Genomic DNA, 1,153,433 nt, shown 5'->3' on the forward strand with positions numbered 1-1,153,433 from the left:
AGGCGCCCCTCACTATTACAGAAAATTCACAATCTCAGGAAAGAGCTTATATGCTCCCCAACATTAACCAAGGAGACTGTGCTCCCAATTTCTTACCGCCTACTCAAGGCAATATTACACAAAATCTAACACCTTCCGGCCTCTCTAGGCCCAACCTAACAATTTATACACAGGGGTATATATTACCCAAACTACTGGGCCTTCGTGGAAAGAATAACAGGTTAAATCACTGGCCCAAACATAAAATTAATGGAGGCGTACATTTGCACACATAGAAAATTAAAAACCCTAATTGGGCTCTCGGCCCGATGATGCAGATGCTAATCTCAACATACTGAGGTGACTAGAATGGAGGTTAATTTAACACTTTACAGAAAAGAGAAAAGGTTACAAAATCATAGTCACCTCAGACTAAGTTGAAGGGGAACTCGAGAGGGTAACGCACTCTCTGTCCCCAATTTACAGTTTAAGATTTTTATGAAGTTTTACATTAGCCGAAAGAAAGTTTACATTTTAGAAAACAGGAGGTTACATAGTTAGAAATTAGAACCTTCCCCTCGTGTAAGTCTACGGAGGTAGCTACAGAAAAATAAGACATTACCTTGGCGGTTGAACTGCCTGGCGAAGAATGAGGCGCCCAACCTCCTGACTTAACACACCCACTCTCAGTAATTTGGTGATCCAAAAGCAAGGTAGCCTGAAAAGCCACAGTTTATATACGCGAGGGGATGGTTCAAGAAGGTTCTGGACTAAATCCGGCCACGCCCTCTCAATTTTATTGGCAAATTCAAAAGGTACAAGAAATGTGTGATTGGTTGAAAAATAATTACAGAAAATTCCTGATTGGCTGGAATGAGAAAGAACTGTTGCAAACCTTCAAATAACAAAATTAACGAAAGTTAATTTAGTTGAGAAAACATAATAACACAAAACTTCTTTAAATCACTAATTCTTCCGTCTTACACCAGAGTGCCTGGGCACAGTTTTTTTGTAAAGACATCTGTGGAGAAAAGTCCAAAATTCTTGATGTACACCAAAACAAAATAAATCCAATCAGTTTAGGAAACTTAGAAATGACAAACTTCTCAATTATTCAGTAGTGACATCTTCTGATTAATGTCCCAACTTCATGCAGTAGCAGTTTCACGTTTTTTTGATAGATAGAGTTCTTTAAGGCGCTTCTTTTGAATGAGCGGAGTTGAGGTGAACCTCCCGGTACATGTAGTATTTGGATTAGTGGAGAAATCTGTGGTCAGCCATGAAAATCAAGATTGCTGGGAGCTTACACGTGGGAGATAGTGGGTTCGAACCCCACTGTCAGTAGCCCTGAAAATGGTTTTCATTTTTCAAAAGTAAATGCTGGAGCGGTACCTAATTAAGGCCACGGCTATTTCCTTCCTACTCCTAGGCCTTTCGTATCCCATCGCCACCATAAGACCTATCTGTGTCGATGCGACGTAAAGCAAATAGCAAAAAAGAAAAAAAAAAAGAAATTACGACTTTACCACTTCCAGAATGGTCCTTTTCAAGGATGTTGGGCACTAGTCTCTGGTCCCAAGAAAGACATTCCAGGAATCATTAATGAACAACGGGAGTGTGTAAGTGAGGATCTTCAAAAGACAGAAGTTTTAAGTCAGCAGTATGTAAAGATTGTTGGTTACAAGGATAATGTCCACATAGAGGAGGTGACTAATGCTAAAGAAGTATTAAAATTTACATATGATACCAGTGACGTTTATAATAAGATACAAAAGTTGAAAACTAAAAAAGCAGCTGGAATTGATGAGATTTCTGGGGGTATACTAAAGACAATGGGTTGGTATATAGTACCATATCTGAAGTACTTATTTGATTATTGTTTGCATGAAGGAGCTATACCAAATGAATGGAGAGTTGCTACAGTAGCCCCTGTGTATAAAGGAAAAAGTGATAGACATAAAGCTGAAAATTACAGGCCAATCAGTCTGACATGCATTGCATGTAAGCTTTGGGAAGATATTCTTTCTGATTATATTAGACATGTTTGCGAAATTAATAACTGGTTCGATAGAAGGCATTTCGGGTTTAGGAATGGTTATTCCTCTGAAGCTCAACTTGTAGGATTCCTGCCAGATACAGCAAATATCTTGGATTCAGGAGGTCAAATGGACTGTATCGCGATTGACCTGTCTAAAGCATTTGATAGGGTAGATCATGGGAGACTACTGGCAAAAATGAGTGCAATTGGACTAGACAAAAAAGTGACTGAATGGGTGGCTATATTTCTATAAAATAGATCTCTGAGAATTAGAGTAGGCGAAGCTTTATCTGTCCCTGTAATAATTAAGAGGGGAATTCCTCAAGGCAGTGTTATTGGACCTTTATGTTTTATTATATATATAAATGATATGCGTAAAGAAGTGGAATCAGAGATAAGGCTTTTTGCAGGTGATGTTAGTCTGCATAGAGTAATAAATAAGTTACAAGATTGTGAGCAACTGCAAAATGACCTCGATAATATTGCTATTAATCCTTTCACGGCTCGTATTTATAGACATGATACTGTATAGGCTTTAGGGCTTATGCCGTGTCAAGAAAATAAGGTGAAATTCTTAATGTTTCACAGAAAACTGTGCTCTGCGTCCTCAGAAGAAATCTTGACTGACCACGAGAAAGGCTTCTTAAACAATGACATACTTTGAATTTGGACGTTATAATAGAAGTGGATATGGTAAGCTAATTCACCACCAGATGGCCCCCAGGATGTGGCACAACGCTAGCGTTCGTAGCGGAAGCTGACCAAACCATCACAATCAGACTAAGCGGTTCACATAACGTGTTTGCGTAACATATGATATAGACAGGTGTATGATATAGACACAAGCCTGGAATGAAACATCTGGCGACAAGGAACGTACGAATTTGGAAAACACGGAAACGAAATAACAATAGTGAAGGGACAGGGAAGGCGACTACCTACGTAAATTCTTAATGGCTGGCAACGAGGTATTACATACGTGATAGCCGGTGTCCCTGTTGAAATTGTTATGATTTCTACGTATTTCCACAGCTTCCTGTATAATCCTGGACCTGTATTGTCTAGTGTGGGTAATAGCTCGAGCATCTTGGAACATGACATCTTGACTCGACGATAGAGCGTGCTCAGCTATTGCCGATTTGTCTGGTTGGTTGAGACGAATATTATGTTCATGTTCTTTGATACATGTACCAATTGACTGGCATGTTTGGCCGATGTATGCCTTACCACATGTATAGGGAATTTCATATACCCCAGGATGTAAAAGTGGGGACAATTTGTTCTTGGTTTTACTCAGACTGTGAGCAATTTTAGTGGCGGTGCCAAACACGGTTTTTATATTGTGTTTGCGGAGGGCCTTGGCAATTCGATCTGTGGTGTTGTGAATGTAAGGCAAGTAGGCGGTTCCCTTCACTTCTTCCTTCTGTGAGCTTTGCTTGGTCATTTCTCTGGGATGTAGGGCTCTATGAATCTGCAAATCGCTGTAACGATTACCCTTGAACGCGACTTTGGGCGTGTCCATCTCCACCTGGATATGTGATGGCTCACAAATTCGTCTCGCCCTCTTGGCGAGTTACAAGTAACTAATCTCATATCTGTTCCGTATTGAAGATAACAATAAGTAAAATTCTTTCAAGAATAAAATTTACTGTGTCCACCTATTCAATACAATTATATTCTGTAGTGATTAAATCCTACATGAATTACATGTATTAATTAGGAACATGTTTTTGCCCTATTTTTGGGCATCTTCAACCTAATAATAATGTTAAGGTCAAGTCTTTAAACCAATTAAACATTAGAACTAAAAACTAAATACAATGGTCTTATGCTAAAAAAATTCTTTGCAGGTGATATTTACATAGATTTACAATGTGTACATTAATTAAAACCCAGAATTTGTGACAGGGAAGCAATTAAAATGTCATACAGTGACTAGAAATAGTCCAAAGCATAAATCACAACTTCTCCAACTGTATGGATGAACCATTAGTTTGATAGTTTATACAAATGTGTTCTCAATGACTAGAAATTGACCAAAGCGTAAATTGGAACTTCTCCAACTGTATGGATGAATCATTAGGTTGATAGTTTATAGAATTGTGTTCATTCAAAGGTGGTTATGGTCACCTATGTTGTAAGTACACAGCTACAAACCAGTCCACATAATCTAGGTGGACTGCCTAAGATCCATAAAAAAAAGATGTTCCCCTCAGACCTATTGTTAGTGCAATAGGTTCTTCTATATATGCTCTGGCTAAATACCTAAGCAAATTGCTTCAGTCACACATAGGACGTACTGAATCATACGTCAGGGTCTCGGTATTTTGTCAACAAGCTGTCAGTAAAATGAAATACCTTCAAGGTCCACCTATTCAATACAAAGACATTTTAATGTGATTCAATCACATGTCAAATGGTACTAGTTTCGGCATCTATGTGCCATCATCAGCTTTAAGTACAAATTAAACAATATATATATATATATATATATATATATTCCTAAAACATCTAAAACACATTTTAACACATTATAAAATACAATTGCTGTAGTGATACATGAGATAAGTTAAAATTATGATGTGATTGATTGCTGTGATATAAAATTCTTAAAATTCCGGCTGTTCGTTACAAAGTTCAGTCTGTGTACATTCAGAATAAGTGAATTTGTGCTGTAGTCTATGTGAGTGACATTTATTCCTTTAGTATTAGGTAGTTCCGGGGAAGTTTACTTTGATCACGTAAGATCATGATGTCAATAAAGATGCTTAGATTTAGATGTTTTAGGAATATATATTGTTTAATTTGTACTTAAGGCTGATGATGGCACACAGATGCCGAAACTAGTACCATTTGACATGTGATTGAATCACATTAAAACGTCTTTGTATTGAATAGGTGGACCTTGAAGGTATTTCATTTTACTGCAATCCCACTTCAATACGGAACCAATGAAATTCATAACTATAAAACAAGCTGTCAACCATAACCATTCAACCTAATGCACTTTTGATGAGTTTCGATGTGGAGTCCTTGTTCACTAAAGTGCCAATGGACTAGGTCATGTCTCTCATTGAACTCTTGTTCCCTGAGGACATTACTAAGCTATTTTACCACTGCATGATGTCCAGCTATTTCTTGTGGAGTGAGAATTTTTATGAACAGATGGACGGAGTGGCTATGGGAAGTCCACATTCGCCCGTAGTGGCTAATTTCTTTATGGAGCATTTTGAGGAAGAGGCTATTGCTTCGGTGCCCGTCAAGCCTATGATATGGTGGAGGTATGATGACGATGCATTTATGGTCTGGATAGAAGGTCCTGAGAAATTGAATCTATATCTAAACCACATAAATCAGCAACATCCATCAATAAAATTCACTATGGAGATGGAGTCAGAAGGATGCCTTCCTTTCTTGGATGTTCTAGTAAGAAAGAAACTGGATAGCCCCTTAGGACATACTGTCTATTGTAAGCCTACCCACATAAATCGCTATCTTTATGCAGTTTCTCACCACCATCCAGCACAAAACCAAGGCATTCTCACGACACTCGCTAAGAGGGCGGGACAAATTTGTGAGCCATCACATATCCAGGTGGAGATGGACACGCTCAAAGTTGCGTCCAAGGGTAATGGTTACAGCGATTTGCAGATTCATAGAGCCCTACATCCCAGAGAAACGACCAAGCAAAGCTCACAGAAGGAAGAAGTGAAGGGAACCGCCTACTTGCCTTACACTCACAACACCACAGATCGAATTGCCAAGGCCCTCCGCAAACACAATATAAAAACCGTGTTTGGCACCGTCACTAAAATAGCTCACAGTCTGAGTAAAACCAAGGACAAATTGTCCCCCCTTTTACATCCTGGGGTATATGAAACTCCCTGTACGTGCGGTAAGGCATACATCGGCCAAACATGCCGGTCTATTGGTACATGTATCAAAGAACATAAACGTAATATTCGTCTCAACCAACCAGACAAATCGGCAATAGCTGAGCACGCTCTATCATCGGGTCATGATGTCATGTTCCAAGATGCTTGAGCTCTTAACCACACTAGACAATACAGGTCCAGGATTATACAGGAAGCTGTGGAAATACGTAGAAATCGTAACAATTTCAACAGGGACACTGGCTATCAATTAAGTAATACCTGGTAGCCAGCCATTAAGAATTTACGTAAGTAGTCCCCTTCCCCGTCCCTTCACTATTGTTATTTTGTCTCGGTGTTTTCCAAATTCGTACGTTCCTCGTCGCCAGATGTTTCATTCCAGGCTTGTGTCAATATCATACACCTGTCTATGTCATATGTTACGCAAACACGTTATGTGAACCGCTTAGTCTGATTGTGATGGTTTGGTCAGCTTCCGCTTCGAACGCTAGCATTGTGCCATATCCTGGGGGCCATCTGGTGGCGAATTAACGTACCATTTCCACTTCTATTATAACGTCCAAATTCAAAGTGTCAGAGTGTCATTGTTTAAGAACCCTTTCTCGTGGTCAGTCGAGATTCCTTCCTAGGACGCAGAGCACAGTTTTCTGTGAAACGTTAAGAATTTCACCTTATTTTCTTGACACGGCATAAGCCCAAAATCCTATACAGTATCATGCCCTCGATAATGTTGTGAGATGGACAGCAGGCAATGGTATGATGATAAACGGGGTTCTTCTTCTTTTTTTTCATGGGGCCTCTTAGTTCCTAATTAGTTTCGACCTCTAAGATCTTTGGCTACCATGTTTTTCCTTCATACCCACCTAGATATACCTGCTCCCTTAACAAAGCTGCAGTTTGTTCTTATTGGGTCTTCTTGGATTTTTTCTTTCTTCACCTGGTAGTCCTAGAGTGGAGAGTCTGATTCTACCCAGTGCCTCACATTCGAAGAGTACTGTATGTGTTCAGCTGATTCCTCTGCTTCAATGCATTTCCTACATATGTTGCCTCTTATTACTCCAATTCTGTGTGGTGTTTTTTTCAGATGGCAGTGTTCTGTCAACAGTCCTCCTACCCATCTTATATTTTCTCTGCTGAGTTTCAACAGTCCTTTAGTATGCTTCTTGTTTGGTCCTTTTAACAGTTCCTTTGCAAGCCTGCATCCTGGAGTATTATTCCAGTTTTCCATTTGTTTCTTTTGTACCCATTTTCCTATGTAGTATCGGGCTTGTCCATAGGAAATACCGCATACAGGTTCTAGGCCTACAAAATGTGTTTCTGCCCCTTTCCTGGCCAGTTTATCCACCTTTTCATTTCCTTCTATATCTGCATGCCCATATTATTTCGACCAGGTTATACTTCGAGAGTTTTAGGAGAAGTGAGTGGCAATACCAGACAATTCTGGACATTATCCGGACTGCCTCTATGCCTCAATGGCCGCTTGGCTGTCTGTAAAAATGAAAATGTTCTTATTCCTGTAGTTCATTTTGAGATTTTCTTCAAGACATGTTGTGATAGCTATCATTTCAGCTTGAAAGACTGTAGTGTGTTTGCCCAGGCTCATCTGGATTGACTCTCAGGTCTTCCCCCTTGATCCCTCCTCCTGTGCCATCCACAGTCTTTGAGTCATCAGTCCACCACACTGTATCTTCTTTTTCAGCATTCCATTTGTTGATATCCCAGTCTTCTTTTTTAAATTATCTGGGTTCTCAAACAGTTTTTCGAAGTTGTACTTTGGTATCATATGATCAGAAGGCATGTGTAGAACTTGCTCTGTATGAACGGGGTTAAAAGTCTGGTTGTGAGTTTCACAAATAGGAAAAGTCGTTTCAGTTTCAATTACTCCGTTGATGGGGTGAAATTTCCTTATGGGGAAAGTACCTAGGTGTTAATATAAGGAAAGATCTTCATTGGGGTAATCACATAAATGGGATTGTAAATAAAGGGTACAGATCTCTGCACATGGTTATGAGGGTGTTTAGGGGTTGTAATAAAGATGTAAAGGAGAGGACAAATAAGTCTCTGGTAAGACCCTAACTAGAGTATGGTTCCAGTGTATGGGGCCCTCACCAGGATTACTTGGTTCAAGAACTGGAAAAAATCCAAAGAAAAGCAGCTAGATTTGTTCGGGGTGATTTCCGACAAAAGAGTAGCGTTAGAAAAATGTTGCAAAGTTTGGGCTAGGAAGACTTGAGAGAATGAAGACGAACTGCTCGGCTAATGGATATATTTCTTATACAAATTCTTATAATTTGGTTAAATATCACCTATTCAATACAATAATAACGTAATAAAAACTTACATATTTATTAAGTTGTTAATATGGTACATGTTTCGCTCTTTTTTTTTGTGAGCATCATCAGCCAATTATCATTTACTTAAGGTTATATAAGATCGTGAATCTATTCTATTGGATTAAATTATGCTTGTAAACCTGCTTGACAAATCTTATAATATTTTACAAGTCATATAACAATAAAATTATGTCTTTAAGTTAAAACATATTTGTCTAAAATCTATCTAAGTCTAACATTTTATTGACGAAACTCATCTGGTGAACATCCTTTAAAATTATTTGAAAAACCTTTTGAGATCTGGCTAATTGTGTTGATTCAATGTTGCTTAACTTGTATGATTGTATTGAAACTTTGTTAACTATATTAACAATTTTCTACAGTTGATGATTGCCTATGTTATGAACATTTAACTTGTTGTCGATGTTGCTGGAGTAACATTTGTACCAAATGTATTGGCATTAATCTTATGTTGTCAATACGAGAGTATTGTTTATGAACAAACTTGTAGGTGAATAAAAACTTTCAAATGTGAGGTAGAATTTGAATGGTTCTCGTATGTTCCAAATTGGACTTGTTGGTATATTTTTCTTTCTGCTGCGTAATTGTCTAGTGTTACTCCTAGCCTCTTGAGAACTACTTGTTGTTCTGTTTGCACTCCTTGTGTTATATGAGTGAGTGGATATGTTCTGAGCTGTCAGTGGAGAGATGGCATGGAATGACATTAGTGGACGAATAAGTTTGAGTGGTGTCTTTAAAAGTAGGAATGATCACAATATGAAGATAAAGTTGGAATTCAAGAGGACTAATTGGGGCAAATATTCATTTATAGGAAGGGGGGTTAGGGATTGGAATAACTTTCTAAGGGAGATGTTCGATAAATATACAATTTCTTTGAAATCATTTAAGAAAAGGCTAGGAAGACAACAGATAGGGAATCTGCCACCTGGGCGACTGTCCTAAATGCAGATCAGTATTGATTGATTGATTCCTTACAGTAATAAATACTTTCACAGGTTATCAGGGTCCTTAAAACTAGAATCACTCCATACTGAGGTAATATGTTTCACTGTCTGCTAAATTTATTGGACTACTATTTACATTTAATCACAAGTTCACTTGAGTTTTCCACTCAATACAACAATAATTTTTCCTTGGAGAGGCCACCGAATTCTCTAGACTACATCGTTAATCATGATGATAGTGGTGTAGGGACTTTCCCATAGCTACTGGAGCTTTGGCAACTTCCCCTTCATCCATATGGGTCTGTATAGGCACACTCAATTACCTTGCTGAAATCCTGCAAAATTTGCCAGCAGGTCCCACCGGATATTCATCTGATCTCTAGCTACCTTGATATGCCGTCGAGCATGCTAATAGATGTCGAGCTGCTCCACTAGCTTGAAGCGTAGTATATCACCAGTACTTCTGCTCTAGAGCCGTCATGGATATTAAGTCCCATGGTGGATGTAGTTCTCTCCCAAAGACTATGGTTTGGTGGGTGTCATGCCTGTTGTCTTATGCACGGTAGGCCATCAGGAAGAAGGACATCCTCTCATCCCAGTCCCCCTGCTATGCCGACAACACCTTCCTCAGATGTTTCTCGACAGTTTTCATGAAGTGCTTTACCACGCTGCCCGGCTGTGGGTGGAGAGGTATCATTCATATCTTGAGTACATAGAGAAGCTGCAGAACTTCCTTCATTAGCGTCAGTTCATGTTCCTGCCCTGTTGCTCTGTCAGGACATCAAAGCGACAGAAGAAGTTCTTCACTAGGGCATTGGCTACTGTTGACGCTTTCTGATTGTGGACAGCATAGACCTCAGGTCACTTGGTGAGATAGTCATGGCGAGAAGCAGGTAGTGATTTCTGACATCTGACTTTGGAAATGGTCCTGCAATGTTGATAGCTATCCTCTTGAAGGGCACTGTGACATTGTACTGCTGCACCTGGCCCCTACTCTGGGTGCAAGAGCCTCAGCTCGCTGCATGGGGATCACAGATTTTGCACCATCTTTTGAAAACTGTCCTCTGGTGTACCCAGTAGTAGTATTGCTAGACCCAGTCCAAGGTCTTGTTGACCCTAAGATGACCCTTCTGTGTAGTTAGGCGACCTTATTTTTGCCGTCGGCCAACTCCTACATATGTGTCAAAACAGACCGTCATCATTGTCTAGGAATTTCTACCGAGTTCAGTATGGGCTACCCTCCCCAATGTCCTTCCATGTTGGTTGCTGTCCAGCCTCAACTTCCTGCAGGATCTGTCCAACATTGTATGCAAGCTGCTCCCTCTATAGGGCAGCAAATTCCAGCCTTCTGCTTCCACAACTCTTGCAGCTCAGACGTCCACTGTTCTGGTGTGCTTCTCAAACTTCTGACAGTGCATAGAGTTCTCAGGGCACAGCCTTCTGGATATGGCGTCTGCATTGCAGTATTTCCATTGATCCTGCAGCACTGCATTAAGAACTCGTACTATCACGCAGCTTTGTACAGGCACAAGCATCCTGGCCTGGGTTCAACTTCTCGTTTCTCTGCCTTCTGCCGGCAGTTCTTTGTAATTGTTGCTTACCTTCAGCTTCTGTCTGAATGGCTTGACTACGAAACTGGAGATCCTCAGCTTATATCTGTTATGGTCATGAACTATTTTATCCATAAAGTTTACATAGATAATAATCTGGTGCACTCTACGCACTACCAACCTGGTTAATCTTCAAATTCTTAGTAAGCACGTGCTATGCTGTCATCTTTCCATTATACCTCTGCGCTTGTCTGTCCGCATCATGTGTTAGTCACGTCACCGCCCTTCCTTCGTGGAATATTCCTGCGTTTCCTTGCCTCGTGTATTAAAGCAACCTTGAACTGTGGCCCGGGGCTCATTATTTCAATAAGTGCCATTCCAGGAAAGGCGATCTTGAACCTTCAAATATGCAGCTCGCCTGCAGCTTCGAAGAGTGAGGCACTACAAAGGTAGGTGATAAGAAAAAAGGAAAAACAAACTTTGATTTATTTTAGAAATTTAACGTAACTTACTTTAGAAAAGAAAATTGAAATTCTTGGCTGTTTGATTATGTGCTTAAGTCTTTTGAGACGAAAAGTGCCAATGATTGATGGAAATAAGGTGTTTCCCTCCTTTTAAAATTAATACTTTTGTGTAAACTTAGAGTTTGGAAACTTTTCTGCATTGCGGTTTTGGTGAGCTTGTTCAAAGGGGTATATCAATGTATCGAGGCAGCAATTTTTTTTTGTGAGTCTTATTTATTTATGTTTTGAGTCTAAGACAGTTTTTAATCCTAAGCTGAGTTTTCCACTTTGATTCTTGGCTCAGAATATGTTAAAATAAAGCGCAGGGACTGGAAATTATATTCCAGGTTTATTTTGTTGTAAAAGTTCAAGTGATGATCTGGACTCTCATTTTTAAGTACGTATTAAAAAAAAATATATATTCCCCAGTTTTGAAATGTAAAAGTATTTGGAAAATTTCCTCTAGCATTTTATGAAAATTCCCTTACCTGAACTATGTTGGTAGTAAAAATTAGGGAGTTGTGAAAAAAAGAGAAAATTGTAAATCTTTGAGAACTTTACCGTGCTGCTCTTAAAAAATAATATTCTTCCTTATTATTATCATCACAAGCAGTTAATTTTCACTGTATAAGAAATGTTCTCCCCAATTCTCTATTAGTGGGGACCTTTTGCCTCTGCTAATCAGCCATAACAAAAACTTTGGATGATGTATCTTGTTGTTTTACTGTAATTTTAGTGGTTATTATTTTCTTCAAAATATACACCTCAATAAAAGTTTGGAATACTGCCAAAACGAGTATTCTGAGATACGCCACATTGACATAGGTACGTTATTCATTAGACTATCACTCCTGAAATTTGACAGTGTTTACTACAGGCATTCTTTCTGCTCGTATACTTGTCATATGAACTTACCCTGAGTGCTGTAGCAGTTGGTGCGTTTTCCCATATCACCAAATGCTACATTCAGTTTGTGTTAAGCCTTACAGTGGCATGCCATGTAGACAAACACAAACACTTGACAGGATTCAGATAGTGGCTTTATTTTTCGGCAAGCTATACACGGTAAGATGTTGCTGATCGCTTAAATGTCACACAAAGCAGTGTTTCTAAGGTGTGGAGAAAGTACGTACAGAGAGATGGAAAATGTGAATGATAGACCTTGTTCTGGCTGTCCTCATGTTACAACTTCAGCCTAGAATTGTTATCTCCAAGTGTCAGCTTGTTGATGTCCAACATCAGCTGCCAGGGCTCTTAGGAATGACCTCTCCAGAGTAACAGGGGTATGTATTGCAGACTAAACAATGCGCAGAAGACTGCATGAGGTTTGTCTTCAGGCCAGAAGGCCAATGAGAAGCTTTGCACTGAACCAATGGAACGGAACGTATCGTATCGAAGGTTCTGGGCTCTTCCTTATCAACACCGGACCATTGCAGAATGGGATAATGTCATGTTTACTGATGAGACAGTGATTGGTCTGAGACCTGATACCAGACGTACAAGAATATAGAGAACCTATGGACAGCGTCATCAATATAGGCTTGTCCAGGAAGTCCATCCATATGCTAGCCGAAGTATTATGTTCTGGGTAGTAATAACGCTGGGAGGGTGGACCCCTCTCATTCCCATCCAGGGTGCACTGAATGGCCCCCCGATACATTCAAGAGGTGCTACAATCATTTGTTTGGCCCTTCCGAACTGCATTCGGCGATCATTTTATCCTAGCAGATGACATTGCAAAACCTTACCATCATGGGACAGTGTTGCAGTATCTCCAAAGACACATCATCTCTCAAATGGATTGACCTTCACAGTACCCAGACATTAATGCAATTGAGCATGCATTGAACATGCTGAAAGTGACCATTTTAGAGCATCCAAACCCACCAGACAACCTTCAGGAACTTACTGAAGCTGCAGTAGAGGAGTTGGACTATTTGCACCAAGATAAACTTTATGACCTCTTTTGAAACATGCAACACAGGAAGGAAGAAGTAATTCATATGCGGGGTGGTCGTACCCATTACTAAAGTCTGCTAGCACCGTGCAATGAAGAGAGTTTGAAAATGTTGTTGTTTGAACTTAATTTCAGAAGATGCCTTTTGTTTTGCTTGTTTGGTATATATTGTTCAAAATGTTTAATTCAGAGGGAAACATGTTAATTTGTTAAGTATTAATTGTAAAACTACCAAATGGTTGAATGTAAGAATCTGGTATAGTCGTATCCATGTTATTCCAAACTTTTGTTGAACTGGGTGAGTTGCCCGTGCGAGTAGGGGCACGCAGCTGTGAGTTTGCATCTGGGAGATAGTGGGTTCAAACCCCACTGTTGGCAGCTCTGAAGATGGTTTTCTATGGTTTCCCATTTTCACACCAGGCAAGTGCTGGGGCTGTACCTTAATTAAGGCCACGGCTGCTTCCTTCCCACTCGTAGGCCTCTCCTATCCCATCATTGCCTTGAGACCTATCTGTGTCAGTGTGATATAAAGCCAATTGTAAAAAAACCCACCTTTTTTTGAGCAGTGGGTATATTTTGTTGAAGTTTTCTTCAGTCTCTTCCTTCTCCTGGAGTGTGCTTGTTTTGGGTTGTTCCTCCTTCCTCCTTTGCATTCCCTCACTTTCGTTATGATTGGTGTAGTGTTATTGCTTTCCAACACACAAACTTAAGTGTCTGTGAGCTTGCTATGTACTGCCTTAGTTTGACTGATCTTTCACCTTTAAGAGCACTTGACTTTGGGATCTTGCCTTCTGAGAGGGGATTATTCACACAACTGTAAAATACTGTTTTTTTTTTTTTTTTTTGCTATTTGTTTTACGTCGCACCGACACAGATAGGTCTTATGGCGATGATGGGACAGGAAATGCCTAGGAATGGGAAGGAAGCGTCCGTGGCCTTAATTAAGGTACAGCCCAGCATTTGCCTGGTGTGAAAATGGGAAACCACGGAAAACCATCTTCAGGACTGCCGACAGTGGGGTTCGAACCCACTATCTCCCGAATACTGGATACTGGCCGCACTTAAGCGACTGCAGCTATCGAGCTCGGTACTGTAAAATACAACCTGGGGAGATCTCATTTTAAATAACAACTGCTACATCATCTTCAGATGACCCCACTCACCCTATTGCCAGCTCTTGGTTTTTAATTCTTAAAGAATTTTTGTTTATGGGTCCACCTTTCCATACATAAAAGACTAACACTCAAAACTTTGTCATTTAAAAACATGGTACATGTGTTGACCCTATTAAGTCATCTTTAGCCAATTACAAACATTCAAATGTCATCTTAAAAACTACAAGATGTGTTGAACAAATGAAGTACACTGCCAGAAAAAAGAAATGAAACATCCTTAAGAACAAGGTCATTTTATTCACAAGCAATGTGACAGGTAGTTCATCACTGCAGGAGTATATGATTACAAATTCAGACCAAATGAAACACACATCACAGTATAGGTGCCTAAACAGTCGCATCAATACACAGTATATTCCCCTCTGGCGGAAATGCAGGCGTGTATTCACACATGCAAACAATCATAAAGCTGCCAAATGTCGTCAGTGGGCGAGAGATCCAGTGATCTTGCTGGCCAGGGCAGTTGTACACCATGTAGGGCATGTTGCATCGTAGCAGCTATATGTGGACATGCTTTGTCCCGCTGAAAAATCATATCACCTTCCTGTCGAAGAAATGGCAGTAGCATGGGGACAACAACCTGTGCAATGTAGTGGGTACCGGTTATGTTACCCTGCAGAAACACCAACTATGACCACGAGTTGTGACTGGTGGCCCCCAACACCATGAAGCCTGGGGTGGAACCTGAGTGTCGTAGGCGAATGCACTCTGGAATAGGCCACTCACCAGGTCTATGCTGTACTCGTGTACATCCATCACTTGTATACAGACAGAACCTACTCTCTGAAGACAACAAAGCGCCATTCCCCTCTCTACTTGACTCTTTCACGACACCAGATTAGCCATGCTTGGTGGTGTCGTCGTGTCAATGGTAGCTTGGCCAAAGGCACACGTGATAGTAATCCTGCTGCAAGTACACGGTTCCCAATGGTCTTTGGTGACAAAGCAGGTGCAACATGTGACCGGATTTCATTCCTGGATGATGTTCGGTCGGCTACCGCTGCTTGCACAATGCGTGTCTGTACTTGATGTGTGTCTGTACTATGCGGACTTCCAGAGGCTGGTCTGCGGTTGTGATGAATTTTCCACAGACCACTGCTGAAAGCAGCGACACACCACCTATGCATTTTGGCCAAAATATCAGCAATCCATCAATGTGTCCATCCAGCTTCCCAAAGGCCCACAGTGTGATCCCTTTCAAATGGCTGCCGTTGTTCAACAGGAGCACGTACTCTAAATAAGTACACTAATAAAGAAATGGAAAAGAAGACGAAAGAAAACAAATTAGGTAAGTGAAATGTAAAAGTATTTACTCCCCTTTCCCTCAGTCTCATCAAGCGGGCTCTGTCGTGTCATGTTGCACAGACATTAGAACAAACATTGGGGTGCAGTGGCTGGGAGCTGTTGTTATTGTGGGGAGGTGGCAGAGAAGGGAAAGGAATGGGAATTACTAGTTTGCTGGTATCCTGCTGCAATTCCATTATTATTTTTTGATTTCAAATTAATTTTGAATTAAATTTCGTTCAGACTAAAGATATGATTGTTTCTTTGTCCGAGGTGTATGTAAATATTCTCTAATATGTTGAGTAAATTACTGTTATTAACTTCGCGAATGATGTCCAAATTCTGTTCTTTTAGCTTTGTGAATGATGCCCAGATTCTATTCTGTTTGAATGAAAATGAGTGAATGACTGGACTGAGTCATATGATCACTCAGAGCTGAAAAAATATAGTGCTTTTTGGTGTTTACGTGTCCTTGTAACAGATTTTTAAAAATTCTCTCTGTTTGGTCTATGTAGCTAATGTTACATTAGGAGTATTTGAGTTTGTAAATGCCAGAATTTAGATGTTTAATTTTGTAGTTTAATGTGTGTGTGTCTTGTAGAAAAGCTTAGAGTCCGGAGTGAAATGTTGAAATTTTGTTTTTCAAATATGTTAGTGGTTTGATATGTATTACTGTTATTAAATGTGAAAGTGACAAAATCCTCTTTTTTTTCTTTCTTAAATTGATTTTTCAGCATGGTGTTCAACTTGTTTTTTATTTTGCAGGTGAATTTTTCAACAAAACTTCTATTATAGCTGTTATTAAATGCTATAATATATACTGTACCCTGCCTAATTGCCATATGGGTGCAATGTGGTGTTCTTTTAATAATTATTGTTGAATACTGGGATATTAATAACTCTATAGATCATGCTATAAAACACAGCCCTTTTATGAGCACCAGGATGAAGGTAATCCTGCTTGATAACATTGACTGTATGAGCTGGTTTTCTGAAAATGTCAAAGGCAAGATCATTGTTGTTTCTTGTGATTTTAAGGTCCAGAAAATTGAAGGATTTGTTGATTTCTGATTCTATATTGAATTTTGTGTGAGGATTTAGGGAATTAAGTTGCTTCAGTAAAGTTTGACTGTTATTGATTCTATGATCGACAGTAGTGAATCTTAGGGTACCATATACTTTAAGACCACCAGGTTTGGGGCCCTGACCTAACTTTAGGCTAAGAATTATTTTGGCTGATGATGCTTACAACAGTTAAGTGAAACATGTCCCATCTAGCAACAGCAGTTGTAATGTTTATATCCTAAATATAAGGAAAGATAAGTATTGGAAAGGGGGAGTAAAATTATTATTTCTTTAATGTTTATAATCTGATGTCTACAATGAGATTTATTACTTGTAAAGTAGCGAAAGTATCGTCAACTTATCTTGCCCAGTAAAAGATTCTTCCAAATGGTCTATGTAAATTTTTCCTAAGATGCCTGAGGCTGGTGAACATATTGGGAGTCCCTTCTGTTGGTAAATACTGTCGTTAAAGTAAAATAACTGATGTCCAAGACGAAATGTAGAATGTTTGAAAATTCCTTTATTTCTAATCTGCTGAGATTACTGTGTTTGTTTAAATTACCAACAATTAAATTGATGTCTTCATTTTTACGTTGCACCGACACAGATAGGTCTTATGGCGACGATGGGATAGGAAAGGCCTAGGAGTTGGAAGGAAGCGGCTGTGGCCTTAATTAAGGTACAGCCCCAGCATTTGCCTGGTGTGAAAATGGGAAACCATGGAATACCATCTTCAGGGCTGCTGACAGTGGGATTCGAACCCACGATCTCCCGGATGCAAGCTCACAGCCTCTAACCGCAACGAAGCCACACAGACGCACACAAGATGCTGTCAGTTGGTACAATACTTTTATTTACATATTCACAAATTAATACACACATAACCTTAATCATCGTATCACAAAACAAAAACACTTCACTTGTAGAACATCAACAAAGCCGCCATCCTTGAACAGTTGACAACTGACACCGAATACCACAGAGGTTACACTATGAAACACAGATGAAAACAGATGACTACTGATCAATTCAACATGGAGACTGCCTAACTCGGCATGTCAGCCACATGCTACTAAACAATAACTCTCTTCCTATAACTTCCAAACCACAACTAACAGTAACTAACTTTTACCGTCAAGATCGTCCCCTTATATGTGTGTCTGGCCCAACTTCTAGAAAGCTACATTACAAAAAAATATCTTCATGAAAATTCTAGAGTACATGAATACACAGAATACAATGCACAGAATATTCTCCACTGTTCTCATGGCTATACCATTCTGGAAGTTACAGTGTGTTTCACAATTATGGATTACAATTTATATATATACAGATAAGAATAAATTACCGGTATAATATTAATTTACAGGTATTTACATTAATGGAACTGATATACATGTCTATGTACACGACATAACCTCACACACGATACGATCATATCATAATAATAATACAAATAGTAACATGATGTAACACTTCACAGCCATACAAACAAGTAATAATAATAATAATAATAATAATAATAATACCAACCATAATCTTAAAATAATCATTGTACCGGGAGGTACACCCCAACGCCGCACATTTAAACCCTGTGCCTAAAGGAACTCCTCTACTGGAGAAACCATGAAATTGAAACTAGACCAACTTATAAATTTACTCAGAAGATGTCACCAGAGAAATCTGATGTAATTTTGTTATTGTGAAGTTTCCTGAACTGACTGTATTTCTACTTGTTTTGTTTGCCATTCATCAAGAAGTTTGGACTCTCATCCATAGATGTCACTACAAAAAAACTATGATCATGCACCCTGGTGCGAAGTTAAAGAACTTTTGATTTAAAGAAGTTTTGTATTCATAAATTTTTTTTTTACTAATTGATGTTCATTTATTTTTGGGTTGGCAATATTTATCTTTTCTTTCTGCCAGTTTTGAATCTAGCCAATCCCTAATTTCTGTAATTAATTTTCTACCAATCACAGTCTTCTTCTTCTTCTTCTTCTTCTTCTTCTTCGATCCTGATAGTTACTTTTGAAATCTACCAATAAAATTCTGTGGGTGTGTCTTGATTATTCAAGAATGATCTCGAACTTTCCCTGAGGGTTTATAAACTGCGGATTTTCTCGTCTCTTGGCCACTTGATCGTCATCTTATTGAGTGTGTGTGTCAAAGCAGGAGGCGGGAGGCCTCTTTCATCAGGCAGCAGTTCTTCGACAAGGTAATGGCCAGATAACATCTTTATTTCTTGCTAGCTCCACAGTTTAACCTGAGGAAAAGGTCCGAATCATTAACTATGTAACCTAGTTTTCCTAAAAATGTAACTTTCTGCTGGCGAATGTAGAAACTTCATAAAATCTTTAACTGTAAATCGAGGATAGAGAGTGATGTACCCTCTCGAGCTCCCCTTCATCTTGGTTTGAGGTGACTACTTTTGCAACTGGCTTTCTTCTTTTCCGTAATGCATTAATTTATCGTTATACGAGTCTCCTCAGTAGTTTGGGAATAGCCCCTGTTTCACCAGCCTAGTGCCCTTTAGGTTTTAAGTGCTCATATCTAAGAGTATAAGCATTCGCCTCCATTCATTTTGTGTTCGGGCCATTTGTTTAACCGTTTTTCCTTTTACATCAAGGCCCAGTAGGTTGGGTATTAAATACCCCTGTATAATCATTTTCCTATTGTAAGTTGTGCCTTCAGAGGCCAGAATTTGTAAGTTGATGTTACCTTGAATAGGCTTGGAAAACTGAGAGCGTGTTAGCTCTTTTTCAAAGTAAGATTACTGTATGCCTCTTGAAGGCTAGATGTTGTATTTTGAGAGCAAGTGCTCCATGTATTGAGGGATTTCTGCACTTGAGTAAATTTGTGCTCTTTTGTAAATTTGAGCTAGGAGCTCAAGAATTGTAAAGTGAGGGGCTTGAAGCCCAGATTTTTAAACTGTCACTAAATTTTGAATTTTCTTGTCTTGTCTAAAATTGGTCATTGTAGCTGACATTTCATTGTTATGAAAATTTGCGACGGTTGAATTTAAGAAAATACAACCTTCAGTTTAATTTTTCAAATTCTTTTCTTGACATTGTAGTTAGAGCCATTCATCCCGGCACCTTCTTTCACCTCTGCAGTCCACAAATACCCCGGAACAAGTGGTAGCAGAGCGTGGTTGAATGGGTCTCAATTAAGCCCCTTTTGACGGCTAAACATAGGGTTCGATTTGTACTCTAACCATTTTCTCAGTCGCTGGATTTTTTTTTCTATTTTCTAAATTTGCAAACTTCTGTCGTCGTGTCCGACCCTCGCGAAGTCCTCCATCCCGGCTACTTGCGCAAGGAGGAATTGATTTACGAATTACTTATTAGAAAGGTTCAATCTGGAGGCACGGTTGTGGCAGATACCACCAAGCCTTAGGAATCCCTTGAATTACCAATTTGTATCCCAACCTTGGGAGAGAAGGAAATTGATGAGGCTCTCTCCACTGTCACTGACAACACCACTGAGCTAGCATCCGTAGTTTTTTTTTGAAGTGAGTGATCCTTCTGCTAACCAACTTAAGAGTACTGGCTAGATTGTTTCACTTTTACAATAGAGTTAGGGACCTATTGTCTCTTAAACTAAAAGAAGACCATGCTAAGGAAGCTAGTAACCCGGTTGAACACCTTTCTGAAATGTCTAATAAAGTTCTTCAATTGTTGACTGGGGCAGCTACCCCTAAAACCGACCAAGCCACTGTTGTAAACATCTTAAGTGAGGAGGATTCTTCCAAAGGCGAAGAAAGCAGAAAATCTGTGGCAACTCAACAAACTTCTGCCCCATTAGGAAATGAGCCTGACCGTCGCATATCAGTTCCACCCTTCTTTTTAAATAATGCTGGGTCTGAGACTTCTCAACCTTCTAGGCCGTTCCCTACTATGTCACTCGGGTTCAGTAGTTTGCCTCACCCTTTAGCTATGTTACTTAGGGGAATTTCTAAGTTTTCTATTAATTCTACTAATGATGTTATCTCATTTTTAAGATTTTTAGTTGAATTTCGAGATCACGCACTAGTGTTTTCCCTTTCTCACTCTTAAATTCTTCAAATAATTTACCCTTACTCCATCGGCGTCCTCTCGGACAAGATAGTCAAAGCAATAGCTGACCAATCTTCTATAGAAGACTTCCACGCCCATCTAACTTCATCCCGGCTTGGGCAATGTCATCGTTAATTCAAAGGTACTATTTCAGAGTACAGCGACTGGATGAAAATCTCGCAGACTTCATCCAGGACATTAACTTCTACACCAGGGAATTCGCCCTTCATTTCCCTGAAGATCAAATCGTGCAAACCATTGTGGAAGGCGTTTCCCCACCCTATAGGTCATATCTGTGTTTTGCGTCGCGTCCTCAAACTTTCGCAGAATTAGAGGCTATGACGGTCTCAGCCGAAGGATTTAGGTATTCCGACACCTTAAGAGTCGCTAAGGAGCCTCCTCCGTCTTCGAGTAACTTTCGGCCTCAACCTTGCCGAACTTTCACCACTCGCAAATGTTATGCTTGTGGGTCGGCAGATCATCTCCGTAACAAGTGTCCCGTAATAAAATCGAGTGGGACAAAGAATGGAGCAGGGTCATTACAAGGATGCTTGAAATGTGGCTCGTTTTCGCATATCACCAAGAATTGCCCTAATGCCAATAGCACCCCCTCCTGTTCAACTTCTGGTGCAACCTCCGCGAACTCTAATAATAGGAAATGACTAGCGTCGTCGGCTGAGTCGGCGTGTTCACTTTTCCAGGCTTAGCCCCTGTTAAACCCACCGAAAGCTCGGAACAGGTTAGTTCTTCTTCTAACCCTGCATTTGAATGCCCTAAAGAATGCCTCAGAACTGCGGCTGAGTCCCCCGCATTTGTACCTTTTCTCAAGATTGAGTTGAATAGTGAACCCGTCACCGCTCTATCAGATACGGGGAGTGTCTGTTCCATTATTTCGGCTGAATGGTACTCAAAATTAAAGTCTGTCTGTAAACTTTCTGATTATTGTTCGACTTCAGTTCAATGCATTTTGGCTAATTCTTCTCTATTAGAAATTTTAGGTTTCCTATTTGCCAAAATTCGTATTTCTAAATTCACCTAGAAAGTTAAACTGTTTGTGGCTAAGCACTTGTCTTGCCCCATTATATTAGGAGCAGACTTCATGTCTCATACCAGTCTAGTGCTTGACATTCAGAGCAAGTCGTGCACCTTCAAATTTGCTAGTAACTGTAAAATTCCTTTGCTTAAGTGTAGTTCTGCATCATGTTCATCTGTTTCGCCTATCCAGGATGAAATGTTGTTAGACCTTAGACATCTACCTGAGGAGCAGGCTGATAGTATTCATCAATTGTGTCAGTTGTTTCCGGATGTATTTTCCGATACTCTTGGTGTTACAGACCTTATTGAATACAAGATTGAGGTTACTGATTAGATCCCGGTCAGATTTCCACCTCATAGGCTATCTCCTCCCAAAATGAAGGCCCTCAAGGAGATCATCGATCGGATGTTAAAGGATGGTATTATTCGACCCTCTAAGTCGGCGTATTCATCGCCCATTTTCCTGGTTCCGAAACCCCAAGCTGGCTTCAGGCCTGTGATTGACTATAGGGCTTTAAATCGGAAGGTGGTGTTACAATCTGTGCCTCTTCCCGATCTTCACTCTTGTTTTTCGTGGTTTCGGAAAGCTAAGTTCTTCACCATCTTAGACCTTAATCGGGCGTACAATCAGATCCCTCTAGCCGAAGAATCAAAACATCTAACAGCTTTTGCCATGGATTGGAACTTAGTACAACCGTGTGCCTTTCGGGATCCCCACGGGGGCAGTTGTGCTAACGAGACTGCTAGAGAGGGTCTTCTTCGACATCAAATTCGAATACTTGTACCATTATCTTGCTGATGTCGTCGTATTTTCTGAGACCTTTGAAGAACACCTTGATCATCAAAAAGAGGTCCTTAATCGCCTTCGTAAGGCAGGGTTAACTGTGAAGTTACCTAAGGTAGCATTTGCTAAGCTTTCCATGTCATTCCTAGGGCATATTGTGTCGTCCGATGGTGTTTCTGTCGATCATTCTAGAACACAGGCCATCCGTGATTTCAAACCTCCTAAGGACATCAAAGGTATTGCCAGATTCATAGGCATGGTGAATTTCTTCAGGAAATTTATTCCTGACTTCGTAGGAAAGGCGTAAATTTCGAGTGGGGGCCATCTCAACAAGCCGCTTTTGAAGATCTGAAATTAGCTCTTTGTAATGCCCCGGTTCTCGCGATGCCTGATTTCTCGAAGAAATTCATCGTTCAAACTGACGCCTCGTCGTCAGCGGTGGCCGCTGTGCTTCTTCAGGAAACTGAACTCGGAAGGCGACCCATCGCCTATGCATCTAGGACACTATCGGCTCAAGAAGCCAAGTATTCCATCTATGAACTTGAGGGTTTGGCAGTCTTATTTGCATTAGAGAAGTTCTGCCTTTTATCTGGAACATGTTAAGTTCGACCTAGAAACAGATAACCAAGCCTTAAGTTGGGTCTTATCTAGGCCGCGTCGTACTGGTCGTATAGCCCGATGAGCCATCAGGATTTCTGCCTTCCATTTTGATGTTAGGCATATAAGAGGATCTGAAAATGTTGTGGCGGATGGACTAAGCCGCATGTTTGCTAATGATGTGGAGACCTCCGATTTGGGAGATAGTTCTTTTCTTCCCGCGCCCATACCTTCGGGCATTAATGCCATTCTAACTGATGCCCCCATGTTGTTCAGGGATATTGAAAAATATCAACGTGAAGATCCTGTGCTGGCCCCTATTATTGAAACCCTTTCTTCTGTGGAACATGTTGTCCCTTATGTGTTGAGGAACGGGGTTTTATGTTGCCCGTCGAGGCATGATCAAAAGATGAAAGTAGTGGTTCCAGCCATGCTTGTACCAATGATCTTCAAGTACTACCATGAGACCCCATTAGGGGGGCATTTAGGCATCTTCAAAACTCGAGAAAAGATCCGAGAGATGTTTATTTGGAAAGGTATGGACGGTGAAATTCGAGAATTAGTGAAAGCTTGTAAATCTTGCTTGCTTAGTAAGCCCACCTTGTCCACTAAGCTAGGTCTATTATCTTCTCATCAAGCGTCGCGCCCCATGGAACGCCTCTATATAGACTACGTTGGACCCTTCCCCCAATCAAAGGGGAATGCCAACAAATTCATTCTCGTGTGTGTAGATGGTTTCACAAGATTTTCCTGGTTATTTCCGACTAAGCTGGCAACCGCTCAGTCCACTATTTCTTGTTTAAATATCATCTTTGCTTCTTTTGGCCCGTGTCAATATATAGTTTCTGATAATGCTAAAGCATTTACATCCAACCTCTTACGTAAATTTTGTTTTGACCTGTCTATATCACATGTAACTACATCGGCGTACTATCCTCAACCATCTCTGGCTGAACGGGTCAACCGTAATCTTAGATCAGCTCTCATTGCATTTCCTCATGAAGATCATTCCAGGTGGGATATGTCCCTGCATTGGTTGGTCTTTGCTTTGAATTCGGCAGTTCATGAGTCCCATAAGTTCACAATAGATTCCGATAATATTAGAGACCTATGGAAGAAGGCTAAGGCCAATCTTAAGGTGTCACCTGAAAAGGTTAGGGAAAGATATGATCGTGGACAGAGGCCCACCAATTTAAAAGTAGGAGATCAAGTCATAGTGAGAAACTTTGTTCCCGCGGGCAAGCTTGCCCCCAGATTTCATGGGCCGTGCATCATATTGGATTTTTTGACACCGGTTACCTTATTAGTAAGCAATCCAGCCACAGAGAGGATCTTTAGAGTTCACCTATCTCAGGTGAAACCTGTGTAATGTCATTGTTAACTTAACCATCAACGTTTAGCAGCAGTTTGAAGGTTATATTTTTTGGTAGGCCTTCTGCCCCAAATTATTTTATTTTGTTATATATATATATATAAACTCTATGTACGATCTTCCCCTCTGGTTTTCCAGCTGTCCATTCCTGAGTGGCCATTACCAAGCCCCCGTCTCCTGCATATCCACACCATTGGCAGACAAACATCTTCCACGCCGCCCGCCCCTCAGCATCAACAATAAAGATCGTAGTCTCCAATCTCCAACAACACCTTTCTGTCGCCGAGATCTTACTGTTTCAGTGCCCCCTCAGCCGTTCGCCGCCGTACTGCAACCGAGGTGGGGTACGGGCCCACTCCACTCCCGTGAAGACTGCTTGTGAACGGCGCGCCGGAGTCCCTCTCCCGGCAAAGGCTGAAGTGCGGTAACCCTACCGCCAACTCATCTGGGGACTGGATATATACTTCTAATCTGCGGCGTCCATCACCACGACTATCCCTCCCATAGTAGCGGAGAGATGTATCTGAGGGTACTTGAGGGGTCCGGGCAACCTCAACTGGATACCGGCGACGCCGGCAGTACTTACCGTCAAATTTATCAACATGTATTTCATATTCTACTACAACAGAGACACTCTAAAGCTGGAGTCAAACTATCTTCTACCTATCAACTTCGAAAAACTTAGAAAATTTTCGTCAACTGGAAATAATTTTTCCAAAATACTTCTGTGTCACCCCTAGGAAGGATATTTGGGGGGAGGGAGGTCTGTACCGGGAGGTACATCCCAACGCCGCGCATTTAAACCCTGCGCCTAAAAGAACTCCTCTACTGGAGAAACCGTGAAATTGAAACTAGACCAACTTATAAATTTACTCAGAAGATGTCACCAGAGAAATCTGATGTAATTTTGTTATTGTGAAGTTTCCTGAACTGACTGTATTTCTAATTGTTTTGTTTGCCATTCATCAAGAAGTTTGGACTTTCTTCCATAGATGTCGCTAAAAAAACTAGGATCATGCACCCTGGTGAGAAGTGAAAGAACTTTTGATTTAAAGAAATTTGTATTCATAAGTTTTTTTTACTAATTGATGTTCATTTATTTTTGGGTTGGCAATATTTATCTTTTCTTTCTGCTAGTTTTGAATCTAGCCAATCCCTAATTTCTGTAACTAATTTTCTTCTTCTTCTTCGATCCTGAGAGTTACTTTTGAAATCTACCAATAAAATTCTGTGGGTGTGTCTTGATTATTCATGAATGATCTCGAACTTTCCCCGAGGGTTTATAAACTGCGCATTTTCTCGTCTCTTGGCCACTTGATCGTCATCTTATTGAGTGTGTGTGTCAAAGCAGGAGGCGGGAGGCCTCTTTCATCAGGCAGCAGTTCTTCGACAATGTAATGGCCACATAACATCTTTATTTCTTGCTAGCTCCGCAGTTTAACCTGAGGGAAAAGTCCAAATCATTAACTATGTAACCTAGTTTTCCTAAAAATGTAACTTTCTGCCAGCGAATGTAGAAACTTCATAAAATCTTTAACTGTAAATCGAGGATAGAGAGTGATGTACCCTCTCGAGCTCCCCTTCATCTTGGTTTGAGGTGACTACGTTTGCAACTGGCTTTCTTCTTTTCCATAATGCATTAATTTATCATTATACGAGTCACCTCAGTAGTTTGGGAATAGCCCCTGTTTCACCAGCCTAGTGCCCTTTAGGTTTTAAGTGCTCATATCTAAGAGTATAAGCATTCGCCTCCATTCATTTTGTGTTTGAGCCATTGGTTTAACCGTTTTTCCTTTTACATGAACGCCCAGTAGGCTGGGTATTAAATACCCCTGTATAATCATTTTCCTATTGTAAGTTGTGCCTTCAGAGGCCAGAATTTGTAAGTTGATGTTACCTTGAATAGGCTTGGAAAACTGAGAGCCTGTTAGCTCTTTTTCAAAGTAAGATTACTGTATGCCTCTTGAAGGCTAGATGTTGTATTTTGAGAGCAAGTGCTCCATGTATTGAGGGATTTCTGCACTTGAGTAAATTTGTGCTCTTTTGTAAATTTGAGCTAGGAGCTTAAGAATTGTAAAGTGAGGGGCTTGAAGCCCAGATTTTAAACTGTCACTAAATTTTGAATTTTCTTGTCTTGTCTAAACTTGGTCATTGTACCTGACATTTCATTGTTATGAAAATTTGCGACATTTGAATTTAAGAAAATATAACCTTCAGTTTAAGTTTTTAAATTCTTTTCTTGATATTGTAGTTAGAGCCATTCATCCCGGCACCTTCTTTCACCTCTGTGGTCCACAAATACCCTGGAAAAATAATAATAATAATAATAATAATAATAATAATAATAATAATAATAATAATAATAATAATAATAATAATTCAAGCTTGATACTTGTATTAATTACCCATGAGTGAGAGAATATTGTTTTAAAGTTATACCTGTCCTCGCACTTGCAACTTGAAACAATTTTCACACTTTGTCACACTCTCTTGGTCCACACCATTTAACCACACACAGACTCCCTCAGTCACACAGCCCTCCTGTTGGCACTGTTGAAGTCCGCAGTTCACAGCCCGGCGGTTCCATCGGGGATCATCACCTTCCCATGGTGGTTCCGCTGGTCCGGTCGACGATGTCCTCGTTCCTGGTGATGGTGATCCACAGGTTCTTGCGTGGCATTCGAAGCTCCGCTGGCTTTCTCCTCGTTTGTACCTTGGTGTTCTGTCAGGTGGCACCATCATTTGGTGGTTGTCGGTTCGGACCCCATTGGTTCTTCGTCTCATAGAGGGTTCTCACTGGCTGTGTCCTTGCCATCGCTGCCTCCATCTCCTGGGACATTGTCTGGGCCTCCCCATGGTTCTGCTCCACGTTGAACATCCTCCCTGTACAGTTCATGGTGCCGTGGAGCTTACTGCAGCTGTCGAGCACCTCGCTCTTGGTATCATGCCGGTACGGCCCATTCACCGCCGCGTTGTCCGGTTGTTCAGTCCCGGCGTCGAACACCCGTGGCAGTCGGCTCCTGGCTGGTGGACACCGTCGCGCCCGTTGAATTCTCCCACAGCTTCCTCGCAGGTCGAACATTACTGTGGGCTGCATCATACTTCCCTCTCTTGCCCACAAAGTCCAGTGATTGGGTATGCGGTTTCCTCTTCTGACGTCGATCCGGTCTTGAACTGGGCCCCCATGTCCTCCTCGAGTATTCCCAACTGGGCCCCGATGTTCTTCTAGAGTTTTCTAAACTGAGCTCGATGTTTTTCTCAAGTTCTCTAAACTGGGCTTCGATGTTCTTAGCCTGGGCCTGAATGAGGTTAACTGTTGGAGTCCAATAGATTCAATAGTATCCTGTCACGGTCGCCAATTAACGTAGCCACACAGACGCACACGAGATGCTGTCAGGTGGTACAATAATTTTATTTACATATCCACTAATTAATACACACATAACCTTAATCACCGTATCACAAAACAAAAACACTTCGCTTGAAGAATATCAACAAAGCCGCCATCTTTAAACTGTTGACAACTGACACCGAATACCACACAGATGAAAACAGATGACTACTGATCAATTCAACATGGAGACTGCCTAACTCAGCATGTCAGCCACGTGCTACTAAAAAATAACTTTCTTCCAGTAACTTCCAAACCACAACTAAAAGTAACTAACTTTTACCGTCAAGATTGTCCCATTATATGTGTGTCTCGCCAGACTTCTAGAAAGCTACATTACAAAAATTATCTTCATGAAGATTCTAGAGTGCATGAATACACAGAATACAATGTATAGAATATTCTCCGCTGTTCTCATGCCTATACCATTCTGGAAGTTACAGTGTGTTTCACAATTATGGATTACAATTTATATATATATACAGGTAAGAATAAATTATAATATTAATTTACAGGTATTTACATTAACGGAACTGATATAAATGTCTATGTACACGACATAACCTCACACACAATACGATCATATCATAATAATAATACAAATACTAACATGATGTAACACTTCACAGCCATACATACAAGTAATAATAATAATAACCATAATCGTAAAATAATAATAATAATAATAATAATAATAATAATAATAATAATAATAATAATAATAATAATTCGAGCTTGATACTTGTATTAGTTACACATGGGTGAGGGAATTTTGTTATCAAGTTATACCTGTCATCGCACTTGCGTCGACTGCACGGCCAACTCTCCTGTTCTCTTCATTTATAGAAACACTAGAATACATGTCAGAAATTTCTAAGGAATCAAAGGAATGTGTGGTATGATAGGGCTCTAATTTAAGCTTCTCTAGAAATGCTGAATAATTCTATTGAATTTTTAACTGAAGGTCTCTGAAAAAAATTATAATGTTTCATTAAGAATTTATGAATGAATTGAAAGATTCTATAAGTTGGGCTTTTTCCAAAATTGATGATCGGTCTAATGAGAATGCCATCTTTGTGTATTTTAGGTAAAGCTTTTGCTATAGGTTGTCTGGGGTTCATATTTATTAATTTAGAAGTTTCATGTTCATTGAAAAGAAAGGATGAACTTTTAGTTTTTTTCCCTTTTTTGCAGTTTTTTTCATTCACATAAACATAGAATCTTTAAGAAGGAAAAACCAAGAACTTGTTAGTTAATACAGAACTGGCATAAATATTGCTTACAATGCTATTGTCAGGTGACTATTCCTCTGGAGCCTCAGCATTGGTGAGCATCACTCCGGATTCTCTTCAGAAAGCTCATACCTGCTGCTAACAGTCAATCCTTGAATGGGCACGCTTACCACATTGCCAGTAGATGAATCCTTTGGAGCCTCAGCGCCCTAGAGGTGGCGAGCATCACTAGTGTGGTGATGAGCGCATCTTTGGGTTCCTTTCACCCATTAAGGCCCCAACCCTTTCTGATGACATTGAAGTAGTTGTCATCTTTGCCACTTCCATCCTCAGGGCGGTAGTGAGGGCATCGTTAAGTCAATGTTCATCACCGAGCATTAGATGTTGACGGAGCTTGGTGTCGCAAAGCCCAGCAATGGAGATGAGGTAGCCTCTTGCTGAATGTATCCTGCAGACAAACCTCCTAAATACTTGTGGGCCAGATATTCTATTTCCACAGTGTATTCCTGCTGCGATTTGACCACGTGCTGCGTCCTCTTCTTCTGTTGGATTTTGTAGGTGGCTGCCAGCTGGTAGTCACTGTAGTATCCCACAAGTGCCCCCACAGTCTCTTCAAAAAGTAGCACCCGGCCAGATGCTTAGTAGCACCTCTGTCACTTGTCTCTGCAGCCCAGCAATGAGTTGTATGGCTCTCTCCTTCAGTGTCCACCCATTACGGTTGGTCCAGTCTTGAACTGGATCCGTAAAACACCGGACTCCACTATTTGAGTACACTGGAACCTCGATTCTCCGTTTTTGGTGGAACCCTGAAAGAACGCGTACAATACGGGACAACGGAAAATCCGTGAACGAATTAAAGCCATCAACAATTTACAAAGTGGTGTACGGTCAGTGTGATGAACCATCTCGGCCATTATCCCTGGCTCCCTAGACTGGGGATGCCATCTTACCACTGGACAACTCATCAATTAACGGTAATCACATAGGCTGAGTGGACTTAGAACCAGCATTCATATTCAGGTAAAAATGCCTGGCCTGGCTAGGAATTGTACCTGGGGCCTCCAGGTGAAAGGCAATCAAGCTAGACCACAGGGCTGGCTTCAAACTTTAATTACACGACTTAAAAATCTCAATACTTTTCATTCATTTTTACCAGGGAAACTTTGTCAGTTTCCCACGAAAACTTCTTTCAGGTCAGCTACATTGACCAGCTAAGCTCATCGAAAAATAAAATAAATAATGCCAAGCCAAACAGCAAATGGCTGCAAGTAGTTTTTAATTTTCTAATAAAATAAAATAAAACACTTCAGATACAAAAGTGCCCAACATGGTGTGAAATCCCTTCCTTTTTTTATCCTCCATTGCATCTTTAATTACATGACTTAAAAAACTCGATACTTTTGATTTAGTTTTATCAGGGAAACTTTGTCAGTTTCTCTTTCAGGTCAGCAACTTTGACCAGCTAAGCTCATCGAAAAATCGAGTAAATAATGGCAAGCCAAACAGCGAATGGTTGCAAGTTGTTTTTTATTTTCTAATCATACATACATACATACATACATACATACATACATACATACATTATCATTATAGACTGCGTTCAGTCTGCAAGCCTCTGAGAATTTACTAAATGTCGCCACAATCCTCGATTTGCAACTAGTGTTGTGGCCTCATTTAGTTCTATACCTCTTATCTTTAAATCGTTAGAAACCGAGTCTAACCATCGTCGTCTTGGTCTCCCTTTACTTCTCTTACCCTCCATAGCAAGTCCATTATCTCCTAGGTAACCTATCCTCCTCCATTCGCCTCACATTACCCCACCACCGAAGCATTTTTATGCGTACAGCTTTATCCATTGAGTTCATTCCTAAATTAGCCTTTATCTCCTCATTCTGAGTACCCTCCTGCTATTGTTCCCACCTGTTTGTACCAGCAATCATTCTCGCTACTTTCATGTCTGTTACCTCTAACTTATGAATAAGATATCCTGAGTCCACCCAGCTTTCGCTCCCGTAAAGCAAAGTTGGTTTGAAAACAGACCAATGTAAAGATAGTTTCGTCTGGGAGCTGACTTCCTTCTTACAGAATATTGCTGATCGCAACTGTGAGCTCACTGCATTAGCTTTACTACACCTTGATTCAATCTCACTTACTATATTACCATCCTGGGAGAACACACAACCTAAATACTTGAAATTATCGACCTGTTCTAGCTTTGTATCACCAATCTGACATTCAATTCTGTTGAATATCTTACCTACTGACATCAATTTAGTCTTTGAGAGGCTAATTTTCATACCATACTCATTGCACCTATTTTCAGGTTCCAAGATATTAAACTATAGGCTTTCGGCACAGTCTGCCATTAAGATCAAGTCGTCAGCATAGGCCAAACTGCTTACTACATTTCCACCTAACTGAATCCCTCCCTGCCATTTTATACCTTTCAGCAGATGATCCATGTAAACTACGAACAGCAAAGGTGAAAGTTTACAGCTTTGTCTAACCCCTGTAAGTACCCTGAACCAAGAACTCATTCTACTATCAATTCTCACTGAAGCCCAATTGTCAACATAAATGCCTTTGATTGATTTTAATAATCTACCTTTAATTCCATAGTCCCCCAGTATAGTGAACATTTTTTCCCTCGGTACCCTGCCATATGCTTTATCTAGATCTACGAAACATAAATACAACTGCCTATTCCTCTCGTAGCATTTTTCAATTACCTGGCGCATACTGAAAATCTGATCCTGACAGCCTCTCTATGGTCTGAAACCACACTGGTTTTCATCCAACTTCCTCTCAACGACTGATCGCACCCTCCCTTCCAAGATGTCAGTGAATAATTTGCCTGGTATACTAATCAGTGAGATACCTCGATAGTTGTTGCAATCCTTCCTGTACCCTTGCTTATAGATAGGTGCAGTTACTGCTTTTGTCCAATCTGAAGGTACCTTACCAACACTCCACGCTAATTTTACTACTCTATGAAGCCATTTCATCCCTGCCTTCCCAATATACTTCACCATTTCAGGTCTAATTTCATCTATTCCTGCTGCCTTATGACAATGGAGTTTATTTCCCATCCTTTCCATTTCCTCAAGCATAATTTCACCAACATCATTTTCCTCCTCCCCATGAGCTTGGCTGTTTGCAACACCAGGATGATTTCCTTTTACATTGAGAAGTTCAAAATATTCCCTCCACCTCTCCAGTGATTCCCTGGGATCTATTAAGAGTTCACCTGAATTACTCAAAACACTGTTCATTTCCTTTTTCCCTCCCTTTCTAAGATTCTGTATTACTGTCCAGAAAGGTTTCCCTGCTGCTTGACCTAGCCTGTCCAGGTTATTACCAAAATCTTCCCATTACTTCTTTTTGGATTCAACAACTATTTGTTTCGCTCTGTTTCTTTCACCTACATACAAATCCCTGTCTGCCTCGGCCCTTGTTTGGAGCCATTTCTGATAAGCTTTCTTTTTACGTTTACAGGCTGCTCTCACTTCATCATTCCACCAAGATGTTTGCCTTTTCCCATCTTTACACACAGTTGTTCCTAGGCATTCCCTTGCTGTTTCTACTACAGCATCCCTGTATGTCACCCATTCACTTTCTATATCCTGAACCTGCTTACTGTTTACTGTTCGAAACTTCTCACTAATCATATCCATGTATGTCTGTCTAATTTCCTCGTCCTGGAGATTTTCTAGCCTTATTCGTTTGCAGACAGATTTCACTTTCTCTACCCTAGGCCTAGAGATACTTAGTTCACTACAGATCAGATAGTGGTCTGTATCATTGAAAAATCCACGAAAAACTCGTACATTCCTAACAGATTTTCTGAATTCAAAGTCTGTTAAGATATAGTCTATTATGGATCTGGTACCCCTAGCCTCCCATGTGTAGCGGTGAATAGCCTTATGCTTGAAGAATGTATTCCTAACAGCTAAACTTATACTAGCACAGAAATCCAGCAAACGCTTCCCATTCCCATTAGCTTCCATATCTTCCCCACATTTACCAATCACCCTTCTGTGTCCTTCAGTTCTATTCCCAACTCTCGCATTGAAATCGCCCATTAACACTATTCTGTCCTTGCTGTTGACCCTGACCACGGTGTCACTCAATGCTTCATAAAACTTGTCAACTTCATCCTCATCTGCACCCTCACATGGTGAATACATGGACACAATTCTTGTCCTAATTCCTCCAACTGTCAAATCTACCCACATCATTCGCTCATTTACGTGCCTAACAGAAACTATGTTGCGTGCAATGGTATTCCTGATAAAGAGCCCTACCCCAGACTCTGCCCTTCCCTTTCTAACATCCATCAAGTACACTTTATAATCTCCTATCTCTTCCTCGTTATCTCCCCTTACCCGAATATCACTTACTCCTAGCACATCCAGATGAATCCTCTTTGCTGACTCAACCAGTTCTACCTTCTTTCTTCCATACGCCCCATTAATATTGATAGCTCCCCATCGAATTCCATTTCATTCGCCAAGTTGTTTCCAAGGAGTCCCTCGCCTGTCAAGTGGGAGTGGGACTCCATTACTCCCATAGGTCCGAGGCTTGCTTAAATTGTTCTGAGCTCGGTAAATTCATGAAGCAGGATGCTACCCTACTTGCACATAGTCCAAGTGAGGATCTCTCCTCTAACCGGTTATGGACCACCGGTGAATTGTATAGTCCTAGCCGCCTGAGCACAAGGAGGGCCAGGACTCAGAATATGTCCGAGATGCCCACTCCCATTCCATAGCAACTGGTATCCCGACTCTCAGGACCACTTACTAGGCCACTCAGCCGTTGCCCATGGTTCATGAACTAGGACGTGACTACAGTAACCCACAAACATGGAAAACACTTCAGATACAAAAGTGTTCAACATGATGTGAAATCCCTTCCTTTTTTATCCTCCATTGCAATTTGGTCATCGGTACACTGTTCGTAGTAAGTTTCTGGAAATATTCTTCTTTGTAAATTAGGGGAACATTGACATTTAATGGTTATTTTGAGCTGAAGAATATGGTTTTGAGTGTAAGTATTGATCTGAAAAGTTCTTGTATCCATTATATTCAATTGCGCCCATCGCTGATCAAAAGTACATTGAAAAGGTAGAAAAATCATCAAAACTCCAGATATTTCAGTTTATTTGTGACCTTTAGCTCAGCTGGAAAGCACTCTCACTGCACAAGCCAGTATAAGTATGAAATGTTACAAAGTGTTTAAATGTTATGCTGCGCATGTAAAATGGCTGCAGTTCTTATAAGGACATTTTAACATAAAAACATAAATGTATAAATTCTAGTCTTATAGGATTGAAACAGTAATAGGCAATCCCAGGGCCTCCCAACATCTGTTCTGTTCTTGAGAACATAATTGTGTCCGATCATAGGCCTATTAAAATACTAGATTCATGTTAAGAAGGGGCAATTTCAATTCCTGTCTGCAAACCCAGTGACTATATAGTGCCCTGTGGGAAGTGCCAAAAGCCGGTTTGGTGATACAATAGAAAAAAGTAAAAAGTAAACATATAACCCTGGTTATAATATAGATGTTTTACAAGTATGAACATTTGACGAAACTATTTCTGTCTTGTAACGGTTCAAATCCCATTACAAGCATTCATTTGTATTATTATTTTATCTGTATTATTATTATTATTATTATTATTATTATTATTATTATTATTATTTGATTCAATTCTATAATTTGATTTTTCTATGTATTAATTAATTATTGCTTGCTTTATTGTATTTAATTTATTGTGTATATATATGTATGTGTGTTAGCATTAAAATCATGTAGAGTGAGACTAACTGCCTAATATCAGATATGGATGTTTTGTGAAACCTTTTGACATTGCAACATATGGTGTAATAATGTTACGGTAGCTGTCGAGTCATCGCTCTGTCATTATATGCATTTAGTGATGAGATCATATTTTGGAAACTCCTAGTGTGCCTCAGGCTATTTCAACTCAATATGTAATACTTGTAGCTGGGTGGGAGTGACATCATATCTGTTTTTAACTCTGACGTGGGTGTTATACCATGTGACGACTTGTGTCTATATATAGGGGCTGTATCCTATAGCGGCAGTCAGTTGGATAGTTCAGTTGGTTGGAAGGAGATGAATGGAGAGACTTGCCATGAAGTCCATTGGAAGTAGACGAATGGGGAACAGTGAAATGGATATTTAATCATCAGTGACCAAATGGATTATATGTTCGGAGTATGTTTTTGTGCATCTGTTCAGTCGAGTTCTTGTGTCAGTTCAGTGACAGCCAAATATTGAGTCGTCGTAATGCAGACTAACAGTTATCAGAGAATTACTTGTAAATTTCATTGTGAAGTATGAATATAGTTTCAAGCCATCCTATATCTCTTTTGTGAAACTAAAAGGATACATCACCAAATTAGGCTTGAGATACCTCTAGCTGATACCAACTCAAAGGAATACGTTGTAATAACACTCAATGTGTTCAATGTACAATTAGGTGAACCAGTGAGGGATAAATTTCTTGTACAACTTTTAAATGTCCGGTCAAGAGGATTTCAAATTTAATGCCTACAGTTTCCTTCAGTTGTAATGTCAGAGTTTTATATTATCTTTTGAATTATCACAGTAAATCTCACTTGTTAAAATCAGCATTTAAAGAATATATTTTGTTTAGTATCAAATAAATTAAATTGTTTCATTTCAATAAGTTGATCAGATAACCTCACATTTTAATGGGAAAATCGAACGCCAATCTCCTTTTCCCAGAACCTATATGTTATGCTGTCAAAGTAAGCTTATTACCTCACACCTTAGATATATTCAAGACTCTCATTCTGTTATCGTTTCATCTATATGTAGCTGGCGCCTATCAACAATTGAATGTGTAAGTAATCAGGTAAGTACTAAGTGTGAGTACATAGTCTGACGATTGAGTATTTTATTTCATGAATATTTTAATATTGTTTTATTTTAAATTCAGTTTCATATTTTTAAATAAAGTGAGTAATAGTTACGTCTTCAAGTAGAGCTATCGAAATCGGATCTGTCTCGTTCCATTTGTTGTAGCCACTCTCTGCTGTATGATTTCTGATGATTCCCTAAAAATACTAACTAAATGCGATGCTAAGATGGTCACTTATGCAAGTTCACAGCCAACCACTTACCCATTAACATACAATACTTGCTCTAATTATCGCACTGATGGGAGGTTTACACCAAAATCAGTAGGTATGTCATAGCCATCCTTTCATGAAATACTATTTTTGAAAAATGCTTGATCAAAGATTTAGCATTGATGGGACTGAAATTTCTGGACGGTTCACCTGAGAAATTATTTCTTTGAGGAATGAATAATGTGGCATTTTTACAACATGATTTAATTAGGATGCTCGAGGACCACGTGATTTTGTAACCGTACACAAATATGATCTCCTGATTTTAGGTTTGTAATATAAAGTAAAGTAGTGAATAACTTTGTTGAGAACATAGTATTGCAAGAAGAATTTGTAGTTATGGAATATTGAACATACATACCATTATATTTGTATAACATTTATTTTATAATTTGGGTAAGAGTTTGTACATATACCAGTGGCGGCTCGTGGATATCAGCAGTGGGGGGCGCACCTTAGTTTCATAATTCCACAAATATTCAAGTTCTTCAAACCATGTTATCAAGATACACACTTCGAACACTATACAGTGCAACGCATATGCAATTATTATTATTATTATTATCATTATTATTATTATTATTATTATTATTATTATTATTATTATTATTATTATTATTATTATTATTATATGACTTTACTGGCAGGACCTAGTGTTTACAGTGCACTATGTCTTCTGGTATGGCCTAGAGCAATTTTGTTACTTTCATTGATCTGTCTCTGTCTTATCCTTGGCTTTGACAATATAAAAGTGACTGAGGTATGAGCGATGCTAGTAATGCCATTCCTTCTGCAACCAGTCCCTGCTATGAATGGTGTGAAAATGTTGCTCATAGGGCCGGTTGGTGCGTGCATTTCAGTGGGCTTGGCAGACTGATATGTAACAGCAACTTCTGGCTCAGTGAGGAAAGCAACGGGAAACTACCTCACTCCTCATATCCCTAGTATGCCTCTTCAGCGATGTCTAGGCCATCTATGACAGCTGATTGCAGAGTTGTTGAGGATCCATCCAGCCTTAGGGCTGAAGACTGAACATACATCCCCCTGTGGGTGGGAGCGTTAGAATAACACCCACGGTATCCCCTGCCTGTCGTAAGAGGCGACTAAAAGGGGCCCCAAGGGCTCTGAACTTTGGAGCGAGGGTTGGCGACCATGGGGTCCTCAGCTGAGTCCTGGCATTGCTTCCACTTACTTGTGCCAGGCTCCTCACTTTCATCTATTCTGTCTGAACTCTCTTGGTCAACTCTTGTTCTTTTCCTACCCCGGCGCTATTAGGTTTGCGAGGGCTAGGGAGTCTCTCATTTTTACGCCATTCGTGGCCCTTGTCTTTCTTTGACCGATATCTTCATTTTTCGAAGTGTCGGAACCCTTCCATTTTTCCCTCTGCTTAATGTTATATAGAGGATGGTTGCCTAGTCGTACTTCCTCTTAAAACAATAATCACCACCACCACCACTGAACATATATACACATACATTATTATTATTAAATAATAATAATAATAATAATAATAATAATAATAATAATAATAATAATAATAATAATAATAATAATAATAATAATAATTGCCTGTTCTTGTCCACGATCGAGTTATGTTTACGAATAGTTTCACTGTAGTGATCACTTAAACAAGACACGACATTGACTTCACCAAGCATTTCAAAGTCCATGGTACTATTGATATCACCCCTGTGGTGACCCATTTATCTCCTTTCCTAGAACGGGAGAATAGCAGGCAAGGAAAGCAGTAAAAAGTTTTCTGAGATATCACTTCCTCATATCCGCGAGTTCTTGTTATATACGTCAGGAGAATTAATTTGTCTTTGGAAAGCCCTATTTTCATTTTTCTTGGTCTCCAGTTTTTTCAACAAGAAGTCTGGTGTCGGCCTAAAACACTCCTTCAGTTCGATTTTCTTCTCGATAGAAAGAGAAGAAAACGTTAGTACTTTAATATGTTCGACGGTAATCATACCGTACGAAGTGCAAACATAACACTACGCCTACATATAAATCACAACCTTTCTCCTAATTTCACCTTGTTACAGTCACCTCACGAGATCATTCATCAACATAAAGTTAAACATCGCGCTATCCAGTGAGTATGGCCAACATGAGTCAAGTGCGAGGAGACAGTAGTTACAGTCGTTACTCGTTTCGTTAGTTAATAATCCTAAAAATCACAAGACTATTTTAAATATATACCGGCACATTTAACTCAGGTAAGTGCCTCAGTAAAATAGTTCCTAGTTTTAGGAGAGAAATGGAATAAACTGACCCCTATTAAACAGAAATCAGATCACCAATGTTTCGGGTAGGTTGACTGCAACAATAGGCCGCGGCAGAAACGCGCCGGAATCTCCAAAGACTTTAATATTACTACTATTATTAATATTAATCTCCGTAGAACAGCACATCTCTACTACGCCTCTGATTGGCTCCCTCAAGGCCAGTCAAACGAGACTCAGAGTATTTGGTCCGCTATGAGAGAGCGCCCTCCTGCGCGGAGCCAGCAGCGCATCGGGCCGCAGTACAGTACCACTCGCGCCCTTGATAATAATCTTATAGTAAAATATTTCCGTTGTTAACATTTAAGATTAAAATTCCCGAATTTAATGGAACCCCGTGGGGGGCGCGCGCCTTAGCGCCTCCCAAACGAGCCGCCACTGACATATAGCATAGCTGTGAAATTGCTCAAGATTGTGTAACATGGGAAAGAGTAAGGATGGTTGAAAGTGTTGCAACAAAACGGCTTGAAAATCCAGGGTACAGTTGGGAAGTACAGGCCGAAGATTGTCATTCATCAATGTGGATGAACGTGAGAATTAGCTCATTTTCATATCAGCCGCTCCATAACCAATCCGTAGGCTCCGATTTTGAATGAGGTAGCGTTGACTGAGAGATGCTTGAAGATGTGTCAGTGAGAGTGTTGCTACCAGTGAACTTTTGGAGATGCTACAGCCATGAGGAGCACGACTATATATATGTGCATACACATTCGACAAGTTTCATTACGAATGCATTACAAGGTCCTTACGAGTTCATTACGAGGTAATTACAATCCTTCCCTCTGTGCATTCTATGGGAGATGCTACATGGTATCCATTTGCTTGTTCGTTCTCTGGGAGAATCACCACTCACACTCTCTCTCTCTCTCTCTCTCTCTCTCTCTCTCTCATATACAGCACACCAGCGTGTCAAACTCTTGGTCCTGGTCCCGAATGCAGCTTTTCACAGCACAGCGTTGTTGTTGACTAGTGCACAATAGCAAGACTTGCTTCCGATGAACGGCTCACTACAGACTTTCACTCGCAATTGATGCACTGAAGCCATGACTCATCGAGGATGACTCCAGACCAACTGACAGTTGCCAGTTGCACTTTTATATAGACAAGTGGGAGTTTCTAGTTACTTCTACCTCCAGATCATTCTGAGCAGGTGGTCAATTGTTAATCAGTTTCCAGCTTTATTTAGGAGCTTCCTCTTCGCGAGCCTCAACAGTTCTCTGGTGCGATTGTTTTGTTCACTGCAGACACCATCCACATTGTCACCACTGTACTGCAGTTATTATCCCTCGCTGGCATTATTGCTGGCTGCCCCGCACTCAGCCTTCATTGCCACAGCATTCTGTCTAAATCTTGACTTGTTAAGAAAGAGAATACTGGCCAACTGTTCCTGTGCCCAATCACCATGTTCATTGCATCAGGTCAGGCCACTTCTTCTATGGACAACTTTTGTGCAGTCTTCTGATCATACAACCCTTACATGAACATCAGCTTTAGCTGCTGGAAGGGTCCATGTACTTTATTTATGGTGCATGACAAATAGAACAAAATACCAGTCCTTGTTTACCATTATAGCATACAGATTTTCCCAGCTAAAGCATTAATGAACATTCGCTTCATGTTGTCATTTCTTCCAGTGTACTCACATTGGTCTTAGACAGCATAGACATCCTGCCAATGAGAATTTCAAATATTCAGAGAATAGATTCTTATAATTTTGTTTTCATCCTTTATTACCAAAAATAAAAAAAATGATGATTAGTCAAGTGGGAACACATGACTGCACAGCCCACTACTGGTTACACATACTGGATAAGACATAAATTAGGTTAATGTAATTTGGTCTTTTGCTGTTTACGAGTTTTAACAAAATGCTGTAAATTAATAAATAATATAGACTGAAAACTTTGACTTATGGTCACTCAAATGACTTGGGTTTTGAAAAGGTGCGAAGTAGGTGGTAAACAAGGAAACTGGGAGAAACTTTAGGTAATACTGGCCAATAATTATTCCCACAACTTGTTCTGAAATAGTTTCTTCCAGTGTGTACACAAGAAGAGAGCAAAAGGAACAATGGTTAGGTTCATAGTGTAAAATAACAGCATTTCATTTTCTTTAGGAATATATTAATATTGATACAGTTACAGAGCAGCCTTCTCAACACATGTATTTAACATGGTAAAATATATGAAGGAACGTTCAATCAGCCTATATGACTGAATTAAGTGAGAGAATACTGAAAACTGGTGGAATATCACATTGCTATAAATGCATAAGAAGTCTAATAAGATTCTCTCTGCAATGAAAATTTAAGACATCATTTAGTCCATTCATTCAGTGTAGAGGCACTGAACTAGATGCACTCACTAATCATTCCTGTTCAAATACATAAAGAAAGTGCAATTTTAAATTATACTCAGTCTGCATTTCTCCACATGAATGAACCTTCAGGAATGAACATTTTAAATTAATGGGAGATGAACTGTAGAACAATTACAGTATGGTAAACTAGAAATTGTAACAACAAAATATTCACTCTAAGGGCAACCACACTCATCAACTATCATTTTAGGCAAGTCTCGTTTTATGATGTTGCTGTCTGGGCCAAAGTAGATCAGTGACATTGATGAAAACTTTGTAGGTGCACAACAGGGTTGGATTCCAGATAGTCTTCCCATTTTACGATATTCTTCTATAACATGAGTATAATAATATAAAAAAGTATCTGGAGTCCTGTGAACTCCACCACAATCCCCACGACAGTAGTTGGCATAGTAGCCCCTGGGAGCAATGATCCAGTCCTCCCAGCCAAGCTGTTTAAAACTTACATAAAACTGTTCTTTACAGCACTGAACTTTCTCAGCTCCTGAACAGTTAAGTGCTCTTCGACGTACTCTTCTTGTAGCTGTGGGATCTGTATGTATTACAAGGAAAGGGCGTTGTGTGTCCTTACTATCTTTTGAATTTCCTATATCTGAAGTTTCTTCTGACTGAAAAGAATCACCTACTATTTTAAAGGAACTAGGTTCACTGCCTTCTTCAATTTGTACATAAGGCAATGTAGGCTGACGGAACAGGACAGCTTCTACCAGATCACCGCACCCAGAACAGTCCACCAGAAGGCGTAGTCGCTCACGAGAAGATGCTCCTGACGAGTACCAGTCGCGTACTGTCTGAGTCAGGTCGAACTTCAGCCATCCCAGAGCAGAAAGTGTTGCAGGGAGTGATGCTGCCATCTCTGTATATTCATCGAACTCCTGCTGAAAAAAATTGCAGCAAATGAGGAATATCTTATACTAGACAACCTTTACTAACAAAATGTGGTAATAAAATGCCATTGGACTATACAAACTTGTTTTAATAACAAACATGATTCCTCATATTAATTTCATAATTTAACTGCAGAATTAGCTTTTTTGGTTGATTGAGGATGTTTTTTATTTTTCATTCTATTGCCACAATGCCAGTACCTAGTCAAATTAGATTGCTTACTGCGTGGCCTATAATGTGAGATATTTGAGAGAGTCATTGTCTGTCTGTTCCAGTTCTTGATATATGATTCTATTTCTTTTTCTTCCTTACTGGAGCATTAGAGTAATTGGTAATGAGGGGGTTTGTAAGTTTTCCAGATCTGGGATTGTACAATCGTTCAATTGTTAAACACAACACAACACAATCTTTAGGAGCCGAAATCTTCCCTAAGTTTTGAGGATGACAAATTTAAGGGAACCTATTGGATCATGATCAGTGGTTATTCGAATAACCCCGTTGTGATCAATTAAAATGCTGTGGATCTGTTTGTTCTCTTATTCCTCCCATTCATAAGCAATAGAGCCAAGGGTTGGTTGAACACTAAGAAATGCCTCTGAGTTCCTCTCCTTGTGTATGTTAATCTTCAAGCTTGAAAACTGTAGTTTTACTTGATCATAAATGCAGGGCCTCCACCTTTATTTGAAATCTGAATTTTATTAGCCAGAATTCAAACCATGGCCTTGGAGAGAAGCCAGAGATGATGTTGCTCAGTTATCATGTTCCATTCTGAGAGTGTGTAAGCTTGGTGGTAGAAAAGAAACTAGGAATTATGTCTTGGAACACATGAAGGGGTGCCTGATTAAAAAGTTGTGGTCCAAATAATCATTACTTGATTAGGTTCCTAAGTGTACTATTTAGTCAGAATATGAAGAAAATCTTGGAAACAATACTCTAATTCATTCTAGGTGATGTGGGTGGGGTAGTATCATGGAACTTACATCTACTCGCCTGTATTTGCCTCAATTATGCACATCTTAGGAAGTGTAGTGCAGGAGTCACAGAAAATCGTAGATACGAAATCGTCTTACTTACAGAATATGACTGATGATCTGAGGCCGCTTCGCATTTGTTGGATCTTTGACAGTTAAGATACCTACACTACTTTCTGGTAGCAATCACTTGACTCTCTTGCCCAACCAGGATGATCTATCTACTTTCAATTTCTTTTGTTTCTTTTAAGAGTATGACGATAGTGACCAAGTCAGCCAGTTTGTTATCCTTTTCTTCCCAAGATTGTGAGTTTGATCCTAGCTGAGGTTGGTGACAATTGAGGGTGTTCAAATCAAACAACTTCAGTCCTTACCTTCTGACACATTAAAGAACTACTACAGAAAAAAATGCTGACATACTTGATGTCTCTTAAAAACTTAGCCACCAGGCGAGTTAGTCGTGCGGTTAGGGGCTCTCAACCCACCAACCTAACTAACAAACCCTCGTGGACCGGTCAAAACTGGCTAGAGACTGCCAGGAACTGAATTTGGGCCTCTTAAACTAAAGAATAACAGTAAAAATAGGCATGTACCCAACACAGAACGATTAGGAGTATAAAATAAGGTTCATTGACATAACTTGGTAAATAGAAGAAAATGAGAACAAAAAAAAAGAAAATTAGGAGAATACAGAGGGAGAAAGGATACCGTACTCACATTCATAATCTTTTAGGGTATTGTGAACACAGTCGAGTCATTTGAATCATAAAATCCAATCTTATGAATTTCAGTATACGCGTCACAGGAGCGTAGCGAAAAGTGATTATAATAATATTCAGTTCTTTTCTTTCTTGACAGAAATAACTAAGATTTGATGCCAAGCATTTCTTTCCTCAGAACAAAACATTAATGATACGTGAAAGAAACAGTGTTTCACATAAAAAGAATGCTATCAAAGCATCGGAATGGACAAGGCTAGATATCAATTCATTCTGTTTGAAAAAGATCGCAACAATCTCCAAGGAGACTGTATCCTCGTCCTCCCACCCTCAAAAAATGTCAGAGAATAAACCTGGCAGAAAAGGAATAAACAAGGAACACAAAGAGATTAAGGGAGTTGCCATAGTTATGAAGGTAAATGAACATGTCACAGGGCGAGTTGGCCGTGCGGTTAGGAACGCGCGGCTGTGAGCTTGCATCCGGGAGATAGCGAGTTCGAATCCCACTGTCGGCAGCCCTGAAGACGGTTTTCCGTGGTTTCCCATTTTCACACCAGGCAAATGCTGGGGCTGTACCTTAATTAAGCCCACGGCCGATTCCTTCCAACTCCTAGCCCTATCCCATCGTCGCCATAAGACCTATCTGTGACGGTGCGACGTAAAGCCACTAGCAAAAAAAAGGAAACATGTCTTAAATGAAATAAATAGAACTGAGAGGAAAATCCCAAAAATAGGCAAATAAACAGGCAGGTACAGCCATGAACAAGTGTAAGGTAAATTAACAAGTATTAGAAATAAATCAACACCCTTAAGACACGAAAAATAACATGGATCCAGCAATCATATGACATCAACACACACACGCAGGGACCAAAATAAGCAAGGTAGAATAAATGATAACGTTTCAAGACACATTACGACGAGACTCGTAATAGCATGACCAGAGTATTCATAGGCTCGTGAGCTTGATCCAAATGCATAGATCAGAATCCTGGGTTGCAGAAATATAGGCAAGGCTTACCCAGTCATTAATATAACCAAATCTCAGCACACACGCTATGTAACACATTCATATTATCCGAAAAGACGAACATTAAATTCACAGCATTAGCGTTAAACCATACAGACAGAATATAAGCTCTAGCCGGACATAGAAACCGAAGAGAATGATAAAAGGTCTCTAATAAAATCACGCACAAACACATCATCCACACGGATCACATGGCCAGTGGTATCTCCCACCCCTACATAGGGATAATTACACTACACGCAGATGTAAAGAAGATGGAAGACATAAAAGGTCTGCAACAAATGAAATAAAATCAATCTACAGAACAAAAATCTCTCAGCATGTAGATCAGCATAACTATGGCAAGCGAAGAAAGGCAAAAGGGATAAATATCTGAAGTCTTGAGAAATAGAATCTATATTTAATCACGAACATTGATTCAGAACAGAGAATCACATAGGGCAAATAAGGAATCTTTATAAAATACCAGTAGAAAACTATTAAGATAATCTCATAGCCCAACGCCTCCATCTTTTTAATCTAAGTCATTCTTGCCTCTCTCTCGGAGAGTAAAAGAAGCAAAGAAAAGTAAGAAAGAAATGCCTCATCAATCTTTCATAACAAGAGCTGCCATCTGTCAAATAGACGTGAATTACATGTCAAGTTTGAGAATACTAAAGCAGTCCGATTAATCTATGGCATCGATAAAGAACATGATGTCAGAATGTACAAATAAGGGTAACTTGGTGGGCACAACATTCCCACCACCCCTCAGAAAATGAGTCCTTTCCTTGGTGATCAAGCAAGGAGGGCTTATTTTACATAAGGGTCGAAGCTTAAATCTAAATATGCCCGCGCGACTATAACTAAGCTTATACACTGACTGACAGAGCAAATGCAACACCAAGAAGGAGTGGTCAGAACTTTATGCCAATTGCAGGGTAGACTGACGTCACTGAGGTATGCTCATGATGTGAAATGCGCCGCTGTGCTGCGCACGTAGCGAACGATAAATGGGACACGGCGTTGGCGAATGGCCCACTTCGTACCGTGATTTCTCAGCCGACAGTCATTGTAGAACGTGTTGTCGTGTGCCACAGGACACGTGTATAGCTAAGAATGCCAGGCCGCCGTCAACGGAGGCATTTCCAGCAGACAGACGACTTTACGAGGGGTATGGTGATCGGGCTGAGAAGGGCAGGTTGGTCGCTTCGTCAAATCGCAGCCGATACCCATAGGGATGTGTCCACGGTGCAGCGCCTGTGGCGAAGATGGTTGGTGCAGGGACATGTGGCACGTGCGAGGGGTCCAGGCGCAGCCCGAGTGACGTCAGCACGCGAGGATCGGCGCATCCGCCGCCAAGCGGTGGCAGCCCCGCACGCCACGTCAACCGCCATTCTTCAGCATGTGCAAGACACCCTGGCTGTTCCAATATCGACCAGAACAATTTCCCGTCGATTGGTCGAAGGAGGCCTGCACTCCCGGCGTCCGCTCAGAAGACTACCATTGACTCCACAGCATAGACGTGCACGCCTGGCATGGTGCCGGGCTAGAGCGACTTGGATGAGGGAATGGCGGAACGTCGTGTTCTCCGATGAGTCACACTTCTGTTCTGTCAGTGATAGTCACCGCAGACGAGTGTGGCGTCGGCGTGGAGAAAGGTCAAATCCGGCAGTAACTGTGGAGCGCCCTACCGCTAGACAACGCGGCATCATGGTTTGGGGCGCTATTGCGTATGATTCCACGACACCTCTAGTGCGTATTCAAGGCACGTTAAATGCCCACCGCTACGTGCTGCATGTGCTGCGGCCGATGGCACTCCCGTACCTTCAGGGGCTGCCCAATGCTCTGTTTCAGCAGGATAATGCCCGCCCACACACTGGTCGCATCTCCCAACAGGCTCTACGAGGTGTACAGATGCTTCCGTGGCCAGCGTACTCTCCGGATCTCTCACCAATTGAACACGTGTGGGATCTCATTGGACGCCGTTTGCAAACTCTGCCCCAGCCTCGTACGGACGACCAACTGTGGCAAATGGTTGACAGAGAATGGAGAACCATCCCTCAGGACACCATCCGCACTCTTATTGACTCTGTACCTTGACGTGTTTCTGCGTGCATCGCCGCTCGCGGTGGTCCTACATCCTACTGAGTCGATGCCGTGCGCATTGTGTAACCTGCATATCGGTTTGAAATAAACATTAATTATTCGTCCGTGCCGTCTCTGTTTTTTTCCCCAACTTTCATCCCTTTCGAACCACTCCTTCTTGGTGTTGCATTTGCTCTGTCAGTCAGTGTATAATAAAGAGTAACTTAACACATTGAGTGATAGACCAATAATTTCATAGGACTGCTGTCTAGTGCCGTGAGCTAATAACATAGAGTTATTCCCTGGTGCCAAAATGTTCCCAGGTTTAACCAAGCAAATGATCGCTGAAATGAGGATGTATTTATGATATATTAGGTTAACTTATTATGTATATTAGGTAAAAGATTGCGACCCCATATGGGGTCATATTGGTCATTACGAAATGTACACGTACACGCGCCCCCCATAATGACGTCGAACTTATACAGTAGTTACTGTCCCGACGCTCGGTCATACTTACCTTTTCCTTTGCAGGGACGCGTTATATGCTCTTGATTATGAGAGATGTGTTAGTTTGTTCATACTGGAGCCGTAAAAACATACGATCACCGATTTTAGGTCAGGAAATGTTTGTAAATGAAGATCTTCCGATTTTACGCGAGGAAATTTTCCTATAAAATGTAGTTACCGGTATATAAAGTAGTGAAAATTATGTGAATTTGGTACATGAGGATGTAACGGAATAATATTATAAGAAGAATTACTAGTTACCTACTGAATATTGAATAAGTATATAATTGTGTTTGTATAATTTTTAATTTGAGTGAGAGAACCTAGCAGCGATGATTGTGCGACATGGAAAACCAGTGACTATAACATTGAAGATGGTCATAAATGTTGAAAACCCGGAGTACAGTGGGGAAGTGTATGCTGAAGACTGTAATTCATCAATGTGGATGAATGTGCAAGATCATCATTTGCTCTGTACTGGGTTCGAAAGCACTGTAACTATATACTTCGTCTAGATAATCATTGTCCGACTTGTTCGATATATTGTTCAGACTATCTGCACTAAGTATTTTACTGCTCGATTTACTCTTAACGACTTAAACAAGAAAAGAAAACTCGCAGCACTGTACACTTACATAAACAATCCGTGCGCGAGATAGACAATGATTTTGTCACCTTACAAAGCACTCTTGACGTACCCATATGGGGTCACGCCAAAACAGGAATTGGGGAATGGAAGGTGGACTATGCATGTACTTAAATAGATGACCAGCAGATGGCAGGAAGAGATTTTATACAGCTTCGAAACACATACTTACTGCGCACCGAAATGGGTTCGCACAGTTCTCGACTTAGAACGAACGTACGACCCCATATGGAAACGTGAAGTTCTAGAAGTTGACTACTCTCACGTACCCAAATGGAGTCGCTTGGCACTCAACGTGTTAAACATATGGAAGTCAAAATATACATGTAACATAATAAATATGCATGTGTCTTGAAGGAATATGTAGGTGCAAGTGTCTGTTCACTAAGGCCAACATAATGCCTCAAAGATTGATGATATCTCCAGATAAACATATAGTCGTAATTCAACAAATCCCGAAACTCAAATCAGTCCCAATTGGTCGACTCTGATTTTCCTTTTCTCTCTTTTCCTTTTCCTTCTCTTCATTTACTGATATGGGATGGTATTTAATTTCAGTCTCGCTTTATAATAGACTCTCTTCGAAAAAAGAATTTATATACCTGAAACAGAAAAAGTCTGAGCGTATGGTGCTCTACTGCAAGCTTATTATATTTTAATTCAATAAAATCAAAATGATATAATGTTTTAGAAGAAATAGACTAATGAAACATGATGGATTCCTTGAATGATATGGTTTCAGCATGGACACGTGCCTTGGACAAAACAGTGACGTCTTCTAATTTGACTGTGACAGGTCCCAGAAATTCAATGATCTTCTTAGACTCAGACCATTTTTGATATAGTTTTCCGCTGACGTGGTCTATAGCAGAACTAACCGGAAACCTTTTAGTTAGGACCAAGTCTCTGACTTGGAAAAGTCTTCTCCCCTTGTTATATCTTTGTGCAACACTGTCTCTGTATTTGATCAGGTGTTTTGAAGCTATTTTCCATTTTTCTTTGACATCCATGTAGACAGGAAGGTCCAGAAAGATATCCAATATTCTATTTCAGTGCGAGCGGATCATTGAGAACTCTGCCTAAGAACAGTTCAGCAGGAGTGAACCGGCTGGACTCGCGGATGATTGTTGAACCCTAGACTAAAAAAAGGACAAATAGGAATCCCAACGGGATTGATTATTATGGTGAAAGGCAGACAAACATGTTTTGAGATTACGGTGAAATCTCTCGAGCAGGTTTGGTTGGGGGTGATTAGGGCTGAGACGGACGTGTTTAATTCCCCAAGGAGTAAAATAATTATAATGTAGTTATTTTATTAGTTAGTGTATTGCATGCTTCATTGTCGTGAAATACTTGTGTAGTATACAGTATTATTTTTCTCTGATATACACTGACTGACAGAGCAAATGCAACACCAAGAAGGAGTGGTCAGAACTTTATGCCAATTGCAGGGTAGACTGACGTCACTGAGGTATGCTCATGATGTGAAATGCGCCGCTGTGCTGCGCACGTAGCGAACGATAAATGGGACACGGCGTTTGCGAATGGCCCACTTCGTACCGTGATTTCTCAGCCGACAGTCATTGTAGAACGTGTTGTTGTGTGCCACAGGACACGTGTATAGCTAAGAATGCCAGACCGCCGTCAACGGAGGCATTTCCAGCAGACAGACGACTTTACGAGGGGTATGGTGATCGGGCTGAGAAGGGCAGGTTGGTCGCCTCGTCAAATCGCAGCCGATACCCATAGGGATGTGTCCACGGTGCAGCGCCTGTGGCGAAGATGGTTGGCGCAGGGACATGTGGCACGTGCGAGGGGTCCAGGCGCAGCCCGAGTGACGTCAGCACGCGAGGATCGGCGCATCCGCCGCCAAGCGGTGGCAGCCCCGCACGCCACGTCAACCGCCATTCTTCAGCATGTGCAAGACACCCTGGCTGTTCCAATATCGACCAGAACAATTTCCCGTCGATTGGTTGAAGGAGGCCTGCACTCCCGGCGTCCGCTCAGAAGACTACCATTGACTCCACAGCATAGACGTGCACGCCTGGCATGGTGCCGGGCTAGAGCGACTTGGATGAGGGAATGGCGGAACGTCGTGTTCTCCGATGAGTCACGCTTCTGTTCTGTCAGTGATAGTCACCGCAGACGAGTGTGGCGTCGGCGTGGAGAAAGGTCAAATCCGGCAGTAACTGTGGAGCACCCTACCGCTAGACAACGCGGCATCATTATTTGGGGCGCTATTGCGTATGATTCCACGTCACCTCTAGTGCGTATTCAAGGCACGTTAAATGCCCACCGCTACGTGCAGCATGTGCTGCGGCCGGTGGCACTCCCGTACCTTCAGGGGCTGCCCAACGCTCTGTTTCAGCAGGATAATGCCCGCCCACACACTGCTCGCATCTCCCAACAGGCTCTACGAGGTGTACAGATGCTTCCGTGGCCAGCGTACTCTCCGGATCTCTCACCAATCGAACACGTGTGGGATCGCATTGGACGCCGTTTGCAAACTCTGCCCCAGCCTCGTACGGACGACCAACTGTGGCAAATGGTTGACAGAGAATGGAGAACCATCCCTCAGGACACCATCCGCACTCTTATTGACTCTGTACCTCGACGTGTTTCTGCGTGCATCGCCGCTCGCGGTGGTCCTACATCCTACTGAGTCGATGCCGTGCGCATTGTGTAACCTGCATATCGGTTTGAAATAAACATCAGTTATTCGTCCGTGCCGTCTCTGTTTTCTCCCCAACTTTCATCCCTTTCGAACCACTCCTTCTTGGTGTTGCATTTGCTCTGTCAGTCAGTGTATATATAATTACAGAATATGCTGCTTTATTTCTGTTATGTTAATATTTCTGTAAAGAAGATAAAAGAATGGCTGAGGGAGGCAGGAATACAGACTGTGGATGTGAATAGGCATTAAGGAGTATGAGGGAGAGGCTTTTAACGCATGACAGGATTGAAGGTGACCCCCTCATCAATGTACATGCTATGACAGGTAGGCAAGATGGAAGGAAAAAGTTGTGGAAAACAGGTAGGCTAATGTTTTAAGGGGAAGGAAAATAAGGGTTCTCATGAGGAAGTGAGATCAGGACGGTTTGGAGAGGAATCGGCATGAGTCACTGCAGGTAGAATAGCACAGGGATGATGGGGAACAGGAGAGTGTTACAGAGGATGGGCAGAGCAAGAGGAAAGGGAAACATAGTGTGGAAAGTAGGAAGAGGTAGGTAGAACAGGATAGTGAGAGAGAAAGGGAGCAGGTAGGAGGAAATAGGTTTTGCTGCTGTCAAAGAAGTTAAGGGCAACCAGAGAAGGAGAGGATCTAATGGGGTAGATGGGGTTGAGACCCTGGTCATGGGCAACTCTATTGTTAGGCATGTGGGGAAAGTGTGTGGAAGAAAGAGAAGTAGGGTAGTGTTACCCAGGAATTAGTTTAAGGCATATGTTGTTGAAAGTAGAAGGGAAGGAGGAGGATAAGGAGAAGGTGGTGATTTTCCATGTTGGTACAAACAATATTAAGCAAGCAGTAATAGCAGGAGGTTTAAAAGAGCAGAGATTGTTATCAGTAGGATGCTACGTAGGTGGGATACTGGCTGGAGGGTTATCTGGGATTTAAATGAGATTATGGATTAGGTATTTGGAAAATTGGGAGTGAGATTTGTAGATCCTAATGGGTGGGTGGGAAATAGGGATCGATGCTCATATGGCCTTTACTTGAACTGCAACAATACCTATAAGAGAAGTTATATGCAGGTACAATCAGGGAAACTGGGTGGACCAGGGAACAGTGATGAGAGTATTGGGAGCTGGAAGTCAAGTAAGGATGATATAAAGTTGTTATTGTTAAAATGTAGAAGTATTGTAAAGAAAGGAATAGAATTAAGTAATTGAATATAGATAGATATTTATTTTATTCTTAATTTTTAACCAACATAGGACTACTTAGTCAAGTTTTTGGAGGTTTTTCTTCTTTTTGTCAGCCCAATACGGTTTCATTCCTTTCAGAATGTAATTTTCTTTCTTCTTCTGGAATCACTCTTCCTATTCTCTGCTTGTTGATTTTTGTATGTAGTCTAGTGTGTTTATCTTTCAATATGTTGAGTGTATTTGTTTTGTATTTTAAATCCTCTATTATAATATGCAACTCTCTCATGTCTTCTTTAAGTTCTGTGATCCATCTAATATTATTCTTACTCTTCCATTATTTTTCTATTATTTTTCTACTGATTCTGTTTTCTGATGACTGTATTAGATGCCCTAAGAATGATATTTGTTTCTTTTTTATTGTGCTAGTCACAAGTTCTATCTATATATATAAAATAACTTGTCCTGACTGACTGACTGACTGACTGACTGACTGACTGACTGATTCACCATCGCCGAGCCAAAACTACTGGACATAAAGAAATAAAATTTTGGGAATACATTTATATTAGGGAGTAGGTGCTCGCTAAGGGAGGATTTTTGGATATTCCGTGGCTAAGGGGGTGAAAAGGGGGGGGGTGAATTTTTAAAGTGAGGATATCTATATCTCAAAAACTTAAAAGTTTACACACATAAACATTGGTATTTGGAATCTCCTTTAAAAATAAAGAAACTCATATTATTTTGTTTTTGAAAAATCCTATTGGGGGGGGGGGGGTGAAAAAATGGGGAAAAGGGATTGAACACGTATTGGGCTGATGACCTGCGATGTTAGGCCCCTAAAAACAATAAGCGAGAGAAAACGTATTATGAGGAGACATACCTCCAACACTGAAGATGTTACAGACATCAAAATTGGTGTATGTGGAATCTCCATTGAAAATAAAGAAACATGTATTTTTGTGTTTTGGGATAATCCGATGGATAGGGGGTGAACAGGAGTGACAAACGGGGCAAATTTTTAAAAAAGACTGTATCTGCAAATTATCTCAGAAACGTAACATATTACAGATTTGAAAATTGGTATTTGGAATTTCCTGTAAAAGTAAAAAACATCATTTTTTGGAAAATCCACTTAAGGGGAACTGAAAAAGGGGGTGAATTTTTAAATTAGCTTATCTACAGTATATCTCAAAAACTTAACATGTTTCAGACGTGAAAATTGGTATTTGGAACCTCGATTAAAAATAAGGAAACACGTATTCTTTGGTTTTGGAAAAAACTTCACGGGAGGGGGGTGTAAAGGAATTGAAAAATTAGTTGAATTATTTGTATGATAATGTATGTATATATAACAAAAAATCGAAAGATGTTACAAACGTGAAAACTGGTATTTGGAATCTTCCTTAAAAATAAAGAAACATGCATCTGGGGTGGGCTAACATTTGTATTTAAATTTTTCCTTCAAAGTAAAGAAACACGTAATAATTTGTGTTTGGAAAATCCACTTAAGGGGGTGAATTAATTGAAAAAATTGTTGAATTCTTTGCATGAGGATACTTATATCACAAAAACTAAAGATGTTACAGACGTGAAAATTAGTATTTGGAATCTCCTTTAAAAATAAACACGCATTTGGGGGGGGGAATCAATTTTGGGGGCGGGGGCGGGGGCGGTGAAAAAGGAGTTTAATTTCTTTTATGAGGATACATGTACTGGTATCTCAAAACTGAAGATGTTACAGTCATGATAATTGGCATTTGGAAGCTCCTTTACAAATAAAGAAACAAGTAATTTTAGTTTCCGGAAAATTCACGTAAGAAGGGAGGGTGAAAGGAAGTGAAAAAAATTAATTCTTTTTATGGAGAAACTTAGATCTCAAAAACTTAATATTACCCACGTGAAAATTTGTATTTGGAATCTCCTTTAAAAATAAAGGAACACGCATTTTTGAAAGGGGGCAGGAATCATTTTAACGGGCTGGGGTGAAGAAGGAATTGAATTCTTTTTATGAGGATACTTATATCTCAAAAACTGAAATGTTAGAGGCATGAACATTTGTATTTGGAATCGTCTTACAACATAAAGAAACATGTGTTCTTTTGTCTTCGGAAAATCCGCTTAAGGGGGGGTGACTAAATTGAAAAATTAAGTTGAATTCTTTGTATGAAGATATTTATATCTCAAAAACTAAAGATGTTAAAGGAGTGGAAATTGGTATTTGGAATCTCCTTTAAAAAAACGAAACACGCACTTTTGGGGAGGGGGCGATCAACTTAACGGGTAGGAGAGGGGAGTGAAAAATGAGTTGATTTACCGGTACTTTTATGAGGATACTTATATCTCAAAAACTGAAGATGTTATAGGCATGAACATTTGTATTTGGAAACACATGTTCTTTTGTCTTCGCAAAATCCACTTAAGGGGGTGAGTGAATTGGAAAATTAGTTGAATTCTTTGTATGAAGATATTATATCTCAGCCGAGCTGAGTGGCTCAGACGGTTAAGGCGCTGGCTTTCTGACCCCAACTTGGCAGGTTCGAACCTGGCTCAGTCCGGTGGTATTTGAAGGTGCTCAAATACGTCAGCCTCGTGTCGGTAGATTTATTGGCACGTAAAAGAACTCCTGCGGGACTAAATTCCGGCACCTCGGCGTCTCCGAAAACCGTAAAAGAGTAGTTAGTTGGACGTAAAACAAAAACATTAAATTATTATATCTCAAAAACTAAAGATGTTAAAGACGTGAAAATTGGTATTTGGAATCTCTTTTAAAAATAAAGAAACACGTTGTTTGGGGAGGGGGAATCAAATTAAGGAGTAGGTTTGTGGGGGGGAGGGTGTAAAATGTGTTGAGTTACTTTTATGAGGGAACTTATATCTCAAAAACTGAGATGTTACAGACGTGAAAGTTCGTGTTTTGAATTTCCTTTCAAAATAAAGAAACATGTACTTTTTTCGGAAAGTCCACTTAAGGCGGGAGAGGGGCGGAAAGAAGCCAAGAAGAAGAAGTTAAATTATTCTTATGAGTATAAATTTATCTCAAAAACTGAAGGTCTTACAGACGTACTGCGCCCTGGTCGGGGTGTGACAGGCGTCATTCAATTGTAATTAATTTTTGAGGAATATATATTTCATTTTCAGAAGCAAGGATATCTTACTTTATATATTGTAATTACAGGCCAGGCCTGTGAAACCTGCCACAGACTGTTGTCTCCTCTAAGATTAAGAAATACAATGGCCAGCAGAAATAGTATTCTCAGAAATTGTGACGAGGTGGAAAGAGAAATGCAAGAGTTATTTCCGAGTCAGTGGAAAAGTTTCAGAGCCGCGGGCGAAGTTATAGCGCTATACACCGGATTGGCCGAGTGCAGAATTCCTAGAAATGACGTCAGGAGATCGCCAATGTACTAGCGAGGGCTGAACGCAAGGTTGGTACTTAAAGAAAAAAATATGAAACTTCTCAGTCCCGCGTAAGCTTGGACCAATCGTAAAATTCGCAGGGCAGAAGCAGTCACGACAACTTCGTATTGTAAGAAACACTATCAACGTTAACTCCACGGATTAAATTTATAGAAGGAAGTGATTTATAAATTCGGGATAAGGTGAAATTTAGAAGCCTAACCATATAATAAAAGTTATTAGAAGTTATTAATTGAGGGAGAATGACTGGTGTAATTCTGAGAATTCATGGATGCTATCCGTTGATTGGCTGCAGGCAAGAAACGCTACAAACGGCGCGAAATACCCCGCCTGGGATACAGGGGCTAAATTCACAATTATATTAATCACTAGCGAACGATATTATTTGAGAATTGGCATAGAGCCTATGTTAACATAATTACATCAGTGGATCCCAAGTTTAAGCCACTGGCAGGGCCGCAAATAGTCGTATGAGGATATTGGAACTGCGTGCCCTAAGATGACCTCACGTGAACTCGGAGGGGAGTTGAGACGAATATAAATACATGGTCGTGGGGACGGAAGTAACTTACTTGTGAAGAGTTGTTCGAGCCGTTACTACGCCGGGGTGCGTACTGACTTGAAAAGTATTATCCGAGCCGTTACTACGCGAAGGTGCGTATTCTCAGAAATTGTGACGAGGTGGAAAGAGAAAGGCAGGAGTTATTTCCGAGTCAGTGGAAAAGTTTCAGAGCCGCGGGCGAATTGTCGGAGCCGTTAATACGCAAGTACGTGTGTGTATTCACTCGTGGAGGACTGTTTGATGTGTTATAATGTTACGTAGCATAGTGATCCATGACGTGCATTAGTTCGTATTACAGTCTTGAACAGTCTACTAGCAGGAGTTCGAATATTCACAGAACTCATTAAATCAAAACCTACGGATAGGAGTGTGAGATTCCATATCAAGAATAGGAAGTATGTTACGTGAGAACGGTCGCGGGTGGTCGACGTAATTTCACCAAGTGAACGGTCGATTACTGATACCTGGTTAGCCTCACGGACGTGAGACGGAATTTCGAGTGCGCATCGGGCCGTTAAAGAGGATACCGATGTATCACATGTTCCTAGTGTCCGGGGAAGGAACGAAGAATGTATATTTACATTAAGTGGGTTAGATAAAAAGCCAAGAGTGTTAAATTTGTTAAATTTAAAGTGGAAATTCTTCTAAGTGCAAAAAGTTTTTTTGTTTTTATATAAGATTTAAAATGTGTAATATTGAAATGTGTCATGGATTACCTCTTCAAGCTGGCATGAATACCAGTAGGATGCAGTGCTAAACACTGGATGGGGGCGATGCTCCTCGTCCAGTTTAGCAAACTACAAGGCTGAGATGAGTACCCCTTAATATATATTTGTAGATTGCTATCGTTAGCGTGAGGAAATCATATTCTTTCATTATGGTAACTTGATTGTGACACGAACCGTTTCCGGCTCGTATAAATTCAGAGATAGACAGATAAAGGGACAAAATATGTACATAATTAGATCAAGCACTCATTATAAATTTGATTATTTAATAGAGTAGAGTTGATTTGTTTATTCAAGTGCTTGAATGGTTTGTGATTATATAGGAGCGCGTTTCACGTAAAGATAAGATTAGTATTCATTTTAGAAGTGCTCAAATGTGGTTTGTTTCAGTTATCGGAAACTTTATAGATTTTAAGGCATGTAGTAGGATTATCCAGAGGCAGAGGGTTGCCAAGTGATTTTAATTGTTGTGGGACGGAATGAAGTCCATTGAATTGTCTGTAAATATCGATGATTACTTGTGCCGCGAAGTTTCGCCAGCGGACGGAAATATAATAATCAGTTGATGTTTCGGAGTGATAAATGAACATGGGTAATGTGTAAATGCGTGCTTAATAATAATGCTTTGTGAATAATGGCACGGGCCTAGTTTGACAGAATGATTGAAAGTTAAAGTCATTTCAATGTGGAGATAACATGTGGTGTGGAAGACTTTAATTCAGGCAGTAAATTTGATTTTAACCTTAATTCTTGATTTAACGTTTTTGGACTCCATAATAATCATAAATATTTGTTTAAAAGCGATAGAGACACTTGTATATGATGGTCACGCTATGTTGAAAGCGCAGAGTGGTTTGAGCCAAATTTTGATGTTGGATGTCGTGTGGGACAAAAATCCGGCATGAGATGAAAATGAACCGTACTGATGTTGATGAAGAAATAGATGGATCTTGGGGCCTACGTCAATATAATATGCCAATTCCGGTGTCATGAGTGGCATGAGCCCACGCACCGATGATTAATTAGTAAATTAAATATTTGAAGAATTCCAGTGGAATAAATCGACTTCAAAATGAAATAGGAGGAATAATTTAGCACTTGCAGAGATTGGATGTATTTGCCCAACTGCGAGGTGCCATGGGATTTGAGATTTGTCTTGGAAGGACATGGTGTTCTCATAAATTAACGACAGTATGAAAATAAGGTTGCGGGTTCGAATACCGTTATTATGTCCCAACCGATATGAAATCGGATCTTGGTGGTTCATATTTGGGAGTTAACATATGTGACTAAGTTCTAAAGATTGAAATTAATATATAAATTTTCGAAATAATAATAATAATAATAATAATAATAATAATAATAATAATAATAATAATAATAATAATAATAATAATAATAAATTTTTAAATTATTATTTCGGATGATGATGTTGAATGATACTAGGGAAGTCAGCTGGCAAAATAACGTACTAATGTCAGGTGGTTGTAAATAATAAGTTAAATTTGTTATTTGTAAAGTGATGGCAAATCCCTACATCTGGACCATTAGGTTAGAGTCGCTTTGTCGTTTCCCTCAGTTAACGATTAGCATATCTTGGTTAGGAACCCGGGGAGAGTTTTGTAGTATCCCGGGTTGGTCTCATCTCAATAAAAGTGGAGGCGATAACATAATTCATGTGATCGCGCCCACTTTGCCAACAGGTAATTGGTCCGTGACCATCAATGGTCATTGTGTTCACGAGGATTGAATTGAAATCCTCAGAAATCAACGGATCCGCCATCCAAGTGGATGGGTCGTCAAAAGTGTAAAATATTATGTAAAATTTTCAGGAATGATTTGCCAAATTACCGGCAAATTAAGGGTCAACAAATTTTGTTGTGTGTAAAATTTTTCAACTTAAATAAAATGCTCCTTTAGCATTTGGAAGGAAACAGTTCCTGGTTCTTGTTCTTCTAGCATAGTAAACCCCTGGTGACCGTTTAAATATCCGTCCCCATTCTTAGGACGGAACCTTCATATTTTTCCCTTTGATCTGATTAAATAAATATATTTTTGTGTGTTTTTATGATGAGCCTTAAAGTTAATGATTAGAGTGTCCCGTTCCACCCTGTAGAAAATTGGTATTTGGAATCTCCTTTAAAATTAAAGAAATCACCATATAGCCATTGAAGGTATAAAATTCATCAAACCCTTACTAATTGATGGCGCCCATACATTTCATTGGAGATTATATATCTCCATAAATATTTTTATTGTTTATTAGTTGTGATAGATTCGGACCGTAACACCCCCTGAGATGAATGCTGGTTGGGACTCAGGCTTTGAGCGGGTACAGTACAGACATGAAAACGGGTATTTGGAATCTTCTTTAAAAATAATGAAACATGTATTTTTTTGTTTTAGGAAAATCCAGTTAAGGGACTGAAAAGAATTGGAAATACTGGGTGAATTTTTAAAAATGAGTTCTGGTATATCTACATTATGTGTCAGAAACTTAACATGTTAGGGTCAAGAAACTTGGTACCGGTATTTGAGAAGTCCTTTAAAAATACAGGAACATGTACCTTTTTGTTTTCGGAGAAAGCACTTAATGGGGGTGAAAAGAAGTGAAAAGTAGTTGAATTATTTTTATTAGGATACTTATATCTTAAAAATGAAAGATGTTACAGACGTGAAAACTGGTATTTGGAATCTCCTTTAAAAATAAACAGGTATTTTTGTTTTCACAAAATACACGTAGATGGGTGTGGGGGTTGGTCTGATCAAGGGCTGAATTCTTTTTATGGGGATACTTATGTACATCTCAAAAACTGCAGATGTTACGAATGTGGGAACTGGTATATGGAATCTTGTTTAAAAATAAAAAAGAACAGGTATTTATTTTTTTGACTTGAGAGAGGACTGTTTCTCACATGTACAGTTCTATGTTGCATGGTGGTCTTAGCCCCAAAAGGTAATAGCCTACCACAAACATGGTTTACAAAGAATTTCTGGGGGTAAATGAGACTCAATTTTTGGGTGAGTTTTTATATTTAGGAATTTTCAGATAATGTCTTAGTACAATGCCGAGGAACGATTACTGTGATCAAATTACGAAATCCATGCGAGCGAAGCCACGGGTAATTGCTAGTTTCTTTATAAGCTAGTCTCCAGACTCCAGTTGACTTGATAATTTTTATTTACACATTTTCTCACTATTCTCCTTTCTAACTTGAGTACTCTATCTATTGGAACTGTGTTTGTTGTTTTGAATAATGTTTCACATGCATATGTAATTTGTGGCTGGGTGACTGTTTTGTAGTGTTTCAATTTGGTTGCTACTGAGAGACACTTTTTATTATATGTATTCTTGGAAACATGCTGTGCTGTAACCAGTTTATCTATTCTATTTAGCCATGCTGGTTTCTCGTTCAGGTTGTATGTGATTATTTCACGTAAATATTTACATTTTTCTACAATTTTTATTTCTTGGTCTCCAAGCTTAATTTTGTTTGCAAGTGGAAGCTGAGTTAGCACAACTTCGTTTTTTTCAAATGAAATTTTAATACCAATATTTTGAGCTATTTCCTGTAAAGATTTTATTTGTTGTTTTGTTTCGTGAATATTATTGGCCAGAAGAGCTAGATCAACAGCAAATCCTAGACAGTTCAAATGTATTTTATCCTCCTGCGTTCCAGTTTTTATATTTTTCGAGTTGTTCTTGTACCATTCCTCATAACGTACTCTAGTGCATAGTTAAAAAGAAAAGGTGACAAACCGTCACCCTGTCTTAAACCAGCTGTTACCAAGAATGGTTCAGGGAGTTCTCCTCTGAACTTAATTTCAGAAATTGTATTGAATGAATGAATGAATGAATTTATTGAACTGAACATAACAGGCTTTCGCCCAGTTACAATGTTCCAATAAAATAAACACTCACAGACTATTTATAGCTAGACACTAACTACTTACTACTTAACTACTTCTAAATCTACTTTGTAGCATCCTGCACATGGGCGGATCGCCAGCTCCACATGCAGCACACCACCTAACTAAACTAACTACTTTACTACATGAATATACTACTTAACTACTTCTAAATCTATTTTGTAGCATCTTGCACATGGGCGGATCGCCAGCTCCACATGCAACACACCACCTAACTAAACTAACTACTTTACTACATGAATATATACTAAATCTATCCTAAATCTGTCTGGCCGTGACATCACCCCTGGTGAGGAACTGCTACCACCCTTCCCTGGGATGTCACGACCAGACATGTCTCATGAGGCTCGGAAACCGATACCTCATAGACCCTTTAAGCTGTCAATGTTATTTCTTCACCACTCCTTCCTGTAACAACCCACATGTGAGCGGATTGCCTAGCTCTACATGTAGGCTATCACACCTATATTTCACTGCCGAGACGGATACCATAACTCGGCTCATCTTTCACTGTCTCATTGACAACTTACTTCCTCTAACCTAACACTATTCACTACTTTACTCTACTTTACATGTGCAGACGTACCGAATCAACACTTTAGCTTGAGATAGGTCAGGCCTATCCCCGCCTCTTCCAACTCCACTGTACGCCATCAGCCAAAAACAAATAAACTAACAAAACCAAACTAAAATAAAACCAAAATAAAATAAAACGGGCAGACAAACAACCAACAATCTCATTAGAAGGTAGCCAAAACAAACTAACTAACAAAACCAAAGAAAATAAAACAGGCAGACAAACAACAATACCTAAGGAACAAGGGAACAAAACTGAACAGATATGAAAAACGAAAATAATACTAAACTTATAATTATTGTCGCCCTTAGTTATTAGTGAGTTAAACTCTATAATGTTCCATATCTGTGAATCAAAGTTGTTTTATGTACATACATGATTACAAAACTTCAGAAATTGTATTAGTTAGATTAAGTTCAGTCAAATTGATTAGCTTTGTGTGAAGTCCGAAATGTCTTAAAATTTTTAATAATGATGGTGTGTGGATGGAGTCGTAATCTTTCTTGAAATCCATAAACGTTATTGAAATTGGCTTGTTTCGTTTTCTGTAATATGCCATGACTAGCTTCAAAGTTATTATTTGTTCAGAGCAGCTTCTCCAAGGTCTGAAGCCTCCCTCGTATTCACCTAACTCTTGATCAAATTGCTCTTTAATCCGATTATATAATATCTTAGAGAAAACCTTATACGTGCATTCAAGGATGGAAATACCTCTATAGTTGTCTGGATTACTTCTTTCACCTCTCTTGTGAATTGGATTAATTATAGCTGTTGTCCATTGTTCGGGGAGTTTTTTTGATATCCAAATCTTCTGTAATATCATATGGAGGGATGTCTGAGTTGCACTGCCGGCATATTTCCATATCTCTGCAAAAACCCGGTTTTCTCCACAAGCTTTGTAGTTTCTCATTTCCTTAAGCACTGTTTGAACTTCTTTTGCTGTAGGTGGGTTTATATTTTCTGGTTTAGTTTTTATCAGGGTATGTGTATCAATTAATAAGAGCTTTTCAGGTTCATCACTGTTCAAGAGCTTTTTAAATGCTTCTGCCATGATTTCTGCGTTTTCTTTATTGTTATGCACTATTTTGCTATCTTTATTTTTCAACAATAATGTGGGGGGTTGTATTTTTGCAAAGGCTTTACCAAAGGCTTTGTAATAATCTCTAGAATTGGTTTTGTTATAATGATCCTCAATTTCCTCAATTTTCCTCAGCAGCCATCTCTCTTCCCACATCCTTCGCCCCGCCTTAATTTCCCCCTTCCCCTCCACTCCTTCTCCTTCACCGACCTCTCCCCTTGCCCTGCCTCTCTCTCTCCTTGTCCTCCCTCCGGCCTTCCTTTTCCTTTGAATCTCACAACCATTAGTATGAGGCACACAACAATTAGGCCACGCACCATATACCGCAACGAGAAGTAAGTCTCATATAACCTATGCAGTTTGACTAACACGCTTTCTCTCTCCTTCCATTCATTAATTTTATCTGTTTTATCTATCATTTATTCAGGTTAACTTCATGGACACCACAATGAATTGTGAATTTATACCAGCCACAAATTAAGAATGTGTCGGTTTTAACCATATCTTCATGTGCCGTCCTGACAATGTCCAACAGCCTTTCAGCATGATTTTAACAAGCATTATGGGAACATTTCAGTTTATTTACGTTGGTTGATGTGGAAACACCATCTAGCAGTTCTGCGTCAGCTGGTGGTTATTTACAGTGGCGTCCAGTGGTTTGCATACTGCTAACACCACTCAAGTAGATTTGGTGATCGATTATCTGACTACAGAATCAACATTTACCAGTTCCCGTTTTTGCAGTTGAAATTCTAATGATTAGCAGTGATGGAACTAACAATTATATGAAATGAATGCAGGAAAGAGTCTGGATGATAAGCATACTTCAGATGCTAAGAATTTAGAGCCTAATTTATTTTTCAAATTTTACACAGAGTTCAGCCCAGATTTTAATATCAAATGTGTGTTTGTACATTTCTTTTTATGTCAATTGTGTGTTTGTACATTTGTTTAGTTATTAGATGTATTACATTAAGGCTGAAGATGGCCAGCCAAGGCTGAAACTAGTCCCTAGTTTAGTAATGCAATTCAATAATATTGCGTATTATAGTATTGAAAAAGGTGGGCCATTATGACATTAATTTAATAATTATTAATGTGATCACAATTCAATATGGATCAAAACCATGAAGTTTATATCCTATGACTATGGAATTCTTTTAGTAAAAGACTTTTCTACATCTGGCTCTCAAAGTTTATCAACCTTAAGTGAAGCAAGCTCCGATTTACAACTATGGTTGTTAGCCGCGGAGGATATTTATTCACCCGCCACTAACATGTGAAGCAGACGCTGTTGGGGTACCGCCACTAACATGTGGAACCATCGTGCCCTTTGTTGCCTCAAGATGTTTATTTTATGGCTGTAATTTTACGGCTTTAAGCCAACCTTCCTCTTTTTTCTGGGCTTGGGACCGGTAGCAGCAACTACTGAGCTACTCAATCCAGCCAGCAGATACTGCAGGTAGAATATATATACCAGATATTGTAATAGGAGTTGAATCATAGCTGAGAAATTATATTATGGATGCAGAAATTTTCTTGCGGAATTGGAGTGTTTATAGTAGAGACAGGACAGGAATGGTAGGAGGTGGAGTATTCATACTGGTGCAAGGAGAATTTATAAGCTACAAAAAAGTTATGGATGAGAAACATGAAATTTGAGGCATTAGGCTCATCCCTAAAGGTAATAGGCAGCTTGATGTTTGTAGGGTATACAGACCTGGAAAGATGGTGCTGACATTGCTGCAGAACTGTTTGATTAGATAATTGGTTATGAGGAGAACAAAAAAAAAAAAAGAAAAAAGAAAGAAAGTTATCATAGTGGGTGATCTTAATTTATCAAATTTCAACTGTGAAGGTAATGCAAAGGACAGAAAGGACGACCAACATATCGACCGTATTTCGCCAAAAGGGCGAATGCGCCATTAAAATTTTTTTTTCAGTATCAACAATAATCTGATTTATACTTACCTCAGTAAAGTAGTATTAATGTTCCATACAATTTTATGAAGCCTTATTTATTATTCATCTTCTAATAAAGATTATTTACCATTGAACCTTTTCATTTGTCACCCAAGTGTAAAAAAATATGAATTCCTGGTGTATTAACCCTTTTGGTGAAGTAAAGTTGCCATACTTATCTTATTCGCCACTACGTTCACCTTTTGGCGGCATCTGAAAGTTATATTCAACTTTCCATTTGTACTGCTTTAACTAGCTCCGTGTTTATTTTGATACATTTGTACCTGTTTCAAGGAGACAAGTATATCAAATGAAGAAGGAATTATACACAGGTATGAATTATTGAATCCCAAATCAATAATCAACTTTAATTTATTGCATTACTTTAAGAAATGTGTACAGGTGCTCTAATGGCTGCGTGATGATGGGAAGGAAAACAGTGAAACAGATTTAAAGTTCCTTTGGGTATTCATCTTCTTCATCAGTTTCCTCCTATTTGTCTTGAACATTTTCAGATTTCGGCAACTGTAGGTATTCCTGATGGTAAATTGGTGGGATAATGTTCATTGAGCATAGCTTCTCTAGGTCCTTGAATTTCTTCATAGGCAGAGGAAGTTGCATCTCGTAGGCCTATTGGAGCATCTCCTGCTTTTTCTTATATCTTTGCCTTCTCACTGGCAGCATGTCTACGATTGTCTCACTGTTCTCAGAAAGTGTGCGGGTGATATAAAGCAATTTTTCTCCCTTCACAAACTTGACTGAATGGATGTCTTTAAAGGGAATTTCCTCCTTATTAACCATCATTTCAATATCAGCAGATTTGCTCCTCCAGTCTTCAAACTCATTATGGTTCAGCATGTGACATATGTATGGTCTAGGATTAGTTTTGAAATTCCTTATAATTGTTGACCATTCACTCGGAGCCCAGATTGTTATTTTACGGCAAGCTGCTTCAGTAGAGGCATGCATTGAATCCACTGGCATGTACATGTGGCCTCAAACAAGATACATCAGTTTGATCACCTGTAATGTTGTGCATTTCAGTAACACTTGGCTCAGGGTGTATATCACCTGCTTATTCTTATTCTGTCCCGGACAAGAATCACAATATAAATTTAAGATAGTTATTTTATTTCTCTCATCAACATCATGAATGTATTTCTTAAGAATGGTACAAACTTCGTTGCATTCTCCACAGACATACGAAAGGCCACTTCTAGTTGAACTCTCATAAAAACATAAATTGTATACAGTGTATCTCCTACTGTACTGTAATACAACATGCTGTCTCCCATCGGTGTACTGAGTACCTTCTGTAGGTCAAATGAAGTAGTAAGGATACTGGAGTCTTCCGTATATACCTTCTGATCCTTTAGGAATATCTCTTCTACATGTTGCTTTTTTCTAAGGTGGATATCGAACTCTGATCTTTGTTCAACAGTTAAGCTTCTTTCTGGCACATTTTTATACCTTTTGCAAGTAGAACATTTGTCTTTCTTTCGACTGTGAAAGTCGATATTACAGGAAGTATTGAATATCTTCTTGAACACTTGGATGCTCACGGGATCAGTTGCTTGCTGCTTGAACTGTCTGTACATATTTGAAATATTTTTCATTTCAGCTAGGAGGTAATTTCGTACTGTACTCTTCCTGCAATAATGTGAATGTACCGCTGGCAACCGCATAATAAATTCCATTACTTCTTTTACACTGCTATTTTTGCTTTTGTTATGTGGCTCATGGTGACCACATATATCTGGCTTAGCAACAATTAGATCTGTTGAGTTTTCGACAGTGTACTTAATAAGTTTCTCACTTATCGCAAGCGTCTTTAGATAAAATCTTGAACACACACACACACACACACACACACACACACACACACACACACACACACACACACACACACACACACACACACACACACACACACACACACACACACACACACACACACACACACACACACACACACACACACACACACACACACACACACACACACACACACACACACACACACACACACACACACACACACACACACACACACACACACACACACACACACACACACACACACACACACACACACACACACACACACACACACACACACACACACACACACACACACACACACACACACACACACACACACACACACACACACACACACACACACACACACACACACACACACACACACACACACACACACACACACACACACACACACACACACACGTTCTCCATTAAGTGGCAAAAGGTAGTGCTTAGTTTGCGATTTCCTACTCTTGGTTTCTTTAATTCTTCATCTTTTCACAAGTACTAACTTTACATAACTTAAAATAAAGTTTCTTTTATCTAATCTGGATGAAAGGTTCTAATAGTCATTAAAATTCTCTCTCTATCCTCTTCTTTAAATTTGCTGCATTCATTACTGCAACTTTTCCAGACACATGGACTACCTAACACACATTTTTGGACACTTTCTTGCTCCTGGTCGACAGATATTCCAGACTAAGCAGACGGTTCTTCTTCTGCAATTCTTTCTTTGGGACTGATTTTTTTTTCTCTTCCCACTATGCCCTGCAATTAGAGACTCACTGGTCGCAGTTGAGTGTGCTGCTCCATCTGGATCTTGGTCACTCACTTCAGGTAGTTCCAGAACCATTGTCGGGTGTTCATCATTTGAACCACTGCAAGGTACGAATGAACCTTGATTTTTGTCTCCCAGATGGGGACGAACATTTTGAGTTTCATTGCTTCCTCTTCCAGTAGTCAAATTATCAGCTTCTCGAAAATCGCTCACATGAATCACCATCGTACCATTATTAGGGCACAACATCTCTTCACTTCCCAACATAGGCATCATTTCACGCTCCAACACATAGTCAAAATTCGTAATTTCATTACTGTCACTACTCATATCATGGTCCACTGAAACACTTTGTAGAACAGAAGTAGTAATTCCAACGTCACTTTAACTTTTCTCATGTTCACAGTTCGTTTCAACATACTCAGCTTCCTTGCACTGATCAATTGAATCTAATATAACATCAAAAATAAGATTGTATGCAGATGACATAATTGTTTATAGGGAAATAAATAGCATTCAAGATTGTTCAGAATGACAAAGGGACCTTGAGCGTATCCAACAATGTGTTGAAAAGAATAATATGAAGGTTAATGGAGGCAAATCAACTGTTACAACATTTACAAACAGGAGTTTTAAAATTGAATTTGAATATACTTTGGATGAGGTAGTTATCCCAAAAGATGGCAAGTGCAAATACTTAGGTGTGAGATTTGAAAGTAATTTGCACTGGAAGGGTCATGTGGATGACATTGTTAGGAAAGCATACAGACCGTTACATGTCATGAGGCTACTTAAAGGATGCAACAAAGAATTAAAAGAGAAAAGTTACTTAAGTATGGTTCGTCCACTGTTGGAATATGCAGACAGTGTTTGGGATCCTCACCAAGAATACCTAATAAAAGAAATAGATAGTGTGCAGAGGAAAGCAGCAAGATTTGTAACAGGGGATTTCAGGAGAAAGAGTAGTGTATCAGAAATATTAAATGAACATGGGTCGGAAACTTTAAGTAAGAGAAGGGAGAAAACTAGATTTATAGGATTATATAGAGCCTATAGAGGAGAAGAAGCATGGGGAGATATCCGTGAGAGGCTTCAGTTGGAAAATAATTATATCGGCAGGACTGACCACAAATATAAAATTAGAAAGAATTTTAGCAGAAGTGATTGATGTAAATTTTCATTCATTGGGAAGGGTGTAAAGGAGTGGAACAGTTTAGCAAGGGTAGTGTTTGATCCTTTTACAAAATCTGTACAGATATTCAAGAAGAGAATAAACAGCAAAAGAGAAAATAAATGAAATATGAGAGGGCATTCGACCAGTGCAGGTTAATGTAAATAAAAAAACAAGGAGTTTGGATAGCCAAAGTAGGGGCCTCCCTGTAGGGGTGAAGTACAGTGGGGACTTTGAGGACCCTAGGAGCGCTACGGTAGCTGTGAAGGCCCTTCAGGAACTCTGAAAAGTGGTGGCAAACGGGGCTCTGGTTAAGACGTAGCAGGTCGTTATGCTACTTACGTTCCAGAATGGGTAAAAAAAAATATGTAAATTAATGCAGTGTAAATTTTAATCTTATACCAGTTGTATAGTATCATTTGAAGTAATTCGACATACTGTATATGAGTTGACTATATTTGTAAGTAGTACAGGAGATATTATAAGTAGAATTTTGTAAACAATATAAATTTATTAAGGATGAGCTGTATGTTTAATCGAAAAAATTGTTAGCGTAAATTGTATAATATTGTATTATAGGAAAATTTTCTTCTCTTGTTAATTTAATATTTAGTGCCTGACAATAATGTATTTTAGTGTACCATTTGCCACCAAGATAGACACCTCATTTGCAAATAAAGAGATTTTGATTTGAATTTTTATTTGAATCTTTCAGTGCAAGTTCCACCTATCTTCTCCCTCTGAATAACGACATGCTGAAATGTTTCTGAAATATGGAAATAACCTAAGTGAACACTCATCCTCGATTAGCCACAAAACCATTTTTACCCTTACACTTCTACTTTCATTATGAGGCATTGGCAACTGGGTATTAAAAATTATTTAGATTTGTATTATAATTATTAAGAAGCATGCACATATCTTAAATTATCGTTAAAAGGATTATCACCACGTATAGGTAATGTCGACAACACAAGCCATTCCAGTTTCCCGCTCGTCAACAATACAGATAACTTGTCTTGTACAAGAAAGCGGACGCAGTAAGAATGAAAACAATAAATTAAAACTCTTATTCAATAGAATTCCATGAACATTCGCCATTCTGGTGGTAAGCACTTCTCACATTCGCCTTTCTAGATGTGAGATTCACTTTTTTGGTGACAAACATTTATCACGTTCACCCTTATAACTTCTAAAACAAGTTCCTTTCCTGCCGTTATTTCCAATACTAGACATTCACCCTTGTGGCAATAGGTGCATTTCAACCTGTCGATACTAGAAATTGCATAAATTGAAAATCGCAAAAATTGGTCAATTCACCCTTGTGGCAAAATGTGGTCGATATGTTGAATAAATTAATCTGGGAAGGAAAGCTGAATTAGGAATGGATGGAATGAACTAGAGAAAAATAAATTCTAGACAATTCTAGACATGGTGCTAATAAAGCCAGATGAGCTGTACAGAGAAATGGAAGTGGCAGATGGTAAGTTATCACCGAGCTGCTTTTGTCATCTTCACCGATCGAGTGGCTGTCTGGTTTGGGTCACATAAATGTCAGCTTGCATTCAGGAAATAGTGGCACTGTTGGCAACCCTGAAGATGGTTTTCCATGGTTTCCCATTTTCATGCCAGGCAAATTCTGGGCCTGTACTTTAATTAAGGCCATGGTTGCTTCCTTCCCACATCTAGCCTATCCTATCATAGCCATAAGACTTATTTGTGGTGGTGCAACGTAAAAAAATGAACATTTTTGTTGTACTTAAAAATAAAGACAAAACAAACTATGTAGCTTGCAGACTAACTTGTTTTTTGCTACAGTCCAGCAAAAATTTCCCTGCTAATTTTTTTGAGCAGTATATATAACAAAACATTAAGGTCCAATAATATTGACTTGCGGGACCCCCTCTTAATAATTACAGGATCACACAATGCTTCACCTACATAAATTCTTTGAGTTCTAATTTCTACAAATTTACCCACACATAACCACTATTTTGTCTAGTCCAGTGGCCTTCATTTACATCAGTAGGATCCCACAATCTACCCTATCAAATCCTTTGATTGGACAGAGTCCATTTGACCTCCAGAATCCAGAATATCTGCTATATCTTGCTGGAATCCTAACAGCTATAGCCTCACTGGAATAATATTTTCTAAACCTGAATTGCCTTCTGTCAAACCAATTAGTAATTTGCAAACATTCTTAATATAGACATGATAATAATCTTTTGGGCATTTGCGATGTTGGAAAACAAGGTGAGATTCTTCACGTTTTGCAGAGAATCACATCAAAAATTAGATGTATGGCTTTTCAGGCGTTTGCTCTATTAACCAGCGTTTCGTCTTCGGTCTGACACTAGACCCTTCAGAGTGGGATGTGTCAGACCCTACCCACTGACGCTGGGGTGATTGATCTGGTTTTTTTGATATGCTCTATTGGTGGAAAAATATCTAATTCCCTCCATGGGAACTTAGAATTTCCATTTGGAATTGCTAGGCGGGCATTATTTTCATTGTGGTGTCTTATCTCCCTTATGCAGTTATCAGACTGTGCCTCTTAAATGTGCTTCTGATAAGTTCGCCTGCATACACCCCAGCGTCAGTGGGTAGGGTCTGACACATCCCACTCTGAAGAGTCTATTGTCAGACCTAAGACAAAACGCTGTTTAATAGAGCAAACGCCTGAAAAGCCATACATCTAATTTTTGATCTGATTTTTTGATATGCTCTATTGGTGGAAAAATATCTAATTCCCTCCATGGGAACTTAGAATTTCCATTTTGCAGAGAATGCGAATAGTAGGCAACTTTATAGTTTTGGGGGTGTAGAGATCTGAAAAAATGGTGCTGACATTGCTCTGGAATTATTTAATAAAATAATCAGCTGTGTGGGGAACGTAGCTTCCAATTTTTTTTTTATGTAAACATCTTTTGTAACATACGTTAATTCCAGTACTTCGTCAATGTTACCTCAACCTGGACAATATCCTTTTTGTTTCTACTTTTTTTTCTATGCAAAATATGAAGAATTTCATGTTTTTTTCTGACATGGCAAAAGCTTATTATTATGTCTAAAATGACAGGCCATGAAAGCATCAATCTAAATATTTTTCATATAAACAGAAAAAATGCTTTCCCAAAGTGTGGAAGTAATTAATGTCAAGCTGACTGGGCTTTCATTATCTGTTTAATGTTTATCACCCTTTCCTTTGAACACTGGGGCTACTACAGCAACTCTCTCTTCATTTGGTATATCTCCTTCATGCAAACGGTAATCAAATAAGTTTTACAGTTATCGCCCTACAGTATATTTCAACCAGTGGCGTATACCAAGGCTATCAGTGAAGCCCAAGCCTCAAATGAGAACGATTGAAATCTAAATCTTATGTAATGTAAGCATCTGACACATTCTTCCATTTACAAAACTTGAAAGTGTTGAGAAAGTACATCGCTCGTATATCTGAGAGCAAGGCATCGGAGACTAACATCGCAGCCCAGGCCTTCGGCCCACTCCCCTCGACCCCCCGCGCAAGGCTTGCTGGCGAATGTCGGAAGGGTGCGGGGAACGAGGGGATCCTAACCTTGAGCTGGGCTAGGCTTCGGACCGTCAAATCGCCACCGCTAACGAGAGAGACAGCAGTGGAAAGAGAAGGCCTAAAGACTCAAAGATCTCCGGAAGTGTCCGAATTGATGGGATTCACCCATGTGCTGATGTGCTACAGTATCACGAGTTTGTTTTTGCATGTGCAGGACATATTATGGGTTGCTTATAGTTGAAAATTATTATTGGTATATTTCAGTTGATCTCAGAACAATTTTAGATTATCTGAAGTTATAGTGTTTAACGTGACTGTAACCTTGTGATGTTACTTTTGTGAAATGGCTGAACCGTAAGTTGTTGGATAATCCATTCTCGCAACTGAAATATGAAGAAAAAAAATGCTGATAATTAAAAATGGTAAGCCTACCCCACCTCTTACACAGTTACAGTGTGAACAGGAGGAGAAAAACCAGAATCCATACAAATGGGTATTTCAACTTAAGTATGAAAAGTATTTGTGGTTATGTGGCTAATGTGAACTTCACAAACTTTATTGTTGGCCATACTTATTGTTTGCAACTGAGAAAATAATAATAATAATAATAATAATAATAATAATAATAATAATAATAATAATAATAATAATGTCCGCCTCTGTGGTGTAGTGGTTAGTGTGTTTAGCTGCCACCCCCAGAGACCCAGGTTCGAATCCCGATCCTGCAACGAAATTTGAAAAGTGGTACGAGGGCTGGAACTGGGTCCACTCAGCCTCAGGAGGTCAATAAGTAGAGGAGGGTTCTATTCCTACTTCAGCCATCCTCAAAGTGGTTTTCCGTGGTTTCCCACTTCTTCTCCAGACAAATGCCGGGTCGGTAACTAACTTAAGGCTATGACTGCTTCCTTCCCTCTTCCTTGTCTATCCCTTCTAATCTTCCCATCCCCCACAAGATCCCTGTTCAGCATAGCAGGTAAGGCCGCCTAGACGAGGTAATGGTCCTCCTTCCCGGTTGTATCCCCCGACCCAAAGTCTCACGTTCCAGGACACTAGCCTTAAGTGTAGAAGTGGGATCTCTCGCTGAGTCCGAGGGAAAAACCAACCCTGGAGGACAAATGGATTAAGAAATAATAATAATAATAATAATAATAATAATAATAATAATAATAATAATAATAATAATAATAATGCATATTCTCTGGAAAGGCTTGATGGTGACCTGATGAAATGAATGGTGAAGACGTGATAAGCACCCAGTCCCCGAGCTAGGGGAATTAAGAGTGCGATGAGGCTGATTCGTTGGCTACCATCTACATTGATCAGGTGTTGAGTATTGGCAGTAGCAGAGGCTAGGTCTTGTGAACCATCCTTAACACAGCAGGCTACTCCGATGGCTATTAGCTGCAGCTCAAAACCCTTAAGGCTTGACGTTCTCTAAACCAACTATTGAAACTGGGTAACCTAAGTCTAGTAATAGCCCATGTCTTGATTGCAGCATACGCCACTGATTTCAACCCATTGTCTTTAGTATAACCCTAGAAATCTTATTAATCCCAGTTGCTTTTCCAGCTTTCAACTTTTGTATCTTTTTATAAATATCTCTAGTATCGTATATAAATTTCAGTACTTCGCCGATGTTACCTCAATCTGAACAATAGCTTTTTTCCGACTTGTTTAACGTTGCACTAACACGTCAAAGTATTTCAGCAATGGGAGGATGGGAAAGGGCTAGGATTGGGAAGTTAGTAGTCTTCAGGACTGCCAATGGTGGGATTTGAACCCCACTATCTCCCAAATGCAAGCTTACAGCTGTGTGCGCTTAATCAACAATATCCTTATATCCAGCTATCTTTACATACTGCTGACTGAATACTTCTCCATTCTGTAAGTCCTCACATACACTCTTCCCTTATTCATTAATGATCCATAGAATGTCCTTCCTGGAACCTATTTCTGCCTTTAAGTACCTATGTATAAACTTCCATTTTCCCCTAAAATTGATATGACTGTCAATTATGTTTTCCATCATGTTATACCTCAGCCAAAATTTTTGCTAAATTCAATCTCATAGTATGTTCACATTCAATCTCTCCTTACTTCCACCACCACAGCCATTACTAAATTGTATTTCTTTCCAATCTGTACCTTCTTCTCGATCTTCATTTCTCTGTTGTAATAGTTTGTATTTACCAATCCTTACTGTCTTTAAAGGTGCACACCTATTTTCACACTACTTTACAATATCTCTAAACCTATCTCATAGGCCGTTTAAATTTTTATTCACTATTTTCCACTAATCACAACTGCTTTTTAAAAACTCCCCCATTCCTCTCTTATCAAACATATAGTAATGCTTAATAGTCTAATTTTACAACCTTCCTTTCTATCATCTTTACTTTTAATTACGACAAACACAGCTTGTTGATCACTTATACCAATTATCACTTCAGTTTTTCATCTGGTTTTATCAGCACCATGTCCGGCTCCATGGCTAGATGGTTAGCGCGCTGGCCTTTGGTCACAGGAGTCCCGGGTTCGATTCCCGGTAGGGTCGGGAATTTTAACCATAATTGATTAATTCCCCTGGCACGGGGACTGGGTGTATGTGTCATCTTCATCACGACGCGCAGGTCGCCCACGGGTGTCAAATCAAAAGACCTGCACCTGGCGAGCCCAAGTCCTCAGACACATCCCCTCACTGGGCCGATGACCTTCGATGTTATGCCCCTTTAAACAACAAGCATCATCATCATCATCATCATCATCATCATCATCCCGACACTAAATGCCATACGCCATTTTATTTCATCAGCACCATGTCTAGAATATTTTTCCCTCTTTTGATTCAGTTGTTTTTCCTAGATCAACTTATTCACCATTTGTTGGTCATGCTTTCTGTCATTCACATTTCCTTCCCAACTAACATTTGATAAATTGAAATCAGCTGCTACCATAACATTACTTTCTGTCTTGTTTCCCACATAGCCGATTATCGTATCAAATAATTCTGCATCTGCATCAGCATCATCTTTTCAGGTCTGTATACCCCCAAAACATCAAGATGCCTATTATTTTTAGAGATGAGCCTTACGTCTAGAATTTTATGTTTCTCATCGTTAATTTTTTTCGTAGCTTACAGGTTCTTCCTTGATTAATATGAATATTCCCCTCGTACAATTCCTATTCTGTTTGTATGATAAACACTCTAGTTCTGTGAGAAAGTTTCCACATCCATGATGTCACTTCTCAGCCATGATTCATTTCCAATTACAATATTTGGTAAATACATCTACCGGTATATCTATTAAATTACTTATTTCTGTTCCTTTCTTTACAACACTTCTACAGTTTAACAATAACAATTTTATGACATCCTTACTTCACTTCCAGCTCCCGATATTCTCATCACTGCGCTCTTGTCCACCCTTTTCTCCTGAATGTACCTACCTATAACTCTTCTAAATAAACACCCTAGCTTAGACTTACAGTTGAGGTTCAAGTGAAGGCCATATGAGAGTTAGACCTGTTTCTCTACCCACCTATTAGGATCTACAAATCTCCCTTTCAATTTCCCACATACCCACTCCATATTCTAACTTAAATCACTGATAACCCTTCAGTCAGTACCCTTCCTACACAGTATCCCACTGATAACCATCTCTGCTTCCTTGTACTTCGTACTATTTCTCCCTGCCTTAAATTGTTGGTACCAATGTAGAAAATGACTGCCTTCTCTTTACACTCCTCCTCCTCCTCTACTATCCCCAACATCTGCCTTAACCTAAATCCTGAATAAAACTTACCATACTTCCCGTTCCTTCTCACACATTGACGACATGCCTAACAATACGTACAATTGCCCATGGCCATGTCAATCAATCAATCAATCAATCAATCAATCAATCAATCAATCAATCAATCAATCAATCAATCAATCAATCAATCAATCAATCAATCAATCAATCAATCCTGATCTGCATTTAGGGCAGTCGCCCAGGTGGCAGATTTTCTATCTGTTGTTTTCCTGGCCATTTCTTAAATGATTGCAAAGAAATTGGATATTTATTGAACATCCATACCACTTATAATTTGCATACACATTTTTATTTTTCTATTCCACGTATTCAATACAATTGATTTTGTGTTGTTAGAAATTCATTTTACTACAACACTACATTAAAAGGGACATGTATTGCTTGGTTTCCGAGCATCCTCTCCCTTTGTAACTTATCTCAAGGTTAAGACCTGTCATTGTTAATTTGCTTATAACTAATTTGTACTTAATTATGATTATAAAAACTAAGTGGTAAAATACGTGAACATAAGCGTTTGTAAACACAATGGACAATTTAACAATTTAAAATGACAGTGCTAATTGGGATAGACATTGATTCTAATAACTAGACCTTGGATTTTTAGGCGCTAAAATTTGTACTTTAGGTGCCTGAACTAGGCTCTCAAATATGTAAAAGTAAGTTCTAAAAATATGTTTTAGGCAGCTTCAATTTTATGTATTTTAATAAGTACTTATCAATTAAAATACAATTTTTATTTTTCTAAATTGATAATAACTCTAAATGCATACAAGTAATAAGGCAATAACATGTTAATAGGTTAATACAATATTTCACATACACAATGGTTCACCACATTTTTGAGTTTTAATCTCTAAATAATTAAAACACTGAATTACAAGCACGTTACTGCCCATAATTTGATGCACAATAAATCAGTAGCACTTTTTCTAGATTTTCTGTTGTGAAACTACACCGCTTGTTTGGCAGCACTAGCTTGTAGGCTTAGAAAGTACGCTCAATGTCAACAGAGGTCATTCATAACGTGTAGATAGTTATATGCAGGTTCTGTAGATGGCACGCAAGTAAGCACGAAATTGTATAATTGACGGCAGTTTGTCTTGAAGTGAAGTATTTCTAGTCTAACCTCAATCAGTGGGCCTTTCTAACAAATTAATTAGTCATATAACGTCAAGCATTGTGGAGATAATATTGCTGGATTGCATCGAATTCGACTTTACCCAATCGATTAACCTTGTTCGAACTTATATCGATTTTAATCGATAGTTCCCATGATGCTACAGCAAGACCAACTACAATTACATCAGACCGTAATCCAGAAAAAACACGGCGGACATCGGTGTGCGATATAAGAGGTTGAGGGAGAGGTTATGCATGTTTATTTCAAGTCACCTAAAGAAAATATCACAAGTCGAACGTCATGAAATGCAACTCACTAACTCAAAATATGAACAATCAAACACCAAAAGTAGCGTTATCGCGTATTGTAAGTATAAATGAAATTTCAGAGGGGAAAATAACGAAGGGAGAATGATTGTATCAACGTCAGGTTGAAACAGACACAGAGTATAAAAATATTTCACATATGAATCTCCGGTCAGCAAATACGATGTCAACAAAGAACATTATTAACCTTACATGAAATACTATGTAACACCACCATTAACCACAGCCCATTATGCAAAACACGCAAACAAATTTCTCCAACAAAATTCCATCTGTATTGTTGAGTTGGTACAAGCGTTTTTTGTATAATACACTTGGCCATCTAAAGCACTCGTCACCTTAAAACTCACCAGAATTGATGGCATAATTGTATTTTATATATATATGTAAAGAACGTAATCCTCACGTTCACTCACGAAAAATGGGGTTAGGTTTAGTTTACGCATGTTCATCGTAAAACGTTGAAAATTAATGACATCGTTCTTGCACCACAGTTTAAGATTAATTTAGTCCCTAAATCATAAATCTTGGTCATGATTTTCCGGATCTTTCTGGGACTGATTTAATTTTCTTTGTAGTAAGGTACGTTGGCTGATAGGGCAAATGCTAGGATAGGCATCATCACTTTTAACTTCTGAAGTTTGTGCGGTACTCGCATTAGATCACTATCTTCTATGGGTACCGTATATAATGTCTTCCCTAACAATACATTTGATTTCAAAAATGATAAAATGAATAATGCACACAACATTATTAGTCCTATGATTCGGTTCGAAGTTTTCCTCACGAATGCTCTTAACCCAATTTTGCCTTAATACTAGGCCTTTTGGAAACAGGAACACTGAAGCTCTTACTTACATCCAGGCACACAGCACATTAAACTATTAACATATTGCATAGGTAACTAACAATGAAGAAAATACTTTCAGAGAAAAACACGAGAATCAACATTAACTTAATCACCACCGATATTGTTGGAATAAATAAGCTCTTTGAGAACAAACAGCTTCTTACGGCACTGAAAGAGGATCTATAACCTTCTTAAGACCATAAATAAATATAATGTACGATTAATAATATTCAAATTTCCGTAAATATTTGGTAACAACATGGCTTACACAAATCAAAACAAACCCATGCTAGCACTCCAGCTGCCGCCATTATGGACAGTGTCGATAGGTCGGTTAAGGTCTGATATATTGTAGTTGGTCTTGGCTACAGTATTTGTGTTGTTTGAATTCCAAGTGCTAGCTCATGTGCTTGTGCTGTAAATCTTTGTTCCTTGTGCTTGTTTATTTGAAATATATCTTCGCCAGTCCTCCTGAAATCCTGTATTTCCTTTTTGAGTAAACATCAGGGGCTGAAAGCTGAAAGATTCTATTAATGTAGTTCTATATATTTCCTGTGTGGTTATGTTCTCAGTAACATAGTATGCCATACGAACTAGGGGTACCAGATCATTATTTACAACATAGTAAGTACTTGGAAATAAAAATATATGATTACAATGTATTGGGCATGGAAGTAGTAGAACTGCATTATTATCGCCGGCCGGGGGGGTGGGGGGAGGAGGGGGCGACGAGGGGCTGGGGAAAGGAGGGGGAGGAGCTGTAAGCATACCCGGATGTGCGTCACTGCGCCGGATGTCGCTTCTCTGCGCTATCTGTTGATAATAGCAGTAAGATAGTGCACAAAATGCGCACTGTGGCGCTATCTCTGATGGGAGACTGAAACTACTAGCGCCGAGTGGCTTGGTACCGAAATTTATCATTGAGTTTCATCTCTATTCTATTCTGTCCTCTTTGGTTACAGGGCTGTATTTGAATTTTGGTACAAGACGTGGGGAGATGTCACATTCAGCGTTAGTTTTGCCAATCAAAACATCAGCCACAGCACAAAGCGTTGACAGTCCTGGGTTCTTCTGTAGTACTTTATTAAGCTTGTCCCGAATTCTATCCCCAGCGGGGCCTGGAGCTAAGCTGATTTACACTGACTGACAGAGCAAATGCAACACCAAGATGGAGTGGTCAGAACTTTATGCCAATTGCAGGGTAGACTGACGTCACTGAGGTATGCTCATGATGTGAAATGCGCCGCTGTGCTGCGCACGTAGCGAACGATAAATGGGACACGGCGTTGGCGAATGGCCCACTTCGTACCGTGATTTCTCAGCCGACAGTCATTGTAGAACGTGTTGTCGTGTGCCACAGGACACGTGTATAGCTAAGAATGCCAGGCCGCCGTCAACGGAGGCATTTCCAGCAGACAGACGACTTTACGAGGGGTATGGTGATCGGGCTGAGAAGGGCAGGTTGGTCGCTTCGTCAAATCGCAGCCGATACCCATAGGGATGTGTCCACGGTGCAGCGCCTGTGGCGAAGATGGTTGGCGCAGGGACATGTGGCACGTGCGAGGGGTCCAGGCGCAGCCCGAGTGACGTCAGCACGCGAGGATCGGCGCATCCGCCGCCAAGCGGTGGCAGCCCCGCACGCCACGTCAACCGCCATTCTTCAGCATGTGCAAGACACCCTGGCTGTTCCAATATCGACCAGAACAATTTCCCGTCGATTGGTTGAAGGAGGCCTGCACTCCCGGCGACCGCTCAGAAGACTACCATTGACTCCACAGCATAGACGTGCACGCCTGGCATGGTGCCGGGCTAGAGCGACTTGGATGAGGGAATGGCGGAACGTCGTGTTCTCCGATGAGTCACGCTTCTGTTCTGTCAGTGATAGTCACCGCAGACGAGTGTGGCATCGGCGTGGAGAAAGGTCAAATCCGGCAGTAACTGTGGAGCGCCCTACCGCTAGACAACGCGGCATCATGGTTTGGGGCGCTATTGCGTATGATTCCACGTCACCTCTAGTGCGTATTCAAGGCACGTTAAATGCCCACCGCTACGTGCAGCATGTGCTGCGGCCGGTGGCACTCCCGTACCTTCAGGGGCTGCCCAATGCTCTGTTTCAGCAGGATAATGCCCGCCCACACACTGCTCGCATCTCCCAACAGGCTCTACGAGGTGTACAGATGCTTCCGTGGCCAGCGTACTCTCCGGATCTCTCACCAATTGAACACGTGTGGGATCTCATTGGACGCCGTTTGCAAACTCTGCCCCAGCCTCGTACGGACGACCAACTGTGGCAAATGGTTGACAGAGAATGGAGAACCATCCCTCAGGACACCATCCGCACTCTTATTGACTCTGTACCTCGACGTGTTTCTGCGTGCATCGCCGCTCGCGGTGGTCCTACATCCTACTGAGTCGATGCCGTGCGCATTGTGTAACCTGCATATCGGTTTAAAATAAACATCAATTATTCGTCCGTGCCGTCTCTGTTTTTTCCCCAACTTTCATCCCTTTCTAACCACTCCTTCTTGGTGTTGCATTTGCTCTGTCAGTCAGTGTATTTTTCACCTCTTCTAACAAATCCAATTGTTCGTAAACAGGTTTCCCGGAAGACTCAAGTGCAGAATTAACAGGGACCAAAAAGGTATAATGGGACCCAATGTAGGCAATTTCTTGAGAAATGGTTACATCCTTTAGAACATTTTTGGCCGAAGTGATGCACATGGCATGTTCATTTAGGGCGAGAACAAAACTTCTGATTGCATCAAAATGTTCACTGTAGTATACAATGGCCTGAAGCCAAGTCCCCCAGCGCATAAGAATGGGTTCTAGTGGCAGTGGAAGATCAGTTAATTCATTGCGGAACAACTGGATTCGTGTGGGATCCTTTACAGAAATTTTCTTTGTGGAGGAGATCATCTTGTTGACTCGAGGAAATTCGGCACGTATCTGCTCAGCCAGGTGATTCATAGCATGAGCAAGACAAGTGACGTGAATCAAAGCAGGGTGAAATACTTTCAGCAACTTAACAGTAGCAAACATGTAGGCGGCTGCATCAGTAAATATAAGAAGCACCTTATTTTCGTCTATGTTATGGGGGAAAAGCACCTGAGCAACTGTCCCCTGATTGGTTTCAGTTAACTGTCTGCTGCAGATCAAATATGGTGAACACTGCGTGTCAGGATCTATCGTTTATAACCGTATAAATACATGAAACATGTAAATACAACTTCATTTTAAGTTACCTCTTAAGGAACAAAATAGGTTTTTGCCTAAAATCCGAGGTCTATTAATAACACTGACGTCCAAAATACAGTAATATCCTCACAGTAACGAGATTTGGCTAAAATTCCCAAGTTCTTTGTTTTTTAGAAAACAATTGTTAGTTGACTTATTATGTTGTATACATTAAAATTTAAGTCATAAATCCTGTTAAAACTCAATAGTGAAAATGAAAATGAAAACCTACAACCTGTTTTCCAGTCATTGACCGGGTCAGGGATGTAATGAATGAAACATATATATAGGCTGTTATTACAATGGGGTCGCCACTCCCAAGGTGATTTATTAATGAGTGATAAATGCTATGAAATGATAATGGAGAGTGTTGATGGAATAAAAGATGACAGGGAAAACCGGAGTACCAGGAGAAAAACCTGTCCCGCCTCCGCTTTGTCCAGCACAAATCTCACATGGAGTGACCGGGATTTGAACCACGGTGTCCAGCGGTGAGAGGCCGACGCACTGCCGTCTGAGCCACGAAGGCTCAAACTCAATAGTATCAAAGCTTAAAGTCTTAACATCCGTGTTAAAGAGGTTGGAAATATTCTGCATCATGTATTGGTTTGAGGCAAGCTTCTGTAATTTATTAATTGTAAACGGTAAAATGCAACTTGTTGGTAGTTTCCTCGAACTGGTCTTGATTTGACGAGCAGACTCTACATTGGAAGCAGTTCATTTTTTATGAGAGCTTGGTCAAAAGGGAGGACGATCTGAAAATCTTGAAATGTTGATATATTATCCTGGTTCACAATCTTAAATGATGGTGCGTCCCTTTGACTGCAACTATAATGCCTCGCGGTGCTCGTTACATCACGGTGACTACTTACTTTCGTGTTTCTACTTCTTACATGTTATATGTAACATACCACTTAGTCGAGCAGCTCGTCTCCATTCTCCCAAGTCTTCCCAGCCCAAACTCTGTAACATTTTTGTAACGCTACTCTTTTGTTGGATTTCACCCAGAACAAACAGAGCTGCTTTTCTTCGGATTTTTTCCAGGTCTTGAATCAAGTAATCGTGGTGAGGGTCCCATACACTGGAACCATAGTTGGGGTCTTACCAGAGACTTACATGCCCTCTCCATTACATCGTTACTGCAACTCCTAAATACCCTCATAACCATGTGCAGAGATCTGTAGCCTATCCTTTATTTACAATCCCATTTATGTGATTACTCCAATGAAGATCTTTCCTTATATTAAGACCTAGGTATTTACAGTGATCTTCAAAGGGAACTTTCACCCCCATCAACGCAATAATTAAAACTGAGAGGACTTCTTCTATTTGTGAATCTCACAACCTGACTTTTAACCCCGTTTATCATCATACCATTGCCTCGTGTCCATCTCACAACATTATCGAGGTCATTTTGCAGTTGTTCAGGATCTTGTTAACTTATTTATTACTCTTTACAGAATAACATCATATGCAAAAAGCCTTATCTCTGATTCCACTTCTTTACACATATCATTGATATCTATATATATAAAATAACTTGTTCTGACTGACTGATTGACTGACTGACTGACTGACTGACTGACTGATTCATCATCGCCGAGCCGAAACTACTGGACATAAAGAAATTAAATTTTGGGGATACATTCATATTAAGATGTAGGTGCTCGCTGAGAGAGGATTTTTTGATATTCCTTCGCTAAGGGGGTGAAAAGGGGGGTGAAATTTTAAAATGAGTGTATCTATATTTAGAATCTTCTTTAAAAATAAGGAAACGCGTATTTTTTGTTTTCAGAAAATCCCAATAGGAGGGGTGAAAATGGGTGAAATAGGGGTTGAATGCCTTTAATTATGATACCGGTGCTTATATCTCAGAAACTGAAGATATTACAGACATGAAAATTGGTACTTTTGATCTCTTTTAAAAATAAAGAAACATGTATTTTTTGTTTTTGGAAAATTCAATTAATGGGAGGGTGAAAAGGGGGGGGGGGTGAATTTTTGAACTGGGTGTATCTATATCTCAAAACTTTGAAAATTTACACTTGTAAAAATTAGTATTTAGAATCTTCATTAAAAATAAAGAAACACTCTTTTTTGTTTTCGGAAAATCCCAATAGGAGGGGTGAAAAGGGATGAAAAAGCGGTTGATGCCTTTAATGAGGATACTTACATCTCAGAAACTGAGGATATTACAGACTTGAAAATTGTGTTTTGGATCTCCTTTAAAAATAAAGAAACACGTACTTTTTGTTTTTGGAAAATCGAATTAATGGGGGATCAATCAATCATCAATCAATCAATCAATCAATACTGATCTGCATTTAGGGCAGTCGCCCAGGTGGCAGATTCCCTATCTGTTGCTTTCCTAGCCTTTTCTGAAATGATTTCAAAGAAATTGGAAATTTATTGAACATCTCCCTTGGTAAGTTATTCCAATCCCTAACTCCCCTTCCTATAAATGAATATTTGCCCCAGTTTGTCCTCTTGAATTCCAACTTTATCTTCATATTGTGATCTTTCCTACTTTTATAGACGCCATTCAAACCTATTCGTCTACTAATGTCATTCCACGCCATCTCTCCGCTGACAGCTCGGAACATACCACTTAGTCGAGCAGCTCTTCTTCTTTCTCTCAATTCTTCCCAACCCAAACATTGCAACATTTTTGTAACGCTACTCTTTTGTCGGAAATCACCCAGAACAAATCGAGCTGCTTTTCTTTGGATTTTTTCCAGTTCTTGAATCAGGTAATCCTGGCGAGGGTCCCATACACTGGAACCATACTCTAGTTGGGGTCTTACCAGAGACTTATATGCACTCTCCTTTACATCCTTACTACAACCCCTAAACACCCTCATAACCATGTGCAGAGATCGGTACCCTTTATTTACAATCCCATTTATGTGATTACCCCAGTGAAGATCTTTCCTTATATTAACACCTAGATACTTACAATGATCCCCAAAAGGAACTTTCACCCCATCAACGCAGTAATTAAAACTGAGAGGACTTTTCCTATTTGTAAAACTCACAACCTGACTTTTAGCCCCGTTTATCAACATACCATTGCCTGCTGTCCATCTCACAATATTTTCGAGGTCACGTTGCAGTTGCTCACAATCTTGTAACTTATTTATCACTCTATAGAGAATAACATCATCCGCAAAAAGCCTTACCTCCGATTCCACTCCTTTACTCATATCATTTATATATATAAGAAAACATAAAGGTCCGATAACACTGCCCTGAGGAACTCCCCTCTCAACTATTACAGGGTCAGACAAAGCTTCACCTACTCTAACTCTCTGAGATCTATTTTCTAGAAATATAGCAACCCATTCAGTCACTCTTTTGTCTAGTCCAATTGCACTCATTTTTGCCAGTAGTCTCCCATGATCCACCCTATCAAATGCTTTAGACATGTCAATCGCGATACAGTCCATTTGACCTCCAGAATCCAAGATATCTGCTATATCTTGCTGGAATCCTACAAGTTGAGCTTCAGTGGAATAACCTTTCCTAAAACCGAATTGCCTTCTATCGAACCAGTTATTAATTTCACAAACATGTCTAATATAATCAGTAAGAATGCCTTCCCAAAGCTTACATACAATGCATGTCAAACTTACTGGCCTGTAATTTTCAGCTTTATGTCTATCACCCTTTCCTTTATACACAGGGGCTACTATAGCAACTCTCCATTCATCTGGTATAGCTCCTTCGGCCAAACAATAATCAAATAATTACTTCAGATATGGTACTATATCCCAACCCATTGTCTTTAGTATATCCCCAGAAATCTGATCAATTCCAGCCGCTTTTCTAATTTTCAACTTTTGTATCTTATTGTAAATGTCATTGTTATCATATGTAAATTTTATTACTTCTTTGGCCTTAGTCTCTTCCTCTATCTCGACATTATCCTTGTAACCAACAATCTTTACATACTGCTGACTGAATACTTCTGCCTTTTGAAGATCCTCACATACACACTCCCCTTGTTCATTAATTATTCCTGGAATGTCCTTCTTGGAAACTGTTTCTGCCTTAAAATACCTGTACATACCCTTCCATTTTTCACTAAAATTTGTATGACTGCCAATTATGCTTGCCATCATGTTATCCTTAGCTGCCTTCTTTGCTAGATTCAATTTTCTAGTAAGTTCCTTCAATTTCTCCTTACTTCCACAGCCATTTCTAACTCTATTTCTTTCCAGTCTGCACCTCCTTCTTAGTCTCTTTATTTCTCTATTATAATAAGGTGGGTCTTTACCATTCCTTACCACCCTTAAAGGTACAAACCTGTTTTCGCATTCCTCAACAATTTCTTTAAACCCATCCCAGAGTCTGTTTACATTTTTATTTACCGTTTTCCACCGATCATAGTTACTTTTTAGAAACTGCCTCATACCTGCTTTATCAGCCATATGGTACTGCCTAACAGTCCTACGTTTAAGACCTTCCTTTATTTTTAACTACCACAAAAACAGCTTCATGAACACTAATACCATCTATTACTTCAGTTTCCCTACAGAGCTCATCTGGTTTTATCAGCACCACATCCAAAATATTTTTCCCTCTGGTTGGTTCGATCACTTTCTGAATCAGCTGTCCTTCCCATATTAACTTATTTGCCATTTGTTGGTCATGCTTCCTGTCGTTCGCATTTCCTTCCCAATTGACATCTGGCAAATTCAGAATTTTTAACATGAGTGTATCTATATCTCAAAATTTTTAGTTTATAGATGTAAAAATTGGTATTTAGAATCTCCTTTAAAAATAAAGAAACACGTATCTTTTGTTTTCGGAAAATTCCAATAGGAAGGGTGGAAAAGGGTGAAAATATGTTGAATGCCTTTAATGAGGCTACTTATATTTCCGAACCTTAAGATATTACAGATCTGAAAATAGGTATTTGGAATCTACTTTAAAATAAAGAAACAGGTATTTTTTCGTTTTTGGAAAATCCAAATAATGGGGGGTTTGAAAAGGGGGGTGAATTTTTAAAATGAGTGTATCTACATCTTCAAAAGTTTACAGATGTAAAAATTGGTATTTAGAATCCCCTTTAAAAATAATGAAACGTGTATTTTTAGTTTTCGGAAATAGCACTTGGGTGGGTGGGTGGGGGGGGGGCGGTAAAAGTGACTGAAAATGGTGTTGAATTCTTTTAATTAGGCTATTGTTATCTCAAAAATGAAGAAATTACAGACATGAAATTTGATATTTGGAATCAGCTTTAAAAGTAAAGAAACATGTATTCTCGGAAAATCCAATGGATTGGGGGGGGGGGGAGGTGAAAGAATTGAAAAACCTGACTTAAATGTATGAGAATACTTACATCAAATAAAAATTAAAGTTGTTAGGGCCTACCGACGTGAAAATTGGTATTTGGATCTCCTTTAAAAACAAAGAAAAACCCGTTTTGGCGGGGGGAATCATCTTGGGGGGCGGGAGAGAAAAGGAGTTGAATTCCTTTCATGAGGACACACAAAACAAAAACTGAAGAAGTTAGAGTCGTGATAATTGGTATTTAGAAGATCCTTTACTATTAAAGAAACAAGCATTTTTTGCCGGAAAATTCACTTGGGAGGGGCGGGGGAGGAGTGTGAAAGTGAAAAAATGTGAATTATTTTTATCTCAAAACTGAAGGTAATAGACGCGAACATTGGTGTTTGGAATCTCCTTTAAACATAAAGAAACACGCCTTCTTCTATTTTTTTTGGGGGGGGGGGCGGAGGTAAATAAACTTAACGGCGGTGGGGTGTAAAAGGAGGTGAGACCAATTGATTTTACTGTTCATAATATATTTATAAGGAGCCTAAGTTGCTCAGGCGGCAGCGCGCCGGCCTCTCACAGCTGGGTTCCGTGGTTCAAATCCCGGTCTCTCCATGTGACATTCGTGCTGGACGAAACGGAGGCGGGACAGGTTTTTCTCCGGATACTCCGGTTTTCCCTGTCATAATTCATTCCAGCAACACTGTCCAATATAATTCATTTCATTTGTCATTCATTAAACATTGCCCCAGAGGAGTGCGACTGGTTTCGGCAGCCGGCACAATTCCTATTGTCGCCGCTAGATGGGGGATTTATTCATTCCATTCCTGACCCTGTCGAATGACTGGAAACAGGATGTAGATTTTCGACGTACTTACTCTGATCATAAACCGATCATTTTAATCTTTCCTGGGTTCGTTTTCAAGAGCCATCTTTTCCTTCGGAGAACGTTCTTAGATTACAGTAGATTCTCCTGGCATATAAATAAAAAATTAAACACTTTTGAAATAAATGATAGGAATGAGATTGACCGTCCAATTGTTCACCTCTATAACAAGGTCAATAATGCACGGAAGTATGTCATTCTTATCGCCAGAAATCCCGCACACTTGCCTACGCGCGACAATGGTGCTGGTTACATTGTCAACAATGACAATGGCAGCAGATGTACTGTAATTTACCGCCAAGTAGCGGTTTTGCATCTTGCCGTGGGGTCCAGAACATCTATAATAATAATAATAATAATAATAATAATAATAATAATAATAATAATAATAATAATAATAATAATAATAATAATAATGTTCTGGACCGCCGTCAAATGTGCGGACCGCGCTGGAAACGGTTCCTGGGCGGGTAATGACTAAGAATGCAGTCCGGCCGCGTGTTCAGTACGTCCAAGGCACTCAAGACGACACCACGCCGGATCTTCTGAAGGATTTAATCCATATTTAAAATGCTTATGGGAAAGGATGACCCACCTCATTCGATCCCCTGCTTGTCTCGTCTCCCTAAACTGCCCTAATGGTTGCAATACCTACTTCCTCCTCCCTTCTCTCCCTCTTACGACCCTGTTCCACCTTCCTCTACCTCTCTTCTACACCACGTTTCCCTTTCCACATGCTTCCCCACTGCCCTGTACCAATTCCCTCTTCCCCATCTTCCCTCTGCTGTTGTACCTGCAGTTACTCACGCCAGTTCTTCACCATTTCCTGTCCAGAACTCACTTCCTCATGAGAACCCTTAGTCCTCATTTTCCTTCCGGCCCGATGACCTAGATGTTAGCCCCTGCTTAGCAACAAGCAAGCATTTTCCTTCCCCTTGAAACATTAGCTTCCCTGCCTTCCGTAACTTCTCTGTTTCTTTCCTCTCCTTCATGCCTACCTACCGTACCCTGTATATTGATTAAGAGAAATGTACCTTGATTCCTTCCCTGTGTTAAGAGCCTAATTATTTCCCTCAATACTCTATCTCTTCCCTCATACTCCTTAATGCACATTCACACCCACATCCCCTACATCTGCCTTTCTCACCCATTCTTTTATCTTCTTCACTGAATTATGAAAATATCAACAAAAATAAAATAGTGTATTCTGTAATTAAATGCATAATTAAATGTCTCAGGAAAGAAATGCTGAAGCAAGCAAGATACAAACTGATAAAATAACTGCACTGCAATTCTATTTAGGTGAATCCTACTTATAAAATAAATACATAAATACATAGACAGGTTATTATTATTATTATTATTATTATTATTATTATTATTATTATTATTATTATTATTATTATTATTATTATTATTATTATTATTACCCACAAACAGAAATAAAAACTGCCATTAAGTGTTGAAATATTAAAAGAACTGCATAAGGGTTATACAACAATAAAGCAAGCAAGATACTGTCTATTAAAATTACTGCACTACAATTTTTAAGCCTATCCTAATTACCGTACAACAGATTACAGAACAATAGAAATGTTGTTACAGCCATATTTCTAACAGGATTTTCACAATAATAAAGCAAGCAAGATTGTGAGCTTGCATCCGGGAGATAGTAGGTTCGAATCCCACTATCGGCAGCCCTGAAAATGGTTTTCCGTGGTTTCCCATTTTCACACCAGGCAAATGCTGGGGCTGTACCTTAATTAAGGCCACGGCCGCTTCCTTCTAACTCCTAGGCCTTTCCCATCCCATCGTCGCCATAAGACCTATCTGTGTCGGTGCGACGTAAAGCCCCTAGCAAAAAATAAAATAAAATAAAATAAAGGAACTATGTTACGGTTTGAAACTGCACTTATAAGTTTCCTAATTACGATAGCTAACCAAAGCAATAGAAATGTATTTGAAACTGAATACTTATTAGAAAGTTTTTATTCCTACAAGCTAACAGAAATTAAAATTGCCCTTAAATGCTGGAAAATTGAAAGTGCAAAGTACTAAGTAGCCTACACCAGGGACTTGAAATATGTAGAACTGCAGATATCGGAATACAGGAATTGTTTGAATAATAATTATTTTTGTTTTCTCGACTGTATGCAATGTTTGAATATGAATATAATCCTAAACAATGCAAAAACTGTCAAGTTAGAAATGATTACCTTCGTGATAAGTGAACGGATTTTGAAGTGCTGCATGAAATACCATGTTTCTTGCTTGCACAAATGAAAATGCTGTGGAAGGTACGACTTCAAATTCAATACCTTGCTTCCACTTCAAATCTCGTAAGTGCCTGTCAGTTGATACTAGACCTATGCCTCAGAAAATATAATAGATAGTCCTCTTAACCTCATAAGAGCAAAGGAGTTACTGGTAACCTGTTCAAGGAACATATGGCGACCAACAGATGCGTTACAAATCCTGAGGAACTCGCTCACACAATTATTGCTGACGTATATCCTGTCCATGCATTACCAAGCAGTCCAAAGATGGAAATCACTGTCGCTGCAGTCGCAGGGAGATAGAAACCCTTGCACATGCTTTGGATGCCTGCAAACATTGTGAAACCCTTAGAGATGCCTGACATCACCATAAGTGAACCTTGATCACTGATGCCTTGAGAGAACGTTGACACAATGTAACTTACACTCAATGGATCTTCTAAGCAGATAGATCCTATAGCTATTCCAACAGGTTTGACTCGTGGTTTTATAATTGACCCTGCTGTTAGAACTGAGGTTTCAAAAACTCAACTAGTGGATGTTCATAAAGAAAAAGTGTGATGACTATGAACTCACAATTCCATACTCCAAATAAAAATATAAGTTAACATCCATAGACGTGGTGAGTCTTATGGTTGGCACTAGAGGCAAAATAACAGCCAATGTGCACAGTTCTAAAAGCTTTTTTTAGAATGGATAACACATTTATGAACATGGTGGCCTTTGTGGATGTAAAGGGTTCAATAGCTATTCTGAGAAACCATTTGTATTATAGTTGAGAGTGATATGCCAACTGACCTTTTTCTGCTAGAATACATCTTTCTCTTACCATCTCCTTATAAGACAGATGTTTGGAATGCTTTGTCAACTTGATAGCCTCTAGTTAGAGGAAGCTGAATGGCATTTGCTGTTATCACTCCTTCCTCTGGAAACTTCCAGTTGCCTGTCAAATCCCAAAGACTAAATCAATTTGCACCCTGAAGACCAATTAGTATTCTGCCACACTGTACCGGTACCTGCCAAAAAGTTAAGAGAAAATAGTTCATCTTGAACCACAACAAACAATCACAGTACTATGAAAAATGAAATGGCATATGGCTTTTAGTGCCGGGAGTGCCCGAGGACATGTTCGGCTCGTCAGGTGCAGGTCTTTCGATTTGACTCCCTTAGGCGACCTGCGTGTCATGATGAGGATGAAATGATGATGAAGACGACACATGCACCCAGCCTCCGTGCCAGATAAATTAACCAATGGTGCTTAAAATTCCCGACCCTGGCGGGAATCGAACCTGGCACCCCAGCGACCAAAGGCCAGCATGCTAACCAGTTAGCCATGGAGCCGGGCATCACAGTACTATGACGGTATTGTATTATAAATAACACTGGAGTGGTTATGATTTAGGCATTAATCCATTAATCCTCATCATCTGTTTATAGTTCCAGTTTCCTGGGTAATGTTAATAAGCCTCTTCCACCCTCCTGTATTCATAAATGTCCTGTTCGCCATGATATCCATTGTCCTTTCCCTAGCTGCAATATCAATTTTGATATCCATTCAGCAGATTCTGGATCTTCCAACCTGGCATGTTCCTCCTCCTTTCTTTCCAAGTACACTCGGCCTGTTCTTACAAGCTCCATCTTCATCATGTGTCCGAACCATCGTAGTTTGGACATACCAGGTCTGTCTAATTCCAGCTTCCTGCTGTAATGGTTCAAATCCCGTTACAAATATTTATATGTATTATTGTATCTGTATTATTATTACTATTATTTATTATTTGATTCAATTCTCTAATCTGATTTCACTATGTTTTAATTATCGCTTGCTTTATTGTATTTAATTTATTGTGTATGTATGTGTGTGTGTAGAGTGAGACTTACTGCCTAATATCAGATATGGATATATTATTTGTGACACTACTTTTAAAACATTGCAACATATGGTGCAATACTGTTACAGTAACTGTCGAGTCATCGCTCTGTCATTGTATGCATTTAGACTATGAGATAATATTCTGGGAGTTTCTACTTTGCCTGAGGCTATTTCATGACATCATGTACTCTTTGAGAGATGACGTGGGTGTGACAACTTGTGTCTATATATAGAGGTGTATCCCATAGCGTCAGTTCAGTTGGAAGGAGAGTGAGGTCACAGTTGGTTGGAAGGAGTTGGAGGGAGAGACTTGTCATGAACTGTTGTAGTCAGATGGATGGAGCCTTGGTCGATGGATAGTCATTTGGAGAGTGAGGCCACAGTTGGTCAGTCAGTCAGTTGAAGATAGAACAGTGAGATGGATACATTATCATCAGTGACCAAATGGATTAAATGTTCAGAGTGTGTTTCAGGTATCTGTTCGGTCGAGTTCTTGTGTCAGTTCGGCGACAGCCGAATATTGAGCCGTCGTAATGCGGACTAACAGTTATAAGTGAATTACTTGTAAAGTTGATTGTGAAGTGTGAATCTATTTTCAAGCCATGCTATATCTTGTTTGTGAAACTAAAAGGATACATCACCAAATTAGGTTTGAGATACCTACAGCTGATACCAATTCAAAAGGAATACGTTGTAATAACATTCAGAGTGTTCAATGTACAATTAAGTGAACCAGTGAGGGATAAATTTCTTGTACAACTTTTAAATGTCCAGTCAAGAAGATTTCAAGTTTAATGCCTAGAGTTTCTTTCAGTTGTAATTTCAAAATTTTATATCATCATCTATATTATCGCAACAAGTCTTGCCATTTCAATTATAAATTTAAACAATATATTTTGTTTAGTATGAAATACAATTAACTGTTTTTTTTTCAATAGTAGATCAGATAACCTCAAATTTTAATGGGGAAACCAAACTTCAATGTCCTTTTCCTAGAGCCCATATGTTATGCTGTCAAAGTACGCTTATTACCTTACACCGTAGAGATATTCAAGATTCTCATTCTGTTATCATTACATTTATTTGTAGCTGGCGCCCATCAACAATTGTATGTGTAAGTAATCAGGTAATCACTAAGTGTGAGAACATAGTCTGACAATTGGGTATTTTATTTCTTGAAAATTTTAATTCTGTTTCATTCAAAATTAAATTAATGAGAGCTAATCTTAACTTGTCCATCCTACTGGACTGAGTGGCTCAGACGGTTGAGGCGCTGGCCTTCTGAACTCAACTTGGCAGGTTTGATCCTGGCTCAGTCCGGTGGTATTTGAAGGTGCTCAATTACGTTAGCCTCGTGTCGGTAGATTTACTGGCGCGTAAAAGAGCTCCTGCGGGACTAAATTCCGGCACCTCGGCGTCTCCGAAAACCGTAGAAGTAGTTAGTGGGATGTAAATCAAATAACATATTATTACTAGTCCATCTTGGTCTTCTGGATAGTAGACATCAGGAACTTCATCTCTGATGCTTGCAATCTTGATGAGTTTCTCTTTGCGAGGGTGCATATTTCAATATCATGGGACATGACTGGTGTGGTATGAAGTAGCTGTTGAACATTGTTAATTTTGCTTTCATTGGAATTTTAACAACGCAAAGAAGGATCCTCACTTGTTAGTAGAAAAGGAAATCTTTGGCACCTTATTCGTGATCTCTCGTGACTAAGTTAACTCCGGTGACTATACTGACTGCCGAGGTAGGTGAAACTGTCCACACTCTCCAGCTGATGATCTGTTAGTTTCATGCTTCTCCTAACCCCCAGTTTGTTAGGTGATTTTTAAATGATATGCATATCAAAACCTGCTGCTAGATGAGTAGACTCTAAATGTAAAGTTTGGTCAAGATATAATAAATAGTGTAAAATAAAATTGAGAAATCTCTTCCTGTCTTCATATAAACCCCCAGTCTATTCAGTGATATTTAAATGACATGCATTTCAAAACCTGCTTCTGAATGAGTTGACCCTAAATACAAAGTTTGTTCGAGATCTATCCAGCCGTTTCCCCATGATGGTGGAACAAACAAACAAACAAACAAACAAACAAACAAACAAACAAACAAACAAACAAACAAACAAACAAACAAACAAACAAACAAACAAACAAACAAACAAACAAACAAACAAACAAACAAACAAACAAACAAACAAACAAACAAACAAACAAACAAACAAACAAACAAACAAACAAACAAACAAACAAACAAACAAACAAACAAACAAACAAACAAACAAACAAACAAACAAACAAACAAACAAACAAACAAACAAACAAACAAACAAACAAACAAACAAACAAACAAACAAACAAACAAACAAACAAACAAACAAACAAACAAACAAACAAACAAACAAACAAACAAACAAACAAACAAACAAACAAACAAACAAACAAACAAACAAACAAACAAACAAACAAACAAACAAACAAACAAACAAACAAACAAACAAACAAACAAACAAACAAACAAACAAACAAACAAACAAACAAACAAACAAACAAACAAACAAACAAACAAACAAACAAACAAACAAACAAACAAACAAACAAACAAACAAACAAACAAACAAACAAACAAACAAACAAACAAACAAACAAACAAACAAACAAACAAACAAACAAACAAACAAACAAACAAACAAACAAACAAACAAACAAACAAACAAACAAACAAACAAACAAACAAACAAACAAACAAACAAACAAACAAACAAACAAACAAACAAACAAACAAACAAACAAACAAACAAACAAACAAACAAACAAACAAACAAACAAACAAACAAACAAACAAACAAACAAACAAACAAACAAACAAACAAACAAACAAACAAACAAACAAACAAACAAACAAACAAACAAACAAACAAACAAACAAACAAACAAACAAACAAACAAACAAACAAACAAACAAACAAACAAACAAACAAACAAACAAACAAACAAACAAACAAACAAACAAACAAACAAACAAACAAACAAACAAACAAACAAACAAACAAACAAACAAACAAACAAACAAACAAACAAACAAACAAACAAACAAACAAACAAACAAACAAACAAACAAACAAACAAACAAACAAACATACATACATACATACATACATACATACATACATACATACATACATACAAACAAACAAACAAACAAACAAACAAACAAACAAACAAACAAACAAACAAACAAACAAACAAACAAACAAACAAACAAACAAACAAACAAACAAACAAACAAACAAACAGATAAACGAACAAACAAGCACGAAAGATAAAAATCACTGATAATGTCTTGAGTTCACCTAAAATGGATAATGAGTAGACTCCAAATATGAAGTAAGGCAATGTAAATGAAATTACAGACAGCGAACACCCCTACAATTTTGTTTATTAGATACATCTAGTGTAAAGAAAGATACAAGGTGAAGATAATGTCTTTGCTTCTCATTCATTTTTTAATTTTTATGGTGTCATGGCGGAACAGCCCTGAAAGGCCATGGCCTACCAAGCGACCGCTGCTCAGCCCAAAGGCCTGCAGATTACAAGGTTTTGTGTAGTCGGCATGACAAATCCTCTCAGCTGTTATTGCTGGCCATCAGATTCGGGTAAAAATCCATAACCTGGCCAGGAATCGAACCCAGGGCATCTGGGTAAGAGGCAGGCATGCCACCCCTACACTGCGGAGTGGACTAATTGTGTTCAAGATAGAAAGCAACCGTTTGTGATGTGGTTGCATCCAAATCACGCGACGCCCCTCACAGGCTGACTCACACCTGGCCTCCTACTGCGCTCAGTGCTACTTTTCTCCTACTGCGCTCAACGCTGTTTTCCTCATATCACACCGCCAATATACCTAGGGGGTAGCGGTGTGGTGTAGTGCAAAGTACTAGTGTTTGTGCGTGTGCCTAGTGATGTGAATATGCGAGCGCTTAGGGAGGAAAGCAGCACTGAGCCCAGTTGGAGGCCAGGTACGAGTCAGCCGTGAGGGGTGTCGGGTGTTTCGGACGAAACTACATCACAAAGAGTTGCTTTCCATCTTGAACACAATTAGTCCCTTTCACCTGGCAAGAAAATTCCCACCAGGTGAGTTGGCCATGCGGTTAGGGGCGCGCAGCTGTGAGCTTGCATCTGGGAAATAGTGGGTTCAAACCCCACTGTCGGCAGCCCTGAAGATGGTTTTCTGTGGTATCCCATTTTCACACCAGGCAAAAGCTGGGGCTGTACCTTAATTAAGGCCACAGCTGCTTCCTTCGCACTCCTAGGCCTTTTCTCTCCCATCATCGCCGTAAGACCTATCTGTGTCAGTGCAACATAAAGCAAATTATTAAAAAACTAGCAAGATACCCGTGCTTCGCTACGGTATTATACTGAAATTTATAATTGAATGCTTATTGTTTTAGATATATAATCCGTCAAAATTCGCGCTCTGACTCGTTTTTTAATAGATTACGGCAAGTTTCCACTCATTTTTCAACCTTTCTTTCCAGCAATCGATTTCGTACTTCCCGGGCTAGGTCTAGGCATTTCACCCGGTCAGTTGGGTCCCTAAATCCTTGCCATCTTTTCCTATAAGCATTTTTAATATGGATCAAATCCTTCAGGAGATCCGGCGTGGTGTCGTCTTGGGTGCCCTGGCGGTAGTGAACCCGCGGTCGGACTGCATTTTTAACATTACCCGTCCAGGACCCATTTCCAGCGCGGTCCGCACATTTGACGAGGGTCCAGAACATTATTATTATTATTATTATTATTATTATTATTATTATTATTATTATTATTATTATTATTATTATTATTATTATTATTATTATTATTATTATTATTATTATTATTAAAGATGTTCTGGACCCCACTGCAAGATGCAAGACTGCTACTTGGCGGTAAATTGCATCTGCTGCCATTGTCATTGTTGAAAATGTCACCAGCACCATTGTCGCGCGTAGGCAAGTGTGCGGGATTTCTGGCGATACGAATGACATACTTCCGTGCATTATTGACCTTATTATAGAGGTGAACAATTTGACTGTCAATCTCATTCCTATCGTTTATTTCAAACGTGTTTAAATTTTTATTTATATGCCAGGAGAATCTACTGTAATCTAAGAACGTTCCCCGGAGGAAAAAATGGCTGTTGAAAACGAACCCAGGAAAGATTAACAATGGTCGGTTTATGATCAGAATAAGTACATCGAAAATCTACAGCCTGTTTTCAGTCATTCGACAGGGTCAGGAATGGAATGAATGAAGCCCCATCTAGCGGCGACAATAGGAATTGTGCCGGCTGCCGAACCACTCCTCTGGGGCAATGATCGATGAATGACAAATGAAATGAATTTATATTGGACAGTGTTGCTGGAATGAATTATGACAGGGAAAACCGGAGTATCCGGAGAAAAAATGTCCCGCCTCCGTTTTGTCCAGCACGAATGTCACATGGAGTGACCGGGATTTGAACCACAGAACCCAGCTGTGAGAGGCCGGCGCGCTGCCGCCTGAGCAACGGAGGCTCCTTATAAGTACATTATGAACAGTAAAATCAATTGGTCTCAACTCTTTTACACCCCAGCGACGTTAAGTTTATTTAGCCACCCCGCCCCCCAAGAAAAATTAAAAGAAGGCGTGTTTCTTTGTGTTTAAAGGAGATTCCATACACCAATGTTCACGTCGATTACTTTCAGTTTTGAGATATAACTATCCCCATAAATATAATTCACGTTTTTTCACTTCCTTTCACACTCCCCCCACCCCCTAAGTGAATTTTCAGGCGCAAAATAATTGTTTCTTTAATAGTAAAGGATTTTCTAAATACCAGTTATCAAGACTCTAACTTCTTCAGTTTTTGATTTATGTGTCCTCATGAAAGGAATTCAACTCCTTTTCACTCCCGCCCACCAAGATGGTTTTCCCCCCAAAACGCGTTTTTCTTTGTTTTTAAAGGAGATCCAAATACCAATTTTCACGTCTGTAACAACTTTACTTTTTATTAGATGTATGTATTCTAAACCGGCCTAGAAAGCCAAGAATAACGGCCGAGAGGATTCGTCGTGCTGACCATACGACACCTCATAATCTGCAGGCCTTCGGACTGAGCAGCGGTCGCTTGGTAGGCCAAAGCCCTTCATGGGCTGTAGTGCCATAGGGTTTGTGGGTTATGTATTCTAATACTATTAAGTCAATTAATTTTTCAATTCTTTCACCCCCTCCTTCATTGGATTTCAAACATCAAATTACACGTCTGTAACATCTTCATTTTTGAGATATCAGTAGCCTAATTAAAATAATTCAACACATTTTTCAGTCATTTAACCCCCCCCTCGACCCAGGTGGTATTTCCGAAAACTAAAAATACACGTTTCTTTATTTTTAATGGAGATAACAAATCCCATTTTCACTTCTGTAACATGTTAAGTTTTTTGAGGTATACTGTAGAAATTCTCATTTTAAAATTTCACCCCTTTTTAGTTCCCCTAAAGTGGAGTTTCCAAAAGCAAATCACCTATGTTTCTTTACATTTACAGGAGATTCCAAATACCCACTTTTTACGTCTGTAAAATTTTACGTTTATGAGATATTCTGTAGATATAGTCTTTCAAAAAATTCACCCCAATTTGTCACTCCTGTTTGACCGCCATTAATTGGATTTTCCAAAAAACAAAAAATACGTGATTCTTTATTTTTAAAGGAGATCCCATATACACATTCTTGGTTCTGTAATATCTTCAGTTTCTGAGATAAATGTATCTTCATTAAAGGCATTCAACCCATTATTCACCCTTTTACACCCCTCCTGCTGGGATTTACAGAAAACAAAAAAAAATACGTGTTCCTTTATTTTTAAGGGAGATTCTAAATACCAATTTTTACATCTGTAAACTTTTACAGTTTTAAGATGTAGACACACTCATTTTAAAAATTCACCCCCCTTTTCACCCCCCATTATTCGGATTTTCCAAAGACGAAAATTACCTATTCCTTTATTTTCAAGGTAGATCCCAAATACCAATTTTCAGGTCTGTAATATCCTCAGGTTCTGAAATATAAGTAGCCTCATTAAAGGCATTCAACCCCTTTTTCACCCTTTTCCATCCTTCCTATTGGGATTTTCCGAAAACAAAAAATACGTGTTTCTTTATGTTTAAAGGAGATTCTAAATACCAATTTTTACACCTATAAACTTTAAAAGTTTTGAGATATGGATACACTCATTTTAAAAATTCACCCCCCTCTTTTCACCCTCCCAGTAATTGGATTTTCAAAAAACAAAAAATACGTGTTGCTTTATTTTTAAAAGAGACCAAAAGTACCAATTTTCAGGTCTGTAATATCTTCATTTTCTGAGATTTAAGTATCCTCATTAAAGACATTCAACCCATTTTTCACCCCTTTTCACCCCTCCTATTGGGGTTTTCCGAAAACAAAAAAATACGTGTTCCTTCATTTTTAATGAAGATTCTAAATACCAATTTTTACATCAGTAAACTTTAAAAATTTTGAGATATAGACGCACTCATTTTAAAAATTCACCCCCTTTTCACCTTCCCATTAATTGGATTCTCCAAAAACAAAAAATACATGTTTCTTTATTTTTTAGGGAGATCAAAAGTACCAATTTTCAGGTCTGTAATAAATTCAGTTTCTGAGATATAAGTAGCGGTATCCTGATTAAAGGCATTCAACCCCTTTTTCACCGTTTTTTAACCCTCCTATTGGCTCTTTCTGAAAACAAAAAATACGTGTTTCCTTATTTTTAAAGAAGATTCTAAATGCCAATTTTTACATCTGTAAACTTTTAAAGTTTTGAGATATAGAGCCACTCATTTTAAAATTTCAACCCCCTTTTCACCCCCTTAGCGAAGGAATATAAAAAAATCCTCTCTTAGTGAGCACCTACATCTTAATATGAATGTGTTCCCAAAATTTCATTTCTTTATGTCCAGTAGTTTTGGCTCGGCGATGATGAATCAGTCAGTCAGTCAGTCAGTCAGTCAGTCAGTCAGTCAGTCAGTCAGTCAGTCAGTCAGTCAGTCAGTCAGTCAGGACAAGTTACTTTATATATATAGATTAAAAGAAACTTCCCCTTTCCATTCATATCAAGTTTTGAATGTTAAAAAACTTGCATAGTTGTACACTACTGTTTATTTATTAAGAAATTTTAAGATCTTACGATAGTTCTTAAGAGGCTTATCATGAATAACACATCTTTTATATCAGGAGGTGTCAAACAGTGACAACGACGAGAAAACCAAAGACTCTTTAGACATTTAAATATTTTATCTGCTCTAGGATAAGTTGTTTTTAATATTGTGTTTTACCTATGTTACTTGTGTTTTTGTGTGTATTTTAACGGTCATTCAAGATCACAGCTGAAGATGTTTTCCATGGAAAACGAAACATGTACTAACTAACTTTAAAAAAAAATTAATGTTATTGTATTCTAAGAAAATCGTAAGATTTTAAAAAAATACTGTACCCCAATCAGTATTTAGCTGAGTAGTGGAGGAGAGCTTCGTAATGACAATTGAACGTCCTTATTCCACTTCCCTACGAAGTGCATTCACTCTCTCGCTTCACTGCGACGTACGCTTGTTACATTAGCTGCCAGCATTTACGACACGTCAGCCTGGCCTACTGGGCTAGCCTCAACGGGCGCTCATCTGACAACCTCTGGTATAACAATTCCATTACATGATATTGATAATTTAAAGGCACTACATTCAGATAAAATAATGAAAAAACTAAACTCCATCACACTACAACCCTGGTGTGCCTTGGCCTACCATGCAAATGCTGCTCAGCCCAAAGGCCTGCAAATTATGAGGAGATGCATGGTCAGTACGACAAATCCTCTCGGTCATAATCCTTCTTTTCTAGACCGGGGTTGCCATCTCACCGTCAGATAGCTCCCCAATTGTAATCACGTAAGCTGAGTGGACCTCGAACCAACCCTCAGGTCATGTAAAAATCCCTGACCTTGCCAAGAATCGAACCCAGGGCCTCCATGTGAGAGGTAGGCACGCTAACCCTAAACCGCGGTGGCAGTGATAAAATAATGAAAAACACATTTTTGGTATAATTTTTTCTTTGCATTTGCAAAAGTGGTTCATGTTTGTGGGTTAATGTAGTCACGTCCTAGTTCGTGAACCATGGGCAACGGCTGAGTGGCCTAGTAAGTGGTCCTGAGAGTCGGGATACCAGTTGCTATGGAATGGGAGTCGGCATCTCGGACATATTCTGAGTCATGGCCCTCCTTGTGCTCAGGAGGCTAGGACTATACAATTCACCAGTGGTCCATAACCCGTTAGAGGAGAGATCCTCACTTGGACTATGTGCAAGTAGGGTAGCATCCTGCTTCATGAATTTACCGAGCTCAGAACATTTTAAGCAAGCCTTGGACCTATGGGAGTAACGGAGTCCCGCTCCCATTTGACAGGCGAGGGACTCCTTGGAAACAACTTGGCAAACTAACTGGAATTCGATGGGGAGCTATCAATATTAATAGGGCTTATGGAAGAAAGAAACTACAACTGGCTGACTCAGAGGATGCATCTGGATGTGCTAGGAGTAAGTGGTATTCGGGTAAGGGGAGATAAGGGGGAAGAGATAGGAGATTATAAAGTGTACTTGACGGGTGTTAGAAAGGGAAGGGCAGAGTCTGCGGTAGGGCTCTTTATCAGGAATACCATTGCACGCAACATAGCTTCTGTTAGGCACGTAAATGAGCGAATGATGTGGGTAGATTTGTCAGTTGGAGGAATTAGGACAAGAATTGTGTCCATGTATTCACCATGTGAGGGTGCAGATGAGGATGAAGTTGACAAGTTTTATGAAGCATTGAGTGACATCGTGGTCAGGGTCAACAGCAAGGATAGAATAGTGCTAATGGGCGATTTCAATGCGAGAGTTGGGAATATAACTGAAGGATACGAAAGGGTGATTGGTAAATGTGGGGAAGATATGGAAGCTAATGGGAATGGGAAGCGTTTGCTGGACTTCTGTGCTAGTATGGGTTTAGCTGTTACGAATACATTCTTCAAGCATAAGGCTATTCACCGCTACACATGGGAGGCTAGGGGTACCAAATCCATAATAGACTATATTTTAACAGACTTTGAATTCAGGAGATCTGTTAGGAATGTACGAGTTTTTCGCGGATTTTTCGATGATACAGATCACTATCTGATCTGTAGTGAACTAGGTATCTCTAGACCTAGGGTAGAGAGAGTGAAATCTGTCTGCAAACGAATAAGGGTAGAAAATCTCCATGACGAGGAAATTAGACAGAAGTACATGGATATGATTAGTGAGAAGTTTCGAATAGTGGACAGTGAGCAGGTTCAGGATATAGAAAGAGAATGGGTGGCATACAGGGATGCTGTAGTAGAAACAGCAAGGGAATGCCTAGGAACAACTGTGTGTAAAGACGGGAAAAGGCGAACATCTTGGTGGAATGATGAAGTGAGAGCAGCCTGTAAACGTAAAAAGAAGGCTTATCAGAAATGGCTCCAAACAAGGGCCGAAGCAGACAGAGATTTGTACGTAGATGAAAGAAACAGAGCGAAACAAATAGTTGTTGAATCCAAAAAGAAGTCATTGGAAAATTTTTGTAATAACTTGGAAAGGCTAGGTCAAGCAGCAGGGAAACCTTTCTGGACAGTAATAATGAATCTAAGGGAGGGAGGGAAAAAGGAAATGAACAGTGTTTTGAGTAATTCAGGTAAACTCATAATAGATCCCAGGGAATCACTGGAGAGGTGGAGGGAATATTTTGAACATCTTCTCAATGTAAAAGGAAATCATCCTGGTGGTGTTGCAAACAGCCAAACTCATGGGGAGGAGGAAAATGATGATGGTGAAATTATGCTTGAGGAAGTGGAAAGGATGGGAAATAAACTCCATTGTCATAAGGCAGCAGGAATAGATGAAATTAGACCTAAAATGGTGAAGTATAGTGGGAAGGCAGGGATGAAATGGCTTCATAGAGTAGTAAAATTAGCATGGAGTGTTGGTAAGGTACCTTCAGATTGGACAAAGCAGTAATTGCACCTATCTATAAGCAAGGGAACAGGAAGGATTGCATCAACTATCGAGGTATCTCATTGATTAGTATACCAGGCAAAGTATTCACTGCCATCTTGGAAGGGAGGGTGAGATCAGTCGTTGAGAGGAAGTTGGATGAAAACCAGTGTGGTTTCAGACCACAGAGAGGCTGTCAGGATCCGATTTTCAGTATGCGCCAGGTAACTGAAAAATGCTACGAGAGGAATAGGCGGTTGTGTTTATGTTTCGTAGATCTAGAGAAAGCATATGACAGGGTAGCGAGGGAAAAGATGTTCACTATACTGGGGGACTATGGAATTAAAGGTAGATTATTAAAATCAATCAAAGGCATTTATGTTGACAATTGGGCTTCAGTGAGAATTGATGGTAGAATGAGTTCTTGGTTCAGGGTACTTACAGAAGTTAGACAAGGCTGTAATCTTTCACCTTTGTTGTTCGTAGTTTACATGGATCATCTGCTGAAAGGTATAAAATGGCAGGGAGGGATTCAGTTAGGTGGAAATGTAGTAAGCAGTTTGGCCTATGCTGACGACTTGATCTCAATGGCAGACTGTGCCGAAAGCCTATAGTTTAATATCTTGGAACTTGAAAATAGGTGCAATGAGTATGGTATGAAAATTAGCCTCTCGAGGACTAAATTGATGTCAGTAGGTAAAAAATTCAACAGAATTGAATGTCAGGTTGGTGATACAAAGCTAGAACAGGTCGATAATTTCAAGTATTTAGGTTGTGTGTTCTCCCAGGATGGTAATATAGTATGTGAGATTGAATCAAGGTGTCGTAAAGCTAATGCAGTGAGCTCGCAGTTGCGATCAGCAGTATTCTGTAAGAAGGAAGTCAGCTCCCAGACGAAACTATCTTTACATCGGTCTGTTTTCAGACCAACTTTGCTTTACGGGAGCGAAAGCTGGGTGGACTCAGGATATCTTATTCATAATTTAGAAGTAACAGACATGAAAGTAGCAAGAATGATTGCTGGTACAAACAGGTGGGAACAATGGCAGGAGGGTACTCGTAATGAGGAGATAAAGGATAATTTAGGAATGAACTCAATGGATGAAGCTGTACGCATAAACCGGCTTCGGTGGTGGGATCATGTGAGGCGAATGGAGGAGGATAGGTTACCTAGGAGAATAATGGACTCTGCTATGGAGGGTAAGAGAAGTAGAGAGAGACCAAGACGACAATGGTTAGACTCGGTTTCTAACGATTTAAATATAAAAGGTATTGAACTATAGGCTATAAGGTCAAAACACTAGTTGCAAATCGAGGATTGTGGCGACGTTTAGTAAATTCTCAGAGGCTTGCAGACTGAACGCTGAAAGGCATAACAGTCTATAATGATAATGTATGTATGTATGTATGTATGTATGTATGTATGCAAAAGTTGCTTTACCTCTGTCCTGACAAAATGATTGTTAACCCTATTTTGTTATTACCCACTAAATTCATCACATGGATCAGCTGGAGCTGAAAAGCATTAAGTTAAATCACCACATTTTTTAAATGTTCAGTGTTGAAGGATCGATCCAAAGGCCATTGAATGCCATAAGAAAAAAATAGCCTTCTCTGTATGCTAGGAACCACTGCCATGTGTAGCATGATCGGAGGAGGAAAACATTAAGTCAATGAACTGCCTTTCAGCACCGTATTCCTTACTTAATGTTGGCAGTAGAAGTCATAAACTGTATTTATATTATTGTTGTTGTTCTTGTTTGAGTCATCAGTCCGCAGACTGGTTTGATGCAGCTCTGCATGCCACCCTATCCTGTGCTAACATTTTCATTTCTATGTAACTGCTGCATCATACATCTGCCCTAACCTTCTTGTCATATTCATACCTTTGTCTACCCCTACCATTTTTACCCCTCTACACTTCCCTCAAAAACCAAGTTAACAAGTCGTGGGTGTCTTAAGATGTGCCCTCTTCTTCTCACCAAATTTATCCAAATCGATCTCCTCTCACCAATTCATTTCAGTATCTCCTCATTAGTGATTCAAAGCATCATTCTCACCTTCAACATTCTTCTGTAACACCACATTTCTAAAGCTTTTGTTCTCTTTCTGAACCGGATATCGTCCATATTTCACTTCCATACAGTGCCATGCTCTAGAAGAAAGTCTTCAAAAACATTTTTCTAATTCCTATATCGTCCGCCTCCGTAGCGTAACGGTTAGTGTCATTAGCTGCCGTCCTCGGGGGCCTGGGTTCGATTCCCGGTACTGCCAGAAATTTAAGAATGGCAGGAGGGCTGGTATGCGGTTGAAATGGTACATGCAGCTCACCTCCAATGGGGGTGCACGTGAAAAGAGCTGCACCACCTCGGGATGAGGACACGAGTTTACTTATTTTAATTCCTATATCGATGTTCTAATCTTAAGAAAGTCTTTCCTTGCTTGTGCAGTAGTCTGTATTTTTCTCCTTACTTCTGCCATGTTCAGTTGTATTACTACCCAAATAACAATATTCACCTACTTCCTTTAAGACTTCATTTCCTAATCTCATATTACCTGCATCAACTGACCTTGTTCGACTGCACTCCATTACCTTTGTTTTGGACTTATTTATTTTCATCTTGTACCCCTTACACAAGACTCCATCCATACCATTCAACAATTTCTCCAAATCTTCTGCAGTCTCAGATAAAATAACAATACATCTGCAAATCTCAGGATTTTGATTTCCTCTCCTTGGATTTTTATTCCCTTTCCAAATTCCTCTTTGAATTTCCTTACTGCCTGTTCTATATAAACGTTAAAAAGGAGGGGGCAAACTTCAGCCTTGCCTCACTCCTTTCTGAATTGCTGCTTCTTTTCCCAAGCCCTCGATTCTTATCACTGCAGACTGATTTTTATTCAAATTGTACATACCGTAATTCTTTGTTCTCGGTATCCGATCCTGATCACCTTCAGAATCTCAAATAGCTTGGTCCAATCAACATTATCAAATGCCTTTTCCAGATCTACAAACGCTATGTACGTGGGCTTGTCCTTCTTAATTCGATCCTCTAAGATCAGACATAAAGTCAGGATTGCTTCATTTGTTCCTGCATTTCTTCTGAAGCCAAATTGATCTTTTCACAACTCACTTTCAACTAGTCTTTCCATTATTCTGTAAATAATGTGTGTTAAAAATTTTTCAGGCTTGAGATACTAAACATGGTGTGGTAATTTTCACACTTGTCAGCACCGGCTTTCTTGGGAATAGGTATAACAATATTCTGCTAAATGTCGAATGGCATTTCTCCTGCCTCATACATCCTACACACTAAATGGAATAACCTCACCATGCTAGTTTCTCCCAAAGCAGTCAGTAATTCAAAGGGAATGTTATCAATTCCAGGTGCCTTGTTCCTATTTAGGTCTCTCAAAGCTCTGTCAAATTCTGACCTCAAAATTGGGTCTCCCGTTTCATCAGCATCAACAGCCTCTTCTTGTTCCAGAACCGTATCATCTACGTCTTTAACTTGATACAATATTTGCGTATGTTCTTGCCATATTTCTGCCTTGTCCTCTTTCCCTGGAAGTGGTTTCCCATCTGAACTCTTAATATTCATACACGTAGTTTTAATTTCTCTGAAGGTTTCCCTGATTTTCCTGTGTGCAGCATCTACCTCTCCGAAGAACATACAACTTTCATCATCCTTGCACTTCTCCTTCAGCCATTCTTCCTTAACTGTCCTGGATTTCCTATCCACTTCATTCTTTAATCGCCTGTATTCTTTTCTGCCCTCTTCAATTTTTGCATTCTTGTATTTATTTATTTATTTATTTAATTTGTTTATTTATTTGTCTTTAATAGTGATGAAGTTAGGACTCAATGTCCTCTCTTACACTTAACCACATCATTGTGTAGAAAAATTGTGGAGAATATGAAATATTTTAAAAGAAACTAATTTGTAATATAAAATCAAAATAAGTGCAACATAATAATTATACCAATATGTGCATATCATTCGTCAAACTACTAAATTAAATTTAATGAAAATTAAGTTTAAATTAATTAATGAAAATTAACTGTAAAAACACACTCTCTCTCTCTCTCTCTCTCTCTCTCTAAGACAGCATCAGACAGAGAAGTCCTAGTTCTACATTTATTTAAATTCTGAATTGAAAACATCTGTTCGCACGTATAAGTTGTACCGATCATTGACGTAAATTTTAAGGCAAGTGCATGAAGTCTGTGAAATTTTTGTGGATGAACACCTTTGTAAAAGGAAGTTAAATCACTACAGTAGTGGTAGTACTGGCAGTACCTGTCCTTTAGGATTGCGTCGCACTGTAGTTTTATCAGCTCTGTTTGGAAATATGATGGTGATTTTTCAGGACATGCTGTAAACGGGGTCATAAATATTTCAATTTGAGGTGCCATATCATTCATTTCTTTGAAGCGGGCATTGAATTCATCATGCAAAGTCTGTAATGACGTCTGATAGTCTCCAGTATTTTCGTAAGTAGACAAATGTAATGATTTTAATGAAGGAAAATTGTCAAAATTTTTAGCTTCAAGCTGACTTTTCAATAACAAACTCTGCATTTTGAAAGCCTTAATTCTATCACACATGGTGCTAATCAGTTTATTTATCCCTTGCGATGACATACTTAAATAATTCAAATAAGACGTTATGTCCGCCAAGAAAGCGAGGTCACCTACCCATTATTTATTCCGCAAAGTTGGTTGTGGAGAACCTTTTATTTCCATGAACAGAGCAACTTCTTCAATTATTTCAAAGAAGTTTGCTAGCAATTTCGCGCAACTTAACCAGCGCACAATACAATAATAGGGAATGCCGCTACATTCTGCCTTGAGATCTTTTAAAATTTCTTTGAACTGCCGATGGTTCAAACCTTTCTTTCTGCAGAAATTTACAAATTTTGACACAGTATCCATAACAGATTTAAAGTTGTGAAAATTTTTTGCACATAATTTTTCTTGATGTAAAACACAATGTACCAATAACATTGGAGGTAACCCAGCATCGCGCACATTCCTTTTGATGCGGCCTGCAAAACCTTGCCCATCTGACGACATCGCTGGTGCTCCGTAAGTAGCGACACTACGCGGATTTTCAAGTGATAAGCCCATATCATTCATTGCGTCTTCAACAGCTGCAAATATATCTGCGCCGGTGGTAGTTTCTTTGAGGGGAATGATGTCCAGTAGTTCCTCACTTATAGAGAAATCTTTTTCGACTCCCCTGTCGAAAATAGATAGCTGTGCCATGTCACTTTTGTCAGCAGTCTCGAGAGGAATCAAGTACTTCTTGAAAGTGCCGCATTTGTTCTGCAATTGCTCTTTCAGGTCGGCACCAAGTTTCTGTACATGATGAGAGATGGTTTGTTTTGACAAGCTTATCGCATGTGGACACAATACTTCCGAGCACTCTATTGAACATTTTTTTTACAAATTCACCGTCAGTAATGGGTCGCCCACTTTTTGCAGTTTTCAGAGCAACAATATAACTTGCTTGACCTGCACCTTCTGAAGTCTTGGGTTCAAGTATCTGTGGGACAGGGAGAAAATAATTATCTTTGTGTTTTCTTAGCACCACATCTAAATCTAATTCTACACAGTTGTTAATAATACATACCCAAAAACAAAAGCAAATCACCTAAATTACATGTAAAACAATTCCTAGTGAGTAAGTTATTTATTACTTACCTCTGAAGAACTTGGCAATTCTGATTTTAACTTAGCAAGTTGTTTGGTTCTTGCTGTGCCAACAATGTCATCGTAGGTTGAAGCATGTTTATTGTGGTAGTGTCGTCGAACGGTTGAAGAATTTATGCTTAAAATAACATGGCAAGTTAAACATTGAGCTTTCCCTTTGGTGTTGACAACACAATATGAATCCACCCATGAAGGTTTTAACAACATTTTTAACAAAGTAGAAACCAGCTGCTCCGCTGTCTGTTCTATCGAATATATTCTACTGAAAATGACACACACACAGAGTGAATGAGAATGAATATACTGTCTGTTACACACACATGTACCAACCACTGTGTGGGGTAGGTGGGGAAGGAGGAGAACGGTGCTGCTGAGTGCAGCGAGGTGCGTCCCAGCACTAGGTGCTCGAGTGGGAAATGCCTAGGTTTATGCATCTACGAGGTACTTTCTGTAGGAAGACATGGATGTTATTTGGAACAGAGTTCCATACTCTAGTTCCTGTCACAATAAATGAGCAATTATAGGCAGCTGACCTGCTAAAGGGAATGGCAATTGTAGTAACAGAGTATGTATTATGCTGGTGAAAAGAGGCAAGATACGTAAAGTTTGGTGACAGGTCCTGGGGAGTTCTCTCAATTAGTGATCTGAACACCAACAGAGCTACATGAAGATTTCTTTGTTCTTCAAATTTCAGACGGGAAAGTTGCTTGTAATAAGGTGTGACGTGTGTCATAGCATAAGGAAAATATAAATCTGATGCATGACTTCATGGTCCTTTGTATCTTTCTAATTTGTTTTTTTGTTGCATTTATGAATATAGCAATACAGTGATAGAATATAGGGAGAACTAATGGTTTTATAAGCCTGACTTTCATATTTAACAATAAAATATTTTGGTGGTATTGCAGTGGATGGAGTGAGACATATATTCTGTTAGAGATACGAGTGATATGGTCATTCTAATTTAGGTTTTCATTTATAACATCACCTAAATTATTAACCAAACTTTCATACAGAATTTTGGTATGAGGTAGAGTGAGTGAAGGGATGTCTAAAGTCTTTGTGATGTTTATTAATTTAGATTGTCCAACTATAATGGCTGTCTTGGAGGGATTTATTATTACGAGTTTTCACAAGCATATGATGATATATTTTGTAAGTCAGCGTTTATTCTGTCAATTGCTGTAAAAATATCTCCCAGTTTTGTGTGATTATATACATTTGGAGATCATCAGCATATATATGATAATTGCAATATTTTAATCGAGATGCTATGTCGTTTATGTACAAAAAAGTATTGGTCCAAGTACAGAACCTTGGGGCACTCCTGTGTGTTTCATTGCCCATTGAGAAGTCGTATACTTTATAACATTCGTTGTCTGCGGTTTGTGAGTTAAGAGCTAAAGATTTGTAAAGCAGTCTGATTTAGATGAAGGTATTTTAATTTGGCCAGCAACTTGTCTATATTTACTGTGTCATATGCACTACTAAAATCAAGAAGAGTAAGTAAGGTGATCTTCTGTTCACTCATTGTTTATCTAATTACATCTGTAACCTTGAACAGAGCAGTGGTCATGCTGTCCCCCTTTCTGAAGCCTGTCTGTAAAGAGTCAAACAAGGAATATTTTTAAGATACTCTGTTAGTTGCCGATGGATTATTTCTTTGAAGGGTTTGGAGAGAGATGAATGTATACACACCAGTTGATAGTCTGATAGGGAAATTTGTTTTCTGCTACTTGCTTTACGTCGCACCAACACATAGGTCTTATGGCGACGATGGGATTGGAAAGGCCTAGGAGTTGGAAGGAAGCGGCCGTGGCCTTAAGGTACAGCCCCAGCATTTGCCTGGTGTGAAAATGGGAAACCACGGAAAACCATCTTCAGGGCTGCCAGCAGTGGGATTCGAGCCCACTATCTCCCGGGTGCAAGCTTACAGCCGCGCACTCCTAATCGCATGGATGATAGGGACACAGCTGGAGAGCTTTTTGATACCAGATTTATGATGGCATCATTTCATATTCTTGGATATGTTTCAGAACCGAGGAAAAAATTATATATATGAGAAATTACTGAGCAAATAATATCTAGAATACGTTTAATGATGATGATATGAACATCAACTACAGTGACATGTAACTTAACCGGAAGCACTTCACGCTTCACCTCAGTTTCATTAACACTATGGAATTTGAACATTGATCTATTTGGTGGCAGTTGAATCAGTAATTTGTTAATTTTACGAGTTATAATCTGTAGTTGGTGATTTATTTTAACGTCAAACAAGTGTTTATTTCAGTCGTCATGTGGTATATCTGGGTCACAATGGTTAGGTTCAAGCTTTCCTATTCCCATGGAGCGAAGCTCTCACCATGTGCTTCATGCATTCAAATTATTTGCTAGTTGTTGGTAGTGAAAGAATTTCTTATTTCGGTTTACTACTTTTTTGGTGCGCAGAGACCGATACTGTTCAAGTACATGACGAGAACTGGTTGGTCTATATAGCCGATGCAATCAATCAATCAATCAATCAATCAATCAATCAATCAATCAATCAATCAATCAATCAATCAATCAATCAATCAATCAATCAATCAATCAATCAATCAATCAATCAATCAATCAATCAATCAATCAATCAATCAATCAATCAATCAATCAATCAATCAATCAATCAATCAATCAATCAATCAATCAATCAATCAATCAATCAATCAATCAATCAATCAATCAATCAATCAATCAATCAATCAATCAATCAATCAATCAATCAATCAATCAATCAATCAATCAATCAATCAATCAATCAATCAATCAATCAATCAATCAATCAATCAATCAATCAATCAATCAATCAATCAATCAATCAATCAATCAATCAATCAATCAATCAATCAATCAATCAATCAATCAATCAATCAATCAATCAATCAATCAATCAATCAATCAATCAATCAATCAATCAATCAATCAATCACTACTGCTCTGTATTTAGGGCAGTCACCCAGGTGACAGATTCCCTATCTGTTGTTTTCATAGCCTTTTATTAAATGATTGCAAAGAATTTGGAAATTTATTGAACATCTCCCTAGGTAAGTTATTCCAATCCCTAACACCCCTTCCTATAAATGAATATTTGCCGCAATTCGTCCTTTTGAATTCCAGTTTTACCTTCATATTGTGATCTTTCCTTCATTTAAAGACACCACTCAAACTTATTCGTCTACTAATGTCATTCCACGCCATCTCTCCACTGACAGCTCGGAACATACCAATTAGTCAAGCAGCTCGTCTCTTTTCTCTTAAGTCTTTCCAACCCAAATTTGCAACATTTTTAAACGCTACTCGTTTGTCGAAAATCACTCAGAACAAATCGAGCTGCTTTTCTTTGATTTTTTTTCCAGTTCTTGAATCAAGTAATCCTGGTGGGGGTCCCATACACTGGAACCATACTCTAGTTATATGCCCTCTCCTTTACATCTTTACTACAACCCCTAAATACCCTCAAAACCATGTGCAGTAATCTATACCCTTTATTTACAATCATATTTACGTGATTTCCCCAATGAGGATCTTTCCTTATATTAACACCTAGGTACTTACAATGATCCCAAAAAGGATCTTTAAACTCATCAACGCAGTAATTAACCTGAGAGGACTTTTCCTGTTTGTTTGTTTGTTTGTTTGTGAAACTCACAACCTGAATTTTAAACCCGTTTGTCATCATAACATTGCCTGCTGTCCATCTCACAACATTATCGAGGTCATTTCTCAGTTGCTCACAATCTTGTAACTTATTTATTACTCTGTACAGAATAACATCATCTGAATCTCGATGGGACATCACACGTTTAACGTCATCAAGAAGCCATGGAGAGAGAGGTCTAGATACTTTAACTTTATGTTTCGGAGCATGCTTGTCGAGGACCAAGTAGGAGGGAATTGAACTTTTGTAGTTTCGTATCAATGTCATCTATGTTAATTATGTCCTCCCAAGGAGAAGTAGAAGTATCCAGTCTAACGTCGCACATATTTTGGTGTTTAATGTCCCTGAAAGTGATATATTTCGTTTTATATTTTGGTACTAAAACACATTGACAACGGGTGCTGAACAGAGGCTGCTACCCCATGCAGACCGGATAATTCAAGCCTCCAAGAAAGAAATTACACTGCTGCGCTCAAACCACTGTAATGTATTCAAGATATCGACCTCAAATTTTGAACATGTACGCACTAAGTTGCTTCTCTAGTCTCTACGTTGTGATACTCTTCAAAGCAATTCCGTTTGTGGCCCCATTCAATAGTCTTTCTAAGCACAGTGTACTATGAATGCCATATTTATGCCATTTGTATACAGTAAAACCTCGTTAATTCGAAGTCATTGGGATGCAAAAATCGGACTTCGAATTACGTGATTTCGAATTAACCGCCAACACGTAATTAAGAAATGCCAACCCTTGCGGCGTCACAATATAATCTAAGACCCATTACTGCCTGCAATTAACCTTGATTCACAGTTTAAACCTCTGAAATGCCATGGAAAAAATTACTTCCAAAATGTATCCAACAAGGTGCATTTACAGTAATCAAAAATGCACTTGGATAACTCACCGGCAAACATAACCTCACGCAATGAAATCAAAAGAAAGATGATGCTGATGCTGATGCTTGTTGTTTTAAGGGGCCTAACATCGAAGCTCATCGGCCCCACCAAAAGAAAGAAAACATGATTCAAAGATGAGGAGAAATCTATACTGGCTCCCCTGTGCAGGTGCTTTATTCATTTCATTACTGTACTGTATGCATTTTAGATGCCTTGTTCTTGCACGGAAAACACCCAGTGCCCTTAAAACATCGCGGTTTATCGAACTTTCCTGTGATGAGGGGAGAATGTCTCTGGCTTCCGTCCACATTATTGTTCCAGTGCATGGGAGCCTCACCAGGACTAGTTGATTCAAGAACTGGAAAAAATTCAAAGAAAAAGAGCTTGATTTGTTCTAGGCGATTTCCGACAAAAGAGTAGCGTTACAAAAATGTTGCAAGGTTTGGGTTGGGAACACTTGTGAGAAAAGAGACGAGCTGCTCGACTAAGTGGTATGTTCTGAGCTGTCAGTGGAGAGATGGCGTGGGAGGACATCAGTAGACGAATAAATTTTGAGTGGTGTCTTTAAAAGTAGGAAAGATCACAGTATGAATTTGGAATTCAAGAGGACAAATTGGGGCAAACATTTGTTTATAGGAAGGGGAGTTAGGGATTGGAATAACTTACCCAGGAAGATGTTCAATAAATTTCCAATTTCTTTGCAATCATTTAAGAAAAGGCTAGGAAAACAACAGACAGAGAATCTGCCACCTGGGCGAATGCCTTAAATGCAGATTAGTATTGATTTATTGATTGATTGATTAATTGATTGATTGATTGATTGACATTGCAACAGTACAGTGACTATACTTGTACAATTTCCCGCCATGACACTTGTAAGACCCATTAATGCATGCAATCACCTTGATTCTCAGTTTAAACTTTTCAAATGCCATGAAAAACGCTATTTCAGAAATGTAACCAACAAGGTGCATTTACATTATTCAAATAATGCATTTATACTCCGTTGTACTTTCAGTTTAGTTGAGAAACCACTACATTATTAAAAGATTGTGCTTTGAAAGTTTGTGGTCTGTTGGAATCATCGTACTAGTAGTCCTCCCCGTTCTTTACCAGGTTTGAGTCAGCCTATTTTATCACTGATCTGTTTGTTATTGAAGCGTGGTTAAAAGGGACACCAAAAAATGTTGCTTAGTTGCTGATATATTGTTTTACTGCAACAATTGTGGATGAATGTGTCTGTAACAAAAGTTTAATCCTCTAACATCATTAATTTCAAATAGGACATTTCAACTTACAAAATAACTTAGCACTAAATTGTGTTAGTAAAAACTGGGAACTAGCTAGATTTTTAGCCAAATCTTACAGATGTTTAGAACATTACTATGACTTGGACACCAGTAAATTGTTTTCAATATCTAGTCCATCACAGCTATATTTTAAATTGGTTAATTCTTTTTATTTATTGTTAACTAGTGGTAATATATTATAGATGTAAAATAATTTTAATGATCAAATTGTTTATATGAAAGTTCAATCTAAAGACTTAACCTTGAGATATTTGTTCAAATGATGCTAAAGATGCTCAATATAACGGGCAAAATATGTCCCTGTTAGTGTTGTATTGTAATAAATTGTCCTTCTAGAGACAATAAACATTTTAATGTATTGAATTATGTGGAAAATGAAACAAGAATTGTAACAATTAGTATTAAGTTCAATACAGGTAAAAACATGAAAATAGTCTTATGCAAGGTGCAACCATATCGGATGGATATCCATCGAGAGACCAGACTAATGAATGGTTCATCGAAAGGGGGGTAGCAGCCTTTCAGAAGTTGCATAGGGGGCAGTCTAGATGATTGACTGATATGGCCTTGTAATAATACTCAACATGGCTTAGCTGTGTTGATACTGCTACACGGCTGAAAGCAACGGGAAACTACAACCGTAACTAACTCCCGAGGATATGCAGCTCTCTCTGTATGAATGATGTAATGATGATGGCTTCCTCCCGGGTAAAATATTCCGGAGGTAAAATAGTCCCCCATTCGGATCTCCAGGTAGGGACTTCACGAGAGGGGGGGATCATCAGGAAGAAGGATACTGACATTCTGCGAGTTGGAGCGTGGAATGTTAGAAGTTTGAATCGTTGTGGTAGGTTAGAGAATCTGAAAAGGGAGATGGATAGATGAAAGTTAGATGTAGTTGGTATAAGTGAAGTACATTGGTAGGAAGAGCATGATTTTTGGTCCGGCGATCACAGGATTATACACACAAAATCAAACAGGGGAAGTGTAGGAGTTGGTCTAATAATGAATAAGAAAATAGGGCAGCGGATAAGCTACTACGACAAGCATAGTGAAAGGATTATTGTTGTCAAGATAGACACCAAACCAATGCCCACCACAATAGTGCAGGTCTATATGCCCACTAGCTCAGCAGATGATGAAGAAATCGAAAGAATATATGAAGAGAGAGAGGATTTAATACAATATGTAAAAGGTGATGAGAATTTAATTGTGATGGGAGACTGGAATGCAGCGGTAGGCCAAGGAAAAGAAGGCAATACAGTAGGAGAATTCGGATTGGGACAAAGGAATGAAAGAGGATGTCGCCTGGTTGAATTCTGCACCGATCATAATTTTGTCCTTGCTAATACTTGGTTCAAGCACCACAGACTGTATACGTGGACAACGACTGTAGACACTGGAAGGTATCAAATAGACTTCATTATGATCAGGCAGAGATTCAGAATCCAGGTGTTGGGTTGCAAAACTTTCCCAGGAGCAGACGTGGACTCTGACCACTACTTGTTAGTCATGAAATGCCATCTGAAGTTGAAGAAATTGGAGATAGGGAGGAATGCAAGAAGATGGGCTGTAGACAAGTTGAAAGAATAGAGTGTAAGGCACTGTTTCAAGGAACATGTTGCACAAGGACTAAATGAAAAGGCTGAAAGAAACACAATAGAGGAAGTATGGACAGTCGTGAAGAATGAGGTCTCTAGGGCTGCTGAAGAAATGCTAGGAAGAAAGGAGGAAAGATCAACTCAGAACCAGTGGATAACTCAGGAGATACTAGACCTGATGAACAACGAAAATACAGGAATGCTAGAAGAAGAGGGCGGAAAAGAATACAGGCGATTAAAGAATGAAGTGGGTAGAAAGAGCAGGACAGGTAAGGAAGAATGGCTGAAGGAGAAGTGCAAGAATGTTGAAGGTTGTATGATCATAGGAAAGGTAGATGCTACATACAGGAAAATCAAGGAAACCTTTGGAGAAAGGAAATCTATGTGTACGAATATTAAAAATGCAGATGGGAAACCACTTCTAGGGAAAGAAGACAAGGCAGAAAGATGGCAGGAATATATCCAATAGTTGTATCAAGGTACTGTCGTAGATGATATGGCTCTGGAACAAGAAGGGTCTGTTGATGCTGATGAGATGGGATACCCAATTTTGAGGTCAGAGTTTAACAGAGCTGTGAGAGACCTAAATAGGAACAAGGCACCTGGAATTGATAACATTCCCTCTGAATTACCGACTGCCTTGGGAGAAACCAGCATGGCAAGGTTATTCCATTTAGTGTGTAGGATGTATGAGACAGGAGAAGTGCCATCTGATTATCGGCAGAATGTCGTTATACCTATTCCCAAGAAAGCCGGTGCTGACAAGTATGAAAACTACCGCACCATTTGTTTAGTATCTCATGCCTGCAAAATTTTAACACGTATTAATTGCAGGAGAATAGAAAGACAAGTCGAAACTGAGCTGGGATAAGGTCAGTTTGGCTCCAGAAGAAATGTAGGAACACGTGAAGCAATCCTGATTTTACGTCTAATCTTAGAGGATTGTATAAAGAAGGACACGCCGACGTAAATGGCGTTCGTAGATCTAGAAAAGGAATTTGATAATGTTGATTGGACCAAGCTATTTGAGATTCTGAAGGTGATCGGGATCAGATACAGAGAACGAAGAATTTTCTACAATCTGTATAAAAAATCAGTCTGCAGTGATAAGAATCGAGGGCTTTGAAAAAGAAGCAGCAATCCAGAAAGGAATGAGGCAAGGTTGCAGTTTGTTCCCCCTCCTTTTCAATGTTTATATAGATCAGGCAGTAAAGGAAATCAAAGACGAATTAGTGAAGGGAATCACAATCCAAGGAGTGGAATACAAAAACCCTGAGATTTCCCGATGATATCGTTATTTTTATCCGAGACTGCAGAAGATCTGGAGAACTTGCTGATGGTATGGACAGAGTCTTGGGTAAGGAGTACAAAATGAAAATAAATAAGTCCAAAATGAAAGTAATGGAGTGCAGTCGAATGAAATCAGGTCATGCAGGAAAGATTAGATTAGGAAATAAAGTCTTAAAGGAAGTAGATGAGTATTGTTATTTGGGTAGTAAAATAACTAAGCGATGGCAGAAGTAAGGAGGACATAAAATGCAAACTAGCACAAGCAAGGAAGGCCTTCCTTAGGAGAAGAAATTTTGCTCACTTCGAACATTGATATAGGAATTAGAAATATGTTTTTGAAGACTTTCTTCTGGAGTGTGGTATTGTATGGAAGTGAAACATGGATGGTAAGTAGCTTAGAAAGAAAGAGGATAGAAACTTTTGATATGTGGTGTTACAGATGGATGCTGAAGGCGAGATGGATAGATCGAATCAAGAGTGAGGAGATACTGAATCGAATTGGTGAGAGGAGGTAGATTTGGCTAAATTTGACCAGAAGAATAGATAGAATGATGAGACACATCTTAAGACACGCAGGACTTGTGCAGTTGGTTTTTGAAGCAAGTGTAGGCAGTAAGAACAGTAGGGGTAGACCAAGGTATGAATATGACAGGCAGATTAGGAGAGATGTAGGATGATGTAGTTACGTAGAAATGGAAAGGTTAGCACAGGATAGGGTGGCATGGAGGGGTGCATCAAACCAGTCTAAGGACTGATGACTCAAACAACTATATTATTATTTTGAACCTCCATATCATATTTTTCTTCTATGAAGAACTGTACCTGTGTTAGCACATAGGTGAGGGTGTGTACTTTGATAGACTTAGAACTCTTTTCAGGAACTGAGCGTTGACTGTTTCTATGTCTCCTAGATTTTTCTTCTTTAGGTTCTTCCATATCACCTCTAATCCATAGGTCATAATTGGTGCAATCTTCAGGTGGATTGTGGTCATCGCCTTTCCAAAGATAGATTTCCCAGATTCTTTAAAATATTTGCTGTCATCCTGGCTGTTGAGGCGCGTTCTCTGATGCATAGGTCGTATGTGTCCCTCAGCTTTGCAGCGTGATTCCTAGGTATTTGACGTTTGATATGTTTCACAGTGGATTTCCTTTATACAGGATGTAGTCGTTCGCTGCCAGTCTTCCGCCCCTTCTAAATGTCATTTTCACCGTTTTCTTCTATCTTAGATTCAAGTCGTTTTTCTCAGCCCACGCTGCGAGTTTGTTGAAGGCCTCTTTAGCATTTTGAAGTTCTTGGGATACGATTACCATGTCGTCTGCATAGGTGTATATTTTGGCATTTTCTGTTGCTATTTCTTCTGGTACTGATGCAGTGGCTATTATGAAGAGCAGGGGTTTCAAAAGGTCACCTTAATGGACACCGTTCGTTTTACCTACCATCTCTGTTCTTGAAACTCTGTCATCAATTTGGTTTTTCAATATGATGCACTGTATGAGTCTGGTTTCTTGCTTTCTTCTATTCTTCTTCTTAACAATTGCCTATTCAGAAGGTCGAACGCCTTAGTGCAATCCATGAAGATGGCATACAGTTTTCCTCTTGGATTTTCTAGAGCTGTTTCAATGTCATCTTGTATACATTTCACCGCCTGAATCGTCGATTTCCATTTTACGAAGCCGAAATGTTGTTCCGGTATAGTGTGTTCCATCATCAGTCTTAATCTCTCGGTAAGTAGGCTTGTTAGTATTTTTAGGGCTGTGCACTCTAGGGCTATCCCTCTGTAGCTGTTCGAGTCCCTTGTGTCTCCCTTGCCCTTATAGGGCACCTTAAGTGTTGCTACTCTCCATTTGTTTGGAATGTTACCTTGCCTCAGACATTTGTTGAAGAGTTCCATCCGGGTGTCTGCGAGAGCATGCGCTGTTTCCTTTAGATGCTCGAAAACAATACCGTCTGGGCACCAGGCTTTGTTGTTCTTTGAGTTTGCGATTTGCCTCCATACTTCCTCTCTGGAGAAAGGACGGGATTCCTCTACTTCTTCCACCCTGCTTGGAATTTCTGGGTGTTTCTTTGGCCTGTAGTATACTTCTTTAAAATGTTCTTCCCTCTAGTTAATTGGTAGGTCTCTTGGGAAATAGGGCTGCTTTGGTGAGGCCACTTTGTACCATTTCTCTCTGCTTGTTCGATAAGTTTTTTCTCCTCTTCCACCGTATACATCTCTTTGTTAAATGTAACAAAAACTTTTCAGTCTGTCAAACACACTGCAACTACAATATAAATTATAACACTATAAACATACCTGTAAAATACACACTATTTTACAAAGAATGACAAGTTTCATTCTACAAGAATATCCTCAGATTCTAACAAATCACTTTAAACATGCTTAAATATGTACAGTATTGTTTTTGTTGCATAAACTTGTCAATGATTGAGAGTGTAGTGATAGTATGAACCAGTAATGACAAAAAATAAATATACAAGTATTAACATAATGAAAAACGTCTGTACTTATCCAGACTGCCAATGCTACGTCCGTTGTCACACAACACTATTTCAGGACTGTGGTCATGGAGATGCAAATGGAAAGTTTTGGGTAAAGCACACTGCTTGCGGAGAGGGGAGAGGAAGAATTGGAGGGGCCATGTGGAGCATTGTGGATCCCTCCTCTTGGATGTTAAAATCTAGTATACTGTATTGGGGCGAGGGGAGGGGGAAGTAGGGCGGAGCAAATGGAGCACTGTGAAACCTTTTACCAACACTGGAGTGGGGGGAGAAGGTTATTAACCTACTTCATGTTATAATGTACTTTATTTAATACTAGCAAGATACCTGTGCTTCGCTACGGTATTATACTGAAATTTATAATTGAATGCTTAACGTTTTATATATAATCCACCGAAATTCGCGATCTGACTAGTTTTCTGAGAGAATAAGACAAAATTCGCGATCTGACTCGTTTTCTGAGAGATTACGGCAACGCTCCTCCCATTTTTAACCTTTCTTTCCAGCAATCAATTTCGTACATTCCGGGCTAGGTCCAGGTATTCCCCCGGTCATTTGGGTCCCTAAATCTTTACCATCTTTTCCTAGAAGCATTTTTAATATAGGCCAAATCCTTGAGGAGATCCGGCGTGGTGTCATCTTGGGTGCCTTGGCGGTACTGAACCCGCGGCAAGGTTGCATTCATAGTCATTACCCGTCCAGGACCCATTTCCAGCGTGGTCCGCACATTTGACGACGGTCCAGAACATCATTATTATTATAGATGTTCTGGACCCCACAGCAAGATGCAAGACCGCTACTTGGCGGTAAATTACATCTGCTGCCATTGTCATTGTTGACAATATGACCAGCACCACTGTCGCGCGTAGGCAAGTGCGCGGGATTTCTGGCGATACGAATGACATACTTCCGTGCATTATTGACCGTATTATAGAGGTGAACAATTTGACGGTCAATCTCATTTCTATCGTTTATTTCAAATATGTTTAAATTTTTATTTATATGCCAGGAGAATCTACTGTAATCTAAGAACGTTCTCTTAAGGAAAAGATGGCTGTTGAAAACGAACCCAGGAAAGATTAAAATGATCGGTTTATGATCAGAATAAGTACATTGAAAATCCACAGCCTGTTTCCAGTCAGTCGACCGGGTCAGGAATGGAATGAATAAATCCCCCATCTAGCGGCGAGGATAGGAATTGTGCCGGCTGCCGAAGCCTGCCGCACTCCTCTGGGGCAATGATTAATGAATGACAAATGAAATGATATTGAAGAGTGTTGCTGGAATGAATAATGACAGGGAAACCCGGAATATCCGGAGAAAAAACCTGTCCCGCCTCCGCTTTGTCCAGCACAAATCTCACATGGAGTGACCAGGATTTAAACGACGGAATACAGCGGTGAGAGGCCGGCGCGCTGCCGCCTGAGCCACGGAGGCTCCTTATAAGTACATGATGAACAGTAAAATCAATTGGTCTCACCACCTTTTACACCCCACCGCCGTTAAGTTTATTTACCCCCTCCCCCAAAAGAAGGCGTGTTTCTTTATGTTTAAAGGAGCCTCCAGACACCAATGATCACGTCTGTTACCTTCAGTTTTGAGATATAAGTATCCCCATAAAAATGAACTTTTTTCACTTCTTTTCACACTCCTCTCCTCCCCCCATATGTGAATTTTCTGTCAAAAATATTTGTTTCTTTAATAGTACAGGATCTTCTAAATACCAATTATCACGACTCTAACTTCTTCAGCTTTTGAGATATGTGTCCTCATGAAAGGCATTCAACTCCTTTTCACTCCTGCCCCCAAGATGATTTCCCCCACAAAACGCGTTTTTCACGTCTGTAACAACTTTAGTTTTTATTAGATGTAAGTATCCTCATACAATTAATTCATTTAATTTTTCAATTCTTTCACCTCCCCCCCTTCATTGGATTTTCCGAGAATACGTGTTTCTTTACTTTTAAAGCAGATTCCAAATACCAAATTTCACGTCTGTAACATCTTCAGTTTTTGAGATATCAGTAGCCTAATTAAAATAATTCAACACCATTTTCAGTCACTTTTAATCCCCCACAAAGGTGTTTTTTCCGAAAATTAAAATACACGTTCCTTTATTTTTAATAGAGATAAACATACCATTTTTCACTTTGGTAACATGTTAAGTTTTTGAGATATACTGTAGAAATTCTCATTTTAAAATTTCACCCCCTGTTTAGTTCCCCTTAAGTGGAGTTTACAAAAAATACCTATGTTTCTTTACATTTACAGGAAATTCCAAATACCAATTTTTACGTCTGTAACATTCTACGTTTCTGAGATATTCTGAAGATATAGACTTTCAAAAAATTCTCCCCAATTTGCCACTCCTGTTTAACCCCCATTAATTGGATTTTCCAAAAACATACGTGTTTCTTTATTTTTAAAGGAGATCCCATATACAAATTTTCAGGTCTGTAATATCTTCAGTTTCTGAGATTTATGTATCCTCATTAAAGGCATTCAACCAATTATTCAGCATTTTTCACCCCTCCTATTGGGATTTACAGAAAACAAGAACATGCATGTTCCTTTATTTTTAAAGGAGATTCTAAATATCAATTTTTACATCTGCAAACTTTTAAAGTTTGAGATATAGATACACTCATTTAAAAAATCAACCTCCCCTTTCACCCCCCCACTATTTTTATTTTCCAAAAATAAAAGAAATACATGTCTCTTTATTTTAAAACGAGATCCCATTTATCAATTTTCAGGTCTGTAGTATCTTCAGTTTCTGAGATATAAGTATCCTTATTAAAGGCATTCAACCCCTTTTTCACCCCTCCTATTGGGATTTTCTGAAAACAGAAAAATATTTGTTTCTTTATTCATAAAGGAGATTCTAAATACCAATTTTTACATCTGTAAACTTTTAAAGTTTTGATATATAGATAGACTAATTTTAAAAATTAACCCCCGTTTTCACCCCCGATTATTTGGATTTTCCTAAAAAGACAAAATACATGTTTCTTTACTTTTAAAAGAGATCCCAAATACCAATTTTCAGGTCTGTAATATCTCCAGGTTCTGAAATATAAGTAGCCTCATTAATGGCTTTCAACCCATTTTTCACCCTTTTTCACCCCTCCTATTGGGATATTCCGCAAACAGAATGATACGTGTCTTTTTATTTTTAAAGGAGATTCTAAATGCCAATTTTTACATCTGTAAACTTTTTAAGTTCTGAGATACAGATACACTAATTCTACAAGTTCACCCCCTTGAACCTCCTTAGCGACCAAATATCCAAAAATCCTCCCTTAGCAAGCACCTACATTGTAACATAAATGTATCCTCAAAATTTAATTTCATTATGTCCAGTAGCGTTGGCTCGGCGATGATGAGTCAGTCAGTCAGTCAGTCAGTCAGTCAGTCAGTCAGTCAGTCAGTCAGTCAGTCAGTCAGTCAGTCAGTCAGTTTGTCAGTCAGTCAGTCAGTCAGTCAGTCAGGACATGTCCTTTTATATATACTAGCTATATACCCGTGTTTTGCTACGGTATTATAATGAAATTTATAATTGAATGCTTAACGTTTTATATATAATCCGCCGATATTCGCGATGTGACTCGTTTTCTGAGAGAATACGCCAAAATTATTATATTATATTTGCCTTTATTTGTAGTGGCGAAGTTAGGACTCATGGTCCTCTCTTACACTTAACCACACTTCATTAACATTGTACATCTGAGAGCAATATTCATAATCTTATCTTAAAACTACCATTACAAACTAGAAACAAAATATGAAACAAAATAACATAAACGCTATAAATATTCTTAGGCATGTCATAAACTATCGTTACAAATTAAAAGTTGATTGACACTAAATACCCTAAGCACAGTAAACGTACATTCATACACACATTCACTCTACCAGATTCATTCAGCCTGGCGGCACACATCGAGGAGATGCTCACGGCAAGACAACTTGAACGAATTTAAGGATTGTATAGCTCTAATGTTGTGGGGGAGAGAATTCCATATTCTAGCTCCATTTGCAACAAAGGAACGGCTGAATGCTGCTGACCTGCTGAGAGGGATAGCAAGTGTACTGCCAGAGCGTGTGTTATGTTGGTGGAAAGAGGATAGGAAATTGAGTTGTGAAGATAAGTAGTATGGGATATTCTCTTTTAATACTCGAAAGATTAATACTGCCACGTGGAGGTTTCTATATTGTTCAAATTTTAGAAGGGAAAGTTGTCGATAATAAGGGGTAACATGAACATCATAGCGTAAGGAAAAGATAAATCTAATACACGAGTTCATAGCACGTTGTAATCGGTTTAGTTGTTCTCTCGTGGCATCAATTAGTACTACGTCACAGTAGGAAAATATAGGGAGGATAAGAGTATTTATAAGCCTAATTCTCATGTTTAGTGGCAGCATATTTTGATGATATTTTAGTGGGTGAAGGGACGCGTACACTTTTCTACAGATATTTGTAATGTGCTCTCCCCAGTTAAGATTCTCGTTTATAATTACACCAAGATTTGTTACCGAGTTTTCGTACGGAATAATTTTACCAGATAAAGTTAGTGGAGGAATGTTTTTGTTTTTTGCCGCCCTGATTTGTTTCGTCTGCCCAACAATAATAGCTTTAGATTTTGATGGATTAATTAAAATACAGTTTTCATGAGCGTATGCACAGATATTATTTAAGTCAGAGTTCATATAACCTATTGCTTGGTTGATGTCTGAAATTTTGGAATGGTAATAGATCTGCAGATCGTCAGCATACAAGTGGTATTTACAGTGTCTTAGCCGTGTTGATATATCGTTAATATAGATAACAAAGAGAAGTGGTCCAAGTACAGAGCCTTGTGGTACTCCTGAAAATTTCATTACCCATTCGGATGACCTATTCTGAATAATTACGCGTTGTTTTCGTTCCGTAAGATATGAGAGAAAGAATTCTAGAGCTGTCTGTCAAAGGTGAAGCGATTTCAATTTAGCAACTAGTACGTCTACATTTACTGTGTCAAAAGCGCTGCTAAAATCAAGAAGTGTTAGTAACGTCACCTGCCTTTCGTCCATAGCGCGTCTCATGTCGTCTGTAACTTTCAGCAGGGCAGTGGCCGTACTGTGTCCCTTTTTGAAACCCGATTGTAAAGGGTCAAGTAGTTTGTATTTATTTAAATAGTCGGTTAATTGCACGTGCACTATGCGTTCAAGAGGCTTGGAGGGAGATGAAAGTATGCAAACAGGTCGATAATCTGTTATAAGTACAGGTGAGGAAGTTTTGGGAACAGGATTTATAATGGCATTTTTCCACATTTTTGGAAAGAGGCCACTTGTGAGGCACGTGTTGTATATATGAGTAATGGCAGGAAGAATAATGTCAATGATGTGTTGTATTATGAGTATGGGTACTTCATCAGGTCCTACAGCAGATGATGTAATTGATAATACCTCGCGTTTCACGTCAATCTCTGTGACTTCGCGAAATTCAAAGAATGGCCTATTTGGTGGTGGCTGGTTCAGAAGAGATTTTATAGTCTGTGATATTGTGTGTGTTTCCGGTTTAATTTTTACTTCAGAAAAATGAGCATTCAATCTCTCCAGAGAGATGTCTGAATTACATGGCTGGGGCAAAGCTTTCCCAATTCCAATGGAACGAAGTTGTTTCCAAGTGTTTGACACATTTAAATTTCCAGCCAGGTGATTGTAAAAAGAAAATTTCTTATTTAGAATTATTACTTTAATTCTATTCCGAAGTGTCCGATACTGTTCAAGCGCTCTGGAAGAGTGTGTGCGTCTGTAGAGCCGGTGTAACGCGTCACGGTGAGACATCATTTGTTTAATGTCATCGGTCAGCCATGGAGAAGGAGGTCGGGAGACTTTGGCCGCACGCTTAGGTGCATGTTTATCAAGGAGACCAAGTATAAGTGAACTTAAAGTTTCAACTTTCTTATCGATACCGTTTATATTTTTTACGTCATCCCAAGGACTATTCAAGGCGTCAACTCTCAGATGGTCTAAGTTTATATGTTTAATGTCCCTGAATGTGATGTATCTGGACTTATACTTCGTGATCTGATTCGTTTTCTGAGAGATTACGGCATAGTTCCACCCATTTTTCAATCTTTCTTTTCAGCAATCGATTTCGTTTTTCCCGGGCTAATTCCAGGCATTCCACTCGGTCAGTTGGGTCTCTAAATCTTTGCCCTCTTTTCCTATAAGCATTTTTAATATGGTTCAAATCCTTGTGGAGAACCGTCTTGGGTGCCTTGGCGGTACTGAACCCGCGGCCGGACTGCATTGGTAGTCACTACCCGGCCAGGACCCGTATCTAGCGCGGTCCGCACATTTGGACGAAGGTCCAGAACATTACTATTATTGTTGTTATTATTATTATTATTATTATTATTATTATTATTATTATTATTATTATTAGGGTGGGTGATATTAGTCGAATTTAGATAATAATAATAATAATAATAATAATAATAATAATAATAATTATTATTATTGTACCGGGTGGTACACCTCTATGCCGCACATTTAAATCTTCCGCCTCAAAGTACTCCAATACAGGAGAAACGGTGAACTTGAAACTGGACCTACTTCACCTTTCCTCTGAAGATGTCACTGTGTGAATTTCGACTTGTTTTGTTTACTATTTATCAAGAAGTTTGGACATTCACTCATAGATGTCTCTGCCGAAAAACTATGATCATGCACCCTGGAGCGAAGTGAAGGAACTTTTTTGAAGAAATTTTGTACTCATAAGTTTTTTCTTTACTAAATTTTGTTCATTCTTTTGTGGGTTGGCAATATTTAGCTTTTCCTTCCGCCAGTTTTGAAGTTAGCCAATCAATAATTTCTGTAATTAATTTTCAACCAATCCTGTATTTCTTCTTCGATTTTGTGTGTAACTGTTTAATGCAGCCAATAAAAACCTGGGGATGCGTCTTGATTATTTATGAAAGGTCTCGAACCTTCCCCGAGGGTTTATAAACTGCGGATTTACTCGTCTCTCGACCACTCGGTCAACATCTAACTAAGTGTGTGGACGTAAAGCAGGAGGCGGCAAGCGCCTCTTTCATCAGGCAGCAGGTCTTCAGTAAGGTAATGGCCGTTTAACATCTTTATTTCTTGCTAGCTCAGCAGTTTAACCCGCGGGAAAGGTCCGAAACCTTTACAATGTAACCTAATTTCCTAAATATGTAATTTTCTGCCGGCTTATGTAAAGACTTCGTAAAATCTGCAACTGTAATTCGGGGATAGAGAGTGATTTACCCTCTCGAGCTCCCCTTCATATTGGTTTGAGGTGACTGCGTTTTCTTGCTTTCTGTAATGTCTTAAATTATTCTTATACGGATCACCTCCATAGTTTGGGAATAGCCCCCGTTTCATCGGCCTAGTGCCTTTTAGGTTTTAAAATGGGTATTTAGGAGTGCAAGTACACGCCTCCATTCATTTTTGTATTTCGGGCCATTTACTTAACCTGTTCTTTTTTTGCTAAGGCCCAGTAGATTGGGTACAAGATACCCCCGTGTCATTGTTGTAAGTTGTGCCTTGATGGCTTGAAAAACTGAGAGCGTGTATGCTCTTTTCAGGTATTGTAGAAGTGCCTCTAGGAGGCTTTACATAGCAATTAATGGAGCAAGCGCTCCAGGTATTTGGGGATTCCTGCCCTTTGTAAAATAACGCTCCTCTGTAATGTTCGATCTGGAAGCTCAAAAATTGTAAAACTAAGGGCTTGTTGCCGAAGTGTGTTAAAGATTCGAAATCTTGGATTTCTTTCTTGTTTTTAAATTACTATGTTATTGTTATCTCACTAAGTGAGAAATTGTTGCTTTTTTGAAAATATAACCTTCCATTTCAGTTTAAATTATTTTTTGACGAAGTAGTTAGACCCATTCACCCCGGCACCTTCTTTCACCTCTGCTGATCCACCAAACCACGGTAACAAGTGGTAGCAGAGCGTGTTTGAATGGGTCTCAATTAAGCCCCTTTTGTCGGCTAAACATTCGAATTAACTTGTACTCTAACAATTTTCTCTGTTGCTGGAATTTTCTCTCCCATTTTCTAAATTTGTAACGTTTCTGTCATCATGTCCGGCCCATCGCGAATTCCACCATCCCGACTATTTGCGCATGGAGGAATTAATTTATGAATTAGCTATAAGAAATGTTCAATCTGGAGGCACGGTTGGGGCCGATACCACCAAGCTTAAAGAATCCCTTGGATTGCCAATTAGTATCCCAACTTTGGGAGAGAAAGATATTGATGAGGCTCTCTCCACTATCACGGATAACACTACTGAGCTAGCATCTGTAGTTAGTTTTTTGAAGTAAGTGATCCATCTCCAAATCAACTTAAAAGAGTACAGGCTAGATTGTACCATTTTTATAATAGGGTGAGTGATCTATTGTCTCTTAAGTTAAACGACGTTCAAGGGAAGAAGGTTAGTGCTCTTGTTGTACACCTTTCTAAAATGTCTAGTAAGGTTAGTCAATTGATAACTGGGGCAGCGGCTCCCAAAACCGACCAGCCCCCTGCGGTAAACATAAATAATGAGGAGGATTCTTCCAAGGGCGAAGAACGTAGTAAATCTGTGGCTAGTCAACAGATGTCTGCCCCATTAGGAAATGAGTCTGATCGTCGTACCTCAATTCCACCTTTCTTTTTGAATAACGCTGTCTCTGAAGCCTCTTCACCCCCTAGGCCATTACCTATATGTCACCGGGCTTTAGTAGTTTGCCTCATCCTTTGGCTATGTTACTTAGGGGAATTTCTAAATTTTCGGTCAATTCTACTAGCGATGCCATTTCATTTTTACGATTTTTAGTTGAGTTTCAGGATCACGCTCTTGTGTTTTCGCTTTCCCCTTCTCAAATTCTTCAGATTATTTACCCTTACTCCATTGGTGTCCTCTCAGACAAAATAGTCAGAACCATAGCTGAACAATCCTCTATAGAAGACTTCCACGCCCATCTGCTAGCTAATTTCATTCCGGCTCGAGCTAGGTCATCTCTAATTCAAAAGTATTATTACCGAGTACAGCGACTGGATTAAAATCTTGCCGACTTCATCCAAGACATTGAGTTCTACACTAGGGTATTTGCCCTTCATTTCCCTGAAGATCAAATTGTGCAGGCCATTGTGGAAGGAATTTCCCCACCCTACAGGTCATACTTGTGTTTTGCGTCCCGCCCGCAAACGTTTGCTGAGTTAGAGGCTATGGCTGTCTCAGCCGAAGGAGTTAGGTATGCCGACACATTACTTGTCGTTAGGGAGCACCCTCCGTCTTCGAGTACTTTTCGGCCTCCCCCTAGCCGAACTTCTATAACCCGCAAATGTTTTGCTTGTGGGTCCGTAGATCATCTCCGGAATAAGTGTCCTTTCATTAAATCCAGTGGGACAAAGATCGGAGCAGGGCCATCCCGAGGCTGTTTTAAATGCGGCTCGTTTTTCCATATAGCCAAAAATTGCCCTAATACTAATAACACCCCCGCCTGCTCAACTTCTGGTGCAACTTCCACCAACGCCAATAATCAAATGTGACTAGTGGGATCGGCTGAGTCGGCAAATTCATCTTTCCAAGACTCAGCCCCGGTTAAAGCCTCCGGAAGCTTGGAACAGGATAGAAGTTCTTCTAAACCGGCAGTGGAATGCCCTAAAGAATGCCTTAGGATTGCGGCGGAGACCCCCGCACTTGTACCATTTCTGAAAATTGAGTTGAATGATGAACCGTTTACTGCTCTATTATACTCTGGGAGTGTGTGTTCCATTATTTCGGCTGAATGGTACTCTAAATTAAAGTCTGTCTGTAAATTTTCTGATTATTGTTCGTCTTCGGTTCAATGCATTTCGGTTAAATCTTCTCCATTACAAATTTTTGGTTTCCTTTATGCCAAAATTCGTGTTTCTAAATTTACTTGGAAAGTCAAACTGTTTGTGGCTAAGCACCTGTCTTGCCCAGTAATATTGGGAGCGGATTTCATGTCTTTTACTGGTCTAGTGCTCGACATTCAGAGCAAGTCGTGCACCTTCAAGTTTGCCAATAATTGTAAAATTACCTTGTTAAAATGTAATTCTGTGTCATGTTCATCTGTTTCGCCTACCCAGGATAAGATGTTGTTAGACCTTAGACATCTACCTGAGAGCAGGCTAAGAGTATTCGTAAGTTGTGTCAGTCGTTTCCAGATGTTTTCTCCGATACTCTTGGTGTTACTGACCTTATTGAATACAAGATTGAGGTTACTGATTCGATTCCAGTTACGTTTCCTCCTTATAGGCTTTCTCCTCCTAAAATGAAGGCTCTTAAAGAGATCATTGATCAAATGCTGAAAGATGGTATAATTCGGCCCTCTAAGTCGGCATATTCTTCGCCTATTCTCTTGGTTCCGAAACCCCAAGGGGGCTTTAGGCCTGTGATTGACTGTAGGGCTTTAAATCGGAAGGTGGTGTTACAATCTGTGCCCCTTCCCGACCTTCACTCTTGTTTTTCATGGTTTCGAAAAGCTAAGTTCTTTACTATCTTCGACCTTAATCAGGTGTATACCCAGATCCCTCTAGCCAAAGAATCCAAACACCTGACAGCTTTTGCCACGGATTGGAAGTTGTATGAGTACAACCGCGTGCCTTTCGGGCTCCCCACGGGAGCAGCTGTGCTTACGAGACTGCTAGATAGCGTCTTCTCCGACATCAAATTCGAGTACTTATACAATTATCTTGATGATGTATTTTCTGAGACCTTTGAAGAACATCTAGATCATCTGAAAGGGGTCCTTAATCGCCTTCGTAAGGCAGGGTTAACCGTGAAGTTGTCTAAGGTTGCTTTCGCTAAGCCTTCCATGTCATTTCTAGGGCATATTGTGTCGCCCGATGGTGTTTCCATTGATCATTCCAGAACACAGGCCATCCGTGATTTCAAACCTCCTAAGGACATCAAAGGTATTGCCAGATTCATAGGCATGGTGAATTTCTTCAGGAAATGTATCCCTAACTTTGCTAACAGAGCGGCGCCCTTGAACTTACTTCGTAGGAAAGGCGTCAAGTTCGAGTGGGGGCCTCTCTACAAGCCGCTTTCGAAGACCTGAAACTAGCTCTTTGTAATGCCCCTGCCCTTGCTATGTCTGATTTATCGAAGAAATTCATCGTCCAAACCGACGCGTCGTCGTCGGCGGTGGCTGTATTCCTTGTTCAAGAGACTGAACTCGGGAGGTGACCCATCACCTATGCATCGAGGACACTATCGGCTCAAGAAGCCAAATATTCCATCTATGAACTTGAGGGTTTGGCAGTCTTATTTGCATTAGAGAAGTTCCGCCTCTATCTGGAACACGTCAAGTTCGACTTGGAAACTGATAACCAAGCCTTAAGCTGGGTCTTAGCTAGGCCGCGTCGTATTGGTCGCATATCCCTCTGGGCCATCAGAACTTCTGCCTTCCAGTTTGATGTTAGGCATATAAGAGGGTCTGGAAATGTTGTGGCGGACTGACTAAGCCGCATGTTTGCTCACGATGTGGAGACCTCCGAGTTGGAAGATAGTTCTCTTCCCGAGTCCATACCTCCTGGGGTAAATTCCATTATAACTTATGCCCCCATGTTGTTTAGAGATATTGAAAAATATCAACGGGAAGATTCAGTGCTGGCTCCTATTATGGAAACACTTTCTTCTGGGGAACATGTTGTCCTTTATGTATTGAGGAATGGTGTTTTATGTTGCCCGTCGGGGCATGATAAGAAGATGAAAGTGTGGTTCCAGCTGTTCTTGTACCCATGATCTTCAAGTACTATCATGAGACCCCATTAGGGGGCATTTAGGCATCTTCAAAACCCGAGAAAAGATCCGAGAAATGTTCATTTGGAAAGGTACGGACGGTGAAATTCGTGAACTGGTAAAAGCTTGTAAACCTTGTTTGCTTAGTAAGGCCACCTTGTCCACTAAGCTAGGTCTATTGTCTTCTCATCAAGCGTCGCGCCCCATAGAACGCCTCTACATCGACTACGTAGGCCCCTTCCCCCAATCAAAGCGGAATGCCAACAAATTTATTCTCGTGTATGTAGATGGTTCCACAAGATTTTCCTGGTTATTTCTGACTAAGCTGGCTACCGTTCAGTCCACCATTTCTTGTTTAAATACCATCTTTGCCTCTTTTAGTCCGTGCCAATATTTGGTTTCGGATAATGCTAAAGCCTTTACCTCCAATCTTTTCCGTAAATTCTGTTTTGATCTGTCCATCTCTCACGTAACTACTTCGGCGTATTATCCCCAAACATCTCTGGCTGAGCGGGTCAATCGTAATCTGAGATCGGCTCTTATTGCCTATCATCATGATGATCACTCCAGGTGGGATACATCCCTGCATTGGTTGGCCTTCGCTTTGAATTCGGCGGTACATGAATCTCATAAGTTCACTCCAGCTTCCTTGATGTTTAAATTTGTACTCAACACGCCACTCTCTAACCTTTGGCCTCTTAGTGATATTCTACCCGAGACAATAGATCCTGATACTATTAGAGATCTCTGGAAGAAGGCTAAGGCCAATCTTAAATTTTCTCACGATAAGGTTAGGGAAAGATATGATCGTGGACGGAGGCCCACCAATCTAAAAGTAGGAGATCAAGTAATGGTTAAAAAGTTTTTTCCCGCGGGCAAGCTTGCCCCCAGATTTCATGGGCCGTGCATCATTTTAGATTTCCTGACTCCTGTTACATTATTAGTGAGCAATCCAGCCACCGAGAGGATCTTTAGGGTTCACCTGTCTCAGGTGATACCTGTGTAATGTCAGTGTTAACTTAGCCATCTATGTTTTGCAATAGTGTGAAGGTTATATTTTTTCTAAGAGGCCTTCGGTCCCAATTTATTTTAATTGCTATAGAAACATTTATTAGATCTAAGATCTTTCCCTCTGGTCTTCCTGCTGTCAGTTCCTGAGTGGCCATTACCAAGCCCCCGCCTCCTGCAGATCCACACCGTGGCATGTAAAATCTTCCACGCCGCCCTGCCCTCAGCATCACCAACAAAGATCGTACCCTAAATCACAAGTCACCAACAACACTCTTTTCTGTCGCCGAGATCTTACTGTTTCAGTGTCCCCGCAGCCGTTTGTCGCCGTACCTCCACTGAGGTGGGGTACGGGCCCTCTCTACTCCCGTGATGTCTACCCGTGTACGGCGTGCCGGAGTCCATCTCCCGGCAAAGGCTGAAGTGCGGCGCACCAACCGCCAACTCATCTGGGGACTGTACATACACTTATGATCTGCGGCGTCCTTGACGACTACCCCTCTCATAATAGCGGGAGAGGTGTATCTGAGGGTACTTGAGGGGTCCGGCGACCTCAACTGGATATCGGCAGTGGCGGCAGGTCTTGCCGTCAAAATTGGCAGCATGTATTTCAAAGTATTCCACAACAAAGACACTCTAAAGCAGGAATTCAACTAATTTCTAATTATCAACTTAAAAACTTGGGAATTTTCTTGGAAAATATTTTTTTCCTTCTAAATTTTTCTGTGTCACCCCTTGGAAGGACATTTGGGGGAGGGGGGAGGTCTGTACCGGGTGGTACACCTCTATGTCGCACATTTAAATCTTCCGCCTTAAAGTACTCCTCTACAGGAGAAACAGTGAACTTCAAACTGGACCCACTTCACCTTTCCTCTGAAGATGTCACTGTGTGAATTTCGACTTGTTTTGTTTACTATTTATCAAGAAGTTTGGACATTCTCAAATAGATGTCACTGCCGAAAAACTATAATCATGCACCCTGGTGCGAAGTAAAGGAACTTTTTTGAAGAAATTTTGTACTCATGTTATTTCTTTACTAAATTTTGTTCATTCTTTTGTGGGTTGGCAATATTTAGCTTTTCCTTCCGCCAGTTTTGAAGTTAGCCAAACAATAATTTCTGCAATTAATTTTCAGCCAATCCCGTATTTCTTCTTCGATTTTGTGTGTAACTGTTTAATGCAGCCAATAAAAACCTGGGGGTGTGTCTTGATTATTTATGAAAGGTCTCGAACCTTCCCCGAGGGTTTATAAACTGCGGATTTTCTCGTCTCTCGGCCACTCGATCAACATCTAACTAAGTGTGTGGACGTAAAGCAGGAGGCGGCAAGCGCCTCTTTCATCAGGCAGCAGGTCTTCAGTAAGGTAATGGCCGTTTAACATCTTTATTTCTTGCTAGCTCAGCAGTTTAACCTGCGGGAAAGGTCCGATACCTTTACAATGTAACCTAATTTCCTAAATATGTAATTTTCTGCCGGCTTATGTAAAGACTTCGTAAAATCTGCAACTGTAATTCGGGGATAGAGAGTGATTTACCCTCTCGAGCTCCCCTTCATATTGGTTTAGGTGACTGCGTTTTCTTGCTTTCTGTAATGTCTTAAATTATTCTTATACGGGTCACCTCCATAGTTTGGGAATAGCCCCCGTTTCATCGGCCTAGTGCCTTTTAGGTTTTAAAATGTGTATTTAGGAGTGCAAGTACACACCTCCATTCATTTTTGTATTTCGGGCCATTTACTTAACCTGTTCTTTTTCTGCTAAGGCCCAGTAGATTGGGTACAAGATACCCCCGTGTCATTGTTGTAAGTTGTGCCTTGATGGCTTGAAAAACTGAGAGCGTGTATGCTCTTTTCAAGTATTGTAGAAGTGCCCCTATGAGGCTTGACATGGTAAATTAAGGATCAAGCGCTCCAGGTATTTGTGGATTTCTGCCCTTTGTAAAATAACGCTCCTCTGTAATGTTTGATCTGGAAGCTCAAAAATTGTAAAACTAAGGGCTTGTTGCCGAAGTGTGTTAAAGATTCGAAATCTTGGATTTTTTCTTGTTTTTAAATTACTATGTTATTGTTATCTCACTAAGTGAGAAATTGTTGCTTTTTTGAAAATATAACCTTCCATTTCAGTTTAAATTATTTCTTGACAAAGTAGTTAGACCCATTCACCCCGGCACCTTCTTTCACCTCTGCTGATCCACCAAACCACGGTAACAATTATTATTATTATTATTATTATTATTATTATTATTATTATTATTATTATTATTATTATTATTGATGTTCTGGATCCCATAGCAAGATGAAGACCGCTACTTGGTAGTAAATTACATCTGCTGCCATTGTCATTGCTGAAAATGTGACCAGCACCAACGTCGCGCGTAGGCAAGTGCGCGAGATTTCTGGCGACACGAATGATATACTTCCGAGCATTATTGACCTTATTATAGAGGTGAACAGTCGCACGGTCAATATCATTCCTGTCGTTTATTTCAAATGTGTTTAAATTTTTATTTATATGCCAGGAGAATCTACTGTAATCTAACTTTATGTTCTCCAAAGGAAAAGATGGCTCTTGAAAACGAACCCAGGAAATATTAAAAATGATCAGTTTATGATCAGATTAAGTACATTATGGGCAGTAAAATCAATTGGTCTCAACGCATTTTTCACCCCGCCGCCGTTAGGTTAATTTACCCCCACTCCCCGAAAAGGAAAGCGTGTTTCTTTACGTTTTAAGGAGATTCCAAATACCAATGTTCACGTCTGTTACCTTCAGTTCTGAGATATAAGTATCCCCATAAAACGAAATAACGTTTTTCAGTTCCTTTCACACTTCCCCCCCTTAAGTGAATTTACCCGCAAAAATTACTTGTTTCTTTAATAGTAAAGGATCTTCTAAATACCAATTATCACGACTCTAACATCTTTAGTTTTTGAGATATGTGTCCTCATCAAAGGAATCCAACTCCTTTTCACCCCCGCCCCTAAGATGATTTCCCTCCCAAAACGCTTTTTTCTTTGTTTATAATGGAGATCCAAATACAAATTTTCATGTCTGTAACAACTTTAGTTTTTAGATGTAAATATCCGCATACAATTAATTCAATAAATTTTTCAATTGTTTCACATCCCCCCCTTTATTAGACTTTCCGGGAATACGCATTCGTTTAATTTTAAAGCAGATTCCAAATACCAATTTTCACGTCTGCAAAATCTTTCCTTTTTGAGATAATAGTATCCTCATACAAAAAATTCAACTAATTTTTCGATACCCCTCCCACTTTAGGTGGATTTCCGAAAACAAAAAAATTCGTATTTCTTCATCTTCAACGGAGATCCCAAATACAATTCTCAGGTCTGTTATATCTTCTGTTTCTAAAATATAAGTATCCTTATTTAATGTATTCAACCCCTTTTCTCCACTCCTATTGGGATTTTCTAAAAACAAAAAAATACGCGTCTCTTTATTTTTAAAGGGGATTCTAAATGCCACTTTTTACATCTGTAAACTTTCAAAGTTTTGAGATATATATACATTGATTTTCACACTCCCATTAATTGGATTTTCCAAAAACAAAAAAGTACGTGTTTCTTTATTTTTAAAAGAGATCAAAAGAACCAATTTTCAGGTCTGTAATACCTTCAGTTTCTGAGATATAAGTACCGGTATCTTGATTAAAGGCATTCAACCACTTTTTCACCCTTTTTCACCCCTCCTATTGAGATTTTCTGAAAACAAAAAAATACGTATATCCTTATTTTTAAAGAAGATTCTAAATACCAATTTTTACATTTGTAAACTTTTAAAGTTTTGAGATATAGATTCACTCATTTTAAAATTTCACCCCCCTTTTCACCCCCTTAGCGACGAAATATCCAAAAATCCTCTCTTAGCGAGCACCTACATCTTAATATGAATGTATCTCCAAAATTTCACTTCATTATGTCCAGTAGTTTTGGCTCGGCGATGATGAATCAGTCAGTCAGTCAGTCAGTCAGTCAGTCAGTCAGTCAGGACAAGCTATTTTATATATATATAGACTAGCAAGATACCCGTGCTTCGCTACGGTATTATACTGTAATTTATAATTGAATGCTTATTGTTTTAGATATATAATCCGTCAAAATTCGCGCTCTGACTCGTTTTTTAATAGATTACGGCAAGTTTCCACTCATTTTTCAACCTTTCTTTCCAGCAATCGATTTCGTACTTCCCGGGCTAGGTCTAGGCATTTCACCCGGTCAGTTGGGTCCCTAAATCCTTGCCATCTTTTCCTATAAGCATTTTAAATATGGATCAAATCCTTCAGGAGATCCGGCGTGGTGTCGTCTTGGGTGCCCTGGCGGTACTGAACCCGCGGTCGGACTGCATTTTTAACATTACCCGCCCAGGACCCATTTCCAGCGCGGTCCGCACATTTAACGACGGTCCAGAACATTATTATTATTATTATTATTATTATTATTATTATTATTATTATTATTATTATTATTATTATTATTAAAGATGTTCTGGACCCCACTGCAAGATGCAAGACTGCTACTTGGCGGTAAATTGCATCTGCTGCCATTGTCATTGTTGACAATGTCACCAGCACCATTGTCGCGCGTAGGCAAGTGTGCGTGATTTCTGGCGATACGAATGACATACTTCCGTGCATTATTGACCTTATTATAGAGGTGAACAATTTGACGGTCAATCTCATTCCTATCGTTTATTTCAAATGTGTTTAAATTTTTATTTATATGCCAGGAGAATCTACTGTAATCTAAGAACGTTCCCCGGAGGAAAAAATGGCTGTTGAAAACGAACCCAGGAAAGATTAAAAATGACCGGTTGATGATCAGAATAAGTACACCGAAAATCTACAGCCTGTTTTCAGTCATTCGACAGGGTCAGGAATGGAATGAATAAATCCCCCATCTAGCGGCGACAATAGGAATTGTGCCGGCTGCCGAAACCAGTCGCACTCCTCTGGGGCAATGTTTAATGAATGACAAATGAAATGAATTTATATTGGACAGTGTTGCTGGAATGAATTATGACAGGGAAAACCGGAGTATCCGGAGAAAAACCTGTCCAGCCTCCGTTTCGTCCAGCACGAATGTCACATGGAGAGACCGGGATATGAACCACGGAACCCAGCTGTGAGAGGCCGGCGCGCTGCCGCCTGAGCAACTTAGGCTCCTTATAAATATATTATGAACAGTAAAATCAATTGGTCTCACCTCTTTTACACCCCAGCGACGTAAAGTGTATTCAGCCACCCCCCCCCCCCAAGAAAAATTAAAAGAAGGCGTGTTTCTTTGTGTTTAAAGGAGATTCCAAACACCAATGTTCACGACGATTACCTTCAGTTTTGAGATATAAGTATCCCCATAAAAATAATTCACGTTTCTTCACTTCCTTTCACACTCCCCCCACCCCCTAAGTGAATTTTCAGGCACAAAATACTTGTTTCTTTAATAGTAAAGGATTTTCTAAATACCAGTTATCAAGACTCTAACTTCTTCAGTTTTTGATTTATGTGTCCTCATGAAAGGAATTCAACTCCTTTTCACTCCCGCCCACCAAGATGGTTTTTCCCCCAAAACGCGTTTTGCTTTGTTTTTAAAGGAGATCCTAATACCAATTTTCACGTCTGTAACAACTTTACTTTTTATTAGATGTATGTATTCTAAACCGGCCTAGAAAGCCAAGAATAACGGCCGAGAGGATTCGTCGTGCTGACCATACGACACCTCATAATCGGCAGGCCTTCGGACTGAGCAGCGGTCGCTTGGTAGGCCAAGGCCCTTTATGGGCTGTAGTGCCATAGGGTTTATGGGTTATGTATTCTAATACTATTAAGTGAATTAATTTTTCAATTCTTTCACCCCCCCCCCCCCCCTTCATTGGATTTCAAACATCAAATTTCACGTCTGTAACATCTTCATTTTTGAGATATCAGTAGCCTAATTAAAATAATTCAACACATTTTTCAGTCACTTTTACCCCCCCCCTCGACCCAAGTGGTATTTCCGAAAACTAAAAATACACGTTTCTTTATTTTTAATGGAGATAAAAAATACCATTTTTCACTTCTGTAACATGTTAAGTTTTTTGAGGTATACTGTAGAAATTCTCATTTTAAAATTTCACCCCTTTTTAGTTCCCCTAAAGTGGGGTGTCCAAAAGCAAATCACCTATGTTTCTTTACATGTACAGGAGATTCCAAATACCCACTTTTTTCGTCTGTAAAATTTTACGGTTCTCAGATATTCTGTAGATCTAGTCTTTCAAAAAATTCACCCCAATTTGTCACTCCTGTTTGACCGCCATTAATTGGATTTTCCAAAAACAAAAAATACGTGATTCTTTATTTTTAAAGGAGATCCCATATACAAATTTTCGGTTCTGTAATATCTTCAGTTTCTGAGATAAATGTATCTTCATTAAATGCATTCAACCCATTATTCACCCTTTTACACCCCTCCTGCTGGGATTTACAGAAAACACAAAAATACGTGTTCCTTTATTTTTAAGGGAGATTCTAAATACCAATTTTTACATCTGTAAACTTTTACAGTGCTGGGATGTAGACACACTCATTTTAAAAATTCACCCCCCTTTTCAGCCCCCATTATTTGAAGTTTCCAAAAACGAAAATTACCTGTTCCTTTATTTTCAAGGTAGATCCCAAATACCAATTTTCAGGTCTGTAATATCTTCAGGTTCTGAAATATAAGTAGCCTCATTAAAGGCATTCAACCCCTTTTTCACCCTTTTCCATGCTTCCTATTGGGATTTTCCGAAAACAAAAAATACGTGTTTCTTTATGTTTAAAGGAGATTCTAAATACCAATTTTTACATCTATAAACCTTAAAAGTTTTGAGATATGGATACACTCATTTTAAAAATTCACCCCCCTCTTTTCACCCTCCCAGTAATTGGATTTTCAAAAAAAAAATACGTGTTGCTTTATTTTTAAAAGAGACCAAAAGTACCAATTTTCAGGTCTGTAATATCTTCATTTTCTGAGATTTAAGTATCCTCATTAAAGACATTCAACCCTTTTTCACCGTTTTTCACCCCTCCTATTGGGTTTTTCTGAAAACAAAAAAATACTTGTTTCCTTATTTTTAAAGAAGATTCCAAATACCAATTTTTACATCTGTAAACTTTTAAAGTTTTGAGATATAGATACACTCATTTTAAAATTTCAACCCCCTTTTCACCCCGTTAGCGAAGGAATATCAAAAAATCCTCTCTTAGTGAGCACCTACATCTTAATATGAATGTGTTCGCAAAATTTCATTTCTTTATGTCCAGTAGTTTTGGCTCGGCGATGATGAATCTGTCAGTCAGTCAGTCAGTTAGTCAGTCAGTCAGGACAAGTTACTTTATATAAGTTATATAGATATAGACTAGCAATTACCCGCGGCTTCGCTCGCGTGGATTTCGTATTTTGACCAAGGTAATCGTTCCTCGGCATTGTACTAAGACATTATCTGAAAATTCCTCAAGTATAAAAACTCACTTACCGAGCTTGATAGCTGCAGTCGCTTAAGTGTGGCCAGTATCCAGTATTCGGGAGATAGTAGGTTCGAATCCCACTGTCGGCAGCCCTGAAGATGGTTTTCCGTGGTTTCCCATTTTCACACCAGGCAAATGCTGGGGCTGTACCTTAATTAAGGCCACGGCCGCTTCCTTCCCACTCCTAGCCCTTCCCCGTTCCATCGTCGCCATAAGACATATCTGTGTCGGTGCGACGTAAAGCAACTAGCAAAAAAAAAAAAAAAAAAAAAAAAAAAAACAACTCACTTAAAATAGACTTTCATTTACCCCAGAAATCCTTTTAAACCATGTTTGTGGTATTATCTTTTGGGGCTAAGACGATCACGAGTCATAGAACTGTACATGTGAGAAACAGTCTTCTCTCAAGTCGAGAAAATAAATGCATGTTTCTATATTTTTAAAGGGGATTTCGAATAACTATTCCCACATCTGCAACATCTTCAGTTTTTGAGATATACATAAGTATCCCCATAAAAAGAATTCAAACGCTTGATCAGTCCTTCCCTCACCCTCAACCTCATCTAAGTGTATTTTCCGAAAAAAATGCATGTTTCTTTATTTTTAAAGGACATTCCTAATACCAATTTTCACGTCTGTAACATCTTCAGTTTTTAAGATATAAGTATCCTCATAAAAATAATCCAACTATTTTTCACTTCTTTCACCCCCTGTTAAGTGCCTTCTCCGAAAATAAAAAGGCACAGGTTCCTGTATTTTTAAAGCACTTTCCAAATATCAAGTTTCTTTTCTCTAACATGTTAAGTTTTTGACATATAATGTAAATATACTGGTACTCATTTTAAAATTCACCCGCTTTTCCAATTCTTTTCAGCCCCTTAACTGGATATTCCGAAAACAAAAAAATACTTGTTTCATTATTTTTAAAGGAGATTCCAAATACCAGTTTTTATATCTGTACGTCTGTAAAACCTTCAGTTTTTGAGATAAATGTATACTCATAAGAATAATTCAACTTTTTTTTCACTTCTTTCCACCCCTCTCCCGCCGTAAGTGGACTTTACGAAGAAAAATACGTGTTTCTTTATTTTAAAAGGAAATCAAAATACCAACTTTCACGTCTGTAACATCTTCAGTTTTTAAGATAAAGTATCCTCATAAACGTATTTCAACTCCTTATTTACTATTTTCAACCCCGCACCCATTACGTCCATTTTTCGAAAAAAACCAAATGCGTGTCTCTTCGTTTTAAAAGGAGATTCCAAATACTAATTTTCACGTCTGTAACATCTTTAGTTTTTGAGATATAAGTATACTCATAAAAGTAAATCAACTCCTTTTTCACCCTACTTCCTAACCGTTAAGTTGACTCCCCCCACCCAAAAGTGCGCGTTGCTTTATTTTTAAAGGCGATTCCAAATACCAATTTTCACGGCTTTATCATTTTTAGTTTTGGAGATATAAGTATCCGCACACAAAGAGTTCAACTAATTTTTCAATTCATTCACTCCACTTAAGTGGATTTTCCGAAGAAAAAATAACACGTCTTTCTTTACCTTGAAGGAAGATTCCAAATACAAATGTTAATGCTTCTAACATCTTCAGTTTTTTGAAATATAAGTATCCTCATAAAGAGAATTCAATTCCTTTTTCACCCCAGTCCGTTAAGTTGGTTCCCCCCTAGCAAAAATGCGTGTTTGTTTATTTTTTAATGTGATTCCAAATACAGAATTTCACGTGTATTACCTCACGTTTTGAGATATAAGTTTCTCCATATAAGGAATTGCATTTTTTTCACTTCCTTCATCCCTCCCCCCTTAAGTGAATTTTCCGAAAACAAAAAAATTCTTTATTAATAAAGGAGCTTCCAAATGCCAATCTTGACGAATGTAACATCTTCAGTTTTGAGATATATATTTCCTCACAAAAAGGAATTAAAATCCTTTTTCACCGCCCCCGACTGCAAGTTGATCCCCCCACCCAAAATGCGTGTTTCTTTATTTTTAAAGGAGATTCCAAATACTAATTTTCACGTCTGGAACATCTCTAGAGTTTGCGATGTAAGTATCCTCATACAAAGTATTCAACTAATTTTTCAATTCCCCTCCCCCGCCGTTAAGGATTTTTTTCCGAAATCCAAAGAATACGTGTTTCCTTATTGCTAAAGGAGATTCCAAATACCAATTTTCACGTCTGCAACATGTTAAGTTTTTGAGATATACTGTAGATACGCTAATTTTAACAATTCACCCCCTTTTTCAGTTCCCCTTAAGTGGATTTTCCGATAATAATGTTTATGTTACTTTACATTTACAGGAAATTCCAAATTCCAATTCCAAATACCAGTTTTCGAATCTGTAATATGTTACGTGTCTGAGATAATTTACAGATACAGTCTCTTTTTAGAATTCACCTCGTTTGTGTTTTTCACTCCTGTTCACCCCCTATTCATCAGATTATCCAAAAACACAAAAATACGTGTTTCGTTACTTTCAAGGGAGATTCCAAATTTCAATTTTCATATCTGTAACATCTTCAGTTTTTGAGATATATGTCTCCTCATAAAAGGTGTTCAACCCATTTTCCCCCTTTTTCACCCCCCTTTAACGGGATTTCCCGAAAACAAAAAATACGCGTTTCTTTATTTTGAAAGGAGATTCCAGTCAGTCAGTCAGTCAGGACAAGTTATCTATATAATACTTGTCCTGACTGACTGATGCATCATTGCCGAGCCAAAAATACTGGAAAATGAAATTTTGGGGATATATTCATATTAAGATGTAGGTGCTCGCTAAGACAGGATTTTTGTATATTCCGATGAATAGGTGGTGAAAAGGGGGTAAATTTAAAAAATGAGGATATCTATATCCCCAAAACTTAAAAGTTTACAGACGTAAAAATTGGTGCTTGGAATCTCCTTTAAAAATGAAGAAACGTGTACTTTTTGTTTTTGAAAAATCCCAATAGGAAGGATGAAAAAGGGTGAAAATAGATTGAATGTCATTAATGAGGATACTTATATCTCAGAAACTGAAGATATTACAGACCTGAAAATTGGTATTTAGGATCTCCTTTAAAAATAAAGAAACACGCATTTGGGGGGGGGGGGGGGGGGGAAATCAACTTGCGGTCTGGGGCGGTGAAAAAGGAGTTTAATTCCTATTTGTGAGGAAACATATATCTCAAAACTGAAGATGTTATATTCGTGAAGATTGGCATTTGGAAGCTAAGGAGGTGAAAAGGGGGTGAAATTTTAAAATGAGTATATCTATATCTCAAAACTTTAAAAGTTTACAGATGTAAAAATTGGTATTTAGACTCTTCTTTAAAATTAAGGAAACACGAATCTTTTTGTTTTCATAAAATCCCAATAGGAGGGGTGAAAAATGGTTGAATGACTTTAATCAAGAAACCGGTACTTATATCTCAGAAACTTAAGATATTGCAGACCTGGAAATTGGTACTTTTGATCTCTTTTAAAAATAAAGAAACACGTATCCTTTTGTTTCTGGAAAATCCAATTAATGGGAGGGTGAAAAGGGGGGTTAATTTTTTTTAAATGAGAGCCTCTATATCTCAAAACTTTGAAAGTTTACAGATGTAAAAATTGGTATTTAGAATCTTCATTAAAAATAAACACGTATTTTTTGTTTTCGGAAAATCCCAATAGGAGGGGTGAAAAGGGGTGAAAAATGGGTTGAATGCCTTTAACGAGGATACTTATATCTCAGAAGCTGAAGATATTACAGACCTGAAAATTGGTGTTTGGGATATCCTCTAAAAATAAAGAAAGCCGTATTTTTATGTTTTTGGAAAATCCAATTAATGGGGGCGGGTGAAAAGGGGGTGATTTTTAAAATGACTGTATCTATATCTCAAAACTTTTAAAAGTGTATAGATGTAAAAATTGGTATTAGGAATCTCCTTTAAACATAAAGAAACACATACTTTGTTTTCGGAAAATCCCAATAGGAAGGGTGGAAAACGGTGAAAAATGGGTTTGAATGCCTTTCATGAGGCTACTTATATTTCAGAACCTGAAGACATTACAGACCTGAAATTTGGTATTTTGGGATCTACTTTAAAAATAAAGAAACATGTATTTTCTCGTTTTTGTATAATCCAAATAATGGGAGGTGAAAAAGGGGGTGAATTTTTTACAATTAGTGTGTCTACATCTTAAAACTTGAAAAGTTTACAGATGTAAAAATTGGTATTTGGAATCTCCTTTAAAAATAAAGGAACACGTACTTTTTTGTTTTCTGTAAATCCCAATAGGAGGGGTGAAAAAGGGTGAATAATGGGTTGAATGCCTTTAATAAGGATACATATATCTCAGAAATGGAAGATATTACAGAACTGAAAATTTGTAAATGGAATCTCCTTTAAAAATAAAGAAAGGCGTATGTTTTTGTTTTTGGAAAATCCAATTAATTGCGGTTAAACAGGAGTGACAAATTGGCGTGAATATTTTGAAAGATTAAATCTACAGAATATCTTAGGAACGTAAAATGTTACAGACGTAAAAAGTGGGTGTTTAGAATCTCCTGTAAATGTAAAGAAACATAGGTGATTTGTTTTTGGAAATTCCACTTAAGGGAAACTAAAAGGAGGGGGGGGGGGGAGTGAAATTTTAGAATGAGAATTTCTACAGTATATCTAAAAAAACTTAACATGTTACAGAAGTGACAAATGGTGTTTTTGTATCTCTATTAAACATCAAGGAACGTGTATTTTTAGTTTTCGGAAATACCCCTTGGGTTGAGGGGGTGTAAAAGTGACTGAAAATGGTGTAGAATTGTTTTCATTAGGCTACTGATATCTTAAAAATGATGATGTTACAGACATGAAATTTGATATTTGGAACCTCCTTTAAAAGTAAGGAAACACGCATTTTCGGAAAATCCAATTGGGTGTGTGTGTGTGCGCGTGTGTGTGTGAAAGAATTGAAAAATTAATTGACTTAATTGTATGAGAATACATACATCTAATAAAAACTAAAGTTGTTACAGACGTGAAAATTGGTATTTGGATCTCCTTTAAAGACAAAAAAAAACGCGTTTTGGGGGGAAACCATCTTGGGGAGCGGGAGTGTAAAGGAGTTGAATTCCTTTCATGGAGACACATAAATCAAAAACTGAAGAAGTTAGAGTCGTGATAATTGGTATTTAGAAGATCCTTTAATATTAAAGAAACAAGTATTTTTTTGCCGGAAAATTCACTTGGGGGGGAGGGGGAGGAGTGTGAAAGGAAGTGAAAGAAAGTGAATTATTTTTATGGGATACTTATATCTCAAGACTGAAGGTAATAGACGTGAACATTGCTGTTTGGAATCTCCTTTAAACATAAAGAAACACGCCATCTTTTAATTTCTTTTTTTTGGGTGGGTGGGGGGGTAAATAAACTTAACGGAGGTGGGGTGTAAAAGGATGTGAGACCAATTGATTTTACTGTTCATTATGTAGTTATAAGGAGCCTCCGTTGCTCAGGCGGCAGCGCGCCCTCCTCTCCCAGCTGGGTTCCATGGTTCAAATCCCGGTCACGCTATGTGACATTCGTGCTGGACAAAACGGAGGCGGGACAGGTTTTTCCCCGGTTACTCCGATTTTCCCTGTCATCATTCGTTCCAGCAACACTGTCCAATATCATTTCATTTCATTTGTCATTCATTATCCATTGCCCCAGAGGAGTGCGGCAGGCTTCGGCAGCCGGCACATTTCCTATTGTCGCCGCTAGATGGGGGATTTATTCATTCCATTCCTGACCCTGTCGAATGACTAGAAGCAGGCTGTAGATTTTCGATGTACTTATTCTGATCATAAACCGATCATTTTTAATCTTTCCTGGGTTCGTTTTCAACAGCCATCTTTTCCTTCGGAGAACGTTCTTAGATTACAGCAGATCGTCCTGGTATATAAATAAAAATTTAAGCATATTTGAAATAAACGATAGGAATGAGATAAACCGTCAAATTGTTCACCTCTATAATAAGGTCAATAATGCACGGAAGTATGTCATTCGTATCGCCAGAAATCCCGCACACTTGCCTACGCGCGACAATGGTGCTGGTCACATTGTCAACAATGACAATGGCAGCAGATGTAATTTACCGCCAAGTAGCGGTCTTGCATCTTGCTGTGGGGTCCAGAACATCTAATAATAATAATAATAATAATAATATTCTGGACCGTCGACAAATGTACGGACCGCGCTGGAACCGGGTCCTGGGCAATGACTAATAGTTAGTTTTATATATATATATATATATACACTAGCAATATACCCGTGCTTCGCTACGGTATTATACTGAAATTTATAATTGGATGATTTACGTTTTATATATAATCCGCCGAAATTCGCGATTTGACTCGTTTTCTGAGCGAATCCGCCAAAATTTGCGATCTGACTCGTTTTCTGAGAGATTACGACAAAGTTCCTCCCATTTTTCAGTCTTTCTTTCCAGCAATCGATTTCGTACTTCACGGGCTACGTCCAGGCATTCCACCCGGTCAGTTGGATCCCTAAATCTTTGCCATCTTTTCATATAGGCATTTTTAATATGGATCAAATCCTTGAGGAGATCCGGCGTGATGTACTTGCCTCGGCGGTACTGATCAGCCGGACTGCATTCGTAGTCATTGCCCGGCCAGGACCCTTTTCCAGCGCGGTCCGCCCATTTGGACGACGGTCCAGAACATTATTATTATTATTATTATTATTATTATTATTATTATTATTATTATTATTATTATTATTATTATGGACCCCGCAGCAATATGCAAGACCGCTACTTGGCGGTAAATTACATCTGCTGCCATTGTCATTTCTGGCAATGTGACCAGCACCATTTTCGCGCGTAGGCAAATGCGCGGGATTTCTGGCGATACGAATGATATACATCCGTGCATTATTGACATTATAGAAGTGAACAATTGCACGGTCAATATCATTCCTATCGTTTATTTCAAATGTGTTTAAATGTGTATTTGTATGCCAGGAGAATCTACTGTAATCTAACTTTAGGTTCTTCAAAGGAAAAGATGGCTCTTGAAAACGAACCCAGGAAAGATTATAAATGATCGGTTTATGATCAGAATCAAGTCAATTATGAACAGTAAAAATCAATTGGTCTCAACTCCTTTTTCACCCCACCACAGTTTAGTTGATTTCCGCCCCCCCCCCAAAAAGAAGGCGTGTTCCTTTATATTTAAAGGAGATTCCAAATACCACTTTTCACGTCTGTTACCTTCAGTTTTGAGATATAACTATCCCCATAAAAATAATTCACTTTTTCACTTTCTTTCACCCCTTCCCCCACCGTTAAGTGAATTTCCCGATAAAATACCTGTTTCTTTATTAGTAAAGGATCTTATCACGACAGTAACATCTTCAGTTTTTGAGATGCGTGATATGTGCCATAAAAGGAATTCAACTCCTTTTCACCCCCGCCCCCAAGGTGATTTCCCCCCCCCCCCAAATGCATTTTTCTTTGTTTTCAAAGGAGATTCAAATACCAATTTTCACTTCTGTAACAACTATAGTTTTTATTAGATGTAAGTATCCTCATACAATTAATTCCATTAATTTTTTAATTCTTTAACCCCCCCCTTCATTTGATTTTTCGCAATGAAAGGAATACGTGTTTCTTTACTTGTAAAGCAGATTCTAAATACCAATTTTCACGTCTGCAATATCTTTTGTTTTTGAGATAATAGTATCTTCATACAGCTAATTCAGCCAATTTTTAAATCCCCCTTTTTAAGTGGTTTTCCGAAAGCCAAAAATACGTATTTTTTTAAAAAGAGATTCCAAATTCCAATTTTCACGCCTATAACATCTTCAGTTGTTGATATATCAGTATCGTAATAAAAAGAATTCAACCCCATTTTCAGTCCTTTTTACACCCACCTAAGTAGATTTTCTGAAAACAAAATAATACACGTCTCTTTAATAGAGATTAAAAATACTATCTTTCACTTCTGTAACATGTTAAGTTTTTTGAGATATACTGTAGACATGCTCATTTTAAAATTTTACCCATTTTTCGTTTCCCTTAAGTGGAGTTTCCAAATACAAATCACCTGTGTTTATTTACTTTTACAGAAGATTCCAAATACCAGTTTTTACGTCTGTAACATTTTACGTTTCTGAGATATACTGTAGATATAGTCTTTCTAAAAATTCACCCCATTTGTCACTCCTGTTTAACCCCCATTAATTGGATTTTCCAAAAACAAAAATACGAGTGTATTCACCCCCTTAGCGACGGAATATCAAAAAATCCTCCCTTAGGGAGCACCTACATCTATATATATAAAACAAGAGTTTTGTCTGTACATTGCTCAGAATTTGAAAAGGATGGTATTTCTGTATCGGTCATGTCCACAGTAACAAGGAAAATAATAATTTTCAGGTCTGTAATATCTTCAGTCTCTGAGATATAAGTATCCTCATTAAAGGTATTCAACCCCTTTTTCACCCTTTTCACCCCTCCTAGTGGGATTATCCGAAAACAAAAAAATACGTATTTCTTTATTTTTAAAGGAGATTGTAAGTACCAATTTTTTACATCTGTAAACTTTTAAAGTTTTGAGATATAGATCATCTCATTTTAAACATTCACCCCCCCTTTTCACCCCCTTAGCGACGGAATATCCAAAAATCCTCCCTTAGGGAGCACCTACATCTATATATATAAAACAAGAGTTTTGTCTGTACATTGCTCAGAATTTGAAAAGGATGGTATTTCTGTATCGGTCATGTCCACAGTAACAAGGAAATGCATTTTTTATTTTCCGTAATGTCTGTCTGTCTGTACGCGCATCACGAGAAAACGGCTGAAGAGAATTTAATGAAAATCGGAATGTAAAGTCGGGTGATGAACCACTACAATCTAGGCTATAAATTATTTTATTCACGCTGAGTGAAATGGTAGTTTAGGGGAAAGCCTGACATTTAATTCTCAAATATTTATGTTATTAGTGGTCGTGTCTTAATGAAAATCGGTATGCAAAGTCGGGGTAATAAGTCTATATAATCTCAGCCATAAATAATTGTATTCACGCTTGAAATGGCAGTTTAGTGGAATGCCTACAATTTAGTTTTCAAATATTTATATTATTAGTGGTCGTATCTTAATGGAAATCGGTAGACAAAGATGGGAAATAAGTCGCTACAATATAGGCTATACATAATTGTATTCATACTGAGAAAAATAGTAGTTTAGGGGAAGGCCTAAAATTTAATTCTCAAATATTTGTTATATTAGGGGTCGTATCTTCACGAAAATTGGTGTGCAAAGTCGGGAAATAAGTCGCTATAATCTAGGCCATCAATAATTTTATTCACACTGAGTGAAATGGTAATTTAGGGGAAGGCCTGAAAGGTAATCTACAGTATATATAATAAGAGTTTTGTCTGTACATTGCTCAGAATTTGAAAGGAATGGTATTTCTTTATCGGTCATGTCCACAATAACAAGGAAATGCATTTTTACTTTTCCGTAATGTCTGTCTGTCTGTCTGTCTGTCTGTATGTATGTACACGCATCACGAGAAAACGGCTGAAGATAATTTAATGAAAAACGCTATGTAAAGTCGGGTGATGAATCACTACAATCTACGCTATAACTTATTTTATTCACGCTGAGTGAAATGGTAGTTTAAGGGAAGGCCTGATATGTAATTCTCAAATAAGTTATTTATGTTATTTGTGGTCGTATCGATAAATACTACATAACTAACATTACTTTAGTTATGTCGTTAGTTAGTAGTAGTTATGTAAGAAGTTATTAAATTTTCGATCACTTATGTCTTATACATTGTTACCTTACCGCATATAATCACAGAGATATTCATGAAGTTAGATTTTTGTTACCAAGTCCATATCAGCGCCGAGTCACGAGAAAATGGGTAAACAGAATTTAGTAAGAATAGGTATGTAAAGTCTGAGAATAACGAACAACAGTCAGCGATATAAATAATTTTGTAAGACGCCCTAATATCACAGAGTCGAAAGAAAACTAACGCGAAGGCCTGCAATATAGAAAGCTCATAAACTTTATCAACAATAACATTACATTTACCATTGTTTGTTGTGATGTGCTTTTTTGTCTTCTGTTTCCACTCATCCCCGATAGATAGGATTACTGCAGCGTACCGAGTTTTTTAATTTGCTTTACGTCTCAACGACACAATTAGGTCTTATTGCGACGATGGAATAGGAAAGGAATAGGGGTGTGAAGGAAGCAGCCTAGGCTTCAATTAAGGTACAGTCTGGTGTGACTGGTGTGAAAATGGGAAACCAAGGAATACCATCTTCAGGGATGCACGCAGTGGGGTTCGAATCCTTCATCTCCCGGATTCAAGCTCACAGCTGCGCACCTCTAACCACACGGCCAACTCGCATGGTCGCACCGAGTGTAACAGCTTGCCTGTATATTGGCGGGAAGTAGCTGGGGAGTTAGATAACTTTCTTCTTTAGCATGCCATTCCTCTGGTTCATACATTTTCTGATATTAGTGGTACGTAACACACTGGTTCATCATAGCATTCGAGCTATTCAATCCCTACTCTGAGGCACTGATTAGAATGAGTAGTGTGCATATTTAACGGAATAATGACAGAGGAGTGTTCACGGCAGTCTGCGACCTGGTTATTCCAGCTCTGGAACTTTGGACTGTTAGATCGGCACCGTAGTACTGTTCGTTAAAAGTGAGAAACTGTGCGGTTTTTCATTTGATCGAGTATTTTATATGATAACATTGCCTTTAATCGCTACATTCCTACTGACGATTTTTTAATGACCTATGTTGATTTCAGTTAGGAAAACTACCAAGTCAGTCTTTCTGAGAATCCCGTAGCGAAGCACGGGTTATCAGCTAGTTGTAATATAAAAGTATCCTCCAAATTTCATTTCTTTATGCCCTGTAGTTTTGGCTCGGCGATGATGAATCAGTCAGTGAGTCAGGCAGTCAGGAGATGTACTTTTATATATATACTAGCAATTACCCGCGGCTTCGCTCACGTGGATTTCGTAATTTGATCAAAGTAATCGTTCCTCGACATTGTACTAAGACATTATATGAAATTTCCTAAAGTATAAAAACTCACCCAAGAATTGAGTTTCAGTTACCCCAGAAGTTCTTTGTAAACCATGTTTGTGGTATTAACTTTTGGGGCTAAGACGACCATGCGACATAGAACTGCACATGTGAGAAAGTCTTCTCTCAAGTCGAAAAAATAAATATATGTTTATTTATTTTTAAATGGGATTCTAAATACCTATTCGTACATCTGTAACATCTTTGATTTTTGAGATATACATAAGTATCCCCATAAAAGGAATTCAGTCCTTCCCCACTCCGACCCCAATCTAAGTGTATTTTCCGGAAACAAAAATACGTGTTCCTTTATTTTTAAAGGAGATTCCCAATACCAGTTTTCACGTCTGTAATATCTTCTGTTTTTAAGATATAAGTATCCTCGTAAAAAAATAATTCAACAAATTTTTCACTTCTTTTTGTCCCCCGTTAAGTGCGTTCTCCGAAAACAAAAAGGTGCATGTTCCCGTATTTTTAAAGGACTTTCCGAGTACCAAGTTTATTGTGTCTAACATGTCAAGATTTTGACATATAAACATAATGTAGTTATTCCGGTACTCATTTTAAAAGTTCACCCGCTTTTCAAATTCTTTTCAGCTCCTTAACTGAATTTTCCGACAGTAAAAAGAAGCGTTCCATTATTTTTAAAGGAGATTGCAAATACCTGTTTTCATGTCTGTACGTCTGTAAACCCTTCAGTTTTTGAGATACCGGTAAATGTATACTCATAAGAATAATTCAACTTCTTCTTCTTGACTTATTTTCACCCCTCTCCCGCCTCAAGTGGACTTCCGAAAACAAAAAATACATGTTTCTTTATTTTGAAAGGAAATTCAAAATACCAACTTTCACGTCTGTAGCAGCTTCACATTTTAAGATATCAATTTTTAAGATAAATCCTCATAAACATATTTCAACTCTCTATTTACTTTTTTCCAACCCCATACCCCTAACTTCGATTTTCAGAAAACAACAAATGCGTGTTTCTTTATTTTGAAAGGAGATTCCAAATACTAATTTTCACGTCTGCAACATCTTCAGTTTTGAGATATTAGCATCATCATAAAAGTAATTAAAATCCTTTTTCACCACCCCTCCCCATTTTCTACCCGTTAAGTTGACTCCCCCTCCCCAAAAGTGCGTGTTTCCTATTTTTAAAAGAGATTCAAATACCAATTTTCACGTTTATAATACTTTAGCTTTTGAGATACAAGTGTCGTCATACAAAGAATTCAACTAATTTTTAATTCATTTTTCGAAGACAAAAGTACACGTGTTTCTTTACTTTGAAAGAAGATTCCAAATACACATGTTCATGCCTATTAACATCTTCAGTTTTTTAGATATAAGTATCCTCATAAAAAGAATTCAACTCCTTTTACACCCCAGCCCGTTAAGTTGATTCCCCACCCCCTCCAAACAATGCGTGCTCCTTTATTTTTAAAAGAGATTCCAATTACAAATTTTCACGTGTGTAACATTAAGTTTTAGAGATATAAGTTACTTTATAAAAAGAATTATATTTTTTCACTTCCTGGATTTTCGAATACCAAAAAAACTTGTTTCTTTATTAATAAAGGAGCTTAAAAATGCCAATTATCACGACTATAACATCTTCAGTTTTGAGATATATGTATCCTCATAAAAATGAATTAAACTCCTTTTTTCACTACCCCCGTCCCAAGTTGATTTTCCCTCCCAAAACGCGTGTTTCTTTATTTTTAAAGGAGATTCCAAATACTAATTTTCTCGCCTGTAACATCTTAGGTTTTGAGATTTAAGTATCCTCATAAAAAGTATTCAACTAATGTTTCAATTAATTCACACCCCCTCCCCTTAAGTGGATTTTCCAAAGACAACAGATTATGTGTTTCTTTACTTTGAAAGCAAATTCCAAATACAAACTTTCATGTCTGTAGCATCTTCAGTTTTTGAGATATAAGTATCCTCATTAAAGGAATTCAACTCTTTTTCACTCCACTCTACCAACATAGGTTAGGTTTGGAGAATACTTTAATAATCAGCATTAATTAATGCACTGTTTATTACTTTCATATTCCAAGATGTAAATGAAGCATTTAACTAAAGCATCATACATTAAAATTCAAAGTGTTACCATAGAACAGCTGACATGGAAAAGTGATTGAAAATTCAAACAAATTCAACTTACGTTAAAATGATCTTTACCGGGCGAGTTGGCCGTGCTCGTAGAGGCGCGCTGCTGTGAACTTGCATCCGGGAGATAGTAGGTTCGAAGCCCACTATCGGCAGCCCTGAAGATGGTTTTCCGTGGTTTCCCATTTTCACACCAGGCAAATGCTGGGGCTGTACCTTAATTAAGGCCACGGCCGCTTCCTTCCAACTCCTAGGCCTTTCCTATCCCATCGTCGCCATAAGACCTATCTGTGTCGGTGCGACGTAATGCCCCTAGCAAAAAAAGATCTTTAAAAAAATAAACTGTAGACTTTTCCGATATATCACCAGCATTTCCCGGGCTCGCCAAAATCCACTTCTCCCTAGTTTTAGCGTCTTTGGAACATTTATAAACAATTTGTTTGCGATGGTATGCGATGTGCTATTGCTCATCGGAACTTACACCGTTTATAAGTTTTCTGCCTCACTGTCTGCGCAGGATTCATTTTAAATCTAAAATATACCACTCAGATTATTATCCAATGTATAGACTTCGAATTTAACCAAACCAGACACTAACATAAAGTAGAAATACGCTAAGTGTATCCTGCTTCTCACAGCACACTATGTGTTATTTTCGTCTGCTAATTCAGTCAACCTGTACGATGACGTCAGACCAATGAGATCGAGTACTTGCGTGACGTGACATTTTCGCACTTTAATTTAGATTTTCATCACGTTTGGAGTTATTATTTGTACATTCTGATTACATTTTTGAATTCTGCGTGAAATTTTGAATCAGATTAGCATATTTTTTAATTAAAACCCCGGATCATGCATGTTCCCTATTAACATGGCTGTAATTGGTCCTAACTTATCATGTTTTCTATGATACTGTGACCACCCTTTTCTGTCAAAAGAAAATGGCCTCCTGCGGGACTAAATTACGGCACCTCGGCGTCTCCGAAAACCGTAAAAGAGTAGTTAGTGGGACGTAAAACAAATAACATTATTATTATTATTATTATTATTATTATTATTATTATTATTATTATTATTATTATTATTATTAGAAAATGGCCTCTTGAACCAATCAGTGCGCAATTCTCTACCGACAGTTAAATGAGTCGCTATGGTTTTTACAGTACAGTACACCCAAAAAATGCGTGTTTATACATTTTTAAAGGAGATTCCAAATACCAATACCCAAACCTGTAACCTTCAGTTTTGAGATATAAATTTCTCCAGAAAAAGAATTCAATTTTTTTACTTCCTTTCACATTCCCCACTCAAGTGAACAGTACCCGTATCTTTAACAGAGCTTCCAAATACCAATTATCACGACTGTAACATCTTCAGTTTTTGAGATATATATATTCTCGTAAGAGGAATTCATCTCCGATTTCATTCCCCCCAACTACCAAGTTTGTTCCCCCCCGCAAATGCGTGTTTCTTTGTTTTTAAAGGAGATTCCAAATACCAACTTTCACGTTTGTAACACCTTTAGATTTTTGGTGTATATATACATTCTCATACAAATAATTCAAGTAATATTTCAATTGTTTCACCTCCCCCCCCCCGTTAAGGGTTTTCCCCGGAAACCAAAGAATGCGTGTTTCTTATTTTTAAAGGAGATTCCGAATACCAACGTTCACGTCTGCAACCTGTTAAGTTTCTACAATATACTGTAGATGAGCTAATTTCAAAATTTTACCCCCTTTTTCAGTTCGCATTAACTGGATTTTCCGAAAAAATATTTATATTTCTTTACTTTAAATAATTCAACTAATATTTCAATTCTTTCACCTCCCCCCCCCCCCGTTAAGGGTTTTCTCTGAAAACCAAAGAATGCGTGTTTCCTTATTTTTAAAGGAGATTCCGAATACCAATATTCACGTCTGCAACATGTTAGGTTTCTACGATATACTGCAGATAAGCTAATTTTAAAATTTAACCCCCTTTTTCAGTTCTCCTTAACTGGACTTTCCGAAAAAATATTTATATTTCTTTACTTTTACAGGAAATTCCAAATACCAGTTTTCAAATCTGTATTATGTTACGTGTTTGAGATAATTTTCAGATATATTCTTTCTTTTAATTCACCCCGTTTTTCACTCCTGTTCACCCCCTATTGTTCTGATTATCCATAAACGCAAAAATACTTGTTTCTTTGTTTTCAAAGGAGATTAAAAATTTCAATTTTCATGTCTGTAACATCTTCAGTTTTTGAGTTATAAGTCTCCTCATAAAAGGTGTACAACCATTTTCCCCCCCTTTTCACACCCCTTAATGGGATTTTCCGAAAACAAAAGAATGCGTGTTTCTTTATTTTTAAAGGGGATTCCAAATGCCAATGTTTACGCCTGTAAACTTTTAAGTTTTTGAGATATAGATATCCTCATGTTAAAAATTCAGCCCCCTTTTCACCCCCTTAGCGACGGGATATCCAAAAATCCTCTCTTAACGAGCACCTACATGTTAATATGAATGTATCCCCAAAATTTCATTTCTTTATGTCCATTAGTTTTGGCTCGGCGATGATGAGTCAGTCAGTCAGTCAGTCAGTCAGTCAGTCAGTCAGGACAAGTTATTTTATATATATATATATATATATATATATAGCTAGATGTATTGCCAACTAAAATGATTTTTTGTTTAGTTTGCTTTATGTTGCACCGACACAGATAGGTCTTATTTCGATGTTAGGATAGGAAAGGGCTAGGAGTGGGAGGGAATTGGCTGTGGCCCTAATTAATATACAGCCCCAACGTTTATTTATTTTATTTCTATTTTATGAGAATTGAGCAGTACACATTTTAATGAATGCATTATGACCTGATGGAACAACTGACTGACACAGGAATGTATACAGGGGGTATCAGAACTATACCGACAAAAAAATCAGGGATGCTCTTCATGTTTAAAACAATAGTGCAATCAGTTTGGCAGATAATTTTTTTTTAGAGAAAATGAGGTTACTTTATTACTTCTGGGTGCAGGATTCAAATTGACAAACTTGTCATGTTTGCTATGCCAGAGCACAAGCTGCTGCTGTGCTTCAGGAAGAGAAGGCGAGGAAGGGGAAGTGGCGTGTATGATGGAAACAGAGATAACACTCCGTGCGTATGCACAAGTTTCCTCGTTCGACTCGCTTAGGATTGTCCTTGTCTCTTACAGGCAATATCTACAGTTTGTTTCTTAAATAGCTGTAACTGCACACACAGTACAAAAACACACTGTAATTAAGATACACTTGTCAGTCAAGGAATGCACGCGATCATTTCTCCTCATGTCTGTTGGTCGCGGTGATGTTCTTTATTATTTAACATGCTCGAAGATGCAACACTGCCACCCCACGATTGTGTATTCCTTCACTCACAACATTGTACGTGAAATGAAGTGGTACTGAACAAAGGAAACAATTTGCCCAATGGTTCGATTACAGTATATGTTCATTATGTCCCACTCCTACTTTGATGCCCAGTGTACAATGGTGTAGTAGTGACCTTTGGACTCTGTTCAGGATTGTGGTGTGTCGCGAACAACATGGAAAGCTGCCTATATACTTGGTACAAGTTCATGTTCTCTTTCTAAGAGGTTCGCATAGTAGTCAATTTGTGCAGAACAAACTGTACATTGCCTACTGTGGCTGCAAAGCGACTATGCGAAACGAACTAGAAACTTGTGCATTTGCACCAAGCTTTACCTCTGTCTCCCACTTTCTACTCCCCTCCCTTCCCTGCTCTGACACACAGCAAAAGGCAGCGGCTGGCTCTCTGACATAGCATATATAGCGAGTTCGTCAGTTCGAATCGCATGCCCAGAAGTAACAAATAACCTCATTTTCTTGAAAAGAATTTTTTCCCACCAATCTGATTGCACCATCATTCTTAATATAACATGAAGAGCATCCCATATTTTTTGCCAGTATAGTTGTGATACACCCTGTATATGCAGCTTGGTGGTGAATAGACTAGGTCAATGGTAAGGATGGCCAGCAAATTGCCTTGTATCCTTGGTGTGATGATCATGAGGGGTTGGGTGATGGGGTGTCGGGATATCCAGTGGCAGTCAGTTCTATGAGAGTGGCTGGTCAGTGGATTTGGTGAGGATCCGGTGGTAATGGAGTGGGGAAGTGTACATAATAGTGATTTGAGGGTGAACTGTAGGTGTTGCAATGTAACTGGATTATTGGGGTTGACGACCTTGTCGAGAAATCACTAGAAGAGCAGGGAAATGTGGGTGTCAAGTTTGTATTAAGCGAAGATGACATGATAGCCCTTAGTGTGGAATAAAGTGGGGAAGTCGGAGGGCAATTCGGACATTTCAGCATTCCAAAGACACGAGGAGGCGATAGAGGTTGGGTTTGGTGTGGGCGACAGCTGCTCAGTCTGGGTTACTGTAGGTGATGCTGGAGTGGATAAAGGTTTTGTAGCTTAGGAGAAGTAGTTTGGTATTAAGAACCCCAGGTGGTGTCGGCAATCCAATGACCAGATGGGATCTTTTGGAGGATTTGAATTGTAAGTTCTGGAAGTGGGGGTGGAATGTAAGGCGCTGATCTATGTTAATGAAAAGGTATTTGAGGGAAGATTGAGGGCAGATGGGGTTCTCATTAATGGTGAGTCGGAGGTTGGCATGTTTGCGGGCGATGGAAAATCTCTCTTTAGGAGGTCGACTTAGGATGGATTGGATTTTGGAAGGTTTGAGGCAGAGGTACCATCAATCGCACCAAGAAGTGAAGGTGTCTAGGGAGGGTTGCAGGTTTTTATTGATGCTCTGGATGGACGAGAGAGGGGCCAGGGTGGCGGTGTCATTGGCAAATTGAAGGATTTAGATAGATGGTAATAAGGTTGGGGAATGTTGATGAAAAAAGAGAATAAGGAGTAGAGGGAGAGAGCGGAATTTTGGGGTGCACCTAAGAACATTGGGAAGGGTTGTGATAGGTGGTCGTTGAATGATATACAGGTTGTACTGTTATTAAGATAGGTGAAGAACCGGATGTAAGAGGCTGGGAGTGTAAAGAAGTGGGGCTTGAAAATAAGGGCAGGGTGCCAGATGGTGTGGATGGCCTGGTTAAAATCAAAAGTGATTAGTAAGGACGGTCTGGCTAGGTTGAAGTTGTTAGCTATGGATCGGATGAGGCGAAGGAGCTGGTGAGAGGTGGATATCTCTGGGATGAATCCACATTGTGGTGGAGGTAGTAAGTTAAGGGACTTCAGGTAGGGGTGCAACCGGCGGATTCGTGTATTTTATCTTGACTAGAATTGTTACGAGGTACATGGGGCGGTAGGCATCTAGGTTGGATAGGTCTTTTCCAGGTTTGGGAAAATGAGCCTTGTGTATCTCTTCCATGAGGTATGATATAAACTAGAGGATAATACAAATGTATGTAGGGCTGCTAGATGTGTGGGGAGTTCAATAGGGGCTTGATGGATGTGGCGGTACCAGCTTTGGTCGAACCTGGAGCGGTATCACAGATGCGGACTAGGGTGTTAGTAATATCAGTGGCGGTCGAGGTGTTTTAATACATGGGGTATGAGTAGGAGAGGGAGAAGGGAGGGGGAAAGGAGATTGTGGTAAAGGGTGGTACTGGGTGGGGTTGAATAGTGGTAGTTGGAGGGATTGAAGCGTTTGCGGAAGTGGGAGGTGAATATCTCCAGCTTATCCTGGATGTTTGATAGAGATGTTTCACTGTGGATGATAGTGTAGGAAGGGGCCCTGTGTTGTCTGAAGAGGGAGGATAGCTTGCACCAGAATTGAAAAGGTGAGGCAACTGAGGCATGTAGGGAATTGGGGGACGTGCAGCTTTTGAACCGTGTTATCTGACGGTGAGCTTTTAGGTAGTTGGAAACTGTCTGCATGGTCTGACAGTAGAGGCGATTTTAGGGGTTGCATGTATGGGAGAACTCGAATAGGTGAGATTGGGAGAGTTTCTGGTGGCGCGGAAACTTTGGTGGGATTGCAAGTGATAAATATCATTATGGATCCGTATTGAAGATACTATTCTGTTTGATGCTAATTAGTTTATTAATAATATCACCTATTCAATACATTAATGTATTGGTTGTACTATCCATCATATAAGGATCCCCAGGTGGTGAAATTGAAAATTTGTATTTAATCCCTAGTGAGTGGTCCGAAAATGGAGGTTGAGGGCTTGATTGGTGGCTGCCTGGAGAAGGACAAGAGGGCAGTGATATGGAAAAATGTTGAGAAGGGAGAGTGTAAAGAAGCGGATTATGTCCTCTATATTAATGTATTGAATAGGTGATATTATTAATAAACTAATTAGCAACCTACAACTTTGGTGGGTGTCGGGGTTTGGAGGTTGTATAGAGTAAGGTGGGGGATGTGGGTTCTTGAGGCATTGATTATGATGGTATGGATGAAGTAGGTTAGGGTGTCTATGGATTGGGCATCAGTAGGTCAGGAAGGTGATTGTGCGAGTGATTTGGTAATGTGTTTGTGGTAGCTGGGCCAATTGGCTTTGGCGAAGTTCAGTAACAGACGTGTAGGAGGAGGATTAGGGTGTGGGAAGTGTGAGGGTATTTGGAGAAGGATGAGGAGGTGGTCTCTGCCAATTCTGGGGAGGTAGGGAACATTTAGAAGGTGGATTAAGAAGTTTTGACCGGGCGAGTTGGCCCTGCGGTTAGGAGCGCGCATCTGTAAGCTTGCATCCGGGAGATAGTGGGTTTGAATCCCACTGTCGGCAGCCCTGAAGATGGCTTCCCGTGGTTTCCCATTTTCTCACCAGGCAAATGCTGGGGCTGTACCATAATTAAGTCCACGGCTGCTTTCTTCCCATTCCTAGGCCTTTCCTATCCCATTGTCGCCATAAGACCTATTTGTATCGGTGCGACGTAAAGCAAAATTGCTAAAAAAGTTTTGAGAAATGCCAGCATTGGGGCTTGTTTGGGAATAAGGGCGGGAGGGTCCCAGAAGTGTGGGATTAGAGAGGAGTCAGTATGGTTGAGGAAGTTGTGGAGGTGTTGACCTTCGCCAGGTGAGTGGCTATGTAGTTTGAGATCTACTAGAATTATGAAATCACGGAAAGAGATGTGAAGGTAGGCCATGAATTTCAGGGGTAGGGGAGTTATGTTACAGAAGTAGATGTTGGAAAGGTGCAGGGTTCGGGAATGGAAGTATATGATGGCAATGATGGATTCAGAATAGGAGTGTGGAGGTGGTGGGGTTTGGATGAGTGCGGTGAGAGAAGGGCGTACTGTGATGGCTGCACCCTCACGACAGATACCATCTCGGTGGTCCGCTCTGTGGAGGGTGAAGCAAGGTAAATGGGCGAGCTGCGTGTCATGGAGCATGGTTCCATTGAGAAAAAACATTGTAGGCAGGGTGTTGTTGTAGGAGGGTCTGGAGTTGTAGGCATTTATACAAAAAGGATTGGATATTCAGGAAAATAATGGGGATGGGGAGGGAGGTTCGTCTTCTGTTGGTTGTACTATCCAACATATAAGGATCTCCAAGTGGTGAAATTGAAAATTTATATTTAATCCCGAGTGAGTGGTCCAAAAATGGAGGTTGAGGGCTTGACTGGTGGCTGCCTAGAGGTGGACAAGGGGGCAGTGATATGGAAAAATGTTGAGAAGGGAGAGTTTAAAGAAGCAGACTGTGTCCTCCTATGGAGGGTGGTATGGATTAGGAGTTGAAGGTGGGGTGGGTGGGTCCACGGTTTTGATGGGAGCAACCAGGTCCGGACGATTTTCTGGAGGCGGAGGACGGGACTTGCATAGACATGAGTAGGGTGGGTGAGCTAGGCCACAGGTTTTACAGAGGAGTGGGGACTGGTTGTTAGGACACTGGTTGATAATGTGTGGGTATTTGGCCCGGCGTTAAGTGGGTCTGTGCTGGTTATATGTTAGACACTGCTCGCGGCGAATGGGCTTTTGTGGAGGGGCCTTGAGGGATCGAATCTGTAGTGATGTTCAAATATGGAGCCTCTGGTTTTCATCAGATGATCAGTGTCAGCAATGGTTGACAGAAGTACACAGACCATGAAGGTCGGCCCGGATGCATTTCTGATGCAGAACACTTTATGTGCAGGAATGTTCTCAGCGTTTAGTTCATATAAAATAACCTCATTGGAACAGTCTGGGTCGATCTCCCCGCACCTGATCTCACAGCTGAACAGACTGTGTCTGGGGGAAAGTGGTGGAGTCTTATTCTGGGGTTGTTTGGGGCCTTGGAATGGAGAGGATGAACCAAGTTGTGTGGCAACCGATGGAATCGATCAGTTTGTGGGCTGCCTTCTCACCATTGACCTTAATGATATAGCCATTAGATGTAAGCCTTATATCTGCTATCTCTTCATGTTTCATATGGAATTGAATAAGGTTCTGAAAGGTGGCCTCATGGGCTGTGCAAGAGACAGGTGTGTGTGTTCCTTGTGGGGTAGGTTGGAGAGGTTTGATGTTGGTGATGTGACAAGCAGCCTGGGAGAGAGGAGGAAAATCTGTTTCTGAGGAGGTGTTTGGGGGGATGATGGGCATTGTGTCCATGGGTGTGGAACCCTTGTTGGAGCCTGCTGGAGAAGAAGAATCAGCAACGAATTTTCTTAGAGGTATTTCGTCTTTCAGTGTTTGGTTGGGATACAGTCTATTATATTGAATTCTGGCTGAATCTTAGTGGATTGGTGGTGGCGGAATAAGTAGATGGTGGTGAACAGGTAGGTCCTCTGTAGAACACATAGTGGTAGTGTTGCAAGCTGAGCTCGTAATTGTGGAGTCTACGGTGTTACTGATGGTGTTCGTGGTGCTAGTAGTGGCAACAGTAACGGTGGTGAAATAACATGGTGACCACTGTCATTTAGGAACAGTCTCTGTGATGGGAACTCAGTTCTTCGGGTGAGCCATTAAGAGTAAGTTTTTCAGCAAACCCAAGCATTAATTGGATCAAGTGGTTCTCACTTGTGGTGAAACACTCAGTACGATTTTGAATGACACCATCTCGGCAAATAATAACCCCTCACTGGGGTGAAAGCCTCCACTCCGATGGCAAAACCCACCCCTTCGGGACTGGACACCCTGTTGATGTGGTGAAGTTAGTTCTGAGGTGACACCTCTTGGTAATGGGCTCAGTCTACCTGTCGGATCACTTTTTTAAGGAGTTGTGCATTCTTGTGACTAGTTACAGCATTAGCATTAATGCTGGACGATGAAAAGATGAGATACAGTTGAAACTACCCATCTATTCAAGCTATCATTCCTTCCCTGAAGGGGCAGGGAGGCCACCTTGCAGGGAACACCTACTCTCTGGCCAAAAGTGTTGTGGGGGTTAAAGATGATGTGCTAGATGTGGGGGAGGATAAATAGAGGTGATAGAATTGGGGGGTTGGATTGTGGGCATCTAGGCTAATGAGTCATTGAGATGCATATATCGTTGTTTACAGTAGTTGCAATGAACAACAAATAAATGAACATGGTTCCTGATAGTTTTGTAGGAATTGTAAATTAAAATATATTCTCTGAGTTATTAAATCAAATGGTTCTCGCTCTCATCTGTAATGGATAAGAAAAATATAGGTATTTTCCACCATAGATAGGAAAACGAGTGACAGATTTATGCACTAATATATACCAGACATACTATTTATTTGGTTAAATAACATTTCTAGTAGATTGCACGACTTATTGATAGCATGCTCACCAAGAGGAAATTTCGTGTAATACTGGGAAATGGCACTAGCAGTGAGAAAACTCTAAACAATGGTCATCCCCAAGGTTCTGTATTAGCTCCTCTGTTTTTCAACCTGTACATAGCTGATATACCTTAAACTAGCTCTAGGAAATTTGGATATGCTGATGATTGGGCTCTGGCAGTACAAGATAAATTCATGGAAAACACTGAAGAAACACTCACAGCTGATTTTACCACCTTGGGACAGTACTTTCGCAAATGGAGATTACAACCGAATCGAAATAAAAGTGAAGTTACATGTTTTCACCTTAGCAACAAAATGGCCAATCGTGAACTGAAGGTTCAGTTTGAGAACACTTGTCTTGCCCACAACAGATATCCACAATATCTAGGGATTACTCTTGACAGAACTCTGTCCTTCAAGAAACATCTTCAGAATACGGCTGCTAAGTTACGATCAAGAAACAGCATCTTTCAGATGCTGTGTGGAACCACCTGGGGATCATTAGCATCTACCCTACGGTCTTCAGCTCTTGGTCTTGTGTACTCTGCTGCAGAATAATGCTCATCGATATGGCTGAACTGAACAGCAGTCACACCAAATTAATTGACACTCAGCTGAATCACACTATGCGTATGATATCAGGGACAATTAGATCTACTCCTACTTTCTGGCTGCCTGTTCTATCCCATATTCCACCACCTCACCTCCGTCGAGAAAGTGCTCTCCTACGAGATTATAAGAAAATAACTAACAACAGTCAATTGCCAATCCATGGTGACACGAATGATGCTCTCATTAACAGGCTAAAATCTAGACACCCACCTGTTGGAACAGCCAGAAACCTAGCAGACGCTAAATTTAATCTGCTTCAGGCCTGGAAACAAGTATGGATATCCAGTGCTCCATCAGAATATCAGTACCTACCATTGCTGAAAAACAAACCAGAGGGTTTTGATCTTCCACGAAAGACCTAGACAACTATCAACAGGATTCGGACTGGCCATGACAGATGTGCCGACTCCCTCCATAAATGGGGAGTACTTAATTCGGCAGCGTGCAGTTGTGGTGCCATGAAGTAAACAGTTCAGCACATTGTGGAGCAATGTCCTCTCACTGCCTACCAGGGAAACACAAGAGACTTTTTTGTCTGCTCTCACCCTTGTGTGTTGACTATGTACATAATTTGAACCTGTAAATACTTTAAATTGTAAATATTGTGTATTACTATTGTATTTATATGTAATGTGATGTGTTAGCCATACGCTAAATAATAATCATAATAACATTTCTGGTAATATATGAGCAGAGTAACAACATGAATGATAAACAGAGTTTTTTCTGCCGGTATGCTCCAGTACGCAGTATGTAAAGATTGTTGGTTACAAGGATAATGTTCAGATAGAGGAGGTGACTAATACTAACGAAGTATTCAAATTTACCTATGATAACAATGACATTTACAATAAGATACAAAAGTTGAAAACTAGAAAAACGACTGAAATTGATAAGATTTCTGGGGATATAATAAAGACAATGGGTTGGGATATACTGTAGTACCATATCTGAAGTACTTATTTGATTATTGTTTGCATGAAGGAGCTATACCGAATGAATGGAGAGTTGTTATAGTAGCCCCTGTGTATAAAGGAAAGGGTGATAGACATAAAGCTGAAAATTACAGGCCAGTCAGTTTGACATGCATTGCATGTAAGTTTTGGGAAAACATTCTTTCTGATTATATTAGACATGTTTGCAAAATTAATAACTGGTTCGACAGAAAGCAGTTTGGGTTTAGGAAAGGTTATTGCACTGAAGCTCAACTTGTAGGATTCCAGCAAGATATAGCAGATATCCTGGATTCGGGAGGTCAAATGGGCTGTAATGCAATTGACCTATCTAAGGCATTTGATACAGCAGATCATGAGAGACTAGTGGCAAAAATGAGTGCAATTGGACTAGAAAAAGAGTGACTGATTGGGTAGCTATATTTCTAGAAAATAGATCTCAGAGAATTAGAGTAGGCGAAGCTTTATCTAACCCTGTAATAATTAAGAGGGGAATTCCTCAAGGCAGTATTATTGGACCTTCATGTTTTCTTATATATATCAATGATATGTGTAAAGCCTCCGTAGCGTAACGGTTAGTGTTATTAGCTGCCGTCCTCGGGGGCCCGGGTTCGATTCCCGGTACTGCCAGAAATTTAAGAATGGCAGGAAGGCTGGTATGTGGTTGAAATGGTACATGCAGCTCACCTCCAATGGGGGTGTGCCTGAAAGGAGCTGCACCATATCGGGGTGAGGACACGAGTTTACTTTACTTTATATGTGTAAAGAAGTGGAATCAGAGAAAAGGCTTTTTGCAAATTATGTTATTCTGTACAGAGTAATAAATAAGTTACAAGATTGTGAGCAACTGCAAAATGACCTCGATAATGTTGTGAGATGGACAGTAGGCAATGGTACGATGATAAACGGGGTTGAAATGGCGTATGGCTTTTAGTGCTGGGAGTGTCCGAGGACATGTTCTGCTCGCCAGGTGCAGGTATTTTGATTTGACTCCCGTAGGCGACGTGCGCGTCGTAATGAGGTTGAAATGATGATGAAGACAACACATAAACCCAGCCCCCATGCCAGCGAAATTAACCAATGATGGTTAAAATTCCCGACCCTACGGGAATCGAACCCGGGACCCCAGTGACCAAAGGCCAGCTCGCTAACCATTTAGCCATGGAGCCGGACATAAACGGGGTTAAAAGTCAGGTTGTGAGTTTCACAAACAGGAGAAGTCCTCTCAGTTTTAATTACTGCATTGATGGGGTGAAAGTTCCTTTTGGGGATCATTGTAAGTACCTAAGTGTTAATATAAGGAAAGATCTTCGCTATTTGCTTCACGTCGCACCGATACGGATAGGTCTTATGGCGAAGATGGGATAGGAATGGCCTAGGAGGTGGAAGGAAGCGGCCGTGGCCTTAATTAAGGTACAGCCCCGGCATTTGCCTGGTGTGAAAATGGGAAACCACAGAAAACCATCTTCAGGGCTGCCGACAGTAGGGCTCGAACCCACTATCTCCCGATTACTGGATACTGGCCGCACTTAAGCGACTGCAGCTATCGAGCTCGGTGGAAAGATCTTCATTGGGGTAATCACATAAATATGATTGTTAATAAAGGGTACAGATCTCTGCAATGGTTATAAGGGTATTTAGGGGTTTTAGTAAGGATGTAAAGGGGAGGGCATATAAGTCTCTGGTAGGACCAGTATCCAGTATTCGGGAGATAGTAGGTTCCAACCCCAGGCAAATTAAGGCCATGGCCGATTCCTTCCCAGTCCTAACCCTTTCCTGCCCCCTCATTGCCATAAGACATATCTGTGTCGGTGCGACGTAAAGCAAGTAGCAAAAACAAACAAAAAAAAAGGACCAACTACATTGGTATTATAAATGTATTCATTCGGGACAAATATTTTGGATTCCCTATGGGAATCAACATCTACATCATAAGTGGTATGTTCCGAGCTGTCAGTGGAGAGATGGCGTGGAATGACATCAGTAGACGAATATGTTTGAGTGATGTCTTTAAAAGTAGGAAAGATCACAACATGGAGATAAAGCTGGAATCCAAGAGGACAAATTGGGGCAAATATTCGTTTATAGGTAGAAGAGTTGGGGATTGGAATAACTTACCAAGGGAGATGTTCAATAAATTTCCAATATCTTTGCGAATATTTAAGAAAAGGCTTGGAAAACAACAGATAGGGAATCTGCCACCTGGGCGACTGCCCTAAATGCAGATCGGAAGTGATTGATTGATACGCATACCGGTAAACTTCAGACGGTAAAAATTGTGTTGATGATTTGGATTTCTTGTTTGAAAGTGCTTCTCCACTTAGGTGTTGCCATCATCGCTTGATGTCAAATTATGGCATCAGGAAGTGCTGACAGATTAACTCTCGTCTATAGTTATCGAATGTATCATAAATTGTGATATCGATCCGGTTCGATAACACTACTCTTTCAACTGTACGTGCTTACTGTTTAAAACTGGGAACTTCCTTTGTGTGGCGGTGATCACATTCTGTTCACTTAACTGTGTTCCTTTGTATGCCGTGGTTGCTTATGTTGTGCATTCTATTTCCTATGGCTTTTGCCAAATGCAATGAACTCTAAATCACTTTTTTTTAAAATTGCCGTATGTTGCACCAACGCAGATAAGGTCTTATGGGGACAATGGGATAGGAAAAGGCTAGGGGTGGAAAGGAAGCAGCCATGGCCTTAATTGAGGTACAAAATGGAATGAAAATGGGAAACTACGGAAATCACTCAGTTCTTCTCTTCTGCTCCAGCAGGTAAGGAATTGAAACTTTCTGAGAGTGAATCGAATTAATGTAGTGTGCTGAAAATAAGTTTGGAGGGAAAATGCTGTGATCAAATCTGTAAAAGTTGAACATGTGGTTGTGGTTACCAAACATGCAGTTGCGAATGATATCTTCTCAAGTGCTGGACTCCACAGCATAGACGAATGACTGGCTAATTGAGAAAAATAAAAGGCTTGGTTATAAAATATGTCGAGTACTCTGGACAAAAACAAACAAGGTGTGAATATTCCTGAGCAAATGTTCAGACTTCTTTTGGTGAAAATTCAAAGGACTTACTATGAGAAAAGGTCCATGATCGTACAATTATTTCCATTCATAAGGCCGCCACTAACATATACTATTGAAAGAGAATAAAAGTTGGAAATTTACTCAAGCTCAAGATATAACCTCCAAAATCTTCAGAAAAGCCAATAAAATTGCCAAGAAAAATCAAGCATTCAATGACTTTGAACCTAAAATTGATCTCCAATAAATGAATGGTACCAACGTGGGACAAATTTTTCATTAGAACAAAGCTTGTACCGTATCAACATAGTTAAGCATATTGGAGCTGAAATGAAAACACTAATGAAGAAAATAATTGAATCTAATTGCAAGATTTCTTTGCTAATTGACAAGAGCACTACTATTACCCAATTATCTTCTTTAATAATTTATGTAAAGACAGTGCTTCCTGATATAGATGAACATACAAATTTATTGATTTTGTTGAATACAAAATGTGTCTGCCCAAGGTATTCAATGTCTGATGTCTGCCCAAGGTATTCAATGTCTGATTAATGTTTTGAATGAGTTGGGCTTTTCTCAAGAATTTTTGAAAGAAACTCTTATTACAGTAACATTTGATGGAGCCGCTGTGATATTAGGGAAAAAAGGAAGGCGTAATGACTTTGATTGAGGAGCAGTATCCACATCTATTTTTGGCACTGCACAAACCATAGACTTGAATTCTCTGTTGGAGATGTAGTTCCGGAGTATTTCCCATCAAACATTAATAATTTTTTAAAGTAATTTCTTGACAAACTTTATACATTATATCACCATTCACCAAGAAATGCCAGACAACTGGGAAATATTTCTGACGATCTGGACCAGAAACTCTACCACACTGGAAGAATTGTAAATACTTGTTAGGTAGCTTCAAGATACAGAAGTGTTTCTGCACTTTTGGAAAATCTATGGATTACTCGTGGTACATTTTGAAAAGGCAAAACAGGATGAGAGCATGGATAAGAGTGAAAGAGTTATGTATGATGGTCTCGTGAGAAAATTATGAATGTTGAGTTTATTCTTGATCTTGGTCTTATGTGAGATGGTTTTCAAGAGTTGTCAGAACTCTGTGTGGAACTACAAGCACGCAATACGACTCTTTATAAGGATTGTAATATCTACACAGATTCTTCTGTTCGAAGATAGGAAATATAATAGTGGATGTTACTATTGTGAAACTCGAAACGCAGCTGCGAATTTAAAATTCAAGGGTGTTAACTCGGAAAAGGGAGAAGAAGTCGAGTTGCCAGTGCAGAAAGGTCTCTTGGTCCTGAAATGTTCTATGACGGCTTCTTTTTCTTTGCTATTTGTTTTACGTCACACCGACACAGATATGTCTATGATCTATGACAGCTGAAGATCATGGATGGAAAATTGTCTGTTAACAAAAGAAGACACACAAATACCAGAATAGACAAAAGTACTGTATCCTGAATGCCGGGCAGATAATGTACAGAAGAATGTCACTTTTGATGAAGTTAAGATACAAAATTTGTGTAGGCAAGTTCTAAGAGTTTATTGTGAATTTCTTGCTGAGAAGAAACCACTACAGCTGTGAGCTTGCATCCGGGAGATAGTGGGTTCGAATCCCACTGTCGGCAGCCCTGAAAATGGTTTTCCGTGGTTTCCCATTTTCACACCAGGCAAATGCTGGGGCTGTACCTTAATTAAGGCCACGGTCACTTCCTTCCAACTCCTTGGGCTTTCCTATCCCATCGTCGCCATAAGACCTATCTGTGTGGGTGCGACGTAAAGCCAGTAGCAAAAAAAAAAAAGAAACTACTACAGTGCACTCCCGATAACTCGCATGCGGATAATTCGCTTTGCGGTTAATTCGCGGGTCTCGGAGAGTTATTTTTTAAAGTATTAATTCTTACACCCACTAATCATCACGCTGAGTAAAATTATCTCTGCCTAGTGTAAAAAAACTTTAATGCGATGCATGGAGACGAAATCATTGATATTTGAGGAGAGTGGACTTCGTTTCGCTACGATGTAGCAGTAGGCCTATATGCACACTGCTGCCAGAATGCTGCAAACTTGGAAACATTCGAGCATGTTGCTGCGCGTGGATTACCGTAATCGTGGAAGCAGAAACAGTGAAAGAGGAATGCACTCAGAATTTACCCTCCCTTTCCCCACAGCCCAAGGTTGCTGAACTGTAAGCCAAGTATTGTACGCTACTGTACTTGAGAAATGTGAATGGAGTGCGGAAGTTTTTCGAAGTTTCGAATAAGTTAGTAGTGAGAGTTTTCAGTATGAGTGGTCAAAAAATGAAACATAAAAGGTTAACCGTCAGCGAAAAACTGAAAATTATAGAAAGACTGGAGAAAGGCGAGGCGTCATCAAAGCCTGCGAGTTTGGTGTGGGTAAAACAACAGTAGGAGACATGAAGAAACAAAAAGAAACCCTCATCAAATTTTCTGCTAATTGTGATCGTTCATTGTCCCAGAAATCAATGAGAACATCGGACTATGCAAATCTAGACGAAGCCATGATACGGTGGTTTAATTAAAAACAAGCGGAAGATATTCCTGTGTTTAGCCCAACATTTTCACGATTCTCTTAGTTTAGAAGGCGATTTTAAAGCATCTTCTGGCTGGCTTACATGGTTTAAGAAACACTATGGAATACGAGAAATTACTATTCACGAAGAGCGTCTCAGTGCAGACACGGGTGCTGCTGAAAAGTTCGCACAGGAATTTCAATCATTCATTGAAAAAGAACAGCTTGACCTAAGACATCTTTACAATGCAGATGAAACAGGGTTGTATTGGAAATGTTTACTGCCCCGAACATTAGTGATGCAACAAGAACAGCAAGCCCCAGGCCGCAAAACATCCAAGGAAAGAATAACCATTATGGCGTGTGCTAACGCAAGTAGTGATCATAAATTAAAATTATTAGCGATAGGGAAATCCAGAAAACCCCGTTGTTTTAAACGAGAGAATGTACCTTTGCAGTACTACCATCAAAAGGCAGCGTGGATGGACACACAGATATTTAAGGACTGCTTTCACTATCATTTTGTGAAACAAGTGACGGCCTACCTAATTAAGCAGTCACTGCCAATCAAAGCAGTGCTTTTGTTTGACTATGCACCTTCTCATCCACACGAAAGTGAACTTAAAGAAGGTGATATTTACGTGAAATACCTTCCCCCTAATGTAACTTATATTCTCCAACCTATGGACCAAGGTGTTATTGCCGCTTAGAACCGATCTACGTCACTTTTAATACGGCTAGGGAACACTCCAGCTCTAACTCAGTGCCCTAGCCGTGACAACAAAGCAAAACTGGGCCTGACACCAAACCGGAAGTCGGCCTCCCTCACAATGCCCAACATAATTCTCAATGACGTAGATCCCACAGCCACAGACGAGATAATCCTTCGTCTGCTCCGCAGACACGGAGTAGCAGCCACCAACGCCACCAGACTATTGGAGAACGGCCTACCAACGGATAAATTCCTAATTGAACTAGCCACGCCACAAGAAGTCCACCAGGCACTGATCAACGGAATATACATCTCCGGGAAATATTTCACCACAGATCCATGCCCAGCTCATCTGGAAAAAGAGTTCGAACGAGAACGGAAACCGGGAACCCAGCCACCTCGCCAGCCACCACCAAGAACACCGCCGTACATCCCACCTCCCCAACCTTCAACCTATCCGCTTACCACCTCAGTCACTACCATTACCACCACAATGGCTACCACTCCCGCCCGCAGCTCTCCCTATACCCCTATAACCATCACCACTATGGTCCACTCCACTCCCATCATGATGTCCCCAACCACCCTCCCCAGCCCTACCCGGCCAACGACTAATGAAGAAATTCACAACAAGACCATGGAAACAAGCAGACCAAATACACCAGCTCCCGAGTCCGAGACCAACGAAGCACCGCCACCAGCACCAGACCCCAGCACCAGACCCCAGCACCAACAATAACAACCCCAGCTGCGTCATCAGAGGCGTGAACCCAGCCATTCCAACAGAACTGGTAATCCAAGAACTACGGCGAACGGGCCTTCAGCTGAACAAAGCCACCAGGATCCACAGCACAAGCGGGCCAACCTTCATGATACGCCTCCAACCCCAGCTTCCCGAAGAAACCCAACGTCTCATCCAACAAGGGATACAACTCTTCGGGAAGCACCACCGGGTGGAACCTTCACGATCTACCCCTCAACAACCCACCCGCTCCCAACCTAACCCAACCCAAAACCATACCTTCCCCACCCACCCACCTAACTCACATCAAAACTCCCAGCTCCTTCTACTCCTTCTCACCGCCTTAGCCAACATCACCTCCTTCTCTCAACAAATCGCTCCACTATTCCTCCCCAACAACCGCACCACCATTAGATGCAGCCTATATATGTAAACCAATTAATGATTGTAAACCAATGTAAAAACCATGTAATGTATGTAACACTAAAAATCAATAAAAAGCAAAAGGACGGACACTGCACCTTAGCCAAGAGGCCAAACACACCTACTCCACTAAAATTCAAAGCTTCTTCCCTTTAACATCAAACCTCTCCAAATCCCCAAACCCCGCCAAATCTCCTGGCCAGAGAGAAGGCGTAACCTTCTAGGTGGCCCGCCCCTTCCCTTCGGGAAGGGGAATGAAAACTTCCCCCTTGGTCCTTGGTAAAGAAGAACTACAGGTCAGCTCTGTTACAGAAATTGGTTGAGGAAGGCATCGATATTCCAACATTTTGGAAGGACTTCAGTTTGTTGGATGCTCTTCATGCAGTCAACTCATGGGACAAAATTACCACTACTATGTTCACACGATCATGGAAATCTGTTCTAGGTGAAGAGCAAGCATTTGCCGGCTTCAGTGACGATGATATTTCGAACAGGCAACGTAGTCTCGCTACGATGATATCATTACTGAAAAACCTGGATAAATGCCAAGGTGCAGAAGAAAGTGACATTACTGAGTGGTTAGACGCTGATAAGGACGATTATGGTTTCAGACATGAAAGTGAGGAGGATATTGTACGGAATTTGACGGTTGGTGAGGAAGACGGAGATTCAGATGATATCGAGTGCGGGAGTGATTCAATGGAAACTCCCAAAGTTTCCCACAGCCAAGCTGGTGTCTCTATAGACACACTTAAGCCCCATTCACAATGCAAATGTAACGTAACGTAAACTTAAAATTAACGTTAACTAAGAAGTTAGCGGCCATGTTATCTAATGGAACCATTCACAATGTGCCGACGTAAACTTAACTGAGAGTCCGTAAAATTAAAGGATTGCAAACTCCAAGCTCTTGCGGTTAATTTTACGTTAGGTTTAAGAACCAGCCAATCAGAGCAGACGTAAACATTGTATTTTGTGCATTATATAATGACTTCTTTGGACGAAACACTTGTATTTCTCGTTCAACATAATCTTTGTGTGTGTATATATAAAAGGAAAAAAGAATTACAAAGACGCTGTATACCGAAAAAGAATACGTGGAAGTAAATATACTGACGGGAAATGGCGAGAGACAAGCTCGCAGCTCTGGCGACCGCACCAGAGACAATCCCTGCCCCTGTATATTTCTTAACATTATGTTTGCCGAGCTCGATAGCTGCAGTCGCTTAAGTGCGGCCAGTATCCAGTATTCGGGAGATAGTAGGTTCGAACCCCACTGTCGGCAGCCCTGAAAATGTTTTTCCGTGGTTTACCATTTTCACACCAGGCAAATGCTGGGGCTGTACCTTAATTAAGGCCACGGTCGCTTCCTTCCCACTCCTAGCCCTTTCCTGTCCCATCGTCGCTATAAGACCTATCTGTGTCGGTGTGACGTAAAACAACTAGCAAACAAACAAACAAAAAAACATTATGCCAGACTGCTAGTTTACGAAAACGATATCGTCCAAATACCTCATCGAATTGTGATAGCTAGGTGCATAAATGTTGGTAAAGGAGACCTTACACTTCTTTTTATTAGGAAAGGGGAATCAAATCGCAAGATAGTGTTAAACAGTTCAGGTTTAATCCGCATGTACAAAGCGAACTTATGAGGGTCATTTCTTAGAGTAGATTACCGAAATCGTCCTGAGATAACCTGCTTTGATTCAAAGGATGAACCCTTTTTCTGCACCGTTGTTTAGTTCTCCTCTTCATGTAGGCCTACACAGCTCCCAGGAGCAAAGCAAGGGATGTTTGAAGTAAGTTAATATTAATTCCTCTACCATGTTTTTTGTTTCAATCGAAATATTAAAATACACTGACTGACAGAGCAAACGCAACACCAAAAAGGAGTGGTTCGAAAGGGATGAAAGTTGGGGAAAAAACAGAGTCGGCACGGAAGAATAATTGATGTTTATTTCAAACCGATATGCAGGTTACACAATGCGCACGGCATCGACTCAGTAGGATGTAGGACCACCGCGAGCGGCGATGCACGCAGAAACACGTCGAGGTACAGAGTCAATAAGAGTGCGGATGGTGTCCTGAGGGATGGTTCTCCATTCTCTGTCAACCATTTGCCACAGTTGGTCGTCCGTACGAGGCCGGGGCAGAGTTTGCAAACGGCGTCCAATGAGATCCCACACCTGTTCGATTGGTGAGAGATCCGGAGAGTACGCTGGCCACGGAAGCATCTGTACACCTCGTAGAGCCTGTTGGGAGATGCGAGCAGTGTGTGGGCGGGCATTATCCTGCTGAAACAGAGCATTGGGCAGCCCCTGAAGGTACGGGAGTGCCACCGGCCGCAGCACATGCTGCACGTAGCGGTGGGCATTTAACGTGCCTTGAATACGCAATAGAGGTGACGTGGAATCATACGCAGTAGCGCCCCAAACCATGATGCCGCGTTGTCTAGCGGTAGGGCGCTCCACAGTTACTGCCGGATTTGACCTTTCTCCACGCCGACGCCACACTCGTCTGCGGTGACTATCACTGACAGAACAGAAGCGTGACTCATCGGAGAACACGACGTTCCGCCATTCCCTCATCCAAGTCGCTCTAGCCCGGCACCATGCCAGGCGTGCACGTCTATGCTGTGGAGTCAATGGTAGTCTTCTGAGCGGTCGCCGGGAGTGCAGGCCTCCTTCAACCAATCGACGGGAAATTGTTCTGGTCGATATTGGAACAGCCAGGGTGTCTTGCACATGCTGAAGAATGGCAGTTGACGTGGCGTGCGGGGCTGCCACCGCTTGGCGGCGGATGCGCCGATCCTCGCGTGCTGACGTCACTCGGGCTGCGCCTGGACCCCTCGCACGTGCCACATGTCCCTGCGCCAACCATCTTCGCCACAGGTGCTGCACCGTGGACACATCCCTATGGGTATCGGCTGCGATTTGACGAAGCGACCAACCTGCCCTTCTCAGCCCGATCACCATACCCCTCGTAAAGTCGTCTGTCTGTTGGAAATGCCTCCGTTGACGGCGGCCTGGCATTCTTAGCTATACACGTGTCCTGTGGCACACGACAACACGTTCTACAATGACTGTCGGCTGAGAAATCACGGTACGAAGTGGGCCATTCGCCAACGCCGTGTCCCATTTATCGTTCGCTACGTGCGCAGCACAGCGGCGCATTTCACATCATGAGCATACCTCAGTGACGTCAGTCTACCCTGCAATTGGCATAAAGTTCTGACCACTCCTTCTTGGTGTTGCATTTGCTCTGTCAGTCAGTGTATAAAACTGCTAGATAGCCTAAAACCCTATTTCCGTGCTATTAACATGGCGGTGTTTTGATTGGCTGCTGTGTACTCGTTACGTTCCTCCATTGTGACTACCACAAATGTTACGTTAATTTTACGTTTACGTTACGTCGTTAAGTTTACGGTTACGTTTGCATTGTGAATGGGGCCTTATCTCTTACATAGAAAATAGAGATGAATTTTTATTTTCAGATTTTGTTTTCTTGAGAAATGTACGATCCAAAAGTAGAAAAAAATGAACAATCGTCTAAGAAAGAAACAGTGAAGACTGATTTTTTTTCATTAGATACGAATGTTGGCATAATCCACATGACATTTTGTAATTTTTGTCTAGTGTGTCTTACAATACAATGTGAATTGTTATAGTTATTTTGTGCTTGTTCACAAAATACATTTCATCATTTTAACCTATGGTTTTGTTTTTACAAGGCTTAAAAATGACTGCGGATAATTTGCGGTTTTCGATAATTCGCGGAAGTGCGTGCATTAATTAGCGCGAATTATCGGGAGTGCACTGTACTACTACAACTACTACTACCCCCTGTGGGTGGGGGACGCAGACGAAGAATACATCCACGGTATCCCCTGCCTGTCGTAAGAGGCAACTAAAAGGGGTGACCAAGGGATGGCTGGATTAGAACCATGAAACTACTTGTGATTTGTACCACCACGCGGGGAACACCATGGGTCGCTATTACTTGCGCGTAGTACCACTTTGTTACGTACCAAATAGGTTTGTGATTAGTAGCAATCAGGAGCACCGTGCGGTCAGGCTTTTACGGTACCTGTGATTGGTAGCACTATATGAGCGACACCAGGGTCCTGGCTTGCCTGTGATTAGTACCCACTATATAAGGAACACCACGGGATAGTACGAGTCTCTGTGGTTAGTACACTTACGTGATGGAAACCATAGATTTGCGTTTCCTGTAAATGGCGCCGCTGTGTGTGAAAAACCATAGGTCTGTATTACATGTGCGAATTTCATTACCTGTGACTAGTACCATAATATGTGGAATACCGCGAGTCTACGATACTTTTGATTAGTACCGCACCATGTCAAATACCATGGTTCTACTTACCAAGCGATAAGTACCATTATGAGAGGCCGATAACCTATATTTTGGACCCCTTTAGCTTGCAAGCATCATCGATTCAGTATTGAGCTCTAGAAGCAGTCCCTTGGTCAGTATTACTATTGTTCTCCGTCAGTTTCTGAGACTGAGGCATTGCGGGTCGTCTCCACTGATTGTTTTAACTTCATATCCATCCGTTCATTTTTCGTTCTCACGCTTTGAATTCTGGTCAGTGAAGGATTTTGGATTTTTATTTTTTCATTGCATTTCGTCTCATTTCGTACCATTAGGGACCGATGACCTCGACGTTAGGCCCCTTTAAACAACAAGCATCATCATCATCATCATCATCATCATCATCATCATCATCATCATGACTACTACTACTACTACTACTACTACTACTACTACTACTACTACTACTACATGTGAAGATGGTTTCTCGCAAATTAACTTAATATTGCACAAGCAAGGGCTTCTCTACACCGGACAACTGTGAGTTCATTGATAATGGTCAAGCTTGTAGGTTCTCCTCTATGAGATTTTCAACCTCTACCCTATGACAACTCCTGGTATCTGAAAGGAAGAAATCTTGCGGCCCACGCAAGGAGCAAAGAACGTTCACGTGAAGATGGCAGCGTCAGCATCATGGGTCCAATTTGGAAGTTAGTGTGATGGAAAAGGTACCGTACTAATGTTATATCTTAATTTTTACTAACATTTTAGTTACCTATGTTGAAGTCTGAAAGTTACTTTTATCAATTTGCTTTACGTTTCACCGACACAGATAGGTCTTACGGCGACGCTGGGATAAGAAAAGGCTAGGAGTGGGAAGGAAGCAACCGTGGCCTTTATTAAGGTACAGCCTGGTGTGAAAATGGGAAACCACGGAAAACCATCTTCAGGGCTGCCAACAGTGTGGCTCGAACTCACTATCTCTTGAATGCAAACTGATAGCTATGCGACCTGAACTGCACAGCCACTTGCTTGATAGACTGAAAGTTAATTTAAAAATTAGTTAAGTTGAATTTTGCCCTATAAAGTGGGTTAGACATTATGGTACACTGTGTGTTTTAAATCATTCTTTAGCTAATTTACTGCAACTGGCTATGTAGTAATATAATATGTTTATATGACACCATGGAAACTGTAGCCTGCAACTCCAGTATTGTATGTTTGGGACAGTTCGAGTGAGTACCGGTTAAATTTTTTCCACAAAAGCACAGATGATGATATGGATCAATAAATGAACGATAAATAAACATGTTTCCTGATGGCTTAGTAAGAAAATTAGAATTAAACTTGTAATTTTTCCTATGAGGTATTAAACTAAATTGCTAGACAGGCAATAATTCCATTGTGGAGAATTATCTCCTGTATGCAGTTATCAGACTTTTGGCTTCTGATAAACTCACATTTTTGTTTTGGTGGATGCAGAGTGGGTCTCGGACCACAAGTGGCCACAGCTGATCTGTTGTCCAACAGCTCTGCACTCCGACCAAGGAGGGGTGGCCATGGCTCTATGATGGCTCTATGCCTCAGCATTTGGGAGATGGGAAAGGGCTGGACCCCACAGCTGGCCCCAACTGTTGGCTGTCCTGAGAATGGTTTTCCATATTATTCCATTCTCCTACACTAAAACGAATGCCGGGAAGTTCATAGTATAGGCCATGGCTGCCAAACCTCTCCCCTTCTCCACACATCTCCTTCACCATCACAGGAATGAAAACATTTTTAGTAGTAGTATTCACATTTCATTCTTTGCCATCCAATGAATTTCAACACTATAAGTCATTACATACCAGCGACACCAGCTCCACTATGGGATACCTCCAGATTCCAATTTCAATTTACATTGAAAAGGTGATCTAAACAGGTGGACAAAAGAAAATCCGTGAGGTTTCACCTCAGGACGGGCCCATCACCAGCAACTACCGCAACGCAGGTGGAATAATCTGCCATGAACTTTTTCAAATCTACTGGGACAGACATAATTACCATGTTTCGATATTCACCTCACTGTGTGGCTACCATCACATCAACAACTAGTACCACCACAACTACGACCATTACCGAACTCATCCAATCAGCCACAGTTGCATACCACTCGGCAGTAATGTCCAGTTACGCAGCGCCTAATTATCAAGCCAGATTCATCGCAGCGACACCAGCTCCACTATGGGACAACTCCAGATTCCAATTTCAATTTACAAGACTGATGCCACATTCTACGGCAGCAGAGGAATGAGCTCTACAACACCAATTTGCACCTCCAGCAGTGACGACAACTGATCCACTGCTACCCATGGACAACTCAATTCAGAATATTCCTCCTACTACCACCACTGTCTCCGCTACCTCCACTCCTCCCACGCTTGCATTTTCCGCTGTATCTGGCACTAAATGCCCTATGAATCGCTCCCGTTTCCTCAAACCCGCTCCAGCAGGAATACATTCATTCTTAATTTCAATCTCTCCCCTGACTTCCAATCACCCCACACCATTATCTCCACCCTAGTCAGACACAACAAATAGCCAAGAAGACATAGCGGACATCGGAACTACAAATGGAGTCATCATGCAGGTCAACAGGGAAGCTGTTGCCAATCTTCTCACCACTGCCATAGGCTTCCAACATCTAGAAACAAACATCCACTTCAACCCCTTCCAACGCCACCTATAAAAACTCCACTTGCCCATCCATGCTACTTTCTTCTCAGTTGTGCAGTATGTGGGGTAGACCCCTCCATTACTGAAGACACCACACTCTCCAAGCTCAACACAGAAGGCATCTCAGCAAAAAAGGCTTTCCGGATCAAAAATGCAACGGGTCCAGCATACATAGTATGAATTCTTCTACCATCACCAAAAGACACAGACCAGGTATTGGCTAGTCGAGTCTCCATTCACTGACACCACCGTAAAGTTGAACCATCTCGTGCACCACCTCCACAATCCAACAAGTGTGAGAGGTACCTCGCCTACAACAATCATCCCACCACTCACTGCACTGCTCATAGTCCGGTATGTGGACACTGCAATCAACAACACTTTATGCCCTGATGTCCCAACACCCACCAATCACCCCAGTACGTGGCTGTGAGCTTGCATCTGGGAGATAATGGGTTTGAATCCCACTGTTGGCAGCCCTGAAGATGGTTTTCCGTGGTTTCCCATTTTCATACCAGGCAAATGCTGGGGCTGTACTTCAATTAAGGCCACAGCCACTTCCTTCCACTCCTAGGCCTTTCCTATCCCATCGTCACCATAAGACCTATCTGTGTTGGTGCGATGTAAAGCAAGTAGCAAAATAATAAATAAAAATAAATCACCCCTGTGTCACACCTGTTGAGGTACTCGCTCAGTATACTCACGCCATTGCAAAAGCTGTACTCCACCTCCAAAAAATCGACCAGAACTTGTAGCCCCTATTAAAACCATCACCCTGCCCATATAACCTAACCATTCCCTTTTATCACCACCCACAGTTGAAGATCTCATCTGCTTCATAACTATCTCATTTCTCAATATTCACCCCTACAACAGATCCTTAGTCCTCAAACACCTACAAGCCATAGCAAATCAAACCTTAAATCTACATTTCTCAACCACCCATCCAGGCTTAAATTCTCACTTCAACTTCACACCTCTGGGAACACTCGTTTAAATTCCCACAGCTCTCTAATTTTTGTAAGTTCCTCCTTCTACGAATTTGTACAACTAGCAAGTTGCCACTCATAGTACATATATTATAGTAGGTTTATAAGTGCATCAAAAGAACAATATTATTATGTTACATAGTCACCCACTTACAACTTTCGCCATCTGTTTCCATATCTGGAATTCCAGGCATAGGATACAATGGAAAATAACTCAAGATTTTGTTAAATCTGTAGAAATATGATATTTCCAAACTAATCTAGATTTTTAAAAAAGGAACAAAAGAGTTGGTGTATATCACAACAGCAAATAAATTACCTTCCTTCTTGTATATAAAACAAAATAAAATAAACATGTAAAACCCTTAGCCAAGAGGCTGCAACCCCCTCTCATCTCCCCCTTTTTCACATCCTTTATCCACCTCATTCATCCTTCACATCTCCCCAACCTGCCCGCATCTCTTGGCCAGAGGGAGGGCATTACCTCCCAGGTGGTCCTTCAGGGTGGGGAATGAAAACTTTTGATGTATGTATTGATATTTAGCCAGAAAGAGGGTGTAATCCTCTAGGTACCCTGTCTGGGTACAGAATGAAAACTTACCCAGCCAACCCCCCCAAGTCACCTGTGACCTTTCACTCTGCGGCGGTAGTACTTACACCAAAATCTACCATGAGAGGGCACTCTTCCTTAAAAACGTTGATAAGTAGATGGACTGAGCTACTATTGAACAAGTTTTCACCTCAGGACAACTTTGTTGCAACAAGAAGAAGAAGAAAATTCTCTATCACTGTGGCAGTGTGTTCAATACAAGTGTTGGTGTCTGACCCCAAGTAAGAGCTACTACACATCTAAAGGCTTGTGTTTGGTGATTCCCTTGCCTCCTTGCCTAAAAGGGTTTACCCAAAGAGCCAGTGTAAAATAAGGAACAGTAAGTTATTGCACCACAATGAATTCTGTAACTTCCATCCCCGTAACAACCACCACTGTCGCCACCACTTCCAGCAGTAGTAACATTGCCCTGACAGACATGACACAAGCTCATCTCTCAGTAACTATGTGTTCTTCAAAAGATCTACCACCACCCACATCATGCCACTTACTCATTCCTCCTCTGCCTATACACGGAGATTCCAGTCAGGTACAATATAAATGCAATCAACCTCAATAGGCCCTGGAAACCGAACCTCCTTTGAGGAGGTTAGCCATCGATACCACACCAGTAGGCTCCAATCACGGACCACCAACAGCCGCCGAGACTCCCACAGCAATCGGCTGCAACTCAGGATCACAGCCAGTGAATGCAGCACCAATCAACACTGCTTCAGCCACCAAATTTCCCCCTCTGTCCTAAGCACCCCGCAGTATAAATAACATCCGATCCATCTAACAATGCCCTCAAGGACCCATAGCTTCCTCCTCCAGACCCAAAACAATCTTCCGCACCCTTCATTGTCTGACATTCCTTCATTGCATAGATTCTTTATTCATTTCACTCACAGAACCATCCCACCCCTCCTCACAAACAACCCGTAATGCAATCATTGCCCATACATCCTTCAAAAACCTCCTAAAAGTTTCCTTTCTCCCCATCGTAGGCAGGGATCATCTCCCAGTTTTAATCAAAATCCCTACTTGTGACCGCCGTTCTAATCCTCCTCCCCCCCCCCCCCCACGACTCATCACCAATTTCTCCAAAGCCGATTGGTCAGGATACTAAGACCACATCTCCAGATCCCTGTCACAACTATCTCCTCCTCCTACCAATGCTCATTCCTTAGATACCACATCTCAATTCATCCATACCACAATAACCACAGCATCCGCATCCTATATAACCACTTCCCTCTACATTCTCCACAAACCTCGAATCTCTTCCAAATTCTGTCACTTGCAGAAACTGTCCCAATCATATCTAACAATACTCCAGACCCCAAGATCCTTACTTCCTTCACCTCCATTGCCAAACTATTCCAATAATCAACAGTTACCTAAAGGATTACCGCCAAAAATCCTGGTCTCAAACGTGTACTTCCCTCCTCCTAGCATGCATCCCTTTCCACATTCTGGCACAAGCTTTCCTCCCTCCTCGGCCAACAATGCAACCCTTTCTATCCCATCATACATGACAGCAAGTCTCCAGCAAACATGGTGGATAAAGTGGAGGTCGTTTTCTCACACTTTCACCCTTTAATCCACCGCCTCTCTTCTCAGACCGATATTATCTTCTACCAAAACTAACTTCCCTCCCCTTCTCTACTGGCTTTCTCCAATCATAACATCACACCCTAGTCCTCAATACCCCAATTACAGCCACTGACATCCCAAACGCCTTATCCCAAACCTGTGACTCCACTCCTGGTCCAGACCAAACCACTACCACCACATCCGCCAAGCCCAAGATGAGCTCTTGTCACTCTTAGCCTGCCTATACACCTTTATCCTCTCATCTGGCTTTCATCCCACTGCTTGTCAATGATCCACAATGCTCCTATTCTCTAAACCTGGAGAGGACTTCTCTGATCCCTGACTCCTATCATCCCATCTACCAAATCCACCCCTACCTCCAAGCCAACCACTTACTGCTTCCCTCCCAGTGTGGATTCCACCAGAGTCTTTCCACTTCATATCAGCTCCTCTGTCTTTTCCAATACATCACCATCTGCTGCAACCTAGCCCGTCCTAGTCTTCTTTCACTTTTGATTTCAACAAAGCATTTGACTCTGTCTGGCATCCAGCCTTAATCTGTAAACTTCAACTTCTCACTCTCCCTACCTTCTTCATCTGCTTTTTTGCTTCCTACCTCACCAATAGAACACCAATAGAACAACATGCATATCCATCTAGGACCACCTCTCCCCACCCTTTCCCCATGTAACTTGGAGTGCCAGAAAGGTCTCTGCAATCTCCACTGTTATTCATCCTTTTCATGGCAAACATTTTCCAACCTCCTCCACCATTTCAGCTTCTGTAATTTGCAGGTGACACTGTTGTCTATGCTCTGCTTCTATCAGTCCAAGCCATTAACTGTATCCTTGAACCTTACCTCAATTCTCTTACCACCTGGTGCGAACAATGTTTACTATACTTTAACCCCACCAAAACACAATCCATCTTGCTCTGATCCCATAGAGTCTGTCTCTCTACCACCTGCAACCCTAACCACCTCGGCCTCAAAGTCCGCAAAACCCCTATCAACCTGTTCTCAAATACCCAGGTGTCACAACTGACCAGCATATGACTTACCATCTCCTGCAGATCCCAGCTGCTTTGCTGGTACCAACTGGGGGTTTCAATACCAAATTACAACTCCTAAACTATAAAACCTTCATCCGATCCACTAACACCTATGGTCACCCTGCCTAGGCTGCTGTAACTTATTCCCAACCACACCGTTACCATCATCTCTTGTCCAAGGAATGACGCCTTTATCACACTAAGGACCTATATGAGATCTTACCCTTTCCCAAACTAGACACTCATATCTCCCTCTTTTTTCAGATATTTCTAGATAAAGCCTTAAGTCCCAGCAAACCAATCACATCCCAACTTTTGACATTTCCCATTAAAACCCTCCAACATACCTTATCTCCTCTCCACTGTTGTATCCATACCCAACACACAGACCAGCCACCCGCCATAATGCAGACTGTGACTGGGTAATTCAACACACCCTCAGTCATAACCCAGAACCTAGCTGACATATCATATAGCCTAACAAGGTCAATTAAGTATTTAATGAAAACCCAGACCATTGATGGACGGCCTCCCTAACCCTCATTCACATAATTGCAATCTTCCAGTCATATACTATTGTATTCAATCATTCTTGTACTACATGCAACACTCACATTTATTATAATGTGCTCTATATTATGTAAGTGACTGCCTGGCCGAGGCGATGAAGGCGTGCTCGGTTCACCCGGAGGGACATGGGTTCGATTCCCAGTCAGGAAGTCAAAAAATTTAAGAAAGGAGATTTCCACTTCTGGAGGTACACATGGCCCTGAGGTTCACACAGCCTACACCAAAAATAAGTACCAGGTTAATTCCTGGGGGCAAAGGCAGCCGGGCATAGAGCTAACCACTCAACCCTCTTAGACTGATTCTGATGGTTCGGTCAGCTTACATTTCAAACTGTGCCACGTCTGGGGAGCCATCTGGTGACAAATGAACGTACCATTTCCACTTCTATTATAACGTCTAAATTTCAAAAAGTCATTGTTTAAGAAGCCTTTCTCATGGACAGTCGAGATTTTCTTCTGATGACGCAGAGTACAGTTCTCTGCGAAATGTAAAGAATTTCACCTTATTTTCTTGACATGGCATAAGCCCGAAAGCCTATACAGTATCATGTCGATACCAGATATCTTTCCTCCTCCATGATAACTTAAAGGGTATCATAGTATCTAAAACAGTTCATGTGCGGTTTATTTTTCCATAGTGCTTTTAGAATTTTATGTAACTGTGTCTAAAATTATTATGGAAGCTAGACCTTAAAAATGCATCTATGAACAAATGCTTTACTGTGGAAGTTGAGCAGTCAAGGGCCATCTTGGTAACAACCAGCTACTAGGAGCTCAGACATGCACCGTTAATAGCCCTCAGGTATATTAAAGGACAGAGAGAAGTTCTCTGCAAGAACTCAAAGGTGGGGATGGATGGACATGGCAACTAAGTTATACTCAAAAATTGTTATCGTATACCACATACTCATGCAATTAAAAAATATATCGTTTAGGCAGGACAACCTTCTTACTCAAACATTCACTGAGGCAGTTTACTGAACACCAATGCTAGAAATTACAGACTTTGTCTCCTATACCTATCATGAATACGTACTTCTCTGTCTGTTGCTGATATGATGCAGAAAACAATACCATTGCCTTGTTTCTAGTCTCCTCTCAACTTGTTTTTTTCTTCTACTGCTTTTTTCACATCTTGGCATGTGGATTTGGCCCTATTTTACAGCCAGATACCCTTCCTGTTGCAACCCTCTGTACAGGGATGTATTCACTATTGCATATTTCTGTGCTGGTTGGTAGTGTGGTGTGAATATGGATATAGTCTTCTCTCAACAGTGTGTAAATTTCTTCCAAATGTTATATAAATCTTCCTTTAGCTCTCAGCATCTGATATTTAGGATGTAATCATCTATCAAATTGAATCTCTACCGGTACTCATAATATGATTAATCAAATCGGACAGCTCCCTTGAGAGGTGGAACTTCACCCGAGTTGAGACCTAAGCTGACAAGCATGTCTATAAAGAGAAAATTCAAATGTTCGTAAGAGGGCTGCTCTGGACAACTAAAGAGATGCAATCATGCAAATACATTAAATTGTAATTTTATCAGCTGCAGAATAGGCAGTAAGTAGTTTTAGGATATACTGTAGAAAGAGAATGGGTACGGGCATGGCAAGTAATAACTAGGTGAAAAGAGGGAAAAGATGTTTGTTTTGCTGGAATGATTATGTCAGGCAGCTTTTAAAGATAAAAAGATCTGAACAAGAACTAATGCAGACAGGCAATGCTATGCAGATGAAAGAAATAGGAAGTACAATTGTTTGTAGAGGACAGATATTTTTTGAAAATCTTCTCAATAAGAACAAAAATATTTTTGTCAAAGTCACAAACAACCACATTAATTGGTGGGTGAACTATGATGGTAATGAACTCATGCTTGAGGAAATGGAGAGGATGGTACGTTAACTGCAGTGTCAGGAAAACAATGGGAATAGATCAAAATATATCTGAAATATCTAGTGGAAATGTAGGGATGAAGTGGCTTTGTAGAGTAATAGGATTAGAATGGAATTTGAGTAACGTACGTTCTCATTGAACAAAAGTGGTAATTTCACCCATCTTTTAGCAGGTGAACTGGAAGCATCACCACTGTCAAAGTACTACTTGCATTCACAGGCATTTTAGAGAAAAGGGTGTGATCAATGGTGGAGAGTTAATTAAATGAAAACCAGTGTGGTTTCAGATCACAGGACTAAATTTTCAGTATGCATCAAGTAATTGAAAAATGCTATGTGAAGAATAGGCAGTTATGTTCATCTTCATAGATCTAGAGAAGGCATATGGCAGAGTACAAAGGGAAGAGTTGTCATTGTGAGGGATTACAAGATCAGGAGTAAGTTATTACAGGGAAATCAGAAAACATTTATGTTGGCAATCGCCACAGTGTGTTCTTGGTTCAATGTAGTCACAGAGGTTAGACCTGACTTTCACCTGTATGTTTCATAGTTTACATGATACATGGTTCATTTACTGAAAGATAAAAATGACAAGGATTCAGCTGGTTGGAAATGTAATAGTTTGGCCTATGCCAACTTTCTCTTCCTGGCCTTTTTCCTAATGTATTGGGGTCAGCACTTCATGAGGACTTGGACCAGTTTTACGGCCAGATGCCATTCCCAACACTGATGCTATGTAGAGGGATTTCTTCACTATTGCATGTTTCTGTGGTGGTTGGTAGTGTGGTGTTGTTTTATGTAGATGAAGCGATGTGTATTAAGATGAACACAAATGATGAGTCCCCGAGCCAAAGGAATTATCCTTAAGAATTTAAAATCCCTGGCCCAGCCATGAATCGAACATTGGGTCCTCTACCAAGGAGCCGGACAATTTGACTCTTAACAGTCACTTGGTCTTGATGGCAGACTGTGCTGAAATACTGCCATCTAATCATCTTGGAGTTTGAAAAGAGGTGCAGTAAGAATGATCTGAAATTAACATTTCCAAAAGTAAAATAATGTCAGTTAGGAAGAAACCTAAGGCGACTGAATTTCAGATAGGGGATATGAAAGTGGAAGAGGTGGATCATGTCAAATGGATGCATATTACATGAAAGTGAATGGAAGTGTAGAAAATATAATGGAGTGTATGGGATCCTCACCATGATTACTTGATTCAAGAACTGGAAAAAATCCAAAGAAAAGCAGCTCAATTTGTTCTGGGTGATTTCCGACAAAAGAGTAGCATTACAAAAATGTAGCAAAGTTTGGGCTGGGAAGACTTGGGAGAAAGAAGATGAGCTGCCCGTTGAGGGCAGGAATACTGAATTACAACACATACCGGTATATCACTTAGAACGAATGTTGGTTGATATACTTCAAGCAGTACTAAGTGATATGTTCCGAGCTGTCAGTGGAGAAATGGCATGGAATGACATTAGTAGACAAATAAGTTTGAGTGGCTTTAAGTGCAGGAAGGATCAGAATAAGAAGATCAAGTTGGAATTCAAGAGGACAAATTGGGGCAAATATTTGTTTATAGGAAGGGGAGTTAGTGATTGGAATAACTTACCACGGGAGATGTTCAATAAATTTCCAATTTCTTTGCAACCATTTAAGAAAAGGCTAGGGAAACAACAGATAGGGAATCTGCCACCCAGGTGACTGCCCTAAAAGCAGATTAGGATTGATTGATTGATTGATTGATTGATTGATTGATTGATTGATTGAGTGATTGATTGATTGATTGATTTATTGATTGATTGATTGATTGATTGAGCAAGCTAGCTCATAGTTGCTATCAGTTGTTGAGAATTGATTTCCTGGAAGATATAAAATTCACACATTCCGTTTTAGACCGACTGTGCTGTACAGGGGCGAAAGCTGCTCTGACTTGGAATGTTTTAATCATACATTGGATGTAATAGACATGAAAGTAGTAAAAATGATGCTGGTTCTAGCAGATGGGAACAATGGCTGGGGAGTGAATACAATAAGGAGATGATGGTTAAGGTAGTGGTTAACTTGATGAAGTTGAGCACATCAACCAGATTTGGTGGTGGGGTCATGTGAAGTGAATGGAGGTTACTTAGGAGAATAATGGGTTTGACTATGGAAGGTAAAAGAAGCAGAGAGAGACCAAGATAACAATGGTTAAACTCAGTTTTTCATGATTTATAGGGAAGAGGTAAGGAATTAAACAAGGCCAAAGAACAAAATGCAATAGAACATTTTTGAAATTCACAGTTCAATGACAGAAACTTGCAGACTGAACACCAAAAGGCATAACAGTCCATAGTGAAGATGTATGTATGTATGTATGTATGTATGTATGTATGTATGTATGTATGTATGTATGTATGTATGATCATTTAAGAATTCCAGTTTTCCTGACCAGGAACAATTTTGGATACAAACATGGCAATTGTTCTGTTCAATTAACTAATGTTCAAGCCATATTTAAACTTCATAATGTTGAATGGAAAATTCTTGCAATTAATTTGATGCCCATAGAAACTAAAGGAAACATATATATTTTCTCTATTTTTTCACAATACAACCGACATACCTTACCACTTAAATGCAGCTGGGCTGGTGGCCGTGTCACCTTAAACAACCATAATGTTAGGTTTCTATCTTGCAGACTATGACGAAATGCTCGAGGAAGTGAGGCCCGAAAGTCAACTTTGACCCACAGAGTTGCAGACTTCACTCGCAGCTCTACACCACTGCCGTCCTTATCCAAATCTTGGAAGTGAGAAAATTCCAGGAGAGTTTGTCCGTTCAGTCTATGACCTGAAACAGTAACAGCAGCTTTTGTCAGGGGAATGGATTTGAGATGAAAAGTAAGACATTACAGGTATCAAACAAGAAAGTTTGATCTTTTTTTTATATCATCTATATAACATGTCCTGACTGACTGACTGACTGACTGACTGACTGACTGACTGACTGACTGATTCATCATTGCCGAGCCAAAACTATTGGACATATAGAAATGAAATTTTGGGGATACATTCATATTAGAGTGTAGGTGCTCACTACCAGATCCCACACATCCCTAACTATGTTGGTACTTATATTAGCTTGCCTTACGTTGTTGGTACCAACGTGAAAAACTACCACCTTCTCCTTCCCCTCCTCCTTCTCTTCTACTTTTATCAGCATCTGCCTCAACCTAATTCCTGGATAACACCCTACCCTGGTTACCTTTCCTTAACACACTTTCCCCATGTGTCTAACCATGGAATCCCCCAGTACCAGAGCCTCAACCCTACCCACCTCCTTTGATCACTCCCCTCCTGGTCAGCCCTATCTTTCCTAATATCTGCAGAAGCTACTTACTCCTCCCTTTTCTCCCTCCCATGACCCTGTTCCACCTGCTTTTCCTATCCTCTACTCTACATTTTCCTTTCTTACCTTTTCCCTTCCTCCTACTTCCACACATCTCAGCAACATTTCCCTGTTCCTCATCTTCCCTCTGTTGCTCTACCTGGAGTGGCTCGTACCGATTTCTCATAGACACCTGTCCTGAGTTCTGTTCCTGAATAGAGCCCTTAGCCTGCAATCTCCTTCCCTTTAGAACATTACACCACCTGTCTTCTACAGTTCCCCCTTCCCTTCCCCTCCCTCTTGTACACCTACTGTAACCTGGACATTGTTTGAGGGAGTCCTATCTTCCTTCCTGTCTTCTGTGAGAATCCTAATTATCTCCCTCAAACCCTCCATCTCCTCCCTCATTCAACTCCTTTTTTCACTCCACCCCCACCCGTTAATTTGGTTTCACCCCAGCCAAAAAAAATGAGCACTTCTTTATTTTTCAAGGAGATTTCCAAATACCAGTTTCCACGTCTGTAACCTTCAGTTTTGAGATATAATTTTCTCCAGAAAAAGAATTCTTTTTTTTCTTCACTTCCTTTCACACTCCCCACATAAGTGAATTTTCCAAAAATAAACAGTACCCGTTTCTTTAAAAGAGCTTCCAAATACGAATTATAATGACTGTAACATCTTCAGTTTTTGAGGTATATGTATCCTCGTAAAAGGAATTCATCTCCATTTTCACCCCCCTACCAAGATTCCCCCAAAATGCGCGTTCCTGTATTTTAAAGGAGATTCCAAATACAGGTTTTGACGTTTATAACATTTTTAGATTTTTTGGTATATATATTCATACAAATAATTCAACCAATTTTTCAATTCTTTCAGCCCCCATTAAGGGTTTTTCCGAAAACCAAAGAATACGTGTTTCCTTATTTTTTAATGGAGATTCCAGATACCAATTTTCACGTCTTCAACATGTTAAGTTTTTGAGATATACTGTAGATATGCTAATTTTAAAAAATTCACCCCCTTTTTCAGTTCCCCTTAAGTGGATTTTCCGAAAATAATATTTATGTTTCTTTACTTTTATAGGAAATTCCAAATACCAGTTTTCAAATCTGTATTATGTTACATGTCTGAGATAATTTGCAGACATAGTCTTTTTAAAAATTCACCCCGTTTGTCACTCCTGTTCACACCTATTCATCGGATTATCCATTAAAACCACAAAAATACTTGTTTCTTTATTTTCAATGTAGATTCCAATTACCAATTTTCATGTCTGTAACAATTTCAGTTTTTGAGATATAAGTCTCCTCATACAAGGTGTTCAACCCTTTTTCCCTCTTATTTCATCCCCCAATGGGATTTTCCGTATTAAGAAAGTAGGTACGTGTTTCTTTATTCTTAAAGGAGATTCCAAATGCCGATTTTTACGACTGTAAACTTTTCGAGATATAGATATCCTCATTTTAAAAATTCACCCCCTTAGCGACGGAATATCAAAATATCCACCCTCAGTGAGCACCTACACACTAATAAAGATGTATCTCCAAAAATTTCATTTCATTATGTCCAGTAGTTTTGGCTAGGCGATGATGAGTCAGTCAGTCAGTCAGTCAGTCAGTCAGTCAGGACATGCTATTTTATATATAGAGACTAGCCAGTTACCCGTGGTTCGCAACGGTATTATACTGACATTTATTTGTATTCGGACACTCCCGGCACTAAAAGCCATACGCCATTTCATTTTTTTACTGACATTTATAATTGAACTAGCAAGATACCCGTGCTTCGCTACGGTATTATAATGAAACTTATAGTTGAATGCTTAACGTTTTATATATTATCCGCAGGAATTCGCAATGTGACTCTTTTTCTGAGAGAATCCGCCAAAATTGGCGATCTGATTCGTTTGCTGAGAGATTACGGAAAAGTTCCACCCATTTTTCAATCTTTCTTTCCAGCAATCGATTTCGTTCTTCCCGGGCTAATTCCAGATATTCCACTCGTGCAGTTGGGTTCCGAAATCTTTGCCATCTTTTCCTTTAAGCATTTTTAATATGGTTCAAATCCTTGAGGAGATCCGGCGTGGTGTCGTCTTGGGTGCCTTGGCGGTACTGAACCCGCGGCCGGACTGCAATCGAAGTCATTACCCGTCCAGGACAGGTTTCTAGCGCGGTCCGCACATTTGGACATTATTATTATTATTATTATTATTATTATTATTATTATTATTATTATTATTATTATTATTATTATTGTTTTCGAATGGGTCTACTATGGACCACGTTAAGCATCATTCATTTACGGTTCTTCCTTTTTCGATCGGCCCAGTACTTCTTCATCCTTTCGGAGTGGGCTTCTTTACGTTCTCATGACCAGTTGTTGCCGGTCCGTTTTTTGCTATTTTGATCTCGGAATCCCTTAATTTTGTTGATGATTTTTCTGTATTCCTGTCTGTTGTATACTACCTGCTGTGATATATTATTTTCCTCCATATCCTCCTTGACCCCTTTAAGCCAGCTAGTTTGTGTCTTCCTGTTCTCCATGTATTCCAGAATTCGCTTGGCTGTTCTCTCTGGTGGCATTCTTTTAATGTGTCCGTAGAAGCAGAATCTTCTCTTCTTGAAGGATGTTGTGATTTTTTCGGTCCTTTTGTATAGTTCCTCATTTGGTCGCAGTCTAAATTCTTGACCCACTTTCCTGGGCCCTAGTATCTTCCTCAAGATCTTCCTTTCTGTCTTTTCAATGTTTTCTAGTAAGCCCTTCCTGTTCAGTGGAATACATTCGATCGCATATAGACTTTCTGGTTTGATGACAGTGTTGTAATGTCTGATTTTTGCAGTGAATGAAACTGATTTTTTAATGTAGACATTTCGACATAACTGGTATGCTGCTTCCATCTTTCTTGCCCTTTCCTGTAATGCTATTCCTGGTAGTCCTGTTGGGGTTATCCATTCCCCTAGATATTTAAACTTCTGTATTCTTTTAATTGTTCCATATTTGGTGACAATATTTTGTGTCGGATCCTTTTTGTCCTGAATCATTAGTTCCGTCTTTTCGAAGGATACTTGAAGTCCCGTCCTTACAGCAGTCTCTTGAAGTGTTTCAATTTGTACCTTGGCTGTTTCAGTGTCTTCTGCCAGTATTGCCATATCATCTGCGAATGCTAGGCAGTCAATTTTGACTCCAGATCTTCCCAGTGATATTCCATTTTCCACCCCTAATTCCGTCAGTCTCTTCCTCCACTCTCTGACCACTTTTTCAAATATAACATTAAAAAGGAGTGGTGACATCCCGTCCCCTTGCCGGACACCTGTTTCGATCTTGAATGGTTTTGACAACATACCCATAAACTTAACCTGTCACGTAGTGTCAGTGATGGTTTCTTTGATTAAATTTCTATTTTTTTATCTATCCCAAACTCTTCTAACGTGCTTATCAAGGTTGCTCTGTCGACTGAATCATAGGCTTTCTTAAAATCCACAAATACAATCACTAGGTTTTTGGCTGTGAGTGCACGTAGTTGTATTATGGAGATTAGGTTGAAAATTTGCTCGCTGCATGATCTCCCTTTCCGGAATCCTGCCTGGTATTCACCAAGTTCTTTTTCTATTATCCCTTCAGTCCTGTTTTGTAGTGCCTTGGATAGAATTTTAGAGGCAACTGGTGGCAATGATATTCCTCTGTAATTGTTAACGTTTGTTCTGTCTCCTTTTTTGTGCAGCGCGTGTATTAATGATGTCTTCCATTCCTTTGGGATGCTCTCTGTCTGCCAAATCTCCCCAAACAGTGCTTCTAGCTGAGTCACTAAGTGTTCTCCGGGATATTTCAATAACTCTGCAACTATTGAATCTTCACCTGACGTCTTATTGTTCTTCAGTCCTGTTATTATTCCCACGATTTCTTCTTTATTAGGTGGTTCTGAGTCCGGTGTCTGGTTCTTGGGTTTCTCAAACATTAGAGTTTCCTCAGGTTTTTTACAGTTCAGTAGTTTCTGGAAATAATTTGCAAGGTGTTGGCAATTCTGTTCATTTCCAGTGATTAGATTTCCTTTGTCATCTTTGAAGCATAGGGTTGGCGGTTTGTATCTTGTTAAGTTCCTCCTGAATGTCTGGTAGAAATTACGTGCATTGTTTTTCACGAAATCTTCTTCTAGCTTCTTTAGTTGCTGTGTGTCATAATGTTTCCGTTCACCTCTTATGGTTTTAGATGTTGTTTTCCTTTGTGCTTTGAATGCCTCCCAGTCTCTGGTTTCTTAGTTGAGTTCCATTTCTTCCGTCTGAGCCCTTGTTTGTAGTGCTTCTTCGCAAACTTCATTCCATCACGGATGTTTCTTCTTTTCACTTCGTAGGATTGTTTGTTCCGCTGCTTGTTGTATTGATGTTGCCATCTCAGTCCAACTGTGACTTTGAATCTTATTTATCCTGTTCTTGTATTCATTCACAGTCTGCTGATTGAACTTCAGATCTTCTATTCTGTATCTTGTAATTTTTGTACCACTACTTTTTCTCCTTTCTGGTGTTAATTTCATCCTAATTTTTGTCAGATAGTGGTCAGAGTCGAAGTTTGCTCCTCTAGCTATATGTACATCTTGAATTTCTCTGGAGTTTTCATAACTGATTGCAACATGGTCAATCTGAAATTCGCCCAATAATTTGTTAGGTGATATCCATGTTGTTTGTTTCTTTGGCTTCTTCTGGAACTTGGTGGTCATGATGTTCAAATTGAATTTTTCACACTACTCTATCAACCTCTTACCATTCATGTTTGTCTTGCTGTGAGCCGTGAATTTTCCTGTGGTTCTTGATGGTTCATTCCTTCCAATTTGTGCATTGAAGTCTCCTAGCAGAATTACAACATTTTTCTCTGGAGTATATCCTAGGATTTCTTCCAGACCTTCCCGAAATTTTTCTACTTTCTGTGGATTTTGTTGGTTGTCCTTATTTATTGGTGCATGTGCATTTATTATTGTGTATTTCTTGTTCTTGTTTTTGAAAGTTAGTGTTGACATCCTTGGTGAGGTGGATTTGAATTCCGTTATCTTGTCTGCCAGTGAATTGTGTACTACAAATGCTGTTCCAAATATCCAAAGACCTTTAGTGTTTTGTATTTTATCTGCTGGTTTACCTTTATAAATCCTGTAGTTGTGTGTTTGTACCGTATTTTCGTCTCGGTATCTTGTTTCTTGTATAGCTAATATTTTCATCTCTTGTTCATCCATCATTTTAGTCAGTTCCATTTGTTTCCCTATTTTCAACATCGAGTTTACATTCAGTGTCCCTATGAACGTTCTGTGTTTGTATTTGTGATTTGTCTTTGGGATTCTAAGACCCTCCGACTGGTCTTGACTTGCGCAATGCTGCTGGACCCCCGGATCCGAATGCCCAGCTTCGGTAGCTTCGCCACCACGAGGATATGAGTTACTCATTGCACCTTTCATGACTGATACTTGTTTAGAGCTTGTGCTTCTAGAAACTTGAATTTCCATCTGCTACGACTTGGTTCGCTGCACCAAGAAGTTTTCCAGGCCGCCCCTAACATGGGGAACAGACGCCACGGGAATGGCAGAGTGCTTTTTAGGCGGCACTCACTCGCCTTGTCACATTGCCGTCACTGGATTTATGTGGCATTTTTAGAGACTATGGTGCCCTGCATAGTCCCACCACATCCTGGTGGCAATGCCGCTGTCGGTCCGGGACTGCTTATTTGTCAGGTTTCCCTGCTTATTATTATTATTATTATTATTATTATTATTATTATTATTATTATTATTATTATTGATGTTCTGGACGCCACAGCAAGATGCAAGACCGCTCCTTGGCGGTAAATTACATCTGCTGCCATTGTCATTGCTGAAAATGTGACCAGCACCATCGTCGCGCGTAGGCAAGTGCGCGAGAGTTCTGGCGACACGAATGAAATACTTCCGTGCATTATTGACCTTATTATAGAGGTGAACAGTTGCACGGTCAATATCAATCCTATCGTTTATTTCAAATGTGTTTAAATTTGTATTTATATGCCAGGAGAATCTACTGTAATTAAACTTTATGTTCTCCAAAGGAAAAGATGGCTCTTGAAAACGAACCCAGGGAATACTAAAAATGATCAGTTTATGATCAGAATAAGTACATTATGAACAGTAAAATCAATTGCTCTCAACGCATTTTCCACTCCATCGCAATTAATTTACCCCCACCCCCCGAAAAAGAAAGCGTGTTTCTTTATGTTTTAAAGAGATTCCAAATAGCAATGTTCACGTCTGTTACCTTCAGTTCTGAGATATAAGTATCCCTATAAAAAGAAATCACTTTTTTCACTTCCTTTCACACCCCCCCCTTACTGAATTTTTCGGCAAGAAATACTTGTTTCTTTAATTGTAAAGGATCTTCTAAATAGCAATTATCTTTAGTTTTTGAGATATGTGTCCTCATAAAAGGAATTCAACTCCTTTTCACCCCCGCCCCCAAGATGATTACCCCCAAAAATGCTTTTTTCTTTGCTTTCAAAGAAGAACCAAATACAAATTTTCATGTCTGTAACAACTTTAGTTTTTTAGATGTAAATATCCTCATACAATTAATTCAATTGATTTTTCAATTGTTTCACCTCTCCCCCTTTATTAGACTTTCTGAGAATACGCGTTTCTTTAATTTTAAAGCAAATTCCAAATACCAATTTTCACGTCTGCAAAATCTTTCTTATTTGAGATAACAGTACCCTCATACGAAAAAATTCAACTAATTTTTCAATCCCCCCCCCCCCAATTTAGGTGGATTTCCGAAAAGAAAAAAAATACGTAGGTCATTATTTTCAAAGGAGATCCTAAATACCAATTTTCAGGTCTGTAATATATTCTGTTTCTAAGATATAAGTATCCTCATTTAAGGTATTCAACCTCTTTTTCACCACTCCTATTGGAATTTTCCGAAACCAAAAAAGTACGTTTTCCTTTATTTTTAAAGGGAATCCTAAATGCCACTTTTTACATCTGTAAACTTTAAAAGTTTTGAGGTATAGATACACTCATTTTAAAAATTCACCCCCCTTTTTACCCCCCCATTATTTGGATTTTCGAAGAATAAAAAATACGTATTTCTTTATTTTTAAAGGAGAACCCAAATACCAATTTTCAGGTCAGCAATATCTTCAGTTTCTGAGATATAAAGGCATTCGTTTTTTTTTGCTAGTTGTTTTACGTCGCACCGACACAGATAGGTCTTACGGCGACAATGGGGCAGGAAAGGGCTAGGAGTGGGAAGGAAGCGGCCGTGGCCTTAATTAAGGTACAGCCCCAGCATTTTCCTGGTGTGAAAATGGGAAACCACGGAAAACCATTTTCAGGGCTGCCGACCGTGGGGTTCGAACCTACTATCTTCCGAATACTGGATACCGGCCGCACTTAAGCGACTGCAGCTATCAAGCTCGGTTTAAAGGCATTCAACCCATTATTCACCCCTTTTCACCCCTCCTATTGGGATTTTCCGAAAACAAAAAAATGCGTGTTTCCTTATTTTTAAAGGAGATTCTAAATACCAATTTTTACATCTGTAAACTTTCAAAGTTCTGAGATATAGATGTACTGTTTTTAAAAATTCACCCCCCTTTTTACCCTCCGATTAATTGGATTTTTAAAAAAATACATGTTCCTTTATTTTTAAAAGAGATCAAAAGTACCAATTTTCAGGTCTGTAATATATTCAGTTTTTGAGATATAAGTACCGGTTCTGATTAAAGGCATTCAACCCCTTTTTCACCGTTTTTCACCCCTCCTATTGGGATTTTCTGAAAACAAAAAAATACATGTTTCCTTATTTTTAAAGGAGATTCTAAATACCAATTTTTACATCTGTAAACTTTCAAAGTTTTGAGATATAGGTACACTCATTTTAAAATTTCAACCCCCTTTTCACCCCCTTAGCAAAGGAATATCCAAAAATCCTCTCTTAGCGAGCACCTACATCTTAATATGAATCTATGCCCAAAATTTCATTTCTTTATGTCCAATGGTTTTGGCTCGGCGATGATGAGTCAGTCAGTCAGTCAGTCAGTCAGTCAGTCAGTCAGTCAGTCAGTCAGTCAGGACAAGTTATTTTATATACAGTATATAGATTTGAAGTAATTCCACATACTGTATATGAGCTGACTATGTTTGTAACTACAGGAGATATTATAAGTAGAATTTTGTGAACAATATAAATTTATTAAGGATGAGCTGTGTGTTTAATAGAAAAATTGTTAGTGTAAATTGTATAATATTGTATTCTAGGAAAATTTTCTTCTCTTGTTAATTTAAAATTTAGTGCTTGACAATAATATATTTTTGTGTACCATTTGCCACCTCATTTGCACATAAAGAGATTTTGATTTGATTTTGGTTGAGGCGCTTCCTTCTCACCCCAACTTGGAATGTTCGATCCTGGTTCAGTCCAGTGGTATTTGAAGGTGCTCAAATACTTCAGCCTCGTGTCGGTAGATTTACTAGTACGTTAAAGAACTCCTATTGGACTAAATTGCGGCACCTCCGAAAACCGTAAAAGTAGTTAGTGGGACGTAGAGCCAATAACATTGTTATTTGTTAATCTCCCAACATAATGATTCCTGCTTCTTCAAAGTTACTTCTCATTAAGTTAATCTCCTATATTAAATCATCAAAATATATCATGTTTGTATATGGTGTCCCTAACTGATGCTTCTAAGCTACATCCGCCCAGGTATATCTTCTGATTACTAATCTTCTCCTTTATTAGAAGTGATATTCCTCCCGGGTTTCTCCCTCGTGCCCCTCGCTTTCTTTCCATTACACTTCTCGGGATATACCCGTTCCACGATAAGAACCTCCCTTTGGGTCAATAACAAAGGCAAATATCTCAAAATTTTCCACAAACTCAAAACACTTCGTCACTCCCCAGTTTGATTAATACGCCTTCTATATTAACAAAGCCAATCCTCTGTTCTAGTTATTTTGCTTTTCTGTTATCAGTCACACTTTCTGTTTTACTTCTTGTATTTATTGTCATATCAGTTTGGTCTAAACTTCCATGAGGAGAAGTATAAACTTCCCTAGCACCTTTCCTTCCCGTTACCTCTACGAGATCCCCCTTCTTAGCCCAAATGTCTTTCAGATTCTGTCCTTGTTTTCCTTTTTTTATTAGTTTCTATTTTACTACTGCTTTTTACAGCTACGGGTGTTCTACTGGTGCTATCCCACGATTCAACCTCAGATGTTAAGCATTTACTCACAGGCCGCCGTTCGCCGCTGGTGACAATATCCTCATTCTTAGTAGTTGTCAGAAAACCCGTTGGCACGTCCACTCCGGTTTCTTGTGCGAGTCGTCACTCCTTCTTCCACGCTGTGGTGATCGCACTGCACTGTCTTCGCGAGTCAAAGCTTCGAGGTGAGATGACGAGTAATTCTTTCTCCAAACGTTGCCTATGATTGTAAGTCTCTTGCCCCTTGTGAACGCTATAAGACCCTCTCTTCTGGCTTTTCCCAGGTGGAAGCGAAGAACACTTATCTCCTTTCTTTCTTCAACTCCTATCTTGATCCGAACTTCTTCCCTTTTAAGTTCTTGGCATTTCGAAGAATTTGATAGGCTTTCGCCCTGGATACCATTTGTAACTTAATCGGCGTATTTCCTTGAGTCCTTCCTATTTTCTGCACGTCATTCACATTCACTTCTTCCGTAATAACTTCTAACACAGAAGATAATAATGCCAATTTACTCTCGCCCCAATTCTCTGTAATTCAAAAAATGATCAGGCTTCTGCTACGTTGTGCAAGCGTTGATCTCCGGACATGTATTTCCAACTCTTGTGTGCGCTGCTCCAATACAATACGAAATTTCCATTTCCTCCTCATATTTATCTAGGCACTCTCTTATACCTGCCATATCTCTTCCCAGGCTATCTTTCATGTCCTGAATAAGTTTGTTCTATTCCATGATCAGCTCCCTCGTTGTGTCTAGTTGGATGATCTCCTTTACCACTCCTTAGTTTTTTCAGTATCTTCCCAACCTAACGGCCTAGGATTGCTTTCCACTCCTCCAATTACTAAAACCACCGCGATCACTATCGCTGCCAACACTATTTCAAACTAATTAATACCATGCTTTCAACCACATACCTCGTACGTTACGCTGTTATTTCACCGGCCGATGGCCACTCGGTAGAGCGGGAATCCATTTCGCTTACACAACTTAGCACTCACTACTCCCGCATACACATCTGCTTCGCTTGCAGGGCTCCAATTGACATGATAGACTGATGGGAAATTGTATAGACGGACGGAAATATGGAATGATGCTTTTTCCATATGATATCATAATTAGTTGGAGGATAGAAAATTTTGTGACCAGAAAAGAAAAGGAAAAAGAGCTATCATTACAGAGTAGATGAATCTATTTTAATACAAGTTTATTTTGTTTGTTTGCAAGAGAAAAGAACCTAAGTAGACGGTTCAATGACGGAATTACATCCTGTAAATAATTTTCCTAAAGAGTTTGAAATGTGTACTTTGGGATGGTAAATAATAAAGTCTATGTTAACAGGAACACTTTTCTCTTTATTAGGGCAAACACAAAACTCAAAATATCTCAGTTCCATCTAATTCTGGCACAGCCCACTCCCTCACTTACTGCATCATTTGTGTAAACTAGTTTAAATCTGGTTGAGATTATATCACTAAAAGTGACAAATAGCTGGTCAATGCAACAACAAATTTATTCATGCATTATTGTCATTCTCGCTGTCGTTTCAGCGATAATAATAACTTTGTGGTGTAAGTTTATGTTTGGACAGGATTAGTTTGAATGCAGAGAATGATCTAGCACCAGCTGATGTGACCGGATCGTAGTGCTGGGAGCGAAGCGCCTGCTTCCAGTGATTGAATTGGTAGTAGTGATTACAGCGCCCCTCCGGAGATAACCGAATATCCGAGTGGCAGTGAAGTACTCGGAGTAGCGAGTGACACCGAAGCAACCAGCTAGAAAGAGGACTGTACAGTGGCTTTTGGACCGCCATATTTGAATCTACTTGAACGCCGCGTCCGCCATATTCTAAGCGATCAAAACAAGTGGCTGTGGTGATGAAGCAAGTATACAGGCTCCAGGAATAAATACCGTTTCACAGTTTTCTTAATTAGGAAATCACTCAAAGATGCATAATGTATTTTTAAAAGGGCATTAAAATACAAGATACAGGCTACATGCACTTGTTGTATAAAGAAGGAAAATTAACACATTCCCAGTAATTACAAAAGAAATCACAATACACTGCCATTAATCGAATTTAGCTCTACTTACAGAGAATTAAAATATAGAACAGAAAACCTTGAACAAAATAATATAACAACATAGAGAAATAATTCACAGTCTATCACTTGAATAATAATAATAATAATAATAATAATAATAATAATAATAATAATAATAATAATAATAATAATAATAATAATAATAATAATAATAATAATAATAATAATAATAATAATTCCTGTTCTTTTCTCAGTTACCTGGAATTGGTATTTTGTATTAATTCCATTCCAATTTTACGGCCGAATGTCCTTCTCGACGCCAACGTTAGGTGGAATGATGCATTCACTATTGCGTGTTTCTGTAGTGATTTATAGTAGCCTATATTTTGCTGTGTGTAGATGAATATGGTTATCCAGTCCCCGATCCGGAGGTATTAACTGTCGAGTACCCTGTTAAATTCCTCGATGCGGTCGAATGCGGTGTCTCTGAACCGAAGGCCAGCACGCTAACATTCAGCCATGGAACCGGACACTAAATAATAATAATAATAATAATAATAATAATAATAATAATAATAATAATAATAATAATAATAATAATAATAATAATAATTAAATGCAAGAATAAAAGGTACACTCTCATCAACTGTCACGCCCCGATCAACGAAGACAACAAGAATAACCCACAGAAAGTTGATGACTTCTGGGATCTTCTGGAAACTGAAATCACACGGATACCCAAGAGCAACGTAGAAATCCTGCTGGGAGACTTGAACGCAGAGAGTGGGAAAGAACGAAAGTACAGAGATGTCGTAGGGGAATATCCAGCACATAAGAGGACAAACAAGAATGGGGAAAGGCTCATTGGACTCTGCAAAGCTTTTCAGTTGAAACTTATGTCAAGACACTTCAAAAAACTCCTGAGAAAATCAAAGACATGGGTATCTCCGAATCCCGAACTAGGGGAATTTCAATTGGATCACATAGCGATAACAAGCAAAAACTCAAAGGAGGTGATGAACGTCAAAATGATTAGGAACGGTGAATTCGATTCAGACCACTATCTCTCCAAAGTTAAAACCTGTTTTCTCCCAATAGGACAAAGGAGAGACCCACCTAAAATAATGAGATACAACACAAACAAAATGAACATCGCTGAAGACATCATTAGAAACTTCAGGGACGAAATCCGGACCAGCAGAAAGGGGAACTGGCAAGAACTATGCACGGGAATCAATGAAGCCGCAAAGAAAACACTAGGACAGGATAGGAGGAAAAGAGAGATATTGTGGAATGAAGAGTGCGAGGAAGCTCTCAGGGAGAGGTCCAAGATGACGAGCCACCAACAAAGGAAGAAGTCAAGGAAGCTCTTGAAAACCTCAAAAACAACAGGGCAAGTGGAGAGGACTCAATAACGGCAGAAATGCTGAAATGGGCAGAACTGGAAATCTTAGATGATCTTCACCAAATCGTCAAGGAAATCTGGGAGAAGGAGACAATCCCAGAAGAATAGAAAACAGCACTTATCCATCCGCTGCATAAGAAAGGGGACAAGCAGGATGTCAACCACTATAGGGGTGTCTCTCTCCTCCCGATCGCCTATAAAATCCTCTCAAAACTGCTTCTTAATAGAATAGAAGCGAATCTGGACGAACAACTAGGGGAATACCAAGCAGGGTTTAAGAAAGGCCGCTCCTGTATCGAACAAATATTCAACCTGAAGTCAATACTCCGCCACAGAATGTCGAGTGGTAAGAAAATTGTGGTGTCGTTCATATACTTCAAAAAAGCCTTCGATTGGATAAGATCATTAGGGAATTTGGAGTCAAAACCAAACTGGCAAATATAATCAAAGAGACGCTAACAGGCACAACCTGCAAGGTAAAATTTTTCGGGCACCTCTCACAATCATTTGAAATTAAGACAGGCGTGAGGCAAGGGGATGGACTATCCCCACTCCTATTCAACTGTGTCCTAGAAAAGATAGTGAGAATATGGAACTCAGAACTTGAACATCAAGGGATAATCCCGATCTGTCTAGGGAGAAAATCAGGAGGGATTAAAGTCAACTGCTTGGCTTTTGCTGACGACTTTGCTATACTATCAGAAAGTCCAGAGTCGCAACCATCCAGATTAACCTCTTGGAAAGAATCGCCAGCCAAACAGGACTGAGGATCTCAGCAGAAAAGACCAAATTCACGACGAACATCAAAGATGGACCAAAATTCCTGGAAACAGAGATAGGACGGATAGAAAGGGTCAAGAAGTTCAAGTACCTTGGTGAGACAGTAGAGGAGAATGGTCTAGAAAAAGCTGTAGTGGATGATCGGATCTCAAAAATGGAGAGAGCATACGGCTTGACAAAAAACATCTACATTAAGAAGTGCTTATCCTGGAATTCCAAATTAAAACATTAGAACACCGTGGTCGAAACAGAATGCCTGTATGCCGGTGAATGTCTGTCCATGAACTACAAGCTGGAGAAGTTAGAGGTCCTGGCAAGAAGAATCCTCAGAAAAATTATTGGAGCTGTCCAAACTGAAAGCGGATGGAAACTTCGGAGCAACAAAGAAGTTTACCAGAAGGTGGAAAGAATCTCAGAAACGATGAAGAAAAGGAGGCTGGCGTTTCTTGGACATTTATACAGAATGAACGCAAACATACTTCCAAACAGATATTTGATTACTTCTGGAGAAAAAAAGACCACTACAGCATGGATAAGGAAACGAAGAAGGATATGGAAAGGTTAAGCATTTGGGAAGACCAGCTGTTAGAAAGGAATGCGTTTAAGAACACATTGACGAATTTGGAAGCTGTTTAAGCCGCAGGAAGAACTAGGAAGACCGGAAGAGCCTGGACAGATGAACAACGGAAGCAGGCCAGCGAAGGCATGAAGGAGTATTGGACACAGAAGACTCCGCACGAAGAGAAAGAAATGAAGTTGTAGCGTGATCCTTAGTGGTCCATTCACTTGTAAATAATAATAATAATAATAATAATAATAATAATAATAATAATAATAATAATAATAATATCGGCGTTATAAGTGGCTCAGACGGTTGAGGCCCTGGCCTTCTGGCTCCAACTAGGCAGTTTCGATCCCGACTCAGTCCGGTAGTATTTGAAGGTGCTCACATCCGTCGGGCTTGTGTCGGTAGATTTACTGGACGTAAGAGAACTCCTGCTGGACAACATTCCGGTACCTCGCCTTCTCCGAAAAAGTAGTCAGTGGGATGTAAAACCATTAATAATAAAATTTACGAAGAATAAGTATTCTGGAGCCGTGGAGTACAAGGTTTGAAGTGAACAGTGGTGTAATAATAATAATAATAATAATAATAATAATAATAATAATAATAATAATAATAATAATAATAATAATAATAATCAGAACAAGAAGTTGTAGGATAAACAGTTTTAATAATTGTTTAAAAGAGGACAGCCCTTGTTGTGTTGATCTTAATTCATATACGAGTACTTACCTGATTATTCACTTCCACATTTTTGGACGAAGATTCTGGTAATGCCGATTCCTTTTATTTGCCTTATGTGCACCCACTCAGAAACGTCTCGTTGCTTGTTGTTTAAAGAGGCCTAAAATTAAGGTCATCGGCCCAAGAAACGTCTTATGGCTAGTGTGGGATAGTACAAGGCTAGGACTGCGAAGGAAGTGGCAGTGGCCCGCATTTTCCTGATGTGAAAGGGGAACCACGGAAAACCAGATATCAGAGCTTTAGTCAGTGGGATAAGAACGCACTATATCCCGAATGCAAGGTGAGAGCTATATGTTGCGAACAACGTAGCCAACTCGCTCAGTAGTAGTAGTAATATAGGACTGAAATTCCTCATATTACTCCGTATCGTAGGCAGAGGGTATGAGGTGATTGTTCACTCTTATATTTATTTTCAAACTGCCGGGTACTGTGCTCTGTATGATACCATTTAAAAGTAAACAGAGTTATTGGTTTTTCGCCCTACCAATTACTTTTTACGGTTTTCGGAGAAGCTGAAGTGCCGGAGTATTGTCCCGCCGGTGTTCCTTTACGGGTAGGTAAATCTACTGACAAAGCAGTGACGGATTTGAGCACCTTCAAATACGAAACATGCCAACTTGGTCTCAGAAAGACAGCACTCTACTGTCTGAGCCACTCAGCCAGGCAGGAAGCCGATAATTGTGTTTCGCCGTTTGGTCAGTTCCTACAAGAAAATAAAAGTACGCCTACTGTACACATGCTACATTGTGTTACAAGCACAGGGAACGTAATTCTGCTGTTCGCTAATTGTGTAGGCCTACTTTACTAAAGAAAAAGCTTATTTGAAATACATAGTTTAAAGAAATTAGGGGAACATGTTTTGTAATGTCTGGTATGTGAACGTAAATTTGGTAGATGAGTTTCCAATGGTCGTATAGAATACCTTGAAACCTTAGCTACTCAGGGTATATCAAATCGAAGTTATACTCCATCTGTAGGCGTAGCCATGCATTCAAATGTCAGGTGACCCCTCAATCCAAAGTGAATAGTGTTGTGTCCGTGTGTCGTTGTGAGGTACACAGACTACTGCGGACATTTGAGCACGTTGTACGTCAACTAGCACACACCATGAGACATCTTAACGAGGTTCAAGTTGCAAGGGCAGTCACTTTGATCCAGGAAGGATGGACTTTTCGTCGTGTTGCTGTGGATCTCATTATCTCTCCGTCAGTTATTCACCGCTTGTGGAATCGCTATAATGAGACGGGCCAGTTCACAAGGAGGGTTAGACAAGGTCGTGGACGCATGACAACCCCACAGGATGACCGATATCAAACCATCTGTGCGTTGCGGCGTCGTTCAGCAACTGCCAGAGAACTGCAACAAGACCTCAGGAGGGTCACTGGAGTCACGGTGTTTGAGCAGACAGTAAGAAACAGGTTAGGAGAAGAGTCCTTACGATCCAGACGTCCTGTTCGGATGCCCCGTTTAACGCAAGTAACATCGCGCAGCATGCCTTCTCTTTGCCCCTACCCACGTTAACTGGCAACTTCGCCAATGGAGACCTGTGTTGTTCACAGACGAGTCCAGATTTCCCTTGACACAGCGTGATGGACGTCAACGTGTATGGAGACGCCGTGGTGAGCTGTACATGCCACATGTTGTCCAGGAAGGCGACCGATTCGGACAAGGTTCTGTGGTGGTGTGGGTTGGTATCAGTATTGATGGCCGTACGGATCTTGTCTTCGTCCGTGGTAATCTTACCGCTGCGGGCTTCATCGAGCAGATACTGCTACAGCATGTGTTGTTTGCTGCATACGGTGATGGCCCTGAATCCGTATCCATTCACGACATGTAGCACGCATCACCACTGTCTTTCGTGAACTGGACATTCAAGAGATGGAATGGCCAGCAGTGAGTCCCATCGAGCATGTGTGGGATAGGCTTGACAGAAGTGTTCGTGGGCGTCCTGTTCCACCACAGACGCTCCAAGAACTCGAACAGGCTCTCATTGAAGAATGGGACCTGATACCGCAACGTGACCTCCGTCGACTTATACGGAGCATGCCACATAGGTGCCAAGCTGTGATAAATGCTCGTGGAGGACATACACCATACTGAAGCTCTCCAACTGTGACAAAAATCCACCCTGGAGGATTGTAATCACTTTGTTTTTTCCCCTATTTGGACATTTCTTTTGCGTTCTGAAAATGAACGCGAATCCATCGATGTTGTTTTGTATACTTCAACGGTAAAGAATAAAGGTTTAGTTGGTAATAGTGTAAGGCATTTTTTTGTGGAGCATGGCATACGTTCAAAAACATGTTCCCCTAATATTTTTGAACTGTGTATTAGGAGTAAGTGATATTCGGGTAAGGGGAGATAACGAGTGTACTTGACGGGTGTTAGAAAGGAAAGGGCAGAGTATGGGGTAGGGCTGTTTATCAGGGAAACCATTGCACGCAACATAGTTTCTATTAGGCACGTAAATGAGCGAATGATGTGGGTAGATTCGTCAGTTGGAGGGATTAGGACGAGAATCGTCTCAGCGTATTCACCATGCGAGGCGTGCAGATGAGGATGAAGTTAACTAGTTTTACGAAGCTTTGAGTGACATCGTGGTCAGGATCAACAGCAAGGATAGAATAGTGCTAATGGACGATTTCAATGCGAGAGTTGGAAATGGACCTGAAGGCTACGAAAGGGTGATTGGTAAATGTGGGGAAGATATGGAAGCTAATGAGAATGGGAAGCGTTTGTTGGACTTCTGTGCTAGTATGGGTTTAGCAGTTACGAATACATTTTTCAAGCATAAGGCTATTCGCCACTACACATGGGAGGCTAGGGGTACCAGATCCATAATAGACTATATCTTAAAAGACTTTGAATTCAGGAAATCTGTTAGGTATGTATGAGTTTTCCGGGAATTTTTCCATGATACAGACCACTATCTTATCTGTATTGAACTAAGTATCTCTAGGCCTAGGGGAGAGAAAGTGAAATCTGTCTGCAAACGAATAAGGGTAGAAAATCTCCAGGACGAGGAAATTAGACAGAAGTACTTAGATATGATTGGTGAGAAGTTTCGAACAGTAGACTGTAAGCAGGTTCAGGATGTAGAAATTGAATGGGTGGCATACAGGAATGCTGTATGAGAAACAGCAAGGGAATGCCTAGGAACAACTGTGTGTAAAGATGGGAAAAGGCGAACATCTTGGTGGAATGATGACGTGAGAGCAGCTTGTAAACATAAAAAGAAGGCTTATCAGAAATGGCTCCAAACAAGGGCCGAGGCAGACAGGGATTTGTACGTAGATGAAAGAAACAGAGCGAAATAAATAGTTGTTGAATCCGAAAAGAAGCCGTGGGGAGATTTTGGTAATAACCTGGAAAGGCTAGGTCAAGCAGCAGGGAAAACTTTCTGAACAGTAATAAAGAATCTTAGGAAAGGAGGGAAAAAGGGAAATGAACAGCGTTTCGAGTAATTCAGGTGAACACATAACAGATCCCAGGGAATCACTGGAGAGGTGGAGGGAATATTTTGAACATCTTCTCAACGTAAAAGGAAATGATCCTGGTGTTGCGAACAGCCAAACTCTTGGGAAGGAGGAAAATGATGTTGGTGAAATTACGCTTGAGGAAGTGGAAAGGATGGTTAATAAACTCCATTTTCATAAAGTAGCAGGGATTGGCGAAATTAGACCTGAAATGGTGAAGTATAGTTTGAAGGCAGGGATGAAATTACTTCACAGTGTTATTAGTGCCTCATCAGACGCCATGATACGTTTATGGCACACAGAACTAGAACCAGAAAATAGTTCTACAAAATCCAGTGAAATACTAGTGTCAAGTGGAAAACCAATCCAGTCCATTCCATGTAGTTGCAGGATATTATTCGTGTGTTTGGGCTACATCCGTACCTTCAGAGAGAATGTTTTCAGCAGCAGGGAAAATAATATCAGGCAGAATAAATGCATTATCCCCGGAAAGGATGAAAGTGGTGCTGTTTTTCAATGGAAATTCAAACTTGCTGGAGTAAGATTTATTATTATGTAGAAACTTCAGGGTTATATTATTATACATATTGTTAAAATAAAACTGTCCAACAGTTTAGGAGGCGATACTATGCATCAAAGCAACAGAAATATCTAACTAAACATGGATCCTACAAAACATACGTTCTGAGAATTGAACACTTGTTCGTAGGAGGTTCCGTTTCCTAATGGGACGCAATTCATGGAAATGCATTTCTCTGCCCTACAATAGCAGCAGACAGGCCTTCGTCTCACATTAATCTTTGCTTTGATATTGAAGGACATCAAAACTCACTGTTGACCTCGTTATGAACATTGACCGAATGCCAACGCAACGACGGTGCTCATATCCGCAATTTTTTAAAAATTTAAGCTTCTACTTTTCTGACAGTTTACATCAAGATCATAGCCTGGGGATATCCAATTTTACGCGGAATCCGAACCACAGGGACGTGGTTATTTACTTAAAAACCGACATACCCCGGTCAGGATTCGAACAGCACCCGCATTGGTGAGAGCCAGATTGATGTTTTCATTCCATGTCATTTATGTTTAATAATAATGTTATTGGTTTTACGTCCCATTAACTATTAATTTTATGGTTTTCGGAGACGCCGAAGTGCCGGAATTTAGTCCCGTGGGAGTTCTTTAACGTGCAAGTAAATCTACCGACACGAAAGTGACGTATTTGAGCACCTTCAAATACCACCACACTGAGCCCGGATCGAACCTGCCAAGTTGGGGTCAGAAGGCCAGCGCCTCAACCGTCTGAACCACTCAGCCCGGCTCACTTATGTTTATCTGGTAATCTGGTGTTGTTGGAGGGCCGAGAAATGCATTACCATGAATGACATACAATTAGACACCTCCTATAACACGTGATCAGATCTCAGAAGTTGTGTTGTAGGACCCATGTTTATTAGACGTTTTTTCTGTTGTGATGCTTACTATCACCACCTAAAATATTAGATACTTCCATTTTAACATCCTGTGAATTATGTATAATATTTGGTGAAATCTCTGAGGGAAATTATTATTATTATTATTATTATTATTATTATTATTATTATTATTATTATTATTATTATTATTATTATTATTCACACGTTAACCTCCTACGCAGGCCCATTGCAATTGGTGTACATGAAGAATAGAGTTTGATTATTTAATACATTTGTATGTTCCTCAAATTGTAAAAATGTCACCTATATGCCTTCTGTCATAAATTATATTAATAGCATCTGCCTCTGAATTGATTAATGAATAAAACAGTTCCTTCTGAAAGTCAGTACCGATACTCTACACATCAAATGTGTGTTGTTACAAGATTGCGAGTTGTAACTTCATTTGTTATAATTTGCAAATAGGCTCTACACCCATTCATCATGATTGCATTCTAAAACCTTGTGCAGCGTGCATGTAACCTCCAAATGACAATGCGGCAACTCTACTAGATGTAAAGGAAAGTGGTGGGTGAAACGGAGGTTTTGGAGGAAACGATTGCTTTCCCGTCATGATTTAACTTGCTGCCGTACTCGCTGCCTCCGACTGAATGCGCGGGAAGCTTTGGCTCGGCTCGGCTCCGCTCCATTCTTTCCCATTACTATCGGATCGTACTTAAACAATGACACCGTAAAGATGGGTTCACACGGAGCAGTGAACCGGGCGAGAGCACTACTTGTTTAAGTATGCGCTACGACTTGCTTATTCAACACTGGGACATACGACTTTCTCCAGTTGCCTTCGTTGGTTGTAAGTTTCTCGCTCGTTGTTCAATCATGGCAGAACATCCAGCTACGAAAGTTTTTTTACGAACTATTAATACATGAGTTGAGAAATCATTTGAAAAACTCAAACAATAAAAAAAGGCAAGTGGGGGCTCGTTATTGGGCGAAGAGGCGGAATTTACTCGGGGCCACTAATAGTATTTGCAAGGAGTTTTCCTTGGAAATCAAAATGGCTACAGAATATTTTTTATGACAGAGTCAAATTAATACGTTTTGGTATTCGCTCAACAAAGTGAAAGTAACGGTTCAGGAAAATACACCAACATGAGAAGACCAATTAAGGCAGGATCAAGACTTCATATCACTGTAAGCTCCTTAGCTACCGGTGATTCATTTGTCAGTCAGCAGTATTTATTCAGGATACCCGGGAATACTATCAGCACATTTAGCCTGAGATTCTGGATGTGATCGACAATGCTTTGCTGGATTACATATAAGTAAGCATATTACAAAACAGTTTTAGTGTAAAAAGTAGGCAATTGGGATTGCTTTTTATTATTTCTTAATTTTAACTGATTTTTTCCTAGGTGCTAAACTCTGAAGAAAATGGGAAAGAAATCGAAAGAGCTTTCAATGAAGAATGCTATTTTACAGGATGCATCGGAGTTATTCAGGGCAAACATGTGGCTTTTTGTGCTCCAATATTTACTGGCAGTGAGTATTACAATTAAAACAATTTTTTCAGTAAAATCCTCTTAGTTTTATCTGATGCAAACTACTGCTTCCGATACATTGATGTAGGAGCCCAAGGTAGATATTCTGATTGCGATGTTGAATGTGCTTGCAGACAGATAACAGGTAACGCGTAGTCAGCGTATTAAGTCCCTTAGCTATCCTATAACAGCTGTCCAGCTAGTTAGCTTGCCGGCCCCGCGGTGTAGGGGTAGCGTGCCTGCCTCTTACCCGGAGGCCCCGGGTTCGATTGCCGTGCTGACCACACGATACCTCGTAATCTGCAGGTCTTCGGGCTGAACAGCGGTCGCTTGGTAGACCACTGGGAACCGTCTGCTTGCAGCAGGATTACGATCACGTGTGCCTCTGGCCAGGCTACCTCTGACACCACGATACCGCCAAGCACGGCTACTCCGGTGTCGCGAAAGAGTTGACTGGAGCGGCGAATGGCTCTTTGTGACGAGAGTAGGTTCTGTCTGTATGCAAGTGATGGACGTACACGTATACGGCGTAGACCTGGCGGGTGGCCTATTCCAGAGTGCATTCGCTTACGACACCCAGGTCCTAGCACAGGCTTCAGTGACGAGAGCAGGTTCTGTCTGTATGCAAGTGATGGACGTACACGTGTACGGCGTAGACCTGGCGGGTGGCCTATTCCAGAGTGCTTTCGCTTACGACACCCAGGTCCTAGCACAGGCTTCGTGGTGTGAGGGGCATTAGTTACAACTTGCGGTCACAATTGGTGTTTCTGCAGGGTAATGTAACATGTGCCCGCTACATTTCACAGGCTGTGGTCCCCGTGCTACTGCCATTTCTTCGACAGGAAGGCGATGTGATTTTACAACAGGACTCTCCAAGTCCAAATACAGGTGCTGCGACGGAACGTGCTCTATGTGGTGCACAACAACTGCCCTAGCTAGCACGACCTCTCGCCAATTGAACACGTAGGGAACATCATGAAGCGGGAATTTACGCGTTCTATAGAGCCTGCAAGAACTATTGGCGAATTGCATCAAGAGGACAATCCATCGCAGAATGCCGTTCGGTACCTTATGATCTTTTCCATACGCGAATGCACGCCGGCTTTGACGCCAGAGGGGGTAAACTGTGTATTGATGCTACTGTTTGGGTACCATTTATTGTGACATGTGTGTTTCATTTGGTCTGAATTTGTAATCATATACTCCTGAAATGATGAACTAACTGTCGCATCGCTTATGAATAAAATGATCTTGTCGTTGGGGATGTTGCATGTATTTTCCGGCAGTATATATATGTCATCAACCGAGGCCCGGGATTTCATCGAGCTCGCATTTAAACATTTCCTGATAATATTATGATCATTTTTTATCTTTTTGCGCCACTTTACGAATTCCAAAACCACCACTCTTCATTTCACTGCATATTCTTTGTAATGCTTCGTTCCTTGCATCTCGTTTTTGTACGCTTCGGAATTTATTTTCCACAAACATTCCTTTACGCGATACACCTCGACGAACTTTCTCATTTTAAACACCGACAAGTTCGGCAGGAATACGACCGAAGCAGTCCTGCTCACTCGAACCAGTTCTAGAGATCACGACCCGCCTTTCCGAGGGCGGGCACAACAACCCACATTCCCACTACCGATGGTTCACACGGGGTAGTGATCACGACGGCTGGTCGATTGATAGTGTTCTCGCCCAGTTCACGACTCCGTGTGGACCCGGCTTAAATCCTTCTGATAGGTCTGCGTTACACCCATTCAAAATGTCTGACATACTTTTCAAGACCGTATACGCCAGATTTCTGTCAAGCACCATTTGCAATTCCTTCGAGACAATTTTTGCAGCGTTTCCTGTAGTTTTTTCAGCTGAAACTCTGCTTTTGTAAACACAGGCATTGATTCAGTGAGACTGAGTTTTGACGACTCTTTGTTCTAAGAATGTAAAATTAGCACGAATATACAGTATGTCAAATCATCCCTTAGTTCCTTCTCTCGTAGTAAACTCTGGACCATCTTTATACACTGCGAGTCACCACCCGAGAAACTGTTGACGACGTCTTCTATGCAATGGATATTCTCACTGTGAAACTGAACAGCCTGTAACCATTTACCCCACCTTCTTAAAGGATCTGATGGAGGCAGGGACAGATTTGGGCACTTTTCTTCTTTAAAATATTTCCTTTACTGAAGAGATTAAATCAATCAGTTTTGGGAATTTCTTCTTCTATTCGCTTTAATGCATGTGCGAGGTAAGTAACGGGGATGACGGTAATACCCACCAATTATTGGTTCCAGGCTTTCCTCACAATATAATGGCTCCATAAAGAATATACAGTGTGGTCAACTCCAATCAGGCTGCCATGTTTTAGCTAAGTAATCAGTCGGCTGATAGGTGAAAAAGTATTTCAATAAAGTGTTCAGTGTTTTAAGATGCTATTTATGTTGCTTATACTGTGTATATATATATATATATATATCAGTATTTGCTATATTCAGTGTCTGACTACAGTAGACCTCTTACAGGAATACCGGACCAAGAGATGATTGGGTGTTGCTTCACAAGCGCGGAAAATTTGAACTGTGGGCGCGGGCGGCATGACTGTGTGTGTGTGTGTGTGTGTGTGTGTGTGTGTGTGTGTGTGTGTGTGTGTGACAGCTGTCACGCCACGTGGTAGCACCTGCTGTGCCTTGTCTAAGAGCGCATGAATAACCTAACACTGGGTAAGAGTGCAGGTTTAACCTCAGTCTGATCATGCGTTAACCTAACGTAACCGGCTGCCCTTCGCCATACCATCTTGCAGCATTCCGGCGCAAGGGCTACGTTGTTGAGGAGCCTTGGCCACGTGCGCTGGCATAACCTAACACGCTGACTAAGAGTACAGGCTTAACCTCACGCTGACCATGAGTTAACCTAACCTAACAGCTGCCCTTTCCTACATCAGCTCGTAGGCTTCCGGCACAATGGCTTCGTGCGCGGGGTAACATTACACGCTAGTTAAGAGTGCAGGCTTAACCACATGCTGACCACGAATTAACCTAAACTAACCGGCTGCCCTTCCCTACACCAGCTCGTAGGCTTCAGGCTCTTGGGCTACCTCGGTGAGGAGCCTCGGCTGTGTGCTCAGGCTTAACCTAACATGGTTATGAGTGCAGGCTTAACCTCACGCTGACCATGCGTTAACATAACCGGCTGCCCTTCCGTACAACAGCTTGTAGGTTTCCGGTGAAAGGGCTATTAGGCAAGATGGTTGCTATGCATTACTTATATGGAAGGTTGTATGCTCTCCTTTAAACGAACTGTTCTTTTAAGTCGTTGTTGATTTATTTGGAGCTTTGTAACATCGTCTTCAGCCTAGTGTACTTATAGGTATGCAGAATTTGTTTGATAACCTGTGCTACTGTAGTAACTGAAGTAGTGTGTTAACATGTACTCCTGTCAGGGAGAGGGGGTGAAAACACCCCCTTAATTTAAAAATTCAATTTCTTCTTAACTGATGGTTATAGCAGATTTTTAGCTTAAAATTTGCCTAAAATTTTCCTGTAACCGATGATAGATATCAACTCTCCCCCGACTGTTTCTCTTCAAAATGTCGGGGTAAAAATTACTTTTAGTGTTAAAAAAGTCTTGAATGATACATTAAATGACTTTTAGAGTAAACAGTAGGTTGGGGGTGAAAACAATCCTAAATAACTACTTGCAGAAAACTGATTTTTAATTGAAATTTATAGAAAAATATCCTCTAACCTGTGATATACAGTATATCAACTCAATCCCGGCTCTTTCCTTTCAATTTCTGGGTAAGAAATTACTTATAACGTTAAAAATGTCTAAGGTGATTCTTTAAATTACGTTTACAGTAAAAAATACTTTCGGGGTGAAAACGTACCTTAACTTACAAATTCATTATTACTTCAGCCGGTTGTCGTAGAAAGCTGTATGTGAGCTTAAAGTGTTTCATTTTACCTTCGCATAATGTTTCTGCTCTTTATCCGTATATTTGCAAACACATGGGTATGAGTGCTTAGAAAATAACCAGTTCATACGTACGAAGCGAGTTGGCCGTGCGCTTAGAGGTGCGCAAGGCACGCAGTAATTACGTGAAAATGCTTATGCATGTTTAGATTTGTTCGCTAACAGGCTCTTCGCCAGCTCTTTAGACTATATCTTGCAAGGTTTAATAAAATATGCGTCTCCTAGGTTCTGGATTCGAAATTTATGCAGCGTGCATGAATCCATTTGAGCCAATGGGGCGAACATGTGAAAGGTGATTAGGAGAGAACTAGAAATACAACAGTAATGACTAGGAACACTTGTAAGAGGTGGAAAAATAACTAAAAGGTTTTAAATTTAACGAAACATGTATTGTTTAATAATTTCAAATTATGTAAAATGTTACTACAATCGTCGTCATGTCATTGACATCGCTTGACATTTTACTGCGAAGAGGAAGCATAATGGGCGATGCGTCATTAAGGGCTAAAGGAGCTTAGCCCCACTAGCTTTTTGGGCATAAGAGTTCAGAAATGTTATATTACTTATACTTTAGATAATTAATTTAATGAGACCAAATTTATATCTGAGTACCACTGTCTAGAAGTAATTAATGATATGAGAAAATGAAAGTATGATTGTATTACATGTTTCGTACGTTTATCCTGACACAGGGGCTAATTCGCTCTCAGTCCTCACAGTGAGTATTGGTAACTGTTTTGAAGGTTAGTGAACCATTGAGGGAGTGAAAGTTTAAATGCACCGGGCGAGTTGGCCGTGCGGTTAGAAACGCGCAGCTGTGAGCTCACATCCGGGAGATAGTGGGTTCGAACCCCACTGTCGGTAGCCCTGAAGATGGTTTTCCGTGGTTTCCCATTTCACACCAGGGAAATGCTGGGGCTGTACCTTAATTAAGGCCACGGCCGCTTCCTTCCCATTCCTAGGCCTTTCCTGTCCCATCGTCGCCATAAGACCTATCTGTCCCTGTGCGACGTAAAGCAAAGAGAAAAAAAGTATTTTAAAATGTCAAGCTAGGGGCTAGCTTTGACATGCCCGCAATTAGAAAAGAACAATGTAGATGAAGCTGTAGCGGCGGGTGTTATGGCGATGTTATTGCAAACTTACTTGTATTCTTCTAACCTCATGTGACATGTTCTTGTGACCATTCAGAGTGAAGGTTTCAACACGTTTCGAATTTTAGTTTACAGTTCGCTTTTAGCAGTTACGGAGTGGAGAGCATAAGTTCTGTATATATTTTGTTTAACAGTGATTAGTATGTAGTGTTTAAAATAGTGAATAGTACGCAGTGAAATTACTAATAACTTGTCTTTTATTATGAACAGGGTAGATACTCTTGTGAAAACTCTATTCTCATAATTACATTTTGAAGGAAAATTGGAAGTAAAAAGACTAGGCGCGCACCAACCTAGAGATTTTAAGTTTCATCAGAGTTGTAAGAATCAGAAAAGAACATTTGCATTATCTTGGTTTGACAAGAAGAAGTGGCTGACTATGAATGAAGAGAAGGAGTCCCTTTTTTTCGTGTGCTTATTGTTTGGTGGGGAAACTATTTGGACTGTGATAGGCATAACTGATCTTAAACATCTATCGGAAAGAGTTAAGAAACACGAAAATTCGGAAACGCATATTGAAAACAACGTTCTATAAACATTTTGACTGAATTAAATGAAGACTATCGTATTTCTAATCAGCGTCACAACGAACTTGTAGATAAGAACAGACACATTTTAAACGGGATAATTAACTGTATTAAGTTTTGCGGAACACATTAATTACCTCTTCGAGGTCATAACGAAGATGATAATTTACACAATCGTGGGGTTTTCTTGGATCTGTTGTCGGAACTAGCGGCATTAGATCACCTTCTCAATTCTACAGTATCAAAAAATACCTCGAAAACAATTCAGAACGAATTACTGGATTTTGTGTTCGCGGTCTATAGAGAAATTAAGTGAAATGAGTATGGCTTTTAGTGCCGGGAGTGTCCGAGGACAAGTTCGGCTCACCGGATGCAGGTCTTTTGATCTGACACCCGTAGGCGACCTACGCGTCGTGATGAGGATGAAATGATGTTGAATACGACACATACACCCAGACCCCGTGCCAGCGAATTTAACCAATGATGGTTAAAATTCCCGATCCTGCCGGTAATCGAACCCGGCACCCCTGTGACCAAAGACCAGCACGCTAACCATTTAACCACGGAGCGGTCTATAGAGAGACGACAGTACAGGAAATACAAAGAGCTAAATATGTAGCCATTCAGGCGGATGAAACTTCAGATATATCATGCATGTCACAATTAGTTATATTGTTGCGATATATTGCTCGTAGTGGCCCAGTTGAGAGATTCATTTACCTTTTTCCACATTCAAGATCGAACTGCAGACGGTTTAACCTCTACTCGGAAACAACAATTAGAACCGTACAAGCTAGAACAGAAGTTAATTGCTCAGTCCTATGATGGTGCTGCCGTGTTTAGTGGGGGGAAAATGGGGTGCAGGTCATAACGAAGGTGACAATTCACACAATCGCAGGTTTTCTTGGATCTGTTGTTGGAAATAGCGGCATTAGAGAGCATTTTAAGCGATCACCTTCTCAATTCCATAGTATCAAAAAATGCCTGGAAAACAATTCAGAGATACAATAAGAGATACATTTCCTCATGCACATGCCATCCACTGTTACTCCCATCAGCTACACTTGGTAATAAAGAAAGCGTGTTCGACTGTCAAGTTTTCGCTGTGCTAGCGAGCGCGTCGGACGTGCTAGTAGTAGTGTTGTGAGGAAGTTACGAGTCCCGTTCGATCGTGTTTGGAATTTCGCAAACAGTGACTTTGTTACCGATTCCCGACAAGGTGCTTCTACAAATTGGCATCGATTAATAGACAAATCAATCTGACAGCAATCGAGTGAAAAACACAATTGTGATTAGTTTCATTGATCGCAATATTCCCCGACCTGCACCGTATGAAGTTCACGACTGTATATTCGACAACCTAAAAAATAAGGAAAATGACATAGAAATGCTACAGTTCAACGGCGCATCAAGACAAATCTTCGTTAAATGCAAGAATTCCGAAACTTCGGACAAAGTACTCTAAGATTATTCAGTTGAGCACACCTTTATTCATAGTAATGGTTTCCGAAGTAAAGTGACTGTAGATTCTGCCGCCCTAGGTACCAAATTGGTTAGGATTCTCAACTTACTGATAGAAGTAGCACACAGAGTAATTTCAGAGGGGATCAAGCTTTCGATATAAAATAAATAATGGTGTCGGAGCAGTTAAAATCATGTTAAAACAGCATATCCCTTTTTATATTGATATCGATGGTTTCCGAGCTTTAATCAGCTACGAAAGCCTGCCCATGACATGCTTGATATGCAGTGAAACAGGTCATCTGCGAGGACAATGCCCCAAAAGAAAACATCCAGTTCAAAAGCCGGCCGAGGTCGATGCCCCGACCTGGGCAACACTGCGAGTGGCAAACTCCCGACCGAACGAATTCCGTTATCAGCTGCCCAACACACACTAGCGGACAATATCAACAACAATACACACACACAGTTGACACTGTACCTGAGTTCATACCACCAGAGAATGAGGATCCACAGAACTCCAAACAAGTTCCACTACAACCCCTCATGGATATTGGTACAAACATTGAGACATGTGAGTTATGACAAGTGCAGACAAGATAACTGTTATAACGAACCTCTCCTCAACATCAGTTGATGAGCCTACGGAACAAAATCCTTCTCCCCAGCCGTTAGATGTCCCAGAACATCATCATCATCATCATCATCATCATCATCATCATCATCATCATCATCATCATAAACAACAACAACCCCATGAACTTGAATCCATAAGCGACCAACAATATACAGGGGAAGACGAAGAACGAATGATAGCTGATCCAGCGGAACACCCTTCTACTCCAAAACTTCTAGTGCAGGAACAGGTCTTGGATAATGGTCTAGGTCAACTACAAACACTTTCATTCCCAACCAGCTCACATGAAAATACGGAAAAGGATGTAAGAATAATCAAATCTTCGGGCACCAGTTCGAGAGACCCCAGATTAAAACGCACGGCTGACGACTTTAGTGCTAAGTGAGAACCGAAAGTTCTTAAAAACTTCTTGCAAGACAAAATTAGAGGCCAGATCAAAAACGGTCAGTAAAATGTGGGTTGCTATAGTATTTCTCCTTTTGTTTATTATACTCCTTCGCACTTTCGCCACCCTTAATGTGAACTGCCTTCGAAGAAGAAGTAAACAAGTTTTTCTCCGAGAATTTATTACAGATCATGACATTGACATCATTTTCCTTCAAGAGATTAACATCAGTAAGCTATCTTTCCTTGGCCCATTATATGATCACATTGCCAACCCCGGAGAGGAGTCAAGAGGTACCGCTATACTGTTTAGAGAAAATATAAACATCAAGTTAACCGAATGTCTTCCCAGTGGAAGGATTACATCTATATTAACAGACTACAACACACTTTACGTGAACATTTACTTGCACTCAGGGACACACAGAAGACATAAAAGGGAGGAATTTGTTACCACACAGCTACCATACTATTTGCGACACAACTGTCACAAACTAGTCATTGGAGTTGATTTTAATCGTGTATTGCATTCAAAAGATCAAAAAGCTCACTTCAGTTCGTCACCAGCGCTTGAACGTCTTTAAACAGCTCTCCAACTTCGTGATGTGTGGGAATCCAAACATGGCCCGATTGTTCAGTTTACATACTTCCAAGAATCAGCGGCACCCCGTCTTGATAGATTCTGTGTTAATAAAGACACTATTCCCAGTGTTCGTGACATACCAGTTAATATCGTACCGTTCAGTAACCATCATGTAGTTGTACTAAAGTGCGATTTGATCATTCCTTACCCAGGATAGTGAGGGAATACTGGAAATTAAACGGCTCCCTGTTAAATAAGGAGGAAGTAAAAGAAGAATTTAATCAGAGTTGGACAGACTTGCTTAACCGACTACAAAGGCATATGGCCCTCAACATTTCAACATGGTTTTATAGATTGAAGCCTGCTATTCAATCCTTTTTAAAAGATATGGGGTGGAAATGGCAAATAGAAGATAAACCTTACATTCCTACTAACTAATCCTCAATAATCTATTGGTTCGACAACAAGCAGGCTTTGATACCTCCAACCGTATTGCAGCTCTCAAACGTCGAATAACATCTATCCATGAGCACATTCTCCAAGGTTCCCTTGTGCGATCCTGTCCTTCATCCCTCTTGGCGGAATAGAAAGCTCAACTCTACCATATAGCCATGGAGAAAAGAAACACTCAGAGGAAATTTGTACAAACCCTACACTGGGAAGATGGAAGACAGTTCAAGAGTACACAAGAATGCCTAGAGGAATCACATAAATACTTCAAAGAAACATTTAAAGATAACGAAAACTCCGTATACGAGCAACAAAAAATTATATCATTTGTATAGCTGCACTTAGTTGAAGAAGAAAAACAGCATCTGACCCGTCCCATTACTGAAGAGGAAGTATTTAAGGCTAGTAGCAAGTCAGCACCAGGCCCCGATGGCCTTAGATATGATTTTTACAAGAAATACTGGCCTATCATCAAATATACTTTTGTGGAGTTAATGAATGTACTTATCGAAGCACTGCCTGATTGTACCTGGTTCATTGATGATATAATAATACTCATACCCAAGGTCAAAATGCCCAAAACAATACCAGACTTCCGTCCAATAACATTGCTCAACACTGATTATAAGATATTTATGAAAAATCTTGCAAATCGTATAATGCCTTTCATGGGAAGAGTCATCAAACAAGGTCAAACGTGTGGTATTCCAACTAGAAAAATAACACACAATCTTCAATACATTAGGAGCATGGTAATATTTTATGCAAGGAATACAGGTATGGCTGGTACCATTTTATTTCTGGACTTCCAGAAAGCGTTCGATCGAGTTCATCACGGATACTTGCTAGGAGTCATGAGACATATGGGTTTCCCCGACTCTCTCTGTAACATTATATGTAATGTTTATCAATCCTCCCACTCTAAAATTCTACTTAATTGTTTCTTTTCTCGTCCGATTCATATTCAAACGTCAGTACGACAAGGATACCCCTGGTCTATGATCTTATATTCCTTGAGCATAGAACAATTCGTACGTACTGTTCATCACGTCCTTAACTCAATACCAAATCCAAATAATTTGTTTATCACTAGAGCTTACGCAGATGACGTAATTATCCATCTTCGGACCCCTGAAGTCGCTCAACAGCTAACAGGAGTAATATCTACATACGAAGTGGCCTCTAACGCCCTTGTAAGTTATCAGAAATCGGAACATCTTCCTCTTGGTAGATGGCCGAAGGCAACAATGTTCGCCTACGTACCAACCAAAGAGCGTTACACTTGGAGGGGCAATAGGACTAGCTAATCTTCTGAATGATGAGGAATTCCTATATTTTCTCTCATTTTTAAATTCCGTTCTGGTACACGTTGGCATTCTGTACAACACACTGTAGAAATCAACCACTGCCCTAAACGTTCGTACTGAATTTGAACATTTCGAAACTGCAATAAATGACATCACAAGGAATTTACCTGAGTTGGAACGAAATTCCGAACGCACAACAAAACGTGCCTGGAAAGAAGTGAACGTAAGTGCCGATCCTAAAGAAGCCTGTGATATAATTGTGAATCAGATGAAACGCCGTTCCGAAAAAGCGCAGCACACACAATTTTTTTCTTTAATTGATCTACGATTTTTCGTAGAGCTTGAAGTTGCTTTTCCTAGGGTACTTGTAACCAGTGCAGTGAAATATTAACCCATGCTAATGAAGGATAAGTTAGAAAATGAACTAACTGTGCTTTGTAGGAATGATACATTTGCGAGTGTAACGAGTGTATTTTCTCTTTTAACCCTAATGTAGGAAAACAATCTTAAAACAGCCTTATCAGAAGTACACAAACGAGCAGAAATAGTACTTACAACCCCAATTTCAACCGGGGAATGAGAACGTTGTTTCAGTACTCTAAAACGTGTTAAAACTTATTTAAGGAACTCAATGGGACAAGAACGTTTAAACGCATTATCTGTGCTTAGTATACATAAAGATGTCATTGCAGAGATTCCGGAAATAAACGGAAAAGTGATTGATTTGTTTGCATCGCAGAAGAATCGACAAGCGCATTTCCTTTATAAATGAGGTAACTTTTGAAGTATTTTACTATTAACATGAATTAGAATCAAGCATGCTTAACTATACTGATGCTGCCAATAAAAATGTAATGACAGCGTTTATTATGCGTGTATGTACCACAGAAAAAGCAACATAAACTAGATAAATACTACTACTACTAACAATAATAATAATTCCCACATTAGCCCCACCTGCCATTCGAGCCACGAGCCGCTACTGGGAAGCATGCCCGTGAAGCTCCTGCAACATCGATATTTAACAAAATATTTATTGTTTACGGAATTAATTGTTGCAAGTATACTATGCTCTGAAAAAGAAGCTGTTGCTGTTCTTACCTTGGTGAGCTCTATGTGTCTAGTTTTCTTCAGAGCCATCATCATCTACAGTAAAGAAAGATGCAAGTTCACACATACACTATCCACAGTTTACGATCTTCGGATTTGGTCTATCCTAATCTATACGATTTTCATCTCGGTGCTTTTAATGCCATCGACAGCGTCTCCATGAAACCTCGTCGACTGATATCTTACTGTGGAAGGATGGAATGTCCCAAAAAGTATCCACGTAACGAGCAGCATACGTAGACAAAACACCTGGCGGTAAACACTAAATCAGATGCTTTGGCATCTAATGTATGGTTCTATGTTTACAGAACTTCTTAATAATCTCTCTCATTTGAGAGAGGTAAATAAGATGTAGCGTATTACTTTCTCTGCTAGGCAAGCACGTTGCACATTCACAGTTTTGTTTGCTATCAAGACGATTGTCTGTAACCGTGCAGCCTAATTCTTCTTCTCGCTCCATAATATTCAGTGTAGAAGCACACACGCTGATTATAATGAAGAAGACCTATTCTTATTTATAGTCTTGTAACGATATTCGATATAATGTGAATAATAAGGCAATACGCCGTAGTGTTAAAAGGAATATTTCGGGATTTTTCAAATTCTAAACGAATATCGACTAGAGATTCTTTTATAGATTCTTTATGATAAGATCAGTCTATAACTACAATCTGTGCTTTATTTTTAAACACTTTATGAGAAACTAGCGGGTGATCTTCTTTCGGTTAGTACGATGATTGTAATTTACAAAACACATTATAGAGCGAACCAAACTTATTTTCCTCGATGTTAATGTCCATGTTTCCGTAGGGATATGTAATTCCGTTGAGGTAGAGTTTAATACTTAATTTGCAGTGATCAAACTGAGAGTTATCTTTCTCATGTTTGAATTTATGATGAGTTTGAAATCCGCAAATAATGTACAGAGGTTTTTCTGTAAAACGATATATTTTACGGCCCAATTATGCTTGTTTGTAGACGATAACATAGGATACTCATGCAGCTCCCAACTTTGATTCAAACTTCAATGGTGTATCATTTTCTACAATCTTGAGCAATCGAAGTTTTTATTGTTCAAATCATGTTACATGTGGAATACTCAACAACGTACGTTGAAGGGTAATTTTCGAGTCTACTGGTGTTTCCGTCACTTTAAGAGCCTTTTAATGACTTCGATCACGGATCGGAATTAGCTCTTGTTTTGCGTTGACTATAATACCTGTATAGTCTTCAGCAAAACCAAGTGTATGTTTAAATAATAGCATACCTGTAAAGGTACCACAGTCATTAATCATCCAGTTGTTAGTAGCTTTTGGACACCATCCTGCCATGCTTAAGTTATTACTTTCTTCAGCACTAAAAGAAGGGCACAGTTTCATTGCATTTGGAATACCAACATTCTTTGTTTTATCTATACCGGGCGAGTTGGCCGTGCGTGTAGAGGCGCGCGGCTGTGAGCTTGCATCCGGGAGATAGTAGGTTCGAATCCCACTATCGGCAGCCCTGAAAATGGTTTTCCGTGGTTTCCCAGTTTCACACCAGGCAAATGCTGGGGCTGTACCTTAATTAAGGCCACGGCCGCTTCCTTCCAACTCCTAGGCCTTTCCTATCCCATCGTCGCCATAAGACCTATCTGTGTCGGTGCGACGTAAAGCCCCTAGCAAAAAATGTTTTATCTATTTCTACACTGTTATCTTCATAACGCACCTCAGAAAAGAGGAACGCTAGACTATGGTTGTTTAGTTGAGATGTGCGCGGGCTACTCCCATTCGCCTTATCTATGCGTCCTTCGATATAGAGGTATCTTTTGTGAGGTAATGTGTAATGTGCCGGGAAAAGATATGGAATAAGGAATAAGGGCATGAGATTCAACCAAAGGGTGAAAGGTCCTTATGGAGCAGGTACGGAGAGAGATATACGCTGACCGAAATAATAGTTGCTTGATCAAAAAAATATTTTCATAAACGGATTCACGTTCGCCTTGAAGTTTTAATATCAAATTAATTGTGCCGAATACCTGTCATTCCAAAATGAATTTCATTTCAAAGTACCATCTCTTCCTTTAAAAGTTCTTAAAGTTCTTTCTTGAACTCGTTTGAATTATGGGAAAAGAGAAAATTATTTCATTTAAATTATGTTTTCTTCACTTGAAAATATGGAATTTTTTCTAGAGATTGTCTAAATATTTAACTCTTGAAATTGTGAAAGTCTTCTCTAGAGTCTCTTTAATGTTTAACACTTAAAACTTCTCAAAATATCGCAAAAGAATTCGTCTTTCTGTCCCCTTCAAATTTGGCTATCTTTAGATTATTTACGACGAGCCGACATTAAAAGTTTTATTGTTCACCGGGAGTTGTATTCATCATTTGGAAAGCTGTGTGTGAGCACCAAACTGGTTTTTTCTGTCGTTCAGAGGGACAATGTATTGTCCGTGTTCGGCTGAGTGCAGGGTAGATCACGTGACAAGCCAGTGTTCCCAGCGAGCCACGCGCCGACAACCTGTGCTGCGAGCAAACTTCGAGAAACAGTCGCAGCCAATTACAAGAGACCCCGTGAACCAATGATTGTCTCTAAAAAGTACACGCCTCCCGAGCGAAGACTATAAAATGTCATGTTCGCAGTAAATAATTCTCTCTGCTGCTGCTGCTGCTGCTGCTTTGTCCTGCTTTGTTCTACGCTGTTACTCTGCCTTTTCATCGGAACCACGTGGGAAGAAAATACTGCCGTGTGAGCAGACATCCGCTCTGCTGAAATTAGTGTAATTTTATTTCCAAATCGTATGGAGTGAATCTCAACATTAGCGATCCAAGTTAAGTTTAATTCTTCACGAGAACATTTAGTATTCTAGCGTGTGTATACACGTTTTAATATCTGTTGTATTAGTTACAGCCTACACTTCTGGAACGTGACGGAATTCATCCCAGTGAATCGCTGTGTACATCAAGATGGATTCTTCCTCTACAATATACATCTTAATTTCATCGTGGGACATCTACTGCCGTGTCTCCATGACTTTCTAGACATGTAAGGCACTTCTGGTCGGAGAGGATGACTGACCGGGAAAATGCCGGAATGACTGACTTAAACCTGGAATCGAACCTCAGCTAAACTTGAGTACCATTTTAACTTTTTATCTTCTGTCTCATCTTTGTACAACTAGAGGATCTTTCTTCTCTAAATCGTAGCTCTATTAGTTCTTGTTGTAGATTGAGTTATTTCATTTTCCATTTCTTGAGGTGTCATGGTAGTCGAGTTACATGTGTGTGACTGAAATTTGAAATATATTAGATTAGCTGTGTAGTCTGTCTTTGAATGAGTTCTCATACATAGGATTTAGACAGATTTAAAAATCACTGACCAAGCGATAAACCTCATTTGTTTACTTATGATATTGGAAATAATCTGGATTGGAGTTACGTGCAAAATTTGTGAGATAGGTTCGGATTTAGTGTCATCTTAAGATCACTTGCATTCTGTAGGATCGAGTCATCTAATTTCACGACATTTCAGGAGGACTGACAGATTTAATAATCACTTAAAATAATAATAAAGTTAAGTAAAGATCAGGTTAAGAATGGAATTAAACGGTCGTGAGCTATAAATTATCTTTGATTCCTTATATGTGAGATTTAATGTGCTCAGTTCATGATGCGCCTGGAATATGGCAGTCCTGTGGGATAGTAATTGAATAATTTATTAATTGGAGTTTATTAGTGAATGAATTTTTGTTGTGTCTTTGGGAGCACAATGTGATTTATTATAAGTGGAGCACACGTTGAATACATTTCATGAGTAGGGAATAATAATAATGATAATGTGATTAAGGCTCACGAACACAATATTTGCGACTTGTAACCCATGTGATGGTGATGATTATGGAATTCTATTAGAATCTTCAAATTAATTTCAGAAATTTAGATGTATCTCCGTTGCTGTTTAAGGAGTATTTCATGTCAAGTGATACTACGAATTTCGATCACTAGCCACTATTGGAGTAACAATATTTCCAGACACGAATTCATTCTCTGGATGTTATTGACGCGACCATGCTAAAGTAATGAATAAAATGTATGGCAGTCCTGTACATATGTAATGTATATAAAAATTTACGTGCTACCTTGTGTGAATGTGATTAGTGTGTGTGTTGTAATTACGAATATTTTCCATGTTTTTGATTGTCTAATGTAATTTGATCTGGTCGTGCATTTACCGCAATGGCACGGATTGTGTTCAGCGTTGTTTGCCACCATGATGACTTGTTTAGCACACCCCAAGGAACAATTTGATGAGATTAGTGTCGAGTAAGACTAGGCTAGGATTTAATTTACATTTTCTAAAGATTAAGGTGAAAGATCGTCTCGTTATTTTTTTAGCAAAGGCAAGCGATTTATAAATTAATCTTTAACTAACTCACACGTCCTTATTGAAGTCTCTGGACACTTCCATTAAAATATTTTAATTTTTGAAGGCAGTGAAGGCCTAATCTTTTGTTAATTTTCATTCCAGAACAGTAAAACTGGAGGACGAGGATTACATTTTGGTTGTTAATTGCTACAGGAAGACGCTTGTTTTGGACGCTTATGTTAATAAATGTAAGAGTGTTGTTTTAATTTTTTTTGCTTGGTTCGTCATCTCTTTTCCCTTAAATGCCTCTAAAAAACGGAAAGCCAGGAACGAACGGTCCACCCCGGGATCTCCCGCTCACTGACTGAGCTTAGCTCAGCAATAATGGGGTCATTACAACGTTCGGTTTTATTGTTTCTTTACGAATTGAGGTTTAAACACTATGATGATACTGCTAGAATATTATGATTCCCAGTAAGAGTCAATAAACTGATTCTAATATTCCACCAATGAAAATTTAGTCTTGTGGAAGTTTAAAAAGAGTCTGAAAAACACTCATAGCACCTGTAATCTGGAATTCAGGACTGGATTGTGAAGATCTGCGGTTCAGCGAACAGCATGTTAATGTCCTTGGCAGCCGATGTCGTGATGTCATCACCCATGGTACAATGTTCAACTTCCTCGCTGAAACCACGTCTCCAATCCCACGTTGAAACCACGTCTTCAATCCCACGTTGACAAGTAGATGTGATTATAATAGGCACTCGTCAGGTTTTAACGCGTTTTTATTGGATTTAAAAGACACGAAAAATTTCACCTGACTAGTAAGGATTATTGAGGGTCTTATCTAACCTATTTAAGATTTATGAATCAGACAACGAACACAGTATCGTGTTAAGTGTACACGTACAAAATCTGGCAGTAAATTGTTAATGATTATTGCTCTGGAAATCACCGTTTATAAAAGCACAGGTTGAGAATATTCACAGGTGTTCACACGTAGATTACCTTCTGTTCAAAATGACAAAATATTATTATCTCGTGAATATTTACAAGTATTGCCATACGGAAATAACAGCCTGTTCAAAATGACGAAATGTTATATCTCGCGAATATTTACAAGTCCTAATTGCGGTAGAGTAGAATGCGGTACATTGTCACGCACTCGCGACGAAAGATTAAATATATTTGGATAGTTCGAAATTGTCATTAGACGTATTATGCTTCAGAAAACGAGAGATTACTTCAAAAGAAAATGTCCTTAACTTGCACACGTTTCAGTTGTAAATGTTTTAAGTTATTCTGTCTCGAAGAAAATTACAAGTTTAAAATAGTCAAGTTCACTTGAGTTAAAGTCAAAATGTAATGTAAGTTACTATCACCAGTACTGTTAAACACTCTAAAAATGGAGAAATTACCAAGCCTTCGTAGTAACAATTGAAAAGTTTCCAAGTCCGACGCTGTTCACTGATCTACAAGTCCGAAGATAATTGAAGCAGAGTACTGCTACGCGATAACTAAGTTCGACTTTCGACTTGTGTATCCGCGTTCAACAGTATGCTTACGCAATTGCTGTGAGTTGAGAACTGTCTGACCAGGACAGGCATTTATTTACTGTGGAATATCTTTTAAATTCGTGGGCCGATTTTAATGAAATTTACACATGTTGACGTTTAAGTCATGGGCTACAAGATGCTGAAGGTCATTATTTGATATCTCCGCGGGATAAAAATGAGTAAAACTTCTCGCATGTTCTAAAGCAATCAAGCGTTGTTCACGTGATCATTACCGTCACTTTCCAACGTGGAGGTTTTGACGTGGATAGCTCGCTGTTTGATTGCCTGAGCCGTGCCGTTGCACTTCCTCACACGTTAGGCCGTATCGTTGCATTTAACTGACATTACAAAATAATGTTCCAGGCCATTAATGGTTCCTGGTACATGTTCATCGTTCCGTGGCAAAAGAAAATTTGAAGGATTTTCTTTTGCTCATTCTTCTTCCTGGACATATTTCTTGAGATTGGAGGCGTTGTATATACCCTCTAGGGTACCATCCATCCTTGCTATCTGGTACGCCCCATTTCTGAAGACAGTCTCAATGCGGTATGTTCCTATAAATAATGGGCAAAATTTTGTATAGATCCGTTGCTCAGGGTTAGAAATCGCCGACTTGCGGAATAATACCAAATTTCTCTGGTTAAGCGGTTGTCGGAAACTTCTCTTGCATGGTTGGCACTCTTGGATTGTTGCAACGAGCCTTCATCTGGTTAACGCATTGGCAATATTCATTTATTTGCTGAATAAGGACTTTAGCTTCGTCTCTAAACTTTTCCGGAATCGGATACGGTTTTTTCTTACAAGAGGAACGATCACTTACATTAAGGTGATATTCGAATCCCTTAATTTGACCGGGTTTGTCATCAAATACACCGGGATAGATGTTGAATACCTATTGTGTAGCTTTTTCTAATCTGGTTAGGAGTTCCGGGTCTTCAGCCACACTGATTAAGGATATAAAATAATCGTGACCGACTGTGGAGTTTTCTTCAAGTACGGACTCTTCTTCGTCCTCTTCTGGGTCACCCGTTTTAACAACCATTGCTTCGGCTAGTGCATTCTCGCATTCAGCGGGCAATTCATAGTCACTAACGAGCTCTTCGGCAGGGGTTCCAACCTCTTGAATCTCCATGTCCCCATGATCCACCAGCTATAGCTCTACAGAATCGGTATTATATATATACTAGCAGTTACCCGCGGCTTCGCTCGCGTGGATTTCGTAATTTAATAAAAGTAATCGTTCCTCGGTACTGTGCTTAGTCATTATCTGAAAATAACTAAAGTATAAAAACTCACCGAAAAACTGAGTTTCACTTACCCAAGAAACTTTTTGTAAACCACGTTTGTGGCATTCCGTTTTGGGGCTGATATGACCACACTACATACAGTAGATCTGTACATGTGAGAAACAGTCTTCTCTCAAGTCGCTTACTTTTAAAGAAGATTCCAAATACCATTTTCCACGACTGTAACATTTTCAGTTTTGAGATAAAAGAATCCCCATAAAAATAATTGAACCCCTTTATCAGTCCTTCCCCCACCCCTACCAAAGAAGATTTTCCAAAAACAAAAAAGTATATATTTTTTAATAGGAGATCCCAAATATCAAATTCCATGTCTGTAACATCTTCAGTTTTTGAGATACAGGTATCCTCATAAAATAATTCAACTCTTTTTTTCAGTTCTTTTCGCCCCCGTTTAATGCCTTTTCCGAAAACAAAAATGTAAATTTTTCTGTATTTTTTATATACCAAGTTTCAAGTCTGTAACATGTTAAGTTTTTGATATATACAGTAGATACACCGGTACACATTAAAAAATAAAACAGCTTTTTCAATTCTTGTCAGCCCCTTAAGTGTATTTTCCAAGAAAATAAAGGCTTCTTTATTTTAAGGGAAATTCCAAATGCCAGTTTTCACGTCTGTAACATCTTCAGTTTTTGAGATATAATTTTCCTTTTAAAAATAATTCAACTTCTTCTTCACTTCTTTCCACCCCGCTCCCACATTGAATAACTTTCTGAAAAAAAACATACGTAGGCCTAGAAATAAAATTCAGGACACTCAGTCGTCAAAAGTTACCAGTGTTTCCCCCAGAGTACGGCATGGGCTCATCAATTGGATACCGCACCTTTTGCAAGACACTGGCCGGCTAGCACGCCGGTAGCGACACCACTGCAAGCCATACATGTTATAAGCACAATGCAGTGCCGACGTACTAGGGTAGATGACGATTGAGTTTCCTGAATTTTATTTCTAGCTACTGTATCTTAATCGGAAGCCATATTTTGGTCATGCTAGCCCGGGAGGGCAATGTAGCAAGTGGAGATGCAATTCTCCCCTAGTACGTCGGCACTGCATTGTGCTTATCACATGTATGGCTTGCAGTGGTGTCGCTACCGGCGTGCTAGCCGGCCAGTGTCTTGGAAAAGGTGCGGTATCCAGCTGATGAGCCCATGCCGCATTCTGGGCGAAACACTGGTAACTTTTGACGATTGAGTTTCCTGAATTTTATTTCAAGCTATCTCAATCGGAAGCCATATTTTGGTCATACGTAAGCCTATTTCTTTATTTTTAAAGGAGATTCAAAATACCAACTTTCGCGTCTGTAACACCTTCAGTTTTTGAGGTGTAAGTAGGGTCTATCCTCATAAACAGAATTCAACTCCTACTTTATATAATTTCACTCCCCCAAGTAGATCTTCCGAAAAAAATGTGTTTCTTTATTTTTAAAGGAGATTCCAAGTACCAATTTTCACATCTGTAGTATTTTTACTTTTTGAGATATAAGTATACTTATACAAAGAATTCAATTAATTTTTCAATTCATTCATCCTCTCCCCTCTTTAGGTCGATTTTCCGAAAACGAAATAATACGTGTATCTTTACTTTGAAAGAAGATTCCATATGCAAATTTTCATGCCTGTAACATCTTCTGTTTTTGAGATATAAGTATCCTTTAAAAAAATTGTTCAACTCCTTTTTTTCAACAACTCCCCCACGTTAAGTTGATTTCATCCCCACCCCCAAAATGCGTGTTTCTTTATTTTTGAAGGAGATACCAAATACCGATTTTCACTCCTGTAACCTTCATTTTTGAGATATAAGTATCCCCATAAAAATAATTCAATTCTTTTCACATCCTTTCACCATCCCCGTTAAGTGAATTTTCCGAAAACAAAAATGCGTGTTTTTTTACTTATAGAGGAGGTTCCAGATACCAATTATCACGACTGTGACATCTTCAGTTTTTGAGATATATGTATCCTCAGAAAATAATTCAACTCCTTTCCCCCCCCCCCCCTCAAGTTGTTTCCCCCCCCCCAAATGCGTGTTTCTTTATTTTTAAAGGAGATTCCAAATACCAATTTTCATGTCTGTAACATCTTCAGTTTTTTAGATATAAGTGTTCAACCCCTTTTTTAACCTTTTTATACACAAATTAACGGGATTTTCTCCAAAACAGTAAAATACGTTTTTATTATTTTTAAAGGAAATTCCAAATATAAACTTTTATGTCTGTAAACTTTTAAGATTTTGAGATATAGATATACTCATTTAAACAATACACCTCCGTCTTCACCCCGTTAGCGGCGGAATATACAAAAATCCTCCCTTAGTGAGCACCTACACTCTAATATAAATGTATCCCCAAATTTTCATTCCTTTATGTCCAGTAGTTTTGGCTCGGCGATGATGAATCAGTCAGTCAGTCAGGACATGTTATCTATATATATAAAAGAACATGTCCTGACTGACTGGCTGACTGACTGACTGACTGACTGAATGACTGGTATTTAGAATCTCCTTTAAGAATAAAGAAACACAGATTTTTTGTTTTCGGAAAATCCCAATAGGAGGGTTGAAAAAGAGTGAAAAAGCGGTTGAATGCCTTTAATAAGGATACTTATATCTCAGAAACTGACGATATTACAGACCTGAAAATTGGTATTTGGGATCTCCTTCAAAAATAAAGAAACACGTATTTTGTTTTTGGAAAATCCAATTAATGGGGGGTGAAAAGGGGGGTGAATTTATAAAATGAGTGTATCTATATTTCAAAACCGAAAAACTTTACAGATGTAAAAATTGGTGTTTAGAATCTCCTTTAAAAATAAAGAAACATTCTTTTGTGTTTCGGAAAATCAGAATAGGAGGGGTAAAAAAGGGTGAAAAAGCGGTTGAATGCCTTTAATGAGGATACTTATGTCTCAGGAACTGAAGATATTACAGACCTTAAAATTGGTATTTGTGATCTCCTTTAAAAACAAAGTATCACGTATTTTTTGTTTTTGGAAAATCCAATTAATGGGGGTTAAATAGGAGTGACAAATTGGGGTGAATTTTTAGAAGGCTATATGTACAGTATATCTCAGAAACGTAAAATGTTACACACGTACAATTGGTATTTGGAATTTCCTTTAGAAACAAAGTAACACGTATTTTTTGTTTTTAGAAAATCCAATTAATGGGGGTTAAACAGGAGTGACAAACTGGGGTGAATTTTTAGAAGGCTATATCTACACTATGTCTCAGAAACGTAAAATGTTACACACGTAAAACTTGGTATTTGGAATCTCCTGTAAAAGTAAAGAAACATAGGTGATTTCTTTTTGGGAACTCCACTTAAGTGGAACTAAAATGGGGTGAAATTTTTTTTTTGCTAATTGTTTTACGTCGCACCGACACAGATAGGTCTTACGGCGACGATGGCACAGGAAAGGGCTAGGAGTGGGAAGGAAGCGGCCGTGGCCTTAATTAGGGTACAGCCCCAGCATTTGCCTGGTGTGAAAATGGGAAACCACGGAAAACCATTTTCAGGGCTGCCGACAGTGGGGTTCGAACCTACTATCTCCCGAATACTGGGGGTGAAATTTTAAAATGAGCATTTCTACAGTATATCTCAAAAACTTAACACGTTACAGAAGTCAAAAATTGTATTATTTATCTCTATTAAAGATAAAGAAACATGTATTTTTTGTTTTCAGAAAAAACACTTGGGTTGGGCGGGGGGGGGGGGGGTAAAATGACTGAAAATGGTGTTGAATTCTTTTAATTAGGATACTGATATCTCAAAAACTGAAGATGTTACAGACGTGAAATTTGGTTTTGTGAATCTTTTCAAAAAAATTAAAGAATACGTACTTTTTGTTTCCTGAAAAAATTGAAAAATTAGTTGAATTATTTGTATGAATATACTATTATCTCAAACACGAAATATTTTGCAGACGTAAAGATTGGTATTTGGATCTCCATAAAAAACGTTTTTTGGGGGAAATCATCTTGGGAGGGGGTAAAAAGGAGTTGAATTCCTTTTATGAGGACACATATCTCAAAAACTGAGGATTTTAGAGTCGTGATAATTGGTATTTAGAAGATCCTTTACTACTAAAGAAACAAGTAATTTTTGCCGGAAAATTCACTTGGGGGCGGGGGGATGAAAGGAAGTGAAAAAGTGAATTCTTATGGGGATACTTATATCTAAAAACTGAAGGTAACAGACGTGAACATTGGTATTTGGAATCTCCTTTAAACATAAAGAAATACGCCTTCTTTTTGAGGGTTAGGGGGTAAATCAAATTAACGGTGGTGGGGTAAAAAATGAGTTGAGACCAATTGATTTTACTGTTCATAATGTACTTATTCTGACCATAAACCTATCATTTTTAATCTTTCCTGGGTTCGTTTTCAAGAGCCATCTTTTTCTTTGGAAAACTTAAAGTTAGATTACAGTAGATTTTCATGGCATATAAATAAAAATTTAAAAACATTTGAAATAAACGATAGGAATTATATTGACCGTGCAATTGTTCACCTCTATAATAAGCTCAATAATGCACGGAAGTATACATTCGTATCGCCAGAAATCCCGCGCACTTGCCTACGCGCAACAATGGTGCTGGTCACATTGTCAGCATTAACAGTGGTAGCAGATGTAATTTACCGCCAAGTAGCGGTCTTTCATTTTGCTGTGGGATCCAGAACATCAATAATAATAATAATAATAATAATAATAATAATAATAATAATAATAATAATAATAATAATAATAATAATAATAATAATAATAATAATAATAATAATAATAATAATAATAATAATAACCTAAATTCAGCTAATATCACCCACCCTAATAATAATAATAATAATAATTATAATAATAATAATAATAATAATAATAATAATAATAATAATAATGTTCTGGACCGTCGTCAAAATATGGGGACCGCGCTGGAAACGGGTCCTGGCCGGGCAATGACTACGAACGCAGTCCGACCGCGGGTTCAGTACTGCCAAGTCACCCAAGACGACACCACGCCGGATCTCCTCAAGGATTTGATCCATATTAAAAATGCTTATAGAAAAATATGGCAAAGATTTAGGGACCGAACTGACCGGATGGAATACCTGAACCTTGCCCGGGAAATACGAATCGATTGTTGGAAAGAAAGATTGAAAAATTGGAGGAACTTTGCCGTAATCTCTCGAAAACGAGTCAGATCGCGAATTTGTGCGGATTCTCTCAGAAAACGAGTCAGATCGCGAATTTCGGCGGATTATATATAAAACGTTAAGCATTCATTTATAAATTCCAGTATAATACCATAGCGAAGCACGGGTATCTTACTAGTTATATATATATATATATATAGCCTACTAGCAGTTACCCGCGGCTTCGCTCGCGTCGATTTCATAATTTGATAAAAGTAATCGTTCCTCGGCACTGTACTAAGATATTATATGAAAGTCCCTAAAGTATAAAAACTCATCGAAAAATAGAGTTTCATTTACCCCAGAAACTCTTTGTAAATCACGTTTGAGGTATTGCTTTTGGGGCTAAGACGACCATGCGACACAGAAATGTACATATAGGAAACAGTCTTGTCTCAAGTCGATAAAACACACGTTTCTTTATTTTTAAAGGAGATTTCAAATACGAATTTTTACATCTGTAACATCGTTAGTTTTGAGATATAAGTATCCTCATACAAAGAAACCAACTAATGTTTCAATTCATTCACGCCCTCCCCCCGTAAGTGGTTTTTCCTAAGACAAAAGAATAAGTATGTCTTTACTTTGAAAAAGGATTCAAAATTCAAATTTTCATGTCTGTAACATCTTCCGTTTTTAGATGTAGATATCCTCATAAAAAGAATTCAACTCCTTTTTCAGCCGCTCCACCCTCGCCCGTTAATTTGATCACCACTCCCCACTCAAAAATGTGTGTTTTCTTTACTTTTAAAGAAGATTCCAAATACCAATTTTCACGTCTGTAACATATTTAGTTTTTGAGATATAAGTATCCTCATAAAAAGTATACAATTCATTTTTCACCCCAGCCCCCGTCCGTTACCTTCATTGCCCCGCTCCCCAAAATACGTCGTTCCTTTATTTTTAAAGGAGATTTCAAATACCAATTTTCACGTCTGTAACCTTCAGTTTTTGAGATATAAGTTTCTTCATAAAAATAATTCAATGAATTCTTCAATTCTTTCACACCCGTAAGTGGATTTTCCGAAAACAAAAGAATCCATGTTTCTTTATTTTTAAAGGAGATTCCAAATAACAATTTTCACTTTTTCAACATCTTTAGTTTTTGAGATATAAGCATCCTTATACAAATAATTCAACTCATTTTTCATTTCCTTCGCCCCCCTTTAAGTGGATTTTCCGAGGAAAAGGAATACGTATTTCTTTATTTTTAAAGAAGACTCCAAATACCAATGTTCATGTCTAACATTTTCAGTTTTTGAGATATGCATATCCTCATAAAAGGTATTCAACCAATTTTCCCCCTTTCTTCACACCCTGCCCCTTAACGGACCAAAAAACAAAAGAAACATGTATCTTTATTTTTAAAGGAGATTCCAAATACCAGTTTTTACGTCTGTAAACTTTTAAGTTTTTGAGATATAGATATCCTCATTTAAAAATTTCACCCCCCTTTTCACCCTCTTAGCAACGGAATACCAGAAAATCCTTCCTTAGCGAGCACTTACACCCTAATATAAATGTATCCTCAAAATTTCCTTTCTTTATGTCCAGTAGTTTTGGCTCGGCGATGATGAATCTCTCTGTCAGTCAGTCAGTCAGTCAGTCAGTCAGTCAGTCAGTCAGGACATGTTATTTTATATATATATATATATATATATATATATATATATATATTGTTGGTGGTTTAACGTCGCACTAATACATCGAAGATTTTCGGCGATGCAAGGGTGCGAGACAAGTAACAACTCTTGCGGGACAAAATTCCGGCAACTTGGCGTTTCCGAAAACCGTAAAAGTAGTTATTGGAACATAATATGAATAACACTGTTATTAGATTGTGAACTTAATTGAGGTACAGCCCCAGCATTTGCCTGGTGTGAAAATGGGAAACCACGCAAAACCGTCTTCAGGGCTGCCGACGATGGGATTCGAACTCACCATCTCTCGAATGCAAGCTCACAGCGACGCGACCCTAACCGCACGGTCAATTCGATCGGTCAATTTATAACACCTGATTTTACTGTGCTAATGACGTTGCACTTCATTTCGAGGTCTGTTTTACAACTGGAGTACACACCTTAGTAGTACAATATTTATGGACCAGTAGAAATGACTAATATGAAATCTAAAGACGAAATTACATCGAGGACTGTAGCGTACGTGAAATAATTATGACAAACGCTATACCAGATAGACGAGGTAATTATGAGTATCAGTGTAAAATTGCTATCAGTTTCACATCGTACCGACTCATGGGGATGATGGGATAAGACAGGGCTGGTACTGGGAAGGGAACGATCGTGGCCTTAATTAAGGTTCAGCCGCAGTATTTGCCTGGTATGAAACTAGGAAACCATGGAAAACCATTTTCAAGTGTCCTGATGGTTTAGTTCAGAGTAAAATTTGTGATGGTTATTATATCCTCGGAGACTAAACAGGAATTATCAGTAATATAAGGCGCCGGGCTGAGTAGCTCAAGCGGTAGAGTGCTGGCCTTTTGAGCTCAAAGTGGCGGTTTCGATCCCAGCTCAATTCGCTGTAATTTGAAGGTGCTCCGATACGCTAGCCCCCTGTCTGTAGATTTACATGCACGTAACAACTCCTGCGGGACAAAATTCCGGCAACTTGGCGTTTCCGAAAACCGTAAAAGTAGTTAGTGGAACATAACATGAATAACATTGTTATTAGGAATCTAAGGAGGAAATGACAGAGCATCGAGAGACTAATAAATGAACCGTTAACTATGTAAAACGATTCACGGGCGGAAGTGTTCCGTGACGTACCATTTGAGAACCTATGGACCGAGCTCGATAGCTGCAGTCGTTTAAGTATTAGGGAGATAGTGGGTTCGAACCCCACTGCCGGCAGCCCTGAAGATGGTTTTCCGTGGTTTCCTATTTTCACACCAGGCAAATGCTGGGGCTGTACCTTAATTAAGGCCACGGTCACTTCCTTCCCACTCCTAGGCCTTTCCTGTCCCATCGTCGCCATAAGACCTATCTGTGTCGGTGCGACGTAAAACAATTTGTAAAATAAAAAAGAACCTATGGATTGGAAAGAATAAGCCAGAAGAAGTGAGAGTATGACCGGAGCTTTTTCGTGCTTACAAATAAATCAGCTAACCCTTATGATCTGCATTTCAGCCTCCCCAGTGGGCGTTCCCCATTAGGCACATCGATTGTGATAGGGAACGCTCTCTTTTTTTTTTACCATTCATGAGACGTCCTGCCCACAGTAATTTCCGGGCTTTTATTACATTGTGGGGCTCAGCTTTACATGAGCATTCTTCCCTTCAGATCAAGCTTACATCTATACGAACAGAACTGTGGCCATACAGTCACCTCGCAGTTGTGATATGACCATTACAATTCCAGTTGTGGGCTCATGTAGGCTAAACATTTACACTAGAGTCGCGAAGCCTTTGCGTCATCTGCCAGGTGCTTTTAGCAGCTGAGGGACAGTTACTAAAACCAGGACTTAGTTTCTTTTCACATGTTGCCAAGTCCCAGTCTGATCCTGATTCGATTAAGGAGCTATTTAGCACTGTCTTATACGTATCAATAATAATAATAATAATAATAATAATAATAATAATAATAATAATAATAATAATAATAATAATAATAATAATAATAATAATAATAATAAATGTAGTAAGCAGTTTGGCCTATGCTGACGACTTGGACTTAATGGCAGACTGTGCCGAAAGCCTGCAGTCAAATATCTCGGAACTTGGAAATAGGTGCAATGAGTATGGTATGAAAATTAGCCTGTCGAAGGCTAAATTGATGTCAGTAGGTAAGAAATTCAACAGAATTGAATGCCAGATTGGTGCTACAAAGCTAGAACAGGTCGATAATTTCAAGTATTTAGGTTGTGTGTTCTCCCAGGATGGTAATATAGTACCGGTAAGTGAGATTGAATCAAGGTGTAGTAAAGTTAAAGCAGTGAGCTCGCAGTTGCTATCTACAGTATTCTGTAAGAAGGAAGTTAGCTCCCAGACGAAACTATCTTTCCATCGGTCTGCTTTCAGACCAACTTTGCTTTACGGGAGCGAGTGTTGGGTGGACTAAGGATATCTTATTTATAAGTTAGAAGTAACAGACATGAAAGTAGCAAGTGCGACCCCACAAGTGTGGAAAAAGCGGTGGGAAAAGAAGATCTCAGAAACGTAACATGTTACAGGCATAAAAATTGGCATTTGGAATCTCCTGTAAATGTAAAGAAACATAGATAATTTGGAAATTAGGAATTTCGGAAAATCCACTTTCGGGGGAAAAATGGGGTGAACTTTTAAAATGAGAATATCTACAGTATATCTCAAAAACTTAACATGTTACAGAAGTGAAAATTGTTATTTTTAATCTCTTTTAAAAACAAGAAACATGCTTTTTTTCAGAAAAACCACTTTGCGGGGGTGAGGACTGTAAAGGGAGTAGACTTCTTTTTATTAAGATACTGATATTTCAAAAACTAAAGATGTTAAAGACGTGAAAATTCGTATTTGGAATCTATTTTAAAAATAAGTGAAAATGTAATTTTATTTTTCGGAAACTCTACTTATGAGGGGAGGGGTGAGGTAAAAAATTTGAAAATTAATTGAGTTATTTTTTACGAAGATACTTACATCTATTAAAAACTAAAGTTGTTACAGACATGAAAATTGGTATTTAGAGTCTGCTTTAAAAATAAAGAAACGCGCATTTCTGGGTTGCAAATCAACTTGGATGGGGGGAGGGGTGTGTGAAAAGGAGTTGAATTCCTTTTATGAGGACATAAATGTCTCAAAAACTGGAGGTGTTAGATTCATGATAATTGGTATTTGGAAGCTCCTTTATAAATAAAGAAACGCGTATTTTTTTCGGAAAATTCACTATGGGGGTTGAATGAATTGTAAATTAGTTGAATTATTTGTATGAGGATACTTATATCTCAAAAACTAAATATGTTACAGCCATGAAAATTGGTATTTTGGAATCTCCTTTAAAAATAAAGAAACACGTGTTCTTTTGCATTTGGAAAATCTACCTAGGAAGGGTTTAACAGGAGTGACAAAGGGGGTGAATTTTAAAATCAGTATATGTACAATATATATCTAAAAACATAACATGTTACAGACGTGAAAATTGGTATTTGGTATCTCCTCTCAAAGCAAAAGAACACCCACAATTTGTTTTCTGAAAATCCACTTACAGGGAAGTGTTAAAGGGGGTGAATTTTTAAAATGAGCATATCTACAGTATATCTCGAAAACTTAGCATATTACAGACATGAAAACTGGTATTTGGAATTTCCTTTAAAAATAAAGAAACACGTACTTTTTCGGAAAATACACTTAAGAGGGTTGTAAATAGGACTGAAAAAGGGTTTGAATTATTTTTATGAGGATACTTATATCTCAAAAATTGAAGATGTTACATACATACATACATACATACATACATACATACATACATACATACATACATACTTCCATTATCATTATAGACTGTTATGCCTCTCAGCGTTCAGTCTGCAAGCCTCTGTGAATTTACTAAACGTCCCGACAATCCTCGATTTGAAACTAGTGTTGTAGCCTCATTTCGTTCTATACCTCTTACCTTTAAATCGTTAGAAACTGAGTCTAACCATCGTCGTCTTGGTCTATCTCTACTTCTCTTACCCTCCATAACAGAGTCCATTATTCTCCTAGGTAACCTATCCTCCTCTATTCACATCACATGACCCCACCACCAAAGCCGATTTATGCGTACAGCTTTATCCATCGAGTTCATTCCTAAATTAGCCTTTATATCCTCATTCTGAGTACCCTCATGCCATTGTTCCCATTTGTTTGTACCAGCAATCAGTTTTGCTACTTTCATTTCTGTTACTTCTAACTATCCTGAGTCCACCCAGCTTTCGCTCCCGTAAAGCAAAGTTGGTCTGAAAACAGACCGATGTAAAGATAGTTTCGTCTGGGAGCTGACTTCCTTCTTACAGAATACTGTAGATCGCAACTGCGAGCTCACTGCTTTAACTTTACGACACCTTGATTCAATCTCACTTAATATATTACCATCCTGGGAGAACACACAACCTAAATACTTGAAATTATCGACCTGTTCTAGCTTTGTATCACCAATCTGACATTCGATTTTGTTGAATTTCTTACCTACTGACATCAATTTCGTCTTCGAGAGGCTAATTTTCATACCATACTCATTGCACCTATTTTCAAGTTACAAGATATTAGACTGCAGGCTTTCGACACAAGCTGTCGTCAGCATAGGCCAGACTGCTTACTACATTTCCACCTAACTGAATCCCTCCCTGCCATTTTATACCTTTCAGCAGATGATCCATGTAAACTACAAACAGCAAAGGTGAAAGATTACAGCCTTGTCTAACCCCTGTAAGTACCCTGAACTAAGAACTCATTCTACCATCAATTCTCACTGAAGTCCAATTGTCAACATAAATGCCTTTGATGGATTTTAATAATCTAACATTTAATTCCATAGTCCTCCAGTATAGCGAATATCTTTTCCCTCGGTACCCTGTCATATGCTTTCTCTAGTTTTACGAAACATAAACACAACTGCCTATTCCTCTCATAGCATTTTTCAATTACCTGGCGCATACGGAAAATCTGATCCTGACAGCCTCTCTGTAGTCTGAAACCACACTGGTTTTCATCCAACTTCCTCTCAACGACTGATCGTACCCTCCCTTCCAAGATGCCAGTGAATACTTTGCCTAATATACTAATCAATGAGATACCACGATAGTTGTTGCAATCCTTCCTGTTCCCTTGCTTATAGATAGGTGCAATTACTGATTTTGTCCAATCTCAAGGTACGGTACCAACACTCCATGCTAATCTTACTACTCTGTGAAGCCATTTAATCCCTACCTTCCCACTATACTTCACCATTTCAGGTCTTATTTCATCTATTCCTGCTGCTTTATGACAATGGTGTTTATTTACCATCCTTTCCACTTCCTCAAGCGTAATTTCACCAACATCATTTTCCTCCTCCCCATGAGCTGGCTGTTCGCACCACCACCAGGATGATTTCCTTTTACACTGAAAAGGTGTTCAAAATATTCCCTCCACCTCTCCAGGGATTCCCTGGGATCTATTATGAGTTCATCTGAATTACTTAAAACATTTTCCCTCCCTTCCTAAGATTCTTTATTACGGTCCAGAAAGGTTTCCCTGCTGCTTGACCCCACCTTTCCAGGTTATTACCAAAATCTTCCCATGACTTCCTTTTGGATTCAACAACAATTTGTTTTGCTCTGTTTCTTTCATCTACATACAATTCCCTGTCTGCCTCGGCCCTTGTTTGGAGCCATTCCTGATAAGCCTTCTTTTTACGTTTATAAGCTGCTCTCAGTTCATCATTCCACCAAGATGTTCGCCTTTTCCCGTCTTTACACACAGTTGTTCCTAGGCATTCCCTTGCTGTTTCTACTACAGGATCCCTGTATGCCACCCATTCACTTTCTATATCCTGAACCTGCTTACTGTCTAGTGTTCGAAGCTTCTCGCTAATCATATCCATGTACTTCTGTCTAATTTCCTCGTCCTGGAGATTTTCTACCCTTATTCGTTTGCAGACAGATTTCACTTTCTCTACCCTAGGCCTAGAGATACTTAGTTCACTACAGATCAGATAGTGGTCTGTATCATCGAAAAATCCCCGGAAAACTAGTACATTTCTAACGGATTTCCTGAATTCGAAATTGGTTAAGATATAGTCTATTATGAATCTGGTACTCCTAACCTCCCATGTGTAGCGGTGAATAGCCTTATGCTTGAAGAGTGTATTCGTCACTGCTAAACCCATACTAGCACAGAAGTCCAGCAAACGCTTCCCATTCTCATTAGCTTCCATATCTTCCCCACATTTACCAATCACCCTTTCATATCCTTCAGTTCTATTCCCAACTCTCGCATTGAAATCACCCATTAGCAGTATTCTATCCTTGTTGTTGATCCTGACCACGATGTCACTCAATGCTTCATAAAACCTGTCAACTTCATCCTCATCTGCACCCTCACATGGTGAATACACGGATACAATTCTAGTCCTAATTCCTCCAACTGACAAATCTATCCACATCATTCGCTAATTTACGTGCCTAACAGAAACTATGTTTCCTGCAATGGTATTCCTGATAAAGAGCCCTACCTCGGACTCTGCCCTTCCCTTTCTAACACCCGTCAAGTACACTTTATAATGTCCTATCTCTTCCTCGTTGTCTCCCCTCAGAACTCAGCCAGTTCTACTTTCTTTCTTCCATAAGCCCCATAATATAGATAGCTCCCCATCGAATTCCATTTCGTTCGCCAAGTTGTTTCCAAGGAGTCCCTCGCCTGTCAAATGGGAGTGGGACTCCGTTACTCCCATAGGTCCGAGGCTTGCTTAAAATGTTCTGAGCTCGGTAAATTCATGAAGCAGGATGCTACCCTACTTGCACATAGTCCAAGTGAGGATCTCTTCTCTAACGAGTTATGGACCGCCGGTGAATTGTATAGTCCTAGCCGCCTGAGCACAAGGAGGGTCATGACTCAGTACATGTCCGAGTTGCCCACTCCCATTCCATAGCAACTGGTATCCCGACTCTCAGGACCACATACTAGGCCACTCAGTCGTTGCCCGTGGTTCACGAACTAGGACGTGACTACTGTACAGTAACCCAACCAGCCTTGGAGTTCATCAGGCTTTGCTACCTTGGACTTATTCAAGCTTTGCTGCAATATGCGCAATAACCCAGAAGATGTTACAGACATGAAAATTTGTATTTGGATTCTCCTTTAAAAATAAAGAAACACGTATGTTTTGTCTTCGGAAAATCCACTTAAGAGGGTGGGGAGGGTGAAAAGAAGTGAATAAAGTGTTGAATTATTTTTATGACGATACTTATGTATCTAATACTGAAGATGTTACAGACGTGAAAATTTGTATTAGGAATCTCATGTAAAAGTAAAGGAACATACATAATTTGTTTCCTGAAAGTCCACTTAAGGAGAAGTGTTAAAGGGATGAATTTTTAAAATGAGCATATCTACAGTATATCTCAAAAACTTAACATATTTCCCATGTGATAATTGGTATCTTTAATCTCTTTTAAAAATAAAGTAACACGTATTTCTTTTCTTCGGAAGAACACTTAAGGGGTGGGGGGTGTAAAAGGGACTGATAAAGGGATGGAATTATTTTTTAGGACACTTATATCTCAAAAACCGAAGATGTTACAGACACGACAATTTGTATTTGGAACACCTTTAAAAATGAAGAAACACGTACTTTTTGTTTTCGGAAAATCCAATTAAGAGGAGGGATAAATGAATTAAAGACGATTTGAATCCTTTGTTTAGGATACTTATATCTCGAAAAAGAAGGATGTTACCGACGAGAAAATTGGTATTTGGAATCTCCTTTAAAAATAAGAACACAAGTATTTTACGGCGGAGGAGAAGGGTGGGGAATAAACTTACGGGGTGATGTAAAGGAGTTGAATTTTTTTTATGAGGATACAAGTAAGAAGTAGGCTTAAATTAATACGCCTCTAAGGGGGAGTGTTCGACTGGGGAGGGGCAAGGAATGATGACAAAAATTGCACTTATATGAATTAGTTTGAATTATGGAGTTAAAATTTCAAATGATATCCTAGGTGTTAAATAACAGAAGGTTTGAAACAAATGTAACCGCCCAGAGAGTTAAATGGGGTTAAGATCCGAAAAGAAATATATTCATTCCGTCCTCCGAAACGGTTTAATGTAGGAAGACAAAATTCCAATTAGCGGTATATATTTTAAATCCTAGGTATGAAATAGGAAATATTTTTAGCGTTCCACCTCTAAATTGTTAAATTAAATAAGCTCCGTGAACTAAATTATTCATCCCTTCAAAACTGTTTGACGTACAAAGTCGTAATTTTACGAGAAGGTCTTCTTTTACGTCCTAGGTGTAAAATCTCGTATACTTCAAAATATATCTCCCTAAAGGGCTTAGATGATGGTTGACTCTCAAAAACACAAAGTCCATTTTTTTTAAAACCGTTTCAGACACGAACTTATTTTTTTATGAAGGGTGGTCTTCTACATCCTAGATGTTAAAAAATATTTAAAAAACATTCACCCCTTAAGAAAGTATTCATTCCTCCATTAGTGTTTGACGTACAAAATCAAAATTTCACAGGTTGGTCGCTTTTCACACTAGATGATAAATAATATATGGTTTAAAATATTGAAATTCTTCCGTATGGAGTTCAAGTAAGTGTTAGATCAGAAAATAATCATTCCCCCAAGACCGTTTGACGTACGAACTGAGGGTGTATTTTACGGGCTCAACTGACAGTGGACTCTCTAAAATGTAAAACTTTGAAAAGTTTCAGTTTAAAACCGCAGTGAAACACGGGTATCTTGGTAGTATATCTATAAAAGCTACAGATTTTACAGACGTGAAAGTTGGTATTTTCAATCTCCTTTAAAAATAAAGAAACACTTTTATTTCCGGAAAGTCCACTTAAATGGGGAGGGGTTGGAAAGAAGTGAAGAAGATGATTTTTTATGAGGACACATATCTCATTAAATGAAGATATTACAGGAGTAAAATTTGGAATTTTGAATCTTCTGTAAAAATAATGAAGCCCGTATTTTTTTGTTTTCGGAAAATCCACTCATGGGGCTGAAAAGTATTGAAAAAGCGGGTGAATTTTTAAAATGAGTACCGGTATACCTACAGTATATGTCAAAAGCTTGACATGTTACAGACATGAAACTTGGTATGTGGAAAGTCCTTTAAAAATATTGGAACACATATTGTTTTTTCGGAAAAGGCATTAAACGGGGATGAAAGAAGTGAAGATGTAGTTGAATATTTTTTGAGGATGTATATATTTCAAAAACTTAAGTTGTTACAGACGTGAAAATTGGTATTTGGAATCTCCTTTGAAAATAAAGAAACATGTATTTCTTATTTTCGGAAAATCCACGTAGGTGGAGGTGGGGGTTGGACAAGGACTGACAAAGGGGTTGAATTCTTTTTATGGGGATACTTATATCTCAAAAACTGAAGATGTTACAGACGTGGAAATAGGTATTTGGGGTCTCCTTTAGACATAAAGAAACCTTTATTTTCAACTTGAGCGAAGACTGTTTCTCACATGTAATGTACAGTTCAAAGTCGCATGATCATCTTAGCCCCAAGAGGCAATACCATAAATGTGATTTACAAAGAGTTTCTGGGGTTAATGGAACTAATTTTTTTCGGTGAGTTTTTACACTTTAGAGATTTTCAGATATTGTATTAGTATAATACCGATGAACTTTTATCGAATTACGAAATCCACGCGAGCGAACCCGTGGATAACTGCTAGTAAACCGGGCGAGTTGGCCGTGCGGTTAGGGCCGCTCGGCTGTGAGCTTGCATCCGGGAGATAGTGGGTTCGAATCCCACTGTCGGCAGCCCTGAAGATGTTTTTCCCATTTTCACACCAGGCAAATGCTGGGGCTGTACCTTAATTAAGGCCACGGCCGCTTCCTTCCAACTCCTAGGCCTTTCCCATCCCATCGTCGCCATAAGACCTATCTTTTCAGTGCGACGTAAAGCCACTAGCAAAAAACTGCTGGTAAATAAATATACACATACATACATACATACCGTACCGGTTACGGCCTGTACATGCGTATTTTTTAATAGTTAATTGCATTTAATCATCACGCGTAATATTCCGAGCAAGCCTGGTTTGTTTACATTCAGTGGAACGAGCGAGCGAGTCAAGGACAGCTGTGTGTGTGACGTGGCGGCAGGGGCAAGATAGATCACCCGCCTGACACGCCAAGTGTAGCTGGCCTGACCTGGTATGTTCTGGATTCAAGCGTCACACCTTCACGAACATTCGATTAAGAAAATTTTAAAACTCCTCTAATAATTATGGTAGCACTTGAGCGACATGTCATTTTGAAGGGAATCGCATAAACGTCGCAAAGCGTGAATCTCAAGTAAATCCGTCGAGGGACTCATGGGATAACCAGCTTCAAGGGATCACGCTATATGATGACGTAGAAGCCCCCAAACCGAAATATAAGGAGGGCTCACCTTAGCCTGATCAGTCAGTCACAGCTGAGTATTCAGCCTGGCTCTACACGCTGCCGTAGTCGTCAGAGGCTATCTTCGAGTGGTTACAGTCTTCATGCGGAACTTAAACCATCACGGCCATATGGGACTTATCAATTGTGAGCGCGTGAACTCTAAAATTATTCAAAGCCTTTCTGAACATGGACTTGTAATATCTGTGAGTGTTAAGGAACAAATTATTCTAAGTCTTTATGAACAGTGACTTGCAATTTTTACCAGTGGTGAACTCTAAAATTATTCAAAGTCTTTCTGAACATGGACTTGTAGTACCTGTGAGTGTTAAGGAACAAATTATTTTAAGTCTTTATGAACAGTGACTTGTAATTTTCGCCAGTGATGACATCTAAAATTCTTTAAAGTCTTTGTGGACATTGACTTGTAACTTTCGCCAGTGATGAACTCTAAAATTCTTCAAAGTCTTTACGGACATTGACTTATGATTTTCGCCAGTGATTATTCAAAGTCTTTGTGGACATTAACTTGTAATTTTTGCCAGTGATGGACTCTAAAATTCTTCAAAGTCTTTACGGACATTGACTTGTGATTTTCGCCAGTGATTATTCAAAGTATTTACAGACAGTGACTTGTGATTTTCGCCAGTGATGAAACCTAAAATGATAACGTCTTTTGTGGACATTGACTTGTGATTTCGCCAGTGATTATTCAAAGTGATGAACTCTGAAATTATTTAGAGTCTTTATGAACATGGACTTGTCATTTTCGCGAGTGTTAAGGAACGAATTCTTTTAAGTCTTTATGGACAGTGACTTGTAATTTCACCAGTGGTGAGAGACCAATTATTCAAGGTCTTTGTGAACTTTGACTTGTTAATTCTGCGAATGTCGAAGAACACATTTTCGATGTCTTTGTGGGCATTGAGTCCATCACCCACATTGGACTTAGGTGATGAATGGTTACCTGCAACATCGTCCGAGACTATCGGAGATCATCCAGAACATCGGAAGTTCGAGACTTACTCGTACACGACCAACCTGGGTGTTCCGGCCTATTCTTTACGGAGTATTTGGCATTTTCCGGAACGTGTTCCAGCCTGTTCGGCCCGGTGAGCTGGAGACCCGGACCATTAAAAGGACGATGTTGAAGATAACCCCTATCTCCAATGAGGTGATGTGCAATTTGATAAGCATTTCTTGAATAAACCTTTATTCAATCTGATTAAAATCTTTCTTGTATATATGACCCTGCCTCCTGTACCAAGCCCTAGAGAGTGTCTATCCAGTTTCGCCCTGAGAACTATTTCATGCTTCCGTTAAAATTAAAATCTCAAAATCCATCCATCCATCCATCCATCCACCCATCCATCCACCCACCCACCCACCCATCCATCCATCCATCCATCCATCATTATAGAACTATGCGCGTCCACATCCCTCTATTTGCAACAAGCTCTGTAGCCTCATTTCGTTCCACACCTCTTATATATTAGAACAATTAAACACGAGTCTAATCATCGTCGTCTGTGTCACTCCTTGAAACATATTCTTCTCCATTCGCCTCACATGAGCCCACCACCTGAGCGGGTTTCTACGCACTGCTCCATACATCAAGTTCATTTCTAACTTAGCGTTTATCCCCTCAATTCGAGTACTGTACGTTCCTGCCATTGTTCCCACCTGTGTGTACCAGCAATCGTTCTCACCACCTTCAAGACTGCAACTCCCAACTTATTAATAAGATATCCTGGGCCGCCCACCTTTCACTGCCATATAGCGAAGTTGGTCTGAAAAGAGACCGAGTGCTCACGCCATTCTCACAGAACACCGTTGATCGCAGCTGCGAGCTCAAGGCTTTGCTGCACCTTTCACTTACTATACTGCCGTTCTGCGAGAAAATACATCCTAAATAATTGAAATTATTCATCTGCTCCAGTTTTGAATTTTCTATCTGTCTTTCAATCCTCTTACTTTTCCTCTCAACTGACATCACTTTAATTTGGGTAATACTAATTCCTATCTCGTAGCCGGGTATCGGAAGCCGGATGCAAAGATGCGACGTGGGATTGTTTGATTTATATTAGGAACTGGGCTATTGAACACTTTATGCTTTACGAATTACTAGAACAGCACCCAGATCCGGGGCACTACAAAAGGAACATTAGAATCCGTAAAAGGGGCGCTTTCAATGAATGACACTTTAGTTCGGAGCACACGAGTAGATTTCACAAACTATCTTACGAAGATATTCAAGAGTGTAAGAATAATTCGTTTTCTGAATATCAGCCATGGTGTTCCATAACTTCTAGGGGCTCTCGTCAAGTGCGTTGTGTACCATGATTTTATTGCAAACACTCTGTGTGGAAGAAAGATAACATCCTACCAAATGTTGAACAAGTGACTGAATAAACATTTGTCAGTACCAGCTGACTTTTCGAATCCACGGAACCCGAAGTTTGTCGACATATTCATTCATCGTTACAGGCCATTATTAGAAATTCAAATATTGTAAAGAAAATTGAAATTTATGTCCGTAATTTGAAGAGTCCGAGCTCTGTACAGATACTTTTGCTTTCAATGGTATGGTTGCGGATGGCGACTGTTCCTTCCTTGCTACGTAAATGCACGCGGCTCATGGATGATTCGATCGACTGGCGTTGTATTGAATCTTAATTACTTGGATATCGGTAATTGAATTTGCTTTTAATGGCGCAATTTATTTTCGGACATCAAACCCACATGCACGTGTATGTAAACCATGTACTCGCACTTTCTTTCCAGTAACAAAAAACTGAGCTCATTCACCAAAATTTGCTGATCATGATCAGTGCTGCATGATTTGATAACAGAGGTGACTTCAATTTGCCCTCCTTCCCAACTGATATTAAGTTTCTGATTTGCAACACGATTACGCTGATGGGAAAATGTAACCTGTGTTTTCTTAGGATTTGGTTTAAGGTTCCGGCAGTTGTCTCTGAAATACACGTACAGTTCACTAAGGCAGTTCTGCAGCTTGGATTTTACTTTCCAAAATTATATGAACTGCGCTCCAGCACGAAGATCATCAGCAAGTGGGAAATGTTTGGTTCAGTCCAATAGGTTGATTAGTGTAAATATTGAAGAGAATTGGTGCAATGATACTACCCTGTGGGTGACCACTTTTCTTGTTCCGCCAATGATGCTTTTTACCTTGAAGGGTCACTTTGAATCTTGTTTTCAGTAACAAGCGTTGAATGTTTCTTGTATGTCTGAAGTCTTCCGTCATATTAAACAGCTTGTGCAAATGACACAGAAATATTAGTCTACTCTGATAGAATAGCATACCTTTGCATCCTAGGCTACATAGCTAGAGCCTATTCACATAAGCATTCAAATCTATATTATCCTAATATAGGTGCTAAATTCTGAGCTTTTCATCAGTAAGGTGCAACTCGAACATCGCTCGTCAACGAAGCAGCATTCTGCGAACCTCGGTAGTTTTGTTCAGGAGTAACTGCCGAATATTTGTGCTTATCTGATAACACTGTCATCTTTTCATCCCGTTCGCAGCTAAGTGCGACTAGCAGTCCTTTCTGATGTGCTTTCCTGCCTCTGACCTCAACGTTAACTCCAGGGTGATTCAGTTTATTTGTATGCAAATCATAGATATTTTATAATCAACCCTTTCCAAAAATAAGATTTTTCTTCGAAAAACTGTTACGCAGAATGTTATTCAAGATAACTGCTGTTCGTTCATATATATTTTGTCCGGTATGTCTTGAATCTACTACCGTACCATGTTCGCTGTCCGTTTATCATTTAATAAGATGTTTGTGCTGATTTTATGACCTAGTTAAGTGATTTTCAATTGAGAGGGACAAACCACTCGGGTGTACAGCGGAAGTGTCGACGCGGGAAATTTGAACCAGGTTCGGTAATAATCTTTTATTAAAATCAACAGTAGGTTTACCAGAAAGGCCGTCAGAACGCGTCCCAGTCTCTTTGGTACACTTAGGTTGCTAGAACACACAGCCACAACAGTCGCTTCGGTCTATTTACAGTAGGTTGCAAGCACGCTCCGCTTGGCATTCTGTAACTTGCATCAGTATGAACATAAAATAACATCTATCGAAAGGAGAAAACTATGTTTATTAATAGACACCTGTAAGTTTAGTGAAGTGAATCGATTAAAGGATAAGGAAGGGTCTATTCGCTTCAGATGTACAAATCGTAAGTAAAATGCAAATATTTACATAAACGAGTTTTAAAATGAAGTGTTAAAGAGTTACGAACTTTCCGAATAATCACGTAGAAATGGTTACTGATCAAGTGAAGCTAGAAACTGTCCGAACAGCAGTGAAACGTAAAGAATAAGACAACTTACACGTTAAACCCAACAAATTGGCTTTAAAATCTATCGAAGAAGCTGGAGTTGCAGGAGATACTGGGAGTGAAGGTATTCAACTACTGAGCAAGTCTATGTATGCCATTCGAAGAAACCGTTTTCTTACCCTACCACGTGATATTATCAATACCTTCAATCATCTGTATACTGACCAGAGTAATATTGTATGCAGAGGCGAGCAGTTTTGATCTGTTAATGTCCGAAAAAGAATAATTCTGTGTACATGCAAGGATAACTTGAGGTAACTTCATGTGAGTAACGCTGCCCCTTGCAGATGATACGTTTTCCTATTCGCCTTCTTTCTCCACTCAGTTTTACACAATCCACGTTTATGCAAACAATGTCTACATTCCTGTTGTGTATTGCTGTCTGGAGTCAAAATCAACCCAGTGCTACATTAATGTGTGGTACAAAATTAAGACTTCATGCATGCGTTTAACAGGACTCGAGCGTATTATTGTAGTGTGTTATTTGTACGTGGACTTCGAATGTGCTGCACATTTGCTGCTAGAATGTCATTTCCGAATATTGAAGTGTTAGTCTGGGTCTTCCACTTAGCTCAAAGTTCTTGCTGTAAAATTCAGCGCATCAGGTCTCTCTTAAAGGAATAGGTACATTAACAAAAATTCCAAGATAATCAGTCAGCTAAATATTGTTCTACGGACTAACATTTCTACCTGGTTAGAAAGTATTTGCTGACTTAGTTTCAATAGCTCCTACTGCTGATATGACATTCGCAAATTATGTCTTACAACACTTATTTGGAATAAGACTCTACCTTTCCATCTCATCTGTGGACTGCTAAACCTTCCCACGACCCCATGTACAACTAATGGTCCCGAATCCTTTAATTAATTTCACAATAGTCAATTCTACCACGCCAACAGAAATATACACACAAAGTGCTAAGTCTAAAAAAACACCACATTCCAAACAGTGCCATTTACAAAGTTAAATTCAATTAAGAGACGGAGACAATATACTGCGAGAAAAGAGACCACAGAAAAAATTTTCCTCGTCAATTTCTATTGGCTGAAATATCAGGGACGAATAATAACTCAACTGCAGTATATTAAAACTGTCTTTATTTAAGAATTCTGACGAAAAGCAGCAGCTTCGAATTTTAAGGACAAGATTTTTAACGATGCCACTTAACAGGTGACAATAATAATAATAATAATAATAATAATAATAATAATAATAATAATAATAATAATAATAATAATAATAATAATAATAATAATAATAATAATAATAATAATAATGTTACATTTTTACATCCCACTAACTACTTCTGACGGTTTTCGAAGACGCCTAGGTGCGGGAATTTTGTCCCGCAGGGTTTCCTTTAAATGCTGGTAAACCTACGACACGAAGCTGACGTATGAGCACATTCAAATACCACCGGACAGAACCAGGATCGAGCATGCCAAGTTGGAGTCACAAGGCTAGCGCATCAGCCATCTGAGCCACTCAGCAAGGCTTAACAGGGACAGTCCTAAGCCTGTATAAAATGAAAAGGGGAATGTGTTCCTTGTTTGGCCGACTGAGCCAAACGGTTTGCTTTTACTGGTCCAAACAAACTGTCTTTCTTGGTCCAAATTGGTGATAAGTAGTGATTATTGGTCCAAACGGAATGCACCCGGGAGTGTCTCAGTATGAAGTATTGAACGAGTATAGACTAAGCAGTACTATTTTCATAGATTGCTGTTATGACATTAGCCTCATGTAAACGAAGTTGCAGAATGATTACGTTGTATACTATAAATAAATTTGACACATAGTAAGCTTGGTGGCCGTGAGAATAAACGTGTCGAATCCATAGCAAGCAGGGTGCAGCTTTTTTCCCTCAGCTGAACCAAGGTAAGATGCCGTAATTTTACTTGTGTAGATCCCGTCATCGGGGAACCACCGGACAACGTCAGGGTGTCTCCTTATATTAAATATCCAGGTCTGGAATCATTTGAATTCGATCCCGCATGTAAGTCACAGAGCCATATCCCACAGATGCTCCATAGCTAAATGGTTAGTTTGCTGGCCTTTGGTCACAGGAGTCCCCGGTTAGATTCCCGGCAGGGTCGGGAATTTTAACCATCATTAGTTAATTTCGCTGGTACGGCGGCTGGGTGTATGTGCTGTCTTCATGATCATTTCATCCACATCACGACGCGCAGGTCGCCTACGGGAGTCAAATAAAAAGACCTGCACCTGGCGAGCCCAACATGTCCTCGGACACTCCCGGCAGGAAAAGCCATACGCCATTTCATTTTCTTAAATCCTACAGATCCATGATGAGCAAACTTCCTGTTGATATTTATGGAGCCGATTGAGCCTTTATAATCCAGTAACTGTGCCTGTTTTACGTAATTATGATCTATTTGAAATATCCGTTACGGGGTAACTGGCCGCACACAAAGGGAGTTTCTTGTTAGACGGGGAATCGCTATTGAGCGCGTCGGGCTACTGAGACTATACAAGGGAAAGCGTGAGTGCAACCCCTCTCCAATGTGCCATAGATATTCGTACTGTGCGTATCGTCCCCGAGTTCGAGATAGAAAATGGTTTTCATCCGACAGTGATACAAGAGAGTCTTACATTTTTATTTTAGCTCACCCGAGCAGTGTTAACTGTACTAAATACGGTAAATTATACACAGTCGTACCATAATAAAAATTCCAGTGCGGTAATCGGAGATACTGCTGAGAAGGACTGAAACGTAACCAGGAAATATCCCATACTTAGGTTGCTATTGGTAGACCGGACTAATGTCGCGATAGCGGATATCGTAAAATGTATACCTAGGTTGCGAACGTGTATTTCGGATGCAAGTTAAGCAGTGAAGAGTTCCGATATTAACCTGTGTTACGAGATTCCAGGCAGCTATCAACGGCACGAAAAAGAAGACGACGCATCATGGACCCAAGAGGAGTCGACCCGATGACTTCTACACCAGTTGACGGCAAGGCTGTCATGTACTAGGCACAAATATGTAGCGGCTAAGAGGGCGTCGCAGTTGGCTTCTGGAGTGAAAGATAAGTTTGACTGATTCATATTGGCTTGAAATGTAGTGATTAGATTCGAATTACGGCCATTGTAAGTAGGTAGATATTAGCTGTAAATGTAACCCCGACAAACATTTGTATTTTGCTCATTATACTCGATAAATACGTTTGGGGCTGAGTAAACTTTCTTTACCTTATTTTATTATTGGTAGGTTAGAATGGATACGAGGCTTGCACTGGGATTTATTTTATTAGGTGTGTTTTAGAGTACTTCAAAAGTGTCTTTCGGACATTCAAATTTGTGCATTGTTAAGATCATCACAGTGAACTGGAGGGCATTGCGCCTCACGAGAAAGGAAATCTAGAGAATATCCTAGATCAGACTGAGAATTAGGATGTGCATGATTAGAGTTGATGCATGTATTACAGCTGGAAGGACAAATGCAGAGAGGTTACTTTTGACGTTGAATTCAGTAGGGTCATCCTAAGAGAGTGGCAGGCGTAAACTAACCGTGCGCAGAACTCGAACCGGGGACTGTTGAATACGAGGCCGTGATAAGCCATGGTTATTGTGTTTAGGTGTAGAATTGAAGATAGTATTGTGGCTGACTTAATGAGTTGTACATGGTCTGCGAGAGTGTGTACCTCATACCATGTGTTATAATGAGTGATGTACTTGACGGCCAAGAAGCCGATATTTCTTACCGCTCGGCAAGCTTCTTTTCCAGGTATTGAGTGAGGTTAGTTGGGTCTCAACTTAGGACGACGCCAAAGAAAGTGAGTTGTATACACAATCCCATTAGCTGAGGCTAATATACGGAATGCAGGGTGCCTGGCACGAACTAGGGCTGTTTTGCATCTCCTCTGCGACCAGCTGATCACATGTTTTGGTAATATGTAACCGGGAGTAGGCCTGTGTTCAGACACAGCCTGATACTACTATAGCCTGGCAGACCGTGAGAGCGATGACCGCTCACTCCAATTTCCTCTTCCAGAAATGGTTTACTTCTGTTCATTATTAGTTTATGTCCAGTGTATTGTGTTATTTTGTCATGCTGTTCTGTTGTTAGAGAAAGTTAAAAGCCCGTTGGCTATAGTTGGATTATAAGGTTTCAGCTTCTGTCTTGTGCTCACGATTCGGATACCATGATTAGAATCAGTGTTCTTTTGGAAGGGTACTTTTGTGGACCAGTCCGAAACAAGCGTATTATTATATGTGTGTATCCGATTATCTCCGAAGTTAGAGTAATTGCGCTCTTCTAATTCGAGTTGATCATTACTTTTCAAATGTCTCAAGAGAGTATCAAATCGAAGCCTGCGGGCTAATGTTTCAAGTCAAATTGATCGGGATCTCCGCCACGACGACTTTAATTCATTATGTTCCATGTTACTGTATTTAAAACTCTTTTCTCATGGGTACGTAAGCCGGCATAGTTTAATGACCGATGGAGTCAAGTTTTGTAATTTTTCTTATACCTGTAAATTCAGTTTGAGTCTTGTAAGGAATATATGAATGTGCTTTTATTTTGATTTGATCTTTGTGTTTTTAGTTAGTAAACCCGTTGTTTACCCATTTATTATGATGAGTTCTCATTTACGAAAATGCATTCTAGAACCTGTCCCAGTATTTTATGATCATTTTAGTTAGACATTTTTCGATCCTATTTTTCGGACGCACCACGCTGCGTACCCACTGAGCTAGGCCTGGCAGGGACAGGGGAAGGTACAATAGGAACTCTGAAACTTCAATTGCTAAGTTGTATGAATGAAGATTATGTTGCGATGGCGGCAAGAAAATATTATTTTCTTCGCCGTACGAGTGTATAGTCTGTTATTGATTTTTACTGAGATAACTTCGATCAAGACAGAATTAGGTGTGATAATTTGCCCGCTCGCCGTGTACAGTGTCTTGTTCTTTTCTTTGTTATCTCGACCTAGTGAAGAGGAGCATACGATACGTTACAGTGAGTGGACATTTTAAAGGCCAGAGCAAGTAGCAGAGCGCATGACATTCTGGAATATTCTAAATACGGTGTTTGAACAAATGAACTTTGTAGATTGACTGATAATAACCAATAGGACACTTATATCACATCACACCTCCACACATATGCAATGCATATAAGCTGACAACGAGAGACCTCATTCTTCTTTCTTTTCATAATTAAGCATCGATTCAATTTAGCTCCTCAGTAAAATAGCTTGTGGTCGTAAACGAATCTTAATTTGTTAATGTTAGTATCACCTTTTGGAAATCAATCAGACCTTTCGAGGAGACGAGTGGAACTTTGCAGTGCCTGTGGGACATTCTATGTACTTCTTCAAGAAGATCAAGTCTACAATGAAGATGATTTCTGCTTGTGAAACCAACGCCAACACGGACAGCTAAGTTGTGAGCGCAGACTTGATTCTAGGAATGGAGATTCAGGAGGAGTGAAATCATCGCCACGAGATAGAATCCCATCGTCATCAAACTGAGTACAATTTTGTAATATAATTTCTGCCTATCTTCCTCGAAGTATAATATGATCTTCCTTATTGGTAGAGTAAAATTCTATTAGTTAGAACTCTATATTAATACTCTTTCTATTTCAGTTCTTACCTTGGTTAATGATTGATTTCGGACTTGAATGTGGAAGTATACTTGTAGCAGATTGTGTGAGAGTAGCCGTCTTCAAATACCAATGATTTATAGGTCAACATTGGATAGTAAAATTAAGCTAATTAATAATAATGGTATTGTTCTAAACGTTAATTTGTGCATTTTAAGGCTAATTTTAATGTGAAAATTGTTCAAATGAATGCTAAGAAGAGCTAGATGGTATCCTCAGGAATTATTATTCTACATCATGGAATATTTTGCAAGTAATCAGTTTATTGCGAATAATCTTGACATGGCTGGGTGGTAGGAGTGATAATAATTATTATAAACTTATATAATACATCACTGGGAAAAATGAATGTGTTTAGAAAATACTGAGTGTTTAAATTTGATGCATATTGTCGATGTAAATGGATATACGAAGGTGTGCTCAATTGATATATGAATTTGCCGGTGGAATAAACGTTCAGGGTAGTTGCACTTCGGATTATATAAATTACAGAGCATGTGTCATGGCTTGGATGCAGCCGCGTGATTTAATTTTTGTGTGATTGACTTATAGATTTAATGCACACTCAGAAATAATTACAGTGATTGTAACCAAATTTAAGCCCATGCCAGACAAGATAGGAAACATTTATGTGTAATCGAGTTATTGTTTAGCTTGCTCTTCATTATAAGTTAGTTTCATGTGTACGACTTTGCTGTTAGAAGTGATAGGGCAATCAAGTGACCTACATGTGATCCAGTCATAAGCCTACTCTTGAATTGTTGAATTTAGAGGCGTTGGGATGTGATTAGGTCCTAACAAATATTTTTATCGATGCAGGCAGGTAAAAGTCATAAATAAAAATGATGCTCATGGCCGAGTTAAACGAACTTGTAAATAACGTGTATCTTATGTGTTGTTGTGAGTGTGATTTATGTTGTGTGGTTAATTATTTATGATATTGTTCTTCGTTGAATTTTTCATTGGATGCTGCCTTCCCCTGTGTTCTGTCACAGAGGAAAATAATTTCAGCGTTGTGTAGTTCTTCACGAAGTAGAAAGGTTGTAAATATTTGAAAGATTAAGTGTTAGGATTATTAGTGATCTTCTAGATCGTAATATATTTTTAAAATTATGAGAACCCAACACAATTTGATATTGAAACTTCAACTAGTTTGTGTAAAAACCAGATTTAAATTTCTATCTTTTATGGAAGTAAGATTTCATGTTTCCAGTGTTTGTTGTGAAGGAGACGACTATTGAAGATTTAAATAATTTTGTAACTCTAATGACTCTACATTAGTGCTCGAGCAATGATATTTCAATTAAGGTAAATGAGACTGTAAGAAATGAGGACGTCATTCAAAGAAGTAAGATTTATATTTCTTGTAGAGTACTTTCTTCTACGAGCACTTTTTATTTTGTTACCACAGTCAAGATAATACGTTGAATTGAATAATTACTTTTGTGGATGTTAAATGCAGTTGCAGCGAGTTATGTTTTACTTAATGCGAGCTTCATCAATAATGAACATGGACAGTAAAGGACATGCAGATGAACAGTTTAAGATATGAAGTGAATGTAAAAGAGTTTCAATTAACAGCTCAACCACATTATGATCTACGAGTTGATGCTATCTCACTAATAATCAAAAATTCACATTTCCTGTTAATTATTTGAATGATAATTTTGTTTTATACCACATCGTTGATTTTTTATAATAAATGTAATTTCCATGTCTGTGGAGTGTTATTTGAGTCGTAATTATCGTCCTACCCTCATGCCCTTAGTTTATATTCTGGCCACACAAACAGTCCACCCCACGGGATCCTCGTGTCTGCCGCTGAGCTCGGGAAAGGGGGCAGTAGAGAAAGCACCAATGGAGCCTTAGAAGACTTCGACAACTCATTGCATGGTAAATAGAACGATCTCGGAAACATCTCCTCTGCTGTATATATCACGTAATTTCTGTTTGTAACAGAAAGCATTCAGAATCTTCATCATTATCAGTTAAGAGTGTCTAAACGGTTAGAAATCAGTTTCCATTTATGACTGCAATGACAGTGTTTAATAGTTGGTGAAGTGGAGTAGATTTTAGTGATCGGATGATTCCTGAGCATTGTAAGATACACTATAAACGTACGAATGCAGCTGTCATCTAACAAGTAATGACATGCCGATGAAAACCGTATGACAACGGTGACTTCTCAGTTTCGCAAGCTTGATTTTTGACGCTTTTCTCTAAGAAGAAATTCTCAGACACCCAAAATATTGACTTCACGTTTCCTATCACTTGCTCAGGCACACCTATGTGGAGGTTCGGACCTGTCTTTGGATACAATACCCCCTTATCTTACCGATTTTGCCTTGTACAATGCAACTCTGAATCAATTCTTCATCATTGATGAATTGAACGTAATCAGAAGACGACGAGTAATTTGACTTATCTAATTGTAAGTTAAACTAAATTTAATTTTCTTGTACACATTGAACAATGCATAGTTAAGGTTTTCATCCTTTATCACTTGTTTCTGAATAGAATTATCCCAGTACCGAATCTTGACTGACTTTGTCAGGTGACTGGGAAATGATATGCAGAAAGTCTCTTACTGATCCTTCAGATAGTTCTCAATTTTGTGATTCTTACCAAATTTAGCAGGCATGATATTGAATTCGAATCGTCGTTACATTATTGTCAAGAATTAGCAAACGTATTCGGTGTTTGATATTTTTCTGGAAGTGCTTGAACTTAAGGTATTTTTCTTTATTGTCGGAGTGCATCTTCTTCAAATTCTCAAGAAATTTAGAAGGTTTCACGGGTTCATTTCAACTTTTCCTTACTCCGTAGGTACCCTTGTCGATGTTGGTTGTCTGGCCGTGGTATGGGTCCATATTATTCACTAAATTGCTTACACGTGTTTTCTGATTGCTGTCCTGCGACCAAATTCTGGAACAAAAATATTCTTATTATAGAAATTAGTTAGAATATAAGTTATTTAACATACTGTAAATTTATATGGCGTATTTACAAATATTAACAATTAAAATATACAGTAAGAGTTATGCAGAGTTCTAAGAAATTATGTAAGTCTACTTTGAGGGAATCAAATAAGAAAATTATACAGGGTGTTACGGTTATACGTGCAGATATTTCTTGTAGCAATAGGGAACGATGCGACGAACCACTATATATCAAACTTTTAGTAATCCTCGGAAGTCACTTTCGTGAGCAAAGAATTTAATGTTTTTACAATGTTTTTACAATAGGTAATATACCATGTTCTTGTGAATGAATAGCTTTCCTTCGATAACATGCAAGTTACGCTCTATTCTTGCCAAAGTGGTTTCTGTTTATGTTTAAGAGCAAATGAACTACGATAACAGCTGAAGGCTACTGCTACAGTACCATGAGATGTTACGTAACATTCTTGCCAAGCTCGTTTTATGTTTAAGAGCAACTGAACTACGATAACAACTGAAGGCTACTGCTGCTAGGGTATGCTATCTTACGTAACATTCTCGGCAGACTGGTTTTGTGTTTTTTAGTATTGCTTCCGTCTTAGGGACTTCAGAAACCCTTGATCATCGGTTTCGGGCACTGGAGATGTATCGGATGGTCGGTGTTAATGCGGGTAGTTTTGCTGTTACATCCTTTAGGGGATTGGGACGTGTGTGGTTATGAGCCCCATGCTCTAGTGAGTGTGGAAATGACATGAAAACCTCTGTCGGTGACGTGAAATATAGTACGATCCCCGTTTTGCATTGCGTAAACGTAGAAGGAGACGTGTACGTAAAGAAAGTTCCTTACGTCAACGAAAGACTGCATGCGACATGATGTCCAAATAACAGTATCGGAATTGCATTTTCTAAGCACTTCGAACGTTTTGTTTCAAACGAATAATGGGCATTTTTTAAAACAAAATAAATTAAACGCACCTAACATTCGTGCTTCCTGCCGGGCTGAGTTGCTCAGACGGTTGAGGTGCTGGCCTTCTGACTCCAACTTTGCAGGTTCGATCCTGGCTCAGAACGGTCGTATTTGAAGGTGCTCAAATACGTAGCCTAGTGTCGGTAGATTTACTGTCATGTAAAATCACTTTTAGCGAGACAAAATTCCGGCACCTCTGGGTCTCCGAAAACCGTTAACATAGTTAACGAGACTTAAAAAAATTACATCATTTCGTGCTTTCAAACGAAAAGCACATGTGTAATGGTAAAACAAAGCATTAAGACTTACTGCTGCTTTCGCAGTGCTTATTAATCATATAAAAATAATAGTTGCCAGTCTGAGTGCTTCAGACGGTTAAATCACCGGTTTCCTGGTCCCAACTTAGCAGGCTCGATCGTGGCTCAGTCCGGTGGTATTTCAAGGTGCTCAGACGCGTCTGCTTCCTCTCGGTAGATTAACTGGCAAGTTAAAGTATACCTTCGGGCAAAATTCTGATACCTCGCGTCCCCAATGGAACGTAAACAAAATTATTATTAGTTTGTTATTACTGTTATTAAAATAGAAGTTAACCGTCATACTCAAAATTTGTAACACTTACTCTGCCAGAATACACTGAAGAAAATAGTGAACTGTCAACAAGACCGAATTACAGTATTAATCTTTTAACTCTTGGACATGTCTCCGAAATTATTTGGACATGTGCCCCATCGTGAATGAATTGCAGGCAGCTCCAATAGTCCAAGAAGGTGATCTCACAAAATCACGGCCCAAGGATTTATATAAAACCTGTGCTGGAAATGACCTCAGCGAGTGGCATGAGAGTTTTCTTCTGTCCATGTATGGGCATTGTGAAAATTAATGATACGCTCCCGGGTGAAGGATGGGTAGGGTATAAACAAGCAGTCGCGAACACACGATACCCCAGGTCATTAAGAGCTGAAAGACAGAAAAATAGTAAAATATGCGTGGTTTAGGAGGAAACAAGGTGAAATGTACCTCACAAGTGGCAACATATGTCACAGTAGGTAACTACAGAATACTATGCGTAAGACAATAACCAGGTAAAGCTCTTGAGGATGAGTCAGCAGTACCCTCGTATTGTGGTTAACACGAGAGGACGAAGTGTGACAAACGGGTTTTGTGTATAAACATCAAACATACACATCGACAAATCTGAGAAACATAAACAAGGTTACAGGTGACAGACATTCGGCTATCAAACTGAAGCCTGGCTGACGGTCGCTTTCATGAGTACCCGATGAGTTATCAAATTATACACAATTCACAGATGTCGAACGTATCTAAGAGGATTCCGCCAAAACTAGATCCAATATTTTACTATGATGGTGCTAATAAATTGCAGCAGATTACGTTACCGCGTGTTAAGACGATGCCGGTAGAATACACCTCAATAAGACATAAGGCTACAGTAGAAGAAGGTAACGGTAGACATAGTGAAGCATGGCATGTACGAAAAAGGCTCACATTAGCAACACAGACGTAAGAGTGGCAAGGCCGTAGGTACTACAGTCGTAATAGTAACACACTGTTATCGACAAGAATGAACTAACATACAGTAGGGGCTCGGTAATTCCAGGTGGACGGTAACGAGACTATCTTGAATAGAAAAACACGGATTTACGAAATTATACGAAAAAGCCTGTGTACACGAAAAATTTACTTTATGCTAAACATTACAGCAAAGTAGCTTAGAAAAAACATGCAGATTGCCTTACACTAAGAGTAAGGCCACAAAGAAAGCGTTTTGAAGCTGCAAGCATTAACAGGCCGTCCTGAGCAGTTGAGCGCGTAGAATCAAGCCATGGCCAGACACAGAGAGAAACCAGCTCTATTGCTCACACGCTTACTGCCCAACGCCGTCTCGTCAGATCGGTTTGTATCCTGCTGCTCGGTTTTATGCGTGTTGTCCCGAGCTCACGATGTCTTTTGGAACAGATGAATTGATTCCATCAGTTTTTAAACGACTGGTACTGTGGGATGAATCTCACAAAAAGGCCAGGAATATTACCTGACTGAGGTTGTTTATTATTGCCCATTGTTCTGAATATCATTATGTATTTTTACCTTTATATGAATATACATTTCTTTCAGTTAATCAAAAATGAAGTAATTTCTGTAGTGATATAATCTTTTTTCTTACGAATTTAGTTTTCTCTATTAATGGTTTAATGTTTAGTTTCCTTACTTTATACGAAGTTCCATCCATGAATGATTTAATATAACCATTTTCCACCTTTATACGAAACTATGCTTCTTTAATGATCTAATATATATATTTTCTTGCTTTATACGAATGTGTTCTTCTTTCAGCTAATCAATAAAATACTATTATAAAATACTATTTCAAATGCAATAAAACTAGTGTTGATATTTTCTTACACCAAGGTAACAACAAGGGTAATGGGAGATAACGAGGAAGAGATAGGAGGTTATAAAGTGTACTTGACGGGTGTTAGAAAGGGAAGGGCAGAATGTGCGGTAGGGCTCTTTATCAGGAATACTATTGCACGCAACATAGTTTCTATTAGGCACGTAAATGAGCGAATGATGTGGGTAGATTTGTCAGTTGGAGGAATTAGGACGAGAATTGCCTCAGTGTATTCACTATGTGAGGGAGCAGATGAGGATGAAGTTGACAAGTTTTATGAAGCATTGAGTGACATCGTGGTCAGGGTCAACAGCAAGGATAGGATAGTGATAATGGGCGATTTCAATGCGAGAGTTGTAAATAGAACTGAAGGATACGAAAAGGTGATTGGTAAATGTGGGGAAGATATGGAAGCTAATGGAAATGGGAAGCGTTTGCTGGACTTATATGCTAGTATGAATTTAGCAGTTACGAATACATTCTTCAAGCATAAGGCTATTCACCGCTACACATGGGAGGCTAGGGGTACCCGATCCATAATATACTATATCTTAACCGACTTCGAATTCTGAAAGTCTATTAGGAATGTACGGAATTTCCGGGGATTTTTCGATGACACAGATCACTCTCTGTTCTGTAGTGAACTAAGTAACTCTAGGCCTAGCATAGAGAACGTGAAATCTGTCTGCAAACGAATAAGGGTAAGAAATCTCCAGGACGAGGAAATCAGACAGAAGTACATGGATATGATTAGTGAGACGTTTCGAACAGTGGACATTGAGCAGGTTCAGAATGTAGAAAGAGAATGTGTGACAAGCAGGGATGCTGTAGTAGAAACAGCAAGAGAATGCCTACCGAGCTCGATAGCTGCAGTCGCTTAAGTGCGGCCAGTATCCAGTATTCGGGAGATAGTATGTTCGAACCCCACTGTCGGCAGCCCTGAAAATGGTTTTCCGTGGTTCCCCATTTTCACACCAGGCAAATGCTGGGGATGTACCTTAACTTAAGGCCACGGCCGCTTCCTTCCCACTCCTAGCCCTTCCCTGTCCCATCGTCTCCATAAGACCTATCTGTGTCGGTGCGACGTAAAGCAACTAGCAAAAACAGAGAATGTCTAGGAACATCTGTGTGTGTATAGATGGGAAAAAATGGACATCTTGGTGGAATGATGAAGTGAGAGCAGCTTGTAAATGTGAAAAGAAGGCTTATCAGCAATGGCTCAAAACAAGGGCCAATGCAGACAGGGAATTGTACAAAGATGAAAGAAACAGAGCGAAACAAATAGTTGTTGAATCCAAAAAGAAGTCATGGGAAGATTTTGGTAATAACCTGGAAAGGCTAGGTTAAGCAGCAGGGAAACCTTTCTGGACAGTAATAAAGAACCTTAGGAAAGGAGAAAAAAAATGAATTGAACACTGTTCTGGGTAATTCAGGTGACCTCATAATAGAATCCAGGTAATCATTGGAGAGGTGGAGGGAATATTTTGAACACCTTCTCAACGTAAAAGGAAATCTTCCTGGTGGTGTCGCGAACAACCAAGCTCATGGGGAGGAGGAAAATGATGTTGGTGAAATTACGCTTGAGGAAGTGGAAAGGATGGTAAATAAACTCTATTGTCATAAAGCAGGAAGAATAGGTAAAATTAGACCTGAAATGGTGAAGTATAGTGGGAAGGCAGGGATGAAGTGGCTTCATAAAGTAGTAAGATTAGTATGGAGTGTTGGTAAGGTACTTTCAGATTGGACAAAATCAGTAATTGCACCTATACCCTTTTCCGGTCCAACGTCGAGTTGACCTCGACATCATGGTTTATTGTAACTGGTCGAACGTCGAGGTCACCTCGACATTATGTTTCATTGTATTTAAGAAGTTACTCACTGAAGTTCTTTGACCTGATTGAGATCGATCGATATCCCCGAAGTTTCTAGAGCAAATTCGTGTGCACAAAGGAAGCCATTCTGTTATATCCATGAAAAAATACGAGATATATGTAGCTGTGTATCGTCACGGTTACCCGCACGGCCTGTCAGCTGTGTTTTGCTTACATTGAGTAGTGTGCACACGTGTTTTACTAGGCGTATTTATCTGTGAATTCGAATTGTCTCAGTTGCATTTGCGATATAAAAGCAACAAATGTGAATGAAGGAGATATACGTATGCACGTTTATTTAGACAGCAGTGACGATGAATTTTTATTTGAATTAGACGAATAGTTTAGAGAACTGTCAAGTGAAGATTAAGGAGTAGTGAACTCCAGCATTGCAAGTGAAATTTCGACGAATGGACCTGTGCGTAAAAAAGCAAGGAATGATCCCGGACCATCATACGTTGTTTCTGAAGATTCAGAAGAGGAAGTTCCAGTGACTGCCCTAAAAGCAAGAAGACGCACGAAGGTAATGGGCCGGTGTGGAGGAGGGGATACGGATACGGCAATGATGACGCTTCTCAGGTCAGTGTTGATCATCTGAGTAACAGTGATGCTGAAAATACTTCCGCACATACAAATGTGTATGCAAACGACAATAGTGTTTACAGGAAGGTAACATTTCATGATAGTGAGCCTCCTAGACTAAGTTATTCATCAGGTCAGGAAACTAGAGGACCGCAGGTTCCTCCTAGCTGCATCACTCCACTTCAATTTTTTTTATGTTTCTTCACTCCTTCACTGAAGACTTTTGTGTAAACCTGTAAGTAACTCACTAGACTCATGTTTATGTAATATAATAATCATAATTTTATAATTATAGTTACTAATAAAAGTTCTGAGTTTAATCTGGGATTTTAAAAATGTGCAAAATTAATTTGGACCAGACTGTTGGAACATGTGACAGAAAATTGGACTGCAAAGGGATATGTAAGCAAGGGAACAGGAAGGATTGCAACAACTATCGAGGTAACTCATTGATTGGTATTGTACCCTGGTGGTGTGTCAGCTGCGTCATTCAATTATAATTATTTACTAAGGAATATATTTCATATTCGCTAAGCAAGAATATCTTACATTTGTACATTGTGGACCTACCGACCAGTTGGTAAGGTGTTGCGACACCCACACAGACTTCTGTCTCCACGAAGATTACGGTCTCAGAAGGAAAAACAATGGCCACCAGAATTAGTATTCCCAGAACTATTACCAAGTTGGAAAGAGAACGGGAGGGCTATTTCGAAACCCAACCGGGAAATACGTTGCCCAGGGCTAGTCGATCTACTGAAGGAAGGGAGCACGTCATGCAAGATTCTTGGAAATGATGTCATGGAAAATCCAAGGCTGGAGATGGGTTTGAAGCTTGCAGTTAGTAGAAATAAGAATTAGATGAGATTTCAAACTCCCGCTTAGCTATGAACCATTAGTAAAATTCGTCGGGGAGATGCAGTCAAGCCAACATTGTATTATAGGAAGCGATATAAAAAGTGACTTAGCTGATTAAATTTATAAAGGAAAACTGAATACAGATTCGTAATCAGGAAAATTTTAGAAACATGACTAAATATTAAAAGTTATTAATTAATGTAGATTTACTCTCATTATTCTTAGAAATTAGCGACGCTATTCGCTGATTGGTTGAAGGCAAGGTATGAATGGCGTGAATGTGCCCGCCAAATATACAGGAGCAAAAATCTTAATTATTATAATTACCAGCGATCGAAATGAGTTGAGATTTGACATGGAGGCAAGAATAATATAATCACGTTAGTTGACCCCAAGTTCAAGCCACCGGCAGGTCTGCATATAGTCAAATGGGGAAATTGGAACTGCTCACTCTAACGTGACCTCTCGTGAACTCGGAGAGGGGATGAGACTCACATAAATACCAGTTCAGGAAATTGATAAAATACATTTGTAAAAATTTGGTCGAGTGACCACGATTTCAGTTCGTGTAACAAATACACTTGTAAGAGTTTGTAGGAGCGGTCACGGCGGTCTTTTAGGGTAGTGATTTAGTACGTGTTAAGACACTTGGTAAAAGTTCGTCGGGCAGTAACTACGTTCAAATACGTATAACTTACACACTCTGTGAAAGTAAAATTTGTTGTGTTAGGAGCGAGGAAAGACGATTCGGGACCTTGAAGTTTCGCCTGTCGACTTTCAGATACGGGAGATACCTGGTCGGTCTTGCGGATGTTGACATTACTAAAGTGGCGCGTTCGGACATCGAGTGCGTGCCGGGCCGATAAGGTGATCGCGATATATCACCGGTTCCTGAAGTGCCCGGAGGAACGAAGAATGAATGTGTAAATTAAGCGGGTCAGATAGAAGGCCAGAAGTGGAAATTGTTATGTAAAATAGCCCTGAGTGTAAATTGTCAACATGTTAAATGTTTAGTAAGTGAAAAAATGTTTAAATTAAAAAAAAACACTGGATTACTACTTCAAGCTAACATGAAAGCTACCAGGATGCAGGGCTTTGTCGAAAAGGGCCATGAGGCTCTTCGTCCGGCATTGCAAACAACAGGCAGAGATGAGTAGCAATCCCAAATTATTTATATAGATTTGTTAGTGTTAGCGGGAGAAATCATATAATTTAATATGGTAACTTGAGTGTCACGCAAGCCGCTTCACGGCTCGTATAATTCAGATAGATAGACAAAGGAACAAATTAGTATGTATGTAATTATATAAAGCACTCATAATATTCTTGGTTATTTTAGTAGAGTAAATTAGGGTTAATTTGTTTTGTTCAAGTGCTTGAAGTCTTCATGATTGATTGTATAGGAGCATGTTTCACGTAAAGATAAATTGAGATTCATATTAGAATTGCTCCAGAGATGTTTGTCTGACTTAGGTTAGTTTCTCGTAAATTTTGTATAAGTTTATCCCGAGGTACAGGGTTGCCAGTGAATTTCAATATTGTGGGACTGGAATGATGTCCTATTGTTTTGAATGTAAATAGCAATGATTATGTGTGCCACGAAGTTTCGCCAGTTTACAGCAATAATAATAATCATTAGAAGTATCGGAGTGATAAATGGACACGGGTTATGTCTAAACGAATGTTTAATAATAATAATAATAATAATAATAATAATAATAATAATAATAATAATAATAATAATAAATTTGTGAATAAGGCACAAGCTGGAGTTACGGAATAATTTCATAGTAAATGAAACATGGAGACAACATGTGGCACGTGGAAGCCGTTTTTTATTTGGGCAGTAAAGGTGATTTAATCTTATTGGTTGATTTACCGGTAATGATTTTGGACTCAATAATAATCAAAATAATTTGTTTAGAAGTGATAGAGGTACTAGGATATGATGGTCACGCTATGTTGAAAGCCTAGTGTGGGTTAAGCCCATTTTTTATTTTGGAAGTCGAGCGGGACAAAAATCCGGCATGAGATAAAATTGAGTCGTACTGATGTTGATGATAAAATAGATGAATCCCGAGGCCTGCGCCGATGTTATATGCCGATTCTGGTATTATGAGTGGCAGAAGAGTCCACGCACCGAGGATTAAAAAATTAAACGTTTTGAAGAGATCCAGTGGAATAAATGGACTTCAAATGAGAAGGAAGGAATAATTTAGCACTCGCAGGGAGTGGATGGAGATTCCCAGCTACGAGGTGCCATGGGATTTGGGATTTGTCTTGGGATAACATGGTGTATCTATAAATTAATAACAGTACGAAATGAAGTAAGGTTGCGGTTCGAATACCGTTATCGGATCTTGGTTGTTCATATGAGGCTTAACATGTGTGTCTAAATTCAAAAGATTGGAAATTAAAATTTCAAATTAATAATAATAATAATAATAATAATAATAATAATAATAATAATCCAAGTAAATCGTGTCTTAAATGATTGTTTAGTGCCAAACAGGATCGGAACCGTAAAGGGTTATGCATTGAATATAATAATAGTTAACTGCCGAGTAAAACAATTGATAATAATTGATTATAATAATAATTTGAAGAAGCACAAGAGGAAGAATTTACGATATTATTTCTGTGAATAATAATAACTGTGAAAAATGAAATTAAAATATTAAATAGATGATGATTAAGTGTTACGATAATGATGATTTTCAATATCAACAATAATAATAATAATAATAATAATAATAATAATAATAATAATAATAATAATAATAATAATAATAAAATAATTTTATTAGGGATTATTTCGGATGATATATTGACAGTGAATGTGGAAGTCAGCTGGAGAAATGACGTTATTATGTCATGATGTAAATAGTAAGCTAAGTTTATGATGATAAATGTGACGGCAAATTCCTACATCTGGACGTTTAGGTTAGAGTCCCTTTGTCGTTTCTTTTCCGCTTACAGTAGCATATCTTGGGTAGGAACCCGGGATGGTATTGTACGAATAAAATCCCGGGTTGATCTCATCTCGGGAAAGGTGAAGGCGAGACATATGTCGCGTTTACCTTTCCAACAGGTAAGGTTCTCGACTACATGTTGTCGTGGTATAATCACGAGGGTCGTGGTTTCAATCCTCGGCAATCAACGGTTCAGCCATCCAAGTGGATGGGTCGTCTACAGTGTCAAAGTTATTTAGGTAACATTTCAGGAATGATTTGCCAAAATAATAGGCAAGTAAGGATCTGAAGTGTCAAAGTTATTTAGGTAACATTTTAGGAATGATTTGCCAAAATGATAGGCAAATACGGATCTACAGTGTCAAAACTATTTATGTAAACTTTCAGGAATGATTTGCCAAATAAGGGGCAAAGAAGGATTAACAAATTTTGTGTATGTTCCAGTTATCTTTAAATAAAATGCTCCTTAAACATTTACAAACCGAGCTTGATTGCTGCAGTGGCTTAAGTGCGGCCAGTGTCCAGTGTTCGGGAGATATTGGGTTCGAGCCCCACTGTCGGCAGCCTTGAAGATGGTTTTCCGTGGTTTCCCACTTTCACACCAGGCAAATGCTGGGTCTGTACCTTAATGAAGGCCACGGCCGCTTCCTTCCCAGTCCTAGCCCTTTCCTGTCCCTGTGTCGGTGCGAAGTAAAGCCAATAGCAATAAAAAGGCATTTAGAAGGGAACAGTTCCAAGTTCGTGTTCTTGTAGAATAGTATACCCTTGGTGACCGTTTAAATATCCGTCTCCTTTTTCTTGGAGGGAGCCTCCCAATTATCCCTTGTGATTTGCGTTAATATAAATTATTTTAATGATGAGAATTAAGGTTAATAATTTGCGTGCCCCTTTCAATTCTGCAGTACTAATTAGACGGCGCCCATATATTTAAATGGAGATTCCGTATCTTCAAAAAAATTGTTCTTGTTTATTATTTGCGTTAGATTCGAGCCGTAACACCCGTGAGATAAATGCTGGTTGGGACTAGGCTTTGATGGGGTGCAGTATATCGGGCAAGGTATTCACTGGCATCTTGGAAGGGAGGGTGCGATTAGTGGTTGAGAGGAAGTTTTATGAACACCAGCGTGGTTTCAGATCACAGAGGGGCTGTCAGGATCAGATTTTCAGTCTGCGCTAGGTAACTGAAGAATGCTACGAGAGGAATAGACAGTTGTGTTCATGTTTCGTAGATCTAGAGAAAGCATATGACAGGGTACCGAGGGAAAAGATATTCGCCATACTGGGAGACTATGGAATTAAGGGTTGATTATTAAAATCAATCGAAGACACTTTTGTTGATAATTGGGCTTCATTGAGAATTGATGGTAGAATGAGTTCTTGGTTCAGGTTACTTACAGGGGTTAGACAAGGCTGTAATATTTCACATTTGTTGTTCGTAGTTTACATGGATTATCTGCTGAAAGGTAGAAAGTGGAAGGGAGGGATTCAGTTAGATGGAAATATAGTGAGCAGTCTGGCCTATGCTGACGACTTGGTCTTAATGGCAGATTGTGCCGAAAGCCTGCAGTGTAGTAAGATTAGCATGGAGTGTTGGTAAGGTATCTTCAGTTTGGAGAAAAGCAGTAATTGCACCTATCTATAAGCAAGGGAACGGGAAGGATTGCACCAACTATGGCGGTATCTCATTGATTAGTATATCAGGCAAAGTATTCACTGGCATCTTGGAAGGCAGGGTGCGAACAGTGGTTGAGAGAAAGTTGGACGAAATCCAGTGTGGTTTCAGACCACAGAGTGGTTGTCAGGAACAGATTTTCAGCCCCCACAATTTTCCGTGTTTCTTGAATTTTAAAGGAGATCCCAAATACCAATTTTCACGTCGGTAACATCCTTCGTTCTTGAGATAAGTATCCTCATACAAAGAATTCAAATATTTTTCAATTCATTCACCTCCTAATTGGATTTTCTGAAAACAAAATAGGTAATACACGTTCCTTTATTTTTAAAGGAGATTCCAAATACAAATTCTCATGTCTGTAACATCTTCAATGTTGGATATTACAAGTATCCTCATAAAAAGAATTCGACACTTTCTTCACTTCTTTTCACCCACCCCACCCGCTTAAGTAGATTTTTCGGAAACAAAAAGTTCGTGTTTCTTTACTTTTAAAGACGATTCCAAATACAAATTTTCATGTCTGTAACATCTTCAGTTTTTGAGATATAAGTATCCTCATAAAAGATATTCAACCTCCTTTTCACTTTTTCACAACCATTAAGAGGATTTTCCGAAAACAAATAGAAACGCGTGCTTCCTTATTTTTAAAGGAGATTCGAAGTACCAATTTTCACGTCTTTAAACGGTTAAGTTTTTGAGATATAGACTCACTCATTTTAAAAACTGACCCCCTCTTCACCCCATTAGGGGCGGATTATCCAAATATCCTCTCTTAGTGAGCACCTAAATTGTAATATAAATGTATCCCTAAAATTTCACTTCTTTATGTCCAGTTGGCTTGGCTCGGCCATGATCAGTCAGTCAGTCAGTCAGTCAGTCAGTCAGTCAGTCAGTACATTTAATTTTCTATATGTAGTTTTACCAAATGTTTCTAAAGACATTGGCAAGTATTAAAAAATCGTTCATTACAGATTTGTAATTCTTTTTACAGGTTATTAAACTCGCCGAGTTCCTCTCCTAAATAAATTTCATGAGTCCACTCTTTCTGACTGTCAATCAGATCAGTTTACACTGGAGAAACCTCGCTTACCAACAATAAAAATGAAAACCTACAACCTGTTTTCCAGTCCTTGACCGGACCAGGGACGGAATGAATGAAGCCCCCATCTTGCGGCGAGGAGAGGAATTGTGCCGGCTGCCGAGGCCTGTCGCACTATTCTGGGCAAAGATTAATGACTGACAGATGAAATGAAATGGTATTGGAGAGTGTTGCTGGAATGAAAGATGACAGGGAAAACCGGAGTACCCGAAAAAATCCTGCCCCGCCTCCGCTTTCTCCAGCAAAAATCTCACAAGGAGTGACCGGGGTTTGAACTACTGAACCTAGCGGCGCTTAGCAATAATAATCTCGCAAATTATGATAGCACCGTCAGCAAGTCTGTGTAATAGCTTTTGCAATACTGCGTTATGTCTGGCCAACGTACCAGCGCAGCTCAACACTGCTTTCCTGCTTGCTCTCGCTTCTTACTCTTCCAGGCTTAAAGCTGCTCCTGTGAGGCCTTAGCCTTAAAGAAATATTATATTGTCTTTTGTCAATTTAAAAAAGTGAAGGTAAACGTTAGAGTGCCTATTTCAGTAGTGATGGATGCAAAAACACACATTACCGGGCGAGTTGGCCGTGCTGTTAGGGTCGCGCAGCTGTGAGCTTGCATCTGGGAGATAGTGTGTTCGAACCCCTTCCGACGGCCGACGCCACCCACTCTAATCCCACATCCATTCGTTGGGATTCGAACCATGGCAACCCAGGTGAGAAACCAGAGATGATGTTCGGCTCTCACGCCACCTTTTTGGCTACAGGTTGAATATATTCACTAACAACATTATTGCTATTTCTAACCGGGTTCTGCCCTTCTAAGGCAGACCGTCCGACGAGGGTGGGCGGCATCTGCTGTGTGTAGGAAACTGCGTGTTATTGTGGTGGAGGACAGTTTTGTGGGTGGTGAGTGAGTTGCAGGGATGTTGAAGACAGAACAAACACCCATTTCCCGAGCCAACGGAATTAAACATTTAATGTTTAAATCTTCGACCCGGCCAAGAATCGAACACTTAGCCTCTGAACCGAAGACCACTACGCCAATAATTCAGTCAGGGAGCCAGACATTATTGTACCAACTCGTGTAGTATGTTAGGGGTTATGGTCATGGTGAAGGATATCGTTTCTATTGATATTAGTGGGTGCGTCGCATCTTTACCAATGCTTAGGAATGTGCAGTGCGTCGAAATTTATCAGCAGCCATAGTTTGTCAGCAGAATTTCCCAAACCTTCAGACAACCTCTACCTGCTATCTCTGTTCTTGGTAAAACACGCAGGAGAAAATGAGATAACTCATAAGAGGTGACCATCATCCATCGGTGTATTTTACGTTATAAAGAGCTCATTGGATATGCTGTGGACCAGGGTTAACGCTGACGCACATGAGAAGGGAATAGATATCCTTTGTTTCGTGACATATTTTGTCGACTCTCGATTTACACATGAAATTAAATTATCTGTTAACTTTGTGTTGAAAGCTCGCGTTATTTCTTATCATCGGCAAGACTTGATCGCATATTGCTAGCCGGAGGTTAGTGGTTTTCATCCTCATACCAATGTTGCAATGAACCTACTGACTATAACTGCTTATTAGACTACGGTGCCTCTATAAAACTAGTTAGTTTCTCTCTTCCAGTCTGTTTCATCATCATTTCTACATATTAAACCACAATGTTCTTCTTTGAAATGTAATTCCGTTACCAGAAATCAACTCAGTATAATCGGTAAAGTTAACCATTAAAATGAATTAGCTTTCTTGATGGAGAGTCTTAGATCCCAACGAGTGACTTAGATTTTTTCCACCAATAGAGCAATTCAACAATTAGATGTAAGGCTAATTGTAACCATGAGAACGCCACCCAGACTAGAACTGAGCCACCTCCGCCTGGACACAACCCAGTTGAATGTTCGTTGTCAGGAACCCATTTCTACCAGGAGAGTAAGAAGGCAACTGAGCCGCACAGGCTTTACCAGCCGACGCCGTTTCGAGGGCTCGCGGAGGAGCAACTCATTATCAACATCACATTCAGTATCTTCCCATGACTTTTGGCCACTCAGTGCATGAGACCAACTGCTAATGCGTACTGGCAGCCCTCTCTTACTAGCATTTACTTTGCTTGCAGACGGTTGAGGTGCAGGTTCAACAATCTTAGCTTATGCACGTGGTGCACAACCTGAACTACTGCTTCAAAAGCGATAACCTGCTTTTGTTTTGAGGATTACATGATTTTGAACTGATCTACTAAGGATCACTTGCTTCTAACCCGTTGCACTGAAGGTTACGTGTTTCTAACAAGATTTAATAAGGATCACTTGCTCTTACTTGTGGATCACTTGCTTCTGACCCGAGGATCGCATGATTTTGGCTGAGGATCACTTGCTTTTAACTCGATGTACTGTGGGTTATCAGATCTACTAAAGATCACTTGCTTCTTATCAGATGTACTGAAGATCACTTGCCTTTAACCAAGGAACCACTTGCATTACTCCCGAGGATTACTTTCTTTTGATTCAAGGTTTACTTGCTGAGGACCACATGCGTCTTTCTAGAGGATCACCCACTTTAGGCGGGGGTAGTGATAACATACTAAACTTTAGTGAGGCAGATCAGATATTATGTTCAGACTAACAAATGATGCTAAGGCGGAGGCTTTATGAAACGCCTGAAAAGCCCGAGCAATTGTAGGTAACCTTAGTGCTTTAAATCTAAGCTAGAGAGCGCGGTTAACCTTACGCTAATCGGCTTCCCTTCCTTACGCTAGGTTTCCCTTCCCGGCTTGAGCAAGTCTAGGTAACCTTAGGGCTTTAAAACTGGGCTAGAGTGTAAGTTTAACCTTACACTGCGTTAACCTAACCGGCTGCCCTTTCTTACACCAGGTTGCCCTTTTCTGCACTGTTCCAAAGCTTTGAGGTAAAAAGGACTCAATAGTCTCGGAGGATACTTTAAATGACGTTTATATTTAAAAAATTGGTTGGGGTGAAAACAACCTTAACATAAAATTCGATATCTCCTCCTCAACCACTAGTTGTAGAAAATAAATTTTTAGCTTAAAATTTATCAAAACTGATCCTCTAACCGGTAATATAAATCAACTCACCCATGACTGTTTATTTCCAAAGTTTGGGAGTAAAAGTGACTTTTGATGCTGAAAAAGTGTTGCAGGATACTTTAAAGGACGTTTAGACTAAAACTAGGTTGGGGTGAAAGCAACCCTTAACGTAAAAGTTCAATATCTCCAACCGTTAGGTGTAGTAAACTGAATTTTAGCTTAAAATTTATCAAAAATTACCCTCAATCAGTCACTACTGATCTGCATTTAGGGCAGTCGCCCAGGTGGCAGATTCCCTATCTGTTGTTTTCCTAGCCTTTTCTTAAATGATCGCAAACAAATTGGAAAATTATTGAATATTTCCCTTGGTAAGTTATTCCAATCTCTAACTCCCTTTCCTATAAAAGAATATTTGCCCCAATTTGTTTTCTTAAATTCCAACTTTATCTTCATATTGTGATCTTTCCTACTTTTAAAGACACCACTCAAACTATTCGTCTACTGATGTCCTCCAACGCCATCTCTCCGCTGACAGCTCGGAACATACCATTTAATCGAGCAGCTCGTCTCCTTTCTCCCAAGTCTTCCCAGCCCAAACTTTGCAACATTTTTGTAACGCTACTCTTTTGTCGGAAATCACCCAGAACACATCGAGCTGCTTCTCTTTGGATTTTTTCCAGTTCTTCAATCAAGTAATCCTGGTGACGGTCCCATACACTGGAACCATACTCTAGTTGGGGTCTTACCAGAGACTTATATGCCCTCTCCTGTACATCCTTACTACAACCCCTAAATACCCTCATAACCATGTGCAGAGATCTGTACCCTTTATTAACAATCATATTTATGTGATTACCCCAATGAAGGTTTTTCTTATATTAACACCTAAGTACTTACAATGATCCCCATAAGGAACTTTCACCTTATCAACGCAGTAATTAGAACTGAGAGGACTTTTCCTATTTGTGAAATTTTCACAACCTGACTTTTAACCCCGTTTATCATCATACTATTGCCCACCGTCCATCTCACAACACTATCGAGGTCACCCTGCAGCCGCTCACAATCTTGTAACTTATTTATTACTCTGTACAGAATAACATTATCTGCAAACAGCCTTATGTCTGATTCCACTTCTTTACACATATCATTGATATATATAAGAAAATTAAAGGTCCAATAATACAGCCTTGAGGAATTCCCCTCTTAATTATTACGGGGGCAGATAAAGCTTTCCCTACTCTAATTCTCTGAGTTCCATTTTCTATAAATATAGCCACCCATTCAGTCACTCTTTTTTCTAGTCCAATAGCACTCACTTTTGCCAGAAGTCTTCCATGATCTACCCTATCAAATGCCTTAAATAGGTCAATCGCAATACAGTCCATTTGGCCACCTGAATCCAGGATATTTGCTATATCTTGCTGAAATCCTACAAGCTGAGCTTCAGTGGAATAACCTTTCTTAAACCCAAACTGCTTTTTGTCAAACCAGTTATTAATTTCGCAAACAATGAATGTCAAACTGACTGGCCTGTAATTTTCAGCTTTACGTCTATCACCCTTTCCTTTATACACCGAGGCTACTATAGCAACTCTCCATTCATTTGGTATAGCTCCTTCAACCAAACAATAATCAAATAAGTATTTCAGATATGGTACTTTTTCCCAACCCATTGCCTTTAGTATATTCCCAGAAATCTTATCAATTCCAGCTCCTTTTCAAGTTTTCAACTTTTGCATCTTACTGTAAATGTCATTGTTATCATAGGTAAATTTTAATACTTCTTCAGTATTACTCACCTCCCCTTTCTGGACATTATCCTTGTAACCAACAATCTTTACATACTTTTGGCTGAATACTTCTGCCTTTTGAAGATCCTCGCATACACACTCCCCTTGTTCATTAATGATTCCTGGAATGTCCTCCTTTGAACCTGTTCCTGCCTTATAGTACCTATACATACATACTAAAATTTGTATGACCTTCAATTATGCTTGCCATCATGTTATCCTTAGCTGACTTTTTTGCTAGATACAATTTCCTAGTAAGTTCCTTCAATTTCTCCTTCCATAACCATTTCTAACTCTATTTTGTTCCAACCTGCACCTCCTTCTTAGTCTCTTTACTTCTCTGTTATAATATAGTGGATCTTTACCATTCCTTACCACCTTTAAAGGTACAAACCTATTTCACATTCCTCAACAATTGCTTTAAACCCATCCCAAAGTCTGTTTACATTTATATTTACCATTTTCCAGCGATCATATTTATTTTTTTAAACTCCATCATGCCTGTTTTATCAGCCATACTGCCTAATAGTCCTAATTTTAATACCACATTTATTTTTAACTACGACAAAAATAATTTCGTGATCACTAATACCATCTATTACTTCGGTTTCTCTATAGAGCTCATCTGGTTTTATCAGCACCACATCCAAAATATTCTTCCCTCTAGTTGGTTCCATCACTTTCTGAATCAGCTGCCCTTTCCATATTCAGTTATTTGCCATTTGTAGTTCATGCTTCCTGTCGTTCGCATTATCCTCCCAATTGACATTTGGTAAATTGAGATCACCTGCTACTGAGACATTCCTTTCCATATCATTTACAACATAGCTGATTATCTTATCAAATAATTCTGAATCAGCGTCAGCGCTACCCTTTCCCGGTCTGTACACTCCAAAGAGATCAAGTTGCCTATTATCTTTAGAGATGAGCCCTACACCCAGAATTTCATGTTTTTCATCCTTAACTTTTTCGTAACTTACAAATTCTTCTTTCACCAGAATGAATACTCCCCCACCTACCATTCCTATCCTATCTCTACGATACACACTCCAGTTCCGTGAGAATATTTCTGCATCCATTATATCATTTCTCAGCCATGATTCAACTCCTATTACAATATCTGTTAGGTATATATCTGTTAAATTACTTAATTCGATTCCTTTGTTTACAATGCTTCTACAGTTGAGCACAAACATTTTTATGTCATCCGTACTTGATTTCCAGTTTCCTCTTCGCTTAACACCGCTCCCTAGGCCACCCCATTTCCCTGAATGTACCTGCCTATAAACCTTCTAAACAAGTTTCCTAACTTATATGTACCACTGCGGTTTAAGTGAAGGCCATCTGAGCGCAGATCCCTGTCTCCTACGCACCCATTAGGATCTAGAAATCTCACTCCCAGTTTCCCACATACCCACTCCATAGTCTCATTTAAATCCCCTTAAATCCCCTTCCAGTCAGTACCACTCCTACACCGTATTCCACTGATAACAATTTCCGCTTACTTGAACTGCATCCGTGCTGCATTTACCAGATCCCACACATCCCGAACTACGTTGGTTATTATACCTGCTTGCCTTACGTTGTTAGTACCAACGTGAAACACTACCACCTTCTCCTTTCCCTCTTCCTTCTATTCTACTTTCCTCAACATCTGCCCCAACCAAATTCCTGGATAACACTCTACCCTGATTCCCTTTCCTCCACACACTTTCCCCACATGTCTAACGATGGAATCCCCTATGACCAGAGCCTCAACCCTATCCACCTCATTTGATCCCCTTCCCTCCTGGTCAGCGCTATCTTCTCTCACTGCTGCAGAAGCTACTTCCTCCTACCTTTTCTCCCTCCCATGACCCTGTTCCACCTGTCTTTTCCTTTCCACTACACTACATTTCCCTTTCCTACCTATTCCCTTCCTCCTACTTCCACACATCTCAGCAACAGTTCCCTGTTCTTCATCTTCCCTCGGTTGTTCTACCTGGAGCGACTCGTACCGATTTCTCACAGACACCTGTCCTGAATTATGATCCTGAACAGAACCCTTAGCCTGAAATCTCCTTCCCCTTAAAACATTAGACCACCTGTCTTCTACAATTCCCCCATTTCCTTCCCATCCCTCCTTTACACCTACTGTATCCTGAACATTATTTGAGGGAGGTCTACTTTCCTTCCTGTCCTCTGAGAGAATCCTAATTATCTCCCTCAAACTCCTTCCTTTCATTTTTATTTTCACAGAATAAGTTATTTTATTTTTCCTTTTCTTCCCATTATTCCGTAAATAATGACTAAGCAGTGCAAGTGTAGGAACTGTGGGTGTGGCCAGACATTAAGGAGTAAGGAAATATTGCCTACAAAAATGAAAGGAAAAAAATATTGTCTAGGATAGTTCACAAAGATCACACAACAACAAGGTAACTAATATAAGCTGCTACTACTACACTATAATACTACTTAGTTTTCTTAGTTTTCTACAACACCCTAACAGAATGGAAATTTCTGTTAATTACTGAAAACTGAAAGTAATACACAAGAATTAGATCTACACAATTCTAAACTCCAGTTAAGTCTACCCTAATTACTGCAGCAGAATTCTAGTAAGATAGTTAACACAGATACTACAGATACTATACTATACAGATATTTCACAGTAATAGAATAAACACTCTAATTTATAATAAGATACCTACTATAATACACTACAATGATTTTAAACTGCGTTCAGACGTATCCTAATTGTCATACAACAGTTTATTACTAAGCACAAACTGAAATGAAAATTACAATTAAAGTCTGAAAGTCGCAAGACTACTCAAAATAATAGAATAAGCACTGTAATTTCTAATAAGTCACTGCAATACACTACAACAGCTTTTAAACTACGTTCAGACGTATCCTAATTACAATAGGATATTTTTAGGCGCAAATAGAAATGAAAATTGCAATTAAACCTAAAGTTTGAAATTCGCAAGAACTACCGTACTCAAAGATTACCAACAAAGTTAAACGCGTAGACAGAAGATTTTATTTTTATTTTTTAGTATTACATTATCCTACTATGCTCTAATAGAAATGAAACCTTGCGTTTGGTTAAGTATCGAAAGGATTGCCGTACACAAAGAGAAACACGAATACAACAGGCAAGATACTATCTAATATATCTTATCTTCACTACAATTCTCAACTGAAATGTGGTTATGTGGTTATTACAGCTGGTGGTTTACTATTATTTTCCCTACTCCACGGGAGGGAGAACAAAAGTGTCCTTAATTAGGCGTACTGAAAAATACGAGGTTGTCTCAGACTTTCTCAGCCGGGCTGAGTGGCTCAGACGGTTGAGGCGCTGGCCTTCTGACCCCAACTTGGCAGGCACGATCCTGGCTCAGTCCGGTGGTATTTGAAGGTGCTCAAGTACGACAGCCTCGTTTCGGTAGATTTACTGGCACGTAAAAGATCTCCTGCGGGACTAAATTCCGGCACCTCGGCGTCTACGAAAACCGTATAAGTAGTCAGTGGGACGTAAAGCAAATAACATTATTATTAATAATTTCTCAAAAATATTTCTGGCAAAACTACTCCTACTACTCCAGGGACTTGAATTGCAATTACTGGGATATATGAACTTTATTATTATTATCTAACCGCTCATAAATACTGAAAGATTCAGGGAGCGAAATATAAATTACGGATACTTGAACTACCTACTCAGAACTGCAAATGATTGGAATACAAGATCAGCTGATTTTTTAAATATTTACTTGACTACACTACACCCTTTGTTCACGAATGTAGCCAGCAATGATTATCTGAATATGAAGAGCGACAATAATCAATAACAATACGACTGTTAACTATTACCGTGTAATCTCTTTAACTTCTTGTTAAATGGAAGTTTACAGGCGTATCGTGTTTTTTAATGTAGTAAATTATTACCTTCGCGATAGTTTGAACGCATATCTATACGAAATACCGGAGAAGTTGCGGCGGAAGTTACGGTACTATTCCTTATGATAATCTGCCTTTGTAAGTATTATACCAACGAACCTACAGATATTTACACATTTTTTAAAGTTAATATTATTAGCTAAAGTATTTCCTAAACCTAAATTCGAAACAAGGTACACCTAGCTAGCCTATTTAACCTAGAAAACGTAATTTACTGAAGACCAACTGAATTACTTGTTGTAAAATTTAAATAAATATCAGTACTCCCAATTTCTACCAACAAACACTAAACACCGCTATATAAATGGCACTAAATGAATCACAAGTACACAACATTAAGCTATTTCAGAAGGTTTTAACTTCTTTATCACTACAATAATGCAAGAGCTCTTTCAACAGCCAGCCAACCGTTCTCAAGCGCATCCCCCTCTAATTGGAGATATGGATCAACTTACCCCTGACTGTTTATTTCCAAAGTTTTGGGGTAGAAATGAATAACGCATAAGGAAACTATTAATAGAACTGAATTGAAGTTTGATAAAAAAAAATCTTTTTTATGACTTGGTAAGTAAAAATAATACGATGCAGATATTAGTAATAACGATCGCCAACGTTCATTAAGTATCACCTGCTTTCGACCCGATCCTCTGAGGAACACTTGCTTCTTGCTGTCTCCTTCGAGAATCATATGCCCTAGACCAACTGTCTGAGGATCATCTTAAACACAAAACTTTAATCTGCAGAACAAGAGAGCGAGGTAGTGAAACCGTGCAGTGTCCTGTACAGCTCATGGGAATGATGTGTGCCTTTCTACTCCATTAAAGAAATTACTCCTAAAGGTCGCGTCATTGGTAGCAGTATGGGCGAAGGGGATCGAGCGGCGTCCGGCCAGAACGGAACCCGCGAAGGAGCGCTTGGGAAACAAAGGGAAGACAAAGCAAGAGCCAAGCCCCCGCGGAAATGCCCTCTCAACTTGCAGAGAGAGATAGAAGGGGACGCGATGCTGGAGTAGTCAGATACGCCCGAGGTGTGGCTTAGCTTCCCAGAGTTCCAAACTAACATAAGGAACTTCCTGTTTTTTATGCACGTGTCACGGGTGCCAACGTCGGATTTTGGCGCGTAAAAATGGGATGATATTTTTTGATCCAGACATAGGAAAATTATGTGAGACGCACCATTGAATAGAGCGGAATTTTCTGCGGTTCCCAGACTAAAAATATGTAATAATTTATCCAGGGGAAGAAATGAGGTCACCAGCTGTCAAGATGTAACATATCGCTAACACATGTGAAAACAACGGCGTCACCGAAGCCAAGAGGCGCGCTCAAAAGAGGACTCCGCCCTCCAAAGGATGCTATGAATTAATCAAAGGCGGGAAGCAAATTACATAAAAACTGCCGATCGTAGGTCCAGCACGCTTTGCTCAAATGAAAGAGGAGACAGAGGGCTACAAGATGCACTATTTAAATTTCTTCAATTCTTGGTCTGAAAGGAGCTCTTGTTCTTAATGAACCGTGAACGTTGACGCCCCCAAGCTTCCGGCGGGCAAGATAATATTGGCCGGGCAGGCCATTGCAGAGACAGTTGTTCTTTTACGGGTCGTTGAGAAGGACAGTGTGTCCCGCGGTGCTCCAGTTTACAGTCCGAACCCATTGACTGCGTACAAAGAAGTGTTATTGTGTCCATAGCCTTTGTGAAGTGAAATGGGAGGCCAAACGAGCCTAGGTGAATTGTCTCTGTGCTGTGTGTCAAACTAATTAATCCGCGAGCATAATTTACAAACAAGTATCAGAATTCGGCTGAGACAGTGCCGGCTTTAATGAGTCAGTGAAATTCATAATTGGGCATCACCCAAAGTGTTACTCTGAATCAGGGGCTCGAGTCTCGTGAGCCACCCGATACCTGCTGTGGACGCGCTCGCCGTAATTTGAAAGACCGTCTTATTCGTGGTGTAAATTCTGAAAATAGAGGACGTGTGACGAGTGTAAAGTGTTACCCATTTGGATTACTGTAAGATTTCAGCTGTGAACGAGTTCCCCAGGATGTCGGACTTGTATGGACCAGGGATGAAGGACTGCACGCCCGCCACCTACCGAGTGGTCATGGAGTACTAAGAACTTCACCATGGGTCTCCCGTGGAAGGAGAAACAACGGCCACCAAACAGATGAGTGATGTCCAAATTTAATTTCTAAGCATGATATAACCGGGGGATAGGATTAGCTTTCTTTTGTAAATTTCAAATTGTTGTACGTTAATGCATGTCCTATATGGAAATTTTATTGATTTTTATAATGATGAAGTAAATTCAAGGGCGCTAAATTCCCGGACGACTCATATTTTTTTCTTAATGATTAGCTTATCGTGAGGGTTATATTTTTTTAGTAGTATGTAGAATGTCCTAGCAAATATGGGAACAAGGTTAGGAGAATATTTGAGTTTCCCGTAGGGGTGGTTGGAACAATAGTGCTGGCGAGCAGGGAAAACATGTCAAAATGTTGGTAGTCACTGTCCCACGTGGTTGTCGTATATGCCAGGGAAACTCATGGGTCAGTCAGACAATGCATGCCTAGCTTACAGATATAATCAGTGCATGTACAGCAAGAAAGAAGAAATCCCGACCGGGAGAGGTACATATTGTGTGATTTAGATAGGTGTGAGGAACCATGTGCAAGTCTCCCGTGATTTTTTTATTATTTTTATTAACTGGCCACAATGGTTTGAAGTGTTCTTTTTAATCTAGAGCCGGGTGAGACCCAGGGGCAGGAGTCCCTAATCTTTGGTCAGAAGATTTAAATATAAGTGTATTTTATGTGGTATGAACGAGGAGCCATGAGAGCCATATGCCCAAGGGAAGAAGATACGCGATATGAGACGTAGTGAGAGGGCCGAATGCCCGAGGAATTTACGATGAGATGAGTTAACAGTGATCGGGCCCACAGTTGGCGCTCAGCGATAATAATGAGAGAGAATAAAAGAGTATTTTATGGGAATTCCACGATAATATGAATAAGCAAATGAAATGGGCCATGGATATGTGTCCCCGAGACGAGAGGGTGAACGTTTGAGGGAGAGAAGAATCTGGCGTGGCCAATGAATGAGAAATGGCCGTGCGAAGTGAATGACCGCCCTCCCTTCCTTGTTTTTTTGTGAATGTCTGGCTCTCGCCCTCGTGACAGAGGAATCCTTTCCTGCCATTGTGTTAAGACTTGCAGCCCTCGCTCTCCACGCGCCCCACTGTTGGTTTAAATGGCCTAGCTAAGAATACTTGTATAATGATAATATCACGGTGATTTCTTTTAAAGGTATTTAATAAATGAGTAGGGATCTCCCCCAGATATCCGGTGATATGAGACTATAGCTATTCTAGGGATCTACAGAAACCCACGGTACCTCTCGGTCGGGAGTCGGCCAGTTCGACTCCGGATTATGATGGCGCCTTGAGCGAGCTGCTCCAGGCTTGCGCCTTGGGCCGGAGACATTGATAACCATGCTGTTCTTTCTAGAAATGGCTCTCCTTTGTGTATGAAGTGTGTATATATATCCATATATCAGTGTATGTTTCGTAATTATGTGCATATATTTTTGAGTTCAAACAGAACCTATATGCACGTTGTGTGGTCTTGGTGACAGATGAGGAGTCCGGGGTTTAGCTAAATGGTATGTGTGTTTGTTTGTGTATCATGTAAATGTTTCTTTTAATTTGATAATGTTGTAGCGTAGGCCCCGGTTATATTCGTGCTAAGAACAACAAGTAATATGTGAATAGGGACATCAGGTCATCTCACAGTGTGATCGACAGAATAATATAAAATTTTCATGAAACGGTCTGAACTAATGAGGAAAAATGAACGATAGCCAGTCGCAAAACCTCAATCATACCGTTATGCAGACGACGCCCATGGGCGATTCGTATTTTAAAGTGATTATTATTTTCTTTTCCTCCCAAATGTGGAGAGTCATTGTATAGAGTTGTGTCAACTTCTTAAAATTGTCATATTTGAATAAATTCATATTCGTAACCCCTATTTTATGATTCTTGTCATTTGTAGCAGTGCTAAGCAGTATCCAATAGGCATTTGAACCCAGAGATCCTACTTTCAGATTATAGACATAAGGCTCCATCTTAAGTATTAGTTTTTTTTTCTTTCTTTCGAACGTACCACTCCCCCAAGTGCTCAGGCTGCCGGGCCGGCACAGAAAGTAGGAAGGGGAGCGGTTCGAAGCTCGTTAAGCAATTCGACCCGCTCTTCAATCCAATCTCATCCGTGGGTGTTTACCCCGTTACGTGGAGGCATTCTTATGCGTGGGTCATCCATTCGAAGCCCGGAAGGGTGTATACTTGGCCGCTTATTGAAAGTGCTCAGGCTGCCGGGCCGGCACAGAAAGTAGGAAGGGGAGCGGTTCGAAGCTCGTTAAGCAATTCGACCCGCTCTTCAATCCAATCTCATCCGTGGGTGTTTACCTCGTTACGTGGAGGCATTCTTATGCGTGGGTCATCCATTCGAAGCCCGGAAGGGTGTAGTAGATCAGACATGCAGAGATCACGTGGACATGTTCGCTCACAGGCTCCTGTTCTACGCCTTCTCACGCTCTTATCTTGAGTATAATGTTTCTTGCAAGGTAACAGCAGGTGGCACGTGTAGGAGAACAGATCTAGTGTAAGACTCATAAGGATGTTTAAACTTCTTCGCTAACAAACTCTTTCTTTCTCTCTTTCGTTAACTCAAGTTATTATACGACGTGATTAAGCCGCCCATTCCAATGTAGTTTTATGCAACCAACAATATTAATTCCGTCCTGAAAACATCTGCTCTGCCGGTGTGCTCAGACAACACAACCGGATATCTTGGTATTTACCGCCTCACCATGATAGCACGCCGTAATGTTATACTCGTATTAAACACTGGAAGACATGCGTGTGCCTTCTAGATCATATGAACCTGACACGCCGGCGAAACACTAAATTGATATTGTGACCCCAGTAAGCTTAATACTTGCTATAAGCTGCCCAGGGTGCCGTATGGAACCGTAGTGTAGATGGTAAAGGCGTGGAGGAGCGGGCTTGCATATCAGGTGGGAGGTTCGAGTCCGGGGCGAAGATTGCAAGTTTTCGAAATATTTGTTTAATACGTACCGCATGCAATGTAAGTTCAATACCCGCTTTCATGCAAATTGTGTGTGAATGAATATGTTTGTAGCCCTAAGAAGGGCTGTTTTGTTAGCAGGCCGGACACATAGAGACCGGAAATAATAGGAACACAACTGAACTGACAATGTTTTATCGCAGCAGATACTCGATGTGATGACTGTTTTGGTTTATGCACATTCGAGTCCGGTGTCCAATAGATCGTCTTGTGCGCTGAAGCATTCCAGGTGTAATTGCTCGGCAGGCGTCCATGATGAGTTGCCGGAGCTGGTCGGGGTTTTCCGGCGCTTGAGTGTAAACGAAGTTCTTCAAATGTACCCACAATAAGAAGTCTAACGGCGTTAAATTCGGTGATCTGGGGGGCCAAGAAACAGGGTCCCCTCGTCTTATCCATTTCCCTGGCAGTTCCTCGTTCAGATGGTTAAGAGCGGGCAAAGTCGAATGTGGTGGTGCTCCATCATGTTACAACCACATCGTCAAACGATCGTGCAAGGGCATATCCTCCTGCAGCAGTGGGAGTTCCTGACGCAGAAAGTGCAGATAGCGTAGGGCCGTCCAATGGCCCTCAAAGAAATAAGGTCCAATCAGGCGATCCCCCAAGATTCCACACCAAACATTCACTCCACATCGTACTTGATGGGCCGCCTCTCGCACCCAGTAAGGATTGTCCGGACTCCAATAGTGCATGTTGCGGCGATTGACGTTCCCATTACTGTGGAGGCGCGATTCGTCCGAGAACATGATATGCGATGCGAACGCTGCATCATTGTCCGGCCTACCTAATAGCCACTGACGGAGCTTCGAAATCCCGTCCATACAGCTCTTGGTGTAGCTCAAGGTGGTATGGGTGAAATGTATGTTCATGCAATATTCGCCAGACGGACGGTTGGCTGGTGTTCACCTGTCGTGCAATCGCCCTTTCACTAATGTGTGGATTATTACGAGCTGCCTCCAGAACGGCCTCTTCTGTTTCACCCGATGTAACGGGCCTATCGCCGACTGGTGGCTGGTTGCAAGTTGCTTTACGTCGCACCGACACAGTTAGGTCTTATTGCGACGATTTGACAGGAAAGGACTAGGAGTGGTAGGGAAGCGGCCGTGGCCTTCATTAAGGTACAACTCCAGCATTTGCTTGGTGTGGAAATGGGAAACCACCGAAAACCATCTTTAGGGCTGCCGACAGTGGGGTTCGAACCACTATCTTCTGAATACTGGATACTGGCCGCACTTAAGCGACTGCCGCTATCGGGCTCGGTAGGTGGTGGTGGTGGTAGTGGCTGGTTGAAAATCACGCCTGTTGTCCTTAGGCGTCTTTCAACACGGCGGGATGTCGTAGCAGTCAGGTGTCGCCTGTCGGGATACCGTTCCTAGTAGAGACGTAGTGCATCGTACGCGTTTTTCCTTGCTTACCCAAAAATGAGGGGCATGCCAACGTATTCCTCTGTGGAAAACATGCCGAATGACAGCAGAGATCAGAGTACATTCTGATCCTAACCAGCGGAGTATGAGCAGGACACAAGATGAATAACGGCGTCATTCTACTGTTTGAATGTGGCAAACGTGGGCTTGTGTTTACGTATTCAAACATCGTCTTCTTCTTCTTCTTAATCTGTTTACCCTCCTGGGTTGGCTTTTCCCTCGGACTGAGCGAGGGATCCCACCTCTAACGCCTCAAGGGCAGTGTCCTGGAGTTTCAGACATCGGGTCGGGGCATATAACCGGGGAGGATGACCAGTACGTCGCCCAGGCGGTCTCACCTGCTATGCTGAACAGGGGCCTGGCGGGGGATGGGAAGATTAGAAGGGATAGATGAGGAAGAGGGAAGGAAGCGGCCGTGGCCTTAAGTTAGGTACCACCCCGGCATTTGCCTGGAGGAGAAGTGGGAAACTACGGAAAGCAACTTCGAGGATTGCTGAGGTGGGAATCGAACCCATCTCTACTCAGTTGACCTCCCGAGGCTAAGTGGACCCTGTTCCAGCCCTCGTACCACTTTTCAAATTTCGTGGCAGAGCCGGGAATCGAACCCGGGCCTCCGGGGGTGGCAGCTAATCACACTAACCACTACACCACAGAGGCGGACCAAACATCATACGGATGCAAAATTATTTAAACGATGCAGGACTAGAATCGCCGCTGGCACATTCTGTAGATTGCTAGGCGAACGCCAAACCGCATCCGCTACGCTACACTGCTGGAGACATGCTGGTAGTACGACGAGAATAGAGTACATACGCCATCCGGTTTGGTGTATTAAGACATTAATTACTGCACTGTTACTTAGTTTTATGCATTGATTTTCCTCTTCGTTACACCCAGTCACGAGGGACGACACATTAACATAGTTACATGGTAAAACGACGTTGCTACATGATTTCAAGGCGTCATGTTTTACAAATGGATGATATAACTTTTCGCTAAGGTTCAGAATCGTGTGCAAAATGTGCCCACGGAACATTGGTACCATACAGTACGCCTTCAGGGGAATAGCACCACTATAACCATGTGTATGTTGATTGGGCTGCTGCAAACGATATTGGAAGGGGCTGCTGAATCATAATGTATATGCTATGAGTAGGAATATTTTACTTAGTCGACAAAATAGTTTGCTAGTGAGCTGGCAGCATTTTAGTCCATCATGACAAGAAGATTGGTAGTTGATTTGTGTTTAAAGACGTAGGTGTGTTGGATTGCACTGTGCCGTGGGCACTAAATATCGTGGGTTTTGTATTTAGCCCACCTTTCCTATACTATTTGTAAACAGATGAAGATAAAAATCAGACACAATTGATTGAAAATAATTTAGGACTGCAATGGGAAGAAATTGGTATTCCTTATCGCTTTCTAGATATGACCATGAACGCTTACCTTGTCAATAGCAGATCTAGTGTTTGCGAAGGGTTGTGAAAAGACGGAATGGTTGCGTATCTACCATCAACATGTAAAGTTATCGATCTGGATGAATCACGGAGTCCAACGTTTCAAACTCTTGTCGAGGAGCGTAGTGGGGAAAGGATGATGTGAAATATTTATGCAATACGGAGCCCAGTATATGATGGAAGTAATGTCTATATAATGTAGGTGCCTGAAATGCGACCTTAGTATCAAGTGACTTTATCCCACGTTAATAATTCCTGGTGAAACCGTACGTACATATAACTTACATTTGTAAGTGTCCGTCCAATGTATCTTAGTAAAGTACGTAGGATGTAGACCATTGATAGACCTCGGGCGTTTGAATAGTAGATTCATCGAAGTGGACATGTGTTTTGGTTATAACCGGATATATTTCGTTTGTAGTGGCGTATACTGTGGGCTACCAGGGCTATCAGTGAAGCCCTAATCTCAAACGAGAACGATGGAAATCTAAAGCACATTATAATGTAAGCATGTGATACATTGTTCCATTTACAAAACGTGAACGCAATGAGATAAAACGTCACTCGTATTTCTGAGTGCAAGGCATCGGATAAATATATTGCAGCCCAGACACTGCGTCCTTCTCCGCTCGTCTCGCCCCGGACGTCTTGCTTATGAATGCCCCATAGGTGCGGGGACAGGGGGGATAGTTGTGTTAGGCTTCGGTCTGTCTGATCGCCACTGCTAAAGAAGGAGAGAGAGCTCAAAGACTCGAAGTTCTGCGGAAGTTTCCGAATTGACACATGCGTTCCTCAACGTATATATCTACTTCTTCACCTCATACTTCTGACTTAATAAGATGTTCCTGACTACCAGACTAATCTTTTGAAACATATAAAACTGCTTTTGTATTGAAAAATCTGAATATCTGCATTTAACATGAAAATTATGAAACTTAACATCCATTAAATATAATACAAAATCGTCGAACCCTGGACTCACACTTACTTCTTACCTGCTTACTTACACATACGTTATTTGAAGGGCGCCAGCTACCACTCAGTGCAGCAATAATAGAATGAGAATCTTGACTATCTCTAGGGTGTGGGGTAATAAGCTTACTTTTGACAACATACCATATAAGTTCTGGGGAAAGGAGATTGGCGTTCGGTTTCCCCATTAATTTTGAGGTTAAGATATTTTACTGTCATTGAAATAACACTATGAATTCGTTTGATAGAACAAAATATATTCTTTAAATAATATATAAAAAATAGTGAGTCTTGTTGCGATAAAACAGATGAGAATATGAAATTATGACATTGCAACTGAAATAAACAAGGCATGAATTTGAGTTCTTCTTGACCGGACATTTAACAATTTATACAAAATATATCCCTCACTGTTTCTCTTGACTGTACGTTCAACACCTTGAGTGTAATTACGACGTATTCCTTAAATCTGGTGTTTACTGTAGATGTGTCACGCCTAATTTGGTGATGTATCCATGTGACTGCTTCTTCTCCATATCATATGACTTCTTTGTAAGTCTGGATGGTATTACTTCATTGCAAGTGGTATCCTTCGATGACTCCATGGTAAGGCTTTGCGTCCGTATCTTCAACTAGGTGACCGACCAACTTTGGCCTCACTCTCTCAATGACCAAAGACTAATGCTTCACTGAGTCTTCTCCATCTCGTTCCCTTAATGACCAACTGTGGCCTCTGCTTCCAGTAGAATTATGACTGTCCACTTATCCATTTGACTTCTTCACTGTTCAGCTTTCGTTTAACTAATGACTGACGCTACAGTATGCAGCCACCTTTTATAGACGTTGCATGGCACAGCTACGTAATCTCCAGAAATAACAATGACCTACTCCCACATACGCGACAAGTATTACATGTAATGGTGAAATCCCCTGGGGCTCCCTAAGAAAATCAAAGGAACGGAGCTCATTGCTTAGTGAGCACGATGACGTAGCCATGACGTGGCGATGACTTGACAGAAATGTAAGCAGTATTGCACAATGTAAGGATGTCACACTCAACATCTGATGTATAACAATTCTCACTGTACATGACTTGAGTGTTATTCTACACATACGTATATATGCATACATCTAAGGCACAATCCTGCAAGAGACAAGCATTCCAAAATTGAATTGAATAAGAATGATAATTACAATTATAGTAATAATATCACATATAAAATAATAATAATAATACGGACATAACAATAATAATAATAACAGTAATAATAATAACAGTAATAATAATAATAATAATAATAATAATAATAATAATAATAATAATAATAATAATTGTACCAGGAGGTACACCTCTATGCCGCATGTTTAAATATTGCGCCAGTAAGTCGTCCTCTACAGGAGAAACTGTGAACTTAAAACTGGATCAACTCATAAGTTTCTCAGAAGATGTCACCGCCTAAAAACTATGATCATGCACCCTGGTGCGAAGTGAAGGAACTTTCCCGAAGAAATTTTGTATTCATAAGTTTTTGTTTTTTTACTAAATTTCGTTCTTTCATGCGTGGGTTGGCAATATTAATCCTTTTTTCCGCCTGTTTTGAACTTAGCCAATCAAATATTTCTGTAATTAATTTTTGACCAATCGTGTCTTTCTTCTTCGATTTTGTATGTAACTGTGTACTCTAGCCAATAAACGACTGTGGGTGTGTCTTAATTATTCATGAAAGGTCTCGAATCTTCCCCGGGAGTATAAAAACTGCTGATTTTCTCGTCTATGGGCGACTCGAACAACATCTAGCCTAGTGTATGGAAGTGTAGCAGGAGGCGGGAAGCGCCTCTTTCATCCGGGAGCAGTTCTTCAACAAGCTAATGGCCACATAACATCTTTATTTCTTGCTAGCTCAGCAGTTTAACCCTCGGGGAAGGTCCAAAACCTTTTTATTATGTAACCTATCTCTTAAACATGTAAAATGTTGTAAAACGTCACATATCTTTAACTGTAAATCGGGGATAGAGAGTGCTTTACCCTCTCGAGCTTCCCCTTCCTTTTGATTTGAGGTGACTACGTTTTCATAACTTTTTCTACTTTTCCTTAATGTGTTAAATTTATTCTGTATACGAGTCACCTCCATAGTTTGGGAATAGCCCATGTTTCATCGGCCTCGCTCCTCTTAGGTTTTAAGAAGTTTCATGTAGGAGTGCAAATTCACGCCTCCATTCTGTTTTACATTTTGGGCCATTTTCTTAACCTATCCTTTTTCAACGAAGGCCCAGTAGGTTGGGTACAAGATACCTCTGTTTCTTTGTTAGTGTGCCTTGAGGGCAGTTGATAGTAAAGTTTGTTGTGGCCTTTAATAGGCTCAGAAAATTGAGAGCGGGTCAGCTCTTTCTGATGTGGTAAAAGTGCCTCTAGGAGACTCGATATGGTTGTTGGAGCTAATGCTCCTTGAACGAAGGGGTTTTCTGCCCTTTGATCAAATGTGTGCCTTGGTAAAGTTGGGCCAGTAGTTCAAGGATTGTAAAATTGGGGCTCGAAGCCCAGACCTTGTAAAGACCCCGAAACTTGTGTTTTCGTTGGTAAAATTATACATTGTACCTGATTATTGGCTTGTTGTTGACTTGTTATTTGTTAAAGTTTTTATTGAAAATATAACCTTTAACGAAATTTTATTCATTTCTCGGCATTGTAGTTAGACCCATTCCAGCCCGCACCTTCTTTCACCTCTGCATTCCACGCGTAACCCCGTAATAATAATAATAATAATAATAATAATAATAATAATAATAATAATAATAATAATAATAACATATTCCTTTTTACAATTGGCTTCACGTCTCACCGACACAGATAGGTCTTATGACGACGATTGGATAGGAAAGGCGTAGGAGTGGGAAAGAAGCGGCCGAAGCCTTAATTAAGGTAAAGCCCCAGCATTTGCCTGGTGTGAAAATAGGAAAACACGGAAACCACTTTCAGGGCTGCCGACAGTGGGGTCCGAACCCACTATCTCCTGGATGAAAGCTCACAGCTGCGTGCTCCTAACCGCAGGGCCAACTCGCCCGGTAATACTAATACTAATACTAATAATAATAATAATAATAATAATAATAGTGCATGGCATCTGTATAGGATTGGTGGTGACCTAATGAGGATTAAATGAATGGCTAAGCCGTGATAAACACCCAGTCCCCACGCCGGGGGAATTAAGAGTGCGCGGGAGGTTGATTCTGAGAGTTGGACAGGGCCCATCGGACCAAAGGCAAGCATTCTATCCATTTCGCCACAAAGCCGGACTTTAACTTGCTAAACCTTAGGTTACCATCCCTACTGATCAGATGGGGATTATTGACAGTAGCAGAGGGCAGGGCAGTAGCTTGTGAAACAGGACTGACAACACAGCAGGCTACTCCTTTGGCTATTGGGTGCAGCTCAGAACGCTTAAGGCTTGACATTCACTATACAAACTATCGAAAGGCGGTAACCGAAGTCTAGTGGTAGCCCACGTCTTGTTCCCAGCATACGCCACTGTTCGTTTGCGTTAAGACTTCACTTTGACTTTAAGTTTCATTTTGGGAGACAATGCATATCATTTTGAACGCTAGAGTGGATTAAGTGAACCGGTGGTAGAATCATTGATACGCGTTTTGGGATTGAACATGATTGAATTTATTGCATAGTGTGAGTCGTCACTCAGTGAACATGGCATTGGAAGTATTTTGGATTCTCAATTGGAAGTTGAACTTCTTGTGCGAGATGACTTATTTTAGTTTATCATGAACGGATTGTTAAGTCATGAGTTATATTTTTATTGAAATTTCACTTTGCGTTTGGACATAGAGTCGCGATAAGACTGAGGCATATGTTTACTGTAAATAACTTTTGTTGTGTTTAATTAGTAAGAATATTTCGGGTTACCTTTTATGATACAGTTCACATAAGGACTTCGACGTCCGTGGTTTGTTACGATAAGATTCAAACTAGAACTTACGCGTCCGTGTGTTGTTACGATGCGGTTCACATTAGGATCTGGTGTCTGTTGTCCATTGATAGTACGCCTCATGATAGGTTTGAGCCGAGACTTAGTTGTAAATAGTTTGAGATTTTTTTATGTAGGATTTGTTTTTTTCGTGAATAGTGTTATTTTTCCTAGTGATGGACTAGGTCAATGAGTGTTTTAGTGGGACTCATTATGGTCATGGCTGGCGTGGCATAACTAATTGTTACACTAGCAGGCATGAATGTAGATATCATTCCACATAAAAGCCCAGCTAACGAGGACTAGTCCCAGCCACTAAGTTGCGGATTTATGTGAATTAGTTGTTTATTTCTTTCTCAGGGTTTTCATATTATGGATTATATTTAATTGTTTGAGATAGGATTCAAGATAGGTTACTAGTACAGATATTTTTATGGATTATGCGAATGCGGTTTCGATTTGTCAGCAATGGCTTAAGGTTTTATTGGATCCACACGTGTAAGTTTAATTCTTAATGTTTACCGCGCTGAGTGGCTCAGACGGTTGATGCGCTGGCCTTCTGACCCCAACTTGGCAGGTTCGATCCTGGTTCAGTCCGGTAGTATTTGAAGGTGCTCAAATACGTCAGCCTCGTGTCGGTAGATTTACTGGCAGGTAAAAGAACTCCTGCGGGACTAAATTGCGGCACCTCGGCCTCTCCGAAAACCGTAAAAATAGTTAGTGGGGCGTAAAGCCAATAACATTATTATTATTATTAATTCTTAATGTTTCACTTTCAGTTTTCTTTTGCTGATGAATCATTAAGGAGGCATACTAAGTTACAACGACCATGTCGTTTGTAGAAGAAGGGGGAGAAAGAGATCGATAGCGGTATGTACTTTGTTCGTCGATAAAGATCGTGTGCTTATTTAAATAATTCCATTGTTCATTAACTTCACACAACACTGAGCGAGTTGACCGTGCGGTTAGGGTCGCACAGCTGTGAGCTTGCATTCGGGAGATAGTGGGTTCGAACCCCAATGTTCGCAGCCTTGAAGATGGTTTCCCGTGGTTTCCCATTTTCACACCTGGTAAATACTGGGGCTGTACCTTAATCAAGGCAACGGCCGCTTCTTTTCCACTCCTAGCTCTTTCCTATCCCGTCGATGCCGTAAGACCTATCTGTGTCAGTGCGACGTAAATAAATTTGTAAAAAACTTCACACACCCTGAAAATTAATTGATTAATGGATTAAAATGCTAATTTATTTCTTGTCAATATTTGATTCCGTTCGGACATGTTTTGGTGTCAATGCGCATTTGAACATTTATTAAATATGAACGTAATTATGTCGTGTGGGGGCATAGGACGGTGCAGCTTTATTTCTTCAGCTGATATAATTTAACTTTCAATGCGCCAAGCTATGCATTTAATGACTGACAACAGTTCCAAAGTAAATGGAGGTTAATTTGATTTGATTAAGTGTCCATTCGGCGCTGGTACGATATTCTGCATTAGTACCTAAAGCGGTGGATAACCTTACTTAAATGAAAGTTTGGAGTTAAGTTGTGAAAGCCTGATTTTCCACGGATGAAGTGAATTAACCCACAGAATGATTTGGAAGACGAATATGCGACTTTCAGGTTTTTCGTACTTTTCACCATGGTTTTGTCTCTCACACATTTCAATTTCAGTTTCAAGTAGAGAATTTACAGGAGCGATGTACTTGTTTTCAGCTATTTTTAATCAGTATTTAATACAATGTCCGCCTCTGTGGTGTAGTGGTTAGTGTGATTAGCTGCCACCTCCTGAGGTCCGGGTTCGATTCCCGGCTCTGCCACGAAATTTGAAAAGTGGTACGAGGGCTGGAACGGGGTCCACTCAGCCTCGGGAGGTCAACTGAGTAGAGGTGGGTTCGATTCCCACCTCAGCCATCCTAGAAGTGGTTTTCCGTGGTTTCCCACATCTTCTCCAGGCAAATGCCGGGATGGTACCTAACTTAAGGCCACGGCCACTTCCTTCCCACTTCCTTGTCTATCCCTTCCAATCTTCCCATCCCTCCACAAGGCCCCTGTTCAGCATAGCAGGTGAGGCCGCCTGGGCGAAGTATTGGTCATCCTCCCCAGTTGTATCCCCAGACCCAGAGTCTAAATCTCCAGGACACTGCCCGTGAGGCGGTAGAGGTGGGATCCCTCGCTAAGTCCGAGGGAAAAGCCAACCCTGGAGGGTAAACAGATTACGACGACGACGATTTAATACAATGTGACTGTTATATTTTCATTTTCGTTGCCAAATTTCTTTTATAAAGTTAACTTCATTTAAAGCCGTTTTATTTAAATGAATTTGAGTTTAGCATACTTTTGCTTTTCATTTGACAAGAAATGACCAGTAACGACCAAGATGCAAGGTTCAAATGTTACTATCAAAGCAGCCGAAGCATATGACCGACAATCAACGGAGGTGACCCAAGGGTTCATTACACTGAAACAATTCTCGTCCTAATTTCCCCAACAATTAAATCTACCCACTTCATTCGCTCGTTTACGTGCCTTACAGAAACTATGTTGGGTTCAATAGTATTTCTGGTGCAGAGTCCTACAACATACTCTGCCCTTCCGTTTTTAACACACACATATACCGGGCGAGTTGGCCGTGCAGTTAGAGGCGCGCGGCTGTGAGCTTGCATCCGGGAGATAGTGGGTTTGAATCCCACTGTCGGCAGCCCTGAAAATGGTTTTCCGTGGTTTCCCATTTTCACACCAGGCAAATGCTGGAGCTGTACATTAATGAACGCCACGGCCGCTTCCTTCCAACTCCTAGCATCGTCGCCATAAGACCTAACTTTGTCGGTGCGACGTAAAGCCACTCGCAAAAAAATAGCCTTTTTAACACCTGGTAAGAAAACTTTATAATCTCCTATCTCTTCCTCGTTATCTCACCATACCCAAATATCATTAACTCATAGCACATCCAGACGCACCCTTCTTACTGATTCAGCCAGTTCTACTTTCTTTCTTTCTTTCTTTCTTTCTTTCTTCCATAAGCCCCATTAATATTAACATCTCCCCATCGAGTTCCATTTTGTTCGCCAAGTTGTTTCCAAAGAGTCCGTCACATGTCAAATTATTTTAGTGGGACTTCATTACTCCCATAGGTCCGATACTTGTTTAAAACGTTCCGAGCGTGCTCCGTGAAAATTCTGTGAAGCAGGATAGCATCCTACTGCTTACACACAATCCCAGTAGTCTCTCCTCTAACGTGCTAGGGACCACCAATAAATTGTACAGTCGTTGTCGCCTGAGCACAAGGAGGACCATGGCTTAGAATGTGTCCGAGATGCCTACTCCCATTCCATAGCAACTTGTATCCCGATCCTCAGGATCACTTCCTGCGCCACTCAGCCGTTGCCTATGGTTCACGAAGTAAGATTGACTACAGTAACCCACACTACGAACCAGTATGTAAATTTGATTAAATTTTAACCGGTAATCAGTAGGATTCTTAAAAACTGAACATTATTTCATAAATATACATGTTAAGTATGCAATGTTTAAGTTGTATTTGCAGTTTCTGAGCTATAAAATACCGAATTTTACTAAACTGAAGTTGGCGGAGAAATGAAACTTCTTTCTGAAGTAATCGTAATTTTGAAGTCAGGCCAAGGAGAAGGATATGGATGGAAGAAGGGTTTTACACAGAGGTCAGCTTCTCATCCCAAATATATTATTAGGAGAAATGCATCGATATAATTACAAAGTACAATCATAAGTAAAAATAGTTCCAGTTTGATAACACCCACTGTACCACAACAAGAAGTTTAAGCTCTGAGTAGCTTACTTAATCACAATACGACAGTTTCCCAACCATTTCTGCCCAATATGTCCTATCCTAGGTATGCCGTACAACTGTTCCAGGATTGGTTCTGCCACTACAGATACGAATATGTCAGTAAGCATGGAATGAAGATACAATTCCTTCTATGGGAACATTTCAGGTTACCTCGCGTGGATGCATTTCATCAGCTCAGAAGCGTATTAGCCTTTCAGGATCCAGCTTATTAATTGTACCAGTTATAAAGCATAGACTTAATATTTACTCCCTTTTTTACATCATCATCGTTTAGTAACGTTTTGTACAACGGCCATTCCATACTCTAGTGTCTTTAATATTATCGCCGCTGCTCGGTGAATTCACCGCACAATATTTTCTGTAAGACTTGTGTGTGAACCATCATAAAATATAGCACTACTCTGTTTTTTTTTTGCTACTTGCTTTACGTCGCACCGACACAGATATGTCTTATGGCGACGATGGGATAGGAAAGGCCTACGAAGTGGAAGGAAGCGGCCGTGGCCTTAATTAAGATACAGCCCCGGCATTTGCCTGGTGTGAAAATGGGAAACCACGGAAAATCATCTTCAGGGCTGCCGGCAGTGGGGCTCGAACCCACTATCTCCCGATTACTGGATACTGGCCGCACTTAAGCGACTGTAGCTATCGAGCTCGGTACTCTGTTTCCAACCAATCAATTTCCCTTAGGCGTATTCTCACTCGATCTCATATTGTTAGAAGGCCTAGACTGACAACATAATATATTACAAAGAAAGTGAACAGGTGAAGGATTTCACTTGTATGTATGTTGAGTCCTCAGCCCTAAGGCTGGTTGGATCCTCAACAGCTCTGCCATCAGCTGTCATAGATGGCCTAGGCATCACTGAAGAGGCGTACTAGGGAAATGAGGAGTGAGGTAGATTCCCGTTGCTTTCCTCACCGAGCCAGAGTTGCTATTACAGATCAGTCTGCCAAGCCCACTGAAATGCATGCACCGTCTGACCCTATGAGCAACATTTTCACACCATTCATGGCAGGGACTGGCTGCGTAAGGAATGGCATTACTAGCATCGCTCATACCTCAGTCACTTTCATATTGTCAAAGCCAAGGATGAGACAGAGACAGATCAATGAAAGTAACAAAATTGCTCTAGCCTATACCAGAAGACTTAGTGCACTGCAAACACTAGGTCCTGCCAGCAAAGGCATGGATTTCACTTATCATCTCTCTAATCTAATCTTCAGGAAACGAAGGAGACATCTTCGAAGCTGAAATAGAAATTTATACTACTGGGTCTTCGTATTATGTATATAATTATATAAATTGCATATTATATAATAGTGTTTCTTTATAAACGAGTCATATTTACACTGTGTATTCTTGAATGTTTCCCTTTCCATACTAACAATTCGCGGTCATGTAAATTTGTAGCGAAGGGTATTTCACACATAGTAGGCCCTTCGCATCCTGAACAATTTTAATGGCTATTAACCATACAGAGTACAAATTCATAAAAGGAGACAACAGTAATTAGTTATTATTGATCATATATCACGGCACGTACAGCTTTATTTCTCTTTTTCACGTTTCCGTTGGTAAGAAGAAGACACAATATTTCATAAAAATATCCGTAGATAATTCAAAAATATCCGCAGAGAATTAGTTGGACTGCTCAAGGTCTCTTTAGTTTTTCTTCCAGATTTTAATGACCGAGCTCGACAGCTTCAGTCTCTTAAGTGCGGCCAGTATCCAGTATTCGGGAGATAGTGGGTTCAAGCCCCACTGTCGGCAGTCCTGAAGATGGTTTTCCTTGGTTTCCCATCTTCATTAATATTAATCTTAATTAAGGCCACGGCCGCTTCCTTCCCAGTCCTAGCCCTTCCCTGTACCAACGTCCCCATAAGACCTATCTGTGTCAATGCGACGTAAAGCAACTTGTTAAAAAAGATTTTATGACAATCATTCAAATATCTACTGTTAGTTACGAATGCGATCTCTTCACTGAACGATACCATGATATTCCAGAATTCACAGTAGGACTGCTACAGTTACTTCAGTGAATTGTTGGAAACTGAAGACCTCTGTACAATGACGAAGACCATTATTGAGGCAACTTTCACAACTGTCAATGCCAGCTCAGTTATCTCTTTCTCCTCCTCTACGTGTTGGTTTGATATGTCGCGATGTTACCTTTTTCCTTTAAATTCCTCCAGACGACTGGGATCGAAATTTAACCCTGCTGTTCTCTTTGGCTCTATACAACGCGAAATGCATTTCACTTCTCACTTTTTAAATATCAAAGTATATTTATGAAACTCGGTTACTTTGTCCGATAATGCTAGAGGAGCAAGCGTTAAGAATGTTTTAAAATAGCGTAAGTAGTTTGGTGTCAAGGCGACGTAAAGCAAATTGAAAAGAAGCATTAGTTTCGTCTGAAACTGTCATAGTTCCAGATTATGAAAATTTCGGGTCATTATGACCCGATACAAATATGATTACCGTAATGTCGGATATTTATTTTTTAATGGAAATACTGAACTCCATTTTGTTATATTTTATGAGGCTAATGATTTGTATCATTCCAGCTTACATTCTAATAACTAAGTCTCTATGCGTTTAAAAATGGGCTTGTTTCTTGCTTTTTTATTTAGGAAATTGTACAGTAATTCTCAGTCCTCAACAATTTGAATGCTTTTTTTTTGTTTCTCCTCAGTTTGAATCATAACACTATAGGGATTAGACCATTGACTGGGCCGATGACCTAGATGTTAGGCCCCTTTAAACAAAAAGCATCATAATGAAAAGACCATTGACTGATGGTGGGTTGGAAGATTTAGTACTTTTTAATTTTTACAATTTGCTTTATGTCGCACAGACAGAGATAGGTCATATCGCGGTGACAAGATAAGAAAAGGCTAGGAGTGGAAAGGAAGTGATCGTTGCCTTAATTAATGCATGACCGGGCGAGTTGGCCGTGCGCGTAGAGGCGCGCGGCTGTGAGCTTGCATCCGGGAGATAGTAGGTTCGAATCCCACAATCGGCAGCCCTGAAAATGGTTTTCCGTGGTTTCTCATTTTTACACCAGGCAAATGCTGGGGCTGTACCTTAATTAAGGCCACGGCCGCTTCCTTCCAACTCCTAGGCCTTTCCTATCCCATCGTCGCCATAAGACCTATCTGTGTCGGTGCGACGTAAAGCCCCTAGCAAAAAAAATTAATGTATGTATGTATGTATGTATGTATGTATGTATGTATGTATGTATGTATGTTGGGTATTCAGCCCGAAGGCTGGTTTGATCCTCTGCAGCTCTGCCAACAGCTGTCATAAATAGCCCAGGGGTCACTGAAGAGGCATACTAGGGAAATGGGGAGTGAGGTAGTTTCCCGTTGCTTTCCTCACCGAGCCAGAAGTTGCTATTACATATCAGTCTGCCAAGCCCACTGAAATGCATGCACCAACCGACCCTATGAGCGATATTTGCACACCATAACAGGGACTGGCTGCATAAGCAATGGTATTACTAGCATCACTCATACCTCAGTCACTTTCATATTGTCAAAGCCAAGGATGAGACAGAGACAGGTCAATGAAAGTAACAAATTTAATATAGCCCATACCAGAGGACATAGCGCACTGTAAACACTACATCTCGTCAGCAAAGGCATAATTAATGTATACATGGTGTAAAAATGGGAAACCACGATAACCCATATTCAGGGCTACCGACAGTGGGGTTCGAATCCACTATCTCCAGAATGCAGCCTATTAGCTACATGACCCAAACCGCGCAACCACTTGCTCGGTGAATTTGTAAATGCCTCAGGAGACGAAGAATCACTTCCTGAGTTCAAAGATCATATCAGTAATGCGTCCGAAAGAGAGTGTTCTGAATATTATGACAGTTACGACAGTCCGCAGCGTGTACAAAATCATTTTACTTCACGAATGACACTACTGTGACCAATTATATTCGTAAGAAAACTAACAATGTCGTACTTATGAGTACTCTCTACCATGACGAGGAAGCCAGTGACAGGGTGATAAGATGTCAAAAATGATTTTGGACTATAATTCAACCAAAGGTCCAGTAGACAGGCACGATCATCGATCACGTACATACACGTGCAAACGAATAATAATGTTATTGGCTTTATGCCCGACTAACTACTTTTACGGTTTTCGGAGACGCCGAGGTGCCGGAATTTAGTCCCGCAGGAGTTCTATTACGTGCCAGTAAATCTACCGACACGAGGCTGACGTATTTGAGCACCTTCAAATACCACCGGACTGAGCCAGGATCGAACCTGCCAAGTTGGGGTTTGAAGGCCAGTGCCTCAACCGTCTGAGCCACTCAGCCCGGCACGTACAAACGAAAAAACCAACAGGTGGCCAATTACATTTCTACTGCATTCGTGATGTTTTAGCTTATAAATGCAAACCTCTTGTGTAATTCGATTAACTCTAATTGAAATGCAGGCAAGTTCGCCTCTGTGGTGTAGTGGTTAGTGTGTTTAGCTGCCACCCCCGGAGGCCCGGGTTCGATTCCCGGCTCTGCCACGAAATTTGAAAAGTGATACGAGGTCCACTCAGCCTCGGAAGGTCAACTGAGTACAGGTGGGTTCGATTCCCACCTCAGCCATCCTGGAAGTGGTTTTCCGTGGTTTCTCACTTCTCCTCCAGGCAAATGCCGGGATGGTACCTAACTTAAGGCCACGGGCACTTCCTTCCCTTTTCCTTGCCTATCTCTTCCAATCTTCCCATCCCCCTGCATAACAGATGAGGCTGCCTGGGCGAAGTACTGGTCATCCTTCCCAGTTGTATCCCCCGACCCCGCGTCTGAAGCTCCAGGACACTGCCCTTGAGGAGGTAGAGGTGGGATCCCTCGTTGAGTCCGAGGGAAAAACCGAACCTGGAGGGTAAACAAATAAAGAAGAAGAAGAAGAGATGCAAGCAAATTGACTAATAAGAGAATATTATTTGGGGAACTTAGAAAATCGCTGGTAAGAGAACATTGCATCAAGAACGCAATTCCCAAAAATGAAAGTCCCTTGAGAATGATGAGGAGCACCCAAAACCCTAAAGGTGTGGTAATGCATCAGAATTATTAACAAGAAGAACCTACGAAACGTGCACGCTGTGTAAGTTCTGCCCATCAAGCAATGACAATAAAACAAACATGTTGTGTGGAAAATGTAATAAACATATTTTCAAAACACATGCCGCCTACTTGTGTCCAAACTGCAATCAGAATGAAGAAACGTAAGAAAAGAACAGTAGTGCTTTGTAAGGTGAAGGCTATATTGAAAACTGCCTGTTGTTCCAAATTCATGTGAATATTTAAATAAGAAATATTATTTAATACAATTTTTGCACTATTATTATTATTATTATTATTAGTATTATGTGTTTCTTTCTTAATCCGTTTACCCTCCAGGGTCGGTTATTTCCCCGGACTCAGCGAGGGATCCCACCTCTACCGCCTCAAGGGCAGTGTCCTGAAGCGTGAGACCTTTGGTCGGGGATAAAACTGGAGAGGAGGACCAGTACCTCGCCTAGGCGGCTTCACCTGCTATGCTGAACAGGAGTCTTATTGGGGGATGTGAAGATTGGAAGGGATGGACTAGGAAGAGGGAAGGAAGCGGCCGTGGCCTTAAGTTAGCTACCATCCTGGCATTTGTCTGGTGGAGAAGTGGGAAACCACAGAAAACCTCTTCGAGGATGGCTGAGTTGGGAATCGAACCCCGCTCTACTCAGTTGACCTTCCGAGGCAGAGTGGACCCCGTTTCAGCTCTCGTACCACTTTCAAATTTCGTGGCAGAGCCGGCAGTCGAACCCGGGCCTCCAGGGGGTGGCAGTTAATCACACTAACCACTACACGATAGGGGCGGACATTATTATTATTATTATTATTATTATTATTATTATTATTATTATTATTATTATTATTATTATTATTATTATTATTATTATTACCAACAACGTATTGGAATACAACAACAATGTTAATAGCTAACACCTGTACTATAAAGTTACGTTTGTAGAAGTTTTCTGAATTTTGTTATGTCGGTTCATACTGACCCGAACCGTATATTTGTCAGTGAAAGTGAACAGAATTGCAGGCTTAAATAATCCCAACAAGCGCCTTGCTATTGAGTTTACTAAATTAAGGAAACAGGTTTACAATATTCATTGATTTAGAGGAACATTAACCAAGTTATTTTCGACGAGAAGTACATTGTTGCAATACTGTAGGTAATGTATATTTGCGTATATGAACATTCATGCTGCTTTCGCATGTTCACTTGCGAAGAAATAGTATCAGCAATCACGTAAAATTACAATATCTTTTCTCTGGAGTGAAGCGGAATATACAATATTTCAAACATGTGTGTTTCATTAAGAAATCTATCATAATTTTGTATTTGTCTCGGACTGGCTGAGTGGTGTTCAAAAGTTCATACACCTCGTAACTCCGCCCCGGAGTACCAGTTTAAGTTCCACTGAAGAGAGGTCACAAATCTAAATATACGCCATAAAATTAACATCTCCTGATTTAAAGGACTGTGCCGCATGTGGTATTATATATGTAATATAATTTACATAACCTGTGTTTATAAAGGCGACTATGCCATAATTCATATTAAACCAGTTTCACGTCAATGCTCGAGACTACACCAGGCATTTAATTCATTTGTTTAAAACCAGACTCTAATAATTATTAAAACGAGTATAGCTTTCTAGACTTCGATCATCGTGTTGCGAAGTGAAACATGACGGAGCAAGAGTAAAAAAGTCTGTCACCGGCACTTTCAAGGAGTATTCACCTGACATCTATAGAATTATATAAAAAAGTTAATCACAGGTTGAGGAGACGAAGGTCAAAACTGACGGGCACATGTAATAATAATGAGGTCATTTGAAAAGTTGTCCGGCCCCATGACTAAATAGTTAGCGTGCTGGCTTTTTGGTCACAGGGGACTCGGGTCGATTCCTGGCAGGGTCGGAAATTTTGACCATCATTGGTTAATTCCGCTGGCATGGGGGCTGGGTGGATGTGTCGTCTTCATCATCATTTCATCCTCATCACGACGCAGAGGTCGCCTACCGGCGTCGAACATGTCCTCGGACACTCCTGACACTTAGCGCCATAGGCCACTTAATTACTGAAGCATAACCTCGTCCCGTAAAATGAGTAAATCCACTACTCAGATAATACATGACAGAAAGCAATACATCGATATTCATATTCACAGACGTAATTAAAACAAAAATGATAAACAATCAGAATATAATGAAAAGTAAAGGAATGAAGGAGCCTGATTCATATTCTATTACATTAACCAAACAAAAGGGCTACCTGCTCTCCATACGCTGTTCGCTCTACACCACGACAGTGGCCGCACTTCTCGGTCCTTAAACAGAATGAGCAGTATGTGAAGAGAAGTTTACGAACAGAACAGTTGTTGATGACATTGGGCTGTGAATTTCGACTTCACTATTGCCGACACCAAATAACGTAATTCAACATAATATTGACCGAGCGAGTTCGCCGAGCGGTTAAAGGCGCACAGCTGTGAGCTTGTGTTCGGGGGATAGTGGGTTCGAACCCCACTTTCGGCAGCCCGGAAGATGGTTTTCCGTGGTTTCCCATTTCCCACGGCCGCTTCCTTCCTATTCTAACCCTTTCCTATCCCATCGTCGCCATAAGACCTCATGGGAACTCTCCACGTCGGTGTGACGTAAAACAAATTGTAAGAAAAATGTTTGAGCACGGGTATTATTATAAGGGCTCATATACAGGAACGACGTATATACCGGCTGATTTTTTCCACCGTGTACACCCTTTAGGAATTTATCGAGGAAAAAAATGGTGTAGGCCTATGGTTTTTAGTGCCGGAAGTGTCCGAGGACATGTTCGGCTCGCCAGGTGCAGGTCTTTTCATTTGACTCCCGTAGGTGACCTGCGCGTCGTGATAAGGATGAAATGATGATAAGAAGACACATATACCCAGTCCCCGTGCCAGCGAAATTTACGAATGTGGTTAAAATTCCGACTCTGCCGGGAATCGAACCCAGGACCCCTGTGACCAAAGGCCAGCACGCTAACCACTAAGCCATGGAGCCGGACGTTTATCGATGAGAGGATACGGAACAGAAAATATCTAATGAACGTATGTCCGGAAATGCATGGTTTGTTTGTTAGGGACCATTTATTCAATCATCCTTTGTTACAGAGACGGCGGTCTAATAGGCGCTGTACCGTGCAGCTACAGTTACAGTATGTGTTGAAAATGGTTTACATATGCCTCGACGCATGCGCGTACGCGCCGTAGCATGTTCTGTCTCACACGTTCACATCGGCCAGGCTGCATCCGAACAGTGTCAAAGGCAGCATGAGATGGCCCCATAACCAGAAATCGTACGGGTTGAGATCTGGTGAGCGAGCAGGCCATGCAACTGGAACTCCTCGTTCGATCCATCGATCAGGGAAGACACGATTGAGATGCGTCCGGACGTTCACGGCGAAGTGGGCTGGAGCACCATCATGTAGCAGCAATATAACCCTGCGAATCATCAATGGTACGTCTTCCAGCAGAGTAGCAAAGTCACCCGCAAGAAATGCCGATAATTCAGGTCAGTTCTTTTTGCTAGTGACTTTACGTCGCACCGACACAGATAGGTCTTATGGCGACGATGGGACAGGAAACGCCTAGGAGTTGGAAGGAAGCGGCCGTGGCCTTAATTAAGGTACAGCCCCAGTATTTGCCTGGTGTGAAAATGGGAAACCACAGAAAACCATCTTCAGGGATGCCGACAGTGGTATTCGAATCTATCTTCCGGATGGAAGCTCACAGCCGCGCGCCCCTAACCACACGGCCAACTCGCCCGGTGTTCCGGCCTGTTAGGCGACGTGGAAGGAAAACTGATCCCGAAACACGGACGCCAATTATCCCGGCCCACACATTCCTGCTGAACCGCCGCTGATGATTCGCTGGTACCAAACCATGGGGGTTCTGCATACAATCCCACAGATGACTGTTATGAAAGTTGAAGATACCACCCTGCGTAAAGGTGGTCTCATCTGTGAATAGGATGGATGCCACAAATCCCGGAATCGTGGTTGCCTGGTGAATAAACCAGTGACAAAACCGCTCCCGATGTGGAAAGTCTGTCGCTGTAAGTAACAACGGTAGTAACAATTGTCATGGAGAATGTTCCACACTGTCATCTGGCTTACCCTGTACTGGCGGGCCAGCTGCCTGGTACCGACACGGCGCGGTCGCCTTCCACAGTGTTGATCACATTTTCCGCCCGACTCGTTGGCTGGATGGTCAGCGTACTGGCCTTCGGTTCAGAAGGTCCCGGGTTCGATTCCCGGCCGGGTCGGGGATTTTAACCTTCATTGATTAATTCCAATGGCCCGGGGGCTGGGTGTTTGTGCTGTCCCTAACATCCCTCCAACTCCACACACCATACATAACACTATCCTCCACCACATTAGCACACAGTTACCTACACATGGCAGATGCCGCCCACCCTCATCGGAGGGTCTGCCTTACAAGGGCTGCACTCGGCTAGACATAACCACACGAAATTATTATTATTATTATTATTATTATTATTATTATTATTATTATTATTATCATCATCACATTTTCCTCCACGTGTGGTGTCCGAACAGGGTGGGTGCGTCCTTCATGATCTCCTGCTTCCTTAAACGACTCTATCTCAGACAAACGGGGAAACTCTGTTGCAAACATTGAATGCTGTGGTTGTTGTCGGCGGGGATAGGTCTCCCGATACAACCGTGCTGCCCGTTGCCTTGCCGTAAGTAAACACCATGTCGGCAAGCTCTCGAGTCGAATACGGAACCGTTATGTACTGTACAACGCTGTAACACATCCACTACCCGGTGAGTCAGCACGAGAAGTGACTCGGACACAACGGTACCAATAACTATGGCAGGAGAGGGTGCTAGGGCATGACCTATGAGGAACAGTACAAGCATACTGTAACTGTGGCGGCATGGTACAGTGCCTATTAGCCTGCAGTCTCTGTAACAAAGTATGATTGAGTACATGGTCGCTAGAATGGACACGATGCATTTCCGGACATACGTTCATTAGACCATTTTTTGTTCCATATCCTCTCCGCGATCAATCCCTAGAGTTTGTACACGATGGAAGAAATCACCCTGTATATTCTTCCATGAGAGGAGATGCAAATATCTCTAAATCTTTTGTAAACTACTTGGAGCGTTCAAAATTACTGATACCATTTTTATTTTTCTTCACAGTAACCATTTCCTGAAGCAGAATAAGTACAGTATAACTTTCATTGGAATTATTCTCCGCCAATATATATGAGTAGTATAATACAGGGATTCGGGCGCCGCCACCGCCACCGGGCTCCCAGAGGCCACCTCCACCACCACCACAGCCAGAGGCCTCCCAGATGCCTCCTCCACCACCACCACAGCCAGAGGCCTCCCAGAGGCCTCCTCCACCACCCGCGGGAAATTTGAATTTGTAAACAAAGCCACGTGCTTTTTGACAGCTGTCATCGACAACAACGCATCGCTAACCTCAGTACTGCCATCTTGACGGGCCTAAACCTCAGTAGTGCCAACTTAACCTAACTAGCGCGAGATAAACAAAGCCACGTGCTTTTTGACAGCCACGTGCTTTTTGACAGACAACAACGCATCGCTAACCTCAGTACTGCCATCTTGACGGGCCTAAACCTCAATAGTACCAACTTAACCTAACTAGCGTGTGGTAAACAAAGCCACGTGCTTTTTGACAGCCACGTGCTTTTTTGACAGCTGTCATCCGCCGTCTTTAAACTACAGAGCACTGTGCTGCCCTCTTTATCGTAGTAGATGTAAAATTCGTCACCTGTCATCGGCAGTGCTGCCATCTTGGCGGGCCTAAACCTTAGTGCTACCAACTTAATCTCACTAGCGTGAGATAAACAAATCCACGTGCAGCTGTCATCCGCCATCTTTAATCCATAGAGCACAGTGCTGCCCTCTTTAGCTACTTACCTTTGAAATGTGGTACGTCACAGCTGTCATCCGCCATCTTGCATCCGAAACCTCAGTGCTGCACTCTTTAGCTAGATACCTTTGAAATGTAGTGGTGGTGATTTGAAAAATTATTTATGCTCTTGTTTGGAAACAAAGCCACGTGCTTTTTCGACAGCTGTCATCCGCCATCTTTAATCCAGAGAGCACCGTGCTGCCCTCTTTAGCTACTTACCTTTGAAATGTGGTACGTCACAGCTGTCATCCGCCATCTTGCATCGCAAACCTCAGTGCTGCACTCTTTAGCTAGATACCTTTGAAATGTAGTGGCGGCAAATTCCACGTGCTCTTGTTTGGAAACAAAGCCACGTGCAGCTGTCAACCGCCATCTTTAATCCAGAGAGTACCGTGCTGCCCTCTTTAGCTACTTACCTTTGAAATGTGGTACGTCACAGCTGTCATCCGCCATCTTGCATCGCAAACCTCAGTGCTGCACTCTTTAGCTAGATACCTTTGAAATGTAGCGGCGGCAATTTGAAAAATTCTTTATGCTCCTGTTTGGAAACAAACCTATGCGCTTTTTTGTCAGCTATCATCCGCCATCTTTAATCTAGAGAGCACCGTGCTGCCCTCTATGTGGTGGTGGTAAATTCTACACGCTCTTGTTTGGAAACAAACCCATGTGCTTTTCTGACAGCTGTCAACCGCCAGAGAGCACCGTGCTGCCCTCTTTATGCCGGTGGCAAATTCTACGTGCTTTTTGACAGCTGTCATCCGCCATCTTTAATCAAGAGAGCACCGTGCTGCCATCTTTAGCTAGATACCTTTGAAATGTGGTGGCGGCAAATTCCACGTGCTCTTGTTTAGTAAACAAAGCCACGTGATTTTTTGACAGCTATCATCCGCCATCTTTAATCAATAGAGCACTGTGCTGCTATCATGCGGGTAATTTCGTCAGCTGTCATCCACCATCTTTAATCTACAGAGCGCCGTGCTGCTCTCTGTAGTAGCGGGCAATTTGAAAAGTTCTGTTACTTGTCATCCGTCATCTTTAATCAACAAAGCGTCGTACTGCTATCTTTAGCTACATACATTTAACATGTGGTGGCGGATAATTTGAAAAAACTTCCGTTAGCTATCATCCACCATCTTTATTCAACAGAGCATCGTGCTGCTATCTCTAGCTACATACATTTAACATATGGTGACGGCAATTTGAAATTCTATCTAGATGCCAACTTTAATCAACAGAGCACCGTGCTGCTATCCCTTTGAATTGTGGTGACGAATAATTTGAAATTCCGTTAGCTATCATCATTAAACATTAGTACATTCGCTAACCTAACCTCTCATCTACTATCTTGAAGGAGATTATACGACACCTCCTCTACCTCCTGCTCTTCCTCCTCCTCCTCCTCCCCTACCACCTCCGCCTCCACCTCCTCATCCCCTACCACCTCCGCCTCCTCCTCCTCCTCTGTCAAGGCATAACTTTATCGAACACGCATCGCGAAGGCAAGAGTGTGCAGCGATATGCATGTTTAGACTTGCGGATTACGAAAGAAACATAACAAGACTTGAATCGAACACTGCACTCGATGTCGTTAACTTCAACATGTGATTAAAACATTGTCTGGTGTGTTCAGAACACTACATAAGTAGAATCGGACGCTGTACAACATGTTAGGGGATACCTTTGTTCTAAGAAGATCAGATTGAAACATAACAAGACTAGAATTGAACACTGCACTCGATGTCGTTAACCTTAACATGTGATCAGAACATTGATTGATGTGTTCAGATCACTAAACAAGTAGAACCGAACACTGTACAACATGTTAGGGGATACCTTTGTTCTAAGACAATTAGATTGCAAAATAACAAGACTAGAATCGAACACTACACTCGATGTCGTTAACCTTAACATGTGATCAGAACATTGATCGATGTGTTCAGATCACTAAACAAGTAGAGCCGAACACTGTACAACATGTCAGGGGGTACCTTTGTTCTAAGAAAATTTGATTGAAACATAACAAGACTAGAACCGAACACTGTACTCGATACAACATGTTAGGGGATACCTTTGTTCTAAGAAGATCAGATTGAAACATAACAAGACTAGAACTGAACACTGCACTCGATACAACATGTGATCAGAACATTGATTGATGTGTTCAGATCACTAAACAAGTAGAACCGAACACTGTACAACATGTTAGGGGATACCTTTGTTCTAAGAAAATTAGATTGAAACATAACAAGACTAGAATCGAACACTGCACTCGATGTCGTTAACCTTAACATTTGATCCGATACAATATGTTAGGGGATACCTTTGTTCTAAGAAAATTAGATTGAAACATAGCAAGACTAGAATCGAACACTGTAAGAACATTGTTTGATGTGTTCAGAGCAAAAGTACAACTTCAATGATTTACCTAGTGTAAAAATCAAAAACACACACTGTGCACATATCGCATAGCTATCTCGCCTATCACTTGCCTAGTATGAAAATCAAAAACACACTGTGCACATATCGCATAGCTAACTCGGCAACACTTCAAATGATTTGCTTAGTACGAAAATAAAAAAAATCTATACCGCGTAGCTAACTCGTTCATCGCACTGCTAAGACGCTTAGTAATTGCAAATACACTGATATATGTCATACGAAAATCAAGAAAGCACACTGCGTAGCCAACTCGCTCGGGTCACTCGCTTAGTAATTGCAACACGACTAGAACACTGATACACGTTACTCTTTTTTTTCTCGAAACACGCACACACATACACACACACGGATAAGAATGTTCCGAGATACTACATACTTACATGTTTTTTTTAAATAGGGGGATGAAAGATCATAAATTATATGTACACATGTTGTCTCCTCCAAGTTGTAAGACGAAATAGACGCAGTACTGCGAGTTTCCGCTCTAGCTGGCGAACGGAAGTAGCATGATATCTCAGCAAAAAAAAAAAATACGCGTGAGCTTGCATACACGCAAGTCAGACACAATGATGGATACCGCGATTCAAATCCTGGCAACTTATGCCGACAGGAAGGGCATCTGGCTAGATCATGTTATGACGATCGCGCAGGTCCCTCGCCTAGCATTTGCTATTTTTTACGGCTTCCGACAGTAGGAGTTCGAACCTGCTATCTCCCGAAGTAGCGGGAATGATTGAAGAGTGTTGAGGGTGATTCATTTGTCGGATGGAGGCGTTAAGCTGTGTGCAGGTTTCTTCGGTAGGAGTAGGCTATGTGCCGGCACTGGGATATCTAGTTATAAAACCCGCTATAACAAATTTATCGCGTATACTGCGATTTAAAATCCTAGTCAGGAAGGGTAACCGGTCGTAAAACTATGGTGTATGATCTAAGAGGCGGGGTGTGCAAAAAAGCCAGCATTAAGTAAGGGCTGTTGATGGGGACGTTAAACCTTATGCAGACTCCTTCGAAAATGATTGTGAGTACAAGAGTGTTGAGGGTGATTCATTTGTCGGATGGAGGCGTTAAGCTGTGTGCAGGCTTCTTCGGTAGGAGTAGGCTATGTGCCGGCACCGATTTTTACCCTCTCCCTACGGTAGTATATTACATTCTTAGGTAGTTTCGAGGGCGTGCAAAAAGCCAGCATTAAGTAAGGGCTGTTGATGGAGGGGTGTTAAACCTTGTACAGGCTCCTTCAACAGGAGTAGCCTACATGCCGGCGCCGTGCAGGCTCTTTCGATAGGAGTGGGCTATATGCTGGCACTGTGTTTTAACCTCTCCGTACAATCATGATATTTTATGTTAGGAGCTTACACGGGCTGAATGCTACTCAGCTAAGAAGACGTTCCGTGAGTTACAAGTAGCTTATCACCACGCAGTGTCTTCGTTCAAGGTTACCACAGCCGGAAGATGTGTGTACAGTTTCAGCCAACACATGCATTCCGTACCTCGCTCTGAATGACTGCGCCGATACAACTTCAAAGACTGTGGAACAAAAAAATGTAACCTATAGCCTACAGTTTGGTTTAGTGTGCATGCCTCTCACCCGGTAGTCTCGGGTTCGATTCTCTTGGGATTAAAAATATGTTTTATAGATTTTAAATAGCAAGAATTTGTTTTAAGACTAGTTGCCCTTCCTGACGCAAAACTGGCAGTATCTAGCCTCTTACATCATACACTATTGTTTTCGACCGGTTGCCCTTCCTGACGTCAAAGAACCTCGGATTAAGAATCTGTTTTACAACTAGATGCTCTTTTTAACACGAGAATCGGGAATTTACAGCTAGATGCTCTTCTTAGATTTTAAATCGCTGTATCATGAACTATTGTTTTACAGCCGGATGCCCTTCCTGACGCAAAACTATGATTTTAAATCGCAAGAATTTGTTTTAAGACTAGTTGCCCGTCCTGACGCAAAACTGGGAGTATCTAGCCTCTTACATCATACACTATTGTTTTCGACCGGTTGCCCTTCCTGACGTCAAAGAACTCGGATTAAGAATCTGTTTTACAACTAGATGCTCTTTTTAACACGAGAATCGGGGATTTACAGCTAGATGCTCTTCTTAGATTTTAAATCGCTGTATCACGAACTATTGTTTTACAGCCGGATGCCCTTCCTGACGCAAAACTAAGATTTTAAATCGCAAGAATTTGCTTTCAGACTAGTTGCCCTTCCTGGCGCAAAACTGGCAGTATCTAGCCTCTTACATCATACACTATTGTTTTCGACCGGTTGCCCTTCCTGTCGTCAAAGAACTCGGATTAAGAATCTTTTACAACCAGATGCTCTTCTTAACACGAGAATCGGGGTTTTACAGCTAGATGCTCTTCTTAGATTTTAAATCGCTGTATCACGAACTATTGTTTTACAGCCGGATGCCCTTCCTGACGCAAAACTAAGATTTTAAATCGCAAGAATTTGTTTTAAGACTAGTTGCCCTTCCTGACGCAAAACTGGCAGTATCTAGCCTCTTACATCATACACTATTGTTTTCGACCGGTTGCCCTTCCTGACGTCAAAGAACTCGGATTAAGAATCTGTTTTACAACTAGATGCTCTTTTTAACACGAGAATCGGGGATTTACAGCTAGATGCTCGCCGGATGCCCTTCCTGACGGCATAAGTTGCCAGGATTTGAATCGCGGTATCCATCATTGTGTCTGACTTGCGTGTATGCAAGCTCACGCGTATTTTTTTTTTTTGCTGAGATATCATGCTACTTCCGTTCGCCAGCTAGAGCGGAACCTCGCAGTACTGCGTCTATTTCGTCTTACAACTTGGAGGAGACAACATGTGTACATATAATTTATGAACTTTCATCCCCCTATTTTTTTAAACAAACATGTAAGTATGTAGTATCTCGGAACATTCTTATCCGCGCGTGTGTGTGTGTGTTTCGAGAAAAAAAAGAATAACGTGTATCAGTGTTCTAGTCGTGTTGCAATTACTAAGTGAGTGACCAGAGCGAGTTGGCTACGCAGTGTGCTTTCTTGATTTTCGTATGACATATATAAGTGTATTTGCAATTACTAAGCGTCTTAGCAGTGCGATGAACGAGTTAGCTACGCGGTATAGATATTTTTTATTTTCGTACTAAGCAAATCATTTGAAGTGTTGACGAGTTAGCTATGCGATATGTGCACAGTGTGTTTTTGATTTTCATACTAGGCAAGTGATAGGCGAGATAGCTATGCGATATGTGCACAGTGTGTGTTTTTGATTTTTACACTAGGTAAATCATTGAAGTTGTACTTTTGCTCTGAACACATCAAACAATGTTCGTACAGTGTTCGATTCTAGTCTTGCTATGTTTCAATCTAATTTTCTTAGAACAAAGGTATCCCCTAACATGTTGTATCGGATCACATGTTAAGGTTAACGACATCGAGTGCAGTGTTCGATTCTAGTCTTGTTATGTTTCAATCTAATTTTCTTAGAACAAAGGTACCCCCTGACATGTTGTACAGTGTTCGGCTCTACTTGTTTAGTGATCTGAACACATCGATCAATGTTCTGATCACATGTTAAGGTTAACGACATCGAGTGTAGTGTTCGATTCTAGTCTTGTTATTTTGCAATCTAATTGTCTTAGAACAAAGGTATCCCCTAACATGTTGTACAGTGTTCGGTTCTACTTGTTTAGTGATCTGAACACATCGATCAATGTTCTGATCACATGTTAAGGTTAACGACATCGAGTGTAGTGTTCGATTCTAGTCTTGTTATTTTGCAATCTAATTGTCTTAGAACAAAGGTATCCCCTAACATGTTGTACAGTGTTCGGTTCTACTTGTTTAGTGATCTGAACACATCAATCAATGTTCTGATCACATGTTAAGGTTAACGACATCGAGTGCAGTGTTCAATTCTTGTCTTGTTATGTTTCAATCTGATCTTCTTAGAACAAAGGTATCCCCTAACATGTTGTACAGCGTTCGATTCTACTTATGTAGTGTTCTGAACACACCAGACAATGTTTTAATCACATGTTGAAGTTAACGACATCGAGTGCAGTGTTCGATTCAAGTCTTGTTATGTTTCTTTCGTAATCCGCAAGTCTAAACATGCATATCGCTGCACACTCTTGCCTTCGCGATGCGTGTTCGATAAAGTTATGCCTTGACAGAGGAGTAGGAGGAGGAGGAGGAGGAGGAGGCGGAGGTGGTAGGGGAGGAGGAGGAGGAGGAAGAGCAGGAGGTAGAGGAGGTGTCGTATAATCTCCTTCAAGATAGTAGATGAGAGGTTAGGTTAGCGAATGTACTAATGTTTAATGATGATAGCTAACGGAATTTCAAATTATTCGTCACCACAATTCAAAGGGATAGCAGCACGGTGCTCTGTTGATTAAAGTTGGCATCTAGATAGAATTTCAAATTGCCGTCACCACATGTTAAATGTATGTAGCTAGAGATAGCAGCACGATGCTCTGTTGAATAAAGATGGTGGATGATAGCTAACGGAAGTTTTCTTTCAAATTATCCGCCACCACATGTTAAATGTATGTAGCTAAAGATAGCAGTACGAAGCTTTGTTGATTAAAGATGACGGATGACAAGTAACAGAACTTTTCAAATTGCCCGCTACTACAGAGAGCAGCACGGCGCTCTGTAGATTAAAGATGGTGGATGACAGCTGACGAAATTACCCGCATGATAGCAGCACAGTGCTCTATTGATTAAAGATGGCGGATGATAGCTGTCAAAAAATCACGTGGCTTTGTTTACTAAACAAGAGCACGTGAAATTTGCCGCCACCACATTTCAAAGGTATCTAGCTAAAGATGGCAGCACGGTGCTCTCTTGATTAAAGATGGCGGATGACAGCTGTCAAAAAGCACGTAGAATTTGCCACCGGCATAAAGAGGGCAGCACGGTGCTCTCTGGCGGTTGACAGCTGTCAGAAAAGCACATGGGTTTGTTTCCAAACAAGAGCGTGTAGAATTTACCACCACCACATAGAGGGCAGCACGGTGCTCTCTAGATTAAAGATGGCGGATGATAGCTGACAAAAAAGCGCATAGGTTTGTTTCCAAACAGGAGCATAAAGAATTTTTCAAATTGCCGCCACTACATTTCAAAGGTATCTAGCTAAAGAGTGCAGCACTGAGGTTTGCGATGCAAGATGGCGGATGACAGCTGTGACGTACCACATTTCAAAGGTAAGTAGCTAAAGAGGGCAGCACGGTACTCTCTGGATTAAAGATGGCGGTTGACAGCTGCACGTGGCTTTGTTTCCAAACAAGAGCACGTGGAATTTGCCGCCACTACATTTCAAAGGTATCTAGCTAAAGAGTGCAGCACTGAGGTTTGCGATGCAAGATGGCGGATGACAGCTGTGACGTACCACATTTCAAAGGTAAGTAGCTAAAGAGGGCAGCACGGTGCTCTCTGGATTAAAGATGGCGGATGACAGCTGTCGAAAAAGCACGTGGCTTTGTTTCCAAACAAGAGCATAAATAATTTTTCAAATCACCACCACTACATTTCAAAGGTATCTAGCTAAAGAGTGCAGCACTGAGGTTTCGGATGCAAGATGGCGGATGACAGCTGTGACGTACCACATTTCAAAGGTAAGTAGCTAAAGAGGGCAGCACTGTGCACTATGGATTAAAGATGGCGGATGACAGCTGCACGTGGATTTGTTTATCTCACGCTAGTGAGGTTAAGTTGGTAGCACTAAGGTTTAGGCCCGCCAACATGGCAGCACTGCCGATGACAGGTGACGAATTTTACGTCTACTACGATAAAGAGGGCAGCACAGTGCTCTGTAGTTTAAAGATGGCGGATGACAGCTGTCAAAAAAGCACGTGGCTGTCAAAAAGCACGTGGCTTTGTTTACCACACGCTAGTTAGGTTGAGTTGGTACTACTGAGGTTTAGGCCCGTCAAGATGGCAGTACTGAGGTTAGCGATGCGTTGTTGTCTGTCAAAAAGCACGTGGCTGTCAAAAAGCACGTGGCTTTGTTTATCTCGCGCTAGTTAGGTTAAGTTGGCACTACTGAGGTTTAGGCCCGTCAAGATGGCAGTACTGAGGTTAGCGATGCGTTGTTGTCGATGACAGCTGTCAAAAAGCACGTGGCTTTGTTTACAAATTCAAATTTCCCGCGGGTGGTGTAGGAGGCCTCTGGGAGGCCTCTGGCTGTGGTGGTGGTGGAGGAGGCATCTGGGAGGCCTCTGGCTGTGGTGGTGGTGGAGGTGGCCTCTGGGAGCCCGGTGGCGGTGGCGGCGCCCGAATCCCTGTATTATACTACTTATATGCACCTTTGCCATTGCTACAACAGTCTTCGTATGTTCGTAGTAAACCATTCTTTGGGGGTATCCCGGCTTCACTACTGGGCAAGCTCGTCGTTCCAGGTGAACGTTTTAACCCGAATAGTCCCGGCCATGATTTCTTGGGAAGAGTTTTCTGAAATTGCTTTCATTCCATGCACTGGCGTTTCTTTTCCGGAGTCTCATGCTGCAACCATGACTCGTCGGCGGTGACTAGATAATCAAAAAACTCCGCCCGATCTGTGCTGTATAGCCACAGCAACTGTTACTTATCTCGACATGTTTCTGCTTCTCCATAACGGTGACACAATGGGACACTCACTGAGCATAGGCCTTTTCTCATCTTCAAATCCTGGTCGATAATATTGTGTAGTGTTCCGCTTGACAATCCTGCCACATTCTCTAGTTCATCGAAGTGATTCGCCTGTTCACCGGTATCAAGTCAGACACGCGCTGGGTATTGGCTGGTTTGTGTGCAGTTGTTGGACGCCCGCTGCGTTTTCCTTTTGCATTATTCAGCATAGTGCTTGCAGTCTTCGAACTCTGCTTTCCAACGAAACACGGTTCTGCAACTTTTTGCTACTCCTCCACACACGCGGTCGCTAACCTCATGTAAATGTGTGTAGTAGTCACTTCTTCCCTCCAGAGAAACCACACAGTCCACCATTGTTTCCGTGTTGTCTGAACGTTGTCCAGGAATGCACCATTGTCACGAATAACACAGCACTGTTCTACTTGTGTGCAGTAGCAACGTAGTCTGGTGGCACACACGGTGCACGCATTTGAACCTGCTACTTATCCGGAGTTATGGAGGGAGTGTCAATCATTTCTGAACGCCCTAACTAACATTCAACCTTCAAAATTTATTAATAATAGTCAACAATATTTATAGAGCGAGCTCTCACTGCAGATGGCGACGCACATGATAACTTGGTGTCTTTATTTCATAACTAGCAAGATACCCGTGCTTCGCTACGGAATTAAACTGAAATTTATAATTGAATGTGTTTTGTTTTAGATATATAATCCGCCGAAATTCGCGATCTGACTCGTTTTCTGACAGATTAAGAAAACGTTCCTCCCATTTTTCAATCTTTTTTCCAGCAATCATTTCATACTTCCCGGGCTAATTCCAGGTATTCTACCCAGTCAATTGGGTCCCTAAATCTTTGCCATCTTTTCCTGTAAGCATTTTTAATATGGATCAAATCTTTCAGGAGATCCGGCTTGGTGTCGTCTTGGGTGTCTTGGCGGTACTGAACCCGCGGCCGGACTGCATTCTTAGTCATTACCCGTCCAGGACCCGTTTCCAGCGCAGTTCGTACATTTGACGACGGTCCAGAACATTACTATTATTATTATTATTATTATTATTATTATTATTATTATTATTATTATTATTATTATTATATATTCTGGACCCCACCGCAAGATGCAAGACCGCTACTTGGCGGTCGGGTAGGCAAGTGTGCGGGATTTCCGACGATACGAATGACTGACTTCCGTGCATTATTGACCTTATTATAGAGGTGAACAATTGCACGGTCAATCTCATTCCTATCGTTTATTTCAAATTTGTTTAAATTTTTATTTATATGCCAGGAGAATCTACTGTAATCTAAGAACGTTCTCCGAAGGAAAAGATGGCTGTTGGAAACGAACCCAGGAAAGGTTAAATATTATCGATTTATGATCAGAATAAGTACATAGAAAATCTACAGCCTGTTTCCAGTCATTCGACAGGGTCAGGAATGGAATGAATAAAGCCCCATCTAGCGGCGACAATAGGAGTTGTGCCGGCTGACGAAGCACTCCTCTGGAGCAATGATCGATGAATGACAAATGAAATAAAATTTTGGACAGTGTTGCTGGAATGAATGATGACAGGCAAAATCGGAGTAAACGGAGAAAAACCTATCCCGCCTCCGTTTTGTCCAGCACGAATGTCACATGGAGTGACCGGGATTTGAACCACGGAACCCAGCTGTGAGAGGCCGGCGCGCTGCCGCCTTAGCAACGGAGGCTCCTTATAAGTACATTATGAACAGTAAAATCAATTGGCCTCACCTCCTTTTACTCCCCGCCGGCGTTAAGTTTATTAACACCCACCCCCCCAAAAAAAATTAAAGAAAGGCGTGTTTCTTTATGTTTAAAGGAGATTCCAAACACCAATGTTCACGTCGATTACCTTCAGTTTTGAGATATAAGTATCCCCATAAAAATAATTCACTTTCTTTCACTTCCTTTCACACTCCTCCCCCTCCCCCAAGTGAATTATCCGGCAAAAAATACTTGTTCCTTTAATAGTAAAGGATATTCTAAATACCAATTATCACGACTCTAACTTCTTCCGTTTTTTATTTATGTGTCCTCGTGAAAGGAATTCAACTCCTTTCCACTCCCGCCCCCCAAGATAGGTTCCCCCAAAACGCGTTTTTCTTTGTTTTTAAAGGAGATCCAAATACCAATGGTCACGTCTGTAACAACTTTAGTTTTTATTAGATGTATGTATTCTCATACAATTAAGTCAATTAATTTTTCAATTCTTTCACCCCCCCCCCCCCATTTCATTGGATTTTCCGAGAATACAAGTTTCTTAACATTTAAGGCAGATTCCAAATATCAAAATTCACGTCTGTAACATCCTCATTTTTGAGATATCAATAGCCTAATTAAAAGAATTCAACACCATTTTCAGTCACTTTTACCCCACCCCCCCATTCTAACCCAGGTGTTATTTCCGAAAACTAAAAATACACGTTTCTTTATTTTTAATAGAGATTAAAAAATACAATTTTTTACTTCTTTAACGTGTTGAGTTTATTGAGATACTGTAGAAATTCTCATTTTAAAATTTCACCCCTTTTTAGTTCCCCTTAAATGGAGTTTCCAAAAAAGAATTACCTGTGTTTCTTTACATTTACAGGAGATTCCAAATACACAATTTTTACGTCTGTAACATTTTACGTTTCTCAGATATTCTGTAGATATAGTCTTTCAAAAATTCACCCCAATTTGTCACTCCTGTTTAACCGCCATTAATTGGATTTTCCAAAAACAAAAAATACGTGTGTCATTATTTTTAAAGGAGATCCCATATACAAATTTTCAGTCCTGTAATATCTTCATTTTCTGAGATATATGTATCCTCATTAAAGGCATTCAACCCATTATTCACACTTTTACACCCGTGCTATTGGGATTTACGGGAAACAAAAAAAATAAGTGTTCCTTTAAAGGAGATTCTAAATACCAAGTTTTTACATCTGAAAACTTTTAAAGTTTTAAGATGTAGACACACTCATTTTAAAAATTCACCCCCCTTTTCACCCCCCCATTATTTGGATTTTCCCAAAACGAAGAAAATACCCGTTTCTTTATTCTTAAAATAGATCCCAAATACCAATTTTCTGGTGTGTAATATCTTCAGGTTCTGAAATATAAGTAGCCTCATTAAAGGCATTCAACCACTTTTTCACCCTTTTCCACCCTTGCTATTGGAATTTTCCGAAAACAAAAAAGTACATGTTCCTTTATTTTTAAAGGAGATTCTAAATACCAATTTTTACATCTATAAACGTTAAAAGTTTTGAGATGTAGATACACTCATTTTAAAAATTCACCCCCTTTTAAGCCCCGCATTAATTCGATTTTCCAATAACAACAACAAAAAAAATACGTGTTTCTTTATTTTTAAAGGAGATCCCAAACACCAATTTTCAGGTCTGTAATATCTTCAGTTTCTGATATATAAGTATCCTCATTAAACTCATTCAACCCCTTTTTCACCCCTTTTCACCCCTCCAATTGGAATTTTCCGAAAACAAAAAAATACGTGTTTCTTAATTTTTATTGAAGATTCTAAATACCAATTTTTATATCTGCGAAATTTCAAAGTTTTGAGATATAGATGCACTCATTTTAAAATTTCACCCCCCTTTTCACCCTCCCATTAATTGGTTTTTCCAAAAACAAAAAAATACGTGTTTCTTTATTTTTAAAAGAGATCAAGAGTACCAATTTTCAGGTCTGTAATATCTTCAGTTTCTGAGATAAAAGAACCGGAATCCTGATTAAAGGCATTCAACCAATTTTTCACCCTTTTTTCACCCCTCCTATTGGGATTTTCTGAAAACAAAAACATACGTGTTTCCTTATTTTTAAAGAAGATTCTAAATACCAATTTTTACATCTGTAAACTTTTAAAGTTTTGAGATATAGGTACACTCATTTTAAAATTTCACCCCCCTTTTCACCCCCTTAGCGACGGAATATCTAAAAACACTCTCTTAGCGAGCACCTACATCTAAATATGAATATATCCTCAAAATTTCATTTCTTTATGTCCAGTAATTTTGGCTCTGCGATGATGAATCAGTCAGTCAGTCAGTCAGTCAGTCAGTCAGTCAGTCAGTCAGTCAGTCAGTCAGGACAAGTTATTTTATATATATAGATATGAAACCAATATAATAAACAAACGAAACATCGTCAATCTGAACGGATAAGATGTAGGCCTATTTGTGGCTCGTACTCATAAGATGCCGTGCCGGCCCCGCGGTGTAGGAGTAGCTGCCTGCCTCTTACCAGGGGGCCCCGGGTTCGATTCCCGGCTAGGTCAGGATTCTTACCCGGATCTGAGGGCTGGTTCGAGGTCCACTCATCCTGCGTGATTACAACTGAGGAGCTATCTGACGGTGAGATGGCGGCCCCGGTCTAGAAAGATAAGAATAATGGCCGAGAGGATTCGTCATGCTGACCACACGACACCTCATAATCTGCAGGTCTTCGAGCTGAGCAGCGGTCGCTTGTTAGGCCAAGGCCCTTCGGGGCTGTTGCGCCATGGGGTTTGGATCATAAGATGCCACGTTGTTATCAGCTAAACCACCAAGCCCTCCTTTGCTACGTGTTAGATTATTTTTATTTTTCTTATATTATTATTATTATTATTATTATTATTATTATTATTATTATTATTATTATTATTATTATTTATACTATGGACCTTGAAGTATTCTCTTGGTCCTTCTGAATTTCTGTATGCCTTGAAAGTTGGAGAGAAAATTTTGGCGAGCCAATACAAATATTTCAGCACTAATCTTGTCAGTCATGCAGAATATTCGTGCAGCGAGTTGACCATTAGGTTAGGGTCACGTAGTTGTGAACATGCATTCGGGAGATGGTGGATGAGAATCCCACCATCGGCAGCCCTGAAGATTGCTTTCGTGGTTTCCCATTTTCACACAAGTCAATTTCATGTTATTATCGAATAAATACAACATTGGTTTAATTATAAACATTCAGTGATATTGATTAAATATCATGTGAAAACCGATTTTTGACATCTTTAACGGTTTGTCAGCCATTTGAGATGAACAGCTTAGCTGAGTAACCACGTATATTTATAAATAACAAATTATGTGAATGATATTAACTTTTTCATTATCTCGATAGGAAGTATAAAAATTGTGTTGTTTGAAACTCGGCAATTTAAGCTTACAGTGGGTAGGGGAGGAGCTATGACAAGGCGTATACAGGAAGCGGTAGCAAAGGGCGTCTTGGCCCCATTACAAAGTTATTACTCGTTTCGTTACACTCTGACTATTGCCGGATATAATATAATTTCGTATGGCTATTTCTAGCCGAGTGCAGCCCTTGTAAGGCAGACCCTCCGATGAGGGTGGGCGGCATCTGCCATGTGTAGGTAACTGCGTGTTATTGTGGTGGAGGATAGTGTTATGTGTGGTATGTGAGTTGCAGGGATGTTGAGGACAGCACAAACACCCAGCCCCCGGGCCACTGGAATTAACCAATGAAGGTTAAAATCCCCGACCCGGCCGGGAATCGAACCCGGGACCCTCTGAACCGAAAGCCAGTACGCTGACCATTCAGCCAACGAGTCGGACACTATTGCCGGATGATCGAAAGAGACAACCCAAAATCCACACTTACGAGGGGATGTCTAAAATAACCGGAATTATTTTATTACTGGTAAATACTGGCTGCCTTTATGACATTCACTTACAGACCTTCATAATGTTCTCCCTTTTTCTTCTTCTTCTTCTTCTTCCGCTTTTCCCACGCAAGTGGGATCGCGGGTGAGAACTGTTTTATACAATTGAATTTGGCCCTGTTTCACGGTCGGATGCCCTTTCTGAAGCTAACCCTATATGGAGGGATGTAATCTCTATTGCGTGTTTCTGTGGTTGTTGGTAGTGAGATGTGTTGTCTGATTTCTTCATAATATTCTCCTTCGGACACAATAAAACTCTTCCAGCGTTCAGTCTACTGTTCAAAGGAAGTTCTTCTTGGGTATTCTGTTGAGCATACACAAATCTGTATTGTTTGAATCTTAATCACTATGACGACCCCGAAGCTCCATTTTCACAATAGGAAATATATGGATATCACTAGGTCCGGCGAATAAGGTAGGTGTGTCAAATCCGGAGATTGTTTCTCAAGTCTTGATGGCGCGATGAACAGACGCATTGTCCTGATGAAGGATCCATCGCGTTCGAGCAAGGATTGGTCGTTTGACAGCAATTTCCCTATTGAGTGGCCCCTTGAGTACTTCATAATAATAATTAGCAGTAACAGTACGTTGCTTTTTCACCACGTGATCGTATACGATGCCTTGCAGATACAAAAAGGACGAAGTCATGACCTATCCTCCACTTGCTTCGACCTTGGCCTTCTTAGGCCTTGGCTTTGAAGGATGTTTCAATTGGGCACTTTCCTGTTTTGTATCTGAGTCGTAATGATGAAACCAGGTTTCATCGTATGCGATGACTTCGGCCAAAATATCCGGTTCTCAATGAAGCCTCTCCTTCCATTGTTGACATGCCATCACACTGTGAGCTTTCATCATACGAAGCACCCACTTTGCTGCAACTTTGCGGTAACCGGGAGCATTGGGTATGATGTCTTCAGTTGATAAATATAATATATTCATAATATAGTGCAATACGTGTGTTTAGTAAACGGAATAATATAAAAAGGAATGTTGTCCCATCGGAAAGTGAACTCAGTCCGGGGAACGCTCACGCGGACAGACCATATGTCACGTTCAAGAGATATTTGCTTTTCCAAGTTGCAACATAGGTGAAATGAAGCAGTTCACAAGGAAATCCTCAATAGAACATTGTGGAAACTATGTTGGAAGCACACTTGACGGCATGTGGAAAGAGATAAACTGTGGACAGCGGGCCAATAGGAATTCCGCACATCAGTGGACTGCGTCACTATTGTGTAACAGGGTGCGACTTCCCAGAATACCGGGAAGGAGAATAAAAACTGAAGGTGAGTGACGCCGCAAGATTTCTGACAATGGACATTTGATCGGAACAGAACGCTGGTCCGTGAATACAGTGGTTTGGGAGAGCTCGTGCCTTTAATGGTGTGTCATTCTCTAGAGTAGAACTTCAGACTTTGTTGTGAAAAGTTCGCTAAAGCAATACAGAGGCGAAGTGGTTTAAAAGTTGCCCGCGGATAATAGTCTTATTCAGTGAGCGCACTCATTAAGGAGTTCCGAGTTCGAGCCTAGGGGACAGCAGCCGAGAATTCGATGGAGTCTCTCAGCGAGGGAAAAGGAAGGGAGAAGAAGTAAGAAAAATAGTTTTCTATATTCAAGCTAAGTATCATCTGTTTTACAAACATTAAATACTTAAATAGAGAAGCCCCACTCGGTGTTGCTGATGTTATATATACATTTTAAGAAAATGGGAAAATAATAATAATAATAATAATGTTATTTGCTTACGTCCCGCTAACTACTTTTACGGTCTTCAGAGACGCCGAGGTGCCGGAATTTAGTCCCGCAGGAGTTCTTTTAGGTGCCAGTAAATCTACCGACACGGGGCTGGCGTATTTGAGCACCTTCAAATACCACCGGACTGAGCCAGGATCGAACCTGCCAAGTTGGGGTTAGAAGGCCAGCGCCTTAACCGTCTGAGCCACTCAGCCCGGCAAAATGGGAAAACGAGGATAAGACAGTTGGTGGTGTATCAAAGACTGAATTTTCAAGATTGTGTTTCTCTGCGTCAAAACGATACCCACATTCAGTACTGAACCGTGTCAGATAATCTACGTACCGGTACTAAGTCTTCCCGTACTCTAAACTTGTATACACCTAATCATTGACAGTAAGCTGTGGCACCGGCATGGATTCTAATCAGCTGTACGTCTTCTCCATTTTGTACATTTTGATTAAGGAAGTTTTTTTTTGCTAGTGGCTTTACGTCGCACCGACACAGATAGGTCTTATGGCGACGAATTCAATAAGTAATCACTTGTGAAGACTTACCAACGTAATAGTGTGTGCATTCTAGTAGTTAGTTATTAGTAGTACATAGAAGGGTGACATTTAAAAGCAAGGCAAAGTCACCTCCGTACAGACCATAAAAGCCCTTGGAGTGGTGGAGGGTAAAGGCTTTCACTATCCTTAACCTCGGCACTTGGTGTGGTAGAGTGGTTAGCTCTACGCCCGGCCGCCTTTGCACCCAGTAATTAACCTGGTACTATGTTTGATGTAGCACGGCCGACTTGATGCGTCGCTCTAGCTAGCTCCTTACCGGCCTTGACAATCGGATCCACGCACTGTAATCGGAGTAGTTACACAGGTCGACACGTGGCGCTGGCGGCCGACCTATTTGCGGTAGAAATGCATACTTCTTTATGAAAAATATATTGACTTTGATTGCCTATTTATCGTAATTTAGAGTTATGGAGAATGTTACATAGGTTAATACTGTTAAAATGATTAATCCTAAAGGTTACTTTCGTTGATATTTGCCAAAATGATGTCGTGAAATGAAACTGCAGGGAGATGACTTAGTCCAGCTGACGTTCTGATATTGTCTCTCATTGCCGATGTATCTTAATTTAGGGAACAAAATAGTATGTTATATTCACTAATATTGTTAAAATGATTAATCCTAAAGGCTACTTTCATTGATATGTGCCAAAATAACGTCGTGAAATGAAACTGCGGAGGATGGAGTAGTCCAACTGACGTTCCTTAATTGTGAGGAATAATAGTAATCGTTTTTTATTATCATGGCATTTAGATACATTGCAAAACTTACCACAATACTTTTGTCTTCTGATGTTACTACTGAGATTAAGAGTCAGTGTTCAATTAGAGTTTTAAAATGCTTCAAGCGCTCCTCTCAGGAAGGGGGCTGGTCAAAACATAAAAGTCTTACTTTTTCCATATTCGTTGTATTCATAACATAAATATTTTGACTCAAACATGTTTAAATTTTAATTTCAATATATATAGTTTCAGATTACATTTCATTCATACCTTTCACTAGAATATTAAATACCGGGCAAGTTGGCCGTGCTAAATTCAGACAATAATTTTTACTTGAAATGCAGTAGGGTGGAACAAGTTGGCCGCGCGGCGTGCAGCTGTGAGCTGTGAACTTGCATCCGGAAGATAGTGGGTTCGAACTCAGTAGTGATTCTTACTTATCAATGTTTAAATGTTAAAGTTCAGATTATCTTGGATAAAAAAGTGTTGTGTTGCTGTCATATGGCAAATACGACACCGCCTAAAGGATTATTCTATGAAAGAAAATCCATGGGTAAAAATACCTGATTATCGTGATTAGCTGCCACTCCCGGGGGCCCGGGATCGATTCCTGGCCCTGCCACGAAATTTCAAAAGTGGTACGATGGCTGGAACGGGGTCCACTCAGCCTTGGGAGGTCAAGTGTGTAGAGAGGGGTATCGATTCCCACCTCAGATATCCTCGAAGTGGTTTTCTATAGATTCCCACTTCTCCTCCAAGCAAATGCCGGGATGGTAACTAACTTAAGGCCACGGCTGCTTCCTTCCCTCTTCCTTGTCTATGCCTTCCAATCTTCCCATCCCCAACACAAGGCCCCTGTTCAGCATAGAAGTTGCGGCCGCCTGGGCGAGGTACTGGCCATCCTTCCCAGTTGTATCCCCGACCCGCAGTTTCACGCTCCAGGACACTACCGTTGAGGTGGTAGAGGTGGAATCCCTTACTGAGTCCGAGAGAAAAGCCAACCCTGGAGGGGTAAACAGAACAAGAAAGAAAGAAAGAAAGAAAGAAAGAAAGAAAGAAAGAAAGAAAGAAGGTAACTACCCGAAATAGAAACGGAAAACTAAGATGAGAATGCTACCTGCTTTTAGCCACTCCGTAGTTTTGTCCTGGTCTACAGAGAATTCGTGAAATGATAGTGTCCCTTTGCTCTTTTTTCCTGTTCGGAATACAAAAAAGGCGCACAGCAATATACAGTGTATTCGAATATTTCCTAACACAGTTAAAGACAAGCAAATCACCACATCATTAAAAAACGAATTAACGCATAAATTAAAATCCTTGTTCAGGACGAAGTTACAGCGAGAAATCACTTTGTTCTTGTTTCCATAACATTTCTGCTCGAAGTACGAAAAGGTGCACAAGAATGTCACAAATTCCAAGATTTGTAAACACAATTTAAAAAATATAATCATCACACTACACAATAAAAAATAAACTCACTAGCGCATAACTATCAGATCTCAATATCAAGCCAACATGCACCTCAATGCAAACATATTGCCAACATTTACGACAGCAAAACTATATAAACAAAATTGGAAATGCGGCAATTTGCGATATACAGCTTCCTGTCAGTGGGTAGTAGGCCAGCGCTCCAGCGGCATCACGGTGAAACTTTCCAATTACAGCTTTATGCTGGGCTTCACAAGCGATTGTCAAGGCCGGTATAAGGAGCGCAGCGAGGGATCCAGTGGGCCGTGGATGTAGGCTGAGTGAACCTCAGGGCCATATGCATTTCCGGAAGTGGAAATCGCGTTTCTTAAAATTTTTGACTTCCTGACGGGGACTCGAACCCACGTCCTTCCACGCCTTTACCGCCTCGGCCAGGCAGCCCCTGGTGACATTTAAGTTGTGTAAATTAATTAAGCCAATCTGACTAGGACACAAACATAGCAACGAACCCAAGTCCCTAATTTCTTGGAATATTGGGATATGGTCCGCCTCTATGGTGTAGTGGTTAGTGTGATTAGCTGCCACCCCCGGAGGACCGGGTTCGATTCCCGGCTCTGCTCCGAAATTTGAGAAGTGGTACGAGGGCTGGAACGGGGTCCACTCACCCTCGGGAGGTCAACTGAGTAGAGGTGGGTTCGATTCCCACCTCAGCCATCCTGGAAGTGGGTTTCCGTGGTTTCCCCACTTCTCTTCCATGCAAATGCCGGGATAGTATCTAACTTAAGGCCACGGCCGCTTCCTTCCCTTTTCCTGTCTATCACTTCCAATACTCACATCCCCCACCAATGCCTCTCTTCAGCATAGTAGGTGAGGCCGCCTGGGCGAGGTACTGATCATCCTCCCCAGTTGTATCCACCGACCCATAGTCTGGGCTCCAGGACACTGCCCTTGAGGCGGTAGAGGTGGGATCCCTCGCTGATTCCGAGGGAAAAGCCAACACTGGAGGGTAAACAGATTAAGATAGAAAGAAAGAATTGGGATATGACTTCAGTATATTTTACTTAGGCACGCTTGGTGAACTTCTGAGGTTTTTATGCACCACTTTGAGAGAGTCTAAAGGTGTGTTTGGTTAAGACGGCGAAAAAACTCGTTTAAACATGGAAATATTCATGTCGGTTGCACGAAGTTAGGAAATATGGGATCTGTACAAGTGAACGATTGGTTTAGTGGCGTATTCAAGTGTAACGCACCGTCCGGTAAAGTTCTGCATTCCTGTACAAAATGAAGATAACGTACAGCTGATAAGGATCCATGCTGGTTCCACAGCTTACTGTGAATCACTAGATTGAAATACAGTCTCTGATATACCACCGACTGTCTTATCCTCGTTTCCGTCGCCCGGTACCAAACACGTGAGCCTTTCAGCATCCGGTGCAATATTATTTTCGCAGAAGTGACGTAAAATGTTCCACTTGCCCTTATCCTTGTTTCGTTAGGTGTGATTGCTGCAAAACCGCTTTGTGCTTTCAACATTTCTACCATAAGCATCACTGTTGCAGAAAGTATAAGGGTACGAACATACCGAAGATGCATCGCAGTTCGCGGTCGCGGTCGCGGTCGCGGTCGAGGTTTACGTCGCGGTCGATGGAGGGTGAACATACCGGGGAGGTTTACCTTTCAGTGTTCTGAGATGTGTTTACAGTGAGTGGACGTAATGTTTAGATCTCCGCGTTCAAGTTAAAGATAATTTATCCTCTATTGCTGAGCTTTTACAAGTATAGAGTATGTATTCAAGTGGCAATGGAGATAGTGATTCATTGTGCACAAGCACACGATGGTGGCTACTTTCAAATCAGTCAACGCGCCAGTGGAATGCTCATCATATAAATCAAAGAAGGCAGGCGCTGGGGGAATATCACAACTTATTTGAAGAACTAAAACACCACCCGGACATATCCCATTCATACATGAGAATGTCCCTTGAGACGTTCCAATACATATACCACAATGTGGAATCAAAAATTGATACTGTGAAGTACAATAACTACCACACGAATACACACGCGGGCTCTGTGAACACCTGGATCAAGGGCACAGCAGAACGGGGGGGGGGGGGAGATATATCACGTGATCTCAATCCAGACAAACCAATCAGGAGCAAGCTATATCGATGCCTCCCGTTCTACAGCAATGAGAACACAAACTTTCTTGTCATCGCTGTAGACCTCCTGGTAAATCGCGATGGTGAATGGAAGCGAGCATCTTTGACATGAACGGTTCCATTTAAAGCTGTGAGTTTGTGTTACCAGGAGGTGACATCGAGGCGATGTAAACCGCGACCGCGAGCTGCTATGCATCTTCGGTATGTTCGTACCCTAAGAAGTAAACTGCTGTTGTATGTAACGTCCCTTATTATACTGATGTAACCTTTATATTTGTACATTTATTTTCCATATAATCTTATTCTATTGCCTTTATTGACCTACGATGAATGCATAAATGAATGATACGTGGTTATTAACGGAGTGAAAGAGAAGAATAGTGGCGTCGCCTGTCGCCAAATGAACCCAGCACGCGCCGCAGTCCTGTATAGCCAAATGCGCTAATTCAAACATACGAAATGTAACGCGTTCTGCGGGTCGGCATGAGTTACTTTCCGATATAAATATTTTGGTCACTGTGTTATTTTGGCTCATTTAACGTGCGTGCAAAATTTATGTAAGATCAGTGTTACCCCAGTACGCGAACTTTCCTTGTTATTGCTGCTTCACATATTTTCACCGAGCACGCTCAGAACGTTTTAAGCAAGCATCATATCTATGGGAGTAACGGAGTCCCACTCTCATTTCAGAGGCGGGGGACTCCTTGGAAACAACTAGGCGAACAAAATGGAATTCGATGGGGAGCTATCTTTCCTCTATAAGCTCCATTAATATTGAAAGTAGAATTCGCTGAGTCAGCAAAGAGGACGCATCTGGATGTGTTAGGTGTTAGTGATATTCGACCGGCGAGTTGGCCGTGCGGTTAGGGGAGCGCAGCTGTGAGCTTGCATCCGGTAGATAATGGGTTCGAGCCCCACTGTCGGCAGTCCTGAAGATGGTTTTCTGTGGTTTCCCATTTTAACACCAGGCAAATGCTGGGGCTGTACATTAATTAAGGCCACGGCCGCTTCCTTCTCTCTCCTAGCCCTTGCCTATACCGTCGTCGCCATAAGACCTATCTGTGCCGGTGCGATGTAAATTTTAAAAAATGGTGTTCGAGTAAGTAGACACAACGAGGAAGCGAGAGGAGATTATAACGCGTACTTGACGGGTGTTGAAAAGGGAAGGGTAAATTGTGGGGTGGGACTGTTCATTAGGAATACCATTGCACACAGCATAGTTTATGTTAGGCGCGTAAATGAGTGAATGTTGCGGGTAGATTTAGCAGTTGGAGGAATTACGATGAGAGTTGTCTCAGTATATTCACCACGTGAGCGTGTAGAATGGGATCAAGTTGACAAGTTATGAAGCATTGAGTGACATTGTAGTCAGAGTCAACAGCACGGATAGGATAGTGCTAATAGGCGATTTCAATGTGAAAGTTGGGATAGAACTGAAGGATACGAAAGAGTGATTGGTAAATGTGGGGAAGATATTGGAGCTAATAGGAATGGGAAGCATCTGCTGGGCTTCTGTGCTAGTATGGGATTAGCAGTTACGAATACATTATTCAAGCTACACATAGGAGGGTAGGGGCACCATATCCATAATATAAAATATCTTAACCGACTTTGAATTCAGAAAATGTGTTAGGTACGTGTGGGTTTTCCTGCGAGTTTTCGATGATATGAACCACCATCTGATCTGTAGTAAAGTAAGTATCCCTGGGACCAGGATAGACAAGTTGAAATCTTTCTGCAGACTAACAAGGGTAGAAAATCTCCAGGACGAGTAAATTAGAGAGAAGTACATGGATATGATTAGTGAGAAGTTTCAAACAATGAATAGTAATCAGGTTCAGGATGTAGAAAGGGAATGGGTGACATAGGGCTGCTGTAGTTCAAACAGCAAGGGAATGCCTAGGAACAACTGTGTGTAAAGATGGGAAAAAGCGAACATCTTGGAGGAATGATGGAGAGTTGTTTGTAAACGTAAAAATAAGTCGTATTAGAAATGGCCTCACGACTGATGCAGACAGGTAATTGCACGTAGGTAAAGAAATAGAGCGAAACAAATTGTTGTTGATTCCAAGAAAATTTGGAAACGTTTTGCTAATAACCTGGAAAGGCTAGGTTAAGCAGCAGGGAAAACTTTCTGGACCGTAATAACGAATCTCAGAAAGGGAGGGAAAAGGAAATATATAGTGTTTTGGGTGAATCAAGTGAACTCATAATAAATCCCAGGGAATCATTGAACAGGTGGAAGGAATATTTTGAAAATTTTCTCAACGTAAAGTGAAATCTTCCTGGTGACATCGCGAACAACCGATCTCATGCGGAGGAATAAAACGATATTGGTGAAATTACGCTTGAGCAAGTGGAAAGGATGGTAAATAAACCCCACTGTCATAAAACAGCAGAAATAGATACAATTAGACCTGAAATGGTGAAATATAGTTTGAAGGCAGGGACGAAGTGACTTCATGGAGTAATAAGATTAGCATGGAGTGTTAGTAAGGTATCTTCTGACTGGACAAAAGCAGTAATTGCATCTATCCATACGCAAGGGAACAGGGAGGATTGTAACAAATATCGAGGTATCTTCTTGGTCTGTATACCAGGCAAGGTGTTCACTGAGATTTTAGAAGGGAAGGTGCGAGCAGTGGTTGAAAGTAAGTTAGACGAAAACCAGTGTGGCTTCAGACCACAGAGGGGCTGGCAAGATCAGATATTCAGTATGCGCCAGATTAATTGAAAAATGCTATGAGAGCAGTAGACAGTTGTATTTATGTTTCGTAAGTTCACTCTAGTCCGCCTCTGTGGTGTAGTGGTTAGCGTGATTAGCTGCCACCCCCGGAGGCCCGGGTTCGATTCCCCCCTCAGCCATCCTGGAAGTGGTTTTCCGTGGTTTCCCACTTCTCTTCCAGGCGAATGCCGGAATGGTACCTAACTTAAGGCCACGGCCGCTTTTTTCCCTCTTCCTTGCCTATCCCTTCCCATCTTCCCATCCCTCCACAAGGCCCCTGTTCAGCATAGCAGGTGGGGCCGCCTGGGCGAGGTACTGGTCATACTCCCCAGTTGTATCCCCCGACCAAGAGTCTGAAGCTCCAGGACACTGCCCTTGAGGCGGTAGAGGTGGAATCCCTCGCTAAGTCCGAGGGAAAAACCGAACCTGGAGGGTAAACAGCTGATGATGATGATGAAGTTCACTCTAGAGAAGGCATATGACAGAGTACCGAGGGAAATTATGTGTGCCGTATTGGGGGACTATGGGATAAAGGACAACTGATTAAAAGCAATCAAAGACATTTATGTTGACAACTGGGCTGCAATGAGAACATGTTGGAATGAGTTCTTGGTTCAAGGTACAGGGGTTAAGAAGGCTGTAATCTTTCACCCTTGTTGTTCATAGTTTTCATGGATCATCTGCTGAAAGGTATTAAGTGGCAGGGAGGGATTCAGTTAGGTGAAAATATATTAAGCAGTTTGTTCTACGCTGAAGACTTGGTCTTAATGGCAGATTGTTCCTAAAGCCTGCATTCTAATATTGTGGAACTGGAAAATATGTGCAATGAATATGGTATGCAAATTAGTCTTTCCAAGACTAAATTGGTGTCAATAGGTAAGGAACCCAAGAGAACTGAATACAAAGATTGAACAGGTAGATAATTTCAAGTATTTAGGATGTGTGTTTTCTCAGGATGGTGGAATGGTAAGTAAGTGAGATTGAATCAATGTTCACCAAGACTAAAACAGTGAGTTCGGAGTTGCAATCAAGAGATTCTGTAAAGACAAAAATATCTTTACTGCGGTCTGTTTTCTGACCGACTTTGCTTTTCGGTAGTGAAAGCCGGGTGGACTCAGGATATCTTATTCATAAGTTAGAAGTAACATACATGAACGTAGCGAGAATAATCGCTGGTACAAACAGGTAGGAACAATGGTAAGATGGTACTTGGAATGCGTTGATAGATGCTAAGTTAGGAATGAACTCGATGGATGAAGCTGTATGCATAAACCGGCTTCGGTGGTGGGGTCATGTGAGGCGAATGGAGGAGGATAGGTTACTTAGGTGGATAATATATTCAGTTACGGAGGATAAGAGTAGTAGGGGTGACCAGGACCAGGAAGTTTAGATTCCGTTTCTAACGATTTACATATAATAGGTACAGAACTAAACGAGGCCACATAACTAATTACAAATAGAAGATTGTGGCGGCTATCAGTAAATTCACAGAGGCTTGTAGACTGAACGCTGAAAGGCATACCACTCTATAATGAAGATGTATCTATGTACGTATGTGTGTGAAGATTTGGTCGAAGTTGCAGAAAAACTTGTACATTAGTGACACAACCAACTTGTTCTTCGAAAATGCCCTCGAATTCACGAAAAATGTTGGCTTCAGTAAGAGAACATCTGAGTATGATGAATCAATGACGTTGCAAGACATGTTCTCCACATCAATTTTTTCTTGAATTCAAAGCCAAGATTTCTAATCTAATTGTGACCGACGAGCGTATCATGTCCTTGTATAGTTCACCAGTAATAGATTTATCTTTCTAACCAATTGTGATATGAACGTTTCCTCGGCATGCGACATCATCATATTTTCTGGAAAAATTGAAAAATCTTGCACCTGAGTCCACTCCGATTTTCTTAGACTTGCTATTGATGGAAATTGTAAAAATGTATTTTCCTGAATCAGAAGTATTTTCAAGCAGATATATACAATACTAGTAACAGAGGTACTTCACTGACTGAACCCTGCTCACCCCACAAGTAACATGCTTAAAGTAAATACAAAATTTTAATATTCCACCTTCTCAATACTAAAAAATCATGTGATGTTTTTACAAAAGGTACTAGTTTCGGTCCACTGTGGACCATCATCAGCCTAGCAAAATTACAACAGTAAAAGACATAGTGATAAAAATAGTATGGAGAAATGAGAGGATCTAAAAGGATGGGATGGTGGTGGAATGACAGATAAAAGTGAAAAAAAAACGTATTTGCAAATAATGATAAAAGTAACAGAAGTGTTCACAATGACAAGTAAAATCTTGTGAAGTCTATCAACAAAACGGTCTGGCAATGGGTTCACCTGCATCAGGCATTCTCGCAGAAATCTATCTGGACTTTCTCGAGAACACTAAATTCGACAATATTCTCCTTTGGACTAGGTACGTCGACGATGTCCTAGTAGTTATCAACGAGAACTTGGAAGATGCTCACACCACACTCCAAACACTTAATAACATCGATCCGCATATTAAATTCACATTGGAGTCAGAAGTAGATCAAAAAATCAATTTTCTGGATATTACAATCACTAGACAACAGGAATCTTTAACCTACAAGATCTACAGAAAGCCCACCCAATCGGCCGTCACAATCCGACAAGATTCAGCTCACCCCCTCCCCCACAAAAAAGCAACATATAACAGTCTTGTACATAGAGCATTCAACGTTCCTATGAATAAAAATGATCTTCATACCGAATTGAATACTATCCGCTACATCGCCAGATTCAATGGCTTCAATAGCCATTTCATAGAAAACATCATTAACAAACATAAATTTCGCCCCAAAACCACACTTAAAAAAGAACCACCTAAACATGACTCTTTTTCCATCTTCACTTACGTCAATGGAATTCACAAGATCACCAACGTTTTAAAGAAAAAAGGTATGAAAATAGCCTTTAAAACCAACAACAACAACACACAAATCTTACATAACACATCACGTGTCAATAAAATAAATAGGTACACAAAATCAGGCGTCTACAGGATTAAATGTAATACATGCTCTAATATTTCTTATGTGGGGCAAACCGGCCGGAGCTTCCAACATTAGATATTTAGAACATTTCAATGCAGTCAGATACAACAAATTTTCAGCTATCGGCCAACATATGGTCGACTATAACCACAAATTCACGAATATTGAAACAGACATGGACATTCTTAAAATAGCTAAGAAAGGACCTCTACTCAATATAATAGAGAACTTTTACATTCATTTAGATCAATACTTTAATGCCAACTATAACCTTAACGAAATAACTGAGAAACCCAATATTCTATTTGACCTTTTCATTACTTATTACAGAAAAAACAAATCGGTCGTTCAAAATTCTTTCTTTAAGTCAATCAAGGGTCCCCCGACAGTACAAATACCTTCACTTCCTCTCCTGTCCACCCCGCCTTGAACCTTCCCATCCCTCTCACCCTCCACTACTTACGTCATTCCTCCCCTCCGTATTCACCTACCCCTTTCCTGCTGATCTACTCCGCGCCACGCTCACCCCGTAAGTTGCATTCAATCCAGCAAGTTTGTTCCACGCAGCGCAAGGTGAGTCATCGTTTATATTTTCCGGTGCCTCGCTTGTTCTCTATCCGATTACCGCGTTAATACTATCTTCTTTCCCCAGGTTCATTGGGGTCCCGATTGAACTGAGACTTCTGTTCAACACAGAAAGCCTTTAATTCCACCATAGAACAGGTTCAACTTTGTCAATTTTAATCTGGTGCTAGTCTCATTGGACAATTCTTCCCTCTACGCAAAAGTGGAACTCACATCTACAACTTTCTAGAAGCATATACGTAGTTATATTTGTCAATCGTGCAACAGAGGAGCAACTGCCAACCTGACTATCTCATCAAGAGTTTTTACGTGACTTCACAAGATTTTACTTGTCATTGTGAACACTTCTGTTACTTTTATCATTATTTGCAAATACGGTTTTTTCACTTTTATCTGTCATTCCACCACCATCCTATCCTTTTAGATCCTCTCATTTCTCCATACTATTTTTATCACTATGTCTTTTACTGTTGTAATTTGGCTAGGCTGATGATGGTCCACAGTGGACCGAAACTAGTACCTTTTAATGTCATTGTAATGTTTTTGTAAAAACATCACATGATTTTTTAGTATTGAGAAGGTGGAATATTAAAATTTTGTATTTACTTTAAGCATAGTCTCAACTCAATACGGAACCTAACAATGAAGTTTATTACTTTTAACCACAAGTAACACCCGAATCATAGCTGTCCAGTGACGAGGAAAACTGATTGCTATCAACTCTTCGTATGTGCAAAGTAGAAATGCACACCCTTGTGACATGACTGATCTTGTTATGAGCTGAACAGTGAATAGATAACCTGTCAGTGCGGCATTCATTTCATCTGTGATCAACTCTTTCATTTCTTTTTTGCAATTTGCTTTACGTCGCACTGACACAGATAGGTCATATGGCGACAATGGGAGAGGAAAGGCCTAGGAGTTGGAAGGAAGCGGCCCTAGCGTTTGCCTGGTGTCGAAATGGGAAACCACGGAAAAAAACATCTTCAGGACTGCCAACAGTGGGGTTCGGACCCACTCTCCCCAGAATGCAAGCTCACAGCTGCGCGAACCTATCTGCACGGCTAATTCACAATTAAAACATCGATTATCCGTACCTGGAACACGATAATTGAAACTTTTAAGAGACCGAGATCTTCTTCTTCTTCTTCTTTTATACAGCTTTCACCACACCTTTGGGGTTGCGGGTGTGAACTGTGTAGCACATGTGAATTTGGCCCTGTTTTACGGCCGGATGCCCATTCTGATGCCAACCGTATATGGAGGTTTAAGAGATCGAGATCTACTACAGTGATATCATAATAATGTAAATTTGCTTTACGTCCCACTAACTACTTTTACGGTGTTCGGAGACGCCGAGGTGCCAGAATTTAGTCCCGCAGGAGTTCTTTTACGTGCCAGTAAATTTACCGACACGAGGCTGTCGAATTTCAGCACCTTCAAATACCACCGGACTGAGCCAGGATCGAACGTGCCAAGTTGGGTTCAGAAGGTCAGCGCCTCAACCGTCTGAGCCATTCAGCCCGGCTACAGTGATACTACGACTGTGTACGGGCTCTATAAGAACAAAGGCTGCGTATCCGCCGGTGGTGATGATCGGTTATAGTCTGGTGTATAAACTTATTCATGGAAACAGACTGCAAGGTGACTGATTTGAGAGTTCCTTGTAGTCAGTGCGTGGGGCTTCTAGTGCAACAGCTTTACCCGCGATTTGATCAAATGTTGTGGCATACGATTGTAAATTGTTTTTCCGAATCCAGTTATGATGAATTCCTCTAATGAAATGAGCTCGTAAAAATATTTCGGCAGCAGACACTTTTTCTTCACATGAACATTTTATGAAGAAATCATAGTTGGCTAATTTAAGCCGAAGTGTAGCCACGTACTTGGCGACAGTTTGATTTCGTCTTGATACGTTAACAAAAAACAATGTTGAGACACAACGGGGTTTTGTCAAGGATTGAACATTTGAGGAAAGGAGTTGACAAGATCATAGAAAGAAAGACCCTACAAAGACATTTCTGGAGCCAAGAAAGCAGGTAAATTATTGTAGCGAACGGAGACTATGAGAACGCAAAATAGGTGGTACTTTCTCTCGACATTGGTGACATTATTTTTACAGCTATGTCATTGTAAAATCGTTCCATATAGCAGGAAAACTGTTCTTTTCTTTTTTATCAAAATTTTACATACGGGGTCAGTATCAGGTACCGCGAGTATGTTGAAAGTCCTTATTTGTTCAACTAATTGCTGGTGACTAACTGCGATGATTCTAGCACAAGTCTTTCATTTTATCTGTACCACAAGAAATACATCAGAGAAATTACTATGGCATAAAGAGGTAGAAACAATAGAGGTAGTTCCTAATTTCATCTGCCTAGGTTCAGATATCACTGCTGACGGCGACTTCAGACATGAAATTAAATTCGCTTGCTCCTCGGTAGAAAGGCAACGGCCAGTATCGGCAGAGTTATCGAGTTATCAGTCCGTTAGCAATTCCGCTGGTGGGATCCTCAACAGCTCTGCCATCAGCTGTCATAGATGGCCTAGGCATCACTGAAGGGGCGTACTAGGTAAAATGAGGAGTGAGGTAGTTTCCCGTTACTTTCCTGACCGAGCCAAAAGTTGCTATTACATATCAGTCTGCCAAGCCCACTGAAATGCATGCACCAACCGACCCTATGAGCAATATTTTCACACCATTCATAACAGGGACTGGCTGCAGAAGGAATGGCATTACTAGTATCACTCATACCTCAGTCACTTTCATTTTGTCAAAGCCAAGGATAAAGCTGAGACAGATCAATGAAAGTAACCAAATTGCTCTAGCCCATACCAGAAGATATAGTGCACTGTAAACACTAGGTCCCGCCAGCAAAGGCACTTTTCGAGAGTAGAGGCATAAAATTAAGCAAAAAAAAAAAATGCGTACAGTAAAGTTTTAACAGTAGCGATGTACAGAAGCCAGACCTGGGCAACAAAAGAGGCTGGATCGTACAGGAAACTATTGTGTTGGAGAAAACTCCCTAGAGTTCCGTGGACTGCAAATATATCTATTACGTCCATATTACAGGAAATCAACCCAGGATGCTCGTCAGAAGGACAAATTCTGAAGCAAAAACTGAAGTACTTTGGTCATATGTGAAGACATGATTCATTGGAAAAGGCCTTAATGCTAGGGAAGACTGGTGGTAAAAGAAGAAGACGGCGACAACAGATGAGATGGATTGATGGTATGAATCTCAATTTGGAAAGTCTCCAAGAAAGAGTACAGGACAGAAGAAAATGGCGGGCTTAATGGGGTCAGGGAGAGTCGGAATCGACTGAATGACTGACATATAACACACACTTTACGTATTGTACTCGAATCTATGATACGATGAAGTAGTGACATTTCAAGGCAGACTGGCAAGACAGTTAAGTACAGTAAGCAAAGCAAAGCAAAGTCATCTCCGTACAGGCCATGAAGGCCCTTGGAGTGGTGGAAGGTAAAGGCTTCCACTATTCGTAACCTTGGCACTTGATGGGGTAGAGTGGTTAGCTCCACGCCCGGCCGCCTTTGCCCCCAGGAATTAACGTGGTACTCATTTTTGGTGTAGGCTGAGTGAACCTCAGGGCCATGTTGCACCTCCGGAAGTGGAAATCTCGTTTCTTAAATTTTACGACTTCCTGACGGGGATTCGAACCCACGTCCTCCCGGGCGAACCGAGCACGCCTTTACCGCCTCGGCCAGCCAGCCCCTAGTTAAGTACAGTACTATTCAAAAATAAAAGCTGATCAACTTGTTCAGTAGACTGAAAGAGTGGAAGACAGTGCTGATATGAATGAGTTCGTGCTTCATGTAGGAACTAACGAATTTGAGGGATATTGACTGGAGGGTAATTGGAGTTTTAAATGAGACTATGGAATGGGTAAGTGGGAAATTGGGTGCGAGATTTGTGGATCCTTATGGGAGGGTCGGTGGAGGATAGTGATCTATGTTCAGATGGCATTCACTTGAACCGCAACGGGGTTTGTTTAGAAGAATTATAGGGAGGTATATCCAGAGAATCGGGTTGGATAGGGAGCAGCGATAACAATACAAGAAGCATGAATACAAGTTAGGATTACATGAGTTAAACTGTAGAAGAATTATAAAGAAAGGAATAGAATTACGTGTAATCTATATATATATATATATATATAATTGGATGTTGGTATATTTGAGATTAATAGACTCAGAAACTACTGGACCGATTTCGCTGAAAATTTCACAACTTGTTTAATATATATACCAGATATTGTAATAGGAATTGAGTCCGACTCGTTGGCTGAATGGTCAGCGTATTGCTCTTCGGTTCAGAGGGTCCCGGGTTCGATTCCAGGCCAGGTCGTGGATTTTAATCGCTTCTGATTGATTCTTCTGGCTCGGGGACTGGGTGTTTGTGTATGTCACAGCACTCTCCTCTTCATATTCAGACAACACAACACACTACCAACCACCACAGAAACAAACAATAGTGATTACTTCGCTCCATATAGGGTTGGCATCAGGAAGGGCAACCGGCCGTAAAACAGAGCTAAATTCATATGTGAGATGCAGTTCATATCCGCGACCCCACAGGTGTGGGAAATGTGGTCGGAAAAAGGAAGAAGATTGTAATAGGAACTGAATCATGGCTGAGAAATGATATTAGGGATGCGGACATTTTCTCAATGTTTGTCGTAGATACAGGTTAGAAACGGTAGGAGTGGAAGTATTTATTTTTTACAGTTTTGCTTTACGTTGCACCGACATCGGTAGGTTTCATGGCGACGATGGGATAGGAGTGGGAAGAAAGCGGCCATGGCCTTAATTAAGGTTCAGCCGCAGAATGTGCCTGGTGTGAAAATGGGAATCCACGGAAAACCATCTTCAGGGCTGCGGACCGAAGAAGAATTTGTAAGCTACGAAAAAGTTAAGGATGAGAAACATGAAATTCTATTCGTAAGACTTATCTCTAAAAGTAATAGGCAACGTGATGTTTTGGAGGTGTACGGATCTGGCATGGCTGGCGCTGATGCTGATGAGGAATTATTTGATAGGATAATCAGCTATGTGGGGAACGATACAAAGAGGAACGTTATTTTAGCGGGTGATCTGAACTTACCAAATGTTAACTGGGAAGGGAGTGCGAACGATAGAAAGCATGACCTATAAATGGTGAATAAGTTAATATAGGAAGGACAGCTGAATCAGAAAGTGACGGAACGAACTAGAGGGGAAAATATTCTAGACGTGATGTTGATAAAACCGAATGACCTCTATAGAGGTACTGAAATGATGGATGGTGTAAGTGATCATGAAGCTGCCTTTGTCGTTGTAAAAAATTAATGTGATAGGAATGAATGCCGTAAAAGTAGGACTATTAGGTATTACCATGTAGTTGATAAGAGAGGCATGAGGAATTTAAAAAAAGCAATTATGATGAATGGAAAGTGGTAAATAAAAATGTAAACAGCCTAAGGGTGGGTTTAGGACAATTGTTGAGGAGTGTGGAAACAGGTATGGACCGGTCCTTTAAAAGTGGTAAGGGCCATTATATGACCAGGGACTCAGGGAAATAAAGAGGTTAAGAAGAAGGTGCAGATTAGAAAGAAACAGAGTTAGGAATGATTGCGGGAGTAAGGAGAGATTTTATGGAGCTTACTCGGAAATTGAATTTAGCAAACAAAATCAGCTAAGTATAATATAATATAATATAATATAATATAATATAATATAATATAATATAATATAATATAATATAATATAATATAATATGATGACCTTGGAAAGTTAAAAATCAATCAAAATGTCTTAGAACAATACCACCAGCAACTGACATTCGAATCTCATAAATGGACGGACATCGCCTCCAAGATCCAACAAGCAGCTAATACTGCAATCCTGACAGCTAAGAAGAGAAAGCATAGATGGTGGAATGAGGTCTGTGATGAAGTGCTGACCCAAAGAACAAATGCCTGGAAAAAGTGGAACTCGACCCGAAGATCTGAAGATTTTGATGTGTTCCGTGAAGCTCGAAAAGAAGCAGCCAGAACTTTCCGAAGGGCCAAGCGACTATATGAGAAACAGCAGTTAGAACAGATCGATCAGGATTTCCGGAAAAACAATTCCAGAGACTTCTATCAAACATTCAAGACTAATTTCAGAGGGTACCAAGCCCCCCCCCCCCAGCCTTTGTTTTAGAGATGAAAGTGGAAAGCTGGGCTTGACCAACAAAGAAAACTGTACGATCATATCTCGGTACTTTGAAAACCTTCTTAATTGTGAGGAACCAAAAGAAAGATTCCCTGTGTGCGACCCGATCCACAAACTACCCAACTCATTCCCTCTTTGTAAAGAGGAGATCAGATTATAAACAGCTTAAAGAATAATAAGGCAGGTGGTGAAGATTCGATAGTGGCGGAACTACTGAAGCTGGCAAATGATGAAACTTTAGATGTAATAGTCAAGCTTTTTGAAGATATCTGGAGAACTGGGATGATCCCATCTGAATGGCTGTCAGCACTAATCCACCATCTGCACAAGAAAGGTGATAAAAGAATGTCAACAACTATAGGGGCATCTCATTAGTATCTGTTCCCTATAAGATTTTCTCCAAAGCAGTTCAGAACAGAATAGAAGCTCACCTTGACCAACAGTTTGGGGAATATCAGGCTGGCTTCAGAAAAAGCCATTCGTGCCCAGAACAGATCTTTAACCTGAAGAGCATCATCAAGTACACGAAGACAGGAGGACACAGCTACGTGGTTGTGTTTGTTGACTTTCAGAAAGCATATGACTCCATTGACCGCGAGTCATTAATGAATATTTTGGAAGAGTTCGGAGTAGACGATACGTCAAGAAATTTGATCAAACAAACTCTAACCAACAGTGTGGAAAGTAAAATTTATGGGTGAGATCTCAGAACCGTTTACAATCAGAACGGGTGTAAGACAGAGAGATGGACTATCCCCACTCCTCTTGAACTGTGTTTTGGAAAAAAGTCATTCGAGAGTGGAGGAAGTTGTTAGACCAAGAAGAAACAAAGGAAGATCAGTTCAGACTTGGTCCTAAGCACAAAGGGGTGTACGTTGACTGCCTGGCCTTTGCGGATGATCTGGCCATTTTTGCTAACAACATAGATTCAGCTGTCAACAAGATCAATAGGCTGTCAGAAGTTGCTGAAAAGGTAGGACTCCAGATTTCTATTCCGAAGACAAAATATATGGCAAACATCTGTGATGGACCTGAATGGATGAACACTAATCTTGGAAAAATTGGTCATGTCAAGAATTTCAGATATCTTGGTGAAGGCATCCAGCAGAATGGATTAGAAGAGGAAGCAATCAATGTCAGGATGAGGAAGTTAGACCAGGCATACCAAATGACAAAGAATACCTATAATAAAATGTCTATGAGTATAGGGGCCAAATTCCGACACTATAAAACAGTTGTAAAACCTGAGGGATTATATGCGTCTGAAACTTTGACCTTCAGTAGCAAAGGTCAAGCTGACCGGCTGAAAAAAACAGAGCGCAGGATACTAAGAAAAATCCTAGGTAACAGGTTGATTGATGGACAGTGGCGAATGAGACCAAATGAGGATTTGTACAGCATGACAGAACCTCTCACAGCGTCAATCAAGAAGAGACGGCTACTATTTTACGGTCATCTCTTGAGGATGACTGATCGACTAACGAAAAGAATATGGAATTTTATTCAATCTAAGACGACAAGGCCGAGATGGTTCGAGGAATGCGAAAAAGATCTGAGGCAGATTGGTATTTCAGACCAATAAATTCATGGCAGGAACGCATTCAGAAGATTGGTGAACAAGTATCAAGGTTTCAAAATGCCATCAACTTCCAGAAGACGGAAAGGACCTTTGTCTGAAGAGCATAAACAGGCACTCGTCGCTGGGCTCAGAAGATACTGGCAGGAAGTCAAAGCCGGAACAAGAACAAGACCTAGACACTAAAATGAAGTTGGTTGTTACCACGCAGTCCATAGAGGCTCAAGTCGATGTATAAAAAAATGATGACAAACATAGTTGGTAGTCATACGAATTTTAGCGAGCAATGGAAGGATATGTATAGATAGTTTAAGGCAGAAACAGGCTCCAGGATATATATTCCGGGGATCAGTGTACAAGTGGATGTCGGTAGATGCAGAGTGGGTCTCGGTCCGTAGGTGACCACGGCTGGCCCGTGGTCCAACTGCTCTGCACTCTGACCGGCCAACCGAGCAGAGGAGGGGTGGACACGGCTCTACCGTGGCTCTACGCCTCTGCATTCGAGAGACGGAACCGGGCTGGACCTCACGGCTGGCCCCAACCGTCAACTGTCCTGAGAATGGTTTTCGGTGGTTTTCCATTCTCCTGTACTAAGGCGAATGCCGGGACAGTTCCTAGTACAGGCCACGGCCACCAAAACCCCTCACTTTCTCCGAGCATCTCCTTCACTGTAACAAATCTCCCGGCCTGAGAGACGGCGTCACCGTCTAAGAGGCCCGCCTCCCCCTTCAGGGGAGGAATGAAAACATTTAATCAGTAGTAGTAACAAGGCTTATATACCGTATGTGAGGGGGCCTTTTTCTATAACTTTGAGAATGTTCATGTCATGGTCGATATTAGTGAACTTATGGTTAGTATCACCCATGTGCTGTCCTATGGCCGAAAATCTGTTATTTTCAGGGCGTAAACATGCTCTAAGTATCTTGCACGGGAGCTCCTACCTCTTTGACTAACATAAGATGCGTCACAATTATTGCAATTGAGTCTATAAACACCTGACTTGGTGAACTTGTTGCTATAATTAATGGAATTGGTATTGTGTAAAATATCAGGTGTTTCTGCTATAAGTTTTTTTTGCTAGGGGCTTTACGTCGCACCGACACAGATAGGTCTTATGGCGACGATGGGATAGGAAAGGCCTAGGAGTTGGAAGGAAGCGGCCGTGGCCTTAATTAAGGTACAGCCCCAGCATTTGCCTGGTGTGAAAATGGGAAACCACGGAAAACCATTTTCAGGGCTGCCGATAGTGGGATTCGAACCTACTATCACCCGGATGCAAGCTCACAGCCGCGCGCCTCTACGCGCACGGCACTATAAGTTTTGAAGGCTATTTTGACGTCATGCTCTTTAAATATATTCGTGATTTGGTAGACTTGTTTATTACTAAATGTGAAAGTAGATAAAAAATTGTTGTTAGTTTTTCGTTTGTTAAGATGGTTGAAGGTTGATGTTTATGTTTATTAACGATTTTCTCTATAAAGGAGCTGTTGTATCCATTAAATTTAGCTATACTGCGAATGGTGTTTAATTCATTTTTAAGTTCTTCTTTAGACAGCGGGATGCTAAAAGCACGGTGTACCATACTATGGTATGCTACACATTTACGGGCATGCGGGTGTATGGAATCTTGATGGATTATGTTAGCGGTTTGTGCTGGTTTTCTAAAAATCTTGTAGTTCAGTGAACCACGTTGAATGATGATCGTTAGATCTGAATAATTGAGTTGTTTTATCGTTCTCTGATTCTAGTATAGATTTGACATGTGGGTCAATGCGATTAAGATTGGATAGAGTGGTGATGGCGTCATTTGCAGTTTCGTTCATGATCACAAGAGTGTCATCCACATATCCTCTCCAAAAATAATATTACCGAAGATGTTGCTATTATTAATTTTGGTGTGTTCTAAATGATCCAGATAAATTTCATCTAGGATGCCTGATGTCGGAGATCCCATAGTTAACCCATCTTGCTGATAAATGGCATTGTCAAATGTGAAATAACTGTTATTCAAAACCATTTTTAGATTAGAGATGAAATCTTGAATTTCTAGTGGGCTCAGGTCACAGTGTTTATTTAAATTTTTGTGAATAATGGGACAAACTTTTGAAATCGGGATCCTTGGGTACATGTTAACAATATCGAAGGAATGGAGGGAATAGTTGGGTTGAATAGTAAAATGATTTAGTTTTTCAACCAATTCATTAGTGTTCTTAATTGAATTTCCAGATAAAAATTGTATTTTTTTGGAAATGTTGGATGAATTGTGAAATATTTATAAAGGGCTGGGTCTGTAATTAATTAATTAATTAATTAATGATGGATCGGATGGGAACATTAGTTTTATGTTTTTGGGAAATGCTTTGGCAGTTGGCAGGCCTGGATTCGTACTAATTAACTTATTTATTTCTTTGTTAAAATACATGATGAATTTTTTGAGTGTTAGTTTAAGCTGATGCTGAATCTTTAGTGTAGGGTCTGTTTTGATTACAGAAAATGAACTGTCTGTGAAGAATTGTTTAGTTTTTTCTATCTAATCTGACTTATTCATAATAACAGTGGAGTTGCCTTTATCGGCTTTGTTATGATAAGATTACTGTCAGTGATTTTCTTCTTAAAATCTAATATTTCGGATTTTAATTTGGCATATACTGTATTATTACTAATGGCGTTGATTATTGGGATGGAAGGGTGTCTGTTAGATATAGAATTGAAGATTTTATCCAGTTCCTTTTTTCGTCAGATCTCATTTCTTCTTGTTTATTTACCGGTATTTTACTGATGGCTAACTCGGTATCCACCGTAGTGGTGATGACGACATTGAGAAATCTGGGATCAGGCGAGTTGGCCGTGCGGTTAGGGTCGCACAGCTGTGAGCTTGCATCTGGGAGATATTGGGTTCGACCCCCACTGTCGGCATCCCTGAAGATGGTTTTCGGTGGTTTCCCATTTTCACACGAGGCAAATGCTGGGGCTGTACCTTAATTAAGGTCAAGGCCGCTTCCTTCCCACTCCTAGACCTTTCCTGTCCCATCGTCGCCATAAGACCTATCTGATCGGTGCGACGTAAAGCAAAAAGAAAAAAAGGGAAAGCTGGAAGAGGGCCAATTGTGTTTCGGGCCCTTGTTCAATATGGATGTCTCAATATCATTCAATGTCTCTTTAGAGAGATTAATAAGCTATTTTCTTTACGTCGCGCCGACACGGATAGGTCTTATGGCGACGATGGGACAGGAAAAGCCGAGGAATGAGAAGGAAGCGGCCGTGGCCTTATTTAAGGTACAGCCCCAGCATTTGCCTGGTGTGAAGAGAGATTAATAACAGGGGAGTAAAATGAACAAGTCTGTCAGAGGGAGTGTGTGTTCTTTTGGCTGGAATGGTAGTGGATTTAGAGTCTTTTAAGAATTTTAACTTTTTCTGTAGAATCTTATGTTTTTTTTGATAACATGGATTGTAGTCTATAATCGACATAAGATTGAAAAAATATTCCAATCAGCTTAAGAAAGAAGGTTAGTTATATCGAGATGAGTCTCATACAATGTTATTAGGAAAAGACTTCTTCTTATATAAGAATCCAATTTCGTCTTGTAACCAGATTTTATTAGTTCTGGTTGAAGTTTTCATAGTTTGAAGAGAGGATCTGCGTTTCTTAGTATTCACTTTGAGAAAATTAGGTGTCAAATCATAGGTTATACATTGTTTTTCGAAATCAATATCTTTGCTTAATTTGGCTATTTTAACATTTAAACCTAAGAATAAGAATAAGAATAAGAGGCGGTATGCTGAGTCCCAGGAGCCGACCCTGGAGGGTAAACAGATAAAGAAGCAGATGGTCTACCTTTAAATACAAGATGTTAAGTAAATAATATTCTACAATGTCTTCCCATGCTCTAAACCCGTATACATGTAGTGTTTGACAGTGAGCTCGAGGGTCTGTTTTTCCCTCGGACTCAACGGGGGGATCCAACCTCTATCGTCTCAAGGGCAGTATCCTGGAGCTTCAGACTCTGGGTCGGCGGATACAACTGGGGAGGATGACCAGTACCTCGCCCAGGCAGCCTCAACTGCTATGTTGAACAGGACCCTTGCGGGGATATGGGAAAATTGGAAGGTATAGACAAGGAAGAGGGAAGGAAGCGGCTGTGGCCTTAAGTTAGGTACCACCCCGGCATTTGCCTGGAGGAGAAATGGGAAACCACGGAAAACCACTTCCAGGATGGCTGAGGTGAGAATCGAACCCACCTCTACTCAGTTGACCTCCCGAGGCTGAGTGGACCCCGTTCCCGCCTTCGCACCACTTTTCAAATTTCGTGGCAGAGCCGGGAAACGAACCCGGGCCTCCGGGGGTTGCAGCTAATCACACTAACCACTACACCACAGAGGCGGATGACGGATCATACAACACACAAATAATAAATTATACGACCACGATTTATGCCAAATAAATTCCGTACATCATTACGTAAATAATAATAATAATAATAATAATAATAATAATAACACCTACTAATCGAGCTCGATATTTCCACTATTCAGCCATGGGTTTAGAGAATTGTTTCTAAATTATACTTGCGTCAGTGTTGGGGACGGATGAGCTCTGGCGGGATAGAATGTTGCACAGAACCAAGCAACGACTCATCGTTGTGCAATATGCGTCCATTTTAGTGAATATTATGGTCCGTTCCATGTGGGTGCTTCACCCCGCCGCTGTTATGCGGTTTCAGCAGGACCTGTCTTCGATTCATCCGTCGCCATTAGTACATGAATTGTTCGCAAGGCAACGCATGGTCGAGCTTATTGACTGGCCTCGTTTAGGGGCTGAATGAATTATATCGGGATTATGTCGGCCGATACGAAGAGAGAAATAGTGAAGACCTGGTCCCATCCCACACCAGGTACCGACGACGCTCTGCGGGGCGTTGTTATTGCGGCCTGAGACGAGGTGACGGCAGTACGTGTGCTTCTGCCCTAGTCGATTCCATGATCATATGCCTGGAAGATGTCGTGTACAACGGTGATACATGGTCCTCTTACTGAGAGGACCACCCAACGGCCCTTTCCGGGACCTCAAATAAGCTCATTCACTGTCAATAATGGCATGATAAAACAATAATAATGTTATTGGCCTTACGTCCCACTAACTACACTTTTACGGTTTTCGGAGACACCGAGGTGCCGGAATTTAGTCCCGCGAGAGTTCTTTTACGTGCTAGTAAATCTACCGAGATGAGGCTGACGTATCTAAGCACATTCAAATACCACCGGACTGAGCCAGGATCGAACCTGCCAAGTTGGGGTCAGAAGGCCAGCGCCTCAATCGTCTGAGCCACTCAGCTCGGCATGATAAAAGAAATGAAGTTACGTGATTTACCATTGAGTAAACGTAGAAATAAAAATAAACACAAATATTTTATCTTACCAATACTCGAACTCTTGACGCAAGACGAGAGCGGCAGGATTCACTATTTGGTCGTGCGGTTAGGGGCGCGTGGCTGTTAACTTGTATCCGGGAGATAGTGAGTTCGAATCCTACTGTCGGCAGCCCTGAAGATGGTTTTCCGTGGTTTCCCATTTTCACACCTTTCCTATCCCATCGTCGCCATAAGACTTATCTGTGTCGGTGCGACGTAAAGCCACTAGAAAAAAAAAAGAATTCACAATTTACCACGCACGGCTACCATATTGGCTGTCAGAGCTGCATATTCGGAGGCACTTCATAAAACTATAACACGACCGCCAGACAAAATAAGTGCATACATTACGACGTTACAACTCATGTGGCCACTGAACGGATGTATTATGTCCCAGGCCGGTAGACGTAACACACTATGTCCTGTGGCCTGTGAGGACAGCGAAATAGAACATAACTCGGCAAGGCCATATCCATGTGCTATCCTGCCACCCGTACGTATTGCGGGCAACCATACATTGCAGGGGCGTTCACTTTCTGTGCCAGCAAGTGTAAATTTATAATTCCTTCTTCTGCCAGACAGGCAGTGTAAATCATATAGTGTGGCGCTTTAGTGTTTAGTAAGGGAATGCGAAGAAAGTGCCTTAACAAAAGTGATATATGTAGATTTTGAAATGGATAATAATGTTATTGGATTTTCGTACTTTTTCTTCTTAATCGGTTTACCCTCCAGGGTTGGGTTTTTCCCTCGGACTCAGCGAGGGATCTCACCTCTACCGCCTCAAGGGCAGTGTCCTGGAGCGTGAGACATTGGGTCGGGGGATGAAACTGGAGAGGATGACCAGTACCTCGCCCAGACGACCTTACCTGCTATGCTGAACAGGGGCCTTGGTGGGCGATGGGAAGATTGGAAGGAATAGACAAGAAAGAGGGAATGAAGCGGCCGTGGCCTTAAGTTAAGAACCATCCCGGCATTTGCTTGGAAGAGAAGTGGGGAACTTAAATGTGGCGGGCCGCAATATACGTACGTGGTAAGCCACAATTTACGGGGAAAGCGGGTTATGAGGCGCAATTTACCAGAAGCGGTGCTGGACACTCTTTAGAAGCCGCTTTTATTCATGTACCACTGATATAAGGGTAGCATCCAGCGATCTCATTCTTGACATAAAACCTGAAATGCTATATTCTTATAACGTTATGGAAATTAAAAATTATCACTTTCATACGACGGCAATTAATTTTGTAATTATAAACTTATGAGGAAAAAATCTGGAGGTATCTCATTATGATCTTGGCCTCGTAGAAGCAGTATATCACAAGAAAAATTTGCCCAGAAATACTAGAGAGGAAAATGAGTGACTTAGATGGAATCCCACAAATGATTAAAGAAGGTCTACTGGACTAGACACTAGACATTGTTCTAAGCACTAAGAACTCCATACTTACAGAGCATGCAGAGAAGAGGAAAGCATACAAAACTGATTCAAGTAAATAAAGCCCAGTATTTTGAAGTCCAGGCACTAATGAAAGCAGAAGAAACCTTAAAAGACCATTTTATATCACTCAAGGAAAGATCCACGAGTGACACTCCTGAACTTCCAATAACATCCTGGAAAAATACTTATCTGAGACCCTGAACAAGCAAGATACTGAGATGGCTCTCCCGCTCTGAAAGAATATAAATAATGCGACTTTTCTCACAGATCAGGAAGAAATCATAATGGCAATTCAAGCCTCAAAAACAAAAAGCACCAGGACCGGATGGTATATTCAACTAAAATTTGAAAGACTCATGTGACCAGTAGCGGCGACTAAGGCAGTCGCCCCCCCCCCCACCTTATAGAGAAAACATTAAATTTTTATTCCATTTTAGCTGGCTGAAAGTAGGAATTATTGAAAAACAATTTGTGCAAATTTTTAATTATTAACAACATTATTATCGAAAATGCGCACAAAATGTCGTTTTTCGTGGCTAACCAATTTGTATAGCGCCACAGCAAGTAGTGGATACTTCGCAAATACTATGAGGAAGGGTAACAGGGCAATTTTTTGCCAAGGTCGTGGACACTCAGGTATGATTCACCTGTTTGCCGCGCACATTGATCAGTCTCGCAGTCTCTTAAATATTGTCTGTTGGTTTCTTATAGTGTAGTCAAATACTAAATGATTATTTAATTTTATAATCACACCGTACTGCTATTTAATTGTAATACGTGTGTAATATTGTTTCTTTGGTGAAAGTTTCATTGTATAGTATTGAATCAAAATCTCAAAAAACTATTATTGCGACACTTAAGTTACCGTAGTAAACTGTCAACCTTTGCCTCTCTGTCGAAATTCGCTCAAAGAGCATCAAAATTTACAATTTTGCAGCTTTTTTGTTCAGTTTTGATGTGTATAACATCCCCCCCCCCAGATATACCCCTCAACCCGGCTACTTTCTGTTGTCTGTATTTTTTTTGCCCCCCCGCTTCTAATACCCAATCGCCGCTACTGCATGCGACCTGTTGATACATATATGGACCACCCTGTTCAACACATGCATGACAACAGGAGAAATATCTGAAATATGGAGACAGGCTGATATAAGGATGCTCTACAAAGGCAAGGGAATCAGAGAGGACCCTGACGCCTACAGAGGCATTGCTCTTCAAAACAACATCTTCAAGATATATACCAAGATTCTAGAGAACAGTTTCGTTTTAGAAACGGCATGATCGATACCCGAACAGCAGTTTGGCTTCATGAAAGGTAGGGGAACTCTTAATGCAATCCAAAACCTCATCGACAGTGTACAGAATGCAAGGAGACATCCAAAAGGGAAATTTTACGCTGCCTTTGTTGACTTTAGGAAAGCTTTCGACCTTCTAAACAGAGAAATACTTCTTGGTAAACTGGAGAGCATAATTGGATCAGATAATCCGCTGACAATAACGATAAACAACATCCTGGCACACAACATAGTCACAATTCAAGATGGCAAGACATCTTCGGTCCCTATAATGCAAACAAATGGAGTGCTGCAAGGTCATACTCAGCCTTCTGATATTCAATATAGCCGTTGCTGATATCATAAACATCACTCACAACGCTTCGGTTGCACTATATATGTATGCAGACGACAGAGTTATAGGTTCAAGTAATAGAGACGAACTCCAAGAAGCAATGGTTAAACTTGAAGACTACGCCGCATACAACAGCCTAGTAATCAACACTAGCAAGACGGTGCAGATGGTTTTCCGAAAGGGAGGAAGAATCTCATACAATGACAGAATACAATGTGGCGTGAAAGACATCGAAATCGTAAAATCGTTTAAATACCTCGGAATAACATTTCAAGCCTCAGCCACCTCATTTAGAAACCATATAAGGGAGAGGTGCATGGCAACAATAAGAAGTATATATGATATCAGTGAACCCACTAGATTGTCTATATCCACAGCCATGACTGTGTTCTACGCCAAAGTGCTTCCAGTACTAACCTATGGGCTAGAATTAATCTGGGAGAATCTAACAGTAACCAACTTAAAAATCTTAGAAAACTTTAAGGCTAGATTCATTAAAAGTATTCAAGGAATCTCCAGGATGTTGCGCTCAAGACTGACATACGAGCTAGCCAAAGAAACATTTCTAATAGAAGATTTGAGAATCAGACTGCCACTCTCATCCACACGGCAGGAACAGAAATTGCTCCTAACCAGGCGAAGTAAAAGGGCAAAGATTGACCCAGACTTCTATTCAACAGACGCCGTGTTGGACTGAAGTTGGACAGGCAACCAACGACCTAAGAAGCGCCTTGAACATACTAGCGATATATGGATTTCACCATCAACTATGTGCGCATCGAGGTTTTCAAGGCCCGTCTCCACAGTGTGTGTATGTGTGTTGTGCAATAAGCAATGTGAACTGTACCATTTCAACAAATGTAAAATAGGAACAAAATTATTACTGGAATATTGTAAATCATAACGTTTTGTATAGCATAATGGGCATTCGGCTGCAATATATTCTTATTTGAACTGACTGCAAAGGCCTGGCTGAAATCGAGCCGACAACGGCATAAATAGCAGAATCTATTCTTGTAAGGAAGTGGCGGTTACACTCTCAAGTGGCTTATTGTCATTAGTGGTTGTTAAGTGTTTGGTAAGGTGATACCGCTGCGGGTGGCGAGTGAAAGGGCACTGTGCGGGAAATGTTACTCGCACATTTTATCAGAATACGTGCTGGGCAGGATCTACTGGTCAGTTCTTGTGAAATAAGACAGCAAACGTACGTGTTTGTTAGTCTTGAATGGCGGTGGAAGGGTTTCTGCCTAGGTAAATGGATGTGAGGATCTGAGGATAGCAATATTTGTTACAGAACATTAAATATAAATATTTCAATCATATTCAGTGTCCTCGGTTGTCACTCTCTGTGCCCCCCACTTTGAGTACCACTGCCCTAGCTCACGGGTGTAAAACACTGCCCGCCGTCATCTCAGTGCCAGTGCTAGAAATTCCTTCAACTTATACTTCCCCACGTTGCTGAATCAAGGCTGTCCAAGCCTAGCGGGGATGGGCTCCAGTTACCTGGCAGGTCTACAAGTAATGGTTGAGACATTCTGGCTGTGGCATAAGAACTGACACAGTAATTTGTTAGTGTGTGTTTATGTACTTCTGTATCAACATGGCTGCTTGAAGAGATGCTACTTTTATCATAGCCTACTTTCTTTTGTTAAGTTTATAAAAAATGACGTTTTGCTACGGAAGCGATAAGGTAGCGACATCGTATTCAGTATTATTCTGCTTCATAAGTCTTCATATGAGAGTTAAGCAAGTTAAGGCCCTAAAAATTAAATGTATTTTATTTTGTACTTCATTGCTTATGGCAATTATTTTCCCGGTACACGATGATTAGAAAGCATGTTGCTCGGCACATTTGATGTAAACGCCGTCTTCAACACATATAATTATGTACGTCCTTATAGGAAAGGATATATACCGTACGCGCACCTTTTAACACCCTAGTGCTGAATAGGTCGACCTCGGGTATCTTCGAGATTCGTATTGCCAACCTTTGAAACACCAACTATGAATCGCTTATGCATCGCTGTGTGACATCTGGCGTACACTTTACGTACTAGTACTGTTGATGTTTACACAGCAAAACCAAACTATAGAATTCATGCTGGGGACATGATTCGCATTGAGAAATGTTATATAATGTTATACAATATGTCTATGACACAGTTGTTGGCTTAAGATAATAAAGGTTTAGAAAAATTCATATCGATCGATCATATTATCGCTTCAATTCTGACTTCATTTCCATTCAGTTGGCAGTATTACCGGAACCGGGAGAGCTCCTTCCTTACTCCTCCGCCCCGTACAAAGAAATATCGCTAAAAGTTGCGCGGACTATACATGTATTGTACGGAGTACCGCAGTTATGATTGTAATGAACACCCTTACAGGCTTGAGGTATCTGATAACATCCTGGGCTAGCGCTCGCAACAGTTGATTCTCTCGTGCATGCAGAGCTGTTAGTCAGCTCGTAACCTTGACATGCCTGCCCTTCAATCAACCACTACTGATCTGCATTTAAAGCAGTCACCAGGTGGCAGATTCCCTGTCTGTTGTTTTCCTAGCCATTTCTTAAAAGATTTCAAAGAAATTGAAAATTTATTGAACATCTCCCTTGGTAAATTATTACAATCCCTAACTCCCCTTCCTATAAACTAACATTTGCCTCAATTTGTCCTCTTGAATTACAACTTTATCCTCATATTGTGATCTTTCCTACTTTTAAAGACGCCACTCAAACTTGTTCGTCTACTAATGGCATTCCACGCCATCTCTCCACTGACAGCTCGGAACATACCACTTAATCGAGCAGCTCGTCTTGTTTCTCCCAAGTCTTCCCAGCTCAAACTTTGCAACACTTTTGTAATGCTACTCTTTTGTAGGAAATCACCCAGAACAAATCGCGCTGCTTTTCTTTGTATTTTTTACCAGTTCTTGAATCAACTAATCCTGGTAAAAATTAAATGGCGTATGGCTTTTAGTGCCGGGAGTGTCCGAGGACAAGTTCGGCTCGCCAGATGAAGGTCTTTTGACTTGACTCCCGTAGGCGACCTGCGCGTCGTCATAAGGATGAAATTATGATGCAGACGACACATGCACCCAGCCCCCGTGCCAGCGAAATTAACCAATTAAGGTTAAAATTCCCGACCCTGCCGGAAATCGAACCCGTGACCCCTGTGACCAAAGGCCAGCACGCTAACCATTTAGCCATGGAGCCCGACGTAATCCTGGTGAGGGTCCCATACACTGGAACCATACTCTAGTTGGAGTCTTACCAGAGACTTATATGCCCTCTCCTTTACATCCTTACTACAACCCCTAGTGCGGAGATCTGTACCCTTTATTTACAATCCCATTTATGTGATTACTCCAATGAAGATCTTTCCTTATATTAACACCTAGATACTTACAATGATCCCCAAAAGGAACCTTCACCCCCATCACTACTTACTGCATGCCGAACAGAAATGCAATTACCTTGAGACCTCCACAAATGTGCCATTTGTATTTCTCAATTAGATAAGTGTGAGAAACAGTTTGAAGTTCTCATATGTCTCCTTCAGGTTAACTGCATGAGTAGTCGGAAAAGAAGGACATTTCTTCCTATTGTGGAGAAGTACTGCTTTGAGGCTAACTTTGCTATATTCTACGTACAAGCGCCACTCATTTACCCTGAAACCATGGTCTAGAGTCTCCATATTGGAGTCTGTATCATTGCAAAATACAATGTCGCCTTCCTTGGAAAAATATTCAGAAAAAGCAACATGGCGGTCACGAAAATTACTCACTTTCGTACCACGAGAAAGATTCCATCCTTTTAATCGCGGTGCTAACAGACCAGCCTTTGCTTCGAAAAATTTAAATCACGAAGAAAATCGTACAGATCTCCTTGAGACAAAAAGTGTGGCTCATTTGATTCACAGGGCCAAATGTTGGGTCGGCATGAAAATCTCTTTCTCTGTCTCCTTCGAGTTCGTCACTGTATTCATCTTCACTCACTGTCACATTCTCAGGAGGCACCGGTACTGACAATCTTTACTGTGACATACACGCTTAGAATGAGGATATTGCACACTTTTCTTTGTTTTCGAGGTGATTCCAGCTATGTTTGTCAGACAGAAGTAACAGCCTTTTGTGTGATCCGTTGGTTCCCTCCGGCGGCCCCGCGGTATAGAGGTAACGTGCCTGTCCCTTACCCGGAGGCCCCAAGTTCGATTCCCGGCCAAGTCAGGGATTTTTACCTGGATCGGAGGGCTGGTTTGTGGTCCACTCAGCCTACGTGATTACAACTAAGGAGGTATCTGACGGTGAGATAGCGGCCCCGGTATAGAAAACCACGAATAACGGCTGAGAGGATTCGTCGTGCTGACCACATGACACCTCATAATCTTCAGGCCCTCGGGTTGAGCGGCGGTCGCTTGGTAGGCCATGGCCCTTCGGGGCTGTTGCGCCATGAGGTTTTTGTTTTGATTGGTTCCCTCCAAATCATGGGAATAGCAAAAGACATTTGACGTGATCCTTTTAACCAGCGTCTCAGGAGTATAACACACGTCAAACAGGACACAGTATGTGGGGGGCCCATTTCATGCCCTGGTCACCAAAGTTACACCCGAAATAAAGTTCGTATAACTTTCTTACATGATGAGTAAGGTTTCGTTTTTGAGACTTCAGAGTTAACACTTCACAGATGTAACCAAAGGAATGTGTGCTATTTACACAGGTACGAGGCATTCCTTCTTCTTAACGAGAACAAAACATAAACCCTCACGGACCTAGAACAACAAGCAGCCACATGCAAGTCACTTTCCACACTGTCAGAAATCTCAATGCTGAGACGCAACTGGGAAATAAATCACAACGCGATTCTACATGTTCCGAGTATGAATCGGTGGCAATGTTGCCAAACCACCACTTTCTGGTGGTGAATTTCTGAACCGAAGGGTATGTAAGAGAATTCCTTGTACATATTTCTACTATTTTTCAACAATTAAATCTGCAGAATAATTAAATTAATCCTCAGCAGATGACCAGTATTCAGCGTTTTCGAAGATTTCGATTTATTGAGGTTGCTGTATCACAAGAAAACTGAGTCCGAAAGGCTAAAATTGATTTCATTTTCGTAATCAGCACCAATGACTTAGCTAAGAACACCACTCACATTCTTTGTGACAAAAATTCTCTTGACCAGTGTAATCTGCCTTTACTACTGCGAACAACTTTTCCCTCGGTACTCTGTCATATATCTTCTCTAGATGTACGAAATATAAACATAACTGTCTATTCCTCTCGTATTATTTGTCAGTTACCTGGCGCAAACTGAAAATCTGATCCTGGTAGCCTTTCTGTGGTCTGAAACCACACTGGTTTCCATCCAACTTACTCTCAACTACTGATAGCACCCTCCCTTCCAAAATGACAGTGAACACCTTGCGTGGTATACTAATCAATGAAATACTTCGATAGTTGTTGCGAAATCTTTCTGTTCCCTTGTTTATAGATAGGTGCAATTATTGCTTTTGTCCCATAAGAAGGTACCTTACTAACTTGACTTATATCGTGTGTCCCCTTTCGGAGCAAAGGGCTGCAACAAAAGTCCTCCATTGTTTCCGTCTCCTGGCAATCAGCTGTAAGTCTGCCTAGGATTTGCTGTCCTCCCTCACATCTTCCTCCAAATGTTCATATATTCCAACATCCAATTTTCGTGACCTGTTTCATGCCAAAAATCGTCATTTATTTTTCCGTCCAGTTTCTCTTTGTTGCAGTTTCAGTAATAACGTTTTCTCGGAGTCGCGGGTTATTGGCCTACAGTCTCCAAAGCACAGTGGGGGGCTGCCCCCTTAGCGTCTGTGTCCGCCCTCTGATTACTTCACGATTTTGTATTCATCAATACTCTCTGCACATACTGTTGTTAATTTAGATCTCTACAGGGTGTAACCAGAGTTTCCCAACCGGGCTTGGGACCGGCTATGGCGGAGTTACCTTACTAACAATTCATGCTAATTTTATTACTCTGTGAAGATATTTCATCCCTGCCTTCCACTATATTACACCATTTCAGGGTCTAATTGAATTTAGCAAAGAAGTCAGCTAAGGACAACATGATGACAAATATAATTGGCTACTATATGGATGGGTTTGTGAAGGCACATTAAGGCAGGAAGAGGTTCCATGGTGGACATTGCAGGAATCATTCATTAACAAAGGGAGGGAATATGTGAGGATTTATAGAAGGCAGAAGTATTTAGTCAGCAGTGTGTAAAAATTGTTGGACATAAAGATAATATCCAGGTAGATGATGTGGCTAACACTAGTGAAGTACTGAAATTTACCGATGAGAATAAAGACGTTTACAAAAATATACACATGTTGAAGGCTAGAAAAGTAGCCGAAACTGATCAGATTTCTGGGGATACATTAAACGTAATGGGTTTGGGTATAGTACCATTTTTGAAGCACTTAGTTGATTCCTGATTCCTAGAAGGAGTAATACCAAATGAAAGGAGAGTTGCTATAGGAGCTCCTGAGTACAAAGGGATGGGTGATAAACATAAAGTCGATAATTGCAGGCCAGTCAGCTTGACATGTGTTGTATATAAATTTTGGGAAGGCATTTTTTCTGATTATATTATAAATTATTGCGAAATTACTAGCTGGTTTGATTGAAGGCAGTTCGGGGTTAGAAAATGTTATTCCAGTGAGGCTCAATTTGTAGGATATTGCAGATATTTTATATTCAGGAAGTCAAATTGACTGTATCGCTATTTACCTATCAAAGGCTTTTGATAGAGGAGACTACTGACAGAACTGAGTACAATTGGACTAGAAAGGAGAGTGACTAAGTGGAAGGGGGAGGAGAGGATGGCTACATATTTAGAAAATGTAACTCAGAGAATTGATCGCGTAATGATAGAGGGGGGGGGGGGATTCTTCAAGGCAGTAATATCAGAACTTTATGATTTCTTATAATTATATGAATAAAGAATTGGAGTCAGTCATAAGGCATCTTGCGGATAATGACGCACTTTTTAGAGAAATAGATGAGTTACGTCAATGTGAGCGATATTAGAAAGATCTCGACAATGCTGTGAGATGGCAGCTAACAATGGTGTGAAAAGTCAGGTCGTCAGTTTCACCAAGAGGATAAGTCCTCAGTTTTAATTACTGCGTTGATGGAATGAAAGTACCTCATGGGGATCGCTGTAAGTACCTGGGTATTAATAGGCCTATAAGGAAATATCTTCATTGGGGTAATCACTATACCTCGGATTTGTAGGTGGTAATAGGTTAGAATGCAAAGTAATTTGGTTTGTATTAAGTGTCATGCAACCCGTTGTACCATGATGTAGGAAGAGTAGCATAAATTCAAGAAGTTCTATAGGCTGTACCCCTAATATCTATGCAAATCTCATAGCATAACCGCTGTACAGTGTAGGGTATACTTGTTACTGGCTTAAGTAAGTTTGCATTCTAACCTATCAGTACCTAATAATCCGGACTCTACGAGTAATCACATAAACGGGATTGTAAATAAAGGTTACAGATCTCTTCATATGATGGTTTGATGGTATTACGGGGTTGCAGTAAGGATGCAAAGGAGAGGGCATTTAAGTCTTGGGAAAGATCCCAATTATACTACGGTTCCATTGCATGGAATCCACACCAGGATTACTTGATACGTGAATTGGAAACGATCACAAGGAAAGCACGATTTGTTCTGGCTGAGTAGTGATACTAAAATATTGCGAATGTTGCAAACATTGGTCTTGGATGACGTGGGAGTAGGGAAACATTCTGCTTGAGCTGTCATTGGAGAGATTGCGTTGAATGACATTAGTAAACGAATAAGGTTGAGTTTTATTTTTCAAGTAGGAAAGATCACAATATGAAAATAAAATTGGAATTCAAGAGGACAAATAGGGGAAAAATCATTTATAGAAAGAGGAGTTGGGGATTGGATTAATTTACCAAGGGAGGTTTTTATAATTTCCATTATCTTTAAAATAATTTAAGTAAGGTCTAAGTAAACAAATACGGAATCTCCCTAGTGGGTGGCAGCACTGAATGCAGATCAGTGGTGACTGGTTGACTGATTGATTTTCTAAATCTATAAACTGAAATGGAGCTTGTCCACTAGTTCTGATACAGCCATTATTTGAGTTCTCCTTTTCGATGACTAATTGTGGAAGCAGCCGCACAGAAAACGTTGATTATGACATTATGTGAAATATCGTCCATACATGATTTCGGTAATGAATAACAACAAATCTCTCTTATTTAATATATATCTTTTATATAATTACGCGTCAGGGATCTCTTTATGATATAAAGGTATGTCTTAGTAAATATATTTATACAAAGAGACACCATGCTTAGTTTATATTGTAATTCATTATTCTTTATTAACACTGTGTCAAAGCAAATATTTATGTGTACGGACCACTTAATCTGCCTGTTCATTCACCGTCTATTGGAGAGGTGCTCACCTGGGCGTCCGTTGAGGCTAGCCCAGTGACATCGGGCTGGTGTGACGTAAATGCGGTCAGCTTACGTAACAAGCAGACGTCACAGCGAACCGGGACAGCGAGCACACTTCGCAGGGAAGGGACGGAGCATTGACGCTCAATTGTGATTACGAAGCTCTTTTCCAACATTCAGCAAAATGCTGATTGGGGTACAGTATTTAAAATAAAGCGCTATAATAGGAGAAAGGGAAAATCTGGTCTTTTCGAGATATTCCGGATTGATTTATACTGCGCTCGATATAAGCAGTCAGTTTTATTTTCTTATATTTATTCATCCAAATAAAACTGGCACGTTTTTGTTACAATCTACACAGATACAGAGTACAAGGTACGGTTTACAATTCCTTGTATGGGCATGACAGTATTTCCATTAAGAAAGTAAAATTTCTGTTCTTCATTAAGCAAAAAGTAGTATAATTACATATTTCAACAAGTTTACTGCTTGATTTTGCACAGTATATTGTAATAGGAGTTGAATCATGGCTGGGAAATGATAAAATGGATACAGAAATATCCTGTCGGAACTGGAATGTGTATCGTAGAGATAGGATAGGAATGGTAGGAGGGGGAGTATTCATTCTGGTGAACGAGGAATTTGTAAGCTACGAAAATTTTAAAGATGACAAACATGAAATTCTAGGTGTAAGACTCATTTCTAAAGATAATAGGCAACTTGATGTCTTTGGAGTATACAGACCAAGAAAGCGTAGCGTTGACGCTGATTCAGAATGATTTGATAAGATAATCAGCTATGTGGGAAACGATATGGAAAGGAACGTGATTGCAGTGGGTGATCTCAATTTACCAAACATCAATTGGGAAGGTAATGCATATGACAGGAAGCATTACCAACAAATGGCAAATAAGTTAATATGCGAAGGGCATCTGATTCAGAAAGTGATGGAACCAACTAGAGGAAAGAGTATTCTGGATGTGGTGCTAGTAAAACAGGTGAGCTCTATAGAGAAACCGAAGTAATAGACGGTATTAGTGATCACGAAGCGGTTTCGTCGTAGTTGAAAATAAATGTGATAGAAAGGAAGGTATTAAAATTAGGACTATTAGGCAATACCATACGGTTGATAAAACAGGCATGAGGGAGTTTAAAAAAAGTAACTATGATCGTTGGAAAACAGTAAATAAAAATGTAAAAAACTCTGAGATGGGTTTAAAGCAATTATTGAGGAATGTGAAAACATGTTTGTACCTTTAAAGGTGGTAAGGAATGGTAAAGATCCACTATATTATAACAGTGAAATAAAGTGACTAAGAAGGAGGTGCAGGTTGGAAAGAAATAGACTTAGAAATGGCTGTGGAAATAAGGAGAAATTGAAGGAACTTACTAGGAAATTGAATCTAGCAAAGAAGTCAGCTAAGGATAACATGATGGCAAGCATAATTGGCGGTCATACAAATTTTAGTGAGAAATGGAAGGGTATGTATAGGTACTTTAAGGCAGAAACTGATTCCAAGAAGGACATTCCAGGAATCATTAATGAACAAGGAGAGTGTGTATGCTAGGATCTACAAAAAGCGGAAGTAATCAGTCAGCCGTATGTTAAGATTGTTGGTTACAAGGATAATGCCCAGATAGAGGATGTGACTAATACTAAAGAAGTTTTAAAATGTTCCTATGATAACAATGATATTTACAGTAAGACACAAAAGTTGAAGACTAGAAATGCAGCTGGAATGGATGAGGTTTCGGGGAATATACTAAAGACAATGTGTTGGTAATAGTACCATATCTGAAGTACTTGCATGAAGGAGCTATACCAAACGATGGAGAGTTGCTATAGTAGGCCCTGTGTGTAAAGGGATGGATGATAGACGTAAAGCTGAAAATTACAGGCCAGTCAGTTTGACATGCATTGCATGTAAGCTGTGGGGAGGCATTCTTTCTAATTTTATTGGAAATGTTTGAGAAATTAATAACTGGTTTGATAGAAGGCAGTTCGGGTTTAGGAAAGATTATTCCACGGGAGCTCAACTTGTAGGATTCCAGCAAGGTATAGCGGATACCCTGGATTCAGGAGGTCAAATGGACTGTATCGCGATTTACCTATCTGAGGCATTTGATAAGGTAGATCATGGGAGACTACTGGCAAAAATGAGTGCAATTGGACTAGATAGTAAAAGTAAACTCGTGTCCTCATCCCGAGGTGGTGCAGCTTTTTTCAGGCACACCCCCATTGGAGGTGAGCTGCATGTACCATTTCAACCACTTACCAACCCTGCTGCCATACTTAAATTTCTGGCAGTACCGGGAACCTAACCCGGGCCCCCGAGGACGGCAGCTGATAACTAGAGACGAGAATTATATCCACTAAAACAGTTAAAATAGGCAGGCATATAGGCTCTTAAATTAGCCAAAATAGGCATGTAAATAGGCACTAACGTGTAAAATAGGCAACAAAATAGGCATGAAAAAATACTTATAATTCAATTACGCGCTCAATTATTATAAAATGAATTTACAACAAGCAACGTTTCAATGTTTTCGGGTAACAATCTTGTTCTCCTGTCGGGCAGAATGTTTTGTACTGAGAGAAATCTCTTATCATCACAGGAAGTGATTGGACAAAACTTCAGTGAAGCCACTTCATCTGGTTTTAGTTCAACTGCTTCATCTACCTCACCTCGTAGCACCCTGGCTACTTTTACCGTCGTTTTCCATCATGGATTCTGCTACAGGACTCTTTTGGAACTTTTTACTGACAGCGGCTACCTCCTCAGAGGTTCCGTCAACATTTCTCCCGACTTCTTCCACAACCCTAAATGACTCCGCCGGGGGAAAGCCACTCGTTTCCTACTCGGTGATTGCTCGCGGCAGCTTGTTGAAGTCTGAAGATGCTCCAGTTTAGGCTATGGAAGGCGGGATATTAGCTCCCATCATTGCAGTGCACAGGTCTATAGCAAATTGCTGTTGGTTGCTGTTCACAGTGGACTGGTAGAAAAGCTGCGATGACAACACTTTCTGTACTCATGTCAAATGCATCGCAGTATTTCTATGTTGATCTATAAGGTATTTTTTTCACATTTGATCTGAAAAATAATAAAATTGACTTAAATTACAATGTTCTTATATTGCTAATTGGCAATAATGCTTAATATAAACATAATAATGGCGTATAGTCTCCGGAGAGGCCTGGTGCGGGTCTTTTTCTCGTAGACGGCCTATTAGGCGATGTGCATGTCTGTGATGATTTCTAATGTCGAATACGCCACACACACCCAACCTCGGAGCCACTGGAATTAACCAATTAAGGTTAAAATCCCCGACCCGACCGGGAATCGAACCTGGGTCCCTCTGAACCTAAGGCCAGTACGCTGACCATTCAGGCAACGAGTCGGACAGTATAAACATGCATTTGTTTCATTAAAAAAGAGAAAGACTATTAGAAGTGATGTTTCTAGAAGTACAAAACTTTAAAGTAGGAACAAGAGAATTCGTAATTTACATGGAAATATGTCCTCAAAATGTTCAGTTATAATATGGCAGGTTCCTGTCGAGTTCACCGAATAAAAAAAAATCATGAAAATGACGCGAAACGATACCTGAGTAGCGAGGAGGAGAGATCCTTCCTACATGCTTGCCAGAAACTCACCGAGCTGCCTCCAGCAGTATTCTTACTTATATAGAAAATCTAGCAAGATACCCGTGCTTCGCTACGGTATTATACTGAAATTTATAATTGAATGCTTATTGTTTTAGATATATAATCCGCCGAAATTCCCGATCTGACTCGTTTTCTATTAGATTACGGCACGTTTCCTCCAATTTTTCAATCTTCCTTTCCAGCAATCGATTTCGTACTTCCCGGTCTAGGCTCAGGTATTCCTCCCGGTCAGTTGGGTCCGTAAATCTTTGCCATCTTTTCCTATAATCATTTTAATATGTATAAAATCCTTCAGGAGATCCGGCGTGGTGTCATATTGGGTGCTTTGGTGGCACTGAACCCGCGGCCGGACTGCATTCTTAGTCATTACCCGTCCAGGAGCCGTTTCCAGCGCGGTCCGCACATTTGACGACGGTCCGGAACATTATTATTATTATTATTATTATTATTATTATTATTATTATTATTATTATTATTACTATTATGTGTTGCTGGAAGGGCTGATGACAGGGAAAACCGGAGTATCCGGAGAAAAACCTGTCCCGCCTCCGTTTTGTCCAGCACGAATGTCACATGGAGTGACCGGGATTTGAACCACGGAACCCAACTGTGAGAGGCCGGCGCGCTGCCGCCTGAGCAACGGAGGATACTTATAAGTACATTAATAACAGTAAAATCAATTGGTCTCACCTCCTTCTACACCCCACCGCCGTTAAGTTTATTTACCGCCTCCCCCGCCCCCCCCAAAAGAATTAGAAGAAGGCTTGTTTCTTTATGTTTAAAGGAGATTCCAAACACCAATGTTCACGTCTATTGCCTTCAGTTTCGAGATATAAGTATCCCCATAAAAATAATTTACTTTTTTCACTTCATTTCACACTACTCTTCCCCCCCCCCCCCAAGTGAATTTTCCCGCAAAAAATACTTGTTTCTTTAATAGTAAAAGATCTTCTAAATACCAATTATCACGACTCTAACTTCTTCAGTTTATGATTTATGTGTCCCCATGAAAGGAATTCAACTCCTTTACACTCCCACCCTCCAAGATGGTTTCCCCACCAAAACGCGTTTTTCTTTGTTTTTAAAGGAGATCTAAATAGGAATTTTCACGTCTGTAACAACTTTAGTTTTTATTAGATGTATGCATTCTCATACAATTAAGTCAATTAAATTTTCAATTCTTTCACCCCCCCCCCCCCACCCCACTTCATTGTATTTTCCGAGAATACGTGTTTCTTTACTTTTAAAGCAGATTGCAAATATCAAATTTCACGTCTGTAACATCTTCATTTTTGAGATATCAGTAGCCTAATTAAAAGAATTCAACACCATTTTCAGTCACTTTTACCCACCCCCCATCTTCCAAGTGGTATTTCCGAAAACTAAAAATACACGATTCGTTATGTTTAATAGAGATAAAAAATACCATTTTTCACTTCTGTAACATGTTAAGTTTTTTTTACATATACTGTAAAAATTCTCATTTTAAAATTTCACCCCTTCTGAGTTCCCCTTACGTGGAGTTTCCAAAAACAAATCACCTATGTTTCTTTACATTTACAGGAGATTCCAAACACCCACTTTTTACGTCTGTAACATTTTACGTTTCCAAGATATTCTGTAGATATAGCCTTTCAAAAAATTCACCCCAATTTGTCACTCCTGTTTAACCGCCATTAATTGGATTTTCCAAAAACTAAAAAATACGTGTTTCTTTGTTTTTAAAGGAGGTCCCATATACAAATTTTCAGTTCTGTAATATCTTCAGGTTCTGAAATATAAGTATCCTCATTAAAGGCATTCAACCCATTTTTCACCCTTTTACACCCCTCCTATTGGGATTTACAGGAAACAAAAAAAATACGTGTTCCTTTATTTTTAGAGGAGATTCTAACTACCAATTTTTACATCTGTAAATTTTAAAGTTTTAAGATGCAGACACACTCATTTTAAAAAATTCACCCCCCTTTTCACCCCCCAATATTTGAATTTTCCAAAAACGAAAAAATACGTGTTTCTTTACTTTTAAAGTAGATCCCAAACACCAATTTTCAGGTCTGTAATATCTTCAGGTTCTGAAATATAAGTAGCCTCATTAAAGGCATTCAACCCATTATTCATCCTTTTACACCCTTCCTATTGGGATTTTCTGAAAACAAAAGAATACGTGTTTCTTTATTTTTAAAGGAGATTCTAAATACCAATTTTTATATCCATACACTAAAAGTTTTGAAATATAGATACACTCATTTTAAAAAATCACCCCCTTTTCACCCCCCCATTAACTGGATTTTCCAAAAACAAAAAAATACGTGTTTCTTTATTTTTAAAAGAGATCCCAAACACCAACTTTCAGGTCTGTAATATCTTCAGGTTGTGAGATATAAGTAGCCTCATTAAAGGCATTCAACCCCTTTTTCACCCCTTTCCACGATTCCTATTGCGATTTTCCAAAAACAAAAAAATGCGTGTTTCTTTATTTTTAATGAAGATTCTAAATACCAATTTTTACATCTGCAAACTTCAAAAGATTGGAGATATAGATTCACTCATTTTTAAAATTCACCCCCTTTTCACCCTCCCATTAATTGGATTTTCCAAAAACAAAAAAATACGTGTTTCTTTATTTTTAAAAGAGATCAAAAGTACCAATTTTCAGGTCTGTAATATCTTCAGTTTCTGAGATATAAGCACCGGTATCCTGATTAGGCATTCAACCCCTTTTTCACCCTTTCTCACCCCTCCTATTGGGATTGTCTGAAAACAAAAAAATACGTGTTTCCTTATTTTTAAAGAAGATTCTAATTACCAATTTTCACATCTCTAAACTTTTAATATTTTGAGATATAAACACACTCATTTTAAAATTTCATCCCCATTTTCACCCCCTTAGCGACGGAATATCCAAAAATCCTCACTTAGCGAGCACCTGCATCTTAATATGAATATATCCCCAAAATTTCATTTCTTTATGTCCAGTAGTTTTGGCTCGGCGATGATGAGTCAGTCAGTCAGGACAAGCTACTTTATATATATAGATTAAAACGGAGGCACTATAAATCTCAGATTTGTGAACATTTTATATGTTGCTATTCGCCTGCTTTGGTCACCCGGGTCAGCTGTCATGAAGACTATTTTCTGTTGCCTGCAATAGATCCTGCGTCATGTGTGCCCACAAGGCTGCCACCCTCGTAGAAAATTAGAAAACCGCGTGATTTGAAATTGTCGTGGCATGCGCCCATAAACTTACTTTGTCACAATTTAGCAAAACTCTAGATGGGATGTTAGAGCTTACGCCTCCCAGACTCTCTTTGCTTGTCTCCCTCTCCCCCCCCCCCTCAGCAACGGGTACGAACCGGACCTCACCAAACCAGACCAGCGGCGGTCTAATAATAATGTTATTTGCTTTACTCTCACTAACTACATTTACGCTCTTCGGAGACGCCGAGGTGCCGGAATTTAGTCCCGCAGGAGTTCTTTTACGTGCCAGTAAAGCTACCGACACGAGGCCGTCGTATTTGAGCACCTTCAAATACCACCGGACAGAGCCAGGATCGAACCTGCCAAGTTGGGGTTAGAAGGCCAGCGCCTTAACTGTCTGAGCCACTCAGCCCGGCAAATCGCTATCCACTGCACCAACCGTACAGCACAGACCAACGGTCTTTCCACTGGCCTGGTCTCGTAGCCTTGTTAAACACGTTGTGACATCGTCCAAGCCATGCCATCTTGTACGTCTGGCCTCTGTGATATCGTCCTAGCTGCACCACATTCGATCTTCACCCTATGTTTCGCGAAGGCATGGCGGAAGCGTAATAGAGTTTACTAGAGCCTACACATAGCGCTGGTGAAAGTTACTCACGATTTAAAAAAATAAAACAATTCAGTTGTAGTCCGCTTCTGTAGTGTAGGTGTGATTAGCCGCCACCAACGTAGGCTCGGGTTTGATTCCCGGCTCTGTCACGAAATTTGAAAAGTGGCATGAGGGCTGGAACGGGGTCCACTATGCCTTGAGACGTCAACTGAGTAGAGGTGGGTTCGATTCCCACATCACCGGGCGAGTTGGCCGTGCGGTTAGGAGCGCGCAGCTGTGAGCGTGCATACGGGAGATAGTGGGTTCGAATCCCACTGTCGGCAGCCATGAAGATGGTTTTCCGTAGTTTCCCATTTTCACACCAGGCAAATGCTGGGGCTGTACCTTAATTAAAGCCACGACCACTTCCTTCCAACTCCTAGACCTTTCCTATCCCATCGTCGCCATAAGACCTATCTATGTCGGTGCGACGTAAATGCCGCTAGCAAAAAAATAAAATTCCCACCTCAGCGATCCTCGAAGTGCCTTTCTGTGGATTCCCACTTCTCCTAAGGGAAATGCCGAGATGGTACCTATCTTAAAGACGTGACCACTTCCTTCCCTCTTATTTGCCTGTCCCTTCCAATCTTCCCATGCCTTCACAAGGCCCCTGTTCAGCATAGAAGGTGAGGCTGTCTGGGAAAGGTACTAGTCCTCCTCCCCGGTTGTATTCCCCGACCCAAAATCTCACGCTCCAGGACACTGCCCTTGACATGGTAGAGGTGGGGTCTTTCGCTGAGTCCGAGGAAAAAACCTACCCTGGAGGGTAAACAGATTAAGAAAGAAAGAAAGAAAGACAGACAGAAATAAAATATTTCAGTTGTAAATCTCTATTTTCGAGGGAATTGAATCAGAGTTCAAATTACCGATTTTTAATTTTCATCCACTCTGTGACAAGAGACCATCCGCGTTCTAACTCTTCGTTCAGTAATAAAATGAATATCTACATTTTAGTAATATAAATTATTGAAAGTTCACGACTAATATAGCATTGCAACAAAAGTAACTTTCCACAATACGTAAATTAATAGACCTATAAATCCTACAATGAAATGCGATCGTAGTTCAGTTACCAAAGAAAAAAAAAAGGAACAAACGAACTTACCAAGCTTGGTAGAAGACTACTTTTCCATCCGTAGTGAAATTGGGATCCCCTGTGGTCCACCGCTTCAGCCAGTAGGACTTCCAACGATTTTCCTTTGCAATTACATTTTTTACGTCACGCCGACAGATAGGTCTTATGGGGACGATGGGCTGGGAAAGACCTAGGAGTGGGAAGGAAGCGGCCGTGGCCTTAATTAAGGCACAGCCCCAGCATTTGCCTGGTGTGAAAATGGGAAACCACAGAAAACCGTCTTCAGGGCTGCCAACATTGGGGCTCGAACCCACTATCTCCCGGATGCAAGCTCACAGCTGCGCGCCCCTAAGCGCACATCCAACTCGCCCGATGATTTTTCTTCGGGTATTGCCACAGACACACTTCTTCTTCACAATAAATCGCAACACGTTTTGAAGGTAAAGCGTACGCGTACAACAGTTCACATCGAGAAGGAGGTATAAGGGTTCGACGTTGATTGGTTCTCGCATATGTCTTAGAATGTTATAGGAGTTGATGGCTTCGAGGTCAAATTGTTCCTTTTTTCTCCTGACGGAAATTTCCCAAGAACTATTTCTGGTGACTTCCAAAAATTCCCATTTTTGTTCGTGGGGCAAACAGATCTTGAGAAATGAGAAGATAATACTGTCGAGCACATCAGTTACAATATAATGCACTGGAAGAAAACCGGCTTCTTTAAAATAGATTAAAAAGGCATCAAATAGGCATCAAATAGGCAATTATACTCCAAATAGGCACAAACCCCTGAAATAGGCATTTATAGGCACAATAAAACCAACTAAATCTAGCTTAAAGGAAACAGAAACGGATTTATATCTTAGAAGCCTACGTTTCTGAGCACAGGAATAAAATAGGCAAATAGGCAAATTCCCGTCTCTACTGATAACACTAACCGTTACACTACGGAGGCGGACATTGGACTATATAAAAGAGTGACTGAATGGGTTGCTATATTTCTAGAAAATATAACTCAGAGAATTAGAGTAGGCGAATCTTTATCTGACCCTGTAATAATTAAGACGGAAATTCCTCAAGGGAGTATTATTGGACCTTTATCTATCTATCTCTATATATATATATAATAACTTGTCCTGACTGACTGACTGACTGACTGACTGACTGACTGACTGACTGACTCATCATCGCCGAGCCAAAACTACTGAACATAGAGAAATGAAATTTTGGGGATACATTCATATTAACATCTAGGTGCTCGCTAAGTGAGGATTTTTGGATATTCCGTCGCTAAGGGGGTGAAAAGAGGGGTGAATTTTTAAAATGAGGATATCTATATCTCAAAACTTTAAAAGTTTACAGGTGTAGAAATTGGTATTTAGAATCTCCTTTAAAAATAAAGAAACACGTATTTTTTGTTTTCGGAAAATCTCAATAGGAGGGGTGAAAAGGAGTGAAAAATGGGTTGAATGCCTTTAATGAGGATACTTATATCTCAGAAACTGAAAATATTACAGACCTGAAAAAAGGTATTTGGGATCTCCTTTAAAAATAAAGAAACACGTATTTTTGTTTTCGGAAAATCCCAATAGGAGGGGTGAAAAAGGGTGAAAAATGGGTTGAATGCCTTTAATAAGGATAGTTATATCTCAGAAACCGAAGACGTTACAGACCTAAAAATCGGTATTTGGGATCTCCTTTAAAAATAAAGAAACTGCATTTTTTGTTATTGGAAAATATAAATAGTGGGGCGGGGGTGAGGGGGGTTACTTTTAAAAATGAATGTATTTATATCTCAAAACTTTAAAAGTTTGCAGATGTAAAAATTTATATTTAGAATCTCCTTTTGAAAATAAGGAATACTTTTTTTGTTTTCTGCAAATCCCAATAGGGGGGGGGGGGGGTGAAAAGTGTGAATAAGAGGTTGAATGTCTTTAATGAGGATACTTATATTTCAGAAACTGAAAATATTACACACCTGAAATTTAGAATATGGGATCTCCTTTAAAAATAAAGAAACATTAATTTTTTTGTTTTTGGAAAATCTAATTAATGGGGGTTAAACAGGAGTGACAAATTGGGGTGAATTTTTAGAAAGACTATATCTACAGTATATCTCAGAAACGTAAAATGTTACAGACGTAAAAACTGGTGTTTGGAATTTATTCTCGGAAAATCCATTGAAGGGAGGGGGGGGGGTGAATGTTTTGAAAAATTAATTGAATTAATTGTACGAGGATATTTACATCGAATAAAAACAAAAGTTGGTAATGAGATCTTCTTAAAAAATAAAACAACTCGTTTGTTTGGGGGGGATAATCATCTTTGGGAGCGGGTGTGAAAGAGAGTTGAATTCGTTTCATGAGGACACATATCTCAAAAACTGAAGGTAATCTGTATTTAGAAGTCCCTTTCCTATTAAAGAAACATATTTTTTGCCGGAAAATTCACTTACGTGGGGGGGGGGGGGGGGGGCGGAGTGTGAAAGTAAGTGAAAAGAGTGAATTATATTTATGGGGATACTTTGATTTCAAAACTTAAGGTAACACTCGTGACCATTGGAATTTGGAATCTACTTAAACATAAAGAAACACGGCTTCTTTTTTCGGGGGGTTAATTCACTTAACCACGGTGGGGTGAAAAAGGAGGTGAGACCAATTGCTTTTACTGTTCATACTGTACTTATAAGGAGCTTACGTGGCGCAGGCGGCAGCGCGCCGGCCTCTCACCGCTGTGTTCCGTGGTTCAAATCCCGGTCACTCCATGTGAGATTGGTGCTGGACATAGAGGAGGCGGGATAGGTTTTTCTCCGGGTACTCCGGTTTTCCCAGTCATCATTTATTCCAGCTACACTCTCCAATATAATTTCATTTCATTTGTCATTCATTAATCATTGCCCCAGAGAAGTTCGACAGGCTTTTGGACCCGGCACAATTCCTATCCTCAACGCTAGCTGGGGTCTTTTTTCATTCCATTCCTGACCCGGTTGCTGTGACTTGAAAAAGGCTGTGGATTTTCAATGTACTTATTCTGACCATAAACCGATCATTTTTTAATCTTTCCTGGGTTCGTTTTCAAGAGCCATCTTTTCCTTTGTAGAACCTTCTTAGATTACAGTAGATTCTCCTGGCATATAAATAAAAAAATAAACAGATATGAAATAAACGCTAGGAACGAGATTGACCGTTCAATTGTTCACCTCTATAATAAGGTCAACAATGCACGGAAGTATGTCATTCGTATCGCGAGAAATCCTGCGCACTTGCCTACGGGCGACAATGGTGCTGGTCACATTGTCATCAATGACAATGGCAGCAGATGTAATTTACCGCCAAGTAGGGATCTCGCATCTTGCTGTGGGGTCCAGAATAATAATAATAATAATAATAATAATAATATTCTGGACCGTCGTCAAAATGTGCGGACCGCGCTGGAAACGGGTCCTGGACGGGTAATTACTAGGATTGCAGTCCGGCCGCGGGTTCAGTACCGCCAAGGCACCCAAGACGACACCACCCCGGATCTCCTCAAGGATTTGATCCATAATAAAATGCTTATAGGAAAAGGTGGCAAAGATTTGGAGACCTAACTGGCCGGGTGGAATACCTGGATCTAGCCCGGGAAGTACAAAATCGATTGCTGGAAAGAAAGATTGAAAAATGGGAAGAACTATGCCGTAATCTCTCAGAAAACGAGGCAGATCACGAATTTTGGCGGAATCTCTCAGAAACGAGTCAGGTCACGAATATCGACGGATTATATATAAAAAGTTAAGCATTGAATTATAAATATCAGTATAATACCGTAGCGAAGCACGGGTATCTTGCTAGTCTACATACCATCGTATATAAAATATCTTGTCCTGACTGACTGACTCATCATCGCCGAGCCAAAACTACTGGACATAAAGAAATGGCAATTTGGGGATACATTCATATTCAGATGTAGGTGCTAGGTAAGAGAGGACTTATGGATATTCCTTCGCTAAGGGCGTGAAAAGGGAGGTGAAGTTTTAAAATGAGTGTATCTATATCTCAAAGCTTTCAAAGTTTATAGATGTAAAAATTAGTATTTAGAAGCTCCTTTAAAAATAAAGGAACATGTATATTTTTTCGGAAAATCCCAATAGGAAGGGTGAAAAAAGTGGTTGATTGCCTTTAATGAGGATACTTATATCTCAGAAACTGATGGTATTACGGACCTGAAAATTGGTATTTGGGATCTCCGTTAAAAGTAAAGAAACATATTTTTTTGTTTTTTGAAAAATCCAATTAATGGGGGGGGGGGGGTAAAAGGGGGGTGAATTTTAAGATGAGTGTGTGTATATATATCAAAACTTTTAAAGTGTACAGATGTAAAAATTGGTATTTATAATGCCCTTTTAAAATAAAGAAACACATATTGTTTGTTTTCGGAAAATCACAATAGGAGGGGTGTAAAAGGGGTTGAAATCCTTAAATGAGGATACTTATATCTCAGAAACAGAAGATATTACAGACCTGAAAATTGGTATGTGGATCTCCTTTGAAAATAAAGAAACACGTATTTTGTTGCTTTTGGAAAATATAATTAATGGGGTTAAACAAGAGTGACTAATTGGGATGAATTTTTAGAAAGACTATATATACAGTATATCTCAGAAACGTAAAATGTTACAGACGTAAAAATTGGTATTTGGAATCTCCTGTAATAGTAAAGAAACATAGGTGATTTGTTTTTGGAAACTCCACTTAAGGGGAACTAAATATGGGTGAAATTTCAAAATGAGCATTTCTACAGTATATATCAAAAACTTAACGTGTTACTGAAGTGTAAAAGGGTATTTCTTATCTGTATTGTAAATAAAGAAACATGCATTTTTTGTTTTCTGAAAAACCACTTTGGTGGAGGGGTAAAAGTGACTGAAAATGGGGTGGAATTCTTTTGATTAGGATACTGGCATTTCAAAAGCTGAAGATGTTATAGACGTGAAATTTGGTATTTGGAATTTCCTTTAAAAATGAAGGAATACGTAGTTTTTGTTTTCGGAAATCCGCCTAAACGGAGGAGGGAAATTGAAAAATAAGTTGAATTATTTGTATGAGGATACTATTATCTCAAAAACGAAAGATTTTGCAGACGTGAAAATTAGTATTTGGAATCTGGTTTAAAATTAAACAAACACGTATTCTCGGAAAATCCAATGAATGGGGGGGGGGGAGGTGAAAAAATTAAAAAAAATGAAATAATTGTATGAGGATACTTACATCTAATAAAAATTAAAGTTGTTACAGACGTAAAAATTGACATTTGGATCTCCTTTAAAAACAAAGAAAAAACCCTTTTTGGGCGAAATCATTTTGGGAGGTGCGGGTGAAAAGGAGTTGAATTCCTTTTATGTGGACACATATCTCAAAAACTGAAGATGTTAGAGTCGTGATGATTGGTATTTAGAAGATCATTTACTATTAAAGAGAGAAGTATTTCTAACGGGAAATTCACTTAAAGGTGGGGGGGGGGGGGAGTGTGAAAGGAAGTGAAAAAAGTGAATTATCTTGATGGGGATACTTATATCTCAGAACTGAAGGTAACATACGTGAACATTGGTATTTGGAATCTCCTTCAAATATAAGGAAATACGCCTTCTTTTTTATGGGGGAGGGGGGTTGTAAATCAATTTAATGGCAGTGGGGTGAAAAATGAGTTGAGACCAATTGATTTTACTGTTCATAATGTATTTATTCTGATCATAAACTGATCATTTTTAATCTTTCCTGGGTTCGTTTTCAAGAACCATCTTTTCCTTTGGAGTACATAATATTAGATTACAGTAGATACTCCTGGCATATAAATAAAAATTTAAACACATTTGAAATAAACGATATGGATAATATTGACCGTACAATTGTTCACCTCTATAATACGGTCAATAATTCACGGAAGTTTATCATTCGTGTGGCCAGAAATCTCGCGCACTTTCCTACGCGTGACGATGGTGCTGCTCACATTGTCTGCAATGACAATGGCAACGAATGTAATTTACCGCCAAGTAGCGGTCTTGCATCTTTTTGTGGGTTCCAGACCATCAATAATAATAATAATAATAATAATAATAATAATAATAATAATAACAATAATAATAATAATAATAATAATAATAATAATAATAATAATAATAATAATAATAATAATAATAATAATGTTGTGGGCCGTCGTCAAAATGAGCGGACCTCGTTGGAAACGGGTCCTGGCCGGGTAATTACTAGGATTGCAGTCCGGCCGCGGGTTCAGTACCGCCAAGGCACCCAAGACGACACCACCCCGGATCTCCTCAAGGATTTGATCCATAATAAAATGCTTATAGGAAAAGGTGGCAAAGATTTGGAGACCTAACTGGCCGGGTGGAATACCTGGATCTAGCCCGGGAAGTACAAAATCGATTGCTGGAAAGAATGATTGAAAAATGGGAAGAACTTTGCCGTAATCTCTCACAAAACGAGATAGATCACGAATTTTGGCGGATTCTCTCAGAAAACGAGTTAGATCGCGAATTTCGGCGGATTATATATAAAACGTTAAGCATTTAATTATAAATTTCATTATAATACGGTAGCGATGCACGGGTATCTTGGTAGTCTATATATATAAAATAACTTGCACTGACTGACTGACTGATTCATCATCGCCGAGCCAAAACTACTGGACAGAAAGAAACGAAATTTTGGTGATACATTCATATTAACATGTAAATGCTCGCTAAGGGAGGATTTTAGGATATTCCGTCGCTAGGGGGGGTGAAGAGGTGGGCAAAGTTTTAAAATGAGGATATCTATATCTCAAAAACTTAAAAGTTTACAGACGTAAAAATTGGTATTTGGAATCTCCTTTAAAAATAAATAAACACATATTTTTTGTTATTGGAAAATCCCATTAAGGCGGGTGAGAAAAGGGGAAAAGAGGGTTGAACACCTTTTATGAGGAGATTTATGTCTCAATAACTGAAGATATTACAAACATGAAAATTGAATTTGGTATCTTCTTCGAAAATAAAGAAACATGTAATTTTGTGTTTTTGGATAATCCGACGAATAGGGGGTGAACATGAGTGATAAATGGAGTAAATTTCTAAAAACAATATATCTGCAAATTATCTCAGACAAGTAACATATTACATATTTGAAAACTGGTGTTTGGAATTTTCTGTAGAAGAAAGGAAGCATTTTTTTTCGGAAAATCCACTTATGAGGAACTGAAAAAGGGGGTGAATTTTTAAAATTATCGTATCTACAGTATATCTCAAAAACTTAACATGTTGCGGACGTGAAAATTTGTATTTGGTATCTCCTTTATAAATTAGGAAACACGTATTCTTTGGTTTTCGGCAAAACCTTTGTATGAGATTGTACACATATACCAAAAAATCTAAAGATGTTACAAACGTGAAAAGTGGTATTTGGAAACTTGCATTTGTTGTGGGAATCAACTTGGTATGGGGGCGGGATGAAAACGGAGATGAATTCCTCTTACGGGGATATATACATCTATCTATCTCAAAAACTGAAGATGTTACAGTCGTGATAATTGGTATTCGGAAGCTCTGTTAAAGAAACGGGTACTATTGTTTCTGGGAAATTCACTTGAGTGGAGAGTGTGAAAGGAAGTAAAAAAGTTGAGTTCTTTTTCTCGAGAAACATATCTCAAAACTGAAGGTTACAGGCGTGGGAAGTGGTATTTGGAATCTCCTTTAAAAATAAAGAAACACGCATTTTTGATGGGGAGAAACCTGCTTAACGGGCGGGGGTAGACTGAAAAAGGAGTCGAATACTTTTCATGAGGATACTTATATCTCAAGAACTGAAAATGTAACAGTCATGAAAATTTGTATTTGGAATTTGCTTTCAAAGTAAAGAAACACGTAATCTTTTGTCTTTGGAAAATCCACTTAAGGGGGGGGGGTGAATTAATTGAAAAATTAGTTGAAGACTTTGTATGATGATACTTTTATCTCAAAAACTAAAAATGTTACAGACGTGAAAATTAGTATTTCTAATCTCCTTTAAAAATGAAGAAACACGCGCTTTGTGGTGGAAATCAAGTTGGGGGGCGGGGGTGATGAATAAATAGTTTAATTCCCTTCTATGACGATGCATATATCTCAAAACTGAAGATGTTACAGTCGTGGTAATTGGCATTTGGAAGCTCCTTTATAAAAAAGAAACAAGTTTTTTTGCTTTTCGGAAAATTCACTTAATGGGGGATGGTGAAAGGAAGTGAAGAAACTTAATTCAATTTATGGAAAAAATTATATATAAAAAACTTAAAGTTACACTCGTGAACATTTGTATTTGGAATCTCCTTTAAAAATAAAGAAACACGCATTTTTTGGAGAGGGAATCAACTTAACGGGCTGGGGTGAAAAAGGAGTTGAATTCGTTTTATGAGGATACTTATATCTCAAAAACTGAAGATATTAAGAGGCATGAACACGGGTATTTGGATCTTCTTTCAAAGTAAAGAAACGCGTCTTATTTTGTTTTCGGAAAATCCACTTAAGGGTGTTGAATGAATTGAAAAATCAGTTGAATTCTTTGTTTGATGATACTTATATCTCAAGAGCTAAAGTTGTTAAAGACATGAAAATTGGTATTTGGAATCTCCTTTAAAAATAAGGAAACACGCACTTTATGGGAGGGGGGAATCAACTTAACAGGGAAAGGGGGAAGGGTAAACAAGGAGTTGAATTACTTTTATGAGTATACTTATATCTAAAAAACTGAAGATGTTACAGACGTGAAAATTAGTGTTTGGAATCTCCTTTAAAAATAAAGAAACATGCATTTGTTTTTTTCGCAAAATCGACGTTAGGGGTGTGGGGTTGGAAATAGGTAAATAAGGAGTTGAGATATGTTTATGAGGATACTTTATCTTAAAAATTGCTATCTTAAAAACTGAAGCTGTTACAGACGTGGAAGTTGGTACTTTGAATTTCGTTTCAAAATAAGGAAACACGTATTTTTTGTTTTCGGAAGTCTACTTCTGGCGGGAGAGGGATGGAAATAAGTCAAAAAGAAGAAGTTGAGTTATTCTTATGAGTATATATTTATCTCAAAAACTGAAGGGGTTACAGACGTACAGACAAGAAAAATTGTAATTGGAATCTCCTTTATAAATAATTAAAAACGAATTTTTTTGTTTTAGGAAAATCCATTTAAGGAGCGGAAAAGAATTCGAAAATTGGATGAATTTTTAAAATGAGCACTGGAATATCTAATTTATATGTCAAAAACTTAACATGTTAGACACAATATACTTGCTATTTGGAAAGTTCTTTAAAAATACAGGAACATGCACCTTTAAGTTTTCGGAGAACGCACTTAACGGGGGATGAAAAGAAGTGAAAAATAGTTGGATTATTTTTGATGAGGATACTTATATCTTAAAAACTGAAGATGTTACAGACGTGAAAATTGGTATTTGGAATCTCCTTTAAAAATAAATAAACATGTATTTTTGCTTTCGGAAAATACACTTAGAAGGGGCTGGGGGTGGGGGTGGGGGAAGGACTGACTAAGGTGTTGAATTCTTTTTATGGGGATACTTATGTATATCTCAAAAATCGAAGATGTTACAGATGTGGGAATAGGTATTCGGAATATCCTTTAAACATAAAGGAACATGTATTTATATTTTCGAATTGAGAGAAGACTGTTTCTCACATGAACAGTTCTATGTTGCATGGTCGTCTTAACCCCAAAAGGTAATACCACAAACATGGTTTACAAAGAATTTCTGGGGTAAATGAAACTAAATTTTTGGGTCAGTTTTTATAGTTTAGGAATTTTCAGATAATGTCTTAGTACAATGCCGACGAACGATTACTTTGATCAAATTATGAAATCCACGCGAGCGAAGCCGTGGCTAATTGCTAGTCTATATATATATAAAAGAACATGTCCTTACTGACTGACTGACTGACTGATTGACGTATTCATCATCGCCGAGCCCAAACTACTGGACATAAAGAAATGAAATTTTGAGGATACCTTTATATTACAATGTAGGTGCTCGCTTAGGGAGAATTTTTGGATATTCCGTCGCTAAGGGGGTGAAAAGGAGGTGAATATTTAAAATGAGTATATCTATATCTCAAAACTTTAAACATTTACGGATGTAAAACTTGGTATTTAGAATCTCGTTTTAAAATAAAGAATTTAACAAATTAAAATAAAGAAACACGTATTTTTTATTTTCGGAATATCCCACTGGAAGGGGTGAAAAGGGGTGAAAACGAGGTTGAATGCCTTTAATGAGGCTACTTATATACCAGAAACTGAAGATATTACAGACCTGAAAATTGGTATTTGGGATCTCCATTCAAAATAAAGAAAAATATTTTTTTGCTTTAGGAAAATCCAATTAACTGAGGGTGAAAAGGGGGACTGAATTTTTAAAATGAGCGTATCTATATCTCAAAACTTTAAAATTTTACAGATATAAAAATTGGTATTCAGAATCTCCATTAAAAATAAAGAAACGTATTTTTTGTTTTCGGAAATGCCCAATAGGGCGAAAAAGTGGTTGAATGCCTTTAATGAGGATACTTGTATCTCAGAAACTGAAGATATTACAGAGCTGAAAATTGGTATTTGGGATCTCCTTTAAGAATAAAGAAACACGTATTTTTTGTTTTCGGAAAATCCAATTAATGGGGGTTAAACAGGAGTGACCAACTGGGGTGAATTTTTGGAAAGACTATATCTATAGTAAATCACAGGAACGTAAAATGTTACAGACATAAAAATTGGTATATGTAATCTCCTGTAAAAATAAAGAAACGTCGGTGATTTGTTTCTGGGAACTCTACTGAAGGGAACTATAAAGGGGGTGAAATTTTAAAATGAGCATTTCTACAGTATATTTCAAAAACTTAACATGTTACAGAGGTTAAAATTGTATTTATTATCTCTATTAAAAATAAAGAAGCATGTATTATTTGTTTTCGGAAAACCACTTGGGTGGGGAGGAAAAGTGACTGTAAATGGGGTTGAATTATTTTAATTAGGATACTGATATCTCAAAAACTGAAGATGTTACAGACGTGAAATTTGGTATATGGAATCTCCTTTAAAAATAAAGAAATACGCATTTTTTATTTTGGGAAATCCACTTAAAAGGGGGAAATTGAAAAATTAATTGTATTATTTGTATGAAGATACTATTATCTCAAAAACAAAAGATTCTGCAGACGTGAAAATGATTATTTGGTATCTGCTTTAAAAGTAAAGAAACACGTATTCTCGGAAAATCCAGTGTACGGGGGGGGGGGGGGTAGTTGAAGGAATTGAAAAATTATTTGAACGAATTGTATGAGGATACTTTCATCTAATAAAAACTAAAGTTGTTACAGACGTGAAAAATTGGTATTTGTATCTCCTTTAAAAGGAAAGAATAACACGTTTTGGGGGAAAATCATCTTGGGGGTGGGGGTGAAAAAGAGTTGAATTCCTTTTATGAGGACACACATCTCAAAAACTGAAGATGTTAGAGTCGTGATAATTGGTATTTATAAGATCCTTTGCTGTTAAAGAAACAAGTACTTTTTGCCGGAAAATTCACTTGGGGGGGGGGAGAGTATGAAAGGAATTGAAAAAAAAGGTGAAATATTTTTATGGGGATACTTATATCTCAAACCTGAAGGTAACAGACGTGAACATTGGTATTTGGAATATCATTTAAGCATAAAGAAACACGCCTTTGTCGGGGGGTGGGGGTGGGGAGTAATCAACTTAACGGCGGTGGGGTGAAAAAGGAGTTGAGACCTATTGATTTTACTGTTCATAATGTACTTATTCTGATCATAAACCGATCATTTTTTAATCTTTCCTGGGTTCGTTTTCAAGAGTCATCTTTTCCTTTGGAGAACTTAAGGTTGGAATACAGTAGATTCTCCTGGCATATAAATAAAAAAGTTAAACACATATGAAATAAACGGTAATAATGATATTAACCGTGCAATTGTTAACCTCTATAATAAGGTCAATAATGCACGGAAATATATCATTCGTATCGCCAGAAATCCCGCGTACTTGCCTACACGTGACAGTCGAGCTGGTCACATTGTCAGCAATGAAAATGGCAGCATATGTAATTTACCGCAAGTAGCGGTCTTGCATTTTGCTGTGGGGTCCAGAACATCAATAATAATAATAATAATAATAATAATAATAATAATAATAATAATAATAATAATAATAATAATAATAATAATAATAACATAAATTCAACTAATATCAGCCACTATAAATATAATAATGTTCTGGGCCGTCGTCAAAATGTACGGACCGCGCTGGAAACGGTTTCTGGCCGGGTAATGACTACGAATGCAGTCCGGTCGCGGGTTCAGTACCACCACGGCACCCAAGAAGACACCACGCCAGATCTCCTCAATGGATTTGATCCATATTAAAAATGCTTATAGGAAAGGATGGCAAAGGTTTAGGGACCCAACTGACCGGGTGGAACACCTGGACTTAGCCCAGAATGTACGAAATCTATTGCTGGAAAGAAAGATTGAAAAATGGGAGGAACTTTGCCGTAATCTCTCAGAAAACGAGTCAGATCGCGAATTTTGGCGGATTATATATAAAACGTTAAGCATTCAATTATAAATTTCAGTATAATACCGTAGCGAAGCACGGTTATCTTGCTAATTTGCTTATATATGTCAATGATATGAGTAAAGAAGTGGAATCAGATATAAGGCATTTTGCAGGTGATGTTATTCTGTACAGAGTAATAAATAAGTTACAAGATTGTGAGCAACTGCAAAATGACTTCGATAATGTTTTGAGATGGACAGAAGGCAATGGTATGACGATAAACTGGGTTAAAAGTCAGGTTGTGAGTTTCACAAATAGAAAAAAGTCCTCTCAGTTTTAATTACTGCGTTGATGGGGTGAAAGTTCCTTTTGGGGATCATTGTAAGTACGGTACGTAGGTGTTAATAGAAGGAAAGATCTTCATTGGGGTAATCACATAAATATTATTGTAAATAAAGGGTAGAGATCTCTGCACATGGTTATGAGTGTATTTAGGGGTTGTAGTAAGAATGTAAATGAGAGGGCATATAGGTCCCTGCCAAGACCCTAATTAGAGTATGGTTACTGTGTATGGGATCCTCATGAGGATTACTTGATTCAAGAACTGGAAAAAATCCAAAGAAAATCAGCTCGATATTTCCGACATAAGAGTAGCGTTACAAAAATGTTGCAAAGTTTGGGCTGGGAAGACTTGGGTGAAAGGAGAAGAGCTGCTCGACTAAGTGGTATGTTCCGAGCTGTCAGTGGAGTGATGGCGTGAATGACATCAGTCGACGAATAATTTTGGGTGGTGTCTTTAAAAGTAGGAAAGCGTCACAGTATGAAGGTAAAGCTGGAAATCAAGAGGACAAATTGGGGAAAATGTTCGTTTATAGGAAGGGGAGTTAGGGATTGGAATAACTTACCAAGGGAGATGTTCAATAAATTTCCAATTTCTTTCCAATCGTTTAAGAAAAATCTAAGAAAGCAACAGAGATGGAATCTTCCACCTGGGCGATTGCTCTAAATGCAGATCAGTAGTGATTGTTTGATGGTTGTGTGACCTTCCCTGTTCAAGGAATACCTGAAAATAGCGTTTAAAATTTAACAGGTGTCCGATGATAATAGCTAGCCTCTAAATGTCGAGAGGGAGTTTCATCACAAGTGAAGACATAAACATTTACTATCCAAGATTAAATTGCGACAACAATGTAAATATATCTACCAGATAGGCTAGATGTACAGTATGCCTTCAAGTAAATAGCCTAACTAATGGTATTCTCTGTAAACGTGATTGGCTTGTGGGTGAGTTTATCGGATCATTTAAACCCAAACAACCACAAGCCACAGGTTATCCTACCTAATTCCGTATTAGAAATATTCCTAAAGAACCTCCCAAAATGTAATAGTGAAAAGTGTAATTCATTACGTACATCATAAACATATTTGTGGTTGTAGACCTAACTCTTTGTTTTATCCGGTCAAAATACATAAACTGCATTGAACATAAATAAATAATTTCTTACGACGTAAATTAAAAATGACGTGAATTTCTGCCCTCATTCTTTCATTATTTCCTGCCTTCATTTCACTCTCGGTTATCCCCGCAGTGGCTGGGAGAAATTTGCCCAACCTTCACGTCACGCTCGTCGCCTGCCTGCCCACCCGCAGTTACAGTGCTGGGCGCCCGCGGGACGGAATGCCCAGCGTGAGCACCTCTGTTCTTAGTGTGTAACGCGATTCGCCTTGAATTTGTCGCTGGATAACAGCTCAGAACAAATGTGAATGATTTTCATTGAGCAACGAGGAGAGAATTGATAGGTAATAATATTAATGGGTTTACGTCCCATTAACTACTTTAACGGTTTTCGGAGACGCCGAGGTGCCGGAATGTAGTCTCGCAGGAGTTCTTTAACGTGCCAGTAAATCTACCGACACCAGGCTGACGTATTTGATCACCTTCAAATACCACCGGAGTTAGCCAGGATCGAACCTGCCAAGTTGGAGTCAGAAGGTGAGCACCTCAACCATCTGAGGCACTCAGCCGACGAAGAGATCTAGGTTATATATTTAAATAACTTTTGGCCATTGATGTTTTATATTATGTCTTACATATTTATTAGCCTACATACAAACCCCTGCGGGTGGAAGCGGTAGAATACATCCCTGGTAGGTGGTGGTGCTGATTACTCTCTTCAGAGAATGTATAACTGAGCAACCACCTTATGTCATCATCTCTAATAAGATGCTATTTTTTGCTAGTTGCTTTACGTCGCACCGACACAGATATGTCTTATGGCGACGATGGGACAGGGAAGGGCTAGGAGTGGGAAGGAAGCGGCCGTGGCCTTAATTAAGGTACAGCCCCAGCATTTGCCTGGTGTGAAAATGGGAAACCACGGAAAACCATTTTCAGGGCTGCCGATAGTGGGGTTCGAACCTACTATCTCCCGAATACTGGATACTGACCACACTTAAGCGACTGCAGCTATCGAGCTCGGTCTCTAATAAGATGGAAAATATGGAACATGTCCGTCACTTCTGAAAATGATCGCTTATAAAAGGTGAAGGGCCGTGAATGGCCTCGTAAACCTAACACGGTACAGTCGAGATCAGAAAAGAAGAGGAGTTGACGAAAGTAAAGGTAAAGGAAGTGGAAGCAATTCCAAACTCAGCAAAGGGAATCGCGGTCGCCAACCCAGGCTCCCAGGTTGACAGTCCCTGGTCACTTCTTCAGTCCCCTTTTACGACAGGCGTGGATCTGTGGGTGCATCTCCTGCCTGTCGTAAAAGGGGACTAAAATGGGGACCAATTCCCCATGACACTACAGCTCTGAAAGGCCTTGGCCTACCAAGCGACCACTGCTCAGCCCGAAGGCCTGCAGGTTACGAAGTGTCGTGTGGTCAGCAGGACGAATCCTCTCGGCCGTTATTCTTGGCTTTCTAGACCGGGGCCGCTATTTCACCGTCAGATAGCTCCTCAATTATTATCACGTAGGCTGAGTTGACCTCGAACCAGCCCTCAGATACAGGTAAAAATCCCTGACCTCGCCGGGAATCGAACCAGGGGCCTCCGGGTAAAAGGCAAGCACGCTACCCCTACACCACGGGGCCGGCAAAATAGGGACCAGGAACTCTCAAATTGGGAGCGTGGGTTGGCGATCACCAAGCTGAGTCTGACATTGTGTCTAGATAATACCGTCAGGCTTTTCACTTTCATCTTTCTTGGTCAATATTTGTTATCTTCCTGGCCGGACGGTGTTAGGGAGTCTTTCATTATCACGCTCATCGTCGTCCTTCCCTGTCTTTTGCCGCTACCTTCATTCTTCGAAGTGTTAGACCTGTTCCATTCTCTTTCTCTTTAATGTCAATAGAGGATGGTTGTACTTCCTCTAACAACACAATCACCATGTATTTTGTACAAACAAAGTCATTTAGTGCAAATTACAGATGCATTACTTTCTTTACCTTTATTACTCGTATTGTTTTCCTCCAGTCTTTCCCATACGTCATTCGTTTCTTTTAAAAATAATTATTACAATGGAATACTTATGAACGTAAGAATTGAAACAATCCTTACATAAGTACAGCTCATTTGGCTTGTCAACCATATGACTTTGAACAGTTTGCAATGTCATAATTGCTGCAGTTATAAACTGCACAAATAACGGCAGTCGTAACACTTGCGTTCGTAAAGTGCAATTTAACACTGTGTAGTTAAACACGCTAATAAATAATTATAAACACGCCAGTGCACCAAGAATAATTGAAGTGGCAATGTGCTATTGAATTGTTCTTCACACCGAGCCATGCAGATAGCAGCACTATCGACTTTCTCGTTGCAAACGGCAAGCTATCCGCTATTGGTGTATTAAAGTATTTGGGTGCACGTTTCGGTCTGCCAGTGAATACTGTGTTATCCATATATATTGAACCTATAATTCTACGATGAAAAATGATTCCAGTTATTTATTTCAGCTACAAACAACTTTTTTGAGAGTAGCCATGCTTTTATTTCAAGAGCCTCGCTATCTCGTAGGAACGAACTCACCGTGACAAGCGAGATGCGAGCTCGTGAAATGCCGGGATACTTCGGTTAACCTCGAGTTTTGAATAATTTATCAATTAAAAAATCCTTCATAACGAGAGACTTTGGAGACATGGTAAATCCAGGAACAAAGAATCTAAATTATTAATAAACCTTACGTGAAAATAGAATCCCCAGGCTAAATATAAATGCAATTAAGCCTGGAGGAAAGTTTCGTCCTACTCGCGGATTTACGACACGTGCCGAGGTCATTTTCCTGAAGAAAGACCGCGAAACTACATGTCCGAAATAATTCATTACGACCGTTGCAAGTACGGAAAAAAATATAAAATTAACACCATATTGAATTATAAGTCTGTCTGAATTTATGGAATAAATTTCAAGAAAATTGGTCCAGTGGATGTGGAATTAGCAGATTGCACAACCGAGCTTCGTGGTGCGGGTGGTGTCCCTCCCAGAAGGTATAAAAGAACCCCCCACCTACTTTTTTACATTCTATCTGACGGTCTGAACGGTGGAACCCACGTCGCTCGTCTGCAAGGAAGTGCGAGGTTTAGTTTTCCAAATAACTTGTCATATATATTCGTGTCAATGGTTCAAGTAGAATAGTAAATGGAAGGTGATAGAAATTTTCCTGAGCTTCCGCTGATGAAAACTGTGAAGGCTTAGATAGTATGATTAAAATACGTAGCTGAGTTTCTCTCCGTATTACAATTGCGTGTGTTTCATTTTTGTCAAAGGGAGTGTGGAGGCTAGCCGGTGAGGTCTGATTTTTTGTTATCTATTTGAAACACCTGTACAGCATTAGAGTTACGAAAGCAGAGACCTGGGAAAACAGTGGCAGTCACAGGTTGAGAAGCGTGCTCGTCGCATGTTAAACGCGAAGAAGGTGCGGTATTTGCAGTGTTAATCGATACTAAGTGTAAAATCTGTGTAGTTTAAGCTATATATATATATATATATATATTTAAGAAGATGATATCTCTTGTAGCCATGGAAGGCTAAATAAGAGGACAGCTGGCTGAATGTGGCCAGAATCTCCAGGATGACTACAGTTACAGGTCTGTGACTATCTTTTCATTAATGTTGCAGTATAGAATTTGTTTGTCGCAATAAATTTTTCAGTGCGTGTGTCGAATTAATATTTAATAATGATCAGGCGAATGTGTTACATTTCTGGTCGTCGTGTGAAACTCTTCAGGGCAGTAAAATTCACGTCGAGAAACTATAAAATGTGAAGTATAAATAATGTGTTAACATTTTTTGAGATAGTGTTCAAACTGAGTAAAGTTAGAAAGATGACAACGATAATGTAGTCGTAATGTAGTAATTTCGAAAATCGTATGAGTTCAGAAAATTTTGTCGGAATAATAATAATAATAATAATAATAATAATAATAATAATAATAATAATAATAATATTTACCGCGGGATAACATTTTTTTCTATGTTAAAAGTGTATTTAACAGACATGTTCAGTAAGATGTTTGCGTTTGTCTCGAAATCCAGTGAAGTCTGATAAAGTCATGTTTTTTCGTGGGAAGGTAATTTTGTGACATCGTGTATGTCGGTGATATAGGAAACCACGGTGTGTTATTGTATTCTTGAGGTCAGAAAGTTGTAGTAAAAATAAAAATGAATAAAAAGGATTCTTATAAAGTTGTTCGTTTCGGGAGTATTGAGGTGAAAATTGTGAAACAGGAAGAAATGGATTGTGCCGGAATGATATGTTGAGAGAATAGTTGTATGGATGTTGAAGGCAGAGGAAGCCTGTATTTAATGAGTAATGCTGCCGTGATAGGCGATGAAGATGAATTTTTGAGACAGGCTATATTTATTAATGGCGAAAATTTTTGAGACAGGCTGTATATTAAACGTGATATTTCTGAGGCAGGCTGTAGTAAAATTCCGCTTACAATCCGGAACAGCTGACCGGGTGAAGGTTGGTTCGAAATGAGTACTATGTGCTGCACATTAAGATTTCAAGTCAAGAACTCCCAGTGAAAAACAGTTCTGTAGAAGATTGCAGCTCTAGGCAGTTAAGTCCAAGTGACGATTTATGTAAAGTCAGCATAATGAATATTATAGTAGGCGACCTCAAGGGTAGAAGAGAATTCTGAATACACGGTGGGTGTTGTTTGACTGTTATAATAAATTTCCAGTCAGTAAATTTCATATATTACGAGACGATAATTTATCATTAATTCTGAAACATTGTGGGATGAGATTTTGGACGTTATTAAAGCGATAGTTTGGCTGTGTAGATTCATTGAATTTCGCTTCACTGGATAGTTTATGGATATAAATATTTGGAATAGTGAGATGGTAGGCGATTTTTGGTCCTCACCCTAGAATTATAGTGTGGATTTTTGCGGTGGTGATGATCACTGTTTTGGCGATATTCACGTAATGTTAGACGTGTGCTGAAATTCATTATTAATTTTCCAAACTTCCTTGCGTATGTCGAGATCGTGTTTGAGTTGTGGATTGCTTGCCACGCGTTATTCATTTTCAATTTTACGTTTTATTGACAAGATAGAGACTTAGTTGCATCTCCCGACTTGCGTTCATTCAGTGGCAAGATTCGTTTCATTGTGTGCTATTTGTTTCGACAAGGTTTCCAGCTAAAATATCAAAGAATGTCTGAAGTTACGATTTTGCCTGACATACTAGAGGAAGCGTAGACAACCCAGTTTCCGCTCGACAATAGATTTAGGACTTCGCATGATATCATAGGAGTATACTGATGATAAGGCGTCCCAGTTTACGCTCAACGATAGGTTTCTTTTTTTGCTAGTTGCTTTACGTCGCACCGACACAGATATGTCTTATGGCGACGATAGGACAGGAATGGGCTAGGAGTGGGCAGGAAGCGGCCGTGGCCTGAATTAAGGTACATCCCCAGCATTTACCTGGTGTGAAAATGGGAAACCACGGAAAACCATTTTCAGGGCTGCCGACAGTGGGGTTCGAACCTACTATCTCCCGAATACTGGATACTGGCCGCACTTAAGCGACTGCAGCTATCGAGCTCGGTGACGATAGGTTTAGGGTGTCGTCTGTATATACTCAAGTCTTAGATACGGTGTTTTTGCGAAGTGACTTGAGCGATTGTAGTGTCTGCAGTAGTGTATGCATTGCGAAGAGTGTTAGCTAAGTAATATTGGAGCCATGTTTCGACAGCCCTTACCAGCTGGAAGGTGTTTACCTAAGATTATGGAACCACTAGTGGCCTGAACATAAGGGTTGTCCAATGTTGGGTACTGAGCTAACGGTGATTGAGTAATTATTGCGGTTTGCCATGCGCGTTTGAGTTCATTGAACTTCAGTATTTTATTTTAGCTACGGACTTAATTGTTTTGTCGTTTAGACGTCCGATTGCTTTGCTAGTGTGCGTGTTGACACTTAGTTTATTTATGTGAGACTTGAGTTACAAATGCGGGTTCGATTCGTCAGCCGGGAATATATGTTATTTTCAATTTTTGTCGTTCTTTCATTTTGTAATAGTTGATTGTGGTCGATCAATAACTTTGTAGTTAGTTTGTTGGGACAAACAATAAGTAGATGGATCTGTAATGGTAATCGTTGTTGTAAAGGAAAGAATTCCTTGATTTTTTATCTTATTTTACCATGTGGACTTGTAATTTTATTAAAAACGTAACCGTTTAAAACCTAAAATTTGGTTTCATAAGAATATTTGTCAAGTGATTTACCACCTTTTATTTAACTTCAGTGTTTGCCATTTCTTCTAAATGCGTGATGAATAAGTGTTTCCTGCATTTCGCAGTTTTGTTCCTTCAGAACGACGTAACGTAAGATCCTCTCGGATCGAGTTTTGTTGGTTCCTTCTGAACAGCTGTTTGTGTGATGCACGTTTCAGCATCGAGATTATTCTATAACTTAAGGGTGTCACGAGATGGCAATACATGGTGGAATTTTATTTTCAATTATGAATGCTGCTGTTAACTTGTAGTGAACACCATGTTTTCCAGTAGTATTTCGCAACCTATCCAAAGCAACTGGTAGTCAATTTGGTTCGATTAAGAGTCCATTCGGTGGGTGCTCCCATATCCGACAGGGTATTTGACTGGTGGATAACCTTAAATAAAAGTAAATATGGAATTCTACTTGTTGAAGGTCAGATTTTCCACGGATCGTGTGGATTAATTCTCAGTTATCGTTTGGATCAATAGGTGCCCGATTTTCAGGTTTTCTTCCATTTTTTTCTAGTTTCGCTGTCCATTAATCTGTGATATTTCTACTTTTCTCGGAAGAAAATTCTTCGATACTGTAACTAATAAAGCTAACGCTATGCAATGTGACTGCGTTTGAAACATGAAATAATTAATTTTTTTCTTGATCAATGATTTTATATAAATATACGCTGACTGACAGAGCAAATGCAACACCAAGGAGGAGTGGTTCGAAAGGGATGAAAGTTGGGGAAAAACAGAGACGGCACGGACGAATAATTGATGTTTATTTCAAACCGATATGCAGGTTACACAATGCGCACGGCATCGACTCAGTAGGATGTAGGACCACCGCGAGCAGCGATGCACGCAGAAACACGTCGAGGTACAGAGTCAATAAGAGTGCGGATGGTGTCCTGAGGGATAGTTCTCCATTCTCTGTCAACAATTTGCCACAGTTGGTCGTCCGTACGAGGCTGGGGCAGAGTTTGCAAACGGCGTCCTATGAGATCCCACACGTGTTCGATTGGTGAGAGATCCGGAGAGTACGCTGGCCACGGAAGCATCTGTACACCTCGTAGAGCCTGTTGGGAGATGCGAGCAGTGTGTGGGCGGGCATTATCCTGCTGAAACAGAGCATTGGGCAGCCCCTGAAGGTACGGGAGTGCCACCGGCCGCAGCACATGCTGCACGTAGCGGTGGGCATTTAACGTGCCTTGAATACGCACTAGAGGTGACGTGGAATCATACGCAATAGCGCCCCAAACCATGATGCCGCGTTGTCTAGCGGTAGGGCGCTCCACAGTTACTGCCGGATTTGACCTTTCTCCACGCCGACGCCACACTCGTCTGCGGTGACTATCACTGACAGAACAGAAGCGTGACTCATCGGAGAACACGACGTTCCGCCATTCCCTCATCCAAGTCGCTCTAGCCCGGCACCATGCCAGGCGTGCACGTCTATGCTGTGGAGTCAATGGTAGTCTTCTGAGCGGACGCCGGGAGTGCAGGCCTCCTTCAACCAATCGACGGGAAATTGTTCTGGTCGATATTGGAACAGCCAGGGTGTCTTGCACATGCTGAAGAATGGAGGTTGACGTGGCGTGCGGGGCTGCCACCGCTTGGCGGCGGATGCGCCGATCCTCGCGTGCTGACGTCACTCGGGCTGCGCCTGGACCCCTCGCACGTGCCACATGTCCCTGCGCCAACCATCTTCGCCACAGGCGCTGCACCGTGGACACATCCCTGTGGGTATCAGCTGCGATTTGACGAAGCGACCAACCTGCCCTTCTCAGAACGATCACCATACCCCTCGTAAAGTCGTCTGTCTGCTGGAAATGCCTCCGTTGACGGCGGCCTGGCATTCTTAGCTATACACGTGTCCTGTGGCACACGACAACACGTTCTACAATGACTGTCGGCTGAGAAATCACGGTGCGAAGTGGGCCATTCGCCAACGCCGTGTCCCATTTATCGTTCGCTACGTGCGCAGCACAGCGGCGCATTTCACATCATGAGCATACCTCAGTGACGTCAGTGTACCCTGCAATTGGCATAAAGTTCTGACCACTCCTTCTTGGTGTTGCATTTGCTCTGTCAGTCAGTGTATATTTTTTTTGCATTTAATTGATTCAATAAAAGTTAGTTAAGCACATATTTGCTCCTCATTTCAAGTAGTTAGGCTCTCTTCTGCACCCCATCGTTTGGTTAAGATCGTGACCGAAACATTCCCGCTACGACCCCAAGATTTAAGAGTTCGATATTGCTCTACTGCAACAGTTGTAGCCGACCAACGATGGAATGTTAAGTTCAAGGCTTCAATATAAAATAAGTGTTTTGTCTGCATGTTGCTCAGAATTTAAAAATGACGAAGATGATGCTTGTTGTTTAAAGATGCCTTTCATCTAAGGACATCGGGCCAGAATATTAAAAGAAAGGAATGGTATTTCTGTATTGGTCATGTCCACAACACGTTGTACTTTTCCGTAATTTCTGGCTGTCTGTCTATACACGCATCACGAAAAAAGGGCTGAAGATATTTCAATGAAAATCGGTACGTAAAGTCGGAGAATGAGCCACTATAATCTAGGCTGTAAATAATTTTATTCACGCTGAGTGCAATGGTAGTTTAGGGGAAGCCCTAAAATTTAATTCTCAAATATTTTTGTTATTATCGGTCTTATCGATGAATACTATGTAACTAAGGTTATATAGAATTACATTTCTGATTATTTATGTGTTATACATTTTTTATGATGATGATGCTTCTTGTTTAATGGGGCCTAACATCTAGGGCCATCGGCCCATTATACATTTTTACCGTACCGACTATGATAACAGAGAAATTCATGAATTTGTATTTTTATTGCTAAGTCCATATCCGACCGCCTCTCCGGTGTAGTGGTTAGTGTGATTAGCTGCCACCCCTGAAGGCCCGGGTTCGATTCCCCGGTCTGCCACCAGATTTGAAAAGCGGTACGAGGGCTGGAACGGGGTCCACTCAGTCTCGGGATGTCAAATGAGTAGAGGTGGGTTCGATTCCCACCTCAGCCATCCCGGAAGTGGTTTTCCGTGGTTTCGCACTTCTCCTCAAGGCAAATGCCGGGATGGTATCTAACTTAAGGCCACGGCCGCTTCCTTCCCTCTTCCTTGCCTAACCCTTCCAATCTTCCCACCCCCACAAGGCCCCTGTTCAGCAGAGCAGGTGAGGCCGCCTGGGCGAGGTACTGGTCATCCTCCCCACTTGTATCCCCGACCCAGAGTCTGAAGCTTGAAGACACTGCCCTTGAGGCGGTAGAGGTGGGATCCAACCCTGGAGGGTAATAGATTAAGAAGAGGGAGAAGGAGGAGAAGAAGAAGAAGAAGGAGGAGAAGAAGAAGTAGTCCATATCAACGCTGAGCCACGAGAAAATGGGTTAACTTAATTTAATGAAAATAGATATATAGAGTCGGGGAATAAGGTACTACAGTCTAAGCTATAAACAATTTTATTCACCTTGGTTGAAATGGTTGTTCAGGGGAAGGCGCCTGCAATGTAAATTTTAAATACGTATGTTATTGTTCCTATCGAAAAGTACTAAATGCAAAAGTTATAGATAATACAATTTCCGATCATTTATGTTTCATTCGGTTTTACCATACCGACTATGATAGGCTAAGAGTGGTATTTCAGAGTAGGGAGAATACTAAATGTGAAGGCCCACAATATCGAAAGCTCGTAAAATTGATCAACGATAACATTACACTGACCATTATTTGTTATGATATTATTTGTCTCTTATGCTGCCACTCATCTCCGATAAATAGGATTACTGTTGCGCACCGAGTATAACAGCCTGCCAGAATATTGGTGGGAAATAGCTGGGAAGTTAGATAACATTCTTCTGTAGCATGCCATTCCTCTGGTTCATACATTTTCTGGTACTGCTGGTACGTAACACACTGGTTCATCATAGTATTCCAGCTATTCGACCCCTACTCTGACGCACTGACTGGAATGATCAGAGTGTACATTTAACGAAATAGTAGCAGAGGCTCGCTTATGACCTGGTCTAGAATCACAATTTTGGCCTATTCCAAATTATAGCACCACAATTCACTAAATAACTTAAAATTCAATCCTGAAATGAGCCGTTTCTTAAGAAAAGCTTCTTCTCCTTCTTATTCTTCTTCACTTTTATTCAATTCTACATTCATTTGATTAGAAATTAGCCGCGAAGAGGTTTCTCCTCTGGCTTGGAGTAAACATTTACCTCCAAGTCAGATAGTTCTTCCCCCCCCCCCAGTGTAGTGAAATGATATTTTCTGACTCATCGGGTACTTCTTTTGGCATAGATTTTGCCTTTGGATTCTACACTATCCCCACCCCCGAAATTAAAGAGTGTTTATGGATCACAGCTGTCTGCGACCTGGTCATTCCAGCTCTAGAACTTTGGATTGTTAGATCAGCAGCGTAGTACTGTTCGTTGAAAGTTAGAAAATGTGTAGTTTTTCCATTTGATCGAGTACTTTAATATGATAGCATTGCTTTTAATTGCGGCATTCCTACTGGAGTCGTTGTAATGACCTGTGTTGATATCAGTTGGGAAAACCATTAAGACAGTATTCCCGAGGATGTGAAATTTAAGGTGGAGGGTGAGTGTCTAATATTATAATGAAAACTCCCCAACTTTGTGACTGAACGTAGGCAAGAGGGTCTACCATTGCAATGGAAATTCTCTAACCCAGTCTTCACATAAGAAAAGATGTTTGGTGACTTCACCGTCGCGTTTCTAGGGAAACGTTAAGAGATATACAATTTGATACAAACTTACTCACAACGTGTACACTATCTAACCTATAATTCGGCATACAAAGCAGAATTCCGTAGCGAAGCACGGGTACACCAGCTAGCAATGAATACACTTGCACGCTTGATCTAGCTGTGTGAAATGATGCGCGGTAGATACACTTGCCGTCTCAAAACAGTGAAGGCGCGAATCCTCCTATACTCATGGCTTTTTCATTGGGAATGGTACCACCATCAGGCCTTAAGTGGTACACGATTTATCACACTGTGGTCGTTGCAGCAAAGAATGTCTGTCTATTCATTTCATTTTTCCAAGTGTTTTTACGTCGCGCATACACTCCAAAGACTTTTGGCGATGCAAAAATGGGGAAGAGCTGGGTTAACGTCTATACATTCGAATCAGAGTACTTGTACAGTCAATTACTATGTGTAAGGTGACGAGTACGTGAATATGACATTTCTCTATTTTATACAAACTGAAATAATAAAAAACTTTATAAAAATTCTGGGGCAAGAGTGGGCATTATATTTATTCCTTCTTCCATAAATCCCCGTGGTTGTCAAACGTAAAAGTGGAAACGTCCATTAAGATTCCCAAGTGCGGACACGTTAAAACTACTGTGTTTGCTAATTTCATAGATAGTCTATAACATAAAGAACGATATTCTTTCAAAGAGGCCGGTCTTCGGTTCAGAGGGCCTCGTATCAATTTCCGACTGGGTTGGAGATTTTAGCCGCCTTTGGTAAATGCTTCTGACTCGGGGACAGTCCCAACACACATACAGTATCTTCATGTATACACAACACAACACAACACAACACAACACAACACAACACAACACAACACAACACAACACAACACAACACAACACAACACAACACACTACCAACCACCACATAAACCGGCAACAGGAAAAAACATCCCTCCACACGAGGTTGCCGACAAAAGGATCAACCGACCGTAAATTAGGGCCAAGTTCACGAGTGTGATACAGTTCGTACCCGGTATCCCATCAGAGTGTAGGAACAGTGGCGGAGGAAGAATCATTTGTCTAATGGAGAGTTCCACTATCTGCCTGTAAGGAGGATTCCTATTGTGCCCTTCTGCAAGTCTCAGATATCAAACTAAACAGCAAACTAAACTCATACGCTTCAATCAATCAATCAATCAATCAATCAATCAATCAATCAATCAATCAATCAATCAATCAATCAATCAATCAATCAATCAATCAATCAATCAATCAATCAATCAATCAATCAATCAATCAATCAATCAATCAATCAATCAATCAATCAATCAATCAATCAATCAATCAATCAATCAATCAATCAATCAATCAATCAATCAATCAATCAATCAATCAATCAATCAATCAATCAATCAATCAATCAATCAATCAATCAATCAATCAATCAATCAATCAATCAATCAATCAATCAATCAATCAATCAATCAATCAATCAATCAATCAATCAATCAATCAATCAATCAATCAATCAATCAATCAATCAATCAATCAATCAATCAATCAATCAATCAATCAATCAATCAATCAATCAATCAATCAATCAATCAATCAATCAATCAATCAATCAATCAATCAATCAATCAATCAATCAATCAATCAATCAATCAATCAATCAATCAATCAATCAATCAATCAATCAATCAATCAATCAATCAATCAATCAATCAATTCATACATACATACATACATACATACATACATACATACATACATACATACATACTGATCTGCATTTACGACAGTCGACCAGGTAGCGGATTCCCTATCTGTTGTTTATCTAGCCTTTTCTTAAATAATTCCAAAGGATATGGAAATTTATCGAATATCTCCTTTGGTAAATTATTTCAATTCCTAACTCCTCTTCCTCGGAACGAATATTTGCGCCAATTTGTCCCCTTGAATTTCAACTTTATTTTAATATTGTGATCTTTCATACTTTTAAAAACATCACACAAACATTTTCGACTACTAATGCCATTCCACGCTATCTCTCTACTGACAGATCGCAACATACCGCATAGTCGAGCAACGCGCCTCATTTCTCCCAAGTCTTCCCAACACAAAGTTTGCAACATCTTCGTAACGCTTTTGTCAGAAATCACCTAGAACGAATCGAGCAAATTTTCTTTGAATTTTTTCCAGTTCTCGAATCAAGTAATCTTGGTGAAGGCGCCATACACTAGAACCATACTGTAATTGGAGTATCCCCCGGGATATACCTGCCCTCTCTTTTACATCCTTCCTAGAATCTCTAAATACCCTCATAACCATGTAAAGAGATACTGTAACATTATTTACGATCTCGTTAATATGATTACCCCAATGAAGAACTTTCACCCCATCAAGCAGTAATTAAAACTCAGAGGAATTTTCCTCTCTGTGGAACTCACAACCTGACTTTTAACCCTATTTATCAACATACCATTGCCTGCTGTCCATCTCAAACCGTTGTCGAGATCCTTTTGCTGTTGCTCACAATCTTGTAACTTATTTATTACTCTATGCAGTATATCATCATCCACAAAAAGCCTCATCTCTGATTCAAGTTCTTTACTCATATATTGCATATACACATATGTATAAAACAATAATATTGCCTTGAGGATTTCCCCTCTTAATTATTGCAGAATAAGACAATACTTTACTTACTTTAATTACGTTCTTTTTCTAGAAATATAGCCACCCATTCAGTCACTCTTTTGTCTAGTCCAATTGGACTCTTTTTTTGCCAGTAGTCTCCCATTACCTACTCTATCAAATGCCTTAGATAAGTCAATCGCGATATAGTCTATTTGACCTCCTGAATCCAGGATGTCTGATATATCTAGCTGGAGTCCTCCAAATTGAGCTTCAATGGAATAACCTTTCCTAAACACGAACTGCCTTATATCGAACCAGTTATTCATTTCGCCAACATGTCTAACATAATAAGAAATAATACTTTCCGAATGCTTACGTATATATGCAACAAATGTCAAACTGACTGACTTGTAATTTATTTATCAACCTTTCCTTTACATACAACAACTTTACATTCATTTTGTATAGCTCCTTCCTACAAACAGTAATCAAATAAGTACTTCAGAGATGGTAATATATCCCAACCCTTTGTCTTCAGTATATTCGCAGATATTTTATCAATTCCAGCTGCTTTTGTAGTTTACAACTGTTGTGCCCTACTGTAAAGGTCTTTGTTATCATAGGTAGATTTCAATACTTCGTTAGTAATAGTCATCTCATCTATCTGGACTTTATCGTTGTAATGAACAACCGTGGCGGTAGAGAACTATAGAACAAATGTAATGCTTTGAAACAAGATTGAACGACGTACTGATTTATTATAAGCTAATACTCGTCATGAAAAGTGTGGTCGGCATTGAATATTTCAGAAACGTGTATTTTCGAAGAACGTCTTGTGAAGGAAGCTATGCATCTTAATTATATTCACTACTTTGCCAAACAAATTCCCAGGTTGGATCATATTGAAGGACAACACATTTCATCGACAGTCAAAATATGTCTAGTGTAGGGCACAGAGAGTAATATTCACTACACGCAGATGAATCCATCGATGATGTGCAGTGCCATCTTAGTAGTTGAGCAAAGAGAATGATATCCGCATTTCACTAGCTAACAAATGAATACGGTGCTCACTCAACTTTATTACTTAACAACTAGATAATGTAACCATGGACAATAATCTATGCTACACAGTGTAACCGACTGATAAGGTGCTCACTCAAATTTATTATGAGACAACAATATAATGTAATAATTGGCCGTAATACCCTATATAATAATCGGGTAAGATGCTTACTCAACTTTATTATTTAACAATCAGATAATGTAAGCTTTGACAGTAATTTTCTCTACTAGCTATCATACCTCCCTTCGACAGTGCAGACTGAACACACTTAGCATATAATGCTTGAAATGTAATATTATTCCTAGAGCCATGTAATGTTCCATTTCCAATTTTCAGTACGGTAGTACTTCATTGAATTACACTTCTCCCTGACAGAGTTGCACACACATGTTGATAGTGAGAATAAGCATCTCAGTCGATCGCCATAACTAGGATTACTTTAGTGTAACTTGCGTTTGGTCTGCTCGCGTCCCACCTCCTACCCCTGGTAGTGCCTGAAGGAAGTCTTCCGTGAATAGCATCCAGCGATGAGGACTGCTCTGCTGTGTTCCGTTCAGTGTGTGAACTCCCCATTCCTATCAGCGTCTCTTTATCACGGATCGAATCGAATACCATGATACACCAGTGAGTCAAAACCACTCGGTGAGGTAATTCCTCTACATCATGCAATATGAACTACCCAGCTCACGTCCCAGTTTGGGACAGACCGTATTCAGTATACGGCTTCATTAACCTCTTTACTTCGATAAAAATATATGAGGCGTGGAAGATCAGAACCTGTTATTCCTCCTCTGTTTGTTACAAAAGATTCTTTGGTAAAATTAACAACGGTCGGATGCAGGAAATAAATGACAATGTCCGATAATTACTATTTCCGTTATTATTCGTCGCAGAACCAATTTTATTACGCAGAAGATCGGAAATTTTATTTTCTACAACTTTTGTTATTTAGTAATAATCAACAGCACTAGTATTAACATGGGAATTTGAGAATTTACTTTAATTAATTCCCCTAAGCTACTATCTCTCACCCAGCGCGAGTGAAATTATGTATAGGGTAGCCTAGACTGTTGTGCCTTCTTCCTTACATACCGGTTTTCATTAAAGTTTGTTCAGTCGTTTACTCGTGATGGTGGTACATACATACATACATACATACATACATACATACATAGGATATGTACAGATAGCGGAGGCATGCAAAGGAATATCGATATAATGGCAGAATTTGTGAAAGAACGAGGGAGGAATGAACAATGGCTGATAGATGGCTGTAAAGTAGAGGGCAAAAATAGATTATAATACTTGAGAATATATATACGAAACAATGAGAAATGAGTTTCTTGTTAATTTATTCGCTTTAGGTATCAGACCAAACAGCCAGCTAGAAGTACATTAGAATACAAAATATATACAGTAAATATACACTGAGAATACATAGACACATATGAATCTTCTATAATAATGTACTGGGATTACATTCTGAGTCCTTACAAAATGCTCACACACACACATACACAGTGAAAAAAGAAAAATCAAATCCAGTGCAACTGTAGTATGTTTAGGTTTTTCTTCGATGTTGTATCACGTCAAACTTTATAGTTTTAAAGCAGTGTCTTAAGAATATGGCGATTGCATTATACACCTCTGGTTGTTGGGATGATAAAATACACTGTAAGTTGGACGGTAGTTGGAAGTTAAATGAAAGTAAAGTTATGACTTTTACCGCTGTTCATTATAAAGATGGCACGAGAAGAAAACGTGGTTGGGGTCAGCGACTGATTAGCGGTCACAGGAACAGTAACGCGAGTTTAGGACTCCTATCCGGTAGAGATGATTTGCAAAACTGCCGTGATTGAACCTCATACGAACAAGAAAAGTGACGTATCGGCGACGAGCATTCCATTTGGAGAACCAAGGTGAGTGAGGAGGGTATGGTTGGACTGCAGCGTATTACCTTCCCCGTTGCCTTTTTGTGATATACCATTCTTCTTCAATTTGTGTCCGGGAACGCTGCTTGACACGTGGTATATAGTCTCGAACAGACACTGGTAAATCAAGGCGTTCGCCCAAATGCGTTGCTGCTCTAGCGAGCTGGTCAACATATTCGTTGGGTAGGATACTTTTATGGCGAGGTATCCAAGGAAAGTGCACATCAATACTGAGACGTGTAAGTTGTCGAAACCTCTGAATGATCTGTATCTGACGAACCGTTGGTTGATATGTAGCAGGTAACTGTAGAATCTTCAACACACTGAGGTAGTCAGTAATTATAAGAACTGCTGAAGGTTTAATTCTTGAACTGTATGCTAGAGCTTTGGAAATAGCGACAGCATCTGCTGTAAAAATAGTCCAGTCATTTGCTAAAGTAAATAAACGAGATTCTTCAGTTGTGGGACAGTAAAAAGCGCATCACTGCAGGTGGTGCCATCAGTGAAGACCTGAAGAGCACTGGGCCACTGGCTTTGAGTATATTCTACAAAGTAAGATTGAACTCTGGTTAGAGGAAGTAAGTCTGGTTTCTTCTGCTATTTGCTTTACGTCGCACCGACGCAGATAGGTCCTATGGCGACGATGGGATAGGAAAGGCCTAGGAGTAGGAAGCAAGCGGCCGTGGCCTTACTTAAGGTACAGCCCCAGCATTTGCCTCGTGTGAAAATGGGAAACCACGGAAAACCATCTTCAGGGCTACCGACAGTGGGTTTCGAACCCACTATCTCCCGGATGCAAGCTCACAGCTGCGCGATCCTAACCGCACGGCTAAGTCTGTTGTAAGAAGATGTATAGGAATAGAAAACAATAAGTAGGAGTACGGAATCTCAAATGCAGGGCAAGACTTGAGGGGTGTTGACGATGGAAGTATGGGGCGTAGAAACTGAAGACTGTTACGGAGGCATATTTCTTTCATCCATTTTCGGTTTCCGTGCTCACCATAACGGTTTCTAAATCAGCCAGACTGCTGCGGATTGGTGGATTATTGTTGTACATCCTGTCTAATACAAATGTGTCTGCTAAATATTGTCGACGCACAGCGAGGGGAGGTTCGGCGCACTTTAGTAACAGACAGTGCATTTGTAGGGCTCGAAGCCATTGCTCCAATGCAGGTTCTGACACAGCTATATTGTATTCTGTCCAGCTTGCGCCGGGCGATTTTGCTTCCTTTATGGTAAAACATACTCCGATAATCCATTTTGATCGGATCAAACTGCGATATAGGCGAAGGAGAACACAGGAATTAGCCCCCCGGCCCACCATGTTCGGGTGAGAGCACAAAGAATATTAAGAGCTCGTTCCAGTTTTGGTGTAAGCTCAGTTAAATGTGGTGACCATGTCAGTCGAGTATCATATGTGAGACCTAAAAACCTTGCCCGAGGTTTGACTCTGATGTTGTACGGTCCCAAGTTCAAGGTTAAGGGCGTTACTCTTAGGTGTTTCCGCGTAAATATCAGTGCTTGAGACTTGGAAGGCGATAAGGATAAATTATTTTCTAGGAGCCAATGGTGTAATTGAGATACAGCTGAAGCCATTTGAGCTTCTACAGTTTGTAGAGAGCTTGCACTAGTATATATACACACACACATTGGTAGCATATTTTAACATTTTAATCCTGGGTGAAACTATGGTTTCTAGATCACTGGTGTAAATCGTGTAAAGCAGGGGACTAAGCACTGCACCTTGAGGCAGTCCTTGTGAGACTTTGCGTGGGCCAACTAGTTTGTCATGATAACGCATATATATCCACCTTGTGTACAGAAGATTGTAAATTCCCTTGATGATCGGATGGGAAAGGCCGGGGTCCATCAATTTAGACACTGATCATGAGATATATCAACATTGTCGTATGCAGCAGGAATATCCAGAAAAAGGGCAAGCATGTAACTGTTCTGAGCAAATAAATGTCCATAGTGAGCAGTGCATGACTGTCATAGGTACTTTTTCTTTTTCGGAAACCATTCTGAGTTCGTAGCAGAAGATAATGAAATTCTAACCACCATTCGAATCGAAGTTTAATCATTCTCTCGAGGGTTTTCAGTATAGAGGAAGATAAGGCGATAGGGCGATATGCGTTCGGATCCTCTGGTTCCTTTTCGAATTTGAGGATGGGTATCACAATCTGTGTTTGCCAGGATATCGTAAATTCTCCTTGAGTCCATATTTCGTTTATGATCCAAAGCAGCCACTGTAGAGCTCGGATTGATAAATGGGCCATCATCGGATAACAAATATTATGAAAACCTGGTGCAGTACTTGACTGCTTTATTGCATTTTGCATCTCAGTTAAAATGAAGGGAGAGCATAAGAAATGATTACTCGGGTTAGTGCTGAACTGAACTAGTTGAGAATCAACAAACGGAGGAGCTACTTTGTCAAATAATCCCTCTATACAGGCTGGTGAGAATGTATGGGCTCGTGGACTGTCATCTCTGTGGTGGAATGCTTTGATTTTGTTCCAGACGTCGGAGATGTTGACAGAGAAGTGAGTTCACCAGATAATGCAAGCAAAATGGAAATCTCTAGCAGCATTATCAGTAAATAATATTCATATATCTTCATTATAGACTTACGTCTTTCGGCATTCAGTCTGTAAACTTCTGTGAATTTTCTAACCGCCGCCACAATCCTCTAATTGCTTTATTTGCTAGGGGCTTTACGTCGCACCGACACAGATAGGTCTTATGGCGACGATGGGATAGGAAAGGCCTAGGAGTTGGAAGGAAGCGGCCGTGGCCTTAATTAAGGTACAGCCCCAGAATTTGCCTGGTGTGAAAATGGGAAACCACGGAAAACCATTTTCAGGGCTGCCGATAGTGGGATTCGAACCTCCTATCTCCCGGATCCTCTAATTGTAACTAGCTCAGTGGCGCCGTTTAGTTCCATACCTCTTATATTTAATAATATTAGAAACCGAGTCTAACTATCGTCGTCTTGGTCTCCCACTACTTCTCTTAACCCCCATGACACAGTCCACTATTCTCGTAGGTAACATAGCCTCCTCCATTCGCCTCACATGCCCTCACTACCGAAGCCGGTTTTTGCGTATATATATTTCCTCCAGATCTTGCTGTGATTAAACCAGCTAATTCGATCATTGCAGAGGAACATTAACTCTCTAACCCAAGCAATATCGAAAATAATAAGCTACATAACTAACAAAAGCAACAAAAGCAAAAAAATTAAGCTCCTAATCGGACCGCTTTTACAAAATTAAATTGTTAAATAACTTGTAAACACAAAGTATATAACAAAGGAAAGGCAAAGCCAACAATAAAACAAAACAAGAATTGAGCTCCTATTCTGAGAACTATAGCTTTGGCAACACGGCATAAGGACAAGAAATACCTTCCGGCAATACAAAACAAAACAAAACAAAAAATGGCACACCTGCCACCCCATGGGAAGGTTAAATAGCCTTCCATCCATCCTGTTTGGGTCAGCGATACCTGGCTATTCGCTTCCCCCTCCCAAGTCACGCGTCTGAGTAAGCAGCCACTGTCATTGAGCCCTATTACAATATGCTCGACCTGTCTGCTCTCTCATTAACGTGACCTATCCTACTGTCCAGGTTTGCTGACACAAACGCACCACTAGTTCAGTCTGCTGACTTTGTGCCTTTCTAAGCTGCAACACTCCACCTTCATACATGGAATTATCATATTCAACTGTCTCACTGTTCTTAACCAACACATTCACTTTGGTAACACAATTTTTAATCACACTCCACAAACCTGCCAAATTTAACTTAATCACTCTTTACAAACCTCCAATCCAATCTCATATTAGCTTAAACAAACTCCACAACCTTCCATATTTACAATCCCTATCTTAACAATCCTCAATTACTCATTTTTAACTTAAGCATACTCTACAAACCTACCAAATTTGGCTTCATCTTCCTTCACAATCTTCCAATCCGGTCTCATTTTACTCAACCACCTTTCATTATTTACAATCACTCTACAAACCTTCTTGACAGTCCTTCATTATATACAAACCCTATGTCCACTATCATTTTTAATTACACTCCACAATCCTACCAAATTTCTCTTAAACACTCTTTACAAACCTCCAATCTAATCTCATATTAACTTAATCATACTCTCCAGCCTTCCAAATTTACAATCCCTACCTCATCACTCTCCACAATCATCCACTCCAGCCCCCTTTCACTCAACCACCTTTCATTATTTACAATCACTCTTTACAAACTTATTTGACAATTCTTCATTATCTACAAACCCTATTTCCAATTCACCATCTAAATATACTCAACTATAATTTCACTATACCTCACAATCTAATTATGACTTCCTCCCTTATTTTTACTTCTCGTTATTATAACCCTCTCTCCTTCAACTTCCTTTCCCGCTGTCTTGACATTTTGGGGCATCCTTTACCTTCCTTATCCTCCGAACGTTTAGTTTTCAGTCCCCACAGCTCTCTTAAACTCATATTTCTCCCTTTGTTCATAGCTTCTATTCCTTTAATCACTTCTCTTAACTCGCTGAGACTTACCGCTCGCTCTGCATCCTGTGGTTTTCCTTCCCCCAACTCCTTCTGGACCCCAAGCGTTTCCCTTCACTCTCCACTTTGGCTATGCAGTGGTTCTCGATCAGTATCATCTCCGCGGTACGCCCTATCTCAGTCCCCTCCGGCACAGCGTTCTCTGTCCTTCCTTTTATCCGTTCTCTTCACCATAACTTGTTCCTGCTTAAGTTTCTCGTCCATTACCTGCAGTTTCATCACTGGCCAAACTCGTACCCATCTCCCGTTGGATACCACCAATTTCTGGCCCCTTATGTGCGCCCTCGGTCCTTGAAGTCTACCTCTCATTACATGTTTCTTTAAAATTTTCAAATTCTTATTCGCTTCTCTTCCCATGTCTCTCATAACCCAGATTTTTCACCCTGTAAATTTCCCGCATTTATTATCACTATGTCCCACATCAGCGTGGATAACAACTTCACTTTCATAGATCTGTGTCCTCTCACTTTACCTAGGCCTACCCTTTCCGCGTCATCTATGTCAACTCCACTGAAATTAATTTTCATTTTGTTCTGAATGATGTCCACCGCTTTGTAAATTACGTCCAATTTGTCCTCTCTCTCTCCTTCCCGCACGCCATATATAAATATGCCTTTCCTCATACGTTCCTACCTGCTAACTTCTACTACTTTCTTCAGATTCAACACCTCCTCTTCCATATTTTTTACTTCCTCTCTTAGTGAAACAATTTCTCTCTCATTGCTTCCCACTATTGTCATTGTTTCTTCCGTTTTTTCCTATATCCATTGCCTCATATTCTCGAATTCCTTACCTTGTTCCTGAATCATCTTTTTAATCTGTTCAAATGGGCAGACTTCTTCCACAACCTTCTTTAATACCTTCCTGATGATTTTAACGCCCCCCCCCAGTTCGTATTGCCACTTGTATTCGGGCCGGAGTTTAATTCCACGCCCCCAGTAACTAGTAGCAAAGTTATCACCGCTGTCACCAATATCATCTCACCCTTCATTCCCAATTCCCCTTTACATTCCTTTCCTTTGGTTGTTTGCTTCTTCATTCTTTCCTGCCATCTTCCGATAACGACCCGACACCAATCACCTTCCTCGTCACGCGCCACTTAACCCGTCCACTCTCCGATCTTACTCAAGTCTCACCATGCCGGCACACACGACTCAGCACGTCCGCACCCATTGCTTGCTTAGGCTAGACTATGGAATTCTTACTTACTGACATCATTTTATTCTAGGAAAGGCCAATCTTCATACCAAGTTCCAAGATATGTGACGCAGTTCGCACCCGCGAACCCTCTCCCCACCCCGGTTTGAGAAAAATGACAGAAGCAGATAGATACTACAGTCATTGATGGTAATATGCCATGTCTCAGTCGGATAAGGCACTCACTCAACTTTGTAATCTAACGATCAGGTACTACAGTCACTGAGTAGTGTGCTATACAGTATGGCAACTTACTCAACTTTATTACTTAATCAGGTGATGTCATCATTGACGGTAATTTCTTCATTCATTCCCATTTCCATACACAGACTGCGTACGGTAAATGGACAAGATCCCTCCACTTTATTCTGTCTTTCCACCATTCAACTTCGATCACTGTGCCGCTGTCTACACCTCTTATTTCCACTAGACATCCAACAACTCATTCGCGGACGACCTCTAGCTCTCTTTCCAGTGATCGTTTCCCCGTAGGTTTTCTTCGGAATCCTTTCATTTCGCAATCGCGTCAGGTGTCCAAACCAAATTGGCTTTGCTTTGTCAGCTCTTTCTTGAAATTTGTGTACACCTATTGTTTTCCGTATCATTTCTTATTGTTTCGTCTGGTGTTCCTGATATGCTACTTACAAACTTCATGTTTACTGCCTGAATTCTGCTCTTCTTTCTCTCAGTCAGGGGCACGACAGCTGAAGTATAGGCTATGCCAATCTTCTTCTTCTTATTCTTCTCCTTCTTCTTCCACTTTTCCCACAGCTTGTGGGGTCGTGGGTGCGAACTATGTTGCACATGTGGATTTGACCCTGTTTTACGGCTAGATGCCCTTCCTGACGCAAGCCCTATGTGAAGGGAAGTAATCACTATTGCGTTCCTGTGGTGATTGGTTCTGTGGTGTGTTGTCTGGATATTAAAAGGGGAGTGTTGGGAAAAAGACAAACAACTGGATCCCGAGCCAGAAGAATTAATCACATGCGATTAAACTCCCCGATCCGGCCGGGAATCGAACCCAGGTCCCTCTGAACAGAAGGCCCCAACGCTGACCATTCAGCCAAGATATTGGACCTAAAGCATATGTAAATACTTGTACAAAATATAATTTACTTTACGTCACACCGACTATGAGATAAGAAAGGGCTAGGAGTGGGAAGGAATCGACCATGGCCTTGATTAAGGTACAGCCCCAGCATTTGTCTGGTATGAAATTGAAAACCACGGAAAACCACCTTCAGGGATGCCGACAGTGGCGTTCGAACCTGCTACCTCCCGAATGCAAGCTGACAGCTACGTGACCGAACTCTGCCACGAAATTTGAAAAGTGGTACGAGGGCTGGAACGGAATTCACTCATCCTCGGGAGGTCAACTGAGTAGTGGGGGATTCGATTCCCACCTCAACCATTCTCGAAGTGGTCTCCGTGGTTTCCCACTTCTCTTCCAGGTAAATCCCGGGATGGTACCTAACGTAAGGCCACGGCCGCTTCCTTCCCTCTTCTTTGTCTATCCCTTCTGATATTCCCATCCCTCTTCCTGCAAGGCCCCTGTTCACCACAGCAGGTGAGGCTGCCTGGGCGGGGTACTGGTTCTCTTCCCCACTTCTATCCTTACTACTCAAAGTCTCACGCTCCAGGACACTGCCCTTGAGGCGGTAGAGGTGGGATCTCTCGCTGAGTCCGAGGGAAAAGCCAACCCTGGAGAGTAAATGGATGAAGAGTGTATGAATTAATAATAATAATAATAATAATAATAATAATAATAATAATAATAATAATAATAATAATAATAATAATAATAATAATAATAATAATAATAATAATGTTCCATTTTCCCACAGAAATTTTTACATGCTATTACATCTGTCAACACGAGGATGGCGTATTTAAGCATCCTCAAATGCCGTCAAACTGAGGTGGGATTGTACCTGTCAACATGCGTTCACTCTTCTTCTGAGTCATACAACCCGGCAATATGCTACAAAACAGCCGGGCAAAATGTTCACTCAACCTTTTTTCAGTTAACAACCAGATAAAGTAAAACTTCATGATACTATTACTAATACTGATACTAATACTAGTAATAATAATAATAATAATAATAATAATAATAATAATAATAATAATAATAATAATAATAATAATAATAATGTCCGACTCGTTGGCTGAACGGTCAGCGTACTGACCTTCGGTTCAGAGGGTCCCGGGTTCGATTTCCGGCCGGGTCGGGGATTTTAACCTTAATTGGTTAATTCCAATGGCACGGGGGCTGGGTGTATGTGTTGTCTTCATCATCATTTCATCCTCATCACGACGCGCATGTCACCTACGGGAGTCAAATAGAAAGACCTGCACCTGGCGAGTCGAACCCGTCCTGGGATATCCCGGCACTAAAAGCCATACGACATTTCATTTTCAATAATAATAATAATAATAATAATAATAATAATAATAATAATAATAATAATAATAGTAATAATAACAGGTTACCGAGCTCGATAGCTGCAGTCGCTTAAGTGTGGCCAGTATCCAGTAATCGGGAGATAGTGGGTTCGAACCCCACTGTCAGCAGCCCTGAATTTTTTTAAATGTGTCTGTTTCAAGTAGGCTTATAGGACTATCTTATCAACCACCATGTAAAAAAGCTAATTAAAAAGGTGACAGACAAAAAAAATATTTGGGAACAGAAGGAGCTATCAACCATCAACTTAACAACTTAATTAAGGGGAGACTGTCGTCAGTTTACATTTTTACTGCTAATATTAATACCCTAAAAACGATAGTGGTTTATCAGGAATAATATAACATTACATCAACTGAAGATGGTTTTCCGTGGTTTCCCATTTTCACACCAGGCAAATTCTGGGGCTGTACATTAATTAAGGCCATGGCCACTTCCTTCCCATTCCCAGGCCTTTCCTATCACATCGTCGCCATAAGGCCTATCTGTGTCGGTGCGACGTAAAGCAAATAGAAAAAAAATAACAACAGGGTATGCCCACCGGAAAGGCCTGGTGCAGGTCATTTTTCTAGTAGACGACCTATAGGCGACCTGCATATCTGTTAGGATGGGGCCCTATCGGAGATGATTTCTGATGATAAAGACGGCGCACACACCAAGCTCCTGAGCCAGACCCGACCCGGCTAGACACTTTGTGAAAGTACTCTCTGTCTGTAATATCCGTAATTGCGTTCTCTGTCAAATTTCATGTCGTCTTTGCGCCTGCGAAAACCGCTGTGTGATAATATGTTTGGAGAAATACTGACCCGCGGTACATATATTATGAAGAGTGAGAATTCCTTAACAACATTCACACAATATTGAACTTTAGATGACAGAACCTTACCGACCAAAGTTCTAAGCTAAAATATTTTACATAGTGGTTTTCGCAGGCGTAACGACAATACCTTCCCTTGACCTCTACATCAGGAAACATTACTTGTTGCAGGACCTGTACTTCCAACAGATTAGGTAATGCATTTTCTCTTAAGGGTCTCGGACTACATTTCCTTTGGTTTGGCCCACATTTTCTTTCATTGCCTTCGCCTTTCATCAACTTTCCCACACAGTAAAGAAAGTATAACTATTGTTGGACTTGCATACAAAATACCGAATTTCACCCTTAACTACCCGCGCTCGACGTACGAGTGCCCTTGGCTGCATGCTCGAAATGCTACTTTCACATGTACAAGGACAATTTTCTGGATATCCTGTACATTTTTATTGGAAATATAACATAATTCTAAATCCCGCTTGTATTCTTTTTCGGATATATAGCCCATAATTATATAAAAAATAAGCTCCTTAATGATGAACGAATTACTGAAATAGATTGAATGGTTCCCGATATTACCCTTCACATAAAAACAACCTCAAGAACTGTTTGTCTTCATTATATTAGTATCGATAACAACTAAGAGGCCAATGATGTAACTGTCTGTGAAACTGCGAATATGTGAAACCCAGTAATAATATAATTGTAACAACTACGGAAATTATAGTACTGCATTTAACAAAACCTGGTTTACGTGTAGAAACGTTTAACTGTGTTCTAGAAAGAACGCTGGTGTATCGTACGAAGATAGTTCCTAAAAATTTCCAAGGAGGAAATAAGCTTCAGTTCAAAATGATGGTCTTATGTTACCAGGCCTACATGTTGTACATTCTCCTTAGTATGGGTGTACCGGGAGTGGAGAATTCTAAAGACATACGTAGGTCTATTTTCATAAAAACAATCATATTATATATATCCAGCAAAATTCTGGAAAAAAAATGTTCAACTTGAACGTCAGAGTGTTTGATCTAAAGGGCGTCGCTAATACAATTACGACTGGGATACTATGTCCAGTCCATTCAGTAACTACATTTGCTTCATAATACATTGAATACTCAGATGCGTATTCACATAACGAGAAATTAAATTTCCTTGTAGATGTTGAATACTATTCAATTCTAAGTGTTCAAAATGATTTTACTTACACCAATATTTAAATTTATTTCTTCAAATTCTCTCTCATCCACTTGACTACCAACCATAGGATAACATCTGTGCGCATGAATTTGGGACTTGCAGACTGCATTCAATATTATAGTTACAGAGAGAAGCACAAGTCCTATCTTGATAGCCAGCAACAACGCTAAGCGTTTGTCGTTATATAACCTAAGAATGACTTCATAAAAATAGATGATCCCCGAGTGACAAGTCTTTTTTTCTCGTCTGTTTCTTGGTAAATGTATACAAAAGAGGATAAAGAATATATCAAAAGTCATTTTTGAGGAGGGAGATTAAATAAACGAATACGATGTTACTCAACGCGGAAAGGCTTGAATATATTGCAGTTACTGAAGATGTTCAATAGGCTATCGTATATGAGCTAGTTCTATAATTTTGGTATAATAAACATATGGCATTTCACTAGAAACCTGATAGAATACATCGCTTTATCTTCGAAAAGACAGACATGGCGAATGACAGCCCCGCTGCTGGGGATAATGATGGTGGAGGTATTGCGACATCATCAATTTACACAACACATCTGTGGATGTATGACATGGAACAGTAGGTGGGTGGGCCTGGTGATGGCTCGTGAGGTAATTCGGAATAAACAGTGTGAAAACTCGGGCAAACATCTTCAGTTGAAGTGTAAGAGAGCTCTGATGTTGACATGACGGTCGACTCACCACACTCCAGGCCCGGCTGATCCAGCGATGTTATGGAAGAGAACGTGGTCCTTTAATCGACATCTGTGGTGGTAAATACGGCCCGAGGAATTTATCTCATGGTGTTCAGCTCCCAAACGATATCCATGTCTGATGAGAAGTTGATCCAAGTACCAAGGCAATACAAGAAAATACAAAGTCAGATATTAGTAAACACAAATAAAAGAACAGAAGAAGGTGGTAATGGAGATCCAGTTACACTTACAGAAGCCGTAATGTGAAATATACTAATAAGGAAACATTTAAACACAACGTTTAGAGCGTAGACGCTACAATAACAATAGAAACGCAAATTTCGCAGTCTAAATTTCGAGTAGATTTTCCTACTAGTCTATCTCTGAATTTACATCATAGACAAGGACAGAGAGGAGAGAAGGGTGGTAGGAAAGAAGAACAGATATAGGTCTACTCTAAAGATAACATATTGTTAAGAATATTTATGGACCCCTCTGGATATGTGTTTGCAAGTGATGTGCGCACTAGAACATTATGATTGGAACAGTTACAAAGTCATGACTACCACACTTATATTTGACTGAAGAAGACTATCGAGGACAGTCTTCCGAACTGTGTACATAAGTATGTTTAGGATATAACGTACCTAAGAATATTCTGCCCTTGATCTAGAAAATCAAAATCACTATCTAAGGAAAAGGTTTTCCTATAACAAGGACTGATGCTCATAGATTAATGTGGCAACGGTCTATCCAAAAACTTCTGAGCGTTTTCTTAGGTGAAAATTATATATTATGTGTTAAGAAACGTAATTTTTCATGAAAGTGTCCTCCATAGTTATACAAATTTAGTCCAGTCATCCAATAACTTTGAAATTCCATCTACATATAACTGAGATGCTTTGGAGGTGAATGAGTCATCCGCTTGATCACTAAATGATTTTCTATTGAAGGAATTCTGCAGATACCTGAACAAGTAGAAGTCGATTAACGTGACGTCCTATTAATAGCGCCAGTGAAGTGAGATATCGGCTCAGCCAGTGGGGGTGTAAGCCACCTTAAACCTGTGCCTGCCCCAAGGCCAAAAAAGGAGATGATGAATGGCTAGCATTGTGGAGATACAATGTGTGTATGAGCATTTTCAGGAAAACACTCATATGGTTGATAGTCTTACAACGCTATCAGCAAGTCCAACTAATCTGGAGGGTGGGAAAGGAAAAGCAGGATCCCTGCATCTAAAAGTGGGGTCTCAAAGTTAACGTATGATCATCCTACAGAAGATTTGTAGATCCTCTAGATTAGGTTTGAATATAAGGTTGACAACCCAATTTCATAAGGAAACAGGGTTTGAAAAGCTTTCAAAATTTAACTCTGGACGGGGAAAACGGCGACAGCCTGTCGAGAATTAGATTGCAGGATCTGGATCGTGGAGTGTGTTCTGCCTTAAAAACCCATTTCTTGCACATGTAATAGATCAATGCTGTAATCGTGTTTGTCTTGAATGAAGCTCTGTCTAGAGGTAGCAAGACTGCCTCTTTTCGAGAGGCCTCGTGTTCCATTCCCCGCCAGGTCGGGCATCTGAGGACTAGTTCGAGGTCAAGTCAGCCTACGTGAGAACAATTGAGGAACTACCGGACGGTGAGACAGCGGCCCCGGTCTAGAAAGCCAAGAATAACGGCTGACAGGATTCGTTGCGCTGACCAAGCGTCACCTCATAATCTGCAGGCCTTCGGGCTGAGCAGTGGTCGCATTTTAGACCATGGTCCTTTGGGTCTGTTGCGCTATGGTGTTTGTTTATAACGGTTATGAGCCTAGGTGGATATTGGTATAATAATGAATACGACAGGAAACTCAGCTATGAATAATTATTATTCTAATAATTTTGGCTGTCCTTACATATACTTAGGCATGTTTGTGTATCATGTTATAGAAATCTGTTAAGCACAAATATGAACGGAAAAAAGCAGATTTGATGAATGATGTACGAGGGTTGGAACTTAAATAGTGTCAACATTGCTGTGGAGACGCCATGCAACTGAATCTAATATTGTCGCTGATAGCACACGTTGGTTACATACCTACCTTACCTCAGAGCAAGTGGACTCGCCCTTCCCACATCACCTGCGTGCGCATAAGCGAGAGAAACACAGTCGCTTGTGAGCTAGCGGTCTAACGTAACGTTGTCACTATTTTTCCAAACAGGAACAACGGAGTTGGATCAAGATTGAATGTGCCAGAGGTCGTACATCACGACAGTATCATCAAGGTCTTCAAGAGGATTGCGGGGAATCTGCATTGCCTTACAGAACAGTGGCACGTTGGGTGAAAGCCTTCAGCGATGGTCGGCAAACTGTAGCGGACATTCGTCGGGCAGGTTGTCCTACGAGCGTTACTGGACAGTGATCGATTTGATTCCGAAAATGAAGGAACCACTTCGTGGCATTCCCTTCAGAACTGTTGCAGAGATTCGACAGGCAGTAGACCGCTCCATTCGCACCATCAACAGAACAGGCTCTGCTAAAGGTATACTACGACTTCCACATCGCTGGCAACGGGTTATACACAACGCTGGTGACTACATTGAAGGACAGTAAAGGTTGCTAATATGTAACTCTTTTGTATCTGTTGTAAATAAATAGTTGCCACTATTTAAGTTCCAACATTCGTATTTGTGCAGTTGGGAGTTGAGCAAACAAAATCTTCAGTGTAAGAGATAACATTGACAGGAGCACCAAAGACATAGCATTCTCCTGGAAATACAGCTTTCTTCCAGGCATGATTAATCGTGTTATTTAGTATAAGGGCACAACTGATTATGGATAAGCACATAAAGGTTACGGTTCTGGAGGTCAGTATCAATGTTGTAGAATAAACTCTCTCAGAAAAACGTTTAGCAAACATATTCCATTGACGAAGAAAGTATAAATCCAATGGTTGAAAGGAGAAAGTTGTTCCTTATACGCGTTTATCTGGAATTACGAATATATTTTGTTGGTGGAGTGAAAATTAATCTAAAATCAGACAACATTTTGTTCTAACATTGGAAAGGAGACAGTTATCCTGCAATTGTTCAAGAATATCCTTGTTCACACTGCCTGATTTTGAAGAAGTTACATACATTGGACGAGGTTGGATCATGTTCTGTTGTACAAGGGGACCAAATATGCCACTTTGTTCACGTAAGACAATAAGAAGAGCAGAGCGAAGTTTACCTTCCATTGATGCAGTAGTCTGAATTTTGTACGAATGTAATATTCCAGACGCTGATTTCACTCCGACCATCGCGTCTCTTTCATCGACTCTAGATAGTGTGCGGTCTCTCTGAATTTCATAATTAAATCCGAATTGGTCGGTATTCAGAATTTCAGCAACTGAACCTCTGTCACTGAATTTAATACCAAACGCAGTCGCAGAACTCTCAATGTCTTCTTGCGATGGAGAATGTTTGTAAGTGATGACTTTGCGACTAGTAATCTCGTGAACTGCCTTGAAATTCCAAACCTAAGAAGATCTAGCTTTGAAATCAATCACTGCAAATGGTCTAGTTTTCGTGCACACCCATTGCGTTATATCAATATCACGCACACGTACTCAGATATGACGTTGAGATTCTCATTCCTTGTTCGTTGGCCAGGCTGAGTGGCTCAGACGGTTGAGGCACTGGCCTTCTTACCCTAACTTGGCAGGTTCGATTCTGGCTCAGTCCGGTGGTATTTGCAAATGCTCAAATACGTCAGCCTCTTGTAGGTAAATTTACTAGCATGTAAAAGAACTCCCGTCGGACTAAATTCCGGGACCTCGGCGTCTCCGAAAACCATAAAAGTAGTTGATGCGACGTAAAGCCAATACTATTATTTTCTTCCTTGTTGTTCATAATACGAGTATCTCTCATAACGAGATAAGTAGCTGCTGTCTTTTACCCTCCTGAAGTGATGTATGATTGTTTTCAATGATCATCTTTTGCTTTTACCTTCAGTTACCGTCTTGGCATAACCGAAAGGAACATAGTCTTTAGCTACATCACTATTCAAAGGCTCATAAGGCGCACCGACATCAGTAATTTCCTCGGAAGTTATTTTCTTCAGGATTTAGGTGATAATGGCCTCTTCAATAACTTCATTAAACTGAAAATAGTGTTTGCAGTTTCTCTTTTCATCTCATGTACTTAACTTGAAAAGTCAATAATTTAATCTGGACTAAAACCTCGCACACATTATTTGCGTCAATTCTCATTACTCAGTATACAGACACAAATGCACATTCTCAAGAATTTACTTATTACAGATCATAGGATACGGTCACAAACGTAAACAGCTACAACTGTACTTTGAGTCGGAATAGCGGAATAGCACCACCACATCCGTATGCTGCTGCAGGCACAGAATACCTCCAATGCTTACCTATAGCGGACGAGTAAGGACAGCTAAAACTTGCGTTACTGCCATCTAGTGGATCATTTATGCCTATTTACAAAAGAAGAGAAAAATGTCCGTCAGGCACTTAGTGAATATTCCATTTTAGCCAGATCGCTCGGTAAGACCTAAACCAAAGCCCATCATTATTCTTGGAGACCTGAATGTTAAGGCAGATAGAGAAACGCTTTGAATGAGGACAGAAATGAAGACAATGCACGGTTTTTAAATGATGTTCAATGGCACATGGTCGTGGGGAGAACGTAATTCACACAGAGGAACATACACACAATACAAGGAGATTGGCGAGCACTTGACGGCCAAATAATGAATCAGACAGATCATATATTGACTTGTCAACGACATCGTTCAAATCTACTAAGTTTTAGAGGTACTTGCATCGACTGAGATCACAACTGGGTAATATCTAGGTTGATATCGCTCATAACAAAACAAAGACAAGAAGAAGGTCCCCGAAGAGCAGTTAAACACAAGAGAGAGAGAGAGTGTGTGTATTTTAGGGTTATGGAAACGAGAATGTCACGGAACTAGTAATGTTCAGAAAGCTGATGCAAATGATTGAAATTAGGCATTGCTCCAAAAAACGTAAACACTGTCGAAGTAGGAAGTAGAAAACCTACTTTGACAGGAAAAAATAGGAGGATGCTTAGGGTTGTAAACAGCACAAGGAAAAACTATAAACCATATACGTTTGCTTGTACAGGCAACAATATTATGCCATAAAAGAGCATTCAGATATCATGGAAGGATCGAAAACACCTTTACAGGCTCTCTGCTCAGAGAGACAGAAAAATTAGCTCAGAAATGCTCTACAGAAATGTATGTGATTTGCAGAATAACATAACAGAATTAGCATCCGAGAATATTACATTTAAAAAACGATGGGCAAATAAAACCAATAGATCAACGTGGGCAAGGCGGCTTTATATCAGAATTGGTGAAAACCAAACTAAATGTAATTGATTCTATCTGTAGAATAGTACAGAGGTTATGGTCGGAAGGAACGTCTCCTGAATAATGAGAAGAGCGGTTTATAGGCTAAGCCAAAATTCATAACAAATGAGATATACCTAGGAACCTACGAAGAATCCTATTTTAAAAAAATGATATGAATTATTTTCTAACACACTTTAGGAAATATGGTAAAGGTAGATAGTATACAGTGTTGCGTGGTAGGTGCAACTGTTAGCTCTCTCGAAGCTCCTTTTGGTATTTTCTGGAAAGAATGAGTGAATCAGCCTGGCGAGCTACCAGCCAGCCTGCGGACATATCTGATGTATCCGTGAGTCTCCTGGAAGGTGAAACTACTCTTACTCTAGCCGCACCCGAAAAATATTACAACTACACCAGGTACGTGAAAGCAGGCTCGCCTCGAAGAGGAGCTGTTTTGTTGTGTTGTGTTATTGTGGTGAATGTTTAATATACAGTTACGAGTCGTGAGTTGAGAGTTCAATGTATGGAGCGGTCACACGAATTGATTGTGCAAGTTATCGGTCTCATCTGGAGTGTACAGCAGTAATTCACTGTGATAGCCAACAGACTTGTGTTCAAACACTACTACGTGGAACTACTGTGTAAAGTGACTGTGGTGCGTACGAATATAAGTGAAAGTTGAATTATGTCGATCAGGATTATGGAGGATCGCCATTCCAGGTAAAGACTGCCAGCCGAAGACATGATGTGAGGACAAGAGAACTTTCTAAATAGCTATTAATTAGTGATGTGTTGTCATTCATTATCAATTATAATTGTGCGTGTAATAACTGGGTCATCCTCTATTAAGTTAGCTCAATAAATCAATCAAGTGTCTTATTCGTTACAGTATAAATGAGGGTTCGGGAAAGGGAAAGGTACAATTCACCATATCTAATCCATGAGAAAAATCCTTGAAATGGACAATGGATCAGCACTAACCAAGTTGACATAGATTTTAAAGCTGTCTATGATAGGATAAGAAGAGATATGTTATTGAAAACAGGAGTTGATTAACTTAAGAATGTGATCTGCAGCGTCGAGTCCTTGCACACGTTTTTAATAATAATGTTATTGGTTTTACGTCCCACTAACAAAATTCACAGTTTCCGGAGACGACGAGGTGCCAGAATTTTGTCCCACGGGAGTTCTTTTACGTGCCAGTAAATCTACCGACAGTGGGCTGAAGTATTTGAGCACCTTCAAATACCACTGGACTGAGCATGGATCGACCCTACCAACTTGAGCTCAGAAATCCAGCGCCTGAAGCGTCTGTGCTACTCATCCCGGCTACCATTCTCTTTTTACCTGGCCCTGGGGAAGGTAGGCCTTATCAGAGACCAGGTAATAGAAACAAAAGGAGCCATATGCAGACGAAGTCACTTTTTAAGCAATATATCTTGATTTACTAAAGGGAGCCACTAAAAAATTCATACACGTAACTCACGAAATGAGGTTGAATTAATAGATAGTAGACTGATTATATGAAAGTAATTTGGAGACCAACAAACAATAAAGTGAAAAAAACTGACCACCGTGGATTTCAAAAGGTAAAATAATTAAGATATTTAGGGACACATCTAACAGAGGACAATGACGTAACAGCAAAGCAGATAATGGTAATGGTCAATAAAATCTGTTATACAGTAATAAAACAACTGGAAAACTTACAAGTGCAGACAAAGTATATATTATCTAAATCCCCTATGTGACCCGTAGTTGCATACGGCAGTGAGAGATGATTTTTTACAAAATAACATGTAAATAGGCCTAGGATTTTTGAAAGATGAATTCTAAATTATATACCTGGGTAGGGTAGGGTAGGGTAGGGTAGGGTAGGGAAACCACGGTATAGCCATGAATTAAACGTAGTAAAATTCATCAGTTTAAGAAAACTAACGTAGGTGGGATATATCCTTAGAATGTTAGTTAAGATCTATATAGAAAGTTACAACTTCAGGAAGTGGAAGGTAGTCGACGAACAGGAAGACATAAACTAACGTTCCTCGTATCAGTGGAGGAAGATTCGAAGAAGATGGGTATAAGAAACTGGAGAAGGGAGACTCAACATCGTGACATCTGAAAGAGGACAAAGCTTGCAGTGGAGAGAAAGAAAAAGTAGATATCTTATGTAATGCCATGTAACGTTGTGCGTATGGCCTCTTCTTTCTATTAAATGCAATGAGTATTATCGGCTGGAAAGGAAAGAGCCAATTAACACATTCACTACTGGTGACGCTTAGACCTACAAGCGTCAAAGCATGGAGCCGATGCGGCTGACGTTCATAAGCGTTCTTGATTTTATAACTCCCTACTGCTAAGGAATTACCTTAGAATTAATTGTTTAGTAAATAAAAATTCCAACTTCCAGGCTTTACCTAATTATGATTTCAGCTCTTTGGTGATGCAGGGGTCTAAGGAACCAGCAGAGATCGTGTTTAAGAATTCCTTTAAAATCTAACAGGCACAGGACTTTACATGACCATTCAGCAAACCCAATTCAAACCTTCCTTTTCGCACGCGTTTGCACACTTGTACTCAGTATTTTTCCCAATTCTATAGAGGTAAATCATCACATACCAAAAATACAATATTTTCTCATCCATAGTAGAAATTCAACGGAAACACACATCTACTAATCACGACGAAACCTTATTCAGAGAAGCAGTAAAGAGATTACAGCACATGAAGTTTTCCTAACAGTACAGTACGAAATGTTTACCTGTTAAAAACGCTCAGAAATTTCTGAACGACTCAACATAAGACATGTGTAAGTGAACTGGATCTCTCACTTAAATTCTACTCATATATTTGCTACTAGGATATATAATATGAATTTAAATAAATAGTTATATGATATGATTTATTGTTTTAGGCCCTAACGTCGAGGAAACCGGTTAGTAATCACATATACTTTATTAAACCTATCAAAGTGTTTTAATAAACCAATCTCTATGAAGAAATAAGAAGAGCATAAGAAACATCATGTCAAGTAAAATATAATTAACTTTAAAAATAGAATGATGCTTGTTGTTTAAAGGGGCCTAACATCTAGGTCATCGGCCCTGTTGCAAGTCTTGTAAGTGTCTAAAGTATGTCTTTCAATTGGGTTCATCACAAATATGTAATTTTATTCTCACATGAAACTTATGTTTAAAATGGCACAATAGCACGGAGTGTTCGGAAATGAACAACACATAGGATACAAAAGGATGATATTACTCAATTGCTACTGGTCAAACTATAATAGTTAAGACAGTGAATTGAATGATACAGCTTACGACGAAACGATATTGTTGTACGGTTTTACTATTTTCCGCTACCTCCAGCTTCCAGTGATTAAATATCGAATCATACCAGTGAGAAAAATATAAGAAGTTACTGAGGGGACATTAAACACACAGAAGTATATCACTCAATCATTAATTCCAAAGGTGCAATGATTGCATTTCGTAAATGAATTATTATATCTAACATCATAAATTGCAAATCGACACAATACATACATACGTATCATCAGTAATGTTTCGAAATATTCAACTTCTGCAGCTTCTCTGTTTTTTCATAACTCACTAAATGAACGAAGTATTTGTGTATTTGATGTTTGTGTTAAACTGAAGAGATGTTGTGTAACGGTTCAAATCCTGTTACAAGCTTTCATCTGTATTATTATTATTATTATTATTATTATTATTATTATTATTATTATTATTATTCAACTTCGCTAATCGGCCAACTAGGGACCACGATAAGCCTCACTTTACATTCTGGCATTTGTTCATCTTTCGCTTGATCCACATCGTCTTCATTAGCTCACTGTGTTTAGCACGACGTTCTTCTGTCCATTTAATATTATTGTTATTTGTGTTATTATTATTTGTATTATTATTGTATCTGTATTATTACTACTATTATTGTAACTATTATTATTGTTTGATTCAATTCTATAATCTGATTTCGCCATGTATTAATTAATTAATTATCGCTTGCTTCATTGTACTGTAGTTAATTTATTGTGTATATGTGTGTGTGTGCTTCCATGGCTAAATGGTTAGTGTGTTGGCCTTTGGTCAAAGGGGTCACGGGTTCGATTCCCGGCAAAGTCGGGAATTTTTAACCATAATTGGTTAATTTCGCTGGCACGGGGGCTGGGTGTATGTGACGTCTTCATCATCATTTCAACCTCATCACGACGCGCAGGTCGCCTACGGGAGTCAAATCAGAAGACCTGCACATGGCGAGCCGAACTTCTCCTCGGACACTCCCGGCACTAAAAGCCATACGCAATTTCATTTTTGTGTGTATATTAGCATCAAAATTATGTAGAGTGAGAGACGCTGCCTCATATCATATATGGATATGTTTTGTGATACCTTTTGACATTGTAACACATGGTACAATACTGCTACAGTGACTGTTGAGTCATCGCTGTGTCACTGTATGCTTTCAGTGATGAGATAATTTCTGGGAGTTTCAACATTCCCTGAGGCTATTTCATCACTATATGTAATACTTTGGAGCTGGGTGGGAGTTGCGTCATGTCTGTTTTGAAAGATGACGTAGGTGTGACAACTAGTGTCTGTATATAGGTGTGTATCTTACAGCGTCAGTTCAATTGGAAGGAGAGTGACGCTACAGTTGGTTGGAAGGAGCTGGATGGAGACACTTGCCATGAAGTGTTGTGGTCAGATGGATGGAGCCTCTGGTCGATGGATAGTCATTTGGAGAGTGAGGCCACAGTTGGTTAGTCAGTCAGTTGAAGATAGAACAGTGAGATGGATACACCGTCGTCAGTGAACAAATGGATTAAATATTCGGAGTGTGTTTCGGGTATCTATTCGGTCGAGTTCAAGTGTCAATTCGGTGACAGCCGAATATTGAGTCATCGTAATGCAGACTAAAAGTTATCAGTGAATTACTTGTAAAGTCGATTGTGAAGTGTGAATATAATTTCAAGTCTTGCTATATCTCGTTTGTGAAACGAAAAGGAAATCGAATTAGGTTTCAGATCTACAGCTGATACCAAGTCAAAGGAATACATCGTAATAACACTCAAAGTGTTGAAAGTTACGTGAACCAGTTAGGGATAAATTTCTTGTACAACTTTTAAATGTCCGGTCAAGAGGATTTCAAATTTTATGCCTAGAGTTTCCTTCAGATATAATGTCAGAGTTTTATATTATCTTTTGAATTATCGCAGTAAATCTCACTCTTTAAAGCCATTTTTAAAGAATATATTTTGTTCAGTATCAAATACAATTAATTGTTTTATTTCAATAGTAGATAATATAACCTCACATTTTAATGGGGAAATCAAACTTCATTGTCCTTTTCCCAGAACCTATATGTTATGCTGTCAAAGTAAGCTTATTACCTCACACCATAGAGATATTCAAGGCTCTCATTCCATTATCGTTACATTGATTTGTAGCTGGCGCCTATCAACAATTGTTTGTGTAGGTAATCAGGTAAGTACTACGTGTGAGTACATAGTCCAACGATTGAGTATTTTATTTCATGAATATTTTAATATTGTTTCGTTTTAATTCAGTTTCATATTTATAAATGAGTAAATAAGTTACAAAGTGTCACCGCAACGTGGGACTTGAATAAATTCAACACTTGTTCTGAATGACAGCATACCATAGGTTGATTTTGGGAAGAGTATGCACATCTAAAGCCAACGGAATTATAACCGGTAAATGTGAGGAGTGTAATTTTGTGTTACATATTTGTATTTTGGGAAGATGTCAAAGGATTTGATAAGGGAAATCTATTTAAGATCGCGTACTATTACTAGTGAACCAAAGATGGACAAGGAAGACAGTAGCAAGTCACGTGACGAGGAGGCTATTGCTTCTACGAACATCCAAGTTGAGGTTGAGAATAGGGAGCTGATGAACAAGATGGAAGGTTCTGAGGTAATTCAGGAAAGTGCAGAAGTTGAGAAGCACACTGAAACTCAAGAGGAAGCCTCAGAGGGGATGGACCGACAACTTCTTGATTTGCTGATGGCTGGAATGACCGAGCTCAGTGAAATGATTAATAGTAGTAGTGAAAATGGTAGTAAATAGTTAAATAGAAAAATGGAACAAATGATTATTAGTAGTGAAAATAGTAAGAAACAGATGGAAGAAATGGTTGGTAGTAATAATGAACATTGTAAGAAACAGATTGATACTAGTAATGAAAATTGTAATAAACAGATTAACTCTATAAGTAACCAAATTAACAGTAAGATGGAAGAATTACTTGGTAGTAATAACGAAAATTTTAATGCGATCATTAGTAAAAGAGATACTAAGATATTAGAGGTAACAGATCAAACATACCAGTTAGTAAATAAGTCAAATAAAGAGTGTGTTGAAATTGGAGGTGAAATGAAGTTGAGTCGGAGCGATCTTCATACTCAAATCAAGCAAGTCAAAGAAACAGGTGCAGAGAACAGTAACAGTATCGTACCGTTAAGTAATATGATTTCTAGTAATCGGGAAGAAATTCATGAGGTGGTCGAGAAAAGATTGGACAAGATTTGGAATACAGTTGGGAAAAATACGACGGGAACATGTTAGGAGAATCGAACAGATTGAAAGCAAACTTGGGGAGGTCGGTAACCTACAGAACAAACCGGAAACGCTATCACAGGAGGCGACAGAGAAAAGAAGAAAAATTACAGGAAGAAGTGAGAATAGTGAAAGGGAATGCTGAGAGAGTAGCGGAAGAAGAAGTTTTGAATTGTCAGAGAGTGATACGGCAGGAATTTAGAGGTCAGACGGCGGGAGAGGTGGTAGTAGTGAGTGGTTTGTTCAGTAGGGACCAAGATTTAACTATGATTTCTGGAAAACAGTTAAGTCCTATGGAATTTGTGAAATTAGTCGAGAAAAGATTTGCAAGTAAGTTGAGGGATAATATTATCGAATGGGGATACTGTTGGAGATCTTGTCGAATGTTGTTATCGGTGAAAGTAAAATATGGTTTCGAGTGTACCGGAATAATATGTCAGATTTAGGAGAATTTAAAGAGAAGTTCATGTACAACGTTTGGGATGAAAATGTACAAGGGCGCGAGAGAGAACGCATTATGCTTGGTAAAAATAGAGCAGTAGAGGGAGGGAGAAACATGATGGATAATTATCAGAGGAAAGGTAGTAATTATGATCAGGAGAAGACTAATAGTAATTTCAACGGTGATAGGGATCAGCAGAGTAACCAAGACAATTCGAAGATGGGAGGTGTATGAAGTTGAGTTATCAGAGAAATAATGATAGGCCGAATACGAATGGTATCCAGGAGTCGTTATCGAGCCAGAGTATTTCAAACTCTCAGGGGATCGGATAAAGTAGGTCACGTGGACAGGCCGAAGGTAGAAGTTGAACAGGTAAGTAGTATAATTAGTTGTGTAGTGAAAGTAGATTTAAGAGAACAGTGTGGTTGTGACCTACGTAATGTTAAGTGAGATATTTTAAGTAATGACGCAGTCATAGGTTAATAAAATAATTTATGGTAGTAGTAATTTAGACGTAAGAAGTGATCGATTAAGATATGTAAGTTAAGAAAAGAGCAAAATTGGATGAATTCAGTTTAGGTGACAGGGTGCTACTCAGGGTTCCATTTCCTTCATCGGCCAAGCCGGGAAATGTCTAAATTCTTTCTCTTGTATCAGGGGTATTTTACGATTGTGAGCCGTATCGGGAGGTGTGCATATTCCTTAAAAGACTAGGAAGGGAATATTGTCGGTATTTATAACATCATAAATTTAAAGAAGTACGTCACGTGAGATTTGTTGAGATATTAATAAGATGTTTCATTTTTGCAAGAAGCTGGCATAAAATAAACTGTAACTTCCGTGAATTTACGTGTGAATCAAGTGTGGTATTGGTGCACTGAATTCCAGTACATGGAAAAATAAGTGCTATATTGTTGTGAATTGTATGATAAGGAAAGGACGAGACACTTAAATGTTATCTATGGTGACATTGTGCTAGAAAAGTTCTCATATAAGTGATATTTTATAAAATGCGTTGATGTGTTAAAAATGTTGTACGATCATTTAAAAGTGTTTATATGTGTCAATGTCAGTGTTATATATATTATGTTGTTCATAAATCAATCGATTCTGTGTCCTTCGATTTATTTATGCGGGAAGCGAATTGTAAAGGTTCAAATCCCGTTACAAACATTCATCTGTATTATTATTTTATTGGTATTACTATGATCGTTATTTGTATTATTATTATTTACATTGTTATTATTGTATCTGTATCATTATTATTACTATTATTGTAACTATTATTATTGTTAGATTCAATTCTATAATCTGATTTTGCTATGCATTAATTAATTATCGCTTGCTTCATTGTAGTTAATTTATTGTGTATATATATATATATATATATATATATATATATATATATATATATATATATGTGTGTGTGTGTGTGTGTGTGTGTGTGTGTGTGTGTGTGTGTGTGTGTGTATATAAGCATCAAAATTACGTAGAGTGAGAGTTGCTGCCAAATATCAGATATGGATGTGTTTTGTGAAACCTTTTGACATTGCAACACATGGTGCAATACTGCTGCAGTAACTGTCGAGTTATCGCTCTGCCACTGCATGCTTTTAGCGATGAAATAATTTCTGGGAATTTCAGCATTGCCTGAGGCTGTTTCATAACTATATGTAATACTTTGGAGCTGGGTGGGAGTTGCATCATGTCTGTTTTGAGAGATGACGTAGGTGTGACAACTTGTGTCTATATGAATGGCGGTATCCGTAAGCGTCAGTTGAGTTGGGGAAGTCAGTTGGCTAGTTCAGTTGGTTGGAAGCTGTTGGTTGGAAGGAGTTGAATGGGGAAACTGCCATGAAGTCAATTGAAGTCAGTTGGAAGGAGATGGATGGCGAACAGTGATACGGATACGTAATCGTCAGATACCAAATGGATTATATGTTCGGAGCGTGCTTCGTGTATCTGTTCGGTAGAGTTCTTGTGTCAGTTCAGTGACAGCCGAATATTGAGTCCTCGTAATGCAGACTAACAGTTATCAGTGAATTACTTGTAAAGTTGAATGTGAAATGTGAATATAATTTCAAGTCATGCTATATCTCGTTTGTGAAATTAAAAAGGATACATCACCAAATTAGGTTCGAGATACCTACAGCTAATACCAACTCAAAGGAATACGTCGTAATAACACTCAAAGTGTTGAAGGTATGTTATAAATTTCTTGCACAACTTTTAAATGTCCAGTCAAAAGGATTTCAAATTTATGCCTAGAGTTTCCTTCAGTTATAATGTCAGAGTTTTATATTATCTTTTGAATTATGGCAGTAAGTCTCACTCGTTAAAGTAATTTTTTAAAGAATATATTTTGTTTAGTATCAAATACAATTAATTGTTTTATTTCAATAGCAGATCAGATAACCTCACATTTTAATGGGGAAATCAAACTTCAATGTCCTTTTCCCAGAACTTATATGTTATGCTGTCAAAGTAAGCTTATTACCTCACACCCTGGAGATATTGAAGACTCTCATTCTATTATCGTTACATTGATTTGTAGCTGGCGCCCATCAACAGTTGTATGTGTAAGTAATCAGGTAAGTAATAAGTGTGAGTACATAGTCCGACGATTGAGTATTTTATTTCATGAATATTTTAATATTGTTTCATTTTAATTCAGTGTCATATTTATACGTCAGTAAGTAAGTTACAATTGTAAAGAAAGGAACACAATTAAGTAATATAATACATAAAAATTTACCTGACATTGTGTCCGACTCGTTGGCTGAACGGTCAGCGTACTGGCCTTTGGTTCAGAAGGTCCCGGGCTCGATTCCCGGACGGGTCGTGGATTTTAACCTTAATTGGTTAATTCCAATGGCACGGGGGCTGGGTGTACGTGTTGTCTTTATCATCATTTCATCCTCATCACGACGCGCAGGTCGCCTACGGGAGTCAAATAGAAAGACCTGCACCTGGCGAGCCGAACCCGTCCTGGGATATCCCGGCACTAAAAGCCATACGACATTTCATTTCACCTGACATTGTAATAGGTGTTGAATCATGGCTGATATGTGTTATTGTGAATGGGAAAATAATCTCGTGGAACTGGAGTGTTTATCGTAGAGACAGGATGACAACCGGAGGAGGAGGAGGAGGAGGAGCATTCATACTGGTGAAAGAAGTATTTGTAAGCTAGGGAAAAGTTAAAGATGAGAAACATGAAATTCCAGATGTAAGCCTCATCTCTAACGATAATAGGCAACTAGATGTTTTTGGAGTGCATGTACTTGGAAAGATTGTGAATAAAATTGTTAGGCCTATTGCCCATTCTCGTGTAAAATACGCCATGCTGTACTTTATGATTTGCTAATGCGAGCTGTGGCTTGGTGAGTGCTAACAATAAGATAAGAACGTCTTCTTGTGTTTAAGAGTTCCGTCCTCCTTGCCCAGGCAGGGGCGAAGCGTCAGGGGAGACAGGGTAGACAGCGTGTACCCTTAACATTTTGTGAAAGGAATATTGTCTAGTTAATTCAATTACTTTTTAGAACATTAAATATTTCCAGATTCGTGACATTATTGTATTCCCCGCTTTACTTATTTTCGTCTCACTTCGTCCATGCTAAGGCTCGGGTTAGTTACACGAAGCACGTAGGCTAAAGTAGACGCTGTCCATTCTGTGTATTTTCCCTTTGATTTTCAAAGCTTTCAGATAGAGCAACACTAACGCTATCTGTAGGTGCTGACTGTGGAACTATGACTTTCCTATAGCGAGATGTCTCCGCCCAGTAGACAGACTTACCAGCTTCTCTTCTTGCTCTCATTGGCTAGTATTTGGATATCTCTTATAAAGGTGCTGTTATTGGCTACCATCTTAGACATGCTTTTAATGTTATTAATTTGAATTTACTTTATTATAAGACATGTCTAAAAATAAATTAATAATATTTAAATACGAAGTATAGTAAACTTACACCTAATACATGAATGACAGCATCAAAACCCTTCAAGTACGTGCATTTTCTTACCCGCCAATATTAGTTGCGGTATTATAACCCCAATAACTATTGGCTTCCAGTCTTAATACGGAAAAAATTGCTTAACTTGATACTGTATATTCCGTTAAAGTCAGTTTCTAGTGAACGCGCTATGAGTGCATTCAAATGAATTAAAACGTATTTAAGGAATTGGATGACAAACCAGAGACTGTCTAACTCGGGAACTCTAGCTATAGAGAAGAAATTTCTGTGGAATCTTAGCAAGACGCCTGACTTCAAGACGAGATATATTTGCCGAAATGAAGGACAGGCGGATTAAACTCATTTACAAGAATATTGTTTAAGGTGACTTGTACGAACAACTATTTATTTCTTATTTCTCTTATTAAATCTACGTAACAATGTAATATATTGATATTTTTATTCTAAAAGTATGTTGTTATTTGACAAATCCCGTGGCCTATTTCGTCTACATTTAAAAATAAAGCAAGTGCACGTAGGGTTATAGGTTGTTATAGGGTTTGTCTTATTTTCAGAGTCATTAATATAATACTGAATACAGATGTATGCGTCGAAACAAAATTCCATATAATAATATGATTAAAACAGTTTAAATAAAAGCAATCTATGTCTACCCCCTTACTTAGTTCACGCTTCGCCACTGTGCCCAGGTACTGTACTGATTTCTCGTATGCTGTAGTGCAATGTTTCAAACACATGTCTGTAAGGGTTGCCGTCTATTTGGAAATCGACGCCGATATTCTCTTACGGTTGCTGAAGAATTTCAATCGTACAAACCGTACACGTAATGAGTATCAGAGTGTTCCGCATTGTTGAACCTCGCCATCGTTGTCTGCGTTCCGTGTGAGACACTTGAACCGTCTGGCTCAGAGCACAGTGAAGAGAATGAGGGAACGAACTCTGTTCCGCTGCGCCGTGTGCAGTGTTGCCAACTCACGAAAACAAAATGTAGCTGAACTGTATTTAAAATATAGCTAAAAGTGGTTAAAATTACAGACTGAAATAACTTTAAAATTACTGAACAGTATGGTCTCATCTTGCTGTTCGTCTCCAACAGCACTACCAGTGGTAGCGGAAGATACACTAGCTGTAATAGAAGCAGTGCGGTGCCAATTATTTTAAACACACTTGTAGGGAGCCTGTATGAATGACAGCAGCTATTGCTTCTTCTGGGGATAAACACACAAGGAGAATGGCATCTAATGTTTGTGTCATCATTCTAAAGTCGCTGCTGTTTACTAGGGAAGTGAAGGGGAGAGAGGGGAAGTGATGTGTATGATGGAGGCAGAGGATAATGCTCCGCGCGTGTGCTTAAGTTTCCTTTTTCGACTCGCACAGGATTGTCCTTGTTTCTTACAGGCAATATCTACAGTTCGTTTATTATTATTATTATTATTATTATTATTATTATTATTATTATTATTACTATTATTATTATTATTATTATTTAGCTTACAATATGTTTACGTCGCACCGACACAGATAGGACTTATGGCAACGATGGGAGAGGAAAGGGCTAGAAGTGGGAAGGAAGCGGTCGTGGCCTTAATTAATTAATTTATATCGTGTGGAAGGCGTGACCGCCGCCCCGTAGTGTATGGGTAGCGTGCTTGCCTCTTACGCGGAGGCCCCGGGTTCGATTCCCAGCCAGGTCAGGGATTTTTACCTGGACCTGAGAGCTGGTTCGAGGTTTACGTGGTGTGAAAATGGGTAACCACGGGAAACCATCTTAAGTGCTGCCGACAGTGTGGCTCGAACCCACTATCTCCCGGATGCAAGCTTACAGCTGTGCGCCCCTAACTGCATGGCCAACTCGCCCGGTACAGTGCGTTTATTATTTTTAATTTTGTGTGGCTATTTCTAGCCGACTGCAGCCCTTGTAAGGCAGACCCGATGAGGGTGGGTGGCATCTGCCATGTGTAGGTAACTGCGTGTTATTGTGGTGGAGGGTAGTGTTGTGTGTCGTGTGTGAGTTGCAGAGATGTTGAGGACAGCACAAATAACCCGCCGCCGGGCCATTGGAATTAACCAATGAAGGTTAAAATCCCAGACCCGGCCGGGCATCGAACCCGGGACCCTTTGAACCAAAGGCCAGTACGCTGACCATTCAGCCAACGAGTCGGACAGTTCGTTTATTAAACAGATGTAACTGCACACACAGTACAAGGACATATTGTAATTACGACACACTTGTCAGTCAAGGAATTCACCAGATAGCTTTCCCTCTCGACTGTTGGTCGCAGTAACGTTCTTTATTATAAAAAATGCTCGAAGGTGCAACGTTGCCGCCCCACGATGTTTATTCCTTCACTACACCATTGTAAATTAAATGAAATGAAGCGGCGGCCCGTGACCAAATTTTCAGGAGGCTCACAACAAAATTTGTGTCCACGTCTGAAATATACTAAAGTAGAACGCAAATAAGTACAAAATCACTTACTTAAATCATTTCACTAAAAGTTTCTTGTACGGTTGCTTCTCTACTCATAATATGGTAGAAACCTTATAACCGAGGATGCATTTTCCCGAGTCTAATCTGTGAGTGTACAAGAGAAGTAAAACTACGACTGCCGGGCTGAGTCGCTCAGACTTTGGCTGAGGCTCTGGCTTTCTGATACCGTGATTACGAAAACCTGTTCAGAATTAGCTACTAGCGAAATCTTCCAGCGATATAATGCAATAGTAACTTCTGGGAGCTGTGGCCAACAGTAACAGGGAAGGTGGCGGGCCCTTGTGGTCAACTGTAATACTATCTCTGGTTTGAGGGTGGTTGTATACGGAAAGACACATTCCTTACCGTGCTCCTCGCTTATGGATATATCTATGCATAAACCACGGTGTCATCTCCATGCGCATGCGTATAGTCTTAAGGTTCGTAGCAAAATCTCCAGTGTGCTCCCTGGCATTGATAGTCGAAACGAACAGCTGTCAGTGTAACGGAGAATATTTTCGACCGATTGACGAAATCAGGTCGAAAAAAGGAAACAATTTTGAATTGCCGGTATCCATGAATGCGTGAATATGCGTTACAACTGTGTGTTTACGTGCTCATGAGCTCCTGAGAACCCACCGCCACTGATGAAATGCTGAACAAAGGAAACAATACGCCCAGTGGTTTGATTACAGTAGATGTGCAATACGCATTCCCCTCCTCCTACTTCGATGCACAGTTCACAACGGTATAGTAGTGACCTTTTAGACTCGGTTCAGGATGTGTGGTGTGTCGCGAACGACCTGAAAAAGTTGCCTGAATTCTGGATCAAAATTCACCTTCTCTTTCTACGGGATTCGCATAGTACACAATTTGTGTAGAACAAACTGTACACTGTTTACAGAAGCTGGGAAGCGACTATGAGAAACGAACGATAAACTTTTGCATTCGCATCGAGCATTAACTCTGTCTTCCCCTTCCCACTTTCCCCTCCCTTCCCACCGCTCCTGCGACGCACGGCAACAGGCAGCAGCTGGCTCTCTGGCAGAGCAAATACGGCAAGTTCGTCAATTTGCATCGCGCGCCCCGAACAACAACGTAACCTCATTTTCTCGAGAAGAAAAATGTTCTCCGCCAATCAGATTGCACTATCGTTCTTAACATACCACGGAAAGCACCCCTGTATGTTTTGTCGATATAGTTCTGATGCACCCTGAATTTATATCGTGCGGAAGGCGTGACCGCCGCCCCGTAGTGTATGGGTAGCGTGCTTGCCTCTTACCCGGAGGGCCCGGGTTCGATTCCCAGCCAGGTCAGGGATTTTTACCTGGACCTGAGAGCTGGTTCGAGGTCCACTCAGCCTACGTGACTAGAATTGAGGAGCTATCTAACGATGAGATAGCGGCCCCGTTCTAGAAAGCCAAGAATAACGGCCGAGAGGATTCGTCGTGCTGACCATAAGACGCCTCGTAATCTGCAGGCCTTTGGGCTGAGCACCGATAGCTTGGTAGGCCAAGGGCTTTCAAGGGCTGTAGTGCCTTGGGGTTTGGTTTGGTTTGGTTCGGAAGGCGTGGCCGCAGTTCATCGGTCAATTACACAGTAAAATTTGTTCATCTTTGGCGTGTGTTAAACTCAGTGTCAGTTATGATACTATACCTGGTCACTTGCGAGTAGAGCACAATGCTCTGACACAAACATTTCTGTATTTTAACTTCTACCTTACGTACAGGTAGTGAGTTTGTAGTGCGGAAGTTTGTTGTTCGCTGACCCACATTGGTGAAGGGATCGGCCGCTCTTTCACAGGTTATCGCGTTGTGCTTGTGAACTTCGATTTTATTCACACTTGCAATATAAAAAATCTTGAATCGTAAAGAAAACTATTATAATGGAAGAAAACCAAAATTTCTTTCGTAACGGAAATTTATTGCTAAAATATAGCCAATAGCAAAACTCAAATTTTTGTAGCAAATGACTTTTCAAAATAGGTAGAACTAGCTATAAAATGGCTAAATTGGCAACACTGGCCTTGTGTGTGTGTGTGTGTGTGTGTGTGTGTGTGTGTGTGTGACGTGGATTGGATTGGTGCACAGCACATGCAGCCTACAATGAACAAAGATCGAGCGGCATGGCGTTAGCTTCCGCAGAAATGAACGTTGAGTAGACCTATTTTGTTTGTTAGAAGCAACGCAACACGATGCGCATTCTCCTCGTACTTCGATGAACTGTAATCAACAAACTGTAGTAGGGTATTGGGCCATACTTCTTGATTTACTACCCTCCTTGCCATCACCCCGGTCACTTATATGAGTTTTGCCAGAGGGGAGACTCGCCCCGAATACGGAGATTCAGTTAAGATGCTCATCATAAATAACTCGTAAAATGTTAAACATATCTGTTTTCACATTTAGTAAAGTAATCAAGAGGCTCATCATGAACTCACAGTAGTTTCCCAGAGTATCAATATCATCCGCGATAACAGTACCAACTTTGTTTTTCTACGAGAACTACACTCGTTTTCATAACTAGCATTAGAGTTGTGGACACCGTAAATTCAGATGTATGATTATTTTCACAATCCGACAAATAGTTCTCGAGAAAATTTAATGTCTTCAAATATGCTTCAGTCACCATCTACGGGTATTTCTATTCGAAATTAATCTCTAAACCAGGCGCCCAAGGCACGCGGTACGTGTGAATCCTGAGCTAGTTTACCGCCTTCATGCTCTTGTTACAAGTCTGTGTTCACTCTAATGTGCACGTTGACACCTAGCTGCTCTCCACAAGAATATTACTGCTAGCCCTGACATCATTATGATGGCACTTTTAGCCCAAGTATCTAGAATATATATCCGTTTCATATGGACAATCGGGGATTAGTCACAAGGAATTAATAGGCTTCCCGGCTGAATGGGATGCTAAGGAAACTACCTTTTCTGATAATTCGCTGGTGTATGCGGACTTCTTTCTCACTTTCTTTCGTTTTCGCCCGTTGAAGGAACATACAAACAGCAATTCCGAAAGTGATGGCTACTGGTCTGTCATGTCTTGTACTGCACATTACACAGACACTCAAACCAAGTCTACTCTATTTAGCCTGGGAAGATTCTGCGATCACCATACTCCGCTTCCCTTGTAACAAATCTCTAATCACTACACGAATAAATCTGCTACCGACAATTCAGACGAAGACAGTTTAAAAAATAATTTGTCCTGAAAATCCCTGACTTTCAAATTGCGGGTATCGTGGGTTCAGTCTCGTATGCAGTTCTGAAATCTGAAATAAAACAGTCGCGCGGCGGAAAATTTACAGATATATAAATGTCCTCTGTTCAGAAATAGCAGTGACAACCGCAAGGACGAGGTTTACCGGATTTAATTCCATCCACCCTTCAACATTTGAACTTAACTTTTTTGTCAAAATATAAAACAGTATTCAAATAATAAATCATCATACCGGTAAACTGCATTTGAATAACAAGTCTTAAAAATTAACTCCCCTTGATGAAATTCTGCGTGTGTCACTCAGTAGTTGTAGCAGTGGTGCAGTTTCAGTGATGCTACAGTATTTTCTCTCTACCAATGTGTAATGTGAATATTGTATTTTGATGTTCTGTTTCGTGATTTTTCCCGTCTGTGTGATAAAATGCGTTTCATGTTACTGCATGATGTACGAAAAAAGTTATCTGAAAGTAGACAGAAAATTCCTATAGTGTTATCTAAATTCGAATGACTATTATTATTATTTACAATTGTGCACCATGATAAGAATGAATTCATTAACATACATTGATGGAGACGGTTTAGTGTTTTGTCGTTCAGTGAGTTGGAAGATGTGCTTCAAACGACAGTGTCGAGACACATGAGCTGCTTACAACAGCATGTGTTACATTACTTTCAGATGCATAAGCCAGAGGTATGCGGAAAGAAAAGCGTCAATATTAATTAATGTCTATAATACAAGGTTGTACAGAATAAACTTACAGGATGTTTGTGAGATAAGTAGAAATATTTGTTTCTGCTGGTTACAGGTAGGGCCAGCCCCGTGGTGTAGGGGTAGCGCGCCTCCATCTTACCCGGAGGCCCCAGGTTCGATTCCCGGCCAGATCAGGGATTTTTATCTAGACCTGAGGGCTGTCTAGAGGTCCACTCAGCCTAAGTGATTAAAATTGAGGAGCTATCTGACGGTGAGATAGCGGCAACGGTCTAGAAAGCCAAGAATACCGACCGAGAGGATTCGTCATGCTGACCACACGAAACCTACTAATCTGCAGGCCTTCGGCCTGAGCAGCGGTCGCTTGATAGGCCAAGGTCCTTCAAGGGCTGTAGTGCCATGGGCTTTGGTTTTTGGTTACAGGTAGGGCCCCGAATACATACGGCGTAAAAATAATGTTATATTTCAAAATTATGAAAATGAAGTTTACAATTTGATGTTTGTCGTTCAGGTAGTATTTAATGATAAAAAACTTAGGGCTTTACTGACATACGTTACAGTATTTTAACGTTCGCTTCTTGTAATAATTACGCTGAGGTGCCGGAATTTAGTCCAGCAGGAGTTATTCACGTGCCAGTAAATCTACCGACACGAGACTGGCGTGTATGAGCACCTTCAAATACCACCGGGCTGAGCCAGTATCGAACCTGCCATATTTGGGTTAGAAGGCCAGTGCCTAAGCGGTCTGGGCCACTCAGCCCAGCTCGCTTCTTGTACGTAGAATGTTGTCATACAAATTAGGCTTGCATACGTCCTGAAGCAACAGTGTAGTGATGTATACAGCTGCAGTGCATTAATGTACTTAGGTGCTTCTTACTCATTATTACTACTCATCGGATATGTATGCCAAGCATATTTTGTTTGCCGATGTATAGACCTAAAAAATCCGATATGGAAGTGCGTTTGAAGGTGAAATCGCGTGAATTATTAAGTTTAATAGTGCATATGCATATTTGCATATATATTTGAGATTAGTGCATACATTTCAAATTTCCGATTTATTGTGCATGTTTTCGACTTGTGCATACATTTCAAATTTCCGATTTATTGTGCATGTTTTCGACTTTTATTATGCATATTTTAACATGTTTTGCAAGCAGACTTCAAGAAAATGTAAAGTAATTAATGCTGTGAGCTCTTGCGGAATGAGTTGCCTTGTTCTGAATGAATATTACAGCTGTGGTAAGATTTAAAGTGAAAAATCAAGACAAGAGCACAGCATGCGCTCCCGAATTCAAGTACTGGCCTGTCAAATCCGATGACCTGGATGTTAGGCCCCTTTAAATAACAAGCATCCGTCACATCCGTGGATGTAGAGAGATCATTCTTCGCACTGAAGGTAATTTGAACAGATAAACGCAGAAAACTTTGAGAAGACTGTTGTAGTGCAATGCAAAGCAACTTATGGACTGGAAAAGTAGGGTGTTTCTTCACGTTTATGTTTATTAAACGGTTTTCTTACACCCTAACTAATTATGATTTATCGTTAACACACTGTGTCTTATCTAGGAGACGAGTGCATAATTATGTTTGAACAATGCCAATTGAGAGATTATTACGTCTCACAAACTATACACGAATTTTTTGTACTCGTGGAACAGCCGCAGTTGTAAGTAGGGTGCGATTTTGGTCTTTCCTCAAATCTTCACTTATGATCATCATTTTACGCATTGGTGTGTATGAATCGCGTGAGTCTAGTAAAATAATATTATGTTTTATTTCATAAAAGTGTTTATTAGCATGAAAATAAGGGTATACATAAGTGCGTGTTTTACCACTTTTTCCAGCATAGTTGCATGCTTATATTGTTGATTTATACCGCATATAAATTCAATGTCTACTCATTATGCATGCATACTGCCTGAGACATGGTACGGCGGGTGGTATAAGCCGAGGGGTAAATGAAACTACTACCTACTTCGCAAACATCGTACTCTACTTCAAACTCCTTCCTCAGACAAACGCTATCCTAAATTTAAAAATAAAAATAAAAGCTTATGTTATGAACTGCGGACATTGATCCCTACTTTCCATAAGGTTATTTGTATATACCTCCCAAACATCTTGTATGTTAAATATAAGTATACCGGGTGAATTGACCGTGGGGTGCGCAGCTGTGCGCTTGCTTCCGGAAGATAGTGGGTTCGAACCCCACTGTCAGCAGCCCTGAAGTTGGTTTTCCGTGGTTTCCCATGTGTTTTTTTTTTTTTTTTTTTGCTATTTGCTTTTACGTCGCACCGACACAGATAGGTCTTATGGCGACGATGGGACAGGGAAGAGCTAGGAGTGGGAAGGAAGCGGCCGTGGCCTTAATTAAGGTACAGACCCAGCATTTGCCTGGTGTGAAAATGGGATACTGGATACTAGCAGCACTTAAGTGACTGCAGCTATCGAGCTCGGTCTTTCCCATTTTCACACGCAGAAAATACTGGGGCTGTACCTTAATTAAGGTCACGGCCGCTTCCTTCCTACTCCTAAGCTTTTCCTATTCCATCGTTGCCGTAAGACCCATCTGTGTTGGTGCGACGCAAAGCAAATAAAAACTAAGTATACGCTCACCAACATTGTTTGATACCTATTTTCAGGAAACGGTGTAAGAATTTAATGTTGATACGGATTATTTCCCGGTATATTCTTCCATTATGAATGTTCGAAACGGCTTTATTATTATTATTATTATTATTATTATTATTATTATTATTATTATTATTATTATTGTTATTATTATTATGCCAACGGCCGTAGCCGTGTTGAAACACCGGATCCCGTGAGATCTCCGAAGTTAAGCAACATTGGGTGTGGTCAGGAGTTGGATGGGTTGCCACGCGCTGTTGGTGGGGGATAAGGGAATGGAGGAACGGAAAAGAACTGGCCACCTTACCGCACGTAAACTCCGGCTCAGGAACACCTCTGCGGAGGTTCGGACCTGCCTTCGGGCAGAATAACCCTTACCTACCTATTATTACACTGACTGACAGTGACAATGCAACACCAAGGAGGAGTGGTTCGAAAGGGATGAAAGTTGGGGAAAAAACAGAGACGGCACGGACGAATAATTGATGTTTATTTCAAACCGATATGCAGGTTACACAATGCGCACGGCATCGACTCAGTAGGATGTAGGACCACCGCGAGCGGCGATGCACGCAGAAACACGTCGAGGTACAGAGTCAATAAGAGTGCGAATGGTGTCCTGAGGGATGGTTCTCCATTCTCTGTCAACCATTTGCCACAGTTGGTCGTCCGTACGAGGCTGGGGCAGAGTTTGCAAACGGCGTCCAATGAGATCCCACACGTGTTCGATTGGTGAGAGATCCGGAGAGTACGCTGGCGACGGAAGCATCTGTACACCTCGTAGAGCCTGTTGGGAGGTGCGAGCAGTGTGTGGGCGGGCATTATCTTGTTGAAACAGAGCAATGGGCAGCCCCTGAAGGTACGGGAGTGCCACCGGCCGCAGCACATGCTGCACGTAGCGGTGGGCATTTAACGTGCCTTGAATACGCACTAGAGGTGACGTGGAATCATACGCAATAGCGCCCCAAACCATGATGCCGCGTTGTCTAGCGGTAGGGCGCTCCACAGTTACTGCCGGATTTGACCTTTCTCCACGCCGACGCCACACTCGTCTGCGGTGACTATCACTGATAGAACAGAAGCGTGACTCATCGGAGAACACGACGTTCCGCCATTCCCTCATCCAAGTCGCTCTAGCCTGGCACCATGCCAGGAGTGCACGTCTATGCTGTGGAGTCAATGGTAGTCTTCTGAGCGGACGCCGGGAGTGCAGGCCTCCTTCAACCAATCGACGGGAAATTGTTCTGGTCGATATTGGAACAGCCAGGGTGTCTTGCACATGCTGAAGAATGGCGGTTGACGTGGCGTGCGGGGCTGCCACCGCTTGGCGGCGGATGCGCCGATCCTCGCGTGCTGACGTCACTCGGGCTGCGCCTGGACCCCTCGCACGTGCCACATGTCCCTGTGCCAACCATCTTCGCCACAGGCGCTGCACCGTGGACACATCCCTATGGGTATCGGCTGCGATTTGACGAAGCGACCAACCTGCCCTTCTCAGCCCGATCACCATACCCCTCGTAAAGTCGTCTGTCTGCTGGAAATGCCTCCGTTGACGGCGGCCTGGCATTCTTAGCTATACACGTGTCCTGTGGCACACGACAACACGTTCTACATTGACTGTCGGCTGAGAAATCACGGTACGAAGTGGGCCATTCGCCAACGCCGTGTCCCATTTATCGTTCGCTACGTGCGCAGCACAGCGGCGCATTTCACATCATGAGCATACCTCAGTGACGTCAGTCTACCCTGCAATTGGCATAAAGTTCTGACCACTCCTTCTTGGTGTTGCATTTGCTCTGTCAGTCAGTGTATTATTAAAAGCAAAGCAAGAAAGCTTGCAGTTCGATGAGGGACATATTTTTAAAATGCTATTTGTTCGGGGCGTCGACCTATACAGATCTCTTGCCCCTCCTTGCACCATATGATATGAACTTGCGTGTATTTGGAAAGTGTTGAATGTGAGGGAAGGAGCGTTAAGGACGACACAAACACCCAGTCCCCAGGCCAGGGATATTAATCATTTACAATTAAAAACCCCTGACCCAGCCGGGACCGCCGTGTGACAGGCGGACGCGTTGCCCCCTCCACTGCGGGCTGAACTCGACGGGGGACATGATTTTCCATTTAAAAAATCTCATATCCACCGGCCACGGCCACATTGGTGACGAAGCAAATGAAGTCACACAGCCATTAGCCTATAGCAGTAAAATACGTGATTATAGATCCATATGATATCAGATGATTCTCAAATTTGGGATTCAAATTAACCTGTAATGTATAATTCGTTAAGTAATAACTACACACATTGGGCCGCGGTTCAATTTAGCGTAGATGGTCAACGCAAGCCAAACGCTACGGTGCGCCAGTCTTACACGTGATAGGTTGGAGCCCGGGGCAGGGATATTATTTATTGATTTATCTAATTTTTGTCGTTTGTTAATGTGTACGTGAAATATCCTCTTTTATGTGCATTTTCTGTGAATGAAAATATACGTGGCCCTAGGAAGGGCCGATATGTCATCAGGGTCGGATGAAGATGGAATAGGTAGCGAGGGGTTAGTGGTTAGTTATGTTAGCAAGTGCTAGAAATAATGATCTGCTTGATTTATGCACATCTGGGCACGCCGCTGTAGCACAGCCGGTGTTATTGCTCTGCAGGTTTCGACAATGAATTGTCGAAGGCGCTCGGGACTTTTTGGCTCCTGGGTCTCAAATGCCCCACAGGAAGAAGTCTAATGACGTTAAATCCATTGTCATGGCGGGTCATTGGACAGCTTCTCTTCCGACCCATTTGTTTCGATATGTCTCACTCAGAAGGCTACGGATGGCTAACGTCCAATGTGGTGGAGCTCCGAAACCAGATCGTTAAAAGTTCTCCAAGTGGCGCGTCCTCAAGCAGAAACGGGAATCCATGGCGTAGGAAATGCAAGTAGTGTGCGACTGTTAAACGGCCCTCAAAGAAATGCCGTCTAACATGGCAATCATCCAAGATTCCACACCATATATTCACTCCCCGTTGCACTTGATGGTGCAATTGCCTGTGCACATGCGTCTGGGTTATTGCGAGCTGTGTTCAGAACAGCCTCCTCATTCCTTCCAGATGTTACGGTCTTCTGTCAGAGAGGTGGTATCGTCTGAAGTACCCCTGTTGTCGTATAAGTCTTCCAACACTGCGGAATATACTTGCAAAGCATTCTCTCTTGCTTCCCCGTTAATAAGGAGCATACGAACGTATTTGCCCGCGGAAACATGGCGAAAGACTGAAGCGATTTCATTCCAACCGTAGTACAGCATTGCAGTGTGCGCAATGCATAAAAACGATAATAGCGGCATTTTACTGCCTGCGTGTGGCACACACAGGCCTGTGTTTGAGCAATGAAGCTTCATATCAATGCAAAAGAAGTACAATGTAGGATTCGAACTATTAATACGCCGTTCCGTCAATTGGTAGGCTGGCGTTTGACCACATGCGCCACGCAATAACTGTGGTTGAGACTTGTATTAAGAATGCCTTAAAGCAGGGCCTCTCACAGTGCATGCGCCAGGTGCATGCGCTGTGCACTGTGCAAAGACGACTTCGCTTGGCTGACCAGAGTGCAGACCCCCACTCCTCGATTTGGAGCAATAGCGCTGTCTCTCTCTTTCCCCACGCCGGTCTTGCTCGCTCCGCCTGTCTCCCTCTTCCTCACTTGCTCCGTAGCGCTCGAAATCCGAGCCGAGTTGAGCCGAACTTAGCCGAGTAGCCCAGAGACGAAGCGTTGGTCCGAGCCGAGCCGAATGGGACCGATGCACTGTGCACAGGAACTCTGCGCCTCGAGCGTCATTATTCGGAGAAAGGGAACACTGGGCATGCGACGGTGGAAGGCCGCGCATATCAGGAAGAAATCTGCTATTCTCGAGAAGTGTTCATGTGCTGTTTTTACGTCGGCTATTCAGTTTATGATAGCAGATGGTGTAAGCAGAGCAGTCATTTACCATCGTATGTAGGATGCGTATGGGAACGAGTGTGTATCACGCTGTACAGTGTTCGGGTGGAAGGTACTGGGAATTTCATTATGGACTAGGGAGGACGTGCCAAAACCAAGCCAGACACAGTCGGCAGTCTGGTGAGTCAAATGACGAAAGAAAGAAATGCAATCAAAGGATGCCGGGTAACAAGCAATGGTGAGTCCGAGACGCTGTTGAATGATGGTTCCATCACCAACCATGCGCTCGGCTTAGCCGTCATCAATAATTAATTAATGTTATTTGTTTTACGTCCCACTAACTACTCTTTTACGGTCTTCGGAGACGCCGAGGTGCCGGAATTTAGTCCCGCAGGAGTTCTTTTACGTGCCAGTAAATCTACCGACACGAGGCTGACGTATTTGAGCACCTTCAAATACCACCGGACTGAGCCAGGATCGAACCTGCCAAGTTGGGGTCAGAAGGCCAGCGCCTTAACCGTCTGAGAAACCGTCATCAAGTGGACCGCTAGAACATTTGCTCTAACCAACAAGGCGACTACGTTTAGTCAGATATATCATCCACGCACGACTTCTTACTACCTCTACATTCACGCACTCCAAACATTAAACCATTGCAGAAACCAAATCAGCAAATATCTCCGTTTCATTTGGGCAACCCTTATACAGTGAGTTTCTCTGAACGGTTCGGCAGGTGCGCCCAGCGTATCTGCCTCCCGTTGAGTCATCACTCCCCGCTCCGCGGCATAATAACGAGGACAGCACTTCGCTCACTTTATCCGTGCATGGCTTGAGAACAATTAAAATTAAGAAAACAACAATTAAGAAACTTAGTAATTAAGAATTAAAAATAAGCTCGTAAATTATGACAGGAGATGGTGGAAATGTTCTCCTCCTGTATCACAAATTTCTGGCATCGTCTTAGGAAACCCCGATTCACAGGCATAAGTTAGTCTTCAGTAATTGAGGTTATTTCTCTCCGGATATGTTTTTTCAGTTTGTCCAACGTGTGAGTTTCTTGAATACAATTTATCCTTTTAATCTCCCACATAAATGAAAGCCACAGACATGGGGGCCATAACGGCCATAATTCCGTACTAATAACACGGTCTTCAAAAATGTCCTCAAGTAAGTTGTCATTAGCTGTATGCGCGGTGCAGAGTCTTGATGAAAATATTCATTTCGAAAGTCAGTGTCAGTCAGTTCGTCAAAGATTGGTTTCAGTATATTATCCCTGTATCTTTGTGAATGAATTGTGCCCTGCTAAAAGACAGGTCCTATAATGCTGTATCCATTCACTGCGCACCATACTCCGATCTACTTGTTATGTAGGGGATACGATGGGGTTTTTCTGTACTCCAATATCTGTTATTCTATGTCGAAACATATCCGTGTAAACGGAACATTGCTCCGTCAGAGAAAAATATCAAGCGTGGATCAATTGTTTCATCATGAACGTTTCGCAACATCCAATTACATAAACGTACCCGGTTATTTCAATCGCGTGGATGCAGTTCGTGTACTAAAGTTTCCTTATATGGTTTCAATTTTAACATATTAGTAGCTCGCCATGCTGAACTCTTCGAAGCCACGACTCATTGCCCAAGTCGTCTTATAGATTTTGTAGGCGTTTTTCTAATCTTTCTGCGATTTCATTTACTTTTTCCTCCGTAAGTACATGTTTTTAACATCGCTTCTTATCGAGTAAAGGTCCAGTTCCTCCCAATTTGTTTACGAGTTTCCACACGATCTCTCTATGTGGAGGGCGTATACCTGGGAATTGTGTTACAAAACGCCTAACGACTTCTCTGCAAGACACTATTTTCACATACTTATCGTACATAAATACTATTTTCTCTACAGTGTATACATGTGGAGGCATTCTGAGAATTATATCCCGAAGCAACACTTCACAACTCGAGAAAAGTTGGAGCGACAGATCGACACTTAATACACGTTCTAAGCAAGGGCCTGAACTGCGAAGTGCGGGCATTCCCGTAGTGTCGCTGCGCTGTGTAACGGGAAGTGATGGGTCAACGGGAGGCCGATAAGCTGGGCGAGCCTGCCGGCCAACCGATGAGAGTAACTCACTGTAGTAATAATAAAAACTAACATTATAGAAATATAAAAGTCGCTTATAATAGAATACAATTTTATATTCATATTCTCTGTGGCTATTATATTTGATAACTATACAGTGAATGGCCAAAAGTCATGGGAATACATTGAATGTGATGTTAATAACGAGTTGCTCCTCCGCGAACTCTCAAAACGGTAGGAATATGGCAAGGCTTCGACTCTACAAGGTGTTGAGATCGTTCTGGAGGGACGTGGACCCACGCATCTTGGACTGCTACCCACAATTGGTCTTGTGTAGTTGGTTCGGGATTCATGAAATGTACACCAGCATCGACAACATCCCATAAATGCTCGATTGGATTAAGATCGGGGGATCTGGAGGGCCAATCCATGGTCGTAACTTCACTGGAGTGCTCCTCCAACCACCAGCGTGCCACCACGGAGCGGTGACATGACGCATTTTTCTGTTGAAACATGGCATCTCCATCAGGTTACTCTAGTGCCAGAGAGGGATGCAGATGATCTGAAAGAATGTCCACATAACGTGCACCTGTCAACGCTCTCTGCAGCAGGACAATGGGGCCTAATTGCGACCATGAGAACGCCACCCAGACCAGAACTGAGCCACCTCCGCCCGGACACAACCTTGTTAACACGCAGGAGCGATGACTTCATGAGGCATACGCCACACACTCACGCGCACGTCAGCTCGATACCTCTGGAACCGGGATTCATTGGACCATACCACAAGCCGCCGCCACATGGTCCATTGCCGATGTTCGTGGGCCCATGCACATCGTTGAGTTCTGAGTCGAGGTGTCAGCAAAGGGACATGAATTGGTCGTCGGCTGGTGATGCCTATGCGGTGCAGTTGCCTCCTTACAGCCCTGATAGAAATGGGTTCCGGACTCCCAACATCAACTGGGCGGCGATCTGACCCTCAGTAGTCCGTCGAGCGCCCAGTATAGTTCTGCGGAGGTGACGTGATGTCCGTTCTTTAAACACCTTGGGCCCTTATTGAAGTGCTCATTTAATGAAACATTTATACTTGAGAGTACAGATAATATTTAATTTTATTGAGTCTTGGTAACTTGCAGGGACCATAAACATTCACAGTACATTTCACAATTTCAATAGGAAGCTTGGAGCTGAGGGTCTATTTGTTCGCAAGCTATATTAAGAAGGAGGGATTTCTACATGACCCACCCAACATTCACGTGCTTGGCTTAGAACAAGGAAATAATTTAAGGCAACGGCGTTGACCAACGGACCACAGTTTTGGAAGCCCGGCGAGAGGCTAGAAGGTCATACGACACAAGTTTGAAGTAAGCGTAGGAGACGCAATGTTTTGACTCAATGAAAAGGTAGCATCATTCCGATATTGGCTATGCACTGGTTAAAGAGAGATGGCCTTAAACGAGCATACAACGGCGTCTGTCAGGACGAATGAATAAAAGCGACTAACGCGTGGGCTAGTTACCCTATTATTCGGCAGGAGGCTTCGAAGGTAATATCGTGAGACTGCCTAAATTACTCATGATTTAACTTTGATAAATTTGCAGTTAGTATACGAGTATTTGGAATTTCAGACAGAAGAGTTTCCGAGATGATCATTTACACTCATAGTTGCCTGCCTGTTTTAAAGTAGATTTTTCGAGGGCACGAATACCACACTTTCTAGTCCAGAATTTGTGTACTGTTTGCAGATGTTTGAGCTGTGACATAACACAGTGGAGGTATTGAGCGAGTGGGGAAAATTTGATTTAGTTACGGTGTTAGATAAGCGAAAGTGTTGTCCCGCGGTTGAATGGGAACTGGTTTTTCACGACCTCTGAAAATTATTCCGACAGTAGTAGATAGTAACTGGCTGCGTGTCTTGACTCAGTTTTTCAATACCGTGAATGAACGGATGTTTCAGTCAAGATCCGAGCCGGCAGAAGCAGCAAGACGACGAGACCACATTTTTCTACGCCAGAATGGAGAACCAAGGACTGATCGTGTTCAATTTTGAAGGCATCGCCGTCAGTATGGTTGGCTAGATGGATGAGAGCCGGATGTCCATAGGCAGGTGGCCGAATCAATAAATAGATGAGTACTAGATTTGCAATGTAATAATGTATGTGTTCACGTGTTTTAGTGTAGCCAAGGGGATAGGTTAGGTTCTTTTATTATTTAATTTCAATAGGTTTAGCTGTTGCTTGGAAGGACTACGTGCTATTTCAGTAAATGTTAGGAAGCTTGTAAATGTAGATAACTGTAAATTACATGTGGACCGGCTGCATGATGTCACAGCTTGCCATTTTATTTTATTCAGATTTTATAGCTGAGTGGTTAACGTCATTCCCTTTTACAAGTATGTTTTTTGCTTTAGCCTCGTTTGATTTGTTTTCCATTGATGTTTGAGACGCGGTGAATGTCTCTGGGCTTAGATATAAATGTTGAAAGATTTGAATTAAAGTCAGACAGGACTAGATTGATTAGATAATGGAATTTCAAAGTGTATGAAAACATGCCGTCATGATTTCTTTGATTTATTGCATGAAGTGTGAATGAGAATGTGTGGGATGGTGGAGTCTGGATCCACAACTCCGTTAGCGTCATTTTCATGATTATTTGAAGGTAAAGATGAGTGTGAATTAGTGATTGGTTCACGAGTTCCTCGAACGCAGTTTCGTATTCCAAGTTCCGAATATTAGAATCAGTTTTCTTTAAATATTATTATTAATGCAAATTTCTTGAGATGAAAGTATAAGATATTTCGGTAACTTCCAGATTTTCAGACATGGTCTATGTCTATGTGGTAATTACTCAATTTCTAGTTATGTTATTATTACAGAGTTGGCCATTTTTATTGAAGTTTAACTATACGAGCGCGAGTGCTCTGGTATGTGACCAGCGCGGTGTTGTCTTCCTTTTTTGAGAGCGTATGTTAGACGACGTCATTTATATTTGTATCAGTTTTGGCAACTTTAGGACATGTCATATATTTCGTGTTGATGATGAGTAAGGGGACGCGTTCCTCATTTTGAAAGGCCTGCATTTTCTTGTTTGAATAACTTGCCTCGGGTAGATTTGTGAGCAGCGTGTGTTAAGGGTTGGACCCCGGATGTTTTTGGTATTTGCTGCACTATTTTGGGAGTCCGAAACTCCGCTTTTGTGTCACTCCACCGTGTGGTAGGCGAGGATGATGTGTGATTCTACCCAGGAGCGTTTATTTTGTGCGTTGATTTTATTGGTGTTTGTCCATGTCACTACGGTTGATGTTGTAGACGAGATTTCATATCGCAACGTTGGGATTTTACTTTCTTTTATGATATGATTGCGCTGAGGATTATTTGTGTTATGTAATGTTTTTCAGAGACCAACATTGAGTTACGTGTTGAAGGTTAAAGCCTACTATTATTTTCTTGAATTCTGTGTCATGTAATTTATTTCAGGAATCCACGTTGATTTATGCGTGTCGTTGCAAAGTCCACCAGATGATTGGTTTTGTGTCATATAATCTATTTCAAGAACCTACGTTGAATAGAACTGTTTGCTCAAAGTGTAAAATTTATTCCCTTAAATTTTTACATGGAGACTGTGCCTGAGTGAGAATTGCATAAATGCAGCATGTTTTTTCATGGTGAGGCCTGGAAAATATATGTTTTTGTGCTTTGATTTATCTATATTTGCCATTCATGTGATTTTGATCGGTGTGTGGTTTTGATCCACAGTGTTTTAGTTGTGCTCATGACTTCACTCATGATCTTGGTGTATATATTATTAGGATGTTTTACCACTCAGCATAGATTTATTGTGTACAGTTTGATTAGTTATTTTCTCCCCAACGCGCATTAAACACGTCTTTTATTTGAGGTTAGGTACCTCCACTGCAATGTTAAGTGTGCAGGAAAGGGGAAATACCCATCTAAAGTCGAAAGAATTTACAAACCAGCCAGAAGCGTGGTGAGAACACGCAAGCCGAAGTGTTAAAGTGATATAAATTTAAGAATTTTTCATTGCTAAAGTATGTCTGTCGGCATACGTTTGTTTACATGTACATATTTTTGATCCTCAGGATGAACTGTATAAGCTGAGAGAAAGATCTGAGTCATGTAAATTTTTCTTGTCACATTTGATAATTTTTGCTATTTTTCGTTTTTTCTTGTTTATTTTGAATAAACATGTTGTCCGCTAAACTGACGTCATGCTTTGCCGTATATTATTCATAGCTATTACCTGACCTCACCGTGTCCATATTAGTTATATGTTCCCCATAAAAATCCAGAGTGTATATTTTAAGTTATTAATATTTTCGTAGTTCGAACTGAGCACGTCTGGGAGCGGCTGATTAGTCTGGGGAAAATTACCTTGATGATAGAAACATGGAAAACAACCAGTGATCTGCCCGTGCGGAGGTTTACGCGGGTGGTAACATTCTCTCTTCGATACTGAAGGTCCAACATTGTTGACCTCAGAAACCCGAATTCATGCGTAATCTCCGCAATGCTATGACCCACGCGCCGTGCGTTGATGATCATCCTACGTGCAAAGTAGGTTAACTCGCGACGTCTTGCCATCTTCATGACTCTGGTGTTTATGACGAACGCTCAGCTACACCGCAGCTAGCCGCAACGGCCAGGGGTCATACACGGAACATTTTCTAATGGGACACCCCCGTGACTTTTGGCCACTCAGTGAATCTTCTTCTCCTTTTCCTAACGCGTTTTTGCACGCCTGTGGGGTTGCGGGTGCGAACTGCATTGCACATGTGGATTTGGCCCTGTTTTACTGCCGGATGCCCTTCCTGACGCCAACCCTATATGGAGGGATGCAATCACTATTGCGTGTTTCTGTGGTAGTTGGTAGTGTAGTGTGTTCTCTGAATATGAAGAGGAGAGTGTTGGGACGGACACAAACACCCAGTCCCCGAGCCTGAAGAATTAATTAGAAGCGATTAAAATCCCCGACCAGGCCGGGAATCGAACCCAGGACCCTCTGAACCGAAGGCCAGTACGCTGAACATTCAGTCAACGAGTCGGACTTTTGGCCCCCTCAGTGAATGGGTATTAAGTAATATATAGACATTTACTAAACATATCAACATATTTCAATATTATCTGAACTGGTATGGCATAGATACCTCTCCTAACTGTGCAAAATACTTTACAAGCAAGTAAGCATGTAGTTTTATATAATATTGATGATATCGTAATCATAACCACGATATCTCCAATTTTATTTATTTTATTTATTTATTTGTCTTTAATAGTGGCGAAGTCAGGACTCATGGTCCTCTCTTACACTTAACCACGCCATTATACAGAAAAAACATAGAGAATATTAAATATTTTAAAAGAAACTAATTTGTATCATAAATTCAAAATAAACACAACATCATAATTATACCAATATGAACATATCTGTCTCACTACTAAATTAAATTTAATGATAAATTTAAATTAACTTAAAGAAAAATTAACTCAATTATACACACATCCATACATCACCATTCACCCATCAAGATTCACACCGTGGGCTTATGCATCTAAGAGATACCTTCTGTAGGAAGGCTTGAAAGACTCTAGTGGGTTACTACTTCGGATGTTATTTGGAACAGAATTCCATAATCTACTTCCCGTCGCAATAAATGAGTGATTATAGGCAGCTGACCTGCTAAAGGGAATGGCAAGTGTAGTAACAGAGCGTGTATTACGCTGGTGAAAAGAGGAAAGGTATGTAAAGTTTGATGACAGGTACAGGGGAGTTCTCTCAGTGGGAAAGTTGCTTGTAATAAGGTGTGACATGAGCGTCGTAGCGTAACGAAAATATAAATCTGATGCAGGAATTCATGGTGCTTTGTATTTTTCTAATTTGTTCTTTCGTTGCATCTAAGAATACAGCATCACAATAGCAGAATAAAGGTAGAACTAATGTTTTTATAAGCCTGACTTTCATATTTAATGGTGAAATGTTACGGTGGTATTTCAGAGGATGGAGTGAGGCATATACCCTGTTACAGATATGTGTGACGTGTTCATTCCAATTTAGGTTTTCATTTATAACAACACCTAGATTATTTACCGAGCTTTCATACGGAATTTTGGTACCAGATAGAGTGAGTGAAGGGATGTCTGAAGACTTTGTCATGTTTATCAGTTTCGATTGTCCAACTATAATAGCTTTTGTCCTGGAGGGATTTTACGTGGAATTTGAATTCGAACGTGGCTTTCATCTCAAACATTCCACATGCACTGACCAGGAATCGAACCATGGCCGCCATGATAGGAGCCCAGTGACAATGGCAGTCAGCTATCGCACCCTGTCCAGATCCATGGCTAAATGGTTAGCATGCTGGCCTTTGGTCACAGGGGCCCGGGTTCGATTCCCGGCAAGGTCGGGAATTTTAACCATCATTGGTTAATTTCGCTGGCACGAGGGCTGGGTGTATATGTCGTCTTCATCATCATTTCATCCTCATCACGACGCGCAGCTCGCCAACGGGCGTCAAATCAAAAGACCTGCATCTGGCGAGCCGAACTGTCCTCGGACACTCATTTCATCTCACCCTCAAGTTGCCAGAGGTTACCGTGAATTAAGTGAAAGTGAAGCAACACAAGAGTTAAAAGGTGTGGAATAGTGGTTATCATTCACTTTTTCTAAACTATTAATGAATTCCTTGCCTGTTCACAGTGCTTAATGTGAATATTAAGGCGACAAATTTTGTGGCTATTCCTGAAAAAAGACAGAGACGTCTTATACTCATTGAATGCCATCATCGTTATTCCCTTCGAACACAGATATTTCTAAGAAGGAATTGAAGGCATGGTGCAATTCTTTAGAGTTGACGCCTATAGGTGATCTGAGTATCTGTGAGGACGAGGCCCTAGCTGTGATGAATTATAATGCCAAAAAGGACACACACACACACACACACACACACACACACACACACACACACACACACACACACACACACACACACACACACACACACACACACACACACGAGCCATCGGAATTAACCAATTAAGGTTCAAATCCCCGACCCAGCCGGAAATCGAACCGAAGACCCCTTGGACCAACAGCTAGTACGCTAACCATTTAGCCATGGAGCCGAACATTATTATATTTAGATTTTATGTATGTTCAGTCTTCAGCCCTAAGGCTGGTTGGATCCTCAACAGCTCTGCCATCAGCTGTCATAGATGGCCTAGGCATTACTGAAGAGGCGTTCTAGGGAAATGAGGAGTGACGTAGTTTCCCGTTGCTTTCCTCACTGAGCCAGAAGTTGCTATTACATTCCAGTCTGCCAAGCCCACTGAAATGCATGAACCGACCGACCCTATGAGCAAAATTTTCATACCATTCATAGCAGGGACTGGCTGCATAAAGAATGGCATTACTAGCATCGCTCATACCTCAGTCACTTTCATATTGCCAAAGCCAAGGGTAAGACTGAGACAGATCAATGAAAGTAACAAAATTGCTCTAGCCCATACCAGAAGACATAGTGCACTGTAAACACTAGGTCCTGCCAGCAAAGACATGGTATTTAGATTATAATTTCGTATTGAGGTTATTGAAAATGGTTAGATGTTGTACTGAAATGAAAAGGCGTATGGCTTTTAGTGCCGGGAGTGTCCGAGGACATGTTCGGCTCGCCAGGTGCAGGTCTTTTGATTTGACGCCAGTAGACGACCTGCACGTCGTTATGAGGATGAAATGAGGATGAAGACGACACATACATCCAGTCCCCGGGCCACCGAAATTAACCAATGATGCTGAAAAGTCCCCACCCTGCCGGGAATCAAACCCGGGAACCCTGTGACCAAAGGGCAGCATGCTAACAATTTCGCTACGGAGCCGGACGTTGTTGTACTTATGATTATATATTAGGGTTAGTTTCAGAGTTATTTATTTTCTAGTATTATTATTATTACTTATTATTATTATTATTATTATTATTATTATTATTATTATTATTATTATTATTATTATTATTAACTTTTTATTATTATATAACTAACAGATGTTGTATTGTTTGATTTTGTAGCATTTCATTCAAATGATGAAAAAATGCTTAAGTGTAAGAAGGAGCCACCAGTAAGACGGTGTCTATCTATCTATCTATCTATCTATCTATCTATCTATCTATCTATCTATCTATTAAAACTTACAGTTCTTGCAAATGCTGCTGTCTTAAAAACATTAAATAATCGAAATATGGAAGGGATTCCAGCACATACGTAACAAGACACATATATTTCTTGATAGCAAAATAGCGTCTTGCTATTTCATGTGTACAGAAGACTGAAGTCGAAGTAATTGAAAACAATGCTATTTACTAATGGAAAGGTTTGAAAACAATTGATAGTCTCTTAATGAAGTCACATAGTTCGTAAATATTAAAAGTAATTGCGATATATTCCGTTTTCATCTTAAGTGGTTTTATTTCTCGTTATCTTTCTCACCTCAAAGTGTGTAGAAAATATTTCTAATTATAAAACATCACTATCTCTTCCTGTTTAGGACTGCCTGTCTTCGCATTCACTATTGTTGGCACCGGAAATGTTTGTTTGGTTCACTATCACTCTCCGGAATGTCTGGTGAATCACCACTTAACTCTTCATAGAATCGTTTGCTTTAAGTTTGATAAAAAGGAAGAAGGGGTACAAGATCTCGTATCTTGGCGGTTTCGATTTTCGGTGTCCTCTCCTATAGTTCTGAAAGTTTCAGGTTTGGAGGGAAGTTTTAACTTATTGATCGACTGGTTGTCCATGCCATGGTACTTGTAGTTTGGATGCATCTCCATCATTCTTACATCTTTGAATTTCGGTAGCTCGTAGACTCGTTCCATTTCCACCAGAAATCCTCATTTTCTGTTACGTTTCTGCCAGAAAAATTGGGCATGTTAATTAAGTTATTTACTTATTCGTTCATTTTTTTACTTATTTCCCTTGTTTTACTTGGCGTAATTAACGATACGAAGCCATCTCTGGCACTAAACCAAGATTAACAAATACATGAAACTAATACAATTTGCAGTAAGTGGGAAATAATTTAAAGAAATAATCTGTGTTAATATGCCGAGAGCTTTTTTTAGCCCACTAGCCGAGTTAAGATCGTCAACACATCATCACAGTAGTAAAATAGGGGCATTGTTGGAGCGTTGAGTAAATGATTCTTTTAATTGCTATAGGTAGGAATTTTGTGGCTCGTTGCAATGGATAGGGGGATCGATACACTGTCGAAGAGGTATATTTTACATGCTCTGCCCATGAGATGCCTTCGCCAAATATAACACTTAGATTTTTTACTTTTTTTTCCCAGTGCAACGTTTGTGTCATGTAACAAAACGTCAGATAGGTTCCCACTTCTAATATGAGTTAAGCATTTATCTGTACTACTGTATTATGATGATCTGGGCTTTATCAGGGTTGATTTCGATTCCATTTTGTATAACTCAACAACAAGGAGATGGTAGTTCAAGATTTATTTCTAGTATGGTTTCAGAGATGTTACACGGGCCAGAGAGTTTGTAAATCTGCCGTGGAAATATCGATGTTAAAAAGCGAGAAGAATAATGGGCCCAGCACAGAACCTTGAGGAACTTCAGAGGTTACTTCACTCCAGAAAAGTCAACTATTGCCAAAATTAATCTCGGATACCTATTCCTGAGTTAAGAATTGAACCACTGCACCGTGTCATTGGACATGCTGAGGTTTCTGAGTTTTATAACAATGATATCATGATCTACGCCAGGGCCTCTCAAACGCCCAAAATCTCACGCGTGCAAATCGAGGCGCAAGAGCTCCGTGCACTGTGCATCGGTGCCGGCCGGTTTGGTTCGGACCAACGCTTCCTCTCTGGGCTACTCGGCTAAGCTCGGCTCTACTCGGCGCAACTCAGCTCGGATTTGGAGCGCTACGAAGCAAGTGCGGAAGAGGGAGACAGGGGGAGCGAGCGAGACAGGCGTGAGGAAAGAGGGACTAAGTGCTATTGCTCCAAATAGAGGAGTGGGGGGGGGGGTCTGCACTCTGGTCAACCAAGCGAAGTCGTCTTTTGCTCCGTGCACAGTACATGCACCGTGAGAGGCCCTGATCTACGCTGTAAACTGCACGACTGAAATAGTATGGAGACGTTAGAGTTAATTTCCTCTTAATCATAGCACTTCCGCGATTTTAATAATGGCTGTAAAATACTATATTTAAGTCTGAAACTTGAATTGCAGAACTCATTCCATCCTCACTTCTACATTTTTCCTTACCTTTGCGCTACGCCGATTTCACTGGATTCATGGGAACAGTTTTCATTACAAATTCTTCACAATTAGGATTCTGTGTACTTTGGTTGGACATTATCGTTTTCTTTTTAGTCTCGGCGTGTATGTCAATGAGGAGTAATGAAACTTGTATTCAAAGAGTACAGAGATAGTGCCGCGTCAGTACTACCATTACACATTTTCTAGTCAGGCCTAGGTTCCGTAAGTTTTATCACACTTTTTTTTTATGAGCTATCAGTGTTCAGTAGAACGTGTATAGCGTATTTTAGCATTTCTGATCGACTGCGTAGCTTTTTGTTTTGTTTGTTAGGAATGAAGTCATTCCTTTTCAGTATCAACTTAATAATAATAATAATAATAATAATAATAATAATAATAATAATAATGTTCCTGGGTTTACGCCCCTCTAACTACCTCTACGGTTTTCAGAGACGCCCGAAGTGTCGAAATTTAGTCGCACAAAAGTTCTCTTACGTGCCAGTAAATCTACCGACACGAAGATGTCGTTTTGAGCACCTTCAAATACCACCAGAATGAGCCAGGATCGAACCTGCCAAGTTGGGGTCAGAAGGCCAGCGCCTCAACTGTCTGAGCCACTCAGCCCGCCTTGGCCCAGTTAATATGAGTTGTTACCGGGCGAGTTGGCCGTGCGCGTAGAGGCGCGCGGCTGTGAGCTTGCATCCGGGAGATAGTACGTTCGAATCCCTCTATCGGCAGCCCTGAAAATGGTTTTCCGTGGTTTCCCATTTTCACACCAGGCAAATGCTGGGGTTGTACCTAAATTAAGGCCACGGCCGCTTCCTTCCAACTCCTAGGCCTTTCCTATCCCATCGTCGCCATAAGACCTATCTGTGTCGGTGCGACGTAAAGCCCCTAGCAAAAAAAAAAGAGTTGTTTTTCCAGTCTGTCGAACAGGAATATAACACTGAGAACAATATAAAATACCTGTAATTGTTAATTTTTTAACAGGTATTGTGTAGTGTTCTGTGTGTTACATTCGTGCTGGACAGAATAAAATGCTTATAAATTATATATGAGAAAAATTATTTCCTATAATTCTATATGCTTTAAAGGACTCGTCAGACTTTGTGCCTGAATGAGCAATTACGTAGAGCCAAACGTTCCTTGATTTCTGCTCTTAACCAACCAGCTCGTTAACGTTTTTCTCGCAAAACTCGCACTTACAGCATGTCTGTCATCAATTCTTATTGAGAGAATTTAATAACTCGACTTTGTCGTCTATCGAATTTAATTCGTTGCCACATATTGTGTCAAATTTAAGTGCTTCATGATTGAACTTTAGGTCCCTATGAGAATTATAACCCAGAGACTCTTTCCAATTCATTCGACCGGGTCAGGAATGGAATGGATGAATGAAGCTCCCGTCCAGCGGCGAGGATAGTAATTATGCCGGCTGCCGAAGCCTGTCTCACTCCTCTGAGGCGATGATTAGTGACTGACAGATGGAATGATACTGGAGAGGTCTGGAATGAAAGATGCCAACAAACACCGAAGTACCCGGAGAAAAAACTACTTCGCATCCGCTTTGTCCAGCACAAACCTCACATGGAGTGATCGGGATTTGAACCACGGAACCCAACAGTATTATTATTATTATTATTATTATTATTATTATTATTATTATTACTATTATTTTGAGGCTGTATGGCTAACTGGTTAGCACGCCGGACTTTTCCCCGGGTTCGATTCCCGACCGGTTTGGGGATTTTAACATCAATTGGTTAATCCTTCTGGCTTGGAGACCATGTATTTATGCCGCCTCCAACAAAATAAATCATTCATTCTATACTTAGGGTCCTATATTCAAAGACGCGCAGGTAGCCAAAGGACATCGACACTTAAGATATGCACCATGCCTCTTCGGAGGCTATACGCCAATATTATTATTATTATTATTATTATTATTATTATTATTATTATTATTATTATTATTATTATTATTCAAGGGATATCAACAATTTGCACCAGAGAACTGCATAGTTTTATTATTTCTATAATTGTAATTATGTTATTATGGGCTATTCCAGAACATTTTTTAGTACAACAATTCGAAGTGATACGAATAAATTCTCCTTTTCATATTACTTTCTTCAACAATTTCTGCTCTATATTTTCATTATCTGTTATTAGGGCTAAATGTATTTAAGGGCAATGTATTGTCATTTCTTTTGTAATTACTAGAAACGTGTTAATTTTCCTTCTCTATGCAATATGTAAGGGTATATCTTGTATTATTAATGCCCCTTTAAGAAGATATTCACCTTTGAATACTTTCCTTATTAAGAAAACTGCGAAACGGTCTTTATTCCTGCAGCCTGTGTACTTGCTTCACCACCAGGCCCACTTGCTTTGATCGCTTAAAATATGGTCGACGCGTCGTTGAGGTGGGTTCAAATATGGTGGTGCAAGAGCCACTCTATCATTTTCTTTCCAGCTCGTTGGCTTTGATATACCTGGTACTGGGGGCTGTGCATGCTGTAAGACCTTATGTGTACAGTTTGTAATCATTAAATCTAAGAAAGTTTGTGAATTACGAGTGAAGTGAGGAACTTTGAAGGAGAGAAGATGTTTAATGAATGAAGTAAGTTACAAAGTAGTTCCCACATCGTTTCAGCGTCATGGAAGCCGACGTATTACCGTAATGCCGTAAATATTTCTACCACACAGTAGATGTAGGCTACATCTACCACAACATTAGTTCTAAGCAATTACCTCAAAATTCTCATAGGCCTAGCTTGACTTGTTAGGTTTTGTACAGGAACCTCCACGATATGGAAGCTGTTTTAGTCCCGAGTGTTCCTTAGGTATTTACATGCTATAATTACTGAAATGCTTTTGATTCTTTGTTAATCAAGAATGAAAATATATACAGGAATTTGCGATGCACAGTATCGTCCATAAGAATTTTGACATTAATATATTGTACCACACACAGCATAAAGCATGCCTATGATACAAAGAAAGCTGGAAAACGTATCGCTACTCTACCTGCCTATGTCTGAGCGGAGAGTTTAGTATTGTTTATGTTGTGAACACATCAGTAATGGGAAGAAACGTTGACATGGAAACCGTAAGTATTTCGAGATAAGAACTTGTAATGATAGCTAAGGTCTACAAAAGTGAGGAACACTATTATAGCTAAGTAGGTATGATTTCTAGTTGTTTTAACCAAAGAGGTATTACAACGTGGGAAACGGAAAAGTATTTATTACACCTTAAGCAAGCAGTGATTGTTGCGTTGAAGAGAGACAATAGCTAAGCAAAAGTAGCAAGGGAGACGTAGTTATCAACTTGAATTCGGTGGTTAGTGGGTCCGAACCCCACTGTCGGTAGCCGTGAAGATTATTTTCCGTGGTTTCCCATTTTCACACCAGGCTGTACCTTAATTAAGGCCACGGTTGCTTCCTTCCCAATCTTAGCCCTTTCCTATCCCATCGACCGAGCTCGATAGCTGCAGTCGCTTAAGTGCGGCCAGTATCCAGTAATCGGGAGATAGTGGGTTCGAGCCCCACTGTCGGCAGCCCTGAAGATGGTTTTCCGTGGTTTCCCATTTTCACACCAGGCAAATGACGGGGCTGTACCTTAATTATGGCCACGGCCGCTTCCTTCCAATTCCTAGGCCTTTCCTATCCCATCGTCGCCTAAGACCTATCAGAGTCGGTGCGACATAAAGAATTTGCAAGAGACTTTGCCTTTTCTAGATAAATTGTGCACATTTGGAACAGAGTGTACAAAAGCGAGGAACACTATTAAAAAATCTCGATCTGGTCGCCCTAAAATTGTTACCCCGAAGATTGACTCATTGGAAGGAAACGTGCAGCTGATCCTCGTACCTCGACAGTACTGGAGATATAAGAGATAGTTTGGAATACAATTATAAGATCAAACTTGGCTTAACTACTCTCAAACGGTACCTCAAAGCCCAAGGTTTACTGGAACGAAGACCAAGCAAGAGGCCCGTTATTTCATCAAAGAACAGGGAGGTCCGACTCGGATTTGCTAAGAAATAACGTACCTGGACAAACAAGGAGTGAATGAAAGTACTTTAGAGTGATGGAAGTGAATCTGAAATTCTGAGCTCTGATGGAAATTCCTTTGTCAGTCGTCCGTCCGTTACCTTGTCCGGTTTTTATGTAGGGACCTTTTAGCTTAATTATCTTGGTGCCATGCATGTTTCCTTCCACCTACCGCCAATTCATGTTGGGATGCAGTACTTTTGCATCTATCTCTTGGCACAGGTCAGAGCAAAATGTAGCTTTCACCGAAGTCCCAGTCTCACCCATGACTGCGAAAATATGGAAGCTGTTGGGGTATGGGTGGTGCGGTGTAATGATGTTCGGAGCATAACCAGTGCACCTGTTTGTTATGAAAGGTGTTGCTCACAGGATCAGTCGTGTTGCAATAGTACTTTCTGGCCCAATGAGGAAAGCAATGGCAAAGTACCTCACTCCTCATCTTGTCTAGAACTCCTCATTTTGGCGCCGCCATCGGTGTTTGCGGTTTTCCTATGACCGCATAACCTTCGGTGGTGCTATTTGAGGATTCAACCAGCCTCTGGGCTGATGACCTGACAGACAGACAGACAGACAGTATGTTTTCTAGTTTTTCAATCGACGAATGTGTTATGCCTTAAAAGGAAGTACGAGTTTGGACCCCCCTTCCCCTTTTCGTAGTCTTGTTTCTTGTAGCTAGCATTTCTAAATGTTACGTTCCTTGCGATTTTCGGCTGTTAGTTTCATTCGTTCTAGTCACAAAGTAGCATTGGGTTATCCTCTGTTTCTGATGATGATGATGATGATGATGCTTGTTGTTTAAAGGGGTCTAACATCTAGGTCATCGGCCCCTAATGGTACGAAATGGGACAAAATGAAATGACAAGTTAAAAGCCCAAAAACATCCACTGACCACAATTCAAAACGTGAGGACGAAGAATGAAGGAATGGATGAATATGGATTTAAAGCGATCAGTGGAACCGACCCACAGTGCCTCACATGCACAGAAGCTGGCGTAGAACAATAGTATTACTGACCAAGGGACTGCTTCTATAGCACAATACTGAATCGATGATACTTGTAGTCGAAAGGAGTCCAAAATCCAAGTCAGCGGATCCTCATATTGGTACTTATTGCTAGGAAAGTAGAACCATGGTGTTTGTCATGTTGCGGTACTAATCAAGAGTAGTATAGATTCGCGGTATTCCAGACATTATGGTACTTCTCACAGGTAATGAAATTCTCACATGTATTACAGACCTACGCTGTTTCGCACATTGCGGCGCCATTTACAGGCAACGCAAGCCTGTGGTGTTCATCACATAAGGGTACTAACCACAGGGACTCGTACTATCCCGTGGTGTTCCTCAGACAGTGAGTACTAATCATAGGCAAGCCAGAACCATGGTTTCCCTCATCCCATGGTGTCGCTCAGATAGTGCCGCTAATCACAGGTGCTGTAAAAGTGTTCCCCGCGTGGTGGTACTAATCGCAAGTAGTTTCATGGTTCTAATTAGATCATCCCTTGGTCGCCCCTCTTAGTCGCCTCGTACGACAGGCAGGGGATACCGTGGGTGAATTCTTCGTCTGCGTCCCCCACCCACAGGGGGTCCCTCTGTTTCTCACGACCTCGTGCCCCATTACGTTTTACTGCAATGTAATGTAGTGTAATGTGATCGGTTGGTTGGTTTCAGCATCCCCTTTCTCTTTTGTGTTGGTTTTTTTCTAAATTTCTTTCCTGATCTCTTTTCGGAATTTAACTTGTTCTTGGCCTATATTGTAGTATGAGCTGAGTTCTTCTTTCGTTGGGAGTTCTCCCTTTACATTTGTTGCATTTTCGTTTGTTGTCTTCTATTGCAAATAAAAGGTCAGCGAGTGTTCAACGGTGTTTATACTGGTATTTGAAGGCGCGTAGGTCTTGGAAAATGGGAATTAAATTTTCCCTAGTAAATAGTGAGGCTGAGAACACGCGACCTATTATAAAGTGTACGAATCTTATTCAATTTGTTTTGCAGAGTGATTAATCACCCACCACTGTTATAATTTTTTTTAATGAGATGGTAAATATATTACAGTTTTGCCTTTATGTAGTCACTTTATTTGTCCAGCCCTACGAACCTGCCGCCCCTTTCCCCACCACCTGTGGACTGCTCTAACAATAAATACTTCAAAACTTTACGTATTAAAATATAAAGAACAAATAAAGGTTGTATCCGCAGAATCTGGTAGAATATATAGTTTTGTTTTCTGTACTTCGCGGTTCCATATAAGACCTTTTAACATGCTGGCAGAGCATTATTTATTAAATACACGTGCTGAGAAAAATTATAGTTTAAATTCTTGTAGGTTTACAAACCCTGTTTGGGTATTAGTTTCCAGATGCAGTTTTTCTAAAACCGATGAAAATCATTTATCTCCATACTTTATTCAGCAATCTGTATTATTGATCAAAACATATTTGGCTCCTATTAATTCTTATCATTTTATTTATAAAGACATATTTTAATTAACATTTTCAGAAGAAGCGAGTTGCCTATAAATTATCTGGCTTAGCACTTACCTACGTTTCACGTACCACAGATAGAATACCCCTGACTTAATGCAATAAGGAGTGAAATGGAGCTTGAACTTGCCACTGTTCATGTAATACAAACAACTGTCGCATATAGCCACAAACTTCCACCAACGCCTGCTACATGTCAAACCGACAGAATTCTACGCCATTAACACTTCGGCAGAGTGCCATAACAGTCTCAACCTCAGCGTCAGACTCTTCAGTTTGAGGAGCAGGAAGAAGAAAGTCACGTGGTGCCAAATCTGAGTTACAAGGTAACAACTACGCGTTATTTTTCATTTACGGGCGCTTGTGTGAGTCCCACAAAACCCACCACAGTTTGATATAAGATATTTTGGGTTTAGGAAAGGTTATTCCAGTGACGCTAGACTTTTAAGATTCCAGCAAGATATAGCTATAGATATACATTTTAGATTCAGAAGGTCAGAAGGACTGTATCACTCTTCACCTGTCTAAGGCTTTTTGTAATGTAGATCATGGGAGACTACTACGAAAATGAGGGCTCTTGGAGTAGACAAAAGAGTGATTTCTAGAAGACAGAACCCGGAGAATAAGAGTAGGTAAAGTGTTATCTGATCCTATAATCATTAAGAGGGGAATTCCTGGTCTTTATATTTTCTTACGTATATAAATGATTGATGTGAGTAAAGAACTGGAATCACAGCTAACGATTTATTCGGATGATGTTATACTGTATAGCAGGGCCTCTCAAACGCCCAAAATCTCACGCGTGCAAACAGGGCGCAGAGTTCCTGTACACAGTGCATCGGTCCCGCTCGGCTCGGCTCGGACCAACGCTTCGTCTCTGGGTTACTCGGCTGAGCTCGGCTCAACTCGGCTCGGATTTGGAGCGCTACGGAGCAAGTGAGGAAGAAGGAGACAGGGAGAGCCAGCGAGACAGGCGTGGGGAAAGAGAGAGACAGCGCTATTGCTCCAAATCGAGGAGTGAGGGTCTGCACTCTCGTCAACCAAGCGAAGTCGTCTTTTTCACCGTGTACAGTGCATGCACCAGGCGCATGCACCCTGAGAGGCCCTGCTGTATAGAGTAGTAAATACGTTTCGGGATTGTGAATGACAGTAGGCATCAACAATGTTGTGAGATAGACAGCATACAATGGCATGATGGTAAACTGGGTGAAAAGTCAGGTTAAACTTTCACCAGGGGGGAAAGTCCGCTCAAATTTAATGACTGTGTTGATGAGATGAAAGTACCCCATGGGTATCACTGTAAGTGCCTAGGTGTTAATATAAGAAAATATCTTCATGGGGTTATTCATATTAACGAGACTGTAAAGAAAGATTACAGTGACGGTATAGGATATAAAGGGTAGGGCGTATAAGTCACTGGTAAGACCTCAGAGTATTGTTTCAGTGTTTGGGACCCTCACTCTTTACTTCAGATTATAAGTCTCCACCTCTACTACTCACTCGAGAGAGATCTAGAGGAAAGCTGCACGATTTATTCTGGACGTTTACGACGAAAGAGTAGTGTTGGACTAGGAAGACTTGGGAGTAAGCCGATTCACTGCTCTACTAAGTAGTATGTTCCAAACTGTCATTGGAGAGATGGTGTGGTATGACGTTAGTGGACGAATTACGCTTGAATGGCGTTTTTGAAAGTAGGACAGGTCTTAACATGAAGGTGAAGTTGGAATTCAAGAGAACAAATTGGGACAAACATTCGTTTATAGGAAGAGAAATTAGGGATTAGAACTGTTTTCCCTGGGAGATATTCGATAGATTTCCTTCTTTTGAATATTTTAAGAAGAGACTACATCAACAATTGATACGGAATATGGTACCTGGGCGACAGCCCTAAATGTAGATCAGTGGTGATTGATTGATTGATTGATTGATTGATTGATTGATTGATTGATTGATTGATTGATTGATTTATTGATTGGATCGCCCACTTTGACCGAGCAGCATAGAGTTTGGTTTGAGTTTGTCCAGACTCCTTCATTCATGAGTCTGTCTCTGTTCATTCTTGCAGCAGGCTCGTTCTCTGATCGAACTAGCTGAGTAGTAGAGGTGGAGACGTATAATCTGAAGGAAAGAGCTCACACTCGCGTGGTCTACTAGGAATTCAACATACTTTCCCTATTCTTGTTCTGGCCTATTCTGCTGGACCTTTTCGTCGAACTTCTTCAAGTCGATAGTGCAAACATCCGTACTATTGACTGGATCGGAATAGCCAATGGTAATGAATGCTTTTAATATCCCACGTGATACGCTGGCAAGGTTATCATGAACATTTCATTTCGATTTTTATTTTGATGTTCGAGTAGCCTACTTGTCCGCCACTGTGGTGTAGTGGTTAGTGTGATTAGCTGCCACCCCCGGAGGCCCGCGTTCGATTCCCGGCACTGCCACGAAATTTGAAAAGTGGTACGATGGCTTGAACGGGGTCCACTCAGCCTCGGGAGGTCAACTGAGTAGAGGAGGGTTCGATTCCCACCTCACCCATCCTGGAAGTGGTTTTCCGTGGTTTCCCACTTCTCCTCGAGGCAAATGCCGGGATGGTACGAAACCTAAGGCCACGACCGCTTCCTTCTCTCTTCTTTGTCTATCCTTTCCAACCTTCCCATCCCCCGCAGGGCCCCTCTTCGGCATAGCAAGTGAGGCCACCTGGGCGAGGTACTGGGCATCCTCCCCAGCTGTATCCCTACCCGGAGTCTGAAGCACCAGGACACTGCCCTTGAGGCGGTAGAGGTGGGATCCCTCGCTGAGTCCGAGTGAAAAACCGACCCCGGAGTGTAAACAGATAAAGAAGAAGAGTAGCCTACTTCAGTAATCGTTTCCGGACGACGTTGTAGACAAAACTTTCTTCATTCCTACTTGCAATATGCTTCAAAAGGAAGTTCCATTTCGTTGTGTTTTATAAAAATTTCTTAAATGGAATACCAGTTCATGCATTAGGCCTACTTCTCTGAAAGGTTTCGTTTACTGCGAACATCATAATGCAAAGTGTAGATCTACCAAAGCTTAATTCATGGACAGTATTTGGTAATTGTTCATTATGAATATTGATTGCTCTCAGTCTGTACCGTTATGAGATCGTCTTCCCGTATCATTTCCTGTATTGTAACCTAAAATCGTCCACTTTGAATTTCACAATCAACAACAGTAGGCCTACTCCCTCCACACTTATTCTTAAATTGTTTTACATATCTTTTCCGCGACTTCCCCTTCCTTGTAGGAGAAAAACGCCACACTTTAATAACTTTGTTCGTCCGTATTCCAAATTCAAGAAAATTCTACCGGTTGTGATGAACTTCAACTGGCAGATCGTCCGCCTCAGTACCGTAACGGTTAGCACAATTAGCTGCCGTTCTCGGGGTCCCGGGTTCGATTCCCGCTACTGTCAGAAATTTAAGAATGGCAGGAGGGCTGGTATGTGGTTAAAATGGTACAAGCAGCTCACCTCCATGGGGACGTGCCGGAAAAGAGCTGCACCACCTCAGGATGAGGACACGAGCTTATATTTTTTTTTACTGACAGATACAGTCAAATGTTGCTTTGCAAATTGTTGCGACATATCATTCTTGTTTGCATTCGGTGCCATTGTATACAGAACGGTTCCACCTACACCTGTTAGAAACGGCACAATATTCTGGACTACGTGATTAATCTATGAAGAAGGATTCCGAGTAAGGACAAACCTCAGGAGAAAATCCAGTGATAATCTGCGATTCTTATGTACCGTAGAACAATCTTCATAGCAGCACATCACTTTGTCAACATTTCGCAGACTAATTTTGATGCTGATTTATCTTAGACTGGTTACTCTCAGGTGAATTATTTTTAAAAGCGATCCTAGACGTTGATGTAGTAATTCTTTTTTGAAATCACTGCTCACAGACTGATAAGTTATTTCCTTAACTATTCACTGCTGATGATGGAAATAATCCATGAAGTTAAGTACAAGGCAAAATTAGAACGAAAGTAAAACGTATATTTACATCTGAATTACGGTGGCTGATTTACACTCTGGGTTGTATTCGGTGGTACCTGATTCTCTGAATCTGCAGGAGAGCATTTCGAAAATTGTGGGTAGAAAATCCACATGGATAATTTGAACTGTTTTTTGACATGCTGTATTGGTGGAAAAATATCTAATTCCCTCCTTGGGAACTTAGAATTCCCATTCGGAATTGCTAGGCGGGCAATGATTCCATTGTGGAGATTTATCTCCCGTATGCAGTTATCAGACTGTGCCTGTTATATAGGGCTTCTGATAACTTCATCTGCATACACCCCAGCGTCAGTGGGTAGGGTCTGACACATCCCACTGTGATGAGTCTAGTATCAGGCCTAAGACGAAACGCTGGTTAATAGAGCAAACGCCTGAAAAGCCCTACATCTGATCTGTTTTTTTTGACATTCTCTATTGGTGGAAAAATATCTAATTCCCTCCTTGGGAACTTAAAATTTCCATTAAATAGAACTTATCTGAAAGAATTCTGCGAGTCCGGTAAAATAAATATTCAATAGGATAATCCTGGAAGGTATCCTTACCTAAATCCAGTGACATTCGTTACTTGTACATGGAATTCTTTTTCCTTTTTTCACGTGATACATCAACTAGGGAACGTCAATGGTTTCTAAACTTTTATCTCGAAGATATTTTGCAGAAGGCAGATATCTAGAAATATATAAACCAAGGTTCTTTAACAATTCCTGTACTTATCACGTGCAAGTAAGTGCCCAATGAACTTCTTCAATGAAGTATGAACGAGTATTCATTTCAAGTTGATATAATAGAAGTAAGGGGCAATAAATAACAACATCAAGAATCTAATCATGGCTGCTAAGAACATATTAATGGATATTCTGATCAAGTTCCAATTCTTCACGACGAGAGATGGATTTCAGTTATGAGGATGCCGGCTTAAGGGAGAGGTGGACTTGACCCCAAAACCAAATGAATTTTCCAAGTTGCAGATGTGTGACAACCAAGTCTTGTTCCCACATTTCTTGTCGTTTGTCACTCGTATGTACTGAAGATGACGAAAGTATGACGTTGGTCACAAGAACCGATGTAGCATATTAAACACTGATCAGAGTTTACGTTTGTCATGGAGGTGGCTTATCGGATAGCAGGCCGATCTTTAGATATTTGATTTAGTTTACATTTCTAATGAAAAAATCATAACTATGCAACACTCCCGTTAGTACAAAAATTTACACAGATATATTTATACAACCAGCTTCTCAGAATGTATGGCGAAGGAGGAAGGAAACGATCTTGTTCACTTCAAATACGAAATGATTCTCCTGCATTTCAACTCATTTTTATACAATGCAATATATATATATCCCACGCACTGCGGTTAAAAGAGAGAAATAACAACCAAAACTGTGCAGTAATTAAACTGCAAACTTAGAACTTATAAAAGACGGTCATTGCCAGCGAGAAATCACTATGATTTCTTAGGCCCTTATGTTATAGCTATTGTACGACGCTGAGGTAGGCCTACGTACAGTCGTGGAAAAACAGAAAACATGAAGTTGCGAGAAAATGTACTTCAGCTACACATAAAAAATGCACTCAGCGGTTTATTGCTGGTAATTAAAACACTTCGCGATACCACTTTTAGTTAGTTTCCACTAGGAAATATATCCTTCGTTTTCTGTCATATTGTAATTTTACACAACGATACGGGTTGGAAAAGCATTGAAAATTTAATACAGTAAGACTCACCGCAGTAACTGAAGATGAACCATATTAGATCAGATAGAAGTGACTGGAATCCTCAGCAGTTGAGTTTTCTTACCTGCAAAAATAAAGCATGATATATTCTATCTTCATTTATAGGCAAACGGAAGTAAAATTTTGCTAATTATTTTCACTATTAGAATATATCATTTGACGACGACCGGTGAACCTATTGGATCATAATAAACAAGGTCATGTAACAGAGACAATGAGCATACTCTTCTGTAGTTTAACAGAAACACACTCACGTTTATGAAAATTGCAACACCCTGAAGAAAGGTTGAAACGCATGGGAAACTTCACTAAATACAAAGCAGTTTATGAGAAGCAAGTAATTAGAATAGCTAAGAGATATTGCGTTCCTGGGCCAGCAGTGCCTGTGGATTGTCAAGTTAAGCGTATAAATAGAGAGAAATGACAACGAAAACTGTGTAGTAATTAAACTGCAAACTTATAACTTATAAAGGACAGTCATCGCCAGCAAGAAATCACTGGCCGTTATGTTATAGTTACTGTACGACGCTGAGATAGGCTTACGTAGAATCGTGTAAAAACAGAAAACATGATGCGAGCAGTTTGAGGATAACTTCACGAGCAATCGGAACACCAGGGAAATTGTAAAGGCATAAGTCATACCCTTCCTTCAGAGCAAAGCCAAGCAATTAGTGTATCAGAGTTAACATGCTGTAAGCCTTCCTCCAAGAGTCACTGCACCTTGTCGAAGGATAAGGGCGCAATATAAACAAACAAAACAGTTTGAACGGGGACGAATGATCGACCTGTGTGAAGGTGGACTTTCGTACAGACTGCTGCTCGTATGGGAGATAATACTACAACAGTGATGCGGGTGTGCAGGCAGTGGATCAACGAGAACCAGACGCATCAAATATGAATTACAAACTGACGACACCATGGTATGACAGACATCTCGTCTACATGGCAGCCACGGATCGTATAGATTCATCTGAAGTGTTACTACAACGGCGAAGAACTGTAACGGATACGACATCATGATTTTTCACTGTTCGACATATGCTTCGGAGAAGATTGTTTGCAGCACTCTTTTGCTGCAGATTCCCTTGATCTTGGACCAGTGGCGTCCGAATATTATAATGGGCTTGTCAACACACAGAGTAGAATGCAGACTGCCAATACGTCGTGGTTTCGGACAAGTCCCGCTTCACACCCTATACCTTAGAAGATATAATGGCGAGCAGAATCGTCCAGCACGCATTGTCCAGCATCGTAGTGGCCTAACGCCTGGCGCGATAGTGTGGGACGCCATCGAGTGTCTTCACGATCTCGGCTGCCACGCATTGAGGATAACCTTACGAGCAATCGGAGCACCAGGGAAATTGTAAAGGCATAAGTCATACACTTCCTTCAGAGCTCTCCTAGATCTATTCTACAGCAACATGTCAAATCACATGTTGCAGGAATGCTGAAGCTTTCTTCGAAGCAAAGCAGGCACAGCTTCTTCTCTGGCCTGCCCGTTTATCACATACAGTGTGTCACCTACTGAGCACGTGTGGGATCAACTTAGTCGAAAACTAGTACGTCTAAGTTCTCCAGTAGCCAGCATCAATGAAATGTGGACTAGCATACAAGGATCCTGGCAGTTAATTCCCCAGAACTATATCCAAAGCCTCTTTAATTCACTGTCACCACGTACAGCAGCTCTTATAGCAGCCCGTGGAGTATTCATAACGTGCAGATGTTTTGATGCGTATTAGTCTCAAGTTTTAACAATGATATTGATCTTGGCCAATATAAATTTGATTCTGTTCTCAACCTTCCTTTACGGTGCTGCAGTTTCTAGAAGCATACGAGCATACGAGCATCCAGTAGATGTTTGGTTCTACAAAATAGAATGGGTAGTTTTAAACTCTAAAGTGTAAAGTGTTTCCTCTCTGTAAATAAATTCTAGGGTGACACGCAAAAAGCAAATAAGTCAAAAAGCACAATTTTTCAGGAGGAGATAACTGTTATTTCCATTTTAAAAATATTACAGCACCAAATTTAAAACATTCAGCCCCTTTTTCATAACTTGCACACCCATTAGGTGTATCCATAATCAAAAGTTACATTTTAGAAAATAATTCTATGACTTATATAACGACTTGTTTGCATATTAACTATATAATTGTATTAGCAAGATACCCGTGCTTCGCTACGCTTTTAAACACAAGTTACCGAGGTTGATAGCTGCAGTTGCTTATGAGCGGCCAGTATCCAGTATTCGGGAGATAGTAGGTTCGAACCCCACTGTCGGCAGCCCTGAAAATGGTTTTCCGTGGTTTCCCATTTTCACACCAGACAAATGCTTGGGCTGTATCTTAATTAAGGCCACGGTCGCTTCCTTCCCAGTCCTAGCCCTTTACTGTCCCATCGTCGCCATAAGACCTATCTGTGTCGGTGCGACGTAAAGCCTATAACAAAGAAAATTAAACACAAGTTATTATGCAAAGCTTTACGTTTTGCAGAGTCCACTATCAGCTGAGCCTGTAAAATACGCCCTCAATTCGTACGCCAAACGGTTTTAGGGGAATGATTGTTTTCTGATCTAACACTAATTTGAACACCATACAGAAGAATTTGAATGTTTTAAACCAGGATGTAAAAGCGACCGACCTGTGAAATTTTGAATTTGGGTGTCGGACAGTAATGGATACATGAATACTTTTTAAAGGGGGGAATGTTTTTAAATATTTATTAACATCTTGGCCACAGAGACCACCCTTCATTAAAAAAATTAAGTTCGTGTCTGAAACGGTTTCGGAAGAATGGATATTGTGTTTTTGAGAGTGAACCACCCTTAGGGGAGAAATAATTTGAAGTATACAATATTTTACACCTAGAACATACAAGAAGACCCTTCTCGTAAAATTACAATTTTGTACGGTAAACGGTGTTTGAGAGATGAATAATTTCGTTTACGGAGCTAACCTCGTTTAACACTTTAGGGGTGGAACGTTTAAAAATGTGCCCTATTTCGACCCTAGGATTTAAAATACATACCGCTATTTGGAATTTTGTCTTCGTAAGTTAAAATGTTTCGGTGTAAGGAATGAGTATATTTGTTTTCAGATCTTAACACACATTTAACATTTTGAGGGGTTAAATTACTTTCAGACCTTCTGTTCATAACACCTAGAATATCATTTGAAATTTTAACTTCGTAATTCAAATGGTTTCATATAAATGCATATCGTCGCTTCACCGGCAAAAGGTTGTAATCCACAAAGCTCTTCCTATCGATTATTCTCCTTAAGACTGGTCACGCCTCCCAGCCACATATGGTTATGCAGTCCATCAGAACAAATTTTGTTGTGTTCATTTTCCTATGCCCATGTGTAAAGGAAAATTAACCTTACTGTACCGTACTATACGAATGTATGCTTGCATTACGTATTTACGCACTCCTATTGTATAATGCATGTTAGGTTCATTTTCGGTTACTCGTCGGCATAAGAAAACGAACACAACGGACATTGTTCTGATGGGCTGCATATCCATATGTGGCTGGGAGGCGTGACCAGTCTTAATGAGAATAATCGATAGGAAGAGCTTTGTGGATTACAACCTTTTACCGGTGAAGCGACGATATTTTTGTCTTGATTCCTCACCCCCAGTCCGAACCCCTTACGGGTGTATTGTTTTAAGTTCCCTTCTTATTTGTATCCTAATAAAAAGAATTCAGCTCCTTTTACACTCCTCCCCACACACAAAATCCATGTTTCCTTATTTTTAAAACAGTTCCCAAATACCAATTTTCACGTCTGTAACATCCTTCGTACTTGAGATAAGTATCCTCATACAAAGAATTCAACACATTACTCAGTTCCTTTATTCCCCCTTAAGTGGATTTTCCTAAAACAAAAGAACACGTGTTTCTTTATTTTTAAAGAAGATTCCAAATACAAATTTTCATATCTGTAACATCTTCAGTATTTGATATTTAAGTATCCTCATATAAAGAATACCGGACGAGTGGGCCGTGCGGTTAGGGCCGCGCAGCTGTGAGCTTGCATTCGGGAGATAGCGGGTTCGAACCCCACTGTCGGCAGCCCTGAAGATGGTTTTCAGTGGTTTCCCCATTTTCACACCAGGCAAATGCTGGGGCTGTACCAAACTAAGGCCACGGCCGATTCCTTCCCACTCCTAGCACTGTGCTATCCCATCGTCGCTATAAGACCTACTTGTGTCGGTGCGACGTAAAACAAATGGTAACAGTTAATCTGTTGCAACGTTATTAAAAATAACATAAAATGAATTCGACTTTTTCATAATTTCTTTCCACCCACCTCACCCCCTTACGTGGATTTTCGTAAAACCAAAAAATACGGCTTCCTTTATGTTTAAAGAACACCCGAAATACAAATTTTCATGTCTGTAACGTCTTCAGATTTTTACATACAACTATTTTTCATAAAAATTATTCAACCCCTTTTCAGTTCTTTTACAGCCCCTCCCCCCCCCCCACAAAGTGAATTTTCCCAAAACGAAAAATACGTGTTTCTTTATTTTTAAAGGAGATTCCAAGTACCAATTTTCTCGTCCATAACATCCTTCGTTTTCGAGATATAAGTATCCTCAAACAAAGGATTCAACTAATTTTTCAATTCATTTATCTCCTCCCCTTAATTGGATTTTCAGAAAACAATAGAATACGTCTTTCTTTATTTTTAAAGAGATTCCAAATACAAATTTTCATATCTGTAACATCTTCAGTTTTTGAGATATAAGTATCCTCATAAAAATAATTCAAACCCCTTATCAGTCCTGTTTTTCCGAAGCAAAAAAATATGTTACTTTATGTTTGCACGAGATTAGAAATACCAATTTCCACGCCTACATCTTCATTATTTGATATATAAGTAACCTCATAAAAATAATTCAGCACTTTCTTCAGTTCTTTTCCCCCACCCCACCCACTTAAGTGGGTTTTCCGAAAACAAAAAATACGCGTTTCTTTATTTTTAAGGAGATTTCAGATACAAATTTTCATGTCTGTAACATCTTCAGTTTTTAGATATATGTAAGGATCCTCATAAAAATAATTCAACCATTTTTCAGTTCTATTTACAACCCCCTTAAGTGATTTTTTCGAAAACAAGAAAATAACTATTTCTTTCTTTTTAAACGAGATTCCAAATACCAATTTTCACGTCTGTAATATCTTCAATTTTGGAGATACCAGTATTCTAATAAAAAAATGAATCCCCTTATTCAGTCATTTTTACCCCTCCCCTTAAGTGTTTTCTCGGAAAACAAAAAATTACGTGTTACTTTAGTTTTAAAAGAGATTAAAATACCAATTTTACGTCTGTAATACGTTAAGTTTTCGAGATATACTGTATATATTCTCATTTTAAGAAATCACCCTCTTTGTAACTCCTTTTTACCCCATCTTAAGTAGATTTTAGAAAAACAAAATAATACGTGTTTCTTTATTTTAAAAAAAGATCCAAATGCTAATTTTCATGATTGTAACATCTCTTCAGCTTTTGAGATATAAGTATCCTCATAAAAGGTATTCAACCCATTGGTTTACCTTTCTTTACCCCTCTTATGAGGATCTTCCAGAAACAAAAAAGTACGCGTTTCTTTATTTTTAAAGGAGATTCCAAGTACCAATTTTCACATCTTTAAACTGTTAAGTTATTGAGATATAATTACACTCATTTTAAAATTTCATCCCTTTAGCGACGGAATATCCAACAATCCTCCCTTTGGGAACACCTACATTATAATATAAATCCATCCTCAAAATTTCATTTCTTTGTGTCCAGTAGTTTTGGCTCGGCGGTGATGAATCCATCAGTCTGTCAGTCAGTCAGGATATGTTATTTTATATATATACATTAGCAGTTACCCGCGGCTTCGCTCCTCGTTACTGTACTAAGACAATATCTGAAAATCCCTAAAGTACAAAAACTCACCGATAAATTGAGTTTCATTTCACCCGAATATCTTTGAAAATCACGTTCATGGTATTGTCTTTCGGGTGCTAAGATGATCATGCGACATAGGACTGCACGTTAGATGTGAAAAACAGTCTTCGCACAAGTTGATAAAATAAGGTTTCTTTATGTTTAAAGGAGATTCCAAATACCTATTTCCACGTCTGTAACATCTTCAGTTTTTGAGATATAAGTATCCCCATAATAGAAATTCAACCCCTTTATCAGTCCTTGCCCCACCCCCACCTCCACCTAAGTGGATTTTCCGAAAACAAAAAGTAAGTGTTTCTTTGTTTTTAAAGAAGATTCCAAATACCAGTTTTCACGTCTGTAACATCTTGTTTTTGAAATATAAGCATTGTCATAAAAAATATTCAACTAATTCTTCACTTCTTTCACCCCCGTTAAGTGTCTTTTCCGAACACAAAATAATACGTGTTCCTGTACTTTTAAAGGACTTTCCAAATACCAAGTTTCATGTCTGTAACGTGTTAAGTTTTTGACATATACTGCAGATATACCGGTACTCATTTTAAAAATTCACCCGGTTTTTCAATACTTTTAAGCCCCTTAAGTGGATTTTCCGAAAACAAAAAATACATGCTTCTTTATTTTTAGAGGAGGATCAAAATACCAACTTTGGCGTCTGTAACATCTTCAGTTTTTCAGTTGTAAGTATCCTCATAAAAATATTCAACTTCTTCACTTCTTTCCGCCTCCTCCCCACTTAAGTGGACTTTCCGAAAACAGAAAATACGCGTTTATTTTTAAAGGAGATTCAATATACCAACTGTCACGTCTGTAACGTCTTTAGCTTTTATAGATATAGGTATCCTCATACAAATAATTCAACTAATTTTTCAAATTTTACGCCCTTAAGTGGAATTTTCGAAAACAAAAGCAGACGTTTTTCTTTATTTTTAAAGAAGATTCCAATTATTAATTTTTACGTCTGTAACATCTTTAGTTTTTGAAATATAAGTATCCTCATAAACAAAATTCAACTAATTTTTCAATTCAGTCACCCCCAATTAGTGAATTTTCCGAAAACAAAAATATACATCTTTCTTTATTTATAAAGGATCTTCCAAATACCAATTATCACGAAAGTAACACCTTCAGTTTTTGAGATATGTGTCTTCTCATAAAAGGAATTCAACTACTTTTCATCCCGCCTCTCAAGTTGATTTTCCCCCAAAATGCGTGTTTCCCTATTTTTCAAGGAGATGCTAAGTACAAATTTTTACGTCTGTAACAACTTTAGTTTTTATTAGTTATAACTATCCTCATACAAATAATTCAACTAATATTTCGAATCTTTCATCTCCCCCTTACGTAGATTTTCCAAAAACAATAAATACGTATTTCCTTATTTTTAAAAGAGATTTCAAATACGAATCTTCACGTCTGTAACATCTTTAGTTTTTGATATATCAGTATCCTAATGAAAAGAAGTCAACCTCCTTAATTTTCCTTTTCACCTCACTTCCGCAAAATGTCTTTTCCGAAAAATGCATGTTCCTTGTTTACAAAAGAAATTAAAAATACCAATTTTCAGTCATGTAACATGTTAAGTTTCTGAGATATAATGTAGTTATGCTCATTTTAAAAATTCACGCCGTTTTTTAGTTCCTCTCGAAAACAAATTATCTGTATTTCTTTAATTTTGCAGGATATTCCAAATGCCAATTTTTAAGTCAGTAATATGTTACGTTTCTGAGATTTACTGCAGATATAGTCTTTCTAAAATACACCCATTTGTCACTCCTGTTCTGTCCTCATTAATTTGATTTTCCAAAAACAAAAAATATATGTTTATTTTTAAAGGAGATTCCAGATAGCAATTTTCATGTCTATAATGCCTCCAGTGTTTAAGATACAAGTATTTTCATAAAAGGTATTCAACCAAATTTCACCTTTTTCACCCCCTTAATGTGATTTTCCGAAAACAAGAACATACGTGTTTCATTATTTTTAAATTTTTACGTTTTTGAGATATAGATATACTCATTTAAACAATTCACCCCCTTTGTACCCCTTTAGCGACGGAATATCCAAGAAACCTTCCTTAGTGAGCACCTACACTCTAAAATAAATGTATCCCCAATATTTCATTTCTTTATGTCCAGTAGGTTTGGCTCAGTCAGGACATGTTATCTATATACAGAATGTTAGGGGTATACCTGCCTACCTGCCGATATTTCTTCTAGAAATAGAGAACGATGTGACGAACCACTATATATCAAACTTTAAGTAATCCTCGGAAGTTATTTTCGAGAGCAAAGAGATACGATGTTTTTAGAATAGGTAGTATGCCTTGCTCTACTGAATGAATATTTTCCCTTTGATAACAGGCAAGTCACGCGCCATCCGTGCCAAACTGGTTCCTGTTTATGTTTACGAGGAAATGTACTACCGTAACAGCTGAACGCTACGTATGCAATGCACGAGATGTTACGTAACATACTTGTCAAACTGGTTTTATGTTTAAGAGCAACTGAACTACGATAACAGCTGAAGGCGGCTACTACAGTAGTGAATGCCATGTTACGTTACATTCACCCCAGACTACTTTTGTTGTTGTTAGTATTTAGTTTCCGTCTTAGGGGCTTCAGACAACCCTGGTCATCGGTCTCGGACCCTGGAGATGTATCGAATTCTCGGCGTTAATACTGGTTCATTTGCTGTTACGTCCTATAGGGGTTTGGTATGTCTGTGGTCATCAGCCCCGTGGTCTAGTGAGTATGGAAATGACCTGAAAACCTGTGTCGGTGCGGGACCTTAACGAGCGTGTGGTATAATTATTGGTTTGGATAGGCGCGCCGGGACGTGAAATACGGTATGATCCCCGTTGAGCATTGCGTAAAGGTAGAAGAAAGAAGGCAGTTCCTTACGCCAATGAGAGCATTCATGCGACAGGATGTCCAAGTGAGTAGCATCGGAATTGAATTATCAAAACACATCGAACGTTTAGTTTCAAAGGAATAATGGACATGTTATACAGCTAAATAAATTAAACGTACCTACATTTCGTGCTTCCTTCCGGGCTGAATGGCTCAGACGGTTGAGGTGCCGGCCTTTTGACACCAACTTCGCAGGTTTGAACCTGGCCCAGTCCGGTGGTATTTGAAGGTGCTCAAATACTGTACGTCAGCCTCGTGTCGGTAGATTTACTGGTAGGTAAAAAGAACTCCTGGGGGCTGAATTTTGGCACCTCAGCGACTCAGAAAATCGTAGAAGTAGTTAGTGGGACGTAAAGCACTTAACGTTATTATTATTATTATTATTATTATTATTAGGTCATTAAAAGCTAAAATACGTGGAAGAAAATAGTAAAATATTCGTGGTTTAAGAGGAAACAAAGTGAAATATACGTCACGTGAGGCAGCAACGATCGCAGTAGTTAACTACAGATTACTATGCGTAAGACGAGAACCAGGTCAAGCTCGTGGGGATGAGTCAACTGTAACCTCTTATTGTGTATAAACATCAAACATACACATCAACAAATCTGAGAAACATAAACAAGGTTACACGTTAGACACATGTAGCTATTAACCTGAACACCAGGCCGACGGTCCCTTTCATGAGTACAAGATGAGTTATCAAATTATACACAATTCACAGATGTCGAACGTATCTAAGAAGATTCAGCTACAACTACATCCTACATTTTACTATGATAGTGCTAATAACAAATCGCAGCAGATTACGCTACTGCGTGTTAAGATGATGTCGGTAGAATACAGTATACCTGTTAAGACATAAGGCTGAAGTAGAAGAAGAGGAAGAAGAAGCTAACGAGCGCCACATAGTCCAGCAGGACAGAGCCGAACAAGGCGCACATTAGTGACACAGACATAACAGTGGCGTGGTCGTAGGAACTACAATCGCAATAGTAACACACTGTTGTAGAAAATAATGAACATACAGTAGGGGCTCCGTAATTCCAGGTGGCGGTAACAAGACTATCTCGAATAGAAAAGCACGGATTTACGAACGTACACAAAAACGCCTGTCCACAAAAATGTACCTGTGTTAAATATTACAGTATAACAGTTTAGAAAACAAAAACATACAGACTGCCTTACACTAAAAGAAATTTTAAACGTCTTTTGTAAATTAACAAAAGACTCTAGGCAACCTTCTTAAGTTAAATGTGAACTTATAGTTCATATTTTAGTAGTAATGAATATAAAGCAAGCATTTTATTGAATTTTTATACGTTATAATGATTATGATGATGATGATGATGATGATGATGGATGATGATGCTTGCTGTTTTAAGGTCATCGGCTCTTAAAAACGCAAAGTGTCTTCTGTTTAAACTCGTAGTGAATAAGAAACAAAATATAAATTGTTCGAACACACGTAAAGAACCCAAACCACGTGCAGGGTATGATTGAGGAACTGCCTTACTGCGTTCAAGGTCAATGTCTAGCGTTTTAACAAGCACATCTTCCGTGTGATGTGTTCAGCTTTCGCCATGTACAAGGCACTCGCGCACTGAAACTCTCGATTTATAATTTTTGTTGACGGTACATTAATTTCTCTGCTCGGATTAATGAGAATATCGAACTATCGAGACTCAAAATACTATATCGATTCGGTACTGAACTCCCAAGCCATTACGTTGCAGAAATGGCGTAACATCTGACATACCAAAGCAAAATTCGTAGCAATTGTTCAAAGTGATCACCCTGGGCTTCTCTGCAGGCTTCACTTCTCCGAATCCAGTCGCGACGCATTCGAGCCAAGACACCAGGGTTGTTCAGAATATCCTCTGCTGCTTAAACAATACGTTCTCGGAAATCATCCGAAGTGGTTACTTCAGTTCGATATACTTTGTGTTTCATGTCCCCCAGACATAAAAGTTCATTGGAACAAGGTCTGGAGATCTGGCTGGCCAATTGATAGTTCACATCGTCCTGTCCACTGTTGAGGAAATTTCTGCACCATCGTGTAAAATCCATGTGATTCTGCGTAGTCGAAGCGACACGTCCTCTGAAAGCTCCAGTAACTTACTGTATCTACAGGAGCAAGATAACATTAATAAAAACGTGATTAGTCCACGTAACCTACCTCCTACTGCACCCTTCCAGGTATTAATTCAGAACCGGTGCTGGAAATTGCCTTGTCCTACTGAATGGGGATGTTCCACAGTCCATGAATGGGATATAGTGGGTTCGAACCCCTCTGTCGGCAGCCCTAAAGATAATTTTACGTGGTTTGCCATGTTCACACCAGGCAAATGCTGGGGCTGTTCCTTAATTAAGGCCACGGTTGCTTCTTCACGATCCTAGCCTTTTCCTGTCCCGTCGTCGCCGTACAATAAGATCTATCTCTGTCGTGGCAACGTACATCAACTCGTAAAAATGGTGTTCTGTTCTGCCACACGACACACTAACAGCATACCATGGTATTCGTGGTATTCATACACTAGAATTATTCAAATACTACTACTACTACTGATGCTACTACTACGAAGTAACTCACCTCTCTGACAGCTATTATTCAGGTCAAGGTCAGACCGACAACTCATACCGCTAGTCCGGTTTCATGTAGGGGCGGGAACCCGTCCAACCACATCCCCGTCGCTAGAAACAGCAGACAACCGAACCGGCACGTGACAGGTCTAGTGCTTTTGTCGAACTGCTTACGTGGAATATTCTCCCATAGTGCAATTTCAATATAATGGATTTTGGGAGACCAAGTCGCCGTATTCAGAAACACCCCGTGTTGACGTGTACGTAAATAAAGTTTCTTACGTCAACGAAAGAATGCATGGGATAGGATTTCCAAGTGAGTAGTATCGGAACTGAATTGTCAAAGCACATCGAACGTTTTGCTTCATACCAATAAGGCACATGTTATAAACAATAAATTAAACGTACCTTCCTTTCGTGCTTCCAAACGAAAAGAACACGTTTAATGGTAAATTAAAGCCTTCCAGCTTACTGCTGCTTTTGCAGTGCCTATTAAACGTATCAAAATAAACGTTGCCAGGCTGAGTGCCTCAGACGGTTCAAGCACTGGTTTCATGAACTTAGCAGGCTCGATCCTGGCTCAGTCCGCTGGTATTTGAAGGTGCTCAAATACGTCCGATTCTGATCGGTAGATTTACAGGCACGTTAAAGAATACCTGTGGGCAAAATTCCGACACCACGCGTCTCCATTGGCACGTAAACATTTATTATTATTATAGAATTTTCACGACCGCATTGTAATCGAAACAGACTTTCAACGTATTAGGTCGTGTTACGTATATGTAGTACGTGTTGAAGAGATGTTAAGTACAGAACAAAAATGGCCAGCCGGACACCAGTGGGATCCGAACCCACAACCTCCCGATTTCGCGTCGGTTGCTCTACCAATTGAGCTTTGGTGGCCTAGGCCATCTTTGTTCTGTACTTAACATCCCATTACGTCTTTAAGTTTGGCGACTTTTGCACATATTGCCTCCTGGTGTATAAAGCACTGGATCGTCGCCATTAAGGTACTACCGCTTTCAGCCATTTCTAATTTTACATACCTGAGGAATCCCGTGCGTAGACCACGTAAAGCAGGAGCTCCATCTGTCGTTACACTCGTCAACCGCTCCCATTTTAATCCCATTGGCTCAAAAACACCCTTCACCGCTTGGAAAATATCGAAACCAGTAGTGGTGTCTTTGAGAGGTATCAAGTCTAGGAAATCCTCGGTGACCCCGAAGATCGTCATCCACCCCTCGAATGAAAATAACGAGCTGAGCTGTGTTCGTAATGTTGGTTGATTCGTCGAGGGCGATGGAAAAGGATAACAAATTTGCTGCCTTCTTCATTAATTGCTGTTGCATATCAACGGCCATATCGTCTATTCTGCGAGCCACAGTTTGAGGAGAAAGATGATTTTGTCAAATTTCTCAAAATGCCGCCGCGTCCATTAAGCACTCCTACATTAAATTCCCTTCCGTGAAGGGTTTCCCAGTTTTGGCAAATCGCGGCGAACATATGTAGCTTGCTCGTAAAATGTGTCCACCATCCTCACTCTCCTCAATCTCCTGTCGGACAAAAATACGGCAAGTCATAATTTTAGTGTTCTTCAGAAAATTCAATAATTTCTTCATTCCTGTTTGTAAACAAGCATTTAAAAATTAAAACATTAATACTTACAGAACAGTGTTGCTTGAAATTTTCTTTCAGTTCTTCCAACTTCGATTGGCGACTGGCGTCTGTCAAATCACCGTAATCATCCCTGTAGTTGGCATTGTAGTTCCGTTCCAAATTGTGTTTTTTAAAACATATTTAATCTGGGTGGCACACTAAAAATTTGGCATGCCCTTTATAAGCTGCACAGAAAAATGAAATTTCCCATTCTGCTTTAAAGGCTCATGGTTCACCAATTCTTCTTGCTTTCTTCCTTTTTTGTATGATGTTCAGTCATGAAAACTGCGAAATTGATTTAGTTACACGCTGTCAACAAAGCGCATTGGGTTAGACTACAGTGCCTCTATTATACAGTCATTTTAGACTAGACTAGCGACTGATGAATCGGCTGCTCTCTTCGGCGTGGCGGGCAGACCGCTCGCTCAGCCAGCCAAGCTCCTCCCACCTCTACCGAAACTACCTTCCCCCGAATCGCTCGGAGCACTGGCTTAGAGCGCGGCCAGAGAGATAGCGCTCGGAGAGCGATGGCCCTGCCTTACGGAAATCAAGAGGACGCGGCCGCGTTGTGACGAACCACAACTATCTAGGAGAGAGATTACAAAGAGAGGACAATCATTGGACGCCATTATTGACATGGAACCTCCTCCACCTCTCGACACTGATCATCGATTAGTGAAACTAGGTAGAAAGATTTATAGGCCATGCTTGATTTTTTGGTTCCCAAGTATCACGCACTTTACAGAGAACTTAGCAAGTATACTTACAAATCGTTTACATTCCTATTTGTATTTTTTACATGATGCACATGGCCAAGTGTGTTCTATTGTTTAACATGAGTTTTGTGTAGTTTGTTACGAGTTTAAACCAATAAACTTCATTTGTAACAGACCCGCAGACTTTTTTGCTTGTCCTCTAAATTTTCGTTTTTGTGACTTAAATGCTTTTCCATGTCAACGCCTCAATTATGTTACTGTTGTTATCCATTCACAAATATAATTGTGTGTGTGTACTAACTGGGCAATTCTACATTATATTACATCTATAAAACACTATTATAGAGCGTTTCTATTAACGCGTGGTGGAAACACTGACGTTAGCAGCATAACTTTAAACTTAATCTACATTTTTGTGCTTGTTCATAATGTTGGTGGTACTGCACATTATTTTTTTACTGTTAATGTTGTCAGTGTAAGTGATTAACTGCCCATGTAAAATCACATTTTATTGTTATGTAATATTAATGTGACATCGTACCAATTACCATTTTTTGTTCGTGTACAGTTTCTACTATCCGTGAATATGCAGCCAGTGAGACTAAGTTATGAAAAGGGAAAGAAGAAAACAGAATGATGAACGTAATCTTCTAAACAAGCAAAAGGATATTTCATTAACAATTCTATGGAAATCTACGCCGAGTCATTGCGGCGATGAGCTAATTAAGCGAAAGCCCTGGAAGCTTTGGAAGGGCAATTGCAACAAGAACCATACGATAAGTGGCCCCCGAAAAGATTCATTGAGATGGGCCCCACGCACCATAAATCCGCCCATAGAACCAGGGCAACATCCGTTTACTATGACTGCGACGCTTGCCGCAACCCTCTCGCAGTTGCCCGTTTCCTTGACAGGCCTGTTGTAGATAGTAGTTTGGAAATGCAGTCTTCATTCGTTGCGGAAAACGTTATTCCCAAGATGAGGAAGTATATATCGTTAAAATCTATTAGGACCGGGCGAGTTGGCCGTGCGCGTAGAGGCGCGCGGCTGTGAGCTTGCATCCGGGAGATAGTAGGTTCGAATCCCACTATCGGCAGCCCTGAAAATGGTTTTCCGTGGTTTCCCAATTTCACACCAGGCAAATGCTGGGGCTGTACCTTAATTAAGGCCACGGCCGCTTCCTTCCAACTCCTAGGCCTTTCCTATCCCATCGTCGCCATAAGACCTATCTGTGTCGGTGCGACGTAAAGCCCCTAGCAAAAAAAATCTATTAGGCGTCGTACTGTTTTAAAGTTTTCGGTGACATGTTGCATACCGCCAGAATTTTGCATTTTTGTACATTATATTCCTTAAGTATGCTATTATAATTAGAGTTATGAATGACTTTGGATCGCATTTTTACTTCCTTTCTGCCACTTTTTAGGTAGGTTTTCTGGATATTTTCTTTCTTTCTTTCTTAATCTGTTTACCTCCAGGGTTGGTTTTCCCCTCGGACTCAGCCTCAACGGCAGTGTCCTGGAGCGTGAGACATTGGACCGGGGATACAACTGCGGAGAATGACCAGTACCTCGCCCAGGCGACCTCACCTGCTATGTTGAACAGGGGCCTTGTGGGGGGATGGGAAGATTGGAAGGGAGAGACAAGGAAGAGGGAAGGAAGCGGCCGTGGCCTTAAGTTAGGTACCGCCCCGGCATTTGCCTGGAGGGGAAGTGGGAAACCACTTCGAGGATGGCTGAGGTGGGAATCGAACCCACCTCTACTCATTTGACCTTCCGAGCCTGAGTGGACCCCGTTCCAGCCCTCGTACCACTTTTCAAACCCGAGCCTCCGGGGGTGGCAGCTAATCACACTAATCACTACACCACAGAGGCGGACGAAAGCCATTCGACATCATCATAAGCTAACTGCTCGCAGCCACTCAGCTATCACTCAGCAATTAATTTTAACACAAACGTTGAATTTACGCCAAACTGATTATTGCCACTAAACCTAGGATATGCTATTTGATTATTTAACCAAGTTTAATTGAAATCAGCCTGGTCCAAACCAAGCAGTTTCCCTATGAACGCAGTCAGAATAATGTACAGTACATCCTACTGACACTGTCGGACTCCTTGGCTAAGTGGTCAGCGTTGTGGCCTTCGGTACAGAGGGTCTCGGGTTCGATTACCGGCTTTATCGGGGATTTTAATTGCGTTTGATTAATTATTCTGGCTCGGGGCTGGATTTTTGTGTATGTCCCAACACTCTGCTCTTTATATCCACACAACACACTACGCTACCAACCACCACAGAAACACGCAATCGTGATTACATCCCTCTACACAGGGTTGGCGTCAGGAAGGGCATCTGACTATAAAATAAGGCCGGACCACATCCACGTGTGCGATACAGATCGCACCCGCGATCCCATAGGTTTTGAGAAAAAGTGGAAGAAGAAGGTAATAAGATCATCCTACTGACAGAGTTCGACTCGTTGGCTGAATGGTCAGCGTAGTGGCCTTCGGCTCAGAGGGACCCGGGTTCGATTCCCTGGCGGGTCGGGGATTTTAACCTTCATTGGTTAATTCCAATGGCCCGGGGGCTGGGTGTTTGTGCTGTCCCCAACATTCCTGCAACTCGCACACCACACATAACACTATCCTCCACGACAATAACACGCAGTTACCTACACATGCCAGATGCCACCCACCCTCATCGGAGGGTCTGCCTTACAAGGGCTGCACTCGGCTAGAAATAGCTACACGAAATTAAATTAAAAATTAAAACTGGCAGTGTAGAGCCAGTTCAGCTGCCCTTTATTTTAGAACTGGAGAAAGCGAGAATATCATAAAGTAAGACAATAACATGACGGAGGGTAAAAGTAAGAAATAACTTAACTAGAATGGGGAATAAGTTCTGTCAATATAGAGGGATATATAAACAAAATAGGGAAAGAAGTGTTCATATTATTAATGGCAGAAATGCACATTATTATATTTATTGAGAGTTGGATTGCACGGGTATATGAAGTACTTACTGACGGTTCTAAAACATACAGCAAGACAAAGGGTAGGAATGCTCGTACGGGTAGATATCCTGCTGGAATACTAACAGACAGTGAGGGAGACAGGAAACGATGCAGCTGAGACTTCAAGGGGTAGATAATTATATAAAAGGAGATTTAAGGGCATTATGAAATCACGAGTTCCACTAGATTATTTCAATGGCGATGCGTATTTGTGTTTCCTGATGGTGAATGCCCTGCGTTAAATTTTGGTCTTAAATTAGGGGTAGCGTCAGGAACTGAACCAGGGAAGCCCTCAGAACACGGCGTAGGACCGCTGTAAAATGAATGTAGAGTAGCCTATAGGTTGCCTAATGTTATGTTTTCACGTCTCATTAACAACGCTTTACGCTTTTCGGAGACGCCGAAGTGCCAGGATTTTGGCTCGCTGGAATGTCTACGTACCAGTAAATCTATTGACTCGAGGCTGACGTATTTGAGCACCTTCAAATACCACCGAACTTAGCCAAGTTCGAATCCATCAAGGTGAGGTCAGAAGTTCAGAGCCTTAGGCGTTCGAGAGACTCAGCCCGGCACGGTTAAGATTTAACAACAGTTCAATTTCAGTAACTCCTACGTTGCAATAGCGGTGTATTTTATTACGTCATTGGAAGACAGCCTCCGTGGCTCATAAAGCAGAGCGTAGGTCCCTCACCGCTGGGTTCCGTGGTTCAAATCCCGGTCACTCCATATGAGGTTTGTGCTGTACGAAGCAGAGGCGGGACAGGTTGTTTCTCCGGGTATTGCGGTTTTTCCTGTCATCTTTCATCCCAGCAATACTCTCCAATATAATTTCATTTCATCTGTCAGTCATTAGGCCTAATCATTGCCCCAGAGTAGTGAAACTGGCTTCGGCAGCCAGCACAATTCCTATCTTCGCCCCTAGATGGGGGCTTCATTCATTCCATTCCTGACCCGTTCGAATGTCTGGAAACAGGCTCTGGATTTTCATTCATTATGATGACAAAGGAGAACAGAAATATCCGGTTCATTTGACCGAATGATCAGCGTCGGGGCTTTCGCTTCAGATGGTCCCGGGTTGGATTCCCGGCCGGATCGGGGATTCTAAAAGCGTCTGGTTAATTCCTCTGAATCGGGGAACGGGGTTCATATTTTTCTAACGCACTCCTCTTCATGAACACCGCACTACCATTCACCACAGAAACACATAATAGTGAATCCACATGAAGTTGTGAGGAGGGGAACCGGTGGTAGAACGGTGTGAAGTCCACATTCTCATCCACAACCCCATCACGGTGCAGGAAAGGCAGCAGCAGCAGCAGCAGAAGAAGAAGAAATTTAGTTTCGTGTAATTATAACTTCATTGTTTCTTATGTTATTAGTTGTAAATGACGAGCTGCAATACGAGACTTGACATCCTCTGACGCCTGAACACGAACATCAATTCAGTTCAGGTCAGTTCAGATCTCTTTGTAGTCTGCATGGTATGCCTGAATCGACCTTGCCCAGGCTGATGAATATACAAGGTTATTCAGCTAAGATGTCCACCTAAAATAACTCGTGAACCGTTGAAGATATTGACATTCTGTTTTCACTTTCAATAATATTACAAATCGGCTCATGATTGGACTTAAAGAACTTTTTCATGGTATTAATATTTTATCAGATAATGGTACAAACGTTGTATTCTTAATGGAAATATATTGTTTTTACATCTTTAATTTTTTTTCTATTTGTTTTATGTCGCACCGACACAGATAGGTCTTGTGGCGAAGATGGGATAGGAAAGGCCTAGGAGCGGGAAGGAAGCGGCCATGTCCTTAATGAAGGTACAGTCCCAGCATTTGCCTAGTGTGACAGCTGCCGACAGTGGGGCTCGAACCCACTATCTTCCGGATGCAAACTGACAGCTGAGCGCCCCTAACCGCACGGCCAACTTGCCCGGTTGCTTTTTACACCAAGCGTTAAACTTACGAACATTAACAATTCAGCACAGTCATTATTTTGAAAATCGGACAAGTACTTCTCGAGAAAATTTAATGTATTCAAAATGCTTCATTTGCTAGCCAGTGGCTGCTTTGTTCGATTCATGCTATGTTTGAAACATTAGCTAGCTGTTGACATAGGGCTACTAGCTTGTACCTTCCTCTGACAGCTAGGTATTCGCTTTACAGTGTCCATAAATACACTATGATAAATTGTATTATATAACACCTTTCTTATTGTCGTACGTTAACAGGCAAGGAAAAATGGATATACGACGGCCTCTGGAATGAAAATCCACAGCCTGTTTCCAGTCATTCGACCAGGTCAGTAATGGAATGAATGAAGCCTCCAACTAGTGGCGAGGATAGGAATTGTGTCGGCTGCCGAAGCCTTTCGCACTCCAGTGGGGAAATGATTAATGGCTGACAGATATTGAAGAATGTTGCTGGAATGAAATTTCTCAGAGAAAACAGGAATATTCGGAGAAAAACCTGTCTCACCTCCACTTTGTCCAGCACAAATCTCACATGGAGTGACCGGGATTTGAACCACGGAACCCAGCGGTGAGTGGCCGGCGCGCTGCCGCCCGAGCCACGGAGGCTCATGACCGCCTCTAAGGGATAAAATTATTATCCTGACGTGGCATTAAACCACGCAGGACCGAGAGAGCTAGCTGCGCGGTGCGAGATGATTTTCCGTGGTTTGCCATTTTCACACCAGACAAGCGCTGAGGTTGTAATGTAATTACGGCCAATGCCGCTGCCTTCCCTTTCCTATCTCATAGCCACTGAAAATCCACTTGAGTTAGTGCGAACACTAGGGAAAAAAAGCATACATGGTTGACGTCAGTAAGTACCTCTGGCCGTAAAACTAGGCCAAATCCACATGCGTGACACGGATGGCAACAGTATCCCCTTCAAGTTGTGGGAAAAGTGGCAGAGAAAGGAGAAACATTCAAGAACGAAAAAAGAAAAAAGAAAGAAAGGCCTAGTATGAGGGATAGTACTTAACATTACACTGAATGTTTGAAAGTAATGGAGGTAGTGGAAGAACCGTATTATTTTAAGAAGTACAACTACTACTAGTACAGCTGGCATTCACCCATTCTTAACACTAATCAGAAGGGAAAAGGAAGTGTTTCGAAGGCCGTGAAATGAAAATCTCCTTGGTCTACGCAAATCTAATACCGTCCGGATAAGGAAAAAACAAGAGTTGACGACTACTGCTATTACTCAATAAATATTCTTCAATATTGTCGATCCAACCACTCTCTTCTTCCATTGGCTGTTCGTTTCAGACTACTACCACTATTACTAAAAACCCAAACCAAACCAAACCCCATGGCACTACAGCCCTTGAAGGGCCTTGGCCTGCCAAGCGACCGCAGCTCAGCCCGAAGGCCTGTAGATTACGAGGTGTCGTGTGGTCAGCACGACGAATCCTCTCGGCCATTATTCTTGGCTTTCTAGTCCGGGGCCGCTATCTCACCGTCAGATAGCTCCTCAATTCTAATCGAACCAGCCCTCAGGTCCAGGTAAAAATCCTTGACCTGGCCGGGAATCGAACCCGGGGCCTCCGGGTAACAGGCAATCGCGCTGCCCCTACACCATGGGGCCGGCACTACTACTACTATTACTACTAAAATGTTTTCATTCCTCCCCTGAAGGGAGAGGTGGGCCTCTTAGATGGTGACGCCGTCTCTCAGGCCGGGAGATTTGTTACGGTGAACGGAAAACCACGAAAAAACATTCCCAGGACATTCGACGGTTGGGGCCAACTGTGAGGTCCAGCCCTGTCCCGTCTCCCGAATGCAGATGCGTAGAGCCACGGTAGAGCCATGGCCACCCCTCCTCTGCTCCTGTCAGAGTGCAGAGCAGTTGGACCACGTACCAGCCGTGGTCACGTATGGGCTGAGACCCACTCTGCATCTACCGAAGAGGGTTGACGAAAGGCAGTTGGATAAGAAAGGAAGCCCATCGCACATCTCCTTTTCCTTTACCTGTTGTCTACGGCGATATGAAGGATGTTAAATTAAATATTTGTCAGAGTGTATTTATGGGCACAGTCGAGCGAATACCTAGCCGTCAGAAGAAGGTGAAGGAATTCTGTAAGTCAAGAGCTATTGTTGCTAATGTTTCATACGTAGCGCAAATTGAACAGGGCAGTTCCCGGCTGGCAAATGAAGCACGTATGAATGCATTACATTTTTGTCGAGAAGTACTTGTCCGATTTTCAAAATAATCACAGCGCAGAAATTTTAATATTTGTAAGTTTATGTCTACGTGTATAAAACAGAGTAATTCTGTTTGGAAAAAAAAAAAAAAAAACGAAGTTAGTGACCTTATCTCAGCAGATGGAGACACCCCTGTACAAGTACTACAAGTCCAGTTATGAGCCCTTTGGTACCATTACTAAAAGTGAAAACAGAATGTCGACATCTTGGACGGCTCACCAGTTTTCTTAAGTGGACATCTTAGCTGAATAACACCGTATTTACAGTCTCAATACTTGTCTTCAAGAATATACATACAGTATAGTGATGGACTTTATCATGGAGTCCGACTCACAGGCTGAATGGTCAGCGTTGAGGCCTTCGGTTCAGAGGGTCCCGGGTTCGATTCCCGGCCCTGTCAGGGATTTTAATCGCCTCTGATTAACTCTTCTGGCCCGGAGACTAGGTGTATGTATTTGTCCCGACACTTTCCCCTGCATATTCATACAACACACTACACTACCAATCACCACAGAAACACGCAATAATGATTACATCCCTCCATATGGGGTTGGAGTCAGGAAGGGCATCCGATCGTAAAACAGGGCCAAATCCCTATGTGCGACACAGTTCGCACCCGCGACCCCACAGGTGTGGGAAAGCGGTAGAGAAAGAAGAGGAGGAAGAAGAAGAAGAGGACTTTATCATGGAATCTGAACGGAATTCATGAGGTTAAGTCAAAAAAGTAAGTTTCCGTATTTTATTGCCCATAAACAAACGAATGGAGCTCGCTGCAATTTGTGTATCCCTTAGTTTGTAGTTCCACCTTTTGATGGCACACAGGTACGTAAGGAACCTTGGCACAACAACAGTTGCAAAATGGCGAAGATACTGAACGAATGGTCGCGGGAAAAGTGTACGTACTGATTAGATTTTTCTGTCTTCCTTTCCCATTACATCTGAGGTGAGTTAAGGAAGACTTGCCAAACTCTCTCCGTGTTCAAGGTCACGGTCTGGTCTCGCTCGAATCTCAAACCGACTTTCGAGCTGATATCCTCATTTTCCTCCCTCTGATGCAAACTATTGCACAAGAAGAAATTCAATCACATTGTTATTACCTAATGGTAATGACGTCCACATGCGGCCGGCTGAGTGCTCTTGAGACATGCAGCCAGGCGCCACGGGTAAGACGAGCCCGAGCCGAGTGCTCTCGTGATCCCTCTTACTAATGAAGATTTATGAAAGTTATTTCATGCCCATTGAACATTGAATGTCTACCCGGAATACCATGCAACTCTAAACTTAGATGAGTCATTTGCACCCGCCTCTTCCTGACCATATTCCATACAGTTGAGCTCAATATTACTAGTAGGAAATTCTTAGAAATCTGGCCCTCTCAGGATCAGAGAGGTGGTGGATTATTTGAGAATCTGTATTATTGGGATGTGTAGGCTAAAACTTCTGGATTTATAGGAAAAAATTCTGTACGTATTCAAAGAGGTTAATTTATGCACACATAGTTTAATATTGTATGAACTGCATGTAATGTACATATCGGTAATATTTAGGGTCATGATTCAAAAAGCTCAGACAGGAGATCGCTGGCCTTCTGACTCCAAGTTGGCAGGTTCGAGCCTGGCACAGTCAACTGGTTTTGAAGGTGCTCAAATACTCCAGCTTCGTGCCGGTAGATTTACCGGCACGTGAAAGAACTGTGTAGGACTAATTTCCGGCACCTCGGCGTCTCCAGAAAACGTAAAAGTAGCTAGTGGACGTAAAACCAGTAACATTATTACCGGTTTTAATAACTCAAGAACACGCACATCAATTAAAACACAAACCACCGGAATAAATAACGCTGCACACTGTAAATCTTTTCAGCAAGAAAGCTGACCATTTTAGTTTGTTCCTGTAAGTGAAGAGATATTTTAGAACATTTTTTATAATCTCTAAAAAAGGAGGGGGGGGGGGGTGTTCTGCCCGAAGGCAGGTCCGAACCTCGGCAGAGGTGTGCCTGAGCCGGAGTTTACGTGCGTGTGGGTGGCCAGTTCCTTTCCGCTCCTCCATTCCCTTACCCCCCACCAACAGCGCGTGGCAACCCATCCACTTCTCGACCACGCCCAATGTTGCTAAACTTCGGAGATCTCACGGGATCCGGTGATTCAACACGGCTACGGCCGTTGGCTCTCTAAGCACCATTCAAATCCAGAATTTGCAAAATAGTACGCCAGGCGAATGAAAAGGTCGGATTACAGGACGTGCTGGGACTACGGAGTTTTTACTGTACTTCATTTATGTTCAGAAACTAATGCTGCTGTTGTTCTTGTTGTTGTTATCCTCGAGTCACCTTTAATCATAATCCCAGGATATAAGCCTGTGGAAACTGCTCTCCGATTATATCGTATAGTATTGTGGGGACCACGGCTGCACGTGCAACAGTAATTTATTGCACACAGGACTGGGATAGATTTTTTTACGTCGCACCGACACAGAGAGCTCTGAGGTGTGAAAATGGTAAACCACGAAAAAACATCTTCAGTGCTGCCGACAGTGGGGTTCAAACCCACTATCCCCCGAATGCAAGCTGACAGCTACGGGGCCCTCTTAACCGTAGGCCACTACACTGACCAGTTAGCCAAGGGATTACAAACAGATAAAACATTTAAAATAAAGCATCACATTATTTGCTTAGAGTTAGTTTGGAAAATCCCGTGAGAAATTCACGTACAGGGAAGCTGGTTATCAGAGCCCAATATCTGAACCTGCCATCTGAGCAGTGTATCTCCCCAGTCTACTGGTATGTGCGGTTTTATATATTTGAAATTTGGAATTGGGATGCATTACAGTTAACGGATACATATTTTACTCAAATACAATTTCAAATTACTTTTTCAACAAGTTATCACTAAAATAACAATTACAATTACTTCACATAGCATCAATGTTAAGGAAATTACCGACCTTTTCTTTTTAGCATGGGGCTGGAAGGAAAAATAGATTACTTTATTTTGTTTTTTAGCTTAGAGAAATTAAGAGCACATAATCACTAAACACGATACGAATTAAACTGTCCGTTTTATCGATCTAATATATGTTATTGTAGGATGACTAAATTAGTACACACATATACACAGGCTATGTAATTATTTTTGAGAATGGGTAACAACAGTTCCCTAATTAGTGGCTATTTAAAAAATCTCTAGCCCTCTCAGCATATCTCCAACTGGGCAGTATTTACCTGGAACGGGAACCTTGCCTTAATCTTGACTGACAGCTCACGTTTCACTTCGTTTCGCACCTCAGTCACTCCATTCAGCAGCTTCACGCTCACAGATTCGAACACACAGCTTGATTCGCTCCATGTGGTCCAATAGTACTTAGCCTATATCTTCACGGATGGTTCCAAATTTGATGACTCGGTGGGATGTGAATATTACTGCCAACAAACGGGAGAATCTTCAAAGTACCGCCCGAAACCTCTATTTATACAGCGGAAATTTTAGCTATATATGCTGCACCTCATTTTTGTCAAAACAAGCGATTTGATTCCGCTCTCATCATGGCGGACTCCCAACGGGTTATGACGAAATTACGAAATCCCCAGTGGAATCTCCAAATGCATGGTTACTTGTATGACATCGCGGAGCGTGCTTTTAACATTTACTCTTCAGATTGCTCCGTAACATTTCTTTGGGTCAAAGAACATAGTGGAATTTTTGGCAATGAAAAGGCTGACGTACTAGCCAAACGTGGTGAATCGAAAGGTCTACTTGCCACGCTGCAAGTCCCATGGATGGACTTTATTCCCACTATTCGACAACAAATTCGTCGCAAGTGGTCTGCAGAATGGGAGACATCTGAACTGTACAAAGGTAGAGCTTATGCTCTTGTACAACCCAACATCTCTTCTAAGCCATGGTATTATAAGTTTCATCGGTCACGAGGCCTAACGGTTTCAGTAATCCGAGTGAGGCTAAATCATGGGCCATTCCCTTCACATCTACATCGCAGAAGTATTTTGCAGTCACCACGCTGTCGAAGTCAGTGTGCGGAGGATGGAGATCTCAACCACATTTTGTTTAAGTGTGACCTTTATGATGCTTCTCGAAGCCGCTTTCTATGTGAAGTGTGTCATTTAAAAGTGCCGTTCTCGTCCAGCGCTGCATTGGTGTTGCAATGTGAAAACAATTCAGTTCTCAAGGCTGTGATGGACTTCTTGAGAACCTTGGATATAAGAATTTTTCTTTGTGTTCATCGCATTGTTGCCAGTGTTTTGTTTGTTCTCCCCCTCTCCTCCCGGAAGAGAGATTCAATGTGGTGTTATGTACTTGAAGAATGTGGACGATTAGGTTTTTATTTCTTATAAGTACTTTGCGCTGACAATTCATATTTTTGTATGTGTGCTGTGAGTGCTCATTGTACATGGAGGATGACCAAATGTTGCTACAACGAAGCCCAATTAAATAAAATTAAAAAACACACTGCTATCACGACGCACGACGACTGTTCCCTGACTCAACTCCAGACTAGTCCGACATTCACACAATTATCTCACGTGGCCGCTCCAAGTAGTGAACTACTCAGCATATATTACTCGCGAGACAACAACAGCGACCCCGCTTTAACATTACTCTCTGTCGTGCCCATCCAATACACTCAGACTCAGACACGACAACCACTACTGACATACGACAGCCACCACTACCGCTGTCCATTTCCTCTATACTGCTGACAATGACACAAACTCTGGTGGAAAACTTACCACCCACAGCAACTCCGACGACAGCCAGCACTGCTGCTATCCAACTCCACTGCTTGACTGTTCGTGGCAAGCTTGTTTTATATCCCGGGTGATGAAGTACTGGAATCTTCGGAATGCTGCTAGAGAAGCAACACTCCCGTTTCGTGTTCCAGGAAGGCCCGCAGGAAGCCATATAAACGCGCAATACAAGGAGAGGCCGGCCCTTGCCCTCTGGCCGGCTGAGAGATCTCCAGCCTGAATCACTAGTCCCTTTCGGGAAATACCGAAGGGGCTACGACAAGACTGATCGACTGAGCACGTAACGATACCTTGGAAATTTCAAAATAATTCTCTTCACATAATTTTTTAGATAGCGGCGTATCTCATTTCGAATAATTTATTTTACAAAATAATTGTTTCTAAAAATTCTCATCACTAAGCCTCAACCTCTTGAGGAAAGTACATCTTTGCATTTGCAGAAAATACGCTCTATAGTGGCACTTCAATGAATACCCGTGTTTTTTGTTTGTTTTACAAGTTGCTGTATATCGCACCAACACAGATATGTCTTATGGCAACGATGCGATAGGAAAGGGCTAGGCGTGGGAAGGAAGCGACCATGGCCTTAATTGAGGTACATTTGCCTGGTGTGAAAATGGGAGACCACAGAAAACCATCTTCTGGTCTGCGGTCAGTGGGGTTCGACCCACTAAGCCGACAAGTACGTGATTCAAACCACGCAGCCATTTACTCGGTGTGTTTAATTTTAAGGACATCCCAGCAGTAACGGGTAAGTTTGATGTCTTAGGAAATATTGGAGAAGTCAGAAAGTACACCATCCAGCAATGGTTAAGGTATTGGTTCCACTGTTATACAACTGAAATTCATCATCATCATCATCATCATCATCATCATCATCATCATCATTTAATTTTTTCCCGTATCTGCATCCATGCAATATAATATATCGATTACTAGAAAGTAACGATTACAATAAGAAGTTACTTAAAAATATTTATTAGAAGTAATTAGATTAGTTTTACTCAATTACTTCCCAACTCTATGGAATACAACGGCGGATATCCATACAGTGTGAATGAAATAGTTCGGGCGTTTTAGAGATATTCTTTCCCTTAGAGAGTATTCGATAGTTCTAAGAATAAGCACATATGCCTTTATTGATAAAGTGAATAGTACTGATGAAGTAACTTACGCTGTGAAATAAACTTTCCCGACACAGAGAGTGAGCGACCCCTGGAGGGTATGGTTGCCCGCAACGCGTACAGGTGGGAGGATAGGACATGCAGTATGACTTTACCGAATTACTTTCTATTTCGTTGTCCTTATACAGACACAGGGCACGGCTTCTTACGTCTCTCGGTCTGGGACATAATACTGTATATCCGTGCAGTGACCACACTAGTCATTAACGCCATAACGCATGCAATATATATTTTCCGGAGGTCGTGTTATAGTTTTGTGAAGTGCCTCGGAATGTGCAAGCTCTATCAGCCAAGGCGGTAGCCATGTGTGCTAAATCGCCGGTCGGCTCTTGTGTGAAGAGTTCCAGTCTACAGTGACTTATATGGCGTGCCATGTAATTTCTTTTGTTTTCTCATGCCATTTTGTGGCCCTGAAAAAGACCACGCACCACCGCTTTGTACATCGTCTTCCAGGCATGTGGCCATGGGATCGATTAGGGCAGAAGCATATGTATTGTGAACTGCCAAGTCGCACTGACAACGTCTCAGAGATTTTCATTCGTATTTGGCGCGGGATCGGGCCAGGTCTCCACCATTACTCTCTTCGTCTCAGCCCACACGTTCTCGATGTAGTTGACGTCTGCCCCACAAGGAGGCCAGACGATATGCTCGACCTGACCTTGCCTTGAGAACCATTTCTGAACAAATCGGGGAATGTGGATTGGAGACAGATCCTGCTAACATTGTATAACACCGGCGGGATGAAGTACCCGCACGGATGCGACCATAATATTCTCTAAAATGTGCTATATTTTCCGGCAGTGAGACGTTGGTCGATTCTGCGCAACATTCCTATCTCGTGAGAGATCATCCAACCCCAAGACGCTGCAGATATACGGCCAGAGCGCCGATGCTCGGCCACTTACTCTGGATTGTGTCAGGTGCCAAAAGGGCGAAACTCGCATATAATCATCGTTCGCCGAGGAAAACGTGCTCCCGTCGTAGAATATGACATTCGACCAATCACGCAACACGTTGTCCTCGGCAAACGCAAGGTGGTACACCCTCTGCTCTTGAATGAACTTTTCTACCTTAGCCGCTCGTCGAAATTATAACTCTGCCTCATTCAGGCGTATAAAGGAATCCTCGAGCTCCCAGGAAAATGCGTGGCTGGCGTAATTGCTCGGCGTTCATGAAATGGGGTCGAATGGGCCTCAGGGATCAAGCGATCATCCTGTTCCCGGTTCGAGACCTGCTTCGAACCCGAGCCAATTCTCGAAAATTTCTTATCCAACGCGACACTGTACATTGTGGGATGCTTTGGCGTTGTCCAGCCCCTGTTGCATTTAAATTTCCCCGCTCAATGAGAGCAACTACCCGCTCACGGACGTGAGGTCATTGGTGTGACATAGTTGCCAGTAGAATAACCTATCTGTATGTAATAAACGTGGTACGAGCATCTTGCAATCTGATTGATTTGCCCGCTGTTATTCCGGTGGAATGAAAATAAAAAAGCATCCCAAGCTGATTCGAACTAGCCAACCTCCCGCTGTGAACTCGAATCCCTACCCACTAAGCCTCGGCGGTTCACGAACAGGCACGCATCACACACCTATTATTCTGCCTATTACCTTCCATCTCACTCGTGTTTAAAGTCGTTTTTCTTTGCCTCTATCTATCGAACTAAGAACCACAATGGCATGGTTGCTTGTGATAATGCTCGTTTCTGTACAGTTGGATTTAGTAATTACGTCAACGTGTCTAATATAACAAGAAAGAATGCTTTTCCAGATCTTACAAGAAAGACATGTCAAGCTGACCTGCCTGTAGTTACCCGCTCTATGATTATCACCCAGGGTCTTTCGTCTGAATATGAGAAGGGGACCGACACTGGAAAGTGATACAGTGGACATTCGGTTTGACGCTCTTCGATCCTACAGATTAGAAGAGGTTTTTGCTGAATTGATTACCATCAAGCCAATCGGTTCTGAACTCACAGAATCTGATGGTTATTTGGTTACGAACATCACAGCATCTGATGAATTATTTCCTCCCGAGATTTGGGCTTCAAATTCAATGTTTCTTCTAAAATAACTATAAATGCATGTGAGGAATTTCATAGAGCTTTTTAGTTTAAAGTCGACAGTGCACGTACCGTATACAGTATTTACAATTTTATAGACGCTATCATTACATATTAACTTGAAAGACTTTGAAAATGCTAATAAAATCAATCTAAATTATAAAATTTGCAAGCAGTTCGTTGAGGAGCTAGTTCGTCAATACGTGCGTATGTTTAATACTCAGCCCGAAGGCTGCTTGGATCTCCCGGATGCAAGCTCACAGCCGTACGCCCTTAACCACACGGTCAACTCGCCCGGTGGTTCGAACCCCTTGTCGGCAGCCCTGAAGATGATATTTCCGTTATTTCCTTTTTTCCACCAGGCAAATGCTGGGGCTGTACCTTCATTAAGGCCACGGCCACTTCCTTCCCACTCCTAGCCCTTCCCTGTCTCATCGTCGCCATAAGACCTATCTGTGTCGGTGCGATGTAAAGCAACTAGCAAAAATAAAAAAGAAGTAAATATGCCAAACTTAATTAATGTCAAATGATTATGACGTGTGCTTACATCAGAAAACTTTTGATTGGAAGGCAAATTCTACACGAAGACTATAATATCGAGGGACTATCAAGACGCGGGAGAGACGCGGCATTTAGAAAGGTACCATGTCCATATTTGTCTGGAGATAACATGGGGACAACCAACCACAGTAGTGCAGTTTGTTACTTGTTGGGCGCTCCCGAGATAGCGAGTTCCATTCCAGATAAAGTCAGTGGTGTCACAAGATGTTTAAATGGGACAACTCCGCATAATTGGCTTCTAGCACGTTAAATATGATGATGTTGACGATGATGAAGCTTCTTGTTTAAAGGGGCCTAACATCCAGGTCATCAGACCCAGGCTCACTAAAGAACATCCATGAGACAAAATTGTCACTCCAGTGTCCCTTAAGACGTTGAAGAAAATATATTAATAATAACAATAATAATCATAATCATAATCATAATTCACCGGGGTAGTGTATCCGAAAAGCAAAAAATGACAGGGTGGAATTCATTTGACAGAACAGTTCAGGAACTAGCGACCTAATATTTTGAAACTTAAGAAGAAATGCGAGTACGATCTGAAAGGTTATACTTTCCTAGACTGAAGTAACATCAGTTGCTGGAACAAAGCGATGGGAAAAATGGCAAGAGTTTAATCGTAATGGAGATATAAAAGCTCCATCAGAAATGGGATTGTTTCTGTGCGATATGAACCGACTTCGGTGATAAGTTCAGACCAGACGAATGTAGGATAGGTTACCAAGGAAAACGGTGAACTCGGGCATGGCAGGTAAGAGAAACTCCGTAATATCTGGGAGGCAATGGTTAGACTCCGAGTTAAATAATTATATGGCAAGGAACTTACGAACAAAAGAGCGGATTTTTATGTGCTAAAAAGTGAAGAATATTTATTTTTTATGTGCTAAAACCTAAAAATATGTAATAAACATTTTAAAATATCCTGCTTTAAATATCACATAACCACTCGCTTTCAAGAGGTTAAGAAATATAAAATTATGTATTAAAATATTTTGTTTAACTATAGCAAAAATAACCTATTATCTTAGAAAAATTGTAGCAATTCGTACTCACCAATCACACGCTGGAACATTAGTTTATAGAAGTAGTCTCAGAATTTCAGTGAACAACAAAGATCATCTCCAAATTGTCAATCACAAATGCATGCCGATTATCTCGGAAGAACGCCTTATACCGTACTGCGAAAACGATCGCTCCACACCACAGGACGTCAGACGTGCATAGTTAAAGAGAGGAATTTCTCCAATAATAACGCCTTCAATTTCCTCAACTTGAGCACCGTCCAATACTTGAGCAAATTCGCACAGTTTTCTAAACATTCTAGTTTTACAGAACAAATTTTGATATTTGGCGTTTCACAGTCCCTGTACCTGCGAAGCTGAGAGTGAATCTAATTTATTTTCAACAGCACGCACTTCCTTCACTGTTCGGACAACAGGTCAGTGGATTTTTTAAGTATGTCAGTGGTTTTACACAAGAAGCTTAGATAGGCAGATATAAACGCCAAATCACTTTTCAAAACGCTGTCCTTCAGTAACTCTCGAAGAATTTCAATTGAAGACGCGTCGTTTTTATCTAGTGCATTTACAACGGATGCGAAACTGCGTAGTATACCACTGCGCTAAGCCAGGTACCCTACCGCGTGACTATAGGCAGTGGAGGAAGTGCAAGACCTGGGTTTTTGTCTTTAAACAGATCGATCCTTGAGGGCGCTTTTACAAGGACTTTTTTGCCATTAGACACTCATTTATCCATTTTAGGATACTGAGCCCTTACAGTTTCGCATAACCTGTGTAGAGAATGAACAACGCAAGTTACGTGTATCACTTTCGAAAAGCTTACAGAAAGGCATTCGGCTGCTTTCATCATGTAAGCTGCACTATCAGTAAGTAGAAGCAATACATTGTCGTACTGTATACCTTTTGGCCAAAGTAAGTGCATGGCTTCATCAAATAACCTAGCTACAGTGACATGGTTTACAGCAGGGATTTCTTTACACGCTAGCAAATAAGAATATTCACAAGCAGTTTTGTCATTTTCAACACACCATCTACAACATTTCCTACTTTTCTGTCACTTGAATCAGTGGTTTCATCAATGTTCACCCACAGTTTTCCGCTATCAGATACTGCCCGAATTCTTTGTAAAGTTTCTTCGTAATAGTTTGGAAGATAGTTTTTCCTTAATGTGGATTCGTCTGGAGGTTCAAAATTAATGTATTTCATTGGGAAATTTCTCAGTCCCGGATTATTTATTTTGCCAAGAAGAATGTCGGCGCAAACAAATGCTCTGCGTAAATCTAGACAATACTGGGAGTATTTGGATGGGCCAAATTTGAAGTTACTGGTTCATCTATTAATAATTGTCGCGAACGCACACGGAGGCAGCCGCAATGTACTTATTTACACAGAAATTCTGGGTTACTTGAGAATGTTGATCTGCACTTAATGTTTTCCCGCATTGTTGGAAAAACAATAGTTTTCCATCGGTAGCGAAAATGTTTTTTAATTCCTCTACCTATTGTTGAAGACGTGATCTTGTACTCGACTTCACTTTCGTCATTGTTTTGCAGGTTACGCCCGCATTTACGGTGAATCACCGTTTCAATATTAATGAATAGCAGTAGAAATTGAAATAAATGTCGAAATTCTGAAAAAATCACACGACCACGGAAATGATATATGGATTCGAACAACTATCCTTACTCTTAGGTGTGACAAAATCCCACCGAGAATAATTTCCCAGTCCCCAGTGCACAGTTTCATTTGTGGTATTCCACGTCACCTTATCTTTCTGTGATTGCTTTTCACTGACATTCTATAAACAAAACCAGAGTTGTCTGACTAATATGAGCAAGTTAGAACGCTACCTGTCCGCCTCTGTGGTGTAGTGGTTAGTGTGATTAGCTGCCACCCCCGGAGGCCTGGGTTCGATTGCCGTCTCTGCCACGAAATTTGAAAAGTGGTACGAGGGCTCTAACGGGGTACACTCAGCCTCGGGACGTCAACTGAGTAGAGGTGGGTTCGATTCCCACCTCAGCCATCCTAGAAGTGGTTTTCCGTGGTTTCCCACTTCTCCTCCAGGCAAATGCCGGGATGGTACCTAACTTAAGGCCAAAGCCGCTTCCTTCCCTTTTCCTTGTCTCCCCCTTCCAATCTTACCACCCCCCCCCCCAACAAGGCCCCTCTTCAGTGAGGCCGCGTGGGCGAGGCACTGGTCATCCTCCCCAGTTGTATCCCCGACCCGATATCTCACGCTCCAGGACACTGCCCTTGAGGCGGTAGAAGTGGGATCCCTCGCTGACTCCGAGGGAAAAACCAACCCTGGAGGGTAAGCAGATTAAGAAAGAAAGAACAAATATCGCCGATTTATGTGTTTAGTATGGATTTTCTTAAAATGTGTATTTACATAAAACATGTGTGTTTTTATGTGAAATTAGATTAGGTTTTAAGGCTTGGGAATACACAATAGGAATAATTGTGAATTGTGTTAAAACATGCGCAAAAAGTATGTAATTGCTTAAAAATCCTCTCCCTACTTATTACTAAGGTGCTCATCGAAAAAATAAAAAGATTGAGCACAAGATATTAATGTTTGTTGTGGGTACTATAAGATTTGTATCTAAATGAGAAGTCAATTATATAATAACTAAAACTGAAGTCTGTAAAATATTACATGAGAAGAACATACAATAACCATGCACTCATTTTCTTTTATGAGCGACTAAACGTATACAGGGTGATCACGAAATTCACCGACAAATATTGGGAGTTTGCCTTTTGAGTATATTGGTAAAGGGGACTCGTTGTCTGCGATGGCCCGTTACAGAGTAATTGCATTTTGTCTGCTTTGTTGCCTCACTAAGCTTTGTATCTGCATTGCACTGAAAATAATAGTAATGTTATTATTTTACGTCCACTCTAAATGCTAGTTCTTGACTGACGCCGCGGTGTCGAAATTTTGTCCTGCAGGAGTTCTTTAACGTGCCGGAAGCTAACGACACTGAGTTGTTATCTTTAGCATACCCTTTAAAGGCATATTACATGCTTTTTCACTGTTGATTTACACAGAAACAATTGGGATAACAAATCTAATAAATCATAATTACGTTATTACACTGTAACAAGCCACCGGAGACCACAGGTCCCTGATACCAATATACTTAGAAGGTATCTCTTATCTCCGAAGGTATGTCGGTGGAGTTCAGAATCACCCTGTTTAAGCACACCCTGAAAGTACACAATTTGAAATGTCGCTGTCACTTTATTCAAAACATCTTCTTTATCTGTTTACCCTCCATGGTTGGTTTTACCCTCGGACTCAGCGAGGGATCCCACTTTTACCGCTTCAAGGGGAGTGTCCTGGAGCTTCAGACTCTGGGTCGGGGGATACAACTGGGTAGGATGACCAATACCTCGCCCAGGCGGCCTCACCTGCTATGCTGAACAGGGGCCTTGCGGGGGATGGGAAGATTGGAAGGGATAGACAAGGAAGAGGGAAGGAAGTGGCCATGGCCTGAAGTTAGGTACCATCCCGGCATTTGCCTGGAGAAGTGGGAAACCACAGAATACCACTTCCAGGATGGCTGAGGTGGGAATCGAACCCAACTCTACTCAGTTGACCTCCCAACGCTGAGTGGACCCCGTTCCAGGCCTCGTACCAATTTTCAAATTTAGTGGCAGAGCCGGGACTCAAACCTGGACCTCCGGGGGTGGCAGCTTATCACAATAACCACTACACCACGGAGGCGGCCTATTCAAAACATAACGGATAAAGTAAAATGCAAAAACAGTTTAGAGATTCAGTTCCTGGAAACAGCAGTTGGTTGCGATGTCACATCGGATGACATATTCCCATCCTTAATTATTCTCATCATCATTTTCAAGGGAACATTGTTATGCAAGCGTAATGTATCATTATGTCGACACTGCAGCAGTACTTTGTAAAATCCTGTCACGAAGCGATCATGGCGTGTTACGTAACTGTTTACTGCTCCGAGGCGCTGTCCCGCATCCATTTATTAACTTAACGTCTATAATTACGGGGAGTTCAGTAGCGGTGGACCGTGCGAGATTGTTATTTACGTTTTGGAATGTCTTGTACAGAAAGGCATCTTCGTTAATTTGTTCAACGTCACCTTCCCACGTTCATTAGATTATATTAAATCAATGTTGATGTCCGCCTGGTAGCCATTACCTTAAGGCATAAAGTCTTTATGGTCTGACACCGTAGTTTAGACGGGTTGAGTCCCCTTGGTGGGAGAACAATCTAGTTAGTGGTGTACAATTCTTACTCAAAGCCAAAAGCCTGGATTAAATTACAAATCTCTGCGCAGTAATGCTCTCATAGAGCGAGGACATATGGCACAGTCGATAATGATTCGTTCATCGGATGCAGATGTTAAGCCTTGAAGAGACTCCTTGGTGTCAGGGTAGGCTATGCACCGACACCTGGTTTCACCCTCTCCCTAACTCCTCCTCCTCATAATCACCACTCCACAACATACAACATGCAGTCATCACACCGGAACCAAAAACACACCCAGTCTACAGTCGCATAAAATCGTCGCCTCTGAGACAAGCAGCAACCAACTCCTTGAACAAGAAGGATGTCCACAAATAAATGAAGATAACGCTTCTCTTTTTAACACCTGTTAAGGAACTGAAAATCCGCAGCCTGTTTCCAGTCATTCGACCGGGTCAGGAATGGAATAAATGAAGCCCCTATCTAGCGGCGAGGTTAGGAATTGTGCCGGCTGCCGAAGCCTGTCGCACTCCTCTGGGGCAGTGATTAATGACTGACAGATGAAATAATATTGGGGAGTGTCGCTGGAATGAAAGATGACAGGGAAAACCGGAGTACCCGGAGAAAAACCTGCCCGCCTCCGCTTTGTCCAGCACAAATCTCACATGGAGTGACCAGGATTTGAACCACGGAACCCAGCGGTGAGAGGCCGGCTCGCTGCCGCCTGAGCGACGGAGGCTACTTGTTAAGGATACTTTTTTAATTTCCTATTTCTTCCTCGTTACCTTAACCGTATATCATTGACTCCTAATACATTCAGACGCACCCTCTTTGCTGACTCGGCCAGTTCTACTTTCTTTCTTCCATAAACCCCATTAATATCGATAGCTCCCTATAAAATTCCATTTTGTTCGCAAAGTTGTTTTCAAGGAGTCCCTATTACTTCCTACCTCATCGTGACAAATGCCGCAAATGTATACTCTTTGGTCGCTTCATTCTCCGTTCCTTCTGTAACCTCTTTGGTGCCCGGCATGGTCGTAAATTGACGGTGCTTTCTTTGCTATTCGTCGTACCGACACAGATAGGTCTTATGGTGAAGATGGGACAGGAAGAGGCTTTACCCTTGCGCAACAGTGAGCAGGTAGCTACTTAAGCCTGTCCTTCATAATTTGGTGTGTCTCAGAGGTTATTGAATCTTGTTGAAGCCGGAAGTGTGTGTTCTGTGTAGTATAGTTCAGAAAAATGCCTAAAGTGAAGCAAATTATTCGAGTAAAATTACAACAGTTCGTGTCTCAATACGGCGAGAAAGTGTTCACGAGTGATGGTAAAAAAAATGTATTGTAAATTGTGCGATGTAAGAGTAACTGCGGAGAAGTCTTTTCACGTTCAGCAGCATGTGGCAACAGAAAAACACAAACGTGAAGTACAACGAATCGAAAATGGAAAGACACTACAGCAAATGCGCCTAGGAGAATCTCGCCAGTCTTATTCACCATTTTGTGAAGAACTTTGTACAGCCTTTCTTCGTGCCGACATTCTCTTAAATAAGCTGAATCATCCAAAATTTCGTGAATTCTTAGAAAGATACACCGGAAAATCTCTTCCCGATACTTCCATTTTAAGAAAGGACTTCATCAGCCGAAGCTACGAATAAACTATGCAAGAAATCAGACAACGGGTTGCAAATAAGAAAATATGGGTATCAATTAATGAAAATACAGACCATATAGGAAGACTAGCAAGGTACCCGTGCTTCGCTACGGTATTATACTGAAATTTATAATTGAATGCTTATTGTTTTAGATATATAATCCGCCGAAATTCGCGATCTGACACGTTTTCAGCGAGAATCCACCAAAATTCCCGATCTGATTCGTTTTCTATTAGATTACGGCACGTTTCCTCCCATTTTTCAATCTTCCTTTCCAGCAATCGATTTCGTACTTCCCAGGCTAGGCTCAGGTATTCTTCCCGGTCAGTTGGGTCCGTAAATCTTTGCCATACCGTATTTTCCTATAATCATTTTTAATCTGGATAAAATCCTTCAGGAGATCCGGCGTGGTGTCATATTGGGTGCCTTGGCGGCACTGAACCCGCGGCCGGACTGCATTCTTAGTCATTACCCGTCCAGGAGCCGTTTCCAGCGCGGTCCGCATATTTGACGACGGTCCGGAACATTATTATTATTATTATTATTATTATTATTATTATTATTAATGATATTCTTATTCTTATTCTTATTCTTATTATTACTATTATGTGTTGCTGGGATGAATGATGACAGGGAAAACCGGAGTATCCGGAGAAAAACCTGTCCCGCCTCCGTTTTGTCCAGCACGAATGTCACATGGAGTGACCGGGATTTGAACCACGGAACCCAGCTGTGAGAGGCCGGCGCGCTGCCGCCTGAGCAACGGAGGATCCTTATAAGTACATTAAGAACAGTAAAATCAATTGGTCTCACCTCCTTCTACACCCCACCGCCGTTAAGTTTATTTACCGGCACCCCCCGCCCAAAAAAAAATTAAAAGAAGGCTTGTTTTTATGTTTAAAGAAGATTTCAAACACCAATGTTCACGTCTATTACCTTCAGTTTTGAGATATAAGTATCCCCATAAATATAATTTACTTTTGTCACTTAATTTCAAACTACTCCCCCTCCCCCCCTAAGTGAATCTTCCCGCAAAAAATACTTGTTTCTTTAATAGTGAAGGATCTTCTAAATACCAATTATCACGGCTCTAACTTCTTCACTTTTAGATTTATGTGTCCTCATGAAAGGAATTCAACTCCTTTACACTCCCGCCCCCCAAGATTCCCCCCCCCCCCCAAAACGCGTTTTTCTTTGTTTTTAAAGGAGATCCAAATACGAATGTTCACGTCTGTAACAACTTTAGTTTTTATTAGATGTATATTTTCTCATACAATTAAAGTCAATTAATTTTTCAATTCTTTCACATCCCTCCCCCCGCTTCATTGGATTTTCCGAGAATACGTGTTTCTTTATTTTTAAAGCAGATTGCAAATATCAAATTTCACGTCTGTAACATCTTCATTTTTAAGATATCAGTAGCCTAATTAAAAGAATTCAACACCATTTTCAGTCACTTTCACCCCCCCCCTCCACCCAAGTGGTATTTCCGAAGATTAAAAATACACGTTTCTTTATGTTTAATAGAGATAAAAATGCCAGTTTTCACTTCTGTAACATGTTAAGTTTTTTTTAGATATACTGTAAAAATTCTCATTTTAAAATTTCACACCTTTTGGGTTCCCCTTAAGTGGAGTTTCCAAAAACAAATCACCTATGTTTCTTTACATTTGCAGGAGATTCCAAACACCCACTTTTTACGTCTGTAACACTTTACGTTTCCAAGATAATCTTTCAAAAAATTCACCCCAATTTGTCACTTCTGTTTAACCGCCATTAATAAGATTTTCCAAAAACTAAAAAAATACGTGTTTCTTTATTTTTAAAGGAGATCCCATATACAAATTTTCAGTTCTGTAATATCTTCCGTTTCTGAGATATATGTATCCTCATTAAAGGCATTCAACCAATTTTTTACCCTTTTACACCCCTCCTATTGGGATTTACAGGAAACAAAAAAATACGTGTTCCTTTATTTTTAGAGGAGATTCTAACTACCAATTTTTACATCTGTAAATTTTAAAGTTTTAAGATGTAGACACATTCATTTTAAAAAATTCACCCCCCTTTTCACCCCTCAATATTTGGATTTTCCGAAAACGAAAAAATACGTGTTTCTTTACATTTAAAGTAGATCCCAAATACCAATTTTCAGGTCTGTAATATCTTCAGGTTCTGAAATATAAGTAGCCTCATTAAAGGCATTCAACCCATTATTCACCCTTTTACACCCTTCCTATTGGGATTTTCCGAAAACAAAAGAATACGTGTTTCTTTATTTTTAAAGGAGATTCTAAATACCAATTTTTACATCTATAAACTGTAACAGTTTTGAGATAAAGATACACTCATTTTAAAAAATCACCCCCTTTGCACCCCCCATTAATTGGATTTTCCAAAAACAAAAAATACGTGTTTCTTTATTTTTAAAGGAGATCCCAAACACCAATTTTCAGGTCTGTAATATCTTCAGTTTCTGAAATATACGTAGCCTCATCAAAGGCATTCAACCCTTTTTTCACCCCTTTTCATCCCTCCTATTGCGATTTTCCGAAAACAAAAAATACGTGTTTCTTTATGTTTAATGAAGATTCTAAATACCAATTTTTACATCTTCAAACTTTAAAAGTTTGGAGATATAGATTCACTCATTTTAAAAATTCACCCCCTTTTCACCCTCCCATTAATTGGATTATCCAAAAACAAAAAAATACGTGTTTCTTTATTTTTAAAAGAGATCAAAAGTACCAATTTTCAGGTCTGTAATATCTTTAGTTTCTGAGATATAAGTACTGGTATACTGATTAAGGGCATTCAACCCATTTTTCCCATTTTCACCCCTTTTCACCCCTCCTATTAGGATTTTTTGAAAACAAAAAAATACGTGTTTCCTTATTTTTAAAGAAGATTCTAAATACCAATTTTTACATCTGTAAACTTTTAAACTTTCGAGATATAGACACACTCATTTTATAATTTCACCCCTCTTTTCACCCCCTTAGCGAAGGAATATCCAAAAATCCTCTCTTAGCGAGCACCTACATCTTAATATGAACATATCCCCAAAATTTCATTTCGTTACGTCCAGTAGTTTTGGCTCGGCGATGATGAATCAGTCAGTCAGGACAAGTTATTTTATATATATACTAGCAAGATACCCGTGCTTCGCTACGGTATTATACTGAAATTTATAATTGAATGCTTATTGTTTTAGATATATAATCCGCCGAAATTCGCGATCTGACTCGTTCTCTGCGAGAATCCATCAAAATTCCCGATCTATTATTTTACGGCACGTTTCCTCCCATTTTTAAATCTTCCTTTCCAGCAATCGATTTCGTACTTCCCGGGTTAGGCTCAGGTATTCCTCCAGGTCAGTTGGGTCCGTAAATCTTTGCCATCTTTTCCTATAATATTTTTAATACGGATATAATTCTTCAGGAGATCCGGCGTGCTGTCATACTGGGTGCCTTGGCGGCACTGACCCCGCGACCGGACTGCATTCTTAGTCATTACCCGTCCAGGAGCCGTCTCCATCGCGGTCCGCAATTTGACGACGGTCCGGAATATTATTATTATTATTATTACTATTATGTGTTGCTGGAATGGCTGATGACAGGGAAAACCGGAGTATCCGGAGAAAAACCTGTCCCGCCTCCGTTCTGTCCAGCACGAATGCCACTTGGAGTGACCGGGATTTGAACCACGGAACCCAGCTGTGAGAGGCCGGCGCGCTGCCGCCTGAGCAACGGAGGATCCTTATAAGTACATTAATAACAGTAAAATCAATTGATCTCACCTCCTTCTACGCCCCACCGCCGTTAAGTTTATTTACAGCCACCCCCCCCCCCGAAAAAGAATTAAAAGGATGCTTGTTTCTTTATGTTTAAGGGAGATTCTAAACACCAATTTTCACGTCTATTACCTTCAGTTTTGAGATATAAGTATCCACATAAAAATAATTTACGTTTTTTCACTTCATTTCACAATAATCTCTCCTCCCCCTAAATGAATTTTCCAGCAAAAAAATACTTGTTTCTTTAATAGTAAAGGATCTTCTAAATACCAATTATCACGACTCTAACTTCTTCAGTTTTTGATTTATGTGTCCTCATGAAAGGAATTCAACTCCTTTACACTCCCGCCCTCCAAGATGGTTTCCCCACCAAAACGCATTTTTCTTTGTTTTTAAAGGAGATCCAAATACGAATTTTCACGTCTGTAACAACTTTAGTATTAGATGTATGTATTCTCATACAATTAAGTCAACTTATGTTTCAATTCTTTCACCCCCCCCCCCCCCCTTCATTGGATTTTCCGAGAATACGTGTTTCTTTACTTTTAAAGCAGATTGCAAATATCAAATTTCACGTCTGTAACATCTTCATTTTTGAGATATCAGTAGCCTAATTAAAAGAATTCATCACCATTTTCAGTCACTTCCCCCCCCCCCCCGCCCTCCACCCAAGTGGTATTTCCGAAAACTAAAAATACACTTTTCTTTATGTTTAATAGAGATAAAAAAATACCATTTTTCACTTCTGTAACATGTTAAGTTTTTTAGATATCCGTAAAAAGTCTCATTTTAAAATTTCACCCCTTTTGGGTTCCCCTTAAGTAGAGTTTCCAAAAACAAATAACCTATATTTCTTTACATTTACAGGAGATTTACACCCACTGTTTACGTCTGTAACATTTTACGATTCCAAGATATTCTGTAGATATAGTCTTTCAAAAAATTCACCCCAATTTGTCACTCCTGTTTAACCGCCATTAATTGGCTTTTCCAAAAACTAAAAAATACGTGTTTCTTTATTTTTAAAGGAGATCCCATATGCGAATTATCAGTTCTGTAATATCTTTCATTTCTGAGATATGTGTATCCTCATTAAAGGCATTCAACCCATTTTTCACCCTTTTACACCCCTCCTATTAGGACTTACTGGAAACAAAAAAATACGTGTTCCTTTATTTTTAGAGGAGATTCTAACCACCAATTTTTACATCTGTAAATTTTAAAGTTTTAAGATGTAGACACACTCATTTTAAAAAATTCACCCCCGTTTTCACCCCCCAATATTTGGATTTTCCAAAAACGAAAAAATACCTGTTTCTTTACTTTTAAAATAGATCCAAAATACCAATTTTCAGGTCTGTAATATCTTCAGGTTCTGAAATATAGGTATCCTCATGAAAGGCATTCAACCCATTATTCACCCTTTTACACCCTTCCTATTGGGATTTTCCGAAAACAAAATAATACGTGTTTCTTTATTTTTAAAGGAGATTCTAAATACATATTTTTACATCTATAAACTTAAAAAGTTTTGAGATATAGATACACTCATTTTAAAAAATCACCCCCTTTTCACCCCCCCCATTAATTGTATTTTCCACAAACAAAAAATACGTGTTTATTTATTTTTAAAGGAGATCCCAAACACCAATTTTCAGGTCTATAATATCTTCAGTTTCTGAGATATAAGTAGCCTCATTAAAGGCATTCAACCCATTTTTCACCCCTTTTCACACCTCCTATTGCGATTTTCCGAAAACAAAATAATACGTGTTTCTTTATTTTTAACGAAGATTCTAAATACCAATTTTTACATCTGCAAACTTTAAAAGTTTGGATATATAGATTCACTAATTTTAAAAATTCACCCCCTTTTCACCCTCCCATTAATTAGATTTTCCAAAAACAAAAAAATACGTGTTTCTTTATTTTTAAAAGAGATCAAAAGTACCAATTTTCAGGTCTGTAATATCTTCAGTTTCTGAGATATAAGTACCGGTATCCTGATTAAAGGCATTCAACACATTTTCCCCCATTTTCACCCTTTTTCACCCCTCCTATTGGGATTTTCTGAAAACAAAAAAATACGTGTTTCCTTATTTTCAAAGAAGATTCTAAATACCAATTTTTACATTTGTAAACTTTTAAAGTTTTGAAATATAGGTGCACTCATTTTAAAATTTCACCCCCCCTTTTCACCCCCTTAGCAACGGAATATCCAAAAATCCTCTCTTAGCGAGCACCTACATCTTAATATGAATGTATCCCCAAAATTTCATTTCATTATGTCCAGTAGTTTTGGCTCGGCGATGATGAATCAGTCAGTCAGGACAAGCTACTTTATATATATATAGATAGATATATTGCGAATGTCATTGTGGGGACTTTGGGAGAAGATGGTCCAGGGGAAACGTTTCTAATAAACTGTGAACATTCAGAAAAAGTCAATTTTTCTACCATTAGTGAACCGTTTGGCAGATCTATGCGTGCCATATGGACCGAAGGTGTTCAGCATGTCAATGTACTGTACTGCTCTTCGTAACGGATGCTGCGCCTTATATGATGAAAGCTGCCAAATCACTAAAAGTATTATATTAAAATGGTGCATGTGATTTGTTTAGTTCACGCAGAAGAGATTCGTAGTCAATTCAGTGAGGTTGATAAATTGATTGGGTGTGTCAGGAAGATCTTCTTGAAAGACCATTCACGTGTTACAACATTTAAGTTGCTAGCTCCAGACATTCCCTTTCCGCCTTCTCCCATTTTGACAAGATGGGGATCCTGGATTGAATCCTGCAACAATTACTGCCAGAACTTCAACATTGTGAAAAGTATCATTGATACATTTTATAGCAGTGAAGCTGCTTGAATTGGACTAGCGCAGGAATTAAAGTCTAATTCTGATATTTCAGGTTAACTTTCACACTTCAAAGCAAATTTTGGCTTTCTTCCTGCAGCTCTAATTGCTTTGGAGCAATCCGAAGTGCCACTAGTGAAAATAACTGTGAATACATTTAACGTTGTTTGTGGCGAAGTGGGGGAAGAAGTATCAAAGAAAATGGAAAAGGTGTTAGATAAAAAACCAATGGTATCACACATTGTATTCCATTTCAATCGTTTTGTTGGGTGTAAAGTTTTCTCTTAATCACTTAGAATTAGATTCAAATGATATTCTCCATTTAAAATATGCTCCTCTTGTGTCGGCTGAAGTAGAACGAAGTTTTTCAAAGTACAAGGCTTTGTTGGCTGAAAATAGGAAATGTTTATTATTTGAAAATTTGCAAAAGGCATTCATTGTATATTGCAACTCAGGGCTCATAAACTGAAGATACAGAAGCATGTGAAAATAATCGCAGCATGCATTAACTATGTACTGACAATTTTAATAAAGTAAGAAGCACTCTACAATATCTAATTGCACAGTTTAACTCCTTTTGTGCATTTTATTCATAAATAAATGGTTCGTTGTCATAAACTGACGTATTAATTGATTTTACAACTGGAATTTTACCTCAAATATAATACTGTTAGGTCATTTTTTATTGTGCATATTTCGGTAACTTTTAGGTCATAAGAGCATTTTGCTGTGCATATTATGGTGATTTTAAGGTCATAAAAATCCTAGCCCTAGTAATGATAGTGGGGCGTTTTCTGTAGAGATCCATAATGATGAAGAACAAGAAAGTATTTTTATTGCAGGCTTCGAAAGAATGGCAGTCTATATCTAATCAATCAGTTGCTGAAATTAGGCTAAATAATTACTACTACAATTACTGGTACTGTTACTACCACAGTCAGATAATAATAATAATAATAATAATAATAATAATAATAATAATAATAGCAATGGCGCATGGCCTCAGCAGAGGTCTGGTGCAAGATTTTCGAGATGACTCCCTATAGGCGACCTGCGTGTCCGTGAGGATAGGATCTACCTAAGATATATTCTAAGGATGAAGATGGCACAAATACCCAGCCCTCAAGCAAGAGGAAGTTAAAATCCCCGACTTGGCTGAGAATTGAACCTGGAACCCCTTCGACCAACGGCTGGCATGCTAACCATTTATTTAGCCATGGATCCGGACACCACTGTCAGATGAAATGAAATGTCGCTTGGCGTTTAGTGCCGGGATATCCCAGGACGGGTTCGGCTCGCCAGGTGCAGTTCTTTCTATTTGACTCCCGTAGGCGTCCTCCGCGTCGTGATGAGGATGAAATTATGATGAAGACAACACATACACCCAGCCCCCGGGCCGTAGGAATTAACCAATTTAGGTTAAAATCCCCGACCCGGCCGGGAATCGAACCCGGGACCCTCTGAACCGAAGGCCAGTACGCTGACCGTTCAGCCAACGAGTCGGACCACTGTCAGATGAATGTTCCTAACTTTTAGGCTTACGATTCCTTTTTGGCTACCATGATAGTAATAATAATGTTATTTGTTTTACGTCCCACTAACTACTCTTTTACGGTTTTCGGAGACGCCGAGGTGCCGGAATTTTGTCCCGCAGGAGTTCCTTTACGTGCCAGTAAATCTACCGACACGAGGCTGACGTATTTGAGCACCTTCAAATACCACCGGACTGAGCCAGGATCGAACCTGCCAAGTTGGGGTCAGAAGGCCAGCGCCTCAACTGTCAGAGCCATTCAGCCCGGCACCATGATAGTAAAGTAGTTTTTTATTCATATGCACCTTGAGAATATTACCGTCAATCCTGACGGGACTTTAAAGTCCCAAGTTGCATTTAGGCCCAAATTACTGATATTCACATATTTATGGTTTCATACATTTTTTGTATATCTAAGTCTACGTATCAGTAAACCATTTTAAAAATTTTGTCCAGAAAGGAATAAAAATTAATAATTCCGTAAACAAAGGGTTAAGAATCACTGGCGTTGCACATTTCTAGGAATTTACATGAACTACTTATAAGTTTTAGCAGTTACCACACACACGCAACAGCCATGTCCTTACCAAGGTATTTGCGTCACACATTTACGAAGCTTACGCGCTCCTCGGTATCTGTTTTGCGGAATTCCAAATAATGTCAAAAGCTCCAAACTTCGCCTCGTGGCATACCAGCGACTACAAACGTCTCGACTGAGGAAGTGGTGCTGTCCTCTTGGAATGATGAGGGCGAGAGAACGAAGAATGTATTCTAGCTGTGTTAACTTGTGGTTACATCCTTTATTACACTTTCGATAATTATATGCTATATGCTAGCCGAGTACCATCATCGCAGGCTTCTCACCAGGACTCTCGTAGTTCGTGAGAAACGGAAATTCACGAATAATCCACGAACAGTATATTTTCATCGAGAATGAACAAAGTGCACTTGGTACCTTTTGCCCGTGCTTTTCAATGCCGCCGCTAACATATTGTACACAGAGAGTGATTTTACAAACGAAACAAAACGAAAGATGAGAATAACGATTTTTTTAAGTACACAAAGAAACACCTTGGGTTCCGAAATGCATGTATTACCATTCTGGCGAATATAAAACAATCAGGGTCCGTTGAAAGGGACTACCACCTGTTTATCCAAAATAACTGACAAGAACATATTCAAATTCTTTGTCAATAAGTACAGTTAGGAAGAATTATCTTTCAAAGCTCTGTCGATGAGGGCTTATTCCCGAAAAGCTAGATGGCTGATACAACAGTTTACCAGCATTAGACACTAAAGCTGATAAGATTACAGAACCTGCTATGGAGGATACTGCAAGTGATGATACAGAAAATGCTGCTAGAAAGCTATTGGAATTCCATGGATTGTAATATTACAAACTTTCTAGCTTTAGTATAACTTTTTCCTGCTGAATGTACCTTATTATTACTGGTTTCGATCAGCGTGAGGAGATTACATGCAATCATGACAAGACAATGGGCAATTTGAATTTGATGTGGTGTACTGGTCTTGGAGAACTTCCCATGTATCTATGCAAGCCCGTGTCCAGGAACCTTTTCGGGGAGTTACGATTTTTGAGGGGCATTCATAAAACAAATCTGTAGGAGACAGATAGATTTTACAGACCAAAAGCTAAAACATGTTTTTGTCTGTAAACATGGAGGTAACAATGTTTTCACCGTAATTACTAAACACGTTTACAGGTTTGATAAAATTTTGAAAATTGGAACAGATAACCCGCCTCAGTGGTGTAGTGGTTAGTGTGATTAGCTGCCACCCTCGGAGGCCCGGGTTCGATTCCCGGCTCTACCACGAAATTTGAAAAGTGTTACGAAGGCTGGAACGGGGTCCACTCAGCCTCGGGAGGTCAACTGAGTAGAGGTCGCTTCGATTCCCACCTCAGCCATCCTCGAAGTGGTTTTCCGTGGTTTCCCACTTCTCCTCCAGGCAAATGCCGGGATGGTACCTAACTTAAGGCCACGGCCGCTTCCTTCCCTCTTCCTTGTCTTTCCCTTCCAATCTTCCCATCCCCCACCAAGGCCCCTGTTCAGCATAGCAGGAGAGGCCGCCTGGGCGAGGTACTGGTCATCCTCCCCAGTTGTATCCCCGACCCAATGTCTCAAGCTCCAGGACACTGCCCTTGAGGCGGCAGAGGTGGGATCCCTCGCTGAGTCCGAGGGAAGAACCAACCCTGGAGGGTAAACAGATAAAGAAAGGAAGAAAGGAACAGATAACCAGTAAAACAAGCCACTGAACTTCTAATTACAGAGTAAAAAGAAAGAGAAAAAAAATGAAATGGCGTATGGCTTTTAGTGCCGGGAGTGTCTGAGGACAAGTTCGGCTCGCCAGATGCAGGTCTTTTGAGCTGACTCCCGTAGGCGACCTGCGCGTCGTGATGATAATGAAATGATGATGAAGACGACACATACACCCAGCCCCCGTGCCAGCGAAATTAACCAATTACCGTATGGTTAAAATTCCCGACCCTGCAGGGAATCGAACCCAGGGCCCCTCTGACCAAAGGCCACCGTGCTAACCATTTAGCCATGGAGCCGGACAGAGAAGGAGAAGATAAATTGAAAAATGTTACGTTAGAAGAAGACAAATTAGAAGGGGTGATAAATCAGAAGGGAACTAATATCTTGTATAATGATATATCTGATTGGCCTTTTCCTGTTCCAGATAGTTTAAGAGGTGATTATATTTAAAGGGGTAGTGAAGTGTATGAGAACAAAGACGGCCCATTTGGTACAGCTACAAGATCAGGCGATGAAATGAAGTGTTCTATCCGCCAGCTAACTTCTGATAGTTTCTATATCAGTCTATCAAACAGTGACAAAATACTGTGAATCTGGATGGTTTACTCTTCAAAGAATCAAATCTAGTACTGCTTATGTTGTAGGATCTGTGGCACTGATAAATATTTGAGTGGTAATCCATCAAAGTTTAAGACTGGTTTTAAATCTCGGTAGAAACTTCACACAAAATTTCAATGTCATTAAAACTCTGATCAACATTTAACTTTTTTGGAAAATGGAAAACGTTACGAGCAAGTCTAATTAGTAATAAAATAATCGATCAAGTACGCATAGGGGCGTATTAGGGGATAAATCAACCCCCTCGCCGACATTTTGAAGTTTAGAACTTGTGATTAATTGTGACAACCATGTAAATGAAGATTTTAGGTGGCTCACTGTTTTGATTTTAATTTGAACTACACATTATCCAATAATGTGTTCATGGTTCCATTAATAAATATGAATAAATATATATCGATATAAGCTTTTTCTTCTAATAGCAATCATCCTGAACCAACGGACTTCATTTCTGCACTTAACATTTTGCGACAATGATATGTTCAAAACAGTACATCGAGTACTGAAATTGTTTTCTGTCTTACTAGTAACCACTACTACATCAGAAAGCTCTTTTTATCCCTGAGACATTTAAAATGTTATTTGCAGAACATGAATGCACAGGGAAGATTGAATGTGTTAGCTCTTTTGTATATACACAAAGAAGAACACGTGACCGTAGAAATTATAATCCATGAGCTAGCTAAAATGCCCAGGAGATGTCTGCTGTTGTTATCAACATGAATTCAAATGTGTCTTAATTAAATAATTATTTTATTTTGAAATTTTTAATTTAGTGTTTCTAATTTCACAATATGCACCCATAATTATTTTAAGAAAGTTCTCATATTTTAATACTTATTTAATATCCCCCCAGCCAAACATAATTTCTGCGTACGCCCCTGATCAATTTAGCCAGACTTTTGCAGCAACAAAGGAAATGGAGAAATATTTTGAAAAGGCTCTTAGATGTAACATTACTTTTGGCTCGACAAAATCTATGGGCAAATAGAAGATATGTTATCGGAAAACAGAGCAAATCTGCGTGGAGTGCATTCTTTTGCAATTGTTTCAAAATGTGTAACATTCTTTGGACCTTACTGTAGAACGTCTGCACTGATTTTGCTCAATTTCTACACACAAATGGAAAATCCTTGTACAAAATGCTTGAGTTACAAAGACATTTTCAGGTACAAAATGGAGTGCTCTTTACTAAGCTGCAAAACCTGTTCGTGCTAATTTCGGGAAGATTGTTGATGCCATAGAAGAACTTGCGATCCCATAGAAACTGCCGATACCAGAGGAGCAGCGAAGTCGCTTTTGACACCAATATGTGATTCTTACTTATGTTTTATGTATTTCTAGAATTATGTCTTAGAACAGGGCCTCTCAAACACCCAAACTCTCACGCGTGCAGAGCGAGGTGCATAGGCTCTGTGCACTGTGCATCGGTACGCTTCGCCTCAACTCGGCTTGACTCGGATGGTGTAGTGTGCTGAGAACGACGAAGCGTTTGGTGGTAGACGACGTGTTTATCAGTGAAATAGACAAGCGCACGACAACAACATAATAATGGAGCAACCTGTTTCGAAGAAAGCAAAGACTTCCGAAAGTCCATTTCAATCGAACTGGGAACTTTCGTATTTTTTTTTGTTTGTTTGTCGTGACGATAACGCCAAATGCTTAATCTGTGGGACGATAATTACGTGCGTAAGAAAATCATCTACATTCGGAAAATTATTGTGAAATCATAGGAGACGTCAGAGAGAAAGAATTAAGGAAGTTGAAACAGCTTGAAGAAGAGCATTCTATATCCACAAATGAGTTTTGTTCCAGTACTGTAGCATTTTCATTTTGGTTACGGGTTCTGCATTTTTTAAAATTATGTTTACATTCCTCTCAAACATGTATGTGTATTTCTAATTCACTTTTTTAATTTTTTAATAACACTGGTAACCTTGTCCCATACAACTGAGCGTCTCCGCTCACCACACGTAAACATTTCGCAGTGGGGGAGAAACAGCAGTGAAGGTGAGGAACGCGGAGACAGGCCGAACGGGGAGACAGGTGTAGGGAGAGAGGAGTGGGGAGTCTGCACTCTGGTCAACCAAGCGAAGTCGTCTTTTGCACCGTGCACAGTGCATGCACCACGCGCATGCACCCTGAGAGGCCCTGTCTTAGAAGAAGTAAATCACACTCAAAAATACCCATGGATCTTTGAAATCAGTTTTGAGTTATCAAAATGAGAAGTATGAAGATCTTTTCTGAAAGACAAAGGAAATGAAATCGAGGAGACAGCAGTACGGTTTGCAACGAACACTTGTGAAGAGATCTATTTTCCTTTAGTGAAAAGAAGACCCGTCAGAGAGAAGAAAACGATGTCTGGAGGAGAGGCTCAAGACGAACCACTCACGTTGAATGAAGAATTGAAAAGATCAATGTTGGAGTGCATTGGCAGGTTTTACGAAGACATCGACGATCGCTGCAAAAACATGGAGTGTATATCAGCAGGTTTGTAGTTCTCGAGCCCAAGAATCTCATCATAACATCAGAAGACGAACTTACACAGCTAATACAAAACTTAGTGATAAACTGCGACGAACTTCCTAAATATATCTTCAGAGAGATTCCACTATTATGAAAACATCTACAAGCTGCCACAGTCTCAAAAGAAGATTCTCTAGAAAGGTATTCTTTAGATTTCTAGAGTTTGTTGTTGAATATGAACTTTCAGATTCTGTACAAAATCTAATTTAGCCTTAAGATTGTTGTTAACAGCCTGTGTTTCAGTAGCATCATGTTAGAAGAGTTCTTCAAAACTAGAATTAATCACGAGTAATACTAATACTATTTTCTTTAAGTCCCACTAACTACTGTACTTTGAACGTTTTCGGAGACTGCGACGTTCCAGAATTTTGTTACGCAGGAGTTCTTTTGCGTGCGGGTAAATCTGCCGACACGAGGCGTACGTATTTGAGCATGTTAGAATACCACCCTGCCAAGTATGAGTCAGAAGCTCAGCGCCTCTACCGCCTGAGCCACTCAGATCGGCATTAATCAAAGATTATCTCAAGTCCGCTATGAGTCAAGCTTTGCTCTCTAGCTTAACCATCTTGTTAATTGAAAACAAAATAGCGAAAGGAATTGATTTTGATTATTTAATTTGCAAATTTGCAGAGAACAAATTTAGGAAAATTACTTTAGGTGTTTATGCTCACATTGTTAAGTAAATAAATCAGAAAATAAAACTTGCAAATGTATCTTATTCTTTCTTCATTAATTTCAGTGTACTGGGGGGGAGGGGAAAGAAATTTTCCGTACCGGGAACCACCTGAACTTGTTACGCCACTGGGTCCGGCTTCTTGGCCGAATGGTTAGCGTACTGGCCTTCGGTTCAAAGGGCCCTGACCACCTGGGTGAAGTACTGGTCATTCTCCCCAGTTGTATCCCCCGACCCAGAGTCCGAAGCTCCAGGACACTGCCCTTGAGGCGGTAGAGGTGGGATCCCTCACTGAGTCCGAGGGAAAAACCGACCCTGGAGTGTAAACAGATTAAGAAAGAAAGAAAAAGAAAGAACTATCAAGTGCAGATTTCAGCTTAGTAAGCTTTAACCTTTCTCATTGCCCCGAAGAAAGTTTTCTACTCATATTTGACGATCACTTGTATGGATATCTTGATATTTTCGAACTTCTGCTTATGTGATTCTTTTGTAACTTCTTAATATGTTTCCATTTACCTGTTCCGTAATATTAAAAGCCCGTTGTACAGAATGTATTGCTTTTAGGTATAAATTTGCCTCCGTATCCGTCATAACATTCTAGGAAAAGAAAGTCGTGTCGAGTGTCTAGATTCTGACATACGCAGTTGATTATCTCGTTCTCATCTACATCCGATAGCTTCGAATAATCACTAACAGTCAAGAGGGACTCAAATAAGGAGTCCTGTAGAAGAATGTCATATCAAAAATGGTTCCCATAGACATACCTTACAGGCAGGGACATAACGTGAAATACAGAAACTAATGACAGGAGACAGTCACATAATCAAAAAACAAATCATAAAACAAATTGAAAATTTAGATAAAGGAAAAGCATTATTTGAACAGTAATATACTCTGTTTTCCGCCTCTGTGGTGTAGTGGTTAATGTGATTAGCTGCCTCCCCCGGAGGCCCGGGTTCGATTCCCGGCTCTGCCACGAAATTTGAAAAGTGGTACGAGGGCTGGAATGGGGTCCACTCAGCCTCGGGAGGTCAACTGAGTAGAGGTGGGTTCGATTCCCACCTCAGCCATCCACGAAGAGGTTTTCCGTGGTTTTCCACTTCTCCTCCAGGCAAATGAAGGGATGGTACCTAACTTAAGGCCACGGCCGCTTCCTTCCCTCTTCCTTGTCTATCCCTTCCAATCCTCCCATCCCTACACAAGCCCCTGTTCAGTGTAGCAGGTGAGACCGCCTGGGCGAGTTACTGGTCATTCTCCCTAGTTGTATCCCCGACCCAGAGTCTGAAGCTCCAGGACACTGTCCTTGAGGAGGGTAGAGGTGCGATCCCTCGCTGAGTCCGAGGGTAAAACCGACCCTGGAGGGTAAACAGATTAAGAAAGAAAGAAAGAAAGAAAGAAAGAAAGAAAGAAAGAATATAATCTCTTAGTCTGCTGGCTAAGAGTCCGACTCCTTGGCCGAATGGTCGTAAAACAGGGTAAAATCCACTTTTGCGAGATAGTTCGCACGCCCAACATGTGGGAAAAGCGGAGTAGTATTAGAAGTCTGTTGGATAAGACAGTTTCTAAACAAGCCCTTGTGCAGACGGAAATTATCTTGTGGACATTTATTCAAGGGGAATGGAAAAGCTTTCTTGATTAAGTCCAGTGTTCTTAAACGTGTACGGTATCGCAAATGAAGTACGTGGAAAGATGAATATTCCAGTGTGATGAAATACCCGCACAGGTGATATGTAGTAGAAAATGGCCAATTGCTACTGAGTGTAAGTTGCGAAGTAGAATTCAGACAACATGCCCTACAATTCGTCTAGAGAAATAATTGCATCATTTTACAAAGAAGCTGCCAAGAAATATATATATACTGTATATTTACAATCTACTTTATGTCACAGCAACATAGATAGACCTTATGGCAACGGCGGTGTAGGAAACCAGGTGTGGGAAGGAAGCGACCGTGGCCTTAGTTAAGGTGCATCCTTATCATTTGCCTGGTTTGAAAATGGGAAACCACGGAAGACCATCCTCAGGACTGCCATTGTCATTGTAAGACCTCTCTTTGTCGCTGAGACGTAAACAGATAAAAAATATAGCTAAGTAAAGTAAGACAATATGTGTTGGCAACCGCTTTTGATTTTGGACTAAAAGGGATTCTGGATAGGTAGAAGAGCCCAGAATACTTAAAGGTAGCTTATGTGGCCACTTTCTTAAAATTTAGTATTAATGTTTATACTCCGTTAGGTGGCGCACAGCAGTGTACTTGCAATTGGGAGGTAGTGGGTTCGAACCTCACTGTCGACAGCCCCGAAGATGATATTTCTCATTTTCACATCAGACCATAATTAGGGCCACGGTCGCTTCCTTCCCACTCCTAGCCCTTTCCTGTCCCATCGTCGCCATAAGATCTATCTGTGTCGGTGCGATGTAAAGCCAGTTGTAATATATATACACACATACACTGTTATCGCAAGAAAGAATGTCAAGGCTGTAAACCGTAGTTGTTTGTTGAAATTGTTTCCATCAGTGCTGCACGAATCTATTCAAGGTCTTTACTTTCGAGGTCATACGCAATGAAAGTACTGTAAATGCAATAATCTACTAAAATTACTACGTGAAGGTTTAGCTGAACCTCAGTTATGACTTCGAAGGGAATCTTACATCTATTGCAGTGAAACACTTCTTTTAATTTATCACACATCACATGAAACTTTAATCAAAATGATCAAAGGTGATTTACATTTTCCAGCTTCTGTGATGAATCACCTAACGTCAGCATAAATAAATAATTTCATTGTGCAATCAATCAATCAATCAATCAATCAATCAATCAATCAATCAATCAATCAATCAATCAATCAATCAATACTGATCAGCATTTAGGGCAGTCGCCCAAGTGGTAGATTCCCTATCTGTTGTTTTCCTAGCCTTTTCTTAAATGATTGCAAATAAATTGGAAATTTATTTAACATCTCCTTGGTAAGTTATTCCAATCTCTAACTCCCCTTCCTATAAACGAATATTTGCCCCAATTTGTCCTCTTGAATTCCAACTTTATCTTCATATTGTGATCTTTCCTACTTTTAAAAACACACTCAAACTTATTCGTATATATTAATGTCATTCCACGCCATCTCTCCACTGACAGCTCGGAACATACCCCTTAGTCGAGCAGGTAGTCTCCTTTCTCACAAGTCTTACCAGCCCAAACTTTGTAACAATTTTGTAACGCTGCTCTTTTGTCGGAAATCACCCAGAACAAATTGAGCTGCCTTTCTATGGATTCTTTCCAGTTATTGAATCAAGTAATCCTGGTGAGGGTCCCATACACTGGAACCATACTCTAGTTGGGGTCTTACCGGAGACTTATTTTTATATTTTATTTGTTTGCTAGTTGCTTTACGTCGCACCGAGACAGATAGGTATTATGGCGACGATGGGATAGGAAAGGCCTAGGAGTTGGAAGGAAGCGGCCATGGCCTTAGTTAAGGTACAGCCCCAGTATTTGCCTGGTGTGTAAATGGGAAACCACGGAAAATTATCTTCATGGCTACCGACAGTGGGGTTCGAACCAACTATCTCCCGGATGCAAGTTCACAGCAGCGTACCCCTGACCACACGGCCAACTCACCCGGTCAGAGACTAATATGCCCTCTCCTTTACATCCTTACTACAACCCTTGAACACCCTCATAACCATGTGTAGAGATCTGTACCCTTTATTTATAAGCCCATTTTTGTGATTACCCCATTGAAGATGTTTCCTTATATTAACACCTAGGTACTTAGAATTATTGCCATAAGGAACGTTCTCCCCATCAACGCAGTAATTAAAACTCAGAGGACTTTTCCTATTTGTTAAACTCAAATCCTGACTTTTAATCCCGTTTAACATCATACCATTGCCTGCTGTCTATCTCACAAGATTGTCGAGATCATTTTGTAGTTGCTCACAATCTTGTACCTTATTTATCACTCTGTACAGAATAACATCATCCGCAAAGAGCCTAATCTCTAATTCCACTTCTTCACTCATATCATTTATATATATATATAAATAAAACATAAAGGTCCAATAATACTGCCTCGAGGAATTCCCCACTTAATTATTACAGGGTCAGATAAAGCTTCGCCTACTCCAATTCTCTGAGATCTATTTTCTAGAAATATAGCCATCCATTCAGTCACTTCTTTTTCTAGTCCAAATGCACTCACTTTTGCCAGTAGTCTCCCATGATCCACCCTATCACATGCCTTAGACAGGTCAATCGCCGTACAGTCCATTTGATCTCTTGAATCCAAGATATCTGCTATATCTTGCTGGAATCCTACAAGTTGAGCTTCAGTTGAATAACATTTCCTAAACCCGAACTGTCTTCTATCGGACCAGCTATTTATTTCGAAAACATGTCTAATATAATCAGAAAATGTTTTCCCAAAGCTTACATGTAATGCATGTCAAACTGACCTGCCTGTAATTTTCAGCTTTATGTCTATCACCCGGGAACCATGGGCAACGGCTAAGTGGCCCATTAAGTGGTCCTGAGAATCGGCATACAAGTTGCTAATGGAAAGCAAGCGTGTAACTCGGGCATATTTTCAGTCATGTCGAACCTTGGTGGTAAGGCGTCTAGGACTACACAAACCATCGATGGTCCCTAACACGTAGGAGGGGGAGGTCCTCACTGAAACTATATGTAAGAAGGGTAGCATCCTGCTTCGCAGAATTTACTGACAAGGAAGAGTACCCATCTGTTGTCGCACACATTTTGAAGCTATATAGTGTGTTGAACAGATAATATCAAAATATGTATACTTTGCAAATTACAGCTGCTATGGGCAAGAAGCACAGGAGCTATGAGCTGCCAAATATAGACTATGAGTACGCATGAAGACAGGAATCCTCGTGCAGATTAGTCCAAACGTGGCTGAATATCGTAGATAAGCGAGCAAATGCATTCAATAACGTTTAAATACTGGAAATAAAATATATTACGCACCCATGGCAGGTCAAGTGCAGGGGACATGAAGGTCGATAAGTAATCCGTGGTTTAGACATAAACATGTTTCACAGTGAGCACATCGAATGAAGGCAGGCTGAACACAGTCATCTTTGAAACACTTCTCTTCCAAACCACTCTCGAAACAGTATTCAGAAGGTTTCTCAAATGGACCTGTATGTTCATCGTTGTAACCACATTTGAAGAAAGCAAATCGGATCAATTGTTTGAATTATTTGCTGGAAACTGGAAGTGCACAAACGATTGAGTGCAAATAAATTGTTTTCCTTGCCACACTTTAAATGTGGACGATTACACTATCGTATCTGTGTTGAACCATACCATACTTTTGAATGGACGGGAAAAGAAAACGTCCGCTGGTTGTACCAATCCAGTACATTCCGCAGGGTTCAGCTTCTTGTGAAATTCAACATCGTCTGAAACTGTCTCATTGCAAATTGTACATTGTCTCTTTATTTGCCGTCCAAGAATCAACCAACAGAAGAATTCGAAATCTGCCGTGCAAATCCGGCCGTAACACATGGTCCATGAACACTTTCAAATCCAGTTTTGTCATGTTCGATGATTTGCTAGCATATCTTTTCACATTGGATAATTCTTGTGCCATGCTTGCTGGAAATTTCCCACATGTGTGAAAGAAGGGTGCCGTCCATTACAATAACAGGCATCATCATGTATGAATGGGTAGTTGCTGCAACTGAACCCACGGTACCATCAATCGTCCTTGCTCCCTTAATGACAAGAGCTCTCCCAGAACGTAACTCTTTACAAACTCGCGACTGATCTGAATTAATTACCTGCTCTGGTGTAAAATTATACTCTTCAATAAAACACCCTACTACCGTAAAAATATTCATCTGCTTTATCTTCCTTATCATTGGCATCACCAAAAAAAATTGCTGCCAAATTTATGCGTGATCTTGCCGGAAATAGTCCTGTTTTCTCTCTTGAACCGCTGCAGCCATGATTTGGAATCTTTCATTGTTCAATTGTTGCTTGTATCAATTTGTTCTTTAAAAGACATCGCCCAGATTTCTAGTAATTCGTCGTGTATAATTCCACATTGTTTTCGCATTGCAATGAACTGATCACGTACCTCGTTATTTATTCTTTCTTGTAGCTCCTTACTGTTTCTGCCATGTCATTTCAGCGCGTTTTTGATGTTTTGCAAAACTGCCTTGTTTTTGTCATTTTTGTGGCATTATGGTAGTGAATTTGACTCTATGGGACATGTCTACGATTAATCTAGGAGGGCACCATTGTGGAGAATTATTTGCTCTCGGCTGCTTTGTCCAGATTTTGTACGCAGATATTTTGTTCTATTCTTCTTTGGTGGTAATGGATAATACGAGGAACCACTGCTCTCGTCACTGCCACATACAGTAAAGCTGGACGGTTTTCTGAAGACTTCTCATTTTCTATCTGTATCGTTGGATCATCCCCAAAATCACTTTCAATATTATCTTCATCGGTGACTTCTTCATCTACCATTAGTGTTCTATACTCTCCAACACGCACGTCTTCATCAAGTAGCTGTTTTCTAATCTTTTCGAAAACAATTTGATCTACCCCTAGTTGGCTTTTCCTCTGAAATACCAAAGATATCCACTAACAACTTAATGGCAAGAGCTGATTTCATTTTGTAAGAGCCTATGCATACAACAGGTCACATTCACTTCTAATACGTAACTTGCAGACCGGTTAGGCATCTACTACTTTCTTTGAGCTCCATAATCCCCTCCCCATTTCCACTTCCAGCGGTCCATAGCATGTCAAATTGCATCAAATATCGTTTCTGATGTTCTGAAACATAAGATGGTCTCGTTCTAAAGTCAGCGGCAACAGTTGGGTACCCTCCTTTGTGAGCTCACAACATAACAAGCAAGCCTCGGACTTATAGGAGTAACGGAGTAACATTTGCGTTTGACAGGCGAGGGACTCCTTGGAAACAAGTCCGACTCATTGGCTGAATGGTCAGCGTTGAGGCCTTCGGTTCAGAGGGTGTCGGGTTCGATTACCGGCTGAGTCGGGGATGTTAGTCGCATCTGATTAATCCTTCTGATCCGGGGACTTGGTGATTGTGTTTATAGCAAAATTTTCCTCTTCATATCCAGACAACACTCTACAGTACCAACTACCACAGAAACACGCAATAGTGATTACATCCCTCTATATAGGTTTGGCGTCAGGAAGGGCATCCGGGAATGAAATAGGACCACATCCACATGCGTGACACAGTTCGCAACCACGAACCCACACATGCGGGAAAGGTGGTGGTGCTGATACTAGTAGTAGAAGAAGAAGAAGAAGAAAGAGAAGAAGGATTCCTAGGAAACAACTTGGTGAACGAAATGTAATTCGATGGGAAGCTATAAATATTAATTCGGCTTACGGAAGGAAGAAAGAAAGAAAGAAAGAAAAACAGAAAGAAGAACTAGCTGAGTCAGCCAAGAGGACGTGTTATGAGTTAATAATATTCGAGTTAAGGGGAGATAACGTGGAGTAGATGGAATACAGTATTTTAAAGTATTCTTAACAGGTGTAAAAATATGGAAAGGCAGAGTGTGGGGTAGGGCTGTTCATCATGGGTACTATTGTATGCAATATAGTTTCCGTTAGGCACGTAAATGAGCGAATGAAGTTATAGGAATTAGGACGAGAATTGTCTCGGTACATTTACCACGTGAGGGTGCAGATGAGAAAGAAATAGAAAAGTTTTATGAAGCACTGAGTGACATTGTAGTTGGGGTTATCAGAAAGGATAGGATAGTGCAAAGGGTGATTGCAATGCAAGAGTTGGAAATACATGGTGATTTCTTCCACCGTGTACAAACTCCAGGGATTGATCGCGGAAAGGATACGGAACAAAATTGGTCAAATGAACGTATATCCGGAAATGCACGGTGTCCATTCTAGCGACCATCTATTCGATCATACTTTGTTACAGAGACTGCAGGCCAATACGTGCTGTACCATGCCGCCACAATTACAGTATGCGTGGTTTCCTCATAGAGGGTGATACTGTTCCTCATAGGTCATGTCTTAGTGCCCGCTCCTGCCATAGTCATTGGTACCGTTGTGTCCGAGTTACTTCTTGTGCTGGCTCACCGGGGAGTGGATGTGTTACAGCGTTTTACACAATGGTTCCGTATTTGACACGAGAGCTTGCCGACATGGTGTTTACTTACGGCAAGGCAAATAGCAACGGGCGGCGGGCAGCACGGTTGTATCGAGAGACCTATCCCCGCCAACAACAACCACAGCATTCAATGTTTGCAACAATGTTTCGCCGTTTGTCTGAGACAGAGTCGTTTAAGGGAGCATGAAATCATGAAGGACGCACCCACCCTGTTCGGACACCAGATGTGGAGGAAAATGTGATTAACGATGTGGAAGGCGACCGCCGTGTTAGTACCAGGCAGTTAGCCCACCAGTACAGGGTAAGCCAGACGACCATGTGGAACATTCTTCATAACAATTTTTACTGCCCTTATCACTTACAGCGTGTGCAGGGCTTAGTAGCGACAGACTTTCCACAACGGGAGCAGTTTTGTCACTGGTTTATTCACCAGGCAACCACGATTCCGGAATTTGTGGCATCCATCCTATTCATAAATGAGGCTAACTTTACGCGGGGTGGTATCTTCAACTTTCATAACAGTCATCTGTGGGATTGTGTACTGAACCCCCATGGTTTACTGCCAGCGAATTCATCAGCAGCGGTTCAGCCGGAATGTGTGGGCCGGGATATTTGGCAACCATGTTTTAGGACAAGTCTTCCTTCCACATCACCTAACAGGCCGGAACTATCGGCGTTTCTTGCGGGTGACTTTACCTCCCCTGATGGAAGATGTACCATTGAAGATTCGCGGGGTTATGTGGCTGCTACATGATGGTGCTCCAGCCCACTTCGGCGTGAACGTCCGGACGCATCTAGTAGTAGGGCAATGCATGTTCTAAAAGAATGAGTGCTGAGTCAGCAGTATTCCAGGAGTTCATTGACTCCTAGTTGAGTAGTAAGGCTATGCCGATCCTGCAACGAGGTCATTGAGCCGTATTTGTGTAGTAAGGCAACGCAGGTTTATATCAATGAACGCGAAACCTTGCGTACGAGAGCAAGCCTAACCTCACAGACTCCAATGAAGGGGGCTAATTGGTCAGGAAATGATCTGGGGTGCTTCTTGACACCCTAGGTGAGGTTATGACGTCATACACATACGTACGAGAGCAATACAAACCTCACTGGCCAACGTGGAGTGTTTTTGACCGCTAGGTGAGGTTATGACGTCGTACCATTACGTACGAGGGCAACGCTAACCTCACGGGCCACTTTGGAGGGACCGAAACGAACGCGTCCCCCTTGGAGGAGCCGAGTCAGAGAGGTCACGGACACCTTACGTACGAGGGAAATGTTAACCTCACGGATCCCTTTGGAGGAGCCAAATCGATCAGGCGCCCATGGGGGAGCCACAAATCTATTAGGTGACCTGCAGATGAGGTTAAGATGTCATTATGACGTGTTAACCTAAAATTGCGCATGAGCGCTAACTTAACCTCACACACAGGCTCCCCTTGGAGGAGTCCAATCGGTTAGGTGACTGGTATTTGAGGTTATGACATGTTAACTTAACCTCGTTACGAGAAACGCTAACCTAACGTCAGACGCGTTTCCCTTGGAGGAGCCGAACTAGTAAGGTGACTTGTAGTTTTGGTTAACACGTGTGTTAATCTAACCTTGGCCGCAAACGGAAACTAACCTCACACACAGGCTCTTTGTCGCTCCCCCTTGGAGTAATGACGGGACTGTGACGTAATGAGCGCGGGCGATTTAAAAATGCATGCTTATCTTTACATAACCGAACGCGCAGACTTTCTCCTGGCAGAGCTGTGGCACCACAGCGTGACAAATGACTCAGATCCCGCTACAGACTTATCAGTGCGCTTTCGCGGCGACATTGTGAGTTACCGGGCGATTTAAAAATGCATGCTTATCTTTACTCAACCAAACGCGCATGGCTTCTCCTGAAAGAGCTGTGCCGTCACAACGTGGGTGATTTGAAATGCAGGCCTTGTACCACTTTCCAAATTTCGTAACAGAGGTGCGAATCAAACCCATTGTACATACTTCATATGTAGTTCTACAATAGTGGAACAGTGCACGTGCCATACTAAGGTTTTAATACGTAGCAATCACAGAAAAATGTTTATGCATGTTTAGACTTGTTCGTTATCAGGGTCACTCTCTAGTAAACTCAAACCTTTATGCATGCTATAAGTGAGAATATTTTCTTTAGAGTCTAAGATACTGTGATAGAGAGTAGAGCGCTTTATTCTACCATGACAAGAACGTTAATAATTGATGTACATGGCTTTAAAGTGAACGGCAACGAATTTGTGTTCAAAGAGGTGGCTGTGTTGTATTGCATTGTGTTGTGGGCGCCAAAAATCGTCAGTTTAGTATTTAGCAAAACCTTTCCTTATTGTTTGCACACAGATGAATACAAAAAGCAGACACAATGGATAGAAAATAAGTAGGTCTGCAGTGGGAAGAAAAGGACAACCTTATCGCTTGTTTTTTAAAGGGTTGTGGAAAGAAGGAATGGTTACCTGAGTATCTACCATCAACATGTGAAATCATCGAAATGCATTAATTAGGATGTCCATAATTTAAAATTCTTCTCAAGGAGCATAGTGGACAAACAATTAAACAGTCTTCAGCGATGAGCTCTTTGATTGGTTGCGTCGCAATGCATTCCGGGAGGAGAAAAACATATGTAACTTGCAGTGTCGAAATAACGTCAGTGTGAAAGAAACATCTGTAAAGACGTCATGTCATTTCTATCTGATTCTAAGTGTAATGCAGTTGAAAAGGCAATCGTAAAGTTTTATGCTTGCAAAAAGAAACTAAACACTTTTACTGAAGTAGAGTCGAATTCATTACCAAAGGCATTTTTGGTCCATGTAGATGCGAATGTTGTAAAGAAGATCTGGGATAAGGTGCCTCGTGTGTGGACTCAAAATTATTTTTTATCAGAACTTCAAATGTGTACTATAAATCATGAACAAGTGAGTTTAGCTAGGAGACCTTCAGTGAGATATTGACGTACATGTCAACTCATTATACTGTATCACGGACCTAAAACTAACGAGTTGTCTTCGCTTATAAACACTTATCATGGCTGAGAAAAGAGTGAGCAAGCTGTCACAGGAAAAGGCGAAGACACGTGCTGGAAGAAAGGTGAGGAAGCATGCTGGGCATGTACTCATCAATAAGGTGATTGATCTTCCTTTTGACCTTCATCTTCCTAGTTGCCAGTACTGTGGCCCTGGAACTCGAATTGACGTTCGCTTGGCACGTGGTGATCCTGGTATTAATATTTTAGATGCTGCCTGCAAAGAGCATGACATTGCTTATCATCAAAACAAACCTGAACTAAGACGTGTAACTTATGAAAATCTGCTTCGTAAAGCTATGCAGCGTTTGACGTCACCTAATGCTACGGTTGCTGAGAAGATAGCATCACTTGTCGTTTCCGGTGCAATGAAAGGAAAACTGTTACTGCGCGGTGGCATTAAACAGCGAAGACAGTAGAAATAATCTATGTAAGAAAGGACAGAACAGATTTACTTGAAGAAAGAAAAATGTAGCGAGGTTAGGTTAACATGTCATATTCTCAACTACCAGTCACCTATCCGATTGAACTCCTCCAAGGCGAGCCTGTGTGGGAGGTTAGGTTAGCGTTCGTGTGCAAGGTTAGGTAAACACGTCATAATGACGTCTTAACCTCATCTCTAGGTCATCTAACCGATTTGTGGCTCCTCCATGGGGGGCGGATCGATTCGGCTCCTCCAAAGGGTTTTGTGAGGTTAGCATTGCTCTCGTACGTAAAGAGTCCGTGACCTTTCCGACTCGGCTCCTCCAAGGGTGCCGTCCAATTCGGCTCCTCCAAAGTCGCTCGTGAGGTTAGATTTGCCCTCGTATGCAAGGAATCCGTGACCTTTCCGATTCGGCTCCTCCAAGGGGAGCCCGTTCGTTTCAGCTCCTCCAAAGTGGCCCGTGAGTTTAGCATTGTCCTCGTACGTAACTGTATGACGTCATAAACTCACCTAGCCGTCTAAAACCCTCCAGATTGACCAGTGAGGTTTGCATTTCCCTCTTACGTATGCGTATGACGTCATAACCTCACCTAGAGGGTCACAAAGCATTCCAGATCATTTCCTGACCAATTAAGCCCCTCCAATGGAGTCTGTGAGTTTAGGCTTGCTCTCGTACGCAAGGTTTCGCGTTCAATGGTTTAGAACCTGCATTGCCTTACTACTCAACTAGGGGTCTATGAGCTCGTTGCAGGATCGGCATAGCCTTACTACTCAACTAGGGGTCAATGACCTCATACGAAAGTGCTGACTGAGCACTCATTGTTTTAGAACAAGCATTGCTCTACTACTGCATCCCAATCGTGTCTTCCCTGGTCGAAGGATCGGACAAGGGGATCCAGTTGCATGGCCTGCTCGTTAACCGAATCTCAACCCGTACGATTTCCGGTTATGGGCCCATCTCAAAAGTATCGTGTGTGCAGACCCCATTCCAGATGAGGAGACACTGGAGCATGGTATTCATGCTGCCTTTGACAGTGTTCGGATGCAGCCTGACCGATGTGAACGTGTGATACAAAACATGCTACGGCGCTGCACGCAAGCGTGGAGACATATGGCAACAATTTTCAACACTACTGTAACTGTGGCTGCATGGTACAGCTCGTATTAGACCGCCGTCTCTGTAAGAAAAGATGATTGAATAAATGGTCCCTAACAAACAAGCCATGTATTTCCGGACATACGTTCATTAGACCTGTTCCGTATCCTCTCCTCGATCAATCCCTAGAGTTTTTACACGGTGGAAAAAATCACCTTGTATAACTGAAGAATAAGAAAAGTTGATGAGTGAATGTGAGGAAGATATGGAAGATAATAGGAATGAGAAGCGTTTACTAGATTTATGTGCCAGTAAGGGATTCGCAGTTACGAATACATTTTTCAAACATTAAACTGTTCACCGCTGCACATGGGAGGATAGGGGCACCAGACCCATAATAGACTATATCATAACCGATTTTGAATTCAAGAAATCTGTTAGGAATGTGCGGATATTCCGCAGATTCTTTTGATAATACAGACCAATATCTGATCTGTAATAAAGTACTCTCTTTAAGCCTAGTATGGAGAAATTGAAATCTAACTGCAAAATAAGGGTAGAAAATCTCCAGTACGAGGAAATTAGACAAAAGTACATGGGTATGACTACTGAAAAAGTCTAAACAATAGACAGTATGCTGGTTCAGGATATAGAAAGAGAATGGGTGACATACAGGGATGCTGTAGTAGAAACAGCAAGGAAATGCCTAGGAGCAACTGAGTAAATAGCGAAAATCGTGAATATCTTGGTGGAATGATGAAGTGAGGGCAGCTTGTAAATTTAAAAAGAAGGCGTATCAGAAATTGCTCCAAACAAAGCGTAATGTAGAAGAAAGAAATAGAGAGAAACAAATAATTGTTGAATCCAACCTGAAGTCGTGGGAAGATTTTTCGTAGTATAATGGACAAGCTAGGTCAAGCAGCGAGGAAACGTTTTGAACAGTAATAAAGAATCTTAGAAAGGGAAAGGGAAGAAATAAATGGTGTTTTGGGTAAATCGGGTGAACTCATAATAGATCTCAGGGATTAATTCGACAGATGGGAGGAATATTTAGAAAATTTTCTCAACGTAAAAAGAAAATCTTTCTGGTAATATCGCGAACAATTGAGTTGGAGGGAAAGAGGACAATGACTGTAGTAGCATTACGCTTGTGGAAGCAGAAAGGATGGTAAATAAACTCCATTATTATAAAGCAGCATGAGTAGATGAGATTAGACCTGAAATGGTTAATACTTGTGGGAAGGCAGCGTTGAAATGGCTTCATAGATTAACAGGGTTAGTATGGAATGTTATTAAAATACCTTCTGATTGGGCGAAATAAGCAATTGCATCTATACATAAGCAAAGGAAGAGAAAGTATTGCTACAAATATCGAGGTTTTTTAATTGGTCAGTATGCCGGGTAAAGCGTTCAGCGGCATTTTGGAAGGGAGGTTGCGATCAATGGTTGAGAGTATGTTTGATGGAAAGCGGGGTGGTTTCAGACCACAGAGGGGCTGTGAGGATCAGATTTTTTCCGTGTGCGCCAGGCAATTGAATGCTATGTTCTTTAGATCTAGAGAAGTCATATGACAGAGTGCCAAAATGATCGCCGTAGGCAGGGGCTATGGGATTAAGGGTAATTATCAAAATCAAACGAAGGCATTTATGTTGACAATTGAGCTGCAGTGAGAATTGATGGTAGAAGGCGTTCGCGGTTCAAGGTCCTTACACGGGTTAGACAAGGCTGTAATATTTCACCTTTGTTGTTCGAAATTTATATGGATCATTTACTGAAAGATATAAAATGACAGGGAGTGATTCAATTAGGTGGAATGTAGTAAGTAGTTTGGCCTATGCCCGGCGACTTGGCTCAGTGGCAGTTTGTGGTGAAAACCTGCAGTCTAATATCTTGGAACTTGAAAATATGTGCAATGAGTGTACTACGAAAATTAGCCTTTCCAAATCTAAAGTGATGTCAGTAGATAAGTAACCAAGGAGAATCAAAGAGAACTGAATGCGAGGATGGGAATACAAAGTTGTAACAGGAGAACATTTCAAGTATTTAGGATGTGTCTTCTCCCAGGATGGTAGTATAGTGAGGCTGAATCAAGGTGTAGTTCAGTAAAGCTAATGCAGTGAGTTCGCAGTTGCGATCAATTGCATTATATTGGTTTTTACAATTTGCTTTACATCGCATCGACACAGATAGGTCTTATGGGCCGATGGGTTAGAAAAGGGCAAGAAGTGAGAAGGAAGCAGTCGTGGCCTTAATTAAGGTACAGCCGCAGCATTTGACTCTCGTGGAAATGGGAAACCACGGAAAACCATCTTCAGGTCTACCGACAATGGGGTTCGAACCTACTATCTCCCGAATGCAAACGGTATTCTTTAAGAAGGAAGTCAACTCCAGGAAGAACCGGTCTGTTTTCAGATCAATCTTGCTTTACGGGAGCGAAAGCTGTATGGACTCAGGATACCTTATTGATAAGTTAGAGGCAGCAGACGTGAAAGCAGCGAGAATAATCGCTGGTACAATCAGGTGGGAGGTAGTTTGAATGAGGAGATAAAGGATAAGTTAGGAATGAACTCGATTGATGAAGCTGTACGCATAAATCGGTTTTAGTGATGGGGTCATTGAGGCGAATGGAGAAGATTAGGTTACCTGGGAGGATAATGGACTCAGTCAAGGAAGGTAAGAGAAGTAGAGGGAGACTTAGACGATGATTATTATACGGTTAGATGAATTAAATATAAGATGTATAGAACAAAACTAGGCCACAGAACAACTGAAGTTACAAATAGAGGATTGTGGTAGTGTTCAGTAAATTCACAGAGGCTTGTAGACTGCACGCTGAAAGGCATAACATTCTATATTATAGATTTATGTGTATATGAGTCAAGTTGATTTTCCTAAATGTGTATAACAGTTAAAAATTTGAAGGGTATGGATGTTATATACGAATATCACAAAATCAAGTACAGCCTCCGTGGCTCATGTGGCAACGCGCCGGCCTCTCACTGCTATTTCCATGGTTCAAATCCCGGTCACTCCATGCGAGATTTGTGCTGGAAAAAATGGAGGTGGGACAGGTATTTCTCCGGGTATTCATGTTTTCCCTGTCATCTTTCATTCCAGCAACACTCTCCAGTATCATTTAATTTCATCTGTCAGTTATTAATCATTGCCCCAAGGAGTGCTACAGGCTTTGGTAGCCGGCACACTTCCTGTCCTCGCCTCTAGGGGGGGATTAATTCATTCTATTCCTGACCGGGTTGAATGAGTGAAACAGGCTGAGGATTACGAAATCAGGTAGTGAGATACTGGGAGATCTTTTCTGCCATTTGAGTCCGGCTCCATGGCTAAATGGTTAGCGTGCTGGCCTTTGGCCACAGGGGTCCCGGGTTCGATTCCCAGCAGGGTCGGGAATTTTAACCTTAATTGGTTAATTTCGCCGGCACGGGGGCTGGGTGTATGTGTCGTCTTCATCATCATTTCATCCTCATCATGACGCGCAGGTCGCCTACGGGAGTCAAATCAAAAGACCTGCATCTGGCGAGCCGAACTTTTCCTCGGATACTCCCGGCACTAAAAGCCATACGCCATTTCATTTCTGCCATTTGAAAAGACACACTCAATTTTGTGCATGATATTTGGAATCAGTGTAAAGAATATTGTTTACCCTTGTCTCGGTTGGCCCTATATGAATAGCTATTACCGGGGTACAGTAATCTCAAAAGGGGATTGCGCAGGAGGTAGCACCATACATGTTCAGACTTACTTGGCCTAGGAGCATTCCCATATGAAAGAAGGCAATACATATCACTCATCTTGAAAGGTAGTTTGCACATTATGGAAAGGAATCAAATAAGAACTATAATTGGATTCTCACATCGAGACACAGTGGAAGGCTACCGAGATCTTCCTAGAGGTGGGACCCATGGAGTAAACTACAAGGGTAAGGGGGCAAGGAATTTAAAGAGTATAATATGATCACGTGCACCTTTACGCAGTATGCCACAATTCTCACTAATAAATGGCTTCAATATAAGTGGAAGTATACAAAGATTATTCACATCTAATCATAATCATCAGTCCATCTTTGTTTAAGGCGATTGCTCGACATAAATGAACTCACAGGTGTATAACGTCATCAGAATTTCAGGATATAAAATGCATACACAACCAACACACATACAATAACATCGATCACTAAGCGACTTCTGTTATCCACCATAAAACGTAAAGTAAAATTTGAACAACAATAATGAAACAAAGGGGCTAGCGTATTATTATAAGTTACCCATAATGTAAATAGCTGATCAACAGCCGTAACATCATTATATTTTCATTTTACAAATCCAGACCTCTCAATCCAATAAGAACGACTACTTCTTCTGCTACCGCTTTTACCACACCTATGGGGTCGCGGGTTCGAACTGTGTAGCACACGTGGATTTGGCCCTGCATGAATGCCGTATGCCCTTCCTGACGCCAAACCTACATGGAGGGATGTAATCACTATTGCGTGTTTCTGTGGTGGTTGGTAGTGTTGGGACAAGCACAACTACCACGTTCCCAAGACAGAAGAATTAATCAGACTCGATAAAAATCCCCAACCCGGCCTAGAATCGAATCCGGCACCCTCTGAACCGAAGGCTTCAATGCTGACTATTCAGCCAAGGAATCGGACAATCCAATAAGAACAATTACAGGGAATAAGCTTACCAGGAATTAGATTAGTAAACAAGCTCCAAATTACCACGACGTTACGACTGAGATATATTTAACCTCAAATCAACAATATATAAGATTTAGGGATGGGAGTTGCTGTGATAAAACCGCACCGAGCAGTTACTCAATCTTCCCTCAACATTATACCACATTGTTTCAGAAATACAAAATAGCTGAAATTTTAAAAAAAGGAGATATAAGAAAAGGGGCTAAATAAGGGGTAGAGAAGAGGAAAATGTTACAGACAGCAAGAGTCAATTGTTGGATGCGATAGCGAGTGGTTGGCTGTTCCAAGAGTTCTGTATTTTCTTAGTGATAAAGTAGTTAATAGTTGTAAAAATTTAGCGAATTTTGTGTGTGTGTGTGTGTGTGTGTGTGTGTGTGTGTGTGTGTGTGTGTGTGTGTGTGTGTATGTTTTACATTTAGTTCCACAAACATTGGTGCTTAGTGTTTGTGTGTAGTAATTGAGATTGGTGGTATTTATTTACAATGTTTACACTGAGTAGTTCCGTGGGCGTTCGCCAGATTACAAGCTGAAATTTAGGACTGCGTGAAAGAAGAAATATATATTTTTTTAAATTTTATTATTAAAATATCAGTAGGTTTGTTGATAAAATACTTACAAAGACGGGTTATTAAAAAAGTCGTAACTTCGGCAGCGGTTATATTAGTGCAGGCAATTGGAAGGGTATTTCAAATAGCAGTTCAACTGTTCCACCTATCACGAAGGAAATAACTTCTTTAAATAACGTTGTAAATATTGTTGTAAATTTTGTTTAAAGAAAGGATTTCAACAGAATATACAGTATTTCACAGGCGAAATAGTTAACAGTCGTTGTATTGTTACCGATTATTGTAGCTCTTCATACTCAAATATTACATTGTTGGCTACAGCCGTGAACAAAGGGTGTAGTGAAGTCAAGAAGATATAAATAAAAATCAGCTGATTATTGTATTCCGATCATTTGCTGTTCTGAGTAGGTAGTTAAAGTGTCCGTAATTTATATTTCGCTCCCTCGTTCTTTAAATATTTTTGAGCGGTTAGGTAATAATAATCATCAAGTTCCTATAACCCAATAATTGCAATTCAAGTCCCTGGCGTAGTTTTGACAGAAGTATTTTTGAGAAATCATTGTAGACAACCTCGAATTTTTCAGCATTTAAGGACACTTTTATTCTCCGTAATAGTAATCCACCAGCTGTAATTATCACATAACCACATTTCAGTTGAGAATTGTAGTGTAGATACGTTATAGATAGTATCTTGTCTGTTATATTCGTGTGTATCTTTGTGTACGGTAACCCTTTAGATACTTTAGCATTTAACAAAACAACAGGTTTAATTTCTATTAGAGCATAGTGGGATAATGTAGCATTAATAATAATCTGTCTACGCGTTTAACTTTGTTGGTAATCCTTGAGCATTTCTTGCGAATTTCAAACTTTAGGCCTAATTGCAGTTTTCAATTCTATTTGTGCTTAGTAATAACCTATTGTAATTAGGATACGCCTGAACGTAGTTTAAAATTATTGCAGTGTATTGTCGTAACTTATCAGAAGTTAGAGTGCGTATTCTATTATCTTGAGCAGTCTTGCGAATTTCAAACTTCAATTGTAATTTCCATTTCTGTTTGTGCTTAGTAATAACCTGTTGTAATTAGGATACGTCTGAACGCAGTTTAAAATTATTGTAGTGCATTGTAGTATCTGAACGTAGTCTGAACGTAGTTCAAAATTATTGTAGTTTATTATAGTATCTTATTAGAAATTAGTGTGTTTATTCTATTACTGTGACGTATTTGTGTAGTATAGTATCTGTGGTATCTGTAGTAACTCTCTTACTCGAATTCTGTTGTAGTAATTAGGGTAGACTTAACTGCAGTTTAGAATTGTGTAACTCCTGTGTATTACTTTCGGTTTTCAGTAATTAACAGCAATTTTCATTATTGTAGGAAAAAGTTCGTTCAACTAAGTAGTATTGTAGTATAGTAGTAGCAGCCTATATTAACTACCTTACTGTCGCGTGATATTGTGAACAATCCTAGAAAATATATTATTTCCTTTCATTTTTATTTTGAACACAATAAATTATTGTATTTTTTCTTTTCTTTCCATTATTCCGTAAAGAATGGCTAAGGAGTGCAAGTGTAGGAATTGTGGGTGTGGCCAGGTGTTAAGGAGTATGAGGGAGGAGTTTGAGAGTTTGAGGGAGATAATTAGGATATTCTCACAGGAGAGGAAGGAAAGTAGGCCTCCCTCACAAAAGGTACAGGATACAGTAGGTGTAAAAGGAGGATGGGAAGGAAAGGGGGAAATTGTAGAAGACAGGTGGTCTACTGTTTTAAGGGGAAGGAGATTGCAGGCTAAGGGCTCTATTCAGGATCATAATTCAGTACAGGTGTCTATGAGAAATCGGTAGGAGTCACTGCAGGTAGAACAACCGAGGGAAGATGAGGAACAGGGAACTGTTGCTGAGAAGTGTGGAAGTAGGAGGAAGGGAAAAGGTAAGAAAGGGAAATGTGGAGTAATGGATAGGAAAAGACAGGTGGAAAAGGGTCATGGAAGGGAGAAAAGGGAGGAGTAAGTACTTCTACAGCTGTCAGGAAAGATGGGGCTGACCAAGAGGGGAGGGAATCAAATGAGGTGGGTAGGATTGAGGCTCTGGTCATGGGGGATTCTATTGTTAGACATGTGGGGAAAGTGTGTGGAGGAAAGGGATCCAGGGTAGAGTGTTATCCAGGAATTAGGTTGAGGCAGATGTTGAGGAAAGTAGAAGAGAGGGAGGAGGGAAAGGAGAAGGTGGTAGTGTTTCACGTTGGTACTAACAACGTAAGACAAGCAGGTATAAGTACCAACATAGTTGGGGATGTGTGGGATCTGGTAAATGGAGCACGGGTGAAATTTAATGAAGCGGAGATTGTTATCAGTGGAATACTGTGTAGGAGGGATACTGACTGGAAGGTGATTGGGGATTTAAATGAGACAAGAATGATAGGGTGAGTCACAAAAGAAAATGCAAGAATGGCAAGAAGCATTAAGAAGAGTCACAGATAAAATTCAAGAAGGGCGAGAAAAAATGCGAGGAGGACAAGAAGCATAAAAATGAATTGCAGGCTATAATTAACAGAATGCAAGGAGGACAGGAAGTAAGTTTTAGAGAAATAATTTAAGAAGTTATTGAAAAAATCTTCAAAAGGTGAGTCAAGTCATGCAAGCTGATATTGCAACTACAATTTCGCGTATCACTCAAGTAAAGAAAATTACAAACATTTACGGACGGAAGTTACTAGTATAATTAATTCGGATAAAGAAGAGATGGATGAAAGGTTGAATGCCTTAAGAAATGAATTAGTACAAAGCATGAGTGGAATACAAGGTCAACTAAACAATGTAGTGACAATGAAGAAGTAGTTTCTGTATTACAGGAAGAAACCAGGAGAAATTGGAATTAATGGAAAGATAAGATTGGAAAATAACAGGAGATCTACAGAATATCAATCAGTCTGTTCAAACGAATATGGTGCTTGCTAGAGATGAAAATTACTTGATATTAAATATGTTGTGACAATTTATTTTAATTTACTTATTTGACTGTTTCTCCCTAGTTACTTGTACCGAATTATGGTAATATTGCAGCCTCTTGCATTTTATAACACTCAAAATCAGTTCGAAACGTAGACCTGCTATAACTCTCTGGCAGATTTTGCAAGTGGAAGTCAAATTCGACAGGTTTTGCTTATCAGAACATGATCAAGGTGGCCGTCAATGCAGATGCAAAACCTAACAGATATGACTTCCACTTGCAAAACATGCTATCCGTGAACACAAGGATAATTTTAATGCTGAGTCAACATATAACAACTTGTATTGACATAACCTACCTAACTTAAAAAATAAATAAATAAAAACTGAAAAGGAAGACAACAACAAGAAGTGCACTAGACCTCCACTATAATAACAAAGTATAATCGGGGAATTTATAAATTAAATAATCGAGAAATGTGGATTCATTAAATGATTTTTCTATCAAGATGTACTACTACTACTACTACTTTGTCATGGGTTGAATAAATGACAAGAAAGTTAGGTTGTTCATACCGGACGTCCATTAATATCACGACAGAAATCGGTTCAAATCTGTTAAGGGAGCTTCTGTTATGATAATACGTTTCACAAATATGTCATGGATGATGAACATACCGTAATTCCTCTCTTCAGAATTTTCACTTCATATTACATGATTCCTACGTGATTTATGATTCGAAGACTCAGTAATACCTTTTTATCCAACTAAACATAATTTATTTCTCAGGAAGACACTCTTTTAAATCTTATTATTCTATCACACTTGTACATTTCACATCCTCATATACTTAAATTTCTCGAACTCATCAGAAACCCAAATTCGAATCTGCCTTCAACACAATCAAATTAATTGCTTCTATAAGTAAGAAGATAAACATCCCATATTACCATGACACATAACCATTCTATATTGCTGTATTTGATTTGAATAAATAGGATACTTGATGCGAAAATCTTGCTACACGTTTCTCTATCCTTTTTATGTTTGTTTCTCAAAAGACACCTTTCACAATATTTATTCCATGAACATGCCATCTTACATTTCAAATTGACATTCACGTGAACTTAACCTTCTAAAAATCCCATAAAAAACGAATGATTCTAATCACACTTTATTATAAAAATTCATTTGCCCATGTCGTTTGAAGACATTTGTTGCAGATTGAATCCAGCTATTGCCCACTCGAATAAGATAATTATCCCCTTTTTATTTATTTTTCACTAAATGTTAAAATCTAAAAAATCTTCTTCAAATTAACAAAAGTACCCGAATCACCCATGACCGTCACTACTGGGACTAATGAATGTGTTCTTTAGAGCTGAGTAATTGTGGCAACATTGAAGTTCTTACGATAATAACCAGGTACTTTCACAAGCACTCAACATCGGAGCGCGTCTGGACGGGTAGACTACGTTTCAGGGATTTATAGCAGAGTAGCCCATTATAGTTTTCTTTCTTAGGGCTCTGCGATATTAGAACGTTCGAGGCCCACGATTTCAAACCCCTTTACCTCCCGCAGCATTTCATTCTTGGAGAGATCTTTCTTTCACGGTTTTCTTCTCACTTCATTATCTTCCTGATCAATAGGAGCTAATAACCGCGCTGTTTTGCAGCATTTACAAACAATCACGAAACAACCATCACCATGTCAGATAACTCGTAACCATCACATCAGTTATATTCGCCATTGATGGACTTAGCAATAAAAATTTAATTCATGAATATCGCCAATACTGTACGGAAAAAAATGAAATGGCGTATGGCTTTTAGTGCCGGGAGTGTCCGAAGACAAGTTCGGCTCGCCAGATGCAGATCTTTTGATTTGACTCCCGTAGGCGACCTGCATGTCGTGATGAGGATCAAAATGATACATACACCCAGCCTTGTGCCAGTGAAATTAACTAATTGTGGTTAAAATTCCTGACCCTGCCAGAAATCGAACCCGGGACCCCTGTGACCAAAGGCCAGCACGCTAACCATTTAGCCATGGAGCCGGACACAGTACGGAAAAATATTATCAGACATAAACGATTGGAAGTATAATTTCTTTAATTTTTGTTATGTACACCATCTAGATAGAATTATTATTTGCGGAGGTATTTGGAAATATGTGAAAAATGTAATAATTTTGAATATTTCTGATATTATTCCTCATCCGGTAAAATGCATGGAACGTAAATGTTCAACAACTGTATAACTTTTATTATGTACTTTTTGACATTTGACATTTCCTCTCGGTCCCCTCAATACTGCCACATCATTGTAATACCAATGAAATTATGTAACAGTCTAGTGCACAATCTGACTATTTCTGAACTTTGTGATGAGTGACGAGTTTCGAGAAAGTTTGTTAAGCAGTTTTCCCGTGATGAGACAAACAAACATTGAACTGAACCACGGAACAAGTGGCTATGTGGTTTGGGTCAAGTAGCTGTGAGCTTGCACTCGGGAGATAGTGGGTCCGAACCCCACTGTCAGCAGCTCTGAAGATGGTTTCCCGTGGTTTCCATTGTTGACACCAGGTAAATGCTGGGGTTGTATCTAAGGCCACGGTCGCTGCTTCCTTCCCACGCCCAGTATTTTCCTATCCCATCGTCGCCATAAGACCTATCTGTGTCAGTGCGACGTAAAGCAGATGGTTAGTTATTGAATTGAACCTACTTTCGACTTATGTATACTTAATCCTAGATAACTGAAGTGTGAGGCAAAAATTTTAAGTACAGTATAGAGAAATTACAACTTCATTTCTACAAATTAACCGGCTGTTGACGTCTTGATTTCTGCAGCGGTAATGCCATTTAGCGGAGATGAGGACATTTTCTCTGAATTACATATACAGGTTGAGCAGAAACCGTAGTAGGCATAGACCACAGAAGGGTTGAAGTACAACAACTTGTCTAACAGGAACATTTAGTACCGAGCAAGTGGTTGCGCTGTTTGGGTCACATAAGATCAGCTTGCATTCGGGAGATAGTGGGTTCCAAGCCCACTGTCTCCAGCGCTGAAAATGGTTTTCCGTGGTTTCCCATTTTTACATCAGGCAAATGCTAGGCTATACCTTAATTAAGGACACGGTCGCTGCTTCCTTCCCACTCCTAGCCCTTTCCTATCCCATCGTCGCTTAAGACCTATCTGTGTCGGTGCGACGTAGAACAAATCGTAAAAAGAATTTTAAAAGGAAGGGTTAATCTAGGACGAAGCCCTCAGTCAGGACAAGCCTGGGAATGTCAGGAATGACATAGTGGGCAATTTGCACCATCGATCTTTCCAAAATTCGCTACTTTTCTGGACAGTGCAAAACTGACAATCAGTGAAGTGATAGTCATTGGTATACACGGTGAAGTTACACACTGGACACTGAATGTTATTTACAAAAGCTGTTCAAACTACCGCCAACCACATCGAGAGCTACACGATTCGGGTCACGTAACTGTGAGCTTGCATTCCAGGGATAGTGAGTTCGAATCCGACCATCGGCAGCCATGAAGATTGTTTACATTTTCACGCCAGGCAAATGCTTGGACTTTACCTTATTTAAGGCTACGGTCACTACTATCCCACTGTCTGCCCTTTCAAATGTCTGTGTCGTTGAAAACCTTTTTATGGATATTGCGACGTTAAATTACTAGGTAGAAAACCTCGGCGTTGTGAATTCTGGGGGAGATCTTTTGAACCAGCGAGGTACAAGTGACGTTTTAGAACCAAGCACACAGCTAGTATGCGCAATACTGTTTGCCAGCCCAACTACACTTTCCAGCACCAAATGCCCCAATATTTACAATGGAAATAGTACTCCAGAACCGAAGCATGCCGAGAACATTAGTAGGCTTTGGTGAATTTGATGTAGTTGGCTGAGAGTTCTAGTTACACATAGCACCTTTGGTTTTTAACTCCAGTGATTGCACAGGTGGTTTGGGTAGCCCTAGCCATATGCGTACGAAAGTTACGTCACTGCATCCGAGATCCCCTTTACCGTTCCATACTACTGTAATTTCGGTTCGCAGGGCAACTTATAAGGTAGGCCGTTGCCCATGGTTCAACACATGTAAGACAGAGCGAGCGGCTGAGCGGTTTGTATTTCGCAGATAGTGGGTTCCAACCCCACTGTCGGTAGACCTGTAGATGGTTTTTGGTGATTTCCGATTTTCACACCAGGCAAATGCTGGGGCTGTACCATAATTAAGGCCACGGCAACTTCCTTTCCTATCATATTGTCACGCTTAGAAATATCTGTATCGGTGCGACGTATAGCAAATTATAAAAAACTTTGCTACTACTACCGACTGCACAAATAAGGAATAACTTTAATTATTCTTATTCTTATTATTATTATTCTTCTTATTATTATTATTCTTCTTCTTCTTATTATTATTATTAACTGATGAAGGAGCAAGAGTCGCATTATTACAACGATAACAACGAAAAATATTTCATTTTAGCCAACCTCAGTAGAGAAGGCGACTATATATAGCGAGTTAGTTTGTACCAGAGGTAGATGTCACTTGAGGGTGTTTAATAGCGACAGATCCGTATTGTTAGTTTCAAGCACGTTAAAAAAACTGTTGCAGGACTACCTGGATTCTCACAAAAACCTAAAAACAATTGAAGGGACGTTAAAAATTGCTATTAATCTTGCTGTTTTTTGGGTCATCAGTCCTGGTCAGATGCAGCCGTCCATATCATCCAGTCCTGTATTCTGCGTAACTATTAGAGTGAACTCCTCTATAATGCGATTCATGTCTTCGCCTCCCCGCACCATTCTTATGCCCTATATTTTCCTCCCAAAACTAACGGAACCAGACAAGTCAAGATGAAACTCCCAATAATCTATCCTTTCTTCATGTAAAACATAACACAATCGTTCTCTAGCTTCCACTAAATTGATTCAGTACCTTTTAATCTGTGATCTGTAGGCTACATATTAATACAGGATCTAGACAACATCAAGACAAACTTATTTTAGACCGGTATGTATGTTCTCTGAAGTTTGGTCTTGGTGCTTGAGGGTGATTTCGAAGTTACTCATGAGGATGATGTGAAAAGAAAGGAGCTGTACAATTCACATCTTACTGGAGATGGCGCTCGAATGTTCGACCATCGGGAGTTTATCAGTTTCCCTCAAGATAAAAGTATACTTGATCGAAACGCACCAGCTGCGTTCGGTGGTAAAATTTGGGTATATCAGTTGAGCCCGGCAGCCAGTTTCCGCGTGGTAGCATTTTCCTTCTCATTTTACAGAGATTTAGAGCTCTCCGTCGAGCAGTTTGCTATCAACTGGTATGTTTAAAAATGCTGTTCGAAATAATATTACCAGCAACATGGTACACGTCAAAATAATTCTATCGGTAAGCTGCTGAGCGGCTCCTTGGTTAAATGGTCAGCAAAGTGACCTTCAGTTAAGGGGGGTAAAGGTTCGAGTCCTGGCCTGGCGGAGGAATTCAGTCGTGTCTGGTTAATTCCTCTAGCGCGAGGACTGGATGTTAGTGGTCGTCTTAATGCACTTTCGATATTACCATCCATCATAGAAACACGCAATTGTCAGTATATCCAACCACATAAGGTTGGCGTCGGGAAGGGCATCAGGTCATAAAACAGAACATACCAGCATAGACTATTTGCCGGCCCCATATATTTGGAAAAGTCCAGGAAGAAAGGCAAGAATGTGTCGGTAATTTGGTACTCGTCAATGTGTATAAAATAAATTGAAAAATAATTATTCTTTGCGTTCATAATAATAACTAACCCCTTTGAGAAAACGCAGTGTACTGTATTTCCTTGTCTACTTTGAGAATCAGCTCTTCAACAGTGCGTTTTTTATATATCTTTCATGCATTAGCATTCTCTGCGCCATTCAATTTAATGCACGTACTCGTTCGTGTTTGAATGTCAATAAATAAATATTTCGATGCGATTTGTTAAAATTATGCTCGGTACGACTTTACTTGTGGTGTAGTGGTTAGTGTGATTAGCTGCCACCCCCAGAGGTCCGGGTTCGATTACCAGCTCTGCCACGAAATTTGAAAAGTGGTACGAGGGCTGGAACGATGTCCACTCAGCCTCGGAAGGTCAACTGAGTTCAGAGGGGTTCGTTTCCTTCCTCAGCCATCCTGGAAGTGGTTTTCCACTTCTCCTCTAGGCAAATGCCGGGATGGTACCTAACTTAAGGCCACGGCCTCTTCCTTCCCTCTTCCTTGTCCATCCCTTCCAAACTTCTCATCCCCCACAAGGCTCCTGTTCAGCATAGCAGGTGAGACCGCGTGGGCGTGGTACTGGTCATCCTCCCCAGTTGTATCCCCTACCCAATGTCTCACGCTCCAGGACACTGCCCTTGAGGTGGTAGAGGTCGGATCCCTCGCTGAGTCCGAGGGAAAAACCGACCCTGGAGGGTAAACAGATTACGAACGAACGACTTTACTTCCAAACTGACAGTTCACAAACCACGTGCCCAGCGCCTTACCTATGCTGCCGCCAGCACTCCACTCCTGTGAGAACAGCTGATGCAATACGACCGCGACCCACAACTCTGGTAGAATATAATACCACACTCAGAAATATTAATGAATCACGAGTGAAAGCAAATTCACAAGAACTTAAAAAAGACGCTGTGTGCACTTACAAGAACTAACGCTAAAATGATAGAAGTACATTTATTAAGAATAGAACGGAATGGGGAAATAACACATTACCCACCGGAAATGGCTGGCACAGGTTACGGCGTAAAGGAGGAACACTCCACTGATCTCAGAACCGTCCAACGATGTATCAGTGTCATTATCAGCAGCTCCCAAAGATATTACTAAACTTTCGACGCAGTTCTATATTACACCTTCAGTTTTCTACGCCTCACGTATTACTGTTTGTGTATAGCGCACAACTTTCCTTCATCATAAGTACTAATGTTGTCCATAGCTTTGTCTTAACAGGTTTTCCACTTCAGAAACTCTTATTTTGTGTGGCAACATAACCAACACACACGGACCGAGATAGCTTAACCACGTGGTGAATGCACACAATACGGTTGGCAAGAACATTCGAGATCGCGCTCTACCAATAAAAATAGATCGAATGGCAACTTGAAACTGTTTGTATGTCTGTGCTTCCCCACACAACCGGTAGACTGCGCCAACATTGGCCAAAACTTCAATTCAGAAGCTATACTGTTCATGATGTAAGTGAAAACGCTGTATGAAACGCCCCCTATGTATTTGTAGCGCTTTAAGAAGTAATTTATTGTATTTGAAGCCCACGCCTCAGATGCTATACGACATTTGTAATCAAATAATGACGAAGTCCACTCGTTGGATGCTAATTATTTAATGAAAAATCTACAACTTCTGCTGAACAAGCGCGGGGCATTTGGGAGAAAACTACAAATATTTTTTCTGCTGTTTACTGGTAGGGCCCTGAATATATATGATGTCAAAATAAAGTCATATTTCAAACATTAATTGAAAATTTGGTGTCTGTAGCTCAGATGGTATTTAATGATGATTGACTTAGGGAGTAGTATAATGGGAGAGTTCGGGCGCCTCCTCCTCCTCCCGCCGCCTCCTCCGCCTCCTCCTCCGCCGCCGCCCGCGGGAAATTTGAATTTTGGCGGGAAATTTGAATTTTGGCGCGAGATTTGAATTTGTAAACAAAGCCACGTGCTTTTTGACAGCTGTCATCGACAACAACGCAACGCTAACCTCACTGCTGCCATCTTGACGGGCCTAAACCTCACTAGTGCCAACTTAACCTAACTAGCATGAGGTAAACAAAGCCACGTGTTTTATGACAGCTGTCATCGACAACAACGCATCGCTAACCTCAGTACTGCCATCTTGACGGGTCTAACCTTAGTGGTACCAACTTAACCTAACTAGCATGAGGTAAACAAAGCCATGTGCTTTTTGACAGCCACGTGCTTTTTGACAGATTTGTAAACAAAGTCACGTGCTTTTTGACAGACAACAACACATCGCTAACCTCAGTACTGCCATCTTGACGGGCCTAAACCTTAGTGGTACCAACTTAACCTAACTAGCATGAGGTAAACAAAGCCACGTGCTTTTTGACAGCCACGTGCTTTTTGACAGCTACCATCCGCCATCTTTAAACTACAGAGCGCTGTGCTGCCCTCTTGCGTCACCTGTCATCGGCAGTGCTGCCATCTTGGCGGGCCTAAACCTTAGTGCTACCAACTTAACCTCACTAGCTCGAGATAAACAAATCCACGTGCTTTTTGACAGCCACGTGCTTTTTTTTTGACAGCTGTCATCAGCCATCTTTGAGCACCGTGCTGCCCTCATGCGGGGCAATTTCGTCAGCTGTCATCCGCCATCTTTAATCCAGAGAGAACAGTGCTGCACTCTATGTGGTGGCGGCAATTTGAAAAATTCTATGTGCTCTTGTTGGGAAACAAAGCCACGTGCAGCTGTCATCGGCCATCTTTGAGCGCTGTGCTGCGGGCAATTTCGTCAGCTGTCATCCGCCATCTTTAATCCAGAGAGAACAGTGCTGCACTCTATGTGGTGGCGGCAATTTGAAAAATTCTATGTGCTCTTGTTGGGAAACAAAGCCACGTGCAGCTGTCATTCGCCATCTTTGAGCGCTGTGCTGCGGGCAATTTCGTCGGCTGTTATCCGCCATCTTTGAGAACAGTGCTGCACTCTATGTGGTGGCGGCAAATTCCACGTGCTTTACAAACCTATGCGCTTTTCTGACAGCTGTCATCCGCCATCTTTGAGAACAGTGCTGCACTCTATGTGGCGGTAGCAAATTCCACGTGCTCTACAAAGCCACATGCTCTTTTGACAGCTGTCACCCGCCATCTCTGAGCACTATGCTGCGGGCAATTTCGTTAGCCGTCATCCGCCATCTTTAATCCAGAGAGAACAGTGCTGCACTCTATGTGGTGGCGGCAATTTGAAAAATTCTATGTGCTCTTGTTGGGAAACAAAGCCAAGTGCAGCTGTCATTCGCCATCTTTGAGCGCTGTGCTGCGGGCAATTTCGTCGGCTGTTATCCGCCATCTTTGAGAACAGTGCTGCACTCTATGTGGTGGCGGTAAATTCCACGTGCTTTACAAACCTATGCGCTTTTCTGACAGCTGTCATCCGCCATCTTTGAGAACAGTGCTGCACTCTATGTGGCGGTAGCAAATTCCACGTGCTCTACAAAGCCACATGCTCTTTTGACAGCTGTCACCCGCCATCTTTGAGCACTATGCTGCGGGCAATTTCGTTAGCCGTCATCCACCATCTTTAATGAACAGAGCACCGTGCTGCCCTCATGCGGGGCAATTTCGTTAGCTGTCATCCGCCATCTTTTAATGAACAGAGCACCATGCTGCTTTCTGTAGTAGCGGGTAATTTGAAAAGTTCTGTTAGCCGTCATCCGCCATCTTTAATCACCGTGCTGCCCCGGTGACGGCAAATTCCACGTGCTCTTGTTTGGAAACAAAGCCATGTGCAGCTGTCATCCACCATCTTTAATCACCGTGCTGCCCGGTGACGGCAAAATCCACGTGCTCTTGTTTGGAAACAAAGCTATGTGCAGCTGTCATCCGCCATCTTTAATCACCGTGCTGCCCTCTATGTGGTGGCGGTTAATTCTATGTGCTTTACAAACCTATATGCTTTTCTGACAGCTGTCATCCGCCATCTTTAAGCTGTAAATCCCCGATTCTCGTGTTAGAAGTTGTAAAACAGATTCTTAATCCGAGTTGTCAGGAAGGGCAACCGGTCGAAACAATAGTGTATGACGTGAGAGGCTAGATACTGCCAGTTTTGCATCAGGAAGGGCGACTAGTCTTAAAACAAATTCTTGTGATTTAAAAATCTTAGTTTTGCGTCAGGAAGGGCATCCGGCCGTAAAACAATAGTTCGTGATTTAAAATCTAAGAAGTGCATCCAGCTGTAAATCCCCGATTCCCCGTGTTAGACGTTGTAAAACAGATTCTTAATCCGAGTTGCCAGGAAGGGGCAACCGGTTGAAAACTATAGTGTATGAGGTTAGATACTGCTAGTTTTGCATCAGGAAGGACAACTCAACAAATTCATGCGATTTAAACACATTTTTATTCCCAAGAGAATCGAACCCGAGACTACCGGGTGAGAGGCATGCATACTGTAGGCTATAGATTTGTTCTACAGTCCTTGAAGCATCGGCACAGTCATTCTGAGCGAGTTGTGTGGAATGCGTGTGTTAGCTGAAATTGTACACGTATCTTCCGGCTCGACCTTGAACGAGGACACTGCGTGCTTGTAACTCGCGAACGTCTTCTTAGCTGAGTCCCATGTAAGCTCTTAAAACACAGTACTAATTAAGGTTGTAAAATATTCTGAAATAGTACTCCTCTGTGGTGTAGTAGTTAGCTGCTACCCTCGGAGGTCCGAGTTCGATTCCTGGCTCTGCCACGGAATGTGTAGCATTTAGCCTATGTAAGTTCCTAACGTAAAATATCATGATTGTACGGAGAGGTTAAAACACACACAGTGCCTCCTCCTATCGAAAGAACCTGCACGGTACCGGCATGTAGGCTTCTCCTGGTGAAGGAGCCTGCACATAGTTTAACGCCCCCCATCAACAGCCCTTACTTAATGCTGGCTTTCTTGCACACCCCGCCTCACACCATAGTTTTACGACCGGCTGCCCTTCCTGACTAGGATTTTAAATCGCAGTATACGTGATAAATTTGTTGTAGCGGGTTTTATAACTAGATATCCCGGTACCGACACATAGCCTACTCCCGCTGAAGAAGCCTGCACAAGGCTTATTGCCTCCATCCGACAAATGAATCACCGTCAAGTCTTGTACTCAAAAAATCATTTTCGAAGGAGTCTGCACAAGGTTTAACGTCCTCACACCATAGTTTTATACGACCGGTTGCCCCTCCTGACTAGGATTTTAAATCGATATCCCGACATAGCCTACTCCTACCGAAGAAGCCAGCTTAACACCTCCATCCGACAAATGAATCACCCTCAAACACTCTTCAATCATTCTCGCTACTTCGGAAGATAGCGGGTTCGAACTGGAAGCCGTAAATGTTAGGCGAGGGACCTGTGCGATCGTCATAACATGATCTAGCTAGATGCCCTTCCCGACGGTATAAGTTGCCAGGATTTGAATCGCGTACCCCGACTAGAAGAAGCCTGCACATAGCTTAACGCCTCCATCCGACGAATGAATCACCCTCAACACTCTTCAATCATTCTCGCTACTTCGGAAGATAGCGGGTTCGAACTGGAAGCCGTAAATGCTAGGCGAGGGGCCTGCGCGATCGTCATTACATGATCTAGCTTTAGCTCGATACCTACAGGTAAGGAATACCGCGGATGTACCCTCGAGAAGTCGAGGATCACACGCTAACTTTCCAAGGCTCGAACTCTAAATTCTGACACCTCGGCATCAACAAGAGGTTCGAATACGTCAGCCTGCAGGTGGGTGCTCTTGTTGCATTCGTTCCGACTGTACCGCAGTTGTCAGCTCAGCGATTTTTCCACATCCGCTTGGTAACAAGCAGAATATTTAGCCGCTGCAGTCTGCGCGAAGTGCTTACAGTTCTCTGTATGCGTTTATTACGTACACACACATCTCCCGTCTGCTGTGAATATTGTTCTTCAGCCTTTATCTTAAGGTAAGGTAGAACTGTTAGTTACTTTTTTTATTTGCAAAGCAACTTCTACGCTAGACATCTACATTCAAATATGTTTATTCTTTTTAGGTACCGTTCGAAAGTACACAATTTTATTCATCCGAGTAACAGTCTGCAGCACGTGCATTTTTTTAAAGGTATGTTTTCGAACTTTGAGTTGTAAAGATAATTAGGTTAGATGATGCATCCTACACTACATTCATATATGTTTCTTCTTTTTTTTAGGTACGACCAGAATATTATCATTCGAGTTTCAGGCTTGAACGCACGCATTTTATTCATCCGAGTAACAGTTTGCAGCGCGAAGATTTTAAGGTATGTCTGACTCCTATTCGTTGAAACTTGGTTTCTTCTAAAACATCGTAACTTTAGTCTATTGATAAATAGTTGTTCTCTTTAATCCTCACGCGGGGTACGTACATAGCTATGTCCGCCCTCAACAGGCTGAAACTTGGTTTCTTCTAAAACATCATAACTTTAAGCAATTGATAAATAGTTGTTCTCTTCAACCCGCGTACTATAGACGTGGTATAATTTCAAACACGTACACATAGCTATGTCTGACCTCAACGGGTTGAAACTTGGTTTCTTCTAAAACATCATAACTTTAGTCTATTGATAAATAGTTGTTCTCTTTAATCCTCACGCTATAGACGGGGTATAATTTCAAACAGGCACACATGGCTATGTCTGACCTCAACGGGTTGAAACTTGGTTTCTTCTAAAACATTGTAACTTTAAGCTATTCATAAACAGTTGTTCTCTTCAACCTGCATACTATAGACGAGGTATAGCTATGTCTGCCCTCAACAGGTTGAAACTTGGTTTCTTCTAAAACATCATAACTTTAAGCAATTGATAAATAGTTGTTCTCTTCAACCCGCATACTATAGACGTGGTATAATTTCAAACACGCGCACACATAGCTGTGTCTGCCCTCAACAGGCTGAAACTTGGTTTCTTCTAAAACATCGTAACTTTAGTCTATTGATAAATAGTTGTTCTCTTTAATCCTCACGCTATAGACGGGGTATAATTTCAAACAGGCACACATGGCTATGTCTGACCTCAACGGGTTGAAACTTGGTTTCTTCTAAAACATTGTAACTTTAAGCTATTCATAAACAGTTGTTCTCTTCAACCTGCATACTATAGACGAGGTATAGCTATGTCTGCCCTCAACAGGTTGAAACTTGGTTTCTTCTAAAACATCATAACTTTAAGCAATTGATAAATAGTTGTTCTCTTCAACCCGCATACTATAGACGTGGTATAATTTCAAACACGCGCACACATAGCTGTGTCTGCCCTCAACAGGCTGAAACTTGGTTTCTTCTAAAACATCGTAACTTTAGTCTATTGATAAATAGTTGTTCTCTTTAATCCTCACGCTATAGACGGGGTATAATTTCAAACAGGCACACATGGCTATGTCTGACCTCAACGGGTTGAAACTTGGTTTCTTCTAAAACATTGTAACTTTAAGCTATTCATAAACAGTTGTTCTCTTCAACCTGCATACTATAGACGAGGAATAATTTCAAACACGCGCACATAGCTATGTCTGCCCTCAACAGGTTGAAACTTGGTTTCTTCTAAAACATCATAACTTTAAGCAATTGATAAATAGTTGTTCTCTTCAACCCGCATACTATAGACGTGGTATAATTTCAAACACGCGCACACATAGTTGTGTCTGCCCTCAACAGGCTGAAACTTGGTTTCTTCTAAAACATCGTAACTTTAGAGTATTGATAAATAGTTGTTCTCTTCAACCCGCATACTGTAGACGTGGTATAATTTCAAACACGCGCACATAGCTATGTCTGCCCTCAACAGGCTGAAAATTGGTTTCTTCTAAAACATTGTAACTTTAGAGTATTGATAAATAGTTGTTCTCTTCAACCCGCATACTGTAGACGTGGTATAATTTCAAACACGCGCACATAGCTATGTCTGCCCTCAACAGGCTGAAAATTGGTTTCTTCTAAAACATTGTAACTTTAATCTATTGATAAATAGTTGTCCTCTTCAACCCGCGTACTATAGACGTGGTATAATTTCAAACACGTACACATAGCTATGTCTGACCTCAACGGGTTGAAACTTGGTTTCTTCTAAAACATCATAACTTTAGTCTATTGATAAATAGTTGTTCTCTTTAATCCTCACGCTATAGACGGGGTATAATTTCAAACAGGCACACATGGCTATGTCTGACCTCAACGGGTTGAAACTTGGTTTCTTCTAAAACATTGTAACTTTAAGCTATTCATAAACAGTTGTTCTCTTCAACCTGCATACTATAGACGAGGTATAGCTATGTCTGCCCTCAACAGGTTGAAACTTGGTTTCTTCTAAAACATCATAACTTTAAGCAATTGATAAATAGTTGTTCTCTTCAACCCGCATACTATAGACGTGGTATAATTTCAAGCACGCGCACACATAGCTGTGTCTGCCCTCAACAGGCTGAAACTTGGTTTCTTCTAAAACATCGTAACTTTAGTCTATTGATAAATAGTTGTTCTCTTTAATCCTCACGCTATAGACGGGGTATAATTTCAAACAGGCACACATGGCTATGTCTGACCTCAACGGGTTGAAACTTGGTTTCTTCTAAAACATTGTAACTTTAAGCTATTCATAAACAGTTGTTCTCTTCAACCTGCATACTATAGACGAGGTATAGCTATGTCTGCCCTCAACAGGTTGAAACTTGGTTTCTTCTAAAACATCATAACTTTAAGCAATTGATAAATAGTTGTTCTCTTCAACCCGCATACTATAGACGTGGTATAATTTCAAACACGCGCACACATAGCTGTGTCTGCCCTCAACAGGCTGAAACTTGGTTTCTTCTAAAACATCGTAACTTTAGTCTATTGATAAATAGTTGTTCTCTTTAATCCTCACGCTATAGACGAGGTATAATTTCAAACAGGCACACATGGCTATGTCTGACCTCAACGGGTTGAAACTTGGTTTCTTCTAAAACATTGTAACTTTAAGCTATTCATAAACAGTTGTTCTCTTCAACCTGCATACTATAGACGAGGTATAGCTATGTCTGCCCTCAACAGGTTGAAACTTGGTTTCTTCTAAAACATCATAACTTTAAGCAATTGATAAATAGTTGTTCTCTTCAACCCGCATACTATAGACGTGGTATAATTTCAAACACGCGCACACATAGCTGTGTCTGCCCTCAACAGGCTGAAACTTGGTTTCTTCTAAAACATCGTAACTTTAGTCTATTGATAAATAGTTGTTCTCTTTAATCCTCACGCGGGGTACGTACATAGCTATGTCTACCCTCAACGGGCTGAAACTTGGTTTCTTCCGTAACTTTAGAGTATTGATAAATAGTTGTTCTCTTCAATCCTCATACTATAGACGTGGTATAATTTCAAACACGTATACATAGCCATGTCTAGTCTCAACGGGCTGAAACTTGGTTTCTTCCGAACATCGTAACTTTAGTTGTTCTCTTCAATCCTCATGCTATAGGCCTAACTCACAGCCATGTCCAACCTCTATACGCTGAAACTTGGTTTCTTCCGTAACTTTCACCTAATCTCTATCGGTCGTTCTCTTTTCAGATGTTCCCCTGCTGCGAGGAATGTAATGTAACGTTTGCAAGGCGTGATAACTTCATGCGCCATATGAAATCAAAACACCCTAGCATAACATTTGCTTTATGTAAAGTTTGTAGTGTGTATTTCGCTAACGTAGAGCGATATGAGGATCACTTAGCAGAGGTACATCAAATATCTACTCGCCCTCAGGTAGTAGTAGGGAAAAAGCGTGCAGCTACTGATGTAGCTGTAGAAAGTACTAGTAGTAAAAAACCTAGAAAAAATCATGAACAGATGTCCCCCTGCTGCGAGGAATGTAATGTAACGTTTTCAAGGCGTGATAACTTCATGCGCCATATGAAATCAAAACACCCTAGCATAACATCTGCTTTATGTGATGTTTGCGGGCTGTACTTCGCTAATGTAGAGCAATACCAGGCTCACTTAGCAGAGGTACATCAAATATCTACTTGCCCTCAGGTAGTAGTAGGGAAAAAGCGTGCAGCTACTGATGTAGCTGTAGAAAGTACTAGTAGTAAAAAACCTAGAAAAAATCATGAACCTCAAACTATTCACTGCGAGCACTGTAACACTGATGTACCATCTTCGCATTTTCAGGGGCACTTACGGAGTAATGCGCATAAAAATAATGCGTGTAGAAGTGGTAGTAACGCAAACATCGAGGAAATTAATACAGCATTTAAAAGTAGGATTGCTAGTTACCGAATTCGCACCAGTCAAAAGTTTCAGAGCACTTCAAACTTTTTAAATTGCGTTCAACCGGATGTACAACAGCTTCTTGCTAAATCTTTGTCCAATCATAGTTTATTTAAAGTTAATTTTGAACTTTTCGCCTTGTACATTAAAAGCACGGATGAATCCGAAATAACGGACATTAAATCATTTAATACGAAGAATTTTATCATAAGTCAGTCGACTAATTTTGGTGATGTACTTAGGGATGTCTCTAACATTATTTCAACTAAGAGCGAGGAATTTCAGGAAAAGGAATCAGGGTGGGCTTTAGTTGAAATAATGTATCTAGAAGTTAACATCAATAAGTACAATCCCATGCGAGGTTCATCGTACATTGAGCTGCCGACATGGATTCAGCGAAAAGAAGCTGTTGTAAACATCCAAAACAATGACGAAGCATGTTTTGCATGGGCGGTGATGTCAGCTTTAAATCCTGTGAAACGGAATGTAGCGAATAGAACATCATCGTATCCACACTATTCAACGCAGCTAAATTTCGATAGTATAGAATTTCCTGTACAGATAAAGGATATTAAGCACTTTGAGGAACTAAATAACATTAGTATTCATGTATATGGTGTAGAGAAAAAGTCTGTAGTAGGTCCTCTGTATTATACATGTCATAAGAAGAGTACTCACGTTAATTTACTCTATATTGAAAACAGTGAGAATAGCCACTTTTGCTGGATTAAAAATCTGAGTAGACTTGTTGGCAGTCAGTTGTCAAAACGTAATGGTAAAAAGTGGCTATGTGATGGATGCTTGCAGTATTTTAAAACTGAAGATCAGTTAACGAAGCACTCCAAGAATGACTGCAATCATGTACGTACAGAGATACCTACTACAGGTAATAATGTTTTAAAATTTACAAATTTTCACAAGCAGATGTGGGTACCGTTCGTGATTTATGCAGACTTTGAAGCCATCCTCACGCCATGCAACACATGCTCACCTAATCCTGACAACTCTTTCACTAATACTACGCACATGCATGTCCCGCATAGCTTCGCGTATTACATCAAGTGTAGTTACGATAGTACGCTTAACAAGTTAGAGCTGTATCGAGGACATGATGCTGCTAAAGTATTTTTAGAAAGACTTGAAAGTGATGCAGTTCGTCTCGGTCGTATTCTGAATAGTAATATTCCTATGAAGCCACTCACCGAAATTCAGTTAAATGATCATGAACGTGCTACAAAGTGTAGCATTTGTGATGGGGAATTTTCCGAAAATGACCCTAAAGTTTTTGATCATGATCATTTAACTGGTTTCTACAGATGTGCCGCTCATTATAGCTGTAATCTTAAGTATAGAGTTCCTAAATTTATCCCTGTAATTTTTCATAACTTATCTGGTTACGACTCTCATTTCATCATTTCACAATTTGGAGCTTCGGATGAAAAAGTAGATATAATCCCTCAGAATAAAGAGCGGTACATTGCGTTTGCAAAGTCTGTAAAAGTAGATGCTGAGCATTCTATAAAACTGAGATTCCTTGACTCGTTTCGCTTTATGGCGAGTAGCCTCGATAAACTTTCTAGTCATTTACAGCCTGAACAATTTACAGAAATTCGACGCGTTTTCCCTGAAGAAGCGCAGTTTAATTTACTTCGGCGTAGGGGTGTTTTTTTGTTATGAATATCTCGACTGCTTAGACCGCCTCGAAGAACGTGCCTTACCATCGAAACAATCCTTTTACAGCTCGCTGAATTCAGCAGATATTAGTGATGATGACTATTTACATGCGCAACATATCTGGGAGCAGTTCCACATTCAAACGCTGGGTGAATACTCTGATTTATATTTAAAGACAGATGTACTTTTGTTAGCTGATGTTTTTGAAAATTTTCGCTGTGTTTGCATGAACACCTACAGCCTTGACCCATGTCAGTATTTTACTGCACCTGGGTTAAGTTGGGACGCGATGTTAAAATACACGCGTGTGAATTTGGAACTGCTGTCCGATATCGATATGGTGCACTTTATAAAAGCATCCATTCGAGGCGGTCTGAGTCAGTGCAGCGGCCGGTATTCGAGTGCTAATAATAAGTACATGCCGAGTTTCGATTCCAGTCAGGAATCTCGGTATATCGTTTACCTCGATGCTAATAATCAGTATGGGTGGGCGATGAGTCAGCATCTACCGGTGAGTGGTTTCCGCTGGCTGACGCAGTGCGAAATTGATGCTTTACAGCTACACGCCCTAGGTGATGAAGCTGATAAAGGTTATTTCCTCGAAGTTGACTTACAGTATCCTAAAGAGTTACACACTTCTCATAATGACCTACCGTTCTGCCCTGAAAATATGAAGTCCCCGTACATTGCATCAACGACGAAAATGCTCATTGCTAATTTATGCGATAAATCTAAGTATATCATTCATTACCGAAATTTAAAACAGTGTTTGCAGCATGGTTTGAAGTTATCCAAAATTCATCGCGTACTAGAATTTAATCAGTCACCGTGGCTAAAGCCATATATCGATCTGAACAATAATTTAAGAACGAATGCGGTTAACGAGTTTGAAAAAGATTTCTACAAGCTCATGAATAACAGTGTGTTTGGTAAGACTATGGAGAATGTTGACAAACGCGTTGATGTAAAATTGATTACAAACTGGGATAATATTAAGAAAAGGTATGGTGCTAACTATTTAATAAGTAAACCAAATTTCCACAGCTGCACCATCATACATGAGAATTTAGTTATTATACAGATGAATCGTGTCAAGGTTAAGTATGACAAACCTACCTACGTCGGCTTCACAGTACTTGAATTGGCTAAAACACTCATGTATGAATTCCATTACGATTATATGATGAAGAAGTACGCGCATAATGCGCAATTGCTCTACACAGATACCGATTCGTTTATTTATCAAATCAAAACTGATGACTATTACAATGATATAAAGCCTGACTTGGGTAGGTTTGATACGAGTAACTATCCTGCAGATAATCAATATCATCTGCCGCTAGTGAACAAAAAGGTTCTAGGTAAAATGAAAGATGAATGTGCTGGGAATATTATCGATTCATTTGTAGGTACTAAATCTAAGTCATATTGCATAAAACTCTTAAATGAATTACAAATAAAGAGATTGAAGGGGGTTAAAAAGAATGTCATTCAGAATCAGCTAAGTTTTGAAAACTATAACAATTGCATTAAAAGTAATCCACCTGTTTTGCATAAGCAAATGTCTGTCATTAGAAGCAAGAAGCACCAGTTGTACACACATTTAATTAGTAAGGTAGCCCTTAATAGCGATGATTGTAAACGGTTTGTCATCCCAAATTCTACCAACACGCTAGCCTGGGGGCATAGTAGTATTGATAAGTACTACTTTACATAAACATTATGCTAGAGGTGTGTGTGTACTTACGTTACGCTGTCTTACATCACAATTCGGGAGAGGAACGCTGGTACGGCAAGTCTAAACTTGTACATTCAAGAATTGCATCGAGAAGTACGCTAGGGTAAAATGATTCGAGATAAAACTTGTACATACAAGATGTAAATAAATAATGTAGAATTGGCATATTCTTTTATTTTAGGTTAGGTATCACCTTCCTCCCGCTCCTTATTTTCAGGATAGAGTTTTTGTTTATTACTCATGGAAGAAAGAAGGTGATGAGCAGTTTCGTAAGTATAGTTCGGTAAGTATCTCGAGAGCAGAATTTTTTTTTTGTCAAAAAAGCACATAGCTTTGTAAAGCACGTAGAATTTGCTACCACCGGGGCAGCACTGTTCTCTCTGGATTAAAAGCTTTGTTTCCAAACAAGAGCACGTGGAATTTGCCGTCACCGGGGCAGCACGGTGATTAAAGATGGCGGATGACAGCTAACAGAACTTTTCAAATTACCCGCTACTACAGAGAGCAGCATGGTGCTCTGTTCATTAAAAGATGGCGGATGACAGCTAACGAAATTGCCCCGCATGAGGGCAGCACGGTGCTCTGTTCATTAAAGATGGTGGATGACGGCTAACGAAATTGCCCGCAGCATAGTGCTCAAAGATGGCGGGTGACAGCTGTCAAAAGAGCATGTGGCTTTGTAGAGCACGTGGAATTTGCTACCGCCACATAGAGTGCAGCACTGTTCTCAAAGATGGCGGATGACAGCTGTCAGAAAAGCGCATAGGTTTGTAAAGCACGTGGAATTTACCGCCACCACATAGAGTGCAGCACTGTTCTCAAAGATGGCGGATAACAGCCGACGAAATTGCCCGCAGCACAGCGCTCAAAGATGGCGAATGACAGCTGCACGTGGCTTTGTTTCCCAACAAGAGCACATAGAATTTTTCAAATTGCCGCCACCACATAGAGTGCAGCACTGTTCTCTCTGGATTAAAGATGGCGGATGACAGCTGACGAAATTGCCCGCAGCACAGCGCTCAAAGATGGCCGATGACAGCTGCACGTGGCTTTGTTTCCCAACAAGAGCACATAGAATTTTTCAAATTGCCGCCACCACATAGAGTGCAGCACTGTTCTCTCTGGATTAAAGATGGCGGATGACAGCTGACGAAATTGCCCCGCATGAGGGCAGCACGGTGCTCAAAGATGGCTGATGACAGCTGTCAAAAAAAAAGCACGTGGCTGTCAAAAAGCACGTGGATTTGTTTATCTCGAGCTAGTGAGGTTAATTTGGTAGCACTAAGGTTTAGGCCCGCCAAGATGGCAGCACTGCCGATGACAGGTGACGCAAGAGGGCAGCACAGCGCTCTGTAGTTTAAAGATGGCGGATGGTAGCTGTCAAAAAGCACGTGGCTTTGTTTACCTCATGCTAGTTAGGTTAAGTTGGTACCACTAAGGTTTAGGCCCGTCAAGATGGCAGTACTGAGGTTAGCGATGTGTTGTTGTCTGTCAAAAAGCACGTGGCTTTGTTTACAAATCTGTCAAAAAGCACGTGGCTGTCAAAAAGCACATGGCTTTGTTTACCTCATGCTAGTTAGGTTAAGTTGGTACCACTAAGGTTAGACCCGTCAAGATGGCAGTACTGAGGTTAGCGATGCGTTGTTGTCGATGACAGCTGTCATAAAACACGTGGCTTTGTTTACCTCATGCTAGTTAGGTTAAGTTGGCACTAGTGAGGTTTAGGCCCGTCAAGATGGCAGCAGTGAGGTTAGCGTTGCGTTGTTGTCGATGACAGCTGTCAAAAAGCACGTGGCTTTGTTTACAAATTCAAATCTCGCGCCAAAATTCAAATTTCCCGCCAAAATTCAAATTTCCCGCGGGCGGCGGCGGAGGAGGAGGCGGAGGAGGCGGCGGGAGGAGGAGGAGGCGCCCGAACTCTCCCATTATACTACTTTAGGGCTTTGACGTCATAGGTTACAATATTTTCCAGTGTAAAAAACGTTAACATCTTATACACACAACGTTTTCATACATGTTGCGCATGCGTACTACCCGAAGCTGTAGTACAGTGACTTCTTACACATTATGATTGCATACTGCGTGAAGCATAGTACGGCATGTGGTATAAGTCGAGGGGCAAATGAAGCTGTTACCTACTTCACCAACATCGCTCCGTACTCAAAGCTCCCCCCTCGGACGAACCATTTGCTGAATAAAAAATGTTTTACGAACTGCGGACTTTCATCCGTACCTTCTCTTAGGTTATTTGCACATATTTCACAAACATCATGTATATTGCCACAGTAGTAAACACTCCCAGATATTTTAAAATGCTATTTGTTCTGGGCGTCGACCTATAGAGAACTTTTGCCCCTACTTGCACCATGTGCTATGAACCTGCGTGTAATTGGAATGGAGGAAATGTAGCGTGTTGAATGTGAGGAAAGGCACGTTAAGGACGACACAAACACCCAGTCCCCAGGCCAGAGATATTAATCATTTACAATTAAACACCCCTGACGCAGTCGGGAATCAAAACTGGGGCCGCCGGGTGACAGGCGGACGCGTTGCCCCCCTACGCCGCGAGGCCGGACGTCTCAGATGTTAGTGTTGCCATATACTGGAGATGAATATGCTCCGTGTGCAACTGATGTACACTCCGACAGTCATCATCAATGCATGCATAGCAGCGTCGAAGCATTGATTTTCGTTTCCGTGGGTAGGTCCATGCACCAGACCCATGTCCGCCACTTCCCACCTGCCGTGATACGCTCCATGTTCACTCTGTACAGAAAAATATATTACTGCGGACGAGGAGGGTAAGCACATGACTCTAGTCAATAATGGTCAACGTAAAGAGCTCCAAAGAAACAGCTTTGTAAATATCTTACAGCACCAACAGCTGATTTCAGTGGCTGTACACTCAACCGCACAAAAATGACGCCGTCGCAGAAGACTGCTTTCTTTCAAAATCATCCTGTTTAAAATAGGATGAGCATATTGTGTAGGTGGTAGGACTCCAAGTATCATCTCCTCGGCCACCGGCTACCCACTGTTTACGAATAACCTCGCGTTTGGAGAATGTATAGACTTAAATATCTTTCCCGGCCAGGTTTTGTGTGGTTGAGTGTACATTCCTCTCTAAATAGTTTAACTGTGTTTTCTAGCTCGTGTATGAATTGGTGCTGATAGTTTTAAAATATTCTATATATCTCTGTCACCTTGAAGTTTCCTCCGTAACACCACGCTTTCTCTCTGCAGCAGCTATTGTCCACTTTTCACTTCTATACAATGCCACGTTCCAGGCAACGTCCTCATAAACATCTCCCTAATACGTATCCAAAACCCCATGGCACTACAGCCCTTGAAGGGCCTTGGCCTACCAAGCGACCGCTGCTCATCCCGAAGGCCTGCAGATGACGAGGTGTCGTGTGGTCAGCACGACGAATCCTCTCGGCCGTGTTTCACTTAACACTATGAGTATTGGGTAGTTTTGTAATTCACCGTTTAGTGAACGATGGAGACATCGTCTAGGAGACAGATACAGAGGGATGTTATATTTTCCCAAAGCAGGAAAATCGTTTATAAAGTGCTAACATTTTGTGAAGAAGATAAGAAGAGGGGTTGACTTTTAATCTCAATGAAGTAACTGCACCCCTAGCAAAAGATGCGGGCAAAAGTGAGAGGAATTTAAAATATTGAAGGTGTACGCTGTTTATCACCCGCTGCCTGTTCCAGTGTACAACAGACACGCGGGACCTTTGCGGGAGTTCGGCAGAACTGCTTGCGCCGTTGCAATACATACATTGAGAATGGCGGTCGTCACTTTGAACAATTACTATGAGCTACGTTGTTGTTGTTGTTGTGCAGTATACGCTGTGTATGTTCATAACACTAAATATGCATTTCCGACCATTGGTTCTCTATCTCTATATAATCAGTTGCGGACCCACTATCACCTGTTTCAGTTTGACCCAAAAGGTTTGAGACATCCTGTACACAAACATTAATTCCATCATCTTCACACAGTTATTTCTGAGGTCGCTATAGACACTATACCTGTAAGATTCATTGAGCTTTGGCGAGAAGTTCAATATTGGATACCAAAAAAATTTCATTCCGCAGTCACTGAGAATGCAATCTCCTCAACCTCAATCGCCAGTAGCTAAGCCATTGGTATAACAAGCCTCTGCGCGTTTGTATTATTTTATTTGAGCCTGAACTTTTCACAACCATTTTTCTCTTTCAAATTTTTGTGGAAGTATTTTGTCTTATCCCACTTTGAACTTCATAAAACACATGTTAAATGTACGTATATTAAGTAGGTGTAATAAAATTATGGTTACACATGTACTAATGAGCCACTCAAGAAAAGCCTATAAAAGTATTCTATAATAGTGAAACAAGTCCGGCGTGAAATATTAAGTCAAAACGTGCATTTATATACTTGAGAGTACCATTCACAAGCACAAAATCGATATTTCTGCTGCCTTTCTTATAGATAGGTGCAATTCTCTCTTTCTTCCTATCATAAGGCACCTAACCTACTCATATTCCAGCAAATTACATTGCCATTTCATCCCTTCTTTCCCACCACATATCACCATTTCAGGTCTAATTTCATATATTCCTTCTGCTTTATGACAACTTAGTTTATTTACCATCCTTCCCACTTCCTCGAACGTTATTTCAACCTTCCATCATTGTTCTCCTTCACATGAACTCCAATGTTCGGGATTTTAACAGACAGATTTCCTCTTACGTTGAGAACATCTTCAAAATATCTCTTCCCTCTGTCCTGTGATTCCTTAGGATCTACAGTGAGTTCACCTGTTTTACCCGAAACTCTATTCATTTCCCTTTTCCCTCACTTTCTAGGATTCTTTGCTACTGTCCAGAGAGATTTCTCTTGCCATTTGACCAAGTCTTTCTAGATTATTACCGAAATCTTCATGATTTCTTCTTGGGCCCTATAATGATTTGCTTCGCTCTGTTTCTTTAATCCACGTACAATACCCTATCTGCATCACTTCTTATTTGGTGCCATTTTTTATACGCCTTCATTTTATGTTTACAAGCTGCCCTGAATTCATCATTCTACTAAGATGTTCGCTTTTCTCATCTTGACATATAGTCGTTCCTAAGCATTCCTTTGTTATTTCTACTACAGTATCCCTATATGCCACTCATTCCTTTTCTATACCTTAAACTTGCAGAGAGTCTATTCACTGGAAATTTGGACTAATCATATCCCATGCAATTCCGTCTAATTTCCCCGTCCTGAAGCTTTTCTGCCCTTATCCGTCTCCAGACGAACTTAACTTTTTCTGTCCAAAGCCTAGCGATTCTTAGTTCACTGCCAGATCAGTTAGCGATTCCGGAATACCCGCACATTTCCAACAACCTTCCTGAATTCAAATTCAGTTATTATACAGATCTTGTGTCCCTACCCTCCTACGTGTAACGGTGAATAGCCTTATGCTTGAAGAAAAATTCGTTACTGTTGATCCCATACTACCGGGCGAGTTGGCCGAGCAGTTAGGGGCGCGCATCTGTGAGCTTGAATTCGGGAGATAGTGGGTTCGAACCCCACTGTCGGCAGCACTGAAGATGGTTTTCCGTGATTTCCCAATTTCACACAAGGCAAATGCTGGGGCTGTACCTTAGTGAAGGCCACTGCCGCTTCCCTCCCACTCCTACGCATTTCCTATCCAATCGTCACCATAAAACCTACCTGTGTCGGTGCGGCGTAAAGCAAATAGCAGCAAATAAAAGATCCCATACTAGTACAGAAGTCCAGTAAACGCTTCCCATTCCTGCTTGCTTCCGTAACTTCCCCATATTTACGTACCACGTTCTTATATCCTTAACTTGTATTTCTAATTCTTGAATTGATATCGCTCATCAGCATTATCCTATCCTTGCTGTTGACTACCCACGACGTCACTCAGTGCTTTATAAAACGTTTGTTTCAATTCTCAGGTGCTCCCCCACATGATGAATACATTGAGAGACTCCTCGTCATAACTCTTCCAGCCACCGTATCCACATCTTTAGCTCATTTGCGTTCCTAACAGGATCGGCGTTGCTGGGCTGAGTAGCTCGGACGGTAGAGCGCTGGCCTTCTGAGCCCAACTTGGCAGGTTCGATCCTAGCTCAGTCCAGTTGTACTTGAAGGTGCTCAAATACGTCAGCCTAATGTCAGCAGATTTACTTGCAAGTCAAGGAATTCATGCGGGACAAAGTTCCGGCACCTCAACGACTCCGAAAACCATAAAAGATGCACATAGCGTGACGTAAAATAAATAACGTTATTATTATTGTTGTTGGTGTTGTTACGGAATTTCCGTGGTTCACAGATGAATAGGAAGCGCGTGGGTTGAATGGCTGGATAAGGAATTACTGTACTAAGTACAACTTTTAGTTTAACAATTTTGGAAAATTTCCTTCTTTCCTTTCATAAAATTGAGAGATAGAAAATCTAATAGCATAACAATACAATTGAAAAGGGTTTCCTTGCTAGTGGCTTTACGTCGCACCGACACAGATAGGTCTTATGGCGACGATGAGATGGGAAAGGCCTAAGAGTTGGAAGGAAGTGACCGTGGCCTTAATTAAGGTACAACCCCAGCATTTGCCTAGTGTGAAAATGGGAAACACCGAGCTCGATAGCTGCAGTCGCTTATGTGCGGCCAGTATCCAGTAATCGGGAGATAGTGGGTTCGAGCCCCACTGTCGGCAGTCCTGGAGATGGTTTCCATGGTTTCCCATTTTCACACCAGGCAAATGCCAGGGATGTACCTTAATTAAGGCCACGGTCACTTCCTTCCAATTCCTAGGCCTTTCCTATCCCATCGTCGCCCTAAGACGTATCTGTGTCGGTGCGACGTAAAGCAAATTGCAAGAAAATGGGAAACCACAGAAAACTATCTTCAGGGCTATCGACAGTGGGATTCGTACCCACTATCTACCGGATGCAAGCTCACAACCACGCGTCCCTAACCGCACGGCCAACTCACCCGGTGGAAAGGTTAATAGGTAGATCCTCAGCTCGAACAATATCTGGGACTTAGAAGCCCTGAAATCAGGTACAAAAACTTGAGAAAATAGCCAGGTCGTTAAATTACATAGAGAAGAGCATTATTGCTCCGGACACTACACTACACTGGAGTCTGAGCTCCAAAATACAAGAGTCTAGCCTCGAAGAGGCAATCAGTTTCCCATGACGCACTTCAAATTACACTAGGAAACCCATCGGGTGACCCCACTTCAAAGTTTCCATCATTGCTCGACAGTGATAGTAGTCACTGTTCCCAAAGGGATCTAAAACGGAGAAGCAGTTACCATATGAATGGTACAGAAAGAACAGGGGCATAATCACCCATACTACATGGCCACAAGAGTAAAAAGAAAAGGTTACACATAACCGGCCATCAACAAAACGCAAGGAGGCGAAACACTAGCAATCCTCGTATACATTTCTAGAAACCTAAGTGGCCTTAAGATCAATGATACAGAGGCTAATCCTATACTACAAAGGGGTGACTAACGGAAGAACATTCAAAGGCGAGACAGGATTTACAAAATTTAGACGTTGTCAACATTAGTCACCCAATTGCAAGTTTGAATGGGAGACGGCAGAGGGTCACCACTCTTCGTTCCCTTACATTACATATTTTCCAGTGGGGAGTAGAACCAGAGTTCTCAGACTTCGCCGGAAATCCTACATTTAAACAACCAGTTTAAAAAATTACACTGAAAGAAAACAGCTGTAACCTTCCCCCTTAAACTACCCGCAGGCGCTATCACATGTTTAGGTTAATTTTCCCATTACCTGGCATCGCTGACTGTTCTTCAAACAGGTCGCGCCCCTGCCTCCATAAGCCACCGTCAAGTCACACTCCCAAGCACTGGAGCAACACAGACAAGACGGCCCTAAAGTGCCCTGCTTTTATAGTTCCGTAGGGGAAACTTCGAGATTAAATTGAACCACACTTTGCTGATAGGCTGGATTCCCATACACACCTCCAGGTTTGATTGGCTAGAGAACATATTTACAAGCATCTGATAGGTAGATTAAAATAGAGAAGAAACTAGCTGAACTGTTGACAACTTCGATACATTAAAAAAGGCAATCTTCAGGAAAAGGTTTACCAATAACAAAAATGAAATTTCCTAAGCTCTTAGTTTGTTTTTAGTCCGTGGAAGTGCACTACCAAAGCGGTGGTAGAGCCATCTAACCGTAGAAGTCGAAATTCTTTGGGATTTTAAAAGTTCAAGTCCGTTGGCATAGACTGGCGTAGAGAAGGCGCGCAGTTTAACTAGCCGGGAAAGATGTACCCCTCGTATAATAATTATAATTATATTATTATCATTATTATTATTATTATTATTATTATTATTATTATTATTATTATTATCCCCTGAAGATGGTTTTCCGTGGTTTTCCATTTTCACACCAGGCAAATGCTGGGGCTGTACCTTAATTAAGGCCACGGCCGCTTCCTTCCAACTCCTAGGCCTATCCTATCCCATCGTCGCCATAAGACTTATCTGTGTCGGTGCGACGTAAAGCCCCTAGCAAAAAAATATTATTATTATTAAGCTGTGTTTCGTGGTATGGTGTTTCTGATGAACGGACCTACGCCACACACTGACCTACCCCTTTTCACACCCGTTAAGAACACCTTATTAAATGTCCTCCTCATTATCTCCTCTTACCCGAACATCATTAACTCCCAACACATCCAAAAGCATCCACTTTGCTGACTCAGCCAGTTCTACTTGCATTCTTCCCTAAGCCACATTAATATTGATAGCTATCCAATTTCTTTCACCAAGTTGTTTCCAATGAGTGTCTGCCGAGTGAGAGTAGGAGTTTGGTGAATTTCTGTAGTAGAATGCTATCTCACTTAAACATATCCCCAGTGATAATTTTCCCTCTAACGGCATAGGGACTCCCGGTGGATTTTAGACTGTAGTTCTGACCGGCTGAATACAAGGTGGGTCACGACTCAATATATATCCAGGATATCCACTCCTATTCCATAGGAACTGATATTCCGACTCTCAGGACTACTTATTAGGCCACTCACGACCTAGTACGTGACTACAGCAACCCACACCATGAACTATAATAGGTTTGAGATTCTTTCTTTAACAATTTGCTTTACGTCGCACTGACACAGATAGGTCTTACGGTGACGATGGAATAGGAAAGGGCTAGGAGTGGGAAAGAATCCATCGTGGCTTTAATTAAGGTACAGCCCCAGCATTTTCCTGGTGTGAAAATGGGTAGAAACACGGAAAACTATCTTGAGGGCTGCCGATAGTGGAAAACGAACATACACTCTCCTGAATGCAAGCTGACTGTTAGTGACCCAATCCGCGCAGCCACTCGCTCGGTATGAACTGCAGAGTATTGCGAACTTTAAACAGAGAAGGTAAAATCAGCATTAAAATGTTATTCATCTCAGAGTATTCACGAACACGGACAGTCCCTAAGGCTGAAATGCGGTAGTAACTTCGGCTCTCCTTTTGATGCAAAACAAATTTACGATTGGCCTTACGTCGCACCGACACAGATGGGTCTTATGGCCACGATGGGGTAGGAAAGGGCTACGATTGGAGAAAAAACCGCCGTGGCTTTAATTAAGGTACAGCCCCAGCATTTACCTGGTGTGAAAATGAGAAACAACAACTTTTGTTTGTGTTTTTTTTTTTAAAGAAGGAAGTCATATTATGCAGCGTCGACTCAGTTAAATGTAACTTAAAAGCTTTTCAGTCTGTCAAGCACACAAGGAATAAAATAAAAAGTGTGTGTATTTTATTCTTTGTTTAGTAGTGTGTTTTACAGGTATGTTATAATGTATATTTATATTGAATTTTGTGTGTTCAACAGAATAAAAAGCTTTTAAGTTGCATTTAATGGGAAACCACGGGAAAACATCATCTGAGCTGTCGACAGTGTGGTTCGAACCCACTATCTCCAGAATGCAAGTTCGCAGCTGCGCTACAAACACTTAGAACCTCATCATATTTTTACTTTGGATATATTTTTCTGATCATTATGCATAAACATGTTTAAAGGAAATAATACATTGCGCATTTGAAAGTTAATATGGACACTGTGAGCCACTGCTTACACTTTTTTAAAGGTCCAGTCCTTGAGCAACAACCAAACTCTGATATTTTTGAAACTCATGAAATTGTCCTTACCCGAACCTTGAGGATGGAATATAACGCCTGTAACCTAGATGTTTTACTTTGCAAGAAACTAGTCGTTTCCTCTCACATCCCGATGAAGGCTGGCGTCCTGTGGCCTACAGATGTTCTGCAGCTATTCATTTTCAAATCCGCATATAAAGCGGTTTTCCACCAGCTTGCTCTCAGGAAGTTAAGCTACTGTACAGTGGGAAAGATAAATCCACAATAAACACGCAAAGTCAGCTGCAGTCTGTTCTTCAAGTGAATTGGGTTGCCTACTTGCCGGGAGATCAGCAGATATTGCACTGCTCGGCGTCTTCCAGTACGGACATCTAGAATGTGTGGACCGTAAGATGGAAAACAAGTTAATATCAAGACATTTGGCAACGAGGATACTTATCAGGTCAATCAAGGTACCTTTGAGCATATGCAGACAATTTCATACATTTAATTCACAGGTAACCAAAATCATATTGTTGACTTTGCGTCTCCTTAAGCTCCAGAAGTTTATTCACGTTAATATAGTTCCCGCATGTAAAACCAGATATCTCCTGTTGATTTCTCGGGAAAATCAAGAAACTTAATGCGTTTTTAATTAATCAAAATGCACCGAATTTACAAAATCTGTTCTTTGCACAAACTATTCTCTGATTCAATACCTAACAGTCATCCAGGGTACGATAAATGGTATATGTAATTCTGGCTGTATAGGAAATGTTTGACCATCTCCACGTAACAGTTCCTGCTAGTATAATACTCTTTTCAGAATAGTTACAATTTAAGTCACTAACATAAAAAATTATTTTAAAGTGAACTTTCATTGTTAGTGTAATCAGTTTTGTCACAACATTCACTTTTCCTGAAATTAATTCATATTTACAGCCACTTTCAAGCAACTTCGAAATCATAATCTCGTTAGCTGCCACGTTCATTTACAAACTGACAATTGTCGATCTTTCAATGTTTAAAACTTTCTTTTAAATTTTAAACAACATGTTTCATTTAAGAAACCTCTTTAATTGTTTAGAGTAAATTAGAATTAACCGTGCGGCACGTCTTTTGCGTCCATGATTTTCAATACTCACACAGAGCAGTTCCGTATGTTGGCTTCTGGGCCACGGTAGACGTAGAGGATAAGACCCTACCTATGATGAATTCTAATGTTGAAGACGCCACACGCACCCAGTCCCCGAGTCAAAGGAATTTACCAATCACGGTTAAAATCCCCGACCCAGCCGTGACCCCTTGGACTAAAGGCGGTGGAGATGAGCAGAATCAACAATAATACAAGGGGGATACATACATACATGTCGAATTACCGCCGAAAATAATTATTAAACAACAAGAACAAATATTAAAACATTGTACTCCCAAAAATTATGCCACATGAGGACTCGTTAGGATAAAACATCTCGAAATCTGAAAGAAAATAATAATGTAACACAAAATAACTTTAAAAAAGAAAATAACCGTTATTTTGGACAATTAATACAATAATGGCATTTTTTAGATATTCCCACGTCAATTACTTCGTGATAAACCTCTGTAATTTATTCAGTTTTCAGTCATGCGAGTAACATATCTTTAGAAATTAAAATGGTCCATCTAAAATATTTTGCAGATTAATCACAGAATTGTGCAGCTCTAATCTATATATATAAAATAACTTGTCCTGACAGACTGACTGACTGACTGACTGACTGACTGTCTGACTGACTGATTCATCATAGCCGAGCCAAAACTACTGGACATAAAGAAATGAAATTTTGGGGATATATTCATATTAAGATGTAGGTGCTCGCTAAGAGAGGATTTTTGGATATTCCGTCGCTAAGGGTGTGAAAAGGGGGGTGAAATTTTAAAATGAGTGTATCTATATCTCAAAATTTTAAAAGTGTACAGATGTAAAATTTGGTATTTAGAATCTTCTTTAAAAATAAGGAAACACGTATTTTTTGTTTTCAGAAAATCCCAATAGGAGGGGTGAAAAAGGGTGAAAAGGGGGTTGAATGCCTTTAATCAGGATACCGGCACCCGTATCTCAGAAACTGAAGATATTACAGACATAAAAATTGGTAATTTTGATCCCTTTTAAAAATAAAGAAACACGTTTTTTTAAAAAAATCCAATTAATGGGAGGGTGAAACGTGGGTGAATTTTTAAAATGAGTGCATCTATATCTCAAAACTTTTAAAGTTTACAGATGTAAAAATTGGTATTTACAGTCTTCATTAAAAATAAAGAAACACATATTTTTTGTCTTCGAAAAATCCCAATAGGAGGGGTGAAAACGGGTGAAAAAACATTTGAATGCCTTTAATGAGGATACTTATATCTCAGAAACTGAAGATATTACAGACCTGAAAATTGGTGTTTGGGATCTCCTTTAAAAATAAAGAAACACGCATTTTTTCTTTTTGGAAAATCTAATTAATGGGGGGTGAAAAGGGGGTTAACTTTAAAATGAGTGTATCTATATCTCAAAACATTTAAAGTTCATAGATGTAAAAAATGGTTTTATAATCTCCTTTAAAAATAAAGAAACGCGTATTTTTTGTTTTCTAAAATCCCAATAGGAAGGATGGAAAAGGGTGAAGAAAGGTTGAATGCCTTTAATGAGGCTACTTATATTTTAGAACCTGAAGTTCTGCGATTAATTTATTTGAATGTCACAATAGCTTGTCAATCCATAGAGTTCGTGATGGATGATTGTGTTGTTGATGTTGTTGTTGGTTTCCAAGGCAAAAAATGTAGGTTCATGTGATATGAGGTCGTGCTTGTGGAGCACATAAGGTGCAGTAGTCCATCCATCCTATCCAAGCTAGTTTCTTAATGCTTATTAGTGTTATAATGTAAACTTGCTGAGTGACATCATGAAATAAATAAATAAATGGTACCGGTAGTTACGACAATGTGTTCCGCCTTCCAGCTGTGGAGCAAGAAAACTATGAACATCAACAAATAGAAGATTAAATATTTTCTTCAAAGGAATGTTTCTTGTAAACATGTCCAAGTGATAACGAAATGTTAATTAAAACAGTTAGGGAGTTTAAAGAAACCACTTCGTCCGGGGCAGATATATTTGTTGTTAATTAGGGTTATGAAATTACTTCGTTTATTAATTTGTTAACTTCAGTGAAATGGATTTTGAGAATTAGCTTAAAACCAAGTGACTAACTTGAAAATGTATTCTGGAAATCTTAGTTTTATTCGCTGGGAAATTTCACCTTATTAACGTAGGACCTAACGATTGAGGGGACATGTCCGATAGCGAAGGGACTTTACTGCCGCAAGTGTTGTGAGCGGTTTCTGTTGGTTTTTTTTTTTATTTTTATTTGTTGAGCGCCAGATGTGCTGGAAATTTACTAACGTGGAAACTTTGGTCATCAACTACTTTAACTTAATTGTGTTCAACCTTCAGCCTAGAAATTTGGATGGTCATGGGGTCATCAACCTCAGTAACTTAGATTAGGGCCATCTGCCATTATAGCATCATTCCTCTTGCGGTCATCATCCACAATGACTTTAACGTAAATCACAAAGATGTCGGTCCATGACATAGTCGCAGGTCACATCAATTCAATTAAGGGTCCATGCCGTACAACCACTGTGTGGCACATACCGATTAGACTGCCTTAACTATACCAAGAGTCCAGAGCTCGAGTTACGGGGGCTGGATCATCTCGAACCATTACGATGGTATATACAGTCTCACATCGAAACCGATCTTAGGGATCTCCAGACATTCTTTATTTCATTCTTCATTAAGGCGGTGGTTTCTAGTAAGGATGCCCCTCAGGCAACTGAATTAAGGTCTCCAAAGCAGCGTCTCTCATCATCGTTGTTGTATGTCCGGCGCTCCCGTCTCGCTCCGCCTGCCAGCTGCACGCGCGCCTGTGTATCATTCTGCTTGCTTCGACGCGCAGCCCTCAGTGCGCGTGCCTGACCATCGAGTGTACTATAAATAGGAGCTCCCGGCCTGCTCACTTGCCCACTTGCCCGGTGTCCAGCTCCAGAATACACCCTACGTCGAGCACGGAGGCTACTCCTCTTGAAAATGTGCTTCGACCAGGTGGACTGAATTTCTGGCAGTACGAGGTTTCACCTCTGGTCACCGCTCCCTTACCTGTTTCCGCTGCCTATGTTCCGTATTTCTTTTACAAGCCATTTTCATTCCCTAAGTTATGCAAGCTCCCTTAGTTTCGCTAGGTGGAATTTCTTCAATCAATTGAACTTGCTTTTTAGGAATTCAGGCACTTCAACAAACAAGGACTCTCAAAGACATTTATGTTAGTGTGCCAGATAGTTCTCGACTATCAACGTGTCAATTCACAAAGACTATCTTTTCAAGATAGAAGTGTATATAAAGACTGTAAATCTGTACATATTGTATAAAGACAGACTTTTCTCAAGATTCAATATTCCTTTTTGCTTCAAAATAAATTTCAGTTATTTGTGTAAAAATCATAAAGTGAAGCAATAAAAGTTGTGTTTTGTAAACTTCAACCTTGGTTACAACACAACTCTATGGCGACGAGGTAAAAAAGCGACACTCCAATTCATCGGCCCCAGTCGCCAACTCTATGGCGACGAGGTAAAAAAAAAAGCAACAAACTACAATTCTTCGGTCCCAGTTGCCAACTCTATAGCGACGAGGTACACACGAAACCAACACTACAATTCAACGGGCCCCAGTTGTCAACTCTACGGCGACGTGCTAAACAGCAACGACACTCCAACCAGTTCTGACACACAGCTTACCTTACTCTTTCTTGCACGCATCTCGCCATGGCTACTGCGGAACAACTCGCTACGGTCTTCCAAGCCTTACAGCAGCAACAACAACAGTTTATGCAACAACAACAGGCAGCATTAATTCAGGCTATTCAAGCTATTTCTGTATCTACACAGCCATCAGCTATTCCTACGTTCTCTGCTTTTGATCCGGCTAAGGAAGAATGGTCAGTTTATTTAGCCCGCTTGCAACAGCATTTCATCTGCCATTCTGTCACAGATGATCAACGCCGCCGCGCACTATTTCTTAGTTCGGTTGGCAATGCTACGTGTGAATTACTACGTAAATTAAGTCCAGAAGAACACTTATCTGAGGTACCCTTCACGCAGCTCTTGGCCCGTCTCACGGAACACTATGCCAAAGCTCCTCACATAGTGGCTGCTCGCTATAAATTTTTTCAGAGCAGAAAGCAACCCCATCAGACACATACTGAATGGATAACTGAATTGCGTGGTCTAGCTAAACCCTGCCAGTTCATCTGCTCCAAGGACGGTTGTGGTTCATCCTACACTGATTCTCTCATTCGGGACATGATAATTTTACATACTCCTGAAGACAAAATACGTTTTGACGCTGTCAAGCAGAGTAACCCTTCTTTAGAAGACGTCCAGCGTATTGCTACGGTTTATGAGCTTACTACCAAGACTGCCGCAGCCATAGCTTCTCCACACGAAGTTGCACAAGTCTCTCCTCAGGCCCGCAAGTCCTCTGCTACAGTGAACCGTACGGATAAGGCGCTCTCCACCAAGCATTCTCGCCAGGTTCCCTCTCGTAATGCTACACGGAAGCCCAATTCTAGAAGCACCTCGAAACTCCTGCCTTCCTGCCGAGGTTGTTTCAAGCATCATGAACGTCGTGACTGTCGTTTTTTCAAAGCTACTTGTGAACGATGTAATAAACTTGGACACATTCAGACTGTCTGTCAAAGTTCGCTCCGCCCTGCTAAGACTACTGCAGCGCGCCGGAAGCATATACAGCCCCGCCAAGACATGGAAGTTGATCAGATCAATCTTATTCTTCCCACAAAGGATTCTCACAAAATCATCATTCCTCTCTCATTCTCTGATCGATCTGTCGAATTTCAATTAGACACTGGATCACCTGTCTCTATTATTAACCTGACTACCTACCACGACTTAGCTTCACCTTCATGCTCTCCAGCTGACATCCAGCTCGTGACATTTAACAAGAAGAAAATTGACATCAAAGGTCAAATTAAGCTTCAGGCTAGTTATAAAGGAATTCAGAAAGCCATTCCTCTTCTCGTAGTTAACAACTACACTGCATCAAACATTATGGGCATGGATCTATTTAACTTATTTGGTTTCCAGATACATGACAACATTAACGTCGTATCTACATTGCATCCTACTTCTGACGTTACCGCTCTCCTAGCGCAGTTTCCTGAAGTCTTCGACTCTCAGCTCGGAACAGCAAAAGACTATACAGCTCACATACAGCTGAACTCCGGAGCTAAGCCTCGCTTCCTCAAAGCACGTCCAGTACCCCTAGCACTTCAAGACCAGGTCACGAAAGAATTAGAACGATGGATACAAACTGGAATTGTAGTACCAGTTACTTCTAGTCAATGGGCTACTCCACTCGTGGTAATCAAGAAACCTGATGGTAATGTTCGACTTTGTGGCGATTTTCGATCTACAGTCAACGCACAACTCGAAACCGATATCTTTCCTATTCCACGTCCAGAAGACTTATTCCGTCGTCTCTCTGGTGGACAATTCTTCTCTCGAGTTGATCTTAAAGAAGCATATCTCCAGCTACTTTTAGACGAAGAATCTAAGAAATTTCTCACTCTCAACACTCCTCTCGGACTGCTCCAGCTCCAGCGGCTCCCATTCGGTGTTTCATCCTCAGCGGCTATTTTTCAGCGCTATTTGGCTCAACTCACCGCCTCCATTCCCGGTTGTGCTAACTATCTGGATGATATTATGGTTACTGGAAAAGATCATCAGGAACATCTCACCAATCTCCGACTTCTTCTCCAGAAATTGAAAGACAATGGCCTACGAGCGAATCTTGCTAAATGTACCTTCTTTCAGCCTCAAGTTCAATACCTCGGACATATACTTGATAAGAATGGAATTCGTCCTAGTATACAGAATGTCTCCGCGATAGTAAACATGCCAGCACCTCAGAACCTCAAGCAGCTTCAGTCCTTCATAGGCAAAGCGAACTATTATAATAAGTTCATTCCACGCTTCGCTACAGTGGCAGCTCCATTAAACGCTCTACGTAAAAAAGGTGTTAAGTTTCAGTGGACTCCGCAATGCCAACAGGCATGGAAAACAATCAACAACGCCTTAATTCAAGCTATACAACTCACTCATTTTCAGCCCGACAAAATCATCACGCTAGCTACTGACGCTTCAGACTACGGTGTCGGTGCCGTTCTCTCCCAGAAGGATAGTCATGGACAAGAACGCCCCATCGCCTTCGCTTCGAAAACACTTAATGACCATCAACGTCGATACTCACAGATAGAGAAAGAAGCTTTAGCCATCATCTTTGGTATTCGCCGTTTCCATGAATATCTTTATGGCAACCATTTCCTGATCATTACCGATCATAAGCCTCTCGTACACTTATTCCATCCTGGTCATAAGATCCCAGAGAATTCCCTCAGAAAGCTTCAAAGATGGTCCATGTTCCTTTCTGATTATTCCTATCAGATTGTATATCGAGCCACATCCCAGCATTGTAATGCTGATGCCCTCTCCCGCTTACCCGTTGGTCCTGATACTGCCTTCGATTCTCAAGAATCTGAATGTCTTCAGTTGGACATAGAACTTGAAGATACTGTATCCAGTTTTCCTATTGATGCTACCTGCATAGCTAAAGCTACGGATAAGGACAGTACACTTGCTACTGTACGTACTTACATCCGCAACGGTTGGCCTCTTCAGAGCACACTTCCTGCCCACCTGGCAACTTATCATCGTATGCAGCATCGTCTCACGACTCGTGCCGGAGTTGTACTACTAGAAGCAGGCACCATCTTCCGAGTGGTTATCCCACTTAGCCTACAGAAACAAGTTCTCGAGTTATTACACCAAAGCCATTGGGGTATCTCCAGAACAAAGCAACTCGCCCGTCAACACTGCTACTGGCCCGGTATTGATGCCGCCATCGAAAAGCTAATACGTCATTGTGAGCAATGTCAAACGAATCAGAACGCCCCGTCTTCTGATCTTGCTTCATGGCCTACTGCTACTACTCCATGGGAACGCGTTCACATCGATTTCGCAGGTCCTTTCCTCAATTCCATGTGGTTAATAGTCATCGATTCACTGTCAAACTTTCCATATGTCGTGGATATGCATTCGACTACTACAACCGAAGCTACCATTCGTGCTCTCCAGAAAATCTTTACTACAGAAGGTTTACCGCAAGTACTCATTTCAGACAACGGACCTCAATTTACAGCTACTGCTTTTCAGAACTTTTGTACACATAATGGCATTCGTCATATCCTAGCACCACCTTTTCACCCTCAATCTAATGGTGAAGCCGAACGCTTCGTACAAACATTTAAAAGAAGTATGAAGAAAGCTGTCTCTTCAGGCTTAACTAAAGACCAAGCCTTGCTCCAACTCTTAAACACCTACAGAACTCTACCCGGCGCTGATAATATCACTCCTGCACAGAAGCTCCATGGACGACCTCACAGAACTTTACTTTCTCTGTTACAGCCTCTTCCGGCCCAGCATAAGACCTCACCAACGAAGTTCTCCCTCAACGACAAGGTCTACACCAGGACATTCAAATCCAACCCACTCTGGATACCTGGAGTCATCTGCAGATCTTTGGGTCATCGTCTCTACGAGATACAGACTACGGAGAAACGTATCTGCCGCCATCAAGATCAGATACGTCTGCGCTACCGCCCCTGTCCAGCTATTGATGCTATTGCTAAACCTGATAAATCTATTGCTGAAAGAGCTTTAGATCATTTAATAACAATGGGTTCCTTTCAGGACGAGACAGCGCCACTCCGCCCAGTTCCAGCCCCGGACAATACACCAGAGACATCAGCAGCTCCGCCCCAGCATCGCAGTCGCCGCCAGCGCCACCGCCGTTTCACGCCGTACCGGCGTATTTAGGAGGGGAGGGTGTTGTATGTCCGGCGCTCCCGTCTCGCTCCGCCTGCCAGCTGCACGCGCGCCTGTGTATCATTCTGCTTGCTTCGACGCGCAGCCCTCAGTGCGCGTGCCTGACCATCGAGTGTACTATAAATAGGAGCTCCCGGCCTGCTCACTTGCCCACTTGCCCGGTGTCCAGCTCCAGAATACACCCTACGTCGAGCACGGAGGCTACTCCTCTTGAAAATGTGCTTCGACCAGGTGGACTGAATTTCTGGCAGTACGAGGTTTCACCTCTGGTCACCGCTCCCTTACCTGTTTCCGCTGCCTATGTTCCGTATTTCTTTTACAAGCCATTTTCATTCCCTAAGTTATGCAAGCTCCCTTAGTTTCGCTAGGTGGAATTTCTTCAATCAATTGAACTTGCTTTTTAGGAATTCAGGCACTTCAACAAACAAGGACTCTCAAAGACATTTATGTTAGTGTGCCAGATAGTTCTCGACTATCAACGTGTCAATTCACAAAGACTATCTTTTCAAGATAGAAGTGTATATAAAGACTGTAAATCTGTACATATTGTATAAAGACAGACTTTTCTCAAGATTTAATATTCCTTTTTGCTTCAAAATAAATTTCAGTTATTTGTGTAAAAATCATAAAGTGAAGCAATAAAAGTTGTGTTTTGTAAACTTCAACCTTGGTTACAACAATCGTTGTTATTATTACTTTTGTTTTAACGGACAGAACTGAGTTCGTTGATTAGAGATTGTGAAAAGTCACATGTTGTCTGATTTCGTCTCAATGATAATTAGAACATCCATTTCTTTTAACTGGAGCAAGTGACGGAGAACCCATCAACGACCCAAGAGATAGATCTCATGCCGATTTGCTGATAGGTAAGGAAGGAGGTGTCCTTCGAAGGACCTTACAGGGTTCAATATCAGGACAAGACATCTGAGCTATTTATAACGAATGCTGCTGAGCAGCACAGGTCCTCTAGTTTCCTTCAAAAAGGATGTCCACTCTACATCCATCAAGAAATTTGTTGATTATTGGGGTGATTTAAATTACTTCCAAAGGGGCTGTTTGAGGTTGAGCCAAGAGATACTCCTGAAGCCTGTGGTAACTGAATGAGGAGGGTCCACGGAAATTAAAAGAAAACACTGCACCTAGGATGACGTAAGTATCAATAAGTTGGTCATCTATTATTCCACATAACATAGTCATTCTAACTCTACCTGAGTACTTCAGTACGATTTTTTTTTCTACTGGCCAGTAATACACGCTTCATACATGCACTTAAACATGATTCGTAGAAATTGCTATATTATAAAACAGTCAGTATCACAAGTAAATCCTCATTAGTGTCCATTTAAAGAACTTAACTCAATTTATGAAGTAATTTCCATGTATTTCTTAATGAAGAGACTCGTAGAAATATCGAAACCTCTGACGATCAAGGAGGTACATTACATTGCTTAAACTGAACTTGTTACCCCTAGGAATATGTGTAGGTCTGAGGTAAAAGCAACTAATCGACTTCATTTGCATCTCCTGTGACAGGTATAAAATGGATACGTTTGCGTGCCGTTACACTTCTTGTTTCACATAATAGTATCGCTGAATGTATAGTGCAGCTGCTGAGGCCTCCAAGGACTAATGTTGCAAGGTCGAATTCCAGCTCAATCGATCTCTGCACCTACTAAGTGTGTTTAATGCGTCACACCAGTATTAGTAGATATATTCCCTTGTTACTGTACACTTTTCTGGGTAACATTCCGACAATCTGGCGGATTTTACGAACATCAGCAACAAAAGGAGCGTTCAACATAATAATAATAATAATAATAATAATAATAATAATAATAATAATAATAATAATAATAATAATAATAATAATAATAAACTTTACATACCGCTAACTACTTTTACAGTTTTGGAGACGCCGAGGTACTAAAATGCTGTCCTTCAAGAGGAGTTCTACGTATCCGTAAATCTGCCAATACGAGGCTGACGTGTTTCAAATAACACTGGACAGAGTTGGGATTGAATCCACCAACTTGGGTTCAATAGTTTTCTCTTTTGAAAAGCACTGTAGATAGTAACTTTCCTAAACTCAGTTTTAATTTCGCCCTCTAAACTGCATTCTGCAGGATACACAGCTTTACTTCAAAATGGCCCAACTGTCGCAATCTCATACCTTCGATCAGTCTTCTTCAGACTCTTCCCCACCGACACATATTTTAACCTGACATAAGCCATCGTTAACTTGACTACAGATAATAATAATGGCGTATGGCCTCCGGAGAGGCCTGGTGCGGGTCTTTTTCTCGTAGACGGACTATTAGAGGACCTGCATGACTATAAAGATGAGGGCCCTACCTAGGATGATTTCTAATGCTGAATACGCCGCACAAACCCAGCCCCCGAGCCACTGGAATTAAACAATTAAGCTTAAAATCCCCGACCCGGTCGGGAATCGAACGCGGAACTCTCTGGACCAAAGGCCAACACTCTAACCATTTAGCCATGGAGCCGGACCTGACTACAGAGAGAAGTGCGTTTCTTTTTCTTGACGGGTTAAGATCATTGTATTTCAAACAACAAGAGTAATTGGTTTTGAAACAACTAATACAAAGCCAATAAATATCAGCATTGGTAATAAGTAGCCTACCTATATTCACGTGCAGGATATTTTCGAATAAGGGTATTATTGCCGTAAACGAGCTTGCGTGGGCTCATCTTTGAAGTAAATTTAAAAGAACATTCCTAAAACGCCGGATAATCTTCATTATGGATTGTTATGCATTTCAGCATTCAGTCTGCAAGTCCCTGTGTATTAACTAAGCTCCTGCAAATTCCCTTATTTACCAATAGCTCTGCGGCTTCGTTTACTCCATTTGTTTTATCAAAAGCCGAGTCTAACCATCGTCGCCTTGGACTCCGTATAATTCTCTTACGGCAGAGTCTATAATTCTCCCACGTAACCCTATCCTCCTCCATCGACCTCACATTATCCCACCACCGAGGCCGGTTTATGCGTACAGCTTCATCCGTCGAGTTTATTGCTAATTTAGTCCTTATCTCCTCATTCCGAATACCCTCCTGCCGTTGATCCCACCTGTTTGTGCCAACAATCATTTGCTATTATCATGCCAATATTCCTTCTAACGTATGAATAAGATAACCTGAATCCACCAAGATTTCACTCCCGTACAAAAGAATCTGTCTTTTTTTTCTTGCTACTTGCTTTACGTCGCACCGACACAGATAGGTCTTGTTGCGACGATGGGACAGGGAAGGGCTAGGAGTGGGAAGCAAGCGGCCGTGGTCCTAATTAAGGTACATCCCCAGCATTTGCCTGGTGTGAAAATGGGGAAACCACGGAAACATCTTCAGGGCTGCCGGCAGTGTTGTTCGAACCCACTATCTCCCGGATGCAAGAACCTGTCTGAAAACATACCGATGTAAAGATAGATCCATCCGAGAATTCACTTCTTTCTTACATAATACCCTTGATTGTCGGTCGCAGCTGCGAGCTCACTGCTTGCTGCACCTTCACCAGTTTCACTTATTCTACCATCTTGGGAGAATACATATCGTAAGTCCTTGAAATGATACAGTTGTTCCAGTTTCGTATTGCATACCTGGCATTCAATCCTCATCGGTTTCTTCCTCTTGACAATACTCTCGTCCACGAGATACAAATTATCTTATCATACTCGCTTCATCTCTTTTCAATCTCCAATATATTAGATTGTAAGCTTTGATTACAGTCTGCCAATAAGACTAAGTTGTTAGCATAGGCCAAACTGCATACTACATTTCCACCCAATTGAATCCCCCCTGCCACTTTATATATTTTGGTAAACGATCCATTAATACTTTGTATACTGTAACTGTTCAAATCCCGTTACAAGATGATATCTGTATTATTATTATTATTATTATTATTATTATTATTATTATTATTATTATTATTATTATTATTATGTCCGTATTATTATTTTATCTGTGAGATTACTATTATTTTGTTATAATTATTATTCAATTACATTATGCAATGCTTGTCGCTTGCGTATTTGTAATTGAGTGTATGCATATATACGTATATGTAAATTAACATTAAATACCTGTACAGTGAGAGTTTCGATGTATCAGATGTGGATGTGACGTTGTTATATTGCTATACTGCTGACATTTCTGCCAAGTCATCGCCACGTCATGGCTACGTCATCATGAGCTTTTAGCAATGCGCTCATAGACTCAGCCGCCCCAGGGGATTTCACCAGTACATGCAACAGTTTGAGGCGTTGTGGGAGTATGTCATTGTTATTTCTGGAGATTACGTAGCTGTGTCAACCAACGTCTATAAAAGGTGGATGCATATTGTAGCGTCAGTCATTAGTTAAACGGAAGCTGAACAGTGAAGAAGTCTACGAGATGAAGAGGCCTCAGTCGGTCAGTCAACGAGTGTGAACGAGAGGTGGAGAAGACTCAGTGAGCCATTAATTATTGGTCATTGAGAGAGCGAGGCCAAACTTGGTCGGTCACTTAGTTGAAGACACGGACGCAAGGGCTTACCATGGAGTCAGAGAGGGATACCACCTGCAATGAGGTAATACCATATTGACTTACAAAGAAGTCAGATGATATGGAGAAGAAGCAGTCACAAGGATGTATCACCAAGTTAGGCGTGACACATCTACAGTAAACACCAGATCAAAGGAATACGTCGTAATTACACTAAAAGTGTTGAAGGTACAGTCAAGTGAATCAGTGAGGGAAATATTTCGTATAAATTGTTATATGTCCGGTCAAGAAGAATTCAAATTCATCCCTAGTTTCTTTCAGTTGCAATGTCATAATTTCATATTCTCATCTGTTTTATCGCAACAAGACTCACTATTTTTATATATTATTTAAAGAATATATTTTGTTCTATCAAACGAATTCATAGTTTTATTTCAATGACAGTAAAATATCTTAACCTCAAAATTAATGGGGAAACCGAACACCAATCTCCTTTTCCCAGAACTTATATGGTATGTTGTCAAAAGTAAGCTTATTACCCCACACCCTAGAGATAGTCAAGATTCTCATTCCATTATTGCTGCACTGAGTGGTAGCTGGCGCCCTTCAAATAACGTATGTGTAAGTAAGCAGGTAAGAAGTAAGTGTGAGTCCAGGGTTCGGCGATTGTGTACTTTATTTAATGAATGTTAATTTTCACAATTTTCATGTTAAATGCAGATATTCCAAATTTCTCTATATAATGCAGATGTATATGTTTGTAAATTCAGTAAAAGAGTAAGGAACAGCTTACAATACAAAATGATTCACCTAAAACTACCACTGCGAGTATATCCGAAACGAGATGTGCAATTTATGCGCTGTTTATACAGAATGGAAGTACATTCAGGGGCTTACAAATGAAGCTCATGCAGCGATTCCAACAATGCTCGGAAAGTGGTTTTCGATAAATAAGTTTGCTTTGTAATGGAACAAATCCATAAACAAAAAGGACATCAAAGTAGAGACAATTAAAATCGCAATGGCTTTTATTGCAGGGTATTTATGCAAGTGGTTCATAAAATTCACTTCTATGTGGCAGTGATGTCCGCTCCAGCTGACCGGCCACTATTAGGGTATGTGTGCCTACCTTGCCCGTATGTGTACGTTTACCAGATGAGTTCAAATTGACGGACATTTCCCGCAATACATGTTTTCATATTTTCACGCAAAGATCGCTGCTCATGACGTAGCATTTCAAAAGAAATATCCTCGTCCAATACGACGTCTCATGTCGTCCTTTGTAGTTGGTATGTCCTTATAGACAATATCTTTTAGCTTCCCGTACAGAACAAATCCAGAATTGTGAGATCACGGGAACGGACCGGCCAGCATACAGGTCCTCTTCGCATAATCCAGTGATCGGGAAACATTTGTTCAAGATAAGCTTGTCTACACTATAAGCTTGTCACCCATCACGCTGATACCACACGTTTGTTCTCATCTGCAACGGAATGTTCTCTAACATAGGCGGAAGTTACTGTGCTAGGAAGGTGAGATACTTGTCTATGATGGTGCATAATGGTCCTATGAGATAATGGCCCACTAGTCCACACTCCATGGACGCTGACGTTTCAGTTGGCGAAGTCAATGGGACATCATTTGCAAACGTTACATGACAACTCTGGTGTATAATATTTTACATCCATTCACAAAAACTGGCACAATACTGAAAACGGGTTCCATAGTGACAGACATTTCCCTACACCTACACGGTTTAAAATATGGTCACATTTTTATATATCCATACCTCCAATATACGCATGGATGTCGGAATTTAAAGAGACAAGCAATGAAAATTAAACTCCTCCTTAATAACAAATGAAATTCTTTGGACACATTATACACGTCATTTCGCAATATGATATACAGTAAACAAAAGTGGTTCCTGGTCGTACACCAAAATGGCCACGTGGTAATTATGAGGCTGAATGAGAAGTATGGCCTCTCCTCGCTTGGATAATATTATCTTCAGAACGTTTTCTCATGCTTCTGACTAGGCTGCACGTTCATTTGAGGCAAACGTCTCCACTCTTGCATTAGAGCGTCTTCAAGGGCTTTTAGTGTTTGGGGTGGCGCTTTCTCGCTCAAATGCGTTGCTCTAATTCATCACAGATTTCTTCGATCGGATTCAAGCCGGGGCTTCTGAATGGCTACTCCATTCGTTGTACATCATGCTTGCAGTAATCACCGGACGATGTTGGTATCATGCGCTCCAGCATTATCATTCACGAATACTGCATCTTCTCCAAGTTGTCTCACGTGAGGAATCACACGTGGAACTAAGATCTCGTCAATATACCGTCGAGCAGTTTATGATCCATTGCGAGTGACCAAAAGATCAGTTTTCGTGTCAAAACGTATACCTTCCCACACCATAACAGATCCACCTCAATAAGCAACGATAGATTATATAGTTTTCGGGTGAAATCCCTCCCCACATATTCTTCAGACTACCATACGCCCATCTGAACGATATAACGCGGAACAGAACAAATCTGAGAACAGCACAGGGCGCCAGTGTCTTAGCTGCCAGAGAAGATAATTTCCAGAAAACTGCAGTGTCCTGCTACGATATCGTCTGTCCAGTGCAGATACTTGAGCAGGCCTTCCAGATCATAAATGAACCTCTCGAAGTCTGACTGTTTAGCCACTACCTCGTACTCCAGAACCCTTCTGTAGGTCCATCTGTAGTGTTCGTGCTGCAACTTGGCTGTTTCGGAGAGCTTGTACACGCACAAAACCATCCTACTCTAGAGCAGTTTTTCTTTGGCGGCCCGTGCCAGGGAGCCTGGCAACACTTTCAGTCTCTTAAAAACATTTCCACAGATACCAAATCGTATTCTGACCAACCCCTAGCATTCGGACCCCTGCGAGTAGTCTTCCTGAAGCAGTGTAAGTGCATGACTGGCTTCATTTGACGACACTGCTCCCCCGTTGCCTATCTCGGTTCGCAGGATCAGTCATGACTTATAAACACTACACTCCACATAGACCAATCTTCGCATACATATTCAATTGAGACACTCGTACCTTTCAACAGATGCTGACATCTCCCAAATATTCCGATGACGGTGCATACTTCTGGTATGTAAACAGGACATGTTACTTCAGCTATAGTCCAATCTCTATGTCATCCGTTTCCTTGGCTGAATTGTCAACGTACTGGCCTTCTGTTCACAGAGCCCCGGCTTCGATTCCTGGCTGGGCCGAATGTTGTAACTTCATATGGTTAATTCCTACGGCTCGTGGACTGGGTATTTGTGTTTGTCCCAACAAGTTCCTCTTCACATTGACACAATACACCACACAACCAAACACAAAAGGAACATGCAATAGTGAATACATACCTTCACAAAGGGTTGGCGTCAGGTAGGGTTGTTGTTTGAGTCATCAGTCCATAGACTGGTTTGATACAGCTCTCCATGCCACCCTATCCTGTGCTAAACTTCTCATTTCTAAGTAACTATTGCATCCTACATCTTCTCTAATCTCCTTGGCATATTCATATCTTGGTCTACCCCTACCGTTCTTACCACCTACACTTCCTTCAAAAACCAACTGAACAAGTCCTGGGTGTCTTAAGATGTGTCCTATCATTCTATCTCTTCTTCTCGTCAAATTTAGCCAAATCGATCTCCTCTTACCAATTCGATTCAGTATCTCTTCATTCGTGATTCGATCTATCCATCTCACCTTCAGCATTCTTCTGTAACACCACATTTCAAAAGCTTCTATTCTCTTTCTTACTGAGCTAGTTATCGTCCATGTTTCACATCCATAAAATGGCACGCTCCACACGAAATTCTTCAAAAACATCTTTCTAATTCCTATGTCAATGTTTGAAGTGAGCAACTTTCTTTTCTTAAGAAATCTCTTCCTTGCTTGTGCTAGTCTGCATCTTATGTCCTCCTTACTTCTGCCATCGTTAGTTCCCAAGTAGCAATATTCATCCACTTCCTTTAAGACTTCACTTCCTAATCTAATATTTCCTGCATCACCTGTCTTCGTTCGACTGCACCCCATTACTTTTGTTTTCGACTTATTTATTTTCATCTTGTACTCCTTACCGAAGACCTCATCCATACCATTCAGCAGCTTCTCGAGATCCTCTGCAGTCTCAGATAAAATAACAATATCATCGGCAAATCTCAAGGTTTTGATTTCCTCTCCTTGGATTATGATTCCCTTTCCAAATTCCTCCTTGATTTCCTTTACTGCCTGTTCTATGTAAACAATGAAAAGGAGTGGGGACAAACTGCAGCCTTGCCTCACTCCTTTTTGGATTGCTACTTCTTTTTCAAAGCCCTTGATTCTTATCACTGCAGACTGATTTTTATACAGATTGTAGATAATTCTTCGTTCTCGGTATCTGATCCAAATCACCTTCAGAATCTTAAATAGCTCGGTCCAGTCAACTTTATCGAATGCCTTTTCTAGATCTACGAATGCCATGTACGTGGGCTTGTCCTCCTTGATTCGATCCTCTAAGATCAGACGTAAAGTCAGGATTGCTTCACGTGTTCCTACATTTCTTCTGAAGCCAAGTTGATCTTCTCCCAACTCAGCTTCAAATTGTTTTTCCATTCTTCTGTAAATGATACATGTTAAAATTTTGCAGGGATGAGATACTGAACTAATGGTGCGGTAGTTTTCACACGTGTCAGCACCAGCTTTCTTGGGGATAGGTATAACAGCATTCTGCCGAAAATCGGATGGGACTTCTCCTGTCTCGCACATCTTACACACTAAATGGAATAACCTTGCCATGCTGGTTTCTCCTAAGGCAGTCAGTAATTCAGAGGGAATGTCATCAATTCCAGGTGCCTTGTTTCTATTTAGGCCTCTCACAGCTCTGTCAAACTCTGACCTCAAAATTGGGTCTCCCAGTTCATCAGTATCAACTGCCTCTTCTTGTTCCAGAACCAAATTATCTACATCTTTACCTTGATACAACTGTTGGATATGTTCGTGCCATATTTCTGCTTTGTCTTCTTTCCCTAGAAGTGGCTTTCTATCTGAGCTCTTAATATTCATACACCTAGATTTCCTTTCTCGAAAAGTTTCCTTGATTTTCCTGTATGCAGCATCTACCTTTCCTAGGACCATACAACCTTCGACATCCTTGCACTTCTCCTTCAGCCATTCTTCCTTAGCTACCTTGTACTTTCTATCCACTTGATTCTTTAATCGCCTGTATTCTTTTCTGCCCTCTTCATTTCTAGCATTCTTGTATTTTCGTCGTTCATCAATCAGGTCTAGTATCTCGTGGGTTATCCACTGATTCTTAGTTGATCTTTTCTTCTTGCCTAACATTTCTTCAGCAGCCCTACTGACTTCATTTTTCATGACTATGCACTCTTCCTCTATTGCGTTTCCTTCAGCCTTTTCATTTAGTCCTTGTGCAACATGTTCCTTGAAATAATCCCTCACACTCTTTTCTCTCAACTTGTCTAGATTCCATATTTATGCATTCTTTCCTTTCTTCAATTTCTTCAACTGCAGATGGCATTTCATAACCAACAAGTTGTGGTCAGAGTTCACGTCTGCTCCTGGGAAAGTTTTGCAATCCAACACCTCGTTTCTGAATCTCTGCCGAATCATAATGAAGTCTATTTGATACCTTCCAGTGTCTCCAGGTCTCGTCCACGAGTATCCGCCCGTAAAACCGGGTCAGATGCATATATGCGAGGAAGTTCGCACCTCAAACACACCGGTGTGGGGGAATGCGGTAGAAGAAGAGTCAGATATAGGCCTACTTAGGAACGTCTGTAGACATGGCCAAATTTCTTTTTCGGACAGTGTATGACGGTGTAAAAGACGCACACTTACCTCCATTGACATTTCCTCTTGCGATAGCCGGGGAGCTAATGTGGGGATCTACAGCGACAGTTCCTAGAACATTAATTTCATACTCTTCTCCAGTCGTCCGTTTTTTAAATAGTTCGATGTGTTACACTTCCTGTTTCACGTACTTGATTAAATTGATTCGCAAATAGGCGTCGAGATGGGTGATATCCATCCGGACATCTCTCAGCGTACACCCTGAATGAAAGAACGGCATTCTTCCTACATTCAGCACACACTACGATCATGGATGCATTTTCCGCATTTGTAATTACGATAACCTTGTCTCTAGCCTACTCCGTACGACTTGCTTCTATGCAATGAAATTGAAAATCTAAATGAAATATGACAGGGAAAACCGGAGTACCCGGAGGAAAACCTTCCCGCCTCCGCTTTGCCCAGCATAAATCTCACATGGAGTGACCGGGGTTTGAACCACGGAACCCAGCGGTGAGAGGCCGGTACGCTGCCGCCTGAGCCACGGAAGCTCTCCTTCTATACAATACCAAAAAGTATTGACTAGAAAGTCGCAATGTAATCCGTATTACGGGGGACAAAACATTGCATCTGGTATGGCCGAAGAAGCTACAGGTTCTAGTAGTGGCCAGTAAGCTGCAGCAGACATCACTCCCCAGATGGAAATTACGATGTTTCATTATTTATTAAAACTGGGATTCTGCAACAAAAGCCATTGTGATTCTTTTTCTAGTGTTAATAGGCGTTGTCCCGTTTCTTAAACTTTAACTTAGTGCTCTAAAACCACTTTCCGAGCATTGTTGGAATTGCCGCATGGACATCATTTGTGAGCCCCTGTATGTACTTCCATTCTGTTAAAACAGTCCATGAATTTGCAAAACTCGTTTCGAAAATATTTGCTGTGGTAGTTTTAGACGATTGGCCCTCGATACTTTAACATACAGTAAATTGGTTGTCTGACTCGTTGGCTGAACGGTCAGCGTACTGGCCTTCGGTTCAGAGGGTCCCGGGTTCGATTCCCGGCCGGGTATGGGATTTTAACCTTAATTGGTTAATTCCAATGGCACGGGGGCTGGGTGTATGTGTTGTCTTCATCATCATTTCATCCTCATCACGACGCGCAGGTCGCCTACGGGAGTCAAATAGAAAGACCTGCACCTGGTGGGCAGAACCCGTCCTGGGATATCCCGGCAATAAAAGCCATACGACATTTCACATTTCAGTAAATTGGTTAATTTAATCCGTCAAGTTCGTGTTATTGACAGCTCAGTGACTTAGGTTCTAGTTTATGACCGTAGCGGCCATGCTATGAATCCCGGTCAATGCAAGCATTTTTTCCGAACTGGAAAGTCACGTCCCAGCATTTAGTCCTGTTAATCTCCAGTAGCTTGGTGATATTTCTTAATGGATGCAGTATGTTTTATTTCTTTGCATGTGTCTCTTTGCACAGGCCAGATCAAACTCTCACCGGAGTCTCAGCCTCACTTACGGATGAGACAGTATGGACACCTGGGGTATGGGTGGTGCTGAATAATGGCATTTGCTGCACGACTAGAGTGTCTGAATGTTATGAAATCTGCTACTCATAGCACTAATCAAGCTGAAATAGTACTTTCTGGCCGATTGATAAAAGCAATGGCAAACTATCATTCCTCATCATGCAGTGTACGCCTCATTATGGCGCCGCCATCCGTTTGTCGGTTTCTTACTTTTATGGTGGTGTTCGTTGGACCTCAACCTCGGATTATAGATTTAACAGACAAAACTCCAAGTTCGCTTACATTTGTGACACATCAATAGAAAGTTATCAGTAATATACTGTACTGTATATTAGGCCGGACTCAGACAGTAGAGCGCTAGCAATCCGAGCCCAAGCTAGTAGCGTTCTATCCCGCCTACGAAAATCGTAAAAGTAGTTAGTCGGACTTAAAACCAATAATATTATATTAATACATCTTCATGATGACGATGACGCTTGTTGTTTAAAGGGGCCTAACATCTAGGTCATCGGCCCCTAATGCTACGAAATGAGACGAAATATGACAATTTACAAGTACAAAATCATCAACTGACCAGAATTCAAAACATGATTACGAAGACTGAAGGGGAGAATATGAATTTAAAACAATCAGTGGATCCGACCTGCAATGACCCACATACCCAGAAACTATCGTAGACAATACAGGCGACCCATGCTGTTCCTCGGGTGATGGTACTCATTTATAAGTAGTCCCATGCTTCCAAATCAATCATTCCTTGGTCGCCCCTTTTAGTCGCCTCTTACGACAGGCAGGGGATACCGTGAATGTGTTCTTCGTCTGCGTCCCCCACCCACAGGAGTTGTGTGTTTGGTCCGGAAGATATTAGGGCCACGTGAGAGTATCACCTCTCCCACCAGCGTAGTAGGTTCGTGGATTAATACATTTCGTGCGACATGTATCACACATGAAATATCTCACAATGTTGACAATTTCCCTCGCTACTTTTTGAAATTAACACCTTTCTGTCACGCTTTTTTGTAGATTAAAAGTGAAGGAAGTATTCCTTTGAACCCACTGTCGAAAATCAACGAGAAAGACGTCTACAATTAAATTAGAAACTTCATCATCATCATCATCATCATCATCATCATCATCATTTACTCTGTCTAAAGCCAACGAGAACGACGTCTACAAGTAATTTAGAAACACCATATTATTATTATTATTATTATTATTATTATTATTATTATTATTATTATTATTATTATTATTATTATTTTCATCATGAACAAATATTTTTTTTCAGACATTACACCAATGTCATACATATATACAACATACATACATACATACATGCATACATACATACATACATACATACATACATACATACACACACACGTGCAAACATACATCTTCATTATCGACTTATGTCTTTCAGCGTTCAGTCTGCAAGCCTCTGTGAACTTACTAATCGCCGCCACAATCCTGTAATTGTAACTAGTACTGTGGCCTCATTTAGTTCCCTACCTTTTATCTTTAAATCGTTGGAAACTGAGTCTAAACATCGTCGTCTTGGTCTCCCTCTACATCTCTTATCTTCCATAACAGAGTCCATCACTTTCCTAAGTAACCTATCCTCCTCCATTCGCCTCACATGACCCCACCACCGAAGCCGGTTTATGCGTACAGTCTCCTCAATTGAGTTCATTCCTAACTTAGCCTTTATTTCCTCATTCCGAGTACCCTCCTGCCATTGATCCCACCTGTTTGTACCAACAATCATTCTCGCTACTTTCATGTCTGTTACTTCTAGCTTACGAGTAAGATATCCTGAGTCCACCCAGCTTTCACTCCCATACAACAAAGTTGGTCTGAAAACAGACCGATGTAAAGATAGTTTCGTCGGGGAGCGGACTTCCTTCTTACAGAATACTGTTGATCGCAACTGCGAGCTCACTGCATTACCTTTACAGCACCTTGATTCAATCTCACTTACTATGCTACCATCCTAGGAGACAACACATCCTAAATACCTGAAATTATCTACCTGTTCCAGATTGTATTCCGAATCTGGCATTCAATTCTCTTGGATTTCTTACCTACTGACATCAGTTTAGTCTCAGAAAGGCTAATTTTCATAACATACTCATTGCAACTATTTTCAATTTCCAAGATATTAGACCGCAGGCTTCCGGCACAATCTGCCATTAAGACCAGGTCTTCAGCATAGGCCAGGCTGCTTACTACATTTTCACCTAACTGAATCCCTCCTTGCCACTAATACCTTTCAGCAGATGATCCATGTAAACTATGACCAACCGAGCTCGAGAGCTGCAGTCGCTTAAGTGCGGCCAGTATCCAGTATTCGGGAGATAGTAGGTTCGAACCCCACTGTCGGCAGCCCTGAAAATGGTTTTCCGTGGTTTCCCATTTTCACACCAGGCAAATGCTGGGACTGTACCTTAATTAAGGCCACGGTCGCTTCCTTCCCACTCCTAGCCCTTCCCTGTCCCATCGTCGCCATAAGACCTATCTGTGTCGGTGCGACGTAAAGCAACTAGCAAAAAAAAAAAAAAACTATGACCAATAAAGGTAAAAGATTACGGCCTCGTCTAACCCCTGCAATTACCTTGAACCTACAACTCATTCTACCATCAATTCTCACTGCAGCACAACTACCAACATAAATACCTTTGATTGATTTTAATAATCTACCCTTAATCCAATAATCCCCCATTACGGCGAATAACATTTCCCTCGGTACTCTGTCATACGCCTTTTCCAGATCAACGAAACATAAACATAACTGCCTATTCCTCTCGTAGCATTTTTCAATTACCTACCGCATACTGAAAATCTGATCCTGACAGCCCCTCTGAGGTCTGAAAGCACATTCATTTTCATCCAACTTCCTCTCAACCACTGATCGCACCCTCCCTTCCAAGATGCCAGCGAACACGTTGCCTAGTATGCTGATTAATGAGATACCTCGATCGTTGTTGCAATCCTTCCTGTTGCCTTGCTTACAGATAGGTGCAATTACTGTTTTTGTCCAATCTATACCTTACCAACACTCCATGCTAATCGTATTACTCTACTAGCAATTACCTGCGGCTTCGCTCGCGTAGATTTCGTAATTTGATCAAAGAAGTCGTTCCTCGGCATTGTACTAAGACATTATCTGAAAATTCCTTAAGTATTAAAAAACACCCAAAAAATGAGTTTCATTTACCCCAGAAATTTTTTGTAAACCATTACCTTTTGGGGCCAAGACGACCATGCGACATAGATCTGTACATGTGAGAAACAGTATTTTCTCAGGTAGAAAAAATAAATACGTGTTTCTTTATTTTTAAAGTAGATTCCAAATACCTATTCTAACATCTGTAACATCTTCAGTTTTTCAGATATACATACTGTAAGTATCCCCATAAAAATAATTCAACCCCTTGATCAGTCCTTCCCCCACACTCACCCCCATCGAAGTGTATTTTCCGAAAATAAAAATACGTGTTTCTTTATTTTTAAAGGACGTTCCAAATATCAATCATCTTCAGTTTTTAAGATATAAGTATCCTCATGAAAATAATTCAAGTACTTTTCACTTCCTTTCACACCCTGTTAAGTCTGTAACATCGTCATTTTTTAGATATAAGTATCCTCATTAACGTAATTCAAATCCTTTTTTACCCCCTCCCCCTTCCTATCCGTTAATTTGAAACACCCTCCCCAAAAGTGCGTGTTTCTTTATTTTTAAAGGAGATTCCGAATACCAATTTTCACGTCTTTAACTTTTTAGTTTTTGAGATATAAGTATCCTCACAGAAAGAATTAAACTATACAATTCATTCACCCCCTTAAGTGGATTTTACGAAGGCAAAAGAACACGTGTTTCTTTACTTTGAAAGAAGACTCCAAATACAAATGTTTATGCCTCTAACATCTTCAGTATCCTCATAAAAATAATTCAACTCCTTTTTCACCCAAGCCCGTTTAGTTGATTCCCCCTACCCCCCCCCCCCCAAAATGCGTGTTTCTTTACTTTCATAAGATGATTCCAAATACAAATTTTCACGTGTGTAACCTTAAGTTTTAGAGATAGAAGTTTCTCCATAAAAAGAATTAAATATTTTCAGTTCCTTCTACCCTCCCCACTTAAGTGAATTTTCCGAAAACTAAAACATCCTGTTTCTTTATTTATAAAGGAGATTCCAAATGCCAATTATCACAACTGTAACATCTTCAGTTTTGAGATTTGTGTATCCTCACAAATAGGAATTAAATTACTTTTTCACCGCCCCAGCCTCAAATTGACTCCCCTCCCCCCCAAAAATGCATGTTTCTTTATTTTTAAAGGAGATTCCAAATACTAATTTTCAAGTCGGTAACATCTTTATTTTTTGAGATATAAGTATCCTCATACTAAAAATTCAACTAATTTGTCAATTAATTCACCCCCGTTAAGTGGATTTTCCAAACACAAAAGATTACGCGTTTCTTGACTTTGATAGGAAATTCCAAATACAAATTTTCATGCCTGTGACATCTTCATTTTTTGAGATATAAGTATTCTCATGAAAATAATTCAACTCCTTTTTCACTCCAACCCCGCCCGTTAAGTTGGTTTCCCCCCACCCATAAAAGCGTGTTACTTTATTTTTAAAGGAGATTCCAAATATCAATTTCCACGTCTGTAACCTTCAGTTTTGAGATAGAAGTTTCTCTAGAAAAAGAATTCAATTTATATATATATATCCCCCTCCCGTTAAGGGTTTTTTCCGAAAACCAAAGAATACGTGTTTCCTTATTTTTAAAGAAGATTCCAAATACCAATTTTCACGTCTGCAACATGTTGAGTTTTTGAGATATACTGTAGACACGCTAATTTTAAAAATTCACCCCCTTTTCCAGTGCCCTTTAAGTGGATTTTCCGAAAAAAATTATGTTTCTTTCTTTTCACAAGAAATTCTATAACCAATTTTCAAATCTGTAACATGTTACGTGACTGAGATAATTTGCAGATATAGCCTTTTTTTAAATTCACTTCGTTTGTCACTCCTGTTCACCCCCTATTCATCAGATTATCCAAATACAAAAAATACGTGTTTCTTTATTTTCAAAGGAGATTCCAAACTTCAATTTTAATGTTTGTAACATCTTCAGTTTTTGAGATATAAGTCCCTTCATCACAGGTGTTCAACCCCTCTTCTTCCTTTTTTCACCTCCCTTAATGGGATTTTCCTAAACCAAAAAATACGTGTTTCTTTACTTTTAAAGGAGATTCCAAATACTAATTTTTACGTCTGTAAACTTTTAAGATTTTTGAGATATAGATATCCTAATTTTAAAAATTCACCCCCTTTTCCCCCCTTAGCGACGGAACATCCAAAAATACTCCATTAGTGAGCACCTACTTGTTAATATGAATGTATCCCCAAAATTACATATCTCTATGTCCAGTGGTTTTGGCTCGGCGATGATGAATCAGTCAGTCAGTCAGTCAGTCAGTCAGTCAGGACAAGTTATTATATATATAGATGGAGCTGTTTTATCCCTGCCTTACCACTATACTTCACTATTTCAGGTCTAATTTCATCTATTTCTGCTACTTTATGGCAAGGGAGTTTATTTACCAGCCTTTCCACTTCATCAAATGTATTTCACCAACACCATTGCCCTCCTGCCCATGAGCTCGGTTGTTTCCAACTTCACAAGGAAGATGCCCTTTCTTCTTCTTCTTCTTCTTCTTCTTCTTCTTCTTCTTCTTCTTCTTCTTCTTCTTCTTCTTCTCCTTCTCCTCCTCCTCTTTTATCTGTTTATCCTCCAGGGTCGGTTTTTCCATCTCTACCGCCTCAAGGGCAGTGTTCTGGAGCTTTATACACTGGGTCTGGGGATACAACTGGGGAGGATGACCAGTACCTCGCCCAGGCGGCCTCACCTGCTATGCTGAACATGGGCCTTGCGGGGAAGGGAATATTGGAAGGGATAGGCAAGGAAGAGGGAAGGGAGCGGTCGTGTCCTTAAGTTAGGTACCATCCCGGCATATTCCTGGAGGAGAAGTGGGAAACCACGGAAAACCACTTCCAGGATGGCTGAGGTGGGAATCGATCCCACCTCTAATCTGTTGACTTCCCGAGGCTGAGTGGACCCCGTTCCAGCCCTCGTACCACTTTTCAAATTTCGTGTCAGAGCCTGGAATCTAACCCGGGCCTCTGGGGATGACAGCTTATCACACTAACCACTACACTACAGAGGCGGACTAGATACCCTTTTACGTTGCGAATAATTTCAAAATATTTCTTCCATCTCTATTATGAGTTCACTTGATTTACAGTTCGGCTCTATGACTAAATGGTTAGTGTGCTGGCCTTTGGTCACAGGGGTCCCGGGTTCGATTCCCAGCAGGATCGGGAATTTTAACCATCATTGGTTAATTTCGCTGGCACAGGGGCTGGGTGTATGTGTCGTCTTCATCATCATTTCATCCTCATTACGACGCGCAGGTTGCCTACAGGAGTCAAATCGAAAGACCTGCACCTGGCGAGCCGAACATGTCCTCGGGCACTCCCGGCACCAAAAGCCATACGCCATTTCATTTCACCTGATTTACACAAAACACTATTCATTTCCGTTTTCCCTCCTTTCCTAAGATTCCTTATTACTGTCCAGAGAGGTTGCCCTATTGCTTAACAAGTTATTACCAAAATTTAGTCCGACTCGTTGGCTCAATGGTCAGCGTACTGGCCTTCGGTTCAGAGGGTTCCGGGTTCGATTCCCGGCCGGGTTGGGGATTTTAACCTTAATTGCTTAATTCCAGTGGCCCGGGGGCTGGGTGTTTGTGCTGTCCCCAACATCCCTGCAACTCACACACCACACATAACACTATCCTCCACCACAATAACACGCAGTTACCTACACATGACAGATGCCGCCCACCCTCATCGGAGGGTCTGCCTTACAAGGGCAGCACTCGGCTAGAAATAGCCACACGAAATTAAAAAAATAATTTAACCAAAATTTATCTCTCTTTCACATTGATGTCAAAGAGAGATAAATTACCAAGTACTAAAGGATACAACAATGACAGAATCAGCTCATTGCTACATACAATATGTTCTATGACAAAACTTTTGTTTAAAAGTCGCTAAAAGGATTAACGTAAAACAGAGGAGCCCATCCTCGAGGCCGAGTACTCTATCTCACGCTTCAACGTTAGAACTGGCACGTTATGTTCGGAAATTAGGGTTTCCAAATCTGACACTACTTACGGCTATTTCAAATTTTATCGCACAGTCTCTGGCCACCATTCAATCTAGGCTCGTATAATTACAGGTATCTAATTACAAACGCCGAAATAACGCAGGTTATCTTACAGTTTCTGCATACTCTAGTCCACGGGGATAATATCCAAATAAATATCAATCCCAGTATGATTCAAGGACAATAATGGCTTTTTTTTTCTTTTCTTTTTTTTTTTTTTTGCTATTTGCTTCACGTCGCACCGACACAGATATGTCTTATGGCGACGATGGGATAGGAGAGGCCTATGATGTAGAAGGAAGCGGCCGTGGCCTTAATTAAGGTACAGCCCCGGCATTTGCCTGGTGTGAAAATGGGAAACCACGGAAAACCATTTTCAGGGCTGCCGACAGTGGGGCTCGAACCCACTATCTCCCGGTTACTGGATACTGGTCGCACTTAAGCGACTGCAGCTATCGAGCTCGGTGACAGTAATGGAATATGGAGTAAAATGAAATGAAATGGCATATGGCTTTTAGTGCCGGGAGTGTCCGAGGACAAGTTGGGCTCGCCAGGTGCAGGTCTTTTGAATTGATACCCGTAGACGACCTGCGCGGTCTTGATGCGAATGAAATAATGATGATGAAGACGACACATACACCAAGCCCCCGTGCCAGTGAAATTAACTAATTATGGTTAAAATTTCCGACCCTGTCGGGAATCGAATCCGGGACCCCTGTGACCAAAGTCCAGCACGCTAAGCATTTAGCCACGGAATCGGACGGCATGTGAAGTGATTGTTATTCTGACCAACTTATGTACAGCACTATCCCTTCAGTGCGAATGATGAATTCTCTAAAGATGTCTGTAAAAGGAGTGAAGAATTTTTACCTTTTTTACTGCAGTTTATGGCTCTATTTGAATGTTTATCCTGAAGCTGTGAATACTAAGCCATAAAATTCCCGTTATAGCCTACAAGCCAGTATGCAAGAAGCAGTGAGTGGAGGACTTATCAGAAGGTCAAATAATACTATAGGAACGCTTACCTAAGCCACTATTACATCTCTCATATTTAGTATCCATATACATCGTAAATTACTTGCTATAATACGTATAGTTCCTAACCGCTGGAGGACGTGCATGTGGTAGAACTATACTGCAGCTATCAGAAAAATGATCCCCGCTTCTTCTGAGAGTACTCACGTTAGTATAAGTTGAGCAAACCTATGCAGAGGCAATGTTTAAAAGTGATTGAGAGAAATCCACACGACGCACGCATTTGATACATGAAAGACTGCCCTTTGTACAGGATAATAATACCTAGTTCTTTTGAGTTGTATCGTCCTTTAACAGAATATTGCATTCACGAAATACACTTCTGTAGAACTAAAATACTTTCCTGTGGTTAGCGTACTGGCCTTTGATCACAGGGGTCCTGGGTTCGATTCCCGGCAGGGTGGGGAATTTTAACTGTCATTGGTTAATTCTGTTTGTACTGGGGCTGGGTGTATGTGTCGTCTTCATCATTATTTCATTCTCATCTCTAAGCCATACGCCATTTCATACATTCCTGTGAAGGAACCTTACTACTCCGATTTTGCGCCCTCGAGATTTCTGTTCTTATGATGACGATGATAGGATAGGAAAGGGCTAGGAGGAGGAGGGAAGCTGACGTGGCCTTAATTAAGGTACAGCACCAGGTGTGAAAATGGGAAATATCGGAAAACTATCTTAATTGCTGCCGACGGTGGGATTCGAACCCACTATCTCCCGAATTAACTTTCAGGCACCTAAATAGGCTAACAATGATTAAATGGGCACTAAAAATACGGTTAGACGCACAAAATGAGTGTTTGTGCAGCAAAAATAGGATTTTACGCACCTAGAACGTATTTATATGTACTCAGTTCACAAGAATTGCAATAACTTAGTTAATACATATTAAACATTACGATATGCAATGACCAAACAGTAAAATACTAGTGTGATTAGAAATTGTTTTCAGTTAAAATATGGATTATGCGGTTGATGGCTGAATGATCCGCGTCGTGGCCTTCGTTTCAGATGATCCTGGATTCGATTGCCTACGGGGTCTGGATTTTAGCCGCATCTGGTTAGCTCCGAGACTGGGTGTTTGTCTCAATATATGCACACAACACACCAACTACTGACGTAATAGTGAATACATTTCTCCACATAGGTTTGGAGTGAGGAAAGGCATCCGCCCATTGAACCGAGTGTTACCCATTCTCGCTACCCCATTAGGGTGAGAGAAAAGCGGCAGAAGAAGAATTGTAATGAATGTATCGGCCTTATTGTTTTATGGTTGCTGATACGCGTGTCATTATTACACTTATTCTTCTTATTCTTCTTCTTCTTCTTCCCACCTGGTTGTGTGGTTTGCTACATGGATTTGCTGTCACCATTTAGTTCTATCTTGGACCACATCTGGATGGATATTCTCGCTTTTGAGATCTGTACGTAGTGTGTCAGCCCATCGTTGCGTTATGTCGTTCCATTGGTCTTCTGCCGACTACCTCTAGGTAGTAGCCCGTCCTATAATAATTGCGTCAGCTTCTCCAACGTAAAACATGCCCAGACCATCCGAGGCGGCTCTCGCACATTTTCTCGTGAATTAGTGCAACGCCAAATCGTTTCCTGATGTTGTCGTTGGAAATGAGATCTAATTTTGTTGTCCACCTCAGTATCTTGTCTCCATTACGCTAAGCCGGCGTTCTGTCGTAGTCGGCCAAGATTTGCAAACATAGAGTACGGCAGAACGGATGGCAGTAGGGAAGATTTTTGATTTTACATTATTTTTCACCCTGCCGTCGCAAGTGACTCCAATTCTTCACGACTTCATCCAGGTAGCATTAATTCTCGTGCTGACCATCTCAACGAGTCGGTCGTCGTCAGCTTTCGTGGAACTAATGTATTTAAACTTCCTCACTCGCAACAGATCGTCGCCGACTACTTTGATGGCTCCCGTTTCTTGTGCGTCTGACTTCATGTGCTCAGCTCTCTTTTTGTTGATGTGCAGACCGTATTGTAGTAGTTGGTCGCTCCATCAATGTGTTTGTAGATCCAGCTTGTTCTCTACAGCCAACATGACATCGTCACCATAGAGAAGGGTCCACGGTAATGGTTGGTGCAGGTCAGCTGTCACGGTGTCCATCACTAAGTTGATAGGGCGTAACCTTGGTGTATGCAGACTATGACGCAAAAGTCTTTGGATGGCCCTGCAGTAGTTTGGACATAGCTCCTCAGTTCTGAACGAAGTTGACAAGATATTCTGTTCTTGAAGAGCTAGCCTGATGATACTGAGCGGTACCCCATCCAAGGCCTTCTCAAGGTCTGATAATGTATGATGAAGCGGCTTGTCCTTCTAGCAGTGTTTCTCGACTGAGAGTCGTACAGCATGAACTGCATCGGTTATACTGCAATTCTTCACAAATACAGCTTAGTTGCTGGTAAATTTAATGATCGCATGAATCTTCATATCCAGAACACGCTCAAAAGGATTTCATTACGTGACACAGCAGTCGTATGAACGACAATTAGCACACCCAGCGGGACGTCATTTCTTTTTGAAGATGAGTACAGTCATACCCCGTTGCCAGTTGGTCGGGGTTCGTCCCTCTCTGGTGACTTGGTTGACGAGTTCTGCTAACTATCCTCCTGCATCCTAACAGTGAGAATACTACAGTTCTGTTGGAAGATCGTCTGGACCAGTTATCTTTCCTAGCTTCATTTTCTTCAAAGCAGCCCGACCTCTTGGACTGCAATTTCTTACTCAAGCCTTCGAACAATATAAATGGTCGGGATATGTAAGTGGGGGAATTATTCGGACGAGATCTTCCGGAAATAGTTCCGTCAGCATTCTCTCGCTTTTCTCTGATCACTTTATGATATTGGTTTTACGTTCCACTAACTAATGCAGTTGTGTATTATACACGGGATTGCGGGTGAAGACTGACGTTAGTTGGGACATTTTATTTACAAAGATGAATTCATTATGGAATAAATAAACAATAAAAATGGTTTACAAATCACTACTCTACATACAAATACTACATAATCAAACATCATCTGCAGCATCATGACATTTAAAGTGTTCAAGAAATGGCTTTATTCTAACACAGTCTGGCACTGGTTCATTGTTCATGGCATGATAGTGAAAATCTAACACAAAATGTGAATAACAAAACACAAGAAAACAATGTGCGCACCTTATAAAGGAAAAAATTGGTTCAGTCATTTCCAACACACTTTGTGCCAGTCAAATCATGACAATTAGTTTGCGAGACAGCATGAAATGTGGTATATTTCAGTAATGGTATAACCACCCGCTTTCCAAGCGTATTTCAACATTGGTACAAAACAATCAGCTTGTAATTGGTTATGCGCTAGTATTTGACTAGTTATAATGGAAAGTCAGTTTTTGGGTTTTAATTTTGACTGGCCGTGTAAATTCCTTACCCAGCAAATGTTTTTCATTCGACGGACTAAACATTTTAGTTGTCGGAAGTGTCCAAGATCACACGGCAGGCAAATCTACGTAGTTCCTTTCGGTATGTATTCAATTTGTACTTGTGTGTTCGTCAGGGATTCAAGTTGTGCATTTTTGCCCTGGCCACTGACTGAATCTATAAAAAGAAGATTTCTTCCATCTTCCTGTAACTGCGGATAGAAAACGTTTTTAAACCAGTCAGGTACATGCCCTTTCCCCATTTTCCCGGAAGATGAACAATCAATTACGACATATTTAAAGGCATCCATGTAGGCTTTGATACTTTCTTGTACTCTAGGTCCAAACTTTCCATTAATTTCTTGGAAAACGATCAAGAACAAATGTCCCATTTCTCCGGCTTTAGAAATGTGATATTGCACTGGGTGGGAGTGCGTAAAATTATTTCGGCAAACAAGCGTAGCAAGAACGTCTTTCACACCACGAAAATCATAACTTCTCTGTGTTGCCATTTCGTACTCAAATCGGGACTGGTCCGAATTCCAGATATTGACATCCGGGATCTCTTTCTTTTCTTGCAATTCATTAATGAATGTTACATCTTTTTAGCCACTTCGTGTCGTAATTCTTCGTCTGTTTTAAACGTTTTACGACTAGTTTGGTTACTTTTCGGAACCGAATTTTCAACCGCCTTTTAAGGTTTTTCAAGTATAAGTCACTTTGGAGAGAGTGTTTGGGGCAATACAACTCTCTACCTCACCAATCCAACGCTCACTGTCCGATTTTGTGACATAAATAACCCATCCTTGCCTTGGTGAACTGTTCTTTCACATTGCACATTTCCTAATTTCTCCATTGTGTTCAACGTGGTTGACGATTCCATAAATTTGTCTCTGAGTGTTCTTATACTTACGTATGGCGTACATAGGTCCTCGTTCCTTCATTGTTTTTATACATGTCCAACAATGATTCGGAATCATAATCTTCCACTGACTTACAGGGTCTTCCTCGACCGTCACAAGACTTGTTATCTTCGTTAAACTCATCTCCGTGTTTGCGTTTTTTCGGTGTTGTTGTCCCCTCCTCAACGCCATCTTCGTCTTCTGAATCAACGAAAACGGCTTCTTCCTCCTGAATAAATTCGCATTTTCCCTCCAAAATTGCATCAAACGTTGTCTTTATTTGCATATATACATGATTTGCTCTTCATCAGAAAGCTCTGTAGCTTCCTGAATATTAACACCATAGGCATTAATAAGAGCTGCTGTGCATCCGGGAGATAGTAGGTTCGAATCCCACTGTCGGCAGCCCTGAAAATGGTTTTCCGTGGTTTCCCATTTTCACACCAGGCAAATGCTGGGGCTGTACCTTAATTAAGGCCACGGCCGTTTCCTTCCAACTCCTAGGCCTATCCTATCCCATCGTCGCCATAAGACCTATCTGTGTCGGTGCGACGTAAAGCCCCTAGCAAAAAAAGAAAAAGAAATAAGAGCTGCATTAATGTTACAAGCGGCTATAACAAAGTAAATAATCCAATGCGATCTACTGTATGTGGAATAGCCATCAGTCGTGGAGAACTTGACCGAATAGAATAGGACTCGCCGTCACATATACACAACTGTTGGCAGCCGTATGTGGTGGGGAACAGAGGAAAACCGAAGGAGTGGAGAGGGAAGGCGAGGCAAGACAGCCGCTGGATGTGAGCGCTGACGTGTGCCGGCATGTACTGTACAATTCATTGCGCGCACCGCCGACTTTGAACTCCCAAATGGCCCCTTAAAAAGGACCAGCGAAAAATTAGACTTCCACTAACTAATTCAGCTTAAAAAGACCTTCACGAATATGTAAAAAATCAAATCGAAATTCTCCGTCCGACTTCGTACCGTTCCCTCGTAAGCACTTCATCAAGGGGTCGTTACTATGATTCAACATTTACAAAGAGTAGACATAAGTAAATTATATGAATATGATGACTTAACGTGGTAATGAGGGCCGAGAGTACAGGGGCGGCTAAGACTACAATACTGGCGATATACGACAATGTCGGCCTAGCGGTGACAACGTGCGCGGGACCAGGATCGTGTAAAACAACACCGCTGGCGAACGGTTGAGGATCGGGATAAGGAAGCTCCATAGAAGCTGCTGGAAGATGATTAACATTGGAGCAGGCACCCAGAATGATCTGGAAGTGGAAACTACGAAAAATTGCCGCAGTCTCATATAAAGAGCGCAGCTGCGGGAGCACGGAGTCAGTCTGAAGTGAACGCCTCTAGTTTTGAGAGAGTTTAGAGTCCATGACGAATATAATGTCTTCGAGGAATTAATACATCAAACGGCTTCGCGGAGTTGACTGCGGCTTGTTAGTTGTGAAATGAACTGCTCTGCGAATGAGGTTGCACTGCGAGAGGCCTGTTGTAGAACAGGTATCGACACGCCGGAAAAACTGAGCCGAATAAAAAACTAAAACGTAAGTGAACTTGTAATTAACTGTAAATAGCACTGTAGTTCAATAAATTTAGTCCAAAGTATGGTATGGAGTATGGTTCCAGTGTATGGAACCCTCACCAGGATTACCTGATTCAAGAACTGGAAAAAATCCAAAGAAAAGCAGCTCGATTTGTTCTGGGTGATTTGCGACAAAAGAGTAGCGTTACAAAAATGTTGCAAAGTTTGGGTTGGGAAGAATTGAGAGAAAGAAGAAGAGCTGCTCGACTAAGTGGTATGTTCCCAGCTGTCATCGGAGAGATGGCGTGGAATGACATTAGTAGACGAATAAGTTTGAGTGGCGTTTATAAAAGTAGGAAAGATCACATTATGAAGATAAAGTTGGAATTCAAGAGGACAAACTGGGGCAAATATTCATTCATAGGAAGGGGAGTTAGGGATTGGAATAACTTACCAAGGGAGACGTTCAATAAATTTCCAATTTCTTTGAAATCATTTAGGAAAAGGCTAGGAAAGCAACAGATAGGAAATCTGCCACCTGGGCGACTGCCCTAAATGCAGATCAGTATTGATTGATTGATTGATTGATTGATTGATTGATTGATTGATTGATTGATTGATTGATTGATTGATTGATTGATTGATTGATTGATTGATTGATTGAACACACTACCTTTCTGCATAGTGGATTTAGCTTTAAGGACCCTGATAGCCGACCACATTAATATCAAGTACACACGGTGCACGTCAAACTTTCTAGATTAACTGTAAATAAAATGTATCCAAGGAAAAGCTATCCACTGTTTTTGATATTTATTTTAGGGACCCGAAACATATTTGGCCATCAGTCCTATGATATACAGGCTAACTAAAGTGCGTTTACAACAGAAGAAATGTCCGAAAGATAGTTGTGCATTATAGACTTATGTGTAACTGTTTCAGTACAAACAAAAGTGAATATGTTACATATACCATCATCGCAACAGTACTAATTGGAGGAAAGCTTCCGACAAAATTAGTTGTGGTTCTCCTCAAGCCTAACGATATAAATGCAGAGGAAAATACACTGGCGGGAAATGAAATTCCAACACCAAATAAGAGTTGTGCTAGATAAATGAACTGAAAGAGGTAATTTCGTACATCTGAAATAAGACGCCTACTCAAATTTGCGCACTAGTCGACGAGCAGTGGTGCTAATAGCGCCACTATGATCTTGCATAGCAAGTTTGCCTTAAATACACTCTGTACACATCGTGAGCTACAGTCACTCTCATAAATATTCAGCCACTGATAAAATCCGTGAATTTTAGAGGTAAGAAATTCTAGATGCTTGGGGTAAAACAACAGAAGTGAATAGTGATGGACCTTCCTAATGTGTAAATAAAAATATGAATGTGGCAACTAAAACTCCATGACGCTAGAGACTTCGAGGGATCGACTAAAGGCTACCTCCTTTCGAACCGAACCGAGTGCCGTATAATCAGCACGCGGGCATGACGCAACCATGAGCAGAATGTGAAAACAAATGTGTCCAAGTAATGGAATTACATGTTGTTGCTTATCCCGAACAGGAATCACGGAGCATTGATGTACAGTATGCTGTAAATGAAAGGGCATTGCGCACATGGGTGAAATGACACACCTCAAATATATTCGGTCACCCGGAAAGGCCAGGATTGCCGTTGTGTTCGTTGACAGGGACAGAGCACATAGCGTTGCAAAACCTTCATTTCAGTAGTGAGGTGCCGCAAGACACGTTGTGCCGAAGTCATCTGCTGCAGTGTTGCTGACTGGTATCAAATAGGGCGCAAAAGACAACGCAATACCACGTTTGAAGAAAACCCAGCTCGTGATATTCCATCTTGCTGGAGGTAAATCGCATAGAAAGATGACTGCTTAACAAAAGCAGAAGAGTTGGAGATACAGTATAATAAGACGATTCAAAAATGAAGACAGAATTGATTCAGTTACCCAGACAGGCAGACCAAGAAGGCTGGCAGAACGTGAGGAGCGGTTTGTGCGTCGGAATGTAAAAATAAACTGGCAGCAGCTGTTTCATAGGAGTGCGGAACGAAACTGGGTACTATAACCGTGCGAAGAACACTGCGAAGGAATGAATTCTTTGGGAGAAGAACTAGGGAGAAACCATACATTAGTGCGGTAAATAAAAAGAAACGGCTAGAGTTCACAAAAACCTACGTAAGCAAACCCACTGCTTAGAGAGAGGGTGTGTCATTTGTTGATGAGTCAAAGCTCAACGTCTTCGGGTCAGATGGAAAGCAATTGGTGTGGCAGAAACGTAACGAGGAACTGAAAACAAGCAATTTACAAGCAACGGTAAAATATGGTGGAGGAAGTGCAATGGTGTGGGGATGTGTTGCATCGAACGGACTGGTGCACTTAGTTTCACTGAACATACTTTGACAAAAGGGGGATATTTGGCTATCTCAAAAGCAATTTGCGACAATCTGTGAAACAACTTGGTATATAGAGTAATTTAAAGTTCTAAGAAGATAACAACCCCAAGCACAAGTCGTACCTTGTCAGGGAGTGGCTGCTGTAGAACTGTTCGAAGGTTTTTGAAACTCCACCACAATCACCCGACCTGAACCCCATCGAGAATATGTGGAGTCAAGTGAAGACAGCTCTGCAGTTACGGCCGCCAGGTTCCCTCACAGACTTGAAGAGTAGACTGCTACAAGAATGGGCAGCGTTAAGCCCGGATTATATCAAGAAAGTTAAAGCCAGTATGCCGAATCGACTGGAAGAGGTAATAAAACATCCAGGTGGGCCTACAAAGTACTGAATGTGTAACAGGGTTGTGAATTATGGGAGTTTATGTTGCTTTTTGTATAGTGGCCGAATATTTTTGAGGCGTCTCTGGAATTACTAATTTTATTTAATATACGACAGATGGTGTACTAATGACTATCAGAATAGTTTGACTTACATCACAATGTTTGTAGAATGTGTTATATATTATATTTTCCTACATGTTTCTTTGTATTAATCAGAGTGACCGAATATTTATGGGAGTATCTGCATATTCATCGTCCGGTGTTGATGTTGTGAGGTAGGTGTGAGTCAAACATGGCTTTAAGGAGACGAAGTAGGCAGTATCAACAGCTTACTGAGTTTTAACAAGGCTGTGTATTAGGGCTACGAGAAGGTGGATGTTCTTTTCGCGATATTGCAGAAAGACTTGGCAGGGATGTATCCACAATGCATCGGTGTTGGCAGCAATGGGCACGGAAAGGCCTTATATGGGCCATTACGGAGAGGGAAGACCGCCGTAATCGCCGCATGGCTTTGGTGGCTCGTACTGCATCTGCAGCAACCAATAGAGCTTCAGTTGGCACCAGAGTGACACAGCGAACTGTAACAAATAGATTACTCGAGGGACAGCTCCGAGCCAGACGTCCTGTAGCGTTCATGCCACTAAATCCGAATCACTGCCATCTGCGACTTCGGCCGTGTCAATCTAGAACTCATTGGAGGGCAGAGTGGAGATCTGTTGTGTTCTCAGATGAGAGGCGCTTCCATCTATGTCGGTGATGACCGTGGTTGGTAAGGAGGAGACTGGGTGAGCGCTTGAAACCAAGCTGCCTGTGGCGTCGACACTCTGGACCTACACCAGGAGTTATGGCCTGGGGAGCGATTTCCTTTGATAGCAGGAGCACCCTTGTCGTTATCCCAAGCACCTTCACAGCGGATTTGTGCATCAGACTGGTGATTGAACAGGTTGTGCTGCCATTTATTTGCAGTATTCAAGAGGGTGTTTTCCAACAGGATAACACTCGTCCTCATACCGCTGCTATCACCCGACGTCCTCTATATTGTGTCGACCAGTTGCCTTGGCCTGCAGATCACTAGACATACTCACACTGAGCACGTATGGGACGTTATAGGACAACAAATTCAAAGTCACCCAATACCTGAATTAACCGTTGCTGATTTGACTGACCATGTATAACTGGCGTCGAACTTCATCCCACAAAATGGCATACGGCACCTGTACGACACATTGCATGCACATGCATGCTTGCATTCAAAATCGTGGCCACTACAATTTACCACCATAACACGTGTCTTCTCACGCATACTTGAACCTCTGACTTGGAAACTTTAATCAAATAAATATGTTACATAAAAATTGCTTAGCCTAAATTGCATTCCTCTAAACTAATGTCTTCTTGGTGTTGGGATTTAATTTCCCACCCAGTGTACACTAAAAATAGGAAGTTCGATATAGAATACCTCCAGCAATGGACATTGATCTCATACAGATGATAACTGCGGCTATCACGTGTTTAGCAGAGATTCCGAAACTTCCCAAAGGTACTATTCATAAACATATGCAGAAGATTGAATATATATTCTCGTTCTGATTTTTGAGTCTCACCCAAACTGTCAAAGGACATCCGCATACACTACTTTTCTATCCATGAATGCAGGGAAATGAATTCCTTTCAGAAACGAATGGTAACTAGAGATGAATAAAAGTCGGCGATAAAATTGAGAGGATAATATCCTGGAATTAGGTTACCAACCACCAAAGTAAGTGTTATATCTACAGGGAGTGCGAAGTCATATCCTATATCGCGTTCAGCCAGTGCGTGTTATAGACACGATTCATCCGTTGATTCAAATTCTCAAATTCTAGAAAGTGAAGCTTCATAATGTGATACCTTTACATGCTCTTATGTTTAACAAGTCATGAAAATATTCTTCTGTCGAATAAGTGGCTGTGCGGTTTGGATCACGTAGTTATCAGATAGTGGGTTCGAATCTCACTGTCGACAACCCTTAAGATGGTTTCCGTGGTTTCCCATTTTCACACCAGGCAAATGCCGGGGCTGTATCTTAATTAAGGCCACAGTCGCTTCCTTTCAACACCTAGCCCTTCCCTATCCCATCGTCGCCATAAGACCTAATTGCGTACGTTCGACTTAAAGCAGACTGTTAAAAATGTAATACATTTATCTCAACTGTTTCTTCTTCTTTCTTACGGAACGAGTTGGCCGTGCGGTTAGGGACGCGTAGCTGTGAGCTTCCAGTCGGGAGATAGTGGGTTCGAACGCCACTGTCGGCAGCCATGAAGATGGTTTTCCGTGGGTTACCATTTCCACACCAGGAAAATACTGGGGCTGTACCTTAATTATGGCCACGGCCGCTTCCTTTCCACTCCTAGCTTTCCCTAACCCATCGCCCCAGTAGGACCTACCTGTGTCGGTACGACGTAAAACAATTTTTTTCTTTACTATGAGCTAATCTCAGACAATCAGACTGCCACATTCGCGTGTGTACGGTGAAATAACACAAAAACATTCAGTAGAAGATGCCAAAACTAGTGATCAGAAAGGCCATAAAATTCCTTCAAGTCAACACGCGAGGCCTTTAGTGCCTTTGGTCACTCAAATGCTGTTTTTGAGATATATGAATCCCCATAAAAAGAATTCAACCCCTTTACAGTCCTTCCCCCACTCCACCGCCACCTAAGAAAATTTCCAACAGCAAAAAAGTATGCAATTTTCTTTATTTTGAAGGAGATTCCAAATACCAATTTTCACGTCTGTAAAATCTACAGTTTTTGAGATATAAGCATCCTCATAAAAATAATTATACTTCTTCACTTCTTTCCACCTCCTCTCCATTCAACAATTTTCACTTCTTTTCACCCTCGTTAAATGCCTTTTCTGAAAACAAAAAGATACGTGTCCCTGAATGTTTAAAGGACTTTCTAAATACCAAGTTTCATGTTTGTAACATGTTAAGTAGATATAGCAGTACTCATGTTAAAAATTCACTCGCTTTTTCAATTCTTTTCAGCCCCTTAAGTGGATTTTCCGAAAAGAATAATTACGTATGTCTTCATTTTTAAAGGAGATCCAAAATAACAACTTTCACGTGTGTAACATCTTCAGTTTTCGAGATATGAGTATCCTCATAAAAATAATTAGACTTTTCACTTCTTTCCACCCCCTCCCCATTTAAGTGGACTTTCCGTAAACAAAAATATATGTGTTCCTTTATTTCTAAAGGAGATTACAAATACCAATTTTCACGTCTGTAACATCTTTAGCTTTTAAAGATATAAGTATCCTCATACAAATATTCAACTAATTTTTCAAAACTTTCATCCCATTAAGTGGAGTTTTCGAAAACAAAAGATGTGTATTTTTATTTTACCAAGGATATTCCAAATACCAAATTACATGTCTGTAACATCTTTAGTGTTGGAGATATAAGTATTCTCATACAAAGATTTCAACTAATACTTCAACTCATTCACCTTCCCCCTTGAGTGGATTTTCCGAAAACAAAAGAATACGTGTTTCTTTACTTCGAAAGAAGATTCCAAATACAAATTTTCATATCTGTAACATCTTCGGTTTTTGAGATATAAGTATAATCATAAATTCATTCAACTCATTTTTCACCTTACCCCCTTAAATTGATTCCCCCTCCCCCCTCAAACGTGTGTTCCTTTGTTTTGTAAAGAGAATTGCAAATACCAATTTTGATGTCTGTAACCTTCGATTTTTGAGATATAAGTGTTCCCATAAAAATAAATCCTTTTTCCTTCACTTCATTTCACCCTCCTCCCTTTAGTGAATTTTCTGAAAACAAAAATACGTGCTTCTTTATTTATAAAGGACCTTCAAAATACCAACTACCACGACTGTATCATCTTTATTTTTTGAGATATATCTGACCTCACGAAAGGAAATCAACTCCTGTTCACCCTCACCCCCAAGCCGCCCCCAAAATAGACTCCAAATACCTATTTTCATGTCTGTAACAAATGTAGTTTCTATTAGTTATAAGTATCCTCATTCAAATATTTAAATTATCTTTTCAATTCTTTCACAGACACACACACACCTCCCCCTAATTGGATTTTCCGAAATCAAAGAAATACGTGTTCCTTTGCTTTTAAAGGAGATTCCAAATACCAACTTTCACGTCTGCAACATCTTTAGTATTTGAGATATAAGTACTCTCACACAAATAATTCAACTTCAGTTCTTTCACCCACCCTCTTTAGGTGGATTTTCGAAAAAAATACGTATTTCTTTATTTTAAAAGGAGATTGAAAATAGCAATCTTCACTCTTGTAAAATGTTAAGTTTTTGAGATGTACTGAAGGTATGCTCATTTTAAAAATTCACACCGTTTTTATTTCCCCTTAAGTAGATTTTCCGTAAGAAAGTTGACTGTGTTTGTTTATTTTTATAGGAGATTCCAAATTCCAGTGTTTACGTCTGTAACATGTTATGTTTCTGAGTTATACTGTAGATAAAGTCTTTGTAAAAATTCACTCCCTTTTTTGGTCCTGTTCACCCCGCATTAATTGGATTTTCAAAAAGAGAAACGTGTTTATTTTAATTAAAAGGAGATTCCAAATACCAATATTTATGACTGTAACATCTTCAGTTGTTTAGATATAAGTATCCTCGTAAAAGTTATTCAATAAATTTTCACCTTTTTTAACACCTATTAATGGGATTTTCCGAAAACAAAAAATACATGTTTCCTTATATTTAAAGGAGATTCCAATTACCAATGTTTACGTCTGTAAACTTTTAAGTTTTTGAGATATATGTAAACTCATTTAAATATTTCACCCCCTTTCACCCTCTTAGCGATGGAATATCCAAAATCCTCCCTTAGTGAGCACCTACACCCTAATATAAATGTATCCCCAAAATTTAATTTCTTTATAACCAGTAGTTATGACTCGGCGATGATGAACAATCAGTCAGTCAGTCAGTCAGTCAGTCAGTCAGGACATGTTATTTTATATATAGTATATAGATAGAGCCTTGTCTTTAAATCCAAAATTCTCGTTTTGTTTCCAGTAAGGAAACTGTCAGAACTTTCCAGATGACCCTGTATGCTCAATGGGAGAGTGAAATTATCGAAATATACGTCACTGTTCTACGCTACAGCTCCATTCCAACAAGAACTACAAAATAAATTACTCAACTATACACGAGCAGGTATAGATTCAGTTTATTCAACGTTTATCCAATGTATGAGAAATAAGTCCAAGTTGTTATAATTATTATTAATTTTCCTACAACATTTGCAGGCTGCCACAACACCTTTATCAGTCCCCCCACCGCCACCTTAGTGGATATTCCGAAAAAAAGAAATATGCATGTTTTTAAGGAGATTCCAAATGCCAATTTTCACGTCTGTAACATCTCCAATTTTTTGAGATATAAGCATCCTCATAAAAAATTGTTCAACTTTCTTCATTTCTTTTCACCCCCATTAAATGCCTTTTCCGAAAACAATACGTGTCTTTGAATTTTTAAAGGACTTTCCAAATACCATGTTTCATGTCTGTAACATGTTAAGTTTTTGACATATACTGTAGATATACCAGTACTCATTTTAAAAATTCACCCGATTTTTCAATTCTTTTCAGCCCCTTAAGCGGATTGTCCGAAAAGAAAAAATTACGTGTTTCTTCATTTCACGTGCGTAACATCTTCAGTTTTCGAGATATGAGTGTCGTCATAAAAATAATTCAACTTCTTCACTTCTTTCCTCCCCCTTCCCACTTAAGTGGACTTTCCGTAAACAAAAAATATGGGTTTCTTTATTTTTAAAGGAGATTCCAAATACCAAATTTCACGTCTGCAACATCTTTAGTATTTGAGGTCAAAGTATCCTCACACAAATAGTTCAACTAATTTTTCAATTTTTCACCCAATCCCCGTAGGTGGATTTTCGAAACAATTTACGTAAATCTTTATTTTAAAGGGATATTCTAAATAGCAATTTTCACTTCTGTAAAATGTTTTTTGAGATGCACTGAAGATATGCTCATTTTAAAAATTCACAACGTTTTTATTTCCCCTTAAGTGGATTTTCGAAAGCAAATTGCCTAGGTTTCTCTACTTTTACAGGAGATTCGAAATTCCAATTTTTACGTCTGTAACATGTTACGCTTCTGAGATATACTGTAGATATATTATTTCTAAAAATTCACCCCCTTTGTCACCCCTGTTCACCCCCATTTATTGGATTTTCCGGAAACAAAAAATACTGGTTTCTTAATTTTTAAAGGAGATTCCAAACACCAATGTACATGTCTGTAACATCTTCAGTTTTTGAGATATAAGCATCCTCGTAAGAGGTATTCAACCACTTTTTCACCTTTTTGCACCCCTCTTAGTGGGATTTTCCAAAAACAAAAAATACGTGTTCCTTTATATTTAATGGAGATTCCAAATACCAATTTTTACGTCTGTAAACTTTTAAGTTTTTGAGATATAGGTATACTCATTTAAATAGTTCACACCCTTTTCACCCTCTTAGCGACGGAATATCCAAAAATCTTCCCTTAGTGAGCATCTACACCTTAATATAAATGTGTCCCCAAAATGGCATATTGAGATATATCAACAGTTGATGAGATCGGCTTCGCCAGTTTATTTCTCCGAAACTGTGTCTACATAGCAATGAGATAATATATTACGATTTTACACAAAATTCCTCAACCTTAGCACCAAATTTACGTACGAGGGCTGTAGATAAATTAGTGGCAACATAGTCCAGACACTCGCAGGAGATCGAACATGCTCAAATAGGATACGGGAGCGGTCAGGAGGCGCTGTTTTTGATAACTAGTGTCCATATGACGGGCGTCCAGTTAGGAGTGTTGCTGTGTGGCGTTGCAGTGAACAGTGTCGACTTCACCGCATGTTTTCAAAAGGTGATCAGCGTTCGTGGATTAATATCGAGGTTGCCCGTGGCAAAAATGCATCAACGTTATCGAGGATTCCGAAAAGCCTGTGGCGAGAATGCCTTACCGTATAGGATGGTTGCAAAATGGGTCAAGGCGTTTCGTGCTGGTCGGAATGTGACTGCGGATTTGCACCGCACAAGTCGGCCTTCAATTCCTCGAGATCAGATTGACATCTTGAGTGGGCTCGTTTCCGTAGACCATCGATGGACTGTCCGGGAATTATCCTCAGATGTTGGTCTCAGTCATCAAACGCTGTGGCACATACTGACGAAAAGTCTTAACATGAGGAAAATTGCGTCCCGTTGGGATCCACATTAAGTCATCGACGAACGGAAATGGCACCGGCGTGCTCTGACTGGCATCCACCTGGACGGATACCGCAAGGAAGGGGACGCCTTTCTGCAGCGTATTGGCGCCATTGATGAGAAGTGTACACGAGCCTACGAGCCTGAATTAAAGTGTCGATCGAATGAATGGCGTCACCCAATCTCCCCACGTCCACAGAAATTTCGACAGGAACCCAGTCGGGTGAAGCTTATGCTGATTGTGGCATACGACTACTAGGGTGTTACGCATGCTGTGCCTGTGGGACAAACCGTCAACAGTGCCTATTATTGCCGATTTCTGCAGTGACATCTGCGTCCGGCTTTGCGGCGCAAACGTCCACGTTTATTGCGAGACGATCGCCCAATCGTGTTGCATGACAACGCACGTAGTCATGTCACGAAGAATGACATTCTCTTATTGCAACGGTGGCATTGGGAGGTCTTGGAACACTCTGTACTCACCAAACATGAGTCCTTGTGACTTCGACCTGTTTCCGAAATTGAAGGAACCCCTCCGAGGCCGCTGATTTCCTGACGTGGCATCTACACTAGTGTCCAAAAGTTAAGCATAACTTACGAGTAAGCAAGGCAACAGGAAATAGACAGCAAATCGCACGACATATGCACCTACCAACCTTACGTGTTCGCTCTGTATAGGAAAGGACTGTTCCCTGCTTTGACTAGCGGCGTAACCTCAAGGTAAATACAGCTAGTGCCTGCGCCCCATATTCTCTCAGTCGTGTTTGCCCTGTTATAGTGTGCGGAGTGTAGCCTCGTGGTGAACGTGACAACATAATAGCATAACGACGCCATTTGGACCCCGCTTTGCAGGTAGAATATTCGGCCGCCTGGAAGCAGGCCAGACACAGACCGAAGTCGCCGTATCCTTGAATGTGCCACAAAGTGTCATTTCCAGACTTTGGAGACGATTTCGGGACACAGGAGATGTTAGTCATAGGCCAGTACGAGGTCGACCAAGGGTAACCACCCCACAGCAGGAGCGATATCTAGCCTTAACCGCCCGACGAAATTGGAGTGCACCTACAAGACAATTGTCGGCGGAGCTTGCAGCCGTCTGAGTGGTTGCCGTTCCCCGACAAACTGTGTACCGGAGGCTCAGAACAGCAGGTCTGTTTGCCTGACGTCCAGCGGTGTGCATCCTGCTCACTCCAGCACAGAGACGGGCCCGTTTATTGTGGAGCCATCAAAATCGAAACTGGACCATGAACGAATGGAAGTATGTGCTCTTCGCAGATGAATCGCGCTTCAGTTTGCAGAACGATTCCCGTCGCACATTAATCTGGAGAGAACGGGGTAGTCGATACAACCACAGGAACATCAACGAACGGGACCAGTATGGTAGTGGTGGCGTCATGGTGAGGAACAGCATCATGTTGAATGGCAGTACGGACCTGCACATCTTCATGGTCGATCCAAGGAACACCGTTTGCGCTCGGAGATACAGGGATGAGGTACTGAGACCACATGTTCGACTCTTCAGAGGTGCGGTTGGTCCAGATTTCCTCTTCATGGACGATAATGCCCGACCGCACCCCCCTGGTAGATGAATTTCTGTCTGGGGAAGACATTCATCGCATGGACTGGCCAGCGAGGTCTGCGGATCTGAACCCTATAGAACATACCTGGGATGCATTGGGGAGGCGAATCGCATCACTTCAGCCTCCACCAAGGACCCTCCAAGACCTTCGCATTGCCCTTTCGGAGGAATGGTATCGACTGCCACAAGAGCTCTTCGACCATCTGACAGAGAGCATGCCACGTCGCTGCGAAGCATGTGTGGCCGTTGGGGGTAACCATATACCGTATTAACAGCATATTTTTTGTGGAAGACGTTGGCAAATTTTGTTAGATGTTGTCAAAGGTGTACCTTAGCTATCAGAATCTTTCTGACACTGTTTTCTGGACAATTTGTGTGACATATTATGGTGTGTAAGTCAGCTTCCGTTTGTTCAGCAATCCGTCTGACATTCCTATCAGGCGGTAGGACTCGTTTAGTGATTATGCTTAACATTTGGACACTAGTGTATATTCCGCGCAGTAGGGCGCTCCGTCGCTGTCATCGACAGAAAACGCCTTGCCACCGGTTCCCAACGGCTTCTCAACATGTCAAAAGGGGTGACTACACTGAAGTATAGTAGTTCAATTATACCCGCTAGTTAAATATTGCTGCTACATTATTTATAGCCCTCGTACGTTAAAATGAAGTGTGTTAATGAACCCACGTTAATCCTGCATTGTGTCAAACTCACGTACTTTTCGTTTGCATGATATTAGGTTACCTTTGATATAACCGGTAAATACATTAGGAATGTTGATCTACATTAGTTGAGAAGCTCAGGGGAACAATTTCGTCTTTAGTTCACCAGTCTTCATAGGAATGTTTTAACAGTTTCTCTCAGCAAGTACCGGAGATCAATTGTGCAACATTCAATTCACCTTTAAAATAAAAAGTATTCCTGTATATAACAATCACCCTTCTTCATGCAAAATAATTAGTGAAAGAAATCAATCAGTAAAAAATCTTACCTTTATTTCTCAGGTGGTGGTGATGTCTCAATTCTTGTTCTCTCCAAATCACACTCCTCTTAGTACATGGTGGCCATAGAAGTCAATGTGAGAATTTTACTCAATGTCACAAATTCATCACAGAGTATTCACAAGAATAACTACCACACACGAGCTTGTTACATTATTGACGACACAATTCTGTAGCTTTCACACGCAATTTTCACTAAGCTTATATCTCCATGGAAACGGGTTTTTAATGCAATGATAAAATACGTAGACGTTCACTGGGTTCTCATGTTTAGCCCACAGAGTTTTATTCCTTGCTGGATGATTTCACAGTTGTAAGGGTACACACTTCATGAAAGGTATCTGTCACTTCACTCTTTCCACTTCATTGACCTCTGTATTTCTCGAACCGAAATTCGTGAAATCTCGAAGAAGGGCGGTTTACATTGACACTAAATTATTTCAGTTTATATATGTACAACGCACGACCTAAAATATATGCAAATTTCATCTTCTTAAACGCGAAAATCTGAAACTTCAAAAGCCTTTTATCGGTAACTTAAATATTCTAAAGCAGTCCAACTATTAAGCTAAGAAATAAATTATTATACAAAAGTCGGCATTTTCATCCGTCAGAACTAATAAGTAAAAATTATGTGCTTTCCGTATTACATTTATGAAGAAAAGCATTAACTTGATAGAACGCCTTCCTATGAAGCAAAAATGAGCAGTAGTGAATCCTCCCCAGTTGTAGCCCCCGACCCAGAGTCTGAAGCTCCAGGACACTGCTCTTGAGGCGATAAAGGTGGGATACCCCGCTCAGTCCGAGGGGAAAACCGACCCTGTGGGGGTAAACAGATAAAGAAGAAGAAGAAGAAGTTCACTCCACATAATAGTTATTTATATTCGTTTTACACACAACACACTCGACCACGGTAGTTAATACAAATTATTATTAATAATAAGGGATTCCTTGGAAACAACTTAGCGAACAAAATGGAATTCGATGGGGAGCTATTAATATCAAAGGGGCTTGTGGAAGAAAGAAAGCAGAACTGGCTGAATCAGCAAAGACGATGCATCTGAAAATGTTAGGGGTTAATGATATTCGGGTAAGAAGAGATAACGAGGAAGAGAGAGAGGGGTTATTATGAAGTTTACTTGACGGGTGTTAAAAAGGGAAGGGCTGTTCATTAGGTTTACCATTGCACGAACTAGTTTCCGATAGGCACGTAATTGAGCGAATGGTGTGTGTTGATTTGGCAGTTGGTGGAACTAGAAAGAGAATTGTCTCAGCGTATTCACCATGTGAGGGTGCAGATGAGGAGGAAGTTCACAACTTTTATGAAGCATTGAGTGACATCGCAGTCAGGGTCAAAAGTAAAGATAGGATAGTGTAATGGGTTATTTCGATGTGAAAGTAGGAAATCGAACTGAAGGAAATGGGAAAGTGTTTAGTAAATATGGTGAAGATATCGAATATAATAGGAATTGAAAGCATTTACTGGAATTTGCTAGTGTGGGATTAGCAGTTACGAATACATTCTTCAAGCATAAGGATATCCATAAGAGACTGAAACATTGACTTTGAATTCAGGAAATATGTTACGAATGTGCAGGTTTTCCGGGGAATTTTCTATGTCACACTCCACTATCTGATTTGTAGTGAACTAAGCACCTATAGACCTAGGATAGTGAAAGTTAATTCTGTCTGCAGACGAATAAGGGTAGAAAATCTCCAGGACGAGAAAATTAGACAGACGTACGTGGATATGATTCGTGAAAAGTTCCAAACAATGGACAGTAAGCACGTTCAGGATATAGAAAGAAAATGGGTGGCATACAGGGACGCTGCAGTAGAAAAAGCAAGGGAACGCCCACAAAAACTGTGTAAGGATGGGAAAAATCGAACACGTTGGTGAAATGATGAATTGTGAGCATCTTGTAGAAGTAGAAGAAGTCGTATCAGAAATGGCTCCAACAAGGACTGATGCACACAAGAATTTGTACATAGACGAAAGAACCAGAGCAAAACAAATAGTTGTTGAAAACAAGAAGTCGTCGTGGGAGGATTTTGGTAATAACCTGGATAGTCTACGTCAAACACCAGGGAAACCTTTCTACACAGTAAAAAATAATCATAGAAAGAGAGAGAAAAAGAAATGAATAGTGTTTTGGGTAAAAAAGATAAACTCATAATAGATACCAAGGATGGTATATAAAATCCATGGTCATAAAGCAGCAGGAATATATTCATTTAGACGTGAAATGGTGAAATATAGTGTGAAGGCAGGGATGAAATGGCTTCATAGCATAGCATGCAATGTTAGTGAGGTACCTTTTGACTGGACGACAGCAGTAATTGCACCTAACCATAAACAAAGGGAACAGGAAGGATTACAAGAGCTATCGAGATATTTCATTGATCCTTATACCAGGCAAGGTGTTCACTGGCATTCTCGAAAGGAGGGTGCGGTCAGTGGTTGAGAGTAAGTTGGTTGAAAACCAATGAGGTTTCAGACCACAGAGGGGCTGTCAGGATCAGATTTTCAGTATGCGCCAGGTAATTGAAAAATATTACGAGAGGAATGGACAGTTATGTTCATGTTTCGTAGATCTAGAGAAGGCGTATGGCACAGCGCCGAGGGAAAAGATGTTCGCCGTTCTGGAGGATTATGTGGATTAAGGGAATACTATTAAAATCAATCATAGGCATTAATGTTGGCAACTGGGCTGCAGTGAGAATTGATGGTAGAATGAGATCTTGGTGCAAGGTCATTGTGGGTGTTAGATAAGGGTGCATTTTTTCAGCTTTGCTGTTCATAGTTTAAACGGATTATCTGGTGAAAGGTATTAAGTGACAGGAAACGATTCAGTTAGGTAATGAAATGAAATGTCGTATGGCTTTTAGTGCCGGGATATCCCAGAACGGATTCGGCTCGCCAGGTGCAGGTCTTTCTATGTGACTCCCGTAGGCGCCCAGCGCGTCATTATGAGGATGAAATGATGATGAAGACAACACATACACCCAGCCCCCGTGCCAGTGGAATTAACCAATTGAGGTTAAAATCCCCGACACGGCCGGGAATCGAACCCGGGACCCTCTGAACTGAAGGCCAGTACGCTGACCGTTCAACCAACGAGTCGGACGATTCAGTTAGGTGAAAACGTATTAAGCAGTTTGGCCTATGCTTAAGACTTCGTCTTAACGGCAGATTATGCTGAAAGCCTGCAGTCTAATATCTTGGAACTTGAAAATAGGTGCAATGAGTGCGATATGAAGACTAAAGTAATGGTAGTAGGTAAGCAACCTAGGAAAATTGCATGTCAAGCTGGGAATACAAAGCTGGAAGAGGTAGATAATTTCAAGTATTTAGGATGTGTGTTCTCCCAGGATGATAGTATAGTGAGTGATACTGAATCAAGGTGCAGTAAACCTACAGCAGTGAATTCATGTTTACGATCAACAATATTCTGTAATGATGATGATGATGATGATGATGATGATGATGCTTTCTCTTTAAAGGTGCCTACCATCTAGGTCATTGACCCCGACAATATTCTGTAAGACGGAAGTTAACTCTCGGACGAAACTATCATTACACCGGTCAGTTATCAGACAAACTTCGCTTTTCGGGAGTGAAAGCTGGTTGGACTGAGGGTATCTTATTCATAAGTTAGAAGTAACAGATATGAAAGTAGCGAGAATGACTGCTGGTACAAACATGTGGGAACAATGGCAGGAGGGTACTCAGAATGAGGAGATAACGGCTAAGTTAGGAATGAACTCGATGGATGAAACTGTACGCATAAACCGGCTTCGGTGGTGGGGTCATGTGAGGCGAATGGTGGACGATAGCTTACCTAGGAGAATAATGAATTCAGTTATGGAAGGTAAGAGAAGTAGAGGGAGACCAAGACGACAATGGTTAGACTCAGTTTCTAACGATTTAAAGATAAGAGGTATGAAACTAAACGAGGCCACGAAACCGGGATTGTGGCGGAGGTTATTAAATTCACAGTGGCTTGGAGAGTGAACGCTGGAAGGTAGAACAGTCTGTAATGAAGATATATAATAATAATAATAATAATAATAATAATAATAATAATAATAATAATAATAATAATAATAATAATATCATCTTGAGTTTATTATAGCCTGGTGTACCCATTGTGGGTGGGTGGGCGGTGACCGCAGTGTATGGAAGTTATGATGACAACAGTCGGCCGACGGAACGCTTGGCTGTGCCCGCACTCTCGCTAAAAAGTCATTAAGAAAAAGAGTTTTAGGCACTAATATGTTAGAATGGAAACGTATTTCAGCAAGTCGCAAGTATCATCCAGCTCACTGTACAGTTATATAGGTGAGTCACATAAATTTTACGGGTTCTGAAGAACCATTGTGCGGGCTAGATGATGCTACAGTGACTATAGATACAGTCCGACCAAGTCAGTTCGATTTCTGATTGGTGGCGTCTGGGGTTGAGCTCGATCTGCCATATTTCTCTGTCTTGTAAACACGTTGTTTTAATGGTCGTAGTTCGCAGAGCAGGTGAAAATGCCGGGTTGTTGTACATTCGGCTGTACCAACAGGCCGGAAAAAGACTTCATCATGAAGTTATTGTGTTAAACAATTCGAGCAGTGATGTGCGGATGCTGGGAAACCGGCAAGGAGGGCAGCGGGCAGTGGCGTGCGGTGACCTTCCTCACAAGGGACTACGTCCGAAGACACGGATCAACATTTGTAGAAATCGAATGAATATAACAACAAAAATAATTAAACAAATAAAATCAACTACCATAAACTCAACTTTATTCGTGTATTAGTGTAATTATTCTGTCGCCTTTCAAATTCATCCAGTAATCCTTTTTCAATTGGCAACAGGGAATGTGTAGGAAGTCTATTCTCGTTTTGCGAATTACGAAAAGACGCCCTTACAAGTTTCGCAAAAGAGAATTTGCGCTCGAAAGTGGATGTGCTGACTGGCATTGTTGACACTAAACAATATAGTTTATGTTTCGGTAAAAGCTTCTTCTGTCAAGCCTGTTTCTTTGAAGAATTGTATCATTTCATTTACAGTTTTGCTCGAAAAATCTGAGAGCATATACAGTATACCGATATTAGTTCACTGCTCGCCGTCTCTGTGGTGTAGTGGTTAGTGTGATTAGCTGCCACACCCGGAAGTCCGTGTTCGATTCCCGGCTCAGCCACGAAATTTGAAAAGTGGTACGATGGCTCTAACGGGATCCACTCAGCCTCGGGAAACAACCGAGTAGAAGTGGGTTCGATTCCCACCTCAGCCATCCTGGAAGTGGTTTTCCGTGGTTTCCCACTTCTTCTCCAGGGAAATGCCGGGATGGTACATAACTTAAGGCCACAGCCGCTTCCTTCCCCCTTCCTTGTCTACCCCTTCCAATCTTCCCATCCCCCGCAAGGCACCTGCTCATTATAGCAGGCGAGGCCGCCTGGGCGAGGTACTGGTCATCCTCCCCAGTTGTAGCCCCCGACCCAGAGTCTGAAGCTCCAGGACACTGCCCTTGAGGCGATAAAGGTGGGATACCCCGCTCAGTCCTAGGGGAAAACCGACCCTGTGGGGGTAAACAGATAAAGAAGAAGAAGAAGAAGAAGAAGTAGTAGTAGTTCACTCCTCAAACTGCCAAAATGAAAGAAGAACTGCCATAACTTGATTTAAAGAGTCAAAAACAAGTTATCAGGAAATCGAATTTTGAAGCACTGAAATTTCTTTGAATCTAATAGTTCAAGAAATTTCAAATCACTGAAATATTTATATATCACCTCCATTCATCCAAGTACAGTATCAATAATTTCGTTTTAGGGAAGCGCATGTTTCATTTTTGGATTTAATGGGTCAACTTCTCGACGTCTTTTCTTAGGAGGTTCCACAGTGCCATCTTCTGCTTTCCTATACGTCTCTTCAAAATACTTTCTTGGGTCTCAAGTTGAGATATCGTCTCTTATTTTCTCGATGCAGTATTTCATGACCAAGGTTTTACTTTCAAGAATGTTGAATAGTGTCTCTGTGACCAAAGAAATGTGGCAGATAACTTTCAGCAGAAATGCAAAACCGAAATCCTTCAATGACCATACATAGCCCTTTGCAGTAATTAAATCTTCCGTGTTCCAACGTCTGGATCTTCAGCAATACCCTCAACAAAATCTATGAACTGTGTTTGGTCTTCATTTACTGCATTCACCCTTCTGGAATTGAAATTCCATCTTGTACTGGCAATAGTTAGAAATCGTTTCGTTACTCTACATTCAGGAAGTACGGTAACGCGTTTCGACGAATGCGAAAAGAAATTTAGAATGCCACTGAATGCTTTAACATATACCTTACATTCCTTGATATGGGTAACAGACAGGGGAAGGACGAGACTGAATTTGTGAGCATAGCAGTGTATGAAGAGTGCACTGGGGCACTTGGTTTTCACAAGGGATTGTAAACCGTTTGTGTCTCCAGTAGCAGCTCCATCATGACCTTCTGCTAAGAGCTTTTGCTCATAATTGAAATGAGAGAAGATTTGGAAAACATGATCGCTTACAGTAATCGTAGTGCGATCACTAATGGCATCTGTAAAACCAATGAATCTCTCACGAATCTTTCATGTATTGAACGACTATTGGAAGTTGAGAGAGCTTTGCAATATCCGTAGTTTCGTCCAACATTGTTGTAAAAATACATGGTTTATTTCTGACTTAATCTTATCCAGAATTACGTCACTAACACTTCCAGTAATATCGTTCTGAATCCTGTTGGATTCCGTGCTGTGATGAAAATTCAATTTACCATCATACCTTAGAAAGTAACAATTAGCTCAATGTAGTTTCCCTGGCTGGCAGAATCTTCCCACCTCTGAATGGCAGCTCTTGTTTAGCCAACAAACAAGAGACGTCAATCAATCGTTTCATTAGTTCTCGGTTTGAATTAAACTCTGCATTGTTTTAAAACATCTAACAGTCTTTGCTCACTGAACTGAAAATTAATTCTGGTTCTCTCGAAAGTTTTCAATTTAGTTATTGCGAACAGGTGTGAATGACACTTTTCATGGCGCGCTTTGACCTTCTGAAAGTTACTAATGTCGCAACATCCATCGTTATTCCATACTCCCTTTTCTGTTTCGAACAGAACGCAAGACTGACAACAGAGTTTGCTTCTTGCTTTGAAGAAGCATAATAAATTATGATCTTTCATTTTTCTCGTTGTGGAAATTCTTGGAGTTGGCTTACCTTTCGTCATTATTTGTTGCTTTTCTTCAAATGTGTGGCCTCCAAAATGATTCCATGAATAATTGATCGAGAATACAGTACTCAGACTGTCGGTCCCTACTTGTATTCTTTGCTTGCCGTAATGGCACACGGAGTAATGCTACTGCTTAAGCCATCGCTCTGCAGCAGGGGACTAGATTTCTCAGCCGAGTCCCCTTCCATACTTAACACTTCGATAGACAAAGACACCTCCATACAGGCCATCAAGGCCCTTGGAGGAGTGGAAGGTAAAGGCTTCCACCATTGTTAGAGTGGTTAGCTCTACGCCCGGCCGCCTTTGCCCCCAGTAATCAACCTGGTACTCATTTTTGATGTAGGCTGAGTAAACCTCAGGGCCATATGCACCTCCGGAAGTGGAAATCTCGTTTCTTAAATTTTACACCTTCCTGACGGGGACTCGAACCCACGTCCTTCCGGGCGAGACTCACGAGAGGCAGGCGGACTAGGCAGCTTCGCCTGCTCCTTGCCCCGAGAAGAGCCAAGTGTTTCCGATCCACCGGGCGAGTTGGCCGTGCCGTTAGGGGCGCGCGGCTGTGAGCCTGCATCCGGGAGATAGTGGGTTCGAATCCCACTGTCAGCAGCCCTCAAGATGGTTTTCTGTGGTTTCCCACTTTCACAACAGGCAAATGCTGGGGCAGTACCTTAATTAAGGCCACGGCCGCTTCCTTCCCACTCCTAGCCCCTTCCTGTCCCATCGTCGCCGTAAGACCTATCTGTGTCAGTGCGATGTAAAGCCACTAGAAAAAAAACGTTTCCGATCCTCACCAAATACTTTAATATTAGACTATTTGTCCTCATTCAATCGTCCGCCTCTATGGTTTAGTGGTTAGTGTGATTAGCTGCCACCCCCGGAGGCCCGGGTTGGATTCCCGGCTTTGCCACGAAATTTGAAAAAGTGGTAGGCCTACGAGGGTTGGAACGGGGTTCACTCAGCCTCATGAGGTCAACTGACTAGAGGTGGGTTCGATTCCCACCTCAACCATACTCGAAGTGCTTTTCCGTGGTTTCCCACTTCTCCTCCAGCCAAATACCGCGATGGTACCTAACTTAAGGCCACGGCAGCTTCCTTCCCTCTTCTTTGTCTATCCCTCCCGATCTTCCCATCCCTGTACAAGACCTCTGTTCAGAATAGCAGCTGAGGCCGCCTGGACGAGGTACTGCTCCTCCTCCCTAGTTGTATCCCCCCGACCCAAAGTCTCACACTACAGGACACTGCCCTTGAGGCGGTAGAGATGGGATCCCTCGCTGAGTCCAAGTGATAAACCAACCTTGGAGGGTAAACAGATTAAGAAGAAGAAGAAGAAGAAGACGACGACGAAGAAGAAGAAGATGTCCTCACTCAGCTATCACAGTAAGCGCCCGTGCGGCAGTGTATGTGAGAATAGTAGTAGTAATTGTTATTTTACGTCGAAAGTTAAGACCTATAAACTACGGCTTTTCTACTCGTGAATGTTTATTGCAAAATGTCAGGGGACTAGCCTAGTCCCCTGACGGCCCGCCACTGGCCAGCAGACTCATTGCAGTGGCACAGGGGTATGACGTCACAGTCCGCTGTGCTCTCGTGCACTTTTATGACTGCACATTGCATTCGTGGTTAGTCTCAGTTAACGTTTTTTTTTTTTTCTTTACGTCGCACCGACACAGATAGGTCTTGTGGCGACGATCTCAGTTAACGTAATGGAGCCTACCGCGGAAGGTTAAAACGGGACACTCTCGACTTCCTTGTCGTTTAGTCATGAGTGGGATGCATTGTACTTATTTATGGACGTTTAAGGGTTGGCAAAATGTTTAATTTGTCATAAAACCTTGAACCAATCGAAAAACTGCAATCTAAAACGACATCCAATCGTTTATCATAGTAAGGATTAGATCAATATAAAGATGAAGATCATCAAGCCCTAATAAAGCGACTAAATGTGGAAATGATCAACCAAGAGGTAGGAATTATATTTACGTACTTCAGAGTTTAATTTATGCCTCATCATATCAGGCTATTAAATATGGTTCAAAATTGAATACACACTAACTATGACGATATCATTCTATTATTAGCACACTGCTAGATGGTGCGTAAATATGACTATAACAAATTAAAACCTGAAATTAACATATATAAGCATTATGTAAAGTAAGGGTAAGTTACTGTAAGTTTACGTCACACTTTTTTTACTTTCAGGACAATGAAATTGTAAATGTAAACAATGCTCCAGCCGTCCGCCTGTCCTACAGAATTTCATTTCAATCGGCAAAACAATTTCGTCAGATGGAGATTTGATCAAAGATTGCTTAAACTGGGGGCGGAAAACTTAAGTCTAAATCTGATAAAACAATACGAATCAGCTAAAAATGTAACAAAAAACCTTGAACAACTAAAATATATAGTCAATAAAAAAAGTGTTCCTCCGTTGACAGAAAAGAGGGTGCAGTTTCTTTCGTATTATTAAAAATGGTGTCATAATAGCTCTTGCAGCTCTAAGAGGAAATTACATTGTGAAAAAAGCACCTGTACAAAACGTAATTCATGTACTGTATATCATATATATTTGCACTTTTGCTAAGTTTGTCCTTACGTTTTGAGTAAACTATATTCCTTGGATTAAAATATTTGTAATTTGTGTATACGACTGCCCATTATTATATAATTCGTATATTATAATAACAAGAATTATAACATATGTTCTCGTATAAGATTAAACTGATAGTATCATTACTTCAGACAATTGCTTATGATAGTGGTAGAACGGTACCCTGAATAACAACTCCGGAAAGGGAAACCTTCCGTGAACGTACGGGTTGTTATTGCCAGCCCGCACTGGCAAGCGGCTGCTCGCGGGCTGTTCTAGCGAGTCAAGCCTGCACGCATCTGCACATGCCTGAACTAGTAACCGCAGAAAGTGTAAGTGCAAGATCCTCAAATACCTCAACACTTCAGCAAAACGAACCTGAGCTTCACCCCCAGTGAAAATAACTTTCTGTATCGTCTGTTGGATTATCTAATTAAGATCATTAAGTAGAATTCCAGACACTGTGAGGAGTGTTTAAAGAGTTTTTTTTGCTATTTTGCTTTACGTCGCACCGACACAGATAGGTCTTATGGCGACGATGGGACAGGAAAGGCCTAGGAATGGAAAGAAAGCGGCCGTGGCCTTAATTAAGGTACAGTCCCAACATTTGGCTGGTGTAAAAATGGGAAACCACGGAAAACCATTTTCAGGGCTGCCGACAGTCGGGTTTGAACCCACTATCGCCCGGATGTGAGTTCACAGCTGCGCACCCCTAGTTGCACGGGCAACTCGCCCGGTTTTAAAGAGTTTAGTTAGTTTAGAACCCTCTGGCTTACCTTATGAGAGGTTAACTCGGATTAAATATTTCTAAGAGAACACATTATGGTTTGTAAATGATCTCACGTTACAATTTGTATTAGAAATTGAAGAATTGCTTTCTAACTAAATTGACATACTGAAGTCGCAAAGCAAGTCTTTTGACACCGGCAGAGTTGGCCGTGCGGTTAGGGGCGCGCAGGTGTGAGCTTGCATCGGGAGATAGTGGGTTCGAACCCCACTTTCGGCAACCCTGAAGATTTTTTCCGTGTTTCCCAATTTCACACCAGGCAAATGCTGAGGCTGTACCTCAATTAAGACAACGGCCGCTTCCTTCACACTCCTAGACCATTCCCATCCCGTCGTCACCATAAGACCCATCTGTGTCCGTGTGACGTAAAATAAATTGTAAAAAAAGAAGTCTGTTTACATAAAACAGTTTTTTTGTGCCTAAAGTGAAGAACGAAATTTTCGCAATTCCGCTACCGGTAGCTGACTGTCATGATTTATTAAACACATTCATAACGAGGTATATTGTATTTAGGCTACAAATTTTTTCGAGAAGAAAGAAATGGCTTTAGCAATAAATCTGTGGCAGCACACGCATCTCTAATTCAAATTGTGTTTGATGCACTAAGGTGATCAGAATTCGTTCGACGAACTTCACAAAGACACAAAATAATTTTGTCAAATGTGTCTGCTTAATTTTGACTGCGTAACTCAAAATGGTATGTACGTGCAGGTAGTTAATAACATTGGACACTCATTTTAAATTCTTCTGGGGGAATTTGCCACCTCCAGGAACTTAGGTACTTCTTTCTTGTTATCACCCGTAACACTGTACAAAGTGTATCAGAAGGTTTGGGCAGACAAAGAATAATGCACAATAACTAAAACCGTGGAGGAGCAAAATGCTGTTAAAAATATTCCATCATGTCACCGTATGTTGAAGTCGCCTGTATCACTGAGTTTCACTGTATATACTGAATAAATTAACACCGGAAACGCTTGTGCAATAAAAGAAAAGGCTGACCTAGGTCAATCGTGAATCATCCACTTTATCGTCCAGCTCCATGGCTAAATGGTCCAAGGGTCCCGGGGGTTCACTTCCAGACCGGCTCGGGGATTTTAACCTTCATTAGTTTATTCCGATGGTGCGGGGGGTGGGTGTGTGTGTTCCGTTTTCAACATTAGAAATCATCTTAGGTAGGGTTCCATTCTCAAAAACGCGCAGGTTGCCTATACGGCGTCAACTCGAAAGACCTGCACCACGTCATTAACAATAATCCATATCATCACATCATCACCTCATAATTCAACTAGAGAGTTGTCCGAAATACTTCTTTTCATTCAGCGTTATCTGGCATCGAAAACCTTGTTTTTATGTTTCCTTTTTTTTTTTTTTTTTTTTTTTTGCTATTTGCTTAACGTCCCACCGACACAGATGGGTTTTATGGTGACGATGGGAGAGGAAAGGCCTAGGAATGGGAAAGAAGCGGCCGTGGCCTTAATTATGGTACAGCCCCAGCATTTGCCTGATGTGAAAATGGGAAACCGCGGAAAACCATCTTTAGGGTTGCAGACAGAGGGCTTCGAATCCACTATCTCCCGGATGCGAGCTCACAGTTGGGCGCCCCTAACCGCACGGCCAACTCGCCCGGTCGAAAACATAGTGAGCTAGCGCTGTTGTCTAACTGTAAACAAAACATTTTCTCATATAAATGTATATACAGTGCGTATTTTTTACATGTGTAAGAGAAGTTGTAATTATGAGATTTAATGTATTTCTTTTTAATTTTCATACCTTCTTCGCTTTCTTTGCCCCTAACCTGCCGTGATACAATCAGCTGTTGGAGTAGTTGGGTGGGATATGGCCACGCTGTATTAATATAGTCACTGTAGATGATACTTGCGACTTGCTTAAATACGTTTGGATTCTAACCTATTTGTGCATAAAAATCCTTTCCCTAAATGGTGTGTGGCCTCTGGAGAGGTTTGGTGCAGGTCTTTCGAACTGACGCCTGTAGGCGACCTGCCCTAACTATGATGGATTCTAATGCTGAGAACGGCACACACATCCAGTTCCCGAGCCAAAGGAATTAGCCACTTAATGTTAAGATCCCCAATCCAACCGGGAATTGAACACGAGACCCGCTGGAACAAAAGCCAGCAGGCTAACGATTTAGCCATGAAGCCCTACCATGCTCTCGGAGTAAAGCATTGAATTAACCCACTCAGCCGATCGCGGTCGGATCGGAAATGTGTGTCCTTCTCAAAGCAGCCGACTTAACGAGCGTTTGCGCACTCTCCGTAATACAAATATATAATCGTTCTGCCCGAATGATCAATCGGCCGATTGCAAAGTGGTTCATGCGCGCCTATTCTAACACACTGATATAGATTACCCCGACTCTTGGACAAATACACCATTGTTACATAAGTTAAACGCAATGCGCATTATTATAGTAGTACACACCATTATTATTTTCTCCATGGCCTAGCAGTTGTCGTCACAATAAGACCTATCTGTGTCGGTGCGACGTAAAGCAAATTGTAAAACAAAAGACTATCTAGCAGTTGGCTAGTTCGATACCCGGCTCTGTCACAAATTTCTGACTGGTTTGAATGACTGAAGCTTGGTGTACTTAACCTCAGGTAACAAAATGAAGCGAGAGTGAGTTCAAATCTCGCATGGACCATGACAGAAGTGTTCTTCCATAGTTTCCTCGCCTCAATACCATGTGAATGCTGGGATGGAATCTGGCATGTAGGTTATGTCAGCTTTCTATTCACAGTCAGCCCCAGTTAATTATAAATAAACAAACCAATTGAGACACCAAATCGATACAGGTTAACAGACAGAACCACACACACACACACACACACACACACACACACAGTACACGAATGTGAAGATGTTTAATCCCCTTATATGAAGCAGCAGCAACAATGCTAACAAGAACGATGTTACAAACTATTAGGAATTAATTTAAATAATAATAATAATAATAATAATAATAATAATAATAATTATTATTATTATTATTATTATTATTATTATTATTATTATTATTATTATTATTATTATTATTATACACCCACCAGTGCGACAGGCTTCGGCAGCCTGCACAATTCCTATCCTCGCCGCTAGATGGGGCTTCATTCATTCCATTCCTGACTCGGTCGAATGACTGGAAACAGGCTGTGGATTTTCATTTCATACAAACACTAACTATTTTTAAGAATTTTGGACACGTGAAGGTGCCAGAATTTCGTCCTGCGGGAGGTCTGTTCTTTGATGTGCCAATACATCCGCCGGCATGAGGCTGGTGTATTCGAGCACCTCCAAATAAAGTAGGAAAACTTCGATAGATTTACAGTGTTAACGCCACATAATTCCCGAAAGAAGTCCATCATATCCGAATAATGTTAAAAGCAATTTAACCGGGCTAGTTGGTCGTGTGATTAGGGGCTGTGAGCTTGCATCCAGGAGATAGTGGATTCGAAACCCACTGGCAGCAGCTCTGAAAATGGTTTTCCGTGCTTTCCCTTTTTCACACTAGACAAATGCTGGGACTGTACCTTAATTAAGGCCACGGCTGATTCTTTCCCACTCCTAGGCCTTTCCTATCCCTTCGTCGCCACGTAAAACAAATAGAAAAAAGCCATTTAGATGAAGCCAATAAGTTATGAACCCTGGCAGTGAATCGTAGCAGGTTAACGTAAAAATGTATTCAGTTTATCCCGGCTATTCTGGTGTTGATGAAAGCAAACAGACTAATTTGGTGTTTTGGCCTGAAGGTTAAGACATGGTACCGTTCCTGACATCACAGGACGTTTTCAGGTGAATATTCCAACCCGAGATCCTCCGAGATTCGAATCTTGGTACTCCAGCTGGAAAGCCAGCAGCTAACCCACTGTGCTAATCACCCCCTCCCCCCACCACTACCCCCAATCGCCAACGTTATAGCTAAAGCACCCTGGTGTTGCGGGTGGGTGAATCAGAAGTTGTACTGACAGGGATATTAAAGTCAACCATTCCTATTTAAAGATTCCACCAGATTCACTGTGTGCGTATGTCGACAGACATTGACATGTCTCAGACGACAGAACGTGCGAACCAGAAAAAGTCTTCAGCGAATTTTGCTATCCAAGTTTCGAGCTGTATGCATTGAGGATGGTTGCCCATTTGTACTTCCTCTTAAAACAACCACCACCACCAGAATTATCTCCATGTGAATAATATATCCAAAAAAGAAATTCTGTGACAGATCCCTACAACACAGAGTACAACGATGGCCAAAATCAGAATGAATGTAAGACACTGACGAGCAGTGGATACATCTTACAACTGCGGACCATCCTCTTAAAGGACGGTGCGGTATTTTGTCAACTGCAACTCTCTCACACAGAAGTTGTCTAAATTCAGATGTAGTTATGTACTCAGTCGTCAAACGGTACTGATTTCATATTGTGGTGGCTGCGAAGTGTATTTTGTCTTTCGTTTTGAAACTATATGAGAAATACAGCCGCTCGCATAAGTATTCGTCCGTGCAAGTCATGTGAGGACAATAACCAATAGGACCAATACCATAAGGAAGTTAATTGTAATCAAATAATTTTATTTGCAATTTGAACATCTGACTGAGAACATGATGCATAGCACTATAAACAAGCATTTGGAACAAATAAACAATCGCACTGCTTGCAGAAAAGTCACGTTGCAAAAGTATTCGTCCACAATAAAAATTCAATGAATGTACAGTCATTTGCTAAGTATCAGTAGTGTGTCGAAATTTATTTGGAAGCAATCGCGGCTTAAATGCGTTTCGGCATGAATGTCGCCAGTTTTTCAGTGACTTCCTGACCTATTTTGTGCCATTATTCCATGAAGTATTGCTTCAGAACTTCTTTATTTGTAATACGCTGCCTGCTGAGTTTACATTTTAATTCCGCCCATAAATGCTCTATAGGGTTTAAGTCTGGGGACTGGGGTGGTGTCTGCAGAATATGAGGTGTATTGTCGAGTAGCCATTCCCTAATAACCCTTTTTTTGCTAGTGGCTTTACATCGCACCGACACAGACAGGTCTTATGGCGACGATGGGATAGGAAAGGGCTAGGAGTGGGAAGCAAGTGGCCGTGGCTTTAATTATTGTACAGCCTGGTGTGAAAATGGGAAACCACGGAAAACAATATTCAGGGATGCCGACAGTGGGATTCGAACCCACAATCTACCGGATGCAAGCTTACAGCTGCGCGCCCCTAACTGCACGGCCAACTCGCCCGGTCCTAATAACGCCTATCAGTGTGCTTAGAGTCATTATCTTGCTGGAAGAAGTACCCACTATCAAGACCTAACTTTGCTACACTGGGTGTTAAGTGTTGCTTTAATACAGCGGTGGCCAGGAATGTCGCGCCTGTGCAGCACACTGATATGCTGTGCGATAGGGATGGGCGCGACTGAAGCCTAGAATCGAGAGTGTCGACTCCATCGACTCCGAACACCGGGCTCGGTTCGCATGAAGCCTCGCGACTCCAAGTTAACCTGATGCGCATTGCGGGGCCGCACGGTCGCTTCGCATGAAGCCTCGCGACTCCAAACTAACTTGACTCTCGTTGCGGGGCCACTAGCATGCCAAAGCGGGGAAAATAACATGAAATAGCATGCATGTTTCTGTTCATTTTCCCATTTTGTCATTTTCCAGTGAACTGGTTTTATGTTCGGCATAGATATATCATTTAAACCCAAATTTTAAGAGTATTGTAGAATGAAGTACGGTATCGCTAACGAAGACGACGAGTGTAATGGCGTAGTTGAAGTAAAATACAACGTGTCAACTCAGAAAGTATCGGCCTAATAGACCACGGACAATTAATTTCACGTCTTTATTTGTCGTAATCAGTAAATTGATAAACAGGTATCGATCGTAAATCATTATGAATTACACAAGAAGGATGAAAACTCCAATATGGGTAAAGCTACTGACATAATTCGAACATAGATGAAACCATTAAAAATAAACACTCTATGTACTCTCCGGTTTTCCTTTCTTGTGTATATTATTTATAGGGTATTAATTTTCACTGTGAGTGCGATGTTACCTGGGAAGATTTTCCAGGGAACTGGTTTTATGTTCGTCGCAGATATTTCATTTAAATCCAAATTGGCGACTATTTCAGAGTATTTTGTCAGAATATTTTATTACTATTATCAATTTATTTGTTGTAATCTTATCATCCGTCACATTTTTGTTTCATGTAATTTAAGTCCAAATTAGCGACTATTTAAAGAGTTTTGTCTTCATATTATATAATTATTGTTATTAACAATAATGGACACTTTATGCAGGATATATTATTATTATAAACAATAACTGATAATAAACTGTTGTCATATTATACGCAATACACTCGCCGGTGATTTGTTATTATGTAATTCAAGTTCATATTGGCGATTACTTAAGATTCTATCGCAATACATTATGAATATTATAAACAATAATTGGTGAAAAATTTGTTGTAATATTCCATTAGTGAGTGAAAGTTGTTTGTATTATGTAGTTCAAGTTCACGTTGGCGATTATTGAAGATTATTCTAGCAGAATATATTATTATTGTGATTCACAAAAGACCCTTTTCGCGACAGTCCTGGCGGGCCTTGGCCTACCAAGTGCCCATCACGAGATGACGTGTGGTCAATGTTTGCTGGCTAATAATCATCTTGTATTCATCGTATCACAAGGGAGAAACGTGGAAACTCTGTAATTCCAAACAGTTCCGAAAACAGTTGTTAGATGGCGTTAGTGCATCAGTGAAGTCGACACTGAAGTCGAGAGTGTCGGTTCCAGAGGCAGCAGTCTCGACTCTTCGCGACTCCGTTCGCAACCCATCCCTACTGTGCGATGAGCTGGCCTCATGCTTGCACAGTAATGCGCCATTCCTCCGTAACTGCTCCTCCCAGAGGGATCGACTCGACTAGCCATTCGGGAGGGAAATACTGCTCTTCCTCCCTCAGGGCCGGTTCTACCACCTACTGGTAAAGTAGCGCGTAATTTGCCCTCCGCGTAAAAGGATGTTTCCGTTCGACCACTCCCAGGTAGCGCTATCGGCAGCATAAATCGCAACGAGCTAGAATAACAGCTCGTTGATAAATCGTCGTTACCCGGCGCGTAATTTATTGGCCACTTCGAGGACCCGATAAGACTTTACCTGCCGGGCAAGTTTTGAGAGGTGAACATTATTAGCTGTATTTCAGGTGACATACAACTGAAATTAGCTTAGTATACTGAAAAAAGCATTATACTGTAACAGTGATCGATATTGTATTGCAGGATTTTAAACATTAATGCTTCCTTAGAGTTGCAACGGTCACACCAGCCTCTCGCATTGATAGCGTAGGGAACACATTTTACACGTCAAGCTTTCGCAAATAAACTCTAAAAGGATATAAAATCGAAACCTATTTGAAAATAATTTCAAATGAGATTTAATATTATACTTTTCCAGTTTTCAAACTCCAGGTATAAGTTATTGCTATGTATCCACATTCCCACAAGGTACCTCGTAGCGTAATGGCTAACGCGCACAGTTCAAAATACGAGGTTTTCAGGTTCGAGTCTTCATTATGACGATTTTTTTTTCATTATTAGCGTTGTATTAATCTGTATGCCTCTTTTCATACGTTCTTTTGTTAATAACATATTTCAGTGAAATGCTTAATCACAATATTATGTCTACTAGGAAAATGCTTTATATGTGTGCTACTTATAGAAAGTGATGTTACGATTAATATAGCATACCGTATAGGACTGTCGCCCAGGTAGCGGATTCCCTATCAGTTGTTTACATAGTCTTCTTGTAAATTATTTCGAAGAAATTGGACACTATTCAATTCCCGAATTCCTCTTCCTTATGATTGATATTTACCCCGATTAGTTCTTTAACAGTACGGTACCTTCCAACTTTACCTTCATAAACATTAGAATGAAATGCATTATGGAAGCATGTGGAACTAAACGAGGTCACAGAGCTAGTTGCAAATAAAGCATCGTGGAGATACTTAATCAATTCACAGAAGCCTACAGATAGAATGCTCAAAGGCATTAAGTCCGTAAGGAAGATGTTAGGTGTATATACGTATACGGAAGTGCGTGAAAAAGAGTTAAGAACAACGACAGGGAATGAAAATATTTTTTAAATGTAAATTAGAAATACGATGAAAACCTGCGTACCTTCTATTACGGAGCGAGCGACTTGACCAACTACGAGAATACTTTCCAAAAACGCTGCCTTACATGACAGGTTATAACTGGCATAAGAAAATGTAATCTCGAGATTTTAATCCCAATTAGGTATCGATTTTGAAGCTCATAGATTAAAATCACGAAAGCTTGACATAAATCGTTGTCCATAACTCTTAAGACTCCCCTTATTAGGCTTTTTGAAGATAATCAACAGATACAAGCACAGAAAAATAAGACAATCGAAATGAGCTTCATACATCTGACGATAGATAGCAGCACACTCGAAAGCGAGAAGTCGCTGAAAATCAGTCTAGCCAACACCGTATATCGGTGTCTAGCTCCTGGTAGTTACCCAGCGCTTGCGCGGAAGTGGTTGCACGCAACGCAAAGTACCAGCTGCTTTACACCCCCAGGTAGTTTACCTCCCGGGCAGCTGCCAGCCACTTTACCAGCAGATGGTAGAACCGGCCCTGAGTCAGAAAATTTCACACCGCACATTATTTTATTATTATATTATTTTATTGTGGTTTATACGCCATATACAATAAACAAATACAAATCCATAATACGATATGCCCTTGTTTGAGTAAACCTGTGACAATATTAACAAGATATCACGTAAGAAATGCTATTGTACCTTATGAACGCTTTGTCGAAGTAATGATGAAACCTATGTCCGGCACAAACGTACGGCACACAGAGAAGCGTAAGCTGTTTTTCAAGCTTTCGCCAGATCATCTCCCACGCAACCGTGGCTTATAAAGTTTGACTGCAGATAAAAACCTCTCACAAACATACTGTATATTGAACCAAATATTGAGAGAGCTTTAGTGGTCTTGTAATGGAGGCGTGGATAGTCTACTCGCGGGAAATGTTCGTAAAATTCTTTCGCATTTTTGACGAGGAAGAACTTATCTCGAAGACGTGCGGGAGATTGGAGGTCGATAAGTTCACTCTGCAAGTGAATAGGAGTATCATCGTCTGAAACAGTGAATGGTGTCAAAAATGTTTGTAGAAGAGGAGATAGAATATGAATATCCTGGAATCGTTCTGCAAATTGTTTCTTTATGTCTAGGATTACTGAAGCATACGCTTCAAATGCAGCACATTCACGAACAGAATTCAACGTTGCAAAATGCGCCGCGTTCCCGCACTTGAGCTGGCTTTCCCAAAGTACAAATTTTTTGCATAACATCATTCAAAGCATTCATATGATTGATAATATCAGATAATAACGCAAAGTGTGCTATCCACTGAGGATCTTCTAATTCTGACTCATGTTTGTTTTTCTCAAATTAAGAAGTTTTTCCCTAGTCTCAACTCAGAAAACCTGTTTAAAACCTTACCGCGGCTAAGCCAACGGACGTCACTGTGGCACCTAATGTCATCATACTCCTCGTCTCCTTCACTCAGAAATTTCCTGAACTACCGGTACGTCAATCCGTAGGACCTTAGGTAGTTTACAGTGCAACAACTTCCATGACATCTCCTAACTTGGCCGACTTCGCACAAAGCGCTTGTTGCTGCAAAATGCAGTGAACCTCGGGCAACGTAGTCTCATTGCACCCAAGTTTACTTCGTAACAAGGCAACGTATCCCTTAATGTTGTCTCACATTGACGGTGCACCATTCATCGTAACCGATAACAAATGTTTCCAAACCAAACCGACTGCATCGATGACGTCTTCTACGGCTCTAAGGATGTATATACCTGCGGTGGTGTTTTTAATGGACACCATATTTAAAAAGGTTATCTGTAACGCGGCGGTTACTGTCCACTTCTTAGAAAAAAATAACTAACTGTGCAGTATCTGACATATCTGTGGCCTCATCCAAGGCGATTGAAAAGGCGACGAAATCCTTCACCGCATTAATCACTTGTCGACGTATATCACTAGCCATGGCACAGATGCGACGAGTCACTGATTGACGGGAAATACTGACATTTTCAAACTTGCAGGCTTCTGTGGGGCAGAGTAGATTTGCTCCGTCAACCAAGAACTCTTTCACCATTTCGCCATCCGTAAATGGCTGTCCCAATTTCGCTAGTTTCAGCGCTATGTTGTAGCTATCTCTTAATGCCGGCGTTTCGAGATCATCTTCCTGAAAGTAGGAGGGAAGGACACTATTGAACATACTGCGGTTGTGAGCCACAGAAGGTTGGATCTTAAAATATGTTTCCAAATGTTTAACTTACGTCGGAATCTGCCTGCTGACTGTAATCACGTGTTTTCAGATCCCTAAGCCTTCCTCCACGTTCTTCGCCTTCTGAAGTGTCTTATTCTTCTTTGTGGAGAGCGTTATAGTGACTCTCGACAGTAAATTGTTGGTGTCCACCAATAGTCCGATGGCATAATAAGCATTTAGAATTGTTTCCGTGAGGCGTGAAAAAGAACTGCAATTCCCAGTTCGTTTTAACGGATTGCAAATTTTCGCCACTTCCTCTCTTTTTTTGTATGTGCTTTCCATAATGCAATGCGTTTGCAACAGCACTTCAAACGAATCGCCGTCCTGAACCGTATATGGCATGTTCCCTAGCCGCCAAACTCATAAAATACAGCTGTTCAAACTCTACGGTCAGTGCTCCCCACCACACTGACGTCTCCCTCTCTCCGAGAGCGGACACGCCTACCAAGCTCCTCACGCGTGCGAAGTCGGTCTGCGGTAACTGTACACACTGTGAACTGTGCAGCGTTTGGGCACCAATAATAATAATGTTATTTGTTTTACGTCCCACTAACTACACTTTTATGGTTTTCGGAGACGCCGAGGTGCCGGAATTTAGTCCCGCAGGAGTTCTTTTACGTGCCCGTAAATCTACCGACACGAGGCTGACGTATTTGAGCACCTTCAAATACAACCGGACTGAGCCAGGATCGAACCTGCCAAGTTGGGGTCAGAAGGCCAGCGCCTCAACCGTCTGAGCCACTCAGCCCGGCGTTTGGGCACCAGCAGCTTATCCATCCGTTCAGGTATTATATGGTAGTTACCTACTCCAGCCGCCGACATACACCCCCATATCATTATGGAACCTCCTCCATATTTTACGGTTGGTTGCAGATCCGGACTTTGGAGCTGGGCTTTCTTCTTTCTCCACACACGTCGCTTTCTAGAGCAATCAGAATTTGCTGTCGTCAGTAAAGAACACGCGTTTCCAAAATGCCGGTGGCTTCCCAACGTATTCTTTGGCAAACGCCAGCCTCTTCTTACGGTTCACCTCACTTATCGTCCGGCTCCATGGTTAAACTGTCAGCGTGCTGGCATTTGGTCACAAGGGGCCCCGGGTTCGATTCCCGGCAGGGTCGGGAATTTTAACCATAATTGGTTAATTCCGCTGGCACAGGGGCTGGGTGTATGTGTCGTCTTCATCATCATTTCATCCTCATCACGACGCGCAGGTCGCCTACGGGAGTCAGTTCAAAAGACCTGCTCCTGGCGAGCCGAACTTGTCCTCGGACACTCCCGGCACAAAAAGCCATACGCCATATCATTTTTTTACGTCACTTATCCAGGGCTTCTTCAGTCTTGTACGCCCCTGCGAACCAGCTCTGTGTAACACACGTCTACGTATCAGTGCTGATGTTCTTCCCAGTGGAGGTTGTACATCTGTTTGAAGCACAAGTCCAGACATGGGGATTTTGCTGGACGGTGAGTCAACCGCACTTATTATTTTTTATTAAAGAGTATTAACGTACAAAAGGGTATTTTCTGCCGTTGTCACTGTAAGTACAGTATATATTGCATATCACTGCGTATTTATTTCTGTCCGACTCGTTGGATGAATGGTCAGCGTACTGGCCTTAGTTTCAGAGGGTTCCGGGTTCAATTCCCGGCCGGGTCGGGAATTTTAATCGCTTCTGATTAATTCTTCTGGCTCCTGGACTGGGTATTTGTGTCCGTCCCAACACTCTCTTCTTCATATTCACACAACACACTACACTACTAACCACCACAGAAACACGCAATAGTGATTACATCCCTCCATATAGGATTGGCGTCAGGAAGGGCATTCGGCCGTAAAACAGGGCCAAATCCACATGTGCGACGCAGTTCGCACCCGTAACCCCACAGGTGTGAGAAGAGCGGTAGAAAAGAAGACTGCGTATGTGTTTCTGAATGTACCTTAAACTTTACAATGCATTTTTGGTTGTTCAATATATGAAAATGACAGATGGACGAATACGTATGTGAGTGGCTGTAAATGATGACTTCCCGGCGGTTATACGGCTATAGTCATAGAAGTAGTGTAATCACTTCAGAGGGCTGTAAAGTAACATGGCTGTTAACTTTGATTCGACTCTGAACTTGAGCAGTTGATTTTTGAAAATGGGTGTGACATTATCGACAATGGCAACTGTGCAGAAACCGATCATAAGGAATTTATTTTTGTTCATTGTTATCAGGGTCTTGATCACGATACAGGAAAGAAAGACAGAACTAAAGAGTTGCTGTAAGATGAAGAACGCGTCCTAAATTTCACAAACATATCAGAAGTGTCAGGCTAGATAAATATTATTTTGTAAGATCTAACGAGAAATTTTGAAAACTGGTGTATGAATAGGTAAGACAATACTTCTTAGCTTCCAGAAATCTTGTTTTAAAATAAGTTATATCCTGAAAATTCCATTTTGTGTGTAAAAATTATTAATATTTTATTTAATTAATTTTGACATAATTATACATGATTATTGTACCGGAAGGTACACCTCAACCTCATGCATTTAAATGAAGCGCCTTGAAGAACGCTATCTAACACAAAGTTTGCAACAGCTATTTCAAGAAGTTGGGACTTTTCTCCATAGATGTCTCTATTACAAAAACTGATGTTATGCTCTCTGGTGCAAAGTGGATTAACTAGAAATTTAAAGAAATTTTGTTTATAGGTTTTCTGAACTGTATTGACTTTCTTTGTTTTTGATACTTCAAGGTTTGCAACACTTCTTCCTCATCCCGCCAACGTTGGATTCTGGCCAATCAGAAATTTTGTGTAATTATTTTTCAGCCAATTATATTTATCTTGTACCTATTTTATCTACCAATAAAATGAGAGAGTGTGCCCGGTTTTAGTTCAGAGCCTTCTCGAACCTTCCTCTCGGGTATAAAAGCTGACGCCTTTTCGAGTTAACTGTCTTATCGATCGTCGTGTTATTGAGTGTGTGTACTAAGAGAGGAGGCGGCGGCCTCATCCATCGGCAGCCATAACATCAGCTAAGGTAATGGCCAACCTTTTTCTATCTCAGTAGTTATCTCCGCAAGCTGACTCGATAGGAATGTTCCAATCTTTAACTATGTAACAGTCAATTTCCTAAAATGTAAACTTTCTTCCTTCTCATGTAAAAGTTCAAGTAAGTCAAAAGTACTTAAACTGAAAACCGGGGATAGAGAGTGCGTTACCCTCTCGAGTTCTCCTTCAATTAATCTTGAGGTGACTGTTTTGTAAGTGTTTTCACTATTGTAAATTGTAACTTAACTTGTCCATCTAGTCACCTCAGTAGTTTGGAATTAGCCTCTGCATCGTCGGGCCACAAGCCCAAGTAGGGTTTTAATTTTTTATTTCAAGCAGCGCAAGTGTACGCCTCCATACATTTTTGAGTTTTGGGCCAGTAATTGAACCTCTTGCTTTCCATAAAGGCCCGATAGAATGAGCATTTCTATACTCATGTATAAACTATTCTGTTAAGTGGTTCAACTGTTGAGTGTTGAAGACAGTGATATCTGTTTGAACTATTAAATGTAGGTTGTGCCTAGTGAGGCCTGAAAGTGTAAATTTTATTGAGCAACGACTCTCTAATCTCTTAACTTAAAGGTTGCCTTTGTGTAGGCTGTAAGGGTTTGGGAGCGTAGTCTCCTTGGTATAATTATCGAGCACAGAGGCTCTTTTCTTGTAAGGTAAAAGATAGTTGTGTAAATACTGAGTGGTGCCTTTGGAAGGCCGCGACCTGTAACCGTTGGAGCAAAGGGCTCTTGAAAATTGTGTTTTAAATATCCTGTAAAAGAAATTGGAAGATTCGTCTCCTTGACTATCTGTCTAAACGCAACATTAGTGAGGTAGGGACTTCTGTAAATAGGGAGCTCAAATTGTAACTAACCTTTTCCAGGTTTTTCTGTTTTTCTATTTTGTACCAAACTAGCTCTGTACCTGAAATCTTGTTGTTTGTTAAAATTTAATATCTGAAAATAAATATAACCTTAATTTTTAAAGTTTTAAATGAATCTTTGGACTGTCGTAGATAGACCCATTCAAACCAGCACCTTCTTTCACCTCTCTGTTCCACGAAAACACGGTAACAATTATAATATTTGTGTTGCTTTTGCGATAATTATATAGAAAAGCCTTTCAGTTTTCCGTCAGTGTACAATAAGAGTATGTTAGGATTAGATGTTAGCGTTTTATGTTATCCAGTGCACTGAGGAAAAATAATTGCAGCGCTAGACATTTAATCCTGCAACAGTTCTAGAGTTAACATAACACCTCTTCCAGTCTTCAGTTCTGAATTCGCCATCACAAACACTGACCTATCGGCGAAGCTGAAAAAGTTAAATTCTTGGTCTTCCTGTACTTTAATTCCTCACTGTGTACCTCACAACTTGATATCATCATGTATTAGACAACATGACCATATAAAACAGATAAATTATCAGGCATCCTACAACTTTATACTTTAAATGCTGACGATCTACAGATCTAACATAGCAGCAACATCTTTTAAAACTAGATGAACTCCATTAGAAACTTATTCGGCTACCGTGCAAATAAAACATGAGTTTTAACTAAACCGAACAACCATAAGCAATTATAACAGAGCAACCAAAGTTTACAGTAATGTAATCAGATTAACATCACTTCAATTGCTAGAAATTTTATCAGTCGCCAGGGAGTCGGAATTTTGTACCGGAAGAGTTCCTTAATTTTTCGGAAGCCATCGTCAGGGGTTATCGCAATTTCATCGTCCTCGGCCAATGCTGGGAACAGAAGAACACTAACCGTCGGCAGCAACTAATGATGTTGGATGTTCTAAAATTCTTGTTCACGGCTGAACTAATGCTCTACAGTACAGCTGTTCTATTTCAGGTCTCCGTGCAAAACCGTGGCGTCATCATAGATGAAAAATGAGACTGAAATGATCACCATAAATGGCGTCTATAGGAGGAAATATTAATCACTTAATCTTCTGTAAACAATAGTGTATTTCTTCTTCCACGCAGCTTTAACATGATTTCGGCGTTCATATTTCTAATGTCGTTACTGTAATTTAAATGCTTCATGCAGCTCTAGATGCCACTCCACCTTGTTGTTAGCACACTTCTATGTAACTATTGTATTCCACATGTTCTCAAACAAATTTGTCATATTCATGCTTTGCCTTCCCCAAACCATTCTTCTTCTTTTTCTTCTTCTTCTTTATCTGTTTACCCTCCAAGGTCGGTTTTTCCCTTGAACTCAGCGAGGGATCACACCTCTACCGCCTCAAGGGCAGTGTCCTGGAGCTTCAGACTCTGGCTCGAGGGATACAACTGGGGAGGATGACCAGTACCTCGCCCAGGCGTTCTCACCTGCTATGCTGAACAGGGGCCTTGTGGGGGGATGGGAAGTTTGGAAGGGATAGACAAGGAAGAGGGAAGGAAGCGGCCGTGGCCTTAAGTTAGGTACCATCCCGGCATTTGCCTGGAGGAGAAGTGAGAAACCACAGAAAACCACTTCTAGGATGGCTGAGAAGGGAATCGAATCCCCCTTTACTCACTTGACCTCCCGAGGCTGAGTGGACCACGTTCCAGCCCTCGTACCACTTTTGAAATTTCGTCGCAGAGCCGGGAATCGAACCCGGGCCTCCGAGGGTGGCAGCTAATCACACTAACCACTACACCACGGAGGCGAACCCCAAACCATTCACAGAGCTTAAACTTCACCCTAATGCAAACTGCCTTGAGACCTGTTCTTTCAATCTCTCTCTTCTCTGCGTCAAATTTCACCAAACCGTTATTCTCTTCCCAATTTGATTCAGAATTTCTCTATTTGTGACCCAATCTACCATTTCACTTTCGACATTTTTTCTGTTAAACTACAGTTCAAAGTATTCTACACCATTTCTTCTTGCACCACTGGACCGATGACCTAGATGTTACGCCCCTTTAAACAACACGCATCATCATCATCTCTTACCAGTGTCCCGGGTTCGATTCCCGGCCGGGTCGGAGATTTTAACCTTAAATGGTTAATTCCCTTGGCTCGGGGACTGGGTATATGTGCTGTCCTCAACATCCCTGCAACTCACACACGACACATAACACTATCGTCCACCACAATAACACGCAGTTACTTACACATGGCAGATGACGACCACCCTCATCGGAGGGTCTGCCTTACAAGGGCTGCACCCGGCTAGAAATAGTCACACGGAATTATTATTATCTCGTACCAGTTATTATCAAAGTTTCACGCTCCACATAAACGTGCTTCCTATCCATATATATGTTCAGTTGAGCAAATTCCTTTCTTATGGAAAACTGTTCTACAGTAGTTTGGACTAGGCTACATTTTATGTCCTCCTTGCTTCTGCAATCATTTGGCCTTCTTCTTCTTCTTCTTCTTCTTCTTCTTCTTCTTCAGCCATTTCCTGTATCCAGTGCGATCTTGTGTCATCTTCAATTCTCATCTCATCAGCGTCAACAGCTTGTTCTTACAGAGCATTATCAGCTACTTCTTTCCCATTTTACAGTTGCATAATGTGTTATTGTCATCTTCCTGCCCAGGTTTCTTTCTGTAAGAATGATTTACCACCCGAATCTCTGATATTCATGTACTTCTTTGTCCCTTCACCAGGCATATTAGTATTTTTATTTATTTTATTTATTTATTGTTCCCAGGTGAGCAGCATCTATCTTTCCAACAACTATGCAAACCTTCACATTCTTACACTACTTCATCCATTCCTCCTTAGGTGCCTATTATTTTCTGTCGTCTACATCATCATTAGTCGCGTGTACTTCTTGTTTGTACCCCCTCAGTTTCGCACTCCAACACTTCCGTTATGCATTAATCAGGTTTAGCATCTCATGAGTTATCCATTCATTCCAACTTAATCTAGTCTTCCTTTTCACCTTTTCATCATTGCTTATGTCCGCCTTCGTAGCATAACTGTTTGCACTTTTAGCTGCCGTCCTCGGGGACCCGGGTTCGATTCTCGGTACTGCCAGAAATGAAAGAATGCCAGGAGAGCTGGTATGTGATTGAAATGGTACATGCAGCTCACCTCTAATGAGGATGTGCCTGAAGAGAGCTGCACCACCTCGGGATGAGGACACGAGTTTACTTTTTACTTTATCATTGCTTATGAGTATGACTGTTCTCCCTTCATCTATTGTGTTTATTTCAAACTCTTCAGTTAGTTTCACGCAATCCGTTCCTTAAAACGCAATATCAGTTCTTTTTCCATCTTATTTATTGTGTCTTTGCTTTCCTTCCTTTCTTCAATTTCTTAACCTCAATGGGAAATTCATGATTAAATTGTGGTGGAGGCCACGTCTACTCCTGAGAAGATTTTGCAGTCTAACTATTTATTTCTGAAGCTCTGCCTGACCATAGTGAAATCAATATGATGTCCTCCAATGTCCCCTGGTCTTGTCATGTATATAACAGTCTTTTATGGTTCTCGAAACAAGTGTTAGTAAGCATTAATTTATGATCAGTGCAGTATTCCGCCAGCCAACATCCTCTTTCATTTATTTGACTCGGTCCGTATTCTCCTACTGCACTTCTCTCCATTGGCCCATCACTGCATTTCAGTATCCTTAGGTTTTCAACTCCTTCTACAGTCCATATTAAATCATCTATTTCTTCATATATTATTTCGGCTTCATTATCATCTGGTGAACTAGAAGGCAAGCTGGCGTGCACTATTGCGATGGAGATTGAGTTTGTGCTCGTCTTAACAAAGGTAATCCTTCAGCTATGCTGCTCGCATTAACTTACCCGTTGCCTTTTTTCTTATTCTTTATTAAACTAACAAATGAATCTCCTCTACTTGATTTTGTATCAATAATTCTGTAGTTGCCTAACCTGTGATCATCCTCTTCTTTCCAATGTAAGTCATTATACGAACTACATCTAACTTTAGTCGATCTATTTCCCTTCTGAGATTCTCTGATCTACCACAACGACTTAGACGTTAATTTCTAGCTCTGAAGCGTAGTTTTCATCTTCCTTATGATAGCTCCCTCTCCTATAGTCCGCACTCGGAGATCTGAATAGGGACTATTTTTACCTCTAGAATAGATTACCCGGGAGGAAATCATCATCATCATCATCATCATCATCATCATCATTATCATCAGTGCATCATACAGCCATACATATAAAGCTGCATGTCCTTGGAAGATGCAGTTGTAGTTTCCCGTTGCTTTAAGCCGTGCAACGGGGTCAACATATTTAAGCCACATTGAGTAATTACAAGGCCCTTCCAGTCATTCATCTAGACTGCCTCCCTTACCATTTGCTTAAGAGCTGCTGTCACATGAACCATTCGAATTAGAGTGGTCTTCCCCAGGTATCTATACGATATATGGTTGCAACTACGGCTTGGATATTTCACTGAGACAAGCAAGCCTCACTGCGAAAAGGAGGAATCACTGTATTTAAAACCCAAGTACTGCGGCGCCAAGCAGAAGTGTGAATGTTCACCATGAATTAATATGTAGCATACAATCGTATGAAATGATTCTTACAATAAACAAAGAGATGAAGGAATGATACAGTTTATGAAAGAAATAGTAGCTCAGAAATTCTAGGAAAAGATTCACTATTAGTACAGATAATTTATGTCAGTAATAATATGTCAGCTAGGATATTACTTCGATATAAATAATACAGACTCCGATTATACATTACATCGGACACCTGGGCGACATTGCCAATAAGGAGAACGGTACATCAACATTGTCGTCATCGTCATTTAATGCTCATTCTAACTGCTAATGGTCATGATAGATTCTGGAGTATCGAAAGATTGTCTTGCAAGAGTTCCATGATGTGCTAAAAGCCAACGACACCGAGTTATTGCATTTAATCCCTTTCAGATGACACCGATCTCAATTGGATCGAACATATGATCTTGGGAGTAGAAACCCAAAAGTTAACTGACAGCGCCAGTGAGGTCATCATACGTGGTATATAAAGTAGGCCCCGGAAACTTCGCTTCCATACAGGTATTAATTATGCAACAGGTACTACTACTAAAATGTTTTTATTCCTCCCCTGAAGGGGAAGGCGGGCCTCTTAGACGGTGACGCCGTCTCTCAGGCCGGGAAATTTGTTACGGTGAAGGAGATGTGCGGAGAAGGTGAGGGGTTTGGCGGCCGTGGCCTATACTAGGAACTGTCCCGGCATTCGCCTCAGTGCAGGAGAATGGAAAACCACGGGAAACCATTCTCAGGACAGCCGACGGTTGGGGCCAGTCGTGAGGTCCAGCTCTGTCCCGTCTCCCGAATGCAGAGGCGTAGAGCCACGGTAGAGCCATGGCCACCCCTTCTCTGCTCGGTTGGCCGGTCAGAGTGCAGAACCGTTGGACTAGGGATGAGCCGTGGCCATTTATGGGCCGAGACCCACCCTGCATCTACCGACATGTAATAGGTCTACGTGATAAGATATAATCCATTTCCGTTCATTTGAAATGTACGTGTGACTGCAAGATGATGAGTGAGAGAGATGGTTGTCATTGAAAATTAATAAATAATAATTACTTATGTACTGGTACATAAATATGAATGCTGGTCTGCTTGATGTTCGTCTTACTTTCACGTAAACACTACCTGCCCGATCGAGCTATAATTTGGCATGCTTATAGTCAGCTGCACACATACTGAGAAGCTTTACATATTGTCCGCATGGAGCGCTGAAGCACTGCAGGCGCGAGCTATTTGTTGGAATTCATATCAAACCGGAAAGAGTATAAATACATGAATAAATAGTAATTGTATTCGTTTAACGGCCTTTCAATTGCTATAGATTTTTCCCACAGGATTTCTTAAGAATTTGAATGTAAAATTTATAACTGGAAATCAGTTAAATTTACTGGAACCAAAAGGTCTAATTTTTTCAAAGGTGTATAGCTTCCCCAAAAGAAAACAAATAATACTTCAATTGATGTCGCTTTATCAATCTAGGGAATCGTTGACCTCGACTTTAGGTCCCCTGAAATATACGAATCTTTATTAATAAATGGTTATTTTATCTACAAAGGAATTGGTAGATCACGGAAAGGTAATGTGATTCAGTCGTTCTATCGAGCAGTAAGTAGACTAGAAATAGGCCTATATATATGAGGGTTGCGGCATAAGTCATGACAACCATTTTTTTCGCACGAAAAATAAGAATATACAAATGGGAATGGGGGGCGTAAAGTATTGTGGAATGTATGAATAATACTGAGTAGGTTTACCAGGTATAGCATATGAAGCGAGAAAAATGTCAGCGATGAAGTCTATGAGCTAATGTTTATTCTCAGAGAGTATAGTAACCTTTATGGTAAACCCTCAAAGTTGTCCCTAGATTTTCCACAACATGTTGCCGGAAAAGCGGGAGACATCGAATACCAGTTGCATCACCATTTGTGAATTTTGCAGTCTCATGTTTCGTGTCTCAAACCGTCTCCCATGCTATGGTTCTTTCACTATGGGGATGAGGAGGTAAAATCGCTTGGAGACGGGTTCGGTGAGTATGGCGGTTGTTCAAGTACTTCCCATGGTGTTTTTGCCTCCTGACATCCATTATGCACGGAGCCTAACTTACTAATGCAGTCCCGCCGCACTCTGCGTAGTGCCTGTCCAACGCACCACTATTTCGTGCTGTGACCATGTACTATGAGTGTCATGCTCTCCAGGACTCATTACAATGGTATGGTAGCACCGTGCAAATGTGAGGAAAAAATATTTGGCTTGACTTATGCACCAACACTTGTATTTTACGATTTCGCGATTCGTTTCACCTTGAAAGTGAATGATACTGGCATCAGCTCATTGCTGTTAACTTCATCAATTAAAGACCTTGAAAATAACAAATCGACTAATTTAAAGCGAACAATCGGCCTCATGAGTATCTCAATCGACGTGTCACTTCACGTCTTTTATGTTTGTTAATCTTGTAGCCTATTTTGGAGTGAGATTGGTTCGAAGCTCTAAGAAGCACTTGTGAGACTCGTTTTGTATCTGCAATGTAAATAACATGTGCCTTAAAAAACAGCTATTCCATTATTAGCATTAGTAAATAAAATAAGTTCAATCACACAGCCATTCTTTAAGGCTCTGAAATAATCCCGCGAGCAATATACCGGGTGTTCCACCAGCCCCTTGCGATCTAGTTTTATGCATCCCGCCGCTTTTACTACAATTCTAAAATACATCGCTCCCTCCCTCTAAACAGGGTAAGATAAGATGTGCGTTACAGGCTAGAAGACAGCAGGAATCGTGAGCGCCACTATTAATTAAACCGGGCGAGTTGGCCATGCGGTTAGGGACGCGCAGCTGTGAGCTCGAATCCGGGAGATAGTGGGTTCGAACCCAACTGTCGGCAGCCCTGAAGATGCTTTTCCGTGGCTTCCCATTTTCGCACCAGGCAAATGCTGGGACTGTACCTAAATTAAGGCCACGGCCGCTTCCTTCCCATACCTAGGCCTTTCCTGTCTCATCGTCACCATAAGACCTATCTGTGTCGGTGAGACGTAAAGCAAATAGAAAAAAACAATTATGGGTAACTCGAATGAACCCGTAAAACGAACACAGATACGAATCCTCACGAAAGGAGGTGCTCGCACAGACCAAAAGTAGATATTTGATAGGCTGGGAACTGCGCGCTGCATTCCAAGCCTCACATTAGCTCACATGGCAAGAGCGTGGTGGGAGATGTGACAGTGGACAGTGCTCGTTAGGTTTTTTAAATATATATAGACTATATTTACCGTCAGTTGCCTGGGATGTGGTAAAGTGGCATACTTGACAGCTTTCACAGACTGATTTGTTTATTTGGCCCCGCAAAGGGCTGTATGTATCGTGGCATAGGGTATGGTGCTGGGTTGAACGAGGAGGTGATGATCTGTGGCTAGGACATAGGCAATTAGTAAGCTACATCGTACATATTCCAAGCTTCGTAGACCATAAGTAGGGCAGGTGCTCCCCATTGGAACGATAACAACATGCAATGTCAGGTAGATATGTAGCTGCACGAATTCCCCTCCTTCGAGGCAAGTCATAACATAACACAACACAACAAAAAGCTTATTCACTGCCTCGTGGTGTATTCCAGCGACGAGCATGTGGATATATTACTCATCTATGGAGAAGCTAGACAAAATGCATACCAGGCGAAATGCCTGTATCAAGAACGCTATTCGGATAGACGACAACCGGCAGGCATGGCATTCCGGAGTGTGGAAAGAAGTCTGCGGGCTATTGTGTCCCTGGGAAGGGAGTGGCCAGATCGAGGTCATCCTATGACGTCTGCTCACAATGAAAAGGTTGTCTTGGACGCTATCCGGCATAACCCTCACACTAGCACACCGGCCATTGCACAGGAGTCGAACATCAGCCGGGCGTCTGTTATGTGAATATTGCATTCCCAGTGTTTTCACCCGTACCATCTGCACTTACACCAGGAACTCCATGGTCATAATTTCGAAGCAAGTCATAACATAACACAACACAACAAAAAGCTTATTCACTGCCTCGTGGTGGCATGCCGATCCGTTACGTCAGAGATGTTGCAACGTTCCAGACGGTCTTTACAACATCTCGCGCAGCCCTATATGGACACTGATCCTGCCTCTTTAGCAACCATCTTATTTATGGATGAAGCGGGGTTCCACAACGATGGAACCGTTAATCACTAGAATATGCATTACTGGGATGTAGATAATCCCCACTGGGTACGACAGGCAGTTTCCAGGTAGAGCGGGGCGTGTACGTATGGTGTGGCATCGCGCATGATCACTTGATTGATCACCATTTCTTTGAGGGACCTCTGATGGGAGAACGCTATCTGCGGTTTCTCCCAGATGAACTACCACCGATCTTGGAACATGTGCCACATAGCTCCCCCGCATGCGGCGGTGTTCATAGTCCGGAACCATATCCATGTGATGTATCCTAGTAAATGGATAGGAAGGGGAGGACCTGTACCGTGGCTCGCCAATTCGCCCGACCTTAGGCCCTTGGCTTTTTCTGTTGAGACATGTAAACCAACTGGTGTATGCACAGGAGCCGGCCATTCCTGGTCACCTTAGACAGTTCATCATCGAAGCATGCCGATCCGTTACGTCAGAGATGTTGCAACGTTCCAGACGGTCTTTACAACATCTCGCGCAGCTCTATATCGACCACGGAGGTGGTCAGTTCGAGCGAGTGCAGCGTTAAACGACGTAGTTAACTGAAATCCGGTCACATGTTTCCTATTCTCTTCCAACCCAACTCCATGCCATATGCCACCATACCAACGACCGTTTTTCATGGCCAAATAAACAAATTATTCTGTGAAAACTATTAAGCATGCAACCTTGGCACATCGCAGGCAAATGGCTGTTAAAAAAGAAAAAGTAAACTTGCGTGGGATTCGAACCTCTTAACTATCGTGCACTGTTCACTTTCAGATCTCCGACTGTGCTCCTGCCAAGTGAGGTTTTGCGAGGCTTAACATGCAGCAGGCAGTTCCCAGCCAATACAATACATGTTCCTGACCTGTGTGTGCACCTCCTGTTGTAAGGTACATGTTCGTATCTGTGCTCATTTTGTGGGTTCATTCCCGGTATGCATAATGAATTAATAGTGGTGATCACGATTCCTACCGTCTTCTAATCCGTAACCACACATCTCGTTATATTACGCCGGTTTAGGAAGGGGCACCGATGTTATTCCATATTAGATCCAAACGAGACGGGTTGCATAAAACTAGATCGGAAGGGGCGGGTGAACCACCCGGTATAGTAATGGCCAGTAATATTTTTGTAGGGGTACGCAACGGAACGCAGTACCGTCACCATTTTTCGAAACCAGACAAATGAATAGGAATATTCCTACAACAATTCTTATAAAGTAATGGCTCATGGCTTAAAATCAAGCTTGTTTGTCTGTTTTTGTTAGATATCTATACATATAATGTGTACAATCACATGATTAAAGTTCTGAAAACTATTGTTCCAAAATTCCAATTCTTGTCCTACTAACCATTTCGTGTCATCAGTTTGGAGTTAAAGAAAAAAGAAAGTGATAGTCTTCATCTTCCTATTTTTGTCCTTCCACATTTTTGGCTTCAAGAATTGGGCGATTTAAGTTTAGAAGCTAACCATCATAATTAATATGTGACTAGTGTACGTTTAAATTTAAATTTACAGAACTGTAATCATGTGATTTTTATATATTATATGTATAGATATCTAACAAAACAGACAGACAAGCTTGATGTTAAATTTAACTGAATTCGTTGTTTCAATTCAATTTGAAAAACATAAAACCTTGGTTTGCGCTACCGAGGCAAGTGAGTTCATAGTTATTTAGTAAGAGCAATGGATGCACGTGGTGCACAAGTTAAAGAAGTGAAATGAATAAAAGAGTTATTTTGTACGGTGTGCATTAAAAGAAAGTATAACGATGCTTTTGAAGTATCCCCTAAACCTGTAAACGGTGAATCCAGTGAATGTGATGAAAACATCGCAAGTACGGTAAGGCTGGTTTTACTGCAATTCACCAGGGAAATAATTCTGGCCATGATGAGCCTGTCTGTTGGACATTGACTCAGAAAAGTGGCTTATATTAGAGAAACGGGCGCTTTTATGCGAAAAATAAAATGCTAGGTTTTAAGGTGTGCCAGAATGTCACAGGTTTAGAACCAGAAAAACAGATTATTGTGAGCATTTTTACAGAGTGAGCGAGTGGTAAAGTCAGTACCATCGGAGAGGGTCGTAAAAACAATGTCTTTGTAGGAAATAATTTACGACCATAAGAGAAGTGCAGTCCAAAAAGCAGCTTTGAAAATTACACAACATGCTAAACAAAAATGATTGGGAAAACTGTGTTTGAAGTCTCGTGAAAAGGATGTTACTGCTAAGGTGTTTCAAACGGCTTATAAAGATACAAAAATAACCAATCATCCAAGAACTCTGGAGACGAAATAAACTATCAGGAAGATAATGGTGCATAGATGGGTCGCATTCTTCATTCCAAGACAGATACTCGAATGTTACCAATGTTACTGTACCAATCATCGTTTGGAATTTTCCTTTAATGATTCAATGAATATTATGGTTGCAGTAAACAGATTTAATAGTTTTCATCGAACAACAGTATATAACATACCATGCTTCTCCAAAAAATTCAAGGTGATTGCAGGGGTGTGCAGCAACACTAAATTTGCAGCTCCTGAAATTAGGAAGGGTCCTGGGTACACGATGAGTAGTATGAAGCTTCCGTACTGTCCATAAAATATGGTATGATTACCCATTAATAGCTTGTCATTCCCAACAAGCACAGAAGGATTCAGCAAGAAGCAAAACAGAGCAGCATCTTTACGAGGGCCTGCTTAAGAAAATTATACTGTAGCTTGTACTTTTATTTTGGATTCAAGGCTAATGTGTGACGCTCTTCAAGATTCGAGCAATTTAAGTTTAGAATTGCAATCCAAAGTGGAAAGACAATTTTGCTCAAAGATATTGAACTAAACAACAAAACAAGCAAGAAGCACAGCTGTTCTGTGAATCCAGGCAACTTTTATCGGGGTCTGAATCCCCAGAAAATAAGACTTCCGTAGGAGGCAGATGCTGATTTGCTTGTTGCACGAAAACCTTACGACTCCTGTTACTGGCTAGAAACGATAGAAGGACAAAAGTGAACAAAGTAGAGGCTATCTTACTTTTCGTTAGTATCCTGAGGAAGGTAAACTGCCAGATAGACTGCTTACTCTATCAAACACATTGAACACCATTGCTGTGTCTTCCAGTGAATCCGAAAGAGTTTCCGCAAACGAACCTGATATTGATACCAAGCAGATCATCTTCAATAATACTGTTACGAATAAAAATCTATGTTTCATTACTCTAATTTCTTTCAGTATGACCTATTAAATGCAACACACATATACAGTGTGATTGAGCAGCCCCTTCCAATATCGTTTGCTGCAGCCCAACTAACGTGTACATGGTTATAGGTGTGCTATTCTCCTGCAGGCGTACTTAATGGGACTAATGTTCAGTGAGTACATTTCGCACATGATTCTGAACCCTAGCGAAATGGCATATCATCCGTTCACAAAACATGATGCCTTGAAATCATGTAGCAACGTTATTTTACACCATGTTACTACGTTAATGTGTCTTGCCTCGTGACCGGATGTAACGAAGAAGGGAATCAATGCATGAAATGAAATGAAATAAAATGAAATGAAATGAAATTACGTATGGCTTTTAGTGCCGGGAGTGTCCGAGGACAGGTTCGGCTCACCAGGTGCAGGTCATTTGATTTGACTCCCGTAGGTGACCTGCGCGTCGTAATGAGGATGAAATGATGAAGAGACACATACACCCAGTCCCGGGCCAACCAAATTAACCAATGGTGGTTAAAATTCCCGACCCTGCCGGGAATCAAACCCGGGACCCCTGTGGCCAAAGGCCAGCACGCTAACCATCTAGCCATGGAGCCGGATAATCAAGGCATAAAACTAGGTAACAGTGCACTAATTAATGTCTTAAACATCGAACCGGATGGCGTATGTACTCTATTCTCGTCGTACTACCAGCATGTTTCCAGCAGTGTAGCGTAGCGGATATGCATATGCGTTCACCTAGAAATCGACGGAATGTGCCAGCGGCGGCTCGAGTCCTGCATCGTTCATATATTTTTGCATCGGTATGATGTCTGATACGTAAACACAGGCCCACGTTTGCCACATTCAAACAGTAGAACGACTCTGTTACTCATCCTGTGCCCTGCGCATACTCCGCTTATTAGGACTTGAATGTACTGTAATCTCTGCTGTCATTCGGCATGTTTTCCACAGAGGAATACGTTGACATGCTCCTCATTTATGGGGATTTATGGGGAAGCAAGACGAAACGCGTGCGAAGCACTACGTCTGTGCCAGGAACGATATTCCGACAGGCGACACCCAGCTGCTACGATACTTCGCCGCGTAGAGAGACGCCTAAGGACAACAGACGTGATTTCCAACCAGCTACCATTTCGCGATAGGTCCGTTACATCGGGTGAAACAGAAGAGGCCGTTCTGGAGGCAGCTCGTAATAACCCATACATCAGTAGAAGGGCGACTGCACGACAGGTGAACACCAGCCAGCCGTCCGTCTGGTGAATACTGCATGAACATAAATACCATACCATCTTGAGCCATACCAAGAGCTCCATGGGCGCGATTTTGAAGCTCGAATGGAGATCTGTCGGTGGCTATTAGGCAGGCTGGACAATGATACAGCATTCGTATCGCATATCTTGTTCTCGGACGAATCACACTTCCACAATAATGGGAACGTTAATCGCCACAGCATGCACTATTGGAGTCCGGACAATCCTCACTGGGTGCGACAGGCGGCCCATCAAGAACGATGGGGAGTGAATGTTTGGTGTGGAGTCTTGGGGGATCGCCTGATTGGACCTTATTTCTTTGTGGGCCATTGGATGTGCTATTGGAGGATGTGCCTTTGCACGATCATTTGACGATGTGGTTTCAAAAGTATGGAGCTCCACCATACTCGACTTTGACGGTTCGTGACCATATGAACGAGGAACTGCCAAGGAAATGGATAGGACGAGGAGGCCCTGTTTCTTGGCCCGCCAGCTCAGTGGATTTAACGCTGTTAGACTTCTTCTTGTGTGGACATTTGAAGAACGTCGTTTACACTCAAGCGCCGGAAAACTCGGACCAGCTCCGGCGACCCATCACGGACACCTGTCGAACAATTAAACCTGAAATGCTTGAGCGCGCAAAACGATCTACTGGACACCGGGCCCAAATTTGAATAAACAAAAACGGTCATCACATCGAACATTTGCTGCGCTAAAACATTGTCACGGCAGTCGTTTTCCTATTATTTTCGGTCTGTATGTGTTCGGCCTGCTAACTAATCGGACTTTCTTTAGGGCCACAAACACATTCATTCACACACAATTTGCATGAAAGCGGGTATTGAACTTACATTGCATGCGGAACGTAGTAAACAAATATTTCAAAAAATTGTAATCCTAGCGCCGGACTCGATGCTCCCACCTGACATGCAAGCCCACTCCGCCACGTCTTTACCAACTACACTACGGTACCGAACGGCACACTGGGAAGCTTATAGCAAGTATTAGGTTTACTGCGGTCACAATATCAATTCAGTGTTTGGCCGGCGTGTCAGGTTCAATGATCTAGAAGGCACATGCATGTCTTCCAGTATAACTTTACGGCATCCTATCATGATGAGACGGTAAATACCAGTATATCCAGTTGTGATGTCTGAGCATACCGGCAAGGCATATGTTTTCAGGACGGAATGAATATTGAGGGTTGCATAAAATCACAATGGAAGGGGCGGCTGAATCACGCTGTATAAACGCGCACAATTCTAACCAGCTGTGAATGGCCACACTTAGTGTCTATTTACAAATCTCTCTTCTGTACACACACAAGGGAGTCCCGGCCGGTTGGAATCATATACCTGGGTCAGCCATAATCCTTACATTCACTTTCCTCAAGTCCAGTCCTCTCCTACAGCCGCTGTGCGTAGACCGCTGGATTTGAACACAGTGCCGTTGGCTACACGACACACGATGATTGTTCATTGGTTCGATTCCATAGACAGTCCAGTAATTCACAGTTACTTGCTGCGAACAGCTGAACAGCTCAACAGTATTCAACAGCAAGACGATATTCACAACAGCTCTGCTTCAGTCCACAGAAATACACGAACGCACAGCACAGTCTTCCGTTCTGTCGTCTCCAGTACACACACACATTGGTCTCTCCGACACCACAACAACCACTCACTCGCAGGGGCCTTGTATGTATACCTCGAAGTTGGGCCACTAGAACATTCAGGGTTCGGCTGGAGATCGAACTCTCCCGTCATATCTTCCAGAAATCACATAGAGAAACTAGATGAAGGGAAAAATAGAGGAAGGGCCGTGGCATGTCCTCGGGCGAGCTGGAAAGTTCCCCGAGCTGACTTACTCATCCCTTTTAGGTAATACCCGAACGGCTGCGACAAAGCTAACGGTCGCTTGAGCACGTAACAATACGTTACAAACAACCTCTGCACGCATGTTTATATTTAAAAATGCAGTTGGACCTCCTCTCAGACAGATATCTTGATATGTGGCAGAAAACAGTGATCAAGAGAAGAAGAGGGCACGTCTGGAGATGTGAAGAAATTGTGGAGGTCCTGTGAGATTCAGTTTATGAAGAAGTTCGGGTGAGTACCGCCACCTTTTTCTTAGAAAAGAGCACTGATGATTGATGCTTGTTGTTTAAAGGGGCGTAACATCTAGCTCACCGGTCCCGAAAAGAGCACTGGTAATGGCTATTGTTTTATTAGCCGCCACCATCTTCAGAACGTACTAAAGTGTTAGACTTTATTTCGGTCCAATAAAATAATGGACAGTAACAACGCATCGTCAAACAGAACTTGCAAACCTATGTTATGTGTATAGTAGGTTACTGAAACTATATTTTATTACATCCATTAGGTGCAACTTTTGCTTTTTTCTAGTGGCTTAACGTCGCACCGATATAGACAGGTTTTATGGCGACTATGGGATAGGAAAGGGCTAGGAGAGGAAAGGAAGCGGTCGTTGCCTTAATTAAGGTACAGCCCCAGTATTTATCTGGTGTGAAAATGAGAAACCACGAAATACCATATTCAGGGCTGCCGACAGTGGAATTTGAACCCACTGTCTCCCGGGTGCAAGCTCACAGCTGCGCGCTCCTAACCGCACGGCCATCTCACCCGGTAGGTGCAACTTAGGCCTATGTGGAGATGTAGCAATGTGGTAAACATGGAGGGTATGGTTTGGGAGTACTGCTTTAGTAAAATGGGTACCGAGAAAGTGGCCGTGGGTTAGGGTCGCGCAGCTGTGAGCTTGAATTCGGGAGATAGTGGGTTCGAACCCCACTGTCGGGAGCCCTGAAGATGGTTTCCAATTTTCACATCAGGCAAATGCTGGGGCTGTACCTTAATGAAGGCCACGGCCGCTACATTCCCAATCTCCCACCCTTCCGTCGCCGAAAACCTTCGATGTGTTAGAGCGCAGTTAAGAAAATAGCAAAACAACGTAAAATGGATAGTAAGGGGTACGCGAGAGGAAAACGTTTGGGAACCGCTGTTTTTACGCCGCACGATAGCACTGCTAGGGCAAGCTGAATTACTGTATTTGCAAGCTGCACAAGAGAGCGGCAACACGAGTCCGGTGTGTGTATTACCAAATGTATTCGAGTCCCTGTTGCCGTCTCACAGGGCAGCAATGTCACGCTCCTAACGGGTGCACTTTAACATCAAGTGCTTCAGAGTCTAAGAGTCTAAGCGATCCAGAGCAGCTCTGGACACGGCTCATTATGCTTTACTTAACGCTGTCACGCTGTCAGTACTGGGTAGATTTGTCCAGTTCTAATTCATTGTCTAGTGAATGATGGAGAGACCGCCTCGAAGAAAAGTAACGAGGAATATCATACATTCTCAGGCCAGGAATATAATTCCTATCATGCTACAGTGTAGTGGATAAGAAGAAGAGGGATTCTTTCCCTCTCAATAGAGAAAGTATCATTCAATCAATCAATCAATCAAACAAACACCAGTGATATGCATTTAGGTCTGTCGCCCAGGTGGCAGATTCCATATCAATCGTTTAGCTAGATATTACTTTAACGATTTCAAACGTATTGGCAACGTGTCGAACAATTCCCTTTAAATTATTCCCATCCCAAATTTCTCTTCCTATAAACGAATATTTGCCCCAGCTTGTCCTCTTGAATTCCAACTTTATCTTCATATTCTGATATTTCACATTTTTAAAATCTCAACTCAAGACTATTCGTCTACTAATCTCATTCCACCGGGCGAGTTAGTCGTGCGGTTAGGGGAGCGTAACTGTCAGACTGCATCCGGGAGATAGTGGGTTCAAATTCCACTGTGGGCAGCCCTGAATATGGTATTCCGTGGTTTCTCATTTTCACACCAGACAAATACTGGGGCTGTACCTTAACTAAGGCCACGGCCGCTTCCTTCCCACTCCTAGGCCTTTCCTATCTAATCATCGCCATAAGATCTATCTGTGTCGATGCGACGTAAAGAAAATTGTAAAAAAAAGAGATATCTAACCTTTATTTACAACCTTGTCAATGTGATTGCCCTTTCCCTATACCGGGTGGTACAGCTGTCCTATTTTTGACATACATATGCAACCAGCTAGGATTTAAATGTATCTTCGTCCTATCTTACGCAATATCTTACAGCAATGTTATGTGGAGTTAGTCCGATATAGACTTCCCCGCACAATGCAAAAACGGCACAAGAGGCAGTAATTGAGGCCCATGTCAAGAAAACTGTACCATTTTCTGTAGAGCGGTGTCCAATACTCCAGTCATTATTACGAAATATTACTGTACTGTACAAGCCATAGTCACCCCTTTAGCAGACGGCAGAGAATTGCGCACCTGATTGGTTCAAGAGGCCATTTTCTTTTGACAGAAATGGGCGGTCACGGTATCATAGAAAACGTGATAGGTTAAGACCAATTACAGACATGTCAATTCACTGCCATTTTGTATAGTTTCATCACATCGACATTGATGTTCGACTCGTTGGCTGAATGGTCAGCGTACTGGCCTTCGGTTCTGAGGGTCCCGGGTTCGATTCCCGCCCGGGTCGGGGATTTACCTTAATTGGTTAATTCCAATGGCCCGGGGGCTGGGCGTTTGTGCTGTCCCCAACGTCCCTGCAACTCACACATCACACTATCCTCCACCACAATAACACGCAGTTACCTACATATGGCAGATGCCACCCACCCTCATCGGAGGGTCTGCCTTACAAGGGCTGCACTCGGCTAGTAATAGCCGCACGAAATTATTATTATTATTATCGACATTGATAGCAACGCGTTTTTCACAGTATTTTATAATCTTACTTTTCTTCTTCTTTATCTGTTTACCCTCCAGGGTTGGTTTTTCCCTCGGACTTAGCGAGGGATCCCACCTCTGCCGTCTCAAGGGCAGTGTCCTGGAGCTTCAGACTCTGGGTCGGGGATACAACTGGGGAGGATGACCAGTACCTCGCCCAGGTGGCCTCCCCTGTTATGCTGAACAAGGGCCTTGCGGGTGGATGGGAAGATTGGAAGGGATAGACAAGGAAGAGGGAAGGAAGCGGCCGTGGCCTTAAGTTAGGTACCATTTGCCTGGAGGAGAAGTGGGAAACCACGGAAAAACACTTCGAGGATGGCCGAGGTGGGAATCGAACCCACCTCTACTCAGTTGACCTCCCGAGGCTGAGTTGAGCCCGTTCCAGCCCTCGTACCACTTTTCAAATTCCGTGGCAGGGCCGGGAATCGAACCCGGGCCCCGGGGCTGGCAGCTAATTGCACTAACCACTACACCACAGAAGCGGACGTATTTTATAATCTATGACACGCAAATGCTGTACAACAGATGTGATAGCTTACACCATGTAATTACTACCATTAGAGCGTTCCATAAAATCATAAAACTGGACCATAAGGCTGTAACATGTCAGTAACTTAACGAAGCGAGAACTTTCGCTCTCGTCGCGAATACTGAGTTTTAAGAGCTAGCTAGACGTTCAAGCAGGAAATAGCTGCGTAGAATTAGGCGTGTTAGCTGTACCAGATATACTACATGGAGCAGTAAGAGTTCGAAACCATATTCAGTCATGTCTTTCTTAATTTTCATTTCGAACTCTTCTAGGCATCCTTTACTAAGATTTTACTTTTCTGAAGTCTCAGATATTCTAAGGAAGTTATAATAAACAGACATAAAATTATCGCCACGTAAGCACCGACTACAAACGAATTCATTGTGAATACCATCTGAAACATAATGCTGAACACATATAACAAAGTAATAGGATCATACTCTACTCGCAGGGAACTTGTAAGATACAAGATCAGTTTTGAAGCGATAGCGTCGATTATTCCATTAGTACAGAGATACGAGACAGTCTTCGTCGCCTGGAGTGGCCACATGGTACTAATCGCAGCCAGCATGTGATTTTTCCGACGGATTCGGAGTTCCAACCTAGCTGCGAGCTTTTCATTTTTATACTCTTAAGGCATTCGTAGTCGGCCTCTGTGTAGGGGTTAGTGTGATTAGCTGCCACCCCCGGAGGGCCGGGTTCGATTCACGGCTCTGCCACGAGATTTGAAAAGTGGTACGAGGGCTGGAACGGGATCCACTCAGCCTCATGAGGTCATCTGAGTAGAGGTGGGTTCAATTCCCATCTCAGCCATCCTGGAAGTGGTTTTCCGTGGTTTCCCACTTCTCCTCCAGGCAAATGCCGAGATGGTACCTAACTTAAGGCTACGGCCGCTTCCTTCGCTCTTCCTTGTCTATCCCTTCCAATCTTCCCATCCCCCCACAAGGCCCCTGTTCAGCGTAGCAGGTGAGGCCGCCTGGGCGAAGTACTGGTCATCTTCCTCAGTTGTATCCCCGACCCAGAGTCTGAAGCTCCAGGACACTGCCCTTGAGGCGGTAGAGGTGGGATGCCCCGCTGAGTCCGAGGGAAAAACCGTCCCTGGAGGGCAACAGATGAAGAAGAAGGCATTCGTAGTTAAGGATTAACTTCTTCTTCTTCTTCCGTTTACCCTCCAGGGTTGGTTTTTCCTTCGGACTCGGCGAAGGATCCCACCTCTACCGCCTCAAGGGCAGCTCTTTTAAGAGCTGCCTAGAAATGAACATAAGAGAGTACCTGCAACACGAGAACTGATCATGATTTAGATTTGTCTTCGACAACGCGACTCACACGAACATTTAACAACGAAATAAAGAATGTCCTATATCGGACTTGAACCTCCGACTAACAAGCACCGCTTTATTCCTCTAACTTCAAACACGCTCGGCTATCACGAGCTGTCGTTTGCCAGCTTTATATCAACACTACTTCTAGTCATTCAGCGATCGTATTCTCTTTTAGTTTCTGTGATACAGAATTTTCGCGATTCTTTACAATCATTCGGAATTTTATCGTCAATGCTCATTTAGTTGACGCGAATAAACGAATTATAGGAAGCGTAGTAAGACCAGACATCGCTAAGTAGCCAAGGTCAATGTTTTTAGGTTCGTCTATAATCTGCGGGTTGCATACAACTGAGTGAATATGGACAGCTTTACCACTCAGTATATACCTAGATACTTCCAGTGATCCCCATGACGTACTATAACTCCATCAACACAGTAATTATACTGTGAGCATTTTTCCTTTTGGTGAAACTTCTTTTCTTTCTTCTTCTTCTTAATCTGTTTATCCTCCAGGGTTGGTTTTTCTCTCGGACTCAGCGAGGGATCTCACCTCTACCGCCTCAAGAGCAGTGTCCTGGAGCTTCAGGACTCTGGGTCGGGGATACAACTGGGGAGGATGACCAGTACCTCGCCCAGGCGGCCTCACCTGCTATGCTGAACAGGGGCCTTGTGGGGAGATGGGCAGATGGGAAGGGATAGACAAGGAAGAGGGAAGGGAGCGGCCGTGGCCTTGAGTTAGGTGCCACTCCGGCATTTGCCTGGAGGAGAAGTGGGAAACCACGGAAAACCACTTCCAGGATGGCTGAGGTGGGAATCGAACCCACCTCTACGCAGTTGACCTCCCGAAGCTGAGTGGACCCCGTTCCAGCCCTCGTACCACTTTTCAAATTTCGTGGCAGAGCCGGGAATCGAACCCGGGCCTCCTGGGTTGGCAGCTAATCACACTAACCACTACACCACAGAGGCGGACTTGGTGAAACTTACATACTTATAACCCCGTTTTCCATAATACTGTTGTCTGCTGTCCATCTCACAAGATGGTCGAGGTCTTTTTGCAGTTTGTCAAAATCCTGTATCATTAATTACTCCTCTCTACACAGTGCAACGTCATCCACAATAAGTCATACTGTGATCCTAGTTCTGTACTCGTATTATTTTATACTGTACATAAAAGAAAACCAGTGGTTCAAAAATACTCATTTACGGAACCACTCACTTAATTATTACAGGATCAAGTACAGTTTCACCTAACCCTATTCTCTGAGTACTAATTTCTCAATCACTCTTTTGTCTAGTCAAAGCTGTGGGTTAGAGTGAGAGGACTATCCAAAATGTTGCCCCATAGGGTGGCCACAGGAAGAAAATGGGAAGCGACGACTACATCACCATAAAATCGATCTTGATGAATGACAAGTCAGTGATTCGTAGATCACGCTTAGAATTTTATGAAGAAACCAATACAAATTGCAACAGTGCAGAAATTAATTAATACAATGAAGGAGATACAAAGTATTTAATTTCCCTAGAACGAAGGTAATGAAAGCAAGTAAGTATTAATTTTATTTTGTTTTACGTCCCACTAACAACATATTTTTTTTACTGTTTTCAGAGACCCCGAGGTGCCAGAATTTAGTCCCGCAGGGGTTCTTTTTACGTGCCACTCATTCTACAGACACGAGGCTGACGTATTTGAGCACCTTCAAATACCACCGGACTGAGCCAGGATTGAACCTGCCAAGTTGGGGTCCGAAGGCCAGCTCCTCAACCGTCTGAGCCACTCAGCCCGGCTACTGGAAACGAGTTATTGCAAATTGTATTTTGAACATTCTGTTAAATTATACATCTCTTAGACTGACTAAACTTGATATGAACAATCTTATGAGTTTCAGAAGAAACAACATTATTCATGTCCTGTGCTGGCTGACTGTAGGTTATTTCAGTCCCACCCTTCGCTCTTACCACGTACACGTCACATCGTAACTTCGTGCACTTCTTGTCGACAGCTTAGCCCACACGATCCACTTCGACATCACATTTCCACTACCTAGAATGCTGGCTAACAAAGGAATCGGATACGAATGTAGAAATAGGGACCAGAATCGATACTGGAAGAAGTGTGTTCCTGAAATCAAAACACATTATTATTATTATTATTATTATTATTATTATTATTATTATTATTATTATTATTTTATTTCTTTCTTAATCTGTTTACCCTCCAGGGTTGGCTTTTCCCTCGGACTCAGCGAGGGATCCCACCTCTAACACCTCAAGGGCAGTGTCCTGGAGCTTCAGATTCTGGGTCGGGGGATACAACTGGGGAGGATGACCAGTACCGCGCCCAGGTGGCCTCCCCTGTTATGCTGAACAAGGGCCTTGCGGGTGGATGGGAAGACTGGAAGGGATAGACAAGGAAGAGGGAAGGAAGCGGCCGTGGCCTTAAGTTAGGTACCATTTGGCTGGAGGAGAAGTGGGAAACCACGGAAAACCACTTCCAGGATGGCTGAGGTGGGAATCGAACCCACCTCTACTCAGTTGACCTCCCGAGGCTGAGTGGACCCCGTTCCAGCCCTCGTACCACTTTTCAAATTTCGTGGCAGAGCCGAGAATCGAACCCGGGCCTCCGGGGGTGGCAGCTAATCACACTAACCACTACACCACAGAGGCGGACATTATTATTATTATTATTATTATTATTATTATTATTATTATTATTATTATTATTATTATTTTATGCAAGTATGACCTCCAATTCGAAGTTCTACTCCTTGGCTGAATGGTCAGCGTACTGCCCTTCGGTTCAGAGGGTCCCGAGTTCGATTCCGGGCCGGGCATTTTAATCGCTTCTGATTAATTCTTCTGGCTCGGGGACTGGGTTTTTGTGTACGTCCCAACACTCTCCTCTTCATATTCACACAAAACACCACACTAACAACCACCACAGAAACACGCAATAGTGATTACATCCCTCCATATAGGGTTGGCGTCAGGAAGGACATTCGGCCTAAAAACAGGGCCAAATCCACATGTGCGACGCAGGTCACAACCGCGACCCCACAGGTGTGGGAATAGCGGTAGAAAAAGAAGAAGAGTGACCCCCAATTCGAAACTCGTCGGCATGTCGTGAAGTGTTGTGTATTACCAATTCTGCTCTACGGTCTCGAAGGATGGACACTAAAGTCTTAAAACTCGCAAAACGCGGGAAAGCAGTCTATTTCTGTCACATCGTCAGAAAGAACAAAAGTAGCCTAATACAACTGAAGGTAGGGAAAAGTTGACGTGGGTGCAGAGGATGATCATGAGCGCAAAACCTCGACATCCAACTCTGGAAGAAACAAACGAGGAATTATTATTATTATTGTACCGGGCGGTACACCTCTACACCGTTTATTTAAAAGTTGCGCCAGTTGAAACTCCTCTTCTGGAGGAAGGTTGAACTTTATCTACTCTATTAATTCTCTACTTTCTCAGAAGATGTCACCACGTGGAAAATTTTGAGTTTTTGAACTGTGTCACTTTTGATGTGTTTTTGTTTAGCTTGAAGTAAGAAGTGTGAACTTTCTCTTCTAGAGGACACTACTGAAGATCAACAATAGTGCAACCTAGTGCGGAGTCAAAGAACTATTTTGTTGAAGAAATTTTTATTTCAAATGTTTGTTCTTTGCTAAATTTCTTTCTGTTATTGTTTAAGTTGGCTGTATACCCCTCTCTTTCCCCTTGTTTTGCATGTAGCCAATCCCGAATTTCTTAAATTAATTTCTATCCAATCAGATGTATCTTCCCCCAACTTGAATCGATTGCGGGGTCCTAGCCAATAAAATAATTGTGGGCGGGTGTTTTCATTCCCCTAACGCCTAGAACCTTCCACGAGAGGTTATAAACTGCTGATTTTTGGGTCTCCGGGCCACTTCTGTTCCATCTTTCAGTGTATTAAGTACATCGCAGGAGGCGGGTAGCGCCTCTTTCTTCTGCAGCGGTCAACAATAAGGTAATGGCCGATTAATAAATTCTTTCTTTTCTTGCTCAGCAGTTTAACTCTCGGGGCGGGTGCGAAGCGTTCTACCATGTAACCTTTTCCTAAAATGTAACTACTCTTTTCTTCGATTCTCTTGTAAAGCTACATTCTGGGATAGAGAGTGCTAACCCTCTCGAGCTCCCACTCATATTGTTTTGAGGTGAACTTATTTTTCTCAACCTATTCTTCGATAATGTAAAACAAATTGTTCTTTTCTAAGTCACCTCTGTAGTATGGGATTAGCCCTTGTATTAACGGCCTAGCGCCAAGTAGGTCTTAAAGTGTATTAGGAGTGCAAGTTCGCCTCCTCTCAAATTGTTTTAGAGGTCATTTAATTAACCTTCTTGTCATTTAATAGACCTCAGTAGGTTCGGTATTTTACCCCTGTGTATATGTCCTTTGAGGACAGCTTAAAGGTGGAGTTTGGTGTGGCCTGGGAGAGGCTTAAAATTGAGAGCGAGTGGCTCTTTTGAAAATGGTATATTGTATGCCTCGAGGAGGCTTTTCAGTGTAATTTGGAGCAAGGGCTCCTAGGTATGAATGGGGTTTTCTGCCCCTCTGTTAAAATTGTGTTTGGGGTAAAACTGAGCTGATTGCCCAAGAATTATGTTTCTGACTTTTGAAGCCCCAAATGGGGTACCTATGTAAATGTATTTTTCAATTGTGTTTCGGCTACTAAGTACCTGTTCTATTTGTTGTTACCTAATTTTGAAAAGAAAATATAACCTTGTTAAATTTTAAAATTAATTTCACTTTAGTAGCTTGAGATCTATTCACCACCCAGCACCTTCTTTCACGCATAACTACCACCAAAAACACGGTAACAAGTGGTAGCAGAGCGTGGTTGAATGGGTCTCAATTTAGCCCCTTTTGACGGCTAAACACTGTTTTGATCCGAACTCTAACCATTTTCTCAGTTGCTGGAAATTTTTTATTGAGGTTGTTCAAAATTTTTTCGTCATCATGCCCGGCCCTCGCGATGTTCTCCTCCTTAACTATTTGCGCAAAGAGGAGTTGATCTACGAATTAACTATTAGAAACGTGCAATCTGGAGGCACGGTTGCTATCGACACTAACAAACTTAGAGAGTCCCTTGATTTGCCCATTTCCATCCCCAATTTGGGAGAGAAAGAAATTGATGACTCTCTTTCCACGATCGTCGAGAATATTTCAGGGCTAGCATCGGTAGTTAGTTTTTTTGATGAAAATGATCCGTCTCCTAATCAAAGTAAGCGTGTGCAAGGCAGACTATATCACTTTTCAAATAGAGTTAATGATCTGTTGTCTCTAAAGGTGAATGACGTTCAGAGGAAGGAAGCTAATACGCTCCTTGAAACTATTTCTGAATTGTCTAGTAAAGTCACTCAATTGTTAACTGGGGAAGTTCCTCCCAAATCTGATCAGCCCACCATAGTGAATGCAGGTAGTGAGGAAGCGCCTCCCAAGGGAGAAGTCAATAGGATAACCGTTGCTGCTCAAACTATCCCGGCCCCATTGGACACCGAATCTGAACGCCGTGCATCGTTGAGTAACATCCGTTCTGAATTAACTTCCTTACCATTGAAACCTTTACCTACTATGTCACCCGGGTTTAGCAGCTTGCCTCATCCATTGGCAATGTTGCTCAGAGGTATTTCTAAGTTTTCTGTTAACACCACCAGTGATGTAATTTCATTTTTAAGATTTCTAGTTGAATTTCAGGATCACGCCCTTGTGTTTTCTCTTTCCCCTTGTCAAATTTTGCAAATTATCTATCCTTATGCTATTGGTGTTCTCTCAGATAAAATAGTAAGAGCTATTGCTGAACAGTCATCTATTGAAGATTTTCACGCACACTTGCTTGCAAATTTCATTCCTGCCCGCGCGAGGTCATCTCTGATTCAGAAATACTATTATCGGGTACAGCGCTTGGATGAAAACTTGGCTGATTTCATACAGGACATTAAGTTTTATACTAGGGTGTTTGCTCTCCACTTCCCTGAGGATCAGATCGTGCAAGCTATTGTTGAAGGGATCTCCCCACCCTACAGGTCATATTTGTGTTTCGCGGCATGCCCGCAAACTTTCTCGGAACTTGAAACATTGGCCGTCTCAGCGGAAGGAGTTAGATACGCCGATTCCTTGCGTGTTGCGAAAGAACCCCCGCCTTCCTTTAGTAACACTCGGCCTCCACCTCGCCGATCTGTCACCCCTCGTAAATGTTATGCTTGCGGGTCGCCTGACCATCTGCGCAATAAGTGTCCTCTGATCAAGTCTAGTAGGGCAAATAATGGAGCTGGTTCATCACAGGGCTGTTTTAAATGTGGGGCTTTCTCACATATCGCCAAGAATTGTCTCAATTCGAATAGCACCCCCTCCTGCTCAACTTCTGGGGTAACTTCCAACAACAGTCAAAAGTGACTAGTGGCTTCGGCTGAGTCAACTAATCCATCTTCCCAAGGCTCAGCCCCTGGCAAAAAGGTCGAGAATTCAGGGAACGATAAGTCTTCGAATACATCTTTTGAATGCCCCAAAGAGTGTCTTAGGATTGCGGCGGATATCCCCGCACCTGTTCCTTTTCTTAAGATTGAGATAAATAACGAACCTATAACAGCTCTATTAGATTCAGGCAGTGTTTGTTCCATTATTTCGGCTGAATGGTACTCCAAATTGAAATCTGTTTGTAAACTACCTGTCTATGACTCTTCTCCTGTTAAATATGTTTCGGCTAATACATCTCCATTAGAAATTCTAGGTTCTTTACTGGTCAAAATTCGTATTTTTAAGTTTACATGGAAAATCAAACTGTTTGTGGCTAAGCACTTGTCTTGCCCCATCATACTGGGAGCGGACTTTATTTCTCACACTGGTCTTGTGCTCGATCTCCAGTCTAGGTCGTGCACATTCAAATTTGCTTCTAGTTGTAAAATCCCACTATTAACGTGTAATTCTGTGTCATGTTTCTCTATTTCGCCTACCCAGGATGAGATGTTGTTAGACCTTAGACATCTACCTGAGGAGCAGGCTAATAGTATTCGTAAATTATGTCAGTCATTTCCAGAGGTATTCACTGATACTCTTGGTGTTACTGATCTTATTGAATACAAAATTGAGGTCACGGATTCGATTCCTGTCCGTTTTCCACCTTATAGGCTATCTCCACCTAAAATGAAGGCCCTGAAAGAAATCATCGATCAGATGTTGAAGGATGGTATTATTAGGCCCTCTAAGTCGGCGTATTCATCGCCTATTTTTCTAGTCCCGAAACCCCAAGGAGGCTTCAGGCCTGTCATTGATTACAGGGCTCTCAATCGGAAGGTGGTGTTGCAATCTGTGCCCCTTCCTGACCTTCATTCTTGTTTTTCATGGTTTCGTAAGGCCAAGTTCTTCACTATCTTGGACTTGAATCAGGCCTATAATCAAATTCCCCTTGCCGAAGAGTCTAAACACCTTACAGCGTTTGCCACGGACTGGAATTTATACGAATACAACCGCGTGCCTTTCGGGCTCCCCACGGGGGCAGCTGTGCTCACTAGGCTACTAGATAGGGTCTTCTCCGACATCAAATTTGAATACTTATATCACTACTTGGATGATGTCGTCGTGTTTTCGGAGACTTTTGAAGAACATCTAGATCATCTGCGAGAAGTTCTCGATCGCCTTCGTAAGGCTGGGTTAACCGTTAAGTTGTCCAAGGTTGCCTTTGCTAAGCCCTCTATGTCATTCCTAGGGCATATTGTGTCACCCGATGGGGTAGCAGTCGATCATTCTAGAACACAGGCCATCCGTGATTTTAAACCTCCCAAGGACATTAAAGGCATCGCCAGGTTTATTGGTATGGTGAATTTCTTCAGGAAGTTTATTCCTAACTTTGCTAATAGAGCGGCGCCCTTAAACCTCCTTCGTAGGAAAGGCATCAAATTTGAGTGGGGACCTTCTCAACAAGCCGCTTTTGAAGATCTGAAATTAGCTCTCTGTAATGCCCCTGTCCTTGCTATGCCTGATTTCTCAAAGAAATTCATCGTCCAAACGGACGCGTCGTCGTCAGCTGTAGCTGCAGTCCTTCTTCAAGAGACTGAACTAGGGAGGCGACCCATCGCCTATGCATCTAGGACTTTGTCGGCTCAAGAAGCCAATTATTCCATCTATGAGCTCGAAGGTTTGGCAGTCTTATTCGCCTTAGAGAAGTTCCGTCTCTATCTGGAACATGTCAAATTCGACCTGGAAACAGATAATCAAGCCTTAAGCTGGGTCTTAGGTAGGCCGCGTCGTACTGGTCGTATAGCCCGTTGGGCCATTCGTATTTCTGCCTTCCAATTCGATGTCAGGCATATCAGAGGTACTGAAAATGTTGTTGCTGATGGACTCAGCCGTATGTTTTCAAACGAGGTCGAGACCCACGAACCGGTCGACAGTTCATCACCTTCCGAGTCCATACTATCCGAGGTTAATGCCATCCTAACAGATGCTCCCATGCTTTTTAGAGATATTGAGAAATACCAACGTGAAGATCCGACGCTGGCTCCGATAATGGAAACCCTTTCTTCTGGGGAACAGGTTGTCCCTTATGTTCTGAGGAACGGTGTTCTATGTTGCCCATCGAGGCATGATAAGATGATGAAAGTTGTCGTTCCAGCCGTTCTGGTACCTATGATCTTCAAGTATTATCATGAGACCCCATTAGGAGGGCATCTTGGAATCTTTAAAACCCGTGAAAAGATTCGTGAAATGTTCATCTGGAAAGGTATGGACGGTGAAATCCGTGAACTTGTAAAAGCTTGTAAATCATGTTTGCTGAGTAAACCCACCATGTCCACCAAGGTAGGCCTTTTGTCTTCGCATCAAGCGTCGCGCCCCATGGAACGCCTGTATATTGATTATGTAGGACCCTTCCCCCAGTCAAAGGGTAATGCCAACAAGTTCATCTTTGTATGTGTAGATGGTTTTACCAGATTTTCTTGGTTATTTCCGACTAAGCTGGCTACCGCTCAGTCCACCATTACCTGTCTAAATTCCATTTTTGCTTCTTTTGGTCCGTGCCAATATATTGTATCTGATAATGCTAAGGCATTCACATCAAATCTTTTTCGTAAATTCTGTTTTGACTTGTCCATCTCTCATGTAACTACTTCTGCTTATTACCCTCAACCATCTCTGGCTGAACGGGTTAACCGTAATCTCAGGTCTGCACTTATTGCCTATCATCATGAAGATCATTCCAGGTGGGACACGTCCCTGCATTGGATAGCTTTTGCTTTGAATTCGGCGGTTCATGAATCTCACAAGTTTACTCCAGCTTCTTTGATGTTCAAGTTTGTTCCCAACTCGCCGCTCTCTAACCTCTGGTCTCTGAATGACATTCTACCCGAGACAATAGATCCGGATAACATTAAAGATCTTTGGAAGAAGGCTAAAGCCAATCTTAAAGTGTCTCATGAAAAGGTTAGGGAAAGGTATGATCGTGGACGGAGATCCACCCCTTTGAAGGTAGGTGACCAGGTTATGGTCAAAAATTTTGTTCCCGCGGGCAAGCTTGCCCCCAGATTCCATGGGCCATGCATCATTCTCGATTTTCTCACACCGGTTACATTGTTAGTAAGCAATCCAGCCACCGAGAGGATATTTAGGGTTCACCTGTCCCAGGTGAAACCGGTGTAAATTTTGTGTCAACTTGCTTCATATAATTTGATAGGAATATGATGGTTATATTTTTTTTTTGAGTTCCACTTTTAAGGCATTCTGCTCCTTCTATTTTATTTTATATGTAAGCATTTCTGTAAACCTCCCCCGATTGTTAAACTGCCATCCTGTCCTTGTCACGGCCATTACCACGCTCCCGTCTCCTGCTCCACTAAATACAGTGGCTGGCTTAGACGAAATGCCATGGATATCGCCACGCCGCTGGCCCCTCAATCTACATGCCTGTGCCCTCAAAAAAAAAAGATGATGGTCCAACACAATTTTGCCGCCGAGCTTTTATGTTTCAGTGCCCCCGCAGCCGCGCAGCGCCGTGCAGCAACTGGGGAGGGGGATGGGCCCCCTCCTCTCCAGCGAGGACGACATGTGTACGGCGAGCCGGAGCTCTCCTCCCGGCCAAGGCTGATGTGCGGCGCACGACCTGCTACTGGCCCGCAGCCTGTATATGTTCACCGCGGGCGCGGCGTATTTCAACACCTCTGCTCCCCTCATAGTGCGGGCGAGCGGTATCTCAGGGTACTTGAGGGGTCCGAGCGGCCTCCTTTCGACGCAAGCTGCAACGGCCGGTCTGGCCATCCAACTTAATCTACATCAACTACATGGACAGTCACCATAAGCAATAATTACACTTGGGAATTCAACAACAATATTTGGTGGACATTGCAAAATTTTCTTCACTTTTAAGTAGTAAAAGTTTATCTTCAGAAATTCAAATTCTACAAACATAAAGACTTTCAGTCACCTGCAACAACAACATTTTGAAACTGAATTAAGAAATCTTGTAAATGCTCCTGCTATCTATCTTCATATCAACATCATTACTTGGGCTTTGTTTCAAACTGATCTCATGCGTCACCCCTGGAGGAACTTTTGGGGGGGGAGGTCTGTACCGGGCGGTACACCTCTACACCGTTTATTTAAAAGTTGCGCCAGTTGAAACTCCTCTTCTGGAGGAAGGTTGAACTTTATCTACTCTATTAATTCTCTACTTTCTCAGAAGATGTCACCACGTGGAAAATTTTGAGTTTTTGAACTGTGTCACTTTTGATGTGTTTTTGTTTAGCTTGAAGTAAGAAGTGTGAACTTTCTCTTCTAGAGGACACTACTGAAGATCAACAATAGTGCAACCTAGTGCGGAGTCAAAGAACTATTTTGTTGAAGAAATTTTTATTTCAAATGTTTGTTCTTTGCTAAATTTCTTTCTGTTATTGTTTAAGTTGGCTGTATACCCCTCTCTTTCCCCTTGTTTTGCATGTAGCCAATCCCGAATTTCTTAAATTAATTTCTATCCAATCAGATGTATCTTCCCCCAACTTGAATCGATTGCGGGGTCCTAGCCAATAAAATAATTGTGGGCGGGTGTTTTCATTCCCCTAACGCCTAGAACCTTCCACGAGAGGTTATAAACTGCTGATTTTTGGGTCTCCGGGCCACTTCTGTTCCATCTTTCAGTGTATTAAGTACATCGCAGGAGGCGGGTAGCGCCTCTTTCTTCTGCAGCGGTCAACAATAAGGTAATGGCCGATTAATAAATTCTTTCTTTTCTTGCTCAGCAGTTTAACTCTCGGGGCGGGTGCGAAGCGTTCTACCATGTAACCTTTTCCTAAAATGTAACTACTCTTTTCTTCGATTCTCTTGTAAAGCTACATTCTGGGATAGAGAGTGCTAACCCTCTCGAGCTCCCACTCATATTGTTTTGAGGTGAACTTATTTTTCTCAACCTATTCTTCGATAATGTAAAACAAATTGTTCTTTTCTAAGTCACCTCTGTAGTATGGGATTAGCCCTTGTATTAACGGCCTAGCGCCAAGTAGGTCTTAAAGTGTATTAGGAGTGCAAGTTCGCCTCCTCTCAAATTGTTTTAGAGGTCATTTAATTAACCTTCTTGTCATTTAATAGACCTCAGTAGGTTCGGTATTTTACCCCTGTGTATATGTCCTTTGAGGACAGCTTAAAGGTGGAGTTTGGTGTGGCCTGGGAGAGGCTTAAAATTGAGAGCGAGTGGCTCTTTTGAAAATGGTATATTGTATGCCTCGAGGAGGCTTTTCAGTGTAATTTGGAGCAAGGGCTCCTAGGTATGAATGGGGTTTTCTGCCCCTCTGTTAAAATTGTGTTTGGGGTAAAACTGAGCTGATTGCCCAAGAATTATGTTTCTGATTTTTGAAGCCCCAAATGGGGTACCTATGTAAATGTATTTTTCAATTGTGTTTCGGCTACTAAGTACCTGTTCTATTTGTTGTTACCTAATTTTGAAAAGAAAATATAACCTTGTTAAATTTTAAAATTAATTTCACTTTAGTAGCTTGAGATCTATTCACCACCCAGCACCTTCTTTCACGCATAACTACCACCAAAAACACGGTAACAATTATTATTATTATTATTATTATTATTATTATTATTATTATTATTATTATTATTATTATTATTATTATTATTATTATTATTCAGCGAGGAGCTGGCACCAGAAAAAGAATATCTAACTATGACTCGAGGTCCTAAAAAGAATTTAAACCGTAATTACAAAGAGTCACAAGATATTTTATGATGAGGGTGTTAACATGTAGTAGTAGTAGTAGTAGTAGTAGTAGTAGTAGTAGTAGTGCCGAGCTCGATAGCGGCAGTCGCTTAAGTATTCGGGAGATAGTAGGTTCGAACCCCACTGTCGGCAGCCCTGAAAATTGTTTTCCGTGGTTTCCCATTTTCACACCAGGCAAATGCTGGGGCTGTACCTTAATTAAGGCCACGTCCGCTTCCTTCCCACTCCTAGCCCTTTCCTGTCCCATCGTCGCCATAAGACCTATCTGTGTCGGTGCGACGTAAAGCAACTAGCAATAAAAAGTAGTAGTAGTAGTAGTAGTAGTAGTAGTAGTAGTAGTGATGGAACCCCACTGTTGGTAGCCCTGAATATGGTATTCAATGCTGGGGCTGTACCTTAATTAAGGCCACGGCCGCTTCCTTCCAACTCCTAGGCCTTTCCTATCCCATCGTCGCCATAAGACCTATCTGTGTCGGTGCGACGTAAAGCCGCTAGCAAAAAAAAATGGTATTCCGTGGTTCCCCATGTTCACACCAAGCAAATGCTGGGGCTGTACCTTATTAAGATCAAAGACGCTTCCCTCCCACTCCTAGCTCTCTCCTATCCCATCGTCGCCACAAGACCTATCATTGACGGTGCGATGTGAAGCAACTTGTAAAGTAGTAGTAGTAATAGTAGTAGAAGTAGAATAGTAGTAGTACCACTAAGAAACGTAATTGCTGTCCTGAAACTAGTCTTAGAATATGGTGTGGCGATATCAAGCAACTATAGATGTTAGAAAGAAAGTGTGAAAACTGTGTGTTTAAATCGAAAAGGAAATTCGCAGTTTTTACATGAGCGTTGGCATAGAAATCATAGCCACGTGATGCCTAGTTTTGCGGGGAATTCAAACCTCAGAATATTAACATATATTTCAAATGATTTGGTCGGGAATTTGAATGACATTCGCACTAGTGAGAAGCCAGTGATTATGTTACTCAGCTATCACGTCCGAACACTTCGTTATTTCAGTCCTAGAAGTAGTATGTCCACAATAAGAGGAGATCGTGGACGTAAATTGCACGAATAACGCAGGAACAAATCAGCATAGGGAGAGCTGAAGAAATTACTGGAAAGCCCTGTTAGATAAGTAAGTTAGGTATCGGCTAATGTAAAGGAAGGATCAAACAGCAAACTACGTCAGAACTAATAAATAAATAAATATATAAATAAATAAATAAATAAATAAATAAATGCAAAGAAATTGGAGAAATTAATAATTACTTCGTTTAGGGTATGAAACAATTATTTGGACTCTAACGTATCAGATAACAATAATACACTTCGGATTCTACAGGATCACAGAGTAAATAAACGTTATTTTAAAGTGAAATAAGTTGTTGTTCACTTTACTTATAGCCCGGGGATGTCCGGCTCCATGGCTAAATGGTTAGCGACTGGGCGAGTTGGCCGTGCGCGTAGAGGCATGCGGCTGTGAGCTTGCATCCGGGAGATAGTAGGTTCGAATCCCACTATCGGCAGCCCTGAAGATGGTTTTCCGTGGTTTCCCATTTTCACACCAGGCAAATGCTGGGCCTGTACCTTAATTAAGGCCACGGCCGATTCCTTCCAACTCCTAGGCCTTCCCTATCCCATCGTCGCCATAAGACCTATCTGTGTCGGTGCGACGTAAAGCCCCTAGCAAAAAAAATGGTTAGCGTGCTGGCCTTTGGTCACAGGGGTCTCGGGTTCGATTCCCGGCAGGGTCGGGAAATTTAACCTTAATTGGTTAATTTCGCTGGCACGGGGGCTGGATGTATGTGTCGTCTTCATCATCATTTCATCCTCATCACGACGTGCAGGTCGCCTAAGGGCGTCAAATCGAAAGACCTGCATCTGGCGAGCCGAACTTGTCCTCGGACACTCCCGGCACTAAAAGCCATACGCCATCTCTCATGGCCCGGGGATATCGAAATATCGAGCCACGCATCTTACTGAGTATGAGAAATCTGTGCGGTATGTTATGGAACGTTCATACTAATGTGCGTTAATAAGTGTTGCTAGTACTGAATAAGAAGTCGTAGCCCTTAAAAATAGCACCATTTTAGCAGTTTACCGAAGTTAGGTTGGGTAACATTGTAAGGTTCGAACCAACATATACCTCGAGAGCATGGATGGTGGCCAAAGTTCAGAACAATTCAAGTCAACCACTCTAGATCAAAGAAGAAACGAGTTCCTTTGCCATAAAAGTTACCTAATCTCTTGGCCTATGACTGACGGCTACATCCCTTGTGAGCAGAACTCCGTGAAAGTTTATAGGCCTACATCTTACTGTAAGTGAATTCCACCAACATATTAGTAAGTGTTAAATTATATTGTAAGACTTACGGACTTCAGTGAATTATTTTGGTTTGCATCAAATAATCATAATTCGAAGACTTTTTAAACATTTCCTTCTCCATTATGCACCACACCTCTTCCACGACCCAATAATATTTCGTGGAGTGGCATTCTGTGATTTGTTTTACCTTCTGCAATGTCATCTGATCATAACTCGCATGCTTTGAATAATACTCCGGTATTAACGATCAGAAGCATTATTTAGAGGTAACTTGGATAGTTATCTAAATTTCCATTTTTCTATGGTCTGCTTTATTAATTTTTACTCATTTCCTTAACTTCCTTTACCTTGTTTCTCACCTAGCGCCATCTGGTATACTGTTAAGTAGTATTGCAACAAACTTTATTGATAATTTCCTAATGTGCACGAGTCTACATGTTTCTCACCTTATCTTTACAAATGTGCTTGCTTCCAAATCCATGCGCGCTGGGACTTCTTTGTAATTTCATTAAATTTCAAGTTACTTCCCCGGCCCTGACGCTTTAGTCATGCGGAGAACTTGTGTTAACTACAGGACATTCCACGTCAAATCGGGCAACTAATTAAAACGCAAAAACTTGTTTTTAAAGAACTACGAAAACTTTTAAATAGATGTAGAAAAGCAACAAAATCAAGATCATATAACAAAAAGTATCTTCCTAACTGTAGTAGCGCTTAGAGGAAAACATCGTTACATTTATTGTGCGATTTTTTCGCGTCTTCCGAGGCCCATCCTTCAGTTTTCCTTGTGTATGTATGTTCAGTCCTCAGCCCTAAGGCGGTTGGATCCTCGACAGTTCCGCCATCAGCTGTCAGAGATGGCCTAGGCCTCACTGAAGAGGCGTACTAGGGAAAGGAGAGGTGGGGTAGTTTCCCGTTGCTGTTCTCTCCGAGCCAGAATTTGCTATTACATATCAGTCTGCCAAGCCCACTGAAATGAATGGCACCAACCGACCCTATGAGCAACATTTTCATACGATTCATAGCAGGGACTGGCTGCATAAGGAACGGCATTACTAGCATCACTCATAGCTCAGTCACTTTCATATTGTCAAAGCCAAGGGTAAGACTGAGACAGATCAATGAAAGTAACCAAATTGCTCTAGCCTATAGCAGAAGACATAGTGCACTGTAAACACTACGTCCCGCCAGCAAAGGCATCAGTTATCCTTTGAAGTAGAAAATTCAATGAGGTTCTATTTTCATACATCTAATATAGGCCTTCTAATGACATGTAAATCATGATTATTCACGATATTATTGAGGTACTATACTTAGTAATAACTGTATAATATTTATTCCAAAACGAAAAAATATCTGAATATATACCAACGCTTTCAGTCTCAGGACCATTAATAAGGAATGACTACGCCGAGACTGAGTTCCCGCAAAAAGCACGTAGCTACTCAAAAACCGGGTAACAACGCACGTGTATTGAACAGAAGTGCGGAAATTGCAGTTCGTGTAGGACCGCATAAAGTTAAGGCGCGGGTTTCAAAAAGTGAACAAATTGTACAGCAAAAAAAAAGTATTTATTTTTAAATTTTGAAATAATATGTTAGAGAAACGAAGTGGTTGGAGATATTCATTTTAGCAAAAATATCAGCTTCCTTTATTAAAGTCTTCATATTTTAATTTATTTTTAAATTTTCTATTCGTCGACTAACACATCGAAAGTTTTCGGTTACGGAAGGATGGAGAGCGCTAGGACTGGGAATGTAGCGGCTGTGGCCTTAAATAAGGTACACCCCCAGAATTTGTCCGGTGTGAGAATGGGAACCCTGGCTGCTGACGGTGGGTTTCAAACCCAGGTCTCCATAATATTAAATATTGACTGTAGTGTACTTTTCCGACAATCAACTTTTACAGAAATATTATGAACAAACGTTTAAAGATAGGACCGTCATTTCTCCACATAAGTAAAAATAATACTATACAGAATACAATAATAACTGTCTTAGGAATTTTCCTATTTATTAACATGTTTTGGACAAGTGTTTATTAGTTTATTAGATTTGACCGGCTTCTCCACATTCAAAAGATATGTTGAAAGTCACTGCGGTTTCCTGTTCAAGACAGGAGACGAACTGCGTTTACGAAACTTTGGGGGGATGTTCTTGTAACGGTATGGAAGGGAGTTTATTTGTTCATTTTCTGAAACTCGAGCCTAAATTCAACCCTACACGAACTGAAATCTGCCCACTTCAGTTGAACACTCGCTGCGTTGCAGTCCGCTTTTGTCCGACTCGTTGGCTGAATGGTCAGCGTACTGGCCTTCGGTTCAGAGGGTCCCGGGTTCGATTCCCGGCCGGGTCGGGGATTTTAACCTTCATTGGTTAATTCCTGTGGCCCGTGGGCTGGGTGTTTGTTCTGTCCCCAACATCCCTGCAACTCACACACCACACATAACACTATCCTCCACCACAATAACACGCAGTTACCTACTCATGGCAGATGCCACCCACCCTCGTCGGAGGGTCTGCCTTACAAGGGCTGCACTCGGCTAGAAATAGCCACACGAAATAATAGTCCGCTTTTCTAATATATGTGTGTGTGTGTGTGTGTGTGTGTGTGTGTGTGTGTGTGTGTGCGCGCGCGCTTTACGTCGCACCGAAACAGATAAGCCTTATGGTGACGATGGATATAAAAGGGCTAGGAGTGTGAAGGAAGCGACCGTGGCCTTAACGTACATCCCCAGCATTTTTCTGGTGTGAAAATCCACAGAAAACCATTTTACAGGGCTGCCAACAGTGGGTCTCGAACCCACTGTCTCGCAGCTGCGTGACCCTTACCGCACGGCCAAGTGGCTCGTTGGCCTTAGCTCGGAAGCAGTTGAACCTATAAATATAATATTTGTTGTGGGGTATCCATAAGGTTTGTGTCTAAATTATACTTTGATAACAATTAAAATTAAGTCTGATACAATATTAAATGCGAAGAACATCAAATTCCTTTCTTGAGTGACTATAACTAGTGTTGTCTCTCACTCAGTTTCCATTACATATTTTTTTCAAATCTGCATCTTTGTTTAACTCATCCTGAAGGAAATACTTGATGATGCAAAAGTTGTTGCTTCTCTTGGGGGATACGTAAGTGTAATGTTCATTAAATATGTTCATTCGCTGAGTGCTAATCAGGTAGGCCTACGTATTTACTGCGGTGTCTTTATTATCGTGTGCAATTTGAAGTAACTGTGCCTTGGAATGAAAAGTATGTCCGATTACCATTCCGGCATTTCCCAAGATTAGATCTAGAACAAAATATAGTCAGTACGAGAGAGAAACTCGCCGGAAAAAGGAAAGAACAACTTAACTTAAGCTTTCTAGACCTTTTCTTATTGCTCACAGCAATTATGTATGCCTGGTATGGGTGCTGTAGATGTACTGTATATACCGTATGTTTTATAACATATCTTACCAAGGTAGCCGTATAATTTCGAATTTCGAAGACTCATATTTACATATAGTTGTCGTTCACCAACGACGTGTGTAATTCTTAGATTTACCATTCCTATGATAAGTATCCGTACTCGCTACAGACAGGGACTGCAGGCGAGGTAGCAATAAATACCACTACTTCCCCCTCCATCAATGTGGAAATGCTGCCATACGAGTTACGAGTCTGTAGAGCCTAAGGCCACGCGTTAACATGTTATGGAGTGGAAGTCTCGTAATGAATGTAATTAACGTTGCGCAGTGATGAACTATAGGCAATGTAAAAATAATAGCGTATGGGAGGTATTATAGATTATTAGTTATTACAAACATATCCGAGTTACAGACACTTATCTCATAAGTTTCCTCGCAACGGTCAGAGTGCATAACGAATATCCAGTTTATTTTACATTTAACTGCACGAGTTACTTCCAGTTCAGAGTCGCTTTACCATTATACAACCCACAGACTAGTGGTTGAAGAGCGCTGCGCTGCCAAGTACATTGTGTGAAATCTTGGAAACGAGCCACTATAGCATTAACGAAGATAATTATTAGCCATTAATCTAATTGCAGCGAATCACCGGATTAAGAGGTGAAGCCTCAACTAATGGCGAAGTATATAAAATCATATCACCCGGAGCGGCCTAACACGTGCGGGGGGGGGGGGGGGTTACCGGGGGGGTCCATGACTCCTCCCTTTTGAGGGCAATTTGCTACCACAAAATTATTGCTAATATTCTTTTTTTATCACATGAATTTAATAAGCAAACCTCTATCTACAAAGAAAAGAACATTCCCACAGAATTTAAAAATAAACCTAATTCAGATGCATTTGTTACTTGGCCTGGTTTTATCCGTAAAAGTAAAAATCAAGTTGAAAAGATGGACAAAAAACAAACCTTTTCTATTTTTTACACAATCTTATTTTACACAAAATGAAGTCTTCTATTTCGATTTGAATTGAAGTCATTAATATTTCTGAAATGGCAACACCAGTAACGCTTTTGATAGCCAGTGATGCTTTCGATATTTTCAAACGCCGGCAAGCATGAAAAATGCCTCTAACGGGTTGCTGAATTCATTGAAACAGTAAAAAAGTAGAAAAAATTAAAAATGAGAGTGAATACACTTTCCAAATACTTCTCTTCAGAAACGGCAGCTCTTTATTGGACATGTTATTTGTTTCTTGATTCTTCCATTTTGTAAATAAAGAAACACTGCAGCTCGTACAGAAGAAGTTTCTTGTCTAAAGTGTAAAATTTACTAACATATTTTACAATGACCACCTCTATTTCGCTTCCATTTATAACTTGACTTAAATGGTTGAGAACATCCAAGTTATTTACTTGAAGCCCGGTTTCCATTTCTTGGTTAGGAATGTCAATAAGAGAAAACAGCTGTGTAGCTTTGTTGTTACTGTTGCACTGTCTCAAATAGAACTGCCACTGCCAATTTTCGCTGGATTGTTGCCTTTTCTTGGCAACTCTGCTACCTCCGTCCAGTAATTGAACAATATTGAATAAAAAATTATTCGGTTCTAAAAGATAGCAAAATTTCAAGTGTCCTGTTTTTACTGATTTTACAACTTCTTAGGTCAAATTCCTGGACTGTAGAGTCTTTCATAATGAGTCACATTGCGTCAGAACTCTTGTGAATAAAAGCAAATTTATTAAAAGGTTTAAATCCTCCATGCTTTTTAACTCCTGGCAGCCAGTCCGTGAATTTCCTTGCAGAAACGACAGAGTGATTTTAAAGTTATCTAATAAATATTAAATACACACTTATTTACAAGTAATATTGATAGTGTTAGTCAAGTTTGAAAATGTTTTCTACATACAGATAACATTTTGATTTAAAATGTTGTAATAAACAAAGGGGGAGACCTAGCTCAACACGGGAAAAAACAGGCCAATATTCATTCGATTGTTAAATATGCTACAAACGTTGTTGAAAGGTTCTGCACATATCCCAGTATTGGCATGCTTCCTAGCAATCAGAAGCAACTGCAATAATGTCAAAATTCTAATTATAACATTGTAAAATAAAATTTCCCGCCTTTTTAACAAAATATCACGGTTTCCTTCATAACTGTCTTACTGTTTCACGGATAATAACGATTTTTTCAGGGTTTCCTCCCATAGTGTTGTACTACAATCTGTACCTCATTCAGGTCAATGGGATTTATATTAGATTTTATATAAAATATTTATTTTTAGTATTTTCAGGTGCTCGGAATAAAAACTCGACACAAATATCTAAATCACAATCTATGTTAGTGATTGAGGTTCATTTTGTAGGTGGGGGTTTGATATACACTTTAAAAAAGGAAAAGTACGAAAATTCTTATAAACTTGGAACTTATAAGGGAAACAGTGATATATTGTTAAAAAGGCGGGAAATTTAATTTACAATGTTATAATTAGAATTATGACATTATTGCAGTTGCTTCTGATTGCTAGGAAGCATGCCAATACTGGGATATGTGCAGAATTTTTCAACAACGTTTGTAGCATATTTAACAATCGAATGAATATTGGCCTGTTTTTTCCCGTGTTGAGCTAGGTCTCCCCCCTACGCAAACTGGCACACATTAAACCTTTCTTTTTAAATCCGTTTATCCTCCGGGGTTTTCTTTCCCTCGGACTCGACGAGAGATCCCACCTCTACCGCCGCAAGGGCAGTGGGCAGTGTTGTGGAGCGTGAGACGTTTGGTCTGGGATACAACTGGGGAAGAGGGCCAGTACCTCGCCCAGGTGGCCTCACATGCTATGATGAACAGGGGCTTGTGGAGGATGGAAATATAGGAAGGGATAGGCAACGAAGAAGGAAGAAAGCGCCCATGGGCCTTAAGTTAGGTACCATCTTGGCATTTGCCTTGAGAAGAAGTGGGAAACCACGGAAAACCACTTCGAGGATGGAAAAGGTAGAAATCGAACATCTCTACTCAGTTGATCTCCCGAGCCTGAGTGGACAACGTTCCAGTCCTCGTATCGCTTAGTCGGGAATCGAACCAGGGCCTCCGGGGATGGCAGCTAATCAATTTTGCTAGTTGCTTTACGTCGCACGGACACGAATAGGTCTTATGGCGACGATGGGACAGGGAAGAGCTAGGAGTTGGAAGGAAGCGGCCGTGGCCTTAATTAAGGTACAGCCCCAGCATTTGCCTGGTGTGAAAATGCGAAACCGCGGAAAACCATCTTCAGTGGGGGCAGCTAATCACACTAACCACTATACCACAGAGGTCATAGGACCCTAAGAAAATGAATACGGTAGAGAGTTTGCTTACCACTTAGCTATTAAATGTATTGAAGAATGCAGTGAAATAGAACAGCCATTAAATGTAACTACAGGAGAACCTCTGAAACTGCGATCATCCAGACAGACTTGTAGAGCCACAGCCTGCAGTCCTTGGCGTTTGGAGCCCACCCGTCAGCATTTTTCGGAACTTATTAGCGACATTTTAATTAGAATGATGGGGGAAGGTATAATTGAACAATATTAGAAATGATTTCTGTTAACATTATGTAGGTAGCCTAAACAATTTTGCAACGATCATTTTGTTTCATTGAGCTAAATTATACAGAGTAACGAAAAACGTACCTGTAAAATATGTATGTCTAAGTCTGAAATATTACGAAAATTTGGTTTCCTTCAAAATATTGGGATGGCAGTGGCCACCCCCGAATTACGCCTATGCTCTTGGGTAATTATTGCTAGCATGAAATTGGTGGGCCAAATTGAGGTTCTCATTTGTCGCGGTTCTCTTTTGTCCAGAATAAATTTGCCATGCAGTTACCGAACTACCGAGTGAATTAACTACGTTGTACGACTCACGTAACTAGAAACTTGTATTCGGGAGACAATAGGTTCGAATCCCACCATCGGCGGCCCTGAAGTCTGTTTTCACACCATGCGAATGTATGTACTGTATCTTAACTGAGGACACGACTGGTTCTTTCCTAGTCAAGCCATTTACTGTCCCATCGTCGCCGAAAACATGCAAAGCAAAGCAAAGCAAAGTCACCTCCGTACAGGCCATGAAGGCCCTTGGAGGAGTGGAAGGTAAAGGCTTCCACCATTGTTAACCTCGGCACATGATGAGGTAGAGTGGTTAGCTTTACGCCCGGCCGCCTTTGCCCCTAAGAATTAACCTGGTACTCATTTTTGGTGTAGGCTGAGTGAACCTCAGTGCCATATGCACCTCCGGAAGTGGAAATCTCATTTCTTAAATCGCCGAAAATATGAGTAACTGAAATTTGAACTCAAGATGGAGAGGTGGAAGACCGACATAAATAATTTATCAGAAAGAATATCATAACATCGAACATTTTCGTTCTATACTGTCTTACAACGATCCAGTAACTTCACCTATCACACACAAAGTAGTCAGGCGTAACAGAACCGCTTTAGCACTCTTGTTTGCTGTAAGTAAGAGAGCTGATCTACCTCGAAGAACACGGTAGCAGGATCGTTTAGCCCCAGTGCGTGAGAAGTAGGCTATTTCTTCATTTTGGTACTTGAACATCCTGATATAGAGTGTACACTGAAAAGAGTAATAATGATACACGTGCATCATATTATTGACACACCATTTGTACAGTATACAGGGTGATTAACTTAACATTACAACGACTACGATGTTTCCAATTTTGGCCATAATTTTGTTTATGTTTTAGTTGTTTTTAATACGAGAACATTATAGTCATCTTACACATAGCCGTGTGCTGCTCTCTAGTCATGGATCATGGGTGTTACAACACACGAATGAAGTGAGGTATTTTCAAGAAACAACTCATTACAACTCCTCGGCATTGAATTAACGTATTACATTGTAATAAACGTCATTATTAAACCCTTTTTATGCTTTCAATTATGCTAAAGTTGATAGGAAGTTTACAATTAAAAATACGTAATTTGATGTTGAAAATTATACTTCTGTACATGTTTAATTAATTGTATCCACTAATTTAATGAGCCTCTCTCCTAACGTTCTGTCTGTAAAAGTTATATTCTGAAATTACTTGTTCTTTAAGAATTAACGCCGGTGGAAATATTAGGTGACACACACACACTGTATAGGCCTACCATGCGAGATCGAAAGAGCTATGAGAGCACTACGGTCCCATAAAGCACTAGGAGCGGATAGTATCACTGCGAATACGTTAAAACACACAGAATTGAAGGATTCAAGAATATTTTTTTTTTGCTATTGGCTTTACGTCGCACCGACACAGATAGGTCTTATGGCGACGATGAGACAGGAAAGGGCTAGGAGTGAGAAGGAAGTGGCCGTGGCCTTAATTAAGGTACAGCCCCAGCATTTGCTTGGTGTGAAAATGGGAAACCACGCAAAAACCATCTTCAGGGCTGTCGACAGTGGGGTTCGAACACACTATCTCCCGAATACTGGATATTGGGCGCACTTAAGCGACTGCAGCTATCGAGCTCGGTGGTTCAAGAATATCACTGATATATGTAATCAAATATGAAAATGTGGAAAATGGCCATCTGATTGGGTTAAATCCATACTTGAGTCTATTCACAAGAAGAGCGACACTACAAAAAGTGACAACTATTGCACAGTGGCTTTAATTTCACATCCTGTAAAATTACGTTGCATATTTTTAAAGAAGACCGGCTCAGATGGCAAATCCCCTCTGGAAAAGCTGGTTTTGTGAAAGGAGAGGGCACCAGAGAACAGATTCACAACATAATTAAAATGTTTGAGGAAATCAGGGAATTCGACATCCCCATGATTATGTTTCCTAGATTACAAAGAGGACTTCGATTCTGTCAAATGGCAAAAGCTGTGGACACTCCTTGGAGAAATAGAAACTCCTTATATAACTTAGAAGATCTGTAGGAGGGAAACACAGCTAATGTTAAGGTAAACAAAAAACATTCTGAAGATTCTAAAGTTCACGAAGGAATTCGACAAGGCTGGTCCCTATTAGTTCCCCTTTACGGTAATGAGTATACATCTATTATGCTGAGTTCGGTAAGAATATGCTCAGAACAATTCCATCTTCCATTTAACTTACATACATGTATACAGTACATATGAGGAATGTGCAATGAGAGCTGCACTTTAAGGATGGAACGGAGGAGTGACAGAAGATGCTCGGGAGTTTTCGAACTTGAGATTCGCCGATGATACTACCTCGTCACAGCAGACGAGGAGGAATTAGCCGTTCCACTCAAGAAAGTTGAGGATGAAAGTCTGTTATTCTATTTAAAATGTCAATCGTCTGAGCAGGGATTAGATAAAGCAACTTTGAACATAGGTGGTGAACGTGTTACCACTCTTGATCTTACTGAATCCAGAGAATGTTCGTCATTATTTTCTTAAAAGCTACTGCAAGTTTTGTCTTATTTGTTAAGATGAGAGATACTCGTATTATTCTTAAATGCTGCCGTGAAGAACTTTTGTAACATGATTATACTCTCTTGAAAAAATATGTCCTCACAAATGTACAGTTGTACTAGTATTAGTTACCAATAAGAGGGCACTTGTGTTGTTCTAGAACGTTATAGTTGCCACAACCAAGTTATTCGTTTCACGTCGCAGCGACACAGGCAGGTCTTGCGGCGACGATGGGATAGGATATAGCCAGGACAAGGAAGGAAGCGACCGTGGCCTCAATTAAGGTACAGCTCCAGCATTTGCCTGCTGTGAAAATGTGAAATCATCGAAAACCATCTTCAGGTCTACCGACAGCGGGCTTCGAACCCACTATTGTCTGAATGCAAGCTTGCAGCTACGTGATCCAAACCACATATCCAGCTCGCTCCGTTCACAAAAACGCAAACTGGATTGTACGTTTAGGTGACTCTTGATACGGTACTGTAATCATAGCCACGGTATCTCCAGTTTATCCGAATTACAGGGACGTGGTTTTCAATTCTTTTTTATTTATTTTACTTTTGCCCACGAACGTTGGTTGGAATTCAAATCGCGGTCACGTTCGTAATGAATCAGTTTCACTGGTCAGCGAAGTATAATTTATCCCTATCAGTTCCCCTTCACGGTAACATAATAATTTCTTGTGGCTATTTCTAGACGAGTGCAGCCCTTGTAAGGCAGACCCTCCGATGAGGGTGGGCGGCGTCTGCCATTTGTAGGTAACTGCGTGTTATTGTGTTGGAGGATAGTGTTGTGTGTGGTATGTGAGTTGCAGGGATGTTGGGAACAACACAAACACCCAGCCCCCGGGCCACTGGAATTAACCAATTAAGGTTAAAATCCCCGACCGAGGCGGGAATCGAACCCGGGACCTTCTCAACCGAAGGACAGTACGCTGACCAATCAGCCAAGGAGTCGGATCCCTTTACGGTAATGAGTATACATTTATTACGCTCAGTTCGGTAAGACTATACTCAGAAAAATGTTACAGAAGCCGGCTATTTATAGTGTCAAAGAATATTAACCCTTTCAAACATGAATGTATTTCCGCCGTTCGCAAATAGATTTTCTTGTGAAATATGGCTTCTTGATTGCACACAAAATGAGGACCATAATTTGATATGTTTCTGAAATATATATATCATTTATGATAAGTCCATCTCCGTATACAACTTCCACTGAACAGTGCCTTTGCCCATCTTTCAGTATTTCTGGATATAAGTTGCTCAAACGGTACATTATATCCAAAATGGATATCTATTCTATCATACATCTAGGAATGTTCTCGAATTACGAGAGAAGATAGTGTCATTTTGCCTCCTTGCGGCATCTGTAATCATCAACATGCTCGACAATCTACAGGACCATTGTGTATGATCAATGAATGGGACTATGTTTCCAAAAATAGAACCAAGGAAGTCCACGAATACATATAAGACTGCTCAACAATTTCAAAACCAGGCACGGAATTAGAAATAAATATACAAAATGGTGTACAATGTAATGGGCACAGGATCTGAATGCGTTAATGAAAATATTATTACATAGTTCACGAACATAAATAGGACATGTGCCATCCTCCATGTCCTCTAGGTCAGACAATGTGATCCTCACTCCAGCTTGAGTTTAACATCCTTGACCTACATAGACTCATGCCCCGCCTTGACAACGTACTCGTTGTAGGGAATCCTGCCAGGAGGAATCGAAGAGCATACCGTACGTGACAACATTGTTGAATCAGTTCCCTATTCTCGGTTTCGGAGGGCATATACGTCGTTATACATGCCAAATGCTGTGTATTATACAACAGAGTTTTGTTTCGTGGGACATATAGCGGAAGAACAGTCAAAACGAGGAAAAATATTGTTGTTAAACATAGAAACTAACGTTAAGACCCTTAGTAATGGAGAACAGTGATACATGGTCCAACGTAAGAGTAACACCGTTAGGATATCCTTGGTTCGAATCCCGGTACTGACAGCGGCCGTCCTGAGTGTGCGTTTTCATGGGTGTTTTTATACTCGATTTACGTCACACCAATAGACAGTTCTTGTGGCTACGATGTGATAGGGCAAAGCTAGGACTGGGAAGTAAGCAACCGTGGTATTAATTAAGGTACAGACACCAACTTGGCAGGTTCGATCCTGGCTTAGTCCAGTGGTATTTGAAGGTGCTCAAATACGTCAGTCCCGTGTCCGTAGATTTACTGGCACGTAAAAGAACTCCTGCGGGACTACATTCTGGCGCCTCGGCGTCTCGAAAACCGTAAAAGAGTAGTTAGTGGGACGTAAAGCAAATAACATTATTATTATTAATAATTAAGGTACAGCGCCGGTACTTGCCTGGTGTGAAAAAACGGAAACCACGGAAAACTGTCTTCAGGGCTGCCGACAGTGGGGTACGAACCCACCATCTCCCGTAGATGACAGCTACGTGACCCAAATCGCGTATACAAATCGCTTGGTCCTCGGATGTTTCCACACCTATTCTAAGCAGATGTTGGGATAATACGGTGCACTTTCACATTCTGAGGTATGTATGTACCTTGATTCTAGGACCGTACATAGGATTATTCACTTAGGACGTCCACCTCAAATAACTCGAGAATCGTTCAATATCTCGAAACCCTGTCTTCACTTTCAGTAATGATACCAATGGGCTTATAACTGAACTTGCAATACTTTTCCAGGATATCACAATCTGCTGAGATAACTGTAATAACTTTCGTTTCTCCAATAGAACTACACTGCTTAGTACTTGAACTTACAAATATTATGAATTCAGAACCGTAATTATTTTGGAAACTGGACAAATACTTCCCGAGAAAATGTAATTTATTCAAACGCGCCTCATTTCCCAGCTGGGGACTGCCCTGTTCGATTCGCGCTACATATAAAACATGAGCTAACTGTTCACATACAGAGGTGCTTCATTTCCTTCTGAGATCTAGGTATTCGCTCGTCGGCTGCGCTCATAATAATTTCGTGTGGCTATTTATAGCCGAGTGCAACCCTTGTAAGGCAGACCCTCCGATGAGGGTGGGCGGCATCTGCCATGTGTAGGTAACTGCGTGTTATTGTGGTGGAAGATAGTGTTGTGTGTGGTGTGTGAGTTGCAGTGATGTTGGGGACAGCACAAACACCCAGCCCCCGGCCCGTTAGAATTAACCAATGTAGGTTAAAATCCCCGACCCGGTCGGGAATCGAACCCGGGACCCTCTGAACCGAAGGCCAGTACGCTGACGATTCAGCGAACGAGTCGGACGGCTGCGCTCATAAATTCACTATAATAAAATGTATGGTTCGATACCTTTAATATCGCCGTAGGTAACAGGCACAGGAAAAGCAAATATGCGACGGTTTTCCTTTCCTATCCGCCTTCCTTTAGTCAACCCTTGTTCCTTTTTTATCCCGACGGTATTAGGTTTGCGAAGACCAGGGTGTCTAATTTTCACGGCCGTCGTAGCCGTTCTCTTTCTTTTCTTCATTCTTCGCAGAATCGAACCACTTCCTTCTTTCCCTTCTGATTAGAGTTAAGAAACGGTGTTTGCCCCATTGTACTACTTATACTTCTTCCAATAATACTCAATTTCTTTATCACCATTAATTGAGAGGTTCGGTGGAAGAACTCTCCGTCCTAACCTCCGTCATGTGACTAGCCACTGCCTGCTTTTTCAAGTAACGCAGCCCAACAGGTAGGCTAGTAGCTGGGTAATGACGTGTGTCATGTTTAAAAGCCCAAAAAATCAAGGGAATAAGCAGGAGTGGAAGAAAAATAAAATAATTTAATACGCAATAGCGGGAGAGAATATGTTTCTGCGTCATTCAAAGTTATTCGAAAGAAAAGTCTGGTTTCCATTGAACAGTGCTGTCAGAGTACATACTGTGCTCGCAAAACACTCCCACAAGAAACGAAAAAAAAAATAGTATTTTCCGACTTCCTCGCATTGAGGCACTATAATACGCAAAATGCCAATCTGTCTGAGCTTGCTGAGGCTCTAACTGCAAGAAAGCACACAGAAACCATAACATCTAGATTATTCTCAGAGAAAATAATGCTTTTAAGTACCTTGTTAAAGATCCAGGAACTGGCTATAAAGTTCAGGTGTGCAGGACTGCATTCTGTAACATTCATAGAATAAACGATGGGCGTTTAAGAACTCTTATGGGTGAGTAGAATACTTTTCCATTCTATTATAACGAATAATATTCTTTGGTAAATAAGTACATGAGGAGAAGTGGTTAATAAAATGTCTTTATTGCAGGTAGTATCAGGACAATATCCTCGTCCGATCGCACCTTCAATACGCCTGCTACAAACAAGCGTGGGCTACATGAAAACAGGCCACATAAGAAACCAGAGGGGAGCAAAGACATCGCAAAGAAGATAACAGATTTATTTTCTAGATACACTTCCCAATATAGTCGCATACTGAACCCTAATAAATCGTATATGACATGTGTTCACTCTATATCAGAAATGTGCAGTGTGTGTTTCAGAATGTAAAGATGATGATAAAGAGGACCATATTCTCAGAGATATAGTCAATACAGAATATAATATTTGGTTTAAGTTGCCCTCCACAGACGCATGTAAAGTGTGTGATGAAGCACAGCGAATGGACACTAAATCGCCCGAGTACGAACTTCATCTTCAGAAAGCTGAATCTGCATAAAAGTCTCTAAACAGTGGTAAACCAGACTGCAAAATAACAGATAGCAGTAGCGGCGATTGGGAATTAAAAGTGCGGGGCAAAAAATATACAGGACAACAAACAGTACCTGGGTTTGTGTGATAGAGCGTAAGGGGAGAGGGGGGTACAGTATGTACAGTACATAAAACTAAAAGTGGTCCACAAAAAAGTAAGGTTTTTTATGCTCTCTCGGCAAATTTCGACAGGGAAATAAATATTGACAGTTTGCCAAATTAAATGCGGTAATAATAGTTTTTTGAGATTTTGATTCATGACTATACAATAAAATTTCATCAAAGGAACAATATTACACATGCATTACAATTAAAAAGAAATACAGTGTCATTATACAATTAAAATCATTTAGTATTTAATATATACTAAAAATCTAACAAGCACTAACGAGACTGCCAGACTGCCGAATGCACGCGACAAGGTGGTGAATCATAACTCAGTGCCCATGTATGACCTTAGCAAAAAAAAAAAAAATAGCCCTGGTACCCTTCCTCATAGCAAGGCAAAGTCTCCACTATTTGCTAGGGCGTTATACAAATCGGTTAGCCGTGACGAAGGACATTCTGTGCGTATTTCCGCTAATAATTTTGGTAATGATTAAAGAAAATTAAGAAGAAACATTAACACCCCGACTCCCGCAGTTAACCAATCAAGAATTAGAAAATAAAGAAAATAATTATCTGATAAGAAAACAGGGCTTGTACAAATAACTTTTTAATTCCTATATTCCCAAGTTCAGCCGGCTAAAATGGAATAAAAAATTAATATTTTCTCCAAAAATTTGATGATGATGATGATGATGATGATGATGATGATGATGATGATGATTGTTTAAAGGGGCCTAACATCTAATGTCATCGGCCCTCTCCAAAAACTGGGGGGGGGGGGCTGTTGAATTTGTAATGTTTGTAGGTTTAAGGCTACGTGTAGAAAACAGTGAAGCTCTATATAAGAAACGAAGTTAGTACCATTGTCTCAGAACATATTTACGCCATGCAAATTTATGTAAGTGCGATAATGAGCCCTTGGTACAATTACTACAAGTTAAATCGGAATGTCCGAGTTATTTGAGGTGGACAATTAGCTGAAATACCCTGTATAATAACATTTACACTCACCATCACAAATTGTACCATCAAATAGGTTTTCATACACATCTAGGTCATCAGCCCAAGGCCACAAATGTATCAAGCCCGTAAAAGTAATAAAAAACAACAGCAAACAAGTCGTAAAAGTTTTTCTACTGATTGTGTTCCCTCAAGGGTACGTATTTCCATTAGATAAAGCCGAATGTCCTTCAGTAGTGTTCTATATCTGTAGCTTAGTAGTATTAGAGTTAGCAAAAATAATTATTGCAATAATAAAAGTTAAAATAAACGTCACCATGCCTATAATATAAGTACACGTGGTCTACGTGGAATAGGCCCACTCCTTCGGCGCACACTGGTAGTTTCACACTGCTGGGATAGGAATGGTACAAGAGGGAATATTCATTCTGGTGAAAGACGAATTTGTAAGCTACGAAAAAGTTAACGATGACAAACATGCAATTCTAGGTGTAAGGCTCATTTCTAAAGATAGTAGGCAACTTGATATATTTGGAGTGTACAAGCGGGGAAAGGGTTGCGCTGATGCTGATTCAGAATTATTTGATGATATAATCGGCTATGTGGGAAACGATATGGAAAGGAATGTGATAGTAGCGGGAGATCTCAATTTACCAAATGTCAATTGGGAAGGTAATGCGAACGACAGGAAGCATGACCAACAAATGGCAAATAGTTAATATGAAAAGGGCAGCTGATTCAGAAAGTGATGGAACCAACTAGAGGAAAGAATATTCTGGACATGGTGCTGGTAAAACCAGATGAACTTTGTAGAGAAACCGAGTAATATATGGTATTCGTGATTACGAAGCTGTTAAAAGTAAATGTGATAGAAAGGAAGGTCTTAAAAGTAGGATTATTAGGCAGTACCATATGGCTGATAAAGCAGGCATGAGGGAGTTTTCAAAGAGTAACTATGGTCGGTGGAAAACGGTAAATAAGAATGTAAACAGACTCTGTGATGGGTTTAAAGTAATTGTTGAGGAATTTGAAAACAGGTTTGTACCTTTGAAGGTGGTAAGGAATGGTAAAAACCCACTTTATTATAACAGAGAAATAAGATGACTAAGAAGGAGGTGCAGACTCGAAAGAAACAGAGTTAGAATTGGCCGTGGAAGTAAGGAGAAATTGTAGGAACTTACTGGGAAATTGACTCTAGCAAAGAAGTCAGCTAAGAATAAAATGATGGCAAGCATAATTGGCAGTCATACAAATTTTTAGCGAAAAATTGAAGGGTATGTATAGGTACTTTAAGGCAGTAACAGGTTCCAGGAATCGCCCTTTAAATGATGAAGGATGTTAGTGTTAGTCATGATGGCGATTTTAGGTGGTGTATATTAAGCTGAGATATATTTCCGTCACCTTCTATAATTTGTTTACCAAGTGCGTTGAAGTTGTTAGTCTTAATTGTTATAATACTAGGAGGTTGATTAGGATATGAAATTATCTCATAATTTAGTGTCGTTGAGGATATTTATATTGTCTAATTTTTTAGCTTCGATATGATTTATACGTTTCAGTAGAACTTATGGGGTGAGTTATTTACCCTTGTTTCTTGGGAAGCAAGTTTTTAAAACTTTAGATCAGGTTTGAAGAGAGGATTGAGGGAGTCAGATATACTACGTGTATATTCAATAATAGTTTCCTTAGGGTTGAGGTATAATTATATTTGGGTTTCAATTAGCTCAGTCGGTGGTGTGTCGGTAAGTTCAGTATGTTTATATCAAACGTATTTGAAGGCATTAATTGCTTATTCTTCTGTTTCTCATATAGGAATTGTATTAGGGGGTTTAATAATGTTGAGTATTTGAGGTTTCAGTAGAAGTTATACCCTTATAATAGCTCATGGGTTATGCTCTTCTGGTTTATTTGCATTAGCCAATATTACATATGAGTGGCTTAGCAGCCGAAGCATGCTTGTAAGAAAGGGCTTAATGAATGTTATTCCATCGATGGCTATGTAATGATTTTTGCTTAATTCTTCAAATATAGCTGCACCGCCTTCATTAAATTTAATAGGTGAAATTGGATTATTTAATAGTTTAGTTGCATGATCGTGAATGTCTATACTTACGTTGATGTTATTATCATTTTTAGAGCAGTGTATACGTTATATTTATATGCTTAGAGCCAACACGGTATACTATATTCTGAAATTTATTCATGTTCTCGAGGTTATAGTCGTGAATTTATTTCTTTACTATTACATTGATTACCATTAAATATTTTAGTATATTTTATGATTGTGTTTGATTAGCTTAATAAAAAGACTGATTTGTGATGCCAAAGTTGTAGGAGACTACTTTAAACAGATTTATGATCATTATCTATTTGTTTCTTGAGTTTTCTATTTTTATTTATTATAGCAAAAATTTTAACTATAACAGGATTTTATTTTTATTATTTCATTGAGTGGGAAGTATTTAAAGTAAATAGAAGCTCTATTGTTATAATTGTTTTATTTGATTGAATACCTCTATTGTTTATAGGATTTGTTTTATTTATTTCATCTTTAGTGATTTTATATAGTGAGGAATATACTGTATACCTGGCGATTTAGCTATTAATCGGTTTATTATTTTAGTTTTGATATTTGTTTTATCAACAACATTTTTAATTATTAGACCAAATGTAATTTTATTAGGATGGGATGGATTAGGTTTAGTTTCCTATTGTCTAGTGATTTACTATCAGAATGTAAAATCTTATAATGCGGGTTTATTAATGGTTAATGGCTTTATCAAATCGGATTGGAGATGTAGCGTTGTTGATGGCTATTGCATGGACAATGAGATATGGGAGTTGAAATTATGTATATTATTTAGATTTTGGTAAGGATTTTTTTCTATTATAATGTTGATTAGAGCTATAGTGGTATTAGCTGCTATATTTAAGAGTGCTCAGATTTCCTTTTCTTCATGACTTCCAGCATCCATGGCTGCTCCGACACCTGTATCAGCTTTAGTTCATTCATCAGCATTGGTTACAACTTGGGTGTATCTGTTAATTCGATTTAGCAGAACATTTGTTGATAAGTGGTTGTCTAAATGTTTACTGCTTATGCCCGGTTTAACTATATTTATAGCTGGGTTAGGGGTTAATTTTGAATTTGATTTGAAAAAGATTATTGCTTTCCAGGAATCATTAATGAACAAGGGGAGTGTGTATGTGAGGATCTTCAAAAGGCAGAAGTATTCAGTCAGCAGTATGTAAAGATTGTTGGTTAAAAGGTTAGAAGAGGTGACTAATGCTAAAGAAGTATTAACATTTCCTATGATAACAATGACATTTACAGCAAGATACAAAATTTGAAAACTATAAAAGTGGCTGGAATTGATACGATTTCTGGGGATATACTAAAGAAAATGGGTTGAGATATAGGCTTGATACCATATCTGAAGTACTTAATGGATTATTGTTTGCATTAAGGAGCTATAACAAACGAATTTAGAGTTGCTATAGTAGCCCCTATGTATAAATGAAAGGGTGATAAACATAAAGCTGAAAATTACAGGCTAGTCAGTTTGACATGCATTGCATGTAAACTTTAGGAAACCATTCTTTCTGATTATATTAGACTGGTTCGATGTTTGAGTTTAGGGAAGGTTATTCCACTGAAACTCAACTTGTAGATTCCAGCAAGATATAGCAGATATCTTGGATTCAGGTCATATGGACTGTACCGCAATTGGACTGCATAAAGCATTTGACAGGGTGGATCACGGGAAACCACTGGCTAAAATGAGTGCAATCGGTCTAGACAAGAGAGTGACTGAATGTGTGGCTATATTTCTAGAAAATAGATTCAGAGAATTAGAGTAGGCGAAGCTTTATCTGATCCTGTAATAAAAAGAGGGGAATTCCTCAAAGCAGTATTAATGGAACTTTATGTTTTCTTATATACAGTATATAAATGATATAAGTAAAGAAGTGGAATCAGAGATAAGGCTTTTTGCAGATGCTATTCTGTATACAGTAATAAAAAAGTTACAAGATTGTAAGCAACTGCTAAATGACCTCGATAATGATGTGAGATGGACAGCAAGCAATGGTATGATGATAAACGGGGTTAAAGGTCAGGTTGTAAGTTTCACAAATAGGAAAAGTCTTCTCAGTTTTAATTACTGCGTTGATGGGGTGAAAGTTCCTTATGGGGATCATTGTAAGTATCTAGGTCTTGGGAGTAATCACATAACTGGGATTGTGAATAAAGGGTACAGATCTCTGCCCTTGGTTATGAGGGTGTTTAGGGGTTGTAGTAAGGACGTAAACTAGAGGGCACATAAGTATCCGGTAAGACCCCAAATAGAGTATGGTTCCAGTGTATGAAACCTTGACCAGGATTACTTTATTCAAGAACTGAAAAAATATTCCAAAGAAAAGCAGCTCGATTTGTTCTGGCTGATTTCCGACGAAAGAGTAGCGTTACAAAAAGTTGCAAAGTTTGGACTGGGAAGACTTGGGAGAAAGGAGACGAGCTGCTCGACTAAGTGGTATGTTCCGAGCTGTTAGTGGGGAGATGGCGTGGAATGACATTAGTAGTCGAATAAGTTTGAGTGGTGTCCTTAAAAGTAGGAAAACCGGGCGAGTTTGCTGTACGGTTAGGAGCGCGCGGTTGTGAGCTTGCATCCGGGAGGTAGTGGGTTCGAATCCCACTGTCGGCAGCTCTGAAGATGTTTTTCCGTGGTCTCCCATTTTCACACCAGGCAAATGCTGGGGCTCTACCTTAATTAAGGCCACGGCCGCTTCCTTCCAACTCCTAGTCCTTTCCTATCCCATCGTCGCCGTAAGACCTATCTGTGTCGGTGCGACGTAAAACCACTAGCAAAAACAAGTAGGAAAGATCACAATATGAAGATAAAGTTGGAATTCAAGAGGACAAATTGGGGGCAAATATTCGTTTATATGAAGGGGAGTTGGGGATTGGAATAATTTACCAAGGGAGATGTTCAATAAATTTCCAATTTCTTTGAAATCATTTAAGAAAAGGCTAGGAAAAGATGAGTTACGGAATCTGCCACCTGGGCGACTGCCAGAAACGCAGATCAGTATTGATTGATTTTCACTTTATCTGACTACCGTTATAACTTCTGCATCAGTTGCCACCGCGGTCCTAAATTAACTCTCCACCAAATTAATCTTATTTTGACTTTCGTATCGATTGCTTGTCACGGCTGTCCTCACGATGTTGAAAAAAGAAAACCGTAACAGGACGATCTCTTGAAGAGTAAGACAAGAAGTATTCAGAAAAGTAGGAAGGACTATCTTTACATTAGATGCCCTATTATCACAGAGTCGGAAGAAAACTAAATGTGAAAGCTCATAAAACTGATCAACAATAACCTTACACTGACCATTGTTTGTTGTCATGTGCTTTGTCTCTTCTGCCGCCATTCACCTCCGATATATGGGATTACTGCTGCGTTCCAAGTAAAACAGCATGCCCGAATATTGGCGGAAAGTAGATGGGGAGTTGGACAACTTTGCACATGCTATATGATTGTTCTGTCAACAACGGGTACTACAGCTAGTTATTATTATTATTAATAATAATAATAATAATAATAATAATAATAATATATAATTATTACATTATTATTAATTATAATTTTTTTTGCTATTTCTTTAACGTCGCACTAACATATCGAAGGTTTTCGGCGACGGAAGGATGGGGAGATTGGGAAGGTAGCGGCCGTGGCCTTCATTAAGGTACAGCCCCAGCATTTGCCTGGTGTGAAAATGGGAAACCACGGAAAACCATCTTCAGGGCTGCCGACAGTGGGGTTCGAACCCACTATCTCCCGGATGCAAGCTCACAGCAGCGCGACCCTAACCGCACGGCCAACTCGCCCGGTATATATAATAGTTATTAATAATTCTTTCTAATTGTATATCAATGTTTGAAGTGAGTATTAACCATACGGAGTTAAATCCCCGATCCGGTCGGGAATCGAACCCAGAGCCTTCTGAACCGAAGACCAGTACGCGTACCTTTCATCCAAGGAGCCGGACAATTAATAATAATAATAATAATAATAATAATAATAATAATAATAATAATAATAATAATAATAATAATAATAATAATCAACTAGCAGTTCGTAGTGTGGGGCCCAATAACAACGCCCTACTCCGTGAACCATCTGCAACGGCTGAGTGACCTAGTAAGTGATCCTGAGAGTCAAGATATCAGTTATAATGGAATAGGGGGAGGGCGTCTGGAATGTATTCTAGATTGTAGTTCCTGTGCTTTGGCGGCTACTACGACTAGGCAATCATACAATGGTGCATAAACCGTTAAGACTTAAAAGCTCACGGAGATTCTACCCGCTCGGAAAACCGTAAAAAGTAGTCAGAGAAACGTAAAAGCCAATAACATTATTATTATATTCTCAACCTACGTAAGGCCAACATCTTGCTTAAGATACATTCGCCGAAGCGAGCGTACAGCGTAAGTGTTAAGCAAGCCTGGGAAGTAGAGCTGGCGGTATCCAATAAGAGGTGGGTGCGCGTATTACACGGTTACATTCTAAAGCCCATTCTCATATTACACGGGTCCTCGTTCCTTACAGTTTGGCAATCTATAATCTAATGATAATTAGGAGGATGAACATTTGAAAATTTCCGTACTAAATTAAGAAGTAACAGAGTAACGGTTGTTTTAAAATATATTGCACCTTATGTAACGGCTGCGACACAAAAATGATGCGTGAATACTGTCTGAAAAGGAAAAATTTTCTTTGGAGAATAGGTATATGCCCCCTTTTATTCAATAATATATTTTAGGACTTTTTTCAATCTGACATCCATATACTAGATGTATTTATTAACGAAAACAGAACATAACGGGCCAACACTTCAGCATCCCAACCAGTAGACGAATCTGTCGAAAATATGAGTTGACCAATTCTTTCTTTCTTTTTTTTTCTTCTTTTTTTTTTGATAGTTGCTTTACGTCGCATCGACACAGATAGGTCTTATTGCGACGATGGGACAGGGAAGGGGTAGGAGTGGGAAGGAAGCGGCTGTGGCCTTAATTAAGGTACAGCCCCAGCATTTGCCTGGTGTAAAAATGGGAAACCACGGAAAACCGTCTTCAGGGCTGCCGACAGTGGGGTTCGAACCTACTATCTCCCGAATGCTGGATTCTGGCCGCACTTACGCGACTGCAGCTATCGAGCTCGGTTGACCAATTCTAAACTGTAAATAAATCACATAATTTTTGCAAAACAAACGCATATATTTATAAATAACAAACAATATGAAAAATGTAATCCTCAATTTAGACTTTTCTATGTAAAAAGAGAAAGCGAATAAATTCTCTGGAAACAGAAAGTTACGTTTAGCGAGAGAACGGTGGCGGATCAGAGAAGTAATCACACAATGGGAAAAGGAATCAAAAATCACCGGTAATACACATAAGCAACTTATTTTGGGATACGACTTATACTGCGTGTAATAGGCAACTGGGTACCCGGGGTTTAGGATATCCATACTCGATGGAACAACTGTCTGGGTATTTTCGCTTCGAGTAACCACTGTAATGGGTATTCTGACATCCCAGTCCCGTCATCAGCCCTACTCGGTACTTCCACGCATCAGGAGAGCAACACCTCCCAAACCACCAGACACGCAAGTTCTGTGGGGGCACCGTCACTATAAACTGAGCTTGTGGATGGGAGAAAGTAGAATTGTATACGACTGCTAACAACATGCTACTGGTCATGTTAGGAACAGAGGAGTATGAACAAGAGGTAGGAGATTAAACTGAGTTCCTTATGTAGGGCAGAGTGCGGAGTGGGATTATGGTTATTTATCGTATCGCTTTTAGTGTTGGAAGATTCCGAGGACATGTTCGGATTTCCTGGTGCAGGGATTTCCATCTGACTCCCATGGGCAACCTTCGCTTCTGGAGGAGGAGGATGATAATGGTGATGGTGATGTAGGGAGAGGGTAAAATCCGGTGTCCGCACAAAACCTACTCCTGTCGAATAAGCCCAGTGGGTCTGTTCAAGGCTTTACGTGTCTCCCATCCAACGGAGGAATCACCATCAACAGCGTCATAGGCCCTAACTTCATATGGACACTGTGGATAGGTTTGGAATTGAATCCAGGTAGAGGAGTGAGATTATTCGTTAGGAATACCATTAACACCAACATAGTTTCAGTAAGGCACGTAAATGATGATAATGATGATCTTACTTGTTCAAAGTGTCTAACATCGAGGAATCAGGAGTTTATAAGGATCAAATACAATACCTGTGACAAGTCCTGCATTGCGCAGACCGGAAGAAACATCAATATAAGATACCATGAGCACACTAATGCAACTAAATATAATAAGTTCTCAGCTATCGGCCAACACATGCAAGATTATAACCATAATTTCACCAATATCGAACAAGACATGGACATCCTTGAATTAGCAAATAAGGGTCCTTTAGTCAACATAATGGAAAATTACTACATACACCTAGACCAATATTTTAACGCCAATTACAATCTTAATGAAATCTCAGAGAAACCCAATATACTTTTCAATTGATTTATCACTTTTCTAAGACACAATAATTCATCCAACCAGAAATCAATCCTAAGTTAAATTAAAGGTACTTTTACGAAAAAATTACCCTTTCTCCCACACCCTTCCGCTCCGCCTTAAATTCCCCCCTCCTCCCTCCCCAAACGGGAAAATGAAGAGAGTGATATCGTGGGTAATAATGAAAAATGAAATGTCGTATGGCTTTTAGTGCCGGGATATCCCAGGACGGGTTCGGCTCGCCAGGTGCAGGTCTTTCTATTTGACACCCGTAGGTGACCTGCGCGTCGTGATGAGGATGAAATGATGATGAAGACAACACATACACCCAGCCCCCGTGCAGTAGGAATTAACCAATTAAGGTTAAAATCCCCGACCCGGCCGGGAATCGAACCCAGGACCCTCTGAACGGAAAACCAGTACGCTGACCGTTCAGCCAACGAGTCGGACGTGGGTAATAATGAGCACGGCGAAATTATAATGGGTAATTCTAATGCAACATTTCGAAATAGACGAGAAAGATGACCGGGCTAAGTGGCTCGCTTGGTAGAACGCTAGCCTTCTGAGCCCAAGTTTTGGGTTCGATCCCAGCTCAGTCCGTTGGTATTTAAAGCTGCTCAAATACATCAGCTTCGTGTTCGTAGATTTATCGGCACGTAAAAGAACTCCTACGGGATAACATTTCGGCACCTCGATGACTTCGTAAACCGTTCAATTGTGACGTAAAACCAAAACTTACTACTTTATAAGAAAAAAATACAAGTACTGTATGTCCATGTCAATACCCGGTAAGCCATAGTGTTTCCAGAGTCTTGCGATATGAGCAAGAATAAATTTACTACTTTCATTGATCCGTCTCGGTCAGAATGAAGGTTGCGGAAGCAATAACGATGCTATGGTGCCAGGCCCTGTGAAAAATTGTATGAAACTGTCGCGCATAGTATCGGGTGGTGTGTACGTTTCGCTGCGTTTGGGAGAATGATACGTAATAGCACCTTCTATGACGAACTGAACGGAAACTACATCACATCTCATTTCACCGAGCAAGTTGGCCATGAGGTTAGGGGCTCGCAGCTATGAGCTTCCATTCGGGAGATTGAGGTTTGCACCCCGCTGTCGACAGCCATGAAGTCGATTTTCCATGGTTTCCCGTTTTCACACCAGGCAATTGCTGGGGCTGTACCTTAATTTATGTCACGACCGCTTCCTTCCCACTCCTCGATCTTTCCTATCCCAACGTTCCCATAAGACCTGCAATAAAAATACCAACAAAAAATTGGAACGAAGTTGTTATGTCTGAATCAGTTAAAACAGGGCGTTTTAAAAATAGCTGCAAGCTAGAAGCTGTTTCACAATAGCAGCTACCAAGCTCGATAGCTGCAGTCGCTTAAGTGCGCCCAGTATCCAGTATTCGGGAGATAGTGGGCTCGAACCCCACTGTCGGCAGTCCTAAAGATGGTTTTCCGTGGTATCCCATTTTCACACCAGGCAAATGCTGGGGCTGTACCTTAATTAAGGCCACGGACGCTTCCTTCCCATTCCCAGGCCTTTCCTATCCCATCGTCGCCGTAAGACCTATCTGTGTCGGTGCGACGTAAAGCAACTTGTAAAAAAATAGCAGCTCTGGTTTTTTTTTCTCTATCACATTTATTTCTTCCAGCTCGAGGATATTGCGGCTTTAAGTATCCCACCACTTTTGTGAACCTTGCCTTCCCTAATTCTCCGAGTGCCCTTTGTTTCACTTCTTTTTGCCAGTTGCTTTACGTCGCACCGACACAGATAGGTCTTATGGCGGTTATAGGGCAGGGAAGGGCTAGGAGTGGGAAGAAAGCGGCCGTGGTTTTAATTAAGGTACAGGCCCAGCATTTGTCTGTTGTGAAAATGGGAAACCACGGAAAATCATTTTCAGGGCTGCTGACAGTGGGGTTCGAACCTGCTATCTCCCGGATGCAAGCTCACAGCTGCGCGCCCCTGACCGCACGGCCAACTCACCCGGTTTTTACTTTCGTTTCTTATTTCAATACTTACTTTCATTATCTTCATGACGAAGACCACCGGTTTTTGCAGCTTATAAAAACCACTACCACCACCAACACCACCACCACCGCTGATTAGTTCGTTACTATGACGACTGAGAAGTATTTCCATGTCAGCAATGATCGCCGTTGATGGACTTATGTAGTAATAAAAATCCATATTCGAGAATATCTCCAACATTTTAGAAAGTACGATTAAAGTGTATCGGATATAAATGATTGGAAATTAAATTGTTATATACACCTTTTTTCAGCCCCACGGCGTAGGGATAGCGTGCCTGCCTCTTACCCGAAAGCCCTGGGTTCAATTCCCGGCCAAGTCAGGGATTTTTACCCGGATCTAAGGGCTGGTTCGAGGTCCACTCAACCTACGTGATTACAATTGGGGGAGCTATCTGACATTGAGATGGCGGCCCCGGTCTGGGAAACCAAGAATAACGGCCGAGAAGATTCGTCGTGCTGACCACACGACACCTCATAATCTACAGGCCTTCGGGCTGACCAGCGGTCGCTTTGTAGGCCATGGAACTTCGGGGCTGTTGCGCCATGGGGTTTGGTTTGGTTTCTTATATACACCTTTTAGATACAACTAACATGTCCAGAGATATCTGAAAGTTTGATCGCGAATATCTTCGTTATTATTCCTCTTACGGTAAAAACGCGTAAAATATAAAAGGTCAGAAGTTCTATTTTACACAACTTGCAACTTTTTCGGTACAGTCAATATTAACGGAGAAATTGGGCATTTTCTGTTTTGCCCTCAATATTGGTACACCACTGTGTACTAATCAAATAATATATAGCCTAGTGCACAACCCGGTTATCCCTGAACCAAGTTTCAAGAAATTATGTTTAGGCGTTTACTCGTGATGTTGGAAACAAAAACCCACCGAAACAAACACATACACAAGCAAACAAACAAACAAACAAACAAACAAACAAACAGACAGACATACAGACAGACAGACAGACAGACAGACAGACAGACAGACTGACGAACGGACTCATCCTCTCTTTTATATACCTAATTCGAGATAAATACGAAATATAAAGCAAAAATTTGAAGTATTCAAACAAAATTAAAATAATTTTTTCCAGTGAAGTCCGCCTCTGTGGTGTAGTGGTTAGTGTGATTAGCTGCCAGCCCCGGAGACCCGGGTTCGATTCCCGGCTCTGCCACGAAAATTTGAAAAGTGGTACGAGGGCTGGAACGAGGTCCACTCAGCCTGAGTAGAGGTGGGCTTGATTCCCACCTCAGCCATCCTGGAAGTGGTTTTCCGTGGTTTCCTACTTCTCCTCCAGGCAAATGCCGGGATGGTACCTAACTTAAGGCCACGGCCGCTTAATTCCCTCTTCCTTGTGTATCCCTTCCAATCTTCCCATCCCCCCCGCAAGGCCCCTGTTCAACATAGCAGGTGAGGCTGCCTGAGCGAGGTACTGATCATCCTGCGCAGTTGTATCCCCGATCCAATGGCTGAAGCTCCAGGACACTGCCCTTGAGGCGGTAGAGGTGGATCCCTCGCAGAGGTTAAGCAGATTAAGAAGAAGAATAAGAAGAAGAAGAAGAAGAAGAAGAAGAAGAAGAAGAAGAAGAAGGATCCAGTGAATCAGACTTTATTAATTGGGCCTAGCGCTTACAAAGGTGAGAAACTCAGAGTAAAGTTACTGCTATTTTAAAGAACTTTCAGGACATAATTCTAGTGTTCTGACATCCCTTCATCTCGTAAGACTCAGAGTATTTGAAGGGGTTTAAAACACACAGCATCATCATCATCATCATCATCATCAAGGCAGATGACGATATTGTGAGCTCAAATGTAAAATGGTTGTGTTAAGTGTGAGATGAAAGACCTAAGAGCCGAGCACGTAAGACAGGATTAGCTTTATCTGTGTAATGACCGTCGTATGTTCTTCCCTTCCCGAAGCTCTCATGACTACAGCATGGTCAAACGCACAGTGTTAAGCGTGGACATTCTGTCTTAAACATTACTGACCCATACTCATCTTAATAGAAAGGAAACCTACATTGACGTGGTGTGAAATAAAATAATTCATTCTTCAAATCATATTCCTTATTTTGTCCCGGATTGTCATAATTTCAAAATAATCATAATGATTTGAATTACATGGCAATTAAGTATGCTTGTAGTCTTACGTGGCTGTTTATATCGTGATCATAGTCATGGGACCTTCAGTTTTACAGAGAATCCGAGCCTCAAGGACGTGGTATTCTATTTCAAAAATTCCGCATGCATTGGCCGCAATTCAAACTATAGTCGCCTTAGTGGAAGGTCGAAGACAATGTCATTTAACTCTCTAACGGTGATGATGGAATCTCTTTCGTTACTAGTGACACTCTATACTCATACCACTTCCCCCCTGTTTGCCATTCTTATTGCTCACCATTCCTTGTACCTTTCTGGCAGTTAAATGTCAACACACCCGTAAAGTGAAAGCACAATATTACATGTACACTTTTCTCTACAGTAATTTTTTTCAGATTGTAACAAATTTCAGTTCATTTTTATGTAGGGCTGTTTTCAATTGTTCTCATCTTATTATAGTTTTACCGTACTATTTTCTTATAATTGGTTTATGTTAAAAATGTGAAATTAAAAAAAAATTACTAACATTTGTGATAACAAAATAGAGTATTTTCCACGGCCATATCATTGTGGGGTCATTTTCGGCCACACAAAACCATTTATGATGAAGAAAAGTTATAACTCCGTTTGAGTGTTAACACTCCGAATTAACGATGCTCCCATTAGCTTCTGAGAGAGCGGCGTTGCAAATGTAGATATGCGATTAATAATTACTGCGACCAACACGCTCTATCTTCAATCGAACTTGTTGGCATAGACGGTGATACTGAGGGAGAATGGACGAAATATTTAAGTACAGTAGCCTATGTAATGGCTGCTTTGCTTAGCAGGCATATCTTCTATCGTATACGTGCCCGATGTGCGCTACTTCGTTATGATTAATAAAACACTTAATGTGGCAGAGTTCCTTTCTTTCTCTGTGACGTTTCATAAGACTATGAGGAATTCACAATGATGGCGGCGGCGGCGGCGGCGGCGGTGGTGGTTGAAATAGAAGCAATTAGTTTTGAGGCTCGCCATGATCCTTAAAAGAAATAACCTCTATTTATAGATCCTTCCTGGGTCAGTGTAGGACGAATGCCTTTGACATGAGTTAGAAGTGTAGAAACTACTGCGCAACATCAGCCTGGCTGAGTGGCTCAGACGGTTGAGGCAGGTTCGATCCTGGCTCAGTCCGGTGGTATTTGAAGGTGCTCAAAGTCTGCCTCGTGTCGGTAGATTTACTCCTAAAAGTAAAGGAAGCAAAGTCATCTCCGTACCGGCCATGAAGCCCCTTGGAGGGGTGGAGGGTAAAGGCTTCCACTGTCCGTAACTGCGGCACTTGATGGGGTAGAGTGGTTAGCTCTACGCCTGGCCGCCTTTGCCCCAGAAATTAACCTGGTACTCATTTTCGGTGTAGGCTGAGTGAACCTCAGGTCCATGTGCACCTCCGGAAGTGGAAATCTCGTTTCTTAAATTTTACGACTTCCTGGCGGGGATTCGAACCCACGCCCTTCCGGGCGAACCGAGCACGCCTTTACTGCCTCGGCAAGGCAGCCCCTGTAGATTTACTCCTGCGGAAATGAATTCCGGCACTTCGAAGTCTCCGAAAACCGAGAAAAATAGTTAGTGGGACGTAAAGCCAATAGCATTATTGTTATTTACTTCTAATACGTGACTGTTGATACCGTGATCACAGGCACGGGACCTTGAGTTGTATGTGCAATCTGAACAATAGGGAAGCGACTTTTCATTTCAAACAGAATCCCACATGCATGACCGAGATTCGAATCTCAGTCGCCTTGGTAAGAATCCATTGATTAAGTCACTATGCTATCTCGCCCCCTACCCTAAATATTGTAACATAGCTCATATTTAACATACATTTGATAAACATATTTGCTGAAATGCCTTTGCTGGTATGGGCTAGAACAAATCTGTTACTTTCATTCACCTGTCTCATTCTCATCCTTGGCTTCGACAACATGAAAGTGACCGAGGTATGAGTGATGCTAGTAATGCCATTCCTTATGCAGTCAGTCCCTGTTATGAATGGTGTGAAAATATTGCTCGTAGGTTCCGTTGGTGCATGCATTTCAGTGGGATCAACAGACTAACATGCAATAGGAATTTCTGGATCAGTGAGGAAAGCAACGGGAAACTACCTCACTTCTCATTTCCCTAGTACGCCTCTTCACTGACGCTTGGGCTACAAATGACGGCTGATGGCGGAGCTGCTGAGGTCCAAACCAATTTCCGGCCTGAGCACTCAACAAACAACAACAACCTTTTACTGAAAATCTCAAGTCCACAGGTGCAGCACAGATCGAACCCGCAACCCCACTAGGGCGTGGAAAATGCAACATAGAAAAAAAGAAAGAAAGAAAGAAAGAAAGAAAAAAAAAGAAAGAAAAATGCATCACTGAATAGCAAGGGTTTGGCGTAATAATTGATACAGTAAAGCAAATCAGTTGGAAAACCTCATTTTGGTTGTGAAGCTACGTTTCAATGACATACCCGATATACGTTTTAATCATTAGTATATTTATATGTGGATTTACACAAGACTTATAATAATATACGACTAAAGAACATTGTGTTCATGACTCCTCGTCGGCAACAAATCCAACGTCAGCCAGTGACAGAACCTACCACCACAGAAGAAAATGTAGTATAGTAGTGACAACCTACTAATTATTCCTTCATAATATATAATTGCAATATGTTGCAGTATTGGTAAGGGTGAATAACATTCTACTGATCCAACTACTGTACATGATGGGCCATACTCATCGAAAACATCATCCAAATCACACGATTAGCCTGTTTTGCTTTTATAGTGCACATAATGATCCTTTCGAAAATTCCATAGTAGGCTATCAACAATGAAGGAAACATTCAACTACAACTATTTTCTAAAAGTTGAAAGCCAATTCATTTCAGTGTCGACTTTGTTAATGAATACAACGTAAAACGTTCATTCTGTCGAACACAAAATGTGAAAGTTATGAAAAGTTATGAAAACACCTGTAAAATATTGATTGAGAAAAGACATTTTATTTATAAAATTAAATGCGTTTAGTACAAAATTTTCTTTTAGAGATGTGATATAGAATTTTTAATAACTTTCGTATTTTTGTTCTACAAATTGAACTCCGTACCTGGATCTAGAAGGCTGTTGCCTGCGGTGTTATGTTTGAGGTTATATACGATAACTCCTCTCATACCGTACTCAAAACGAAGTCGAAAATATAATAGTATTTAAAAGGAAATCAAATCTAACTAGAGCGTGATATAAAATCTCTCTCTTTCTGCACGAACAGAGAAACATGCAGTGCATGTCACTTGACCACTTTCGATCTTACAAATAAGAAGGGAAATTCACATCAACCAGTTCAAAAGATATCGTCTATTTTTCTGTTCATGAAAATGTAATTGAAATCGTCTGACCAAGAACAACATCTGGGAATATAATTTTTAACATTACTCTTATGAACTGAGACGTAGAGCAACAGGACTCGTTACTGATGTAACCTGTCATAACCTGTCATAACCTACTAGCACGCATTAAATTCAGGTTCATATAGCGTATATGTTGTATTTTTGAGCCTGTAAAGTGTTTTGGAACTCAGTAAAGATCAATCTACTCTCACAGTAAAATCTATAACGAACCTCTTGACTTCATAGTAGTTGCTGCGAACTCAATACCTTGACATTCTGCGTGCAGTGGGTGAAAGCATACTATTAGGGAATCATCTTTTCCGTTATTAAAACCCACTGAACGAAAATACGATAAAGGCTGAATTTCACATGCCTTCCCACTTGTTCTGGATTGCATTCCCATTCTTATGAATAAATGGCAATTTTCACAGATGTTCGCGATTAATATAATTTAAACATTTCATTCCAGAAATACACACGAGCTCACTCCGGACAGGAAAGCTGTACTATAGCCCGTAGCGTCTGCAACTGCCTTCTAGATCCAGGCTACAGTACTATGCTGAGGTAACGAGGGGGCCGAGAAATGTCTCCAAATACGAAGGGTAAAACGCACACTCCCTTCGATTAGCATTTGTTTACCGACACTCGGAAATAAAGGGTCGGGGATCACAACGAATAGACAAGAGATCTTTAATTAAGCATCCCGATCAGATACCCGGAGGATTGTAAGTCATTTAACAAATTAACTCATAACATTTTGACAGTTCGTTACATTTTACTTCACTATTAGCTTTTGCCCGCAGCTTCGCACGTAATGGTTGGGCGAGTTGGCCGTGCGGTTAGGGGCGTGCGACTGTGAGCTTGCATCCTGGAGATAGTGGGTTCGAACCCCACTGTCGGCAGCCCTGAAGACGGTTTTCAGTGGTTTCCCATTTTCCCACCAAGCATATGCTGGGACTGTACCTTAATAAAGGCCACGGCTGCTTCCTTCCCACTCCTAGGCCATTCCTATCCCATCGTCGCCATAAGACCTATCTGTGTCGGTGCGACGTAAAACAACTTTTAAAATACATATAATTTATTTTGTAGGAAAATATATCAGTTAGCTGCGAAAATCCCGGTCTAGAAAGCCAAGAATAACGGCCGAGAAGATCGGTCATGCTGACCACACGACATCTCGTAATCTGCAGGCCTTCGGGCTGAGCATTGGTCGCTTGGTAGGCCATGGCTCTTCGGGGCTGCTGTGCCATGGGGTTTCTTTTTGTTTGTTTCTTGCTGCTACAAGAGACTCACTCGCGTCGTCGAGGTCCGTAGACTAGTACAGTGACCACACAGCCACAGCTCCAATTGCCTGCTGTGTACTGTAACTCTTCAACAGGATTATTCAGCTAAGTTATCTTCCTCATATAACTCGTGAATGGTTAAAGATATCGACATTTTGCTTTCACTTTCAGTAATGGTACCAAAGGGCTCATAATCGGACTTACAACAATTTTTCATGGCGTCAATATTTTCTGAGATAATGGTAGTAACTTTGTTTTCTTAAATGGAACTACACTGTTTTCTACACATAGCCGTAACTAAGCATTACAAATTCAGCACCGTGATTATTTTGAAAATCAGACTAATACTTTTCGAGAAAATGTAATTTATTCGAACGTGCTTCATTTGCCAGCTGGGGACTGCCCTGTTCGATTCCGCTACGTATGAAATATGAACTAGCTGTTGACGTACAGAATTACTTCACCTTCTTCTGATAGGTATTCTCTCCACTTTACTCATAAATACAACATTATAAAATGTCTGATTTAACACCTTTATTATCGCCATAGGTAACAGGTAAAGGAAAAACGCACCTGAGTTAGTGCTAACACATGGAAAAAAGAAAACAATATATGATTGACGTCAGGAAGGACATCTGTCCGTAAAACTGGGCCTAATCGACATACGGATCGCAACACATCTGTACTGAAACCGTACGGTGTCCTGTCCAGGTCATTCACAGTATGTGTATCGTTCCATCCTATTAAAATCACTTCAGAAATCGCGCCATTTGTAGCATTTTGGGCAAAAGGAACATCCCAGGATTCGATCGGCGTGTGGTCAGAACCGGACGCGCGAAAGATAGCCCGGCAAACAATGGAAAGTTGTGGCTGAAGCCAAGCCCACGAGAAAAGGCGCTTTCAATTGTGAGACAGAGTTGGAGATAAGACGCGACGCAACGACAGTCTAATACGGCCAGAGGTGCGGCCCTATTTTACAGGGTTTTACATAAACAGAAGAAACTTTTTTTTTTGCTAGTTGCTTTACGTCGCACCGATACAGATAGGTCTTATGGCGACGATGGGATAGGACAGGGCTGGGAGTGCGAAGGAAGCGGCCGTGGCCTTAATTAAGGTACAGCCCAAGCATTTGCCTGGTGCGAAAATGGGAAACCACGGAAAACCATTTTCAGGGCTGCCGACAGTGGGGCTCGAACCTACTGTCTCCCGAATACCGGATACTAACAGAAGAAACTTCCTGTTTTTCTGCATGTTTCGTGGGTGTCAACGTTGAATTTTGGCGCGAAGAATTATGTGATATTTTGATCCAGACATAGGAAAAATATGTGAGGCACACTAATGAATAGAGCTGAATTTTCTGTATATCCCAGACAGAAAATATGGAATACTTTATTCACGGGGCGAATTTAGGTCACCAGATGTCCAGCTGAAATATATTGTTAACACGTGGGAATGGAGAACGTTTCCCAAGTCCAGAATTGCGCCCAAAGTTAGCCCCTCCCTCGAAAGGACGCGAGTGATCTAATTAATGGCGGGAGCTTGATTACTTAAGAACTGCCGATCGGATTGCGATCACATTTGGCTCGAGTGAAAGAGGGAGTCGAGGTATAAAATACGCACCCTTTAAATGTATTGAACGCCAATTATTAACCGGAGCCGATTTCCTTAATTAAGCGTGAAGGAGCCCCTACCCCAAGGACCAGCGAGTTGACAATATAAGGCCGACGCTGGCCCTCGCTGAGAACAGTCTATTGACCACTTACAAAGACGAAGTGAGTGTCCGTCGCGAATGTAAACTTTATAACCTTGTGAACTGTGTATTAGCAACTCGAACAATAGCTAATCGAGCCTAGGCAAGTGTCTCAGTGCTGTGCATAAATTAGGTGGCCGCTAGAAACATTTCTTCACTGCCGGGACAAAACCTCTTATGTGAAATATTTTAGCTTAGAACTTTGGCCGGTAAGGTTCTGTCATTTAAGGCGCAATATTGTGTGAATGTGGTCAAGGCATTCTCGCTCTTCATAATGTATGTGCTGCGGGTCAGTATATCTCCAAAAATATTATCACATAGGAGGTTTTGTCCCGGCAACGACAATTTGTATAAATGTATAGCGGGAGTCGGCTATGAACAATGCCGGCATAAATTAGTACGCGCTATCAGTAAATACACTTATCTCGGCACCATAGTTAATGATCAATGGGATAATTCGGTTGAAGTGAAGTCCGGTATTGGAAAAGCTAGGACTGTGTTCAACAAAATGAGAAAAATGTTTAAAAGTCGTGACATAACACTAGTTACAAAAATGAGACTCCTTCGCTGCTATGGATTTTCTGTTCTCCATTACGGTGTTGAAACATGGACTTAAACAAAGTCGGTCGGAAAAATATTAGAGGCCTTTGAGATGTGGCTATACCGAAGGATACGAAGAGAGTCATGGGCAGATCATGTCACAAATGCAGAGACCCTTCGAAGAATGAGAAAAGATAAGGAAGTACTGACCACTGTAAAAACGAGAAAGCTACAATACCTCGGTCACATCATGAGAAATAGAAGCAGGTACGATCTACTGCAAGAAATCCTGCAAGGAAAGATACCTGGAAAGAGAGGTGTTGGCAGGAGACGAATCTCCTGGCTAAAAACCTCAGAGACTAGATTTTCAAGACATCGGCAGAGTTACTCCAGGCAGCTCACAACAGAGAAGACACAGCCTAGATGGTTGCCGACATCGGGACCGGATAGGGACCAGAAGAAGAAGAAGATCAGTAAATTAGTGGTACATAATTCGGAGCAGTAACATTCCGCTATTCAGAGTCGGGTTTCCGCAAGCCTTATGAGTCACCCGACTCGCTGTGTTAATGCGTGCCACCCTTGATTAGAGTGACTTGCTTACATAAGGGAAAAACTTGTGTAAATTCTGTGTGTGTGTCGTTGTAGACAAAGGGAACGTGTGACGAGTTCTGGAGCAGATACCAATTGGATTACTTCAAGATTTATAACAGTTAAACGAGCCAACCAGGATGATGGACTGTCGCCGACCAGGTTCGAAGGCTGATACTCTCGTCTACAGCACCGAGAGGTGATGATGATGATGATGCTTGTTATTTTTTTTTTGCTATTTGCTTTACGTCGCACCGACACAGATAGGTCTTATGGCGACGATGGGACAGGAAAGGGCTAGGACTGGGGAGGAAGCGGCCGTGGCCTTAATTACGGTACAGCCCCAGCATTTGCCTGGTGTGAAAATGGGAAACCACGGAAAACCATTTTCAGCTTGTTATTTAAAGGGGCCCAACATCGAAGGTCATCGGCACCTAATGGAACGAGATGGGCGAAATGATATATGATAATTAAAATTTTAAAATGTATCCACTGACTAGAGTTTAAAAAACGGTGATGAAGAAATATGATTATGAGATTAAAACAATCAGTAGATCTAATTCGCAATGCCTTATTTTCTAATAAAATAATAGAAAATACAGGTAACAAAGGAATAAGGCAATGCCTGGAAGTACAGATATATAATTTACGTTAGACGTTGAAATAACACATTAAAATACGGAAAACAAACTAAAATAAAGTCAATGGGATAAAAGCGCAGTTAAGACAAATACACTAGGACAAAATACATAATTACACACGATAAAAAAGACCACTATCCCTCATAAAACGGATGATGAGGTCTGCTGACTGCTCGTCATCTCGCAGGATGAGGGAGATTGTACTCGGGAGGTTAAGCCTACGGCGCAGATCGACCAGGTCCACACACTCCGTAAGGATATGAACCACGGTAAGATGGTGGCCGCAAGTACACACCGGAGGGGGTTCTTCTTTCAATAGATGGGAGTACGTGAGGATATCATGGCGATCCGAAGACGACATAATACCACTGCTTCCCTCCGAGAAGCCCGAAGGGAAGTCCTCCATACCTTCGCTGTTCTTTTTATCGCTCTCAGCTTATTTGGAAGTGGAATGGCCTGCCACTCCATCTCCCAATGGGACATAACCAGATGTCTCATCTGAGTGCGAATATCACTTGCTGGAAACTTGTAAGGCAACGGGGGCAGTGTTACTGCCTCCTTGGCAGCCTTATCTGCTAACTCGTTTCCCTCTACACCCATGTGGCTTGGGAGCCACATAAATGTGATTCTGGTGCCGGCATCCGAACACCCGGCCAGCAGATCCTGGACCCGCTGCACCAGAGTGTGCCGAGGGAAACAGGTATCAATAGACTGTAGCGAGCTCAAGGAGTCAGTACACAGAAGGAAGTGTTGGCGCTCATCGCACAGTGCGTACCGCAGAGCTTCACAGATAGCATAGAGCTCTGCTGTGTACACACTACAGGTTTCCGGGAGAGAAAAAAGAAACCTATCATTGTCGACAGCGAACGCACAGCCCACCTTCGTTTCTGTCCTTGAACCATCCGTGTAAACGAAGACTGATCCCGGATACCGGACAACAACGGACAGGAATAACCTCCGATAAATCGAAGGGTCCGTGTTTTCTTTCGGGCCAGTGTGCAGATCCAACATTATTTCAGGTTGTCGTACTAACCATGGAGGTACCCCAATGCTTGTCTGACAAGGCAAGGAACCGAAGGTACGTGAAACAATCTGTGACTGCTATCCAAGCGTATTCCAATCGGCCGCGTTGCACGAGGATAAGTGGCGTACAACCAACGGTTTCTGTTGTTGAATACGCAAGGATAGCTTGGGTGAAGTGCCATCTGTTGCAAATTAGCAGCATACGCCAGAAGGAACCAGGGATTCCTCGATTTTTCGGAAATATTATTAGGTTCTGGACTGGACATGTATAAGTAAAATTTGTTCGTCTTTAAGTGTTCTATCGCCTCTACTTGGTCCGAAGCGTATCCTTCAACGTGACATTTGACCTCATAATTTTAAAAAATCAGAAACGAATGAGTATTGATACTTACACAAGAGTTACTGTTAAGTGACCCCCAGAAGGTATATTGAAGCTCGATGAAATCGGTTAGACGCAGGGTCTGGCCTCTCCTCGTAACAGTGTGCATGTAACACCATGATCGACAAGAAATGCTAGTACTGACACTTCCAATGAAACACCACTACAGTAAAACTGGTCTCAAACCAATATATATTGTGCTAGAACTTTCTTCTGCGGAGGGCTTTGCATTCCATGCAGCAAGTTATAGTTGAAAATAAGAATGCCTACAATTTTAACATCAAACGCTACTACTAGCACCTCGCAATGGTACACAAAACTCAAGTTACACAATATAGGCCTATAGTATATGGTGCAAGAGTTTCCGCATGTAAGGGTGCAAAGGAAATTAAATATCTCAGTGAGGCAGCAATCAGAAAGGACAAAATCTCGCAGTCAGTGCACATCTAAAGGATGTTGAAGAGTATGTTTGTCTCGAATAGGTTCGCGGTCTTTCATGGACCGCACTGTATTGGACGCCTCCGAACACCAGACTCTCCTCATATTGTTGATAGGCCGGGTGGTATATCAGCTTTACTACCAGCTCCCAGCCGACGCTAATAAAGCAAGCGGCCGACACCACAAATTGGTAGTCAGCCTCCCCGATATACCCTCCTCATCCATCATGACCACCTTCACCACCACTACCACCACTACGACCTCCACCCCCAGCCTACCCTATAATTTCTTTACTACGCTCGTATACTCCCATCCTTCACCAGTAATGTCAACATCCCTCCCTATGCAACCCACCTCTGAACGCTCCCGTCCTCTATAAATCCCACCCTGCTACTTCAATCACCAGCAAATCAACGACGCACCTGCAGCAAATACAGAAGCCGCCGCACCGCCAACATCGTCAGCACCGCCACCATCGTCTCAATCCGCAATGTTTAGTTGCGTCATTCGCGGCGTTGCCACCACCATCACTGAACGGGAAGTCCTACATGAACTTCACGCAGAAGGCGTCCCAGCACAGCGGGCGTTCCACATTATGAACTCCTCTGGTGTGACCCCATTAGTACGCCTCCATCTACCGACAGAAGGCGCAGTACATCGCCTCATCTGCAGTGGAGCACACATCTATAGGCGCCATCACAAAGTAGACCTTCTCGCTCCCCTCCTCAACCTTTTCACCGACATCCCCACGCCGCTACACGTCGTCGCACCCGGCCAGCTCATCCTCCCTATCAACCTCGTCACCACGTTCGTCCACCCCATAGGCCTACCCCAATTCGTTCCTTCTTCCACACACCTCCGCATACAGATCTCTAGAGACTCCTTACATCTTCACTATGTCACATCACCGCAGCCCTACAACTGCTCAACCCACAATTCCACTCTGGCACCCTCCCTCACATCTTCCTAGCCAAGAGGCCCCACCATTCCTCTCCCTTAACTTATTTATTTCGCTTTTCCCCATTTTTCTCCTCCACCACACCTCACTCTTTTTTTTTTTCACATCTCCCGGCCCGAGAGAGCACGTTACGCTCTAGGGGAATTGCAAAATCAACTTCGTACCTGGGCCTGGTAGACCATAGGGGAAGTCGTTGAACTCTCTGTTCGCTTGTCTCTGACTGGGAGGCGGTATTTACAAGCTTAATGATGTTATTTCTTAACTCGTACTAAATAGATTGAGAAAAAACCAACTGCATTCCACTATTTTAATACAGGTAAGTTGTATGAAAAAAGAGTTAGCAGTTTTGGCGTTTATTCAGTGGAGGGGAGGGGAGCGGAGCATGGCTAACTCGGTGATTTAGCTGCTGGTTTCCCACCTGATGGGCTAAAGTTCGAATCCCGGTTCAACCGGGTTTGAGACTTTTATCTCAAAAATGATGTGGCGTCAGGAAGGGCATCCGGTCTTAAACCATCAGCCAAAACCAAAATTAACATGGGTGGATCACTGGAGAGTGATCCCATAAATACCTGAGATAAGCCGAAGAATGGTTTCTCCGGCTCTTTGTCTGAATGGTCAGGGTACTGGCCTTCGGCTCAGAGGGCCCCGTCTTTGATTACCGGCCAGGCCGAGGATTTTAACTGTGTGTTGCTAATTCATGTGGCTCGAGGACTAATAAACTTATCTTAATCTGCATCCAACACACCACATTACTAACGAGAACAGAAACATGCACTAATGAATACATTTCTCCACATAATGTTTGCGTCAAGTAAGGCATCCGATCGTAAAAGTGAACCAAAAACATATCGAGTGTCGACCCCAATAAAAAGGGGAAACGTACGAGGAAGAATTAGTTTCAGCAGTTATTCAATCCAAACCGAATGACAGATTCATAAACTTTCGAAAATTCTGGATATGCTGTAGCCTCCGCATCGTGTATACTATCAGCCCTCTCAAAATCGCACTAAAACACATGTACATACACAAACTACACCCGGCTCCGTGGGAAACTGCTTAGCACGCTGGTCTTTGGTCTGAGGGGTCCAGGGTTCGATTGCAGGCGAGCCGGGGTTTTAACCTTCATTTGTTAACTCATCTGGCTCGGAGGCTGGGGGTGTGTGCCGTCTTCAACATTAGATTTCATCCTAGGTAGGGCTCCATCTTCACAAACGCGCAGCCCCCCATGGGTGGTAACTCGAAAGACCTCTAGCAGGTCTCCACGCCATTATTATTATTATTATTATTATTATTATTATTATTATTATTATTATTATTATCATTATTATTATTACCATTTTATGTGAAATTCATTAGGCACTCACATGGGAGAGAGAAATCTTGCCCGTTCACGCTGGATATCTGGTACATCAATTAGGTGGAAACAGGTGCCAAAGAACAATAATTAAGTGAGCTATAATGGCGATAGCATTTAATGATAATAATAATAATATTTGAGAGACTGGTCTTGAAGAAGAAGTATTGTATTTTATTCCAGAAATGTTACTTTTATTCAGCATATAGTTTTTAATGTTGGGAGTGACCGAAGACGTGTTCGGCTCGCCTGGTGCATGTCTTTCAATATGACGCCCATGAATGACCTGCGCGTCTAGATGTGCGATGATGATGATGATGAGTGTCGAATAACATCAAAAGGCCTAATGTCCCCATCTGACCGACAAATCACCATCAGCAGCGTCATACGCCCTCACTCCATATGAACTGAACCCAGGAATTCGGTTTGTGATCTAGAGATTGGAAATTATATTCCATCACTTGTCCTACCCTACCCGCCAACAACTGATGGTAAACATTTTTTCCACGAAAGAGGCTCGAACCGGCTAAGCACGGTGGCCGACTATTGAGATTTGACGCCTTAACGATCATGACCACTTGTCGGACTATATACAAGGGATAAAACTAAGCATATCGCAGTCCGACCCCGCTGTGTAGGGGGCAACGCGTCCGCCTGTCACCCGACGGGTCCGATTCCCGGCCGGGTCAGGGTTTTTAATTGTAAATCATTAATATCCCTGGCCTGGGGACTGAGTGTTTGTGTCGTCCTTAATGTTCCTTTCCTCACATTCCACACTTTACACTTCCGCAATTTCCAAATACGCGCAGGTTCACATATGATGCAAAGTAGGGGCAAAAGATCTTTCTAGGTCGACGCACCGAATAAATATCATTTAAAAAAAAGCATATCGCAACGAGTCATACCGAGCAAGTGGCAGCGCGGTTTGCGTCACGTATCTATCAGCTTGCATTCGGGAGATAGTGGGCAGCCCTGAAGATGGTTTTCCGTGATTTCCCTTTTTCGGACCAGGAAATGCTCTGTCTGTACCGTAATTAAGGCCACGGTAGCTTCCTTCCAACTCCTGCCTAGCTCCTTCCTATCTCATCGTCGCCATAAGACCTATCTGTGTCGGTGCGACGTAAAGCAAGTTGTAAAAAAAAATTAAAAAATAGTGTGATTTGAAAATCAATAAACGAGCGTTACACGTGTGTGAAGAACGAGTACCTACATGGGAGACACTGATAAAGAGTGATGATAAAGAGAAGTAATGAAGAGTTATATAGGTTCCAACTATTTCATAGATCATTATGAAGAGGGGTTTGTTTTTTTGTTTTTTTTACAATTTGTTTTACGTCGCACCGACACAGATAGGTCTTATTGCGACGATGAGATAGGAAAGAGCTAGGTAGGAGTTGGAAGGAAGCTACCGTGGCCTTAATTAAGGTACAGCCCTAGCATTTGCCTGGTGTGAAGATGGAAAGCACGGAAAACCATCTTCAGGGCTGCCGACACTGGGGCTCGAACCCACTATCTCCCGGATGCAAGCTCACAGCTCCGCACCCCTAACCGCACGGCCAACTCCCCCGGTTATGAAGAGTATATTTTAAGGTCCATACACGATAATATGTTACAAGTAACAGTACCAAGATACAAATCACAACATTTATTTAACTATCTTGGTAACGATTTATCTGCGTCGTCTGTATCACAGTCGTGAAATGTTGATACCTTGAGCATGTAACTGATATGAATATCTGTATTTTTCAGCCAATTCCTTAGTAGCGTACTAACGAAGCAATTAAATCATGTCTGCAGATCTGGACTTTTGGGTAAAGTGTTCAAGTATGTACAGGTTATATCCTCGTTCGTGGGTTTGTAGTTGAAAAACTATTTAAATAGATAGCTGCAGGGAGCGGCAATAATATAACTTGTTAAAATTTGCTAAGTATCGCACTGCGGGTCGTAGTTTTGTTACCAAAAAAAAAATGCATAGCTTTCGTTGTGCTTTCCCAAGAGAATTTTAATAATATTGCAGCTTCATTGAAAATTGGTGCACCTTGTGATGAAAGATATGAACAAAATTTGCGGTATTACAATATAGCAACTGCTCCCAACACTGGTTGGAGACGCAACATTTCGGTGTAACGTTTTGAGCTAAAATGATGCCTCATGATTCGATCTCCGTGTGTATGGAATGTTGATTGATACTTAATACAAATCTCAGATAGGCTACATCGATTGTAGCATCACCTCGGATCTCAACGAAAATAGGGTCCTTTACATTCTAGTTTACCCTGTTCTCCATTGTTTAGCCCATTCATCTCCACTGGTCTGTCCTGAGTTCGTAACATGCACGGTTACGGAATAGAATCGTAAGAAGTTTAGAGATAGAACGACGGCGAATTCAAAAGGTAGCCGACAACGTAATTCTCTTTCTCCTATGATAGTAATAACTAGAGCCCGAAGTTCAGGCATTTTTCTTGGCTAAAATAGGCAGGCAAATAAGCACTTACAATTTAGGAAATAGGAAGTAAAATAATTAAATATGCATTTATAATTACAAAAATGGACCCTAAAAATAATAAAGATGCTCTAATGTAAGCTACGTAATGCACATCTGCATCCCATTTTACTACTTATGTTACGTCCCCCTGTGGGTGGGGGTGATAGAATAACATAAAGTATCCGCTGCCTGTCGTAAGAGGTGATTAAAACGGAGACCAGGGGCTCTCAACTTGAGAGTGCGAGTTGGCGACCACGGTTTACCTACCTGAGTCTGGCGTTGCTTCTACTCATTTGTGTCAGGTTCCTCCCTCTTATCTTTCATATCGGAACTCCATCGGTCAACTCTTGTACTTTTCCGACCCCGACGGTATTATTCACGCCCTTCGTGGCCCTTCCCTTTCTTTTGCCGATACCTTCATTCTTCGAAGCGTCAGACATTTTCCATTTTCTTATAAGTGTTAGTAGAAGATGGTTACCAAGTTGTTATTCCTCTTAAAACAATAATCACCACCACCACTTAATCTTACGTAGCAGGAACAGAACCTGACAACCCTCTCGATCATTTGGCTTGTGGAGTGAGTTTTTAGTAGAGATTTGTGTAATATTAAGATATCGTTTGTGTAAATGTTATTTTTTATCTATTAAATTAAAATAAAATAAAATAGTAGGCCTATTTTGTATAATTTTGTATAATTAACACAGTTCATTGGAATCATATTTTCCTTTCTTCCAATTAATTGATTAATATATAGCAGCAGAAAATATCCACAAGAACTCAAAAAAGGCCAAAAAATGGTATTGAACTATCAAATAGGCAACGGAAGCTAAAATAGGCAAAAAAGGCAAAATAATAACTGGTCGTACCGTTCCCAAATGTACGGAAATATATTTCTTTCTATCTGACACATCCATATAATCATGTAGATTTAAAAAAAGGCATTTTGCATAACTTCCGGGCTCTAGTAGTAACACACTGTGATACGTAAAACAGGGAAGGTAAAAGTATAGTACATTAAACAAACCTACAAACATACGTACTCTACGAAACATAATTTCCCAGATTGTGTTAAAAGAAATAGTGAATGTATTGAGGTTGCTTTACAACAGTCCACTTCCGTAGTGTAGCGGTTAGCATTATTAGCATTATTAGCATTATTAGCTTCCGCCCTCAGGGGCCGGGATTCGATTCCCAGTACTGCCAGAGGTATAAGAATGACAGGAAGTATGGTATGTGGTTAAAAAGATACATGCAGCTGTGTCTGAAAAGAGATGCACCACCACGAGTTTACTTTACTTTTAGATTTACGACAGTAAGCAATTGGTGACCCAGTTATAAATAGATGGTGCCGAACTGATTAACTCGCTCAGATGGTAGAACCGCTGACCTCTCTGAGCTCCAATTAGCGGGTTCGATCGCGGCTCAGTCCGGTGGTATTTGAAGGTGCTCTAATAGGTCAATCTCGTGTCGGTAGCTTTAGCAACACATAAAAGAAGAACTGCGGGATAAAATTCTGGCACCTCGGCGTCTCCGAAAATCGTAAAAGTAGTTAGTGGGGCGTAAAATTATTATTATTATTATTATTATTATTATTATTATTATTATTATTATTATTATTATTTCCAAGTTATATGATGGAACATAACAACAGTTACTCGAGTATCTCGTCCAACACACAAGTATTGACGATTAACCTTTTCCTTGTACTACTTCTAGAAACCAATCATTAACCCATGTGTCAAGCGAGGGACGCCTCCCTGATGTAGCTCCGTAAGAGATTGGGAAACCTTCCTTCCACAAGGAATGTGTGTAACGTGGGGTTAGCAGTTCAGAGAAGTAGCTGCGTGGCTTACACAACTCCTTGGCAGTACTAGAAGTCACGAGTACGATTCCAGTTCACGGTCAGCTAGTCCAGAAACACTGGTCCCTTAGGAAAAGAAATTAATTTTTCATTAAATCACAAGCAGATGTTTTTGTAAGAGGGTACCTAACTAAATTCAATTATCGACCATCCAAATAATATTAACACTTCCTTTTCTGTAGTAATACCATTGTTGCTGGGGAAATGTTTCATCGAATATCGTCACAATCGGTCGGTAATCCAAGATGTTGAAATGTATCAGCATATTTTTAACCACTTTGAAGAACCCAATTCAGTGAAAAATTCCAACATTCTGACGTCTCTTAAAGATATCATCAGTTACAGGAACGTTGAACGAGCAACGTTATTACCTCTCATGGGAGAGTTTATGGGCGCGCTGTGTATGCGTTGGCCCAGTGAAGGAAATATTCAGTTTCAAGAAATAATCCTTGAATTACATTGGATAATTTTATATCGCATTTTAAGCAGATGAAAGGATCAGGCAGTCCTCGTCATACTTCTACGAAACGGTCTAAAGGGAGCTGAGCACTTGTTACGATCAATCTTCAATGCCAATAATTCATAACAACAGTAGAAGAAACCTGGCGTCTAATCTTCAAAACGTGTACTTTGACTCTTAGGAAGGACACACAGCCGAGGAGTGTATCTAGTAAAATCCACCCCCCTCCCCAAAACACTGGTGTTAAAAACACACGATCACATACAACCGCCTCACCTCTACCGCTGAACAAAAATCTCGGAAAGAAGCAGGCAGCTCTTCATTGCAAAAATAACTGGAACACTATAGTTGAAAACTATATCCAGTGTTCTCCCCAGAAATTTTCGTCAGCCGGGTGGCAGGAATGAGTAGCCGGGCGGGGAATACTACGTAAAAACTTAATAAGAAAACATTTCGTTTTATTCCTCTCAGGGCATTAATAATACTAATACTAATAATAATAATAATAATAATAATAATAATAATAATAATAATAATAATAATAATAAAGACAAAGTCACCTCCGTACAGGCCATGAAGGCCCTTGGAGGAGTGGAAGGTAAAGGCTTCCACCATTGTTAACCGCGGCACGTGAAGGGGTAGAGTGGTTAGCTCTACGCCCGGCCGCCTTTGCCCCCAGGAGTTAACCTGGTACTCATTTTTGGTGTAGACTGAGTGAACCTCAGGGCCATATGCACCTCCGGAAGTGGAAATCTCGTTTCTTAAATTTTACGACTTCCTGACGGGGATTCGAACCCTCGTCCTTCCGGACGAACCGAGCACGCCTTTACCGCCTTGGCCAGGCAGCCCCTAATAATAATAATAATAATAATAATAATAATAATAATAATAATAATAATAATAATAATAATAATAATAATAATAATAATAGTAATACGACCTCAGATACCGTGTGCAAACATCTTAATTCGACGTCATATGGCTGCTTGCTCGTCAATTTCGACGTTCCGTTTTACTTTAGGCCTACTACATGTCAGAGTAAACCGCATCTCTCTTGGGCGTCTAGGCCGAGTTTTAGTGAATTTTGTCGGGTAAATACCAAATATGTCACCAGATATCCTCTACATGCTGACATCGTACGACATGGAGTGTCGCCCTTCAAAAATCCGACCACCTCTGTCGGGTTCGAACCCGGTACCTCTACCACTGATCCACAGAGGGCATTAACAGTAATATCAGACAGGTAAACTATTTTAGTGTTATTATCTCGAACAAGATGTTCTAGCGTTCTACTGCTCGTTCATAATCAAACACCGGGGCATGTGGAGTGCCATACGGGTTTCTGACGTCATGAGGAATCGAGTGCTCCCGTGCGAATCCACATTAATCCAAACACCGCTCGCGCACGACACTACGATATAGTCAAGCTAAACATTTAAACTCTAATGTAATTGATGCAATTATGCTAACAATAATGAAGATTTACCATTTAAATAAACAGTTTTACAGTATTTACAGTTTAATTTGAAGCACGCAATGATATAAATATGTATTAATATTACGTAATTAGCGTGTATCTAGGTTATTATAGCCGGGCGGTCTGTAGAAAAGGCAGGGCGGTGCGCCCACTAAAATGGTCCTAGGGAGAACACTGTATATCCATTAATCAATTAATCAGACACTGCTCGTTATACTAGCATTATGTACCTTGTGGCCCATACTCCAAACATGGTCGAATTATAGAAGCATTATAGAGACAGGCCTATTAAATACCCCGCCACGACATTGAAACTTATCTGACAAATTGCCGTAAGTATTAACCTGCACTGCCTATTACTAATGAAATGTCTTGAAACAATATTTAGTCAATTCTGCCCATCTTTCGAAGTATCGGGCAAGTTTAAACATCCGAATGAATCGTATATCAAGTGTATATATGACTAGCAGAAGATTTTCTTTTTTAAATCGGGTGTGTTTTCGCATGATGAATTCTCGAAAAGTAGCCCTAGGTATGAAATGTTTTCCCAGGAGCTCTTAGTTTCACTGAAGACTTGACCATGCTTCCTTCAAGAGCAATGACCCTGACATAACTTGGTCTGTCTAAATTAGAAATACAGTAAGACATTTCGTTTTTAGAGTTTGCCTGTCGCAGGTCTCCTACCTGGTTCTGCGAACGTGATGATCTCCGAAGTTCTTCCGTAGAAGTCATCTGGTTCGGATTCTGCTGGCCTTCCAGTTGGTGAGGTTGTATCTTGTTCAGTGTTATGCTGAGGTGCCTGAGGTGCTGTCGAATCTTGTTGCTGGAGTAATGAGGCTGTCCTGGTCTCCCCGGCCCGGTACAGTGTTGCCACAACTTCATCAAGGGGGACAGGGGACGTCACATTGGGTTTGGCTTTTAACCCTAACTTGGATAAAATTTGTCGTTTAATTGTTTCGAGTCTAATAGAATCCTCATGATCCGTATTACTGTTCCGTAAACTTTTCCGGTCGTACTTCTCGTTATTGAACAACACGCAATTTGGGCATCGGGACAATTTTCTTTCACGACGAGTTGCTATCTGTACATTTTCTACTTGTGAATGTAACCGATGATTCGCTGGTTTCTCTATAACATGATAGCTGCCATTGTTGAGATTAAAGTACGTGTTGTTATGCCGGCTGTCATTCTTCCTGTGTAAACGATTATGGGAATAATGAATGTGAAGCGGTCCGGCACTGACTGTTGTTACAGTCGCCGCAAGGAGGGCTAGAGTGACAGCTGAGAAAAACCAGCGCCTCCGAAACATTCTACAACAGAAGCACCACCATTGCTTCCGGTTATAATATATTATAGGCATCGTAACTCCTCAAAATATAATAAATAATAATGTTAATAAAGAATCAGATTTATATTTTCCCTTCCTTCTCCGACTATTCGATTTAAGGATAGTGCGGAGTTAGGAAGAAGGGAAAATGGAAAGTACGGTTTATGTATTGTGACAGCTGCTATATTTTCTGTTATCGGATCTCTTTTTCCTTGTTTTGAGTTCATGTACTTATGTCACCATTCTCAATAAAACATACGCGACAAATAGCAGTTTCCAAATATGTCTCAAAAATTAGTTTCCTTTTCAAAGTACTTTCATTTCTCTCTATAAATGGACACAACGTGGTTTCCGCCCTCATTATACGATCACCTATAGGCATTACACTGTGTGGTGACATTATGACAGCGTGACAAACAAATCATATCTGTTCGAAGTTGATTGAAATTTAACATTTACAGAGCGTACTGTAGTTAAATGGTTATAATTCGGGTGTTAAATGAACTGAAGTACCTGGCATGCAACCATTGTATAAGTCAGACCTTTAAAATAAAACACACGCCTCAGAGGTACTGGGTCAAATCTAAAATTCTGTACGTTCACGACCGGCAGGAACGAACTCCGGAACACATAGTGAGATCCGTCCAGACACAAGAGACGAGCGCACACTGCCGACCGATCCAGGTCCAGCGTTTAGTTACCAGACACTGGCCAGAACTTGCGCAGTAGTTTACTGCGCAAGTCTTTGATACTGCCATCAGCTGTTCGGCGGCATGTCAGCCGTCTGAGAGCGGTGTAGCAAACGAGACTAGACAGATCGTAAATGAGCTGGGAGTGGGGAGCAGGTCTGCACAGCACGTGGATAAGTCTTGCTCTCCAGTTCGCTTTTGCATGCCGCCAGTCAAAACAACCTACATGCTTCAGTGTAGCCAGGCAAGAAAAAGAAAAGAAAAAATGAAAAACAAGAAACTTGACCGGTGAAAACAGGTAGAATGATGAATCACTGCAGACGAAAGACGAGACAGGGTAAACCGGTAGTCAAAGAGACGAAAGGCCGCGGGCCGCCAGCTAAGATCTTACTAGGGCACCTAGCTAACCCAAATATAATCAAACGTGACCGCATTTAAATGTCAGTTTTGCGGGGCGACCTGCCCCAACCCCATTTCAGTCAGGGTGAACTAGTCACAACTCAGAAAGTAGATTTGAACCTCCTTCTCATGAATGGCAAGTCGGTATGTCTGAAGCCTATCGCTCAGGATAGCCTATCACAGTGGACACTCCATCGTTACCCATTAATGAAATGATTTTCCGAGATTTCATATTTCATCCCCATGCGAGATTGGAGCCTCTCTCATAAGCCACTGAAGCTTCCCTCCCGGCTTTCTGTTAATACACCTTCCTTCGGAACTTCGCATCTTTATACAGCCCCGTCTCACCATAAACGAGTGTAATAATAATAATAATAATAATAATAATAATAATAATAATAATAATAATAATAATAATAATAATAATAATAATAATAATAATAATCTGACCAGATGCCACAGTTTAATATTTATTGACAGTAAATTATCAGAGTGTCCGCCTCTGTGGTGTAGTGGTTAGCGTGATTAGTTGCCACCCCCGGAGGCCCGGGTTCGATTCCCGGCTCTATCACAAAAATTTTAAGAGTGGTATGAGGGCTGGAATGGGGTCCACTCAGCCTGGGAAGGTCAACTGAGTAGAGGTGGGTTTGATTTCCACCTCAGCCATCCTCGAAGTGGTTTTCCGTGGTTTCCCACTTCTCCTCCGGGCAAATGCCGGGATGGTACCTAACTTAAGGCCACGGCCACTTCCTTCCCTCTTCCTTGTCCATCCCTTTCAATCTTCCCATCCCCCCACAAGGCCCCTGTTCAGCATAGCAAGTGAGGCCGCCTGGGCGAGGTACTGGTCCTGCTCTCCAGCCCCGACCAAATGTCTCACGCTCCAGGACACTGCTCTTGAGGCGGTAGAGGTGGGATCCCTCGCTGAGTCCGAGGGAAAAAAACCAACTCTGGAGGGTAAACAGATTAAGAAAGAAGAAAGGAATCATCAGAGCATGCAGTCATGCTTTGAGGCTGACTCTTTACTTAACAGGTTGCGCCTGCGAAAACCGATCTGTGTTAATATTTTTTTGAAGAATACTCGCCCGTAGCACATATAATATGAAGAGCAAGAATTCTTGACAGCATTCACACAATATTGAATCTTATATGACAGAACCTTACCGGCCAAAGTTCTAAGGCAAAATATTTCACACAGCGGTTTTTGCAAGCGCAACGACGATATTTAGAAAAATAGAAATGTAATATTTAAAAAATGTTCATTTAAAAAATTGTACAAAAATGGATTATGTGAGGGTTTACCGAAGGAATATATTTATTAATAAAATTAGTACCGTATAAGAACGATGCCGGCTGGGAAAAGGCCAGGAAGAAGATTATAATGTCATGGGTTTTACGTCTCACTAAATACTTTAATGGTTTTCGGGACGCCGAGGAAGAAGAAAAATAAAAGGGACTATCTTATAAGAGTAATCATCATTCATATATGGGGCTCGTGACCTCGTTGTTTGGCCCGTTCGAACTACAATCATCATTATAACCACAAGGAAAATACAGCCCACTATTTGTAACCTCGGCACGAAGCGAGGTAGAGTAGTTAGCTCTGTACCCCGCATTTAGCCTCACGTTCCGGCTCCTAGGCTGAATGTTCTGGGTAGTGGCCTACGGTTCAGGGGGCCCTCGGTTCGATTCCCAGCCTGGTCGGGGATTTTAATATGGAATGGTAAATTCACTTCGCTCGTGAAGTGGGTGTTTGTTTTGTCCCCATCGTCCTCAAAACTCACCACACTAATACGTAGGATACATGGCAAATATCACCCACCCTCATTGGAGAGTCTGCAAAGGCTGCACGAGGCTAGCAAAAGCTACACGAAATAATAATAATAATAATAATAATAATAATAATAATAATAATAATAATAATAATAATAATAATGTCAAGGGTTTTACGTCTCACTAAATAGTTTGACGGATTTCAGTCACCGAGGAAGAAGAAAAAAAGAATTATTATTGTTATTCTAATTTTCTCACACCTGTGGGGTCGCGGGTCGAACTGTGTCGCACATGTATATTTGGCCCTGTTTTACGACCAGATGCCCTTCCTGACGCCAACCCTATATGGAAGGATGTAATCATTATTGCGTGTTCCTGTAGTGGTTGGTAGTGTAGTGTGTTGTCTGAATATGAAGACGAAAGTGTTGGAACAAACACAAACTCCCAGTCCCCGAACCAGAAGAATTAATCAAACACTATTAAAATCCCCGACCTGGCCGGGAATCGAACCCGGGACCCTCTGAACCGGAGGCCTCAGCGCTGACCGTTCAGCCAATGAGTCGGACAATATTGATTATTATTATTATTATTATTATTATTATTATTATTATTATTATTATTATTATCATCATCATCATCATCATCATCATCATCTGTTTACCCTCCAGGTTCGGCTTTTCCCTCGGACTCAGCGAGGGATCCTACCTCTACCGCCTCAAGGGCAGTGTCCTGGAGCTTCAGACTCTTGGTCGGGGGATACAACTGGGGAGTATGACCAGTACCTCGCCCAGGCGGCCTCACCTGCTATGGTGAACAGGGGCCTTGTAGGGGGATGGGAAGATTGGAAGGGATAGGCAAGGATGAGGGAAGGAAGCGGCCGTGGCCTTACGTTAGGTACCATCCCGGCATTCGCCTGGAGGTGAAGTGGGAAACCACGGAAAACCACTTCGAGGATGGCTGAGGTGGGAATCGAACCCACCTCTACTCAGTTGACCTCCCGAGGCTGAGTGGACCCCGTTCCAGCCCTCGTACCACTTTTCAAATTTCGTGGCAGAGCCGGGAATCGAACCCGGACCTCCGGGGGTGGCAGCTAATCACGCTAACCACTACACCACAGAGGCGGCATTATTATTATTATTATTATTATTATTATTATTATTATTATTATTATTATTATATGCCCCATAAATCAACTTGGTATTTACATGTTGGTGTAGGCTGTGTAAAACTCAGTGTCATGCGTTTCTCCAGAAGTGGAAATCTTGTTTCTAAGGTTTTTGACTTCCTGACGAGGAATCGAACCCATGTCCATCCCTGGTGAACCGAGCACGACTGTACTGCATCGGCTAGGCAACCACTCATTGAACTATCACCATCAAATAATACATTTCTCGAGTATTTTCCTCATCAGATACAGTTTTATGCGTATTCCGGTAAATATCCTATGCATAAAGCTACTAGTTTTCCACCAAGATAGATAGAATTCCAGTCAATAACTTACATATGGGACTTTAAAATTGAAAATTCATGAATCTATGGTTCAGTTCTATCCGTCACAAGAAACTCTTTACCCTCAAACGGCGTTGCGGGGTCTTTTTCGTTGCCAGTGAAACTGTATGCTCCACCACTTCATCTTTTTGTGGTTTGTCATTATATTGTTGGCAATTCCATTACATATTTGACAGCTCAAGACCAATACATACGCACAGTGCGTGCATTGTTGAATCGTCTCTTTTCTCTGTACATCGCCGCGAAATTCAGGTGACATCGCATATTTTTCTATTTTGGTTTCAATATTGGACATTTATGAAACCAATCTATATGACATCCAAATGCAGAATATATTTTTCGTATTCATGCATGAGTTCACATGATTGAAGCATTTTGTCTGCAATAATGATTTTTCTGGTCATTTTTATGTAGGACTGTTTTATATTGTTCTCATCTTGTGGTCTTGTCCTGCTGTTTCCTCTTATAGGTAGGTTGCTTCATGTTGAAAAACATGCAAATTAAAAAATTAATAAATATTTGTGATAATAAGAAAATAAAGTATTTTTCATGGTCATATAAAAGTGATATCATTTTCCACCCCTCGAACAGCATTTATGACAAAAAAGAGTCAGAACCTTTAGGGAGTTGGCTACGCGGTTCATGTCACATAGTTGTGAGCTGGCATTCGGGAGATGGCGGTTTCTAACTCCACCTTCAGCAACCCTGAATAAAGTTTTTGAGGTTTCGAGTTTCCACACCAGACTGTACCTTAATTAAGGCACGTTGTACACTGCACAGATTGGCGTGCAGGTCAGGTAGAGTTTGAAACTAGAGGAGTAGGTACAACAACCTATTTACCGATGTTTCACTTTTGGACATTTTAACAAATATTATTTGCTTCTTTTATGCTGAAACCATCAATGTGAAAATGGTTTTCCGTGGTTTCCCATTTTCACACCAGGCAAATGCTGGGGCTGTACCTAATTAAGGCCACGGCCGCTTCCTACCCACTCCTAGCCCGTCCCTGTCCTATCGTCGCCATAAGACCCATCTGTGTCGGTGCGACGTAAAGCAACTAGCAATAATAATAAAACCATCAATGTCCATGTGCTGCACGTGTTTCTTCAACGTACTTTCTCAAGAGTGCTTGTTTTTATTAACTTCACTCTTGACATTCCACAAACGCCCAAGTTGAATGTAGTTTTCCCAAAATAGTCTGTTTGGTCTTCCCTCAACCTCTTGTTCAGTCATTTCGCACACGAAAATACCACAACAAATATGAAACGGGGAAACGAGATCAAATCGCTCATTATGAACGATAGGTAGATCAGCAGGTACACGTCTACACGCAGGTTACCCTCGTGTGGTGTTGTTTCATCGGATAGGGTTCGAACCTGCACAAGTAGACTGCACATCTGCCGAACTACTTGATCTGCTGAAAAACGGCGTTCACAAAACCATTCGAGGATTAAAATTACCTACCAACTAAATTCAATTTGATGACCGTTTAATGAGTACAAATAAACTCCACATAAAGAGCAAATATAAATTAGTTAGATTGATGGTTTCGCGGTCCATAAAATAGACATTATATTCTTTTAGGTTTATGCTGAGTGAGATGGTGTAACAGTCGTGATCGGTTTTGGGGAAGTGGAGTGAAGCAAGTCGGACATACAGTTAAAGTCACGCAGCTGTGAGCTTGCATTCGGGGGATGGTGGGTTCGAATCTCACAGTCGACAGCCCTGAAGATGCTTTTCCGTGGTTTCCCATTTTCACACCAGGCGAGTGCTTAATTAAGACCACAGCCGCTAGCTTTCCAAACCTAGCCCTTTCACATCTTCCCGTCGTCGAAAACCTCCGATGTGTTAGCGCGACTTTAAACCAGGAGCAAAGTTTCCCTATTTGTCTCGTTTCACACTAAAATAATATCCAGTCTACACGCATATCCAATCGAATTTCCTGATCTTTTCTCTTCTCTTCCTTCCTCTTTCTTCCCATTTCTCGTGTTTCTTTTCTACTGTTTTTCTTTCGTTATAGGATAATGAGACCTCGTTAAACATTTACAGGATTAAATACGGTTGTTTATAAGCAGGCCTATATATATTGTTCTGAGCGTTGGCAGTTATGTTGTCGGACAATATAAAACATCCTGTAAATAAATAAATGTACTAACTTACCTGACTTAATTCCTGCTGTCCCTTGTGGGACATAGGACGTGAATAAACCTTCTCCATCTCGTCTTATTGACGACTATTCTTTTTACTTCGCTCGAAATCTTTCCTCCTTCCAGTGCCTCAGTACGCACAGATGATTCCCACGTAAGTCTGTGTCTTCCTCTCTTCCTTTTACCCTTCGGGTTCCAACCTAATACCTGTCTTCTGATGGCGTCATTTCCCATTCTCATGTAACATCTATCCATTTCCACTTTCGCCATTTTATTTGAGTAGACAGGTCGGATTCTCCCGACATTTTCCATAGATCATCCAGTACATAGTAAAATTATAGACGAAGGTTTGCTTGGAGATCATATTTTTAAAAATAATTTTTCATACTTCAACCGCCGCCGTCCGCTCCCCCCTCCCCGCCTAGACAACGGCGCTCAGCGCTGATGAGCTTTGGCCTACCAAGCGACCACTGTTCAGCTCGAGCGCATGCAGATTAGAAGATGACGCGTGGTCAGCGGAATGAATCCTCTCGGCCATTATCTTTGGCTTTCTAGACCGGGACCGCTATCTCACTATCAGATTGTTCTCATGTACACTGATTGGACCTCGAAGTAGCCCTCAGATCAAGGTAAAAATCCCTGATCTGGCCAGGAATCAAACTCGGGATAATTCGGCAAGAAACAAGCTAGCTACCTCTAGACCAAAAGGGCGGCTATTCATACCTCAGACCCACATAAAGACACAGATTCCACGTTGCCAACTTGCTCGTACACGTTTACACGTCCGTGCGTCATTCCTTACGACGGCTGCCGCATCGAATACACGCTTTTGGAGGTCGTCACGTCTGTAAACTAATTCCTTCATATTGTGCCCTTTAAATTGGGGCTTCGAGCTGGCCACTGCACAGGATCATTTCGGTCCGGAAATGTGTTGTCTAAAAATTCGTACATTGCTCACGAAATCCGAAGAGGCGCAGCACCATGTAAGAACCATATAACTCTGTGTATGTTCAAAGGAATAGTATCCATAGTTTTTGTTAACGTATCCGTGAGGAAATGCAAGTAGCTTCTCCTTTCAAACGGGGTGGCTGTACAAAAGGACCCAACGATGTCCCTACGATTCCTAGCCGACCTAGAGAGTTGGCCGTGCAGATATGGTCGCGTATCTCTGAGCTTGAATTCGGAAGATGGTGGGTTCGAATCCCACCGTCGGCAGCCCTGAAGATGGTTTTACGTGGTTTCCTATTTTCACACCAGACAAATGCTGGGGCCACGGCAGCTACATTCCCAATCCTAGCCATTTCCCATCCTTGCGTCGCCAAAACCTTCAATGTGTTAATGCGACGTTAAACCACTAGCAAAAAAGAATCCTTGCCGTACATTTGAGGAGAACCGCTCTTGAAAGTGTCTCTGGACTAGATGGTGGGGTTTTCTACACTCCAGACATAAGTGTTATGAAAATTCAGTACTCCATCTGGTGTGAAACAAGATACGTCAGTGGCAAAAAATCTGGTAAGGAAATCCGCCTGTTGCCGTTTCTTACTCGGACATCACTGACAGAATCGCTCCCTACGGAGAAAATCAGTTTCTCTAAGGTGCTGAATGCGTTGTACATGACATGGATACAACAACTGTTCCCTAAGTTTCGATGAACAACATAGTGAGACGCACCGACCTCATGGGCCATTACCTTAGTGCTCCTTCCCGGATCATTTTCGATCAAGACTAGAATGTCTTCCCCTCCGTCAATACAGTTGTTGCTATAAACGAGCCCTTCCCTCAAATGTAGGTTATAGTTGTCCAGTGTCTCGAAATCTGTCAAGAAAAGCGACAATAGCCCGAGCACTTGGTTGGGAAAATGTTCCCGATTACATTTGTTCCACCCTTGCTCTTTTACAGCTTTTCTCACGATAAATTAAAATCATATCAGACATTATTTCATGATTTGATAAAGCCATTTTGTCAGTACTCAGAGCTCGTACGCGTCTGCAGGTCGCTGTGCACTGACCTTGAGACAATCGACCAAGAACATTGCACAGCCTCGGAGGGGATGGCAACCTTGGCAAATTACAGCTATGCTGACGTTCTGTTTAACAGAGGGGAATATCCAGTGCCTATTGACTTCTAAGAAATAATGAACGAAGTTTTTTTATTTTCTCCAACACTAATTAAGAATGAAGTACAATTTTTGAAGATATTTGCTTAGGATGCCATCTTCCACCACCAGCTAAATACGCCCTAAGACACTACAGCCCTGAAAGGCCTTGACCTACCAAGCGACCGCTGCTCAGCCCGAAGGACTGCAGATTACGAGGTCTCGTGTGGCCAGCACGACGAATCCTCTCGGCCGTAATTCTAGGCTTTGTAGACCGGGGACGCTATCTCACCGCCAGACAGCTTCTCAATTCTAATCACGTAGGCTGAGAGGACCTCGAACCAGCCCTCAGATCCTTGGAAAAATCCCTGATCTGGCCGGAAATCGAACTCAGGGCATCCGGGTACGAGGCAGGCACGCTATCCCTACACCACGCGGATGGCATCACCAGCTAAATAGCGTAACTTATTTCAATTACAGCCTGTCTATATGTAGATTAGCAGTGTCCGAGGAGGTCTGAAGCCAATGGATGCTCTTCGCCACCATGTTGCCTTCCCTAAGATTCAAGTTTTAAACCTGTGTGGATTTACGATTGGAAAGGAAATCCGTATACATGTAACAAAATTGATAATTTTATACAAACCTTTATTTCTTCTTCTTCTTTATCTGTTTACCCTCCAGGGTCGGCTTTGCCCTCGGACTCAGCGAGGGATCCCACCTCTACTGCCTCAAGAGCAGTGTCCTGGAGCTTCAATCTCTGGGTCGGGGGATACAACTGGGGAGGATGACCAGTACCTCGCCCAGGTGCCCTCACCTGCTATGCCGAACAGGGGCCTTGCGGGGGGATGGGAAGATTGGAATGGATAGACAAGGAAGAGGGAACGAAGCGGCCGTGGCCTTAAGTTAGGTACCATCCCGGCATTTACCTGGAGGAGAAGTGGGAAACCACGGAAAACCAGTTCCATGATGGCTGAGGTGGGAATCAAACCCACCTCTACTCCGTTGACCTCTCGAGGCTGAGTGTACCCCGTTCCAGCCCTCGTACCACTTTTCAAATCTCGTGGCAGAGCCCGGAATCGAACCCGGGCCTCCGGGCGTGGCAGCTAATCACACTAACCACTACACCACAGAGGCGGACTTATGAAGATTCACAGAGCCCTTATTATGAAATCGTGCCTCGTCCGAAAATAAAATGTGAGATACAAACGCTGGATCATTTGCCACTTGTTTCAGTATCCACGCACAGAAATCAACACGAGTTTCGAAATCTCGTCCGTAGAGTTCTTGATGTAGTTGCAGGTGATATGGACGAAAAAAGCTGGAATGCAATATCCTTACAACAGACGACTGGTTGGTGCTGGCCTGTTGTGCTACTGCCCGGGTACTCGTGTGAGGATTCTCCCGGAAAGTGTCCAAAACCATCTCAGCAGTTTCACCGGACGTAACTGGTGTCTCTCTAGCAGGACCTGTTCGGGAAAGTGACGAAGTTATACGCAAACGTCGCTCCACCCTCCTGAACGTATTTGCGTTTGGTTGATGACTGTGTGGAAATCTTTCCTGGTACAGGTCCTGTGCTTCCTGCGCGTCCCGTCTTGCTTCGCGTAGACGAGGAGCATGTCAACATACTCATCTGCTGAATACATAGTGAAGAAATGACCAGAACTGCTAGGCTACACCAAGTATCAGGCTACTACACATTCAACATACATGCTATTGGTCGAACGTGGCATGAATGGCCTCTTATTTGATTCTTAAAGTTTAAAATGTGGGTAAAAACATCTAACGCACGTGCGATTCGAACCCACCTACCAACACAACATGCACCAACACGTCTGTGGTTAGTCCAATACACCACGGTAACTGTTCCAGCCACGTTATCGGAAAGCTCACTTGTGTAAAACTACGTCCCGCTTCACAAACTCTCACACGTTTTCTATCAGTATGCCATCGCTTTTAGCGATAATTTCATAATCAATTGAAAGCTTATAATTGGCGCGTACATTTTACATAACCGTATGACAATTTGATGTATTGTGTAAATACCTGTTGCATATATGTTTTTGCAAAAGCCGTGCAGTGACGCAGTAAGTGCTTTAAAGGCGACCGTAACTTGGTAAACGGCAAAGGCAAATCGACCATCACCCCACTGACGTTCGTTGGGATGCCTAAAAGCATAAACGTCAGGCGCGGCAGCCTCACTCAGACGTTATATCTTCTTCTTATTTATCTGGTTGCCCTCCAGGGTCGGTTCTTCCCTCGGACTCAGCGAGGGATCCAACCTCTACCACCTCAAGGGCAGTATCCTGGAGGTTCAGACTCTGGGTCGGGTGAAATAACTGGGGAGGATGACCAGTACCTCGCGCAGGCGGCCTCACCTGCTATGCTGAACAGGGCCCTTGCGGGGGGAGAAGTGGGAAACCACGGAAAACCACTTCCAGGATGGCTGAGGTGGGAATCGAACCTACTCATTTGACCTCCCGAGGCTGAGTGGACCTCGTTCCAGCCCTCGTACCACTTTTCAAATTTCGTGGCAGAGCCGGGAATCCAACTCCGGGGGTGGCAGCTAATCGCGCTAACCACTACACCACAGAGGCGGACGTTAACGTTATATTGTTTGAGAAAACTCCACTCGTTGTTAGGTGTCACTTATAGTCTGCTGCACTAAAAGATTAATAGCAATAACAATTTTAATTCGTGATTATCTCCATGTCCGCCTCTGTGGTGTAATGGTTAGTGTGATTAGCTGCCACCCCCGGAGGCCCGAGTTCGATTCCCGGCTCTGCCATGAAATCTGAAAGGGGGTACGAGGGCTGGAACGGGGTCCACTCAGCTTCGGGAGGTCAACTGAGCAGAGGTGGGTTCGATTCCCACCTCAGTCATTCTGGAAGTGGTTTTCCGTGGTTTCCCATTTCTCATCCATACAAATGGCGGGATGGTACTTAAATTAAGGCCACGGCCGCTTCCTTCTCCCTTCCTTGTTTATCCCTTCCAGTCTTCCCAACCTCCACCAAGGCCCCTGTTCACGATAGCAGGTGAGGCCGCCTAGGCGAGGTACTGGTCCTCCTCCCAATTGTACCCCCGACCCCATATCTCACGCTCCAGGACACTGCCCGTGAGGCGGTAGAGGTGGAATCCCTTGCTGAGTCTGAGGGAAAAACCAACCCTGGAGGGTAAGCAGATTAAGAAAGAAAGAAAGAAAGAAAGAAAGAAAGTTTATCTTCATCATTACAGCCCGTACGGTAAGAGTAGAAACAGTGGCAGTTTCTATAATTTTTGTTATGTATATGTCTTAGATAAAACTAATATTTTCTGATATACTTGAAAGTTTTTAAAAAGTATATTAATCGCGAATATTTCTATTATTATTCCTCGTATGGTAAAAAGTGCATGAAGCATACAATATCGCAAATTCTATTTTTCACAACTTTTATAACGTACTGTTTTTCTATATCGCTATTATTAACGGAGAAATTTGACAATTCCTTTTCCGGCCCACTCGATATTCCTACGCCACGTAAAGGAAAACTCTACTTATTGCTATGCGTCACTTATAACCTGCTACTTTAAACAATGGAACAAAGTGGGTAAAGCAAGTAGTAGCATTGTTTGTCCGAGCCTTTCCCTTTGATTTAAATGAAACTATTCTCAATGACGTCGACATGTTTGCCGGTAGTCCTGAGACAGACAATATCAGTAAGGAGACCTTTTTGCTAATGTCTGAAGACATCTCTTTTCAGTTTCGAATCAGGTTATTTTTAACTGTTAGGATTGTGATGTTTGGGACATCACTGTATATTTTTAATTATTGAACTATATATTTAATTGATAAGATGTATATATTTAATCACTGATAGGTCATTTTTAAATTAATATGTATATATATAGGGTTTTTATCATCCATTTCAATCATCATTTCATTTCTTTGTATAGCGGCTATAACGTATTCTGAACGAACAAATTATTGGGTAAAGTATTTCAACATCACGCATATTTATAACTTGCAGTAAATTTTCCAATAGCCGTTGTGAAGTGACCAGAGTCAGCAGGCTAATTTCAGCCCAGTTCCAGGAAAAGTACGTCATCGAGGTTACGAGAGATATTACCCTCTCCACCTCATGAAGAGACAGTTGATACATTATTAACACCCACTTTTCAAACTCCGCTTCGAGACGCTTTATTTCAGCGGGAAAGTTCAGCCTATGTGAATGAACGTAATGAAGCAACGTGATGGATCCACAGCAATACATTGGAGAAGGGATGAGACCTCGAATCTTACTGGACCATGTGATATGGCTGATGGAAGGAGACTTTTGAGCCGATATATACCACCGACAAGGGCTGGAGAGGACATTCGGACTTTCTCATTTATATTCTTATTCATACTCTTACTACGATTCTACGTCTACACATCGGAGAAGATTTTAACTTAGTTCACTTCGCATCTGAGTATATTCTACTCAAAAGTTACTCTCATTGGGACTTGTTATCTCAGTGACGAGAGGTAGTCAACGGGAGACCGGCTTTGACTAGTATAGGGCAGGAGAGCTCTTATTATGAATTTAGCTACGCTACTGTTCCGTAATACGGAAGAATATGAATGTATTCTCTCCATGAACATAACCCATGGTGGTTTTGCACTTAAAATTAGGACTCATTACGACTTTATGTAAGGAGTACAGTAGGAAGTGTTAAGGACAGGAAATGTAGAAGTAGGACTGGAATCCAACAACAGAGAAGGCAGCCGGTACGAGATCCACACATCATCAGCTTCAAGACAACAGAGTCTACATATGGTGAGCTTATGGCATAAGTTACTGCAAGTCTTCGCGCAACAGTTCATTTTAAAAATTAATTTCATTCCATTTTTCTTTTGCTTCCGTAAGTTCAGATGTCGTTAAAACGCCGTTACGTCACGTTTTTCATCTTAATAAATAGCTGTTCTAATTTGTATTTTATGAAATGAGTATTAATGATCCTTAAATTCCAAGTTAGTGTACTTAATGATTTGTGTTCCGTTCACCTCACCCCTGGGAGTTTTTTGAGTCTCATTACGCATTATTATTATTAATTATCTACTTTTGTTTTCAAGCCATAAGCTTGAAGACTGGCGCCCTTGGGATACTGTTTATGGAGAAACAATGACATATCATTTATTTATTTTAATATTAAAGTGACCCGCCACGTTATAATTTTGTCATTCATCTGTGGGCCAAGTGGGTACGTCACAGGATCTTCAGTCTGCCAAAACTAATTTTGAGTAATAAATTTATAAACCAGTGGAAAAACCACATATGGTAACAGTATTATACTTCTCTTTTAATTAAGTTGTTTCTATTCAGGTAGGCGTATAATGCCGTGTTTTTTCACGTAGTTTATAAATATACCACTCAAAATTATTTTTGGCAGATTGAAGAACCAGTCCGTCTGGAGGCCCGGGTTCGAATCCCGGCTCTGCCACGAAATTAGAAAAGTTATACGAGGGCTGGAACGGGATCAACTCATCTTCGTGAGATCAACTGAGTAGAGGGGTTTTGATTCCCTCCTCAGCCATCCTGGTAGTGGTTTTCCGTGGTTTCTCACTTCTCCTCCAGGCAAATGCCTGATGGAACCTAACTTAAGGCCACGGCCGCTTCCTTCCTTCTTCCTTGTCTATCCCTTCCGATCCTCCCATCCCCTCGCAAGGCTCCTGTTCAGCATAGCAGGTGAGACCGCCTGGGGAGGTACTGTACATCCTCCCCAGTTGTATCCCCGCCCCAATGTCTCACGCTCCAGGACACTGCCCTTGAGGCGGTAGGGGTGGGATCCCTCGCTGAGTCCGAGGGAAAAACCAACCCTGGAGGGTAAACAGATTAAGAAGAAGATTGAAGAACCTAACAGCTAAGAAAAAAGAAGTAAGAAGACTGACTACTCAACAACTGGAGTTACTGCTGTTGAAGGAAAATAGATTCAGACTCGTATAACAATTTTCCCTGATGCTGATCCTGCTCTACGAGACGTTAACGAGCAATTGCGAGATAAAGTCTCTATACCTGGAGTATCACAAATTTGTGATGCTGATTTTAGTGCGTCAGAAAGACAATACCCTGACAAAGTGCAGTACCTGTCTACAGACATTTAAAGAAAGAAAACTTAACCATGCTGAAATTCACACCAGGTGTCGGACTCGCAGCGTAACGGCTGCACGTACTGTGTACTGTCTTATTTGGAAGTCCGAGTGTCATGGGCTTGCTTACAACTGGGCTTCATGACTACTACTGAAGCGTTTCCATTTCGTCCCTGAAGGGGTCAGGCCTCCTAGACGGTAACGCCGTCTCTCAGGCCAAGGAGACGTGATACGGTCAAGGAGATACTCAGAGAAGGTGAGGGGGTTGGCGGACGTGGCCTGTACTAGGAACTGTCTCAGCATTCGCCTTAGTGTAGGTGAATGGAAAACCGCGGGAAACCATTCTCAGGACAGCGACGGTAGGGAACGGCCCCTCTCCGTCTCCCGAATACAGAGGCGAAGAGCCTCCTCTGTGCGGTTGGTCGGTCGGAGTGCAGAGCCGTGGCCACCTGTAGGCCGAAGCTCACTCTGCAACCGCCGACGACGGTTTCATGGCTTGAAGAACGGCTCCCAAACAGTGCGTGACCACGAAAATCTCTCCTCACCACAAAACTGGAGTAGAAAACTTAAGAATGCGAACAAATGCACAAGGAATATTTGACCGTAACCTCGTAGAGCTAGTACAAAACAAGTTCAATATTGGAGGGCAGTTTTAAAGTGGGTCGTCTAGGCCTTTAAATTTAAAATGCAAGAGGATTGGCATTACGAGGAAGTAATGAACATTTTGGGAAACCTACACGAGAGGCAAATTTCTCGTTTTGCTAGGATTTCTTGCTACGTTTGACCCATTTCTGGCCGAAAATTTGAGATGCTATGGTGACAGAGGCTCAATAAATAATTCTTACCTGTTCAAAATAATGTTTGAAGAGTTTATCACCAATATGTCACAAAAAGTGTTTGACAAAATAATAAATGAAAATTCAGTATCGTGGTTGACTCTACACCAGACATTCCGCGTACGGACCAGCTGTCATTTATTATTAGACTAGCAATTACCCGCGGCTTTGCTCGCGTGGATTTCGTAATTTGATCAAAGTAATCATTCGTCGGCATTGTACTAAGACATTATCTGAAAATTCCTAAAGTATAAAAACTTACCCAAAAATTGAGTTTCATTTACCCCAGAAATTCTTTGTAAACCATGTTTGTGGTATTACCTTTCGGGGTTAAGACGACCATGCAACATAGAACTGTTCATGTGAGAAACAGTCTTCTCTCAAGACGAAATAATAAATACATGTTTCTTTATTTTTAAAGGATATTCCAAATACCTGTTCCCACATCTGTAACATCTTCGATTTTTGAGTTATACATAAGTATCCCCATAAAAAGAATTCAACAACTTGGTCAGTCCTTCCTCCACCCCCCAACCCCAACACCCACAACCCCACCCCCACCCCCACCCTATCTAAGAGTATTTTCCGAAAGAAAAATACATATTTCTTTATTTTTAAAGGAGATTCCAAATACCAATTTTCACGTCTGTAACATCTTCAGTTTTTAAGATATAAGTATCCTCATCAAAAATAATCCAACAACTTTTCACTTCTTTTCACCCCCCGTAAAGTGCGTTCTCCGAAAACTTAAAGGTGCATGTTCCTGTATTTTTAAAGAACTTTCTAAATACCAAGTATATTGTCAGTTTTTAAGATAAAGTATCCTCATAAATATATCTCAACTCCTTATTTACTTATTTTCAACCCCACACCCCTTACGTCGATTTTGCGAAAAAACCAAATGCGTATTTCTTTGTTTTTAAAGGAGATTCCAAATACAAATGTTCACGTGTGTAATCTTAAGTTTTTTAGATATGATTCTCCATAAATTGAATTAATTTTTTTCACTTCCTTTCACCCTCCCCCATTAAGTGAATTTTCCGAAAAGCAAAATTGCTTGTTTCTTTTCTTATAAAGGAGCTTCCAAATGACAATTACCACGACTGTAACATCTTCAGTTTTGAGATATATGCATCTTCATAAAAAGGAATTAAACTCCTTCTTCAACACACCCACCCCCAAGTTGATTTCCACCCCAAAATGCGTGTTTCCTTCATTTTTAATGGAGATTACAAATACTATTTTTCACGCCTGTAACATCTTTAGTTTTTGAGATATAAGTATCTTCATGAAAAAAATTCAAACCAAAGTATACGTATTTCCTTATTTTTAAAGGAGATGCCAAATACCAATTTTCACGTCCGCAACATGATAAGGTTTTGAGATATACCGTAGTTACGCTAATTTTAAAAATTCACCGCCTTTTTCAGTTCCCCTTAAGTGGATTTTTCGAAAAAAAAAATAGGTTTCCTTACTTCTACAGGAAATTCCAAATACCAGTTTTCAAATCTGTAATATGTTCCGTGTCTGAGATAATTTGCAGATATATTGTTTTTAGAAATTCACTCCGTTCATCACTCATGTTCACCTCCTATTCGTCGGATTATACAAAAACACAAAAATACGTGTTTCTGTATTTTCAAAGGAGATACCAAATTTCAATTTTCATGTCTGTAATATCTTTAGTTTTTGAGATATAGGTATCCTCATACAAAGTATTGAACTAATTTCTCAATTAATTCACCCCCCCCCCAAGAGAATTTTCCAAAGACAAACGATTACGTGTTTCTTTACTTTGAAAGCAAATTCCAAATACAAATTTTAATGTCTGTAACGTCTTCAGATTTTGAGATATAACTTTCTCGAGAAAAAGAACTCAACTTTTTTACTTCCTTTCACACTCCCCACTCAAGTGAATTTTCCAAAAACAATAGTATCCGTTTCTTTAACAGAGCTTCCGAATACCAATTATCACAACTGTAACTTCTTCAGTTTTTGAGATAGATAGATATATATATATGTATCCTCGTAAGAGGAATTCATCTCCGTTTTAATTCCCCCCCCCCCCTACCAAGTTGATTCCCACACCAAATGCATGTTTCTTTATTTTTAAAGGAGTTTCTAAATGCCAGTTTTCACGTTTGTAACATCTTTAGATTTTTGGTATATACGTACATTCTCATACAAATAATTCAAAGAATTTTTCAATTCTTTCACCCCCCCCCCCGTGTTAAGGTTTTTTTTCCGAAAACCAAGGAATACGTGTTTCCTTATTTTTAAAGGAGATGCCAAATAATAATTTTCACGTCCGCAACATGTTAAGTTTTGAGATATACCATACATATGCCAATTTTAAAAATTCACCCCCTTTTTCAGTTCCCCTTAAGTGGATTTTCCAAAAAAATTAGGTTTCCTTACATTTACAGGAAATTCCAAATACCAGTTTTCAAATCTGCAATATGTCCCGTGTCTGAAATAATTTGAAGATATATTGTTTTTAGAAATTCACTCCGTTTGTCACTCCTGTTCACCCCCTATTCATCGGATTATCCAAAAATTCAAAAATACGTGCTTCTTTATTGAGCACCTACACCCCAATAAAAATGTATCCCCAAAATTTCATTTATTTATGTCCAGTAGTTTTGGCTCGGCGTTGATGAATCTGTCAGTCAGTCAGTCAGTCAGTCAGTCAGTCAGTCAGTCAGTCAGTCAGGACATGTTATTTTATATATATCCCTATGTATATATAGAGATCATGTCGTTGACGAAGGTACAACTAGAAGCTTCCATTCTACGGGATAAACTGCAGTCACTTGGAGCTGCATGTATGGCCAAATCAGGGAGAACAATACTACAATCGTTCAACAAAACGTTAATATTCAGGATGAAACTGTGTAGATGAGGAAGGTTCTAATGTACTATAACTCTCTGTCCGAAATAATTTCATATTTATGAGATAATTTTGGTCGCTTAGAAAGCATTTGAAGAGAAAACTATGGTCTTCAAGAACACAAAGCAGATATGCAAAAGAAGGGAGAAAGAACTTTAGATTCTGATGAAGATAAAGTTGGAATTCAAGAGCACAAACTGGGTCAAATATTCATTTACAGGACCAAGGGTAAGAAACGGGAGTAATTTACCAATAAATTTCCAAGTTCTTCGAAAAACGTTTAAGAGAAGACTAGGTGAACCATTGATAGGGGATCTGCTACCTAGGCGACAGTTCTGAATGCAGATCATTGATGATTGATGTTGATGATGATTGAATTCAAGATGGACAAGTTACTGAATGACTCAATAAAGTTCCACGTAAAAACATTCACTGTCATACTCGATGTACTGAGTACAGAGCAGAGAAAACGCGCTGAAAAATACAGCCCTTTTCACAGTGCGTTTTGATTTATTGAAGAAATAAAATTCTAAAAGGCCCCTGATATTTCAAAAGAGGGCAGATATATTAGTGAATCTGTGAAAAAATGATCTTGAGTTCTCGTTAATAGATGAATGTTCGCACCTAAAGTCGTTCCTGGAACAACGAATACCTGAAGATAAGAATTGTGTTAGTTAAATCGCAATAAGCAAGTTTACGTGGAGATGGTATGATTGAGGTATATCCTAATGTAGACATAGCTCTTGGAATAGTCCTCTGCACATGAGTCACTAACTGCCTAGGATAACGTTCGTTTTATACCCTTTGACGTGTAAAGAATCATTCGAGATCAACTGCTGTAGCTGAAAGATTATCAGATGGCCACTGAGGGAAAAGATACTCAAGAGATTAACTATGATGACGTCATTGATGCATTCGCTCGACTTAAAAGAAGAAGAGATATTGTTTAATTTTTATCACTGTGGTTCGCGAATTGCAACTTGTCTCATCTCTCTTAAAAAACGGTCTAAAAAGACTGTTTTGTCATAGTTATTTACGGAGACAATATGGCTACAACATTTGATGTTGTTTTACAGTATTTGTCAACATTTTGTAATGTCTGTTACTGAATATAATTTTCTTCTACTCATAGAACTTTAAAAAATCCAGTTTTCATGACAAGAGTGGCATTATTAGTGTCTTCGAGAAACCTCGTGGTGTGATAGTGGGGAGAGGGGCGCCTAATTCTGATGGCCGAGAGTGCCTTAACATTAGAAGGACCGTTGCAGTCATCCTGATCGGTGGTCATTTCATTCAGTTTTCTAGGGTTAAAAGTATAATAATTTGTAGCATAATGTCGAAAGAGGCCATTAGTATATCAAGTTATGACATTTTCAACTGCCAGCATTTGTAGAATAATGTACTGTATAAACAGGCCACTAGTATATTACATCAAGTTATGCTATTTTAAATTGCCACCATCTTGAATTTCACATTTCAGTAATAAGAAGAATATACATCTTGTATCTGAAATTTGGGTGCTTGACTCCGTGTCTAGTAGCAAGAACTTCCAGTGAAATTTGACTGGAGCTTGCTATGGAAAGATGTAACTCCTGTCCGTCCTACTCGAACTACAGTATATCGCTCTCATGATTTTCACCATCATCTGGCGCAGGTGATTCGTTTACATTCGATACATAAGGGGCATAATCAAAATCATCTACGTCAGTCATTTGATCACAGTCAATATCTTCAGACTCTATATTGGCATAGACGATAAATGATGTAATAATACGTCATATGTTCGAAAACATTTAAATGGCGTTGTAATGTTAAATGATGAATTTCACGGAACAACAGATTGTGGTTTTATACATACATAGCGCGAATGTGACATACATTTCCACACAACGAAGTAACACTGAACGTAGGCAGCTACGATAGGAAAATAATATACAGGTGGCATGATAAACACTCATTGTTTGCAGGGGAGGGACAGGTGGCATGACTGTTGTTACTCTCGCGCTCTCCTGGCTTGCATACGGCCAAGGTTCGAGAGATTTAGCTCTCAAAATATGCACCGGTCATTATGATCGGTGGGGTCCTTTAAGACAATAACTTCAATAACTCTCTCCATATATATGATAAGATAATTTGTTGAGAAAACGCTCATTATTGAGGTTCATTAAAAGTCGTTAAATATTTTTCTACTATCTGCTTTACGTCGCACAGATAGGTCTTATGGTGATGATGGGATGGGAAAGGGCTAGGATTGGAAAAGAAGCGGCCGTGGCCTTAATTAAGATATATCCCCAGCATTTTCCTGGTGTGTAAATGGTAAAATACGAAAAAACCATATTCAGGGCTGCCGACAGTGAGATTCGAACCCACTATTTCCCGAATGCATGCTCACAGCTGCGTATCCTAACCGCATGGCCAAATCCCTCGGTAGTCGTTACATACTTACATACATACATACATACACTGACTGACAGAGCAAATGCAACACCAAGGAGGAGTGGTTCGAAAGGGATGAAAGTTGGGGAAAAAACAGAGTCGGCACGGAAGAATAATTGATGTTTATTTCAAATCGATATGCAGGTTACACAATGCGCACGGCATCGACTCAGTAGGATGTAGGACCACCGCGAGCGGCGATGCACGCAGAAACACGTCGAGGTACAGAGTCAATAAGAGTGCGGATGGTGTCCTGAGGGATGGTTCTCCATTCTCTGTCAACCATTTGCCACAGTTGGTCGTCCGTACGAGGCTGGGGCAGAGTTTGCAAACGGCGTCCAATGAGATCCCACACGTGTTCGATTGGTGAGAGATCCGGAGAGTACGCTGGCCACGGAAGCATCTGTACACATCGTAGAGCCTGTTGGGAGATGCGAGCAGTGTGTGGGCGGGCATTATCCTGCTGAAACAGAGCATTGGGCAGCCCCTGAAGGTACGGGAGTGCCACCGGCCGCAGCACATGCTGCACGTAGCGGTGGGCATTTAACGTGCCTTGAATACGCACTAGAGGTGACGTGGAATCATACGCAATAGCGCCCCAAACCATGATGCCGCGTTGTCTAGCGGTAGGGCGCTCCACAGTTACTGCCGGATTTGACCTTTCTCCACGCCGACGCCACACTCGTCTGCGGTGACTATCACTGACAGAACAGAAGCGTGACTCATCGGAGAACACGACGTTCCGCCATTCCCTCATCCAAGTCGCTCTAGCCCGGCACCATGCCAGGCGTGCACGTCTATGCTGTGGAGTCAATGGTAGTCTTCTGAGCGGACGCCGGGAGTGCAGGCCTCCTTCAACCAATCGACGGGAAATTGTTCTGGTCGATATTGGAACAGCCAGGGTGTCTTGCACATGCTGAAGAATGGCGGTTGACGTGGCGTGCGGGGCTGCCACCGCTTGGCGGCGGATGCGCCGATCCTCGCGTGCTGACGTCACTCGGGCTGCGCCTGGACCCCTCGCACGTGCCACATGTCCCTGCGCCAACCATCTTCGCCACAGGCGCTGCACCGTGGACACATCCCTATGGGTATCGGCTGCGATTTGACGAAGCGACCAACCTGCCCTTCTCAGCCCGATCACCATACCCCTCGTAAAGTCGTCTGTCTACTGGAAATGCCTCCGTTGACGGCGGCCCGGCATTCTTAGCTATACACGTGTCCTGTGGCACACGACAACACGTTCTACAATGACTGTCGGCTGAGAAATCACGGTACGAAGTGGGCCATTCGCCAACGCCGTGTCCCATTTATCGTTCGCTACGTGCGCAGCACAGCGGCGCATTTCACATCATGAGCATACCTCAGTGACGTCAGTCTACCCTGCAATTAGCGTAAAGTTCTGACCACTCCTTCTTGGTGTTGCTTTTGCTCTGTCAGTCAGTGTATATGCATACACCGGGCGAGTTGGCCGTGCAGTTAGAGGCGCGCGGCTGTGAGCTTGGATCCGGGAGATAGTGGGTTCGAATCCCGCTGTTGGCACCCCATAAGATGGTTTTCCGTGGTTTCCCAATTTCACAGCACGAACATACTGAGGCTGTACTTTAATTAAGACCACGGTCGCTTCCTTCCAACTCCTAGCCCTTTCCTATCCCATCGTCGCCATAAGACCTATCTGTGTCGGTGTGACGTAAAGCCACTAGCAAAAAATACATACATACATACATACATACATACATACATACATACATACATACATACATACTGAACACTTTTACCTGGATAATCAGCGATAAATGTACATTACCTTCCAATTATTTATAGCATGAACATGAGGTCTTCTCTGCAGGGTCGCTTACGGGCTGTTCATCACCTGCTGATATATCCTATAGGTGTCCAGGACTTCCTAACCACTCAGAATTAAATGCTGAGATAGTTCATCACCTGCTGATATATCCTATAGGTGTCCAGGACTTCCTAACCACTCGGAATTAAATGCTGAGATAGTTCATCACCTGCTGATATATCCTATAGGTGTCCAGGACTTCCTAACCACTCGGAATTAAATGCTGAGATAGTTCATCACCTGCTGATATATCCTGTAGGTGTCCAGGACTTCCTAACCACTCGGAATTAAATGCTGAGATAGTTCATCACCTGCTGATATATCCTATAGGTGTCCAGGACTTCCTAACCACTCGGAATTAAATGCTGAGATAGTTCATCACCTGCTGATATATCCTATAGGTGTCCAGGACTTCCTAACCACTCGGAATTAAATGCTGAGATAGTTCATCACCTGCTGATATATCCTATAGGTGTCCAGGACTTCCTAACCACTCGGAATTAAATGCTGAGATAGGCTAGTTGAAATATTTATTAAATATCAAAAGGAAACTAAATGAACATAACTGGACAGTTGAGATGCAACTGGATTGCGTCGTGAGTTAAAATGAAGTTCATTTATTGCATTAAATTAAAATAAATAAAGGCAGTGGCTTGGTTCAGGAGGTGTTCACACAACTACCTGAAGGGCAAGTTTAATCGAAAACCATTGCTTTAAGTTAGGATGACTGATCAAGGAAAAATTCTGGAAGTCTCTTAATTCGATTTTCACGTATTACCACATATAACACCGTAGTGACTCATGGCAGTCCAGTTCTCGTGATACGAGCTCGGGGCTCTTGGTATAATTAAGGTCGTCCAGTCGGAGTATACCACGCAGGATATTTGTTACGCGGCATGGACCCTTAATTGAGTCGAAGTGACCTGCTGCAACAGTGTCGTGGACTGGCAACTAACAAACATTACTTTATAGACACAAGTCAGTGTGGCTGATGGCCAAAACAAAAATACGTTACTGTGGCTGATGGTCGAAGTATTAAGTCATTGAGGCTGATGGCCCAAACAAGTCTAATTTAACATAGCTGATGGCCAAACAAAGTTAAAGATAATGTGGCTGATGACCAAAGGATTCATTTAATAATTTTCCAGCATCTATGATGTTCAACAAATTCGTAACATCAAAATCTATCTATATATACAGTTTAAAATAACTTGTCCTGACTGACTGACTGACTGACTGACTGACTGACAGATTCATCATCGCCAAGCCAAAACTACTGGGCATAAAAGAATGAAATTTTCAGGATTCATTTGTATTATAATGTAGGTGCTAGCTAAGGGAGGATTTTTGGATATTCCGTCGCAATGGGGGTGAAAAGGGGGGTGAATTTTAAAAATGAGTATATCTATATCTCGAAATTTTAAAAGTTAACAGAGGTAAAAATTGGCATTTAGATTCTCCATTAAAAACAAAGAAACACGTACTTCTTTGTTTTCGGAAAATCTCACTAGGAGGGGTGAAAAAGGGTGAAGAATGGGATGAATGCCTTTAATGAGGATACTTATATCTCAGAAACTGAAGATATTACAGACCTGAAAATTGGTATTTTGAATCTCCTTTAAATATAAAGAAACACGTACTTTTTGTTTTGGAAATTCCAATGAATTGTGGTTAAACAGGAGTGACAAATGGGGTGAATTTTAGAAATTTTAAAAATGAGTATATCTATATCTCAAAACTTTAAAAGTTTACAGATGTTAAATTTGGTATTAAGAATTTCCTTTAAAAATAAAGAAACACGTACTTTTGGTAGCTAAGGGTGTGATAAGGGGGGGGGGGGGTGAAATTTAGAATGAGGATATCTATATTTCATAAACTGAAAAGTTTACAGACGTAAAATTTGGTCTTTGGAATCTCCTTTAAAAATTAGGAAACACGTGTTTTTTTTCGCAAAATCCCATTAAGGTGGTTGGAAAAAGGGGGAAAATTGGTTGAATACCTTTTATGAGGATACTTATATCTCAAAAACTGAAGATGTTACAGACATGAAGATTGGTATTTGTAATCTCCCTTAAAAATAAAGAAACACGTATTCCTTTGTTTTTGAAAAATTCAGAATAGGGGTGAACGGGAGTGACAAACGGGGTGGAAATTTCTTTAAACATTTCTAGGACTACAATATATCTCAGACACTTAACATGTTACAAACTTGAAAACTGGTACTCCTGTAAAAGTAAAGAGATGTAGATACCTTTTTTTTAGGAAAATCCACTTAAGGGGAACAAAAAAGAGGTGAATTTTTAGAATTAGAATATCTACAGTATATCTCAAAAACATAACATGTTACAGAAGTGAAAAATGGTATTTTTAATCCCTTTCAAAAATAAGAAACACGTATTTTTTGTTTTCGGAAAAACCACTTGGGGAGGGGGGAGGGGTGGGTAGAAAGGACTGAAAAGCGGGTTGATTTCTTGTATTAGGATACTGATATCTCAAAAACTGAAGATGTTAAAGACGTAAAGATTGGTGATTGGAATCTCATAAAGAAATGCATATTTTTTGTTTTCGGAAAATCAACTTAGGCGGGGTGAAAAAATTGAAAAATTAGTTAAATTCTTTGCATGAGTTTACTTATATCTAAAAACTATAGATGTTGCAGACATGGAAATTGGTGTTTGTAATCCCCTTTAAAAGTAATGTAACATATATTCCTTTGATTTCGGAAAATCGAATTAACGGGGGGGGGGGGTGATAGAATTGAAATGTTATTGAATTATTTGTATGAGGATACGTATACCTTATGAAAACTAAAGTTGATACAGACGTAAAAATTGGTATTTGGAATTTTCTTTAAAATAAAGAAACGCGCATTTTAGGGGAAAATAAACATGGGGGGAGGGGCGGGCTGAAAAGGAAATTAATTCTTTTTATGAGGACAAATATCGCGAAAACTGAAGATGTTACAGTCGTGATAATTAGTATTTAGAAGCTCCTTTATAAGTAAACACGTATTTTTTGTTTTCGGAAAATTCATTTAAGGAGGGAGGGTGAAAGGAAGTGAAAAAATTGAATTCTTTTTATGTGGATACTTATGTCTCAAAAACTGATGGTTACAGCCATGAAAATTGGTGTCTGGAATCTCCTTTAAAAATAAACTCGTATTTTTTTATTTCGGAAAATCGACTTGGGGGGGGGGGCTGAAAATAAGTAAAGAAGGAGTTGAATTCTGTTTAAGAGGATACTTATATCTCAGAAACTGAAGATGTTACAGACTTGAAAGTTGGTATTTTGAATCTCCTTTAAAAATAAAGAAACACCTATTTTTTTTTCGGAAAGTCCACTTAAAGGGAGTGAGTTCAGCTTTTCGTGTCGCCGTCAGAATTAGTGGCTCAGTGCCTGCAATTAGAAGAGCTGCATCAGTAGAGGTGGTGCGGTAAGCACGTGAAATACGAAGGGCAAATCTTCTCTGAATTTGCATCAATTTATGCTGAGCCCATTTCTTCTCAAGTGTCATTCGAAAAGAGGAAACACAATACAATATCAGAGGTACAAACGCTGTATCATAAATAATTCTTAGTACCTCTGAATTTAGTCCCCAAGAAGGTCTGCAGGCAATAGTTGAACCTTGCATAAACTTACTGCCTTTCTGTTGTAGTTTGTTTAAATGTGCCCTGAAGGTTAACTTCTTGTCAAGTACAACTCCTAGATAAAGAATATGATTTTCAATAGTGATCTTTTGTCCATTCATTTTAATTTTAGGCTTTCTTAGTTTCCTTCTCCTTGTAACAAGCATGGCCTTCGCTTTCTGGGGATTAAATTGTAATTTATTATCACAACCCCAAGTAAATAAAATGTCAAGAGACAAATTTGCTCTTCCTCTCAGATCCCGCACATTATCTGCTTTAATTAAAAGAAGGGCGTCATCAGCGTAGGCCACAACTTTACAACCAACAGGAAGACGTAAAGTTAGAAGGTCATCGTATAAAATGTTCCAAAATCCAGGACAACTAGAACCTTGTGGGCAACCCCTTTTCAGGATCTTTGAAGAAACTGCTGATCCGACTTGAAGTTTAACTTTCCGATTTTGGAAATAAGATTGTATTACTTTAGATAAATTTCTGGGACAGAGCTTCTTTTTCAATTGAGTTAGAACTTTTGGCCACCAGGCATTATCGAATGCACTGGAGATATCCAGTGATATTAGGATAGCTACTTCATGCATGGAGAAAACAGTCTCAGCCCATTCTACTACACTAAGAACAGAATCTTCTGTCGATTTTTGTGGAGTAAATCCGTACTGGCATTGACTTAAATGATTGTTGCTATATAAGTGGTACATGACCCGATCGATTATTAACTTCTCAAAAATCTTCCCCAGAACTGGAAGAAGGCAAATAGGCCTGAAAGATTTGGCAGTAAACATTCTTGAAATAATGCCTTTAGGGATTATTTTAACAATTGCAATTTTCCAAGACGTAGGGAAGAGGCTGAACACCAAGCACTTATTAAAAAGGGTGACAAACAGGGAAGGAAAACACAAGTGGATATTTTTTATAATGTTTGCTGATAGTCCATCCCAACCTGGTGCTTTCCTGTCATTTCGTGAGAGTATTATTCGTTCAACTTCTTGGCGGACAAATAACATGGGTGTTTAAAAATTAAATTATAGGCATCTTCCCCTAAACTACAATTTCATACAGGGCGAATAAAATTGTTTATAACTCAGACTGTAGTTTCTCATTTCCCGACTCTATATAGCGACTTTCATTAAATTATGTTAACCCTTTTTCTCGTGGCTCGGCGTTGATATGGACTTAGCAACAAAAATACAAACTCATGAATATGTGTGTTATCAAAGCCGGTACGGTAACAATGTATGACATAAATGATCAGAAATTTAATTCTATATAACTTTAGTTATGTAGTATTTATCGATAGGACCACTAATAATATAAATATTTGATAATTCAATTTTAGGCCTTCCCCTAAACTACCATTTCACTCAGCGTGAGTAAAATGATTTATAGCCTAGATTGTAGTGGCTCATCCCCCGATTTCAATACCGATTTTCAATGAGGATGCTTATATCTCACAAACTGATGATGTTACAGGCACGAAAAAAGTATTTGGAATCTCCTTTAAAAGTAAAGGAACAGGTGTTTCTTTTTGTTTTCGGAAAATGGGAAGGACTGATAAAGGGGTTACATTTTTGTAAGGGGATTCTTATAGCCTATATCAAGAACTGACAATGTTAAGGCGTGGAGATAGAAATTTGGAATCTCCTTTAAAAATAAGCATTTTTTTCGATTTGAGAGAAGACTGTTTGTCATAGTCATCTTAGCCCCAAAAGGCAATAACACAAACGTGGTTTACAAGGAGTTTCCGGGGTAAATGGAACTCAATTTGTCGGTGAACGTTTATAAATGACGGATTTTCAGATAATGCCTTAGTACAGTACCAAGGAACGATTACTTTTATTATTTTACGAAATTTACGCGAGCGAAGCCGCGGGTAACTGCTAGTATATAATAAGAGTGTTGCCTGTACATTGCTCAGAATTTGAAAATAATGGTATTTCTGTATCGGTCATGTCCATCGTAACAAAGAAATGCACTTTTGACTTTTCTGTAATTTCTGTCTGTCTGTCTGTCTGTCTGTCTGTCTGTCTGTCTGTCTGTCTGTCTGTCTGTCTGTCTGTATGTACACGCATCACGAGAAAACGGCTGAAGAGAATTTAATGCAAATGCCGACGACTTTGTCTTAATGGCAGACTGTGCTGAAATCCTGCATTCTAATATCCTGGAACTTGAAAATAGGTGCAATAATTAGAATGATAGGAAAATTAGCCTTTCTAAAACTAAAGTGGTGTAAGCAGGTAAGATACCTATGAGAATTGAATGTTAGGTTGGGAATACAAATCTGGAACAGATAGATTATTTTTAAGCAAAAAAGCAAAGCAATGTCACCTCCGTACAGGCCATGAACGTCCGTGGAGGAGTGGAATGTAAGGGCTTCCACCATTGTTAACCTCGGCACGTCATGGGGTAGAGTGGTTAGCTCTACGCCCGGCCGCCTTTGCCCGCATGAATTAACCTGGTACTCATTTTTGGTATAGGCTGAGTAAACCTCAGGGCCATATGCACCTTCGGAAGTGGAAATCTCGTTTCTTAAATTTTTACGACTTCTTGACGGGGATTCGAACCCACGTCCTTCCGGGAGAACCGAGCATGCCTTTACCGCCTCGGCCAGGCAGCCTGTAGATTACTTTTAGGTATTTAGAATGTGTATTCTCGCAGGACAGTAGTATAGTAAGTGAGACTGAGTCAAGGTGAAGGAAAGCTAATGCAGTGAACTCGCAGTTGCGATGAACTGTATTCTGTAAGAAAGAATTCAGCTACCGGACGAAACTATCTTCACACCGACCTGCTTTTAGACCAACTTTGCTTTACGGATGTGAAAGCTGGGTGGACTCGGGATTTCTTATTCACAAGCTAAAAGTAACAAACATGAAAGTAGCGAGTACATGCAGATGGGAGTAATGGTGAGAGGGTACCCAGAATGAGGATATAAAGGCTAAGTTAGGAATGAACTCAATTGTGGAGACTGTATGCATGAATCGGCTGTTGTGGATGGGTCATGTGAGGCGAATGGAAGAGTACAGGTCAGCTAGGAGAAGAATGGTCTCGGTCATGTAGGGTAAGAGAAGTAGAGGGAGACCAAGGTGACGATGGCTAAATACAGTTTCTAATGATTTAAAGAAAAGAGGTATAGAATTAAACGGGGCGACTGAGTTAGTCGCAAATGGAGTTTTGTGTAGGAGTTTAGTCAAATTTTAGAGGGTTGTTACTATTGCTATTTGCTTTACGTTGCACCGACACAGATATGTCTTACGGCGACGATGGGATAGGAAAGGCCTAGGAATTGGAAGGAAGCGGCCGTGGCCTTAATTAAGGTACAGCCCCGGCATTTGCCTGGTGTGAAAATGGAAAACCACGGAAAATCATCTTCAGGGCTGCCGACAGTGCGGCTTAGAGGAATGCAGACTGAACTGAAGATGTATGTATGTATGTATGTATGTATGTATGTATGTATGTATGTATGTATGTATGTATGTATGTATGTATGTATGTATGTATGTATGTATGTATGTACTCTCCACCATTAATTACACCTAATACAAAATTACTGTGAACACCTCGCCAGGTAAACTGATCAATGAAATACCTCGATAGTTGTTGAAGTCCTTTCTGTTCCCTAGCTTACAGATAGGTTCAATTACTGATATCGACCAATCAGAAGGTACCTTACTTTCTATTCATGCATATCTTATTACTTGTGAAGCCATTTCATCCCTGCTTTCTCACTATATTTCATAATTTCAGATCTAATTTAATCTCTTCCTGTTTTTTATGACGATGTCGTTTATTTGCCATCATTTCCACTTCCTCGAGCTTAATTTCATTACCTCCCTTGTTCTCCTCTCTGTGAATTCCATTTTTGTGTCTTCAATAGAAAATTTTCTATTACCTTGAGAAAAATTTCAAAATATACCTTTCATCTATCCAGTGATTTCCTAGAATCTTCAATTAGTTCACCTGATCATCCAAAACATTATTCATGTCCCTTTTTCCTCCCTTTCTAGGATTATTTACTACAGTCCGGAAAGATGTCCTTGTCGCTTGACCAAGTCTTCCAGGTTATTGCTGAAATCTTCCTTAAATTTCTTATTGGAATCTACAGTGATTTATTTCACTCTGTTTCATTTACGTACAATTCTCTATCTACCCCAGTTCTTGTTTGGATTCATTGTTAATACTCACCTTTTTACATTTACAAGCTTCCCCGACTTCATCATTCCAGCATGATGCTCCCTTTTCCCATCTCAACACAGTTATACCTGTTCATATTCCCTTGCTGTTTCTGCTACAACATACCTGTATTCCATTCATCCTCTTTCTACTTCCTGAACCTGCTGACTGTCTATTCTTTGGACCTTTACACATATCATATCATATCATATCATATCATATCATATCATATCATATCATATCATATCATATCATATCATATCATATCATATCATATCATATCATATCATATCATATCATATCATATCATATCATATCATATCATATCATATCATATCATATCATATCATATCATATCACATCACATCACATCACATCACATCACATCACATCACATCACATCACATCACATCACATCACATCACATCACATCACATCACATCACATCACATCACATCACATCACATCACATCACATCACATCACATCACATCACATCACATCACATCACATCACATCACATCACATCACATCACATCACATCACATCACATCACATCACATCACATCATATACTTCGTCTAAATTCCTTAAATTGGAGATTTTCTACCCTTAACAGTGTGCAGATAATTATAGTATATTTTCTCTATCCTATGCTTCATTAAAGTATACTGCAAATGAGATAGTGGTCTGTATCGTCGAAAAATCCCCGAAATACCTGTATATTCCTAACAGATTTCTCTGAATTCAAAATCAGTTATGATAAAGTCTATGATGGTCCTGGTGCCCCCACCCTCCTGTATGTAACTTTGAATAGCCTTATGCTTGGATAATGAATTCACAACTGCTAATCCCATACTAGAACAGAAGTCCAGTAAACGCTTCCCATTCCTATGGCTTACATATCTTCCCCACATTTATCCATCACCTTCTTCCAATTTTCGCATTGAAATCGTCCATTTCCACTGTCCAATCGTTGTTGTTGACCCTGACTACGACGTTACTCAGTGCTTCATAAAACTTGTCTCCTTCATCTCCAGATTCTCCCCACCGAGCTCAATAGCTGCAGTCGCTTAAGTGCGGCCAGTATCCAGTATTCGGGAGATAGTGGGTTCGAACCCCACTGTCGGCAGCCCTGAAGATGGTTTTCCGTGGTTTCCCATTTTCACACCAGGGCTGTGCCTTAATTAAGGCCACGGCCGCTTCCTTCCAACTCCTAGCCCTTTCCTGTCCCATCGTCGCCATAAGACCTATCTGTGTCGATGAGACGTAAAGCAACTAGCAAAAAAAACATATTCTCCCTCACATGGTGAATTCTCGGAGACAATTCTCATCGTAATTCATCCAACCGCTAAATCTATTCACATCATTCGTTCTTTTACGTGGCTAAGAGAAACCAAGTTCTAAGGTGTTCTTGACGAGCACGCTGCCCACGCGCTGCCCTTTCGCTTTTAACACCTGTTAAGAACACCTTAACTCATAACTCTTTGTCGTTATCTCTTTTTTACCCGAAGATCATTAACTCCCAACGCAACCAGACAGTTCCTATCGAGTGGGGTGGCCATGCGATTTAACGTGCTATGGCTGTGGAACCAAACTCTGCATTTGGAAGACAAGTGGGCTCGAACACCACCGCCGGCTGTCCTGAGAATGGTTTTCTGTGGTTTCACATTTTCACTTCCAGAAAAATGTCAAGACAGTTACTATTCATATGACAAAACCAATTCCTTCCTCCTACTTACTCAATTTCATACACAATCATTCATTTCATATTCATCAGTTCCTTTGGTAGGGATGGCGTTAGGGAAAGCATATGGCCATAATAATTTGCCAAATAATTTCACCTCGTCTCATTCCCAAACCCGTATTTGGAAACCAGACTAAGGGTTAAAAATACATATCCAGACGCATCTTCTTTGTTGACTCAGACAGTTATAGTTTCTATCTCCCATAAGTCCCATTAATATTGATAGTAAAGCAAACCCATTCCGTACAGGCCATTATATTGATAACATCCAATCGAATTCCAGGTTGTTTACAACGAGGTGTATTTGGCCTGTCAAACGGAAGTGGGGTTCGACAACTCCCATAAGTCCGAAGCTTGCCTATGATATTCTGAGTTCAGTAAATTTCTGTGAAGTGGGATGCTACCCTACTTACACATAGTCTCAGGGAGAATTTCTCCTATAACGGTTTAGGGACCCGCGGTATAGTCCTTGCCGCCAGAGCATAAGGAGCACCACGACTCAGAATATGTTCGACATACCCACTGCTATTCCATAGTAACTATTATTCCGACTCTTAGGACACTAGGACACTCAGTGGCTGTCCACGGTTCACGAACTAGGACGTGATTACAGTAACCCATACCATAAAAAACATTTCACAAATGATATGAGTTCTATACTTTTTCATCCTTGAAATGAATGACAAATTAAAAGAAAATGTCAAAAATATTTTAACACGTTTTTTAACTCATATATTCGTTCTAGACTTTTGTGTGATGTAGGTCGTAACTGTTTATTTTTCTTAATATGTTTGCGTTTATGATAGGCTATTTTTAAGTGTAAGTACACAATAAAATGACACATATTGCGTACGTCCTACATTTCTTTGTTTGACACACGTATTTCAGTTTATGAGTTCTTCTAAATCAGTTTGCATTTATATAGGCTCAAATACACTCTAATGAATTACAGATGCACATCAACATTCATAAACAAGTGTTACGGCTCCTTGGCGATTATTTGAACATTAATGTTTTAAACAGAGGGAATAAATCCTACAAAAATGTGAGGTACAAGTTCGAACTGTATGAGTCCGCAAATAAATATATTCCTGACCTATATACATAATATGAAAGTGGTGGATCACCACGAAGAGTTCGGCATTGTGTTGAGCAGCGGAAGACCTCGACGCCTACAAATCTGCAACCAGCAAATCAGGTTCCACGGACACTGTCGACTCAGTCCGTATTTTTATTTTATCTCATCTTCGTTATGCATACGTTGCCTTCGGCAGAAACCATCTAGTTATTTGCGGAAGAAACTCATCAAGTCATATGGAATTACGCCCATTAATCACATACATGCATTTTCCTCCTATACCGTTATGCCTTTAAGCGTTTGGTTTGCAAGTCAGAATGATCGAACTACGAGCCTCCACAGCTACTGCTGCGATCACTCTGCTTGAACCGTTATTTCCACTAAAGTACTTAGTGGAGATCACGGTACAAAATTTAATGATGGTGCCCTAAATCTCTCACTATTTCTCTCTACGAGTTTCTTAAATCAGTTATGGCAAGCTCAAGTGCCGCCAGAACGCACAGAGTGCAAGCGTGAGAGTGCAGGGCAGATGGCGCAACAACAGAAGGTTCAGTGAGTAGAGATAACTGGCCGACCACATGGCTATGACGGAATGTAAAACTTTACTCTCTTCCAGATGTCTTTATTCAATAAATGCAAATCATAAGATAAAGAGAACAAGATAGAGGACGAAAGTTAACATTTGATAAACTTAAGCAATTGCTGTATTTCATTATTATTATTATTATTATTATTATTATTATTATTATTATTATTATTATTATTATTATTATTATTATGGTCCGCCTCTGTGGTGTAGTGGTGAGTGTGATTAGCTGCGACCCCCGGAGGCCCGGGTTCGATTCCCGGCTCTGCCACGAAATTTGAAAAGTGTTACGAGGGCTGGAACGGAGTCCACTCAGCCTCGGGAGGTCAACTGAGTAGAGGTGGGTTCGATTCCCACCTCAGCTATCCTCGAAGTGGTTTTCCGTGGTTTCCCACTTCTCCTCCAGGTAAATGCCATGGTGGTACCTAATTTAAGGTCACTGCCGCGTCCTTCCCACTTCCTTGTCTACCCCTTCCAATATTCCCATCCCTCCACCAGGCCCCTGTTCAGCATAGCAGGTGAGGCCGCCTGGGCGAGGTACTGGTCATTCTCCCCAGTTGTATCATCGACCAAGAGTCTGAAAATCCAGGACACTGCCCTTGAGGCGGTAGAGGTGGGATCCCTCGCTGAGTCCGATGGAAAAGCCGATCCTGGAGGGTAAACAGATGATGATGGTGATGATTATTATTTTTTATTATTATTACAATAAAACAAATCACAATCTGTTTAGCACTGGAACATGAAGCATAAAATTAATTAGTAGTCACTTTCGTCTTAAGTGTAATATTACTTTTTTCCTAGTGGTTTAACGTCGCCTACACCTTGCATTCGGAAGATAAAGGATTCGAACCCCACTTTCGGCAGCCCTGAAAATGTTTTCCTTTGTTTCCTATTTTCATGCCCGCGGTCGCTTCCTTCCCACCCCAACCCCTTTCCTATCTGTGTGGGTACGAAGTAAAGCAGGTTGTATAGGATGCAAAACCTTCGATAATTAGACGGTAGAGCACTGGCCTTCTGACCCCAACTTGGCAGGTTCGATCCTGCCTCAGTGCAGTGGTATTTAAAGGTGCTTAAAGCAAAGCAAAGTCAAGCAAAGTCATCTCCGTACAGGCCATGAAGGCCCTTGGAGGGGTAGAAGGTAAAGGCTTCCACTATCCGTAACCTCGGCACTTGACACGCCCGGCCGCCTTTGCCCCCAGGAATTAACCAGGTACTCATTTTTTGGTGTAGACTGAGAGAACCTCAGGGCCAAGTGCACCTCCGGAAGTGGAAATCTCGTTTCTTAAATTTTACGACTTCCTGACGGGGATTCGAACCCACGTCCTTCCGGGCGAACCGAGCACGCCTTTACCGCCTCGGCCAGGCAGCCCCTTAAAGGTGCTCAAGTAATACATAAAATCAGCTTCAATTGGCCAAGTTCAAACAAAAGTTATGATTTAATCACCACAATAGCAGAAACAGAAACAGCAGTACAGAATCCACCCGTAGATTTACAGAACGACTTAAGGTATGACAATCACTTCATGGCGCTAATAAGGCGGTAAATAACTTAAAGCAAAAATGAATGCTTCATCTAAACAGTGATATGTGGCTGAAGATGTTGATAATATACGAAGCATGTACCACTTTTAACCAATAAGTTGCCTTAAGCAATTTAGTGTATCGACAAGGTGGAAGTCCGCCTCTGTGGTGTAGTGGTTAGCGTGATTAGCTGCCACCCCCGGAGGCCCGGGTTCGATTCCCGGCTCTGCCACGAAATTTGAAAAGTGGTACGAGGGCTGGAACGGGGTCCACTCAGCCTCGGGAGGTCAACTGAGTAGAGGTGGGTTCGATTCCCACCTCAGCCATCCTGGAAGTGGTTTCCCACTTCTCCTCCAGGCGAAGTCCGGGATGGTACCTAACTTAAGGCCACGGCCGCTTCCTTCCCTCTTCCTTGCCTATCCCTTCCAATCTTCCCATCCCTCCACAAGGCCCCTGTTCAGCATAGCAGGTGAGGCCGCCTGGGCGAGGTACTGGTCATACTCCCCAGTTGTATCCCCTGACTGAAGCTCCAGGACACTGCCCTTGAGGCGGTAGAGGTGGGATCCCTCGCTAAGTCCGAGGGAAAAACCGAACCTGGAGGGTAAACAGATGATGATGATGATGACAAGGTGGAAAATAAAAATTGCTTAGTGTTCAAGTATGTCAGCCTCGTGTCGGTAGATTTACTGGCCCATTGGCCGACTCGTTGGCTGAATGGTCAGCGTACTGGCCTTCGATTCAAAAGGTCCCAGGTTCGATTTCCGGCCGGGTCGGGGATTTTCACCTTCATTGGTTAATTCCATTGGCCCGGGGGCTGGATGTTTGTGCTGTCCCCAACATCCCTGAAACTCACACACCACACATAACACTATCCTCCACCACAATAACACGCAGTTATATGGCAGATGCCGCCCACCTTCATCGGAGGGTCTGCTTTACAAGGGCTGCACTCGGCTAGAAATAACCACACGAAATTATAATTATTATAATTATACTGGCCCGTTAAATAAATACTGAGGAACACATTTCCGGCACCTCGGCGTCTCCGAAAACCGTAAAAAAGTAGTTAGCGGACGCAGAATCAACAACATTATTACTATTATTATTTTAGGTTTTCCAGTTATAAAAGCAGTAACCTAAATCATTCTCATTCGCCACAGTCGGTCTGAATATTAACGATTTAAGGATATTTTGATTTCAGAACCAAATTTCTTACCGAGCAAGTCGGCCTTGCGGTTAGAAGCGCGCAGATATGAGCTTGAATTCGGGAGATAGTGGGTTCGAACCTCACTGTCAGCAGCCCCGAATATGGTTTTCCGTGGTTTCATCTTTTCATACCAGGCAAATGCTGTGGCTGTACCTTAATTAAGGCCACATCCTTTCCTATCCCATCGTCATCGTCGCTGTAAGACCCATTTGTGTCGGTGAGACGTAAACCAGATAAAAAAGAAAACTAACTTTCTTCTTGTAGAAATATAATAGACGATTCATTTGCATTACTTTTGTTACAGCTTAATTCTGACTGACCACACTAAATAAGCTAACCAACCTGAACTCTGGACACAGGTTGATTCGAATCCCATCGAAGTCATCCTTTAAATGCGTTTCCATTGTTCCTTATGAAATTCCTGAAAGATGATGCAAGGAAAGTGCACGAAGTTTCCGCATAGAATCGTGAGGAAACTTGGTCGGTAGATGCACAGTGAGTCTCGGCCCATACGTGACCACGGCTGGTCCGTGGTCCTGCTGCTCTGCACTCTGACCGGCCAGCCGAGCAGAGGAAGGGTGGCCACGGCTCTACCGTAGCTCTACGCCTCTGCATTCGGGAGACGGGACAGGGCAGGACCTCGCGGCTGGTCCCAACCGTCGGCTGTCCTGAGAATGGTTTTCCGTGGTTTCCCATTCTCCTGCACTAAAGCGAATGCCGGAACAGTTACTAGTACAGGCCACGGCCGCCAACCCCCTCACCTTCTCCGCACATCTCCTTCACCGTAACAAATCTCCCGGCCTGAGAGACGGCGTCACGGTCTAAGAGGCCCGCCTCCCACTTCAGGGGAGGAATGAAAACATTTTAGTAGTAGTAGGAAAGTTTCTCATGTGGGGCATTCCATGTGAAATCCGACAGCATTTTTAAATTTTGAAGTAATATTTAAAAAATGAATTGGTTGAAGGTTCTCATTTCTTCCCAATACAATCTTCCTTTGGTCAACAATCTTCATTACCTAAATTAAATGTGAACGTAGTAAATTTTTCTGACAGTCATATTTTGACAGCAATATTGTGTACAAACTATGTAACACAGATAGGGCTTCATTTCCATAAAGTTGTAAATATAATACTATGTACAATGAAATAATAACAGTTATAAGAATGTTGTTATATATTAACATGTTCTAGAAACATTTTTATTCAGTTTGACCTACATTATAATATATTTTGAAAGCCACTAAGTTTCTCTTTCAAGACAGAGGACGGACTTCATTTACAAGACTTTGGGGATCTTCCTATAATTGTATGCAAGTGGATTTATTTGCTCACTTTTCGAAACTAATGCCTTAACCTGTATACACTGCAATCGATAGGAGATTGCAATCTGTGCGCACTCAAGCAGAACAAGCGCTGGACTGCTGCCCGCTAGTTGAGAACCTGCGTGCTTCTTGTGGGAGGTCAGTCTCACCAAACATAATACACAATGTTGCTTCCAAGAGAACCCGAAGTTTTTTCAAATGAGTAAACACACTTCATATAAACATTCTCTGAATTCGAAATACTTTACTAATGTTTCACTCACATATCATTCAGAGTCTCAAACATTTAACAACGCAGACTTATTCAACTGGTCACGTTAAAAGCATTGATGTAGGCCTATTGAATGTTTTTACATTTTGTCACAAAAATAAAACTAACATATCAATGATTATGTCAAAAATATCTTGAAAAACCCGCATGATACATATCATTAAAGAGCCTACATGATATGTCTGAAAATGAAACTCCATTCAATTTTTTTAAAATCTCAATGATAACTGAAATATGGGCCGCGCAATTTACGGAAAATATTATAATACGATAATTTTAACGAACTTTTTTCTGTGACTGCTATAGGAGAATAGTTGGAAACTGGATTTAGGAACAATAGGGGATGCAACGGGGGCTGGAGTGCACCTTGCCTAATTTGAATAAGGAAATGTCAGTTGACGAAGTGAAATAATTATTAGAGAAAGTGCGGAAGGGGAAATCAGGAGCAGTTTCACATATCAACAATTAGGTTTGGAAGGAAGTAGGTAAGAATAACTATCTTCGAAAGCATAGTCAAAATATTCAACAAGATTTTCGATGGAGCGAGATTCCCAAAAACAGTTCCCTTTGAAAATGATCAACATTAGGCATCTGAAGTCAACCAGGAGAAGAGGTCCATCTACGAACCCTGTCTACCGTACCTCTCTGATCGCTATCATGTTCCAATGAACAGCTGATGTGTTACTGTTTGGCAGTAGGGGTGCTGTGTCGCTCTTGACCTGGAAACATATGAAGCGCCTCGGATTTTCTTCAACTTGTCTAAATTACAATGAAAATACACAGACTGTTTCCAGTTATTTGACGGGGTTAGGGATGGAATGAATGAAGTCCCATCTAGCGGCGAGGATAGGAATTGTGCCGGCTGCCGAATCCTGTCGTACTCCTCTGGGGCAATGACTAATGACTAACAGATGATGTGAAATTATATTGGAGAGTGTTTCTGGAAAGAATGGTGACAGGGAAAACCGGAGTACTCGGAGAAAAATCTGTTCCGCTTCCGCTTTTTCCAGCACAAATCTCACACAGAGTGACCGGGATTTGAACCACGGCAACCGGAGAGACCAGCGCGCTGTCGGCTGAGCTACAGAGGCTAAAGATTTACTAAATATTATCCATCACAATTTGTACTTTACGCGATAGGGAGTCAATCCTAATATTAAAATCTACGTACTGAGACTCAACAATGCAAGCAATTGTGTTCTTGTTTCACTTACCTTGTTCTTGTTTACTCGCCGTCACTTACCATTTGTAAGCTGATATCTCTCTTTGAGAATAAATAAAAGGTGAAATCCCAATATTTATAGAAGAATAACGTTCTTGGATTCACTAAGCAAGATATATGCTGGGATATTGGCAAAATGACTGATGTACTGGACAGAGGGGCGCTCGAACCTGTCGAACCTCTAATAAGGATTCACAAAGGGAACGAGGACAAGTGATAATATAATGGTAGTAAAAACAATAACGGAAAGGTACATGACGAATTAAAGAGACAAGATATACATTACAACAATATGTTCAGAGAAAGCATTTGATTCGAGTACGATAGTAGACGGATTGTCGTCTATACGTTGAGGCAGATCGGAGTATCAGGCAAAATTATAACAGCAGCTGAAAACACACATTCAGAATTTAAATGAATGTCAAAGTGAAAGATGGTATAGTAGTGGGAGAGATATTTTCAAAATTGTGTTTCAAACAGGGTTTAAACAGTTACCTACATCATTTTCATTGTTTATTAACGATATTATCCAATCAAAAGGCTTTGAGAAAGGAGTTTATTCTTGTAGATATTCCAGGCCCGATCTTCGCTGACGACATCCTTCTAACCGCATTAACACCTGCCAAGGTGCAAACTACAGTAGTATTAATGATACAGAAAATTATTGCAAAGAGTGGAGTATAAAAGATAATCCAAATAAAACCAGAATAATGGTCTGTAAAAAAGGTGACAAGGTTTTAAATAGCGAACAGTGGTGGATGGGTAAGACAAATCTAGAAGTTGTTAAAATAATTAAATACCTAGGGACGATTATAAACAGCAATGGCAGATGGATAGAACGGATAAAAGGGCGAAAGTGAAAGACGTAAAATCCTTGACTAGTATAAAAATACTGGAGAGAAAGATGATAAAAATCGAATATAAAGTGCAGAAGAACATATTCAATTCAGTAGTTAAAACAAAGTGATTCTATTGATCAGAAATTTGGGGAGTATAGACCTATCACCGTTTTGTAACATTAGATGTAGTCGTAAGAAAATTTGCCAAAATGATTATTGGATCCCCAAGCAGTACTGCAAATAGTGTAGTGAGAATGGTGCGCGAAGAGATGAGTATACCGACAAATATTGTGAAATGGATTGCTAATTATCACTACAGACTAAAAACATGGGCAGGATGTGAAATTCTAAGCATAGCATATCAGCAAAAAATGAAACATCTAAATGAGACATACTGGGTGGCTGTGGGGAATAAATTTATGAAGGATGACGGGAGATTGTGTAAGAAGGTAGTCCAAAGAGTGAAAGACAAAGAAAGACAAATAATGACAGAACGTAGAAGCAAAAGAACACTAGTAGAATTTTATAAAATAAGTGGAAATACGGCAATAAGGACCCAAATGTTACCAAAGAAGGAAATGGGAGGAATCAATTGGTGGTTGACGGGAGTATACAAGAACAAAGCGTTAAGAGGGAAAAATAACGAAAATCAATGCATTTTATACAATACACATATGGAAGCGTCCCATCTGCTAAATGACTGTAAACGAGAAAAATCAGAGAGAAATATACAGTATAGACGAAAGGCATAGTTGAAAATGAACCTGACTTTATACACTTGCCAAGATATTAAATAGAGAAAGGATGAATGGATCATAGAACTGTATGTTTCTGAATAGCTAACTAGTTTTGTTTCGGACGACATTTTTAATTAATGTTTATAGCATATTATAGAGTAACAACTGTATCTATGTTCTTCCTCTTCTGGTTTTTAACATAAAAATAAATGTACAAGAATGAAAAAAATGTTTCCTAGCGACGTAGACTACAGTGTAAATGAAATCTTTACTTACAAAAATTGAATATGTAATTCCATTTTTGATGTGGTTATTTTGTGTACAATATGTTTTACGGTCAATTGCAAAGTAGATGCGATATGCCGGCTCTGGAGCATCGGAAAAATGGCAGGATTTTAAAAAGCACATTTTCGTAAAATAGTCCAAAAACAAAAAACATTAAAACCACCCCCAAATCACCCAAACCACCCGAAAAATAACGACAATTCAAAAATGAAGAAAATTGAAAAAAAGGATGGACTTTGCAGAATTTAAAACGTTCATCTCAGGCGAAGTGTGGACAAATCGAGTTTTATATTGATAAATTTACTATCCAATACTGGAGAGATTTTTGTCCGTAATAAATGGAGACAAAGATTTGTACACCTTACAGAATAAGAAAACCTATAAAAGAATTTACTCCAAATGGTAGATCTACAAGAACAAGTTTTAAAATATGTAGAAATACTAAGAACATTGCTTTTAAATCCTTGAATTTGAGACATACTTTAACAGAAGAAGAACATAAGTTACTGAGCGAATTCCCAAATATACCAAACGAGAAACCTGAAAAAGTTTCTTACTTATGGTGGCGAATATTAGTCGATGATCAATATAGTGAAATGAAATGTCGTATTGCTTTTAGTGCCGGGATATCCCAGGACGGCTTCGGCTCGCCAAGTGCAGGTCTTTTGGATTTGACTCCTGTAGGCGACCTGCGCATCGTGATGAGGATGAAATGATGATGAAGACAACACATACACCCAGCCCCCGGGGCATTAGAATTAACCAATTAAGGTTAAAATCCCCGACCCAGCCAGGAATCGAACGCGGGACTCTCTGAACCGAAGGCCAGTACGCTGACCGTTCAGCCAACGAATCGGACATCAATATAATTATACCAAAACAGAATTCGAATCGCCATTACCAGATCCTCTACCAAAGTTGTTTACAAGGAGATTTCCATTTCATAAATCTGTTAAAGAATATTGTTGATATGGTAACAGGTAGGGACCCTCTTAGAGGCAGCCCTGCCCAGGGAGTGGCGCCCCTGTCCCAGAGCACAGTGACCCAGTGTGTAACATCTAGTAAAGGGTCCCAGCTCAGGATAACGAATGAAGACCTCAACGACAGCAAACACGGAGAATTTGATTCGGTACAGTGGAGTTGGCGGAGGAGGCAAGCCATTCCTCTGGGGGTAGTACAGATGGAACCCACTACCTTTTGGAATGAGGAGGGATTTTCAAAGGCTAAGGAAGTAAACGCCCAAAAGAAAATCCTCAATTACGTTATGCCTAGCAAGCCAGTAAAATAACTTATTTGTAGTTGCTTTCAAAACACATAAGAGCCTCGGAATGCATTTATCAACTAAATTAAGACGCCAGCATGAGCAGACTCATGTCAGGGATGATGGTTTATAGCCTGATGATAGACAGTCTCTTGCAAAAATGCCAAAAATCCCGGAGGAGACTAACCATCAACTTACTCAGTCTCACAGGAAAAAGTGAACAACTAGTGGACCTCATGGAATGGAGGAAATTAATGATAATGGGGACGAGTGAAACCGAATGGAGAAGAAACGGAATGAAGAAATTAAGAAAACAGTATACAGTGTATTGGCATGGAAATGACAAAGAGATGAGGAACAGTGTTGGTTTCATCATGAGTAAAGATCTAGAAGGAGTCGCTAACATTCAGTTAGTGAGAGAATACTAAAGGTGACTGTGCACTTAGGGGAAGAGAAACTACTTTGGTACAGGTGTATGCTCCTCAAACTGGATGTTGTCACGAGGATAAGAACCAGTTTCTGGATGATTTCGAAAAGTTATTAGTAAAGAGAGAGTAATCGTTGTAGGAGATCTGAATGCACAGATTGGGACAGATGGAACAGAATATGAGAACGTAATGGGACCTCATGGATATTGCCGAAGAAATATAGAAGGTGACTTCTGCGTGAGGAATGGGTTGGTGGTCAAAAATAATTGATTCAAGAAGAGACAGGGCCATAAGATAACACGATACAGTTGGGATGGACTGCAAAAGACTGTGATTGATTATGTCATTTCAGATGAAGAAAGGAGCAGAATGGTAACAGATGCCAGAGTAATACCAGCTACGGTCTTGACAGTGACCACCGTCTATTATCAGCGGGCCTGAGAAACTTCTGTGTGCCAAAAGTACAGAACAGGAAAATGCCAAATATCAAAGTATGGAAACTCCAGAAAAGAAAAAAGAGAAATGAGTATCAGAACCAGATTAAAACCCTGTTACCAAGAGATGAAAGGAAAAAATGGAGGGGCAGAATGGACCAGACTAAGGGACACATTGGTTAAGGAAGCAACTGAAGTTTGTGGAAAGACAAGTATGAAAACAAGGGAGGAGGAAACACCTTGGTGGAATGAAAGAGTGAGAGCAGCAATCAGGGAAAGAAATCTCTTGCGGAAAGAAAGGAATCGGGAGAAAAATAAACCGGATCTTACTAGAGACGAGGCATAGATCAGAAACCTCGAACAATTATACCGAAACAAGAAACTAGACGTTAAAAGAACAGTTAACAGAAGAAAAAACCAGGGCATGGAATATATTCACTCAGAAACTGGAGGAAGACAGCAGAGGCAATAAGAAACTACTGTATAGTGTTATGAGAGGTAAAAGGAAGCCAATGAGTACAATAAAGGCACTTGAAGATGAAAATGGAAATTTGGTTAGGACAGAATGTGACATGAGAGAAGTCCTCAAGAACCATTTCGACCGCCTACTGAATAGACCAGTACAAAAACAAAATACAAAACCGGAAATCCAAGCATACAATGAGGAACCTCCCATCACCTGGACAGAAACTGAGGCAGCCTTAAGATCTATGCCTAAAGGAAAATCTTCAGGTGCAGATGAATTGAAGGCGGACATGATAAAGGCAGCAGGCATCCAGGGTATACAATGGCTGCACAGAGTACTAAATGCCGTATGGACCGACAACAAAATACCTGAAGATTGGAGCAAGGGCGTTATAATTTCCCCTGTTTAAGAGAGGCAGCCCCGGGCGAGTTGGCCGTGCGGTTAGGAGCGCGCGACTGTGAACTTGCATCCGGGAGATAGTGGATTCGAACCCCACTGTAAGCAGCTCTGGAGATGGTTTTCCGTGGTTTCCCATTTCCACACCAGGCAAATACTGCGGCTGTACCTTAATTAAGGCCACGGCCTCTTCCTTCCCATTCCTAGGCCTTTCTTATTCCATCGTCGCCATAAGACCTATCTGTGTCGGTGCGACGTAAAGCAAATAGCAAAGAAAAAGAGAGAGGCAGCAGACGGAAACCCAAACTTCTAGAGAAGATCATAGAAAGGAGATTGAGAACCATCATTGAACCAAAGTTAGAGGAGGAGCAATATGGATTCAGAAGTAACAGATGAACAATGGATCTAATTTTTAGCACCCGCATACAGATGAAAAAGTATTGGGAGAAACTCAAGAACCTGGTCATTGTATTCCTGGATATAGAAAAGGCCTATGATAGTGTTATAAGAGATAAGATCTGGGAATGCCTGAGGAAAAGAAATGTGCCTGAAGGACTGATACCAAGCTCGATAGCCGCAGTCGCTTAAGTGCGGCCAGTATCCAGCATTCGGGAGATAGTGGGTTCGAACCCCACTGTCGGCAGCTCTGAAGATGGTTTTCCGTGGTTTCCCATTTTCACACCAGGCAAATGCTGGGGCTGTACCTTAATTAAGGCCACGGCCGCTTCCTTCCCACTCCTAGCCGTTTCCTGTCCCATCGTCGCCGTAAGACCTATCTGTGTCGGTGCGACGTAAAACAACTAGCAAAAAAAAAATTAAAAAATGAAGGACTGGTAAGGAAAATTCAGATGTTGTACAAAGACTGTAATAGCTGTGTACAAATTGGGGAAGGTCGATCATCATAGTTTGAGACCAAAAGTGGAGTTCAACAAGGAAGTGCACTGTCCCCACTAGTGTTCATCACTGTTATGGACAATATAATGTAGAACGTCAAGGAAAAGTTAGGTGAACTGAATGCAGTGGGCTATGCTGATGATACCATGATTTGGGGTGAAACAGAAGAGGAAGTAGAGACCAGAACCAACTTATGGAAATCCCAGTTCCAGGAATATAACCTCAACATCAGCGAGACCAAGACCGTGGTGATGGCAGTCAACAGAGAAGGTCGTCCAGCAAGTGTAAAACTAGGATACCGCCAGCTAGAGTGTGTGAATAGTTTTCCTTACCTTGGAAGTGTAATCCCCAGTGATAATTTGTTGAGAAAGGAACTTACAGAGTGCAAAAGGGATCAGAATTCTACCAACAACTAAGAACACTTTTATGGGATGATATACTTCCAAAACCGGCCAAACTGATGATGTTTAACAGCTATTTCATACAAATATTGACCTATGGTATTGAAGAGTGCACCCTCACAAAAAGAGATTCATCAAGACTGCAAACATCAGAGATGAAATTTCTTAGATCCACCATCCAAAAGACCAAGATGGACAAGTTAAGAAATGAGGAGCTGAGGAAAGAAGCCGGAATAAAGACATCCCTATTAGACAGAATCGAGACATCCAGACTACGGTGGTACGGGCATGTGATGAGAATGGAGCCTACAAGAACAGCTGAAAGAAATTTGGAAAAACAGGTGGAGGGGAAAAAGACCTCCAGGAAGACCTAAAACCCGATGGATGGATATCATCAAGGTTGATCTATCTGCCAGAGGATGGAGAGTGGATGATATTCTCCATAACAAGTTGTATATGGACAGGAAGAAGTGGAGGACGCTCGGTAACCATACCCGGGAAACTGGAACTGTACAATGATGATGATGATGATGGTGTTGATTTGAATAGCGAATTAAAACCCGAAAAAAATAAGACTGAAAAGGTTTGATCTGGAAATATTATTTGGAACAAGCTTATCTGGTTTCAAATATATAGTTGCAGATGAAAGACCTTGTTTTAAAAGTGACGAAGATTATTTTAAATCGCTAAAAGGTTGGAGGATGTAAAATCCGGCTCTGTACCAAATACCACTTTTTTAACTTTTTCATATTTTTTTCGAATTTTCCCTAGAATTTTATATCTTTTCTCCAAAAATCCTCCATTCTTAGGGAAAATATCAAAAGTTGATAATTCTATCACCATCTTCATCATCATCTGTTTACCCTCCAGGTTCGGCTTTTCCCTCGGACTCAGCGAGGGATCCCACCTCTACCGCCTCAAGGGCAGTGTCCTGGAGCTTCAGACTCTTGGTCGGGGGATACAACTGGGGAGAATGACCAGTACCTCGCCCAGGCGGCCTCACCTGCTATGCTGAACAGGGGCCTTGTGGAGGGATGGGAATATTGGAAGGGATAGACAAGGAAGAGGGAAGGAAGCGGCCGTGGCCTTAAGTTAGGTACCATCCCGGAATTCGCCTGGAGGAGAAGTGGGAAACCACGGAAAACCACTTCGAGGATGGCTGAGGTGGGAATCGAACCCACCTCTACTCAGTTGACCTCCCGAGGCTGAGTGGACCCCGTTCCAGCCCTCGTACCACTTTTCAAATTTTCGTGGCAGAGCCGGGAATCGAACCCGGACCTCCGGGGGTGGCAGCTAATCACGCTAACCACTACACCACAGAGGCGGACGATAATTCTATAAATTTAAAAATTAAATAAAAATCGCAAGACCCCCACAAAAATCACCCTATTAGTAAAATATATAAAAATGAATATTTCTATAAAATTAAAAATCCGCAAAAATAAAATAAGAATCTAAGAAATAATAATAATCATTGTTTTGTTTTTATTTTTATTTATTTACCAAACGGATTTAAGTTCAATTAAAACTGTTACGGAGTATTGTGGATGTGCAGAGGTAAAAGAAGGTGCTGGGGTGAACAGGTCTCAAAATACGAAATTAAAGTTAATTCAACAAGGTTATATTTTCTTTTCAAGATCAATAAATAACAATTATAACAGGTACTCAGTAGCCTAGCAACAATTCAAGAGTGTACAATTACAGTGTTACAGGATTTGGGCTCCGAGAGCCAGACACACAATTCTTGAGCTATAAGCCCAACCTTACGATATACAAGATTCAACAAAGGGGCAGAAGACCCCAACATGCCCAGGAGCTCTTGCTCCCAGTTACACAGAAAAGCCTCCTCGAGGCACGCAGAAACAAATTTTAAGAAAGAGCGACCAGCTCTTAAGTTCAAGCCTATCAAAGGCCACACCAAACTCCACTTTCAAGTTGACCTCCAAACACAAATAACACAGGGGTAAAAATACCCAACCTACTGAGGCCTATTCAGTGAAGAAACAGGACCATTACGTGGCCTCCAAAATACCAACTTTAGAGGAGGCGAAACTGCACTCCTAATATACTTTACTAAAACCTACTTGGCACTAGGCCGCTAATGCAAGGGCTAATCCCATACTAAAGAGGTGACTTATATAAGAAAACGATTTACATTACATTAGAAGGGAAGAAACGGTTGTGAAAATAAGTTCACCTCAAAGCAATATGAGTGGGAGCTCGAGAGGGTTAAGCACTCTCTATCCCAATTTGTAGTTTAAAAGATAGAATAGATACCAAGTGTCTTTACATTTTAAAGGAAAGTTACATGGAAAAGGCTTCGGACCTGCCCCGAGAGTTAAACTGCTGAGCTAGCAAGAAAAGAAGTTATTAAAAGGCCATTACCTGGTGGTTGAACTGCTGCCCGAGGAAAGAGGCGCTTCCCGCCCCCTGCTACATACTTTACACAATGATAGATGTCACTGAAGTGGCGCGGAGACCCGAAAATCAGCAGTTTATATACCCTCGTGGAATGTTCGAGGCGTTTCAGGAATGAGAACACCCGCCCACAAGCCTTTTATTGGATAATGGCAAAAACTACTACACTAAACGAAGAAGAAACCCCTTATTGGTGGAAAATTAATTACAGAAATTCCTTATTGGTCAAATTCAAAACTGGCGGAAAGAAAGGGTTAATATTGCCAACTTAAACAATGACTGAAAGAAATTTAACAAAGAACAAACTTATGAACCCAAAATTTCTCCCCAAACAAAGTTCTTTCACTTCGCACTAGGGTGCATAATTGTAGTCCTTCAGTAGTGCCATCTGGAAGAGAATGTCCACGCTTCTTACTACAGGCAAAACAAAAATACATCGAAAATGACACAGTTCAGAAAACTTCAAAATTTACAAGTAGGGACATCTTCTGAGAAACTTGAGAATTAACACTGTAGTTAAAGTTCAGGCTTCCTCCAGTAGAGGAGTTTCAACTGGCGCAATGTTTGAATTAGCGGAGCGGAGGTGTACCGCCCGGTACAAAAACCATTGAATTAGCTTGTATATCTCCTGCGTTTTCCTTTAAATCAAAAAGGAAGAGCTATTTAGAAGCCGGAAATGGCTCGCAGATAATAGATAGCAGCTTCAACCCCAGGATCATAATGGCGGCCGGCAACCCGAGAGCTACTGGCATCTGACGAAAATAATAATAAACAGAAATACGCCGTCTGTTACTTAAAGTAGGACTATAAAAAGTAAACCATCTACTGGATTATATAGGAACTACTGGTATTCCACCGTTATCTCAATATATCCTATTTAGCTCTGATTGCAGTATGTTACTGATAGCCGAATGCTTATAATATTCCACTTAATACTCCGCAAATTCGCGGTTCAAACCTACCTTCTTCCAGAAATTTTCGAACTATATTCGACATTAACTAAGTATATATACTCTTAAATTAAACGCCAACATTTTCTTGCCGTGGTAGCTCAAGTGGCTAGGTGTTGGTATGTTTAGAAGTTGTTCTCTTTGAAATGCCAGGGCCCACACTTCCCTGGTTCAAATCTCTATATATTCCTTCAACAAAAAATTGAGTGAAAACGAGTCGGAGTTTGAGGAAAGAGAGGGGTTGAGGTTAATATTTCATTGCGTCCTGTAGAAGGCCCTTCAGGAACTCTGAAAATTGGTGGCAAAAGGAGGCTCTGGTTAAGACGCAGCAGGTCGTTATGCTACCTAGGTTCCAAAATGGGTAAAAAAAGTAAACAAATGCAATGTAAATTTTAATCTTATACCAGTTCTACAGTATCATTTGAAGTAATTCCACATACTTATATGAGTTGACTATGTTTGTAAGTACAGGAGATATTATAAGTAGAAATTTGTAAACAACATAAATTTATTAAGGATGAGCTGTATGTTTAATAGAAAAAAGTTAGCGTAAATTGTATAATATTGTATTCTAGGAAAATTTTCTTCTCTTGTTAATCTAAAATTTTGTGCTTGACAATAATGTATTTTAGTGTACCATTTGCCACCGAGGTAGACACCTCATTTGCAAATAAAGAGATTTTGATTTTATTTTATTTGATTTGATTTAGATCGTTAGCAGATATGTCTAAATTACCGAAGCTGCTCGGAACCTACAGATTCCTTGGCGAAGTAACTTCGGAGAAATGGCCACTTCGGGGAAAGGAAAGAATAAAGTGTGAATGTATGATAACCCCTGGCGTAGATGTCAAATCTCGTAAGTTCTGAATGCGAAGTAGTTTGAAACACAACAAAAATAAAATACGGCATATCAAATTGCATTGAATTGTAGTAATTAGTAATATCTATTTCGAAATTCTTTTTTTCCACTAATGCCAGAAATTTCTTGAGTTTGTAGGTGATAGAATGATATAGGTGATTTTGGTTCTTTTAGGATTGCTTCCTTTATTCTGGCTCGTAAGCTGGTTCGTATTTAACAAGTGGTATTCTTATTTCCGTCGAATTTACAGTAACTTTTCTTTCTTTAGGCTTACTTCCAGCGACATCAGCTAATTCTACCTTTTTAGTGAACCATCTATATAAAGCATCTTGTACATTTTGGCTCTAAGTAAAAGTAACAGTTAACTTAAGTCGCCTTCCCACATTACTTCTTTTTATCATCTTTAAAAAATCCACCTAAGAGTATTAAGGGATATAAGACCTAACTTGATTCTTCTGCAGTTTATTATTAATAATTGCCTTCGTACGTTATCATTTTGAGTGGAAGTTAGGCGATAAAGAAATGTTGAAGAAATATTTGGATGTACAATTCGACAAATAGTATATCCTCGATTTGTATAGTTACTGTTTGCCATAACTGAGTGGGAAAATTATCAGTGTCACATTCGATCTTCCTTTAAATTCACAATAATTAGATCCATCTGCATGAATTGCATCTAAAGTAAGATACAAATAGGCATTGTTATAAATCCAACCATCTCCAACTTGAATAACAATTTCTACGTCCTTGTTAGGCAAATTCAAATTGTTTTTAGTTTTTCATTGATAGGAAATGACTGCCACTGACAACCTTCTACTTTATCCGTTTATTACCAGAAAAATTATTTAAAATATTTTCAAATATTTTACAATACTTTTATTTCATCTCTAAAATTACTGTTACTTTCGAACGATTAAAATATATTAATTCATCGTGTTCATTGGTTATAGTTTTTAAGTTTTGAATTATATCGGAAACTGAAAAAAATATTGGATATTTTGGTTCATAAATTATTGGTGTAGCATATATTAAATCAGGTTCAAAAGAAGCAACAATATTTGTTTCATATTTGCTTAGAATCTTTTATAAACGTACCATCAGTATAGTTAAAATGGATTTTAATCATTTCGAAAGGAATTATTTTTGGTAAGTTGAGAGCAAGTGTTTTGTTTTTTCTACAATTTGGTTATAAAAACCCAAAACTGAACCAGTACTTTTTTTTATCAAAATATATTTTATAATCACTAATTATTTCCAATCTGTTTAGAATTTTATTTTGTTCAATACATATCTTAGGTTCTTCACTTTGAATAGCTTTTTGTAAATTTTCTGTATTATATTGTCCTGGTGGAATAAGTATTTCAGATATCGTACCTGACACTTTTTCACTGTATAGTTTATTATTTTTGTTGTAATATTTAGAGTTCAGGCCTCCGTGGCTCAGACGGCAGCGCGTCGGCCTCTCACCGCTGGATACCGTGGTTCAAATCCCGGTCACTCCATGTGAGATTTGTGCTGGACAAAGCGGAGGCGGGACAGGTTTTTCTCCGGGTACTCCGGTTTCCCCTGTCATCTTTCATTCCAGCAACACTCTCCATTCACATTTCATAGCATCTATCAGTCATTAATGTAAATCACTTTGGGAGTGGCGACCCCATCGTAATAACGGCCTATATCTGATTCATTCATTACATCCCTGACCTGGTTAATGACTGGAAAGCAGGTTGTAGGTTTTCATTTTCATTTGGAGTTCAGAAAGTTGGATAAAATCGTATTAACCCAACTTTTTAAAATTCATCTCGCAATAGAACATTTAATCTTTTTTCTAAAACAGATAATGTGCCACTTAATTCAAATATTTTATTCATTTATTACATAATAAATAAATAAAACGAGTAAAAAAGTTGACTGGATCCAACAGTAATACTTCCTAAGATAAAAATAAAACATAGATGTGGAGAACTTTTACCAAATTCTATTCGTTGCGGAATCATTGGATCTAGTGGCTGCGGAAAAAACAACTTTAATGATTGATAATTACACCTTAAAACCTGGGTGGTTAAACTGGAGTAAAATAAATAAACTTTATATTTATTCTACCTGTAAAATTGAGGAATAATTAGAAAAATCAATTGTTAAAGTATTAGTGATGAAGAAAGTATAGTTCTTTTAGATGAATGTGAAGAAAATTCAGTTGTAATTTTTGATGATTTTATGTTAGAACAAGATATTGTTCGTGAATATTTTACTCGGGGAAGATATAAAGGCATTCATTGTTTTTATTTAGTTCAAACATATTCTAAAATACCAAAACAGTTGTTTAGAGATAACTTGAACTTTTTAAACATATTTAGACAAGATGATACCATATTAAATCATATTTATAAAGAATCTGTGGGTGGAGATATGAAGCTTGAAGATTTTAAAGCAATTTGTAGCATATATTGCAAAACTAATGATGGAAAATGTAGAAATAAATTTAGAACATTTCTGCAAATATAAAAACGTTAACACAAATATATTCGTTAACACAAACATAAACGTTAACATATTTTTTTCGTTAATAAATTATGTTTGCTCATTATGATACTGAGGCTGTTAAGAAAGCGAAACAATATAGGAAGAAATCTGTAGAAATGAAAGAAGAATTTTAAAATGGAACAAGCAGCCTATAACAGAATATGAGAAATTTATGAAGAGTAACTTGTTATAGATGCTGTCAGTGCTTTAGGACAGAAGTTGGATAATATTGGTGAAAATATTATTAAGGTTATAGAAGAAAAGTGTGACGTTAAAAACAATTAATTTCTTATAAAAATGAGTATAAAGACGATTTTGCTTCTAGTTCTGAAGATTCTGCTGTTATAGATGAATTTGATGTCAGTAATGAGAAAAAGAAAGCTTTAAAATCAGCAAGAAAAGTCAGAAAAAATTTAGAATCAGGACTTCCAAAAAGAATAAATGATTATTCTACTACACATATAGGACTAATATTTTCAAAATACTTACTTAGAATGAGTGATCCTAAATTTGGGTTAAGATATGATGTGGATTTCCATAATAATTTTATACGTGATTCAAAAATTGAATTTCATAATGATGATATTATAATTATAATTAAAGGTAATAATTTTGAAGCCACACAAGGCTTAATGTTATTTTTTACATCAAATGATATACCAAACGATGATGATTATAATGATGAAGATAAAAATGATTATGGAAATTAAAAAAAATGACAAACGCAACGCATAAAAATAATGATCCAAATAATCCAAAACCCAGTGTTGGAAAAGTATAATAAACTGATTAGTGATATATGGCATTCTGAAGAACCAAATAGAATACAAAGATCTGCATATCTATCCACTCCCCCTAAATCTGGGATTGGTTTTGTTAAAAAAATACTCAGAAGCAACAATTGAATGTTTGGATGAATAATGTTAAAGATTTAATAGATGAATTGTCATTCATGGTGAAGAAAATAATGGAAATAATAATTATCACAAGGAAAATGTTGGAATAACAATGATGATGATGAGTAAATTTAATGGATTTATTTCCTAAAGTAACTCCATACATAATTAGATTTTTAAATAGCACTCTTCACACATTTGGATTCAAAACGTATGGATTCAAAACGAGCACCGAGCGCGCAGGCATTGTGGGGGGACAGCATGCAAGCAAGCGCTGCTCCAGAGTGCCAGCCAAGGCCAAGTGACGTCACACCGAAAGTTCTCTCCTATTCTATGGCATTTCATCACGAACGCAAGGTTAAATCATAATTTGGAGAACGTCACCTTGTAGGCCTGGACAATAAATGCTACGGCGTACTAACCAAAATTTCATTAAAATCAATGGAAGGATGGCCGAGATATGAATTTTTTAAGACGCTCACATTTACAGTCTCGCCGTCCGACCTTCGGCGATAAAAGGAAGTCGCCAGCCTTGAGTGAGTCAGTGTGTGTGCGAGCGAGCACATCGTCATGAACCAGTCGCCTCGCAATGTGATACGGTTCGTTACTCTGTGCGGCTGAGGACAGGAGTTCGAAAGTACGTAATACTAGTGTTGAAAGCCTTCTCTGTGGACTCTAACTTCGCGTAAAGACAGTGCCTACTTTTCTTTCAAAGACTGTGTCAATCACTCCGTGGGAAAAACAGTGTCAACATTTTCTTTGCATAAAACTGTGTCAATCTTCATTTCTAAAAGGCTGTGTCAATCCATTTCACAGAACTGTGCTAATATTTACTTTCATAAAACTGTGCAGATATTTCCTTTCAAGGACAGTGCTGATTCGTGGAATACTGTACATTTATTTCTTTTCGAGGGACTATGTCAATTCCCATCATAAAGACTGTCTAAATTTACGTGTAATATTGTGCCTCAGTGATACCTTTACCTCTGAGAAGTTACGTGATTTTCGTTAAGACTGAGTCGTAACAGAACTTGGTTCCCTTTCACAAGACTGTCATAAAACTGTTTCTTTCTGTCTTCGTAGAGACTTTAATTTATTTCTACGAGTGTGTGTGCTAGAACATTGCATGTACTCATTGCGAGCAGTGCAGAGACTGTGTCCAAAGGACTTAATTTATTTTCCTTTGAGACTGAGTGAAGTGCTAGACTATCGCATCTCAGAAAGTTCCAGATTATTTTCATTGCTTATCATTTCAAGTTCGATTGTGGCTATTGCACGAACAATATTGATTATTCTCACAGAACTGTGACTTTGAACTCATCTCTTTTTTTCAAATGTGCGTCCACACCATTTACAGTGGAACCTATTCGACCAGCAAATAGTGTCTCGCCTTAATTCGCAATGCAGTGCGGTAGAGAAGTGTCGTATCAGATTCCATTGACATTCTGTGCGAAAGTTCTAAATTTCTCTGCTCCTTTCATAGGACTTTGTGGAATACAAAACTTAACAACTATTCCACGTTGCACTATCATCAGACGACCGCCCCAGGTTCGAGTCTCCGTCAACATCAACGGCTGACAACAGCCGTGGGTCAACTCCGACAACGTGGGACGACTTCGACGCCGTGGAACGACGCCGGTGCCGACGACGGGAGGCGACGCCGACGCCGCAGAACGACGCCTCCTCCACATCTTCAAGGGCATTCAAAATATTCGTCTGTAAATGGTGATATAATTTCTACGCATTTCTCTAGAATAAACTGCAAGTTCCACTTCAAACATGAACTTATGCTTTTGCTAGAGGCTTTACGTCGCACCGACACAGATAGGTCTTATGGCGACGATGGGATAGGAAAGGCCTAGGAGTTGGAAGGAAGCGGCCGTGGTACAGCCCCAGCATTTGCCTGGTGTGAAAATGGGAAACCACGGAAAACCATTTTCAGGGCTGCCGATAGTGGGATTCGAACCTACTATCTCCCGGATGCAAGCTCACAGCCGCGCCTTATGAACTTATTTCACTACACTTCTCTCATACTCTCTAAAGCATGAACCGTACACGCCTTGGCGTTATTCATGCTCTCCGCAAAACTGAAGTACGGGCGTTCCTGTTTCAATACAAAAGAATCAGAAATCAACAAAAATTAAAAAATAGGAAGTTTATTCTTAACATTAGCTATTCCAGTTGTACAAAAATATATGAATATCTAAAATAGAAAAAAGAAGGTTCTGGATTAACTAAACCTGAAGGAGGAATTTTACAACTATTACTGGCAGCATTATGTGCTATTGGCTCATTAGCTGGTGGTGCGGCAGCAATTACAAGTGCAGTTCATAAAAAGCAAAAGGAAGATGCTGAACTATCTGAACAAAAACACGTAATTTGTAAATAGAAAGGAAAGTTAGTGGAGATATAAGACAACCATGTAAAAAAATTGAAAAATTGAAAGATGTAATAAACCACTGAGTAATTTTGATTTAGTAAAAATAGTTAAAGAATTAAAAATAAAATATTGTAGAAATGTTTTTATGATTGATGAATTACCTCAAAATCCCCACAAAAATGAATGAGAAATTTTTACTGTAGATACTTTTGAACATGCTGGTGCTCATTGGATGTGTTACTTTAAAATAAATAATGAAAAATTCGTTTTTTACTCATTTGGAGGTAATATACATATACAGTTAGTTAATTATCTGGGTTCAAACTATTAGTTTTATAATACACAAAGAAGTAAACATTTTCATTAATATATATGTGGTCATTTGTGTATTTTTGTTCTGAAGTTGTTTTCAGAAAATTAAAACTTTAATGAAAATGTAAATGAAAGAAATGGATATATTCGGAAATAAAGTTAAATAAGTTGATAATATTATAACAAGAGATATAGATCATAAAATTAAGTCTTTGTTATCTAAAGAAAATTTTGATAAAGAATCCAAAAAATATTAGAATGAATAAATAATTCTAATAATAATGTTTATAGAAAGAAAGATGTAGATAATTAGAGATTTGTTATCCAAATTTAATAGAGAATTCATGGAAATTTCAAATTTAATAACGAAAATTTATAAAAAGATTGATGTTGACAATAAAATTAAAAAATTAATATCTACAGAAAATATTGATAAAGGAACGAAAAGAATATCAAAATTAATAGAAACTATAGATGTAATGTTTATAAAAGGAGAGATATAGACAATAACGTTGAACGTTTTAAATCTGAAAATAAATTTGATGAAGTATCCCAAAATATATTAAAAATAAAAAATAATATTGATATTAATCTTAATAAAAAGACAGATATAGATAATAAAAGTAAAGATTTTAAATTTGAAGATAAGTTTGATAAATAATCTAAAAATATTAGACTTAAAAATAATATTGATGATAATGTTTATATAAAGGCAGATGTAGGCAATAAAATTAAAGATTTGTTACCTAAAAAGAAATTTGATGATGAATCCGAAAAATATAAAAATTAATAAATAATGTTGATGATCATGTTGATTAAAGAAGTATGTAGATGATAAAATTAAAAATTTTATATATAAAGGCAAATTTGATGATGAAGTCAAAAGTAAAATATGGTATACTAATGGCTATTTTGGATTCAGAGGTAGCATATTAAGGAATATTGGTGATGGCATTGAAGATAGTGATGCGGTTAATTTGAAACAATTTAATAAAGCAATAGTAAAGTCACCAGTTCAAAACATATAAGTACTAAAAATGAGTTCAAAAATATTATACAAAATAATAAATAGAAATTTCGTTTAAAGAACATTTAACAGCTATCGAACCAAAAACTGATGAATTAAAAGAAAAGGTAGAGAAATCAGAAAGAAAAGTGTTTGATAAAATTGAAATAAGTAAGACCCTTTTAACAATGGCAGATACTGGAATGGTGGACACATTTTTGTATCAAGTATATATAACAAAAATAATTCTTTCATTATCTAATTGCAAATATCCGGTTCTTGTTATAAACTCAGGAGATAATATTAACGAATTTCCTTCTGTATATCTTAAAATAGATATATTAAAAGACACTATTACCCATACAGATTTGAGTAAATCATTTAAAATTGGTTCTTTACATAAACTCATTTTAAAATTAGTGATTGTCTAAAGATCTTACCTCCTTAAGTGAAAATTATTGTCTTTGGTGAAATAATGCTTGGTGCAAATGAACCTGATACTAATTGTTTAAATAATTATATTCCGTTTCATCTTAATAAATGCATGATCATATTTCGTTTAAAATGCAAAAAAATTTAATGAAACATTTCATCCTCATTAAATTGGAACTAAGGTCGAACTAGAATTGAAGGTTTATATTCAGAATGTGGAAGTAAAAAGTAAGTTTGTAAAAAAATTAGAAAATGAGGATGTTAGAGAAGAAAGAATAAATGAACTTCATATACACATGAGAGAAAAATCAAGACCAAAGGTTCAAACTTATGATATCGATGATCTTTGGCAAGCCGATTTAGTTGAAATGAACTCTGGAAATTTAAAAGGTATATCTGAAATTAATAAAGGATATAAATATTTATTAACAGTCATAGATGTTACTTCAAAATATTCTTGGGCTATTCCCGTTGAAGATAAACCCGATAAAATATTTTTAAAGCGTTCAGAACTATTTAAAAGATAAATTCCAAAATACTTGCAAACTGATAATGGTAAAGAAATTTTTAATAAGGAATTTTCTGAATTAATGAACAAAATTATTATGAATCATTACTCAACTTATTCAGAAGTAAAAGCACCTGTTGTTGAAAGATTCAACAGAACGTTAAAAGAAAAAATGTGGAAACAATTTTATTATAAATAATACATTTATTATAAATAATTATATAGGGGTTGATATTTTATCTAAATTAGTAGATAATTATAATAATACAAAGCATAGTATAATAAAAACGAAACCAAAGAAGTAAATTAAAATAATAAGAAACAAAGTTTAGAAAATATTTTAATAAAGATAGAACTTTGAAGAATAAGCACAAATATAATACTGGTGATAAAGTTCGAATAAGTAAAATGAAAAAGAATATTTGCAACAGGTTATACTGCAAATTAGTCTACAGAATTATTCGTAATAAAAGATATTTTACTAAGTAATCCAATTACATATAAACTAAAATATATAAAAAATGAAGGGAAAATTTTACAAATTGGAGTTACAAAAAACAAAATATTCTGATATATGTCTCGTTGAAAAGTTTTAAGAATGAAAGATAATAAAAATTAATGGTTAGGTTTTGATAATTCACCTAATAGTTGGGTAAATAAAGATAATAATATATTTTAATATTTCCTATATAATGAGCTAATCAATATTTTAAAAGAATTAGATAATTGTAACATAAGTTATAACTTATTAGAAACTTTGAATGTAATATATGATAAAATGATGAAACTGTACTTTATGAATTTGTTTTATATAAATAATTATGATCGAGAGAAATTTGATAATTTAAGAGATGTTATAGTAGATCTTCAAATCAAATCAAAATCAAAATCTCTTTATTTGCAATTGAGGTGTCTACCTCGGTGGCAAATGGTACACTAAAATACATTATTGTCAAGCACTAAATTTTAAATTAACAAGAGAAGAAGAAAATGTTCCTAGAATAAAATATTATACAATTTACGCCAACAATTTTTTCTCTTAAACACACAGCTCATCCTTAATAATTTTATAATGTTTACAAAATTCTACTTATAATATCTCCTGTACTTACAATCATAAATAATAAGTGAATAATAAGTGAAATGCGCACAAATATGCAAAGAGTTTAATAGTTAATTGTATTTACTGTATACGTAAATTGATCTTGTTTTCTTGCACTTAAGTATATGGTAGCGATCACACGCTTCCTCGAATAGAAAGCACACACACTCTTCGTTCACCTTATGGAATCGCTTAGTCGCACATAGCTTATGGTGGAAGCCATGGACTGCCATCCCTGTAACTACATGTCGCTGTTCGTAGTTCGCTTCTGTCCATTTTCGCTCCAGCATGGCGTCGGTGGCATAGAATTCGAGCTCGAATTGGGCTCGTTTCATTCTTCTCTCTTCAATTATATTTGCGCTTTATCTTGTGAATAGCAGAACTAGATTGATTCTTAGATCCTCGATATAGAATGGCCCTTTACAAAGTTCGTACACTAACCTGGACTTCGTGTTCGTAAGCACACCTAACACTCGCTTTAGAAATCTGGCTTTTAAATTCTCTAGAGCCTTAAGGTCAGCCACAGGTAAATTTTCCCAAATAATTTCGATATCATAGGTGGCAATTGGGCTTGTTGCAGCATGAAATAACTATATTGCTCTTTTTAAAGAAAGTTTTTGGAGGTCTTTAATTCTATATATCGCTTTTATGGTTGTTGTTGCCCTTTCCTTTATGTGCATTATGTAGGAGTTGTTTCTCGTTTGTAAGATTATACCAAGGTATTTGAAGGAATTCGTTATGTTTAGGTCTCTGTTCTGAAATTTAATTTTGTCCTTTGTTGCAGCTCTTCCTCCTTTTCTGAAGATCATCATTACTGTCTTAGATTCGTTTATCTGAAGATCATTTTCTTCTGCCCATGTTTCCAGCTTGTTCACTGCTTCCTGAAGGTCTTCCAAGTTGGATGACCCAATTACCATGTCATCAGCATATATGTTGTGATACTGTTTCACTGAATTTTACTATTTTCGATACGTCTGCTGTTGCAATGTTGAATAGTATTGGACTAATTGGGTCACCCTGCATTACCCCATTGGTCTGAAAAATATCTTGGTAAATAGAAATGCCATCACTTATGTTGACTATGTTGTATTCTAGGATGTTCTTCAGAAGGAATGTAATGCTATGTGTTTCTCCAATCATTTGTACTAGTTTCTCAATCACTACTTTTCTGTTTAGGGTGTCGAAGGCTTTTGTGTAGTCGATGAATACTGCGTAGTACCTTCCGTTTGGAAATCTTAAAGCCTATTCTATTTCACTTACTTGGTTCGTTACTGCCTGCAGTGTCGAGCGATGTTTTCTAAAGCCATACTGACGTTCAGGGAGGAGATATGATGGTTGGTAGTTTACTATTGGTTCAAAAGAACATATTAATAGATTTATTTCTTGGTGGAGATCAGTGTTAAATAAGACTTGAATTACTAAATAAAATAGATTAATGTTCTATTGTAATATTCATTATTTCTCTTATAAGAGTAGCTTCGTTTAAACTTGAATGAAATTAATTTCCTTGAGAAATAATTGGTAATATTTCTTTCACAAAATTACATAGAATTGTTGAGATTGGATTTCAGATTCTTAAAATTATTGCCATTTCTGGATAATCTTCTTGTAATTTATTCAATCTAGAATTTTCAGAAATATTTTGAGTTCTTATAACATAATATGGATATTTCCGCATGTGATTTTTCTTGATTAAAATAAATTCATTATACTTACCTTGATTATTGGTTGGAGGTAACATGATGTTCAAATTTCATTTTTATTTTCAATAATTTCATTTTTTCTTCATTTATATTTCTGGCGGTATTGAGCATAATTCTGTTCTATTTTTCATACTTTCAACTTTATTTCCTAAACAATTAATTTCATTTTGTAGTTTATATTCGCCATATTTTCTTATTGATAGTAAAACTTGTTTAGTAACCCAATCTGTAAATTTTTCAGCAATTGGCATTTTAGGTCTAATTATAATTTTATAAAGTGCTGATTCATTAATAAAAATAGCGTATCAATGCAAATTATAAGGTGTCGGTCGCTCACCGACGCCTAATTCTCTATATATTTTTGTTTCATTTGTCTATATTATCATAAATTTCATCTCTTGGTCTTTTATATTCTAAAATAATCAAACACGTTTGTTTACTATTGAAAACGAGTTGGTTGTTTTTGATATCGATAACAGCTTCCAATTATTAGGAACGAACTTTTTAAAATCCTGCAATTTTTACATCGTCTTAAACTGATTCAAAATGCACTCTTTACTCATTATATGTTAGACCCGGTACTGAGCTGGGTTCCATAATTTCATTGAAAATTAGGGATGGTGAATTACCACCTCTCAATAGTTTTAAAATTAATTTATTTCTATATAAATGGAAAGAATAATATTTGTTTCCGTTTTTATAACAATAGTGAGTAGTAATCCACCATCGCAATCACAAAATCAAACTCTTTGTATCATAACTCATTTAACTTATTTATATGAACAAAAAAATTTCAGTATAAATTTACCTACTTATCAATAGGCTTTAAAATTATTCCAAGAATACTATAATCTTGAAATAACTGGAAAATTACATAAAGCAACATTAGAAATAATAAATAGACCGAGATGTGGTGCTATAGGTGAAATAAATTTTAGAGCAAGCAGATATGAATGGAATAATAAAAGTATCAAATGGCATATGCTTTAGCTAATCAACAAGTACTAGGATTAGCCGAAGCCGCTATCGAAGCGTGGCTGATCTACAGTTTTAAAATGATATACGGAATCCAGATATCGTTATTTCTAACAAGCGAGGATATCCACATCGAAATAAAAAAATTGGTGGACAATGTTTTGATAAATTTGATGGCTCACGCACATTACACAAATAGCATTAATTCACCTACTGAAATTCATACTGATCAAGACAAAAAATGGTACTTAAATATTGATAAAAGTACACCTCAAGATCAAACAAATATTTGTAATGTTTTATTACATGAAATAGGATATGCTCTAGGAATATCACATTCAACAAATCCAGATGCATTTATATAACAAGAATATTTGTTTCATTTTCTAATTTCAAATATCCGGTAAAAAGAAAGAAATGGCGTATGGCTTTTAGTGCCGGGATATCCCAGGACGGGTTCGGCTCGCCAGGTGCAGGTCTTTCTATTTGACACCCGTAGGTGACCTGCGCGTCGTGATGAGGATGAAATGATGATGAAGACAACACATACACCCAGCCCTCGTGTCAGTGGAATTAACCAATTAAGGTTAAAATCCCCGACCTGGCCGGGAATCGAACCCGGGACCCTCTGAACCGAAGGCCAGTACGCTGACCGTTCAGTCAACGAGTCGGACAAATATCCGGTTTTTATTATATACTCAGGAGATAATATTAAGGAATTTTTGTTCTGTATATCTTAAAACAGATACATTAAAAAACACTATTACACATATAGATTTGAGTAAATCATTTAAAATTGGTCCTTTACATAAACTGATTTGTATTCCTTTTTCGATATTAAAAATAATTTAAAGAATATTTTGTCTCAGTTAGAAAATATAAGCGCTTAATTTTTACTATAGAAATAGCACTGTTCAACGTTTTGGATGAAGTGAACTCGTGTCCTCGTCCCGAGGTGGTGCAGCTCTTTTCAGTCACAACCCCATTGGAGGTGAGCTGCATGAACCATTACAACCACATACCAGCCCTCCTGCAAATCTTAAATTTCTGGCAGTACCGGGAATCGAACCCGGGCCCCCGAGGTGGGAGATGATCACACTAACCCTTACGCTATGGAGGCGGACAACGTTTTGGATGAACTAAATAGATTGGATAACTAGCATAAATTAGATGAACTTCCACAATTGTTTTACGTCCAACAAAAGTGAAATAGAACTTCATCAAGACGACATTCTCGCTATTCATAGTTTATATGCAAAACCTTCAGAAGATAAAGCTACAAATATATCACTAACTAAAAATAGACCCTCAAATGATCCTGTTTTATGGGAAATAAATGTAAATACATTTTAAATGGTTAATCAGTCAATGTATATATTTCACAAAAAATGGTTCTGGATTGTCGATCTCAATAATTCAACAACGATAAAAATACGCGTCCTCAGCTCATTGATGATTGATTGACATTCTTGCCTCAAGATTTCAAAAATATCACTGCTGCTTATCATAGACGATCAGGTGAGATTGCCATGATTATCCACAACCAGATTTATATGTTGGACTATCCGAGTTTAATGCCTGTAATTGGTTATCCAAAATATATATCTATGTGGAACATTGGATCAGATGCAAACATCCATACGACGATAAATACTTACTCTGGTCATACTTTTATTTTCTACAAAGATGTAATTTTTACAGAAATAGATGAATGCACATTCAAACTAAAACGACATGGATTAATATCTAGAAGATTTCCTGGTTTACCACCAACAATGGATTCATCCTTTAGATATATTTTAATGAATTGCTTTATTTCTTTAAGAATAAGGTTGTATATGCATACAATGAATTTTTAGAATCTCTAGTTAAAGCAGAAAAATTTGATTTATCATTGTTTGGAATATATTGCCCAAAGAAATCATTTTCCTTTTTCGATATTACAAAGAAATTTTAAGAATATTTTGTCACAGAAAATATAAGCGCTTAATTTTTGCTATATAAAAGGCACTGTTCAACGTTTTGAATGTACTAAACAGATTGGATATCGAACATAAATTAGATGAACATCCACAATTGTTCTCTGTCCAAGATAGCTAATTATTACTCACAACATATACTATAAATATCAGTGTGTATATTGATGTTAGTATGTCAATGTTCAAAGAGTGCATTACATAATACTACGAGTTTCATAAATATAGTGAGGTTTCTACGAAAGATGGAAATTAATTTATATTTCAAGTGTGAGTATAGTAATTATACAAGAATTTACTTGTATTATTATCATCATTCACGAATAAACATTTTCGCCACCGGGAATTCCCGGCAGTGGAAATAATAGTTATCCACTTTTTATATTGATAAAACATTTGTGTATAAATGGAAGCTGAACTGAACATAAAGACAGCCTCAGAATTACAAAAGAATCTGTAAAGAAAAGAAATACAAAGGTTGTTCTAAATTGAAAAAGTATGAATTAATTAATCTCATATTACACAAATCTAATCAAGAAGAAGGAATATTAAGCGATAAAAAGGAGAATTAAGACGTTTGGGAAGTCAATATAAATATGAAAAAATCTTATCTTGATATTGCAATAGAAGAGAAAATGAGAGAACCACTACAAATAGAACAAGAAGGACAAGAAGAACATCCGGAAGTTCCAGAATTATGTAATAACTGTGCAAACAGTACCAAATTAAATAACAGGTGTTGTATCTGTTATCCATATATAAAAAATAGTAAGCATAATACAAAATCGTACAGACTAAATCGTCTTCGCAAATATTTATTAAATTTAATTGAAAACGCTACTAATAGAAATTAAACTAAATAAATATTTTCAACTTTCATTAATAATTATGCAGCTAAATCAGTACCTTATAAATTGGTGATTAAAACCATCGCTGTTTATTTCAAAATAGTCAATAATATTGAAATTAGGGAAACAAAAATGTTAAAATATGGAATGATTTTATAGATAAAATTGAAATGGAAAGACGATTTCGTAAAAACATTTTGAGACAGATGAGATAGATGTAAAAATTGTAGGATAATAAAATTCGTTCTTAATAAATGGATAACGATTTAGAATATTGTCAGACATGCGGAAACTCTAATATATTACATAATCGGTGTTATAATTGTTATCCACCGACGGTAAATCCTCATAACAAATAGAATTATAGACGAAACGTTTTCATAAATACTTGTTATATAAAAATAGATAATACGTATGATACAATTAAAATCGAAGAAGTATTTGAAATTTTTCATGAATCTTATAGAAAAAAGCTTTACCTTATAATTTTTTATTACAAATATAGCTGATTCATTAAATATTAAGCATAATATTAATGTTATTAACATTCAGAGAAGTATTAATTTATTGAATGATTTTTAGAGATGAAGCAACCTTTCATCGGTGGATCACTGTTGTAAGTCAGGGATTCAGGCCACTTCATAGAAAAGCTGAATAACATCCAGTTAGTAGCCGAAGACCTGCTTGTCAGCTTTGACGTGGTCTCGCTCTTCACTAAGGAACCTGTGAATGAGGCCCTGGACCACATCGCTTAGATTATTCCCGAGGACATTACCAACTTCTTCAACCATTGCCTCGCCACAAGCTGTTTCCTGTGCAATGACAATTTCTATGAACGAGTGAACGGTGTCGCCATGGGCAGTCCTCTGAGTCCAGTGATAAACTTTTCCATAAATAAAGTTCGAAGAAACAGCACTCGAGACCGCACCACTGAAACCGAAGGTGTGGCTGCGCTTCGTAGATGACACCTTTGTTATCTGGAGCCATGGGAAGGAATAATTACAGCTGTTTCTACATCACCTCGTTAGTATTAACAACAATATTCGGTTCACTACGGAGACAGAAACCGATGGGAAGCTCCCTTACCTGGAAGTTCTGGTAATGAAGACTGCCGATTTAAACTTTGGAGGCACTGTATACCGCAGGCCACCCCACATAGACCGCTATCTTCAAAAGACGTCCAACCACCACACACGACAAAGATACGGGGTGATTAAGAAACTAACCGACCGTGCTAAGAGAATTTGTCAAACTCAGCACTTAAACGAGGAACTCGGCCACCTCAATAGTGCCCTACGCGCTAACGGGTACAGCCATAAAGATATCCATCGAGCACTCCATCCCAGACGTCTAACAACCAAGAAGAAAGAAGAGGAGAGGCCGGCGGCTAAAGTCTTTCTGCTGTATATTGAGAAAATAACTGAGAGAATAGGGAGGTTACTGGAGTCCCATGGGGTTAAAACCAAATGCAGACCGACGAAGGAAATCCAGGAACTGCTTAGGTCTGCCAAAGACAAGCGCCATCCTCTCTCCACAGCAAGTGTCTACAAGATCCCGTGCAGCTGCGGCCAGGTATACATAGGCACTACCAAACGCAGCATCGCCACACGATTGAAGGAGCATAACATATATAGCCGGCTGGGACAAGCAGATAGATCATCAGTCGCGGAACACTAGCTGCTAGCAGGCCATGACATACAGTACAGCGGTACCGAAGTACTTTCAGCTACTGTGTCTTATCACGCTCGGCTACAGAGGCAAACCACTGAAACCTGAAGCACACCAACAGCTTCAACCGTAAGGAGAAATCTGAACGGATAAACAAAGCCTGGTTTCCAATCCTGGACGCTTTCAATCCTGGAGGACATGATAGCCGCCGCAGACCAGAAAAAAGCAACGGATGATCAGTTGCCTGCCTCCGCCAAGGCAAGTTGATGTACACTGGGCTCCCTAACACTACAACCATTGACGGAAGAACAGCCAATCACCGATCGCCTCCCACCATGCCGGACCAATAGGCGAGCAGCGTTCGTATCCTGCACTATATAATGATGTGGAATTACAACAGCACTTCATTCCACTGAGAGCTTCGCTGCTATCGAAGTCAGTCGGAACCCTTGACAATGCCGAACGCAGTCTTCGGTGAAACGTCGGGACATTCACTCGCTCCTGGAGCACGGCCTACAAGCCCTGAAAACATTGAAGTGATTTGTAACGCCGGCCGTGAAAGCTTCAATTACTACATTAAGAGATACTTGGAAAGAAAAATTGTCCAAGGAATATATTTTGAATCAGTTTAAGGTGTTGTAAAAATGAACATTTCTTAGACGTAGTGCAAGAGAGACGTCCATAATACTGATGTAAAAATTGAATTTTACAGAAATTATTTTAAGATATTTAAGATTTTATAATGGAAAAATTTGCAGGATTTTAAAAAGTTCGCTCCTAATAAATCGAAGCTGAACTGAGAAATAAAACTGAAAAGTACTTTCAAGTTAAGAAAGTTGATTTGATTAAAGTCATAAAACACAAATTAATTTTGGAAAATAAAAATGATAAATACTACATCAAGAATATGAAAAAAGGAAAAGATATCTTAAATTTACGAAAGCTGATTTAATCGAATTCATTTTAGAAAAAATTGAAACAAAAGCTTCATTTTTGAAAATTAATAATGAACAACCTAATTTAGATGCTAAAATAACAATAAAGATTTTTTAAAATTGAGAATTATGATTTCAGTCATAGAAATATAAAAATTAATAGAAAAGATACAGCATTCGAAACAAGAACACAAACATCTGAAATTAATAATGTTGATAATATTGTAGAACCAGGATCATTTTAAAATCAAATTAAAGATATTGTTATTAATAAAATTAAAAATAAGTTAATATCAGAAAAACCTTTAAAAGTTAATATCAGATTTTATTGTAGTGTTATAAGACATGACGAAATACAAGATTTTAGATTTAAGACAAAAAACGATGTTTATATTACGATCAACTGATTTAGAGGAATATTATGAAAGTTCTACAGTTAAATTATTAATGTGAATGCAAGAATTTCAAGGAATACAATCTGGGTGGGCTTTATATTCTATAACTAATTTAGAATTATATATTAATAAGCATAATCCAATTTATGGTTCTTCGATTATTGATTTACCTAAAATAATTATGAATAAGAAAGCTATAATTAGTGTTAAAAATAAAGAACAAAAATATTTTCTATATGTAATAAAATCTGTTTAGATTACGCAAAAGATCATGTAAATAGAGTCAATAATTATATAAATAAATCTCCAGAATTAGATGATTTTTAAAATTAATAATTGAGTTTCCTGTAGAAATTACAACTATAAGCAAATTTGAGAACGATTCAAATACATCAATCAATGTATATACTTATGATGAAAATGATAATTATAATGTATATCCACTTTATGATACTAAAAATAAACAAGGAAAACATGTTAATTTGCTTTCGATTAAAAATGAAAAACTCACATTATTGTTGGATCAATTATTTATTTGGATTAGTTTCAAATCAAACAAATATGTATCAACAAAGGGTGTTTATATGTGATAGATGTTTGAGATTTTATTATTCACAAGAAAATTAGATGAACATGAAAACGATCGCAAAGAAAGAAAGAAAGAAAGAAAGAAAGAAAGAAGGAAAATAGATATGCTTAAAATAGGAGAAATAAAATTTAAAATTTTTTATCACTTGTTCCTTTTGTAGTTGAAGCTGAATTTGAGTGTTTATTAAAAACTAGCAAGATACCCGTGCTTCGCTACGGCATAATACTGAAATGTATAATTGAATGCTTAACGATTTATACATAATCAGCCGAAATTCGCGATCTGACTCGTTTTCTGAGAGATTACGGCAAAGTTCCTCCCATTTTTCAATCTTTCTTTCCAGCAATCGACTTCGTACTTCCCGGGCTAGTCCAGGTATTCCCCGGTCAGTTGGGTCCTTAAATCTTTGCCATCTTTTCCTATAGGCATTCTTAATATGGATCAAATCCTTGAGGAGATCCGGCGTGGTGTCGTCTTGGGTGCCTTGGCGGTATTGAACCCGCAGCCGGGCTGCATTCGTAGTAATACCCGGCTAGGACACGTTTCCAGCGCGGCCCGCACATTTTGACGACGGTCCGGAACATTATTATTATTATTATTATTATTATTATTATTATTATTATTATTATTATTATTATTATTATTATGTCCGACTCGTTGGCTGAACGGTCAGCGTACTGGACTTCGGATCAGAGGGTCCCGGGTTCGATTCCCGGCCGGGTCGGGGATTTTCACCTTAATTGGTTAATTCCAATGGCACGGGGCTGGGTGTATGTGTTGTCTTCATCATCATTTCATCCTCATCATGACGCGCAGGTCGCCTACGGGAGTCAAATAGAAAGACCTGCACCTGGCGAGCCGAACCCGTTCTGGGATATCCCGGCACTAAAAGCCATACGACATTTCATTTCATTATTATTAATATTATTATTATTATTATTATTATTATTATTATTGATGTTCTGGACCCCACAGCAAGATGCAAGACCGCTGCTTGGCGGTAAATTACATCTGCTGCCATTGTCATTGCTGACAATGTGACCAGCAGCATTGTCGCGCGTAGGCAAGTGCGCGGTATTTCTGGTGATAAGAATGACATATTTCCGTGCATTATTGACCTTAATATAAAGGTGAACAATTGCACGGTCAATATCATTCCTATTGTTTATTTCAAATGCGTTTAAATTTTTATTTATATGTCAGGAGAATCTACTGTAATCTAAGAACGTTCTCCAAAGGAAAAGATGGCTCTTCAAAACGAACCCAGTAAAGATTAAAAATGATCGGTTTATGATTAGAATAATTACATTGAAAATCCACAGCCTGTTTCCAGTCATTCGACCGGGTCAGGAATGGAATGAATGAAGCCCCATCTGGTGGCGAGGATAGGAATGGTGCCGGCTGGCGAAGCCTGTCGCACGCCTCTGCGGCAAATCATTAATGAATGACTAATGAAATGAAATGATATTGGAGCGTGTTGCTGGAATGAATGATGACAGGGAAAAACGGAGTACCCGGAGAAAAACCTGTCCCGCACCGGCTTTGTCCAACACATATCACACATGGAGTGACCGGAATTTGAACCACGGAACCCAGGTGTGAGAGGCCGACGCGCTGCCGCCTGAGCCACGGAGGCTCCTTATAAGTACATTATGGACAGTAAAATCAATTGGTCTCAAGTCTTTTTTCACCCCACCGCCGATAAGTTGATTCCCCCCCACAAAAAAAAGAAGGCGTGTTTCTTGATGTTTAAAGGAGATTCCAAATACCAGTGTTCACGTCTGTTACCTTCAGTTTTGTTTCTTTAATAGCAAAGTGTCTTCTAAATACCAATTATCACGACTTTAACATCTTCAGTCTTTGAGATATTAGTACTTGTCAAACAAATCCTGAAACATCATCTATATATATAAAATACATACTACACTACTGGACATTAAGGAAATAAGTTTTGGAAATACGTTCATATTACAATGTAGGTGCTCGCTAGGGGAGGATTTTTGGATATTCCGTCGCTAAGGGGGTGAAAAGGGGGTGAAATTTTTAAACTAGTGTATCTATATCTCGAAAACTGAACAGTTTAAAGACATGAAATTTGGTATTTGGAATCTCCTTTAAAAATAAAGAAACACGTATTTTTTTGTTTTCGGAAAATCCCATTAAGAAGGGGAAAAAGGGGAAAATGGATCGAACACCTTTTACGAGGAGACTTATATCTCAAAAACTAAATATGGTATAGACATAAAAATTGGTATTTGGAATCTTCTTTAAGAATGAAGAAACAGGTATTGTTTTTATTTTTCGAAAACTCAATTAATGGGGATTAAATGGGAGTGACAAATGGGTGAATATTTAGAAATTTTTAAAATTAGTGTATCTATATTTCAAAACTTTAAAAGTTTACAAAAGTAAAAATTGGTATTCAGAATCTCCTTTAAGAATAAAGAAACAAGTATTATTTGTTGCTAAGGGGGTGGAAACGGGGGTGACATTTTTAATGAGGATATCTATATGTAAGAAACTTAAAAGTTTACAGACGTAAAACTTGGTATTTGGAATCTTCTTTAAAAATAAAGAAACACGTATTTTTTGTTTTTGAAAAATCCAGTGAATAGGGGGTGAACGGGAGTGACAAACGGGGTGGAATTTGAAATAATATATCTAGGCCTACAATATATCTCAGACACTTAACATGTTACAGACTTGAAGACTGGTACTTGGACTCATGTAAAAGTAACGAGACATAATTTTTTTTCGCAAAATCCACGTAAGGGGAAAAAGGGTGTGAAGTTTTAGAATAAGCATATCTACAGTGTATCTCAAAAACGTAACATGTTACAGAAGTGAAAATTGGAACTTTTAATCCCTTTCAAAAATAAGAATTACGTATTTTTTGTTTTCGGAAAAACCACTTGGGATGGGGGCAGGGGCGGTTAGAAGGGACTGAAATGTGGTTTGAATTCTTTGTATTAGGATACTGATATCTCAATAACTGAAGACGTTACAGACGTAAAAATTGGTGATTGGAATTTCATAAAGAAATGCATATTTATTTTGTTTTTGGATAATCCACTTAGGCGGGGATGAAAACTTAATTAATTGAATTGCTTGTATGAGTGTATTTATATCTCAGAAACTATAATTCTTGCAGACATGAAAATTGGTGTTTAAAGTAAAGTAACACGTATTCCTTTGATTTTGGAAAATCCAAGTAAGGGGGTGAAAAAATTGAAAAATATATTGAACTAGCAAGTTACCCGTGCTTCGCTACGGTATTATACTGAAATTTATAATTGAATGCTTATTGTTTTGGATATATAATCCTCCGAAATTCGCGATCTGACTCGTTTTCTGCGAAATTCCACCAAAATTCCCGATCTGACTCGTTTTCTATTAGATTACGGCATGTTTCCTCCCATTTTTCAATCTTCCTTTCCAGCAATCGATTTCGTACTTCCCGAGCTAGGCTCAGGTATTCCTCCCGGTCAGTTGGGTCCGTAAATCTTTGCAATCTTTCCCTATAACCATTTTTAGTATGGATAAAATCTTTCACAGGAGATCCGGCGTGGGGTCATATTGGGTGCCTTGGCGGCACTGAACCCGCGGCCGGACTGCATTCTTAGACATTACCCGTCCAGGAGCCGTTTCCAGCGCGGTCCGCACATTTGACGAAGGTCCGGAACGTTATTATTATTACTATTATTATTATTATTATTATTATTATTACTATTATGTGTTGCTGGAATGAATGATGCCAGGCAAAACCGGAGTATCCGGAGAAAAACCTGTCCCGCCTCCGTTTTGTCCAGCACGAATGTCACATGGAGTGACCGGGATTTGAACCACGGAACCCAGCTGTGAGAGGCCGGCGCGCTGCCCCCTGAGCAACGGAGGATCCTTATAAGTACATTAAGAACAGTAAAATCAATTGGTCTCACCTCCTTTTACACCCTACCGCCGTTAAGTTTATTTACCGCCACCTCCCCCCCCAAAAAAAAAATTAAAAGAAGGCGTGTTTCTTTATGTTTAAAGGAGATTCCAAACACCAATGTTCACGTCTATTACCTTCAGTTTTGAGATATAAGTATCCCCATAAAAATTATTTACCTTTTTCACTTCATTTCACACTACTCCCACCCCCCAAGTGAAATTTCCCGCAAAAAATGCTTCTTTCTTTAATAGTTAAGGATCTTATAAATACCAATTATCACAACTCTAACTGCTTCAGTTTTTGATTTATGTGTCTTCATGAAAGGAATTCAGCTCCTTTACACTCCCGCCCCCCAAGCTGTTTCCCCCCCACCAAAACATGTTTTTCTTTGTTTTTAAAGGAGATACAAATACCAATTTTCACGTCTGTAACAACTTAAGATTTTTATTAGATGTATGTATTCTCATACAATTAAGTCAATTAATTTTTCAATTCTTTCACCTCCCCCCCCCCCCACTTCATTGGATTTTCCGAGAATACGTGTTTCTTTACTTTTAAAGAAGATTGCAAATATCAAATTTCACGTCTGTAACATCTTCATTTTTGAGATATCAGTAGCCTAATTAAAAGAATTCAACACCATTTTTAGTCATTTTCACCCCCCCTCCACCCATGTGATATTTCCGAAAACTAAAAATACATGTTTCATTATGTTTAATAGAGATAAAAATACCATTTTTCACTTCTGTAACATGTTAAGTTTTTTAGATATACTGCAAAATACTCATTTTAAAATTTCACACCTTTTGAGTTCCCCTTAAGTGGAGTTTCCAAAAAACAAACCACCTATGTTTCTTAACATTTACAGGAGATTCCAAACACCCACTTTTTACGTCTGTAACATTTTCCGTTTCCAAGATATTCTGTAGATATAGTCTTTCAAAAAATTCACCCCAATTTGTCACTCCTGTTTAACCGCCATTAATTGGATTTTCCAAAAACTAAAAAACACGTGTTTCTTTATTTTTAAAGGAGATCCCATATACAAATTTTCAGTTCTGTAATATCTTTCGTTTCTGAGATATATATATCCTCATTAAAGGCATTCAACCCATTTTTCAACCCTTTACACACCCCTATTGGGATTTACGGGAAACAAAACATACGTGTGTCCTTTATTTACAGAGGAGATTCTAACTACCAATTTTAACATCTGTAAATTTTAAAGTTTAAGATGTAGACACACTCATTTTAGAAAATTCACCCCCCTTTTCACCCCCCAATATTTGGATTATCGAAAAACGAAAAAGTACCTGTTTCTTTACTTTTAAAGTAGATCCCAAATACCAATTTTCAAGTCTGTAATATCTTCAGGTTCTGAAATATAAGTAGCCTCATTAAAGGCATTCAACATATTTTTCACCCTTTTACACCATTCCTATTGGGATTTTCCGAAAACAAAATATATGTCTCTCTTAATTTTTAAAGGAGATTCTAAATACCAATTTTCACATCTATAACCTTTAAAAGTTTTGAGATATAGATACACTCATTTTAAAATATTACCCCCTTTTCACCCGCCCCTTAATTGGATTTTCCAGAAACAAAAATATACGTGTTTCTTTATTTTTAAAGGAGATCCCAAACGCCAATTTTCAGATCTGTAATATCTTTAGTTTCTGAGATATAAGTAGCCTCATTAAAGGCATTCAACCACTTTTTCACCCCCTTTCACCCCTCCTATTGCGATTTTCCGAAAACAAAAAATACGTGTTTCTTTATTTTTAATTAGGATTCTAAATACCAATTTTTACGTCTGCAAACTTTAAAAGTTTGGAGATATAGATTCACTCATTTTAAAAATTCCCCCCTTTCCACCGTCCCATTAATTGGATTTTCCAAAAACCAAAAAATGCGTGTTCCTTTATTTTTATAAGTGATCAAAATTACAAATTTTCAGGTCTGTAATATCTTCAGTTTCTGAGATATAAGAATCGGAATCCTGATTAAAGGCATTCAACCAATTTTTCACCCTTTTTCACCCCTCCTGTTGAGATTTTCTGAAAACAAATAAATACGTGTTTCCTTATTTTTAATGAAGATTCTAAATACCAATTTTTTTCATCTGTAAACTTTTAAAGTTTTGAGATATAGATACACTCATTTTAAAATTTAACCCCCCTTTTCACCCCCTTAGCGACGGAATATCCAAAAACCCTCTCGTAGCGAGCACCTACATCTCAATATGATTATATCCTCAAAATTTCATTTCTTTATGTGCAGTAGTTTTGGCTCGGCGATGATGAATCAGTCAGTCAGTCAGGACAAGCTATTTTATATATATAGATTATTTGTATGAGGATGCTTATATATTATGAAAACTAAAGTTGGTACAGACGTGAAAATTGGTATTTGGAATCTAATTTAAATTAAGAAACGCGCATTTTACGGAGGAAATAAACTTGGGGGGAGGGGTGAAAAGGAATTGAATTCCTTTTATGAGAACACATACCTCGAAAACTGAAGACGTTACAGTCCCGATAATTGGTATTTAAAAGCTCCTTTATAAATAAAAACGTATTTTTGTTTTCGGAAAAATCACTCAAGGATGGAGGGTGAAAGGACGTGAAAAAAAATTAATTCCTTTTATGTGGATACGTATATCTCAAAAACTGATGGTTACAGACGTGAAAATTGGTGTTTGCAATCTCTTTTAAAGAAACGCGTATTTTGGGAGGAATCAATTTAACGGGGGTGGGGTGAAAAGGAATTGAATTCTGATTGTGAGGACACATACCTCAAGAAAAACGATGTTACAGACGTGAAAATTGGTATTTGGAATCTTCTTTAAAAATAAAGAAACACGTATTCTTTTGGTTTCGGAAATCAACTTACGGGGGGGAAGAATTGAAATATTCCATTAACTATTTTTATGAGGATACTTATACCTCTAAAGGATCAAGATGTTACAGACGTGGAACTTGGTATTTGGAATCTCCTTTAAAAATAAACACGTATTTTTATGTTTTCGGAAAATCGAGTTGGGGGTAGGTTTGAAAATAAGTAAAGAAGGAGTTGAATTGTGTTTAAGGGGATACTTATATCACAGAAACTGAAAATGTTACAGACGTGAAAGTTGGTATTTTGAATCTCCTTCAAAAATAAAGAAACATTTTTTTTGTTTTCGGAAAGTCCACTTAAAGGGACAGGGGGTGGAAAAAGGGAAAAATAAGTTGAATTCATTATTGAGGATACTTATATCTCAAAATCTGAAGATGTTACAGACATGAAATTTGGTACTGTCTTTTGAATCTCTTTTAAAAATAAAGAAAAACGTACTTTCTTCTTTTCGGAAAATCCACTGAAGGTGTTGAAAAGAATTGAAAACGTGGGTGAATTTTGAAAACGAGTACCGGTATATCTACAGTATATGTCAAAATCTTAACATGTTACAGACATGAAACTTGGTATATGGCAAGCCCTTAAAAAATCGAAGAACACGTAGTTTTTGTTTTCGGAAAAGCAACACGGGGGGGGGATGAAAAGAAGTGAGAAATTGAATAATTTTTAATTAGGATGCTTATATCTCACAATTTCATGATGTTACAGACGCGAAAATTAGTATTTGGAATCTCCTTTAAAAGTAAAGGAACATGTATTTCTTTTTTTTCGGAAAATGGGAAGGATTGATAAAGGGGTTAAATCCATTTATGGGGATTCTTATATCCTGTCTCAAAAACTGAAAATATTACAACGTGAAGATAGATATTTGGAATCTATTTTAAAAATAAATATTTTTTGGATTTGAGAGAAGACTGTTTCTCATATGTACAGTTCTATATTGCATGGTCATCTTAGCCCCAAAATGGCAATAACAAAAACGTGGTTTACAAATAGTTTCCGGGATAAATGAAACTCAATTTGTCGGTGAATGTTTATACTTTAGGGATTTTCAGACAATGTCTTAGTACAGTACCGAAGAACGATTACTTTTACTATTTTACGAAATCCACGCGAGCGAAGCCGCGGGTAACTGCTTGTATACTAATAAATATCAAAAACGTAAGTCCATTTCTTTTAGCTATTATATAAAATATGTTCATAGAGATTATAAACCTCCAGTTGAATATGTTGGCGAGGATGCTCATAAAAATTTGTAGAAATGCTTATAAAGGAATCACAAGGAATTTAAAAATATGAAGGAAATAAGCCATTAAAGATGAAATTAATTTTAAAAATTCGAAAAAATTTTTATCTGTGAAGATGCATTAAGTGATGAATATAGATTACGAGATCATGATCATTTAACAGGAAAATTTAGAGGAGCAGCCCACGTAAGTTTTAATATTAATTGTAAAAAGCCGTTTTTCTACCTGTTTATTTATATAATTTAGCCAATTATGATGTTCATATATTCATAAAATAATTAGGAATTGATAAAAATGATATTGACGAAATACCAAATAATGAAGAAAAATCTGTATAATTTAGTAAAAAGTAGAAAATGGATTAACATTAGGATTCTTAGATACATTTACATTTATGGCTTCTAGTCCAGATCAATTATCATCTAATCTAGCAAAGGAACAATTTAGGGAAAACAGGAAAATATTTTAAACGTGAACAATCAGATTTAATGATCTAAAATGTGTTTATCCTTATGATTATATGAATTGTGAAGACAAATTTAAGAAAACAGAATTACCTAAGAAAGAATGTTTTTATTCCGAACTTTATAAATCTCATATAACTACTGAAGAATATCTTCATGCTGAACTGGTTTGGAAAAAATTTAATATTAAAAACATGGAAGAATATACAAGATTATATAATACATCTGTTGTAATAATATTAGCAGATATATTTGAAAATTTTAGAGATACCTGTATTAAAGCATATAATTAAATCATGCTTGGTTTTTACTGCACCTGGTTTAGCATGGGATGCTACGTTAAAATGACTAAATTAGAATTAAATTTATTAAAAGATTATGATATGGTATTAATGATTGAAAAAATTAGAGGTGGTACATCACAAATTATAAAATGATATGCTAAATCTAATAATAAATATATGAAAAATTATGATCCTAAAGGAGAATCCAGTTATTTAGCCCAGATAGACGCTAATAATTTATACGGTTGGGCTTTGTCTTAATATTTACCCTGTGGCATTTTTGAGTGGTGTGATTCTAATTATCTTAATAATAAAAATCCAGGATAATTAAATGATTTCCACAAAGATTCACCATTAGCACCTGAGGGTGGAAATAAATAATTAACAACTTTAAATTATAAAGAAAATATGTTTTAAATTGTAGGAATTTTAAACAGTATCCAAATGTTGGATTAAAATTAACAAAAATTCACAGAGTTTTAACTTTTAGACCATCAGATTGGTTAAAAAATATATAGACTTAAATATAGAAATGAGAACAAAAGCAACTAATGATTTTGAAACAGATTTTTATAAATTAATGAATAATGCCGTCTTCGGTAAAACAACGGAACAAATTAGAAATAGACAGCATTTTAAAATAATGACTGACCCAGTAAAATATTTAAATTATGTTTCTAAACCAAATTATAATCACACAACAATATTTTCTGAAAATTTAGTTGCCATTCGTATGAAAAAATAAAAATAAAATTTGATAAACCAATTTATATTGGAATTAGTATTTTGGATATTACTGTAACGCGCGGGTTCATCCGCCCCGGTCATTTAAATTAAGCGCCTTGTGAAATGACATATTAAACTTAAAACATGAAACAACTAGGGGAAGAAGTATGGACTTTGGTCAACAGATCTCGCTACTAAAGTGATAAAGTGATTTTGTATTCCTAGGTTTACTACACTGAGTTGATTATCTTTTGTTTTTGGCAATTTTCAATTAAATTTTTGGTATTTAATTTTCAACCAATCAGCGTTTTCTTCTACATATTTAATTATCCAATAAAATCTGGGGGTGGGTCGGGCCTTAGTCCAGATCTGTCTCCAACCTTCCTCTGGGGTATAAAAGCTGGCAAATTTTCGAGCTACCTTGTCTTCTTGATCGTCCAGTTTACTGAGTCAGTGCTAATAGTGGAGGCGGAGGCGTCTCGCCCTTCATCGAGCAGTACTAACGAGGTGATAGCCTCTGAAAACTCGCTCGCGGGGAAGGTTTCCTATCTTCAATAACGTAACCTTAAATTTCCAATCTTCTAAAATGTAAGTTTCTCCTGTAAATTTCAAAAAGCCTAAAAGCACTTAGCTTAAATACGGTAATAGAAAGTGTAACACCCTCTCGAGTTCCCCATCAACTTGAGTTTGAGGTGAGTATGTTTTGCAACAGTTTTCTGTCTATAGCTTTGTAATTTCAATTTTCTTCATCTAGTCACCTCAGTAGTATAAGGTTAGCCTCTGTAACGTCGGGAAGTGAGCCCAACTAGGGTTTTAGACTCTTAAGTGTCAGTTTCATGGAGTTCAAGTGTCTGCCTCCGCATCATTTTGTTTTTTGTGCCAGTAACTTTAAGCTGTGTTTCTTCTTTCCACAAAGGCCGGGTAGAATGAGTATCCGATACTCCTGTAAAACGTAGTTATTTCTGTTAATTGGTTAAACTGTTTAGAGTTTAAGACAGTGAATTCTGTTTGAATTTAAATGTAGGTTGTGGCTCGAGAGGCCTGGAAAATGTAAATTTCATTGATCAAATATGCTCGGGTTGTAATGGTATGAGGTTCGGAGCGCAGTCTCCTAGACAGTTCATAGAGCATTGACGCACTTTCCCTTTTGTTGAAGTGTTAGCAAAACTATGTAAATGAAAGTGAGAGACCTGTCTCCTTGACTCTTGAGTGTATGGAGCAATGGTGCTCAAGTAACATGTGTAAAATGAGGAGCATCAAGCTCAGAGGATTAATTGACTAATTTTGTTGATTTTCTTATTTCTCCTAATTTGTATTTAAACTACTGTACCTGAAATTTGTTCCGTCGCTGAGCGACTTGTTTGTTAATTTTTTGCTGTTGAAAAAAGAAAAAAAGAGGAGAAAAAGAATTATAACTTGATTTTTCAAAGCTTTTAATTAATCTTTCACCTCTGCCCACCACAAAAACACGGTAACAATTTAAAAGATAAAAATGTACGATTTTCACTACAATATTATGAGCCAAAATATGGAAAAAATGCTGATTTGTGCTATATGGATAATGATTCATTTATAAATGATATAAAAACTGATGATTTGTATAGCGATATGAAAACAATGTTAAATGAATTTGATACAAGCGAATTATATAGGTATAAAAGCACCATACTATGCTTTCAACAACCCCAATTTCAACTACCTCTATGTTTGCGGGTTAATAAAAATATAATTGCCAACTGAACAATGATTTTATTATTCTTAGATATTTATTTTATTTTGGGGAGTTTCTAATGTTATAAAAATATTAATTTTGAAATATTTTACTAGTTTTATGGCTTTTTCGGTTTTTATGGATTACCACAAGTTAACAAAAAGTTTTAGGAAAAATGAAATATCAAAACTGTGGTAAAATAATGATGTAACATGTTAGTTTAAAATAAAAAATGTACGCTTATAGAGTAGAAGAAAAAGAATATAAAAAAGAAGTTAAAATCAGTACTTAAAAATGAAATTACTTTTGATTATTATAAAAAATGTTTAGACGAAAAAATAAAACAATATAGAACGATGAATATAATTAGATCTTATAAACTCGAATTACATTCTGTTGAATGTAATAAAATAGTTTTAAGTTCTGATGATGGTAAAAGATATATATTAGAAAATGGAATTGATACATTACCTTGGGGCAATTATACATTTTAAAAATTGAATCTAAGGCGTAAAGAATATAATTTTATTATATATAAATGTGCCATCATATAGATAAAAAAGCATCATACTATGCTTTCAACTACGTATACTTTTGCAGGTTAATAATAATATAATTGCCAACACAACAATATTTTTATTACTTCTCAGATATTTATTTTATTTTTACGATTTTTAATTTTATAGAAATATTAATTATTTATATAATTTACTAAAATAATGTGATTTATGTGTTTTTGCTATTTTTTATTTAATATATAATTTTAATTAAATCTTAACTTTTTATATTTTCTCTAAAATGGGGATAAAAGAGATAAAACTCCAAGATAAAATACGCAAAATTATGAAAAGTTAAAAATGTGGTATTTGATCCAGACCCGGGTTTTACATCCTCCAAACTTTTAACCATTTTAAATAGTCTTCGTCACTTTTAAAACAAGATCTTTTATCTTCAACTATTTATTTAAAACCAGATAAGCTTGTTCCAAATAATTTTCCCAGATCAAATCCCTTTAGCCTTATTTTTCTTCGGATTTTGATTCTCTATTCATATCAACAATATTCTTAATCAATGATTTGTCAAATGGAAATCTCTTTATCTTTTTATCGTAATGACTAGGTCATATTCACAGCCGAATGAGGCCGATATCCTTGAATTTTCGGATGATTTAGACAGTAATAATGACCTTCTTTTGCCGAAAGTGATTCCCGTTATGTGGGAAGTGACACGGTCGTAACTGCTCACCGTGCATCGGACCGCGAGGACCTGACATCGATGACCGTTACATGTACACTGAATAACTTTGTGCAATGCTGCATGAGTGAATTGCAGCACACATCATATATATATCAAATTATTCAGAATTAAATGTTCTTTCTTTCACGTCTAACAGTAAAGAAGGAAGACGCAATAATGTCTGATTTTTCTGTCATTGAAAACCATAATTTATTTTTTAAATTTATTTTCGAAATTTAATAATTTTTTGGGGCTTAACCAATAACGATACGCCCTAGGCATATTCATTTCTGAAATGCTCATAGTTTCCTGTATTAGTGTAATTTATTTTATTTTAATGTGTGTTAAACTGTTCACGTCTTGAATTGTTGTAATTTGCTTTGGAAAATCACAAAAATTAGTCTGAGTGTCTTCGAGCAAACCCCTGCATATAGGCTGAGTGCCAAAGGGTTAATGAAATTCTTACAGTTGAAAGAGGTGCATGTATTATAGGTCCTATGTTTTACAGTCGTATGTAGAGGTACTTAGAAAACGATTAGAAATGTGTTTCCTAAGTATATTGGTAGCACGCCAGATTTATTTGTCTACAGCTATGAGAATGTGGACTTAAAAGTTATTGTGGCATCCAAGCAAGTAAGGACTGTTTATTTCGAAAATGTCAAGACACTGCAGTTATTGTGTGTTCTCTGTGCTTTAGACGGCTTTGTTTCCAGCATTGCGTTATGACAGACAATTTTCATGATCTGGGATGAACACATAGTAGAGTCCTTTCAGTTTTTAATCATTTTAAAACTTGATTGTTCGTTTTGTTCATAATCTATTAGGCAAAATATCAATTGTTATTGCAAAGTAGATGCCATTTGCCGGCTCTGGTCAATCGGAAATATTGCAGGATTTTAAAAAGTTTATTATCGCAAAAAAGGGTTCAAAAGCAACAACAAATAAAGAAACCACCCCAAAATCACCCAAGTCACCCGAAAAAATAACAACAATTCAAAATTGAAGAAAATCTGAAAAATGGACATTGCAAGATTTTAAAAAGTTATCTCAGGCCAAGTGTGGACAAATCGATTGTTATATAGATAAATTTGCTATCCAATAATGGACACAGTGTTTGTTTGCAATAAATATAGACAAAGGTTTGTAAATCTTGCAGAATAAGAAAACCTATAAAAGAATTTACTCCGAATGGTAGATCTACAAGAACAAGTTGTAAAATATGTAGAAGTACTAAGAACGATGATTTTAATTTCCGTGAATTTGAGACATATATTTTAACAGAAGAATAACATAAGTTACTGAGCGAATTCCCAAATATACGCAACGAGAAACCGAAAAAAAGTTTCTTACTTATGGTAGCGAATATTAGTTGATGATCAATATATAATTATACTAAAATAGAATTCGAATCGCCATTACCAGATCCTCTACCAAAGTTGTTTAAGATTCAAAGGAATGTAATCAAGATTCTATGCAGGAATTTCACGCCCGTTTCTTGTGAAACTTGACCAACTCTGAGCTGCTAATTTTCCAACACTCGATACCAGTACACATATCACAGCATACGTACATACATACATACATACATACATATTCATCATAGACTGTTACGCCTTTCAGCGTTCAGTCTGCAAGCCTCTCTGAATTTACTAACCGAAACCAAAATCCTCTGTTTGTGACTAGTCCTGTAACCTCGTTAATTCTATATCCCTCATCTTTTATTTATTTATTTATTTATTTATTTATTTATTTATTTATTTATTTATTTATTTATTTATTTATTTATTTATTTATTTAATTTTTGTTGGAACAACATTTAGTCATCCTCCGTGTACAAGGAACGCTCACAGCACACATACAAAACTATAAATTGTCAGTTGAAAGTACATACATATTGAGCCCATAATTCTACATTGATAAAATGTCAATTGCGAGATGGAGAAAGACAGGCGCTTCCATATTGCCATTGCTAGCTCACCTCGTGTTCCGTGGCGTGTTAACTCACAGCGGGAGGTGATCCCCTCAAAACATCGAACGAGGTCGGAATATTTCGGAAGATCTCGGGTAATTAATAATGAAATTCTGGCTAATAATCCTCATTGTGAGAGATTTCGGCACTGATATTAGCAAAGAAATAATTAATTAATATTTCTGGGAAGCATTTGATGAAGCCCATTTCATAGGGTGTAAATGTATTTAATTGTACACGGAGAGAAGTTAGTATCCATCCTGGCAGAGTGGATTTACGCGTGTCAAGGACATACGATCAACATGCGCGGGAACCATCGTACACGAAATTAATTAATTACGCCCGTTAAAGAAATAGGAAAATCAGCGAGCAACACCATCGTGACTGGAAAAATAGGCGGAGTGTCTGGGGTGAGTCTCAAAGAAATCGGTCCAGCGGTCATCAAATGGTATGATTGCACAACAGTTGATAACGCAATGCAGCGCGTCTCTAGATAATGCTTAAATACCCCCTCTACAAGTAAGACTGTCAGTCATCATTCAGTTGTCCGGGAGGGTGAAACTACGTCGAGTGATATCAAGAAGAGGACTTCTATAATTAAAGTGTGTGAGATGGACTTGGGGAATCTCAAAAGCCAGTTGGCTTAAGAGACGAAAATTTTACGAAGTTTTAATGAGGGGTAAGGACAACTTGGATATTGAAACATTGTAGTTACCACATCCATCCTGGCAGATGGGAATATCATAAGTTAATATTTGTAGGATTCCTGAACTTCTGCGTAGGGAGACAGAAGAGTCGTAAATAGCTCTTTTGAATTATGTGGACAAGGTTATTTTGATAATCTGTAAGGGAGGACTGTTAGAGTCTGGTAGAGATAACGTCCTCTGTCTCACGGTCATTCACATCTGCGCAACACCTAGTGAAGGGGAGGTAGGAATTTTCCACACAAAGTGTATCGGTATATCAGCATATCAGTTGAATATTCGGCACGAGGCAGTGTGCTTTAATTTTGTGTAAGTATCTAGTAAAATTTCTCGTTAAGTTAATTATTTCAAGAACATTAAAGTTTGTTGCCTTAAGACGAGTGCAGAATCAGTGTATTGATAAGGTAGCATTTAAGCGAAGGATGCCTCCTACCATTATGAGGGGTTAAGTTCAGAGGTGGCTGGCTTGCAAGATGAAGCCAAAGATAACGCGAAGTCAAGCGGCACAATTACAGGTCCATCTAATTCAAATATTATGTTTCTGTAGTTAGAGATGTAAATGCTTGTCCCTTTAAACTAATTAATTAATTAATCATAACACCACGTTGTATATGTGGCGTGTGTAGAATTATGTATGTTGCGATGACGATGATGTGTCTTGCCTTTATTCCATTGTAGAGGCGAAGTGTCTGTTATTTATGTCAGCGCGCGAGACGTTAAACTGTGTTTAAAATTGTTTAAAGAGATGAAGTTAAATATTACAATGCAAATAAATGAAATACAGTTCGGGGCGGTAAAAGTTATAATAATGATAACGACAAAAATAACCATTATAAGTGTGGCAAAGTCGATAACAAAATAATAATAATAATAATAATAATAATAATAATAATAATAATAATAATAATAATAATAATAATGCGTTCAGCAGTTAGGTACAAGAGACTTGCAGTTTATATCGAAATCCAGTGAAGTACAATAACGTTTGGGATTTTGGGAAATTTAAATTTTGTGACACCGTATATTTTGATATAGAAAATTACTGTATGCTATTTTGCTCCTGAGATCCGGAAAAATTTCGAGAAGTTAATTTTGAGGTCATTATAAAGTTGTTTGATTATGGGATCGCTAGCATTTAAAAGTTTCAAGCAAGAAGAAAATGGATCGTAACGGAAATGCAATATTATAAAAATAATTAGGAAGCGGTTAAAGGCAGAGGAAGCCTGTATTTTATGAGTGATGTAGAATAAGCAGAACGCCGAGAATAAGAGGCCCTGTAGTTCGATGGAGAGGAACTTTTGTGTCATGGTGTATGAGTTGATGTGTAATATTTCTGAGACAGGCTGTATAAGAGGATCGATGTTCTGTAGCGATCCAGAACGATTGTAGAATATAAGGGTTGTCAAATCCAAGTGAGTGCGTTGTAACGCCTATTTTAAGTACAAGATGATGTTCTCCCATGATTATTACTTTATGTAAGACCGTAGGTAACGACAGTTAAGTCTAAATGACGATTCTATTTGATACCAGCGAAGTGAATTTTGTGATATCCGACCTTACGAACAAAGTACATTCTGACACACGGTGTAAACTGAATTCCATTCTGTATCTTTACGAGACGAAAACATCGTGGATTGGAAATGTTGTGAGTGACAGAATGGATTTTATCCGATTGAGAGTTTAGCCTGTGTAGGTTGATGAGCAGTTACTTCACTGGACAGTTCATGATGATACATGTTTGGAGTGTTAACATGGCAGGTCAGCTGGAGCCTCACGCTCGAGTTATGCCTTGAATATCGTGATGGTTTTGATTATTGTTTTCAGTGATATTACGTAATATCAAACGACATTTGAAATTATTTTTATTTAGCGAACTTCACCGCATGTGTTTAAATTGAATTGAGGAATAGATTAAACTATTCGAACCTGTTGTTTAATTTCGATTTCACGCTTTATCGTAGGAAATAGACACAGTAATATTTCCAGATTCGAGTTCATTTCTGTAGCCACTTTCACTTCATGTGTTAGAGTTTCAACGAGGTTCAGAACTAAATATCCGGTCATTGTGTTAAATTTACGATTTCGCCTGGCAGTATGAGTGATGTGTAGATACCATAACGTTGGCTCCACGATACAATTAGGATGCTGCGTGTATTATAATTATCGTTAAGGATGAGTAGACACTGCAACGTTGACTCAACGACAGGATTAGGACGCCGTCTGTACATAGCCAAGTCATAGATTACGCAGTTTTGCGAATCGACTTGAACGATGTCAGTGTTTGCAGTAGTGGATATGAGGGTGGAAGATATTGGCAGGTACTGTTTAGGTCACCTTACTAGCCGGAAGGTGCTCACGTAATAGCGTTGCATCGGTAGCGGTATGAATGTAACGGTTGTCCCACGTGGAAACCTCGTTAATGGAGACTGATCCCTACCACCTAGCAGCGTGCGTTCAACTTCGATGACCTTTCGTTTCTATTTGTTTCTGTTTCTTTACTTTAAGATTTATTGGTCGGGTGTACGGTATATTGTACTAGTGCAGTGTGTTGACACTTAGGTAATTTTTTGTAGGATTTACACTACGAATGCGGTTTCGATTCGTCAGACTTTTTACGTTTTTCACATAATTTATGTGATACCGATCACTTGTAGCTTGGTTTAAGGGGGCAAGTGTAAGTAGACTGATTTGTAATTGTAGTCGTAGTTATAGATAACTGGAAAGATTTCCTGTTGTTTGTTTTATATTGTGGACTTGTATTTAAACGAATTTAACGACGCAACTGCTTCATAGCCTGAAATTTGGTTTAGTAAGAACTTTCTCAAGTGATTTATCACTTTTCTTTAACTTCAGTGTTTGGCGTTTCTTCTAAACGCATAATAAATTAATGTTTCCCTGCACTTCGCAGTTGTGTTCCTTCAGAACGACGTAACGTAAGATCCTATCGGATCAAGTGTTATTGGCTCCCTCTGAACATCTGTTTGGGCTGATGCATGTTTGTGCATCGGGATTCCTCTGTAACTTAAGGGTGTCACGAGATGACAATACATGGTGGAATTTTATTTTTGATTGTGACAATTGCTGTTAATTTGCAACACCGTGCTTTCATGTAATATTTCGCAAGCTATCCAAAGCAACTGATAGTCAATTTGATTCGATTAAGGATCCATTCGGGGGATGTTCCGATATCCGATAGAATAGTCGACTGGTGGATAACTTTAATTAAATATTACTCGGGAATTATACTTGTTGAAGGTCAGATTTTCCACGGATCGTGTGGGTTAACTCTCAATTATCGTTTGGATCAATGTTGCCTGATTTTCAGGTTTTCTATTTCTTTTTGTTTTTGCTGTCCACGAATCTTGCAGTGCGTTGTCATTTTTGGAAGACAATAATATCAACAATTTTCGGATATTTTTACCATTAAAGTTATGCATTGTGACTGCGTTATATCATGTTGTGACAAATTTAACTGATGAGTCTTGCCCATTTAGTAAAATTATTTATCGTGATTACTGATTGCAATGAATAAAATTTTAGTAAGCACATTTTTGTTCCTCTTTTGAAGTAGTTATGCTCTCCTCTGAACCACATATATTGGTCAATGAAGTGATAGAAAAAACTCGGAACGAACCCAAGATCCGAGTCGACATTGCTCTACCGATATAGCCGAATCAGACGACCAACGATGGAACGTTAAGTTCAAGTGTTCGATATAAGAAATGAAAACCAAATCGTCCACATTCTTCAAGTAGAGAACACTACATTGAATCTCTCTTCCGGGAGGAGAGGGGGAGAACAAAAAACCACTGGCAACAATGCGAAGAGCACAAAGTCAAATTCTTATATCCGCTGTTCTCAAAAAGTCCATCGCAACGTTGAGAAGTGAATTGTTTTCACCGTGCAACACCAATGCAGCGCTGGTCGGGAACGGCACTTGTAAATAACAGTTCAGATAGAATGCGGCTTCGAAAGCATTATATATGCCACACTTAAACAAAAGTGGTTGAAATTTCCATCCTCCGCATACTGTCGTCGACGGTGCGATGAATCCAAAACCCCTATGCGATGCAGATGTGAAGGGAGTGATCCACGATTGAGTCTCATTCGGATTGCTGAAACCGTTAGACCTCGTGACCGATGAAACTTATAATACCATGGCTTAGGAGGGATGTTGGGTTGTACGAGAGCATAAGCGCTACCTTTATGTAGTTGAGATGTGCCCCATTCCGTAGGCCATTTGTGACGAATTTCTTGTCGAATAATGGAAATAATGTCCGTCCATGGGAGTTGCAGCACTTTAAGTAGACCTTCCAATGCACCACGTTTGACTAGTACGTCAGCTTTTTCATTGCCAATAAGTCCACTATGTCCTTTAACCCAAAGAAATGCTATGGAGCAATCTGCAGGGTACATGTTAAAACTTCGCTGCGCGATGTCATACAAGTAACCATGCTTTTGGAGATTCCACTGGAGATGTTGTAATTTCTTCATAACACTTTGGGAGTCCGTAATGTTGAGAGCGGAATCGAATCGCTTGTTTTGGCAAAAACGATGTGCAGCACATATAGCTAAAATTTCCGCTGTATAAGTAGAGGTTTCGGGCGGTAGTTTGAAGCTACCACATTCTCCCGTATTTTGGCAGTAATATTCATATCCCATAGTATATCGCCAGTCGATGTGAAGAACACCGAAAGCTGGCTTCAGATCCCGGCATAATTCGTGTTTTGAGGGTTAGTGATAAAATCGTTTTCATTTCGTTGTAGCAGCGTAACAGATGCTGTGGCTTGTATCGTGAGCATCGTTCATGTCTCTTCACGATAACGGTGAATCGTTGAAGTGCAATAAGAATGGGATGCTGTGAAATAGCATAACGTTGTAACAGACATTTCTTGCCTATCATTTCTCGGCGCATTTGCACAGACAATTCTTCAGCTTTTATATAGAGAGCATTTGTTGGTGTGGTTATCATAGCACCCAAACGTATGCGCATCGCCCGAAATTGTATGGTGTCCAGTTTCTTCGTGATGTATGCAGGAGAATTCCAATACAAAAAAACTCCCATAATCGATCATGGAATGCATCATAGAACGATACAGAGTCAAAAGTATAACAGGATCAGCTCCCCACCAGGTACGTGTCACAAAGCGGAGAATATTAATCGCTCGTTCTATTTTTGGAAGAATGTCAGAACTCCAAGTTAGTCGACTATCAAAGTGCATACCATATAAACGTAATGATGATTTCACTGGAAATGTGAATGGTCCTAAATAAATATCACCAAGCTGAGGTAAAGTCCTCTTCCGGGTAAAAAAACACAGTAGATTTCGATAGAGACAATTCAAGACCGTTATTACGCAACCATTTTGCCAGATGGCAGGCCACATAATGTAAACGAACAGATGTAAGCTCGAAGCTAGAGGAAGTAGTGTAAATATACACATTGTTTGCTTATTGTAAAACGTAAATCGAGGGGTTGAACAGATGATCAAGATCAGCAGTATAAACTGTAGGCAAAAGCGGGCTGAGCATAGCGCCCTGTGGGAGGCCTTTAGACACTCGACGAGGGCCATGTAAATGACTATGTCCATCTCGTACGTAGATATATCTTTCTTTAACAATGTCTGAAGACCATTTATAAAAGCGGGAGGGATATGGAATGTTTGAGGCTTACTGGAGAGAATTGGTGTACTGACGTTATCATAAGCTGAGCTGATATCCAGTGAGAGAACCGTACGATATCCATTAATCGCAAAAGCAGGTTCTATTGCAGAAGTGAATATACTGAGATGGTCCAATGTTCCTCTCCCACGGCGGAATCCATACTGCGACTGAGAAAGCATCTGCAGGCGTTCTAACCACCACTCTGGTCGTGTTTTCACCATCCTTTCCAGAGTCTTTACCACACACGAAGAATGAGCAATTGCTCTATAAGAAGAAGGGTCACTAGGGTCCTTTCCAGGCTTCCGAATATGGATGACAATTTGAATAATCAAGTCAAAGGTAATTCTTCCTGTGTCCATATGTTGTTGAAAATGTGTAGTAATACAACATGCGTTGGGCGAGGAAGATGGGATAATATCGAGTACTGGATGTAGTCCCTACCAAGGGCAGAGTTGTTGTTATGTTTTAACGCCAGCTGGAGTTCCGTGTAAGTAATTGGCCGTAACAGAAAATGATTGCGAACCCAGTTGTGTGGAAATCGCCAACCGGGCAAATGCGGCACAGTCGGTGGAGCAATATGAATATGAAAAGCCTCGACGCGATCAGACGGAAATGAAGAACTTGGGGAGCTACTCCCCACCCCTTTTAAGGACCTTACTTTATTCCAGATTGTAGTAAGCGGGGTTTCTCTGCTAATTTCTTCACAGTATCTTCGCCAACTGGATCGTTTTTTCTGTTTTAAAAATCTTTTGACCTGTGCGTTTATAATTAGAATAATTTTCCCAGGAAGAAAGACGTCGATATTGCATAAAAGCAAGTTTTCTTCTTGCAATCATTAGGGAGCATTCTGTGTCCCACCACGACGTAGGGGTATGTTTCGGAAAACAGAAAGTCTATTTCACTGGAATACTAACCGAAGATGCAGCATTTATGATGCGTATTAAACAGTCGTATTTTTATATGGGTGGGTAGGGAGAGTTGTAGTACGAAGTTTGGGGTTTATGTTCCTGCTGAAGGCAATCCAATTTGCTCGTTTGGTGATCTATGCTTTGGTGGGGTAGTAGGTTGTAGCTAAGGCGTGGCTATTTTTTAAATGAATTTTGATAGGAAGATGATCAGATCCCAGGGAGTATCGTCGTGCTTCCCAGCTTAGTTTGGTAGCAATGGCTGGAGAACAAATAGTTACATCTACTGCCGAAGGTCGATGTCCAGGCCAAAATATAAGAGTAGGACTACCGTCGTTGAGTATGACAAGGTGGTAGACATCCACTATATCTTGAAGGGCTATTCCAGCACGGTCCGTAAAAGCACACCCCAAGCTACACTATGGGCATTTAGGACGCCACATGTAATGTATGGAGGTTCCAGTTGGTTAAATAAACTGTCACATTCGCCTGGTTGAATTACAATACGTGATGGACAATAAATTGATATTAATGTAAATGCCACCGTGGGAAGGAAGATACCAGCCGCTACCACTTGGAACTAAAGAACTCCGGGAAAAGTAAGGGATATTGCACTGTGGCGAATATTGCTGCCTATTAGCAGACAACTGCCTCCATATCCATCATCTCTGTCTGAACGCAGAACACGATATCCAGGAAACATAACTGGTATTCCAGCGCGAAACCAAGTCTCAGATAATGCTGCCAAGTGGATGTGGCGATCATGTAATTCTTTTTGAAGACTGCGTTTATGAGACAGCGCTGATTGGCTATTCCTCTGCTTCCAGGAATGTTTTGTGTTATCATTTCGCGAAGTTCCGATGCCGAAGGGATACCACGTTTTGATAGAAGAATACCCTGTAGAAGCTGTGTAAACTAGGTTAAGGATGCCAGTAATAAGGGATTCTGATGAGGTAAGTGGTGCTACGGGGTGCTAGTAAGTGAGGCTGAGGTGGATAAGGGTTTGGGCTCACTGCCCCCCCCCACTGACTTCATGGGGATGGTAAAATAACGGTGGGTGGGGGTTAGATGTTTTGGTAACTCCGGGGGAAGACGCCGATGTTGACAAACGGTAATTTTGTAATTTTGTTATCTTGGCAAGGGAGGAAAAACTTGCTCATGTGTGAGAGGTAATGGCTGAACCACTTCAGCATATGATTTTTTCATAAGAGCTTCCTTAGCTCTCTTGAATGGAATGTTATATTTGGCCGAAACCTCGTTTATCTCTAATCGTTTGTTATACTCGGGGCACTCTTTACTGAGGGCATTGTGTTGACCTTGACAATGTACGCACAGAGGCTGAGGCAGTGAGCAGGGGATTGGAGCGTGTGACGCACCACAGTTATTTCATCTACCCAAAGAGCGACAGTGTTTACTAATATGTTCGAAGCGCAAGCAGTGGTAGCATATACGTACTGGCGCCACATATGGAGAAACCTCAGAACGTGCCCTATATATTGACACACTGTCTGGCAGAGTCTGAGAGTCAAAGGTAATCACACAAGTCCGTATTGGAACAGCAGTTGAAACATTGTCCTTAAGTGTGCGCCTATACATACGACGGACTCGTCTGATTTTAACAGCAGAATCTATCACTTATAATAGTTCGTCTTCTTCTATTTCTATACGCTCATCTCGAATGACAACCTGTCGAATGATGGTGTGAGAAGGAATGTAACCTTCTAATTGATGTGACGAAAAGAAAGTAGAACTAAAGAACCGGTTTGCTGCTTGTGCTGAATGGAATTACATTTTAAGACGATTTTTCCTGATGGAAGAAATATCTTTGACATTTCGACGTTGAGACGGACACTCCCAATAAATCATTTTACCAAACGCCATCGGATGTAGTTTACCTATATTTCATTCTTTCCCTTCCACATAGATGTAGTAAGGCCCTGAAGAATCAATGTGATACCAGTTAGCTTTGTTATAATCATATGCACTGAGCCGAGGCGGTGCTCCGCTATTTTGAAGGGGAAGCGCAGCTGGTACCGCATTCAAGTTAGAAACACTATCACCTGGACTAAAGCTGAGGTAGACCCTGAATCACTGGAAGAACATACGAGGTATCTGTTGGGAAACATTACCTGTAGCGTTTCCTGGTGCAACTCCTCGTTTCTTATCGATGTTACCTGAAGGTTATTCTAATGCTCGACTGTTATCTAACACAACCGATGGAAAAATCGCCTCCATATTACAGTCGTACGTTGGAGGTGGATTTAGCACTGCCAGAGCACACCCGACGCTATGAGACACCTGCCGTATACTGTTCGGTATGAGCACATTAGACGGTGTTTATGGGAGAGGACCGCCCTCCCCATATAGGCCCCCTTCCAAAGCACTAACTGCTAATTAAATTGCGAGGTATATCATTAGGCTACGTACTAGCAAACGTACGGTAAGTGAGCCTGAATAAAACGGAGCGAGCACACAAGCAACTACACGCCACGAAGGTTACGAACATACTGCTCTCTCATATTTAAATCGTTAGAAACTGAGCCTAACCATCGTCGTCTTAGTCTCCCTGTACTTCTCTTACTCTCCATAGCAGAGTCCATTATTTCCCTAGGTAACCTGTCCTCCAACATTCGCCTCACATGACCCTACCACCGAAGCCGCTTTATGCGTGCAGCTTCATCCATCGAGTTCGTATCTAAATTCGCCATTATCTTCTCATTCCGCGTACCCTCCTGCCGGTTTCTACCAGTATTCATTCAAGCTGCTTTTCTGTCTATTACTTCTAACCTAGGAATAAGATACCCTGAGTCCACCCAGCTTTCACTTCCATAAAGCAAACAGGCTTTCGGCACAGTCTGCCATTAAGACCAAGTTGTCGGTGCAGGCCAGACTGCTTACAAAATTTTCCCGTAACTGAATCCCTCCCTGTCACTTAATACCCTTCAGTAGACGACGTATGTAAGCTATGATCAACAAATATGAAAGATTACAGCTTTGTCTAACCTCCGTAAGTACCTTGAACCAAGAACTCATTCCACCGTCAATTCTCACTGCAGCCCAATTGTCAACATAAATGCCTTCGTTTGATTTTGATAATAATCTACCCTTAATCCCGTAGTCCCCCAGTACGGAGGACATCTTTTCCCTCGGTACTCTGTCACATGCCTTCCCTAGATCTACGAAACACAAAAATAATTGTCTATTCCTCACGTAACATTATTCATACCTAATGAATACTGAAAATCTGATCATGACAGACTCTCTGTGGCCTGAAACCACACTGCTTTTCATCAAACTTATGCTCAACCAATGATCACACCCTCCCTTCCAAGATGCCAGTGGATGCCTTGCCTGGTATACTGATCAATAAAATACCTCGATAGTTGTAGCATTCCTTCCTGCTCCCTTGCTTATAGATAGGTGCAATTACTGCGTTCGTCAAATCAGTAGTAACCTCACTAACATTCCATGCTAATCTTATTACTCTGTGAAGTCATTTCATCCCTGCCTTCCCACTATATTTCACCATTTCAGGTCTAATTTCATCTGTTCCTGCTACTTTATGAAAATGGAGTTTATTTACCATTCTTTCCACTTCTTCAAGCGTAATTTCACAAACATCATTCTTCTACTGCCCATGAGCTCGATTGTTCGCGACATCACCAGGAAGATTTTCTTTTTCGTTTAAAAGGTGTTTCAAAATATTCCTTCCACCTGTCCAGTAATTCCCTCCTGGATGGAATCCGTTATGAGTCATAACAACACAAATTATCTCCCCCCCCCCCGGTATATATATCGTCTCTGCTGTGAAAAAATCGCAAATGTGACAATGTTCTTCCTATCCATTATTTCCATTAAGACTGGCCACGCCTCCCAGCCCCATACTGATATGCAGTACATCAGAACAAGTTTCGTTGAGTCAATTTTCCTATGCGCATGTGTAAAGGAAAATGAACCTTAAATACATCACACTCTAGGAGTGCGTAAATACGTCATGCAAACAAACATTCCTGCAGCATGGTGCAATATGGTTCATTTTTTTCCTGTACACACTTGCATTGGAAAATGAACTCAACAAAATTTGTTCTGAAGGACTGCATATCAATTTGTGGGTTCCAATTCCACTGCCGGCAGCCTTGAAAATGGTTTTCCGCGGTTACGCAGCTATTTATTTCAAACCTTACAGTTTGAACACGACTGTTTACAGTGATTAGAATTTATAAGCATAAAATCTCCTTTAACTGGCAAATGAAAGATGATAGGCCTAATGCGGCTTTTTATAATAACAAGGGATAATTTCCCATCCCTGCGTCGCCGAAAACCTTCAGTGTATTAATGCGACGTTAAACCATTAGCAAAAAATAAATACATAAATAAATAATTGTTACTAAAAGTAAATAGTACATTTCCCCGAGTCAGAGCAATTAACCATACGCGGCTAAAATCCCCGACCCGGCAGGGAATCGAACTCATGGCCCTCTGAACCGAATACCATGACCCTGACATTCATCCCAGGAACCAGGTGGACCTACTCATTAAATTCGAAGTTTCTTCTTTAATAGCTGACATTAGCGAGCCATGAGGATTCCGTTACTTGCAGGACAGCACAACGTATAGATTAGTGAATTTTCTCGCCGGTCTATACATCAACACGTGTGGATGGAATAGAGCCCTTGCACCAGGCTCAGGAGGACAACTCTTGCAATAAGAACGACGGAGCTGTTTCGGTAATCAAGTTAAGTGCCTGTGGTGTATGCAGCCCGCACATCATATTGTATGCTTCCAGAGTCACGATTTGGCAACGTCAGTGTTGTTTACATTCTTCCGATTAATTGGTTGAATGGTCAGCGTTGAGTTCTTCGGTTCTGAGGGTCCCTGGTTCGATTCCCGGCTGGATCGAGGATTTTAATCGCGTCTAATTAATTCTTCTGGCTCTGAGACTGGGTGTTTGTGTTTGTCCCAACAATTTCCTCTTCATATTCATACAACGCACTACACTACCAACCACCACAGAAACACACAATCACACAATAGTTCTTACATCCCTCCATATAGGGTTTGCGTCAGGAAGGGCATCCAGCCGTAATATAGGGCCAAACCCACATGTGCGACACAATTCACACCCGCGACCCCACATATGTGGGAAAAGCGGAGGAATAATAATAATAAGAAGTGATCTCCTCATTCAAACTCTCTCGAATACATAGACGCAAACTTATACATCAAACCCTGAGTCAATTATCTCAATCACTCAATCACTAGTGATCTGCATTTAGGGCAGTCGCCCTGGTGGCAGATTCCCTGGCTGTTGTTTTCCTAACCTGTTCTTAAATTATTGGAAAGAAATTGGAAATTTATCGAACATCTCCCTTGGTAAGTTATTCCAATCCCTAACTCCCCTCCCTATAAACGAATACTTGCCCCAGTTTGTCCTCTTGAATTCCAACTTGATCTTCATTTTGTGATCGTTCCTACTTTTAAAGACACCACTCATACTTATTCGTCTACTGATGTCCTTCCACGCCATCTCTCCACTGACAGCTCGGAACATACCACTTAGTCGCGGAACTCGTCTCCTTTCTCCCAAGTCTTCCCAACCGAAACTTTGCAACATTTTCGTAACGCTACTCTTTTGTCGGAAATCACCCAGAACAAATCGAGCTGCGTTTCCTTGGACTTTTTCCAGTTCTTGACTCAAGTAGGCTAATCCTGGTGAGGGTCCCATACACTGGGGGCCACACTCTGATTGGGATCTTACCAAAGACTTATATTCCCTCATGACCGTGTGCGGAGATTTGTATCCTTTATTTAGAATTCCATTTATGTGATTACCCCAATGGAGATCTTTCCTTATATTAATACCTAGGCACTTACAATGATCCCCAAAAGGAACGTTCACCCCATCAACGCAGTAATTAAAACTGAGAGGACTTTTCCTATTTGTGCAACTCACAACCTGACTTTTAACCCCGTTTATCATCATATCATTGCCTACAGTCCATCTCACAACACTCGAGGTAATTTTGCAGTTGCTCACAATCTTGTAACTTATTTATTACTCTGTACAGGATAACATCTTCTGTAAAAAGCCTTACCTCTGATTCCACTTCTTTACGTATATCATAGATATATATAAGAAAACATAAATAACAGGGAACCATAAACCAGGAAAGGGGAACATAGACGAATTTTCAACAAACTATGAACAACATGTATTTAGAATCTGAGAAGTATAACAATTCTGTTTTAGAACAAGTGCATTGGAAAAAACACGTGTTTGGTAAGATATGAAATTTGACAACAGAGATCATACGATCAAGAAATTCGGACACAATAAATTTACCTCAAGGGTACGTTATATACATATCCATCCAACGGAAATGCCCAATAAAAGAGAATTTTACCCTAAGAAAATACACAGGGAAGGAAAAGGAGAGATCGAGAGAGAGAGAGAGGTTGAAATCCAGCATCTGAAGTTTATTACTGTAGAAATGAAAAGGAACCACTAGAACACGGTTCATTGATTTGAGTTAGGTGAATTTAAATAGAACACGACTCCTTGACCACATGTTCACGCACAATATGTCCGACGAAGATAATTGTTGAATAAGCAGATGCTAGTTCTCACAATGAAAGAGCGAGCATAACGCATGACGGAGATTAAGAGTAAGAGACTCCTATCATCCCATCTCATTGTATATACTATATTCATGTAATTATAACTCTCTAGTTGGTATCACATTGTAAATAGTCCCATCACAACATTGGTTATACTTATATAATGTGAATTCCTATCACTTCTTCTCCTTGTACCTACAGTATTCATGTAATTTATAAATATCAATTTGGTGTCATATTATAAACAGCCCCAATTCAACATCTGTTCTACATATATGTGAAAACTCTCATCTCACATCATTGTATATACCATCACTTGAAGAATGCACCAGTAACAAATTGTAATTTGTAAATAGTAAATGAAACTTTGTAAAAGTCTGATATAATTGTAAAAGACCCAAGTTGGTAATAAAGCACACAGCCAGAGTAAAATCTCCCCACCTCCTTCACCATGCCAAATCACCCAAGCCCATCCTCCTACTGCATTAAACCCTGAACCCCACCGAACCTCCTAGCCAGAGAGAAGGCGTTTACCTTCTAGGTAAATACATGAAAACTTTTCATGATGATGTGGGGAGCACGGTGGGGTCTCAAATCCTCCCTCCTCCTCCACACATACAAGTTCTTTGTCCGACGACCCATAACCTATTGACTCACCACCTGGGCAACCATAGCCAAATCCAACCCTAACCTCTATCGCCCCCTCCTTTCCATAGAACGACGCACCGTACGTCACGCCATCAGGCTCCCATTCCGCTATCCCACCTCGGACCTCCACGTCATCTTCCCCTTCCCAAAACTAGACTCATATATCCTCACCCAATTTCAGCGCGCCTACCGGCGAGCCCTTCACCGGAATCACCCCTCCCTAAACCACCGCCTCAATGCCCCACCTCCCCCTTCCCCACATTTAATTCAGACACTTTACCACTTTTACCGATCCCTACCCACACCCTAAGGCGATTCCTCCAAGACAACTGTGACGGCAACCACCACCCCCAACCCCTAACCCACGCCCATTACTCCACCCGCACTCCTAACACCCCAACCAGAAAATAATTCACATCGTAAAGGCAAGTCAACATCTTGGTGAGCCCTCGTCGACGCCCTCCCCACTCCCTAACCGACCAAATAAAAATGTCGAATGTACACACCTTATGTATGTAAGAACAGCTATCCAGCTGGATCATTGTATATAATCTACTTAACATTATTATTATTATTATTATTATTATTATTATTATTATTATTATTATTATTATTATTATTATTATTATCCACATGATTGTATATACTGTATACATATAATTATACATCATTGTATATACCACCACCGAAAGTGTGCAGCAGTTGCACATCGTAATTTGTAAATGAAACGTTGTAAAATTCTGATATAATTGTAAAAGACCCAAGTTGGTAATAAAGCACACAGTCAGAGAAAAATCCCCCAACCCCCTTCACAATGCCAAATCACCCTAGCCCATCCTCCTACTGCATTAAACCTACAACCCCGCCGAATCTCCTGGCCAGAGAGAAGGCGTTACTTTCTAGGTGGCCCGCCCCTGCCCCTCAGGAAGGGGAATGAAAACTTTTCATGATGATGTCGGGTATACGAGGCTGATGAGCAGGTACAGAGCAAATTCTTCAAAAAATGTTTTGATTAGAGGGGGAACATTACAGACTAGATTCCCAGAAACAAATTCACGACAACCCAGATTCCAAACCACCAAACCTCGACGAGATCAAGCATATAATCAAGGAGCTCAAAGAGAAAAAAGCATCAGGTGAAGGTGGCATTGTGGCAGAAATGTTGAAGATCGGAGGAGAAATCGTTGCAGAAAGAATCCACCGTCTTATTGAAGACATATGGAAAACTGAAAAGTTCCCGAATGACTGGAAATGTGCGTTCATACACCCGCTCCACAAGAAAGGAAACCGAACAACTACAGAGGTCGCTTTCTACTTCCAATCGCCTATAAGATACTCTCTAAAGCGCTGCTGAACAGAGTTGAAGATCAAGCTGATCACCTTATTGGAGAATACCGAGCTGGTTTCCGAAATGGGAGATCGTGAGCGGAACAGATATTCAACAATAAAATCATTCTGAGAACAAGAGCAATAAGGAGCCAGAACACCGTGGTTATCGTCGATGACTTCAAAAATGCATACGGCTCGACCTCATTTTGAGTCCTAAAGGAGTTTGGAATTCGCGAGAAAACGAGAGAAATCATGAAACTAACACTGACTAATATCGTGCTGGAGGGTATTCAGGGGTTTTAGTAAGGATGTAAAAGAGAGGGCATATAAGTCTCTGGTAAGACACCAACTAGAGTATGGTTCCAGTGTATGGGAGCCTCACCGGGATTACTTGATTCCAGAACTGGAAAAAATCCAAAGAAATGCACCTCGATTTGTTCTGGGCGATTTCCGACAAAAAAGTAGCGTTACAAAAATGTTGCAAAGTTTGGGATGGGAAGACTTGAGAGAAAGGAGACGAGCTGCTCGACTAAGCGGTATATGAATATACATACCAAAAAATCTAAAGATGTTACAAACGTGAAAAATGGTATTTGGAATCTCCTTTAAAAATAAAGAAACACGCATTTGGGGGGGGGGGTGAATCAACTTGGTAGTTGGGATGAAAACGGAGATGAATTTCTTTTACGAGGATATATATACAGTATATCAAACTCTGAAGATCTTACAGTCGTATTTGGAAGCGCCTTTAAAGAAACGGGTACTGTTTATTTTTTGGAAAATGCACTGAATTGGGGAGTGTGAAAGGAAGTGAAAACAAATTGAATTCTTTTTCTGGAGAAACTTATATCTCAAAACTGAAGGTTACAGACGTGAAAATTGGTATTTGGAATCCCCTTGCAAAATAATGAAACACGAAATTTTTGGGTGAGGTGAAACCAACTTAACAGGCGGGTGTGGAGTGAAAAAGGAGTTGAATTTTTCATGAGGATACTAATATCTCAAAAACTGAAGATGTTACAGACATGAACATTTGTATTTGGAATTTCCTTTCAAAGTAAAGAAACACGTAATCTTTTGTCTTTGGAAAATCCACTTAAGGAGGTGAATTAATTGAAAAATTAGTTGAATTCTTTGTATGACAATACTTATATCTCAAAAACTAAAGATGTTACACGCGTGAAAATTTGTACTTAGAATCTCCTTTAAAAATAAACGCACACGGATTTTTTGAAGGGGGTGATCAACTTAACGGGCTGGGGTGAAAGAGGATTTGAATTCTTTCTATGAGGATACTTATATCTCAAAAACTGAAGATGTTAGAGGCATGAACATTTGTATTTCGAATCTTCTTTCAAGGTAAAGAAACACGTTTTCTTTTGTCTTCGGAAAATCCACTTAAGGGGCGTGAATGAATTAAAAAATTAGTTGAATTCTTTGTATGAGGATACTTATATCTAAAAAAAAAATATGTTACAGACGTAAAAATTAGTATTTGGAATCTCCTTAACAAATGAAGGAACACGCATTAGTTGTTTCTTTCCGAAAATCGACGTAAGGGGTGTGGGGTTGTAAATAAATAAATAAATAAATAAATAAATAAATAAATAAATAAATAAATAAATAAATAAATAAAAAGAGAGTTGAAATATGTTTATGAGGATACTTTATCTTAAAAACTGAAGCTGTTACAGACGTGAAAGTTGATATTTTGAATTTCCTTTAAAAATAAAGAAATACGTATTTTTTTGTTTTTGGAAAGGCCACTTAGGGCAGGAGAGGGGTGGAAAGAAGAGAAGAAGAAGAATTTGAATTACTTTTATGAGTATACATTTATCTCAAAAACTGAAGGTGTTACGGACGTACAGACATGACTGGTATTTGGAATCTCCTTTAAAAATAATGAAACACGTAATTCTTTTCGGAAAATTCAGTGATGTGGGGTGAAAAAAGGTGATTATGGGGTTGAATACCTTTCATGTGGATACTTATATTTCATAAACTGAAGATGTTACAGACATGAAAATTGGTATTTGTAATCTCCTATAAAAATAAAGAAACGCGTATAGTAGTATAATGGGAGAGTTCGGCGGCCACCGCCACCTCCGGCTCCCAGTGGCCACCTCCACCTCCACCTCAGCCAGAGGCCTCCCAGTGGCCACCTCCACCTCAGCCAGTGGCCTCTTCCAGTACTGCCAACTTAACCTAACTAGCGCGACAGTACTGCCAACTTAACCTAACTAGCGCGAAATTTGAATTTGTAAACAAAGCCACGTGCTTTTTGACAGCTGTCATCGACAACAACGCATCGCTAACCTAAGTACTGCCATCTTGACGGGCCTAAACCTTAGTGGTACCAACTTAACCTAACTAGCGCGAGGTAAACAAAGCCACGTGCTTTTTGACAGCCACGTGCTTTTTGACAGATTTGTAAACAAAGCCACGTGCTTTTTGACAGACAACAACGCATCGCTAACCTCAGTACTGCCATCTTGACAGGCCTAAACCTTAGTGGTACCAACTTAACCTAACTAGCGCGAGGTAAACAAAGCCACGTGCTTTTTGACAGCCACGTGCTTTTTGACAGATTTGTAAACAAAGCCACGTGCTTTTTGACAGACAACAACGCATCGCTAACCTCAGTACTGCCATCTTGACGGGCCTAAACCTTAGTGGTACCAACTTTACCTCACTAGCATGAGGTAAACAAAGCCACGTGTTTTCTGACAGCCACGTGCATTTTTGACAGCTGTCATCCGCCATCTTTAATCCAGAGAGCACCGTGCTGCCCTCTTTATCGTAGTAGATGTAAATTCATCACCTGTCATCTGCAGTGCTGCCATCTTGACGGGTCTAAACCTTAGTGCTACCAACTTAACCTCACTAGCGCGAGGTAAACAAAGCCACGTGCAGCTGTCATCCACCATCTTTGAGCATCGTGCTGCCCTCTTTAGCTACTTACCTTTGAAATGTGGTACGTCACAGCTGTCATCCGCCATCTTGCATCCGAAACCTCAGTGCTGCACTCTATGTAGTGACGGTAAATTCCACGTGCTCTTGTTTGGAAACAAAGCCACGTGCAGCTGTCATCCGCCATCTTTGAGCACCGTGCTGCCCTCTTTAGCTACTTACCTTTGAAATGTGGTACGTCACAGCTGTCATCCGCCATCTTGCATCCGAAACCTCAGTGCTGCACTCTATGTAGTGACGGTAAATTCCACGTGCTCTTGTTTGGAAACAAAGCCACGTGCAGCTGTCATCCGCCATCTTTGAGCACCGTGCTGCCCTCTTTAGCTACTTACCTTTGAAATGTGGTACGTCATCCGCCATCTAGCATCACAAACCTCAGTGCTGCACTCTATGTAGTGACGACAAATTCCACGTGCTCTTGTTTGGAAACAAACCTATGCGCTTTTTTGTCAGCTATCATCCGCCATCTTTAATCTAGAGAGCACCGTGCTGCCCTCTATGTGGTGGTGGTAAATTCTACACGCTTTACAAACCCATGTGCTTTTCTGACAGCTGTCATCCGCCATCTTTAATCCAGAGAGAACAGTGCTACCCGGTGGCGGCAAATTCCACGTGCTCTTGTTTGGAAACAAAGCCACGTGCTTTTTTGACAGCAGCCATCTTTAATCACCGTGCTGCCCTCTTTGTGGTGGCGGTAAATTCCACGTGCTTTACAAACCCATGTGATTTTCTGACAGCTATCATCCGCCATCTTTAATCCAGAGAGAACAGTGCTGCCCTCTTTATGGCTACTACCTTAAGCACGTAGTAGCGGGCAATTTGAAAAGTTCTGTTAGCTATCATCCGTCATCTTTGAGCGCCGTGCTGCCATCTTTAGTTGAAATGTGGTGGCGGATAATTTGAAAAATGCTTTTTTGACAGCAGCTATCTTTGAGCCCCGCGCTACCCTCTATGTGGTGGCGGCAAATTCTACATGCTTTACAAACCCACGCGCTTTTTTTGACAGCTATCTTTAAGCAAACGAGTACAGTGCTGCCCTCTTTGTTGTGACGGCAAATTCCACGTGCTCTACAAAGCTACATGCTCTTTTGACTGCTGTCACCCGCCATCTTTAACCAACAGAGCACTATGCTGCGGGCAATTTCGTTAGCTGTCATCCGCCATCTTTAATCAACAGAGCACCGTGCTGCGGGCAATTTCGTTAGCTGTCATCCGCCATCTTTAATCCACAGAACACCGTGCTGCCCTCTGTAGTAGCGGGCAATTTGAAAAGTTCTGTTAGCTATCATCCGCCATCTTTGAGCACCGTGCTGCCCTCTTTAGCTAGATACCTTCGAACTGTGGTGGCGGCAAATTCCACGTGCTCTTGTTTAGTAAACAAAGCCACGTGCTTTTTTTTTTTTTTTGGTAGCTGTCAACCACCATCTTTAATCAATAGAGCACTGCGCTGCGGACAATTTCGTCAGCTGTCATCCGCCATCTTTAATCTACAGTGCACCGTGCTGCCCTCTTTATGACATGTAGTAGCGGGCAATTTGAAAAGTTCTGTTAGCTGTCATCCGCCGTCTTTGAGCACCGTGCTGCCCTCTTTAGCTAGATACCTTTGAAAATGTGGTGGTGGCAAATTGAAAAATTCCACGCGCTCTTGTTTAGTAAACAAACTCACGCGCTTTTTTGTCAGCTGTCATCCGCCATCTTACATCGCAAACCTCAGTGCTACACTCTATGTGGTAGCGGATAATTTTAAAAAGAAAAATTCTACAGCAGCCATCTCTCGACGCTAATTGCACAAGATGGTAGCTATACATGACGCCTTAAAGGTGCTCATGCAAGATGATCGCTATACATAGACGCCCTTGGGATGCTTGCGCAAGATGGCGGTTATACAAGGCTCCTTATGAGGGATGCTTGCGCGAGATGGTGGTTGCTCTTATGAGGCGGCTTAAGGATCCATGGCTAGAGACGCCCTAAGGATGCTTGCGCAAGATGGTGGATGCAAGATGGCGGCTATACATAGCTCCTTATGAGACAGCCAGTACAACATGTGATCAGAACATTGATTGATGTGTTCAGAACACAAAATAAGTAGAATCGAACACTGTACTCGATACAACATGTGATTAAAACATTGTGTGGTGTGTTCAGAACACTAATCGAACGCTGTATTAGGGGATACCTTTGTTTAGATTGAAACATAACAAGACTAGAATTGAACACTGCACATTGATTGATGTGTTCAGAACACAAAATAAGTAGAATCGAACACTGTACTCGATGTCGTTAACTTCAACATGTGATTAAAACATTGGCTGGTGTGTTCAGAACACTACATAAGTAGAATCGAACGCTGTATTAGGGGGATACCTTTGTTTAGATTGAAACATAACAAGACTAGAATTGAACACTGCACTCGATGTCGGAAGATCAGATTGAAACATAACAAGACTAGAATTGAACACTGCACATTGATTGATGTGTTCAGAACACAAAATAAGTAGAATCGAACACTGTACTCGATGTCGTTAACTTCAACATGTGATTAAAACATTGTCTGGTGTGTTCAGAACACTACATAAGTAGAATCGAACGCTGTACAACATGTTAGGGGATACCTTTGTTCTAAGAAGATCAGATTGAAACATAACAAGACTAGAATTGAACACTGCACTCGATGTCGTTACATGTGATCAGAACAATGATTGATGTGTTCAGATCACGAAACAAGTAGAACCGAACACTGTACAACATGTCAGGGGATACCTTTGTTTAGATTGAAACATAACAAGACTAGAATTGAACACTGCACTCGATACAACATGTAATCAGAACATTGATTGATGTGTTCAGATCACGAAACAAGTAGAACCGAACACTGTACAACATGTCAGGGGATACCTTTGTTTAGATTGAAACATAACAAGACTAGAATTGAACACTGCACTCGATACAACATGTAATCAGAACATTGATTGATGTGTTCAGATCACGAAACAAGTAGAACCGAACACTGTACAACATGTTAGGGGATACCTTTGTTTAGATTGAAACATAGCAAGCCTAGAATCGAACATTGTTTGATGTGTTCAGTACAACTTCAATGATTAACACACACACTGTGCACATATCGCATAGCTAACACTTCAAATGATTTACTTAGTACGAAAAAAAAAATCTATACCGCGTAGCTAACTCGTTCATCACACTGCTAAGACGCTTAGTAATTGTGAATACACTCATACGAAAATCAAGAAAGCACACTGCGTAGCCAACTCGCTCGACTCACTCGCTTAGTAATTGCAACACACACGGATAAGAATGTTGTGAGATACTTACATGTTTTTTAAGGGGAGGGTGAAAGATCATAAATTATATGTACACATGTTGTCTCCTCCAAGTTGTAAAATGAAATAGACGCAGTACTGCGAGTTTCCGCTCTAGCTGGCGAACGGAAGTAGCATGATATCTCAGCAAAAAATAAAAATACGCGTGAGCTTGCAAGTCAGACACAATGATGGATACCGCGATTCAAATCCTAGCAACTTATGCCGTCGGGAAGGGCATCTAGCTAGATCATGTAATGACGTTCGCGCAGGCCCCTCGCCTAGCATTTACGGCTTCTAGTTCGAACCCGCTATCTTCCGAAGTAGCGAGAATGACTGAAGAGTGTTGAGGGTGATTCATTTGTCGGATGGAGGCGTTAAGTTATGTGCAGGCTTCTTCTAGTCGGGGTACGCGATTCAAATCCTGGTAACTTATGCCGTCGGGAAGGGCATCTAGCTAGATCATGTTATGACGATCGCACAGGTCCCTCGCCTAACATTTACGGCTTCTAGTTCGAACCCGCTATCTTCCGAAGTAGCGAGAATGATTGAAGAGTGTTTGAGGGTGATTCATTTGTCGGATGGAGGCGTTAAGTTATGTGCAGGCTTCTTCTAGTCGGGGTACGCGATTCAAATCCTGGTAACTTATGCCGTCGGGAAGGGCATCTAGCTAGATCATGTTATGACGATCGCACAGGTCCCTCGCCTAACATTTACGGCTTCTAGTTCGAACCCGCTATCTTCCGAAGTAGCGAGAATGATTGAAGAGTGTTGAGGGTGATTCATTTGTCGGATGGAGGCGTTAAGTTATGTGCAGGCTTCTTCTAGTCGGGGTACGCGATTCAAATCCTGGTAACTTATGCCGTCGGGAAGGGCATCTAGCTAGATCATGTTATGACGATCGCACAGGTCCCTCGCCTAACATTTACGGCTTCCAGTTCGAACCCGCTATCTTCCGAAGTAGCGAGAATGATTGAAGAGTGTTTGAGGGTGATTCATTTGTTGGATGGAGGTGTTAAGCTGGCTTCTTCGGTAAGAGTAGGCTATGTCGGGATATCGATTTAAAATCCTAGTCAGGAAGGGCAGCCGGTCGTATAAAACTATGGTGTGAGGCGGGGTGTGCAAAAAAGCCAGCATTAAGTAAGGGCTGTTGATAGGAGGCGTTAAACCATGTGCAGGCTCCTTCACCAGGAGAAGCCTACATGCCGGTACCGTGCAGGTTCTTTCGATAGGAGTAGGCACTGTGTGTGTTTTAACCTCTCCGTACAATCATGATAGTTTACGTTAGGAACTTACATAGGCTAAATGCTACACATTCTGTGGCAGAGCCAGGAATCGAACTCGGACCTCCGAGGGTAGCAGCTAACTACTACACCACAGAGGAGGACTATTTCAGAATATTTTACAACCTTAATTAGTACTGTGTTTTAAGAGCTTACATGCTACTCAGCTACGAAGACATTCGCGAGTTACAAGCCGCTTATCAGTGTCCTCGCTCAAGGTTGAGCCGGAAGATACGTGTACAATTTCAGCTAACACATGCATTCCACACAACTCGCCCAGAATGACTGTGCCGATACTTCAAGGACTGTGGAGCAAACCTATAGCCTACAGCGTGCATACCTCTCACCCAGTAGTCTCTGGTTCGATTCTCTTAGAAATAAAAATGTGTTTAAATCGCATGAATTTGCTGAGTTGTCCTTCCTGATGCAAAACTAGCAGTATCTAACCTCATACACTATAGTTTTTTAACCGGTTGCCCTTCCTGACAACTCGGATTAAGAATCTGTTTTGTTTTAAGACTAGTTGTCCTTCCTGACGCAAAACTGGTAGTATCTAAGCTCTTACATCATACGCTATTGTTGTTAACCGGCTGCCCTTCCTGACGTCAAAGAACTCGGATTAAGAATCTGTCGAGAATCGGGGGGGGTTTTCAGCTAGATGCTCTTCTTAGATTTTAAATCACGAACTATTGTTTTACTGCCGGATGCCCTTCCCGACTAAGATTTTAAATCGCAAGAATTTGTTTTAAGACTCAAGTCTTGTTATGTTTCTTTCGTAATCTGCAAGTCTAAACATGCATATCGCTGCACACTCCTGCCTTCGCGATGCGTGTTCGATAATTGTTGTTAACCGGCTGCCCTTCCTGACGTCAAAGAACTCGGATTAAGAATCTGTCGAGAATCGAGGGGGTTTTACAGCTAGATGCTCTTCTTAGATTTTAAATCACGAACTATTGTTTTACTGCAGGATGCCCTTCCCGACTAAGATTTTAAATCGCAAGAATTTGTTTTAAGACTCAAGTCTTGTTATGTTTCTTTCGTAATCTGCAAGTCTAAACATGCATATCGCTGCACACTCTTGCCTTCGCGATGCGTGTTCGATAATTGTTGTTAACCGGCTGCCCTTCCTGACGTCAAAGAACTCGGATTAAGAATCTGTCGAGAATCGGGGGGGGGGTTTACAGCTAGATGCTCTTCTTAGATTTTAAATCACGAACTATTGTTTTACTGCCGGATGCCCTTCCCGACTAAGATTTTAAATCGCAAGAATTTGTTTTAAGACTCAAGTCTTGTTATGTTTCTTTCGTAATCTGCAAGTCTAAACATGCATATCGCTGCACACTCCTGCCTTCGCGATGCGTGTTCGATAATTGTTGTTAACCGGCTGCCCTTCCTGACGTCAAAGAACTCGGATTAAGAATCTGTCGAGAATCGAGGGGTTTTTCAGCTAGATGCTCTTCTTAGATTTTAAATCACGAACTATTGTTTTACTGCAGGATGCCCTTCCCGACTAAGATTTTAAATCGCAAGAATTTGTTTTAAGACTCAAGTCTTGTTATGTTTCTTTCGTAATCTGCAAGTCTAAACATGCATATCGCTGCACACTCTTGCCTTCGCGATGCGTGTTCGATAATTGTTGTTAACCGGCTGCCCTTCCTGACGTCAAAGAACTCAGATTAAGAATCTGTCGAGAATCGGGGGGGGGGGGTTTTACAGCTAGATGCTCTTCTTAGATTTTAAATCACGAACTATTGTTTTACTGCCGGATGCCCTTCCCGACTAAGATTTTAAATCGCAAGAATTTGTTTTAAGACTCAAGTCTTGTTATGTTTCTTTCATAATCTGCAAGTCTAAACATGCATATCGCTGCACACTCCTGCCTTCGCGATGCGTGTTCGATAATTGTTGTTAACCGGCTGCCCTTCCTGACGTCAAAGAACTCGGATTAAGAATCTGTCGAGAATCGGGGGGGGGGTTTCAGCTAGATGCTCTTCTTAGATTTTAAATCACGAACTATTGTTTTACTGCAGGATGCCCTTCCCGACTAAGATTTTAAATCGCAAGAATTTGTTTTAAGACTCAAGTCTTGTTATGTTTCTTTCGTAATCTGCAAGTCTAAACATGCATATCGCTGCACACTTAACACCTCCATCCGACAAATGAATCACCCTCAAACACTCTTCAATCATTCTCGCTACTTCGGAAGATAGCAGGTTCGAACTAGAAGCCGTAAATGTTAGGCGAGGGACCTGTGCGATCGTCATAACATGATCTAGCTAGATGCCCTTCCCGACGGCATAAGTTACCAGGATTTGAATCGCGTACCCCGACTAGAAGAAGCCTGCACATAACTTAACGCCTCCATCCGACAAATGAATCACCCTCAACACTCTTCAATCATTCTCGCTACTTCGGAAGATAGCGGGTTCGAACTAGAAGCCGTAAATGCTAGGCGAGGGGCCTGCGCGAACGTCATTACATGATCTAGCTAGATGCCCTTCCCGACGGCATAAGTTGCTAGGATTTGAATCGCGGTATCCATCATTGTGTCTGACTTGCAAGCTCACGCGTATTTTTATTTTTTGCTGAGATATCATGCTACTTCCGTTCGCCAGCTAGAGCGGAAACTCGCAGTACTGCGTCTATTTCATCTTACAACTTGGAGGAGACAACATGTGTACATATAATTTATGATCTTTCACCCTCCCCTTAAAAAACATGTAAGTATCTCACAACATTCTTATCCGTGTGTGTTGCAATTACTAAGCGAGTGAGTCGAGCGAGTTGGCTACGCAGTGTGCTTTCTTGATTTTCGTATGAGTGTATTCACAATTACTAAGCGTCTTAGCAGTGTGATGAACGAGTTAGCTACGCGGTATAGATTTTTTTTTTTCGTACTAAGTAAATCATTTGAAGTGTTAGCTATGCGATATGTGCACAGTGTGTGTGTTAATCATTGAAGTTGTACTGAACACATCAAACAATGTTCGATTCTAGGCTTGCTATGTTTCAATCTAAACAAAGGTATCCCCTAACATGTTGTACAGTGTTCGGTTCTACTTGTTTCGTGATCTGAACACATCAATCAATGTTCTGATTACATGTTGTATCGAGTGCAGTGTTCAATTCTAGTCTTGTTATGTTTCAATCTAAACAAAGGTATCCCCTGACATGTTGTACAGTGTTCGGTTCTACTTGTTTCGTGATCTGAACACATCAATCAATGTTCTGATTACATGTTGTATCGAGTGCAGTGTTCAATTCTAGTCTTGTTATGTTTCAATCTAAACAAAGGTATCCCCTGACATGTTGTACAGTGTTCGGTTCTACTTGTTTCGTGATCTGAACACATCAATCATTGTTCTGATCACATGTAACGACATCGAGTGCAGTGTTCAATTCTAGTCTTGTTATGTTTCAATCTGATCTTCTTAGAACAAAGGTATCCCCTAACATGTTGTACAGCGTTCGATTCTACTTATGTAGTGTTCTGAACACACCAGACAATGTTTTAATCACATGTTGAAGTTAACGACATCGAGTACAGTGTTCGATTCTACTTATTTTGTGTTCTGAACACATCAATCAATGTGCAGTGTTCAATTCTAGTCTTGTTATGTTTCAATCTGATCTTCCGACATCGAGTGCAGTGTTCAATTCTAGTCTTGTTATGTTTCAATCTAAACAAAGGTATCCCCCTAATACAGCGTTCGATTCTACTTATGTAGTGTTCTGAACACACCAGCCAATGTTTTAATCACATGTTGAAGTTAACGACATCGAGTACAGTGTTCGATTCTACTTATTTTGTGTTCTGAACACATCAATCAATGTGCAGTGTTCAATTCTAGTCTTGTTATGTTTCAATCTAAACAAAGGTATCCCCTAATACAGCGTTCGATTAGTGTTCTGAACACACCACACAATGTTTTAATCACATGTTGTATCGAGTACAGTGTTCGATTCTACTTATTTTGTGTTCTGAACACATCAATCAATGTTCTGATCACATGTTGTACTGGCTGTCTCATAAGGAGCTATGTATAGCCGCCATCTTGCATCCACCATCTTGCGCAAGCATCCTTAGGGCGTCTCTAGCCATGGATCCTTAAGCCGCCTCATAAGAGCAACCACCATCTCGCGCAAGCATCCCTCATAAGGAGCCTTGTATAACCGCCATCTTGCGCAAGCATCCCAAGGGCGTCTATGTATAGCGATCATCTTGCATGAGCACCTTTAAGGCGTCATGTATAGCTACCATCTTGTGCAATTAGCGTCGAGAGATGGCTGCTGTAGAATTTTTCTTTTTAAAATTATCCGCTACCACATAGAGTGTAGCACTGAGGTTTGCGATGTAAGATGGCGGATGACAGCTGACAAAAAAGCGCGTGAGTTTGTTTACTAAACAAGAGCGCGTGGAATTTTTCAATTTGCCACCACCACATTTTCAAAGGTATCTAGCTAAAGAGGGCAGCACGGTGCTCAAAGACGGCGGATGACAGCTAACAGAACTTTTCAAATTGCCCGCTACTACATGTCATAAAGAGGGCAGCACGGTGCACTGTAGATTAAAGATGGCGGATGACAGCTGACGAAATTGTCCGCAGCGCAGTGCTCTATTGATTAAAGATGGTGGTTGACAGCTACCAAAAAAAAAAAAGCACGTGGCTTTGTTTACTAAACAAGAGCACGTGGAATTTGCCGCCACCACAGTTCGAAGGTATCTAGCTAAAGAGGGCAGCACGGTGCTCAAAGATGGCGGATGATAGCTAACAGAACTTTTCAAATTGCCCGCTACTACAGAGGGCAGCACGGTGTTCTGTGGATTAAAGATGGCGGATGACAGCTAACGAAATTGCCCGCAGCACGGTGCTCTGTTGATTAAAGATGGCGGATGACAGCTAACGAAATTGCCCGCAGCATAGTGCTCTGTTGGTTAAAGATGGCGGGTGACAGCAGTCAAAAGAGCATGTAGCTTTGTAGAGCACGTGGAATTTGCCGTCACAACAAAGAGGGCAGCACTGTACTCGTTTGCTTAAAGATAGCTGTCAAAAAAGCGCGTGGGTTTGTAAAGCATGTAGAATTTGCCGCCACCACATAGAGGGTAGCGCGGGGCTCAAAGATAGCTGCTGTCAAAAAAGCATTTTTCAAATTATCCGCCACCACATTTCAACTAAAGATGGCAGCACGGCGCTCAAAGATGACGGATGATAGCTAACAGAACTTTTCAAATTGCCCGCTACTACGTGCTTAAGGTAGTAGCCATAAAGAGGGCAGCACTGTTCTCTCTGGATTAAAGATGGCGGATGATAGCTGTCAGAAAATCACATGGGTTTGTAAAGCACGTGGAATTTACCGCCACCACAAAGAGGGCAGCACGGTGATTAAAGATGGCTGCTGTCAAAAAAGCACGTGGCTTTGTTTCCAAACAAGAGCACGTGGAATTTGCCGCCACCGGGTAGCACTGTTCTCTCTGGATTAAAGATGGCGGATGACAGCTGTCAGAAAAGCACATGGGTTTGTAAAGCGTGTAGAATTTACCACCACCACATAGAGGGCAGCACGGTGCTCTCTAGATTAAAGATGGCGGATGATAGCTGACAAAAAAGCGCATAGGTTTGTTTCCAAACAAGAGCACGTGGAATTTGTCGTCACTACATAGAGTGCAGCACTGAGGTTTGTGATGCTAGATGGCGGATGACGTACCACATTTCAAAGGTAAGTAGCTAAAGAGGGCAGCACGGTGCTCAAAGATGGCGGATGACAGCTGCACGTGGCTTTGTTTCCAAACAAGAGCACGTGGAATTTACCGTCACTACATAGAGTGCAGCACTGAGGTTTCGGATGCAAGATGGCGGATGACAGCTGTGACGTACCACATTTCAAAGGTAAGTAGCTAAAGAGGGCAGCACGGTGCTCAAAGATGGCGGATGACAGCTGCACGTGGCTTTGTTTCCAAACAAGAGCACGTGGAATTTACCGTCACTACATAGAGTGCAGCACTGAGGTTTCGGATGCAAGATGGCGGATGACAGCTGTGACGTACCACATTTCAAAGGTAAGTAGCTAAAGAGGGCAGCACGATGCTCAAAGATGGTGGATGACAGCTGCACGTGGCTTTGTTTACCTCGCGCTAGTGAGGTTAAGTTGGTAGCACTAAGGTTTAGACCCGTCAAGATGGCAGCACTGCAGATGACAGGTGATGAATTTACATCTACTACGATAAAGAGGGCAGCACGGTGCTCTCTGGATTAAAGATGGCGGATGACAGCTGTCAAAAATGCACGTGGCTGTCAGAAAACACGTGGCTTTGTTTACCTCATGCTAGTGAGGTAAAGTTGGTACCACTAAGGTTTAGGCCCGTCAAGATGGCAGTACTGAGGTTAGCGATGCGTTGTTGTCTGTCAAAAAGCACGTGGCTTTGTTTACAAATCTGTCAAAAAGCACGTGGCTGTCAAAAAGCACGTGGCTTTGTTTACCTCGCGCTAGTTAGGTTAAGTTGGTACCACTAAGGTTTAGGCCTGTCAAGATGGCAGTACTGAGGTTAGCGATGCGTTGTTGTCTGTCAAAAAGCACGTGGCTTTGTTTACAAATCTGTCAAAAAGCACGTGGCTGTCAAAAAGCACGTGGCTTTGTTTACCTCGCGCTAGTTAGGTTAAGTTGGTACCACTAAGGTTTAGGCCCGTTAATATGGCAGTACTGAGGTTAGCGATGCGTTGTTGTCGATGACAGCTGTCAAAAAGCACGTGGCTTTGTTTACAAATTCAAATTTCGCGCTAGTTAGGTTAAGTTGACAGTACTGTCGCGCTAGTTAGGTTAAGTTGGCAGTACTGGAAGAGGCCACTGGCTGAGGTGGAGGTGGCCACTGGGAGGCCTCTGGCTGAGGTGGAGGTGGAGGTGGCCACTGGGAGCCGGAGGTGGCGGTGGCCGCCGAACTCTCCCATTATACTACTGCGTATATTTTTGTTTTTGGAAAATCTACTTCGGGAGTGGTGAAGAGGAGTGACAAAGGGAGTGAATTATTAAAATGAGTATATCTTAAAAAGTAACATGTTACAGATGTAATATTTGGTATTTGGAATCTCCTGTAAAAGTAAAGGAACAGGAATAATTTGCTTTTTGAAAATCCACTTAAGGGAAAATATTAAAGGAGTTAACTTTTTAAAATGAGCATATATGCGGTATATATCACAAACCTAACCCGTTACAGACGTGAAAATTGGTATTTTTAATCTCTTTTAATAATAAAAGTAAAACGTATTTGTTTATTTTCGGAAAAACCACTTCAGTGGGGTGGTGGGACTGAAGAAGGGGTTGAATTCTTTTTATGTGGATACTTATATCTCAAAAACTGAAAATGTTACAGACATGAAAACTGGTATTTGGAATAGCCTTTAAAAATAAAGAAGAGCTTTCTTCTTTTGGAAAATCTATTCAATGTGTAGTGAACAGGAGTGACAATCGGGGTGAATTTAAGAATAAGTATATCTCATAAACGTAACATAGTACAGACGTGAAAAGTGGTATTTGAAATCTTCTGTAAAAGTAAAGGAACACGCAAAATTTGTTTTCTGAAAATCCACTTAACGGGAAGTGTTAAAGGGGGAAATTTTTAAAATGATATATATCAAAACTTAACACGTTACAGACGTGGAAATTGGTATTTTTAATCTCTTTTAAAATTAAAATTAACACGTATATGTTTGTTTTCGGAAAAAAAACTTAAGAGAATGGGGTGGGTGAAGAGAAGTGAACTTTGTCGAATTCCTTTTATGGGGATACTTATACATCAAAACTAAATATGTTACAGACGTGAAAACTGGTATGTGGAAACTTCTTTAAAAATAAGGAAACACAAATTTTTTTATATCGGAAAAATCCTCCTACGTGGGTGATAAAAGGTGAGAAAGGGGTTGAATACCTTTTTGAGAATAGTTATATCTCAAAAAAACTGAAGATTTTACAGTCATGAAAAGTTTTATTTGGAATCTCCTTTAAAAATAAAGAAGCACATATTTTGTTTTCTCTTTGGAAAACCTACTTGAAGAGGGGTGAAGAGGACTGACAAAGGGGTTAATTTTAAAATGAGTATATCTCAAAAGCGTAACATGTTACAGACGTGAAAATTGGTATTTTTAACCATATTTAAATATAAGGTAACACCTACTTTTTGTTTCCGGAAAGATCATTTGGAGGGGGGGGGGGGAAGGGACTGAAAGTGGGGTTGAATTATTTTTATTAGGATACTGGTATCTCAAAATCTGTCCGACTCGTTGGCTGAACGGTCAGCGTACTGGCCTTCGGTTCAGAGGGTCCCGGGTTCGATTCCCGGTCGGGTCGGGGATTTTAACCTTAATTGGTTAATTCCAATGGCACGCGGGCTGGGTGTATGTGTTGTCTTCATCATTATTTCATCCTCATCACGACGCGCAGGTCACCTACGGGAGTCAAATAGAAAGACCTGCACCTGGCGAGCCGAACCCGTCCTGGGATATCCCGGCACTAAAAGCCATACGACATTTCATTTCATCTCAAAATCTGAAGTTATTACAGACGTGACAATTGGTATAAGGAATCTCCTTTAGAAACAAAGAAACACGTATTTTCTGTTTCCATAAAATCTGCTTAAAGGTGGTGTAAAAAGGACTGAAAAGGAGTTGAATTCTCTTTATGAGGATACTTACGGTATATCTCAAAAACTAAAGATGTTACAGACATAAAAACTTGTATTTGGAATCTTCTTTAAAAATAAACACGAATTCTTTTGTTTCCGGAAAGTCCAATTAAGGGAGGGTAAATTAACTGAAAATGAGTTTAATTCTTTGTATCAGGATACACGAAGAATACCGTACTTACATCACAAAAACGAAGGATGTTACTAACGTGAAAATTGGTGTCAGCGTTTTCCGGGCTTGTAGGCCGTGGTCCAGCAGCGAGTGAATGTCCCGACGTTTCACCGAAGACTGCGTTCGGCATTGTCAAGGGTTCCGACTGACTTCGATAGCAGCGAAGCTCTCAGCGGAATGAAGTCAGTCGGAACCCTTGACAATGCCGAACGCAGTCTTCGGTGAAACGTCGGGACATTCACTCGCTCCTGGACCACGGCCTACAAGCCCGGAAAATGCTGACATGAATTGTAACGCCGGCCGTGAAAGCCTCAATTGCTACGTGAAAATTGGTATTTGGAATCTCATTTAAATCTCCTTGTTGCAGGGGGAGGGAATCAACTTGAGGGGGTGTAAAAGGAGCTGAATTATTTTTAAGAGGATACAAATAAGAAGTGCACTTAAAACAATACACCGCTAAGGATTTTTGACTGGGAGGGGGGAGGGGATGAGGAGTGATGACAAAAAATATACGTTTATATGAAACTGTGTGAATTACGAAGTTAAAATGTCAAATGATATAGGGCCTATTAGGTGTTAAATAACAGAGGGTTTGAAACAAATTTAACCCCTCAGAGACTTAAAGGAGGGTTAAGATCCGTAAGATCCTCCGAAACGTTTTAACATACGAAGACAAAATTCCAAATAACGGTATATATTTTAAATCCTAGGTGTGAAATAGGAAATATTTCTAAACGTTCCACCGCTAAAGTGTCAAATGAGGTTAGCTCCGTAAACTAAATTATTCATCCCTTCAAAACCGTTCGGCGTAGGCCTACTAAAGCTGTCATTTTACGAGAAGGGTCTTTTTGATGTTCCAAGTGTAAAATACCGTAGGCCTGTACTTCAAAACATTTCTCCCCTAAGAGGTTTAGATGGTAGTTGACTCTTAAAAACACAATATCCATTCTTCCGAAACCGTTTCAGGCACGAACATAACTTTTTTTTATGAAGGGTGGTCTTCTATATCCCAGATGTTAATAAATATTCCAAAACATTCACCCCTTAAAAAGTTTTCATTCCTCCATTACTGTTCGACGTACAAAATCAAAATTTCACAGGTTGGTCGCTTTTACGTCCTAGATGTTAAATTCAGATATGGTTTAAAACATTCAAATTCTTCCATACGAGGTTCAAGTGAGAGGTAGATTATAAAATAAATAATCATTCCCCAAAAACCGTTTGACGTACGAACTGAGGACGTAGTTTACAGGCTCGGCTGACAGTGGACTCTCCAAAATGCAAATCTTTCAGTAACAACCTTCCTTTCAAAGCAGTAGCGAAGCGCGGGTATCTTGCTAGTATATGATATGAGTAAAGAATTGGAATCATAGGTAAGGCTTTTTGCAGATGTTATACTCTATAGAGAAACAAATAAGTTACAGGACTGTGAGCGACTGCAAATAGACTTCAACAAAGTTGTGAGATGAAAAGCAGACAATAGGGTAATATGATGGTAAACGCGATGAAAAGTTGTCAGGTTTTAAGTTTCATTAAGAGGAGAAATCCTCTCAGTTTTAATTACTGCATTGATGACAACACAGTAACTCATGAGAATCACTGTTAAGTACCTAGGTGTTAATATAAGGAAGAATCTTCATTGGAGTACTGGTATGGTAATCATATAAACAGGATTGTAAATAAAGGTTATGAGGGTACGGTACTTAGGGGATGTAGTAAGGATGTAAAGGCGGGCTATGATTATACAGATACAGTGGTTCAATCAGTAAGTGCACTGACTCATTGTGGTATCATATTACCCACAATAACCTGGATTTTTCTATTTTACCAAAACCCAAAAATATTCATTGTAGACTACAGGAAAATGTAGTCCACAAAATTTTGAAACACACCTTTTAAGGCTGAAAATTGAATTATAATTCCTATCAGATGTGCCATAGTTCCTGCCAGAAATAATGATGGTTCGTTCAGATTTCTACTCTTCATATGTCAGTGACATGTTGTCCCGGCTCTGTCATGGTTCATATTATCATAGTACTGGGAGGAAAGCACATCAGCGGGGTCTGAAAAAGAAATTGTAATAGAGAGATTTATCCTTTTCGAGAGTACCATTAAACTGAAATGAATTCTACATTGAATTAATGGAACTGAAAATCACAAACAGAACATTTTATTGTCGTAGAGATGATTATCATTGTACTGGTAATTGTTGTTGAGAGATTTCACCGTATTTCTTTCGCATATCGCAAAGATGTCATCAAACAGTACTTGCTGTGGACATTGTATAATGAACGTCATTTCTTGTCTCCTTTGTTCAGCCACACTTTTGGAACCTTTTCCTTATAATCATTGCTGTCGAAGATCTCTTTATTTTGGACAATTAACATAACTTGAATAGATGTACATAATGACAATTGACAAAATTGCAGAGATACGGGCTTGAGGTGCAACTACAGACCAACTTGGCGATAAGGTTCCTGTACTGGATAATGAAGACAAGGTGTCATTACTGCACTCTCACGCCTAGAAATGTCCTAGAAGAAGCATGAAATAATACAAGGTGATTTTTGATTAGTTCAATTACCTACTGACCCACTTCCTGTCCTTTTGAATTTTTTTTTCAATTGAGGAAGAGAAACCTTTCCCTCAGCACAAATTTGAGAACATTATGGGGTTCATGACTTGACTGAAAAATAAACTTGAAGCACAGATATGCTGATGCAAAGTGAGTCAGTCGTACAGTGATATACCACATGGCCTAGCTCCCAAACTCACCCCCCTATCGCTTACGTTTTAATTTATTTCAATTTATTCGTAAAAGGTACCAACAAGCAAAGCTCACTTTAAGGGGCTGTAGACATTGGATATATGTATATACGTGTGATAAAATTGCAACAAGTTCAAGATGTGCAAGAAATCAGTGACATACAATGGAATTTAAAACGTGTATGTATGCTGAGTGCTCAGCCAGGAGGCTGGCTTGGACCTCAATAGCTCTGCCATCAGCCATCATGGGTGACCCAGGTGTCACTGAAGAGGCGTACTAGGGAAATGAGGAGTGAGGTAGTTTCCTGTTGCTTTCCTCACCGAGCCAGAAGTTGCTATTAGATATTAGTCTGCCAAGCCCACTGAAATGCCTGCACCAACTGACCCTATGAGCAACATTTTTACACCATTCATAACAGGGACTGGCTGTATAAGGAATGGCATTACTAGCACCACTCATACCTCAGTCACTTTCATGTTGTCGAAGCCAAGGATGAGAATGAGACAGATCAATGAAAGTAAAAAATGTGTTCTAGCCCACACCAGAAGGCATAGTGCAGAGTGAACACTAGGTCTTGCCAGCAATTTCACTAATTTCACAAAAGATTTAGCAACAAGTTCAGTTATGTGCTTATTTTGCAAATCAAAGAACACTTTGTGAGATATTAAAGCTGTTTCAATAGGTCCAGACATTCAAACAAGGGCTCTGCATCATCCACTAGGATGTCAAGTGTGTAGTTTCCACATGTGACTTGCGCTTTTTTGACATGCCCATGCCTCACTCACACCTTGAGTGGGCCAGGAAAAACATGGCATAGCATAAATACTGTATGAAGCAGAGATTCAAAGGTTTTGTTTCATTCATGTTCAATCAGAAATAGGTGAGGTATCACTTGAAATAATAATACTGTACGTACGATATGAACAATAAATTTAACAGACACTTTATTTCCACTGTTATGATTCTACATGAAATGATTCGAACATCTAAAAAAAACCAATGAATGACATCACTAGAAGCAATGATGAGATGGGCTCTTTCGTCTTTCGTGAAGTCAGCATAAAACCTGTTTCTAGTTTACCATCAAACAAATACTTTGCAACTGTGCAATACACCACAGTACACTATATATAGAACACATATGATATATGAGTGACTGTTTTTACCCATAGCCCTAGTGAGGTTTTAATTCTAAAGGTTTAAAAACCATCACTGCTAATGGCTTCTTAATTAGGATACTATAAACCCATGCTATGTCTGTAGAAAAAGTGAGAATATATACTACTACAAACTAAGTCAATTAATATAATGAAAAATATGAAATAAATTCTTGGGACATTTATGTAGCATGAAGAAATCAGAAATCAAGTCATATGTAGAGAGATATAAACTAGAAAAGAAACACATGATAGGACAAACAAAATGTCAGGCTAGTGCGGGAAGAGGATGCGACAGAGAAAGGACACAAGAACACATGGTGATAAACAGGAAAAAAAGACATGTTTTAAGTTTCACCAAAGGATTTGGTGGAGTGGAAGTACCTGATGGGGATCAATATAAGTACCCAGGTGTCAATCAATTGATCAAACCATTGATCAATCAGCCATCACTGATCTGCAATTAGGGGTGTTGTCCAGGTTGATATTTAGAAATTTCATCATGATCGGTATTGAAGTGGTATTACAATAATTAACATTATTAGGGGTCCACCTATTCAATACCATAACATTTATTAGTGTGAATTAATCATTGTATTGAATAGATGAACCCCTAATAATTTTAATTATTGTTGTCCAGGTGGCAGATTCCCTATCAGTTGTTCACTTAGACTTTTCTAAATGATTTTAAAGAATTTGGAAATTTATTGAATATTTTTCTTGATAAATTATTCCAATCTCTAATTCCTTTACCTATAAATAAATATTTGACCCTATTTTTCCTCTTGTATCCCAAATTTATTTTCGTACCTTTCCTACCTTTAAAAGTTCTATTCAAGCTTATTCGTCTACTAATGTCATTCCATGCCATCTCTCCACTGACAGCTCAGAACATACTGCTTAGTCCAGCAGCTTGTCTCCTTACTCTCAAGAATTCCCACCCCAAAGGTTGCAACATTTTGCCAACACTACTCTTTCGTTGGAAATCACCCAGAATAAATGATATACTCTCTCCTTTTCATCCTTACCACAACACCTAAATACCCCCTTAACCCCATGAGATACTATCACCTCATCAATACAGTAATTAAAACATTGTCTGCTGTCCATCTCAACACATTGTCAAAGCCCTTTTGCAGTCCCTCAGAATCCTGTAACTTATTTACCAATCTATACAGTATAACATCAACTGCAAAAAGCCGTATATGTGATTTTAGCTCTTTACTCTATCATTTATACACATAAGAAATAATTAAAAACTCCTATAACACCGTCTTGCAGGATGCCACTCTTAATCCTTACGGTACATGATCAAATAGTTCTATATTCTAGAAATGTAGCCACCAATTCAACCATTTAACTTTTTTTTTTTTTTTTTTTTTTGCAAGTTCAACAGTTCTCACTTTCATAAGCAGTCTCCCATGATCTACCCTATCAAAAGCTTTGGATAGGTCAATAGTGATACAGTCCCTTTGACTTCCTGAATCTAAAATATCTGCTATATTTTGCTGAAAACCTACAAGTTGAGCCTCACTAGAATTACTTTTCTGAAACCCAAAGTACCTTCTAACAAATTTTGCAAACTTCACTACTGTAATATAATCAGAAAGAATTCGTTTCTAGAGCATACATGCAACATATGTCAGGATGACTAGACTGTAATTATCTGCTTCATCTTAATTACCTTTTCCTTTGTACACAGGGGCTACTATGGCAACTCTCCAGTCATTTGGCTATAGTTCTTTCATGCAAATAGTAATCAAATAAATAGTTCAGATATGGCACTATATCCCAACCCATTGCCTTTACTATATCCCCAGAAATCTTACCAATCTTCAAAATGGCGCCCGGTAATGACGACGTAGTGTTTTATCCTCCGAGTAAATTAACCGTAAAATGTGACGAGAAGTGCGGAAAATGTCGAAGATTAGTGAAAAATGGAATGTTGTGTGATTCATGTGATCGATGGTGGCATTATAAGTGCGAAAATTGCCCTAGAGACTTAAAACTAATGAAAATATTGACTGGATTTGTGAGCAGTGTGTTCGGAATGTTGTAGTTGGCGACGGCGTTGACGAAGAAGCACCGAAAACAATCGATGAGGACTGACCATTCTTCGAGTGATATACCGGTACGGTACCAGTAACAAACTCGAGCACGTGGTGTCAAGTAGTTCATGGATGGCCGGCTAAGAAGAAATCTACAACTGAATTTCCGGAAATAAACATCAGAAATAGGCTTTCTGCCCTAAATAAATTAATTCTGGAAGAAAGTGATCGCGCGCGTGAAACCAAATCATCGCGATCCGCTGCCGTTGCCGTGTCGAGGTTAAAATTTAGGCCTAGATTTCAGATTCAAGACCCAGTTAGGCCTAAATCAGCAAAGGTAGCTGTGTTTGGTGATAGCCAATGAAGGGGAATTGCGGGAGTGATAAACGACGAGAATATAGCAGCAACCGGAGAAATATATCCAGGAGCTTCTATCAGCAGTGTTGTGGAAAACGTAGAAGAAGCAACGAGGAACTTCGGGAGCGAGGATGCAGTGCTTATCATCGGTGGGACGAACGATGTAGCTCACGACGACGCCAAGAATGTAAGATCACAACTTATACAGTAGGGAAGCTGACCCACACTAACGTCTTTGTAGTGAACGTGCCCCACAGGCATGATTTGAGTAGAGACTCGTGTGTGAACATTGAAGTGGACAAGGTCAATACAGATATTGTTAAAATTTATGAACATTTTAGGTGTACTCAGGTTATTGAATGCAGCAGTTTTGAGAGATACTGGTATACAAAACATGGCCTTCATCTAAACAATTCAGGTAAACGAAAGATATCAAATATTGTTCTAGATTTTATTATCTTAAGATATGTACTGTAAAACGGGCAACTCCCTTGAGTTATAATACTGACCAGGAAAACTAGTAGAAAGAGCCAGCTGTAGGCTACTTCAAGCTGGCTCAGTCAACTAGAAAATGAAACTCAGGAAAATAAGGAATTTCAAGTTACCGGTACCCAATTGCAACAGTCAAGTTTTAGGGAGGAAGGGGATCTGAGATTGCTGTTGGTAAACTGTCAAAGTGTAGTAAGTAAACAATAAAAATTCGGTACATTGATGGAATATTATGAGAGTGACGTGGTGATAGGAGTGGAATCGTGGTTGAGAGAAGGGGTGGGTAATAGAGAAGTATTTCCAGAAGGGTAGACAGTCTATCGTAGAGACCAAGGAGATAAAAAGGGAGAGGTGGGGTGTTTATTCTGGTGAAGGAAACTTATTGTTCACATAAATGGTTTACCGATGATAGGGATGAAATATTAGGGATAACATTAGTTTGTCATAATATGAATGAGGTGGGAATTATAGGAACATACAGGCCTGGAAGAGAGGAAGGAGACATGGAAATATTTGAGAAAATAATAGATTATACTCATAAAAACAATAATAAGAATATGGTAATAATTCGGGGAGGTCTAAATTTGCCTGAAGTTGAATGGAATGGAGCTGCAATTAAAGCCCATGAACAGAAACTGGCAAATAAGTTAATTTGAGAGGGAGGATTTACACAGGTAGTACAAGAACGACTCATCTCAATACCTTTCTAGATGTATTCTTGGTTAAACCATGGGAAATTGTTGATAAAACTGAGGTAATTGAAGGAATAGGAGACCATAAGGCTTTAATAATAGTGTAGGGCTCATACCAAAAAGGCTTAATAAGAGGGTTACACAAGACAAGAAATTGTACAGAAAAACTAAAGTTGATGAATTTGGGACTTACCTTATATCACAATTCACTTGTTGGATAAGTGAAGGGAGTAACTTGGATACACTTTGGGCTAAATTTAAAGGAATCATTTGGGAAGGAGAGAAGAGATTTGTACCTGTTAACAAGGGTGAAATGACTTCAGACCCTGTTTATTATACAAGGGAAATAAGAAAATTAAAAAGAAAATGTAGAATAGTAAACAGGAAAATCAAAGAGGGTAGGGAGAGTAGAAAAACTAGAAAACAGCTAATGAGGAAACTGAATAGAGTGAAAAAGGAAGCAAAAGAGAATTATATGAATGGCATACCGTACTTCAAGAGGGTAATGACCACAGAGGGAAATGGGAAAAGCTGTATTCATATATCAGGAATCAAAAAGGAAAAGGAATCCAAATTCCTACAATGGTTGGAGAAGGGGGTGAACACTATTTAACAGATACTGAGAAAGCAAACCTCTTCAGTAGGGAATTCAGAGATTCAGTAAATGATTGTCAGGAGTTGGAAACCGAAACAGAAGATAGAGAGGGAGAGACTCAGAGGGAAACAAGAAGCTTCTCGTTCAGAAATGAAGATATTTTCAGAGAAATCCAACTGCTTCAGCAAGGAAAAGCAGCAGGAAGTGATCAAATTACTGGGGAGGTATTAAAGACAATGGGGTGGTACATAGTGCCTTATTTAAAATTTCTCTTTGACTATGTCATAAATAATAGTGTAATACCAAAAGAATGGAAGGAATCTATAATAATACCAATTTATAAAGTACATCAGAGGGATATGTGATGATAAAAATTGGTTCATGAGGAGCCAGTATGGATTTCGAAAGAAATTTTCTTGTGAGGCACAACTATTGGGATTTCAGCAGGACATATCAGATCAATTGGATTCAGGAGGTCAGTTAGATTGCATAGCTATAGATCTTTCCAAAGCCTTTGATAGAGTGGAACATGGAATATTATTAAAGAAATTGGAGGGAATAGGATTGGATGTAAGGGTTATATGTTGGATAAGAACATTTCTAAATTCAAGGGTTCAGAAAGTCAAAGTAGGAAATAATGTATAGCAGGAACAGAAAGTTTGGAAGGGAATTGCACAAGGTAGTATAATTGGTCCGTTACTTTTCTTAATATACGCAAATGATTTAGGGAACAATATAACATCAAAAATAAGATTGTGTGCAGATGACATAATTGTTTATAGGGAAATAAATAACATTGAGGATTGTTCAGAATTACAAAGGGACCTTGAAAGTATCCAACAATGGGTTGAAGAAAATAATATGAAGGTTATTGGAGGCAAATCTACTGTTACAACTTTTACAAACAGGAGCTTTAAAACTGAATTTAAATATACTTTGGATGAGGTAGTTATCCCAAAAGATGGCAAGTGCAAATACTTAGGTGTGAGATTTCAAAGTAATTTGCACTGGAAGGGTCATGTTGATGACATTGTTGGGAAAGCATACAAATTGTTACATGTCATAATGAGGCTACTTAAAGGATGCGACAAAGAATTAAAAGAAAAAAGTTACTTAAGTATGCTTCGTCCATTATTGGAATATGCAAACAGTGTTTGGGATCCTCACCAAGAATACCTAATAAAAGAAAGAGATAGTGTGCAGAGGAAGGCAGCAAGATTTGTAACAGGGGATTTCAGGAGAAAGAGTAGTGTATCAGAAATGTTAAAGGAACATGGGTGGGAAACGTTACGTAAGAGAAGGGAGAAAACTAAACTTATGGGATTATATAGAGCCTATACAAGAGAAGAAGCATGGGGAGATATCCATGAGAGGCTTCCATTGGAAAATAATTATATCGGCAGGACAGACCACAAATATAAAATTAGAAGGAATTTTAGCAGAAGCGATTGGGATATATTTTCATTCATTGGGAAGGGTGTCAAGGAGTGGAACAGTTTACCAGGGGTAATGTTTGATCCTTTTCCAAAATATATACACATTTCAAGGAGAGAATAAACAGCAACAGAGAAAATAAATGAAGTGTTAGACGGCATTCGACCAGTGCAGGTTATTGTAAATAAAAAAATGTGTGTGAATAAATTAATTCCATCCCCTGGTCTAAGGAGTTTGGACAGCCAAAGTAGGGGACTGCCTGTGGGGGTGAAGTACAGTGGGGACTTCGAGGGCCCTGGGACCATTACAGTAGCTGTGAAGGCCCTTCAGGAACTCTGAAAAGTGGTGGCAAAGGGGGCTCTGGTTAAGACGCAGCAGGTCGTTATGCTACTTAGGTTCCAGAATGGGTAAAAAAAGTATTATAATAATAATAATAATAATAATAATAATAATAATAATAATAATAATAATAATAATAATTAAGTAAATAAATGCAATGTAAAGTTTAATCTTATACCAGTTGTATAGTATCATTTGAAGTAATTCCACATACTGTATATCAGTTGACTATATTTGTAAGTAGTACAGGAGACATTGTAAGTAGAATTTTGTAAACAATATAAATTTATTAAGGATGAGCTGTGTGTTTAATGGAAAAAATTGTTAGCGTAAATTGTATAATATTGTATTATAGGAAAATTTTCTTCTCTTGTTAATTTAATATTTAGTGCTTGACAATAATGTATTTTAGTGTACCATTTGCCACCGAGGTAGACACCTCATTTGCAAATAAAGTGATTTGGATTTTTGATTTGATCTTAGCTGCTTTTCTATCTTTCAGCTTTAATTATTTTGTAAATCTCTTTATTACCATAGGTAATTTTCAGTAGGCCTACTTCATCTACTTGGACATTATCCTTATTGCCAACTATCTTTTTATACTGCTGACTGAATACATCTGCCTTCGTATGTCCTCACATATATACACACAAACCCCTGCTTGTTAATGGTCCCTGAAACATCCTTCTTGGAACCTATTTCTGCCTTAAAATACCTACACATGCCTTTCCATTTTCCCCTTAAATTCAACTGACTGCCAGTGTTTTCCATCATGTTATCCTTAGCTGACATTTTTGCACAATTCAATTTCCTTGTAATTTCCTTTAATTTCTTTACAACCATTCCTAACTCTGTTTGTTTCCAACCTGAACCTTCTTCTCAATTTCTTTATTTCTCTGTTGTAATATAGTGGGTCTTTACCATTCCTTACCACCTTTTTACATTCCTCAACAATTGCTTTAAACACATACCGGAGGCTATTTCAATTTTTATTTACCATTTCCCACTGATCATAATGACTTTTTTATATTCCCTCATACCTCTCATATTAGCCATATGATATTACCTAATCGTCCTACTTTTACAACCTTCCTTTCTACTGCGTTATTTTTATTTGACAAAAACAACTTCTTGATCATTTATACCATCAACCACTTCAGTTTTCCCCTGTGGTTGGTTCCATCACTTTCTGATTCAGCTGTCTTTCTCAGATTAATTTATTTACCATTTGTTGGTCATGCATTCTATCATTTGCATTACTTTCCCAGTTAACATTTGTTACACTGAAATCACCTGCTACAATAATGTTCCTTTCTATGTTATTCCCCACAGAGGACAGAGCTGAATATCTTATCAAATAATTCCACATCAGCATCAGTGCCACCCTTTCCAGGTCTGTACATCCCAAAACATCAAGTGGCCTATTATCTTTGGAGATGAGCCTTACTCCTAGAATGTCATGTTTCTCATCTTTAACTTTTTCATAGCTTACAAATTTCTCTTACCAGTATGAATACTCCCCCTCCTATCATTTCTATCCTGTTCTTATAATAAACTCTCCAGTTCTGTGAAAAAATTTCCACATCCATACTATCACTTCTCAACCATGATTCAACTAATATTACAATATCTGGTATATATATCTAATAGTATTATAACAAAAGATCTTCATAGGGGCAATCACATTAATAGGATTCTAAGTGAAAGTTATAGATCTCTTCATGTGGTTTTGATAGTATTTAGGGATTGCAGTAAAGTTGTAAAGGAGAGGACATATAGGTCACTGGTAAAACCCCAATTAGAGTTTGGTTCTAGTGTAAGAGATCCTCGCCAGGATTACTTGATTTGAGAAGTGGAAGAGATCCAAAGGAAAGCAGCATTATATGTTCCAGGTGATTTCTGACAAAATAGTAGTGTTACAAAAATGGATAGAATTTAGAGTAAGGAGACAAATTCCTCAACTAAGCGATATGTTCCAAGTTGTCAGCAGAAGGATCGCATGAAATGACACCAGTGGATGAACAAGCTTGTATGGCACTTTTAAAAATAAGAAGGCTCATGATATGAAAATAAATTTAGAATTCAAGTGGACATATTGGGGTAAATATTTGTTTATAAGAAAAGGAATTAGGGATTGGTATAATTTACTAAGGAAGATGACTCATATATTTCCAGCTTCTTTAAAATCATTTAAGAAAAGAATTGGATGGATGGATGGATGGATGGATGGATGGATGGATGGATGGATGGATGGATGGATGGATGGATGGATGGATGGATGGATGGATGGATGGATGGATGGATGGATGGATGGACGTCCTCTTCAAGTGCACCTTAGGTAAGGTCATCAGGGAATGGAGGAAAGCCCTCAAAGAAAAAATGAAATGTGGACAAAGGTTGAGAGGACACAAAATCAGACAAGATATGCATTGCCTGGTTTACGCAGATGACGTTGCGATCTAGGCACCTTCAGTTGAAGCAGCAGAACGCATAGAAAAACTCTCCAAACAGGCAGGTAAAATGGAATTGAATGTCTCAATTGAAATAACTAAGTACATGCCCATCATTAAGGATAGCTTGACCAAGATAAGAGGAATGCAGGGTGATATCCAAAAGGTCAGAACCATGAAATACCCAGGTAGTGGGAACGACCAAGAAATAAGGAGTGGCTGAGAGAATAACTAAATTGAAATCAGCCTACATGAAGACCCCACAACCTATAACAAGAAAGCACTATTGAGGAGAGGCAAGATACGGCACTATCAGACCGCTATAACGCCAGATGTTCTAGACACTGTGCTTGAGATATAAGACCTCAAAGTAAGAACTTGTGAAGCTAGAACAAAGAATTGGGAGAAAGGTCTCAGGAATCATAAAAACAGAAGTAACATGGAAACTCAGGAAGAATGATGACATTCATAGGAAGGTGGGAAAGATAATGGATGGCTTCAGTAGGAGAGGGGCTGTCTTTCCTTATCAATGTGCTCTGCATGAATGACAAGAGACTAACAAAGAGGATTCTGACACAGGTTTTGGAGCTCAAAGGCAAACCTAGATTACAGAAAGAAGTGGCTGGAAATTTAAGGCAGATATGGATTATAGAACAAGATGTACTGGACAGAATCATCTTTAAAGGGAAAAATCAAAGACTGGAGGGTAGCCAAGGATGTCGTCAAGCCTGTGAAATGACAGCCATGGTCAGAGGACAGAATAAACACTTGTATCAAGAGAATGAAGGACATGTGGGCAAGTATATGCGAACATGGTTGGAAATCAAAAGGAACCTGGCCCAAAGAGGCCACAATGATTCTAAATGGTGATGATGATGATGATGATGATGATGATGATGATGATGATGATGATGATGATGATGATGATGATGATGATGATGATGATGGTGACTTAAAGAACTGAATATCAGGATGGGAATACAAAACTTGAAAAGATAGACCATATCATGTATTTGAGATGTGTATTCTCTTATGATGTTAGTATACTAAGTGAAATTTAATCAAGGTGCAGTGATACTGACACAATGAGCTTGTAGTTGCAATCAGCGGTATTCTATAATAATGAAGTGATATCTTATTCATAAGTTAGAGACAACAGACATGAAAAGAATGAGAATGACTGCCGGTACAACTGGGTGGGAACAATGGCAGGAGGTACTTGGAATGAAGAGATAAATGTTAAGTTAGGAATATATGTATATACTGGGTTTGGTGGTGAAGTCATGTGAGGCAAATGGAGAAGAGGTTACCTAGGAGAATAAGGGACTGGGCCATGGAGGGTAAGAGATGTAGAGGGAACCAAAGCAATGATGATTTACAGGTAAGAGGTGTGGAACTAATTGAGACCACAGAGCCAGTTATAAATAGATAAACCATAAAGGCTTGCAACTGAACTATGAAAGGCATAACAGTCTATAATTAGGATGTATATATTGTAACGTGGCAGGATAAATAATTAAGACAGAATCTGGTAGTTTCCTAATCTAAGATTTATTAACTAAGCACTAAAACTACACATTTACACACACATGATTGCCGAGCTCACAACTTACACAAGTACACAGGACATACACTTACACGTTTCACTCTCTCTCTCTCTCTCTCTTAGTTTCTCACGTTTTGTCTGCAATGACACATACAGAGAGTCTTCGATCACTTACACTACACTCACTCAGCCGCTCAGTCACAGTTGTTAGTGCTGTCACGGTCCGTAGTCCACACATCAATCTCTCAGCTCGGGATAGTATCCGCTGTCCACTCAGTCCGTCGAACTCCACTCACAGCCCCATGGCGCGCCCAGTGTTGTCCTCCACACTGCACAGGGCAGGTCACGTCCTCTTCCTGCAGCTGATCCAAGACACTCACATACATGATGACAGGCACATAGAAACAAGTTCTCGGTTCCAACAGTCAGATACTCCACAGACTGATACCTCAGCCCAGGCTGTCACTAACACGCTGACTGCACTCTTCGCTAACTCACTGAGTCCACACATTGACTCACTACACCAGCTGAACTACACTAACTAACTCAACCCCATAGATTGAGCCTGACTTAAATACCTGGGCCCATGCCATCTGGATGCTTCCAGAAGGGACATGCCTCCCAGAGTCTTCCTGAAGTTGAATACTCTCCATGCACTTTCCAGACTCTTCCATAATACCGGAGGCCTCCATTGAGCGAGCAGGATGATCCAGATAGCAGCGGTAGGGGTGCTGACCAATACGCAAGCGACTGTCCTCCGCCTGGTGATGGGAGTAGGGAGAGGGTGGGCTTTCTCTGGTGATGAGCATGCGGTTGGAGTTGGCTAGCTTGTGCTGTTTCCCATGGTTGTACATTGGCATGGCAGACACAGCGGCTCACCATGCCACAATATAAATGAAGAAGAAGACACTTCATCAGGATCAGTTTTTCTTGTATTCGCAGATACCCTGCACCTTACTGTTGCATCATACATCATATACAGAGAGCTGCATGTCTTCAGGAGATGTGACTATAGTTTTCCATTGATTTCAGATGTGCAGTGGTGTCAACATAGCTAAGGCATCCTGCATAATACTACAAGGCTCTTTCAATCAATCATCTAGACTGCTGCACTTGCTACTACTGAAGGGCTTATGTTCCCTTCCAATGAACTATTCATTAGGCTAGTCTCGTGACCGATACCCACCTGAAGTGATCGCACCTAATACATTACCCGAGGTCACATGGTTCACAGTCGACATGGCACTGAATACTGCTCCTGTTATACTCAGACGTATACACTGTCCTATAAAACGCTTTCTGATGCAACAACGGCATTATTGATCACAATTATATCACAAAATGAATTTTGAGGTCTCAACAACATGATGAGTGTATTATACCAGTAGTTTTTCCCACACACAGTCATCATCCCTATCAATGATACAGTGTTTTTCTCGGCTCTGTGTGATGTTAGTGTGCGGGTAAGGTTGACATTAAGTCAATTAATATCTAGTTTGGTATCCCAGCCACTCAAAATGGTATGGTTAATTTTTCATATATTTTAAGTTCTTCCTACAACATAATTGTCAAACTTGAGTCCACACTGAACCTATATGTGGCATATGCAAAGCCATTCAAGGATGTTTTAACCCACAGTGTATTTATTTATATGTCCCAAGGAGCTGGAAGAATTTGTTGATTGACCTTGAGAAACCTCTGTAGTTCCTCACAATGTATTTAGTAAACTAGACTGTTGAGCTTGCTTGTCTGAGGGACCTTGAAAGTCTTAGTCATTAAAAATTAAAGAAGTGTTAAGTTTCAAAATTTAAAAGAACACTTACAAAGAAAAATCTGAAAAGTGGAAAGACTCTTTTATAGGTAAAACAGGAACATGAAATGCTCATCATTTTACAATGAAGGTATAGAATTCTTACAGAAATCTCAAAGGATGCATGTCTCACTCATGTGCTACCATTAGTGTGTATGGTTCAAGGGTGTAGCCAGAGGGGCGTTACTGAGGATTAGAACCCCCATGGAACTTTTACGAAAAGCAAATAAATAGAAACTGACAATAAACTAAATAAACATTCAGAGACATAATTTTAGGACCAACAGATATGTTGAGTCTATTTTCTAAGAAGCCTCGAAAGTTGGATTTTAGATTTTAAACTGTAAAATTCTTGACCTTGAACATATTGTTCTTGTTCTGTATTTTAATGTAAGATTTTGTAGTGTAGGCCTACTGCAATATGAATATTAACACAATTCACTTGTATCAGTGTTATAACGACAAGTCTTGCCTGAATTGATTATTTTAACCATGTTGGTTAACAGTGTCGTATGCTGGAATTAAGACATAGGCTACCACTAGACTTAGGTTACCTCTTTTCGATGGTTGCTTTAGTGAACGTCAAGCCTTCAGCATTTTGAGTTGCAGCCGGTAGCCAACGGAGAATCCTGCTGTGTTGTCAAGGCTGCTTCACGGGCTACTGCCCTGGTCTCTGCTACTGCCAATGCTCAACCTCTGATCAGTGGAGATGGTAGCCTAAGGTTTAGCAAATGAAAGTCTGGCTTTGTGTCTAATGGATAGAACGTTTGCCTTTGGCCCGATGGCCCCGGTTCAGTTTCCAGAATCTACCCCCTCATGCCGTTAATTCCCCTGGCTTGGGGACTGGGTGTTTATGACATCTTCGCCATTCATTTTATCCCCATTAAGTCAACACAAAGCCTGTATAGATGCCATGCTTCATTATTATTATTATTATTATTATTATTATTATTATTATTATTATTTTACAGCGGTCGTACCCATCGTTCAGTGGTTAATTAGCTCCCTCAGGAGATCAGTGGTGGTGTCCGACCCATGATCACGGGTTTGATTCCAACCAACAAAAGAAAACACTGAACCTGAAAGATGGCATTTCATTTTAGCAGATCTACCAATAAAAATAAAACTATATTGCTCCTCTAACAGTAGCCCTGCAGTCTTCCTACAAGGAAGTAGAAGTAAACGGTAGGGAGGAATTCCCACACTCTCTTATCTATATCATTAAGTCAAGAAGTATGAGTTGAGGAAGTATACATGATGAGTAACGTATGCTTGATAGTTAGCAGTGGCAATTTGACGGACCAAAGCATAGCACAGCTATCCTCCACCGGTCCCCACTCCTATCCGATATACAGCAGCAAGCCGCGTGTGGTGAGTTGAGGGGAGAGGGCTGTAATATCAGTCTCCGATGCCTTGCTCTCAGAAATATGTGTGATGTTTTTTTCACTGCTTTGAAGTTTTGTACATGGAACAATGTTTCAGATGCTTAAATTACAATGTGCTTTAGACTTCTATCATTCTCAATTAAGATATGGGCTTTACTGATAGCCTTGGTAGCACTCAGTATACACCACTGTTGGTTAATCCTGTCCATATTGACTTATATTCAATTCCTATAGAACACTTTCCCACATTGTCAATACTTTACATATTTTGTTATACTTAATTATCGTACATGTTTTGAGAGCTAACTACTCTCTTCTTCAGCGGTGCCAAAAATGTCAAAAGTAAATCTTTGGACTTGATACATTTGTACAGATATAGTTATCAGCAGAACAATTATATATAAATCTTGAAATTGTTAAAACATTTTTTCGTGTTTCAACTTTTACTTACTTACTATGACATTTATTACAAACTTTAAAATAGAACATTTCAAATCATAAATGAATAAAACCTATTAAATTAGTCACTATATGCTAAAAAAATGTAATCTGCTCTGCTCTTGAAACTTACATCCTTATTACATCTAAAAAAGGAATGAAAGATTTCTTTGTGTCTTAAATTTACATTTACTTTGTCATTTAGTAAAACACTTTAAAATAGAATAATTTTCAATTCATAAAATAAATAATACCTCTTAAATCACAATTTGTTGAATTTAAATTATTTTCTGTTCTCTTCTTGAAATTATGCCTTTCCTTAATTCTGCTATATTTCTGAGACCTTTCACATTAATCGGAAATTTCTCCTCTTAATCCCATCCGACCATGCTAGCCATTTTCACCCTCAAATTCTTCAGTTTCAACTGGTTACGAAATTTATCCACAAATTAAAATAACATTACACTAGTCTGACATGTCCTTGCTCCTTTGTTTGCTGTCAATGACCTGTTATGATCAACATTATGTAAAGTATTCTATAGAAATTGAAGTTTTGCATGTGCGCACTACACATGCACAAGCACCTTCATTGTGTTCTATCAGAATTTTGTAACTATAACAACCCCCCATCGGTCAATCCTGGCTGCGGTACTGGTACAGTTGTTCCCCATTTTCTTAGGCCAAAGGCTGATTGGATCCTAAACATTTCAAGGGGCATACTGAGGAAGTGAAGAACAAGGTTTCATGTTGCCAGTTGGTACTGCCAACAACCTTACACCATGCATAACAGAGTGACTGGATAAGGAATGGTATTACCGAAATCGCTCACACCTCAGCCACCTTCATTTTGTAAAACATCAAAATGAGACAAGTCAATGAAAGTAACAACCTAGTGTATTGTAAACACTTAATATTACCAGGGATTGGTCTAGGCTTGAGCATACTTATAATGTGATACTGTATTTACTATTAAGATTCCCCTCACTGGAATAGTGATTTAGGTTGGTCAAAACACAGCATTAGTGGTTATGAGATTCTAAGGACAATTGTGTTTTATTAAATTGTATTTATTTACCTTAAAATATAGATTATGTTTTCATTCTCTTTGAAACAATCTTCCTTATGCTACAGACATCCATTGCCCCAACAGGCACACCAAGGGACTGATTTGTTGTGATTACTTGTGCTTACTCTTCCAATATTTCCTTGACTGATCTTCATTTTAATGGAGTTTGGACTTCCAAGGGCACTGCTAGGCCTGCTACTGACACTGTTGTTACGTTCTTGTGAGATAGGTTCACCACCCAGGATACTTGTTTCTGGTGATGAAACAGGAAAATGTTGTTTTGTAGGATCTAATGACACACTGCGTGTCAGATTGTTGCTGGCACTACTACCAACACCAAAATCTGGTCTAGATGCTATTCCATACCTTCTTTTATGATTTATAGTACTGGACACCTGTCGTCTGCGATCTAACTTTGTAGATGAGTCATGTCCCAGAGATGAGTAGCTGTTATCAACAGATAAGGATCCCTGTTGTGTATCACCAACAATAACACTCATCTTACGATGTGGGTATATTGAAGTGCTGCGTCTTGTGTTGTCTCCTTCCGACCCATATAATGATTTTCGCAACCGCTCTGCATCTTCTACGTGGTGATCACCTCTCAAGTGGACAACAGAACTTGCTCTTTGTGAGCTTCCTGGTGAAGGAGGAATACTGCCTGGTTCTTTGCGGTGGTCACTTGCTGGAGACTCATAACTGTTACTAGGCATATGAACATAGTTATTGCGAATTTGGTGATGGGGGTTGTCTAAGGTTATACAAGAACGATTATCTGCTGGCTGAGCAATATGGTTTTGCTGGAAAATGCATTCTTCTGTACTTGCCGGCAACTCTATTTCATGTCGAGGGAGTTGAGGATGGGTTTGTGATATGGTTTCACTGCAGTTTGGTAGTAGTATATTTGATACATTTTGTACTTGTTCAGCAGTCTTTGGGGTTGTATTTTGCTGTTGAGTAATGCACTGTATTCTACCATATGCATTACTTCTCCAGTTATAAGTAGCACCATCTGGGTCAGTATTTTCAGCCTGTAGAGGACTGCTGAGATTCTGCATGCTGTTTGATAGCACAACCGGCTTTGTGCGTGATATTTCTGGGTTACTTGCTATGAAATCTTGATAACCTTGCTCAAAGGGTAACTTGTACAGTTTTCTTTGATGTAGAGCTGCTGTTTCAGAAAATTGAGGAGCCAGGCTGTTATGATCGCCTTCATGCTCTCTTTTTGTATTTGAATGATTCTGTGTTTGTAGCTGAGATGAATTATATACATTAGATGGCTGTACTTCTTCTGTATTCCCTTTTTCATTGGTTGGGTTAGCTTCATTTGATACCTTGTTTTCTGGAATGTGTAGTTGAATGTTCAATTGTGATCGAAACCTGTCCTTTCTAGCTTCGTCTTCACTTCTGCCTTCGCCAACTGAAACATACAATTATTTTTGCATTATTTAGTGATATCTACCCTTCACAGATGTCAACTTATGTGTCATTGACAGGCCCTTCTCCATAATGTAGTGATCAGTGTTCTGGTACTGACCTCCAAACACTGGGCAAACTGAACAGAGAGTGAGGATATTCAGTTTGTCACAAAGGGCTTTGCTTTAATTCCATCGCACCTTTGATCATCACCTGTATATATGGAGTCTCTCTGCTGATGTGTGTTACTGTGGTATTGTAGTGTATGAAGTTGTACTTAGTAAGACTTTTCTTTTTATTTATATTTTTGCTAGTGGTTTAATATCACACAAATGTTTATGGCGATGCAAGGATGGGAAAGGGCTAGAAATGGGAAGGTAGCAGCCCTGGCCTTAACCTTTTCACTCCGGCAAAGCAAGAGCAGAAGTGTGGCATGGGGATGGGTGCCTATGGTGGCTGACATGCCCGCTCAATGTGATACGTTCTGCTCTCTGTTACCTGGCTCGCACTTGTTTGTGTTTCTAAGACACTACATATTGACTATTAGTCAAATATATTTGTGCATGTATTAATCATTTTCATTCATTCAAAGCATCACATTCTTCTTTTAGATCCATGGCATTGGATACAGCATTGACAGAGTTAAAAATTTCCCGTCTTCAAAGTCACTACCCGATATTAGGATAAGAGCTTCATCTGCGGTGTGCAGTTGCTCATGCATTATGAAATACGATACCACAATGTGTTTCAAGCTACCTATAGAAGTGCTAATATTTGACAGTGAACAGCAATATTACGCGGCAAAAGGCAAGTGTGAAGGTCACTTGAACCCTTACCTTCCAAATGATTGCCCCTGACATCTGGTGACTCTACTAGTAATTATGAACTCGCAACACAAACACAGTCCCCAGACTGCTACAGCTGTCCACTAGAGTGAAAAGATTAATTAAAATACAGCCCCGGCATTTGCCTGACATGAAAATGAGGAAGTAAGGTAAATCTTCTTGAGCGCGGCTGATGATAGGATTTGAACCCACCATCTCCTGGATGCAAGCTTACAGCTACACGTCCAAAAATGTGTAGCCTAATCGCTCTGTTTATTAAGGTCTATGATTGGCCACAAAATAAGACTGAAATATGATGCTACCCTAGTATTTTATTTGGGGAGGTATAGAAAATGGTCGCTATAGCCGGGTATTGAAAAACTAAACTTTAATGGAATTTTACTTCTAATTCCAAATATAGGTTCTTCAGAAGAATACAATCATATATCTCCACAATTTGTCAAGATTTTTAAGCAGTTTGTCATGATTACTTTGAGAGACTCATACCTATTAAATATATTGTGAATCCCCATCAAATCTACACACACAATGCAGTTTGCACCTGCGACCCCACAGGTGTGGGAAAAGTGGCAGCAGAAGAAGAAGAAGAAGAAGAAGATACAAATAATATGTTAAAAATTAATAAAGTAATTACATGTTTAGAAGCCCTACTATACACTTAATCATCAATTACCATACATCTGCATTTAGGGCTGTCACCCAGGTGGCAGATAATATGTATCAGTTGTTTTCGTAAATAATTTCAAAAATATTGGAAATTTACTGAGAACAGGAGGTCGGAGGTAGAGTTTCCACGTAACAATGGGAAACAGTGCTAAGAGAGCGAGAGTGACTTTGAAAATCCAAACTTATTTGTTATGTAGACAATTTGCTTTATTTATAGTTATTATGTTGGCACTGTACTTTTGTGTTTATAGGAGAATGTTCCTGCTTTAGACAGTCATTTTCTTGGACCATTGTTTATTTATTGAATACAAAATGCTTTCAGAAATCTAAATAGATAAACGTAATTTTGTTATGTCAACAGTAAATAAATATTTAAATCTGTACATCAGAGGTCAAGAGTCATAACTCTATTTTTAGTGATTCTGAGGTTTTGGTATTGTAGAAATTGCTAGAAGGAAAACTATTTTACTTGCATTCAAATCCATTATAGGTTGTGAAACAGGAAGCCAAATCTCCCATTTCGCTTAGTGGTATAGAATTACTATAATTATACAAATAATGTCCAACTCGTTGGCTGAATGGTCAGCATACTGCCCTTTGGTTCAGAGGGTCCCGGGTTTGATTGCCACCTGGGCCGGGGATTTAAGTCACTTCTGATTAATTCTTCTGGCTCGGGGACTGGGTGTTTGTGTCTATCCCAATAATCTCCTCTTCATTTTCAGACAACACACCACACTACTAACCACCACAGAAACACGCAATAGTGATTACATCCCTCCATATAGAGTTGGCGTTAGGAAGGGCATCCGGCCATAAAACAGGGTCAAATCTACATGTGCAATGCAGTTCGCACCTGCAATCCCACAGATGTGGAAAAGCAGTAGAAGGAGGAGGAGGAAGGAGAAGAAGATGATGATGATGATACAAATAATATGTTACAAATTGATAAAGTAACTACATGTTCAGAAGCCCTATTATGCGTCAGTAATAAGAGTGCAATAAAATGTTTTTCTCCTCTCCTAAAAATTATAAGAATAGTGAGTTACAACTCATGACTTGTGAGGAAGAGATAAAGTGACAATGACTTTACATTAAAATAGTAAACAAAACATTGTTTATAATTGGGCTGATATATTAATTTCAGCCTTTCAGTCACTCATCGTGTGATAAATTTCCAAATTAAAAACACTGATTGTTTAAATATAGCCAAAAAGACATAAAAAAGAAGTGTGAAAGACGAAAGATATGACAGAAAAGAAAGACATATTAGAGGATGATATACCACAATCTTATCCCCACTGAGCGAGTTGGCCGTGCAGTTAGGCCCACGCAGCTGTGAGCTTGCATGCAGGAGATAGTAGGTTTGAACCCCACTGTCGGCAGCCCTGAAGATGGTTTTCCGTGGTTTCCCATTTTCACACCAAGCAAATGCTGGGTCTGTACCTTAATTAAGGCCACGGCCGCTTCCTTCCCACTCCTAGGCCTTCCCTATCCCATTGTCGCCATAAGACCTATCTGTGTTGGTGCGATGTAAAGCAAATTGTAAAAAAAAAAAATTTAAAAAAAAATCTTATCCTCAGTGACAGAGAAAATAATAATAATAATAATAATAATAATAATAATAATAATAATAATAATAATAATAATAATAATAATAATAATAATAATAATAAAAATACACAGCCAGTTTCCAGTCATCTGACTGGTCTGGAATGAAATGAATGAAACCACACCTGCGATGCAGTTTGCACCTTCAACCCCACAAGTGTAGGAAAAGCGGTAGAAGGGGAAGCAGAAGAAGAAGATAATATGTTACAAATTGATAAAGTAAGTACATGTTAAGAAGCCCTACTATGCATCAGTATTAGGCGAGGATTGTTACTGTGCCGTCTGCAGAAGCCTTTTGCACTCCTCTGGGGCAGTGATTAATGACTGATAGATGAAATGAAATGATACTGGAGAGGGTTGCTGGAATGAAAGATGACAGGGAAAAATGGAGTACCTGGAGAAAAACCTGTCTCAACTCCACTTTGTCCAGCACAAATCTCACATGAAGTGACTGGAATTTGAACCACGGAACCCAGAGGGGCCGGCATGTTGCCGTCTGAGCCACAAAGGCATAATAATAATATTAATAATAATAATAATAATAATAATAATAATAATAATCATCATCATCATCATCATCACCATCATTATCTATTTACCTAATATTTGAAGAAGAGTATAGGTACTGCTTTAACAACTACATCAGTCCTTCGCATACCCAATTGTCGATTATTTCTGTAATATATTGTACCTTGAATTCAATGGCAGCTCATGGATTTCTCTTTCGGTAGTACCGCAGCTAACTTTGCAATGTAATTAATCTAACAAATACACTTAAATTATCCTAATTATTTATTAAAATTATGATCAATTGAACACTACTGATTTCCAGTTCACAAGTCTGCAATAAGTTGCAATGGATTATTCAATACACAAAAATTATGCACACTATGTAAGAAAGGTTTTTGTTTTCACATTTACTTATACACAATGTCAATTATCCTTTCTGTATGACCATCAAATTTGTCAATCATGATGTTGTTGAAATTGGTTATACGGCCACTCAGATTCTTTTCTACACTAATCATTGCCAGAGTTGAAAGACATTCTTCTGACATTGTACTACTTAAAAACGTTTTCACTCATTTGAAGGTAGAGAAGCACCTTTCAGGTTCTGCCATTGCCATGGGTGTGGTCAGTATTATTTGGAGCAGAGTGGATACTTCTGTGGGCCGATGACCAATAAGTTAGGCCCCTTCCGTGCAGCATGCACTAACTCCAGTACTCAACATTGTCTCATGCATCTTCATAAGTCCGGAGAGACTTTGGAACTCCTGTCTTTGATATAAAATTGACAGATCGGTCACCAGTCACTCTCTGCACAAGAAAGGGTAGGTTTCAATAGTGTCATCGAGCTCACTGGATGGAAAGTTGTAGGGAGTCAGTAGACCCTTCAAAATGAGGTGCACTGAACAACATTGCAGTGAAAAAAATTACTTTGTGAAAGCAAATCTTTCTTTTGCCCGACAGGAAATAATAGAGTCACACACCTCTTTTACGCTATGTCCCTCATTGTTTCCTTTCTTTTTTCTCACTGGAGGAGGGTTTTCTTCTGGTTGATCAACTAGTAAAGGGACCTTATGTTTCTCTATGTTGATAGCCTGGAGAAATTCATTCACTGCCTTATGAATACTCAAGGAGTTAACATCACGATCTTGTAGCTGGCTATACAATATGTCCAATTGAGGTAAAATACAGTGGAAAAATGTAAGCCAGAAATATTGAAGTCGTGATCATTTTTCATGCGTTAAAGCCCTGTTACTGCTTATACAGTTGCTTGATCCCTGTTATTTTAAGTTCCAGGAAACACACTTAAAGAGAGACTTTATTTTTGCAGACTATGTTAAAGAGTCAGCTATTAAAATTCCACTTTATATTTGATCAGTGAAGGATCGTTTTAGTGATGCCATCCAGCATGGCTAATCATAAAAGCAATTTGGAAGACAATTAATAGTATCACGGCTAGACTGCTGAAGGAAATTTGGGCTGATCAATTTAATTGGTTCACATGGCAATCGACAAAATGTGCACGTTGGTAGGAATTTTCAATTATTGTCTGTACACCACCTTTATCACCAGTAATTATTGCCACACCATCATACATTTGCACAATAACTTTATCAGTTTTGCCATTCAAAACAATCTCTGAAAATGAAAACCTACAGCCTGCTTTCCAGTCTTTGACCAGGTCCGGGATGTAATGAATGAAACAGATATAGGCTATTAGTACAATGCGGTTGCCACTCCCAAGGTGATTATTAATGACTGATAAATGCTATGAAATGAGAATGGAGAGTGTTGCTGGAATGAAAGATGACAGCGAAGACCGGAGTACTCGGAGAAAAACCTATCCCGCCTCTGCTTTGTCCAGCACAAATCTCACATGGAGTGACCGGGATTTGAATCACAGTATCCAGCGGTGAGAGGCCAATGCGCTGCCATCTGAGCCATGGAGGCTCTTCAAAACAATCTCTAATTGCTCTAAAACACACTGTGCAAGTCCTTCTGCATTCTGAATTTCAGGATTAAAGAACCCCCAAATCTCTCGTACACAGCACCATCTACTTAACACCAGAAAACAATAACCTGTTGAGTATGTTCAGAAATATCCATCGTATCATCTGACATTACAGCTAGGAATTTTGTTCCTCCAGTTTCACTTCGTTACTTTACACACCTTGAGAATACATTTTAGAAACTCTTTCTGGATAACTTTGGTTGTTCCCCTAAAGATGACGAACTTCACAAAACGAGCTGTGAGTGAATCATCTAACTTACCAACAAATTCTAATAATCCTTGGAAAATGCTGGGATTTGATGAATGAACGGTCTCTCCATAGTGGAAGTTCAAATTTACCACAGAATTTTAAATATTACTTTTAGAGTACGGTATTTCTCAGTGTTTATGCACTTTCTTTTCTATAGGCCTCACTTAGTTGTGAAGCAATGCTCACTGTTCCTAGCATAGCTAAGTCAACTTCGTTCTTGAGTTGTTTAGCTGATTGTTCATATTTTTTAGCCTTTACACATAAATGCTTCAAACCCACCACTCAGTTTTTGTCCAAGTTATGTCACCTCCAAACAACAAACAGAGAAAGCAAAATAGAGCATTTCTCTCATTGTACCCAGTTAACCACTTCCACCTGTTATACCCTAAAGAGTTGAACGTTCTCATGTGAGTTTGTTCTCTACTTGACGATGGTTGACACACAGACAAATTGGGAGAACAACCAGCATTCTTCTCCTCATTTTTTCAGCGAGAGCTAATTGTGAAAATGAAATGCTTTGTAAATACCTAATACCAGTCTTATCCATGTCTATTCATAAAACTGTAACTAAATTTATTGGCTCCTTGAGGCACTGAAACTAGTAAATGCCCACTGTACAGTTTAAAATAATCACCACTTCATAAATTCTGTTTATTAGTAGGCATAACAAACACGATACACTACTTGAGAAAGCTAATATTGCTTCACGTATTCCTACATCTCACATCAACACAAGCTTATCTTCTACCAATTCTGCTTTACAGTAACTTGTCCCTCCGTTCCTCTATAAATTACACGTTACAATTTTGCAGGAGGGCGAGTTGGCCGTGCGGTTAGGGGCACGCAGCTGTGAGCTTGCATCCGGGAGGTAGTGGATTCGAACCCCACTGACGGCAGCCCTGAAGACGGTTTTCTGTGGTTTCCCATTTTCACACCAGGCAAATGCTGGGGCTGTACCTTAATTAAGGCCATGGCCGCTTCCTTCCCACTCCTAGGCCTTTCCTATCCCATAGTTGCCATAAGATCTATCTGCCGGGCTGAGTGGTTCAGACGGTTGAGGCGCTGATCTTCTGACCCCAACTAGGCAGGTTCGATCCTGGCTCAGTCCAGTGGTATTTGAAGGTGCTCAAATAGATCAGCCTCATGTCGGTAGATTTACTGGCATGTAAAAGAACTCCTGCGGGACTAAATTCCAGCACCTCAGTGTCTCCAAAAACCGTAAAAGTAGTCAATCAATCAATCAATCAATCAATACTGATCTGCATTTAGGGCAGTCGCCCAGTTGGCAGATTCCCTATCTGTTGCTTTCCTAGCCTTTTCAGAAATGATTTCAAAGAAATTGGAAATTTATTGAACATCTCCCTAGGTAAGTTGTTCCAATCCCTAACTCCCCTTCCTATAAATGAATATTTGCCCCAGTTTGTCCTCTTGAATTCCAACTTTATTTTCATATTGTGATCTTTCCTACTTTTAAAAACGCCATTCAAACTTATTCGTCTACTAATGTCATTCCACGCCATCTCTCCGCTGACAGCTCGGAACATACCACTTAAAATACCAATATAAATGGTCCGTTATTGGACATTATAAATTTTCCAGCTAGCTCATTCTTGGTTGCCAGCGTTTCGCCCTTGTGTGCTAGGGTGGGCTCGTCAGTTGGTACCTAGCACACCTACCAATACGCTGGCTAGTGCATACCGTGGAGGCCACTGCGTAGGCTAACTGGAGCCACCGGCAGTGCCAATGCACTAAGAGACTTTGTCTCATCACTAAAAATTGATGCCTGCTTGGCCATCAGATGATATAGATGTTGATTCCCATAGGGAATCTGAAATATTTGTCCTGAATGAGCAAATTTATAATACCAATATAAATGGTCCGTTATTGGACATTATAAATTTTCCAGCTAGCTCATTCTTGGTTGCCAGCGTTTCGCCCTTGTGTGCTAGGGTGGGCTCGTCAGTTGGTACCTAGCACACCTACCAATACGCTGGCTAGTGCATACCATGGAGGCCACTGCGTAGGCTAACTGGAGCCACCGGCAGTGCCAATGCACTAAGAGACTTTGTCTCATCACTAAAAATTGATGCCTGCTTGGCCATCAGATGATATAGATGTTGATTCCCATAGGGAATCTGAAATATTTGTCCTGAATGAGCAAATTTATAATACCAATATAAATGGTCCGTTATTGGACATTATAAATTTTCCAGCTAGCTCATTCTTGGTTGCCAGCGTTTCGCCCTTGTGTGCTAGGGTGGGCTCGTCAGTTGGTACCTAGCACACCTACCAATACGCTGGCTAGTGCATACCGTGGAGGCCACTGCGTAGGCTAACTGGAGCCACCGGCAGTGCCAATGCACTAAGAGACTTTGTCTCATCACTAAAAATTGATGCCTGCTTGGCCATCAGATGATATAGATGTTGATTCCCATAGGGAATCTGAAATATTTGTCCTGAATGAGCAAATTTATAATACCAATATAAATGGTCCGTTATTGGACATTATAAATTTTCCAGCTAGCTCATTCTTGGTTGCCAGCGTTTCGCCCTTGTGTGCTAGGGTGGGCTCGTCAGTTGGTACCTAGCACACCTACCAATACGCTGGCTAGTGCATACCGTGGAGGCCACTGCGTAGGCTAACTGGAGCCACCGGCAGTGCCAATGCACTAAGAGACTTTGTCTCATCACTAAAAATTGATGCCTGCTTGGCCATCAGATGATATAGATGTTGATTCCCATAGGGAATGTCCAATAACGGACCATTTATATTGGTATTATAAATTTGCTCATTCAGGACAAATATTTCAGATTCCCTATGGGAATCAACATCTATATCATCTGATGGCCAAGCAGGCATCAATTTTTAGTGATGAGACAAAGTCTCTTAGTGCATTGGCACTGCCGGTGGCTCCAGTTAGCCTACGCAGTGGCCTCCACGGTATGCACTAGCCAGCGTATTGGTAGGTGTGCTAGGTACCAACTGACGAGCCCACCCTAGCACACAAGGGCGAAACGCTGGCAACCAAGAATGAGCTAGCTGGAAAATTTATAATGTCCAATAACGGACCATTTATATTGGTATTATAAATTTGCTCATTCAGGACAAATATTTCAGATTCCCTATGGGAATCAACATCTATATCATCTGATGGCCAAGCAGGCATCAATTTTTAGTGATGAGACAAAGTCTCTTAGTGCATTGGCACTGCCGGTGGCTCCAGTTAGCCTACGCAGTGGCCTCCACGGTATGCACTAGCCAGCGTATTGGTAGGTGTGCTAGGTACCAACTGACGAGCCCACCCTAGCACACAAGGGCGAAACGCTGGCAACCAAGAATGAGCTAGCTGGAAAATTTATAATGTCCAATAACGGACCATTTATATTGGTATTATAAATTTGCTCATTCAGGACAAATATTTCAGATTCCCTATGGGAATCAACATCTATATCAACATACCACTTAGTCGAGCAGCTCGTCTTCTTTCTCCCAATTCTTCCCAGCCCAAACTTTGCAACATTTTTGTAACGCTACTCTTTTGTCGGAAATCACTCGGAACAAATCGAGCTGCTTTTCTTTGGATTTTTTCCAGTTCTTGAATCAGGTAATCCTGGTGAGGGTCCCATACACTGGAACCATACTCTAGTTGGGGTCTTACCAGAGACTTATATGCACTCTCCTTTACATCCTTACTACAACCCCTAAACACCCTCATAACCATGTGCAGAGATCGGTACCCTTTATTTACAATCCCATTTATGTGATTACCCCAGTGAAGATCTTTCCTTATATTAACACCTAGATACTTACAATGATCCCCAAAAGGAACTTTCACCCCATCAACGCAGTAATTAAAACTGAGAGGACATTTCCTATTTGTGAATCTCACAACCTGACTTTTAGCCCCGTTTATCAACATACCATTGCCTGCTGTCCATCTCACAACATTTTCGAGGTCATGTTGCAGTTGCTCACAATTGCAGTGGGACTGTAAAGCAAATAACATTATTAAGACCTATCTGTGTCAGTGCGACGTAAAGTAGCTTGGAAATTTTTTTTGCAGGAGGGAGATGCTTAACTAATGATGCAGTAGTTTTTATACCAGTCAGCATCTGCTTTGTTAGTGAAAGGTATAACAACACTCTTTTTTAAAATCGGATAGCACTTCTCTTGTATCTTAAACACTAAATGAAGGGTCAGGGGAAAAAAACAGGAGAGTCAATATTTGTACAACTTGAGAAAAAGCAACTTTTGTGCTTGAATTCCCTATTTCTTTCCCCTAACAGCGAAATGTTGAGTGCTAATTTCTCCTGACTTGCCTGCTTTTTTCCCCATTTCCGACCTCTCAATAGATGCGTATGATCACTCTGAAGCGGATTGTAACAATATCTCAATTTCGATGAAAAAGTGACTTGCCTGGTTTTTTCCCCCGACCCTTCAAATGGAATAACTTCACGAAGGCTATTTTTCCTAAGACAGTCAGTAATTATGAGTGTACTGTATATCATCAGTTCCAGGTGCCTGGTTCCTTTGCAGGTCTTTCAAACTTCCTGACCTCATAATTGGGTCTCCCATTTCATAAGCATTAATAGCAATTGATGGAGACAATGGTCAAATTACTGAAAAGGAGGATATTTTGAATTTTATTAGAGACTTTTATAGCAATCTGTATAGTAAAACAAAGGAAATTTTGATAAAACCTGACCTAAAAATGTGTAACTAAAGTTCCAGATATACTTCCTTCAGAAGTCAGATGTGCTATAGACAACATGAAGAAAGGAACTGTTGTTGGTAATGATGATCTCTCTGTTGATATCCTGAAGCTTACAGGTGATGAAACAGTAAACCACTTGGCCAAAATCTTCACTTCTTGTTTACACAATGCTTCAATCCCAGCATCATGGAATAAAGCAATGATAGTATTGCTGCATAAAAAAGGAAGTATTCACAATACCCAAAACTATTGCCCTATAAGCTTGCTCTCTGTTTTGTACAAACTTTTCATGAAGATCTTGTTATATAGAATCAGCTCTACTCTTGACTCAGCCCAGCCGGTTGAACAAGCAGGATTCTGCAGCAGCATTAGCACAATGGACCACATTCTGGCTCTCCATGAAGTAATTAGCAGAGCAAATGAATACCAGATACCTCTGTGCATAGCCTTTGTCGATTTTGAAAAGGCATTTGATTCAATCAGCCATTCAGCTATCTTACAAGCCTTAGATGAGCAGGGCATTGAAGTGGCTTATATCAGAGTTCTCAATAACATCTACAAGACCTCTTCAGCCTTTGTTAATGTCCGGGAAGCAACTTCAGAATTCCCTGTTGGAAGAGGTGTTAAACAAGGTGATCCAATCTCTCCAAAGCTGTTCTCAGCTACTTTGGAGATGGCAATGTCGAAGTTAAATTGGGAAGGAAAGGGTATAAGGATCAATGACAGAAGGCTTAACAACTTGAGATTTCCTGATGACATTGCACTACTGGCAAACGACAATGACAAACTCCACGCATTAGTTACTGATCTTGCCATGGAATGTGAGTCAGTCGGCTTGAAGATGAACCTTTCCAAAATAAAAGTCATGTCCAACAAATGGGTCACAGCAGGAAATGTGAACATCAACAACACGCTGTTAGAGAACGTCAATGAACATATCTATCTGGGCCAGTTGATGAATATGAAAGGTGATATAAGACCAGAAATTTTTCGACGCATTAAGCTAGGATGGCAGGCGTATGGAACAAACTCAACTGTCTTCAGATCAAATATGCCAGTAAAACTGAAGAAAATAATTTATGAACAGTCCATTCTACCTGTGCTAACTTATGGCTGTGAGAATTGGACACTGAATGAATTTATGAAAGGGAAACTTATAACAGCACAGAGAGGCATGGAGAGGTCAATGCTGGGTTTTACAAGGAAAGGTAAGAAGAGAGCAGATGACATCAGATCAGTCACTAAAGTTAATGACATTCTTGAGAGAATAGCCACCTTAAAATGGCAATGGGCTGGACATATTGCTTGAAGGGAAGATGATAGATGGATGAAGCTAGTGTTAGAATGGAGTCCAAGAGATCATCAAAGGCCTAGAGGAAGACCGCCAGACAGATGGGACAAAGACATCAAGAGAATAGCTGGTGCTACCTGGTAGAGAACAGCTCGAGACCGTTCCACCTGGAGAGTTCTGCTAAAGACTTACCTGAGTTCATGACTTAAAGAGGCTACATCATGATCGTAATGATAGAATTGGATGATGATGATGATGATGATGATGATGATGATGATGAAAAGTCTCTTCTTTTTCCCAGTACCTTATCTTCTTCATAATCCAGCCATTCAGTAGTCTGACACATCTAGTAATGCAGCCTTTTTTCTACCTCATGAACAAGTTTGAAACATTTGGATTTTATTTTATTTTTGATGAAATTACAAGAATAGCCTTCAAAATATATCTTCATGTAAAAAAACTACAATTGAAAGCTTTCTTACAGTAAACTAACAATAAGTAGGCTAGGCTACTGTCGAGAATAAGAGAAATTTACCAAATTTCATATCTTATTTTACTTGGAGAACAAATTATTTACAGAATTACACTGTGAAACACAACACAAAAAGGTTTTCCACCATAATGTCTCTTGCATCCAGGAGATAGTGGGTTCGAACCCTACTCTCGGCAGCCCTGAAGATGGTTTTCTGTGGTCTCCCATTTTTACACCAGGCAAATGCTGGGGCTGTACCTTAATTAAGGCCACGGCCGCTTCTTTTCCACTCCTAGGGCTTTCCTATTCTATCATCGCCATAAGACCTATCTGTATTGGTGTGAGATAAAGCAAATTGTAATAAAGTAAATATATTATGTAACAGTAGCCATCATTTTAAATACATCACAATATTCATTATCAATGTGACTGAAATATCCTTACTCAATCCAAGGTACTGTATTTAATTTCATCAGGCAGCTAAATATTCACTACATTATTGACCTCATTCATGGAGAAGGGCTTACCTCTCGCGTCACAGTCGACCCAGTCATACCTACTGCCTCTGCTGTTAATTCTAAGATAGAGGAGACAACTGAAAATATTGGAAAGGATTGTTTTTGGAGTATGTATTTTCTTATACTGGGCTAGCTGCCATGCACTAGTAAGATACAGTATGTGGCAATACATTGCTTAGAAGTTTGAAGGACACCATAAGGCAGAAACAGAAATCTGCCAACAGTTAAATTCTAGCATATTGGTGATAGCATATGGAAGGATATTATTTTAATATTCCAGTGTTATGTTAGTAAGGGAGATGTGTCATGTATTAGTCATGCTCATTTCCATAGCATAAATATTGTAAACAGGGAATTGCAGGTTCTCAAAGCACAGGTCCAACGACTTCCAAGCTGCAAGGCTACAGTAGGTTATCATGACCCAGATGTCTTTGGTCTCTTGTACCAGTAAAATGTCTCTGATTCAGAGAAGGACTAACACAGAGGTTGTCTTCTCACTGTCTGTGTGGTTCATTAGTGCCTCCATGTCCATTGCACTTCTACTGCCACACTCGTCCTGTAACACTGAAAGAAAAGAAATCATTGTTGATGCCTCTACTTCAGTTGATAAAGAGTTCCTTCCTGCCTCATGAGAGACTCAATAATGTCAGTGTTAGACAGCCTGGGTAGAATTTTCTGTGACTGTCAGGAACCTGAGGAGTGTTGCATAATGGTAATTTATGAATTCATATCTGTATGTTTTCTTTTCATAAATTACTACAATGTAGGATAGATCATCCAGAGATACAATACCCCTCAGTTTCACAACAGTCACAGACAACTCTACCTATGCTGTTGCACAAGAGCCACAAACCAGTGACATTACCAGAACTCTCGTAAACATGAGTAGAACTCCATATAAACTGAGGGTGAGGAGGTCAACAGTGTGGTGGATATTTAGCTGCCTGGAAAACGTATTATATTGGATTGAATATAGGTATTTCAGTTAACCTGTTAATGAATATTGTTACAATGAACTCAAAGCATCAGCAACCTGGAGATAATGTACACAAAACGATGACACAGACCAACTCAGACAAAGAATGCACTTTCAGTTAAATCTTTAACTGAATATATAGAACTGTTGACACCAGATAGCATAGGCAACTAATGTTAAAATTAAAACTTACAGTAGACTTTTCAAAAAGGTGGTCAGTGGAAAATCTGATAAGACTTGCAGGATTTGCTATAACAAATGAAAGGGGAATAGATGTAATGTTGTCATTGATATAAGCCCTGTGTGTGTCACTGTGATGTAAACCAAATAGAAAGAAACATCTCATCTACAAATATTGTAGTATAATTGTTTCCTTTATTAATTTTTTGTGCTGGTTTTATTTATTTATTTATGTACATGTGTCTGGCTCTTCAGCAGAATCATCAGTGAAGTGATTTTCGGTTCATAAGGTCCTGGTTCAATTCTCAGCTAGGCCAGGGATTTTATCCATGTCTGGTTAATTCCAATAGCTCTAGGGCTGGGCATTTGTAATCATCTTGATATACGGTAAATCACACTCCCAAACATCACAGAAACATGCAATAATGAATGCATCCTTCCACATAGGTTTAGCATCAAGAAGGGCATTGGTCATAAAACTTGGGCTCAGTCCACATTAGTACCTACCGGTACCTCAGATATGGCAATGCATCATCCTCTGTCACTTCAAAATAACAACTGATTTGAAATTAGTAATCTAAAATCAAAATCAGGTTTAATGCTGAAAATGCTGACATGGCCTACTATTTTGTTACAGTAAGTTGCTCATTATTTGACATTTAACAGATCACATGATATGATTATTAAAAGTCTCTCTTTGTTATTGCTTGTACTTAGAATTGAGGTTATATTGCAGGCGGAGTATGGCTTTTCCATATCCGCAAAAAATGAAACAAAATAACGCTAGAAATTAGTGCAATATCACATTTGAAAATATCTTCTTCAAGTTGCAATTCAGCATGTTTTATTGCCCTGGTATGTGATTTTCAAACTGTAAGTACCCAGGACCAGTCTGTGAGAATGCACGGGCTGGTAACAATGATCATTTCTCTCTTTCATAACAGCCAGAAGAAATCGCCGTGTTCTTTAATCTATTATAGGTGTGTACATTGTTGAAGGAGAACATTAATTTATCACTAGCTGCCACATCTCATGATTTGCAACGTTTTATAGTTTTCTTACAGACTGCTAGACCAGACATGGGTATCAAAATTATGTTATGGTTACCACAGTCAGAAGCTTCCATTAAGCGAACACTGCTGATAAAACTTTTGAGAGCACAATTAGGGAATTGTTCGAGGATGCAGTAAAAATGAAATGTCGTATGGCTTTTAGTGCCGGGATATCCCAGGACGGGTTTGGCTCGCCAGGTGCAGGTCTTTCTATTTGAGGCCCGTAGGCGACCTGCACGTCGTGATGAGGATGAAATTATGAAGACAACACATACACCCAGCCCCCGTGCCATTGGAATTAACCAATTAAGGTTAAAATCCCCGACCCGGCCGGGAATCGAACCCGGGACCCTCTGAACCGAAGGCCAGTACGCTAACCGTTCAGCCAATGAGTCGGACGAGGATGCAGTGATGAGCTACAAGTGTTAGTGATTAAGAATGTGAACTTAGTTTGTTGAAAGTAATATTCAACCTTAATTCTGAACCATGGATTAAAACAGTAGCATAATGTCAAGAAATTATTTGTATTTTATGATTTGTTTATTATTTATCATGCCACTATGTCATGTTGTGTCCTTATCTTGCCGGTTGGACAAATCATCTCCAGTATTTCCAGTATTTTCCCACATTACTTGAATTTTCATTGTGAGGAGAATTTCAAAGGAGTGGAAAGGATTGCTTTTAGAGTACGTATTTGTCTTTATACTAGGCTTGTTACCATGCACTAGAAAGGTATGTGGTAATTTATAGTTTAGAAGCTTGAAGGATGCTAACTAACTGATAAGTTAACTAAGTATTTACTGAGCAAGTTGGTCATACGGTTAGGGTCACGCAGCTGTGAGCTTGCATTCAGGAGATAGTGGTTTCGAACCCCACTGTCGGCAACCCTGAAGATGGTTTTCCGTGGTTTCCCATTTTCTCACCAGGCACAGCTGCTTCCTTCCCACTCCTGGCCCTTTCCTTTCCCTTTAGCACTGTAAGACCTATCTACGTTGGTGTGGCGTAAAGCAAATTGTAAAAAAATTCTAAATAATATGAAAATTTTATCAGATGTCTCTTTCATGTGTGAATCTGCGTGGGTGTGTGTGTTTTTTACTTCAATATACACACGACCACAGGGTGTATACTTTAGTTTTGGACCAGTTCCAATAATTTAATAATTGTTCGTTTCTCTCAATTTGCCTTATTTGACACGGACACAGACAGGTCTTATGGCGACGATGGGATAGGAAAGGGCTAGGAGTGGAAAGGTAGTGAGTATGGCCTTAATTAAAGAACAGCCCCGGCATTTGCCTGATGTGAAAATGGGAAACCACGGAAAACCATCATCAACCTGCAAGTACCCAGGACCCATCTGTGAGACTGCACGGGCTGGTAACAATGATAGTTTCTCTGTTTTATAACAACCAGCAAAAAACGCAGTGTGGCCTTAATTAAGGTACAGCCCCAGCATTTACCTGGTGTGAAAATAGGAAACCATGGAAAACTATCTTCAGGGCTGCCAACAGTGGGGTTCGAACTCACTATCTCCTCAATGCAAGCTCACAGCTGCGCAACCCTAACCACACGATCAACTTGCTCAGTAAGTGAGGTTCGAACCCACTATCTCCAGAATGCACAATTGTTCATTGTATGCAAAAGTATTTAGAGATCTGTCAGACTGGACCTGGGTACGTATGTCCTCAAAATATGACTTGGGTAACTGAGGGTTAAAGAAATGTGATGTTATGACATACTGATGCAAGACCATCTGCAAAAATATAAGGAAGGGAGGCTGCTTTTCTTATGGGGTCAGTGATCTGGTTTAGAAACTCACACATGGTATCAAAAAAGTATCAGGCTTACATACAGTGGTGTTGTTCGATATTGATACTTGATACTTCTGGATTATCAAGGGTATCGGGAGTATTACAAACCCATCTCTAGTTAATTTTTGTTTCGAGTAATTTAAAAAGCCAGGAATAAAGGATTCCACATGACATCCTTGCCTCCTTGTTAATTAACTACCATATAATCAAGCTGTGAAATGATTGATTTTGTAACATCTTGGGTGAATTACTGTATTAATCTCAACCAATGCTACATTTTTTCAGATTCCTTAAATGAGCAACAGTTAACTTGTATATCACTTTTTCCTCATATTTGTGCTTGTACTCTTTACTCTTTAAATTTAACATTTATCAATACAGTAGAGTCTCGTTAATACAAACTATTTGGGACCGGAGACTGTTCGGATTACAAAATTTTCGGATTAACCGGAAAATATTTTCTAATAATAATGTTATTGTTTCTACATCCCGCTAACTACGTTTACAGTTTCCGGAGATGCCTAGGTGCCAGGATTTCCTCCCGCAGGAGTTCTTTTATGTGCTAGTAAATCTACGTAACTCCGTGGCTCAACGTGTTACTGTATTAGCGTGTAGTAATGCTGCAGGAACAAATAAATTGCCCCTAATGGTTATCGGCAAATCAGCAAAACCAAGGGCATTTAAAAACTGTAAAATGAACACTCTTCCTGTTTACTTCAGAAATCAAAGAAAGACATGGATGGATGCACAACTTTTCAAGGAATGGTTTGAAAAACAGTTTGTTCCCTCAGTAAAATGTTTTAGTGTAAAAAGTGGTTTGCCTTCTCAGGCATTGCTTTTAATTGACAATGCTCCATCGCACCCAGCAGTGAGTGAATTAACTTGTGGTGAAATAAGAGCAATTTTCTTGCCTCCAAATGTTACATCGATATTCCAGCCAATAGCCCAGGGTGTTCTGCAATGTGTAAAACTTGTGTATAAACGGAAACTTCTCAGGTACGTAATTGAGAATGACAGTTCACTTACTATTCTTCAAAAACTGAAGGACGTGAATATAAAAGACGTGGTTTACTTGGTAGCAAAAGCATGGCAGTGTGTCAGTGAGCAGTTCATGAGGAAAATGTGGAAGAAATTGTGGCCGAGTCTCGCATTCATCGAGAGTCCACCTGTGTGTGAGGAAGCCAATGAAAATGACATTAGCGAGTGGATGGAAGCTGACTGTCATCAATTACAAACAGACCAAGAAATTGTAGCTATGTTGAAGAAAGAATCTGGAGTTGATGAGGAACAGAGTGACGATGAAGAGGACCACAATGGACAACTAGTGTCACATTCAGAAGCCGCGGCCACCTTAGAACTTGCCGTACGCTACGTCAAGCAACACTCCGGTGCTACGCCCACTGATGTGACCTTTATGAGATGCTGGTTTAACACTGTAGGTTCCAATCACTACGCCAAAGAAACTAACAGACTTTGTAAAGTTTGATTGATGGATGGATTATGATGTGTAAATATGTTTACATTAAGTTATTCTAGTAAAACATGACTAATAAAATGCAAGTAAATCTTCATTCTATAATATGTTCTTTCATTTCAATAAGGAGATATTTTTAAAAAAATTGAATATTGCAGATCGGATTAACCGGACTTTCAGATTAACGGGGTTCGGATTAATGGGACTCTAGTGTAATTCTAAAAAGAATCCTCTTTCAACTATTTTATATTTATCACACTCACTATCAACAGCGTGGTTTAGTATTCAACAGGATCGTGCTTACTCTGGTGTTTTCCAAAATTCACGGCAAATTCAATATTGTGATGGACACAAAAGATACTGAGGAAGCCATTAATATAACTGAAGCACACATTTTCTAGATCAGAAACAAATTCCAAAATCTTTTCTAGTAGCATATGCCATAGTAGACCTCTGGAATGGGCACAGTTTAAGTATTAAATTATTTTTTGCATAAAAACAAAGTTGACAAACATAGACAGAGTCTTTATAAATTTTTTCTTTTTCTTTTTACATTCTGTGTATGGTATGACAAATAGCTTTTATATACAGAAAGCAAGATCTGTCATGAAACACTGGTATTTACAGCAACCTCACCACTGTGAGGGACAGTGTGGGCCAGCTAACCATGTGCAGGGCAAGCAGAAATACAAGGGAAATGCATTTTACCAATAATAGCTCATGGACTTTGGAGAGATGAGAGGGGTTACAGGTATGCATCCACAAATTTGAAACCGTGATCATTAAATGACAGTTTGTCCTAATAATAAAGCTAACCACAGTAAAACAAACAATTACAAATAATTAACAAAATAGAAACTACTCAGTAAAAATAATTAATGGAACACCCAGCCCTAAAGGGCCTTGGCCTGCGAAGCAACTGCTATTCTGCCCAAAAACCTGCAGGTTATGAGGTGACGTGGTCAGCATGATGAATCCTATCGGCCGTTATTCTCGGCTTTTTAGACCGGGGCTGCTATCTCACAGTCAGATGGCTCCTCATTTGGTTTTAGGTAGGCTGAGTAGACCTCGCACCAGCTGTCAGATCCAAGTAAAATTCCCTGACCTGGCCAGGAATTGAACCCAGGGCCCCCAGTAAGACATGCTTGCAACCCCTAGACAGCAAGGTTGGCCAATAATGAATATAATAACAATAACACCCTAAACACAAAATAATGAAAAAAAAATAGCCATATACATTAACAGGTCCCTTCTCAAAAAAGTATGAAATTGGAAAATTAATTCTAAATCTATAATAAATATCTGTAAAGTCTCAGGATTAGAGCCTCTGTGCCTCAGGTGGCAGCATGCCAGCCTCTCACTGCTGGGTTCCGTGGTTCAAATCCCGGTCACTCCATGTGAGATTTGTGCTGGACAAAGCAGAGGCGGGACAGGTTTTTCTCCAGGTACTCCCATTTTTCCTGTCATATTTCATTCCAGCAACACTCTCGAATATCATTTCATTTCACATGTCATTCATTAATCATTGCCCCAGAGGAGTGCAACAGGCTTTGGCAGCTGGCATAATTCCTATCCTCGCTGCTAGATGGGTCTTCATTCATTCCATTCCTGACCCGGTTGAATGACTGGAAACAGGCTGTGGATTTTCATTTTCATTTTTCATTTCTCAGGATTAACCTCAGCATTCTAAATTGTGAAATGGATAAAAGAACTGGAGGAAATCTAATGAACCGAGTGATTTGGTTGCGTAGTTTGAGGCGTGTAGTTGCTAGCTTGCATTCAGAAGATAGTGTTCAAACCCATATTCAGTACACGAGTTGGTTTTCTGTAGTTTCCTATTTTCACATGGGGCAAATACTAGGTCTGTACCTTAATTGAAACCACGGTTGCTTCCTTCCCAGTCATAGCCATGTCCTGTCCCATTGTCGCCATAAGACCTCTGTGAATCTGTGCGATGTAAAATAAATGGCAATTTTTTTAAAAATCTAATAACCCATACTAAACTAACCAAATATGAGGCAGATCACCATAAATCAGTTGTTGAGAAGTTAGCTATACTATATTGCAGCGAGAGAAGGGGGCAGAGGATTATTTTGTAAAGTAAATGGCAAATTATTTGAAATAAAATAAAATAAAAATTATGGGAAAAAATAATAAAAAATATTTTGAACATTTCAAAGTATCAGGTTTAGTCCAAGTTAATGACGGTTGCCTCTTAATGTCTGTATGCCAAATGAGACAAAATGAAGAATTATCATTTACTTTGCAAACATTGGTAACATTCAAGCTCCATAAAAAAGAGAAGTCAGCTATCTTCTGAAGTCTGGCATTATGTGAAGTAACTGTAACTGTAGTAGTCATTTTACTGATTACTCGTTGAAAAGGTGGTTTACCAAGCAAGTGGCTGGGTGGATTAGATCATGTAGCTGTCAGCTTGTATTCAGAAGACAGTGGATTTGAACCCCCCAATGTCAGCAGCCCTGAAGATTGTTTTCCACAGTTTCACATTTTTGCACCAGGCAAATGTTGGGACTGTATCTTAATTAAAGCCAAGGTTGCTTTCTTCCCATTCCTAGCACAGTCCTATCCGATCATCACCATAAGAAGTATCTGTGTTGGTGTGATGTAATGCAAATTGTAATTTTTAAATTGAAAATGTAACTAAATAAAAATATTTCTCAGGTTACTGTAATTCAGCCCAATACGTTTTGCTTATACTTTTTCCAACACTGGTTGTATATAAATGATGAGGAGTGTAAGGCAAACATGAACACCCAATCCTCAGGTGAGAGGAATTAACCAGACACACATTCTCATTCTCAGAAATCTAACCTGGAGTTGTCTGATATGAAGGCCGTTAGCCATTCAGTCAAGGAGCCAGACTAGCCCTTGCAGATCCCTGTCCCTAACACTCGTCTATATAACTAACCCCATGGCACTACAGCCCTGAAGGGTCTTGGGCTACCAAATGACTGCTGCTCAGCCCGAAGGCCTGCAGATTACGAGGTGTCGTGTGGTCAGCACGACGAATCCTCTTGGCTATTATTTTTGGCTTTCTAGACCGGGACTTGTGTATATAATGTTACAAATAAAACACCATCTGTTGTTTTACTCTAATTTATTTCAACATGACCCAGTAAATGCACACATATGGGTGCATGCACACACACATGCACGCACGCACACATGCGTGCATGCACGCACACAGAGTTCTATTCAACTATGACTGATCACACTCACTAATTGCTGGCTATTTACAAGTCTCTGCTCTTCTCACACAGCAGATGCTCCAGCTCATTTGAGAGCTTTAATCCTGATTGCCAGACTTTTCACTGGTGGTCACAAGTCAGTCACCCCCATAGAGCAGCTGTGTGTAGACAGCTAGGTTTGAACACAGGGCTACCGGCCACACAACACACGAGGACTGTTCCTTGGTTCAACTCCAGTAATTCACACAGTCACATACACAGTCAAGAACCAAACAGCAACAGGTCAACAGTGCCAAACAGCAGAACTGTACTCCTCACAAAATGACCACCACCACTGTTCCAATTACACTCACATAGCTGCTAATATCGCTGACGCTACGTCGGTTCTCAGTCCACAGAAGCACACACACACAACACTCCAAGGCAGCACACAGTCTTCCGTCCCGTATGCCGTCCCCAGTCCAGCCAACCACCTGACACTCCAATGCAACAAAAACCCTACCCCCCTCGTCCAGACCCCGATGGAACACAAGCAACAGCCAACACAACTGCCACCCTCAGCCCAACCACTGAACCCCAACACCCCAAGCCCAATCCCAACTCCAACACCAAGCCCAACGCTGACTCCACCATGGAGTCCCGCACTGACTCTAGCACTCACCGACTGTTCACAGCTAGTCTCCTTTCCATAGCTATATTCACAATGTGGCTAGAGACGGAACATTCTCATTGTATGTCCCAGATAACAATACTCGGAAAGGCTGGCCCCACCCTCTAGGCCAGTTAGGAGCTCCCCGGTTGTCTGACTCACTAGCCCCTTGCAGGAAGTACCAAAAGGGGCTACCATAGGGCTGACATGTAACAATATGACTGGTTCAACTTCCAAGATCACACTGCACAAAACATATCTTGTACCAATTCTAATGTACAGTCTGGAAGGAGCAACTTTGACTGGACCTGGAAAAAGTTGCATACAGGCCCCTTAGATGAAGTTCCTTTGTTCTTGTCTCATAAAGACAAGGAGAGACAAAATAATGAATTAGAATATCCAGCAACAACTTGGATTGGACAAAAGTATGTTTAGAATTAAGCTGATTACGATGGTATGAACATATGAGAAGGATGGCACTAAATACGACTTCAAGAGCATACTATGAAAGGAATGATTTTGGTAAGAGGCCCAGAGGGAGACCTCATGCTGGTTGGGAAAAGCAAATTTTCAAAGGCCTTGCAAAACATGATGTAAATTGGCAGCAAAAGGTAGAACATTGGCTATGGTTGGACAGGAAAAACTGGAGGAGGCTCATAAATACCCACATCCGGCTTGCTGAAGCAGAGAACTGATCATGATGATGATGAGGAGGAGGACAACAATGACAATGACAGAGTTCACCAAAAGAGATATCAATCTATTCTGCATTTTAGGACTCAAGTATTCATTTTGTATGTTTTATTATCAATAAAAGCTTCTAGTAGTGGGTAAGCAATACCAAGCACCTCAATAATACTTAAAATTTCTCTGCTATGAGGAGCAGATTCTTCACCATTGTCCTGATGAGGTATATTACAATTTATGTTAATGTTAGGACTACATTTAGAATATGCTTTTATAATTCTGTTGTCTTCTTGAAGATAGTCTACCACAGTTGTTTTGTTTTCCTTAAACTCTCATTATGTTAAATGCTGCATTAGGTAATAATTTCTGTTAACCCCTACTAGTTTGTTATTTGATTTTGTTTCTGCAATCTGTATTATTTAACAGGTAAGTATTTGATGTCACTGGGACAGAAAATTGTTTGGTCTGGGAAGGTAGTGGTTGTGACCTTAAGGTACAGCAACAGAAACTGTCTGGGGTGAAAATGGGAAACCATGGAAAACCATCATTGGGGCTGAAAATGATGGGGCTTAAATCAACCATCTTCTGAATGCAAGCTTATAGCTACATGATTCATAACAAGCAGCCACCTCCGTCAGCAGTATTTTATTGTGCCCTTCCACAAACCACCTGTGAAATGTAACATGTACACTCATTGAACAAACATTGACTGCTAACTAAAATCAAAGAATCTGCCACATCAGAGACCCACCAATCAGGGTAAATCTCTACAGGACTGGCCATGAAATGGAAGCATACATAGTATCTGGCTTGTAGACATCACTGAGATTTTATTTCTAGATTGTTGCTGAACACAAGCAATAAATAGTGCAGGAAGTTATTTCTAGAAGGTAAAGAAGCAGCTAACATTCCAATAAAACTGTTAATGACATGCCTCATTTGCTAAGTGGAGGTTATGCAACCTATTCTGCCAGTGGGATGTACTAGCTTAGTCAGTAGAGGTGCAGTATATGGGCGATAGGGTATAAATTTCACTGTACTGAGTGAGTTGACAATGCCATTAGGGTCACAAAGCTGTGAGCCTTCATTCCTACTGTTGGCAGCCCTGAAGATGGTTTTCTGTGGTTTCCCATTTCCACACCAGGCAAATTCTGAAGCTGTACCTTAATTAAGGCCATGGCAGCTACCTTCCCAATCCTATCCATGCTTGTGCCACTGAAAACCTTTGACGTGTAAGTGCGACATTCAACCACTAACAAAAAAAAAAATTGCAGTGGTTCGAATCCACTTAGTGCTCACTACCCTCTTCTTTTATTCTTAACTAGAACAACTTGTAAGCAAAGTCCTTTTTGGAATACACTGACAATATTTACAGGCACCAGTTATAATGATTTCTTTATTTAGTTTCATTTCTCTCTATAGTAGTATGTATGATAGTATTTGGTCCACTAATAGTTTAGGTAATAGGGGAGACTGGGGTATTGGCGAACACTGAGGTAATGGTGAACAGGGTATTTTTTGGGCAACGGTTGGCATGCCTATGTCTTAATTGGTGCTGCTACCTAGCGCGAGTGCTCCTCTGACTTCCGCATCAGCCTAAAATCCAATTGGCCGCAAGACGCCAGTGTGAGAAGGTCAAACGTGTTTAGTACGCGACTGCTTATAACACTGTGCAGCTGTTAATTGCAAAAGTAAGTACATATTTGGTTACTTTGTATTTATATGGATAGTACCTGTAAAATATACCTTCATTTATACAATATCTCGAACCTACAGAACTCTTTTAAACCGTCTATTTCTTAAGTTAACGACAAAGCAATATCAAGGCGTACAATGGGGCTATGGCGAACAACTTGTTCGGTATTGCCCCATGTAATTTACGATTGATAAAACTCATTTCATTGATTTAAAAACATTCAATTTAGGGTGATAGGTCTCGTTTTATGTATCGCAGATATATATTTATTTATCTGTTCAATTATTCATTCAGTTTATTTATTAACACATCTTTAAAATGTTTCAGATGAGGAATCCGAAGCGGAAGACAGCAAAAGCGAGCTGAACAGAGGAGGAGGTCGAAAGAGCCAAGAAAGTTAGAACAGAAGGCAGACCTATACGAGAAGTAGCTAGATTATTCACTATTCTTGTTACTACACTATATGATAGACTTCAATCTGGTAACACGGAGGCACCAAACATGGGGAGAAAACCCGTATTTTCTATAGATCAAGGAAAAGATATGGCCTGTCATGTAATTTGTTTAGCCAAAGCTTTCTATGGAATTAGTCCAAGCGAATTAAAACGTCTTGCATTTGAGTTTGCAGAAAAAAATGAAATCACAAATAACTTCAATAAAGAGAAACGTGAAGCTGGTGACGATTGGTTAGCTGGATTCTTAAAAAGAAATCCTTCCGTAAGCGTAAGGAAACCTGAGGCAACGAGTCTGAATCGCATAACAGCGTTCAACAAAGATGAAGTTCATAGGCTTTTTTCACTCTTGTCCGAACTGATGGCTAAGTACAACTTCCCTCCATCGAAGATATTTAATATGGACGAAAGTGGCTTAAGTTGTGTCCAGAAACCAGGTACCATTCTGGCTCCCATCAGAAGCAGGTAGAAGCTGCTACTAGTGGAGAAAGGGGAAGAACAATAACCGTATGCTGTGCAATGAATGCTGTTGGATTGTACGTTCCCCCAATGATGATTTTTCCTGCACTGCGCCTCAAAGCCGAATTTCATCGTGGTGGACCAGAAGGAACAATCTATGCTTGCTCCAAATCGGGTTGGATCACAGAAGAGTTGTTTAACACCTGGTTGCTACATTTTGCTTCTTTTGTTGGTGCCTCAAGATGAAACCCCGTTCTTCTAGTGCTGGACAATCACTCCAGCCACATTTCTTTGTCTTCATATAATTTCTGTAAGGGCAATGGTACATGCATGCTATCATTACCCCCACATTTTTCTCATTCATGCAACCCCTTGACATTACTTTCTATGGGCCTCTGAAAGCCGCTTTCAATAAATGTGATATTCACATGAGAACCCAAATATCATCATGTCAGATGTGCCGGTCATTTTCAAGAGAGCCTTTATCAAAGTAGCGAACATTGAGAAAGGAGTGTCCAGCTTTAGAACGACAGGAATATTTCCTCTTAACCCAGGTGTTTTCAGTGAGGAGGACTTCCTTGGTGCTACAGTGAGAATTGTTCATGACAATGAGACACCTGAAGAAGAACAACCAGAGGAAGAGATACGTGAAAGAGTTGAAAGCAGGCCAAATACAATTTCAGCAGATCATGTGGCTTTGCAGATATTTCACCAATCCCAGGCCCGTCATCAAATTCCGGACAAAAATATCGTGGTGCAGGTGGACGAAAGAAACAACATTCAGAACATCTAACAGCAACTCCAATGAAAGAAAGACTTCAAGAAAAGGAGAAGAGAAGGAAGTGGAATGCACAGAAGAAAGTCGGTGGTGCCAACAGTATCTGAAATGGGTGTTGGAAGGAAAAGGCGTAATACCATTGAGAAGCCTTCATGCAGTAGGTCAATTAATTTTGGATCATCAGAAGATGAAGTTCTAAGTGAAAATATTTGTGACGACACTGACGAAGATGATCTTGCCGATATATTGGACATGGATGGTGAATCCAAAACTGATTCTGATGAGTTATGTTGTGTTTGTGCGGAATTTGGACGTGACATTGAGTTATGGTATAAATGTTCAAATGCATCTTGCAAGCATTGGACTCACAAAGACTGCAGTTCTTGGCAAAATAAGTCTGAACGTTACTTACGTGACTTTTTGCATCAGAAAGTGTCAATAAGAGTTTAACCTAAATCATACTGTTCAAAATATTGTAAGTTATGCTTTAGTAGCCTAAATATATTTTTTACATCATTTTGAACATATTATTTGCATGAGGGGTAATGCCGAACGTTGCAGTAATTTTTTGAAACTGATTTTGAAAATATTTCTATCTGCATTTGAATGTTATAATTGTGAGTACTTACGGGGTAAATACAATGCATTTTACTAATCCACATTGTTTTTTCAACAGTCTTTAAACTTTTGTAAAATCTCGCTTTAAAGCTTAGGTGTTCGGCAATACCCCGGTCTCCCCTATGGTAAGCATAGAGAGAAGGCACATTAATTCTTTTTACTTCTGTTACTACCCACTTGCATATAATTAGACACATTATTTTATTTTTTAATGCACAAAACATGTCAGTTCATCACTGCATTAAGCATAACGTAAATGGCCTCATCCTTGATTTCTATGACTGAAGGAAGATAATGAGAATTGCTGTGTTTCAGTAGAAGTATTTTGACTTATCAGTGGGTTGGCCAGTGAATTAATAGCTCAGCCAGCCTGTAAAATGGCTGGATAATGTCAGATACTGTAGCTGACAGCTGAGGTTTCAAATCCAAGTCTTCTCTACCTTTTGTGTGCATTCAGTATTACTATTATGTTTGTCATTAATAGCCATCACATAATGCAGTGAGGGAGGTGGCTAACTGAACCCTAATGGAATAAGAATATCTCACCATAGTGAGTTAATGATTGCTGACAATGTTTCTACAGCAGCCGGAACTTATATTTTTACGTGGAATCCAAATCACCCTGCAAGCTCATCTAGTAACTTGTATAAAGGCCTTTGGCTTTGATTACAACTTGAAGTCTGTGAGGAACAGAATCCATGAGATGAGCAATATAATGCTTGCTCTCATCAACCTCTTCTCAAGCATCAAGGGCTAGATCCCAAAAGTCATCTTGGGATTTTTGGTTGGGGTCAGGCCAGTTCTCCCTCATTCCACGCTTTGTCTCAGCCTGTATGTTTTGGACTGGGTTGAAATCTGGCATCCAAAGAGGCCAGTCTATGAGATTGATTTTATTCCTGTTCAGCAAATCATGTCTGGACCATCGCTGATGTGTGATGGGAGAATGGTTCTGAAAGTGAATTACTCTCTCAGCATACAGCTGCTGCATTGATGGGGCTATAATATCTGATGATATGAATGTATCAGGCTGTATTTAGCTGATCTTGTATCCAGTAGAGCATTCAAAGTCCCTGGGAGGATATCCATCCCCACACTGGTTAAGACACACAACCACCATACGAAGACAAAGATGAAAAGATTTGTGCAAGGAAATACCATGTGGCAATCCCCATCAATATTTTTCTCTGCAAATTGCAGGTGGTAGAGTTGATGTTCATCAGAGAGTTTTGGCTTAATGGTCGTGCTTCTACTCCGCAAGCCAGCGTTAGGAGGGAAGTCATTGCTGAACGTATCTATGGAGCCAGGAAACCCAGTATTGTGCTTTAATTGCACTGCATTCGGAAATGAATTCTGATGTGATGCACTCACCAGTTCATTAGTCTGGACTGGTGTTGAAACACACCAAACCACATCTCCTGGAATTTCCTGTTTTGCAATACTGTTGAAACAATCTTCTAGCTGTCCTGGCAGGAACCACATAGCACTCACCTACCCCAGACATGCCATCATGAAACCCTCCTCTACAAGTGTTAAAACTTGCTTGTGGACAGACTGTTGGAGGTGAGGCATTGTGTCAGAAAATGATTTTTGAGGCAGACTTGATACTGGGTCAATACCCTTTCGTAAACACTCATGAATATTCAGGTTAGTTTTTTGAGTAGCGAGAAAAATTACACCCCAGCGAACTACAATCACTCAGTGTCATGTGTGATTTCATGGATAAGATACTCGCTTGCTCTTCTGCACATACATGTTCAAGTCCCAAGCTTGACATGTTTAAAAAATTAATTAAAGCATGTCCATTTCATAGTGCACTGTTTTAAGGTAATGCTGTACTCATCTTGAACAGCCATCTTCTGTGCATTTGAATTAAACAGTGCAACTATTGTTATATATTTTTCAGCTTCATGTAATCACTTGTGGAAGAGAAGTATGGTCCAGGGATGGTTTGTTGAACAGGACAAAATCAATCTTATAGAATGGCTTCCTTGTAGACCTCAGCCCAGTCAAAAACGTGTGGACTGAGATGAAATGCAGCAAGAGGGGGAATTGGCCTGACCCCATCCCATGACCTAGGGGATCCAGTCCTTGATGTTTGCAAGGAGGTTTTCAAGAGTGAGCAATGTATCAATCATATCATGGCTTCTGTTCCTCGCACACTTCATGTGGTAATCACATGTCTCCTGGAATTTCCTGTTTTGCAATACTGTTGAAACCATTTTCTAGCTGTCCTGGCAGGAACCCCATAGTACTCACCTACTCCAGACATGCCATCATGTAACCCTTCTCTACAATAGGGTCCAGGGATGGTTTGCTGAACAGGACAAAATCAATCTTATAGAATGGCTTCCTTGTAGATCACAGTCCAGTCAAAAACATGTGGACCGAGACGAGTTACTATAAAAGCTCATGGGGTAATTTGGATTCCATGTGAAAATACACTGACTGACAGAGCAAATGCAACACCAAGAAGGAGTGGTCAGAACTTTATGCCAATTGCAGGGTAGACTGACGTCACTGAGGTATGCTCATGATGTGAAATGCGCCACTGTGCTGCGCACGTAGCGAACGATAAATGGGACACGGCGTTGGCGAATGGCCCACTTCGTACCGTGATTTCTCAGCCGACAGTCATTGTAGAACGTGTTGTCGTGTGCCACAGGACACATGTATAGCTAAGAATGCCAGGCCGCCGTCAACGGAGGCATTTCCAGCAGACAGACGACTTTACGAGGGGTATGGTGATCGGGCTGAGAAGGGCAGGTTGGTCGCTTCGTCAAATCGCAGCCGATACCTATAGGGATGTGTCCACGGTGCAGCGCCTGTGGCGAAGATGGTTGGCGCAGGGACATGTGGCACGTACGAGGGGTCCAGGCGCAGCCCGAGTGACATCAGCACGCGAGGATCGGCGCATCCGCCGCCAAGCGGTGGCAGCCCCGCATGCCATGTCAACCGCCATTCTTCAGCATGTGCAAGACACCCTGGCTGTTCCAATATCGACCAGAACAATTTCCCGTCGATTGGTTGAAGGAGGCCTGCACTCCCGGCGTCCGCTCAAAAGACTACCATTGACTCCACAGCATAGACGTGCACGCTTGGCATGGTGCCGGGCTAGAGCGACTTGGATGCGGGAATGGCGGAACGTTCTGTCAGTGATAGTCACCGCAGACGAGTGTGGCGTCGGCGTGGAGAAAGGTCAAATCCGGCAGTAACTGTGGAGCGCCCTACCGCTAGACAACGCGGCATCATGGTTTGGGGCGCTATTGCGTATGATTCCACGTCACCTCTAGTGCGTATTCAAGGCACGTTAAATGCCCACCGCTACGTGCAGCATGTGCTGCGGCCGGTGGCACTCACGTACCTTCAGGGGGGCTGCCCAATGCTCTGTTTCAGCAGGATAATGCCCGCCCACACACTGCTTGCATCTCCCAACAGGCTCTACGAGGTGTACAGATGCTTCCGTGGCCAGCGTACTCTCCGGATCTCTCACCAATCGAACACGTGTGGGATCTCATTGGACGCTGTTTGCAAACTCTGCCCCAGTCTCGTACGGACGACCAACTGTGGCAAATGGTTGACAGAGAATGGAGAACCATCCCTCAGGACACCATCCGCACTCTTATTGACTCTGTACCTCGACGTGTTTCTGCGTGCATCGCCGCTCGCGGTGGTCCTACATCCTACTGAGTCGATGCCGTGCGCATTGTGTAACCTGCATATCGGTTTGAAATAAACATCAATTATTCGTCCGTGCCGTCTCTGTTTTTTCCCCAACTTTCATCCCTTTCGAACCACTCCTTCTTGGTGTTGCATTTGCTCTGTCAGTCAGTGTATATGTTCCAGCTGCTATAAAAATATCATCAGTCATTAACTCACTACACTGAGATACTCTTATTCCATTAGGGATCAGTTTACGAACACCTCCATGGTATTTTGCGATGGCTAGTAATGACAAACGTACCAACGTTGAATACAAAAAAGGTAGAGACTGGAATTTGTACCTCAAATTACAACTACTGTATCTGACAATATCCATCCGATTTACAGGCTGAGTTATTATTCCACTGGTTAGCCCGTTGAATAAGTCCTTCTAAAATGCAGCATTCCTCATTATCTGTCTAATGCCTTCAATTATAGGAATCAAAGATAGATCAATTTATGTTATGCTTAATGTAACAAGGAACTATCGTATTTTGTGCATTATACCATAAAAATAATGTGTCTAATTTAGTGTAAGTAGGTAATAACAAAAATAAATAATGTGTCCTGTCTCCATGCTTACCTTCTTACCTTAAACTATTAATGGACCAAATACTGTCGTACATACTGCTATACAGAAAAATGAAATAAGGGAATTATGGTGACTGTTCTCTATTAATATTGTTAGTATATTTTAAAAAGCAGCTGTGCTTACAAGTTGTTCTATTTAGCGATTAAGAAAAACGTAACATGTATTAGGAATATTCGAAACACTGCAATTTATATCCTACTGCCCATATTCAGCACTTCTACCAACTAATCTACTACAATCCACTGTAAGAACAGGTTGCATAACCTTCACTTAGTATTGAGGTATGTTATTAATGGGTTTATCAAAAAGATAACTGCTCCTTTACCTTCTAGAAATAATTTTTGCACTATTTGTAGTTTATGTATTATGTGTCAAGCTAGAAATCAGATCTCAGTGATGTCTACAAGCCAGATACTATATATACTTCCATTTTATGGCCATTACTATACAGATTGGTGGGTCTTTAATGTGGTGGATTCTTCAATTTCAACTATCGGCCAAATTTTGTGGGAGGGAATGTACATCAGTTAGGAGGTAATTCTCACAACAATAGAAAACAACAAAGTGCCTTATCCCAACCATGATATTGGCAACATAGTCAATACCCCCAGCTATGTCAGGGGTTACTGATCAGGCTAGCCAATTTATTTCTGCTTCTTGTCTCCCCAGCAGCACAAGGGTTACCCATCCAAGACCAACAACAATACTCAGAATTTATAATTACTGTATTGTAAATTCATAACCTATATATGAATTGCTCTTTTCTTTGTATTTACATGTTGCTAAGAATATTTTAATTAATAATCTTAGGGCAACGTGGTTGATAAAGTTCTACACTCACAATGATCATTTGCCGGTGTTTTCCCTCTGGCTCACGTAAAGCTGCCATGGTGGGAGTAAATTATATTCCCAATATTTTCAAATTCATTAGCACAGGGAGAATTGTGAACTGGCTTTATATCACCACTAGGATATCCGGCTCCATGGCTAAATATTTTTTTAAATGCTATTTGTTCAGGGCGTCGACTCATGTGGATCTTTTGCCCCTACTGGCACCATGTTGTATGAACCTGCGTGTAATTGGAATGGCAGTAGTGTGGAATATTGTGTGTGAGGAAAGGAAGATTAAGGACGTCACAAACACCCAGTCCCCAGGCCAGGATATTCATCATTACAATTAAAAACCACTGACCCGGCCGGGAATCAAACCCGGGGCCACCGGGTGACAGGCGAACGCATTCCCCCCTGCACCACGGGGCCGTACTGGCTAAATAGTCAGTGTGCTGGCCTTTGATCAGGGGTCCAGGTTTTGATTTCCGGCAGGGTCAGGAATTTTAACCATAATTGGTTAATTCCCCTGGCACAAGGACTGGGTGTATGTGTCGTCTTCATCATCATTTCATCCTCATCATGATGCGCAGATCGCCTACGTGCCTCAGATCAAAAGACCTGCACCAGGCCTCTCCAGAGGCCACACGCCATTATTAATACTATTACCACTACGATTTTTTCTACTTGAAACTCTCATTCTTTCATCAAAAGACAATGAATGCTAATGTCCCTCCTTCTCAACACTAATCTATCTTTCTGAGCACTACCTAAGAATTTTGGCTAAGAAACCCATTATTGAAAACACACCAGCGGCATGCAGTGACCCTCTAGGTCAGGCATGTCAAGGTCATGAGCTGACCGACAGCTCTGCGTGCACAAGAAACAGCTGTTATGGGCGCTAGTCCAGAACATTATCAGATACTGCAAACCTGGAGGGGTGTACATTACACATTCTTAACTATGGTACTCTGTACAATACATGTATACATTCTTTCATATAAGGACGTACATAATTAAATGTGTTCGATGTGGCATTTGTATAAAATGTGCCGAACAACATGCTTTGTAACTACTGTGTACCAGGAAAATAAATAATTACTTTAAAGGTTGCCATAAGCAATGACTAACAAAATAAAAGACATTTAAGTTTTAGGGCCTTAACATGCTCCACTCACCTATGAACATTTATGAAGCAGAATAATGTCAAATACGATGTCGCTACTATATCGCTTCTGTAGCAAAACATCATGCTTTCATAAACTTAAACAAAAGAAAAGAGGCTATGATAAAAGTAGCATCTCTTCAGGCAACCATGTTGATATAGACGTACATAAATACACACTAGCAAATTACTGTGTCGGTCCTTATACTACAGCCTATACAGCTGAATGTGTCAACTTATAGACCAAACAGGTAACTAGAACCCATCACCGCCAGGTGTGCTCAGCCTTGAGTCAGGAACGTGGGGAAGTACAAGCCGAGGGAGGGGAAGTGACTTGCATCCTTGTGCACAAGTTTTTCTACTACGGGCACAGCCCTTATGGCAGGCAAGCCTTGACATCCATGCTCTAGGTGGATGAAGCAGTGGATTCAAACTGCAATAACAAATATGAAAATAAGAGAACTTTCTAAAATAACCTTCATACAGGATGATCATATTATATTTTTAAGATATCAATTAAAAAATGTGATGTAAGTACAAGCTATAAAACCAACTATATACTGTAATCAGGAAAAGAATTCAGTTCAAATTTAAAGAAATCAGTCATGAACTATAGTGCAATATATATTTGAATCGTTAGTTTCAGAAACGAATCTTCTCCAACGTACCAAATTGTTCAGAAAACAGGAAAAACTGTCTGTAGTGTGTAATGTCATTGCTATCCTTCCGATATTTATTATGCTTACTCTACTGTTGAAATGACTATGACAGATAGGTTGTTTGTATGAATTAGTCCAATACGTTTCTTTACAGACTTCGTTGAAAATGGTGGAGATGTGCTGTTTTTGCAACAAACACCATTAATGAGAATATAAGGAAGTGTAACATTGATTTTAACGTCATTTCAATTTCAAAAGGAACTTTATTTGTACTGAGGAAATACAGTGTTTAAACCCATTATTTAATAGTTATTTGTAAGACTTACTTATTTGCACATATTATGATTAGACTACATTGTATAGAAAAATGAACAGAAGAATACTCCTTTTATGTCCCTTTCCAAAGTTCAAAATATATATAAAACAAAACAACACAGTATAATACAAGTAACATGTAAGTCTCTTATCTTTGAACAGTGCTTCTCACTTCTATTGCGCTGATGTTGTCCATGCAAACAGTTCATTATAAAACTGATGGTGTTCTTCTGGTATGTAAGATTCCAACCTTTATGTCTGCTAATTTCTTTTCATTTAATGGAACACAGCCTTGTGGATAAGCAAGTCTAGTTGGTAACACAGGGAGACGGGTTGCAGAAATAAGCAACTTGAAAGTATGAACGCACAGTCCATCAATACAGTATTTTCCTAAGACATGAATTGCCTCATACTGAAACTCCATAAATTGATTTATATGAAACGCGACTTTTGCATCTCTTTTCATACCTCGTCCTAGCGACTCAAGTGAATTAAAAACAACACCTCTCCAGGATAAGTGTTCTTTCTGCACAAAATGGAAACTTTCATTCGCGACTGACAGGCAGAGATGTATGGTAGAAGTGTTTTTTCTGCACAAAGTGGTAGCCCTTCGTCCATTAATTATGGCAGTATTAATAACTTATATAGTGTCAAAAAGTGGAGAAGTGCTGTTTCTGCAACAAACGATTCATTTCTAATAATGTCATATATTCAACTATTAATATAGGTAGGTGCTTGTGATTTCCCTGTAAGAACAAACAACCTGTTTCTGATGTGTTCCTCATTAGCATCATTGCAACCCAGGTACAAAGTGAAAGTTTATTTTCTCTTCCACCCAGAAAAAGGAACTGCAGCACAGTCAGCTGATACATGCTTCAGTTCAAAACATAATGTGTATACTGAATATAAGGAATGCTTTGCAGGCATAGAACGTTGCAGGACCAAACTTCTTTAGCATCACTGTATAACTTTTAGCACTAACTAAAGCAACAGCTTTATTAATGTACGAGAGGGAATCTGAGTTTTCCAGCAATAAAATAGCTTATATTGGAAAATTCAAACCCAGGATCAACCTGAATTCGAAACTCGGCTACTGGGTGGAATGCCAGCAGCTAAGCCACTGCACTAGTCGCATCCCCTCACTGCATGGTGATGATGACAATTATAGTGAACTTAACAATCATAGCGAAGTCAATATAATTCTTACTACCGGCGGCCCCACGTTCGATTCCCGGCCGGGTCAGGGTTTTTTAATTGTAAATGATTAATATCCCTGGCTTGGGGACTGGGTGTTTGTGTCATCCTTAAAGTTCCTTTCCTGACATTCAACACTCTACACTACCGTAATTCCAATTCATATCATATGGTGCAAGTATTGGGAGGGATGGATAATCAAGATTGTACTATACTGGATACTAATGCCTTGAACTACAGTATAGCTTTGACAAAAATTATGGGGAATACACTACCTTTCAATGTTTGAAAATGTGGCAAAATAGAAATGATATCTATATATATAAAATAAGAGTTTTGTCTGTACATTGCTCAGAATTTGAAAAGAATGGTATTTCTGTATCGGTCATGTACACAGTAACAAGGAAACGCATTTTTTACTTTTCCATAATGTCTGTCTGTCTGTCTGTCTGTCTGTCTGTCTGTACACGCATCACAAGAAAACGGCAAAGAGAATTTAATGAAAATCGAAATGTAAAGTCGGGTGATGAACCACTACAGTCTAGGCTATAAATTATTTTATTCACGTTGAGTGAAATAGTAGTTTAGGGGAAGGCCTGAAATTTAATTCTCAAATACTTGTTATTAGTGGTCGTGTCATAATGAAAATCAGTATGCAAAGTCAGGGTAATAAGTCGATATAATCTAGGCCATAAATAATTGTATTCACGCTGAATGAAATGGCAGTTTAGGGGAATGCCTAAAATTTAATTTTCAAATATTTATATTATTAGTGGTCGTATCTTAATTGAAATCGGTAGACCAAGATGGGAAATAAGTCGCTACAATATAGGCTACTTGTCTCAGGTGATTGGTATTTAGATGTTCCCATATAAGACTCGAACCAAATGTGGCAATAGGCATGATCTTAATGTTGAAGAATTTTGTAGCGGCTTGAACAAACATCTATCTAGGCCTACATATATAAAATAAGAGTTTTGTCTGTACATTGCTCAGAATTATAAAAGAATGGTATTTCTGTATTGGTCATGTCCACAGTAACAAGGAAATGCATTTTTTACTTTTCCGTAATTTCTGTCTGTCTGTCTGTCTGTCTGTCTGTCTGTCTGTCTGTCTGTCTGTCTGTCTGTCTGTCTGTCTGTCTGTCTGTCTGTACGCACATCACAAGAAAACGGCTGAAGAGAATTTAATGAAAATCGGAATGTAAAGTCGGGTGATGAACCACTACAATCTAGGCGATAAATTATTTTATTCACGCTGAGTGAAATAGTGGTTTAGGGGAAGGCCTGAAATTTAATTCTCAAATATTTATGTTCAATCAATCAATCAATCAAAACTGATCTGCATTTAGGGCAGACGCCCAGGTGGCAGATTCCCTATCTGTTGCTTTCCTAGCCTTTTCCGAAATGATTTCAAAGAAATTGGAAATTTATTGAACGTCTCCCTTGGTAAGTTATTCCAATCCCTAACTCCCCTTCCTATAAATGAATATTTGCCCCAGTTTGTCCTCTTGAATTCCAACTTTATCTTCATATTGTGATCTTTCCTACTTTTATAAACGCCACTCAAACTTATTCGTCTACTAATGTCATTCCACGCCATCTCTCCGCTGACAGCTCGGAACATACCACTTAGTCGAGCAATTCTTCTTCTTTCTCTCTTCCCAACCCAAACTTTGCAACATTTTTGTAACGCTACTCTTTTGTGGGAAATCACCAAGAACAAATCGAGCTGCTCTTCTTTGGATTTTTTCCATTTCTTGAATCAGGTAATCCTGGTGAGGGTCCCATACACTGGAACCATACTCTAGTTGGGGTCTTACCAGAGACTTCCTTTACATCCTTACTACAACCCCTAAACACCCTCATAACCATGTGCAGAGATCTGTACCCTTTATTTACAATCCCATTTATGTGATTACCCCAATGAAGATCTTTCCTTATATTTACACCTAGATACTTACAATGATCCCCAAAAGGAACTTTCACCCCATCAACGCAGTAATTAAAACTGAGAGGACTTTTCCTATTTGTGAAACTCACAACCTGACTTTTAACCCCATTTATCAACATACCATTGCCTGCTGTCCATCTCACAACATTTTCGAGGTCACGTTGCATGTGCTCACAATCTTGTAACTTATTTATCACTCTATAGAGAATAACATCATCCACAAAAAGCCTTATCTCAGATTCCACTCCTTTACTCATATCATTTATATATATAAGAAAACATAAAGATCCGATCATACTGCCTTGAGGAATTCCCCTCTTAATTATTACAGGGTCAGATAAAGCTTCACCTACTCTAATTCTCTGAGATCTATTTTCTAGAAATATAGCAACCCATTCAGTCACTCTTTTGTCTAGTCCAATTGCACTCATTTTTGCCAGTAGTCTCCCATGATCCACCCTATCAAATGCTTTAGACAGGTCAATCGCGATACAGTTCATTTGACCTCCAGAATCCAAGATATCTGCTATATCTTGCTGGAATCTTACAAGTTGAGCTTCAGTGGAATAACCTTTCCTAAAACCGAAATGCCTTCTATCGAACCAGTTATTAATTTCACAAACATGTCTAATATAATCAGAAAGAATGCCTTCCCAAAGCTTACATACAATGCATGTCAAACTTACTGGCCTGTAATTTTCAGCTTTATGTCTATCACCCTTTCCTTTATACACAGGGGCTACAATAGCAACTCTCCATTCATCTGGTATAGCTCCTCCGACCAAACAATAATCACATAAGTACTTCGGATATGGTACTATATCCCAACCCATTGTCTTAAGTATATCCCCAGAAGTCTGATCAATTCCAGCCACTTTTTTAGTTTTCAACTTTTGTATCTTATTTTAAATGTCATTGTTATCATATGCAAATTTTATTACCTCTTTGGCCTTAGTCTCCTCCTCTATCTCAACATTATCCTTGTAACCAACAATCATTACATACTGCTGACTGAATACTTCTGCCTTTTGTGGATCCTCACATACACAGTCTCCTTGTTCATTAATTATTCCTGGAATGTCCTTCTTGGAACCAGTTTCTGCCTTAAAATACCTATACATAACCTTCCATTTTTCACTAAAATTTGTAGACTGCCAATTATGCTTGCCATCATGTTATCCTTACCTGCCTTCTTTGCTAGATTCAATTTTCTAGTAAGTTCCTTCAATTTCTCCTTACTTCCACAGCCATTTCTAAATCTATTTCTTTCCAGTCTGCACCTCCTTCTTAGTCTCTTTATTTCTCTATTATAATAAGGTGGGTCTTTACCATTCCTTACCACCCTTAAAGGTACAAACCTGTTTTCGCATTCCTCAAAAATTTCTTTAAACCCATCCCAGAGTCTGTTTAAATTTTTATTTACCAATTTCCACCGATCATAGTTACTTTTTAGAAACTGCCTCATGCCTGCTTTATCAGCCATATGGTCCTGCCTAATAGTCCTACTTTTAAGACCTTCCTTTCTATCACATTTATTTTTAACTACCACGAAAACAGCTTCATGATCACTAATACCATCTAATACTTCAGTTTCCCTATAGAGCTCATCTGGTTTTATCAGCACCACATCCAGGATATTTTTCCCTCTGGTTGGTTCCATCACTTTCTGAATCATCTGTCCTTCCCATATTAACTTATTTGCCATTTGTTGGTCATGCTATCTGTGTTCGCATTTCCTTCCCAATTTACATCTGGCAAATTCAGATCTCCTGCTACAATCACATTTCTTTCCATGTCGTTTCCCACATAGCTGACTATCCTATCAAATAATTCCGAATCCGTGTCAGTGCTACCCTTTCCCGATCTGTACACTCCAAATATATCAAGTTGCCTATTATCTTTAGAAATGAGCCTTACACCTAGAATTTCATGTGTCTCATCTTTAACTTTTTCGTAGCTTACAAAGTCTTCTTTCACCAGAATGAACACTCCCTCTCCCACCATTCCTATCCTATCTCTATGATAAACACTCCAGTGCCATGAGAAAATTTCTGCATCCATTATATCATTTCTCAGCCATGATTCAACTCCTATTAAAATATCTGGTAAATATATATCTATTAAACTTAATTCTATTCCTTTCTTTACAATACTTCTACAGTTCAACACTAACAATTTTATGTCATCCCTACTTGATTTCCAGTTCCCTGTTCCCTTATCACCGCTCCCTAGGCCATCCTGTTTCCCTGAATGTACCTCCCTATTACCCTTCCAAACAAATTTCCTAACTTATACATACCACTGCGGTTTAAGTGAAGGCCATCTGAGCGCAGATCCCTATCTCCTACCCACCCATTAGGATCTAGAAATTTCACTCCCAGTTTCCCACATACCCACTCTATAGTCTCATTTAAATTCCCAATCACCCTCCAGTCAGTATCCCTCCTACACAGTATTCCACTAATAACAATCTCCACTTTCCTAAACTTCACCCGTGCTGCATTTACCAGATCCCACACATCTCCAACTATCAGCTTGCCTTACGTTGTTGGTACCAACGTGAAACACTATCACCTTCTCCTTCCCCTCCTCCCTCTCTTCTACTTTCCTCAACATCTGCCCCAACCTAATTCCTGGATAACATTCTACCCTGGTTCCCTTTCCTCCACACACTTTCCCCACGTGTCTAACGATGGAATCCCCCATGACAAGAGCCTCAACCCTACCCCCCTCGTTTGATCCCCTCCCCTCCTGGTCAGCCCTATCTTTCCTGATAGCTGCAGAAGCTACTTCCTCCTCCCTTTTCTCCTTCCCATGACCCTGTTCCACCTGTCTTTTCCTATCCTATCCTCTACTCTACATTTCCCTTTCCTACCTTTTCCCTTCCTCCTACTTCCACACATCTCACCAACAGTTCCCTGTCCCTCATCTTCCCTCTGTTGTTCTACCTGGAGTGACTCGTACTGATTTCGCACAGACACCTGTCCTGAATTCTGATGCTGAATAGAGCCCTTAGCCTGCAATCTCCTTCCCCTTAGAACATTAGACCACCTGTCTTCTACAACTCCCCCCTTTCCTTCCCCTCCCTCTTGTACACCTACTGTAACCTGTTCATCATTTGAGGGAGTCCTATCATCCTTCCTGTCTTCTGTGAGAATCCTAATTATTCCCCTCAAACTTTCCAACTCCTCCCTCTTACCCCTCAATGCCTCGTCACACCCACAGTTCGTACACTCGCGCTCCTTAGCCATTCTTTACGGGGGGGAAAATGAAATTAAAAATAAAATAACTTATTTGCAAAAAATAAATGAACGGAGGGATGTATTGTCTGGGATAGAACTCAAAGATCACACAACAATAAGGTAATTAATATACGACTACACTACAATACTACTTAGTCGTGCTCTATTTTTATCCTACAACCCCTAACAGGATAAAAACTGCTGTTAATTACAGAATATCGAAAGTAATACACACGAACTACACAATTCCAAACTGCAGTTAAGCCTATCCTAATTACAACAACAGTATTTTAGTAAGAGTTTCTACGGATACCTCTACTACACTTGTACTACGCAAATATTTTACAATAATAAAATAAGCACACTAAATTCTAATAGGATATTACTCGTACACTACTGTACAGTACACTACAGTAATTTTTAAACTACTTTCAGACGCACGGTATCCTAATTACGATACCGGTACCGTATGTCACTACTAAGCACAACAGAAATGAAATTTGCAAGAACTACTGTACCGGTACTCAAAGATTACCAACGAAGCTAAATGCTTAGACAAATTATTATTAGTATTACGGTCTAATAGATACACACGAAAGATAACACACGAATATAGCAGGCAAGATACGGCACTATCTAAATGTACTGTATCTATACTACAATGTATCTACACTACACTGCGTTTGGTTAAATGCTTAAGTATTGAAAGGATTGTCGTACACGAAGACAAATACGAATATAACTGGCAAAATCCTATCTAATATATTATACCTTATCTTCACTACAATTCTACTGAAATGTGGTTATGTGATTATTACAGCTGGTGGATTACTATTATTTTCCCTACTCCACGGGACGGAGAATAAAAGTGTCCTTAATTAGGCCTACTGAAAAATACGAGGTTCTCTACAATAATTTCTCAAAACTACTCCTACTACTCCAGGGACTTGAACTGCAATTACTGGGATATATGACCTTTATTATTATTAGCTAACCGCTCATAAATACCGGTAATGAAAGATCGAGGGAACGAAATATAAATTACGGATACTTTAACTACCTACTCAGAAGTACAAATGATTGGAATACAAGGTCAGCTGATTTTTATTTATATTTACTTGACTACACTACTCCCTTTGTTCACGACTGTAGCCAACAATGCAATATTTGAATATGAGGAGCGACAATAATCAATAACAATACAACGACTGTTAACTATTACCGTGTGATCTCTAACTATCTTATGGAAGTTTACAGGCGTATAGTGCTTTTTAGTGCAGTAAATTATTACCTTCGCGATAGTTTGGACGGATATCTATACGAAATACCGGAGAAATTTCGGCGGGAGTTCCGGTACTATTCCTTATGATAATCTGCCTTTGTAAGTATTATACCAACGAACGTACAGATATTCACAAATATTTTTAAAGTTAATATTATTACCTAAAGTATTTCCTAAACCTAAATTCGAAACAAGGTACACCTAGCTAGCCTACTTAACCTAGAGAACGTAATTTACTGAAGACCAACTGAATTACCGGTAGGGCCTACTTGTTATAAAATTTAAATAAATATCACCAATTTCTACCAACAAGCACTAAACACCACTATATAAATAGCACTAAATGAATCACAAATACAAAAAATTAAGCATTTCAATAGGTTTTAACAACTTTATCACTACAATAATGCAAGACGTCTCTCAACAGCCAACCGTTCTCAAGCGCATCCAACAATGTTATTAGTGGTCGTGTCTTAATGAAAATCGGTATGCAAAGTTGGGGTAATAAGTCGATATAATCTAGGCCATAAATAATTGTATTCACGCTGAGTGAAATGGCAGTTTAGGGAAATGCCTAAAATTTAATTTTCAAATATTTATATTATTAATGGTTGTATCTTAATTGAAATCGGTAAACAAAGATGGGAAATAAGTTGCTACAATATAGGCTATACATTATAGTATTCACGCTGAGGAAAATGGTAGTTTAGGGTAAGGCCTAAAATTTAATTCTCAAATATTTATGTATCGTATCTTAATGAAAATTGGCATGAAAGGTCGGGCAGTAAGTCGCTATAATCTAGACTATAAATCATTTTATTCACGCTGACTTTAATGGTAGTTTAGGGGAAGGCCAAAAATTTAATTCTCAAGTATTTGTTATCAGTGGTCGCATCGATAAATACTACATAACTAAAGTTATATAGTACTAAATTTACCATTATTTATGTCTTATACATTGTTACCGTACCGGCTGTGATCACAAATATATTCATGAGTTTGGATTTTTTTTTTTTTATTAAGTGTATATCAGCGCCGGGTCACAAGAAGATTGGTAAACAGAATTTAATGAAAATCGGTATGTAAAGTCGGAGAATTATGAACTACAGTCTACGCTATAAATACTTTTTACGGCGCCCTAATATCACAGAGTCGAAAGAAAACTAAATTTGAAGCCCCATATTATAGAAAGCTCATAAAATTGATCAACAGTAACATTACATTGACCGTTGTTTGTTGTGATGTGCTTTGTGTCTTCCGTTGCCACTCATCTCCGATAGATAGGATTAGGTACTGCTGCGTACCGTATATTTTTTTTAAATTTGCTTTACGTCGCACCGAAACAGATAGGTCTTATGGCGACGATGGGGTAGGAAAGGGCTAGGAGTGTGAAGGAAGCGGTGTTGGCATTACTTAAGGTACAGCACCAGCATTTGCCTGGTGTGAACAATGGAAACAATGGAATGCCATCTTCTGGGCTGCCGACATTGGGGTTCAAATCCACTATCTCCCGGTCGCAAGCTCACAGCTGAGCGTCCTTAAGCACACGCCAACTCGCCCGGTCGTACCAAGTGTAACAGCCTGCCCGAAAACTGGCAGGAAGTATCTGGGGAGTTCGATAACATTCTTCTTTAGCATGCCATTCCTCTGGTTCATAAATTTTCTGATACGACTGTACGTAACTCACTGGTTCATCATAGCATTTGATCTATTCAATCCCTACTCTGAGGCACTGTTTGGAGTGAGCAGTGTGCATATTTAATGGAATAATGGCAGAGGAGTGTTCACAGCTGTCTGCGGCCTGGTCATTCCAGCTCTGGAACTTACGACTGTTAGATCGGCATCGTAGTACTGTTCGTTAAAAGTGAGAAAATGTGTGGTTTTTCATTTGATCGAGTGTTTTATATGATAATATTGCTTTTAATCGCTACATTCCTACTGACGTTTTTGTAATGACATATGTTAACTTCAGTTAGGAAAACCACAAAGTCAGTCTTTCTGAGAATCCCATAGTGAAGCACGGGCACATCAGCTAGTCATTATATAAATACGTGGATTGGGGCAAAAGGCATGGCTATTTTTTTTTTTTTTGCTTGTAGATATGTGAACGGATCACAAATGTAAATGTGTCGTGTGGAAGTTCTGCAGGCATAGTGTGTTTGCAGAACAACAGATGGCTCAGTGATAGCTGGTAGTAGTGCAGCGAGGGCTGTGAAATCAGTCAGTTGGTGAGTGTCGTGCGAGATGGAAGTAACCCATGTTGAGCAGCGTGCTTACATCAAAATAGCCATTCTCTGAGGGAGAAATGCGATGGAATGTCACAGTGAATTAGTGGAAGCCCTTGGGAATAATGCCCTACCATACCGTACAGTAGCACGGTGGGTAGGAAAGTTTCAGCAAGGACTTGTGTCAACCAGTGATGACCAACGTTCGGGATGACCTGACAGTGTGCGGACCGACGTGGCACGCACCGTCATCAAGAAGCTCATGGATGAAGACAGACGATGGACGCTACTGAATTTAGAGAGGGCAAGTGGCATCGAGAAATGCACCGTCCACAGGATATTACGTAATGAGCTGCAACTGCACAAAATCGCATCGCGGTAGGTACCGCATGCACTGACGGAAGTTCAAAGGTGGGTGCTCTATGCAATATGCTCCGACCACCTTGCACGCTGGTAACAGGACGGCGATCAATTCTTGTCACGAATAATCGCCATCGATGAATTTTGGGACAGGGCATACGAACCAAAACTGAAACATCTGTCCACGGAGTGGCGACATGCTGGATCACCAAGGAGGCAAAAGGTCTGTCAGAATCCTTTCCCAGTCAAATTGATGGTGATCGCCGTGGATGATGTCAGGGGTGTCATTGTTTGCCACTTTGTTCCACATGGCAGAACAGTGACCGCACAGTACTACAGGGACTTCCTGGTGCGACAGGTATGACGTGGCGTTCGGGAGAAACGTCCAGATCATGTGGACAGTGCAATAATCCTGCACGACAATGCAAAACCACATAAAGCAGAGTGTGTAGGGCAGCTACTATAATGTTGGGGATGGAAAGAATTGTAGCACCCACCGTACTCTCCCGACATTTCAACCTGTGACTTTGATCTCATTCGAAAGATTAAGAAACCACTACATGGTATGTGGTTTGCAACACGAGAAGATATTGCTAATGCTGTGCTCCAAAAGGTGACCTGATTCACACATGGTGCGGCAAATGCTGAGGCAGATGGTATTCAGCGCCTCCCACATTGTTGGCAGCGTGTGGTGTCAGTAGCAGGGGACTACTTTGAGGGTCATTAAGCCCAGGTTTATCATGTCAACTTTATGTGTACTGTGTTGTCATTCTTTTGCATCGGGAAGGCCATAGTGCCCTGTATGCTACCGTAATAAATTAGTGTGTTACGATATTTCAGTGCTATTCATTGTCCACACATGTAGTTAACACCTTGTCCTTTCGTCTGTGTATGTCACATTTTCCAACCAGACTGGTATCTTCAAGAAAAAAAGTAGTTGCTATGACTTTTGCCCCAACCCTCGTATAATATATAAATGTAAATGTCGGTCTGTTGGTTTGTTAGTCTGCTTGTCTATCTGTCTTTCTTTCTTTCTTTCTTTCTTTCTTTCTTTCTTTCTTTCTTTCTTTCTTTCCTTTACGTAAAAACTACTTGACCGACCAAGTTGAAATTCAGCAAGATTACAATTGGTGGTTTCAATTAATAAAAAGGCTGCTTACTGTCACACTGTCTCTTAAAAGGGCTGTGCAGCATTGTGAAGCAAGTTAGGGGAAAATGTATGCCAGGGACCCTTTAAAGTGAATATGCTGTTTGTTAAACAAGCCTGTTTATATTGAATTCGTAGGGAGCTAGAAGAAAAACATGGCACTGGACAGAGGAAGCGGAGGGTAGGGGCTGCGATGGTTAGGAAGCCCTGGAAGAACATCAAGAAAGTAGCAGAAAGAGAGGTCCTTTATGTGCCCTATGCTGCACCAGGACTGACAGTCATTGTATTTATCTAAATGTACCTACAATTAAATTTCCTGAAAAGAAAGTTTATATGCATTTCCTTCTTAATTCTTAAGAGTTTTCCAGGAAAACATGCTTTTCCTTGTTCTGCAGCACACTTTATCTGATAAAAACAAAAATAATTGGTAAACTGTTCGTCTTGCAAACAAAAGAGTAAACATACAGAATTTGGTAGTAAATTTCCTACATAAATGCCCATACATGTTTTATATCAAGGATTTGCCAGAAAATTACATTTTTTACTTGTTAAAGGAGCATTTTTTGCATGCGGCTGAGGGTGCTCACATGGAAAAACTTTACGTAAACTGCATGGACCAATTTTGTGAAAACTTCTAATATATTCTGGAAATGACCTACACATTAAGCAAGAGAATTTTAAAAAAATCAATAATATATGCTACAGTATGTATTTTCACTCAGTAGGAATTGTGCTTCTTCTACATGTGATTCAAGTTGCTTCTGTGTGGGTAAGGAGGCGAGGCCAGACAGAAAGATCACCCCTCCTACTTGCGCAATAAAGAAAGCAAAGAGTGAGGAAAGGTAACCTGCTACCACAAGGTCCACACTTCCTCAAATTCCTTTGAGTCTGGTTGTGGGACTGTCATATTTGTTGCTTCATCAGCTATGCATATACTGACAAGATTCAAATACTGTTTGCATGGGGCACTGAAGCACTGCCATTGTCTCTAGGGAAGGCAGGTGCGAGTTATTATTGGTTGACATTTATATCAAACTGGAAAGAATTTTACGAGTGTGAAGCCGTGGGTAATTGCTAGTTCATTATAAAAGCTATATCAAGCTTGTATAAAATAATTGGTGAGTAGGTAATGATCTGCTGGAACAGATGTGTAGACACTAGTTTAGTAGCAGGAGATATGTGAAGCACTCCCATCTTACAGAAAATAGTTTTGCAACAAAAGTGTCCCCTCCTCTGGGGTAAAGAAATGCATTGGAAAATATTTGCAACAGATTTATGATAGAGTAAATAAGTAAGAGATCAAATACAATTTTACGCATCAACCTGAAGAACATACGGAGAACTGTGAACAAACCTTTGATAAAAAAAGAAAACTAAGAGATAAACAAGGTTGAGAGAGCTTCAGTATTTCAAGCTAAATATTTGCATCACTGAGTATACCTTCAGCTCTTCACCTTTGTTTCAGGAGGAAGGACAGAGAAGAAACCTGGTGCAATGTACTCTACTGACTTCAGGAGTTAAAGAATGTAAGGGACACAAAATTACTTTGCTCTAAACACACTATGGAGAGGAGGTCTTTAATTTTCTCAGTAATTTTAATCTACTGTGTATCACCACATCTGATAATAATAATAATAATAATAATAATAATAATAATAATAATAATAATAATAATAATAATAATAATAATAATATTGGTTTTATATTGCAGTAACTAATTTTACAGTTTTAGGAGGTGTTGGAATTTAGACCCACAGGAGTTTTTTACTTGCCAGTAAATCTACCAACATGAAGCTGATGTAGTTGAGTGCCTACAAATACCATGCAACTGAGCCAGGTTCAAACCCACAAACTTGAGCTTAGGAGACCACTTCTCTACCACCTAAGCTTCTCAGCCCGACCATCTGATCACATCCCACCAAGATGACTGCATCTGAAAGAACTGGGCACATTATAACCTACAGTCCTCTAAATATCCCATAATTTCCCTATTTTGATGTAAAAATGTGAAGTACCCGGTACCGGTACAGTAGAACCTCGATTATCCATCATAATGAAGGGGAGGAACACATAATCAGAAAAGATGATAACCCGTTCAAATTTTTTTATGTCTTTTAAAGGTCCGTAATTTTCTTCTGACCTTTACTTTTAGTAATTGTTTTCTGATCATCATCATCATCATCATCATCTTCAATGTCCCAATCCAGTTGCCTGGTTGTGGTTCGTTTTCTGATGTCCATTCTAATTTTTCAGTGTAAAAGAATTCAATGATCCAAGAGCAGTTTGTGGAGAAATATGAAATAGAGCTACAGGCTCTTTTTCCTTGCCACAGTTGTCACCGTCCATGGGTACCAATGAGCCGTTTTCAAATCTTTCAATTATTCTAACTTCTGTTTCAGTGTCCACTTAGTGTTTTCCTTTAACTTGTTTTGAAGATTGTGCCACAGAAAATGTTTATGCTCATAGTGAGGACTGATGCTAATCCAACTATACTTGACAAGATGCAACCTTCTGATTGATTTTTAAATACATTCGTGAATGACTGGAGGCGTTAGGTTGGCTGGTCTCAACAGCAGCCAATAAGGCTTCCACTCACTCATCGTATGAGAATGCCATGTATTGTGAACGGCAACTGTACCCTCACACATGGTCCCTTCTTGGACGCTTTCTACCTTATCCTCGTAAGAGAAGCAATGCTATATTACTGGTATATTCTAGGAAACCCATAGAATTTTAACTGGCATTTGTTTACTGGTATTTAAAAAATGGAGAGACTGTTGGATAATCCAGTGACTGGTTATTTGAGGGATGGATAATCGAGATTGTACTATACTGTATATTAATGCCTTGAACTACAGTACAGCTTTGACAAAAATTATGGGGAATACACTACCTTTTAATGTTTGAAAATGTGGCAAAATAGAAATTATATTATTCTCTGCTATCTGCTTTGTTTCACCACTGTGCCCAGCGTCCACAGCTGTCATTGCCATTGTTGTTGTTGTTGTTGTTGTTGTAGTAGTAGTAGTTGTTGTTGTTGTTGCTGCTGTGATTGGCATCACTCCTGTTATTGCTGCTGTCACTACTGACGTTGCTGGTGTCGTTTCAGCAGGTGATGCTGTTGATGTAGCGATAGCTGTTGAATCTGGAGTCTGTGGAACTATCCCATGGCAAACTTGTACTAATGACTGATGTTCTTGCACCATCTAAAAAAAATAATTGTAATTTGAAGGTATGAGATTTGAACTGACAATTCCAGATAATTATAGGGATGAAACAGTTATATCATAGGATAAATAAACAAGAGGGTTTTCAGACAGAAATAACTTTGAAGACAATAAATTTCAATTATATTTCTAAAATGATGTTACATGCTACTCTGCTAAAATATTTAGGTAATTGTAATCTCAATAAACTAAAATCAGGTTACATTAGGTTGTATTAAACTCTGAGTAAAGGCAGATGGCAGGGCCTTGTATGAATGATACATGTTTAAACAGTCTAATAAGGAGGTTGGGAATAATATAAGCAGATCTTGGAAACAGTTGTTGATTTTTATTTTTACCTCAACCGATGAATTGCAAGCTGTCAGCAATTTTACAGAGAACTTAGCCTTGTGAAATGATGACTTTTGGTGATAATTGCATTATTTCCATTCTGTTCTCAATCCAGCTTCTATGAATGTGGGCTAGTGACATTCCTTTCCTTAATAATTGCTTGTAGATAATGTGAGTCCATTTTTTCACATAAGTGAAAGGCAAAACTAATGCAAGGAAAAAGATGAGTCTATCTGTACTGTATTATTATTAGGCCTATGAATCTTTCCAACTCTTGAGTGTCAATTTCAATCCACCATTACAAATGAAACAGGATGAAAACTTTCAAATTTCCATTTATATTTTCTTGTCATTTTATGTCTATGAAAGAATTATAGACCCCCTGCAAATATATGTTTATCTTACCTATATTACATTATGTTTTCCAATATTTGCTAGCTTCTATTAACTTTGTTAGAGTGAGTGCTTGTAAAGAGAATTACATAACAGTTAATTATGTATTCTTTAAGTAAACATACTGTACATGTAGAAAATGAATTTATTAAGATAATAAAAATGTGTAGTAAAAGAAAGAACAGCTTGCAAGTTACAGATTAAAGAGTCAAGCACATGTTGTTTTCTAAGGCATCAGCCCAGGGGTCATTTGATTCTCAGAATGTACTCTCTATTTCATGTGCTTCCAAAGAAACCCTACAATTCAAGATGAATATTAACCAGTGTACAAAGTGAAGCAGCTTGTAATCATTTTCCTCAACAACCTATGAAAAATAGCCACAGGCACTGGCTGCACACTGAACATCATTACTTAGTGTTATCCATACCCAGGCAGTTTCCATCCCAGCACAGAGAGAAAAAGATTGATACATCATTTTAATGGTATAGAGTCCTCGGACACTCCCGGCACTAAAAGCCATATGCCATTTCATTTCATGGTATAGAAATCTGCATCTATCAAGACATAACAGGTAGAACAAATCACATAACATATAAGAGCCCAAGAAGGTAAATAATAATAATAACCATTGGTCCATCATAGATCCGGTCCTCCATTTTCATATTATAAACTTCACAAGCTCAGATAAAGTGCTGTGACTCTTTGTGTAACTAGAGGCACTTTAGTAGGTCTTCTGTTGCTAAGTTCCAAAGGAGTTAAACAACATTGCTCTGACCTGCTGGATAGTAATATCATTAAAGAGGCATTCCCAGACCAAGGTGAAATCATGGAATGTTGAATGTGCACACAAACTTCAAAATGGAACATTCCACCTAACTGGCATAAATTGTCATGTCCTTGAGAGGAATAGCTGATATTCAGACTTACAACTGACCTGTCATGGGACACCACAGTTAACAATTTATATATGTATCATGTGATTCTAGGCATTTGAATACTGTGAACTATTTTCATTTTCCCATGTACCTTAATTAAGGCCATGGCTTCTTCCTTCCCACTCCTGGCTCTTTCCTATCCTATCATCACCAAAATTCACTCTGAGTCAGTATGACATTAAACCACTTGCAAAGACAGACAGACAGACAGACAGACAGACAGACAGACAGACAGACAGACAGACAGACATACATACATCATTATAGACAGTGTTATGCCATTCAGCGCTCAGAAAATTTTAGAATATTAAAAAAACAATTACTGGTTTAAATTATTACTATACTCACATCCTTCCTGTCACTTCCCTTGGTCTGATGTTCTCTGCTCATCTCTATACGAGCGCATGACGTATCATGAACCTCCTGAAGAAGTTGCTCAAGATTTCCCCCAACTGGAAACTGAGGCCGTGCCATGTCTACAGGACAAGCGCCTGAAATAAAGAAATCAGGTCCACCATGCACATGGAAACATTCCGACAGGGTCATTTCCTCAACTGGTGAGTTGATATTGTATATTGGATTGGGCACAAAACAGTTTCCCACTAGGCTACCTTCACTTGTGTATGATGAGAGCCTGTTTCCATCTGCTAGCGAGGAATAAGCGTACCCAATACGAGAAGAGTTGCCACTTTGAAATAAGAAGTCACTTTTGTCTGGAGGACATTCTATCACTTGGGATATTTTTGTCTGACTTCTACACTGCACTCGCGGGAATAAATGATTTCTGGGAAAATGCGTTTCTCTGCAGACTGGCTTAGGATAACTTCCACACTCATCATCTCCATTATAAAAGGACTTTCTCCACATACCACTGCCGTGAATGTCTCTCAGCAGCTGCATGTCATGAGGCCTACAACATACACCATCCTTCCTCCTTGTCACCACTGGAGCATCCATATAAGGAGAGATAACCACATTCACACGCTCGTTAGGAGCTGACTCCTTAACTGCACTCGAATTGTTGTTCACTTCAGCAGTCTCGCTTGCAGTCAGGTTGTCATCGGTTTCCTCATCCACTACACTGAGGCCATCAAATTCCACCTTAAGGCTATTTCTGTGATTTTGGGACTGAATACATGATGATGCTTTCTGGATGTTTTCTTCATTTTCAACCATACTGCTTCTTCCATTCTCAGGGTTATAGTTCCCTTCAGCTGCATTCTCCTGTTAACAAAGGAACACATTATGTTGAAAAGTCAGTTCTTTATTTCAGAAGATCTTCCTCAATGATCAAACAGCCAAGTGGAGTTAAAGGATAGCTTTTCTTAAAGTGATCATTGAGGATTATTATGAATCTGGGCTCCCACAACAGGATAGCATTATTTAATTTACTGGATGGTGCTGAACCTAGCAGAAAGAAGTTGAACTACTTCAACAAGTCAGGAAGAGGCTGAAGCTGTCATTTTGATTTAGTTTGGAAGGAGATTTCACAGTAAATGTGTGTTGTCAATGTTCACGCTAGTGTTTTTGTACCTTCTGTTGAATTTCCCTTCAAAGAAAACCAACTGCTTTTATGTAAAATACCTTAAATGCTATGTTATTTTAAAGCATAGGTAATAAGCTGAACATTGATCAAATTGTTTGGATAAACTAGTCGTACCAATATAATTGGTCCATTATTGGACGTTATAAATTTTCCAGCTAACTCATTCCTGGTTGCCAGCATTCTGCCCCTGTGTGCTAAGTTGGGCTCATCAGTTGGTAAATAGCACACCTACCAAGACGCATGGCTAGTGCATGATGTTATAGATGTTGATTCCCATAGAGAACCTGAAATATTTGTCTCAAATGAGTAAATTTATAATACCAATATAAATAGTCCGTTATTGGACATTATAAATTTTCCAGCTAACTCATTCCTGGTTGCCAGCATTTTGCCCCAGTGTGCTAAGTTGGGCTCATCAGTTGGTAAATAGCACACCCACCAAGACACATGGCTAGTGCATACCATGGGGGCCAAGGTGTAGACTACTTGGAGCCACCGGCAGTGCCAATGCACTATGAGAGACTTAAAGTGATCATTGAGGATTATTATGAATGTGGGCTCCCTTATGAATTGAGGAACTCAGGGCACAACAGGATAGCATTATTTCATTTACTGGATGGTGCTGAACCTAGCAGAAAGAAGTTGAACTAATTTCAGGTTCCCTATGGGAATCAACATCTTTATCATTAAACTAGTCATGTTTAGAATCCAGTAAGAATAGCATATTTTTTATTACAATATCAAGCTCCATGGCTAAATGGTTAGTGTGCTGGCCTTTGGTCACTCAGGTCCCGTGTTCGATTTCTGGCAGGGTCGGGAATTTTAACCATAATTGGTTAATTCCCCTGGCATGGAGACTTTGTATATGTACAGTCTTCATTATCATTTCATCCTCATCACAACGCGCAGGTCACCTACGGGTGTCAAATCAAAAGACCTGCACCAGGCCTCTCTGGAGGCCACATGCCATTATTATTATTATTATTATTATTATTATTATTATTATTATTATTATTATTATTATTATTATTATTAGGTTCTAAATAACATTCTTTTACAGTGTGAGGTGATGATAAATTAAGATCAACAGCCCACCAATTAGCCGAGTGAAACGACCTAAGCCACAGATTTCACAGTAACACTGGTATGGCAGGTCAGGATTGGGTTAAGGAATTTCTTCCAAGGCATCATCCACTGAACATTTAAGCCCCATAAAATACATAGAGACCGGGCGGGTTGGCCGTGCGCATAGAGGCGCGCGGCTGTGAGCTTGCATCCGGGAGATAGTAGGTTCGAATCCCACTATCGGCAGCCCTGAAAATGGTTTTCCGTGGTTTCCCATTTTCACACCAGGCAAATGCTGGGGCTGTACCTTAATTAAGGCCACGGCCGCTTCCTTCCAACTCCTAGGCCTTTCCTATCCCATCGTCGCTATAAGACCTATCTGTGTCGGTGCGACGTAAAGCCCATAGCAAAAAAAAAAAAAAAAAATACATAGAACCATGAGATTTAACAAAGTAGCCATTTCACAGTTGTTCTCAGCTTAGTCAAAATACTGATGAGTACAGAGTATTCAGAACCTAGCAACATGCATGCTCTGCAAGGCCTGGCTTCTTGCGGTCGAATGACAAGGCAGGCAGTCCCGAGGCCAAGCTGTACTACACCATCTGTTAGTTGAGTGAGGTTATATGAACATGTTAGATGTGTGATAGCAGTGGTGCAGTACACTAGAATGCAGCGGATATTTCTCATTGAGACATATCTTTTAAAGTAGAAGTTGTATGAAAACTGTTTACGTAAATTTTACTGTTGTTACCTGAGCATAAGTTGAAAAATACTGTAATGTGGTTGTTTAAGAAATGGAGAGAAGCAGGCTCTCTTTCCGACAGGAAGAAATGGTGTCCTAAAGGAGCTCCACCAAGGAACAGCATCCAAGCGATGATAGAACTGAGCCTGAAAAAAGAAATTTGGCAGCTCTCCCGAGAATGTGGAATGTCTATAAATTCTGCCTGTAAAGGCCTTAAAATAACCAAGCTTCACCCATACAAAATATCTGCAGTTCATATATATGTATTTTTTTTGTGAGTTGCTTTACGTCGCACCGACACAGATAGGTCTTGTGGCAACGATGGGACAGGAAAGGCCTAGGAATGGGAAGGAAGCGGCCATAACCTTAATTAAGGTACAGCCCCAGCATTTGCCTGGTGTGAAAATCGAAAACCACAGAAAACCATCTTCAGGGCTGCCAGCAGTGGGGTTCGAACCCACTACCTCCTGGATGCGAGCTCACAGCTGCGCGCTCCTAACCGCATGGCCAACTCATCCGCCAGTTCATATATTAAATCATACTATCGGTACTGACCTGGATGTGCATTCCAAGTTTTGCAGGGAGATTTTACAATCCATACATGATGGAACTGTGGATCTCACACTTCTTTTTTCTGAGTAATGAAGCTTGGATTCATCTGAGTGGTTATGTGAACAGTCAGAATAGTTGGTATTGGTACAGTGAAAATCTTCACGTAGTTCATGAAGTTCTGTCATACAACAAGAAAGTCTGGCTATGGTGTGTGATTAGTACAAAATGAATAATCAGTCCTATATTTTTACAAGACACAGTAAACTTGGAGTGGTTGTCAATAACAATTTGCAACCATTTGCTCAACTGCTCACAGAAAGAAAATCAGTACACATACCTCCAAAAGGTCAATAGCCCGTCCCCGTGACCACGTTCGCTAATCATACGATAAATATTTCATGATGATCCGTTTTGACAGTTGTATACACTTGATAAGGTAAATTGGATCTACCTGTTCAATACAACATTATCATCACAACATTTGCATACGGAACTCGTTTCGGCCAACTTGGGCCATCTTCAGCCATACAGATTTAAAAATTGGCATACGGTATACTCTCAATTATCCAGGCTAATGACTGGGTTGAATGACACTGATAAACGGAAAACATGGATAATCCAAAAGCATGTGTTTATTGCAAGAAAAATGCCTTCTATAATCATTTTAAATACAGTACCAAATATAGTAGGCTGTAATGCATTTAGGGAGATAAATCACACATATTGTGCTCTGAAGAAGTCTATAATGGTTCTCTGCTTTTGGTTGTTCATCTGCTTCCTTACCTGGAGACGTATTTTGTGTGCGGCAATAATGTCACCATATTCAAACACCCCCTCACATTCACACATTTCAAAGTAGTATACAGCAAAAATTAAATTAATAGCAAGGTATTATGTTGTAACATTCAATCTTAAACTTGCTTGGTCTTGAAAGATAACCTTGGTAAACACTTGAAATGATGGAGCTGTGTAAGAGTGAGAGGGGATAAGTTCTTGTTATTCAATCAATCAGTCACTACTAATCTGCATTTGGGCCAGGCGCCCAGGTAGTAGATTCCCTATCTGTGTTTTCCTAGCCTTACCTTAAATGATTTCAAATAAATTGGAAATTTATCAAACATTTCCCTTAGTAAGTTATTCCAATCCCTAATTCCCCTTCATGTAAACTAATATTTTCTTCAATTTCTCCTCTTGAAATCCAACTTTAACTTCATATTGTGATCTTTTCTAATCTTAAAAACCCCATTCAAACTGAATTATATACTAATGTTATTCCGTGCCATCTCTCCACTGACAGCTCGGAACACACCGCTCAGTCAAGCAGCTCGTCTCCTTTCTCCCAAGTCTTCCCAGCCCAAACTCTGCAAAAGTTTTGTAACACTACTCTTTTGTCAGAAAACACCCAGAACAAATCAAACTGCTTTTCTCTCGATTTTTCCCAGTTCTCGAATCAAGTAATCAAGGGTCCCTTACACTAGAACCATACTCTATTTAGGGTCTTACCAGAGACTTATATGCCTCTCTCCTTTACTTCCTTACTGTTTCTTTTTCTTTTTCTTTTTGCTAGTGGCTTTACGTTGCACCGACTCAGATAGGTCTTATGGCAACGATGGGAGAGGAAAGGTATAGGAGTTGGAAGGAAGTGGCCATGGCCTTAATTAAGGTACAGCCCCAGCATTTGCCTGGTGTGAAACTGGGAAAACACGGAAAACCATCTTCAGGGCTGCCGACGGTGGGATTCGAACCCACTATCTCCCGGATGCAAGCTCACAGCTGCGCGCCTCTATCCGCACGGCCAACTCGCCCGGTTACTTCCTTACTACAACCCCTACACACCCTCATAACCATGTGCAGAGATCTGTACCCTTTATTTAAAATCCCATTTATGTGATTAGCCCAATGAAGATCTTTCCTTATATTAACAGCTAGGTACTTACAATGACTCCATCAATGCAGTAATTAAACTGAGAGGTATTTTCCCATTTGTGAAACTCACAACCTAACTTTTAACCCCGTTTATCATCAGACCATTGCGTACTGTCCATCTCACAACATTATCAAGGTCATTTTACAGTTGGTCACAATCTTGTAGTTTATTTATTACTCTATACAGAATAACATCATCTGCAAAAAGCCTTATCTCTGATTCCCCTTCTTTACTCATATCATTAATATATAATTATAAGAAAACATAAAGGTTCAATAATACTGCCTTGACGGATTCCCCTCTTAATTATTACAAGGTCAGATAAAGCTCCACCTACTCTAATTCTCTGAGATCTATTTTCTAGAAATATAGAAAATGTTCAGTCACTCTTTTGTCTAGTCCAATTGCACTCATTTTTGCCAGTAGCCTCCCAAGATCTACCCTATCAATTGCCTTAGACAGATCAATTGCGATACAATCCATTTGATTTTCTGATCCAAGATATCTGCTATATCTTGCTTGAATCCTACAAGTTGAGCTTCACTGGAATAACCTTTCCTAAAACTGAACTGCCTTCTATCGAACCAGTTATTAATCTCGCAAACATGTCTAATATAATCAGAAAGAATGCCTTCCCAAAGTTTACATATAATGCATGTCAAACTTACTGGCCTGTAATTTTCAGCTTTATGTCTATCACCCTTTCCTTTATACACAGGAGCTACTATAGCAACTCTCCATTCATCTAGTATAGCTCCTTCGACCAAACAATAATCAAGTAAGTACTTCAGATTTGGTACTATATCCCAACTCATTGTCTTTAGTATATCCCCAGAAATCGTATCAATTCCAGCTGCTTTTCTAGTTTTCAACTTTTGTATCTTATTGTAAATGTCATTGTTATCATATGTGAATTTGAATACTTCTTTAGCATTAATCTCCTCCTCTTTCTTGACATTATCCTTGTAACCAACAATCTTTAAATACTGCTGACTGAATACTTCTGCCTTTTGAAAATCCTCACATACACACTCCCCTTGTTCATTAATTATTCCTGGAATGTCCTTCTTGGAACCTGTTTCTGCCGTAAAATACCTATACATACCCTTCCATTTTTCACTAAAATTTGTATGACTGCCAATTATGCTTGCCATCATGTTATCTTTTTTTTTTTTTTTTTTTTGCTAATTGCTTTACGTCGCACCGACACAAATAGGTCTTATGGCGACAATGGGATCGGGAAGGAAGCGGCCATGGCCTGAATTACGGTACAGCCCCAGCATTTGCCTGGTGTGAAAATGGGAAACCACGGGAAATCATCTTCAGGGCTGCCGACAGTGGGATTCGAACCCACTATCTCCCGGACGCAAGCTCACAGCCGTGCGACTCTAACCGCACGGCCAACTTGCCCGGTCATGTTATCCTTAGCTGACTTCTTTGTTAAATTCAATTTCCTAGTAAGATCCTGCAATTTCTCCTTACTTCCACAGCCATTTCTAACTCTATTTCTTTCCAATCTGCACCTCCTTCTTAGTCTCTTTATTCTCTGTTATAATATAGTGGGTCTTTAGTATTCCTTACCACCTTTGAAGTTATAAACTTGTTTTCATATTCCTCAACAATTGCTTTAAACCCATCCCAGAGTCTGTTCACATTTTTATTTACTTTTTCCACTGATCATAGCTACTCTTTAAAAACTAGTCGTGCTCTGAATGCCATTACTCAGCACCACCCATACCCCAGCTGCTTCCATATTGCCACAGCCATGGATGAGACTGTGACTTCGGTGAAAGCTACACTTTACTCTGGCCTGTGCCAAGAGATGGATACAAAAGTACTGTATCCATCAAGAAATGGCAGCAGGCAACATGGCTGATTATGTTATCAAATAATCCTGAATCAGCATCAGCGCTACCCTTTCCCAGTCTGTATGCTCCAAAGACATCAAGTTGCCTACTATCTTTAGAAATGAGCCATATACCTAAAATTTCATGTTTGTCATCTCTAACTTTTTTGTAGCTGACAAATTCTTCTTTCACCAGACTGAATACTCCCCCTCCTACCATTCCTATCCTATCTCTATGATACACACTCCAGTTCTGTGATAGAATATCTGCATCCATTATATTATCATTCCTCAGCCATGATTCAACTCCTATTACAATGGTAAGTGTATATCTATTAAATTACTTAATTCTATTCCTATCTTTACACTACTTCTACAGTTCAACACTAACATTCTTATGTAATCTCTACTTGACTTCCAGACTTCCTCCTACTTGCACAGTTCTCAGCAACAGTTCAATTTTTCTCATCTCTACCTGTAGTGACTTGTAGTGATTCTGACAGACTCCTTTCCTGAATTCTGATCCTGAATAGAGCTGTTAGCTTGCAATCTCCTTCCCCTTAAAACATTAGACCATCTGTCTTCTACAATTCCCCCACTTCCCTCCCATCCTTCTTTTACACCTACTGCAGGGCCTCTCAGGGTACATGCACCAGTGCCCTGCACGGCACAAGGTGCAAGAGACGACTTCACTATGCTGACCAGAGTGCAAAACCCCACTCCTCTTTCCCTACATCTGTCTCACCCATGCGGACTCTCTCCACCTTCCTCACATCCCCCCCCCCCCCAAACTCCCTGCTGTTTCTCCACTACAGAGACACTCAGTTGTATGGGACAAGGTTACCAATGTTAAGAATCTCCTCCTTAAATTTGGTTTGAGCAGACAACTTATCTTCTCTAGCTCTTCTTTTCCTTTTTCTTTGCAGTTATAGGCCTACCAGTAATATCTGGAACAAGGGATTGGCTGACAGCAATTCTGAGAACGTTGTTTAAATTATGATCAGAAATACTCGTACACAATCTAGTTTTCATACAAGTCAAAACAGAAAAAAAAAAAAAAAACCTTTCATATATGCATGTGGAACCAAATATAGAAATAATCTTAGCTGCTTCTCGATGCAGCTTACGAATACAGTATCTTCCTTTGACTAATTCTGGTAGAATTCAAGCAAAGTCTTTGTACCCGGTGTTGAAAAAAAGATCATTTTGATGATCAAGTAATTATTGTCCCTCAGATGAAGCATTTGACTTTATCGTCACGGCTGACAAAAACAAATACGAAAGTTCCCAGTTCGATCGAAATGGACTTTTGAAAGTCTCTGCTTTCTTCGAAACAGGTTGCTCCATTATTATGTTGTTGTCTTGCGCTTATACATTTTACCGATAAACAAGCCATATATCACCGAACGATTCGTCGCTTTCTGCGCACTACACCATCTGAGTCAAGCCGAGATGAGTCGAGTTGGACCGATGCACAGTGCACAGAGCCTCTGCGCCCCGGTTCGCACAAGTGATATTTTGGGCGTTTGAGAGGCCCTGACCTACTATATCCTGTACATAGTTTGAGGGAGTCCTACCTTCCTTCCTGCCTTCTGAGAGAATCCTAATTATCTCCCCCAAACTCCCCAACTCCTCCCTCATACTCCTTAATGCCTGGCCACACCCACAGTTCCTATACTTGGACTCCTTAGCCATTCTTTACGGAAAAATGAAAAGGAAAGATAAGATAACTTATTCTGTGAAAAAAAATGAAAGGAAAGAAATATTGTCTGGGATAGTACACAAGGATCACACGACAATAAGGTAATTACCGGTAATATTCTGGTACACTACAATACTACAGTACTTAGTTGTAGGCCTACTATATTTTTATCCTACAGCACCGTAACAGGATAAAAACTGCAGTTAATTACTGAATACCGAAAGGAATACACAAGAATTACACAATTCTAAACTGCAGGGAAACCTATCCTAACTACTACAACAGAATTCTAGTAAGAGAGTTTCAACAGATACTTCTATTGTAGGCCTACTACACAAATATTTTACGATAATAGAATAAGCACGCCAATTTCTAATAAGATACTACAATTCACTACAAGAATTCTAAACTACGTTCAGACGTAGGGCCTATCCTAACTACTATATGTTATTACTAAGTACAAACAGAAATGAAAATTGTAAGTTTGAAATTTTCAAGAACTCAAAGATTACCAACAAAGCTAAATGCATAGACAGATTATTATTAGTAGGTACTATTTTATCCTACTATGCTCCGATGGAAACACGCGAAAGATACACACGCAAAGATACACACGAATATAGCAGAAAAGATACGGTACGGTACTACCGGTATCTAATATACACTACAATCCTCAACTGAAATGTGGTTATATGATTTTTACAGCTGGTGGATTACAATTACTTTTCCTACTACGCGGGACGGAGAATAAAAGTGTCCTTAAATGCTGAAAAATAAGAGTTTACGGTATCTACAATAATTTCTAAAAAAAAAAAAAAAAAGAACTTCTGTCAAAACTACGCCGGGGACTTGAATTGTAATATTATTGGGATATAGGAATTTGATTATTAACTTTTACTCGATTAATAAACGAAGATGCAAAGTACGAAGTATGCCGGGGACTTCGAACTACAAATTGTCGGAATACAGTAATCAGCTGATTCTTGTATTTGTTTACTCAACTACCATATACTCTTTGATCTCGTTGGAATGCAGCAAACAATCGTCAACAATCCAAAGACTGTTGAGTACCGTAATTCTCCAGTGAAATACCATGTATTCTCTTTAACTTCTTCTTAAATCGAAGTTGAAAGGTGCATCGTGTAATTTAAGTGAATAAATTATTACCTTCACGATAGTTTGAAAGGATATCTATACGAAATACCAGGTCTGCCGTCTACACGAATGTAAAAGCTACGGAAGTTACAACTCTTTATGATAATCTGCCTTTGTAAGTATTATACCAATGAACCTGCAGATATTAAAAAAAATTAAAAGTTGATGTTATTACGTAAATTATTTCCTAAACCTAAATACGAAACAAAGTACACCTAGATAGCCGACTTAACCTAGAAAACGTAATCTACTGAACAGCAACCGAACTACTTGATATAAAATTCAAATAAATATCATTACTCTCAATTTCTACCAACAAGCACTAAAACACCAATATATAAATAGCATTAAATGGATCACACACACACACACACACACACACACACACACACACACACACACACACACACACACACACACACACACACACACACACACACACACACACACACACACACAATTAAACAGTTTCAATAGGTTCTACCTTCTTTATCACTACAATAATGCAAGAGCACTCTCAAGAGCCAACCATTCACAAGCGCGTCCAACAATCCATTTCTCTGACTTTTTGTTTCACTATAACGGTTCAACATTTTTACTTCATTCTTTTTCCTCTTTCTTTACAGACAAGTGTTCTGATCTGTATCGACAAATTTAACATCTACTGGGCCACTACTCATCTCTGTAATAATACACAGTTCCAAAAATTTAGGAGAACATGTTTTTGAACGAATGCCATGTTCCACAAAACAATACCTCACATCCAGGTATATTACCAGCCAGTAGCGGCGATTGCGAGTTAAAAATGCGGGGGCAAAAAAGTATACAGAGAACAAACAGTACCCGCGTTTGTGGGATATAGAGGAAGGGGGTGGGGGTGGGTTGTACATTAAAACTGAAGAAACAAGCCACAAAATGGTAAGTTTTTAATGTTTTCGGAGCGAATTTCGAGAGAGAGGTCAAGGTTGACAGTTTACCCATTTAGGTGCGGTAATAATAGTTTTTTTAAGAATTTGATTCAATACTACACAATAAAATTTTCACCAGAGGAACATAATTACGCATTGATTACAATTAAATAGAATTACAGAGTGAAAATGCAATTAAAATTATTTAGTATTTGACTACACACTATGAGACACTAAAGAGAATGCCATACTGACAAATGAGCGCAGAAAGCCGGTGAATAATACGTACCTCAGTGTCCCTGACCTTGGTAAAAATAAATATATACCCCTACTACCCTTCCTCACAGCACGTGCGAAGTCTCCACCACTTGCTGTGGCGCTATAAAAACCGGTTAACCGGGATGAACGACATTTTGTTCGTATTTCCGCTAATAATTTTGTTAATAATTAAAGAAAATAAAGGAAAGAATTAGCGGATAAGACAACAGGGCTTGTACAAATTGCTTTTTTTAAATAATTCCTATAATTCCTAGATTCAGTCGGCTAAAATGCAAATGAAAGTGTAACATGTTCCCCAAAAAGTGTGGGGGGGGGGGGCGACTGCTCCCCCTCATCACCCCTAATCGCCGCTACTGTTACCAGCGAAACCTTTATTCTTTACCATTGAAGTATACAAAAGAACATCGATGGATTCACGTTCATTTTCAGAACACAAACGGAAATGTCCAAATAGGGGCGAAAACAAGGTGATAACAGTCCTCCAGGGTGAATTTGTATCACAGTTGGAGAGCTTCAGTATGGTGTCAGTATGAGGCATCAGGTCCCATTCTTCAATGAGAGCCTGTTCGAGGTCTTGGAGAGTTTGCGGTGGAACAGGACGCCCACCAGCACTTCTGTCAAGGCTATCCCACACATGCTGGATGGGATTAAGGTCGGGACTCACTGCTGGCCATTCCACCTCTTCAATGTCCAGTTCTCGCAAGACAGCTCTGGTGATGCGCTCTACATGAGCCCTGGCATTGTTGTGCATGAGTACGAATTCATGACCTACACTGTATGCAGCAACCAACACATTCTGTAGCAGTATCTGCTCGATGTGCCCCGCAGTGGTAAGATTACGACGGACGACTACAAGATCCGTAAGGATATCAATACTGATGCCACCCCCACACCATCACAGAACCTTGTCCGAATATGTCGCCTTCCTGGACAACATTTGGCATGTACCGTCCACCACGGCGTCTCCATACACGTTGACGTCCATCACGCTGTGTCAGGAGAAATCTGGATTCGTCTGTGAACAACACAGGTCTCCATTGGCGAAGTTACCAGTTCACGTGGGTACGGGCAAACAGAAGGTGAGCTGCGCGATGTTGCTGCGTTAAACGGGGCACTCGAACAGGATATCTGGGTCGTAAGTACACTTCTCTTAACCTGTACCTTACTGTCTGGTCAGACACCGTGACTTCAGTGACCCTCCTGAGGTCTTGTTGCAGTTCTCTGCCAGTTGCTGAACGACCCCGCAACGCACAGATGGTCATATCGGTCATTCTGTGGGGTTGTCATGCGTCCACGACCTTGTCCCACCCTCCTTGTGAACTGGCCTGTCTCATTGTAGCGATTCCACAAGTGGTGAATAACTGACTGAGAGACATTGAGATCCATAGCAACACGACTAAAAGTCCATCCTTCCTGAATCAAAGTGACGGCCCTTGCGACTTGAACCTCATTAAAATGTCTCATGGGATGTGCTGGTTGACGTACAACGTGCTCACATGACTGCAGTAGTCTGTGTACCTCGCAACGGCACACGGACGCACCGCTATTAACTTTGTTTTGAGGGTTCACCTGACAGTTTAATGCATGGATACGCCTACAGATGGAGTATAACTTCGATTTGACATACCCTGAGTAGCTAAGGTCTCAAGGATGCCGTACGACCATTGGAACCCCATCTATCAAATTAACGTTCACATACCAGACGTTACAAACATGTTCCCCTAATTTTTTTGAACTGTGTATATAGATGTCCCCCTCGATCGTTTACAAGTGTCCAAGTTCGTAGGTATATGAATAATACATCTGCCATGTTATGGCTCAGTAACAAAGGTATGCAACTCACTGGAAGTTGTATATTCCCCCACTACACCAGCCAGTGCAACGGAACATAGTCGCCTCAACAGCACGAAAATGACAAACTTGAAAGTGTGACATACCTAATTACATTTCTAGGGATAGAAAAGAGCACTTTCTGATAGTAGTGTTAACATAGCCAGGAAATGTGATAGATTATATCTATAGTTAACTGCTTGATAGTGTTGTTAACATTACTAGAAAGGTGACTCAATGTTTTGAGTGGTTACAAATAAACTTTCCCTACTTAAGCCACTTCAGGCAGTAAACGCTTCATACAACCGTACCAAATTCCGTACGAATAATGTCCAGATTATGGACTACAAGATTTGCATGCTTCACAGTACCTGAAAGGCAGGGTTTATCAGGAGAATGTTCACACATGTGCTGATCTGAAGAGAAGCATATCAAGAGAGGTAGCAGGCATACCCATGGAGGTACCTCACGTAGCCATACAGCAAGCTCTCCTACACATCCAGACTGTCCTCGATAGTGGTGGATACAAGTTCGAGCACACTTTGTAGTCTGATGGATGATATGTCCATAACAACCAGTCATATTGCATAGTATGGCAAATCATTAAAAGTGCTTCGTTGGACTTGCTTATGCCCCTTCCACATGTCCACATGTCATTGGCAATGTTTCGGTTAGGCTTCCATCTTCATACAACTGCTGTTTTTCAACACAGAAACAGTTACGTATGGAAAATTTAAATATATCCACCCAGTATGCATAGTTAACTTCGTATACTTGGGGACAAAGCACGACGACCTCATCTCACATCAATACTGTACTCACCAGAATTTGTTGCGTCTACTGTAGCCGGAGTTGCCAAATCCTCTACTGCTCTCGACACGAAGAAAGGGTAAGAGAATGCGGAAGAAAGTGGTTTGGCAACCTCTCCACACCAAACAACGATCACTTAGAACTCGTTTACTCATCAGGGCGCAGGGACCGTCATGTTTTGTACAAGGTGGTCGGAAACCATGTGGGAGTTCTAGATGGCTCGTCATACTGATAAATTATTTTGATCAGTGGTAGAATGTCGGCCTCCGGATCCCAAGATAGCGGGTTCAAACACGGCAGAGGTAGTCGGATATTTGAAGGGCGGAAAAAAGTCCATTCGACACTCCATGTCGTACGATGTCGGCATGTAAAAGATTACTGGTGACACATTTGGTGTTTACCCGACAAAATTCATTAAATCTCAGTCATAGCCGCCCAAGAGAGATTCGGTTTACTCGGTCTGACATCTAGTAGGCCTAGAGTAAAACGGGACGTCGAAATTGACGAGCAGACAGCCAGATGGCGTCAAATTGAAATGTCTGCACACGGTAGCTGAGGCCATACGATTATTTATTTATTTATTTATTTATTTATTTATTTATTTATTTATTTATTTATTTATTTATTTATTTATTTATTTGAAAAGTAATTCGATATCCCGCACTGTTGTTATTTTATCAGTTGCTAAAGTTAGCCAATCAGACCACTTCGCGGGAGAATTTGAATAGGTTTTGCGGGGCGGTGTGTTGCTAAATCAGCACGTGGCTTAAAACCGGCTTGAGAGCACTAATCGAAGAAAAATGCTTTTTTTCTATTGGCTTTACGTCGCATCGACACAGACAGGTCTTATGGCGACGATGGGACAGGAAAGGGCTGGGACTGGGGAGGAAGCGGCCGTGGCCTTAATTAAGGTACAGCCCCAGCATTTGCCTGGTGTGAAAATGGGAAACCACGGAAAACCATCTTCAGGGCTGCCGACAGTGGGGTTCGAACCCACTATCTCCCGAATACTGGATACTGACCGCACTTAAGCGACTGCAGCTATCGAGCTCGGTAAAGAAAAATGACTGAGCCAGAGGAGAGATTTCAACACGGACCTGCGAGATGAGAGGCAAGCACGCTGCGATAACACCGCCTGAAACCCACGGTGTATCTGATGCTGATTTCTCAGCGTGGCTCTTAAGTCGGTTTAAGCCCCATACAGATTGAGCCTCGCGAAGCCCATTTGAATTCGCCCGCGAAGCGATAAGTTACAAGATTGTGAGCAACTGCAACGTGACCTCGAAAATATTGTGAGATGGACAGCAGGCAATGGTATGTTGATAAACGGGGCTAAAAGTCAGGTTGTGAGTTTTACAAATAGGAAAAGTCCTCTCAGTTTTAATTACTGCGTTGATGGGGTGAAAGTTCCTTTTGGGGATCATTGTAAGTATCTAGGTGTTAATATAAGGAAAGATCTTCACTGGGGTAATCACATAAATGGGATTGTAAATAAAGGGTACCGATCTCTGCACATGGTTATGAGGGTGTTTAGGGGTTGTAGTAAGGATGTAAAGGAGAGTGCATATAAGTCTCTGGTAAGACCCCAACTAGAGTATGGTTCCAGTGTATGGGACCCTCACCAGGATTACCTGATTCAAGAACTGTAAAAAATCCAAAGAAAAGCAGCTCGATTTGTTCTGGGTGATTTCCGACAAAAGAGTAGCGTTACAAAAATGTTGCAATGTTTGGGTTGGGAAGAACTGAGAGAAAGAAGAAGAGCTGCTCGACTAAGTGGTATGTTCCGAGCTGTCAGCGGAGAGATGGCGTGGAATGACATTAGTAGACGAATAAGTTTGAATGGCGTCTATAAAAGTAGGAAAGATCACAATATGAAGATAAAGTTGGAATTCAAGAGGACAAACTTGGTCAAATATTCATTTATAGGAAGGGGAGTTAGGGATTGGAATAACTTACCAAGGGAGATGTTCAATGAATTTCCAATTTCTTTGAAATCATTTCGGAAAAGGCTAGGAAAGCAACAGATAGGGAATCTGCCACCTGGGCAACTGCCCTAAATGCAGATCAGTATTGATTGATTGATTGATTTTCTAACTTCAGCAGCTGATATGACAACGGCGCGAGATATCCAATATTTCTTTCAAATTATTTATCAGTGTGACCAAACCTCTACCACTCATGTACCCGATTCGCAGTTTCGGACCACTCTGTGTAATAGTGTTGTTAATACGCAAGACACTTCTCACATCTCGGTTCATGTTGCCAGCTGTTATAATGATGACAAAATCAAGATTTTTGTCAGTTTACGCTACACGCTACTACTGTAGACGAAACTCAATAGTAAAATGTAAGAGAAATGCACTTACCGCTGTGGCGGCACCTTGCAGTTGGTTAAGAAGACCTTCCAGGCGATCATACTCTTCTCGTAAGCCCCAGATCTCTCTCCGTAACTGCTCATTCTCTCGCCGTAATTTTTTGATGTCATTCTGCCCTGAAATAATTCAGAAGCTGTTGTTTCTTATGTCTGAAAATCGATATCGCTTAATAGTTAATATATTATTATTCCTTTCATAGAAATGTTCTATATAATGGTAATGACAACAAATACAGTGTATAGAAGTTATTTCGTAAAACCATGTGACATGTGAGCCACCCAAATTAATGAATCTTCATGTTCTTGTCAGCCTGTCAATTGCTTTGGACAAAAATCATACACGGTTCTTATTTGGGTTGAAACACTCCCAAAGCCTATAGCATGAAAGCTTCAACTGACATCGAGGTTTAAGTCTGTGGACAATCTTTCAGGGGGCGATTTAATTTCTTTCAGAAGAAATGTGTAGAATTTCACTCTTCTTCTTCTGTCCGGCCTTTTCTCAAGTACTTGGGGCCGGCACTATATGCCGATTAAGCCCGAATGTATTCACTACTGCGTGTTTCTATGGTGGTTAGTAGTGGACATGTACACAGCCTGACCAAAAAAACTTGAAGCACCCAGAAGGGGATGAGGAAACAAAATTAAACTTCAAGTATTGAGAGGGTAAGTGATGTTATTTCAGTAATTACAAAATCGAGTCAAGTACACAAAGAACTTGGCAGTACGAGTCCACTTATCAGTATGACGTTTCACCCTCTCTGGCCTGGATGCGTGCACTGATTCGGTTGGGAAGGATGTCATAAAGCCGTTGTATCCTCTCCTGAGGCAAGATGATGTAACTGGTCCTTGATATTCTGGATACCGGCATTTAAACGGAGTTGATGTCCTATTGGGGAGAGATCTGGGGAACTTGATGACCATGGAAGTACCTCAACATCACGCAGACGGTTCATAGAGACATGCATCGTGTGTGAACGAGTATGGCCGTGTTGAAAAATGGTCGCATGAGAGATAACACATGAGGACGCAGGTTGTTTGTGACGTACCGCTGTGCCGTCAAAGTTCCCTCAATCACTACCAGCCGTGACCTGAAGTCGTGCCCGATGGTTCCCACACCATGACGCCAGGAGTAACACCGCTGTGCTTCTCCAAAACATTGGAAGAATACGACCTCTCCCCAGCTCGCCGCCATACTCGCAGACGATGGTTATACAGGGTAGAGCAGAACATCGATTCATCGATGAACACAATGCGACACCATTCTGAGCAGTCCACGCTTCCCGGTCACGTCACCTCTCCAAACGCAGCCGTTCATGTTGTGGTGTTAACGGCAGCCTACGCATAGGACGGTAATATCCTAGTCCGGCTGCTGCTGGTCTCCGACCAATGGTTCGGGATGAAACAGAATGTTGCAGGGAGTCCATTACATGTTTTCGGATGGTAGGCGCAGATGTGAAAGGGTTACGATGTGCTTGGCGCACGGTACGGCGACCCTCCCTTGTGGTGGTCAGACGCGGGCAACCGGAACCTTGACGACGAGCTTGCTTGTTCTCACGTTCCCATGCAGTCTAACATCGAACCACTGTCATATCCGAATACCCACAAATCTGGATAGTGCATGATTCGACCAGCTGGCCAAATGGAGACCCAAAATGAGGCCCCTTTTAAACTCTGTCAGGTGCCCATAACGCTGTCTCACACGAGTACGCGGCATCTCCGTATCCTTCAAAGTGATCACTCAACATCTGACGCTGTGTATGCCCCTTATATACCCTACCAGGCCTGGTAACAGCACTAAACAGGAACAACACTAATGCACTCCGGTGGCCATTCAACCTGTCACAGAGAATTGCAACTGTAATCATTTACATACCCACCGATGGTGTGTACGTGTACCAAGTTACATTGACACCGGACCATTTTTCTGCGTGCTTCAATTACTTCGTCAGGCAGTGTAAATTAAGATGTGTGTCGAGACGAACACAGACACCCAGCCCCGAGCTAGAGGAATTCATCAGATGCGGTTAAAACACCCGACTCTGCCGGGAATCGACCACTCTGAACCGAAAGCCACACTAGTCATTCAGCCATGGAGCTGGACATGCAAACTTTAACACACACAAGCGAATACCGAACATACAAGGAAATTTTCTTTTTTTGACCGAGATGGCCGTGAGGTTAGGGTTGCGCAGCTGTGAGCTTCCATTCGGGAGACAGTGGGTTCGAACCCCACTGTCGGCAGCCTTTAAGATGCTTTTCTGGGGTTTCTCATCTTCACACCAGACAAATGCTGGGGCTGTAACTAATTAAGGCTACGGCCGCTACCTTCTCACTCCTAGCTCTTTCCTATTCCATCGTCGCCTTAAAACATATCTGTATCAGTGTGACGTAAAGCAAATTGTAAAAAGGAGCCCTTTTTATTAAGATCGGTCACGTCGAATATCAGAAAGCCTTCTGTCACTTATCTCAGGTCCACATCTCCAAATACTGAATATTGAACCTGTTACAAAGCTCCATTTACCTAGCTTAAGCGGATATCTAGGTAAGTAAACTTGTTAGGGAGCTCCTTTTAACTGCTTTAAGTAGACTTCTCGGAGATTAAACTCGTTATACCAGGTGGCCCGTCAATGCCGGCATGTAAGTAAATACAGACAACCATTCAAACAGAAGAGGACACGAACTGTTTTCTACATTCAAGGAGCAACATCAAAGCCGTAATGAATAGAGCCGTGCAGACCACGTTGAACAGTTCCCGAATTCAAAAGCGTAACGAGTTGAGATTGGGATTCATGGCCGATGTCCTTCTAGTCGTCGAAGCTTGAAATACAAGTGTTCTGAACTCGTTCAGATTGTTCCGTTTCACTTTTGTTGTGCACAGCTACAACGTACAGTTGTCAGTAGACCCTAAGTTGATGCTGACATGGCTGGTGTTGCTGGTGCATTTACTAACGAGGAATACACTAACATTAGTTTTTTTTTAAATTTCGTGTGGCTATTTCTAGCCGAGTGCAGCCCTTGTAAGGCAGGCCCTCCGATGAGGGTGGGCGGCATCTGCCATGTCTAATAACTGCGTGTTATTGTGGTGGAGGTTAGTGTTATGCGTGGTGTTGCAGGGATATTGGGGACAGCACAAAACCCAGTCCCCGAGTCCAGGGAATTAACCATTTAAGGTTAAAATCTCCGATCCGAGCGGGAATCGAAACCGGGACCCTCTGGACTAAAGGCCAGAACGCTAATCATTTAACCATGGAGCCGTACACTAACAGTAGTGATGGGTTGCGACTGGAATCGCGAAGAGTCTATTGCATATGTCTGGGGAATCGAGTACCCGATTCCGGAATCGATTACGAGGAACTAGTAGCGCCATCTATGATGCAGATACGTAAACACGTGCAGCACGAATGTGTTCTGTATTGTGAGTTCGTTATGGTTTATAACCAGGTCACTCTACAAGCTATGTCTGCTCTCATTATAATACCCTCGAGTTATACTCAAATACGACTGTAATTTGATCAGAATATATGATTCTCTGTTTGAAGCCAATCAAATTGTATGGACTGTCAATAAATCAAAACTTGTACGGGGATTATGACATAATACTGTATTGCGCCGTGTCCTGACGGTTCATTTGGTATATTAAATCACATCATTTGGCATATTAAGTTATAAACGAGGACTGCAGTTGGATATTACAAGAGTGGCAGGTTATAGCTGAGACCGGAAGTCTAGGAGACAGAATGTCGTGGGACTCTTGCTCAAAACTTTCCAGTGACTGAGAAGTTTCCAATTTTATTCATAGTCAGCATAGACCGCACGTGTAGGGAACGTTAAGCCACGAGGTGAGCTGAGCCAATTAGAAAGCAAGGGCGTCGCTACTTTGAATACTGGACAGCGCAGAGTTGGAACTTCAGGATGACCAACATTGTTCTACGTGTGGTGTGTTCAGCAATAGAGAGTGGTCAGTTGTGTTATTTGAGGCTTTTCCACAGGTCTGAGAACCAAAAATATTCAGGAATAAATTAGAAAAGTTGTCTGAGCCGTAATCTGTTTATTATGAGTGCATTTGATATTAATTTCAGTGGATTACAAAGACATTGTGTGAAACAATAACTCTGATTGGCTGAGCATTTAAATCTTCGGGGAATCCCCTAGCCATAACGGCGTCTGCAAAGATACTTAAGCGCATCACATGGTGGAGCGTCCTTCTTTTGCTGTGTGTAGTTGAGTAGTGAACATCAGTGTGATTCTTCATTGTATGCGGGACGCCTAGTTGCTGCCACGTGGGCAGAAATTTAACTTTGTACGGTCGTACCGACCTAAGACAGTGCAATTTTTCTTGTGAACAGTGTTGTTTAAACTGTGTGTAATAATTAGCCAAGTGCGCTATGGCACAAATTCGTGCATTAATGGTACAAATTGTAAATTCCGCCGCAGTCTGGTAATCGAGCGAGAGGCACTTTTCCGTACATTACCATCGGGCCGGTCGCGTTTCGCGAGAGACTGTTCGATTCGATCCGCGGGCCGCTCCTAGAGACAGTGATTGAACCCCTAATAGTTACTTTTTGATCGTGAATACGTTGTTTGTGATAATTTATTCACGTTGGCTTGCCATTACAGCCGACAGTGGGTTTGTTTCGGTGCAACGTGCACAAAGAGCGGTGAAGAGAGACTGACCAGAAATTTATGTGTTGCTGTTATACAGGAACCAACTTCAAGAAGACGGCACCATCCATTGAAGAGAGAAGATTGGATCCTCGTGCGAAAAGTGTGCTAGCCTTGGAGTAACGCTTCATGTCAGCGAGGATGTAACACGCTAGAGATGTCCTGGGAGTTGCCAAGATAAGTCGCATTGATACTTTAAGTGGCATGCTTTGTGAAATACGCTAAATACTAGTGAGGTTTAGATAGGGATTTTCTTTAGTTTTAATTTCAGTAGATGGCATGAGTTCGTTGTATATGTGTGTTATTGTAAATATGAACAGGACTGGGTTGCGTGTTTTCTTTTTCATTTTATTACTTTATAATTAGCTAGTTGGGAAACCGAGGGAGATGACAGGTTTTATTTTGATTTTTATTTGTGTGAATTACGCATGTTATTTAGTTAAGGTTATTACTGTGTTTTTTATATAGTTAGATGGATTAGATACCTGAAATCGTCAACATTCAGAGTCACACACTCGCAGCGTCGAGACTACATTTTTATTTAATTTATATAGAGAGTTAGCAACAGATAGGCTGCTTGCATGCATGAATTTCTGGTGCTGTAATACGTGTGGAACTGCATATACGCCGTTGAATTATAATAGGTTCTTTTAAAATGGATTGGAAACTGTTTTAGACAATGGCTAGGCAGGGAATCGAACCCTGATTTATAATGAAAGGGCTGATGAAAATACAAGATATATATGTGAATTTAATGCATGCTGAAATATATGTGAGGTCAATGATGCGGGCAGTATGCATGCCTGGAAATATTATGAGAAATATGTGAAGTGAGAATCGGCCTATGATTTTGTTATGGAGAATTATTATTGAGAATTAGAGATGCCGTGAAGGAAATGTCAGGCCAAAAGATTATTACATATGTGTTTAGGAATACGCTAGCATGCCGGCAATGTGTACATCTGAGTGCGAGTTTCGAGCGGTTGTTGAAATATTAGCTCGCTATGAAGGTCAGTTTATCAGCCAGAATTATAGACTAGTTGTGAAGCGAAGAGTAGCTTCCATGCTGTAACCCTGTCAAAACAGTGACCAAGTTCCGAGAGTAGTCTTGTGTTTCAATATTCTTTACAGCTGATTGCTAAGCAGGAAATCTAGCCTGCGCTCCGAAGCAGTAAGATGAACGGGAGTGTTGCCCGTTGCTTTCCTGGTGTATACTGAATTGTGTTGTTTGTTTCTTTTACAGGATTGTGTATTTGTGTGATTCATCGTGATTTTGGTTTGATGTCTTGTTGTTAATGGGAAACAGCCCGAGTGCTGAGTTGATGATTAAGTTTATGCTAGTTCCGACTAGATCTTTGGTGAACCGCGTTTCACAAGTCGAGTCAGTGTAGCATGTAAGTTTTTCACCCACCTGATCCAGTGTAAATACTTTGATTATTTTAGCCCGTTATGATTGTTGTAAATATAGAGTAGGGAAATGCCACTAGTATTTAACCGTATTTCATAACGTCATGTCCCACTACTTATGGAATTAGATCACGTGTAGATGCACTTATCGAGGCAATGCTCCCAAATTAAATAAATCCGTTAAATTGTGATCATACGACGATGTTACTCCATGTAAACAGGAACTTTGGACTATGACGTTGATTCGTAATGAAACTTTTCTGTAATTATATTCTGTAATTTGAATTTACATTTTCATATTTGATTTTGTTTTACGTTGACAATGATTGTTTGTTTTATATTTTATCATGATAATTTGTTGGATTTAATGTCTTTTCGATGCCGGTCTGAGGCCTTTTTAATTTGATTTTTACTTTGTGGATATTAGAATGGTCCGGATTACTTTGTGCAATAAACCTATCTTACCCCATGTCAGTATTTTTCATTCGAATATAAACCTCCATTATTCCTGTCATGATACTTAAAGGATAAGTTTATAAACTTCGACTTTTAGACTACCCGCGACAACCTAACCCACTCTGTTCCAAATTGAGCTTAGTCGAATGTTAAGTGAGGAAATGGAGGCATCGTCGTAGAGGGTTTCTACCCCTGGGTACGGTACAGTATAATACTACTATTTCACCAAAATACAACTCTACTAAAGAGACAACCGTAACTAGTGTTAAGCAGTGATGAAAACAAAAATAGTAATTCTAACAGTTTCTCATAGTAATATTTAGTAGTAGTACGAAATGTTTATTGCAAATTAAATGTAATGGAAGACAGGTACCAGTACGCTACCAAACGAGTTGTGTACTTATTAGAAATGTGGTTCCAAAGACATTTAATGTAAATGGGTGTTATATCACACTATACTGTATACAAAAGGTATAGTAAATATTGCACGTTCGAATTTGCCCCACTTATATACGGACGACTCAGTCTAGTGAGTGTGCCTAGCTCACTCTGGTGACGTCATCGTGGAACCGATTCCTCGCATGCATCATTGAGTGCGACCTCGGAGTAGTAGGAACCGATTCTCGTGATTCCAGACGTGATTCGCGCACATCACTAGCATTGTTCTGCTGTACGGTGAAACGAGTCAAAACGCTGCTGCAACTGGCAGACTGTTCCCTTTGCGTCGGTAACCTTCAGAATATATTTTTAAGCGTACCATGATGAGGTTACGAACTGGCAGAACATTTCCTGTGTGACCATCAAGTACGTGAGAAGGAGGACATAATACAGAATGTTGTTCGTTATTTTGTTGAAAACCCAAGCAAGTACATTTTCTAATGTAGGTACACCGTATTATTATTATTATTATTATTATTATTATTATTATTATTATTATTATTATTATTATTATTATTATTATTATCCCCTGCGAACCATGTGACCATGCCGCGGTGGGGAGGCTTGCGTGTCCCAATGAAGCAGATAGTTGAGCCGCAGGTGCAACCATACTGGATGGGTAGTCTGTCGAGTGACCAGACTAACGAATGGTTCATCGAAAAGGGGGTAGCAGCCTTTCGGAAGCTGCGAGGGCGGCAGTCTAGATGATTGACTGATATGGCCTTGTAATAATACCCAACATGGCTGCGTTGATACTTCTACGCGGCTGAAAGCAACGGGAGTCCACAGCCGTAACTAACTCCCGAGGACATGCAGCTCTCTCTGTATGAATGATGTACTGATGATGGCTTCCTCCCGGGTAAACTATTCCGGAGGTAAAATAGTCCCCTATTCGGATCTCTGAGTGTGGACTACACGAGAAGGGGTGATCATCAGGAAGATGGATACTGACAATCTGCGAATTGGAGCGTGGAATGTTAGAAGTCGTAATCATTGTGGTAGGTTAGAGAATCTGAAAAGGGAGATGGATAAACTATTAAAAAATTAACACAGGATAGGCTGGCATGGAGAGCACAAACCTGTCTCTTGACTGATGATTCAAACAACAACAACAACAACATTATTATTATTATTATTATTATTATTATTATTATTATTATTATTATTATTATTATTATTATTATTATTATTATTATTACTTTACAATTGTTTTACGTCGCACCGACACAGATAGGTCTTGTGGCGACGATGGGATAGGAAAGGGCTAGGAGTGGGAAGGAAGCGGCCGTGGCCTTATTTAAGGTACAGCCCCGGCATTTGCCTGGCATGAAAATGGGTAACCACGGAAAACCATTTTCAGGGCTGCCAACAGTGGGGTTCGAATACCCCTCTCCCAATACTAAATCTTAAGTCAGTAGTTCACATGCCAGACCACCAATCATTCATGTGATCAGTGGCGTGCGGTGAACATATTCATTACCCCAGCTGCAAGAAAGTTTTAAAAATATAAACAATCGTAGCCCCACTACACTCTCTAAAGTCAACATTACCACTTTATAAGGCTGCATTTTTTGTGGAAAGGTCTACCTGAAAATGATCTTTCAAGAATATTTTCAACCACACGCTCGCACATACTTCCAAATTGATATCCACGGCAGTGACGACACCATCATAACTTAATCTATAGCAGATTTTAAACAATGTACTTACAGTTTCATCCGTTGACGCTCCGTGATAGTACAGTCATGGTTTTGCACAAAAATATACTGGGACTAACTGTTTGTTTTTTACTTAAAAAGCCTAATATATACTAATCATCAAAATTTAACTAGTATTTTACCGTCTTTGAAGTTTTATAGTTTCACTCGCATACTGAGTGTACGTGCATCAACGACAAACGAGGGAAAATATTTGTCACGACGTATAACACACCCTATATTCATGAAGAATGCCACAGAACTCGCGAAACCTTCACCTATAATCCAAGAGGAACACTACGAAAATTCACTATATACCACCACCACAGACAACCATTCGCGCTTAACTCTGTGTTCATGCTGGGCAACCTAAATGTTTTTCTGCGGCTATCGGAACACATAGTCTACACGTGCCATCAATGAATTGCTCGAAAAAACTGTATACATGCCGAAACCCAAGACTAAGATATATTCTTCTATATTACAACTAGCAAGATACCCGTGCTTCGTTACGGTATTATAATGACATTTATAATTGAATGCTTAACGTTTTAAATATAATCCGCCAAAATTCGTGATCTGAGTCGTTCTCTGAGAGATTACGGCAAAGTTCCTCCCATTTTTCAATCTTTCTTTCGAGCAATCGATTTCGTACTTCCCGGGCTAGGTCCAGGTATTCCACCCGGTCAGTTGGGTCCCTTAATCATTGCCATCTTTCCCTATAAGCATTTTTAATATGGATCAAATCCTTGGGGAGATCCGGCGTGGTGTCTTCTTGGGTGCCTTGGCGGTACTGAACCCGCGGCCGGACTGCAATCCTAGTCATTACCCGACCAGGACCCATTTCCGCACATTTTGACAACGGTCCTGAACATGATTATTATTATTATTATTATTATTATTATTATTATTATTATTATTATTATTATTATTATTATTGATGGTCTGGAACACACAGCAAAATGCAAGACCGCTACTTGGCGGTAAATAACATCTGCAGCCATTGTCATTGCTGACAATGTGACCAGCACCATCGTCGCGCATAGGCAAGTGCACGAGATTTCTGGCGACACGAATGATATACTTCCGTGCATTATTGACCTTATTATAGAGGTGAACAATTGCACGGTCAATATCATTCTTATCGTTTATACCGATCTCGATAGCTGCAGTCGCTTAAGTGCGGCCAGTATCCAGTATTCAGGAGATAATGGGTTCGAACGCCATTGTAGGCAGCCCTGAAGATGGTTTTCCGTGGTTTCCCATTTTCACACCAGCCAAATGATGGGGCTGAACATTAATTAAGGCCACGGACGCTTCCTTCCCATTCCTATCCCTTTCCTGTTCCATCGTCGTCATAAGGCATATCTGTGTCGGTCCGACGTAAAGCAAATGGCAAAAAAATCCTATCGTTTATTTCAAATGTGTTTAAATTTTTATTTATATGCCAGGGCAATCTACTGTAATCTAACTTTATGTTCTCCAAATGAAAAGATGGTCCTTGAAAACGAACCCAGGAAAGGTTAAAAATGATCAGTTTATGATCAGAATAAGTACATTATGAACAGTAAAATCAATTGGTCCCAACTCCTTTTTCTTCCCACCGCCGATCAGTTGATTTAACCCCCCCCCCCCGCCATCAACAAAAAAACGAAGGCGTGTTTTCTTATGTTTAAAGGAGATTCCAAATACCAGTGTTCACGTCTATAACAACTTTAGTTTATATTAGCTGTACGTATCCTCATAGAATTAATTCAATTAATTTTTAATTCTTTCACCACCCTTCATTGGATTTTCCGAGAATACGTGTTTCAGTCAGTCAGTCAGTCAGGACAAGTTATTTTTATATAGACTAGCAAGATACTCGTGCTTCGCTACGGTATTATACTGAAATTTATAATTGAATGCTTAACGTTTTATATGTAATCTGCCGAAATGCACGATCTGAGTCGTTTTCTGAGAGAATCCTCCATAATTCGCGATCTGAATTGTCTCCTGAAAGATTACGGTAAATTTCCTCCCATTTTTCAATCTTTCTTTGAAGCAATCGATTTCGGACTTCACGGGCTAGGTCCAGGTATTCCACCCGGTCAGTTGGGTCCCTAAAACTTTGCCATCTTTTCTTATAAGCATTTTAAATATGGATCAAATCCTTGAGGAGATCCAGCGTGGTTTCGTCTTGGATGGCTTGGCAATACTGAACCCACGGCCGGACTGCATTCATAGTCATTACCCGACCAGAACCCGTTTCCAGCGCAGTCCGCACATTTTGACGACGGTCCAGAACATTATTATTATTATTATTATTATTATTATTATTATTATTGATGTTCTGGACCCCACAGCAAGATGCAAGACCGCTACTTGGCGGTAAATTATCTGCTGCCATTTTCATTGCTGACAATGTGACCAGCGACATTGTCGCGCGTAGGCAAGTGCGCCGGATTTCTGGCGATACGAATGATATACTTCCGTGCATTATTGACCTTATTATCGAGGTGAAGAATTGCGCGGTCAATATCATTCCTATCATTTATTTCAAATGTGTTTAATTTTTTATTTTTATGCCAGGAGAATCTACTGTAATCTAAGAACGTTCTCCAAAGGAAAAGGTGGCTCTTGAAAACGAACCCAGGAAAGATTAAAAATGATCGGTTTATGATCAGAATAAGTACATTGAAAATCCACAGCCTGTTTCCAGTCATTCGACCGGGTCAGGAATGGAATGAAGGAAGCCCCTATCTAGCGGCGAAGATAGGAATTTTGCCGGCTGCTGAAGCCTGTCACACTCTTCTGGGGCAGTGATTAATAAATGACAAATGAAATGAAATGATATTGGAGAGTGTTGCTGGAATGAATTATGACAGTGCAATCCGGAGTACCCGAAGAAAAATCTTTCCCTCCTCCGCTTTGTCCAGCACAAACATCACATGGAGTGACCGGAATTTGAACCACGGAACCTAGAGGTGAGAGGCCAGCGCGCTATCGCCTGAGCCACGGAGGATCCTAATAAGTATATTATGAACAGTAAAATCAATTGGTCTCAATTCCTTATTCACCCCACCGCCGTTAAGTTGATTTACACCCCCAGCCCAAAAAAAGAAAGCGTATTTTTTATGGTTAAAGAGATGTTCACATCTGTTACCTTTAGTTTTTAGATATAAGTATCCCCATGAAAATAATTCACTCTGTTTTCACCCCCTTTCACACTCCCCCCCCCCCCCCCAAGTGAATTCTCCGGCATAAAATTATTGTTTCTTTAATAGTAAAGGATCTTCTAAATACCAATTATCACGACTCTAGCATCTTCAGTTTTTGAGATTTGTGTCCTCATAAAAGGAATTCAACTCCTTTTCACTTCCTCCCTCCAAGATGATTCTCACCCCCAAAACGCGTTTTTCTTTATTATTAAAGGATATCCAAATACCAATTTTCAAGTCTGCAACAACTTTCGTTTATATTAGATGTACCGGTACGTATTCTCATACAATTAATTCAATTAATTTTTCAATTCTTTCACCACCCTTCATTGGATTTTCAGAGAATACGTGTTTCTTTACTTTTAAAGCATATTCCAAATACCAAATTTCACGTCTGTAACATCTTCGGTTTTTGAGATATCAGTATCAAAATCAAAAGAGTACAACCTCATTTTCAGTCACTTTAACCCCCCCCCCCAAAGTGGCTTCTCCGAAAACACAAAGTACACGTTTCTTTATTTTTAATAGAGTTAAAAATACCATTTTTCACTTCTGTAACGTGTTAAGTTTTTGAGGTATACTGTAGAAATTCTTATTTTAAAATTTCACCCACTTTCTAGTTCCCCTTAAGTGGAGTTTCCAAAAACAAATCACCTTTGTTTCTTTACTTTTATATTAGAGTCCAAATACCAATGTTTACGTCCGTAACATTTCGCGTTCCTATGATATACTGTGGATATAGTCTTTCCAAAAATTCACCCCAATTTATCACTCCTGTTTAACTCCCATAAGATGAATTTTCCAGAAACAAAAAAATTGTGTTTCTTTATTTTTAAAGGAGATCCCAGATACCCATTTTCACCTATGTAATATCTTCAGTTTCAGAGATATAAGTATCCTCATTTAAGGCATTCAACACCTTTTTCACCCCACCTATTGGAATTTTCAGAAAACAAAAAGTACGTGCTTCTTCTTCGTTTGTAATGGAGATTCTAAATATCAATTTTATCATATGTGAACTTTTAAAGTTTTGAGAAATAGATACATTCATTTTAAAAATTTATCCCCCCTTTTCACCCCTCACTATATGGATTTTCCAAAAAAAATACGTGTTTCTTTATTTCTAAAGGAGATCCCAAATACCAATTTTCAGGTCTGTAATATCTTCAGTTTCTGAGATATAAGTATCCTCATTTAAGGCATTCAACCCCCTTTTTCGCCCCTACGATTGGGATTTTCCGAAAACAGAAGATACACTTTTCTTTATTTTTAATGGAGATTCAAAATACCAATTTTTACATCTGTACACTTTTGAAGTTTTGAGATATAGATATACTCATTTAAAAATTCCACCCCCCCTTTCCACCCCACCCCCATTATTTGGCTTCTTAAAAAACAAAAAAATACGGGTTCCTTTATTTTTAAAAATCTCAAATACCAACTTTTAGGTCTGTAATATCTTCAGTTTCTGAAATATAAGTAGCCTCATTAAGGGCATTCAACTATTTTTCACCCTTTTTCATCCCTCCTATTGGGATTTTCCGAAAACAAAAAATACATGTTCTTTATTTTTAAAGGAAAATCTAAATTCCAATTTTTACATCTGTAAACATTTAAAGTTTTGAGATATAGATACACTCTTTTTTTTTAAATTCACTCCCCTTTTCACCCCCCCCCCATTGATTGGATTTTCCAAAAACAAAAAATACGTGTTTCTTTATTTTTAAAGAAGATCCCAAATACAAATTTTCAGGTTTGTAATGTCTTCAGTTTCTGAGATATAAGTATCCTCATTAAAGGCATTAAACCCGTTTTTCACCCTTTTTCACCCCTCCTATTGGGATTTTCCGAACACGAAAAAATACGTATTTCGTTATTATTAGAGGAGATTCTAAATACCAATTTTTAGATCTGTAAACTTTCAAATTTTTGAGATATAGATACACTCATTTCAAAATTTCACCCCTTCTTCACCCCCTCAGCGACGGAATATCCAAAAATCCTCCCTTAGCGAGCACCTACATTGTAATATAAATGTATCCTCAAAGTTTAATTTCTTTATGTCCAGTAGTTTTGGCTCGGCGATGATGAGTCAGTCAGTCAGTCAGTCAGTCAGTCAGTCAGTCAGTCAGGGCAAGTTATTTTATATATATACAGTAGCTCTATATTTATTAGCAAGACGATGTGCAAGTGGCTATACTGTTAAGATGTTGATATTTTTATTGCAGTCTCTAGTGTGTGGCGTGAAGACTTCGAGTGTCAAGTATTAAAACTAACAATCCTTATCTAAGCTAGCCGGCCTGTCGCTGTAAATTGCTGTCGGGGGAGGGGCCACAGCTTCGCCTCGAAGAAGCTTTAAGTGCATGCGTCACCCAAGCGACCTTAAATTTCTTTGGGGCTAGCCAAGACCAACTACAATTACATCAGACCGTAATCCAGAATAAACATGGCGGACATCGGTGTGCGATATGAGAGGTTGAGGGAGAGGTTATGCATGTTTATTTCGAGTCACCTAATGAAAATATCGCAAGTCGAACGTCATGAAATGCAACTCACTAACTCAAAATATGAATAATTAAAGACCAAAAGTAGCGTTGTAGCGTATTGTAAGTCTAAATGAAATTTCAGAGGGGAAAATAACGAAGGGAGAATTATTGTATCAACGTCAAGTTGAAACAGACACAGAGTATAAAATTATTTCACATATAAATCTCCGGTCAGCAAATACGATATATAGATGTCAACAAAGAACATTATTAACCTTACATGAAATACTATGTAACACCACAATTAACCACAGCCCATTATGTAAAACACCCTCCAAAATCCACCTGTATTCTTGAGTAGGTACAAGCGATATTTGTATGATACACTTGACCATCTAAAGCACTCGTCAGCTTAAAACTCACCAGAATTGATGGTATAATTGCATTTTATATATAAAAAACATAATCCTCATGTTCACTCCACGGGAAATGGGGTTAAGTTTAGTTTACGCATGTTCATTGTAAAACGTTGAAAATTAATTACATCATTCTTGCACCACCGTTTAAGAATAATTTAGTCTCTAAATAATAAATTTTAGTCATGATTTCTGGGACTGATTTAATGTTCTTTGTAGTAAGGTACGTTGGCTGATAAGGCAAATGCTAGGATAGGCATCATTAGTTAAACTTCGGAAGTTTGCGCGGCACTCGAATTAGACCACCACCTTCTATGGGTACATAATGTCTTCCCTGACAATACATTTGATTTCAAAAATGATAAAATGATTAATCCCCACAACATTATTAGTCCTATGATTCGGTTCGAAGTTTTCCTTACGAATGCTCTTAACCCAATTTTGTCTTAATACTAGGTCTTTTGGAAGTGGGAACACTGAAGCTCTTACTCATCCAGGCACACAGTACATTAAACTATAAACATATTGCATAGGTAACTAAAAATGAAGAAAAAAACTTTCAGAGAAGAACACGAGAATCAACATTAACCTTATCACCACCGATATTGTTGGAATAAATAAGCTCTTTGAGAACAAAGAGCTTCTTACGGCACTGAAGGATGATCTGTAACCTTCTTAAGACTATAAATAAATATGATGTGCGATTAAATATTTTCACATTTCCGTAAATATTTGGTAAGAACACGGCTTACACAAATCGAAACAAACGCATGCTAGCACTCCAGCTGCCGCCATTATGGACAGCGTCGATAGGTCGGTTAAGGTCTGAGATATTGTAGTTGGTCTTGGGCTAGATCTCTATCACGCCGGCAAGGAAACCCAACTCGCTGGAGAAGCTGAACTGCGGTAGTGCGAGCGGATTGTCGGGACAGCTGTACTTGGCTTGGCTTTAGATGTTCGCAATTTTTTAAACATTAAAAAAGCATTCTAAGGAATAATTAGAAAATGTTAATACAAAGTTCTTTATCCCACCAGCGCTGGGGAAGATGGGGTTCAATGCACGCCACTGCATGCGATCCTCCGAAGACACCATTTGAAGCATGGATTATGATACCATTGCGCTATAGGCCGATAAAGCGCCTGTTTGATTCAAGGTGTTATGCAGTGGCGTATACTGAGGGCTACCAAGGCTATCAGTGAAGCCCAAACCTCAAATGCGAGCGATGGAAATCTAAAGCACATTATATTGTAAGCATCTGACACATTGTTCCATTTGCAAAACTTGAAAGCAATGAGAAAACACGTCGCACGTATTTCTGAGAACAAGGCTTCGGAGACTGATATTGCAGCCCAGACTCTCGTCCCTTCCCATCGACTCGCCTCACGCGGCTTGCTGCTGTCTGCCTACAGGCGCGGGGACCGGCGGAGGATAGCTGTGCTAGGCTTCGGTCCGTCAGATCGCCACTGGTAAGTATAACCATGGGTTACTCATCGTATATACTTCCTCACCTCATCCTTCTGCCTTAAATATATAGATAACGGAGTGCTGGCATTTCACTCCCGTTTACTTCTACATCCTTGTAGGAAGACACTGCAGGGCTGCTGTTATAGGAGTAATATAGTTTTCTTTTTATTGGTAAATCTGCTAAAATGAAATGCAATCATTCAGGTTTAGTGTTCTCTTTTGTTGGTTAGAATCGAACCCGTGATCATGGGTCGGACACCACCACTGATCTTCCGAGGAAGATAATTAACCATTGAACGATGGGTACGACCGCTGTTAAATTGAACATTGTTATTTAACGATTATGATGATGATGTTAATAATAATAATAATAATAATAATAATAATAATAATAATAATAATAATAATAATAATAGTGCATGGCATCTACATAGGCTTGGTGGTGACCTAATAAGGATAACATGAATGGGGAAGACGTCATAAACACCCAGTTCCCAAGTCAGGGGAATTAACACTATGAGGGGGTTGATTCTGCAAATTGAACCAGGGCCGTCGGACCAAAGACAAGCATTCTATCCATTTAGCCTCAAAGCTAGACTTCAATTTGCTAAACCTTAGGCTACCAACTCGATTAATCAGGTGTTGAGTATTGACGGTGGCAGAGGCCAGGGCAGTAGCTTGTGAAGCAGCCTTGACAACACAGCGGGCAACTTCGTTGGCTGTTGGCTGCAGTTCAAAATGCTTAAGGCTTGATGTTCCCTAAACCAACTATCGAAAAGGGGTTGCCTAAGTCTAGTGGTAGCCCACGTCTTGATACCAGCATACGCCACTGGTGTTATGAGAAAAGATGAATGTTGCAATGACGTACCGCAACAGTTCTTTAAACCTACTGGTAACAGGCTGTATTGATTAAATGCATGTAAATGCCAGTGACTTGACTCCCTGTCAGTTCCCCAACATCAAGGTGAATTCTCAATATATATCAGCGTAGGCTATTCCATATATTGACTAGCTATGGATATGGCCAGTTATAGGACGGCTAGCTTAGCGCTTGTCTCCATTGCTCGTAGTTGAGCAATCGAATACCGATAGAGTCATCAAACGCCAGATATTTATGCCAGAAGACATACTGTCGTGATGAAAAAATCTCTTTAAGGGTATAGAATGCCGGTACTCCCTTGCCTCCACCATCTGCATTTAAAAGAACGTTAAACATGTTGCATCCCAGATCTTTAAAAAGCAAGATGAGTTTTAAGAGACCCGAACATTACTTGTAATACAGTACTTCAACATCTACACTAGCGTGTTTTATTGAACATCACTATCAAGAAGCAGTGGCGGATTTAACATTCCTTCGCCATTTGGTACAATTATAGCATGCACCCTCCAAACGGGAAAAATAGTCAAGCACTAGAAATATACATAGAATATGGTAAGAAAAGTAATACTTGAAATGTCACAAAACCAGAGTATACAGAAACTTTAAAAATGAAAATTAACTCACCAATTATAGTCTTCGTCTCATTTTGACGGTAGCAGACTCGTCGATCAAATCTTCATAGTTCTCGTCTTTCGTTTGCTAGTTTACGAAATGCCACCCCACCTAAATTTGGGCATTGATTTTTGCCATATTATTTAGTCCGTACATACGGTACGTTATTATCGAAGAGAAAATTCACCATTAGATTACATTCACAAATCACAGCATAATACGAACAATTCACTTTTCGTAAGAATACAGTACGCATTTGCCTATGCGATTAAAAAGAGTTCACCGCAAACAAAAATCCATTGAATAGCTAGCTTGCCATACTCGTCCGCATCGTTAAACAAAACTATAGTGACGTATGACTTATAACTTATGAAGGAACAATGCATTTGTCAAAGCCAAGATCCTCGAAGTTTCCAACAAAATGTACAACTTTTACATGTCAGACAAGCCACTTCTCTTCAGAGAAAAAGGTTAGCAAGGAAGAGGGTGCCCATATACCACTTGTACCGGGAGGTACACCTCTACGCCGCACATTTAAATCTTGCGCCAATAGAACTCCTCTACAGGAGAAACACTGAACTTGGAACTAGATCTACTCAAACTTCTCCTCAGAAGATGTCACTACCGTAATTTTGGTATTGTGAAATTTCCAGTACGGTGTGAATTTCAACTTGTTTTATTTTCCGTTCAGCAAGAAGTTTGGACATTCTCTCTTAGACGTCACTACTAACAAACTTTGATCATGCACCCTGGTGCGAAGTGAAAGAACCTTTTTGAAGAAACTTTGTATTCATAAGTTTTATCTTTACTAAATTTCGTTCATTCATTTTTGGGTTGGCAACATTTATCTTTTCTTTCAGCTAGTTTTGAATATAGCCAATCAAGAATTTCTGTAATTAATTTTCAACCAATCCCGTGTTTCTTCTTCGATTTTGAGTGTAACTTTTTCATTCACCAATAAAATTCTGTGGGTGTGTCTTGATTATTCACGAAAGGTTTCGAACCTTCCCCGAGGGTTTATAAACTGCGGGTTTTCACGGCTCTTGGCCATTTGATCAACACCTAACTTAGTGTGTGTGTGTGTGTGTAGCAGGAGGCGGGAGGTGCCTCATTCTTTAGGCAGCAGGTCTTCAGCAAGGTAATGGCCAATTAACATTTTATTTCTTGCTAGCTCCGCAGTTTAATCTGAGGGAAAGGTCCGAAACCTTAAATATGTAACCTACTTCTCTACAAATGTAATTCTCTGCCGGCTTATGTAAAGAGTTCATAAAATATTTAACTGTAAATCGGGGATAGAGAGTGATGCACCCTCTCGAGTGCCCCTTCATTTTGGTTTGAGGTGACTACGTTTTGTAACTGATTTTCGTCCTTTCCGTAATGTGTTAAATTTCTTTATTATACGAGTCACCTCCATAGTTTGGGAATAGCTCCTGTTTCATTGGACTAGTGCCCTTTAAGTTTTAAAATTCACATCTAGGAGTGCAAGTATTCGACTCCTTTCATTTTGTGTTCGGGCCATTTATTTAACTGTTACTACCGAGCTCGATAGCAGCAGTCGCTTAAGTGCGGCCAGTATCCAGTATTCTGGAGATAGTAGGTTCGAACCCCACTGTCGGCAGCCCTGAAAATGGTTTTCCGTGGTTTCCCATTTTCACACCAGGAAAATGCTGGGGCTGTACCTTAATTAAGGCCACGGCCGCTTCCTTCCCAATTCTAGCCCTTCCCTGTCCCATCGTCACCATAAAACCTATCTGTGTCGGTGCGACGTAAAAACCACTAGCAATTTAACTGTTATTTCTTGTACACGAATGCCCTATAGGTTGGGTACAAGATACTCCTGTTTCAATTTTGTAAGCTGGGCCATGGAAGGTCAAAAGATGTAAGATATTTCGGGTGTTGCCTTGAATAGGCTTGAAAACTGAGAGCCTGTTAGCTCTTTTTCAAAGTAAGATTACTGAATGCCTTTTGAAGGCATAATAATTTGAATTGGGAGCCAGTGCTCCCGGTATTAGGGGATTTCTGCCCTTAAGTAAGGTTAAGATCTTTTTAAAGTTAAGGGTGTAGCTCAGGAAGTGTAAAGTGAGGGCTTGAAGCCCAAGTTCTGTTTATACCACCAATCTTGTCTTTCCTAGACTTGTTTATTGCTACTGGTACCTGTTACATTGTTACTTGATGTGTTTAAGAGAAAAAATATAACCCTTGTTACCGTTTTAAATTAACTTTGATTTTGTAGTTATACCCATTCACCCCGGCACCTTCTTTCACCTCTGCTAGTCCACGGGTATCCCCGTAACACCACTTACCAGTAACTTAAGAGCCAACTGCCGTAGCCGTGTTGAAACACCGGATCCCGTGAGATCTCCGAAATTAAGCAACATTTGACATGATGAAGCTTTGGATGGGTTGCCACGCGCTGTTGGTGGGGGGTAAGGGAATGGGGGAGCGGAAAGGAACTGGCCACCCTACCGTACGTAAACTATGGCTCAGGCACACCTCTGCGGAGGTTCAGACCTGCCTTCGGGAAGAATACACCCTTAACTTAGTACCTTAAGAAAGAGAAGTGTCGTGCTGAAATAGGTTGAGAATCACATACATTACCTTTACGTTTCTTGGCTGTCAGAAAACTAAGACCACACAAGCGTCGTGTTATTCTAAGAATAAATAGCGAAATATTAACTTCTAATCGCAATTATTGAAAGCATAAGAAAATGGTGTTATAGGTAAAATAAAATAGTATTAGCAAAAATTTGCTGTCCTTCAATGACGCTACCCCTAGGTGCCTAGCCGTCCTGTTTTATAAATACGCCTCTTTTCACAGGCTTGTTAAAAGAAACACATTAATTTCAAATGCTACGTTGTTGGAATTAGTTACTTATTTAAGTATTCAACATCGTCCAGCTTTGCAGCGTAAAAAATTATAAAAGAATTAGTACAATATCTGCACAGGTTATTGAACCCATAACCAAACTACCTTATTCTTTCCAAAAGAGTGCGAGAAACGAAAAAAACACATGGATGCGGATAGTCTACTTACGACAAATGGATAGATCTCTGTAACGAGTTTAGTCTCCGAGTTGTCCGCTGAGGGAAGATATAACGAGTCTTATTACGCGTTTAATCTCCGATATATCCACTTAAGACATAGTCAAGGAGCTCTAAAATGAGTTTAGTCTCCGAGTTGTCTGCTAATGGGAGATACAAGGAGTTCTATATCGAGTTTAGTCTCCAAGATATCCACTTAAGAATGGAGCTCAATAACGAGTTTAGTCATCGAGATGTCCGAGTTAAAAAATTGTCCCCGAATTGACCGCATAAGACAGATACAAGTAGCTCTATAAAGAGTTTAGGCTCCGAGTTGTCCACTAAGGAGTGATACCAGGAGCTCTATGTCGATTTTAGACTCTCTCATACATAATCGAAGGATGTTCAGAAATGTTAATCATTTTCTTATATTTAATTGTTAATCTATTGTGACAATGAAGGCTGAGATTGCAGGAAACCAGCAGCGGCAATGTGGGCGAGGCCAGCGGCGAGCAAAACAATAGCCCGAGCGAATTGATGAGACACGCGATAAGGAAGTTGGCCGAGCTCTTTTCGAAGACACTGCAAACGGCCAACAATGCACAACGCAGACGGCACACGGGATGATCTGGAAGTGGAAACTGCGAATATTTTCTGCTGACCTATATAAAGAGCAAAGCTTGAGGAGGGAGAAGAGTATCCTGGCCCATATTACCAACCTCCAGTACCACGCCACCCAATATACTGTATATATATATATTGTACCGGGAACGCCGCTACGAGAGAAGTCCGAAGTATGTTTGTTGAACTTCGCGCGAGGTGGAAGGTAGGCAGCCAGCCGAACGCAGTGACGTACCCAGCGAGTGACGTGGCCGCCGTAAGCCAGCTATCCGCTACCATATATGGTAATGTTCCAGCTCATCCTCAAAAGTACATTTTGAGCTACTTTATCGCTATTTTGACACTGCCATCTTAAAAGCCTTTACAATGGACATCATCTGTCAAGATTTCAAGAAAATCCACCGAGTATTATAGAAGTTATAAGGGTAGATAGTACCCGAGTTCTAGACACTTCCATGCGAACGTGTATAAAAGGAGGACCACCCGACCTACGAATTCAGGTCTGTCACTCCGCCGTCTCTGTGACACGGGTGACAGGAGAAGTATTGTGTGTGTCGAACTTCTAGTTGACAGTCTGCGAAATCCAAGTATTTCGGTATTTTCTCTAAGTGTTGTATCGGGACTTTATCATATTCTTGAAGTGCCTGAATGGGACTTTATTTTCTGCGAGCATCGTATTGGAACTTTGTCATATTGACACATTGGAACTTTGTTATTTTTCGTGTGTCGTGATTAGACTTTGATATTTTCTTAAAGTGCCATATAAGAACTCTGTTATTTTTCTGAAGCGTCTCATTGGAACTTAGTCATTTCGCCAAGTGTCGCGATAAGACTTTATTATTTTCTTAAGGTGACATACTGGAACATTGTCATCGGAACTTTATTTTCTTCGAGTGTCGTGTTGGGACTTTAATATTTTGACACCACGGAACTTTATTTTCTTCGAGTGTCGTGTTGGGACTTTAATATTTTGGCACATTGGAACTTTGTTATTTCTACACATTGGAACTTTTTTTTTTTTTTGAAGTGCCACATAGGGACTTACTTATTCGACGACGATTGAAAGGACTTTGAATTTTCACGAGTGTTGTGTACCGCATTGAACTTACGTTTCGAACTTATTCCAACTTGTATTTTTTGAATCAATTTCTGGAACATTGAAACTTTCCGAGCGTGTAGGATGAACTTGTGCCCTACCAACATAAACTTTCGTGTGAACAATATGACTTGTTTTCTCAAGTGCCTCATTGAATTTACGCCTTGTAAAGACTATGAAAACCGAGCTCGATAGCTGCAGTCGCTTAAATGCGGCCAGTATCCAGTAATCGGGAGATCGTGGGTTCGAGCCCCACTGTCGGCAGCCCTGAAGATGGTTTTCCGTGGTTTCCCATTTTCACACCAGGCAAATGCCGGGGCTGTACCTTAATTAAGGCCACGGCCGCTTCCTTCCACTTCCTAGCCCTTTCCTATCCCATCGTCGCCATAAGACATATCTGTGTCGGTGCGACGTAAAGCAAGTAGCAAAAAAAAAAAAGACTATGAAACGTAGGGGGCATTCAACATTACGTTTAATTGTGAAATATGCAATACTTTCCAAGTGCTGCACAGGGACTTATGTTTTGATTCTTAAAGACTGTGACAATTCAGAATACGCATATCGCGTTCCCAGAAAGCCTAGAACTTTCCAGTATTTTGAGTGATCCATACTTTATGAAGTCAGACTTTTTTCTTTCAAATATTATTTTCTTTAATGGCTATTCACTTCGCCTATTGACGGAACAGGACAGTTTCCGAGTGATACTTATTCAGTTCATTGCCAATATGTTTTAAATCTTCAGAACTATGCGTTTAGGACTGCAGTGACAGTAATCCTCCAGAACATTCTGACTTACAGTGAGCTTGCATTATGAACTTGCATTTCTACCAGTACTTGTTCTTCGAGTGATTATTCCAGAAAGTTTTGATTTAATATCTAGAGTGCAGTAACCATAATTAAAAGGTCATATCTGTTCAGACAGTGTCCTGAATGTGTGGAGTGCCGTGCAGGAAATTCAAGTGTGAATTACGTCTCGAATCGAACCCAGGAACGTGTGCCAATCTTCGAGACATTCCAGAACGTCGGGACATTCCAGAACGTCGAGACTCCCAGAACGTCGAGACATTTCCAGAACCTCCAGACATTCCAGAACTCCTCATCCGAGCAGGTGTGGTCCCTGCCCAGTCTATATCCAGCACCATCCCAGGACTTGGAGGTACCAACCAGCCACGACACTTCCACGCTGCTGTACGAAGGTGATATGAACTTGCTTTTGATGATCAATAAACTCAATTTATCAAAAGAATCTCTCGAATTGATAACTATACCTCTCTCTGTACCAGCTCCAATGATGAAGCCACTCCCTAGGTTAAGAATCATGCTCGTTAATTTAATATCAAGCGCCTTAAAGATATGAACACATTTTTACGGGTACAATATATATACTGGTATTAACAATTGGCTTCACGTCGCGTCGACACAAATAGGTCTTATGGCGACGATGGGATCGGGAAGAGCTAGGAATGGGAAGGAAGCGGCCGTGGCCTTAATTGGGGCACAGCCCCAGCATTTACCTGGTGTGAAAATGGGAAACCACTCAAAAACTATCTTCATGGCTGTCGACAGTGGAGTTCGAACCCACTATCTTCCGAACGCAAGCTCAAAGCTGCGCGCCCCTAACCGCACGGCCAACAACCCAAAACATAATCTGCCTCGTACCATGTTAGACTTGGGAACACGCATGCTACATCCTTAGTATCACTACTTCCCAACCCTCTCTGCTGTCTCTTTCTCTTAAAATTAACAGCATGTCGGGTGCGATGTAGCCCGTGTTGATTGCCATGCGGATGTTGCGGGCTTCAGGGGGCCTCCCAAAGTAAAGATAAATAAATTAATGGGAGGGTCACTTTTGAGTCAGTCAAGAGACAATCCGGAGTGAGTCAGATAATGACGAATAACTTGGAAGTGCGTCAGCGAGGGGTAATGTGATCTTGATTAAGCGAAATGCTGTGTGTGTGTGTGTGTGTGTGTGTGTGTGTGTGTGTGTGTGTGTGTGTGTGTGTGTGTGTGTGTGTGTGTTGAATTGTGTAGCGAAGTGCTCTGGGGATGACATTGCAGTGTGAGAGGCCATGTTGGAGAGCTGGATTTTTCAGCGCTGGAGGTCTGTGTGTTCGTCCAAGTTCGCAAGTAATAATTGCGTAAAGTGAAAAACACGAAAGCGAATGCACTTAGAACTAACTGTGTATATAGTTTAATACATTTAGTCGGAAAACATGCTACTACTCTTAGTAGTCAATTTTGTTTTAAAGACCCTGACAACCCGCGACACTATTAATAAAAACCAGTAATTTTCCAGATCAAATTAACGCGAGTACGTCCTATTCTTAAATCTGATAAGCTAACATTAGTTAATTTATCGGCCTTTCTATATTTTATTGTGCATAGCCAGCATTTGTGAATTTATACCCTACTATAGAATCTGTGCACCCACGAAACCAATTATTGTTGAAAAGCAGCATGGATTCCTTTCACAGAGGTCAAGAAAAGGAAAAAAGTAAACTTCACACAGAATATTTCCGAACAGTAAGACGAAGGGGGACAAATGGATACGCGTTCTTCTAACGCCATTAACCGCAAAAGTCATTATATTCTCCAACGGAAATTCTGTGCAATAGGATTTTCAACTCCTATGCTCAATTTTTTCAGTTGCTACCTCCGCGTCAGGAAACTTTATGTCCATTGCTAAGTGATTACGCCTCTGCAATAGGAGTTTATTCTGGAATTCCACGGGTTTAGAACCTCGGTCCACTTTTTGAGTGTATGTGTGTGTGTGTGTGTGTGTGTGTGTGTGTGTGTTAAAAGATCTGTCAACTAGCATTAAACACTCAAGTTGTTTACTTTACGCGGATATTTGAAACTCTTCAAAACAATCTCATTACTTCAGAATTGTGAATTATTACAAAATGACACGGAAGACTAGATACTACTATAGAACAAGTAAATAAACTAAATAGTATGCGCCAAAATATACGGTACTGGATATTATGTTAGTCCTAGTATCATTGCCTTAATTATCAATATGATAGTGTAAATGTTCAAAATGTGGTCCATTGCGCTGTAAGCAGTGTTCGTAACAATCATGCAGATTTTCCAACATATTCTGGAACATAGGTCGCTGCAGAGTTCCGAAGAACGAGACGACCTTCTGACGTAATGCAGGCACAGTTTTGGGTGGATCTGGACAATTGAAAATTTGCTCCTTTAACATTCTCCACACGTAAGCATCAGGTGGTGTGAGATCGGGGGAATGTGATGGGTAGGGGAACTCAGCCCTGCGGGAAATTACTCGTCCTGGATAGGTTTCTTGCAGCATAGCCATAGTCTGTCGAGCGGTGTGGCGGGTCGCCCCGTCTTGTTGGAACTACTGTCTATTCATCTGCATGTTCCTGGCACGACAAAACCTTCTTAGATCCTGAATAAATGACCTGATCACCATGTTCTTATACCGTTTCTGGTTAACAGTAAGAGGTGCACCATCATCATTCTCTATGAAATACGGACCTAGCACACCGTTTCCTGACACTGCACACCAAATCGTCACACGCACACTATGTAGCGGCTTCTGGACTATAGTGTCTGGCCTCTCGAAACCAAGAAAGCGAGTTGTTTGGCGATTGATAAAACCGTCCAAGTGAATGTGACTTTCGTCGGAGAACCACACGAAGAACAAAAAATCTGGATCCTCGTACACCATGGCCAAAATTCGTGCACAACATTCCACCTTGACATGCCTACCGTGCTCCGTCAGTCGTTGCCCAACCTGTATTCGGTACGGAAATCCACCTATGTCATTAAACAATCGTCGAAGTGACGTAGGGCTGATGTTTAATTTCAGGGCTGTTCGCCGAAGACTTCGCTTTGGTGACTGCAACACCTGATTGAGGACACGTCCATGATTTTCATTTGTGGACACAGTTACTGGCCTACCAGACCTTCCTTTGCGTTGACACAATACACTACCTGTACGACGAACTTTTTTAACAATAGATAGCATAACTGTGTTGCTAGATGCTGGCTTATTGAAGTGTTCACGATATTGTTCCACCACTAACTTTAAACTCGGCCCACCTTGATAACCGTTTCCGTACGAGCGAAAATAATACTTCACTACAAACACTTTTTCCTCCGTCGCGAAACCCATTATCACTTCCATTCACAGAGCACAACGTTCTTTACACAACTAACAATTCATCATGGCGATGTAACAACACGCAGACGCTCAGGCGTGCACATGCGCACTGCGCGAAAATGAGTACTGTATATTTTGGCGCATACCGTATGAACATATCAAAGTGCTTTGCAACGTTTTTCACTATAAAGGACTGACGTAAACCACCTTGGATTGTTCATTGAAAAGGGACTGTCATTCAATCCGCAGCTCTCAGCTGATGGTTATCGCACCCTTGATTTTCTAAAGCCATTCCAGAGCGAGAAAGTTGTTACGCTGCTGCATTCCATTCACGCACGTTCCAAGTCAGAATAAGCTAGTATTATCTAGAACAGTCACCACCTAACTTTCGGAAATTTTTTTCTAAAAGCCAGGCTGAGTGGCTCAGACGGTTGAGGCGCTGGCCTTCTGACCCCACCTTGGCAGGTTCGATCCTGGCTCAGTCCGGTGTTATTTGAAGGTGTTCAAATACGTCAGCCTCGTGTCGATAGATTTACTGGCACGTAAAACAACTCCTGCGGGAATAAATTCCGGCACCTCGGCGTCTCCAAAAACCGTAAATGTAGTTAGTGGGACATAAAGCAAAATAACATTATTATTATTAATTTTCTAAAAACATATTTTTAAAAATTGCTATTTGTTCGGGGCGTCGACCTCGAAAGATCATTTGGTCCTACTGGCACTATATGTTATGAACCTGTGTGTAATTGTAATTGCGGAAGTGTGAAGTCTTGAATGTGAGGAAAGGAATGTTACGGACGACACGAACACCCAGTCCCCAGGCCAGGGATATTAATCGTTACAATTAAAAAACGTGCCGCCTCTGTGGTGTAGTGGTTAGCGTGATTAGCTGCCACCCCCGGAGGTCCGGGTTCGATTCCCGGCTCTGCCACGAAATTTGAAAAGTGGTACGAGGGCTGGAACGGGGTCCACTCAGCCTCGGGAGGTCAACTGAGTAGAGGCGGGTTCGATTCCCACCTCAGCCATCCTCGAAGTGGTTTTCCGTGGTTTCCCACTTCACCTCCAGGCAAATGCCGGGATGGTACCTATCTTAAGGCCACGGCCGCTTCCTTCCCTCATCCTTGCCTATCCCTTCCAATCTTCCCATCCCCCTACTAGGCCCCTGTTCACTATAGCAGGTGAGGCCGCCTGGGCGAGGTACTGGTCATACTCCCCAGTTGTATCCCCCGACCAAGAGTCTGAAGCTCCAGGACACTGCCCTTGAGGCGGTAGAGGTGGGATCCCTCGCTCAGTCCGAGGGAAAAGCCGAACCTGGAGGGTAAACAGATGATGATGATGATGATGACAATTAAAAAACCCTGACCCGGCCGGGAATCGAACCCGGGGCCGCCGGGTGACAGGCGGAGGCGTTGCCCCCTACACCGCGGGGCCGGAAAACACAGATTTTACTTTTGATATCGGTCACTTTTTACTGTGTCACCATTTAACTAATGCCGCTTGTTCGCCAATAACTCCTTACCTTCAATTTAAAGTAATTCATGTTTGCCTTTAGTTGACTTATCGCAATTTTAGAAAAGAAAATATGTCGTATAATATATAATAAATTACAGTCTGCTTTACGTCGCACCGACACAGATCGGTCTTACGGCGACGATGGGAGAGGAAAGGGCTAGGAGCGGAAAGGAATCGACGGTAGCCTTAATTAAGGGAGAGCCCCAGGATTTGCCTTGAGTGAAAATTGGAAACCACGGAAAACCATCTTCATGGCTGCCGACAGTGGGATTCGAACCCACTATCTCCCGAATGCAAGGTGAGAGCTACGTAACCCACAACTCGCTCTGTCATATATTTGTTTTGTTCAGTTTATTTAGTATTTTCTTTAGCATATGTGATATCTTTATTAATGGGGGCTTGTTCCTGTTGTTTAACACTTTAATTACATAAATAAATAAATAAATAAATAAATAAATAAATAAATAAATAAATAAATAAATAAATAAATAAATAAATAAAGCTATTAACCGCAAAATTCATGATATTCTCCAACGAAAACTCTGTGCAATAGGATTATAAATAAATAAATAAATAAATAAATAAATAAATAAATAAATAAATAAATAAAGGAATACATAAATAAATACATAAATAACGTAACTTCCCGTGGTAGTAAGAAAATCTCGTGCTTCATATCTGTTACCAGTTCCTTGAATGAGGTGACAGTTTTTATTATCCTTACATGTTAATTGGTCCGCCTCTGTGGTGTAGTGGTTAGCGTGATTAGCTGCCACCCCCGGAGGTCCGGGTTCGATTCCCGGCTCTGCCACGAAATTTGAAAAAGTGGTACGAGGGCTGGAACGGGGTCCACTCAGCCTCGGGAGGTCAACTGAGTAGAGGTGGGTTCGATTCCCACCTCAGCCATCCTGGAAGTGGTTTTCCGTGGTTTCCCACTTCTCCTCCAGGCGAATGCCGGGATGGTACCTAACTTAAGGCCACGGCCGCTTCCTTCCCTCTTCCTTGCCTATCCCATCCGATCTTCCCATCCCCCTACAAGGCCCCTGTTCAGCGTAGCAGGTGAGGCCGCCTGGGCGAGGTACTGGTCATTCTCCCCAGTTGTATCCCACGACCAAGAGTCTGAAGCTCCAGGACACTGCCCTTGAGGCGGTAGAGGTGGGATCCCTCGCTGAGTCCGAGGGAAAAACCGAACCTGGAGGGTAAACAGATGATGATGATGATGATGATGACATGTTAATTGTAGGCCTACTGTTTTTGAATGATTATTTCGGATTGTTCTTCTAGGTGAACAGGGAAAGTTCCAAGTGCTGATCTTTTTACCTGTCTATTTTGTAGCTATAAGTGTTCGGCACATTCTGTGACACTTGTACGGGCAGCTTAAATGAAGGAGGTGATCATAACTAATATCTTCAAACCTTAAAAATGGGTCAGAAATACATCAAAGAAAGTTGGGTAATGGTTACTATTTCCAGATCGTCTTCTAGGAAAGACAATTTTTATGTAAGAATTTTCGAGTAATTGAAGAAACATATTCGATTGAAGGCAGCTTAAAGAGTAATTCTGTACGCTTTATGGCTACCCACGTAAGCTTCTTAAAGGAAGAGTCTATAAATTCTTAATACCACTAAGATCATACGAGCGGGTTATAAATTCAATGGCAGAGTTACATAGGTCTAGTACAATTCGTGACTCAACTCTTTGCAAGTGTAAACACAGCATTTTCAGTGTACGTCTGTCAGGATGGGGCCCTAGTAATGATTAATTCTTTCGCTGAATTAACCAATAAAGGTTAAACTCTCCGACCCGGACGGGAATCGAACCCGGGAGCCCTTGAACCAAAAGCCAGCATGCTAACCATTCAGCCATTGAGACGATCTTCAGTACAATGATGCGGTATAGTTGTGATCATTACACAATTTAGTGGCGGCAAAGTGACGTACTAGGAGGTATTTCAACGCAGCCTGGGATAATGATTAGCAAGGATTTATACCGCATGATGTGTAGTGCATGGCAAAAGTTAGTAGTAGGACTATTTAAAATGTGGGATTGGTTAGCTTGCATGGCGACCAACACAGGGAGTTGAAAATTTCTGCAGATAACATTTAACTAATACACAGTACTACTACTACTACTACAAACACCACGACGCAACAGCCCCGAAGAGCCATGGCCTACCAAGTGACCACCGCTCACCCCGTAGGCCTGCAGATTATGTCGTGTTGCCTCTCGGCCGTTATTTTGGCTTTCTAGACTAGTACTACTTTTATTTGCTAGTGGCTTTACGTCGCACCGACACAGATAGGTCTTGTGGCGACGATGGGATAGGAAAGGGCTAGGAGTTGGAAAGAAGCAGCCGTGGCCTTAATTAAGGCACAGCCCCAGCATTTTCCTGGTGTGAAAATGGAAAACCACGGAAAGCCATGTTCAGGGCTGCCGACAGTGGGGTTCGAACCCACTATCTCCCAGATGCATGCACACAGCCACGCGCCCCTAACCGCACGTCCAACTCGCTCGGTACTACTACTACTACTACTACTACTACTACTACTACTACTATAATAAGGGTCATGTTGTTGTTTGGCTCATCTGTACATAGACTAGTTTGATACAGCTCTCCATGCCACAATATCCTATGTTAACCTTTTCATTTCTACGTAACAACCTTTTCATTTCTATGTAACTACTACATACTACATCTACGCTAATCTGTTCGTCGTATTAATACATTGCTTTACCCCACGTACACTTCCCTGAAGAAACAACTGAACAAGTCTGTGTGTGTCTTCCGATGTGGCCGGGCTGAATGGCTCAGATAGTTGAGGCGCTGGCTTTCTAAGCCGAAGTTGGGACGTTCGGTCCTGGCTCAGTCCGGTGATATTTGAAGGTGCTCAAATACGTCAGCCTCGTGTCGCAGATTTACCGTCACGGAAAAGAAATCCTGCAGGACTAAATCCGACAATCCGGGGGCCTCTGAAAACCGTAAAAGTAGTTAGTGGGACGTAAAGCCAATAACATTATTATAAAAGCTTTATTAGCGAACACTCAGATGTGTTCCTAATATGGTGGGTTGTTTTATTTCCGTGTGATGAACATAATTGTTATGGTAAATAAAAAATGAACATTACAATATTTTTGTCTTTATGTCTGAAAACAGTATTTGTTGATAACATTGTCCTTATAAATATATTACAAATAATACGCAAATCCATAAATCAGTTTTAATAACATAACGTAACTAACATGCTAAAATAGAGTTAATTATATAATTATTGGTAAAACGTTCACAAATAAACAAACAAGCAAGCAAGTTTGTAGTTTCATGTGACCGTAATCACGGCTACGCGATCACCAGTTCTACGTGGATTCCGAAGGACAGGGACGTGACTTTTAATTTTTTAAATCCTACATGCGAGCGGCAATGCCACTCGGGTATCCCCCCCCCCCCAAACCCCAACTCTTTTGAGTTACGCTTAGACGTATCTTCGATAACCAGCCCTAGCATACATCTACACATTCAATCTTTCCCTCGCATGCTCACTCGAATGACACCCACTCTACGCGAGACCACGAAAGCAAGAGATTTCATTATTACAGGTTTCTCGTATGGGATGTGAGTAGGTGAACAGGGTAGGAACAAGATGATGGGGTAGATTTTCAGAGGTTTACCACGTATCCCCGTAGGAGACGGCCCAACAAAAAGTGTATTAAATAATGAAACCATGAAGGAAATATACGTTGCCCAGCCAGAAATTGTTAACTACGTATAATAATAATAATAATAATAATAATAATAATAATAATAATAATAATAATAATAATAATAATAATAATGTACACAATTCTAGAAAGAAGAATAAAAGTTATACGTATTTGTCTAAAGTATGCAATACATGATGGAGTAAGCTAAGCATTTATAGGAATGAATAAAAAATACGAGCTCCTCTCCAATAAATAGTAGTGTGTGACAGGTATCGTTTCACGACTGGAAAAATAGTTCGTTTTCTGCTTTCAGTGTGGTCTTATTATTTCGTTTTTCCTTGGCACTAATTCTCCTCAGGTCTTTGACAAAGAGTCACTGTCTAACTACCATCGATAGAACGTAATACAGGAAGTTTACTCTATTGTGACCCGTTTCTGCAGCCGGGTTATTATTACTGTGCCTTACATCTTTTCCGAGCAGTAGTTCTACATGTTATGTTCCCTTTTTCAACTTCTTGGCAAGAAATTTACCCGACGATAATTCATATAACGTAGGCCTATCGAATATATACAGACACATCGGAGCATATACCCGCCCCTCGCCCCCACTCTTTGATAACAAGCAGCACTGTATTTCACGCCAGTACACTATTACGTCCTGCAAATTTATGATCAGTTGCCAATGTTTCTTTCACGACTCTATGTCACTCGTAGTGGTCTTAAAATATGTTTAAGCTTTAGCCCACACAGGCTGAACGATCACTGCCCACAAGTCAGCAGAATATAACATAACTTACATTATTTTCTTGTGTAGTTTTCCGTTGATAATAACCACGAAACCTTGTTCGGAAATACAGCTAGAAGTCGAGTGTGCCCATAACAATCAACAGCCAGGAAATGAACACTCACGTCTCATAAAGAGATGAAAATACGACAACATATTTCAAGAGCCAAACAGCAGATCACATTTTGAGATGCTTTTTTTTCCCCCTAATGGTTTTACGTCGCCATTTCAATATGAGACCAGGGTCGATACTCTGTACTGGTAGTTCGAAAGTTATGTTAAATGAATACCGGAAGTTCGTGTACTTGTGTGAATGTGGTAGTACTCTCCAGCACTCCTGAATATTCTATTGATAAATCATTTAGTCCGTCTCTGTGGTGTAGTGGTTAGCGTGATTAGCTGCCACCCCCGGAGGCCCGGGTTCGATTCCCGGCTCTGCCACGAAATTTGAAAAGTGGTATGAGGACTGGAGCGGGGTCCACTCAGCCTCGGGAGGTCAACTGAGTAGAGGTGGGTTCGATTCCCACCTCAGCCATCCTGGAAGTGGTTTTCCGTGGTTTCCCACTTCTCCTCCAGGCGAATGCCGGGATGGTACCTAACTTAAGGCCACGGCCGCTTCCTTCTTCCTTGCCTATCCCTTCCAGTCATCCCATCCCTCCACAAGGCCCCTGTTCAGCATAGCAGGTGAAGCCGCCTGGGCGAGGTACTGGTCATTCTCCCCAGTTGTATCCCCGACCAAGTGTATGAAACTCCAGGACACTGCCCTTGAGGCGGTAGAGGTGGGATCCCTCGCTGAGTCCGAGGGAGAAGCCGAACCTGGAGGGTAAACAGATGATGATGATGATGATGATGATGATGATGATGATGATAAATCATTTTCTTCTTCTTCTTCTCCCACACTTCGGTGGGGTCGCGTGTACGAACTATGTCGCACATGAGGATTTTGGCCATATTTTACTACCGAATCCCCTTCCTGACGCCAATCCTATGTGGTGGAGTGTATTCACTATTGCATGTTTCTGTGCTGGTTTGGTAGTGAGCTGCGTTGTGTATTTACGAATAGGAGAGTAGGCCTATTGGGACCAACATAAACACCCAGACCCCGAGCTAGAAGAATTAACACCGGACGAGTTGGCCGTGCGGTTAGGAGCGCGCAGCTGTGAGCTCGCATCTGGGAGATAGTGGGTTCGAACTCCACTATTGGCAGCCCTGAAGATGGTTTTCCGTGGTTTCCCATTTTTACACCAGGCAAATGCTGGAGCTGTCCTTAAATAAGGCCACGGCCGCTTCCTTCCCATTCCTAGGCCTTTCCTATCCATATTCCCCATAAGACCTATCTGTGTCGGTGCGACGTAAAGCAACTAGCAAAAAAAGAAGAATTAACTATACGCGAGTAAAAGCCTCAATACCTTCGAGAACCGAACCGGGACCCTCTGAAGAGAAGGTCTCAACAGTGAAGATTCAGTCAAGGAGTTGGACGAAAATTTAGCTTCTCTCATTTATTGGTTCAGATTTTGTCTCTACAGTTCCCAACACCCTGTCATTTTGCGATTCTTGCTTGAGTAGTAGGGCGATCTTACCGACCAGCTGGCCCACCCTGTGGCCATGATCGTTACGAGGTCAAGCGGACACCGTGGATAGCTGGTTCGGGTCCCGCTGGTGGAAAAGGTTCTCACCATCAAAATGTTGGCTGGCAGGGTAGGAGATGTGGTGTTATACAATGTCAAATCACTAGATTGCGTCCCTAAACCCTCTGAGAAGAAGGTCTCAACAGTGAACATTCAGTCAAGGAGTCGGACAGTGGAATGTTCCATTCATCTGGCCCTCACTATCATGTCCCGTTCGAAAGACGATAATTCGCGTCGCCTTACCACGACCAGCACAGACGGCGTTTAAACTCAATCACGAAATCTCTCCTCAGTGTTCGAGAACTACGAAAACACTTGAATCCACAGAAGAAAAATCGGCTCCAGGCTATACAGGAAGTAAAGAGAGAGTTCCAATCTTGGCATACAGCAATGCAACAGGCAGCTATAATCTCAAACTAGCGCTCATTGGCAAATCTAAAAATCCTCGGGCATTAAAAAAAGTTCACTAATAGGACTGATAACTTCTGTGATCTGCCTGTTTTGTACAGAAATTTGTCAAATGCATAGATGAATGGAGCCATGTTTAAGGACTAGTTTTATAAGGAGTTCATTTCTTCAGTTGAAAAGTTTCCACAATCGAAAAACCTTCCAAAGAAAGCACTTCTCACTCTCCACAAAGCTTCGTCCCATCCTGATGTGGAACTGTTACGAGACGAAGATATAAGACAGCCATGTTTCTCCCTCCTAACATGACTTCGGCGTGTCAACAAATGGATCAGGGCATTTTGGAAGCATTTAAGAAGAGATACAGACGTACTTATTTCTCTTGCCTTAGCTATAGAGAAAGGGTGTTATTTAATCGATAAACTAAAGAAAATAGTCATGTTGGATGTGGTTGGATGGATGTTGCTTGTAGTTTAAAGGGGCCTAACATATAGGTCATCGGCCCTATATGCATTTTGGAATGAAATCAAGCATATAAGCTTCGTTCGTTCCAGGATACAGTTGCTGGATAATTCAGGAAACAAGTTTCAAGAAAGCAAGGAAGAGACAGAAAATTGTGAAATAGTGGAATTATTGAGGAAAATTCCAGGCTGCGAAGGTGTTACTGGGGTGGTGTTGGAGAATGGATAGAGTAGAATTAAAACTGTGAACTTTTTAGATTTTGAAATAGCTGCATTGGTGAAGGAGAACGGAGATAGACATGAAGATGAATCAGAAGACAAAGAGATGGAAGACAACGAAAAGGTTAAAAAGATGACTCACAGTAAAGGACTACAGCCCCCTAAAGAGGAATGTTCCTTTACATAGAGGAACAATGAGCATCTGCTATGGACGTTTTGTTTCTCTGCCGCCTCCATGACGAAGCTGCACGAAGACTAAGTGAGTGCGAGAGACAGTCAATTAATGACTTTTCCCTACAAGGAACTAGTCATTTCTTTAGTTTTGACTGTAAGTCTCTTTATATGTATGTATTCTGCATATTCGAAAGTAAAGTGGAATAGTTACGAGCTTACTTTACCCTACATTTTGAAAGAGAATCATCCACCAGCGTCTCCACAGCTGTTCCCTCTTCTTCTCTAACTGCAGAAAATTCTAACATGATATCGCTATATCTAAACAGGCGACAGCTCTTGCAGCAACTGAGTCCCTGTGATTCACCTTGTGAACTGACAAGCACAAGCCAACCATACGGCGCGTTATATCCACGACCCGAAGACAAATCTGTACGCTGTCCACCGTTTGCCGCGCTAGCTGTACCGTGTCGTCACTTGGTTTCATTTTTCAGATCTGAAGACCGAACGTGGGGCATCATGGGACTTGCACAAGCCTTTAGAATTTAACACTACGGTAATTTCATAAGCAGTATAGTGATCATCGAATTACTCTCTCTGAAGACGTATTGTTATGTAACAGCTGACTTCAGTGATGCAGTCGGTTAAATGCTGTCTTTCTATCAGTAGCGGTTCGTGCATGAAGGGCTTTTGGGCGCCTTTTCAAAAACATCCAACGTTATTTCACTCTGTTATTGATTACATAAAGAGATGGACAAATGTAGCGAAGACGAACTTATGTGGTGTGATATTCAGTTATACAATGTTATATTTATTATTTCGGCTGTAAATATTTTGTCTTTCTATTTTCAAGGAAATGGTGAAGGCTTTCAGACCATGGCTGGGGTCCAGCAGGCACGATGCTTTCTCTTTTGTCGTGAGGCGCTCGGACAGTGGCAGCAGAGCCCGAGTAGGTCTCCAGATTTATCAAGTGTTCGGGGTGCGGGAGGAGCCTGGAAGGACGATGTTGGCTTGTCAGGGGAAGGAAGAGTGCAGGCGGGAGTATGGTCTGTCCGACAGAGCCCTCGGTACGTCTCAAGAGTTAGCAAGTGTGCGGGATACGGGAGAAGCCTGGAAGGACGATATGGGCTTGTCAGGGATAAGAAGAGTGCAAGCGGGTGTAAGGGCTGACCGGCAGAGCCCTCAGCAACTTCGCTAACCACTTTTCATTTTACCTAGGCTTTTTTCTGCCACGTCTCATATTAATTGTTGTTAGAGATTAATTCCAAAACATTTCACAAAACAATGAATTCCACTATACTAACTATTAAACAATTCAATTCTATAAAGAAGCTAAAATATTCAAAATGTAACCATAACGCGACGGCACTATTTTTAGGGTGGTCAAATTGTTAAATACGTTGTCATGCTTTGAAATTTGAGCGGGTAGAGATAAATTTGGGAGTGCACTGTTTATTTGTTTTCATGAATGTTGTCTGTCTGTCTGTCTGTCTGTCTGTCTGTCTGTCTGTCTGTCTGTCTGTCTGTCTGTCTGTCTGTCTGTCTGTCTGTCTGTCTGTCTGTCTGTTAGGTCATCAGCCCAGAGGCTGGTTGGATCCTCAAATAGCAACACCAAAGGTTATGCGGTTATAAGGAAACCGCAAAAACCAATGGCAGCACCAAAATGAGGCGTACTAGGCAAGACGAGGAGTGAGGTAGTTTGCCATTGCTTTCCTCACTGGGTCAGAAAGTGCTATTGCAGCACGACTAACCCTATGAGCAACACCTTTCATAACACTCAGATGCACTAGTCGTGCTCTGAATGTCATTACACAGCACCATCCATAACCCAGCAGCTTCCATATTGTCACAGCCATGGATGTTGACTGGGACTTCGGTGGCAGCTACACTTTACTCTGGCCTGTGCCAAGAGATGGATACAAAAGTACTGTATCCATCAAGAAATGACAACAGGCATAATGAATGTTGTTATCACTTGTGATTGTGATCAGTGAAACAGTGCAGTCATAGCCTGTACGGAGATGACTTTCCTTTGCTTTTGAAACAGTGCAGTGCCATACTAGTCGGGATTGCAGTAGTTATTAGCCTGTTAATATGTGTGCATAAATGCCATTATAGTTTAGTTAATTAATTACTGACCGAGCTCGATAGCTGCAGTCGCTTAAGTGCGGCTAGTATCCCGTAATCGGGAGATAGTGGGTTCGAACCCCACTGTCGGCAGCCCTGAAGATGGTTTTCCGTGGTTTCCCATTTTCACACCAGGCAAATACTGGGGCTGTACCTTAATTAAGACCACGGCCGCTTCCTTCCCATTCCTAGGCCTTTCCTACCCTATCGTCGCCATGAGACCTATCTGTGTCGGTGCGACGTAAAGCAAATAGCAAAAAAAAAAGAAATTAGCAAAAAAATTATTATTGTAGTGCAAGCAGATTTCTACCGAGCCAATGCCAACGGATTATTATTATTATTATTATTATTATTATTATTATTATTATTATTATTATTATTATTCATCTGAAAGTATCGTAGTGCTGGTCAGTGAAAAGTGGACTGATTGGGAAGGGGAAGGAGATGGTGGCACAGCCCTGCCAGAGTAAAATGTCACGAGTCGCCAATGCTTTCTATTCCCAAGATAACGGGTCGATCCCTGTGAGGCATGTAAGATGTGCGGGTGTTTAAATGAGACAACTCGTGTCATTGGCTTTCGGCACGGTAAAACTCCTGTGGAAAAAGATTCCTATACCTCGGTGTGCATAAAGTGACGTTAAACAAATTACTTTTAAAATCTGCTTAAGAATAAAAATACGTTTCTGTAAAGCAACGCCGGCATCACAAATGCTTGTGACTTAAGTGAATAGAATATGTCTTTGTTCCGTGCGTGTGCTCAGATTAGTGCCGTACTAACCTTGAATAAGTCAGTTAGTGAGGTGTATTGACTTCATGCAATGTGGAATGTTTGTCTATAGTAACGTGGAAGACACTGCGTAGACAAAAGCTCGTACGGTAGAGTGACGGTGAAAATGAATAACATTACTTGTGTTATATTTGTCAACACATCACACGAGATTATGTTTTCAAACACCATGTTCTAGGGCACGAAACCTGTACGTTAGGCAGTACATATTCAATTTTCGTTGGGTTAATACGTCAGAGTACGATATTGCCTGTTTTGTTCGTAACACTCAATTATCTGTATGCTACACTTCCGACCGGAAGAATAACGTTTGCTACTCATCAATCGATACCTCCATAGTCGGTCGACAGTCTACTGTATAAGTTAAATGCGACTCATCCACCTCAACCACTAGCTACTACTCGGTGCGTCTCCGCGCGTATTTTCACCACTTTCAAATATTAATATTAATCTTGATACGTGCGATTTTCACTTTTTGAATGTACACTAGCTCAGCTATAAGTATACAAACTTTGAACAAAATCGGAGTACACCACCTCAAAGTATTCCTTGTGGGAGACCTTCAACTCCCGTAAGTTTATCCTGTGGAAGACACAGGAATGTACACTTCCTTACAATAAATAAATAAATAAATCATCATCATCATCATCATCTGTTTACCCTCCAGGTTCGGTTTTTCCCTCGGACTTAGCGAGGGATCCCACCTCTACCGCCTCAAGGGCAGTGTCCTGGAGCTTCAGACTCTTGGTCGGGAGATACAACTGGGGAGTATGACCAGTACCTCGCCCAGGCGGCCTCACCTGCTATGCTGAACAGGGGCCTTGTGGGAGATGGGAAGATTGGAAGGGATAGGCAAGGAAGAGGGAAGGAAGCGGCCGTGGCCTTAAGTTAGGTACCATCCCGGCATTCGCCTGGAGGAGAAGTGGGAAACCACGGAAAACCACTTCCAGGATGGCTGAGGTGGGAATCGAACCCACCTCTACTCAGTTGACCTCCCGAGGCTGAGTGGACCCCGTTCCAGCCCTCGTACCACTTTTCAAATTTCGTGGCAGAGCCGGGAATCGAACCCGGGCCTCCGGGGGTGGCAGCTAATCACGCTAACCACTACACCACAGAGGCGGCTAAATAAATAAATAAATAAATAAATAAATAAATAAATAAATACAAATGGAAGGAGTCTTTATGAAAAATCAGCGTTGAACTTTTTACACCTCGCCTCGTGCTATGTTCTCTTGCAATAAGTTATTTATTTTCATGTACTGTACATTTGTCCAATACCGAGAAGTGCGGCCGCGCGTGTTAACGTGCTACAGCTATGGAGCCAAGCTCTGCATTCGGGAGACGCGTGGGTTCGAGCCCCACCGTCGGCTGTCCCGAGAATGGTTTTCTGTGGTTTCCCATTTTCACTTGCAAGCAAATGCCGGGGCAGTTCCTATTCATAGACCAGAGATAATTCCTTCCACCTCCTGACCCAATTTAATTCGCCATCATTCATTTCATCTTCATTAGCTCCTCAACTGTGATTGTCTTAAGGAAGGGCATCCGGTCGCAAAACATGCCATATACATGTATCTCATCCCCGACGCCGTATTAAGAAACGGGACTAAGGGATAGATATGCATATACATTTGTCGAATACATACTTTGCCAATGAACTTGCGTAGTTCAGTTGAGTTAGGAAAGTGACAAACTGTGTTTAGGGTAATTTATGGCGAATATTAATTGCGCATTAAATAGCCAAGAAATCCCTGTAGCAATTTGCTTCTTCCTTTCGGTCGTGCTTGTACTCGGGGACTTATACATTTTCAGCTGATCATTTTCCATGGCTAAATGGTTAACGTGCTGGCCTTTGGCCACAGGGGTCCCGGGTTCGATTCCCGGCAGGGTCGGAAATTTTAACCACCATTGGTCAATTTTCCTGGCACGGGGGCTGGATGTATGTGTTGTCTTCATCATCATTTCATCCTCATCACGGCGCGCAGGTCGCCTACGGGAGTCAAATCAAAAGACCTGCACCTGGCGAGCAGAACCCGTCCTGGGATCTCCCGGCACTAAAAGCCATACGACATTTCATTCCATTTTATTGTGGCAGGGAATGCACACCAAAGGAGTACATATGAGAAAATAAATTTGAGATATACATTCAAGTATGGTATTCTTACATAGCACTGTTTAAAAAAGTAATATAACCTTCCTTGACAAAATAATGAGTAATTATTTTATCAACTTGTGAAAATTTAAATTTATTATTCTACCTGTTCAAGAGGGAGAGTACTTGAGATCTTCAAATACTGGTAAAACCCGTAAAATACGGGACACTTGGTAACCCTACGATACTTGTTCAACGGGACAGAGAGATGCGAAGAGAGAAGCACTATGGAGTATGATGTCGTGTGTGAAGAATCCAGGGATAAAGTGTAAGAATGACTGGAGGAATGGACGAAAGTGATGTTAGAATCAGTAGAACACAGGGTACATGGCAGTGAAAGGAAAGCTATAATGAAACGGTAAGTAGCCTACTGTAAGTAAATTCAGATATCTAGGTTCCAATATTGTAAAAGATTGTGCCTAAGAGGAAGATATACAACACGGAATAAAACGTGGTTGGATGAACTGGAGAAAAATTACAGGGGAATTATGTGATAAGAGTGAGCCTCCGTGGCTCTGACGGCAGCGCGTCGGCCCCTCACCGCTGGATACCGTGTTTCAAATCGCGGTCACTTCATGTGAGATTTGTGCTGGACAAAGCGGAGGCGGGACAGGTTTTTCTCCGGGTACTCTGGTTTTCCCTGTCATCTTTCATTCCAGCAACACTCTCCATTATCATTTCATAGAATAAATCACCTTGGGAGTTGCGACCCCATTGTAATAACAACCTATATATGGTTCATTCATTACATCCCTGACCCGGTCAATACTGGAAAACAGGTTGTAGGTTTTCATATGTGACAAGAGTATGAGCTGTGTGAGAGAGATTACTAGGGCGCAGGAGTCCGACTCGTTGGCTGAATGGTCAACGTACTGGCCTTCGGTTCAGAGGGTCCCGGGTTCGATTCCCGGCCGGGTCGGGGATTTTAACCTTCATTGGTTAATTCCAGTGGCCCGGGGGCTGGGTGTTTGTGCTGTCCCCAACATCCCTGCAACTCACACACCACACATAACACTATCCTCCACTACAATAACACGCAGTTACCTACATATGGCAGATGCCGCCCACCCTCATCGGAGGGTCTGCCTTACAAGGGCTGCACTCGGCTAGAAATAGCCACACGAAATTATTATTAGGGCGCAGGAAAAGAAAATGGAAGTTGCAGAAAAGATTATGCTGAGATGATGACTGGAGTAATACGGAGGGACCGAATAAGAAATGCTATATATTTTACGTCACACCGACACAGATAGGACATATAGAGGCGATGGGATGGAAAGGTCTAGGACTGATAAGCAAGTAGTGATCGTGGCCTTAATTCTGATGGAGTTCCATCATTTGTCTGGTGTGAAAATTGAAAACCACGGAATACCACCTTCAGGGTGCCAGCAGTATAGATAGACATACTTAATGCACCTGTATCAGGCCCGACAGAGCGCGGAATATAAGATCTAACTTCACAAATCTTTTGATGAAGAACTTCAGAAAAATGAAACCCGGGCATCGATGTCTCATCCTCCCTACTTTCACCCAGCTCAACGGCTACGCTCGAGAACATACGGGTCAATGGTCCTGTTCGTTAACATAAAGTGGGCATGTAATTTAAATATCTTGAAAGTAGGGCACTATATTAAGAGGAATGCGTTAATCTACCAAATAATAAAAATGGATTTTTCCAAATGCAATGGCACAATTTCAATCGCTGAGAGAACCATTTGTGAAATTTTTACACACACAATAAATGTCTGCGTATCAATTTTAAAATAAATTACACTGAACTTTATCATATGGGTAATACAGTTAAATGTCTTTATCAGTTCGTTGATCACTCCTGAATCTCATTCTGGTATTCCCAAATCAAATCATTAAACACTGTATGTATGCACTATCACTATAAATTGACAGGGATCTGCCCCTTTAACTTACTATTAATATCGCGTGGATATCCACTATATTACAACATAACACATAAATCATATGGAAAGATGGCATTCACGTGAGGAAAGGCAAATATTTTACATCATCCTTGTTCTTCATAACACTTAACACGTACATTCCCTCTCTTCCAACTAATTATCTAGTCATGAAAATCACGTCGTCGCTTGTCGCTAATAATGTCTACATTATCACATTAAAAATTATCACACTATCGAATACACGCGTTCCTCCGGGGTAATAACTTTTTCTAATATTTACGGGGTAATAATTTATTCTAATATTTACAATGCGGACACACGACGTTGGTTAGCCTGTAATTCCACATAAATCAACATACATTTACACAATGCACAAATAATAACACATAATATGGTGGAGCATTATCCCTGTAAATACACAATAAATACCCTTTAATTCTCTTCAGAAATATGCGACCCCTTTCAGGTCTCCTGGTGTCGATCCAAGTATGCCGATACCAATCGGGTATTGAACCACGCGATCTTGACTTCGAGGTACTATCTGAAAATCCCTACTGCGATCTTATTTAAATATCCAAATTGAAGGAGTACATCACCTAGTAGATCAGTGAACCACATATCCTTGCGATGGTAAAACAAATTATTAACAAGTGAATATTCAGTACAATGTGAAATGAGCAACATTCTATGCAGGTTATTGTGCAGGCTAACGACATATATCTAACGGGGAAACAACTGAGGTCTAGAATTCACTTTCTTCTGACCCCATTCTACAGCCATAAAACACTTGCTTCGAAGGCTGCTGAGCGTTACCTACACGTTATATAAAAAATACATGCTGCTAAATTTTATATACAAAATTAAATTTACACCTTAATGCGACATAGGCTGATTTTCATGTTAAGATATCACGGGAATGTACTTATCATTTTGGTATGTAACCTGCTATCATCTGGCGGCACCCTATTGGATTTAGTTATCCATAGCTGCCGTCTCGCTAGTAGAGGGTCCTGGGTTCATCTCGTTCCGGGCTGACTTCATGATGTCTTGAAACTGCTACCTCCAGCTGTTGGACGTTCCCTGCTGTCTTAACGCACGAATTCCGCAGGTACGCAGGCGCGATCTCTATGGTGTAAATCCTGGGTTCGAAGAGCACTCACATACATGCGAACAGAATTTGGAATCGGGTTACTTGAATTAATGTTTATATGACTACCAAATAATACGACACTGATAGGTCCACTCATAGATTCCAGATGGACTACCACAAGTAGCAATTACCGTCCCTGAAGGCCGCTACTCGATTCCCGTTCGTTATAGAAAAAGATATTCACTGATCTGTTTATTCCCAATTGAGCGTCATAATTCATTTACGGTACACTTTCCTGGCTAATCTGACAACGTTTATTTCATTACGTTAATTGCCTCTGATAACTGCACATGCGTTAATTATAGTAAAATAACCATGACATCCATCACCGAACGTCTATCTAGAGGGCGTCATTAAGAATGTGCTCGATAATTAATTCATCTCCTTACATTATCAAATGCTATAAATTATGCCGAGTCTATTGATTACTTGCTTGTAAATTTATTGGGCTTGTGACGAAATTTTCTCATTATTATCACTTAAGCCACGAAATTCGTGCGGTGGTATCCAAGAATATGCAGGGAATCCGGTGGGAATATCCAGTTCTCAAGTTAAAACCCTGTAAACTTAACCCCGCCTTCTGACACAGGCAGCAGTTGAACACAGCGTCCTCTCTCGCGCTCCCTTCTACGATAAAGAGCGCAATAACAAGGCCACGCTGTAGTTAGAGACTCACCCTCTCTGTGGGCGCAACGAGAGACCCTGCATCCAAACTCGCGCGGCGTCGCTCGTATCCCGGACCGGGCATAAAATGCTGTTGCAACCAAATATTTCATAGAATGATGCGGAAAATGGCATATATGTCGTACTGGGCTTCATGACATGTCTATTAGCGTGGTATTGAACGGTTTCAATATACATTTGTCCAATTCATACTTTGCCGATGAACTTGCCTAGTTATATTGAGTTAGGAAAGTGACAAACAATAATTGGAGGAGTTCCGACAATTCGAAGAATGAAGGTATCGGCTAAAGAAAGACAAGGGCCTCGAAGGGCATGCAAATTAAATACTTCCCATGTCTCAAATACCTAATATCGTCGGGGTCGGAAAAGAACAAGAATTGATCAAGGGAGGTAGGATAGGGTAGATAAATGTGAGGAACCTCGTACAAGTAATTGGAAGCAATTGGATGACTCAGCTATAGGCCCTCTAGACGCGAAACCACATTCCCAAGTTAGGATCTCCCTTTTAGTGACCTCTTACGTAGGTAGATGATACCGTGGATATTATTTTACCACCCCCGTCCATAGGGGAGGGTAAACTGACTGTCGTAGTTCACTGAATTCACCAGCGAATTAAGTCTAGCTACTTCAACGCCAGTACAAATAGCAAGGACATCTACGCGGTCCGTGTACACTAGGCCAACTTGGTGAATAAATAGACCAACGTTGTTAAGTTTTCGCACGCGCGGTCACTCCGCTTGGTATTGGAATGCAAGCTAACAGATAATTGACCCAACCGCGGAGCCAACTCGCTTGGTAATAAGAAACGAATGAATGAATCAGAGGGAGAATGAAGTGAGGCCCGATCAGCAGAAAGATCCGGGAATGGAAACTAAGGTGATTTGGACATGCAGAGCGATGGAATGACGATTACGTTGGAAAGAAGATTGGAAAATTGAAAGTAGAGGGGAAAGGAAGAGGAGAAGACCGGAAATGAGATTGAAAACCTAGGTGGAAGAGGACATTAAATAAAAAGGGTGGAGAAGGGAGGACGCCCAGGGAAGGAAAGAGTAGCGGATAAGAAAGAAGGAAATGCCGACCTCAAGCACAAATGTGAACATAGAAAGAGAAATAAGAAGTTTGAATGATGCTATAGTTGATTAGTTTTAGGAAATTAATGCATTGCAGACCATGTGTTAAGAAGTGTCTCATGGTAGAGCAAGAATTTGAGGATTCCCAGGATTTATAATAAGATACTAAGAATTTTCCAAGAGAGTGTGGAATACATCAGGGAAAAAAAACACACTCTGTATAGGCTAACTACATCTTTAAAGATTACCATAATTTGTGAAAAATACCTCAAGCTATTTTCTGCAAATATATGGTCCTACCAGAAAATGATTTTAACAAAGGGTTCGAAATACTTTTTCCTACACCGTTTGTTATTTGTACTATTTCGAATAATATTCACCAGTGTGGAGATACACTTAGGAGCCCCGTGTAACCTCCCCTCCACTAGGACTATTGTACTAATTTTAGCCTAGATTTCTAGCCGGAATGCCTTCTACTCAAACGCCATCACTTCCAGTACAAACGAACAAAGAGACAAAGATGAAACTGATCAGTACATTCCTCTTTCAAGATACAAACGAAGTATTAGCCAAAAGTTCGAATCTTGTACACAGAAAGATATACATACGTATATACACATACATAACATGGGCCATTCTAATTATGCTATTTCTTAATTTCAGATTCTATTCACAAATATAAGTTACAGTATAATAATTATACAAAGGCCAAAAAAGAACCCGATTAATTCAATGCTATTGGCTTCACGTCCCACTAAGTACTGTTACGGTTTTTGGAGACGCCGAGGTACCGGAATTTAGTCCCGCAGGAGTTACAGTACTTTACGTGCCAGTAAATCTACCGACACGAGGCTGACGTATTTGAACACCTTCAAATACCACCGGACTTATCCAGGATCGAATCTGCCACGTTGGGGTCAGAAGACCTGACCGTCTAAGCCACTCAACCTGGCAAATCAAAAATAAATTAAAACGCGCATCATTTGTTGAAATTTAACATAATCAACATGGTATCCAAATGATGTTCTTTTTTGATACTCTCAGACTTTGCCCGGTGAGGGCATTTGTTTTCTTTGCCCTCTGAAGGAACTGTCAACATAGAGATTATTTATAACACGCCTACCTCCTTGTAGCCCTGGAGCTTATGAATGAAGTTCACACTTGCTGTCTGCTATTGAACAAGTTTTTCTTCCACAATATCCATAGACTTTTCAATACTCGGATCAACTTTTCATTATAGGACCGAATACAACGCAGATTCAAAATATATTATTTTAATATAGGTAAAGATTCGGGAGTGATTACTGGTTCGAACAGCAAGACAGATCGTTGAAGAATAAAAAAGACTTATGCCTATTGCTCACGGTAAAATGTTTCGTAAAATTTGTTGTACAGTTAATTTTATAAAAATTTGGTGAAAACAAGTTGTGTCGCTCACGGTAAAATCATTTTTTTTAAATCCGTGGAAGCATCACAATGGCCATCTATGAACACACGTCTGAACTAATATGTGTATGTGCTACCATCTATCGATAAATTTTAAACTAAGAATCAGCTGTTCAACTTACAGTGTGTTTGAGAGTATGGCTCCAAAAAACAAAGCCCAACTTTCTGCTTTAGATGCAATTATATGTTGTACAATGGTAAAAAGGAAGAAAAGAAATTCCAGGAAATGCTGGATTCGGGATTGGATCAAAAGAAGACAAGAAGGTAGAGGATTGCTGTCTTTGGTCGAAAATTAGTTGAGGTTAGAAGACCAGCATTCACATAGGAATTCGGCGATTGTGTTTTCTGCCTCTCTTCTTGCATTTCTGTTGTGGTAAAGTGGCGCTTAAACTTCGTACGAACAAAGATATTTCTGGTATTCATCCAATAAAACACTAACAGCTTCATTAGTCCACCCGGATCCGGCCATTTTAGAAAGAAGTGTTTGTTTACAATCGAGCTTCACAATCTACTCACGACGTAGCGCCAGCATCGTCGTGATGTCAGCTTCGCTGATTGGTTCGTTTCGTAAAATTAATTTTACGGAATAGAACATGTCCTATTTTATGAAAAGTTTTATCAAATGTTTTATAAAACCTGAATTTGACCGTGAGCAACAGAAATTTTATAAAATTAAATTATTGTACAATAAATTTGACAGAAAATTTTACTGTGCGCAACAGGCATTAGTAATTCAGAAGCTATGCGTGCAAATCGAAGATGAGAATTGTTCAAAAGAGGTATTCAGAAAATTGGAGGCCTCAGCTGTAGAATTGGAAAACATTGGCGCCCCTCAGTATTCGGCGATGTTGAGATGGAGGGAGTAGAATCAATCTGAGGCCGAAATTACAGTAGGTAATTGTTGGAGGGTCTTGTTCTTTGCACAGGCTTGTAAACAGAACCTGAGTTGCTTAGCAGACCGACTAAAATATGCATGTCCCAGAATCACCGAGCGAGCTGGTCGTTCGGTTAGGGGCGCGAAGCTGTGAGCTTGTATTCGGAAAATAGTGGGTTTGAACCCCACTGTCGACAGCTCTGAAGATGGTTTTCCATGGTTTCCCATTTTCACACAAGAAAATGCTGGGGCTGTACCTTAATTAAGGCCACGGCCGCTTCCTTCCCACTCCTAGCCTTTTCCTATCCCATCGTCGCCATAAGGCCAATCTGTGTCAGTACGACGTAAAGCCAATTGTAAAAAAAAGAATCAGAGATCAGCACAATTCACGTAACATATCCTTATGCAATAAAATGTACAGAGTTGCTAAAAGAGCTCCTGTAATTTATGAATGTATCGACCTGTCATGACATTATGGACTTACAGTGAATATTTAGTATTCACAACCGCATTTGTACTTAAAATACACTTTCAACTTGTAGGTCGTGTTGAGTACAAGTAGGACACGTCGAGGAGATGTTATGTATGGGCAACCGGACACCAGTGGGAACCGAACCAGTAACCTTGTGATTTCGCGTCGAATGCTCTATTGATTGAATTGTCCGACCTTGTCTGGCCTTCGGTTCAGAGGGTCCCTGGTTCGATTCCCGACCGGGTCGGAGATTTTAATCGCGTCTGATTAATTCTTCTGGCTCGGGGACTGCGATTTTTGCGTCCGTCCCAACACTCTCATATTCATATTCATACAACATAGCACACTACCAACCACCCCAGAAACACGCAGTAGTGATTACATCCCTCCATATAATGTTGGCGTCAGGAAGGGCATCCGGCTGTAAAGCAGGGCCAAATCCACATGTGCGACGAAGTTCGCACCCGCGACCCCACAAATGTGGGGGAAAGTGGTAGGAAAATAAGAATAAGAAGCTCTACGGATTGAATTACAGTGGCCTCGGCCATATTTGTTCTGTTGGCAGGCATCTGAGCTAGTACTACCAGCACAGAGCACGCTTGTCGCTCGTTGTGGACCAGTTCGAAGTTAATATTTAGGCCTATGTTTTACGACCGCGTTGTTCTTGAAATGTGCGTCCAGCTTATAAAGTCGTGTATAGTACATGCCTAAGAAATGTAAGTAGAGAAGAAACATGCCCAGCCTGACACCACCGGGGTCCGGATGCCCTACCGATTGAGCTACATCTCATCGTCATGTATTGTATGTCCGGCCCCGCGGTGTAGGGGGCAACACGCCTGTCACCCGGCGGCCCCGGGTTCGACTCCAGGCCGGGTCAGGGTTTCACAATTGTAAATGATTAATATCCCTGGCCTGGGGACTGGGTGTTTGTGTCGACCTTAATGTTCCTTTCCTCACATTCAACACTCTAAACTTCCGCAATTCCAATTACACGCAGGTTCGTATCATATGGTGCAAGTAGGGGCAAAACATCTCTATAGGTCGACGCTCCGAACAAATAGCATTTAAAATTTAAAAAAATAAAAAATATGTACTCCACACCACATAAAAGGTGAAAGTCTATTTCAGTTATTATGAATTTTTGCTACCCTATTGGGTAGATTATGGTCTGGCCACATCTACTGACATCTTTTAGACTATTATGATTTCTTGCATTCTTTTGGACCGAAAATGTAATCTATCTAATAGGCCATATTAATTGTTCCAGGGAGTGACGATAAGGATCTTGAGTTTCCGACGATGCTTGCAGGCTGTAGACCTCATTCCTAAGACCGACTATTGATCAAGAGGGTATTTTTGGACTGAGTGTGTCGTAATACTTCCGCTCCGAGCATACAGCTCAGATCTGCCAGCGTAAATCCGTAACGAATGTTTCAAAAACTGAGTCCACAAACAATTTCCAGTTGTTAAGTGAACTCCTAATTCCCAGGGATTTAATATCACCACACATCGAGTCCATTCATCTAAAGAATTGTCGAGGGTGATTTCTTCGTAACGTTTCTAATTTTCAACTTATGTTAATGACCAAAGTTCACACACTGCTACTTCAGCATCACTGTAAAGAATAACGTTAATGTTGATTCGAGATGTAGATGTCCTCACGACTGGAAAAGGAGACCTTCCCGCTTTAAAAAATTGACGCACTCACCCGGCGATCGGATCATCGAGAAAATCGAGGGAATTCAAGTTCGAGGCTCAAATACGACTGCTCTCTCAGTTAATTCTTTATTGCTAGTCGAATTGCGGACGGGCAGTTTACTGTCCGTATGTTATCGGGTTTACTTGACTTTAACTACATTATTTACGGTTTTTGGAGACTCCCAAGGCACCAGAATGTAGTCCCGCAGGAATTTTGTGGTGTGGGTTATTGTAGACACGTCGTAGTTTGTGAACCATGGGCAACGGCTGAGTGGCCTAGTAAGTGGTCCTGAGAGTCGGAATACCAGTTGCAATGGAATGGGAGTGGCATCGCGGACATATTCTGAGTCATGGGCACCTTGTGTTCAATCGACTAGGACTATACAATCCGCCGGTGGTTCCTAACCCGTCAGAGGACAGTTGCTCACTGGGACTATGTATGTGAGAGTAGCATCCTGCTTCACAGAATTTTCACCGAAGACGCTCAGAATGTTTTAAGCAAGCTTCGGACCTATGGGTGTAACGGTGTCTCACTCACATTTGACAGGTGAGGGATTCCTTCGAAACAACTTGCCGAACGAAATGAAATTCGATGGGGAGCTATCAATATTAATGTTGCTTATGGAAGAAAGAAAATATAACTGGCAGAGGCACCGAAGAGGTTGCGTCTGGATTACATGCAAGATAGTTTCCGTTAGGCACATAAATGGGCGATTAATGAGCGTAGATTTAGCAATTGGGGAAATCAGGACGAGAATTGTTTCAGTGTATTCACCATGTGAGGGTGCAGAAGAGCAGCAAGTTGACAAGTTTTATGAAGCACTGAGTGACATCGTAGTTAGTGTTAACAGCAAGGATGGGATAGTGCTAACCGGCGATATCAATCCGAGAGTTGGAAATAGAACTGAAGGGTGTGAAAATAATGATGTATAATGTGGGGAAGATATGGAAGCTAATACAAATGAGAAGCGTTTACTGAATTTCAGTGCCAGTGTGGTATCAGCAGTTACAAGTACATTTTCAAGCATAACAATAATATTAAAGGCTTTACGTCCCACTAACTACTTTACTGTTTTCGGAGACGTTGAGGTGCCAGAATTTAGTCCCGCGGGTATTGTTTTTGCGTGTCAGTAAATTTACCAAAACGAGACTGACGTATTTGACCACCTTCAAATACCACTGGACTGAGCCAGGATCGAAACTGCCAAGCTGGGGTCAGAAGGCCAGCGCCTCAACCGTCTGAGCCACTCAGCCCGGCTTTCTCAAGCATAAAGCTATTCATCGCTACACAAACGAGGGTAAGGGCACTATAACTATAATAGACTATATAAGAACCGATTTTCAGTTCAAGAAATACATTAGTAATGTGCGAGTCCTCCGGGGATTTTTCGATGATACAAACCACTATCTGATTTGTAGTGAACTAGGTATTTCTAGGCCTAGGATAGAAAAGGTGAAATCCGTCTGCAGGCGAATAAGGGTAGATCATCTACAGGACACAGAAATTAGACAGAAGTACATGGATATGTTTAGCGAAAAGTTTCAACCATTGGACAGTAAGCTGATTCAGCATATTGAAGTAGAATCGGTGGCATACAGGGATGCTGTAGTAGAAACAGGAAGGGAATGCCTAGGAACAACTGTGTGTAAAGGCAGGAAAAAATCGAACAACTTGGACGAATGATGCAGTGAGAGCAGCTTGTAAACGTAAAAGGAAGGCGTATCAGAAATGGCTCCAAGTACGGACCGATGCAGACGTAGATGAAAGAAACACAGCGACAAAAATAGTTACTTAATCCAAGAAGAAGTCGTGTGAAGATTTTGGTAATAACCTGGAAAGGCTAGGTCAAGCAGCAGGGAAACCTTTCTGGACAGAAATAAAGAAAGAAAGGGATGAAAAATGAAATGAATAGTGTTTTGGGTAAATCAGGTGAACTCATAATAGATCCCAGGGAATCACTGGGCAAGTGGAAGGAATAATTTGAAAAACTTCTCAACATAAAAGAAAATCTCTCTAGTGACGTCGCGAGCAACCGAGCTCACGGGGAGGAGGACAATGATGTTGGTGAAATAACGCTTGAAGAAGAGGAAAGGATGGTAAATAAAGCCCAATGTCGTAAATCAACAGGAATAAATGAAATTAGACCTGAAATGGTGAAATATAGTGAGAAAGCAGGGATTAAATGGCTTCATACCGTAATAAGATTAGCATGGAGTGTTAGTAAGATTCCTTCTGATTGGAAAAAGGCACTAATTAGACCTATCTACAAGCAAGGGAACAGGAAGAATTGCAACAACTATCGAGGTATCTCATTGATCACTATACCAGGCAAAGTGTTCACTGGCATCTTGGAAGGGAGGGTGCAATCCGTGGTTGAAGGTAAGTAGGATGAAAACCAGCGTGGTTTCAGACCACAGAGGGGCTGTCATGATCAGATTTTCAGGGTCAACAGGTAACTGAACAATGCTATGAGAGGAACAGACAGTTATATTTATGTTTCGTAGATCTAGAGAAGGCATATGACAGAGTACCTGAGGAAAAAGATGTTCACCGTACTGGGGGACTATGGGATTGCGTGTAGATTATTAAAATCAATCAAAGGCATTTATGGTGAAAACTGGGCTGGAGTGAGAATTGGTGGTAGAATGAGTTCTTGATTCAAAGTACTTACAGGGTTTAGACAAGGCTGTAATCTTTCACCTTTGTTGTTCATAATTTACATGGATCGTCCGCTGAAAGGTATTAAATGGCAGGGAGGGATTCAGTTAGGTGGAAATGTAGTAAGCAGTTTGGTCTATGCTAATGACTTAGACTTAATGGCGGATTGTGCCAAACTTGGAACTTTAAAATAGGTGCAATGAATATGGTATGGAAATTTGCCGTTCCAAGACTAAGTTGATATCAATCGAAAGAAATCCAAGAGAAATGAATGTCAGATTGGGGATACAAAGCTGGAACGGGTAGATAATTTCAGGTGTTTAGGATGTGTGTTCTCCCAGGATGGCAGTATAGTAAGTGAGATTGAATCAAGGTGCAGTAAAGCTAATGCAGTGAACTTGCTTTATGAGAGTGAAAGGTGGGTTGAATCAGGATATACGTTAGAAGTAACAGACATGAAAGTACCGAGAATGATTGCTGGTACAAACAGGTGTGGGAACAATGGCAGGAGATTAGGCGGAATTAGGAGATAAAGGAAAAGTTGGGAATGAACTCGATGGATGAAGCTGTACACATAAACCAGTTTCGGTGGTTTGGTCATGTGAGGCGAATGGAGGAGGATAGGTTACCTAGGAGAATAATGAACTCTGTTTTGAAGGGTAAGAGAACTAGAGGGAGACGAAGGCGGCGATGGTTAGACTCAGTTTCTAACGATTTAAAAATAACTAAACGAGGCCACAGAACTAGTTAGCATTAGAGGATGGTGGCAGCAGTTAGTAAATTCACAGAGACTTGCAGACAGAGCACCTTTAATCCTAGTCGATCTTATCTTGTAATTTACTTGTTTACTGTAGTCTAAAGTACATGCAAATCGCAAACAGTTTTTGTCTAGGAATCAGTATCCGCCACCGCACTCATTGTCCTTTCACCGGTTCATTCCGGACTCCGTGATGTTCGCTGGCTTAGCGCGTTGTTCATCAAGTGATTCGGGATTCCTCCATAAGCCAGGGATGGCGAACGTATGACGCTCGTGCCACTACGTCACACGCGAACACGTCTTCTGAGGCACAGCACACAGTACTGTACTAACATGTTTTAATGTATTTAATTATATAATAGAGAGCTCGAAAACCTACCAATATAGCATATTTTAACATTACGCTTTAATAAAGAAATATGCCACAATTAATGCTATGGCCATATTTATTACAAACTTTATTAAAGGGGTCCCATAGACGTGCAATATTATTGCCCAATATCGGGGTTTGTGCAATATAATTGGATGCCGTTATGCATCACTAGACCAAGCGCCAAAAGTTGGTTGCGAGATAATCGCGTTTAAATTTGGTTCTATGTGTAAATTCGGGCGAACATAATTTTACTAAATATGGTATTACTGGTGTTGTAGGATAATAGATTGTACCTTCTCACCAAATTTCAACATTTTTATAATCGCACTACATAGATTTTCTTCAAGAAATGGCGCTTAGTCTACTGATGCAATTTAAGGTTTTTCTCAAGTGCGAATAATGTATCACGATGCTACACCAATAACACCTAACTGTTGAGTATCTACTGAGTAAAACTTCAAAAAAATACAACGTGGTGGCAGCCTGATTAAAAACTGAATCTCCTACTGTCTGAAAAGGCCCGCTAAGTGCTTGAACCACCACGAGCCGCGCCACAACTCCGGTACATTATTCAAGTTTTAAATGGAGAAATTCTAGACGGGAAGCTATTCTCTAAAGTCGTTGCTACAACGACTTACTGATTTTAGGAATTTCAACTTATTTGAGTCAAATACAAATGGTAAGACATGAGCCATTCTAGTCTATACAATTTTTAATGGATTTTCCTTCACGATAGGCCTATTATATTCTGAGAGTACAGTATTGACGTGATATTTTTAAGCCTATGGATAAGTTTTGTTCTGCTTGAGACAGAAAATGTGATTAAAGATATTTTCTCCCATAAATACACACAAATCACTGGACAGGTAATAAGATTGTTGCTCTCAGTTCATTCAATCTCGAAATCAGGATCTCCATTAAATTCATCTACAGCATCCACGATCTGAGAATCTGCTTGAAGATTCTGGTAAAATTGTTTGGCATTTGTAGGTATTAGGTGCATCAGCGAACCGAAGTCTCTTAGTTTGGCTTCAGAGATAGGGTTTCCTTTTGGCCACAGAGGTATTAATGCCTGGTGAAATGGAACTCTACTTTCCCGTGGTCGTCCGTGTCTTGACTTATTTAGATTTACTTCCTGAGATTCACCATCAAATTCTAGAGAATGATTCTCAGACGCAACCTTCTTAGCAAGCTGCATTAGTAACATTGTCCTTCTCCTTACTTTTGGAAGTACTTGATACATCGCTGAATTTCGTCACTTGATAAACCACTCAATGTATCACCACGTAAAAATGTCAGCACTATCGAAAATGCGGGCTCCCACGCTGTCATCCGCGCGCAGTGTGAGGAATGTGGCGCTTGATCCAATGATGCAGACTGGAAAGTCGCATAGTCTACTGATGCAATTTACGTTTTTACTGATTTCCGCTTTGTCGCTTAGGTTTTCTGTTTACTAACAACTAACGGCCTCTTGTAATGCAGTGGGGAATTTTTTATAAATAGTTCAAGCCTTCCTCTACAAGATGGCGCTAAAATCTCAATTTTCATCAAATGGCGCTTAGTCTACTGATGCATAACGGCGTCCAATTGATAGTGTGTGTTTAATATTGAAGGGTTGTGCAATATATTGTATGAAATCAAAAAAGTTTGAAATATATTGCGCAAATCGCAAAATACTGTGCCGTGTGTTGGCAGTATTGTGCAATATCCCGTCCTCCCGCCAACTGGTATCAACAAGTGGGGGAGAATGTATCGTGATGGCAGACAAACAAGTGGTGAAAAAGTTTATTTTGGAGTTTATCGAAGTATACCATGGCCTTCCGGCTCTATGGGACGTAAAGAGCAAAGATTACAGCAATCGCGTTAAAAAAAGGTGAACAGAACGAGGTGCTTATTGAGAAATATCGCGAAAAATACTCGAACGCCGACAGGCAAGAAGTTATTTTTTTTAAATCAGTTCTCTGCGCACAAACTTCCGGAAGGAAGTGGAGTGGCTTCGTGATACAGAAAAGAGTGTTCACCAAACAAAATACCGGCATGGAATGATATATTGCCACACATATTGTACGTCTATGACCGCTTTGCACAATATATTGCACAACCATCAATATTATCTGCACACGATTCTATTTATTGCACAAACCCGATTGTTGTCCAATAATATTGTACGTCTGTGGGCAGCTAACGATATATTGTACAATCCATTTTGCGCAATAATATTGCACGTCTATGGGCCCCTTAAGGTTAAAGCAAAAATATATCTTATTCTTAACCCTCAAGTACTCGCGATGGCCCACCGAGTGTGCCACGTTTAAACAGAAAACTGGTGTGCATTGTTGTGCCAGCTATCTGCCAACCTGTGTTATACACTTCTAGCTATCTGTGTGAGAAGTCAAATAAATATTTCTCCAACAGAAGCGAATTAAACAGTGTCTGAAGTTCACATTGTCACGCCGCAAGCGTCATCATATAAGTATATTTTTATTTACAAATTATTTTATTTGTCATTAGAATTGTCTTCCATTAGTCTTCTGTGCATTGTTTGTTGCCTTCAACGGGAAGTGTCTTACAATATTTCCGTTGATTTAGGACTATAAGGAATCTGTCAAGTCCACAGTTATGCTGGTTACAAAATTATGATCCAGATTTCGACATAGCGAATGACTGTTAATAGAAATGACAATTCTAAAACTGAAAATGAGCAAATAATTTACAGTAAATAAATAAGTAAATAAATAAACTCAGAAAGAGTGCAGCTGTCAGTGATGCGGAATAAAGGGGATAAAATTGAACTGCGCTGAAGCCAGATTTAAATGTATGCGCTCTAATATCCCGAAATAATTATACTTCTGATAGTTGACACACAAAAATAGACTGCACTGACGTTAGATTTGAAAGTACTTATTGCCTTAATAAATATACTTGTTAATGTTAGTTCACGAGGTAAACACAACTTTTAAATATAAGCTTAGTGAATTTCCCTCACATAATATTATATTCTTATATGTATAGCGTGGTAAAATGAAGTCAATATTATGTAAAATATTTAAATAATTAATTGATCAACGATGTAATATAGAATTTAAGCATTTAATTTAATAAATTTCGAGGAGACATTACAATAGGTAATGAAGCACATAGTGCGCCACGCGAGTGAGGAAACTGAACGCGAGTTCTCGAGGGTTAAACATTTCCCTGTTTTTTGAAATATAATTTTTAGTGATGTTCGCAAAATAATATCATGAAACGTTAAGTCGCGTTCATTCATATGTAATGCAATCTAATGCCTAATTGAAGTCAAACAAGGGGATTTCATGATGATTTTATAGGAAAATTATCGGTGGCAGACTGGACAGTAAAATGTAATGAACAAGGCTTTAAGTGACACGGTAGTCGGAAAAGGTTTGCAACCCTACTCTAAACACTGTTATGGAAACTCTATTTGTAAAGACTTTAGTGAGTCCAAACACTTTACAAATGTCGGAAAAGAATTCAGGGATGGTCCCGCTGGCTTCTATGATTAACTCAACCACAGTCGGTTATTGAGACGGTACTTTCCTCGATAAAAATCGGTAGTTTTCTGGTAGATGCACTTTTGTTTTTCTGCAAGTTGCCTTACGTCGCACCGACACATACAGGTCTTATGGCGACGATGGGTCAGGATAGGGCTAGAAGTGGGAGGGAAGCGGTCGTTCCCTTAATTAAGGTAAGCCCCCAGCATTTGCTTGGTGTGAAAATGGGAAACCACGGAAAACCACCTTCAGGGCTGCCGACAGTGGGGTTCGAACCCACGATCTCCCGAATAGTGGATACTGGCTGGACTTAAGCGACTGTCGCTATCGAGCTCGGTAGATGCACTTTTAGACGGCATCGACTTTCTCGGACTGGTTAAGTAGGATCGAGTATAATTAAAGATGTATCCATAAGAAAAGTTTGGATTAAATGCGATGATATCTGCCTGTCGATTGCTATTTGTTTTAGAGAGCCCACGCACCTCTTTCATGGCTGATGTGCCAGAGTGATGACGCGAGTTCCATAAGAGTGCACCACGATCACAAAATCCCGGAACGTCAGCAAGGGTTTCAAACTCCTTGTGATAACGCCGGCAGAGTTGCTGCTGGAGTTCTGCGTGGTGTTCCGTATTTATGTTAGATTTCAGTGAAACGTTATTTCCAGATAGAGTATAACTGAAAAAATTGTACAAATTAATCTGTATTGGTACTTGTATTTCTGTAGTATTGACAAATTGCACTTTTAACAAAGGGCAACGTGGGCCATCAATAAAATACGTTCGGTCGAAATGGAGGCGGGACGGGTTCTTACAAGAATGTGACTAAAGTGTACGATAATTTGGGGGGCAGCAGGGAGATCTGTACGAAAAAAATACGTTCGTCAATTTTTTCGTTATTACCCGATTTTCAAAATCCAAATTGACTTTCTTTTTTTGACATTTTCCATATACCTCGTACGTCTTCATTCCGGCTAAACATAAGCAAGTCTGCCGTCTTTTTCTTTAGTTGTTGACATTCCTCTCCCATGGAAATCATTATGACCAATTTTGAGACAAGTCTGCCAAACGCAAATTCTAATGGTAATAAATTATGAAGAATAAAATGTACACTTATTTTTACAATTTCGTTCAATAGTAAATTCGCACCACTTTACGTTGTACGTTGTCTATAATGCTTGTATAAAACCTCACAGTTACAATTAACTGCATAACCTCAGAGTTCGGTAAGAAGTTTTCCGAACGCATATCGAAACCATCATTGTGATTATAAGCCTAGAAATCTCTCCTTAGTTTTTGTTATAAAGTTGGCACTACCTCTCAGTCATATTTATTGATTTTTACGTTTTTCATACAGAGGGGGGAGGGTGCTTAATTTATTTTGGACGTTCATTTAGGGCGGATATTAAGAATTGTTACAACGTGTTACAATAGGGGGAGGGGGTTAAATTTTATGGCATTTTTGTGAACGTATTTTACGGACGAGCCGGCCCCGTTGTGCAGGGGTAGAGTGCCTGCCTCCTACCCGAAAAACCCGAGTTCGATTCCCGGCCAGATCAGGGATTTTTACCTGGATCTGAGGGACGAAATTCTGACAACTCGGCAACCGTTAAGATCATTAGCAATTACATTTTTGTTTTGTTTTTTACGATCTCCTTTACGTCGCACCGACACAGATAGGTTTTATGGCGACGATGGGATAGGAAAGGCCTCGGAGGAGGAAGGAAGCGCTCGTGGCCTTAATTGAGATACACCGGACGAGTTGGCCGTGCGGTTAGGGCGCGCAGCTGAGAGCTTGCATCCGGGAGATAGTGGGTTCGAGCCCCACTGTCGGCAGCCCTGAAGATGGTTTTCCGTGGTTTCCCATCTTCACACCAGGCATATGCTTGGGCTGTACCTTAATTAAGGCCACGGCCGCTTCTTTCCCATTCCTAGGCCTTTCCTATCCCATCTTCGCCATAAGACCTATCTGTGTCGGTGCGACGTAAAGCAAATAGCAAAAATAAAATAGAAATTAAGGTACAACCCCAGCATTTTCCTGGCGTGAAAATAGGAAACCACGGAAAACCATTTTCAGGGTTGCTGACAGTGGGTTTCGAACCCCCTATCTCTCGAATGCAAGCTACCTGACCCAAGCCGCGCGGCCACTTGCTTGGTCCATTAGCAATTAGAACGAACATGTGGCTTATTATTATTATTATTATTATTATTATTATTATTATTATTATTATTATTATTATTATTATTATTATTATTATCATTATTATTATTATTGTCCGCTTCCGTAGCGTAATGGCTAGTGTTATTAGCTGCCATCCTCGGGGGTCCGGGTTCGATACCCGGTACTGCCAGAAATTTAAAACTGGCAGAAGGGCTGGTATGTGGTTGAAATGGTACATGCAGCTCACCTCCAATGGGGGTGTGCCTGAAAAGAGCTGCACCACCTCAGGATGCGGACACGAGTTTAGTTTACTTTACTATTATTATTATTATTATTATCATTATTATTGATACAGTCAGAGTTGGGAACAGTGACAGAATGGTTCTCACAATGGCGAGATAAAGGCTAAGTTAACAATTAATTCGATGGATGTAGTTGTGTTGTGCTTATAATCCGCCCTCGGTGGTTAGGTCAAGTGGGGCGAATGGAGGAGAATAATAGGCTGCATCTCTGAGGGTAAGAGAACCAGAAAATCATCAACGCGACGACGGTTGGACTCAGTTTCTAAAGGTAAGAGATGTAAGGTAAGGTAAACGATGCCACAGAGCTAGTTGTAAATACAGAAATGTGGAGACGCTTAGTTAACTTACAGAGGCTTGCAAATAGAACGCCGAAAGCATAACAGTCTATGTATATTGTTATACGTGAGTAAGGATCTGTGCATGGAAAGGTCTATGCTGTACAAAGAGAATTAGTAACTCAAGCAACATCTGCATACCACACCATAATGCACAATCAATAGACTTCAGCAATTGGGCTCATGAACTTCACGTTAAACAGTTTGTATGTTCGCAACCCAAGGACAAATAATCAACACGAGTGCAGACGTTGACTGTCAGCTGGTTATTATGAAAACATGCCAACGCTTTCATACTTACGATTCGAGTCTCATATCCATTCTGTGATGTTACAAAAACAGTATATGAGATAGTTTTTAGACGTCTTGTTAAAATGAGACCTTGTCAGTAGAGAATGCCACCATTAATCTAATGTTAAAAGTGAACACATTGAGGAAGACCCTGTAGAAAAAATAATTGCTAAAATATCTCGTAAAAATCGTGAATGTTGAACAATACCATGCAGATTTAATACATTTGCACTGATGTGGCCTGAGAAATGAACTAAATAACGCGATGCATTTATTGAAAACAGTATAAAAAACTAAATTTCAGCTCACACATGTATTTTCACTTCTACTTTCTACACATAATATATTGTCATTATTCGTGTCTGAAGCGTAAGTTGCATGCTTTAGTTATCTTTCTTTCTTAATCCCTTTTCCTGCCAGGATTGGTTTTCCCTCGGACTAAGCGAGGGATCCTACCTCTACCACCTCAAGAGCAATGTCCTGGAGCGCGAGACTTTGGGTCGGGGATACAATTGGAGAGGAGGACCAGTATCTTACTCAGGTGGCCTCACCTGCTATGCTGAATAGGGGACTGCTGAAAGGATGGGAAGATCGGAAGGGATAGACAAGGAAGTAGTTTTCCGGGTGAAATTGCTATCAATTTTAGCAATAGCTTCAATATACTGCTATGTTACATATACCTGCATGTATACATGGATCTATTGTTTTCTGTTTTACTCTGATGACCTAGATGTTAGACCCCTTTAAACAACAGGAACAACAACAACCATCCTCATCATCACCCTCATGTTTTCTGTTTGCCAAGTTTTCTCTTTGATCTGGCACATGTGAAGTCTCCGCGATTTTACTACGTTTCTCCAGAACTGTTCGGATTGGCCGATCGTTAATACCTAGAGTGTTTAAAAATGTTTTACAAACTCGTACTTCTTCATCATTCAAGCAAGAACAAAATGCCGTGGAGGTCTGCTGCCCCTAGTACGAGTATAGCGATACCTAGAAACAATAGGCTTCATTGAACTGGCAGTGAATTGCCTCTGCAGACTTACACCACCTACTGACCAGTAAGCCGAAAAAAGTTGCAGTCTATGCTCATTACTTTAATGAACGTTGAAAACTGCATTTTTCTTTAAATCCTTCCTTCTTGTATGCCTTCGAAAGGTTCCTCTTCCATTTAGGAACGTTTCTCCGCTGTTCCACACTAATCTATCGCCGGCTCTTGAGCCATTGCTATTTGACTATGGAAAAGGAAGTACTGTTTTTTCTCTCTTTCTTTCTTTCTTTCTTTCTTTCTTAATCTGTTTACCGTCCAGGGTCGGTTTTTCCCTCGGACCCAGTGAGGGATCCCACCTCTGCCGCCTCAAGGGCAGTGGCCTGGAGCACGAGACTTCGGGTCGGGGGATACAACTGGAAAGGAGGACCAGTACCTCGCCCAGGCCGCCTCACCTGCTATGCTAAACAGGGGCCCTGTGGAGGGATGGGAAGATTGGAAGGAGTAGACGAAGAAGAGGGAAGGAAGCGGCCGTGGTCTTAAGTTAGGTACCATCCCGGCATGTGCCTGGAGGAGAAGTGGTAAACCACGGAAAACCACTTCGAAGATGGCTGAGTGATTCCCCTTCTAGCCCTCGTACCACTTTTCAAGTTCCGTGGCAGAGTCGGGAATCGAACCCGGGCCTCCAGGGGTGGCAGCTAATCACGCTAACCACTACACCACAGAGGCGGACAGTACTGTTTGTTGCTGGATACAATTCAGTCGGAGTACTGGTTCTTCCAGGGCTTTCACGTACATTTCTAGCCGCACCAGAAATAGCAGTGTCGGAACTGTCCTCACTAATATTTCCATCGTCACCTTTGGGAGAATACGTTTTGTCATAAAACAAGTCGTTTCAGTCTTCAGTATATGATGTGCTACATGATTATATGTTTAATGATGAAGAACTAGTAGGTGAAACACTTGAGCTACTAGAACTTGAATGAATACCGAGCTCGATAGCTGCAGTCGCTTAAATGCGGCCAGTATCCAGTATTCGGGAGATAGTAGGTTCGAACCCCACTGTCGGCAGCCCTGAAGATGGTTTTCCGTGGTTTCCCATTTTCACACCAGGCAAATGCTGGGGCTGTACCTTAATTAAGGCCACGGCCGCTTCCTTCCACTTCCTAGCCCTTCCCTGTCCCATCGTCGCCATAAGACCTATCTGAGTCGGTGCGACGTAAAGCAACTAGCAAAAAAAAAAAAGAAAAAGAAAAAGAACTTGAATACCTTGTAGAAGCTACGGATACAGGAATAGGGAAACTCGAATTTCCTGGATCAAAACAGAGAGAGGAAATTCGAGTTCCTTGATGTGAGTGGTATTATTTTTTAAGCAATTAGTGTCATGTGTACCTCTCCGCATTCCAGGCACGATAAATGTTCCCGGGTCGGGGTGGTCATAATGTTCCTCCTTCGCCCTTTTTAAAAAAATCTACAATTTGCTTTACGTCGCACCGACACAGATAGGTCTTATGGCGACGTTCATTAAAATAATGACCGTAGACTGCAACTGTTTTCGGCTTACTGGTCAGTAGGTGATACACGTCTCCAGAGGCCAATTGCTCCTAGGGGTTGCTACACTCGTATTGGAGACAGCAGACCTCCACGGCAACATAATAATGCATTTTAATTTTGCTTGTATGGTGAAGAAGTTCGAATTTGGCGACGATGGTATAGGGAATGTCTAACAGTAGGAAGGAAGTGCCCGAGGCCTTGATTATGCTACAGCCCCAGGATTAGCCTGGTACGAAAATGGGAAACCACGTAAAGTTCTTGTTACACTTCTATTACAAGCGTCTGTTTTCTTTAATAATTGCGAACGAGAGATTTTTTAAAAGAATCTGTTTAACCCTTGTGTTATGGGCTTTAAATCGTAACAGCTGTCAGATGTTCCACGGACAATGGAAGTTACATAATCCTGTAAACAAAGAGTGGACAACAGATTCTGTGCTTCATTCTGTGCCTAGATGCTAGTTCTTTCTATTCGTCTAGTAACAAAACAAGCACACGTTACAGTTTCGTGAGGGTGAAGTATTGTCGTTTCATCAATTGAAAATCAACTCTAGGTGTCACGCATTGTAAATTAGTTATACACCAAACCTTATGGCACAACAGCCCTGATGTGCCTTGGCATACCAAGCGACAGCTGCTCAGCCCAAATATTTGCAGATTACGAGCAGCCCGTGGTCAGCGCGACCCATACTCTCGACCGTTATTCTTAGCTTTCCAGACCGGGGAGACTATCTCTTCGTCAGATAGCTCCTTAATTGTAATCAGTTAGGCTGAGTGGACCTCGAACCGCCCTCAGACCCAGGTAAAAACCCCTGAACTGGTTGGAAAAATTACCCGGGGCCTCCAGGTAAGAGGCAGGCTTGCTACATCTAGACCAAAGGGCCGGCTGCCGTACATGGTCGGTAGATGCAGAGTGGGTCTCGGACCATAAGTGGCCACGGCTGGTCCGTGGTCCAACAGCTCTGCACTCTGACCGACCAACCGAGCAGAGGAGGGGTGGCCACGGCTCTATCGTGACTCTACGCTTCTGCATTCGGAAGACGGAACGTGCCCCAACCGTCAGCTGTCCTGAGAATTGTTTTCCGTGGTTTTCCATTCTCCTGCACAAGGGAGAATGCTGGGACAGTTCCTAGTACAGGCCACAGCCGCCAGCCCCCTCACCTTCTCCGAAAATCTCTTTCACCGTAACAAATCTCCCGGCCTGAGAGACGACGTCACCGTCTAAGAGGCCCGCCTCCCCATCAGGGGAGGAATGAAAACATTGTAGTAGTAGTAGTAGTAGTAGTGCCGTAGATTAGTTGTGACAACCTCAAACGCCAGCAAAACGTACACGGTGCCACCATGGAAGTTCAGGGCGGATGACGCAACAACAATAGTTCAGTGAGTAGGGACAAAGCATAGCAGTGCAGCAGCTACACTTTATGTTGGCGACCGCATTGCTATGTACGAATGTGTAACATTACTTTCTTCCGAATGCAATTATATGATATGCTGTATTTAAAAATTAGAAAGTTAAAATAAAGCAAACTACATTCTCTTTACCACGGGAAAACGAAACACAAAAATAAACACTATTTTTTTCTGTCTCAGAAGTGTAATCATAAAATACTGTTTGCACACTAATTACAATTTTTCCGCATGGTCGGAGATACCGTTTGACTCATACCCCCACGTGAGAAGTAGCCATTATTCATGTACTGCAGTGTGAAACTCCACTCTACTATCGTGGCACCGAGCGATTTGGCGGTGCGCTGTGAGTTGCGTTCAGGAAATAGTGGGTTCGAACCCCACTGTCGGCAGCCCTGAAAATAGTTTTCCGTGTTTCCCATTTTCACGCCAGGCAAATGCTGGGGCTGTATTATAATTAAGGCCACGGCTGTCATGTCGAGAGAATTAACATTCGAGCTCTGGGCACAGGCTTGTGATAAAACGAGAGCGAAAGTGACCAGTGGCCGTTTTTGAAAACGCTATTATAGATTAACCCCTTCCTCTGCTTGTTCATCAAATCTTTGTCTGCAGTCGCTTAAGTGCGGCCAGTATCCAGTAATCGGGAGATAGTGGGTTCGAGCCCCACTGTTGGCAGCCCTGAAGATGGTTTTCCGTGGTTTCCCGTTTTCATACCAGGCAAATGCTGGGGCTGTACCTTAATTAAGGCCACGGCCGCTTCTTTCCAATTCCTAGGCCTTTCCTATCCCATCGTCGCCATAAGACCTATCTGTGTCGATGCGACGTAAAGCAAATAGCAAATCTTTGTAACTCCTGGTAAGAACGCACACACTGAAATGGAATAGACCGAAGTTATTCATATACGAATCTATCCTGTACTGCAGATTAGCCTGTTAATGTAGAGAAGTACTAGCCCAGGAAATCAGTCACTGTGCTGATGAAACCGAGCTCGATAGCTGCAGTCGCTTAAGTGCGGCCAGTGTCCAGTATTCGGGAGATAGTTGGTTCGAACCCCACTGTCGGCAGCCCTGAAAATGGTTTTCCGTGGTTTCCCATTTTCACACCAGGCAAATGCTGGGGCTGTACCTTAATTAAGGCCGCGGCCGCTTCCTTCCCGCTCCTAGCCCATTCCTGTCCTATCGTCGCCATATGACCTATCTGTGTCGGTGCGACGTAAAGCAATAGCAAAAAATGTGCTGATTAAAACATATGACTCGTCCATTTTTCGTTAAGCGGACGAGTTGGCCGTACGATTAGGAGCGCGCAGCTGTGAGCTTCCATCCGGGAGATAGTGGGTTCGAATCCCACTGTCGGCAGCCCTGAAAATGGCTTTCCGTGGTTTCCCGTTTTCACACCAGGCAAGTGCTGGGGATGTACCTTTATTAAGGCCACGGCCGCTTCCTTCCCACTCCTAGGCCTTTCCTATCCCATCGCCTATCTGTGTCAGTGTGACGTAAAGCAAAAAAAGCATTTTTCGTTATTCCATACATAGGCTAAAACAACTGGTGGCATGTTCGGACAAAAGCTCTAATCTGTGTAGATTTAAATTACAATGGAACTGTGGTAACGTAACTAGTGTCTATCCCCGGTAGTTCCCCCTTCTAGAAAACTCAACATTCTTGCAATTTCTTGTGTAGGTTTGTTAAATTGACGGTTACCCATGCATATACGATCAGCAAAACGTAAGTTAGAGTAATGCCTTTCTGGTTCTGGGCTTATGGGATAATTTGCAAGTTTGCCACCAAGGACTGACAGTACTGAGAGGTTTAACTTTATTTTCATTTCACTATGAATATATCGAGTGCTGTTGAGGAATCTATAGAATGCAATTAATAATATTATTAATAATAATTTAATTAATTTCTTTACGTCCTACCAGTTCTTTTTACGATTTCCAGAGGCTCTGACTTGCCGTAAATTTATCCCACAGAAGTTCTTTCACGTAACAATAAATCTACCGACACCAAATGGGTGCATTTGAGCATCTTCACATACTACCGGACTGAGCCCGGATCAAAACCGTCATCTTGTGCTCATAAGGCCACTTCTACCGTTTGAGCCACTCTGCTTGCTAAAAATACAATTGACCGTAGTAGGTAACAATGTCCCTGTCCTTTGACATAATACAGGCCACATCTAGGAATTTCATTTCATGTGGACGAAAAGAAAGTGAATGTCACATCCCTGAATTGATTTGTGGAGAATTAAAATGACAGCTGCATTTTTTATTAACAAAGAGTTCGCATTTACAGTAATGTTCGTTGTACCTATGAGTTGTTCTATTACGGCGCAGTCATCCAAAAAGTTATTTTGTATTTTGTGTATTTTTATAATTAAAGCGCTTCCTTTCATTGTGAACAAAATGGCATTCACTTGTGCGAATGATCATGACTTCTAATACTCGTGTCAAACTTAAGCGCACGCAGGGAAATTTCAAGACAAAGACGTGAGACAAAGTGACCAGCTAGGCCGAGCTCTGAACCCAGAGATCGCCATTAGTCGCAGGACTCTCCCTACCACACCCCACTCCTCCTCTTACTCAATCGTATGCAGGCCTTCATCACTTATCCTCCCTCTTCAAGCTGTCTTTCAATCTGTATCTTGTAAGTATAGTGCTTATGCTTAGTGCTTATAGTTCACCACTCGTGGCATTTAAATCAATTCCAGTTTTGCCCCAGGCATGGGAATCAGCGCTTTCATTTCAACCATAAGTCATAGGAATGCGTTCCGTAGTTATTGTACAATATTATTTATGCTACGAGTTCAGCTCGTAAAAATTAAAGAAGGTAAATTTAGAACTCTTCAGATCTTCGAAGACTCTGGCCCTACGTCAGTGCCACTATTTTCATTGCTTCTTTCACACGATGTATACCATACAAGGAACTCGGTAATACTTTGAAGTCATAAAGAGTGGAGGTTTGAAGGATTTTACCACAATGAGCTCGTAATGCGATCAGATCACCAGGAAACGTTCAACAGTGGCTGAAAGTTATGCTGTTTTTAATGTGATACTTTTCTAATACCTATATTTATCTACCCAACTAGCATAGCTCTTTCCGTACTTATATCGGGTGTAACAACATTCAGTACTTGAATTCTACAGATGTTAGAAGAGATTAAAACAAATATGTCTTATTAAATAATCATAGGCCATAAAATGTATTTTTATTTGGTTATGAATGTAACTATTACATTTCCATTTAACTGCCATACTTTACAGAAACTGTTTAAAAGTGCGGCCTCCTGCTGCAATTTAAATTCTGGAACTGCGTGCCTTTGCCTGGAGTACACGTTCAAGAACTCCAGGCACGTGCTTTACATAGAATGCAGCTGCAAGAAGCCAACCGACGAACTCTTCCAACAATTCAATTGGATTTTCATACACTACGCACTTCAAGCGCCCCCACATAAAGAAGTCAAGTGGGGTGAGGTCGGGAGAACGAGTAGGCCATGCAAGGGTCCACTTTTGCTAACCCATTGCTCACTGAATATTCACTTCCTTCAGAGTGCCGTTCAGATACAGGTCCACCTGCCCACCTAAATATCCTCAATTATTAATTTCCAACCAATGGTTGTTTAATAAAAATTACACCGATGATCCATTATATTATGACCACCTTCAAAAGAAAATGTAGGACCACCTTCTGCCCGCATAACTGCGGCCACTCGGCGAGGCAGCGATACAACGAGGTGGCGGAAAATGTCCTGGCTTATCTGGTACCTCAAGCGTAACAGCAGGTTCTCCAGTTGGCGTATACTGATAGTCAGTGGTGATGTAGCACAAGCCTGCTTCTCGAAGCCGGACCACAAATGTTCAAAGGGGTTCATATCGGGGCTATTTGGGGGCCACCACATTGAAGCAAACTCACCATCATGTTCCTTGAACCCTTCCTTCACAATTCTTGCAGTGTGGCAGGTCGCACTGTCCTGCAGAAAGTGGCCGTCACCATCAGGTAACACTGTTGACATGAATGGATGGACGTGGTTCCAGATACCTGATAGCTGTTAGAGATTGGTGTACCGGAAAAATGGGTCCCAGTGTGTCCCAAGAAAACATCGTGCAGATCATTCTTCTTCTTCCACCAGCGTGACTCCTCTCGAACGTGCAATCACGTGCCATAGCCTCCGATGTAAATCGGCATTCACACGCTCGGCCGTCGACGTGATGAACCAGAAATTTGTATTAATAGTCCATTGGTGATGATTTTGTACCCACCTCATGCATTGCTTTCGGTCGAGTGCACTGAGCATTGATGTACTACTGGGTCTTCGACCCCGCAGTCTCATGCGCAGCAGTGTTGATTGAACCGCGTGCTGGTAAACAGTGGCCTGGTCATCATCGTTGTCGCTCCGAACAATGCAAGACAGCCTTCGCTGATCTCTGGCTTCAATGACCCGCTGTCGACACACGGCTGGACGAATCATCGTCGTTTGCTCATCATTCCACCACTTTCTACACATGCTAACAACAGCGGAAAGAGAACGGCCCATAAGCCGCGCCGTTTCAGAGATGCTGGTGCCAAGGTGCCATGCAATCACAATTTTCCCTCTATGATATACGGAGACGTGAGACCTGCCCTATACAGCTTGAGCCTTATGCCCCCTTGAATTTTAGATCATCGACCACATTTCAAATGTCAAGAGCACGGAAGGTCTAAACTTCTTTGCTACCTGTGTGAATAACTCGCAGAGGAAACTAAAGTTACAGTACGTCAGGTGACGTTACCACAGGAAGTTCCTTGTAAAAATGTGTATGCATCCGGTAGGTACAAATGCATCTGTCTATTAAACGATGATATTAACGGATCGTGCCAAATAATCTGACATTTTCAAATATCACGGGAATGCAGAAAACAACGATACAGAGTTATTAAAATTGCTCTACTTGATGAAACGAAAGTGAACGCATATTAAGTACGATTTGCAGACACTTGACATGTGCTGTCGACGTGGCTCAGTTGGCTATACAGCATAGGTAGTGTCCCTCGCGCCGTTCGCTGATTGTTCGAATCTCCCCTCGAAATATTGTTTGTTTGTAAGTTTTTGTTTGGCAATCAGAGCTTCGGCTATCAAACATACGCCAGTCCGTGCCACATTCGACAAATAGGACACTGCTTTATTGGAATATGGATGTTAACCATCCCCACTCAAATACCGTCAGGCTCCATGGCCAAATAGTTGGCTGACAGAAGTTACAACATTAATTAAACCCCCTTTCCAATACATAACAATCCTTATATTTAGGATATAAACATTATACAGATGTTAGAACTAGGACATGTTTCACTTATACTTCGTAAGCATCATCAGCCAGAAAAAGACTTAAACCAAGGTAGGTCAGGGCCCTGTACCCGGTTCATATAATATAAAATGTCCATAAGGTCTAATACTACATTGATAAAAATTAATTTTAACAATTTAAAACCATTCAATAAGACTACATTATGTCCATTAAAAAAACAAGTGGTAACCATAAAATCGCCAACCCATCACGTGACTTCTACGCACCTCACCACGTTTTAATCCATGAAATGAAATGAGACCACAGTACGTAATTCCATATCAGCTCACTCTTACTGAAAAAAAAAACTGTTCTTAATCACAAGCATTCAAATGCCACCGTGTGAAGATTGTTATGATCTCGGATATTATACGAACAATCATTCATAGAAATTCACTGTAACATTTTCTAGTCACTCACCTCACATACACATCAGGTCGACGCCCCGAATAAATAACTTTAAAAAACTTCTATATTCTGAAATCCAATACGGTTTTATAATGAGATTCATAACTTGCAAATAGTTGGAATTCTGGCGGGTCCTTTGATCCAGCGGGTCCCGGGTTCGATTCCCGACCAGTTCGGGGATTTTAACTTTCATTGGTTAATTCCGATGGCTCGGGTGCTGGATGCAGTCTTCAGCATTAGAATTCATCACAGGTAGGGCCCCATTCTCACAGACGCTCAAGTTGCCTACCAGGCCTCAACTCGAAAGACCTGCACCCGGCCTCTTCGGAGGCCACACGCCATTATTATTATTATTATTATTATTATTATTATTATTATTATTATTATTATTATTATTACTCAAATGCCGCAGTGTGCGGTCTCAGTAGTGCTGTTCGCTCCTTCGCTATGTAAGGTAAATCCGGGACAGATGCCGCCCCGGTAGAGATGCCGCATACACTGTAGTTAAAGGTTCCCATCGTTACAGCTAGATGGCAATATGTGTGGTTTTTCAGTTTCTAAGGAAGAACTACTGTCTGCGAGTGTGACGAAATTTGCTCGTATATTACGCCAATTATAGCCGATATCATGAGGCGAGTACATGTTTCCTCCTGACAAAGTTTTTGCGTGTGTTAATTTATTGTATATTAAGTTGGCTTCAAATGCTTAAATCAGACGTTTTTAGTACAGTAGACGTCAGAAACATAACTGTAGTTGAGAGTAAGCTAATTTTGGGCCATGATAGCCTTGAAGTATGAAAACAGGAGGGTGCGGCGTCTCTCCCTGATAGTTGGCCTTCGGGCTGAGCAGCGGTCGCTGTGCAGGCCAGAGCCATTTCAAGGGTGTTAAGTGCCGTGGTGTTTTATATAACACAGTGAAGAATCCATTGCACATGCACATTTATAGTAAATCGAAATTAAAATATGATTTTAATGTTGTAAATTATCAGATAGTTTTTTTCCATTGAATGATTATATTATGTGGATATAATTGTCTTGTAGTACGTTCTAGTGTTCGGTTATATTAAAGTTGAAGAAATTGGCTTAAATTTGATTTTGTCATTAATTATTTTACTCGCGGCATCTCTCCCGAGCAAAGTCGGCATCTATACCGGGATCCAGGGAGAGACGCCGCAGATGCAACAATTCCTTTGTTCACTCCTTTCTCCCATTAACTTTCAATTGCCAATATTTTATTCATCCCTGATCAAATGTACATGTTTTCAAATTATGCTCGATGAATTTGCAACAATTTTAAAAGTAAATATACCGAGATATAACAAAAGACATAAGAAGTGCGGCAACTCTCCCGGAATTACCCTATTCAACGGATGGGTACGTTGATATGTTTCTAATTTACGGTGAATTAAGAGCGAATGCACTACAGCTATAACGCATTTACCAAGAGAGACTCACATACTGCCGTCAATCAGCCGCAGTTAATTTTAATAATATGAACGCCAATTGCGTACAACAGGGTCACTCTCCAGCTAGAGAGGCACCTGTGACTTCTGGAGCTAGTCCAGAGGTTGTGTTGAACGCTAGCACGGATAACCCGCACACGAGTACACGACCAGTGGCACAACAGGCTAAGATCAGCCAGTCGTCTGTAGTCCGTATATTTCCTGACAGTCTCTTTCATCCTTATCACCTGCAATTATACCGGGAACTCCACGGGGCAGATTTCGCAGCATGGGTCAACTTTATGTATGATTACTGAGGAAAGTGGCAAATAATGGGGCGTTCATTTCGGAAATATTGTTTTCGGACGGACGGCGGTTTCACAATAATGGTACCCTGAGTCGGAGCGGTGACAGTCTCCACTGCGTATGAGAGGCGGCATTTCAGGTACGACGGGGAGTACTGTAAATGTTTAGTGTGGTATTTTGGGTAACCATCTAATTGGCCCACATTTCTTTGAGGGCGATTTGACAGTAGCCCGTTAGCTACATTTTCTCCGCCATCAATTACCACAGTTCTTAGAAGATGGCCCCTGTGAGTGGGGGCGGTAAAATAACACCTACGATGTTCCCTGCCTGTCGTAAGAGGCGACTGAAAGGGACTCCAGAGGCTCTTAGCTTGGGAGCGTGGGTTGGCGACCACGGGGCCCTTATCCGATTCCTGGCATTGCTTCCACTTACTCGCCCCAAGCTCCTTCTCCACACTTTCATCTGTTCTATCCGACCTCCCTTAGTCAAATCTTGTTTTTTTCGATCCTGGCGGTATTTAAGCATTCAAGGCCTAGAAATTCTTCCATTTCCACGCCCTTCGTGGTTTTTGTCTTTCTTTGGCAAAAGATCCAAAAATTGTAAATGGACGATTATCATTAACTAAAATTCATTGACGTTCATCTAAATATAAATGAAATTTTTAACAGCAAAGATTAATGCAGCCGCCTCTTTATGAAGCTGTGAGTAAGCTGTACAGAATGTACTCAGTAACATCTGTAGTACGTGCACACCGGCATTGCTCGATGTCAAAAGTTTCCATAAAATATGTGTGTGCAAAGTGTGGCCTAAAACTTCATTCAAAGGGGCAAACGATTTGCACTGTAGGCCTATATGTTGTACCATGCTACCAGCATACCATACTTCCGTCCGGCTCCACGGCTAAATGATTACATGTTGGCCTTTGGTCCACGGGGTCCCGGGTTCGATTCCCGGCGCTGTCGTGGATTTTAACCTTAATTGGTTAATTACGGTGGCACAGGGGCTGGGTGTGTGTGTTGTCTTAAGAATTAGAACACATCCTAGGTAGCGCCCTATCTTCACAAACGTGCAGGTAGCCTATACGGCGTTAACTTGAAAGACGTGCACTAGGTCTCTTCGGAGGCCGCAAGCCATTATTACCACTCCCCCAGCTCCAGGCGCGCTAAATCCTCCCAGCTCGGGTGGTCATAATGCAATGGCTCATCGGTGTATTTATTTTTGGCCTCTCTTATCTCCCTACAAGTTTGAGTACTGAACTTTGTTATACTCGGTATTTAATACACTGGTTGCAAGTGGATGTGGTCGTTTAGTGAATGGAATTTAAACTGCGAACTTTCATTGAGTTTGTTGATGCTTTAGGATATACTGCGCGCTCAAATGTGTCAATACTCTAGGACCTGTCCTCCCCGGGCGGTCAGCTCTTCAGGAGAGTCATTTGGATGGCGCAGGGCGTTCTAATAAAATATATGTCTATCGGAGTCAACAGAGTAAAAATGACAAGGCCGATGCAGCTCAAATGATAGAGATAATCAGGATTCTCCCAGAAGACAGGAAGGAAGGTAGGCCTCCATCAAACAATGTACAGGTTACAGCAGGTGTAAAAGAGGGACGGGAAGGAAAGGGGGAATTGTAGAAGACAGGTGGTCCAGTTTTATAAGGGGAAGGAGATTGCAGGCTAAGGGCTCTATTCAGGATCAGAATTCCGGACAGGTGTCTGTCAGAAATCGGTATGAGTTACTTCAGGTAGAACAACAGAGGGTAGATGAGGAACAGGGAACTGTTGCTGAAATGTGTGGAAGTAAGAGGAAGGGAAAAGGTTGGAAAGGGAAATGTAGATTAGAGGATAGGAAAAGACAGGTGGAACAGGGTCATGGGAGGGAGAAAAGCGAGGACGAAGTAGCTTCTGCAGCTATCAGGAAGGATAGGGCTGCTCAGGAGAGGACGGGATCAAATGAGGTGGGTGGGGTTGATTCTCTGGTCTTGGGGGATTCCATCGTTAGACATGTGGGGAAAGTGTGCGGAGGAACTGGAATCAGGGTATTGTGTTATCCAGGAATTAGGTTGAGGCAGATGTTGAGAGAAAAGTAGAAGAGAAGGAGGAGGGGAGGGAGAAGTTGGTAGACTTTCACGTTGGTACCAATAACGTAAGGTAAGCTGGTATAGGTACCAACATAGTTGGGGATGTGTGGGATCTGGTAAATGCAGAACGGGTGAAGTTTAAAAAAGCGGAGATTGTTATCAGTGGAATACTCTGTAGGAGGGATACTGACTGGAGGGTGATTGGGGATTTTTTTTTTGCTAGGGGCTTTACGTCGCACCGACACAGATAGGTCTTATGGCGACGATGGGATGGGAAAGGCCTAGGAGTTGGAAGGAAGCGGCCGTGGCCTTAATTAAGGTACAGCCCCAGCATTTGCCTGGTGTGAAAATGGGAAACCACGGAAAACCATCTTCAGGGCTGCCGATAGTGGGATTCGAACCTACTATCTCCCGGATGCAAGCTCAAAGCCGCGCGCCTCTACGCGCACGGCCAACTCGCCCGGTGATTGGGGATTTAAATGAGACTATGGAGTGGGTATGTGGGAAACTGGGAGTGAAATTTCTAGATACTAATGGGTGGGTAGGAGATAGGGATTTGCTCTCAGATGGCCTTCACTTAAACCGCAGTGGTACGTATAAGTCAGGAAATTTGTTTGGAAGGGTAATAGGGAGGTACATTCAGAGAAACGGGATTGTCTAGAGAGCGGTGATAAGGGTACAGAGATCTGGAGGTCAAGTAGGGATGACATAAAAATGTTAGTGTTGAACTGTAGAAGTATTGTAAAGAAAGGAATTAAATTAAGTAATTTAACATATGTTTACCATATATATTTAATAGGAGTTGAATCATGGCTGAGAAATGATATTATGGATGCTGAAATTTTCTCACGGAACTGGAGTGTGTATCGTAGAGATAGGATAGGAATGGTGGGGGGGGGAGTATTCATTCTGATGAAAGAAGAATTTGTAAGCTACGAAAAAGTTAAAGACGACAAACATGACATTTTAGATATACGGCTCCTTTCTAAATATAATAGACAACATGATATCTTTGGAGTGTACAGACCGGGAAAGGGTAGCAGTGACGCTGATTCAGAATTATTTGATAAGATGATCAGCTATGTGGGAAACGACATGGAAAGCAATGTGATTGTAGCGGGAGGTCTGAATTTAATAAATGTCAATTGGGAAGGGAATGCGAACGACAGGAAGCATGACCAAGAAATGGCAAATTAGCTAATATGGGAAGGACGGCTGATTCAAAAAGTGACGAAACCAACTATAGGGAAAAATATCCTGGACGTGGTGGTGATACAACCAGATGAGCTCTATAGAGAAACCGAAGTAATAGATGGTATTAATGATCATTAAGCTGTTTCTTCGTAGTTAAAAATAAATGTGAAAGAAAGAAGGTTTTTAAAAGTAGGACAATTAGGCAGTACCACATGGCTGATAAAGCAGGCATGAGGCAGTTTAAAAAAAAGTAACTATGATCGGTGGAAAGCGGTGTGACCGTCCAGGCTTCTCCAGCCATACTAATTTATTGTACAGTCCTAATACGTGATATCACTCGATATCAAGATTATCCGTCATCGGAAATTATTCATTAACACATATTAATTTAACTTCAATCAACTGCAAATAGGGCTTTTGGAATCATAATGTATATATTAGAACATCATTTATTATTTAAATTATAAAATAGGAAATAATTATATACTGTAAATACGGTAAATGTGTTGAGTCTGAGTTTGTGTCATTTCATCTGATATTGTGTACATGGAAAAGTTATTCTTGAAGCGGGGTAGTTATGATGAGTCATTGGGTTTAACTCATGAGTACTGTACTATACAGCGACCCGCGTGCAAGGCTAGCAAGCTAGAAGACTACATCATCGACACGCCTACTGGTTACGGGTGAAGAATGAAGAGAGGGAAGATATGATATGAGATAACGAATCAGATGCTTCGTTGTATAGAGACTGGGTATGGGGCTGTTACCAAGAGTGGGAGCAATCCTCAACACACAACTACTTTATTATTTTGGAACAGTGAGTGGTCGCTTCGAGACACAAGTATTTTCTGGACAGTGAGTTGTCGCTTCAAGACACAGTACGTAGCTGTTGTGATGTTGTCGGATCAGGGTGAGACGAAACAAACATACGGCTTGTGATATATTCTATAATTATTCTGGACGAAGAACTACGTTAGTTCAAGTCCACGGTATTTGGTACAAGTCTGTATTGTATCAGTAGAATAGCTAAGTTGGATTGAGATTTCTGATAACATGGAAAAATTCACAACACTGAATTTTCTCCTCATACGATCAACGGTGATCAATTTTCATAAGCATTGGGCCACTGTCTAATTTAAAGACTACGCAATTAGGGAGTGCTAGTCCAGATAGCCCAAACCATATCGCAGAAGGAAGGAAGGATGTCTATGGAGCCAGTTTGCAACGAGGAAAAGGGAACGAGTTACCACGGAATACGGATGGCCTCAACGGAAACTACAATTGGTGAGCCACAATTATACAATGCAAGCAACAGTAAATTACAGTAATGTTAGATTCTTAATTCCCTCCAAGCTAAAAGGTACTTTTCCGACTCATCTCATAATTTGTTTAATAAATTCATTTGACCAGATATTGCGTTAATTTTCTTTCTCAAAGCGATACTTAATGGTTAATTATTTAAAATCCTACCCCTGTGATTTAAGTATAAATCTCTATACTAGTAAATATAAATTTTGCTGTACAGTTTTGTTTAAAACTGTAAAGCTGGCCCTCAAACATTACATAGAGAAATGGGAAACCATATAGTGATAATTGATTCTATTTGCGTGGCAATTTGCGGGCAAGCCAGATATAGTTTATATTTATATACATGTGTCCCCAGCTATTAACTTTCGTCTTCTCTAGTGTGAGGCTTAGGTAATACGAACAATTACGACGGCAAATAAGAATGTAAACAGACTCTGGGATGGGTTTAAAGCAATTGTTGAGGAATGTGAAAACATGTTTGTACTTTTAAAGGTGGTAAGGAATGGCAAAGACCCAGCTTATTATAATAGAGAAATAAAGAGACTAAGGAGGTGCAGATTGGAAAGAAATAGAGTTAGAAATGGCTGTGGAAGTAAGGAGAAATTGAAGGAACTTACTAGGAAATTGAATCTAGCAAAGAAGGCAGCTAAGAATAACATGATGGCAAACATAATTGGCAGTCATACAAATTTTTGTGAAAAATGGAAGGGTATGTATAGGTACTTTAAGGCAGAAACAGGTTCAATTCTTCGCTCTGCAACGAAATTGGAAAAGTGGTACGAGAACGGAAATGGGGTCCACTCAGCCTCAGAAAATCAACTGAGTAGAGGGTGTTCGATCCCCTCCCTCAGCCTTACGAGAAGTGGTTTTCCGTGGTTTCCCAATTCTTCTCCATGCAAATGCAGGGATGGTACGTAACTTATGGCCACGGCTGCGTTCCTCCCTCTTCCTTGTCTACCCATTCCAATCTTACCATCCAGCACAAGGCACCTGTAGAGCATAGCAGGTAAGTCCGCTTGGGCGAGGAAATGGTCCTCCTTCCCAGTTGTATCATGCTCCAGGACACTGCCCTTGAAGCGGTAGAGGTGGGATCCCCCACTGAGTCCGGGCGAAAACCAACCCTGGAGGGTAAGCCTGTCATCCGGCAGCCCCGGGTTCGATTCCCGGTCGGGTCAGGGGTTTTTAATTGTAAATGATTAACATCCCTGGCCTGGGGACTGGGAGTTTTTGTCGTCCTTTCCTCACATTCAACACTTTACACTTCCGACATTTACATAATACACACGGGTTCCTCACATATGGTGCAATTAGGGGCAAAAGATCTTCATAGTTCGACACCCCGAACAAATAGCATTTAAAAAAAACTTGTGCGTCAGTTTCGACATTCCTGTTTTTATTACTAAATCGCAGAGTAAATCAGATCTCTGCGCAGTGATTTGATAGGGACAGAGTTGGTCAGTCCAGTTCAGCCACTAGGTTTTAGCCAAGTACTCAATAACTTGATAGATGAAGGAGAGCGATATGGTTGTTGTTTCAGTAAAGAATAGTTCAATGTTTCAAAGTGTTGCCTATTTTTCTTAGACGTATACTATTTAGATGAATCTGTCGGACGCATTGGTTGAATGTCAGCGTTGAGGCCTACGGTTCAGAGGGTTCGATTCCTGGACAAGTCTGGGATTCCAATTGCCTCTGATTAATTCTTCTGGCCCGGGGATTGGGTGTTTTGTATGTCCCAAAACTTTCCTCTTCATATTCAGACAACAGACTACACGTCCAACCATCACAGAAACACGCAAAACTGATGACATCCCTCCATTTAGGGTTGGCTTCAGGAAGAGCATCCGGCTGTAAAACAGCGCCAAATCCAAATGTGTGACACAGTTCGCACCCGCGACCCCACAGGTGTGGGAAAAGCGGTAGAAAGGAAGAAGAAGAAGAAGAAGAAGAATAAGAAGAAGAGGAGGAAATATACTATTTAGATATAATCAGTATTTGTCATATTTAGAGTCTGACTGCCGGCCCCGTGGTGTAGGGCTAGCGTGATTGCCTCTTACCCGGAGGCCCCGGGTTCGATTCCCGGCCAGGTCAGGGATTTTTACCTAGACCTGAGGGCTGGTTCGAGGTCCACTCAGCCTACGTGATTAGAATTGAGGAGCCATCTGACGGTGAGATGGCGGCCCCGGTCTAGAAAGCCAAGAATAACGGCCGAGAGGATTCGTCGTGCTGACCACACGACACCTCGTAATCTGCAGGCCTTCGGGCTGAGCAGTGGTCGCTTGGTAGGCCAAGGCCCTTCTAGGGCTGTAGTGCCATGTGGTTTGGTATTTTTTTAGAGTCTGACTACCTGACATATGAATTTTTATAAGTTACTTAGGCATACATAAGGCATCCAAAAGGTCTCAATTATTTAAGAGATTAGAAATCAGGTATTGTTAGGCACGTGACATGGACGTTGCACAGAGGGGAAGCCTATACTCGTTATCTTGAACACTGAATGTGATGACTATTAATTTTTTTTTTCAAGTTGCTTTATGTCGCACCGACACAGATAGGTCTTATGGCGACCATAGGACAGGAAAGGACTAGGAATGAGAAGAAAGCAACCGTGGCCTTAATTAAGGCACAGTTTCATTATTTGTCTGGTGTGAAAATGGGAAACCACGGAAAACCAATTTCAGGGCTGTCGACAGTTGGGTTCGAACCCACTATCTTCCGAATACTGGATATTGGTCGCACTTAAGCGACTGCAGCCATCGAGCTCGGTACTATAAAGTTACATTTAAACCATCATCAGTTTTATATCACGAAAATGTTAACATTTCCCTACTCCTGGTTGCATGGTTTTGCACATCAGTAATATACAAAGCAATATCATCAAATGATAGGCCTACATAGCAATTCAGTATACTTAGTATGATATAGCAGTACGTATGTAATCTAACCATATACAGAGCACAGAAAATAATTACAATCAAATACGCCAATATTACTAAGTTCGATATTTATATTAACATGGTATATTATTCAATTAATGGTACTAACACAACAACAACAACAACAGCCTGCTATTCTTACGGTTTGGAACAAGCAATAATCGGAGTTCCATGGTACTTGTGTACAGTGCTCTGTTACTGTCCACTGCGGTTCGATCCCGCGATAAGAAATTACTTACTGCTATCATACAGTATAGTTTGGGAAAACACTACTTCTTGCTAGGCGCCACTTGTAATCTGCCACTTTAAGAGGTGAAAACAAGCCGTTGTACTGATGCCGTGGTACTTGTGTTCAGTAATCGGGTTACCGACCATCCACGATTTGATCCCTGCGATGTGCGACTTATTTTGGGCCCTAGTACAATTAGTACTGGTTGATATCTGCTGTGTTTTAAACATTTTATTTATTAGGTTTTGCTATTACGTTGCTATCATTTTAATGTATGGGAAACCCCTACTTGATGCTAGGCGGCAATTATAACCTGTTCCTTCAAGACATGAATAGCAATAACAATTCGTGAATATCTTCACCATGATAGCTCATACGGCGAGAAAGCCGGCTAACTTCTCTGTCCCATTTAGTGCTGAGATTTCGAATTGTATAATTCTTCATCTCCCACGACCATTTCTTTGCTTATATCATTATACCGTTAAGCAACACTTACATTCTCTTCATGGTTTCAAATTTCTGATACCATCACCCTGCTAGCTTACGGAAGCACAGTTTTTCGTGCCAGTTCACTCTGGAGAGTGATCAACTATTGTTCCAAGATGAGACGTCACTGATACCCACTTTACTTAGTTTTTAACACTAAGAGGAAATTCCAAGAGAATTTCAAATACGCTTTAGCAAGAAGGAATATTCATGATTTGGCAACACTTGCGTGGTATATGATCAGAGAGGTATGTCTGTGCTACAGGACGATTATATGCTATTTGCTTTACGTCGCACCGACACAGATAGGTCTTATGGCGACGATGGGATTGCAAAGGCGTAGGAATGGGAAGGAAGCGGCCGTGGCCTTAATTAAGGAACAGCCCCAGCATTTGCCTGGTGTGAAAATGGGAAATCACGGAAAACCATCTTCAGGGCTGCCGACAGTGGGATTTGAACCCACTGTCTCCCGGATGCAAACTCACAGCTGCGCGCTCCTAACCGCACAGCCAACTCGCCCGGTACAAAACAATTAACGCTGCTCACAATGTGTGATAGTTGAGAAATAACATTGTGGACTAAGTGTGAAACTAATTTAACTACACATGTCTTAACATTTCTCAAAGCAAAGCAAAGCAAAGTCACCTTCGTACAGGCCATGAAGGCCCTTGGAGGAGTGGAACGTAAAGGCTTCCACCATTGTTAACCTCGGTACGTGATGGGGTAGATTGGTTAGCTCTACGCCCGGCCGCCTTTGCCCCCAGGAATTAACCTGGTACTCATTTTTGGTGTAGGCTGAGTGAACCTCAGGGCCATATGCACTTCCGGAAGTGGAAATCTCGTTTCTTAAATTTTATGGCTTCCTGACGGGGATTCGTACCCACGTCCTTCCGGGCGAACAGACCACGCCTTTACCGCCTCGGCCAGGCAGCCCCTCTTAACATTTCTCAGGAAAGACAAAATAGCATTGTTTAAACCAAACAAGTTTTCTACGCGGTTCCGGTGGTATAACTGTTAGCTTGCAATTGGGTGATTGTGGGTTCGGATTCCACTGTCGGCAGCCCGAGAAATAGTTTTTCATGGTTTCCCACTTCCACACCAGGCAAATAATGGAACTGTGCCTTAATTAAGGCCACGGTTGATTTCTTCCCAGTCCTAGTCCTCTCCTATTCTAGCGTCGTAAGAGCTGTCGGAGACGGTGCGACGTGAAAACAAATAGCAACAAAAGAAATTTAATTTTAAAATTGTTGATATTCCACACATTAATGAAGGCAAATTTATTATATCTTTAAGAACCAAAATATCACACACAGGAGGAATATAATTTTTATAAAACTTGTTTAGGAAGTTCTTTAACAATAAGCAAATTCATTATGTTATTAACGATTGAGATACGTCTTCGTGTCACCAAAAAGATGAAGAAAAATGAAGTTACATTAATTTTTGTTTGTGTTTACAAGGAAACACAACTGTTCTCATCTATCTCCTTCATTGTTATCATTACAAATGTCCTCTTCTTTCTCACCTGTTTGATTTTGTCTTAACTGACATGTAGAAATGATTGTATTGATTAAATACGTTTCTTTTACATGAAAAGGTTGATGTTTTATTCATAACAAGATTCTTAATAGGCAATAAGTTTACTTATCATGAAGTAATTCATAATGTTTTGTTGTTACGAACTATATTTTATACAAGACTGATCGTAACTGAGTTAACGTTCTTTTCATACCAAGTAGAAGGAGGAATTTACTATTGATTGGTGTAAAAAACCTAAAAATATAATTTTCACTTGCGTTAGTTTCACATTAAGCCTACGATATATGTTGACACGTACCCGAGGTTTGGAGCAATATTTCTGTGACTACATTCGCTGCCCAAATGAACATCTCTCAAGGATTATACTGGTGTACACACTGGCAGACGACCTGTAAATAGGCGTTCTGCTAGCACGACTGTTTCAATGGCTGGGCGGTCGTTTAATAGCATAATAATGCTATCTCTTTTCTCGGGAGAATTCATATCACGAGTTGACTGTCGTCTGCTCGCGGCCTCATCTTAAAATAGTGCGCGTGGGTCGAGCATGTGGAACACTCATCACACATGCTAGTCTCGTAAATCTAACGCTACATCACCAGTGGTACCACCTATAAAGACGCCAAGGGACTGACGGTTTTTCCCCACATCTAACTTTGTTTACTGTTCACAATGTCGTCTAGTAGCAAGTTTCATATAACAATGTGGAGTGTGATAAAGAGGTAAAATCTTCCAAGTTGTAAAGTCGTGGTCCAAACAAATTTCTTTCAGAATTATCGTCTGCAATTACGACAGACATGGAACTATTACCAACTTGGCGACACGAAGAAATATTCAAGTTAGGGCAGTTTGTTACTGCAGATCTCTGCCCCAGTTGCAGACGAAACATCTGGGAGAAGGAGTATTTTGGAATCGTAGTTCTCTAACTCGGAATTTTTTATCTCATTAAGAGTTATGAGTTTCTATCCCAACCTTGGCTTTACCAATAGGAAAATAGCAGAAGTATGAGTGGTCCTAGCAATACTATTACCGAGCTCGAAAGCTGTAGTCCCTTAAGTGCAGCCAGTATCCAGTATTCGGGAGATAGTGGGTTCGAGCCCCACTGTCGGCAGCGCTGAAGATGGTTTTCCGTGGTTTTCTATTTTCACATCAGGCAAATGCTGGGGCTGTTCCTTAAATAAGGCCACGGCCGCTTCCTTCCCACTTCTAGCCCTTTCCTGTCCCATCGTCGCCATAAGATCTAATTGTGTCGGTGCAACGTAAAGCAACTTGCACAAAAAAAAAAAAAAGAAGCAATACTATTCCCTCCGCAGTGATGAGTGGCGTGAAGGTGACATTTCTGGACCAAGGTGGTATATGCATTAGTGGGCTTGGCAACCGATCTTTTGTAGCACCTACTGGTTCACTGAGGAAGGGAACGGGAAACTATCTCACTCATCATCCTTCAAGTAGGCTTGTTCAGTGACGCCGGGTGGTGGAACTGTTGGGAACTGAACTGGCCTTTAGACTGAGAACTCTACACTCAGTGTATTCGGCTCAATGGCAGTCATCAAGGCGGTTCGCAGTCGATGCATCGTAGTCGGGTGCCTTACAGTGAGAGCTGAGCTTTAACGATGGAGAACGAACCTGCAACAATTTGAACTCTCCAGGAAATGTGCTACGTGAATATTTTTTAACAGCTGACTGTAATTTGTAATACGATAATGAGATGATTTGAGGCAAGAAGAAGGCCATATGCAATCGTGTTGAAAATATTTGAAATATATGAATTTCGAAATTTCTTTGTTAGCTTCATGTTGTACCGCTTAACCCTTCTTTAGTCGCGCGAAAATTATTACGTTACTAGTCGCGCACGGAGGTAACCTCCGGAGCTAAAAATGCGCGTAATTTTCTTCCTTTGAGACGTTGTTTTGGCATGTTCGTTTGCAGTATTCTTCGGTATAATTAAAAGAAACCCTTTTAAGTATTAGTAGGTTATTCTTACACTGTTCGTTTGATCTAAAATCAGAATACTGTAGACTTTTACTGTGATGAATGGTCTTATGATATTGCCTACGACGATCACATCATATGAAATATGAAATAATATTTTTCTAAAATACGTTTAGAAGAACAGAACAACAAAGTCATCGACCTAGAAAAATAATGTGCACTAAAATATAAGGTTTTTTGCTTATTTGCACACGGGGGAAACGTCCAGGTGATGTCACTTGTCACAACAATGATCCCACACTCGCTCAGAGGATGCACGATCGGGCCCAAATACTGACAGGACGAGTCCAAATGAACAAGGAGAAAGGTATAGGGGTGGGGAGACAGTTCAACTGAAAAGTTCAGTACCGTGCAAAATGTAATCGGCCCGGAGGATATCCCCGTGAGCGACTAAAGGAAGGTTAATGGATGATACATGCTGTCTATGTTCTTCAAGAGTGATCACTAGAGTGAAATATAAATGCGTGCTACTTTTTATAGATAGTGTCTGTGCGGTTTGGATTACGTAGCTGTCAGCTTGCATTCGGGAGGTTGCGGGTCCGAACCCCATTGCGGCAGCCCTGAAGATGATTTTCCGCGGTTTCTCAAGTTAACACCAGGCAAATGCTGGGGCTGTGCCTTAATTAAAGCCAACTTCGCTTCCTTACCACTTCTAATCCTTTCCTACCCCATCGTCATAAGACCTACCTGTGTCAGTGCGACGAAAGCAAAATTGTAAAATATATGCTATATAAAGACATGCGGCAATTAGACTATATATTTTGTCAAATATTCACAGACAATTTGTCCGGTGTTTGATAGTGCATATAAATGCCTATTCCGGGGAAAATGCATACTATATTTACTCGTAACTGTCCCATTAAATTATTGCTTGCCATCGGCTAATTAGGAGTAATTATTTTTTAAATCTCTGCAATAAATTACATATCAAATAAAGAAAATAAAGTTGTATGTTTGTGTAACAGGGGAACACCCATGGTTGCTGTGAAACAATATTACACAAACCTATTGTCTTCAGAAACCCATGGTGTTGTTAAAGTACCATTCGTTTATCTTAGTAATCTGTGACATCACGCGATGTAGAAAGGATATTTTCATTGTATGAAATATTCTTCACTAACAAACGAAGGAGCTTCACAAAAGAAAATCTCAGAACAACTTTCCTTATATACTGTAATATTTATTTGAGTTTTGTTTATTTGTTATTACTTGTTATGGAGATTTTTTTACATTTTCGTGCACACATGCAGTCACATTTGTATAGGTGATAGAGCACACAAATCCGGCCTCTAATTATTTTAGTAATTGAGGTAAATTCTTGAATTAAACGTCTGTCTGAACATTCTCCTGGGTCGATAAGAAAACACGGTAAACTCTGGGCGGCCTCTGAAGGTCACTGTGGCCCAGAATCAAAACTTCTCAGACTTATCCTGCAGCTTCCCTCAGCGCGCTCGGATACATGAACGTGGAGAGTGTACACCTGATGTAAACAAATAGGCAGATCATCTTCTCTCTCTTTTTTTTTTTTTTTTTTTCGTTTTCATTCCTCACCCTGAGGGGGTGAGGCGGACCACCAAGAGGATTGCGCCCTCGCTCTGGCCGAGAGTTGCGGGCGTGTTGGGGGTTGTGTTGAAAGAGGAAGGTGGGTAAGTGGGTGTGAAATATGACGGAGATGGAAGATGGGGATGTGGCCCTTTTTCTGAGTTTTTTAATTGGTCTATGTTTCCATACGGTGTATAACAGCATGACTTTATATGTTAATACATATACAGACATTGTTCTACAAAGAGTATATATATATATTGTTCGTTTTCATCTTCTCTTTGCATGTGAAGATAGTCATAGTTCATTCGATGAGTAACCGTCGCACTCACTTGAATAGTATGCCAGCACTAAAGCAGACCCTACACGGTCAACCAAAATGTCAGTACCGAAAAATATTGACAGTAATACTGATCGCGTGTCGACTGGGATGATAGAATGAAGGCCAGTACTGAAGCAGATCCGGATTTACTGATCTGCGAGCTTCAGTACTGTAGAGTGGTGGGGATATTGACAGTGTGAGTGCGCTCGTCATGATTTCTGTCCGTATTAAGAGAACAGCGATGGATGAAAAATGTGTTTCTCACCAAGGCCAAGGAGAGGTGCTTGTGGAACCGCCAGATATTGCAAAAGTTTATCGAGCTATATGAAACGCTGCAAGAATAAATGTAACACTCTACTTCACATGTTTCCACAACTGGCGTACTGATGGAAACTTTAAATCGTCAACATTTCTACCAGTTGCAAAATACCTCATTGTCGCCGCTAATCTCTCTGCCACCGATAAACAGGTCCACATGTTTGTATTTTGCCTTATTAGAAAAGGTTCTACCATTCCTAGTTATTTCGCAAAAGTAACCTCACTCATTCGGAGATAGTTCTGATAACCTTCTGCTTCGGTATATTGTATTTCCCTCAACAACCTCATATGAGAATACTCTTTTCTTTTTTCTAAGCCAATCCTTAACCCGTTGTTTACGTTTAACACTGCGCTCTGTGCATAGTGCTAATATGATAGCCACACATGCCTGTCTTTTATGATCCATTTTGATTAGTGTTGGCTACCGAGTGTATGATTCGAACCACTGTATCGATTCATTCAAGTGTCCGAGTGAATCGATTCACAGGAACGGCGAGCTCACGGCACACGATTCCGCTGACTCGCAGCAGACAGTGCTGAGTGGCGCATTCACAGCTCAGTGAGACACAACACACACACACGGTTCATTATTGGTACACTGGACATTGGCAGCGAGCGGAACTTCCGCTGCAGCGAGACATACAGAGCCATAGCACACTGAAAGAATCGTACTCTATAACGGACTCTCGCTCTCAGTTCATGTGATAACAATACCCACTTGCATTCACTGTCGTCTTCTTACAGAGAGGTTTAAATAATAGATGGATTTATTTGCAGTGTTAGAAAGGTAGATAAAACATAATTCCAATGTACCTAGGTAGTAAGTAGGTAGGCCATTACCGAGCTCGATAGCTGCAGTCGCTTAAGTGCTCCCTAATACTGGATACTGCCCGCACTTAAGCGACTGCAGCTATCGAGCTCGGTAAACTGTGTGTACAGATATGTTTTCATCTAATTATATATAGTTATTTAATGGAGTTGTTACTGTGGGGGAAAGGCTTTTTAACATCAAAACTTGATGCGAAGAGGTGGCTACAGAAGAAACCCGAATCTGAAGGCTAGATGACGCTTAGGAAAGCAGTTCATAGAATGAAGCCAAGATGGCAGCAGCAAACACTGGATATTGTTGCTACTGTCTTCAGTACACACTACACAGATGCAATAGGAACGGTCACTCCAATATGCCATGAATCGGATCACTGTATCGATTCAGTAACGTGAGCGGAATCAAATGAATCTATTCAGTAAAATGAATCGAATATCCCATCACTAATTTTGATAGAATACCACAACGGTAAGGAAGTGCACCAGTACTGACCAAAATATTGACAGTAATAATGATCATGTAAGGTCACTACAATATTGATGTACTGTCAGTTTTATTGATTCAGTATTACTGATCATGTAGGGTCTGCTTAAATAAAACAGTACGTTGCATTAATTTTTATTTTATTACTTTTAGAGAAGTTGAAAGAGTACAGTATGTAGTCAAATTAAAATATGTTTATCAGGTACGTAAATGTACATTTGCACTTGTTTATATAAGATTGATTATATAAGGAGAAATGAAGGCACAAGGCGTGGTGTAATACGGGAAATCACTTCGCAGTACAGGGAAGTCCCGAGTTGTACAGCGTGAAAGTAAAGTGTTGCATCCTGCATTGTCAGTCAGTGAGTCAGTATTCAGTGTGAAAGACTACTACGACTACTACTAAAATGTTTTCATTTCTGCCCTGAAGGGGGAGGCGGGCCGCTTAGACGATGACGCTGTCTCTCAGGCCGGGAGATTTTTTTACTGTGAAGGAGATGCTCGGAGAAGGTGAGGGGGTTGGCGCCCGTGGCCTATACTAGGAACTGTCCCGGCATTCGCCATAGTGCAGAATAATGGAAAACCACGGAAAACCATTCTCAGAACACCCGATGGTTGGGGCCAGCCGTGAGGTCCAGCCCTGTCCCGTCTCCCGAATGCAGAGGCGTAGAGCCGCGGTAGACCCGTGGCCACCCCTCCTCTGCTCGGTTGGCCGGTCAGAGTGCAGAGCTGTTGGACCACGGACCAGCCGTGGTCACTTATGGGCCGAGACCCACTCTGCATCTACCGACGTGTGAAAGAAATGGACCAAGATGTAGGAGCATCACGTGTTGTGAAGTGCATACGAGGAAAACCGCTCAGAATTGATCATTGACAGTGCATTGTGACTGTGCTCAATAAATTAAGTAAATAGAATCCAAATTTAGCAGTAAAAGAGGTATAGAATGTAAGTGCAGAGTTGTATTGTGTACCGGCTAGTATCCATAACTCACCGACACAGTTTAGAAAGACATGCAAATTAACAACCGCAGATCACTGGGAGGATTGTATTCGACACACCACGAAAGAACAAGGCCAGTTGTGGCAGCTAGATGCCCTAGACCATAGCAGATGATGTTTTGGAAAGGTTTATCATTACTGATTGCGGCCAAAGCAGAAGCCATTCATCACACAATGACAGAAATTAGGTTGGAAGAGATACATCGTGTGGACAACTAAGGAAGGCAAACATATGTTCATGGACTTCTTACTCTTGTTATGACCGCAATTGCCTGTATTTCTTGTCTTTTGTATTTTTTGGTACATGTTTTTATATGATTATCTACAGTTCCGGCTGACATGTTCAATCATGATATATCAGAATAGGAAATCTCCAAGATAAGTGATATAAATTTCATCTTGAAAGTCAGGTATTTGAATTATTGATACCGTACTATAGTTTAGATCAGGGCCTCTCAGGGTGCATGCACCAGTGCATTGCGCGGTGCAAGGTGCAAAAGATGACTTCGCTTGGTTGACCAGAGTGCAGACCCCCACTCCTCGATTTGGAGCAACAGCGCTGTCTCTCTCTTTTCCCACGCCTGTCTCGCTCTCTCCGCCTGTCTCCCTCTCCCTCACTTGCACCGTAGTGCTCCAAATCCGAGCCGAGTTGAGCCGAGCTTAGCCGAGTCACCCTGAGACGACGCGCTGGTCCGACCCGAGCCGAGTGGGACCGATGTACTGTGCACAGGACCTCTGCGCCTCAGTTTACACGCGTAAGATTTTGGGCGTTTGAGAGGCCTTGATTTAGAGTGTAACGGAGTGCATTGGAGCCAGTCGTCCTAACGTAAATCTTCCTACATGTGAAATGTTACTCTGTAGCCTAAGCGTGTTTTTTATAATATTCCGAAATAAATAAATAAATAAATAAATAAATAAATAAATAAATAAATAAATAAATAAATAAATAAATAATAAATAAACAAATAAATAAATAAGTAAATAACGTAATCATTTTTCATGCTCCAGGAGAAAATAACTCTTTAAAATTCTCCGTTTAATTCAAACAGCTCAAAAACTGTTCCTTGTCCACCTTAGGCATTTTATACAAATATGTTTAGTCAGAAGTTCAAACCTTACTGTTGTACATGACAAGTCCGAACACACGACATTGACGGGGTGGAGCGTGATGCTACACGCTCAGCAAGCTCAGCAAATCACATTTCTTTCTTTGGCGGAGGTGAACATCTACCATGTTTACATGTTTACATCAAGATTAAACTCTCGTGAAAAAACGGTATAATCAGCACATTATTCGGAGTTTTCCTCTTTTTGTTGGAAACGAGTGTTTTTTTGCTAGGGTCTTTACGTCGCACCGACACAGATAGGTCTTATGGCGACGATGGGACAGGAAAGGCCTAGGAGTTGGAAGGAAGCGGCCGTGGCCTTATTTAAGGTACAGCCCCAGCATTTGCCTGGTGTGAAAATGGGAAACCACGGAAAACCATCTTCAGGGCTGCCGATAGTGGGATTCGAACCTACTATCTCCCGGATGCAAGCTCACAGTTGCGCGCCTGGAAACGAGTGTGATCAGTCCCCTGGGAGAAAGTTTTGTTCACATCCAGCATCAAATAAAATTTATGTGGCTATTACAGCCGGATACCGCCCATATAAAGCAGACTCTTCGATGAGGGTGGGTAGCATCTGCCATGCATGGGATGGTGGGTGGAAGCTAGTGTAGTGTAGTGCATACAGGGTTTTTTTACAATTTGGTTTACGTCGCACAGACACAGATAGGTCTTAAGGCGACTATGGGATAGGAAAGGTCTAGGAGTAGAAAGGAAGCGGTCGTGTCCTCGTGTGAAAATGGGAAACCACGGGAAACCATCTTCAGGGTTGCCTACAGTGAAGCTCGAACCCACTATCTCCCAGATGGAAGCTCACAGCTGCGCTCCCCTAACGGCACGGACAACTCGTCCGGTTGCATATAACTTATGGGCAACCGCGTACCACTGAACTAGTTATAGGCAATCCACAAAACCAACAAACGCCACATATGTCGGAACGAGCCAGTAGCTGGAGGCACAAATGGGCAATGAATGCGGTGACGGTTGCTGATTCTTAAATAAATACTGATTGTGGTTTATATGGACAACAATAAATAACAAATTACAATGTTTTACAACGGTGAGAGCAACGCACTAGAGAACCTTCCTGCATAGGTAGTCACGCTGTGCCATTAGGGAGAAACGCCCCGATCTTCCAAAAAATGTCACCCTCTTCTATGGCAGAAGCTGTACGGAGGTAACCTCAGCGCTCGGGGTGAGAAGTATTGGAACAGCCGCCATACCGACCGCACCTGTCTCCATGCGATTTTTATCTCTGAAAAGTGAAAATGCAACTGCGTTGGAGACGGTTTAGGACACAAGAGGACATTGGCAACGCTGTGAAACCTGAGATTGCAAAATTCACACATCGTAAGACGACTGGTATTCGACATCTCCCGCATCGTTGGCAACATGCTGTGGACTATCTATCTATCTATCTATCTATCTATCTATCTATCTATCTATCTATCTATCTATCTATCTATCTATCTATCTATCTATCTATCTATCAATCAATCATCTGCAATTAGGGCTATCGTCCAGATGGCAGATTCACTATCAATTATTTACCTATCCTTTTCTTAAACGTTTCCAGAGAACTTGGAAATTTACTGATCATTTCCGTCAATAATTTTTTCGAGATTTGGGTCTAAAGTCGTAGCAATTACTTTTCCTGACTTTTACATGGTGCTACCATACAACGGTCATATGTCCTGGAATGCATGGCACTCATAGTACATGTACACAACATGAGATGGAGGTGTATTGGACAGATACTACTTGGAGAGTTTATCATATTGGTTACTGTACTATGTATGACAGTTTCCTCGCGTTATACCCAACACCCGGTAAACGTACTCGGCATTATTCAAACATTCCACAACACATTACGCCACCCACTCCCGTCTGTATATTTCCATTTGCCTGATAGAACCCGCATTCTTGCGCAAAAATAGTTGACATGACTCATGCCCGAACCCTCGTATAAAGAACAATTATGGAAAACTAGGATCCGTGTGTTAGTGTTATAATGAATTTTACTTGATAGATCAGGGGCTTTCAGGGTGCATGCACTGTGCACGGTGCAAAAGACGACTTCGCTTGGTTGCCCAGAGTGCAGAACCCCACTCCTCGATTTGGAGCAATAGCGCTGTCTCTCTCTTTTCCCACGCCTGTCTCGCTCGCTCCCCCTGTCTCCCTCTTCCTCACTTGCTCCGTAGCGCTCCAAATCCAAGCCGAGTTGAGCCGAGCTGAGCCGAGTCGCCCAGAGACGAAGCGTTGGGCCGAGCCGAGCCGAGCGAGACCGATGCACTGTTCACAGGAACTCTGCGCCGCTGTCTGCACGCGTGAGATTTTGGGCGTTTGAGAGGCCCTGTGATAGAGAAAGAGAATTTTCGCTGTTTAGTTAACACAGTGATGATCGGGCTGGTTACAGAGTGCTGCGTTGCAGCGTATGGAACTATTGGTTCTAAACTAGCCATTCACTGCCCTGTTTACAGGCCTCCAAACCCTCGGTGTCCTGCAAGAGTTAGCAGGATGACTGGGGTGGCCTGCATGGATCCGGCCAGTGCTTGCAGTAAGTCAGCAGGAGCGTTAGTGGGGAGGAGTCCCGCATGGTGCCCTGCAGAGAAGTGTTGGCCTGACTGTGCGCGTGCTTTTCAACTTTTATCATGGATAATAGTGGTGTACTGAGTCCGAATCGTTGGCTGATTGCTCAGCGTACTGGCCTTCGGTTCAGAGGGTCCCGGGTTCGATTCCCGGCCGGGTCGGAGATTTTAATCGCTTCTGATTAATTCTTCTGGCTCGGAGACTGGGTGTATGTGTCCGTCCCAACACTCTACTCATCATATTCAGACAACATACCACACTACCAACCACCACAGACGCAGTAGTGATTACATTCCTCCATATAGGGCTGGCGTCAGGAAGGGCATCCGGACGTAAAACAGGACCAAATCCACATGTGCAACGCAGTTCGCACCCGCGACCCCATATGTGTGGAAAAACAACGGAAGCAAAAGAAAGAAAGAAAGAAAGAAAGAAAGAAAGAAAGAAAGAAAGAATAGTGGTGTACTGAATTTCGTTGAACTGCGTTTTTGTGTCACTGGTTCACCCAACTATTCCAACAGAAATGCCCGGAAAGCCGCACTGGAAGAACTACTCAAAATGTAGAAACAGTATGACGGCAATGCAAACATCGAGAGCGTGAGGAAGAAAACTGATGCCCTTCGAACGAATTTCAAAAGAGAACTTTCAAAGTTCGCGCCACTGAGAACAAAGGAGGCAGAGGTACTGATGCCGTGTATCAGCCATCATCATGGTAACCGTATTATGAGCAGTTCGACTTCCTTAGTAAAATGAAATGAAATGGCGTATGGCTTTTAGTGCCGGGAGTGTCCGAAGACAAGTTCGGCTCGCCAGGTGCAGGTCTTTCTATTCGACACCCGTAGGTGACCTGCGCGTCGTGATGAGGATGAAATGATGATGAAGACAGCACATACAGCCAGCCCCCGTGTCAGTGGAATTAACCAATTAAGGTTAAAATCCCCGACCCGGCCGGGAATCGAACCCGGGACCCTCTGAACCGAAGGCCAGTACGCTGACCGTTCAGCCAACGAGTCGGACGACTTCCTTAGTGAATTCATACCAAAAGATTATTTCTACTCAGCCAGGTTCTTTAACCGTTACCATCGAAACGGTTTCGTGTCTATAGAAATCAGCTGTAGTCCGGTGTTTTTCTATAATTCCTACACACATACCAATTGCATACAATTAAGTAGACAGTCTATACAAATATCAGAACTCATCATGTAGTTCAACTGTTAGGTACAGGACAGCGATCTTAGTACCGCATGCAGAACGATGGAACAAGCAATTGTCTCTTTACTTGGCATGTCTACCATTATTAATCATTGCATCCTGAAAATCAAATTCTCCTTCACTCACATTTTTATTAATCTGACGTACTGCTTTTCCATCCTCAAAAGAAGGACGATGACGCCAGTCGAGAGAAGTCATCAAGTTAGGCGGAAAAAACCACGTAGCATATCAAAACCATCAACATCCTTCCGAATCAAACTCCTTTGTGTAATATAGCCGTTGCTGTGGAGTCTTAAAAATTGCGTTGTACACAACTTGCCAGGACCTCAAAATCAATATTTTCCAGTAACATTTGCAGAGGCTGAAGACAGAATCTAAATCTACTTGACATTATCTATTTTCTACGACTCGTCTAGCACGAGAATGTCTGTAATTGGGAATATGTTCTTCATAAGTCGCACTTTCTTGAGGACATGACTTCATCAACGTGTTCAGTAGATTAAACGCAGGGTCTCCGTGGAATATGAAAGGTGTACGTTGTTTTGAATTGAACAGGGCAGTTGGTGAAGGCAGGTTTAATTCATCGGCAGTCAATAGACCCGCAAAATTTCGTAAGCAGCATTACTGTACTATTTGATACTCGACCATTCGCGTTCACTATTGCGAACATCATCACACTGAAAAACATTTTGTAGTAGAAATAATCTGAACCACTGTTGGCAGGCTTCGATTTTCGCACATGATTCCCATCCAATGCTCCCACAGCATTAGGGAAGTTTCATTTGGAGGCAAAATCTTCATTTGTTACCTTCCATTCTTTCTTATTCGTTTGAAAGTGGAACAGATGCGAACAGTAGTGGGGTTAAGTCTAACTTAAAAGAAAAAATGGCTTAAAGCAGACATAGTCCTTTCTTAGTAAAGGAACCTGATAATATTTTACTATTTTAGTGACAACTGTATTGACTTTTACTAATAATGTTGGTGGTATTTTTTATCATCTGTTTCAGTTGACCGGCCAAAAAAGTAAAAACAGGAAATGAACGGATGTCGGTTCAGAAAAATTAAGAAACTGCCAGATAAACTGGCTGAAACGGACGACAGAACTGAAGACGAGCATGAGTCTTTTGTGCTCACACTTGGCCTTTCACTAAACAATTTGAAAGAGTCCCAGCAAACTATTGCAGAGAGACAAGTTGTGGTTACGGAACATCTCGCTTCTACTAGCGCTTTAACATGCTACCGCCAGTACACGCTTTCGCTCTTGTTCTCGATAGTTGATTGGATGCCAGTCTGAGCGGGTTCTTTACAAGTGATAGAGTTCTCTGTAGGTGAAAAGTTATTTTTAACGAAAGTAGTTTTCGGAAATATAGATATTTTCTTAGACGACGGTATTCAGTGCACCCAATTTATGAAAATCGACGTGAACTCGGCGAATTCCGTCATTTGCGAAGAATACTTTAAGACGACGAACAACATTTTCTCAAACATTATCGAATGAGGCCAGATACATTTTACCATATTTTAGATAATATAAAGAAACGTATTACAAGGCACAGAAAAACATTTCATTTCAGCATAAAAGAAAGATGGTTCATGTTTGTGCGTTACTGTAGTCACGTCCTAGTTCGTGAACCATGGGCAACGGCTGAGTGGCCTAGTAAGTGGTCCTGAGAGTCGGGATACCAGTTGCTATGGAATGGGAGTGGGCATCTCGGACATATTCTGAGTCGTGGCCCTCCTTGTGCTCAGGCGGCTAGGACTATACAATTCACCGGTGGTCCATAACCCGTTAGAGGAGAGATCCTCACTTGGACTATGTGCAAGTAGGGCAGCATCCTGCTTCATGAATTTACCGAACTCAGAGCACTTTAAGCAAGCCTCGGACCTATGAGAGTAATGGAGTCCCACTCCCATTTGACAGGCGAGGGACTCCTTGGAAACAACTTGGCGAACGAAATGGAATTCGATGGGGAGCTATCAATATTAATGGGGGTTATGGAAGAAAGAAGGTAGAACTGGCTGAGTCAGCAAAGAGGATGCATCTGGATGTGCTAGGAGTAAGTGATATTCGGGTAAGGGGAGATAATGAGGAAGATATAGGAGATTATAAAGTGTACTTGACGGGTGTTAGAAAGGGAAGGGCAGAGTCTGGGGTAGGGCTCTTTATCAGGAATACCATTGCACGCAACATAGTTCCTGTTAGGCACGTAAATGAGCGAATGATGTGGGTACATTTGTCAGTGGGAGGAATTAGGACAAGAATTGTGTCCGTGTATTCACCATGTGAGGGTGCAGATGAGGATGAAGTTGACAAGTTTTATGAAGCATTGAGTGACATCCTGGTCAGGGTCAACAGCAAGGATAGAATAGTGCTAATGGGCGATTTCAATGCGAGAGTTGGGAATAGAACTGAAGGATACGAAAGGGTGATTGGTAAATGTGGGGAAGATATGGAAGCTAATGGGAATGGGAAGCGTTTGCTGGACTTCTGTGCTAGTATGGGTTTAGCTGTTACGAATACATTCTTCAAGCATAAGGCAATTCACCGCTACACATGGGAGGCTAGGGGTACCAGATCCATAATAGACTATATCTTAACAGACTTTGAATTCAAGAAATCTGTTAGGAGTGTACGAGTTTTTCGCGGATTTTTCTATGACACAGACCACTATCTGATCTGTAGTGAACTAAGTATCTCTAGGCCTAGGGTAGAGAAAGTGTAATCTGTCTGCAAACGAATAAGGGTAGAAAGTCTCCAGGAAGAGGAAATTAGACAGAAGTACACGGATATGATTAGTGAGAAGTTTCGAACAGTAGACAGTAAGCAGATTCAGGATATAGAAAGTGAATGGGTGGCATACAGGGATGCTGTAATGGAAACAGCAAGGGAATGCCTAGGAACAACTGTGTGTAAAGATGGGAAAAGGCGAACATCTTGGTGGAATGATGAAGTGAGAGCAGCCTGTAAACGTAAAAAGAAGGCTTATCAGAAATGGCTCCAAACAAGGGCCAAGGCTGACAGGGATTGGTACGTAGATGAAAGAAACAGAGCGAAACAAATAGTTGTTGAATCCAAAAAGAAGTCATGGGAAGATTTTGGTCATAACCTGGAAAGGCTAGGTCAAGCAGCAGGGAAACCTTTCTGGACAGTAATACAGAATCTTAGGAAGGGAGGGAAAAAGGAAATGAACAGTGTTTTGAGTAAGTCAGGTGAACTCATAATAGATCCCAGGGAACCACTGGAGAGGTGGAGGGAATATTTTGAACATCTTCTCAATGTAAAAGGAAATCATCATGGTGATGTTGCAAACAGCCAAGCTCATGGGGAGGAGGAAAAGGATGTTGGTGAAATTATGCTTGAGGAAGTGGAAAGGATAGTAAATAAACTCCATTGTCATAAGGCAGCAGGAATAGATGAAATTAGACCTGAAATGGTGAAGTACAGTGGGAAGGCAGGGATGAAATAGCTTCATAGAGTAGTAAAATTAGCGTGGAGTGTTGGTAAGGTACCTTCAGATTGGACAAAAGCAGTAATAAGCAAGGGAACAGGAAGGATTGCAACAACTATCGAGGTATCTCATTGATTAGTATACCAGGCAAAGTATTCAGTGGCATCCTGGAAGGGAGGGTGCGATCAGTCGTTGAGAGGAAGTTGGATGAAAACCAGTGTGGTTTCAGACCACAGAGAGGCTGTCAGGATCAGATTTTCAGTATGCGCCAGGTAATTGAAAAACGCTACGAGAGGAATAGGCAGTTGTATTTATGTTTCGTAGATCTAGAGAAAGCATATTACAGGGTACCGAGGGAAAAGGTGGTCGCCATACTGGGGGACTATGGCATTAAAGGTAGATTATTAAAATCAATCAAAGGCATTTATGTTGACAATTGGGCTTCAGTGAGAATTGATGGTAGAATGAGTTCTTGGTTCAGGGTACTTACAGGAGTTAGACAAGGCTGTAATCTTTCACCTTTGCTGTTCGTAGTTTACATGGATCATCTGCTGAAAGGTATAAAATGGCAGGGAGGGATTCAGTTAGGTGGAAATGTAGTAAGCAGTTTGGCCTATGCTGACGACTTGGTCTTAATGGCAGACTGTGCCGAAAGCCTGCAGTCTAATATCTTGGAACTTGAAAATAGGTGCAATGAGTATGGTATGAAAATTAGCCTCTCGAAGACTAAATTGATGTCAGTAGGTAAGAATTTCAACAGAATCGAATGTCAGATTGGTGATACAAAGCTAGAACAGGTCGATAATTTCAAGTATTTAGGTTGTGTGTTCTCCGAGGATGGTAATATAGTAAGTGAGATTGAATCAAGGTGTAGTAAAGCTAATGCAGTGAGCTCGCAGTTGCGATCAGCATTATTCTGTAAGAAGGAAGTCAGCTCCCAGACGAAACTATCTTTACATCGGTCTGTTTTCAGACCAACTTTGCTTTACGGGAGCGAAAGCTGGGTGGACTCAGGATATCTTATTCATAAGTTAGAAGTAACAGACATGAAAGTAGTGAGAATGATTGCTGGTACAAACAGGTGGGAACAATGGCAGGAAGGTACTCGGAATGAGGAGATAAAGGCTAATTTAGGAATGAACTCGATGGATGAAGCTGTACGCATAAACCGGCTTCGGTGGTGGGGTCATGTGAGGCGAATGGAGGAGGATAGGTTACCTAGGAGAATAATGGACTGTTATGGAGAGTAAGAGAAGTAGAGGGAGACCAAGACGACGATGGTTAGACTCGGTTTCTAACGATTTAAAGATAAGAGGTATAGAACTAAATGAGGCCACAACATCAGTTGCAAATCGAGGATTGTGGCGACGTTTAGTAAATTCTCAGAGGCTTGCAGACTGAACGCTGAAAGGCATAACAGTCTATAATGATAATGTATGTATGTATGTATGTATGTATGTATGTATGTATGTATAAAAGAAACTTGCAGTAACACTGAGGTAAGGGAATGGACGAAATAAAATATTTTGGAATATAACAGACTATAATAATATCGTATTTTCTATATTTTCTTTCATATTATACATAATTCTTTTAAAATGACAAAATCTGGGTGAAATGGAATGAAATCAAATTGTCTTCGTTTATTAATTTTTCGTAATCCACGATTACCACTCCGCTGACTGGCGCGAAGAAACCGACAGCTGGCCGTTTCAATCTCTTTACAATAGCGCCAGCTCGCGCGCGCGTGATAAAATGAGAATGTCAATGCTTCAACACGGAGCAATGTTTATAAAATGTAGCGCTAGCTGGCGCTAGCTAACGCGTGTAGCCGCTAGTTGTTCCGTAACCGCAGCCTTACCTCGGATGTTATTTTCCTAGCAAGATGGGATAAATAACAAAATACACAGTAATACTTGTGCATTGCGTCCCCACTCCATTGCATTCACCTTCACCTTCACCGTCGGCGGATATTCCTTCCCCTTATTCCACTATGCCCGTCCAGATTCCACCGAGAAGTCACCACCAAATACTGGTGACACTTCTCAGTCCCTATTCTTTACTGCATTCCAAAAGCAACAACCAACGACCAAGTACGAGCTGTGCCTCTTTACGATCCACGCTACATGTCAGCCACACAGCAGTCTCACTATAATGACAACGATGACTTACTGATTTTGAGGAAAAGTAAATAAAATGAAACAAATCATAATTAATTGAAAGTAGAAATACGACATCATGAACAATAAGGTTGTGATTAACGACAAACGTGTGATACTAAGAATAAGTAATGTTGCACTTGTGAAAAAATTTATGTTTTTTCTTACATTTTTTAAATAATTGTCATATTTATTCTTTCTCTCTTATATATAACACAATTATAGCTGATTTGCTTTTTACTATATATAAAAATTTGCTGTTTTTCTATTGTAATACCAGAACAAGTAATAAAGCTATCGTACATGATGACCACATGCATTCATAACCTTCTACCCAGATAACACATTAATGCGAGACAGTATACCACCTGAACACGTTCCATGGCTACGCTGCGGTTTTTGGCCACGGGAAGATCTTTCGAAGATCTAAAATTCAGCTGCAAAATCTCTCCTCAGCTCCTTGGAAGAATTATTCCCGAAACTTGCAGGGAAATATACAAAATTCCTACGAAATGATTATTTAAAGGTAACAGTGATAAATTTAAATTATTAATACTTTCTACATTTATAATTATTGAGGTCATTCAGTTCAGTGTATAATAATAATAATAATAATAATAATAATAATAATAATAATAATTTACCATGTTGCAACAATAACCCCAGAGAAATAATGAATGTTAAGAGTACCACAGAGAGCAAACTTCAATTCAAACCACTATCTGACAAGGATCAAAATGAAATTCATTCCTAACAACACCAAGAAGAAAACTTTCAGGATACAAAAATACAGAATTGAACAACTGAAAATAAACCAGGATATAACAGCAAACTCCCAGAAAGAACTGGATTTATTGAACACACATAAATGGGATGAAATGGCTCGAAGAATCCAAGAAGCTGCAAAACATACAATATTTCTCGCTAAAAGAAAAAAGCATCCGGGTGGAATGATGAGTGTGAAGCTGCTCTAAAGAAACGTTCTAAGGCATGGAATACATGGAACTCCACCAAAGAGGATTTTGATGGGTTCAGAACTCAAAGGAAATTGACGGCCCAAAGTTTTCAGAAACGCCAAACGAAAATTTGGAAGAGACCAATTAAGGGATATTGAGGAAAATTTCAAGAAGAACAGCACAAGTCACTTCTATAAGACCTTCAAATCAGAACTTAGAAAATATTCTACACCCACTATCTGCTTCAAGAACGATTCTGGTAAATTGAATCTGAACAACAAACAAAACTGTAAACATTTGGCCAAATACTTTAAAGTATTACTGAACTATGAACCTCCAATGAAAGAGATATGCTTCCAAGAACTCCGATCCAAACTTTTCAACTCAGCCCCACCAGACAAGGAGGAAATAAAAGAAATCATTAGCAACCTCAAAAACAACAAAACATCCAGTAAAGATTCAATCGTGGCGGAACTTCTAAAATACTCAGACAACGAAGTATTATAACAATTAGTGAGACTGTTCCAGAAACTTTGGAAAACGGAAAAGGTAGCAGATGAATGGAAGGATGCAAGCCTTCCTCATGCAAAGGAAAGCTACAGCTAACACCATCCGCAGTGCCAAGAGAAATTACCTCAGGAGCCTAATGCAACAGGCTGAAAATAATTTTCAGAGAAACAACTCAAGAGACCTGTACAAAGGACTTAAGAAGCAAACGACCCAGAACACAGCTCCTACCCTCATCCTCCACGGGCCAGATGGAAAACTTCAACTGAACAATAAAGATTGCACCAAAACTCTTGCAGATTATTTCCAGAAGCTACTAAACGCGGAGGAACCTGAAGAAAAGCTTATTTTCCATGAGCCTTCACACAGGAACCCTGATTCTCAACCACCTACGAGAGAAGAAATAATGGACATCATCGGTGGTCTCAAGAACAATAAGGCTTCAGGTGAAGACGGCATAGTTGCCGAGATGTGGAAACATGCAGATGACCAGTCTTTGCAGAGCATCCACCAAATCATAAAGGACATATGGACAACAGAGTCCCTACCGGAAGAATGGACGTCAGTCGCGATTCATCCCCTCCACAAGAAGGGAAGTAAGACAGACCTCAACAATTTTAGAGGTATTTCCTTGTTACAAATTACCTACAATGTCCTCTCTGTAGCCCTGCTCAATAGAGTCACCACACAACTAGACTCACAGTTAGGTGAATACCAAGATGGTCTCCGTAAGACTAGATCTTGTCCAGAACAGATACACAATCTTAAGACAGTTCTCAATTACAAAAGCCGAGGTGGACATCCCTGGGTGGTGGTTCTAGTAGATTTTCAGAAAGCTTATGACTCTGTGGACAGAGACACCCTTTTCTCCATACTAGGGGAACTTGGTCTGGATGGGAAGACCCTACGATTAGTTCAAGCCACTCTGAGGAACACGACGTCCAAGGTCAGATTCAGAGGTCAACTATCCGAAAGCTTTCCACTCAGAACAGGAGTTAGACAGGGTGATGGTCTCTCTTGCATTCTCTTCAACTGTGTCCTGGAAAAGATCATTAGGGAATGGAGAACGTTGCTACCACCGGGAGCTGGACTGAAGCTTGAGTACAAGAGAGACAACCTCATTGTCCCGTGCCTAGCCTTTGCCGATGACCTCATTCTACTGTCAAACAATATAGAGAAGGCTACCTACAACTTACAGAGTCTTTATAGTGTAGCGGTTAAGACTGGTCTGAAGATCAGACTGAATTTATGACCAGTATCAAGGAGGCCCCTTCTACAATTCCTCTCACAGACGCTACCATACGAATAGTACCTGCAGTTAAGTACTTGGGAGAATGGATCTCTGCGAATCAGAGCGAGAACCTAGCCATAGATGCCAGATGTACCAAGTTTGAAAGGGCTTATCACTCGTGTCGTAGTATCTATTCATCTAAGTGCCTCTCCAAGAACCTCAAACTCAGACACTACAACTCGGTCGTCAAACCATCTGTTCTGTATGCTTCCAAGTGCCTTGTAATGGCCAGGAAGGGCCCATTCAGAAAGCTGGAGTTAAAAGAGAGGAAGATTCTGAGGAAGATATTAGGACCAATCAGAGAGGAAGGAGGCATATACAGAATACGCCATAATGATGAACTGTATGAACACCAGGAGGACATCGTCACGTGTATAAGGAAAAGGCGCCTGACCATTTATGGACACTTCGCCCGTCTGGATTCCGAAAGACTCACCAACAGGATATTCACAGTAACAGAAAGAGGCAAGGCTTCTAAGAACAAATGGATCACGTCAGTTAAGTCGGATATGGAACAACTAGGTATCCCACTGGGAAAAACTTATGACCGAATACTTTTCCGTCAAGCCATCCGACACGGTGTTTTCCCAACGTCCCTAACAAGTAAGAAGATTACAGGAACTAAGTGGACAGAAGAGAGAAAGCTGGCTCATAGTCAGCAAATTAAGGAGTATTGGAAGAAGAAGAAAGCAACAACTTTACCGAAGAGTAGATACGAGCCTCGTGGCCCTCAGTAGCCCTAAACGACAAATAATAATAATAATAATAATAATAATAATAATAATAATAATAATAAAAATATAGCCGGACTGAGTGGTTCAGACGGTTGAAGCGCTGGCTTTCTGATCCCAACTTCGTAGGTTCGATCCTGGTTCAGTCCCGTTGTATTTGAAGGTGCTCAAATACGTCGGCCTCGTGTCGCTAGATCTGTTGGCACGAAAAAGAACTCCTGCGGGACAAAATTCCGGCTCCTCGGCATCTCCGAAAACCGTCGAAAGTAGTTACTGGGACGTAAAAACAATAACATTATATGTTCGTCTTCTTCTTCTTGTTGTTATTATTATTATTATTATTATTATTATTATTATTATTATTATTATTATTATTATTATTATTATAAGTAGGAAAAGGAGCCTCCGTGGCTCAGACGACAGCGCGTCGGCCTCTCACCGCTGGATACCGTGGTTCAAATTCCGGTCACTCCATGTGAGATTTGTGCTGGACAAAGTGGAGGCGGGAAAGTTCTTTTCTCCGGGTACTTCGGTTTTCCCTGTCATCTTTCATCCAGCAACACTCTCCATTCTCATTTCATAGCATCTATCACCCATTACTAAATCACTTTGGGAGTGGCGACACATTGTAATAATAGCCTATAGGTGCTTCATTCATTACATCCCTGACCCGATCAATGACTGGAAAAGAGGTTGTAGGTTTTCATAAGTAGAAAAAATCTGACCATTTATAATAACTCTAAAACTAAACCCAGTACGTAATTCTAATCTGAATACAATAATATTTTACCATGTGCAATAGCTCTGAAACTAATTCTAATACATAATTACCGGGCGAGTTGGCCGTGCGGCTGTCAGCTTGCATCCGGGAGATAGTGGGTTCGAATCCCATTGTCGGCATCCCTGAAGATAGTTTTGCGTGGTTTCCCATTTTCACACCAGGTAAATGCTGGGGCTGTACCTTAATTAATGCCAAGGCTGCTTCCTTCCAACTCCTAGGCTTTTCCTACACCATCGTCGCCATAAGACCTATCTGTGTCGGTGCGACGTAAAGCCTACTAGCACTACTAATACATAAATTACAACCTAAGAACAATACTTGACCATTCACTCGCACATTCATACCTCGGTCATTCCACAAGTCAGTATGATGAATCACAAGTACCTTCCGCAGTCCACCTTAAATTTTGACCTAAATGCTGCGAGGGAGGGAACTCTATGGCCTAGCAGCAGACATTGCGAAAGAATGGTTGTAGATAGTAGAGCGAGAGGAACCGGTTCGTGTACTGTGGTGATGATTAGATGAGAGCTATTTAAAGTGTGAAGAAAGGTAATTTGGTTAATCTGTATTGAGTATTCTGTAAAGAAGGGCTGATAAGTACAGTTTACGACGGTCTTGCACTCCAACCCATGACAGTTTCTTACAATAAGGTGTTATGCGATTATCATAACGTAGATTTTTAAAAAAATCTAATGCAGTGATTTAAAGTCCGGTATAGTTTCTTATGACTGTCCTGAGTTATGTCCAGTAATACAGCGTCACAACAGTCAAGGACAGGTAAGATAAGGGAGCGAACAAGTAGTATTTACTTAAGTCGTACGGGGAAAATACAGTAGTTGAGTAGCGTTTCAATGGGTAGAGGGATTATTATTATTATTATTATTATTATTATTATTATTATTATTATTATTATTATTAGCAGTAGTAGTAGTAGTACCGGGCGAGTTGGCCGTGCGGTTAGGGGCGCGCAGCTGTGAGCTCGCATCCGGGAGATAGTGGGTTCGAACTCCACTGTCGGCAGCCCTGAAGATGGTTTTCCGTGGTTTCCCATTTTCACACCAGGCAAATGCTGGGGTTGTACCTTAATTAAGGCCACGGCCGCTTCCTTCCCATTCCTAAGCCTTTCCTCTCCCATCGTCGCCATAAGACAAATCTGTGTCGGTGCGACGTAAAGCAAATAGAAAAAAGGTAGTAGTAGTAGTAGTAGTAGTATTCCTGCCGGGCGAGTTGGCCGTGTGGTTAAGGGCGCACAGCTTGAGCTCGCATCCGGGAGATAGTGGGTTCGAACCCCACTGTCGGCAGCCCTGAAGATGGTTTTCCGTGGCTTCCCATTTTCACACCAGGCAAATGCTGGGGCTGTACCTTAATTAAGGCCACGGCCGATTCCTACCATTCCTAGGCCTTTCCTAACCTATCTGTGCCGGTGCGACGTAAAGCAAATAGCAGAAAAAAGGTAGTAGTATTTTCCGGCCCCGTAGTCTGGCGGTAGTGTGTCTGCCTCTTACCCAGGCGCTCGGAGTTTGATTCCCGAAGTGGTCAGGGATTTTTAACTGCACTTGAGGGTTGGTTTGAGATTCCTCGTCCGGCGTGAGGACAATTGGGGAGCTATCTGACGGAGAGATAGCGGCACCGGTCCAGAAAACCAAGAATAATGGCCGATAGGATTCGTCGCACTGCACGTGCCACCTCGTTATCTTGCAAGCCTTCGGGGTGAGCAGCGGTCGTTTAGTATGCCAAAGTCTATTTGTGCTGTTAGTGCTATGGGGTATGTATAATTATTATTTTCATTATTTAAGTATAGTTGTTACTAATAACAGTGGTTAAGTGCCACAAAGGAAATATATCTCTAAATTTTTCAGGATAAATAAATAATTTTAATGATAAAATATTCGGCGGTGCAGGGAAGTGCAGTAAAATTAAGGACTACAACATTTAGATTTCAACAGTGGAACAGCGAGCGGGAATGAGTTGCGGAAACTACGATCCAAAACTCGTCTCTGGCCATTAATTTTCTGGGTTCTTCTACCTTAGGAATGGTGAACAGAGCTGTGAAAATGATCAGGCTAGCTAAATTTGAGTGGAATTAGGCAAGGGATGATGGGAGTTGATGAAGTGCTACAGGGCCTCAAATTCCATGTTCTCTTACAATCAGAGAACTTCAAACGTACTTTTTCCCCACCGATCTGTTCTCCAAGATTTTTTCTGAAACCAAGCTTTGGTGATTTTCATAGTAAGACGGCTACAAAACGTAGAAATTTCTTGTATCCAATTGTTTGTCTTAGCATTTAATTCGACCTGCTCCACTTCTCTTTGAATTCGGTCATTTCTTTGAAACAGACAAGGATAACGAAATCCAAATCAAGGAACCGCGGAAGAGAGATAACTTCGCTTGTTTCCCCTAGTAGTTAATGGCGAAATTCTTGGCCTGCTTCACTGTTTACAAAGAACTCGCGCTATTCTTACGACGAGCTTAAGCCACCAAGAACTAAACAATGAAAGGACATGAATGAGCTCAAAGGATACATTCATGAGAATCTGCGGATAGCACCCAGTCCGCAACAGTCCTTGCACTTCAAGCGCTGAGAATGACAGTTTTTCAGAAGTGCTCCGCTCCAAGTTGTGAGACTGTTTTGTGGGACAAGGTTAATATTCTAGAAATGGTTCAGTTCACTTCAGCTCAGGGAAATGTGAGGATTGTACGTAACTTACAGACCAAGGCCACTTCCTTCCCTAGTAAACTCGTGTCCTCATCCCGAGGTGGTGCAGCTCTTTTTCAGGCACACCCCTGTTGGAGGTGAGTTGCATGTACCATTTCAACCACATACCAGCCCTCCTACCATTCTTAAATTTCTGGCAGTACCGGGAATCGAACCCCTGGTCCCCGAGGACGGCAGCTAATAACACTAACCGTTACGCTACGAAGGCGGACACTTCCTTCCCTATCCTAGCGTGATGATATAACTAGCCTCCAAAGGGCTCGTTTACTTTTTTATAAGTACGTATTTTGCCTCCTGTTTACTGGAGACCTTGTACGTAAATTGCCTCAAATTTGCCTAGAACGCTGAATCTTCAAATCTGCCTCTGAGTACATCTCATAGGGTACCTATTACTTAATCGTCCGCCGAAATTACATCGTAACGAGTGAAGTTTCATCATTCATTCGAAGGTATAGGCCTATACGTGCATCATTCAGTGTGTGTTATGAGTTCCTTCAAAATTGACATAGAATATATGCTGAATGAAAAGGGTAAATAGTTATACATCACCGACGAATATACTTCTGGGATTGGGAAAAAGGAATAAATCTATCTTCCGCAAGAATTATTTTTACAAAATAAAATATTTGCTCTTCAGTAAGAAACAGATCGCCCGACTTGAGTTTTGTAAGGGCTATTTATTTTAAATTCCTGTTTGTTTACAGAAGTCAGAATGCAATGTTTTAAACACACAATTAAGTTTTATGATGAAGTATTTCCAAGTGAAGTGGACCTGTATTATATTCACGCTTCACCAAATTATGCCAGTAATTTGTTCGAATTATGAGGGAATGCCAATGTTACTGACAATTCTAAATCTTCAAAAGGGATGGAAAATGTGGTTTCAGTGGCGTATTCATAAAGGGGAAGCACGCTCGCTTTCTCAGGCAAAGAGGAAGCAATTACGTGCCGCAGCTCATATAAACTGCAAAAAAATTACTTGCCGTAAATCTGCAGACAATTTACGTACCGCAGCTCATGTAAACAAGAGACAATTTACGTGCCGTAGCTCATGTAAACGTCCGCCTCTGTGGCGTAGTGGTTAGTGTGATTAGCTGGTTAAAATTCCCGTCCCTCCCGGAAATCGAACCCGGGACCCCTGTAACCAAAGGCCAGCATGCTAACCACTTAGCCACGGAGCCGGACAGCTCAAGTAAACAAGAGGCAATTTACGTAACGTAGCTTATGTAAATGGGACACAATTTACGTGCCGTAGCTCATGTAAATAGGACACAATTTATGTGCCGTAGCTCATGTAAATAGGACACAATTTACGTGCCGTAGCTCATGTAAATAGGACACAATTTACGTGCCGTAGCTCATGTAAATAGGACACAATTTGCGTACCGTAGCTCATGTAAATAGGACACAATTTACGTGCCGTAGCTCATGTAAATAGGACACAATTTACGTACCGTAGCTCATGTAAGTAGGACACAATTTACGTACAGTAGCTCATGTAAATAGGACACAATTTACGTGCCGTAGCTCATGTAAATAGGACACAATTTACGTGCCGTATCTTATGTAAACAGGAGGCAATTTATGTACCGTAGCTCACGTAAACATGTGAATGCTGTATTTCCTTCAGAAAGGTGTTGTTTTCCTTCATGTTTCTGTTAATTACAGTAGCTTTCACTGCGACAAACATAGGAGTCTCTTTCCTCTTTCGCATCCCTGCGGTGATACAAGTGAATCGGTTATTTATAAGTACAAAAATTAAACTTCTGTAAAATAGGACAATCTTATTAAATCTTCCCAAGCATCATTGATGTAAACTTTAAGGTCATTAATTTTGCCGCCATATACTTGGCGAGCTTTAACAATGAAAATTCGTACCTCAAATATGTAGTTAATAACAGAAGCATGCGAGTATGTTTCAAGAATAACTGACTGACACCTTTTCATAAACGAACCTGTAAGTTTTTCTTGAAAATTATTGAAATAATATCATATTTATTACTATTCACTTTATGTGATATATTTGGTGAAGTTTAACAATGAAAGTTTGTAGGCCTAACTCAACTATTTAGTTTAATAACATATGAACATTTTTGAAGAATATTTGACTTATGCGTTTTTGAAAATAAACCTGTAAGTTTAATATAATTGGAATCTACACTCTTACACAGTCATTTCACTTACCAATGTTTACCTCCAAATTTCAACACATTTAGCAGTACATCCAAATTCAAAGCAGAAAAAACAACTGAAGAGCACACAGATAAGGTTGCCAACATAAGCACACTAATATGAGTGATTTTTAAGTCCGTAAGTGTGCCGACTTCAGTTCTTACATAAATAAACGGCAAAAATTCCGAATAATTTAATACACTTCTAAGGGTCAGACTTACATCCTTTCACTATTAAAATACGTATCTGCACCAAAAGAAACATTTACCACCCTAAATACGTTTTCGTCAAACACTAACTTAATAAATAACCGACTCCCGTAGTCGCCGAGGAGAAAAAAAGTTCTACCTCTTGCAGAAGACATGGTGACAGGCTTGTTAGACATTATACAAATAATTTTGACTTTGATTTTTTGCCTTAGAAATTGGATATCATAATCAAGAAATCATGGTGCTTCCATACTTACCATTGTGATTGTTCCTTCAATAATACAGACACTGCACGAAGTTAAAAGACTTTGGAAAGCTAAACTCTGGTAAGAAATACGTAGGGGGATTTATAAGTCGGGATAATAGCCTTTGGTAAAAAGAAAATGCACTGGGAAAACGAAAGATAATCAGGCTAAGGACCAACATTTCTGTCCATAATTAGAAGTCTGCTGCAAGTGAAACAATGAAGCCTCAAGGCTCCAGGCATTTCAAATTCAACACATTCAAACGTATTGTTCTGGAAAATCCTTCTTCAGGAAGAGTTCTATTGCGAGGTGAAGCAAATTATCGGTCATATTTATGTGTAGGATAAACCATTGAGAAACGTGGCAAAAATATGGAAACATTAATTCCAAGAAATTTGGATATCGCTGAATCTGTCAAGGATAAACAATTAAAATAGGTGGGTGATTTACTGAAAAAAATGGTGAAATTAGGGTGGAAGGTGAGAATCTTTTATTTTACAAAAGTGTACCTTCCCTTCATAAAACAGGAAGTGACAATGAAGAAAATACATTTTGCACATGTTGTATGAATGAAGAAAAGGATCAACTAAAAATTTTAAATTCATTTTTTTTAAGAAGAAATGTGTAGACATCTAGCAGTCAGTTTGTAGAGTCGTAAAGAGTTAAAATAATCCAGAATTGTTACAAAAAGTGGACGCTGCCCATTAATGTTCTGAGCCAAAAATAATAACAGCAGTAAATATAAGAATTAGTGAAATTTATGACCAAAATGTAAGATGATCTCACTAAACCTTTCCCGTCACATGCAAAACTCGCCTTATCCAAAATTAAGTGTTGATTTTCCACCAAATTACTTGAATATGATTCCTGACATAAGATACGAAGACAACGGAAATAACATTTATTTTACATTTGTTCGGTTTGCTTAATACTATAGAAGTTTTTGCCATTTTCTGATAAATCACTTATCCCGAATAACGTGAGTTTTGCACTTGACAGACTCAGATATTTTGTTAAGAAAAGTCATAGCACGGAACAAAGTTCACCATGTTTAACGCTGATTCTTCTGTGAAGAGTCCACTTATTTCTGTGCAAGAAGTGAACACCAAATGATAAACCTTAAATATTAATCCTTCATTGTTTAAAGTCCTTCACACAGGGAGCATGAAAAATGTTCCATGTGTGGTTCACCAGACTGTTGCCTTGCTCATCTGCAACTTGTTTGTTGTAGAGATGAGCACCGAGTCAGTATTCATTTCCAACGTCTTCGTCTGGCGGTGAAACCCCTACCAAGTAGACAGACCTGCACTGTCCTCCTGGACCCGTTCGGACATCTACACGACTCTGTAACTGTACAGATTCTGCTACATACACTACATGAAGAAGAATGAAACTGTCCATCAATTGGAACATTCCATTCTCCTGAAAAGCTCACTTCAGTTCTAAGTTTATAAATTTGCTATTAGTCATTCCAGCAACACTCTCTAATATCATTACATTTCATCTGTCATCAATTAATCATTACCCCAGAGCAGTGCGACAGGCTTCGGCAGCCGGCACAAGTCCTATCCTCCATTCCTGACCCAGTCAAATGACTGGAAACAGGCTGTGGATTTTCATATTAGTCAAGAAACTACGGAAGCGATTGGAACATTGCTCTACTGAAAGGCAAGTCTCAAACAGAAATTGCGCTGCATTTAAGCAAGCATCTGTGGAAGAAATTATCCAGTTCCTAGGCCTGTGCTGTGAAGCTCCTTCAGTAGTTGCACCTAACAAGATCAGCAGGTTCTTCTCTAGTGTCTGCCTTGTCTCTGAACTTATTGGGTTGTAATCATGGATTATATTAAAGAGACGACTGCGGTGTATTCGTTAACTTAGAAATTAATGACGAATTCACATAAGAAAATATATCCACATCATTGTTCACTGTTTGAAACACTTGTTATTCCTTAGTAAAAGAAGCATTTACTACTATTTGTTTTGTTTTCCTAACATGTCACCAAGATCTCATTACAGGCCTTTCAACTTAGTACACTGACTGACAGAGCAAATGCAACACCGAGAAGGAGTGGTTCGAAAGGGATGAAAGTTGGGAAAAAAACAGAGACGGCACGGACGAATAATTGATGTTTATTTCAAACCGATATGCAGGTTACACAATGCGCACGGCATCGACTCAGTAGGATGTAGGACCACCGCGAGCGGCGATGCACGCAGAAACACGTCGAGGTACAGAGTCAATAAGAGTGCGGATGGTGTCCTGAGGGATGGTTCTCCATTCTCTGTCAACCATTTGCCACAGTTGGTCGTCCGTACGAGGCTGGGGCAGAGTTTGCAAACGGCGTCCAATGAGATCCCACACGTGTTCGATTGGTGAGAGATCCGGAGAGTACGCTGGCCACGAAAGCATCTGTACACCTCGTAGAGCCTGTTGGGAGATGCGAGCAGTGTGTGGGCGGGCATTATCCTGCTGAAACAGAGCATTGGGCAGCTCCTGAAGGTACGGGAGTGCCACCGGCCGCAGCACATGCTGCACGTAGCGGTGGGCATTTAACGTGCCTTGAATACGCACTAGAGGTGACGTGGAATCATACGCAATAGCGCCCCAAACCATGATGCCGCGTTGTCTAGCGGTAGGGCGCTCCACAGTTACTGCCGGATTTGACCTTTCTCCACGCCGACGCCACACTCGTCTGCGGTGACTATCACTGACAGAACAGAAGCGTGACTCATCGGAGAACACGACGTTCCACCATTCCCTCATCCAAGTCGCTCTAGCCCGGCACCATGCCAGGCGTGCACGTCTATGCTGTGGAGTCAATGGTAGTCTTCTGAGCGGACGCCGGGAGTGCAGGCCTCCTTCAACCAATCGACGGGAAATTGTTCTGGTCGATATTGGAACAGCCAGGGTGTCTTGCACATGCTGAAGAATGGCGGTTGACGTGGCGTGCGGGGCTGCCACCGCTTGGCGGCGGATGCGCCGATCCTCGCGTGCTGACGTCACTCGGGCTGCGCCTGGACCCCTCGCACGTGCCACATGTCCCTGCGCCAACCATCTTCGCCACAGGCGCTGCACCGTGGACACATCCCTATGGGTATCGGCTGCGATTTGACGAAGCGACCAACCTGCCCTTCTCAGCCCGATCACCATACCCCTCGTAAAGTCGTCTGTCTGCTGGAAATGCCTCCGTTGACGGCGGCCTGGCATTCTTAGCTATACACGTGTCCTGTGGCACACGACAACACGTTCTACAATGACTGTCGGCTGAGAAATCACGGTACGAAGTGGGCCATTCACCAACGCCGTGTCCCATTTATCGTTCGCTACGTGCGCAGCACAGCGGCGCATTTCACATCATGAGCATACCTCAGTGACGTCAGTCTACCCTGCAATTGGCATAAAGTTCTGACCACTCCTTCTTGGTGTTGCATTTGCTCTGTCAGTCAGTGTATTTGAGATCCAGGGAACCCTAACACAACCACATGCCTCCCAAGGCTGACCTTCGCCTTCTCCCTGTTGGCGTGGCGATGTAAGGACGCACGCACTGGGTTGCTGACCTTGCCTTTTTAGCTGACATCACCAAAAATTTCAGTGATTTAAATGTTTCTTTACAAGGCAAAAATATGGCATAGAGTTTGTGGTTTTAACATGAAATTTCCACTGTTCGAAAAGCAATTAAAGGAGAGAGAGAGATTTTGAAAAATGTGTCTTTTAAATCATATGACTTCTCCGATTGTAACTCTGGTAGTAACAGAGAAGCGCTTAAACAACTCCACAATGGTTTAGAAATATAGAATACTTGTCTCTGAATTAAACATTCTCATGACGCCCATTTTCTGTAAATTTTGAGCAAGCTCAGTAGGGACCTAGAATGGCAACCGGTTAGGTTATGTTACTGCACGGTCAGTATGAGGTTAAGCCTGCACTTTTATTCATGTTAGGTTAAGACTTCGCACGTAGCCGAAGCTCCTCACTGAAGTAGCCATGCGCCTGAAGCCTACGAGCTGGTGTAGGGAAGGGAAACCTGTTAGATTAGGTTAACGCATGGTCAGTGTCAGGTTAAGCCTGCACTCTCAACCAGCGTGTAAGGTTATGCCCGCGCACATATCCAAGGCTCCTCACTAAAGTAGCCCTTGCGCCAGAAGCCTACAAGCTGGTGCAGGGTAGGGCAGCCGGTTAGTTTAGTTTAACGCATGGTCAGCGTGAGATTAAGCCTGCACTCTTAGCCATGTTAGGCTAAGCCTGGGCACATAGCCAAAGCTCTTCACCTAAGTAGCCGGAAGCCTACGAGCTGGTGTAGGGGAGGGCAGCTGGTTAGGTTAATTTCACGCGTTGTCAGCGTGAGGTTAAGCCTGCACTCTTAAGCAGTGTCTAAGGTCCTGCCCACGCACGTAGCCAAAGCTCCTCACCAACGTAACCGGAAGCCTACAAGCTGTTGTTGGGAAAGACAGTCGGTTGGGTTAACCCATAGCCATTGTAGTCATGTGATGTTAAGTCTGCACACTTAGTCAGCGTGACGTTATGTGTGGTTAATCCTGCAACCTTAGCCAGTGCTAGATCATATGAGGTTAAGCCTGCACTCCTAGCCAGCGTTAGGTTATGACGTCGTGTGAGGTTAGGCATTCACACGTAGGCAGCCACGCCCACATTTCAAATCACTCGCGCCCACCGTTTCAAATTTCTCGCGCGCTGTGACATCATCAGTCACGTGACCAGCGACAGCCATCAGTGCTTGGGGTATATGCCGCTCTAGGTCCATACAAAGCTCCAGTCAAATTTCTAAGAGAACTGAAAGACAGTAAATCTAGGTCACGTTTGTTCGATGTTGCGTTGGAAGCAGGGTTAGGCATTCACTCTGCTCAAGTTGGAGAAATCAAAGAAATGTCAGATGACGTTCTAAGTGCAGAAAAATGGCCAGTTTAATATCTTTATGTTGTTGTGTTAGTTTCTTAAGGGCTGATTTACGTAATTCTTTAATATTCCTTCTCTCTCATAAAACGAGCTTCCGTACTCCTCACTCATCTCCATCTCTTTCCCACTCATTCACTATCTCTCTCCTTCGGGACTCATTCGTCTCGGATTATGCTTTCTAACTATTTATGTGTTATATAGGTGTAATACTGCCATACCCCACGCCCCTCAGTTAAGATCCCTGTGGATCGGGTGTGGGAATGGAATCCCTTGAGTCGCATCGAGACTGGCGGTAAAATCTCGTTCTACTCGCGGCCCGGGCAGGTGGAGGGGGAACAGGGACTTTTTTTAATTCATCTATAGTTTGCTGACGTGGGTCCAGGAATGTCTCACTTCACGGACATTTCTGGGCTTATTCCTTTCTTTAGAATAATTCTGTTAGGAGAGTGCCCAAATAAATATAACATATTCTGGAGGTTTTTCTCCAAGTTGGTATCATTTGTACATTAAAATATGAACATTACAGCATCTTCCCAATTAAGGTCAAATACTGTGTAGACTCATTAAATAATTCGTGGGATATATTCAAATAACAATAGAACCCATTCGACAGACCTGTTCAATGATGATTGCGCTGACAAGGATGAATTAAGTCAGGCCTTTCCAACTCGAGCACTTAGTGCTGGGGCGCACCAGCGCTGCACTCAGCAGCACCGTTCCCCTCCTTCCCCACCTACCCCACACAGTGGTCGGTGCATGCGTACGTAAGAGACAGTACATTCATTCTCATTTTCTCTTTGTGTGTGTCATTCTCAGTAGAATCTATTCGATAGAACAGATAGTGGAGCAGTTGGTTTCACCTTCGATAAAAATGTCGTTTAATCCTTCATGGGTGGATTCATATTTTGTTCTCAATACCGAAGGAAAAGCTCACTGTTTAATTTGTCATGGTATTTTACGCGTAAAGTATTCAAACGTTCGACTACACTACCACAATAAACATGTTCCAACCTATGATGACATTGTTGGCGCAGCAAGAACCGAACGAAATGCTAAGTTAAAATCGGAATTGCTAAGTTCTTCAGAGATAAGTAATAACTTACTCATTAGGAATTGTTTTAAATCCAAGTTAGGGGATTTGTTTTCGTTTTGGGGTTTGTATTACTAAGAACTGTTTAGAATTAGACTTAGATGTGCTGCTAAGAAAACACAAAGATAATTATTTTATCTCCCTGTCCTACAGATACTTGAACCCAACACTTTAGAAGGCGCAGTTCGAGCAAGTTATGGGCTATTGTTGCTCTGAAACTTGTAAAAAGTGGGCGACCCTTTACTGATGGTGAATTTGTAAAAGAATGTTTAATAGAGTGCTCGGAAATATTATGTCCACGTGCTGTGGCCCACTTTGAGGCGATAAGCTTGTCAAAACAAAAAGACCTCTCGTCGTGTACAGGAACTTGGTGCCGACTAGAAATAGAATTGCGGAACAAATGAGACACTTTCCAGAAGTACTCGGTTGCTCTCGATGAGACTACTGACAAAAATGACTCGCCACAGCTATCTATTTTCGTCAGGGGTGTCGAAAAAGATTTCGCTATAACTGAGGAACTACTCGACATCATTCCTCTCAAAGATACTACCACCGGCGCAGATATATTTGCAGATATAATTGAAGCAATTGCTCTGTTCATGGAGACGAATGGTTCTCCACAACCAACTTTGCGGAATAAATAATGGGTAGCTGACCTCGCTTTCTTGGCAGACATAACGTCTTATTTGAATGATTTAAATATTTCATTGCAAGGGAGAAACAAATTGATTAAAACCATGTGTGATAAAATTAAAGCTTTCAAAATGCAGAGTTTGTTATTGAAAAGTCAGCTTGAAGCCCAAAATTTTGACAATTTTCCTTCATTTCCTACACTTGTCTACTTATGAAAATCTTGGAGACTATCAGACGTTGTTACAGACTTTGCACTCTGAATTCAGTGCCCGATTCAAAGAAATGAATGATACGTCACCTCAATTTGAAATATATATGACCCCATTTTCAGCGCGTTTTGAAAAATCACTATCATATTTCCAAACAGAGCTGATAAAACTACAGTGTGACGCAATCCTAAAGAACAGCTACTACGACTAAAGCGGTGATTTAATTTCCTTTTACAAAGGTGCTCATCCACAATAATTTACTAGACTTCAAGCACTTGCCTTAAAATTTACGTCGATGTTCGGTACAACTTATGCATGCGAACAGAGGTTTTCAGTTCTGAATTTAAATCCATGGAGAACTAGGACTTCTCTGTCTGATGCTGAGTTAGAGGCTGTAATTAGAATTTCTACTGCCAAATCGATTGTACCCAATATTGGTAAATTAGTTGCCGCAAAACGATGTCAACAATCGACTTAAACGCTAAATGTACATTAAGGAAAACGCAATGTAAGCACAGAATAAATTGTGTGTTTATGTGTTCACAGAACTGTCACAAATAATATTGTTTTCATAAGCTGCGCGCTGACTTGACGACCTGTGGTTCTGCCTCTGCCACGTCCCCTCCTTCCCCCATCACATCAACGGTGCTAGAGCATTGCGCTGGGGCTGCTGCCGGGGCCAGCCGGGGCCTTGTGAGCACCTCAGTTGGAATCGCTTGAATTAAGTTAAGAGCCCTTCGTGTGAGCTACGTTTTGTGCTGTCCCATAGAACAGTATAGAAAGTGCGGAGTAGAAGTTAAACATTAAGTGATTGCCTATTCACTGACGTGAATATATATTGTTCAACAACAGAAATTAATTTTCAGCGGAAGATCGACCATGATCTCGATGAGAGCTGGTCGTATGAGATGGAGACCCTATACTAAAACTAGAAGAAGATTAAGAAGATCGTAGCACTGAGGGGATTAGAAATGAACAAAAATCTGTTTTCCTAAAACATTACCAACAGAATACGTCCTTTATATAGCACTCAAACCACCCGAACTTGTAACTTTACTCACAACCTTAGGCTTACAGCTAATACCCTTCAGGTTCCACAGCATCGTATGGTAAAGTGCAGTAAGTCGTTTATTAACACTGCCTGTCAATTATACAACTCCCTTAAACTATATGAAATACTGCAAATTAGTATAGACACTCACAAAAATGTATTAAATACCGCTTATTAAGCCATGTAAGTGAATTTTCACCAAATTACATTTTTGGAATTATAATATTTTCCTAGATATATTTTAGATGTTCAGTTTTAAATCTTAATTTATCCTCAGTGTGAAAGTGCATCATTATGTGTTCTTTCCTTTGTCATTAGATGTTTGTATATTAACTGATACATTTAAGTCACAGCGGTAGTTAGTTACAGCCAAAGAGACTTCTGGTCCTACTTGTATTTAACTTTAAATAAATACAGTTCTGTCTTTAGAGGAACTTTCACTTATCGTAAATATCAGCTACCAAGGCACTAAGCTGCCGGCCCCGTGGTGTAGGGGTAGCGTGCCTGCCGCTTACCCAGAGGCCCCGGGTTCGATTCCCGACCAGGTCAAGGATTTTTACCTGGACCCGTGGGCTGGTTCGACGTCCACTCAGCCTACGTGATTAGAATTGAGGAGCTATCTGACGGTGAGATAGCGGCCCCGGTCTAGAAAGCCAAGAATAACGGCCGAGAAGATTCGTTGTGCTGACCACACGACACCTCGTAATCTGCAGGCCTTCGGGCTGAGCAGCGGTCGCTTGGTAGGCTAAGGCCCTTCAAGGGATGTAGTGCCATGGGGTTTGTTTGTTTTGTTTTAAGGCACTAAGCTTAGATGTTATCTATTTATTAATATTACATAACTATTTACTATGTGTTTATATTGCACCCGTCCACCTCCCGAGTCCCAGACTAGCATTTATCTCAGGGGTGTCGGTTCATTATTTAAGTCATCAAATATAAATATAGCGGCATAAATGAACACGGGAATGAACGGAGCAATTTAAAATTAAAATGGGGAAGGCTCGATTGTAAACTTGGATTTAAGGACTCCATGATAGGACTAGGAAGTGACTGTTAACTTTAAAAAGGGCATCATCTAACTACAATAAAAAGATTATGAGAATGGTTTCCTTTGAAATAATTTGCCAGAAAAAGCAGTTTATTACGCCATCCGACGTACGAAACTTTGATACATTTGGCAACGATATTTAAATTTTCCACACATGTTACATAAACAAATCACTTGCTATACCGCAAGTGGTATCAATATCGTGCAGGGTTGCTTCTGAAATAAAATGACATTTTGAGGTATAATTTACGGATCGATTCCATTTGAATCGAACCGTTGTTCAAGGATATAGCTTCCTTCTATCGGGAGCCCGAGCATAACCCATGTTACGGTCGGCTTCTCGATTTAACTAAGATGATGTACTCCGGCTATATACATTTTTCCGAGACCGGTACTCGGACTGGGTAATGTTTCTCGTGAATTACGAAAAATGGATTACACGGACAGTTCCTATCTTACGATGTCCAGTTGATGCCATACCACTGAATTAGCATTTACATTTTATTTACATATGATCTGAAATGTTACAAAGTAGCCTCAGCAGACTACTGCCACAGATGAGATAACGAGAAGTGGTGGGAAATACCGTGGCAATGACCCCCCTCGCATCGCGGGCGAAGTAAACAAACACACCAGGTATTACTGTAACATCGTCCCGTACGGAAACCGTACGATAACGAGGCAACAAAATGATTATAATATTTATCATTCTTATTATTCAACATACGAATAGAGGGATGTTGTCACCAAATAATTAATTAACTATCGTCAGAAATATTCATTTATCCATGAAATTATCATCCTCGAAATTATTATTATTATTATTATTATTATTATTATTATTATTATTATTATTATTATTATTATTATACTCAACGGTTCCTGGCACTGTCACGTTTGATTAATATCGTCATTATTATGCGGGATGCAAACACAAATGGTTATTACTGTTATTATTATTATTATATCCCTCTTGTGGTTATTATTATTATTAAATAGGTGACTCCAGATTTTATTATTATTATTCACGTCACTCAAGAGGTTATTATTATTTATGAACCGGTCACTTCCGCCAAATATATTAAGATATCGGTCGCAATTATAATTATTCACTGATCAACCAACGGCATCATTACTGTTATTATTATGACAATTGTCCGCCTCTGTGGTGTAGTGGTTAGCGTGATTAGCTGCCACCCCTGGAGGCCCGGGTTCGATTCCCGGCTCTGCCACGAAATTTGAAACGTGGTTCGAGGGCTGGAACGGGGTCCACTCAGCCTCGGGAGGTCAACTGAGTAGAGGTGGGTTCGATTCCCACCTCAGCCATCCTAGAAGTGGTTTTCCGTGGTTTCCCACTTCTCCTCCAGGCGAATGCCGGGATGGTACCTGACTTAAGGCCACGGCCGCTTCCTTCCCTCTTCCTTGCCTATCCCTTCCAATCTTCCCATCCCTCCACAAGGCCCCTGTTCAGCATAGCAGGTGAGGCCGCCTGGGCGAGGTACTGGTCATACTCCCCAGTTGTATCCCCGACCAGGAGTCTGAAACTCCAGGACACTGCCCTTGAGGCGGTAGAGGTGGGATCCCTCGCCAAGTCCGAGGGAAAAACCGAACCTGGAGGGTAAACAGATGATGATGATGATGATTATGACAATTATTATTAAGCTGACCGCGATGATTTAACATCGTCCTTACATTATTATTATTATTATTATTATCGGTTGCATATTATCATTTAGATTCCCGTTTAACATCTTTATCAACGCTCAATTAATTAGAGCGGTCCAATCATTTATCTGCAATATTTATTATTATTATCACGACATCATGATTGACATCACTCGTCATTACAATGATTACAATATACGATCATTTATGTGGAATCTGAACTCTCACTATCCTTAGATCCGTAGTATCTCGACGAATAGCTGTGCAGTCTATTTATTTCGTACATGCTGTCACGGGTTCGAATTTTACCCGCTACGTAACTCAGTATTTCTCTGTGACACTGCCCGTACATTTTACACTCATTTCAATATCCTAAGTGTCTCTCGTACGGAATTTATTTCCTTTTCTATCTCAATATTCCTTGATTCATTTATTTCTCACAGAATTATCAACTGACTTATTTATTCCACTTTTGACATCGTACGACCTTTTATTATCTGACTGCAGATTCTTTAACATTTCTATCTAATTTCGATCTACGCCTTAGTTCGTTCTCTACAAATAATCGTAACAATTTGCAATTATATTTACCAAAATTTGACAATCATGGTTTCGTAATATTAGTCCTACGTGTTCCGGCTAATGAATTGCAAATTTAAGACACGACATTTATTCGTAAAGAAAAATATTGGACCGTAATTTAAACCACACGTTCATTAACATGTACGGATTATTAGCACCGATCTACATTTCAATATTATTAATTTATCAAGTTAAATTACCACACACTTTAATTCCGAATTAAAAACGACCTCCCGTCATTAAATGATTTCCGACAAACTCAACACCTGATCACTTAAATTTATTATTACGCATTGATCACTAAAATTTTCCAATATCTCATGAATTATTATTATTTACAAATTATAAAAAATAAATTCTTCAAAAAAAGTAGTTTTATTTTTATTTATTATTATTATTAATAATTTTTAAAAAAATTAATTTTCGCCTGTTACACGGTAGTCCACTCTTAATATGTTTAACGCATAACCCCTTTTACAATTTCGATTTATTCTGGCACTAATCAACTCCAGATACGATTTACTTGGAAAATCATTATTATAATCGCTTCTCACAAATTTGAACAACTTCACTTTGAAAATATGAACATACTAATCACAACAAAACACAACTGGTATGGCGAAGCTGGATTTTCCTTCAGTGTCATTACATAGCTCGTTAAAATGACAAAACAGAAAAACACATATCGGGTCTTATTTAACTATCATAACCAAAATCAAATGAAAGAAAATTATTCTTGACTACAAAGAAAATATGAATGCATGCATGACTTAACGTACTACCCTATATCTACAAAATTTACATCTACAACAAACTGAATACATAAAAGACCCGATTATTTACATTGTTATTATTTACTACTGTCCGTGCTACAAATTTAGGATGGGGTCGTTAAGCGACTCATCTTGTTACAGAAGGTAACCAAGTATAATCAAATTATTCCCATTTTTCCCAATCACGCTAACATTTCCCAAATATTATATACATTATGTACTCATCTTAGTTTCTCGGTATTCCATTACAGCTTTGCAGATGAGAGGCTCCTTTCGGCCCCTCTCTGCATTTTACTCCTCCATTCTTGATGGCGTAGTTCCACAAAAGATTTCCTGGCACATTACCATTTTACACTAATACCTTAATTATCACAAACCTTCACCATTGACAACGTTAACACTGAACACTTTAACTTTTATACAACAAATTAATATCCTAGACCCAAAAATTTAATATTTACACTATTTTAATCTTCGTCCAATTACCGCACAATGGACCTGGACACGTACGACGAGGTGTCAAATTTTACGCCCGTCTCGATTTATGTCGTCCGACGCGATACGCCCGTTTCATACGGCACTCTTGAAGTGTTCATGATAGCGGTTCGATATTGCAAAGTACAGGCTATTATTCCCTTAAAGTACTGTTCGTCACACAGTCTGTTATTTACGTACTCATTGTGGTACAATTTATATTACTCTCTTACAGTGCAATTAATTTACTTCACTGATATTAATAACTGACAACACTGTCCTACGTTAACTATTTCCAGTTCATGTTGCTTGAGCGCGATCACATCTTATAAACACTGGCGGATGCTCGCGCCATTAAATGTTGAGTTACTGAATGCCCGTAAAATTCGAAGTTAGCTGCGACCGACGGTTCACCTCCAGAGATTCATTTCAAGTGTGCTGGCGAGGATCCCTTGTCCCGTATATATGGATGAAGCTTTCTCCCGCGGATTCATTGACGTCATACCCCTGAGGGAGGGGGTGGAATTTTAATATCGGTACTTGCACTCCGAATTGGACGTTAACATTTACATCAAATTAATCCACTCCGCTAGCATATCTGCTGGATTAAATATGAACTCCTGGTGATCACAGATTTAGGAGATACGGGTGGATTTAGCTCCTCACATTTCGCGCCTTCGGAAGCGTCCCTTACAACGTGGTCTTCGTCCAGCCAATGAGATTCAAGCTGTCTGGTTTCCAAGAAATTCAGCCTTCAATTTATTTAATTTGCCAATAATTATTGATTATTTTTCCATGCGTGACATCTAATAAATTCATTACATCGATCCGTGTACTCACAATAATTTATTACTGATTAATTTTGAAGTTACGAGAATATCTCATCCATCATTCCTTAAGATGGTATCCCTGAGTCTTCCATCAAATTTTTACGATTGGCCGGCAAGCGGTCTCGTGATTTAAATCTCCACCTTCCCGAACCTAGGCTAGCGAATGTCCTCGCAGCCGCTGTAGCTTTCCATGACGTCACGGAATTTCCGTCCTGCCAAAAATATCCCAACGTATTACTCATGTAGCGAGCTTCCTTTGTCAAACTAACCCTTTCTCTTTCTGACCAAGACTTATTTGTAGACTTGTATTTCCTTGTTTGCCAACTAATGAGATCCCCTGCTGTGAAGTAGCTAAATGTTGGTATGTCGAGCTAATCCGTCAGGCTCCTGTCTGTCGTCCTTCCTTCGCTCCTAATTCGACACAGATGAAATATTTTCAACTACACTTCTGTATTTCAATAAATGTACCATATATTATTTTATCAATCAAATCATGATTGACTTTGGGCCTAAGTCACTCGGGTTCAATATGTTTATAATTATTACAACTGTTACTATGTTATTCTCACAGACAAATATTATGATATGATACTTAATTATTTTTCTCTAGATCTACAGTAACAATACCCATTTGATCCGTTAAATGAGAAAAATAACAATGTCCAGCCTATGCCAAAATTCACTCTTTCAAACTCCACAGAAAAAATAAAAGAAAAAGAAAACACGCAATAAACAAAAATGAACAAACAAAATAATAATAATAAGAAGAAAAATAGTAATCAAACGTACTCCATGGACATGCCATGAAATTCCTCGGATACTCCGGAAACGTAACCCCCTAAGTGAGGGTCACCACTGCAGTCATCCTCGGCCCTTTCGTGACACGTCCAACGTCTCCCCTGAATATTCCTATTGTCGACAAATAATATTTGCCCTAGCAGTGTTTAAACTGCACAAACAGATAAACGAAACATTTAATATATAAACAGGATTATTTTTCGCACCCTCACGTTATACAAGGCGCGAATTTTAAAGTAAGTACCAACATTTTTTTCAAAGAAACACAGCATTATTTTAAAAACTTTTATTCGCTTTGGATTTTAAACACGTTAAACTACTTCTCCACATAGTCACCAGCAAAGTGTGTACGCCTTCAACATAGAGCGACACCGCCTGTGATGAAAGCCACCAAAGCAGAGAGACTGGTGAAATTGTGTATCATCTGCCCTCACGAATTTGTGCTTCAACCGCACGCACCAAATCACCTGTGACGACAGGCGGGACATCACGAATTTCATGGCACATTCGAACAGTGGTGGCCGACTCATAAGGTCACAGGGTCACGTGTCCTCCCAATAAACAGTAATACTTTAATTATTAGTTCTCAGTACATCATGCACAGGGCTCAGGTTTTAATTTAAGTTCATAATGAAGATTACTAGTACGTTTAAACTGCAAAATCTGGCTTCAGGACAGAGTGTAGTCAGCTCCCGGTCACAACCCCCATGTGACCGTGGAGCAGACGTTTAAAGTAAATGGTCTCCAAACGTTGCCGTTGGTATTGAATGCTTCTTGGAAAAACGGTCTATTGTAATGAAAGGGGCTCGGTCACAAGCAAACTGTGACCGAAAAGGGTATCAGAATGACAGTTCTCTGGAAAAAAGGAAAGCTACACATTTCACTGACTTGTACTTCCAATGTGCTATCGTTGAAAATAATGATGTAACTATACCAATGTCTACTATGGACAGGAAAGGTGTTTCGCTAGATTAAATAGAATAAAGACATTTCTGAGAAGTGCAATGGCAACTGAGAAGTAAAAATACTCTTCCTATGATCGAGAGATTTGCTACAGCTAAAGGGGCTCGGTCACAAGCAAACTGTAACCGAAAAGGGTATCAGATAGATATCAGCTAAAGAAAGAAGAGAGGATCTGACATAAGTATTAATGATAAGGTAGGTCTAGGTGTGTTTTGACATGTTGCATTTTAATGTTTAGGCTATATTTGTATGTGTAAATATATGTTATTGTATTTTAGATTTCCAATCTCCGTGTCTGTATATAACCATAACGTGATCCTCCTATGTGAAAGCTCACAAACCACCACTGCATTTCAACCCATTTACTCACCATTCTATCCATCATTGCACTTCCACCATACACCTCACACACTTGGCGATCAATTTCAGCTGGTTTAATGTTCGGTGCAATCAAGAAATGAACTACGCACCACATCTCACAGCCAGTGGGTTAATCTATGGCAGGGCCTCTCAGGGGCATGCACCAGTGCATTGCGCGGTGCACGGTGCAAAAGACGACTTCGCTTGGTTGATCAGAGTGCAGACCCCTACTCTTCGATTTGGAGCAATAGCGCTATCTCTCTCTTTCCCCACGCCTGTCTCCCTCTTCCCCACTTGCTCCGTAGCGCTCCAAATCCGAGCCGAGTTGAGCCGAGCTTAGCCGAGTCACCCCGAGACGACGCGCTGGTCCGAGCCGAGCCGAGTGGGACCGATGCACTGTGCACAGGACCTCTGCGCCTTAGTTTGTATGCGTGAGATTTTGGGCGTTTGAGAGGCCCTGGTCTATGGTCTTGAACATTTTAAACACTCACTATAACATGCCGCACTATATAAATATCCCCAATGTTGCATGCGGCGTGTCAACAGATGAAATCATTCAGCACGCGTAATATCTCAACAGCAGCGCTGCATTGGAAATATACGGAAAGGGATCTTACTTAAAAATCACCCCTCGTACTTAACCATAATTTATGATAACTATGACCACGCCAGAATACACGCATGCGTTATACGATTGTTGATAACGCAGTCCCCGTGTCGCTTTTGACCAAGCAGCACCTCTAGAAAATGTGTATCTACGTTAAAATGCTATTTGTTCTCTACGAGGACTTTAATTAAATCAAGTTTGGAAGTTTACAGTATATTCAGACGTTCAGGAGTCATAATGGGCAGGTGAGCAAACTCAGAGGTGCACACATGGATGAAACTGATCTTTTATTACATACGATACAGAAGAGAGGAGGACGTGGGATATTACGAGAAGCCAAGTGCTGGCTCATTGTGCAAGCGAGTGAACATCACGTTCACTGTGTTCAGAACTACAACACATTTATGATAATAACAGAACCAGCTGCTCGATGTTGTCAGAGCTTCTTTTCGTCTCGTCACGCGTATCTAAATTTCAGTACCCCATCAGTGCCTTCTAAAGAGGCGAAATATCAATCAATCAATCAATCAATCAATCAATCAATCAATCAATCAATCAATCAATCAATCAATCAATCAATCAACTAACCAACCAATCAATCAATCAAGCAATCAATCAATCAATCAATCAATCAACTAACCAACCAACTAATCAGTCAATCAATCAATCAATCAATCAATCAATCAATCAATCAATCAACCAATCAATCAATCAATAAATAAATCAATCAATCAATCAATTATATAGAATTTTCTTAAATGTTTTCAAGGAACGTGGAAATTTATTGAACATTTCCCTTGATACAAGTATATTATCCAATACCTTATTCCTCGTCGTATAAATCAATATTTACCCCATTATGTCCTCTTTAATTCCAACTCCACTATAGCTTATTCCACTAATGTCACCGGGCGAGTTGGCCGTACGGTTAAGCTGGGTTCACACGGTGCGAGTAGACTCGGAGCGAGTGGACTCGCATGATGAGTGCGCATGTTTGGCCCGCCACTCGCATCATGTGAACAGTTCATGCGAGTCCAGTTGCCTGAGTTTGAGAGAAGCGAGTCAACTCGGATCGTGCCCAACTTTCTACAAGCGAGTAACAAATTCAAAATGGCGGAAAGCTTGAAGACGGTGCAAGGAAGGAAGTGGAGCGATACGCAGACAATAATACTTGTACAATTATACGAATCTGAAGAAGTGTTGTGGAATGCTAAGTTTTCCAGTTATAAAATAAAAGATGCCAGGGATTCAGCGTTGCTACGGATTGCTGAAAAAATGAATATTCCTGGGGTAGGCGTCGAAGAAATCAACAAAAACTAACAACATTCGTAGCACGTACAGAGAACTACTATTAAAAATTAAGAAATCCAAGAAGTCAGGCACATCACCCGAAGAAATTTATTCACCGACAATGTAATGGTTTGACATCGCTGATAGATTCCTGAATGGAGTAATGAATACGAGAAGCAATTTCACCAACTTGGAAAGAGTGTGATATTTATTTATTTATTTATTTATTTACCGGTATTTATTTATTACTCCGTTGTCGTCTATCATTTATTAAAGGGTCAAAGAAATATAATACCTACACTGTAAACCATTCAATATTACCGGGCTGAGTGAATGTTTAACAATGTATTATATTCTTTGACACTTAATAATTGATACATGCGAACACACTATGATGCATTCTTTCAGTGGATCATAGATCGGATCCAACACAGCCGACACAAACGTGGATATTGTAGTCTTTGGAACTCGATATAAAGATTCCAAAGATCTGAGACAGTCACATTCGCCAAGTACCGTAGTGTAACCTGGAGTTTCAGACGGGCAGTTGAAGCCGCTCTCATATTTGTGTTGCGTTTCTGTATTTGTACTTTAATCATCCGTAGAAGTTGATCGAACTGGATAGCTGTGAGTCGTAGTGTGATTTTTAAATGTGTTTTCATCCCCCTCTAGAACTTCACGTAAGAAATGTGTCGACGCACCGAATGCACTACGTCATGCAATCCACTCTCGCGCTCACATTACATTTTCCTTTCTATTTATTTTTCCAACACTATTTACTAACTCGGCAATTAACATATCAGCAACAGCTGATATCCTTTCCCTTACGAGGTCCGCCATCTTAATTCAGACGCGAGTACAACGTCGTGTGAATACCCATTACATGCGAGTAGCTGGCCAGAAGATGCGCACGCATCATGCTAGTCCACTCGCTCCGAGTCCACTCGCACCGTGTGAACCCAGCTTTAGGGACGCGCAGCTGTGAGCTTGCATCCAGGAGATAGTGGGTTCGAACCCCACTGTCGACAGCCCCGAAGATGGTTTTCCGTCGTATCCCATTTTCGCACAAGGAAAATGCTGGTGCTGTACCTTAATTAAGGCCACGGTCTCTTCCTTCCCATCCCTAGGCCTTTCCTCTCCCATCGTCGCCATAAGACCTATCTGTGTCGGTGCCTGGTGTGAAAATGGGAAAACACAGAAAACCATCTTTAGGCTTGCCGATAGTGAGGTTCGAACCCACTATCTCCCGAATGCAAGCTCACAGCCGTGCGACCCTAACCGCACGACATATTCCGAGTACCTCCTGTCATTCTTTCTACCTGTTTGTACCATCAATGGTTTTCACTAAGTTCATGCCCGTTACTTCAAACATACAAGGCGTATCCAGAAAAAAAGAAAAGAACCCAGATCGAAAGGTAAACTTTTAATGCGCATTTTGCTGCACTGAATTTGACCGTGATCCTTTCGCTTTCCCATCGGGGGCATCTGGCAGTGGTACCCCGAAACTTGTTTGAGTCACACGTGTTGGAATTGGTCGCGGCGACCCAGAGTGCCGCTAAATGTGAGGTGTGCTCCGTCATACGTTCTCCCTAACGCCCAGCGGAAATTCATTAGCATATTGTTGGTATTACGAATGGACAAAGTGGGTCAAGAATTCCCTGCAGGTAATACCGAAATTCTTGAAGAAGCCATGAGTGGTGGGTGTTTGTGATCTTAATCCCATCTATATTATTTTCTTCCTTTACCCGAAGAAATATCTTGTCCAACAATGATACGACGACGATATCGAGTTTATAGAATAAGGCAAGACGTGGTTGAAGTGAGAAGCAGGCGGCAGACTTCTATGACTCTGGATACAGAAGTTACTACCCAGACTAAATACGTGTTTGGATAATAGCGATAACAAATCTTGAAATTCATGTAACTTATGTACCGATAATTCATTTACAGTGGAAGTTTTGTCAACTACTATGTGAATACATATTGGCCTTTGTACCTTCAGTTCAGACACGCTTCGTATTAAGAAGATATCCCGAGACTATCCAGCTTTCCCTTCCGTACACCAAAGCTGTCTGAAAATAGATCAATGTAAAGATATACAGTTCAAAAAAATTAGGGGAACATGTTTTGTAACGTCTGATATGTGAACGTTAATGTGGTAGGTAGGGTTCCAATGGTCGTACAGCATACCTTGAGACCTTAGCTACTCAGGGTATGTCACGTCGAAGTTATACTGTATATGTAGGCGCAGCCATGCATTAAACTGTCAGGTGACCCCTAAAACAAAGTTAATAGCGGAGCATCTGTGTGTCGTTGTGAGGTACAGAGACTACTGCGGTCATTTGAGCACATCCCATGAGACATCTTAATGAGTTTCAAGTCGCAAGGGCCGTCACTTTGATCCAGGAAGGATGGACTTGTCGTCGAGTTGCTGTGGATCTCAATGTCTCTCCGTCAGTTATTCACCGCTTGTGGAATCGCTACAGTGAGACAGGCCAGTTCATAAGGAGGGTTGGGCAAGGTCGTGGACGCATGACAACCCCACAGGATGACCGATATCTGACCATCTGTGCGTTGCGGCGTCGTTCAGCAACTGCCAGAGAACTACAACAAGACCTCAGAAGGGTCACTGGAGTCAAGGTGTTTGAGCAGACAGTAAGGAACAGATTAAGAGAAGTGTCCTTACGATCCATACGTCCTGTTCGAGTGCCCCGTTTAACGCAGCAACATCGCGCAGCTCGCCTTTTGTTTGCCCGTACCCACGCCAACTGGCATCTTCGCCAATGGAGACCTGTGTTGTTCACAGACGAATCCAGATTTCCCTGACAGAGCGTGATGGACGTCAACGTGTATGGGGACACCGTGGTGAGTGGTACATGCCAAATGTTGTCCAGGAAGGCGACATATTCGGACAAGGTTCTGTGATGGTGTGTAGTGGTATCAGTATTGATGGCCGTACGGATCTTGTCGTCGCCCGTGGTAATCTTACCGCTGCGGGGTACATCGAGCAGACACTGCTACAGCATGTGTTGGTTGCTGCATACGTTGTTGGCCCTGAATTCGTACTCATGCACGACAACCCCAGGGCTCATGTAGCGCGCATCACCAGAGCTGTCTTGCGATAACTGGCCATTCAAGAGATGGAATGGCCAGCAGTGAGTCCCGACCATAATCCCATCGATCATGTGCGGAATAGGCTTGATAGAAGTGTTCGAGGGCGTCCTGTTCCACCACAGACTCTCCAAGACCTCGAAAAGGCTCTCATTGAAGAATGGGACCTGATGCCGGAACGTGACCTACGTCGACTTATACGCAGCATGCCACGTAAGTGCCAAGCTGTGATGAATGTTCGTGGAGGACATACACCATACTGTAGCTCACCAACTGTGATAAAAAATCCACCCTGGAGGACTGCTACCACTTTGTTTTCGCCCCTAATTGGACATTTCCGTTTTTCTTCTGAAAATGAACGCGAATCCATCAATGTTCTTTTGTATACTTCAACGGAAAAGAATATTTTTTTGCTAGCTGCTTTACGTCGCACCGACACAGATAGGTCTCTTGGCGACGATGGGACAGGAAAGGCCTAGGAATGGGAATGAAGCGGCCCCAGCATTTGCCTGGTGTGAAAATGGGAAACCACGGAAAACCATCTTCAGGGCTGCTGGCAGTGGGGCTGGAACCCACTATCTCCCGGATGCGAGCTCACAGCTGCGCGCTCCTAAACGGAAAAGAATAAAGGTTTAGTTGGTACTATACCTGGGTGCGAGGTATTGTTTTGTGGAGCATGGCATACGTTCAAAAACATGTTCCCCTAATTTTTTTGAACTGTGTAGTTTCTCCCACAATCTAATCCAGGGGAACTGACAGAAGTCCATTAATTTCGAACAGAATTTTCCACCACTCGTAAATTTCTCGACTTCTTCATTATCACCCCAACGCCTGTTCATACAAAAGCACAGCTCGTCGTAAAGATTATTATTTCCGGATTCGTCAGAAGTTGGTATAATTGATAACCGTAGCAACAACAGAGAACCGAGCTGCGGGGAGTCTGCAGCCGCTAGGAACTTGCCTGAAGTGCAGAGAAGCAACTTTTACCTAAGGTACCGGTAGTCAAAGAGACCAGATCTAGAACCACAAGCTTTGCAAATCTATCAAACCCAGCGGTGAGAACACCAACTCTGCTGAGATCCAAACCTTGAGGACAGGGAGATGAGAACATTGATTAAATAGGACGATATGAACATGGGATCTCACCTCGTTCAACTTCTGCATTAATGTTGATGGTGCGCAACCTTAGTTCCTCGTTCTCGTAGAGCATGCCCCGAGACGACTTGCGGTCCAGCCGTCTATTGGGCTTAATGTTCACATCTCGGCGTCTTGCTCTCAACATGGTGGCTGTCCCCACGGAGTTGCCCGCTGCCATCACTCAACTGGAACAAGGAGTGGTATAAAACAGCCTGTCCTCTGTCCAGAGAAATATATCTCAAAAACTAGAAGGTCTAGGAATCATACAGGTAGCTCCTAACCTGTAAGGATGCAGGAACACTTGGTGACCGAAAATTCCCAAGGGAATCTCAACAAAGATTTTCCAAGAAGAAATAATAATCTGAAATTATAAAGAAAATCTCTTCACTTATTGGTATCTCTCTTCACTTCTACTTCTCTCAAGAAAAGCATTTACCATTCAATAATCCACCGTAATTTTCTATACATGTGTATCATTTGGGACTGTTGCAAAAAAATACTCCTGTAGTAACTTCAGGCCTTAGAAAGCAGAGCAGTTAGAAAACTTTATGGCCTGGACTAATCCGTTAGAATTAACATTATTTTTTAATTATACTAACATCCTCAAAGTTGACAGTACAATACAATGTTATCCACGTCATTTGAAAGTGGTACAAATGTAGAACCTACAACAACTTTAAATTAACCAGTAATGCTTATGTTCATAACTAATATACAAGGAAATAGAAGAGAATACACTTTAATCCCAGAAAATCAACCTTGTATGGATTAATGAGCATTATACACAACTTGTCAAAAACATACAAGAAATTCCTAAACATGTGCTTGATTTTTAAAAAATCATAAAAGCTGAAAGTTTTGATAAAACAGTGTTTGTTAAATGAGTTGAGTTAAATTAAGATAAGAGATTACATTAATTTATTTTGTACCGACATTGTCACCATTGCAAATTTTCTCGTTTATTGCAGTTATATAAATTGATGTCGCTTCTCTATGCCATGTATACTGCTCCATTCATCGAGAACTTGGTTCGTGAGAGTACACCTTTTGAATGAATAAAAACGTCTTGCCTTTGTCACATTGTGTTCAGCAAGGACATTTTACTGTATATTGTTGTGTTGGTATTGCTATTATTGTGTATATAGGTTGATAAATATATGTTATGTTGTTATTCAATAAATTCAAGATGTCAGGTTCATGTTGGTCCTCCGGACCGGATAAGACATCGGTACTCATCAATTTTATACAGTTCGCCAAAGTAATGAATCCCAACGTATAGACGGAAATACGTAGGTGGATCAAAAGGTTAGTTGCACTAACGCGCCGCAGCAGCGCGCTGTGTGTCGCAAACGTTTGCACAGCGGATAAAGGGACAGACACTGCCCACACGTCTGTTAGGCAGGTCGCTGTGGTGTCTCGTCTAGTATTGTGTGAATAGCGGCCAAATGCAATGGCGCGTCAACTGACTGGACGCTCCCTCCAAATATGAGGTGCGTGCGACAATCCGATTCCTATGGACCAAAAGGAAGAATTGCACGGACATTCGTCGTGAAATTAGTGCTGTGTGTGGGGAGCGGGCCATTTCCCGGCAAGGTATCGTAAAGTGGTGTCAGCAATTCGAAGCCGGACGCACGGATATCACGGACAACCATCGCGAAGGCAGGCCCGCAACGTCCAGGATCCGTGCAAAGGTCAACAGTGTGAATGCGATCATTAGACAGAACCGGCGCATTAAACTGAGAGAAATCGCGACGCAGCTGAACATGTCGAATAGCAGTGTGTTCGCCATTGTTCACGAGAACCTTGGATATCGTAAGCTGTGTCAAAGATGGGTCCCACGTCTTCTCACCGACGAGCACAAGGGACAACGTTTCCAATCCTCCCTGGCATTTTTGCAACGCTATGCCGCAGACGGCAACGGGTTTCTGCGGCGAATCGTCACAGGCGACGAAACGTGGGTCCACCACTTCACCCTTCACTCCAGAAACGAAGCGAACATCAATGGAATGGGTGCACCCCTCATCACCATAACGAAAGAAGGCCACGGTTCAACCTTCAGCCGGTAAGGTTATGGCGACAGTGTTCTTTGACATGGAGGGTTTGCTGCACGTGGAATTCATGCCGAAAGGAACGAAGATCAACGCGGCGTCGTATTGTCAAACGTTGCACCGGTTGCGTAAAGCGATTAAAGAGAATCGCCGGGGGAAATTGAGCGCCAGTGTCATTTTGTTGCACGATAACGCAACACCTCACAAGGCCCGCCAAACGAGAGAACTGCTGCAGCGTTTCAAGTGGGAGGTCTGGCAACATCCACCCTACAGTCCCGACCTAGCGTCATGTGACTTTCATCTGTTCGGTAAGCTCAAAGAGGAGCTCGGTGGTCGACGTTTCCCAGACCGATGAGGAGGTGAAGGCCGCTGTCTCCGAGTGGTTGAAGAACGCTGGAGGAAATTTCTATGCATCCGGCATCGACAAGTTGGTTGTGCGTTCGCAGAAATGTTTGGAGTCTCTTGGAAACTATGTGGAAAAGTAACGTTACAGTGTATGTCGTTATAGTCGTGTTGCTGTTGTATAGGTGGTGTAATAAATGGCCATAACTGGGAAGTGCAACTTATTTTCTGATCTGCCCTCGTACATCACGACAGCGGCACTGAACTTACACGTTTTCATGTAATAATTGCGACCGAGCGAGTTGGCAGCCCTGAATATGGTTTTCCGTGGTTTCCCATTTTCGTACCATTGAAATGAAATAATCCTAACGAATGAATATGACGTCGAAATATTAATCACGTGTAGTCGCTTTCGATGTGATGTGGCAGGAAATGAATGTTTGTGAAGTGTGAGTGTTCCACGGTGCTCCAAAGTTTGGACAGGGAATAACGAAGTTTTAAGTAATCATACATACTCTAAATGACTATGGTGTTTAAACAAGGACGCAGGAAATTGTACTCATGTGACTAACCTATGTGCCGTAATATCGAATGGTGAAGGCGGGAGATGCAACAATTTCAGTACGCAACAGACTTCAATAAGGTGAGACAGGCGGCTTCGTTCCTAAAATATGTCTTAAATGACTAGTCCCCAAGTAAACCCATTCGTTCGAAATTTAACATGACTGAAGATAAGATTAAGCAACTTGTTCGACTTCGGGAAGCTACAAAATCTGCGTTTAGCAGAGTAGAAAATTTTATTGCTAATTACGTGGATAACCCCTTACATGCTCAATTAGAAGTTAGATTAAACTTGCTAAAGGCTCAGCGGGTGAAATATAATGAATTTCAAGATGAATTGGAAGCAGTTTAAGGTCTTACTTACTGCACGCGGTCAAATGGAAGATAGGTATTACAATGTCGTTAGCTTCTTTCACTCTTTAATGGACAAAGCTGAATGTAACCAGCAGAGTAGTTCGGATCCATCAATTAAAGTTGAGCTACCGCAACTTTATATTCCTGATTTTACTGGCCAGTTTCAAGAATGGTTCACATTTAAATAAATTGTATGTCCCTTGTTGGTACAATACGAATATTCCTAATATTCAGAAACTCCATTATTTGCAAGGTGCTCTGAAGGGAGGTGCTAGGAGAGTTATTCACACATTCAACTAAGTGATATAGCTTGGGAACTGATGGTTGAGAGATACGAGAATGATAGGCTAATATTTTTTTTGCTAGTGGCTTTACGTCGCACCGACACAGATAGGTCTTATGGCGACGATGGGAAAGGAAAGGCCTAGGAATTGGAAGGAAGCGGCCGTGGCCTTAATTAAGGTACAGCCTCAGCATTTGCCTGGTGTGAAAATGGGAAACCACGGAAAACCATCTTCAGGGCTGCCGACAGTGGGATTCGAACCCACTATCTCCCGGATGCAAGCTTACAGCCGCGCGCTCCTAACCGCACGGCCAACTCGCCCGGTGGGCTAATTATTAACATACACATTGACAATATAAAGAAACTACCTTCCATGTTAAATGAGAGCATAAGTCAATTGCGACAATTCGTAGATGTTACACGAAGTAACTTAAAGGTTCTAAAATCTATGAAGCAGGATACAAACAGCTGGGATGCAATTATCATATATGCATAAGTTTTAGTGCAAAGGCTGAATAGTAGAACAAGGAAGGTGTGGGATCGTCACATTTAAGATAGGCAGTTACAAACATTGCATCAACTGTACTCATTTTAAAAATATAAATGTAATGCTTTGGAAAGCTCACAAGGAAAGATCAGAGTTAACATGCAGAAGTATGACAACAACAGGGTAAGTCATACCAAGAGCCAGTCACAATCGTTTGTTAGTGTCAAGTATCAATGTGCTGTATGTAATAATTCCCACGCAGTCCACCAGTGCCCAGAATTGAAAGCTTCCCAAACTGCTGCCAGGTATGAAATGGTTAAACGCCATGAAGTATGTATAAATTTTCTTGGTAATGATCACATGGTTAAAAAATACAGATCCAGCGGATGTAGAGTATGTGGCAAATGGAGCCATTCTTTTTACGTCGCAGTCGGGAATCACTCCAAGTGGACAACAATACAAGGGGTTCATACCATACATTTAAGGAAACACATAGCACAACGTGTGTACTGTCAGGAACAGGTAAGGGGAGGTCAAGAACAACACGGGAAATCAGCAAATGTGTCGGATTCTTCTTGACAGTGGTTCGTAACCTAATTCCATCTACAAGGCCTTGTTAGAAGGTTAGGTTTAGTCAGGCAAGGAATCAAATACCAGTTGTAACATCAACAGTCACTCGTCTCATACTGTTAAATTGGAATTAAGCTTCATACACAATAGATACTCTACCCCAAGGCGCAACATTCCCGAAGGGGCAGCGACCGCTGCTCATCCCAAAGGCCTTCGGATTACGACGTGACGTGTGGTCAGCACGACGAATCCTCTCAGCCGTTAATTTTGGCTTTCGACACCGGGGATGCCATCTCGCCGTCAGATAGCTCCTCAATTGTAATCACGTAGGCTGAGTGGACCTCTAACTAGCCCTCAGATCCAGGTAAAAATCCCTGACCTGGCCGGGAATCGAACCCGGGGCCTCTGGGTAAAGAGCAAGCACGCTACCCCTACACCGTAGGGGCAGCCATACACAGCAGATACCAAGTTAAAAGAACGTGTTTGGTTATACCAAAAGTTAATAATATATGCTTACTGTACACAATAACATTTCTAAATGGACCTTCCTCCCTTATTGATGAAGATTTTAACAAGCCTGCTGATGCTGACCTCCTCAATGGAGCAGAAATGTTCTTTGATATTATGTTAGAAGGAAAGTTTGCATCTAAGGAATTTCCAGTCCTCCAAAACACACAATGAGGCTAGATACTTGCTGAAAAAGTCCATCAGTCATATGTTTGCGGTAGCAAACGGACAATTCATGCTCACTTCGTACAGATCGAGCCCCACTGTCGGCAGCCCTGAAGAAGATTTTCCGTGGTTTTCCATTTTCACACCAGGCAAATGCCGGGGCTGTACCTTAATTAAGGCCACGGCCGCATCCTTCCACTTCCTAGGCATTTCCCATCCCATCGTCGCCATAAGACCTATCTGTGTCGGTGCGACGTAAAGCAAATAGAAAAAAAACTTCGTACAGACACACAAATTACATCAACTGGTGTAGCGATTCTGGGCTGTAGAAAATATTTCAAGTACAACACTTACTCAGCTTGTGAATCCCACTTCCTACAGCACACAAGACGTCTAGACAATGGTCACATGAATGGTCAGTATGAAGTCAGGACTACCATTGAAACAGAATCATCAATCATATGGGAAGTCCTTTGACAATGAGAAACCGAAGTTCATGGGATTGGAACGTAAATTAAGCCACCAGCCAGAGATGAAGGAAAAGTATCAGTAGTTCCCCCAACAGTATGAAGAGTTTCATCGTATGTCACTTGTCGACAAGAAGGACGAAGTATTTCCTGATGACACATCAGCACCAATTTACGGGTGTCATAAAGGAGACCAGTTCAACAACTAAGTTAAGGGTTGTGTTAATGCCTCAGAGGGGAGCGACAATGGAGTCTTATTTAATGACTAGCAAGATACCCGTGCTTCGCTACGGTATTATAATGAAATTTATATTTGAATGCTTAACGTTTTATATATAATCCGCCGAAATTCGCGATCAGACTCGTTTTTTTTGAGAGAATCCGCAAAAATTCGTGATCTGACTCGTTTTCTGAGAGATTACGAAAACGTTCCTCCCATTTTTCAATCTTTCTTTCGAGCAATCGATTTCGTACTTCCCAGGCTAGGTCCAGGTAATGCACCCGGTCAGTTGGGTCCCTAAATATTTGCCATCTTTTCCTATAAGCATTTTTAATATGGATCAAATCCTTGAGGAGATCCGGCGTGGTATCGTTTTGGGTGCCTTGGCGATACTGAACCCGTTGCCGGACTGCAATCGTAGCCATTACCCGGCCAGAACCCGTTTAAAGCGCGGTCCGCACATTTTGACGACGGTCCAGAACATTATTATATATATATAATTCGCTGGGGCCATCAAGGACCACGTTAAGTCTTGTTGCATTTGACACTGAACTTGGTCTTCTTTGGGCCTACTTACGCTCCTCTGTCCAAGGGGCACCATGTCTTCTCTTCGGTTGCTCGTCTCGGTTTAGCCCGTTCGTCAATATTTTCTTGCGGAAGAGATCTCTGTTAAGGGCGTCTTCAGCTGAGATATGTAGCATTTGCAGGTCTTCTTTGGTATTTCTAAACCAGGGAATTGTGGTTTTGGGGTTTGAATCAAAAAAGTGAAAGATTTCTTTAGTTAACTTTCTTCCGTCCATTCTTTTCAGATGACCGTAAAATCGTGCCCGTCTTTTTCTGATTGTGTCGGTAATTTTCTCTATTTTGCTGTAAACTTCCTTGTTGGATCACTTTTGATGGATTCCATTTCTGTACTTTGATCCCAAGATTCCTCTCACAATTTTGCGTTCTCTTTTCTCCAGTTCTTCAAGGAGTCCTTTGTTGGCATTTAGAGACAGGGTTTCGGCTGCATATAGAACTACTGGCTTCAGAACTGTTTCATAGTGACGTATCTTGATGTTTTGGGAAATGCATTTTTTGTTGTAGATTGTGCGGGATGTTTGGTAGCCCTATTTCCAGTTTGCGTACTCGCTCCTGAAGTGCTTCTTTGTCCAGTTCATTTTTCATGATGATCTCACCCAGGTATTTGAATTTGTCTACTCGGGTGATATCCCCGTATTATGTATGGAGTTTTGGTGGAGCCTCTTTGATGTTAGTCATTACTTCTGTTTTCTCAAACGATATCTGCAAACCAGTTTGTTCGGCAATTTACTTTAAAATTTCAACTTGAGCTCTAGCGGTTTCTATGTCGTTTGAGAGAACAGCAATATCATCGGCAAATGCTAAGCAGTCTGTCGCGATCCCCTTGGATTTGGTTCCTATTCTCAATGGACTGTAGTTGGTTTCCTGTAATCTCACCCGCCAGGTTCCGATGATCTTTTCAAGAACACAGTTGAAGAGTATCGGGGATAGCCCATCAACTTGTCGGACTCCTGTTTTGATGTCAAAGGAATGCGAGAGACATCCGTGGAACTTCACCTTGGATTTTGTATCGGTCAATGTGGCTCTAATTAATGCCAGCAGTTTCAAATCAACTCCAAATTCATTTAAGATGTTTAGCAGGACTTCCCGGTCAATGGAGTCGTACGCTTTCTTAAAGTCCACAAAGACAGACACATACTTCTTGGACCTTAGTGTACAATATCTGATGATCGTTTTGAGATTTTGGATCTGTTCAGCTGTTGAGCGACCTTTTCTGAACCCTCTTGCTTCAGACAGAAGGCTACAACAACCTGAGGCAGGAGTCAAACTTTTACGGCTCTTTAGTTATACGGGTGTTGACTATTGTGGTCCATTTTATATTAAACAAGGAGAAAGACGAAGTAAACTGAAGACCAAGTGTTACATAGCTCTATTCGTGTGCTTGAGTGTGAAGGTTTTACACCTTGTGTTAGTAACCGATCTGTCAAGTGAAATATTTATCGGAGCATTGAGACGCTGTGTCGCGAGAAGAGGACTGTTTTAACACATTTGCAGTGATAACGGGACCAAACTTTATTGGAGCACGTAATGAAGTAACGGAGTTATTAAGTTCATCAGACTTCAAAACTGAAATCACCAGTTATGCTGTAGAGCAACACATCAATTTTCATATTTTATTCCTCCGAATTCCCCTCACATGGGAGTCATTTGGGAGGCAGGTGTTAAATCGGTAAAGTTTCACTTGCAACGCACAACTAATGATGCCAATTTGACCTTTGGAGAATTCGACACTGTATTATGTCCAACCGAAGCTATTCTGAATTCCAGACTACTCGTTCCCTTGTCCACCGATCCTGATACCGTAGACACCGTGACACTTGGTCATTTCCTCACGGGATCATCCATGTTGTCCGTCCCAGACCACAACTTAATTCATTCCAAACTTAACCGCTGTCTTGCTGGCAGTATGTTCAACAGATGGTACGACACTTCTGGAAGTCTTGGTCATCAGACTATCTCTGTCAACTGCAACTAAATTTCACGGTGAGATCTGTAGACATCATCAAGGAAGATTATGTTCCACCACTTGTGCGGAAGAAAGGCTTGGTCACCGAGGTTCATCCAGGACAAGATGGGCTTGTTCGAGTTGGTTACTGTGAAGACTACTAAGGGCTACTTCAAGCGTTCGGTCAAGAAACCACGTTTGCTACCAATGATGCTAAGATTTTATTCAAAATTGTGTTTCTTTTCATGTGTCTGCTTTTTTATCGTTAAGTCCCCCATTTCAGGTGGTCTAATGTAGTATCTAATCGAGACCATTTTTGGTGCATTAACACCTCTCAGTGATGCTGTTTAAACGCTGAGTGTAATTTACTGTAATTAATTACATTAATTAGGTGGGCGGTATGTACAGGACGGACATTTTATATTGTGTGTTGGTATTGTTATTTTCGTGTATATAGGCTTGCACTTGTATGTTATGTCGTTATTCAAAAAATTCAAGATGTCAGGTTCACCTCACCCTCACCAGGATTACCTGATTCAAGAACTGGAAAAAATCCAAAGAAAAGCAGCTCGATTTGTTCTGGGTGATTTCCGACAAAAGAGTAGCGTTACAAAAATGTTGTAAAGTTTGGGTTGGGAAGAATTGGGAGAAAGAAGAAGAGCTGCTCGACTAAGTGGTATGTTCCGAGCTGTCAGCAGAGAGATGGCGTGGAATGACATTAGTAGACGAATAAGTTTAAATGGCGTTTATAAAAGTAGGAAAGATCACAATATGAAGATAAAGTTGGAATTCAAGAGGACAAACTGGGGCAAATATTCATTTATAGGAAGGGGAGTTAGGGATTGGAATAACTTACCAAGAGAGATGTTCAATAAATTTCCATTTTCTTTGAAATCATTTAGGAAAAGGCTAGGAAAGCAACAGATAGGGAATCTACCACATGGGCGACTGCCCTAAATGCAGATCAGTATTGATTGATATTGATACTCGAGCTATTCAATCCCTACTCTGTGGCCCTGATTTGAATGAGCAGTGTGCACATTTAGATAAATAATGATCTGCGACCTGGTCATTCCAGCACTTGGACACTAGCTTACCTTTTGCACTCAAAAGCCATATTCATGGCTATTGTTATTACCAGGGCCTCTCAGGGTGCATGCGCGTGGTGTATGCACTGTGCACGGTGCAAAAGACGACTTGGCTTGGTTGATCAGAGTGCAGACCCCCACTCCTCGATTTGGAGCAATAGCGCTAACTCTCTCTTTCCTCACGCCTGTCTCGCTCGCTCCCCCTGTCTCCCTCTCCACCACTTGCGGCGTAGCGCTCCAAATCCGGGCTGAGTTGAGCCGAGTATAGCCGAGTAGAGCCGAGCATAGCCGAGTAGCCCAGAGACGAAGCGTTGATCCGAGCCATACCGAGCGGCACCGAGCGGCACCGATGCACAGTGCACGGAGCTCTTGCGCCTCGCTCTGCACGCGTGAGATTTTGGGCGTTTGAGAGGCCCTGTTATTACTATCAATAGATTACAAGGACAATCCTCCAACTCGCTGGAGTTTTCTCCTCAGAGGAACGGCATTTTATGTTGCGCCCACCAGAACGAAGTTCACAGAGAATTTAAACAATTTCATTCAAGAGAGTGAAAAACAAGGCCATGTATAAGGAAATGAACAAGTATTTACAAGAAAAGTTCTCTTTGTGGGGAAATACGAGTATTTAAGTCAATTCCAGTTTCTTCCATATAATCTAGTTAATATATCCATTAGAAATCTTCAAATGAAAACCACTTGATATCAAGACCCTAGACAATTATCCTCTTTTCTATTATTGTCAGTATATACCAATAAACCACATTAAACTGCCATAAATCGTGACGGATATTATACTTTCTTGATTGCGAAACTGATGTGTATCTCCCTCGGGATTCTCTGCTTTGGTGCCACCTGGAATTGAACCAACGAGGACGTAATTTCCCACTACGCGGTGCGAATCACGTAGCTGTCTCTTTGCATTCGGGAGATAATGGGTACATAACCCAGTGTCGGCAGCCCTGAAAAACTTTTTCCGTGGTTTCCCATGTTCACACCAGGCAAATATTGCGGCTGTACCTTAATTCAGACCACCGCCACTTGCTTCCCAGTCCTCAACCTTTCCTTTCTCAACGCCGCCACTAATCGAGTCGCTGCAACGTTAAAACACTTAATTGCAGGTTTTACATGAATTTAATCCTGCAACAAAATACCATCTTTTTCGCGATCACTTGCGAGTTTTAGTTTTCTCTGACCAATATTTTAAATAGAAAAATGTCAAATAGCTAGCAAAAATATTTTCTTCATTAGCAAATAAAGGGCTATTCTTTTCTACGGTTGACCGAATAAGTTGGAAAAGCGGTTTTTGTCACGTAGCTTTGAGCTTGCATTCGGGGGATGGTGGGTTCGAACCCCACTGTCGGCAAGCTTGAAGGTGGTTTTCCGTGGATTCCCATTTTACACCTTCATTAAGGCCATAGTCGCTTCCTTCCCACCCCAAGCCCTGCCCTATCCCATCGTTGCCGTAAGATATGTCTATGTCGGTGCGACATAATACAAATAGAAAAGACCGCTTACTTCTTTCGACCTGATATCAACTGGTACTCCCCAGAATTTCTCAAGTTAAACTTCAAATGTTTGCTACAAGTGTGGTAGCACAACGTGTGAATTATCGCCACGCATTTGCACATCGCATGTTTATACGCAGTGCAAGACTCCTGCGTGATGCCATAGCTTCCTTTCAGAATTTCAGCACGCGGTGACAGGCATTATGCATATTTCCGTCAGATCTCATGAAATAATTCAGTACTTCTTCATCCTTCTTGGTTACCTGTGGACGTCATTGCTTGTTTACATTCGTCATGGGTTATGCTTCAGATATTATTCATTTGTCTAATATCTACAAAACAACTCATAAGATCAAGGAAATTTGCCTGAATCTCCAGTTGGACATAACACAGCTACCACATCCTCTGATTTGTAGACGATAGTAAAGTTAACGAAAATGATACCGTACACAATATTTCGCAATAACAAAATATGCACGATAATCTATATACAGTATATACATAAAATAACTTGTCCTGACTGACTGACTGACTGACTGACTGACTGACTGATTTATCATCGCCGAGCCGAAACTACTGGACCCAAAGAAAATGATATTTTGGGGATATATACATATAACAATGTAGGTGCTCAGTAAGGGAGGATTTTTGGATATCTCACAGCTCAAGGGGAGAAAGGGGAGGTAATTTTAAAATTAGTATATCTATATCTCGAAAACTGAACAATTTAAAGACATGAAGATTGGTATTTGGAATCTGCTTTAAAAATAAAGAAACACGTATTTGTTCGTTTTCGGAAAATTCCGTTAAGGAGGGTGAAGAAAAGTGGAAAGGAGGTTGAATACCTTTTACATGGATGTTTATGTCTCAAAAACTGAATATTTTACAGTAATGAAAATTGGTATTTGAAATCTCCTTTAAAAATAAAGAAACACGTATTTTTTTATTTTTGGAAAATCTACTTAATGGTTGGTGAAGAGGTGTGACAAATGGGGCGAATTCTTAAAATGAGTGTATCTCATATAAAGTACCGTGTAAAAGATGTGAAAATTGGTATTTGGAATCTCCTGTAAAAGTAAAGGAACACGCATAATTTGTTTTCTGGAAAGTCACTTCAGGGGAAATGTTAAAGGGGTAAATTTTTAAAATGAACTTATATACTCTATACTGTATATTAAAAACTTGACACATCACAGACGTGGAAATTGGTGTTTTTTATCTCTTTTAAAAATCAAAGTAACACGTATTTGTTTGTTTCCGGAAAAACACTTCAGTGGTGGGTGGGGTGGAAAGGACTGAAAAAGGGGTTGAATTGTTTTTATGTGGATACTTATATCTCAAAAACTGAAGATGTTACAGACATGAAAATTGGTATTTGGAATCTCCTTTAAAATTAAGAAACACGTATTTTTTTATTTTGGAAAATCTACTTAAGGGCTGTTAAACAGGAGTGACAAAGGGAGTTAATTTTAAAATGAGTATATCTCATAAACGTAAAATATTACAGGCGTGGAAGTTGGTATTTTAATCCCTTTTAAAAATAAAAGTAACGCGTATTTTTGTTTTGGGAAACTCCACTTAAGGTGGTGGGGTGGGTGAAGAGAAATGAACTTAGTTGAATTCTTTTTATGGGGATACTTATACATCAAATACTGAAGATGTTACTGACGTGAAAATTGGTATTTGGAATCTCTTTTAAACATATAAAGTAACACATACTTTCTTGCTATACGGTAAAATCACTTGGGGGGGGGGGGTAAAAGGTACTGTAATAGGAGTTGAATTATTCTTATTAGGATACCCGTATCTCAAAATCTGAAGATATTACAGACGTGAAAATTGGTACTTGCGATCTCCTTTAAAGGTAAAGAAACACGTAGTAAAATCCACTTAAAGTGGGTGTAAAAATGACTGAAAATGGGTTGAATTCTTTTTATGAGGATATTTATATCTCGAAAACTGAAGATGTTACAGACATGAAAGTTGTAATCTTCTTTAAAAATAAAGAAACACGTATTCTTTGTTTTCGGAAAATCCGATCAAGGGTGAGTAAATGAACTGAAAATGAGTTTAATTCTTTGGATGAGGATACTTATATCACAAAAACGAAGGATATTACGGACTTGAAAATTGGTACATGGAATCTCCTTTAAAAATAAAGAAACATGCTTTTTGCTGGGGGGGGGGGGGCGGTGGAATCAACTTAAAGAGGGGTGTAAAAGGAGTTGAATTATTTTTATGAGAATAAAAATAAGAAGTGGACTTAAAACTATACACCGCTAAGGGGTTTTAACTGGGGGATGAGGAATGATGACAAAAATATACATTGATATAAAACGGTTTGAATTACGAAGTTAAAATGTCAAATGATATCCCAGCTGTTAAATAACAGAAGGTTTGAAACAAATTCAACTCCTCAGAGAGTTAAATGGAGGTTAACATCCGAAAACATATACACTAATTCCTTCCTCCGAACGGTTTAACATACGAAGACAAAATTCCAAAAAGCGGTACATATTTTAAATCCTAGGTGTGAAATAGGAAATATTTTTAAACGTTCAACCACTAAAGTGTCAAATGAGGTTAGCTCCGCAAACTTAATTATTCATCCCTCCAAAACCGTTTGGCGTACGAAGTTGTAATTTTACGATAAGGGTCTTCTTTTATGTCCTAGGTGTAATATACCGTATACGGTACTTCAAAACATTTCTCCCCTGAGCGGTATAGATGGTAGTTGACACTCAAAAACACAATATCCATTCTTCCGAAACCGATTCGAGCATGAACTTAACTTTTTTTTATGAAGTGTGGCTTTCTACATCGTAGATGTTAATAAAAATTCCAAAACATTCACCCCATAAAAAGTATTCATTTCTCCATGACTGTTCAACGTACAAAATCAAAATTTCACGGATTGGTCGCTATCCTAGAGATTAAGTAAGATAGGGTTTAAAACTTTCATTTTCCTCCGTGTGGGGTACAAATGAGTGTTAGATCAGAAAATAAATAATAATTTCCCCAAAACTGTTTGTTAACGTACGAGCTGAGGGTGTATTTTACAGGTTCAGTTGACAGTGGACTCCCCAAAATGTAAAACTTTGAATAATAACATTCATTTTAAAACCGTAGTGAAGCATCGTTATCTTGCTAGTTTCTAATAAAATAACTACACTACAATAACTTTAAAATGCATTCAGCCATATGAATTTCAGGAAAAAAATGGAAGGATACGTATGGGTACTTTAAGACAGAAACAGGTACTAGGAATAACATTCCACTGATCAGTAATGAAAGAGGGGAGTATCTGAGGACTTACCGAAGGCAGAAGTACTCACTCAGCCGTGTGTAAAGGTAGTTGGATATGAAGATGTTGTCCAGGTAGAGGCAGTAACTAATACTGCCGAATTACTGAAATTTACCTATGATAATAAAAACATTTACAAAAAGATACAAAACTTGAAAGCTAGAAAAGCAGCTGGGATTGATAAGATTTCTGGGGATATATTAAAAGCTATGGACTGGGATATAGTGCCGTACCTGAAATACTTATTTCATTACTGTTCTCATTAATGAGCGATACGATGTGAATGGAAAATTGCAATACTAGCTCCGGTGTACAAGGGAAAGAGTGACAAAAATAAAGCTGATAACTACAGGTCGGTCAGCTTGACATGTGTTGTTTGTAAGCTCTGAAAAAGCATTCCTTCTGATTTTATTACACATGTTTGCGAAATTTCTAACTGGTTTGATAGAAGGCAGTTCAGGTTTAGGAAAGGTTATTCCAAAGAAGCTCAACGTGTAGATTTTCAACAAGGTATAGCAGATATTTTAGATAGAGAATTTCAAATTGGCTGTAGCGCTATTGACCTATCCAAAAATTTGATAAGGTAGACCATGGGAGATTACTGACGAAAAAGGCTATTGGACTAGGCAAAAGAATGGTTGAGTGGTTGAATGGGAGGCTAAATTTATAGAAAATAGAACTCAGAGATTTAGAGTAGGTGAAGTGTTCACTGGCCCTGTAATGACTGAGAGGTGGCCCTGAAGGGTAGTATTATTGGACCTTCATATTTTCTTATATGTATAACTGATATGAGTAAAGAACTGAAATCACACATACGGCTATTTGCGGATGATGTTATACTGTATAGCAGAGGTGCTCAGCTGGGTGCCCGGTGAGGCTTGCCCAGTGCAGCCGGGCAGACCTGACGTAAATGCGGCCAGCTTACGTAGCAGGCACACGACACAATGAAGTGAGAGAGCTAGTACACTTTGCTGGGAAGGAATTTGTGACGTTCGGATTGTGATTACGGAGCTCTCTTCCACTACTCAGAGAAATGCTGATTGGGGTACAGTATTTTTTAAACACTATAATAACAAGAAAACCAACCTTTTCAAGACATTTTTGGCTTGACTTGTACTGCGCTCGACATATAAAGTCAGTTTTATTTCTTATATTTATACATTCAAAGAAAACTGACACGTTATAATTTTTTTTTCCATGGTGTGGGTTACTGTAGTCACGTCCTAGTTCGTGAACTATGGGCAACGGCTGAGTGGCCTAGTAAGTGGTCCTGAGCGTCCGGATACCAGTAACTATGGAATGGGAGTGGGCATCTCGGACATATTCTGAGCTATGGCCCTCATTGTGCTCAGACGGCTAAGAAGATTCAATCCACTGATGGTACCTAACCCGTAAGAGGAGAGATCCTCACTTGGACTATGTGCAAGTAGAGTAGCATCCTACTTTATGAATTTACCGAGCTCAGAACATTTTAAGCAAGCCTCGGACCTATGGGAGTAACGGAGTCCCACTCCCATTTGACAGGCGAGGGACTCCTTGGAAAAAACTTGGCGAACGAAATGGAATTCGATGGGAGCTATCAATATAAATGGAGCTTATGGAAGAAAGAAAATAGAACTAGCTGAGTCAGCAAAGAGGATGCATCTGGATGTGCTAGGAGTAAGTGATATCCGGGTAAGGGGAGTTAACGAGGAAGAGATAGGAGGTTATAAAGTGTACTTGACGGGTGTTAGAAAGGGAAGGGCAGAGTATGGGGTAGGGCTGTTCATCAGGAAAACCATTGCACGCAACATAATATCTGTTCGACACGTAAATGAGCGAATGATGTGGCCAGATATGGCAGTTGGAGGAATTAAGACGAGAATTGCCTCAGTGTATTAAACATGTGAGGGTGCAGATGAGGATGAAGTTGACAAGTTTTATATAGCATTGAGTGAGATCGTAGTCAGCGTCAACAGTTTGGATAGGATAATGCTAATGCTCAATTTCAATGCGAGAGTTGGAAACAGGACTGAAGGAAACGAAAGGGTGATTGGTAAGTGTGGGGAAGATATGGAAGCTAATGGCAATGGGAAGCGTTTGCTGGACTTCTGTGCTGGTACGGGTTTAGCTGTTACGAATACATTCTTCAAGCATAAGGCTACTCAACGCTACACATGGGAGGGTAGGGGTACCAGATCCATAATAGACAATATCCTAATCAACTTCGAATTCCGGAACTCTGTTAGGAACGTACGAGTTTTCTGGGGATTTTTCGATGATACAGACCAGTATCTGATCTGTAGTGAACTAAGTATCACTAGGCCTAAGATAGAGAAAGTGAAATCTGTCTGCAAACGAATAAGGGTAGAGAATCTCCAGAACGAAGATATTCGACAGAAGTACATGGATATGATTAGTGAGAAGTTTCGAACAGTGGACAGTAAGCAGGTTCAGGATATAGAAAGAGAATGGGTGGCATATAGGGATGCTGTAGTAGAAACAGCAAGGGAATGCCTAGGAACAACTGTGCGTAAAGATGGGAAAAAACGAACAGCTTGGTGGAATGATGAAGTGAGAGCAGCTTCTAAACGTAAAAAGAAGGCCTATCAGAAATGGCTCCAAACAAGGGCTGATGCAGACTGGGAACTGTACGTAGATGAAAGAAACAGAGCGAAACAAATAGTTGTTGAATCCAAAAATAAGTCATGGGAAAATTTTGGTAATAACCTGGAAAGGCTAGGTCAAGCAGCAGGGAAAACTTTCTGGACAGAAGTAAAGAATCTTAGGAAGGGAGGGGAAAAAGGAAATGAACAGTGTTTTGGGTCATTCAGGTGAACTCATAATAGATCCCAGGGAATCGCTGGAGAGGTGGAGGGAATATTTTGAACACCTTCTCAACGTAAAAGGAAATTTTCCTCGTGGTGTTGCTAAGAGCCAAGCTCATGCCGGGGAAGAAAATGATGTTGGTGAAATTACGCTTGAGGAAGTGGAAAGGGTGGTAAATAAACTCCGCTGTTATAAAGCAGCAGGAATACATGAAATTTGACCTGAAATGATGAAGTATAGTGGGAAGTCAGGGATGATATGGCTTCATAAAATAGTAAGATTAGCATGGAGTGTTGGTAAGGTACATTCAGATTGGACAAAAGCAGTAATTGCACCTATCTATAAGCAAGGGATATGGAAGGATAGCAACAACTATCGAGGAAAAATATTCACTGGCATCTTGGAAGGGAGGATGCGATCAGTGGTTGAGAAGAATTTGTATGAAAATCAGTGTGGTTTCAGACCACAGAGGGGCTGTCAGGATCAGATTTTTAGTATACGCCAGGTAATTAAAAAATGATACGAGAAGAATAGACAGCTGTGTTTAGGTTTCGTAAATCTAGAGAAAGCATATGACAGAGTACCGAGGGAAGAGATGTTCGCCATGCTGGGGGACTATGGAATTAAAGGTAGATTATTAAAATCAATCAAAGGCATTTATGTTGACAATTGGGCTTCAGTGAGAATTGATGGTAGAATGAGTTCTTGGTTCAGGGTACTTACAGGGGTTTGACAAGGCTGTAATCTTTCACCTTTGCTGTTCGTAGTTTATACGGATCATCTGCTGAAAGATATACAGTGGCCGGGAGGGATTTAGTTAGGTGGAAATTTAGTAAGCAGTCTGACCTATGCTGACGACTTGGTCTTAATGGCAGATTGTGCCGAAAGCCTGCAGTCTAATATCTTTGGACTTGAAAATAGGTGCAATGAGTATGGTATGAAAATTGGTCATCACTTTTGGCATTTGCTGAGATCCCCTTTCCCATCATATCCTAGGGCAAACGACCTTTAATAAGGACCATATTCTACGTACCCTATCAAAAGTGATGCCGTGTATATGCACAAACGCTTTTTTACAAAGTACAGTGGATCCTGACGAAGGGGACACATGATAACTAAATGAAGCACCTCTGTTCGGTTTAGATAACTCTGTAGTATTTATGCTACGACGGCGCTGTTTCACAGATTCGAAGGGAAACAAACTGGTAAGATAGGAATCTTGCTCGTTTTTTGGTGTCTAACAAGGGGAGGTCACGATCTCCGCATCACCGATTTTGTTCAAACGTTGTAGGTTGGTAGTACTAAATCACAAAAACACACTGGCAAACTAGTAGCTCGCATCTCCCAAAAATTTCCGAAAAAAAAAACAATTTTTAAAATGTCGAGAAAAGTTGCGTTCAGTTCAGTTATGAAGATGGCGAGTAAGAATCACGGTCGTCTCAACTTCTTTTTCTGACATTTCCTGATCCCCCTTTTCCTCATGTTGCGAATGGGAGCAGCAGTTAGTCACTGTCTGACCGCGTTGTGTCGTGTAACGGTTGCGTGCGATGCAACCAGACGTGCTCATCATAAGTTCGATCGGCATGGAGATCTCGCATGTTGAATTATGTTCGAACGGAAGTTTTTTTTTAATGTGAAGCTACGCAAAGTGCAAACGATTTCCCGGGAGAGCGAACAACAAATAAACAGTTGAAAAGGGCCATGGCTTACGTCGAGCACCTTCTTTGTATAAATCGCTTACTGGATCCGGGCGACTCTGTAGAAATTACAGAAGAGGCCGAATTATTGGGAAAGAAAATTCTTAAACCTATTTTGACAGTAACAGAAGAAAATAAATTTTTTATAGATGAAAAAGCCGCCTCTGTGGTGTAGTAGTTAGTGTGATTAGCTGCCACCCCCGGAGGCCCGAGTTCGATTCCCGGATCTGCCACGAAATTTGAGAAGTGTTACGAGGGCTGGAACAGGGTCCTCAGCCTCGGGAGGTCAACTGAGTAGAGAGGGGTTCGATTCCCACCTCAGCCATCTTCGAAGTGGTTTTCCGTGGTTTCCCACTTCTCCTCCAGGCAAATTCCGGGCTGGTACCTAACTTAAGGCCACGGCCGCTTCCTTCCCTCTTCCTTGTCTACCCATTCCAATCTCCCCATCCCCCCGCAAGGCCACTGTTCAACATAGGTGAGGCCGCCTGTGTGAGGTACTGGTCATCCTTCCCTGTTGTATCCCCAACCCAGAGTCTGAAGCTCCAGGACACTGCCCTTGAGGCGGTAGAGGTGGGATCCCTCGCTGAGTCCGAGGGAAAAGCCGACCTTGGATGGTAAACAGATAAGTAATAAGAAGATTATGACCTGACTGAGTACAACCTAGTTTCATGTCAAACTCACTTTGAGAAAAAAAATTACTTATGGGGTTTCTGAAAAAACAATTCAATTAGCGTATGGTTCCACTGTATGGGACCCACACCAAGACTACTTGATATGAGAATAGGAAAAACTCGAAAGGAAAGCAGCACGATTTGTTCTGGGTGATTTTAGACAAAGGAGTAGTGTTAAGAAAATATTGCAAGGTTTGGGCCGGGAAGACTTTGGTCATAATTAAGGTACAGCCCCAGCATTTGCCTGGTGTGAAAATGGGAAACCACGGAAAAACATCTTCAGGGTTGCCGAGAGTGGTGTTCGATACCACTATCACTCGAATGCAAGCTCACACGTGCGCGCCCTTAACCACACCTCAGATAGGATGTGTGTCAGTCTATTTATGTTTGGGTTGTACAACGTGTTCTTTCATTGAACAAAGGTTCGCTATACAGTAAACCGTACGGAGTTTTGCAGTGCTAAGTCCATTAAACATGCAAGTAGGGGGAACTTGGTCAATTTCACGAAAGAAAAGAAAAAATCCGCACGCTTACGTAGAAAGAACCTTAACAGTTTGCCTGTGCAGTCGAGAACGTTGTTGTTCAGGGAGTAAACTTTCTTCAGCAACCCAGGGTTATTTTGATTTTGGCCGGAGGTTTAAGACCGGATGCCCTTCCTGATACCACGTGATTCTTGAGATGAAAATCTCGACTCGGGTTGACCGGGATTCAAACCTCAGCCTTCCGTATGGGAAGCCAGCAGCTAAACCACTGAGCTAATCACAGCCACCATTGCTGTTGAGGAAGTATTTTATAAAAATCATGCCCATTTTCGGATCGCAGAAATGTGTCCTTGAGTCGGGTGTTGTACTGCAGATTTAACAGCTCAAGCTAGAATTATATAACGTGGAATATTTTCAGTCCAATGCGATAAAGGTCTTATAAATTGATCGAAGTCAGTCCTGAGCCTTAACCTTTACATCTCTTAGGAAAGAGACCAGCTGACAGTCTGGCAAGGCAACTGTTCTGATGTCACGCAGCCAGGCTGCTAACGACTCCATCCTCCTCCCCGCTCCAGATTAATCCACCTTTGCGCTCAGCGCGCAAGGCAGGAGCGCACCCAAGGAGCGCTCTTTGGCCAGGCCTCTTTAAGAACTGTTAGCATTAGACTGTTCGCTTATGAACGCATAGTTTATAAAGAGCATTCCGGACAGGGCCCTAATGAGCAGTTACTTCATAAACAGTGTGATGGACAGTTCTGACAAACTGTTTCGTTATAAGTGGTGATATCACACGAACAGGGTATTAATGATCAGTAGTTCATGAACGGTTCTACCTTTCGGAGTGTCCGCTTACATATGGTTGATATTCATGCAATTTGTCTTTTGTTTGGGACCGATCAAGCTAGATTTGGTTTCACCCATAATTTTGCGTTAATTTCCTCTGGCCTGATAATTCTGAAATGTTTACGGAGTTCACTCACCAGTATAAGACGACGTTTATCCAACCAGTTTCAATGTATTCTTATTGTATACTCCCCTCAGTCAGTGGCCACATGGAATATCTTACTTACGTCATACTTGGTTTCTCTTTTATCCAATACGGCCTGATTTCTGAACCAGGCTATTTAAACAACATCAGCAGCTCTTTGTATTATTTTGATGTCCCAATGCATATTCTCTGGTGCCAGGCCTGGAACATCATGAAGAGGATGGAAGATTAAACACTGGAAGGTCAAAATCTTGTTTCCTCCCAGTGTACTACGACAGGAATTTTTCATTTGTTACATACCACGATAGTCGAGCCAAATTTTCTTTTCGACTTTTTTCCACTGACTGAATATTTCATCCATGTGCATTGAAACCATGACCTTTGTGCCCTAAGAATTTTAAGTATGAAAAGTTACTACATGAGCCCCATGTCAATTGCGATGAGGAGCTTGAACATTTCTTGATATCATGGGAGTGACACGTGGCAAGGGGGTGGCTACCTTCATTCCCACGCGATGATACGTGACGTCATCCGCACGTGTCGGCAGTGGAAGGATACAGAAGAAAGTTTATTTTGAATAAAAATAATTAAATGAAAGAATTAGTGGTGAATGCAATATAATGAGGGTCCTGTATTTATCTATAAGACAATTGGTCTTCAGTAAGACGGATTTGAGACTGCTAAACCATTTCTGGGGATCATTTCAGATGGACGAGCGTGTCTAGCTTACCCTCGCTAGGTCGACAAAAAGTAGTGCCTATCAAATGAGGTCATTTAACCAGTTAATTTAATTAGAATAAATTTTAAATGTCCAGGAACACTACTGTTAGCAATGTAGCAAGTATGTGGTTACATCAAAAACTGTTTTAAATGCAGTTCATTTAAGTCGAAAAAGTTACGCAAATTTTCTTTTCGGCAAAGGGAAAATGCCTAGAGAGAGGGGCTACTGTCTATAAATATAGAAGGGACGCCATGTTGAAACCCCTGCATTTGGATCATTGAGGCTTGAGACAGTGGGTTGAACTGTTCTGTAAATCGATCGACAAGTAGACTAAGTCCAACCAACAGATTTTAGCCGATGTGGCTGGGGTTTTGACTCCATGTGGAGATAGCTTTTCTTTGAGCAGAAGTAATTGTATAAAAAGGACGGTCAAGATACCGAAGAAGTATTTATAAATTTGTGTGTGGTAAGGAAAGTAATTCGTGTGCGGGTAATAAATACATCAGTCGAGTGCGATCAACGAGAACGACTAGTGAAGGGCATTACTTTTTTATGCTTTATTTCCAGGAAACAAATATAATAAAAATGCAATGTACCGCCAAAAATGTAAAAAAAGGCTAAATAAATGAAAAGGGGTCGCAGGTGAGCCCAAAGATGAACGCTGATGTTACATAAGGTAGGTGACATGCCATCTTACAGCCTACTATATCTTGCTTTATGATGTCAAACTTATATGTATTTGAAATGGGTATTTATGACGCAGTTGGTCACCCATATGTTTTCTCGTAAATGTCAGAAATGTGACGAAAGTTGATTGGTTTTATTTTCTGCTTGGATAAATTTTTAAAGTATAGCGAGTGCCGTGTAATATTGTAAACAGTTATTAATGAGGGTTTCGGAGTGATATCACGTCCAAAGTAGATCGTCATTTCAGTGTATTTATTGCCTATATTTTTGATGTCAAATTAAGATGTTTATTCAACGAAAAAAATTTCAGTTGGAATTTTGATGGAATTGGTGCAAAAGGGATCCGTGGTTACCCATTTTCAATCGCATGGAAGCGCTGTACGTAGTGTTGAGTAATGCAGATCGGTGAATTTTTCACGAAGTGTAACGTATTCTATGTCCGTTTAAACCGTGTCTGAGTGACAATAATAACAGTAAATTTGTCAGTCATTTTCGTGAAAATCCAGTTTTAAAATACGAGATCATTTTATGCGAAGTTGTTCATTATTAAAGTATTGTGCTTTATTAGGCGTCGTGGATTCTAGTAAGGATTTTCAGTCCAGTTATTTTGTTAGTGAGATTCGTCGAGTTTGAGCGGTTAGATTTGTCGTGTGAGTTGAGATAGGATTTGCGAATCAGGTGATTGGAAACCTGTAGATGATGCCGGGACCTTGGTGTGAGCCCGAGGAAGATTTTATATGTTTTGGATGGAAATGAGTGAGAGAATTCACGCCGGTGTTAATTTGCGACGTGTATTATTGTGGGACATTTAAGAGTAAATTTATGTGCATATTTGTTTGGTCTGAATATCGTATTTTGTTCTATTTTGCGAAGTCAAAGGGGTTCATTCTTTGAAGCCAGTCCTGTATGACGAAGACATGTGTTTCATGTCGAAACTGACAGACAGCTGAGGGTCGTCTGTGTCGATACCGCCAGCTGATCGATAGTGGACAGTTAGTATTTTTTTGCTATTTGCTTTACGTCGCACCGACACAGATAGGTCTTATAGCGACGACAGGACAGGAAAGGGCTAGGAGTGGGAAGGAAGCGGCCGTGGCCTTAATTAAGGTACAGCCCCAGCATTTGCCTGGTATGAAAATGGGAAACCACGGAAAACCATTTTCAGGGCTGCCGACAGTGGGGTCGAACCTACTATCTCCCGAATACTGGATACTGGCCGCACTTAAGCGACTGCAGCTATCGAGCTCGGTGGACAGTTAGTATAACGGAATGTGTGTAGAGAGTTACGTATTGAAACCAGATTGCATTCTTGGCAGCGGATATCATTAACTGCGGGATCTAGTTGAAATTTTCTTCCGGGAATAACGTGTAGGTTATTAGATACTGTGAACGTGTGTAATTGAGATTGTAATGTATGTCTGAAACCCTAAAGTTAGAGTATAATGAGCGAGGTTAGCCAATTTCAGGGTTGTCCAAAATATAGAGTGGTGATAGTGATGATTGATTGTTTGTGAGGGTGCACAAACTTTATGAAACGTCAGGACAAGATATGACATTGTAATCGGCTTACATTGTACGGCGAGTTACTTTTGGTTTGTACGTAATTATTAGGGTTATCCAAGTATTAATAATGGCTAGGGTTAGATTAGATTTAAAGTGTGATGTCATGAAACAAGGTATAATACAGGAAATGAATGATGTAATAAATTTTTCCAGCTGCAAAATAACGATAGATTATAAACATTAAACATGAAATGAATATAACTGCGTCAAATATTATGTAGGGACTTGTGAAACAAAACCATTCGTCCGTGGAGATAGAATTTGTTGTTCATTAAGATTTCATTAAATCATTTTTAATTTATTTAATTATTAAATTCAGTGGAACCATATTTGTGAAATAACTTTAAAAGCAAGCGAATAACTTGGAGATGCATTCTGGAAATATTAATTTATTTTTCTGGGAATATTTAAATGTTAACGTAACGATTAAGGGGACATATCCGAAGGTAATGGATTTTACTGCCACAAAGTACTGTGAGCGTTGTTGTTGTTGCATTATTTGACTTTGATTGATTGAGCAGGAATTATGCTGGGGTTAGTAAAGTGGAAACTTTGGTCATCAACCGATATAGCTTAATTGTGTTTAGCCTTCAGCTTGGAAACTTGGATGGTCATGGGGTCATCAACCTCAGTGACTTCGATTAGGGCCATATGCCACTGTAGCATCATTTTCCTTGCGGTCATCATCCTCAGTGACTTTAAAGTAACTTAGAAGTTTAGAGGTCGGTCCATGACATAGTCGCAAGTCACATCGATTCAATTAAGGGTCCATGCCGTGTAACCACTGTGTGGCACACACCTATTGGATTGCCTTAATTATACCCAGAGTTCAGAGTTCGTGTTACGAGGGCTGGACCATCAAGAATCATTATGATTGTACAGGTAGTCTCACATGGAAGCCGAATTTAAGGATTTCCAGATTTTCCTTTCTTTATTTAATAATTGAGACAATGGTTTCTAGTAAGGATGCCCATTAGGCAGTTAAGTGAAAGGCTCAAACCAGCGTTCGGCCCCTATATGTAAAAATGATTGTGGTGGAGTGGACAAAATATGAGTTCGAATTATACCTGGATTACAGATTATTAATTTCTTCAGAAAATTTTCCAAAATAAAATACAAATATTTTATGAATAGATCTTTCATTTGAGTAGATAGATTAGGATTACTGAACCCTACCTTTACCTCAGCAAGTGACGAAGAACCCGAAACGACCCAAGAGACAGATCTCATGAAATTTTGCTGATAGATAAGGAAGGTAGGTATCCTTCAGAGTGAACCAAAGGGTTCAGCATCTACATATGATATGTATGATTTGAAAAGAAAATCAGTCGAATTATACTCATTTTAACTCTTATGAGCACTACATAATATAGATCTTGTTGTTGTTTGAGTCATCAGTCTATAGACTGGTTTGATGCAGCGCTCCATACCACCCTATCATGTGCTAACCTTTTCATTTCTACGTAACTATTGCATCCTACATCTGCTCTAATCTGCTTGTCATATTCATACCTTGGTCTACCCCTACCGTTCTTACCACCTACACTTCCTTCAAAAACCAACTGAACAAGTCCTGGGTGTCTTAAGATGTGTCCTATCATTCTATCTCTTCTTCTCGTCAAATTCAGCCAAATCGATCTCCTCTCACCAATTCGATTCAGTATCTCTTCATTCGTGATTCGATCTATCCATTTCACCTTCAGCATTCCTCTGTAACACCACATTTCAAAAGCTTCTATTCTCTTTCTTTCTGAGCTAGTTATCGTCCATGTTTCACTTCCATACAATGCCACGCTCCACACGAAAGTCTTCAAAAACATCTTTCTAATTCCGATATCAATGATTGAAGTGAGCAAATTTCTTTTCCTAAGAAAGCTCTTCCTTGCTTGTGCTAGTCTGCATTTTATGTCCTCCTTAATTCTGCCATTGTTAGTTATTTTACTACCCAAGTAACAATATTCGTCTACTTCCTTTAAGACTTCATTTCCTAATCTAATATTTCCTGCATCACCTGCCTTAGTTCGACTGCACTCCATTACTTTTGCTTTGGACTTATTTATTTTCATCTTGTACTCCTTACCCAAGACTTTATCCATACCATTCAGCAACTTCTCGAGATCTTCTGCAGTCTCAGATAAAATAACAATATCATCGGCAAATCACAAGGTTTTGATTTCCTCTCCTTGGACTGTGATTCCCTTTCCAAATTTCTCTTTGATTTCCTTTACTGCCTGTTCTATGTAAACATTGAAAAGGAGAGGGGACAAACTGCAGCCTTGCCTCACTCCTTTCTGGATTGCTGCTTCTTTTTCAAAGCCCTCGATTCTTATTACTGCAGACTGATTTTTATACAAATTGTAGATAATTCTTCGTTCTCGGTATCTGATCCATATCATCCTCAGAATCATAAATAGCTTGGTCCAATCAACATTATCGAATGCCTTTTCTAGATCTACGAATGCCATGTACGTGGGCTTGTCCTTCTTGATTCGATCCTCTAAGATCAGACGTAAAGTCAGGATTGCTTCACGTGTTCCTACATTTCTTCTGAAGCCAAATTGATCTTCTACCAACTCAGCTTCAACTTGTTCCATTCTTCTGTAAATAATGCGTGTTAAAATTTTGCAGGCATGAGATACTAAACTAATGGTGCGGTAGTTTTCACACCTGTCAGTATCGGCTTTCTTGGGAATAGGTATAACAACATTCTTCCAAAAATCGGATGGGACTTCTCCTGTCTCATACATCTTGCACATTAAATGAAATAACCTTGCCTTGCTGGTTTCTCCTAAGGCAGTCAGTAATTCAGAGGGAATGTCATCAATTCCAAGTGCCTTGTTCCTATTGAGGTCACTCACAGCTCTGTCAAACTCTGACCTCAAAATTGGGTCTCCCATTTCATTAGCATCAACAGCCTCTTCATGTTCCAGAACGAAATTATCTACATCTTTACCTTCATACAACTGTTGGATATGCTCCTGCCATCTTTCTGCTTTGTCTTCTTTCCCTAGAAGTGGCTTTCCATCTGAGCTCTTAATATTCATTCACCTAGATTTCCTTTCTCCAAAGGTTTCCTTCATTTTCCTGTATGCAGCATCTACCTTTCCCAGGACCATACAGCCTTCGACACCTTTGCACTTCTCCTTCAGCCATTCTTCCTTAGCTACCTTGCACTTTCTATCCACTTCATTCTTTAATCGCCTGTATTCTTTTCTGCCCTCTTCATTCCTAGCAGTCTTGTATTTTCGTCGTTCATCAAACAGGTCTAGTATCTCCTGAGTTATCCACTGATTCTTAGTTGATCTTTTCTTCCTTCCTAACATTTCTTCAGCAGCCCTACTGACTTCATTTTTCATGACTCTCCACTCTTCCTCTATAGTGTTTCCTTCAGCCTTTTCATTTAGTCCTTGTGCAACATGTTCCTTGAAACAATCCCTCACACTCTTTTCTTTCAACTTGTCTAGATCCCACCTTTTAGCATTCTTTCCTTTCTTCAATTTCTTCAACTTCAGATGGCATTTCATGACCAACAAGTTGTGGTCAGAGTCCACGTCTGCTCCTGGGAAAGTTTTGCAATCCAACACCTGGTTTCTGAATCTCTGCCTAATCATAATGAAGTCTGTTTGATACCTTCCAGTGTCTCCAGGTCTCGTCCACGTATACAGCCGTCGTCTGTGGTGTTTGAACCAAGTATTGGCAAGGACTAAATTATGATCAGTGCAGAATTCAACCAGCCGACTTCCTCTTTCGTTCCTTTGTCCCAATCCAAATTCTCCTACTGTACTACCTTCTCTTCCTTGGCCTACCACTGCATTCCAGTCTCCCATCACAATTAGATTCTCGTCACCTTTTACATATTGTATTAAATCTTCTATCTCCTCATATATTCTTTCGATTTCTTCATCATCCGCTGAACTAGTAGGCATATAGACCTGCACTATTGTGGTGGGCATTGGTTTGGTGTCTATCTTGACGACAATAATTCTTTCACTATGCTGGTCGTAGTAGCTTACCCGCTGCCCTATTTTCTTATTCATTATTAATCCAACTCCTGCATTTCCCCTGTTTGATTTTGTGTTGATAATTCGGTAGTCACCTGACCAAAAATCTTGTTCTTCCTGCCAACGTACTTCACTTATACCAACTACATCTAACTTTAGCCTATCCATCTCCCTTTTCAGATTCTCTAACCTACCACAACGATTCAAACTTCTAACATTCCACGCTCCGACTCGCAGGATGTCAGTATCCATCTTCCTGATGATTCCCCCTCTCGTGTAGTCCTCACCCGGAGATCCGAATGGGGGACTAGTTTACCTCCGGAATATTTTACCCGGGAGGAAGCCATCATCAGTACATCATTCATACAGAGAGAGCTGCATGTCCTCGGGAGTTAGTTACGGTTGTAGTTTCCCGTTGCTTTCAGCCATGTAGCAGTATCAATACAGCTAATCCATGTTGAGTATTATTACAAGGCCGTATCAGTCAATCATCTAGACTGCCGCCCTTGCAACTACCGAAAGGCTGCTACCCCCCTTTCGATTAACCATTCGTTAGTCTAGTCTCTCTACAGATACCCATCCGATATGGTTGCACCTGCGGCTCGGCTATCTGCATCATTGGGACACGCAAGCCTCCTCACCGCGGCAAGATCTTATGAAGTCTTATGACGACTATATAATATAGATGTGAGTGACTCGGTGTTAGGGACTTTGGGCTGGCTTCATGTGAACTCCATACATACAAGTCAACTATAGGATGATACTCTTCTTTTTCCTGACCTTTATTCCAGTTCGTTGGAGTCGGCAATTGGCATGGATCTGGCTCAGTTTCCTGACCGGATGCCCTTCCTCTTGCCAACACTATGTGGAGGAATAACTCTGTAGTGTTTCGTAGTGTGATGCGTTGTGTGTGGATGAAGAGAAGTGTATTAAATACCCAGTCCCTGAACCAGAAGTATTACCCACACGCAGTTTAAACCCTCGAACCGGCCGGGAATCGAACCTAGGTCCCTCTGAACCGAAGGCCATTCAGCCATTTATTCAACGAGCCGAACAGTTATATAGCGAAATATTTGACTGAGTGACGTCCCCTGAATCAGACAGGTCAAAGCCATGGTAAGTTTAACACACACCCACCTACAGTTATGCTTTAAGTAAATTCTAAAGTTTTAACTATATTGAAGCAACATAAATGTTTTAAGATGCAGGGGTGGTTCGTGAGGTAATACCGGTGTACCATGGCACCACAGATGTAATAAAGAAAGAATATAAGATTATTTTCCTCCTATGAACAGTTTATACTAAATTTAAATTTCAGGAACATAAATTTTAAGAACATGAATGCATATTTATATTATTCTGCCTTCATTTGAAGAAGCGCACAAACCGACATGCGCTCTGGCGGCGCTTGTCGGAGTACGTGCGCCAAATCTCACGGGCCCCGCTGCTGAACATAAGACAGTACACAAAAGAATTTTGACATGGGTTTTATGTGTGTTGTTAAGGGCTAAGCGTGACCAATGGCCGCGTGACGCAACGCGCTCGAGTGCAGCATGTAGATATCAAAACTGCTTCATATTTCAACCACTAAGCAATTTTCTTTTTTGCACCGACACAGATAGGACTTATGGCGACGATGGGACGGGAAAGGCCTAGGAATGGGAAGGAAGCGACCGTGGCCTTAATTAAGGTACAGCCCCAGCATTTGCCTGGTGTGAAAATGGGAAACCACGGAAAATCATCTTCAGGGCTGCCGACAGAGGGGTTCGAACCCACTATCTCCCGGATGCGAGCTCACAGCTGCGCGCTCCTAACCGCACAGCCAACTCGCCCGGTCAACCACTAAGAACGCCACAGTACAGCACTTTGCAAACACAACGCCCAGCGTTACCAATATAGTGACTTTGTCACTGTATCTGACGACTATTATATCTTTTAATAAGAGATTCTTCGTTCTCCCGTGTTTAAATAGACACCTCGCAATTTCTTTTAAAACTCGTATCACTGACAGAAAAATGTCTCGATTTGTAATGTAACAATCTGGGTGTAGTTTGCAATGAATTTAGCTCTGTTTAATTAATGTAAGCTGGTGACACAATTACCTTTACCTACCAGAACGCAAGTACAAAATATCAAAATTGCTAAATTTCTGATTATTTTGTGTTTATGAATAGCAGCGTTAAATTGTTTTTATGTGTAATCATGTAGGGTGCAGCGAATATCCCTTCCAAATGTATATAGGTATGTGTGTAAAGTAGCCTTGAAGTTGAAGGTAAGGCATTTTTGTAAATTTCAGTATAGCGGCTACTGACATGTGATCAGGTGATTGTGCGCGAGCGTATGATTGCAAAAGCTATGGTTATTAATTCCTATGAATTGAAATGAAATGTTGTATGGGTTTTAGTGCCGGGATATCCCAGGACGGGTTTTTGTTAATTTGTTAATATTGTCCGTGTATTTAATTGTGATTAAATATATTCTAGTGAGTACGTTGATATAAGAATATAGATGCTTATAAAATGCATTACATGAATTTTTTCCTATTCCATAAACAAATTATGGCAGAAAAGTTAAACTGCCCGATACCTCCCGACACTCCCCTACAACCAATTAAGGTTAAAATCCCAGACCCGGTCGGGAATCGAACCAGGGACCCTCTGAACCGAAGGCCAGTACGATGACCATTCAGCCAACGTGTCGGACATTTATTCCTATGTGAGGCAAGCACGTGCTAATTTCAGTACTGTTCTTATTTGTTCATTTGAAGGTGTCGTTTGAAATTTGAGCAACCAATTTTGGTGAGTACGCCTTACGTTTGTTTTCACCAGGCGAGTTGGCCATCCGGTTAGGGACGCGGAGCTGTGAGCTTGCACCCGGGAGATCGTGAGTTCGAACCCCACTGTTGGCAGCCCAGAAGATGGTTTTCCGTGGCTTCCCATGTTCACACCAGGTAATTGCTGGGGCTGCACCTTAATTAAGGCCACAGTTGCTTCTTTCCCAAACCTAGACCTTTCTTATCCCATCGTCGTCATAAGACCTATCTGTGTCGGTGCGACGTAAAGCCAATTGTAAAAAACTTTGTTTTCATTTTTTCCCAGAGGTGTTGTTAGTTTGTTGAATGAATGAAAACCTACAACCTGTTTTCCAGTCAATGATCGGGTCAGGAATGGGATGAATTAAGCCCCCATCTTGCGGCGAGGATAGGAACTGTGCCGGCTGCCGAAGCCTGTCGCACTCCTCTGGAGCAATGATGAATGACAGACTGACGAAATGAAATGATATTGGAGAGTGTTGCTGGAATGAAAGATGACAGGGAAAACCGGAGTACCCGGAGAAAAATCCGTCGCACCTCCGCTTTGTCCATCACAAATCTTCCCCAGAGTGACCGGGTTTTGAACCAGGGAATCCAGCGGTGAGAGGCCAACGCGCTGTCGCCTGAGCCACGGAGGCTTTTAATTTGTTGAATAAATTTCTTAAAATTGGAATTTTAAGAAAAATGCACGTGGATTAAAGTAAATATTTAGATTAGTTTCTCAATATAGGCTATTAATACGTTTCAGCAGATACTTCATTAAAAGAACGGTCTTGTACACTCAAAATCTTTAATATCTCGTGGCCAGAAATATTAATTTCAGGCAAGAAATCAGTATAGCTACTACTACTAGTAGTAGTAGTAGTAGTAGTAGTAGTAGTAGTATCAATGAAAATGAACACCTACAACCTGTTTTTCAGTCAATGACCGGGTCAGGGATGGGATGAATGAAGCCCCCAACTTGCGACGAGGATAGGAAGTGTGCCAGTTGCCGAGGCCTGTCGCACTCCTCTGGGGCAATGATTAATGACTGACAGATGAAATGAAATGATAGTGGAGACTGTTGCTGGAATGAAAGATGACAGGGAAACCCGGAGTACCCGGAGAAAAACCTGTCACGCCTCCGCTTTGTCCAGCACAAATCTCACATGGAGTGACAGGGATTTGAACCATGGTATCCAGCGGTGAGAGGACGGCGCACTGCCGCCTGAGCCACGGAGACTCTAATAATAATAATAATAATAATAATAATAATAATAATAATAATAATAATTGCTATCCTCAAAACCAAAATACCGGGCGAGTTGGCCATGCGGTTAGAGGCGCGCAGTTGTGAGCTTGCATCCGGGAGGCAGTTGGTTCGAGCCCCACTGTCGGCACCCCTGAAGATGGTTTTCCGTGTTTTCCCATTTTCACACCCGGTAAATACTGGGGCTGTAACTTAATTAGGGCCACGGCCGCTTCCTTCCCATTCCTAGGCCTTTCCTATCCCATCGTCGTCATAAGACCTATCTGTGTCGGTGCGACGTAAAGAAAATAGCAAAAAAATGTACAAATAACCTGGCATTAAATGATTATGAGTATCAGAGACGTTTGGAAAACCGGTCCTATGAAGTTGTTGTCAGCGTTGATCAAACAATTAAATGCCATTAATTTGGGGTGGGATTACATCGTACACACTTCATCGTAATTAATTTACAGTTAATTAATTGTTTTCCTTGATTAGGAAAAGCTAGTATAGCCAGAATGTTTAACCATAGAAACATCTTAATCAGTTCCCGAAAAAAATTGAGTTGGGAGTGGCCTCTGAGTGCGCAACGTCGCAAGCCACACCTCCTGGAAGACGAACACATGTGATATTGCCTTGGTTACTTCTCCTTCATCCTCAGGGTTGGCCAAAATCTTTGCCCAAACGTTACCTGTTTTCTTTCCTACCCGGAATTCTTGTGATCGCGATTGTGCAATAGCACAGTTAAATAACGTTGATTTCGTGTATCTTACAGCACAGGTAAATATGCTCAGTCTGTACTTACAACTTCGTAAGATTTGTTTACAAATTTTGATTTTGCTGGCACCACCTATAGTATAGCCTAATCACCAGCCGCCAGTGTTAAAATGTTCTTATTGTTGATATGCGTTGATAAAATAACAACGCCTGCTATATCTAGGAAGTATTACAGCATATGTTTTCAAAAACTCTTGATACATGTCTTCGATAAATGAAATCAATTTATAAAGTAATATTAAGTTAGTGGTGGCCAAGACTTGCACCACTCGTGCACTATCGCGCCCTAGGAGCGCGACCACGCCTGGCCAGCGCTCCGGCTATTCAGTGAAAGTGTGTGGGAAAGATGGAGTTTTGCTGACAGTCGCAGCAGGTAGGGGTAAGCGGAAGGTGTGTTTGTAGTGAAATCGGACTGATGAAGCCAAATCCGTGTCAAAGTCCTGCCCACCGCGCAGCGCTCGCACACCCACGGAATACGGCAACCCAGCCCTTCTAACGCGGTCGCTTACTGGCCCACAGCACTGGTCCATCTCAGCCCATTGCAGTCCACCGCACTGGGCGGGCTGTGTAGTCTACTTCGACCACACTCTCGCAATGACGTGTACGCCGTGTACAACGAAATCTTCATTCACATGTCCAATCGGATCGCTCGCTATGCAAATTCCCATAAGCTAATGAAAAATTTTAAAGTATGCTAATCGCAGTTTGAAATAAAAGGATACAAATCTCTCCTGCACTGAAATAATAATAATAATAATAATAATAATAATAATAATAATAATATTTGTACCGGGAGGTACACCCCAACGCCGCGCATTTAAATCTTGCGCCTAAAAGAACTCCTCTACAGGAGAAACAGTGAACTTGAAATTAGACCTACTTAAACCGTTACTCAGAAGATGTCACTACAGTAATTTGACGTAATTTTGGTATTGTGAAGTTTCCAGTACTGTGTGAATTTCTACTTGTTTTGTTTGCCCTTCATCAAGAAGTTTGGACTTTCTTCAAGAGATGTCACTACAAAAACTATGATCAGGCACCCTGGTGCGAAGTGGATGAAATTTGATTTAAAGAAGTTTTGTATTCATAAGTTTTTTTAACTAATTAATGTTCCTTATTTTTGGGTTGGCAATATTTATCTTTCCTTTCCGCCAGTTTTGAATTTAGCCAATCACGAATTTCTGTAATTAATTTTCCGCCTATCACAGGCTTCTTTCTCGATTTTGAGTCTAACTTTTAAATCCACCAATAAAGTGAGAGGGCGTGGCTGGTTTATTCATGAAAGGTATCGAACTTTCCCCGAGGGTTTATAAACTGCGGATTTTCACGTCTCTTGTCCAATTGATCGTCATCTAACTTAGTGTGTGTGTCAAGCAGGAGGCGGGAGGCGCCTCTTTCATCAGGCAGCAGTACACCGACAAGGTAATGGCCAATTAACATCTTATTTCTTGCTAGCTCTGCAGTTTAACCCGAGAGAGAGGTCCGAAACTTTAACTATGTTACCTACTTTTCTGAAAATGTAACTTCTGCCGCCTAATGTAATAACTTCATAAAATCTTTTCACTGTAAATCGGGGATAGAGAGTAATGTACCCTCTCGAGCTCCCCTGCATATTGGTTTGAGGTGACTACGTTTTGTAACTGGTTTTCTTCCTTTCCGTAATGTCTTAAATTTTTTTCTTATACGATTCACCTCCATAGTTTGGGAATAGCCCCTGTTTCATCGGCCTAGTGCCCTTTAGGTTTTAAGAATTCATATTTAAGTGTGCAAATACACGCCTCCATTCAATTTGTGTTTCGGGCCATTTACTTAACCTGTTCTTTTCCGCTACGGCCCAATAGGTTGGGTACTAGATACCCCCTGTTTCAAATTTGTAAGTTGTGCCTTGATGGCAAGTGATTGTAATTTTCTGATATCGCCTTCAATAGGCTTGGAAAACGGAGAGCACGTTAGCTCTTTTTCAAGTGTTGTAAAAGTGCCTCTAGGAGGCTTGATATTGTAAATTACGGAGCTAGTGCTCCATGTATTAGGGGATTTCTGCCCTTGTGTAAAATTGTGCTCTTTTGTAAATTTGAGCTAGGAGCTCAGGAATTGTAAAGTGAGGGCTTGAAGCCCAAGATCTGTTTATACCACTAATCTTGTCTTTCCTAGACTTGTTTATTGCTACTGGTACCTGTTACATTGTTATTTGTTGATTTTCTGAAATTCTAAAGAAATATAACCTTTGTTAAAGTTTTAAATCAATTCGTGACGTTGTAGTTAGACCCATTCACCCCGGCACCATCTTTCACTTCTGCTGGTCCACGGGTAACCCCGTAACCATAATAATAGAACACAAACGGAATCTTCATTAGAAACTCTAATATTCATCTGCAAATGGCATCAAGTTAACTGAAAATGAATCTAAATAACACGAAGCATATTGAAGGTGGTGGTGCTGGTGATTATTGTTTAAGAGGAGTACAATTGGCAATCATCCTCTCTTAACGCTAATCAGAAAGAAAAATGTAAGGGATTCGACACTTCGAGAAATGAAGATATCGGCTAAAGGAAAGCAGGGGCCACGAAGGGCGTGAAAATGAAAGACTTCCTATACCTTGGATGCCCTAATACCTCGGGATCGTAAAAGAACAAGAGTTGATCAAGGGAGGTTGGATAGAATTGATGACAGTGAGGAGCCTGGCACAAGTAAGTAGAAGTAATGCCAGGACTCAGCTACGGGCCCATGGTCGCCAATACACACCCCCAAATTAAGAGTCAGTCGGTCCCCCTTTAGTCTCCTCTTACGATATGCAGGGGATACCGTGGGTGTTATTTTACCGCCCCCACTCACAGGGGGTGAATGTACTAGGGGCTTCTCTCGGGTTTTTCTCAAAATGAACTAAAATACAAAATAAATGATATGAAAAAACCTGAACACAGCTTTTACTTAGCTGATGTACGTAATTTATTAGTCATTGATTAATGGTGGTGCAATTACTGTGTTTAAAAAGAAGAGCAACTTCATCTGGGTGTAGAAGAAACCACGATGCGTTGAGAATGAAGCCTGCTGAAGTTAAATTTCTCTCTGAACCTGAACTTGACAATACATAGTACTTTCTTTGCGATCTGGTGAAGTTTTGAGTCGTTTTGTCCATTTGTCTTCCAACAGGATGCTGTATACTCTTCCACTGCACAATTTTGGTCTAAATATATTTCCAGCCCATCTGTTGGAGTACGACCATTTTCAACGTTGACCCACGAAGCAAACTTATTTCCTTACATTGACAGATTAGTGTCATAGTCGTGGAGTTTGATGACCTGGTAAGATTGGAATGTTCGTCTTGTTCAGATCGTTCAGCACACAAAATGAATGTATTTCCCTTCACTGTCAACTACGGGCTAGAATACCGAGCAAATAAGACTTTTCCTGTTCGGATCCAGTTCAGAAGTCTTCACATTTTCTTACCAAGGTTTCTTTTGAAGCCACAGTCCGCAGTCACTTCCGAAAAGAGGATGGACGAGAAAGTCAAATAAAAAACCATAGCAAACGTGATAATCTCCACTCGACCGTAATGCAACGCACTCCGCTGACACGCAGTACAGCAGTCAGCCCATAGCACTACCACAGCGCTGTCCTTAGCTCACCGCGTACGAACGACTTAGCGCTACTCAGTCCGACCCGTGCGATGACGTCACGGGCTTCTTATGTGCGAACCAGGGAGTAAAGAATACAGGGAGATGCCTGGGAGCTCTGAGAATGAAGCCCAATGACAGTGGTCTACATAGGGGGCGTGGTCGTAAATAGGCGCGAGAACGAATGCTGTTTTATGATAGTCAAATTTATCCCAGGTCATTGAAGTGAATACGGTGAACGAAAATTGTAATTGCTGGAATTTTCTGATGCAAACAGTGTACGACACGCTAAATCTTAAGAGATACTAATATTTAGTTGATGTTGTAGCTCTTAAAATGTCGTGTTGTGCGTACGGTTGCACGAATCGGAAATCCAAAAATATTCCTGGAATAACATTTCACAGGTAAGATTCTAAGTATGGCTTGTAAAATGTAGTACAGTACATTATATTACTTCCATTGTTATTCTGCTAGTATTTCTGAGTCTCAGAAGCACCGTCCGCATTTCGTAAGAATTTTTAGGTTAGACTTGTTGTTTATCGTCAATATTTCCTCAGATTTCCTGTTCATGAAGAAAGGAGAGCAGAGTGGATTAAGGCCATTAGAAGGGAAAATTGGATACCTTCTCCTTACACCAGAATATGTTCTGCACATTTCAAACCGGAATTGTTTGATCGGTCCATGAAGAAAGTGGTTTTGAAGGAGAATGCAGTACCTACTATTTTTGAAGCATTCCCTTCTTACCTACAGAATGTAAGTTGGCATATTAGTGAAAATTCTACCTATATAAAATTAATGTATCATAATAGTATGATATAAAATTAATGTATAATAATACTATTTATTAAGTCATAATTACCCAAGTATTCTTTTCATTTTAGAAAACAAATGCTCGTCCTCCTCCCACGGAAAGACCTGAGCCAGTTGCTGCCAGTGGAAATGAGTCCTCGGTTCCTTCGCCAACCAAAAGTGAATATAAAAGAAGACTTGAGGAAGCACAAGAAAGGGAAGCACGACAGTTGAAGAAAATTAAAGTCTTGCGACAAACTGTCAGAAGAAGCAGGAAGAAGGTAGGAGAACTGAAATCTCTAATTGAAGAACTCAGAAAAAATCATCTTATGAATGATTCAGCTCTCGATATTCTTGCTAAGGCTGCTGCTCCCAATAAAGAGTTTCTAAATAGACAGTTGGCTAAAGCTCAGAGTGAAAGTTTGCCTAGTAAATATTCAGAAGAATTGCGAGCATTTGCCCTAACACTGCACTTTTACTCTCCCAGAGCTTACAGTTTTGTAAGAGAGCAGTTTAATTTGTGTCTCCCACATCCTAGAACACTCTCGAAGTGGTATGAACAAATTGAGGGTGTTCCTGGGTTTACTGCAGAAGCCATAAAAACATTGCAAGAGAAAGTAAGTCACAGTGATCATGAATTACTATTTGCATTATCCATGGATGAGATGGCTATTAGGCGGCAAGTGACTTTTGATGGCAAATCATTTCATGGTTATGTTAATATGGGTGTTGAAATAAATGATGATGAACTGCCAATAGCAAAAGATGCTTTGGTGTTTATGTTGACATGTATTAATGAGAAATGGAAAATTCCAGTTGGGTATTTCTTTGTAGATGCAATTGATGCCCCTCAAAGGGCAAATTTGGTTATGCAGTGCCTTACCCTCTTACATAGTGCTAATGTAAGAGTAGTTTCTCTTACTTTTGATGGGCTAGCCTCTAACATGGGAATGGCAAGACAGCTTGGCTGTAATTTCTCTTCAGCAAATTTCTGTACCACATTTAAGCATCCTATATCGGAAGAAGAAATTGCAGTGTTACTGGATCCTCCTCACATGCTTAAGCTTGTCAGAAATGCCCTGGGTGAAAAGGGAACTATTATTGATGGTGATGGTATGGTTATTTCATGGAAGTATGTGAAAGAGTTGGTTGATTTGCAAGAGAAAGAAGGTCTCCATTTAGGGAACAAACTGAGGTCAAATCATGTCAATTTTGGCCAGAACAAAATGAAAGTATCTTTGGCTGCTCAAGTTTTAAGCAAATCATGTGCAACTGCCATAGACTTTTGTAATAAAGTGCTGAGGTTGAGTTTATTTCTTGGTTCAGAAGCAACTGTGAAGTTCATTATGTTATTCAATGATCTGTATGACATTCTAAACTCAAGATCATTGAAGCAGGTTGGATGGAAAAAAGCAGCATGTGCTGAGCTGTGGGAGTATATTTTAAGTTTTGTGAATGATGCATTTTCATATATTGGTAAGCTCAGATGCAGCACAAGTGGAGATTTCATTATTCAGTCCAATAGGAAAGTTGGATTTTTAGGATTTCAGATCTGTATTAAGAGCATGATAGTATTAGTGGAAAAACATGTTTTGTCAAGTAGTGCCCCTCTGAAGTATTTGCCTATGCATAAACTGAGCCAAGATCATGTTGAATTATTCTTTGCTTGCATCCGTCTCAAAGGAGGATGGAACAATAATCCTACTGCTCAACAGTTTTCATCAGCATACAAGAAATTGCTGGTAAATTCTCAGATAGGCACTACTGGAAATGGTAACTGTTTACCTCTTTCAGCAGTTTCAATAATGTCAGTTTCTTCTTCTGTACCGGTACCAAAACCTGTGGAGTTAATCAATGTGACTACAAAGGCTAATGAGATTATGGAGAATGTAGAGTATTCTGCCCTTCCTGATTATGGAGAGCATGATTACTTGTTTCTTCCTCATGCATTGTCACTTTGTGCTGAAAATGTTGTCTATTATATTTCTGGGTTTGTGGCTAGAAAGTTAATGTTAAAATTAAGGTGTGTAACATGTGTGAATTCCTTATTTATACTTGATCCTGATAGGCAGAGAAAGTCCCTGATATGTTATAAAGACAAAGGATTTCTTGTATATCCTTCTAATGACGTATTCAAAATATGCAAAATATGTGAGACCCACTTCAGGAGAAGTACTGCCGGAGGTCTTTCAGTGAACAGCAGCAAGATCCTGAAACTCAAGATCAACATCCTCCAAGATTTGTTAACTATGGAACTTTTCAGGTGCCTAAATGATCACTCAATGGAATTTGAGCGTTTTGACAATCATCTGTCCCACCTGATTCATGCTGTAGTTGATACTTACCTCAGTGCAAGAATCAAGCATTTTACCAAATCATTTGTCAGTTGCATTACCTCAAAAAGGCAGTTGTACAACAAACTTGTTCTTCTCCAAGGCCAGTAGGATAAAATGTATATAGGTTAGTACTATGACTTCTAAATTATGTATCCCCCTGTGGGTGGGGGAGGTAGAATAACACCCACGGTATCCCCTGCCTGTCGTAAGAAGCGACTAAAAGGGGCCCCAGGGGCTCTCATCTTGGGAGCGTGAGTTGGCGACCACGGGGCCCTTAGCTGAGTCCTGGCATTGCTTCCACTTACTCGTGCCAGGCTCCTCACTTTCATCTATCCTATTCGACCGCCCTTGGTCAACTCTTGTTCTTTTCTGACTCCAAGGGTATTCGGTATCGAGGCCTAGGGAGTATTTCATTTTCACATCCTTCGTGGCCTTTGTATTCCTTTGGCCGATACTTTAATTTTTCGAAGTGTCGGATCCCTTACATTTTTCCTCCTAATTAGTGTTAGTGCCTTTCCTAGTGAGACCTAGTGTTTACAGTGCACTATGTCTTCTGGTATAGGCTAGAGCAATTTTGTTACTTTCATTGATCTGTCTCTGTCTTATCTTGGCTTTGACAATATGAAAGTGACTGAGGTATGAGCGATGCTAGTAATGCCATTTCTTATGCAGCCAGTCCCTGCTATGAATGGTGTGAAACTGTTGCTCATAGGGTCAGTTGGTGCATGCATTTCAGTGGGCTTGGCAGACTGATATGTAATAGCAACTTCAGGCTCGGTGAGGAAAGCAACGGGAAACTACCTCACTCCTCATTTCCCTGGTACTCCTCTTCAGTGATGCCTAGGCCATCTATTACAGCTGATGGCGAAGCTGTTGAGGATCCAACCAGCCTTCGGGCTGATGACTAAACATACAATTAGTGTTAATAAACTTAGATGATGGTTGCCCAGTTGTACTTCCTCATGAAACAGTAATCACTACCACCACCTCTAAAATATATATCCCCCTATGGGTGAGGATGATAACATAAGGCCTACGCTATACCCTGCCTGTCGTAAAAGTCTGTGTGGAGGTGTTCACCCATGGTATACCCTGCTTTTCACAAGAGGCGACTGGAAAGGACCCCAGGAGCTGTCAATTTGGGAGCATGGGTTGTCAACCACGGGGCCTTTAGCTGAATCCTGGCATTGCTTCCACTTACTTGTGTCGCACCTCCGATGGTCAACTCTTGTTCTTTTCTAACCCCGAGGCTAAAAGAGGTTTTGAGGACTAGGGAGTCTTTCATTTTCTCGCCCATCATGGCCCTTGTATTTCTTTGGTTGATATCTTCATTTCTCTCTGTTTAGTGTTAACAGAGAATGGTTGCCTAGTTGTAGTCCCTCTTAAAACAATAATCACAACCATGTGTCGTAAATGGCAATTAAGGGGGCCTTAAAGGGTTCTTATCTTCGGAGTGTGGGTTGGCGTCCAAGGGGCCCTTAGCTGAGTCCTGTATTGTTCCCACTTATGTAAGAGAATGATTTAATTGATAGTTGTACTTCCTATTAAAACAATGACCGCCACTACCACTCCAAAATATGTAGAAAGCAATAATGCTAAGTCTAGTTTGGTGATTAATTGCGCATTCCGCCCGAACATTCAGATTGCGGTATGCCCTTATTAACAGCCTACTCCTTATCTTGACTGATATCTGATGAAGATTTGCATGTCCTGTTTTTAAGATAACGGTACTCGGTTTATAGTACCGATAGTCAAGTAGCAAGAGAGTAGATTTAAGGCCGCGGGTCGTGAGAAACTCTTCCTTAGAACTATGTAAAAACAAAGCCTTAACAGGTATGTTTGCCGGAAAATTTTGTTACAGCTAATCGCCGTGTTATTTTGAAAATGATTGTACGTAATTATGCGATTCGAAGTTTCCCTGCTCCCGAGAAAATGTCTTAATTTGTATATGTCCACCACGTAAGAATAGCCATGTTTTGGTAACCATGGTGGGCGTGGCCGTTGGCTTCAAGCGGTAGCCACAGAGAGTAGTGTAGCGGGCAGCTCCCTGTATTCTTTACTCCCTGGTGCGAACCTTCTAAAGCTCATTGCCGTCTATTGCCGAAGCAGGTCATGGGCTGGGCCGCTGTGCAGGACGCTGATCCGCGTACACAGCCTTCGTAACCAAAATATGAAGAGAAAGAAAATATTCTGTAGTTTACAGTACAACACTTCGCTTATATGCGCATGTATTCATTCTTTTCAGTAAAAAACCGGGCGAGTTGGCCGTGCGGTTAGGGGGCGTGGCTGTTTGCTTGTATCCGGGAGATAGTGGGTTCAAATCCCAGGGTCGTAGTCCTGAAGATGGTATTCCGTGGTTTCCCATTTCCACACCAGGCAAATGCTGGGGCTGTACCTTAATTAAGGCCATGGCCGATTCCTTCTAATTCCTAGGTCTTTCCTACTCCATCGACGTCATAAAACCTACCTCTGTCGGTGCGACGTAAAGCCACTAGCAAGAACAAAATCAGTAAAACAAAGAACAGGGGGACAATGCGTTCTATGTTTGTAACAAGGCTTCGCGATGAAGTTCAACCGCAAAGAGTTGCGCAGGTCAAAGTTTGCTAATCACGCATATTACAACGCCCTGGTCAATTTCATAACATAAAAGAAAATTGTTCGCATACATAGACGGAACCGAACATTGAATGAAGTTTAGCAGCTTGCCGTGCTGTCGAGGATATTGCTAACGATGAAATATTTTTTAAAAATCGTGCATATTTCGTGATTGCAGAAATGTATCCTTGAGCCGGGTGTTGGGCTACAGATCCGTTCAAACTTAAATAATGGGGAAAATTCTTAGACAAAAGTGAGAAACGTCTAATCAATAAATCAAAGACAGTCTCGACCCCGTCGACACTAACCTCCACCACAGCAACACGCAGTTACCTACACATGGCAGATGCTGCCCACCCTCATCGGAGGGTATGCCTTACAAGGGCTGCACCCGGCTAGAAATAGCCACACGAAATTATTATTATTATTATTGTTGTTGTTGTTGTAACGTGAAGAACGTTTTCTCTCCCCCCTTTTGTCTTATGTCATCTGTGTTCCTCGTTTGTGATCGTGCTTGCAAGCTGTGTTTTAATTGTGTTTTTATTTGTACGTGTTATATTATATAATGTATTCTTTGGATTGCCCTTTTCTTCCTTAAATAAAGTCTGGTCCTCATCCCCTTATGGCCTCAGGATAAAGGGAAATTTCTTCCCGTCCTGGGGTATTAACCAGCCTTATGTTGGCTGTTTTCCTCTTGGCTCCACGTTCTGGTGAGAAACTCCCCGCCCCTGTTGGTGCGCCAATCAGAGGCCGGACACTTTGCGCGTGCCTTTAAACTTTCCGGGTAGGGTAGCGCTCGCTTCACCGTGTAGTCATTCTGGCTAATTATCTCTCTAGCTGCACACTTGCAGGCAGGTCCTGCCGCAGCCTCGAACTGAGTACTCACTAGACGTGGAGGTAAGACTTAGAGATTTTCCCCCTTGTGTAGCTCGTTATGAGGAGTTTGAGGAAGCGGATCGCAATCTTTAAGCTATGTATATGTTGAGTAGGTTTAAAGCTCCAGTTAATGAAAAGTTTTAAAAGGCTTCTCGGCCCGTGTATACTTCACTCTTAAACATGGTATGGATGTTAGATTTATATTATGGTCTTACGACCTGTGTTTCGTTTAGCTATGTTGTCTTTTGAATATGGGACAGATCACTTTTAAATATTGTTTGTAAATTTAAAGTTGAATAAAGTCTTTATTTCTGAGTTTAAAGGATCTGTGTAAATGAGTATAGTTACTGGGTATGAGAAAGTACCAGAATGTTTTGGTAAATAGGGCGAATATTACGGTATTTACATTTCTAGTTGTAATGTGTTTACTTTCGAGGCATATGCTTTCGCGCAGCATTGCTAAGTCTAAGATCATTCTGGCGTGACCCAGAACCATCTGGTACTATTCTGGAAATCTGGGATACCAAGAGACCCTACATTTGGTGTTTGTGAGAAGGCGATGTCTAGTGCTTTTAGGGCTAGGCCCGTTACTAGTGAATAATATGTTAACTAGTAAATTGTGCTAGACACATGTGTTTATAGTATTTTAGTAAATTGGGGTTTGAAATGAGACATGTCCCTGTGCTGTTTGAAAAACTGTGTATCGAAGTAATACAATGGTTTCCATTTATATAATAAATTGTTATCTGGCAGACTTAATGTGCCTTTACGCCCCATTCCCTCGGCCCACCGCTTCTTCCCATAAAAGCTATCGGGTATAAACCCAGTACAAAGTCTGGTAGCAGAGTGTGGGTTGAATGGGGCTGGCCATATTTATACTTGTCAGTTAACCTTGTATAGGGGTGGAGTCCGGAAGTTCCTTCGTTGGGGTATTTTTTGGGTTTTGGCCTTTCTTAAAATGTCTACTCGTGACGTTCCCTACCCGGGGGCGCTCCGAAAGGCGGAGCTATTATATGAGCTAAATATTCGTAATGTTGAATCCAGAGGTACCGTGAAGGGTGATGAAGCGTTATTAAGGTCAAGCTTAGATAGGGCTATTTCTGTCCCTTAATGTACTGACGAGAAGGTCGGGACTGCTGCGGCCCTGATTGACGCGAATATTTCTGATATTCTTTCGGTAATTGATTTTCTAGAAAGTGATGTGGCCTCACATTATTAGCTTCGAAGAGTTCGAGATCGCTTGACCCACTATGTGCATCACATCGGAGACCTTCTGTCTTTGGAGTTAGGCGAGGAAGTAAGAAGCCAGATTAATGGATTGGAGACTAAAGCCCTTAATCTGTTAGAGAAACTTGACCAATGGCTTTCTAATTCGGTAACTAAACCTAAATCGGTTCCTCCCAGTTCTATTTTACTTGGAGAGGAGCTAAGTAAACCTACGGGGAATGTTGCGTTTACCGAACAGCAATCCGTACGGCCCACTTTACCGTCTTATGTCTCTGCCTTTTCTAGCGTTCCCCACCCTCTCACATTAATGTTAAAGGGGGCTCTCCGGTATTCTTTCAATTCGGCTAGTGACGCGGTGTCCTTTTTTCGATTTTCTTTGAATTTCAAGATCATGCGTTAGTCTTCTGGTTATCGCATGATCAGTTCTTACAGATTATATATCCGGATATAGATGGGGTTCTTTCTCAAAAAATCGTCAGCGCTATTGCCGAACGGAGGTCTCTTCAGCAGTTTTACGCATACCTATTGACTCATTATATTCCAGCTAAGACTCTCAATTCTTTTATTCAGAAGTTATTTTAGGGTACAACGTACGGAGGACTCATTATCTGCCTTTATCTCAGATATTAGATTTTATGCGAGGGTGTTTGCTCTGGATTATTCGGAGGAGCAGATAGTTGCTACAATTGTGGAGGGGATTTCACCCATCTATCGTTCTTGTTTGTGTTTCGTGGCTCACTCTCACACCTTCGTTGAATTGGAGGCTATGGTCGTCTCAGCCGAAGGGGTTCGCCATGCGGACTCTTTACGTATGAGGAGTGAGTCCCTGCCAGCCAATGTTGCTAGTACCCCTATGTTACGAAAGGCGGTTCCTTTTAGGAAATGTTATGCCTGTGGGTCCACTGATCATTTACGAAACCACTGTCCTTCTCGGTCATCGGGCGCGCGGCCACCTCGCATGGAAACTGATGCGAACATTTCCGCTGGCAGTGGTAATGTTATTTGTTTTCGCTGTGGGCTCGCTGGACATGTGGTGAGACGTTGTACCGCAAACCCGAGTTCCAGTTGACTAGGACAGGGGGCCGGTGTGGATTTTTTCACGGACGGAACCCCCTTGGATAACCGCAGTAACATTGTGCCGGTAAATCAGCGCTCTGTTACGTGTCCGGTGAAGTGTTCGCGGATTTCCGCTGATGTTAGAGGATGTGTCCCTTTCATCAAGGTCGAACTTTGGAACGAGCCCGTTTCTGCGCTCTTGGACTCTGGCAGTGTAGTATCTCTGGTTAGTGAGCAGTGGTGTGTTGCTCATAAGACTATTTGTAAGTTTTCCGGTTTGGAACCCAGTTCCATTACTTGTGTTTCCACCAATTCCTCTAAATTCGAGATTATGGGTTTGGTTAAGTGTAAAGTTCGTGTCTCCGATTTTACTTGGAGATTTCCCTTTTATATTGCAAGAAAATTGTCCTGCCCTGTTATTTTGGATACGAATTTTTCCTATTCTGGTTTAGTATTGGACCCCCAGGACCGTTCCTGCTGGTTCAGGTTCTGTGATACGGTGAAGATTCCGTTAACTCTTGTTAATTCTGCTGCGCTATATTCTGTCACGCCCCCTCAGTGTGAGATGGCGTGTGATCTTAGCCATCTACCTGAGGATCAAGCGCAGAATGTTAGGGAGAAGTGTAATGCCTTTTCTGATGTATTCACGAAAAAATTAGGCATGACTAACATCTTGGAATATAAAACCGAGGTATCGGATTCGATTCCTGTCAGGATTCCCCCTTATCGGCTCTCCCCTCCTAAGATGAAGGCTTTGAAGGAGATTGTCGATAATATGCTTCGAGAGGGAATTATTTGGCCTTCTACCTCTGCCTCTAAGTCGCCTATTTTTCTCGTCCCTAAACCTCACGGGGGTTTAGGCCTGTTCTGGATTACAGGGTCCTGAATAAGAGGATTGTATTACAGTCGGTTCCTCTCCAGGATTTACACTCGTGCTTTTCGTGGTTTAGGAAGCGAAGTATTTCACTGTATTAAATTTAAATCAAGCTTATTATCAAATTCCTCTCCTGGAAGAATCGCGCCATTTGACCGCCTTTGCCGCCGGTTGGAATTTGTACGAATTTTGCCGCTTTCCTTTCCTGATTTCCACAGGCGCCGCGGTGCTAACGAGGCTTTTGGATAGGCTCTTTTCGGATGTGAAGTTCAAATATCTTTACCACTATTTGGATGATGTGGTTGTTTACTCTGGGACATTTGAAGACCATCTGCTACACCTACGTGAAGTCTTGACCCGTCTTCGCCACCCCGGCTTGATCGTCAGGCTGTCAAAGGTTTCCTTCGCGAAACCGCAGATGTCGTTCCTTGGGCATATTGTGTCGGCTGAGGGCGTTTCTGTTTATTTGTCTCGTACGCAGGCGATTCGTGAGTTTCGTCCTCCGACGGATGTGAAGGGAGTTGCTCGATTTGTGGGCATGATCAATTTATTTCGGAAGTTTATCCCGGATCTGGCTAAGCATTCCGCTCCGCTTAATCTGTTGCGTCTTAAAGGGGTGAAATTTGAGTGGGGTCCGTCCCAACAAGCAGCTTTCGACCACCTCAAGTTAACCATTTCGAATTCCCCGGTCTTGGCGATGCCAGACTTTCCTAAAACCTTTATCGTGCAAACCAATGCCTCTTCATCTGCGGTGGCTGCTGTGTTGTTGCAAGAGTCAGAGTTTGGGCGACGTCCGATTGCTTATGCGTCTAGGACGCTTTCGCCCCTTGAGTCTAAGTACTCGATTTATGAGCTGGAAGGGTTGGCAGTATTATTCGCCCTTGAAAAATTCCGTATGTATTTGGAGCATGTAAAATTCGAACTCGTAGGCCTTGAGCTGGGTGCTGGGTAGGGCAAGGAAAACGATCGATTAGCTCGGTGGGCGATTAGAATTTCGACGTTCCAATTCGACGTCCGTCATATTCGGGGCGCCGACAATGTGTTGGCTGACTCCCTGAGTCATACGTTTGGTCATCCGGAGGTTGAACATGACGACCTTTCCGTTCCCCTTGTTGATAGTTCGTCGACCCTTACAGGCGCGATTTTGTCTGACACTCCGCTTTTGTACCATGATGTCGCCAAATTTCAAAGCGAAGATCCGGTGTTAGGTCCTATAGTACAAGATTTGAAGAACGGGAACTCCCTCCCTCCGTATGTTCTGAGAAATGGGGTCCTCTGTTGTCCCGCTAGGCACGAGCAAAAGATTAAAGTGGTCGTACCTGCCATATTAGTACCGATGATATTTAAATATTATCATGAAACTCCTCTTGCGAGGCATCTGGAAGTGTTCAAAACGAGAGAGAGAATCAGGGAAATTTTCATTTGGAAAGGTTTAGATGGTGAAGTACGTGAATTGGTTAAGGCGTGTAAAATCTGTAGAGTTAGTAAGCCGGCGTTGAATACGAAGGTAGGATTTCTCTCCCCTACCCAAGCTACGCGCACCATGGAGCGAATTTTCATAGATTTCGGGGGTCCTTTACCTAAATCTAAGGGAGATGGGAACAGGTTCATTTTAGTTTGTGTTGACGGGTTTGCTCGTTTTACGTGACTGTTCCCAACTAAAATTGCTACCGCTGACACCACGGTAAGGTGCTCGAAATCAATTTGTTTCGTCTTTGCTCCCTGCCAAGTTTTAGTTTTGGATAACGCTAAGGCCTTTACTTCGAACCAATTCAGAAAGTTCTGTTTTAGCCCATCCATATCACATGTTGCCACCTCGGCGTACTATCCTCAACCCTCGTACGCTGAAAGGGTCAACCGTAATCTACGTTCCGCCCTCATCGCGTTTCACCATGAAGATGTTTTGAGGTTAGATACCTCGATTCCCTGGCTGGCTTTCGCCTTTAATACGGCTAATCACGAGGCCCATAAGATGACGCCTTTCTCTTTAATGTTTTCTATTGTCCCTAATTCTCCCTTATGCAACTTGTGGAGCATTAGTGAATTATCGCCTCAGAACATCGATCCTCCTAATATTAGGGCCACCTGGAAGCGTGCCTTGAATAATCTTAAGAGCTACCGTTTGAAGAAAGAGAAGCGTTATAATCAGGGGCGTAGCCCCTCGAGCATCGCCGTCGGCGACAGTGTATTTGAGAAGAATTTCACCCCCTCTGGTAAATTAGCTCTTCGGTTTCGGGGACCCTGTACTATGGTGGATTTTCCTACTCCCGTCACTCTACTTCTCAGGGACCCCATGGACGGAAGAACTTTCAGGGACCACCTCTCGCAGGTTAAGTCTGCCTAGTTATTCTCCTGCTTACTGTGGAATGAATTTGCCTTGCTCCTTTATTATGGAGAAGGGTTTCTTGGCATTGCTGGTGTGAACTGTGTTTACTTTTTATGGGGCGTTAAGTTACTGTTTGAATTTGTTATGCCTCCGCTACCTCATCCTTTCCTGTACGACCCTCCCCCTCCCCATTGGATCTTTGGTATAGTCATTACCTCCACGCCTGTGCTCGGTAATACCGTGTGCGGTCCCTCTCCCGTCTCTCTCCCCGTCCCTACATCTGAATTGGGATGTTGATGAAATATACCGTAGGCTCTGCATTTATTTTCCAGTTGCCCGGAGTATTCTGCCTCGCCGTTTGCTCTCTGAGAGGGCCCCTCGTTTGAGCCTCTTGTCGGCTCCAACGTCTCCGGCAGCCGTTCTTTACGGCTAGTGATGGACACTTCCTTATGTATTGAGCCCCAGGGATACCATGGTCCCTGGATTGTTCTTCAGACGGAGCTTTGGTTGGCTCTCAGGCTCCTTGGATTCTTATGGAATCTGCAACCGTGCTATTGTATTAAGCACAATTACATCGCTCGGCGCTGCTGGGCATAGGACCATATTCTCCAGGTTGCTGCCAAAACTTTCTTCGTAACATCAAATTCAATGTTATTCTGGGAGGTGTTACGCTTGGCGAGTCGTTGTGTTCGTCTCAATAATGACCACCTTGTCTTTGTTTGGAACTTAGTCCGGGACGAAAATTACTTCAATTTAGACCAAAGTTTTCCATGGAACTTTACATCCCTATTTGGAGTTTTGAGGAGGGAGATCTGTACCGTGAAGAACGCTTTCTCTCCCCCCCCCCCTTTTGTCATATGTCATCTGTGTTCTTCGTTTGTGATCGTGCTTGCAAGCTGTTTTTTGTGTTTTTATTTGTACGTGTTATATTATATAATGTATTCTTTGGATTGCCCTTTTCTTCCTTAAATAAAGTCTGGTCCTCATCCCCTTATGGCCTCAGGATAAAGGGAAATTTCTTCCCGTCCTGGGGTATTAACCAGCCTTATGTTGGCTGTTTTCCTCTTGGCTCCACGTTCTGGTGAGAAACTCCCCGCCCCTGTTGGTGCGCCAATCAGAGGCCGGACACCTTGCGCGTGCCTTTAAACTTTCCGGGTAGGGTAGCGCTCGCTTCACCGTGTAGTCATTCTGGCTAATTATCTCTCTAGCTGCCCACTTGCAGGCAGGTCCTGCCGCAGCTTCGAACCGAGTACTCACTAGACGTGGAGGTAAGACTTAGAGATTTTCCCCCTTGTGTAGCTCGTTATGAGGAGTTTGAGGAAGCGGATCGCAATCTTTAAGCTATGTATATGTTGAGTAGGTTTAAAGCTCCAGTTAATGAAAAGTTTTAAAAGGCTTCTCGGCCCGTGTATACTTCACTCTTAAACATGGTATGGATGTTAGATTTATATTATGGTCTTACGACCTGTGTTTCGTTTAGCTATGTTGTCTCTTGAATATGGGACAGATCACTTTTAAATATTGTTTGTAAATTTAAAGTTGAATAAAGTCTTTATTTCTGAGTTTAAAGGATCTGTGTAAATGAGTATAGTTACTGGGTATGAGAAAGTACCAGAATGTTTTGGTAAATAGGGCGAATATTACGGTATTTACATTTCTAGTTGTAATGTGTTTACTTTCGAGGCATATGCTTTCGCGCAGCATTGCTAAGTCTAAGATTATTCTGGCGTGACCCAGAACCATCTGGTACTATTCTGGAAATCTGGGATACCAAGAGACCCTACATTTGGTGTTTGTGAGAAGGTGATGTCTTGTGCTTTTAGGGCTAGGCCCGTTACTAGTGAATAATATGTTGACTAGTAAATCGTGCTAGACACATGTGTTTATAGTATTTTAGTAAATTGGGGTTTGAAATGGGACATGTCCCTGTGCTGTTTGAAAAATTGTGTATCGAAGTAATACAATGATTTCCATTTATATAATAAATTGTTATCTGGCAGACTTAATGTGCCTTTACACCCCATTCCCTCGGCCCACCGCTTCTTCTCACAAAAGCTATCGGGTATGAAACCAGTACTATTATTATTATTATTATTATTATTATTATTATTATTATTATTATTACTTCTCGATATCTGTTCACTCCACGAACAAAAATGGGAATTCTCGGAAGTCACCAGAAATAGTTCTTGGGGAAATTTCCATCAGGAGAAGCAAAGAACAATTTGACCTCGAAGCCTTCAACCCATCCAACCTCCTAAGACATATACAAGAACCAGTCAACGTCGAACTATATTGCACAATCCATATCCCCTATACTTCCCTCTCGATGCGAACTGTTGTACGCGTACGCTTCATCTTCAGAACGTGTTGTGATTTATTGTGAAGAAGAAGAAGAAGAATAAGGAGTGTGTCTGTGGCAATGTCCAAAGGAACATCGTCAAAGTCCTACTGGTTGAATCAGTGGATCACAGAAGAACCCAGTTTCACCACGTTGAAACAGTAGTTTCACTACGTTGAAACGGTAGTCTTCTGTAGTGATGGGCAACGCTCTCGCTGGAGACTCTCGAGACTGACGGCGTAGATCTCGAGACTCTCGCGAGAATCTCGAGACCGATCCTCCTGTAGCGCAAGCTGTGCGACGTACCAGTAACTACGGCTGTAAACTTGATAGTATATCATTGGCAGTTATTGCGTAAAATAACGTTCTCATATGAAAACGTGTGAGCCAATATATTTTGTCAAAAGCCAGGGAAAGTACTGCATATTCAACTATGAACCCCTTAATACCATCAACTAAAGTCGAAACAGAATGTCAGTATCTTAAACTGTTCACGACTTGTTTGGGGTGGACATCTTAGATGAATAACAATGCATAATTTGTGAATAACTGTAGATAGGATATACACCTACTTGGATACTAGAGGCGGGCATTATTCGAACCTGAGACGGGGAAGATGTGCTTTGCTACATACGAAACCCCCATTACACATGAGTGGAACGTGTAATCTAAAATGCCCGACTTTACTCCAATTCTTTCAGAAGGGGTGATGGGCAACGCTCTCGAGACCGATTCTCGTGTGCTGCGAGCTGTGCGACGTCCCAGTAACTACGAGTGTAAGCTTGATAGTTATCATCAGCAGTTTTCACATGGAAACGTGTGTGACGATAAATTTTGTCAAAATTCTAGGAAAGCACTGCATGTTGAACTATGAGCTCTTTACCATTAACGAACGTGAATACAGAATGCCAGTATGTTAAACTGTTCACGAGTTATGCCAGGTGGATTTCTTAGTTGAATAACCCGTGTAATTTGTTAATAATTGTTATTAGGATGTAAACCTACCTGGATACCTCACAATCGTTGTCGGCAGGGTCGTTTCTTGTGATTCAGACCGGGCCGGTGGTGTTCTGTGACGATTCCTCTTCATTGATATTATGCGTTTGTAAGTGCCGGATCATCCTAGAAGTATTTCTGCCGATGTATTTTACTTCTTTTGAATAAGCAACACAGTGGGCTGTGCTATATGACATCTCTTAAAAATAACCGATATCCACGACTTACATTGCGTTTCGGATATCGTCCTCAAGTTGTCGCGTACAATTAGATACAGTTCACATTGCACCGTCATATATAGAAGTACCTACCTAATTATGACGCCAATACTCTATAGCATTGTAAGTAATTATTTCCTTCGTCACCAAAATATCGTTAAACACAAGCAGTGGTCTTATGTTATTGAATGCGGGGTCTGATAACGATGTGCACCTGTCTGTCGGAAAAATTGGAGCAAATTGAAGCAATTTAGATTGCACATTCCACTCATGCGTAATGGTGGTTGTATATGCAGCAAGGCCCATCTTGCCTCGTCTAGAGTCATCTTTTAAGCACTTCCAGTCTTTCTTGAGTGTGAATGGGATGCATGAATGAGAGTGAATATGGTTGTTTATTGCAATGTGTTCCTGTATATAATTTAGTTATACTTTACTCACCTTAGTTTAGTTAGTGATACTTAAGTTGCTTTAGTTATACTTTAGGTTGTAAAGATTTCATATGTTTAAATTTTATGTAAAATATACATTGCATATACATGAAGTGGTTAAGTGTAAGAAAGGGCCGGGAGCCCTAACTTCGCCACAATAAAGACGCTTTAATAATAATAATAATAATAATAATAATAATGCACGCCTCTAGTATCCAGTTACGTGTACCTACAGTAGCCATCAGGTTCTGTACATAAACCACTCATTCGTGTACCTACCAGAGCATACAATGCTCGAATGCGTATCCTTTATAATTATGTTATACTGCGTCAAAATAGACCTCGGTAGAAATGAACGCCCTAGTCGCTTGTTGACACGTATTTACGAAAACGAGAAGGCCCGTGGTTGGCTATTCGCATATTCGGAACAAACAACATTCAGCTCCGACTACCTGTAGGCCTACGACACGCTGCTCGCCGCACAATGTGGGGACAACGCTCTCGAGATTTCTCGAAATTACTCGCGAGAAATAATGCCTGCGCTAGTCTCGAGAAATCCGGAGAAATCTCGAGACCTCGTCTCAGACTGCCCATCACTAGTTTTCTGTAAGGAGGTAAGTCCGTTTGCTCTTTTTTTTTTTTTTTTTTTTTTTTGTGATTCAGAACTACAATCGCATTTCACTGTGGCATTTATAGGCCTATTCATTTATGTATTGTGGCATGCTGTTTTGTTGTAATGATGTCCCTGTGAACTTTCAATAATTTATATTGCTAAAATGTAAATAATCATTTAATTACTGAACGGGGAGTTAGAACGCCGATGGTCTCTTTTCACAGAGTGGATGAAAATTAAAAATCGGTATTTTCAACTGTGATTCATTTCCTGGTAAAATATTTATGACTGAAATGCAATTTTTTTAAAAACGGAACTTTCACCAGCGCTATGTGTAAGCTCTAGTGAACTCTATTACGCTTCCGCGAAGCCTTTGCGAAACATAGGTTGGAGATCCAATGTGGCGTGGTTAGGACGATGTCACAGAGGCTAAACCTACAATAAGGCACGGCTCAGACAATGTCGCAGCGTGTTTTACAAGGCTGCCAAGACTATCTTTACAAGACCAGGCCAGTGAAAAGACCGTTGTTCTGGATTGGTGAGGTCCGGTTAGTAACCATTGTGCTGGAGTCAAGCAAAGAGAGTCTGCGGGGGAGATGGCGTAAGCTCCCAGGTTAGGGCCGCGAAGCGGCCATCAAGCCTCTAGCATCTACTCTAGAGTCTTGCTAAATTATGACAAAAAGTAAGGTTATGGGTGCACGTCACGACAATTTCAAATTACGCGGTTTTCTAATTTTCAACGAGGATGGCAGCCCTGTGGGCACACATGATGCAGGATTTATTGCAGGCAACAGAAAATAGTCTTCATGACAGCTGACCCGGCAGACCAAAGCTGGCGAATAGCAAAATGTTCACAAATCTGAGATTTATAGTGCTTCCGTTTTAATTATTCTGTATTATACGTAAGAATACTGCTAGGGGCAGGTTGGTGGATCCCTAGCAAGCGTAAAGGAAGGATATCTCCTCTACGCTAGTCAGGTATCGTTTCCTGTCATTTTTATTATTTGTTCACCTGGTGAACTCCCGAATTATAACTGAAAAATCTTTGAGGATATATTTCCATGTAAATTACGAATTCCCTTGTTCCTACTTTAAAGTATTGTACTCCTGGAAACATCATCTCTAAGAGTCTTTTCCTTTCCTTTGTTATGAAACTAATGCATTATAATTACCAAGCATTGTTGCCAATCAGCCCAAGTGTAGAAATTAAGATATAAGAATATTATAATTTAAGTCAATTTTATTCTTTTTCAGATCGAATGTGAAAAAAGAGAAAAACCCACATAGATCAACGTAGAAATACTGCAAATCATCTGACACGAGTACAGAAATCTGTATCAACGCAACCTTCCCACCAGCCCACTGTGAACAGTGGCAACAACAATTTTCTTCAGACTTATCCAGTGCAATGGTGGGAGCTAATATTCCCCTACATAAACTGGAGAATCTTCAAACTCCAACAAGCCGCCTGGAGCAATCACTGAGTTGGAGAAGAGTGGTATGCCCCTGGTGGAGTCGCTTAGGATTGTGGAAGAAGTCAGGGGAAGTTTTGACCGAACATCTGGGAAGACAGCCGCTGTCAGCGACAAGTTCGATAGGATCCTGTAACGGAATAAAGGATGGAAAGAGATAGTAAAAGTACAAGTTGCCTTGCTTCGCACAGACACAGATAGGTCTTACGACGGTGATGGGTTAGGAAAGGGCTAGGAGTGGGAAGGAAGCGGCCGTGGCCTTAATTAAGGTACAGCCCCAATACTTGCCTGGTGTAAAAATGGGAAACCACGGAAAACCATCCCCAGGGCTACCGGCAGTGGGGTTTGAACCCACTACCTCCCGAATACTGGATACTGGCCACGCTTAAGTAAGTGCAGCTATCGAGCTCTGTGATAGTAAAAGTAGCCAGGGTGCTACGAGGTGAGGTAGATGAAACAGTTGAGCTAAAGCCATTGAAGTTTTGTCCAATCACTTCATGTGATGTTGAGAGATACAGTATTTCTCTCAGTACAGAAATGACAGGATAATAAGATTGTTACCGGAAAACATTGAAAAATTGCTTGTTGTAAATTCCTTTTATAGCAATTGAGTGTGTTATTAAATTATAAGTAATATTTTTCATGCCTATTTTATACGTCAGTGCCCATTTACATGCCTTATTTGGCTAATTTAAGAGCCTATATGCCTGTCTATTTTAACTATTTTTAGTGTCTGTAATTCTCATCTCTTGTTATAACACAGCATACGAATTTTATTTTCACAGTTGCTTTACGTCGCACCGACACAGATAGGTCTGATGGCGACGATGGGATAGGAATGGCCTAGGAATGGGAAGGAAGCGGCCGTGGTCTTAATTAAGGTACAGCCCCAGCATTTTCCTGGCGTGAAAATGGGAAACCACGGAAACCACGCCCAGGGTCAGGGCTGCCGACAGTGGGGTTCGAACCTACTATCTCCCGAATACTGGATACTGGCCGCACTTAAGCGACTGCAGCTATCGAGCTCGGAGATCATCTCCACCCATTTTTGGCCTTCCAGCGCCCAGGCGGTTTTGCGTTGTTTCAAGATTATAACGCGCCACCACATCGCTTCCACGTCGCCCGGGAATGGTTCCAGGAACATGCAGCGGAGGTCCAACGACTGCCATGGCCACCCAGGAGCCCCGATATGAACCCTATCGAGCATATCTGGGATGTCCTGTAACGCAGGCTCCGTGCCATCGATCCTGCACCCACGAACAGACCAGCATTGGCGGTCGCTCTGCAAACGATTTGGTGTCAGCTGCGTCCAGAGGACTACCAGGGACTTATCGACTCACTTCCACGGCGTCTCACTGCAGTTCGCAGGGCCAAAGGAGGCCCCACACGCTATTAGGTGACTATCCCATGATATTTGCTAAGTCAGTGTACAACAGAAAGGTTTCTCCCGGAATGGCAAAATCCGCCACTATACAACAGTAATTAAACCTGAATCTCTCTACGCGTCTGACACACTTACCCTCCATCATAAGATACTTAACACGCAAATAGAAGTGACAGAAAGTAAAAATTATAAAAATCCTCGAACCAAAAGCCAAAGATGGAGTACAGTATTCAAAGTCTAATGCAGAAATATATAAAATTACTTCCCAAATCACAGACGCAATGCAAATGCGAAGAATCCCAGTCATGGGGCACTTAGAAAAAAAAGAGCTCAAACAGACTAACTCACCAAATCCACACATTTTTAGAGAACAAGGCTACCCGGCCGAATTGGTACAAACGGATAAAAATAGATTTGAGTGAACTAGGATCACCAAATCCACACGACCGAAATGAATTCAGTATCGAGCTCGATAGCTTCAGTCGCTTAAGTGCGGCCAGTATTCGGGAGATAGAGGGTTCGAACCCCACTGTCGGCAGCCCTAAATATGGTTTTCCGTGGTTTCCTATTTTCACACCAGGCGAATGCTGGGGCACGAGCGCGGTTCCGAGGAAGAAGAGAGGAAGGCTTACCAATGCATAGGATCAACGCAATGAAAACACACTCGCTCGTTGCATATGAAGGAATATTGGGCGAAAATAAAGACTGGAAAATCTTGATTCCTCATGGTCCTAAGTTACAGATTCGCGAATAATAATAATAATAATAATAATAATAATAATAATAATAATAATAATAATAATAATAATAATAATAATAATAATAATAATAGGAGGAGGAGGAAGAAGAAGAATAATAAGAAGAAGAAAAGATACATACATTGTAATAATAAATGATAACATTTTAACCTTCATGAGGATCTTTAAAGTTAATGTCTGTTGATAATAGCTAAGGATCCACATGAAGTTTCGAATGTTTTAATGCATGTTTTTAATGTGTGTATTATAATTTATAAGAGAACTAGCAAGATACCCGTGCTTCTCTACGGTTTTAAAGTGAAAGTCATTATTCAAAGTTTTACATTTTGAAGAGTCCACTGTCAGCTGAGCCTGTAAAATATGCCCTCAGTTCGTACGTAAACAAACGGTTTTGGGGAAATTACTATTTGTTTTCTAATCTGCCACTCATTTGAGCCCCACACGGAAGGATTTCAATATTTTAAACCCTATCTCATTTAAAATCCAGGATGTAAAATCGACCAATCCATGAAATGTTGATTTCTTACGTTGAACAGTCATGGGTGAATGAATGCGTTTTAAGCGGTGAATTTTTTGAAATATTTATTAACATCTAGGATGCAGAAAACCACTCTTCATTAAAAAAATTCGTGCCCGAAACGGTTTCGGAACAATGGATATTGTGTTTTTGAGAGTCAGCTACCATCTATACCTCTCAGGGGAGAAATGCTAGTTGTTGTTGTTGTTTTACGTCGCACCGACACAGATAGGTCTTACGGCGACGATGGGACAGGAAAGGGCTAGGAGTGGGAAGGAAGTGGCCGTGGCCTTAATTAAGGTACAGCCCAAGTATTTTCCTGCTGTAAAAATGAGAAACCACGGAAAACCATCTTCAGGGCTGCCGACAGTGGGGGCTTGAACACACTATCTCCCGATTGCTGGATACTAGTCGCATTTGGGCGACTGCAGCTATCGAGCTCGGTGAGTCAACTAGGAACTAACAGCATAATAACTTATATGTCCTTTCTCCAAGAAATTCCACACAACTTCGGTGATTTAAAAAAAATATATACAAACAAGTTACGGTATATTACACCTAGGACATAAAAGAAAACCCTTCTCGTAAAATTACAACTTTATACGCCAAACGGTTTTGGAGGGATGAATAATTAAGTTTGCGGAGCTAACCGCATTTGACACTTTAATGGTTGAACGTTTAAAAAATATTTCCTATTTCATACCTAGGATTTAAAATATATACCGATATTTAAAATTTTGTCTTCGTAGGTTAAACCGTTCGGAGGAAGGAATTCATATATTCATTTTCGGACCTAAACCCTCATTTAACCCTCTGAGGGGTTAAATTTGTTTCAAATCTTCTGTTATTTAACATCGGGGATATCATTTGACATTTTAACTTCATAATTCAAACCGTTATATATAAACGTATGTCATCATTCCTCATCCGCCAGTCAAAACCCCTTAGCGGTGTATAGTTTTAAGTCCACCTCTTATTTTTATCCTCAGAAAAAGAATTCCTTTTACACATCCTTAAGCTGTATTTCTAAAGGATAATTCAAATTCCAATTTTCACGTCCGTAACATCCTTGGGTTTTGTGATACAAGTGTCCTCATACAAAGAATTAAATTCGTTCTTCAATTCATTTTTCCGAAAACAAAAAATACGTGTTTCTTAATTTTTAAGGAAGATTCCAAATACAAATTTTCACGTCTGTAATATCTTCAGAATTTGAGACACCAGTATCCTAATAAAAGTCATTCAACCCCTCTTTCAGTCCCTTTTACACACACACCCCCCCCCAAGTGATTTTACCGAAAACAAACAAGTATGTGTTACTTTATATTTAAAAGAGATTAAAAATACCAATCTTCACGTCTGCATCATATTACATTTTTGCGATATACTCATTTTAAAAATTCGCCCCCCTTTGTCAGTACCGCTCCCCCCACTTATGTAGGTTTTCCAAAAACAAATATACGCGTTTCTTTATTTTTAAAGGAGATTCCACATAACACTTTCATGACTGTAACATCTTCAGTTTTTTAGATATAAGTATCCTCAAAGAGGTATTCCACCGCATTCTCGCATTTTTCACCCCCTTAAGAGGATTTTTTCGAAAACAACAAGTATGTGTATCCTTACTTTTAAAGGGGGTTCCAAATACCAGTTTTCACGTCTGCAACTTCTTCAGTATTTGATGTATTTGATGTATAAGTATCCGCATAAAACAGAATTCAACTATGTTCACATCTCTTCACCCACGCCACCCCCTTAAGTGGAGTTTCCCAAAACAGAAAATTACGTGTTATTTTTATTTTTAAAAGACCAATTTTCGCATCTGTAATATGTTACGTTTATGATATATACTCATTTTAAAAATTCACCCCCTTTGTCACTCCTGTTTACCACCCCTTAAGAAGATTTTTAAAAAAATATACGTGTGTGTTTATTTTAAAGGAGATTTCAAATACCAGTTTTCATTACTGTAACATCTTCAATATTTGAGATATAACCATCCATATAAAAGGTATTCAACCCCATTTTCACCTTTTTCACCCCCCTTAATATTTAATTATTTTTAAAGCGGATTCTTAATACTAATTTTCATATCTTTAAACTGTTCCATTTTCGAGGTATAAATACACTCATTTTAAAATTTCACCCACCTTTCCACCCCCTTAGCGAGCACCTACATTGTAATATAAATGTATCCCCAAAATTTTATTCCTTTATATCCAGTAGTTTTGACTCGGTGATGATGAATCTGTCAGTCAGTCAGGACAAGTTACTTTATATATATGGGGCAGAATCTTCTTATTTGTCCGCAGATTCCCTACTCTCAGAAGACTTACTAGGGTCCTCTTCAGTTTGGATATTTACTAGCGGCTCCAGACAACAACTGATTGACCTTATTTGATAAATCAGAAATATGTTCCGCTAGAGTGTTGGCCATACTGGCATGATCTTCCTTGAGTTTCAGAGACAATAGGTCCCTAGCCCTACTTTTTTCTTTTTTTGCAAGTTGCTTTACGTCGCACCGACACAGATATAGGTTTTATGGCGACGATGGGACAGGAAAGGGCTGGAAGTGGGAAGGAAGCGACCGTGGGCTTATTTAAGGTACAGCCCCAGCATTTGCCTGGTGTGAAAATGTGAAACCACGGAAAAACCATCTTCCAGGCTGCCTACGGTGGGGTTTGAACCCACTATCTCCCTAATACAAGCTCACAGCTACGTGACCCTAACCGCACGACCAACCGATCGGTAGGGATGGTTTTTTTGTTGCTTATCTTTTTTTTTCTTTACGTCGCACTGACACGGATAGGTCTTATGGTGAACATGGGATACGAAAAGCTAGGAGTAGAAAGGAAGTGACCATGGCCTTAATTAAGGTTGAACTCCACAAAATTGCCACTTGCAGCATGTCCCATGCATGCGCATTGCGTCCGTGACTTAGTTTCATCTGAAGTCCTCCACCTGATACTTGGTCTCATCACAGAAGATCACATCCTTCCATTCTTCAAAAGGCACAATATTGAAGATTAAGGGCACAGTTTCTTCAAGGGTCTCACTTCTCTTGGCATAATACTTCGTATCCAAAAGGCGTTGTGGAGCGGAGAAACAACGCATGCATTCCTCGGTGTTGAGTGAGTTCGGAACCTCCGTAAATTGGAAAATGTCAGATCTAAGAAACGTCTCGACTACGACCTGCTGTGTATGACCTGCCGATTCTATTGAACCATTCATTACTACGTCTGTGTGGTATTTAGCAGGTCTATACACGGCAGAACTTGAAATGTCTATAAGTCTGTGGATTAATGAATTTCAACCTGTATACCATGGCAGAAGAGATAAGTTAAAAGGACTAAAATTGATAACGAAGCATATTAGTTGTAAACTTTGCCTGCTGTGTGAGGTTGGAGAGTTAGGGATGGGTTGCGAACGGAGTCGCAATGAGTCGATAATAAATAATATTGTTATTAGCTTTCCGTCCCACTAACTCCTTTTACGGTTTTCGGAGACGCCGAGTCGCCGGAATTTGGTCCAACAGGGGTTCTTTTACGTGCCAGTAAATCTACCGACACGAGGCTGACGTATTTTAGCACCTTTAAATACCACTGGACTGAGCCAGGATCAAACCTGCCAAGTTGGGGTCACAAGGCCAGCGCCTCAACCGTCTGAGTCACACAGCCCGGCACCATGAGTCGAGACTGCTGTCTCTGAAACCGGCACTCTCGACTCCAGTGTCAACTCCGTTGATGCTCTAACACCATCTGGCATACGTTTTCGAAACTTCTTGGATTTATAGCTTCACGTCCCTCCTCTGCTAACTCTTCTTCTTCTTCTTCTTTATTACTTTACTCTCAAGGGTCGGTTTTTCCCTCGGAATCAGCGAGGGATCCCACCTCTACCGCCTCAAGGGCAGTGTTCTGGAGCTTCAGAATCTGGGTCGGGATACAACTGGGTAGGATGACCAGTACCTCGCTCAGGCGGCTTCAGCTGCTATGCTGAGCAGTAGCCTTGCGGGGGATGGGAAGATTGGAAGGGATAGACAAGGAAGAGGGAAGGAAGCAGTCGTGGCCTGAAGTTAGGCACCATCCCAGCATTTGCCTGGAGGAGAAGTGGGGAAACCACGGAAAACCACTTCCAGGTTGGCTTAGGTGCGAATCGAACACACCTCTATTCAGTTGTCCTTCTGAGGCTGAGTGGACCCCGTTCCAGCCCTCGTACCACTTTTCAAATTTCGTGGCAGAGCTGGGAATCGAACCCGAGCCTCCGGGGGTGGTAGCTAATCACACTAAACACTACACCACAGAGGCGGACTCTGGTAACTAGTGGTGCAATAAATACAAGAACAACGAGAACATTATTAGCCAGCAAACATTAAAAAGTGTTTCGGTTATCACTGTTATTGTTAATGTAGCTTTAGGCGATAATAATAATAATAATAATAATAATAATAATAAGTTAATAATAAGGAGCCTCCGTGGCTGAGACGGCAGCGCGCCGGCCTCTCACCGCTGGATACCGTGTTTCAAATCCCGGTCACACCATGTGAGATTTGTGCTGGACAAAGCGGAGCCGGGACAGGTTTATCTCCGCGTACTCCGGTTTTCCTTGTCATCTTGCAATCCAGCAACACTCTCCATTATCATTTCATAGCATTTATCAATCATTAAAATCACATTGGGAGTGGCGACCCCATTGTAATAACAGGCTATATATGGTTCATTCATTACATCCCTGACCCGGTCAAAGACTGGAAAACAGGTTGTAGGTTTTCAAAAGAATAATAATAATAATAATAATAATAATAATAATAATAATAATAATAATAATAATAATAATAATAATAATAATAATAATTGTACCGGGCGGTACACCTCTACGACGCAAGTTCAAATCTTGCGCCAATTGAAACTTCTCTACTGGAGAAACCCGGAACTTTAACCACCGAACTAACTCTACTGGTTATCAGAAGATGTCACTGTGTGTTTTTGATTTGCTTTTGTTTGTCATTGATCAAGAAGTGTGGACGTTCTTACCAGATGTCTCTACAAAAAAACTATGATCATGCACTCTGGTGCAAAGGAATGAACCTTTTTGAAGAAATTTTGTATTCAAAAGTTGTTGTCTTTACTAAATGTTGTTCTTTTATTTTTGGGTTGGCAATATTAATCCTTCCTTCCGCCAGGTTTGAACTTAGCCAATCCCGAATTTCTTTAATTAATTCTCAGCCAATCATGTATGTCTTCTTCGATATGGATATATAGCTCTAAGCTATCCAATAAAGTAGAGGGGGTGTGTCTACTCATTCTTGAAAGGTCTCGAATTTTCCACGAGGGTATAAAAACTGCTGATTTTCTTGTCTCCGGGCCACTAGTATAACATCTAACTCAGTGTGTGAATATGTAGCAGGGGGCGGGAAGCGCCTCATTCTTCGAACAGTAGTTCTCCAACAAGGTAATGGCCTTTTAACATCTTTATTTCTTGCTAGCTCAGCAGTTTAACTCTCGGGGAGGGTTCGAAACCTTTAATATGTAAACTATTAAACATGTAATCCCTTTTCCTGGTAAACTTCAGTTTTCTTGAACTTTAATTCGGGGATAGAGAGTGCTTTAACCTCTCGAGCTCCTCTTCATTTTGAATTTGAGGTGACTATGTTTTCATAACCGTTTTTCTCTTCCTTCTTAAATTTGTTAAATTTATCTTGTATACTAGTCACCTCCATAGATTGGGATTAGCCCCTGTGTGTTCGGCCTAGCGCCACTTAGGTTTTAAGATGTGTATTTAGGAGTGCAAGTTCACGCCTCCAGTCCTCTCTGTACTTTGGGCTAGTAACTTAACCTGTTGTTTTTTTTCTTTTTCTTCATGCGAAGGCCCTGTAGGTTGGGTACAAGATACCCCTGTTTCACTGTAAGTGTGCCTTGAGGGCAGTTAGTGTAAAGTTAGTTTATGGCCTCTTAAATAGGCTTGAAAGATCGAGAGCGGGTCAGCTCTTTATGGTGTTGTGGTAAAAGTGCCTTAGCGAGGCTTGAGATGTAAAGTCGGGAGCTAATGCTCCATGTAATTAAGGGTTTTCTGCCCTTTGGTATTTTTGTGATTGTGAGCTGAGAGCTCAGAAATTATACTTGGGGCTCGAAGCCCAGATCTTGTTATAACCCCCTAAATAGTGTGATTTTGGCTTGTTGTTGACTTGTTAAGTTTTCAAATTCTATGTAAACTTTTGTTAACTCTTGTTGTCTATTGAAAATATAACCTTTATTTAAATTTTAAATTCATCTTTCGGACTTGTAGTTAGACCCATTCCAGCCCGCACCTTCTTTCACCTCTGACTTCCACGGATAACTCCGTAACAATAATAATAATAATAATAATAATAATAATAATAATAATAATAATAATAATAATAATAATAATAATAATTTGGCAGTATGATTTTAAATAATGGTCTATATGAACTACAGAGCCTCCGTAGCTCAAGCAGCAGCGCGCCGGCCACTCACCGCTGGGTTCCGTGGTTCAAATCCTGGTCACTCCATGTGAGATTTGTGCTGCACAAAGCGGAGGCGGTAGAGGATTTCTCCGGGTACTCCGGTCTTCCCTGTCATATTTCATTCCAGCAACACTCTCCAATACCATTTCATCACATCTGTCATTCAAATTTCGTGGTAGAGCTGGGAATCGAACCCGGGACTCCGGGGGTGGCAGCTAATCACACTAAACACTACACCACAGAGGCGGACTCTGGTAACTAGTGGTGCAATAAATACAAGAACAACGAGAACATTATTAGCCAGCAAACATTAAAAAGTGTTAGATGCTTAGAATTTTTTGTTTGCTAGTTGCTTTTCGTCGCACCGACACAGATAGGTCTTATAGCGACGATGGGATAGGAAAGGGCTAGGAGTTGGAAGGAAACGGCCGTGCTTTAATTAAGGTACAGCCCCAGCATTTGCCTGGTGTGAAAATGGGAAACCACGGAAAGCCATCTCCGGGGCTGCTGACAGTGGGATTCGAAACCACTGTCTCCCGGGTGCAAGGTCACAGCCACGCGTCCCTAACTGCACGGCCAACTCGACCGGTCAAATGCTTAGAGTATGATTTTACAATAAATATTTTTACCAATTATTGTGCATCATAACAGCATGCCTTTTACCCGGAGGCCTCGGGTTCGAGTCCGGCCAGGTCAGTTTCTTTTGACATGGATCTTTGGGCTGGTCCACTAATGTAATTCCACGCTGTCACTCCACTGATAGCTCGGAACATTCTGCTTAGTCGAGCAGCTCACCTCCTTTCCCAGTTTTCCCAGCCCTAAGTTTGCAACCTCTTTCAAACACTGCTCTTTTGTTGGAAATCACCGACACAAACTTGTGCTGTTTTCCTTCGGTTCGTCTCCCATTCTCGTATCAAGTAATCCTGGTGTACCGAGCTCGATAGCTGCATTCGCTTAAGTGCGGCCAGTATCCAGTAATCGGGAGATAGTGGGTTCGAGCCCCACTGTCGGCAGCCCTGAAGATGGTTTTCCGTGGTTTCCCATTTTCACACCAGGCAAATGCCGTGGTTGTACCTTAATTAAGGCCACGGCCGCTTCCTTCCAATTCCTGGGCCTTTCCTATCCCATCGTCGCCGTAAGACATATCTGTGTCGGTGCGACGTAAAGCAAATAGCAAAAAAAAAAAAAAAAATTCTGGTGTGGGTTCCTCTCACCGAAACCATACTCTAATTAATTGGGGTCTTATCAGACACTTACTCACCCTCTCCTTTACATTCTTACTACAACCCTTAAATAACCAGGTGAAGAGGTCTGTAATCTTTATTTAGAACCTTGTTAGTGTGATTACTTCAATGAAGATCACTCCTTATATTAACACCTGGATACTTATAGTGATCCCCATGAGTTCCTATCACGCCATCAACATGATGAAACTTACAACCTGACTTTTCAACCTATTTGCATTCATACCATTGACCGCTCTCCATCTCACAACATTGTTGATGTCTTTCTGCAGTCGCTCACAATCCTGTAACTAAATTACTACTCTATATAGTAAAATAAATAAATAAATAAATAAATAAATAAATAAATAAATAAATAAATAAATAAGTAAATAATAAATATAATAAAACATAAATATTCAATAATACTACACGGTGAGACCCCGTCTTAATTATTACAGGATCATATAACGCTTTACCTACTCTAATTCTCTGAGTTATCTTTTCTGTAAATGTAATCACCCATCCAACCACTCTTTTGTCTGGTCCAATAGCCCTCATTTTTGTCAGAAGTATCCCATGGCTTACCCTATCCAAAGCCTTGGAGAGATCAATAGAGATACAGCACTTTTAACCTCCTCAATCTGTAACATTTGCTATATCTTGCTGGAATCCTGTAAGTGGAGCCTCACTGGAATAATCTTTCCAAAACCGAAACTGTCTTCTATCAAACCAGCTAGTAATTTCACAAACGTGTCTAATATCATCGGAACGAATGCTTTCCCAGAGCTTCAAAGCAACACATGTCAAGCTGACTGGCCTGCAATTATCCGCTTTATGTTTATCACACTCCCTTGTACACCGGGGCTACTATAGCAGCTCTCTATTTACCTGGCGCCGCTCCTTCATGCAAACAATAATCAAATAAGTATTTCAGATACGGCACTATCTTCCAGCCAATTGCCTTTAATTATATCCCCCGAAATCTTATCAATTCCAGTTGCTTTTCTAGCTGTCAACTTTTGTATCCTTTTGTAAATGTTTTTATTATCGCAGATAAATGTCAGCAATTCGCCAGTATTAGTCACTGCCTCTACCTGAGCATTATCCTTACATCCAACATGTATGGGTGTCAACACTGGCGAGTTTGGTCAAGGCTTAATTAGCAGTTTCTTATTTTAATGGTTTTATCTATGTTGGAAATGTGTTTATTCTCCATGACTTTGCCCATTTTGGATTTGTTTTATCATTCATTGTTTTAACTCTATTAAAGGCATAATGCTTTGCCATCAATATCTGTTTACGATTTTCCTGATCTCGACAAATAAAGACATGAAGTTAAATGCCTGTGGTCTATTTTGTTGACACTTTCTGACTTGACGCTTACTTAAACTATACTTTTTCTTTTTTCTTTGGCTTTACATTGCACCGACACAGATAGGTCTTATGAAGTCGATGGGATAGAAAAGGGCTGGGAGTGGGAAGGAAGCGGCCTTAATTAAGGTGCAGCCCCGGCATTTGCCTGGTGTGAAAATGGGATACCAAAGAAAACCATCTTCATGGCTGCCGTCAGTGCGGTTTGAAACTATACCATTACGCTCGTCGTCTTTGTTAACGATAGTTTCATTCTTGAACACTCTTACCTACAGGGAAAGTGAACTTGAACACCGACTCGAATACTCAGACCGTAACACAAGTAAAACGTGGTGGCCAAAGTAGACGGGCTGCTGGTATTGGCTAACACGAAAATATCACGTACACATTATACCAATGGCGGTAATTTAACATGATAAATATTCCATCATAGAGAAAATCAGTGCTGCACGTATGAAAACCCTTCGCCAATGACTATCCATAACATATAATCAACTAGAATCACATAACTTATATTATCTCAGAACAAATGGACAGCCCACAGTAAGAGAGATCAACAAACTGATTATTTAAAAATTTCGCTTAGTAATATAACGTTTCCTCCTAGATTGCACTTCACTGGATAGATTGAAATACGTGACAAAACTTTTAAAATTATATTTCTAGAATCATTTAGAATGTTTCAAAATAAATTAAGGTGCGAAATTCCCCATTTTATTCACTCTCATGAGAACTGTGAAACATAATTTGTTGCCCTAGTTTCGAAGTGGTGGGTAATTTCTAATGTTCAGCACCCAGTGAGAGGAAAGTACACCCGACATTATGCTAAACTAATTAAGAGCCTTGGATATCATAATCTTTGCTTTCTGGAAACTCTTAAAACGTATGTTGCCATATGGCATAATAGCACTTCACACTGTACCGGAGGTAAACCTATCCGTACTTTCAAACTGAGCGCCTTTTAGAAGGCCATCTCTTATACGATCAGTGAACTGTCTAGCTGAAGACGTTTCGAACTTTATCTTCAGTTGTCTCTACTATCGATTTATGTGCCCTCTCTGGTGGGACGATGGACAATATTAATTTTCAAGAGAAATTTGGCATTTATAAGTTTTCTAAACTTATGTTTTTGCGTAGATTGTTTTAATGTTCTAAGGTTACTAGCACTTTTATCTCTTCCCTGCTTCTTAAAATTTCATCCAATCACAAATTTTGGATATTTATTAAATTAGCCAATATGAATTGTGGGTGTGTACAGGGCTTCGGCCCAGAGAACTCTGGAACCTTCCTCTCCGCTATAAAAGCTGCGACCTTTTGGACTATGTTGCCTTTCACATCGCTCCAGTCAAGAGGTGTAGAGTGTGTTCATAACGGAGGCAGGGGGCAAGTATCGCCCGTCATCGAAAGGCCCACCAGCTCGATGTAATGGCAGAAAGTCTCAGAAAGCTGACTTGAGGGGAATGTTTCAAAATTCTTTCGTAATGTAAATCAACTTTCAATGTAAATTTTCAAACAAATCTAAGGACTTTATTCTAACTTAGGGAATAAAGAGGGTTAAACCTCTTGTAATTCCCATTCAACTTGGTACTGGGGTGACTATGATTTTGAAAACTTTAAAATGTATCTCTTCTTTTGTATTTAATTCTTTCTCTGCATCTAGTCACCTCTGTAGTATAAGCTTAGCCTCTGTAACTTCGGGCCATAAGCCCATATAGGGTTTTTTAAGAACTGTCGAGTGTATTTCAAAGGATTGCAAGTGTTCGCCTCGTAACATTTTGGTTTCTGGCCGATATATTACATATTTTATATTTTTTAATTAAGGCCATGTAGAAGGGGCACTTATTGCCTCTGTTAAAGTTTAACTTGCCTATTTAAATGTAACTTAGGCCGTCGAGCGAATAAGACGAGGAAACTGTTTGTTTTTGATCTAATGTAAAATTTATATTGTGCTTTGGAGAGGCTTGATTGTAATGAGTTTGGAGAGTAATCGCCTGAAGGATCAACTGAATGGAGCAGTGGAGCTCTTTAGAAAATTGGTAACTTGGGAGCTTCAAGCTTACTCTGTAAATTATTGTGTACCTGATTGTTTTAGCATTGTCAAATCATTATTGTTACTATTGAGCTGACGAACTCACCTTTGTCTATCCAACTATTATTTGGTGTTGTTCATCTAAATCAGAATTCAGAAAAAAAAGGAAACCCGGGAAAGAAATAAAATTTATAATTTTAGAGTTTTAAATTAAGATTTGATCTTTTCTCTGTCCACCCATTCACGCCCGAACCTTCTTACACCTCTGTGCTCCATGGCACTCCCGTAACACACACAATCATAGTAAATTTAGTAACGAATCGCTCAAACACTAGATCTTTCCCCATTGAGGAACGTGAATGACAAATCTCAATTGACTCTAATCATTGACCAAGCAAGTGGTCGCGTGGTTTGGGTCACGTAGCTATCAGGTTGCATTCGGAGATAGTGGGTTCGAATCTCACGGCCGCCAGCCCTGAAGATGGTTTTCCGTCGTTTCCCACTTTCACACCAGCCAAATGCTAGGGCTGTACCTTAGTTAAAGTCACGGTCACTTCCTTCCCACTCCTAGCCCTTTCCTATCCCATTGTCGCTATAAGACCTATCTGTGCCGGTGCGACGTAAAGCAAATTGTAAGAGAGAAAAAAAAGGAAAAAACCGTAACCATTGATGTCTTTAACCTATATGGACGAGCTTCAATTTGATATAGTCTACTTGATGACAGATAACCACAGCATGAATCGGAAGATGTTGGTACTGCATTACAAACCCAGCTAATCCCTCCAAGTCACTATTTCTTCTGTGTAATAATGTACATCAACAAAGAAGTTTTTTTTTGTTTAGAGAGACTCAATTTTGTCACTATAATTATCCAAGATTATCGGGCGAGATGGCCGTGCGGTTAGAGGCGCGCGGCGGTGAGCTTGCATCCGGGAGATAGTGGGTTCGAATCCCACTGTCGGCAGCCCTGAAGGTATTTTTCCATTTTCACACCAGGCAAATGTTGGGGCTGTACCTTAATTAAGGCCATGACCGTTTCCTTTCAACTCCTATGCCTTTCCTGTCCCATCGTCGCCATAAGACCTGCCTGTGTCATTGCGACGTAGAGCCACTAGCAAAAAAAAAAAATATAAAGTTATCCAAGATTGTCCACTAACAGCCTTCTCAGGAGATCCAGCTGAGCTCTTCCTGCCTGCAGTAAGCTACGTTAATTACAGTACATAAACTGTACAAATCTAAAATCTTTCATTGTGACCCTTCCTAGTTCAGTATTGTAAATAGTTATATTGTGAAAAAGACCAAACCTCATGGCGCAACAGTCTCGCAGGGCCATGGCCTACCAAGCGACCGCTGCTCAGTCCGAAGGCCTGCAGATTACGAAGTGTCGTATGGTCAGCACGACGAATCCTCTCTCCTGTTATTCTTAACTTTCTACACCGGGGCCGCTGTCTCACCGTCAGATAGATTCTCAATTGTAATCACACAGGAAAAGTGTACCTCGAACCAGCCCTCAGAGCCAGGTAAAAGTCCCTGACCTGGCCGGGAATCGAACCCGGGGCCTCCGGGTAAGAGGCACGCACGCTACGCCTATATCTTATTATACTATATATATATATATTGTGATATAATTGTAACCATACGTTAAATAAATAAATTACTATAACTGGCAAGACAACTCACCAAATTCTCCAACTTGTTCCATCGGCCACACTTACAGGTTTTATTACACTCCAAGTTCCAGCCAAACTTGTCCGCGGCAATCACAGATCCTTGTAAAATACACTTTCATCTAAATCACAGGACACTTTGAAGCACTTAGACACTGACGGAACATCACCACATCTTTTATCATCTATCTAAATGAGATTTTTCGAGGAATACGAATAGTTTCCCCGTTTAGAATTAGGAAAATGTATTCTCTAACTTCAGACTTATTCTCAAAATGTTGTATGCGCACTACTGTTTTGTCATTGACTTCAAAATAGTCACGATGTATATTCCTGATCCACTTCTCTCGTAATGCTTTTATTCCTTAGAAAACTTAAGAATATTTGTATGAGAGGCACTGCGATAATTCGACTTAAACCCGGTTCACAACCGCTGAAAACAAATTCTCTGCGTATCATTAGGCCTACAGATCCTAGGTGTCCACTACACATATAAATACACTCGCACACTTATAATCTACAAAGAAATTAATCATTATCGTCAACTTTCATGAAATTATACCGACTGCATACGGAAATAAGAAACCCACGTTTCAAACATGCTCGGGTTCTCGAATCGCCATCTAACGTAGCACTAAGTTCTGAGTATTGGAGTCGGTCTTGATCGGAGTCGATGGAGTCAACGCTGTCGATTCCAGGCTTCACTCGCGCACATCCCTACCGACAGTATCTACTTTATGGCATTATTTCAAACCTGTATCTCCAATAAGATCTCGCTTTTCCTTATGTATGAAAGAGGGAGAATTTTAGAAGAGAGTCAACTAGCTTTTTTTTTTCTATTTGCTTTACGTCGCACCGACACATACAGGTCTTATGGCGACGATGGGATAGGAAAGGCCTAGGAATTGGAAGGAATCGGCCATGGCCTTAATTAAGGTACAGCCCAAGTATTTGCCTGCTGTAAAAATGGGAAACCACGGAAAACCATCTTCAGGGCTGCCGACAGTGAGGCTTGAACCCACTATCTCCCGATTGCTGGATACTGGCCGCATTTAGGCGACTGCAGCTATCGAGTTCGGTGAGTCAACTAGGAACTAACAGCATAATGTATGTCCTTTATCCAAGAAATTCCACACAACTTCGGTGATTTTAAAAAATATACAAAAAAGTTAATCTGGAGGTAAAAGCTACTGTGTGGACAGTATTTAAACATAAACCAAAAAGCACTCATTCCAAATAATTTCCGCCAATAATTGTGGTAGAAAACATGAACTGATTACCATATTTACGCCTACTTTATACAACGTGGCATTAATAGCTTTTCAAAGTGTTTAGTAGTTTATGATCTATTAACGCCTTAGTTCTCCTCCCGCACTGAAAACTTATATACTGTATTATGGACTCTGCATATTTTGATTCGATATGCTTTACATATAGAGGCTGCCTGACCGAGGCAGGAAATCGATAGGATAGTGGATGAGTTTTTCACTTCCGAAGGTGCACATGGCCCTGAGGTTTACTCAGCCTACACCAAAATTGAGTACCAGGTTGAGTAGCGGTGCTGGTATACAAAGCTAATGCTGAGATGCAATAGGCCTACGCGATACACAAGGAATGAAAATATCTGGCAACAACTTGGATTGGACAACATTAGAGTTAAGCACTTTACTAAGGAATGGACATGTGACAAAGATGGCTCCACGAGCATAAATACTGTGAGAGAGGTAAGAGGCCCAGAGGGAGGCCTCTTGATGGTTGGGAAAAAGAAATTTTCAAAGACCTTGCCAAACGTGATGTAAATTGACAGCACGGAGTAAAACATCACCTTTTCTCTTTGTAAGTGAAAGCTCGGAGGACTCAGGATACATAATTCATAAGTTGGAAGTAACAGACAAGAAAGTAATGATAGTGATTGCTGGAACAAACGGCTGGGAACAATGTGAGGAGGGGACTCGGAATTAGGAGATAGAGGCTAAGTTAGGAATAAAATGTATGGAAAAAGCCTTATGTTTCCGATGGTGGATCATTTGAGGCAAATGGAGGAGGACAGATTACCTAGCAGAATAATGGACTCGGCCATAGAAGTATAGGAGAGGGGAGACCAGGGTGATGATGGTTTGATTCCGTTTGTAATTATTTAAAAATATGAGGTGTGGACCTAACCGAGGCTCCAGAGCTAGGTACTAACAGAAGATAGGGCTCTGCAAATCAGACACCATTTTCCCGTCCCATCCTGCTCGCTTCATGCGCTACGGGCTTCTCATCTCATCCTGTTGTTAAGCACAGGCTGTTCTTCCCTTCCACCCAGTCGTCCAGTCCCACATCCCAATACTGCCCGTCCTGCAATTTTTTTTATGGTGACGGCGAAAGGGCCTGGGAGAAGGCAGGTATTGTTCCCATAAAACTGTACACGGAGATAACGAAGCTTTTACCAAGAGAAAGAAATAATTTTCTTGCACACGTCACGTGGTTACGTGATGTTTGAAATGTGTATAATTGAATTTGATGGTGAATCGATGTACTGTATAATATCATGTCCGTCTCTTTATAATGCTAATGTTAAATGCTTCAATTGAAGGTTGTTTGAAAACACCCGGCTTCGAACTGGGGACAGCCGAATTGGGAGCCGAGTGATTAAACCACTGCACTACCTCGTCCCCAAATCTCCCATAGTAATAATAATAATAATAATAATAATAATAATAATAATAATAATAATAATAATAATAATAATAATTTTTCAGGGATAACTAGGTGCCGAAATTTTGTCCCGCAGGAGTTCCTTTAGTTGCCAAGAAATCTACCAACAAGAGGATGACGTATTTGAGCCCCTCCAAATACCGCTGGACGGAGCCGGGATCGAACCTACCAAACTGGGTTCAGAAACCAGCACTCCACCGTCCGAATCACTCAGTCCGGTTTATTATTATTATTATTATTATTATTATTATTATTATTATTATTATTATTATTATTATTAAGCCCAGGCCTCACTTCAATACATCAATCTGTAAGCAACTGTGCAGTAAGTTGGAAGTTTTTAAAAGAAAAATATTTAAAAAAAGGATATTTGGCCCGATCCAGGTGGATGGGGTTTGGGGACAAAGAACAAAATAAATGAGGAATTGAGTGAATCGTATTCAGAGCCAAAATGATCAGTATACATCGAAGTAAATCGGCTGAGGTAGTTTGGACACGTTAAAAGAATGTACACTAATCGAATGGTGAAAGGAAAGTACGACTACAGACATATAATGATAAGACAAAGAGGATAAACAAGAACAATATGGAAGGACAGTGTAATGGTTGACATGAAAAGGTCATATATTATATACAGTGGAGAGAAAACAGAAATGCTTGCAACCAGATGGTGTGTGAGGCAAAGGACCGACTGATTAAGTAGTGTTAACAGAAGCAGAAAAGCAGGAGAAGAAGACTATTATCAAGCAGTATTCAAAATATATGCCGCATACTCATCAACTTCGCGGTCTACAGTGGTTATAAAATTTGATATGGAGTACATTCCATCCCTAACTCTCCCACCACACAGAACGCAGTCAACACAACTGACATCGAGTACATTACATCCCTAACACTCCCACCATAATGAGCACTGTCACTGTCACACAACCTACATCGAGTACATTACATCCCTAACACTCCCACCATAATGAGCACTCTCACTGTCACACAACTTACATCGAGTACATTACATCCCTAACACTCCCACCACAATTAGCACTGTCTCTGTCACACAATTGACATCGAGTACATTAGATTCCTAACACTCCCACCATAATAAGCACTGTCACACAACTAACATCGAGTACATTACATCCCTAACACTCCCACCACAATTAGCACTGTCACACAACTAACATCCAGTATATTACATCCCTAACACTCCCACCACAATTAGCACTGTCACACAACTAACATCCAGTATATTACGTCCCTAACACTCCCACCACAATGAGCACTGTCACTGTCACACAATTGACATCGAGTACATTACATCTCTAAATCTCTCGCTACAGAGAACACTGTCACACAACTGACATCGAGTACGGTACATTACATCCCTAATCCCACCACAGTCAGCGCCGTCACTGTCACACAACTGACATTTGAGTGCGTTGATTGATTTAAACAGAAGTAAAGATACGACTTTTATTATTCCTCACCCCCTCCTGGATTCCCAGGTCCTACATTATAGTTATCAATTCACTATTAGGCTATTATCTATCCGTGATTGTTATTGGACAAGTGTATTTGATAGGCAGAAGAGAATATGGAATCATAAAGTGGAGCAGAGCACATTTGGAATACACACCTCAGAAAGGAAGACAAGTCACGACCATTGTCTACTCAATCACTCGAGGAGAGGCAGGAAAACACAGCACATAGTCCTCGGGTTTGACACTTCCCGAAACTGGCTTGTGTTCGTCTCGGCAAGCGCTCTCAGAGACGGGGACCTTATGTTTAGACTAGCGAGGGCTGCCAACTCGACACAGACAAAGTGCCTCTGGACAACATCTGGATATGCAACTCTCTCAGAGTAATTTGAGAATGGTGTTCTAATGACTCTCCATGGAGTTAGCCTCTCACTCTATATACATTGCCAAGGTGGTGTAAAGAATGGGATTGCAATTTTCAGTGGTACGTTTTAGACTGAACCTGGCCACATATGACCCACCTAACGGTGCCTCACAGTAAAGGCATCCTTAATATGCGGCATACCTTGAAGTATCCATGACGACGCATTGCGGAATCAGGCCAGATTTCTAAAAATATCTATCGCTAGATATTTTATTGTTTTCATTTTCTCTTCATCCCAGCTGTTTGACGATGCGCAGTTGTAGGTTTTGGAGACTGTGACAATAAAAATAGATTGTTCTCACCGACACTTGACTGTTCATTCACCAGCATGGGTCAACCGAGAGTGGAATTACACCGAATATATCAACCACTTGACTTTGAGAAACTTCACGTGTCTGCTATCATCCCATTGATAAGAAATGTTAATTTTCCATCAGAGCACCAACAAAATACTGTTCAGAGGCTGCGCAACTTCCGGGCTGGGTAGCTCAGACGGTAGAGCGCTACCCTTCTGAGCTCAAGTTGGCGGGTTCGATCCTGGCTCAGTCCGGTGGTATTTGAAGGAACTCAGATATGGTAGCCTTGTGTCGATAGATTTACTGGCAAGTAAAAAACTCCTGAGGGACTAAATTCCGACACCTCGGCCTCTCCGAAAACCACACAAGTAGTTTGTGGAACGTAAAACAAATAACATTATAATTATTATTACTGCTACCCGTACTCAACCGAGGGGAGTGGCCGCACATGTTGACGCGCTCCGGCTATGGAGCCAACTTCTGAATTCGGGAGACGCATGGGTTCGAGCCCCACTGTCGGCTGTCTTGAGAATTGTTTTCTGTGATTTCCCATTTTCGCTTCCAGGCAAATGCCGGGACAGTTCACATTCATAGGCTACAGCTGATTCCTTCCACCTCCTGACCCAGTGTCATTCACCATCATACGTTTCATTTCCATTACGTATTTTACTGAGATTGGCGTCAGGAAGGGCATCCGGCCGTAAAACATACCTTATACATTCATCTAAACTCATCCCCGACACCGTATCAAGGAACAGGACTACGTGGTAGACATAGGCCTACAATTATTACTGCTATTCAACTCACCCTTACTTCCTTATTATCTGGGTGGACGCAGGATATTTTATTTATAAATGCGAAGTCACAGACATGAAAGTAGCGCTGGAACATACGTGGGAACAATGGTAGGAGGATACTCATAATGAGGATATGAAGGCTAGTTTGGGATACACACAATGGAGGAAACTCTGCGTATAAACTGACTTCGGTGGTGCGTCATGCGAGGCGAATGGAGAAGGATAGTTTATCTAGGAGAATAGTAATTGACTCAGTGTCCGGTTCCATGGCTAAATGGTTAGCGTGCTGGCCTTTGGTCACAGGGGTCTCGGGTTCGATTCCCGGCAGGGTCGGCAATTTTAACCATTATTGGTTAATTTCGCTGGCACGGGGGCTGGGTGTATGTATCGTCTTCATCATCATTTCATCCCCATCACGACGCGCAGATCGCCTACGGGAGTGAAATCAAAAAACCTGCACTTGGTGAGCCGAACTAGTTCTCGGACACTCCCAGCACTAAAAGCCACACGCCATTTCCATTTCATTGACTCGGTCATGTAGGGTGAGAGAAATAGAGGGGGACCCCGGCGACGATGGTTAAACTCTGTTGTTAGTGGTTTAATAACAAGCGGTGCTGAACTTTGCTAGTGGCTTTACGTCGCACCGACACAGATAGGTCTTATGGCGACGATGGGACAGGAAATGGCTAGGAGTGGGAAGGAAGCGGCCGTGGCCTTAATTAAGGTACAGCCCCAGCATTTGCCTGGTGTGAAAATGGGAAACCACGGAAAACCATTTTCAGGGCTGCCGATAGTGGGGTTCGAACCTACTATCTCCCGAATACTGGATACTGACCGCACTTAAGCGACTGCAGCTATCGAGCTCGGTAGTGCCGAACTAAACACGGCCACAAACTACAGTAGTTGCAGATAGGGGGTTGTGGAAGTACTTCGTTAATTCACAGAGGTTTGCAGGCCGAACGCTGAAAGGCGTAAGTATATAATGAATTATTAATACTAATTAGTTTATTTATGTATTTCTTAATCCATTTATCCCCAGGGCTGGTTTTTCCCTCGGACTCAACGAGGGATCCGACCTCTACCGCCTCAAGGGCAGTGTCCTGGAGCGTGAAACGTTGGGTCAGATGAATACAAGTGTGGAGGAGGACTAGTACCTCGCCCAGGCGCCTCAACTGCTATGCTGAACAGGGATCTTGTGGGGGTCGGGAACATTGGAAGGGATAGACAAGGAAGAGGCAAAGACATTTTTTTTGCTATTTTTTTTTACGTCGCACCGACATAGATATGTCTTATGGCGACGATGGGAGAGGAAAGGCCTAGGAAGTGGAAGGAAGCGGCCGTGGCCTTAATTAAGGTACAGCCCCGGCATTTGCCTGGTGTGAAAATGGGAAACCACGGAAAACCATCTTCAGGGCTGCCGACAGTGGAGCTCGAACCCACTATCTCCCGATTACTGGACACTGGCCGTACTTAAGCGACTGCAGCTATCGAGCTCGGTGGGCAAAGAATTGGCTGTAGCCTTAAGTTAGGTACCATCCCGGCATTTGCCTGGAGGTAAAGTGGGAAACCACGATAAAACACTTCGAGGATGGCTGACGTGAGAACTGAACTCCCCTCTACTCGCTGACTTCCCAAGGCTGAGTGGACCCTGTTCCAGTCGCCCTCGTACCACTTTTCAAATTTCATAGCAGAACCGAGAATCGAACCCGAGCCTCCGGGGGTGGCAGCTAATCACACTAACCACCACACCACAGAGGCGGATATTATTATTAGTCTATTATTATTATTATTATTATTATTATTATTATTATTATTATTATTATTATTATTATTATTATGTTGTCGGCCACACGGTGTAGGGGTAGCGTGCTGCCTCTTACCCGGAGGCCCCGGGTTCAGTTCCCGGCCAGGTCAGGGATTTTTACCTGCATCTGACGGCTGGTTCGTGATCCACTCAGCCCACGTGATTACAATTGAGGAGCTACTGACGGTGAGATAGCGGCCCCGGTCTAGAAAGCAAAGAATAACGGCCGAGAGGTTGCGTCGTGCTGACCGCACGACACCTCGTAATCTGCAAGCCTTCGGGCTGAGCAGCGATCGCTTGGTAAGGTATGGCCCTTCGGGGCTCTTGTGCCATGGGGTATGGTTTTTTAAATTATTATTATTATTATTATTATTATTATTATTATTATTATTATTATTATTATTATTATTATTTCATTTGTTCTATGTCCATTCTAATTACTACCGGTCGTAACACCCGCTGTGGTGACGAAATTTTGCCACGGAGGAGACCGTTTAACATGCCGGAAGTTAACGTCATGGAGTTGTCCCATTTAAATACACTCAAATGCCTTCGACCTCAGCCGGATTGGAACCTATTTATCTTGCGAACAAAAGGTCAAAAAAGACCAATCGAATGCATCTCCGAGATCGGCAAGAGCAAGCTTGTAGAAATGTGACAAGTGTTATAATAATAACTGCACCTCCAGCATTGCGTGGATCACAAGCCCCTGGGACGCAATTTTACATTTCAGAAATTCAGAATGCATTGTCTGAAATTCTAATTCTGGTCACCTTGCAAGAAACCAGTGACGGTGTCAATGATCACGTCCTCTTGATCCCCTCAGATCAGTGGTCGACTGAGCGAGTTGGTCGTGTGGTTAGGGGCGCGCAGCTGTGAGCTTGCATTCGGGAGATAGTGGGTCCGAACCCCACTGTCAGCAACCCTTAAGATGATTTTCCGTAGTTTCCCAATTTCACACGAGGTATATGTTGGGGCCATATATTAATTAAGGCCACAACCGCTTCCTTCTCACTCTGTTCCTTCCCTGTTCCATCGTCGTCGTAGGATCTATCTGTGTCGGTGCTACGTAAAGCAAATAGGAAAAAGAATGTACCGGTACTTAATTGGGTAACGTAAGGGAAGGTTACCCCAGGATTTAAAATAGTCGTGAAAAGTATACAGAACTGTTATCCATATATCAGATTCTAAAATTTTAAGGGGGTGCTAACCACCAGTGAAAGTGGTAGTTTCAGTGGGTCAGCCGAGTGGACCTCGGCCCACCCAAAATTCTGAGATTTTCAAATTTTGAAAATAAATTAACTTCAGAAAATACAAGAGCCCGATGAAAATGTAACAATGTATTTTCACATTTTTCGAGATAATAGGCAATATTCTGCAGGAAACGGATAAAAGTTCTTACCAGAATACAGACTTACTTAATTATATTTCTACTGCTGCCTTTCTCAGATTACTCATGAATTTAAAAATCCTCTGCAACATCGCTAAATTATATAATCGAGATGAGGAAACTATTACCAATACTCATATAAATAGTCCGTACTCTCTTTTCAATATTATGCATAAGAGTTGTGACGATACACTTCCGATTTTCTCAAATATAATCAAAACTGAAAAGTGTTTCAAGGAGAAGAAAATTATGTTAGTTACTCAACATACATAAGAACGACTATGCCCGGGAGCTCTTTAGTAAACAAATAAACCCCATGGCACTACGACACTATAGCCCTGCAGGACCTCGGCCTACCAAGCGACTGCTGCTCAGCCTGAAGGTCTGCAGATTACGAGGTGACGCATGATCAGTGCGACGAATCGTCTCGGCCTTTATTCTAGGTTTTTCTAGACGGGGGGGGGGGGTTCGCCATCTCACCATCAGATAGCTCCTCAATTGTAATCATGTAGGCTGATTAGACATCGAGCAAAACCTCAGGTCCAAGTCAAAATCCTTGACTTGGCCGGGAAACGAACCCGCGGTCTCTGGGTGAGAGGCATGCAGGCTACCCTACACCGCGCGACCAGCTAGTGATTTCAAGTGGGAAAGGGAACAGCTACCGGCTGTTCGACACAATCACGAAAATTATCGTCGCTGCCGGGACAAAACCTCCTATGTGAAATATTTTAACTTAGAACATTGGCCGGTAAGGTTCTGTCATTTAAGGTGCAATATTGTGTGAATATTGTCAAGGCATTCTCGCTCTTCATAACGTATGTGCTGCGGGTCAGTATATCTCCAAAAATATTATCACATAGGAGGTTTCGTCCCGGCAACGACGTTATTCTCCTACGAATATTTTCACTAGAAAATTGATCAGCTTCATAAGCCCGCAACATGAAAACTAATAGAACTATTAACAAAAAACCCAGCTGATTTTAATAAAATAATAATTTATGGGTCCGCCTCTGTGGTGTAGTGGTTGGTGTGATTAGCTGCCACCGAGTACAACGGGGGGGGGGGGTGTTCGATTCCCACCTCAGCCATCCTCGAAGTGGTTTTTACCTAACTTAAGGCCACGGCCGCTTCCTTCCCTCTTCCTTGTCTATCCCTCTCAATCTTCCCATCCCCCACAAGGCTCCTGTTCAGCATAGCGGGTGAGGCTACCTGGGCGAGGTACTAGTCCTCTTCTCCAGTTGTACCCCCGACGCAATGTCACACGCTCCAGGACACTGCCCTTGAGGTGGTAGAGGTGGGATCCCTCGCTGAGTCTGAGGGGAAAACCAAACATGGAGGGTAAATGGATTACGAAAGAAAGAAAGAAATAAAGAAATAAAGAAACATAATTGATGGGCTTTCAAAAATGACAATAATTATTATTGTCTAGTTTTTGATTTAGAATCTCGGTTAGCTCCGAGGTTTAGACTGACCTTTAAAGTTACTCTTCACAGAGTAATTGACATGACACAGTTCACAGATTTCATACTGTACCGTATGTTAAATGATGGCATGATAGCCGACTGATATAGTCATTGCCTTCGCACCAAGCCGGCTGTACTGTAGTTACATTCCCGGAAAATGTATGTTAAGATTTTTGAAATGAGAATTTACGTCCCTGTGGTTCGGATTGCACGCAAAATGGAGATTCTGCGGCTATGATCACGATATCAACAGTCCCACAATATAAATACCGGTACTACAAGCTTGCGTGCTTTGTTCGTTCATCCGGACTAGACAAGGCTTGTTGCGGATGAGATCATACTGTATTGAGTAATGGATAAGTTGCAGGATTGTCAGCAACTGCAAAAAGACCTCAACAATGTTGTGAGATGGTAAACGTAGTGAAATGTCAGGTTGTAAGTTACATAATGTTGGTAGCTTTACGTCCCACTAACTACGTTTACGGTTTTCGGAGACACCGAGGTACCGGAATTTAGTCCCGCGGGAGTCCTTTACGTGCCAGTAAATCTACCGACACGAGGCTGACGTATCTGAGCACCTTCAAATACCACCGGACTGAGCCAGGATCGAACCTGCCAAGTTGGGGTCAGAAAGCCAGCGCCTCAACCGTCTGAGCCGATGTAAGTTTTACCAAGGGAGAAATGTCCTCTCAGTTTTAATTACTGTGTTGTTGGACTGAAAGTACCTTACGGCGACCGCTGTAAGTACCTAGGAAAGATCTTCATTGGGGTGATCACATTAACGTAGATGATGTTTGTTGTTTAAAGGCGCCTACCATCTAGGTCATCGGCCCCTAATTGTACGAAATGAGACGAAATGTAATGACAATTTAAAAGTCAAAAATCCTCCACTGACCAGAATGTAAAACGTGAGGACAAAGAATGAATGGATGGATATGAATTTAAAACAATCAGTGGATCCGAACCGCAATACCCCACATTCCCAGAAACTAGCGTTAAACAATAGCATTACTGACCAAGGGACTGCTTCTAAACCACAATACTGAATCGATGATGCTTTAGTCTAAATGGATCCAAACTCCAGATCATCGGCCCCTCATAATGGTACTTATAGCTAGAAAAGTAGAACCATGATATTTGACATGTTGCGGTACTAATCAAAAGTAGCGTAGACTCGCGGTATTCCATGCATTATGGTACTACTCACAGGTAATGTAATACCAGGGGCGAATGCTGGTCATGAAAGTCAGGCTTGCTCTTCCATTCGTGAAAGTTGGTGGGGTGGGACATGCATAGTTCTGAATGAATAAAATTTATAAACCCAATAATCGCTAAATCACATGAACATTTTAATCATCGGTTACATGAACATGCATTCAAACTGGTTACATCACACCTTCAAGAATGGCCAAAAGAATAACAATCAGACACATTTTATAATTATTAACAAATCATGACAAGCCAGTGATTACATAATTTAAACAAGTAAACGTCAAACTATGTACACAGAAAAATTCCAACTATTTATTTGATCTTCCTACTTAAAAACAAACTCTTCTCTGCGGCTTCTCTTTACAAAACCATCAATAACTTCATCATAGAAAGAGGACAGTAATATAATTTTGGCAAGCAATCCTTTTTCAATCGACAACATAGCTAATGATGATAGCCTCTCCTGACCTTGAGTCGATGTGCAATATGTATTAATGCGTCTCAGTGTTGAAAAAAACCGGGCGAGTTGACCATGCGCGTAGAGGCGCGCGGCTGTGAGCTTGCATCCGGGAGACAGTAGGTTCGAATCCCACTATCGGCAGCCCTGAAGATGGTTTTCCGTGGTTCCCCATTTTCACACCAGGCAAATGCTGGGGCTGTACCTTAATTAAGGCCACGGCCGCTTCCTTCCAACTCCTAGGCCATTCCTATCCCATCATCGCCATAAGACCTATTTGTGTCGTGCGACGTAAAACCCCTAGCAAAAAAAAAGTGTTGAAAAAGAACGTTCTGCAGAGGATGTAGTAGCAGGAATTGTTACTACAAGTTTGATGAGCTTGAAAATTTCTGGCATAACCATGTACAATTTATTAGTATGCATAAACTGCATTAAGTCTGAAACACTTTTCTCTTTAAAATCAGAAGATGAATACATCAAACTTAATTCGGTTTTAAAGCGAACAATGCCGAAAAATGACCCATAGGTCTTTTCTAGGGCAGTAACATCACTGTCCGGAAACCTATTTCTGTGCTTCTCAAACAAATCGCAATCCAACAGCGATAAGAACACAAATTTCTTTATGCATTTAAAACGCTCTCCTATTTGGACAAATACATTGTCAATAATTTCATTGAATAGACGTTTGTATTTTGATTTTTCTGGTTCATCAGTAATTCTTCGATTTTTAGAGCACGGCTGTCCTCCATAAACATCAATTTCAGTATCAACATGTCCAAACAAACTATCAAAATCTTCATCTCTCATAGACTGGATATTTAAAAAGAGCTCCTTAACCTTCTTGCCACAGTACTGAATATCCAGACTTTTTGTTTGTAAAATATTGAACACAGTATCGCAGAATGAAAAAATCTTGGAGAACACTACCAAGAGAAATCTAGTGTTGAACTTAATTAAGAAGAACAAAAATCCTTGTGCTTTCAATATAGTGTCTTCATCCCAGTCGTATGAAGTATCCTGTACATGTTGAAATAATTTCACCAGCGTATCATAATATTCCTTCAGAGTACTAAAAGACGTGAAGCAAAATTCCATCTCATTGGTGCTACTGTTGGCAACTTCTTCTGAACAAAATCTCGAAGAGCAGCTGTTCTCTTTCTAGACTTTGAAAAAAAAAAAGCAGCAAGTCCTGACATTGTTTGGAAGAAAATTGTACATTCTTTGATTTTTGAAGCAGACTTCTGCAGTGTTAAACTCAATAGGTGGCTATAACAATGCACAAATGTCGCATATGGATACTGGTCTTGAAGTAGTTTATTAAGCCCATTCACATGACCGGCTAAGACAGCAGCACCGTCATATGTTTGAGCCACAATCTTTTCCTCACAACTGAACTCTTTTAAATAACACGAACATGATTTAAGAGGGCTCCAGCAATGCGATCATTACTAATGTCAGCAAAACCAAGAAACCTCTCTTGAATTTCACCACTTTCATCTACAAAACGGAGTGAAGTAGAGAGTTGTGACTTATTAATAATATCGGACGTTTCGCCCAACATTATTGCCACAAAAGTTGCTTGTTTAAGCTCCTCCTTTATTCTTCTCACAATTACTGAACTTATTTCTGCTATTAAATCATTTTGGATTGCAGACGACGTCCCTCTAAAACTGGTGGAGTCTTTCAGATGAGCTGCCAGAAGAGGATCATATTAACTTATAATTTGTAGAAGTTCAATGTAATTCCCTCTGTTTACGGAAGTTGCAGACTCGTCATGTCCGCGAAATGGTGGTTCCTGTTTTGCTAAAAAACACACTGCATCGATCAGTCGTTTAAGTATGTCACGATTTTTCTTTACCTTTTCATTATGAAGTTGGTCACTGATGCGTTTCTGGTCATCCAGCTGGTGGTCGATCCTTGTACGCCCAAAGCTATTTAACTGCAAGAAACACTTCATATGGTTTGCAGATTTCTCATGTCTTGTAATGGACAGTGTCAAGGTGTTCAAATTGTTAAAGCCACTTTTACACCATACACCGTTATCAGCAGAAAACAGTAAACACGGCCAGAAAAACAGTCTATTCAGTTCCTTGGACCCTGTCAACCATTGCGTATTATTATATTGAGATACAGAGAACGAACGTACATATTCTCTGTTTTTCTCCCTGTGCTGTGTCTTTAAATCTGGCAGCGCCAGACAGGGCCTGCCATTCTTAACAATGTCTGTTTTCTCTTGGATAGTCCTCCGAGAAAATGGATTTGTTAACAAGCTGTCAATAATGCACGGTTCGGAACCCATTGCAGCACGTCAAATCATTCAGAATAGATGATCAGGAACTTAACAGTACACGACTCACTGACACAACACACTATATCTGTAACTCTCAGACCAGAGTTTCCAAGTACACATTACAAACGTGATAGCTTGCAACCGGCCTTGGAGAGAAGAAACCTGGTCGATCCATTTGGTCCGTGAAGATTCAGTTTCCGTAACCGGAATCCGAATTTTTCTTCAACTAAGTTTATCTACCGATCACAAAATACCACGTAGGATATCATCAGCCACCGAATGGACCCTTAATCGAACCGAAACAACCTCCGGTTATATTTGAACCGATTTACACAAAAAGACATTTAGTTCACAGGTTAACTTGCCCCTTGGCAAGGCATGGTGCTCCAAAATTTAATGATATCAATCCCTAATATCTCTATAAAAAAATACATGATCGCACCATGTTGTGTCACAACCAGACACCCAGAAATAAAGTTACTTTATAAATTAATTATTTGAAATTATATGTAATATTGTTCCACTGAACTGCAATATCTATAAAATGTAATTAAAAGCTTGAGTTTACATTTATGTTAACGCAAATAGCAAATAACTTTAATAGACTAATTTAAATTTAATAAACCAATACGCAGGGATTTCTGAAAATTAACCTTATCGCTTCACTGAATAATAATTAAATTAATTTGATCCGACCGTTTGTGAACGGTACCAACAACCACTGAACTAAAAAGAGGAACGTCAAGGGACGGTGTCATAATAAGCGTCACCATGTTATAAATAGCAACTAACGCGAACTTATTAAACAAATGGTCTTCATCAAAATGTGGAAAACATAGTTCAATACAATAATCATGACCACCGCTGTGGTAAGAGACAAGGAGAAATTTCTCACTCATATAAAATAATGACTTGTTGTTTATTTCAGTAATCACAACCATCATCTTGACCATTGGAGAAATGTGCTACTCAAAAACTATGATCAGTACTATCACAAACATAACTAAGTGTTATCTCAAACATTTAACTTCAGTAAACAACACCAAAAAATTTAGCTGACGCACTATCATTGCAGACTAAACTGATCGTGTGATTATTGCCCACAAAATGTTAACTTAACTCTCGCTGGAATAAACTGACCACAAGTCCTCGCAGACTGAGCAAACCATCTAACTTTGAGGTAGCGCCCTACCCTAGGCACTCCAGTATGTAACACACAACTTCGCGAAGAAATATATACGAGTAGTATAATTGGACAGTTCTGCGGCACCTCCGCCGCCGCACGCCTCCGCCCGCCTCCTCCTCCGCCGCCGCCTCCGCCGCCGCCGCCGCCCGCGGGAAATTTGAATTTTGGCGGGAAATTTGAATTTTGGCGGGAGATTTGAATTTGTAAACAAAGCCACGTGCTTTTTGACAGCTGTCATCGACAACAACGCAACGCTAACCTCACTGCTGCCATCTTGACGGGCCTAAACCTCACTAGTGCCAACTTAACCTAACTAGCATGAGGTAAACAAAGCCACGTGTTTTTTGACAGCCACGTGCTTTTTGACAGACAACAACGCATCGCTAACCTCAGTACTGCCATCTTGACGGGCCTAAACCTCAGTAGTGCCAACTTAACCTAACTAGCGCGAGGTAAACAAAGCCACGTGCTTTTTGACAGCCACGTGCTTTTTGACAGATTTGTAAACAAAGCCACGTGCTTTTTGACAGCTGTCATCGACAACAACGCATCGCAAACCTCAGTACTACCATCTTGACGGGCCTAAACCTCAGTAGTGCCAACTTAACCTAACTAACATGAGGTAAACAAAGCCACGTGTTTTTTGACAGCCACGTGCTTTTTGACAGATTTGTAAACAAAGCCACGTGCTTTTTGACAGACAACAACGCATCGCTAACCTCAGTACTACCATCTTGACGGGCCTAAACCTCAGTAGTGCCAACTTAACCTAACTAGCGCGAGGTAAACAAAGCCACGTGTTTTTTTTGACAGCCACGTGCTGTTTTGACAGCTGTCATCCGCCATCTTTAATCCAGAGAGCACCGTGCTGCCCTCTTTATCGTAGTAGATGTAAATTCATCACCTGTCATCGGCAGTGCTGCCATCTTGACGGGTCTAAACCTTAGTGCTACCAACTTAACCTAACTAGCATGAGGTAAACAAAGCCACGTGCAGCTGTCATCCGCCATCTTTGAGCACCGTGCTGCCCTCTTTAGCTACTTACCTTTGACAGCTGTCATCCGCCATCTTGCATCGCAAACCTCAGTGCTGCCCTCTATGTGGTGGCGGCAAATTCTAATTGCTTTACAAACCTATGCCCCTTTTGACAGCTGTCATCCGCCATCTTTGAGCACGGTGCTGCCCTCTTTCGTCACCTGTCATCGGCAGTGCTGTCATCTTGGCGGGCCTAAACCACAGTGCTACCAACTTAACCTCACTAGCTCGAGATAAACAAAGTCACGTGCTTCTGTCATCCGCCATCTTTGAGCATCGTGCTGCCCTCTTTAGCTACTTACCTTTGACAGCTGTCATCCACCATCTTACATCGCAAACCTCAGTGCTGCCCTCTATGTAGACAAATCCACGTGCTTTTTGACAGCCACGTGCAGCTGTCATCCGCCATCTTTGAGCATAGTGCTACCCTCTTTAGCCACTTACCTTTGAAATGTGGTACGTCATCCGCCATCTTGCAACCGTGCTGCCTGGTGACGGCAAATTCCACGTGCTCTTGTTTGGAAACAAAGCTACGTGCAGCTGTCATCCGCCATCTTGCATCACAAACCTCAGTGCTACACTCTATGTGGTGGCGGCAAATTCTAAATGCTTTACAAACCTATGTGCTTTTTTGACAGCTGTCATCCGCCATCTTTAATCCAGAGAGAACAGTGCTGCCCTCTATGTAGCGGTGGCAAATTCCACGTGCTTTACAAACCTATATGCTTTTCTGACAGCTGTCATCCGCCATCTTTAATCCAGAGAGAACAGTGCTGCCCTCTATGTAGCGGTGGCAAATTCCACGTGCTTTACAAACCTATATGCTTTTCTGACAGCTGTCATCCGCCATCCTTAATCCAGAGAGAACAGTGCTGCCCTCTATGTAGCGGTGGCAAATTCCACGTGCTCTTGTTTGGAAACAAAGCTATGTGCTTTTTTGACAGCTGTCATCCGCCATCTTTAATCACCGTGCTGCCCTCTATGTGGTGGTGGTAAATTCTACGTGCTTTACAAACCTATATGCTTTTCTGACAGAGCTGTCATCCACCATTTTTAATCACCGTGCTGCCCCGGTGACGGCAAATTCCACGTGCTCTTGTTTGGAAACAAAGCTTTTAATCCAGAGAGAAAAGTGCTGCCCCGGTGGCGAGAACAGTGCTGCAATCTTTAGTTTGAAATGTGGTGACAGCAAATTCCACGTGCTCTTGTTTGGAAACAAAGCCATGTGCTTTTTTGACAGCTGTCATCCGCCATCTTTAATCAACAGAGCACCATGCTGCTATCATGCGGGTAATTTCGTCATCTTTAATCCGCAGAACACCGTGCTGCCCTCTTTATGGCTACTACCTTAAGCACGTAGTAGCGGGCAATTTGAAAAGTTCTGTTAGCTATCATCCGCCATCTTTGAGCACCGTGCTACCCTCTTTAGCTAGATACCTTTGAAATGTGGTGGTGAAAAATTTTACGCGCTCTTGTTTGGAAACAAACTCACGTGCTTTTTTGACAGCCATCATCCGCCATCTTTAAGCAACAGAGTACAGCGCTGCCCTCTTTGTTGTGGCGGTAAATTCCACGTGCTCTTGTTTGGAAGCAAAGCCATGTGCTTTTTGACAGGTGTCATCTGCCATCTTTAACCAACAGAGCACTATGCTGCTATCATGCAGGCAATTTCGTTAGCTGTCATCTGCCATCTTTTAATGAACAGAGCACCGTGCTGCCCTATGCGGGGCAATTTCGTCGGCTGTTATCCGCTCGCATACCTGCAGTGACACATGTTTAGACTTGAACACACACATACTACTGTTCAAAACTTATTACAACTTGAACTGCATACTAGTGTTCGATGTTGCAGAACACAGCATTGCGAGACTAGAATCAAGCACTGTTTAGAAAAACAAAAAATTCTCTTCTCAACATACTTACTGAGCTGCTCTTCCTGCTCAGTGAAGGTACATCTCTATCGAACGTGCATTGCAAAAGCAAGATTGTAAAACATAACAAGACTAGAATCGAACACTGCACTTGATGTTAACTTCAACATGTGATTAGAACATTAAATCAGGTTCAAACATAGCAGGACTAGAATCGAACTCTTCCTACTCTTTCAAGGTACACCTCTATCGAACATGCATTGCAAAAAACAAGATTGTAAAACATAACAAGACTAGAATCAAACACTGCACTCGATGTTGTTAACTTCAACATGTAATTAGAATATGAAATGAGATTAAAACATAGCAAGACTAGAATCGAACATTGCACTCGATGTTGTTAACCTTAACATGTAATCAGAACATTAATTGATGTGCTCAAAACACTAGATAAGTGATCAAGACTAGAATGGAACACTACACTCGATGTCGTTAACCTTAACATGTGATCAGAACATTAATTGATGTGTATAACTTCCTTTACCTTTACTTACTCTGTCAAGGTACATCTTTATCGAACATGCATCGCAAAGCGAGAGTGTGCAAGTTTAGACTTGAATACATACCACTGTTCAAAAAACATATATACACATACTATAGTGCGATGTTGTAGTACACTATATTACAAGACTAGAATCAAGCATAGTTTAGGAAAAAAATCTCTTCTCAACATACTTACTGTGCTAGACGATAACATACTTACGAATTTAATCAACATCTTCTTTCTTGCTCTTATTCTTCTTCGAGAGGAAGGAGTAGGAGGAGAAGGTAATACCTAATCTAAAATAAAAGAATATGCCAATTCTACAGTATTTATTCACATCTTGTATGTACTAGTTTTATCATGAATGATTTTACTTGTAGTGATGTTTGCATACTTTTGCATTCTCGATGTAATTCTTGTATGTACATGCTTTTACGCATCAGTAAAACTAATAACACAAGATTTGTTCTCTATGCCGTGATATATAATGAAAATAGTACGTTGATTTAGTTCTTCTATTTCTAAATCAGTTAGCACGCTAAATCTATTAGGTAAAAAAAACTTGAAAGTCTTCGCAGACACATAAAATCCTTTCTCCAAATTTCGTTTTTAATCTTCGTAGTGAAATTACTTTAAATTGCTCATTTAGCGGTAGACTTATTAACGGCTTGGTAGTTGGAGTTGAAATATGACCTAGCTGGTTAATCTTCTCCATGGTTTTTCTAAAAAGAATAAATATATAAATGTAGCGTTAGCACTTGCATCACACATAGTAATAGTAGGATATAAAAGGGTAAGTGTGCTAGCCTAGAGTTACGATGTTCGGAAGAAAGCAAGTTTCAACCTATAGAGGTCAGACATGGCTGTGAGTTTGACATTATAAGATTAACCTCTTCTACAACATGAAAGATTGAAGAGAATAACTATTTATCTATAGACTAAAGTTGCTATGTTCGGAAGAAAGCAAGTTTCAACCTATAGAGATCAGACATGGCTTTGAGTTTGAAATTATAAGATTAACCTCTTCTACAGCATGAAAGATTGAAGAGAATAACTATTTATCTATAGACTAAAGTTGCTATGTTCGGAAGAAACCAAGTTTGAACCTGTACAGGTCAGACATTGCTGTGAGTTTGAAATTATAAGATTAACCTCATCTACAGCATGAAAGATTGAAAGAGAACAACTATTTATCAATAGACTAAAGTTGCTATGTTCGGAAGAAACCAAGTTTGAACCTGTACAGGTTAGACATTGCTGTGAGTTTGAAACTATAAGATTAACCTCTTCTACAGCATGAAAGATTGAAGAGAACAACTATTTATCATTAGACTAATGTTACGACGTTCAGGAGAAACCAAGTTTCAACCTATAGAGATTAGACATTGCTGTAAGATTGAAATTATAAGATTAACCTCTTCTATGGCATGCAGATTAAAGAAAATAACTATTTATCAATAGACTAAAGTTACGGTGTTCGGAAGAAACCAAGTTCCAACCTATAGAGGTTAGACATTGCTGTAAGTTTGAAATTATAAGATTAACCTCTTCTATGGCGTGAGGATTGAAGAGAATAACTATTTACCAATAGACTAAAGTTACGATGTTCAGAAGAAACCAAGTTTGAACCTGTACAGGTCAGACATTGCTGTGAGTTTGAAATTATAAGATTAACCTCATCTACAGCATGAAAGATTGAAAGAGAACAACTATTTATCAATAGACTAAAGTTGCTATGTTCGGAAGAAACCAAGTTTGAACCTGTACAGGTTAGACATTGCTGTGAGTTTGAAACTATAAGATTAACCTCTTCTACAGCATGAAAGATTGAAGAGAACAACTATTTATCATTAGACTAATGTTACGACGTTCGGAAGAAACCAAGTTTCAACCTACAGAGATTAGACATTGCTGTAAGTTTGAAATTATAAGATTAACCTCTTCTATGGCATGAGGATTGAAGAGAATAACTATTTACTAATAGACGAAAGTTACTATGTTCGGAAGAAACCAAGTTTCAACCTGTACAGGTCAGACATTGCTGTAAGTTTGAAATTATAAGATTAACCTCTTCTATGGCGTGAGGATTGAAGAGAATAACTATTTACCAATAGACTTAAGTTACGATGTTCAGAAGAAACCAAGTTTGAACCTGTACAGGTTAGACATTGCTGTGAGTTTAAAATTATAAGATTATCCTCTTCTATGGCATGCAGATTAAAGAAAATAACTATTCTATCAATAGACTAAAGTTACGGTGTTCGGAAGAAACCAAGTTCCAACCTATAGAGGTTAGACATTGCTGTAAGTTTGAAATTATAAGATTAACCTCTTCTATGGCATGAGGATTGAAGAGAATAACTATTTACCAATAGACTAAACTTACGATGTTCAGAAGAAACCAAGTTTGAACCTGTACAGGTCAGACATTGCTGTGAGTTTGAAATTATAAGATTATCCTCTTCTATGGCATGCAGATTAAAGAAAATAACTATTTATCAATAGACTAAAGTTACGATGTTCGGAAGAAACCAAGTTTTAAAGTTACGATGTTTTAGATACTCTAAAGTTACGATGTTTTAGAAGAAACCAAGTTTCAGCCCGTTGAGGACAGACATAGCTATGTGTACGTGTTTGAAATTATACCTCATCTATAGCGTGAGGATTGAAGAAAACAACTATTTATCAATAGACTAAAGTTACGATGTTTTAGAAGAAACCAAGTTTCAGCCCGTTGAGGATAGACATAGCTATGTGTGCGTGTTTGAAATTATACCACGTCTATAGCGTGAGGATTAAAGAGAACAGTTATTTATCAATTGCTTAAAGTTACGATGTTTTAGAAGAAACCAAGTTTCAACCCGTTGAGGACAGACATAGCTATGTGCACGTGTTTGAAATTATACCTCGTCTATGGCGTGAGGATTGAAGAGAACAACTATTTATCAATAGCTTAAAGTTACGATGTTTTAGAAGAAACCGAGTTTCAGCCTGTTGAGGGCAGACATAGCTATGTGCGCACCACGTCTATAGTATGAGGATTGAAGAGAACAACTATTTATCAATAGCTTAAAGTTATGATGTTCGGAAGAAACCAAGTTTCAACCCGTTGAGGACAGACATAGCTATGTGCGCGTGTTTGGAATTATACCACGTCTATAGCGTGAGGATTGAAGAAAACAACTATTTATCAATAGCTTAAAGTTACGATGTTTTAGAAGAAACCAAGTTTCAGCCTGTTGAGGATAGACATAGCTATGTGCGCGTGTTTGAAATTATGCCTCGTCTATAGTATAAGGATTGAAGAGAACAACTATTTATCAATTGCTTAAAGTTACAATGTTTTAGAAGAAACCAACTTTCAGCCTGTTGAGGACAGACATAGCTATGTGTACGTGTTTGAAATTATACCTCGTCTATAGCGTGAGGGTTGAAGAGAACAACTATTTATCAATAGACCAAAGTTACGATGTTTTAGAAGAAACCAATTTTCAGCCAGTTGAGGGCAGACATAGCTATGTGCGCACCACGTCTATAGTATGAGGATTAAAGAGAACGACTATTTATCAATAGCTTAAAGTTATGATGTTTTAGAAGAAACCAATTTTCGGCCTGTTGAGGACAGACATAGCTATGTGTGCACCTCGTCTATAGCGTGAGGATTAAAGAGAACAGTTATTTATCAATAGCTTAAAGTTACGATGTTTTAGAAGAAACCAAGTTTCAATGAATAGAGGTCAGACATACCTTAAAATCTTCGCGCTGTAAACTGTTACTCGGATGTATAAAATGCGTGCGTTCAAGCCTGAAACTCGAATGATAATATTCTGGTCGTACCTAAAAAAAAAAAAAAAAAAAAAAAAAGAAGAAACATATATGAATGTAGTGTAGGATGCATCATCTAACCTAGTTATCTTTACAACTCAAAGTTCGAAAACATACCTTTAAAAAAATGCATGTGCTGCAGACTGTTACTCGGATGAATAAAATTGCGTACTTTCGAACGGTACCTAAAAAAGAAAAGAACATATATGAATGTAGATGTCTAGCGTAGAAGTTGCTTTGCAAATAAAAAAAGTAACTAACAGTTCTACCTTACCTTAAGATAAAGGCTGAAGAATAATATTCACTGCAGACGGGAGATGTGTGTGTACGTAATAAACGCATACAGAGAACTGTGAGCACTTCGCGCAGACTGCAGCGGCTAAATATTCTGCTTGTTACCGAGCGGATGTGAAAAAATCGCTGACAACTGCGGTACAGTCGGAATGAAGTGTTTATGCAACAAGAGCTCCCACCTGCAGGCTGACGTATTCGAACCTCCTGTTGATGCCGAGGTGTCAGAATTTAAGAGTTCGAGCCTTGGAAAGTTAGCGTGTGATCCTCGACTTCTCGAGGGTACATACGCGGTATTCCTTACCTGTAGGCACTTAAAGGTATTGAGCTAAAGCTAGATCATGTAATGACGATCGCGCAGGCCCCTCGCCTAGCATTTACGGCTTCTAGTTCGAACCCGCTATCTACCGAAGTAGCGAGAATGATTGGAGAGTGTTGAGGGTGATTCATTCGTCGGATGGAGGCGTTAAGCTATGTGCAGGCTTCTTCTAGTCGGGGTACGCGATTCAAATCCTGGCAACTTATACCGTCGGGAAGGGTATCCGGCTAGATCATGCAATGACGATCGCGCAGGTCCCTCGCCTAACATTTACGGCTTCCAGTTCGAACCCGCTATCTTCCGAAGTAGCGAGAATGATTGAAGAGTGTTTGAGGGTGATTCATTTGTTGGATGGAGGTGTTAAGCTGGCTTCTTCGGTAGGAGTAGGCTATGTCGGGATATCGATTTAAAATCCTAGTCAGGAGGGGCAACCGGTCGTATAAAACTATGGTGTGAGGACGTTAAACCTTGTGCAGACTCCCTCGAAAATGATTTTTTGAGTACAAGACTTGACGGTGATTCATTTGTCGGATGGAGGCAATAAGCCTTGTGCAGGCTTCTTTGGTAGGAGTAGGCTATGTGTCGGTACCGGGATATCTAGTTATAAAACCCGCTACAACAAATTTATCGCGTATACTGCGATTTAAAATCCTAGTCAGGAAGGGCAGCCGGTCGTAAAACTATGGTGTGAGGCGGGGTGTGCAAAAAAGCCAGCATTAAGTAAGGGCTGTTGATAGGAGGCGTTAAACCATGTGCATGCTCCTTCACCAGGAGAAGCCTACATGCCGGTACCGTGCAGGTTCTTTCGATAGGAGTAGGCACTGTGTGTGTTTTAACCTCTCCGTACAATCATGATAGTTTACGTTAGGAACTTACATAGGCTAAATGCTACACATTCCGTAGCAGAGCCGGGAATCGAACTCGGACCTCCGAGGGTAGCAACTAATCACACTAACTACTGCACTACAGAGGAGGACTATTTCAGAATATTTTACAACCTTAATTAGTACTGTGTTTTAAGAGCTTACATGCTACTCAGCTAAGAAGACGTTCGCGAGTTACAAGCCGTTTATCAGCACGCAGTGTCCTCGTTCAAGGTCGAGCCGGAAGATACGTGTACAATTTCAGCTAACACATGCATTCCACACAACTCGCTCAGAATGACTGTGCCGATACTTTCAAGGACTGTAGAACAAATCTATAGCCTACAGTTTAGTTTAGCATGCATGCCTCTCACCCAGTAGTCTCGGGTTCGATTCTCTTGGGAATAAAAATGTGTTTAAATCACATGAATGTGTTGAGTTGTCCTTCCTGATGCAAAACTAGCAGTATCTAACCTCATACACTATAGTTTTCAACCGGTTGCCCTTCCTGACAACTCGGATTAAGAATCTGTTTTACAACGTCTAACACGGGAATCGGGGATTTACAGCTAGATGCACTTCTTAGAGTTTAAATCATTAACTATTGTTTTACGGCCGGATGCCCTTCCTAACGCAAAACTAAGATTTTAAATCACAAGAATTTGTTTTAAGACTAGTCGCCCTTCCTGATGCAAAACTGGCAGTATCTAGCCTCTCACATCATACACTATGGTTTTCGACCGGTTGCCCTTCCTGACGTCAAAGAACTCGGATTAAGAATCTGTCGAGAATCGAGGGATTTACAGCTAGATGCTCGCCGGATGCCCTTCCTGACTAAGATTTTTAAATCGCATGAATTTGTTGGGTTACCCTTCCTGACGCAAAACTAGCAGTATCTAGCCTCTCACGTCATACACTATTGTTTTCGACCGGTTGCCCTTCCTGACAACTCGGATTAAGAATCTGTTTTACAACTTCTAACACGAGAATCGGGGATTTACAGCTTAAAGATGGCAGATGACAGCTGTCTGAAAAGCATATAGGTTTGTAAAGCACATAGAATTTACCGCTACCACATAGAGGGCAGCACGGTGATTAAAGGTGGTGGATGACAGCTGCACATGGCTTCGTTTCCAAACAAGAGCACGTGGAATTTGCCGTCACCACATAGAGGGCAGCACGGTGATTAAAGATGGCGGATGACAGCTGTCAAAAAAGCACATAGCTTTGTTTCCAAACAAGAGCACGTGGAATTTGCCGTCACCACATAGAGGGCAGCACTGTTCTCCCTGGATTAAAGATGGCGGATGACAGCTGTCAGAAAAGCATATAGGTTTGTAAAGCACGTAGAATTTGCCGCTACCGGGGCAGCACTGTTCTCTCTGGATTAAAAGCTTTGTTTCCAAACAAGAGCACGTGGAATTTGCCGTCACCGGGGCAGCACGGTGATTAAAAATGGTGGATGACAGCTCTGTCAGAAAAGCATATAGGTTTGTAAAGCACGTAGAATTTACCACCACCACATAGAGGGCAGCACGGTGATTAAAGATGGCGGATGACAGCTGTCAAAAAAGCACATCGCTTTGTTTCCAAACAAGAGCACGTGGAATTTGCCACCGCTACATAGAGGGCAGCACTGTTCTCTCTGGATTAAAGATGGCGGATGACAGCTGTCAGAAAAGCATATAGGTTTGTAAAGCACGTGGAATTTGCCACCGCTACATAGAGGGCAGCACTGTTCTCTCTGGATTAAAGATGGCGGATGACAGCTGTCAGAAAAGCATATAGGTTTGTAAAGCACGTGGAATTTGCCACCGCTACATAGAGGGCAGCACTGTTCTCTCTGGATTAAAGATGGCGGATGACACCTGTCAAAAAAGCACATAGGTTTGTAAAGCATTTAGAATTTGCCGCCACCACATAGAGTGTAGCACTGAGGTTTGTGATGCAAGATGGCGGATGACAGCTGCACGTAGCTTTGTTTCCAAACAAGAGCACGTGGAATTTGCCGTCACCAGGCAGCACAGTTGCAAGATGGCGGATGACGTACCACATTTCAAAGGTAAGTGGCTAAAGAGGGTAGCACTATGCTCAAAGATGGCGGATGACAGCTGCACGTGGCTGTCAAAAAGCACGTGGATTTGTCTACATAGAGGGCAGCACTGAGGTTTGCGATGTAAGATGGTGGATGACAGCTGTCAAAGGTAAGTAGCTAAAGAGGGCAGCACGATGCTCAAAGATGGCGGATGACAGAAGCACGTGGCTTTGTTTATCTCGAGCTAGTGAGGTTAAGTTGGTAGCACTGAGGTTTAGGCCCGCCAAGATGACAGCACTGCCGATGACAGGTGACGAAAGAGGGCAGCACCGTGCTCAAAGATGGCGGATGACAGCTGTCAAAAGGGGCATAGGTTTGTAAAGCAATTAGAATTTGCCGCCACCACATAGAGGGCAGCACTGAGGTTTGCGATGCAAGATGGCGGATGACAGCTGTCAAAGGTAAGTAGCTAAAGAGGGCAGCACGGTGCTCAAAGATGGCGGATGACAGCTGCACGTGGCTTTGTTTACCTCATGCTAGTTAGGTTAAGTTGGTAGCACTAAGGTTTAGACCCGTCAAGATGGCAGCACTGCCGATGACAGGTGATGAATTTACATCTACTACGATAAAGAGGGCAGCACGGTGCTCTCTGGATTAAAGATGGCGGATGACAGCTGTCAAAACAGCACGTGGCTGTCAAAAAAAACACGTGGCTTTGTTTACCTCGCGCTAGTTAGGTTAAGTTGGTACTACTGAGGTTTAGGCCCGTCAAGATGGTAGTACTGAGGTTAGCGATGCGTTGTTGTCTGTCAAAAAGCACGTGGCTTTGTTTACAAATCTGTCAAAAAGCACGTGGCTGTCAAAAAACACGTGGCTTTGTTTACCTCATGCTAGTTAGGTTAAGTTGGCACTACTGAGGTTTAGGCCCGTCAAGATGGTAGTACTGAGGTTTGCGATGCGTTGTTGTCGATGACAGCTGTCAAAAAGCACGTGGCTTTGTTTACAAATCTGTCAAAAAGCACGTGGCTGTCAAAAAGCACGTGGCTTTGTTTACCTCGCGCTAGTTAGGTTAAGTTGGCACTACTGAGGTTTAGGCCCGTCAAGATGGCAGTACTGAGGTTAGCGATGCGTTGTTGTCTGTCAAAAAGCACGTGGCTGTCAAAAAACACGTGGCTTTGTTTACCTCATGCTAGTTAGGTTAAGTTGGCACTAGTGAGGTTTAGGCCCGTCAAGATGGCAGCAGTGAGGTTAGCGTTGCGTTGTTGTCGATGACAGCTGTCAAAAAGCACGTGGCTTTGTTTACAAATTCAAATCTCCCGCCAAAATTCAAATTTCCCGCCAAAATTCAAATTTCCCGCGGGCGGCGGCGGCGGAGGCGGCGGCGGAGGAGGAGGCGGGCGGAGGCGTGCGGCGGCGGAGGTGCCGCAGAACTGTCCAATTATACTACTTATACGAATTGTACCTTAAAATCCTTTCAGAAGAGAGATGTGTTCATTGCAAATATCAGGGACCGACCCAGCCCGCCCAAAAGAGTATGTTCACTTTTATAACACAAGGAGAGTTCTCACGCGCCATCGACCATTAGCCGGCCAACTACGAGCACGGCCATTGGCCGACATGACGTCATTCCCATAATTCGTAACTCTCTGATTCCGTTAGCAACCCGCGTAGAATAAAAACACAGCAAGAAACACGGGAAGGAAAATATGTAATTTAGTAGCTGTAACCTATCGTTCTGAATCCAGGCCAAGCTCTGTCATGAGCCACACTCCCTTCGAGACGCTCTTAACTATAGCCGCGGCGCATACTGCCCGCACGGCAAGAAAAAAGTAATATAGTGGTTGCAACCTAACATAATATATGGTGGATTTGGATATTTCCTTACCGAGCTCGATAGCTGCAGTCGCTTAATTGCTGCCAGTATCCAGTATTCGGGAGATAGTGGGTTCGAACCCCACTGTCGACAGCCCTGAAGATGGTTTTCCGTGCTTTCCCATTTTCACACCTAATTAAGGCCACGGCCGCTTCCTTCCCACTCCTAGCTCCTTTCTGTCCCATCGTCGCCATAAGGCCTGTCTGTGTCGGTGCGACGTAAAGCAACTTGCAAAAAAAAAAAAAATATTTCCTTAACAATTGGCAACAGTTCGCAGATCGCTCGCAGATCGTAAAGGACGCTCCTATTGGCAATCCCGTGAAGTAAAAATAAAAGAGCATCACCGGCCGTCAAGCTTTCGTGTACAGCAAGCGGAGTGGGTGAAGTGCCTAGACTAAGGCTATGCCTAACTTTGATAATGAACATTGAAAATAAACCGGACACTGATCATTACAGACTGAGCTACAATCTAATTTAACTCATGAATGTCGCTAAAACAACTATCATAAAAAATAAACGAACTTTGTAAACTAGTGACCTCTCCCGCGCTGGATGTTAATTGTTTGCTGTTCCAAGGTATGGAAATAATGACAGGACAAAATCTGTTGTGCATCGTTACGTCCTATTAATGTCCTCGGACACTCCCGGTACTAAAGGCCTTACGCCATTTCATTTTCAATCCTAAAATATTAACATTACATACAACTATCCCTGTAGTCCACTAACCTACTAATAAAAATTCGTATGAGTCTAGCCGCAATCACTACGTTTTAACACTGGAAATTTTAATACTTAACAAATATATGTGAATCTTGAATGTTATTTTACACGTTTCTTCTTGGATATTCTTAACTGTATGTGATATCTACATAAAATACTGTACACTTATAACATATAATTTATTATCAATTTACTTCTTATTCATACTTTAATATTTACACCATCCGACATATTTAACAGGCAAGAGGAATTAGCGTGCCGAGATATGCCGTTGATTTTATATTGTTTCCCTCGGTAAACGTGGCATCCGAACTGCCAATGATAGAATGCTCCGGGTCTTAGTCGGCAATCCTAGTATGCCTGTGTTTTGGCGCGAGAAAGTGATATAAAGATAGCACCACATTAGACAATTCCATTATCCCACGTCTCTCATCTTTGTTGTTGATATCCATAATGTTTAGAAAAATTCGAGGAATATCAATCTCATAAAATCATTGTAACTTGCCTCTAAATAGTTTAAAATGCTGAAGCGTGGGTTGGATAAATAATTTTCTCCCACTATGACGACATATACGTGTGGCTTTGAATATTCCCACGGTCTAGCACAATCTTTCCATCTCTGGTCAGAAGAGAATTGATAGCATGATAATTCCTTCCGATTTACTGGGCGTTCCACTGTACCAAAACAAGTTTTAATTTACATCTGGATAACCATCTTCTTAGATCTTCTTAGGACTATTATGGTTCCCTTACCGAAGAAATTTATTGCTAAACAATGTAAATACTATAGGACAGTTAGGTTTATATGTCATGTGACTAAGGCAGTGACAAAGATAGTGTTGAGAGGAATAGAAAAGAAAAAAAAGGAGAACATGGGAGATGACCAGTTTCGTTTTAGAAAGGGAAGAGGAACCAGAGATGCAATTGGATGCCTAAGTATGATTGCAGAAAGAATGTTAGAAGTGAATAGGGAAATGTATATATGTTTCACTGATTGGGAAAAAGCGTTAGGCAGAGTGAACTGGTGCATTCAGATGAGGATTCTGAAAGATATTGGTGTGGACTGGAAAGACAGAAGGCTGATTAAAGAGTTGTGTAAGAATCACAAGGTGATGGTTAGAGTAGATGAATATGAAATAGAAGAAGTGGGTATTGGAAGAGGAGTGAGACAAGGATGTTGCACGTCACCGGCTCTGTTCAATATATGTTCCGAAAAACTGATAAAGAAGGCCCTGGAAAGAGCAAGAGGCGTTGTAGTGGGAGGAGAACCAATAAAGACAATAAAATACGCAGATGATGTGGCGGTATTAGCGGAAGCAGGGAAAGATCTACAAGTCAAGATGGAAAATATTGAGAGAATGGGCAAATAGTTTGGAATGAAGATAAACATTGGGAAGACTAAGGTGATGAGAATGGGAAAGGAGGAGATTGCTGTTAATATAACACTAGCGGGAAAGAAATTGGAAGACGTAAAGTCATTCGGATACTTGGGAAGTTTGTTGACATTGAATGGAAGTTGTTCAGAAGAAGTAAGAAGCAGAATATCTATGGGAAAAGAAGCCTTCGGAAAGGTGAGAGGGCTTTTGACATCTAAGGCAATCCCTATTGATTTAATATAAAGGTTCGCAAAGTGTTTTGTATGGGGTGGAGTGTCGTATGGAGCTGAAACATGACATTAAGAAAGAAAGAAACAAAATATTTGGAAAGTTTTGAAATATGGTTGTGGAGAAGAATGGCAAAAGTGAAGTGTACAGATAAAGTGAGAAATGACGAAGTGCTAAGAAACGTAGGAGAGAAGAGACACCTGATGAAAACGATAAGGAAGGGGAAAATATCCTGGTTGGGTCACGTACTACGTAGAAATTTTCTTCAACAGAGGGTGATGGAGGGAAAAAGAGATGGAAGAAAAGGAAGAGGAAGA

General features: G+C 40.6%; 2 protein-coding genes and 1 pseudogene across 11 annotated transcripts; 1 reads left to right on the plus strand and 2 right to left on the minus strand.

Moving 5' to 3' along the window:
- Nucleotides 1-40,823: 40,823 nt before the first annotated feature.
- LOC136863034 (inhibin beta chain) lies at nt 40,824-721,639 on the minus strand. 2 transcript variants are annotated; one of them, XM_067139354.2, is made up of 4 exons: nt 720,355-720,671; nt 258,536-258,569; nt 187,615-187,841; nt 40,824-41,934 (listed from the first exon to the last, which is right to left on the minus strand). In XM_067139354.2, exons 1-4 carry the CDS (start codon nt 720,550-720,552, stop codon nt 41,215-41,217), a joined length of 1,179 nt encoding a protein of 392 aa, XP_066995455.1. In that variant the 5' UTR covers nt 720,553-720,671; the 3' UTR covers nt 40,824-41,214. The 2 variants fall into 2 exon arrangements, with proteins under 2 accessions (XP_066995455.1, XP_066995454.1); XM_067139353.2 differs by lacking the exon at nt 258,536-258,569 and having other exon boundaries at nt 720,355-721,639.
- On the plus strand, nt 114,546-115,265 carry LOC137498381 (craniofacial development protein 2-like; annotated as a pseudogene).
- Nucleotides 721,640-760,982: 39,343 nt separating the features above from the next.
- LOC136864371 (uncharacterized) lies at nt 760,983-1,127,100 on the minus strand. 9 transcript variants are annotated; one of them, XR_011017770.1, is made up of 8 exons: nt 1,126,976-1,127,100; nt 1,052,866-1,052,945; nt 1,052,594-1,052,769; nt 923,028-923,152; nt 906,648-907,523; nt 904,307-904,619; nt 854,425-855,835; nt 760,983-761,092 (listed from the first exon to the last, which is right to left on the minus strand). XR_011017770.1 is itself a non-coding variant. In XM_067141283.2 (8 exons), exons 3-8 carry the CDS (start codon nt 1,052,760-1,052,762, stop codon nt 854,647-854,649), a joined length of 2,559 nt encoding a protein of 852 aa, XP_066997384.2. In that variant the 5' UTR covers nt 1,052,763-1,052,769; nt 1,052,866-1,052,945; nt 1,126,976-1,127,100; the 3' UTR covers nt 854,496-854,646. The 9 variants fall into 9 exon arrangements, 8 of the variants coding, with proteins under 8 accessions (XP_066997379.2, XP_066997380.2, XP_066997385.2 ...); XM_067141283.2 differs by lacking the exon at nt 760,983-761,092 and having other exon boundaries at nt 854,496-854,668; nt 854,782-855,835; XM_067141278.2 differs by lacking the exon at nt 760,983-761,092 and having other exon boundaries at nt 854,180-855,835.
- Nucleotides 1,127,101-1,153,433: the final 26,333 nt, after the last annotated feature.

This window comes from Anabrus simplex, chromosome 2 (genome assembly GCF_040414725.1).
Source record: "Anabrus simplex isolate iqAnaSimp1 chromosome 2, ASM4041472v1, whole genome shotgun sequence".
NCBI lineage: Eukaryota > Metazoa > Arthropoda > Insecta > Orthoptera > Tettigoniidae > Anabrus > Anabrus simplex.

Bases quoted from the DNA above. Each gene is read 5' to 3' on its own strand.
- LOC136863034 (XM_067139353.2), bottom strand. From the start codon at position 721,030: ATGCCTATAATATATTATAACCGGAAGCAATGGTGGTGCTTCTGTTGT. The intron at 187,842-720,354 runs GTAGGAGACCTG...TTACTGTTTCAG, and splicing joins CATCACGTTCGCAGAACCAG to GTCATAGACTGAACGGACAA. The intron at 41,935-187,614 runs GTATGTCGGTTG...TTTTTTCAGCAG, and splicing joins AGCTGCATTTAAGTGGTAAG to GAGTTCGATGAATATACAGA.
- LOC136864371 (XM_067141278.2), bottom strand. From the start codon at position 1,052,762: ATGGCAGCGGGCAACTCCGTGGGGACAGCCACCATGTTGAGAGCAAGA. The intron at 923,153-1,052,593 runs GTGAGATCCCAT...GAATTATTTCAG, and splicing joins TAATGCAGAAGTTGAACGAG to GGCAGAATGACATCAAAAAA. The intron at 904,620-906,647 runs GTGAGTATAGTA...TATTTTTTTTAG, and splicing joins AGGGAAGTGACAGGAAGGAT to ATGGTGCAAGAACATCAGTC.